This window comes from Hemicordylus capensis, chromosome 6 (genome assembly GCF_027244095.1).
Source record: "Hemicordylus capensis ecotype Gifberg chromosome 6, rHemCap1.1.pri, whole genome shotgun sequence".
Lineage (NCBI taxonomy): Eukaryota > Metazoa > Chordata > Lepidosauria > Squamata > Cordylidae > Hemicordylus > Hemicordylus capensis.
The window spans coordinates 121,649,497-122,802,929 of record NC_069662.1 but is presented as its reverse complement, the minus strand read 5'-3'; the positions used below and the strand labels follow the sequence as shown (position 1 = coordinate 122,802,929).

The window sequence follows — 1,153,433 nt, the reverse complement described above, 5'->3', positions numbered from 1 at the left end:
TTTACCAATGATGAAGATTAAACATAAGAGACTTCTTATCAAAAGTCTGGAGTTCTGAGTATATTTGAGATGGATCAGAAAGCTTCTATTTCCTGCTTCATTTGACAATATATTTTTATTGGGTAGACCAGAAAAGAGCAGATTCCAGATTTTCCACTTTAAAAGTCTTTTGGAATGCATAGCTAATTTCCTGCAGACATGTGTTTTAGACTTTTATATAGTGCTGCAATAACTTGTCCAAAATATCAGTTCAAATAACATTGAATGCAAGTCCAGCCAAAGCTTTTTTAAAAAATCAAATCCCACTGATATCAATTGGAGATGTGTGCTGAAATCTCTCCCACCTGAAATCACTGAGACTAAAGTGTTTAACTTTAGCTAGGTTGTGCTGCAAGGTTTAAAAACCTAATCTTTTTATGTGCTGGTATTATAAATGTACATATTTTGAAGTGGCATAAATCTAGCTTCTTTATTAATGTTTCATAAATTAGTTTCTAATCTTAGTTTATAGTAGCTACAAACTATATCAATATCTCTAAACTATATCAAAATCTATAAACTATAAGCTATAAACTGTGTCAATATCTAAGCAAGAATTAAGTTATTCTGTCAGCCATATTATTAGTTATATAGTTGTGAATGGTTATTATATTATTCAATGAACTAATAGGAACGTTATTCCATTGAGGTGCAAACTGAGAATACTCCAGCAATTCAGAAACACAAAAAGGAAACAGCAACTGATTTGGGACAATCTTGTTGAAACTATAGTATCAGATATAATCAAATCATAGATTTCCAAAACCAGACAACTTCAAAAATCACATTTGAATAAATCTAAACTATGCAGCTGTTCAACCCTAAGAAAGCAAAACTAGTTTTGTTTTGAGTTGTGTCCACATTCCTGAACATTTCCTCGTATCCAGCATGCTTTCTGTTTTCAAAGGATTTCTCCATTCTGAATAATACACACTGCTCTTGTATAACAGTTCCTCTATCAGAAGGTTTACCATCTGTTCTCTGTTGTTGAACATAGACATGTGTTCCTCTTTATCCACTATGTGTCACCAGTTTGCTACAACAAATTTATTGAAGTGGAAATCAGGTCAAGGTGAAGTTTATTCCATGTGCTTACGTTCCAACTCATTTTTATGGCTTGTCACATGCCAATCAGATTAATTTACAACTGTTGGCTTTAAAATATGAAACTAAAGTCTGGCTTCCCAGTGATGTAATTTCAATGGATTTCTTTATTCAATGAATTTCATTCATACATCTAAAACTGCCTCTAAGTTGGGAACCAAGGATCCTTAGGCACACACAAATGTTTTTTTTAAAATAGATATGCTGAGACTTCCACATTTTTTCAAAGTGTATTTTCAAAGTGGACCAGAGTTCCCAATCAGGCTTCCCGTCATTTTCTTTTATTCAATACATCTTAAACACTGACAAATATTTAAGTATGCAAATGTACAATTGTTCACAATATGCAAACAGTAATAATTTGCATTTACCTTTCATACGTTTTCATACTCAGTAATGTAGTGAAAGGAAATATATTTTCAAATAATTCTGAACTTCCTTCTCTTTTCTTATTCTTATAAATTTTATGCTTCCTGTGTAGGATTATTTATAACACAACACTTTACAAATTCTTTCAATGAAGAACAAAAGGGGAAGCAAACTGTTCTTTCATCACATCTTCAACTTCTTCAGTTGACCTGAAGGGGGGCATTTTTGTCCTTCATATGGAAGGAGTAAATGTTTTTGTTCTGAAATGCTTCTACATGGTTGGGGAAACAAATAACCCAACTATACGGGAGGAGTACCAATTGCAGGTGTCTTTCCCAAGGAATGGACTCCTTCCTTTCCCAGCAGGGTGCAAAGTCCCTTGGGGAAAAGGCCCAGTTCATGTGGTTGGGTCATCTAAACATTATCCCAGTTCATTGAAAAGTAGCCAACATTTAACATAGCTTAGGTTATCATGGAGCTAAGATAACATGTAAAGGGCCCTTGATGGAAATATGTAACAACCCAACACCGTTACAACCCAACACCGTTAGGTTAGAAGTTTCTGAGGGACTGCAGATGGGTCCTGAAAGAGCCAGTGCTATATAGAAGCAATGATACAGTAAATTATTTCAGTCTTTTACACACATAACAGAATGCCAGGTTGAAACCACAGGAACAAGGTCATGTGGCAGATATAACTTTTAAAAAAAAAAAACCAAACCTGGGAAAAGGTAGGATGGAGGAGTACAGATAAGTTTATAGTTGCTGAGTACTTATTTTCTGTTTAAGAAAGAGGGCAGGCCACAGTGAGATATGTGGCAATGTTTGCACTTCCACAGGTTACAAAATGGCCCAAAACAGACACAGGCAGTCTGAGCTATAAATGTTTACTCTGAAATAAATCTCACTGAGTTTTGGGACTTTCTCCGAGAAAATGCACATAGGATTGCAGTCTACATGGCTAATCAAGGCTTTACAAAGGTGTAATAGCAAAATATTCAGCAAACTGGTGCACATTAGAGACAGGGGCGTAACTATAATAGGGCAAGGGGAGACAGTTTTCTGGGGGCCCACTGCCTTGGGGGGCCCCCAGAGGCAAGTCACATGACTGACTCCCCCAGCTGCGCATCTGCCCGGGCTTCCTTCAGTTGTATTCATCCTCCAAAACTGATGTGAGTGTTAAGACCTGGAGCTACCAGAACAGCATATCTTTCTCTAGAACCATTAAATGACTTGCATCGTCCACAATTTACAAAACCTTTAAAAAAATAATTTAAGATGATGTTCTTTTGTGGCACATAGGATATATATATCCTATGTATATATACATGTATGTATGTATGTATGTATGTACGTACATGTATGTGTGTGTGTGTGTGTATACACACACATACATACATATACACATATACATATATAATTTTACTATGCTTGTTGTTACCACTATTCAGCCTCATTTAAGATTTCTTTGCTTCATGAGCTGAGCTTCAGTGACGGGGGGGGGCGCATTTTAAAATCTTGTCTCTGGGCCCACTCCAGCCTTGCTACACCCCTGATTAGAGATGTGCAAATCGATTCAAGTCAAATCGATTCAAGCTTGAATTGGGCCATTTTCAGTTATTCGTACCCGAATTGAATTGCCCTTAGAATAAAGGGCCTGATTCGAGTTTGAGTTGAATCAACCCTGATTTGAGCTCCAATTGATTTGAATGATTCAAGTCCCATTTTGTCTCTGTGTTTTTCTGTTGCTGATTGGTGACACTGGCTTCTGATCGGCTTGCAATCTCTTTGCTTCTTGGCTGGCTTATTATCATACAAACCAAGTGTTGCCATGGGCAAATGTGCCTACACTGGATGGGGGAAGGCAGGAGGGGAAGAGCCAAAAGAGGGATTTTCAAAATGTTTTAAAGGGGTCTGCTTGGAAGCAGAGAGACAGAGCAATTTTGTGCCTCAGGAGAGGAAAAGGATCAGTGAGAGACTGAAGCAGCTCAGCACTGGTGTTGGGCTGTGGCTTATCTGTTTTTTCTTTCTTTGCAAACCCTACTGAACTGCTTATTTTATTTATTTTTCTTTTTAAAAAATTGCACCCACAGCCCAAGTGGCTTTTAACTGGGGTGCTGTGCTGATTCATCTTCCCTTTTTAAATTGCACCAACAGCCCCAGTGGCTTTAACTGGGTGCTGCTGCTTTGAATTTTCTCTTCTTCTATGGATTTTCTTCTTCTTCCTTGTAGTCAGTCCCCAGTGGCTTTAATAGTCAGGGTGCTGTGCTGATTTTCCCCCCCTTTTGTAGCCCCATGCTGTACCTATGCTGCTGTTTTGTGCCATTGCACTACTTTTTTGGTGGGGGGGGGGGGTAGGCTGGTGTGTTGACTTCTGTCTGGTGCTCAGCCTGCCAGGCTCTCTTTGTGTCCTTTTTTCCCTAGGGTTTTTGTTTGTTTATTTTGTTTTGTTTTGATTTGATTTTTGGGGTGAGTGGGTGCATGACTGGTGCCCACCTGCCCTCCCCCCAGCTGTTGAGTCCCTGTATCTGTTCAGCCCAAGAGTGCCTCTGAGAGCAACATCTGGCAGACTATAGCCAAAGACGCTGGAAGCCCCCAGCAGAAGATGCCAGAAGGTGAGCCCTTCCCACTCTGGTCCGGTTATAGAACTTAGAGTTCTTTAAATAGGGTCTAGTTTGGGGAAGGGAGGGGTTAGGTACTAGTAGGACTGTAGGACAGGAGGGGTGGGTTTGGGTTAGAGAGGCCACAGTAATCCCCTGCCCTTTCCCTTCCCTTACAAAGGGAAGGGTGCATTGTTGCTCATTTGACTTTAAAAAGCACTCCCCATAAAGCCTGCTTCTTTATTTTGTGTGTGTGTGTGTGTTAATTTTTCTAGCTTCTGTGTGTGCAGTACAGTGCTATAGATAGCACTATGTGTGGCACACACGGCATAAGTAGACCCCCCCTGATCCCCCCCTTTAAATACCTTTTAAAATACCCGCCTTAAAGGTGCTTCTCTCCCCACCCCACCATCAGAGTTAGGGATTGCATTTTTTAAAAACCAAGATGTCGGGGTGGGGGTGGGGGGTGAAGGGTTGCGAGGCAGAGCCAGGAGCAGATTGCCATGTAGAGAAAGGGTTGATACTGCTGGTCATGGTGGGCAACAGTGAGAGGGGCTTACTCCCAAAGTTGTCCCCACTGATGGACTGTGTGCAGGCTCTCCCTTCTAAATTAACACACACACCCTGCTAACTGGGCAAAGAGGCACCTTTTACCATGGTGATTCTCTTTATTTAGCAGGGGGAGAGTAACTGGCCCTATCCACCCCCAGCACAGTGCCTCCAGTGACTGTTGCTGGTGTCTATCTTATATTTCTTTTTAGAATGTGAGCCCTTTGGGGACAGGGAGCCATCTTATTTGTTTTATTTCTCTTTGTAAACCGCCCTGAGCCATTTTTGGAAGGGCGGTATAGAAATCGAATTATTATTATTATTATTATTATTATTAATAATAATAATAATAAAGGAGCCTGGTCCTGCAGCATAGCCACCAGTGCGATTCCCCTGTCTGAGACTGAGGAGGAGCAAGAGCATCCTCAGACTTCCACTTCCTGGAGCTTCTCCACCCCGGACCAAGGGTGGCAGTGGTGGTGGCCCCCAGAATGAACCAGCAACTCCAGTAGTACCACCACCACTGAAACAGTCCAAGACTAAAGGCAGCACAGTATGGGACCACTTTGAGCTCTGCCTCACTGAGGGGATATCTGCTGCTGGTGGCGTGGCCAGCCTCTCCCATGCAGCAAAGCACAAATGGGCTGTGCTGGATTTGGAGGTGCTGGACACTACCCACATGGCAGATGAGTTGTCAATGGCCATGGATTGCCAGGTGGAGGGATAGCTGTCCAGGCATCCAAACCCTCGCTTGAGGGTTCATGGTCACTGATAATGCCACGAACACAACTTGGGCAGCTGAGCAGGTTCATTTTGTGTCCATCCATTGTGTGGTGCACACTCTGAACCAGGTGGTGCGGGATGCACTTGGCTGTTCTGGGGCTACAGTCAGGTGAGAGATCCCTACTAAAGATGCTGGGCGCAAGTCTGCTGCTGCCATGGCTGCTCATGTGGAGAAGTGCCACAAGATAAGCAGTGTACTTCCATTGGAGTGAAAAGGGTAGGCAGATGCTGAAGGAGAGGTAGCATGAGCTAGACCTACCTAAGCGCCTGATCTGTCAGGATGTTCAGACCCAGGGGGACTCCACCTTTCTCTTGCTCCAGTGCCTCTAAGAGCAAGAGCCAGCCAGCCAGCCAGCCATGCCCTGGCTAGGAGACATTGCTTGGAAGCATGTGACCTATCCACTCAGTACAGGGTGCTCATTTCTGAGGTTGTCTCAGCACTCGAGCCATTCTTTATTGCCTTGAACAGTTGTGTGCCAGGCTTTGCCCACTGCTTTTCTCACTGAGAAGATGATGGGTGAGATCCAGACCATGCTCAACACTGAGGAAGCAATCTCCTTGGCAGGTCAGCTGAGGACTGGAGTGGTGGATTGGCTCATGACACCCTTGGGTGCATTGGCAGCATATGCTTTGTCCTGCCTATGTGACCAAAAGGATGAAGGACAAAGCTGTCACTCCTGCCCAGCTGCCCAGGTGGAGGGATCTCCTGGTTGAAGAGGTCAGGCAAGCTGAGGCGAGGAGGCTGGGGAGCAACCAGGAGGAGAGTGCTGAAGCACCTACTGGTAATGTGCAGTCCATCCATAGCAGCAGCATCACCACCACTTTCCAGTACAGCAGCGTGGGCCAAGGGAGGGCCAAGGGCCAAGGGAGCCGATAGTTCTGCCTCAGCGTTCCATCTAGTGGCTCACTGAGGGCTTCCTTGGTGCTTTGCCAGGGGTACAGGAGGAGCCCATGGAGCCCTGCAGCAGTGCTGAGCCGGACAGTTTGAGTGAGACGGATAGTGGTTGCTGGACAGTTTGTGCTCCCTGCCCATCCAGTGAAAGCCTCTAAGCATGAATTCCCTGACCTCTTCTAGGGATGTGCAAACCAGCTTGACCTTGAGCTGGTTCGACATCAAACTGGCCTGGCTCAAGGGTTCAAGATCGAATTGTCCTCGAGCTAGATCAGCCCTGGTTTGGCTCATGGCCGAGCTGAACTGCCCTGGCTGTCTCAGGGTTTATATATATATATATATATATATATATATATATATATATATATATGTGTGTGTGTGTGTGTGTGTGTGTGTGTGTGTGTGTGTGTATATGTGTATGTATATGTGTGTGTGTGTGTGTGTATAATATATATATGTATATGTGTATATATATATATATATAGAGAGAGAGAGAGAGAGAGAGAGAGAGAGAGACTCACCACCTCCGGGGGGTGCTGCCGCAGCCATTGGGAGGTCTCCAGAGGTTCCCTCTCCCTCTGCTGGCCAGCCCCAGTCTTGTCCAGTTGTCCAGTTTGGGCAATTTTCAGCTGGTTCTGGGCCTCTATGTAGTTGTTGTGGCAATTTTGGAAACCATTGCACATGCGCAATGGACACCTGCATGACTGGGGTTTTAACATTGAAACCCCTGAAATGGCTGAGATTTGAGCCAAGCTGGGAGGTGATTGGGGGTATGCAAAACCGAACATGCCCAGTTCTGTTTGAGCAAACCAGTTTTGTGCACACCCCTAACCTCTTCCACATTACCCACCCATCCAGGAATACCTCCGAAATACAGTCCCCAACCCCATCACCTCTTTCTCATTCCAATCTTTGTTCTGAATGTACATAATGGTTAAACAAAAAGCAGCAGAGCTGAAGACAGAAAAGTCATTTACTGTATCTATTTCCAGGCTGGACTTCAAAAACAAAGATAAGAATCTTAGTACATATCTTTCCTGCCCTCCCTGCAAACCCCATAGTTTACTCGGAGCCATTTTCCCCAGACAGGAGGTTGTGCATTTATCTAAATTATGTTAATTACAAACATTCTTTAAAGCAAATATTAGAAGAGGGTAATAAAGGCTGTTGTTTAAAAGCTTTTGGTTTCACATCAGTAATTAATAGCATAGGTTCATGATCCGGAAAGCACTCTCATATAAGACAGATAGATGCAGAAAGCATTCACAATGGCACATGCTAGGAAAAAATAGATATGTGATCCAGCAGATTCATATTCTCTTGCTTGCAAATGTTTTTAGTGTTTAATTTGTTTAGGAGCTTACATTAGATCCTCAACACTGGGAAACTGATTCAATCAGCACTTAATGAAACCCTGCAAGCCTAACTACCAAAGATGCCGCTTGTCCGGATGAAATTTCCCTTTGGTACCATTATGTGTATGCTAATCCATACCTTAAAAGTTTGAAGGAAAAGATTTCCACAACTTTAACAGCTATACAGTCCAGCTGAGCACTACAGCATGGGGAAAAGACTGCAGTCCTCTTCACGTCTCATGCTGCCATGTACACAACTCACATGGTAGGTTCACACAACTAGCAGAAAATCTGGCTGATGGGAACCTCTGGCTCCCACGAGCACAGACTTCCAGTATGAGGTGTAAGTTCTGTCCATTTCGAGTTCTCCAAAGCTGCCAATATTGAATTCTCGAACAGCACTTCCCTCCAGTAATGCGACACCTATAAACAAGATATAAAGTTGGCTACAGATGCTGGGTTTTTTGGAAGGAAGTGCTGCTTGGAACATAGGCAGCTTTGGATGACACAAAATGGTTCGCTCCAGGAATGTAAACTTGCGGGAACTGGAGGTTCCCACCAGCTAGATTTGCTGCAGGTCGTGTGAACCTGCCCACGGTTACAAAGCCAGTGGGAGTGTGCCTGAAAGTCCCACTTTCTGTCTACAGGCTCCTTAACCGCACTCCCAGTCTTAATGAATACAGTGTCTGAAGAGATCATCTGCATGATAAAGAGTGTTTGGTATCCATTATTCCAGGCCATGGGGAAGCAGGGGCACCATTAATCATGAACCTGGGGACCCAGGTATGTGTGCTCACTCTCCTAGAGGTCCCCATGATTTTCCCCAAGGGAAAAGAGGACCCCTTATATATTTCCGGAATGGCTTGTTCTAGAGTTCTGAAGCGAAGAGCACTCCTGAGTACAGCATTTGTCCCTGCAGACAAATGCTGTATCCATGGAGACAGGGAGCATGGTTAAAGTGTGTCTGATGCTGGGAGTAGCTTGCCAGTGCACTTCTGTTGGCATTGTAACCACGTACAGCCATCTAACACCTGAAGAAGACTTCTGCAGTGTCCATAAATGTGATGGTCTCACCAGGATACTTATCTTCACACTATGTTCTTGAAAACGACAGCTTAGAATAGTAGGCTTGTGTGGTTCCTTCTCTATTGCAAATGGTCATGCAAAACTTCAGCCCAACACTCCTCAGTGGGGTGAATGGGTTTAGGTATGCATTCATGGACAGCATGATTCTCTGGATATACAGAGTTAGATGGGTTATTATTAATAATAGGCAGGTAGATTGATTGATTCTGACTTTAAAATTCACCTCCGGCCTAAGAGGCAAGATACCTCTAAATGCCAGTTTCAGGAGAATAACAACAGGAGAGGGGGCATGCCCTCACCTCTTGCCTGTGGGCTTCTCAAATACATCTGGTGGGCCACTGAGTGAAATAGGATGTTGGACTGGATAGGCCTTGGATAGGCCTCCACCAGGGCTGTTCTTATGTTCTTAAAATTGTTGTTTTTCCCCCTTAGAACAAAAATTGCATAATACAATAGCATAAAACATGTAAATAATAGGAGGTTTCCTTCAAACCTCTCACACCCAATACATTACTGTTATTTACTCATTGTTTTGTTTTGTTGGCATTTTCAGCTGCTATCTATTCAGCTAATTGGAGTCTCCTCCAGAATCAGAATTACAAGCTTATCAAGTAGGCCTTAGGTCCAGTTGCTTCTGATGCTTCCCTGAAGTAAAGTCATGCTGAATCATCAGTCATTAGAGAGTGGGGCGACTTGCTCCACAAAATACCGAGAATGCAAGGGATATAGGTTTGTCCACTAGGAGATTGGTGGCTCATAAACATGGACCAACATCATACCATGCCAATTTGGACATTCAACCAATCAGCCCACCCAGCATATAATGAGAAGCTATGTGTGTATTTGATTATATACAGCCCTTCCAAAAATGGCTCAGGACGGTTTACATCAAAATAAAAACAATTACAATCAATTAACCATTACAATCAAAACTACAAAAACATTTTTAAAAATTACACATCTACCACCACCAGCAGCACTGGTGGTCATTGTGTTGTCCCACATGCTTGTATTGGGGGATGGAGCATCTGAATTGCCCCTAAGTTGTGGTCCCAGTTCTTTTTTAAAGTAGTATTGAGACTGCATGATGGGAGCAGTTCATTGCTTCTGCTGCCTATGTGAATATATGTGGCAGAATGGTATGCTGGTTGCGGGGGTGGGGATATATATGCACAAGACATTCTATATCCATAGCAGGTTGCTCACCCCCTCATGAAGAAAGCTGATGCTCTTGCATTGACAAAGAATGTATCAACAGTTCTATAAATATTGGCTTTATATCTTCATGAGTCATTCTGGTCGATGGTCAGAAAGAGAACCACTATACTCATTTGTGTGTGTGTGTGTATTATTTTGAAAAATAGCAATAGCACTTACATTTATATACCGCTCTATAGCTGGAAGCTCTCTAAGCGGTTTACAATGATTTAGCATATTGCCCCCAACATTCTGGGTACTCATTTTACCGACCTCGGAAGGATGGAAGGCTGAGTCAACCTTGAGCCCCTGGTCAGGATCGAACTTGTAACCTTCTGGTTACAGGGCGGCAGTTTTACCACTGCGCCACCAGGGGCTCTTCTAAAAAAAAAAAAATAACACTTTAGGAACCATTGCCATGACTCTTTATTTGGGATGTTCCAGTTAGGGTTCAATCTTTGCTTGGATGGTTATATGGGTCTATTCTAACGAAGCAAAAAAAAAAAAAAAAGTTCATTCTGACGGTCTGTTCAGGTTCAGCTTTGGTTTCATATCCTGATTACTAGACCTGTGGAATATCAGATTTCCAATATCAGAAATGTCCCAATATTGGCAATATAGAAAATTGATTGATTGATTAAGTACCATCAAGTTGGTATCGACTCTTAGCGACCACATAGATAGATTCTCTCCAGGGTAAGCTGTCTTCAACTTGGCCTCTAAGATCTCTCAGTGGTGTATTCATTGCTGTCGTAATCGAGTCCATCCACCTTGCTGCTGGCCATCCTCTTCTCTTTCCTTCAACTTTCCCCAGCATTATGGACTTCTCAAGGAAGCTGGGTCTGCATAATGTGTCCAAGGTATGATAGTTTGAGCCTAGTCATGTGTGCCTCAAGTGAAAATGCTGGATTGATTTGTTCTATAAGCCATTTGTTTGTTTTCCTGGCTGTCCATGGTATCCACAAAAGTCTTCTCCAGCACCAAAGTTCCAGAAATAATTCCAATTTGATATTTAGAAGGCTATATCAGACTGGAATAATCTAACATGCTATCAGTGATATATCAGGAATAATATCAGAACTAGCTTATCCCGCAAAGAGCATCTGTGCGGTAGTACACTCCCCTTCCCCCCCAAGCCCTCCCTCCAGCTTCTACTCCAGTCTCCGTTCCCTGATGCCCACCCATTTCTTCCCCCCCACTCCCCGCCAGGCCGCTCCCCCCCCGCCAGGCTGCTTTCCCACCCACACCCTGGCCATGGTTCACAGTTTCTGCAACTGCTTCCTCACTGCGGCTGCCCCCTGCCATCTCACCATTGCCAGGCCTGCTGCCACCGCCTCGCCACAGCCAGGCCCACCGCTCCCTCCGCAGCATCCTCACTGTAGCCAGGCTAGGCCTGCCACCACCGCTGCCCCTGCCCCCTCCTCACAGCGGACAAGAGCCCACTGCTGCCTTGCCTTGGCTGGGCCCACTGCCCCTTCTGCAGCCTCCTCACTGCGGCCAGGCTAGGCCCACCACTGCTGCTGCCACCCCCACCTCACAGTGGCCATGGGCCCGCCGCGGCCAAGCCCACCTGCCCCTCAGCCTCCTTGCCGCAGCTGAGCTAGGCCTGCCACCGCCGCTGCCACCTCCTCCTCACAGTGGCCATTGCCAGTGGCCAAATGGCGCCCAGCCAATTAGGCGCCTCCTCCACTGGCACGCATAGCCCTTGCCACATCCCCACGCATGGCTGTGGCTGCTGAACCCACACAGACGATCTGTGCGGCAGTACACTCCCTCCATTTTCTGCCCACCGCCTCCACCCCCTTCTGCCCCAGTCTCCTCTCCCCCCGCCCCCTTCCGCCCCAGTGTCCTCTCCCCACCCCCTTCTGCCCCAGTCTCCTCTTCCCCCCTTTCTGCCCCAGTCTCCTCTCCTCTGCTTTCTCGCCACTGCCATTATATATCTCCCGCCCGCCTGCCCACTCGGCCACCATTATTTCTCACCCGCCCACTCCTCAGCCCCCCACCTTCTGGCCCATTCTCCTCTGCTTTCTCGCCACCGCTGCCATTATTTATCTCCTGCCTGCACTGCTCCCAAAGCAGCCATAATTCCCATTGGGTGGCTTGAGGGCGGATGCCTGGTGTCTCACTGCGTTCCCCTCCCAAGGCAATGGGTCTGGTTTCCTCCTTCCTTCCTCCTTTCCCCTGACTCTGCCGATTCCCTTTCAATTCTGCTTCTTCCTCCTCTCTCCCATGCCTGCCTCCCTGTCTGCCGTTCCCTCCCAAGGCAATGGTTGGAACTCTTGCAGGACCTTGCAAGAGTTCCAGCAGGCATCCAGACGCATCCCCACATCCCCACACAGTTCCCTACTCAGTCGGCTGTAAGAGAATTAAATATATAGATACTGGAACACAAAATTGTGATGGAAACACAAAATATCAGCATTTTCTTTCCTAGTCACAGCTCTGATTAAAAACAAGAACCTTCTGCCATTTATCTATCTGCCTGTCTGCCCATGCATTTCTTCATTTATTTAGTGGGTTTATAATTTAATGTAATTTAATTTAATTTAATTTAATCTACCACTTTTAAAAAAGTGGTAGATTTTCAGATGTTGCAACACTTCCCAATGTTAAAAAAAAGAATGAAGTTGCTAACTTTAATTCAATGAGTTTCAAGGGGACTGAACAATTTACCTTTCTTTGGATTGAAACCAAAATCTCTCTCTCTCTCTCTCTCTCTCTCTCTCTCTCTCTCTCTCTCTCTCTCTCTCTCCTGGCAGACACATTTACTTGGATATAAGTCCAAAAGAATTTTGAGAACGTTTCTTCCAAGTAAGTGTCCTAAGGATCATGTCTCTAAACAATCGTACAGCTCAGCTCAAAACCAAGTTACATTATCTGGAATACAGTAAGTGTCTGGAATTCAAAGAGCTGCTTAGGCTTACATATGGGCTTGCGCTAACCCGGTGCAATTTTTTTTACTTTTACTTTTTTGCTGGTTGAACAGTTGATTTTCCCACAATGACACTTCATAACTACATCTGAAACTTCCCTCTCTTCCACCACTTGGCTTGGAGTGGAGGCTGATATTTAAAGGAAACAAGACTAACCCCTCATAGAACTAATCTCATAGTTCTTTGGATTCTGACCATATATATTTTCATGCATTCAGCAACACTGGACCTGCTTAAAGCCAAGGTTATTGGCCTGACTAGAGTGTAGGCTGAACTTTTATTTCTTTCAGTAAAGTTACCAAATGAATGAGAACTTGCTTCTTGAAAAATAAAGAATATAAGAACAGGCTTGTTGGATCAGATCTACCTGGACAAGCACCCTTTTTCACACTGTGGTCCTTTTTCACCAGATGCCTCTGGGAAGCCACATAACCAGGAGATGAAGGCGTGCTCCCTTTCCTGCTGCTGCTCCCCTGCAGCTGGTGTTTTGAGACATTCTGCATCTGAACATGGACATAGCCTATAAACAACCAGACCAGTATCCACTGATAGACTTGTTCTCCATGAATTTAAGAACATAAGAACAGCCCGGCTGGATCAGGCCCAAGGCCTATCTAGTCCAGCATCCTGTTTCACACAGTGGCCCACCAGATACTTCTGGGAAGCCCACAAGCAGGAGGTGAGGGCATTCCTATTTTCCCACTGTTGTTTCCCTGTAACTGGTACAGTATATAGAGGCGTCCTGCCTCTGAGGCTGGAGGTGGCTTATAGCCACCAGACTAGTAGCCATTGGTAGAACTGTCCTCCATGAGTTTGTCTAAGCTCCTTTTAAAGCCATCCAAGCTAGTGGTCATCACCACATCCCATGGCAGAGAATTCCATAGATTAATTATGTGCTGTGTGGAAAAGTACTTCCTTTTGTTGGTCCTAAATTTCCCAATGTTCAATTTCATGGGATGGCCCCTGGTTCTAACGTTGTGAGAGAGGGAGAAAAATTTATCTCTGTACACTCTCTCTACTTCATGCATAATTTTATAAAACTTTATCATGTCTCCCCGTAGTTGCCTCTGTTCCAAAGTAAAGAGCCCCAGATGCTGTAGCCTTGCCTCATAAAAAAGGTGTTCCAGGTCCTGACTCCTGAACACCTTGGTTTCTCTCTTCTGTACCTTTTCAAGTTTTACAATATCCTTCTTAAGATACTGTGACCAGAACTATACGCAATACTCCAAGTGTTGTCGCACCATAGATTTGTATAAGGGCATTATAACACTAGCATTCTTATTTTCAATTCCCTTCCTAATGATCCCTAGCCTGGAATTTGCCTTGCTCACCACTGCCATGCATTGAGTCAACACTTTCAATGAACTGTCCACCACGACCTCAAGATCTCTCTCCTGGTCAGTCACCAACAGCTCAGTTCCCATCAGTGTATATGTGAAGTTTTTTTGCCCCAATATGGATCACTTTACATTTGCTTACACTCAACCACATTTGCCATTTTGTTGCCTACTCCCCCAGTTTGAAGAAATCCTTTTGTTGCTCCTCACAATCTGTTTTGGATTTTACAATCCTAAATAGTTTGTTGTCTTCTGCAAATTTGGCCACTTCACTGCTTACCCCAACTTCTAGATTGTTTATAAACAAGATAAAGAGCACTGCTCCCAATACAGATCCCTGGGGGACCCCACTTCCTACCTACCTCCATTGTGAAAACTATCCATTTATTCCTACCCTCTCTTTCCTGTCCTTCAACCAGTTACCAACCCACACATGAACCTGGCCCCTTATTCCACGTCTGCTAACTCAGTATCTTTTGTGGGGAACTTTGTCAAAAGCTTTTTGGAAATCCAAGCATACTATATCAACCAGATCACCTTCATACACATGCCTGTTGACACTCTCAAAAAACTCCAAAATGTTAGTGAGGCAAGACTTGCTTTTGAAAAAGGCATGCTGGTTCTCCTTCAGCAAGGCCCTTTCTTCTAAGTGTTTAACAATTTTGTCCTTATGTATGCTTTCCCTCAATTTATCCAGCACAGAAGTTAAACTAACCAGCCTGTAATTTCCCGGATCCCCCCAGATCCCTTTATGAAAATTGGAGTTACATTAGCTGCTTTCTAGGCATCTAGTACAGAGCCTGACTGCAGAGAGAAGTTACATATTGTTGCTAGGAGATCAGCAATATCACATTTGTGTTCCTTTAGAACTCTTGTGTGGATGCCATCTGGCCCTAGAGATTTGTTAATTTTTAGATTTTCAAGACAATTTAGAACATATTCTCTCATCACCTCCACTTGGCTTTGTTCTTCAGCCTCCAAGGCTGAGAAGCTCAGAATGTCCTCCTCCATGAAGACAGACACAAAGAACTCATTCAGCTTCTCTGCAATCTCCTTAATAATCCCTTTTGATGCCCTCATTATCTAAGGGTCTGACCGCCTCCCTGGCAGGTTTTCTGCTGTATTTAAAGAAGTTTTTGTTATTCCCCTTGCCACTTCTAGCTACATGCTCCTCAAACAACTTCTTCTTCTTCTTCTTCTTCTTCTTCTTCTTTTTTTTTTTTGCATCCCTTATTGACTCCTTGCATTTCTTTTGCCAGAGTCTGTGTTCCTTCCTGTTCTCTTCATTTGGGCAGGACTTCCATTTTCTGAATGAAATCTTCTTCCCTTTTATAGCTTCCCTGACTACTTGTTAGCCATGCTGACATCCTCCTGAACTTGTTGGTACCTTGTCCTCCTTCTTGGTATACATTCCAACTGAGCTTCTATTATTGTGATTTTAAATAAGTTCCATGCTTTCTGGAGAGATTTTCTTCCTGACTTTCCCTTTCCGCTTCCTTTTTATCAGTTCCCTCATTTTTTGAGAAGTTTCTAAAATCCGCATCAGTGTTGGACTTCCTTAGCATTGCTCCACTCTCATATAAGATGAATTGGATGATATTATGATCACTGTTCCCCAATGGTTCTGCAACTCTGACATCTCGTATGAGATCCTGGCCATCTCGTACCAAATCATTCACTACCTGAATGTGAATTTACCCAGTCTGTGTGTTGGTAACTGAAGTCTCCCACTATTACCACTTTGTCTCTTTTTGATGCTTCTCTTATTTGCTTCTCCAGCTTCAGGTCACTCTCAGTGTTTTGATCCAGGATGATAACATGTCTCCAATAACACATTTCCTTTCAGTCCTTGGATTATCACCCATAACAATTCTGTATAGGATTCTGGTCCTCCTAGGTTTTTTCGTTTGTTGGATTATATCCCTTCTTTAATATACAGTGCTGCTCCATTCCCGATCCTCCCTGCCCTGTCCCTTCTGTAGAGTTTATATCCTGGAATAATAGTGTCCCACTGGTTCTCACCATTCCACCAGGTTTCCATTATGCCCACTATATCTATGTTTTCATTAGTGACCAAACACTCCAGCTCTCCCATCTTCACTCAGAGGCTTCTGGAATTTGTAAATAGACACCTATATGCCAAATCTCTTACCTGGCATTGACGTGTGCTATCTCCCTTGACATCATTTGACCTTTTTGACCAGCTGTCATGTGTTTCCTACTGATCTGCTCCTGATTTCACCCTGTCACCTTCTGGTTTATCCAAAATGTTTGCACCGTCACGCCTTAGCGGATTTTGTTTGCCGAACCAGACACCACCCAGTTCCTGTTGTCAATCCCCAAGTGTCATTTTAAAAGCTGCTCTGCAGCCTTTTTGATTTTAAGTGCCAGCTGTCTGGTTCCATCTTGGTTCAAGTGGAGCCCATCCCTCTTGTACAGGCTTCGCTTCCCCCAAAATGTATCCCAGTGCCTAACAATCTAAACCCCTCCTCCCAGCACCACCATCTCATCCACACATTGAGACCCCTCAGCTCTGCCTGTCTCTCTGGACCTATGCATGGAACAGGTAGCACTTCAGAGAATGCTACTCTGCAGGTCCTGGACTTCATTATGCTACCTAACAGCCTAGCTTCTAGGACCTCCTTTCTGCATTTCCCAACATCGTTGGTGCCGACATGCACCATGACTGCTGACTCCTCCCCACCACTAACTAACAGTCTATCTAGACACTGTGTGACTTCCACAACCTTCACACCAGGCAGACAAGTCACTGTGCGCTCTACACATGGGTCACAGACCCATCTCTCGATGCCCCTAATTATGGAATCAACTATTACTAGAAGGCCCCCCTCCCACTGCAGGAGAAGGATATGGGTGCATCACCCAAAGAAGGGGTCCCTGCTAAGGGAGTCTTTCCCTCTTCTGCAGACTGATGTCCTCCTTCCCTGAGACCTTCATTCTGACAGCAGAGCAGCTGTAAGCCTGGGAGTGGCATGCCTCTATAGCATCCCTGAGGGTCTCATTCACACACCTTTCTGCCTCCCTGACCTTCTCCAGATCATCCACCTTGGCTCTGAGGGAACAAACTTGTTCCCTGAGAGCCAGGAGCTCCTTCCAGTGAGCGCACACCCTGACTCATGCCCCTCAGGCAGACAGACATATATGCAACACTCAGTGCAATACACTGGGAAGCAACCCCTCCTTTGCTGGCATTCTACCTTCATAACTGGTTTGATTAGTTATCTAGAACAGTGTTCTTAACATTTTCTGGGTCAAGGACCGGTACATTCTTTGTGCACAGTTTCCTGGACCAGCAGTTAGTAAAGGGGTTTCAAGTTGAAGTTTCTTTGTTTATTTAACAAATTTCTATACTGCCCAAAACTGGGTGGTTTACAATTAAAACCATATTATAAGCATTAAAATCATTAAAATGAAAATCATTTAAAAGCAAACATTAAGTATTAAAACTGTGAATCTAACTAAATAAATCTAATTGCTTCCTAGCTAGAGCAACTAGACAGGATTGCGAGAGAGACTCCTGCTAGGGATGATGGGAGTTGTAGTTCAACAACTGCTGGAGGGCCAAGTTTGCTCACCCCTGCCCTAAGGGGAATACCGTACAGTGATCACATGTAGATTCAAATGCAAAACAGGGTAGACCTTGCTTAGCAAATGGGACAGTGCGTGTTTGCTACCACAAAACCAGCTTATCAACTTAATTGATAGGAAGCCTAAACCACAAAATCTCATATCAAACTGGAAGTCTGAATGTTCCAACCAAACATCATCCAAAAAACCCTCCAAGCAGTACACTCGCAACTAAAACATGTAGCCCTTGAAAAGGTAATGTTATGGCAATGGACTGTACACATAAATATGGCATCCACATTAGAAAAGTAAACCACAGGGAATGGGCTGGGAGATTAACCCTTCATACCACACATTCTTATATATATCCAGGTTTTTGCAACTGTAATGATTTTTAAGCAGATGTTTAAGGAGAAAAAGTGCTATGTACTCACACATGAGTGGGAAAACCTTTAGTGGGTCTCTTCTTCATCCTTCTTTCTCTCCTTCCCATTCACCATTTCATACCTTGCTTGACCTAGCCCAAACACCATCTCCTTTCTCATGATCTTTCCCCCCCACTGGTTTTCTGAATTCACACACATTGCACTAGTTCTCTTTCCTGCTTGCATGCTTGCTTTTAAACGTCTCAGTTTGTTACCTTCATCCCCTTTTGGGTAAGTCAGTAGCCCACCCCAGCCACCCCTTCCTTCATCTCCCTCATTTCCTCCCCATTTGATTTCTCAGTTCACACACATTGCACTTGTTCTCTCCTGCATGCTTGCTTTTAAAAATCCCCTTTTATTTGATCTTCATCTCCTTTGGGTGAGTCAGTCAACGATCAGCCTGCACCTCACCCCCACTCCTTTTATTCTTCTATCTCTCCCTCGCCTGCCTCTTCCTTTTTCATTTGATCAGCACTGTTGCTTCCTTTTGTTTCTTTTCTTATCTTTTGCCTGCCTGCCTCATTCCTCCTCTGTAGTTGTAGTCAGACTCAGGACAGAGTCAAGGCATGCAGCGCTCCAGCCAAGCCAAGCACTCCCTCTCACCCACCCCGCTACCTGCCTCATGTGTGCTTTTCATGGGATGGCTGCATGCTAGTGACGTCTCTCATTCTCAGTCTCTCCTGGACTGGAGACGCAAGGGACTGGAGAGATTGGCTGGGAGCAAGAAATGGCTGCCTGGGACTCGGGAGGAAGGCAGGCAGAGCCCTGCAGCGAGGGCTGCCTGCTTAAGAGAGAGAGCGCCCGGTGGCAAAAGTGATGGCGGCCCCCACAGGCTCGAAATTGGTTTGTGTGTGTGTGTTAAATTCTTCAAGAACTGGTGCGGACCAGCACTCAGCTCCTCACGGACTGGCACCGGTCCGCAGAAGGGCAGTTGAGAAACACCAGTCTAGAATATACAGGGCTTCTTTGCTTGAAGCTAAGTCTTGGGTGCAGTTGTCAGCTAATTAAAAGTTTTAAGCTCTGTCCTTCAAGAAAGGTATAAAAGTATTCCACACTTCTCCTTGTGCTGTGTGTCTCCTTGTGATAGAGGGGGACCACTTGTGTGCAGCTCCCAGAGTTTCCAGCCGAACTCCTGCAAAGCTTCTATGAAATCTGTTTGCAAACTCCTGTTAGCAAAGCTCTCCTGGTGGGCCTCTTCACATTGCCAGGAGCTCCTTGCAAACTGAGGAACTCTGGAATGTGGCTCCATCTACTGCTGTGTGACTCAGCTACAGCTAATTCCCACACCCTGTCTTTCAGGTAGTGATGTGCACGGTCCGGAGAAGTCCGGACCGGCACCGAAGGGGGGCCTTGTTTTTAGGGCGGGGAGGGCTTGCTTAGCCCTCCCGCCTCCTTGCCCCCGCCAGCGCCCGTATTTCCTAGTATAGGGGCGCTGGAAACCAGCCGCCCCCGCCCCCGCCGCCGCCGCGGCGAAAGAACTCCCCATGCCAGCCCTCCCTCCCTCCCAGCTAGCTGGCCGCCCGCCCGCTCGCTCGCTCACCGTTCACCGGATAGAAAACGAGAGGAGCTCCGGCACAGAGCTCCTCTCGTTTAGAAGGCCTCCCGCAGAATGGTGTTTTGCGCACGCGCACATGCGCGCGCCGCAAAGCACGCCGTTCGCCGGAGGCCCGGTCTACCCGCTGGGAAAGGGCCGGGTAGACCGGGCCTCCGATCGCTGGGTAGACCGGGCCTCCGATCGCCGGAGGCCCGGTCTACCCAGCGATCAGAGGCCCGGTCTACCCGGCCCTTTCCCGGCGGGTAGACCGGGCCTCCGATCGCCGGAGGCCCGGTCTACCCAGCGATCAGAGGCCCGGTCTACCCGCTGGGAAAGGGCCGGGTAGACCGGGCCTCCGATCGCTGGGTAGACCGGGCCTCCGGCGATCGGAGGCCCGGTCTACCCAGCGATCGGAGGCCCGGTCTACCCGGCCCTTTCCTGGCGGGTAGACCGGGCCTCCGGCGAATGGCGTGCTTTGCGGTGCGCGCATGTGCGCGCGCGCAAAACACCATTCTGCGGGAGGCCTTCTAAACGAGAGGAGCTCTGTGCCGGAGCTCCTCTCGTTTTCTATCCGGTGAACGGTGAGCAAGCGAGCGGGCGGGAGGGCGGGCGGGCGGCCAGCTAGCTGGGAGGGAGGGAGGGCTGGCATGGGGAGTTCTTTCGCCGCGGCGGCGGCGGCGGGGGGGGGGGGCTGGTTTCCAGCGCCCCTATACTAGGAAATACGGGCGCTGGCGGGGGCAAGGAGGCGGGAGGGCTAAGCAAGCCCTCCCGCCCTTAAGGGCATACCCCCCACCCGGACCCAAACCAGGCAGGGCCGGACCGGTCCGGCAGTTCGGCCATTCTTTGGAATAGCCGCCGGACCGGTTCGGGCACACCACTACTTTCAGGCACAATTGAAACTGAAACTACCTTGTCAAAAACACAACCCTAGCAAGGCAGAATTCAAACCCTAGGAAAGCCTAAACCTAAACTGCTCACCCGGTCCTTTTCCTTGTTTCTTGCTGATTTATTTATTTATTTGATTTTCTCGGTTGTTTGCTGTTGTCTTTAGAAAGAAATCAATTTTTGCTGCCTACCTTTTGCTGCCTCTTCACTTCACCAGGGGTTCCTTAGACAGAAGGTCTAAGCCCGCCTTAAAGCCATCCAAGCTGATGGCCATCACTGCATCCCATAGCGGAGAATTCCATAGATTAATTATGCACTGTGTGAAGAAGTACTCCTTTTGTTGGTACTAAATTTCCTGGCAATCAGTTTCATAGGAAGACCCTTGGTTCTAATGTTGTGAGAGTGGAAGGACCTCTCCCCCACCCCATCCATGTTCTCCAAACCATGAATAATTTTATAAATCTCTATCATGTCTCCCCTTAGACACCTTTTTTCTAAACTAAAAAAAACCCCAAATATTGCAAACCTACCTCTTAAGAAGCTCTTTCCCACTGAGGGCAACTGCAATTGGAGCAGAACCTGGTGTGTGTGTGTGGGGGGGGATTATCGTCTCCATCTTTATTGCAACCATCAGCTGCTTAGACTGTTTCAGTTTCTCTAACATTTCTCTAAAATCAAATAACTGGCAGCAGAAAACTTCTCTTCCATAGCCAATGCCTACTCTAAATGTTTAACCACAGATTACATACAGGCCCTAAATGCATGGAAGACATTAAACAGGAACACTCCATTTTGTGCTCAACCGAATATCTTCAAGGGGCAAGTGAAAGAAACAAAACCATGTTTCCAAGCTAAATGCCTGTTCGCTTGCCCAAGGCTTGGGATGACTTTCAAAGGAAAGTCAAATAGATAAGCATACGTTGGCAACGTTCAGGCAGTTTTCTGCCAGACGGGTTACAGAACTCAGGCAAGTCACATAGGAATAATCATCTTGTAATGACAAGCCTTTTGATTCTAGTGAAAAACTCTCATTGGTGGTACCTTTCCTTGCAGTTAAGCCCTTCCACATTTCTGAGTAGTTATGGAATGAGATGTTACTGTTGTTATTATTATTGCGTCCACTTATTTCAACAATAGATGTGATCTGTTAAGTTTCATTTTGACAGAAACCATGCCTTTTAATTGCCTTTTCAGAAACAATGGTCACTAAAAGAGTGACTCCATCCACCAAGAATTTGTGAAGATCAACTTTATTTAGGCTCCCAGTGCTTTCATGTCTTAACACTGTGTTTTTCATTGGAGGGCCCAGGAGCCATCCCATTAGCTGGCTCAGGACACTCTCATCGACCCTAGATGTGACTCCCTGACTAATTATTCCTAGACTGTGTGACGCTCCAGCCTAAGAAATAAGCCCCGCTGGCACTGTGCAGAGGTGAACATCCCCACCACTATTGTCCGGTTTCTTTTAAGCCAAACCTTTAAGTTTATTGAGTGCCATCCTCTAAGATGGCACTCGAGCCCCAGTGCCATCTTGCAAGATGTGCACAGTGCTGGGAAATGTAGTCATTCCCATGGCTTTCTCAATAGAACTGCATGGGGAATGACCTCGGAAGGACTACACTTCCCAGTGCTCTGTGCATTCTTCCAAGAAGGCACTGGGGCATCTTGAAAGTGCTGTTAAAAGGCTCCCCCTAGTGCTGGGGAAAGCACAGCAGTCAGCGTGGTAGGAGATAGCTCTTGCATTGAAGAGTTTGGTGGGGGGGTTGCCAAAGTGGCCCCTGCTTTTAAAATAATGAAGATTTTAAACACAAGCGCTCTCTCTGCAGTCAGCAAGACTCTGCAAGACTGCAGAGAGGAGGAGAAACTGACTGTGTGGGCTTCCTTTTGACATGAATGACAACCCGCATAGCCAATCATGGCTGGAGAGAGGGAGCAGCTTCCTCACTCAACTCTAGTTAAAGGGAACACTCTGGTTCCAAATTTGGATGCAATGCACGTTGTGTTTAAACTCGGGTTGGGGTTGACAAAACTCACTACAACCCGAGGATTCAGATTGGAGTTTCAAAAATATAACCTTGGGTTGGTCACTTCATGGAACCAGATTTTCCTGCATTCAGAAGAAATTGTAAGAAAACCTCTGCCCTCTTAAACTCCTGTTCTGTGTTATGTGTGAATGCAACCATTGTGATCAATCTCAACATATACTAACCATAAACAGTAAACACCTATGAAGGTGTAGGTGGAGAGAATACATGCTCTCAGGGTTGAGGGAGGTCTCACAGAGCTTGGCTTCAACCAAGTTTCTGTGCTATGTCTGAAGCTGCATACAACTGCTAAAAGAGCAAAGAGGCACCTTTTCAAAGTGGTGCTTCTCTTCATTGAGCTGGGGGAGAGCAACTGGCCCTATCTATTCCCAGCACAGCATCCCTCCAGTTGCTGTTGCTGGTGTCTACCTTATATTTCTTTTTTAGATTGTGAACCCTTTGGGGACAGGGAGCCATGCAATTTAATTTAATTTAATTCCTCAATTAATTAATATGTAAACCACTTTGGGGACTTGGGTTGAAAAGTGATATATAAATATTTGTCATATTCATATTCATATAGGTGAAATTTCATTTCCAACCCTCTAGTTTCTATTGTCTATTTGGCCCCTGTGGCCCAAATGGAACCAACCAGTCATAAAGGCCTTGATCCAACTATCTTATCAGAAACTTGTTGTTAGTACATCTCAGCTGTTTCAGAGGATAAGACAGAGTTTAGATTTCTCTCTCCTTTCTTTGAATGATTGCGTTCAGGTTAATTGCTGATTGTCTGAGAAAATGTTGCATTGGCAGCCTTGCTTTTACAACATTTGGATAGGGATCACAATTGTTAATATCTCAATACTAGGAGGATTTTAAGTGCTGGTAGAATGTTTTTAAAATTAATTATCTTAAATTATTTAAAATATGGTAGAATATTTTAGTTCATTATGTTCATTTGATCTCTGATCACATGGTTTGAGCAGAAACCAAAACGCTTCAATTCCTAGTTCCAGTTAAACAATGAATGGTCTGACATTAGCCTCCAATTCATTTATGACACTGTAAGTTTGTTACCACATGCTTGCTGGATGAAGGTTTCTGAAAGAATATCTTTGATATTGGATTCTTGTTTTGAATTTACAGCTTCTATAGTGATACTTGGTCTTATGCTAAGTGACTGGAAGTTATCTAGAGCACAACAATATGTTTATTGTGGGCATTAGTTCTGGTTAAACAGAAGTGGAAAGTTAAAGATACTCCTGAGATAGAACAAAAGATTTCTGATATATTGCTTTTGGCAGTTTCTGAGAGAATAGCGGTATTTTAAGAGGGGAACTCTTGACAAGTTCCAGGTAATTTGGAAACCATTATTGGAATCGTATGCATTGCAACAGATATTTTTGTAGAAAGTGCTTTGGGGTAATTCTGTGACTAGGAACTTTTGTTTTGTTCATTTTATTGTGTTGTGTTTGCTGATTTGTTTGTTCAAAGGCAGAGTTGGATAGGAAAGTGGTAGGTATTTATATGCTACATAAAGTAAAGGGGGGAATGTTTCATTATACAGAAAGATGAAAGAATTGCATCATTAATTGCTTCTTTGTCATAATGTTTTATAGAAAGTTTTATCCTGTTTGAAAATTATTAATTAAAAAACCTTCCATATGATACAATAATGTACTATGTATATTAAAAGGCTTTGAGATTCTTTTCTGCATTTCAACTCTTGAAAGTCTGTCCTTGCTAAAATGGGCCCAGATTCCTTTTAAATCTCCGGAGATGGTCTGATTATGTGTGACCACAAATTCATTTATCCTCTTACTTCATTGCAGTGAGTGCCAAGTAAATCCTGTTTGCAGAGCTTCTGGCATTCATGCTGCATTAATATTGGCATGTGGAGCTTTCTGGCCGTTAAGTATCTTTTGCAAAGCTTGTAAGATCTGGACTAGCAGTGATGCCATTTCAGGTGTCAGTGGGTTGGGGAGGCGAGACATAAAGGCCCCATATGAATAGATTCAATAAGTCGCAACAGCATTCTTTGGGTACAATTATGTTTACACAGCAAACATACAAGCAAAACCAGCATACTTTCAGCACATTTGTTGTGATTGTCTATTTATGCTCATAATGATGATGCTATGCTATTCACGCTGGTCAAATTGTCAATTCCCTCTTTTGAATTAAAGGGGCTTGTCAGGGGTATAGCTACGGGAAAGGGGGCCCATGTTTGCCCCTCTCCCCAGCAACTCCTTGGAGTGAGGGAGATAATGAAGAAAATAGAGAGGGGTGGAGCTGAGGGGCCCTCAGGAGTTGGGGGTCACAGGTTCTTTGAACCCATCAACTCAATTATAGCTACACCCCTGGGACTTGTGTCTTTGACAGGAATACCTAATAAGTAAGCTAATTTAGTTGGTTATAATAATAGTTCACTCTGATTGTCTTAGAGGGGCATATCCATATGCTGGCAGATTTTCACATGTGTTTTTTGAGCTAGAGTAGGAACCATGTGATCAACCAGGTTACCGTCCTGATAAAGCTGTCAGAAGCTGCGCAGACTTAGTCCCTCCCATTCAGAACACTGGTGATATCACCATTTGGTGATTGGAGAGGGCTGGACTCCGTCTTTCTCATTCTCCCTTAAGCAGCTGATTGGCACCATCACTAATAATCTGACCTGAGTTTCACACACAACCAGGGCTGGTGTCAGGGGCTGTTATTACTTGGCAGCTGTTGAGGGTCTGCAGAAAGACCCATTGCTAATCCCTGAGACCACCTCTTTGTCCATAGCCTTTATTCACTGGCTTGCTGAGGATCCCGTTAAACCTGGAGCTGGCCCTGCATACACACAAAGCTGAATAAGGCAAGTGTGTGTAACCAGTAAACTGGTCAGAGAATTAGGTGCTCCTGAAGCCTGAAATATGGAGGTGGGTGGGAGAGCACTGACTCCCCCCACTCATTCTTTGGAATTCTTGGCAGCCTGTGACTGCCAAGAATGACCACAAAAGGCCAAAAAGTGATATTTATAACTGGAAAGGCACAAAGAATAACATGAAATGTCCAGGAAAGATCAGTAAGTCCCTGAACCTTTTGTGGGTGTGCTGGAACATACTCAATGCCCTATTATAAGTAACAGGATATTTATGGACATTTGTAGGTTTTTTTTCCTCCCTGACAAGAACTTTGTCATTTTCTAAAACAATCAACCTGTTTAGAGACCAACATACATTTTCCAGAGAATAGGTAGGAAGTGACAAATAAGTGAATCACCTCCCAAAGTCAGCGTTTTTGTGTCCCCATGTGGGGGAGGGTAGAAAGCGATTGTTTCACACTTCAATAAAGCTGCAATGGGTTCAAAAGCCTTAGTTTAAAAATATGCAGATGTTTATCCTCCATAGAAAGTTCAGCTCCTGGGAGTGTGATTCAGGATATAAAAGAGCATAATGTTCTGGCAGCAGACACCAGTGGCTGGTAAATGTGGAGAGAAAAGAGTCTGCCAGTTACAGAAATTTCAGATTTGTCCTTTGACTCATGAGGGAAAAGTTCATGTTTGCACTTCCAGAGAACTCTTCTGAACACATTGACAACAGCATGTCAACAGCCCTGGGATGATTAATTTAGAAGATGTAAGTAGGTCAACTTCAGAGACTGCCACTAGTGTATAATTAGGTCCTTAACAACCTGGAGAACCCTCTTACCTCTTTAAGAGCCCTGCATTTGTAAATGAGGATACAGCTGTGGTTTCTCTCATCCCACTCATCCTTTGATCCCCCTTCCTCCTCTCCTGCTATGAGACACAATAAACTATTTGCTCCTGCAGGTGGAAAGGGAGGGGTGATGGAATCAGAGGAGAAACAAGGTGGGAGAGATCACAGCACCATCTTCCTTTTCAACTGTAGGACTGTGGAAAAGACGGGAGAGTTCTTGGAGTTGTGACCTGACAGTGGACAACTGACATCAGGTTTGGGTGAAATTAATCCTGAGTATCTCAAACAAGGGCCAAAACCAATTGATAAATCAACACCAGGTTTGAGAACTGCTGCTTTAAAGTAATAATAATTATTGAACAATGCTCATTGGTTGGAGGAAGCAATGCACCATACTGAACTAAAAGCATTCATTTGCAGAACAGGAGTTGGTGATAACAGATAGATCTTTCCTTAGTACTATGCGTGGAAACACTTTGATTCACTACCTAAAGATATTCCCCCAAATTTCTTGAATTATTTACATATTGCTCCATATGATGTAGGGGGAAATTATGTACACTTTAGGGTGATGTGTGAATGAGCCCTAAGATTGAGTGGTATATTTGAACAAGTCTTCAGCCTGGCCCTATGGTAGTTAATAATGTGATTTTTATAGAAAGCAACATTTATAGGATTTAACAGCTCAGTCATGTGTTCATGTGTTAATTGTCCTGAAAGCACAGAGTTACATATGTACGCTGACAGAAACTTTACCAAACTCCCAGCGTCAGATTCAAAGCATTTCCATGTCAGCTTGTCAATGAGCATTAAGTGTTTGGGTTGATGTTGATCCTTTTTGATAAGATACATACCACTTTCTCTGTTCCAAAGAATATTGAATGTACCCACACATTTGGAAAAAATCTTCAGCTGTCATTTTGAAGAAAAATGGAAAAGTGTACAGACATCCAGAGATCTTTTTGTTGGTCATATTTGTTTATTGTGGGTTGCTCACTCCAGGGGTTGTTTTGGAATGTGCTTGCATTTGGTTTGTGGTTTCTCAGAACAAAAGCTCTGACTTATTTAACATATTATTGTGAGGAAGGCAAGGGAAACAACCAAGCTGGGCCAAATATTCTCCAAATATATGGGCCAAATGTTTTGCGTGCAAAAAAGGGGCCTTTGTGGAGCTGAAAATATTTTCTCAGAAGATCCCCAAAAGTATACCTTCTCCATGCTAGCTCACTGTTTTTTCTGTCATAGGCTTAGTGCCATTTTTTTGTTGTTTCAAAAATAGCTGTCCTCCTTTCTAATTGTAGTGATATCAACACCCAGCCAATCAGATTTGGCTATGTGATGATGTCATTGAGGGAAAGCAAAGCTAATTCAGAATGAGGGCAAAACTAGGTTACTCTGAACTAGCTTCACTTGCCTGCATTGACTGACATGACAGGCAGTGATCTGTCAGTTGAGTAAGAGCTGTGTCAAGGCAGGAAGCCTTCAGAATAAATTGTGTTGCAGGCTTGATGGGCAGAGTAGTGCATGGAGAGGGCGATCGAGAAATGATGTTTGCTTCTCTCCTCGTTCCACAGAAAATGCTGATTGCTTCTGGAAATGTGCCCATGATCAGAGGTGCGCCTAGGTAATTTTGGAGTCTAGACCTAAAGGCTTTTGGAGCCCCACCCCACCCCGGCTGCAAGGTAAGCCTCATTTTTTAACACCTAGGTTCTTGAGGTCATAGATCATGCCACCGAGGACAGACTAAAGATGATTTGGGGGGCCCCCAGTGGTGTGGAGGCCCTGGACTTTGGCCCCAAAATCAAGAAGTAAGAAGAGCGCCTCTGGTCATGAGGGTTTCACAGCCCTCCTCTTCCTTCCCACATGCTGACCTGCCCAGCAAGCTTCCAGAGCAACTATACTGAAGGATCCCTGCCTTGAAACAGCTCTGATCTCATCAATGGATCACTGCTGGTCATGTCAGCCAGTGACATCATGTAACAAAACCTGACTAAGTATTCTCAATTATTCTAGCAGTGCTTAAGCATAATCTGCTCTCTTTCAGTCTAGGAAAATTAATAAACCTAAACACAATATGCTGTCTGGTTTTAAAGACATACTTTTTTGTAAGAAAATTGAGCAGCAGAACAAATATGACAGATTTCAATCTTCTCCATATTCTACAAATCATGTAAAACTAATCTTTAAATTAGCAGCAACACTGGTCCTATGAGCTTTCCTTCCTAGTGACAAAGTCCTACTTCTCATTTGTATTTATTTAACTTCAGCGCAAAGCCTCCTCTGAAGCTTTTAGAGCACAATGAGTTTCATATAGGAAAAAATGCTCCATAAGATAACCTGGGCACAGTAGGAGTTGAAAGTTCAATACCAGTACTAGCAATGTGACTTGTTCCCCCAAACTGAACACCAATCAAGTTCTTTAAGCACTGGTGTTAACAAGCTCTCACCAAATCACTCCTGCTCATGTGGGCTGCTAGGTATGAACTGATCAAAGTTTTTTTTTTCAGTCTACAAAGATAACCCTACACAGAGTATGTTATGATAGCCCAGCCAGGAGATCACCATGCATCACAATGACTCTTCTCTAGGAACTCACTGCTGGAGAACCAGAGTTTACACAGCTGAAGAACCAAATCAAGTTATAATTAGCAGAAGACATGAAGGTAAAGGTAAAGTGTGCCCTCGAGTCGGTGTTGACTCCTGGCGACCACAGAGCCCTGTGGTTGTCTTTGGTAGAATACAGGAGGGGTTTACCTTTGCCTCCTCCAACACAGTATAAGATGATGCCTTTCAGCATCTTCCTATATTGCTGCTGCCCGATATAGGTGTTTCCCATAGTCTGGGAAACATACCAGCGGGGATTTGAACCGGCAACCTCTGGCTTGCTATTCAAGTCATTTCCTCGCTGCGCCATTAGGTGGCTGCCACATCTTTTGGCTGAGACTCATTCAGATTTATTTTATTGATATACACATTGCGGGGTTTATTCTTGAGAATGGAATGCAATTGTATTCAATTCATTATTAACAAACAAACCCCATACAGTTCTTACTGAGGTCTGATCATGCTTTTGTTGATTTGGAAAGGTGTGTCAAAATGGCATATAAAGAATAACCAGGGACCAGAAGAAATAAAATGGCTGGATTTCAACTCATTTTGATGCCACTGGGGATCAGTAAGTAAAGAGTAAGAGTGTGTGTATTTAAGGGTGGGAGCTTGCAGAGAGGATTTTGGGGAAGTGGAATTTCTGAGCCTTCAATTGGCTTTGAAAACTATCCGCGTTGCAGGGGGCAGGGGCAGGAAGAACTTGAATAAGTTGCGAACGAATTCAAGGCAAGTCTCAAAAGTTCACACATCTCTATGACACTGAACTTTCCTATGAAATTTTTTTGAGATGAAAAGTCAGCTTTCAAGGTGCAAAATGCCCCTGGAAAGTCCCTTCCTCTATGCCTTTCAGTCTTTTTCATGCCTATTTGCTGCCCTTCTGCTGCTGTGTTGGCTTGGCACCATTGGTTATTTTTCACTAAATGATTCAGCCAGTCAAGGATCACATGGTGATCACAAGCGTATCATGGCACTATGTAGCCAAACAAATCTGGCCACATGATGATGTCACAGAGGACAAATTTGTCTTCAGTTTAAACTGGCCCTGTTAAAGGAACATCTCCATTGTCAAGGCAACTGTGCTGTCCTGGTAACTGGAATGTCATTGTGCAATTTCTTATGGAATAGTGGGGCAAGAGAGAAAGCCTGGGCCTTTTCAACAGGTATGCATTTACCCATAAATATGTTTGCGCCACTTTATGACATACCCCAAGCTCTTTACATGACATGAGTTTTTAAATTTTGTTTACCACAGTGTCAAAAATTCTAACCGCCATGTGCATGGCTGGGGTGTGGGGTGTGTGGGGGTAAGCCAAGTAGGTCTCCCCCACCCCTGTGGTGGTGGCAATGGATGAAACGGGAGTGGCTGCTGGGCCTGACTGTTTGGCCCAGGGGCCCTTGAGAACTGTGAGGCGCTCCAGTGTGCCTTCACAGTTGGAATAGAGTGTCACAAGCCCCAACGTCACAGGCTTGCAACACTCTATTCCAACTGCGCAGGTGCTCTGGAGTGCCTCACAGTTCTCAAGGGCCACTGGGCCGAACAGTCTCTGTCTGCCGCTAACACTACGGGGGTAGGGGAGGCCTGCTCGGCCCACCCCCACACCTCAGCTGCACACATAGTGGCTAGAATTATTGAAGTTTTCTGTGCCATGGGGTGGCAGTGGGGTGGGTGTGGGGGCGGGTGGCAGAAGGAGGTCCCGTGGACCTTGGAGGCCATGGACTGGGGCCCCAAGGTTCAGGGGTAAGAATGCTTCTGCCCACTCATTCCCCCATTGAACCCAACTTGGTGCAGTTATAGAATCAAGCAAGATGACAGACAAACACCGTTGTTTTGACAGAAGGCAATGAACACAAGCTGTAAATCTTTCTTACTATTGCACCCCTTCCCTACTTAGTTCCAGATGTAACCACGCTGCCAGCTTTAAGGCAGGTCTTCTGGCATTTTACTAGACCAGAAAAAGAACAACAAGCATTCTCATGAGCAAACGACTCTTCCTGCCAGGAATTGGTTTTCTAGCTCAGTGTAAGCTATTCAGGAGTCTAGGATAATTCAGTTACACTTCTTAACGTATGAGTACAAGCATACCTCTGCCCAGCTAAATTACCAATAAGGTTTTCCAGCATGAATAAAAAGAAACTCATTGCATGAACAATCCGTTATGGGTCCCCACCCGCTGTCAAAGTCTACCCCTGTTGGTCTTTCTAAGCAGTGGGTTTCCAGTATCTTTCCCAGGTTCCAAATGCTGATGTTCATTTCTGTTATGCAGTGCATAACTGCAATGATTCAGTCCAGTCCTCTACAAAATTAGGTGCACCTAACCCAATACGTTTATTGGACTGAGCTACCATCTTCCATGGCTTTGACTCAGTGGGGAGCATCCAGAGAAAATCTTGCATGAACAGAATGCTTCTGCTCACACAAGAGGGGAAAGGGCAAAATAATTCCGCAATCCCCTCTGCAACCCCTATTGGGGGTGGGATGGGTTACAGGCAGTTGCAGAGGGGAGAAGGCCTTGCCAAGAATCGCACCTTCCCTATTGTGCAAGCATAAATGTTCCACTTGCCCAGCTTTTACTTTGGATGCTGTTTTCCCTGAATTCTTAGAAGTGTTGATCTAACATTCAGGAAGTGACACTTCTTTAATTCTCTCCTAAATATTAATATGTGGACATAATGTAATCAAACTGTGCCTGAGGGGGGGGAAACTGAGATCATATTGGATAAGGTCTGATCCCAATTACATGCACTAGGTGGACAATGCAACATGGGTTGGTTGCTTGCTTGGATGCATTGAATTGACCCAATGAAACAAATGGGCTCAATGCATTGGTGGAGGATGTGACCTGTCTTCCTTCATTTACTCCCCCCCACCCCGGCAACCAGGGAATGATCTGGGGAGTGAAGCAATGCCGTAAAGTTATGTCATTTCCACAAATAGCCTCCGGACCAATCCAGACCGGGGCGGTCCAGTTCAGGTGGGGGGTACCTTTAAGGGCGGCAGGAGGGTTTACTTACCCCTCCCGCCGCTTTTCCGCTTGCCGCCGTAATCCTAAGTGTAATTGGGGCGGCAGGATACCTCCCTGCCGCCCCTTCCTCGATGTTACTGGGAAAACTCCCAGCAGTCCTTTGCGCATGCGCACGTCACAGAGGCGCACCCCCCGTATATAGGGATCTGCTTGCCATAGGGCTTTGTTATGGGGGGTAGGGGGAGACTGAGAAGTCTCTGAATATTTAATTTAAAACAGACTGAAAAATGTGCTGGCTTTAAAAACAAAAACTATTTAAGGCCTATAAGTGGCTTGTTTCATGTCAGAAAATTACAAAAACTTCTGGAACAAATATTTATTTATTTATTTATTCATTCATTCTTTCATTCATTTATAAATGCACTTATGTTCAAGTTGTTTTGCAACCCAGAAGGTCTGAGTGAGAACTGTGAAGCATGTGTTGTGCTTTTATTTTATTTTATTTTTCTTGTGTGTGAACTGCTCTCCAATAACTTGCAGGGACTTCAGGGTAAATCTGCCCAACATGTGAATGCAGCACCTCCATTCCAGAGGAGATGTGTGTTAAAGCAATTTTAAAAGCCTCGTGTGAAAAACCTCCTGGAATCAAACTTTACTGAATTTGTTCAGAATTCTGAGAAAACAAACATAGGCTCACCCTGCATGGTTGAAAGTCTCCTTTGCTAATCTGCAGCGAGGGGGCCATTTTAATAATTAGCATTGCTAGTGTGTTCTAGGCATTAAAAGTAGCACAAATATATAGTACTATATACTGTGAAGTGTGCATGTGTGTATTCAGTAAAATGTATTTCCAGGCAGCATACTTATTTTGAAATGTCAGACTTAAATCTTTGGGGGCCTGGGATGTGTGGAGGCCCTGGACTTTGAGGGGCTGGGGGCCCATTTTAAAATCTCATCTTGGCCCATTCCAACCTTGCTATGCCCCTGGCAGTCACTACACATGGGTTTCTGCACAACACCTGCACAGAAGAAACTTCCATGTAGAAAATGTGTCTCTTGTAAATTAACCCTGAATTTTCCATCCATGACTGGGATATTTGAGAGTTAGAGTCAATAATAAAAGAACAGCACACTGCTTGTGACAGGAAGGGGCAAATTACAATGATTTCTTAGTCTGGCAGGGGCTGGTTTTGGCCATGGAAGAACTTGGCTGTCTGCTCCTGTTGCAAATTCCTCTGTCTAGTGTGGCAAACTAATGTATCCTCCTACCTCTTGATGCCAAAGTAAGCACTGGTGTGGTGAATGCACATATACCCCATCATGAGCCAACAGTCATCATAAGACAAAGGCTGGCAGGAATCATTCACTGGTTTATAGGACCCCCCCCCCCCGCCGCCACCACCTTCTTCTTCCCCTATTTTGCTAGTGGCTATTTGGGCAGGTGATCCTCTAGGACAAAGTCATGTTTTTTTTAAAAGAATGAGATGAGACAGAGAAAATGACACTTGGAATCCTCGCATAACTCCTGACTGTTGTTCTAAGTCTTTTACAGAGATGGCTCATGTTTTCAGGTTTTGATCAACAACCATGTCTAGATGGTACAGTGTTCCTTTTAACAAGGATTTCCAGATATTGTTGACTACAAGTCCCATCATTCCTGTTTGGACAAGGGCACAATTTCAGTGCTTGCCCTAGGCGTTATTTTCCCTAGTTACACCTCTGTTGGGAACCCATGCTGTAAAAGGAGTGCGACCTGTCACATGTGCTAGACAGATGATATCTTAGAACAGCCTCATAACTGGCACAGAAGCATGAAGTCTGGAGACATACCATACGAATACAATGAATATTTATAAACCGTTTCCCAGCAAAAAGTTCCCAAAGCGGTTTCCATAAATATAAATAAATAAATGGCTGCCTGTTCCCAAAGGGCTCACAATCTAAAAAAGAAACATAAGGTAGACACTAGCAACAGTCATTGGAGGGATGCTGTGCTGGGGATGGATAGGGCCAGTTGCTTCCCCTCCCCCACTGCTAAATAAAGATTATCACCACTTTGAAAAGGTGCTTCTGTGCTCCGTTAGAAAGGATAAGCTTTGTGTATGTGGAAGTTTCCCAGTACCCTAAGCCTGGGAGGCACCAGCACCACATCCAAAACTACGCTAGTCAGTTCAGCCAGGGAGATGGATAGCTCTACTTCTTATTAAAGTACAGTGGGCAACATGAAGTGCAGCCTTACAGAGCTGTAAGGCTGCCCTCTACACACTCTTCTTCCAAGGAGCCCAGAGTGGTGTATCTAGTTAAGTTTCTCTTCACAACAACCCTGTAAAGTAGGTTAGGCTGAGAGAGAAGTGACTGGCCCAGAGTCACCCAGCAAGTATTGCTGAATGGGGATTTGACCTCAGGTCTCCCCGGTCCTAGTCCAGCACTCTAACCACTACACCACACTGGCTAGGGCCACTGCTGACTTCAAAGACCGCCCCAATGCTGTAGAAGCAGCATTGATGCAGGTGTCCCCATTGTCAGTGGATGGGGAAACCTGGGGGAACACAGCATTGGAATGGCCTTTGAAGTCCACGGCCGCCCAGGGCACAGCGTTACAGCTCTGCAATGCTGCACATCATTTTATGCATGCATGTATTCATTTATTTATCATATTTTTATACCACCTGATATGTACATCTCTAGATGGTGTACAACATTTAAAACAATATAAAGAGTCACAGATCAGAAGCCACGAAACACAATAAAAACAATAGCATGAAACAGTTACTAAAACAAATCATTCAAATTAATTCTAATTAAAAGCTTTCAAAATCATGGGAGTCCAGAGGTTCTTCCTGAAAACAAACAGAGACGGAGATGCTCTTATTTCAGCTGCGAGAATATTCCAAAGCTCCAAAGCAGCTGCAGAGAAATCCCGGTCCCGGGTCGCCATCAGAGGAGCTGGCGGCAACAGTACCGGACCTCTCCCAAAGATTGTAACAGGTGGCCCATTCATGACAAAGGAGGTGCTCTCTCTGTCTACTATTCCGTTTTGCATTGTAGTAGTATTGAGCTTGATTTGTAAAGGAGTTTTCTTCCAGCAGAATATAGGATTCATTTTCATTCAGCACAAGGATAAAGCATACCTTATGCAAAGAGCAGATCTTTCCAGCTTCCCAGCGATTGGCAAAACAGTGTGGTGCCAGGGATAAATTAACTGCTGTTCTTTGGCTGTGGGTTAGTCGTGATCTCCCAAGCAAACATGTCCAAAATGTGTAAACAGACTGCTGAATGTGGGGGCGGGGCGGGGGGGAGCAAACGTCACAATGCCCTCCAATAATCAGGTTAAACACGAAGAACATTTCACAGACGATGGGGAGGCAGGGGAGTGGTTGAGGAATTGCTGGATTCATTACATGGAAATGCATCTTGGCAGCACAAAATGACCCCACATCCTGTTGACATGTAATATAAGATATAGGAAAATAGAAGCGCCTGGTTTGTAGACAACAAACCTGGTTTGTAGACAACAAACCCTTGGTTTGTAGAATACAGTGTATAGCTGAACAATTTGTAATGAAAATAATGTTAGGGGGTCTGGTTAGGTTTCTGCAACACACAAGGAAAGGAAATCCAGAATTAACACTGAAATGCCATCCTTTACCTACAGTGTTGTGCTTCTGGGTTGATCTTAAACACTTGGAACCATGCATATAACCTGAAAATGCATGGACCTGCTTAGGAATAGTCATTCCTTCATAGCACACATCTTTCATTGTGTTATTCTTTCCCCTAGACTCCTGGAATTATATAATCCTTTATGCATGCCAGGTTTCTCCACATCAAACACTTGCAAATGGGCTACTATTTGCATGCTTCCTTAGAGGTTAGCAGCTTCTATTAATATTGCATTCGTATTTGATTTTTGGTTTGGTTATTCAATCTGTTTACAAGGTACAGCTATGAAGCATAGGAAAGAAACCTTCTGCAATGACTTTACAGCAATTTCTTACGCTGAGCTAATGGATACTTTAGACCAGGGATTCTCAAACTTGGGTCCTCAGGTGTTATTGGACTTCAACTCCCATAATCCCCAACCTCAGTGGCCTTTGGTTGGGGATTATGGGAGTTGAAGTCCAATAACACCTGAGGACCCAAGTTTGAGAATCACTGCTTTAGACGTAAAAAGACTGATGGGCATGGCCACAAGCTTAGGTTTGAGAGATTGTCAAATCCCCAGAGGACATGCATATGGGATCCTTTAGTGATTCCATCTCAGGGGTGTAACTATAATTGAGTGAAGGGGTTCAAAGAACCCGGGCCCCCAGCTCCTGAGGGGCCACCAGCTCCACCCCTCCTTATTTTCTTCATTAGCTCCCTTACCACCGGAGAGAGGGGTGAACATGGGCCCCCTCTCCTCTAGCTACACCCCTGTTCCACCTATCACCATAGTTGATGAATTTAGAATCAGAATATCTTATGCAGCATACAAGGCTGCCTCTCCATTTTCAACATTGGAATATTAATCTGAGATAATGTGCCTGTCTTACCCAGAGACACTGATCGAACTTTCACTGGTGATAGTAGTAAAGATTGAGATAACTTGGGTAAGGTTTTCAGTGTAAGAACTGCCAGAGGCACCAAGGGTCCCCACATCCCCATCCCTGAAAGGTAGCCCATGAGGATATTATGGTTTATGATATCAGAAGACTTTAAGAAAACGAAAATCCACAGGTTTGCCCTCCTACTATCTGTCTCCTGACTTAACTCGTCCACTTGGGTTTGAATGTTGAGGTGAATCCAATACTACTTTCAATCATGAATGATACAGCCCAGCAAAGGAGGGGAGCTGGTCTTGTGATAGCAAGCATGAATTGTCCCCTTTGCTAAGCAGGGTCCACCCTGGTTTGCATTTGAATGGGAGACTACATGTGAGCACTGTAAGACTTTCCCCTTAAGAGATGCGGCCTCTCTGGGGAGAGTACCTGCATGCTTGCATACAGAAGGTTTCAAGTTCCCTCTCTGGCATCTCTAGATAGGGCTGAGAGAGTCCCTTGCATGTAACCTTGGAGATATCACTGCTGTCTATGTTGACAATGCTGAGCTAGATGGACCAACGGTCTGATATCATAGAAGGCAGCTTTCTATGTTCCCATGTCCCAAAGGTGTATACATGCAGATTCTGCTCATCTGTTACAGTTCTGACCACAATCCTGCTGAATGTTGCTTGAGAATTCGGATTGTGCAATGCATCAGAGCAGTCGTTGGATATGAGTTGATGCAGGGTACGTTGGACCCAGAGGTGCACCTAGGTAATTTTGGAGCTTGTACCTAAAGGCCTTTTGGAGCTGCCCCCCACTCCCGTGTAGGCAGGTGGAGCAGGCCCAGTTGCACCCAGTCCCCAACCCCACAACAGAAGATCAAGTGGGAGGGCAGATGGGGCAGACCCAGTTGCACCTGGCCCTCAGCGGGGGGCCCAATAGGAGATTGGGTGGGTGGGCAGGCAGAGCAGGGCTAGCCCCACCGAGACCAGCTGCCTCTGGCCCTCAGCACCACCACCCCCAGCACACACAACACGAAATTGGGCTGGGCAGAGTGAGAGGTGCCGCAGAGCAGACAGCTTTGCATATATCAAAACTGACTGATATACCCCACATTGGTATATCAAAATGGTCTGATATACCCCACATTGAATCAGATCTTATGGGTACATCAGTCATCACACTTTTCTATTTTCTCTCTCTCTCTCTCTCTCTTTTTTTTTTTTTTTTTTTTTTGCAGCTCTGTATCTTTTTCCAGCTGTCTGGAAATGGGGGTGATCTTCCATATGTGGAAAACATGGGGGTGAGAGGAAGGATGTTCGTTGATTGACATCACTACCTGGCCAATGAAAGAATGAATTTTCAGCCTTGCAGCCACTGAAAGCATGCTGCAATTGGTTGGTCTGCAACTCCTTTCCCTTCCTATTACAGTGCCTATCACAAACTTAAAAATAATATATGAGGTTAAAATGGTGGAATACCTCAATCCTGGCACCTGTCTACCTGAACTTGGGGGGCAGGTCTTCTCAGAAGGGGCTGCCATACCATGCTTGCAAACATGCAAGCAAATTTAAAAAAAGTGGGAAGGGGGTTGTACAGCAAACTTTAAAAATTAGAAACCCCTGGACCTATTTGCCTGAAACTGAGGTGGCATCAAGCTCTAACAAGAATCTGTGAGGGGTGGGAGGACAAACACTGAAATCTTTACACAGCAGAGGTTGCATTGGTGGTAAAGAAGTTCAGCCCAAAAGAGTATCTGGAGTCATTAGGTTAAATTCAAAAAATAAATAAGGATTTATTAAGATACTAAAACATCACATACTGAGAGAGACATAGAACAACATCCCGAAACAGTCACTAGCCTTCAACAACTGAACAATTCCTGACGTTAAGTGACCAAAAGATTGTGCCGTCGAGTCAGTGTCGACTCCTGGCAACCACAGAGCCATGTAGTTTTCTTGGTAGAATACAGGAGGGGTTTAACATTGCCTTCTCCCATGCAGTATGAGATGATGCCTTTGTCATTGTCACTGAAGTGAGCATCCGCCTCCAGCAACTTCCTATATCGCTGCTGCCCAATATAGGTGACTACAGATATATATTTAACAGGCACAGTCTGGGAAGATCACCAGCGGGGATTTGAACTAAGACAAACCTATTAACATCTCATCATGCCTCCAGTGGCCAGAAGAGTTTACTGCAGTGATAAGAGCAATGCTTTAGAATTCTCACTTCTAACAGAATCTAGGCTTGTTCATTCCATTATGACTTTTTAAAAAATTAACGGAATTTCTAAGATTTCCCATTATTTTCTATGGGCAACACATGGGATCCAGTCCAGTTTGACCATCTGTATTGATTTAATTTGCTACAGATGCTGAATCTGTATCAGTGAAAACAAATGGACCCAATACATGTGGACTCAATCTGATTCTCTGTTCTATTCACAGACCTACTGACAATGTATTGTTTCCAATACACTGGAAAAACAATCCTAAACCTAGATTTTGATTTGTAAAAATGCATAATTGCAGTAAATATTTGAGGTTTCTCTTTGTAAACAGCATTACTACTGGCCTCTACTAAATGAGCAGAAACTTTAAGCTGTGCCTCTCATATTTAGCAGGGAAAGAGCAATTTGTTTCTATTCATCAAGACTTCTCCAATATCTGTTTGCTGGTGTCTTCCTTGCATCTTTTTTAATGAGCCCCTTTGCGACAGGGAATTGTCCTTTTCATGTCCTTTCATTTATTTTGCTATGTACAACACTTTAAGAATGTTTTTGTTGAAAGGGAATAAATAAATTATAATTATAAGATTGTAAATTGCTCTTCCAAGAGGTGGGGATGGGGAGGGGGAAATTATACAGGGAATTATCACTCTCTCCAGCATGCATGGTGTGTGTGTGTGTGTGTGCGCGCACACACACACACACACACACACAGACAGAGATTTTATTGCCAAGTCATCCTGCAAATCTCTAATTTGGTCACTGAAAGTTTTTTTTTTCTTCCCTGAGTGATCAAAGCTTTAATCAAAATTAAATAGCTTATGTCAAATTGGATTGAAAAGCAATCCAAATTCCAAAAGAAAACAAACTCCAGAAACTAAGTATACACTGCAGTAGCTCTAGAAGTTTTCAGGTTGAATGAATTCATAGCAGTCCAGTGGATGTATTGAATCTGACACTGCTGTGTTGAACATGTAAACTTACTAATGGGAAATAATGGAATTTAACATAATGGTTCTGATCGTCTTCTCATCTCTCACTGTATAAATCAGCAGTCACAATTCCATCTCACCAGTTTCGTGGCAGAGTAGCCCCAAAGGAAGACCAACTATTTTACCCTCCAGCTTGTCAGTCTGTATGATCCACTTGTAAAGGAAAGGAAAACATTACATTATTTATTTGTCAAATTTGACAAATAAATAAATACACATGCGCAGAGGGCCGAAATGGGCCCGACCTGCCATTTGGGTGGTAGGCAGGCCTATGGAAGAAACTCTCGCCACCACCACCTCCTCCCCGCTCACTGTTGCGAGCACTGGAGCACCACACCCAGCACCCTGTCTATGCTACCGCTGCACAGTGGTGGTCTAAAAAAAATTTTTTTTAAGCAGGAGAAGATGGGGACTAGGAGAGACTGGCCTTGGGGGCCCTTTGGAGGCCCCTCAGACCCTGTGGGCCAGGGGACATTTGTCCCCCCCACCCTTGTCCAATGGACCCTACACCTATGATTACACCTCTGTGGTTATATTCAGTAATTTCAAATATGTCTTCATGAGAGCGATCTGAAAAATTATGAGTAAACATTGCCAGGAAATATTTGAATATTAGGTGACATATATAATGTCACACAACTAACTAACTAACTAACTATATATAGCACTTACATTTATATACCACTCTATAGCTGGAAGCTCTCTAAGCGGTTTACAATGATTTAGCATATTGCCCCCCAACATTCTGGGTACTCATTTTACCGACCTCGGAAGGATGGAAGGCTGAGTCAACCTTGAGCCCCTTGGTCAGGATCGAACTTGCAACCTTCTGGTTACAGGGCGGCAGTTTTTTTTACCACTGCGCCACCAGGGGCGCATATATCCCCACTGATCTAGTGCAAGGGCTAATATCCTTACTAACAAAACACTGGTGCTTCTGAAAAGTTCAACTAACTCAGATCCAATGCTGGCTCAGCAGTGGGGCAAATTTTGACACTCTCCTCTTCCCCTGGAAGTATTCTGTGCCACTTGAAAATATGTCCCTGAGGGTTGTGCTGCCTTCAGGAACATATTTTTGCATGACACAGAGGACTTCTGAGGGAAAGGAAGGTAACTGAAATTCACACACAAACACACTAGCACTGGTATTGCATTAATAGAACCCTTCAGGTGCTACTAGTGCTTCTTCTGTTGCACCAGTGCTTCATTAGTTAGGATGTCAGCCAGATGTGACAAACAGGAAGAAAACCATCAGCTGTATTGTAGTTAACAGCTACAAACTGCTAACTGGGCGAAGAGGCACCTTTTACCGTGGTGATTCTCTTTATTTAGCAGGGGGAGAGTAACTGGCCCTATCCACCCCCAGCACAGTACTTCCAGTGACTGTTGATGGTGTGTGTCTTATGTTTCTTTTTAGAATGTGAGCCCTTTGGGGACAGGGAGCCATCTTATTTGTTTGTTATCTTTCTTTGTAAACCGCCCTGAGCCATTTTTGGAAGGGCGGTATAGAAATCGAAATAATAATAATAATAATAATAATAATAATACAAAGGTCACAGGCAGTGGTCCCTGTAATTTTTTTCATCTCTGTACTGAATGAGGCTGTATCAAGGCAGTGTGTGCACATGTGCATTCAGAATGGGGCCTTCCTGATTCAACCTGAGCAGATCTAAAATTAACTGAGTGGACAAAAAAAAACTTGTGAGTGCACGCATGTGCGCATGCCTTAGAGGGAACAGTGGTCACAGGCTGAAGTAAAGAAAGAGTTCAGCATAATATTTGGGGTTATACTAACACAACTAAGGAGATCCAGTGTTGTGTGAGTCCTCTGACTGCATGGCCATAACTAGAGAATCACAGTACTAGAAAACTGCATTCTGCTGGTCTTATCAATACTCTTTTGGTTTGTCTAAAAATCCTTACAGTGATTCAGCTCTTTAGGCACCTCAAAATTTCTCTCAAATTTCATTTTGGACAAAATCCGTAACAACCCAAAGATGTAATGTGTGGGCCTGCCCTTGAACAGCATCCAAAAACTTCAATGGGTACAAAATGCTCCAGCAAGGTTGTTGACAAGGATTTGGCCTTTTGATCATATTACACCAACAGTATATGAGCTGCACTAGCTTTCAAGTTTTCTGGGCCCAATTCAAGGAGCTGGTTCTTCCCTTGAAGCCCCAAATTGTTTTACGATCTGAATATTAGACTCTGAATCACCTGCCATGGTTCATGGACCTGCCCACACACAGTGATCAATGGAGAGGTCCTCCATCTAGTGAGATGTGAAAGATGGGGATGTATTAATGGGCTTTATTGATAGCAGGTCCCAGATGGTGAAGCTTTTTAACTAATGAGATGCAGCTTGCCACTTCTTTAAGTATATTCAGACAGCTGGTGGAAGCATAACAGACATGACATGATGTTACATAAATTGCACCTCCATTAATTGTGAATGGAGCAGACCTGTGAACATCAAAATGTGGCACACAAGTCAAGCTAAACGTTCCCATATCTTATTTCTGCATAACCCATTGTCCAAACCCTATATGCACAGAGAAACATTTTGTTCACACAACAGAGGAAGGGTGATTTTCACGGATCCCTCCTTCCCTCAGCAAGTACTTGTCCCTCCCAAAAGTAAGTCCCTATGGATCCCACAACTGTCAGGGACATTTTTTCAAAAGGCACAAGCAGATGCAGAGGGAGGGAGGTATTGGTGAACATCATCACTCCTCTGTTGCATGAACAAAATATTATTCCATGCATGTGATGTTGGTAGGCCAATATATACCTTATAAATATGGTCACTATATAAAGATGCATGTATAGAGTTCCCAGCATATCAGTGCACCTAAATAAAAATGAAATGCTTAGTACTCCTTCCCTTGCGCTATCAGTGAGTCATTAAGGCTACAATCCTATATGCCCAAGGAGCAAGTCCCATTAAAAACACTGGGCAACATCCAGCTTAAACTAAACACGACTAAGTTTACCGTTGCTAACCAAGCAAAGAGGTACCTTTTAAAAGTGGTGATTCCCTTATATTTAGCAGGGGGAGAGCAACTGGCCCTACCCAACCCCAGCACAGCATCCCTCCAGTGTCTGTTGCTGGTGTCTACCTTAAGTTTCTTTGTAAATTGTGAGCCCTTTGGGGTCAGGGGACCATCTTATTTATGTATTTTTTTCCTATGTAAACTGCTTTGAGAACTTTGGTTGGAAAATGGTATATAAATATTTGTTGTAGTAGTAGTAAGCCCCATTGAAATGAATGAAACTTAAGTTGCTTACAACTAGGAACATAGAAAGCTGCCTCATACCAAGTCAGACTATCGATCCACCTAGCCCTACATGGGTCCATCTGACTGACAGTGGCTGTCCAGAATTTCTGGCAAGAGTCTTTTCCAGCCAGTGTTCCCGCTAACAGGGATTCCCAGATGTTGTTGACTACAACTCCCATAATCTCCAGCTGAAGCCCATTACATCTAGGATGCTGGTAGCTATAGTGAGCAACATCTGGGAATCCCTGTTAGAGGGAACAACACTGACTGGAAGAGACTCTTGCCAGAAATTCTGGATAGCCACTGTCAGTCAGATTGACTGACATTCAGAGGGAACTACCTGGAGATGCCAAGGAATGAATCTGGGACCTTCTGCATGCAGATGCTCTTCTACTGATCTATGGCCCCATCCCCTAAGGGGCATATCTTACAATGCACACATGTAGTCTCCCATCCAAATAAAAATAAAGAACCCTTCTTAGCAAAGGGGACAATTCATGCTTGCTACTACTTGACACCAACATGACGGCACACTTTCCTTTACTCCAAGACTAGTTCTTCTCCCAACTTACTTGTCTCATAGATTTCAATGGATTTCAATTAGTCATGGATGTTGATTACTAAGGAGAATGTATTTCTTAGAAAGTTACATGGGATCAGGTTGCAGCTGCACTTTTCATAGAGGAAAACATGGCGAATGTGGATTAATGCTCAAGGATGGCATCCCATGAAATATAGAAGAGGTTTGGCAGCAGTGGCAGGATACGAAGTCAATAACAGTTAGGGATGTGCTCGAAACGCAGTTCAAATGCCAAATTGCAGCACATCCCCTGTCCCTTTAACACTGAGGAGAGCAGGTCCATGCCTGCTCCTTTGCTGCTTGCCACCACTTCCTTAATCATGGTGCTCCCCCCCCCCCGGCTATCTCGGCACACCAGTGTCACTCTCCCCGGGGTGCACCCCTGCGATGCCGGCATGCACATCTCAGAGGCTGTGTGTGTGCTGGCGTTGCATGGGGGGCAGCACGGGGAGAGTGACACTGGGTGGGGGAGCACCATGATTAAGGAAGTGGCGGTGAGCAGCAGAGAAGCAAGTATGGACCTGCTTTCCTCCATGTTAAAGGGGCGGGGGATGTGCTGTGATTCGGCTTCGAATCGCATTTCGAGCAAATCCCGAATTCCAGTACTTTCAATGAACCACAATCAATTCACTGAACAGAGTTTATTCTGCTTTAGCCTATCATGATCATAGTGATTTAAGTGGGAACAAACACCGTTTGAAGCAACAGTTCTGATGTTTGTAGCCTAATATAGCAGCTATGAAACTAACACAAAATTGCTGAACTCTTAGACCTGGCAAACAAGCATTCATTCCAAGTATTGCATAATTCAATTATGAGCTTTGTTTAATGATTCAGTGCAAGCTTTAGATCATTTTTCCAACCAGCTCTTTAACAAAATAATCGCCATTCTCTTTTTAACAGGATTAAGAGATATGGAGTCATTTACTTAAATTACAGGAGAATTAGTTGAACTAATCATTTGAAGAGATTCAGTATAGAATAGGTGGAAGTAATTTGAATGCCAAGACTAATTTCCTTACTGTTGCAAAACAATGTGTTCTTCTGATATTAATTACCATGCACTAGAAGAGGGTCAAGATTAGAGTTGCCAAGCCATTCTTTTAGATTAAGTTTCTAGAGACTGTAAAATTAAATGTTTAAAAGCAACTTTCAGATTTACAAGAATCTCAACAATACCCTTAATCTCAATCAATATGTAAAATAATTGCTTGTTTTTCTTCTTACCAGATCATTACTACTTATTTGTCATTGTCTTGGTACCATTTTGTGGCTATTTGCAGACTATTTCATCTGCCATCACTATTGCTATTATATGCCATTTTTAATAACAAAGTTATTAAAGTTGGAATGAAACTTCATTCCAAATGAGTTTAGAATCTGCATGGCAGCTTTGTTGCATGAATACCAGTCAGGCCTTATGTTTATTAATTATATTTATTTAACACATTTCTATACCACCCCACACGCAGGTTCCTGGGTGGTTCACCTAGAGAGCCGTGTTTGGGATATTTTATGTTCTATTACTCATGGACATGACAGTAGGTGTAGCACACTGATTAGAATCTTGAAGTCCCCTTTACACTGATGTGACAGATGTATTTTTAACAGGTCCACTATATATTACACAATGTACACGATGAGATTTGTGTGCCACATACGAATACAATGCAGTTCTCAACAGCACACTGATCAAGACTTTTCTCAGCTGTGAATGTACTGGATGATTCTAAGTATGTCTACTACATTAATTTAAACTAGAATAAAACAGCGTAATTGTTTGATTCTTATCACAGTGATGTGGAGAAATCATTAAGACAATGATCAACACACTGTTGTAAGAATCAAACAATAAAGCTGGACCTAAGCATTTGGAGAACAAAAGGCCACATCACAATTCAAAACAATAAACTAAAAAGGACAGAAAGAAATCCGGTTGACCAGAGGATTCCAGGGGGTAGGTCAGTTCTCATTTTATTCAAGCCACTTCTGTTTTGAGCCTTGTAATCCAATTGTGTACATTAATAAATAGCTATCGAGAGAAAGTGGATTGTAAGTGCTCTTTTTATTTAATTTCCAGTTAGTGGATATTGTTAAGTGAGCCAGATGGTCGTAAGGAAGCTAAACACTCAGAAGGATTTTAAAAGCAGGGACCATTATAACAGCAATTTAAAAATAAAATAAAATAAATGTTTCAAAATGTGTTTTTTTTAAATGTCGCTGGCTTTAAGGAAGAAAATATATCTCCACGTAATAGTAGAGATAGCCAGATCTTCTTATCAGTGGTTTATTAACAAAGTTTCCCCTCTAAACAAACATGACATGCAGAAGCTTTCTGTGTGTTGTCCTTAAGAGCAGGGAGAACACAGTCAATGTTCAGTTTCTCTCATGGGAAAGATGACTGTAAAATTAACCCCAGTAGGACAAGTTCCCAACATGGGGTGGTTCTCACCCTGTTAGTGCTGTAAAGCGCATCATGTTCCCAGATAAAAATTACTAGCATCAACATGCTTCCAGTTAAACTGACTCGTAAGCATGTTGGGTTTTTGGGCTGCCAGCCAATCATTTGTTTGACAGACAGATTGCTGGTAAGGGCTCAGGAAGCTTGACTGATGTTTCCTCAGTGGGAATGGTTGGGAGATTCCTGGTGATCTCTCTAGGAGGCTATTCACATGATTGCAGAAAATGGGGCTAGCCTCTGCTAGCCTGATTTTCTGCAACCGTGAGAACCACCGGGCTCAGCTGCGAGCCCGGTGGTTCTTGAGCAGGTAACCTGCTCAAGTAGCCCGCCCCTAAAACTGGCTTTGCAGAGCGAGCACTCTGCAAACCTGGTTTTTTTATTGTGAGTAGCCACGGTGTGGCTCCACACCACAGCTACTCATGAGGAGACCCCTAGAGGGGAGGCTCCAGCTCCAGGGGTATTGCCAGCATGCCCTGTGCACTCACGCAGGGCATGCTGGAGCTTCCAGGGGCCAATCGGCCCTAACTCCCCTCAGCCCCCACTGGCTCCGTCATCGAGCCAGCAATCATGTAGGCATCTGATCTGGCCGCCCAGGGCTCCCACCCTACTCATATGCGGGGAGAACAGGCTTAGCCCGCTCTCCCCGCTCAGCTCCCCAAACCGGGTCTCACTGATCATGAGACCCGCCTCTAAGTGTTTTGAACAGGAAAGCTATCAGAGTTTGGAAAGTGACACACACCCCACTGTATCCCAGCTAGGTGGGAACTAATGTGGAACACAAGAAACTGCCTTATACTAAGACAGAATATTGGTCCATCTAATTCAGTATTGTCTACACTAACTGGCACTTGGCGGGTCAGGGGCAAACACAGAGAAACGTTGCTCCAGAAGTGGAATATTCGGCAGCAACTGCACCTAAGAAGGGCCGCTCTCTCTTCTTGTGACATTTCTATACTGCCTTTCGGTAAGACAATCTCAATCTCAAAGACCATCTCAATAAATGTAAAATAATTTATTGCATTATAAATTACAATATAATTACAAATCAATCAGACCGTCAAAACAATACAAATATTAAATTTAAATATTAGAAAATACAAATCAATTTAAAACTTAAATATGTACACCATAAAAACAAATAAAACACCACACATGGAGCAGCACAACCAGAAAATAGTGCTCCTACCTAAAAGTCTGGGGGGGAAGCCAAGTTTTTACTCGCCTTCTAAAAACTGCTTACTGGAAGAGCATTCCAAAGCCTAAGGGCAATGACCAAACCATGAAATAAATTCTGAGGCAAAAGGTTCTGCAGTTCACTTGGACTTTGGACCAGAGCTTCCTTGGATTTGTGGGGTACCCCTGGTTTACCAAGCAGCAAGTTTTCCATTTTGAACATATGAAGCTGCCTTCTACTGAGCTAGACCATTAGCTGATCTTGCTCAGCACTGTCTACACTCACTGGCAGAGGCTTTGAGACAGAGATCTTTCCCAGCCCCACCCTGATGCCGGGAATTGGACCTGGGAACTGCTACATGCCGAGCAGGTGCCCTGCCACTGAGCAGTGGACCTAAAAAGTGGTTCCTTATATTTTCTTTTTCAATAAAGATAATTCAGGGGTGACTGGGGTAGAGCAGGGGGGATGGGAAACAAGCTGCAAGTGTGTCTTATTTGCACTCCTCTCACCTGCCTCCTGACTTGCCCTTTCACCCCAGTCATGCGGGCTGCACATTTGCCTAGCCCGGGAACCAAGCGAATTGGTGCCTAGCATCTGTGTGGACTAGACAGGACAAATACAAACTGAGGCACAGGTACATCGGAGCAGTGAAGACTGATTACTAAGACAAACTATCATGGACAAAAAGAGGCTGTCAGAGGGACATTACTGTGGCAACGACTAGAAAATTGGAGAACTGATGAAACGTCCATCAACCAGCCAGGGACCAGCAGGTGTGTGCATAACTTCAAAATGATGTTTCTGAACTACAACTCCCATCCCCCCCCCCCAGCTACAATTTATGGTTTCAGGGGATGATGGGAGTTGCAGCTCAGCAACATCTGGAGTACTACAGGTGGGAAAGCCTGGCACAGACAATACTGTGCTAGGTGGCGCTATAGTCTGATTCTGGATTAAGGTGGCTTTATATGGTCACAAATGTGCATCTATTAAATTACTGCTAGAAAGGCTCTAAACTGACATGTGGGAGGAAGGAGAAACCCTTCATATGTTGGTTTTTAAAAGCAGGGGACCACACACACACACACACACACACACACACCCCGGCTTTGTTTCCTTGGAATAAACAGTGAAATACCAACTTTTATTGGAGCCAACTAGAGCTCAAGATGTAGAATGAAAACTTAAAATATTGCATGGCACTCTTTTTCAAGTTGGATGTTCAAGAACACGCTGTTGAGGGCCAGAATACTCATACGGGCTGCCCATTGATTTTCTTCACATGACCCCACCAATTTATAGAATGATGTGCCCAAACCCTGGTCAATATGGTAGCATGCAGAGACAGCCTGCAGTGTGGCAAATAGCGGTTAATCCTAGTGTGGCAAAACATCTTCCTGTATAAAATGTGCTTTCTCTTCCTGAGCACTGTTCTCCTGCTAATGGATAAAAGCTCTATTTTGTTTCCACTGAGAGGATTCTTTCTGATTTCAGTCTTACTTGTAAACATGATCTCGTCAGTGTATTCCCATGTTAAGAACCATTACATTTTTCTTTCTGTAAAAGAGTGCCGTTGGCTAAAGGAAGTTTTAAAATCTTTACTAGTGGCAAAAATAGTTTTTGCTTATACAGCTGCTGTATATCTAGATTAAGGATAAGTATTTTCCAACTTATCTCAGTGAAGTACTGTTGTACTTAGAAGAAAGTATCAGGAGTAGCGCTTGGCAGGACGTATGCTAGCCAGACATGAAGATAATGAGAAAACTAATCAAATCTTATTGGCTTGTCCTCAGCAACATTGTATATGCAAGCTGATTTCTGGCCAACATTTTTTCATCTGTGTGTCATTTATGCTACGGGCTCATATGCACAAGAAAACACAGATGGGAACTGACAGGCTGTATGCCTTAGAAAAATACATTGTAAAACTGTTCAGTCATTTTAAGGTTTTATGTACTCGCCCATTAAATGGATGGAAAATTAGAAGCTGGATTCTCATAGGTTCTTTCAACATGATGTTCTCAGGCAGCTCATAAATGCAAGCTATGAGAAACTTTGATGTCCCAGAGTGGTTGGGTTTTCTCTCTCTCCTTTTCCAGCACAGTGCTTTTAAATTCTCTTTTAGGTAGAAAAAGGTTATAGCCACTGCAAGCAAATAAGGGGCCATGGTGTCAAGTGAATGCTCCAGTACTTTATCCTTATGACTTCCACTGCCTTAGAGTGACACTCACTGGTAGGAGATGGGACTAGAAACAAAACTACAGTGTCCCTTCTGAATACACTCCACATTAGAAACCTAAAGTGGCTTTTATCATCAGGTGATGACTGAGTTTGATTTATAGCTGACACTCCTCTGCCAGTTGTTTTAGTTGTGTTTAATTTGATTTTTTTTAAATTTTGATTTTTCCCCCCTGACTTACATCATGATTAGGAGACGTGGGGGTGGGGGTGTCTTAAATAATAGAGTTTGTTTATCTGATGATTTTATTAGATTTCTGGTGATTTTAACTGTAGTTTGGTGAAGTGGGACATAAGTTTTTAATCTAGTGACTTGTCATGTCATTAATTATCCCAAAGACTTCTGAAAGTTGTAACTTCACACGGATGTAGATCCTACCTGGAAACGTTAAACGCACTAGCTATATATATTCTCTTTTTTTGAGGAAGATTATTTATCATTATTATTATTATTAAATTTATATCCTGCTCTTCTCCAAGGAGCCCAGAGCAGTGTACTACATACTTAAGTTTCTCTTTCACAACAACCCTGTGAAGTAGGCTAGGCTGAGAAAGAAGTGACTGGCCCAGAGTCACCCAGCTAGTATCCTGGCTGAATGGGGATTTGAACTCGGGTCTCCCCAGTCCTAGTCCAGCACTCTAACCACTACGCCATGCTGGTTTCTACATTTACAGACCTCCAAGCTAACTTTAGTTTAGATCCAGAAAATGTGTCAAAAACAGAAGAATGGATAGAAATTTGCAAGAAGCTCAGTAATGTCTAAGAAACTGTAAAAGGGAAGCCAGAAAGATATGATATGCACAGTCTCCAAAGTCTGTACAATCCAAAGTGCAAGTGAAACAAACAGGAAGAAGTTGAAATCCTAACATGGGAAGGCAAATGTTTGCCTTTGAAAGCTGATGGCTTATGTTGCGGATTGAAACTTGATGACTCATGTTTGGAATACAAAACTTGAAGGGTATATCTCAGCCAGTGGCAGCCAGTGAGAGTGGCACCGGGCATGGGGGCAGCAAGAGGTACTTTTAAAAGTAATTACTGGCAATACCACCGGCACCTGGAAGCCACAGGGAGCAGTAGAACCCCACACGGCATCCCGCATGGTGGCTGCCCTGCCGATGGCACTCACCTGGCCTCTGCGCATGCACAGCAGCCATTTGCGTGCTCAGCAACACCATGCTGACCATGAAAATGGCTGCTGTGCATGCGCAGAGGCCAGGTGAAGGCTGATCCATTTTCTGGATCTAAACCAAAGTTAGCCTGGAGGTCTTTAAATGTATTTTTCTCAAAAAAGCGTACATATAGCTAGTGCATTTAAGATTTCCAGTTAGGATCTACATCCATGTGAAATTATAACTTTCAGAAGTCGTTGGGATAAGCTATGACAGGTAACTGCCATGCCCCACTTCACCAAACTCAAGTTAACCCTCCCCCCCCAATATTATAAAATTATCAGATACACAAACTTTATTATTTAAAGCATCCAGCTGTAGTTGGACTACAACTCCCATCATCCCAGTCACAATGGCCTACGATGACAGCAGGAGTGAAAGCGCTCACTCTGGCAGTCTGGTCGTCCCTCGGCACATATGCAGGTTGATATTTGCCCAGTACATCAGCTTGCTAAAGATCACTGAAAGTGGGGGCTCCCCACACCGACGATTCCCCACACTGGCCAATATACGTATACCACAAAGCCGGACCCAGCCTGGGGATTTTGAATGTATTCTAGGAGCCATCTCCAGTCCTGCCAAACTGAGCGCATGGGGAAATCGGCAGGCACATGGAATAGCCTGGACTCTGAGAGTAGGATTTGAGTGTAGAGGGTAAGGCGAGAAGTAGGAGTTCTGTTCTTATACTGGGGGGGGGCCAGATCAGCAGGGGGCCCCCCAGAGATGGATGGCCTAACTCATGAGGATGCAGTCCGATGGAGACCTGAAGCTCATGGAGCCTCTGGTCCTCCCCAGTGGACCTGCCCTCTCATGAAATGGCTAATCTATGGCCAGAAAGCCGACACGGAGGCAGGAGTGTCTTGAGGGTTTCTGAACTGCTTTGACCAGGTCTGCCATTACAAGAGCATCCTTTGTCACAGTGGACCAGACAACAGGATCCTTTGCCCGCCCTCATGTACATATTCCTCCTAGGATGTCATCATGACCGCTTCCCAGAGTAACAGAAAAATAGTGCCCCTCTCCACCCACCCACCTCGTTACCAGTAATTGTGCTTAGGGGTGTGCACAAAACTGGCTTGGCCTGAACTAGATTTTAACCAGGGTGGGTAGGTTTGGTTTTGCTCAAATCCGCCCCCCCCCCCACCCGTTCATGTTGAATTCAAACCCAGTTAGAACCGGTTCTAAAAGGTTCTACATAGGGTATAATGGGGTCTCGAACTGGCCCATTACTCCCTATGTAGAGCACCTAGGGGCACAAAACCAGGGTGGGTGGTAGGCACCCAAGGGTGCCAACCCATCACTGAACCCCAAAGTATTTGGACACCTGCGATTTTTAATGAATTTTTGAAGATTTTTTCCAATTTTTGCATTTCTCCCATAGAGACTAATGGGGATTTGAGGCAGCCCCATTCCCCCCTTTGGGGGGGGGTGCCAGGGCACCCCAAAGTAGGTCTGGGGGCATGGTGGGTTGTACCACAACTCCCCCCAGAAAGCCCGAAGATTCACAAATACATATATACAAATCCATCTATACAGCAGCTATACAGTAATATTTACACCAACAACAACTATCTATCAACACAAACCAGACCAAAAACACTATCTACAGAAAGGAAAGGAAAAACCTCTACTACTGACAACATCCACCGCCCACCCACACACACGCACACATATTCACACACAACACTTCTATCTACAAAAGCACATATTTACACACACTGAAATATTTACAGATATACGTTCTGGCAGTCCTGCTGCCCTCTCCCCGCAAGTCAACTATGTACAACAACAAGCAACACAACACACATCAAAATATTTACACGTCATCTACACAGTGCCACACTGGCACAAACCACCTAGTGCGCATGTGTTTGTGCCCATGGCCCCCTGAGTGCTGTGGTCAGGTGGAACCAGGGGCTAGTTCAGCATCGGGTTACACCAGTGGGGGTGTGTATCCAGTTGCCAAGTCACAGCAGTAGCGGTCACGCTGTGACTTGGCACGGCTGAAGGAGGAAGAGGGGAGGGATGAGAGGAAGCTGCTGTTGGGCAGGTGAATGGCACCATGGGTCAAATGTGTTCGACATCAAACCTGTTCGGTTCAACCATTCAGGATTGAACAAAAACATCCCCAGTTCGGTCCGACCCCGAACCGAGCACCACCCCACAAATTCAGATGGTTTGTGGGTTATTTTTTAATTACAATTTTTTTTAACTTACCACCCTTTGGGGGAGTTGTTGGAGGCAGTGGGGATAGTGTCTGCAGAGGTTCCCCCTCCCCCGTCAGCTCTTCAGCCAGTTCAGGCCTTCCCCCTCCGGTGCGGCAGCCATTTTGGAGGCCACCACACTTGTGCAATTGGCCTCTGTGTGGCAGAGGCCAATTGCAGGCGTGGTGGCCTCAAAAATGGCCACCGTGCCAGAAGGGAAAGGCCCGAACTGGCCAAACAGCTGGTGGTGGAAATAAGGGAGGCCGGTGGGGGGAGGGGGAACCTCTGCGGATTCCGCCCCCCGCCGCCACTTCCAACAACTCCCCCAAAGGGGGTAAGTTTAAAAAAATTATATATTTAAACAATAATTGTTTGCGAACCCCCCCGGACCAAACTGAATTGGGGAGGGGTTTGAGGGGGTGCTGGACTGAACTGGCCCAGTCTGGTCTGGGTCCAGTCCAGACTCCAACTGGACCAGGAGGTTCCTTGCACACCCCTAACGCTCACCACACCAGCAGCACCAGCAACAGCAGGCCAGAAGGAAGCCAAGTGGCAACTGCAGTCAGAGTGATTTTCCTAGGCCAGAGGCTTGGATTTAAATAGGATTTGAAACTCCCCCCTTTGGGAGACCCCACCTTTGCCCCCCCCCCCGGTCAATAGGGTGCCAGTTCTCAAGGACTGACACAGTGCAGAGCCTACCAGAGAGCCAGATTCATCTGGCCAATTAGAGAAGCAAGAGCTCAGTCAATGAAATCAAGTAACACAAGTCACACAAAATGGAGAACAACTGTCAAGCCCTCACCCATGGAGAGTGAAGAGGAGGGGGAAGTTGACAACCCTCCAGCAGAGGAAGAGGCACCCGAAAGGGAGAGCTCGATGGTTGGGCTGCAGGAGCCAGCTGAGACAGACTAAGATGAATCTTCAGCTCCAGGGGGGCTGTCGGAAGCAGAAGAGATAGGGGGTGAAAAATCAGACCCTGAGCTGGAAGAGGAACAACCAGTTACCCCTCAAGAGCGAAGGCTTGCCAAATGCCGGCAGCAGCTGCAGCCACTGAACCAAAGTTAGCATCTTTTTAACAGAAGAGATAAATGCTGAATCTCCGACAGCTGACTGGGGGAGGAGAGCAATTAGCCAAGCACCATAAATTAGCCAGCAAACAACGTCCAAGCTGCTGAAAAGCAGTGTGTTGCTTGGGCTTGTTGCAGACCAGGCTTTGGCTGCTTGGATTTCACAACTCCTTGGGACCCTGACTCTGACTACTTGAGACCTGGTTCCTGAACCAGACATCAGGCTGCTTCACCCTGCCTTGAGACATCCCTGGTGATGTCGTGCACTTTGGGCTCAGGACTCTTCGAATCTGGTAAGCTACCTAGGTGCGCGGAAGACAGGGTGAACTCGATACTCAAAGTGCTCACGATGCAGGAGGATCTCTGAGCTACCAGCTTCTCTAACGGTGACCTTGGACCAAACTTCGGACAGATGAGCTCATGATAACATCTAAAATGGCCTCTAGAACCTTCGAACTACCTCAAACAGGCTCGAACCGAATCTGGCTCGATTGGTTCAGACTCGAACTGGCATTGCCAATGCAATACCCTGTTTGGTCCGGGTTTAAACCTTCAAACCGAACCGGTTCAAATTTGAACCAGTTTGGACATCTCTAATTGTGCTTGTGTGGGACTGCTTGGCTGCAGGACTCTTGAGAGGGAGGCAGGGCAAGTGGTGTGAGGTAAAGTGTATAAATGCCCCTTACCTGCTGAGGACAGTCAGTCTTTGCCAAAAAGACACGATCACAATGGGCATGCCCCCTTGAAGATGTGGCCAATGGCTGCTGCCCTACTAACACCTTGCCACATTCTGGTGATGCGAGCACTATGAACCTTGCTGGGATGTGGTGTCCTCAATGGATCAAGAAGAGGGAGGGGCTCCTATGCCCTGAAAGTGGAGGCAGAGGCACTCTTACCCCTGGACTTTGGGGCCGAAGTCCAGGGCCTTCACAGCCCCTGGGGGCCCCCAAATCCTCTTTAGTCTGTCCTGGGTGGTATGGTTGCCTGGTGGAGCATGATGATGTTTAATTTGCATGAGGGGTGGGCTCCAAAGGCCTTTAGGTCCAGGTTCCAAAATTACCTCAGTGCACCTCTGAGCACAGGTTGCTGAACCCAGGTTGGAAGATGGTCTGCAGGACAATTCCCAAGTTCAGGAATTAAGCTCAGGTTCATCAACCCATGGTTTCAAGCTATGTCCAAAAGGGCCCACTATGTTCTTGGCTAGTGTTCTTGATTTTAAAAAAGAGTGGGATGGGGTGTGTGTGTGTGGTTGTTGTTGTTGAGTAGTGTGCCTCCCATTATTGCCATACTGCTCTACAATAACAGAAATCAGCTTAGTTACTATTTGGCTTTGAGACTAAAACCTGAAATAGGAACTGTGGCCTTTATGGAAACAGTAAAATTCCAGTAAATTGTATTAGTCATCCCTTTGTATGCCCCAGCATTGAGTTTCAAATTGCGAGCGATAACTTCCTGAGCTGCCAAAGGGATTCAAAGTCTCTTCAGAAAAATTGCCCCAGCCACGATGAGTAACACTTGACATTTTCAAGCTTGGAATTTTGTAAATGTCTCTCTCCCACAGGATAACAAGATTTCCAAATATTTGGTTCATTGTGGTGTGTCTCTTTGATACCAGAGCCATAAAATCCATCAGAGGAGCACACTTTGTATAAAAACAATTTATTTAACTCTTTGCAGAATTGGCATGTTGAAAGCATTTATTTAAAATCCCAAACACAGGGGAATTTAACTGAGAGGAAGAGTATGGGATTTAATGCAAAGAAAACCACTTGGCTCTGTGGTCGCCAGGAGGTTATTCGCACTTGGCTTCAGGGTAAATGTTGAGCAAAGCCACTTTGAAGTACAATTGTGGCATTGAGAGAAGCAGCCCCTCCCCTCGGCATTGAAAGAAGCACCCCCTCCCCTCAGCTTTCATTTTTTGCAAGTACACGTGGCAGACATCAGTGTTTTCCTTCCTAGCCAATGGGAGTGGGCACAGAGAGAGAGAGAGAGAGAGAGAGAGAGAGAGAGTTCCCTGCAGAGATAGATCTGCATTTCTGAAGAGACCATGACTCTTATGTTAATGATTCTGCGTTAATGATTCTGCGCCTCTCCCTGTTTGCTCCCGGCGTTTTCAGAAAAAGTAGCTTAAAACCAGCATTTTGAAAATCCAGAAATACCTCGAGATAAGCTAGAATTTGCATCACAAAGCCCAACTTATGTGTGAAGTGGGTCCAAGGATCTGGAATGGACTTCGGGGTAAGTTTCGCTGGTGTGCACACACTCTGTGAATTTTGCTGGAATGCACACACTCTCTTCTGAAGGAGATTTGGGGCAGAAGCCCTGTCCATTAGGAGTGTGCACGGAACTGGCTGGCCCGGTTTGGTTCGAGTCTGGATTGGACTCAAATTGGACTTGGGCCAATTCGGTTGGGCACCCCCTTGAGCCCCTCCCCCCCGTTTGGTTCAGTCCAGGGGGATTCACAGACCTTTTTAAAAAAACAATAAAAATAATAACATTACCCCCTTCAGGGGAGTTGTTGGAGGTGTCGGGGGTGTGTGTGTAGGTTCTCCCTCCCCTCGTTGGCCTCCCTTACAGCCCAAACTGACCCAGGCCATGCAGAGGCCAATTGTGCAGGTGTAGCAGCCTCCAAAATGGCCACCATGCTGGAGGGGGAAGGCCCGAACGGGCCAAAGATCTGGCCGTATGGGCCAGTTTGGGCTGCTATAATAATAATAATAATAATTCGATTTCTATACTGCCCTTCAAAAAATGGCTCAGGGCAGTTTACACAGAGAAATAATAAATAAATAAGATGGATCCCTGTCCCCAAAGGGCTCACCATCTAAAAGAAACATAGGATACACACCAGCAACAGTCACTGGAAGTACTGTAAGAGAGGCAGACACAGACACAGACACACACACACTGCCTCCAACAACTCCCCCAGAGGGGGTAAGGTAAACTAATTTATTATTATTATTATTATTATTTTATTAGTTGAAAAAGGTCTGCGAACCCTCAAACAGTTGGGGGTGTGTGTGTTTAATCTGGGGTCAGACCAAACGGGGTCAGACCCCAAACCGTCGAACCGAACAGGTTCTTCGTTGAACCTATTCAACATTGAACCTGTTTGCACATCCCTACTGTCCGTAAAGCATCCTGGAGTCGACACCAACTTTACAGTGCAACTCTACTTTACTTTAATGGTTTGTTGAGATTGGTCTAGGCCTGCATTAATTCTTGCCCCATGAGATCCATGCACTACCAACCAAGTGGTTCATACTAGGTGTAAACATGTTCACTGGAGGGATCATGTTCCTGGGGTCTTCACTTTTCCTGAAGTAGAGAAAATGTGGGAGGCAGGGTGGGTTTAATGTATTATTACAGTTTTATTCCACTCTTCTTCCAGTGGTACGTAGTCTGCCCACTGTTTCCTTACAACAAGCCTGTAAGGTATGCTAGGCTGAGAGAGACTAAGGCAGTTCACACAACAACATTAGGGAAGGAGAAGCCTCTGACCCTAATTCAGGAGCTGGGTGCACTTGCGATTTTCAATCATACGAATACGATTCATATTTATATACCACTTTTCAACAAAAGGTTCCCCAAGCGGTTTACACACACAGCTCCCTGTCCCCAACAGGCTCACAATCTAAAAAAGAAACATAAGATAGGCACCAGCAACAGCCTCTGGAGGGATGCTGTGCTGGGGCTGGATAGGGCCAGTTGCTCTCCCCCTGCTCAATAAAGAGAATCACCACTTTGAAAAGGTGCTTCTGTGCTCTGTTAGAAGGGATATGTTTTGTGTATGTGGAAGTTCCCCAGTACCACAAGCCTAGGAGGTGCCAGCACCACATCCAAGACTACGCTGGTCAGTTGAGCCAGGGAGGAGGATAGCTCTACTTCTTATAAGTACATGGGGCAAGCTGAAGTGCAGCTGGGGATGGATAAGGCCATCTCCCTGCTCTCCCCCTGCTCAACAAAGAGAATCACCACTTTGAAAAGGTGCCTCTGTGCTCAGTTTGTTAGCAGGAGACTAACTGAGCAGACATAATGTTAGATCAGAACAAGATCAGAGAAAGGGAGCTTGATTATCAGTCAAACAACAACTGGAAAGGAGAAGCGTGCCCTAACCAGCGTGGCTGATGATCAAGCTCCTTGTGTTCAACCTTTAAAAAAGTTGATCAGAATGATCAAAAACCAGGAGCACGTGCCCAGTTCCTGGAAGAGGATAGGAGCCTTCTCCTGCCCTAATGTTGACCATGCAGACTGCCCTAATGACTAGCCCAAAGTTACCATGTGAGTTTTATGCCTGAGTGGGGATTTGAACCTGGATCTCTCAAGTCCTGGTCTGAGACTCTGACCACAACACCATGCTAACTCTCTACATTGGGTCGATGCACATCACACCTTTCTCTTCATGGGGGAACAAACCCCTCTTATATCACCTTTGCTGTTACAGGTTCCCTATTTACTGTTCCCTTTTGACTTTTAATTTTCACAGTAAGGATGCTTCATCGTGTCAACAGCTATCGTACTTCCCAAGTCTGCCTTGCTGCTTTGCCAGGAGATGCTTATATATCTTCATTGAAGTAATCGGAACAAAAATCCTAGCAGTTCTGAATGTAATACACTTTAAAACCTGTAAACATAAAACTTAAGTTGCAATGTAACTGAAATTGCCACTGAGCAGAACGCACATGCAGCTTGGAAATCTAATCCAGAAAGTTTGAAATGCCCACCTCCTGTAAGAGACAAACTTTGTATCCCAAATGTTCTTCTCCAGTTCAGATCTGAACCTTCTGTTTCTCCCTCCCAGAATTTGAAGCCTTCCTGCATTCAATGCTGCCCTTTCAAGACAAATGCTGAATGTCCAGATGCAGATAGGAGCATGGCTAATGGGCATGATCCTGCTGTTCCATTCTGAATCTCCATGAGGAAGGGAATTAAGCCTCCATGTCTGTGTCCTCGCCCTCCGCTATCCCTTCCTCCCTTCACTTTCTACCGACCCTACTATGGGCAGCTTCAAACATCATGGCAGCAGGTAAGTTTCTGCCAACCACAGGTACTCAGGAAGCACGTATTCATGATGCGAGACATGGGTTCCACTCCCAGCATGTCAACGAAACCCACCAATATTGGGTTTCGCATCTGGACTTCCCTGTGGAACCAGACATCTGTAACAAACTTCAAATCTAGCTGACAAGTGTCAGGTTTCCAGAGGGACGTGTGGCTGGGGAAACCTGACATTGGCGAGTTCGGATGACATACCAGGAGCAGAACTTGCAGCTCATACCAAGAGTGGACACTCACCAAGAACCAGTGGTTGGTGTAGGGGCGGATCTATGTGTGCAATGAACACAGGCTCTTCCTCCTTCCTGAAACAGTGCAACCATGTGTTATCATCAGACTTTTTATTTTGAGATTGTTGCTTTCTTAAACTGATTGGAAGCCATGCATTTCAGCTAATTAAGCACATTGTGATGGTGTTGTCTCTCAATCTCTAGGAAAGAATCCAAATGACTGATATTTCTTTTGCAATAAAGCTCTGTGCTGGCAATGTTAATATCCAAAGTAATTTTCACTTCCCTTTTTCTGAAACAATGCAACAAGTTATGTTACATACCTTGCACCTTTCCTTATCTTGCATCATTTTTTAAACCTTTTCCAGATGATTCCCAAAACCAAGGTTGTCTGATAGTTGTCTGTAGTTTCTTGTTCAAGTTGCTCTATTTCCAGGGTGAAGATTCTCCTCCAGGAAACTTAGTATCTTTCCCCCTAGTGTCTCTAGAATTAAACCTTGGCAAAGGTCATTTACAGAGCCAAAAAGGAAAAAGGAAGCAAAAGATTTGGCATTTAGAGATGCTGAAATAGTTGCCTCATCTACTGGATTGCTTGGTTTCAAACTGCCTCCAGCCATTACAAATTCCTGTTCTACAACAGAAAGATACTTCTTACCTGGCAGCCTTACCTGTTTAAAAGGAGCACAAATGCTTTGCCATGATTCTCCCATCTATTCTTGGGATAGGAGGAGGATAATCAAGCTGCCCCTGTGAGATGCTTCTTGTTCTCCTGCATCCTACACACCTTGATGGCTAAAGCCTTAGCCATCACCAAGGAGACAGTGAGCACATCATAATAGAAACCACAGGTGATGTCATAATTGCCACCTACAGAGGTGGGGGCAAAGTGTCCTCCTTCAGCACTGGGGAAAGACCTAGCTTATGGGCAGCTGCCTGTCTACACTACAAACATATATGTGTTCTATACTAGCCCTCCTATCCTGGGAATTGTAGTTTGGGGAGAGTGCTGATAATTGTCAGAGTTATTACACTTTTTGAGCTTCACATTGATTCCTGTGGGGAAATTATCTGATGGGGCCCATGTTCAGTTATTGCACACAGGCCTCTTCAGAATTTGTTACACCACTGGGTTGGTAAAAACGTACTTGTCGCTGTGACGCATGAAGCCATCCAATGTGTAATTGGGCCAGTGTGGCATAGCTACATGCTATAAACATCTTTACAGTGTTACAGTATATCCAGCTGCCAGTTGCCTGCCCAAGGGCAATGCAATAAGATACGTTTTGCAGTCGGGCAAGAAGCTGATCATGCATCACTCAGCAACATATAGATCACTCCTTTAGTCTACTGTGTTGGTGATTATTATTATTATTATTATTATTATTATTATTTTACATTTATATCCCGCTCTTCCTCCAAGGAGCCCAGAGCGGTGTACTACATTCTTGAGTTTCTCTTTCACAACAACCCTGTGAAGTAGGCTAGGCTGAGAGAGAAGTGACTGGCCCAGAGTCACCCAGCTAGTATTATGGCTGAATGGGGATTTGAACTCAGGTCTCCCCGGTCCTAGTCCAGCACTCTAACCACTACACCACGCTGGCTCTATTATGCTGTTTTCTCCACCGAATACAAATTAAGACACTTTAAAAGGTACCATCTGGATTCCTTTTTAGAACCATCTGTATTTTTATATATAGGTAGAGTGTGCCCTCGAGTCAGTGTCAGCTCATGGTGACCACAGAGTCCTATGGTTGTCTTTGGTAGAATACAGGAGGAGGTTTACCATTGCCATCTCCCACACAGTTTGAGATGATGCCTTTCAGCATCTTCCTATACTGCTTATGCTGATATAGGTGCTTCCCATAGTCTGGGGAACATACCAGCGGGGATTTGAACCAGCAACCTCAGGCTTGATAGGCAAGCCATTTCCCACTGCACCATTAAGTGGCTATATACCTAGTATTAAACTGCATCCCACTGTACAAAAAAAGTTTCCATTTTCTGATGCTTGAACATTTTCAGAATTCCCTGTCCTAAGATTATGCCTATTACCTAGAAAATAAGCTACCAACTTCTATGTATAAAAGGTTACTTCTGGAAGAGGGGCTAAAAGCTAAAAGTCGCTGGTGAACACATGCATTTTTATATAACAGCATCATCTAGTCTAAATAAGAGCAACATGATGAAAGCTTTTGTGATTCCATTTCGAAACAATTTCCTTTTACCATTTGAAGCAGGTTCCCACACCCAAGTATTCTGAGAATTCTGTTGCATCATAGGAAAAACAGCATACAACCTTGGGCTGAAAACTTCAATACACTATTTGTGGTGGTGTTTGAGGTGATTTTAAGTGGTGATCTGGCGTGATAGGGAGAAGAACTGATAATCTTGCTGTTAATCACTTCTTGATTTAGGCAATGAATTAAAGATGATCGTTGTAATAGTATGGGCCAGTTTGTATGTGTTCATTGGATCATTTCAGTCCAAATTTACTACATTTGTCAATGCATTTGTAATCACAGCACATCCAGACTCTAGAGCACCTGGGAGTAGTGAGGAAAAATTGTGTGTGTGTGTGTGTGCGCGCGCATGCACGTGAGTGCATGCATATATTAGGTGTTCTAATACTTGGATCTAAAGGTAAAGTGTGCCGTTGAGTCGGTGTCAACTCCTGGCAACCACAGAGCCCTGTGGTTGTCTTTGGTAGAATACAGGAGGGGTTTATCATTCCCATTTCCCACACAATATGAGATGATACCTTTCAGCATCTTCCTATATCGCTGCTGCCCAATATAGGTGTTTCCTATAGTCTGGGAAACATACCAGCGGGGATTCGAACTGGCAACCTCTGGCTTGGTAGTCAAGCCATTTCCCCACTGCACCTTGCATCTAGGATGTCCATATTTACATGGCTGATTGAATTAGACTGTGCCAAACTGGAACCAAAAGAAATTGCTTTCCTTTGAAAGAAACTTTCTATGAACTGACCCCCAGTCTCCCACGAGGAACTGTTATATTAACAAAACTGCATCAATAGTTAGAAGTGCAGCTATTCCTTCCCACCCCCAGTAACATACCAGGAAAAGACCCAGCATCATGCATGCAAGAATGATGTGCTCTAGGGTAGTACAGTGGAGAGAAAGGCAGCAATTTGAAGTGCCACCCCTGCCAGAAGGCAGCCACTTGCTTCACAGAAGCCAGTTCTTCTGTGAACTGTGATGAGCAAGCCTTGCACCTTCTTTCACAAGAACATTTTCTAGAATCAATAGAAGAGGCAGCACAATAGGAACATAGGAAGCTGCCATATATTGAGTGAGACTGTTGGTCTATCTAGCTCAGTATTCTTCACAGACTGTGTTACCAGCTGAGCTGATTCTGCCAGCTCCCAGAAGTCTCCCTGGTTGCATGTGCATCTTCAGGCTTGAAGATTGCACTTTTGCTATGCTCAGAAGTTGCACCACAATGTGAGTCCCCAGTCTATGTTATACATGGGGATAAGTCACTTAGTTGGCAGTGGACTGGTCATCCCTAGATTTGGCTGCACACCCCACAAATTGGAAAGGGGATTAGCTTCACACTCTCTATGAGGGGTGCCCAGCTAAGCAGACTCCCAGGACTAGCTACTGCAAGTGTCTGGCATCTAAGATCATTTCAGCCTTGGAATAAAATCTGAACTCCCCTCTTCCTCTCACAAAGAGAGACAATATGTAGCCATCAGGCCAGGGAGAAAAGACAGATAAGACAAGTTTCTTATCTGCAGCCTCCATTACAATAGGGATGAGTAAGTGATGTAACTTTGAAAGTGTGCCCACTGAAACTGTTGATGGAATTATTGGGAGAGTCAGTCCCAGCACAGGATATTCTTTAAACGCACCTGCACACTCCAATTGTTCTCTCAATCAGCCTTGAATACCATAAGCGATTCACACACATCCCTACCCAGGAAGGACAAAAACACAGTGCATTCCAAAAAAAAAAAAAAAAAGTTGTCTGGGCTCCCCTATTCAGCAGAACAGGACAAAAGAAATGTGCCTTCAAGGCACATTTGCCCTCAAGGCACAGTTTGGGATATAAATATTCCTAACTCCATGACCCAGTGTGCTTCCTTGTGTAATTACACCTGGGACTCCCACTGAGAAACATCTCAGTGTTCCCTTGTGCCTCTCACTCTGGACCCCAGCAGACTGCAACAAGAGACCCCAGCAGACCACCTTGGTGTTCCCCTCTCTAGGACAGCCTCTTGCCCGGCTCCTTCAGGGCTGAAGCTATCCCTTTCTCTTATTTCTGAAATCTTGCCCCTCTATCTTAAAGTACCTCTCTAGCCCACCTGGGTCTGCTCGAGAGGGCATGCAGCAGCATGCTTATTCGCATCCCTTTCTCTAACTGAGTTACATAACCAAGCATCTGACTGCACTGGGTTTCTAAAAGTTGGGTGTAAGTTTTAGACTCCGCAAACTTTTCTTTAAAGGCACTATTTTCATTCGTTAAAAGGTGTCTAACAGTTTCCAGTTCCTGAACACGATTGCTCGAATATATGATCTTTTCAGTAAGTTCCTTGCCAATATTAACAGATTCCTTAAGATCAGTGCTAAGGGCATCTCTTTCTTTGATACAGGCATTTAAAAGTTCTGCTAGCAGTGAGCATGCAAGTAAAATAGCAGCACTCTCTAGCCAGCTAGAGGCCATACGTAGGTCTCTCCTGGCATTCGAGCCTCCAGCTCTCCCTCCACCCCCATCCAGTCCAAACTCTCCTCCTTCACTCAGGATTAACCCAGGGAAGGAGGCCCCTAGCAAAAGCTCCCTTCAACATGTCCCAGTCCAACCTTTGCCCCCCTTCCCCTTGTATTGGTCATGTGACAGGGTGCTGTACCAATAGGGGCTCTGCAACAGGGGACATACTTTTGCATCCTGTGGTGACACTAGATCCGGCCTTGCCAGCAGGAGTGGAGGAAGTACCTAGCTACCAAATAGAAGAAGTAAGCGGTCCCAAAGTGGCTACCCTTAATGCACTCACACAAATTAAGACTGATTGGAACTCTCTCCCCTTTTGAGCTAAATTCCTCACATTCAACCGAACTGGGGCTGTTGACCAAACACACTTGAGGCAGTTTCATTAACAACTGGCAGCGGTTTCTCCAAAGTTGTAGGCAGGAATCTCTCTCAGCCCTATCTTGGAGAAGCCAGGGAGGGAACTTGAAACCTTCTGCTCTTCCCAGAGCGGCTTCATCCCCTGAGTGGACTATCTTACAGTGCTCAGACATCAAGTCTCCCATTCATATGCAACCAGGGCAGACCCTGCTTAGCTATGGGGACAAGTCATGCTTGCTACCACAAGACCAGCTCTCCTCTCTGATACTGAGTCTTTCTTCAGCTCAAATCTCTTTGAGACAAGAATGTTTCTACTACATTTGGCAATACAACCAATCTATTAAGATCAAGAAATATGAGTATACTGATTAATGTCAACTCACAAGATCCATGCCCACCAGCACTTGATAAAAAACTGTTTTGAAATGGAGGTCACCGTAGTGTGTGGACATCTTCATCAATAATCTCATTTTAGGGACTCCATTGTTCTGTTTTGATAGATAGTCTGTGGACTCTATCATTTATATAGTCATTTCCACTGTTGATTCTAGTGTTTCTTGTTGTATATACCATTGTTCTATTTACATCCAATTGATCCATACTGAATACACTTTCCAATATAGTTATTTTCTATCATTTTTTGGTTGCCCCCCCCCCACATTGGCTAGGTTTTGGGGGGATCTTTTTGGTTCTTTTTGTACTGCTAGGGCAGTACAGTAGAGGGAAAGGCAGCAATTTGAAGTGTCACCACTGCCAGAAGGCAGCCATTTGCTTCACAGCATTCCACCTGGCCTGCATGAGTGAGCTACTAGTGAAAGTTACTAGTGACAGTTACACCCACTGCTGCCTGGAGCAAACATTCTTGGTAGTGGAGTCTTTTTTCTCGGCTTTGATACAACTCCCACAAAGTAGCAGCAGCAGGAACATATCACCCCAGCTGCAATCTTGGCTGCCCCATCGCCAAGAGACAATTTCAGTCCTTTCTATCATATTATTATAGTGTTATGAACTGCATTTGATACTTGAAGGTCGAGTACAAGTTGTTAAAAAAACTTTTGTGAGTATGCTCCAAAAACCCTATGAATGAAAAAGAGCTCAAGTGGGTTACCAGATTTGTTAATTTGTACTCTGTTTCCTGCAAACGTAGATGAGTCCATGAGACACAGGAATTAATATCCAACAAGGGTGGACACAGTGACAAATGAGTAGTAGTACCCTATTGTATGCATACTCAGTAAGTCATCTGCAATGTCCCACCAAGGCACTTTCCAGATTAGCTGCTCAACACCGGCAAAATGCTTCTGTTCAGGCAAATCGCATTCAAAACGTGGATAGCAAAGTGCCCAGCAGGGGGAGCAGTCTCATGAAAACTAACAACCCGAAAAAAACCAGCAACCTTTTTACACCGAACATACAACATGTTATCAACAAATCACAGCAGTTAAATCTGAAACAAGGCATCAGAAATGTAAATAACCCCCTGCTGTCAGTGTAGGGACTGTGGTGTCACAACACAGGAAGTGTGGAAGCACAATTCAGAGATACACTGTGACCCCGTTGCAGGGTCTAATCTGGAAAGCACCTAAATGGTGAAAAAACGTTATATCCTTTAGCAGTGATCAGAAATCCAGAAGATCAGGGCACAGGAATGATTTTGCTCACCACTCAGGAAGACAATACATGTCAACAGCTTCCTGAGTGGCTACTTCCAGACTGATCTGTGATAAGTTACCACTTCCTAAATGGTTGTTTAGTAACCATTTAGATATGGTTTAGAAAATAAAGTAAAACAGATGGACCTTGCATTTCTTTCTACCAATATGAATATAATGGATATTTATACAGTCATCCCTTGCCAACTGCTAGGGTTCCGTTCTGCCAAAACCTCGCCGTTGGCAAATTCGTGGTTGGTGATGCATTAAAGTCTATGGGAAACAGGGGGTTAGGGGAACCACGTCTGTAAGAAGACCTAAAAATCAAGGGGGAAAATACCCCCCCAAGGCTGAAAATCACCAAGAAGAATGAGCAGATCGAACCTCTGGACATTTGAACCCCGCCAAATTACTCAAAGGCAACGGTTAGAAAGGGTCATGAAGAAGAATGAGCAGACCAAACCTCTGAATCCACCCCACCAAATAACTGAAACCCTTTCAAAATCACTAAAAAACACACACAAAAAGCCCCTCCCAGATACTCAGGTCACTGTTGGCAAGACATGTCACAGAATCCCATTCACATATACTCAAAACTGCCGGCAAGGTATGGCTGTATACCGCTTTTCAACAAAAATTCCCAAAGCAGTTTACATACAGGTGAAACTCGGAAAATTAGAATATCGTGCAAAAGTCCATTAATTTCAGTAATGCAAATTAAAAGGTGAAACTGATATATGAGACAGACGCATTACATGCAAAGTGAGATAAGTCAAGCCTTAATTTGTTATAATTGTGATGATCATGGCGTACAGCTCATGAAAACCCCAAATCCACAATCTCAGAAAATTAGAATATTACATGGAACCAAGAAGACAAGGATTGAAGAATAGAACAATATCGGACCTCTGAAAAGTATAAGCATGCATATGTATTCAGTACTTGGTTTGGGCCCCTTTTGCAGCAATTACTGCCTCAATGCGGCGTGGCATGGATGCTATCAGCCTGTGGCACTGATGAGGTGTTATGGAAGACCAGGATGCTTCATTAGCGGCCTTCAGCAATTCTGCATTGTTTGGTCTCATGTCTCTCATCCTTCTCATGTCTCTCATCCTTCTCATAGATTCTCTATGGGGTCAGGTCAGGCGAGTTTGCTGGCCAATCAAGCACAGTACACTGTATACTTTTCAGAGGTCCGATATTGTTCTATTCTTCAATCCTTGTCTTCTTGGTCCCATGTAATATTCTAATTTTCTGAGATTGTGGATTTGGGGTTTTCATGAGCTGTACGCCATGATCATCACAATTATAACAAATTAAGGCTTGCCTTATCTTGCTTCACATGTAATGCGTCTGTCTCATATATCAGTTTCACCTTTTAATTTGCATTACTGAAATTAATGGACTTTTGCACGATATTCTAATTTTCCGAGTTTCACCTGTAGACAGAAATCAGAAAATACATAAAATGGTTCCCTGTCCCCAAAAGGCTCACAATCTAAAAAAAAAGAAGCATAAGGTAGACACCAGAAACAGCCATTGGGAGGGATGCTGTGCTGGGACAGGATAAGGCCAGTTGGTCTCCCCCTGCTCAATAAAGAGAATCGCCACTTTAGAAGGTGCCTCTTTGCTTAGTTAGCAGGGAATCTGAGTTGTAATTTTTAGTTATAATTCAAATAACCAAGACAACCGCTCACAATCTTCTTTGTGGCCCACACAGGATTATATATCTTCGCAAACACTGCTCTGCGCAAGTGGACTAGAGACAATATTATTAAGCTCCTGAAAATTACAGAGCCAGAGGTTGATGGTTCGAATCCCTGCTGGTATGTTCCCCAGACTATGGGAAACACCTGTATCAGGCAGCAGTGATATAGGAAGATGCTGAAAGGCATCATCTCATATTGCACAGGAAATGGCAATAGTAAACCCCTCCTGTATTCTACCAAAGACAGCCACAGGGCTCTGTGTGGTTGACATCGATTCCACGGCACACTTTACCTTTACCTGAATCATGTGAACTGCTTTTTAGGTGCTCATGCAATTTTTTCAAAGTCCGTCACCCATTGGCCAATTTGTTTGGTGTTCACTAGGTGGCAGCATAAGCCTAAAGGCAGAGAGATTTGCAGTGTAATTTAACAAAAGTCTCCTTGGATATATAAAACAATTCTGCAGTTGTGCTGCTTGAAGATATTTGAAAGAGCTCCAATGCAATCCTGTCTCACCAAATGTTGCCGATCCTCCATCGCCATCTATTAATTAGAAAAGGAGGAAGAAAATTCAGCTTGGAAGAGAATACAGCCCTATTACTACTGATTAGCAGATGGCTCAAATCGCAAATGGCTGGCTGCCTGCCAGCATCACTGCTCTGCACAATTCACACAAATGGTGGCAGTCAGGGGAGCAGCCACAGTTTGCCATTTATCTACTTGCTCAGGGAGAATTGCCAGTCACCCAGGTGAGCATCAGATTGTGCCCTCTGCTTAGAGGGTAGACTGAGATGCATCATGCCAGAATTGTCTGTACAATCAGGAAAAAAATTGCATGCATTCGTATGCAGTTTTAACAAAGTATGTTTATATAGCATATCCTCCAGTTTATCACACAGATCAAAATCTTTAAAATGAAAATTTACATTCCGATAATGAGAATTCTTGTACACTGATAATTCCTAGTCTTACACCAACAATCACTATCTGATGCTTGTCCTGCAATATGTTAAACTGACCACACTTGGGAACTTTGGTTGAAAAACGGTATATAAATATTCGTAATAGTGCGTAGTACTGATAGAATGGATCTGGTTGTACCTCTGAAAATTCAGCAATATATAGAATCTGGAAAGGCAATAATGGAGACAGGTAAGGCAGAACATTAGCATTATGTTCTATCTGTACACATTGTGCAGGTTCACACAACTGCCGGCAAGTCTAGAATGTGGAAAATGCGTATCTGTCAGGACACAAGAGCATGTACTCCCAGTGAGCGTGATGACTGAACCTGCCCAAATCCAGTTACTACACTGTTCACCAAATGTTCTCCTGACATTCTCCACCCACAAGATCTCAGACTTCCAGCTCTAGTGTACCAACACTGGGAGAATGTCGGGTGGAGAATCTAAAACACTGGACTTGGGTAGGTTCAGATGTTACGCCCGCCAGAAGCTCCTGCTCTCATGTTATGACATATTCCCCACTTCCAGAATGGCTGGCAGTCATGTGAACCCACCCACTGACAGGCAAAGATACAACTTTAGAGTTCTTTGGGGACATTATAGAGATTCTACCAACGCCCATGGGGAATGGGGTAAACAGTGTCCCAGCAACAGGAGTAATGGCAACCAATTTTTAATATCAATTAAATCTGAAGTACCACCTTTTTGCCCCCATGATCCTATCCACCCACTGACATAGTCAACAGAGACTCCACATCACATTGCATTGCCATCAGCAGTATGGTAGGTGGGAATGCAAGATAGGACCTTTTCAGTTGCAGTACCCAGCTTGTGGAACTCCTTAAGCACAGCAAGCTACTTTATACTGAGTCAGATCACTGACCCAGACCACTGAGTTAAGTATTGTCTACACTGATTGGCCGCAATTATCCAGGGTTTCAGGGGGACATAAGAGGGAGTGAAAACATGCCAAGCATGTGATCTACCATTGAGCTATGGATCCTTCTCCTCACCACAGGAAGCCCTATTGGTTCCTTGATTAGTGTTTCAGTGGAACACAAAGACAGTTTGGTTTCACTGCACTTGGGGTTAGATTAATGCTGTCATGCTGTTTTCTGTTGATTTCTTTTAGTGGAATTTTTTTCTTCTCTGATTATGTTATTCTGATTGCAGTAAGTCACCCAGGGAGGTGACATTTTGGAAACTGAATAGAATAGAATAAAATGAAATGAAATATATTTACAGTATAAATCAGGGTTTCTTAACCTTGGGCCTCCAGATGCTGTTGGACTACAACTCCCAGAATACCCAGCCACAAAAATCATGTCTGGGGATTCTGGGAGTTGTAGTCCAACAACATCTGGGGGCCAAAGTTAAGAAACCCTGGTATAAATGATCAAGATCAGTTTTAAACTTTAGAACCTTTTAAAAATGTTATCTGGCAATATATATTGTTTGGTTCTGTTAGCAATAATAATTAAAAATTTCTCCAGTTTTTGACAAGAGAGTTTTCCAGGCACATTCAATTATGCTATAACTTTCAACATGCTCTAGCAGTACATGTTGTTCCCAAAAAAGAAAAGAAAAGAAAAGAAAAATCATGCAAGCCCTATAACAGAGAACAGTAGGATGTAAATCATCTTAGACAGTGTGGAACACAGAGTTGTATTTATTCACAGACAGTCCAACATATTGAACTAGGAAAATTCCCAGAATAGAAACACATCATGTATATTAAAGATTTACAAAGGAAAAAAATATTTATGTTGCAGGGAGAGAACAATATTAAAAGCTATCATTAAAAAAAACCAAAAAAACGCAAGGGTATAGAAGTGTAAGCATAAAGGAGTGAGGTTCCCGTGACAAACTAATGAATCATTTCCCAGGGAAATCCTTTTCACAAATGTTGCATTGATTGCTTGCATGATAAGTGGTGAAATCCTTTGGGTAAAGGAATTCATGAATTCATCTTCTATGAACTATGATTCGTTATTTGTTATTCAGCTGTTGTCCACATTGATCCAATACAGGGCCCATAGACCAGTTTGGGCAGCTATCCTCTTATGTGTTTCTAAAAGCAGCTCTAAAACAACCTCCCACTGAGACATTTAAATAAATCACATCTGCCCATTAAACAACAAGTTTTGTGCCCACAATACATTGTTCTTCACATTTTAAGGCTAGACTTTCTTTTTAAATGCATATTTCTGAGACCAGATGCTCTTAAAATGGCTTCAAATGGCTTCAGAGTATTTATTTGAATGTGCTTTTGGTAGGTCATTTCATGCATCTCAGACATGGTGAAAGACACAGGACACTACTGTTTTGAGAGCCAACTTTGAATATTCCCAGTAGTGTCATAACTCAACAGAAATACCAGGCTGCTTCCCTGTGTTAATTAGTTGGCAGCTTTCCCAAAGGCTCCTAAATTCAAAGATACAGTCCTGCTTTGCAGTGTAAAGCTGGATGCTCCATGTGTGCTCTCAAATCCTAAAAAGCGGGGAACAATGCAACATATGACAGATGTAATAAATAAATTGTAAAGTTCTCCAAAAGACAAGGGGAACTCATCTTTTATAAGTGTATTGGGATACTATCTAGACCAAGGCCCATACCACCATGGGAGAAAAGAGTTGGTGATTTGGTCTAGATTTTAGAGGACAAGAAAACACTTGTCGTTTCAGTGAGTTAAAATACTGAATCCATATGAACATAGCAAACAGCCTTATGCTGAGTCAGACCTATTGTCCATCAAGCTCAGTATTGTCTATTCTGTCTCAGGGGCGTAGCAAGGTTGGAGTGGGCCCAAAGACAAGATTTTAAAATGCCCCCCCCCCCGAAGCTCAGCTCATGAAGTAAAGGCTGAATAGTGGTAACAAAAAGTATATTAAAAATTATAGATAAATAGATAGATTTTGTAAATTGTGGACAATGCAAGTCAAGGTTGACTCAGCCTTCCATCCTTCCGAGGTCGGTAAAATGAGTACCCAGAACGTTGGGGGCAATATGCTAAATCATTGTAAACCACTTAGAGAGCTTCGGCTATAGAGCGGTATATAAATGTAAGTGCTATTGCTGTTGCTATTGCTATTTAATGATACTAAAGAAAGACATGCTGTTCTGGTAGCTCCAGGTCTCAACACTCACATCAGTTTCGAAGGATGAATACAACTGAAGGACGCCTGGGCAGGTGCGTGGCTGGGGGAGTCAGTCATGTGACTTGCCTCGGGGGGGGGGAGACAACTGTCTCCCCTTGCCCTATTATAGTTACGCCCCTGCTCTGTCTCTTCTTGTTGGGAGTCATAAAGGTAGTGATGTGAGGACTCGGTTCTTTATTGTCTTAGCTCTGCTTGAGCTTCAGAAGGACTCCAGCACGAGAGAGAAAAAAGCAAAAAATGTACACTGCTTACTTAACAGTCCCACTCCTTATAAGGCCTTTGGCCCCTCCCCGGTCAGATCGCATCTCACTACACTGACGGGCATCAGCTCTCCAAGGTTACAGGTAGAAGTCTTCCCCAGCCCTACCTGGAACTTCTTCACACAGGGCTTTTAGTTGATATCTCCTCCAGAATGGAGGGTGTGCAGTGCATTCACATATCGGCCAGATTTACCCTGAAGTCCCTGTGAGTTATTGTGGAGCACTTCACACACGATGTGGGTCTTCCATTGTGCATTAGAGTACAGCCTGATTTATATCTGAGGTTAAAAAAAAATCCACTTTTTGCGTCGGTTTCTTCTGGCCACTTCAAACTTTCAGTAAAGCATCGTAGTGTCATGGTAAGGCCTGCTGTCTGGGAAAGCTCTTGGAAATGCCAGGGATTGAATCTGGGACTTTCTGGATGCAAAGCAGGTGCTCTACCATTGAGAAAGCAGAGTGGTCCATCCACTCTGCTTTCTAATTCAGTTCAGTTCAGTTCAGTTCAGTTCAGACTGCTGGCTGGAGAGCAACTCATTCTTTGCTTTCCTACTCACTGGCCTACTGCTGGGTTTTTATTGGCGGACTTGTCTTGGTGTCAGGCTGAAGTACTGTATATGTGTTTAAAAATGTTTCTAAGCCAGGGAAATGCATATGTGCAAGTGTGTTTGTGTATGAAGGTATCTGCGTATGTTGGGAGTGTGTGATATAATTTCCACAGGAGCGAAAGGGTGTTCTGAACTTGTTTTGTTTTTCATCATGCCCTTAAAGGTAAAGTGTGCCATTGAGTCGGTGTCCTGGCGACCACAAAGCCATGTGGTTTTCTTTGGTAGAATACAGAAGGGGCTTACCATTGCCCTCTCCCATGCAGTATGAGATGATGCCTTTCAGCATCTTTCTATATCACTGCTGCCTGATATAGGTGTTTCCCATAGTCTGGGAAACATGCCAGCAAGGATTCGAACTGGCAACCTCTGGCTTGCTAGGCAAGTCATTTCCCTGCTGCGCCATTAGGTGGCTCACCATGTCCTTACATGCAACAAAAATATATTGGTGGCGGGGGGGGGGGAGTTGTAGCTTTGAGAAGGCACCTGAGGACCCATCTCTGCTTTATGTTCCAGAACCCAAACCAACCTTGCTACATCCCTGGTGGGAGCAACACTCTGAAGGTTATCAGGGAGCAGGAAAGGGCACTTGTGAGGGTCCTGTGCCCTCAACAGCAGCCCAGTTATGCTAATCTGTGATGTCTACACCTTACCCAACTCGATTCCTTTGAGAGCATTGGATGATGATGAAGAAATCATCACCTTCAAGATGGCACATTGTAGACGAGTGGTTGCTCTAAAAAAGGCCAACCTCTCCATCTGTCTCCCTCTATTATCATCACTGGAGAAGGCTAACGAGCTGTATGGGGAAGAAAGGGAGTGGAAGTAACAGCCACCTGGACATGTTGTTAATGTTTTTGCTGTAGGAAGACTTGTGCCTCACACCTGGAACAGATAAAATAGAAATACTGAACATATACAATTAAAATTATGAAGTCCAAAAGCAAGATAACTGTTCCATTTATTCCCACTCAGCTCATTTTCTCTGTCTCCCAGTACTAGCTAAATTCTCCTCTTTTTCCTGTCTCCAAACGTTTCAGATCTCCTCAACTTACTCACATTTGTCTTCATCTCCCTTAAAATCTTTCATAATTGAAGTTCTGTCTCAAATTAACATTCAAGCCTTTCAGCACTAGTCTGGTCCCTGAACCCTGCAGCACAGACAACAGCATAAAACTTCCTTCCTGTCTGGACAACAAGGTGGTGCTAAAACATTTCTTTCTCTGTAATTCTATATTGTTCTAGTCATTTGCCCATTGTTTTCAGAAGGAGAATCCAGGAGTGAATTGTGGCTACAAAGGAACAACTGCTTGCAAAAAGAAACAGAATCTAGCAATCAAAGTGTGCCCGGAAGAGAAACAAAGCGGTACTTCAAGATCCCCTCCCCCGTCCCCAAATTTTAATTTGGTTGTAGGTATTTTTATACTCCAAAGCAGGTCTGAACAACATAAGGCCTGGAGGAAAGATCTGGCCTGCAGGGACTCCCCCCCCACCTCGCCCCCAGCAATATCCTGCAGTGACAGCAGGAGCCATTAAGAGCTCTTGGCCTTTCCCACTGATGAGTAGGAATGCAGTGGGCCACTTGAGAGCAGATGTCCCCTGTTCCTGGACTGGAGCCTACTGAACCTTCCCTCTTTGCCCTCACCTTTCCCCTGGACTCCAACCCTCTGACCCTTCATTTTTATTAATATTTTAAATAATTAAATTTCATGTAATGATTAATGATTAATGGTTGATTAAAAATCAACCTTGGCCCCACAAGCAAGTCATGGCTGGTTCCATCAGGGCATTTGAGTTGTGCGTCTTTGCTCTGAAGTATTGAAATGTGCTCTGCCAATGTTCCCTTCTGTGAATCTTCATGTATAATCTCCAGAGAGTCATTTCTACCAGAAATAATTCTCCGAACTAGATTTCTCTTTTACTGCTTATCTACACAGCACTTCTTGCTGTTACTTTGGTTTATGCTCTCTATTCAAGGCACTTCCCAGAAGGTGGCACTGCCACTCCACATCTGCAACTGTCAGGATGCAGAAGATATCTACACTAAGCATAAGTGGCTCTAATAATCACTGCTTCTCCACAAGGAATTCTGGGCACTGCAGTTCTGTGAGCAGAGCTAGGGGTTCCTAAATGAGATTAACTGGGACATTCACTCCCCACACCCTTTTTTTTTTTTTTGTATTTTAATTCGTTTTCATTTATTTCTGAACAATAATACTCAGGTTTGAGTTGGAGAAACTAACATCATTTGTATCACGTATTAGCAGCATTTATCAGCAGCTGTAAAAGCTCCAAGATGCTGAGCAATAGGCATGCAAGAATTAAAAAAGCAAACACACACACACACACACACACACACACACACATTTTCATTCATCCCCCCCCATTGTTTTAATAGATTTTATTTTGGTGTACTTTTAAAAAATCTAATGACATCTTTAAAAAATCTAAGGACAGCAAATAATCTCCTCTTCCCTCAAAAGCATGGTGTGCCACCCAGAAATATGTCTCTGATGGTCATGCAACTCTCAGGGACATATTTTCAGGTGACACAGGGCTTCCAAGGGAAGGGAAGATAATCAAAAATCAATCTCAGCCTCACTGCTTAGTGTGGAATGCAGCACAGCACATGCACACTTCCTTTGCTGCATGCATGCTTTATTAATTAGGAGGTTGGTGGTCATTTTTGATGGCCATGCTGCTGCATGGTGGGGCATATAGGATTTAAAAAAATGTATATGCCTATCAATTCTGCAGCCACAGTTTGCCATACACCACTTTCCTTGCTCAGCTTTTCTCCCAGGGGCAGTTCAGTGATACCACACACACACACCCCAATCTGCAGGCAGGTGGCCAGCATTCTCAGGCTATGCTGCCAAGACAGTAGTGGTGGCACCTGAGCACTCTCAGACTATGCCACCAAACCAGACAGTGGAAACAGGTGTTCCTAGCTCACGTTGGAGGGGAAGAAAGGAAAGAAGAGATATGCCCCAGTGGGGGAAGGAGGGAAAAATAAAAAATATGCCCCAATAGAGTGAGGGGAAATGATAACAGCAGGCAGCAGATAGGCCTGTAAGCAGAGGTGCTCTTACCCCCAGACCTTGGGGCCTGGTCCGTGGCCTCCATGGTCCAGAGGGGCCTCCAAATGGCCTGGGGGCCCACCTGCAGCCACCCTGCGCCCTCCCCACCGCTGCACCACCACGTTGGACCTCCATTTTTTTCATAATTCAAGCTGCCATGTGCGTAGCCGAGGGGTGGTGGCCAGAGGGTGGGCCGGGGGGGTTCGCTGAGCAGGCCTCACCTTCCCCCCACACACACAGCGGTGGCAGTGGCCGGAGCGACTGCTGGACCTGTCCGTTCGGCCCAGCGGCTCTTGATAACTGCGAGGCGCTCCAGCGCGCCTGCGCAGTTGAAATAGATTGTCACTAGTCTGTGACATCACCAAAATAAAGCCTCCCCTTCTCTGACAGTTTAAAAAAAAAAAAAAAGACTCCCAAGATGCATTTATTCACCCAAGCTTTTAATTAGACTTATGGAATTTGTTATGGTTTTAAATTGCTTGGATGTTTACATTTTTGTTTAAATCATGTTATTCTACACAGCCCAGAGCTGCGCATTTTGGGTGGTATATAAAGAGAGGTTGCTCCTCTCTCTCTCTCACGCCCTGCCCGTGAGCCATGCTACCTGTCGCACAGCTCTACCTGACAAATGGCCGGCCTGCCATTAATAAAATTAAGAAATCTAGCCAGCCACCATTCTACTAGGAAATGTTCTTTTTCAGATTACCATCATTACCCCTCCTGCACAGGTCTGTCACGTGTAAAGCCCTAAAGGACAAAAGGACTGTTCCCGTCCCCATGCATGATGAAATAGCCTGTCACAATTGACCTAAGCATTGTTTCAATCAATCTTGGCGCTGCCTTTCACTGACTTTCTCATGTACTGCAGCCAGCTCGCCTTTGAAAACATAAAACTCCACTTCAAAAGCATTGCTCGACCCTTAGCAGGTGCTCTCCAGAATAAGGTGGAACTGGCATAGTCGGCTGCTGGAATTCACATTTGGAGCTGTTCTTCTTATTAGGTGGTGTATTGGATGATCAAAGCAAAAATGCTAGGTCACACCTCAATCTGTTCTGTCTCATAATAGGATTATTTGGATCACACTCATGAAATGGAAGCTTACATATCTAAAGAGGGAGATACTGTACACAGTGCACAGGAATCACCACGTATGGAACTTTGAGCAGGTTTTATAGACTGTGCAAAAAGATCAGATTTAATTAGAAAGACTAGGATATAGATGAATATTTGGCATTCCTTTCTTCAAGGAGCTTGACAAGTAAATAATCTGCATAATCTCTTATGCCTATTCAAGAAACAGATGAAATGCGAGTAAAACACTACGAAGAAAGCATTGTTCAACATTTACAGAAGACATTTATTGTGTAAATTGGTTTACTATTTTTAGCTTTTTCATCTGCAAAGCAGACCCTTAGTTTGCCCTTAAGTAATGGAGGAGAGAATACTCCTGTAAAAGTAAATGACTACACCAAAGGATAGCAAATTGCATTGTAGGGGGGATTATTTCGTTAGGGTTTTCTTCCCACATGGATTCCATCTTACAGTGCTCGGCTTATGGAATTTCATGACTGAATGACCTATATTTCTGCCTGGCATTGGTGGTGAGGGGGATGGGACTGCACACCTTTAACTGGCATTCAAAAAGTAAGCACATGGAGCAACTGCAATACTGAAGAAACTCACTAGCTGAACTTCTGATTTCCACACAGCTATTAATAGCACAAAGCACTACCACACACAACCCACCCACCCCCACAAAAAACAAGGATAAGTCAGGCATATCTTTGGAAGGAGGCTGAGGATCATCTATTTTCCATATACTGAGTCAAGAGCTTTCATATCCAAATAACTATCTATTTGCATTACATGTCCCTTACGTTGGAAGTGAAGGACTCTGCGCTGGCTCACGCCTCAGTGACAGAGGGGGAGAGACTAGTGAGTCAGAGGGCTAGAGAGGTCAAGACACTGGTCATTCCTTCTCTACTGCTCTATCCCTTGACATGTAGATTGCTACTCTCAGGGACTTCCTTCCTTCCTGCCACTTCCTCTTCCTCTTTACCTTTCTTCTCCCTTGCAACACCCACGCTCCTCTCTCCCTGCACCATGTGTGCAGAGATGCAGAATCCCTCTGCATCCAGCAAGACAGATAGATTAGAGATCCTATCTCTCCACTTTACTATCTAGAATGGAATTCACTAATAAAGACTCCTTATATTGATTTGAAACTATGAACTGGCTCCAAGTTATTACACTCTCAGCATACACACATGCCTGGGCAGACTACACTGTGTTTTGCCTCTGTGCACTCTGCTATATTAGAAAGGTATCTCTTACCAGAGAGAATTCCCAACACCTTAGACTGTAACAACTGTAACAGGCTAAAGGGCATATAAGTTCAATGGATGAATTTCCGACACCTCATCTCTAATTAGCTCAGAAATTATCTGAGTCCTTCTGTGTTGTATTCTGTTCAGTAATATTCTGCAGTTTGTTTGTTTTTTGTACATTTGTCCCAAGGGGGATCCTGTAGAGAGTGGCAGGGGGTGGGAGGAGTCAAGAGGAAAAGGGAGAGAAAGGAGAAAGAGAAAAGGGAGTTGCTGCTGAATAAACCTTTAGTTAAATCTGCTTAAGCTTTCCTTGTGTGTCTGAGGGAAGCCGCTATAAAACATTCCCTTCTGGGGGAAGAGAGAAAATCAGGAAGACCTTGCTAAGCCGATCTGAGGCAACACAGACAAGTTGGACACTCCCTCTCCGGAAACATCCATGCTCACCTGACATGAATCAGCAGTGCTGAGTTGGCAGGAAAACCATCAGCAGAGTTACTCAACTGTGGAGGAAACCGTTTCCTTCTCTCTTTCCCACCTTCCCTTCACTGTTGCTGTAGAGCACTCCAGCATACCAGGAGAGCAGTGGCACTACCAAGCAGGGCCTTTCCCTTTCCCTCTCTTTACTCCATTGTTGTTCTGACAAGCGTGTCAAAGTGAAGGCCCAGTAGCCCTTGGAATATGGGCTACATCTTCCCAAAGGCTATCACAATGCTCTGCAGTTCATAAGAGAGACAGTAGAGGGGGTAGATAGGAAAAACATCTCCTTTATTTCCCAGTGAGCTGTGCTGCTGCTTTTGTCCTGATGCGCTAAGCATGCCAGACCAAGGAGACTGGAGCAGGGGGGAGTGTCTCTCCTTCACACATGGATTCTGCGACTGCCATTTCTCCCATTATGACATATTTCCCATTATGTCATTGCCACTGAGAAGAGAGTGGAAGACTTCTTTGAAGACATCTTGGAGCTTGGTGAATAAGTTCACCCTCAACTGGAGGTGAGGGTGAGTGTATGTGTGAGCGTGTGTGGGGGGGGGGGAGGGGGGGAGGGAGTGGGGGGGAGACAGAGAGACTTATGAAGTGTTAATAGATCTGCTCCAGAGTGCTGGCTAGACAATCTAACTATACTTTTGGGTTAATATGGGTGGAATCAGCTTGACTATGGGGGAGCAGTCTATTACTGTGTTAATTTGAGCAGAGTTTTGGTCTTGAAAATAACAAGGAAACATAAATGCAATTCAACTGATTTATTGAGGGATAAAACTGGGGTACAGGAAAGTAAAAGTTAGTTAGGCAAGGCAATACAATCTTAATTAATAGTCTTAACAAGAATCTCACTAAGAGGAATTTAGCTTAAGGTCCAAATTGTAAATAAACCAGCTTAAGGCTTGCCATAGAAAGAGCTTAAACGTAGAAATGGAGATGAAAGAGAAGGGGACAGGGAGATTTAGAGGGGCAGAAGGTTAGTGTTACCTATCCTTATCCGGTAGTGCATCCGGTGAACTTGTAGATAGGCACACGAGCAGATCTCCTCACGGGGGAAGGTGTCAGAAAAGCAGGAAAAAGAAAGGGCAAGTGGCATAGAGCTACCACTCTCAAGCTTGAGAGCCAGTATGGTAAAGGTCCGGTTGGACTCCTATGCAGATCCCGAGTCCATGTGCTTGGGCCAGGAACACTTGAACAATGAAATTTATGGGCCAAAAGGCTGGAATGTCTTGGAGAAGAGTGTGTGGAAGGTTTAAATGGTTGAACTTAAGGCTTATTTGAATAGATGTCTCTCCAGGTTCAAAGATAAGTTTTCTAAGTTTTAAGTTTTCCTCCTCCTAGTCATTGCCAGCTCATTAAGCTGTTGACAGTGGGGTGGAGAGTTGCTGTGCTTATCTGAGTTACTGTGGAGAACATTAGCTCATGCTTCCTCTCTTGCAAAAGCCTTGTTCACCCAGGCTTTAAATTAGATACTGTTTTAATTGTTTGATTTTTTATAGTTTGAATGTTTTAAATTTTAAATTGTTGTAATATTTTAACCTTTTATTTGTTGTTTTTATTATTTTGTTGTAAACCACCCAGAGATTTGCATTTTGAGCAGTATACAAATGTGTTAGACAGACAGACATTTGTTACTTTCCCTAGAGAATGTTTTTGATTTGTGGGTCTATTTTGCCAGCTTCCTTCTCTTTGACAGAGAAACAAAGAGAGGTTTTTGGGATGACTCCTTTCAGTCTTTGTTGTTATGACCTCGGTCATCATTGCCCCATGCTTTGCTTGTGCTAAGCAACCATCTGAAAGTACTGCCAAATATGGGCATGTGCAGAGTTCATGATCCCCCAAACTCAAGCATCCAAAATGGAAGCTTCCAAGCATATGGTGAGGTGCTGTCTGCTACCCTGAAATAAAGCTGTTTTAGCAACATTTTACTCCTTGAGCTTGACAACCTTTGCTGACCTCCTCGGTGGTTATAGGATATGAAGCCAGTCTGAGAGAGAGACACATACCCTTTCAAGTTGAACAGAGTTGGGTCTGGTATTATGGCTTATGTCATTTTTACTTACCATATTTATATACCACCTGATTTGTGTATCCCTAGGCGGTGTACATAATTTAAAATGCAAGTATAAAACAGGATAGAATGTTTAAAATCACTCACAATAATTTATTCCAATAATTTATTCCAGGGTATTGATAGGAAATTAGAAGATATTTTAAAACTACATCAAATTGGAGTAACAAGGTAATGCTAGGAACATGTGATGTACTGAAAAAATAAAATCTCTTCCTAGGCAGATCATGTACACATTGTGTACCGCACTGGCAGAAACACTCTTCATCCCCTCCCGTGCTTTAAAAAACTCTTTCCAGGTGTTGCTTTAGATGTACTAACAGTAGATTGGATTTCTCTACACTGTGACCTCAAGTTGCTTCAAGCCAAGACTAATTGGAAACTGCCTGAAAGCCATTTTGTACCAGGGTCAGAGCACATTAAAGCCTCCCACTTAAACATCTATTATAAGACAGTATAGGGATGTACATTTTAGGGATGTGCATGAATTGTTTTGGAGGAGTGGGGAGTGGTAGCTTTAAGGATGAGTAAAGCAGGTCCTTACCTGCTCCTCTGTTGCCCTGCCACTTTTCCTACAGTGGTGCTGCACTGCTCAGAAGTCTTCATACAGCTGCTGCATTGACCAGCAGTCTGCGTGCAGTGCCTGACCACACACATGGCCACTGCACATGCATGGTGGCCATGTACATGTGCAGGCTGCTAGATCAGCGCAGCAGCTACATGTGGACGTCTGAGTGATGCAGGAAAAGCAGGGGCGGGGCTGCAATGGTGTAGGTAAGGAAATCTCTTGTATTCGGGCCAACTTAGACTCAGTCTCCACAATTACTTCAGTGTCTGATGTGGAGGTGTCCAGTGACTCCTCTTGTGTGGTTAGGTTGGATTAGTTCTAGTTTGTGACTCCTGAGGATGTGGACAAGCTGCTTGGAGTGGTGCAGCCTACTACCTGCTCTCTTGACCATTGCCTGACATGGCTTATAAGATCTAGCTGGTGGGGGGGGGAGGGGTTGTAGGAGGCCTGGTAGAGTTAATAAATGCTTCCCTGAGGGAGGAAAGGATGCCTCCTTGTCTTAAGGAGGCACTTATTAGACCACTTCTAAAGAAGCCTTCCTTGGATCCTTCAGAGTTGGATGACTACAGGCCTGTCTCCAACCTTCCATGGTTGGGCAAAGTAATTGAGAGGGTCGTGGCCTCCCAGCTCCAGTCTTGGAGAAAACGGATTATCTAGACCCATTTCAAACTGGCTTTTGGGCAAGCTATGGGGCGGAGACTGCCTTGGTCGGCCGGATGGATGATCTCCAATTGGGAATTGACAGAGGAAGTGTAACTCTGTCGGTCCTTTTGGACCTCTCAGTGGCTTTCGATACTATCAACCATAGTATTTTTCTGGAGCGTCTGAGAGGGTTGGGAGTGTGGGGCACTGCTTTGGGGGGAAATCTGCTCTCGGGCAGATTCCAGATAGTATCCCTTGGAGACTGTTCTTCAAAATCCGAACTTTCATATGTTGCCCATCAGGGCTCCGTATTGTCTCCGACGTTGTTTAACATCTACATGAAACTGCTGAGAGAGATCATCAGAAGATTTGGTGGAGGGTGCTATCAATATGCTGATGACACCCAAATCTATTTCTCCATGTCAACCTCATTGGGAAAAGGCATAGCCTCCCTAAATGCCTGGCTGGAGACGGTGATGGGCTGGATGAGGGATAACAAACTGAGACTGAATCCAGATGAGACGGAGGTACTCATTGTGCAGGGTCAAAACTCGAGAGACAATTTTGATCTACCTGTTGTGGATGGGGTCACACTTCCCCAAAAGAAACAGGTACTCAGTCTAGGGGTGCTTCTGGATTCAAGCCTCTCCCTGGTGTCCCAGGTTGAGGCAGTGGCCAGAGGTGCCTTTTATCAGCTTTGGCTGATACATCAGCAGCTTCCATTTCTTGTGATAAATGACCTCAGGACAGTAGTACATCTGCTGGTAACCTCCAGACTGGATTACTGTAATGCGCTCTATGTGGGGTTGCCTTTGTATGTAGTCCAAAAACTACAGCTGGTTCAGAATGCAGCAGCCAGGTTGGTCTCCAGGTCATCTTGGCGAGACCATATTACTCCTGTATTGAAAGAGCTACAATGGCTGCCGATAAGTTTCAGGGCAAAATATAACCTATAAAGCCCTAAACAGCTTGGGCCCTGGGTATTTACGAGAACGTCTTCATCATGAACCCCACCGCCCATTGAGATCATCAGGAGAGGTCCGTCTGCTGGCTACTCGGGGATAGGGCTACTCAGTTGCTGCCCCGATGCTTTGGAATGTGCTTGCTGCTGAAATAAGAGCTTCCCCATCTCTGACCATTTAAAAAACATCTTTAAAGACACATTTGATCACCCAGGCTTTTCATTAAATACCATTTTAACAGTTTTAACTTCATTTTAAAATATTAATTTAAAGTTTTAAATTATTGTAATGTTTTAACTTTTTGTCATTTATTTTAACCAATGTTTTAATTTCTTTGTTGTCATTTCTCTGTTTCAACTAATGTTTTAACTTTTCTGTTTTTGTTGTAAACCACCCAGAGACATAAGTTTTGGGCAGTATAAAAATCTCTCTCTCTCTCTCTCTCTCTCACACACACACACACACACACCCCTCAGTGCTGAGAACAGAGGTGTGCACATAACTGATTCTGTGGTTCAGTTTGAGCCAAGCCCAACCAATTTGAATCGAACCAGTCCCCAGTTCGGTCCGAGTGTCAAACTGAGCCAAACTGGTTCAGTGGTTCAAGGGGACATGCTCATAAAGGGGAATACAGTGAGGATTCCTCTTTACAAGCAAAGAGAGAAACCCTGCCTACCTTAAATTAAAAAAAAAAAACACCTAATGGGGCAGCGAGAAAGCTGTCAGTGTTGCTGAGCATTCAAGATGGCAGCATCTGCACATGCTCAGACAGCATTTCCTGCTAGGAACAGGGAACTTCCTGTTCCTAAGCAAATGCAGCAGGCAAACAGAGCCTAGCTGCTTCATACAAACAGTGCCGCTCTGAGGCAGTGTGTGTGGGGGGGGGGAGCAGAGCTGCAATGGAGTTGCTGGCAAGACCTGCCTTCCTCCTTTTAAACTGCCTGTTCGCCCCCAGCCAAAATGATTTGGCTAGGGCAATTCGAGCTGGAGCAGCTCGAAGCATTTCAGCACTTGGAAACAGAGGTGCTGAAACGCTTCAAGCACATCCCTAAACTAATCACACATTCCCTGCTGAACAGACTTGCTCTTCCCAGAGCGGCTCCGTCCCCTAAGGGGAATCTCTGACAGTGCTTGCACTTCTAGTCTCCCATTCATATGCAACCAGGGCAGACCCTGCTTAGCTAAGTGGACAAGTCATGCTTGCTACCACAAGACCAGCTCACCTCTCCTTCATTCTGTCTCTGCTGCTACCTACCAGCTTCAATGAAATACAAGTCACAGCACCATTTTGGTCGTCCCTCGGCCACCTCATGATGTCACAGAAGAGGTTTTCTATGCAAGCCACTTTGAGCAGTAGCAGCTCATCCTAATGAGCCAGGCAGGTGACAACAAAGGAGGCAGCTTTGCTACACAGCTGAAGCTACACAGAGGTTCGGTTCAGATTTAACATGAAACTGCGGGTCCATTCCGTGCCCACCCTCCCCCCACACTCCCACCCATGTTCAGATGTTGGGGAGGGAGGTCTCTCCACAGTCAGCGAGACTGCCAAGAGATGGAGGAGCTGGCTGTGTGGCCTTCCTTCTTTCCTGAAGGACAGCCCACACAGCCAATGAGGCCAGAATGAGTGAGGAGCTTCCTTCAACGTTCAAATGTAGAGCTTGTGGTGACAAAACTCCACTCAGACCCAAGGTTCAGAGTGGAGTTTGGTGAGGGAAACCATGGTCATGTCCTCCCACAAACTCAATTTCCCTAAGTTCAGATGTTTGGGTTAGGAAACTGGGAGGTGAAGGGACCTCTGGTTTCTTGATTCATCTGAACTCAGCCAGAGTGTGTGTCTGAGATACAGTCTGGAAGAAGGATGAGTAGCAGAACCAGGGAAGATTCGTTCAATCAATCCATACACTAACAAACAGTTATACCTCTAATATGAGCTTTGGTAAGTGTGTGTAATACCAGTCTCACAGAAGTGTTTAAGCCAGAAGTGGAAGTGTACTGTTCTGTAAAACAAACTATTTTGTAACTAAGAAAGAGAACCCTACTTTCCAAGAAGAGAAACAAGCAAACCTCAGCACCTGTAAATTAATAAACCTTAGTTTCATGAAATAACCAAGGAGAGTGTCTCTGTCTGTACCCTCATGCCTACTTTCTTGCATTAAAGCTAAAGTCCCCAATAAAGAGTTTTTGATCAAGAGAGTATATATGGTGGCAGCAAAACAAGACCCTGTTGGGAAGATTAGGAAGTTAAAACACACAAAAAATCTCCTCCCTCTCATCACAATATGCCACCAGAAATGTCTACATTTAGGCTGTGGACCTATGCACACTTATTTGAGATTCACTCATTGTAGCCAATGAGTCTCACTTCCAAGTAAATGTGCCCAGAATCAAGGTGTTTGAGAAGCAAGTTTTCATTCAGGTAACCTTGAAAAACAGTGAATTCTCTAATTTGGGGTGCAAAGACTGTTTAAAAATAATTTGTATGGTTAGGATGGGAAAACATTCCAAGAGGCATTTAAAATATGCCTACTCCGTTTCAGAGGCAGGAATCGAGTTACCATCACATAGTGAGATAAGATACCGGGAAAGCAATGGGACCACTGGTTCTATGCAACACTGGTAATTTGCTTGTCTCAGCAGCTGGGCTGTGTTAAGCCCTTGATAACACCAGCTGGAATGTGTGCTGTATAACCCTAGACAGCTGTAAGGAGAAAAGGCCAGTCACAAATTAAATTAAGAGGTGTAAAATGCCGTGAGAAGAAAAACAAATTGAGATGGTGAAAACAGGTGCCAACTGACATTGACTCCATATTCAGTCACACTTTCTTTTCTCACTGTGTGATTAGCAGCTAAGCTGAATTAGGGCAGATTTCATGCTTCTGTGACCTCCATGGGCACCCGTAAAGAAAATGGAAAAACACCTGCAGGTAGATGTTTTCCAAGGACTTAAAACTGTAAAATCCCCAACTACTGTTGAACTAGCTTGGTAATAGTGATACGCTGGCCAGAGTTAAAGGGTAACCCTGGGTTTATATTGATGGATTCACTTGCAGGCTTAAACTACCACTTACCGTAGTATCGCCTCTTAAAAGCATTATGGTGCATTACAGTGCAAAGAAAAGACTTTCTATTGTTGCTTCTTTGACTTGCTCTTCAGTTACCGCAACAGATTCATTAGCTCTTGGAAATGGTTTGCATAGGCTTATTTCACATGCTTGTAAAGATGCTGCAATAATTTTCAGGCAAGTTAATACTAAATGTTATGGATGGTATAGAAAGAAAATTAGTTCCTATATGGAGGGCATTTCTTTATTGTGTGCATATCACACATTCCTTATATTTATTTATTTTAAAGTATTTCTATAGTACCCAAAACTTGGGTAGGTTTTTATGTGCTACCATCAATATTAGTTTGATGATGCGACAGCAGTAATCTAAATATATAGAATTTGTTCCTAGGCACTCACTCCTTTGTAGAAGAATAGGGTAGAAAATAGCCACAATATATATTTTCCCATAGGTACAAACAAGTGGCATCTCAGTAACTCCACAATATAAAGATACCCAAGATGAATGTGAAACAGCTGGAATTTATATATATATAGATACAGATATAACGCATACACAGTGCATGCATGAAAACCCAGCTGCTGTAAAAATAAAGCCTCAGGGGGAAAAACCCAAAAGGACATTTTTCGACACTGTAGGTTTAAAGATATACATTATACTTTACAGAAGGTCTGCTATTATTTATAGCTAATGTGGTTTTAGTGCAGGTGCACAGAACTAGAATTCATTAAATTTGCTTGAAATGCATTTATTTTTCATCATTTGCTATTACACTAGTACTCTTACTCCTATAAATGTTATCTAGGGAACTTCAATTTTGTTTTTAGTGATTAAAACAAGAGCAAAAAGCCTAAACATACAGGTGAAACTCGGAAAATTAGAATATCGTGCAAAAGTCCATTAATTTCAGTAATGCAAATTAAAAGGTGAAACTGATATATGAGGCAGATGCATTACATGCAAAGCGAGATAGGTCAAGCCTTAATTTGTTATAATTGTGATGATCATGGCGTACAGCTCATGAAAACCCCAAATCCACAATCTCAGAAAATTAGAATATTACATGGAACCAATAAGACAAGGATTGTAGAATAGAACAATATTGGACCTCTGAAAAGTATACAGTGTACTGTGCTTGATTGGCCAGCAAACTCGCCTGACCTGACCCCATAGAGAATCTATGGGGCACTGCCAAGAGAAGGATGAGAGACATGAGACCAAACAATGCAGAATTGCTGAAGGCCGCTAATGAAGCACCCTGGTCTTCCATAATACCTCATCAGTGCCACAGGCTGATAGCATCCATGCCACGCCGCATTGAGGCAGTAATTGCTGCAAAAGGGGCCCAAACCAAGTACTGAATACATATGCATGCTTATACTTTTCAGAGGTCCGATATTGTTCTATTCTTCAATCCTTGTCTTCTTGGTTCCATGTAATATTCTAATTTTCTGAGATTGTGGATTTGGGGTTTTCATGAGCTGTACGCCATGGTCATCACAATTATAACAAATTAAGGCTTGACTTATCTCGCTTTGCATGTAATGCGTCTGTCTCATATATCAGTTTCACCTTTTAATTTGCATTACTGAAATTAATGGAATTTTGCATGATATTCTAATTTTCCGAGTTTCACCTGTATTACCACTTCGATTTCATGGCAGAACGCCTTCTGCTATTATTTCACATCTGATAAATTTACTATATATTATGCAGAATCTGTTAATAAGACAAACAACACTTTCTTGTTAATACTTTATTAGTGTACTTTTTGAAGCTTTTCTATTGGACAAACATAATGCAAACTCCAAATAAAAACTCAGAGTTCTTAGCTGTTCAGAAAGGAAAGATCATGGCATTCCAAATTTGTTTTCATTCTTTGTTAAAGAAAAAGGGGAAATATCAATAGAACCATTAGGCACACAGTTGACACATACTGTACAATGATATGCACAAGTCATTTATTTAACAGCTATATTAGATGTGCTCTTTAGATTTTGCTCCTTGTAATTTAAGAACCATGCTCATTTGAGCACAGATAAGTAGGGATTCAACAAGGAGAGACAAACTAGACTTTTAAAACAAGTCCTCAGATAAGCCAACACAGCAGCAATAACAGAATATATGTTGTTGGTTAAGACAGTTGACCCTTGATTTCAAAACCTTAGAAAACCTTTTTTTAACAGTTGTTCAAATACACATGCATTACATGAAAATATTGCACTAAATTTGAGATTGTGGAATTCATATTTTGCTTTAAAAAAATTGGTACACATTCTGGTAGCAATTAAAATTAGTATTTCAATTATCGCAAACACCAGAGGCAGAAGCTTGAGGATGAACTATATGAAGTATTCCACCTTACTGTTAATTTTCTCTTAAATTAAGGCTCAAGTAAGTGCATTTGCTGGACAATGGCACATTTATTTTCAGAGGCTGGTCACAGCATTCACAGGCCAGGATGTGACTGGTTAAAGTGTGTGCTGCATTTACACAATCAATTGGAAGATGCTCTGAAGGGTATAAATGTAATGACACAGGGCCACAAGTTGAGACAATGTGAATAGACAACATATGAACTCTATATAAAAACTCATCAGGAAGAAACATATTACTGGTGATTTTGGATTACAGGCACACTCAGAAATTAAATACAGAAGACAAACTTATGTCTAATACTATGTCAAAACAAATCATACATTACTCAGAGTAATGTTCCATTCACACAATCAAAGTTTTTATGGATATGTAACTGATTTAAAAATTCAACAGCTGAGCATGTTCTTACAACCTAATGTAGAGGAGATGCCCATAAATAAGAGGTATTACATATTTGATTGACCACTGATACCCAGTTTGATGTACTGTAAATTGAACAAAATAACTGAAATGTATTAATTCAAAATTAACATTTTGTGAAATCATATATTACGATTCTATTGTATTTAGACCTGCCATGTTTGCTGTATCCTGTGTAGTTTATAGTGTTCTTATCAATTCAGAAATCAATCAACAGAGCTGGAATATTAAGAGCTGATACAGACCTATTTCTCAAGGTGGTAAACCTATGTGGGTCATACAACTTCAGATAACAGGTGGGCACTATGAAGGGCATTTCATATACACACAAATTCCTTGCGTATGTAAAAACTAGCATATCAGGGAGAAACTAGGCTGGAATCCTTCTCCCTGATATGCTAGTTTTCTGTGCATGCGGGCAGGGAGAAGAATACACCTACAATTAAGGAAGTCCCTACATGAAAGTGAAGTTGTATGGCCCACACAGGTCTACCATCTACTAGGATGGAAGGGAATGCAATCAATGCTGATTTTTAAGGACCATGGTCAACATCCTGATTAATGGTGCTTCTATAAAGAGCAAGTGCACAGTGCTAGCCTCCTCACTTCCAAAGTACGGGTGCTCTTATGCAGTAGCATGACTATTTTTGCTGCTCTCCTCTTGCTCTGGAAGTGCTCCTTAACCCACAGAAACACATCCCTGGGAGCTGTGTGACCTGCAGGGATATGCTTCTGGAGCAAGAGAGAGCAGTCAAAATCACTGTGCTCTTGCACAAGAGTGCCTGTGCTTTGGCAGTGGGAGGTAGTGCATGCGTGCTTTTATTAGGAGCACATACCATTCAGTCAGGATGTCAGCCCATGTGTACGAGAATGTCGTGTCACCTGCCACCTTCAGTTAAAAGTTAAAGAAACCTGGGGGTTGACACTTGATACGTTATCTAGTGATAAGCCCGGACTGTTCCGGAGGCCATTCTAAAGGCCTCCGGACCGGTCCAGACATGGGCGGTTCGGGTGATTCGGGGGGTTCCATTAAGAGCAGGGGGAGGGCTTACTTACCCCTCCCGCCGCTCTCCCCCTTCGGCACCCATAGTTCTTTTAATAATTGGGGCAGCAGGATACCTCCCTGCCGCCCCTTCTTACATTTTGCTGCTGCTGCTGGCTATACTCCAAAAGGCTTTAATAAGCCTGTAGCGTGCGGGCTTCACGTTTCCGCGACGTGTGCACATCACGCACATGCATGTTGTGGAGACGTGAAGCGCACGTGCGACGTGCACATGCACTACAGGCTTATTGAAGCCTTTTGGAGTATAGCCAGCAGCAGCAGCAAAATGTAAGAAGGGGCGGCAGGGAGGTATCCTGCCGCCCCAATTATTAAAAGAACTACGGGCACCGGAGGGGGAAAGCGGTGGGAGGGGTAAGTAAGCCCTCCCCCCGCTCTTAAAGGAAACCCCCCCCAGTGCCGGACCGCAGTTCCGTGCACACCCCTAATGTTATCTTGAGCTCTCCTGGTACTGGTAAAAGAAACTGCATGTATGTAGATCTAAAGAGAAGGGTGGAAACCCCAACACATGCATATTGCAACAATGGACAAACCTCTGTTACTGCATGGCCACTATGAAGTAGACTTCATAGCCAAAAATTGAATCCAAGTAAGGGGAGTGGGGGGCAGATGAGAGATCTCTTTATTCAGGCTCCACAGCCACCCTTCTTGACTACTCCCCTGTACAACCCCCTTTTCTCCTCCAGGCTTGAGTTACTTTATCCTGAATTGAAGTTACTATATGAGACCTTTGTTCAAGGATCTTTAAGTATTGCCTTTATACCCCAACTGGAATCAAATTTCTTGGAAATAAGTTCCAATAATGAACATCAGACTTTCCAAGAAATTTGACTGGTATCCAGGTATTAAATCTTTATTATCTTGGATATTTTCTGGGTCTGTATTTTTTAAAAAACAGACAGTGTAGCAGAATATTCAGAAGATTATAACCAATCTCTTGCAATTCCCTGATGGTGGAAGGTCTCATCACAGAGAGTCAGAAAAAGAGACGATGAGCCCAAGATAAATTAAGGCTAAGCAAGTGTGGTCAATTATTACTTCATTCTTAATTAGACATTATTTTTGGAAGGAAGGAAAGAGGATAGACAGGGGGCTTTTGTGTAGAAGAGGTTTTATTTATTAAAATTTTACATTATGCAAAAAATAAAAGAGATTGTTATTTAAAAATATATTGTAATTGTGTCTCTTATTTTCATATATACACTATGGTGCATTCAGGAATTTGCAATTGTTTGCATATGTCTGTTCAATGAAGTCTAGAAGACTTCCATGTCAGTAAGAAAAGTCATTTTAGCAATTTTACACTTGAAGTGAACATACTTATAAGGTGACTTCTAATGGCATATAGCACAATCCTTTGGAAAAAGGTTCTTAAGGTCAAGAGAACTGCATTTTAATTTTGCTTCTGTTCTTTGCTTCTTCCCCCAAACTCCTAAAAAACAAACGTGGCAACATCTGTTCCCTTCACTGTGACTATTATAAATTATTCCTTTAAAATTATACATGGACCACAAGATCTGTAAATTTAAGAGCAAAACAAGATCTCTAAAGAGGCTAATTCAAACCCATGTCTATCTTCCCTGTATTTCTGCCTTACTCCATAGAATAATAAACCGAACAAAGATAATTTGCTTAGTTTATTTCTTGAATTCACAAAGGTAAAGTTAACACGGTTTTTGCACCATATTATCTCAACCTTTAGTTAGCAAATTAGTTCTTGGGAAAATATAGCACTATTTTTCAGAATGATCTATTCCAAAAGACTTCTCTTCCTGCTAGCTTACAGCTGCTCATCAAGACCCACAAGGTCTCAACAGTCATAATGCAAATCAAATCGCACCTGATTCTCACATTGCACAATCTCCAAGCAAAGCAGCAAAGTCCTCCATTGCTGTCACCAAAGTTGTGCTTTTCTCTTCTCTCAGTGGACACCGTCTAGCACTTTTCGTTGCTGGCAATCATAGATTCGGTCAGGAGTGGAACGAACATTCTTACAGAGCAGGCCAGTATTCTTCTCAGTGTTGCATGAAGATGCACCAAATCATTTAAGACACATGAACTCAGTTCATGGTAGTGGTTGCCATTATAGATGAAGAATGAGTAGAACCACATCTCTTATGGATGCAATAATAATCTAATATGTGACACTAAAAGACTGGTGCAGAAATAACAGCATGAGAAATAACAGCCCCAGAGAATCTGCCCAAGTCCTGGACAAATGGACACCAATGGAATAGTTTGGAGTGTCACCTTTTCTGTGAAGAAGGCGCTTGCGTAGGTTGTAGTCTATGCTTGTATCGCTGCATCTGCTTTGAGCATGAATGCAGTTTGTTGAACAGCTCATGGAATTTATATTGTTGAAATACGTTTTCCAAGAAGCCCTCTAGAAAGACATACACCATTCTTTTATTTAGTTGGGTATGCTGAAACATCTCGAAGACCCGGAGAATGCCTTTCCTTGTTGTCTCAGCACCAAGGATATGCTTCAACTCATCTAGGAAAAGCAAAAAATGTTATGGCAGTTGAGCAACACGTTTATCTTCAGGTGCACATCTATCTATCTAATTCTCTTAGACGTACCCATCGCTAATCCCATGCGTGGCAGATCTCACAACAGTTTGCGAGCGAGGGGAGAGGGAGAGGAAATCGACATCAGCAGGGAACATAAGGCCAATGGACAGGCCAGCGAACAGGCAGGGAGAGAAAGCAGCAGTGGCCGGGGGAGAGAGAAAGAGAATGCAGCGGCGGGGGGAGAGGGAAAGCAGCAGCAGCTGGGGCCAGGGGAGAAAGCAGCGGGCAGCCAGCAAAAGCGGCTGGCCAGGCAACCGACAAGAGAGAGAAAACATTGGAGGGAATAGGGTTGAGAACTAGGGGCAGAGAACGAGGGAGAAAAACAGGTTGCTCACCTGTAACTGATGATCTGGTAGTGATCCGTTGACATCCATTAGAATGGGTTTTGCGCCTGCGCAGAAGCCTCTTGGTGTCGAGTTCCACAGCTCCTTTATGGCGCCTGCGCCCCGCCCCATGTGACCACGTGGCTATTTAAGGTGGGAGGAAGCACAGGCACCTCAGTTCCTTGGAGACCGCCGAGGCAGTCGCAACATTTGATGTAGCAGGTAAGTTCTACTGTAAAAAATAATTCTACTGCGGAGGGGAGGTTCAGGAGGGTCTAATGGATGTCAACGGATCACTACCAGATCATCAGTTACAGGTGAGCAACCTATTTATCTGGGGCATGATCCGTTGACTCCATTAGAATGGGTGTTTAGTTAGCTCCATAAAGGAGGAGGAAGCAGTAGAGTTATTGCAACACCCTTTTAAGAACACCTCTTCCAAAATTCGCCTCCACTGCACCGTAGGTCAATAGCATAATGCCTCTCAAAAGGCTGTTCAGAAGACCAAGTAGCAGCCTTACAAATGTCATGAAAAGATATGCCAGATAGATGTTCCGCCGAAGTCCCATAGGCCCTTGTAGAGTGTGCTCTAATGGACCTAGGGGGATCAACTTTTTGCAGCGTGTAGGCCATTAAGATGGTTTCCACTAGCCAATGAGAGAGCCTTTGACAGGACAAGGCCCGTCCCATTGACTTACCCTTGTAAGAAATAAAGTTTCTTTGTTTTCCTCATTGGTTTAGTAATATAACAGAGGTAATATAACAGAGTCCTGCGGACGTCCAAAGAGTGTAAGGCCTTTTCCAAAGCAGAAGTCGGGGACTTAAAGAAAGTTGGCAGCACAATGTCTTGGTTGATATGGAAATCCGACACAATCTTTGGCAAGAAGGAGATGTCAGGACGTAAGAGCACTTTGTTTTGGTAAAAACGGGCATATGGCACATCCATGAGGAGAGCTGTAAGCTAGCTCATTCTACGGGCCGTAGTAATAGCCACCAAGAACACAGTCTTTAGGGACGTTAACTTTATACTAGCCATCTTAAGACGCTCAAAAGCAGGCTCTGTCAAAGCTGACAGGACTAAGGATATGCTCCATAGTTCTACAGGTCGTTGAATGGGAGGATATAGATTAGAGAGACCCTTCAGGAAGCTTTTGCAGGAAGGGTGAGAAAAAAACGTTTTGCCATCCCATCCTGGATGTTTAGCAGACAGTGCAGCTAGGTATACTTTTATAGAGACGTTAGAGAGGTTTGTGGTTTTAAGTGTAGTAAGGTAGAGAAGGATCTGACGTATTGATGCTTGTAAAGGATGAAAGCCATGTTTTGCAGCATAGGTGGTGAATCGCTTCCACTTGCCTGCATAATTCTTTCTAGTGGAGGATTTTCGTTCATTTAGCAGTATCTTTCTCAAAAGCCAATCCTCCACGCCGTGAGTTGTAGAGTTAGGACCCCTGGGTGAAGCACCAGGCCATCTTGTTGCACCAACAGATCTGGACAGGTAGGAAGTCTCTTGTAGGTGTGAGAAGAGAGTTTGAGTAAATGTGGAAACCACACTTGGCGGGGCCACCACGGTGTGACCAGAATGCACTTCACAGGTCCTTCCAGAATCCACGCGACTACCCTGCTTACCAAGGGCAACGGTGGGAACATGTAACTCAGGTACAGTGACCAGTCTATCGTGGCCCGCTCTTGAACAGTAGTGTTCGCACTTTGCATTCTGTGCTGTAGCAAATAAGTCTATTTCCGGAGACCACCCAGAGGTCGAATATCGGTCACAAGTAGAGGTTGTTCAGTTCCCACTCATGATGGGTGTCTGTCAAGAAAGTACGGCTCAGGTTGTCCACCAGGACGTTGTCCGTCCCCTTGATATGCAGGGCCATGGGGGTGATGCTTTTCTTGATGCACCAATGCCAAATCTGAATGCTGAGTCTGCAAAGAGATCTGGATACCATTCCCCCCTGTCGGTTGATATAGGCAATTGCAGTGGTGTTGTCCAACTCCAATTGCACTACCCGACCTCTGAGCATTGGGAGGAAAACCATCATGGCTTGAAAAACTGCTAGAAATTCCAGAAAATTTATGTGAAGCAGCCACTGGGTTCTTGTCCACAGACCTTGTTCCATTCTGGAATTTCAATGGCCTCCCCAACCTCTAAGTGAAGCATTGGTCGTTAACCACACCAATGGGGGCTGTAATCAAAATGGGATCCCTCTTAGTACATTGGTGCTCCATGTCCACCAAGATAGGGACCTTAGAATTGACAGAGTTATCAACAATTTTTTCCTGGGGTTGCCCCTGTGCGAATGGGACAGGAACCAAAGTTGGAGTTTCCTCATCTTCAGTCATGTGTAACGAACCGTGGAATTGCATGAGGCCATCAGACCCAGTAAGCGCTGGATCTGTAGTGGGTGCTGGCTGTAGTGGGGAGGTTTGAAATTGACAAACCAGACTTGTGATAGTCAGATAGTGATCCTCTGGTAAGAAGGCCCGTCCCGCATCTGTGTCCAACACTGCCCCTATGTAAGATATGGTGGACATTGGGGTCAGATGAGATTTTTTCCAGTTTATCTGGATCCCCAAGTCCTTGAGAAGGTACAACATATACTTTATCTGCGAAAGCAACTCTCCTTTGTCTCGCAATGTCAGGAGCCAGTCGTCGAGATACAGGTATATCTTCAGGCCTTTTGCTCTGAGATGAGCCACTACCACCACCATGCATTTGGTGAATATGCGAGGGACTGTGCAAAGTCCGAATGGTAGGACTTGGTATTGGTAGACTGAGGTGCCTACAGTGAATCTCGGGTACGTCTGGTAGGAAGGGCGGATTCCTATGTGAAAATAGGCATCTTTTAGATCTCACAAGCCAGCGCTCCCGAAACAGAAGTGGTAGGATGTCTTGTAGTGTTGTCATCCAATACTTTTTCACTTGGATGAATTTGTTGAGACGTCTCAGGTCCATTATTGGCCGGAGTCTGCCATCCTTCTTCGCGATTTGTAAATAGTGGGAGTAAAACCCCTCCTGCCATTGGGCCCATCGCACCCGGACTATTGCTTTCTTTTGTAGGAGTTCTTGTGCTTCTTGCAGTAAGGCAGGAGTCACCTTCGTGAAACGTAGGCCCCGAAATTGTGGTCGGGTCTTCAACTCTATCGCATAGCCTGACATGATAATTTTCAAGACCCACCGATCTGATGTTATGTGGCGCCATGCTTGTGCATGACTTGCCAATCTGATGGTGGTGTTGGCTATTGGAGTCAGCACATGGATGTTGTAGGCTGACAATGTCTCCTCCCAGTTGATGTGTGGGGTTGGAAGAAGCAGTTGAATAGATATTTGGGTGTGCAATGGGCTGTCCTGAATCTCAAAGACGCTGTTTGTTGCCCTCTCCGTTTGTTGCGTTGGACAGAAGGGTATTTGTTCTTTTGTTGCGTGGACCACTTGGAAAAAGGTCTATAGCCTGCACGGGGACGATAGAAATTTCTTTGTTTCGTCGTATATGATGTAGAGGCAGAGGAAGTTGAAGTGAAAGTTTTCGCAGTGAACTTGGATTTTTTTCATCTTCTCCATCATTGTATTGGTCTCCACGGAGAATAAGCCCTTGCCGTTGAAAGGCAGACCTTCAATCTTATCCTTCATATCTTGCTGCAAAGAGGCTGAGCGTAACCAAGCGTGACGTCTTAAAGTAATTGCTGCTGTAATTGATCGAGATTCTGACTCAGCCAAGTGTTTAGCTGTGCTTAGCTGTTGACAGGTCAGATCCCCTGCCCTTTGCAGAGTCTTCATGAACTGAGCTTTCAGTTGGTCGAGTGAGAGCGTGTCCAAGTCCTTTTCTAGGCTTTCCCACAGGCAGTAACTATATTTAGCCATACAGGCCGAATAATTGGCCAGTTTGATGGAGAGGCAAGAAGTTGAGTACAGTTTTTTGCCTAATACATCCAACTTCCTCCCTTCTTTGTCCGCGGGTGTAGTATGTTGTCTCCCAGAACGTGAACTGGCAGCACAATCAATAACTAAGGAATTGGGTATTGGGTGCTTAAAAAGGTATGTTTTATCCTGCTCTTGCATCCGGCAAAGACCTTCCAGTCTTTTAGCTGTTGGAGTGGAAGTATGAGGAACTGCCCATGCACATTGAGCAGCATTTGAAATTACTGGCTGGAGAGGTAGGGCGACAGGTTGGGCTTATTGAGACCGGGCCATGAAATTATACACTGGGTTATCAATTGTTTTAACCTGTGAGGCTAAGTCCAGGCCCAGGGCTGCAGCCATGTTCTTGACATGGAAATGATAAGCTTTCAGCTCTTCTGTTGGGGAGACATGTGAAGGTGCAGCCACATCTGGCGAGGGATCTGCCTCCACGGTTTTGACATCTGATTTAGAATCAGAAGACCCATGGTGACTGTCCTCTGTCTCATGTAGTGATGGAGAGTGTGGCGCTGGTGGTATGGGTGTTACCGGTTGATGCAACGGGCTAGATGGGATTAACTTTTCCTTTTGTACCGCCTTGGAAGACAGCTGTAGCACTAAAGTTTGTTTGTGTGTTGTAGACAATGTCACTCGAGTCTGTGTTGCAATGGAAGAATGTTGTGATGCCACTCGAGTCTGCATAGCAATGGAAGAATGCTGCTTCCGGTTTGGGGCAGAAGGTGCATCACCTGCCTAGAGGTTACGAATTGGCAACACATTTAAACGCCAAACCCTTTCACCAAAGTCATACTCTAAGCCGGGTGATGATGTGCCAGGCAAAGCCCTTTCATTCGACGGAGAAACCTCATGGCTAAATACACAGGTGTGCCATGGTGTAGGTGTAGAAAGTTGGTCTGCAGTTAGTACTTGTGATGTGGGATCCACGGGTGCGGGAGGAGCTTCCTCTTCCGAATGTGGAAAACCTTTAAAGAGAGATGGTGAGGTAGTATTGGATTCCAGCATGTTCAGAAGAGACTGAGCTGTGCCTGGATCCAAAGAAGCTCCCTCATTATCAGATATCAATAAATCAAAGTTTATTACGGTATATGACCAGCACAACAAGGGGGGAAATACAATTAAAATATAAATAATTTAATAATAATAATAATAATAATAATAATAATAATTCAACAGTCTAACCCATCAACAATGTTATAACTGAAAGGTTATAGAGCAGCACTAGAACTGTTAATTAAAAACTGACGCAATCTTCGAGCTGCTGCACCAAAACCCGCCACTTTTCAAGTAATGGCAGGTATGTTGTCCTCAAGCAGGAAAGCCACTTGTTGGCTAGGCGAATTTCCTGGGAAACGAGCCAGCAGTGGAGATATTAGTTCTAAACGTAAGTCCCTATAAAAGGAGCAATAAAGCAAAACATGTTCGATTGTTTCAACTTCCCCATCGCCACAGGAGCATAGACAGTCCACATAAGGAGTCCCACTGTAGCGACCTTCAAGGACAGCAGAGGGAAGGCATCTACATCTGGCCTGTGTGAAAGCCAACCTATATCTGGGGATGTCTAATTGTTGCAGATAAGATAAAGGAGGAACAAGGTAGCTTGTGGTATCGTTACAATAGAAACCCGGAGACTTAGATAAATCTTCCTGCCGCTCCGTGTCTAATATTTTCTGTTACACCAAGGCACGGGCTTGTGATACTTCCATTTTGAGCAGGGTAAGCGGAAGCAACCCCAATGTTGCCAGTTTAGTAAGTATTCTGCGTTCCCAGGAGGCATGAAATGAATCTTGTAATGTGAGAAATACTAAACTACCATGGGAGTGATGGATTTTAATCCAGTAAAAAATTGTAAGTATCCAATATCTAGCCTCCACCTTCACTAGACCAGTCTCCAGTCTCAATCTGGCATTAGAGACACAATGGGGTCATTATCAGATAGATCCGCATGTTCAAGGGCGAATGTCATAGGAGCCCTAAAACGAGGGATTACTGTAGATATAAGAGCCAGTGTGTTCAGGGTCGATGTCTGCTCAATATCTCCCGATGTCGAAGGGGACCTGATCAGCATCGGTGCTGGCATCAAATTCCTTCCTGCCAGTACCGAGAATGTTGACATCGATGGTAACGTGTCGGGTATCGCTGGTTCGGCCGACTGCGTTGAAGTGGAAGGTTCTCTCGACGTCGACCCGCTCAATATCGAAGTCAACGCCTGTGGCCTCGATTCTGTGTGGGTCGGTGTCAAAGACTTTGACATGGAGGGTGTTTGTATCTATGCCGGCTGTGTCGATGTCGAAGGCTTTGACACATAAGATTTCCTCTTCTTTGATGCCGGGCGCATCAGTGTTGATGGCTTTGATACAGAGGCTGTTTGTTTCGATGCCGGACGTGTCGGCGTCAAAGGTTTCGACTCAGAGACAAACAGTACACCCTGGGCCGAGCCGGGTGAGGGGTAGAACCCGATGTCAAAAGCTTTCTGGCTGTTTTGGCGGGATCACTCGTGGCAGCCATTTTATTCCCCTGCCTTTTCAAGGTGTGTGGGTTTTTTTCAGTGGGCTTCGAGGTTTTAGACTGGGTAGCACCCAGGTCACTTGTGCCATGAAAGTGATGGGGCAACTTTGAGGTTGAAGGAGCAGTCAAAACATCGTCATACAGTGAAGCCCTCAAGTACAGTTTCCGATTTCTCCGTGTTTGCTTGGTGAAAGACTGACAAATTTTACAAGACCAAATGTGAGCCTCACCCAAACAGAACAAACAGAGACTGTGGGCATCTTGAGAGGGCAATTTCGCCTTACACTGCTCGCAGCATTTAAAGGTCTTTTTAGATTTGGGGATATCCATTTCTTTCTTCTTTTTTTAGAGTCATGAAAAACAAGCAGTCCAGTACTTACAAGCGTGGTCAGAGACAGTCCAAGGTCAAAAAAGCCGAATATCAGTCCAATCCGTCGACAGTTAAAAAGGTAAATCCAAAAACATTATCCAAGGGCAGTCTGTAATCAAGTATTCATTGAAAAACAGTAGAATCTAAAGAGCATAACTAAGGAACCAGAACGAGGAGCCGTAGAAATTGGTGTACCGATCTCCACGGCGGTCTCCAAGGAACTGAGGTGCCTGCGCTTTTTCCTGCCTTAAATGGTCACGTGGGGCGGGGCGCAGGTGCCGTAAAGGAGCTGTGGAACTCGACACCGAGAGGCTTCCGCGTAGGCGCAGAACCCATTCTAATGGATTCAACTGATCATGCCCCAGATCTAAAGGCTCAGACGTTCTGTGCCTGGGCCAGCTAATATATTTATATTTACTGTAAAATTATATTACTGATGGTTAAAATAGGATGTTCAAAAATATAACTTGAAGGCAATGAGAACACACACACACACACACACACACACACACACACACACACACACACACACGGATGCTGAGAAATAAAAACAATTCTTATTTCTTTGAACTGTTTCATAACTTGACTGACCAATACGGTTCAGATGCAGGCAAGTAAGGCTATGATTCTATAATCAGGATTGTCCAGCGTCAGCTCTAGGAACAATTAGTTTTAAGACATTCACACACCTGGCATTATCCCCAGTAATTTTGTTTTCCCAGCAATTCTTGTTCGCATTCTGATGGCATTGTCTCTGCGTGGAACAGCCTCTGCTAAAATGCCATTCGGCCAAAGGGCATCTCTGCAATGAGACAAGTTAAAATGACAATTATATTTTGGTGGTTATCGGAAAACCTTGCTATATATTAAAAAAAATTCAAACCCAAAAAAGTTTCGACCTCAATTTTCAAGTGACTTTTCTAGATCAGTTGGTTTGCATTTTCAGACCCTGAATATACAGTACAAGAGTGGTTGATGCCAGTAGTAGGCAGCCTATACAAAAGTGACCAAGGCCATAGATTGTGAAGGGGCTAACAGTGCTAGAGCACAATGAAGCTGAAGGAACAGCATCATTCTGGGGAACCAGCAAAAGCATGTGGCATCCCAACGAAGTTCAAACAACTTCAAGTATACACTGATGGGATCTGAGCTGTCAGTGAGTGACCAGGAGAGGGATCTTGGAATTGTAGTAGGCAACTCGTTAAAAATGTCGGCTCAATGTGCGGCAGCTGTGAAAAAGGCCAATTCCATGCTAGGGATCATTAGAAAGGGGACTGAAAATAAAACTGCTAATATTTATACAAAACTATGGAGAGGCCACACCTGGAGGACTGCATACAATTCTGGTCACCACATCTAAAGAAGGACATTGTAGATCTGGAAAAGGTGAAGAAGAGGGCAACCATGATGATCAGTGGCCTAGAGCACCTTTCTTATGAGGCAAGGCTACAACACAAGGGGATTTTTAGTCTGCGAAAAAGTCAACTGGGGGGGAGACAGAGGTCTATAAAATCATGCATGGTGTGGAGAAAGTGGAGAGAGAGAAATTTTTCTCCCTCTCACATAACACTAGAACCAGGGGTCATCTCATGAAATTGATTGCCAGGAAATCTAGGACCAACAAATGGAAGTACTTTTTCACACAGCGAATAATCAACTTGTGGAATTCTCTGCCACAAGATGTCGTGACAGCCAACAACCTGAATGGCTTTAAGAGGGGTTTCGATAACTTCATGGAGGAGAGATCTATCAACGGCTACTAGCCGGAGGGCTATGGGCCACCTCCAGCCTCAAAGGAAGAATACCTCCGAGTACCAGTTGTAGGGGAGTAACAGCAGGAGAGAGGACATCCCCTCAACTTCTGCCTGTAGGCTCTCAGTGGCAACTGGTGGGCCACTGTGTGAAACAGTATGCTGAACTAGATGGGCCTGATCCAGCAGGGCTGTTCTTATGTTCAGGAACAAATGAGGGGACCAGGGAGGTCGAGTCATTTATACAAAGGAGAGGAAAGTGTCCATGTCTATTTCGGAACCAGGTTGTTGGGAGGAGCTCAGGGAGTTCATAGCAGCCATGACAACTATCCCAATTGGGTTCTCGACCGACGCATGATGCTGATCACATGCTCGATTTGGTCTTTTGCTCTGATCAAGGCAGTGTTCCATCGGTGAGGACTCCTGTCATCTTCCCATTGTCATGGTTAAGGTAGGACTTGCAACCACAACCCACCTCTGTGGGGGTGAAAGACCCATTAAGCTGATGTGCCCAAGAAGGTTATTGGATCCAGTAGGATTCCAAGAAGGCTTGGAAGGGTTTCAAATTGGGTCTGCTAGTGAATCTGTCGATGCACTGGTACAAATGTGGAATGATGAACTTACTAGAGTGATAGACACAATTGCTCCTAAGCGTCCTCTCTGACCTGCTTTAAATTCAGCCCCGTGGTACTCAGAAGAACTATGGGAGCTGAAGTGGCAAGGTAGACGACTAGCGCGCAAGTGGAGGAAGACTTGGCGTGAATCCGACAGACTGCAACACAGAGCACATTGAAGATCTGTGCTCTGGTAGTGCGGGTGGCAAAGAAGCGGTTCTTTTCTGCCTGCATTGCTTCTCCACCAGCCAATGTGACAGTCTCTGTCTAGATAACGTCTGTCCCTTATTCCTCCCTTTCTAGGAGATGAACAGTCTCTTAGATGACCGAAATTGTTTGGTTCTAGAAAGGTAATAAAGAAGTGCCCTGCGAACATCTAAAGAATGCAGAGCCTTCTCTAGTGGTGTAGTTGGAGAGTTAAAGAAAGTGGGCAACACCACATCCCGGTTGATGTGGAAGTCTGAAACAATTTTTAGTAAGAAGGAGATATCAGGTCACAGGAGTACTTTGTCGGGGTAGAAACGTGCGTAAAGTACATCCATTCGGAGAGCCGTAAGCTCACTCACCCTGCGCGCAGTTGTGATAGCCACTAAGAACGCAGTTTTAAACTATATTAGTTTCAGAAATGCAGAATGCATGGGTTCAAAAGGAGGCTCAGTGAAGGTGGATAGGACTAGCGAGATACTCCACTGTTCCAGCGGCTTGCTGATAGGTGGGTATAGGTTAGCAAGGCCCTTCAGGAAACTTCTGCAGGAGGGGTGGGAGAACACTGTCTTGCCATCCCAGCCCGGATGCCTGGACGACAGGGCCGCCAAGTGGACTTTAATTGATACATTTGAGAGTTTTGCCTTTTTAGGGAGTTCATATACAGCAGGATCTCATGGATTGAGGCCTCTTTGGGGCGAAAGGCGTGTTGAGAAGCATAGATAGCAAATCTTTTCCATTTGCTGGCATAATTCCATCTTGTAGAGGCTTTGCATTGATTCAGCATAATCCGTTTTAGGAGTCTATCTTCCATGCTGTCAGTTGCAGAGTTTGAACCCCTGGATGTAATAGGCATCAATTTTCCTGTATTAGGAGGTCTGGATGGTTGGGAAGCCTCCGAAAAGTGTTCAAGGTCAGTCTGAGTAAATGTGGAAAACATGCTTGGCGGGGCCGCCACGGTGTTATCAGGATGCACTTCACATGGCCCGACAGTAGGCGTGCTACAACTCTGCCTACCAGTGGTAAAGGAGGGAACATGTAGCTCCAAATCTCCGACCAGTCCAGTTGGAAGGTGTCCCCTCAGGACTGAGGGTCGTGACCCGCTCTCGAGCAGAACAGCCTGCAGTTTGCATTCCGCCTTGTAGCAAATAAGTCGATCTCTGGATGACCCCAGAGGTGGAATATTTCCCGCAGGTAAGCATCGTTCAGTTCCCATTCGTGCTGGGTCCCTGACGACAACGAACGGCTGAGGCTATCTGCTAGTATGTTGTCTGTGCCCTTGATGTGGATGGCTATTGGCGTTATACTGTTTCTGATACACCAATGCCAAATCTGGAGGCTTAGGGCACAAAGAGACCTCGAGACTATTCCCCCATCTGTTCAGGTAGACGATAGCTGTAGTGTTGTCTAGCTGCAACTGTACAACACGGCCCCGTAGTATCGGGAAAAAAGCCTTCATTGACAGGAAAACTGCTAAGAGTTCTAGAAGGTTTATATGTAGCTGGCACTGTGCATGCATCCAGAGACCTTGAGTCATGGTGGCATTGCAATGACCACTCTACTCCCGTAGGGAAGCATCCGTCATGACCCAAACTGATGGAGGCTGCATCTGAAAGGGTACTCCCCTGAGTAGGTTGGATCTCCAAGTCCACCAGGACAACGTGCGGAAGACCGGTACTGGAACCAGTAGGCACTTTTCTGGGTTGTCTTTTAGTAGGTTGAAGGAAGAGAGGAACCACATCTGTAACTTTCTCATCTTTAGACAGGTGTATCATACTGTAGACTTGGAACAGGCTATTTGGGCCAACAGGCGCTGTATTTGATGAGCTGGTTGTGAAGAGTTGCCCTGAAATTGGTGTATCAGAGATGCAATGGTCTGGTAACGGTCCTCCGGAAGAAAAGCCCTGCCTAGGCTGGCATCCAGTACAGCCCCAATATACGTTATGACGGGTACTGGTGTGAGGCTGGACTTCTTCCAGTTGACCCGTATTCCGAGGTCCTGGAGAAGGCTCAACATATATTGTATCTGCGAAAGTAACTAGCTTTTGTCCCATGACAGGAGCCAGTCGTCGAGGAAAGGGTACAGTTTCAGCCCTTTTGTTCTTAGGTGGGCTACTACTACCGCCATGCACTTTGTAAAGACACGTGGGGCAGTGCAAAGTCCAAATGGTAGTACTTGGTACTGGTAAACCGCACTTCCTACAGTGAACTGAAGATATTTCCGGAAGGATGGACGGATCCCTATATGAAAGTAAGCATCCTTCAAGTCTAACGTCATTAGCCAGCGCTCCTGTTGCAGAAGTGTGAGGATAACCTGTAACATTGTCATGCGATACTTGTTTACTTGGACATACTTGTTTAGATTTCTCAGGTCCATTATTGGCTGCATCCCTCCATCCTTCTTCGGAATTTGAAAATAGCGGGAGTAAAACCCCTCCCATCTCTGTGCCCATAACACTGGCACCACAGCTTTTTTGCGCAAGAGTTTCTGCACCTCCTAGTATAGGGCTGGTGTCTCCTTTGTAAAGCGAACACCCTGAAAGCGAGGGTGAGCTTTGAACTCTATTGCGTAACTGTACTCAATTTTCAGCACCCAGCGATCGGATGTTATGTGGCACCATGCTTGCGCATGACTTGCCAACCTGATGGAGTTGGTGGCTAGTGGGGACATCTGAATGTTGTAAATCGGCCCCCCGCTGTCCCCGATGTTTTGGGGAGGCGAGTAAGGCTGCGGTACCAGGTGACGCGGTGGGCTGTCCTGAATCTCAAAGCCACTGTTTGTTTTCTTCCGTCGGTTTTCGTTGATTCGACCAAAATTTGCCTTTTTGTTGGTTACTGTGCTTATTGTAAGGCTGGTATGATATGCGGTAGTCACACCGGTCCTGTTGTCTATATGTAGGACACGGGTCATAAAAGTCTTGGCTGTAAATTTTGATTTTTTTTCATTTTCTCCATGGTCGCATCAGTCTCCTCGGAGAAAAGGCCTTTGCCATCGAAAGGTAACCCCTCTATCTTGTCCTTCATGTCTTGCTGGAGGGAGGCAGACCAGAGCCACACGTGGCGTCTCAGAGTTATCGCTGTGGTAATTGATCTGGACTCCAACTGCCAGATGTTTAGCTGTACTCAGTTGCTGGCAGGTGAGGTCCGCTGCCTTTTGTAAAGTCTTGCGGAACTTTTGTTTGGGTTCTTCTGGAGATAATGCATCCCAATTTTTTTCCAAGTCTTCCCAAATGCAATAGCTGTATTTCACCATGCAGGCCGAATAATTCGCTACCTTCACTGAAAGACAGGATGTAGAATACAACTTTCTACCCATAACATTCAATTTTCTCCCTTCTTTATCAGCTGGGGTGGTATGTCTTCTACCTGACCTGGAACTGGTTGCACAATCAATTACTAAAGAGTTCGGCACCAGATGTTTGAATAGGTACATATTATCTTGTTCCTGTATGCGGTAGAGTCCTTCTAAGCTCTTTGACGTAGGAGTAGATGTGTAGGGTACTTGCCAAGCACATTGAGCAGTGTTAGATATTATGGATAGTAGTGGTAAAGCGATGGGCTGGGAAGACAGATTGCTGCATGAAATTGTAAACTGGATCGTCTATTGTTTTTAGTTGAGAAGACAGATCCAGACCCAGTGCAGATGCCATCTGCTTCACATGTGAGTGGTATGCTTTCAGTTCTTCTGTTGGTGAAACGTTGGTCGGGGTAGCCACATCTGGAGAAGGATCAGCCTCTACAATTTCAGTATCAGACTCGAAATCGGAGGAGCCATGGTGACTACCACCTGAGCCACTGTCGGAAGGAGTTGGATTTGAAGGCGGCACCCCTGGAGAAGCCGGGGGTGGAGAAGGCAGTGTTGCCAAGGGCTCAGTTTGCACCGAGTTGATAAACAGCCGTACCTTCATTTGTGAGCCTCTATTAGTAACGATAGGCCGAGGAGTTTGAGTAGAAGCCGCCTTAAGTATTTTAATAGGTAAGGTCGGGGTATCCCCTGCTGCCAGTGGACGTATACAGTATGAACTGGTGTAGTATCCAACTCAGGTCGTCGAAGTGCGGGGTCATCGGGATGCCCAGTTGCAGAGTTTTCGAGTCTCCATGCCCTGTCCTCCTGGAGGTCATACGCCGCTCCTGGCGAAGCTGTACCTGGTAGAGCCGTTTCTTTCAATGGTGACACGGCATGGCTAAACTCGCAAGTGTGCCATGGAGCAGGAGTGGCGAGCTGAGTGGAAGTTAGAAGCCCAGGAATTGGGGTTGACATGGGTGCCCCGCTGTCATCTGAGTATGGAAACCCATGGAAAGTCGAGGGGGTAGCTGTTGTCGAATCAAGCTACTTGAGAAGAGGATCTAAAGGAGTAAGCTCCCCATCTGAGAGATCATCCTCTTCCAGAGAGAAGGTCATCGAGCCCAGAATCGAGGAGTCACTGTGGTGATGTTAGAGAGTGTGTTCAATGTTGATAATCGGTCCCCATCAATCGACGTCGATGGAGATCGGATTGGAGTCATCACAGGTCCTAGATCACGGGCTGACGGGATTTTAAGCATCGACGCTGACGCAATCTTTTCTGCTGCCTCTATCGATGTTGATGAGTCTTTCGGCATCGAAGTTGATACATCCGTCAGCATCAACGCCGATGCTGGCTGTAATGCCAGTGCTGCAGGGTTCGATCTTCTTGGTGTCGACGCGCCGCCCAGCTTCGATGCCAACGTTGATGTAGAGTGGTCCGGCATTTTCGATAGAGCGGTCTCTTTCGGCACGGACGTCGATGCCAAGGAATGCAGCGCCGCAGGCTGCGTCGGAGCTGATTTCTTCGATGCCTGGTGCGCTGTTGATGCCGAATCAACCTCGACCTCCTGAGCTGACCTTGGTGATGGCGTCGAACTGAAGGCTGAAAATTTTCTCGCTTGTTTGGCGGGTTTTTCGGCGGCCGCCATTTTGTCACCTGGTCTTTTCAAGGACTTAGGGGTCTTATCGGTGGGCATAGAGGTTTTAGACTGGGCCGAACCCAGGGCCCTCAAGCCTTGCGGAGACTTAGACAAAGTAGAGGGAGCGGACAATGCGTCGTCGTACAGAGCCGCCCTTAAACGAAGCTCCCTATTCTTCCTCGTCTGCTTAGAAAAAGACTGGTAAATTTTGCAGGTCGAGGTTAAATGGGCCTCCCCCAAGCATAACAGGCACAAACTGTGGCCATCCTGAGAGGGCAATTTAGCTCTACACTTAGTGCACTGCTTGAATGTCTTTTTTCCTTTAGGGGTATCCATTGTACTCACTCCTTTAAACAGTCCGTGGTCAAATAGCCAAAATCCGTCCACTCTTTCGACGATTGAAAACGGTACGCAAAAGCAGTTCCAGAAAACAGTCCGGGGTCAACCCAACAATCAAGCAGTCCAAATCACAAGTCCAAATAGAGAAGTCAGAAACGGTCCAGGTCAAAACCAGTAGTAGAACTTTACTTTAAAAATAGCAAGGAACCAAATCACGAGAGATCACTATGGCGGTCGAAAAGGAACTGAGGTGCCTGCGCTTCCTCCCACCTTAAATAGCCACGTGGTCACGTGGGGCACGGCGCAGGCGCTAAAAAGGAGCTGTAGAATTCGATACCGAGAGGCTTCCGTGCAGGCGCAGAACCCACTCTAATGGTATCAATAGATCACAGCCCAGATATTGTGGATTTCCTGAAAAGCCAATTGTCGACCCTAAGTGTGTCATTACATGCCAGAGAAATTGAAAAAACCCATGTCCAAAGGGTTTTAGTTAGAGGTGTGCAGAGCAAGTTGTTGTATGCAAGTGTGGTACCATGTCAGTGACTTGCTGTATTAGTAACAATTTTCAAGGTTCCATTTGTGCAAAATTATACTACAGGTAGTGGAAATGTTCACTGTGTGTCTCATACAATGGAAATAAAAAAAGGACTGGTTCAGGCATCACGTGGAATCTGGTCCATGCAATGATCCCAAGCCTCAACAGTGCAGGCTGCCCCTCTCCCCTGCCTGCATGACTGCCTACATCCAACTGAGGTTAAAATAAACCAAGACCCGTCATTACTTTCTACAAAGGCAGACTTGTAAAAATTTAATATCCTCTTAAAGCCCAGGTGAGCAATCTCATTAAAAGCATCATAAAATCATCAGTTAATGTGATATTGACATTAGAAAATATCACAATAGTGTGATATTGACATAACAGAAAATATAACTCGCTTTGAGCAAAGCTTGAGGGGAAAAAATGATATACCTGAACCGCTTTACTGCATCTGCTACTTGTTCAGGAGATGTCATCCAATCAACATGATCAACTATTTTTCTGGAATGATGATGGACACAAAATCTTAGTTTAAAGGTTTTAAAAGCAAGCATATTACTCTGAAGTACTGTATTATTCAAAACCCTATGCAACATTCAAAAGGGATAATCCTTTGTAATCAGTGTGCCCCAATACAGCAGTAACCAAAAGAGAAGAGAAGTGCGACCTATACCTCTGTTAAATGCAAGTGCTGGTGGGATATACAGAGTGTCCATCTAATGGCACAGCAGGGAAATGCTTGACTAACAAGCAGAAGGTTGCCAGATTGAATCCCCACTGGTACGTTTCACAGACTAGGGGAAACACCTATATCGGGCAGCAATGATATAGGAAGATGCTGAAAGACATCATCTCATACTGCATGGGAGGAGACAATGGTAAACCCCTACTGTATTCTACCAAAGACAACCACAGGACTCTGTGGGCGCCAGAAGTCGAAATCGACTTGATGACACACTTTCCCTTTACTGCCTCTCTAGGTAATACTACTACTAAAAACATATGTTTTTGTACCTTCACGTAAAGGTGCCTACAGCAATCTCAGCTTTGAGAGAGAGTGTTATCCTTGTGTTATTTCACAAAAATAATAATTCAGTCTCCAAATAAAGCTCCTGCCAGGTGCTAAGGGCCAATTTCCCCATCTTATATTTCTGTGAGGCAGGCTAGATTGTAAGATACCGGGGCTATTCACACGACTGGGCAGGCAGGGCAGCAGATAGGTTGGGGGAAGGCTGATTAAATTCACCTTCCCCCGCAGATGACTGATGCCATGATGCTGGGAACGTGGACTACGCTCCCAGATGAGCAGCCCTCCGGAAGGCGGGAAGATGTGTCCCAGCCCCCGGAGATCCCACAATGCACCGCGCGACATGTGCAGTGCATTGGGGATTTGCGGAGACTAGCACTCTAGGTGTCCATCTCTGTATACGGCTGGGCTGGAAGCAGCCCAAGCTCACACATGAGCAGGTAGCCCGGGCTAAGGGAGTGCTCACTCCCTTCATCTTAGCTAACAGCCAGGCTAAAAAGATGGGTTAGGCAGCGCTGCCCTGCAAGGATCAGGCCCAATCCCAGTCATCAGGCTGGGCTGCTCTAGCCTGGGTTAGGCTGCATATGACAACAGCCTCACTGATGGACCACAGAGCTTGACAAACACTAAGCTTCACAACTGAGCAGGAGTTTGACCCCAGGTTTCCCATATCCAAATCCAACACACTATCCACTGCACCACACTGCCTCTCAGAGATGCCAGAGAGTGGTATATGCTACTTTTAACCAAATGGACACTAGCTGGGTAGGGAAGAGTTCAGATTTGGGGGGAGAATATATATTGCTTGCAGCCCAGCAGAAAAAGCAGGGCTGGAGGATACACAGAGGGTGAAATAAAGAGCTATACCAGGCCCAACTACAGGAGAAAAACATAGTGAGAGTAACCTAGAAACTAGTCAGGCAGGAAAGCAGGTCTCTATTGCATCTTTATATAATATTTCTGTTGTTTAAGGGGAGTAGGAAATCTGTTTCTTGGGCACAGGGGTCTATGTTGTTCTGTGCCCAAGAGACAGATTCTCCCCTGCTCCCACTGATACAAGTGTGACAAGACCAACTATACTATACTCATATGATAGCTGTATAGTGAAGGTTTTTTTAAAAAACAAAGCAAAAACCACTGTAAGTGCTTTAAAAAAGGGTAACTTTCCACATGCAGTTCACATAATATAGGTGGTAAAAATTAGGAAGACCATACTTATTTATTGTATATCCACGCATTGCTCTAATAAGCTGCTGAAGTAAGTTTTTTATATTTCGTCGTAACCACTGATTTCTCTCCTTCAGATCAAAGACTTCATCCATGAGCAGCAGCATTATCCTAAGAGGAATATTGTCATCCACCTAATAAAATAAATTGAAGTTTGTTTTTAAAAGACAAGCAGATAATCATTAGACAACTTCAATATGCTCACTACACTCACTGAAGGCAATGCTCTTAAATGGTCACACTATTGTCTTGAATGTTTTTACTTTAATGGTTTACTTCATATGCAACACTAGGATGCATTGCATTGAATTTTTGAAGTGTATGCCCCGTTCAAAATATTGGAATGATTCTGCTCACATTATAACTTACTCATTCATACATTCATGTTTAGTGTATCACAACTTAAACTTAATATTTACATCACCCCTCTGATCTACATTCTAGTATCTATACTCTGATTGCATTTTGGAGAAGCTAGCCACTGAATATTTGAAAATGTATTAGGACTTCACTTCAGGTTTTTGCTTTTTAAAGTTCTTACATAAAGCAAAAGCATAAACAAAAAAAACCTCTAGATGGGAGGAGCTTAAAGAGATGCTTTAAATATCACATAGGCTTGCTCTCACCCATTAGAATGTTTTCCTTTGAATCGGATATATCACTGAATTTGCAGTTCATATCAATTTCAAAAAATTTCTATGCATCTCCGCACATTTCAATTTTTGAACTTCTATACATCCTGGCAAATGTTAATTTGAATTTTGTCTGAATACAGATAGATCAAGCAGTCTGAAACTTGTCCTCCTACTTGTCCCCCCCCCCCGCTTAAAGGAATTAAAATGCACACATTGAACTAAAAAAATGTTGCAGTGCAAACCTTTGTATAACTGAGCATCTAACAATTATGCATTTTGGGAAATGTATTTTTGCTAAGTATCTTTTACAAACCTTACGCATATAACACAAGAAATAAAATATCTCTTTCAATGACAACAGTAAAAACATATAGACAAGATGATAAGAAAACTGCAAACTGAAAAATGTCATGATCTTTAGGGGGGAAAGAGGGTCTTTGCCAAAGTCACAGTAATAGTCAGTATACAGAAATACAAACTGGAATGCTTTGATCTGGCATGTAAAAAAATGTGAAGTGTAGAACAGGTGCAGATTTACGACCATGACAAACATGCATATAATCACTAGTAATCTTATGGACCTTTTGTCCTCATTAAAGATAAAAGATTTTTTTCAACTGATTTTCATGTATTTGATCAGTGTTTCAACCAATACACTTTGAAATTATCCAGCTTACAAAAACATCAAGGCTTAGCTTTTCAAACTGCACCAACATATTCTTCCCCTCGCTTCTCTTTTTTAATGTTTTAGATCTAATGTTAGATCCATGGTCTAGAATAGGGGGAAGTAAAAAAGAGCAAACTTTTTTTGATCATTGACCTAGATAAACCTTGCAATAGATGCTCTTATGAAAAACGTCAGATTTTAAGTGAACATAGGCACAGGATTAGTCAAATTACTTGAATGTTATGCATAAAAATTATATCTCAAGCTTTTAGGACATATATAGGCCAGGATCCAAAGAACTGATAAACTAGTTCTGCGTGCCCAAAGAAATCTGGGTCTTGACTTTCTCAAACCTTCAGTGCTGTGTGGCAAAGAGCTCTGGAAACTGAAGGCGAGTTTCAAAGACAGGTTGCACTTAAGCATGAGGGTTTGCTATTCAAAGATGTACCAAAAATCTTATTTTGCATATCCAAGCCCTTGAGTGTGTATAGAGTGGTCACTGGATCCCAGCTATAGGCTTTTAAAGACAAATTTATTCATTTATTTATTAGAAGATATAATATATCGCCCAATCCACAGACTCAGGGCAATGTACAAGGCAAAAACAGAATCTGAGATGTAAAAGAGGGTGGGGGGGGATATTTAAAGGGCAAACGCCTGGCGAAAATGACAGTAACTGCAAGAGAAAACTCTGGTTCATGTGTGCGTGCGTGCGTGCGTGCGTGCGTGCATGCGTGCGTGCAAGAGCAAGTCTTCTACATGTATTTAGAAAAGAAATTCCACATAGTTACTAGGACAATACACTAACTTACAATCAGTACTGACTTCAGCTTAACCATACTCACGTTGTCATCAAGGTGTGCTGCAACCCGGCAGTGTTTAGGATCAACGAATGTCTTCTCCATTAAAGGAGGCTCCTAAACCCCAAAGAAATATCATTGGGAAAAGTAATGGTGGGCGGGGTGGGGGGAATCCTTTACATATAATTATCCTTTACAGTCAAAAGAATTGAATTCTTTACAGTCAAAAGAATTTCATAACTTCACAGTAGCAATTATAGGATGCACTTACAACATTATTATAACACAGACTTACAGGAACATTCAAAAATAGAAACAAATCATGTAAGATTGAGATGCATTACAAGTGTCTAATGCAGTCATTTCAGAAGAAAGGCTAACTAGTCCTGTATTCTAATTTCGTAATCAACATTTTGGAATTGGTGGAAAATCCCAAGAGAATTCTGATTATCAAATAAGAATGAAAAGAAAACCTACTTAATCTCATATAATCAGACAAAGTACTTTATACTGTGGAGATCTCCCTAGATGCATAAAAATATTATTTACTTGGCATTTTCAGATCTCATTGTATGCAGTTTTAAGTTCCTTTAAAACTGCATAGTTTTCCCCCAAGGAGGTTCCTACCTATGTCATTGTTGTCTATTGCTTGCTACCAAAACTGCCCCGGACCGATTGGCTATCTATGCTATACAGATAAACTTTGTTAAAATAAAGGCTCTGTGTCAGTGGGACTATAACCTTATCTTTATGTAATAAAAACAAGATGAGAAAGGGGGGAAAGGAGGAAGAAAAACAACACACTTATTACATTGGGTTTACGATAAGCATGCAGCCCCGCCAAACTTTACACACTTCAAATACTCTGTTTTAAAGGAAGATGCATTCAAGTGTGACAGAGCAATAGTTGGGTTAGCAATGACAAGGCTAAATGGAATAAGTGTATTTTATTGGGAGGAGGGGGGAAACTGATGAAAAGCAAGGTCACTGGCAAACATGGAGAAGAAAAAATGCTTCAGACATTTGCCCCCATCCAATGTCTCTAGTGCACACATGGATCCTGATGCAAGCAAAGGCCATCCTACTTCAATCAATGTCCTGCCTCAGGCACTGAACATTCTTGAACACTGATGTGAACAGGGCAGCCCCAGCTCAGAGTGTCATGCGTGCATTGGAGCCCTGCAGAGCTCTGGGATGTAGCCAATAAGTGGAGATATGAAAGAAAACGGTGTGGAAAGAAGCCAGATCTTTGGTAACGTCTGAAGTACTGTAAACTTGGCAGTATTTAAGCAAGGGTGGAAGCATGGACAATTTGTTGTACTGAGAAGTTCTGAAAGAGGGAATGAGAAGCCTGAAACTGCAGAGAATGCATTTTCAGAAATGGTCGGAATGTAAGCCCTAAAATACCTCTTCCAATCAGCATTGGGGAGTTTTATGTGGCTTTGAAAAATCTATCCCACAACAGCATGTGCAGCAGTGTTTTGGTAAGGCAAGAAAGGAAAGAACATGACAGAGTAACTGCTATCCATGGAGAAAATGATGGGCCAAGGTTGTCAACCCACAGGTTCAGAAAACAAGTGACAGCGTGTAGCACGAAAGCTGCTCAACTGATAGCAGCAACTATATTAATGCAACATACCAAAACAAAAGCTAACTTATGGGTTTCCCAAAGTTACATTATATATAGTATTGCTCATGATACATGGGAATTCCTCTATACCATAACAGTACTCCCTGTTTAAATATTGAGATGAGTTTACTGAACATCCTAAATCCTATTTGGATTGGGGGGGAAAGTTAAACCAAGTTCTGATAGCTGAAAGACCAAACCATCATGAGAAAACAGAATCTAACTTGGGTATATTCCAATTGCCCAGTTGATGAGTGGGTACTGGAACTCAAACTGGCATGCCAGGAGCAAAGGTGGGTTCAGATACCAGACGGAACCACAGTTTATTTAATCTAACTCAATCATGGCAGGTAAAGAGAAGGGACGGGATATGAATAAACCACAGTATAGTGAAACAAACCAAGACTTGGGGATGGTCTGTGGTCTCAATCCAGGGTTGCTAAAAAAACTTCGATTAAAATAATCTGTGGTTTTGTGTGATGTCTGAACCCCACACTGGAATACTTTAACTGCAAATGGGGTGACCTTCTGGAGTGTTTTGACGGCCAGTATATTGCCCCCAAATAACTCACTACTTGTTCAGGTGACACGCAACCACTTCCACTCTCCTTCTCCCTCTTTTTTTTTTTTTAACTCATCTTGCTCCTTCTTACTTACCTACATGAAGACAGAAGACAGGTCTATGAATTCAGAGAGATGGAATAGCTAACAAGGACACCATTCAGCTAGCAGAAGCTGTTTTCCTTCTAGCTAATTTTGTATCACCCAAAAGTTAGTGTATTTGCTTTTCTGGATTTCAAGGGTTTTAAAATATATGTTTCAAAACTTACTGTATTATTAATGGAAAATTTCAATAAAATAGTAAAAACAAAACTTGCACAGGAAACAGCAAGTAATGCCTCTGCTTCCCCATCAGACTACAGCACCAGCTTCATCAGTTGACATATGAAGTCAGGTACCAACCATATGAAATATCAGACTTCCCAAAAGTTAATGAAGCAGCACAGAAAGCAAAGTGCCTGTGACAGAGCTCCATGCAAAGGGGAAAAAGATACAGTCAGCAAGCTATTCCTCCACTTTATAACAGATTTCCCACAATTGCTTCTAGTACCTTAAAAGAAAGCTGCATCTTCCCTTTTATAATAAATTCAGTTTAAAAAAAAATTCTGATCCTCAGTACACCTCATTCTTTTAATAATTTGCTTTACTTTTCAGTGTTGCTAATAAAACAAACACTATTATTGTCATCTGACATATTCTGTCCTTTCTTGCTTAAATGACGTGGCCCAAAATGAACAGAATCTGCTATGTATTACTTCAGTGCATTCTTACCTTGAAAAATGATTGCTTTAAGTCTTGTCCCAATCTTTCTGACATTTTGCCCATGTTGTCTGACATTTTTGTCATCCCCTCTGCCAAGCTGTCAGGGAAGGACTTGACAGCATTTGAAACATTTCTCATAGAGTTACGCAGTGGGTTTACAAATGTGTCCATCTGAAGAGGAAAACATTTACCACGAATGCATAAATCTATGAGGATACGACTATAGTCATCCAATAGTGTGTGTTGAAAATGTCGCACAATTTTGGAGAGCAGTAACACAAAAGCATTATTATAAAAGTTTACTTTGCAAATTTCAAGCATCCATAAGGCTCAATTTGGCTTTTTTATTCTTTTAAATCACACACATGCTGAAGACAGTTGAACTGGGAGAAATATCATCTGCTACATCAGACTGCTTTCTCTTCTCTTACCCACAGCTTGATGCTCCCCACCTGCCTACATTTAGATAGCAAATTTCTCAGGGCAGGAACTTGTTTTTTTTTGCTTATGTTACTGTGTAAAGTGCCATGTGTGCCGAAAACAATAATGGGTGGAACCCCTTGCATGATCAAGGGATTCTTCCACTTGCAGAAGGGGTAAGCCTCCAATTTCTCCTGTAACACTATATTCCATGTCATTCTGGAGGATCCTGACCCTCAACAGAAGCTTTTCAGGAGGGGCTGCAAGGAAGAGGTGAGAAAGTGTGTTTGTTTTTTAAAAGTGAATGCTAAATATTTACTGAACTAATTAAAGCTGTGCACCAACTATTGAGGAGAATGAAGAGGTTCATAAAAGCAGGCAAATGCTATTCTGTGTGCATATCATGTTATTTTGAAAGGCCAAGGTGTGGCAGTACAAATAAATACATAGTTTTCTACTTAGGGAAAATTACATGTTCTGATAATCAGTGGCATGCTGCTGAAAATGACAGCTCTGTGTCAATACCACCACCTTCCCTTGTAACATGGAGTACAACTAACTTATGTCCTGACATTATGCCAGCCAATAATGCTGTTATATCAGAACAGAGAAGTTCACATTATGTATTGCAAAGAGAGAGATAAAGAATATGACACGTGCCTGCTTCATTATGATAAACATGGCACTTTCATCGTAACAGGTAGTTCTCTCCAAACTTTCCTTAAAACAAGTAAGTTCACCTATGCAGCTGATCCAGAATCTATATTCTCACAAAATCTAATTTATATTTTCACAAAGACTAATAACCCCTGATAACTGGGCAAAGAGACACCTTTTTAACATGGTTATTCTCCTTATTTAGCAGGGGGAGAGTAACTGGCCATACCCACCCCCAGCACAGTACCTCTGGTGACCGTTGCTGGCGTCTATCTTATGTTTCTTTTTAGATTGTGAGCCATCTTATTTATTTGTTTGTTGTTTCTCTATGTTAACTGCTTTGGAAACATTTGTTGAAAAGCAGTATATAAATAGTTGTAGTTGTAGTTGTAACTGGTTCTCTCAACTCCATGCTGTTAAACTGTGTTTTGTTTATTTATAAAACAACAAGGAAAGTGGCAGGGTAGAGCCCTGTCCAGGTGCTCAGCCGGAACATAGGAGAACTGGTCATGTGGCAGCAAGCATTAATTGTCCCCTTTGCTAAGCAGGGTCTACCCTGTTTTGCATTTCAATGGGAGACTACATGTGTGAGCACTATAAGATATTCCCCTCACGGGGTGGGGCTGCTCTGGGAAGAGCATCTGCATGCTTGCATGCAGAAGGTTCCAAGTTCCCTCTCTGGCATCTCTAAGATAAGGCTGAGAGAAACTCCTGCCTGCAACCTTGGAGAAGCCACTGCCAGTCTGTGTAGACAATACTGAGCTAGATAGACCAATGGTCTGACTCAGTAGAAGGTAGCTTCCTATGTTCCTATATTTGGCTGGGGGGTGGGGTAAGAATGAGACCACATCAGCTAGCTATACCCACACTGCACTGATGTTCCCTGCCTACACACTCTCAACACCCATAAGTCTGGCCGAAGAGCCAAGCATCTCAAAATTGTGGCTTTTTATCCAGGCTTTATATGGTTATCTCCACTGCCACTTGTATTTTGTACAGTTTTTATGCTTTTCAATTTTTTAAAAAATCAGATTTGTGTTTTTAAATTTAGATAATCGTGTTTTTAAATTTTATTGTGAGCCGCCTTGGGATTTTCTTAATGAAAGAATAACAATAAATAAATAAAATAAATTTGGGGGGATGGCCAGGCAGTGCAGCTTGTCGCATGCTCTGGCTCTCCTTCTTCCTGCCATCAGGCTGAACACTGGGATAATGCCCACAGAGGGCTTAAATCTCTTGCCAAATTGGTTTGATATGGTCACCAGGTAGTTCCTTAATGTGGACTATATGTCTACTTCTGTTGCTTGCAGTTCATTGCTTTAAAATTCAATGGAACTCAGAATTAGTCTCCCCTGCCTCAGTCATTAAAAGAAGTGGTCACATTCCCAACTGCAAGACATTTAGAACAGCAGTAGCCTAAAACAATCGGACAAGCAGTTGGCAATGAACCAATCTGAGGGGAGGAATAAAAAAGGATGGGATGGATAAGAGCAAGGGAAGGATGCCTCTGTATGCCAAATGCTTGCAAGTTAAAAAAGAAAGGGATCATACACGGGAACCTACCAAACAGAGTACAAGCCAGTTTACTCTAAAGCTGGTGAATTACAGCCTCCAAGTGCTATTGGACTCAACTTTACGGATGCACAGTACCCTCTAAAGCTGACAACACCTTTTATCAAATTTAGCTCACTCACAACCTATGTTTTTTTTTTTTAAAGGCCTGACAATGCCCTATTAACACCTAGGTTACTACAATGTGCTCTATGTGGAGCTGCCAATAGATTCTAATAAAAGAAAACACAGTGCCAGTACAGACAGAAAAACAGGTTGCTTACCTGCAACTTTTGATCTTTTACATAGTGAATGGTATCATTCAGTATGTGGGCTTTGCACCTGCACAATCGTTCCCGTGGTAGGATTCACAAGTTCCTCAAAGTGCTCTGAAGCTCTGCCCTTCACGTTCAGAGTATGCTCTGTATCTTTGGCACCAGAGCATTCTGTCTCTCAGTTCATGGACAGCCACTCTGTCAACTGGAGTTCTGCCATCACAAAGCAGGTGAGTAGGTAAGTATATCCGTCAGGCAGGGAGGCTGGGTGAGTATTGTGAATGATATGGACCACCAAAAGATCAAAAGTTACACGTAAGCAACCTGTTTATCTTTGGAATGATCTAGTTTTCTTCACAAAGTGGGTGATTAGTGAGCTCCCATAAAACAACATCGGTCCAGGGATGTTAAGTTAAAGGACCTTCTTCAGTACTGCACACCCAAAACCAGCCTCAGCCGTGGAACGGATGTGCAAGGCATGTTTCACAAGGGGCAGGTCTGCTGAAAAGTGGTATATAAATAGTAGTAATAGTAATAAAAACAGCAAGTTAATTCCAGACAGGTGAGCTGCTGAGGTGGCCATAGATCTAGTAGAATGGACCTTGATAGTGAAAGGTGGTGTCACCCCTTGCTTCTCATAGCAAATTAGGATAAGTTGGACTAGCCATTCTGATAGCCTTTGTCTAGATATAGGCTGACCTTTGTGAGCACTTTCAAAAAGGTAAAGAAAAGACTCTGACTTTCTGAAGTCTTTAGTCTTATCCATGTAGAACAGTAGCACCCTGTGAACATCTAGAGAATGTAGGGAGCGTTCCGGGGTGAAACTAGGTTCATAAAAAAAGGTCGGCAAAACAATGTGAATGTGGAAGTCAGATACTATCTTGGGTAGGAAAGCGGGGTCAGTTTGCATGGCCAATTTGTTGGGATACAAGACAGTGAAAGGCATATTGACCCTTAAAGCAGCCAGTTAGCTAGCTTTTTTAGTGGTGGTAATAGCGATTAAAAATCCTTTTTTCAGAGTAAGCAGGTGTTGAAGACAAGGGGCTTCAGTGAGAGTCAAGAGCACTAGGGAGGGATTTCAAGGTTCAACTAGTTTCTTCACCAGCAGAAAAAGGTTATTCAGACCCTTAGGAAATCTCTTAAAATCAGGGTGGGAGAAAAAGAGTCTTAGAATCCCATCCTGTATGTATTGTAGATAGAGCTGACATATGGACCTTAATGGACAAGCTAGAAAGCCAGAATTTTTTAAGAAGGTAAGGTAGAGGAGGAAACTGATTGATTGATTGATTGATTGATTGATTGATTGATTATGTGACATCAAGTCAGTGTCGACTCTTAGTAACCACATAGATAGATTCTTTCTAGGATGATCTGTCTTCAACTTGACCTTTTAGGTCTCTCAGTGGTGCATTCATTGCTGTCATAATCGAGTCTATCCACCTTGCTGCTGTTCGTCCTCTTTTCTTCTTGGCCTTCAACTTTCCCCAGCATTACGGACTTCTCAAGGGAGCTGGGTTTTCACATAATGTGTCTGTAGTATGATAGTTTTGAGCCTTGTCATTTGTGCCTAGAGTGAAAATTCTGGATTGATTTGTTCTATGATTCATTTGTTTGTTTTTCTGGCTGTCCATGGTATCCTCAAAAGTCTTATCAAGCACCAAAGTTCAAAAGCCTCAATACTTTTTCTATCTGGCTTCCTCAAAGTCCAACTTTTGCATCCACAGAGTGTTACAGCAAAAACCATTGTCCGAACAATTCTAATCTTTGTAGGTATAGACATGTCATGGCATCGAAATATCCTTTCCAAGGCCTTCATTGCAACCCTACCAAGTGCTAGTCTGCAGTCTGTATCTTGACTGCTGGATCCTTTACTGTTGATCCTAAAAAGGCAGAAGCTATCCACCACTTCAATGTCTTCATTATCAATTCTGAGGCTGTTGCCCTACCTGTTGTCATTAGTTTAGTCTTCTTTACATTTAGTCATAGCCTCATTTTTTCACTGTGCTCCTTTCACTTTCATTAATAAAGCTTGCAGATCATCCGCATCCTCAGCTATCAGAGTAGTGTAATCAGCGTAGCGCATGTTATTGATGTTTCTTCCTCCAACTTTAAAACCACACTCTTCTTCCAGTCCAGCTTCCCTCAGTATATGTTCAGCATATAAATTGAATACATATGGACAAAGTATACAGCCTTGTCTCACTCCTTTGCCAATCTGGAATCAGTCTGTTTCACCATGTTCCATCTGGACTGTGGCTTCCTATCCTGTGTATAGGGTTCTCATGAGAAAACAATGGGATGTTCTGGGATGCCCATTTTCCTAAGGATATTCCACAACTTGACATGGTTGGTGCAATTTAAGGCTTTTCGGGGGGGGGGGGACTGTAGACAGGTCAAATCCTTTAACTTTGCATAAATTGCAGATCTTTTCCATTTGCAGCTATAGTTGCATCTGGTGGAGGCCTTCCTTTCATTAAGGAGAATATTATCTAGAAGTTCAGTCATATTCAGAGTCTTGAGGCTGTGGTGAAGGACACTGCCACTATTCTGATGCAAGAGGTTGGGACACTGATGGAGACAACAGTGAGACCCTTGAGAAAGCCACAGGAGGAAAGGAAACCAAGGCTGTCTTGGCCACCACAGTGCAAGATGCACTTTGTTTTGTAAGGTAGAATTTTGCTTAAGACCCTGGACAGGAAAGGAAAGGGTGGAAAGAGGTTAAAAAGTTGGGTCTCCAAAGATATCTGGAAAACATCTCCTAAGAACCCTTTCTCCACCCCCACCCTTGAGCAGAAGAGAGGGATTTTTTGTTGTGCTGTGTTGCAAGGAGGGCCACTTGGGGACTCCTCCAGCAATGGAAAAGATAGGTGAGAACATCTTCATTGAATTCCCATTCATGTTGACAGGCTATATCTGTCTCCCTACTAAGACTGTCCACCAGAGCATTGTCGGTGACCTTTATGTCGAGATCTAGGGGGTAGATCTGATGGTGAATGCACCAGTCCAGAAGTAAATGGAAATGCTGCAGAGGGATTTTGAATGTGCGCCACCCTGGTGGTTGATTTACGCAATAGCTGTGGTGTTTTCCAGGAGCACTTGTGTTGTTTTTCCAGACAGGAGTGGGAGGAAAGCCTTCAGGGCGAAAAAGACTGCAAGGAGTTCTAAACATGTATAAGTAGGGATGTTGGTGGCTCCACAAGCCCTGTATATAAAGACCCGCACAGTGAGCACCCCAGCTCTTTAGGGAAGCATCTGTCATCACGATATAGGAGGGTGGAATGACATACCCTTGTTGAGATTATCTGGTAGAGTCCACCAGAAGCGAGAATACAGTACAGTTTGAGGAACTACAAGCTGCAGTTGTTAATTGTCTATGCTTGGCTTGAATTTGGATAGGAACCACAGTAGGAGGTGTTGCACACGTAGCCTGGAGTAAATAGTTGACGTGCGGGATGTCATCAGTCCATAGAGACGTTGGATAGTCTACATGTTTTGGGTTGGGTCGAATCTGAGACAGTAAATAAGATTCATGATTGAGATTTGTCACTCTTTTGGGAGAAATGAATGTTTGACCTCCGTGTTATGGCATCTAGGTAAGGCAGAGGCTTCTGGGTCAACAGACTGGACTTTTCTCAGTTTACTTGAATGCCCAGGTCATCCAAAAGCGAGGAAACCAGGTTGATTTGGTTGGTTAATGCATCCTTGTTGGTTGTGGTGATTAACCAATCGTCCAAGATGTTAATACTGAAATTCCCTGTGTTCTCATAACAGCGCTTCCACATTTTGTGAAAATGTGTAGAGCCTTGGAGAGACTGAAGGGGGAGGACTGTATATTAATAAATCTGGTGCCCTACAGTGAATCGGAGATATTTTCTGAGGTTGCATTGTCACATGAAGGAAGGCATCTTTCAGGTCCAGAGTGGCAAGTCAATCTTCTTCCACCAAGAGGGGAAGCTGTTGCTGTTGTGGTGGTGTTGTAGGGTCAACATTCAAAATTTTCTCGTGTGGATCTATTTGTTCAGGGAGCACAGATCTAGGATAGGATGTAGCATATATTGCTGGAGGAAGGAGGAACATAGCTGGGCATACCTACAGAGGGAGATTGCACTGGCTAGTGTGTGGGACTCTGTTTCTATAAGATATTTTGCAGTACTTAGACTCTGACGAGTAATGTCAGCTTTAGAAAGTAGTTCTCTAAATCTTGTCTGGATTGCTTCAGTAGCATTTTTATGTTGTCTTTGAAGCTCTCCTACACTGAGTAATGGTACTTGGCCATACAGGCCATGTAGTTCACTAACTTCAAGGAAAGGGAAGAAGAGGAGTAAACTTTGCAACCAACCGAGTCCAGGTTCCTGCCCTCCTTATCATTTGGGGCAGAGTGTCTTCATCAAGATCTATTGCCCATAGCGCAGTCCACCACCAATTAATTAGGTGGAGGGTGTTTCAATAACAATTTGTAGTTGTCTTCCTGTATTCTGTAAAAAAACCTCTCCAAATGCTTAGAAGTAGATGTGGAAGTGAAAGAATTGACTTACACAAAAAGCATTGGAAGAGCTGCAGAGTGAGAAGCAGAAGTAGAGGCCATGAAATCGAAGAAAGGGTCCTGGACTACTTGGGGTGGTAACTTCAGTTCCAGGCCAAGTACCTTGGTTATCTCTGTTACCTGTGTATGGTAAGGTTTTGTTTACTCAGTTGGAGAACTGGATGGAGACATTATCGTCAGGAGAAGGGTCTGACGGGTTCTCTGTGAGTGGGGAGTCAGCTGATTGAGAAGAGGAAGTGTGGTCATCATCCAAATTTTGTCTGTCAGAAACAGAGGGTACTTCCAGAGGAGTTGAGGGAATAGTAGCCTGGTCGAGTAAGTGGCTGGACTGGACTAGTAGGCTGCCAGAGGTTGAGGAACAGGGAGAGGGTCCAGAGGAGACCTGGTAAAAGGGGTAGTTTGGTTTTGAGAATTAGAGGTGGACTTGCGCCTCCTGAGTTTCCAAAGCCTAAACTCCTCATAATCCTAAGGGAGAGAAGGTGAAGGCACATAAAGGGGATTTTTGAACCTTTCCAACCTCCTTATGTAGCCAGGATCAAGAGTTCCTGGGAGCTCCAATAATCCACTCTTCTCCTGTAAGGAGAATAAGATGCAAGAGAAAAGCTCTACCACTCTTTCCAGAAGTGAGCTGGGTAGTGTGAAGGAAAGCATGCAGGTTTTGCCTTCCCTGGAGAAGTGGAAGGGGTTTTAGGAACTCGTGGGATACTGGACTCCGCCTCCTCATCGATGTCGAAACCATGCACAGAGAAGCCCTTAAAGGTTGAGCCAGAGGGTGTAGTCATACATGATCCTGGGATGGACTCAGTCATGCAGAAGAGGGAAGTCCTTAGATATTGACGATGCTGATGGGAAATGGCCGGACCCAAAGGCCGGCAACATCAGGATGGCAGGCGGGAGTTGTGGGCCCCTAGGCAACGTAGATAGAGACATAGTCAATATTGGGAGTAGCTGCAGAGAGGCATGAACTGTGGATGAGAAAGCTGGTATGGTGATTGACATCGAGAATGATGCCGGTGTCGAGATTTGGGCAAACAACATTGACAGAGTAGTCAAAGCCAGATCAGTGATCTCTGGAGAAGAGGAAAAAGAGTAAGAACAGATGACCTGTACTGTGGACAGAGATGGAGTCTGACCTAAGACTAGCGTTGACGATATCAACAACAAATATGGACAAGGTGTTGATGTAATGGACGGTGGGTGAGTTGACTTTGAACCTGGAGCTGGTGTCGAGGGTGGTCGATGGGCCAGTGTTGAAGATAGTGTCATGGCTGTTGTCAAGGTCAACATGTGAAGTTGTCAATTGACAATGTGAAGTTGTCAATGTCAATGATGGACGTGTCGATGTTAAAGAAGTTTTGCGGTGTTTTGGTTGCAGCGAGGAATTGGCTTCTTGTGGTGCTTATGATGGGTTTTCCTTTGGGAGATCCTGAGATTTTTTGAAAGCACCAGGCTCATACTTAGAGACCGAGCTCAGCTTCAACAATGCCGATGTTGACTGCACTGGGGTCACAGGACATAAAGCAGCCCTCAAGCATAACTTCCTGCTCTTTCTAGTTTGTTTAGAGAAGGATTAGCAAACCTTGCAGGTGCAAATGTTACGGTCCGCTCTGAGGCAAAAGAGACAAAGGGCATGCCTACTGAAGGCGGGCAAGGTCCTGCAGCAGGATGAAGACTGCTTGAAAGATTTTCTAGAGTCCATTAGACCAAGAAAGGCAGATAAAACCGAGATGTGAAGCAAAGAGTCGTTAAAAAACTATGTGACATTTAACAAAACTGAGTAAGCAAACTGTTAAACATTTGTTTTCCAGAAATCATGGATGACTGAAGAGCGAATCCTGAGGGAAGCACACACAATGGCAGTCAGAAAGGAACAAAGAGACAGAGCACTCTGGCACTCTGAGCATACTCCATGCGTGAAGGGCAGGGCTTCAGAGTGCTTCAAGGAGCTTGTGAATCCTTCCATGAGAATTATTCCACAAGTTCAAAGCACACGTAATGAAGGATATTGTACCACCACAAAAACCTAGGTGGCTATTAATTTGTTTCCAAGTTCATTTCAACTGTGGGTTTTGCCCTATACAGGAGAACCTTGTTAATCACAGACTCAGTATCTGCGGTTTCACATATCCACAGTCCGGTAATTGACAGCTGACCTCGTTATATATGGAGAGAAATGGCTTTAAAAGGGTTAAACTCGCGTATCTGCGGGCGATTGGAAATGACTTCGGAGGTGATTTCCCATGCCATTTTGAGATCGGGAGCCTCAAAATGTCTCTTTTAAAAACAAAAAACAATTGACGGAAAACCCCTTGTGATATTTGGCTATTTTGTTTATTGTTTGGGGGGCTCTGCTGGACTTCTGGCGACCTGTGAAGCATGGTAGGCCACTTCCCCCTGCATTTAAAGGGCCATTTAAACTTTTTTTGGCCATTTTCCTGACCTCTGGGAACCTAACCCCTGCATTTGCATTGGCCCAATGCTTCCGTAGTCACGGTTTCCATATCCGCGGTAGCAGTGGAGAACGGAACCTCCGCAAATACCGAGGTTCTCCTGTACAGTCCAGGGCCTGGATACTACTCCTAGGAGAACTTGCCTGACTGTTAAGATTTTTAGAGCTTTTACTCAGATTGTTCCACTGAGGTGATGTTCAGGGTAACAAGAGGCAGGACCCCTTTTGTTGTGTGGAACTCTTCTTTTTGCTGATTTTTAGACAACCGCTCTTTTTACAAGTGAGATCAGATGCTTTCTGTTGCTACTGCTATAATAATACTGCTATTACTGTTACTTGTTTGATTTTGTTGTGATTTTATACTTGGCGTTATATTTTTATATAAAATATATAAAAATATTTTTATAAAATAAAAAAAATGTGGAAATCCTCCTGACAAAGATGGGCTGTGAATATTTCTCTCCCTCTGTTTTTCACTCACTCAACACATCCCTCTTGAAAAATTGTATAATTGTGAAATATTGATTTAAAGTTAATTGACATGCATAACACGCAAGTTTCCGTAGGATGCAATTCTACATTTGGATAACCAAATCACTGAAGTCAGACTTTTTCCACTGGAAGCCTTTTCATGACAGAGTGTTCACTAAATGTGGGGGAATGGGGCTATAGCCTTTGAAGGCACCAGTCCTGCCTGCTGTGCAGCACCTTGCTCCCACCTGGGTGCTGCCTCTTTGATTTTTATGAGAAAGCGGCAATACCTGTGTGGACCATGGGAATGGGAACAATAAGACTATAGCTATTCTGATTTGCTTATTCAAAGAAAAAGAAAAGTTTAGGATGGACACAATGACTCAGTTTCAGTTCAGTTCACAGAAGCTTGAATAGCTCTAAACTAAAAATACACATGTTTAATTTCTATTTTTAAAATGTTAAAGTATCAGCAATTTATATAAAGGAACTGGCAAGGTAAAATGGATAACTGAACATGTAAATACTGCAGAGGTATCAACTTCAAGCACAACTGTCAAAAGATCAGCTCTGACAAAGCGCTGCATTTGAAGGTGTGATTTTTAGCTGCATTGCTTCTTTGATGTGAAACAGCATAAAAAGCAGTCTTAGAGGGAGGCATGCATTCTCTCTTTTGAGCAGGTGGATGCACGTCATGAAGCATGTGGTGCTTGAAATGGGCAGAGGATTTTAGGGTAGATAAAGGGAAGGAATATTAATATTTTTCAAATTACTGGATGCATTTTAGGATTGATGTCAGTGCATAAACAATTTAAACACATTTCATATCATAAGGAGCCCACTCTGAAAGTTTGGCTTTTTAAACAATAACCACATGCTTCAATTTCAAAAGGTTTCTTATAAGGATGTTTTCTTACTACCGCTGTTGTCCATTCATATATTATACAAATTTTTAAAACTGCAGGCATACACACATAGCAATAAGAACAGAATGTGGCAATTTATTGTGCACAAAGTTGTAACATCATATCCATCATTACGGTCTGCTAGAAAATAAGATATTCTTACCTTCCTAGCAAAATCTCCCTTCCCTTTACTGTAGGCCTTATTTTCCAAGAAGTCATACACACAATGTACTAAAGCCGGGTAAGCTTTCATCATTTCAGAATTTAGCAAAAGCTAAGAAATAAAAGATGCAAGTAATTTCACACAACATTTAGGAAGATAAATATTTAGGTATGACTAATTACATAAGAGGTTTTAAATCAATTTCATCTATTACTATTCCAGATGTTTAATTTCTCATCCTACTAACTAATTGTTTCTGTTACTGCTTAAGGTCTTAGCATTCACAAAGTGCAAACAGTTTCAGACTTTGTTTGTTTTAAATTTTGAAGAATATGGGCTCTGCATGGTAAATTAGAGATGCGCTTTGCAGCAAATGTAAAACAAGATTCTTGAACTCAGAGGCCAACATCCAGACTAACTCTTAAACAACATGGTAAGATTTTCTGTTACATGATGGGGGCAGCCACTTCCTTTGCAGACACTTGTGTCTCCTTAAACGATGTACCTGCCTGACCCTCAGTTTTGGAAGGTACAGGCAGCTGCAGAGGGAAAGGCACTCCCCTCATGTGATGGAAACACCTGGCATATTGGTACAAGGTTAGTAGGGATGTTGGCCAGTGATGACAGTATTATGTGATTAGAAGCCTTCACAAATTATACAGAGAGCATATTAGCCAGCCTAAACATCACGCTTGAGAATTACATGGATTTTGTGCAACAAATTCTTACCTAAATAAAGTGAAGTTTCCAAAATAGTTAGCACACTAATTTCAGAAATATAACTACTGTACTCACATCACAGCTATTATTAGTAATTTAAGGAGAAACTGTCATGCCCACCTCAGTTATGATTTTCTAATATGTATATCAACACATCTACACTATTAGGTCCAATGAAACTTCACTAATATCATGAACAATTAACTTCATTTTGGAGGTCAAATGGGCAGGGGAGAGAATGGGTAATACATGCATCTTTGATGGATGAATAATAGAATGTACCTGCAAGTATGCATTTAAATCTTTCTTCCTTTTTTCTAAAAAATCTCTATCCATGTTATTGAATGTTTTTTTACCAGGAAGCTTCAATATACTTGCTAGGTTTTCGAACTAGAAAAGAAGTTATGAGAGTTACTTTAAACACATATCTAAACCGAACATTGACTAATTTGAGTGACCCCGTTCACTGAACAAGCATGTTACAGGCCCCATGCAGATGTATGCCGATCTCTTAACTATGACTAAGAGATATGGAGGGAAAATTCCCCCCCGCCACCCTTGTCAGCGTTAATGGAGAAGTAGCATTAGGTCTACACTGACTGACATCCTAATGAAGCATTCTCACTTCTAGGGGCTGCAGGAACACAACATGAGCTCTCTCACAACTCCTCTACTCCCCTAAGCCAAGCGCAGTTACAGAGCATTTCTCATGCTCTAAAAAGGCTCTGCAAGATCGCAAACACATCACTGAGGATCAGCAGTGTGTTTCTGATCTTGCAGAGCCCTTATGGCGTGCTCCAGAGTCTTGAGGCTCTTGTAAAATTGCCCTTGCACAACATGCCTCCACAGCCCCTAAACAAGCGAGTGCTTTCTGAGTCAGGATATCAGCCACTGGTGCTAAGCAGGTTTAGCTTTAACCAGAGTTTGAAATCAGGATCTACAGCAATCCGTTTCTGGACTGCACTAGGTGTGAGTTCACATGGCTGAATACTCCTCCATTCAAAACCAGAACAAATTTCTGCATACAGAAAACCAGATTTCAGGGAGAAAGCCTCTAAACCCGGATTTACCCCCAACTTGCTAGGAACATTTTGTATGCAGGGGATTTCTCTGTATGAAGGGGTATTCAATTACATTAGCCTGCATTTTCATCCTGTAGTGAGACTGCTGAGAAACATGTTTATATGCTCTGCTGTTTGTCTGAACAAGTCCTTAGATATTTGGCTGAAGTCAATACTGATCAACAGCTCATTCAAATTAGCCAAGTTCAAACCACTTCAGAGTTTGGAACAGGCTTGTAAATAGCTCAGCCACAGCTCCAGCACATCATTAGAAGTGCAATAAAGCCTGAATTGACCCAAGCTTAAACTGAACCCAAATTAGCCTGTTTCAAGTGAGACCAATCTGAACCGAGCCAAGGGGAGCTCCCACGTCATTAACTTAAATGAATGGAAAGAACTACCCAGCCACACACACTTTTAATGCTGTCCATTACCTGTTCAGTGATCCTCATGTGGAAATCATGGAAATCACTGTAGCGACGATATGTCTTCCATGCTTCTTCACCACTTGGAGTTCGGCGGCGAACAGTGATAGCGTATAGCGCGTACGTCTTGCCATGGTCATTACAAACTCCTGCCACGGCATATGGATCATAGTCAGCATAGACTAGCAATTTAACATAAAAATGGAGGGCAGGAAAAACGAGGCACAGAAAAAAGGAGAAAAAAAACCAAAGGGCAGAAAAGACATGAAATGAAAAGATGTTGGAAATGACTGAAGTGGAGACAAAATGGACATGCAAACTGAGGAACAAAATTGCCATTTTGTGTGTGTGAAATCATGCATAGGTAGCAGCCTACACACATCAGCAGATTTTTATTTCTAGGCCCTGAAGCTTAGCATACTTCTCTCATGGAGCAGAGAGACAGGTAACAACTTTAAAACAAGCTTCACTGCCACTGCAATTTTAAAAAATAGATCATCTTGGGAACAATTTTAAAAAGGAGTAGTAGGGAGAGAAAATGGTTTCCAACTCAAGAGTGCAACAATTCAATATTTGAATAAGAACAATTTCTGCATGTTTTCCACAGATCTACATACAGGGGCCCCCACAATGTAGGCTTTAAAAGGGGGGGGGGAGCTCAAGGCAGGCAGTACCAGCAGCTTGCTTGTGTTTTTATATTCTTTTTCCTCCACGCTGCCTTGTAGCTGGCCTACAAGACCAAGCAGTGGTGTACTGTGTGTTCAACTCCAATTATGTTCAGTTTTCTACTCTTCTTTAATAAGTCATCTCACCATTATCCATTAACTATCCAACCAATAACTTTCCTTATTCTTAAATGTCATATTATCAATACACCAAAGCCTATGGAAACTGAAGGCTGTTTTTATAATTCTCTTGTTAATTACACCGATACTGTAATATACCAAAGTATAACTATAACTATATAACTATATAACTATATATATATATATATGCGTGTGTTATGCCTGATCACATGTTCTCGATAACTGGGAGCTTACTGTTACATGGTATCAACTTCATTATGGAGTCTGACCATTGCGAATGCATCAATGTGTGTGAAATATATTTCTGGGCCACAGGCAACTGAATGAAAAACACATGGCCCCTCAAGAACACAGAAGTTGGCCAGCTCTGTCATAGTGAAATAAAATGTCTGTGGCTGTTATTGATAATACAATGTGAAGAATATCCAACTGCTGAAAATCAGTTCCTACATAAACAAAAAATTTACCAATATGCATAGGCATTAGCTCCAGTTTGATGTCTTCTGTCATGGACCTCTTTAAAAATCAATCCAAATCACAAATACAGAAAATGGCTCCGATTGTATGTGTTTGGAATTAAAGCATCCTTTCCTATACCACAGATGTAAAGACCTAAATTTTTATACTTTACTGAAAAATATACCAACATGGTGGAATAAAACATTTGCTTGACAGAAATGCAAGATGAATGTTAGATATGAATGAAATGAAATGTTGAGGTAATACATGTAATCTCTTGCAATTTAAATTAATTTTTTAAACAAACTATTGTATGTTAGTGTTAAAGTGAGCAGAATGCAATCTAATCTTAAATAGTGTAAGGAATTTTGGGGACTTCGGCAGAACAAGAAGACATTTTAGTGACACTGAAAGATCCAAAGTTACAATAGCTAGAATCTCAAGAAGATAAAGCTGTTTCATGAGCCCAAGGGGGCTTCAGACTTTTTTTATTCAAGGGAAACTCCCCCTATTTTGCCTAGTTTTAAATTTCTTTTAAAACTAAGCGAGTTTCATAAGCCATTTGTGATACAGTATAGGAGTCAGCTGTTTTTTAAAAAACCCACTGGGCTAGGGAAAGCCCTTTTATGAGCTTAAGCAACTCTTTTTTCCTGAGTTTGTTAATTCCAATAGCACCAAGCAAGCAGAGGTTATGCAGGAAAAAAGGTTACAGGATAGAAGAAATGATCTAAAAGATGCCCATGACTAGTTAACATTGTAAATGCTTCTGAAAGAGAGTCAGAAATTAAATAGCATGATAATAATATGCCCAAATAGTAGAAAAGGAAGTGTCGCTACTGAACTCACCAGTATCTGAAATATACGCATGTAGTTGGATGGATTCATCAGAAGACACACTTGAAAGGTCATCCAGTGACTGGAGTTAGAATAGTCACAGTTAAAACTTTTAATATAGAAACATGCACCCTCAGTGTTATTAGCAAAATATAAAGACTGCTTTATCAAATCATAGAGTCATCTTATCCACCATTTGATTCTGAGAAGTCTTAAGCTAGATACTCCAAAAGCTCACAAGCAGGGCATAAAGGTGATGGACCTGTTTGTCCCAGGCATTAAGTATTCAAAAGTACTTAAGCCCTATGAATTAAGCATTCAGAGGTAATATTTAATAATTAAGTATACCACCACTTATCATGGAGGTTCCATTTAGCTATTATAGCTATAAGTGGTCAATCAATCTATCCATTAATTTGCCTAATCCTTTAAATTATGAAGTAGTTTAGAGCCTATTTGTACAGTATGCAGGATTCATTGGCAGAATTCTGTACAACTTGAGATTAGGGGGTCATAATTTTGAATGCCCCCACCAAATATCCCTATACATAGTAAACCACCACAGAGAAAGTCTTAGTGTACTCTCTTCTTGATCCATTAGCTACTCCATTCTCTATTACAGTGATGAAACTAGGTTCAAATAGATCAACAGAGCTAAAATAGGTTCAAGAAACCTGTGTCCTTAAACATCAGGTCTACCAATTAATGAATTAAAGCTTCAGTTAAGCTCCCAATTAGACTAAAATTCTAAACGGATCTAATAAACAACAAACCCACCAAAGTACAATCTACCTAGGATTGCTATCTTTTTACCAGTCCTGTTTTTGTGCCTTTAACAGGAGTCCAACACTGAAATGTAGGTGATAGATCTCCTGTCAAGGAGAACTGTTGTGAGAAAACTACTTGTTTAATTTCTGGTAAAGCTCAGGAGCAGAATCATTTAAAAAAAGAAAGAGCAGAGCATATAAAATAGTTTAAGTCATTGACCATAGCAATGACCTTTCACCTTTGCTTTATGTAACAGAACAACACTACCATTCAGGTACCTATAAGTTTCCCTCCATGGCTCAAATAGCAACTGACATCACTTTAATCTGGAAAACAGCACGGGGATGGGCGAGGATTAAACACTGCCTCCTTCAGCACTACAGTCCTGATCTGAACTCATCTCAGTTGCTGTTCAATAATAACCATAAAGAACATACATGGAAGATTCTGTTTACAGATCATCTGCATCATGTCTAGCCTTAAGTCAAACATCCAGATCACTACAGCTCTCTACTTCAGAGAAGCAGATTATTTCTTTAAAAGCCATATTACCTAACAGTAAAACAGTATCATGTTCTAAAACCACAAGGATGTGAAGCCATCCATGCCTTTGGAGTGAATCTTCAGCCTCTCAATATCAATCCTACTGAAGCTGTGGAGTGTATGTAAAAAGCTTCATTACCATTGACATGATTACTCATTTAAATTACATTAGAGGTTGCTCTGATCAAAACAGACCCAGTCTCATGTAATACAAGATACCAATTTAAGGAAATTTGAGAATGTCAACCTATTTGTTTAGCTTTAATTTTGTTTTTATTCAGTGATAGAAAAGAGCTCCATAGATGCATTAGCACACACATACAGTTTTCCCAGGTTAACATAAAACTCTTAAGGCTTCTAAAATGTTGAGGGATGGAGGAGATGCACTTACTAAATTAATGCTGCCTGTAGGGGACCCATTAAAGGATTCTGTGAGAGAGAGAGAGAGAGACAGACAGAGAGAGACAGAGAGAGAGAGAGACAGACTCATAAAAATGTCAAGATAAACATGTCTAAATACATAAAGCATCAGATCTGTAAACGGATGAAGTGTATTTCTAATACACTGAAAGTTTAACCTAAGAATGAAATTTAGTTTCAGTCTTCCAAATTCAGAATGTTTGTAGGCAAAGCATCACAAAACCCATCCATGTCATAACTATCATAGCCCTCTTCAAAAATTATTCAGAGATGCTGTACTCATGTACAGTGTCTCAACAGGGGCAGAAGTCCCATCCCATTCCTATCGCTCACTCCTGCAGCCTGCTGTTCATGATCTCAGTGGTGTTTGAAAAGGCGAATGCTGCTTCTTTGATGGTGGGTGCTTCCATGATCAGGAGGCAAGGGCACCTCAGCCTATTGATCACAGAAGTGAGGTTTGCCTCTTCGGATCAACACCGCTGTAATTATGAGTGGCAGGCTGTGGGGGCAAGTGAAAGGGCCAGTGCAGGCTGTTCCTTCAGGGCAACTGACAGCACAACTTCACCCAGCCAAGGAAACACACTAGGCATAAGATTGCTAGAGAAGGAAATTGACCAATAAATCCATGGCAAGGAAGAAGGCAGGAACATTGTGCCCATACCATCTTGAAATTTCACAAAGCAGCCTGTGATTTTTTCAGGGTTTGAAGGGCATTAAACTGGTATGTACAGGATAGGGATGCTGGAAGTTCTATGGATCTAGAAGAGCAAGAATGGCAAGAGAGGTGCTCCCTCCCTCAGTGTTTTTTAAAAAAATAACTAAAAACGCATCTTTTTAAGGAGGCTTTTTAATGCTCCATTATTGTTTTATCTGGTAGGTTCTTTAGCTTTTTATAATTTTCAGTTTTAATTTGAACCTAATTGTGGTTTTTAATCTGACTTTTAAAATTTTTTAGTTAATTTTATTATTTTTAATGTATTTGTGTCTATCTTATTGTTGTGAGCCGCCCTGAGCAATAGTGCACTGGAGGGGCGGGGTATAAATATTTTAAATAAAAAAATAAATATTAAGTGGGTTTATTTACAAGATAGGAACAGTGAACAAGAACAAAATAACCGTTGTCCAGTTATTTATTTATTTATTTATCAAGCAATCAATCAAATTTGTATACCGACCCAAACTTTTGTCTCTGGGCGGTTTACAATAACATAAAACCAGTTAAAAACATATACAAAAACTTAAAAACAATTTAACAATTTTAAAATAAACCAGAGATTAAAACCTTAAAAAATTAGTAAGCTGAGAAAGCTTGGGCAAAAAGATGGGTTTTCAGGTGTTTTCTGAAAATTGCCAGAGATGGGGAGGATCGTATCTCAGCAGGGAGCGCATTCCACAATCTCGGGGCAGCGACCAAGAAGGCCGCTGTGATGTATTTTGTGACTGACACATATACTGACTGACTCACACATGTACTTTGTGACTGACACACACACCCGATATATCTGTGTTGTCAGTACTGAGCTGGTGGACCAATGCGCTGACTCAGTATAAGGCATCTTCCTGTGTTCCTATGTCATCCTTACTATTTTACATGAGGCTGTTTTAGTATACAGTTGAACAAAGACATACACATTCTCCCCGCTTCCCATGTTGGCTAGATTTATTCACAATGAAACCATTTCAGTTTTTATCATTTTATGAATACAAAACAAATGCACACAGTTGGGGGAAACTAATAACCTGATTGCTGAACAAATGCTTTGGGAAAGAAAAAGAAAAATGATTTGGGAAATCTTTGAGGCTAAAATAATATCAGAGAGGAAACTACTTGAAGTTTTATCCCATACACTGTTTCAGACTAGCTCACAACAACCAACAAGGTACAGGATAAATCCATCATCAGCTGCTATGGTAGTTTTGCCCCTATTTAAAAGACAGCAGAAACTCAGACACATTGCTAATATGCACCACTAGGAGGCAGCAAAGCACTCCTGCTGTATTTTCCTATTTATATGCACAGAATGCACTTGCATTGTCTATATTGTAGTTTCCGTATAATGATTAAATTAATAAGTTTGCAGAAAATAAAATGCTTTATAAACATGACAATACCAAGTTAAACACACTAAATAAGGGAAGACAAATGTCCTAAGTTCTCAAAGGATTTGTCATGTTCACTGAAAGAATTGTAACTTCTTAAAGATGAGATTTTTTCCCCGCATGAGCTTGCTAATCTTCTGAGAGTTGGGAACATTTCCCCCCTTTATTTTCTATGGCATTTTTGTCTGCATCACCACAGTCAATGCCAATGCATAGAGGTATCTTAGTTACAAAAGAAAATTTATTAGGCCCATTTCAAACATGACAAATTCCTATACCGAGAGCAGCTCTGTCATGTAAAATCATAGCTTATGATGGCATAAAATAATACTTTGCTGGATTAGTTGTGGCAGATGTGGTTGCAATTGTTACACACAATTATCAACACATTTAGATCACACGATCACACTTGGAAGTGATTTTCACTATACCTGAAATTTACATTGAGCCTCTGATTCTGAAGCAATACATACCCTTTACCCAAGCATGTAGACATACATTTTCATATAATGGAAAAATGGCTTAAGATGATATTTGAAAAAGCATAAAGAAGGGGGAATATCATCATATCACATTCGAGAGCAATAAAATTTTGTGAGAACTAAAATTCTCACCTCTTGCTACAGATCATGAACTGTGAAAAGCATCTATTATGTAAATATCATTATTCATACATCAGACATTAATTTTCGTTTTGAGTTCAAACCCAAATGCAAATTCACTGCAGAATACCAAAAAAGCACATTAAAAGCCCTTTGTACATTGGGGAGATTCCCTTCCCATAAGACTTATCAGTACCTGCCATCTCTTTCTTTAGCCCCATTCCAATGTCTACCAAGAAACCCACCCTAAAAACCCTCTCACCATTACAGCACTGAACGTGGATCCAGGTTGCCAGTCATGGAAGCCTCTGCCCTCATGGTTGCAGATTTCCCTTTGCACATAGACGCCACTATAACTGTGAGTGGCTAAAGAAAGGGAGGGAGTGACAGTGCCGGGGGTGGGTCTTCCTACCCACTTTCAAGTGCTGTAACTGTCAATGGGGTTTATGGGGGGGGAGGCATCTGAATGGGGGCTTTTATTTGCCTAAATGGCTCTTTTGATTTGCCCTTGAGTGTTCAAAAATTTTTGGTATCATTTTTCTAGATTATATCATCTATACATTTTTCTAGAGGATGAGCCAGGGCAACCTTTTACATAGACTGAAATTCACAGAGTAAATCTGGCAGTATGATGGCATCCCATCTATGTGGGTGCCATCATATTATATAAATGCATGTAACTATGAACCCTGAAGTCAACTTACCTCCTTCACCATCATCAGATCCTCTGAAACTAGGATCTTTTAGCATATCTAACTCAGCAAGCATTCGCACATAGAGGGCATGCTGTTTGAAGGAAGGATAGAACCTTTCGTCTCGCAGCATCAAGTCATACACCTTATGGAATAAAGGTTCAGTATTACTCTAACTATATTATGAGATTAGATGACAAAAACAGTCTCCTGAATTGTATATCGCTCCTGCATAAATGGCAGGGAGCCTGTGCCATTTAAGGATGTACCTTGCTGTGTTGATCAACTACTACATGTTTGCTCAGCTATGCTTTCATAAGCCCTATTCAGACATTATGTTGAACATTCAGATGAGAGTGCAGTGTACACTTACTAGCTGTACCATGCATTTGAGGGGTCTGTACCCAGGTTCACTTTTAAAATGAACAGTGGTACAGGGCTATCATCTCAATATATGAACTCATCAGATAATTTCTTGCAACAGTATTCTTATTAACAGACCAATGCTTTCTATACACAATTATTTCTAGATTAATATCAAAATTTATAAGTTTTGGAGCTTAGAAGCTGGTTTGAAAACCCCAATGAAAGCTAGCTAGTATTAATGCGAACTGAAGTTTTACACTAGACATAAAAGTGAAGGTTGCACATGCATAAAGGTGTGGGAGAGCACCATTGTTAGGAGATTTGCAACTGTACATTTGCACCAAACGTTAGAAATCAAACTATGATTGCTGCAATTGACAGAAGCGATAGCATATTACCACCGAGACGCAAGTTTTGGGTGGCACAGAAATATTATTAAACAATATAAAATAAAATAAAATAAAATAAAATATTTCCAGGACAATCATCAATTTACATCAGCAAAAGCAACTCTGAGCAAATAACTTCTACCAATCCATATGAAATTAAAAGCTGAATATTCTATACCTTTCTCTGAATCTCATCAAAGATTTCAGGGGTTGGATTCTCATTATTCAGTTTTTCTGCCAGTTTTGCTACCAAGATGTCATCAATATTAACTCTTGGAGATGCCTACGATAGAGAGCTAAATGTTTGATCTTATTTTAATGCCTTCTACTTGGAAAAAGTAAAACTCAGCCACTACAACCACAGAGAAAATAAAGCTAAAGGTAGAAACACAAGGAATAACTATAACAGCTGAACAACAGTTAATTTAATCAAACCAATGAGAAGTGGTATACTACTGCCTTGAATAGCATATGAGCACAGTCAAATACTGTAGTTCAAGACTTCCTTACTGATGCCAATATTTTTATTTTCAGAAATTGAAAGCAAATTAATATCTATGGCACATTAAGTTAAAGGAGCATAATCCAACTAATGAAGCATTTTAAAGTCCATTCAGTTTTGATCACAGAAACTTAAGTATGAAGTGTTCCCACTGAAACAATAGGACTAAAAAGAACTGTAATGATGGATGGTCTTATTGACGTATTAAAGGGGCCACTTTGGATGATACTTCATCCACTATAATTTGCACATGCAATAAGGACATGTGCATGTTGTGAGTGCATATGTCCTTTCTTCCTCCTGATGTGCTGAGCTGCCCTTCCCTAATTGTGGAGGGGGGCTGTCCAAACTGCTCTTCTACACTTGCTATTTGTAGATGTTTGGATGAACTGATCCTCCATGATTTAGGAAAGCCCCACCCTCCCAGTGTACCAGAGGAGAGGAAGGACTGGGTGTTCATGGCATACACATCTCCTTATTGCATGTGCTAGGACCAGTGGACAAAATATAGGCTGAACCAGAAGAAATTTATGTGTGCTTGTATGAAGTACACCAGAGTCTTTTCATATTCAAATAGTAGCCTGATCCCATGATCTGATGTACTAGTAATAAAATGTTTAAAGCAGGACTGTCAGGTACTTTTCCAGAACATCACTACTAAACAACCGCTTTGTACAGTTCTCCAGTATGCGAACACAAATGCTCATGATGAGGATAAGAGAGATACAAAAAATAGGTACAACATTTTACTGAGCCATATTATTTATTTATTTAAGTTGTATACTGCCTGACTCCAAAGACCCTAGGCGGTTCACTAAAATAAGCACAACAAACTGTTACAATTTAAAAAACAACATTCAAACATTCTTGAACTGTTGCGGATCAAAGATGGTCTAATAGAAAGGTACCATCTTGATTTGTCAGTTCTTGTTCAGTAGGTTAAATACAATAACTTTATATAACCTAATCACTGATTTTACTTCAGATTACTAAGTTTTTCTTTCATAATCCATTTCCACTAATGCATTCCACTGCCGCTCATTTAGTGTTTATTTCATTAGTGTTTCATTCTTACCTTCTCCGATAAGTACTGCTCATAGATTCCAACTGCCGCTGTTTGTAACAAGATTTTGGTTTGAATCGTCTGATGCCTTCCGTCTTTCTCATGGCTCAGTAGCACTTCCAGCTGTTGCTGTGCTGTAACCCTGTATCCTTCTACTGTCATCCAGAAAAAGAGGTGCGCTTGGCCTCCCATCTGCTGCATGTAATCTACCGTACATTAAAAGAAGTTATTGCAATCATACCTGTTAAGATAAAAATATCCTAAGAAAACAATTTGAATTGATGAACTCATTTTAAATTTTAAAAAACCATTAAATTAGCAAAGATTATGCTAATCCTGATTTTGGATCATAATCATTATAAGCACAATTATATAAATTACGAGCAAGGTATTTTAACTTTGACATTACAAGATTTAAGATCCAAGCAGGTGGAATGCAGGTGCATAGTTATGGGCTCCTTAGAGAGACCACCTTGAATAGTAACAACGAGAACAGAAGTCCATGGACCTGTTCATAAATGACAAACTAATGAGGTAAGGATTCAGCAAGCTCTAGATCTCTCTGATGAGAGATCTTTCAAGGCAAGGAAGCAGAATAAAAACAGGTTGCTTACCTGTAACAGGTAATCTGGTAGTGATCTGATAACGTTCCTAAAGATGGGTTCTGTGCCCGCATGGAACGGGCAGAATTTGTTAGCTCCTCGCGGCACCGACCACCCACCCACTGTGCGTGCCTCGTGATTGCTCATATTGGCAGTTTGGCACGTCATAGTCCAGTTTCTTGATGGCCGCTCCAATGCAGCCTTCTCTTTAAATGCATAGACATGGATCAATACTGCAACCCATTCTTACCCGAGCAGAAGAGGCAGGATAGCTTGCAATGTAATCATCCGGAATTTTCTCACATCGACATACAGATTCAGCCACCGCAGGTCCATTACCGGGCAAATGCCCCCATCCCATTTGGGAGTTTAAAAGTACCAGAGTAGAAACCCCTGTGTTTGCTTGCCCACTGTACTGGACAGATCGCACCCTTCACCAGCAGTGTCCCCACTTACTCCATCAACGCTGTTGTGTATTTCTCACCAGAACAGACTGGCAATGTTTTGAACTCGATGGCATAACCAGTCTGGACTATCCAAAGTACCCACTGGTCCGATGTTATATGGTGCCATGCTCGAGCATGACTTGCCAGTCTGATGTTGTGACCAACATTCATGTTTGATAATATTGGAGACATCCCTGGTGTTATTGACATCACTAATGCAAGGAAAGGGGATGTTGTTCCTTCCATCGGTTGTTGTACATGTGGGCTCACTAAGCAATCAAAGATGTTGTTTAGACTGCTGGGGAGCTTTACCACGTGTCTCCTGGTGGTTCTTATTCTTTTGGTACTATGGGTTTTAAAAATTATACTTCTGGAAGGGTTTCCAGAATTCCATCCTGTCAGTCTGGTGGTAGCTACCTTATTTATGACCATATGGTTGATATCTGGATGTGGCAAAAGATGACACGGTGGACGCAAAAGTCTTCGCTGTGTATTTAGATTTTTTCCCCATGGCAGTACTGGTGTCGTCGCAGAACAGACCCTTGCCATCAAAAAGCAGGGCATCTATCTTGTCTTTCATGTCCTACTGTAGGTTGGCAGAGCATGCATGTCTCTGTAACAGGACTGCTATAGCTAGTGAGCGAGACTGTTTCAGCTAAGTGCTTAGCATTACTAAGCTGCTGTCTCGTTCCCAAAGTAGTTTTGGCTAATATGTCAGTAAACTTCTTTTGGAACTCTTCTGGCATCACACTATCTTTCGCTTGGAGAGAGTCTCATAAGGAATGTGTGGTCTTGGATAAGCACTCCATATAGTTGGTGCCCTTGATACATAGACAGGCATTTTCATACACCTTACGGCCAAACACATCCAGCTTTCTACCTGCTGGAGTGGTTGGACGTTGTGACCCTTTATGCACAGTCAATAACTAAGGAGCTTGGATTAGGATGTTTAAGCAAGTAATCATTCTCTTCTTCCTGGATTCTGTATAGGGTCTCCAATCTCTTGGCAGTTGGTGTTGATGTATGCATAACTTGCCAAGCCGTTTTTGCAGCCTTCATTATGACTGGAAGCATAAGTAAGTATGCTGGTTGAGCCACATTTGTTTTTTTCATAAAATTATTTACAAGATTGTCCAGATCACTAACTTTCAATTTCTAGTCCAAACCTAGCTCTTCCACCATCTCTGCAGTTTGGAGATAAGACTTCATTTCCTCTGTTGGAGAAATCGACGTTTCTGTTGGGACATCTTCCTTTGGGTCCGAATTGTGGCCAATCTATTCCAATTCTGAAGAGTCAGGTGCATAGTCATCCTCTGAAGATACTGGTTCAGCAGAATGCGCACCTGACTTATTAGTGGAAGATGAATGGGAGCCAGAACCTACACCCTTATCAGTCCCTGAGCTTGTAGTGACTCACAACGTTGTTTGAATTGACGTTTGAGTGCTCCCAGTACACACTTTCTTCCTTACGTCTCATTCCAAACACATCTGTGTAGACACAGACGACTGTTGTGCTGGTTTGGGTACCAACTGAGGCAAGGATGCTTGCACACCAGCATCTTGGCCCTCAGAATGGCCTTATATTTTGTGCAGCAACAGGAGCAGTAACTCAAACAGCAGCATCCTGGTTCAATTATCTTGGTGGAGTTATTTGAGTAGCAATTTGTTTCGAATGAATCTCCATAATCCTAGGAGGAGTCATCTGTGTTGCAGTCTGGACCAGTTCCATATGCATCTTATTTGCCTTTCATTTTTTAAACTCTGCGTAGTCAGCTGGGCACACTGGGATGGAGTTTGTTGATGCATCACCCCATCCACCTGCAGGCAATAAGCCCGTCATAGAAATCTTGGACTGAAAGGGCGTCATATAAGGTGTCTTCGGCATCTCCACTAAAGCCTCCTCGACCACGTCGAGACCCTGGCTCAAGAAGCCCTGAAACACTGATGCCGAGGGAGTGCTTTCATTCAATTCCAGCATAGTGAGGATGTTTTGTGCTGTCTCGGAGTCATCAGCAGCATTGACATCGACATTGAAGACCACCAGTGATTGTACTCTCCACTCCAACATTGATGAAGGCACCGGTGTTCTCGATAACAATGGGGATTGGCGTGGGATAGGCGCTGGTGACAAAGAAGCCGCTCAACACCGAGGTGCCAATGCCGATACCGTAGCAACCCTTCCTCTCTCTGGCATTGATTTCGATGGTGACGGATGTGCTAGGCATTGCAAGCCAGACAGGGAAGGTGTTGTAGCACTGAGCACAGATAGTTGACTCTCTCCCCGCTCACTCTTCTCCCTGTGCTTCTTAGGAGGAGGGGAGTCCAACCTATCCCCTCGCCTCCATTTCCCCTCTGGGGTTTGCGTCTCTTTAAAGGGAAAGTTCTTTAAAGTCAAAGATCCTGGCACCGGGGATTTAGACTACATTTTCACTGCAGTTCCCGATGTCGATTTCATTGCCTCAGGAGATCTGGAAGCGCCTTTCGGCGTCAGTGCCTCCTCCAACAAAGCCACCCAACGTGTAGCCCTATTATTCAAAGTTTGTTTGGAGAACGAACTGCAAACAGAGCACGGATGGCATTATGTCCTTCACCCAAACATAGAAGACAGCGGTTGTGGCCATCCATAGAGGGGATCTTCCCTCTTCAACGTGTGAACCTCTTAAAGGTGGTTTTGTCCCTAGGCACTGGGCTCGCAAAGAACATTTCAAAAATCAATAACTTTACCAGTAGTCATACGCTTTCTAACACACCACTGAGGTACCATTGTCCGTCAAACAAAGAATAAGCTTATCCAGTCCAAGTCATACACAAGAAGTATACTATGGCTTTCAAAGGGTAGTCCGCCAACAATGCCACTCCCCGCCACAGTATGTGGCTTGATGGGGAGTGGGGTTATATACCTGGCCCCTGAGACTGTCACGGGGGTCACCATCTTGTTTAAGTGTAATGTGACACAGGCCAGCCTATCAATCGACAGGAGTGGCTGCATAAGCGGCCGACTACTTGCTGCTCATCCTCATTTGCTTCCGACTGAGCAGCTCTCTCCCCCTTCCACTTCAGTGAGAGTTGTTCCGTCACCTTATGGGGCCAAGTTGGAATTTTTTGGGTCACACCTGATTGGCCTTGGTGTGGCCTTTTCCCGCCTACTTCTCACTGAAGCTGTCTACAGGGTTGTCACTTGCATGATTGGTCACTTTGCTGATGAGTGCAACTTAGTTTATGTTGTTTTCGATCAGTGTCTGACTGGAGGACCGTTTACGTCGAGTAGGCAAGCCAAGGAACAGCCCTTACAGGTTTTGCAACCCTTGGGCTGGAATCCGCCCGTATTTGGAGGCGAGCTGGCACCCAGCATTCAGAGTTTTGCGGCCTGGGTGGGTGAGGCCGGTTGGCCTCACCTCAGCGGGGTTATACCCCATGGCTGTTATGATGTCCAGATTCAGTCTGGGTGGAAACAACACCCAGTCTTTCACCCTGGGGTTTGGCGGTCCCCCTTATGAGGCTGACCCTTAGTCGGGGTACCCGCACTCTGAACTTAGGCCTCGCTGCAGGTAATGTAATAATTATCAATAAATTGGCCCTATTTCATCCAACTATGTGTGTCTTGTCGTCTTTGGGGCCTGGGGGTGCAATTCCAGTGACAATCCAGGTCAAAACCAACAGATTTAGCAAAAAAACCCAACTTTCTGAGGAGCCAAGAACTAACGAAGAACCAAATGCAATGGCGGTCAGAAAGAAACTCGACTATGAAGCACCAAACCACCAATAGGAGCAAGCAAGAGGTACACACAGGGGGCATTTGGTTGGTAGTGTAAGGAGCTAACGTATTCTGCCCAAAGTGTTCCATGCAGGCATAGAACCCATTTTTATGGATGTTACCAGATCATGACCCAGATTAATAGGTTTAGCAGTGACTATTTCACATGCTTCATTTCCAGGAGTATGTACTGCAATTCTCCACACCTCACAATTCAGAAATATGGCAAATGAACATTTGCCAGGACTCAGGGCAGCAGTGGATTCTAAATATAGAGCCTGATGGGTGATAGGTGGCATTTCACTTTGTGCCACCATCAAGTTCTGGCCAAAGGAAAGGAGCCATACACCAGCCAGAAAGAAGCGTCTTGACCAGCAATGATCCAGAATGGACAATGTGGTGAGATCTACCCTCTATACAAAGGTTTCCTGGTAAGTCTTGTTCTGTGGCCTGAGCAGCCAGGGGACTCTGCTGCTACTTGTTCTGGCCACGCATCTTGTTTACTGCTAGCTTGTCTTTCCATCAACATACCTGCCTTGCCCCTCTTCCAGGCCCTTCCTCTCCTGACTTGGCAGGAGCTGGACATGACACCAAAAATCAGCTCTGAAGAGCCTGCATATCTGCAAAAGGGTTATGGTTTCAATATAAATATGACTTGAAAACAAATCTGTGATGTAGAGCTTTTCTTGCCTCTGCCTCAAAGAGACGATCTGAAATATTGTAGTCAGATATTGAAATAATTCCTCTTTTGCAGACCATGTGGGCTCTTAGCAAAGGAGCTTGTGCTGGCTTGACCCCGATTCCCAATCATCGTCATATTAAATTTGCTGTGGCAGTAACAAGGACTCACTCAGCATAATTATCAGTGTGTGTGTCATGGCCCGCCCTACCACACCTTTCCCTTTTGTTTCCGGGCTATTCTTGGTGCAAATGAAGAAATTCTGCTACTTGCAAAGTATGATAAAAATTACCCAGTGGGCCCAGTTAATTGCACCATTCCATGGCAGCAGTGATCTGTGTAGTTCTTTAGCCTGAGAATTAAGTGTGCTGTTTCTTTAAGCTCTATTCATGCTACACCATGACCAGTGTGTTACAGTATAAGTGGGGGACGTGCTGAAAGTGGATGAGGCTAAAATAGTTTCTCCTTTCTCTCTTTATGAATTATGTTTGTTGAATCCTATAAAGCTCTTTCAGAGTTCTGAACAGATAAAACAAAACCCCACTATTCTCTTACCTATAAAAAATTGTAGTGCAACATTGTTTACTAGAATGTCGTCCAAAGGGACTGTGCAAAGTTTTCCAAAGTTTGCAGCCAGTTTCACAGTATCTATTTCCTGCATAAAAACAACAGTGTGTTAATATGAAATAACATCGTAAGGGTTTTTTGTAGCAAGATGCATGTAATCTTTCCAAAAAAGAACTTCCTGTTTCCACACAGCAATGTTATTAGTAGTAACAGCAGGTGGTTTTCTATATAACTAAGCCAAGCCATCAGGACTGTCCACAAGGTCTTTAGCTAAGTGAAACAGGGAAGGCCAGAACTGTGTGACTTTTTATTCTACATGTTAACATTTTGCTCTCTGGTAAGTAAGTCAAACACAATGATAGCTTAACAATGCTAAATTAAAAAAAAGACAAGAAATGGTTCAGTCTACTGATACCAAATCAACAATACAATTGGTATTACTAAAGAAAACTGGAAAATTCATCCAGCTACTAATGCTTAATGGTATTTATATATTTATATAATGATCTCTCAGGTTTGTGTGAAAAGTCCATGAGAATGTAACGCTCTAAAGTGTTGCTCCTATTATTTTCTATTGTAAAAACTCTTGTACACTATTAATGCAAGTACATATAACAAAAAGAACAAAACATACAAAAGAAAGAGAAAATACTTACTTTTCCTGACCGTAGCCGCAGTATTCTTGAATCACATACTTTCTTCACAAACAATAAACTATTTATTTGATTTTTTATAGCGTTGATATCTGAAAATATATAGAAAGACAGACTCAAAAGGAAATAATATATTCATTAGATTATCAGAATACAATATTAAGTATTGATTAAAACGATCATTACTGGAGCAGAAGCCTAAGAGGCAAGTGTGTTTCAACTGGGGGGAAAATGTCAGCGGCCATGGGATCACTTGTCCCAAAGGCTGAGTATAAATATTTAAAGTAAACAATCCTGACAATGCAAATGTCATACCACACCCAGCCACTTCAGTCCTGGACTTGGATAAGTATTGGAAGAAAACTTAACCTACACAACCTGATAACATGGACAACATACCAAACATTACAAGAAATGAAGAACATTACATAGAAAAATGCAGTTCTTCACTTAAGATTTATTTATTTAGTTGGTTATTTAATTTATATACTGCCCGACTCCAAAAGCTCTAGGCAGATCACTAAAATAAACACAATGAAAACAAAATAAGAAAAACTGCTAAAAACAATTGAAAACATTCAATGATTACTAAAAGCCTGGCTAAAATGTGTGTCTTAAGCGATTTTTTAAAGGCTAGTAAAGATATTAAACCACGAACATCTACAGAGAGTGCATTTCATAGCCCAGGAGCGACTACAGAGAAGGCCCATCCCCGAGTTGGAGAGCTCATCTGGTGGCATCCAGAGACAGACCTCTCCCGATGACCTTAATGTGTGGTGGAGATCATACAGAAGAAGGTGCTCTCCCAGTCCCAAGCCATTTAGGGCTTTAAAGGCATTGCTAGCACTTTGTAATTTGCCTAGAAACCTATTGGCAGCCAATGCAATTGTTTTAAAAACAGACATAATATGGTCTCTCTGAGAAGCCCCGGAGATCAATCTAGCTACTGCATTTTGAAGCAACTGAAGTTTCCAAACTATATACAAAGGCAGCCCCATGTAGACAGCATTTCAGTAGGCAAGCCTAGAGGTTACTAGAGAGCGCACCACAGTTCTGAGATCATTATCTTCAAGGAACTTCAAAGAATGTAGCTGTTGTATCAACTGGAGTTGATAGAAGGCACTCCCGACCATAGCCTCAACCTGATAAACCAGAGTGAGGCCTCAGTCCAGAAACACTCCCAAGCTACTTACCTGTTCCTTTGGAGGGAGTGCAACCCCATCCAGAACAGGAGGATCTATCACGTCTCTCTAAGTATGACCCCTTACCATGAGTACCTCCATCTTGCTTGGATCCAGCTTCAATTTATATTCCCTCATCCAGTCCATTACTGCCTATAGGCAGGCATTTAGCAAGGTTATGCAATTTCCTGATGATGATGGGATGGAGAAATAGATTTGGGTGTCATCAGTTGATAACACCCTGCTCCAAACCTCACAATGATCTCACCCAGCAGGTTCATGTAGATGTTAAAAAGCATCAGAGATAGGACGGAGTCCTGAGGGACACCAAAGAGCAGCTATCTCTGAGGAACACCATCTGGAATCTACCAGAGAGATGGGAATGGAGCCACTGCAAAGCAGTACCACCTATTCCCAAACCCCGCAATGATCCAGAAGATACCATGGGTGATGGTACCAAAAGCTGCAGAGAGATCCAAAAGAACCAACCACATCATACTCCCACCCAGTCTTTGATAGAGATCATCCATCAGGCCGACTAAGGCTGACTCCACCCTACAGCCCACTCTAAAGTCAGTTTGAAATGGATCTAGATAATCAGTATCTTCCAAAACTGCCTGGAGTTGATCAGCCACTATCCTCTCAGTTACCTTGCTCACCCAAGGGACGTTGGAGACTGGTCTATAATTATCCATCACTTAGGGCTCCAGGGCAGGCTACGTAAGTAAAGGTCTCACAATTGCCTCCTTCAAACATGGAGGCATCATGCCCTCCCTCAACGAGGCATGTATGATGTCAACTATGCCATCTCTAACAGCCTCCCAGATAGATATTATAAGCCATGTTGGGCATGGGTCCAAAGGACAAATGATAGGCCGAACACTGCCAAGGAGCTTGTCTACATCCTCAGGAGTCACAAATTGAAACTGTTCCATTCTAATTGAAAGAGGAATTGCTGGACAATTATACAATAGACCCTGCCATAACTGTGGAGTCCAAGTTGGTTTGAATGCGATTTTATCTGCAAAAAAGTTGTCAAAAGCATCACAGCGGGATGATGAAAAATCCAGATCTAAGCTCAGAGAGGAGGAAACCTGAGTCAATCCTCTCACAACTCTGAACAATTCTGCTGGACACCAACTTGCAGACACAATACATGAAGAATAGAATTGCTTTTTCACTGCACATATTGCCACAGAATAACCCTTCAAATGGGCTTTATGTTGTGTCTTGTTGGATTCAAGTCAAGACTTGCTCCACTTATGCTCTAATATTCTCCTTTGCCACTTCAGCTTTCATAGAAGGGGCGATAGTATCAACTGCCCTGGTAAACTCCCTATTCCAGGTCTCCATCAGGGCATCAACAGAATCATAGGAAGAACCAACTCTAAAACCCTCCAAGGCCTCTTGGAATCCTTTAGGATCATATTAGGGTGGACCATCCTAATAGGTCCTGCACCCCTGAAGAGGCGGGTTGTGGCCGCAAACCCAGGTGGTGGTCTGTCAATGATAAGGGAGTCTCCACTCATGGAATACCACCCTGATCTGAGCAAAAGACCAAATCAAGGGTGTTACCAGCAGTGTGTGTTGGTCCTGTGACCAATTGGGATAGGCCCATAGTTGTCATGGACTCCTGAGCCAAACCAGAAGGGCCAGCCCCGAAGTGAAGTTACCCAACACCAAAAGCCTGGGTGACTCCAACACCAACTCCACAACCAGCTCTGTTAGGGACTCAAATGGGCAACAGGATGCTCAGTCCACCAATAGAATCCCTAATCTGTCCCAAGTTCCCAGGCCAAGATGCACACACTCAATATGGTCCAGTTCTCTCAGTGATTCTTGTAAGAGAAGACGTTATTCTGAGGGATCACAGCCACTCCACACACACACACACCCCTTCCCTGCTCTACCTCAGAGTACCCAGTAGGGAGGAGCTGAGCACATACCGAGCCACTAACTTCCCCCAACCAGGTCTCAGTTATACAAGCCCAGTTGGCTTGGAGTTATTCAAATGACGGCTTATTAACAATCAAGCTTAATAAACACATAATATGCCTCTGAATGACAAAAAGTTCTAGACTTGTTACAACACTACTCTAACATCCTATCCCTGCTTTTTACTCCTGAGTCATGAAAACTATTACACTTTGTGGTCTATAGCTTTTGCATTGGCCTTGGACCTATGTAAATGAAGTTATTCAACTGATGGCTTTGTGCATGTCACCAGACTTTCTTCCCAATGAAAGACTAGTGGCCTACTTCATAAGGTAGTGTGCAGACAAGCAAAGTTAAGATTATAGGTGCATAAATTCTATTAAAAGACAGAAACATCATGATTATAATTAGTATTGTAAGCTTATTAGATAAGAAGCACGCTTTTGGATTCTTGTCCATGCCTTCTAATCAAGTGCAGCTCTTACGAGAACAGATTTGTACAAGAAATCTCTTATTAGTTCGGTGTCTATCCAACAGTGTAAAAAGAAAAAAGAAAAATCAATATTTTATCAAACCTAACCACTGCAACAACAACTCTCCCTTATACACCAGGCTCCAAATTAATTAAGACTGCTTAGTAAGTATACTGACAATGTTTTAAATTGTAAATGAAAAGCACTGAAATACCAACCATCTCCAGCTGTATCTAAGGATCGAAGATATTGCAGTTCTTCTGCTGCTTTATCCCTCACTGCTTCCAACTCCCCTACTTTGTCACTTACTTTAATAATGTTCATAAAGGCCTCATAGTTGCAAATTGAATCACGAATCTAGAATATGGGCAAAGTAAACATTTTTAATTCTTTTCCCAATTTTATTTTTTAAAAGCTTCTATACAACCACGTTTTCACAGGATCAAAAATCATTTACAAGGAGTACATAAGCATTAATGTTAACTAATTTATGGCTTTCTAAACAATTCTAATATATAGATACATTATTGCATTCAAATCTTTTTTAAAAGCTGCTGTTCTTCAGGTTGTACCTTCTAAGAACCAAATCTCAGAATCCAGCCCTCATCAACTTCTTACCACCAGTTTTTGCTTCCCATGATAGGAAGACCAACAAAAAAGATCATGTTCATCCCAAGGTAAAGAATACATATAATCCTATTCATTCCCAAGGGAAATTAACAGAATAAGTCTAAAATGCTTACCATCCATATGACATACTGATTAATATAATCAGGATCACTGAGCTGATTTATTAATGGAAGAAGAATTCCTCGAGCGAGGATTTCCTGAAAAATAATCAACACATATTTGTACAACTGCTCTTCAGGTCAATACATTGTTTTTTCAAAGTTTCAATGCTACCAAGATTTTGAGCTAAAACTAAGTTATGTGAACAAATAGCCAGATAGATAAAGTAAATGAGAAAATCATACATAAAGCATGAATGGAGAAAGTCGTAAGAAAATTAAGGCATTTCTCACTTATCCCCTTGAAAAATATCTCAAAACACTTCTTGTATCCTTCTCAGCCTTGTGGGTTGCATAATGCCATTTGTAGATACAGTGTACTCAAAGCAGCCCAAAGCTGAATGTACCAAATTCTATCAAGCTAAGCTCCCTAAGTTTTCAAATAATTTAAATAGATCTGGAGAAAACATGTTTAAGACTAAAACATTTAAACATTTGTATTCATGAATATGGAAAGCAGAAAAGATGCAATTTAATACTGCAGTTAAAGCAGTCATTTCATCTTAATTCTGATTTGTTCTATTGGTGGTATTCTAAAGCCACAATCCTATGAAATAGTAGAATTCATGGAAATGAGTCTCACTGAACATAGCGAAACACTTCTGAATAAACGTGCATTTGCATTTATAGAAAGTAGCATTATAATAGGACAGCGATAGCTAAACCATAGCTCAAAAGCCTTATATGGGTCATCCAGACACTTATAAAAAAAGAACTTCAGTTAAGCAGCTTTTATGTGGACATAGGGACATAGGAAGCTGCCATATACTGAGTCAGACCATTGGTCCATCTAGGTCAGTATTATCTACCCAGACTGGCAGTGGCTTCTACAAGGTTGCAGGAAGGAGTCTCTCTCAATAGTATCTTGGAGATGCCAGGGATGAACTTGGGACATAGTCTCCCCAGAGTGGCCCCATCCCCTAAGTGGCATTTCTTACAGTGCTAACATGTAGTCTCCCATTCAAATGCAACCAGGGCAGACCCTGTTTAGCAAAGGGGACAATTAATGCTTGCTACCACAAGACTAGCTTATAGTCAGAGTAGGAGTGGCTGATAGATGGCAAAGACAACAGATGGGGAAGAAGAACTGAGTTGGGATCTGGTGGAGAATTGAAGATAGGAAGGCAACGTTGTATCAGGATACAGGCAGCTTTAACTGGGAATTTATGGCAACGTGGAGATAATATTTATGCAAAGTGCTCTATGCATGGGCACTCCAGGGAAGACTGCCATATTTTTTTTAAGATTTTATAATATGTATCTACATTTAATTGATTAAATCCTAAAAACAAATATCATTGCATAAAACTGGAACAAAAATATATTTAATCATCTGACAGACCTAGATGTGCTTGTATAACAAGCATGTCCTGGTTAAACAAACGTTATGCAGCTCTTAAGCTAAGGAACACTGGGATAGGGTATGCAACAAAGTTTACCCTGACAAAATATCTCATGATCTTGTTCTGGAAGTCTCCAGGAGGTAGCAATACGTACAGTAAAGCTTCACATAGATCCCTTAGGAATCCTACAGGTAAGACATAAGAAAACATGGTATAATAAAATCTAAAATCTAGCTTCTGAACTGAATCCTGTTTCTATGCACAGCCTTAATACATGCAAGCTTTATTTTTTACTAACTTACTATATTATTAATAAATATGCTACAATCCCAAGGTTCATTTCTAAACAAACAGAAAATTATTTTACTGTTAGCAGATATATTCTTCTTCTCACTGATTAACAAACAGAATTCAATGCCAATCCAATGAAGTACTAATGCTTATTGAACACTGAGGACTAACAATGCCCCATTTTGAAATTTCAACTGATTTTCAAGTGAATAGGTATTGGTGTAGTTTATTCATAACCTAGTTAAAGAAAATGAGAAGAAAAAACCTTCTTCATCTTTGGGAGATGTGCAGACTAGATCACGACACATTTCCTTTTCCATTTCAACTTCAACTTCAAAAAATGTATTTACAAGATCTTCTGCTGTATCTAAACAAAAATGGGAAGACTTGGGTGGATCCAGAAGCATATAATGAAATTGGTTAGTCAGCAGCTACTCTCATTAAATAACAGTCTCTGTCAATATTGTGCTTCTACATTAACAACTATTATATTTCTGTAGGAATGAAAGCCTAGGAATGACTAGGAATGAAAGAATGAAAGTGCATACTTCCACTACAGCCAAACAGAACTTACAGGAGCTTTCCCAAATCAGAGTCAAGATATGGCAATAGCAAAGAACCTGGTCAAAGGCATATAGCACACGGAAAAAGAAATGATCACTCCAGCGGCTTTCCTTGGAATGGGAAGTCTCCTGTAGGAGGCAATTGCCCTCAACTTCTATTTAGGGATGTGCACAAACAGCCCATGCAGGTGTGGCAGGCTGCAGTTCTCTTAAGAAGCAGGTCCTTACCTTCTCTGCTGCTGCTCCGCCGCTTTTCCAGGTGTGGCGCTCACTCTAACAGAAGCTGTGTAGGGCTGCAGCACTGTTCCCTGAAGCCTGTGAGTGGCATCAGCATGAACACCGCACGCAGGCTACGGAGAACAGAGCTGCAACCACATGTGGCCTTTGCTAGAGTGAGCACTGTGCCTGCTTCTTAGAGGAATCGCTCCCTGCCCCAGCAAACCAGTTCGGCACTTCCCAAAGGAAGCACCAAACCGGCCTGTGCACATCCCTACTTCTATGCATGGTTGTGTTCAGATATGTATATATAAACAGGTTTTCCAGATTTTTCATATTTTTTTTTTAACAGTACAACTCTTCAGAAGGAAGAGAGGAACTACTCTGTCCAGAAGCAATTATTCTTGCGGCCTACTCCCAACTGTCCTTTCACCCAAAATGCATTTTAACAAGAATTCAGGTAACAAGACAGAAGAAGAAATCTTCTCCAATAAAAAGCAGGAATATCTCTCTCAAGGCAGACAGTACTTATCACTTCCCAACACCCACACAGGCATTCTGCACATATTTAAGATATGCAGTAAAGAACTAATATTTGTTGCAGACGACACTGATCTAAGGATTCATTCCTGTGTTGTTATGCAGCCCATACTGTTTTTAAAGCATTTTTACAACCAGTAGGTACAGATCTTATACAAAAATAAAGTACTTTCTGTGGTAAACAAAGCATCAGAACCACTGTACAAAGCTAATGCCAGAACAGCTCTCGCGTGAGAAGATGGCAACTGAATCTATCTAGCAAGGAACCATGTAGGATTGATAACTTTATTGAGCTTATTACAAAATCAACAGGGCACCACTTAAATGAGCGCATTACCTTTCATCTGATCATCTTTTTCCATTATCCTTTGCTGAGCTTTTCTGAATACTCTAAGGTGAGTTGCAAAATCATCTACAAGTCGAGTGGTGAAATAAGGCTGCCAATCTATTTCTTTTGACCTTTCAAAAGAAACAATATCAGCATTGACAAAATGTTACAAAGCATGCTTACTGAACACAATGGGACTTACTAAGTAAACATGCAGAGTATCGACAATAAGTCTTTGTTACAGTGAACTGGAACAAAAGGAGGATTTGGGTTAATATTGTTTGGCTGCTTTGGACACAATGTGGATCCAGGATTAAATTCTGGTTTCAGGAAATGTCCCCAAGTTTCAAGCACATGTTCTGTCTATCCTGCCCGGCAGTGAGGCTTGGAAGTATTCTATCCTACAGCTGACCTGAAGTTTTAAAATAAGCCAAGATCTGAACCAGAGATTGAATCTCATGTTCAGATTCTGGCTTATTTTGGAACTCTGGCAAGAAACAGCTAGGATCACACAATTTTACTGACTTTCATGTAGGTAGGGAAGGCAGGGAGACAGAAAGTGCTCCTTAGGGAACACTCTCTTCCTCAGGAGCAGAAGCATGCTTGGGGGTGTTGCACAAAGCCAGGTTTTAATTCTGGCTCTGAATTACATTCAAACCAGCCTAGTGTATATAATGGATTTGGTGGCAGAAGCATTCACTTCTGCTATTTAAGCAGCACACACAACATCAGAACACTAGATGGCAATGTTACATAACTACTAGTTCAACATCTTTCAAGACAAACAAACAAAACACAACACCTCTAAAGCAATATGATTTATGAAGGGTCTATTGGCACTTGCTGAACTTTCAGAGCATACTGAACAATCTTACTATAGTCTGATATCTAGTTTGGTTTAACTAACTAGAGTTAGGGAACATGCCACAGATCTGCATTTGTACACAATATAAAGATGTGATTCAGTCAAGAGTGAAAACAAAGGATTTTATTCTCATGCACAGAGAAGGAAAGCTTGCAAGCTTGAGGCTTGCCACAGCTCTTTCTTGTGGTTTAGCATTACATCTAAGCCCCGAGTACAACTGGATGAAATAAAGCATCTAAAAATAAGGTGGATGTAAAATTGTCACACTTACAAAGGAAATGTATTTTCCTGCTCAAAGGAGGCCTGAAGCAAAACAGTGCTTTATAAAAAGAGATACAACATTTCTTTCAGCCTGGGTAAACCAGCACTGAAACCACTTCAGAGATGCAAAGTATAACAGAACAGCTAAACAACTTCCTGGAAATGAAGGACATAATTCCATAATGTTTTAATGGGGTTTTGGAGCACATGTAGGGGAGCAATTCAGATGACTAAGCCCCTCAAATGATTAAGGGACACTCCAACAATATATCGGGATGTCCTGAGACATTAGGGTGGGCACGCTTTCAGTACCCAGTCCTGATCATGTGTTGTGGCTGGCGTTTGTTTGAATTGGTTCAAAATGTTACAGAGCATAACAGGGAGTGAGCCTGTTCAACACATTAAGACTTACCACAATTGTTAATTGTTGTTAACTGCGTAAACAATTAGTGAGAGTGAACTGGAATAAAAGAAACTTAATGCTAATCTATTTTTGAAGGTACTGAAATAGTTTTAAGCAAAGTTTTCTGAATGTGTGTGAAATTATTCATAAAGATAAAGCTTACCTAGCAGAAAATTGAATTAGTGCATTTTGTAGAGCCTGCCTGATTTCAAGAAGAAAAGACTCATCATCACTTAGTGTGTAATACCAATATTGAACATAGTCTCTCAGGGAGAACTGGATAATCTAAATTATAAAAGATACACATATATAAATATTAAACATTCATAAAAACAAATAATTCTTTCTACAAACAATATACAGCAAACACTTCCAAAAATCAAATTACTACCAATGCTTATATAGGTTAAATTATTAATATAATATAGATATTAAAAGTCATACAAAAGACAATCCTTCAGAATCTGAAAGAAGTTTTTAAAAGAAGTAAGATTGCTTGTGATTCCGAGTATAACATTTGTGTGCAGATTTCAGAATTCTTCCATTGTGGGCTGCAGAACAGTTTATGCTCACCGTTCTTTACCTTCCGTAGGTGACGAGTTATTGCATGCAAAAACCTTTGCATCACAGTATAAACGCTGATTTATAATATACTATAGGCTCAGTGCAAACTAAGGGCGGGTTCAGACAACACAGGAAACAGTGAACCACTGGTTCCTGGAGCTCAGCAGTGAGCTCAACCTCTGGTTAGAGGACAATATGTCAGCACTGGTGGGTTCAGATGGCACCAATCCTGCTCTACTTGCAGTTCCGAACCCAACATCAATAACCAAATCTTGACTACAGATGGGTTTGAAACGACAAGAAACCTGCCGACATTGGCAGGTTTGGATGGCACAACCATTGTTGGCATATCTTGCCCATTACTGAGCCCATTATTGAGCCATTAACAACCCTAACCAGGAACCAGCAGTTCACAGTTTTTTGAGTGCTGGGTGAAACAACCCATAGCTTGATCAGGGTTCTTCAAAGCGAATTTTGAAGCATCCCGGTTCATTTTAGAGCCAGGTTGGTGAAAGTAGCACCACACCACTGAACTTGGGCCTTGGGAAAGCATATTCACATGCATGGGAGGGGAGAAGCACATGAAAGCAATATCAGGGCCCTCTTTCTAAACTTTAGTTTAATGAATGTCTGCATCACACCATAAACTGTGTGTGTGCTAAGGAACTCCATTTGGCAAAGCTCTAAAGACTGAGCAGGCGTGGATGGGCTGATTCTGTTTCCAAAACTATCTACGGTTAGCTGTGACCGACATATAATTTCAACAAAGTTATCAAGTCTTTCTTTTTAAATCATGAGGCTACTTTGCTTAATTCCACAGAACTTAGAATTATGTGATTATATAAGGGGTTAAGCTTTCATTAGCAACAAGAAGCTTTAATATTTCACAACAGTAAATAACAGCATTAACAAAAAAGCAAATCCTAGAAGTTTAAGACAAAACTGTAAACAAATTTAAGCCTCTGGATAGCTAATAATCAGTATTTGATATAACTCTCCAACAAAGACTCGAAGGGACTGGGCTATGAAATCAAACACCTGCCCCTCAATTCATCTACATAACATCCCTAAACAACATAGGCCAGTCCGCCCCGCCCAATTCCCTTCCCACCCCCACCCCCCAGTAGAACTAACAAGTTTTAGAAAGTGGCTGTGGATGGAACCAAAGTATTTCTCCTACAAGATCTGTGCTCTTTTATGGTCTACAATTAAATTCTACAGATTAAAATACAACTAGAGCATACATAAGGGCCAATCCTTGAAGTACAGAAGATATACCAGCAGAAAAACAAAGCCACAGGTACCTCACAGTGAGTCCTGACAAACAAAAAAGTATAATGCTCAAAAAGCATAATGTGCTTGCTTCTGGGGAGTACATTTATAGAACCATTTATAGGTTTTTTGTTCTGCTACTACAATCACATTTTCTCAGCACAGTTGTCCTTTTAAAAGTTTGACTTTACACTGAACTTACTACATATGGAGATCACAAATAGTCAGCAAAACTTCTTAAATTCTAAATGCTAGCAAGAGCAATGGGCAAAGGAGAAAATATGACACATGCACTTAAATTCAGGAAATAGTCACTCTGTTTGACGCTCTGCTTGCTAGCCCTGCTGATTTGTGCAATGCCATCTGTTTCCGGTTATTTGCATTCACCATGTGTATAACCAAGGTCATAAGACAAAGTGGAAGCCACATTCTACCCCTTCCCCTTAAATTCAGAAGCATCAAAACCTAGCCAAGAGCTGCTTAATATAATTCAGAGCACAGCTTTCTCAAGAAGAATGGCTGAACCCTGTGACAGGAAATGTGAACTACAAACTGGGGAATCATCTGGAAAAGACAGGAGAGCCTACAGTCCAAAAGAGAGAAATGTGGGCAACATCAGTACTGGTACAAGTATCGGTACCTTGGGTCGAAGATGTTTGGAAACCATCCCACAGACAGTTAGTCAGTAATACATAGTGAAGGTACATGTGGGGGAATGGCTCTGCTAGTTACCAACACCACATCTACAAATGATAATCTAAAACAGAAGTGATCCACTAAACACACTACGTATACCCTATTGGGCTTCCATAGATACTTTGGAATAAAGGCCGAAGGTGTCAAGAACTGTAATTCTGAACAAGCAATGAGCGAACTGGGTTCTACACTAAGTGCTTTGCTCCCCGAGAACAGAGCAACAATGATGTATGTTCACAAGTGTTTCATTTTAACATGGGCTCTACTGGCCACCTCTTTTTTGAACAATGTCAACTGAGTGGCCAGGAAGATACTACATTCAAATAATAATGGTACAGTTTAGTTCAAGAGTGTCAAACTGCGGATTATTCCCATCATCTCCAATCATAGTGGCCAGCTGCTAGGTTTAAAAGGAGTCGTAGGCCAACAACAACTAGGGCTACAGTTTGACACCTCTGCCATTCATTACTCAATTCCCATAGAGAGGGGGAGCGGGGGACAGTGTACGCGTGCCTGAGATATACCCGCTTGAGTATTCTCCCATAATTTAACAATTGAACAGCCAAGTTAAAAATATTTTATAAATCTTCTCTAAAGCACATGGGAGAAAAAGCATTGTTAAGAATGTACTCATATAGTACAAAGACATGTATGTATGCATCATCTCTTTTGCCTAACAATACAGTCTTCCATTCACAGGTATCTCATACACAGTAGCAAAATTTTGTTATATAGCTACTAGAGTGCACAGCTTCAAGATTGATGCAAAAGATGGTTGAGTTGTTTACAAGATAAAGCTGTGTCATTTTTATTGTTATATATTGGATATGTTGTTCTGTTGTGCCTTGGTCTATGACCGTAAATAAATTTGACTTTGACTTCCATTGACTTAGTCTTCCATTTAAGCATCTAGATTGTTCTTCCACAAAATCAAGTTGACAATAGTTTTCATCATTATGGTCACAAAATACCTACAATCTACCTAAAAGTCAAATCTGTTTAGAACTCACTTGCTGTAAAGGTTCATCAATTATATAGGCACCGGTCAGTCTCCTATCAATTTTAAGAGGCTCGCTTTCCTTTTTCATTTCTTCTATGCACTGTGGAGGAGATTGGACATCTTTAGTATACAGGCTCCAGAAAGGGGAGGGGGGACCCTAACACATATTGGTGTTCTATAGTGGGAAAATGATGCAGTGTCTGCATTAGCAGTTAAGCTGCAATCCTAAACACACTTACTTAAAATTAGAATATACACAAGTTATTACTGCTGAGCATCTTAGCCAAAGCACTGCACACTTCTGTAAAGTATCTAAAGCACAACATTATGTAGCTTTTGCTTTAATTATGAAGGCCCAACTAAATCAACCTGAAGAAGGAGATATGAAAAGATCTACAGACATGAACCTGCCAGAATATTTAACAACATCATCCGCAGAGCTCATTTACAGAATATATAAAATAGTGATTTAGAAAAAGAGAAAAATGAAAGAGGGAAAGCACACTCATACACAAATCATTTGGGCCTTATTTAATACACTACAATTATTATTTTTATAAATCACCATATTTATTTATTTATTTACTTTTACATTTTAAGCCCAGCTTTCATCCATTGAATCCAAGGCAGCACAAAGTGTTAACACATCAAATACAACATTACAGAGTAAAACATTAAAATTATAGCTAACACAGAGACAGGAACAAATAAAACCATATCTACAACAGTGGCTAAAAAGTTATATTAAGAAATCCTCCTACCCTTCAAAGCCCGGGAGAAAAGTGCACAGTACTCTATCCCCCACCCCACCCCAGCCTCCATACAAAATGGCTGAATTCAGACATAACACAAAACCGGAGTTAAATGGGCAGAGGTTGGAACTCCATTTACATCCAAATTTGTGAAACTGTGATTTCGAGCCAAAAGCAACTTACAATTTGCCACACCAAACTCCAATTTAAACCTTCAGTTTGCACAAATGTTTGCTGCCGATACCTCTAGTTTGGTTGCCGAAGCATTACATCCAATACTGGACCAGTGATCCCTCTAAGGTGTGCACATGTGCTTGTGCTAACACAATTTTTTAATGTCCACTCAGTTAAATTTAGATCCCACTCAAGTTGAATCAGGAAGGCCCTGCTCTGAAGGCACATGCGCACACACTGCCTTGATACTGCTGCCCAGAACAAAACTCATTCCACACACACATGAAAAAAATTAGAGAACACACTGTACCGGATGCCACTGTAACTCTGGTTTCATGCAGATTTTCAAACTGCAATCATAGAGACGGTGGCGCAGATCCATCTGGGAATGCAGCCACTCCATAGATGCAGTGCTTCTCGCTGGCTGCCTCACTTAGCCCCACCCCTTCTGTCACCTATGTAGCTATGAAGTTGCCTGGCAACAGTGACACTGCCATGTCCCATACCAAGCTTGTCTGCCTGTGGAGCAGCATAGTCACACAGGGGCATTCCCTCTTCCCGCTCTTGTCCCTTGCTGCCCCCACCTGGCAAGCAGAAGGGAAAGGGGACAGCTTAACAGAACAGACACTACGTGCTTTGCTCCCCAAGAACAAAGCGACAGTGATGTATATTCACAAGCACAAACACTCCAGGTGGCAACTTAAGCAGAACGCACCATTACAGTGTCAGGAAGTGGACAAATGGCTGTGGGGGTGGAAGGTTTCAAAAGGCAGCCCCAACCAGGGATTCTTGAGCAGCCATTCTATTTTTCTCACAGAAAGGCTGGGGAAGGAGGTTTGCTGTCCCTAGGCTAACTCATGAGCAGGGCTGGGCAGCAGGATCAGCATTGCTCCAGTGAAAGGAGAGATTCCACATGTGCAATGAGGATGGATGCTGGCCCGGGGCGGATCATGCTGACACCAGGCCATGGAGACACCACCTCACAACTCATGAGAAGGTCAGACAAATATTTATATACCAGTTTTCAACAGAAGTTCCCAAAGCTGTTTGCATAGATATCAACACACAAACAAAATGGCTCCCTGTCCCCAAAGGGCTCGCAATCTAAAAAAGAAACAAAGGTAGATACCAGAAACAATCACTGGAAGGATGTTGTGCTAGGGATGGATAGGGCCAGTTGGTCTCCCCCTGCTCAATAAAAAGTATCACCACTTTAAAAGGTACCGCTCTGCTCAGTTAGCAGGGGATACCTATTTAGTGTTGATACCTATTTTGCAGAGCTTCACATGGAACAAAAGAACATTAACAACAAAAAATATCCAAATGGCTCTGAAAATGCAGGGTCGCGCTTGGCACATCCCCTTGAAGATCATAGCCAATTGTCACCATTTGGCTGATGTGCTGACTCTTTGCCCACAGTCTGGCTGTGGAGCTTTCTGGAATCGGGATCAGAGATCAGGATAAAGGAGGGGCTCCCTTCTTCTGGAACCAGAGGTTGGTAGACTATTTAAGGTGTGATTAGAAGACAGTCTGTGGTGCAATTTACAATTTAAAACTGAAACTGTGGGTTCGCCAACCTCCAGTTTCATGTTACGTCTGAATTCAGTTATTTGCAATGTTTCAAGTATTTACAATTGTTATTCTATTTTCTATTTATCATTATAAAAGAAAAAATTTTGGCTAACAGCAGAAGACATTAAGTAGCGAAAGTTTTTGAAACTGCATCGTTTGCCTAATTAACTTTTTGGGTTTTTCATAGATTGGAAAAGAAAATGCGTCAGATGATGAAGATTAATCAAGAAAAATGACACATTTCCAGTATATCTTGCTCATGTTCGTACCTTAGAAATCCCAAATGATGTTGGAGGAAGAAAGGAGTGTTCACACTGTTCGAGGTACTTCTCTGAACTGGTTTTTCCAAACAAGAGTGTTACCACAAAGCCTCTGGCAAAATTAGACCAAATTTTAAGTTGTATATATTGAGACAATTCATTGAGAAATACTCTAATTAAAAAAAAACTAACAATAGTCAAAGTAGACAACTTCTATCATCTCCCAGTCAACACTAATGTTAGAAAATATTTTTATTAGACCAGCACATATCTGTGAAACCAAATTCTGCTAAAAGTCTTTAAATTAGCTTCACTGCTCTATCAGGAATGAAATAATTATCTACTGAAATTCATCAAATCACCCATAACAATGTTTAATACAATATGGATGTAAGGAAGCAATTAAATGGAGCAATAGCATTCATAAAATGAAATGGTTTTATAGAAATAGATAAAAATACAAGAAAAAAATTTAGCTATGTACTCAAAGTGATTTAGTTGTTAAAATCTCAGGCCACGTCTCAGAGGAATGGACATTTTAAGTTTCCTTGATATTTATAAACTATTTGTCCTTGAAATTAACTCTAAATTCAGGCCTCAATATACAGAAGGATGAACTGAATACCTATTATATTAATTCTCGTAGATGTGCCTCTGTGGGGATGCGTCCCAGCAACCCAGCGGATTGGCTGGGCAGCGGTTGGCCGCGTAGGGAAGTGGCCGCTTAGGGAGGAAAGGAAAGGAAGGAAAGTGGGCAAGTGGAGAGGAGAACTGAACGGACTGGGGCAGAAGGGAGGGGGGAAGCTCAGGGGAGAGAAAGCAGCGGAGCCTGGCTGGGCAGAGACAAATAGCTGGCTGCTTCAGAAGATGCTCTCTAGAGGGAGGGCCGTGCAGGAAGGAGCCGGCTGAATGCCTGGCCGTCTGACACCAGGGACTGGAGGAAGCAGGAGGCGGCAACAGCCAGCAGGGAAAAGCAGGCTAAAAAGCGGGGGGGGGGGGAAGCACGAATGAGAGAGAGAAAAAGAGAGGGGGGAATGGAGGAGGGAGCACGCTGGGGCAGAAGGCTTGGGGAGTGTACTGGCGCACAGATGCTCTGTGCGGGATCAGCTAGTTTTATATATAATGCATAACAGTACTCTATCGACATGGCCCAGATACACTGAAGTCATTTACTGAAATATGTCTAACACTTTACAGAGTAGGGATGTGCACGAAACATGATTTGGATGCCTAATTGCAGCACATCCCTTTGACATGGAAGAATTACACATCCCCTTTAACACAGAGGAGAGCTGGTCCATACCTGCTCTTCAGCCACTCACTGCCACTTCCTTAATCTCCCCCCCTCCCCAGCTATCATTGCACGCCGGTGACACTCTCACCTGGCTGCCCCTGTGCAACACCAGCACGTACATGGCTGCTGCGCATGATGCGCAGGGGCAGCTGGCAGAGAACGTCACCAGCGTGTGATGATAGATGGGGGAAGTGCGATTAAGTAAGTGGCGGTGAGCGGCGGAGGAGCAGGTATGGACCAGCTCTCTTCCGTGTTAAAGAGGATGTGTAATCCCTCTGTGTTAAAGGGATGTGCTGCAATTCGGTGTCCGAATCGCGTTTTGTGCACATCCGTATTATAGAGAAGAAGAAGGATCAATAATACTGACAAGCAACTGCAGAGATTGGGTAACATTATTTAGCCATGTTATACTGTTGCATATACAAGACACAGGCAACTATTTAAATAATCTGTCATGTTGAATGAAAACTATCTTTGAATGTATCTATGTATATTCATTTTAATGAGGGCAAATTTACCAAGACGTTATTTCTACATGCAGTGTATTCTTAACTCTAGTATCTTTTTCAAAAAGATTAAAATAGCAACATCAAAAACACAAAAAGGATATACTTACCCACCCACAAAGCAGAGGATATAAAATGCAAAGTAAAATATAGCAAATGGTCCAAATGTTATTAGAAAAAGTACAACGCCAAGGCTTCCCCATCCCCATATGGAAAGACTGGTCTGGAATAAAACAAAACACAGAAGTAATTTTACTTTTGATATCTCATAATTGTCATGTCTTTTCATAGGTTTTTGTAATTTAACAAACAAAATGCAACTCCTTTTAATGACTCCTGCATTTAGAACACTATCGTTCTAATTTTAACTAACACTAGGGTAGCAGTTACTAATGGTGCAGTAGTGTACATTAGTGTACCAAGTACTGTGTGTAACTAATACACAGTACCAGACAGATATGGGGGCAGAACAACTCTTGATGAATAAAAGAGAGGGATGGATATTTCCAAACCTATGCCTTTCCCAGTCCCCAAATCCTAGTGGTTGGTATGGCTGAATTGAGTCAAGAGGAGATACGACAAGGGCATATTGGCTCTGGGCTTCTTCAAATGTGCAATTTAACGCCCCAAATATACAGGTGAAACTCGGAAAATTAGAATATCGTGCAAAAGTCCATTAATTTCAGTAATGCAAATTAAAAGGTGAAACTGATATATGAGACAGACGCATTACATGCAAAGCGAGATAAGTCAAGCCTTAATTTGTTATAATTGTGATGATCATGGCGTACAGCTCATGAAAACCCCAAATCCACAATCCCAGAAAATTAGACTATTACATGGAACCAAGAAGACAAGGATTGTAGAATAGAACAATATCGGACCTCTGAAAAGTATAAGCATGCATATGTATTCAGTACTTGGTTTGGGCCCCTTTTGCAGCAATTACTGCCTCAATGCGGCATGGCATGGATGCTATCAGCCTGTGGCACTGATGAGGTGTTATGGAAGACCAGGATGCTTCATTAGCGGCCTTCAGCTCTTCTGCATTGTTTGGTCTCATGTCTCTCATCCTTCTCTTGGCAATGCCCCATAGATTCTCTATGGGATCAGGTCAGGCGAGTTTGCTGGCCAATCAAGCACAGTACACTGTATACTTTTCAGAGGTCCGATATTGTTCTATTCTACAATCCTTGTCTTCTTGGTTCCATGTAATATTCTAATTTTCTGGGATTGTGGATTTGGGGTTTTCATGAGCTGTACGCCATGATCATCACAATTATAACAAATTAAGGCTTGACTTCTCTCGCTTTGCATGTAATGCGTCTGTCTCATATATCAGTTTCACCTTTTAATTTGCATTACTGAAATTAATGGACTTTTGCACGATATTCTAATTTTCCGAGTTTCACCTGTATGAATTGGTAGTTAAATTTATTCATTTGCTGGAACTTACTTTCATGTATTGTTCTAGGAAGTAAGTGTAGAATAGTCTTTTACAGGAATGCCTTTTTATTTTATCTACTGAAATGCTTAAACGTGTTTTGCTTTTATGAAGTTTCTAAGAAACTCTAGAAGCTCTTGAAAGAAATATAAGGACAAAACACAAACAAACTTGGTAATATTCTTACAAAAGCATATTTGGTAAATTTTAAAGTTGTGTTGCTAGTAAGGTTTCATGTTTTCTTAACCAGTTAAGGAACTTAAGCAATATACTTCATAGGAACATAGGCAGCTGCCATATACTGAATCAGACCCTTGGTCCATCTAGCTCAGTATTGTCTACACAGACCAGCAGTGGCTTCTCCAAGGCTGCAGGCAGGAATCTCTCTCAGCCCTATCTTGGAGAAGCCAGGGAGGGAACTTGGGGCCTCTTCAAACAAACACTGGTACATGTTAAATATATATAAAATATATTTAAACAAGGGTACCAGTGGACTTCATCTACATAGATTATATTCATATAACAAATAATGTCTTGTAATGGCAATATACAAATATTTCTGCAGCACAGAACCCTGCACCCATGCCACTGGAGGTATTTTATACAAAACTGGCTGACCTAGTAACTATACGCTAATCACCAACACAGGTGTGACAAAACGAAATAAATGAAATAGCTTCTAGTTAGGGTGGAGTGAACCTCCAACTCCTTAATAGCCAACAACATATATTTTTGGCATAAGCTTTCATATGCTAAAACCAATTTTATTACATGTGCTCTAAAGAAATATAGACGGTTTACCATATGGTAAAGCATCTATACAGTATGCTGTTTTCGTTGCTGGTGTGTGTGCGTGTATCAACAGAAAACCGTATATGGCCAACCTAAACAAACATTATTCTTATTTATTTCAATGAGTGTGAACAACTTTGTGCTTTAATAACTGTCATTTATACATTATTCGCTTATAAATATAGCTAATAAAATTCCAATCATTCAAAGCTGACTCAACACCACTCAATCTCTTTACTGTTGTTAAGAAATGAAGTGTCTGTGGGCTCATCTTCCTCCCTCAGTACAAAAACTCCCTCTGTCTTTTGGTTCCAAAGCCAATACTTGATTTTATTTCTACATCAGAATTCTTGCTACCTCTCCTTTATCACCAAAAATTTACAGCCATAGTGCAGCATGGCTTGAAAATTGTGGTTTGTGCTAGTTTACAGTAATCAAAAGTGTAGAAAAAATGCTGGTGCAAAGTAGCACAATAGATTATATCTATATCAACCCTGAGACTAAAGGTCAGCTTAAACAGGTAGATCTTACAAGGATCAACTTCTAATGCATGACTAATATTAACATGTAGACTATTGATCACATGAGGTGATTATGTTGTAATCAACCATGAGAAGTAGGATGAAGATATCAAGTTGTTGCTCCTCCCCACTCAATCTGCTTATTAGAGTTCAGAATTTTGCCTTTTTGTCACAATTTAAACATCCATTCACCCAGTCAATGCAAGGAGTAGTTAATGTTACTTGTTACTGCCTATCTGATTTTCTTCATCATCATCATCTCACAATTGCTCTGTGCGAGAGCACTGTACTACATTTGCAGATTGGCATTTCCACTCATAGTGATTCTGTGAAGGAGCTTGTTTCTCTTAAGCTTCCTGATTTGTCAGCAACCTGAATTCAACTTCCAGAACCTCACGATTATATTTCCCCAATGTCATTTGTGCCAATGTGTAACACAACTACACTGATACACACCCATGCTGTCAACATAGGCTAATCTTTACATCAGGCAGACAAGTCACAACGTAGTCAAACATTTGTCACAAACTCATCTCTCTATCCAATTATCAAATCTCTCACTACCTGTTCTCCTACTCCCACACACGCTTGGCAGAATAGGATAATCAGTTCATCACCCAAGGAAAGAGTCCCCTCTAAGTCATTTTCCCGTTCCCCAATCTGATGTCTCCCGGCCCTAGACCAGACCTGCATGATGCAGGGATCTGGCCCACGGGGACTTTTTTGCTAGTCCCCAAGTAGGAATATTCTGCAGCAGCAGCAGCAACCATGAAAGTTCTTGATGAATGTTCAGCTGATGAGCAGCAGCAGCTCAATGAAGCTGGCTTCTTGAAACCAGATGCCCCCTGCCGCTGGGCCAGAGCCTATGGGCACCATCCTCCTTTTCCTTACTTTCCCCTTATTCCAACCCCCTGCCCCCTCACTTCTATTAATGTTTTTAAATAATTACATTAAAATTAATGTGCTGAAAATTGACTTTGGCCCCCACACACTGAGTCATGGTTGCTTCTGGCCCGCTGAAGCACTCCTGCCTTAGACCTTCATCCTCTATAACAGCAAGAAACAGTCAGCACGGGAGTGGGACTTCTCTCAAGGCTCTGATAGTCTAGAGGCAAACCTCAGAAAAGGCCTTATACATTATGTCTGTGCATGCTTTTTGTTACAATGTGGGAACCTTTATTTATTTTTGAAAGGAATATTTCCCTGAACAGAAAGTCCTTCTTTTCATTGCAGGAAATAATATGGCACTGAATTACAGCAGCCTGCATTCTGACAATAATGGTAACCCTATGGGTTACCCCCTAAATGCAACACATCCTCCATTAGACATACAGCTGAAAAGGACAGACAATTACAATCTTTACTATGTCACTGCTATTATTATTAAGAAGGTTTATATACTACATTTCCAAAAAAATGTACACGTTCCTGTGGACCACCACAGGACAGTTGTCATTGGACCAAAGGAACAGTGAGCTGTCCTATGAGGTTCTGGCTGATCATAACATCATCAGACCAAGCATCTTCCCTTTCTCTCCATGGCTACCTGCTGTGTCAGTCTTAGCTATTCTATTTCTCCCTCACAGCTATTTTAAAACAACATGAGGCGGTTAAGTCAGGTGAGCAAGAGAACAGCAGGAGACAGAAAAGAAGGATGATGATTTCTCTTTCTCCCAGTCAGTGCGGTAGTCTGGTATGGCCCTTTTATTCTTATCCGAGGATACGTAAACTGCACGATGGATCACTGATCCTGTCCCGCATCTCATGGGGGGAGGAATCACAGGACAACCAATTCTGCCCTGAGTGAGCCAGAACCTATCAGCCCTTCATTTATGAAGGGCACTTCAGCTAGTTAACTAATATCTGTTGGCTGGCTTCTTAAATATATTTTTCCTTGCAAGAAAAGGCATGTTCTTGATTTCTGAGGGGGGGGTCCTAATTATGTATCTATAGAATATCAGACCTGTGCAAATATGGATTCAAAAATTTGGATCTGAAGCCCTCCCTAGAACCATCATTCCACCCCCCATGTGGAGGAAAAAAGACATTCCTTTGATTTTATATTATTTTTTGTCATCCCTACTGCAGAAGCACACAGCCAGTGAAAGTACTTTGAATGTTTCTGTGGTTAGAATGAATTTCTCACTTTCCCTTCTAACTGTCAAAAGGTGTGAAGTCCTTTTAATCTCTTTTAAAAGGTCAGCCTGATCTTGCAATGGGGAAGACAAAAATCATAATATAAAATCAAAGAAATGTCCTTTTCCCTCCACATGGGGGGTGAAATGATGGTCCAAGGAAGGGCTTTAGATCCAGAACCTTTTGTAAAGTTCTGCCTTGTTTCAAGCCAGATTTCACCATTTTAAAAAAAGTTCACCAAAACTACAGGTGGATCTGACCTCTTCCCCACATGTATAACAGGTTTCAAGGCCCTAGAACCAACTGGTGATTTTTGGTTATTTCATTTCTGATTTCCCCATTATGGGAAAAGTTGGAATTCGATTCTAATTCTGAATTCAATCCAATATCTGGCATTGCCAGAGCCCAGAATCTGAAACTGTCGAAGTTGGATTGGGTAAAATCCAAATCCGAATTTTCGGAATGTGCACAGGACTATACCTTTATTCTGTATTTTCAGGTTAAACGCTGAAGATGGAGCCAATAGCTGTCTTACACAATCAAAGAGGAAGAGGAAGAGCCACCTTTCTGCACAAATGCTTTATATGCCAAGAGAAGTATGGTAAATGTTGGGGAGAAAAATGAGAAAGCACTTCAGAACAAGGTGTGCACTGAATCTCCTGGAATTCCCCCACCCCACCCAGAACAGAAGAAATAATGATCATGCAGTATCAAAACATTGAACTGGATACTGTCTGTAAACATGGCAACAGATCGGGGTGGATTTGATTTAAATCAAACTGATTTAAATCACGATTTAAATCACGATTTAAATCACAAGCAGGGTGGATAAAAATCAAAAAAATCCAATTTAAATTAAAAAAAATCCATTTTTTTAAATTTAAATCGGATTTTTTTATTTTTATCCACCCTGCTAGTGATTTAAATCGTGATTTAAATCAGTTTGATTTAAATCAAATCTACCCTGCAACAGATGGATGCCGTATTTGCTATCGTACATCATGCTATGTCCTGTTCACAAATGCAGACTACATTAAGAAAAAGGAGAAGCAGTATGAGAAAGAGACCACCATTGCAGTCTCATCAGCATATCCTGCATAAAGTTCCAAAGAACAGTTACTCATCTAGAAGTGTCATTGCTACCATTTCTTGGGGGAAATGCATCTTGTGTCAGAAGGAAGCCTGTAAACAAGTTCAGGAAAGTTTGTACATTCAATACTTTGAATAAAGTTATGAACCTTGAAAAGTAGGATACTACTTTCCAATGCTGTTTAACTACTACAGATAATCACATTGCTTTTGAAATAAAATATGGTCTTTAATGCTACTCTTGAGAATTTATCAAAAGAATTTTCATATTGGTGAGGCTGAAACCAAACCATTTGACATTTGCTTCAACAATGTTTTGGAAGAGGCTCAAAGAGGGCTGGCAAATGGTGAAATCTATATAATGCCATCTCTGAGATTTGCACTCTCCTGCTCTCTAGTGAATTAAATATCTTCAGAGAAATGTGGGACCATGAGAATAAGCAAAACTTTAGAAATAAAATGAGAAAGTGATAAATTGCTCATTTAGAAAAAATACAGTCAAGAAAACAGCACCAATGCAAAAGCCTCAAGGGTTCCCTAAAGATCAGGAACTCATTTGGACACAACTTCTGCCCAGCAGGCAATAATACAAGCAATACCAAGTGCAAACACTGGATAGCCTCTAATAAAGAGAAAGGAGATGTACTTGCTCTATAACAGTGGTGCCTAGACTAATATATTCAGAGATTTATTAGTTTATTAAAAATTTATTGTATACCACCTCCTCCAAAGACTCTAGGCAGTGAACAATAACTTTAAAAAAAAATTTAGAGGGCAAAATCCTGGCGGAAAAGGTAGGTCTTGAGAAGGGCCTTGAAAGCCACTAATGACAGCTTAATGAATCTGGGGGAGGGTGTTCCAAAGAAGAGGGGCAGCCACAAAGAAGGCCCTCCTACAGGCCCAGACAGCATGCACTACACCAGGGCCTGGGACACTAAGGAGGGCCAACCAAGAAGACCTCACAGGATGGGATACAACTGGCTGGGAGAGGCGATCCCGGATATACAGGTGCTAAGCCCATAAGGGTATTGTAGGCAAGAACCAGCACTTTAAATTAGACCCGGAAGTAAACAAGCAACCAGTTCAGCAACCGTACAAGAGGTGTAACACTATCAAATCTACGGCCACCCATGAGGAGCCGGGGCGCTACATTCTGGACTAGCTGAAGCTTCAGAATGTTTTTCAAAGGCAACCCTAAATAGAGCATGTTACAGTAATCCAAATGAGAGGTAACAAAGGCATCAGTTACTGTTGCCAGGGCCTCCTGGTTGAGAAAAGGTCGTAACTGGCGGACCAGCCAAAGCTGGGCAAAGGCACCCCTGGCCATGGCTTCCGCCTGCTGTTCAAGCAGGAGCCGCAAGTCCAGTAGAATCCCCAGATCACAAACTGTCCCTCTCAAGGGAAGCGCAACCCCATCAAGAGATAAACACACAAACACAGCAATTGGCCAGATCACAAACTGAACAAGAGCAACTTGGTCTTGGAGGAATTAAGCCTGAGCTTGTTTGGGCCCATCCAGGTCCTGTCACCCTCTAGGCACTGAGCCAGCACATGGATGGCATCACCTGTTTGGCCAGGGGTAGAAATATAAAGCTGAATATCATCAGCATATTGATGAAAATGTACCCCAAACTGACAGATGACCAGGCCCAGCAGCTTCATGCAGATATTAAAGAGAATGGGAGCAAGGATCAAGCCCTGTGGAACTCAACAAGAAACGGTTCAGGGCACAGAACACTCACACCAACTGGAATTGCCCAGTGAAATAGGACCGAAAAAACTGAAGAACAGTGATCCCAAGGCCCAGTCCACTGAGGCAATGCAAAAGGATAGCATGGTCAATGGTACTGAAAGCCGCTGAGAGATCAAGGAGAACCAAGAGAGGTGCGCTTCCCATATCAAGGTTACAATAAAGGTTTTCCAACAGGGTAACCAATGCCGTTTCAGTGCTGTGCTGCAGCCTGAAATCTGACTGGCAAGGGTCCAGAAAATCAGTTTCCTCCAGGACTCTCATCAACTGAGCACAAACCACCTTATCCAAAATCTTACCAAGAAAAGGAAGATTGGTGATAGGACGACAGTAATCCAGATTTTCAAGACTGAGAGAAGGCTTCTTCAGTAGCAGGTAGACCACCGCCTCCCAAAGCCAGGACAGAACATTCCCCCTTGGAGCCCTAACGAGCCAGGAGGGGCAAAGGTCCAGGCTAGAGGTAGCTGTGTCCATGTTGGCGAGAATCCTGTCCATGTCATCAGCCTCAACAAGTTCAAAGGTATCCCAGATAGTATCACGAGACCCAGCCTCTATTACCTCAACCGATACTGAGCAATTGGAGTCCAACTCTGACTGAAGGCGAGCAACTTTATCAGCAAAAAAACCTGGCAAACATGTCACAGCAGCTAGATGGAAGATCACCAGAATCATCACTTCCCAGCAAAGAGCAGGTGATTCAGAAGAAGGGCCACCGGCCAGGAATCCACTGACGCTATAAGCACAGAGAAATGAGCAGATCTTGCCACCCTTATCACCACTGTATACTCCTGAACATGGGCAAGCAACCGTTATCAGTCAGCTTCTGTCTTGGTATTCATCCAGCGGTGCTCTAGACGTCTTTTGACTCGTTTCATCTCTCAAAGTTCCTCAGAGTCGAGGTCCACAAGCCCTAAGAGGCTGCTTTGGAGCACTCTTGTCAAGCGCCCTCATTGGCCCGATGTTCCAGGCCTCAATGAGTAGTATTGACGAGTTGCCTACCAGATTGCTGGGAAACTCCTCAAAAGCCCTCTGCAACCCATCAGGATCCACAAGGCACCTGGGCGGACCATCCAAATAGGTTCATTGCCCCTGCGAAGGGAAGGAGCGGCAGCAATCCACAAACCAATTAGGGAGTGATCAGACCATGGCAAGGGACAGATGAATAAGTCCCCCATTTTAAGATCACATTGTCACTACTTCGAGACAAAAACTAGGTCTAAAATGTGACTGCCAACATGAGTTGGGCCAGAAGTAAGTTGCAACAATCCCATGGCTGCCATGGAGACCATGAAATCCTGGGCCATCATCGAACCCTTGCCCAAGTTCGACAGGCTGAAATCCCCCAGAATAAAAAAGCTGGGGTTCACAACCAGCAGACCCACAGCAAGGTCGAGCAGCTCAGGAAGGGCTGAGGCCAGGAAGTGGAGCGACTGGTACACAAGCAACAGCCCAGGCTTATCGCAAAGGCCCAGCATCACAAAAAGGCAACCAGCATCACGAAAAGGAGACTGAGTATTTAATAACATCTTTAATTGTCCTGGCATCCTGTTTCTGTACTAAATATGTTACTTACAAAGCGGACAGAGAGGCACATTTACCATCCTCCCCAACATCATCTGTCACTAATTCTGGGAATTTTCTGTCCAATGTCTTGCTTCTAAGTTTTTGACTCCTAGATCCAAACAAAATTTGCAAAGGCCTGTTCTAGGTATCGTCCATGCAAAAAACAAAAGTGGTTAAAGCTGCACTCCCCCCTCTCACCTGCTTCTTCATATTTTCCCCCACTTCAAGCACACATTATTACTCCCTTCAGGTTTTTAAATCCTTGTTCTTCAAGGTCACTTATAGAATCACTTTCAAAATATGCCTAGGAAACAAAGGACAATTTCAATACATATAACAGGTCATAACAGTCTGCAATTCTCTGCTAATCATATCTCTGAAATAATGCGCATATCAATAAGCTAAAATGACTTCCCTGTTTTTTCCAACGAAATCTGAAAACTTTTATTCTTATAGGGGAAGATACAAATATAATAAAAAGCACTACCTTAAATAACTAATTTTGAGAAAAATGCATCAATCTAATAAAACTCTTCAAAATTTCTTCCAGAAATTATTTAGGTTGCTAAATGATTATTCACCAGCTGGATTATATACTGCTGATAAGAGACAGAACTTTATAGACTCAACTAGCTTATATTTTGAGAGATATTTTATCAACTATGCCTTTGCAGCAATTACACCAATTCTATTTTATTTTTTGCAAATGGTTAATGCCTTAAACTTAAGGCTTAAAGAAAAAGAGTTTAATTTGAGTTTTTAATTTAATAATTTAAAATAAAAAAGAGAGGAGTTTTCTTCTAATATAGGCTTACACACATTTGTTAGATATGAAAAAAAATCTCAGTTCCAATTAAAAGAAGTTATAATATGCTAAGAGCACAATCTAACTGTCCCGATGGTCAAATTGCATCATAATATGCTGTTTTTACACAGGTCCACATTCTACCACATTTTTGAAAATAGCAGCTAATCCTGTGGAATTCTGTTGCAAAGGCACTTTTTTCATTAAAGTAATCCTATTTAGTGCTCTGTTAATAGATTTCCTTAGATGAGCTTAACAAGCCTGAAATACCATAGATCAGATGCAGAATATTGTGAGAGTGAGTCATTAAAAGTAAGTTTATCACACTGTGCTGAAGATATGAGCTGAGTAAGTGCAAGCGCAGAATAAGAACTTCAGCTGAAGTTAGTTAACTGTCAACATTGGCTGTAAGAGCCCTGGAAGGATCAGAGCCAGCATCTCCAAGGATGAAAGTACTTTCAGGAGGCCTAGACTGCCTGGTCACATAACTGGGAAGGTATAAGGAAGGGGAGTCAAGAGACAAAATAAGTGTCAGGCAACCCTCAGAGTGGGAACCTATCCAGGATTAGAGAAGAATAGAGAAACACTGGCCAGCAGGGCAATTAACCTACTTTCCAGGGGGCTTATGAGATCACCCAGCATTCTGTGTGTGTGTCCATGTTTCCCCCTCCCCATCAACTTCCCCATCAACTATGAACCAAATCAGGTACAGCTGTAGGGACACATAGGGACACCTCAATGCCATAGTTTATGATGATGTCATCCACCCTGATCCAAGATGGCGGACACGTAAACTTTTGAGGCACAAGTGGGCTAACCTGTGAACCACATAACCAATTTGAACCAAATTTGCTACAGCTGTAGGGACACATAGGGATGCCCTAGTGGCATGGTGTGTGATTATGTCATTCACTCCAATTCAAGATGGCGAGTGCACAAACATCTGAGGCGCAAGAAAGCTAATCTGTGGACTCCCTAACCTATTTGAACCAAATTAAGTACAGTTGCAGTGAGTGACACACACAGACACCTCAATGGCATAGCTTGTGATGATGTCATCCACACCGATTCAAGATAAACTTCTGAGGCTCAAGTGGGCTAACTTGTGAACCGCTTAACCGATTTGAACCAAATTTGTTGCAGCTGTAGGGACACACAGAGACACCTCAATGACGTAGTTTGTGATGTCATCTACCCCAATCCAAGATGGTGGATACATAAAGGTTTGAGGTGCAAGTGCACTAACTTGAGGACTGTCTAACCGATTTGAACCAAATTTGGAATAGATGTAGTGAGTACCACACAGCAACACCTCAATGGTGCAGTTTTTAATGATGACATCCACCCCAATCCAAGATGGCGGACACATGAACATTTGAGGCACTTGCAGACCTCGATTTGTACCAAATTTAGTCCAGATGTAGAGACAGTGAAAGGAAAGTAGGCTGATTAGTTCTTACTAGAACAACTTGTTATTTATGTTCTATGTAAACCGCTTTTATAATTCCTGTTGGAATGTGGTATATAAATATTCATAGTAGTCATAGGGTCCATCCTAATACTGATTAGTGGGAGGCAGAGTTCTCCCAAGGATGATCAGGCAAAAATAAAACTCTGATTGTAGTCAAGAACAATTTATAAAGAGGAAAAAGGTGCATTGCATGTTCTGTCAGCCAACTGCACAGCCTAGTTGTGGAGGAAGGAGCTGAACTAAGGAGAGTACATTTGTGCAAGAGGAGAGGGGGAGGGAGGGAGAGGAGAACAGAAAGTCCGTCCTGAACATTTAGCTCCTAGTTCATTATCATTTTATTATATTCATGAACTGTGTCTTTTCAGTTAAGTTGGGATCAGTGTTCCCTCTAACAGGTATTCCCAGATGTTGTTGATTACAACTTGCAAAATTCCCAGCTGCAGTGGCTTTGGCGTGGGGATTATGGGTGTTTTAGTGAACAACATCTGGGAACCCCTGTTAGAGAGAACACTGGTTGGGATCCCCTCTGAACCTAATATTTAATTTAATATTGGAACCATACGCAGTTTGTCCTCACTCTCTTGAAATTCAACTGTCCAATCCAAGTTCAGAAGGACTTACTTCCAGTTAAATATGTGCAGGCTATTCCCTAATTAAATAATAGCATAATGCAAATTGGTTAAATCCATGTTATAAATAGGTCAATTTAAATATAACTTAACTTTGTACTGTTTATTAGAAAAAAGCTACGAAAAATGTAAAATCTCTCCATTTGTTGATTACATCAGATGTTCCAATAGTAAAACTTTGTCGCATTCATTCTTCCTCTGAAGCAAGTAAGGACTATCTTTAGCATGCAGAGTGATTAATAGTTGAATTCCATAATAATTATAATTTATATTTTGATCAGTTACTAGTTCTTTGATTTTTAATTCGACTATTTGAACAATTGTGACACATTCTAAAAATACTGAATGTGAGAATATAATTTTATAGTTTCCCTATTAAATAAGCATTTGCAACTGAAAAGTAGGCAACATGATGCAACTATAACCACACTTCTGAATCCATATTATATATTGTGAACAGTCTATTGTCAATTCCTTAATTTTATGTGGAATCTATGGAGATTCTATATTAGTATCTATTGAGGGGGGAAAGTTGCCTACTCTGGAAGAAACCAGGAACTATCCAGTTAGCATGAACACTGTTCTTTCTCAGAAAGAATATTACCAGGAAAAGAAAGTTTATACCACTTTCTGCAGGCCGACAGGCTTACACTGTGTCCAAAAACCATAGAATCTACAATGTTCAAGGGGTACGAGGGGTGGTACCAGTGTTCCCTCTAATGTGTTCACAAGTGCACACGCAAGCAAGTTTGGTTTTTTTAATGTCCGCTCAGTTAATTTTAGATCCTGCTCAGGATGAATCAGGAAGGAACCATTCTGAATGTGCGTGCACACACAATGCCTTGATACTGCCTCCTAGAACAAAACTCATTCTGTGCACAGATGAAAAAAAATGAGAGGGAATACTGTGTGGTACTTGCCAAATGGTTCACTGTGTCAGGCCAGCTTTATAGCTGCCTTTGGATAAGTTATTGCCAGTACACTAATGTTCTCAACAGCTACTGACAACCTTGTCCAAGAAGTTCACACATGTCAAAATCAAGGCAAAGTTCTGCCTAAAGTAACATTCAAACAAAACAAATAATCTCCCAAACTAAAAAAGCTTGACTCCCCACTCCACCATTGGACATTCTGAATCTGTTGGATAACCTTAAGGAAACAAAGCCCACAAAAACACTGAGGAAGCTCAGACAAGCAAAAGGCTTTAGACAGGGCTCTACAAGGCACCCACAAATAATGGCAAGGAATGAGGATACATACATACACACACACACGGAACAGATTTAGGATCGGAGTACATATCTCTCTAACCATAGCGCACCAACATGCAACTTACCATGGCTACTTAGAGCAGGAAAAAACCCATATTGTACAATTCAGCTGAAGACAGGAAACTTCATATGCCATTAATTTCAAGTGAAGATGTTTAAGCACATTCTTAATGCTTCCAGTAAAATAAATGGGTTCAAAAATAGCTAAATTTGATCGCATCATGATCTAAATGTTTAATAATGGATAACCAGAAAATACTACAATTTCAAATACTGTTATATTGCTGCCCTTTCCTCTTCACAATCCCTAGGAGAGGGAGAAACAAATGTTAAACCAGCCTTTGATACATTATAGATGTTTCTATAGGTTGATTATGTTGCTTAGAGTTGGAATGCTGATAGCTGCATAACAAATCTTTATTTCAAGAGATTTTATGTTGCCAGTACGCTTACTTCACTTTATACAAATAATTTTAAAATAGGTTGCAATGACAATATACTACGAAGGCAACATCAAGTTGCTCCCTGTGCCTGGAAAGTTGCATGGTACTGTACAGACAAAGGCAGAGCGAGCAGGATTTTTTGCAAGACAAATATCTCACAGTCAAGGGAGGGAGATTAATGTAGAAGAAACAGCTTACTAAAAATAGAGCAGGTGCTCATGTGAATCTATAAAAAGTATCTTGCCAAGCACAAGCAGCAACCAAACTGCTTAATTATGCTAGTGTAGAATCTATGCTGCTAATCTACGCACAGAAAATGCAAGGGCAAAACAGTCTCTTCCCAATAATATCAGTAAAAAAGTGGGGTGCGGGGATTACCTCTGTCAGAATAGTCATCATCATGGCAATCATCCAAAGATTAGACTCCTTTCACTGACACCAAGGCTCCAAGCAGAATAAAAGGGATCAGAGAGGGATCCCACTACTCTACAAGGAGCCTGGGAAATTAAAAAGAAGCTGTGGCCAGAGCAGCTGCACCGTGGCTTTGTTATGCAAGGAAGAAGGCAGCAGTGCTTGCCAAGGACTGATGATCCTGTTCTAAGCTAGCCAATCCCTTTTCCTCCCAATGGTCCCTTAGTTATACAAAGAATTCTAGCTGGACTTTATCACTTCAGACTGTAGCTGTGAAACTGATTTTCCCTGCACATGGCATATCAGCAAGAAAGCGTCTTTTTCCCATGCTACTCTTCCATGCTCAAGAGAGAGAGTTTTTAAGTGGAAGCAATAGTCAAGTAGGCAATCTTGCATCTCATTCTCAGCTGGTACAACACAACAGCAACACCACAGCCTACGTTTTCATGACCTGTAGCTCAGCTCTCAATATGAACATTAACATCAGGTGCTGAGACAGTCCCAATGGTCAGAGGACAAGAAAGGATTGTTGGGGTAAGTGCCTAGCACAAACAAAGCAACATCCATTGGCTCTGCTACACCAGTTATTGTCATCCAGTTATAAATCAGATAGAGACAAGACAAAGAACAGAAGTAAAATATTTCTGCATGGGAGAGTGCATGTACACACATAATACACTTAGCCAGACTGCTAGCAAACTTTACCACACAGAAGTGGGAACGTATACTACCATTTCCAGGCTGAATTAAAGTCAAGAGATAATCATTTATGTGTAGATGTTTTATCTTTTGGATAAGCAGATTACTTCTATTTTTGAGTTCTACCATGTTATTGTATGATGAGTCTTTGAGTAATAACCAGGGGCTATGGTCTTGTTCCACTGACAAAAGGATTGCAAAACCCCTAAAGGACCTATAATTTTAACAAGAAATTTCCACAGAGAATTAATAACGCTTTAAACATTACATATTGGTGTGACATTCCTTATATATATTTTACTTATTTATTTATGTTGCTTTAAAATCTGTTATAGTTATTGTAAGCTGAAGTGAGCTTGTGACACAATTAAAATTAAAAAACTGTTTTGTAAGGCCATATGCAGGGCTGCAGAAATCCACTAGTCTACAAGTGGAAAATGATGTCCGACAAGTGAAAAAAGTCCAGATGAACAATGCACCAACATAGCTTGACGAGTAAAATATTTTGTCTGGCTGATAAACTGAGCCAACATTTCTTCACCCATGGCCATATGCATGTTAAGAGGAGATAAAGCACAAGACAGTTTGGTGGGCCACACTGTATGAAGCAGATAATGGAAGGAAATCATGTTTTGGATATTTGAATGTAATAAACAAGTGACCCTTGCAGAAAAACATGCAGCAGACTGAAGGACTGGATTAAGTTAGGAGACACGTCTTGGCACATCCAGAACTTGCATAGGGAAGAAAAAGAGAAGTAATTTGGGGCCAGATATGCATCCAACAGATAAGATTGGGTTGGGTATCATGTAAACATAGTCTTTTCTTGTGACTTGCAAACCTGCTTTAGATGCAATATTGAAGCAATCAGAAGAATACACCTAAAAAGGGGGACTTATCAAAGTCAAAAGTTAGGTTAGAAAAATACATTTCCCCTCCTCAAGATGTCCATGATGCCTGAGTGAAGAAAGAAATCCAATTTTCTGACAAATAAAGGACCCCGACTTTCACTTGGTACATGGCCAGCACTGTTGTAGGAGGCAGTGACACAGTGGGTAGGTTTAGCTTAATAAAAATAAATTGGCTATGTTAATTGGTAGTGTAAATAATCCATGGCGGGCGGGTGATAAGTAGATGTTGTTGAAACTCTGTTGCTCATGGGCTGACTTGTGTAAGTCAAGGGGGGAAAGGAAGACCCTGTGATATGATACATTGTACTTGATTGAGTTCTGTTTGCTATAAGCAAACAGAGCCTTATTCAGCATATTCCCTGTGGTGTTGTGCTCCATCTTATGTTAAAGAGCCCAGGTACCATCAAAATGTCCCTGGGTGTAGGATTAGTGGGCATCTTGAAGCCTCCCTTTCCCCTTATCCTTAAAAGGTAACAACCAGTGACACAGTACTAAAAGAGTTCACAAACATAGGAATGACACAGTCAAAGTTGAGCACTAGTAAGTTGCACTGATTTCAATAGAAGAGTAGAACTTGTTCTCAGATTGTATTCAAAAGCAATGTGAAAGTGTTTCTGCACAGCTGGACTGTGCGTGTATTTTCCAAGAAAGCATAGTCTGATATCAAAAGCTTCACACTATGTACTCTTTCAATAGCAACTAAATCCTTAAATCTACTCATTATGTTTGTTTTAATGACTGCATGATTTGTTAATATTTATTTATGTCACAATTTCCTCTCTCTCATTCCTACATATACCTTATGCAAGAGGATGAACTAAGAGCCCCATTTTTCACTAATGGGGAAAAGTTCTGATTTACAGTAAAGTCTTAGTTACAAAAATCTATTGTATTGTACTCACCCCTGCTGAGCTGCCTGAGTGGGCTTCCCTTTTCAACTTTTTACTTTAGACCTTCAGTAGATTAAAAATGCTGCCACCAGACACTCTTTTATCAGAGACTGGACAGTGTGGGCTGGAGTGCCACAGACTAAACTTTTCTCTATCTTGCTATTGGGCAACTATAAAAACCTCTGATGTGTATGCCTACACGTGGTGAGAAAACAAGGTAGTGGCTTTAGCAGTCCTGTTGGGGCTGTTAACACTAGGGGCTCCCCCTAGCCTTCTGGAGTAAATCAAACACTCCATGAGGCTTTTTAGAAAAGAAAAGAAACTGATTTATTAAATAGCTATAAAAATAGTTTGGCTTATGTTTCAGCTATTTGGTTACAGAGTATTTCAAAATGTCCAGTTCTCTTTTAGGCAGTACACAATGAAATCTTAGTTACTCCGTTGCAAAGAAGCAGATATTTGGAAATGCAAAGCACACACAGAAAGCAAACTAATTCCTGACGCAAAGTCTGACTAAACAAACTTTCCCCTGTGCTAGATTCCAGAGCCTCAACAGCCTGGGCTTCCTTTCCCTTGAAAACTCAACAAAATTCCTGATGAGATCAAGTCTCTGACCCTCAGAGATTCTCCTGCAGAATTTCCCATGCGAGAGCAGCCACCATGCTGTCACGGTTTCTCCACACTCCCCTCCAACTTCCTCCTCCTTCCCAGAAGCCCCAGCAGCAATCATGTACCACCCAGCTGGCGGACTAATTAGTCCACCCTGGGGTCACCAGCCTGTCAGTCAGGTGTTCACTTCCTGTTAACCCTATTAGAGCTGGAAGAATGATCACTACACAAGGTAAGATAAAAACCTGAATTGGTGTACCAAAGGACATGTACCTAGGTATACGTGCATTTAAGGGACACAAGTCCAAAGGAAGCAGAGAAACAGTCTTGTCCTGTCCTAGAAAACATACAGGCAGCATAATGAACCACTGGAGAATTGCAGCTCTGTGTGTGATTCTAATTGTTGAGTATGTAGTTGATACAGCAATCAAGGGTGGGTAGCAGTGCTCTATTTTCCATCCCCGCTCAGTGGTGCCCTCCAATAAAAATTACTTGCTGACCAGTTTCTGTAGTTTGGATCTTCCTATCCAAATGGCAAGATCCTCCAAAACCACTTAGAGAACCAGAATCCATCCGAGTCATTCTCAGCAAAATTATTACTTGAACACAGCTTAAAACTAAGCTCCAGGTTCACAATAAGTCAACAGTTGTACAAGGGTAATAATAATTTAAACACCCTTCTAGATTGCAGAAGAGAAAAGGTTTAAAAGAAGAGGGAAGTTACAAGTGAAGGGTTGTGGCTACCGCAAAATCAAGCACAACTTATATTTTAGAGTGAACATTCTTACTTGGGGAAGGGGAGCTTGTAGAGGACTGCCAACACATCAAAATTATAATGTAAACTGTTCAGGAATATAAGAGGGGGAAAAGCACCGTTTTGTTCAAGGGTTGGGATGACAGATGGACCTTGAACAAAGATAGACCCCTCTTGATGATAATGACCAGTAACTTGAGGTTTAGCAACCGGTAACTTTACAGTACATGTCTAGAATCCGAGGGTTATGCCCCATGATCAACATGCAACTCTGTTGCAGCTAGGGGGAAAATCATTTTGTTCTCCGATAGATTCTTTTTGCCTCCTATGAGGCATTTCACTTACAAGGAGGTGAATTTCACCTACAGGTGCTGCGTATGACCTTCCACTAGTCAGCAGAAGCAAAATTCAGAGTTCTTAAGCTTACCAGCACAGCATGCAAATTACTTATATCAGATACTATAGCAACAATGTTGACATTTTTCTTTCACATACAGTTTGCAATTCAATTAAACATTTTATCAGAAAAAGTGTTATTCTTACCACCCTTCACCTCAAGAATTATACTGAATAGGGGTGTCTTCTAAAAACGGTTTATTCAGTTCTCACCAAAAAGTGATTACAAGTCACCTGTTTTTGTTTGTTTGTTGCTGAAATCAGCTCACATGCAGCTAAAATCAGGCTTTAAAATCCTATGTGGCCATGTCCCCCAAAACAGGCAGCAGCCATGTTGGCTCTTATGTGATTTCCAAGTATGGAAATCCAAGTATGGAGAGTGAAGTTTCCTGCAGTAATCTGACCCAAAACAACCATGATTTTGAAAAATCCCAAAAATTCAAGTGGTATATAGTACCTCTGTGAAAGAGCACAACAAAAAGCACAGCAAGAAAAAGAAATTGTGCATGTAACCACATAAAAGAAGCAATGGAAAGCTTGGGTAGATGCAGCAAGAGAAAAGGTGTTCAATAAGAAATCCGTGGTGTTTGTGTGTCAGGACCATTTCAATCAGGGTTGGGTTAGGGTTAGGGTTATTAATAATAACTTCTAATTGCATTCTATAAACATATTAACAGCAGTATATGGGGATGAGAAATAACAGACCTGATCAGTCCTACTCTGCAGGTTGTGTACATGACAGTACATGACAGACACACACGCACACAGAGTCAATCCCTTGATCCCCCACCCCCAAGTGCAAAGATAAAAAAAGGTCAATGAATGACTAGAGGATTTGGCAGGGATGGAGTGGATCTGAGCAAAGAGGAGGAGTGTAGATATAAATGCACAGGATAGGGAGGGGAGGGGAATAGAAAGTGAAACCAAAAATGAACATATTCATGCAGTCCTGAGGAAAGGTTTTCTGAGTGTATCCACCATTGTTGAAGGGAAACACCTATCATGGCAGCAGGCCATAAAAGAGAGAAAATATTTTAATAAAGTCTTTGTTCCACTGGGTAAGAAAGCTGCGTGCAAAATGCAAACCGTGCAACAACGAAATGCAGGGCCTGGTTGCCTAAATGAAGCATCATTATGAAAAGTGTGTACCTATTATATAGTGTGTACCTACCTTCAGAAAATAAAACCTACATCTCTAAAAATGCATTAAAGTTATATTAGATAAGAATGTACTTTTATTGAAAATGCTAATTAAATAAAATCTTCCTGACTAGTAATTTAAATCATTAAAATTGAGTCCTTCTCCAAAGCGATCTAAATCATGATTTAAATCAAATTGATTTAATCAGATCTGATTTCAATGTTAATACAAATAGCACCTTAAGTGGCGCAGCAGGGAAATGCTTAACTAACAAGCAGAAGTTTGCCAGTTCGAATCCCTGCTAGTATGTTTCGCAGACTATGGGAAGGACAGTTTTTGGCCCATAGTATCCCAGACTATGGGAAACACCAATATCAGGCAGCAGCAATACAGGAAGATGCTGAAAGGCATCAGATCATTCTGTGCCGGAAGAGGCAATGGTAAACCCCTCCTGTATTCTACCAAAAGAAAACCACAGGGCTCTGTGGGCGCCAGGTGTCAAAATCGACTTGACGGCACACTTATCTTTACAAATAAATTATAAAATGTATATTATCCTCCAATATTGTATTATTAATATTTTTATTTGGTTTTTTCCTCCCCCCCCCCCGCCTTTTAAAGGGAGCAATTGCATGGAGAAGGGGGTGAACAGTTTCATAGGAGTGGACATGAGGGGAATGAAGACCACAAGGAGTTAGTTTTTTAACTCGAGAATCTCCCCTCCCCCCAAAACTGCCCTCTTATATGGCATGGCAGCATTAGGAGACATCTGATTTTTCTCTACCTTAAATTAAAAAAAAAAAAAAAGAGGCAGGAAGCAACTGAATGGAAAGGGGGACTTTTTGTCCTATTAACAACTGAGAATAATTACTCTGGTATGGTGAAATTTCCCCCTCTGCCCCACCTCAGGAAAGAAAAATATCTTGAAAATAAAGGGCAACCATTATTACATTTAAATTATTTAACTCTTGTCTCTGAGGTAGACTGGGCCTGTTCTATCACAAAGGCTTCAAACGCTTAGCAGTGTTAGCATTACTACTTCTATACAACAGTTGCCTCTTCATTTTGTTTCATTTTACCATCCTTATATGGGAGGTAAAGTTACACCAGTTGGATGTCTGCCTGTGATGCCTATGAGTCCCGTTGGAGATCCAGTTCCAGGTGGCACTGATCTTTTGCACCAATAACCCTAATGACCACTAAGGGCATTGGTGATAGTGTTGGGAGGACCCCCGACACATTAAACCCAGAATACCAACCCAGAATTGTGTAGGATTCAGGCCTGTGTCTGACTCCATTTTTATTAAGAGATCAATTAATGCCTGAACTCAAGGTGAACTGACCAGTACATGACTTGCCTCTCAGACTGATGCTAATTGTTCTGTGAAGGAAGAGGCAATCCAGCATTGTATTGTGAAATGGGTACTCAAAGAAACACAAGGGCTAGGCCTGAGCTATCAATATGCTAAAATGTAACTCACTATCAGATAGTGTCTGCGGAAGAGGCCAGATGCTGAGCTCCCCTTTCCTGTTGCAAGAAGTCTCTGTTAATCCTTGTCAATGATGGCTCTGCATTGCCCAAAGGGAATACTCAATTGCTATCTATAGAAATTCCACTCTAGGTGGAAAGAAACACAAAGAAAACACCTATAGATTTTAATTCTTATTTTTAACACCTTCTGGGACCAGACCCCAAATCTGGGGACAAGAGAAGATGCCCATTTGCAGCTCAGAAATGCAGATTTGCTTTGGGTGAAATAGAACGTCCCCTCCCCAAGATAGCAGCTAACAGAAGATGGGATTGAGATCTCCCTGGACTGAGGTGATATCCTGACTAAATAAAAGACAATATCCATCAGGTAACAGCAAACTGTCACCTTTTGGGGACCCAGGAAAGATGAGGATATTTTCAATAGACTCTATGGACATCAAAGGAAGATACAACTATAAAGAATGAGGCTTACTGGACAGAGTCAGAAAGCTTTGCCTAACAAGCAGATCTTAGCTCAAAAGCCATCCGAGAGTTTGCTGCTATAGCTGCGGGGCAACAAGCAGGAACTCTGTCCATGGACAGGAACTGTCTGTGACTTCTGCTGTGCAGTGAGAAGTCCAGACTACCCAGCCATGGTGCTTCACTTTGCTCTGAGCAGCTGACCCCAGCCTGCTTGACTACTTGAAGCTTGCACCCCAGGCTCCTGTTCTCCAGCACCCGCATTTCTCTTTCATCTGAAGCCTGCATCGCTCTCAAGTTCCAGCAATGAACAATTCCTTTGAAGCCTTCTTCGTGAACCTGGTGAGATGCCTATTCAACGCACAGCCTAGCCTGCTCCCCACTTTCCTCCTCCTTACTAATCACTGCCACCCCCTTCCTAAGCCCTCCCTCCTTCCTTCCTTCCTTCTTTCTCTGCTTCTCTCTAAATGTTTTATTAGGATTTGTTAGATTATTAGATAGCTATAATTACTGATTGCACACACATATGTTAGTTAGGCACATTACACTACACTTTGAATCGGAAACATGTTTTTATTTTATCCTGATGAGCAACTTTCTATAATAAAGCCCACTGAACTTTCTGAGGGTGTCTCTCTCTATCTCTGTTTGCGCGCCCAGATCCTACATGGTCACCATCTCCAAGAACCAATTCAGTTTGTATATGATGTGACTTTGCCTCTTTCCCTCTAAGCATGTACAGAGTGTGAAACCAGGTGTAGTTCACAACAATAGAGAGAGTCAGTCAGGTGCTCATTCTCTTTCTGTGTTATCTCTGCTTCTATGATCCCTCCTTGATAGAATGTACTCAGGAACTTCATGGGATTGACTTTCTCCTTCTTCTTCCCAAGACATGTAGCCAGCAGCCAGGGTATAGGTCTTTCCTATCATCATGTTCTATCTACTTAGTAGATTAGTTTAAACTTAAATCAATCTCTATGCTTATCATTTACAAGCTGTTGCCCCCAAGACCCTGTTAGCTTCTGCTGTAATGGGAGTGAGCTACCTCTTGAAATACTCGAGAGATTTTTATTTTATTTTATTTTTTGAAGTAGCCTGCTGATAAACCCTAACAGGTTTGAGTGGCCCAAACCTTTATTTATTTATTTATATACATATATGAATATATTTATTCCTAACAAGTCTTAGGCCCTCTGGCCCTTACAAGGAACTTGGCAGTCCCTTCTGCTTATGAGGTATGAGATTGGGTGGTTGTAAAAGCCAAATAGGAGCACTGAGGCCTACCATTTGAGATAATATTCTTTATATATATTTCTCTAAGGCAAACCTGTGGCTAATCCCATGCATGGCAGCTCTTGCGAGACTTTGGAGAGCTGCCGGATAGCCACGGGACGGGTAGGGGGAAGAAAATGCTGGTGGCAGCCGGCCAGTGGGCAAAACAGGTGGCAAACAGCACTGGCTGGAGAAAGCCAGCAGGTGGCAGCAGCAGGCAGGCAGGGAAACAGACAGGCAGTGGGCAGGCAAGGAAGGACGAAGATGGTGGGCGGAGGGGGAGGGCAGGCAAAAAAGTGGCGGCAGTGGGGTGGAAGAAGAAAACAGCAGCAGCGAACAAGGGGCACAGATGCTCTGCGCCGAATCAGCTAGTATGAGGGTAAAGGCCACTGTCAGATAGAAGAAATGAAGGAAGAGGCTGCCACTGTTACCGCTAGGGATCCAAGACCTACGTGATTGAGCCTGTTTCCCTGATTACCCCAGAGAGAAGAGTTAAATCATGCAAATGTAATAATAGTTGCCCTTTATTTTCAAGAGATTTATCATTCCCTGGGGGCAGATTTTTCCACTCCTGACAGAAACAGAAGACCTTGTGCTCTTCAGTCCCCTCTTTTCCACTCCAATGTAATCTTCATTGCTGGCAAAGAAATTTGTGATCATGCAGGAATCTACAAGTGGCAGATATTCTGAACTCCCTTTTACAAATCCTTTCCCCACTCCTTTTAGGTAATCAACAAGTCTACACAATGCAGCCAGTACTCCCACACATATCAGAAGGCTATAAGGATGTTGAGCAGCACTGATGTTATAATCATATCAATCAATGGGAGAGTGTTTTTGCTCTGCCAGGGAAATGTGAATCTTTAAACAGTGTTTTTAAACAAACCACTTCACATAGGATGAAAAGAATCACAACACTACCTAATGGTGAGCGGCTTAAGGGATTAATACTACTAAAAATGATATCTGAGATTTAAGAGACATCACCATTATATTTAAGTTGCTATGAGTCAGGCACATCCAGTTGAGCTGTTGTATGATAACGTCTTACACTGTAGGATTCTCCTATACAGGAATACTTCTAGAGAATTTCCATGAAAGCAGAGTAAGAGTGTGTGTGGTGGTGGGGTCGGGGTGGTGTATGTACACATACATATGTACACATTTTGTTAGCATTGGTCATCATCGTTTGGGGGGGGAGGGTTGTTAAACAAATGAAAGTTCTAGAACAGGGATCTAGCATTCTATTTAGTGATCTTTCTTTAATAAAAATGCACATAGACAAACAATTCTAACGAGTGGCTTTCAAACTTTCTGCCTTCAGGGAATATTACATCAATTTATCTTTCAAGAAATCCATGAGTGTGTCACAGACACACAGCAGGCTGCAAAGGATCCTGGGCCAAATTCTGAAGACCACACTGGAAGGCTTGTTGGACCTCATTGCCATTGCATATGAAGTGCAAGTATGTCTTAGAACACATCCAGGACTTCCCTGCAGCTGCACACAGCAGGCTAAGATTGGTAGTATTGGGCAAGCTGCCTTTCAAAGAAGGTTCTCCTCAGGCCAGCTTGCATAAGATATTGCTGCACAGGACAACATACAGAGAAGCATAATGTGACATTAATATACAATTTTAAAGCATGCACATATCAAGGTATGCACTGAAAGAAACACAGGCACCTATTTCCTGTCACTATTAATATTTAGACAATATTATATCTTGCAACTCACTGTAGGAGACTCTAGTAAAAAGTAAGATTCTTAATCGCACCATTGTGGAATTTACTTTCCATTGTATTGCATAAGGACCAGGGAAACAATTTCCAGAGGGGTAGTGATGTTTGCTGTAAGAATCAGAAGAGTCTTGCAAGCACCTTAAGGACTGACCAATTTATTTCAACATGCATTTTTGTGGACTACGATCCACTTCATCCGATAAAATGGACTGCAGGCCACAAAAGCTTTTGCTGAAATAAGTTTGTCTCTACTACAAGAAAAAACAGTGAATGGGGAAAATCAGAACAGTATCGTTCAGACTACTGGACTTGGACCAGGGAGACATACAAGTTGTTCAGATGCTTAATAAAGGAGTAGGAAATACTTCATGGTGAATATGCAGAAAAACATGCCATACACCAAGCTCCAGCCTGTGAGACCTCATGATTTATTCATTACTACTTATCTATTTTTACAACCAAGCCTCGGTTTTAATTACTGGTTAACTTCATATGCTCTAATTATATAAAGTCTTGTTTTATTTCTTTAACATCTAACCTCCTTAAAATAGCAATTACTTAATTTTTAAAAATCTACATTATTCAGATCAAATAATTTTCTAATAAAAACTGGATGGCTCAGTTATTTATTTATTTTTCTTTTGTGGCCAAACAGCTATACTGCATTTTGAATTAGCAGGTAAATAATTCAAAGAAAAATGTTTACAACAGAACTATGTGATGATTATTAGAAGTTGTATATCAGTTCTGCTCATTTGTGAAAAAGAATACAATTTATTTTATTTCAGTTATATACCACCTATTACAGATGTCTGAAGGCAGTTTACAAAAATTTAAACACATTAAAACATATATAAAATTCAAATTAAAAATAAATCAGTAAAATTCAACCAAAAGCCCAGCTCAAGAGATTCAGCTGTTTCCTAAAAGGGATGGAGTAGCTCTAATTTAAAGAGGGAGCACCTTCTACAGCCGTGGGGCAACTACAGATAAAGCTCGTATTTGAGTCGCCACCAGGTGAACTTGTGCCAACCTCAAACCAATCTCCATGACAATCTTAATAGGCAACGGGGTTCTAATGAAAAGGGTGTTCTCTTAGATACCTTGGACCCAAGCCATTAAGGGCTTTATATTTTGCCCAGAAACCTACTGGCGATTAGCGTGGTTCTTTCAAAACACAAGTAATATGGTCTCTTTGGGACATCTCAGAGACAGTGTTCCCTCTAACAGGGATTCCCAGCTGTTGTTGACTACAACTCCCATGATTTCCAAGCAAAAACCACTGCAACTGGGGATTCTGAGAGTTGTAGTCAACAACATCCAGGAATCCCTCTTAGAAGGAACACCTCTCAGAGACCAACCTGGCAGCAGCATTCTGTACCAACTGCAGTTTCCAGACGACATACAAATGCAGCCCAATGCAGAGCACATTGCAGTAGTCAAGCATGGATGATACCAGCATGTGTACCACTGCTTTAGGTTAACTTTCTTCCAGGAAAAGGTACAGTTGGAGTATCAGCCAGTGCTGATAATAAGCACTGCTGGCCACTACCTCCACCTGAGGTATCAGAAAGGATACGTTAAGGTCTAGCTTTAAGATTTACAACAAAGCCCTATATAAAAATATTAATTATTATTTCTTGTTTACACAGTCAGACAGGTGTTATTGACTGGTTTGTTTTATCCAGACATCGAGTCCTTCCCAAGGACCTGGGATGCCAGAATTTTATTGTCAATTGTTATAGATATCGTCGCAGAATATAGGCTGTTCCCAGTAAAGCTGCTTTTTGTAATTGGCTGGTGGTGATTTCTGTGGCCCCTATGGTGTTGAGGTGCTCTTCATTATTATTATTATTACTGTATGCTTGCAATTCAAGTTTATTAAAGTATGAGGAACACAGATAACCTTCCACCCCTGCCCATTTCTAGCATCTTCTGGTCATGCATTTTATTCTTTGAGGTAGTATTTGAAGTGCCGCCTCGGCCTGCTTTAAAAAACAAAAGCATGTTTCTGTAGCTTAGATTTACTCTATATGTTGTACCATCTAGACATGTTTAATTTTCTACACACTAATGCCATCATTCTAAATGCTTTCCCACATATTTTTCTTAGCACGGCTGAGTTAGCCACAAATCTTCACAACATGTCCATCTAGGTGGCATTCTCCTATTCAGTCCATCATAGCATCTCTCCAGTGGCTGTTGCTAGTACGTCTCCTGCATCTCTTTTTAGATTATGAGACCTTTTGGGAAAGGGTACCATTTTCTCATTCTAAGGGTTCTTAGAATGTTCTTCAGTTGTACAAATAAACTGAAATAGGTGATGTCACATTTTTTAAATACCTGTTGTCAGTAAAGCAGGTTTGCTCTAGGCAACCCTTGCAGTACATACCACAAAACTATTGAGAGTCTTTTCCTGCCACTGCATACAAAAACCAAGTGCAACTGACACATATTTTCTGCAACAAAATCTGTAATATTCAACTTCTGGTTTCCTTCACCTTCTTAACTATCCACAAGTTCTATCTATCATGCAGCATAAAGCACGATCAGCAATTATACTCCCTATTGATTGAGTAAGTGCCGTCAAGTCAGTGTCGACTCTTAGCGACCACACAGATAGATTATCTCCAGGATGATCTGTCTTCAACTTGGCCTTTAAGACCAAGTTTATACTCCCCATAACAGACAGCAAAACCTCAGATGGTGTTTTCATATACAAAATGCAAACTCCAGCCATGGATCCAAGTCACAATACTAAACCTGGTTTGGAACTACAATGAATGAATGAATGAATGAATGAATGAATGAATAATAAATGAGAGCCACAGGCATGTGGACTCTCTCTTCACTCACATATATGACAGTGAAATTCTTTTCTTCTTACAATACTTAAACTTTCACTTTAAGTATTGCAATTCCACATATCTCCTAGGGTCTTACAATACAAACAGACACTGCAGTGTCTCGATCGGCTTAGTCATCATTTTGGCACTACCTGAAGACTCAACTTTTTCAGCTGGTATTCACTGAGCCTTGCACTCATCTTCACTTTGTTTGCTGGCTGCTGAAATAATCTGGTTCTTTGATTTACTGTACTTTTGTTTTAAGGAGCTGTTGTAAGTCACTGTGGATGCTCTAAGAGAAAGAAATTGGTAGACTTACCGTGAAGGGTTCTTTTTCAAGGTGTAGGGAGATCATCCTCAACATGACGGGTTTATCAGCCTCTGCATGCTCCGAGACAGGAACAATCAAATTTCAAGCCAGCTAGTAGCTAGGTTAGGTAGCTGTCACTCAATCCCTAGTTCTAGGACTGTATAAAGCTTAGAAGAGAGAACTCAACATGAACATAAACAAAAACAGATAAAAATGAGCCAGAACAGTAGCAGTAAAGGGACAGGTAAACTGTAAACCTGGGAGTCAACCCATCTCCCCAAAACATGGTCCAAGAGGACAGAAACATATGCATAAGCCCCCCCCCCCCAGATCTGCAGGTGGGCCAGATAACCTCCATATACCTTGAAAAAGAACCCTTCACGGTAAGTGTACCAATGCGTCTTTTTCCATGGTATAGGGAGGTCATCCTCAACGTGATGGGAAATGCCCAAGCAAAAATGAGTAGGGAGGGAACCACCTGCTGTAAAACGGTCTGTCCTACAGCAGCATGAAAAGACAGAATCTTATAATGTTTCATGAATGGCGACACTGAAGCCCAAGTGGCCACCTTGCAAATTTCATCTAATGGTGCTGAAAAAGCAGCTGAAGCGCTAGCACTCCTAGTGGAATGGGCTGTGATCCCCTGAGGAACAGACAAGTGCAGGGATTCGTAAGCAAGGGCAATTGTCTCTCTAATCCACCAAATCAGCGAAACCTTGGTGACCTTAGACCTTAGGAAGAAGGCCGGAAAGACACAAACATGGAATCTTTTCTACGAAAAAGTTTGGTACGTTTTATATATACTCTGAGTGCCCTTCGCACATCTAGAGTGTGCCAGACCTTCTCCTTTGGATGAAAAGACTTTCAACAGAATGATGGCAAAACTAATCCCTGACCCCTAAGAAAAACTGAATTAATTTTTGGCATAAAAATTGGATCCAGTTTTAGAACCGTCCTTTTGCAAGATACACTGTTCCTTGCACACAGACAAAGCAGCCAGCTCAGACGCTCTCCTAGCAGATGTAATTGCCATAAGGAAGAGGAGTTTGAAGGATAACAGCTTCAGCAAAACCAAGTGGAAAGGCTCAAAGGGAGCCCTAGTGAGGGCATTTAACACTTTGTTCAGGTCCCAAGTTGGGAACCTATGCACAGGTGGAGGAGTGATGTTGGTAGCTTCCTGCAAAAAATGGTGAATGTGTAGATGCAAGGCTGAGGAGCCTGGAACTTAAATGTCCAGAACTGAGGACAAGGCCAAAGTCTGTCACTTCATGGCGTTTGGACTGAGACCCATCTGGAGGAACCTCACAACTTCCGAAACTCCCATTAAGGAAGACTAGATTTGATGTTTCTGCCCCTAGCTACAGAAGGCCAAGCAGGTAGCTTGGTAAATATGAAAGGTAGAAGACCTTCTCGGGGCAAGAATTGTGTCCTGGACTTGCCATGAATATCCTCTGTCTGCTGTGGAAGGAACACCCATCACCTCCACAATCTGAGCAAAGACCTCTGTATTCAGAGGCCATTTTGTGGGATCTATCCATTGCTGACTCAGCCAATCTGCCTGCAAATTTGCTGAACCACTTAGGTGCTCTGCTGACACTGAACGAAGATGAACCTCCACCCAAGCAAAGAGTAGGTTGGTCTCTCTCATAGGGGCCCATGATCTTGTGCACCCTTGATGGTTGACATGGGAATTGGCAGTCACATTATTGGTCCTTATCAGGACCTGCTTTCCCAGACGTAGGTCTTGACACTGAAGCAAAGCCAGACGAATTGCCTTCAGCTCCAAGCAATGGGCTCCCCAGCCAGAGAGGCTTGTGTTGGGGGTGACCACCACCTTGAATGGATTTTCAATGGGAAGACCCTCTTCCATGGCTGGAGATAACCACCAGCAGAGGGATTCCTTGACCTTGTGAGAGAGTTGCACCATCAGGCGTCTCTTTTACATGATGGCTGACTGAAAAGGTAGGATGGTCCATTGAAGCGTTCTGGAGTACCACCTCACCCAAGAGGTGCACTCCAAACAAGCCATCATCGACCCCATGAGCTGAACTGGAGTCATTAGATCTACCCTGCATCTGGACAACATGGCTATGGTTGAGGCAGCAATCTTCTACTGGTATTCCAACAGAAGGGAGACAGTAGCTGCCTGAGTATCGAATAGCGCACTCAGATGCTAGAGGCGCTGTGATGGACGTAAATGGCTCTTCATAGGGTTGATGATGAAGCCATGTTCCTTGAGTATCCGGATTGTCTGCTGCACATCACTGGAGGCTTGTTGTTGGAAAGACAAGCAATTCAACAGATTGTCCAGGGTGGCATGAATGCCCTGGAAACAGACATGGGCAATCACTGCCATCATCAACTTCATAAAAAAAACTCAAGGTGCTGATGAAAACCCAAAGGGCAGAGACCTGTACTAGTAATGCTGATGGTTGTAAGAAAAGCTCAGGAAGCGATGAAAGGAGGGATGAATGGGCACATGTAGGTAAGCTTCCAACAGGTTGACTGATGCCAGGACATCCCTAGGCTGGACTGCATCCTTGATCGATGGAATGACGTATTCCTCATGTACCTGTTGAGCCATTTTAGGTCTATAACCACTCAACAGGACCCATCTTTCTTTGACAAAAGAAAGAGCAAAGAATAGACATTTGAACAGGATGTAGTCAGTAGAACTGGCTCTATGGCCTGAATGTCCAACAAATATTGAACGGCCAGTTCCTTCAAACATTTTTGGATTGGACCCTAGATATAGAAATTATTACATGAAAATCGGGGGGAGGAGAAACAAAAATCTATCCAATACCCCTCCCATACAGTCTGCAGCACCCAGCGATAGGTGGTGCTGTTCGACAAGCCTTATGAGGAAAGGAGAAGCCTGCCCCCAACAGGGATTCGGTCATTGCTTACAATTTTCCTGGGCTGAAGAGTAAGAAAAAGGACTGCACTGCTGGTTTCAGGAAGCACCTCTACCTCAATTGCTCCAGGGCTGTCACCAGGCTGGCTTGAAGGTCGGTGCTTGATTGTCCCTAAAGTTGTCCCTGAATTGGTTGGCTGGAGCCTAGTTGAAAGCTCTGTAGGGACGAAAGGAAGATGGTAGGAAGTGTTCCCCCAAAGGGCCTATGAAACTCTCTGTGTCCAGCTAGCATGGCCTTCTTTTTATCTTTTGTTTCGACCAACAGTGGCCCTAAAGATTCTCCAAATAGTTTGCCCCCACACCCCGGAAGTGAGTAGCAGCCAAGGTAACCTTTGGTTTAGTATTGACATGCCAATTATTTAACCCCCTGTGCACTACCACTCTAGACGCCATCGCCCGCAAGGCATGCTGGATACAATCCAGACTCGAATCAGCCATGAGAGTGGCTGCCTTGGCTAACTTGTTGACACTCTGGCACAATTTGACATTCTCTGGAGGAATGTATTGTATGAACTCCTTAGCCCAAAGAATAGATGCCCTTGCAAAAATAGTTTGTGGCGGCTGCCCTGATGACAGTAGCAGACGCATCATGACCTTTTCCGAGCAGATGGTCTGCTTCCTTGTCCTCTGGTGACTCCATTGTTCATCCCCCTTTTTATTCATCAGCACTCCTGACACAAGCTGAGTCATGGGAGCATCAACCAGAGGTACTGCTAATAGAGACATAATATTGTTAGGAAGCCATATTCAAAATGGCTGACAGAGCTTTGGCAGGAGTCAGGAAGGCAGCTGCTGCCAACTGCCCAAACTTTCAGCCTCTCACTGAGGGGAGCCCCCTCCCACAAGAGGTGCATATAGCCTTCTTTTTCTTTTTAGCCCCCTCCGCCTCCTTCAGATGTTTGGTTGTTCTTGCTGCCTTGGGGGGGGGCGCAGCTTTTCAGAAAAACAGCAGTAACCAATCGCGTGGTTAGAGGCCCCAGCCCCTTTGGTCAATGTGCTAGGTGTGCAATTGCGTTGAGGAGGAACCAAATGGGGTCTCTTGGGGACTGAGGTCTCTGCTCTTTGATTTTGAAAAAGGGTCCTCAGAAAGAACACCTTTCAGCATGTTGCCTAAGTGGGAGGCCTGCATGATTGTGATCAATCAAGAAAGTTTCCAAGAAAATAAAAGATGAAACACAAAATTTTACCTCACCAATTAGTAAATTAAAAATCATTCAGTAAATTCCAATTAGAACAATAAAGGAATTGTTCCTGAATTAGCCTGAAAAATAGCAAGTAGAACAAGAGCTCAAACCAAGAGCTGTTTAACGGAGCAAGACAGGACCAGAACTGGGGATTGAGTGACAGCTACCTAACTTAGCTACTAGCCTGCCTGAAATTTGATTGTTCCTGTCTCGGAGCATGCAGAGGCTGATAAAGCCGTCACGTTGAGGATGACCTCCCTATACCATGGGGGAAAGCAGGATACCTTTTATAAATAAATAAAACTGGCTAACTATGAAACCAGGATTAAAATGTGGGTTTTATTTACAATAATTTGTTAAAGCACAGTAGGAGTTCATACATCATGCAGAACGGCAGCTTTGGCTTAAAATGAAAGGTTTCACTCTCCTCCTCTTGCACACATGCAGTTTGTTTAACTAAAGGACTGAAGCTTGTTCACATTACACTAAACCATAGTTTAGGGTTTATGTCTGAACCAAGCCTTAAAATGCTAGTGTATCATCAGTCAAGAAGAAAGAAAAACTCCCCAATTCTCTCTGAGATTAGTACATAACACCACAGTTTATAATCACAAGTATTTGAATGGCTACTCAGCCTGCAAACCCACAGATTTTGGATCTTCTATACATTTACAATCTAGCAGCACTGCAAGATTTCCAGTATCCAGACTGAGTCCAATATAAGTTGCTATAAGGACTCAGGTTAACACGACAAAACAATGTTCCTGGTAGAGAGCAGAACAGATAACTCTGAAACCTGACTGTTCAGAGTTATCTGTTCTGCTCTCTACCAGGAACATTGTTTTGTCGTGTTAACCTGAGTCCTTATAGCAACTTATATTGGACTCAGTCTGGATACTGGAAATCTTGCAGTGCTGCTAGATTGTAAATGTTCTTTACTGAGAACTTCTAAAAGGGAATTTTAAAAGATGCTCTTCCTGAAAATTACACTTTTCCATCTGTTGCATACCATCACACTTTTCAACCACAAGGGTACAGTCCTGCTACAACGCTTTGCACAAATACCAAGTACCTTTAATACATAGTTTGCATATGACAACTGTAGAACAAAGATTATTTGCTTGCAGTTATCTACCACCAATCTGTTTTGCTGTTAACTCCACTGACAGGACATCAAGCTTATATTCTACTACTTAGTTACATTCTACTTCTTGGACTGCAACAACGCTACAACAGGCCTGTGTTTCAGTGGCACAAAACCCAAATAATCTGCACCATTGTGTCATTACCGTGCAGAGATGGCTGCTCACAGAGCTTCGGGGGGGGGGTGTCCTTTACAAAAAGCAGACTCCCATATGACCTTTACATGCTGCTTTTTCAGGAAGCAGAGTGGGACATGACAGGGAGCACTGGGAGGAGTAATCCTTCCCAGGACTCTCCCCACAGGAAAGGCCTAACCCTTCTAGCAGTAGACACACACACCTCCTGTCACACCCTGCATAGTGATGATAGCGATGACTATCCCAGCCATCACTGGAGCGGTTTGGGGCTCCGCTCCCCATAAAGCAACTGCCTCTCATTGGAAGTGCACAGTACTATGTGGAGGCGGTCGTGCTACGAGCGGCCACCTCTGCACAGTGGTGTAGATTATTCAGCTTTAGCACCAAAGCAGGCCTACTCTACAATTTATCTATCTATCAAGTTTATAGACCACCCCAAACTTCTGTCTCTGGGAGGTACACACTATAAAACAAGCAAACAAAATCTCAATCTCTCTCAAGAACAAAGCAATTCAAAATAAATATGTTCATCATAAAGAGGAACAGGAACAAATAAACAACCTTGGATACTTTGTAAGAGCTCATTGTAATAAGTTCATCTGTTACTGGCATCAGCTCAATTCAGATACAACAGAACTTCCAGAAGCTTGCACACTCCCTCCTTCCCTCTTCAAAGCTCCCATCTCTACTTACTAGTTTTCACTGTCCAAAATAAAAAGGAAGCAAGGAGAACAGGATAGACCCCACCTCCCACCCACACCTGGAGACACAGAACACACACCTGAATAATTATATTATAAGAGAGCAAAGATGATAACTGTGGTAACAAATATGTAATACTGTACTAACGATATAATTTGAGAACGAACTGCAGAAACCACTAACTGTGTAACACTGTTAACAAGTTATTTTAAAAGATACAAAACACTAGAATGACCAACATAGAATATACATGCAGCATGCTGTTTGAAATATCAAAATCTGCAACAACTCATCATGGGTGAAAAAGTGTGCCAAGAGTCCATTAATACAGATCATCTTAATATTATGAACAACACACAATGGAAAACTTGCCCTTTTGTCTGTTTCAGATTATCCTTTTGCATAGGAAACATAATAGCAGCAGGATACCACACATTCACTTGCTCCATCTGTAAATCAAAGGTAACGTTTCACATGTGTAGGAGTGGCATATTATCAGTTATTGAAACCTGGCTAGCAATAATTACTATCCTTACAACCAAAAATGGTAAATAGTACCATCATAAAAGTGTATAATTACTGCAAAGTTCTGCCAGTAACAGACATGATTTACAGTAATTACGCAGCGGGTAAGTAACTTACCTAGGGAGAAAGTGGTTGCCAGTTTGAACCCCGCACTGCTATGTTCCCCAGACTATGGGAAACACCAATATCGGGCAGCAGCAATATAGAAAGATGCTGAAAGGCATCATCTCATACTGTGTGGGAGATGGCAATGGTAAACCCCTCCTGTATTCTACCAAAGAAAACCACAAGGCTCTGTGGTCACCAGGAGTCAACTCTGACACCATGGCACAACTTCACTTTTAACAGACATGTGATGCTGTTTCCGAGATCACTGGGAATGGTCTACTGAAAATCAATGGGATGTCTTTCTACTCACTATCTATATCACAGCCAAGAACTGGACATTTTTTAAAAAAATCTATATTTGCCAATGTTCATATTTACTTATCTTAATATAAATGAATTGTTCTATCTTCATGAATGCCTGTGATGCCCCTTGCCTTCAATCGACAGTCTGAAGTAGATTTGCACATCATAGTTTGGAGTCCAGGCATTTACCACAGTTTGCTATTTCAGACATGATGAAAGCCAGGAAGTAGGAGGAGAGAGCCAGGAAGAGAGTTTATGCGGATACTTGATCTCCACACTGTGGTTTGACATTACATCCTAAGTGAGCCATATCGACCATTTAGAAGAGGGCTGAATTGTTGAACCATTTAAACCAGGGCTGTTGTTGAACTACAACTGTCATCATCCCCAGCCACAATGGCCAATAGTCAGGGATGATGGGAGTTGTAGTCCAGCAACAGCTGGGGGAACAAAGTTGTGCAGCCCTGACCTAAACTGCAAGAATACAAGTTTCAAGATCTACTTTGTAAAACAGCGAACTGTTTGTGTTTTAATCATTAAGAATCATATTAATTAAGCTTCCAATTGTGAGAGTGGGATTCAATGACAGAGAAAAGGAGCAAACATAAGCAAGTCAGAATGAATGCCAACTGTGCAACACACTTTCCAAAAATGAAGTACAGTAATTGGTGGGGTGGGGAGTGGGGGGGTGCAACATCATGTTAACCCTTTATCTTAAACCATTTAAGTTTAAACCTGTTTTGTTTTGTTTTAAGTTGGATTACTAGTGTAGAGGGAGGTTTAGAACAACAGCTGGTTTCCTGCTGTTTTGTAGCTCCATGCTGGTATATCTTTATCTTAAAAGATAAAATTAGAGCACGGTATTAGTTATCTGTTTAAACTGGGAGATGAGACAGTGCTACAGAATTGCAAATTTATTTAGAAGCCCTTAGAATTACAAGAGTTAACAAGTAAAATACATTTAATCACTGACAGTTTTTTTTAAGACCATGGGAGAATACAAACATAATGGAACTTGCTCAGTATCCAACACAGCCTATATAAAATTGTAGCCTACATAAAATCAGCAGCAGACAATACAAAAATGGATTTGAAGCTAACAGCCTAACACTTCCACCTCTCAATCAGATTTCAGAATACACAACCTCCCACAGCATAGTAATGTTGTAAAGAACAATTTTGTGTAGGTGAAATTAACATTTTGCCTCTCTTCCTCAAAAATATATGGCTTAAAATTGCTGTTCGTATCCAGAATTGCTCCACAGTAGCAATGTACAGAACATTCCGAGCTCAAAACATGCGAATTTGGGGTAAAGGTTAAAAATTTGTTCAAAATCACCTACTTGCCCATTTCTTTTGTGGGTTAGGTGGTAGATAACACCCATCATGCCCTACCACCCAACCCACTTTGGTGTCCCTAGGAGTTACCAAGAGAAACAATGGGGTGTTTTGAGTTCCCTAAGGCCTAAACACTCAAAACATTTCAAGTTTGTTACATCAAAACAGCCAATAAAACCACTGTTTTGACAGAATGTTTCAGATGTTTTGAGTTTCAAAATACATTTTGTGCACACCCCTACTTCACAGGATAACATTTTAGGCCATGTTCCAGCTATTATCTTGCTCAAGGTACTGCATGAAGTTACTAAACAATCTAACGTTTTGAAAATATTTATTAAACATAAGCCTCCTATATTTTCAAAAGCATTCAGAAGAATGCTACTGTTAACTATGGAGCACAAAATTTACCTAAATAAGCTGATAATTTCAATCTTATAAAAGAACACAGTGTGTACTAATAGAAATATATACTCTTGAATTTTTTAAAAAGTAACATTCTGAACCAAGCAGACCAGCCAGAGTGCTTTCACGCCATCATCATTTTCCCTCTCTAACAAAATGGAAGATAAGGAAGATTCTCAGAGGCACTAACTCAGTATTTTACTTATTATAGACTGCTAAGTAGTTTCTACATCCCTTTAATTTAAATCCTACACACATGTAATAAGGCACAATTCATATGTTCCACTTCCTTGGGCACCATACTTTTCAACATGAAGTTAGGGAGGAAAAAAATAACCAATGTCACCATATCAGACATACTTCAAATTTAAAAGTGGAGCTATACAGCCAGCAGGATCCCATGTTTTCTTCCATATCACACATCATGGAAAATGTGCACTCCAATCCAAAAAAGTAGATAGACCGAAGTTTCAAAAGCAAGTGTGTGCTTGGATCTGCAGCCTTAGGCTGCAATCTTAAGCACACACGGAATTCAACAGAGTTTACTTCCAAGTAAACATGCTTAGCACTTTTAGTCCATCAACTCAGCCTTGCAAGAAAAACTGATAAGAAGCCTAGATAAAGGTGAGCTCAAGATTACAAAGCCTTATATGGTTTCCATATGGCTGGTTTCCAGCCATGATCTAATTCCACATATGCTCACAGTGTTGAATTAATGCATTTGAAACTTCAAATCTATTTTCTTCAAAATAAAGCCAGCTGGTGCCAAACTAAGAAGTTAAAATAAGAATGTTATTTAGAGCATACAGCAACAAGTACTACAAAGCATCATATTGCCGCAACTTCACCTAAACAGTATAGCCACAGTTTACAAAGCCTTATGTTTACAAGATGACATCAACCTTCTTTTACTTTAATAGCATACTACTGTAGAACACAGTGATGTGCTCTCAAGGGCAGGTAAAACTGAAGCATAAAGCTAATGGTGAAATAATTCCTGCTAAGCAGTAAGAAAGCAGGAGTTCGGATTGCTCATCCGATGTCATGCCCACAGTTCAGACTCGGTGACATCAAGATGCTCAATTGTTTAACAGCAACTTTATTACTTAAAACCTAGATTTTTGCTCAAGGCATCAATGCCAAGTTTATCTGAGGAAAAGAGTATAACAGGGGGGAGAGTCAATGGGATGCAATTTTTCTCCTAGTAGACAAAATATGAGCTATCTGGAAGGGAGCTTTTTTCATTTAGTCTTTTGGCAAAGGGAATTTAATAATGGCCACAACCAATGATAGGGCAAGTGCTGGAGCTAGCAAGTTTTACAGCACATAAAATATGGTTTTATTCCACTATCCTGAGAATACTTTGAGTAGAGAGGCACACACAAACATGTTAATTTCTCAGATGCAAACTGAACAGCAGAACTCTTGAGGTTTGAAAATAACTGCTATCAAACAGCTTTCTAGTAAATAGTTGGGGGCTTTTTTTAGCAAGACCATGAGACCACATAAGCATAAAGTCTCTCAGAATTTTTTTTTTTTAGCAAAATCTATTTCACAAGCCAATTGTGTTGGCCAACAGATGCCTTCTAGAATCCAAACATCTCATTTTATATTTTAAAGATAGGTTCCTAACTCCTATGATATACCTGCATTCAGTGCAAGTACATAGAGGTTCAAGATTTTCCTCAATAACAAAGAATTGAAAGGCTCATTAAACAAAAACAGAAACTTACCAAAACTGTGCCTAAGTATTTAAAATTGTCAAAACATTTTAGTTGACAGAATTAGGAAGGCTATAAAGTGTTCTAGAATTATATGCGACGGAAGGAGATCAACAACTTAATCCAATTTATTATTATTAGCAACAACAATGACTTTAGTCTGAAGACGGCAGGCTGGGATGACGACCTATTGAAGCTATATGAAAAAAGCAGGCACTTGGAGTCATATTTTATGGAAGGAATGGAAGAGATGTATGGATAATCTCCTCCGTTTATTTATAGATAATCTCCTCCTATGCCTTTGTCCAGCTCATCTCAATGTTCTGCTGCCACAGGTGCCCCACTTAACACCACCCTGAAACAAAACCACACACTTCAGGCACCACATTTTAAATCCCTCTGTATTGCTATTTATTACTATTTCATAAAGGTACAAACCTTGCCTGAAGTGCTTCATTACAACCCAAGCATAAACATTATACTGTATTCTAAAGGTTACTAACAAATACCTATGCCAACCAGTGTTCTCTCTAATTTTTTCTCATCTGTGCGCGGAATGAGTTTTGTTCTGGGCAGCATCATCAAGGCAGTGTGTGCACATAAGCATTCAGTGTGGGGCCTTCCTGATTCATCCTGAGTGGGATCAAAAACTAACTAAATGGACATCAAAAACCTTGTGAGCATGTGCACCCCTTTGAGGGAACACTGATGTCAATACATACTTTAAGCCCAAATGACAACCTACAAAACAGAAAAATTAGTAGGTGACTAAGACTGGCAACTAAGATTGCTATCAAGAACAGTGTTCCCTCTAATAGAGATTCCCAGATGATGTTGACTAAAAATCCCAGAAACCCCAGCTGCAATGGCTTTTTCCTGGGGATTAAGGGAGTTGTAGTCAACAACACCTGGAAATCACTGTTAGAGGGGACACTGATCAAGAGACATTCTAATTATCGACATCTTTGCAATGTTGAAAGAGCAAGATGTTTTGAGATGTTCTTACTTAGTTGTTGCTACAACCAATTCTAGTCACAAATTTCTTGCCACAGCAGGAATCTCTGGATCACACCAATACATAGATATTTTACAGAGAAGAGACATAGGACCCATCATTAATAGCTCAATGATTAACACATTAATTCTAAAATTAGATTTGCCAAAATAAGTGTTTGAAGCAGCAGAGGTGTGAAAGCAGAGACTTGTTCATTATTCTCCTCGGCATAGGAGCCACAGCTTATGCTGCTGAAGAGCTACCACTACCTTGGATGGAGGTGGTCATGGCATGCAAGTAATTCTGTGCACTCTGATCATTAGCATCAAAGTGCACAGTACAGTACTGGGCATTTGTGGGGGATGTGGTAAAAACCAAGAGGTGCTGATTTCTGTATGCACTGCTATCTTTCATAGATTACCCACCCACTTTAATGAAATAGTTAGCTTTTAAGATTATCTTTTAGTTGAAAAATATTCATGTTGCTAAATTTCCCAGCAGTGTTGATCTACACAGCTACAAATGAAGATAAAGACACAATATAAGTCTACTTTCCCTTTTTATCTTCTAAGTGCTGAATTTTCTGTGTTTGTAATGGTTTTGATTTAAAACCAGTGTCAATGCAGCTGTCTCTCTCTGTTCACTGTAGCAATCAAGCCCCTACATTTAACCCTAAACAGAGCACCATAACACTAGCAGGCCTTCAGGGCAGGGGAGATTCTGCCTTGCATTACCCCTGCTAACTGGGCAAAGAGGCACCTTTTACCGTGGTGATTCTCTTTATTTAGCAGGGGGAGAGTAACTGGCCCTATCCACCCCCAGCACAGTACTTCCAGTGACTGTTGCTGGTGTGTGTCTTATGTTTCTTTTTAGAATGTGAGCCCTTTGGGGACAGGGAGCCATCTTATTTGTTTTATTTCTCTTTGTAAACCGCCCTGAGCCATTTTTGGAAGGGTGGTATAGAAATTGGATTAATAATAATAATAATAATAATAATAATAATAATAATAAGAATAAGAAGAAGAAGAAGAAGAAGAAGAAGAAGAAGAAGAAGAAGAAGAAGTTTCAAGAGGAAATCCACCCTAAAAGGTCCTTACAGAGTCAAGATTTTTAAAATAAAAATATTCCCAAAATTCAGCCCAAGTGTATGATATAAGGTGATTTGTTACAAATGTAGCAGGATTCCAAATACAGGCAAGCCTTAACTGCAAGGCTACTGCCTGTGAACACAACTGTCCCCATTATCCACTCTAATAGGCATGTACTGAAAAAGCTGAGAAACAGCCCTCAGTTAAGTCACCCTTATGACACAATGATTTTGTGCACATGCACAGGGCCTTTCCATGTATTTTCCCCCATGTCTGTAGTGGCAATATCACATCTTCTATATAATTAATTCTCTAAGACAGGATGTGTGAGGACGTGGCAGAAAGGAGGTAATTGGCTGACAGAGGGGGAGGAGGTGACTGGCTGACAGAAAGCACATGAGAGTTCCAGCACTGAAGCAAAGAGAAATAATGGCCGCAGTGAAGAGGCAGAGGCGGGCGGGCGGAGTCCCGCTGGCCTGAAGAAATAATGAAATAATGGTGGCGGCGAGGAGGTGGGTGGATGACAGGTGGCTGGAGGGCAAAGCCCCGCCAGCCAGAAAGTGGCAGGAGGCAGTGGGGAGAAATAATGGCAGCGGCAAGGAGGCAGCAGTGGGACGGCCTGGCCCTGGCCCACTCACCAGGGTGAGATGGCAGCGGCAGGCCCTGGCCCGGCCGCACGGAGGAAGCGGCAGCGGGCCAGCCTAGCCTGGCTGGCGGGACGGCCTGGCCCAAGAGGATGGCGGTGGGGTGGGGGGCGGCTGGCTGGCCAGCCAGAAAGCTGGGCATGCCAGCATGGTGGGGGGGGGAGGGGACAACTGGGCCCAACTAGAGGCGCAGATGGTCTGTGCCTGGGCCACTGGTGAGATATAGAATTGTAGAATTGAAAAGACCTTGAAGATCTTCTAGTCCAACTCCTTGCCCAGTGCCAGAAACTGCTATAGAATCCCTAACAGATGGCTGTTCAGTCTCTGAAAGGTTCTCTCCTCTAGAGGAGGAGAATCCACCACTGCATGAGGCAAGACTATTCCAATGCTGAACAGCTCTTACCAATTGGAAATTGCTCCTGATGTCTGGAATAAATCTGTTTCTGTAAAATTTCAAACTACTCGTTCTAGTCTGAGTTTCAGGAACAAAGAACAAGTCTGTTCCTTCTGTTTGACAGCTATCCTATCTTGCCTTCAGTGTTCCCTCCAACAAGGATTCCCAGATGTTGTTGACTACAACTCCCATAATCCCCAAGCAAAAGCCACTGCAGCTGGGGGTTCTGAGAGTTGTAGTCAAAAACATCTGGGAATCCCTGTCAGAGGAAACACTGCTTGCCTTAGTCTTCCCTTCTCCAGCTCATAGCTCAGTTTCTTAGCCACTACACTAGCTCTTTCTCAGCAGTGAACATTTTATAGGTAGCCCTGTATATCCCAAACCATGCACCTCACAAGCACTAAACTAATTAAAGGGTTCAAGCCCAAAGTATCCACCCCGAAGAGGCTGCCTCTTTGTGTGATTCACTATTTTTCATTCCAATCAGCTTCCAGAAATGAGGTTGCCTGTGGGCAATTCTGATGTAAGCACAGCAGGATTGTCCTGCATCATAACAGGCTGCCCAGATTAATGACTAGGCGGGGTGTGTGTGTGTGTGTTGTTGTTTGTTTTTTTAGCTGCTGGATCAGATTAAGGTGAGCCTTCCTAGTCTATTTATTTCACTTATTTTAATTTTCAAATATCTGTGCCACTTATTGACAAGTTATCAAGGCAGCTTACAACTTAAGATCTCAGAAAACAAGATAAAGAACATTTAACACACAATATACCCCAAACCATAGATTAGATTTTTAAAAAACAGTAATTTTACAAAGATCAGCCCTCTCAAAAGATGCAAAAAAAAACCCCAGCCGATTTTTAGCTCATGGCCTGAAAGCCAGAATAGAGATGAACCTCCTGAGGAAGGGTGTTCAGAGCCTGGGTGCCACCACCAAATAAGTTCAGTCCCATGTGCCAAGCAAACAAGTCTCTACAGGTGGCACACACAGAGCAAGATCTCCCCTGAGAATATGAGCAGGCCAACAGAAAAAACAGGTTGCTTACCTGTAACAGATGATCTGGTAGTGGTTCCATACATTCATAACAAGTGGGGTAATACGCCTGCGCAGATCAGCTTTGGGAAGAATTCGTTAGCTCCTCGCGACGCCAACCGCCCACTGCACGTGACTGCAGTACCCTCTAGTGGCGGTTAGGCATCTCCATTTTCAGTTTCTTGAAGGCCGGCAGAGCAGCCTAGGCTTGAGGACAAATGCCAAAAGGTCATTAAAAATAAAGCAGTAGCTTGCAAACGTCTTAGTGGGGATGGACGGGCGGGATTTATGAATGTATGGAACCACTACCAGATCATCTGTTACAGGTAAGCAACCTGTTTATCTGGATAGTGGTTCCAACATTCATAACAAGTGGGTGAATCACAAGCTACCCAGTTGGAGGCGGGTAAGCATTGCAAGTTACTGCAACACCCTTTTGAGGACCGCCCGTCCGAATTCAGCAGCCCTGGCCGTACGCAGATCTATGGCGTAGTGCTTCACAAACGTCTGATGTGACGACCAGGTTGCAGCTGTACAGATATCTGAGAAGCGAATGCCCGACAGATGAGCTGCAGAAGTGGCGTAAGCCCTAGTGGAATGAACCCTAATCAACGTTGGAGGGACGACACCCTGCTGGTCATATGCTAATTTGATTAACTCCACCAGCCAGAAGGACAATTTCTGTCTTGTAGGTGAGTGTTCTTTGCACTTGCCCCGCAAGCCAACAAACAGCTGGGGCGTCTTCCAAATGTCCTTAGTAGCCCTCAAATAGAAAAGAAGGGCCCAACGAACATCTAAAGAATGCATCGCCCGCTCAAGTGCGGACGCAGGATCTCTGAAAAAAGTAGGTAGTACAATTTCGGCATTGATGTGAAAATCAGACACAATCTTTGGCCAGAAATCGGGATCCAAACGCATAACGACACGCTTTGGATATATCTTCGTATAAGGCTCATCAACGCGGAGAGCCCGCAGTTCACTCGCCCGTCTGGCCGTAGTGAAAGCCACCAAGAAAAGCATCTTTAAGGTTAAGTTCTTTAACGACGCAGACGCCAAAGGCTCAAAAGGCGGCTCCGTCAGTGACGAAAGCACCAAGGAAAGACTCCACTTCTCCGCTGGTGGGCGAATCGGAGGATACAGATTATTGATGCCTCTCATGAAGTCTTTACATCTCGGATGGGTGAAGAAAGACCGTCTTTCCATCCCACCCATCATGCTGTGCCGAAATAGCTGCCATACGCACCTTAATCGAGACATTCGCTAGGCCGCTCTGTTTCAGAGTAGTCAAGTACAGAAGGACAGCCTTCAGGCTTGCCTCCTTGGGGTCATAACCTCTGGAGGCAGCATGTGTTGCAAACCTGCGCCATTTAGCCCGATAGCTCCATCACAAAAACTTTCCACGAGGAGCAACAGTCTCCAAGTACTGATCGCTATGGCGGTCAGAAAGAAACTGAAAATGAAAACGCCTAACCACCACTAGAGGGGACTGCAGTCATGTGCAGCGGGCGGTTGGCGTCGCAAGGAGCTAACGAATTCTTCCCAAAGCTGATCTGCGCAGGCGCAGAACCCCACTTGTTATGAATGTTGGAACCACTATCCAGATCAAGCAGGAGCAAGCAGTCTTTAAGGTACTTGAGGTCCAAGCTGTTTAGGGCTTTCATAGGTCAAAAGCAACAGCTTGTAGGGGTGTGCACCGGACCGCGGACCTGCGGCTCGGCACTGGGGTGGGGGGGTCCATTAAGGGCGGGGGGGGCTTTACTCACCCCTCCCGCGCTTTGCTGCTTCGGCGCCATAATTACTTTAAAAAATGCGCCGCAGTATCATTTGCCGCTCCGGGGCTCCTTCTTGACTGCAAAATCGGGCGGCAGGATACTTCCCTGCCGCCCCCAAAGCCCCCTCAAGCCATTTGAGCGCTTTAAATCTCGCCCCGGACCGAGTGCTAAAGCGCTCGGGCGGGCGGCGGGGAGATGTCCGTCCGTCCGCCCGCCCCCTTCCCTGCCTTCTGCGAAGTGCAGGGAGCCTTCTGCGCGCGCGTGCGCAGAAGCAGGGAGCCTTCTGCGCGCGCGCAGAAGGCTCCCTGCACTTCGCAGAAGGCAGGGAAGGGGGCGGGCGGACGGACGGACATCTCCCCGCCGCCCGCCCGAGCGCTTTAGCACTCGGTCCGGGGCGAGATTTAAAGCGCTCAAATGGCTTGAGGGGGCTTTGGGGGCGGCAGGGAAGTATCCTGCCGCCCGATTTTGCAGTCAAGAAGGAGCCCCGGAGCGGCAAATGATACTGCGGCGCATTTTTTAAAGTAATTATGGCGCCAAAGCAGCAAAGCGCGGGAGGGGTGAGTAAAGCCCCCCCCGCCCTTAATGGACCCCCCCACCCTAACCCTCCCGAACTAAAACCACCCCTTGTCCGGACCGGTTCGGAGGCCAGTAGAATGGCCTCCGAACCGATCCGTGCACACTACTAGCAGCTTGAATTGTACCCAGAAATAAACATGGAACCAAAAGAGATCGAACCGCATTGAGTAACATGATCCCCCCAACATCCCAGAGAGATCACCAGAAACAATCTAGATGCAGCATTTGCAGTTTCTCAAATGCTCTTCAGAGGCAGCCCCATGTACAGCACATTGCAATGGTCCAATAGGATGCAACTATGTGTAATAATCATGACTAGATCTGCCTTCTTTAGAAAGGGTCACATCTGGTTTATCAGATTAAGCTATTTAAAGGCAACACTGGCCATGACTGCTACCTGACCCTCCAGGAGCAAAGCATGTCGAGAACTGACATAAGTGAGCTGCCCAATGTTACAAAAAGTGGCACTATGCAAGAATAACTGTACTATATAGGAGCCAAATGACAATAATGTACTGGTCCCTAAATACTGAGAAAATCCTATATTATACAATAGAAAAGCAAAGTTATGCTACTGGAATCAGTCATGTCAGTTGTTTAAATTACACTGCTTTTCTTAAACAACACTGATTATGAAAATTATATTTTTAGAATGATCCAGAAAGAAAACTAGGATTCCTAATGAGCAATAAGCACAGAGGTAAGGTGAAGGAGGAAGCAAAGAGAGAGTGTTTTCTGACTACTGGATGTCCAAGCTATTCTAATAGCCAGATACGTAGCAGCAACTGCCTACAGTTTAGTTCACAACCACGTAGGTTAGAAACTTCAGGAATGTTCTGTTTCCAAGATAGCAACTTGCAGATTCTGCAGATACAGGCATAGTCCAGAGCTTGACAAATCCCAGGTGCCAGGCAGTCATGGCACCCAGAAATTAAATCATGGCACCTAGACTAGGATATTAAGAGGTAGAGTAATCTTTTATTTGTCCCTAGCTGTCCTGTTCTAAGTATGTTACTTGTAAAAGAGAACAGCAAAAGCCCACTTGCCTTCCCCCCACCATAACGTCCGTCTCCAAACCGGGTAATTTTGTCAAGTGTCCATTGTTTGGCTCCTAAATCCGAAGAAAATTTGTCAAGGCCTGCAATGGTGCATGCTCTGTACACAAATGCAGCTAGTACTTGGTCGCCAAGGACTTTCTTGTTCACCAAGCATGTAATACCACAAAATGAATCCTCCCATTACCTAAGAGCAAAAGGGCTGCGAAGCCAAACACACCAAGAACAATTTCACGAGCATCCATCTTTTTGCAATCTCAAAGCTAAAAGGAGGATGCCTACACTAAAAGCAAACTTGAACGTAAGCATGTTCATGTGACATGTTTCAGGATAATAGCACAGTGCTGAGCAAGTATTCAGTTGTTTCCTAGTGAAAATGTAAAGCTGTTTAAAATCCAAAAAGTATTATATTTTTTGTTCATGTACAACTGTGTATGGAACAAGTCTCAAAGTAACTGAAGGAAAGGTACACGTGACTAATCTATAGGAAGAGAAGATTAGTCACTTAAAATATGGTGATTTCCTGACATTAGCACTTTTCTTTGTGGTTTAATTTTGTTATGACATAACATCGTTAGGGCTGTGTGATGGTAATAGCTTTGATTTATTCTGTCAGTGTAGTCTGTCTATCTCTGAGAGATGTCTAGACTGCAAAGATGCATTTTGCCCACAGAAATTTTATCAAAGTTAAAATAGTATATTGTAATTGAATCCTAAACCATCAATATGATGAAAACACGGAGGATAATAGCCCTACCCAACTTACTACAATGGAAGTATCCAAACTAATTATAGTTTGTTTGCAAACTTTGAGGCAGACCTCCATAAAGAGACATGGGCATTTTCTCTGGGATACGAGAATTTCCCTGACCTCCTAATCCCATGAACAAGCAATCTTATACTGATGAAGATTCTGAAGATGAAGGTGGTGGTATAGGATGTGTGTCTACTTGTTAAACAGACTGATGATCCTGAAAGATAATAAGTTTGTGCTTCTCTTTTCTACCCACAGGAGAGGTTGTTACAGTTCTGTACCATAGAAAATCACTATCAGTGACAGTTCACACAAGCAAAAAGCCAACACTGCCATGTGTCACAAAAACACACAAACCAGTGACTCCTTCATTTGGAAACCTTTGTCATTAGCAAAACACAAGATGGGGGAGGCGATGGTGAACTGAAGTTGAATCTAAGTTTGGCCCATATAATTATTTTGAAACACACGCCACTTTTCAACAAAAATTCACAAAGCAGTGTACACTGCAAACATGCACATACACGAGAATGCTTCCCGAAAGAAACAACCAGTCCCAGCAACAGTCACTGAAGGAATGCTACACTGGGCTGAATTGGTACAGTTGCTAAGCTCCTACTAAATATAAGAGAGTTGTCACTTAAAAAGATGCATCTTTGCATAATGCCTTTCAGAACATTCTGGATCCCTATGAATCTAGACATTTGGAATTGTGCTAATGAAGAACATAACATTGCATATGTATCTTTTAGGAATTTTCATATGTGATACAGTATTAAGAAATGAAGAGGGGGAAAGGAAAGGTTGTGCCGTTGAGTCAGTGTCGACTCCTGGTGACCATGGAGCCATGTGATTTTCTGGGTAGAATACAGGAGTGGTTTACCATTGCCTTCTCCCACGCAGTATGAGATAACTTTCAGCACCTTCCTATATCGCTGCTGCCCAATATAGGAGTTTCCCATATTCTGGGAAACACACCAGCAGGCCTCCTGTTCTCCAGGTAGGTTGCCTCCCCACTGAAAAAGAAAGATTGTGCCGTTGAGTCTGAACTACATAATAGTATAGTTATAGTATAATACTACTCATATTACTGTATATGTTGGAATGATGTGGAGCACACCTTTTCGCATCTGACATGATACAATATGCCACCTCTGGTGATGGCTTTTTTTTTTTTTTTTACTGAGAAACTACTGAATCAGTGACACCTTAGTGGATCTGGAACACAAAAGGGCATGAGGTTGAAGAAGCATCATAGCTACTGCTACTTGTGTTACATGTTTCTCTGCCAGCTCATAGAACTGAGCAGGCCACAAAACTGAATAAATACCTGTATGTTTTATAATGGTCATTATATGCCAGTATCTTTGACAAATAACCTCCCAAATTAAGGTGTGATGGCAATTATGCAAACTGCAACATGGGAGGAGTCCATTTCTATTTCTAGTCTCTATTCTTTCTTTTTTGCAATGAAATAGCAACTGAACACATTCTGTTCATCAGGTGCATTTAGAAACACATACACACCCCAACCTCCCTTTATTTTAGTTCCTCTCCTCTCTCTCTTTAAAATTTTATTTTATTTAAAATATTTCTATGCCACATAAAACTTGCATCTCTGGGCAGTTTACAATTAAAATCATTTAAATATTAAATCAATTAACAATTAAAATCATCAATCACACTAAAAACATTTTAAACCCAATATTAAAACTATAAATCTATTAAATGTTTGGGTGAATAAACGTGTCTTCAGAGCCTTTTTAAAAGTTGCCAGAGATGGGGAGGCTCTTATTTCAACAGGGAGCGCATTCCAAAGTCCAGGGGCAGCAATGGAGAAGGCCCGTTCCCACAGACGAGTTGGAGGCAACCACAGATGAACCTCTCCAATTAATTTTGTAATTAATGGGTTTAAACCACATTTTTATTATAAAGTAAAAACCTAACCAATATTCATTTTGAAAGTATGCTATAAGAAAAAGCATATGGCTCCTGAACATATACACAAATCATTTTCAGAAAACTGAATCTAAAAGTTATTTTTATAACACATCTCTTTTTCTTAAGCAGAGTATGACTTCTGATTAGCAAGCAAACAATTAAAGCACAAAGCATATTTTCAAAGTAGCCCCTATAAAAATCAACCGAAACAAAGCAGCATAATATTTCAAAAACATTGTTCCTCCTTTGTGTGGTACCAATACAATATTTTTAAAGTGGATTGCTTCCCAGTGAGGAAGGCAAAGGAAAGTGATGGTATTCGTTATTCAGTACACTCCAAAACAAAAGTTGACATTTCCATGCACCACAGATGGCAAAGAAATTATTTGTTTGCCATTAATAAATCAGAGACATTTGCCTATTTCCATTTCTGAAACAGGAAGGCACACTTTAAATATCACCAGTTTACTGAAGCAACTTACCACATGGTAACCCAGATAGTACTATATTTAGCCCCAACGCGACTTCTGCATTTTATTCATGCATTATCACTTAAATGCACAAACTAAAGTTATTGAGTGTTGGTATAAGCAAAACTCAACAATAATGAGTCCTACAAGAAATATGGATTCTCTTGGTATTCACACTAAGTTTTTTTTTATTTGAGAATTCTGTACAGATTTTAAATTAGTAATTAGTAACACTGTCAATAAGAATAACTTAATAGCTGGAAATTACAGAGGAAGAGCTTCCCAATGATTAAGAGCATTTGGAAATGGAATGAGTTACACAGGGGGCAGGGCTGGGAAGTTCATCTTCCTGAAAGTTGCATGGGCTTCTGTTGAATAACACTTACATTTATATACCGCTTTATAGCCGGAGCTCTCTAAGCGGTTTACAATGATTTAGCATATTGCCCCCAACATTCTGGGTACTCATTTTACCGACCTCGGAAGGATGGAAGGCTGAGTCAACCTTGAGCCCCTGGTCAGGATCGAACTTGTAACCTTCTGGTTACAGGTCGGCAGTTTTTACCACTGCGCCACCAGGGGCTGCGCCACCAGGGGTTCATGTTGAAGGTTTTCCAGTCAAGGTAGGACTAAAGGTAAGTGTGCCATCAAATCAACTGCAACTCCTGGCACCCACAGAGCCCTGTGGTTTTCTTTAGTAGAATACAGGACGGGTTTACCATTGGGTCCTCCTGCACAGTATGATGCCTTTCAACATCTTCCTATATTGCTGCTGCGCCGGGATTCGAACTGACAACCTTCTGCTAGTTAGTCAAGCATTTCCCCACTGTGCCACTTAAAGTGGCTAAGGTAGGACTAGGTAATTAAATTTGATTCCTTTCAGCTATGCAGCCACATTAAAACAAATATGTCAGCAAGGAAACCTAAAGATGATGGGAAAGGTTCACTGTCAACATTGTAATATACAACTGTCATACAAAGCCAAAAATAAAGACAGTGCTTAGACTTGTTAGAGGCTCAGAAGATATTCCAGGATGCAAACAAGAGTGAGGGTTGGATCCTACTTACCACTCTTTCAATGGAAACTTGCTTATGCAAGCAGAGTAGTGTTCATGGAAGGGTTCCTTATGTAAACAACTCTCCTTTATGAATGGAAAGGGCTCTATGCTTGCATGTGTAATACAATATGGAACTACAATGAAAAAGCAATCTATACACTCACATTTTTGATTCTCTTCAAATTAGAACACATCTTTCAATCAAACAACAAGCTTAATAAGTTATAAGACTAATGCAAAACTTGTGCTCTACTGCTGTTTTCTCTCCTTTTAAACTGAACACACTACACAAATATGGGCCAGGTGCTTGTTGTGCAAGGTATCTCTATCCCCTTCTACCAGTGCTGCTCTGCACCTTTCATTCTGGAATGTACATATCTGAACAAAACAAAGAAAAAGGCAAAAGAGAGAGAGGAAGAGAAAATTTCTATTTGACTTTGTCATTTTTTGACAAAAGCAGATTCATGTCTCAAAAAAATGCTTCTTGAAAACTTTCTACGTGTTACAACAATTGAATTAAACACAATTCTGAGAAAATATTGTGTCAGCTTCCCTTCATAGCAGCTGGACACCATATGAGTAGGAAGCATGGGTGAAATTCATATTTTACCATTTAGATTACAAACATGTTTATACTAAACACAAGGTGTGGGCTAGGCAAGCTCATATTTCCAACATGGAGATCATAAAACTGACTTCCTTTACAGAGTCATCATAAGGGCATTTGTGTAGGTGAAGCACTTTGAACATTCTAAAGTACTATATAAATTTTATTTATTACTATTATGCTCTCATAGCTCTTTCTACAGTACTACAGAGAATATCAGCATTGCTGGTGAAAACGTACAGATCTTTCAAATTACACAGAACTCTTCCTTGCTACTAGGAAGCAATTACACCATTTATCACACATAGTACCTGAATACATACAATACTGGTGAACCACCATGAGTAACATAGATGGATGGATGGATGGATGAATAGATAGATAAGATATATAGATAGGATATACTTTATTACGGTCACTGACCCAACATCACAAAAGAAAAACAGTACAAATCACATTAAAGATAATACAAACTATGAAAATCTTCACAATACCAATAACTCAAACTAGCTCAGACCTACTCTTACATGCAGCCACACAGAATTTGGCCACACCCAGCATTATGGGTACACAATGATCAGGTAGTAAAAAGGATGCATATCCATCATCCGTTCTAACAGGGATATTTAATGAGATAAGGGAGATACTGAACAATAAAAGAGGATGTGCATCACAGTCTCAGTGCCTTGGCCACATGGACAGATCCGGTTAGTGATAGGGATTTTGTGATACTTACCCTCCAACAGAGCAGATGGAAGTGCACTAAAGCATGCAAGGGAGAAGGCCCTTGTTTGAGACAGAGTAGTTAAACTCATTAAGTAATGGGCTGGTTTAAGTAATGGGCTGGTTTAGGGCAGCAAGAAACTACCAAGAAGTTTCTTGCAAAGATTTGTGCCAAGTCGCTCTGCTTTTCATTGTGTCTGCTATACTTTGTTTTGTAAGCCCTTTGGCAGCATCAGGACGCAGAGGCATTAAAAATTGAGGAGAAAATCCATGCTTGCCCAGCATATCACAGAGTCATTTACACCAACTAGATTGGAAGCAGTCTTCCAAAATGAAGGGGGCTAGTCCTTTGAGGGAGAAAGTGATTTTGATGCAGAAGTTAAATACAGACATCCAAACCCTGGCCTTCACTTGTTAGCCGGAGGCCGTAGCCATGAGTAACTTCAGCATCAGCTTTTTCTTATTTAGGGGAGGAGCCATAAGCTCAATGACAGAGCACATGTTTTCCACACAGAAAATCCCAGATTCACTCACCAGCATCTCCAGTTAAAGAATTTCAGATAGCAGGCTGGGAAAGACCACTGTCAGAGACTCCACAAAGCCGCTGCCAGTCAGAGCAGTCAGTACTGCGACAGATGGACTACTAATGATCTGAAAGCATAAGGCAGCTTCTTACGTTCAGTACGTTGCAGGTAAATACCTTTAGGCTGAAGATTCTAGTGACTTCAGATAAATATCATCATAACCATAATATACTCAGCATCTTATAAAATACCTACAATCCATTAGACTTCAACAATGCCCAAACTGAATCAGTGCCTCACAAACAATTATGTGTAACTTAAAAGCTTACAGATTGCTTAGCTTCCAAACAAAACAAAACAAAAGCATAATACCAGATACTGCTGCAACTAGCATTGCCCCATGACAGCTCTCACTCCTCAGCCATACACATACTATAGGAAATCAAAGCCATTTATTAGACTGGCTGAGAAAGCACCAGACTTCTGACCGATTGCCAGGGCTGCACTGACGTTTTCTGCCGCCTCACCCACCTCCCAAACTGCCTCCGACATCATTTTGCACCAACACAGCTGTAAACACACAACACAAGCAACTCACTGGGCCTCTCCTGTCCCCAAGAAGCCGCACAGTCACATGAGGAAAACTGAGGCAGATAAGGAAAGTGCTGAATGGCACACAATGGAGCACTGGAAAGGCTGGAACCAGGAGTGCCCGTCTCTCAGTTCCCGACACACAAAGCTGCTTCGGCGGTGCTCAGCGGGGGAGAAGGGGAAAGGGAGCCCCCGTCAAGCCGAGGAAGCAGGCGGATCGGGCGCCGTCGATTCGAAGCCAGGGGGATTTGCATTTGGCAGCAACGAAAGCGGCCTACGGGGGAGCAGTCGCCGCGGGCAGGCGTTCCTTCCCCTAATCAGACTGACGTGCTTATTAAACACAAAGTCACACACCCTCGGCTGGCTGGCCGGCCTCCCTCCCAGTCTCTGCCGAGGAACCGGGAAGCCCCTCTCCTGCGAAGTGCGAGTACCAATACCAGCCACACACACACACACACACACAAGCCACAGCAGCGCACCTTAGCCGGCCGGCCAACCCGCCCCCAGCTGGGACGGCTCTTTATGACCCACCACCACCACCACGAGCCCCGCCAGAGCAGCAGAGCTGTCCGCGGACCTTGCCACAGAAGAACGCCCCCCCCCCAAGGGAGGCAGCGGGACGCGGAGGGGCGAGCGGCAGCCTTCCCCACACAACGCCCCCTCCCCAGTCGCCGCCGCCGCCCGCCGGCCTCTTACCTCCGCTAACATCATTGATCGCGGTGGAAGCCCCCGGCTCTAGCCCCGCCGCATGGTGTGTCCGCGCCCTGCCGCAGCCCGCGGGGTCTGCTCTCGCCTCCTCCGCCTCCCCTCCACGGCGGGGAGAGCGGCGCCGGCCGGCTGCCTCCCTCCTCAGCGGTCCCTCCGTGGCCCCAGCCCGACAACAGCCGCCGCCGCCTCCGCAGGTCGCTGAGGAGAGGCGGCCATCTTGACAAGGCTACGTGAGACGCCGCCGACGCCGCGGCTCGCCCCGGCGCGTCTGCCCATTGGGGCGGCGGGACGCCCGGGAGGCCTTGCTGACCCGGCCGCTCGCTGCTGCTGCTGCTGCTGCCGCCGCCACCTGCCGCGTTTTCCTCTCACAAGCACAAGAACCGGCTGGCCTCCCCACCCGCGGCACTCTTGCTCTGGGAGGGAAGAAGCGGGCGAGAAAGGGGGAGAAGCGGCAGCTGCGGGCCGGCGTAGCGGGCTAGAGGGGCGGGACCAGCGGGTCCACCACCTCGCCAGAAGAGTCCATAGAGATAGAAAGGCGGGCAGGGTCCAGACTAAGCAAAGGCGGCTCCGGGCGAGGGCATGGGATGGGTGGGCAAGCAAGCGTGTCCCCACCCCCCAATATGGGGACAGAGCTCGCCCATCCAGAAATGCACTATGCCACTTCTGTGCCCCACCCATCAATATTTGTGTGTGTGTGTGTGTGTGTGTATATATATATATTCCCCTCTGGTGAGACGAAGTCGTCACTAAGCACCGTAGGAATCAAAGAGACAAGTTGCTCATGACTGACTTGATTCCCATTCATTCCAATGACAACCTTGTCTCGCCGATTTCACTGGGTCTTGGTGATGAGTTCGTAGTCTGCCTGGCGGCTGCTGCCAGAGTAAAAGGTAAAGTGTGTCGGCCCCTAGCGACCGCAGAGCCCTGTGGCTGTCTTTGGTAGAATACACCAGTAACTATATATATCGGCCCCGGGCGCAGGGTTGTGCAGGATCAACGAAAAGTCTGGCCTAAGCCTAATGATGGTGGAGAGAGTTCGGAAGTTTCTCTGAGCCCTAAAAAGTGGACGGGGTGGTACAAGTGGTCTGCTTGCTGGGGAAATCGGAGGCTGGCTGCCAAAGGGAGCAAGCAAAAGGGGGCACTGGTTGGAGGCACATCAACAAGCAGGATCGCTTAGTGACAGTTACATTTGACACCTTTCTTAACCACATTGTTATACGGACCCATGCAGAAGGGCCATGAAATGATGGCTGCTTCTTTACACCCTTTGGATGCCCATTTATGTGTATGATGAGCATTCTAATCCATTTCATTGCCTTGCTGGTACATGGAGCTGGTAGGTCTACAACATTAATTCACACAGAGTATCATCATGTATATGTGAGGATGACATCGTAGGGATGTGCACGGAACCAGGCGCAAGTGGCTCAATGGTGTGTGTGTGTGGGGGGGGGTGTCTCACTTTAAGGGCGGGGGAGGGTGCACCGACCCCTCCCTCTGCTTTCCCCCCGCCGGGCCCGGTATTTACACGTCCTACAGGGCAGCAGTGTACTTCCCTGCCGCCCCATTTGCTCTTCAGCTGGAAGTGGCCGGAAGTAGCTGGCATGTGTGCATCCACTGGGCATGCGAGTGTGCACATCACAAGCGCATGAGCGCCTGCCCAAGGTGCATGAGCAATCGGGACGGGAGGGAAGCATGCTGTCACCCGATAGGATGTGTAAAATACCGGTCACCAGCGGGGGGGGGGGAGTGGAGGGAGGAGTAAGTGTACTCACCCCTGCCCTTAAAGTGAGACACCCCCCACCTTCAAACTTCAAACCCCCCAGTGTTAAAAAGGGCCTCCAAACAGGTTTGTGCACATCCATAAAAGGGCCTCCAAACAGGCTTGTGCATATCCCTATGGCATAGCAGGCTTTTGAACCAGGATGTCAAGCAACTCGGGCTGCCATATTCTGGGTCTCCAAATCCGGGTGCCTAATTTGCATATTATGTAAATTGGCTTGAAAATAATTTGCATGTGAGTTTCATGTGGTTAATTTAGTCCATGTCCTGTGACACCTGTCTTACAGTGATACACTCCTGAAGGACATTGAACTAAAATGTCAGGAAAACAATCCTTCAGGTGTGTATCACTGTAAGACAGGTGTCACAGGACATGGACTAAATTAACCACATGAAACTCATATGACATTTCAGCAATAAATAATATATCCTAATACTACCATCTCAAGTTTCTTAGAGGAACAATTTCTGAAAGATCAATAATTTCTGATTTTTAACTTCTTCTTTTTTAACTTAATGGATTTCAAAGGACCAAGGACTTGCATAGATTAAAAACAAACTTTTCTGTTCTTTCACATATTTTCTTGTTTCTTGGTTTGGTGTGTATATTTGGAAACATAGATCAGGTTCTTTCACATGCTGCTGAAGATGGAGAAGAGTGAAGCAGGTGAGAGGATTTTGACAGTTGTACAGGATTCAACAGCCACCTAATGGCACAACGGGGAAATGACTTGACTAGCATGCCAGAGGTTGCCAGTTCGAATCCTTGCTGGTATGAAACACCTATATCCGGCGGCAGCAATATAGGAGGATGCTGAAAGGCATCATCTCATACTGTGCGGGAGATGGCAATGGCAAACCCCTCCTGTAAACTCCCAAAGAAAATCACAGGCTCTGTGGGTGCCAAGAGTTGATACTGTCTCGACAGAACACTTTACCTACCTTTACAGTACTCAACATACAGGAATTGTAATTGCCTGATATTGTAAATTGTTTTTTCATGGTTATTAAAAGCATTTTAAGGGAATAAAGGACAGATTTAAAATCTTCTAATACCTTGTCTTTAAAAGGACTTCACTCTATTCTAAAAAGAAAATACAAGCGTTTTATTGTTCCCAACATCTCCCATTGGAAAGATGGGATGGAATAAACTACAAGCTTTTTAATTTTAAAATGGGGAATTCCTCAACAAGATTGTTGGAAGGACATCTAGCATCTATTACAGCTTCAACATTTTGTAATTCATATTAGTATGTGCTTGCATATGACATGAGCCTACTATTGTAGAATGGATATGAGCAGATGATTTGACATTTATGTATACAGTACATATCCACAGCTGAAGTAAAGCTCATATATATATATATATATATATATATATATATATATATATATATATCGTAGGCGTACCCATCGCTAATCCCATGTTTGGCAGTTCTCGCAAGAGTTTGTGAGCAACTGCCGATTAACGAGAGGGATGGGGGAGACAATAAGGATGCCAGCCACCGGCAGCGACAGCGGTGGGCTGTCCGGCCAGCAGGAGCAGGCAGCGACAGTCCAGGCCGGCTGCTGGGAGCAAGCGGTAGCAGGCTGGCCCAGCGGCCGGAAACTGGTGGGTGGGCAGGCGGGAGGAGGTGGCCGTCCAGCTTTCCAGCCAGCCCGCCAGCCAGAAAATGACCAGGGGGTGGGGAGAAGAAGCAGGCCAGCCAGAAACTGCAGGCGGGGGCAGGGCTGGGCAGTGGGGTGGAGAAGCGGGCTAGCTGGGCAGTGGAGGTGCAGATGCTCTGCACCCGGCCCAGCTACTAAATGAAATAATACTTAAAATAGTTTGTAATGCTTAAGAAACAAACTAGTGAAGCACAGAGTTCAGTAAGCCTTGCTCCAGATATCACATCACAATCACAATCTTACAATCACAAACAGAGCCAGTGTGGTGTAGTGGTTAGAGTGCTGGACTAGGACCGGGGAGACACGAGTTCAAATCCCCATTCAGCCATGAAACTAGCTGGGTGACTCTGGGCCAGTCACTTCTCTCTCCACCTAATCTACATCACAGGGTTGTTGTGAAAGAGAAACTCAAGGATGTAGTACACCGCTCTGGGCTTTTTGGAGGAAGAGTGGGATATAAATGTAATAATAATAATAATAATCTATTTAAAATGATGTGGGGATTGAACAGATGATCCATTGTCAAATAAACCTTTTCCCCAAAAAATTTAAACACCAATTTTAAATCCACGAACTCAGTCTTCAAGGGAGATATATTGCACTGTGTTTTACATTGTTTTCCCTAATCCCTTTGAGAACAGGTATGGGGAAACCACCTGGATTTCAGATTCAAAGCATAAAATGTTGTCCAAAATGTGCATATCTGATCAACTTCCATCCTAATAGTTCAATCTTCAGGACAGATACTACACTGAAGTGTCTGCATTTCCCTCTCTCATTTGGAAGTTAGTGGAGCAGAAGATCTGTTATGAGCTTGACTGTAGAATGGTGTTCTGAGTATGTGTGAAGGTAAAGTGTGCTGTTGAGTCTGTGTCGACTCCTGGCGCCATAGAGCCCTGTGGTTGTCTTTGGTAGAATACAGCGGGAGGGGGGAGGCAGATTACCATTGCCATCCCCAACGCAGTATGAGATGATGCATCTTCCTATATCGTTGCTGCCCAATATAGGTGTTTCCTACTAAATGTCATTCTGGTATCTCAGTGTTAATGGATTACAAACAAGCTGAGTGCTGAATGGACCAGTTAAATCTCAGGTTTCTTTTTGTTTGGGTAACAAAATTTCTGAGCTAAAACCCATGTAGACATCTGAAAGTCAGTGGTGCTCATGTTTAATAAAACATTGGAGCAAGCGGAGAAACTATTGGCAATTTCATTGTGTGTGCAACACATTTAGTGAAAGAGGCATGAAGATCCATTGCTGCCTCAGAATCCTGTAACAGTCAGACTTGTTGACAGTTGACATTTCAAACATTGTGCTGCAATGCTAAGATGACACCATTGCTGAGTAGTCCATTAATCTATCTGGGGCACCAGCTGAGAAAACTGTATTTCTAGAAAACTCTGAAGGCTAGCAAAGTGTCCACATGGATAAATAGTGTTGTGCATTGTTTCTGAAATAGCATCTGCTGTTTCTGAGAAATCAGCATTTGCCTGCCCTATACATCCTGGTAGTGTTATCAGCCTCTTCCTTTATTTCCTTTCCTTCTTGCCTGTTTTTGAAGGAAATCATTATTCCTCCATTACCTCTATGCAGTTTAAAATGAATTTCTCCTTCAGCAGTCTCTTCCTGTGATCTAGAGATTTTTAAGCTTATCACTTCTGTGTCTAGTTATAGCCACTGCATTCTCTGCATCATTAATACAGATACTGTAAAGGTAAAGTGTGCCGTCAAGTCGATTTCGATTCCTGGCACCCACAGAGCCCTGTGGTTTTCTTTTTTGGTAGAATACAGGAGGGGTTCAGCATTGCCTCCTCCTGCACAGTATGAGATGATGCCTTTCAGCATCTTCCTATATCGCTGCTGCCCAATATAGGTGTTTCCCCTAGTCTGGGAGACATACCCGCGGGGATTCAAAGTGGCAACCTTCTGCTTGTTAGTTAAGCATTTCCCTGCTGTGCCACTAAGGTGACTACAGATACTGTACTTGGATCAAAAATAATAGTTGTCAAACCAACACAACCAATCAAGGCAGAAGCAGCACTTCCAAGACATTTGGCATTCAAAAGTATGTTGGGAGTATGTAAAGCTATGTGCAAGTGCTGAGAATGTGCACAAGTGCTGTATTCTGGGTACCATCCCTAGCCAACTGAGCATGAATGCATACATTCAAACTGACATGTACATAGGGAACATAGGAGGCTGCCATATACTGAGTCAGACCATTGGTCCATCTAGCTCAGGACTGTCTGCACAGACTGGCAGCAGCTTCTCCAAGGTTGCAGAGAGGAATCACTCTCAGCCCTATCTTGGAGATGCTATGAAAGGAACTTGGAACCTAGATGCTCTTCCCAGACTGGCTCCATCCCTTAAGGGGAATATCTTACAGTGCTCACATTTCTAGTCTCCCTTTCATATGCAACCAGGGCAGTAGTTGCTCTAGACTAGAGCTACAGCCCTTATAACCTAGCTTAGCTGCCACTTAAAGGTATTTTCTTGAGGTGGTAACTCACAAGTTCTGGTAGCATTTTCACATATTGATATACTATTTCCAAAAGAACTGGAAGCATTATGATCCTTATGGGCAGAAAACTAAAAGGCCTGCAAGTAAGTGGGAGGTACCAGCAGACTCAGGTTGACCCACACATATGTTAGTGTTGAAAACATCTTAAGGGGGGGACCCTCAAACTACATCCAGTCAAGTGGGCAGAATGTTTGTGAACTCAGTGAGACAGTTCTCAGACAAACAGATGGGTATGGCTAATGGAACTCTGTGTCAAGAAGAATACGACAAATATTTATATAAAAAATATTTGTATATAAAAGTTCCCGAAGCGGTTTACATAGATATAAATAAATAAATAAAATGGCTCCCTGTCCCCAAAGGGCCCACAATCTAAAAAAGAAATATAAGATAGACACCAGCAACAGTCACTGGAGGGATGTTGTGCTCGGGATGGATAGGGCCAGTTGCTCTCCCCTTGCTAAATAAAGGGAATCACCACTTTTTAAAAGTGCCTCTTTGCTCTGTTAGCAGGAGAAGCAGAAGGAGGGCCAGAACGAAAACAGCACAAAATTTCTCAGCTTGAAGAAAGGTCTCTCAAGAAATGGACGCCAGTAGCACCCAGTATGGGTGGGGCTGGGGGTGGAAAGCAAGCCACGGAGATGCAGATTGTTCTCACTTTTCTCACTTCACCATGTCTGCTTTCCTCTCTCCTGCTTTGCCTGCCATGGCATTAGCTCAAGGTGCATGAGCTGGTATGTATGTATGTATGAATGTATTTTATTGTAAACATAAAATTTTTACAATAAAATGTTGTAAACCACCCAGAAATGAAAGTTGGGGCAGTATTAAAATATGTTAAATAAATAAATAAAATAAAATAATAAGTTTTTCTATGCTGCCCTTCCAAAAATAGCTCAGGGCAGTTTACACATAGAAATAATAAATAAATAAGACGGCTTCCTGTCCCCAAAGGGCTCACAATCTAAAAAGAAACATGAGATAAACACCAGCAACGGTCACTGGAGGGACTGTGCTGGGGGTGGATAGGGCCAGTTACTCTCCCCCTGCTAAATAAAGGGAATCACCACTTTAAAAGCTGCCTCTTTGCCAAGTTAGCAAGGGTGAAAAGTATTCTCAGTGGCTGTAGTCACAGTCAGAGGAGAGGAGAGTTGGTCTTGTGGTAGCAAGCATGACGTGTCCTTTTAGCTAAGCAGGGTCAGCCCTCCCCTCCCTGGTTGCATCTGACTTGATGTGTGAGCACTGTAAGATTAGGGGATGGAGCTGCTCTGAGAAGTGCATCTAGGTTCCACGTTCCTTCCCTGGTATCTCCAGGATAGGGCTAAGAGAGATTCCTACCTCCAACCTTGGAAAAGCCGCTGCCAGTCTCTGTAGACAATACTGAGCTAGATGGACCAATGGTCTGACGCAGTGCATGGCAGCTTCCTATGTTCCTAATCCCAGAAGTGAAACAGAAAGTATTACCGGTGTAATTTGTTATTTATCAGCAGTGGCATATAGAAGTGTGGCTCTGTTTGTGAGAAGCTTCCGCCAGCCCTGAGTTCCCAGTCTGGCTGGGAAGTGTCTCTCTGCTTTTCCCGGTAGGGAAAGGAGCTCCCTGCCAGGCTCTAAACCCTGTGTTGGCCAACCAAGTGGCTTACGAATGGGACTGTGCGGCCCTGTATCTGATGTCAAACGCAGGGCATCTGATGTCAGATGCAGGGGCATGGCTAGGGTGCCAGGGGCGGCCCCTGGGGACATGGTGGCCCTGGTTCTTTGGACCCATACAGACAATAGTCACTACACCCCTGCTTACCAGCATTCGCTATTAGATACAACCTATTCCATGATCCCTTTACTGCAAAGTTTTGTTTCAGGTTTGTATTTTTAACACATCTATTCAATTTTTAGTCAGCTGTATCATTCATATCCAATTCCAACAACGCAAAATCACCTGCAAAGGATTAAAGGGGAAAATAAATATACTGTGTTCTCTCTCTTTTTATGTTCAGTTTTTAGGAAAGGGGCTCAGGTTTGCTTGTTTCAATGAAACCTTACTGTTTCCTCATACTTAGAACATTAGGCCAGCAGAGTTAAGTTAAAACTAGCCAACCAGCACAGAACATCTGTGTGCTATTTGGGGCCGGCTGTTCCCCCCTCCCTTCCCCACTCTCCCTCCCCCTGCCCCACTCTCTTGCCCCCTCCCCTCCCTCTCCTCTTTCCCCCATTCCCTCTCCTACCCCTCTCCCACCCCTCTCTCTCATCTCACCCGCCTTCTCCCCTCCTTCCCCTCTCCCTCCCCCCTGCCACACTCTCTTGCCCCCTCCCCTCCCTCCCCTCTTTCCCCCATTCCCTCTCCCACCCCTCTCCCACCCCTCTCTCTCATCTCACCCTCCTTCCCCCCTCCTTCCCCTCTCCCTCCCCCCTGCCACACTCTCTCTTTCCCACGCACCTCCTTTTCAGTCTCTCCGCTGCTTCCCCGCCACTTTCTTGTCTCACCAGCCGGCCGGCCCGCCGCCTCCTGCCCCCACCTGCCAGTCCGGGCTTTGCTGCCTCCCCTTTACCCGGGATGGCCTGGCCTGCTGTTCCGCCGCTGTTGCCTTCCGCCCCCGGTGTCCAGACCAGGCTTTGCCGCCACCGCTGCCTCCTCCCTCTTACCTGGGACAGCCTGGCCAGGCCAGGACACCCCACTGCCACCTCCTGTTTTGCGGCCTGCCGCCACCACCATCCTCTGCCTTTTTTTTTTTTTGCCCCGAACTCTCTCGCCCCAATGCCAGGAACTCAAGAGAGAGTTCCACCACCAAATCCTGGGCACACATGCCGGCTAAGAGAATTAAATATATAGATATTGGATTTGGAACATTCCATCACATATTACCAAATTCATTTGTTCTTCACAATTATTCTCAGCTATTTAGTATGTCCACGCCTGTGTTCGGGAACTCAACACTACCACAGAGTGCTTAATAAGTCATGTTGACATGTCATTCAGAACAAACAGAAATTTTTTTAATAACCCAATACTTAGCTTGGGCTAAACAAGACTGAACACACCTCACGCCCACATTGTCACATAATAACACAGTGCATTCTCTAAGCACAGAGTCTAGATCCAACTGATACCAAAGGAAAGCACAGCAAGAAGAACAAGTAGAAGTAGATTAAGTGGACAAGAAATGATACAGTATTCTCAGTGGCTGTAGTCACAATCCCAGAAGTGAAACAGGAAGTAAAGGTAAAGTGTGCCGTCGAGTCGGTGTCGACTACTCCTGGCGACCACAGAGCCCTGTGGTCTTTGGGAAGTAGTACCAGCTTAATATGGTACCAGCAGAGCCAGCTAGTCCACAAGGCAACTATCACCTGTCTCTAGTACCCACCTTCACCCACCTTTGCCACCCACCACCCAACTGCTCCTTTCTGCTCCTCTCCCTCCCTGGCTTTGAAAAGGAAGAGGGGAGCAGAACAGAACAGATTTAGGTGTGAGGGAGAGGAGAGCGGTGGCTCAGAGTGTCTCCAAGCTGCCACTCCACTCTGCTCTGCACTTACTCTTCTGCTTTGTTTTCCTCGTCAAACCCAGGGAGCCAGACAGAGGAGAAGGTCCGGCAGCCGAGGCTCTTTGTGTCTCCCGGCAAAGTGCCCGCTAAGGGAAGATGGCACCTGGCATGGTAAGGTGCTGCACATTGCTTGGTAAAGGGTTGAGCAGGGGAGGTATCTGGTGCCCCTGCTCAGATGCCAGAAGAAGACATTAGCAGTTGTTAGGAGCCGTCTCAGAGAGAAGGTTGGAGCCCAGCCTAGTAGCTCTTTCACTGGGTGGGGGGGTGGGGGGGTTGCTCTTTTAAGTCAGGCAGGTCTCTCATCTTAAATTTTCAAAAAGAAATATGTAGTTTTTAGGCCAATGTTCAGTTGGTACAGCTCCCACCTGATGCTCCTGGGCTCTCACAGTGGGGCAGAGGTCCTAGGGTGATGGGATGGATGGCTGCTTCCCCCAGCTCCCAGAGAGTCCAAGCTCCGGGGGGGGGGAGTCTTGCTCAACCCCTTAGGAAATGAAAAATCCTCTTGTACCTAGATGTACCATGCTGTACATAGGAAGCTGCTTTATACCCAGACTCAGACTGGCCCACAGGGAACAGGGCATATTCCCGGTGTGCCCCACCTGTGAGGCACCCCTGCACCCCACTGCACTCGGCAGCAGTGAATACTCCCACCCTTAAGTACCCATTCTGCTTAAAACTCAGCACCCTCCCCACATACATTCCACCAGCCTCTCAGGGCCCCCAGTCCAGCCCTGCTTATACCGAGTCAGACCCTCGGTCCATCTAGCTCAGTATTGTCTACCCAGACTGGCAGCGTCTTCTCCAAGGTTGCGGGCAGGAATCTCTCTCAGCCCTATCTTGGAGATGTTGCCAGGGACAGGGAACTTGGAACCTTCTGCATGCAGATGCTCTTCCCACAGCGGCCCCATCCGCTGAGGGGAATATCTTACACAGTGTTCATACATCTCCCATTTGAATGCAAACCAGGGCAGGCCCTGCTTAGCAGAGGGACAATTCATGCTTGCTACCACAAATACCAACTCTCCTCCCTCCTTGGTTGCTGCTGCTGTGGCTGTGGCAGGGGCAGAAGGCATGGACTGGTCTTGCTTCCCCTCTCCATCTCTTCCCTTGTCACCCTCCTCCACTCCATTCCCTCCCACAAATCTCCTCCACTGGCTAAGCAAAGGTGGGGGATGCCTGCGTATTCTTGACTCAACGGGTGGGCCAATCCTTCAAACAGCTCTATTAATGACCCAGGGTGGGTGGGTGGGGAGAGTGTGAGTGAGTGTGTGCCCCTCCTAGCTGGCATACTACCACACCTAGGGCTGCCATATAGAAAAGAAAACAGGTCTCCTGTACCTTTAAGAGATGCACAGAAGAGGAAATTTGCACAGGTCCAGTGCAGCTCTTCTATCCTCTGCATAACCAGCTGCTGAAATTCCCTCTTAAGGGTAAAGGAGACCTGTCCCTTTTCCCGTATGGCAGCACTAGCCACGACTGCCACCTAATTGTGTGGGGTCTGGTTCATCCAAACTCCCCCTCATGCTACTTGGAGTAGTTTTAAATCATATATTAGGTAGCATATAGCAATAGCAATAGCACTTACATTTATATACCGCTCTATAGCTGGAAGCTCTCTAAGCGGTTTACAATGATTTAGCATATTGCCCCCAACATTCTGGGTACTCATTTTACCGACCTCGGAAGGATGGAAGGCTGAGTCAACCTTGAGCCCCTGGTCAGGATTGAACTTGTAACCTTCTGGTTACAGGGCGGCAGTTTTATGATTAGGAAAAGGTGGGGTGGCCCTCTGGATGAGGGGGAGAAGTACACTCCCATTCCCCCCCCCCCATCTGCCATGATTAGGATGGTCTGGTTCAGAGCTGACCTCTTAATAAGACCTGGTGAGACTGTCATCCCAGGGAATAGATCGTTGGAACTGTAAAACCATTGTGGTGTTTTTGGTTAACCCATTCCCTGATCCAGGCCAGCTTTTGAATGGGGCTTTAGTTACATCCATTCCAGAGCAGAGGCGGGGCTAACAAAGCAACCAGCAGCAAGAGCACGGACAAGCAGTCTGCACTTGCCTCTCTGTACATAATATTGATTTCATTAAACTATGAATATCTTTGATTCCACTCCACTGCCTTGTCCTTGCATACCACACCTCTTTCCCTTGGGTGATGACACCCACCCTTATTGTCATCACCTCTGCTGCCTCCCTTGCCTCCCTCTCACAGCTGCTGCTGATGCCTGCCAGCCACCATAAGAGCAGCTCTTCACTGAGTGGTGGCACCACAAGTGATTGGCAAAGAACCTTGTCAAGTCCTTTTCCAAGCTGTTGGCTATGAAGAGGAGGAGGGAGAGAGGATGCATGGAAGAGGAAATGTGGGGAGATGTTCTGGTCTCCACTCCTTTCCACACCTCTGTCCCCTTCTGCTTATTATAGCCAGCTATGCACCAAGTCAGGTGGCACGAGGAGGAAGAGGAAGGGGTGAGAAGCTGGCAACAGGAGGTGGCACAGGGTGCCGGGATTCAGGCCACCATTGGGTTGGCAGATGTATCATCCAAACTGACTCCAAATCTTCAGAGAATGGTATGGACAAAGGTCTGTGGCAGAGGTTCCCAACCTGTGGTACCCTAGATGTTGCTGAACTACAACTGCCATCTCCCCCAGCTGCAACGTATTGTGGCAGGGGATGATGGGAGTTGTAGTTCAGCAACATTTGGAGTATCCCAGCTTAGGAACCCCTGTTCTATGCTCTAACGATCTACATCTAAACCTTTTCATTGGCAAAGAGCATGAATCTTCAGCCATTCCTTCTCCCACAGCAACAGCAGTCAACCAATTGCATTTGGAAGATAGCCTTCATTACCTCTTTAGTTAGGCTTGCATGTAAGAAACCCCTGGAAATAGCTGGAACAAACTTCCCATTGTCGTCTTGACCTTGATTTTTATCAACTAGTTGGAGTCAGTTTGCTGTAACTTCCTAGGCAGCATTTTGTTCTTTTCTGGAAATTAGTTGCAACACATAGTGAAACTGCCTCATTATTCAACAAAATAAGTGGTGTGTTTTTTTAAATGAACTTTTAATATGAAGGCTGAGCTTTGGTTTAGCCTTTTCTGGCAAGCAGGATGATGACCGAACTATCTCGTCTGAGGGGGATGTAAAATTGCTGTTCCCCCTGTGCTGAACTTGTTAGTACATTTATAGTCCAGTTCTATGTGCATTTACTTGGAATTAAGTTCCACTTGAAATTAATTCCAATTAACTTGGAATTAAGTAGAGGTTAGCCTCTACTTAATGAGTACCCAGAATGTTGGGGGCAATATGCTAAATCATTGTAAACCGCTTAGAGAGCTTCGGCTATAAAGCGGTATATAAATGTAAGTGCTATTGCTATTGCTATTGCTATTGCTAGCCACCTAATGGTGCAGCAGGGAAATGACTTGACTAGCAAGCCAGAGGTTGCCAGTTCAAATCCCTGTTGGTATGGTTCCCAGACTATGGGAAACACCTATATTGAGCAGCAGCAATATAGGAAGATGCTGAAAGGCATCATCTCATACTGTGCGGGAGATGGCAATGATAAACCCCTCCTGTATTCTACCAAAAGAAAACCACAGGGCTCTGCAGTCGCCAGGAGTCGACACCAACTCGATGGCACACTTTACCTTTACTCCTACATAAGTGTAGACAGGATTACAACCTTGGACCCATCATGGTCATCAAATCATGATCTGCAGGTATCCAGCATACTGTTATGGCAAAGTGCTAATCAGCAAAAGCACCACTAGTGAAAGCTAGATTCACCCTGTCCTTAGGAGCTCATATGGCTTGTCTGGCAATTATAAGGTTTGGAGAGGACTGAAAGATATGCATGTTAGAGAGCTCAGGAGGGGAGGTTTCTTAATCTGCCCCCACTACAGCAGGAGTGCACAGGTAAGGAGCACTGCTAATTAATATTATCCGGAAACATGGAGTTAAAGTTCCAAATAAAGTAGTTTATTTAGGAAACCCATCAAGGAAATAGATTAAGACCTATCATGCCTCATTGCTAGTGGTCAGAGGTGGGGGGGAATGCTTCTACTGGCTGTCTCTACCCTTAATGCCCCTAGTGGTCAATAAGGTTGCTGGTGCTAAGAGTTGATGCCATGCAGAAGCTGCATCTCCAACAAAGCAGCAGTAGGAGCAGATGTGGTGCTAGATGTTATCAATATGCTGATGACACTCAAATCTATTTCTCCATGTCATCAACATCAGGAAATAGCATTGGCCCCTTTAATGCCTGCCTACAGGCAGTAATGGGCTGGATGAACGATAATAAACTGAGGCTGAATCCAAGCAAGTCAGAGGCGTTCATTGTTGGGGGTCGTAATCTGCAAGACAGGATAGAATTTCCTGTTCTGTATGAGGTTACACTCCCCCAGAAAGAATTGGTGGTTTGTAGCTTGGACCTGGGTTTCCTAGTGCCTCAGGTTGAGGCTGTGGCCAGGAGTGCTTTTTAGCAGCTGCAACTGATTTGACAATTCCACCCATTTTTTGAGGAGAATGACCTGAAAACAGTGGTGCACCAACTGGTAACCTCCAGGTTGGACTACTGCAATGCACTCTATGTAGGATTGCCTGTGTATGTAGTTTGGAAACTTCAGTTAGTTCAAAATGCTGCAGCCAGATTGATCTCTGGTATATCCCAGAGATACCACATTATGCCTGTTCTCAAACAGTTGCACTGGCTGCTGATATGTTTCCGGGCAAAGTACAAAATGCTGGTTATTACCTTTAAAAACCTGAATGGCTTAGGCTCGGGTTACCTGAGGGAATGTCTTACTCTACAAGATCCCCACTGCTCCTTGAGATCATCAGGAGAGGTCCGTCTTCGGGTGTCACTGGTTCATCTGGTAGCAACCTGGGATCGGGCCTTCTCTGTTGTTGCCCCTAGGTTGTGAAACACACTCCCTGTGGATATAAGAGGACTGTCTTTATTGGAGGCCTCCAGGAAAGCCATAAAGAGCCACCATTTTAGCCTGGCTTTTAATGATATTTAGTTTTAATGTTATCTAGTTTTTCTTGTAATTTTAATTTGTTGTTAACTTGTTTTTGGTTTTAACTTTTTTATTTTAATGTGAACTGCCATGAGCCACCTTTGGAAGGGTGGCATATAAATCGGATGAACGAATGAATGAATGAATGAATGAACGTGCAGCAAAAGGTTTGTACCTTTGCAGATTATTTGTTCAGTGTATGACGGTGCCTTCTACTGAGTCTCCAAGTTCATTATTGTCTGAGCTACTGGCATAGTGACTCTTCTAAGTGGCTTTAGTCATATTTCCCAGCCCTACCTGTAGATACCAGAGATTAAACCTGGGCCCTTTCGCAAGCTAATAATAATAATAATAATAATAATAATAATAATTCAATTTCTATACCGCCCTTCCAAAAATGGCTCAGGGCGGTTTACAAAGAGAAATAACAAACAAACAAATAAGATGGCTCCCTGTCCCCAAAGGGCTCACATTCTAAAAAGAAACATAAGACACACACCAGCAACAGTCACTGGAAGTACTGTGCTGGGGGTGGATAGGGCCAGTTACTCTCCCCCTGCTAAATAAAGAGAATAACCATTGTAAAAGGTGCCTCTTTGCCCAGTTAGCATGTGCATTGCCACTGAGTTGCAGTTCACTCTTCTGTTTGGGTGGTAGCAAAGGTGTCTTTTCACACATCTAGATCAGTGTTTCTCAACCACTGGTCCATGGACCGGTGCTGGTCTGCAAGGTGTTGGGTACTGGTCTGTGAGGCATTACTAATAAAAATCACCCCCCCCCAAAAAAAAAAAACAATTTTGGGCTGGCAGGGACTCTCCAGGGCACATTTCCAGGCAGCCCTTGCTGCTGGATAACGTTCATTTCGAAATGAACATTATCCAGCAGCGAGGGCTTCCCGGAAATTAGCTCTTGTTTTTTTGCGGGGGTGCCTGGAGGTGGGGTTGGGGGCGAGGGGGGAGAAACACTGATCTAGATGATCTAGTTTGTAGATCATCTAAAAACTAGAATGTACATCAGATATAAGATTTATTTATTTATTTATTTATTTATTTATTTATTTATTTATTTATTTATTTAAAATAATCAGATATAAGCATAAACAGAGCATCAATGGCCCGCTAGGTGCCCTTGTCCACCTGCATTCAGCTTGAGCTTGTCTCCAGTCTGCAAAGGAAGAGGGTCTGCGTCTTCAGCAGCAGCAGGGTGTAGGTGGTGTATTGAGCCTAAATTGTAAGCACGTACGACATGGGCATCATTGATTGATTTATCATTTATTTAACATATTTGTATACCGCCCAGAATGCAAGTCTCTGGGCAGTTTACAACAAAACAATAAAAGCAACAAATAAAAAAAGTTAAAGCATTACAACACTTTGAAATCTTAAAGGTCAGAATTATCACGGCCCAGACTGTCACAGTCCCTGCTCACAATAGTGACTCCAAGTCAGATACAGAGAAGGCAGGACCAGTGCCAGCCCCACCCTGGATCTTGACACAAAACCAGAACCTGAGAGACTGCTGGAACTGGAATTCCCCAAGGTCGATCCCTCAGGGCCTGAGCTCCTGAGACAGCACCTCTGAAACACAAGCCCATGCAGAACCAGCCGCTCCCACATCACCACTATCTGCACCAGCACCCACAACAGGTTCAGCAGGAATGCCAGACTCCAGATGACTGCTCCTTTATGGTTTCCAATGTCTAGATAGGGAGGCAGAGACCAGGAGGGGCCATGAGGCTCAGAGGTTCTTAAGAGCCCAGTCAGTCTCTGCATGGGATGGGATCATGTCTGCTTTCTTTGGGAAATCTGGGGGTGGGTGAGATGAGAACCACATAAGTGCCCTGAGCAGTAACTGTACATGCATAACATAATGTAGCATCTCTGTCTCTCTTGACTAAATAACATGGGAGCTGAGAAACATCATATTAAAGTGGATTTGCAGTATGAAAGTTTGATATGCTAACTGGGCAAAGAGGCCTCTTTCAAAGTGGTGATTATATTTAGCAGGGATAAACAACTGGCTCTATTTATCCCCAGCACAGCATCCCTCCAGTGGCTGTTGCTGGTGTCTGTCATGTTTGTGTGCGTGAGTGGGAGAGAGACAGATAGACACACATACACACAAATGCAGACAGAGTCTGTGAGCCATCTGGGGACAGGGAACCATTTTCTTCTTATTTTTTCTATGTAAACCAGGTCGGGCACTTTTTGGGTTGAAAAACAGTGTAGAGATAATAGCAATAGTGAAAGGCAAACGTTGGCAGCAAATTTGTTTTTCCCCTAAAACATCAGTGCCTCCAGATAGATAACCTGAAACTACGTTGTGCCCATCAATAAAACCCAGTTGTCAATACCCAGAAAAATCAAACAAGCAAACCTTCCTTCTGCCTCTGGTTTTTAAACTCCTATAACTGAGCCAGTTTTAATCCGCTAACTCTGAAATTTGGGGAGCTGGTATGCCTCTGTGCAGCGACCTCTATGCCAGATTTCATAGGAAGAGGACAAATTATCTCAGTTTAAATGCAACGAGCCTTAACAACAGAGCCCTTCCCATGGCTCAGAAGCAGTATATGTTTCTCTCCACACGCAGCTCCAGTTGCATTAATATAGATGTCCCTTTTTTTTGCTTTTCAAGGTTTCTAGCCCTTTTTGTTTTTTCTTTTTTGCAGCTTGAACAATCGTCTGTCTGAATATCCTTTATTAGTCACATTTTCCCTTCTGTCTTTTCGTAGAAGACCTTGGGGACTTAATCTGGCATATTATTTCCTCCAGATCTATGAACCTGCTTTTATTGTTTCATTTCTGAAGTAACTGCACATTAAAAAGGGAAACTGTTTGTACAATCAAACGAGGAAACTGGTGGCAGCCAAACAAATTTCTAAAATTATTTCAAGACAGCAAACCCAAACCTAACAGAATTACCATCTGTCAAGCAGACAACAATTACTAAATAATACCATTATATACAATTTCAGACTAAATTTGTTCAGCTGTTGTTTTCCTATTTGAATCTAAATTTGTTTGGCACAAACCTAAACTTCATCCTTGGCTTGTAACTAGGGGTATGCAGACCAGGCCAGTTTGGTTTTGTCCCCCTTGAACCCGCCCCCCCCAGTTCAGTTCAGCTTGGGGAGGTTTGTGAATATATATATATATATATATATATAGAGAGAGAGAGAGAGAGAGAGAGAGAGAGAGAGAGAGAGAGAGTGTTAGTTGTACTTACCCCCTTTGGGGGGCTCCTCTGAGGCTGCAGTGGGGAGGTCCCTGGAGGTTCAGGTGGTCTTCAGCCCTTTCAGGGTCTTTCCCCTGTTGTGGTGGCCATTTTAGAGGCTGCCGTGTATGTGCAGTGGGCCCCTGCATGGCCAGGTCATGACCAAGGCCATGCAAGGGCCCATAGCACATACGTAGCAGTCTCCAAAATGGCCACTGCACTGGTGGAAAGCCCAGAAAGGACCAAAGACTGCCTGAACTAGGAGATTTAAGCCAGCAGGGAGCACCCACCGGGAAGCCAGCGGGGGCACCATATATATATATATATAGAGAGAGAGAGAGAGAGAGAGAGAGAGAGAGAGAGAGAGAGAGAGAGAACCTCCCCAAATGACCAGGAGGGCCCAGTCCGATATCGAGCTGAACCGGGGAGGGTGATTCGGCTCAACATTGAGCCATTGAACTGGTTCGGATTTGAACCTGTTTGCACATCCCTACTTGCAACTCACTTCAAGCTACAGTTTCAGTTTGTGTGGAGGGATGGTAGCAACTGCAGTTGTTCATTTCAGACATCACAGTAAACTATAGCTAGCAAAAAAAAACCAACACAAAAACCACCAGGAAGTGCAGTAGGGAACCCATGCATGAGGAAAGGGGAACAACAGAGTCTGTAAGGGTGCAGCCAACTACCAATTCACATCTTAACGAAGAAGAAAAAGAAGGAGAGAAAAATATAGGACTTGAGAAAATGTAAATTATGATCTGCATGCTTTAGCTCTCTTCTCACAAATTTCTCCCCCAATTTAATGGATGTGCCCACTGGCCATGCCCACTGACACCAGTATGCCATCTGCATCACCGCTGGCAGCCACACATTTGGCTTTTATGAAGAAGGGACCTTAAGTATATATTCCATTGCAGCAGGTACTCTGATTATTCAGGGTTAAGTATAGCTTGGCTTCCAGACTCCCCCACTACTACTAGTTTAAAGATCATTTAAACTAGGTGAAACCCTACTGCAGGCCTGGGGAGGAGAGCTGGTCTTGTGGTACAAGCATGAATTGTCATATTTGTTAAGCAGGGTCCACCGTGGTTTGCATTTGAATGGGAGACTACATGTGTGAGCACTGTAAGACATTCCCCTTGTGGGAGGGAGCCACTCTGGGAAGAGCATCTGCATGCTTGCATGCATAAGGTTCATTATTTATTTATTTATTCGATTTTTTTATACTGCCCTTCCAAAATGGCTCAGGGCGGTTTACAATTAAAACAGAAACCATTAAAACCAACAGCAATTAGAACAGAAATACATATATAAACACCAATTAACAATTAAAACATCTTAAAAAACAATTAAACTATCAGAACAATTAAAACCCTGAAAATCAAGTTAGCATTAAAACAATTAAAACGAATTAAAAACCCTGAAAGGTTTTGAATGATGTTCATCCCCCGGCAGAAGGTTCCAGGTTCCCTCTCTGGCATCGCCAAGATGAGGCTGAGGGAGACTCCTGCCTGCAACCTTGGAAGAGCTGCTGCCAATCTGTGTAAACGATACTGAGCTAGATGGACCAATAGTCTGACTCTGTATAAGGCAGCTTCCTGTCTTCCTATAGTCCTGGCAGACAGCTGTATTAGTTAAGATATACTAATATACAGCCAGAATTCAGTAGCCAAGAAGACTGGCTGAGCTGTGTAATGTCACAGGGGGCTGGAAGGAGAGTAAGTCATTGACGGGACTTCTCAGATCCTAGAGAAGGACAAAATAGATAGACCGTCTTAGAGAGGATTGGACAAAAGAGCCTGGGGTGGCGGGGAGGAAAGCAGGGGTTAGACTCAGAAGTAACAAGTCCATCGAAGTACTGGAATCATAGGGCTGAAATAAATGTGACATCTACCCCTGCTAAAAGAACAAAGCGGCACCTATTAAAAGTGGCTATTTTCTTTTTTTTAGTAGGGGGAGAGCAACTGGCCCTATCCATCCCCAGCACAGCAAACCTCCAGTGGCTGTTGCTGGTGTCGATCTTATGTTTCTTTTTTAGATGATGAGCCTAATAAAGGTTGGCTTTTCAAGGGGCTGCCCTGCACCAGAGGTATGGGGCAAGGAAGCCTTTGGCACCTCCTCTCAAAGGCCACAATACCTGGGGCCATCCATGACCCTACCCTCTGTGGTCCCAATCCAAGGGGCCCAATTCAGCTGCTATGAATTATAGAAAAAGGAAGCCCATCAGGCTCAGTAAGGGTTTAAACATCACACATAGTTTAGGCCTCAAAATGGAAGACTGGAACAAGGAGAAATTCAGAAGCTGGAACCTGACTGAGAAGGCAAACTGGAAAAGAGACTGGGCAGAGATGGGAAGCTGATAGGACCGGAGGAGGTGGTGAGGCAGGCTGAAATCCACACGCTGAGGTGAAATGATCAGCCAGGTCTTTGGCTCTAGGATTCTAGTTCTATAGGCCCTTACTAAGTAGGTCAAAAAGCACCACTGAAAGTGGTGGCTCTCTTATATTTAGGAGGAGGAGAGTAGGAGTCTGTTTGGAACTGGTTTGAATTCAGATCAAATTTGGACTGGACCGCAGTCTGCAAACCAGTTCTCCAGTTCAAGTGCCTGTAAAGGGGAATCTGGTAATAATTTCTCTTTGCTTCCAAAGCTAATAAAAGGCAGTGGGGGAGCACAGAGAGAGAGAGAGAAAGAGAGAGAGGCCTTTAAAAATGAAAGAGAAGGTGCTTACCTGCAGGTCTGCACAGCACTTTCCTCACCCTCTCAGAGGCAGAGGCAGCATGCAAACAGCCTCACTGGATTCCCCTTTACAGGCGCTCAAACTGGTCCATGGATGAACCAGATTTCGTCTGGTTTGACTGTGGATTGTACCCTTTTTGCAGGTCAGTCCAGTCCACGATCGAACCAGTGGAATCAATCAACTGGCCCAGTTTGCTGCGGACCGGTTCAATCATGGACCAGTTCGGCACGCCCCTAGAGGAGAGCAACTCTACCTCTTCAGCCCAGCAACAAATCCCTTCAGTGGCTGTTGCTGGCATCTCCCTTGTGTTTCTTTTTAGGTTGTGAGCCCCTCTGAGGATTCCTTTTGCTCTATGAACTACTTTGTGACCTTTTAAAAAAAAAGTCAAGTGGTATGTAATGTTCTTTAATTTATTTATTTTCTATACTGCCTGGCTAGGCAGTTCACAAAAATAATCACAAGAAAAGCAAAACAAATCAAAACTGTTTTAATGAACTGATAATAGTGTTCTATCCATTTGAATAGCTATTTTCTACTTGCTTTGTTTATGCCTATGATATTTGGAACTGGACAAACAAAAAATCCTAATAAATATTGGGTAGAAGTACCTTTAAAATACAGACACCTAATGGCACAGTGGGGAAATGACTTGATTATCAAGCCAGAGGTTGCCGGTTTGAATCCCCACTGGCATGTTTCCCAGACTATGGGAAACACCATTACTGGGCAGCAATGATATAGGAAGGTGCTGAAAGGCATCATCTCATACTGCATAGGAGGAGGCAATGGTAAACCCCTTCTGTATTCTACCAAAGACAACCACAGGGCTCTGTGGTCTCCAGAGTCGAAACCAATTTGACGGCACACTTTAAGATAGATAGATAGATAGATAGATAAACTTTATTACAGTCTTTGACCAGTACAAAAATAGCTTCATTTACTGAGCAGATGGTGGAGGCAAAGTGATTTTTTAATTATTTCCTCCACTGAAGCTTTCAGTAAATGGCATAGCTCTTGATTTCTGCTCCTTCTTTCAACCAGTAGCTTCTTTGTGTTAAGGATTCTGTGCTGTCTGAAGGATTTCCTAGAACTCTCAACAGGCAATCCAGGATGAAAACATATTGTAGATCTCACACAGAACTTTTGCTTTAAAAAAAAAAGATATTTTGGGATTAGTGGGGCGAAATTCGTAATGTGATCTGAAGCAGGTGGTGAGAGTCTTGTTTTGGATCCCTTTGTGCAGGAGGAAGGAAATAAATGAACTGCCATCCTTCATCTACAAATTTATGGTAGCTAGCTCAGAGGTTCCCAACCTGTAGTCCTCCAGATATTGCTGAACTACAACTCCCATCATCCTCAGCCACAATAAATTATGGCTGGGGATGATGGAAGTTGTTGTTCAGCAACATCTGGATGACCACAGGTCGGGAACCTTGAGCAAAATCACTTACAGGTGCTGAAAAAACAATAACAGTATTTATTTATTTACTTACTTACTTACTTATTTATTTATTTATTTATCATTCATTCGAATTTTATACCACCCTTCTGAAATGGCTCACAGCGGTTTACAATTAAAAACAGAAATCATTAAAACCAATAACAATTAAAACAGAAATACAAATATGAACACCAATTTAAAAACATCTGAAAAAACCATTAAACTATCAGAACAATTAAAACCCTGAAAACCAGGTTAGCTTTAAACAATTAAAACTAATTAAAAACCCCGAAAAGGCCAGGCCAAACAGATGGGTTTTAAGAATAAAACTTCTTTAATCCACATCTTAGTTGATGATGAATTCTCATTTCACTCAACATTATCTGTTCGTTTGTTTGTTCGTTCAGTGTTTATACCCGCTTTCTACTAAAGGCATTGAAAGTGCTATCACAAAGCAGTGCCACAAAAAGCAATAGATCCTGTTTCTGAGTCACCTACTGATGCTGTATAGCTGCAACCCTTTGCATGCTTACTTGAGACTAAGCCTCACCGAATGAAGGTGACATGAAAGATTCATGCCTAGAATATCTCATGTTTAAAATAAGTGTTAAAATAATCATGGGGGAGGTAGGATTTAGACTAGAACAGTATTCATGGTGGCTGTATCATGAGTAATGGAACTAAGCGAGGGGGGGTCATTCTCAGGATCCAGAGGCAGGGAAAGCTGGGCAAGTGGATAGGAAATTTTAGGGAGGAGAATTCACTTGACTCTGTTTGCTGACTCCAGACTTGTAAGAGGACAACAAGGATTCGATAAAAGCTTTTATCTCTGACCCAGCGCGGGCTTGTTGTTGCTGGCCCCACACTCCTTTGCCAACGCAGGGACCACTCAACCCTCTTCCCCACCGTTGCTGACCTCAGCTGCTGGAACACACCACTGACACTGCTGCTGGCTGTTTGCACAGTGCAGTATGGAGCGTTCCTCTGGCGGTGCTGGCTAGCCTCTCCTCTACCACCCCAGCACCATCTCTCTCTCTCTCTCTCTCACCCCCCCCCCGCTGTCTCTTCCCTCCAGCATCAAGCATTAAGCTTGTCTGGAAGCAAAGCTGATAGGTGTGGTGCTGGAGAGAGCAAGAGAGCCAGCTTTTGCTAGCTTAGCAATGCCAGCATCTCTCTCACTCTCTCCACGGCCGACTTTTTCCTCCAGCACCCAACCTGTCTGGAGTCAAAGAGGAAAGGTTTGCTGCTGGAAGGAAAAGAGGAAGAGAGAGCTGGTGTTGGCACAGCCATGCATGGGAGTGGGCAGCCATCACTGCTGGTGGTATGCTCCATGCTGTCTTCCACTGTGCATACAGTCAGCAATGGTGGCGCGTCCCAGCAGCTGAAGCTGGTGGTATGGCCGAAGGGGGCAGGCAGCACTGTGGCCAGCAAAGGAAGCAGGGGTTGGACAAAGGGGTGGGATATTTAGGGAGAAAGACTGGAAACTGGGCAGTGGCAAGGTGGTGGCAGCAGGTAGGTGAGGTGATGCCTGTGGCAGGGCTAGGTGCCTGCACTCACTGTGCCATGGCATACTCACCGCCTGAGGCTGTCGCCTCACCTGGCTTCGTAGGGGAGCCATACCTTCTCCAACAGGGGCATAACTATAATAGGGCAAGGGGAGACAGTTGTCTGGGGGCCCACTGCCTTGCGGGGGGCATCAGAGGCAAGTCACATGACTGACTCCCCCAGCTGCGCACCAGCCCGGGCTTCCTTCAGTTGTATTCATCCTCCGAAATTGATGTGAGTGTTAAGACCTGCAGCTACCAGAACGGCATGTCTTTCTCTAGTACCATCAAATGGCCTGCATCGTCCACAACTTACAAAACCTTTAAAAAAATAATTTAGGATGATATTCTATTGTAGCACATAGGCTATCTATCTATCTATCTATCTATCTATCTATCTATCTATCTATCTCGCTATCTATATAAATTTTACTATGCTTTTTGTTACCACTATTCAGCCTCATTTAAGATTTCTTTACTTCATGAGCTGAGCTTCAGTGAGGGGGAGCCATTTTAAAATCTTGTCTCTGGGCCCACTCCAACCTTGCTACACCCCTGTTCTCCAAGCTAAAGTCTGCAATTGCTGCTGAAAAGACAAAATAAATCTTCTCCATCTATATTGTTTCCTCAGTTAAAATCTTCCTGAGGCTATTATTTGCCCTTTGGGATCTACACAAAAGTAGTTGTATATTTTGCTCTTTAGAGCAAATGACAAGGCCTTTAACTGCCAAAGAAGTGTAGGAGAAAGGGTTAAAGCCACTTTTCCCTCAGCACTGCAGTCCTGCTCTCAACCCCTTCCCCGGCTGCTGCTATTAACACTTTTTTAAAAAAAAGCATGACCCCCCCCCATTCACAGATCTCTTTTATTACAACTTGCTTGACCCAGTTCTCAGTGAACACTCATGGGATTTGAGCACTTTGTTGCTGTGACATCAAACACACTTCATTAACACTTAGAAGTAAGTTCCACTGTAGTCAGTGAATCTTTCAAAGAAATAGGTTACGGTGTTTAAATATTTGTACCAAATGCAGATCACATTCCTAAATCCACAAGCTTGTTTTGCTGGACTGTGACTTCTTTTACAGAGCTTGTATCAACTAGCACAGAAACTGATCCCTTGTAAGGACTCCGGGGTTGCTCTAGTTGTCCAGCTCTTGTACCATTTACATTAAGGATCACTAACAATTGTTAAGAATCCTTGAAGGATGAATTGACATATTTGTAGCACTTTGTGTTAAACTCCCCAGGAGAAAAAATTTAAGCATCACGGAGGTTGATCAATAAAGGTATCAATAATCTGTTACCTAAAAATATATCAAACTGATAAAATGATATAAACCATAGAACACAAAAGTTGTCGTTCTCTCTTTCTCTTTCTCCCCTTCTTCTCTTTCGCTTTCTTTCTTTCTCTCATGTATTACACCTTTCTTCACCAAGGTGATTTAAAAAGGTGCTTTCAAACCAAGGTGCATCCATTGACACTGCCTAGAGATATCTATATCAGGAGGTATAGAAATATGATAAACAAATAAATAAATGAAAATTGACAGTGTGTGTGTGTGTGTGTGTGTGTGTGTGTGTGTGTGTGTGTATATATATATATATATAAATTCTATTTCCACAGGTTTCTCTACTATCTTTGCTGTTAAAGGTGGTGAGTTGCCTACAAAACCTTGTAGTATCCAAAGTCACTGGCTGACCTGATAAGGAAAAGTTCTCAGAGTAGCCCCACTGAAATTATTAGCAACGCCTAACGTCCTTTTAATTTCAGTGGGGATATTCTGACTAATTTCCCACATCCTATCATCCGTTGAGCCTTCCTTAGCAATGAATCCTACAGGACCGGGGCCATGAGAAAGAGGGTTCTCCATCAGCCTCTTGCTAATCTAATCTTACATAGTGATGCTGACACTGAGACTCCTCAGATGACCTCAATGGGCAGGATTAGTGCAAGGCAGCCCAAGTACGTGTTCTGAAGCAGCACGGATCTAGTTCAGCCATTTTGTGCTGAAAAATACAAGATACCAAGTAGGAAGGAAATGTGAGTTAACTTGGATAAACCAAGAGTGTGCGATTCCTTTAAAAAACCTTGAATGGATGGATTCCCTGGACTCCTAACTGATTAGGGAGCAAGAGGTTGCTGATTCGAATCCCTGCTGGTATGTTTCCCAGACTATGGGAAACACCTATATCGGGCAGGAGCAATATAGGAAGATGCTGAAAGGCATCTTCTCATACTGCATAGGAGGAGGCAATGGTAAACCCCTCCTGTATTCTACCAAAGAAAACCACAGGGCTCTGTGGTCGCCAGGGGTCGACACTGACTTGACGACGGCACTACTGTACTGTACTGTAGTCAACTGGGAGGCAGCTCACTGGCAGAAACTGACAGTCTGACAGAAACATTAGGAAGTGCTACATTTCCAACACAATCTACCTAAACAATTGGGAGCGGGGTGTTGGTTCTCCCAACAATTTCTCTGTCAGGTCGGATCTGCCAATTTCTATCAATTATGATAGTAGGCTGTAATTATGCAGGGGTGAAGGACCTATTAGGTTGGTCTACCCCAAAAGGTCATTGGATCCAATAGGAATCCAATAAGCCTTGGAAGGTTTTAGAGTTGGCTCTGCTTGTACTTCTGTTGATGCTCCGGTGCAAATATGGAACAATAAATTCACTAGAGCAGTAGACACAATCGCTCCTAACCGTCCTCTCTGACCTGCTTCAAAGTCAGCCCCATGGTATTTGGAACAGAAGAACTATGGGAGCTGAAGTGGCGAGGCCGATGACGATAGTGGAAGAGGAGGAAGACTCAGCGTGAATCCGACAGGTTGCAATGCAGAGCACATTTGAAGACCTATGCTCCGGCAGTGTGGGCGGCAAAGAGGCAGTTCTTTTTCCCCACATTGCTTCCACAAATTCACATCCAGCAGAGTAGTCTAGGTTTGTGAGTGGGGTAGTATATGCCCCTCCCCCTTGAATTTGAACTTGGAACCATCAGTCACTCAATGTGATGTCTTCAATGACTTTCCCCCCAGATATAATCTTTCGGATTTGGGTGGAGCTGGTTTCCACATTTACTGCAGAGTTTATTGTAGAGGTGTCCACAACTCCTCTTATAGAATTAGATTGGATAACTTTCAGTTTGTGACACCTGAAGATGTGGACAAACTGCTTTGGACTGTGCATCCTACCACCTGTTCTCTTGACCCTTGCCCAACTTGGCTTATCTCATCTGGTGGTAATCATATTATAGAGAGGGGCTGGTAAATATTATAAATACTTCTCTGAGGGAGGGCAGGATGACTCCTTGTCTTAAGGAGTTCTATTATTCGACCTTATTTGAAGAAACCTGCTTTAGATCCCTTGGAGTTAGCTACTTGCAGACCAGTTTCTAATTTTCCATGGTTGGGCAAGGTGATTGAGTGAGTGGTGACCTCTGAGCTCCATGCAGTTTTGAATGATATAGATTATATAGACCCATTTCAAACCTGCTTTTGAGTGGGCTGTGAGGTTGAGACTGCCTTGGTTGGCCTGATGGATGATCTCCAGTTGGCTATTGACAGAGGGAGGGTGACTCTGCTGATCCTTTTGCATCTCTCGGTGGCTTTGATACCATCAACCATGGTATCCTTCTGGGTCACCTGGGGGGTGGGATTGGATGGCAGTGTTTTACAGTGGTTCCGTTCCTACCTCTCTGGTATATTACAGATGATATTGCTTGGAGACTGCCTCTCTGCAAATCGAGAACTAGAGTTCCACAAGGCTCCATACTGTCTCCAATGCTTTTTAACATCTACATGAAACTGCTGGAAATGATCATCAGTAGGTTTGGTGCAGGGTGTTACCAATATGCTGGTGACACCCAGATCTATTTCTCCATATTGACTTCATCAGTAAATGGCATAAGTTCCCTAAATGCCTGCCTGGAGGTGGTAATGGGCTGGATGAGGGATAACAAACTGAAGTTGAATCCAAATAAGATGGCGGTACTGACTAATGGGGAGGGGACCTGAGAGGTGGTTTAGATCTGCCTATTCTGGATGAGGTTACACTCCCCCTGAAAGATCAAGTCTGTAGCTCGGGAGTGCTCCTAGATCGAAAACTCTCTCTGGTTTCTCAGGTTGAGGCAATGGCCAGCAACACTTTTTATCAGCTTTGGCTGATACCTCACCTACTGTATGTCCATTTCTGGAGATAAATGGTGGTAATCGCTAGGCTTGACTACTGTAGTGCACTGTATGTGGGGCTGCCTTTATACATAGTCTGGAAACTACAATTGGTACAGAATGCAGCAGCCAGACTAGTCTCTGGAACAACCTGAAGTGACCATATAATATTGATTTAAAAAGAACTGCACTGGCTGCTGCTGTGTTTCAGAGTGAAATACAAAAGGAGGAGAGCTGGTCTTGTGGTAGTAAGCATGACTTGTCCCCTTATCTATGCAGGGTATGCCCTGGTTGCCTATATATGGGAGACTTGATGTGTGAGCACTGTAAGATATCCCCCTTAGGGGATGGAGCCACTCTGGGAAGAGCAGAAGGTTCCAAGTTCCCTCCCTGGCATCTCCAAGATAGGGCTGAGAGAGATTCCGGCCTGCACCCTTGGAGAAACCGCAGCCAGTCTGTGTAGACAATACTGAGCGAGATGGTCTGACTCAGTATATGGAAGCTTCCTATGTGCCTAAAGTGCTAGTTATTACCTATAAAGCCCTTAATGACTTGGGTCCAGGGTACTTAAGAGAGCACTTTCTTTTTCATGAACCCTGTTGCCTATTAAAATCATCTAGAGAGGTCCAGTTACAGTTGTTGCTGGCTCATTTGGTGTCAACTCAGGACCAGGCTTTCTCTGTGGCTGTTCTGGGGCTTTGAAATAAGCTCCCTGTTAAAATAAGAGCATCTCCTTTTCTGTTTGCTTTTAGGAAGACCCTCAAGAGGCACCTGTTTTCTCAGGCTTTTAACTGAAATTAATTTTAAATTAATTTGTCTTTATCTTATGAGATAGTATTTGTTTTTATTTTGTGACACTTTTAACTGTTTTTATTCTGTTTTATATTTGTTGTGTTTTAATTCTGTACACCACCTAAAGATGCACATATCAGGCAATATTAAAAAAAACATTAAAAATAAATGAATAGATAAATAAATATCTACCCATCTACTAAGTAATAAGTTTATGGTTGTGACCATGGTTCATAACATAGCATAACATGAAGAAAAAATACAACATACCAAGGAGTTACATTAGTTAGGTTAGGCTAAAACCAATGCTACATTTTAGAACATATAGATCTCTTTCTAAGTTTAAAAGAAAGCATGGTGATGGTGGCAACTTGACAGCTAGCATGTGGAATTGCATCCGCAAAAAGATGAGCCAGACATTCTTCATCCGAACCCTTAAGTTCCCCTGATCACATCATCAATAGGGCAGTATAGGATGTAGTGGATGATGTCCTCCACTTGCCCAGCATCACAAAGACAAAGGCGGTGTTCCATTGGGAGTTTCCTTATATTGAGTCAGCCCATTGGTCCATCTAGCTCAGTATTGTCTTCACAGACTGGCAGTGGCTTCTCCAAGGTTGCAGGCAGGAATCTCTCTCAGCCCTATCTTGGAGAAGCCAGGCAGGGAACTTGGAACCTTCTGCATGCAAGCATGCAGATCCACCCCCTCCCCTGAGGGGAATATCCTACAGCCAGGGGTGTAGCTATAATTGAGCGAAGGGGTTCAAAGAACTTGGGGGGCCCAGCTCCTGAGGAGGCCCCAGCTCCATCCCTCCCTATTTTCCTATTTTCTTCATTATTTCCCTCACTCTGAAGGGCTGCTGGAGAGCGGGGCGAACACGGACCCCCTCTCTCCTAGCTACATCCCTGCTTACAGTGCTCACATATATAGTCTCCTATTCAAATGAAAATCAGGGTAGACGCTGCTTAGCAAAGGGGACCATGCTTCCTCCCACATGCTTCATGCTTGCTTCCACAAGACCAGCTCTCCTCCGGAATCTCCCTTCATGAGATGCTGCGGGCATAGTCTGGGAACAGAAAGTTGTGAAAGCCTTCCTCAGTGGTGCACTGGTAATATTAACCAGATACTGTGAGAGACGTCTATATTTCTTATAATGGCGGTCCCAAGATGAGAACTTTGAAGACTGTAGCACAACAGCGATTCTACTGGCATCCCATTCAAGGAGCCGATCTCTAATATTTTCTCTGCTCCAAGAACTAAATTCCCTCACCAGAGGCAAGGAGTACCACCGTAGGATGTGAGACAAAAGTCTAGTCCATTGAGTCCCCCACCCCCCGGCCCCATATAGTGCCAATAACAAGATATGGCTAGGTGATCTTCCGGGAGACTATCTAATTTCTTAAAGTACCTTAACAATGCTAGCTGGACTATCTACCCTTTTAATTGCTTCTAATGTAATTGGTTTTTACTACCAGTTTTCTTACTGTTTTCCTTGTATTTTCCCATCTATCTTGTGATTGTTTTTCCCCCTTCTATTATGTTAATCCTTTAAAAATTGTATGCTAAGCCAGTTTGAGGCTTTATATGTGATAAAGTGGGATAAAGATCTTATAAAGAAAGTCTCTGAAGGAAGCTGCTTTTAAACAAGAAGTATGAATGAAAGAAAATACTAGTGTTTCAGTCTAGGAAAGTTCTTGAAATGTTATTACAATAGTCTGTAAGCCCCCTGCTGGCCATTGTGTTGTATTACATGTGTTAATACAATATAGGCAGGCAGCAGGTTGGAGAAGTCAAACAAACTTTCCACACACCACCTTAACCTTTGAATTCACTGCCCATGATATTATAATGGGCATAAAACATCCATGGCTTAAAAAAAGAACAGCCATAGAAACCTTCGTGGTTCTTAGAAACAGATAGAAATGTAACATTTATAAATGGAGACAGTATTCCTTAGATACCAGATGTTGAGGAGATAAATTGCCTGGCTTTGAGGACTTTTCTGAGCCAATGTCAAAAACAAGATCAGCTTGATGGACCATTGCTCTTACCCATCATAGTAACCATAATGTGTTTAAACTGAGACAAGTTTAAACGCTGCATCCCTTACAGATTCTTGAGCTAGATAATGTCTGAGCAACAAGCTTTAAGTACATCAAAGAGTGCTTGATGGTAATTTAACTATATTATGGGCTAGCAGAATGAACCCTGACTTGGAATGCATGTATAACTGAAGCACACTCACCCTTTGTGTAGCATCAACTCTCTTTCTAGGGAGGGGAGAGTAAATGGTGCCTCCCACCCAAATCTATTTCTCCATGTCAACATCAGGAGAAGGCATAACCTCCCTAAATGCCTGGCTGGAAGCAGTGATGGGCTGGATGAGAGATAACAAATAGATTGAATCCAGATAAGATGGAGGTACTTATTGTGTAGGACTGGAACTTGGGAGACAATTCTGATCTGCCGGTTCTTGATAGGGTCACACTTCCCCAGTAGGAACAGGTACACAGTCTGGGGGTGCTTCTGGATCCAAACCTCTCCCTGGTGTCTCAGGCTGAGGCGATGGCCAGAGGTACTTTGGCTGATACTCGTGATAGTAAATAAGGGAGATGTTGCTATTTGAAAGTGTGTATACCTGAAAACTCACTGAATCTAACACATAGTGCGGATACATTCAAACTGATACCTTGTTTTAAAGAGAAGCAGTGGCTTTCTCTTTTGAAACTGTCCTCTAGAGAGCATCCCAAAAAGATTACATTTGAGAAGACACATCAGTGCTTGCATAAAGCTGAGACCACACTCCCAAGAAAATAAGCCCTGTTGAAGTCAAGTGTATTTTAGGGATGTGCAAAAAATTTCGGGCACAGATCAATCTGTGCCCGAAACGAGCAATTTTGGGTGATTCGGGTCTGAACCGAATCACACCCGATGTCCCCCGGTATTTTTCGGGCCCGAGCCAAATCACCCCTGATTCGGGCCCGAAAAATTCGGGTGATTCGGGCTGTCTCTTTGAATTTCCTGCCTTTTTGCCTCCATTGATTTCAATGCAAAAAGGTGAGATTTGACATCTGCTTGAATTTTGAGTCCCAGGGGCAAAATAGTGGGGTGGGGTGGTAGTGACTAATGGGTGGGGGCTAGTGTAGTGCACATAGGGTGCCAACCACCCCCATGGGTTTCTAACCCATGGGGTACAGGGATCTGTTGTTTCAGAGGTCTTCTGAGTGTGGATTCTATGATAGCTAATGAGATTTTCAATGAAACACCATGAATCCACTCTAATTTGCTATCATAGAATCCACACTCAGAAGACCTCTGAAACAACAGAACCCTGTACCCCATGGGTTAGAAACCCATGGGGGTGGTTGGCACCCTATGTGCACTACACTACCACTTGCTCTGGGCCACCTCAGCACCCCCCAAGTGCACTTATGGGGCTGCTGAAAGCTCTATGCATACCCTATGAGGAAAAACCTTAAAGACGCGTAAACTTTAACAATTCCCCAAAAATCAGCCCTCTGCCCAAATCCTTTGAAAAAATTCAGGTAGCTTCCTTGACCCTACCTGGCACTACCACCAACCCCACACTGCTCTAGGCCACCCCTTTGCCCCCCACGTGAAGCTATACATTTGATGACACCTCAATGCTTCTCTATGGGGAAAAACCTGAAAGATGCGTAAACTTTAACAATTCCCCAAAAATCAGCCCTCTACCCAAATCCTTTGAAAAAATTCAGGTAGCTTCCTTGACCCTACCTGGCACTACCACCAACCCCACACTGCTCTAGGCCACCCCTTTGCCCCCCACGTGAAGCTATACATTTGATGACACCTCAATGCTTCTCTATGGGGAAAAACCTTAAAGATGCATAAACTTCAACAATTCCCCCAAAATCAGCCGTCTGCCCAATCACTCTGAAATTGGGGTGGTAGCCTCCAACCATTAGGCACTACCACCCCACCCCACTCTTTTTGCCCAGATCCCACGCTATGCCCCCAATCTGCCCAAAAGCCACTAAAACTTCAAAAATTCCCCAAAAATCAGCCCTTTGCCCAATCCCCCTGAAATTTGGGTGGTAGCCTCCAACCATTGGGCACTACCACTCCATCCCACTATTTTGCCCCTGGGACCCGTTTTTCATACCCAAATCAATTCAGATTCAGATTCGGATTTAATCCGAATCGAATCAGGGGTGATTCGGGTAGCCCAGATTCGGGCACAGAACAGAACGGGGGTGATTCAGTTCGGGTCCTGAACCGAATCACCCAAAACCCGAATTGCACACCCCTAGTGTATTTAGGAACAGATTGTTAAACCCACACAAAACAGTTAGAACAGAAATAAGGAACCAACACCACACACTAATAATGAATAATCAATCTCTATGTGCCAGTTAAAACATAAAACAGAATCAAGTATTAAAGTTTTTCCCATACTATTTCAGGGTGTGTGCGCGCGCGTGTGTGAGTGCATGCACACATACATATTTGATCGCTCCTCTTGAAAACGATACAGAGAAATATTATTCAGAGAAATAATATGTCAGCAAGTCTAACCAAACTCCTTCTCCCTAATAGAAGCTTTGTATATCTAAGGAGATTTATTTTATTTTTTTAAGATAAGAAATATATGATCTTCTGTCTATATCCTGAAGTGGTATAGTCCACCAAAGATGTCACCAGTAGTCAGGTGGGGGTTTCTGCCTTTTGCTCTCTCTTTCTCCCCATCGAGGCCTCAGTAATAGAGGGAGACGATTCTTATCAACCAGTTCCTCCTCTTCTTAGTGGGTGCTTTTCCTATAGCTGCCCCTCTAGGTCAGGAGGCAGCTGTTGCCTGTCTCCATCTCCCACTGACTTAAATATCCCTGCCTGCCACCCTACATCCTTTTAAGAGTCTCTCTCTCTCTCTCTCTCTCTCACACACACACACACACACACACACACACACACACACACACACACACACACACACCCTTTCATGAGGATCCTCCTGCTTCAGCACACCTGTAGTGTGTCACATTCCCTGACAACCCCCCACAGTCTTTGGAGCGCATTACTTCCAGATCTTCCTGCCAGATGCCACCAGCAAATTGGTTCCCTTAATTGGAGCACCACTCTGGCAGCCAATGGGACAAGCCCCATCTCCAGCTGGGAAAAGAGAAGTAGTTGGGAGCAGTGTTCCCTGTAACAGGGATTTCCAGATATTGTTGACTACAGCTCCCAGAATCCCCAGCTGCAATGGCCTTTGACTGAGGGTTCTGGGAATTGTAGTCAACAACATCTGGTAATCCCAGTTGCAGGGAATACTGGTTGGGAGGAGGGAGAGACTCTTGCTTGATTCTGGTAAATATAGAAATTTGTCGATTGTGGCAGAACTATTGAAAGTAACCAAGGCTGAGTCAGGATTTAGGGACAACAAACTGTTTTATGGGCTCCAGTGTCCTCTCTAATTTTTTTCATCTGTGTGTGGAATGAGTTTTGTTCTGGGTGGCAGTATCAAGGCAGTGTGTGTGCACATGCATTCAGAGTGGGGCCTTCCTGATTCAACCTGAGCAGGATCTAAAATTAACTGAGCAGACACTTTTAAAAAAACTTGTGAGTGCACGCACATGCACACACCTTAGAAGAAACACTGCTGGGCTCCCTCTTACCTGACATTCATGGAGGAGTCATTCGTGGAGGAGTTCTCCATGATGGATGGAGCAGGATAAAAGAAGTGACAATGGAACTGACTCTCTTGGCCCAGAGAGAGTCACTCTACCAGCACCACCACCACCACCACCACTCCAAAGGCTATGGGCACAGAACTGATCTTGAGGGATGGCAATGTACCTAAATGCTCTGTAGCCTCAGAAGCTGCTCAGTAATGCTGACCCCCAAGGCTGGCCCTGAAAGCAACCATAGCATAGTATACAAAATGTCTAGGTTATTTTCTAGTTTATACAAAACTAGAAAATGTCACTACATAGTTAGTATGATTAGTCTTCAGTTTAATCTTCTCTATAATCCCTGTTCAAGTTTGTACTTCTCTAAGCAACACTTCAAGATGATACTGTATAAAAAGCAATGCTGTCAAAGAAATCCTACTGTAAGAGCAATATATAAAGCATAGCTATAATACCAACCTGATTTTCAACTCTAGATGGCAGCTTATTCCATCATTTTTCTAAAATGAGAGCAGTAGCAGCATTAGTATTAGCTTGTACTTCTTATTGTTTCCTAAAAAATATATGGATCTATGGATTACTATGGATGCAGAGTAATCTGAGATCTAACTGAACATTAATTTCATCTGCATGTGGGTGAAATGAATTACAGCAAGCACTGTGTCACCTAAGAAAATGAGTACTATTTTCTGTGAATCTCAGGTTACTTAAGATAAGCTAGGGAAAGGGGCCAAGAGTAATATCTTATGCTCTCTTCATATGGTCACTCACTGAGCTGTTGAGGAACCTCTTTGCTACAGCACTATTATGTGCATCATGAATATAATCATACCACAACCACATGGGCAGAGCAGTTCACATGATCAGGTCTTTCAAACCTGAGCAACATCCCCCTACCCACACCACAGGGAAGCAACTTAGCTTGGAAGGTGTGTGACATGCAAAATCATATGGCTAGGGCTCTGTGTGGCTGCTGCACAGGGCATGCATCATATCAGCCCATTTCCACCCCAGAGATGCTTTTGGTGGCAAGAGAGATAACGCCTTCACTGAAAAGATCCTAGGGAAGGTGGAGGGATCAGAGAGTTGAATCCTGGGCGTACTGTCCATGAAGCAAGGGGAGACAGTTGTCTCCTGGCCCACTGCCTCAAAGGGCCCCCCAGAGGCAAGTCACATGACCCCGACTCCCCAGCACCCACCCGATTGGAGCCCACTGCCCGGGCGGGCCATGGCAAGACCAGAGGAGCTGCGCCTCCATGCCCTTTCTCTCCTGGTCTAGGCTCCTTCCTCATCCTGGCCCCATCCAGCTGGACTTTTCTGGCGTCAGGGCTCACAGAGGCTCTCATTGGCTGGTGGGTGGACATGTCGGCACCCTCTTCATGAGCCTTGATGACTCGATTTGATCTCTGTTGCTGAACTTCCTTGGGCTGGACCCCTCTCCCATCCTTCGCTGTGGCTGGCAGCTCATCGGCAACTTCCGCTTGACTGACCCCACCACTTGAGTTGACTTCCTCTGGCCTTCGGGGATGCAGCTTTGCCTTGGAGCCCTCCATCGAAACCCCTCTCTGACTTCTTATGGTGTCTGCACGAAAGAAGAAGAGCCGGTGAAGGAGAAGAGTGAGGTTGCCTCCTGCCCGCCCACACCTGGAAGCAAAGGGCAGCGATCGTGGGGCATGCAAGAAAGAGGATGGCTTGCCGTGAAGAAGGTAAGCGCAGCGATGGACCGGGAGGGGGGCCGACAGCTGCTTCCCACTGGGGTGTGATACTGCAATCTTTCGCATGGAGTCCCAACCATCCAGGCAGGGCAACAGGGCTGCTGCTGGTGGTGCTCTCTGAGAGAGTTGGAGTTCTTCAGAAAGTCCAAAGAGGGCGAAAAGGCATGCGAGGGAGAAGTCTGATGCAGAATCGCTGTGTGGCCAGTTCCATGGGAAAGGACAAGAGGCTGCAGCCCACTGGATTCGATTCTTGGCAGAGCCACAAGAAACAAAGTGGGGTGGGAGGAAGAAACACTGCCTTTGGACCTCCCTCCACACACACTAGTGTGCATGCATGTACCTTAAAAAAAAATTTTTGGGGAAAGAGAGATATCAGAAAAGGCAAGCAGGGGAGAGGATTGGCTCTTATGTGCACTTACGGCAGATTTCAAAACTGTAATGGGTGTGGAAGGGAGGGGGGAAGAAGAAAAGAGCGACATGTGAGGATTCCTGTGAAATGCCCCATTGAGGCGGGCTGCAGGAGTTGGGGAAGAGTTCGTTAAATCGGGGTTTGTTAAAGGGAGAAAATGTGGAGCGAGGAAGGAAGAAGCATGGAGACTAGTAGGTTGGGTGGAATCATTCTACACACTGGAAAACTCTCTCATAAGAACATAGGAAGCTGGTTGCCATATACCAAGTCAGACCCTTAGCCGTGCAGCGGCTTAAATTTACAAAAAATTACAAAAACAACACAGAGGTTTGCGGCAGGGGGAGGCAAGCGGCAAGTAGCAGGAGGTTCAGCATGGCGGGGTGGCTCTTTCCATCTTTCTTTCTTTTAAAACTCTCTCCCTCCCTCCCTCACCTCAAGCTTGCCCCATCCCCCTTTCCTTTTCCTTTTCCTTTTCCTATTTCTATTCCTCTCTCTCTCTCTCTCTCTCTCTCTCTCTCTCTCTCTCTCTCTCTCTCGCCAAACCTACCCATCCTCTTTCCATCTCTTTTTAAACTTTCTCTCGCTCTTTCTTTCTCTCCCTCTCTCTCCCCTCAAGCCTGCACCATCCCCTATTCCTTTTTCTATCCCTCTTTCTTTCTCTGGTCAAGCCTCCCCCATCCCCTTTCTCTCTTATCTTCCACATAGGTGGAGTTTGTGTTGAAGGATCAAAACAGTGTGTGGTGAAGGATCAAGGTGTAATTTTAATCAAAATTTCTCCTTACAAGTGCTCCATGATAAGTGGGGTGATTTGTATGAATAATAAACTGTGAAACCATGGGGGCTTGTATTATTTTTCCTTACAAATGCACTATTTTCAAGTTTGTTTGTGAATTATCAAGAAGGCTGTGAATCCATGGCAGAGCCTCTGCTGTTTTTCTTTTTAACGAGCATATTTATGTATTTTAGATCTGTGGCCCAGTAGAGGTGAAGCCTTACACTCCCTGGAATGTTTCTACTAATGTATTTCTGCACAGAGAGTCTTGTACATCTTTACAAATTAAGTTGCTTAAATATTGGATCCTTTAGAGCCAGAAGGGGGGGGGGAGGGGGAAATATGTGGGATGGGAGTATGTTGTGTGTTGAAATGTTGCTGCTAATGCATATTTGCATGAATATATTTGTTTTTATATTCTTACTTTATTGTGAGTTCAGTTGCTGTTTGTGCCCTCAAGAACCCACATGTTAAAAATGCTGTATGTGTCAGAAAGAGGGAGGGAGGGAGGGAGGGAGGGATGATGCTTAACTTGTCAGTGGAGGGGGGGGGGCTCCAAAGGCCTTTAGGCCAGGAGGAGAGGAAGGCAGTGAGGGGCCCATTTTAAAATCTCTTCTCTGGGCCCACTCCAACTTTGGTATGCTCCTGGGCTGAATGCTGCAAACCAAATTTCTTCCCCACTCTCCACAAATTATTTAACGGCGTGGGGTAGAAGGAAATTGGCTTATCATGCCCTGTGGACAAATTGAGTTAGGAAGGGACTCAGAAAGCTGCTTTAAACTGAGTCAGGCCATTGGTTCATCTAGCTCAGTGTTGTCTATATTGATTGGCACTGGCTGAGGCGATTCACACGAGCGTGCAAAACTGAGCTAAGAGAGCCCAGCCCGGTTTTGCATGTTCACGTGAACCACCAGGATTGGGCCCGATCCCAACGGCTACACAGCAGCAAACTCACTTGTGAAGCCTCCCTCTTAAATGAGGTTAAGGGAGTGAGTGCACCCTTGACCTCATTTTTTCAATTGTGTGGCTGCTTGCAGCTGTGGCTGGGACACTGACTCGAGTGGAGGGAGGATCCCAATAATACACCATGCACTCACGCGGTACATTACTGGAGCTCCAGGGGGTTGGCACCCCAACCCCGAGAGCTGCAGCGGGAGCCGCTGCTCATCTGGGCTGGTGCTTATCTGGCCCCAGGGGGTCCTTGCAAACTGTGGGTGGAGCAACAGCAAGCGGGAAGAAGAACCAGTGGAAGAGGAAGGCAGGTGGCTGGGTAAGTGTGAGCAGGGAGAGGATGGATGGTAAACAAGGAAGGAAGTAAACCATGGGGAGATATTGTGAAGGATAGCAGGGATTGCATCTGACCCACTAGGGATGTGCAAAATGTTTCAACTCGCAGCGGGCCATTTTGAGTGTTTCAAGCTGAAAACAAATTGCCCTTCAAATAAAGGACCTGTTTCAAGCTTAAAACAAAACAACCCTGTTTTGACTGAAACATTTTGACATTTCAAGCACCATTTTGGAGGCCTGTTTTTCCCTTGCAGATTGATTTTCTGGAACTGGCTTCCAATTGGCTTGTGATTTCCTTGCTCCTTGATTGGCTCATTATCATACAAAGCAAAGTGTTGTTATGGTCAACTGTTCCCCCATTGGATGGGGGAGGGAGGAGGAAGGGGAAAAAACAAAAGGCGGGAATTGCAAATTTAAAATGTATTCAAAGGGACAGAGGTAGAGAGAGCCTTTATACTGTGCCAGAAGAGGATACATCAGGAGAAGAGGAAAGAAGGTCTAATTTTGTGATTTTATTTTCTCAGCATTGAGTACAATATGCTGTGCTATTGCTGCTATAATTATCTGGTTTTTCTGGATTTCAAATTGACAAAGGCAGAATTTGGATGCCTACCTTCCTTGAGTTGTGGTTTGTTTTGTTTGTGAGATAGTGTTGTGGTGAGAAATGGACAGTGGCAGCTCTGTGTGTATGTTTGTTAGGGGACACCCCTGTTGCAACCTTTCCCCCAAAGCCCCATAGCTGGGATTGGAGAAAGGTTAAAAATGTGTTTAAAATCATCCACTTGCCCATTTATTGTGTGGGTTAGCTGGTAGGTAGCACCCATCATACACTATCACACAAACTACTTTGGTGACACTAGGAGCTAACCATGGGGAACAATGGAGTATTTCAAGTTCCCCCCTGTTCCCTATGGCCGGAACACTCAAAACGTTTCAGGTTGTTTCATCGAAATAGCCAGCTCGGCTGCAAATACTTACATTACAAGTATTTGCAGATTGCCACTTGCTCCGCCTATTTGTGCATAGACTGGAAAGATCTTATGGCTATACAAACAGGGGAGTTTTGTCAGAGTTTGACTATATTTGTTCCGTTTCAGACTGTCTAATATGTATAACTGTAGTGCTGGTATCTCACAGATTTCTTTCAGTAACAAATGTTTCTTCTTCTTTTGGTTCTCTGTTGCTCCATGAATGAGAATCTTGGCATTAGTTGCTTGCTATTGCTTATTCCCTATTTGAGGTCATAAGCCTTACTTTTCAAATATCTTAATCTTTTTCCATTGCTACCAGCTGGAATGTCAAAAACAGGATTATGACTCCACCAATGGAAGGCTTGCTCTTGTTCCCACTGTGCTCAGCAGGAGCTGTGAGAATTCAGCAATAATAAAACTTATTTAAAGTATTTGCACCGCACTGTTTGAGCATGCAAAGCACTTCACATATATTCTCTTGATCTCATCCTTACAACAGTGCTTGGTAAAGTAAGTATTATCACCCACATAATGCAGTTGGGCAACTGAGGCTGAGGGGGAGTGGCTTGCCCAAGGGCAGCTACTGAATTCATAGCAGGGAGAAGGTTCAGCCCTGGGGAGTCCTGGTGGGCACAGCCACTGTGCTGCACCAGCTCTGTAGCACTGATAGGACAGTGTAAGTAGTCCAGTGATCTTCAGTGGGACTAAGTAGCTGGAACTGGAATATTCCAGTCTTCTCATTCTGGGTTGTGCTAGTTGTTTACTGCTGCAGTTTCCCACACAACTGCTTCAAAAGTTGGCCAGCTGGGACTCTCAGTGACTTAATCCTAAGTAAATACACACCAGATCAGGCTGCATGGTGGTACTTGAACACATTAGGAATTCTGACCAGAAATGGTCCAGGTCAGAGGCTCAACATTTCATCTGGCACTAATACTACTACAGAAATGTGTGTACTGCTTTTTGACAAAAGTTCCCAAAGCGGTTTACACATACATACATACATACATACATAAAATGGCTCCCTGTCCCCAAAGGGCTCACAATCTATAAAGAAACATAAAATAGACACCAGCAACAGCCACTGGAGGGATGCTGTGCCTGGGGCTGGATAGGGCCAGTTGCTCTCCCCCTGCTAAGTAAAGAGAATCACCACTTTTAAAGGTGCCGCTGCTCAGTTAGCAAAGTGCTACAAGCTAATATATATGGCCATGTGCTTTTAAAAAAAACACAGCAGAGGAAAACCACCATCACCCATGCATTGCCCCCATTAAGGGAGGTTCAAGACCTCTGTGCACCTGAAGCAAGACGCATCCTTCTATGCATCCCCTAACCCTCTTTCCCCCTTTTTAAAGCAGGGGCAGGGAGAATCTTGCCACTATGGTGGCACCCCAATACCCTGAGTCAACTGCCTCACCATGCCTCATGGAGGCACTGCCCCTGACCCCCATAACCTATATTTCTAGCATTATATATAGTAGAATCACCCCTGAGATTCCCTGTTTGGGATCATTCTAAGCAGATTCTGCCAGCATGTGGAAATATATCTGTAGAATCCAGAGGACAGGGTTGTGGTTTGCAAAGAAAAAACAGTGGAGTTTATTTTATTTATTTATTTGATTTGATTTGATTTGTATACCGCCCTTCCCAAATGGCTCAGGAATCAGGAATATTAATAGTTTAATGAGACAGATATTATTTAGAGAGGCCAGTGCAGTCTGCCGTCAGTGCTCTTGCTGCTGGCTGTTTGTTAGCCCCGCCTCTACTCCACGACTGGAATAAAAGTAACTAAAGCAAAAGCTGGCCTGGATCAAGGAATGGATTAATCAAGAACACCATCATATCCAAGAGCTAAGCTCTGGCTTCAAAGTGTCCAGATCACTGTTGGAAAGTGCAGGAATAGTCTCTACTTTGGCTCAAAGTCCCTTAGATATTCTCCTACCCACATGAGTTTCACTTTTTTTGTGAACAGCTCCTAATAAGTTAAGTTAAGATTCAAATGACTCTTCTATGCTGGTGGGGCCAGTCGCCCCATGGAATCAGCAGTCTGCCAAGCTGCTTGTGGAGGAAAAGCAGCTCCTATGCATCAAGGGTGATGTTCAAAGGGCTCCTGCATCTTATTTGATAGTATATCAGACCCCTTGATCTACCAATTAATTCTTCTCATTGACACAAATCTGAGTAGTGTGGGTAATGCCTTTTATTCCACCCTACCTAGTTTCCATGCAAGGCAGGCTGGTATGTGGACAGTAGCTGGGAAGCCTGAAGGCTTGGAATCCTTCCCACTTCTTTGTCTTGGCCTTTCGGTTTCTGAAGAAATCCACACAGTTCCTTTTGGCTGAGGAACTGTTCATTTGCCACCCTCACTACCACACATTCCCCAAATATTTTGTATCTTTTACAGTACAGTAAGGCAAACTACAAGCCTTTCTAGATGTTAAATTGTACCAGCTTCAGCGCCGATTTCCATGGGAAATGTTGCTGTAAACAGCATTCATGCCACTCCACACTCCTCTGCCACGAATAGCCTTCAAATCTGTGGAAAAGGTAGAACAAAAAACATTGAGATCATTTGCACAATCAAGAACTGTGTTCTATCTGGGTTTGGGAGCTGTGTATGCTGTACGTGTTCCCAATTTTCGGTTGTGTGAAAGCAAGGTAGGAGGAAAACTTGGGTAGCTTTTCTCCTACCTTGCTTCCACACAATCACTTCTACCCAGGTTGCCCTCCTACCTAGCTTCCACACAACCCAAAATTGGGAGCACACACAGCTCCCAAACCCACTTTTGATTGTGTGGATGACCTAGGTGTGCCTCTGTAGTCACATGGGGATGGGAGGGGGCAGTGTACAGTCCTGGGGCTGAGGGAAGTTATGTGATTACAGAGAGAGGGAGGGAGGGAGGTTAAAGTTCAGAAGAGTCAGGGACACAAAGAGAGAGAGACTCTGAGGAGGGAGCTGAATCCTGAAGAATGACCACTCTAGCAACACATTAAAAAAAAAAAATGGACCAAGGCATCCCAAACAGGAAAACAAAAACAAAAACCAGGGACCACAGATTCCAGAAAATAGAGGCTGTTCCTGGTAAATTGGCACAGTGGGAACCTATGAGATCAGCTGCCACTTATGCTGCATTTATTTGCAAATAAAGCACACATTAGAAAATCACCATCAATCTCCCCATCCCAGTGCTCGCTCACCCAAAGAAAGCTAAGTCCAAGTTGCATGGTCCCTGGAACTCTTCACCACTAGGCAGGGATGTGCAATATTATTGTCACCAGAGTATCGTCATTATCAGCATCAGCATCATTGGCTCCAAACAAGTCTTCTATGGATTAATAAGCTTAATTATTATAGAATTGGACAAATATAGAAGAGTGGACAAACAGGATAAGGATCTCAAGGAAGGAGCGAGGCAAAGCTAGTATGCATAACAGGAAGTGGACATGACACACTGGTACTTAACGCTCAGGCTGCCTATAAAAAGCTGCATTTATTTCACAATTCCTGTATCATTCAGCCAGTGTTTCCTCTTTACTTTGAGTGTTATGCAACTTTCCATGGATGAAGAAGTTGGCTCACAGAGCCTTTCCCCTAAAACCAAATGCAGGCCACAATTAATTTCAAGTCAAGGGACTGGTAATCTACGGTCAAATTATTCACAACCATTTTATATGCACATTTATATTATATGCCCTGCCTTTCATCCAAAGAACCCAAACCAACCACAAAGTGAACAAGTTTATCTAGGCATCCACTGGATCTGCAGCCATACTGTAGCTGTTGTTGCACAGTTTTCTACTTCACACACTGATATAGACCGAGGATAATGTTTTAACTGATTAACCTTAAGTGCAGCAGCTGACAGCAAGCAACAATAACTCTGGGCCTTGGAACTCCTCAGGGAGTTTGCTCAGCCCCTGATCCTATGCATATTTACTCAGAGATAAGTCCCACTGTCATCAGTGAAAGCTACACCCAAGAAAGTGTGCCTAGGATTGCAGCCTTGAAGAAGTGTTTTCACCCTAGCTGGAGAATACATCTGGCTCAGGCCTGAACGTCATAAGGCCTAGGGGCCAGATCCGGCCTGCAGGGACTTTTTTTTTTTTTTACTGCCCCCCAGGTATCCTGCAGCATCATAGGAGCTGGAAACTGCCTTACAGCACCATCCTGCGCGAGCTTACTTCCCAGTAAGCATGCCTATGATGGCAGCCTGAAAGTGACAGCAATTTAGGGAGGGGAGAGGAGAGAGCATTTATTTGGGACTGACTCAACAGGAATAAGGTCTATTTTCTGGCCATTATCCTTGGTCAAAAATTATGGGTCCCTTCATGGGGGAAGGGACCAGCAAAATGACACTGGTCCATATGCTTCAGTGTCCAAATCTTTCTCTTTTACAACCACTTCTAGAATGTTCTCTCAAACAAGCAAGTTCTCACCAGCTTTGTACCTGATGAGAACTTGCTTGTTCGAGAGAACAAACATTTTTGAAGTGGTTGTAAAAGAGAAAGATTTGGACACTGAGGCATGTGGACCAATGTCATCTTGCCAAGAAAATCTTCCACTTGAGAAAGATATTTTTTGAAACGGAGATCACCAAGTCACCATTGTGTGAACTTATTCATTGTGTGGACTTATTCATTGTGTGAACTTATTTGTTTATGTATCATACTAATCTCCACATCATGGACTTCATTATTCTTCCCATACCATGCAATTGTTTCATTGATATTATTTCCCACTGTTTTGTCTTGTCTTTAATATACTGAATATATTTTCCACCACAGATTTATTGGACCAAGTTGTGCTTGTTCTTTCATCATTTGGTCAGTGGATAGTTTGGTGGGGGATCTTTTTGTTTCTTAGCTGGTGCCTATCATCTGTGATACTCAGCGGCAGTGTCCCACAGCTATGAAGGAGACTCATCCCAGAAGATTGGACATGTTTGTTGAGATGTGTCAATTGTGCTCAAGTAGAGTTGCCAACCCTCTTGGCTTGGCCTGGAGCCTGCAGGAATTCGTATCAATCTCCAGGAAATATTGAAAAGCAACCCTCAGGATTTTAAGGGTTTCATATTGTGCAACATACTGGAGAAAAATCTCCAGGACTAGGTTCAGTCAGAGCTGGCAACCCTATGCTCAGGTCAATAGAGAAGCTCACCTGTAAGATGTGTCTCCCTGTGGTACTCCACACCAGTGTGGAGCTTGGATCATGCCACCACTGCACAGTTATCACTTCATTCCCTCTAGCCCAGCTGTATTTGTATCCAGCCAGTCAGGTGGGGTTGTAGAGCCAATGGGGGGCCACTCATGATGTAATTTCCTGCATGCTTCACATTATTGTCTCTGTAGCTTCAATGGTAAGAGCATATAACGATGCAGATGAAGTTATTGTTACAGAACTTGGAGGGGAGATTTCTTTACCTACCCCAGCTGCAGCAGAAGTGTGCAGGTAAGGAGAGCACTACTAATTAATATTGTCTGGAGACATGGAGTTAAAAGTTCTAAATAAAGTAGTTTACTTAGAAAATTCATCAGGATGATAGATAAGCCTACATGTCTGGCTGCTAGCTACATACAGGAAGCAGGGAAAGGAGAAGGAAGTTTCTCTCTCCAGGTGAGAAAATGAAACCTCAGACTTATCAGTCTAACAAAGGGGAAGTAGAGTAGTGAAAGAATGATCACAGAGAGGATTCCCTTATTCACTATCTCTGTCCATAGTGCCCCTAGTGGTCAATAGGGTTGCTGGTGCTAAGAGCTGATGCCATTAGAAGCTGCATCTCCAACAGTTATGCATATTTCACAGCAATCTTTCCAGATGACCACTCTATATCCCACATTCAATATGTACCTGTTTTAGTAAAACATCTCTGTCCTATAACAATTCTATAGCTCCTGCTTTTAAAGGAATTCCAGTTTAGAATAATTTCAGTCAGATCAGTAAAACGTTTCTGAAGGAGATGTTGTGTTTGCTTATATTTTAGACAAGAAACTTGACACTAACAAAACCAGGCTCTTCTTTCAAGAATTCTAATCTTACCTTAAGCCTATTCATTGCTTTTAAACTTGTTTACCATCAAAACACAGCTTGTTCAACTTGTTCTCTTTGCTGTCAAAAACACAGCAAACAAAGAATCATGGAATGTCTTTTAAAAGAAAGTACTATACATCCACTTGAATCTCTTCAGTGATTTTTCTTTGTGTTATACTGTGCTACAATATGTTTTAGGTGGTTGGATTTTGTTGTTTTCTTTATAATCATGTATCTTTCCCTTGGTTTTTCTTAGGGGATTTGACTCATTGCTACCTGGAACATAGATGCTTCAACAGGGGTTCTAATAGGCAGGGATTTAATATGAAAGTATCCTCAAAATCAGGGATTTGAATTCTTCAAGCATTGAGACACCCAGAATATTGCTTGTCAGAGGTATTAAGGTGATATTATGAAGGTGTTATTTTGGCTGATCAACAAATGTTTTGGGGGTGCAGGAGCTACTTTGCTACCAGTTCCTCTGCCTTGAAGGGCTTCCCCATTCATTTCAACAAAAGAACTAAATGTACATATGGCTCAATTAGTTACAATCATTCTCAGCTGAACAGCCTGAAGAGTTAAATACTATCTCATCTCCTGTTTTACCACCTGGCCATCATTAATAGAGGTGAAATATAATCAGCACAGAGATCACATAACTTGTAGAAACACAGCTTTAAATTATGAGGAAATGTTACTTGGCTTCTGTTATGCTCCTTTAAAGCTAAGCAAAAGCGGGGAGTTTCATGAATCTTTTCATTAGATGTGAAACCATTCCCTTCATTTGGTGTTGTTGTTGTTGTTGTTGTTTTTTAAATGGTTGCTCAATTGTTTATCTAGAGCAGAGGTTCTGGGTCCTCAGATGTTATTGAACATCATATCATCCCCAGCCATTTGGCCGTTGTGGCTGAGGATTATGGGAGTTGCAGTTCAACATCTGGGGATCCAAGGTTGGCAACTTCTGATCAAAAGGCAAAGCATGCAGGAAAATTGTCATCATTTGCAACCCTATTGAATGACAGATATTTATTGCAGGGCACCATAATATACAGAGGCACTTGAAACTAGAAAGAACCAGGGAATGAGGAAGGAAAGTTCAAACAGCATGATCTGCAGCAAAGTATGCAAGAAGAAGACTGTTCCTTTCATGTCAATTGCAAGTGTATCTTCATTTGCTTAGGGGAGAGTCAAACACCTAATCACTCAGATTACCAGTGTAGGAAGGATTGCCCTCACTCTAACTTGGCTATGTTTTCCCTTAGTGACATCATATTCACACTCACTACATGATCCTGATTGTCTGAAATCCTCATCTGTGTTGGAAGTGAAGGACTTTGCGCTGTCTCTTGTCTCAAAGACAGTTGAGGACAGACTAGTGAGTCAGAGGGCTAGAGGGTCAAAACACTGGTCATCCCTTCTCTACTGCTCTGACACTATCCCTTTGGAATGTAGATTGCTAATCTTAGGGATTTCCTTCATTCCAGCCACTTCCTTCCTCTTCTCCCTTCTTCCTGTTCCTTCTACCTTGCAACATGCAAGCTCCTCTCCCTGCACCATGTGTGCAGAGATGCAGAATCCATCTGCATCCAGCTAGATAGATAGATTAGAGATCCTGACTCCTCACTTTCCTATCTAGAATGGAGTTCTCTAATAAATACCATTTATATTGATTTGAAACTATGAACTGGCTCCAAGTTACTTTACTCTCAGCATACATGCATGCCTAACTAAATTCTGCTGTGTTGTGACTCTGTGCACTCTGCTATAATGAAAAAGGGTTTCTCTTACCAGAGAGAATTCCCAACAATCTGAAGGGGGGGAAATCCCAGCTATTTTCATGTAGTGAGTATATTGGTGTCACCAAGAACAAGCATAGCCAAGTGAAGGCAATGATTCCTCACTTGAGGAAGAAGAGATCACTAGGAAAATATGGCACTGAAACAGCAGCTTATGTTAAGAAAGACTGCAAACAGTTTCAACAGTACACCAAAACAAGTAATTGCTGGGAATGTTGGGGGACCATTTTGGTCCCCTGAACAGCACAGTATTAGTATTAGAAATGTTTATGTGTGAACAGTTGGTATAACCAATCATTTTTTGTTACTCTAACTCAGGGATTCTCAAATTTGGGTCCTCAGGTGTTATTGGACTTCAACTCCCATAATCCCCAGCCTCAGTGGCCTTTGGTTGGGGATTATGGGAGTTGAAGTCCAATAACACCTGAGGACCCAAGTTTGAGAATCACTGCTCTAGCTGAACTTGCATATTCTCAGTTCTTGACCAAATAAAAACCTGCAGAGCTCTTCCTTTATCTTAGCTTTGTTTTTGTACTTCCTTGCCTTCCCTGATAGGGCAAAACAAAGGCCTCTAATCATATTAATGACACTGCCACAGATCACCATGATGAGAAGTAGTAAAAGTGAACGAGGCTTGCAAGAAGATGTGCTCCATGACCATGGCACATTCTCCCACCACTCAAGTAGCTCTTCGGATGATTGTCTCGTGTACTAGCTCATTATTTCGTATCATTTGTTTTAACCTTGGCTTGTCCCGAAGACATCTGCTCTGCTGTGATTAATAATGCTGATGAAAATAAATTGTTGAAGGGCAGTGCTGCATTGCATGACTAATTAGCTTCCTAAATTACATGTTCATACGTTTTAAAAAGCATTATCAACACACATAAATGAAAAGCTTGCTAAACTCCCCAAGTGTGGTGGAGGAGCAGACTTGCCTCGGTGACTTTTCTGTCAGTCCTTAACTTTTTTCCTAAGATGGATTTAGATATCAGATACCACCTCAGTTGCCCTCTGTTGGGCATGTGCATTATTCACTATCTTTTGCGGAGAGATGAAGTAAATTCATTGTCAAGAATGAGAAAGGATGGTGTTTTTTGCCGTTTGCATTCTGGCCAGAACGAGGATGAGCAAAATCAGGTTAGAAGGAGTGTCCAGCCAGGATCCCAGAGCGGTGTGTGCTCCCGAAAACCAGTTGTGGGTCGGCAAAAATCAAGATAAGAGGACAGGACAGTGATTGTGTGCTAGTTGCAATCTGAGTAGGATGGCAACCTACATCATTTATCCAACCAACTTCATTTATCCAGCATTTTATCTTCGGTGGAACGAAAGCACTTTCCTGTCCTCCTCCCTTGATTTTGGCTGATACATGACCAGTTCTTGGGAGTGCACAGCTTCAGAATTCTGGCTGAATGTTCCTCCTGTGCTGATTTTGCTCATGAGAACCAGCCTAATGTTTTGCTAAGCAAAGCCAAGTTACCAGTTTTAATACACGTAAGTTGAAAGTCTGAGAGGAATAAGATCAGAGAGGAATTAAACTGCTGAATACTGAGGCTAAATGAATAGATTCCTTGTCCCCTGATCCTGTTCCATTGCACTATGCTGTGGATGTTGACATCTGGGGCTAGGTCTGCAAGAAGCTTTTCATTTAACTATAAACCTGAGTAGTCAAATACAGAGTGAGGGCTATAGGTATATGTGGGGTTTCCTCTACACAAGCCTCACAACCCCTGGGCATACAGGCCACAGAAGGATGGAGAGGGGGTTCTAAGCACCCTGCTCCTCCTCCATCTGCCAGGGAGAGGGAATGCCTTGCTCCTTCCCGGGAGTCCATACAAGCATCCCTCCATCTCCATTGGCCTCAAATCCCAATTTCACTACTTCATCTAGGATGCACAGAAATCCTTCGGAGATCTGCCCATCTTTGCAGCTGAAAAAGCTGGTAATTGACCTGGAGAGGGATTTTGGGGTTGTGGTCAGCTTGTTGAAAGTGTCAACTCAGTGTGCAGTACTGCCAAAAAGACAAAATCCATGTGCTGGTTAGGAAGGGGATTTAAAATAAAATTGCTAATATTAAAATGCCCCTATGCAAATCTAGGTGCAGCCACATTTTGAGTACTGTGTACAGTTTTGGTCACTGTATCTTAAGAAGGACATTGTAGATAGGGCTGTGCACGAACAAAAAAATATGGTTTGGTTTAAATTTGAACCAATTCAAGCTGAACCGCATTGCTTCGAACCAGTTCGGTCAAACCAACCGGTCAGTCGGGTCCCTTGGACTGAATTGGTTCTTGTGGTTCGTGCAGCCAATATACTTGTAAAGGGGAACTGGTGTGGATTCCCCTTTACAAGGGACTCTGCTAATGGTAAGCTGAAGCCAGGTGGAGGCAGCGAGAGAGGTAAAAAGTTGCTTACCCGGCTGACGTAGCTGCCAGCAGCACCATTCACCCTCCTAGTGCAGCTCCATGCCAGGGAGGGTGAGAGGTGGTGATTGGTGGTGCCGGCAGACATGCCAGCTGGGTAAGCTCTCTTGCCGCCCCCACCTGGCCACCCCTTACCATGCCAAACCAGTTCGTCTGAGGCAGGCCTGGTTCAGTTTGATCACTGACCAAACCACCCCAAGTTGGGTCTGCAATTGAACCTCCAAACCTGCCCTGGTTTGGAAACCAGCCCCGGTTTCAACACTGTAGAACTGGAAAAGGTGCAGAAGACGGTAACCAAGTAGATAGGGGCATAGAGCACCTTCCTTATGAGGCTACAACATCTGGGGCTTTTTACCTTGGAAAAAAGTTGACTAAGGGGAGACATGATAGAAGTTTATAATGACACTATATGCATGGTGTGCAGAGAGTGTATACAAATAATTTTTTCTCCCTCCCTCACAACACTAGAACTCGGGGGCCATCCCATGAAACTGATTGCCAGCAAATTTAGGACTGACAAAAGGAAATACTTTTTCACACAGCACATAATTAATCTATGGAATTATTTTGCTATGGGAAGTGATGATGGCCACCAACTTGGATGGCTTTAAAAGGGAATTAGATAAATGCATAGAGGACATGTCTATAACTGGCTACTAGTTTTAATGGATATAGGCTGACTCCAAGCTCAGAGGCAGGATGCCTCCAAATATCAGTTGCAGGGGAGCAAGAGCAGAAGAGAGGGCATGCATGCCCTCATCATCTCCTGCTTGTGGACTTCCTGGAGCCATCTTGTGGGCCACTGTGCGAAACAGGATGGTGGACAAGATAGACCTTGGACTTGATACAGCAAGGCTTTCCTTATGTTAAAAAAATTGGTGGTGGGGGGAATATTAGAATGTTATTAGAATAGAATGTTATTAGGATAGAAGGAAGTGCCTTTCTTCCAATCCTAATTCCTCTCCCATCTGGTCTCTTTTAGCTGGTCAGAACCCTTATATACTGGATTTGGGGCAAGGGATTAAGGTTCCCTTGCCCCACTACTAACATCTACTAACTTTAATTCCCATCTCCAACATTCCATAAATTGTTAGGTATTTGGTCAAGCCAATTCTCTCCTCTCCCAGCCTGTTCTCCTCCTCTTCCCTCAATTTAAGAGATGCCCTCAGCATGCCCTGTCTCCTGGAAAGCAGTGGGTATGCTCAGGGTTCATCAGGCTTTTTGCGATATTTCTTCTTTCCTTTCCTTTCTTCCAGATGTACAAACAACTATTTATCTGCATAGATGGAGAGTCTGAGTACACAGAAACTATTACCTTGTTTGTGGGTGGCCCCATTTCACTGCTTAGCTGGTTGCTACAGGACCACCATATTAGAAGCAGTTGGCGGGAAACCAATGGGAATATCTCCCTCCCTGTGCAGTACTGAAAGATTGCTGAGCTCTGCATCAGATTTGCAGTTTACTGCTCACTAAGTCCTAAACGTCAGCAGCCTGTTACTAGAGTGCAATTGCCCTCCAGCACCGCCTGCTGAAGTTTGGGACAAGGAAAGCAGGATGCTATTTATTTCGTCCTAAACCAAAATGGTCCAGAGCAGAGCATGGAGAAGATACTGCTGCCTCTGTGCAGCAACCATTCTTTGTTGCAATCTGCAATTAGTACATCACAATGATTATAAATCTTGGTGATGTACTAATTGCAGATTGGTGAAAATAGACTTCAGTGTGTAGTGTATCACTCTGGCTCAGTAGCTCTTTGTCCCTCCATGAAGTACAAATGCAATAGATCAACCACATGTTATTTACAGTGCTGCTATAACAGTTTCTATGTACTGTAGATAAGTTCTTCTACAATGGCAGTGTAATCCTGCCTTGTGGGATCCCCACCCCACCCCCACTAATTTTCTAAAGAAAAAATGATCACAATTGTAACAACAATTAAATAATGAATTTGTACTTCAAGGTTTAGCTCCTCTTACCACAATCAAACAACAGAGTTTGCCCCCCCCTCCCCGGCCGCAAAAAATAAAATAAAATTACGGAGACTTGATCAGACTCATGTGTCCAAAACTGAGAGATTTTTTGTTAGTTAGTTTGAGTTTCCTTTTTTCCGACTAATGTCTAACCAGAAATTGGAATCTCATAGTTCTGTATCTTGGTGTTGAGATACAAGGTCGATTCAGACTAGCATGAAACCGTGCAGTTAATCTGTGAAGCCAGGAATCATTCCGCAGATGACTGTTCAACAGCAGTTTTGCAACTTCTGGCTTCTAGGCAGAGGGACCCTTCCCTCCTCCTGGTCTGCCAAGGCTGCATCCCAGCAAGCTCCATACCACTCGTGTTGCCAGACTGTGGGCAAGGCATCAGGGCATCAGTAAAGGGGCAACCATTGGCCATGATCTTTGAGGAGGCATGCTCAGTGTGATTGTGCCTTTTTGGCATTGATCACCCACCCATGGAAGGGAAAAGACATTTTAACCCTTTCTTCATGCCGCTTGCACCACTGCCTTTACAAGAGCTCTGCAGCTATACAGTCTTGCACAGGCACAATTATTGATACTGGGGGATGGTAGGAGGCACTTGTAATGCCTGGCTAGCCAGATGACCATGCAGGGCAAAAAAGAAAAGAAAAAAGTGCAAGGATATGTGTTTTGGGGATACCAGATTTCCAGCGGGAATGCTTACACTCTTGGTTTGTGGCTCTTGCCAGGACTGGGAAAGGTGTCGCTGAGCAACCCTTCCCTGCAGCTTGCATGGAACTAGCAAGCCAGCTGGGCAGCAACAGCTCTCTGGCTCACATGCATGTCTATGGCCAGGCACTCTCATGAAAGAGTGGTCCTTGGGAGAAGGGCCTAAGCATCTATTGCATTTTTTATTGTCACACAGGGCTTTTGAGCACATGCCCTTTGTCCTGTTGGACAGCTCCACACATGGGGTATGACTGATTATCCTGTAGGTGGTTCAATTCCCTTTGCAAGAACGAATAATACTGCACCAGTCTGGGGTACCTCCAAACTGGGAGGTGGGAGGCAAAGCCGACCGTCTGGATACATATCTGTATCTACAGATGTATAGACATGCCTCTATACAGTTGGAGGGACTTGTACTTTCCACAAGAATGTTAAAAACACAATGTCCAGGCATGCAAGGCAACCAATGTCCAATGACAACACTTGAAACACCTTGATGCCTTGCTGAGCAACCACACGAGATCGTGTGTTTTGTGAATGAAAGGGTTCCTGGAGCGTGTGCTTTCCCCCCTTCCCCAGATGGAAGATGTCAAAATGTTTTCTGTGGTGATTCTACGTAAAGATCCTGCACGCTGGGCACCACGCAAAGATGTGCATTGCAGGTTGCTCAAGAAATCCAATCCTCTATCCCTCTTGGTGCCTAGTGATGTGCGGTTTGGTCCGGATCCGGCGGTTCGATCCCGGACCGAATCGGGCCCTTCTGGGACCGATCCGGACCGAATCCGAGTCGGTTCGGCTCCGAACCGGCTCGGGTTTCCCGAACCGGTTCGGGAGTTCAATTGAGTCTCTGGAGTCAGTGGAGTGTCCCTTTAAAGTTTGAAGTGTGTCCTCCATTTTGTGGCTCATTCCTGAAACTTTTGCTCCTAGCATCCATTTTGTGATGCTATTTTCAGGCATTGTATTGGCTGCGCTATTGATCCTTTGATTGGCCAGAATGAGTCCTTTGGTCTGGTAGGCTGCTTGGCTGTTGCACTGTTGAGAGCTGGCACCCTGTTGGCCGTGGGGGGAGTGCAAAGGTGGGGGCTCCCAAAGGAGGGAATTTCAAACCTATATAAACCCAAGCCTCTTCTCTGGGAACTTCTCTTGGCTGCAGTTGTGGGATCATCTCTGAGACCTTGCTTGCTCTTTTGCTGCTGGTGTCTGCTGTGAGTCCCTGCTGACTGTGTGTCACATTAGTGTGTGTCTGTCTCTCTGCTCTCTCTGTGTGTTGTTGTGTGCCACCTTGTCCATCTGCCCTCTGTCTGTCTCTGTCCAAACCTCTTTAATACTTTCCCCTCAACTTTTTCCAACTTTTCCTGTTGTGTTTTCTGTTCTCTTCACCCTTTCTCTCTCAACCCTTCTCCCAAAGTTTTGGCTTTCCCTCCTCCCCCCCCCCCCATCTTCTGCATTGCTTTCCTGTTTTTGTGCCTTGCCTGCCTTTTGTTCCACTTTTTGAGTTTCATTCAATTATTGCTTCTGTGTAAATTTATATATTTGCTGATTTTGGTTTTTAATTAATAACTTCTGCTATTGTTATTGCTGGCTGCCTGTCTGAGTTGTGTTTCTGAGGATTTAGTTTATATTATTGCTGCAATTTGATTCCTTGTGTTCTGATTTTGATTGTTAATTTGTTCCCCTCTGGCCCTCTGCTCCTAGCTTCCCCCCTCCCTCCCTCCCACCCAGATAAGATTGTTTCCCTCCTGTGCTGCTGCCTGTTGAGCCTTGCATTCTTTGGATTTCTTTGTGGAATTAGGTTCTGGTTTTGGTTTTGCTCCCTGTGTGTGTCCCACCCACTCCCCCAGTCCCTCCCCCTGGTAGTTGTTACCCCCCCCCCCGCCCTGAGACTTTCTGGCTGCCCTTTGGTTTCCTTTTTTTTACTTTGTGTATAGATTGTTTTGATTCAAATTTGATTGTTCCCCTGTGTGGTCCTGCTCCTAGCTTACCCCCTCCCTCCCCTCCAGAAACCCACTCCCCCCACTGCCACCTCCTCCTCCACTCCTGCCCTGCCTGCCCCCTCCCACCCAGACTGAGTGTTGTTCCCCATCCTCCCTGGTGCTGCTGCTGCTGCCTGTTGAGTCCTGTCTTAGTTACTTTGGTTTTGTGTGTGAAATCAATTAGCTTCTTTTGGTTCTGGTTTTGCTGTGTGTGTGTCCCATTCCTCCCTGCTGGTTGTTGTTGGTTCCTCTCCCCCCCCCCCCAGACTTTCTGCCCATTGTTCCCAGGTGTTTTTTTTTTTTTTTTGGACTTTTTTTCATATTGTTTGGTTTGCTTTGATTGATTCATTGATTGTTCCCCTCTCTGTGTGGCCCTCTGCTCCCAGCTTCCCCCCTCCCTCCCCTCCAGAAACCCACTCCCCCCACTGCCACCTCCTCCTCCTCCACTCCTGCCCTGCCTGCCCCCTCCCACCCAGATTCATCCCCCTTGACGCATACTAATCCCCCCAAAACACACCCTGCCCTCTGGTCTCTCCCCCTCTTGCCCCCCGACTCCCTGCTACATACCCCAGACCCCCTGAAACACACTCCACCCCCCAAACACCCTCTGTTGGTCTCTCCCCCTCTTGCCCCCCGACTCCCTGCTACATACCCCAGACCCCCTGAAACACACTCCACCTCTCAAACACCCTCTGGTCTCTCCCCCTCTTGCCCCCCGACTCCCCGCTACATACCTCAGACCCCCTGAAACACACTCCACCCCCCAAACACCCTCTGTTGGTCTCTCCCCCTCTTGCCCCCCTGACTCCCCGCTACATACCCCAGACCCCCTGAAACACACTCCACCCCCCAAACACCCTCTGTTGGTCTCTCCCCCTCTTGCCCCCCTGACTCCCCGCTACATACCCCAGACCCCCTGAAACACACTCCACCTCCCAAACACCCTCTGTTCTCTCCCCCTCTTGCCCCCCGACTCCCCGCTACATACCCCAGACCCCCTGAAACACACTCCACCCCCCAAACACCCTCTGTTGGTCTCTCCCCCTCTTGCCCCCCTGACTCCCCGCTACATACCCCAGACCCCCTGAAACACACTCCACCTCTCAAACACCCTCTGGTCTCTCCCCCTCTTGCCCCCCGACTCCCCGCTACATACCCCAGACCCCCTGAAACACACTCCACCTCCCAAACACCCTCTGGTCTCTCCCCCTCTTGCTCCCCGACTCCCCGCTACATACCCCAGACCCCCTGAAACACACTCCACCCCCCAAACACCCTCTGTTGGTCTCTCCCCCTCTTGCCCCCCTGACTCCCCGCTACATACCCCAGACCCCCTGAAACACACTCCACCTCTCAAACACCCTCTGGTCTCTCCCCCTCTTGCCCCCCGACTCCCCGCTACATACCCCAGACCCCCTGAAACACACTCCACCCCCCAAACACCCTCTGTTGGTCTCTCCCCCTCTTGGGACCGTCACCGCTGCTGCTGCTGTCCTCCTCCCACACCCGAATCCCCCTCCCTGCTGCTACATTACAGCTCCTCCTCTCTTCTTCCTCTCTCTCTCTCTTTCTCTCTCCTCATCCCTTCACTTCTTCTTCCTCCCACAGCTGCAGCCACACAGTATCCTACCTCCGACCTCACCTGGAGGTCCCCGCCATCGGTTATTTTTCTTTTGAAAGTTGTTTTATTTCATTTGTCTCTGCTTGGGGGTGAGTTGAGCAACAACACATAAATAGTGTGGTCTCCTCACTTCTGCCCCTCCATCGTTGAACTACCCCGGTTGCCTGTGCCTCGTGCGGCCGCCCTGTTGTGTCCCAGCCCAGGGGGTTGGCTGTTGGCGGCGCATCCGTGACCAGCAGTGAGCGGCAGGAGAAGGACCGGAAGAAGAGGGGTTAGTGCGTGTGCAATTGTGCACCTTTTGTTGCCCCCTTTCTCTCCCTAGCTGGCGGTTTTAAATAGGGACACCCCTATCTTGAAATGCATTTGGGTGTGGGGAGGAGGGAGAGGAGATGTACCGTTGTAACTTGTGTCTTCATGCCCAATAAAGAAATTGCTGCTGCTGTGTGTTGCGTTGCATTGCATGCGTCTTGCAGGTGGTTTTTGAACAGGTGCCTTCTTCCAGAGTGTTTCCTTGCCTCTGGGGCAGTCTGAGTGGGGTCAGGGGATCGGATGCTGCCACTACATGCTGGGCCAATGCCATGCCAGAGTGTTTCCTTGCCTCTGGGGCAGTCTGAGTGGGGTCAGGGGATCGGATGCTGCCACTACATGCTGGGCCAATGCCATGCCAGAGTGCTTCCTTGCCTCTGGGGCAGTCTGAGTGGGGTCAGGGGATCGGATGCTGCCACTACATGCTGGGCCAATGCCATGCCAGAGTGCTTCCTTGCCTCTGGGGCAGTCTGAGTGGGGTCAGGGGATCGGAAGCTGCCACTACATGCTGGGCCAATGCCATGCCAGAGTGCTTCCTTGCCTCTGGGGCAGTCTGAGTGGGGTCAGGGGATCGGATGCTGCCACTACATGCTGGGCCAATACACACATATGATGATGATGTTCAATCCATGATGCTGCCATCAAGTGTTTGCTGCTGCTTGCTTGCCATGGCATTGGGCGGGCAGAGTCACAGAGTGGGTGGGTTCAACCTCTGTTTAGGTGTGACTGGGTTCTGGTTTTGGTTGTGTGCAATTTAGAGTCACTAAATAGGCTGCATTGAGTTTGATGCTCCCCCCACAGGAGCATTACTTGAGAACCACCCCCCAGAACCCACACTTTGTGTTCCAGTTCACTAAATAAGGCTTTCCTCCTTTGATCTGCAGGTTCCCAAGCGTTGACTGCGTCCCTCCCCCACCCCCGGTAGGTGCTGTGCCCTCCCCCCATCCACTCTCCCCCCCAAAAAAGTTAAAAACTTGCCACCCACACCACAACTACTCCACCCAACTGCCCGTGCCACCCACACCAGGGGTCCACCCTTTAACCCCCTATTTTTTTAAAAAACCATCCCGGACCCATCTCCCCAATTGGCTTGGTTGACTCCCGAGTCCCAAATTCTAAAAGGACACCCTCCCCCTCACTTCAATTGGCTTCCCCCCCCCATCAAAAAGTCTTCCTTTCCCCCCAATTGGCTTCCTTTTTTAAAAACAAACTCCCCCCCCCGCCGTCTCCAAATCAGCTGCCTTTTTTTTGGCCCCTAAGCCCCTCCAAATTATTTTTTTGACCCTGTCTCTGGCCTTCCTCCTAAAGTCTCCCTCCTTCTGACCTAGCAGCATGTCTGAGCGCCGTGTGGCGGGCAGGGCTCGCTCAAGGCTGTCAGGCAGAGGTGGGAGAGGCCAGGTGCGGGGTGCGCCTGCAGCACGGGGAGGGAGAGGACGCGGGGAGCCTGAGGACACCCCAGTTCTCCCCATTGGAGAATTCTTTGCTCCGGCCCCATCTTTGGTGCGCAGGATTCAGTTCCCCACGCCTGCTGCCGCCAATCGCGGCAGAGGCAGAGGCACCGTTAGGGCTGTGGCGGGTCCCTCCTCGCTGGTGGCACCAGGTGCTGCTGAGCTACCGCCAGTTGTTGAGGTGGAGGAGACTGTGGAGTTGGAAGAGCAGGTAGAGGGCGGTGAGGACCGTGCGGCTGGCAGCGATGCAGCCAGGTTCTCCCTCCCTCTGGGGCCCCTTCCCCCTATCCTTTCGCCGCTCAGTGGGGCCCCCCCTCGTGAAGCCCGACACTCTGGTGGGGAGCGGTCTGGCGAGGTGGTGGAGGAGAGGCCTGCCTCTCCGATGCCAGTTCAGCCGGGCCCTTCCTCCGCTGTGGAGGGCGGAAGGGGCGGGTTGGGTGGCAGCAGTGGGCAGGCAGCGGCGGCCGCCCCCCCCCTAGGACTGCAGCCACCCTGCGAGAAACGGCCTAGGACGGCGCCCAGGGCGCAGGAGGCCAAGGGCAGTGGTGCATGGGTGCATTTTGAGGTCCCTCAAGATGACCCATTCCACGCCCGCTGTGTCCACTGCAGGATGCTTGTCAGCCGTGGAAGGGACCCTGCGCACCTGGGTACGACGCCTATGTGGAGACACCTAGAGCGTCACCACCCAGGTCTCAGGGGACAGGCTGGCAGCGCTAGTGCGCCTTGTGCATCAGCCACTAGGGCGGGCAGCGGCAGTGTGCCAGCCAGCAGGCAGACTACACTGCCCGTCCAGCGGTGGACGCAGTCCTCGGGCAGCCAGCGTATTGTTCGCGTGGACCATCATCACCTCACCCGCCTCATAGGGGAGATGATTTCCACCGATGACCAGCCGTTTCAGGTGGTCGAGAACAACGGCTTCCGCCGGATTCTCCAATACCTGGCTCCCGAATACGTCATCCCCTCAAGGACGACGTTCAGCCAGAAAGTGGTCCCCTCCCTGTACCGCCGGTGCAGGGAGCTCGTGTCGGCCGAGCTGCGTGCAGCTCCGGCCGGGACAAGCGTGCATTTCACGACTGACCTCTGGACCAGTGTCAGTGGGATGCACGCTTCTTTCCTGGCCCTCACTGCCCACTGGTGGGGACCGGAGAGTGAGGGGACCTCCGCGGGCGATGCTTCCGGGTCCGGCGCGGCTCCCGCTGCACTACGGCACAGGTGGGCCGTCCTGCACGTGGAGACGATGGACACGAGGCACACCGCGGAGGAGGTGGCGGCCGTACTCGACCGCCAGATAGAGGAGTGGATTGGCGGGTGTCCACACCTCTCCCGCGGCTTCATTGTCACCGACAATGGAGCCAACGTTACCGCCGCTGTCGAGACAGTCATGGACTGTGTGAACATACGGTGTATGGCACACACGCTCCATCTGACCGTCAGGGATGCCCTTGGCCTTAAGGAGCTGAAGGCGTCCCAGGAGAAGGGGGCCCGCCCCATCCAAGCTGCTGTTGCTGCCACGGCCACGCTTGTGGATAAGTCCCGCAAGCTGGCCGCCCACTTCCACCGCAGCGAGAAGTCCAGGAGACTGCTTCGCCAGAAGCAGGATGACCTTGGCCTTCCTCGCCATCTCATCCCTACGGATGTGGAGACGCGGTGGAACTCCACCTTCCTCCTGTTCCAGCGCCTGTTGGAGCAGGAGAGAGCCCTTGTCGCCCTGGCGAGGGACGAGTCCTTGGATGTCTGCGACTTCTCGAACGCAGAGTGGAAGCAGATGTCCGAGGCGGTGTCGGCACTCGAGCCCTTCCAGCTTGCCATGAAGGGCTTGTGTGGCGACACCACTCCCTTGAGGCAGGCGCTGCCCACAGCTGTTGGTCTCGAGAAGCTGATGGGTGGACTCCATATCTCTCTGACCACGCCAGAGGGTCGTGCTCTGGCTGGGAGGCTGAGGTCTGGGGTTGACAAGCGGCTCGTTGATGTGCTGGGAGACAGGGAGGAGTATGTCCTCGCTTGTCTCTGTCACCCAGCCCTCAAGGGCAATGCCGTGAGTGCCGACGACTTGCCCAGGTGGAAGGGCATCCTGGTCGAGAAGGTTAGGGAGGAGGAGGCCGCTAGGGCCCGGAGAGACCAGGGTGTTGGTAGTGGTGCGGGGGCAGCCCTCGCGGCCCAACCCGCACCCAGCAGCAGCATGGGCGGCCAGCCGGCGTCAGCTTCCCCTTCCCCTCCCTCTTCCCAGTCCAGCAGCGTGGCATCCCAGGCGGCACCATCGCAGCAGCCATTTGCTACCGACTCGAGATCCGCCCAGTGGTTTCAGCGGTTCTGCTATGGCGCCATGCCTGGTATGCGGGAGGCTCGACCTGCCAGGCCCCCCTCCAGTGCTGAGCAATGCGTTGCGCAGTACTTGGAGGAGCCTGTGGAGGGAGACGGCGTGGACTGCGCACAGTTCTGGGCGAGCCGCCGCGAAGTCTGGCCGGACCTGGCGGTGGTGGCTGTGCGCCTCCTCTCCTGCCCCCCAACCAGTGTCCAGAGCGAGCGGGTGTTTTCACGTGCCGGGGACGTGGTGACACCCTCTCGCTCCCGCTTGGACCCTGGTCTGGTGGAGCAGCTGGTCTTCCTTAAGGTGAACCTCCCCCTGTTGGGCTACCCCAAGCTGCAGTTTGAGACGGGCGAGTGATTACCGTGGGTTGCCCCATGGTTGGTCACCTGCCTGGCTCGACCTCTGTGCTTATCCCTACCCTCCCCCCTTCCACCTCTAGCTGAGCTGACGTGACAGATGCTGAGCCGTGCCAGCCAGTCGCAGCGTGTAGTGTGCCCACACAGAGATGCAGTTGTAGTAGTAGTTGTAGTGCTGCGACTGGCCAGATGTTTACAATGCCCACGCCCACCTAAAAAGAAACCCAATGCTGACCAGCACAGGCCCTTTATCTATCCACCTGTCAGCATTTGGGGACCTGGCGTGGGCACGGCACCCCCCCCCAAAGTAGCACAGCCCACGGAGTACTAGACTTAGCGGCAGCGGCGGGTATACGTTCTAAAATGCAGTGTAGATATGTAAATACTGTATGTAAATAAACATGTAAATAATTTTTTCTTTAAAAACCCCATGTCAAAATCAAGCCTCAAAATTATGCAAAAGAAAGAAAAAAAGGTGACAGAGGGAGAACAAAATGATGAATGCCAAATGAATTGATTTTATTGAAAATGTTGCCAGAAATCATGTGTGGGGGGCTTGGTTTACATGGAGAAAATGACTGGGTGATTTTTTCAAATGAAACGAATGAATTATTATCATCTTATGTTCATCTTGATTGTGGTCACTGTTGATGTTGGCTGATGGCAAAAAACCCAAAACCATCAGAATAGCAATGAACTGGCTGCCAACACAACATATTGATTGATAACTGTGTGCAGGGGGGGAATTGGGTCTGTGTGTGTGTGTGTGTGGTGCAGGCTCAGTCTGTCTCTTCCTGTTGTGTGTCTGTCTGTCTGTCTGTCTGTGTGAATGGATGCCTAGCACTGTCTCTGTGTGTGGATGCTTTCTGTGTGTAGTGTGGTGTGTGTCTGTCTACATGTTTTTTTTCCTCCCCCCCATGCCTTCCTCCATCCTTCCCCTCTCATCCTCTCCCCTTCCTCTTCACCACCTTCCATCCTCCCTCCCTTCCAGCCCACCACCGCCTCACCTGCCCCCAACCCCGGTCTGGCAGATGATGAGAGTCTGGTCTCTCCCACCGAAGCACACATGTGAGCACGTGTGTGCACAAATATGTGGCTGACCAACTCTGAGCCGGACCCTCCCCCCTTCAATCCCCTCTACATCCCTCTCCCCCTCCCCTTTCCTCCCCCCTGCCTCCCTGCCTCCCTCCCTGCCTCCCTCCCCCCTCCTAGCTAGCAGCGCACACATACACACACAGAACACCTGTGGTGGAAAACACCACCAGCACACATGCACTCACACTGGTGCCACCACCTCTGCCTTGGGCCTCTGTGTCCTTGAGCAGATATGTGGTGGTGGACCAGAGAAGCATTTCTTTCCAGCAAGGCAAAAGGCATGCACTCACTGCACACACACACACACACACACACACACACACACACACGAAGAGGTGAAAAGACGAGAAGAGGCAACTTCTAGAACCAGCAGCAGCAGGTGAGTGTCGTCGTGTAATTGTGTTGCTTCCCAAGGCCACTGCCCATGCTCAATGCTCAGTCTGCTGAAACTAAAGAACTAGCTACAATCATCCTTCCTCACACGCAGCTCAGCTGCACAGCACACTGACTAACTAGACACTACAGCTGGTGGTAGAAAAAACAGAAGTCTAGATTCTAGAAGATGTCCTGGTGGATTTTAAACTTTCAAATCTGTGCTAGGATTGCCTTGCCGCCTCCTCCTCCTCCTGCCTGTAATTGTGCCCTCTCCCCTTGCAGTTGCGCCGTCGTGATGGGTTGGTGATGTGCGTGCGCCGTCTACTTAGCTCTCTCCTCCTCATGTTGGCTGGGCTTGCCAGGCACTGGCTGGCAGCAGCTGTTGGCTGTGTGCTAGGCTCAGGCTGTGGCGCGCGTGACTGGACTGGGAATGTTATTGTAGCGGCAACACTGGTTGTGGTGGTAGCAGTAGTAGCTGTTGTTGTTGCTGGGCTGGTGGCTGCTGGCCTGTGCTGACTCTGCGCACTTGGTCTGGTCTGGTCTGGTCATTGGGATGCAGATGTAGGGTGTGTGTGCATCATCCATGGGGAGCATCAGAGCAGAGCAGAGCAGGTTGGCTGGCTTCTGTCTGTCGGGCCTAGTCAGTGGCAGGCACTGAGTGAGGCGGTGGTTTCTTTGGGCATCACGTCACCCATCATGCAGAGCGGCAGGTCTGCTGCTCTGCTGCTCCGCCTCCTGCTTCTTCTCTGTGTGTGCTGCTCTTGTGCTTAGTGTGCTGCTCCGCTGCTGCTGCTGTGCTGGCAGGCAGCACAGCAGTGGCCTTTTTGTTAGATCAGAGAGTGGGTGTTGTCTCTCTGAGTGTCCTCCTCTTACTTGCTTGGATAGGAGTGGTGGTAGTAGGTAGGCATTAAGATGGACTGACTAGGTGTTACGTGTTAGGCCGCCCAGAGAGAGGGGCCAAAAAGATGGGGTGGCAATTGTTGGGTTGCTCCTAGTATTATTGGTGAATTTCTGAAGAAAAATTTTTTTTCCATTGGCTAGAATGGGGGTTCAGGGCTGCCCCAGACCCGCCTCTGTGGGGTGGCAGCACCCCCAAAGTGGGTCCGGGGCCATGGCAAAAATGCCCTCAGTCCCTCCCAGCAATCCCCGTAGAGATAGGAGTGATGGTTCTGTTGTTTTTCTGAGGTATTCTGAGTGTAGATTCTATGATAGCTTATGAGATTTCCAATGAGACACCATGAATCCACTCATTTGCTATCACAGAATCCACACTCACTCAGAACACCTCAGAAAAACAACAGAACCATCACTCCTATCTCTACGGGGATTGCTGGGAGGGACTGAGGGCATTTTTGCCATGGCCCCGGACCCACTTTGGGGGTGCTGCCACCCCACAGAGGTGGGTCTGGGGCAGCCCCAAACCCCCATTCTAGCCAATGGAAAAAAAATTTTCTTCAGAAATTCACCAATAATACTAGGAGCCACCAATTGCCTTGGGATTTTTGGGGTGGAGGACACCCATGGGTGGCTACCACCCACCCCAGCTTTTTTGCCCCTAAGGGCTCCACATTGTGAGTTATGGGCAAAAATTTATTTTTTGAAAAAAAATTGTAAAAAATCAGAGGAAGGTCCAATCGACTTGAAATTTGGGTGGCTGGTAGAACACAATGTCCCCTTCAAAACCAGCCACTTTTTGTGATCCGAACTGGTTCGGTTCGGATCCGAACCGGTTTGAAACCGAACCGGACCGGGGGTGGTCTGGCAAAACCAAAACCGAACCACCCCGGTCCGGTCCGGACCCGGTTCGGACCCGAACCGAACCGGGAGAACCGGTTTTATGCACATCCCTATTGGTGCCAAGTGCCCATGAAACTAACTACCCTCTTCCTCAGAGCAAGTCAGGCTTTGTCCTTCCAGACCCGTGGAGCCCTTGTCTTTGAAATCGCAGCACATGAGAAGTGCCACAGAAAACCTGGCTTGCTAGCCTCTCACCACCTCCCAGCACACAATTCCCATTGTTGATGAGTAGGTGTGATGGTCAGAGACAGACACCCGATTTGTGGGGCGACGTATTGTCTCTTTGACTGACTGGACTGCAGGAAGGTTGTCAAGGTCGGGGTTTCCACAAGTGTGTCCCTGATGTAGCTTTGATGGGAGCCCAACTGTGTATGGGGTTGGCACATTGACATTTCTGATCAGCACACTGGCATCATTTTCCCAACAGCCTGGCATATGTGCCCTTTGCAGGAAAACAACTTAGTCGTTCAATTTCTTGTGTTACTGGGGCTTCATGTGTTTGTGCAAAAATCACTGCAGCCCTGAATTGCTCTCTCGCTGTCCCCATCTTGTCATCCCATACTTTTATTATGGGATGGACAAGAGGTGCCCATAAGATGCAGGGGAAAGCTTTAAATGTAAGACCTGAAGGGATGGGGTGTTCCTGTTGCCAAGAAGCGGCAGGAGGAGAAAGGAGACGGCAGAGGCTGAGGCATCAGCTCTGAGAGACGGCCAGCAAGAAACATGGCCAGTATAGATCTGGCCAGTTTCTGGGCTGCTCTGAGCTGCCCTCTCTATGTTTTTGGGATCCGCTAGAGCACAAATCCCAGGTTAGGGCAGCACCAGCATTCAGATAAAACAATGGCCCTTTGGAACCTGAGGTTTCAGAGGCGCAACTCACTACAAACCCAAGGTTCAAATTCAGATTTGGGTGATGAAATCACAGTTTCACAGATTCGGATGACCACAAACTCGAACCACTGGCACATTTACCTAGGGTTTGGCATGAAGTGTGAATCCGGCCATAATCTGCTGTTGTGACCTCTCTTCTTGTAATCTGAAATAATGAAGTATAGACTTATCAAACAAACAGCTAGTCTTACAGGAGCTCTCTGGGCAGAGATGTTCTCCTTCATGTCCTCTGAATCCAGTGAGGATTGCGCCCCCATATATGGTACCCTACTCAGCTTAGCAGCCCACTACTTGTCAAGCCTATAGCATTTAATTTTTTAACCCTTAAAAAGCATGGGTTACACTGGCATCAGCACAGGGCACTCCTGAGCAAATCCTAGGGGCCCAGCAGGGCTGGCTAGAGTGCTGGAACCACCCAAGGTGATGCCACGCCCACTGGTGCTGACGCACTGGTGTCAGGGGTATGGCTGGCATCTGGGCATCTGTTGCCCGTTGGTATCTCTGAGCCAGAAAGTGCTTCACAAACAGAAGCAAGTGCTTCACAGATCTCCCAGCCAGCAAGTGCTCCATCCCCTGATCCCCTTGCTGTCACCCCCTAACCTGAATGCCTGTAAATCAGTGTTCCTTATCAAATGAAATTATGTGTGTTCAACCTGGTATATTCTAAACTATCTATCATCTGAGAAAATACTAAGGATCACTGCCTAAGATTGTTCCTGTTGCACATTGCCAGTTTCAGGGATGGCCAACCTGAGGCTCTTCAGTTGTTGTTGGGCTATAGCCTCCATCACCCTCAGCTTCAGTTTCTGAATGCTGAATTAGTTTATTTTGCAATAATCTGCCCTGAACTGCTTTAAAAGCCAAGAAGGTGTTTGTTTTACAAGAAAGTGTTTGTTTTACATAAACCACCTTGGCATGGGTTCACACAATCACTTCACCTTAAACCTAGATTGAAATGATTGTGTGAACAAGCCTATTCTGTTATCAACTGTTATTAGCCATGCTTCACTATGCCATTTTGGGGTGCTTCAGTGTACCTCTCAAACGTAGCCATTTAGCCATTTTGTTTTCTTAGCCTGATTGGAAAAGAAATGCTCACTGAAGTCCAGACAAAAGGTCATTCTGGCAAAGCATATCCCTAAGCGTCTTTCAGGTCATTTGCAAAGGACTGCAATGAGTTGAAGGAAATGCCATCTCAGATTGCATCTGAGCATAGGAAGAGAGAGATGAAGGGAAGACCGAGTTGAAAAGGGACAAAAGGGAAAGGAGTGCAAGTTCTCTTCTTCTTGTGTAAGTTCAAGACTAAACAAAACTTCTCATCTCATTTCCTTCTGGCCTTTATCAGAAGAGTGAGTAACCCCAGACCGCGTGATGTGCCCCCTCTTCCTCAATCACCTTCAGGTGATTACCCAAGACGATATCTTCTGTGAATCTTTCTTTGTCTAAAGGAGAATACAGGGGAGCCACCCTGACACAACTTAATCAATACCCAGAATAGACACCTTATTTGAAGCAAAACTTCTACAATCCTAAAAATTTGTCAAGGAGGACCTACAACTCTTTAATTATGCCCCAAGGTATGTTTTCTCCTATTTAAAATCCCCTCAAAAATGGCACTGCTTGCTCTCACCACCTTCTTGCCAGCCTTGCTGGCTGTGAACAGCAAAGCACCCTACCATTGAACTACCAACAGCGTGCACCCTACCATCGGACTCAGTGCTCCATGATGCCTGGGCATGCCTCATTGCTCACCTTGTGCTTGAGCCACTGGAGAGATGGATTCCCCTAGCAAGACTCAGATAAAGTAAGTGTGCCGTCGAGTTGGTGTCAACTCCTGGCGACCACAGAGCCCTGTGGTTTTCTTTGGTAGAATACAGGAGGGGTTTACCATTGCCATCGCCCGTGCAATATGAGCTGTTGCCTTTCAGCATCTTCCTATATCAATGCTGCCTGATATAGGTGTTTCCCATAGTCTGGGGAACATACCAGCGGGGATTCGTACCGGCAACCTCGGGCTTGCTAGTCAAGTCATTTCCCACTGTGCCAGGGTAGCTAATGACAAACAGATCTTATCTCTCATTTCCTTGCACGCAAGCCTCTTTCCTTTCCCAGTACTGTAGCCTGGTAAAGTCCCTCAAGATCAATCAACTTCTCTTTATTTTGTGTACCACCATTATCCCTCATAGCCACCTAATGGTGCAGCGGGGAAGCAACCTGCCTAGAAAGCAGGAGGCTGTTGGTCTGAATCCCCACTGGAGTGTTTTCCAGAATATGGGAAACTCCTATATCGGACAGCAGCAATAAAGGAAGGTGCTGAAAGGCATCATCTCATAGTGTGTGGGAGAAGGCAATGGTAAACCATCAAGAAAACCACATGGCTCTGTGGACGCCAGGAGTCGACACTGACTCGATGGCATAGTCTTTCCTTTCCTTTCCTGATTCCTCAATGAAGAAACGTTTTGTTTTCAAAAACACGTGTCTATCCTCCTTCATTTCTTCCAGTGCGCCCATGCTGTAGTCACAGTCCCACATGACTTTAGGTATTTTATTGCTGTTGATTGGTCTGCACCCATTTGACACTAATTCCCCCCACATGAGCAAAGCATAGCCACAGACTGTGATAGCTGACGCATGTCCATGCACAGACCTCTTAAACAACTGTTCAAAATAGGCCCTATCATGTGACACGGCAGGTTGTATACTTCATAGCATCTTAGTGCTTATAAATGTTCCTGTATGGAATGTGCATTAGAGACAACATACCACGATCAGTGGCCAGAGCTTTAACTTCCAGAACATCTGGGGAGATGCTGAACCCCAAGAAATGACATCTAGCAATTCACACTAAAACATTTTAACAAGGCAACCAATGGGGCAATGGTTGACCAAGGAGAGCTATCAGAAAATTGGGAAAATAGTCTCTGAATATCAACAGTTGGAATGCATGATATTCAGCTGACATTTGAACTGCTTATCTGCTGATTACAAGAAGCCATATATGTGAATTGCAGGCTTGAATTGTTTAAAAAGGAGCTGGTTTGCCAAGTGGGATTTCCAGTGTGCTCTGCCTTGCTCTTATCCTCAAAGTAAACATTCTTGCTTAATCAAATTTAAAGAGAAGAGCTGGATTTTTCAGCCGCTGATCTTTTAAAAACAACTTGTATTTATCTTCCTAGTGAACTGAGGTACACAATCAATTGCTTTCGGCCTTTTCTGTCATGAGACCTACACCTAATTCCAAGCTACAACATGGCAACCCCTTCTAATATTTTATTCCTCTGTTTGCATTCCCTCTTTTCCTTATTTTCTTCTTATACTGAAATCAGGAGGAGATGATGTGGCCTCCACCAAGTCCAACTGCCTCAACTTTCCTCACAGAGGCTAGCATATTTGGTTCCTTTTTACAGGTAGATTAACTAGAGAACAATCTGATTTAAGACATTCAGAAAGCACATTGTACTAGGATTGTACCACTTGCCAGCAGCCCTACCTGGAGATACCAGGGGTTGAACCTGGGACTTCTGCACGCTAAGTAGATGGCCTACCACTGAGCTACAGTCCCACTCCCAACTGGAAGATGGAATGTCCCATTGTGACAGGGTAGCAGAAACAGGGAAGAGTTTATAACTTCATTATAGGGAGGGGGGGCGGAAGCACCACAGGGCTCTGCTTGATTGATCAACTCAACCTAGCTTCTATTTACTGCTCTTTTACTTTGCAAGTGGGAGGATGACTGCACAAATGAAAGGGAAAGGAAGGGAGGGCATAGGAACATAGGAAGCTGCCATATACTGAATCAGACCATTGGTCTATCTAGCTCACTATTGTCTACACAGATTAGCAGTGGCTTTTCCAAGGTTGCAGGCAGAAATCTCTCTCAGCCCTATCTTGGAGATGCCAAGGAAGGAACTTGGAACCTAGATGCTCTTCCCAGAGTGGCTTCATCCCCTGAGGGGAATATCTTACAGTGCTTACACTTCTAGTCTCCCATCCATATATAACCAGGGCAGAACCTGCTTAGCTAAGGGGACAAGACATGCTTGCTACCACAAGACCGGCTCTCTTCCATAAAGGTACCCCAGAATTTTTTCATTTGGCGCTCCCCATTGGTTGTTCAGTCCTTCAGCTGCTACCCTTCCCTTGCTGGTGGCTTCCAAACCTAGAGCTGCTTCACACTTTGGTTCCTTCCTACTTGCTCCAACTGCTGGTTTCCAGGAAGGAGTTGCTAAAGTGCCTTAGCTATACCTGCCTAGTCATGATGGTGCCTTCTGCTGCTGTGGTTGCATCTGCCACTGGGCCCTCCCAAGTTGCTTTGTGTCTACAGGTTGAGTCCTGCTTCCCTAGGGAAAGACAAATCTCAACTGCTAATGAGAAATGGAAGCTCCATCTCTTCCTTCCTTAGAATCTGCCTCTGCCACTGTTTCTGGTCCTCATGACCACTGCAGCCTATATTATTGGGACAGTGAGTGAGAGCAGTCTAAGTTGGCCTATTTCTTCAGGGCATTGGCAGAGGATGAATCCTGCCAGGGTGTGGTAGTGATGCACTGGTTAAGTAGTGTGGCACAGGCTGGAATAGGCTGCAGAAGGAGTTATGGATCATGGTGTGGGGTAGACCCCCACCGCCCCTATGTTGTGTTTCCAAACTGGATAGGGGCCCCAGGTGCTCCTATCTTTCAGTGTTAATATTCAAGCCCCATTTGCATGATAGACCTTTTATACAATTCAGAACTGATCCTCTTCTAGATTGAAACTGATCTTCCACACATGTGGAGTCTACAGTTATTTCTTTTTACTTATCTCTAAAGTAAAGGGTGTTGTGACTATAGTTTCTTCATAACTGGCCTCTTCTGCATACTTTATCAAGAGCAGTTATGCACCAAATTAGGATGGGCCCCTAATTTTGTGAATACCTCATTTTGCTTCTTTGCATACCTTGCATATCTTTTTAAATTATACTTCTATCCCACCTTTCTTCCATGCTGGAATTCAAGGTGCATAAATAGGATTCTCAGGTTTCCCATCCAAGCACTTCCCAGGCCCAGAAATGCTTAGCTTGGGAAACTGTGCCCTCAAATCAGCCTCTTCCATCCAGCCCCAGAAAATGCAATGCAATATCCATAAAAACAAGCACATAAGGTTTATGCAAGCCAAGCTTTAGAATTTCTAGCATACTTGACATATCTGAATTAAGGATCACATCCGCAGAGTAATCAGATCTCATTGATCTAAATATAGGAGACTGAATTCGTTGGAGTCATGCATTCTAGTTTTAATGGGGTAGGAGTTTCCTTTCTTGGAGATGGTGCCAGAAAAAAAGTATCATTCAATAGTGCTCAGAATTTCTAATTATAGTAGCATCATCCATCAGTGTTAGCATCATGAACTATAAGAAACAAATTACCTGCAGAAAACAGGTAAGGGCCAGATGGTTTTCCAAGAGCTTCCTGCTACAGCACAGGCACAGCAGAGGAAATAAGAGAACACCCACAGCTCTCAGCTAAAACCCCACCAGCACATCCTCAAGGATTCTGCAGATAAAATTGTGCTTGCTTAAGTTCCAACAAACCTTGGGTGCTAGTCTGAAGGTGGTATTCCATGTATCTGTTCTGCTTATCCAGTTTTGATAGCTAGGTTTCAGCTGCAGTTGATCTTCTAATGGCCTTTTATCTGCTGCGTTATGTGATCTTTTTATCTGCTGGTCATTTTGTTTTATCTGGGGCCAGTAGCATCCTGGCTACTGCACAGTTGGGGTTGTAGAATCCAGAGGAAAGAGTTGTGGCATGCAGGGGCAAGGCAATGGAGTGGACTCAGGAATACTAATAGTTTAGTGAAATAGATATTATGTACAGAGAGGCAAGTACAGACTGCCTTTCAGTGCTCTTGCTGCTGGCTGTTTTGTTAGCCCCTCCTCCACTCCAGTACTAGAATACAAGTAATTAAAGCCTCATTCAAAAGCTGGCCTGGATCGAGGAATGGATTAACCAACAACAACACCAGGGTCATGAAGGAGCATGGCCTTCTCCCCCTGGTATGCGCTCCCCTTCTCCTAATTAGATGGTAAGAGGGTCTGAACTGGTCCCTCACATGCAATCTATATACCATATTAATGTAGTATTAGATTGTGCATGAAGGGCAGTTCAGAAGAATCTTACCACACAATCAGAAGAAGGAGAATGTCCACCAGAAGAGAGAGCAACACATGCTTACTCATGTCCATAACTGTGGAATAGAGGTGGTGGTGGGAGCTCAGCTGGTCGAATTTATTGTATTTTATTGTGTTATGTTCTTTGCAACTGATTTATGGTAAAAAGCAGAATAGAAATTTTATAAATAAATGAGTATTAATTAAAAAACAGAATATAAATTTTAAAACTATTAAGGTTTTTTGTGTGTGTAATGTGATGTATGCCAGAATACATTTGTTAAAGTTGAACTGAATCCAAATTGCAGAAGCTGTTCAGAGAGATTTTTTCACTGAAGGAGAATGGAACATAAACCTAAAACCTCTCGGTGGCTGCCTTGAACCTGAAATTTCACCAAGCTCCTAAACACAAGCCATTGGATCAGAATAAGTGGCTCACGATTCCAGCACTCAGGTTTCACTTGGATAATTCATGTTTTATTTCCCTCTTGTTTTTTAAATCACAATTTATGAATGTTGTTGGCTGGGAAAATTCAAAAGTTAATAGATAACAATAAATATTTTTCTCTAAGTAGCCATTGTATTTATTTTATGGAGTTACATTGCAAGCAAAGGAGTTTCAAATTATTCTGCATGAAATTGATGAAAACCAGTTGAGAACCAGTTCAAAATGTCTGAAATGGTTACTGAAATTCCCCCTGCCCCAGTAATTTTTTTAAAAGAACATTAAAATTTTTAAATTAGAGACTGATAGAGAACTGAACCATCGAGTTAAAAAAAATACTGACAAACCCGAACTGGAACAGAATATAATTTTAAATGGGTCAATTCCCTGCTTAAAAATGCAGATTTCAGCAAGTTTTGTTTGATCTGAATTTTCTGGGACTGCCAGGAAGCTAAACCATGGGCAGCAGTCACTAGGGGGCACCAGTCCACAGCCAGGACTGGAAGAACCAGAAACACACCAGGTCCAGGCAGACAATTGGGAGCCAGAGTGTCTAGAGATGAGCCAAGAGTGAGGAACAAACCAAGGGTCAAACCGAGTAAGGAGCCAAAGGATCAAATAGTAATCAGGAATCACAGGCAAGCTGAGAATCAAACCAAGCAGACAGGCAAGATACTCACACATGAACAAGGAAACCTTGATACTGAGACAAGGGTAGCTTCAGTCAGGAAGCCGCTTATACTCTTCTTGTCTGCAGGAAAACCAATAACAAGCCTCACAGGGTAAGGTCAGCACAGGGCCAGTAGCGCAGCAAGCCACCAGGGGGACCAGTGTGGAGCAGACTCCTTGTCGCAGGGAACTCTGAGAGGGACCAAGACCTGTACCCTGGCAATTGGAAGGGCATTGTTTTAGCTGAGAAGGGGTAACATTAATCTACTCAGTGTATGGAACTAATATGTTGTCCAGAGGTATGAGCATTAGCAACCTGATCACGTGATTAATAATAATAATAATAATAATAATAATAATAATAATAATAATAATTCAATTTCTATACCGCCCTTCCAAAAATGGCTCAGGGCAGTTTACAAAGAGAAATAATAAATAAATAAGATGGATCCCCTGTCAGAATTATAAATATATGAGGGTGGGTTTTTTTAGCCATGAATTCTCCATGTTCAATATCAGTATAGCGCTGAATAGTAGGGATGTGCAAATAGGTTCGATGTAGAACAGGGTTGGTTGATGTCCTATGTCCCACAGGTTGGTTCAAGATCAAACCTTTTCGGTTCAATGATCTTGTGTTGAACCTGTTTGGTTCGACGAACTGGTGCTGAATCTGTTCGGTTCGACGATCTAGTGTCAAACCCTACCCGGTTTGGTTCAGCACCAGACCAACTACCCCCCTCCCCGGCAGGGATTGTGTGTGTATGCATTCTATCCAATAGTCCTTCCTGAGTAGGAAGGTGTGTGAATCATCTATTGTATTCAAGGTTGATTGTAAGGACAACTGGAGTGTGCAGGTGAGTCCAACAGTATCCTGTGCTGGGAAGTTCTATCTCAATAGTTCTATCAAAAGTTTCGATGGGCATCTCTTCAAAGTTACGTCTCCAGCTCATTCCTATTGTAATGGAGTCTGCTGTTGCACTTATCTTATCTGCCTTCCCTTCTTGGCCTAATTGCTTCATTAGCATCAGGTATTATCTCTCTTGAGAGAGGATAAGGAGAGTTTTAGAGTTCATCCTAAGTCCAAAATTACCTCGGGTGTCAGATAACACGCAGTAGCTAGTTCTGGAGTCTGCTTAGCTGGGCCCCCACACAGAGGGAAGGGGTGTGAAGCTAACCCCCCCTTTGCAATTTGTGTTACTTGCAGCCCAAATCCAGGGGCAACCAGTCTACTGCCAACTAAGTGACTTGTCCTCATGTATAATATAAACTGGGAGCTCACATTGCAGTGCAGCTCCTGAGCATAGAAAAAGTGCAATCTCCAAGCCTGGAGATGCAGCTGCAACCAGGGAGGCTTCTGGGAGTGGGCAGAATAAGCTCAGCTGTTAACACCCCTACTGAATACCAAATAAAGCAAGCAACAAGGGATGCCTAGCATTATTGTAGTCTTCTTATAAACCTCCCAGAGGCATCTTGCTAACCACAGCTGGAGGCAGAATGCTGGACTTGTTGGACCCAAATTTGGTCTAACCCTGCATAATCCTGCAGGACAGTTTTGCTTTACATTTTTAGATCAATAAATAATAATGGTATTCAGAGGTGCACTTAGGTAATTTTGGAACCTGGACCTAAAGCCTTTTCAGGTCCCCCTCCCACTGCAAGTTAAGCATAATCCCCCCACCCCACACAAACACAGTATTTTTAACATGTGGGGTATATTTATGCAAATATGCCGTAGCAGAAACATTTCAACACAGTACCATATTCCCATCCCACATTCTTCTTTCCCCACTCCCCCCTCTGTCTCTAAAGCACCTGGCATAGGTAATAATCACACTCATCTGCCCAGCACAGTGCAGGCCAGCAGTGACCACACCACTCGGAACAGTCTAAAGAGGATTTGGAGGCCCCCAGTGGAGGCCCTGGACTTCAGTCCCAAAGTCCAGGGGTAAGAGTGCCACTGATTATATTAGGGCATTACACTATACTCTTAGTGTATTAAAAGAGCAATTTCTCTGATATTATCTGCATTCTCACACTATCTCCTTTGCTATATTGGGGGGAAATATCCAGAGGTCATTTCTTATGGCCTGGATAATCACAACTGTCTGTAATAATCAATGTATTTATAAACATGTGGGTGCTATTTGCACTGAATTAATATTGGCTACATTACACGTTTATTTTTTACCCTCAAAGGATCTTATGTCCTGCTAGAAAAAGGCTATCAGAGAGAGAGAGAGAGAGAGAGAGAGAGAGAGATGCTAATGAGCAAAGGAAAGTTCTGTCAACTCTTTCAGGAAGGGGAGAAATTAATGCTTTCCTTGAACACGATTGCAGTTGACAAAATGCGCGATGTTTAGGTGGCAATTATAGCTCTTTCAGAAACTGTCAAATCTTGTCATAACACATGCCATAAATAAGGACAGATTTAGAGGTTCTTCATGACAGTTATGTGTAGGATGAAGACAGTTGGCTGTTAAATTTCAAGCATAGGGGCGGGGGGAACTCTTCCGATAGATCCTACTTGTTTATTATGAGGGTGTTTTCTTTGTGACTTGGATTTTTCATTTACTGCACCACGTTTTCAGTGTTTGACATTTTCATTTAACTTTATTCGTGACAATCAAGGAGGTGTAGATAGAGGTAAACACAACCTATAGTACGCTTCCAAGAGGTAGTTTTAAAACTTTGGGGTGTTTCCTTTCCTTTTAAATGTTTAGCTTCCCCCCCCCCCATGTGCCCAATTATATGTGGATGAAATCAGAAAGAAAGCAAATAAATCCTTTGGAAATAATAATGAAAGAAGGAATGGAGTTATGTGATTAATCTAAAAGATGAGATAATACACTAAACCTGTAGATGTTTTAAGACCCATAACTATACTTAATAATAATAATTAAAGTAATGATAAAAACTAGTGAAGCGTTAGCATTTTTTAATAGCTAATGGTTTGTTTGGAACAGAAGAATCTGAGGCAGAAGTTCTAAACGTTGTCATCATTAAGTGTTTACCATATGATTGAGTTTGGAGCAGGGGCGTAGCCTGGGGAGAGGGGGCCCGTGTTTGCCTCTCTCTCTGGTGGCCCCTTGGAGTGAGGGAGATAATGAAAAAAATTGGGAGGGGTGGAGCCTAGGGGCCCTAAGGAGCTTGGTAGCCTGGGTTCTTTGAATCCATTCACTCAACTATAGCTACATCCCCAGTTTGAAGTTAGGACTTAACTTGACTCAGGGCTAAGCAGGCTTTAGCTTAAAAAAATATTTTCAGGGCTCTGTCCTGGAACATGTGGATGGGAGAGGCTTTGAGCACATGCAGAGTGTGTTGTATTTTGTTGTATATTGGGTATGAGACATTGTTTACTGCATATGTGAGAAAAGCACACTCAGAAGACTACTTCGAATAACTCAACTATTTGCTAACAACTCACTGGAAAAGCTCAGTGCAAAAAAAATTAAATTGGTGGTAATGGTGGTAGGGGCACAATTTATCTGTGGGCTGTCTTTAGTCCATCTAGACCTAGGACACAGGCCCAACTACTGACATAGCACAACTGAAACTATCTCCTCTTCTCATGAGGCCTGCTTGTCCAGAGACCTTCTGGGCTTGCTTTAAAGAATCAGTGCACTACATTGTTGTTGTTGTTGTTTGTTGTTTAACAAAAAGTCAGATTGTATAGTTGTCAAACAGTCATTAAATCAGTCTTCTTCTTGAAAAAGGATAAGAGAAAGGTATAAAGAATAGGGTTTGTGCATATTCCTAGCTTTATATTGTTCTGTTCTGCTGCTGTCCTTATTTCTGCCCTTCCTCTTCCATGTCTCCTATTTCAATACTCCCTTCAAATTTGACATTTTCCCCCTGAACCTTTCTGTATATCACATTCCTTCAGTAATACACCCAGCATTACTCTGATAATGATAGAATATGCCAAAAATACACCCAATGGTGTGAGATAGTCTGGAGGAACAAACATAATATATATCAGAAGAAAACAGTAAAGGTGGGGAATATGCCATAGACTTTCTAATCAGGAGAAAAAAGGTAGACAATTCTTCAGATTAATGGGTAAACAAAATGGTGGTGTTCTTCATGGAGATATCAAGAACACCCAAAGCTAATTAGCATAAGATTCCAGACACAACCCTAATGAAATTAGAGTTTCCCCTTCTCTGAATACTTTTAAGAAGGACCTGAAAACATACCTGTTTAGCCAGGCTTTTAGTTTATAGTTTTAAAGCTTTGGGTTTTAAGTTTTTATTTGTATTTTTAAATTGTTTTAATTGTGTCAGTGTTTTAATGGTTTTTAGATTGTAAATTGCCCAGGACTATTTTGTATGGGACATGTAGCGAATAGTGGATTTAAGCCCAGCCTTTGTCTCAGAGCAAGCCCACATGGCGGAAAGAAAAATGCTGAATCATTCCCTCCATGTTTGCTCAACAAAGGCTGTTCCTTTAAAACTTAATTTGGTAGAAAATATGCTGCCACCACACCTAATTATTACAAAGTCCGTCCTGTCCCCCCAGATTTGGGTGAATGTCCAGGGAACTCTCTCCTTCTCATTACCAAATGGAAAAGTACAGAAAACCCCTCCACGTGCAGCTTCCATGTGGTGGGAAAACTTGATAGGTTGCTGAACAATGAACACTGAGGCATGTTTGCACCAGAGCAAAAACCCCTTTTCCTGAGTTAAAAATCCACTCAGAGGCAGGTAAAACCCAAAGAATAAAGGGGGGGGGGCGGCTTTATTCAAAATACTACAGACTGCTTCAGTCTGAGGCTTTCTCAGCTTTTAGTTACAGGTAACAGAAACACTCAGTACTTGCAGTAATACTTGCAAAGAGCACTCCAGCTGGTATTTGGAGTGGCACACTTTAAAAATCATGGTTACCCAGTTGTGAAGATAATTCAAAAAGCACCCCTAGTTGCAAGGAAGCTTTAAAAGCACCTGGTACAGAGACTTCTACAGAGCCTTGGTTGGATAAGAGGCTCAGGTTCAGTTCCTCTTAGTTATGTTACAGATAAAAACAGTATAAACCAATTGTAAGGATTTGCAAAAGCACAAAATCAAAAGAAACCTAATGCAGGCTACCTAACATATGGTTCCCTGGCTAAACCTTTTCCCAAAGCCAAAGCCCTTGGTTTCCTTGGCTTCCCTTGAACTCACCCCAAACTCCAGGAGATAATTCAAGTTTCCTGCAATCCTGTCTCTCAAGGTTCTGCAGATGTCCTTCCATGAGAGAAGTCTCCAGGCTGGCTGTTGGCCATGAGGCAGCAAGACTTCATGGCTGGTGCTCACGAAGCTTGCTCCCCATCTTCTCTCATCACCCTCCTGGCTCCTTCTAAGGACAAAGACACCCTTCACTTCCTGACGCCAGGGCCTCTAGGTCCCAGCCACCGTGTGCTGAGTGGCTGATCCCCAAAGGTCACTGCCTGACAGACAGGGCAGGGTTCATTTCTGGTTCACTCTTTAGGGGAGGGGTGATCACCACAGGGTGGTATAGAAATTAAATGAATGACTACTTTTTTTTTTTAGAGTTAGGAACATAGCTAAATATAAAACATACCTAAAGATACTGAAGTGTATAAAATATATTTTGCATTCAAAAATTTGGGGGTAGGGGGTGGAGAGCTAAAGATTAGTTATCTTAATAATTAAAGTTAGAGCCTGGATAAGAGAAGACAGGAGCCTTATTCGGATATATGAAAAAAGCTGTAATTGTGTAAAGCTGTTGAAAGGGGGAGTAGAAGTCCCGATGGCAGGCTCTTCTGTGATTGGCAGCCTGAGGCTGCCCCAGACTGCCTATCATGGGAGCACCCCACCATAATGCTTATGGTGGTCAGATGAATGCAGTAACCATGAGCACTGTGGGTGGGAAACTGATTGACACTTTGGGGGTGGGACTTACTCCTCTCTTTTCAACAACAGTACATGAGTACTGCTTTTTTCATTTAATGTATGTAGAGGGTTAGGGTCAGAGCTTACCTGAATCAGGGAAATCTCAGGAATGTTACCAGTGTAGGAATGTGGATTAGATGGCCTATGAGATTCTTCCAGCCATCTGATGCTATGATCCAAAGCCTTGGCAAACATTGGGATTCCTTTTTAAATCAGGAATGAAAAAATGCTCATCACTTTGGAAAATCAAATGCATAAATGACAGTGAATGGCACAGTGCACACATTTTTGTTGCTTTCTAATTGCTTAGCAATGACTATATTATATAACAAGCAAGGAGTGCACTCATCCTGAGCTCACAAGGTACTAAAATATTCAGAAATATGTATGGCTCAGTTCTTTTTGCATTTTGAATGCAGAGGTTATGGTTTTTGTTAAAAGAATCAAATATTTCTTTTAGGTGTTAAGACATGCATATTTATTATGTTATACAGGTATGGGGAAGCAATAAACCTTTATTATCTCATTTATGCTCTCCTTAGATATTTCTATACCAGAAAATAAATTCCAAAAATACTGAATACAGAATTATATATGCCTCACCCTCTTCCCTTCCTACTCTTCATTTGTACAGATAAATATTTCAGGGTCAAAAGACCACATGGCTTCTCATGGGATGTACTAGCCAATTTATCAAAGAATTCCTGTATTGCACATTTCTTGATAACTACTTCTATAAAGTACAGACATGGAGGTGGGGGATAACTGCTGGTAGACAGTACAGAATAGTAGAAAGGAACGCAAAAGGCATGGAGAACAACAACAAAAAAGATGATAGATTAACTTGTATGGAAGATGCAACACAAGAAGGAGAATGTGAAGATAAAAGTATAGACTTGTGTTATTAATTTGTACTGAAGATGTACATGTATGCAGACTCTTTCATTTTCTCTTTGGCCTTACTCTTACCAGCTGTTTTCATCCCCAAACTTTTCTTCTTCAAGATATCTCCATGGACAAAACGAAACTCAGAGCCCCCAGTTGTTACTGCTTACACAGTCCCCAACAGTTTAGAATGGATGCTTCTCAGTTGAGTACTATTTGTAGTAGCAACCGGACCATCTGCAAGTCAGCTCTTGTAATAACAGCACACAAAAGGACCATTGACTGACTCACAAACAGACCCTTCAGGTGTTACTAAGCCTAGGAATTTGCTTAGCGTTGTGGAGAACATGTAGCAACGGTAACCTAACTTACTTACTTACTTATTTATTCATTTATTTATTTTCACACTTATATCCCACTCTTCCTCCGAGGAGCTCAGAGTGGTGTACATGGTTATTTTTATCCTCACAACAACCCTGTGAAATAGGTTAGGCTGAGATCTACATGACTGACCCCGAGTCACCCAGTGAGTTTCATGGTTGAATGGGGATTCAAACCCGGGTCTTGACGGCCCTAGTCCAACACTCTAACCACTATGCTGTGCTGGCTCTAAGACCCTCCCAAGGATGGAGGGGGGTGGGTGAGTGGACAATTTATCCAAATATAGGTAGTGCAGGGGGAGGGGGCGGTACCCACCAGACAAATAGCTCACATCCCTGCAGACCCCCATTGCTCGAGCACTGTGACAACTTGATGGAAAGGCTCTTCTTATTGTGGTGTTTCTGATGAATCTATGCCTTAATCCAGGCCAGCTCTTAAATAATGCTTTAGATTAGTTACAGCTTCATCCAGTCCTAGACTAGGGGAGGGGCAGATAGAGAACAAGTAGAAGAACAGGACTGCAGTCTGTATTGCCTTGCTGTGCTAAAGAACCAGAAGACCTTCATTAAATTCTTTGTTGTATACCACAGCCTGATCTGTGTGTGTTACAACCCTTCACTCTCTGGATTCTGCACTTACACACAGAGAGTGCTTTCCATCATCATCATCATGGGCTGTCCTTGTACGTAGTCCAGAAACTACAGTTGGTCTAGAATGTGGCAGCCAGATTGTTCTCTGGGTCATCCAAGAGAGGCCATATTACTCCTATAATGAAGGAGTTACACTGGCTGCCGATATGTTTCCGGGCAAAGTACAAGGTATTGGTCATAACCTATAAAGCCCTAAACAGCTTGGGCCCTGGGTAGTTAAGAGAACGTCTTCTTCGTCATGAACCCCACCGCCCATTGAGATCATCAGGAGAGGTCCGTCTGCATTTGCCACCGGCTCGTCTGGTGGCTACTCAGGGATTGGCCTTCTCCGTTGCTGCCCCGAGGCTTTGGAATGTGCTCCCTAGTGAAATAAGAGCCTCCCCATCTCTGACAACTTTTTAAAAGTTTTTAAAGATGCACCTGTTCACCCAGGCTTTTAAATAATATAGTTTTGATTGTTTTAATGTAGCTTTTAGAATATTGTTATAAAAATTTTAAATGGTTATGCTTTAAATTTGCAAACCAAATTCACAGCACATGGAACAGACAGGAGGAGCCAATAGGGAGGGAGAAGCAGGGAGCTGGAACATTGAGATTCCAGATTCAGTTGGAGCCAGAGCTCTTGATAGGATTAACAAGCCCCAGAACATATGGAGCAAGGTGCTCACACAGAACTCCCTGGGGTTCTGCACCTCCCGCCAATTAATGACCTTTGTAAATATGCGTATGTGTATGCATGCATACAGTTTGCCCCCAACTGGAAAAAAATTGTACAAATATAACCATATTCCTTTACATTTCTTTTTACAGTGTAAACCTCTTTGGGTTTTCTCATACTTTTTGCTAGCTAAACAATTATAAGAACTTTTTCTGTTGTTGAAAAACAATATATAAAATAGTAATAATCACAACTATAATCATCATCATACATGAATTAATTAGTTTAGTCCCCACAAAGTGCACAGAACAGCAGACACTGGATCTCAGGGACACTTCAGCGTCTAAAGGACAATTGTCACCCATGTATAATTAATGTCATATGGTCCTGCGTGGCTATAAATACAAAACAGGCAGCTAGAACTGCAAGGAGCTGAAACAAAGGGACCTAAAGGATACCAAACAAGCCTCCGTTTTTCAAAGGAGATCAGGCCTTTCTTGAGGAGGGAGGGGGAATGGAGACTGTGCTACAAATGTATACCAGCCCCAGGCAAATGATGGCTGGACAGTGCTCCCTCCCTGTCCCATTAGTATACACACACTCAGGACTGGCTCCACAGCTCAGGGAACTTCTAAAAAATCCCTTTTGAGAGCCCTCTCCTAATGTGGGCAGAACCTGGCTTATCTTAGTAGGGACAGTAGTGGTAAACTTTCTCCTTTTCTAGAAAGTAGCAGCAGTAAAGTTCCCCCACACCATGCCCCATAATGTCTTCTCCCCAAATCCCCCAGTGCCTGAACATGAAAGGGCTCAAGACACCCTCCTCATTCAAGACACCCTCCCCATTCATTTTCACTCTTTTTCCTGGAGGCCCTTGCAGTGCTGCAAGAGTCTCTGGAGGAAGCCCATTTGTGGAAAGGCTGAGCAGAGAGAGATGATAGAACAACCCTCTCAGCTGAAAGAGGCCCACTGCTACTGCCACTGCACAAAGGTGGTCTGTGGCTGGACACTTCAGGGATCGGTAGTGTTGACCTTTCTTTGTATTTTCCAGGGCCCTCAGAGACTGTCCAAGGTGCTGATCCCTGGCCCCAGCCCTGGCCCTTGGAGGCTGGGTGAATTCTAGACAGAATTCTTAGGCTGGCAGAAATCCAAATAGGTGCCTGATATATCTGCACAGATGGCTGAAGTACAGTTCAGGGGGAAATAGCTGAAATATTAGCTCCATCTGTGTAATGGCTACTAGGATCATGATATGAAGCTTCACTGATTTAAAAGGAAAATATTATCATAGCAATAGAAATGTCAGCTTTTAGCACAGGGATTCTGAACTGGCTGAAAAAAAGAGCTACCTTTTCTCCGAGAACTCTGTTCTGTAAACCTTAAGATTTAAATTGCATTTCACATCCCATTTACTCCAGAATAGCAACAGGCTTACATAAAGGGAGAAATAATGAAAATAGTACCAAAGTAATAGCCTAATGTTCTCTTATATTTTTACTATTGCAGTTGAGTGGAATAGAAACAGTTTCACATCCAGTAGATTTCCAAGATTCAGCAGCTACTCAAAAACAGTATTTTTTCCTCAACACAAAACACTCTTTTTCTAGTTCTCTTAATTGAAGTTGCATGACTTCAGTCAAGCGACGCAATCCTAGTTAAGCCAAATAACTGTATGGTATTTTCTTAACCTTCAAGGTATAGCATAACTTTTACTCCATGGGTAACACAAGGAATGAAAGAATTTTACTGTCTATAAAAAAAAGGCACTCGCAGTGAGGATTTTTGAGACAAATAAAGCATATGTTTTACTCAGAGCACGCAATACATTTCATTAAAATGTTGTTGAAACTGTAGATACTCCACCCCATTCAATGAGTTTGTGCAACATCTACATTAGTATTCATTTTATTGCAGAAGCAGAAAAAGAAGACTAATAAATTCAGTGGCATGGAACATCTAATTTAATACTTGGTGCCTTTAAAAGGACCTCATATGGAATATATGAGCCATTTAAAAGATCCTACCTTTTTATTCTCTAGGAGAACCAAAAGCACCAGTTCACCCAGCACAATAGAGACCATGCTTTCTAACTAAATATCCACCAGGATAATTGACAGGAGCTATTAGGGCTGGAACCAGGCACCCACAATCCTGTGCACAGTTGCTCAGTGTGGTGAGGCCATCTCCCTGGCCAATGAGGAGTTCTCTTCACCCACTCAGGATGGTCACTGGTTCACTTCAACAAGAAAATCTGGAAAGTGGTCCTGCTCAGGCAGGTCTAGGACAACTCTCTGCGGTCAACTCTTTGCAGCCAACTCACTGTGGGACACCTCAACATGGCCGACTCACTGCAGGGACAACTGAATGCGAATCTTCAAAGTAGCTCCCTGCTCTCTCCATTCTCCAACAAACCCGATAGTGCCCCACACTTCAAAACAGTTCCTTGCTTTCTCTATATGGGGCTTGGAAGTGGGCGAAGGAGGCACAGAACAGCCCGCCCCGCACTTCAAAACAGTTCCCTGCTCTCTCTATTTGGGGGCTATTGCAAATGTGCTGTCTACGTACCAGGTGTCAGATGTTTGCAGAATTTGAAGCCAGCTTTTTCTGCCAAATATAAGAATCCTTCTAGACCCCTCTCCAATATCACCAAGCAAGAATGACTCCTGCACGTCTGGTGTTGATGAATAGGTCTTGTATTCCTCGTGCAATACAAGTTCATCCAGGCTGGCTGGGTCCGAAGGTGCTGCCTCCAATTGATTTAGCCTTTGCCGGATTGTTTTCAGCAAAGCTACAGTCCTCGGAATTACAGCATGAACTGCTGAGCTCACGTTGGACATGCAGGAATGAATAATCTTGGATATCCATTGAGTTGTCCCTGTATTGTTGTCCCCAATCCTGTACAGGATTGAGTTGTCCCTGTAGTGAGTCAGCCATGTTGAGGTGTCCCACAGTGAGTTGGCCGCAGAGAGTTGGCCACAGAGAGTTGTCCCATTCCCTGCTCAGGCTAGGACTTTGGCCAATGATGGTCTTTCCTGGTTGTGACTCTTGGTGTGTTCTGCAGCTTGATGCTCTCAGCTTTAACCCCTTGGGGTGACTCCTATCTTCTGGCTCCTGGCTCCAAGCTCTGTTCTGTCTACACACACACACGCGCGCTCAAACAACCTGGAAATCGAAGCCCTCACAGAAAATGGATGTGTAAAAATATGGATCTTTGTATTTTATACTGTGTTTATGAAGTGATTTTATTTATGTATTATATAAAAATATATACTTTGCCTTTCCTCACTGAAAATGGATGCCCAAGATAGATAACAATTCACACACCCACCATTGATTTTATGTGTCATGCTTATCTGTAGTGCTATGGGCCTGTAGTTGTCACAATTACATACACATTGATCAGCAATATAATACAGACATCAGTGTCCCCCCAACTTGTAAAAATTAATCCTCCCTTCTAAATTTTTTATTTAGTATATTTGTAAACCACCCCATACAAAAAGTCCCTGGGTGGTTAACAATATGAAATCATTCAAACATTAACATAGTTAAAATAATTTAAATAAAATAAAACAAAAACCAAAGCTTTAAAACCAAAGCTTTAAAATTTGAAGCTTCCAAACCCAGCACCAATCACCCACAAATAAGTGAGCTGTTGCATGTGAGGATGAGCTGTAGATTGATGTAGTCACTGGGGTACCAACACCAGCATTAGAAAAGAAATAAAATCCAAAACCCAGCCCCACAAAAAACAATGCAAAGGGACACATCATCATGACAAAATAGGCAAGTCCCTGGCTGATGGCTCAGTCTCTTGCAGTGCAATCCTATGTATATTTTCTTGGAAGAAGTCCCACTGTGTTCAGTGGGGCAGAGAGCTGGTCTTGTGGCAATGAGCATTAATTATCCCCTTTGCTAAGCAGGGTTCACCTTGGTTTGCATTGGGATGGTGACTACATGTGAGCACTGTCTGCTATAAGAAATTCCCCTTAGGGGATGGGATCATAGTTCAGTGGAAGAGCATCTGCATGTTTGCATGCAGAAGGTCCCAGGTTCAATCCCTGATATCTCTCATTAGGGCTAGTTAAGACCCCTGCCGGATATCTTGGAGAGTTGCTGCCAGTCAATGTAGACAATCCTGAACTAGCTGGAACAATGATCTGAGTTGATATAAAGCAGTTTCCTAATGAGACTTTAGAAGATTGCAACCTTAGACACATAGCTTTGTTCGAATTTTTTTTAAAAATGAGAATTTGAATATTGCACAATGTGGTTTTAAAAAATAAAATAAAAATGCTGATACACAACATGAGGAAGGAAGGATTGTATTTTGTTATTTATTTTCATGAGCTCCAGTGGGATTACTTGTTTCTCTGATAAACAAAACATGGATGTCTTCAAGCCGCAAGGTCATGTTACATGTCATGTTCATTCTGTGTAACCTTTTACAAGCTTTTCCATATCAATGTGTTCCTCATAAAAGGTCATGCCAATTAACTGTTTTAACCCCTTTCTCCTGTTGCTATTATTTACATAACCTTCTTGAAATGTCAACACTAGTGTTGATTTATTTATTTCCAAAGTTTTCTTCCTGCCATAAACAAATCTAAATTTTATAAAACAAAATAATATTCATTGTTGCATTCTTCGTTAATCACAGGAAGAATCAGGAACAACGGGTCTTCTAATATGAGGTGGGATACAGAGACCACACCCATCAGTTTTGTCCATTGCTCAAGTGTGATTTAAGAGTACATTGTGGATGTAATCCATCCTTCTTGTGATGGCCAACCTGAGGCTGTGTAGCTGTAGTTGGATGGTGTAACTGAAGCTGGACTGCTATACACATCACCCTAGCCACAATGGCTAGTAGTCAGAGGAGTTGCAGTCCAACAGCAACAGAAGGATCTCAGTGCAGGTTCCCCAGCAGTGTTCCATTTGTTCACCATTAATGTCACAGACGATTGCATAGGAACAGAATGTATTGGTCTGGACCCATGCTCAGGCTTGCCAGGGCTCTGAACAATGAGTTCAGAGCCCATCACAAGTAGCAGCAGGAGCAACACCACATTGTGTACAGACAGCCAGGAGGGAGGATGAGGGACACTTCTGGGAATATAGTATTCTGTTCCAGGGTCTCTGCACGTGACAGGATTCCAGAAGCTCATCAGATGTTGGACAGCTCCAAGGTTCAGAATCAGGACCTTGGCCAGCACAGAACAGGAGAGCTGGACCTGGGTACTACAACACAGGTGAGAATGTTGCTCCAGCAACTTCTCACAGGAGGCTGCTGGTTCTTATAGCTACTGCCTAAGCAGGATGATATATCCCCATCTTCTCTAGAAAAGGCTGTGTTCCTAGAAAAGGGCCTTGCCTGATTTGTCAAGCTTTGATATAATCAATTTGTGTAGAAGGAGAGATATAAGCATAAACCAAAGTTATTCTGTACTGATAATAAATAGAAAACCAAGAGAGCAACAAGAAAGAAGAAATCTAATTGCTCAGGAGTTATAGAAGAAGACCAAGTGCAATAGTTTGTTCATAAAGATATTTAATATTCCAGCAATGGCTGAAGTGATGGTTATTGTTATGATTTAGAATATCCATAAATGGCTTTTCAACAAAAAAACCCCACATAGCTATTTACATAGCAAAAGCAATGTAACAGTAGTTGTAGTAGTAATTCTGCAATCAATACTATGTGTGCACATATCACACACATCCTGTCCACCTCCTGGAGTGAGATGGGGTGGGGGTGGGAGACCAGGCAAGGGTGGCTGCAGAGGGGGGCAAGTGCCCCATCAGAAATGGAGTTGCCCCAGAAGTGCACATTGCCCCTTCTGTACCCCCTTCCATCCCCCCCCCGGTGCTGCCACTGGCTGCACGACTGCGCATTCTTGTCCTTCATTGTTTGGTGAGCAGAACTAGTCAGTTGTATCATCTAAATCAGCCCGAATATAGAAGCTGTGACCTTCAGTATGTAGAGATTTCTAGTGTGTTTCTACACTACAAACGCATATTGGTTTTATAGCATTTTAGTGGTCATGGTTTCCCTCTAAACATCCTGGAGATCGTGGCTTGATGACAGTGCTGAGGGATGGACCAGATGAGATGGGGCTGTCATTTATTCATGCATCCCACGACCTCCTTTTATTACTAAGGATATTATTAAGAACCCCAGTCACTGCTGGTCTTGTAGTAGCAAGCATGACTTGTCCCATTAGCTAAGCAGGGTCCACCCTGGTTGCATATGAATGGGAGACTAGAAGTGTGAGAACTGTAAGATATTCCCCTTAGGGGATGGAGCCACTCTGGGAAGAGCGGAAGGTTCCAAGTTCCCTCCCTGGCATCTCCAAGATAGGGCTGAGAGAGATTCCTGCCTGCAACCTTGGAGAAGCCGCTGCCAGTCTGTGCAGACAATACGGAACCAGATGGAACAGGAGCATAGCAAAGCTGGTGGCGGCCCAAGTGTGGCGGCCACCGCAGCCCCCTGACCCCTTCCTCCACGTCTGACATCATACACGGGGGACATGGTCTCCATACCAAACTGGGCTGTGCAGCCCTGTTTGGAAGGGAGATTGGCCCACGCTGCATTGGCAAGGAGAGCCATTCTGGCCGCACTGCCAATGCAGTGCAGGCCGATCTCTCTCTTAAATAGGGCTGCATGGCCCTATTTGGGAGGGAGATCGATTGCCCCCTGCGTTGGCAGCGAGACCAGGAGCAGCGAGACCAGGAGCAGCTCTCCCTGTCTTTAAGGCAGGGAGAGTCACTCCGGCTGTGCCGCCAATGCAGCATGGGCCAATTTCGCCCCCACACGGGGCCCCGTTTGGGACCAAAACAATGCCCCCGTGTCTGATGCCACACTCGCAGCCCCTGGTTGGTAGTGGCCCAGGTTCTTTGAACCCGTTCGCCCAATGGTGGCTCCGCCCCGGATATGGACCAATGGTCTGACTCAGCATATGGCAGCTTCCTATGTTCCTATGGCATTATAAGTGATTGGGGAAGATAGGAACACACAATATGTGTGAAAAGAAGCTGTTGAACCACTATTAGAGCTAGTTTGCCAGTGAGAGTTTACTGGTTAGATAAAACTCACCCCATCTCTCCACAAGAATACAATTCTGAAGTTCCCTGAGGAAAGGGGATGACTATTAAACCAGAGTGTTAGGTGTGTGTTGTTAATACACTCTTTGGGTTGCCACCTCGGGGGAGGAAGGGTCTTTGGCTCGATTTTTGCAGCTGGCCAAAGCATGGAGTGAAACTTGTTTGCTAAATCTCACACAAGTATTATTATTATTATTCTAAATGAACACATCCAACCATGCATCTCAAAAGTGCGGTGTGTGAGTAGTAGTTAGACGGTTTAACCCAGAAGCTCAAATTCCCACTCTGCCGTCAAGTTTTTGCCTCTGTCACAAATATCAGCCTGAGGTAGCTCCCAAGGTGGTTGGGAGACTGGGAGGATAAAAAGCGCAGGCAGGGCCCTGTATGCCACTCTGAGTTCCTTGGGAGGAATTAAGGCAGGATAAAAATGTAAATATAGCTTTTTAGAGCGTCTTTTAAAAACACTCCTTAGTTTCCATTTAAAATTTGCACGGCGCTAGAGATGCAGAGAAGAAAAGGTCTGGGAGCGTTTCCTCCCAGTCCCCTCCACACCTGCCCCTGCGTAGCCTTCTCCCATCTGTTCTGCCTTCCCCATCCCCACCGCCAGCCTTTCCCCTCGCCCTCTCTTCCTCTCTCCTCCGGGCGGCGGCGGGGCGTGTTGGCTGATCCGGCGGCCTGCCTCCTCCCCCCCCCCCCCATTGATTGCTATTTTTAGTAAATCCTCCTCGAGTCTCCGCCACGGTGGGCTGCGAGCATAACGCTCAGCCCCTCGTTGTCGCCGCTGCTCTTGCTGCTGCTTCCGTGCTCCGTCCGTCCCACCCTCCCCATCGCCGCCTCCTTCTCGCCACGAGCTCGCTTTTCCGCCCTGCACAACGCTCGCTCTGCCGCCTGCTGCCTGTCTGGGCAATGCTCATGTAAAGCCCCAACCGCAGCAGCAGCAGCCGCCGCCGCTGAGGTAACTTTTCTCTCCTGCCTCCAGGTCCTTCGCTGTGCTCCTTCAGAAGATGGCAGTTTGGGGCAGCTCTGCAAGTCACAGACCCAGAGCGAAGAGATAAAGCGGGATCTGCAAAGGTCAGTGTCTCTCTGTGTGAGTGTGTGTTGTGTATCCGCGAGAGGAGACAGGCGCTTCCCCCTCCGCCACGACTTCCTGCTGCTGCTCGCACTTTGCACGCTGTGGCAGCAAAGCCACGTCCCCGAGAAGAAGCAGGGCTGCTGGAGAGAAAATGCCCATTGATTGGCTCGGGATTGCCCACTTCTCCGGTTTCTCTCACTTGAGGACCCAGGCTGCGTTGTTGTGCTTCGTTGTTAGCATGCATTTCTTTCCAAGGGGCTTGCATTACTCTTTGGCTCTTTGGCTGGGGGTATCGGAACTGCAACGCCTCCTCTCCTGGCACGCGGCCGCTCGTGTGTGTGTATGTGTGTTGGGGGTGTGTGTGTGTGTATTTGCATAGGATAATACTGGTGGAAAGGAGTTCACTTTTTTTTTTTTTAAAGTGGACAATTCTGCTCGGGGCAAGAAGGGGAAACACGCGCAGTTCTCCCTTCCCCCCACTCACCTACTTGGGGGTATCATCTAGCCACTATTTTAACAAGGCATCTAGGTTTATTCTTGGAAAGCTTCAGAGCTGACAAAAATCATTTCTGGGCCACTCTGGTAGGAGCGTACTAAATTATACACTTCTTAAGCTGAAACTGGTAATTAAAAGCTTCTCGGAGGTGTAACAGGAGGGAATGTAGAGTGGCTATCAAACAGGTGGAAGAGCTCTTGTCTCTGTGCCTAAGCTTGGGTAGCTTTTACAATCCCTGCATCTTGGAAGGACTGCATGCATGTAATGGCAAACGTCTCCTGTATTCTACCAAAGAAAACCACATGGTTCTCTGGTCGCCAGGACTCGACCCACAACTTTACCTTTACTTTTACAAGGATTCGAAGGGAGAATTGTTTGACCCATTCCTGCTTTTTCTCTTTTAAGGAGCAGGCTGTCCCAGTGCACACTCATTGAGTAGAACTTACTTCCAGTTAGGATACAGGTGCATTCAAATAACAAAGCTGAGGAAGTATTCCCTGTTGATGCTGATGGATTCCTTGGATTGGTCTCTTTCAGGACTTAGTTACCGGAAGCTGCATATTTCCAGTGTTGTGCTTAAAAAGTGTATGTATTTTCACAAACCAAACTTCTGGGATGAATAACTGAATCACGTTGCTACAGAAACATCTGCAGTTTTGTTTTTTTAAGGAAAAAGAAGACCGTAGAATGGCTAGAAACGACTCTTTAGAATAGAAGCAGTTTTTTTGATATTCAACAAATTGGATAAATATACTTAAAATCCATATGTATGGTTCTATAAATAAATGAAGCTACAGGATGTGTATTGCAATTTACAGTTAGGGTTGCAGTCCTGTTCTGTGACTTGCGAATAAGCCCATATTGAACGTACTCAGATTTATTTCTGAGTAAAAATGCATAGGATTGCAGGGCTGTGCGTATGACTTCTTTGTGGGGGGAGGGGGGAGTACTTGCCCCTGAAATGCATTCTGGTGGAGCAAGCCTGAAGTCTTACATGAATTCAGACCTTGACGAGTTCTCACACTTTAATGTAGTATTATGAACGACAAGATATGAAAAAGGGTGGGAAATTTATAGCGAAAATTTTAAAACTGATTAAAAGTAAGAAAAGAACTTAACAGGAATATGACAATCTTTGACATTTGAAAAGGTTGCTGTGCTCTTATTTCAGTGATCTGTCATCAACACCATGAAATCTTGGAAGGAAAGAAGCCCAATATATTATGTATTTTTGGATACATAAATACATAATACATTATGTATTAGGTGCATGAATGTTTCATTGCCAGTTACATGACTGGAGGGAGTTTTACTAAATGCCCTGTACTTTAAATATTTTTGATGAATACTATGAGAAATTAGAAAGGGCTAATGTACATCACAGCATTTTCCTAACGACTGCTGAGGGTCTTGCTTCTTTTTGAAGATCATCCTTGATCCGTTTGAAATACATTCCTTAGATTTATTTTTCTGTTTTTGTTTGGAACATGTGTGCTAAGTCCCCAGCGTGGTCTAGTTTACAGAAAATTAGATTTGGAATTGGAGACTTAGTGTCCTAGGTCTGTCCTTTGCCATAGTATTATTGTGTGGGCAAGTCAACACTCCTTTTTATAAGAAGTGAATAATATAATCTGCTCCTAAATGTGTGTTCTTGGAAAGAAGATCCATTAAGTTCAGAGGAAGAGTTCAAGAAAACATGTTTAGGATTACAGCAGCTATCATTGCTTACCTCACATGTGAAAGTAAGCACAAAAAAGATGGTAGAGTAAAAATCAAAAGAAAAATGAAATCTAGCACTAGTAATCCACAGTTTTTCTTCAGAGAAGTCTCCATATTCATTATTCCAAGATGGACACAAACCAGAACCAATAATACAATGGCTAGAGTATTGGGTTTGAATGTGGGAAACTGATTCAAATCCCCAAGGAAATGCAGGATGCAAGCTCAGAGGGATACAGATAATCTATAAGCTTCTGTTTTTCTGTTGTCTCTTCTATACTCTCCCACAAATAAGCTTCTGGTTTTGATGAACTTTCTTGAAAAAAGAAGTCTCAAAATTTATTAGTGTTTCTGCATATCCAATATTTTTATTCCCACCAGTTTTCTGGACTTTTCTGAGGCTAATTTTATAACAGTGAGCTTAACTTCTAAGACCTGGTACCAAAGTTTCATTTTAGGATTAGGTTTTTAAATACTCGTAACATTTGAGCGCTAGAGACAACAGACCAGTTTCAAATTTCTGAAAGGTTTAAGATTGCTAGTGTGAATAGTTTCCATATATGAAAAAGTGGGAGAGTCATATGTTAAAGTAATGGTATAAATTAACTCAATGCTTTAAGTTGACATAGCATAAGACATAATGTCCCTTTGCTCTCAATGGGTTGGTAAAAAATTTCCATACTGAAACATTTTGACAGAAAAATGAAATCTAAATCTATACTTGACTAGTGGAAAAACTTAGACCTAGCAGAAGAACACTGTGAGAAAAGAGAAGTTCTATTTGTGCAATATTTTGTTTAAGCTCTATTCAAGGCCTTTTCATGAGCCACTATGTGCTGCAACTTCTATGTTCCTTGTGCACTACGTTTCTTGTACATAAGCACAACCCACAACACATTGTGGCACTGCATTGTGAGAAGTCTTCCTCTAGCACTTGCAGAAATGTCCGAACAATACTGATACATTTTCCCATCAGCTCATGGGTCTTTAGTTCCAAGCCATTGTCTCCCTCCCAAAATCTTGAAGACTTGATGTTACAGTGTGAGATGGAGTGGACTCTGGCAAGTCTTAATCATCCTTTATAGTTGGGATTAGGTTGGCTTTGTGTATTGGGCTTCAAAGTAGATACATGTCTCTGCATTTAACTCCTCATATATCTATTCAGCAAAGAGTACGCTGATGATAGGCTGCACCATCATATACAGGTAGCCCTCATTATTCACATGGGTTCTGTTCCTGCAGATAATGAAACCATGGATAACAAGACTTTAGCTCTATGGGAAGTTGGGTTCCGAACAGAAAAATGCCTAAAAAGTGGGGAGGAAGGAGAAATAAGGGTAGGAATGCCCAGTACCTTGTTCTCCAAGGCTGCAGGGCTCCAGAAATGCCAGTCAAATTAGCTGCATTTTTGCCCCCCCAATGTTTTTTTTAAAAAAGAGACTTAAAATGGCTCCGTGCTCTAAATTGGTGGCCAGAAGTGACACCGGAAGATTTCTTGCCACCCCACAACTGTGAATAGGTGAATTTTAGCTTATTTTCGCACTGCAGCTAAAGAAACCAGGGCTCTTATTCCTGTCTGCGGATACGTGAAACTACAGTTGCTGGAACTGCGGATGGAGAGGACCACCTGTGCTCTAGTTAGTGTCTCAGCTACGCTGGCTTCATGTTGGCTTGATGTAGTTGTAATCTGATCTGTGGCATTCCAGCAAAAGGAAGAGTAAAGTAGAGCTGAAAGAAGCCCTCAGCGGGGAAGCAGCTTGCCTAGGGAGCAAGAGGCTGTTAGTTCGAATCCTCGCCAGTGTGTTACCCAGACTGTGCCTAAAAAATATAAATTTGTAGTCACCTATATCGGGCAGCAGCGATATAGGAAGGTTCTGGAAGCGGATGCTCACTTCAGTGACAGTGGCAAAGGCATCATCTCATATTGCGTGGGAGAAAGGCAATGGTAAACCACTCCTGTATTCTGCCAATACAAAGGGAAGGAAGATGGCTTCCCTGGGAAAGACATGGCACCTCCAACAAACACACAGGCCTCTCTAGAGCAAGGATTGATGTTCTTTTTGGAAGCAAAACACCCTTTTGCAGGAAAGCACCTTTTTGCCAGGGTAAGAATAATCTACCAGGGATTCTCAACGTTGGGTCCCCAGATGTTATTGGACTTCAGCTCCCAGAATCCCCAAGCAAAGGCCACTGGGGCTGGGGATTATGGGAATTGAAGTCCAATAGCATCTGGGGACCCAACATTGAGAATCCCTGATCTAGACAAGTCACCATGGAAGCTCCAGCTATGACCAGATAGGGAAGAGTTGATAGCTGATCACAGAACAGGCAAGCTAGTTTGAGCTGAGCCAAGAGAAATAAGCCAAACTCACTTTTGCATGATTGGACAGCAATAACCAAGACAGAAACAAAAGAAAAACTTGGAAATCAAATTCATACTCCCCAGTCTACAGAATAGCTCACCCGGCCCAACAGTTGAATGTCACATCCAGTGTTCCCTCTAACAGGAATTCCCAGATGTTGACTACAACTCCCAGAATCCCAAGCTGCAAGGGCTTTTGACTGGGGATTATGGGAATTGTAGTCAACAACATCTGGGAATCCCTGTTAGAGGGAACACTGGTCACATCCTCCTTAAAGCACCTTTTCCTTGTTCAAGGACAGATTGTCACACAAGTGAACTGTGGATGTGCTCTTCCACTAGAAAGGGCTTACCTGTACAGGGGTTTATATTCCTTGTAGTTGGGTGGTGGAGTGGTAGTTATAGTTGGGTATCTATCCGTGGAGTCCTCCTGAGGGTTTGGGGGAGACATGTGTTAGCAAAATGCTCTTCTGTAAGGTCAGCAGACTGTGCAAAGTTCCTTTTCTCCATATTTCCCCTAACCAAAGTTCACCTTTATACTCGTTAAGTGTGTACAACATGAGGCTAGGGAGATTGCTCTCTCTCCTCATGCTGTGTTCCCTAGTACCTGAATGTCTCCCTGTCAGGTTTACATATGGGACTAGAATCATATTCAGTTTTTAATTTTTAATTTTTAAAAAATGTACCTGGTTACACTGTCGAAAGTGGGTCCGGAAGTACTGCTCTGGGATGTCACCCACCCTCTCTACTGCGTCGTTCATTGTTACTGTGCCATTCATCTGAAGAGGCAAATGCCATATGACGTTTGCCTTTTCAGATGAATGCTGTGGTAACCATGAGCAGTACAAGGTGAGTGATGCGCTGAGGTGGGATTTCCAGACCTGCTTTCAGGTATGGCTTTTTAAAAAGTCTGAATAGGACTTAGGTGTGCTGTGACTGGCTGAAGTACTGAATTCTGTACTCTGTCATGGCCAAGTGGGTGCTATGGATGAAGCAGGAGGTGGTGGAGGAGTTTTTAACCTTCCTCTCACTTTTTTCTTTTTTACTTGTGCCACTTCTGGAGTAACATCATAACATTATGCCATTGTTGGTGGAATGTCAATAGAGAGAGTATAGGGTTTTTCCTCACCTCCTTCCCCTGCCACGCACATAAGTCCACCCCATTTTGTTGCTTCCATCAAGTGAACTTACACTGGAGAAGCAGACAGCATTGTGTTTCACCAGTGCAGCAGAGAGGCAGGGGCATATCTTTATTCCGGTTAGTGTTTGTTTAAAAACCAAATAGGATTGTATGCTAAATGCCTTAGACCATGACCATGGTTTTCTGCTATGTAAGTAAGCCCAGGAGAGCTGTGGGCTTGTGCATTCCTCTGGGCTCTCCTCCTCCTATTCTTTCATATGTGAGAGGAAGAAAGTGAAACCTTTACCATTTTCAACTTCCACAAATTGAGGTATTGTGATTTACTTCTAGCCATAGTTAGGGAAAAACAAAACAGGATCAAGCCATCATTTCAGATCCTGGTTTGTTCCCTAACTATGGTTAGGATTTATTATGCACTGTTTGGGGCTTGTACCAAGATTTTCTGTTATGTCTGCCTAAATGTGACAGATCATATTGTTAATTTCCATGGAATACAGGGACTCCACAACATATGGACACCCATATGAACCAAGGTCTATAGTACATAAATCCTGGCATACAGACAGGGTAACAGCATGGCATAGCTCAGACTCAGCACAGCATAGCCTCGGGATAACAGCACCGGTGGCCAATAGAAGTTCATTTTAACTTCCCTCCTGCCCCAACTCTTTTTCTCTAGGGCCCCTGGTCCCCTCCTATCAGATTCCCCTTTACCAGTGATTTTTGAGCCGGTTCAGCTCTTCCCAACCCCCCTCGAGACGACGGCTCAAAGTCGAGCCAGCTCGCACTCCCCTACCCATTTCAAAGACAATGCACTTGACTAAGTTGCTTTTCAGTACAGTACGTCCCTTCCCTAGTGGCCAGCAGCTTGCTCTCCAAAAACAACAGTCAGGTGGTGCACACAGTCATGCCCCACCTCATGGCTGCCCAGACCCCCCAGTGGTTGCAGGGAGAGCTCCAAGCCTTCTCTCCAGCAGTGGGTTGCATTTTGGCTGCCCACTTTGCATGCCCTTTTCCTTTTCTGGCAGCTGCGTATGCTCCAGAGCGTTGAAATCGCTCTGTGAGTGCATCAGCAGCAGCACCCCCAGGCTAAATTCTTTCTGAAAGTTGCCTCTCTCCAGAGCAGCGGCCTGCGTTTGGGTTAGTGGCGCCTCCTCTGCCTTGTGTGTCCTTTTCCTATTCCTCCAGCTGCCACCTGCACGCGCGGGGTCCTCTGGCAGTAGCACGTGGAAAGGAAGTTCTCTCAACACACAAGGCAGAGGCGGTGGCCGTGGCAGCAACTGGAAAGCAGCCCACTGCACTGGTGGGAAAGGGTTTGGCTTAGGGCTCCCCACAAAATGCCCAGGTCCCCTTCGGAATCTCCAGAAGAGTCTCCATTTACCTACTGTGCTCTTTCCCCTCAAATTAAGCTGTCTTTCCTCCAACATCAGCATTCAAAGTAAGTTTTTTTTAAAAAAGTATTTCTTATTCAATTTCATAATTCTCCAGTTTTATTTATGTGCAACAGTATTGGGTTTTTAAAAAACTATTTTTAATTGCAAATGTATAGTATTTCAACTGCATTATGGTTTAAATCAGCTTCTGTGAGCTCACCTGGGAACCTAACCAGCATTTCTAACATTGTTTCTATGGGAAAATGCATTCCAAGTTAAAATGCTAACTCTTGACTTACAAACGAACTTCTGGAACAGAACCTGTTTGTAAGTTGGGGACTTCCTGTATTTTCTGTAATCCTGTGAAGGGCTGCCTGGTTGCACTGTAGTCTCAAGCTTAACTTTAGCTAAAGACTAGTCAGCTAAGATTATTGTGTGTAAATAATTCTAGCCAGATAGGTGAATAGCTGCAACAGTACCATAGAATTGTGATGAATTGCATGAATCATCTAGTTCCTTCCTTAAAATTCCTACAGCAGCTTATCTACAGAATCCCTATGGCATCTTTGACAGATGCCTTGTTTGGGATGTATCCATAGTACTGATTTGTCAGTGATGATTGCAAACTTTAATGAGATCTGATTCAGTTGTTAGGAGGAAAAAAATGGAGAATTTGCTGACTTCTGAGTGGGCACAGCCTCTAAATTTGTAAAAGTAGTATTGATTTGAAATGTTCAATATTTATTTCTACTTTTGTATGAACTTAAAAACTTAACAAAAGCACAATCCATATATCTTAACATTTTAAGATTTGTAGCTTGTTATAAATAAATGAAGTACAGTACATGCTGTTTTGTAGAAAGAGAATAATGGGTTTTGTTTGCTTTTGTATCTGCTACATATATTTTCCTGGTGACTTTTTTTTTAAACTTTAGGTGGATTGGAGTGATTAGCATGTTCTTTAATGATAGGTAACCGTCATTATAAATCTTCTTATAAAGTAGACATAGTTCTAATGCAAACATAAGCCATTAGACTCTTGAAATGAATATAGCTTTGATGTGTCCTATCTCAGTGAGTGAAATTAATTTGGAGGGCAAAAAATCATTTTTAAATGTATGTGGGATTTTCTTTTAAAATCATATTGTCAATTCATTCAGTATTCAGAATATGTGAAACAGCTGAGTTCCTAATCTGAACTTGAATTTAAGGTTAAGATTGTAATCTTTTGCATATTTATTTTGATATAAACGTCACTGAAATCAGTTGGCTTATTCTTGAGTAAATATGAAAATGATTGCACTGCAAGTGACGCTTTCTGAAGTGCTTTTGGAGATCATTGGTTGTTAGATTTTGGTGACAAGAATGAGTTTTTGCCCCCCTCCCCCCCAAAAAGATGTAAAAGATTAGTTTATATTGATCTGTGATATGTGGATGTTAACATATGAGAAACTGTGTTTGTACAAATCTATAGATCTTGAATGCCAATAGAATGAAAAGTACCACATTTTCATATCTACAAATCTGAAAAAATGTGTTATATAAATCCAAACAGAAATATTTCTACATGTTTTTTCCTGACCTGGAAAGGGGTATTTGTGGAATAAATTACACCTATGAAAAAGGGTACTGTATGAAAAGAAATTCAACATCCAGACTTGATGGCTATATGGAGAGATCTATTTTGAAAGGAGTTTAGTTCTGCATTTGCACCCTTGGTTGGTCCTATTGATACGGTACTGGCAGTTTGGAGGGTTAGGAAACTACTCCTAGGCCCTCTTCCCGTGAGTGATCAGTAGTGACCATTGCTTTCATGGGCAAATCTTCATGTACTTTCTGCCACTGTACACAAATACTTCCTGATCAGGGCTATTACCTTCATGAAACTTGAGTGTGTGATATGTTTTTACGATGGGAAGGACCATATTATCTTTCCCTAAAAACATATGAGGCATTGCATAACAGGAGTTTTATTTCATTGTTCCCAATTCTCAAAGCATTCTAAGTTTCCTCCATAAAGGTCTAATATGGGAAAGTTGCATAATGTATACATTCTGTTAAGTCTTGTTTCTTTCTTTTTTTTTAATTGGACGAAATCCTAATTATATGTTTTTTGACATCTATCATTAGGTCTCTAGGAGGCAAAGCTGTTAAATTCAAGCTTTGCTTTCAAAAGAGGTGGATTAGCCTGAGGCAAGAGTGTAAGATATTCAAGAAAGAGAGAAGGCATAAATCCCAGATGAAAAGTGAAGTTTGAAGCTAAGTGAATGTGGTTTGTGCAACATGCATTAATTGAGGAGGAAGCATATTAGGAATGGCATGCTATTTATTTGATTGAACTTTGAAAACAGTTGGTGGCACATTCATTCCAGAATATAAATCCTCTTAATATCCAGTTCTTCTTGGTAATATTTACCTGGTTCTGAGAGACTATTTAGTTATACTGTATTTATGTAAGTAAAATATTGTTTAACGATTCTTAGGTTACATAAACTATGATAACACATTATAATACAGGTAGACCTCATTAGGGATGTGCACAAACTGTCTGACGGATGGTTTGGTGGCGGGGGGCATACCTTTTAAGGGACCGGGAGGGTGCTCTTAACCCCCCGCTGCGCTTCCCTTGCTGGCTCTGTGCTCCAAATCACTTCTCAGGGTGGCAGCGTACCTTCTTGTCGCCTCAGTCAGAGTCCTACCGGAAGTGGCCGGTGCTCATGCGCATATGTGATGTGTGCATGCACACTGGCCACTTCTGGTCTGAAGCTGACCGGGGTGGCAAGAAGGTATGCTGCTGCCCTGCTCAGAGATTTTGGAAACAGCGCTGGCAGGGGAAACACAGTGTGTGTGGGTGGGGGTGGGGGTGGGGGTAAGAGTGCCCTCCTGGTCCCTTAAAGGTAACCTTCCCGTTGATTAACCATCCGAACCACTGGACCTCGAACTGGTTCAGACACATCCCTAGACCTCGTTACTCATGATGCATGAGAAGGACCATCAGAGGGGAAGGGAGAGAATTGCCAAGCAAATTCAGACATGATACCAGAGTGCAAAACATCCCCTTCTCCCACGGATACCTCCCTCATGAGAGTGTCAGGCCATGGGGGCTCTATATCGGGCCAGATTGCTCTGTGGAGGGAAGCTGTGGGGAAGGATACCCTGGAGACTGTTTTCCTTGTCTTGGGGACTGCCACCAATTAGCTGTCAGAGCATGCCCCCTACCAGCCCAGCTGCCCATGTTGACACGTGCACCCTTGCCAGCACCCTGGAATGGTCACCTCGCTGTGCAGTGGTGATCTGAGAATGAAGATTCCCCTCTTCCGTGATTCCCCATGCCTGCAGATCTGCATACAATGCAACGCCGGGCCTGGCCCTTGGATTCTGAATGGGTGTTAAGGTCTGTCCCAGTGTCTTCCCCCTTCCCCTCTGCACACGCATCCAGGCCATGGCACATGGGGCATCTAGATGTCCTCTGGGTGAGAGCAAGGCTTCAGATGGATAAGTGGGAGTTCGTAGAGAATATTTTCTACTTTTTACCATTGAGAGTTGGGGGGCTCTTTTGGTATGTTGGTGGGTGGGTTGGCCATCTCAACTCGTGAACTTGCAGTCGGTGGGTTGACTAGTGCCCCTACAGCTGCATTGGTCTCCCCAGTAGACTGGCTCTCGCCTGAGAAGGCTAGCCTGCTCGGCACCAAGCTGCAGGAGAGTGGATTTCAGTTGGGTTTTCATGGACTGCTTTGCTGAGGGTCACTCCTCACAACATTATCCAAGGTTATGGTGGGACATAGTCTGCAGCATCTCTCAGCACCCTTTGCCCTTCCTCATCTCAGCACCCTTTGCCCTCCCTCATCTCTATGCTACCCCCCCCTTAATTAAAGTGGAATAACAGTTCCACCTGGATCCCTGAGAATTCGTGTTTGTGTGGGATTATTGGGGTGCGGGGCTACTTGGCAGTGGGGTGGCGGCTGTGCCATCGCTGGCAGAAGAAACACTGCCATGGCATGGCAAGGCAGGGAATTTAAATGGGTTTAAATGTCCTTTCCATGCTGAGAGTGGGCAGAGTGCCCCCCAAATGCACGATTGTGTTCAGCATGCTCCCTTTGAGATTGCGGCCCATCGTGGCTGCCCTGCTGATGTGGTGACGCTTTGCTCACAGTCTGGCCATGTAACTTGCTGGGATCTGCTTCGGAGCCAAGCAGAAGAGAGGGGCTCCCCTCTCCTGCAACTGGAGTTTGTCAGGCTGCAGTTTGGCAAACATCTGTGGCACGATTTGGAGTTATGATTTGAAACCTTGAGCACGTTTGCCTCCAGTTTGGCATTACGTGTGAATGCGGCCACTATGTGTGGTTTGAACCAACTTGGCAGGTGGGGAGGTGGTGAGACAGGATGATGCTCCCCTCCCCTCCAAGGATTCCTTCTCCTACCTCCATTCCCACTAAGGGTGTGTGCCTGCCTGTCCTTGCTACCTGCCTCACAGACGCATTCGGGTAGCATCTGTTTTATAGGCATTATGTTTGTCGTTTCTCATACAAACCTTTCCAAGCAATCAGTTAAGGAATTTTTAATAAAGTTTATTTGTATATGAGCAGACATTTGGAGTATACTGAATATCTCCTGTGGAGGTGTTATCATAGATTTGAAAGAGATTTTGCTTTGTAATGTCCAATACCTGTGTTTCAGTGATGTGAACCCAGTCTGTGTGACCCCAGTTCATAGCTATATTCATAGCTAAATACAAAGTTTGTTATAGGATAAGTTCACTGCTCAGATTAACTAAAAGCCTCATCCGCTTTTAGGTTGACCAGAGAGATCATTAACGTAATCTTGCTATGTAAATTGCTGCCTCTCCAATTCACCAACCATGCCTTCATTTCTGTGCTACTGCTTCTTGATCTTACAAATTATCAGTGATCCCTAATTCTCCGTATAGACCACTTGGACTTACAAAACAAGATCAAAGGATGTAAAAGAAATGTAAGATATCTGCTAGCTGTGATTTCAAGATAATGGTGTATTTTTAAAATTGTGATTTCCTTTGAAAATATGCTGTAGTGGAAAAAGTATAAATTCCTCTGAAACAAATATTTTGCAATATTTGGGAGATAGGGAGGCAACATTGATTGCCTTTAATTTAGTCCTGCATATTTGAATTCTCTTATGGTATTAGTGAGCATCATGGAAACTCATAAGTGAAAGTGCATAATCTAGAAGAATCTATATATTTAATTTTCTTAGACATACTTGTTGCTAATCCCATGTGTGGCAGCTCTTGTGAGAGTTCACAAGTAGCTGTGGATAGGATAGAGATGGGGGAGAAAATAGGGATGCCGGCCGGCGGCTGCAGGAGGTGACGGCGGGCTGGCCCGGCCGGTGGGAGGAGGCAGGCAGGCGGGAGGAGATAGTGGGCCAGCTTGCCTGCCAGCTGGCCTGCCAACCAAAAACCATGGGATGGGGGGAAGCAGGCGGGGGAGAGTAGCAGGCCAGCCAGCCAGAAATAGGGAGGCCGGCCGGCTATTCAGTGTGTACCATGGCCATAACTACAGTAGTGCCTGGTGGTGCACATGCTACCAAGCTTTTGGTTATGTGCACCACCAATGCTGGTAGCTGTACTGCACTCCCTCCTCCTCTTTGCTTACACAGTGTCAACTGCAAAACCTACACAGAGACATTTTGTTTTTCTTTCTTTCATTCTGTCACTTTTCGCTTGCTAGAAAGAGGTTTTGACTTTTCTTTCAGCCTTTTTGTTTGGGGATGTATGCAGCAGCCCAATGGACTCCAGGGCCTAAGCCATCGATTAAGCCACTAATTGGGTTGATTCCCTCTTAGGTACTGTGTTCCCAGCTTTCTGAATCTGGGGGATGCCATTACCTATTATTTGTAAGGGTAACTTGGCCCCCATCTATTCCAGCCTGGTCTTCTCTCTCCCACATTGTTCCCGCTCCTTCTGGTGTACTGCAGGCAGCTGTTGGTTCCTCCCTGCTTAAGATTTTTATTTTTTTAAATTTATTTTTACATTTCTATACCGCCTTTCATTAAAAGAAAACCCCAAGGTGGTTTACAAAAATTAAAACATACAATAAAAGCAATAAAAACATCAAGCAATAAAAACATCAAGCTAAAAACATATAAAACAGGCATAAAAACAAGACAACAGATAACAGGTAACAGATAATGGTCTGGTGGTCTGGAAAGCCTATAACCTGTGCAAATAGGCCTGTAGGGCTAGGGGTGTGCATGAATTGAAAATGGTGGTTCAGTTAGAATTTGAACCGAACCACCTCTTCCCGAACCAGTTCGGTCCAACCAACTGACTGGTGGTGTGGTCTTTTTGGCTGAACAGGTTTGATGGTTTGAGGGGCTATACTTGTAAAGGAATCCAGTGAGGATTCCCCTGTACAAGCAAATGGATGGGGGAATCCTTTAAAGGGCAGCTGGGGGTGGGGCAGTGAGAAAGGTAGTTTAATGTTCTTACTGCCCAGTGGCAGCCGCCAGTGCTCTTGCTAGTCTTTAAAATTGGCTAACAGCGATGGTGTAGTGTAGGTTGGCAAATTCTGTGAACTTTCTCTTTTCCATTCCACTTGGTATCTGCTGCTACTTTCATTAATTTAGTTCCACATGGCTTTTAGTCTGTCCCCACACCAGGCAGCATGGACTGATAAACTAGACATAGAGGCTTGTCCTTGAGGGTTTCCTGTGGGTGCTGAAAGCAGGCGTAACAAAGTGGAATATTTCCTATACTTCTGTAATAACAGCTTCTTCGGAGTTGTCCATGTCCCAGGTACTGCTAGAGCAAAAGAAATATGTATGCATAAAAGAGAATGTGTAGATGAGCTTCTGTGTTTCTGATCCAGAGGTTCACGGGTGCACTGAAGAAGCTTTACCAGCCAAAGGACGCACACAGACCTGTTCTTCACTGAATCAAAAGAGGAATCCTCAGAACTCCTGCATTTGCCAGGGGTTTGCTGGAGTGAGTGTGTGGGCAAGGCTGAAAGGATTCATTTGTAGAATTGTAGATTATTTTGGTCTATTGTGCAAACAGAGTATTTTTGCCTTCTATGTTGCAGTTAAGTAAAATATTAATCAGCTATAGAAATAGCATTTGAGATACCACTAATTAAACTTCAAGCATGAGGCTTAGCAACCAAGTTGGTTTGAAGTCTAAATGCCCCAAACACTGTCATGTTTAAGTAATGCATCCTTTGCTTTCTGCCCGTACTGGGTTTGCTACACATTTTTTCCAAAGCCATCTAACAGTCAATTATATATGTACGTAGTAGAGTCCTTACTTTAGAGATTTATGTACAATGTATAGCACTCCGAGTGTGAAAGGAAAAAGAAAAGTGAGGCATTGTGCCTTGAAATGTTAATCCAAACTATTGAAATATGTTTGCTTTTAGCAAGGGCTTTAGATTAAATAACTCATGGCAAGGAAAAAAATCTGCCTAAACCTGCAACTCAACTATATAAAGTCAGATGAGGGACCAAATAGTATGTGTCAACGCAGAGTATCCAGCAAACATCTCTTTTGTTGTTGTAATAAAAGTAGGGCCAGAGGCACACTGGCTATTTGGATGTAGATTTGCTTTATTTATAATGGCTGAAAATGATCGTGCCATGCTAAATTTATTGGAGAAGATTTTATTACCAGTGTTTTGTCCGTGAGGGGTGTGTATATCTTTAAAAACCATTCTACTCATAAATGTAATTATAGGACAACTTGATTCATCTTGGCATTGCTTCTGCTTCCCATTAATATTTACACCGCAGATTTCAATGAAAGCACGGCAGCAAAACAACGAGACTGCCTCAGATCTGTAGCAGTGTCTGGACTGCTCAGCTGTAATATGTGAAATGTGCATTTGACTATTTGCAATTCTTTGCACTCTGACTTGTATAGAAATAGATGCTTTCATAGATGCTCTGTAATTGACTGCTAAAGGGGAAGGCTCCTGAAGTCCAGAGAGGATAAATGATTTATAATGCACAAACAAATGCAGTTGTGACGTTTGAAATAATATACAACAAAATGAATATCTGGAAGGCTAAGAAAGGCTGGCAAGTACAGTTCTTGCTAAACACCTGCTAAAGGGAGGGGTCTTCTAACCCCTAAGGTTAGAAGATGACAGTCCTACCTGATCCTTGTGCTGTGCTCAGTAAGATAGTTTTTGGTGTTCATCCTTGGCCACTCCACATTTGCGATCTGCAAACTTGCTTCAAGTAAAAAAATACTTTTTCTGCTCAAGGAAGAAAAACAGTGCCTCCAAAAAAGGTGCCAGATTTTATTTTCCCATGGTATTAGGGCCAAATATTAACATGCATTTTCTGACACAGAGAAGCCTTTTCACAGGGGGAAAAAAGGCCTGGTTCAAGTGTTGCTGTCAAAAGATGGTTTGGCCATCGGAGCTACCCCTCAAACCTGTGTGTTCTACTCTTTTCAATCGCATGCATTCAAATTCCTTCTCTTGCGTTCTGTGATAACTGTAGATAGCCCTGATGTCTGATTTGGACAAACTACTGCATGCCAGTTTGCCTCCAGACCAGACTAGGAAACCCATTTCAAACCATGGTTTCTTATTCTGGTTTGCTCATTTCAGTCAGTGTGGGCCCTGAGGCATGTGATGGTCACATCTGGATTTTGCCACAGTGGGTCTTAGTATCCTCCCAATACACACATGAGGGTGTGGTGTACTGGGTATTTGACCCCCTGCCCGAATTTATGTTAATTTCTGCCAGGACTTCCTGCCAGATGTGAGAGGCCTCAATTACGCACCCACTTGTGGGGCTGAGAAGACAGAGGCCTCACCGCTCCTGGGTACAGTCAAAGTTGGCTGCCTGGGACTTTGCCTGGCTGACAGGAAGAGCCAGGAAGCCCGGGAACCGGTGGACTGTGGCCGGGCTGGCCTCTTGGGGGTGACAAGGAGAAGGCAGGGCCTCAACAGCTGGTAAGACGGGTGACAGCTGAAGGAGGGAGGCAGCTAGATTAGAGAGGGCAGAGTCTGAAGAGGGTGATCAGGATTGCCCTAATTACAGGGCTTTATTTAGAGCTCAGATGGCCAGGGATGGGGAGGTCAGGAGAGATGGGACTGACTCTGCCCTAGAGCCTCCTGGCGCGGAGTGGACTGACCCCTCTTCCTTAACCACTGGGGGAGGACAGGGTGACAACCCCCTCCCCAGCACTTCTGAGGCCACTTCCTTAGGCTTTGGACAGGAGCAGAGGAAGGGAGGCAGTTGAAGACTGTGGCCACAAGCAAGTGCCTGACAATTTATATGCATAAAAATTCATTAAGCCGCTTGTGAACTAGGCCCAGTTTGTGAAGGAATCAGCCAGGCTCTTGGGAGCCCAGCAGGAGCACCAAATGACCTGAATGGGAGAATGCCTTAGGACCTGGAGGAAGTCCCCGCTGGACTAACTGGAGTGCAGCACACCTGGCTTGGGAAGAATGCGGGTGGGACCAGTGTTCCCTCTAACGGGGAATCTCAGATGTTGTTGGCTACAACTCCCAGAATCCCCAGCTGCAATGGCTTTTGCTTGGGGAATAGTTGTAGTCGACAACATCTGAGAATCCCTGTTAGAGGGAACACTGGGTGGGACACAAGGGGCATGCACTTTTCGGCTCCTAGTGGACAAGTTCTCGGTGCAACTGACCCAGGAGATGGAGTTTAGAGAAAGAAAGGAAAGAGGCTCTGGGCCACTACCTGTTGGCAGGCCAGAGGACTTAAGTAGAAACTCCTCAAGAGGTACATGATATGGCAGGATGGCATGGTGGTGATGGGAAATAGCCATTATACTAACGGGCCATGAACGTTCCCCTATTGCTGAGCAAGGATAGTGGGGCAGTACTGCATAGAACAGTGATTGTATTGTAATGAAGAGAAGTTGAGAGAAGAAACTGGCTATGCCTCATCCACACTGGTACCAACCCATTTGATGCTGAGCTCTTCACCTGGGGAGGCGATAACCCCGACGCAGCCCTTGATTGGAAATTGCACTTATATAGCATATACATATTGAGGCTGTTCTCACAAGCAGCCAAGCCTGGGCTTGGCTGCCTATGAGGACCACTAGGATCCACATGGATCCCAGCGCTGCTGTGGTGGCAAATACGGCTTTCAAGCCTGGCTTTTAGCTAGAGTTAATGGAGCGAGCACTCTTTTAATCCAGGCTCCAGGATCGTATGCCAGCATGGGTTGCTTGCAATCACATGACACAGAGATGGGCACCTAGAGCGCCCATCCCCTGGGGGAATCCCACAATGCATCGTGCACTTCAAGTGGTGCTTTGTGGGATTCTCCCAGCCTCTGGGATGCTGCACTGGTTGCCGTTGTGAACGTGTGTGCAGCGGTGCGGTGCCGCTGGAGCCAGTCTGGGATCGTTTGTGGGGAAGATAGGCTTAACCCTGCCTTTTGCCCACCAGCGCACCCACCCGATTGTGTGAAAGGCCCCATTATTTGAAATGTTTAAAGCAGCCTTTTTGACAAAAGGGTGAACTATGTGCTCTGTATAGCAGGGTTTACATACTTAATAATGCAGTGTTGAGAAATCAGCTGTCAAATGAAATATGAAAAGTTGGAAGGGGAAAGCAAAATGTTTTAAATGAAAACATTGGCAATGAAATTCTCCTTTTTGCTATTTCCTTTGTTTTGCAAATATTCTGTAATGAAAGTTTAAAATTTCATTATTAAATTATCAGTTGTGCAACTGTGTGAATTTGATAATATATATTGTAGTTCAAAATTACTTAGACCCCCCCCCAAATATATAAAAAACAAAATACTACTCTGATCAAAATGTAATCCTCAACTATATTCACACTGGTATATGTTTTTCCTGCTCTGATCAAACAGTTAGGATTGTAACTGTAGAAAAATGTAAATATTATTCATGTCCAGCACCAACAGTTTGAACTATTCAGTGCAGGCAGTGTAGGATTAGTTGAATAATATTTTATGTACGGAATTATTGGAAATATTTTTATGGCACTTCTCAGTTTAACAAAGTGGGAATGGAGTAGGAGGATGTGTGGAGTCTGTGTTTCCTGTCACTATGTCCCTTGCCTTTTCAAAAGTCAAAGAGACAGATGAGCAATCTCAGAAGGTGCTCAAACAGTGGCAAAGATTGTGGGGAGAGGGATTGGTGGGCCTTTGTGGGGAGGAGGAAAGATTTTCCAGCTCACCAAGGGGATAGGCCAGAGAAAAAGAAGTCCGTTCTTTGGGGGAGAAGACAAATTGCATGTCACAAAATTGGGAATGGTGGTGGATGTCACCAGGACATCCGTTTGTGCTCTGGTAAGTGCTTGTTTGATGATGTTCCTTCACCATCCTTATTGTCCCTTTGTGCTGTCTTCTGTGCTGCTCCTTTTGCCTGGGCAGCCTTGGCCATTTCTTCTGTCAAGCAAATTCTCCCTTCTCAAAATCCCTTTCTAACACAACATCTCATAGAACTGACATACATTTCAGCTGTTTCATGGTTTGGGGAGCTGGCTATGGTTAATCTTTTCCTATATTGCATCTTCCTATTGCTTTATCAAACCCTGTCCTCTCTAATAAGTATCCTCCTAACACTGGCAAAGGTTCTTGTCTCTTGCCTTTTCTGTAAAGTGCTCAGTATGTTGCCAGTGCTAAAAAAGCTTTAAATAGTTTCTAACACTTGGGTTCTAATCCACAAAAAGCTTATACTTTCATTAACCCTGAAGGTGCCACACAATTTTTTGTTGGTTTTCTGCAATGGACTAATGTGGCTACCCCTTAAGTAATAATATCATCCCAGATCCACTTCATAGAATTTCATCAAAGAGAATTACCCGGATTAATCAAAGTTACACACTCAAACATCAGAGGGTTATTCTTTTTGTCCCTACAAATTGGACTGTTTATATAGCAATAGCAATAGCACTTACATTTATATACCGCTCTATAGCTGAAGCTCTCTAAGCAGTTTACAATGATTAGCATATTGCCCCCAACATTCTGGGTACTCATTTTACCGACCTCGGAAGGATGGAAGGCTGAGTCAACCTTGAGCCCCTGGTCAGGATCGAACTTGTAACCTTCTGGTTACAGGGCGGCAGTTTTACCACTGCGCCACCAGTTCTACAATATTCTTCTTAAGATATGGTGACCAGAACTATACACAGTACTCCAGATTTAGCACATCATAGTTTTGTATAAGGGCATTATAATAGTGGCAGTTTTATTTTCAGTCACCTTCCTAATGATGCCAAGCATGGAATTGGCCTTTTTCACAGCTGCTGCACATTGAGACGGTCGATACTTTCAACGAGTTGTCCACCATGACGCCAGGATCCCTTTCCTGCTCAGTCACCGACAGCTCAGACCCCATCAGTGTATATGTGAAGCTGGGTTTTTTTGCCGCAATATGCATCACTTTACACTTATTATCATTGTACCACATTTGCCATTTGTTGCCCACTCCTCTAGTTTGGAGAGATCCTTTTGGAGCTCCTTGCAATCTGTTTTGGATTTTACTACCCTAAATGGTCTAGTGTCATCTGTGCATTTGGCCACCTCACTTCTTACCTCACCGTCTAGAACATTTATGAATAAATTAAAAAGCACTGGTACAAGTACTGATCCCTGAGGGACCCAGTATCAGGGTTGTGCTTCTCTCTAAGAAAACGTGTAGTGAAAATACTAGCTTCCTTCTGTATTAGGTTTGATTGGTATTGAAAGTCATAAGAAGTTTTGGCTCCTAATGTACAAACAGTAAAAACTATTGGCATTTTTCGTGGGACAGAAATTTATTCTTGAGCCATTCAGTTACTAACAGATCCTGTAGATGTTTGCTCAGGAGTAAGTTCCAGTGTTTTCAGTGGTGCTTCCTTATATGTAAGAGTACACAATGTTACAGCCTTAGTAAGAAAATTCAAAACATAGAAAAGTCGTCCACACGACCTATGCCTATCTGTCTGGGGGAGAGCTGGGGGGGGGAGGTAGGAGCTATCTTGCCTTCCCCCACACTTCAAGCCACTCTCTGGCTTGCCAGTGCCGCACGCCCACATGATTGGTATGCAGTGGCTCCGAGAGTGGCAAGAGCACGAGAGGAAAGCAGGCTGCGGCCTCCTGCACCCCACAATGCTGTGCATGATGAGCACAGTGCATTGGGGGATTCCCTTGCAAGCTGGATGCTCTAGGTGCCCACCTCTGTGTCCCACCTCTGTCTGCAGCCCGAGCAGACACACAACTGCGTACTTAGGTAGAAGGGTGTGCTTGCTTCCTTCCATATAGGTAATAGCCCAATGAAAAATCTCAGATTCTCCAGTGAGGCAGCTTCGAGATCGGCCCCGGTCCCAGCGGTCTACTTGAGCAGCTCTACCTGGGTTGGACTGTGCAAGCCAAGGTGGGGCTGCTCATTTGAACAGCCACAGAGGGTAGGATAAAGTTTCTCTTTGGGAACACTTGATGCTGCAGCATTACTAAAGCTAAGCAGATGAGGTGTGATCAATCCCTTGGATGTGATTGATCACCCTTAATGGAACCTACATTTAAGAGGGGAATATAAATATGATAATTAAAACAAACAGGAGGCGGAGTTCCAATATGTGTTGTTTTATGATGATATTTTGAGTAAGGATTGTTTTTTGAAGTAATCTCTCTCTCTCTCTCTCTCTCTCTCTCTCTCTCTCTCTCTCTCTCTCTCTCTCTGACATCTAATTACCCTCAAAGGAATAGAAGTACTCACCTGGTCTGCTCATGTGCTATTTCAGTTGGCAGTACCACGCAGATTGCAGTTGATGTCCCATTGCCTCAAATTAAATTTTTGAATTTTATATAGAAAAGTCACAGTTCATCTTCTTCCTAATTTTCCAGTCTAGTACTTCTATCAAGGTGAATGGTGATAAGAAACATCAAAATTGCCAGATGAGAAATTCTACCATGGGCTTAATGTTGTGAGGTGTCTCCCTGGTCTTCAGTGTGGCAGTCGTACTGTCTGCAGCTGGGGAAGCACTTCTTTAATTGTTTTTAAGTCCAGAGTAGCAGCCGTGGTTGTTGCCTTCTCCAGGGGATAACTGAGCTTTAGACGGTCCAGGTCCTAGTTTTGTACACCTTGTTTTGCAGACCTGCTCCAACAACTCCCACCTCTGGTCATGGCCTGTTTTTCAACAGATGATTAACCTTTGACATTTGAATGAATTTGAGGTGTTGAATTGACTTGGGTTATTCCTTATATTATATGCTTAACAAAGAAAGTGCCTGGAAGTACATGAATATCTCCCAGCTGCATAGGTGCTACATTTCTCTTACCTATTTTTCTGTTACGTGTATTACATTTTTATCCCATTGTTCTTCCAAAGAGCTTGGAGCATACTTGATTCTCAGTTGTACGCCATTTTATTTTCAGCTCTGTAAGGTAGGCTAGGCTGAGAGAAGTGAACTGCATGGCTGAGAAGTGAACTGCATGACTATTTGAACCCAGATCTCCCCAGTCCGAGTAGAGCACTCTTAACAGCTACAAAATAGAGCCTCTAGATCTGCAAATCCAGAGCCAAAAGATCACCCAAAATGGCTGAGTAGCCTCTGCTTGGATCCCCAGCAAGGGGAAAAAAACCCCTCCTCAGGCAATTGTTTCCATCGTTGAACTGCTGTTGCAGTTAAGAAGTTTCTTATAGTGTTCAACTGAAATCTGTTACTTAAGTCCATTAGATCTACTTCTATTCTCTGAGCCAGCAGAGAACAAATGCTTTCCCTCTATGTATACTGTTTTTGAAGAGTGCTATCATGTTCCTCCTCTTTCTTCTCTAGGTTAAACATACTTGTTTTCTTCAGCCTTGCCTCATAGTGCTTGTCTTCCACAACTTTAGCCACTTTTGTTGCCCTTCTTTGAACTTTTTCTAATTTATCTACATCTTGCTGCTTTTGTCAAGTTTACACAGTTTTGGGAGAAGTTGGAGGAAAATAGGAGTCGAACAGTTATTTATTTATTTATTTTGCCGCCTGGTAATGTTTCACTATTGTTACAGAGAAATGGTTTTGTTTCCTTCCTCTTCCCCTTTGAAATTTCTGAAAAAGACTTTTTTTGTTGCTCTTAAGAACCTTTGTCAGCTTCAGTTCATTATGAGCTTTAGTTTTCCTAAAAGTGAGCCGGTTCATACTGAACGGTGGCACCTGAGGTTTGCGTAAGTACCCACAGCCCTGGAAGTGCACTCTCCACCCACCCTGCACAAGCTTCTACTTCCTTTCCAGGTTCCAGTATGCTGAGATTGGTCATGACATCTGAACCCACCAATATCAGCATATCTTGCCATCCTCCTGACAAGGAATCCGACATCTGTAACTTGCATCAAATCTTTGATGTCGGCTTCCCTGACGGTGGTGATGTCCAGACCCACCAATCTTGCCATATCAGGACCTGCAAAGGAGAGGCTTGTGTGGAGATGCGGGAAGCACGTCCTCTCGGGGCTGCAGGTTCTTGTGTGAATTTCAGGTGCCCCTGTTATGTATGAATCCACCTACTGACTGACATCCTAAATAAATTTCCTGGAGGTGGTCTTTCAGAATACCTTCTGAGTAGTACAATTGGGTCATTTAGTTATGAAATCAACCACTGTCCGTACAAGTCTAGGCTACTTGTCTGTATTTGTCCTTGGTGACCTGTCCCTGTTCTATTGCTCAGAAAGAATTGTGCTCCCCCTACTGTTCAACTCATCATTAATCTTTTGTGGAGTGGCTTTTTTTTTTTTAAACTATCTCGCAATTTCCTTTCTCATTGAACTTGTTTGTGAATCTTTAGTTTGTGACTCTTTAGTAACTCTTCCTTCAGGAACTCCTGTTTACATTGGGCTTCTCCTCCCATTCACCGCCCCTCCAAGCCATTCTGTAGCATGGTTAATTGTGTACAGAGATGGGCTCCCTGGTAGAAGGGCTCCTGGTAGACAGGTTTTTGTGTGAGGACATGGATTGTGGTGGTGTTCTTATAGCAAAGTTCTTGTTCATCTGAGAGCCTCCTAGGATCACCCCATTTGTCTCAAACTTATAACCTGTGTTTACCAGCTGGAATACTGCAGAGCAAATGGTTTTCCTTATAGTTCCATGAGTGTAACAACCTAATATAGAATGTCAACTTTGCCAGGGAAAAACTAGTATTCAACAGGCTCCATTTAGTACCAGCCAAAACCTTGCCATTTTCAAAATTGGCTCCACATGTTATAGCTGGAAAAGTGACTAAGAGTATATACTATTTTAACTGGCTACAGTGTTAAAGGAAAACATCAGGGCACAGTGTCGACTCTGAGCCTTTTCTCGGAACAGTGAGAATATACACAGAGGCATGGACCATTTTGTCCCACTCTCGGATCCTGTCAATCACACTGTGTTCCATGTGGGCAAAATGATTACTTCCAATAACTGCTTTTCTTGTTCAAGTGGGGATGATAGAAAATTTAGAGTGACAATGCTGTCTTTGTATGGTATGTTATCACGTTCATAAACATCTGCATCTGAATGATAGGTACAGTCTTAGGAATTAATGTTCAAGATCCAGTTTTGTGTGTTGTGGCTACTTACTCCATATAAGATATTACTTATATCTTATAAGTAATAAGAGAGCTGGTCTTGTGGTAGCAAGCATGACTTGTCCCCTTAAGCTAAGCAGGATCTGCCCTGGTTGCATACGAAATGGAGACTAGAAGTGTGAGCGCTGTAAGATATTCCCTTTAGGAGATGGAGCCGCTCTGGGAAGAGCATCTAGGCGCCAAGTTCCTTCCCTGGCATCTCCAAGATAGGGCTGAGAGAGATTCCTGCCTGCAACCTTGGAGAAGCCGCTGCCAGTCTGTGTAGACAATACTGAGCAAGATGGACCTATGGTCTGACTCAGTATATGGCAGCTTCCTATGTTCCTATGTACTTGCTTTTTGCTAGATATAGGTGGCTGGAAGCCTGGAGGTTCCATATGACTTTAGGAGCTATCTGTACCCCTTGCCTTATTATGAAGATCAGCCATCCACTCCAGCAAAAGCATGGTAGAAGATTCTTTGACTCCCTCTTCCCCACTAGAATGAGGAGTTTCTACCATAGCATCTTTTGCTATTCACACAGAATGGGGTTAAGGAGCCCTTTGCTTCTGACTTCCTTAGTGTGGGAAGGAGTCTGTGGTTGGAGCCAATGTTGCTGCAGGGAGATGTTGATGAGAGGTTGCTTGTTTGAAAGCGTACTTATATGTGCATTCTGAATTGTTAATATTTACATTGAGAACTGCAGCTTGTGTGCTCCTGCACATTTAAATAGGCTTTCATGCTGGAATCCTGAGAACATTTTTTACATCTAAGAACAGTTCTTATTTGATTGACTGCTGTTTTATTGATTAACTCTGGCTTACTGCTTTGTTTTCAGTTTTATTTGTTGTTGCTTTTATTATTTTTGATTTTTATCATATGGTGTTAGCTATATTGAGGCTAACGTAAAAGACTGGGTAGAGATTCCTAAAATTAGTATATGAAAAGCTCTACTAACTTACATAGTCATGTCTTTGCAGGGGAATCTCATGGTGAGGTGAGGATTCTTTTTGAGTAATCTTATAAGTCTGCCCAAACATAGTAAAATCATAATGCAATCTCTTTAGAATGTTTTCCATAAAAATTAAGTGTCTGATCAATGGTTATAGCTCTGTATCACCGTGTGTAAGCACACAAATAAAAATAATTAACCAAGATTATTTATCACCTTGTGGTGAGATTTCCCTGTACGATTTGTGTCATTTTCCCCTTTCTTCAGGATTGGGCCATAAAACAAGTTTAATAAGCAGAGGTGCACCTAGCTAATTTTGGAGCATGGACCTGAGGGCCTTTGGAGCCCCCTGCCACTGCAAGTTGAGCATCATCCCCCTATACAAACACTGTGACACACAGTGTTTTTAACATGTGGGTTTTTGATGGCACAAACAGCAACTAAACTCACAAGAATATAAGAATATAGAACAGATGTAGTTATGCAAATATGCATTAGCAGAAACATTTCAACATGCAGCTTAACATATTCCCATCCCACATTTATTTGCCCACTCTGTCTCTAAAGCACCCAGCACAGGTCACAATTGCACTCAGCTGCCCGGTACTGTGCAGGTCGGCAGTGCAGCGTGGTGACCACACAACCCAGGACAGACTAAAGAGGACTTGGGGTTCCCCAGGGGGTGTGGAGGCCCTGGACTTTGGCCCTGAAGTCCAGGGATAAGAGCACCTCTGATGATAAGCATTTGTTGTTGCCTTTACAGGCAGTTGGGTTGGCTCTCTGCTCCCAGCTTTTTCAAGATTGGGAAGAGCTACACCTCCCTGATGAGGGAATTCCCATGTCTTGAGGGAAGTCCATTTCACACATGGAAAATATTGACTTCCACAGAACATAATTGAATTGAAGCTAAGTACTCCGGCTTAATTGGCTTTTAATCCCATACTTGATGACTTGATGTTATGATACTTGTTGCTTCTCTGATAGGAGAGAATGAGGAAAAAATGTAGCATATTGTTGATGATGCTTGTGCTTCCCAGAATGCTTCCATATGACTCGGTGGTTCTGAGAATAAGAACTTTGAACGATTTTCCGATATTGTTCAAGGTTTTGTTCTGAGAATAAGCACAAAAACTAAACAAACTATAAATAACAGCAAGATAAACTAGTTGGGAATCTAAAAACAGTCAACATCAGTTTAAAGACTCTCTAGGTGTAATTCCACGTGTAGAAGCAGCAGTCATAAAACAGGACTGACTTAGAATACTTAGACAAATAAAATGTTTTTCACTTGGGGCTGAAAATTCATAAGCATAGATGCCAGCTGAGAGTGTTCCTATGTAATTAGGGAGAGTATTCTAAAGGAAGGGTACCAGCACATAAAAGACCTTACTCGGTGATGGGTGATCCTGGGATGTGGTGATGGTCACCAGCTTGGAGGGCTTTAAAAGGTAATTAGACAAATTCATGAAGGACAGGTCCATCAGTGGCTACTAGTCTTGATGGCTACAGATTATCTCCAGGCTCAGAGGCAGGATGCTTCTGAATACCAGATGCAGGGGAGCAACAGCAGGAGAGAGAGCATGCACATACCTCTTGCCTGTGGGCTTCCCAGAGGCATCTGATAGGCCACTGTGCGAAGCAGGATGCCAGACTGGATAAGCCTTGGGCCTGGGTTCTTTTGTTTTTCTCTTAAGGCATAGATAGGTATCTGTGGTAGGAGTCAGTGCTTGATGCCTGTATAGGACTTTATAACTGAGCACCAGCACTGTGAATTGCACACACAATTTGTGGAGAACCAGCAGAGCTGTTTCAGAACTGGTGAGATAGTCCATGTCAGTCAGCAACCTAGTTGCAGTTCCACTGGCGGGGAGGGGATGGGATTTTTTAGAGGGTATGTGTGTGGCAGGAGAGGCAGCAGGAATAGCCCATCTGAATAAGAATTATTTTCTGTTGTGATTCTAATTCAGTCCTGAGTATGAATGTTGTTTCATCACCTAGCAAGTTTCTCAGTTCTTTACAGCCAGGTCAATAGTACCATCAGTGCAGAACCGTACTAGGGAAACTAGAATTATTTCCCCTTCTTGCCCCTTCTGGCCCACATTGCCTATATTTATATTTATATTTATATTTATTTGATTTCTATACCGTCCTTCCAATTAAACATTTGTTTTACATTATACAATCTTTTTACATTAAACATTACATTACTTTAAAACAAAACAATTAAAATCAATTAGCAGTTAAAAGCAGAGGTTATAGAACATCATAAAACAATAACAGTTAAAATATTAAAAACCGATTAAAAACCCTGAAAAACCAGGTTACAACGTTAAAACTATTTACAATAATTAAAAAACCCTGGAAGGCCAGGCCAAATGGATAGGTTTTGAGGGCTCTCCTGAAAGCCAACAAAAAATTCAGATTACAGATTTCTGCAGGAAGTGCATTCCACAGCCCAGGAGCAGCTACAGAGAGGGCCTGCCTCTGAGTCGCCACCAGATGCACTGGTGGTAGCTGGAGACGGACCTCCTCAGATGACCTTAACATGCGGCGAGGATCATGCAGAAGAAGGCGCTTTCTAAGGTAACCTGGACCTAAGGTATTTAGGGCTTTAAAGGTAATATCCAGCACTTCGTATTTTGCCCAGAAACATGTTGGCAGCCAGTGTAACGGTTTCAGGACAGGCATAATATGGTCTTTCCAGGTTGCCCCAGAGACCAGTCTGGCTGCTGCGTTTTGAACTAACTGAAGTTTCCAAACTACATACAAAGGCAGCCCAACATAAAGCACATTGTAATAGTCAAGCCGGGAGGTTACCAGCTGATGCACCACTCTTTTGAGGTCGTCCTCTTCAAGGAATGGACACAGCTGTCGAATCAGCTGAAGCTGATAGAAAGCATTCCTGGCCATAGGCTCCACCTCAGATATAACTCTCTAAACTCAAGAGGCGTAGGCTCTCTAATAATGTTACTTGCCTGAAGAGGAGTGGCTCTTGGGTGAGGTTAGAAAGACTACCTCATAGAAAACTGAGGGAATAGATCTTGCACTCTTGAGCATTCTTCCCTTGGTGATCTTCCCAGTTGAGAAAGAAAGGAGCATGGGTGGAGGGAGACCAGTGACGGCTTGGGTTCAGCCCCTGCCGCGTCCCCTAGCCCCACCCCCTGCGTAAGACATAAGCATCTGACGTCAGATGCAGGGTGCGTAGTTAAGCTACGCACCCTGCATCTCAGACACAGGGGCCATAGCTTAGCTTGCAAACGGAGGCCCCGTGGCCCCGTTTGCGAGCTAAGTCTGGCCAGCGCCGCATTTGCAGTGCAGCTGAAGTGGCTCTCCCTGCCTTTTAAAAGCAGGAAGAGTTGCTTCCGGCCATGCTGCGAACCCGTCGCTGGTTTTGCTTGCAAACGGGGCTGCACGGCCCCATTGCAAGTAAAATAGTACCCCTGCATCTGACATCAGGTGCAGGGGCATGGCTGGGGGGCAAGGCATGACTTCTGAAGCACAGCAGCCCGGGTTATTTGAACCTGTTCATGCAATGGTGGCTCCGCCCATGGAAAGTAGTCAATGTAACACTAGTTTTCAAAAAGGGGGATCAGGGAACTTACAGACTGGTTAGCTTAACATCTGTTCCAGGCAAATTGATGGAAAGTATTCTCAACAATAAAATTGCCAAACATATAGAAGAAGAGGCTCTGCTGAAGGAAAATCAGCATGGCTTCTGCAAAGGTAAATTTTAACTCGCAAACCTTTTGGAGTTTTTTGAGAGTGCTAAGTGGCATTTGGATAAAGGTGATCCAGTTGACACAGTATACTTGGATTTTCAAAAAGCTTGTTCATCAAAGACGCTTGAGAAAACTTAGCAGTCATGAGATAAGGGGACAGGTTCATGTGTGTGGATCTGTAACTGGTTGAAGGACAGGAAACAGAGGGTAGGAATAAATGGACAGTTCTCTAAATGGAAGTAAGTAAGAAGTGGGCTCCCCCAGGGATCTGTATTGGGACCAGTGCTTTTTAATTTTTTCATACATGATCCAGAAGTTGGGGTAAGCAGCAAGTTGGGGTAATTTGCAGATGACACTAAACTATTTAGGGTGGTGAAATCCAGGACAGACTGTGAGAAACTCCAAAAGGATCTCTCCAAACTGGAGGAATGGGCAACAAAATGGCAAGTGAAAAGTGATGCATATTGGGGCAAAAAACCACAACTTAAATTTACATATTCACTGATGGGTTCTGAGCTGTTGGTGACTGACCAGGAGAGAGATCTTGGGGCCCGTGGTTGACAGCTTGTTGAAAGTGTCGACTAAGACTAAGGGTGTGGCAGCTGTGAAAAAGACTGTTATTATGTTCTTATGAAAGACCCTTGTCTTGGGGGCAAAAGAGCAATTTAAGGGTTTAGTGTCAGCTCCCTACCTCTCTGGAATATTCCAGAGAATAATATTATAGGCAGAGCCATCAAGACTTCTTTATAAAAGGATGCTCGTACCTTTCGGGTCAGCAGCTTTGTAACAGCTGGGATTCTAGAATTGCTTTGATAGGAGCTGATAGAGATGCATTTCTGTCCTGCTCTGTGTGTGGTGTAAATCATGCACAGGGCAGCAGCACTTCTTCACACTTGACTTTTATTTAGCACCTCTTCAAAAGCAATTATCTCCTTGCAGGTTCTCAAGTCTGGTGATGACAATTGGGCTCTCACCCCAGGAGCTAAGGCCACTCTTACATAAGTCTTTTCATTTTGTGACTTTAATAAAAATGACAGAGTTTGTGGCCAGTCTTTACAACTTATGACCCACCAAGTCAAATGCAGCCCACCAGGTATAGATTGACCTGCCAAGTGCTTTTGTGGTTCCCTTGTTTTTACATGCTCAGCAGCCAACCAAAGCAAGTGTATTGAGCCCTTGGTAGACTGTTTATCTTGGTAAGTCACAATATGTACTCTTTTGCTTTTAGGATGACAAATGGCCAAACATAATATCACAGGATGTTGACAGTATCACATCTGACCATTGGAAACTTTGCTATCACAGGCTGTATCAACAGTACTGAAGTTGCCAGTTATCAAATGTGATGCTGCTAACAGAGCCACGATAGCAGAAGTACCATAAAAAATTGTGTGGTTAAATGGAATGGTTACATTTTCTTCAAGGACAAGATTTCTTTTATAAAGGAGGACCTGCTGCCCCCCCCCCCCAACGTTTGGTAAATCTTTCCCTGGCATATCCAAGATAGGGCTGAGAGAAACTCCTGCCTGCAACCTTGGAGAAGCTGCTGCTAGTCTGTGTAGACAATACTGAGCTAGATGGACCTATTGCCTGACTCCGTATATGGCAGCTTCCTATGTTCTTTCCTGTGTTCATAAGATGAAACTGAAGGAGGATTTTCTGGGTGAGTATCCATGAAATCTGGATGCAGTCCAATGTTTTACCCCACAAAGTGTAGCTAAGGACTTGGACTTTGTTTGTAACCCAGCGTGCAAAGCCTAGTCCTAGTGACTTGCATTGCGTATGGCAATACATTAAGTGAAACCTAATCAAGATGTGCAGTGTCAGCAGCATCTTCTGTTGATTTGTACTCTTTCGTTCATCTGCAAATAACAGGCTGAATGGACAAAACCAGGACACGGCAAGATAAATGCTCGACAAACATATGGGGAAGGCAGCATGCTGCTAACGCAGCAAGAAGGAATCAAAGTACACTGCAGCACAAGCAAAAGTGGCTTATAACATGGAGGAGAGAAAAAAGAAATGAAAGAAATGGAAAGCCTTGTGGAGAATAGTCAGGCTAAGACTGGAGACAGAATAGTTTAAAGAGAGGGGAGAATGGCAGGAGAGAAGCTTTGCTTTACAAGGTGTGTGCATAGATTTGTTTTGTTTCACTGTCACCTCTGGCCAAACAGGTTTTTCAGGATCCTTCAAAAATTATCCTTCAAAATCCGTTTAGGGAAAGCAAAAACTGGGCAAATTTATCTGCTGTTAACAGCAAGTCTTGCTTCCTTCTCTTTCTCCCTGCTCTCTTTGGTATGCTAGAATAGAGTTTCTCAGCATGTGGAACAGGTACCCCAGGGGAATACATGAGACACAGGTTGAGGGTACAGGATGAGGGGAAGAAGAGAAAGAAGTCTAGCAAGGCGGATGGAGAGAATACTGAGCCTTGGCTGCTCAGTCTTTCCTGCGGGTTGCTGCCCAGAATTAGTCTTGCTCTTTTTCTCTTGCCTTCTTTCCCTGTCTCCCTATCTTGCTCCTTTGTCCTCTCAAAACGATGGTAAAAAATTTGGTGTGCTGCATGATACTTTATATTTCCCAGCAATAATTTAGCATGCCACACTTTGTGCAGCACTGGATTAGCTTTCTTAGCTCTAGCCGGGTACATACTACATACTTGAGTTGTACACCTCAGTGTAAAATGTGGCAACCCTATCCTTACTAGATTGGACATCTCTCATGATCCAACCCTACACGCACACACACACAGCCCTTCTTCCAACATATGGCACACAGTACTATAAATATAACATCCACTGGAGTTTGGTTCCCCCCTGCCGCCCACCCGCCAGAACTTTCTACTTAAAAGGTTGAGAAACACTGTGCTAGGGTTTATTTTAGCTATCCCTTTCCCTTCCAAGCTGCTCCATCATCATCTTGCAGGATTTCTGGTGTTTGCTGGCTTATGTCCAGTTGCCAGTCTTGGAGTTCTCTTGTGTCTTAGATTCAAGTTACCTAGGTGAAGACCTTTACTCTGTAGAGAATTAGTCAAAGTACAGTTGTTCCAAATTGCTGCCTAAGGAGTAAAATCTAGCTAAATTCAGGAGAACAGTTTTTATGACAGTGTTTCAAGTGTCTGAACAGCCCGCCAGGATATTTTAAAAGGTGCTGAATAGTCTTTTAAAATGTTGCTGATTATGTGTTAAAACCAAAGGGGTTGTGGGGAAGAAGGAGAACATATATATAAAAGTGTGTCAGAATTTGGGTTAGCATACTATTTTTTTTCCTTTGGACTAAGCACTTTTATTACATTTAAGTCAATACATTGGCATTCCACAAGGCAGGTAGGAAATCTACGTGGAAATCTACATCCGCAGGATATTCTCATAAGAGGCACCAAAAGAGATGACATAGCCACTAGCATCATGATAAGCTTCTAGTTTCTTCTCTCCCTCCCCTATGCTTTCATTAAGGAGAGGCCAGACTCCCAGGAGGAGAGACTGATCATTGGGTTTTCATCAGTTGCATTAATGTGCCAACAGAAAAGTTGTGCCTAGAGAAGGGTGCAGCCAAATCCCCATCACAGGAATGTGCGCCCAAAGGCTCATTCCAGTTAAATAGCTAGATAGTTAGGGACTTGGATTCAAATTGAAAAAGGATGTTTCACAAGAAGCTATGTTAGGCTGGAGATAGACCAATAGTTCTTGAGTGGATTGAGAGAAGCATTGTATCCCCTGCATGGGCATAGCTAGGGGAGAGGGGGTCCGTGTTCATTCCTCTCCCCAGCGGCCCCTCAGTGTTAGGGAGATAATGAAGAAAATAGGGAGGGGTGGAGCTGGAGGGCCCTTAGGAACTGGGAGGCCACGGGTTCTTTGAACCCATCCTCTCAATTATAGCTACGCCCGTGATCCCCTGTATTAACACTTTTCTCTCTGATCCAACAGAGTTTTGGGAGTTGGTTTTTTTTAAAAACAATAATAATACAACAGCCTACACAATCAGTTTAGCAAAGACACATATGGAATGTGTTTCTACTATAAGAAGCCATCCTTCTTTCAAACCACCTTCAACTCTGAAAAACTATAGTCTGTCCTCTCGCCTCTGGAAGAAAAATGTGCTATCTGTTGCTTATGGAAACCCTTTTGCCAGCTGTTCACAATACTACTGTCTGGTTTAAAGACCCTGTTGGATGTAACTTCAGTTAATATGGACTGTAGCAACCTATCTGGTGACGGAGGAGAAAAAGGTTTTACCAGTTCCATGTGGCTTATCAGAAGCTAAGCTAGGGGTAATCTCCCCCCCCCCACTTCTTTTAATATTTAGAACACTGCTTGGAATTGAAGGCAACATGAATCTTTGATGTCTGCCAACGCAATATTGGCTTTTCAAAGGCTTGGATACAAGTTTGAGGGATTTTGTTTTTTAAAGCAGTTTGCTTTTTTGCCCTCTTCATCCGTAATTCTTGACGAGCTGAATTATCTATAAATAGCACATGCAGAAAAGATTATTTAAAAGCACATACCTCCAAAATTTGTCAGCTAAAGTATTATTAGTTAAAGGTTACACTACCTTGTCATAACAGTACATGATAAAAATAGTTGCTTCTGTTTCTTACGTGTCTCCAAAATATTCTTCAAAAGCACACTTTCCATTCTCTGAAACCTGTGTACAAACATTTTGTCTCTATACAATGGTTAACTCAGAATGCAAACTAAACATTCCTCAACACTGGTTCAAACAATAGACCTAATCCCATTTCTGGTCCACATGACATAAAAACTACCTTTTCTTTTAAAGGACTACATTATGCTTCTTAATCGTATCTGTAGAATTATACAGTGAAATCTGGAATGAGTGTGTGATGCAAGACACAATGGAGAACTTTAGTTTTTGAATGAATATGTCAGCTTTCTTTCTTTAAAAGGAAGATGCCCAGTGAGGGAGAAGAGCCTGGATTCAAACACTTCATTTGGGCTTCCCACAGGTTTCTGCTTTCTGACCATGTCAGTCGACAGCTAGCTGTTGAGGACACTTTCTTAGGCATGCACAGCGGCCATGTGAGTGCTGACACTATGCGCAGGCTGCTGGGAGCAGTGCTGTAGCCACACACGGCCTTTGGAAATGCAAGTGCCGCACCTGGAAGAGTGGTTGGGTGTCCTTGCAGCTGATAAGGATCTGCTTACCTCATTTTTAAAGGACCCAATCCCCACCCTGCCAAACTGGTTTGGCTGTGAGATCCTGAACTGGTTTGGCAATTTCCTAAGGAGGTGCCAAACCGGTTCAGGCACATCCCTGTTTCCCACCTGAGGCTTTTCTCCTCAGCCGAGCTCTGACACCAGAAGTGAAGCTATATCTAAAGCGCTTCAGGATACTGCTTTTGGGGAGGTACATGATGGGAATAGAGAGGTTTCAGCACCTAATATCCATGACATTTCTTGAAATGTTGATTCATTTGAGGCTCCTCCTCTTCACTTTGCCCCCCCCCAAAAAAACCCTTATTATTTTGAGAGAGGTGCATCTTTGTGTAATCCTTAAAAGGTAAGTATAGAATTGCAGAATTTATTTATCCATTGTGTGCTATTAATGTAAGAGTCAGTGTCAAAAAGAAAGCTGCGGTTGAAAGGTTTAACAGATGTTAAAACAGCCATTTATCAGGAGCTATGACTCCTGATTCTGTACACCACTTTTGTCACCTCCCCCTCCTTCCCATCTTCTCAAAATGTTTCATTTTTGGCACGTCAACTTGAATTCAAGTTGTAAAATAGTATACTACCCCCTAATTATGAAATATTATGAATGGTCAACATATTATGTGTTAATTAGTATTAAAAACAGAGGTAATGGAAAAAATCCAAGTGAAGGTGTCAAAATAAGAAATGAAATCAATATGATGTTTACATGAAGGATGAAGAGTTCTTGGTGGACTCTGTGCATGGTCTCAGTGGTGTCACTATCCCTTATCTGATACTGCATCAGGCTCATTCACTCCTGACATGGTGGGGATACTAAACTACTCTTCCTATGGAGGATTTGAGGTTTATGTAGAATTACTACTCCACATTGCAGTGTCATTGGGTTTAGCGATGCAACAACCACCTCCCTAGTGATCTACTGTGCCAACTGGCATAGTTGATTAATGACCTACTGTTCCAATTGGTATAGTTGAACATGTGCACACTGGCCACCCTTCCAATGCTTCCTGCTCTTCTACAGGTAGACACAACCTCATGGAAGAGTTTCCATGTCCCCTATGTCTTGAAAAGAAATATGTATAGTGTACAATGGAAAGAATTGCTCCTTTCTGCTTCGTCACCTTGCCTTACACTTCCTGGTAATAGAAGCATCATGGTCCAAGGACCTCCTTTGGCATTCTTCTGTAGCATTCTAGAGGGAACTGTTGGGAGGGCGAGGCCACAACCTTTTTGGCATGTGCATTTGCAGGGGACCAAAATCCTTGTGCTAGGCTCTAGAAGGTCCTGAATGAGGCCAAGCGTAGGTTACTGGACAGATGATTCCTTAAAGAACACCTGTTCCAGGTAAACAACCTGTTGTTCTTGTTTTAGATAACTGCTCTTGACTGTATTGTGTCAATGTTTAGCTAAACCTTCTTTTAAATATTCCCTTTCTGTAGTTAAAAAATATGAGAAAAGTAAAATAATTTATAAACAAAGCTTCATTTGTCTGGTATAGTTTTTATTGTTAAATGCTTCCATTGTTGAATATCAGAATTTCTTCACATTGTGATGTGTATTTATAGTTGACAAACTCTTTCTGATTTACCAAAGGCAAAATGAAATGGGAAATAATTCTTCTGGTTTATTTCTGAGCCTTTAATTAGTTTGGTAGTCTAATTAAGTCCTACCTAGGCAACATAAACAAGCATTGAATAGTTTTATTACTTCTAAAAACATTATTCCTTTATCTTCATAATTCTCATATACTGTGTCACTTTCCCAGTGTCTCCCTTCTTCTCTGTTCTGTTCAACACTGGTTGGCGTCTCTGGTGTTCTTAAGATATTCCACAACCTTCTCGTATTTATTTCTTCATTAACCGTCACTTCATCGTTTGTGCTATCTGTTGTATTTTTTCTCAATGATATCCTGAGTTTTGTGCTTTTTTCTTAAAACAAAAGAAAAACACTTTAACATCCAGAACTCTGGCATGTGTAGCACTAGTTGTCTGACAGCTTCCTATGTTTTTGAAAATGTTTTAGCTGTATGGCCCCGGGCATGTGATGCTAGTGCTGCTATTGACTTCATTGTTGTGATTCTGTAACTGATGATTTAATTAATTTTTATTGTATTAAAATGTGAGATCTTTGTGTAGAGGTTACAGAAATGTTCTAAGAAATAAATATATAATTTAAGAATGTAAGAACAGCCCTGCTGGATCAGGTCCAGGGCTTATCTAGTCCAGCATCTTGTTTCACATAGTGGCCCACCAGATTCCTCTGGGAAGGCAACAGGTGAGGGCATCTCTTCTGCTGCTGTTCCCCTCCAACTTAGATGCATCTTGCCTCTTAGTCTGGAGGTGGCCTATAGCTCTCAGACTAGTAGCCATTGATAGACTTGTCATCCATGAATTTATTGTTGTTTTTATTTGCACTTATATCCCGCTTTTCCTCTGAGAGCTCAGAGCAGTGTACATGGTTATTTTTATCCTCACAACAACCCTGTGAGGTAGGTTAGGCTGAAAGATACATGACTGGCCCAAAGTCACCCAGTGAGTTTCATGGCTGAATGGGGATTCGAACTCAGGTCTTCCCAGTCCTAGTCCAACACTCTAACTACGATGCTATGCTGGCTCTATCTGTCTAAGCCAGGGGTCCCCAAACTGTGGCCCTCCAGATGTTGCTAGACTACAATTCCCATCATCCCAGCCACAATAAGTTGTAGTTGGGGGTGATAGGAATTGTAGTTCAGCAACATCTGGAAGGCCGCAGTTTGGGGACCCCTGGTCTAAGCCCTGCTTAAAGTCATCCAAGCTGTTGGCTGTCATCACATCTTGTGGCAGAGAATTCCATAAGTTAATTATGCAATATGTGAAAAATAAACTCCTTTTGTCGGTCCTAAATTTCTTGCAATCAGTTTCATGGGATGACTGCTGTTTCTAGTATTATGTTACAGGAAGAAAAATTTCTCTCTTTCCACACTATGCATAATTTTATAGACCTCTATCATGTCGCCCCTCAATTGTCTTTTTTAAAAACTAAAAAGCCGTGGGTGTTGTAGCCTTACCCCGTATGGAAGGTGCTCTGTGTCCCTGATCATCTTGGTTGCCCTCTTCTGTATCTTCTCCAGTTCTGTAATGTTCTTTTTGGGGTATGGTGACCGGAATTGTACACAGTATTCCAAATGTGGCCGCACCATAGTTTTGTATAAGGGCATTATGATATTAGCAGTTTTATTTTCAGTCCCTTTCCTGATGATTCCAAGCATGGAATTGGCATTTTTCACAGCTGCCGCACATTGTGTCGACACTTTCCATGAGCTGTCCACTACAACTCCAGGTCACCGTCTGCGCAGACACCATTAGCGTATGTGTGAAGCTGGAATTTCTTTTGCCCCAATATGCATCCTTGTATACTTGCTAACATTGAACTGCATCTGCCATTTTGTTTCCCCCTCCCCCGGTTTGGAGAGATCCTTTTGGAGCTCCTTGCAATCTGTTTTGGATTTTACTACCCTAAATAGTTTGGTGTCATTTGAAAATTTGGCCACCTCACTGCTTACACCAACTTCTAGATATTTTATGAATAAATTTAAAAGCACTGGTCCCAGTACAGATCCCTGGGGGACCCCACTTCTTTCTTCTTTAGAGGACTGTCCATTTCTACCTGCCCTCTGTTTCCTGTTCTTCAACCAGTTAGCAATCTACACATGAACTTGTCCCCTTAACCCACGACTGCTAAGTTTTCTCAAGAGTCTTTGATGAGAAACTGTAATTTCTGCTTATTGTTACTGCAGTTTTATTTCTCTGAACTCTGCATCCTTTCAAATGCATTTGATGCCAATCCTATTTTAATGTGATTTTCCCAGTGCTGTCCTGCCTTTATATAGAGGCTCATATACCTGTTTGCAATATTTCCAGCCATTGTTATTTCTTCATATCCTCTTTCCTACTGATTATTGATTTGGTTTCATCAGCATCTATTTTGAAGCTAATTTACCAGCTCTTTCAGCCTCCACCGTGTGCCACACTCTGGAGATTGTCATTATATCTGGTTGCAGAACTAACATTGTTGATCTGACTGATGTGCAGTTTTATTTCCTTTCCTCCTTTTCCAAAATCAGCATAATGACTGCCTCTAGAAGTGAGCTAATCAGCAGCAGAGATGTGATGCATTTGTGGCCTAGTTCTCACTCAGGTGCGTGTGCCCAGTATCTGTCACTTCTGACTGCAACTGCATGCTCACACAGCTGAATGCTCCTCCTCACCAAACAATTTGTTCCACCTAGATAACTCATGGAGAAGGAAAAGATAAATATAAGAGAATCGCTAGTTAAAAGGCCTACTTCAGAAAGATTTATCCCTTGACATTTCTGTAGTGAAAACCCTCTACACTTGAATTGTAAGTTGCAGGAGAAAACCAGTTTCATTTTGGACCAGAAGTGTGATGGTATGTGACTCTAGTATTTTTTTATGTCTCTGTGAGAAAACGGGCATAATAGGCTTCTCGCTGACATGTCTGCTTTCTGTGCAGAAGGAATTTAACATGGAGGAGCATTCAGTCATGTGAGTTGCCACCTGCAGTCTGAGAATATAAGAGCCTTGCTGGATCACTCCTAAGGTCTATCTCATCCAGCATCCTGTTCCCCACAGTGACCTACCAGATGCCCCTGGGAAGCCCACAAGGCATGCCCCCTCTCCTGCTGTTCCTCCCTTGAAATTACACATCTTGCCTCTGCAACTTCCTAAAACTAGTAGCCACTGACAGACTTTTCCTCCAGGAATTTGACTAAACCCCCTTTAAAGCCATCCAAGCTGGTAGTGATCACCACATCCTGTAGCAAAGGATTCCATAGATTAATTATGCACTCTGTGAAAAAATACTTCCTTTTGTTGTCCTATATTTCCTGGCAATCATTTTCAGGAGTTGACCCCTGGTTCTTGTGTTGTGAGAGAGGGAGAAGAACACTCTCTCCACACCATGCAGAATTTTATAAACGTCCAGCATGTCTCCTCTTACTTGCTTTTTTCCTCTCAACTAAAAAGCCCAAAATGTTGTAGACTTACTTTGTAGTGAAGATAGGGATGACGTCAGACTCAGGGGGCATGACTGGGGTGACGGAAGCCACCGCTGGCAGCCTGAACAAGAGCCATTGGCATCCTCACTGTGCCACTGGCCACCACACAGTCACAAAGGTTTGAAATGGCCCGTAGGAGACTGGTGGGAGGCCAGTGGGGGAAAGGGGAACAACCGGAGACCCCCACCCCATGGCTGCAGCAGCACCCCCCCCCCCAAGGGCCCCGAAGCCCTCAGCTGCTGTAAGTCTGCTTTAAAATAAAACTAATTTTAACGTGTCTGGCACCCCCAAACTGGGCCTGAACCAGTTTGAATTTGAACCAGATTGGACCCCAAATTTGGGGGTGCCAAAAACCAAACATGCCTGGTCCAGTTCGGACTTGAATTGAACAGTGCAAACCAGTTTTGTCCCCATCCCTAAAGGTAGGTGCTCTAGCCCCTTGAAATGTGGCCACACCATAAATTTGTACAAAGGCATAATATTAGCACTTTCATTTTCATTCCCCTTCATAATCATTTGTAGCGTGGAATTTGCCTTTTCACATCTGCTGCACATTGAATTGGAAGTAATACAGCCCAGGCACTGGCTTACCATCTTCCTGAGAACTCTGGCAGAGTCTTATTCTGCCACTGCTTTAAAACTGTCCTGATCTGTGATCTTATTGCCTCCGTTTATTTGCAATAAATTACTATTGAAGTACAGTAATACCACCAATGTTCTTGGCAGCACGTCGTAAGGGAAAACAAGAAGCACGCATTTCCACAGAACACAAAATATGAATTCTGGCAGGGCAAAAATTACACAGAAGAGAAGAAACTGAGTTTTCTGGTAATTGTGCATTCAAGTATTGTTCTAAGCCCTCATCAGACATCCATTCAGCTACAAGCAATGCATGAACTAAGTTGAGGGTAGAAGCATTGTACCTGCTGGCTCTGACCAAACTCTTCCTTGTTCATCCCAATATGTTTACAGTCTAGAAGTACAGAGGCTGCATGCATACAAATTGTAGGTGCATACCGTAGTTATTGTGAACAGATAGGGAAGAATGGGAGCAGGAGGTTGGGATCAGGGCCAGCAGGCAGAATCCTGCTCCCCACAGCCTAGATCAAGGATAGACAACCTTGGTTCTCCAGCTGTTACTGAACTACAGCTCCCATAATCTCTAGCCACAGTTCATTGGCCTAGAACAGGGATGGGGAACCTTGGCACTCCTGCAGATGTTGGCCTACAATTCCCATAATCCCTAGCTATTGGCCTCTGTGGCTGGGGATTATGGGAGTTGTAGTCCAAAAACAGCTGGAGTGCCAGGGTTCCCCACCCCTGGCCTAGAATATGCATTGATTATACATGAATTATTGTCTGAATAAGGCTTAGGACAATACTTAGCCCTATTTTGCAGGGTACCTAATCACATAGAGATCTTATGTGCAAAGGCTCTGATTAGAATGACAGTGAGACAGTTGGAGGTCAGGTCCAGTAGGCGTGGTCCTTGTACTTGAACTGAATAGGGTTCCTGTACCCTATTCCTACCCTTGGTGTCCCAAGGAACACAACCTTCTCTGTGTTGCAGAAGATTATGGGGCACATTCTAGAGTGAGCATTCTGTTCACACAGGGTGGCTGCTTTACCTTTTGAGTCCAAGTCTGTGTAAAATGGGAGTGCCACCTTCTGTGTACCCCATATAGCTTGCTAGGCCCACGTAACACAAGGAGGCTCTTCTCACGATTGTGAAGAGCCATAAGGTGGTTTGCTAAGCCCGCTCTTCCCCGCAGACGATCATTCCTGCAGCCCTGCCGGCTGCCGGCTCTGTGACAAAGCTGGTGGGGGGTGCGGGGATCGGGGGCCGTATGGCCTCCGAAGTTCCAGGATCCCCCCGCCACTGCACCGGGCATTGTGGAGAGACCCCTGAGCCCGGGAGGTTGCTTGCCTCCCAGTCGGGGGTCTCCTCGTGTGTTGCTGTTCAGCTAACACCTCGTGTGTTGCTGTTCTTGCTTAACAGGAGGGGTATTTAGCGGGTTACCTGCTTTGGAACCACTGGGCTTACCTGCGAGCCTGGTGGTTCCCACGATGACTGGAAAGTGGGCTAAGCTCCCTTAGCCCGCTTTCCAGTGATCGTGAGAATACCCTCAAGGTGTTAGTGTCCAAGAAGGGTAAGGGCTTTTCCTCATGGAAAAAAAAATCAGTGCTTCTGTCTGTTGTAAGTCTCAGGAGAGTAGGTTGTTGGAGGAAAACAGTGGTGTGCAAACATGTAGTTAAGCTTGGGGAGATAAATATGAACATATAGCTCTTTTATAGCTTCTTTATAGCTCCTCAACATATAGCTCCTCAAGGTATCTTGTAAATTTTTCGACTTGGTTCCATATTTAAATTTTTTATGTAAACTTCTTTAGGATGGGATTACATACATGGTGGCACATTGCCCAGCACTGACATGAATGACATTTGTTGTTGTTATTTGTACACTGGAATTGGTAGATCAGGGCTGTTATATCTCCTGGTACAGAAGAGTTTTCTCACATGTAAAGCATTTGGATGGACAATATATTTTAAATCACCATTTTCTTTCTTTCTTCTTATGAATAACAGATTTGCATCAACTTTGGGAGCACCCTGAAATCCAGACTACAGTTGCTGAGGTTTGATCTGTGATTGCCAGTTGTTCATCTGTCTACAATAATGAGCTCCACAACACAGCCAGGTCAGTCTTTGTTTAAGCTCCTTCTGATATATGACACCAGTATTTTGGGAATTCTTAACATAAAGGAGGCAGCATAAATTGAATGCAAGTAAGATTTGGCTCCCATTCAGGAGGAGGAGTGTTACAATGAATGAGAAACCATTGGGGTGGGGGGGACAGTATTTGGATACTACAAATGTAGCACCAGACCTTGATCTCCATTTTCTCATCTGTAGCTTCTTTTTTTTGGGTGGTGGTGGTCTGAGAGCTGACAATAATAAACCTCCGTTTTGTCATCGTAGTGATATTTTACTTATATTTGTTCTTTAAGCTGATCTTTGTACTGTAAGCTGTTGAATATTATTCTAGTTGTCGAGTGTTAAAATGGCTGAGTGTTAAAATGGCCACCAAGAACAGGTTGAGCCCAGAAATAGACTTCTAATGGAATGAACCTCCTTTGAATCAGGCCCTGTATACAAAGTAGTGCTGTATGTGCACACCTGCAGTTACATGCCTGCTGCCCCTTGCTGGACTGGAACCAACCAATAGGTACCAATGTACAAAATTATGCATGGAGTGGAGAGAATGGACAGAGATTATTTCTTCTCCCTGTCTCTCAACACTAGAACCAGGGGTCATTCCATGAAACTGATGGCCAGGAAATTTAGGACTGACAAAAGGAAGTACTTTTTAGTGTCCAAAGGGATGGTCACTAGTTTGGGTGGCTTTAAAAAGGGCTTGGACAAATTCATGGAGGACAGGCCTATCAATAGCTACTAGTCTGGTGGCTATGGCCATCTCTAGCCTCAGAGGCAAGATGCCTCTAAATACCAGCTGCAGGGGAGCAACAGCAGGATAGTGGGCATGCCCTCACCTCTTGGCTGTGGGCTTCTCAGAGGCACCTGGTGGGCTACTGTGTGAAACAGGATGCTGGACTAGATAGGCCTTGAGCCTGTTCCAGCAGGGCTGTTCTTAAATGGATGATTCTTAAATGGATGGTTGATGCTCTCTGCTTCAGTAAAGCTGATCACTTGTTTTAAGGGGAAATTGATTCCAGCGATGTCTTTTTCCTCTTCCCTTTCCCCAGTAGATGATTAGCATCATTAGAGCTGGCAGTGTTGCCGACCATCTGCACAGTGAGAAGGCTTGGCCTCTGTTTCCAGCCATGGCAGGGATTTATGGGTTGAGGTATATGTGAGATAAACATATAACTGTGAAATAAACATTGTTATCAGCCACGCTTATTCCACCTGACTCCCAGGAGCCTCCCTGTCTGCAGCTGCATCTCCAGGCTTGGAGATTGCACTTTGTATATGTTCGGGAGATGCACCGCAATGTGAGCTCTCAGTTTATGGTACATATGGGGACAAGTCGTGATGATGGGTTGGTCGCCCCTAGATTTGGCTGCAAACAACGGAAATTGGAACGGGGATAAGATGCACCCCCTCTCCCCAGATGGGAGGCCCAGCTAAGTACGCTAGAGTTAACTATATTGAGTTAACCTTCAACTACACCCTGTAATCACAGGGTGAACCACCTCACTCTCCTCCTTTCACAGGAGATAACACAACTTGCTAATGAACCGATTGTGCCAAGCAGGGAGAAAGTAGATAAGACTGTGAAGTTATTTTCTTCCCATCACAAAGGAGACGAGTCAGTGGTGTGGCTTAGAGGTGTACTCATTGAAATTATTGGAGAGCCCGTCCTGACACAGATATTCTTTCACACACCTGCATACTCTGATCTTCATCACAAACAGCCTTACTTGCAAAAGGCTCACCCACATTGTTACACCCAGGAAAGAATGATCGGAAACTATGCATTCCAAATAGGTCCGTCCAGGCCCTTCTATTCCGCTAAGCACGACAATAGGAATGTGCCCCCAAGTCACATTTTAGAATATAAGTATCCCCAGTTCCATGACCCCTTGTGGTCCCTTGTGCTTTACACTGGGGTCTCCACTGCAACAAGTACTCCCTTGTGCTCCATTTGGGATTCCATCCAGCCACCTTTGTCCTCCTTCGTATCCTATACTTGGGGACCCCACTGACCATTCCATATGCTCTCTTGCAACCTACAAAGAGCTTGAAACCACTATCTGGATTGGTCTTTGCCACCCAGCTTGCCTTGCACCTATAGGAAGCTGGATCCACAGAGAAGCCATTTTCGTGGGCATCACTCCTTATACTAATCCTTGCACTCCTCCTGCTCTACACCTCGCTGTCCCCGAAGGATGTGAGTCTCCCACTGCTCAAAGCCCCGCTGTCTAGAGACAGGTGCATTATAGCAGTTGTCTGGCTCTCTGGACCCCAATCTAGAACTTCTTTTCAAACTTCCCTCTTGCCCCTCTCTTAGCATCTTTCTCTTGCCTGCCTAGGAAACTTACACAATTAGGCTTTAAGCTAAAATGCCTCAATGAAGTTGATTTATTTAGAAACATATTTTATTGCTCTTTAAGTTAGAAACGCTTCATTGTAGTTAAATTGCTTAGTACATTTGTATTGCTCTAATCACACCATTCTTTTCCTGTACCCCCTTTTAATTTTAATAAATTATTCTTTTAATTTTGAATGTATAGCCTTGTCTCTAATCCAGTCATTTCTTGAGTGCAAATGATTGCGCAAATTAAAACGGGTGAAGCTGACCCCTTTAACAGCTAATTCCCCACACAAGCCCAAACACTGGGGGTGCCAATCAAACACCCCTGGATCAGTTTCATTAACAACATATAAGCACAAGTTTATAACTTATAGACTAATGAAGAAATATGAGTTTAGATTATTGTATGAACACTGATACAATACAGAGTTGTATCAGTAACTTTCCACTGTTTATCAAGTGCAGAGAATGATGGTGGGTGGGTTGAACTATGAATACATCTGTAATGAGAAAAGTATGTTACAATGGGATTGCTATGAAAGTGCGAAACCTCATCGTTACAATCCATTCATTCTTTGTCCAAATTATATTAGATCAAGATGTTTAGACCTCACTAATTTGCCAGCTGATTGGGTTCTACAATCCAAAAATGGACGGAAAGCTGAAGTTCAGTGCACATATTATCCAGCATGCCCAGATTACTAAAGAAGGGCTAAATATAGGACTTCTTTTATGCCTCTTTGAAACTCAGGATATGGAAGTCTCCTAATAGCATTCAACACGACAACACTAAGAAAGCCAAGACAGAAGAAGAAAAAGGGGACTGTGGGGAGTTGCTTTTTCCCAGCTTAAAACAGCCTCAGAAAGGCTGGGAGGAAGCGGTGTGGGGAGAGTGGCAACAAGAACATGTTTGAAAATGGGACAGCAACACATAAGCATGGAAGTTTAGTCATTCCCAGTTAGAGGAAGGGGAGGTTTTCAGTAGTAGCCAGAATGCATGTTTGTTTGTTTGTTAAACTATTATGGGATATGTCTGCTTGTCCGCAACATCAAACAGTGTAATCCTTTAATGAATGCACATCTTAGTAATTTTTGTATTATTCTTTGTATTTTTAGCCTACTTTCCAGTAGGCTTATAAGATCACCCGGCATTTCATGTGTCTGTGTGTCTCCGCCTGTCTCCGCCTATCAACTTTGCAATGCCTGAACCAATATGAACCAAATTGGGTACAGTTGTAGGGACACACAGGTACATCTGAATGATGTAGTGCAGGTTTTTTTTAACCTTGGGCCCCCAGATGTTGTTGGACTACAACTCCCATAATCCCCAGACATGGACTTTGTGGCTGGGGATTCTGGGAGTTGTAGTGCAACAACATCTGGGGCCCAAGATTAAGAAACCCTGATGTAGTGTGTAATGATGTGATCCACCCCTATCCAAGATGGTGGATGCATGAACATTGAGGTGCAAGAGATCTAACTTGTGAACCTCTATTCCAGTGATTCTCAAACTTGGGTCCCCAGATGTTATTGGACTTCAACTCCCATAATCCCCAACCAAAGGCCACTGAGGCTGGGGATTATGGGAGTTGAAGTCCAATAACACCTGAGGACCCAAGTTTGAGAATCCCTGCTCTATTTGAACCAAATTTAGTCCAGTCGTAGTGATAGTGAAAGGAAAGTAGGCAGATTAGTTCTTACTAGAACAACTTGTTTGTATTATTTGATCAAAAATGTTTTTAAGGCTTGTCTGTTAAACTTGGTGTGAACAATTAGAACCTAGATATCTGTGAAGAAAATGTAATATTTTAATAAAGGTTCAAGAATAGACAAATTTAATTCAAGTTTTTGCTTCACCTCCATTTGTTTAATTTAGGAATGTTCCTCAGCTGATGCTTGCCAAGATAATCTTCTTCCCAAACTCATTGTGCTGCAATTGCTTACATAATTACATTTAGCAAAAATGTAAATTTTGCATATTTACAGTCATATTATTCTCCTGTAGAGTGAGTGTGTGTGTGTGTGTGTGTGTGTGTGTATGCAAAACGGTGTGTGGAATTCATGTAGTTACAGCATTAACTGGCAGTATGAAAAACATACTTTTTTGGTTCATATATTATTGGGATCAAAAGAAATGAAAAACTGGAATGATTTGGAATCTAGCTGCCTTTTTTATTTGTGTTCCTGAGTAGCAAGGATTTTGTACTTGTTTGCAGATTTGTTTATAAATGTATATAGGTGTTATTTAGGTATTGCATAATTAAAGGTAAAGTTGAGCTGTCGAGTCGGTGTCGACTCCTGGCAACCACAGAGCCATGTGGTTTTCTTTTGGTAGAATACAGGAGAGGTTTACCATTGCCATCTCTTGTGCAGTATGAGATGATGCCTCTCAGCATCTTCCTGTATCACTGCTGCCCGATATAAGTGTTTCCCATAGTCTGGGAAACATACCAGTGGGGATTCAAACCAGCAACCTTTTGCTTCCTAGGCAAGTTATTTCCTGCTGCGCCATTAGGTGGCTCATTGCATAATTAGCCACAGTTTTGTTACATTTCACATTTTCAAACTTGAAAATTTGTCTGTTCTTTCAAAAGCAATAGGCCTACTTTTTAAAAAGAGGAATTGAAAAGGAATATGGCAGGGCCCTGCAGCCACAGCCCTGACTAGTATTCTCTCTCCAGCAACAGTACAATTCTGTTGTACAACCAAGACCATCCCTTGGTTTTAGCCTACATTCCAGTAGGTTTATGAGATTGCCGGGCATTTCGTGTGTCCGTGTCTGTGCCCTCCTCCACCCGATCAACTTCACAATGGCTGAACCACTATGAACCAAATTGGCTACAGTTGTAGGGATACCTCAGTGGCATAGTTTGTGATGATGTCATCCACCCTGATTCAAGATGGTGGGTGTGTAAACCTTTGACGTACAAGGGGGCTAACTTGTGAACTGCCTAACTGATTTGAACCAAATTTGCTTATAGCTGTAGGGGCACATAGAGAAACCTTAATGGCATAGCTTGTGATGAAGTAATCTACCCCAGTCCAAGATGGTAGACATGCTAACATTTGATGCACAAGTGTGCTAACTTGTGAACTGCCTAACTGATTTGAACCAAATTTGCTAGAGCTATAGGGATACATAGCGATGCCCCAGTGGTTTAGTTTGTGGTGATGTCACCCACCCGATCCAATATGGTGGGCGCGTGAATATTTGAGGTGCAAAAGGTCTAACTTGTGGACCTCAGTTTGAACCAAATTTAGTCCAGTTGTAGGGATAGTGAAAGGAAAGTAGGCAGATTAGTTTTACTAGAACAACTTGTTCTACTTTTTATAAAACCAGGCATAATATGGACAGATCCCCCCCCCCCCACCACCACATTTTTCCAGCTCCTGTGTACTGGGAGTAGGGGATATCATTTGTGGAGCAGACTTGATCTTCTCTTCAATCACACAAGTCACATCAATACATTGAAATTAATTCTGGGGTACATAACTCTGACTGTGGATGACTATCTGTTGTTGCTTATATCCCAATAGTTGAGAGTGGAGAGGTTGAGGGAGAGAAAGCACCTTTAGGATTCAAATGTAAAGAGCTAGCAGTGCCCCTTTTAGAAACCTTTTACTGTGACATCAGCTTATCCACTCATTTGAGCAAGGAAATCTGCTCATGACCGTTTTCAGTTGAGCTGTTTAAGAAAACATACTGAATGTCTGTCTATCTATCTATCTATCTATCTGGCTAACACATTTTGATGCTGCCCCATACGCAAGTCCCTGGATGGTCCACGATCTAAATATTATCATCTGACATTCTCTGCAGCCCTCTGGCCACAGAAGAAAACTGCAAGTCTTCAAGGAGTCTTCAGCATCCCTGTGCTGAAGGCTTTTTGCTCAGGCAGACTGGGCACAAACCCTCAGCACAGGCATGCTGAAGGCTCCTTATTCTAGGTGGCTTAATCATGCAAACTATGGTGCAAACTTTGAAGAGGCACCTTTTTATTGTGGTGATTCTCTTTATCGACAGCCCTTTGGGGACAGGGAGCCTTAATTAATTAATTAATTAATTAATTGTAAACCGTTTTGGGGACTTTTATTGGAAAGCAATATATAACTATTTGTTCTATCTGTATACTAGGAGTACTGACAAGCACATCTTTATATAATTGAATATTATTTTATTAAGACTTAATATAATTACATAATGTATTGGACTACCTATATTTAGATGTGGCTGTTAAACTCTGGCTCTATGACCTCTTCTAGTATACCCTTAGGTCCTCTTATTACAATATTTCTGGCTATGATCCTGATACTAGTTTGGAAAAACTATTGATTAGCTGTATCTGATCTCACGCTTCTTCATCTTCTTGCCCTGGTTCTTCTCTTGGCCTCTGCTTCATTCACTGCTTTCCTATCTGCCCTACCATAGCCTATCTGGTGCTTCCCCTTTGTCTTTATTATCCTATCATTCCTCTGCTGCTGTGATGCAAAGAAATAGCAGAAAATGGCTGAATTTTAAAAAGCAACATTTTAAAAAGTTATTTCATCTGAGGGGTTTGCAGCGATTCGGGTGAGAGAAGTACAACCACTTGTATTCATTTGGATTGCAACTGAACGTAGCAAGCTGGTGGTTCTAAAGAATAGCTACAAATTAAGCCAAAGGTATGTCTGTTACCCAGACAATCTCAAAGGAACCTGTTTGCACCACTAGAACACACAATAAATGTTTCCTTCGATTGCATGATGCAACAAACAGGCCTCCTGTGTAGTAACATTTACTTACAACAACATCAGAACCGATTTAATTGAACACAGCTCCATGAGCCTTTAGGGACCAGGTCTTGTCTAAATGAATGGCTAATTCTTGCAGCTATAAAGCAAATGCTAAATCCCACCGGGAGGAGACAAATGCTTGTGTTTTGTTGTTTGCTTTGCTTTTTCTAAACTATGCAATCATTAAGGAAATGTTTACATCCTGTTGCTGTTACATGTTCTTCACCAATCCATGCACATGAGATGCTGGGATCAAAATAAGTGTTGGTGTTTTGTTTAATTTTTCCTTTTAACAAAGCTTTATTTGCTTTCAGAGGGGGTGGATTACCTGGTATTGTTTGTAATGGTTTTGGAAAACATTTCACATTTGCCTTTCAAAAAATGCATAAAGAAGTAAAAGTCTACAGGTAAATTAGCTTACATGGAAGTGTTTAGGGACAAAGGCTGCTTGGAGGTGTGTGTTTATTATGCCTATGCATCAACTGGGGTCTTGCATTTCACTTGTTAATTCATGGTTTGTGGCTTAGGCTTTGTTACCAGCTGCTGCATTATGACCTCAGTTTGTGGTGATGCCACAACTTGCCAGGCCTAATAATTTCTTTCTGAATCTTCAGGGAGGTTCTGAGGAACAATGAATGTCAGTGACAATACTTCTTCAGACCTTGGTGAGAAACTGATCTTCCATTAAGTGAAACAATTCAATATTTCCCCACAAGAAACAAAGTGAGGTGCCCACCATAATGAATACCGTATACTCACCAAGTATTTGAAATAAGCGTGTTTGTGTGGGATAAGCATTTCCTAATCCTTCTCTAATAACACTTGAAAGTGGCTTTTGTTTGTTTTTGTTATGTAGCAGTTTCTGAACTTGTGTCCAGCTTTTTTTTTTCTTCCAGTGACGTAAATACTGAACACTTTGGAAAATGTTAAGACTTTAATTTTAGCTTCTGTGTTACTGACCAGAATATTCCTGGGGCGGGAAAGCTGACGATAAGGAGGAGGAGAACAGAAAATTACTGACCTCCTCCGATGTTCTTCTAATGCTATTATTCCCTAATTGCATATAGATATGTATGGGGGAAATGAGGAAAAATGTTCAGAAGTCTATGGGAAGTTAAGGTGGTCAGACAAAAGTGGCAAATCATAACAACAAAATTGTTGTGCTAGTTAGGTGTTATCAGAATGAAGAACATAAAAGAGAGTCCTGTCTGATCAGACCAAAGATCCACCTAGTCCTTTACCTAGTAGGGGTGTGAATGGACCATTTGGCATGGTTCAGTTTGAATTTGAACTGAATTCAAATCAAACCATGGGTATGTGGACCAGTTTGATCAAACTGATTGGCTAGGCCAGTCGGTTCGATGAACAAGCTCAAAGCGGTTCTCAGTTGAACTGCATAGGAACATAGGGAATCTGCCTTATACCGAGGCAGACCATTGGTCCATCTAATTCAGTATTGTCTACATAGACTGGCAGTGGCTTCTCCAAGGTTACAGGCAGAAGTCTCTCTCAGCCCTGTTTTGGAGATGCCAGGGAGGGAACTTGGAACCTTCTGCATGCAAACATGCAGATGCTCTTTCCAGAACAGCCACATCCCCCAAGGGGAATATCTTACAGTGCTCACACATGTCTCCCATTCAAATGCAAACCAGGATGGACCCTGCAAACCAGGGTGGGCCCTTTTCACAGTGGTACAATTTGCAATTTAACTGGTTCTGCACATCCCTATTTCCTAGTCTATTTCCTTTGTGAATGCCTGTGTGCCATTTACATTCTCCATTCACCATTTGTATGTAAAGTGAGCCTAGGGGCAGGGCAAGGGTGAGCCTGCTGCATGTTGTTTCTACACACTTGTCCAACTTGTCCAGCGAATGAAAGCAAATCTAAAAATGGAATAATTGTAACCAGAAGCATAATGACTGACTCATCTCTCTGCCATTTAAGGGCTGTGAAAATAATAAGAGGGCACAGAGGCAGTGTTCTCTCATTTTTTTCATCTGTGTATGGAATAAGTTTTGTTCTGGGCAGCAGTCTCAGTGAAGTGGGTTTGCACGTGCATTCAGAGTGGGGCCTTCCTGATTCAACCTGAGCGGGATTTAAAATTAACTGAGCGGACATCAAAAAATGTATGCGCACACCTTAGAGGGATCACTGCACAGAGGTTTGCACTGCACAGAATTCAGTGCAAGCACACAATCATGCTAGTAAGCTTGAGTAAAGAAGAATTTTGATTCAAAATACCGACCTTAAATCAACAGTTGCTAAAAGTAATTTGAGTGAAGCTGATTGCTGGCAAAGATTGATCTAGTGTGCTGGATTGTTTAAGATAGCTTTTGTCACGTGCACACAGCAGTATGGTAGTATTTTCATAACCATACTTAAATGTAATGTCTACAGTATCAGTGTAGATGAGCTATAATGGAAGTCAGTGTCACAACAGAAGCCTTCTGGATGGTGTGATGAGCAGACACCTTTGTTGGCAGTTGTGATGCTACTGATTTCCACTCCCCCCCCCTCCCCTTTCCCCGGTCACCATGTGGTTCTGTTGCTTTCCAACTGTGCTTAGTTGGGATGTGAGACTTTGAGCTATTCCAGTGCTTTATGTAAGCAAAACAATGAACTGCAGTTGTATTTTGAGACTTTGATTATTGCACAGTGTTAAGGAGTCTCTCAGGGAATTAACACTGAGCGATGACAAAACAGTTGACGTATGAAGTAAAAACTTCATATATTTCTGTTCTGTTTGAGCAGAGATAGGTATAATTTGTGGTATTCTTTTACCACATCAAACTAGATGTGATGTAAGATCTGTGATCAGGAACTCCTGTGGGATTTATTTTTTTAAGCTTCAAAGCAGCCACATGGTGCTGCTAAGAGAGAGACTGTGGTAGAGCACAGCTTTGCATGCAGAAGGTCCCAGGATGAATTCCTGGCATCTCCAGGTAGGGTTGGCTGGGACCACTATCTGAAACTATGCAGAGCTGCTGCCAATCAGTGCCTGATGGTCCAATAGTCTCTTGGCATAAGGCTGCTTTATATGGACTGCATTTGATTGGGGAAATGGTCCTAGGAGGAGGAATATCCAGCCCATTCCTCCTATGCCATTTCCTGTTCTATATTTCTTTGCCTCTTGGATGTTCTTTTCACTTGGCCAGGGGAAACAAGTCAGGTATGGATACTGTACCTATCCCCCCACCTTGTCCCGCCCCCTGCAGCTCTATTAGCAACTTCAGATGGGACAGATTCAGTTAGGGAACCAGTGTGGAAGGAAAGGTAATTTCTTTCTTGCCCTAGCTCTACTTTCCTAATCAAATTGACAGTTCTTTGGGAAAGACATTTTGATCACATCTTTTCCATGCCAGGCCTAACCGAGTCTGCAGATACATGTAACTGGGCAAAGGAACTTAACTAGATAGCTCAGTCTGGATTTTGTGGTTGTCTGGTTAACAGTCTAGTTAGTATCAAACTTTACTTATAAGTTTCTGTTGGAGATGGAGTCCTAGTGCATCGACCTTTTGCACTGACTATCTTAAGGACCACTAGGGGCATTGGGAGTAGCGGTAGTTAGTGAGGGTCTCCTTACCTGTCCCTGCTTGCTTCTACTCCTTGATCCCTACCTTGACTCTTCAGGTACTTTCTGTAGTGAGTCAGTCATCTTCCTTTCCTTCTAGAGAGAAAATGGAAACATCTCTCTCCCTCTCCCTACCTATTCATTATGTAGCTAATAGATAGGGTAAGTCTATCCTATCCCAAATGTATTTCACTAATAAACCTATTTAGCTTAGACTCTACAGTGAATCTCCATGTGTGATACTTAAATAGCTGCAACAACTAAACTCTGCACTCTGTAGCTGGAGTGGTAGCTTCCTTGGCGCTTTGCTAAATAATCACAAACCCCAACAGGGTTATGGGCCCAGCAGCCCAAAAGTCTGCAGCACAGGTTTTCTTTTAAAGTGCAGTTGAGTGAGTTAGTAAGACAGTGTGGATCCAGAGGTAAGCAGGGCTGCCCTTTCCAAGCTGAATGGAAGGAATTACAATCAATTTGTCATGAAAATGAGATCCCTCCTGAAGGCAAAAGAGCTTAATGGAGCCCTCACAGAACCAAGACCAACAGATGGTGCGAATGCCCAGAAGGAATAGGATTCACAGAATGATAGAGCATATGGCTTGATTCTCCTAAATGTAAATGATGATTTACTAATGCATTTCAAAGAGACTAAAATTGCCTCAGAGGTGTTGAAAAAGCTCAAAAAGCTGTATGGCAGAATTTCCCCCAATATTGCTGTCCTTTTAATTCAAAGGATTTGCAAAATGCAGCTGGAAGAAGGAGGGGATATTTCAACCCATATAAATGCAATGCAGGAGATTCACAGATTACTTAAAACAACATGATTGGATAATCAAGTGTTGATTGCCATAAAAGACTAGCGCATAGGCAAATAAATGAGCTTGAGAAAAATGGATTAATTAAGGACTTTAAAGTGGAGTCATGCAAAGAAGCTGCCACAAGGTGTCAGTGTTGCTTGCTTAATAAAGGGGTGAGACCCAGTTTTTCTGGACAGACACAGATGGAGTCACAGCATCCTTTGGAGCTAATACAGTCTGATGTCTCTGGTCCACTTGAAAATAGTATGGGTGGCAATCGCTACATACTCACATCTATTGATGATTTTTCAAGATTTACTTCTGTATATCCTCTGAAAGAGAATAATCAAGTATTTGAAAAAATTAAAGAGTATATTGCACTGGTCAATAACAAATTTGGAAGAAAGCCTCAGAGACTAAGGTCAGACAGTGGAGGTGAATACATGTCAAATGACATGAAAATATTCCTAAAGGAAAATGGGATTTCACATGAACCTACTCCCGCATACACACCTGAACTCAATGGTGTGGCAGAGAGAAAAAATTGCTTTATACAGATGCATGTTACATGATGCTGGCTTGGCAAATAAATTCTGGGGAGAAGCAGTGAAGGCTGCAAATTACTTGTAAAACAGGTTGCCTGCCAATGCAACAGACACAACACCATTTGAACTATGGCATGGACGCAAACCCTCTCTAAACCATGTCAGAGTGTTTGGATCAAAGGCTTATGCATATGTCCCAAAGGCCAAGAGAACCAAACTCAATTGCAGATGCAAACTGGGAGTGTTGGTTGGATATGCACCTGCCCAAAAGGGTTACAGAATCCTTGATCCTGCAAGTGAAGAAGTCAGAATTCACAATGTGGTGTATTTTGATGAGAGACAAGGGGCAATTAGAGGTGATGTACCAGAACTTGTGCCAGAGATCCAGGTAAAAGAGGAACCATGGACTCTCAGGAGGCAAGAGCCACAAAGTGAACCCAAAGAATCTGTGCCAGAACCAGAAGCAGATTCAGAAAGGGCTGCACAACCTGAACCAGAACTGAGTAGTTCACAGAGGCCCTACAAAGGGGTCCCACCCAAAAAGCACTAGTAGCATGGCAAGGTGGGAAAGGAGACACGCCTGCCTTCCCCCGTCTCTCCCCATCCCCATACACAACATTCACTTGCATGACCTTTGTGGCTGACAGCCAGACTAATGTTGCATGCACTGAAACAAATTCTAAACATGCAATGGGGAAAGGACAAGTTTGCTGATCTCTCCTTTCCTCTGTAGCCCATGGTTTCTTTCAAAAATATGCCTCTAAGGGTTGAGGGAGCCTCAGGGACATAGTTTCAGGAGGCACAATGGGTTGCAGAGGGAAGGAGAGAGTGGTAAAAACCTCCCCTTTCCCACAGTGTGTGTGGAAGTTATTTGGTGTCTGAAATTTTAGTCTGGATGTCAGCTGTTTTTTTTTACAAAGAGACTTTTAGGAAAGCTAGAAATACAAAGAAAGGACTATTATATCACCTTGGATTTTTCATTAGTATGAATTAATTACACTTACCACTAATGATTAGAATAACACCCAAAGAAATCATGTTAGACAACTGTGACTGTTCCCCCACCTGCTTACCGTATTTTCTTTTGTCAGCCAGATACATGTTTGCAGCAGGACTGATCCAATAATAAGACTGAGAATATATATATTTTTAAAAAGTAATTTGCAGAGCAAGTACTTCACACACATTTGGAACATTACATTTCAGAGCAGGTGAGGGTGCATGGGTGAACAGCTAGCAGGGCATTCCACGCAAAACTTTGTTGAGAAGTGGAGAGCATAGTTGGAAATGGTCTTGCACCTGGAGTGTAGCTATAATTGAGTGGATGGATTCAAAGAACCTGCCCCCCACCCAGCTCCACCTCTTCCTATTTTCTTCATTATCTCCCTCACTCTGAAGGGCCACTGGGGAGAGGGGTGAACATGGGCCCCCTCTCCTCTAGCTACGCCCCTGTCTTGCATAATCTACGGCTGATGTCAGCCGCTTTTTCTCCCTCACCGCCTCCTGCTGAAAAGTGAGGCATGCCAAAAGAACTGAGAGAAACAATGGAGAAATCAAAATAGAAAAAAGTAGGAAACTGATTGTAACAAGGGCATTTGAGTGAGAGCATAGGCCTGGAAGCTGGTGTCAGTGCCAGGAAGATGTGAGTGACATAATAATTATTTTTAAAAGTTTAGTCATGATTTGCTCAACTGTGGAGAATTCCAAGTCGGTGATCTATGCCCATATGTAAGGGCCACAAAAGATGTGACTGAGCTTACTCAAGAACGTGGGAAGCTGCCATATACTAAGTCAGACCATTGATCTGTCTAGCTCTGTATTGTCTTCACAGACTGGCAGAGGCTTCTCCAAGGTTGCAGGCAGGAATCTCTCTGTCTTATCTTGGAGAAGCCAGGGAGGGAACTTGGAACCTTCTGCTCTTCCCAGAACGGCTCCAACCCCTAAGGGGAATATCTTACTGTGCTCATACTTCTAGTCTCCCATTCAGATGCAACCAGGGCAGACCCTGCTTAGCTAAGGGGACAAGTCATGCTTTCTACCACAAGACCAGCTCTCCTCTCCTAGACCAGCTCTCTTCTCAGGAGAGGCAGGCTAGAGGACCCAGCATTACTAAACACTGAGGACTAAACTAGATGTGACTGAGCAGCCATGTGTATTTTATTCATATATCTTTCCATTTGCTTGTGAAGTGGGAATGAGTCTAGTTGTTGTTTTTAGACAAAATAGACTCGTGGGTGAGGGGAGTGAAAGTTTGCGTTCCCCTGCCTTACCTCATTGGTCCCTCTCTTTAAGCAAGATTTTCCCTACTCTGACTCATTTCTGGTAATGGAACTGGACTGACAGAAAATTATTTAAAGTAGTAGAGCACATTGATATAGGACAGGGAAGGTTTACCTCCCCAAGTACTTCATTTAGTGTACAAAATAAATCTCCCATATCCACTTTAGATGTGAATGGGGCAGACACATGAATTAAAGGTCTGCCCTATTGCATCGTTTGTACTTAAGACAGTGACTTATTATTACTTAGTTGTGTAGATAATAATATTTTGTAGATAACAAGTAAGTCACTTACTTAGTGACTTCTTATTACAACTGACCAGAGAGCCAACTTATTCTGGATGTGCAGTATTACTATGGTAGTCTTGCCAGTTCTGGATGTGCAGAATGTCTATTTACCTGTGGCCATTTTCACACATTGTTTATGTGAGCACATATAAAATATTCATAAGAAGGCAAGACCAGCAGAGAAAGATGCAAAGGTAATAAAGAGACACAGGTTTGGTGGACTTGAACTGCCTGTTGAGAAGTGGGGCTTTACATTGTCATGGCTGTTACAGCTTAGGATGTTATGGAACCAACAAGTGGGGGCGGGGGGGAGGGAAGGAGGAAATGGCAGAAGCAAGAATAACAAGGGATGAAGGTCAGAAAATGTAGTTACATGAACTTATGCTTTATGAAGCTAAGAGTATCAAAAGGGTATCTTACTCAAGACTTAGGCATCAGAAGAGTAATACCCATGTAGTCCAAGATTTCTGAGTTATTAGGAAAGACTCCAAAAGGTTTTTTAAACTGCCTTCCTTGGAAATATGCTGCCAGTTTCCATTTTTGCTTGTTTGTTTTTCAAGATTGTGAGCTGTAGTTAGGATAGTCTGGGGCTTTTAAAAGCATCCATTGGACATTTGTATTAAACTGAAAACAGATTGGAATTTACACACCGTTGCAGCCTGAAGTACTACATGATTAAATTCAGTTTTACTGCTTATCACAAACTGGAAATAAATAAATCATAATTACACATGCCCATTTGCTTTGCTTACTCTTCCATCACATATTTCATCCTCCGGTGCTACAAACTAATTTCCTCCTGTGAAAATGCCCATTTGCGTGGATCAAATTGCATAATATATTAGTCTGTGTGTCAAGTTGTTTGTTCGCTTGGTCTTTTGATTTATTTCCATATTGTTTATTAATTGTATTATGCACTCTCTTGTTTTTCAAAACAGAATGCGACAGTCAGCTTCTATAACATCGTCTAATACAACCTTAAGGATGCAGGCCCCTTTTGCAGGAATTGAAGGACATCAATTTCCATGATATTTGGGATAGGTATATTTGATGGTGCTCATAAAATGGAACACTTCATCATAAACTAGTGCAAGATCAAAGTCTGGGTTATCATGTGTGTGAATTAGTGTTTCTGGAAGTTAATTACAACCCCCCCCCCTTGCTGGAGCTCATCAATAGTGGGTTGTCTACTGAATCACTGATTCCAGGGGATTCTGACAAAGAGGGTTATCAGAGGAGGAGGTAGTTCAATAAGCGCCTATATCCTCTTGCCTCCCCCCCCCCTGATTTAGAGGTTCTACTTGTCAAACCTAAAGGGAAATAAATGTCTCTCCTACATAGACTCCTCAAACCTCACCAGGTCTAGATCAGAATGCTTTTCCATTTTCCTCCTTCCCCCCTGCCACAGTTCCTTTCCCGTAAGGTCATGCTAGCTGAATGGCAACATCTGGTCTCCTGTAAACCTGTAGGGAGCTACCCCAGGAAGCACTATACCTGCCTGGTACCAGAGGTCACGTCTCTCCTTTCCACTCCCCACATTGATGCCCCAGAGGTAGAAATGGTCTCGGGGTCTCTACTAAACACTGAAGGTCACGGACAGCAATCTGCTTCTCAAAAAAGCTCATGAGGCCTCCGCCAAGGTAATCAAGGCAGCCACTGCTAATCCTATTTTTTACCCAGAGCATCTATTTGTGGGCCAAGGAACTGGTCACCCTTGTTCTACCTGAAAATACTAAACTCAGGCAGGGCATAAATAAAACGGCAAAAGTGGCAGCTCTCATGGCAGACTCCAGCCTTGACTATATTCAGCAGGGCACTGGCATATGGATGTAGTAGCACATAGGTCACTGTGGATCAAGAGCTGGCACGTTGACACAAAATCAAAGGTTGCACTCACATCTTCTCCTTATTTAGGAACCATCCTGTTTGGCCCCTCCCTAGAACCTGTCCCAGTGGAGACGAAGGACAAAAAGAAGGCTATACCTTGTGCACTAAATAATTTAGGAGAACATTTCGCACTCTCTTATCTTTCGTCTCCAGAGGCAGTTCCAGGGAAACTCTAATAACCAGTCCAGAGATTTTAGAAGCTCTAATTTCAGAGGCACAGTATGCTCCCAGTGGAGAGACCACTACAGAGGTCCCACCAGATCTCAAGTTTCCTAAGCCTCTGCAACGTCTGGGGGCCAACACGGTCCCGCTGTTAATATCACTGCCACAAGAAAGAAGAAGTTCTCTGTGCTCCTCCTACCACTCCTACACCTCTGTTCCGTGGAACTGATGCTTCTGTTGCAAGTGCTCAGGTCAATGGTAGCCTGCATGGAATGTACTCCCTGGTTCAGGTGGCACTACTGTCCTCTTCAATGATTCCTCCTGCCCTTCCAGGACTTGATCATGTCTGGGACACACCAACAGATCAGACTCCCATCCAGGGTCCGCCGTTAGTTCCAGTGGTGGCTCTCACCAGCAATCAACAAAGGGCTTCCACTGACAGTTCCCCAAAGGGATCCCATCCCCTAAGGGGAATAACACATGTACAATGCCCATTCAAATGCAACCAGGGTGAATCCTGCTTTGCAAAGGGGACAATTCATGCTTGCTACCAGGAGACCAACTCTTCTCCACAACCTTGCTTACCAACTGCCGGTTGCCTAAAGGCAAAACCAGCAATTGCTTCTTGGCATAGCAGTTAAGGCCTAGTGAGCACAGGCAGCAGAATGAGGTGGGATTGAGGCTACAGAGCCATGATGTGTAGAATGGACCTCATGGTAAGTCACATTTGTGGTAAACTCACTGCATATAGAATACTAGCTCAGCTCTTTCAGTTTGTGATCAGTGTTCTAGTTGGGTTTAAAAAAAGAAAAAAAAAGAAAAACAGAGTTTTTAATGAGAAGCATTAAAAAAAATGGCATCCTTTACCTGCAGCCTGAAGTGGTATAGTCCATTCTACCACCTTTAGGTTTCTTCTTGTCTAGGCCAACCACAGCCAAGATTCAAAGAAATGCATAGACTGTGTCCATGTATTTAGAATATATACCCCTCTCCTTTTCAGAACAGCAAAAAGATAACTAGTGATCCCTGTGATTAAGAGCACTAAAGTAAAGGTAAAGTTGTGCTGTCAAGTCAGTGCCGACTTCTGGCAACCACAGAGCCATGTGGTTTGGTTTTGTAGAATACAGGAGGGGTTTACCCTTGCCATCTCCCGCGCAGCATGAGATTATGCCTTTCAGCATCTTCCTATATCACTGCTGCCCGATATAGGTGTTTCCCATAGTCTGGGGAACATACCAGCAGGGATTCGAACCAGCAACCTCTTGCTCCCTAGGGAAGTTACTTCCCCACTGCACCATTTGTTGGCTATAGATAAGGTTAAAGATGATTGCAGAAATTTCTGCTGGTCTTTGCAAGGTACAAAGAAAGAGGCTAACATCCTGACTAATGAAGCACTGGTGCCATGGGAGAAGCACTAGTGCTTCTGAAGAGTTCCAGACGAACACTGTACATGTGTGTGCGTGCACATGGGCAGAAATTTCAGCAATATCCCCTTTCCTTGTAAGCCCCTCTCTGTCACCCAAAATATGTCCCTGAGCATTGCATGGGGATGGGAATGTTGTCAAATTCTTGGCCCACTGCTGAGCCAACAATGGAGCTGAGTGAGTTGAACTTTTCAGAAATACTGGTACTTCTCCCATCGCACCATTGCTTCATTAGTAAGGATGTCAGCCACAGTTTCCTGTGGATGTTCCTTCATGTGGTCCCACACCCAAGAATTCTGTGAGCATTGAATGGAGAAGGGACAAGCTTTGGTGTGTAGAGATATGTGTGTGGAGTAGTAGTAGTAATACCGTATTTTACGGACTATAAGACGCTACGGACTATAGGACGCACCTTAATTTTAATCCAGTTTTTCAGAGTTTTAACATATTAAACTGTTAAAACATATAAGACGCTCCTGAATTTTGGCGGATATCTTTCGAGGAAAAAAGTGAGTCTTATAGTCCATAAAATACGGTAATAGTAGTAACCCTTAGTAACAATGAGCAGAAACTGCCAATCATTCTGAATTATACCCCTGCTAACTTGGCAAAGAGGCACCTTTTAACATGGTGATTCTTTTTATTTAGCAGGGTGAGAGAAAATGGCCCTATCAACCCCCAGCACAGTACCTCCAGTGGCTGTTGCTGGTGTGTATCTTACGTTTCTTTTTAGATTGTGAGCCTTTTGGGGACAGGGATTCATTCATTCATTCATTCTCTCTGTAAACCACCCTGAGCCATTTTTGGAAAGGAGGTATAGAAATCGAATAAATAATAAATATACAATGCCTGTTAGCTTGGACCCACATTCTGGGGAGATTTGGAAGGGACCACCAAAACCTATTTTGCCGACTGTATGAACAGAGATTTCCTGAAGGGGAAAAAAGAGCTTTCACATAGCATGTAATCTAGCTCCATTTTTCATAAGGGTTTTTCTTTTTACTTCCTGCAGTGTCCAGATCTCCAAGGAGACTCCTTTTCAGGCAGTTATTTTAGGGTAGTGGTGGTGGTGGACAGGGTGTGTGTGCTTGTGTGTGTCTGTCACAGAAATCTTTAAAAAATAGGACAGGGGCTATTTTATTCAGCCTCCCCATCCATCTTTCCTGATGGCAAGTCTACCATAAGAATTGCACAAACCTTTTCTTAACTGTAGGTGGTTGTTCATTTATTAATATAAACACCATGTGCCTTGGATGTGCGAGCTCTAAAAATAAACCTTGCAAAGATAAAAATAGATTTCTGGGAGTTTTGAGATGCTGCTTAATCAGAACCAGCTGCAAGCTGTCTAGAAAATGTAAGTTATATGAGCCAGATGGCTTTTGCCCTTTTTTTTTTTTTTTTTTTGCTTTAGACAGCATGTAATTTGGGTGACTGCAGCTTCAATAATGCATTTTGCCAGTCAAACTGTTTTGATAAACATATTTGTTTAGAGCAGACACTTTTAATTAGGAAGCTAGTAAAAATGTTAATTTATTTTAATCCTTCCCTTCAGGGGTAAGGTTTTTAGCATGGTATAGAATTAATAAAGAGATGTTGTATGGACCTTAAGTCCAAAACCAAGATGTAGTTTAGTTGCTTTTAATAGGGCTGCACAATCTCGCTCACGCTCACACTCACACTCACGCTCACACACTCTCTGACAAAACTTGGACCTGTAGCTGTTCATAGGCAAGCTGTATTTGCAACGAAGAAGTTTGTGACATGCTCATTGTGACACCTGAGCATAGTGGTTTGTTGAAAACATTGTCAGTACTTATTTCCTAGGCTGATAGGGTACAGAAACCAGACATTTCTAAATCTTGCTTATCCCATTGCACTGAGCGTTCTATACATGCCTGTGTTGAAGTCTGTTTACAGTGGCTGACATCCGGAGTACTGAAGCAGGTGTGGAATGTGAGCTGTACAGCCCCTGCAGAGAACCCAATGTAGCTGCACAATGTCTGTGCGCAGTGTAGTGGGCATATTTTGGGTATCTTACCTTCAAAGTGCCCTCTTCCTGGTAGAAACAAGTCCCTGAAGATTAGCCCTCAAAGACATTTTTTCCTGTGATGCAGAGTGCTTCTGGGGGTAGGGTGGGAGTCAAATGTTGCCCATCGCTCCTTACCCCAGATGTGCTCTGCACCACATGAAAGTATGTCCCTAGGACTGTATGTCCTTCAAGGACATATTTCTACCAGGCACAGGTAATGTGCCTAATGGTTCAAATTGTCTAGCTTTCTTGACATTTACTTAACCACAGCTAAGGACAACAAACACGGTGAAGCATTATGTCTGCACAGGACCCCTGCAAAAGAGCCAAACTACATATCACAGAGGAGATCCATAATCTGTAAAGATAATGTATTTAAAAGCAGCTGAGGAGGGCTCCAAATTTGATTAGAGCAGCAACACTGTCCTGTTATGCATTATCCACTATGAGGGATGTTTTAATGCTTCCTCCTATGCGGTTTTCCCAGTCTAGATCACCTCCTCCAAAGGTGCTGTTAACCTCACAGTATAATGAAGACAAGTAGGTTTAGATTGGGAAAGGACTGCAGAGAAAGGATTACATCCTCTCCTCCAGCACCCATTACTCCAGTCAAATAAGAATCCTCCGCAATTGCTTTTTAGGTAAAATGAAATGTTGAGATTCCTATCAGGATCTTGATTTGGCCCTAAGGCAGCTTCACTTGCTCATGTATTCATTTTCACTGTAGACTATGGATTATTGCATCTGCTTGTGATGAACACATGCACAACACATTGGATCTTGAGAACTGTCCTGTCTTGTTCTATATGAGCACTAGAGCTATGAGCGTATGGTGTGCACATCAGTCAACTTGAGATCAGTTTCTCTCTGGGTGGCTTCACATGATGGTTGGCAAATCTGGAAGTGGGGAACATGCTGGGGATACATTGGGAACCAAATTGGCTTCCATTGGGCATGATATTCATATATGCCCAAGTTTGGTTCCTGCATTCTCTGCCTGACTTTTCCTGCCCAACATCAAATCTTGGTTATGGATGTCAGGCTGATGTTGGGAGAATGTTGGAGAGTGCATCTCAGGAACTGGACTTGGGTGGGTTTAGACGTCACACCGTCTGGGAGTATGTGCTCTCAGTTCCCAGCACCTCTTCTGCATTTTCTCCACTTCCAGATTGCAGGTGGACATGTGAAGCCACCCTCTCTTTCTGTTGCTTTTCCTTCTTATCATTGAGGTTAGATGTGAGGGATATGGATTAAAGCTACAGCTAAATGTTGCTCTTGAGTGTACTGATAACTTGTAAGTTGTACTGCTATCAAAGCATATAATAAGAGAAAAAAAGTAGTGTTTTATCTGGTTCACGATCTTCTCAGCATCAAGTAACAATAAGAACATTCTACAGAAGCCATTGCTCTTCCATTTTTAAAAAACATATCTCCTATTAAGCTTTCTTATTAAAAGCTTCTATTTATTACTCAATATTTTTTATAATCATTAAAACTGTTGCTGGTAATCTTTGATTCAGAGGCAGCATGACCCTGTGTAAGTACTTATCTGATGAACTGCAGGCTTTGAATGTTTCTCTTAAGCCTTCATGCTAATACTTTTCTCAATTTTTCCTTGTGTCATAATAATTATATTTTAAGTCTCATGGCAGTCTTCTGTGCTCAGAATGCGTTCAAAAGATCTTATTTGCATCTCCATCCTGAATAAATTAAAATAATGCTGTCAGAAATGGCTTCATAGGAATTGAGTTTCCATATCTTTTCATTCCTGTTCAAGTTTTCTAATCTGGTGGAAATGTTAACAATTCAGAGGCAAAAGAAATGCAAATACCTTTGATAGATGCATTCAGCAGGTCGCCTGAGTGTTCAGAGAGATAAGATTAATAATTAAATTTCTAAGAATTTACTAATGTTCCTAATCACAGTTGCAAGTTCTGCTTTTTGTTAGTCTTTTATCTTTAATCGGGAGTAGGGAACATTTTAAAGTGACAGTACATCTTACTGTCATAGTAAGGAACAGTAATCATGATTATATATTATGTAATATGTACCCAAAATAAAGTGCTTTGATTCATTTGAAGTTAGGATAGCACATGTGGAACCTGTGACAAAAATGCCACATTGGATCTGAAATCTCATTGGTTAGATTGATGAGGAATGGACAGAATAGAGCATGGTTGGGAAGATCTTAACATTCTTCTTTGTTTTTAGGTTTGGAATGGTATATTTTGTTGCTTTCACAATTACTTTTCTTTCCCCCCTGGAAGTATCCTCTTTCGCTCATCTTCCTCTCCCCCCCCCCCCGCCCGGCAGGTTCAGTGTTGTTGGCTGTGCTGTGTTGATTAACTGGAGGAGAAGAACCTCCTATGGAACCTTCCTTTGAACATTCTGTGGTTGCAAAACACATATCCTTTCTGCGTCTTCAGGGGAGGTTTTTGGTTTTCCGGGGGAGGTCTGGGCTCCCCCTCCCCCACCAAATCTAAGATTTTTGGGCATGCCTTGTGGTCCTTCCCAACAGTTTGAAATGCCTGCCTCACCCTTGATGAGAACTTGTGGAGGCTCTGTGCCTGTTCACATGCTCTGTTAGCAATCACACCAGAAAAGGAGAGGCACCAAGCTAAGTGAAATTCTAATGCATTAGTTTGCTACAAGGAACAGTAGATATTTTTCCTTAGTCTATTCTGACTACTGAGAGACATTAGAACAAGAGTCCTTGATAAACGCCTCTCAGAAATGCATCAGGCTATAGATAAAATCTATCCAAGAATCATTTGAGGATTCTTCTCCTTTTTCATTTTTCTGTTTGCAATCAGCAATATATTCATAGATATCTGCTACATTAGCTGAAAACCCCTAATGAGATCAGGAGTCTTTCATTTTACTTGTAAAGATGCTGCAGATAACTCCTGCACCTAATGTTCACTTTTGTTCAACTATCAAAGTATTCCAAGGTGCCAAATTTTAAATGAGTCTATGGTGTGTGCTTGTGTATTAAATAGTTCCAATGCATAATTGATGTCACAATCCTAAACACATTTACATGTGAGCAAGTCCCATTGAATTCTTTAGATCTGATGTCCATATAAGTGTGAATCGAATCACAGAATACTTTATAGTCTGTGATCCTAATCACACCTGTGTGGCATTATATATAAACCGACCTATCGCCTAGTGGGGAGTTGTGTCTGTGAGCTGGTCTTGTGATTACAAGCATGAATTGTCCCCTTTGTTAATCAGGGTCCACCCTGGTTTGCATATGAATGGGAGACTACATGTACGAGCAATGTAAGATATTCCCCTTAGGGGATGGAGATGGTCTGCGAAGAGCATCTGCATGCTTGCATGCAGAAGATTCCAAGTCCCCTGCCCTCACCCCACAGGATCTTCAAATTGGGCTGAGAGAGACTCCTGCCTGAACCTTGGAGAAGCTGCTGCCAGTCTGTAGACAGACTAAGCTAGATGGACCAGTGGTCTAACTCGGTATAAGGCAGCATCCTGTGTTCCTATATTGTACTGGAGCATCTCACATGTTTATGCTCAGCATTTTCAAGTACTTATGATTTTCAGCAAGCTCCTGGCTAACTCCTTCCAAAGGCAAAATTTAAGAAGTGTTTAGGAATTTTGAGATGATATGGGGTGCCTTTTTAAAATGTCCATTCCAAAGATGCAGAACAAAAGGACAAAATCTGGATGTGACTAATTCTTCACTTTCCATTAATTTGCTTTTAATTGTGTGGTTAAAGCACAAAGAAGGATAGATGATACATCTAATTAAAAAACACCACCAGGAATCCTGGATTAAGTATAGATTTGGATGAATAGACTCAAAAATCTAATCTAAACTCAATGGGGATGTTCTTGCACTGAAATGGTGCCCATTATAACTGGAAGCAATCAGAATGAAATAATCTGTTAACTAATTGTTTTATCCTCCAGAACTGTTAGAGAAATACTTGAAAATCTCCTGGGATAGTTTATTGGTTTCTTTGTAGCTCAGAAACATCCCAGTATGTAGTCAGGACTTCTTTGCTACAGATATTTCATCTTTCTCTTCTTCTCTCCAAGTTCTCCTTAAGTAGATGAGCTGGATTAGCTGTTTGATATTGGGTACGTTTTGGTTAGAAAAATTGCACAGTTTGAAATACTGCGTAGTTGCACTTCAGATTTTGGTGGTAAGAGGCTATATATGTCAGAAGGAAAATTTCAAAATGTGGCAGTACATAAGAGCAGCCCTGTTGGACCAGACATAAGGTCTATCTAGTCCAGCATCCTGTTTCCCACAGTGGCCCACCAGATGCCTCTGAGAAGCCCACAGGCAAGAGGTGAGGGCATACCTTCCCTCCTGCTGTTGCTCCCCTGCACCTGGTATTGAGAGAGTAGCACAGAGTTCTACTTTCCCCATATTACCGTTAATGTGACTGCAATGCCTCTTAGAAACCCTGTAGCTGAGAACCTCAAGATCAGATGCTGGGACCCACTCAGGGAGTAGTGAGCTGTTGTAGACTGTAAAGGCTCAGCCCTCAGAGCCATCTTCAGGTACATAATTGGAACAAGGGTGTGAAACATCAGGTGCTGCAATTGGCAAATAATATGAAACTTTTGGATTGGCCAGGCCTGGAAGAAATACTTGTTAGAGAGATTTTGGAGGACTAGCTTTCTTTCTTTTTTGTTCAATATTGCAGTGCACTCTTTCAAAGACTAGATTTGAATGCAGTATCGCTGCCCACAGCCCTAGCATGCCTATGTTTCTAGGAAATGCTAGGACTTCCAAGTGCTCTTAAGGGCGTTTATTTTTTTTAAGAACCGACCACGTATTCATGTTGAAAGTGTTCCATTAGAAATGCTACCTGCTCTTTTTTGTTTTAGTATACAAACAGTCAAGATGTCTCCCAAACAGGTGTAGTATAGATATCATGGCCCAGCTGTGAATTGGACATTGGGGCAGTCATGGCCTGTACATGACTGTGCAGTGGTGGTGGTGGCGGCGGTAAATGAGCCATTGGGGCAACTCATTCATACTCTCCTCTCCCAGCTCCAGCTATCTCATTCTGCCTCCCCCCTGCCGCCATGTTAACCCCAGGCACATGGGCTGCTCATTCGCCCAGTTCCCCAACCCAGGCAAATGAGCAGCTGGTGTGCCTGGGGTTAACACGATGGTGGGGGAGGTGAAGCAGAATGAAGCAGCCAGAGAGGAAGAGGAGAGTGGAACTGAGCTGCGCCTGGGGCTTGTTTAGTGCTTTCCCTGCTCTGCCTGTATGGACCACTACTGCATTGAGGACCTACTGTATTTGCCTGAATCCAAGACTAAGTTTTTTCAAGTTATTTGATGTTAGAAATGTGCGGGGTGGGGTGGGGTTTCCATCTTAAAGTCAGGATCCTCTTCATTTTGGGTAAATTGTATGACCTATATTTAACCATATGTTTAAAGGGGGCCATCCTAAATTCAGGGTCCTCTTGTACTCGGGGAAATATGATAATATAGGCTCATCATTTCCTCCCTTCATGCACACCGGTTTCTTCCTTCATTTCCTGATTGGGAACTATAGTTTCCTGGGCAAGCTGAACTAAGCAAACTGTTGTTATTGCAAACAAGAGTTTGCCTTGAAACTAGAATCAGAGTCCCACTTCAAAATGTGTTAACTCACAGCACCTTTCCCACAGCCAAAGAATCATTTGGCTTCAGCATCCATCATTTGGCTTCAGCATCCAAACCAGGCCAAGGTCTAATGCTCCATAGACTGCCCTGTACCTTTCAACATAACATTTCTTTTCCCTCATTGTAGGCCAAAAATAAATGTCAAGCAATACCTTGTTTGCTACTTGCCTTTATTTACACCTTTTGACTTTTATTGTGTTTGCTTTCAAGTTCTACTTTAAACTAGAGAGACTTGCATGGGTAACTATAGAAATGAACAATTCTCTGAGGTTTGTACTTTTAACTTGTGATTACATTAGCACTGGTGAAAATGGAAGATGCTAATTTCACAGCATGAGATGGGAGATTCAGCGAGATACAAGAGCAAAGACTATTTAGGATTAGAAGTATTTGTATGGCTCCAAGTGAAGTAATGATAATGATTATGTGATAATGGCACTGTTGCAATGCTTCATGAGGCAGTAATCTGGCCCCCCACTAGACAGACTTGGCTTACATTCTCATACTTTATCTCAATAAGGGGAATAGATTGTTTCTGAGTGGCACAGCAGGACAACAGTATTGCTTCTATTTTACAAGTCAGTGCTTATGTAAAATGTGCAACATACCAGGATTGGTTAAAGTGAGAATGGAAGAAACAGGCAGAGAAACAATACACAGTGACCCTTGGGAATATGCAAACGTTGGTAGGCAGCCAGCTAGTTAACAATGGACTGTCTCACTTTTACATAATCAACCAAAATGATTGGCTAATATTACCACAGTAATAGGCAGCCAGCTTGAATGGCTTTAAAAGGGGCTTAGACAGATTCATAGTGGACAGATCTATCAATGACTACTAGTCTGGTGGCTGTGGGCCATCTCCAGCCTCAGAGGCACGATGCCTCTCAATACCAGTTGCAGGGGAGCAACAGCAGGAGAGAAGGCATGCAGATACCTCTTGCCTGTGGGCTTCTCAGAGGCATCTGGTGGGCCACTGAGTGAAACAGGATGCTGGACTAGATAGGCCTTGTGCCGTATCCAGCAGGGCTGTTCTTACGTTCTTATGTAACTGATAGACTTGGGCCAAGCTTGGCCTTCAGATAACTTGCCTAACACTTGGCTGTTCCCTTCTAGTGATGAAAAGAAGACTTCTAACCTCAGCCCACTGCTTCTTACCTGGTTTAACTAGGGAGTGGCAACTGCAAAAAAAACACCCAAGCTTAAACTTTGATGAATCTCGGTGAAGGAAGATTCCACAGTTATGGGTGGTCACTGAGAGCATCCTTGCGAGTGGGGCTTATAGTAAAGCAAATAAGAATTTGTTGGCTGGATGTGGCCAACAATGTGGCCAATGTAATCCAACATTGTTTCCAACAGTGATCAGCTTCTGGAAAGCTCACAAGCTTGGTTCAATAGTGATTATCTTGTTGTTTACCACCATTATCTAGTAATCATCTCTGCTTGTACAAGAGATGTGTGCATACCTAGAAAATCACCACATTTGCATGTAACAGGAAGCTGGAGTTAAACAGGGCAGAGGTTGGATTTCTTGTACATCTGAATGCATTGAACCTCTGTCCTGTTCAAAAAGCGACCCGAGGTGTCCTTCCCCAAACTCAAATCAGGTTGTTGTGAGTTTTGCTGCTCCTACATCCAAATGCTGAACTGGAGGTAGTCTTCTCTGAGACTGGAGTTGAGGGAAGGAAGCTCCCCACTCTCTCTATTCTGATTGGCTGCCATAGTTGTTCTTAATGTGAAGGAGGAAGCCCGCGCAGCCAGTTCTCCTGCCCGCGCAGCCAGTTCTCCTGCCCGCGCAGCCAGTTCTCCTGCCCGCGCAGCCAGTTCTCCTGCCCGCGCAGCCAGTTCTCCTGCCCGCGCAGCCAGTTCTCCTGCCCGCGCAGCCAGTTCTCCTGCCCGCGCAGCCAGTTCTCCTGCCCGCGCAGCCAGTTCTCCTGCCCGCGCAGCCAGTTCTCCTGCCCGCGCAGCCAGTTCTCCTGCCCGCGCAGCCAGTTCTCCTGCCCGCGCAGCCAGTTCTCCTGCCCGCGCAGCCAGTTCTCCTGCCCGCGCAGCCAGTTCTCCTGCCCGCAGTTTGGGTCCTGGTAGTTGCATCCGATTACAGACGGGTTGGCACGCCGGGGACAGGGGGTGTCCATTGGACCCTCATTTCTGCATTTCATGTGGCCTATGTAAAATGTATCCATTTGGGACTGGAATGACTTTTAATCTAACCTATGTTCCCAAATCACAGGTTGGCATCCTTTTCTGGACATCCTACCTAAGCATCAGTGAATGTATTAATTATATATATTATATTCATTGCATGATAGATATTGGCTGAGAAGAACATGTGAAATTGTTAGTATTAGTGACTGCATAGCTAAGTGCACAATTGCCTTACACTTGACATGCCTGCTATGCCCTGCCCTGGGGCACAGCCAACCTGTTACAGATAAGTAGCGTCAAAAGTTCACCAAATGACAGTTTCACTAAAATAATGTGTGTGAGAGAGCATCCAAAAACCTTTGAGGCCGTTTGTAAAATATATTGTGGCTTAATGGACACACACTTTCTATTATTTAATTCCTTGTCTTAGATAGAAGTGTTGGAAATAAACCATGCTTGGTAGACATCTCCTTACTGTGAAAGAGGGAAGTCTAAAATTATATGGAAACTAGGCAAATACAGATTTAAATTTATCTCAAGTGAGTCTTCCTGCTAGGTGGATGAATAATGGTTTAAAAATAGCAAAGTATTCTGAGGAAAAGTATATGTTCTGTAGCAAATGAAATGTGGTATGTAATCAAAAGACATTATCCAAGTAAATATACATTTCAGATGAGATGATCTTCTAGTGTTAATAGAAGATAGAAACATAATTGATAATAAACTAAGGTGGTCATAGCATTCCCCCTTTGAGAGGGAAAGGGTGATCCCTAAACCTTTGGCTACACAAAATTGGCAGCATTTCACAAGGATGGTGTTGTTAGCTGTGCCCTGGTTCACACAGTTATTCAAATCTAGATTGAATGTGGGTTGCCAACATTAGTATCATTGTGTAAGCCCACACCAGGGTGACCTCTGGCCTGAGATGAATCTGAAATTCCTGCCTCATTGTGGGTTCACACAGTCACACTAATGGTAACCTATATTAAACTTAGATTCAAACAGTTATGTGAACAAGACCGGAGTCTACCCATGTAATAATTGTATTAAAGTGCCATCAAATCGATTTCAACTCCTGGCGCCCACAGAGCCCTGTGGTTTTCTTTCATAGAATACAGGAGGGGCTTACCATTGCCTCATCTCATGCAATATGAGATAATGCCTTTCAGCATCTTCCTATATTGCTGCTGCCCAATATAGTACCAGTGGGGATTCGAACCGGCAACATTAATCAAGCATTTCCGCACTGTGCCACTTAAGGTGACAATAATTACTGGAGGATAAATAATGCTGTGATAACCCTGTATATAAACAGGAACAATTAGATGTTGGCCAGTTTCCACTCTGAATTTCTTTGCAGTTTAGCCCCATGATAATGAAACTAAATAGAAGTTTAATGTATGACATGTATTTCATGCCTTCCTTTCAAGAAGATCAAGGTAATGTACATGATTCTCTCCCCATTTTATCCTCACATCAATCCAGTGAGGTACGTTGGGCTGAGAGATAAGTGACCCAAGATCATCCAGCGAGCTTGGTGGACTGCAGATTTAAACCTGGATCTTCTCAGTGCTGGTCCAGTATCCAAAAACCACTAATAGCATGGCTGGCTCTCACAGAAGGAACTCATTTATTTAGATGTTGAATAATCCAAATTTTCATACTCTAGGCCATATAAATAAACAAGTGATCAGATTCTGAATGATTAATAAATGTTTTAATGTTTTATCTTCATGATTATGTACCGTGTCCAAAGCACAACTAAGAAGAGTCAGTATTAAATAAGGGGTTTGAAAGTACATGATGAGCACTGCAAATGTATAAAATAAATAAATGAACAAACAAATAGTCATTGTATATTGTAGGAATCCACCCTGATTGTGGAGACCTGTTTTCAGGAACAGGAGAAATTAGGAAAGGAGAACACAAAGTGACATATTTCTGAAAAGGAATTTCTCACCTTTTATCAGAACCTTGGGTCTCACCTCATTTATCACACTGCTTACATGTGGTTGGCAATCTGGTTTTTAAATACAGTTCAAACCAGGCATACTACTCAATAACATTTTCAAGGAAATGGAGAAAATATATAATTCAGATTATGATAATCAAGGAACTTCAGGGTAAAACTCAGAACTGCTTTGTGTGGTGCATCACTACTGCTACTACTATGAATATGTATATATTCATATATACACATTGTAGCTATGTACACTGCTCTGGGAACTTTTGTTGAAAAGTAATATATAAATATCCAATGTGTTAAAGTTTGTATATACTGCTTTCCAATGAAAGTTCTCAAAGCTGTTGACATAGAAAAATACCCTAGCATAACATCACAAAAGAAGCCCTGCCTGAATCTGCTCCCCTTTCCAGATTCAGGCAGGGCTTCTTTTGTGATGTTATGCTAGGGTATGCAGTAGCAGCATCTACTAGCACCCAGCCCGTGATGCAAATGGCTTGAGGAACATAAATCCCTCCCCACTGCTGTGATCCCCAGCGGGGGAGTAAATTTCTGAGTGCCACACTGGGTGCCTTTTGGGCTTGGCCATGCCCCCTTGTGTGGCTATGTGAGGGGCGCAGCCACACAATCATGCTAGGAGTGCAGCCACACAAGGGGGGCATGGCCGTACCAGCTCCTCCAGTACTACAAAAGAGGCACTGGATTTAGGTGACTCTAGATAACTTATCTTGAGTCAGAGACCAAATTCAGTCATAACAGACAAGAGAACCTGAGGTTCAGTGTACCTGAGGTTAAGTGCTGAAGCTGACAACTGTGTCTCACAAGAGCCACTAAGTGAGATTTCATTACCCCTATCCGTTGCCTATGGTCATCCCTCCCTCTTCTAGTCCTCCCAGGCTCAATCCCAGCATTCATGGTACTGCTTCCATTGCCAGATCTTACTAGCAATACTTTTCTTCCGGCTCCCAGGAGCCCCTTCATTTGTGTTTGAGTCCCTTTCCAATTTGTTTTGTTAGGAGCCAAATCTAGGGGCTACTGGCCCACGGTCAACTAAGTGACCTGTCCCCATGTGCCATAAATGGAGAGTTCATGATGCTCCTGAGCATGTCAAGAGGGAGATCTCAAAGTCTGGAGATCTCCCACCCTGCCTGCCTGCAGCGCTGCTCCAGCTCCTTCTCCCTGCTCTTGCTCTTACCGTATCATAGTGAGGTCTGGCTGGGGCTCCTTCGCACTGCCTCATGGCCAGCTGCCCTTGCCCAGGCAGGGAGGGAGGTTGGCGAGTGGGTGGGTGATGCCAGGCTGAGGCTTGACAGTGAGGAGGAAGGGGGGAAAGTGGCGGGGATTAGAAACAATGAGAAGGGTGCCATCCCCTGCAAAAGATCTGGCTGTCAGGACCCGGCAGCAGGATTAAGCCTTCTCTCCCACTGAGCCTAGGTGCCTGGACTACGTCAGGCCCTGGCTTCACGGCCTGCATGCTTGTCAGCCGGGCTGCCAGAGACCTCCTCACCCAAGTCCCATTCCTGCTCCTCAAGTGGGAGCTGCGGCGGGGTCGCGGTGGCCTCCTCCCCCACTTCCTTCTCTGACACAGCCACTGCCACTAAAGCCTCCCCAGAGGCCCTTGCCGCCCAGCTTGTAGCGCGCCTCTGAATCCGAGTGCCCACACTACACCTGGCCCCGGCTGTGAGGCCTGCATGCTGTCAGGCGGGCTGCTCCAGGAACCTCCAGCTGCTTCTGGCCTGCATTTTCATTGGTTGAAGTTGCATCAGGGGCAGGGCTTGCCATGTACTGCCTAATGTCTTGCCACTAAGGGCTTACCTAAGTCTTTCACAGACAGATAGATAGACAGACAGACACAGAAGGAATGTTGTATTATTTGGAAATACATTTTATGAACATCATTATTGCTTTCTTCCACGTAAATATGATAGAAATGGTTCTAACTAACCTCTGAAATCTGAAAACAGAGCTCTCTTATTAGCACCAGTCATGAAATGAAATAGAACCCAACATTTGGCCCAGTTTAAAAAGTATCTGTTGGGAAATGTTCTCCTTATATTGTTTGCATGACTTTGATTCTTCTCTCCCCCTGCCATTGGCCATTTTTTATTCTCAGGTTACTTAATAGTCAAGGCATTCATCCTCTTCTTTTCAATCATCTCTCATGGCAGGAAATCTGCAATAGTCATTTTTAGTAACAAAACTATATACAGAATTCAGTGATTGGCCTATCTCCTTCCATGCTGCGATTAAGAGAAACACTGGGGATCCAGTCTAAAAGACATGTGAACAAGAAAGAGCTTCTGCAAAAGGTCACATCATTTCATTCTCTGATGCTTGTGGAAAGCTTTAAGCACTCTTTTGTGTGTGTATAAGCACTTTGGTAAATGAGACATCACACACAGGAGACAGAATCTCATTAAGCATTTGCAATTAATGTTCCAACCCCATACATGTGAAGCTGATACCAGATAGATTTGGCTATGTTAAGAGTTTTAATTTGTTGGTGGAAAGAAAAAGAACATTAATGTTGTCTTCACTGTATATCGCATTTCAAATGTTTTACTGAAATGCTCAGCTCTTCTGTAGCAGTTTTAATATACAGTATAGCTTTCCACTCCTCGCTTTCTTATCAAGCCAAGTGTAAGAGTATGAGGTCAGAACGTGCTGTGAAAAGAAGATAAACGCTAATGAGAAACAATGTTATCAAAGAACAAGAAGTCACTTTTTAAAAAGTGTGTGTGTCTGTGTGTGTGTGTGTGTGTGTGTGTGTGTGTCCCTGTGAAAAGTATAGCAAATTCTAGGAATTCACAACACTCTTTGGATGGATCCACCCAATGAGGTTGCTCACATAACCTTCAAGTTGGGCGGTGGGTGGGCAAGATAGCATCTACCTTCTCTCCAGACGATCTCTGGTCCTTGGTGCCTTGCTCATGCACCCACATGAGTGGCTCTCCTGGGATCCAGAAAAACGCAGCCTGGTCTCCAGAAATCCCTAAATGTATTACATGAGGAGCACAGTGCATTGAGGAATTCTCCCTTGGGCTGCAGGCAGCCCAAGTAGACACACAACCAGGTGGTAGCAAGCAGGAATTGTCCCCTTAGCTAAGCAGGGTCCACCCTGGTTGCAGGTGAATGGGAGACTAGAAGTGTGAGCACTGTAAGATATTCCTTAGGGGATGGAGCCACTCTGGGAAGAGCATCTAGGATCCAAGTTTGCTCCCTAGCATCTCCAAGGTAGGGCTGAGAGAGATTCTTGCCTGCAACCTTGGAGAAGCCACTACCAGTCTATGAAGACAATACTGGGCTAGATAGACCAGTGGTCCTACTCAGTATGTGGCAGCTTCCTATGTTCTGGGGGAAAGGGTGTGCTTGTGCCCTTCTACCTGGGTAAAAGCCGGGGTAAAACCCTTGGGCTACCCGGAGAGGCAGTGCTGGGACCAGCCACAATCCTGGCACTTGTGACCAGCCCTACCCAGGTAGGGCTGCCCAATCCTGGGTAGGGCTGCTCATGTGAACAGTCTCAACATATTTTTCAAGGAGCCTTATAAAGAGTAACAATGACATTGTCATATTAAAGGATACTTTTGGATGATGATTGAAATTGATTCCCATGATAATCCTAAATTTACTTTGGATATTTGAAACCCTTGCAATTGACAATCAATTCTTCTTTGTCAAATCTTAGATTGTAAGCTCTCCTTTTGGCAAAACGTCTCTCCCTCTCCTTTTTCAGTAAAGCACCATGTACGTTAGCAGTGCTGGATAAATACAGGTGACCCTTTACTTTTGCTGGTTCATCTCTTACAGTTTCGCCCATTTGCAGACAACTTCCTTGTAGACTAATTTAGTTATTGTGGGACTAGTTTAGGTTATTTGTGGGGTTTTCTACTTGGTAACCCTTTCAACTCCCTCCTAACTAAATTGGTCTTCCTGGAGCATGCCAGCTGAGATGCAATGATTAGGCTACTAAAGGTAAAGTGTGCTGTCAAGTCGATTTTGATTCCTGGCGCCCACAGAGCCCTGTTTTTAGTTTAGTAGAATACAGGAGGGGTTTACCATTGCCTCTTCCCACGTAGTATGAGATGTTGCCTTTCAGCATCTTCCTATGTCGCTGCTGCCCAACATTGGTGTTTCCCATAGTCTGGGAGACGTATCAGCAGGGATTCGAACCAGCAACTTTCTGCTTGTTAGTCAAGCATTTCCCTGCTGCGTCACTTAAGGTGATTAATTAGGCTAGTACAGGAGGTTTAAAGTTTAAAAATCCCACCCTATATGCCAGTGGAGAAGTAGCACAACTTTGGGTATTTAAACTTTAAACCCCCAGGAACATTCTGCACATTCTTGGCTGGTATGTCTGCTCCTCTGGAAGGTCTAATACCCAATTAATATCCAGTCTCACACCATTTCTCATTTGGTGCACAGGGTTGGATATTTAAACTTCAAATGTCCTGGAGCAGCCTGTGTGCCACTTCTCAGAAGCTTAACACCATTTTCCAGCTTAGGTTTAGTATTTGAATATTGCAGATTTAACAGTCGCTGAACTTTCCTGGAACATTACCCCCTTTAAAAATACCCCGCAATATTCAAGGGTCTCCTGTAAAGTGCTGTGTAATAAAATAACAATGTACAACCATAGAACAGCCTTTTCTACATTATTCTATAATGGTTTGTTGAAGAGTACATAGATATCTAGCAACTATTAGAAGGGTGTTAAGCAGCCAGCTACAATTCATAGGTTTCCTTTATAATCCCTCTGAGTAGAATGGTTGCTCCCTTGCCAGTTGGGGTCTCTCTAAAGGATTTCACCCATGTGATTTTTTTTTAAAGAGCACAAATTGTGCACTTCTCAAGGGTCCTTTTCCATGACTTCACAGTTATGAACCTACCTTCCCTTGCCAAAGTTGGGTAGCAACACTGAGCAGAGAAGCAGGTTCAGAGAACTATTACGTTAAACTGCCCGCCTTCCGCAGAACACTTTTCAGTTTAAAACCCATTTGGAATTTTTCCTAGAATCAATTTTTATTTACTGATAGAAGTCTTTTCCTAATTTGCTTGTTTGTGTGTTGCCCTTATTTCTGGAATAAACTGGAGCCTGAACATCTTTTGGAGGCAATAGCAGGCCTTTCGTTGTTGTTCTCATCTGGTGTCCAGAGCTAAGAAAATGTGAGAATGATTGCTTGGGGCTGGGTGGGAGTATTTCTCTGTATTTCTGTGTTTGAATTATATTGTTACAGATGCTGGCCAACATTCCTTTGTTAGGCAGATTTCTGGTTAATAATACAGGGAGGTCATTCACACAATCAAAATCTGTGTTCTACCCAGGTTTGGGTGCTGTGTGTGCTCCTAATTTTTGATGTGTAGCCCAAAACCTGGGTAGCTTTTCCTTCTACCTTGCTTCCACACAATCACTTCTAACCAGGATTTCCTGTTACCTTGCTTCCACACAACCAAAAATAGGGAGTGTACACAGCTCCCAAACCTGGATAGAACACAGGTTTTTTCATTGTAAAAATAACCTCAGGATGTCAGTGGAAGCTAATGATACTTGGGAACATCTCTATGTTTTGAATGATACCAGTCAAGATCTGGAGAAGGAGATCTTTCCTAGGTGTGTGTGTGTGGGGGGGGGATGGCGCAGTTGGCAGTGAGAGAGTGCAAGGGACTGATTTTACATCCAGACAAAATGATTCCTGAGTAATCCTATTGAAACTAAGTAGTCCTTTAGAGTAACTCATAAGCGGTTTTGAGTAACCTAGTCTGGCTGTCAACCAGTAAGGCAGTTCATATGATCATTTATAGGGTAGGACAAGTGTCCTACCCAGTTTTGGGAGCTGGGCACACTCCTGATTTTTCATTGTCTGTGAGGGAAAAACAAGGCAGGAGGTACTGGCAGAGATCTTTTCATACTGCTTCATTTAGTTGCTGGGTAGGATGGAGCCCTCTACTTGTCCTACCCTGTTAATGATCATGTGAACTGCCTTCGTGGGCACGGGTTTTCTCTTTTGGGATATGATGCAGGTAGCAGATCCTTTAGGTTTAGCTCTGTGCCTCCACACATGATTTGCTTGAATATTTGTTAAATATTCAACTATTACGAAGACATCGCAAGTCTCCTGTGCTGTCTCATCCAAAGGAAACGAAACCCAACAGCATTTCCACTGGATCTTCTTGCTGCTGGAGCAAATGGAGAATGCACAGCAATATGTTATCTGCCCTGGATCTGAAGGATATGGGGGTGGGGTGGGATGTTCATGCAGTCAGAGCAAAACTGGTTGTCTAAAAAAAGACACATGTAGCATATGTTTCGTAAGAATCTGCCTTCCAAATACATGAGACAAGAGCATATGGATGAAATTTCTTGTCACTTTGTTTTTGTCACCAAATACTGACAGCAGTCTGCAATGTATTATTTACTGTGATTTCTAAATGAGGCTGGGGAACAAACATGTATGAAGGGACAATTGTGTTCTGTGTAGATGAGCCTCCTAAAAAGTGGATATACTCTATGCCACTAGTACCCATGTGCTGTGTCATAAGAACGTAGGAAGCTGCCATATACTGAGTCAGACCATAGGTCCATCTGTGTAGTGTTGTCTACACAGACTGGCAGCAGCTTCTCCGAGGTTGCAGGCAGGAGTCTCTCTCAGCCCTATCTTGGAGATGCCAGGGAGGGAACTTGGAACCTAGATGCTCTTCCCAGAGTAGCCCATTCCCTAAGGTGAATATCGTACAGTGCTCGCACATCAAGTCTCCGATTGAAATGCAACCAGGGCAGCCCCTGCTTAGCAAAGGAGACAATTCATGCTTGCTACCACAAGACCAGCCAGATTCTAAGCTTTGAATGAGTTGTGCTGTACTTTTGCACAACACTCGGTTACACAGACTTCAGTGTTTACATTTTGCAGAATATAGATTCCTCTTGGATATTAATATCTCAATGGATAGTGCCAGCATGCTTTTAAACATTTCTTTGCAACCATGAGGGGGAGACACTTGCATTAAAGAAAACAACTAAAGCAGAGGCAAACTCTATTTTTTACACTTAGTGCTGTGTTAGTGAGCTTTCAGATTCATGGCCTATCTATCCCCTTTAATTATTATTTCCAGTTGTAGTTTTGAGAATCCATTCCCTATCCTTGGCTCTCCCTCTGTTTATTTTCCCCTCTCCTAAGATAGATAGGCCCCTGCCTCCAAGGATCTGTAAAGCTCTGGGGGGGTCTCAAACCATGGACTCTCTCAGTAGGGTCAGGCGCCTCACTCTCTGTGCCACCAAGACTGCACACAGGATGGAGGACTGCTGCGCCCTTTTATCTTATTGCTCCACAGTGTGCCCAGACCGTGGCAGGAAGGCAGAGCCTGCAGTAGCCAAGTCTTGAAAAGCCAAGCTGGGTAGGATATATAAGAACTGCCCAGGACTTGGCTTTTGGTTTACAGAAGAAGGTGCGAACAGGCTTGCCTTGAAACCTGACCACCTATCAGACAGGTCACACTACAGTGCCTCAGGCCCTTGGATTCTGATGTGCCAGTACCAGAAACTGACCACCTGCTGGTCTTAGGCTACCTCTGGCCCTTGGATTTTTTATCTGCCTCCAACACTTGGATTTCTTAATTTTCCTGCATCAATTGCTGATGTTTGGCTTCTAAATGCTCCAGATAGTAGGTGCATTCCACTTTAACATTAGTTGTATAGTGATCTTTATTTTTTTTTAAAAAAAAACCACCTACCATACTTTGGTTCTAACTGCATGGAGAGCTTAATTATTTTTAATTTTTATTGTTAAACTTCTGTACTGCCTTTCATTAAAACAATCTCAAAGCTTATTGGCTAGAATTCCATGCTGAAGCAGTCCATACTATGGGCTGGCATCTGGGGGTGCCTAAGTGGTCGCTGGGATGTGATAAACATAATATCCTGTTTGGGTTGAACCTACAAGGATGTATTGCCATAGTAGGGCCATGTCACTGTTCTTTCCAATACCATAGTAGGACCATGTCACTGTCCTTCCCAATACAGAACACACATTTCAAACACCATCCAAAAATGGCCCAAAAAGAATCACTGACCCAGAATCCACTGCCAGTCATAGTGCCTGTGCTGCAGTACCATCATCGGCACACAATTATGATTCCTCATATTACTTCCTCACATTGCAACAGCTGCCCCAGCAGCACCCTTACTTAGCAGCAAGCATAGCCATAAGCTCAACTAGAGCAGCCAAATTTTCACTGAGTACACCTTGCAAAGCAGATTAGTCTCAAGACCAGACATGGATATCATCAGAGCCATCACCAAGAAATATTGTGTGCGCACACACATGCACATAGAGCTGCCCCTGTCATTTTTTTGCCACAACACTGTCTTACAAACAAAACAAACTACAACTAAAGGAAGGTTCAAGGCAGGCACCCCAATTCTGCCTTTGTCAATCTGAGATCCAGAAAAATCAAATAGCTGTAGCAGCAATAGCACAACAGTGCTGAGAAAAGAAAATCACAAAATCAAACCTTCCTCCCTCTCCTGATGTATCCAGGCACCGTTTAAGGGCTCTCTGTGCCTCCCAGTCACTTTGGATACATTTTGAATTTGAAATTCCCTCCTTTTGTGTTCTTCCCTTCCCCCCTTCCAGCCTATGGGGGCACAGTTCCCCATGACAACACTTGATTTGTATGATAACAAGCCAATCAAGAAGCAAGGAGATTGCAAGCCAGTTGGAAGCCAGTGCCAGAAAACCAATCAGCAAGGGAAAAACAGGCCTCCAAAATGGCACTTGGAATATTGAAATATTTCGATCAAAATGGGAGTTCTTCTGGTACAAGCTCGAAACAGGTCCTTTATTTAAAGGGTGTTCTATTTCAAGCTCAAACACTTGCAACGGCTCATTTCAAGTCTACTTTTAATACTACTACTATTTATGTACCACTTTTCAACAAAAGTTTCCAAAGCGGTTTAAATAGATAGATAAATAAATAAATAAGATTGATCCGTGTCTGCAAAAGGCTTATTATAAAAAGAAAGAAAAGATAGATATCAGCAACAATCACTGGAGGGATACTGTGCTGGGAATGAATAGGGCCAGTTGCTCTCCCCCTGCTAAATAAAGAGATCCACCACTTTAAAAAGGTGCCTCTTTGCCCAGTTTGCTGGTGAAGTGTTCTGGACATCCTTATTTTCTTGACTGCTGCAAGTGTGACTGTTGGTGGGTTAGGGCTGGTGCTTGGAAGGTAGAGTAAATTTAGAATGAGTCTTGAGATCAAGAAGTCTGAGGAACACTGAGTGAAAGAACATTTTTAAATGTCAATTTGTATCCTGTCACCCTGGACATTGTTCTTTATAAGGAAAAGAAAATGTGGGCACACAGGTTTAGAAGAAATCACTAGGGGAAATGAAACAGCATGTCCAAACTTCTAAAAGTTACACTTCCTCAAGGAATTACAGAAACACATACCAATTCAAACTAAAACGAGTACTGGAACAATTGTGGTATTTTTGTCATCGTTAATCTCTTAAAAGGCAAGGAAGTAGTAGTGCTTTCATAAGAGAGCTAAATACAAGGTCCTAGCTATTTGACTTGGAAGCATGGCTATCTGTGACCTGGTTCTCGTTATTTGAGCACAGCAAGTTGTGCTTAAAATAACAGTGCTCTGTTTCTGGGTTTTTGTTTTTTTTAAACATACATCTTTTGTGCCATGTTACCTTCTAGAATAAAAAGTGTTCAGCTAATAAGGACAGAGGTTTGAGATATTACACATAGAGCCCTTTCTCATGATTGGAGAAAGGGCTCACAAGGGGCGAGCAGAGGAAGCCCCAAAATGCTTACCTTCCCCACAGATGATCATCTCTCCCTTGCTGTGTGAACAGATTGCTCACCCAGATGACGGCCGCCTTCTGCTGGCAGCAGGGAGTTTCTGGGGCTGGGAGGCCACCAGAACTTCCATAATGCACCACAGGAGTGCTCAGTGCATTATGGGGAACCTCCTGATGCTGGTTGGGAGGCTACTCATGTGTAGGTGCCGCGCGGAGTCACGTGAAACTGACACACAATCAATTAGTACATTTTCTGGGCGCTCATGTGCCCCAAACCCAGGCTAAGTGGCCAGCTCCTTAAGTGCGTTTGCCGCCATTGGGAGTCGTGTGGCTCCCATCCGTTCACACATGCCAACAAAACTGGACTGGGCTTTCTTTGCCAGGTTTTGCCTGTGTGTGTGAATAGCTCAATAGATTACTGATTGTGGCAATACTGCATGACCTGTGTCCTTAACCTGTTTACTCTACTCTTTTCATGATATGTTTGTGGCTCTGTTGTGTCCTTGAAATGCATAGGTCTACTACAGGAATGAAATGAGCATGCATTTGAAACACTGAACGGTGGCTTCACACAGCTACAGTTTATGTCATTTGGGAAGGCAGAAATCCCTTCCTCTGGTTTTCTCCCAAAGCATTATGTATCAAGAGAAGCTGAATTTTAGACCAGACCTGGGAAAGGAGCTTGGCTGGTTGCCAGCCCTTTGTGAGTTTGATTTTCAAAGCTCCATAGAACTTTCACTTCCACCTCCCTCACATCTCTACTGCCTTTTGGAGGAGAGGAGAGGAGAGGAGAGGAGAGGAACGGAACACAACATCAGATCTTTTCCTGCTGCCTTCTCCTTTGGGAGTGTGAGGCATTCAGGGAGCCAGTCTTCTGCAGAATCACCTCTTACACTCTTTACGTTCTACTTTAACTTTACAAGGTCTCAATAAAGTTACTGCAGCAATTCTAGTTTGAGTTGCTGCGGTAGCAGAACATGAGACTGCTTTTTATTTTTCAGGTGGTTGAAATAGTGACTTAGTCTATCTGTGCCCAGGACTGTGTATGGATTTTGTCCTAAACCAATCAGTCATTTTTGATCATTTTACATATGCCATGTAAATCTGAATTCAATAAGATGTTTCTGGTGCTTTATAAAACAACCCTTAAAAGTAGTTTAGATGGAACAACCTTCTAAATTATTGGCAGCCATTTGAAAACTTGTGTGTCAGCCACCTCTCCTAGTGACAGTATTGGGTAGTTCACACAGTAGACTTCAGGGTAAGATAAGCCTCCTTCTCTTTTTCAGGAGCTGGGCATGCTCCCAATTTTCAGTCATGTGTTAGATAAAAACAAGGTTGGAGGTGAGAAGCTTGATCACCAGTCAAGCCCCAGCTGGGTAGGATGAGCATGCCCTACACAAATTCCATCCCCAGCTTATGAATGAAGTAGGTGGGGAAATCATCCTACCCAAATGGGAGGGGGACTGTCTGATAGTCAAGCTCCCCACTTCTGACCTTGTTTTTATCTAACACACGATGCAAAATTGGGAGCACTTCTGGCTTCTGAGAGAGTAGGAGGCTTCTCCTATGCTAATGTCAATCGTGAACTGCCTAGGACTGCAGCCTTGATATACATTTGAAAAGAATGCACAGAGTTGTTCAGATTTGAATATTTCTGAGGCAGGAGCCAATCACAAGTCTTGCCTTCATTTTCAAAAGGTGGGCAGAGCGTAAATACCCTGAACACCAATCAGAAGGTGCCATGTTGATTGATTCCTCAGACAGCCAATCAGAGTGCCTAGAGGGTGGGGAAGTCTTTTTCTTGTAGCTACTTGTATTCTATTCAGTTAAGTAATGTTTTGCAGTGTGTTTGTTGGGACATTTGTGTCCCAAAGGGGATCCTGTGGAGAGTGTGGAAGAGGAGTCAAGAGGAAAACTGAGGGAATGAGAAAGAGAACATGGAGTTGTTGCTAAATAAACCATTAGTTAAATCTACTTAAGATTTCCTTGTGTGTATGAGGGAAGCAGCTATAAAACACTATTCAGAAGAACCTGTGATGTTTCTATTATTTATGTATGCATTTTTGAAATAGGCAGTCAGAGCTGCCATTGTAATTTCAGAATGCATCTGTTCTCCACTTTTGTAGCTGATCTCTGCTTTACCTGTGGCTTATATAGGTTTATTTACTTTTACATGTATAGCCTGTGCTTCCTCCAAGAAGCCCAGAGAGGTGCACATCGTTACATTTATCTTCCCAACAGCCGTATAAGGAAAGTTATGGTGAGAGATAAGTGACTGTCCCAGAATCACCCAGTGAATTTCATGGCTGAATGGGGGTTTGAACTTGGATTTCCCCAGTTTAGTCCAACACACTAAAGACTGTAACACTCTAGCTCAGAGTTCTTTCTTTTTGTAATGTATTTGTTTGTTTATTTATCTATCATATTTTTATACCACCTGATATGTACATCTCTAGATGGTGTATAAAATTTAAAATATTTAAATTTATTTATTATTAGTAGTATTACTAATTTATTATTAGAAGTATTCATTCTTGAAATAATCAGGTAGACAGAGCTGTGCTGGTGACTTCAGAATGCATTTACTGTCCACAGAAGCAGCCTTTTGTAGCTGGTCTGTGCTTTACTTGTGGCTTGTACTGTTCTGTGTGTGTGTGTGTGTGTGTGTTTATCCTGCTGTGTTAGATACAGATATATGCACTACTGTAGACCTGTTTAACACGATAAAGCAACTGATATTTTCTACATTTCTCTGTATCTCTGCTGATGAACAATTGAGATTTGAGTGCTTGTGTGTATGTGTGTTTGTATTTTGATCCCAACATTAGCTACAAAGGCACTCGCTTATCCTGGCTTTACCTCCTCAGCTGCCCACAATTGGCTCCGCCTCTCAGTACCTGTAGATCCACTCCTCACTTTGCCCTGGCTAGAAACAGCCCCCCCCCCCCCCCCCGTTCCAGGAACCACTGCTTTTTAAACATCTGAATAGCCTGTGGTCTGAATTCATGGCAGAGGGATCAGCGGGTACTTTAACTCATCTCCATTATAGTCCTGATCCAAATCCTATATCCTATGCATTCTGTTTGCTCTTGGAAAACACTTCAAATGGAGCCAATGGAACCTTTTTCCAGGGAAAAAAATAATATGCATAGGAGTTCTGATCCAGACTGAGTTTAAAGCCTCCATGATCCTGATCTAGAGCTGGGCCCATGCATACTATTTACAGAAAAAGCAAGCATGCCAGGGTGATTGAAGTCATGTCCAGTTTGCCCCCAATATGTGCATAAAGAGTATGTTTTCTATAGCCTCTGCAACTTACATTAGAGATTCAGGCTGCTCTTGATCCACTTGAAGAGAGGCAGGTTAAGGATCTAATAGATTAGTTTGGACTAATGAGTCAGGGCCTTTGGTCTTGCGTAAACAGTAACTGTAAATGAATAAAGAAATCTAGTTAATTAAAATTCAGTTGGTTATTAAAAACTGAATTAAAATGACAGTGAAAGAACAGCCTCAGGTGTGTGACTGTGCATTTTAAAGTGCTACATTTAACTTTTTTTGTATCTAAAAAGTGATTAACACCTTAGCTGTACATCTCCCAGGATTCCCCCCCTCCTGTAACACTGCATAAGATTTCAAGATTCTGCTTCAAAATCTGACCTACTTAGGAAATAAAGTTCCGATTAACCCAAGATAATATCATCCTTCTGTTTTTTTTTCCAAGTGTCTGAGCAGTGTGTTAAATCTCATCAAGAAATGTAAATGCACTCTATCACATTTAAGGAAGATTGAGTCCCACCCTCACTTCATATGAGACTCCAAACTTAGTCCCATGTTCAGTTATGCTATCAATTGGGATCCTTTTGTCTTGATCAAGTAGGCGAGCTGTTTCAAAAGGAAGGCATGGATTTTACTGGCTGACTAATGAAGTGCACTTTGATGGACAGCTGACCCTCAGTGACATGTTTCAAATCTTGCAGAGCCCTTCTAGAGTGCAAAGTACTCCCAACTGTAAGGGCTCTGGTATAACAGCTTGCACATGGGAGGACTGCGTGAGTTGTGGGTGGGCTCCCTGTGCATCCCCTCCGTTCCTTGAAGTGCAACCACTTTATTAGTTGGGATGAGACAGCCACTGTCTCTACTTTGTGAGAAAAATGTCCATCATACATTGGAGCCACCCCAGCCCTATAGATTTGCATAAGTGTGAGAGTGACTTGTCCTGTAGTAATTGCTCTCAAGTTGCAATCCCATTGTGAAAATGTATAATATTGGTTGGTGTGTAGGTCTCTGCCAGTGTAGCCCAGAGAATGATGCAACAATACGTTGCATCTTTTACCTCTTTCGTCCCTAACCACTACTCAGTTGCTTGATGGCTTTGTAAGGCACCAGCCACAGTGCTGTATATGGTAACAGTAGTGGGCTTTGGGCTAGTATTGAGTCTTCATGATCTAAGCCAACTTAAAATGCACAGCATTGGTGCAGGAGTTGGTGTTCTTTATCCTGGGTGATATTTTCCTGGCATTGTGGGCCAAAGCATCAAATTATTTAGTAGGACTGTGCACAGATGAAATTATTGGATCTGAACTGATCCAATGCAAGCAATTATTGAATCATGCAACCAATTATTGTACTGACACAGATCAAATCTTTCAGTGTATCAGTATTGGGTTGATTCATTATCCCATAAAGATGTAATGGCCTGTAGGAAATAATGGGAAGTCATCAAAATGTCTATGAAGATATTATTGTAATTCAGAACGGGATGGAACTTTCGGCACATTGGACCTTTCTTAGAGTTGATGGTGGACTCTTTGTAGGACTTGATACCATTCCATTTCATGCAGAAGTTGCCAGAATTTTGGAGAAGGAACCAAACCTTTTCCCCCTTCTGCTTTCCTTATGTCCTTGCTTTACTTGGATGTTTGGAGGCAGCCCTCCTACTCTTTGTCCCCCCAAGTGCAGGCTGATATGTGTCAGGATGCCTGAGAAGAAGGCCAGCTGGCAGGGATGGCGCTAGAGGTGTGTGGTTTGGGAGAAGCAGCACTTGTGCACACCACAGAAGCACCCAAGTCCCAAGGGGTCGGGAGGTGTTTAGTTTTTGAGTAGCAGCAATTGTGTATATACAGGTATATACAAGCACACAAGTATATACAATTTTATGTCCCCACCCCCAAGCACTGTGATTGGAAAGGAGATGAATCAGTTGCAGGGCCAGCCTCACCACTAGGTGAATGAGGCAGTCACCTAGGGTGCAAGCAGGGAGGGGCGCCGACGACAGCATGGGTCATGTGCCACCCATGCAGGTCCCCCTCGCCTCCCATGTGTGGGTGGGTGCACCTTCTGTTGGAGTGAGCAGGCAACTGAGTGGGCACTCCCCATCCCTGTTGTCCATCCGGCCAACCACTTGCTCTCCTCAAAACTTCCGTCTGCTGCTCCTGCCACTGCCAGCTACTTCTGGGCAGCCAGCATGGTGTGGCGAGGAGAGCAAGTGGGCAGGTAGGTGACGGGAAATACCCACCCATGCAGGCAAAAGTGGGGTGGGGGGGCAAAGCCAGGCTTTGCCTGGTGCACCACCAATCCTTGAGCTGGCCCTAATCTGCTGCAGCATGCTTTGAGCATCTGCATACCTGAAGATATTTTTGAATCAGGGATGTCAGTCACAAAACTGCTCTGTTTTGCCCCCTCCCCCAGCGTTTTCCATCTATGGCAGATAGCAGCATTCAATGACAAGCAAGTTCTGTGACATCAGCAACAGAGAAAAGCAGCATGAAAACAGTTATCTGATCATTTGGATAGTCTTTGATATAGCCTGATGCGATATGGGAAATATTGTTTTAGAGGTGCAACTTGTTCCCCTTCTCTGGTACCCCCCAGAATTGCCTGACAGCCGCCCCCTGCCCCTGCAACCTGGCACTAGGAGAAGTGCAGCACTGTGTGCAGGTCAGTGTGTTGGGAAATGCTTTTAGACTGGAGGGTTTGGGGCCCTTTTTGGGGGTCAAAGTTTTAAAAATATGTTAAATAAATAAATAAATAAAGTGGCCACTGCTTCAAAAATAGTGAAGATCATTGGCTTAGGATGTCCCTTAATCCCTCTGTGTCATTATGAAGAAGATACTAAGGTTGTACACATGACCAAAGCTTACAGGCCTGGGGAGAGCTGCGGGGAAGGCAGGAGCCACCCTGACTTCCCCCACATGACGAAGGCCGCTCCTGGGCTTCCCAGCACCACACACCCACATGATCAGTGCATGATGGTTCCGGGAGTGATGAGAAAGCAGGCTGTGGCCCTTCCACATCCCACAGTGCATAGGGTGAGGAGCATGGGGCATTGGGGGATTTCCCCACTGCCAAGTGCTCTTGCCACCTGGCTCTATGAACGCTCTGGCTGCAGGCAGCCTGAGCATTCATGCAGCAAGGGGGTGGGGTAGAATAGCATGCTGCACCCTTCTACCTCAGTATTGATTGATTAAGTACCGTCAAGTCGGTGTCGACTCTTCACAACCACATAGATTCTCTCCAGGATGATTCTGTCTTCAACTTGGCCTTTATGGTCTCTCAGTGGTGCATTCATTGCTGTTGTAATCAAGTCCATCCCTCTTGTTGCTGGCCGTCCTCTTCGTCTCTCTCCTTCAACTTTCCCCAGCATTATGGACTTCTCAAGGGAGCTGGGTTTTCGCATAATGTGTCCGAAGTATGATAGTTTGAGCCTGGTCATTTGTGCCATGAGCGAAAATTCTGGATTGATTTGTTCTATGATCCATTTGTTTGTTTTCCTGGCTGTCCATGGTATCCTCAAAAATCTTCTCCAGCACCAAAATTCAAAAGCATCAAAACTTTTTCTATCTTGCTTCTTCAAAGTCCAACTTTTGCATCTATAGAGTGTCATGGGGAAAACCATTGTCCGAACGATTCTATTCTTTGTAGGTATGAACACGTCATGGCTTCTAAATATCCTTTCCAAGGCCTTCATGTCAAGTTTTGGAATATCCTTAGGAAAATGGGCTTCCCAGAACATCTCATTATTCTCATAAGAAACCTATACACAGGACAGGAAGCCACAGCCCAGACAGAACATGGTGAAACAGACTGGTTCCAGATCGACAAAGGAGTAAGACAAGGCTGTATACAGTACTTTCTCCTTATTTATTCAACTTCACTATACACTCGCTTAAAATACCCGGGCTACCCCAGTGTAGAGCACCGGTATCAGGCCTGATCCTGGCGCTCCATACGAGCACAACTAACCAAGTTGGGCTGTGCTGGCCCAGATAGGGCTGCTCGTGTGAACAACCCAAACTGTTCCTTAGATCATCACTGCTTTCAGCTGTGACCCAATGGAGGTGTTTTTCTTCAAGCTCAAAGGACTGTCGCTTTCTTGTGTGAGAGTGGATATCCTTGGCAACTTATAACCCCTGAGATTTGCAGGGACAGTTAAAAACTGTCTGTGGTCCATGTGAGTATCAGCTCCTATTCTTCAAGCATTCATTACTGAAGATTCACTTGTTTTCCTTCTCTTTGGCCCCCAGAGTTGTCTTGACAGCCACCCTTGACAACATTCCATATTGCATAGTTGAGCTATGTTGAAAAACTATTAGAGATTGTGTGTGTGTGTTGTGTTTGTTCAAGCCTGCTTTTTCAGGTTTTTAAATGTTTGATCTTGATATATTTGTTCTTATGTTTTCTGTTTTTCTGTGTCTGTTCTTTTTTGTGTTTTTGTACTCTGGTCTATGTCCATAATAAAGATTGGATTGGATTGGAAAACCATATTAATAAAATAATAAAGTGCTCTTTAAGAGTGTCCTCTTAAGCTAAAAATGCAAAGCTAATCATATGTTGAAAATCAGTTTTGTTAAAGTCAAGGCAACTTACTTATGAATAAATATACTTCCTACGATCATGGAATTGGTCTCTTTTTAAAATACAAATTTATTTTACTTTGTTTACATCAAGTGGCAGACAGATGTGATGTGCCTACCCTGGAATTAGAATGTTTCCAATTTCCTTCGGGTGCTTTCTCCCTTTAAAATATGACTGTGAATGTTATGACAGATGCATCACTTCAAATTTGTGGAATTCCAAAATAGAATAAGAACAAGTGTTTCAGAATATTATTTTTCTGTTGCTGTATAGTGCATAGCCAAAATGACAATGTTCCTTCTTCAGCTACATTCTCTAATCTATTTTTAAAAGTAGCTCCGTGTGAATGTTTATCATGGGTTTAGGAGAGGCCGTGTGTGTGTGTGTGTGTGTGTGTGTGTGTGTGTGTGTGTGTGCAACTCTTTGAAGGGAAGTTAACTGTTCTCTGAATTCAGGTAGGGAAATCCAGCTGTATAGAAAATTTAGTTCCATGCAAGTGTTTATCGTGGGTTTAGGGGAGGCCATGTGTGTGTGTGTTTGTGTGTGTGCTTGAATTCTTTGAAGGGAATTTAACTGTGATCTGAATTCAGGTAGGGAAATCCAGCTATATAGGAAATTGTTTCCTGTTTTTGCATAGTTTAGATGCACCTAGCTGGACCTGGAGGCCTGCATTTAAAGGTTCAGCTGATCAACATCCTGACCCATGAAACACATATGCAGCAAAGGAAGCACACTTGCATCTGTTGTGTTCCAGCCTAAAGCAACGTGGGTGATCTGTTTTTCCCCCATGGTCACAGGGCAATTTTTGCCATTCTCCTCTTCCTCTGAAGTGCTCTATGACTTCAGAAGGAAAGGAGATTAAAGGTCTGCTACATTGTTGCCATCTACACAATTTCTACACGCTTGGATTTGGGAGGGAAAATAGATGTAAATAAGCTTGTGTTAAGCTGTGAGCTGGTTTTTCATGCAATTTTTCCTCAATATTGAGATACAGGAGTAGGCCCTCATTATTCACAGTTTCAACAACTGCGGTTTCACGTATCCGTGGATGGGTCTTAGAGACCCAATTTCTTTATCTGTAGTACAAAAATCAGGCGAAATATGCCTATTTGTGATTTTGTGGCCAGAAATAACTTCCAGTGTCATTTTTGGCTGCCACTTTACAGTGCAGAGCCATTTTGGAGCTCTCCCTCATTTGTGTGTTTGTGAATCTTCATTCAAAAATTGGTCCATTTGGGGGTTTAGGGGTCATTGCTCGACAACAGGAGACCTGGACAATAAGCTACTGTGCTTTCCCCCCTCTTATTTCTGCTTCCCCCTGCTTTTTTGACACTTATTTGGGTGTGAGGAACCTAACCCCTCAATTCCCATAGGGGTAAGGTTTCTTTTTTTGCAGTTTCCCTATTCATGCTTATAGGTGAGAACAAACCCCCTGCAAATAAAGAGGGCCTCCATCATGTAGTTTCTTGTACACCTCTGTTATTTAAAACTGAGGATGTTTCTACTTTTTCATTTTGCCGTACCGTTTCTGAACACAAAACTGAAAACTGGATATGGGAGGAGAACTGATCTTGTAGTAGCAAGCATGTGTGTGCAAAACCGGACGAAGGAAGCCCAGCCCAGTTTTGAAAACTCATGTGTACCACTGGGATCAGACACGATCCTGGCAGTAGCAAACCCGCCTACAGAGCCACTCTCCAAAATGAGGTTAGGAGGGTGAGCGCTCTCCTAAACTTGTTTCTATGATCATCTGCCAACCGTGGCTGCTTGCAGTCAGGGCTGGGCAACTCGAGGCTCCTGGTCAGCTTTGGGGAGGGGGGATCCCCATAATGCACTGCACACTTGTGTGGTGCATTATGTGAACTTGGGGGGGGCATGAAGCCATGGGGTGATGTGTCGGGCACCCCAACCCTCTGAGCCACTGGCAGCAGGCGGTAATCATCTGGGCGGGCAATCCGTCTGCCCAGAGGGAAACACCAAATCATCTGCGGAGAGCTAAGCTTTTTAAGGCTTCCTCCCCGATAGCCCTCTTGCCCTTTCTCGCTGCTCGTGAGAAAGGGCTCTGTGTGTGAGCACTGTAAAATATTCCCCTTACAGGATGGGGGCCAGGGCCACTCTGGAAAGAGCACCTGCATGCTTGCATGCAGAACATTCCCAGTTCCACTGATCTCCAGTTAGGGCTGAGAGAGACTCCTGCCTGCAACCTTGGAGAAGCTGTTGCCAGTTCTTGGTAGACCAGTGGTTCCCAATCTGGGGACCTCCAGATGTTGCTGAGCCACAACTCCCACCATTCCCAACCACAGGAAATTGTAGCTGTGGGTGATGGGGTTTGTATGTCAGCATCATCCGGAGGTTGCCAGGTTGGGAACCACTGGTGTAGACAATACTGAGCTAGAATAGTCTGACTTGGTTTAAGGTAGCTTCCTATGTGTTTGGGGACATGCTCATTGTCTGCAAACAGAAAGGAACCTTATAACTAGGAAGCAGAAATGCTGCAGGAGGTATAAGGTCATAAAGTCATACTTTATACCCAGCACTGAAATGCCTAAAAATTCACCAGAAGTTGAAAGATAAAGGGGTGATGCTGATTCCAACCTTATGAAAAAGTCAATTAAAAAGGACTGTGCCTTTAGCTGGGTGCTGTAACTACCAAGAACAAGTAGAATTGAATTGGGCTGGCTTTTATTTACTTTTGCATTGCCACAACTTCCTTGTCTTAAGGAAATCCTCTCTTATTTTTTTAAATAAAGGTTATTGATGAATATCTAGCTAGCAAATGCCTGGAGCCATGAGGAGGCATAATAACTGTCTATTTACTTCTACCCCACTTCTCTCATCATCCTTTCATTGGTTTTAAAATCCCCTCATTATGGATGTCATGAATTTCAACAGACTTGTCTGCAATTGTTTTGTTTCTTTTGACAGTGTATTCACTTTAAAGAGGTTGACGGAACTGCTTGGTTAATGCTATATGCTCTCTGCAATTAAATATTTTGACACAGCACCAGATTTTCAGAATTTGAAATATTTTGACAGATGAAAATGTTTCAGTTCAGTTGGAAAGTAACTTGCTGTTCTGCTGCTTCTATAACTGAAGCAAAGTGGTACATTGAAGCTGAAACCCTGTGGACACTTTCCTACAGTAAGTAGTAAGCCCATTGTACATAGTGGACTTATTTTCTTCTATGAACACAGGCTGTCTTCCAGAGCAGCCTAGTGTGGGTGCTCTGGATATCATCATAAGAACATAACATAACATAAGAACAGCCCTGCTGGATCAGGCCCAAGGCCCATCTAGTCCAGCATGTTGTTTTTGCACAGTGGCCCACCAGATGCCGCTGGAAGCCACAGGCAGGAGTTGAGGGCATGCGCTCTCTCCTGCTGTTACTCCTTCGCAACTGGTACCCAGAGGCACCCCGCCCCCGAGGGTGGAGCTGGCCTACAGCCCTCTGACTAGTAGCCGTCAATAGACTTCTCCTCCATGAAGTTATCCAAACCCCTCTTAAAGCCATCCAGGTTGTTGTCTGTCACCACATCTCGTGGCAGAGAATTCCACAAGTTGATGTGTGAAAAAGTACTTCCATTTGCTGGTCCTAGATTTCCTGGCAATGAATTTCATGGGATGACCCCTGGTTCTAGTGTTGTGTGAGAGGGAGAAGAATTTCTCTCTATCCACTTTCTCTACACCATGCATGCTTTTATAGACATGTCTCCCTGCAGTCATCTTTTTTCCAAACTAAATAGCCCCAGGTGTTGTAGCCTAGCCTCATAAGAAAGGTGCTCTAGGCCCCTGATCATCTTGGTTGCCCTCTTCTGCACCCTTCCGGTTCTACAATGTCCTTTCTTAGATGTGGTGACCAGAATTGTATGCAGTACTCCAGGTGTGGCCGCACCATAGTTTTGTATAAGGGCATTATAATATTAGCAGTTTTATTTTCAATCCCCTTCCTAATGATCCCTAGCATGGAATTGGCCTTTTTTTACAGCTGCCGCATATCTGGATATCATCGCACTGCTACGGGTTTGCTGTGAAGGGTGGTTGGTCTTACACTTGTGCGCAAGAGTGCACATACTTTTAGGAGCTCAACCACACTCCCGAAGTGCTCGTTTAGACCAGAAACATGTCACTGGCATGTTTCCAGTCTAAACTGGTGCTTCTAGAACACAGACAAGCTCCTAAAAGTATTTGCACTCTTGCACACAAGCACAAGACTGCCTGTCCTTCACAGTGAGCCTGTAAGTGTGTGGGGATATCTGCAGCATCCATGTTAGGTTGCTCTGGATTTCAGCTAGTGTTGTTTAAGTAACCCTCCTTATTTATATATAAAGGTAAAGTGTGCTGTCGAGTCGTCGTCGACTCCTGGCGACCACAGAGCCCTGTGGTTGTCTTTTGAAGAATACAGGAGGAGTTTACCATTGCCATCTCCTGCGCAGTATGAAAAGATGCCTTTCAGTATCTTTCTATATAGCTGCTGCCCGATGTAGGTGTATACCAGCAGGGATTTGAACCAGCAACCTCTGGCTTGCTAGTCAAGTCATTTCTCTGCTGCACCAGTAGTTATTCTTTGGTGATAAAGATTCTCAAATTATTAGGAGAATGGTTGAGTCTTCTTAGAACTGTTAAATCAAGTTTTAGGATTTGGTTTTATTGTGCACTGTTCTATTCTTCCCCCATTTTAACAGATTTTATTCCAAATAAAAGAATACAGAAAAGGAGTATTCTCCTTTCTTCTTGGCTGTTCCTAGTGAAGAATCTAAGGGATTGCACAAACATTTCCTGAGGGTGAACAAGAAGAATGGGACACAATCCAATCAAATTTAAGCACTTTAAGGTGTAATTAATAATTAAATATTTATTTTTTAAAAAAACAAGTTGCAATGGATAAATAGTATTTATAAAACGAATGCATTACAGAGCAGTGGGTGGTGGGGGGATTAGAGCAAGGATATTTTGGTCTCAAATCAACATTTATTTATGGAGGGAACTCATTTACCCCATCATCACTGATGTGTTGAAGAAGAACTAGGAAGATATGTAAACAGTTGGTTGCCCTTATATAACCTTTCCCCAGTTATTTGCTTGCATGCCATAATTTGTGAGTCAAACTTCCTCTGTAAGTAAAACAGAGTCCTAGCCTGAGTATGAAAGAGGATAAGTCAGGCAGTTTTGGAATATATATATACTTAAAAGTAAGAAGCCATTCAAATATCAGTCATATTTTGACATATTTGAGATTTAAGCTGATGATTTTAAAATGTTTTAAGTATTTTCTAATAGGAAAGCAATATTACTATTATTATTGGCCACAGACTACAATTATCAGAAGCTTTTGATATTTCTCATGCAGCTGTGTATTATATAGGGTGTGTGTGTGTGTGTGAGAGAGAGAGAGAGAGAGAGAGAGAAGCAAGGAAGACATCAAATTAAGGCTTCCAGAGGCAAACTGTGCATGTGCAGTGGTCCAAAATAAGTCTGGAAATAAAAAATTGTAAGAATCATACCTTTGTACCACTCCAAACAAGATCAAGTACACTGGAATCCCCAAAGTCCATGGAGAAATTTGGACGAGGAGAATTTCATAGGGGTATTTAGCTAGATGTGCTATCTTTTCAGTCATAAATAGATGCTATGAAGTATCTTTTGTAGATACTTCTATGAAAATCAGTGCAACTTTGATAGCGCTGGTTCCTATTATGAACCAGGTGAATGGTCAAGTGAAAATATTGTGAGGCGATCAGTGAGACTTGCCGGAAGGGGGTTTGTGGGGAGAGCGGGCTTAGTCCTTAGCCCGATTTTGGCCGGTCGTGAGAATAGCCTCGGTGTCAGTTATCTGTTCATGGCACACTTCATTTTTTCAGTGTTTCCAGTAGTGTTATTAAACACAAAGGTAGTCATTGTTGGTTGGAGGGACGGATGTGTAGATCTTGATCTTCTCTGCAAGTGTTAAGAGTAGTGATATATTCCGGTACAATTTGGTTCATTGGGGCAGGGTGGGGGAGCCTGGGCCACCGAGGTCCAGGGGCCGCCTAGGGCACCCTCAGGGAATGCCTTCACACACACACACACACACACCCCGCCACAGAGCACATAGCTGGCAAACGAACCGCTTTCTGGGTGGAAAGGGGCCAGTGGCACTTACATGTTCTGATGCTGGCTGTGCCCCCACATTGATGTCGGAAGCATGCTGACACGGTGAGCATGAATGGCATTGGGGTATGCATATGCTGCCATCGCCTGCCCCTCTCCCAGTCAGTGAGTGGTTCCTTCCTGGTTGTATGCTTCCTTTCTCTCCATAACTTGGAGAGAGAGAGAAACCTTGAGGCTATTGACGTGCACATGCAAAACTGGGCTAAGGGAGCCCAATCCCAGCTGCACCACAGCAGCAAACCAGCCTATGAAGCCAACCTTCAAAATGGGTTCTCCTAACCCCACCCCCGTTTTAAAATTGTGTGTCAGACACAGCTGGCAGACTCGGCAAGGGGAGAGGGATCCCCAGAATGCACATGTGTGTAGTGCATTATTGGAGCTCTGGGGGCAGGTGGGGTAATGTGGGGAGGCATGTCCTGCCACCTGACCATTGGAGCTTCTGGCAGCAGCTGGTGCCCGTCTGGGTGGTTGATCTGCCTGTCCAGGGATGGTGGAACAATCGTCTGTGGGGAGGTAAGCGCTGTCAGGCTTCCTCCTTGCAAACCAGGTAGCCCTTTCTCACTGCTCATTGTGTCTGATGTTGACATAGAGTCAACCACCCCTCCCTAGAGGTAGATGGCAGTGGTGTGTGTGTGTGTGTGTGTGTGTGTGTGTGTGTGTGTGTGCCCAGTGCGTGCCTCTTTGCCTAGTTAGCAGGGGTTCTACAAATTAATGAAAACCATCAGTAGAACAGTACAATAAAAACCCAATGAGAATCTAATCATGGGAAGCAACTTAAAAACCTCACCTTTTATAGGAGAGTAGGTTAAACATTAGAAGAAACAAAGAGCAATTTGACAATGGAGCTGTTGTAATGAGCTCTTCCTTGCTGGGGGTCTTCTAGGACAGACTCAACAGCTATCTGTTATTTTGTGTATTTATTTGCTTATTATATTTGTATACTGCCCCAAACTTAGTCTCTGGGTTAGGGATGCGGTAGCTCTGGATTTCTTGCATCATAACCAGGGATTCGATTAGATGGCCTGCAAGTCCCACTCTATCATTCCAACTCTATCATTCTGATTTTACTGCTCAATAAAATCCTGGTCCAGTAGGAATGTCTTAACTGGTGCCTCAAAAACTTGATAAGGGGGCCAGTGAGTATCCTTAGGAAGGCAATTTTAAAGCTGAGGCACCACTGCTCAAAATATACTATCTCTGGTGGCCACCTGCTTAATATCTGATTCCAGGAGCACCTGGCGCAGTACCTCCAAAGTGGAAAGAATAGACAAATTCATATGAGAACCAGTGTGGTGTAGTGGTTAGAGTGTTAATTAGAACCGTGGATACCTGAGTTTAAATCCCCATTGAGCCACAAAACTCACTGGGTGACCCTGGGCCAGTCACATAACTCTTAGCCTGACCTCACAGGGTTGTTGTGAGGATAAACATAAACCTGACTTGGGCTCCCTAGAGGAAGAGTGGGTTATATATGTAACCAATACTATGAGAGCAAACTACTACTACTTCTGTACACCACCTAGGGATTGAAATTGAAATTTTAATGTTTTTCTTCACTGAGATTTTTATCTGTTTTATGAATTTTAACTGTTTTATATTGTTTTTATATTATGTTTTAACTTGTGCACCACCTCGAGATTTCTGTATCAAGCAGTATAGTACAATACAATAAATAAATAATAAATAATAGGGATGCAAATTAGGGATGTGCCCGGAACCGTTCCGGCGGCAGCGGGGGTGTTCCTTTAAGGGTGGGGGAGGGTGCACATACTCCTCCTGCCACATTTCCCCCACTGGCGCTCCATTGTAGCAAAGCCCCTCGGGGTGGCATACCTCCCTGCCGCCCTGTTGCCCTCATCGGCCGGAAGCGGCTGGAAGCACCGGCACGTGTGTGCCTGTCGTGTGCGTGCCCGTCTGCCATGCATGCGGGCGCACTCAACAGGTGCCCGTGCGCCCAGTACTTCTGGCCGATGAGGGCAATGGGGTGGCAGGGAGGTATGCCGCTGCCCCAAGGGGCTTTGCTACAACGGAGCGCCGGCAGGGGAAATGTGGCAGGAGGGGTAAGTGCACCCTCCCCCACCCCCGCTGCCGCCAGAACACCGAAATTGCCCAGTGGCCGAAACGTTTCAGAGGCCTCTATAATGGCCTCCAAAATGTTTCGGGCTCAAGCCTAATACAGATGTCAGGTGGTATATATGGTAGATAGATAGATATTACAACTCTCAGCACCACTACAAGTATTTATATACCACTTTTCAACAGAAGTTCTCAAAGTGTTTTACATCAAAATATAAATAAATAATAAACAAGAAAAACAAACAAACAAATAAATAAGAGAGCTGGTCTTGTGGTAGCAAGCATGACTTGTCCCCTTAGCTCAGCAGGGTCTGCCCTGGTTGCATATGAATGGGAGACTTGACGTGTGAGCACTGCAAGATATTCCCCTCAGGGGATGAAGCCACTCTGGGAAGAACAGAAGGTTCCAAGTTCCCTCCCTGGCTTCTCCAAGATAGAGCTGAGAGAGATTCCTGCCTGCAACCTTGGAGAAGCCGCTGCCATCTTGCATACTGAGCGAGATGGACCTACGGTCTGACTCAGTATATGGCAGCTTCCTATGTTCTTATGTTCCTAAGATTTCTCCCTGTTGCAAAAGGGCTCACAATCTAAAAAGAAACTTAAGGTAGACACCAGCACCACTGGAAGGATGCTGTGCTGGATTTGGATAGTCATATCTGCTAAATATAAGAGAATTGTCACTTTAAAACATGCCTCTTTGCTTATTTAGCAGGGACCAATTAGCAAGTGTGCCTTCAGAATCCCAGTTTGGACGTAACATATTGATAAATCTTTAGGATAATTTATACTTCACATGCAAATATGTATTGATTTAGAAGTGTATTGCTTGAATATTTTCTGTGCAAGTTCTTTCTGCTCACCTGTGCATTATATAGCACTGTGTTCTTTCTTATATAATTCTCTCATTGTAATCAACTTAGATGGGCTTATGGGACTGGATTGTGCCCCACGTATGTATTGCTGAAAGTTCTTTAAAACCATCATTAAATTTAAATTGGGTAAATGAAAAATATTGGTTTGTCAAGTGTGTTAACATCTACTGAAACTTCTGACATCAGTTTTCACAAGGTGATTCACCCTGGATCTTGGGGTTCCATTTTGTGTGATTTGCCTGAAGTGGTGCAGGGGAGTCATCTGTGGTGACTCACCATATAGTGCTTAATGCTGGTAGTTTCACACATTTGAGGCAGTTGACTCATGATTAATGTAATGTGTGTCCTTATCCTTAGTGTTATCGATATCTTTTGCTACCAGTTGTGACAAATGAATATTTTCCAGCATTCCTCAAATCATCTTTCAGGGTTTTTCAGAATGTCTCCCTTCAGACTCAAATGAGCAAAGAGTCTAAAGGGAAAGAGAAAAAGCTCTATGTTCCTTTTGGCTTGCTTTGGATCTGCGATTCTATTTGATAACTTCTGATATAAGTCACCTTCACGAATTTGTGTCTTGACTGATGGGGACGTACTTCTCTCTAGAGATGTCAGTCACTGTGAAGTACAATTATTCAGGCATTGACATGATTCTGGCCTCATATACACGCTTGTGTTTGGATTTTGACTCCTGGTTGTGGTAACTGCTGTTGAAGTATTTGTTACCAACCACTGTGGTAAACAGAAGTAGTAGTAACAATTGCACTTCATTAAACATCATCATCATCATCATCATTATTATTATTATTACTACTACAACAACAACTACTACTACTACTACTCTGATTTCTATACCGCCCTTCCAAAAATGGCTCAGGGCGGTTTACACAGAGAAACAACAAATAAATAAGATGGAACCCTGTCCCCAAAGGGCTCACAATCTAAAGAGAAACACGAGATAGACACCAGCAACAGTCACTGGAAGTACTGTGCTGGGGGTGGATAGGGCCAGTTACTCTCCCCCTGCTAAATAAAGAGAATCACCACATTAAAAGGTGCCTCTTTGCCAAGTTAGCAGGGGTTATTATTAACATAAGGGGTTATTATTAACAGTTAGCTGAAGGTTATTATACCTTTAGGAAGGTAGTTCTACTATACGAATACGACAAATGTTTATATACTGTTTTTCAACAAAAGTTCCCGCAGTGTTTTACATAGATAGGTAGGTAGATATAAATAAATAAATAAAACAGCTCCCTATCCCCAAAGGGCTTATAATCTAAAAAAGAAACATAAGATAGACACCAGCAACAGCCACTGGAGGGATGCTGTGCTGGGGTTGGATAGGGCTAGTTGCTCTCCCCCTGCTAAATAAAGAGAATTACCACTTTGAAAAGGTCCAAAATAAAACATCTAGAGCTAACTCTCATTAAATTTGGCATAAACTGCAACATTTAATTGGCTAATTGGATTAATTGATAAAAAATAATTGTTTGAAAAAGTGCCCTCATATTTTGGGCATCCAAGGAAAGCTACTTGTAAAAACTGTAGATGGCAAGCACTATCTGAAAAGGGGAATTCCTTCTCTCATAAGAGATGCCTCTTCTGCCATGACGTTTGTTGTGACACATAGATGCACGATCGAAAAACAAAGCCTCACATACCGTGTAAGGCAATGGAAGCAGTTGGAGCAGCACCCACATTGCTGCGTCTGTGTAATCCCCACTGGTGGTGTTGCACAACAGGGCTTTTGCCCTCCAGGGTAAAGTTTCACAAACACAGTTGTGCAGCACAAGGTCCATTGGAAATAGTGGGTGTTGCGTTGCTATACTGCAGTTGCACAACTTTACGCTGGAATAAACCAGCGCTGTTGCAGAACACAACATTGGCAGTGGTTACACAGACTCAGCACTGCAGGCAGTGCTTCAGCCACCTTGCGCAGCATGTGAGGTGATGAAAGTATGCTTCAGAATTATTGTTTTTGCTCACATGACAATTTAGTTGGTTGATTGAACACCTAGCACTCATGGTTAATTGATTGATGATTGAGTAATTGAACACAGCACTCATGTGGTTAATTGATTATGATTTCTTTATTTGGGTGATACTCTACTCAGAAAGTGTGAACACCCAGAGCCATGAAGTACAATGAGTGGTATACTGTTGTTGGTAATGTTACTACTGTGTGTAATGTGGAGCCTTTTCTTCATAAGTGTATATGACTGCTGGGGAAAAAACAACCATCATAATCTACTCTATATTTCTGTTAGTATTTAGGTGCATATGTTGGGTCTAGGGCACACCTATCTCTAAATAACAGTGAAGAACATTGGCTATAAATCTTTCCTTTCCTTTCTCAAGGTTTGGCTTTGACTACTCTTATATTTTTAAAGATAAAACACTTCTTTATTTTAGAGAAGGAAAGCTCGGTTTTACAACCAACTTTCAGTGGAATTCCCTGGCCTTCTAATGAGGGCTTTGGAACTACAATTTTATAACTACGGGACTGCCAATTTACTGAAAGCCGTGTTGCCTTGATTGTGCAAAGAGATACGGACTTAGACATGAAATTCTTCCAGATGGTAGGCTTCCTTCCTAAAATAATTTGATTTATTGATTTGTTTGTTTGGTTGACTTGTTTGTTAAAAATGTAATGGAATTGCACACGTCATGTGACAGATATAAAGTATGTAAACTAATATCATTGGTTGGTAAGGGAATATGAAGTGACGCATTAGGCACTATGTCAGTTATAAGATGGAATGTTGCAGAATCAAAATTAAGAAGTGGGTGCATTGTTTCTGCTTGTCACTTAAATCTGCAAGAAGCTTCTGAAGAGTGGTGCTGAACCAAGGCCATGAAGTACTTTCAGTCCAAGTCACCCAGATGCTATGATGCCCTGCCCTGCCTGGGCATGCTTATCCTTACTCTCTGTTGCTTTCATCCTTCTCCAAGCTGAGCTGTGTCTTCTCTTCCTCCTCCCTTGAGTGTGCCTTACTTTATTTACCTTCCGTCTCTTCCATTGGACATACTAAGTTCATTCATGTTCTATGCAGGTTTGGGAGCTATCTGTGATCCCAATTTTCAGTTATGTGAAAGCAAGGTAGGAGGAAAACCTGGGTAGCCTTTCCTCCTACTTTACTTCCACACAATAATTTCTGCCCAGGTTTTCCTCCTACCTTTCTTCCACACAACCGAAAACTGGGAGCACACACAGCTCCCAAACCTGGGTAGAACACAGTTTTTGAATGTGTAAATGACCTCATTTGCTCTTTTCTGCTTGCTGTCAGTCAGAGTGAGTTCCAGATGAGTGCTGCTCATTTGCTGCTGCTGCTGCAGCCTGTTCCTTCAACATCTCCACTCTCCTCCTCCTTCTAGAAGTGGAAGAGACAATAGTGGTGTGGAACTATTTTAGCTAGAGTCTCTGCCCATTGCTTTCTTTTCCTCCTCTGTCTTTTCTGGGAGGAGGAGGAGAAGAGTTGGGATAACTGAGGAGTGAAGGAAAAAGAAAGTGGGTGCATGACGCTGCAAGGTGAGGAGTTGCCAGTGGCTAGTAAATGGGTAGGCAGATGATGAGGTGAGGCTCATCTGTCTGCTGTGGCAATGGAGTGATGGGGGTGCAGAGCAGCCCTTTATCATACCTCATGGAAGGACCAGCCCCAATAGCTGCGGATGAATTGTAAAGCTTAGCAGATAGCCAAGGGAGTAGAGAACCAATATCAGGTTGGGACCTAGGGACAAAAGCAACAATTTGGCCTTTGGCCAGAGAATAGATAACCTGGAGTATTGCTCAAGCACACTGAAGCCTACTGAAGATTTGAAGCCTACTGAGGGTTGAGAGAGTCCTGCAAGGAGTGTGAGTGTGTGTGTGGGGCCGGTCTCCTGCCACTCTGGGGATCAACTCACAGTTCCTGAAGTGTGCTCGCCAGCAAGGTTGTATGCCTTGTGCTGCCTCTGGGACTGGTTGTGAAAGCAGGATCTTAGAGGGAGTTTTGGGGGAAAGTTGGCAAGGAGCAGAGAAAAACAGTCCCCTAAGTTCTTTCTCTTCTTGAGGAGGATGGAATCATTTGCAGGAAGAGTTGGCTCACTGACTGCTTCCTAAGGCCCAGGGAGAAGGTCTCCCCTACTCTCAGGATCCTTGATGACCCTGAGTTTCTCTTATGGTAGGAATGTGTTCAATCATGCTAGTGTCCAGTTTGACCCAGTAAGAGCATCTAGTATAGTTTATTTCAGTTTTCAGATTTTCATAGGTTAGTAGGATAGAGGAAGTGGGTAAGATTTTTAAATGATGAAAACAATGCTTCATTGATTATGTTTGTTATGGCAAGGAGCAAGAGATGGTGGATTGAGAAAGATTGATTCATCTAACAGCCATTTTTCACATTGCTATTTTTGGCAATGAGTTATGACTGCCATCATATCCACATTTTCTTGGGATTAAGCCCCAATAAACACAGTGGGCCTTCTGAGTGAACATGCATATGACTGGGGACAGTTGGAAACTAACAGTCCATTTCTAGGATTAAATAGTAGAGTAGTTACATAAGGCCACTAGGAGCCATTCTGAGAGTTTTTGTTGGCTTGCTTCCAAGCCTGAAAGTAATGGTGCTACACTAGAAAAGTGCACTAATTACAGAAGAAATTATAAATAAGGCAACACTGCTAAGAGGTTGAAATTTAGGGCAGTTTCCTACACAAATATCACGTCGTTGAAGGAAAACATATCTCACATCATGTTTTCATTATCAGCACAGATTTGTTAGTGTGTGTGTGTGTGTGTGTGTGTGTGCACACATGTGCTTGTACAATTAGTGCAGGTTCACACAATTACCACAAAGTAAGCCAGGAACCTTCTGATCCCAAGTGTGAGTTTCTGGTAGGCATGCCATATGACACCACCAACCACCAGTTCCTGCATCAGACTTCTGAGATTCTACTGAGATATGGCCGACTTCTGTAACCAAGTTGGGTGGAGAATCTTGGTAGAGTCTTGTTAACACAGTTGGGGAACTGGTAATTGGCAGATTTATATAACATGCTCGCCACCTTGGAGCAATCATGTGTACCTGGTCCTAGTGTGAAGGTATGTTGGGTGTGACTCCTCAATAGGTGTGTGTGTGTGCGCACACACACACTTGGTTTTCCCAGTCTGAAGTATTTTCTGTATAGAAAACTGCCACATATGAAGTGATGCTTAATCTCAAGGATCAAGCTTGATACTGAGGTCAGTTCTTATCTTCAGGATTTATTTCACTTAAAAAAAAGGTGTATGTTACTGGTTCCATGACTGCGCTTAAATAATCTTTGATTTATGTGATGAATTGAGTCACAGCCTAATGTAACGGTGGGCATCATTAACCACTTGTGGAGGCAGCTGGCGCTCCAATGTGCTTGCATTCTTGTTGAGCATTAGCCGAAGAGGTAGGATGGAAATCCCCTATGCTATTTTCCTTCCAGGAAAGGGAAGACTATTGCTGGCAAGCCTATACACAGTTTTCAGTGCTGTTCTGTATTGTTTCGAACATTTTGTATGTACTTGAAAGCAAACATTTTGGAGTATACTGGTGAAATTTGGAAAGAGAAAGATGAGGAGCTGTTGCATTTTTGACCACTATGGAAAACATTTCTGTAAGCCTGGATGCTGTTTTTTTATTTCAGTTCCCCACTAAAAAATCTTTCACTCTTACCATAGCTGTAAATGAACAATATAATTGTAGTGTTGTACTAGCTGCTATAAGCACTGGATCTGTTTTCTCAGATAGCAGCTGTGACAAACCACACACTAAAAAAGCTGCTGAGAAAAGGCAAGAAGCCTGTGTCTATTTGAGGAACTGTTGTTAAAGAGAGAGTGCACTTCTCTTTGGTGGATGGTGCAAGAACCTGTTGTGTGTCACATACATTTTTCCTTAGAGCCATATTACCCAGCTGTTTCTTCACTGCTCTGTTTTCCGCAACTTCCAGACTTTGTTAAATATAAGATGGGTTTAGAACAGCCCCTGTCTACCAAGGCACTGATGTGGGTGAGCTGCAGTTCCTGGAAGTATTATTAGCCTTCAATGGTTGTTCCCTGTTCCCTGGTGTATGTTTTTCTAGGCAGTGATGACATTCAACCTGCTTGTTTTCCTGGTTTAAAAATGATAAATTCTTCATGCATCATACTTCTTGTGGTCTTTGAGAGGAGAGCTGGTCTTTTGGTAGTAAGCATGAATTATCCCCTTTGCTAAGCAGGGTCCACCCTGGTTGCATTTGAATCGGAGACTGCATGTGAGCACTGTAAGATATTCCCCATGGGGGATGGGCCACTCTGGGAAGAGTACCTGCATGCTTGCATGCAGAAGGCTCCATGTTCCCTCCATGGCATCTCCAAGAAAGGGCTGAGAGAGAGACTCTTTTCTGTAACCTTGGAGAAGCTGCTGCCAGTCTGTGTAGACAATACTGTGCTAGATGGACCAATGGTCTGACTCGGTATATGGCAGCTCCCTATGTACCTAAAGCAAAGCTCGGTAGTGCAAGTATAGTCCTTTCCTTTGATAGATAATGTTTTGAATCAGGTCATCTGACTGCTTCAGAATGAGACTGGCACATCAGGTTCACCTGAATACTAACGAGAAGGCATATCCCTCTGATCTTAGTATGTATTCTTGAGCATCTTGACTAAGCAATTACATTTTCCTCCAAGCACAGACATATTGGTACCCAAAGTGGGAGATTTGCTGTAATCTACTGTGAGCTTTTGCTGTAGGAGGATATAGTCACTCCCCCACACCATTATAAACAAATTATCTTAGACAAAATTAGGAAAAAAATAGTGTAAATTTTATGCTGACACAATAGTGCTTGTATAGTTAAGGTGAGGGGTAATAACTCCATCCCATCATTATGGGATGAAACTGAACATTCAATCATAAAATCGAAACTACTGGTCCAATTCCCCTGAGAGTTTGCATGGAGCAATTAGCTGACTAATGCTACCGTCTTGCCAAAGTTTATGCAGTTCTGTTGAGAAAGGACTGAGATACACTGGTTTGAAAATCATCATCTTCAATTTTCACACAAATTTCAATAAGCTTTCCTCCCCACATATGTATTTAGTCAAGAGTAACCTAATGTTCTCTCCTGTTTTTTGCTTCTTTTAAATGTAACAAATTTAGGACCATGCAGAAATGTGTATTTCTATTATTTATTTATATATTTAATTTATATCCCAGTGTTCATCCAAGGAGCTCAGCATGGTTTTTGTTGTGTTGAAAAAAACAACCTGATGAATATTTTTCAAGCTATTAGCCAGTCCCCATTATAACAGCATAACAAACCAAGGGTGCACATCACAGCACATGTCAAATGGGCTGATTGATCCTTCCCAGAAGGGGCCTTTGCGCTCAATGAAGATGGTTGCCACTTGCCTTTTTCCTTAGCTGTGCGGATCAACTGAACCACCATAGCATGTTGTGTTGTGTGTCCAATTTGACCCTCATTCTGAGCAGAGGTTGCTGGCTTGCAGAACCTCTTCTATTTCAGCTTGCTGGTTCATGACCGAAATACAGTTTGAACTGAACTTCTGTTTCAGCAGCAGTTGCCTAACACCAGGTTGGTGCAGTGGTTAGAGTTCTCTTTCACTTGGGTGTGGGAAGTTCTTTGGGGGGGGGGGAAGTGGGCTAAAAAGTCAGAATTAGCACAAGCTAAAGTAAAGTTGTGCTGTTGAGTCGGTGTCGACTCCTGGTGACCACAAAGCCATGTGGTTTTCTTTGGTAGAATGCAGGAGGGGTTTTCCATTGCCATCTCCCACGCCGTATGAGATGACACCTTTCAGCATCTTCCTGTCACTGCTGCCTGATATAGGTGTTTCCCATAGTCTGGGAAACATTCAAGCTAAACATGTGCTTAACTTGATCAATTGAACATAATTATATTTAAAAGGACTTCACTTTCGCTGGATTCCACCCAATGTGTTCAGAATTCAATAGAAAAGATGTTAATCAGCAGGGTATTACACAGAGTTATAATGATGTTTTTCTGAGATGTGTATGACTTTTAATTACCATCTTTTTCTGATTCTACTACACCCACATTTGTAACACACACTTAGATGGACATGAATCAGCTTCCTATGTTTTTATGACTTCTGTGATAGGGAGCAAGTATGCAGTGGTAGAAAACAAAGGGTAGGTAACATCAACAACTTTATTGACAAACCTGCTTGTCCTCAGAGGAGTGGGGGCAGGCATACTCTGTGCTCAAAGCTGACAGAGAGGTGTGATGTAGATTTAATTGTTGGATGACTCTCTGAGGTTCCCATCACAATTTTCTGGCAAAATCTTCAAATTCTGTCTCTGGATCAGGGGATTCAAATATTGCCTGAAGGCTATCATGTTCAGAGTCTCCCATCCCATTTTTTAGGCAACATTTCTTGAACCCTCATCATATAATGGCAGGACCTATTGCCTCCCATGCCTCTTGATCCACTAGATGATAACAGAAAGGTCTTGCTTCTTCCAATGGCCTGATAGGATGAGTATACCCAGAGTATCCAGAGTACATCTACTTCACCCGCTTCTGACCATTTTGTAAGTGCTTTTATGTATACCCGCCCTATGAAAACTCTGTACACAACATCACTCTTAGAGGTCGTAATAAGCATACACAAAAAACCCCAACAGCATTTCTTGTGAACAAAATGAGGGGATCAGACTTTGAAGGAGAAAGTTGTGCTTTGGCTTTCCCCTCCCAGGAAAGGAGCTTGGCTGATGGGCAGGGAACCTGGGGGCCATGTCTACATCCCCTTGTTTTCTCAAACATTAAGCCCAGGAAAGGGGCGTGGCCCTGTGGTGCAGGCTGGCTTGGTGCAGGGGGAGGCTGGCTTGGCATGGGGCTTCTAGCCAGGAAAGGGACTTGGTGGAGGGGCAGGAAACCTGGAGACTAGGTTGTTCTGGAGCTTCCAATGGGGACGGATTTGGTAGCTCTACACAGGAAGGAATTCCACAGCCTGGCCATTGTTTTGGATTCAACCTGGTCTCTGTGGGGCTCTCAGGGAAGCCTTACTTGGGCGTTTTCCCAGCAGTCTTAGGAGGATGCATTTTTGGAACGGGTGGCAGCTCAGTGACCCCATCCACCTGGAGGAAATGATGGAAGCCTGGTTTACCACACCACTTCTGCCCAGAAAGGGGTTAGGAAGTAGGACAATCTCCTACCTCTGTCCATTTGGGGGGGCCAGGGACAAACCTTGAACCTTAAGCCAGGGAAGGTGCTTGAAGCTGGTGCTTAGACTGGCTTGGCACAGAGGGAAAAGCACAGGGCTTCTACCCAGGAATGAGGCTTGGCCGAGGGGCAGGGAACCTGGGGGCCAGGTCTACCTCTTCTTGTTTCTCCAGAATTCATCCCCGGTTTCCTGACTGGGCATTTAGGAACCTATTCCCCCCCGCCATTTTTCCCTATGGGTGGAAAAGGCATCTAATAAACAGAAAAAGGCAGTAATTACACTTACTATGTACATACACATCACAATTCCTAATAGAGCTCCTCCCTATCATGTTGTTTCCAAAAGGAAACCTCAGTTAGAGGTGGAAAATACTATCCCATTTATCTCAAAAACTATTTGAGTTTTTTCCTTGCAAATATTTTTTTTTAAACTTGAAGTTAGGTGATTCAGGAAGAAAGCCTGTTTTTCCTCCCTTACATTTGTGAAAGGGGGAAGAGACTGGCTCAATACATCAGGCATTCCAAGCACTACAAAGTCCTGCCAGGAAGTGCCCCTTTTGTGCATGCGCAGAATTTTTATTTCAGCACTTGCTGTCAGCCAGGAGATAAGACAGCCAGCCCTTTTGAGGTCATGAGCCACGATTCCTGTCCAGCCTTCACGTAAGCATTTTCTTTCCTGTGAAGGAGCTACCAATTGGGCATGGAGAAGGGTGGATTTACATTTGTGAGCACTGTTTCTGGAATGGATCCAGACCTGCACAAGCCTGAACAGGCTGAAAATGGATTGACACCCACTGAATAGGTGGGTTGCATTTTGATGCTCTTCTCTGTAGATTTCCCCATCCCTGCTGTCAACTGTGCACAGGATCAGGCCATACTGATCAACTGTGCTGAAGTGGTGTGTCCCATAGGTATAAAGGCGGGCGCAGCCCTTCCACAAGGCAGGTGAGGCAGTCACCTCAGGTATGGGTGTCGGGAGTGGTAAGTGCTAAGCCCCTGTTGCCATAGGCTGCACCCCATTGTCCACTGCCACTGCCCTTCCTTGCCCTGTTGGGGCAAGCTGTCCAACATCCTGACTCCACTTCTTTTGACCCTCTCCCCAACTTGAGCTAGGATCATCACTGGCTTAGTGGCATGATGTGAAAATGCTTATGGGCGGCCACCACCACAGCATGGCCTGAGAATGCTGAGCTGTGGGCAGGATGGGATATCCCAGGGTTTCTTAACCTTGGCCCCCCAGATGTTGTTGGACTACAACTCCCATCATCTCCAGACATGGCCTTTGTGGCTGAGGATGATGGGAGTTGTAGTCCAAAAACATCTGGGGGCCCATGGTTAAGAAAGCCTGGGATATCATGTTGTTTGCCTCCAATTGCAAAATGTCTTGGCGTGTCCCTGCATAAAGATTCCAGGAATATATATGTGTGTGTGTGTGTGTGTGTGTGTGTGTGTGTGTTAAGGTCCTGCTACTGCTGCAGGCCTTAGTAGTGTTGTTCCGGCACACTCCCTCTTCCTGCAAAGTTGTGCCACACAAAACACAGTTTTGTCGGGACAGAACTGGGGCAGGATATGGGCAGGGATGGAGAAAGAACATGATGATAAGTCATATCCTACTGACCATTCAATCCTGGTGTTGGGATCGGTATGAACACAATGTATTTGATTGAAAACAAAGACATCTCTGTCAGGGTGAGGATACATATAAAGACTATTTCTAGGATGGGGTTATTAGGAATGTTAATGAACAAACCCTGAAAAACAGAGCCCAAACTGTCCAGCTTTTTATAATTCAAAACCAGTCCTATGAAATATCTTTAGGAAAAAAAAATTGTGCTTATTTTGTATGACTTTTGCTAACAAAAAGTGTCCAGTTTCCTCTTCAACTTAGTATCAGGGCACTAATGCAAAGTAATTTGGTGAACATAAGACAAGTCCTGCTGGATCAGGCCCAAGGCCCATCTAGTCCAGCATGTTGTTTTGCACAGTGGCCCACTAGATGCCGCTGGAAGCCGCAGGCAGGAGTTGAGGGCATGCCCTCTCTCCTGCTGTTACTCCCCTGCAACTGGCACTCAGAGGTGCCGGGACACTAAGCTGTATGAGGAAGTTGGCTACTTATTCTACAGGGCAAAATAGAAGATACTGGTCTTGATCCACAAATCAGTGCACATGGGTTTGTGCATATCTGCAGGGCACACTGATTTAATTGTGTCTACCAGCCATACAGTTAGCTGATTTGCTTAACTTTGACAAAGATCGAGCTAGATTCAACAGTCTCACCAAACAAGTGATTGGCGCTTACAGACTTGACCAAACAATCAGTCAGTATCTTTGTTTTGGTCTCTGACCAGCATAAGGTAAAAGGAGACAAACAAGCTGTGAAATTAGCAATATTAAATTACTAATAACATTAAATTAATGTTAATTTAACTATTAACATTAAAAGCAGTAGAATCTGTGCCTAGGAACTGTGAGCCATGGAGCTAAAAGGTAGTGACATAAAAGCTGTTAAACTAGAATCTATAAGTCTATATCTACAAAAAGCTATAAAATCTATAAAACGCTACAAAAGCTAGAAGAGTAAAACAATGACTGTAAACCATAATAAAAGCAATAGGATATACTCTGTGCTGTTTAAAAAGCTGAGGCAGTAAAAGCAGTAGGACTGAGTAACTGGACAACAGGTATGAGCTATGTTGGGCCTGGGGCTTCTTGGCCATTTGGCTAGATCGAGAGTGAACATTATCTGTGTTAGTCAATGCGCTCGTCCTCACGATCAGTGAGAAAGGGCTCTGATCTGCAGGGAAGGGAGCCTTAAAATGCTTACCTCCTTGGCAGATGATCGGTTTGCCCACCCAGACGATTACCGCTACTGCTGGCAGCGTGGAGAGTCGGAAGCTGGGATGGGTCTTCCCAGCCCTCAGAACTCCTATAATGCACTGTGCAAGAGCGCAGTGCATTATAGGGATTCTCGCAGCACCGACACACAAGCAGACTAAGCAGTAAGCTCCCTAAGATGGGTTTGCTACTGGGAGCCACATGACTCCCAGCAGTTCACACGTGCTGCAAAACCAGGCTGGGCTTCCTTAGCCCAGTTTTGCCTCTGTGTGTGAATAGCCCCAATCTGTTCTTATCCGTTCACTTAACCAGGATTACCGTCTGTCGGGGGCTGCACTGTGCAGACAGTCCAACACTTGTGCAGATCTCTCTTGTGTACAGCACCCTGCGGAAGCTTTCCTCTGCTGCAGATTGTCAGGCTGTCAGCTTGCAAAAAGAACTTCTGGTGTTAAGACCAAGGATCATGAGAATAGGAATTCACAGTGGCAACAAACCGTAAGGGGAAAAACGTTTGAAGCACTGTGTTAAAATCTATTCTGAGCATTCCCCAGAACAAAAGCAATAGTGAATGAAGTGCCTCACTTCAGTTCAGTTTGGAACAAGTCATTTCAGATTGGGATCTTTGCTTTCAGCATCACATGAAGTTTAATTTCGGCTTCAGCTTGACTATTCCTGTGCTTGTGGGCTTAAAGAAGTCCCTTGGTTCTAAACTAATGTCATTTGTAAATGAAAATAAACACCAAGAAGTCAGAATTAGATTATTTTTGTAATTATCTCAGGCTTGTGATGATGATTTATGAAGCAGAATAAACACAGCTGGGTTTTGTTCATCTACATTAAGCCTGAGTTGCTGAGAATCGCAAAAACATTTTTCAGTACATAAATTGGATGAATGTGCTAGAAGAATTCATAGCAGAAGCTGAACGTCTTCAAGGTGACACATTTCAGTACATATGGATGACTGTCATGCTGTATTGAGGGAGTGGTGACCAGTTTGCATCATCTTCAGTATCTTTGTTCCTCTAAATTATTATATATGCAATGCACTGTATGCTCTTTACCATCCATATGTAATTTTCTTTCATATATTACAATTGTGTAGATAGGAATGGACAGGGCCATATGTAAGAGATGTGCACACATAAACAAGAGCCACTACACTCTCAGGAGCTGCCACTGGTCTGTGGGGGCTGGCATTAGCCCTTTTGCATGGCTCCCTTCCTTGCCATACTACACTGCCTCCTTCGTCCTCTTGCTGCACCATCCTCATTACACTCCCCATGTGGGCCATCCCCTCACTTTTGGCTCCTGCCAGAAGTTCCTGCAAGAGCCACAAGTGAAGGGATGGAACGTCTCCTCTCTTGCACTGCTCACCCCGCCAAGCAACTGGACGCATAATGGAGGTGGAGGTGGTGGCTGCCACCACCACCTCTGTCACCACCTTTTCCCTCTTCCTCCTCTTCATTCTTACCATCCTCATTACTATCCCCACTGTTTGGGCATGAGCCGTGTGAGAAAGGATGCATCCCATCCCCTCACTTGCGGTTCTTGCCAGGAACTTGTGGCAGGCTCTTGGAGACACAAGTGAAGGGTTGGGATGCATGGCACCTCCCACTTGCCCTGAAACAGTGAAGAGTGGAATGGGGAGGCCACAGCAGTGAAAGGGGGAAGGAGGCAGCACAGCAAGGCAGGGGGCCACATGGAAGAGCTAGCACTTCCCCCCACAAAAAGCAGCAGAGGCCAGTGGTGGTGGTGGGATACAGGCCACCATGGGCTTGTTATGCCCCTGGGTTTGAAAAAAATGCATAATTCCTGTTCACAACTCACCCATCTGCACCTATTTTATGTGTTGTACTGTGACTTGAGTGTTGGGTTGGGCAACTGGGAATTCAAATAAGTGAGTTAAGTAGCTGTTGAAGAGCTGACCTAGCGTTTCTCCTAGTTAAGCAACATGTAGTAGGCTTTGATGTATTTTGTACGGCTGCAAGAGTTAATGCTTCAACTTTGACTGAATATAGAACAAGCTTCCGTAGCAGTTCATGCTCCTGTTTGAGTTCCGTAGCTGTTCTTATTCATGTTGGTGCTAGCTAGAGATGTGCATGAAATGAATTTTTCATTTCAAATCCAAATCAAATTCTGAAAATTCATTTCAAATTTGAATCAAAATCTAATCTCGTCCAAACATTCAATTTGAATACAAATCTAATTTGGGCACCTTTTTTAACCATTCAGGGGGCCTGAATGGTTTAAAAAAGGGACCAAAAAGCTCTTGAATTGAATCTGAATCGCATTGCCCTTTCAAGTTGAGTTGGTTTGAATTCAGATCAATTTGCACATCCCAAGTGCTAGCGAAAACTTAGGTAGGAGGAGTGGGGAGTGATAATCCTTGAGACAGGAGCTGGGTAGGACAGCTTTTTCTTCTACCTCATTCCTGTGCTGGATGCCAGGTTGTGCACTATATGAGACTTGTTATTGTGTGAACATCATTATTTCCATGGTGGAAGAACCTATCAAAATATGCATGTTTTCATTTACCTAACACTGGTTATTGCTTTTCTGGGTACAACTGAAATATTAAGTTGACAGTTTTATTAATAAATCAAAGGCTACGATTTATTATCCTATGATACAAAGGCTAGTATATCAACATCATCACACCCAAGCAATGAGTAACAGACAGGAATATTTGCCTTGCAATTTGTTCTGGAAACAGCAACTGACCCCACTCAGGCTTTATCCCAAGAATGAGATTTTTCAGTGAGCAGGCATACAGATGAACAGGGCAACTCTTTGCATTAAAGAGAAGGTTCTCTCCCTTATGTTTTAAGAAGTGGCAACCTAGGCAAGGTATGAATGGCTAGACTATAAGGGTATTCACACATGCAGCCTAATCCAGGCTAGGGCAGCCCAGCCTGGGTTACGTTGTGCATTTGAAGCATCGGGAGCAAGGTTGCTCCTGTTGCTGCACCCACACCAAGCTCCACTTTCAAACCTGGCATTTAGCTGAGGTTAAGTGAACCTGTGGTTAAGTGAATCCTGCCATTTCCAGCAGTGAGCCGGGAGGAAGGAGCGACCATGCCAAGTGCAGTGGCAGCTCTAACGAGAGCAGCCACCACACCTGTGGCCTGGAGCACCCTAGGATGTGGGAGGGGGAAGACCACCTGCTCCTAGCATCACCTTCCACCACACCACTGCTCATAGGTTATGTGGTGCGTTGGAGGGGAGGATGGTGGCTGCTTGTCTGCCAAGGAAGGCTGGTAAAACTCCTGACCCGCAGCCCTCCCACCCCGGTGAGGTCGTGTACACAACCTCATTTTCTAGCTATCCTCACCAAGATGCTAATCAAGTGTTCATTCACTTAGATTATTATTATTATTCACTTAGATTATTATTAAGACATTATTAGAATGTCAGGAAAAGAGCCACTAGTTGCTTGGAAATCCTTGAATCATCTACAATTTGGTTATAAATACATTTACTTGGAAGCAGGTTCATCAATTACAGTGGAGCTAATTTCTAAGAGAATGTTTAGAATTGTGTTTTAAGACCCAGATCTATGACGTGTTCCTACCAAAATAACGATTCCTACCAAAATAACTATTTTGGTAGGAATGCAATATAAACGTAGAATCCCTGCTTCTTGTAGCTAGGGGGAAATGTGTTGTGCAATATGAATTAGCTGGGCCAAAACTCTGGACTCTATTTTAAAAAATAAAAATAAAAAAATTGAAAGCAACATTTGCAGAGTGAGATTGTTTTCTATGCATATTATGTACATTTTGCATGGTCTACTTTGTGTTTTCATCATGATTTTTCTACTTCTATTTCAGCACATTGTGGTTCACTTTCAAACATTTTGAACCACCTTTAGACAAAGTATAAGATATATTGTCCCAACTTTTTAAAATGGAAAAGTGTAACGATCTGTTTTAGGTCTGAGCCTTTAAATCAGGGATTCTCAACGTTGGGTCCCCAGGTGTTATTGGACTTCAACTCCCATAATTCCCAGCTACAGTGGTTTTTGGCTAGGAAGTATGGGAGTTGAAGTCCAATAACATCTGGGGACCCAATGTTGAGAATCCCTGCTTTAAATTGATCCTGTCTCCCAATATCTATCTATCTATCTATCTATCTATCTATCTATCTATCTATCTATCTATCTATCTATCTATCTATCTAAAAACCACTCCAAAAGTTGAAGGTCAGTAGAGTTCTTGGTTACCTGAATTCGCTGAGATACAAGCCCTATTCAGACATTTTAAGAAGAGGCGTTACCCATGTACAGTATCTGAAAGTGCACCCAAAATACCACCTGGTGCGTCCCTCACTTAAGGGAGCGAGGAATCCCTTAACCCGGGCTTCCTGCTTGTGTGCGAGCTCAGGCTGCTTCCAGCATGGCCACACACAGAGACGCTCACCTAGAGTACCCATCTCCTGGGGTAATCCCTCAATTCATCATGCATGTCACGCAACATGCAAAACATGTGATCAATCGTCTATGGTGGTGGGGGGGGGTGAATTTAACCAGCCTGCCCCCCTGCCCGTCCACTGCCCCACCTTCCTGGTCATGTGAATGACTTCATAGAGATATGTGGCATAGTGAATAGGGATATTTCTCTATGCCATATATTTGGCATAGGGAATAGACCGTGGTTACTAACTGGTGTCTTTATTGATACTTACATACTCCAAACCTGAGCCCTGGTTAGGCCTTGGGAATCTTCCTTATGCTGAAGTAAGATCCATTGAAATAGTAACTTACTTCACAGATTGAATGAAGTAGTTTACCATATATGTGGAGAGAAATGTGAATTGTTGATTAATGAGTGGGAAAGTAGCAAAATGTTATCATTCTTGGCCATTTTTGAAATAATTTATTTTACTGATTGCTATCCGCTGAAGTAATTTTTGAATTGGAATAAATGAGCCAATGATTCTTTCTAATGAGTACTGAGCTATAAATTGATATATCATTTAAATGCATTCTAGGAAGAACTTTGTGTGATGCACACAACTAAAATGAATAATTTAGTGTAGGTAACAGTTTTTAGTGACCCCAGAGCCCCCTTAGAGAGGCGTTCTGCTTCCAGTCCATGAATTGCTAAGCTTCCCTTCTGTTGGAGCTGCTTGAAATTGCTTAGAGGAATTGGAGAACGGAAGAGACAAAAACAGAAAGGCATACAAGGAAGACAATTCTCTTCTTGCTGTACCCCTCTGTCTATCATCTCCCTTGGCTTTCTGAGCCATTTCCCATGGAGCAAAGCTGGGCCAGGTTAGCAAAGGAGACAATTTACTTCTTTACACAATCTTGTGCTTTTATCTCCTCCAGCTGGGAATAGTTTGAGAGAGGAAGTGAACTGGTTAAGTGTGCTAGTGACAAATCTCCTCCCTTCTTTTCTCAGTTTGTTTTATTTAGTGTAGAGGGATAAAGAAAGGTAGTGAAAAATGGGTAGCCTTGTCTGTACTATGGCAGGCAAATGGCCTTCACCCCACAAACTAGTTGCCAACTATTTATTTAGATCAGGACTGCTCAGCAGCCTCCAGCTGTTTTTTGGACTACAGCTCCCAGTATCCACAGCCAGATTGGCCAGTAGTCAGGGATGATGGGAGTTGTTGGCCATCATCTGCAGAAGGGCCGAAGTTGTGCAGCCCTGGGATCCAGAGTCTGGCATAGGCAGAACTAAGGCACACACTTCTTCCTGTCTGAATGCTTGATGGGTATTTGCATAACTACACTTCTGTTTAGTGCAGTTTGCAACATGTACATTATGTGTGATGATAGTATGGATAGTGTGAACCTTTGCTTCACAGGGATCATGCTTCCTTTGTCTCTTTCTCTTGAGAAATCTAAATAATATAGAGGCGTCTCTGGACCTACATCACCACTTTTCCCGAGGCTTCTTTTAATAAGAATAGAGTTGATCAATGATCCATTTATTTCAGCCTCGTAGTTTCCATAGTGGCTAACTGTACTAGCAGGAAGCCCACTGCAGGGGCTTAGCCTTCTCCTGTTATTGACACCATCAACTGGTACTCACTATCATACGTTTTCTAAAACTGGTCCTCTCCTTCACGATTTTGTCTAATCTCCTTTGGAAATGATCTAACCCAGTGATATAGTTTGCTCAAGGTCAAGCTAGAATGCAAGACTGGGCTAGTGGCTAAAGCTGGACTTGAAGACCAGTGTTCCCTCTAAGGTGTGCACATGAGCGTGCACTCACATGTTTTTTGATGTCCACTCAGTTAATTTTTGATCTCTCTCAGGTTGAATTGGGAAGACTTCACTCTGAATGTACATGCGCACACACTGCCTTGATACCGCTGCCCAGAACAAAACTCATTCCGCACACAGATGAAAAAAATTAGAGAGAACACTGTTGAAGACTGAGATTTGTATGATTTAGCTTTTCCAGTCTGGTGTGATGGTGAGAGTGCTGGACTAGGAGCTGGGAGACCCAGGTTCAAATCCCCACTCAGTCATGAGGCTCGCTGACCCTGAGCCAGTCACTATCTTTTAATCTAAACCACCACAGTTTTTGTAAGAATAAAATGTATGCCGACAGTCTGAGCCCCTTAGAGGGTAGTAGAGATGTGCCTGGATCAATTTGGCGCTCCCTTCCTGGAGCGCCGAACCAGTTTGATCAGCCAGCGTTCGAACCAGATCGAAGGGCGGGGGATGCTTTAAGCGACAGAGAAGGTTCTGCCTACCTGTCAGCCCCCGCCCCACTGCTCTCCCCCCACTGGCGCTCTTCAAAACAGTGGGCACGCTGAGCTTCAGCGTTCCTGCTTGTGCCCTGGTCAGTCTCACCACACTCATGGCCGACGCACATGTGCATATGTGCCGACGCTCATGTTGGCGATGAGCGTGGTGACGCTGATTGGGACACAAGCAGGAACGCTGCAGCCCAGCGCACCCACTGTTTTGGAGAGCACTGGCGGGGGGAAGCATTTGGGCAGGGGCTGACAGGTAGGCAGCCCCTTCCCTGTCCCTTAAAGCAACCCCCCCCACCCTCCCAGGAGTGCACACACTGGGCACATCTATAGAGGGTAGAGAAGTAATTCATAATAAAACTGCAATCACTTTCCAGAGTCTGAGCAAACACAGTACATTTCTTAGTCTTTAAAAAGTTAGCAGTTTGCAATACAGAAATTTCGGTACAGCCAAGTGGTTGTGTAGAACTTTATGTGATTGTATGTAATCTCTACAAAGAGGATGAGTTCTTTCTCATTGCAGGCAGGGCAATGGATTTTCCTCCTTCCATAGAATCTCAGTACCTGAGCTGAGAGGCAGGAAGTTAAGTGTCTTTTAACATGTTCCCCTAACAGCAGGTACATATTGAAAATTTAGGTTTAACAGCTTCTCTCCTGGAATCCATAAAGTGGCTACACAGCTCCCCGCTCCTCCCTGACATAGGCTGGGAAACAGCTGCTTTGCTGTGTGTCTCCATGATATGTATGGGTCTGCATATATTATATATGTATTTATTTATTATTTAGCAAATTTGTATACTGCCCACTACCGAAGTCTCTAGGTGGCTTACAGCATAAAACAAATCAAGAATTTAACCATTAAAACATAAAAAAGATCAAATTAAAATACCTATAAAAACACATATGAAAGTGTATTGGTCTGCATGTCTGTCTGTCTATCTACACACACACACACACACACACACACACACACACACACACACACACACACACACTGGTATGCATATATGTGTTATGATGTATTGGTCTGCATATATGAGAAATACAAAAGTCGTTCTCCATCTTTGTCACGCTACATCAAAAATATAATTCTGCTCAAACTAAAGAAGATGGGTCATTCCCCCCCCCCAACCAAACCACTGAGATTCATTTTCTTAATATCTCAGACTGCCAATGTATACAAGTTACACCTCTTCTATTAAGTAGCCTCAATAGGGTGGACGAACAAACGAGTTTTTAAATGAACTCCTTGGCTTTTACTTGTTTAAGCTAAACCTTCAGAATTATTTTAACCTATTCTAACTGTAACGTTCCCCCTTTTTGCATACAAAATGATTTGAAACAATGCAATGAAAACATTCTGGTGTAGCTATGTGAGTGCTGAGACAACATTTTGGATGGATGATAGCCAGTAGCAGCTCGTCCTAATGATCCAGGGGCTACTAAAGGAGGCAGCTTGGGTTGCTCTGCTCTCTTCCGCCCTGCCTTGGAGCTGTGCTGCCTGCAGGCTGGCCATTTGTCACACAGAGCTGTGTGGTTAACTGCAGACCTCCCTGATGAATAGCCAGCCTGCAGGCAGCATGGGAGAAAGAAGAGCAACCTGAACTGCCACCTTTGGTGCCCCCCGGCTCATTAGATCCAGCCGCTACTGATTATAGCCACGTATACATCGTGTATGTGCATAACAATGGACTGATACATTTAAAAAGTACTTTCACTCTGTGTTTGGTTTCTAGCCCCCAACACTGCCTGTGAATCTTGCTTTGCCTGATTAGTTGCATTAATTTTCCATTACTCTCACTTTCACTTCCCAGTTCTAATAAAGAGAATGTTCTGTTTGCAATATTGTATAAATACTGCATTGCAGAAATGTATGTAAGCATGTTTACCATTAACTTTCCCAATTTTGGCGCTACACATTTCAGTGTGCAGATTTTTCTCTTCATTAAGTTTTCAGTCACAATTCTTTTGTTTGCAAAAGTCTGCTAACTCTTAGCATAAGGCTCGTTCCTCAAATGTTATTTAACATTAAAAGGTACCTACTGTGATCATATGCCATTCACTAACAAGAGGAAGAAATCTGTTGTTAATATTTATAAAATGATGCTATAGGACACTGAAGTATAGAACAAATGTTGCTTAATAATTTGTGACTTATATGACAACTGATCTCAAAATAGTTCCTGCTCTTAATTTCAGTGGTGTGCTGGTGTTCCCCAGAAGAATTGCTTACTCCATTCACAGAAGACTTGTTGGTTTCAGACCAGCAAAGTTTCAAATGCTTCAGCTTTTTTGAAAGAAAGGTCTATTCTGTTCTGATCTGAAAGAAGGAGCTCATAGTTAGGCCTCTACAACTTGTGGCCCATTGGGCCAAATGCATCTCATCAGCTGCTTTCTGGCCTGCCAGAAAGATGGTTGAGAATTTCACTACTTTTTCACTAACCCTCCCCCTGATTTGAGCCTTAGTGGCTCACAATTCATAGATTGTAAAGGCTTTTCTTAGTTAATGCCAGATAGCTAAATAATATGAATTCTTTACAACAGCCTTTCTAAATGTCCAAATATTTGAATACCATTTGGAATATTACTGTGCCCTTATACTATTTCATCCTCATGTACATTTCAAACCTGCGATGCTATCAGATCAACAGGATTTAAACTCATCTCCTAAGAGACCACAGCGGAGTGGTATAAACAATTTGATATTTCATGGACCTCTAAGGTTTTTCCAGCTTTAAAACTCTGTGGGATGAAGCTATGGGCGGGGTACTACTGCTCCCTGCATCTTCCTGGTGCCGGTGGTATTGCCGGTAAAGTCTTTTAAAGGTATCTCTCGCCGCCCTCACCAGCCACCACTGGTAACCACCCAGATGAGCAGCTACCAAAAGACCCATCCTCCATGCAACCCTTCTTCACATGTGTTTCACTCAGTCACATAACCTCTGCCTGTGGAGTGCTGACTTTCTCTAAATGTTAGAGCTCATTCATTTTCCATTTTCAGTCTCCTGTAGAACTCCAAGGCAAACGGCTTCCAGGCTATATGTGAGTGGCAACGATAAAAACACACAAAAAATACCACCACCCCCCAAAAACCCTCATCTGCTTATACTATAGAAAATGTTCCAGAAGCCATCAAATCTTATTTTCATTTTGCATTCCTAGAGCTTTTTTTTAAAAAAGTGGTAGAGACAACTTCCTCCCGCACATTTTCTAAAATAAAATGTCTGCTGAGTGTGAGACATTTTTGGTACCAAAATGTGGCCTAGAGCACATTCTTACAGAAGACCCTGAAACTCCAAAATTGTTGCCACTAAAACTAAAAGACAGTTTCATTGGCAGCTGCCTCATTAAGAAATCCATCCTGTGTAAGCAACTGTAGGAGAGAGCAAGAAGAAGACTAGTCAAGAGGAAGGGGTTGGTGAGGAGCTTATCATCTCTGCTGTGGCTCATGTATTGTGCAAAAGTATGACAAACAATCTTGACAGGGATCGCAAGAGAAATTAAGATCAAAGCCTACACATAAACAAAAACAAATGATCCTACTTGTGTCGACTAATTAACACTGTGCTCCATTTATGCCCTGCAATCATGTACCAAATAGGAAGCCAGATGAGGAGGCTTTTGTAAACAAGAGCAGAAATGGCTCTTTGGGCTAAATAGAAACAAGCCGAGCACTTATCTTTGTCCTATTTTTTTTAAAAAAATGTTCCTTCATTACTATTATTTCTCATCAGTCATATTCAGATTAGTTACCTAATTTTAGTCAGGCAACCAAGTGTGTAATAAATGCATGAATTCTCTTCAGCTTAAATCTCCACATTTAATTATCCTTTGCATTTGTTATTAATCTTGGATGTTAGAAGCATCATGGCATTCCCCCCCCCCCCCCGCCCAGCAATTAAGGCGGTAGTGGAATTAAGGAGTTAGTGGAGTCGTACAGAGCTTTGATATATCATCGTTTCAGTAATATGTGGAGGACCTATATACTATTGAATAGAGAGCGTTCTAAACATCATATGATCCCAGGACTTGTATAAGCTTCCATTTCATTTCCTGAAGAGCCAAATTCTCAACATTTATATAGAAAAAGAAATAAGGTGCTTCTCTGTAACAAAAGGGCTCACAACTTAAAAAGCAATACACGGTCAGCACCGCAGCAGCTGCTGGACAGATGCTTTGCTGGGCAGCTGCTCTGAGTCTCCACCTGCTCATCACCACTTCAAAAGGTGTCTCCTTTCCCAGTTAGCATAGTTTGAAAGCTTTCTTTTTTTCCATTTTACTAGGCATAAAGCTCCCATTCTTGTCTGTGTACAGGCACACCTTGGCGTTCCGTTGGCCCTGGTTGTGACATCAGTGTGCTCCATGCCAGAGCACATTTACAAATTCTTCCTCTATCAGAGAAGGTACTGAGGAAGTATTTCCCAATGACTTCCTCCCTCCTACAAAGATGGAGGAATGAGGTTAGTAGGCTTTAGCAGGAATCGTGGCCCAAACTAACCAGTAACAGAGGCAGCAAGCCAAGATGTTGCATCCTCACGGCAGCATCCCCTTTATGTAGCCATGCCAGCTTTTCCTTTCTCTTTGTCACTTTGAGTAGGAGGAGCAAGTTCACTTCCTGCCCCAAACCAAGCCTAGACCTTTCCCCTTTTCCTCTCCCCTCTACCTTCTCCTTCTTGCACAGTCAGGACAAGGGATGTAAAAAATGTTTCAACGGCAAAACATTTTGGCCCAAAATGGGACGTTTGGAGCTCCAAACAAAATGCCCTCTAGAAAAAGAGGCCTGTTTTGAGCTCGGAACAAAACAGCTCCGTTTCTATTGAAAGATGTTGACACTTTGAACACCATTTTGGAGTCCTTTTGCCCCTTGCTGATTGGTTTTCTGACACTGGCTTCTGATTGGCTCTCCTTCCTTCTTGGGTGGTTTATTATTATTCAGATCAAGTGTTGTCATGGGCAACTCTGTCCACATTGACTGGGAGAAGGGGGACACACAAAAGGAGAAGATTTCAAGAAGTATTCAAGGGACTGGGAGGTGGTCCATGACTTGGAGGTCTTCTTGGACTCGCGGGTCCTCTTGGACTCGAGCAGCAGGTGGAGGCCGTGGCCAGAGGTGTCTTTGCCCAGGTTCGACTGGTCCGCCAGTTGTGGCCGTATCTCGACCAGCAGGCCCTGGCAATGGTAACTCATGCCCTCGTCATTTCTCATTTGGATTACTGTAATGCGCTCTACCTGGGGTTGCCTTAGAATACAACCGGGAAGCTTCAGTTGGTCCAGAATGCTATGGCAAGCCTGCTTATGGGTGCTAGAAGATATGATAGTGTTATACCTCTCCTGCGGTCAGTGCACTGGTTACCTATATGCTTTCGGGTCCAATTCAAAGTGCTGGTTCTTACCTTTAAAACCCTTCAGGGCTTAGCACCTGTTTACCTTCAGGACTCTCGCTCCCACACAGTCCTGTCTCGTCCTGTGAAATCTCAGGTTGCCCTTCTTTTGGTCCCTGGTCTTAGAGAAGTCCATAGTACTAAGGCCCGTGGAAGGGCTTTTTCTGTTGCTGCCCTTTCACTCTAGAACTCTCTTCCACCCCAGATACAGTCTGCCTCTTCCCTTTCAGCCTTTAAAACGTTATTGACAACATTTCTTTTCTGCCAGGCGTTTGCTTTTTTATGTATGTATGTAAAATCTCGCATGCTATTATTGTTTTGTACTCAATCCTGAGTCTGGGGATTGGGTGGTATATCAAATCTTTTAATAGATAGATAGAGAGGCCTTACAGGGTGTAGGGATATGCGAACTGGCTCACCTTCAGGCTGGACCGGGCCTGGTTCAGCTCAAGGTCAAGCTGAACCCACCCACCTCTGGCTGTCTCGGGGCTGGTTCGGGAGTTCTAACGTGTGTGTGTATCTCCTCCCAGTCTCAAAATGGCCCAGTTTGGTCCATTTTCAGCCCATTCTGGACCTCTCTGCGCTGGGCGGTGGCCATTTTGGAGGCTGCTGCACATTGCGCACTGGCCATCTGCATGATAGCCTATACCAGGCCATTTTTCTTCATGAAGTTATCCAAACCCCTCTTAGAGCCATCCAGGTTGTTGGCTGTCATCACATCTTGTGGCGGAGAATTCCACAACTTGATTGTTCCCTTTGGCCGAAACACTCAAAACATTTTGAGTTGTTTCATCGAAACAGCCTTTTCATCCGTTGTTTTGCCTGTTTTGCATTTTCTTTCAAGCTTGAAACGAAACACAAAATCCATTTCATGAACACCCCTAATCAGGACTGATCCTTCCATTAGTTTTGGTGAGGTGTCTCCTCAGGCAGCAGATTAGAGACAGCCCTGTTGCTCAGGCTCTATCATCATCTCCTTCACCATGTTTTCATTTGCCCACTCTCTCTGCCTGCAGAGGTCAGGGACAATAGATCATACTATTGTAGGGGACATTAGATCATACTCATGCAGGGTGTGTTGCCAGCACTAGGAAGAGAGTTGTGCACCCCTTTACCCACACTCAGTTGGTGCTTCATTCTCTGTTTGGGTACTTTCTTTCTCTCCCTCACTCTGAGCAAGGGAGAGAAAGAAAGCATCCAGCTGGCGAACGAAGCACCAGCTGGGTAAAAGGCTGCATCTCGTTCTCCCAGTCGGTGAGCTCTTAATTTACCAGCTGAGGACAGGAGGGAGACGAGGTGGTGTCCTGGAGGATAGACAAGAGGGAGCTGTGGTGGCCTCCAGACCCCAGCGGCCCAGGGACACTTGTCACCCCTTGTGCAATAGTGGCTATGCCACTGGGCAGGAAAGGGAGCAACAGGAAATGTGAGCCCCCCGGGATGCTCCTGCCACCACTTCCAATCCACCAGCTGGGATGAGTGCCTCACCAGGGCATGGAAGGGCTGGTCCTGATTATGTACTTTCCATTTCCTTCTCTTCCTGTAGAAAGGTTCATAATCAAAATATATGCCCCAGTTTGGTTGAATATGTAGCTTGCAAACCTGAGCCAAATATTTCATGAATGTAGCATTTGGAAAGATTTGTGCCACATCTCATGGAACATACAAACTATAACTGAAAGAACTCCACATACATTATCATTATGACAACACTCTCCAGTCAGTATTGTTGTTGTTGTTGTTATGCTATTTACATACAGTCTACCAGATGTTATTGACTGGATTTGGTACTTTAATTATCAGGCCCTTTCCAGGGGTCTGGGATAACTAAAGATAAATTAAAGATAGCGTCATAGTATTCGCGCTGTCCCGTGTAGTGTGGCCTTCTCTAGCTGATGAGTTGTAATTTTATTGATGCCCAGGGTATCAAGATGGTGTTCAAGTTCTATTATTGTTGTTGCTGCTGTTGTTGTTGTTGTTGTTGTCGTCGTCATCATCATCATTATCATCTTGAAGATTTGGGGCTGAGGCTGAGAGCTTGTGGCTTCCCTGAGGCTACCTGTAAGTTCACATTCAGGCAAGATCTCAGTCCTAGACCCTAGATGACATCAGCTCTTAAATATAGAAGGCTGGCAATCCAGCAACTGCAAGTGGAATTTTGCTTATAGAACAGGCTTTCCTGCCTCCTCCTCACTGTTGCTGTTCCCCTCACCCATCCACACGACACACCTGAGGGTCAGGGGACTCTAGAACAGTGTGGGATATGATGTGAGGGGCTTGTCACTGGAGTGGGCAGTTGGCCAGATTTGCAGATTCTACCCCAGTGCTGGTAGAAGTGTCTTCCAGATGTGCTTTGGGGCCACCCTCTTTGGCTGCAAACCACAATACATTATGAAAAAAGAAATAATTAAAAAAAATATCCTGTGAAACTAGCTAGGTCTCAAACATCCCTTTTCTATACTTCTGTATTTTTATTAATAGCAAAATATGAACCTTCTGTGGCCACCAAGAATGTTTGCTTTTGGAAACGAGCAACAATCAGTTTAAAAAAAAATTACAATCACAGTAAAAATATCACCACGTTTAAACGGATTGTATAGTGCCATATGACACAATACTACATAATCCTAAGTAAAGCAACATATCTGGTATTTTATAATTCACAGTTTAAAACAGAATGAATATCTGTAGCTGAGGTACCTGGTTTGTTTATTTTTATCCCACCTTTTTGCTTATTTGACATACAAAATTATTCTTTTATTTTGGTGGCATTTCCAGACTGAAGGGTTATCTGATGACAGTCAATCTAACTCCAAAGGCATGTATGTCTTTTTGTAGTCTGATCTACATCTTACTTGACAAACTTCAATTTGAACCAGTTTTAGTTCTGTTGAATACAGTAACAGTGTAATCATACTTGCAATCTAAGACTTGCCTCATAAGGAAAGAAGTGCTGAAGGTGAGGACATATTAAAAACAACATTATCTTTGCAGAATCTTCTATCTATCTTCTGTATACTTAATTCTCTTAGCTGGCATGCGTAGTCGGCATACATGGGGATATGGGGATGCATGGCAAGCCCCGCCTCCACTGCAGCCACAACCAATGAAAATGTGGAGGTGGAGCTGCTGCTCAGTGATGGGGCAGGCGACAGACAAAGAAGAAAATGGTGGCAGGCGGGGGTGAGCCGGGTCGCAAAACAGCAGCCAGCTGGGACCAAAAGCTGTGGCTAGAAGGAGGGGGAGTAGTTTGGGTGAGGCAGGGGAAAAGCGAATGGTCGAGCGAAAGAGGCACAGGGGTAAAGTGCTGCGGAGACACTGGGAGAGGTGCTGGCAGGCCAGCTGGAGGCAGGGGAAAAGCGAGGGTGAGAGAAAGAGGCCCTGGGGGAGAGCGCCGAGTAGATGCTGGAGGAGGTGCTGGCAGGCCAGCGAGGAGAGAAAGCGGTGACGGGTGGGGGGAGACAGAGAGCGGTGGTCGGGCTGAGGATGGGGGAAAGTCCAAACTAGAGGTGCAGAGGGAGGTTGGAAAGAACTGGGGCAGCGGGAAGAACAAAATGGGGCTGAAGGTGGGGAAGAGTCAGGGGAATAGTCAAGAGAGAGCGAGTGAGAGAGTTGTGGGGAGAGCACGAGTGAGGGAGTTGGGGGGAGTGAGTGAAAGAGTTGTGGGGGGGAGAGACAGAGTGAGAGAGTTGGGGGGCAAGTTGGGGGGAGAGCAAATGAAAGAGTTGTGGGGGGGGAGAGACAAACTAGTGGCGCAGATGCTATGTGCTGGGTCTGCTAGTAAACATTTATTGAATGCTATCCCCAAAGTTTGTGATGGATAAAAATATTTTTTAAAAAAATTCAGCTTAGTGTACCTGAAATTATCTAAACCATCACCAATGCTGAGCCCCAAACTCACTACCATCTTAATCCTAAAACAGCTTGCACACAAGTTTGGGGGTGGGGGCAGTAATTTTGGATTACTGGATTCCATAATCCATGATTCCTGAATTCATGGATTCAGCATGAAGCTGCACTAACTTGCAGGAATATTAATATGGATTTTTAGAAATACTGCAAATATTTGGGCTCCACATATAGGTTGGCTCTATGCAGAAGACTTCATTTTAAAGTTATAGGCTTGGCTGATGGTTGTTATTTCTGGTAATGTATCTTGCTAGCCTCCTTTTACACCTTCCTAAATTTCTGTTTCCACTTATGCTTGAAGGGCACTTCCTGATGTAGTGTTTTGCCAATAGTTCTGAATCAGATCACCCTCATACAGAATGCAAAGGTTCAGAGACTTGTTTCCATGCCAATTACTGCCAGTCTTGCAGATCAGCCTGAGTAGCACACCTTTTGTTACGTCAGAATGTCAGCCGTTCTAAATCCTTTTTGCACATACAACAGTTTTGTGCTGCCATAGTGCCAGGGCCCTTTACACAGCAGTTGTGTTTGCTGCACCAACAGTGGTGTTCGATCATTGTTTCCAATCATTTAACGAAGTGTTATCACCTGCTGGGGAGCCACAAATAGCTGCAGCTGCGTGGCACTTGCTCACTACATATTTGGAGATATTTTTCTCCACTTCACTGTTCATAGTGCTAAATATGCAAAGCCCGAAGATGACATAAATGTCTTCGTTTGTCCAGTGGATTCATACTAAGGAATTGGGGCCAATCGTGGCTCTCCCACATACATTTACCATGTGTGCTTTAATGCTGGGATACTTTGATCAAACGCCAGTGTGCCACAAATGCAACTGTCATGTGAAATGTGGATTGTGATGTTTGGATGTGGTGGTGTCAAGGAGATTCTGCTTTTCGTTTTCCTTCGCAGAAAGTGTCATTTTGTCTGAGAGTCAACTGGAAGGGTCTTCCAGCAACAAAGCAAGAGATGAGCCAGGAAGTAAAGTGCCTGCTGGTGACTAAGCAGCTTGGCAGAGATCCAGCTGGGCAGCCCTGGCCTAGGAGGACTGTTGTACCCGCAGTGAGTGAGTGAGACTGAGAGGGCTAAGTAGTAACCAGAAAGTCCCTGCCCATCTCATGGCTGCCACCATGAGAATCCTCCAGCTTTGGGGATGGCAGATGGGTCTCATGTTCTGGATGAGGCAGGGTGTTGGTCATGGGTACTGGATGAGGCAGCTGGCTGATTAAGTCTCTCCCTTAGAGGATTCAACCCTAGAGGACTCCCCTCTGTGGGGCTATCCAGAGTCCCAGTCAGTTGCGGGTTCTGAATCTGGCAGCTGGTCAAGTACAGGCCCCAGCTAGTGGGGGATTCACATCTAGAAAGCTCCTCTCCAGAAGGCTCTCCAGGGTCCCAGTTGGGATGACCTCTGACACATTTTCAGTTTGATAAGGTAGTGGCTTTAAGACATGACACCCAAACTTTATGTTATGGAGACAGTTAAAGGCACCAGCGGGCCATTTTGTAGCTGAAAAACACATGGTGTTATTCCATCACACGAGCCTTTTTATTTAATTAATTATTTCATGTTTATACCACCTCAAACACCAGTGACTGGGCTGGTGTTACCTTGACCCCTCCACTTGGCTGCTGTATGTAGAGAGGGCAGGGAAATCATAGTACAATTATTTTGTGTCAACCCCCCCCCCCCCCATTATATGTTTTCCCAGCCTCCAGCCCCACTCACCCCATCCCTACAATTACAGGCTTTTTGCCTTTGGCAAGAGTGTGTTATTTAATTACAAATTGTTTATTTGAAATTTTTTTTAAAATTATTATTTGTGATTGCTGTTGAAACCTTTTTATGACCTGTGGTCTAAACAAGTACATGTACCTATGTGCAGCTGATGACCCTGGAGAAATGCAGGGCAAGTCAGTCCTCAACAGGACCCAGACATTTCACCAAAATGTGAAGCTGAGGCCAAAGTCCTCTCCTCATCTTCTCAGGGCTAAGTGTATGATGTCAGAAGTGATTGGGGAAATTGTTTGCAACAAACAAGGGCATGTTGAAGAGGAAAGACAGCTGCCATGCTTGTTTATTACATTGACATCCCACTTTCAGAGAGGCTGAGCTGTGGGCAGCAGTCACTAGGGGGCGCAAGCCTAATGCCAGGACTGGGAGAGCCAGGAGAAATGCCAAGAGGTGCAGGTAGATGGTCAGAAGCCAGAGAGTCTAAATAGGAGCTGAAGGTCATACAGAGACCAAGAATTAAACTAGAAGATGATCAGAAGCCAGGGGCTCTAGACAGGAGCCAAGAAACAGGAATGTGCAGGGGATCCACCAGATCAGAGGGTTGAGATGGGAGACAGGTATCAAAGCCACACTAAAGGCCAAGCCAGATCAGCAGTCAGGGGCCAAGAGGGTCCAGCAGGTAAGCAGAGTTCACAAACAGGCCAAAGATGACACAGTGGAGTGAGGAGAAACAGCAAGGAGATGTCCACCAAATCAGAGGACTAAGGCATGCTCTAGACAGGAAGCCTCTTATATCCTTCCTGTGCTCAGGGAGGCTAAGCTTCATACGGCCTGGAGGCTGGATGGGTGCAATGGCACATCACCGGAGGCAGAATCCTTGCCACAAGGAGGTCTGACACCTCCAGAAGCTGTATGTGAAGGTCCTGAGACAGCCATCCATGTACTGACCAGACCTAGTCCTGCTTAACTTCAGCAAAATGGCTGAATAATGTGTCATATACTTTGGAGCCCTTCCTATTTAAATTGAATAGTTGCATATATTCTGAGGCCCTCAAGCACTGGAAAAGATTATTTAAATCGGTTGCTCTCACAGAATATACATAAAATCATAACAAGGAAAGTATCTCCCTGTTCCATGACAATACTGATACAGTTCAGGGACACATCTTGGAGGATCTGAGTGGCAAATCCTTTGAGAGGCTGTTCATATTTTGTTTCCCTGATGCAAGCTTATTTCCCCCCCTGATTTCTTTCTTATGCACTTAACTTGTATCCAATCTATTGGTTATTGCAGGAGTATGCATTAAAAAATTTCAACAGTAGCATTTCCTAAGCCTCTTAAGAACAAGCTAGATGGTGTTTACTAACCAGACTCCTGCTGCCTTATACTTTAAACCGTGGGTGCAGTGTAATCAAGGATTTCCTCTTCTCCCCCCCCCCCCCGCTTTTTTTTGATATGGTAAACCAAACAGCTGTCTTTTCTTCTTATTTTACCTCCCGAGAAATTCCACATTAATTTCTCCCTTGAAAAGTAGCTTCTCGCATCCTATTTAAATTCTGATTCCATCCGAAAGGACTACTGTGGAGATAAGCATTTTCTATATCCCACGTTGCTTTGTTTAAAAGAGTTTTAAAAGCCCCAGCTTTTCTGGAAGGCCCTTTTTTTAACGCTTTTAAATCCCTTTGCGAAATAAAGTCATAATGTGCTAGTAATAAATAAGGAAATGTCTGTCCTTTGTGGCACTGAATCTGTTCAAGCATATTTACATTTTGAAACTGTTTGCTGCATTAATGTGGTGTTGAAAGTCAAATTAATGTGCAAGGCTCTTTCCAATCAGCTCTCAGAAACCTACAGCTGCTTATAGCAGCTTTCCTTCACCTCTTGCTTTCTTTTAAAGCAAGTTCATCTTTTTGGCTTTCAGAACAATAGGTTCCCTCAAAGCAGTATATTCCCAGGCTATTGCCAAGGTAATCATGTTATCCAAATTTTATCCCTCATATTTTCTGAAGAGACACCTTTTTGTCTCTAATTTTTAAAAAACACAACACGCATGCAAACACACGCATACTGTGGTTAATATGGTGCACCATGTGGGAAATCTCTTTTTAAACATTTGAATGGTAGTCCCTAAAAATGTGGTTGTGAAGGATTGGATGGTTATCACCCTATTTTTGTGAACATGTATTTGTTTTTTAATTTTTGTTTATATCCTGCTCTACCTCCAAGGAGCCCAGAACAGTATTATGCTTATCCTCACAACAACAACCTTGTGAGGTAGGTTAGGCTGAGAGATAAGTGACTGGCCCAGAGTCACCCTGAAAATGTCATGACTGAGACAGGATTTGAACTCAGGCCTCCCTCATCATAGTCCAGCACTCTGGCCATTACACTGCACTTGCTATGGTCCTGAAGAGATGTCATTTCTCCCCTATTTCTTCCTGGGAGCACAGCTCTCCTGCACTGCAAAATTGTATGGTATGGGAGTGATTGTGATTTTTCTAAGGGTGCAAAGATATATGAAGCAAATAATCTCAAGGGTGACCTTAGCAGTGGATAAATTTCGGGATCTGCATGAAGCAGTTCAGCACCTCCTTAGGGAAGCACCGAACCAGCTCAGGCAACTTCAGACGAACCAGTTTGACGGGGCAGGGAGCAGTTCCTTAAAAGCAGGTAAGCAGGTCCTTACCTTCTCCTGCACTGCCCTACTGCTTTTCCAGGCACGTGCTGGGAAAATGGTGGGGCGCCGCAGGAGCAGGCAAGGACCTGCTTACCTGCTTTTTAAGGGAACTGCTTCCCACCCTGCCCGTGCGTGGCTGCCTGAGCCCGTTTGGGCTCATCCCTAGCTAAATTCCTGTCAGTTGCTGTTAGAACAAGGAAACAACTTGTAAATTGAGGTTGACAGAAGGATGGTTTTGTGGCCACAAGGTGGGGGTTACCTTGGGTCTTTTGATGTCTGATCTTTGGGTATTACGTTTTAAAAGAACTGTACTGTGCTTGGTTTAGATCATGGATTTGCTTGTTCATTGTATCTTGCTTTGAGGACCTCTTTTTTTTTTTTTTTAGGGAAAGAGGCATATAAATTGCTTATCAATATAAACAAAACAATTGATTTGATTTATTAAGTGCCGTCAAGTCGGTGTCGACTCTTAGCGACCACATAGATTCTCTCCAGGATGATCTGTCTTCAACTTGGCCTTTAAGGCTGTACCCGTTTTCATTAGTTTAGTCCTCTTTACATTTAGTCATAGTCCCATTTTTTTCCACTTTGCTCCTTGACTTTCATTACTAGAGCTTGCAGATCATCCCCATTCTCAGCTATCAGAGTGGTGTCATCAGCGTAGCGCAGGTTATTGATGTTTCTTCCTCCAACTTTAAGATCACGCTCATCTTCTTCCAATCCAGCTTCTCTCAGTATATGTTCAGCATATAAATTAAATAAAGAAGGAGAAAGTATACAGCCTTGTCTTTCTGCAAGTGTATCACATGCAGAACAAGTACTCCTGTGCCTGGGTAAGAGGATGCTGTAGTTGCACTAAAATGGAATGTGAGCAAGACTACTATTGCACTCTGGTGCTCTTGTGCAAGAGTTCCCATTGACACAAGTGCAAGCAGTTGCACAACGCTCGTCTGGAATATAGGCTTCCGACATAGCGCAACAAGCTGGAGCAACATGTCAGCCATTGTCTTTCTGGAAAGACGAGCTCATTCTGTAATGGAAATGTTTCAAAAGGTCAAATAAATTTCAGTCTCCAGATATTCTAAAAGTGTAACAGAAATATGTTTATGGAAATGAGCAGAGCAAGATTCTGGGACTTGCTCCATAGCCAGATTCTGGGACTTGCACAGTTCTGGAAGTTGCAAGCAATTTATGGTCATTCAAAACAATACACAGAACAGGCCTGTTTCCAGAGATGTGGAGAGAATAGCTCTGAATATCAGAAACCCAGTCTCATTGCACATGAAGCTAGTTAGCTATAAGCTGCAGTGTATTGGAATGATTGCACTTACGTAATGTCAAGAAAACCTGTCACTGTTATATTATTTTCCTGAGAACAAGCCCAGGAACACTTTATTTGTCCAGCAGATTTGTACCTTCTAATCTGTTCCTAAAGGAGATGGTAATTGCATTAAGTAAATGATAGGGAACTAGTTTACCAGCTTCAAGGGTTATGATTTTAGGATTTAAGACACCTGTCGCATAAAAACCAACATCATGGGGATTAGCAGTCCTGAAATGCAATTCTTTACAATGTTGTCAAAAGGTGCTATAATAAGCAGAACACCTCTCACAAGTTCCATTCTAGAACCTTCTGCTACATTTCCCGCCTCAACAAAGTTTGGCATACAGCTGTCTTTGATTTGCTCATAGGGCGCATGCAAACTACCAGAGTTTGACTAATGAGGCAACAAGTCCAAGGTAGCAAGGGCAATGAACACTTAATCCTTCACTATGTAGTGTGGATGGCTTTGGTGACAAGAAGCAGGGTGTACTGATTTATTGCTCAGGGGCAGCCCCCGTGTAAACAGCACTTTCAAATTCTGTATGGAGAAGGTGGAATTGCATCTAACAGCTCATTGCTGGTGACTGTTGAGCTAACGCAGATGTCACACTTACCTCATGGTGTTTTGTCTGGTCATATGACAGTTGTGTTCATGTATAAGTCATATCACATGTAGGAGGAGTATTGTGTACCTTATTTTACATCACTCCATGCATTCTGTTATGGTCTGGAGCTCCAGGGTACTCTGGTGGCACTGCAATCCTTGGTGCGATGATCTCAATGATAAGTGTGTGATCACTATGTTAAGCTACTAGAGTGACTAATCTTACAGAGACACTCTAAGAATTCAAAGTATCTCAAAGTATTGCCATTCTGTGTCTGCCTGAGAAGTATGTGCAACACCACCGTTTTGGAAAGACCAGAGGTTAAGGAAGTTAAGGAATTAGAGAATTTTCACCTACGACAAGCTATATATCATGGGAGATCTTAAAGAGGAAGAAGGGGAACCTCTTAGAAAGCCTCCCTCTGCAATAATGTATCATTAAGGATTAAAAACACACTAGTGGGCCCAGGTGGAGAGCATCTGCGCCCCTAGTTGGGCCCAGCCATTTTCTTCTGCTTGCCCGCCTGTTAGCCACCCTTGACCGGCCACCACCTCCTCCAGTCGGCCAGCACAGCTCTGCTGGCCAGCCGCCTCCTCCCGCCTGCTCGGCTCTGCCGGCTGCCCGCCTCCTTCCGCCAGCCCGTTTTCTCCCTCTCACCCACCTCCTCCTCCAGTTGGCCGATACGGCTCCGCTGGCCGGCCACCTCCTCCTGCTGGTGTGGCTCCACCGCTGACCAGCCACCTTTGCTCGCCGGCGTGGTTTCTTATTCCAGGTGCAATATATGTATCAAGTTCTGTATATGTATCACCACACATGTACTATTATAATGCACATGTCCATCCACTATCTGAGGCCACTATGCATGCTTATGACCTAAACTGTATATTACCAATTGTGATGACCTGTTCTCATCCCTGTAGCAAGCAAAGGATGTTAAACACAGCTTGGAAAGACAAATAGTCTCCTTTTAGTTGTTTGAAAGTTAGACTCCTCCATTCATCTATCTGTTCTTTCCTTAGAATGTCTAGGAAGATTTCAATCCAATTCTTCCTCTTTATTGCAAGCAACAATTCTATAAACTGTTCTCTGTCACAAATAAGCAGTGCTTACACCTTCATGCTTTGTCTGTGCACTTCTTTCATCCAAGTCACTGCTTTCTTCAAAAACACACCTAATAACTTCCAGAGAAGTATGTGGTGCCCTCCCCCTCTATACCTCAAAGGGGAAAGTCTCTAGCAAAGCCAGTTCCTCTCCTCCCTCAGGAACACCCCAGCTAAGTTCTCTGCTGCTGCCGCTGCTGCTGCTCCTCCTCCTTTTGCACTTCTCACAGACTTACACTTCTCTCCTTGTCAAACACTATGATCAACACAGAAGAGATTGACTCAGTCAGGCAGAAACAAACAATGCCAAAAGCCCACAGCAGCGTCTCTCAGCATAATTGCCAGAGTGTCAGACATTATGCCTGCTTTGCCAGTCTACCTGATTCCTGGCCACCATTTCTAGGAATGGACATTGCGGGTAAGTAGCTAGCATTTATTCTCCTCTCCCTTTGATTGTCTAGGCCACCGGGAAAATAACTTGCAGTGGGGAAATAACTTGCCCAGGGAGCAGGAGGTTGCCGGTTTGAATCCCTGTTGGTTTGCTTCCCAGACTATCGGAAACACCTATATCGGGCAGCAGTGATATAGGAAGATGCTGAAAGGCATAATCTCATACTGCACGGGAGATAGCAATGGTAAACCCCTCCTGTATTATACCAAGGAAAACCACAGGGCTCTGTGGGCGCCAGGAGTCAACCCTGCTCGATGGCACAACTTTACCTTTTGCCTTTACCTTTGATTGCAACCAGAGATGGGAATTTGGTATGTGTGAGCAGACTCAATGGTACCTGGCTCTCTGTATTGATGGAGGCACAGTGCAATTGCGAAACATGTGTCCAAGGAAGGATGCAGAGGGATAAGGGGGAAATTTGTCAAACAGTTCAACCATTCCTAGTTCCTGGGAACTATGGCACCATGATGTTCCTCATTTTATTATGGTCTGTAGCTGATACCACATATCGGAGAATCTCCTGAGTTAATTCTGAAAGGGGAACAAACAGGTTCATTCTCTTTCATGTTTTTCCAAAGGAAGGGGTGGCAGGGAGGTACGTTGCCGCCTCAACAGTTTTTACTGGGAAATAGTGCTGACGGGGGGGGGAGCAGTGGGAGGGGTGAGTGCAGCCTCCTCCGCCCTTAAAGTGGCACCCCCGCTAGCTTCAAACTTCGAACCAGCCCCAGGGTTCGAACCTGTTCAGAGGCCTGTAAAAGGTCCTCCGAACAGGTTTGTGCACATCCTTAATGCCCCCCAAAAGTCCAAAATGCCCCCTCAAATCACAGATCCCCCCTTTTTTTGCTGAAATGAACCACAAAATGGCTCCTATGGACAAAATGGCAGCCAAAACTGACCTCCAGAGAAGACCCACTAGGAACCGCAGATATATGGGTTTTGATCCTTTCATATCCTCAGATATTGGAATAGGGTGTCAATTAGACACCCGTGAATATTTGAAACCGTGGATATAGAATCCACACATAACAGGATCCTCCTGTATGTTGTTTTCCCAGGGATACTGATGTCCATAGCCCTTTCTCCCTTTCACCTGTCAGCCATCTCTTATATAGTAGCGGCAGCTAGGTGAGTTGGTGGGAAGGAAGGAGGACCAGGTTTATTTATTTATTTATTGTTGGATTTATATACTGCCTTTCATTAAAAACAATCTCAAGGCAGTTTTTAAAAACAATCTCAAGGCACTTCATGCACTCACATGATAATTAAAAAGGATTTTGTTTCTAGCTTGGATTTGAATCCAAGTCCAAGAATGACCAAGAGGTTGTAAGCCTCAACTTGATATTTAAAGTTGAAATTCTGAGTCCAACTTTCTGTTAATATTACAAGCTAAGTAATATGAACTTTTGAGACCTCCTTTGGATGAACTTACTTACATCCATGGTGCTATATTAATACTAATACAAATATGACAAAATTTACGACAAATATTTATATACCGCTTTTTAACAAAAGTTCCCAAGCAGTTTACATAGACATGAATAAATAAATAAAATAATGGTTGGGATCCAAGGAGATATGCATTCATTCAAACCGCTTCCATGTACAGTACATATGAGTTATAGATTTTCCCTTCCTGGACAGCTCCTTGTGCCTTTTAGGGTGCTGCAGAGGACCCCCCAAGTCTTCCAGAGGGACTTTGCAGGAGGAGAAGGGGAGAATTGAAGATTTCTGCTGTGCAGGGCATGACAGCTTGGCTCCCCATCCAACACTGTGCTCTCCTTCATAGTATGTTCAGACAGCCAGTTATAAATATAAATTATAAGGAATGTTTTTCTTGTCTTAAAGAAAGACACATTAATTAGTTGCAATTCAAATCTTCATGTTGTTTTATTTTCATTGCAAAAAGTGGGCTTTTGATGCTCCAGAGGATCCCCCCTCTTTCTCTTTTTGGTGAGCGCGTGCACGCACACACAAACACAGACACACATAAGTTGTCTCTAAAAAAAAGGTCACTCATTTTCTCATAGCTGCCTTTATGTCCATAGTTAGTAATGTCAAAAAATGGCTTTGTGTCCTTTAGGTCCATAGTTAGTAATGTCAAACTGCATGGCCAATCAAATACCACATAGGAAAGGGATTAACTTTATAATGACACGTGATGTGACATGTTGTCATGTGACTGAATATTAAGTTGTCACTCAGGGAGCATCCAATACTCTCCCCAAATATTGGCACCAAAATGGGCACCAAACATAAGCTGATATTGAGAGTCAATTTTAAGGTGAACCCAACAACTTAAAGTTGTTTTGACTTAGGTGATTGACCCCGAAACATATGCTTGAAAAAGGTATGCTGAGACCCCTGCTAACTGAGCAAAAAAGGACCTTTCAAAGTGGCAATCCGCTTAAATTTAACAGTGGGGAGAGCAACTGGCCCTATCCAGCCCCAGCACAGCATCCATCCAGTGGCTGTTGTTGGTGTCTATCTTATGTTTCTTTTTTTTTATTGTGAGCCCTTTGGGGACAGAGCTTGCTATTTATTTATTTATTTATTTATTTATTTATATCTATGTAAACCACTTTGCAAACCTTTGTTGAAAAGCAGTATGTAAGTAGTAGTAGTAGTAGTAGTAGTAGTAATACTTTATTTCCATGCAAAAAGTATAAACATCTTTGAATGATACAGTTCCACAATAGATCTCATGGGGTGTAGGGTGCAGTGTCATCACAGTCGGGATGTAGTGATGGCATGGAAAAGACAAATGCATCAACCCTAAGCTTTACAATATAAAAGAACCTCTGCCTCTTTTTGCCAAAGACAAAAGTTAAATAGGGCAGTAAATAGAGTTGAAAGTAAGTAATAGGGGTGTGCACAAAACCTGGTAGCCCAGTTCAGTTCAAGTCCAGATTGGACTCAAACAGGACCAGGCATGTTTGGTTTTGCCACACACACACCCCCGAATTCACCTACCCCAGTTTGGTTTGTGAGGTTTGGGTTTTTGTTTTTAAGTTAAAAAAACAATTTTCACTCACCGCCATCTGGTCCGGGGGCTTAGATTCGGCCACCGGGAGGGGGTGTCTCCAGAAGTCCCCCCCACCAGCCTCCACTATGTGCCAAATCACCCGGTTTAGGAGGTCTTTGGCCCATTCTGGGCCTCACCCCTATGGCGGCGTACATTTTGGAGGCTGTCGCACATGCCCAGTGGGCTTCTGCATGGTTGCCCATTGGCACATGGCCAGCAGGGGAGGCAGAACTTCTGGAGACCTCCCGCGGCCAAATCTAAGCCCCTGGACCGGGTGGTGGTGAGTTAATTTTTTTTTTAAACTAGGGAAAAAACCACTTTTCCCCCCAATTCATGAACCCTCCTCCTCCCGAATGGCCAGGGGGTTTCAGTCCGATACCGAACCGAAGCGGAGGTTCCATTTGATATCAGACAACTGAACCCATTTGCACATCCCTATCAAGTAAGTAGAACAGAGTTGGAAGGAAGAGAGGAGCATAAACTGAAGCACCTGAGGTCCATGGTTTAGCTCTAGGTGGCCCATGGAAAATCTTTGCTGCCCTAAATTTAATTTGCTTCCTGCTGAGCCAGAATAAAGTTCTTGAAAATAACTATCCAGAGTAGTTGCCTCCCCACCCACCCGCCATGTTCTTATCAGAGCTTTATGAAAATATATAAATAGGGTGGGCAGTGTATGACTAATACTAGAGGATCTGGGGATTCTGTACATACAAAAAGGTTAAGAACCCCTGTTGTACTTCACAAGCAAAACTCAGAAGATATTACACTAAGTAGATGGGATGGGAGCATATATTATATTGGGGTAAACCTGACTAGATCATTTAGAAACCTATTCCACCATTAAAGTTTACATATGCCTTTTATTTGTGGGCATTATGGCTTAGAAAGATTACTTCTTTGAAAAATATAAGGTATATGTTTCCTAATTCAGAACTTCCCCCCTTTAACTGTAATTAGTAGAACAAACACCACCTTATTTTCAAATAGTTAAGACAATACTTACCTGCTTTTGTGTGTCTAAAAATGTGCTCAGCCTCTGATACTTACTGCAAATATTTTTATTTGAAGTACTTTACTGTACTTTTATTTTTGTATTACAGTCCCCCCTGCTGGCCAAGAGGTGTTAGGATCGATGTTTCCTGTGCTCAGTATCACCGCATGAAATACACAGAGTAGCCCCCTGAGACAAATCATTTGCATTAGAGATGTAATAAGAGTAAATTCAAAAATTTAATTGCACTTTACAATGTGGTTATACATTCAAATGATTTCAGCATTTGGTCTAGCGCTGGGAACTCTTTTTTAATTTAAAAAAGAAATAGCAGATGATAGTTGTGAAGTGCTGAAATTAGAAGTAACTGTTTGCATTAGAAAAGCTTTAAAGCCTTAATTTAAATACTTTGTGTGCAAGGTTCCCAGGGGAGATTTTTCCCTTCTTAAAAGTTGTGAAGTTTGTTCAGCACACCACTTAACCCCTTCCACCCCCAGAATCAACAGTTATTATTTAATACGGATTTACCTATGGTGTAATGCACCATCTAGTTCAGTTGATATATTTTATAGAAATAGAACAATATTATTTATGTCATATGTTTTTAAAATTAATTTTGTATTTTTAAAAATTATTGTCAAAATTATTGCTGTAATTATTTTTCATTAGCTTGTGAGGACTTTGAAACTGTTGTGGCACAGCTCCAATGAACACAGTTGGGTTTACTTCTGAGTAAATATGCACAGGATTGTGGTGCTTTTTATTTGTTTAATTAAACACATAAATGTTTCCAAGGGGGTTCAGAAAGTAAAAACAAAACAAAATCAAAGGTTTCAGAGTATGGGGACTTCCACACTATGTGTTTCATGTGAAATTTCTACTCTTCATTTATTTCTTTTGTATGGTTCTCTGAATGACATCGTGGCAAACCAGAATGTCCCTCTCCTGTTTCCCCCATTGCTTTTATAGCTGATTAAAAATCATAACTGCTTTTATGCTGCTTCTAAATTGTGATATGTAATCTGCCTCGAGTCTTATGTGGAAGGCAGGGCAGACAATATTAAAATAAATAAAATCCAACAATGGAATAGCTCTGCAATCTCTCCCAGGTCCTAGAGAAGCTTCGCTCTTGCTTAATGGAGCTGTGTCTGGAAACGGTGGCTGACATCCAAAGCAATGGACTTCATGCTGGTGAACATTGCACCAGTACAAACCTGTTGCGTTAACCTAGTCGCACTAAGTCTGCAGCTTGTGTGACCATGGCGTGCGTCATTTGTTTTAATGGGAACTTTTATGTAAGAGCACTACAGTGCCACCCTGCAGCTAAGCAATCCTCTTGCTCTAGTGCAACAGTGTTCATTCCACATGTGGTTGGATTGAGTTTGGAAGCGGCTCAAGAAGACGAGACTCAGACCAGGGGAGCAGCGCTGTACTTAGGGCATGGCAAGCAGGGCGACCGCCCCGGGCCCCGCTCTTTTAATTTCCATTAGAATTAATTGGAAGGGGTCCCTGCACTGGCTGATTTGCCCCAGGCCCCCTACCCCTCCAGGGCTTTCCAAGGACAGCCCTGCAGGTGAGGCAGTAAACTTTTGTTTTCTTTCCTAAAGAAGAAAGCAAGCAAATAAATAAATCAACAAGGGAGAAAGGACAAGGTAAGTTTGACAGGGCTAGTCTTTTCTAGGGTTTGATTTCTGGCTGGCTGGGGGGCTGTTTTTGACAGAGCAGTTTCAGTTGTGCCTAGAGAGACAGTGGGTGGGGATTAGCTGCAGGTGAGTCACACAGCTTACAGGGCTTAACATCTTTAATTGGTTGATAACTGCAGCTAAGAGCTAGCATTCAAATAAACAAGCTATAATAATTCTAAATAGCTAATAAAACCAGTAATGGAGATAGAATGCCAGCAAGGGAGGGGGTGCCTTTTCAGTGTATTGCATGGAATGTTGCATGTATGACTATCTGCCTGAGCAGCAGAAGTCATAGGTGTGCGCTCGGTGCAAAGAGCTCCTGGCTCTCCGGGAATAGGTTCGTTCCTTCAAAGCCAAGGTGGCTGACCTGGAGAAGTTCAGGGAGGTAGAGAGGTATGTGGATGAGAAGAGGAATGTGACAGAGGCAGCCCACTCCCAGGCTGACAGCTTCTCTGCTGTCATAGAGAATGAAGGTCTCAGGGAAGGAGGACATCAATCTGAGGAAGAGGGGAATGCTCCCTTAGAAGGGACCCCTTCCTTAGGTGATGCACCCATATCCTCTTGCACAAAGGATACTCGGGGGGGGGGGCTCCAAGTAGTGGGCAATTTTATTGTTAAGGGCATAGAGAGAGGGGTTTGCGACCCACGTGTAACCCACATGGTGCCTTGCCTGCCTGCTACTAAGGTTGTGGACATCATTCAGCAGCATCTAGACAGGGTGTTAGGCAGTGGTGGGGAGGAGTCAGCTGTCATAGTGCACATCAGCACCTTCAATGTTGGGAAAAGCAGTCAGGCGGTCCTAGAATTTAGGCTGCTAGGTAGGATTTTGCAGTCCAGGACCCTCAGGGTAGCGTTCTATGAAGTACTACTAGTACTTGTTGCATGCACAGGACCAGCAAGACAACTGGAACTGAGGGTTCTCAATGCATGGATGAGACTATGGTGTCAGCAGGAGGGGTTTAGATTTATTAGGCACTGGGATACATTTTGGGGCAAGAAAAGCCTGTACAAAAGGGACAGGCTCCACTTTAACCAAGATGCTGATCCATTTTAACCAATCCACTTTAATCAAGAGTGCTGGCACTTAAAATCAAAAGGGTAGCAGAGCAGCTTTTAAAATGACATTTGGGGGATTGCCAACAGGAACCGGGTGGTTCGGCAAGCAAAATCCCCTAATGTGCAAGGGTGAAAACCTTTCAGATAAATTGGAAGGGGACAGAGTAGAACCTAGTAGAGCAGATGGAAACAGAAGCACTTGACAGCTGGTCAAAAAGATCAAGTGACCATAAGGGAGATAGCACACACTAATGCCAGGTAAGTGTCATACCTGGGCAGGTGAGATATGGCAGGAAGCACACTGTGGGACCAAGCAAGGCAAAGTCAAACAAGCAGAAGGTTTAGAGCCAGAGATCAGTCTAGTAGGGGCAGGCAAGTTAGAGTCAAATCAGGCAAAGGGTCAGAAGCCAAAGATCAGTCCATTATGAGCAGGAAGGATTGAAGCCCCTACAAAAGCAAAGGGTCAGAAGCCAGGGAAACCAAGAACAAGAAGTGGGATCAGACTCAAGGTAGCAAGCATCCACAATGAAGTTGCTTCAGCAAATGGTTGAGGCAATCTGAGGCCTTAAATACAGAGCCAGCACTGCAGCCCCACCTGAGCCTGGAATATCTTAAAGGGGCTATGGCCTATTTCTTAAGTGCTGGATGTGGTGTAGCTGGATGGCTGTTGGTGGCGAGTGGGACACAGGCAAGGGTGTGTGGAGGGGTTCAACAGGTGTCGACATTCCCATTAGTGTGGGTGAGGGCCCCTCAAAGCTTGCCTTGTACTGTGAGTCCTCTTGGTCAGTCGGGCTCAGTTGTCCTGAACCACTTCACATAGAGAGACCCTGGTATCCAGCACATGGGTTATGACCACTTCATCCTGGAACTCCTCTGTGTCAGACTCAGGGTTCATAAGCATATGGGTGTTTATATACCAATGCCAGAAGCTTCCAAGCCAAGATGGGTGAGCTGGAGTGCTTGTTTGCTAATGAAAACATTGATATATTGGGCATAATGGAAACCTGATGGAACGGTGAGAACCAGTGGGACACTGTTATTCCTGAATACAAACTCTACAGAAAGGACAGGGAAGGGCAGATTGGGAGTGGAGTAGCATTGTATATTAAAGAAAGGATAGAATCCAACAAGCTAGAAAACCTAGGAGGACTGGCATCCTTCAGAATCATTATGGATGAGAATACAAGGACTGAAAGAAAATTTGTTACTAGGGATGAGCTATCACTCTCTGGATCAAAATGCTGAGAGTGACATGGAGCTGGAGAAGCAAATCAGAGAGGTGTCAAAGAGAGTCAGAGTTGTAATACTGGGTGACTTCAATTACCCTCACCAGGTATTGACAGAGAGGCCAGATTTCTAGACATGCTAAATGACTGTGCCTTAGAACAGTTGATCACAGAACCAACCAGAGAGAAGGCAACCTTGGACTTAATCCTGAGTGGTGCCCAGGATCAGAGTAATAGAATCATTGGGGAACAGTGACCATAGTGTGATCCAATTCAGCTTATATGCGAGTGGAGCATTGCCAATGTAGTCCAACACAGATGAGGAAACTTCTAAAAAATGAGGGGATTGGTAAAATATGAGCTGAAAGGGAAATTCAGGAGGGTCAAATCACTCCAGAAAGCATATAACTTATTTAATACCACAATAATAGAAGCTCTGTTGGAATGTATACCAAGGAGGAGCAATACAACCAAGTTCAGGAGGATGCCAGAACAGCAACAAGTAGAGTCAGGGAAGCTATAAAAGAGAAGAAGACTTCCTTAAGAAAATGGAAGTCCTGCCCAAATGAAGAGAACATGAAGGAACATAAACTCTGGCAAAAGAAATACAAGGTGGCAAAAAGAAATGCAAGGAGACAAAAGGGGATGCAAAAAGAGAGTTTGAGGAGCATATAGCTAGAAGTGTCAAGGGAAATAACAAAAACTTCTTGTATGTTTAAAGTAAGAAGTTAAGTAGTTAAGTTAAGTTAAGTAGTAGAAAACCTGCCAGGGAGGCAGTTGGCCCCTTAGATGATGAGGGTGTGAAAGGTATTATTAAGAAAGATAAGGAGATTGCAGAGAAGCTGAATGAGTTATTTATGTCTGTCTTCATGGTGGAGGATACTGACCATATACCCACTCTGGAACTGAGCTTCTCAGACTTTGAGGCTGAAGAACTGGGCCAATTTGAGGTGATGAAAGAAGATGTTCTAAACATCCTTGAAAAACTAAAAATTAACAAATCGCCAGTGCCAGATGGCATCCACCCAAGAGTTCTGAAGGAATTCAAATGTGAAATTGCTGATCTCCTAGCAAAAACATGTAACTTTTCTCTACAATCAGGCTCTGTACCAGAGGACTGGAAAGTAGCTAATGAAACTCCAATTTTCAAAAAAAGATCAAGGCGGGATTTGGGAAATTACAGGCTGGTTAGCTTAAGTTCTGTTCCAGGTAAATTGATGGAAAGCATACTTTGATAAACGTGTAAAACAAGCCTTGCTGAAGGCAATTCAGTATAGATGTGTGGTACCTTTCAAACTATTGTTAAGTTAAAGGAGAATGGGTGGTAATTCAAGATGTTGGAGAATTTCCATCAGTGGCAGATAAAATAAAAGCATTAAGGGGGTGGGGGGTGAGGGGGATATCAGTACACCTAAAACATTTAGAGCCTCCACACCTAAAACATGGCCTCCATGCATGTGCAACCATGTTTGCCATGCAAATAGGCTCCACGCATGCACGGAGGCTATGTGTGGCTGCTGCCTGGTCAGGGGTGCTGGGGGGGAAGGGGAGTGCTGCCAGAGCAGGGGGCTGTGGTGAGTGGCAGAGGATCAGGTCTGGACCTGCTCTCCTCACTTAAAGATGCCCAAACTTTTAAAGATGCCCTTCGAATCAGTGCATGAATCTCGATTCATGAATCTCGATTCATGCACATCACTACTTGCCTCACTAACCTTTTGGAGTTCTGTGAGAGTGTCAGTGGGCATGTGGATAAGATGATCCCATTTACATAGTATATTTAGACTTCCTTTGTTCCTTAACGTTCAGGCAGGTTTGTTCTATATTTCACCTGCTTGTGTCATAATGCAATCAGCTAGGGCATCTCCTTGGGCTTGCTACAGGTTGTTTGCAAGTGGACTTGAGTATTGCCTTTTTAAGGAAAACTCTTTGTCAGAACGGCCTTTACCTGGAATGCAGGCAGAGTTTCTCTTCCAAGCAAATATAGAGAAAGAAAATGAGGCTTGAGTTCAGGAGGTACACTGAAGTATGGTGAAGCGAACAGGTCTGATAACAGATAAGTTAGATTAACTGGTGAAATAAAAATAATTATATCTATATTGATTAGAATATTTCAGATAAAACTAAAATTAATTTCACAGAATGTTAATGAACAGGTCTATCAATGGCTACTAGTCTGGTGGCTATGGGCCACCTCCCGCCTCAGACGCATGATGACTCTCAATGCCAGTTGCAGGGGAGCAACAGCAGGAGAGAAGGCATGCACATACCTCTTGCCTGTAGGCTCCCCAGAGGCATCTGGTGGGCCACTGAGTGAAACAGGATGCTGGACTAGATAGGCCTTGGGCCTGATCCAGCACAGCTTTTCTTACGTTCTTATGACTTAATTAAATGGAAAAAGATGACTCAGTGGTAAACCCCCCACCTTATGAATTCTGAGAAGATAAATATATTTTGTCTTGATAGGAGATCTTAACTCTGTGTGATCCTCTCTTGTATAAATCAGGAACTAGCCATCTATCTATGAACAATTTTCTCGATCTGTTACAATAATGGTTTGGAACTATTGCTTGATGATAGCAGATTCCTAGTGGTATCTGAACTGAGAATAAGATATACCTTTTAGTTGATCCTAAATAATCTTCCCCAAGATTGAGTTTTATAATTGCATCTACACAGGGTCTTACTTAAGTCATTAAATTTGGTATTTTAAATTTAATTTAGATTATGCTTCTTTATTGTTAGAATGGAAGCTGAATTTTCTGAAAGGAGGTCCTAGAATTTAGAGATTTGATATTTTCATTCCAGGATCTATTAATGCAGGAAATAATCTGCAGTGATGTACAAAATTTTAGAAACAAGTATATCTCAGTAGAAAATATTTTGATTTATTGAAAGCATATTGCAGGGCTTTTATATTTTTCAGTTGCTACCATACCTGTAAAGAAGAGAGTGCAGAGATAGGTTGCTTGTGGATCTTCATGCAAATAGTTGTGGTGGTGGAAGATCAACTATCAAAATTTGACAGAACTGCTAATTGCTTGCCCTCCCCTCTTACAAAGGTCTTTCCATTACTTCCTTCCCCCCTTATTATAAGAAGGAATTATTCTGGAGTAAACATGCAAGGTACTGCACTGTTAGGTAGCAGCTAATGCCTCAAAACAGACTCAGCAATCCAAGCTATCTGGTCAAGTTAAACACACATGTTGACTCAATTGGCCCACACAGCTAAGGAGAAACACAGGCAGCATTTGCCTTTGTTGAGGGAAACACTCACTCCTGGGAAGAAGAAGAATATATTATGTGATGAGTACCCTCAGTTTGTTTGTTGGTTGGTTTATTGCATTTCTATACCACATTATATAGAAATCTTTAGGCGTTGTACAAATTAAAACATAATATAAAACAAAACATTTAAAATTCATCAAAACAGATAAAATCACAGTGGATAAAAACATACATTACAATTTAAAATTTAAATTCCAGTTAAAAGCCTGATAAAACAGGTATGTCTTCAAGGTCCTCCTAAAAGCAAATCGAGAAGGAGATGCTTATTTCAGCAGGGAGCGCCACAGGGAGCAGCCACAGAGAAGGCTTGGCCCCGAAACAAGTTGGCGGCAATCATAACCGGACCCCTCCAGATGATAGGTTATTTACCCTGTTATACTGAGGACTCCAAAGGCAAACAACTTGAGAAACAATTAACCTTTCCCCAGAAGAAACAGAGAATGCATTCCATGTGGATCTGAGTTTTTATGAAACATTTTAAATAACAATTTTAAAATGTGTGTTACCCTTGGCTGAAGTTAGAGAGTGAAACTAGCTTCTTGGCATTTTAAAAGTTCCATATCTAGGTTGTTTCTCAACAGATCTGCATGGAATTCAGAGACGTGGTGGTACTTGTTGCCTAGTTCTCCATGACAAATTTCAGGCATTGGGTAGATGGTTTGGATTTTCTGAATGATTGATTGTTCATGGCTAATAATGGTTGCAAGCTATTTTTACACCTCACCTTAACCATTCAGGCAATTCTGTGCCTGTATAATTTGAGTAGTTTTCTTTTCCACTGCTTGAGCTCTATCACAATGTTGATTTCCTTATTCTATTTTATTCTGTATTTGTGGAGTGGGATGATTGGGAATCTGGGGATGTCAAAAACAATTGGAATAACTATATTTCTGTTCATGTGAACCACAAAACATGTTTCTTTAGGCATGAATGGATAGGTAATGCTGTAGATTCTGTATTAAAATAGTGAACAAAACTTTGTAGCAAATATGAATTAAAACACGTTTTTCATGAAATGTGCTACCTCTAGAGGGAGCTAAAGCATTACTGTTTTGTGATCTTGCTTTTATAGCTAACGAGAATTTCAGCAAGTATTTTTTAAAACCATTTTGGGTGTTGTTTGCCACCATGCTCTAACTAATTTTTTGGGTTAGCTGAGAAATGTATTTTAATAGTTCCAGTAAGTGTATATTTTGAAAAAATATTGAAATTACTTTAAGTATCATTTTGAAAACAAATATGAGTATAGCCTATTTACTCTAAACTGGTCTATTACAGCACAGGCAGTGAGATTCCTTTAAAGCAAGTGGGTTGTACACGGGGTCATTTAATTGTTTAAATGTGCACTAAAATGTGCAATAATAGTCAGGAAGGGAGGCTAATATTAGGATATAAAGAGTTATTTTTCTTTAATTATTGGCCTCTGTGATTTTAATCCTATACCTTTTGCTTTTTCAAAGGGCAGATTTCTTTATCTGATGAGCAAATTCATTAAGAATATTATTATGTACTATATTTATAATAATAATAATAATAATAATAATAATAATAATTTCATAATAAATAAAATTTATTTGTTTGCCACCCCATACCAAATTGTTCTCTGGGTGAATCACAACAGAACATTATTTTATTTTATTCATTCATTCATTCATTCATTCATCTATCTATCATATTTCTATACCACCTGATATGTATATCTCTTGGCGGTGTACAAAATTTAAAATATTTAAAAGTCACAAATTAAAATACAATAGTCACAATACAAAAGTCACAATAAAAACAATAGAATAAAATAGTTATTAAAACAAGGGTGTGTTTATGTATGTATATGTGTTTGTGTATGTATGTGTGTGTGTGTGTGTGTGTGTGTGTGTGTGTGTGTATATATATATATATATATATATATATTCTAGTTAAAAGCCTGAGAAAACAGGTGGGTCTTGAGGTTCTTCCTGAAAACAAACAGAGATGCTCTTATTTCAGCAGGGAGCTTATTTTAAAGTCCTGAATTGAACAAAAAGGTCTTTAGTTGGCATCTAAAAGAACAAAATGATTAACCCAGATGAACCTCACTGGGGAGGCTATTGTATAAGCGGGGTGCAACCACTGACAAGCTATTGTATAAGTGGGGTGCAACCTCTCCTTAGCAGCCACCTGCCTCACCTCATTTGGCAGGGGCACTCAGTGGAGGGCCTCCAGAGATCTTAAGGTCTGAGTTGGGACATAAGGTACAAGGTACTCTCTCAGCTAGCCAGTCCCAAGCCATTTAAGGCTTTAAAGGCTAAAACCAGCACTTTGAATTGGGCCTAGAGGTGGACTGGGAGCCAGTGCAGCTGACAAAGCACTGGCGTAATATACTCAAAACATCCAGTCCCAGTTAATAAACTTGCAGGCCTATTTTGTTCGAACTGCAGTTTCTGGGCCAATTTCAAAGGCAGCCCCATATACAATGTATTGCAGTAAACTAAGTGAGAGGTTACCAGAGCATGAGTAACTGTAGCCAAGCTATCTCTGTCCAGGTAAGGTCTCAGTTGGTGTATCAGCTGAAGCTGATAAAAGGTGCTCCAAGCCACAGAGGCCACTTGAGCCTCTGAGTGACAATGCTGGATTGACGAGCACCCTCAAACTGCAAACCTGGTCCTCCAGGAGGAGTGCAACCCCATCATTCACCAGGCCAAAGGAACCACGGGCCAACAATATTTCTGTCTTTTATGGATTGAGTCTCAGCTTGTTCACCCTCATTCAGTCCCGTACTGCATCCAGGCACTGATTCAGGACAGTGATGACACCTCATTGCCTCACCTGTGTCTGATGAAAAAGGGAGATACAACTGGGGGTCATCTGCATACTGATGATAGGGGTGTGCACGGAACTAGTGGTACAGAACTGTGTACAGAACCACAGCGGGGCGGTTCAAAAGTGGCGGAGGTGCCACTTTAAGAGCAGGGGAGGGTGCACTTACCTCTCCCATTGCTTCTCCCCGCTGGCATCCCGATGCATCTGCGCATGCCAGTGCACACAGGCACATTGGGGACTTCCAGCCATATCCAGCCTTCAGGGGCAACGGGGTGGCAAGGAGGTATGCTGTCGCCCCAATCATCTTTCTTAACAAAGGACACTGGTGGGGGGGAAGCAGTGGGAGGGATAAGTGCACCCTCCCCCACCCTTAAAGCGACACCTCTGCCAGCTTCGAACCGCCGCACCACATTTCTGTACCCATCCCTGAGGTGACACCTCAGGCCAAATATCCAGATGACCTCTCCCAGCGGTTTCATGTAGAAGTTAAACACGGGGAAAGAATGGAACCCTGCAGAACCCCAGAGCATATCTGCCGAGGAGTTGAGCAGTAATCCCCTACCATCATCTTTTGAGAATGGGCCTCGAGGTAGGAGCGGAACCTCCTTGACGCAGTGCCTGCCACACCCAACTAGGCCAGCCCATCCAAAAGGATACCATGGTCATTTTGGATAGTTCTTTTGCTCCTACTACATGTAGTAAGGAGCAAAGAACAAGGTTAAAAAATGCTTTCCAAGCAGACCATAAAAAAATTAGAAATGGTTGACTTCTTTGAATTAACTATCTCAAGCTGATATGACTAGTTGTTCAGTTTATGCCCAGAGTTGACTGATTGGTTATATTTTATGCTATATTCTGTATTGTTTTGTTATCTGTTTTAAGTCTCCTTAAGTAGGCATTTTGTCTAGAAAAGCAAAGTATACATTTTAATATAAATAAATACAAAATAATATAAATAATTACAAAATAAATAAAACTCACCATTATTGCAAAGGAATCTTCTTCCATTGCTTAGGATTTCTGGCACTATTCAATTCACAAGTGTACAAATAATTACCCGTCCCCAGTCCTTTAACAGGTTTTCTGCATTGGGGTGATATTATGCCAATTTACATTTCACTAATTCAAACATTGATCCTATTGTTTCCTTTGGAATAGTAGCATATCAATCACTTTATTCTTCTTATTCTTAAAGTGAAGTCTCTAGGAGAAGAGCCCAGGGCTTTACAAATGCTGATTGGCAGACATGAAACCCATTCACAAGACCAGTGGGCTCATGGAAGATTCTAGAAACTCCTGTTTCTTCAGCCTTTGGTGCCTTCATTGAAATGGTTTACCAGTAGTAAGTCAAAATTGCAGCTCCAACTGATCGTTGAGTCACATAACCAATTTGCTTTAAAGGAGCCACCACATGTAAGCCATTAGATATCTGTCTGTCATGAGAATTTGCTCTTAGCTGAAAACTAGTTTGTTTACTGGTGTAATATAATGGTTCCTCTAACCCTTTCTATTGTTTCGCATTTCTGAGTGCTGACTTTCAAATTCTATCTTTTGTGTGGTACCATTTACTTCTAACATATTTTTTTAGAAGCCAAAATACATATTTAGTCTTTCTTTAGGAAAGGACCTTGTTTTCTTCCTCTGAAAACAAGTGCCTCAGGATGGGGATTAGCCAACACAATATAACAAAGCGAAAAGTTATATTGATGTTATATTAACGAATATACCAGGTCAAAATGTGGAGGCTTTGGGTACCAGTGTCCAGTAACTGGAGCTTTTAATACAAAAGAGACTTGAAAATCTTGGTATAAAGAGAAGTTTCTGAAGGGGGCAGGCCAACTGGGAACATTTTGGCGTGACAGTACATATATGAGGGCTCTCTGATCTCATAACTCTAGAAGTGCCTCAGAAATGAGCAGATTATGAAAGGTTTCTCTCGTGAGCAAAATAAATGTGCTATGCGGTCATAAATCATGACATACTCTTGTTATACCACATAGAGCTCAAGAATGCTAAGAAAATAACTCCCCTTCCCACCATATGCTTCAGAGTCCTGCTATAAATGCTGGATTCCATTGCTGAGTGATACAAAAGCTACTGTTGCAACCGTCTATTCCCTGGGTGCTCATGAACGCTTTGTGAAGTAATTGAAGGAAATTGATGACATAATTGGGTATAACTTGGGTATCAAGAGCATGCAAGGGAAAATCGGAGGATAAAAGTAGCCAGCTTTCCAAACCAGTTTTCTTTGCAAGTTTCTATTAGAGCAAAGATTGTTCTTGAACTAGTTCATTGTGGGAAGCAACATTATTCAGAATTCCTCTGTACAGTTCATAAGATCTGTGGAACAAACAGTAATTTTGAATTCTTCAGAACAACTGAGTTTGACTAAGGGCATAATTTTGGGGAAACTTTCCTTGCACGGGAGGCATTTCTTCTGACTTCTACCCTTTGGTCACAATTAGAATTGAACTCAATTTTGCCCGAAGCGGTACATTTTGAGAGAAATTTGAAAGTTCCTGCTTTAGAGTAATGTCTACAAATTTTGACTATAGTGGAGGGTTTCAATAAAACACGCGTGAAATAGTTCCCCAATCTGAGACCCACATGAAGTCTTAATGCAGAATACTAGACATAGAGGTTATTCACACAATCAAAAGCAGTGTTCTACTGGGTTTGAGAGCTGTGTGTGCTCCCAGTTTTCAGTTGTGTGGAAGCAATGTAGGAGGAAAGGCTGGCCAGCAAAAGCATCACCTGTTGCTTTCCTAACCAGTAGCTATGCCTTCTCCATGACAATTAACTTCTTGCAGGATGCTTGTGCCTTGAATATGGCAGGGCTCTGGATTGGACTAAGTGATGTTGTCATTTAGTTGCTGCTATTGTTGCATATTGATTGGTGCTTTCCCTGTGTGGTTTTTGTGGGCAGGAGGGAATATGAAGCATGTTTCCTCTCTGGGTTTCCTCTTAAGAAGCTTCTTATGCCATACTTTCTTTTTTACTCTCTCAGATGTAAAGGTTCAGCTGGAGGTTCAGCTGTGGGAAACCCCTGAGACAATTAAAGCTGTGTTTAGATAAGAGTGGGGTGGAATTCTGGTGACCAGCAGGCTCAAGAATGGAAAGGCAGGGCAAAAGAGGAGGTGATGAAAGGCAGTTGTTGAGGTGAGAATGGTGATGGGATGAAGAAATGGGGAAGCAGAAGCTCTCAGGAGCAATATGTTAAGATGATACTCTGGTTTATTTGGCAAAAAGATGTGCATTTTTAACACTAGCATAAGCATATAGATTGAACACCTTTCAGTTTCAGTTTGCACCATAATTTAGAGCCCTGTTAAGGTGTTTAAAGACTGTTCCCAGGGTACATGCTTTGTTTGTTTGTTGAATTTATATACTGCCTAATATAGAAATCTCTAGGCAGTGTACAGAATTAAAACATAATATAAAATGCAAAGCATTTTAAATTCATAAAAAGATAAAAATCATGATAAAAACACATTAAAATTTAAAAAGTTGGTCTCAGTTGAAGGCCTGGGAAAATAGGTACATCTTCAGGGTCCTCCAAAAAACAAACAGAGAAGGAGATGCTCTTATCTTAGCAGGTAGCACGTTCCAAAGCCCTAGAGCAGCCACCAAGAAGGCCGAGTCCCGAGTTGCCACCAAACGAGTTGGTTGCAACCATACCCTGACCTCTCCAGATGATCTTAATAGGCGTCAGGGTTCACGACTGAGAAGGCGCTCTCTTAAAAACCTGTACACATCTATGATGCTGACTGAAAGCTCCATGCCAGGTGCTACTAAGCCTTGCCCCTTGCATGCTGCCTGTGAGTAAAGAGACACCTGAATAGGGCTCAGTTGTGACCTTAAATGTGCCATTATCTAGTTTGAACCTTACTTCACTTTTGGATTGGAGACATCAATCCAATCTGGATTAGAACTGCCATGCATATGTGTTTAACCATTTAATTTCACTGTGCATTTCTGCCAAAAAAAATACTATCCCCTGAAGCTTCTCTGAGCTCCTGAATTGCAACAAATGGGGAAAGAGTGCAGAATTAAACAACCTCTGTCTCCATGCTGCTGTCCCAGACTTGACTGGACCTTAGGGTGGCAGCTATTTGAAAGTGAATAGATGCATCAAATTCAGTATGTTGACTATAAAATCAACACATTTTGTTTGGTGCTCAGAAAATACGCTATGCATGCAGAAGCAGGTTCTTCTTTTATGGAGATCAGCCAGATAGATTCCCACCTGCCAGCTGCAGCTGGAAATGCCCCACATGTATCTAATGTGAATCTGCATAATACCCATCCCCATTTAAAACCCTAAATTCATATATCTGTGAGTACAGCAGTAGCTTGCTGCTTCTTCCCATATTTCCTAGGATCAGAACATTTGGGTACAAAATTAATGGGAGGATGAAAAACATACAAATCCAAAGATCATCTGGTTTCTTAGAGTTTTATATTAACACAATGCAGGAATAATTCTGATAATCTTTTATTTTTGCTGTACAGGAAGTATGAAATATCAAGCCTTTAAGTGAATCTGCTCCCTCTGTAGTTGCTTCTGCATGTGCTGACCACCTCATTTTGACCTTGACATTTATGGGATATAAAGGTAACAATTATGCAACAGTCGAGCAATGCAGACTGGACTTTGATTTCTAGAAAGAACTGATGCCCTATGTTGTCTGAATTAACACAGTTCACTGTTTATGAAGCTTCAGTTCACAGCATTACAAAGTGGGAGGAAAGGCTTGATGGTAGCTGAATGTGAAACCTATGAACATGAGGATGCCAGATGTCATTTCCATCTATTTTGCTGGAACCGTCACTGGTTTTCTGTTGAACTCTGCAGCATGTTATGCAGTGAAATTTCTTGCCACGTTGTAAAATTATGTTTAAAAAGAAATTCTAGGAAATAGTTTCCGTAGGTTATGTGTGTCAGCTGTTTAAATCCAGATATTCTCCTGTTGTTTTTGCTGAAGATGGTTGTCATTGCTATAGGACTGCCGGTCCTGTAGAACTGGACACCCAAAGCATCAGGTGCTAACGTCCAGACGAATGCTGAACCACTTTCACGAGTTCATCTCTTGTGCTTTTGCCCATTCACGGGCAACTTCTTGTATGCCAATTCAGTTATCATGGAGTGGTTTCAGTCATTCATGGGGTTTTCCAATTAGGAAACCCCTTTAACTAAATCGGTATACCTATAGGGTCTCCCATACCAGCTGAGATGTGGCATCTAGACTGCTCCAGGGTGTGTGTGTTAAAGTTTAAATATCCAACCCTCCACATCAGCTGGGAAGTGGTGAGAGATTGAACATTTAATTTTTAAATCCCCTGGAGCACCCTGGGCACTGCTTCTCAGAAACCTAACCCCAGTTTTTGGGTTATGTTTAGTATTTGAATATCACAGTTTTAACATTCATGGAACTTTCCTGGAATATTACCCTTGTGATAATCAGAAGTCTCCTGTACTTTTATAGATCTCATAACATTACATTATTTTGTACAGGGAAGGGGACATTTCTGGTGGTCAATACCTGACAGTTTTCAGAAGAGAGCCAGTACATTCAAAATATTTGCAATCCTCCTCATTTCAACACAACATTGCCACCATATCTTGACTAAGAGTAGAGGATAGACTTTCAAAGTTATCTGGAAAATACACCTTCAGTATTTTGATTGTTCTTTCTTCCAGATGACTGATGTGTCATCTTCTTTGCTTTCTTTCATGGGAGAGTGGTGTTTTGTTTTCTTATTCCAGACTTTTACTGGCTTGTAGATCTTCTAGCCAGCTTTTTCTTTGGTGTGTGTTGAGATGGAGATTCTTTTTCCTCCTCTGGCACTTTTGCTGTTTCTTTGGTAGGAGTTCAAATGCTAACTCAGCACCATGTAACCCTTTGGCTAGCTGGGGTGCATTCCTGCCTTTACAGGATTTAGTATTGGGGCAGCATCAAGAGCTGCAGGAAACAACAAAAGGGATCTAGAGCCTCTTGGTTGTGGAAAACAGACTGAGTTGGAAAATTTGAATGATCTAACCTCTAAGGCTTGATTGCTTGGTAGCAAAAGAGATGGCGGACAGTTCAGAGGCACAAATGAAAGAAAGTGCAGCCATATAAGGCAGCTATTCTTTTCTGACTATGCAATGCTAAGCCACAGTGATCCTGGTTAAATGTTGAGGATATTAGTTAAGGCAGTCACGGACAATTGCAAAAGAGAAGGTTTTATAGGTAACAGTCTGGATTATCTCTTAGATCCAAAGAACTCCTGCATAACAATTACTCAAAATGTGACTGTGGCTAAAAAGTGCTGGTAAAGCAGTTGGTCCTAACTGCTTGCCAGAGAGCCAGCAGCTTGTTCTCCTGCACTTCCAGGTAGAACTCCATAGTATCTGTCAGTTACCCTGACAGCAATTAACAGATTATGTGGCATACATTTTTATGGACCAGAGCCCAAGTCATCAGATGCATCTGACAATGCAGATTCTGGCCCATGAACCTTTATGACACAATCTCATCTGTAAGCCATTAAGCCAGGCCTGCTCAACTTAGGCTCCCCACCAGCTGTTTTTTGGACTACAACTCCCATAATCCCCAGCCACAGTGGCAAATAGCCAGGGATTATGGGAGTTGTAGGCCAACATCTGCAGGAGGGCCGAAGTTGAGGAGGCCTGCATTAGGCTGTCACAAAACATTATGTTGCTGGGAAAAATAAGCATGTTGCTAAACAAGGCCAGGTAATAAAGCAGGAAGGTACATAGCCCTACTCTGTAGAAACTACTAGCTTAAATATCCAGATGACAGAACACTTGCTTTCCTCTCTGCAGGTATCAATACTTTGGAAATGGATTAGAGTTCTTTCCTTGTTGGGTTCAAGAGATACTGGCAGAACTTATGCTATCTGGACAAAGAGACACCTTTAAAAGTGGTGATTCACTTATACTGTATATAGCAGGGGGAGACCAACTGGCCCTATCCAACCCCAGCATAGCATCCCTCTAGTGGTTGTTGCTGGTATCTGCCTTACGCTTCTTTTTAGATTAAGAGCCCTTTGGGGACGGGACCATCTTATTTATGTATAGGAGGACCTCGATATTTGTGGGGGTTCCATTCCTGGCCGTAACCAGGGATATGAAAACTATGAATATTGAGTCATTGGGGGCTATGGGATTGCAGGGATTAGGTTCCAGATCAGGAACCACATGCGGAAAATCACAGAAAACTGCCAAAAATCAGCCAAACACCTTTTTTGGGGGGGTGGGGAAATGTGGGGGGCAGCTCTCTACCATGCTTTACTGCTCCCCCTGAGTCATGCTGTAGCCTGGAATGCCGCCCCAAATGGCTGAAAATGGTTTTTCCTCCCTTTTTTTAAAAAAAGGAGCCATTTTGAGGCATCAGAACCCAAAATGGCCACCAGAAATGACCTCCGTGGTCATTTCTGGCCACCCTCGAGATCAACATTTTTCTTCTTCTCCTCCCCCGCCCCTCCACATATGTGGAGTTTGGGTTTCATTTACCTAGCTGCTGATACACGAATCCGCGGATATCAACGACCTCCTGTATTTATTTGTCTATGTCAACTGCTTTGGAAACTTTGTTGAAGAGTGGTATATCAATATTCATAGTAGTAGTAGCTGCATAAACCAATTCGTGTTTTTTCAGTCTCTATTCTGCAAGACTTCTGTGCTTTCAGTCTCCATAACTGTGATTACTTTGCAGCGATCCAAACGCTACTCAGCAGTGTCATTCTATAGGAAAGCTGGTCAGTTTTGCTCAATTCCTCCAGCTCTAGGGACACCCCACTAAGTAAAAGAAATGCATCCTCACAGTTTTAGTAGAAAAACCTTCTTTTAGTTTATGAAATCTTACCAGTTTTAGTTTTCTAGACCTTGTAAAATGAAAACCCTATTTCCTGCCTGTCTCCTTTTTCTCAGTTAAAACTGACCTGAAACTGTTAGGCTGTATTCCATATTACAATATAAAATCATAGTTCTTAGTATGACTAATAAAAGAACTTTAAGCTGTGTATTGATATCTTATATTGTATTCATTTATAGCCTCAAGGTGTTCTGTATGAATATTTCTCCTGCTAATTTGAAGGTTTATTGCAAAGGATTAAGCATGTTGGATTCATTGATTGTGTTGGTAAACTGGTAACTAGTTTTATGGAACAAAGGTGAAAATTATTGTTTTCCTTAAGGTAGAGCTTAGCCCCTAAAGGCGCAAGGGTCAAAGGCAGTCCTCAGAGCATTAGTTGACCTTCTAGTTGCAAGCAGAGATGGAAGGAGGAAGCAGTGTTTGTGGCAATGAGACTTGTTAGCATTCCGGGAGGATTGAGTGGAACTACCATCTATTCTCCTCCTCTAAAATTAGTTGTTGCACAGGGTCTTAATGCCCTTCCCAGTAAGGTGTTGCTGTGAGGTCTGTTCAGCCGATCTAAAAAAAAAGAAAAAAGAAAGAAATAGGTAATTATGTCTTTAGAAACTGGGAGTATGTTCAGAACATTCCATTCAGCAGAGAAGTCTACCTGCACTAAAAATTGGCACCTGTTATGCTTACGTTTCTATAACAAACATTTTGCTTGGATCACATTATCTAGGATTTCTAATTAGGAAGTAATACAATTATAACTCAGATAAATCAGACAGGATTACATTGCTTTCGCCAAGGATTTTTTGTTAATGGTTTAAGAGGTTTTAGATAGAACCTTTATAAGGTCACTTGGGTTGGCCTTTGAAGTCTTCTGTCACAAACATTAGTCTAGTCTTTTCTGAGAGAAAAGGTTGATGTTTATTCATTTATTACAAGTTCCAAAATTTCACCATAGTACTCACCCTCGAATCATAGAACTTTGTAGTGAAGGCATTTTTTAGTGGAGATTCTACTGCGGAAATATGTAGCTATTTCCTAGAGGGCAAATGAAGGCAAAGCACCTGCAGACAAGTTAATGAAATCCGCTTCCTCCCCCTGCTCCCTGCATCCCTATATCCCAACACTGCAGGTCTTGCCAGACCCATGCAGAGAGTTTCCCCTTTCTATAAATACCAGCAGGTCCATGAGAGGCGATCTAGTTAAAATTAGGGCTGAGCTGAAATATGTATGTGTGTTTTTCAAGAAAGATTTCCTAAGCTGTGAGAAGCGCCTCCCCCATTTTCAGCAACTTTTTCGGTGGAGGCTAGTTTTAAGTTCTTCTTTTAACTTTTGCAATTAATGATGGGTATGCGATGGGTATGATGGGTATGCGAAACAGACTTGATGGCACTCAATCAATCAATCAATCAATCAATCAATGCTTCCTTGGCTCAGTTTGGAATCAGCTCACCTAAAATAATCTAATTTGGAGTCAATCCAAACTTAAGCCTAAATTAGCTGAGTTTAAGCTCAGGCCCTTTTTGAGCTTCAGCTTGCTGGAAAAATGATAAGGCTTCCCCTCTCAAAACTCCCTTACAAGCCCCCCCCCCTTTTCCCCATCACATACCTGCTGGTAGGATCCTGGTGCCCAGATTCTTCTAGAACAGTATGCACCAGGATCCCTGGAAGTGATCATTTCCCAGGACTCCTGATTCCTTACTAAAAACCCACAAACCCTTAGAAATGACATCCTAGGAGCTTTGGCATTCACTGTCCGGCTGCTGCTGCTTAATGAATGCATCTGCAGCCATTTTTATTGCTTCCAGTGGTGCCACCAGGTATGCTTCAATGTGAAAGGGAAGGCAGCAACTGCACTGCAAGAAAGATCCAGTTCTGGGCTTGGACCAAGCTAATCACAAGCTGAGTCCACATTTTGGACAGCTTGAGCTCTGCTCGTAAGTAGCCTGAACGTTCTGAACTGGGAGAAATGCATTCTCTGAACTCCCCAGTTACAAACATCAGTTGCATTGCCAGCTGGCAACAACTCACACATGAACCTGGCCCTAAGAATATGTCCCATAAAAGCATTTCTGAACACTGCTACTGTTTTGCATCCACTTGGATGACATAAGTATTTTTAGGGCTGAAGGTAACATAAGCCAATTCAGTCAGAATACTCTGATTTAAACTGAGCTGGAGATAGGTTTGTAAAAATCATGCAGTGACTATTTGGCAAGGGAGAAGGAAGAGTGCATAGAGCAAGAATTATGATATATGGCAGTTTGCTTTTCTTCTTTGACTTTCATCAGGCCCTACTGGCAATATTTGCATATATTAATTGGAATTCTCCACATAAACCTTGTGGTTTGGTTCATAACGGTTTGTCCAATGAGCTCTTTGTAATGGTTAGATTACATTTAGCTGCTTCGAGGTTGTAATGAGATGTCAGGTGGATTGCACTGATTGACACTGATGGACGGGGTTGATGAAATGCTGAGGAAGCTCTTCTGTGGAGGCACGGCTGCAAATCTGTTCTTTGGAGCTTCCCCTCACTTAAGCGCCCAAGCTGTAATTACATAAACAGAAGTGCCTGAGCCATCCCAACATGTCATCATGAATTTTCCAGCTAATCTGTCCATTCATCTTAATGGACCAGAAGTTGTGTTTTATGTCACCCTCAGTCTTTGTGCCCCTCTTTGATCTCTCGAAATGTCTGTCACAAGGGAAGTGTTTATCTTGAATGATGTGGGGAGGAAGGTTAGGGTGCACACTTCTGAAGCTTGGCATGAAATTCCTAAAGAAACCTTGGCAGTTGCTTTGTAAAATTGACTGAGGTATGAGTTTCAGTTTAATGTTAGGCATTAATATTTTTGGGAGTGCTTGAAGAAATGCACAAAATCGACACCATGCAAAAGGATACTACTGATGAGTATGTTGTGTCCTCCTGAGTACTAAATGGCAGCATCCATACCAATTAATTGTATCCCAATATAAAGAACAATAGCTAGTCATTGAAACATTGTTTTCCAGTTCAGTCTGAACTCTTTCCTTAGGTTACGTCACAGCTTCATGCCAATCAAGACTGAAACAATCAGGTTGTGTGTGTGTGTGTGTGTGTGTGTGTGTGTGCGCGCACACACACACACTGGTCGAATGCTGGTATCAAGTTGCTGTACAAACATATATAAAAATAGATGCCTAATAAGATGAGACTAGCATGCTAAAGCATCCCTGAGAGGCAACAGTCAGTTGATGGGCAGTGGAAAGGTTCCAGACTCCATACCATTTAAAGCTGTGGAGGTTAGAACTGTATTTTCAATTTTATATCCCAATCCGTATCACCCATCCCACATGGATGCCTCTTCCCACCATGACTGCATCACCAATAGGAGCTTTTTTCTTGGGGCAGCCAGACCAAGTCCAGCTGCTAAAAAAAAAAAAAAAAATACACTGGGCCCAAACATGTGCTTAAAGAAATGTCTTGTTTGACCCTGAGTTCATGGCTGAGATGAAACTTCAACCAGAGACACCACTGGTCACAGTTTTTTATATCAGACTTTAAAAAATATTCAGTGTATTGTGATTCTTAATGTTAAACCCCTTCTTTTTGCTTAAGTGTTCTTAAATTTTCAGCATTTTGCTTTTGCCCTTCAAATTGTCAAGCACTCAGGTTGCTGTTTGTATATTTTGCAAATATATTCTGAGTTTTTCAAATTATAGCTGGGGAAAGAAATACAGATCACACAGATAAATTGTTGAATATAGCTGTTCTTTTGAGATATATTAATTTCCCAGAGCCTTGGATTAAGCATGGCTCTTTAGTGCTGTACCACATGAAGAAGAAACTGAATATAAATAAAGGAGAAAACACTTCAGCAGTGCAGAACAGACATAAATATTCCTCAGTGTAAGCACAGAATAGCAAACTCAACGAGAACATTATGCACATATTCATTTTTCTATCAACTGGAGTACAATAAAAAGTAATTTAAAATAATTGAATTACATTATTTGTCTTTTAATGAAGCGATTTAGCTAATATATTATTATTATATTAGCACTGTAATGCTTCTTACACAACTCCTATTAATTTCAACATGTTCAGGAGAAGTTCCCAGAGAATTGGGTCCTTGGGAACAGGCTTATTTAACATTGGAATTTATCATGCTTATGATCGGCAGCCTAAAGTATTGATGTTTGTCATTTATTTTTGAATATAGAGACAGTTATTTCTTGTAATATTCAAATATCAGGACTGGTTTGGATGACATTTCATCCTCAGCCCAAGTCCATGGGATAAAGATGTGTGCACGCCATGAGCATGCACTTCCTCTCCCCCTTCCATCATGCAGTGGTGCTTGTTAATCATGTGTGCAGGTGGTTCTTCTGAACCATTTCTGTTCACATGGCCCAAATATCTGTATAGGCCACATGAAGATAAATGGTTCAGACCAACCCCCCTCCCTGATTAATGAATGGTGTTCCTGAATGCAGACAGGTGTTCCTGCATGCTGGGAGTGGGGAAAGGACTTGTGTTCTCACAGTGCACATGCATCCTTATCCCACAGAGCTGGGTTGGAAGGCAAAGTATTTTCTGAACCAGCCCTCAATATTATGAATGCATAAGCTGTTTTATTTGAGAACTTGTTACTTTTGCAGGGTGTATGTCTGGGTCATTAGCCATGGATGGACTTTAGCCTTGTGATTTCAAAGGTTCTTGAACCACTGCGCCTCTATGGAGAGCCATAGGTCTCTTTGGGCCCAAGTAGCTTTCCCTTTTCCCACCCCTTCTTGCTATGACTGGTCACTGTCTATCCTTGTTTCTTTCCTGTTAGCATAAGCCCGTACTTAAAATAGGACCACACAAGAACTCACCCCAGCAATGTTTTCCCAAACAGACTGAGTACTGGTGACTCATAAAAGTCTCAAATGAGAGGTGAGCTTTCAAAGCACCAATTGCTTCTCTAACATAGATCAAAATCTGAGCTGGAGAAAAAATCTTGGTTTCCCATCCCTGCTCAACTTCTCCTCCTTTCGTTTACTCACCTGTCAAGTGAGGATGGGTGATTGGAAGAGCTGTGGCAGCACATGAGGTTTGTTGCCTCCCTCCTTCTCTCTTTATCACCTGGAAGCACTGGCCCACCATTTGATAGATAAATGAAGGGAAGTAAGGAGGGTGTTTTGGGGAGTGGGATGCTGATAGGAAAGGCTTTTAGGGCCAGTGAGGGCTGGCAAAGAGAGAGGGAGAGTTTATGGATGGGGCCAGTTTGGCCAGTAATCACTAGCTGAATAATAATGTTTACCTCTGGACAGGAAATATCACTGGAAGTGACACCAGAAGTCACTTCCAGTGGTCCAGGAACCGTGGATAGGCTAAAATAGCATTTTTTAAATATAACAGATAATGAAACCGGGTCTCTAAGACCCATCCGTGGATACACGATGCCACGGTTGCCAAAACCATGGATAGCGAGGGCCACCTGTATATATTTATGTAGCCATCTTTGTTTGAGTATTAATTTTCTATGTAAACTGCTTTGAGAACTTTTGTTAAAAAGCAGTATATAAATATTTATATTTGTTGTAGTCATCATAGTTCTCTGGTTCCTCAGCCTCACCTTCCATCATCTTTCCGCCTTTCCTGCTTGATCAGCTTGCCTTTCCAGTCTATTATTTTTGTCTTGTTCTTTGGTTACATGCCTCAGTTTGGTCATCTTACTTAGAGATGTCCTACCTTCAGAGATTCAGATCCTTATTCTCTCCTTTGGAGAGGCCCCAACCTTCTGGATCTTCTCCAATGCATGACATTATATGGCAGCTACTGTAGCAAGGCCATTTTCACCATATCAGGCTTGTTGGAATCGAAATGTAAGTAAGTGAAACAAAATCATCTCTGCACGAGACATATGCTTAATGCTACTCCCTTGCTTTGAACCTGTGAGGCAAGCCTTCTTTATTGATCATTAACATTCCTCAGCTGTTCCTTGAAATTCCAGTTTTCTACGGATAAGTTGTGATGATATATATGTGTGTTCTGCTTTTAGGATCATGACAGTTCTTGTAAGGAACTATAAAAATTGTTAACAGATTTACTCTCTTGCTGTAGCTGCTCTCTGAGCAAATATGTCATTTTCTGCTTTTGTTGCCACTTTCATTGGGTCTCTGTGAAATTTAACTCTTTGGAGATTTCAGTTCTCTCCTATTTTACTGTATTAGAACTGAAACTACTTCTGGGATATGAAACTCTACTATAGAATACAAACTTCTCCCAGTAACATTGGATTGAGTGGAGACTGCTCAATAGCAGAGTGTGGGGGATTTTACCTAATGTTAACAGATACCGATTTAAAAGAGGCTACATGATCGTTTAATCATCTGAGGAATGCCATAGACTATCCTTGGAGCCCCGGTCTCTGAGTAAAGAGGAAGTCATGTTTGCTTTCATAATAATACACCAGTCAGGCTCAGGGACATTCCTTCTTACAAGTCACCTGCTAGTTACTTTAATATATTAGCTGTATCAAAAATAAACCTCTCTGACTATACAGTTTCATTTATAAATTCCCCTGCTTCCTGTTGCTACATGTAAGAACCAGCCACCAAATAAACAACACCAAAGCCTACAGACATTTTCATACTGAATACCTTCCTTCGGGTTCCGTTGTGTCCTAGGGCTGCCATTGACTTACAGGTTGTGGCCACCTCTGCGCAGTCTCAATTCATTCCAATGATACTGTACTGGGAGAACTCTGTACCTATAGCTGAGTTTCATATCCCGGAAATAGTTTTAGTTCTAATCCAGTAAAATAAGAGAGAACTAGAATCTCCAAAGAGTTAAATTTCACAGAGACCCAATGAAACAATTTGACAGTATGAGGGGAGGGGAGGTTATTGTGGGGAGCTGGGTAAGGAATAGCACTCCTGGTATGGACCTAGAACCTTGGAACAAGGGCCACCAGTGGCCCCTTTCCTCAATGCTGCATGCACATCCACCATGCCCCCTGCATAGACTGAAGGAGCTGCCCAGCCCCTCTCCTGCTCTTTCCCAGCTGGTACTTCATCTGGAGCAAGAGAGAGAAAGAAATAAAGCACCCAGCAGGCAAATGAGGCGCTGGCTGAGAAGGACCAAGAGAAGGCTGAGAAGGACCTCATGGCTTCCCTTCTGGGTGTGCTGATGCAAGGGTCATGGCCAGCAACCGGGAGGGTGGCCATGTGGATCCTTTCCCACTCTTTCTGAGCCAGCATGCAAAGCAATAGGAAACGCATTGCATTACCTAAATATTCATTGTTGTTAAACTTCATTGTGTATTCTCTCTTGCATAGCACTATTTGAATATATTTCTGCATAAATAGTGTTAACTTAATGCCTAGTTTAAATTTGGGAGTTATTCTTGTGGCCAATTTTAATAAATGAAATAAATAGTGGCACTCTTTTCTTTGCCATGTAGATAACGATGACGACGACAACAGCAACAATGACAACAAGAGTTCTCCTCTGAAAGTTCTGGGCTTTTGCCAAAATGTCACAGAGCAATTTCAAAGCCTATCAAGTAGTTCATTCATTACTAAGTTATCAATATGTTTATATATCCCACTCTTATTGCCTAGCCTTCCAAATAGATTAACATGTCATAACATTATGTCCATACATATCACACACACACACCGCAGGGGTAATTGTGTGGGGGAGAATGTCCTTGGGCCCATGGGGGTGGGGATACACTGGCTGGGAAACAGCCCACTCTCCGCTCTCCCTTCATACTCCCTGACTCATTGGCAAGCTATTGGCTCTTGATCAAAGTGTGGGGGAGCATTTGATATTATTTGTAGAAATACTCATCCATGCTCACACACCATGTCTATATAGTTCTTCTGCAGCAAAAATACATGGGGTGGGGAACAAGAAGGCAGGGAGTCCAAGGGCCCATCCTCCTTTCTTGTCCCAGGGCCAACTTCAACCTTGTTACAGCCCTGCCACACACATCTTATATGCGTTGGCCTTGAAGTTTGGCAGTTTGATTGCTCTTTACAATTGTAATAATAGAGCAGCAACAATCCTTTAGCCCAAATTCTTTTCTCAGTTTTGTTCACTGAGATCCCACAGAAGTTAATGCCAGCTTTATATACTGATCCAAGGGCAGACTTTGTCTTTCACTTCCATATGATACTGGATAATCAACTTGGGAAATGAGTTTCTAAATGGTACTTCTTTTTATTGCTAGTTTGGTATCAATTCCATACTACCTACTGATTCGTTATATATTCCAAGGGGCTGTCTTGCCATATTTTAGCCCCTGTTAAGGTTTTGAGGTAAGGAGTTTTGTATGTCTTCAGAGACACTGTTGTTGCTGGAGAAAAATATCATTTTGTTATCCTAAGCCATTTCACTATTAGAATTTTTTTTTCCAGTGTCTGCCTTTTAACCTTCTTTTGAATTGGCTGAGGTAGGTGTGGTTTGGAATTTTGTCCATATGGAGAAACAATTTATCCAGATGTGCAAACCTTTCACTATACGGTTGGATGGGATTGACTATATAAATGATTGGGGATTCCTGGGAAGTAGACTAGTTTACTAGTAGTATCTGTTCTTATCAGTTTAATATCAGTAAGCTACCTAATGGCGCAATGGGGAAATGACTTGATTAGCAAGCCAGAGGTTGCTGGTTCGAATCCCTGCTGGTATGCTTCCCAGACTAGGGGAAACACCTATATCGGGCAGCAGCGATATAGGAAGATGCTGAAAGCCATCTCATACTGCGCGGGAGGAGGCAATGGTAAACCCCTCCTATATTCTACTAAAGACAACCACAGGGCTCTGTGGTCACCAGGAGTCGACACTGACTCAACAGCATACTTTACCTTTACTTACTATATCAGTCTTTTTAAAAAATAGGCATTTGGTCACAGAATATGGAGAAGTGAACAAATAGGAAACTATGAAAAACACCATTCAGTGTTTTATTACTCTTTGCCCCCACACCCCAAGGCACGGTGCAAGAAAACACATGACATATTCTTTGGAAGAAAGGGCCACAAGTTTATTAACAAATCAAATATTTAGATGGTGGCAAGAAGAAAATTCCATCCCCAGCAATGTGGGCCTAACTAAGGCTGGAGTTGGGCTCTCATCCTTCTCAAGCCTTTAGGTGACACATCCTGGCTCAGAGCCTGGAAACAGGGCACGCTGATTCTTGCTCATCTTCACCAACCCAATGGGTTTGGGCCTTTTGTGGACTTCACCCAAAGAAGCTTCATAGCCTTTGAAGCCCACAAAGCAGGTATGGGTGCAAACCACATCCTCAAGCTGTGAAGTCTTTAAGGACAGGTTAACCACCCACCTGATTTAAGTAGCCCATGGATGCTCACCATTGATACCAATCCTAATGCTGTGCTACACCTGCACTGCTCCATTTACCCACACAGACAAATATTTTATTGTAATTTTATCTTGCAAGAAGCCGGGTCTTGAATTGGAGATGCGATCAGTGGGACTTTTAGCAGTGCCACCACACTGAAGAAAGGAGCTGCTGACCTTGCTCTGTTGTGCTGCAGCACCACCACTACTGATGGTCAACCCACCAGGGATCAGATGACCCAAGGGGCTAATAGAATTCCACTTGGTCCTATAAAATAGCTCAATGTTATGGCTCCTTTTTTTAATCAGTTGGTTCTTCAGAAACAGACTGAGCTACTCTAAAACCTTCCTTCCTTCCTTGACACCAGTCCTATAACAGACTGTTGTGTGTGTAGGGATTCATTGTTAGTTTTGGGTTGTTTTTTTAAATTTTGACGTCTTTGTTTAGATATGGCATGCATTATTTATCTCATGGTAAAATTTGGCAGCTTTGCACATTTATCATTCAGTTCAATTTATATTTGAGACGTGCACTGTTTAATTACAGTGTTTGAAGATAGTAATTCCTTTATATGAGACTCCACAATTTTATGCAACCCCCCCCCCCCCAATCACAAAAGGGTGTTACTAGGATTGCCTTTGAGGAGCATGGAATATTGTGAGCTACTTTTTAGATCACCTACCAAAGTCAAGCAAATATTTTTCTATTAGGGTTGTACTGAATGTTAGCCCACAAACAGTTTTGGGTTGTGTTTTTCAGGGGACTGAAATTGTCTCCCCAAACCCCTTGTACTATATCTTTTTCTTTGGTATAGTTCATAGCGATTTCCCCCCAAATGATTCTACAGCTCCATTTTTACCCCTTGTTCTCGCCATCCTTGAATAATCCCAGGTTATGATAACCAGAATGACATCACTAAGGGTAAACAAGGAGTAGGAGAATGCTTCCTTGACTTGTCACCTGAGTAATCTTAGCCAATCCAGAGTCCTCTAAGTAAACAAGGGGACATGCCTATACAAGAAGGCAAGGTTGATATCTCTGAACATGGGTGCGACTTATCACTCATTTAGCCCTTTCTCACAACCAGTGAGATGGGACTACCTGGTTTGCGGGGCGGAAGCCCAAAAGCACTTACCTCCCTGCAGACAATTGTTCCACCGTCCCTGGATGGGCGGATCACCCACCCAGATGACCACCATCTGCTGCCAACAGCTCTGAGGGTTGGGGTGCTGGAACATACTGCTGTGCATTGCCCCACCCCAGAGCTCTAATAATGCATGACAGAAGTGCACAGTGCATTGTGGAGATTCCCCCTCCCAGAATCTGCCAGCTGCTTGCAATTGCAGCTGACACACGATCAAGGAAATGGGTTTAGGAGAGCACTCATCCTGTATTCCTAATCCCATATTCAAGGGAAGCTTTATAGGTGGGTTTGCCACCTTGGTCCTGCCGGAATTGGCCTGATCCTGGCAGCTCAAACATGCGTACAAAACTGGGCTGGGCTCCCTTAACCTGGTTTTGCATGTGCGTGTGAATAGTCTCATGGACTTGCTGTGAGTGGATGTATCCCCTTTTCTTGTAGGTTTATTGTGAAGGTGACACCTTCTCACTTGCTTTTTCAACAGAAAGCTAATCTGGGGGCAGCTTCTCATGTACTTGCCCTTCAGAGGTACACACGCGCACACACGCAGCAAGAAAGCCTGCTGAAAAATTGCCAAAAGAAAAGCAGAAACGTGAAGGATTGGTGAAAAAGAATTTCCTTCCATTTGGTTAACATGGGGTTTGATTAAACAACTAGGTTACACATGTCAATGTAGGGTATAAAAATAATTTTTAAATGCTTCCAGTATTCTCTGTTTACTTTAACAAACAAACAACCTGCTCACAGCAACTTAATAACAACAACAACAACAATAATAATATTAACTATTATTAACTTATTATTATTACACTTATTAACTAACAAACAGCTTCCAGTTGAACAGAAAGGAAATTGCCCGAACACCAGAGGCACAAAAGACCAGCTGCTGATTGACAAAATGATTTTAGAAAATTGCAAGAGAAGAAAAACAAATCTAAGTGTTGCATGGATTGACTACAAGAAAGCCTTTGACTCATTGCCTCACACATGGATACTAAAATGTTTAGAAACAACTGGTGTCAGCAAAAACATCCAGATATTTATTAAAAAAAAAAAAAGCAATGAGCATGTGGAACACACAGTTAATCAATGGTGAGACACTTGGACAGGTTAGCATTAGAAGAGGCATTTTCCAAGGGAATTCACTATCCCCTCTGTTTGTAATCACCATGACCCCACTTTCACAAATACTAAACAAAACAGGCCTAGGATACCAAACATCTATAACGTCAAGTAAAATCAACCTGCTGTACATGGATGATCTGAAGTTGTATGGAAAGTCCCAGTCAGAAATCAAATCACTGCTAAACACTGTCCGTATATTCAGTAGCAATATAGCAATGGAGTTTGGACTAGACAAGTGTGCTGCATTAATAATGAACAGAGAAAAAATAAGAAAAACAGAAGGAATAGAACTGCCCAATGGAAGCAAGGTCAAGAACCTGGAAGAGAAAGAACATTACAAATACCTGGGCATTCTCCAAGCTGATAACATTGCACACACTGAAGTTAAAAGAAAAATTGGAAGTGAATACATCAGGAGAGTTAGAAAAATCCTCACGTCCAAACTCAATGGCGGGAACACCATACAAGCCATAAACATCTGGGCTATACCTGTTATCAGATACACTGCAGGAATAATAGACTGGACCCAGGCAGAGCTAGAGACGCTAGATCGTAAGACCAGGAAAATAATGACCATCAATCATGCTCGGCACCCCCGCAGTGATGTAGATAGGCTATACCTCCCTCGCAGCTTGGGTGGAAGAGGAATGCTGCAAGTCCATCAAACAGTAGAGGAGGAGAAAAGAGGCCTTGAAGAATATATCAAGGACAGTGAAGAAGATGCACTTCAAATGGTCAATAACGTGAAACTATTCAACACCAATAAAAGAAAGCAGGCCTACAAGAAAGAACAAGTCAAGAACCGAGCAGAAAAATGGAAAAATAAGCCACTGCATGGTCAATATTTGCACAATATAAGTGGAAAATCAGACATCACCAAGACCTGGCAATGGCTTAAGAATGGCAACTTGAAGAAAGAAACAGAGGGTTTAATACTGGCTGCACAAGAACGGGCACTAAGAACAAATGCAATAAGAGCCAAAGTCGAAAAATCCACAACAAACAGCAAGTGCCGCCTTTGTAAAGAAGCAGATGAAACCGTGGACCACCTAATCAGCTGTTGTAAAATATCGCACAGACTGACTACAAACAAAGGCATGACAAGGTAGCAGAGATGATACACTGGAAAATCTGCAAAAAATACAAGCTACCTGTAGCTAAACATTGGTGGGACCATAAAATTGAAAAAGTGGTAGAAAATGAAGATGTAAAAACATTATGGGACTTCCGACTACAAACAGACAAACATCTGCCACACAATACACCAGATATAACTGTAGTCGAGAAGAAAGAAAAACAAGTTAAAATAATCGACATAGCAATACCAGGGGATAGCAGAATAGAAGAAAAAGAAATAGAAAAAATCACCAAATACAAAGATCTACAAATGGTAATTGAAAGTCTGTGGCAGAAGAAGACCAAAATAATCCCAGTCGTAATTGGCGCCCTAGGTGCAGTTCCAAAAGACCTTGAAGAGCACCTCAACACCATAGGGGCCACAGAAATCACCATCAGCCAATTACAAAAAGCAGCTTTACTGGGAACAGCCTATATTCTGCAACGATATCTTTAACAACATTGACAATAAAATTCAGCCATCCTCGGTCCTTGGGAAGGATTCGATGTCTGGATAAAACAAACCAGTCAATAACACCTGTCTGACAGTGTCAATAAATAATAATAATATAAATAAAATTATAAATAATAGATTCCAGAGCTGGTGTTTTCCCTTGGTACTTCTGTTGTACTTCCCTTAGAGGGAGCTATGGTAGAAGATTCACTTTTCTGTAGTACTATCTACTGTTTTACTTTCCTCAACTGGTGAAAAGGTTTGAGTACTTCTGAAGCCTTTTCTATTACTGTTTCTTGCAGATAATCTTTTGATCTTCCGTTGCCTGGCCCAGAAACTTGTAAATCATGTCAGCCATATCCTTATAGTTGCCAACTGCATTAGTGTTTAAAAATAAAGGAAATGGCTATATTTTCTTATGGCAGACATCCTGGAGCCCTCTGTTTTGGATATTATAGGCATCGTACTACTAGAGGACTAACATAAAGCATTTCCCAGTGTAAAATGGTAGGAACAAATGTACATTTAAGACATATATTTTTAAAAAAACCCTTGTAAACAAATTTAGGGCAGAAAACACTTACCAAAAAAGGATTAGATTTATTACATCTCTATTACTGTTGCTTTCTGCACCCAACTCTGTAATGTGAGAGTATGACAATTCATTTTATTTCTGAAGGATCTGTACAAAGATATACATTCTGCAGGATCTGTATAATGACAGATTCTGCAAGATCTAACATGGGACAATTATAACATTCTTAAAAGATGTTCTCAATTTCAGGTTTATTTCTCTCATTTATTAGACAGAGCACATGGCAATGGTTGATGCTGAAGGTGTGAAGCAGTCAAAGGAAGGAGCACAAATTGATGTAAGGTCTAAGAGAAGCACTGGCAAACTTGCAAAGATCTAAAATAGTTGTAATGAACAGAAGTAAAAGTCTGGTTCATGCAATCGTAAATGCAGCTTAAAGTTAGTTATAAGTTTATTTGTTCATTGACCAGCAAAAGCAGCATAAACTAGATTCAACTTGCCTAAGTGTTCTTTCCTCTCCTCTCTGTTCTCTTCACCTCCTCTACCAGTGGCACACCTAGGTCCAAAACCAGTCCAGACCTAGAGGGCTTTGGAGGCCCCATCCCACTGTGAAGCCCCCCTTAATTTTTTTTAAAAGATACCTGGCCCCACCACTTCTCCTGCCTCCTGGGGGCCCACAAACAATCTGGGGGCCCCCACCAGAGCCCTGCTACTGTCCTGCTGCTACTCCATGCGGCCACTGCACTGTGCCTGCTGCCGCCCCGTCACACGATATTTCTCTCATCTTCACCACCGGGGGGTGGGGGTGAGCCGGTGGACCTGGTCCCCAAGGTCCATGGCTAAATGCACCTCTTGAGTTAAACCACAACTCTACATTTCATCTGAACTGGGGAGCATAGTGGAGAAGCTGAGGGTATGAGAGATGAAACTGGGGCCAGGTTCGTATGTAACAGGAAACTGGAGGTCCCTTCACCTCCAATTTCCAAACCTGAATGTACAAACTGGGCAATTATGGTTAAACAAAAAAAATGGACCCACGGTTTCCCTCCGCTAACTCCATTTGTCATCTTCAATTTGTAGTAAATTTCACTGCTGTAAACTGTATTTCAGTGGTGCTGGAGGTAGGTCTGAACCCAGGAGCATAGTTTGCCTTCATCACAAACTGGAGTTGAGGGAGAAAGCTCCTCCCTCACTCTGGCTGCTAATGGCTGTGTGGGTTGTCCTTTAGGAAAGGGTAAGCCCGCACAGCTAGTTCCCCCACCTCTCTGCAGTCTTGCTGACTGCAGAGAGCGGGGGGAGGGGGAGGAATCGTGGGTTCATTGGACCCACGGTTCCGCGTTACATATGACCTGGCCCAGGTATTAGATCCCGATTTCATATCTTAGTTTGTAAACCACAGTTAAACTATAGCTGTTGGATTGGATCACACACGGAACTGTGGTTTGACTGACCAGGATTCTCTCATAACTCTGCTAGAACTGAGGAGGGAAGGGAGGAGAGGAGAGGAGGAAGCAGGAGGGGAACATGTGGGCTCAGAGCTCATTTCACGATCAGCAAATCATGGATTGTTGGGTTGTTCAATTCAGTCCAATCTGTTTTCTTCACTAAGCTAGTGAATGATGAACATAAGAAGAGGGATGATCATAAGAAGAGGCTTGATGTTTTCTGCCATGATAGTGCTGATCATGCGATTATGCAAAAAGAAGACCTCTTCACAGGTGACTGGTACTGGGTGGCTTCATATGACTGGCAGAAAGTAAAGTTGTGGAAACCAGAAGTTCCAGGGGAGTGTGTGCTTCTGGCGTGAGCCATAAGTTTTGCACATCCTGTGTCATCTGGAACTGGAAATGCCAGGTTGCTTGGTATCACCCCCTCCCCTCACCTGACATCTACTGCCCAACTTCAAATGCTAGTTAAAGATGGGAAATGTTGCTCAGCAACGTGACATTTCCAGCTTCAAACGACATGAAACATATACAATTTGCTCATGCCAGGAGTGGAGGAAACTTCCGCTTCCTTCCACCTTACTTTCTGCCAGTCATATGGACCCACTGTCATATCTGATCGTGCTGATCATACGTTAGGGCAGAGGTTGTGAAACCTAGGTCCACAGATGTTGGACTGCAACTCCTATCATCTGCAGCTGCAGTGGCCATTATGGCTAGGGATGTTGGGAGTTGTAGTCCAGTGACATCAGGGGACTCAAGTTTGATGATCCTTGTTAGGCGTGCATATGAGTACTCCTGTCCAAGAAAGGAGATCTGTGAGTGGAAAAAGTTACTAGATCTGGCTAGTTATTTGTGTTGATTTTTATTTGTTCCTGTTTTTATTTATCCTGTTCCAAAGGTTCAGGGATATACATTGTTGTACCCTTGATCGTATATCCAAATTCTCAGTTTTATAGAGCTGCTTCTAGGGATCCACCAAGCCTTGTTGCTGCATAATTTCATTAATTTTTCTAGGGCTCACACCAAAGAATTCTTGGCAAACTGGGTTCAGAGTATGAGGAAAGTGAAATTTGAGCCAGGGTATTTGAAATTATAATGTATTTGTAGAACAAATAAATGTGTTGAAAATATATTTCTGCAATGTGACAATTAAGCACTTGGGATTACATATGCCTGTTTTTAGAATATTTTCTCAGTTTTAGTAATTAGGTAGAACAAGGTCAGTAATTTGTAAAGAGGAAACTAGAGCTTTAACAAATTTGACACTAACGCTATAGAGAAATATCACTTTCACTTAAAATAATATTTCCTTTTGCCACTTTTCACTGACATATTCCTTATGGAGATTTTTCCACATTGTATCAATCTCATCACACAGCTCTCATTTCTTTAGTGACATGTTAGTAAACTAGAGGGGAAGAGGATATGATGACTGCTTTAAACATGTATTTGGATTAATCCTTTTCATTCATAACTTTAAAGAAAGAATCAGTGGGGATTTCTGTCATTCTCAGAAAATTAAAACACAGATACCTCATTTAAAGCAGCATACATGTGCTGATATTTTTACTTTTTATAGTATGTTTCTCTCAAACCCAAATTATCCTACAGACAGTGGGAGACAATCTGTTAATTGAAACCTAGACTTCTTTCCTCCCTTTCTGAAGGCCTAATTTAGACTAGTTCTCAAAAACTAAATAAACAGCAGTCTGCCTGCCTATTAAAAAATGAGTGTGTCAGGTTTCTGTGTATTTAAGACCTTGAGTAAATCTCCATTTAGCTTTTCACAAGGGGCCTTGAAATATTAGAAAGAACCCTGAAACTCACATTTTGCCTACAAGTAAAGGATGGGCATAAGAACATCTCCTTGTCACGAGAGAACTGGAAGAATCTGGTTAAAGCACAAATTTCTGTTTGCACAATTAAAATTTAATATTGACTATTATGGCCCTGAGTCACTAATGACTGATTCATGTGGTGGGCTCCAACGTTCCCATGTGAGTGGCAAGATAAACCAGCTTGAATTTCTTAGTATGCTGGCTACATAACTGATTATATGCTTGGCTTTTCACAATCCCCAATTGCAAGTAGATTTCGAGGCTGTTCTTATGTGCAGGCAAAACAGGGCTAACGCAGCCCGATCCTGGCAGTGCCTCAGTGGCAAACCTGCCAAGTCAGCCACCCTTTTAAATGGGGTTCAGAGTGCTAGCGCTCCTAGCCCCATTTTTTTAAATCATCTGCCATCCAGCCAGTGTTGGAGGAATCCCCAGAATGCACCACACATTAGCATGGTGCAATCTGGGAGTTCCAGGAGCCGGGGTGGCACATCCCGTCCCACGACCCTCTGCCCTGCCCAAGGAGGCAGCTGCACGTCTGGGTGCATGATCTCCTTGCCCAGACAAACAGCAATTGTCTGTGTGGGAGGTGAGCTCTTCGAGGCTTCCTCCCCTGTCCCTTCAAGCCCTTTCTCATAGATCCTGAGAAAGGGCTCTTCACCATGCTGTAAAAACAGCATGCAGTGACTGAATGCAGAAGTGTGAACAGGTTTAGGGTTGTGAGGTCTTGACCCAAAGCACTTTTATAGCTCATGGTGGAAAAGAGAAAAGAGAATGCTTTTATAGTCATGGTGGAAACGAGAAGTCCCTTTAAATGTCCAGCCTCCCTCCAATGTGTTGTTTTGGTGTTTTAATAGGGTCCACCTTGTCTTCTCTGCAGGACTGTTGAGACAAGCAAGGCTAGTTTTATGTGTATGTAAAAAGGGTTCATGGGCAGCAATATGGCAGGAAGATGAACAGTGGAGATCTTCCCCTTAGCCAAAACCCCCAGATTCCTGTATAAAGACTTAAAGCTATCAAAACCGTGTCATTGCCAGGATCTCTCTGATTCTTGTAGCCAGATCCTATGCAACTTCACTCAGGAGCAAATTCCATTGTGTTCCATGAGGCTTTCACCCAGGTTAAATGTCCATAGGATTCCTGACTTTGTTATGAATAAGGATTTGGACAATATATATAGCAGCTTTTTCTAAAAGATAAGAGAGAGTCACATCATAGCTCATACTGAAAAACAAGCATAGCTACCTAAAATATGTGCGTGGGTTGTGGTCTTGCTGTTTGAAACCTGAATGTTTGTAGATATTTTTTGGTGTTTAAAAACACACAGCAAACCTGGAAGCATCTCCAACAGTAGAATCTGAGGCTCACTTAACACATAGCTTCTAACTGATCAGAGTGGGGGTGGCTTCTCTGTTAAAAATGATATGGGTTATATTGCATAGGAATCCCTCCCTCCCTCCCTCCCATTACATACTGCTTATGATATCTTGATTGCCCTTATATATTATCCAGTTCCATGAATGCTGGACTGGGCTTTGGTGCCAAGCTACATGTGCTTAATGGAGCAGAAGGCATTGTTTTATGGAAGCAACATTGATAAGGTATTCATCAATGAACATTGATTGAGATTGATGCCCGTACTCATTGACCAACATTCTAACTAGTGTTGTGCTTGTGCAAGGCTGTTGCGCTAAGAAGTTGCATTCAGTCTGGATGCGATCATTGCTGCAGCCTCAGAAAAGACTATAGGTCCCAAGAGCACCTGCACCATTTCCGGCGTCATCATGAGTGGGGTGGGGGAGTCAAGCTGTGGAACTCAGCTCCTTGCTCTTTACGGTGGGGAGTGAAGTGAATAAACAGGGTATTTTCTTCCTGGCCTATCAGGTCCTAGTAAGTAATTTGAGAAGTGGAGGCAGGCAGGCAGGAGGCAAAGCTTCACTTCAAACCACAAAGGACTGGGCTTGATACCAAGCAGGCCCCCTCAAAATGGGGCCACAGGGAGCTGAAGGAAATTGAGGGTCTTTGGAGGCTCTGAAGTGGTTCCTGAAATGAAGCCACCACACAGGTCTATAATTCTTTAATAAATATGAGTCTAAGACTGAAGATCAAACTCAGGGTTGATTCAGAATATAATGACTAATAAGATACAGAAAATGGAAAGGTTTGTATGGAGGAGGTGTGTGCAAAGAGTACTTTGTATTTACAGTCAGTAATGGAAATAAGTAGGTGAGGAACAGAAGGTTTTCCAGTGTAAAATGGAATCATAATGATAGTTTCCGAGAACTAACTCTATTTCTCACATAATGCATCTCTCTGCTTGTTTACTTGAAAGTTAATATGATGGTACTCAGTCAGGGGCGTAGCTGGGGGAGAGTGGACTGTGTTCACCTCTGTCCCCAGTGGACCCTCAGAGTGAGAGCGATAATGACTAAAATAGGGGGGTGGAGCCCTCCTGGGGGGCCCTCAGGAGCTGGGGGGCCTGGGTTCTTTAAACCACCTGCTCAATTATAGCTAAACCTCTTTGCTCAGTGACCCAGCATGGTTAAAAATGGGGAGGTCCAGGCTCAAATCTGCATCCAACCACAAATCTGCATCCAACCACAAAGCTCACTTTTTCAGACTTACTGATCTCACAGGCTTGTTGTGGGGAATCAGCATCTACACTGCCCTGAGCGGCTTGGAAGAGGAGTGGGATATAAATGCAATAAACAAATGGAGTTTACTCCTAAGTAAATTTGCACAAGATTTTAGCCTTAGAACAGAAGAATTATCCTGTGGATAGTTCTTTTTAAAATCAATTGCATTTCTAAAACACTGCAAGTTATAATATAGGAATTCCATACAGAGAGCCATATAGCTGTGTGTTTCCACACCAGTCTTTTTTAACAGAATCCTTTGTACTTTTTTATTTTAATGCAGCATACCCCAAATGCTGCTGCGCTGAGGATTCATGTGCAGCATTTGAGCCTGGCCTCGTTTAATGGCTGAATAATGAACCTCTGGAAATCGGGGTTTATAAGGGGGCTGCAACTTAAGCTGAACCGGAGCAGCAACTTACAATAACATATTTTTTTGGAAACAGCACAATCCCTTGGTCCCAAGAGTGCTGTCATAGTGAGAAAGTTGTATAATGTAGTTTAATTTACCATAAATACATAACATATTTCATAATGATTTGGGTATGCTGAAAAATTCACCATATCGGTTTTAATAAAGCAGCCTACTAGTAAACTTATTGAAGTTGGCTTTTTCCCTCTTGCCAGTGGTCTCAGTGGAGTGAAGCATAAAGTTTTTCTTTTTTTAAAAAAAATATGTTGGTTAATAAAAAATATATTTCCTGTCCTTTGGACTTGTTCATGAAGCTGATAAATGACTGTCTGGCAGCTCCTTAGTGTGAGGCAAAGTTAATCTCACAGTCCTTGAGGTGGCATTGAGTAAAATAATATGGCAAGACATCCATCTCTGCCCAACAAGCATAAAATAAAGTTTTCAAGCTTTCCTAAAACAAATGTCAGATTCTCTATTCATTCTCAAACAAATCTGGTAGGTTGATTGGTTTCTGGTGCGATGACCATGTTGCTGGACTCATTGGCTCCCTGATTAGCTGCACGGGCATAATGTATATATATTTTTTACTGCTACTATACCTGCTGTTATACATGTAAAAAGAGGCATAAACAAATAGGAATGCAATGACTTCGGTATCATGTTTGATAAAATGTAGCTAGAAATGGATGAACCTCAAAACTACTATTGTGAACATATCTGTATGCATAGTAATAAATATCATCAGACTACAATATTGGGGATCAGCTCAGTAGCTCAGGGGTAGAGCAGCTGCTTTGGCATCTCCAGGTAGGACTGGAAAGACTGCTGCTTGAAACCTTGGAGAGCCTCTGCCAGTTGGTGCAGACTATACTGAATTATATGGACCAATGGTTTGTCTCAGTCTTGAATTGTATATATTTACAGTCTCTGACCAGCACAATTAAGCATTACAGTGTCATAAAAATGTACTCAATAGAATCTTATCCATCATACTTCTAAATTCAGCCAACTAAACTATGATTTACCATTTGTTTCCTAAAGGAACAGACCATTCCACCAAATTTACTGTAGCTACAGCAGCAGAGATCTCATTTGACTCAGGGATGTGTTCAAGCACATTTTGGGAGCGGGGCCTGGGAGCTTTAAGAAAGAGAAGAGCAGGTCCTTACCTGCTGTCTGCCGCCCCATGGAGCTTCTTGCTGGGGCAGCGCGTGTCCCTAGAAGCCCCGTGCGGCATCAGCGCACACATGACATGTGCACTGATGCCGTGTGGGGCTTCTAGGGATGCCCACCGCCCCAGCAGGAAGCTGCATAGGATGACAGAAAGCAGGTAAAGACCTGGTTTTCTTTTTCCTAAAGCTCCTGGGACCCACTCCTGAAATGTGCTCGAACCATGGTTCGTGCACATCCCTAGATTCAGTATAGGGCAGCTTTCCATATATATTTTGGGAGATGGGGCCATTACCTAGTGGAAGAGCATCTAATTTGTTTGCAGACAGTCCCAGGTTCAATCCCTGGCATCTCCAGATAGAGCTGGGAAAGATTTCTGCCAGAAACCTTGGAAAGCCACTGCCAATCAGTGGAGACAACACTGAGCCAAAGGTCTGACTCAGTATAAGGCAGCTTCTTTGACCCTGTGCTCCTGAGTCCTAATTGCACGATTTTGATTTTTATGAGATTCCACTTGGTTATTTATTGGACTGGCTTACTGACAAAGTTTTTGATACATTCTTAGTAGTCTCTCCTTTTTTATTAACTTTAATTTAAATTAATCAGAGAGAAATTGTATTTTATCATAGATTATTCCATTGTCTTTTTTAGTTTAACAGAAGTAATTTTCTAATACTTATTAGTTGATAACCTGAATGCTTTTGGAACTTCCTTGTTTATTCATTCTTTTACTTTTTTTACCTTGGACCTCAATGAGGGTTGTTTTTTTAAAAAATTGGATTAAAACTAATTTGATTGGTTTATAAACAAAGTTTTTGATACATTTTTGGTAGTCCCTCTTTTTATTATTTTCAATTTAATTTAATTTAATTAGTGAAAAACTGTTATAATTAATTATAATTTAATTACAGATTACTTTACTCCACTGCTTTTTTTGTTCTTTCTTTTTCAGTTTGTCCTGAAGTAATCATTCAATACTTTTTAGTAGATGGGTATTGGTCTTTTGGCATTAACCCTTCCATGGACTTAGAAGAGTGTAGATATATGTTCCTAGACTCAAAATAAGTCCTAATTGCACAATTTTTCTCTTGATGAGTTTCCACTTGGTTACTAATTGGACTGGCTTACTGATAAAGTTTTTGATACATTCTTAGTACTCCCTCTTTTTTTATTAACTTCAATTTAAATTAAGATATATTTTTGGTAGTCTCTCTTTTAAAAAATTATTTTCATCTTAATTTAATTCAATTAGAGAAAATCTGTATTTAGTTACAGATTACTTTACTCCACTGCCTTTCCCCCTTTCTTTCTCTCCCCCCCCCCCCCCAGTTTACCTTGAAGTAATCATTCAATACTTTTTAGTAGATAATATGTTGGACACCCAAAGGATACCTGGGCCAGTGAGATTCAGGCTAAATTTGATTGTCACAATTAATAGTTCTTTTGCTACCTTCCCGTTTCTATACCTTTTTATTTTTGCTCTAGACTTTACTTAGAAAGGATGTTTGGTTGGATCAGATAACTCTGATTTATTTGTGGATAATAAGATTGTAAAACTGTTTTTATCTGTAGATATTATAAGTTTGGAGATGTATTCTGTCCTTTTGGTTTTATATTATTCCTATTTTCTTTTTCCTTACTTTTGTATTTCTGTATTTAGAAAACCAATAAAAATTTATTCTAAAAAAAAGAAAAGAAATGTAAAATAGATCATGACTGATAATAAATCATTTGGTGACATAAAGAACAAAGTGAAATGTTAAGATAAGTAGTTTAAGTACTGGAGAAGTCCTGAATGATGATTCCAGGAGTCATCACATTACACCCACCAGATGCTTCACATCTAATGACTGTTTTCAAGTTGCACTGTGCTTGCTCTACGGTTCAATAGAGTATTTCCTTTTAAGCTAGTGCTGCTCAGAAAGTTCTGTGTTCTGTGTTCATGTGCATTCTCATTCCAAAATTCTAAGCCATCCCCAATACAAAGCTTTATCAGAGGTTGGTCCATTCAGTCCTTTTTGAAAGATACTTAAGTTGTGTTATAACAGTAGAACAATTCAGCTCAATGAAGAAATTCTAAAGTGCTTCCCTCTGATCCAGCTTGAGCCAGTTTCCAAACATAAGAAATCTTCCATGAGCATATCCACAGTTAGATGTCAAACTGTATGCATCAACTGGTATTTTCTGTGCATTAGCCCAACAGCTGGGGTTAAGCAAATGGAGCCCTTTCAGAAAAAGTTAAAATTCCACCTTGTTCAGGATTTTGTTTGACCCTGCTCCCCTTTACCTGCAAAACAGCTTTAGTGGCACTTAAACATTTTTGAAAGGACTGCTTCACATGTCCTTCTTTTGATCAAGGTGACCATGCCAGCCATTCTAATGTATTTATGTGCACTTACACATCCAACATCGACTCAACAACACACTTTACCTTTACACATCACTATCACTATCACGCATAGGATAATTTTAATTGTAAACCACCCAGAGACACAAGTTTTGGGTGCCATAGAAATATGATGAATGAATGATCTATAGAATTCCCTGCCATACGATGTGGTGATAACCACCAGTCTTTGGATTGCTTTAAATGGGGTTATGCAAGTTCATGGAGGACAGATCTATCAATGGCTACTAGTCTTTATGGCTATAGGCTGCTTCTAGGCTCAGAGGCAGGAGGTCTCTGAATGCCAGTTGCAGGAGAACAATGTGAGGTGGATATGCCTTCATTTCTTGCCTATGGGTTTCTCCGAGGCATCTACAGTGTGAAACAGGATGCTGGACTAGATAGTCTTGGGCCTGATCCAGCAGGGCTGTTCTTATGGTCTTAAGCTATAGTAACAGAGATCCATCTAGTATGAGTAGATGTGTGTCTGAGGTGATACAATGAGCCCCTTCTCACGATTTGTCTGAAGGGCTGGGCGGGCAGTCAGGCGGGGAGGAAGGTTTCATCACTTTACCTTCCCCGCAAACAATCCGCGGAGGGAGCTGGGTACACGGATCACTAACTCAGACGATTGTCCACTACCTCCGGCAGTGTGGATGGTCAGGGACTGAAACATGTTGTTCTGCCCTCCGCCAGAACTCCCATAATGCACCACACAAGTGTGTAGGTATCCCCCGATGCTGGCTGGAAGCCTCACAGTCTGCCATTCCTGGCTGCAAGCAGCTGGGGCTGGCAGATGATAGAAAATGGGACTAAGAGAGTTCTGGGTGGGGGAGCTGGAGAGTCTTTCCAAGCTGTGTCCACCTGGATATTTAGTGCAGCATCAGCATAGGCTGGAGGGCCGGGGAGGGGGAGTAGCTGTTTTTTTTAATAAAAGCTCTATTCTCCTCTCTAGGCCCCCTGTCCAAGTGAGTACCAGTTCAGAGGGCTTGTACTTGGTGTTGGGCTCTTGGGACAGAGTGGGGATTCTGTTAGTGTATCGCCCACCCCACTGCCCAGCTGTCTCCCTGCCTAGCTGTCTCCCTGCCTGAGCTCACGGAGGTGGTATTGGATTTTGTGTTGAGGACTCCCAGAATGATTGTTCTGGGTGGCTTCCACATCCATGCTGAGGCTGCCTTGTCTGGGGCGGCTCAGGATTTCATGGCTGCCATGACAACCATGGGGCTGTCCCAACATGTTGTTGGCCCAACACATGAATTGGGGCACACTCTGGATTTGTTTTTTCCCCCACTGGACAGGAGGATGGTGATTTGGAAGTGAGAGAAATGTCATCTATGCCCTTGTCATGGTCAGTCCACTTCCACCTGAGGTTTAGAGTCTTAGCAGCTACATCTCTATGCAAGGGTGGGGGACTTATAAAAATGGCCCACTCCTCCGAGACTGATGGACTCTAATCGATTCCTGAGGGCTCTGGGGGATTTTCCAGCTGGTATGGCAGACACTCCTGTCAAAGCTCTCATTGCTCTCTGGAATGGAGAGATGGCTCAGGCAGTCGAAACGATTGCTCCCAAGTGCCCTCTCCCACAAAACAGAGCCCATGCATCACCTTGATGTACACCTGAGCTGAGGGTGATGAAGCAAGCTGAGAGATAGTTGGAATGCAAGTGGAGGAAAACTCGAGGTGAGTCTGAGTGAAAACAGATTCGGGCTCATTGTCAAGCCTACTCTGTGGCAGTGATGGAACAGAAGAAACACTTTTTTCATCCATCATTGCATCCTCTCAGTGTCGTCCAGTGGGGCTCTAGGGCCTTTTGAAATCTGGCCATGGGCACGATACACTAGAACCCTTGGTAGCATGTTGTGATGCATTTGCACAGCACTTTGAGGATAAAGTCACTCGCATTTGCCGTGAGTTGGATGCTATGGCTGATGCAGGATCATTGGGCCAGAGTAAAACCTGGCCTAGTTTTGCTGGAAGAGTTTCAGTTATTGGTCCTTGAGGATGTGGACAAGGTGTTTAGTTGGGTTCGGCTGACCATGTGCATGTTTGACCCTTGCCCTTCATGGCTTATTAAATCTAGTAAGGAGGGGAGTTTTAGCTGGGTCCAGCAGGTTCTAAACACCTCATTGAGAGAGGGAGTCATTCCAGCTTCATTGAAGCAAGTTATTATTTGACCACTCCTAAAGAAACCTAGTCTGATTCCAGAGAATGTAAATAACTATAGACCTGTGGCCAATATTCCCTTCCTGGGCGAGGTGCTTGAGCATGTCATGGCTGACCAGCTCCAGACACTCTTGGAGGAAGTGAACTATCTCGATCCATTTCAGTCAGGCTTCAGTCCTGGCTTTGGAACAGAAACTGCTTTGGTAGCCCTGTGGCATGACCTGGAGAGAGAGAGAGAGAGAGAGAGAGAGAGAGAGAGAGAGAGAGAGAGAGAGAGTGTCAGGGAGTGCAACCCTGCTAATTCTTTTGGATCTCTCAGTGTCTTTTGATACCATTGACCATGGTATTCTTTTGGATAGGTGAGAGGCACTGCTTGGAGGTTGTTCCACTCCTACCTCGAGGCCCGTTTCCAAAAGGTGGTGCTGGGAGACTACTGCTCAACCCCTTGACAGTTATGCTGTGGGGTTCCACAAGGTTCTATTCTTTCCCCTATTCTGTTTAATATCTACATGAAGCTGCTGAGAAAGGTCACCAGGAGATTTGGCTTGAGGTGCTGTCAATATGCATATGACACTCAGTTGTATCTCTCCTTTTCATCAGATGCAGGTGGAGTGGTGACTGTCCTGAATTGATGCTTGGATACAGTAATGGACTGAGTGAGAGTGAATAAGCTGAGACTCAATCCAGACAAGACTGGAGTACTGTTGGTTGATGGTTTCTCTGCCCGGGCGAATGATGTTCAGCCTGTTCTAGATGGGGTTGCACTCCCCCGGAAGGACCAAGTTTGCAATCTGGGGGTACTCAGCGAATCAGCATTGTCACTAGAGGTTCAAGTGGCCTCTGTGGCTCGGAGTGCCTTTTATCAGCTTGGGCTGATACTGTGTCTGCGACCTTACCTGGGCAGAGATAGCTTGGCCACAGTTACTGATGCTCGGTAACCTCTCGATTAGATTACTTGCAATGCATTGTACATGGGGCTTCTTTTGAAAATGGTCTGGAAACTGCAGCTGGTACAAAATAGGGATGCAAGATTATTAACTGGGATTGGACGTTTTGAGCATATTATGCCAGTGCTTCGCCAACTGCACTGACTCCAAGTCCATTTCCAGGCCCCATTCAGAGTTCTGGTTTTAACCTTTCAAGCCCTAAATGACTTGGGACCGGGTTACCTGAGAAAGCGCCTTACCCAATATGTCCCTAACCATACCTTAAGATCTTCTTCAGAGACCCTCCTCTGGGTACCCCTGTCAAACGAGGTGATCCAGGTAGCTACCAGGGAGAGGGCCTTTTTGGTAGTTGCACCCCGTTTATGGAATAGCCTCCCCAGTGAGATTTGCCTGGCTTCATCACATTCTTCTTTGGGATGCCAGGAAAAGAACTTTTTGTTCATAAAGGCCTTTTAAATTCAGGTTTTCAAATTTGTTCTCATTTTAAAATAATATTTAAATGAGTTTTTAAACTGTTTTTAAAATTGTATTTTGTATTTTATTTTTACCTTTTTTGTCTCTTATGGTTTAATGTGTTTTATTGTATGTTTTAATCCTCGGTTGTGAGCTGCCCAGAGAACAGGTTTTTTTATGGAGAGGTTAACAAATAAACGTTTTTATTATTATTTCTTGTTTACACAGTCAGACAGGTGTTATTGACTGGTTTGTTTTATCCAGACATCGAGTCCTTCCCAAGGACCTGGGATGGCTGAATTTTGTTGTCAATGTTGTTGCTGTTATTATAGATATTGTCCCAGAATATAGGCTGTTCCCAGTAAAGTTGCTTTTTGTAACTGGCTGATGGTGATTTCTGTGGCCCCTATGGTGTTGAGGTGCTCTTCAAGGTATTTTGGAATTGCACCTAGGGCGCCAATTACCACTGGGATTATTTTGGTCTTTTTCTGCCACAGACTTTCAATTTCCATTTGTAGATCTTTGTATTTTGTGATTTTATTCTATTTTTCTTCTTCTATTCTGCTATCACCTGGTTACTGCTATGTCGATTATTTTAACTTGTTTTTTCTTTCTTCTCGAGTACAGTTATATCTGGTGTATTGTGTGGCAGATGTTTGTCTGTTTGTAGTTGGAAGTCCCATAATATTTTTACATCTTCGTTTTCTACCACGTTTTCAATTTTATGGTCCCACCAATTTTTGGCTACAGGTAGTTTGTATTTTTGGCAGATGTTCCAGTGTATCATCCCTGCTACCTTGTCATGCTTTTGTTTGTAGTCAGTCTATGCAATCTTTTTACAACAGCTGGTCCACGGTTTCATCTGCTTCTTTACAAAGGCCGCACTTGCTTTTTGTTGTGGATTTTTCGACTTTTGCTCTTATTGCATTTGTTCTTAGTGCCCGTTCTTGTGCAGCCAGTATTAAACCCTCTGTTTCTTTCTACAAGTTGCCTGTCTTGATCCACAGCCAGGTCTTGGTTATGTTTGATTTTCTGGTTATATTGTGCAAATATTGTGCAGTGGCTTATTTTTCCATTTTTCTGATCGGTTCTTGACTTGTTCTTTCTTGTAGGCCTGCTTTGTTTCATTGGTGTTGAATAGTTTCTTGTTAGTGCATCTTCTTCACTGTCCATCTTTTCTCTTCCCTTACTGTTTGAAGAACTTTCAGCATTCCTCTTCTGCCTGAGCTGCGAGGGAGGTATAGCCTATCTACATCACTGCGGGGGTGCCGAGCATGATTGATGGTCATTATTTTCCTAGTCTTATGATCTAGCGTCTCTAGCTCTGCCTGGGTCCAGTCTATTATTCCTGCAGTGTATCTGATAACAGGTATAGCCCAGATGTTTATGGCTTGTATGGTGTTCCCGCCATTGAGTTTGGACTTGAGGATTTTTCTAACTCTCCTGATGTATTCACTTCCAATTTTTCTTTTAACTTCAGTGTGTGCGATGTTATCAGCCTGGAGAATGCCCAAGTATTTGTAATGTTTTTTCTTTTCCAGGTTCTTGATGTTGCTTCCATTGGACAGTTCTATTCCTCCTCCTCCTCCTCCTCCTCCTCCTCCTCCTCCTCCTCCTCCTCATTATTATAATGCTGTGAGCTCTGCAGTGGCTTTGCTGCTGCCACCATGCCTGCAGCCTCTGTCTCCTGCTGCTTCTCACAAGCAGCCAAGAGCAAACTTGGCTGCCTTATTCCACTCTTGGCTGCTTGTGAGAACAGCCTCACTTTCTAAGGCTAATTGTAGACTCACCGGATTCCAGCTAAGTTCTAAAACCATTATGTATACCAGATACCTTTTAGGAGGAAGGTTGAAAAGGAATTTGGATATATTGCATCATAGGTGAAGATTTTAAGTTCCTTATGAAGAGGATTTTTTTAATGTCTTCAAAAGTGTTTTACCAACATGGTTCTGGAGTCACAATGAAGATATGGTTGGTGTTCATGGGAAACATTACAAACGTATACATGGGCATTTGAGACAGTGGTTCGAAACAGCTTATCACTGGGTTACTGTGATTTTGGCATATATAATGGACTATATAGTTCTCTTTTGATTGGGAGTAGTTTAGTATATCTCATGTTTTATTAGTACTTTTACTTCATATGAACTATTACTATTTCTATACAATTCTGTGATTTACAATACAGTCAAAGTTAATATATTTCATTTCTTATGTGTTATTTGCATTTTTTGTATCATTGGATCTGCTGGGTTGTGATTTTAATTCTTAGTTTCAGATTCTTTTACGCTAATTGTGTGACTCTCTCATATATACCAGCAGGGGAAGAGCAACTTTCCCTCTTCAGCTCAGCGTGTCTCCAATGGGTGTTGCTGGTGTCTCCTTTGTGGTATTTCCTTTTTTCTTTCATCTAGATTCTGCACCCTTTTAGGAGAGGGGACAATTTGCTTATTCTTTTTGTTATGCCAGCCACTTTGAGTACTGTTGTTAAAAAGTGGTATATAAATAGTCTTGATACTAATAATAGTAATCAACATTGGCATCACCATCGCTTATAGAAATTAGGAGTTCAGTTCAGCCTTGGTTACTTACAGAGATGTGGATAAATAGTGAGGTTATTCACATGATCGTTCAGGAGGACAGGCAGTGGGGGAGAAGGCTATGAAGCCTTACCTTCCCCCGCAGACAATCCCTCAAACAGTACTGGGAGCGCAGACTGCACTCCCAGACAAACAGCCATGCGCCAGGCAGCGTGAAGCTCTGGAAGCTGGGACAACATGTGTCCCAGCCTCCTGGTATCCTACAATGCACTGCATACAGAGTGTGGTGCACTGGGGTATTCCTACAGGCAGAGGTGCACCTATGTAATTTTGGAGCCTTGTCCTAAAGGCTTTTGGAGTCCCACCCCCCTGCAAATTAAGCATCAACATGCTCGGCCAGACAACCACACACCACCCAGGACAGACTAAAGAGGATTTGGTGGGCCGCAGGTGCTGTGGAGGCCCTGGACTTCAGGACTAGGGGTAAGAGCACCTCTGCTTGCAGGGGACGGGCACTCTAGCAACTGTCTCGGTGTCTCCTCGGGCTGCGAAGAGATACATGACTGCAGAGCCTGGGTTAAGGGAGCACCCACTCCCTAACCCCGACTAGAAGTTGGGCTAAAAAGTTGGGCTCGGCAGTGCTGCCCCGCTGGGATCGGGCCTGATCCAGGTGGTTCTCATGCACAACCTAGCCCAGTCTGGTCTTCCCTAGCCTGGGTTTGGCTGCATGTGAGAACTGCCTCATTAAGTGTGGAAAGTTGTTATTTGTCTTAATATCTGTTCCTATCAGATTCTGCTAGGAAGGGTATGTGCATGTTCGTTGATTGTGTTATTGTAACATTTAACTCTGCTTTGTTGGACTATTTCTGCAAGGAAGCATAGGATCTTCCTTGCAGAAATAATCTAAAAACAGCTCAATATATGTGTTATTGCATTATTTACAAACCAATGGCATTACGCAGAAAAGGGGGATATGAAGGTGTGGAAGATGGGAAGACTTTTGTTCCTGACCTATAGAAATTCTAGCTACCTACAATGGCTGTCTAAATAGGTGCAAACCTGCACAACTGTAGAAGGTCATTCAGAAACAAAATGTTATTAACACAAAGCTTGTTGAAATGGGTTGGGACATCTTCCTCTTGCCTTTGGCAGAGTTTTTCTATGGGTATGCTAAATTATGTTACTCAGTGTGCTGCCGCTATTATGCCTGTCGTTAGGATTGTGATAACAATTACTTGAGTGGCAGGAACAGAGGTGAGAGGCAAGGTTTCCCAAGCAGATCTGCGACTGGCAGCTGGGCTGGATCAGCTGGGTCTACTCTAGGAAGCTCTTCTCATGATCCGTGATCTGTCGGGTCTGACCCCCCCCCCCCCCGAGGATCAGAGTGCAGACCTGGGCGGCCAGATCGGCCGCCCACACAGCTGCCAGCTCCGTCACAGAGGTGGCAAGGTCTGCAGGGATCGGGGACCGCGCAGCCCCCAGAAGTTCCAGGATGCCCCATGCAAGCGCACAGGGCATCCTGGAGAGATCCCTGAGCCCAGGAGGCTGTTTGCAGCCTCCTGGTCAGGGGTCTACTCGTGTGTTGCCGCACACCACGCCAACAGAGTGCTTGCTCCATTAACCTAGAGCTAGCCGCCTTGGGAACATCGTTGCCACGCTCCATGGAAAGCAGGCTAAGCTCCCTTATTCTGCTTTCCGTTGATCGACTATATCCTAGAGACCTAGCCTCTAGGTCTGTTTAAAGGTAAACGTAAAGTGTGCCATCAAGTCAAATTCCATGGATCAGGTGGTCCCAACCTGTAGTACTCCGTCCAGACATTGTTGATCTACAACTCCCATTATCTCCAGTCATAATAAACCAGCTGGGGATGATGGGATTTGTAGTTCAGCAACATCTGGAGTTGGGAACCCCTGCCATAGAGCAATTGAATGGAATCTACTGTTGAATTAGCTTGGTTTCTGTTTTGATTTATTTATTTATTTATTTATTTATTTAATACATTTCTATACCTCCTCAAACCATAGTCCTGGGAGGTTCACAATTAGAATATTACATGGAACCAATAAGACAAGGATTGAAGAATAGAACAATATCGGACCTCTGAAAAGTATAAGCATGCATATGTATTCAGTACTTGGTTTGGGCCCTTTTGCAGCAATTACTGCCTCAGTGCGGCGTGGCATGGATGCTATCAGCCTGTGGCACTGATGAGGTATTATGGAAGACCAGGATGCTTCATTAGCGGCCTTCAGCAATTCTGCATTATTTGGTCTCATGTCTCTCATCCTTCTCTTGGCAATGCCCCATAGATTCTCTATGGGGTCAGGTCAGGCGAGTTTGCTGGCCAATCAAGCACAGTAAACTGTATACTTTTCAGAGGTCCGATATTGTTCTATTCTTCAATCCTTGTCTTATTGGTTCCATGTAATATTCTAATTTTCTGAGATTGTGGATTTGGGGTTTTCATAAGCTGTACGCCATGATCATCACAATTATAACAAATTAAGGCTCGACTTATCTCGCTTTGCATGTAATGCGTCTGTCTCATATATCAGTTTCACCTTTTAATTTGCATTACTGAAATTAATGGACTTTTGCACGATATTCTAATTTTCCAAGTTTCACCTGTATGTATGTATGTATTTATTTATTATTAATTCAATTCTTTTGGATAAGCTGCTAGGCATGATGGATCTGAAATGCTTTTGGTATCTACAAGGAGAGAGAATTCTAATAAGTGTTTTTATATTTTACCATTGATAATTTATAGATGAGACTGCTTGTTGTAGACTGCTTTTTATTTTCTCAGTTCTCTCCCTTCCTTTGCCTCCCACTTTTCCTGAATATAAATCAGATCAAAACTATCACTAGTGGCTTGAATGAAATATTTTCTACAGTTTGTGGACAGGCCTTATGAGCCATCTAAATATTGTGCAGCTCTGGAACTTTACCTAGTTGTTAATTGGCAGGTTAAACTTTTATGGGTTTCTGGTACCCTGGTGATACATGGCTGTTAAAAATTGCAGGTGGTTCATGGAGGAGGGAGGAGTGAGTTCCTGTTCTAGTAATATATCATAAAACTGTATATTTCATGTGCCTGTTGTGAAAGTGGAGACATTAATACTCTTGTACAATGTAAGTCAATTAAGGGATCTTTATTGATCTCATTAAAGTACCCCCCCCCCCGAAATATTGAAAAGTACCCTGTTCATGGACAAAAACACAGGAAAAAATAATTAGCCATAGTTATCCCTCCTTTGAAATTAGAAGCACAGCAGGCATAAATACACCATTCAGTTTGCAGCTCAAATGTTTGTTATTCAAAATATTCTCCCCATGGTATGAAAGTTCCTGTTTGATTTTGATTTTTCTGGCAGATCAGGCCCAGATGCATATGAGGCTGTTGCATCTTCTGTCTCACGCAAGGAAGCCTCTCTGCAACTACTTCCTGTATTTTAGGATTTACAAGTGTGGGATGCTGTGTTCTGCAAGTGGGCTGCTTTCTGAATTTATGGGTATGCAGCTTTAGTTACTCCATTAGGTCTCTTTTTGGCAGACTTGTGAGATCTTATTGCAGGTTCTGCCACATCTTTTTAAAAAATCTCTCAAAAACTATTTTTCCCTTAGGAGGGAGAGAATTACACAATGGCTGTATCGGTTTAAATTCAAATCCTACATTAAACTGGGAACTATTTTTTTAAAAAATCTGAGCTTTGCTTTGGCTCCTTTTTCTTTGTAGAGACATATCATTCTATGTTGAAGTGTTGATATTAATAATTGTATAGGTTGGTTTGTACTTCACATTCTGCTGGATTTGTGTACTTTTTGCTAAGGCTTTTATTTGCAGTTAATGTTGCCAAGCCATAATCAACAGTGTTTTCTTACCACCTTAAGAGCACTGTGAATGTGCAGCAGTGCTGAGTTCCAGACTACTGTTGCACTGTCACACAAGCAAGAGAAGGGGCCATTCTTGCCTTTTCTCTGAAGGCCACAGTGCATCACAAAAATATATTCCCAAATGGCCAATGATTATATTCAGAATAGTTTGTGCCAACTGTAGTTAAGGGCACACATGGTGGCCGCATTCACACGTAATGCAGAAACGAGGATCCAGGGGACCCACAGATCCTGCCGCCGCTGACACCCCCCCTGCCGCCACCAACACACTAACCTTTTCCCATTTGGACATATCTGGCCAGGACCCGAACTGCAGTCAGGGAGACTGTAGAGAGGAGCAGGAACTGGCTGTGCAAAAAGGACAGCCAAAACAGCCAATCGGAACACATAGAGGAAGGAGCTTCCTTCCCTCAACTCTGGTCTCAGAGAAGGCTGCCTCCACTTCAGTGTCCAGATGTAAGGCTGCTGAATGCAAACCTCAGGCAGGAGCAGGGAAACTCACAAGGATCAGAGGGTTCAAATTGGAGTGTGCGGAAACCTCACAGTTGGAGTGTGCGGAAACCTCACAGTTGGAGTGAGGTCACTTCAGGTCACTTTTTGAATGGGATCGAGGTTCCATCGATTCAGACATAAAAGGAACCCATGCTTTGCCCCATTTAACTCCGCTTTCCTGTTACATGCAAATACAGCAAATGGCTTGAGCTTCCAAATGCACAATGGCAAACAATGGTTCTGTGGTGTAGTAGCATCTTGAGGTGGACCAATGACCCTGAGTGTGATTTGTCAGTGGTCTGTGAATTCAGATATAATGGGAAATCATAGGTTAGTGTTAACTTCAGACTCTGGTTTAAGCCAAACAGGGCCCAGTTTGATTCAGTTCAGCTTGACTTCGAGCCGATCCCCCCGGGCAGGCTCGGGGGTTCTAAATGTAATAATAATAATATATTTATTTTAAAAACTCATTGCCGAGTCCGGGTTGTCTGGCTGCGTCCACACATGTGCATTTATGTACCCGACCAACCTGGGCACGCAAATGGCCAGTGTGCATGTGTGGCAGCCTTCAAAATGGCCACTGCAAGCTGGGAGAGGGCTGGATAGGCCCAAAGAAGACCGGGAGGAGCCCAGCAGTGGGAGGGGAAACCTTCTGAGATACTCCTCCGTAGCCATGGCAGCACCCCCAGAGGCTGCCGGACGACCTGGACTCTGCAGTGAGTTTAATTTTTTTTAATTGACATTTAGAACCCCCGAGCTGTTTCTAACTCAAGCTGAGCCAGGCAGTGTTTGGGTGTGTATAAAACCGGACATGCTTGGTCTGGTTCGAGTCTGGTCTGGACTCGAACTGAACCGGACAAACCAGTTTTGTGCACACCCCTAGTCCTTAGTATTACAATTAAATTGATGAAAGGCAGTATCAGCCCCTATCTCTGTCTACTCTATCACCCTATTATTAGTAAATCCAGTTTACACTCAGTCCTAGAAGCTTGGCAGGTGAAGCTACAGGGCAGCAGGAGCCAGGAGTCAATTAAAAGGCCAAAGAGAGCGGTCAGGAACTCTTATACACTGATTAAGTTGATTACGGTTGCAGAGACTTTGCATTGTGCTGTTGCAAAATGCACATGCAGGTACAGACAAAGTAAGGATGGAGCAGGAGATAATTGAGACAGTTAGTGTCAACAGCTGGGATACTAGGCCATGTCGACTTCTAGTAGGTAAGCTGTTATAACAATCCCTGCTCTAAAGGACCAGTTATGCAGTCGTCCAATATTGCCCTGCTTCCCCTGCGATCCATTGGTATCAAACTTGCAGGGATGCGGATAAACATCTTGGTGAAGAGTTGGCTATAGATATGAAGACACACTTGCCTCAAAAGGTAGGCATGGCAGGCTGTCCATGAAGGCTGAAGTGTTGGGTCATCTATGGGAGCTCCTCAGTCTGACTGATGAGAAGTCAGCAGTTCACTGTTAGTTCTCTTAGCTGAGCAATAATGACAGGGCCCCAGACTTTATCAATAGAAGAAGGTTTGGAGGATCAGGTTCTGAAGATGCCTGACTGCCACTTGAAGATGCCTGACTGAAGATGCCTGACTGCCAAGTTTGAAGGAAAACTCTTGCCCTCATTCCTGCCATTATTAAAGTTCTTTAACCATTCCATCTATATATGTAGATCAGATGTCCATAAATTTAGAATTAGCTCACTAGCCAGCCAGTTCACACTTCTAGTCTCCCATTCAAATGCAACCAGGGCAGACGGTGCTTAGCTAAGGGGACAAGTCATACAGGAATGCATTTGTGGTTGCTACTTTAAATCCCTGCTTCCCCAAACCAAGGACAGGTCAAGTGTATGAAGGAAGAACTCCCACTCCCTTGCTTTGACTTGGCTTGTTGCCTGTTTGGACAACTATTCTATTGTGCTAGACTGTGTCACACAATTTATTAAACATTAGCCATCAAACTGTCCCATTTGAGACTTGCAATAATAACCCATCCATCCACTTTATTACGGCCAACGGCCAAATAAAATAAAACAACTACAGAATAATACAATCAGGTTACAGAGTAAAAGCAGATAATAATACAATACAACAAAAAGAAACAAATACTAATACAGTAAACCTTCACCAAATTTCTGCTACTCAAACCCTGCATCACTCCTTTCGACCCTCCTCTGCCGTAGTTTGCCTGCTATAAAGCACAACTTTGCAACTCTCAAGGAAATAGAATCGATCAAATCCGCCAATAAAAAATCTACTTTCACTTGCTCTGAAGCTGACCCAAACTGACTTAATACAGGGGTGATCAACTCTTCTCTGAGATCCCTATAGAAACTACATTTCAACAATATGTGCTTGGTAGATTCCACTTCTCCTGCCAAACATGGACATAATCTCTGGTTATAGGGAACCTTATGAAATCGCCCTTCCATCACCGCCGACTGCAACACATTCAGCCTAGCCGCTGTTAAGGCCCTACGGTGCTCCACATAAGTTATCTTTCGTAAGTATCGTGCCAAACATTGTCTATTTATTTGGGTTCCCATCCGTACTCCATACCCCACTTTACTGATATTGCTCTGTCTGGCTATGTCACTTATACGCTGGTTTATAATATCTCTGGCCTTGGTAAACCCTAACTCCCTTATTGCCGGAAGTGAAAACCCCAACCAGCTTAATTTCCTGTCAATTGCACTTTTCCATCTGGTCTTATAATCATCCAGCAGAACCAGTGGGGCGAGGCCAGCTGGGGGAAAAAACCAATGTAAGCCAATAGCCAAAAATGGCTTTCCAGATTCTGGCTTCGACAGGAAGCCATCCCACTTCTAATCTAAGACAAGCATTGGGAGCCGAACGAGCTACCCTCAACATACCCCTAAGGAATTTCGATTGAACCGCTTCTACTTCCCGTATATCCGCATAAGGGCCCAACTGTGCCCCAACCAGCAACAGGGCAAGGGCCTTAGCCCTGAACAGTTCAAAAACCACCTGTACTGATTGTGCTCGTTTCCTAAGATGTAAAGAATAGAGTGCCGAAGCTACTTTTTGGGTGTTTTGCGTTGCAATAATAACCGTTTGTTTTTAATGAGTGTAACAAATTTAAGCAGTTTTTTTCTTGTGGAAACACTGCCCATTTTGACATTCTAATGAGCCAGTCAGCCAGTGAGTGAAGCTCAGTGCCTCTTATATGTGAAAGCATTGCACATTTTAAACTTTCATTGAAATCACATTACCTTTTTCTGGATTACAGAAAGAATGTATATCAGTACAAAATATAAAGCAATAAATATCAAGTTTGGTTAAAGGGATGAGTATCTATTCTAGATATTTCACTTAATTTGCTTATTCTTGATTTACAATATTATTTTGGGGTCAATTCCAAAAATTATTTAGTATGTTAAATAAAATGTATTGCTCAAATAAACAATGTACTGTAGAAGCCGACACCCCCAATTCATCATTTTTATGTCAAAGTAACTACAAAAGGACATTACTGAATGAAGGGGGAAAGAATGTTTTTAAATTACAGAAAATTTAAACTTGTGTAACATTTTTATTAATATTCATATTTGTTTTTACAATCCAATTACCTCAGAACACAGAAGTTTATTCAAAACAGGTATCTTGGATTTCATTTCTAAAAATATTTTGGTAACATTTTATGAACTTTTAAAACCCTAAAGCTGTGTGTGTTAAAAACAGAGCTTAGAAATTTTATGACTTTTTGTCCTACATTAAGAGTGAACTCGCTGTGCCAGACTCCAGGATGAAGGTAGTTCTGCTAAAGAACATAATAATTAAATAAGTCTATATTAGTAAGTCTCTGGTATGCCAGGGATAGCTTATCATATTTATTAGTACCCTACTTTGACTGTGACGGGTTAGTGTATGTTTTCCTGTACTGAATAAAATATTGTAAAATTTGAGAGAAAGCAGGGACTATTTTTAAAGCTTTTTTGTTCTCAATATATATTCGGTTTCAAATGTGTTCAAAAATATTGAACCAATCCTTTTGTTTTAAAGGGTACCTGACGAAGTCTCAGGAGTTTAAGCAACAATTTGTAGCTTATATATGTGTGGGCCCAGAGCAGCACCAAGTGGAAAGTGTTGATGGAGCTCATCTGCATACTTTTCAGTGTAATTATTGTAGCTGAATTTGGTGTTGATCTACCTTATTTGCATAGTTTTCAATGTCATTATTGTAGATGACAACAATTGCAGATGAGTCTACTTCATCACCTGAGTGAACTGCACAGGAGCCATATAGCAACTCTCTTGGATGGACTAGTTTGGTTGGTCGCCAGCGCAACAGCTCTCCATTAGATGTCCTTTCTTCAGATTCTTAAGCCATGTCAAGCTCACATGGGCTTCTCTCATCTTTAATTTTGTGCTCTTTGCCATTTCTTCAGGAGAAGAGGAAGTGTTTCCAGCTGAGCTGGCTTGATTGTGGCTTGATACCATTTGGGAGGGCTCAAATATTTTCTTCTTCTTGACTTGATGAGGCCCACTGTGTGTGTGTGTGTGTGTGTGTAGAGAGGGAGAGGGAGAGCGAGAGCGCATTATGGGAGTCTCCATGCATTCAAGATGAGCAAGTCAAGACAGGCAAGTCAACTCATGCTCTGCTCCTGTTGGATTTCACACTCCCCAATCCCCTAAGCCTGTCACACACAGGAAAAATAACAATTTTGCACCAGGAATAGAACTCTTCACTTGAACTTATAATATCCTGCCCCATGGGCAAGGGCCATCTTAAATGCCCCTGAACCCAGCATGTGAGACACCGGGGGGGGGGGGGTTCGTGCTGCCTCAGATAGTCTGAGCTTTCTATTGGACAAGCAAGTGACAGGTAAGCCCACGTTGCTTAGCTCTGATTGGAGAGTAAGAGTCTCTGCCCGTTACAGCTTCTTCCCTAGCTGAGCTGCTTAAAAGCTTTATCTGTTTTACCTGATTTGTCAGCTGATTCCCATAGTGGCTGAACCATAGTAGGTACGGTTGTAAGTACAACTCTTAGAACTGTGTTAGGAGTTAACCAAAATGTTTTATTTATTTTCTAATGTGTGTACTCTTTCCTCCTCCTGCCCTGTCCCTTGTTCCTTCTAGTTTAATAAACAACTTTTTAGAAAGGAAATGCAGTGCTGAGTATGTGTGTGTTTGGAAGCTTTGCTCTCTCACAAGCCTGCTTACCGCTCAAGCTACCTACTAGCATGTAGATCCAGCATGGTGGTGAGCCTAGCCAGATCCCACTCTGAAGAGAAGGAGGGGATCACGAGGCCCCAGGAAATCCCAGATCACCATCCTGTTGGGTACAATTCCTCCTGGGAGGAGTGGCTGGCAGCATACCAATAAGTGCTAAAGAGATTGGGGAGGGGGAAGATGTCAGCTGTCCTCCCCACCCCCCACTCCAGCTTCCATTACACCCACTATGATAGATTTTGAAATCATGTCTGCACTGCAGGACAAACTAATTATGTTTAAACAAATGCAAAATTGTTACAAATTTGCAATCATTTTGCAGAATCTGGAAATGAGGTTACAGTGCAACAGTCTGATGATTCTAGGTTCTTGCTATTAAAGTGATTGGGGCTATGCTGGCATAAGCTGTTTATGGACTGTGGACAAAATGGTTAAGTATATAAGTGATGAGGGAAAGTTGGGGGTAAAAATGATTCCTGTTGCATTTATTTATTTATTTATTTATTTATTTATTTATTTATATAACATTTATTTATTTATTTATTTATTTATTTATATTTTATTTATTTACCACCATTCCTTTTATCCAGGTATGCTTTATGAACCCACAAATTATTGCCTTTTGTTGAATAGGCTATGTGTTACTCAAGATTACTTGTAAACTCCACTCAGTCTTCATTCGTAAGGGAAACAGGAAATACCAGAGAACATTAGACTCAGCAAACCTATAAAGTTTGAGAATGCAACCCATTATTTCTAGCAACTTTTCACATAACACTTTGGGAAGCAATGACTAATTAGTTTTTGGCTTTAACAATAACAGTTTCGGGGGCTTTTGTTTTTACGGCTTTCATATTAGGTAGAAGAGGGGAAAGTGGCTCTGAGTGATGAAATATTGGCAGGCTATACACTTGTTTCTCAGTAGGAGCTCAACTCTTTGATCCCCAATACAATTATATGTGTTGCCCAGGCTTTATTGCCTTACCAGAGAGCTAATAAGCAGCTGCCATAGTCACTGGCCCATTCTAATAGACTTGGGCTTATGAGCCAGTTGAATACTTCAAATTAACATGAGCAATTCCCTAAATTTTTGGCAACAGCTGAAGGTTCATACCAAATGGACCTCACAACAGTGTGATGTGCCACAGCAAGCTTCCTATGCTATCTCACAGTGTTGCCTTTTCTTAATCTTTTCCGTGTAAATATAGCCTCTGGAATGCTCCTAATATGCATTCATAAAATGTCAGGCTGGTTAGTTAGTGTAAAATGCCTTAAGTGAACTCCAGTCTCTGGATGAATGTACAAGATAGAGATGCCCATGGCAGCTTGTATTTCTGTTTCTAGTGTTTCTGTATTTTTGATTTTTGATTTTTAAGGGAGGTTCTGACAGAGTAATGTGGTTTTACTATATCGACAAGTAAATAGGAACTATAGACCATTGCTCTCAGGTGATATGCTACGGTATAGACTGCTATCAAAGGTGCACCTAGATAATTCTAGAGCCTGGACCTAAAGGCCTTTTGCCCCTCTAGCCCCTCCCCCAGCCACAAAATAAGCATCACTCCCCTACACACTCACACAATGTGGCACATGCAGTATTTTTAACACGGACCATACCATTCCCATCTCTCTCTCTCTCTCTCTCTCTCTCTCTCTCTCTCTCTCTCTCTCACACACACACACACTCAAGACCCCAACCCCCAGCAAACTGTTGACTCGGTTTCCCTGTTGTTCAGTTCTCACTCACATGACACGTTGGTGGTCGGGAGTGTGTACAACCGGGCAGGCAGGCATGTGCACTGGCTGGCTCTCTGTGCCTGCTGGGCCGGCCATCTCGCTGCTGCCTCTCTCCCCTCTGCCCTCACTGCTTGTTGTGTCACTGGCGCTGAGTCTGTGCTGTGGCCCGTGGCCATTCTGCTTGCCTGCCTGCCTTTTTGCCTCTGGCTAATGCTCCCAGTTCAGTTTATTTGCAGTCACTGAACGAGAAATATATACATGCAGTCCAAATAGTCACAATAAACAAATCCAGGTATTCATAAACCTCATGAAATCTAACTATACAGGTACTCTCTTACTATGAATTTGAATGGCAACAAGGCAAAACTTAGCGACTGCATGAGTTATTTTATTTTATTTTAATTAATTTATTTATTCCTTCATTCCTTCATTCGATTTCTATATCACCCTTCCAAAAATGGCTCAGGGCGGTTTACACAGAGAAATAACAAAAAAGATAAACAAAATGGATCCCTGTCCCCAAAGGGCTCACTATCTAAAAATGTTGTCAGGCTAGTGCTCTCTGAGTCCCCACAGGCTACACCAGCATGGTAACCTTGCTCCCTCTCCCTCTGGCGTCACCGGCCACCTGCCTCGTGTGCCACGTGGGTGTGTCATGTCACGTGCTCCCACGCGCACTGCACAGCCGTGGGGGAAACGACTTAAGCAGCGCAACTCACCTGCTCCAGCCTCCAGGCTGTAGCTCACCCTGGCCAGGCCCAGCCATGGAGGTAGGTGGCCATGGGCTGGCTACAGGTAGGGGCACTCGGTCCTCCCCCCCCGCCCCGCCACACAAGAGAGATGAACTGGGGCAGGTGAACTGTGAGTGAGCTCAGTGGCACAGCCACCCCGGCCCTGCCCCGGTTGGACATTTTGGGACCCCTCACCGGTGTGGAGGACGAGACTCCCACCCAGAAGTGCAATCCAAAGGACACCTCTGACTGCTATCAATTTTGAAATGGTTAGTTATAACTAAGTATAACTAACTTCAGCAAAGCTTCAGCAATGCTGCTGAATCAGAGCAGGCCTGAGTGTAATTCCATGCAGTGTCCTCAATTGAAACTGCCTGGAAATTCTTTATATGCTGCCTCGAAGAACCAAGGAACCAAGGGGAGATGTGGATGCTATGAGGGGGAAGGCCTAAAGAAGTGTGCCAACAGGCAGCTGTAGATATAGCCCCAATGTGCCCTGCCTTAGGGAGCTTTCTGGATCGACAAGTGGGAAAGAAATAAAATAAGAAGATACATATTTCAGTCAGGTGTCAAGGAGCTGTTCCTTGGCTTCATCGTGTTCAACACTTATACAGTCTGGGTACAGTGTATATAGGTACAGATCTGTATACAGGTACAGTTATTCACATCTTATGCTGAGCAGAGGTACAGCATTACAATTCCTATCTGTATCCTGCATTTCAGGGCACCTACACAGGTTCACTTCCAACATTATTGCACATATAGTCATTCACACAAAAACCTGTATGAGTTTACTGACAACTGACTGCAGGTACAGTACAGGGTTTAGGCCTCTACTTAAACAGTGGTTCTCTTGATCATTACCAGTTTTGTAGTTGGCTGTTCCTAATGTATAATTGCTTGACGTATATCTTAATGTTTTGCACATTTAGTGTATTGCTCTACCACACTGACAAAATAATTTTTAAAAATGATTCTCTAATGTCGCACTGCTTATGCAAACTCTAGTAAAGCTGCTTTTATAAAAGCCAATGGAAACTGTCAGCATGACAAAGTTGAGTGATATATTAAAATCAACTGATTATTTTAATCTTTTTTTTTTACTGTGATGGGGAAGAGATCCCATAACCTTTGTTCTGTTGTAATAGCAAAACACTCATCACTCAATCTAATTCTGATGCCTTATTCCATCTAACACAGGTTTAAGTTGCAAGTTATTAAAAAGTAAGCCCTACTGAACACAGGGGAACTTACTTCCACACCGATTTGTATAAAAAAGAATTACAACTGTGAATTTATTCTCTTATTCTACTAAGTATGAATGTTTTCCACTATTGCTTAGTGAAAAACAATGGCTGACATGCACTGTGAGTGGGCATCGTCGGTGAGTGACATCAGTGTCCATGCAGCGCTAACTCCATGCTTTTCGAAGAACGAGCACTCATGTGCAAGAGTGCAATCTGTTTTGTAGCCCACCTGTGTTCTGGAAGAGCTCTGCAGTAGAAATATGTCACTAAAGATGTTCAGCCTAATAAAGCAGTGCAATAAATCAAGTAGTGGAAATTCTCTCTAATAAAGCAGTTCTGGAGTGTGGGTTGACCCAAGCACCCAAATTTTGGGAAGCCTGGGCACTGGTGTCAGGCATGGCCACACACAATTGATCTCGATGTTGGCCAGTGTTCTTTGGTACATGCATAGCTAACTCATCCATTTAGCTCAGATAGTAGCCTTATTCAGACATTTTGTTGTACATGCATATAGGTATCTGTACACATGTACATGTTTTTGTGTGAAGGACTGTATGTGTGTTCAAGTGAATGCTGGTTTGGGCCCCTCAGCTGCCAGGTAAGATAGGAAGTATATTCTGCTATGCATGCATTGAGCATAACATGAATAACTGTGTGTAAAGATAACTACATGATAATGATGAATACTATACACAAATTGTATGAATGTTACACAAAATGTGTGAATAGAGTGTCAAACTTCATACAGGTTCAGTCAGCAGCAGTGTGGTACAGGTAAATTTTTAGAACTGGTAGACAGATGTCAGGGAAGCGAGCAGAGACAGATATAATCATGCAGGCTAAGCAGAAATTAGGAAGCAGTGCAACAGAGATCCAATGGGAAGGAAGAGGCAGTTCAGAGTCAAGGTCAGGTTGATGGTTGAGTTCCCATCCATGGCAGTCTGTTGTGGGGAAGAGGAGAAGGCAAAGTGGGAGAATCTGTGTAGCTCCTCATCAAGATGAGTTGATCCAATTGAAAAACCAAACCCAGAGCAACAATTATAAAGTCATGATCCCAGATCTCCTGGGGTCTTATGGAGAGTGCAAACCTTTGTTCAGCAGCAGGCTTCAGTACCAAATTTCCAGACTGAATAGTAAAAATATGCTGTTAGTTTTTTCTGCTTGAAACTTTGCAGGTTAGCTTAGGAGCCCTTAGCCAATAGTACCTTCCAGATGAACAATAGACATTTATGGTCCACAACAGATCACCACCAATGTAGATCACCATCAATATTGGCTGGTGCTATGCAGCTAAAGCAGATGCAGCCTATGTGTCTGTTGTTCTATTTGCAGTTCCTGTGGTTGGTTGATTTGTTATTTTGGTCCTGCTGAAAATAATAGCAGGGCAGATAGCTTTTAGTACATTCCATCTCTCTTGATAATGAGCCACAGCTCTGAATTAGCTAAAACGATTGAGTCAAGGCTATTAGAAAGTTTCAAATATTGACCTTGGGTACGTTATTTTCTAAAATAAACATATTGATTGCAGAAATGTTTTCTGCCAATCTAATATTTTATTGCAATATCTGCTATATATAACAAGTGGCAAGGGTTAGCCCTTGATATTTATTGGGGAATGGAGAGAGGTGTGAGAAGTAAGGTTATTGCACTAGAAATGACTGACTCTGACCTGAAATTCTAAACCAAATAGAGCTAAATCACTAGTGTATGTGCCCAAACACATTAATGAGGCTAAAATAGTCAGAGGGGCCTAATGACGCAAGCTGGGCTGGGGATAATGGAATAGTAGAGGGGTTTTCTGAGGATCTGCTCCACTGGGAAGAGAGACTGTATATCCTAATTAAAGCCCTGTAAACCCCCATTTAGCTCTGGAAATCCAGTATCAAGTGTACTGAGCTGATTTTAATTAAAGCTGATGTTAGCCCCAATTTCATTTGGATTCCTGACTAAAATAATCTTTTGGTAAGTAAGCTGTTCTATAAAAAAAGGATGTATATATCTGATTGCTTCTCCAGTGAGGAATATGTATTGGGATGTCTGTTGCTTGTAGCTATTCACTTCTGCATTCATTAAAAATGGATTATCTTATTCATTATTATTGTACTTAATAAACACTCAGGAAATTTTCTTGGGTAATTTGAGGGCAAAAGTGGCATTTTATACATGCTTCCCTTAAAAACAAACAAACGTATATGCTAATAAGAGTGAAAAATGAGCATATATCAGTTCCTAGTATTTTCTTTTAAGCTATGGCATTGCATTTATTTATTACATTTTAATCCCACCTTTCTTCCATGGTGGAACTTAAGGGGTTTCCAGGCAGTCATCTATCCAGGAGCTAACCAGATCAGGATCTGCTTAGCTACATCAAGTGCTCTCAGAACATGCCGTGACACCCTCCCCAAAGTGTCTCCATGTACCAAAATGTAGTGACTTACATTTCTGAAACTGTATGAGATGAGGGTTTGGAAATGAGGGAGAAATCCCTTGATTTGTTCTTCTTGCCTGAAGTAATATGTTGAGGCTGTTCTCACGAGCAGCCAAGACAGGGCTAAGGCAGCCAAGTCACCGGGGGGATACCCTCAATGCACCGTACACTTGCATAGTGCATTGTGGGATTTCCAGGGGCTAGGACAATGCATCCTGGCCCCCCTCAACTCCATGCTGTCTGAGATTCTGAATAATTCTATTTGGAATCCTTAATTTTGACATTTTATTGATTGATTGATTTTATTTTATTTTATTTATCATATTTTTATACCGCCCAAAACTTACATCTCTGGGCGGTTTAGACCAATTCAGACATTTGATTCCGGTCGTCTGCAAGGCAGGTAAACTTCTATAGCCTTCATCCCCACACACCGTCTCGTCCAGGTCCCAGATTGTAAGAAAGGGCCCATTATGTTGTACTACGTGAAAGTTCAGATGCTACTTCATCTGCCGGCCTAATTATACAAAATAAGGATGTATGAGTGCACTCTGTGAGCATGCATGTCCTTTCTCCCTTCTGATGTGCTTTCACTCATTGCATGGAAGGTGGTTTAATCCAAACTACCCTCTACAAACACAACTACTCGTTTCAACTAGTATTTGTGGTGACGGTAGAGGAGTGTTCAGACCAACCATCATCTCATGCAGTGGAGGAAAGGTGCCCTAGCCTGCCAAGAGGGAGAAAGGACATACCTACTCACAAAGTGCACATTTCCTCATTGTGTGTGGTTGGACCAGTGGATGACCAGTCCTATTTGTTTTGTCTGGAATATCATTGCACTACCCTCTGTGGAAACCGTGGGTTAAAATGGCTTCTGTGTTAGAATGCAGAAGGGCACTCTGTCCCCACTTATGTCCCCACTTACCCACTAGAGCCGCACCGTCTCCTAACATACACACAAGTCCTGGTGAAGCACCACTGATAGGGAGCCAGCATTCAACTCCTTTTTACAATTGCTTGTGTAAGTGATATGCTATATTCCATCTTATTTGTTTGTTATTTCTCTGTGTAAACTGCCCTGAGCCATTTTTGGAAAGGTGGTATAGAAATCGCATAAATAAATTAAAAAATAAAATAAAAATTGAGGTTATGATTCCTGGTCCAGTCAAGTTACATAGTGTTGGGCAGCAGGTCAGAGAAGCCATGACTCCTCTGAAATAGCCTGCACATCCCTAAGAGGGACCACTTTCAGCATTAGGGATGTGCACGAACTGAGGTTCATGCACTGGTTTGGTGCAGGACCAGTTCGGGCGAAGAGGGGTTTTTTAAAAAGAGGAGAGCAAGTCTTTACCTGCTCTCTGCTGCCACATGCAGCTTCCTGCTGCAATGGCATGGCCCCTAGGAACCCACTAACAGCACCGGCACGCACCTGTTTGTGCCGGTGCCATGCATGAACCTTGGTCGATTTGGTCATTTCAGACCAATTTGGACATTTAATCCACCACAAGAATAGGACTTTTCCTATGGCTGCTTGGAATTGTGATGTCTTCTGGATGAATACAGACAACCACTATACTATTATGAAACATGTGGGGAAGTTTGCTTGCTTATTAAATGTGTACTACAGTGATGTGTGGTAGGTCTGGTACTATGCTGTGAGTGGTGTTGCTTCACCTCTAATTAGTTAGATGTTCTGTTGCAATGGAGTAAAGGCATTCATTCTACCTATTCTTTCATATACTTCTGCAGCATCCCCCACCCCCACTAATTTCCAGTTCTTTGTTCATAGAAGTAGACAGCTTATTCTGTTCTCCTTGTGTTAAAAGTTCATTCATACTGAATATGATGATGACAGTAATGACTATCAATAAAACATTGTCCTGTCTGATGAATGGGTCATTCTTTTAGGAACATAGGAAACTGCCATATACTGAGTCAGACCATTGGTCTATCTAGCTCAGTATTGTCTTCACAGACTGGCAGCGGCTTCGCCAAGGCTGCAGGCAGGAATCTCTCTCAGCCCTGTCTTGGAGAAGCCAGGGAGGGAACTGGAAACCTTCTGCTCTTCCCAGAGCGGCTTCATCCCCTGAGGGGAATATCTTGCAGTGCTCACACATCAAGTCTCCCATTCAGATGCAACCAGGGCAGACCCTGCTTAGCTATGGGGACAAGTCATGTTTGCTACCACAAGACCAGCTCTCCTCTCCTATAAAATATAATCTCCTAAAATATAATTTTCTGGCTTTTTGAAAAAGATGAGTGCAATAAAAAGCATTGTTTGCATATGAGTGAAGGGAGTTGGGATGGAGCTCTTGTGCACGGCTGGAATTATCTAAATGCATTCTCTATGCACAGAAGTGGATTTTGTCATAATTTTTTTGTTTGTGTTTATGTTAGAAAAAGGGTTTTGTTAGTGCACACAGGAACATGAAAACCATGATGTGTATGGTTTTATGAGGAGGAGTTGGGTGGGGTACAAGTGTCTATGCCACAGATGTTTGTGTTCAATGTGCATAATTAATATTCAGTAGCTATTTTTACATATGTTGTTCACACCATGGACATGCTTGGACATGCACTGATAAAATGTTTATCAATGTTCTCCTTGAGTTTTCATCTAGGAGCATAGGAAGATGCTTTGCACCAAGTCAAACCATTGGTCCACTTAGCTCAGTGTGTCTACGCTGACTGGCAGCAGTTCTCCAAAGTTTCAGGAAAGAGTCTTTTCCAGTCCTATCTGGAGATGCAAGGGCTTAGTTGGAAGGTCACGAGCTGATTTGGGTGATATCCCTTACACCATTAGGGATGTGACTGCACATGTTCCACTTCCCCTCCCAACATGCCGCTCCATATTTCATAAGTGCATAGAGAGGTGGTTCATCTGAACTGTTACCTTCCATTTAGAGAAGGACTCGTTTCCACATTGTGGGTTCAGAATCTGAACTGGGCCTCGACAAGAGTGACTGACAATAGGGATGTGCACGGACCCGGATCGGCGCTCCTTTTCTGGAGTGCCGAACCGGTTCTGTAGACCAAACTAGTTCGGAGGGTGGGAGATTGCTTTAAATGACAGGGAAGGTGCTGCCTACCTGTCAGCCCCCACCCTGCTGCTTCCCCCCCCCCACTGGCACTCTCCAGAAAAGCATGGGCAAGGGGCTGCAGCATTCCTCTTTGCAGCCCTGTTCAGCATCGCCACGCAAATGGCCAATGCATGAGTCAGGGGCGTAGCTAAGGCAAGGGGAGGTGGCTGCCTGGGGGCCCCCATGCCTCGAGGGGCCCCCCATGCCTCGAGGGCCCCCCCAGAGGCAAGTCACATGAGGCAAGTCACATGACTATATATTGTGAAGTGAGTGTGTATCAGCGAGTGGCCCATTTAAAAATTTTGTCTCTGGGCCCACTCCAGCTTTGTTACGCCCCTAGCATGAGTACATGTGCCCACGCTTTTTGGGAGAGCTCCAGTGGAGGGAAAGTGGTGGGGCAGGGATGGGCAGGTACATAAGGACATAGGAAGCTGACATAAACTGAGTCAGGCCATTGGTCTATCTAGCTCAGTATTGTCTTCACAGACTGGCAGCAGCTTCTCCAAGGAGGCAACCTCCCCGCCCCTTAAAAGTGTCAGTATCTGGCCACCTGGCAGGGAAGTTCACGGTCTCCAACGAAGTTGCAAAAACAGGATATGGCTCGGACACAGTTCTTCTTATCGGGCTTGGCTGCAAGCTGTCGACACGGAAGTTGACAAACGTTGTTTTCCAGTATGAATAAAAAGCTGGTGATGCAATTTATAGCACAAGCTGAGAGCTCCCAGCTGGCAGGAATTCAAGGCATATCAGCCCTCTGCAAGAGGTGTTTACTCCTCCTAATAGTCTCTAGCTGTGTCCTTCGTCTTGTAATTCTCCTCTGTTGTGGAGTCAGTGGAGGTTGCTCTGTTGTGGAGTCAGTGGGGGTTATCTCCTCTTCTGATTGGTCCGTCACGGTTTCTGCTGTCTCAGGTTGTTGTGCCTGCTCTAAATCATCTGTCTCAGCCATTTCTTGGAAACTGACAGCCAGGCTCTGCCCCTCAGGCACCCCGGCATCGGCTGGAATGTTGACAGCTTCCCCTTCCTCCTCGCTGTCTGAGATCGAGGGCGTGACAAAAAGTAACCCATTCCACCTTCCCGGGAGTGCACAGAACCTGTTCCGTGCACATCCCTGACAATAAATATGTGTCGATCATTGTTGATTCTCTATTGAGACGAAATAGAATTGGTGATTATGCGTTGTATGCATATTGTAAAGCTCCAGCAGGTGGCAGAAAACAGTTGTGACCAGAGGAGATGCTTGGAGGAAATGGTTTACCAATATCCTCCTTGAGGGGGAGAAAGAAAATAAGGCATTTGTACTTAAATGCTTTGGAGCATATTGTTATTTGAAGAAGTTTGAAAGAGAATAAATGGTTGTAAATTTGGAGTATTCCTTCCTGAAAGTGGGATGCACTGCATCAGAAAATACCATGTCATGGCATGTGCTGCACACACACATCTTCAGAAAGATTCAAGCACTTTCCAGAGAGAGTCTCCCAATGAACAAAGCTCAGCTGCACCCGGCACTTTAGTTCTTGTTTAAGCACTTTTGCTTAAAAAAGTGTTTGAAGCACAGGTTTATTTTATTTATTTGTCAAATTTTTACACCTCCCTAAACTTTCGTCTCTGGGCATTTAACAATAACATTATTTTAGGGGCCATTTGGACAAACAGCCTCCACATGTGATCAAGGGATGTGCCAGAAGGGTGTTGTTTTGAGTGCACTCTCAGCACACACACCCCTTGTTCACATGGGCTGAGGCTTGTATAGTTTAAACTGGCCCAATGCCAGTGATACAGAAATTATTCACCTATTGTATGCATAGGGGCAAATAGTGTGAAGACAATGATGAGATTCTCATTGTATCAGAAAGCCTAATCAATGAGAAAACAGGTCTCTGATATGCCAAGAATTAGATGCTTGACAGGTGGGTTGGTGGACGGCAGGCAAGCTTGTAAACTGCAACTGCAGCAAAAGCTAAAGTGAATTTTTCATAAGAGAACAATCATGTCTCAGCCAACAGATTACCTGCTTAATCAAGTATAATCAGCTTTCACTAATCACGGAAGGTAAAATTAGTTATTAGTGCCAGGACACAACTTTCTTTAAGTAGCACACCCAATCTAATTACAGTAAGTTACTCTAAACCTGCCGCTTAATTCTGCATTGTTGTTCACAGAAGGCTTTGTTGAACTAGAGGCTATTTATAGAAGACTTGATACATTATTTGTTTCTGTCTTAGTAGTTTCTGTTGGTGGAAAGAACAGAAAGGTCAGTATTTCTGTGTAAATGACTGCCTGGTAATTAGGTAAATATTATTTCAGAACGTATTCTACAGTGGTGTACTTTCTCCATGGAAAATCAGTTTGTACGTATGTTTGCACAAAAACATAATCTTTTGTGGCCTCTGTGAAGGCACACATATAGGTTATGCATACTGAGACATGCTTCCAGAACATTCCAGAATTTGGACCACGTGTTGTTCTTTTCTCTCCCTCTAGACTAAAGTTTTTTGCTCTAAACCCTTCAGTCAAGGTGCAGAGGCCACAGTCACCTGCTCAATCATCTCTTCTGCCACTCTTCTCTCTCTTTAAAGCTTGAATATTCTTGTTTTTGTCAATGTTATTCTGGGATCAGATTTCTTCTTATTAGTACAATTGTGACCCCTTTAGGGGTGTGTGATGATTTTGACCTTTGAACAGCTTCTGTGGCACAAAGAGGACTCTTCAAAAGGTGTGAAGAGTGCAGGGCTAAGGATCCTCCTTCTGTTTAATATGTCTGAGGGAGGACAGCAGTGTGGGATATTGTGCACTCAGTCAGCCAGTAAGAAGTTTTCTAAAAAGCCATAAACTATTAGGCAGCTGAGGCTCAAGATCAACCTGTAGCAGAAAGCACTGGTGACCACAGAGATGCCAACCAAATTTCCTAGCACAAGTGCCATGACTCTTGAGTACATTATCAAAATGGGATGTGCCCGGATGGGATTTCTTCAACTTCCTGGATTCTCCCCTTCAAAAATCTGGAAAAAAGACCTGGTCTAGACATGTAGCAGGATATAGTGATTGAAAGGTGAGGTGGCAGAAGGATCTGAAGTATTTAAGACCAGAGGCAGAATATACTACTTTTGATGTTCTGCTATACAAACAAAAAACATCCTCCTTGTCTTTAGCAAATTAGCACATATTATTTATGCTTTGTTTCTCTTCTTTAAAAACACCCAAAATAACCTTAAACGTTCTAGTCGAGCCTTTTGCATGTGGTCCTTGTTTCCTTTTTGTAAGGAGGAACATTTTTTAAGAAGTGCTTTCCTACTAGCAGCCTGTAAGTGGTACAGCCCCAACATTCTACTGTCTCATTCAGCTGAATGTGTAGTCTAAATTTCAGTCTTCCCTAAAGGGCTCAGATCCAAATATTCTAATGAAGATTTCTGAGATGAAGGTGTATCTGAGGACAGTCATTGTCATGGATCTGAATGTTTCAGTGCCTAAAAAGGCTTGTGTTGTTTCTGTGAGGGCCTTAGGACAGGCCTTGACAAATTTTCTTTAGATCCAGGAGCTGTCCCAAACATTGAGGAGCCTGACAATGGCCACTTGGCAAAACCACTGAACTTAGTGGTGAACATTGTAGAGAGGGAGAGCAAACTGGAGACTCTTTATTCCCTTTAGAAACAGCATAATAAGAACAGAAGCTGCCTGGGACAAATGAAGATTTTATTAAATAACTCTAGTGCTGAATATCCTAGTCTAGGCACCACAGTTGGATTTCTAGGTGCCATGGCTTCCTGGTGCCTGGGATTTGTCAAGGCCAGACTTAGGTTGCCCTGCTTTCCAAGAAGAAGACCAAGTACAGTAGACCCAACTAAGCAAATTCCCATATTTCAGAAGTGGCATAAGAATGATGCTCAACATGCCCACATTGTGTACTGCACCTTTAGGGAGTTAGACATGGGTCCAAATTTCTGATATGGAGATCATTGCTTTGTTGTCACAAGGTGAGTCTGAGAAAGGGATATTCAGTGATGAAGAGCACATACTGCTGATCTAGCAATCTCCTTGGATCCAGAAAGCCACTTCCAGGACTTCTGTCTTCACCTCCCACATTGCAAACCAGAGCTCTACCATTACAGCTGGAAATCCCAGAGTAGGCATTTGGAAAGTTTGTTTGTGTGTTTGTGTGTTTGTGTGTTTGTTTGTTTGTTTGTTTGTTTGTTAGCTCTAGGGTCATTTTTAATCAATCTTATAATTCGATTATTGGGATTGGGTTAGGATAGACATTTCAATTATAGTGCAGCCTCAACTTGATCACAGTAGTCTTCTCATCAGTGTCATATCAGTGATGGGATTGTATGGATGCTTTTTCTGTGGCTCATTTCCAGGGCCTGAGATGATGTAATGTGGTGTAGCCAGTGTGGTATAGTGGTTAGAGTGCTGGACTAGGACCGGGAAGACCCGAGTTCAAATCCCCATTCAGCCATAATACTTGCTGGGTGATTCAGCCATAACACTTGCTGGGTGACTCTGGGCCAGTCACTTTTCTCTCAGCCTAACCTACTTCACAGGATTGTTGTGAGGAGAAACTTAAGTATGTAGTACACTGCTCTGGGCTCCTTGGAGGAAGAGCGGGATATAAAATAATAATAATAATAATAATAATAATAATTAATCCATCGTTGGCATACAGATCTGGGGAAGGAATAGAAGATCTTGAAAACAGGCCAACTGACTCCAGACTGCTGCACAGGAAGATCACTCTGGATCTGAATATAAAATACAGATCAGTGTGTATTCCAAATATAGGGGATTTTTGCTCCATTAGGAACCTAAAGATAAGGAATCAGCTCCATTAGCAACCTAATTGACATAACTGACAAAAGGATTCTTACCTTTTTTTTCCTGACAGCAGGGGTGTAGCTATACCTGAGCAGATGGGTTCAAAGAACCCGGGGCCCCCAGCTCCTGAAGACCCCCAAACTCCACTCCTCCCTATTTTCTTCATTATTTCCCTCACTCTGAGGGGCCTCCGAGGAACTATGTCCCTTTCTGACAGGTCATGGCATGGGCTGCCCCAAGAAGAGGATGAGGAGATGCTGCTGCTGCTGCAAGCTTGGACTTGGAGACAAGGCGGAGAAAGATGGATGGCCATTATTTCCAATTGCCATTCATTGCATTTGTACAATTCTAGTGTGTGTGTAAAAGCGCTCTTCTGCAACTGCATGCACACCTCTCTAAAACACACATGTGTCAGCCAATGTTTATAAAGCAAATAGATTTTGAGTAGGGCCAATTCTTCTTGCATCCAGGAACATATTACTCCAGCAGAAAAAGTGTATCTGATTCTATGGTCCACAGAATTAACTTCATCGGTTGCATTCCCTGAGGTAAAGAAAATCAGGAAAATTTATGAAAGGTCCATGGTCAAGACCTGCCTCAACCACAAGTACAACTAAAAGAAAGAAAGAAAGAAAGAAAGAAAGAAAGAAAACTACGTGCAGGTTACAGCAGGAAGGATGTTTGTGTTGTAAATCCAGTACCAAACTCATTAATAGTTGAATATTCCTTGGGCAAAAGATGCCCAAACTCTTATGCCTTCTTAGTAGATAGGAAGGGACTAGAGTCAGAAATACTTGGCAGGGAAGTTTATTCTTCCTCGACACTAGCAATTAAAATATCCACTTCTGAGACACTATGTAGGACATTCTAAGTATTCCTTGTGGGAAAGGATGTCACATTTCCTTGTCATCAACATAAAAGATAGTTAAAAGAATGCAAGGGAGATCATTAAGTTAGCCAGACAACAAATCAATACTTCACATCGTCACATAGCAGACTGTGAAGCTAAGAAACTGGCTTCTATTGTTAGCTTGTAGTCATGTTTGGCTTAAGTCTATGTCTACCTAATGAAACAAGGGTAAAAATAGAAGGCTTATCTTTGAGGAGAGGATCTTTCGTCAGCCAAAAGATTGATGATATGAATAAATAAAATAGACAAATGATGAGTCATTTAGGTTAACGTAAAGTGTGCCGTTGAGTCAGTGTCAATTCCAGGTGACCACAGAGCCTTGTGGTTGACTTTGGTAGAATACAGGATGGGTTTACCATTGTCATCTCCCTTGCAGTACGAGATTATGCCTTTGAACATATTCCTACATCACTGCTACCCAGTATAGGTGTTCCCCATAGTCTGAGAAACATGCCAGTGGAGATTCACACTGGCAACCTCTGGCTTGCTGCACCATTAGGTGGTTCATTTAACTTTGGCAGGCAATTGTGAGAATCATCACCCCAGGTTAAAAGGCTTCACCCCACCATTATTGGCAGCAAGCTGGAGGGAAGGAGTGGCTGACCCAAGCACGACAACTGCTCTAATGAGAGCAGCAGCTGCACTCACGGCGTGGAGCACTCTAGAATGCAAGAGGTGGAAGTCCTTCCACTCCCAGATCTGGCCTTTGCTACACCAATAGGCTCTTCTCACGATCAGTGAGAAGAGCCTGGATGGGGTTTGCGGGGAGAGCGGGCTAAGCCCGTTCTCCCCGCAGACGAGCAGTCAGTCTGCTCCAGGCGGCCAAAGCGGCTGCCCACACAAGTGCCGGCTTTGTTATGGAGCCGGCAGGGGCTGGGAGGATCGGGGGCCACGAGGTGCCTGGAAGCTCCAGCATGCCCTGCGCAAGTGCACAGGGCATGCTGGAGAGACCCCCGAGCTGGGAGGCTGCTTTTAAGCTTCCCGGTCGGGGGTCTGCTCGTGAGTTGCCACAGCACAGAGCCACACCGTGACAACACACAATTTAAAAACACCGTGACAACACACAATTTAAAAAACACAATTTAAAAAACAATTTAAAACACACACAATTTAAAAAACCAAGCACTTGCTCCACAAACCTGGTTTTAGGGCAGGGGTCATTTAGCGGGTTAACCGCTAAACTACCCTAGCCTGATTTTGCCTGATCATGGGAATAGCCTCCATCACTCATGTGGGCATGCAGTACGCTACAAGGACAGATAGCCACTGCTCATGTGCTGGGGAGGGCAAGCAAGCTCCTGCCTTCCCTGCAGCCCTTCCAAGCTGCAGCCGGAGGCCATGTGCACATCCTCATTGTTTCAGATCAGTTGTCCCTGATGATAATACATAGGGGTTTAGTTGGAGAGCTTCAGTCAGTGCCACTTTTCAGACTGGGTTTTCAGCGCCATGCTCACAAGTTCTGCATGTGGGCTCTTATTTTGTGTTTGAATGCCCTCAGCAGTCAAGCTGAAAATCTATTTTTTACACTTGGAGAGGGTGGGTTACAAAGCTCTTTGACAGCCAGTGAACCAAGCCATGTTGGAAAGCCTCTGCCAAGAATATTAAGGAGAAAGCTCAAAAGGTATTTGTAGATCTCTGGATGTGGAATTGGGAGTCTCTGGGTTAGAGCCTTGGAGGGCTATGTTTCTTTATCATCCATAGCCAACTAAATCTGTATTTCTTACTTTTAGCTGACCTTATTATAAACAAAATAAATGATTATACTGTACCAGTACTATTAAAAACAATATGAACTTTCTCTCTGATTCCTGTTGAGATTCTTCTAAATTATTGTTAAAGAAAGAAATGTTTGTGGCCTTGTTTTATGTTCTGCTGTGTACATTTTGTAGGAACAATTTGCCAAATGGTTGCTAGTTCTTAGGTTTACTGGATTAAACTTTGTTGTTATTGATAATGCACCTTGCCTATATTTGTTCTCACTAGAGTGTTTCCCTCCTAGCATTTAAGGAGTTATGAAAAGAAAAAATAACCCCTAGTGCTTTTCTCTAAATGATATAATGTGTTACCATTCTGTGTATACAGTATGTGTGTTTGTGGGGGTATTGGCTTATATTTACTTGCTGCATATGTTCTCAAATTACTCTAAATTACAGCATACCTGCCAACATGTCCCAATTTCCCCATTCACCTGAATGGGATAACAGGGACATGTTGGCAGATATGTTACTGTAGGATGTACTGCAAGGGAATCCGGTGAGGGGGAATCCAGTGAAGATTCCCCTTTACAAGCAAAGGGGAATGCTGCCTTTAAAATACTTCTAATGGAATCCAGAGAGCAGTGGCAAGAGGGCACCTTACCCCTGCCACTAGTAGAGATGTGCACGGAACCGGTGGGGGGCAGCTTGAGGGTGGAGGGGGATACCTTTAAAGGCGGAGAGAGGATGCTCTTGTCCCTCCCACCACATTACCCCCACCAGCGCTACAGTTTAAAACGGTCTGGCAGGGCAGTAGCGTATCTCCCTGCTGCCCCGTTGCCTTGGACCAGAAGTCCATTACACCTGGCACTTCTGGTCACTTCCGGTCTGACGAGGCAGCAGGGCAGCAGGGAGATATGCTGGCAATCCACCAGGCCCTTGTAAACTGCAGTGCCAGCAGGGAAAACGCAGAGGTAGGGGTAAGAGCACCCTCCCCTGCCCTTAAAGGTATCCCCCCCTCCACCTTAGAAGTGGCTCAAACTTCGGTCCATGGAACCGGTTCAGCACTCCTAGAATGGAGCGCCAAACGGTTCCATGCACATCCCTAGCCACCAGCAGCTACAGTAGCTCCTCTAAACTCTGGACCGGGTCTGGTGTTCCCAGCAGTATGGCCTGGTTCTGGCCTCCATGCATGTGCAGAGACCAGAACCGGGCTACCCTGCTGGGAGCTCCAGACTTGGTTTGGAGTTTAGAGGAACCACTGCTGCCACTGCCACTGCTGGCAGTGGTAAGGTGCCTCCTTGCCACCGCCCCCTGGCCACCCTTAGAAGCATTTTAAAGGCAAGATTCCCCTTTTGCTTGTATAGGGACTCCTCACTAGATTCCCCTCTACAATCATACCCTTTGAACTGCTGAAATGGTTTCAGACCGTTTCCATCCGAACCGGGGTGGTTCGGTTCAAAACTTGGACCAGCAGCCCTTTTGTGGGTAGTGGTACAGTTCGAGGTCAAACTGGCCTTGTTCGAATCAAACCAGATTTGAATCGAATCTGTTCCACACATCCATACAGCAGAACAGCAATTGACTTTGGGGGGGAAGTAGCAGTAGCATGATTTTCTGTGACCTGATTTATTACAAAGCTGTGATGGTTGGATCAGGGCCAAAGTGAGGCAGGCTGATTTGGCCTGGTTCATGCCACTTCAATTTGGCCTGAATTCCTTCCCCGGTACTTACCAGGCATTCAGGACACAGGGCTGACTTTCTTTTTCTATCTTTATTTTGTTCTTGAATGCAAGGCAGCAGTGGCTGTGTCAGCTCCATTTTTACAAAAGACTCTCAGAAGATGCCCTGCACCCGACCTCAGTCTGGACAGATATACAATCTCTTGGGAATTGTAGTCATTTCAGCGGTTGTTTCAATGGCAAGAATACTGTGAAAAGCATAATGCTATAATCTGAATAATATAGCTTGAACAGCAATACAAATTCACTTCACAGAAATTAGAGTTGTTTTTCATTCTTATGTTTAATTTCTGTTTTCATAATTAAAAATGAGTCTAATAATAACCCCATAACTTGACACAGGCAACCAAGCATGTCATTATCAATTCCTGTGTGCTTAAAATCCATCCTTTGAAAATACAGCCCTTGGTATATACAGCAAGGTTTTTCTCTGTGATGAACGTTGTAAATATTTACTTCATAATCCCTTTGGGTATTTTGTTGAGTACTTCATACGCAATGGAACTGTCCCTACATTTAGTAACAGTAAACAATTGTATTTACACTTGAAAGATTATCCTTTGACCTTTAATGCAGATGTTCACTTGCTTTGTAAGCAATTGTTAATTAAAACTCAAAACTCTACATCACTATTTGGTAGGGGGGGAAAGAATGTCTTCTTGTTTCCAGGGAAGTGCTAATAGCAAAGGTCTGTCCTAACAAAGTGAGTTAGGGTTGTTGAGAATAGCCTGTGCAGCATTTCTCTGTGGTCATTTGTTGGAGGCTTATAGGCCACCTCCAGCCTCAGAGGCAGGATGTAACTGAATACCAGTTGCAGGGGAGCAACAGCAGGAGAGAGGGCATGCACATACCTCTTGCCTGTAGGCTCCCCAGAGGCATCTGGTGGGCCACTGTGTGAAACAGGATGCTGGACTAGATGGGCCATGGGCCTGATCCAGCAGGGCTGTTCTTATGACTATATCAGAAAATATGCTGGTTTCTGTAGAAAGATGCTGTTTATCACAACATATGAAAGATGATCTAAACATCTCTGCATATTTTTTCCTTCTGGATAATCAAAATGTTTCTTATGTTTCTTAAGTTAGGGATAGGCAATCAATGCCCTCACATCTGCTTTCCTCACTTTTACATCTTAAAAGGAAACTTGCATATCTCCCCTGCCCTAAGATGTGTGTTTACAGGGCTGAATGAAAAAAATTCTCAAAAAAACATTTAGCTTAAAATTTGGGAAGGAGGATTTGGGGACCCAGCTGGGCCCAGCTTGGGTGTGATGGAGCTAAAGCCAATGAGAATGTTTTGTGGAAGGTAATTTTATATGGCAGCCGTGGTCTTTTACAAACTTGCTTAAAAAACAACAACCCTTCTTTTGGCAGCTGCCACCCACCCCCACCCCCCACCACCGAATGCACCATAGTGTTGTTCCAGAGTATTCGGGGGGTAGGGATGGCAGTCACCCGCCACTGGCTGCCAGGAGAAAATCTGCTGGGAGAAGTAATTTTCACCAACCAATCCCCCAAATGTGCTCTCCCCATGCCCCCACCCTACCCCCACATTCATTGCCTTTGAATTTGGTTTGGTTGTCTGTGTAGAGAACCAGGGTAAAAAAAATCCAGCTCCTTAAAGCCACCATACCCTTTTTTTCTGTTTGGTCCTTTCAAATTGGCCTGTTGTTTTCCCCATTCAGTCCTTTCAAACCACCTCTCCCCTTTTCACAGACTCGGTGGATTTGTGTCACTATGGGATCAGCCTCCTCTAGTCATCCCCACCCTCGAGTACTCAGAAAATAATGTGCCCAAGTGATACACCTATGGGAGAGAGTTAACTCTTCAGAGTGCTCAGTCATCATCAGCTCTGTACTGCTACTTAAAAGCTGGAACACTTTTATTTAAACAGCAAGAATATGGGTTTCGTTTTTGAGAGGGAAAGTACAAGCATGGAAAAATAAAACAACTGTTTCCTCTAACTCTTGGGACTGTAATTCTAGTTTAGAGGCTTAGTCACATAACTTAGTCTTCAGAAAGTGTCTGCATCAAGGACAGACCCAAAAGAACTAGTGTCCAGGATTTAACTTGTCTCCCAGAATATGGGCTAGGACCTAAACTTAACCAATAGAGCAAAGCTTTCTTAGTAGTCCAGCCTACGAAGTGCATGTTGGTTGTCAATCAATCAATCAACCATCTATCAGTCAATCAAAACTTACTCGGGAAAGAGGGACTTTTGCAACAGTTTTTTTGGGTGGGAAAAAGACTAACCTTTTAATGACCTATTCTGACAGGAAGCCTCTCCTCCACAGTCTGGAAACTGGCAGAGCTACTCTTTACTATTTTTAATACATTAATACAGTATCTAAAAACCCAGGTCTTATACCACATATATGGTTGTATATATCTATACCACATATATGGTTGTAAAAAAATAGGGTGTGCATGGACCGTTTTGTGCAGTTCGGTCTGAATTCAGACCGAACCATGGGTATGCAAACCAGTTCTGTCAAACCGATTTGCTGGGCCAGTTCGCAATCGGACTGCTCAGACCAGCCCGGTTCGCAGCGATGCGCTTCACCATCAAACCAGTTCTGCACATCCTTAGTAAAAAGCTTTGAGTGCAAAAGAAAAGAAGGTGGTGAGGCATATCAACATTGAGCCTTAATGTGCTGTCCTGGTTTCTCATGAGGCATGGTGTGGCAGAGCAAGTCCAGTCCACAGAGAGTCCAAGGGGGCAAGCTGACTTAGAATTTATTTGAATATTTGAATAATTAAATAATTTATTTGAATAATTGAATAAGTGTATCTCTCCAGGCTTGGCCACAAACACAGTAGAGACACTTTCGTTCAGAAGATAGGAACCTCTCAGGCCATTTACTCTGATGACTCCCAAGAAAATGGGAACTATGCAAACAATTTATTAAGGAAATCAAGGATAGGATGTAGCAGAAAGAGTTAAATTGCTTAGTCAGCCAGCTGAAGGTGCCCAGACTTCCAGTGAAGATCTGAGGACCCTTTCTGTATGTCATGCAATAGTTTTTATACTGTTGCCCTCCAGTCAATACGCCATCAGTTGTTCACTTCTCATTTCAAAAGTCTATACTGGTTATATTCTAAGTTTGCATTTTTCATGCATCCCTTATTGGTCATCTATACATAATCATGAGCTTGGTATGTGATCGGCTCCTGTGGGTTTCCCCGAGATTTGTCTTGTTTTCCACTACATATATGTGTCACCTACGGTTTCTTGTTTTTCTATGCCCATGTATCAGTTCTCTTTGGTTCCAACTATACTGTGGCAACATATGTAGTAAGACCTGAATGACAACTACCTGCCAAACAGTATTGAGATATCAGTGTCTTTGAGCAATGGCTGATTGTTAAGTTTAACGAAAGAGCAGAGTGAAAGGGTAAAAGAGTACTCATTCACTCAATTATAGCTACACCCCTGATTGTGCCGTTATGTCTGAACACAAACTACCATGCCTGGAGAGTGGAAGTCTTAAAGAGGATGCCTTCTGGAGTCTGGAAGTTCCTCCTCTGCTATTTCTGCTTCTGCTGAACTTCTCGCTGTTGTGCAGATTGTTGTGCTGTTGTGCAGATACTGGGGGTGGTGCATGTGTGTGTTGCTGTGTGAGGAGGTGACTCTACAGTGGGCTTGGTTCTGGCCCTAGGGGACTGCCTTAAGGGACTCCCGCTCTGAAGTCCCCCATGGCAGGTTCTGGTCTGGTGACAAAATCCTGGGCAGGTGCTGATCCTGCCTCCTCTGTGTTTGACTCAGTTATTGTGAGTGGGGGTTGTGATGATCTATGCCATGACATCCATATAACAACCTCCTGTATTACATTTACATCCATGCAACAACCTTTTGTTTTACATTGACATCCATGTGAAAACCTCCTGTATTACATTTTTAAAGCATCATTGCCCATTTCTACCTTTCACCTGCCAATATTTACAGTTTCAAATATCAACAACAGAAAAACCCCAAACCCTTGACCCACATAGTTCTATCAATTGATGCTGCCCATTTAATGGCTAATAACAACAGCAACAACATTGACAATAAAATTATGGCATCCCAGGTCCTTAGGAAGGACTCGATGTCTAGATAAAACAAACCAGTCAATAACACCTGTCTGACTGTGTAAAATAATGAAAATAATAATTCAATTTCTATACTGCCCTTCCAAAAATGGCTCAGAAACAAATAAGATGGAACCCTGTCCCCAAAGGGCTCACATTCTAAAAAGAAACATAAGACACACCAGCAACAGTCACTGGAAGTACTGTGCTGGGGGTGGATAGGGCCAGTTACTCTCCCCCTGCTAAATAAAGAGAATCACCATGGTAAAAGGTGCCTCTTTGCCCAGTTAGCAGGGGTGGAAAGCCACACATCACAGTACTCTGTTTTAAAACTGTACGGTAGACAAGACCTTTCTGAATCCTTAACTAATCAGTAATTTCCCCAGAATTTACAATTAGAGGGGAAGTTTTAATTTCCATGGGATGCCACTGCCGGGTGAGATCTGAGGAGTATATGAAGCACTACATTTGTTTGTTTGTTTGTTTAGAGGACTTCTTCCCTGCTTTTCTGCAAACACTCAAAAAGGCTTACAGCAACACACCCAAACAATAGCACATAAAACAGTCAAAACAGCATAAAAATACAATAAATAGTATGGTATTATTATTTAGTAGTATTAGTAGTGTTTAATGGCACAGCGGGGAAATGACTTGACTAGCAAGCCAGAGGTTGCCAGTTCGAATCCCTGCTGGTATGGTTCCCAGGCTGTGGGAAACACCTATAGCAGCCATAGAAACACCAGCAGCGATGTAGGAAGATGTTGAAAGGCATCATTTCATAGTGTGCGGGAAATGGCAATGGTAATCCCCTCCCGTATTCTCCCAAAGACAACCACAGGGCTCTGAGGTCACCAGAAGACGACACAGACTCGATGGCACACTTTACCTTTAGTATTTGTATTGGGGTTGTGGGGGAAGGAAGGAATATTAAAAATGGTGACATCCAGGCAAAGCCTGGAGGAGACGTCTATCAACGGCTACTAGTTGGATGGCTGTGGGCTATCTCCAGCCTCAAAGGCAGGATACCTCTGAGTACCAGTTGCAGGGGAGTAACATCAGGAGAGAGGGCATGCCCTCAACTCCTGCCTGTGGCTTCCAGCGGCATCTGGTGGGCGACTGTGCGAAACAGGATTCTGGACTAGGTGGGCCTTGGGCCTGATCCAGCAGGGCTGTTCTTATGTTCTTAAAGCTTTACTGGCCCCAACCCTACTATGTTTTCGGGTTAGCCTTTTGTTATTACTAGAACATAGGAAGCTGCCATATACTGAGTCAGACCATTGGTCTATCTAGCTCAGTATTGTCTTCACAGACTGGCAGCAGCTTCTCCAAGGTTGCAGGCAGGAGTCTCTCTCAGCCCTATCTTGGAGAAGCCAGGGAGGGAACTTGAAACCTTCTGCTCTTCCCAGAGCAGCTTCATCCCCTGAGGGGAATATCTTGCAGTGCTCACACATCAAGTCTCCCATTCATATGCAACCAGGGCAGACCCTGCTTAGCTATGGGGACAAGTCATGCTTGCTACCACAAGACCAGCTCACCTGGAAGATGGAAGTCACCCATGTACACAAACATCTGTAGTTTTAAGAACGTATAATATATCCCCTGCTAATAAGGTTACCCCCCACCCGCAAACACCAGGTTCAGTCCCTGACATCTCCCAGCAGGACTAGGAAGGACTCCTGCCTGAAACCTTGGAGAGCCACTGCCAATCAGTGAAGACAATACTGAGCTAGATGGACCAATGGTTTAACTCTGTATAAGGCAGCTTCCTATGTTCCTAGGAATCTTGTTCATATTATGATAAAGATATGACTAGCCATGGGGAAAAGTAATATCTATGGCATGATATAGCGATGGAAAATAATACTTATGGCAAAGGAAGCCTTGCAGTCCAAGCCTGTGCAACTTAACTCAGAAGGAAGCCCCACTCAGTTCAGTAGTACTTTCCCCCTAGTAAGTGTGATTAGCATTACAGCCTTGGTTTTATGCAATAGAAAAGTTTCCCTGGTTGACCTGCAAAGTAAGTTTTAAACTTCCTGTGGATGGGAGAGAATGACAGCCAATACCTTTTCTTAAAATCTTGATCTAGACCAGGACTGCACAACTTCAACCCGCCTGCAGACATTGGACTCTTAACTCCTGAATCCCTGACTATTGGCCACTGTGGCTGGGGATGATGAGAGTTGTCGTCCAAAACCAGCTGGCGGGCCAAAGTTTTGGAGCCCTGGTCTAGATGCTCTTTAAGGCAGCATAACAAGCTAGAGGAACAAATATCCTGACCCCATAGACCTGTTCCTATGTAATGCACTTCCTTCCGTTTGATTTTGTGATGCCTTCTTAAGATACCACTGTTTCCCTTGATTACCCAGTTCTGCCTGCCTTTTATTTATTAAGTTTGCCAAACAACATAATAAAAGAAAGATTTCCACATTGATCGCTTTGGCAGCAGACTTCCTAGACGGGTGTTCAGGTCAGGGAATTGCGGTCTGCACTTCCAGTTTGGAGCGGTTCAGCACTTCAGAACTCATGCAGAGCCTTTAAAGGTTTAGCTGTTAGACAAGCCGTACTGGACGGTATTCTTCTACAATGTGTGTCACTAGAGTGAAACAAGTTCAGAGATGTGTATATTTTCAGAGGGATAGTTTTATGAGATGTACTTCATTGTATGTGTCTTATGCAACTGCATTAATTGCCTTCAGCAATCCAGGGCAACACTTCTAATGCCTAGTTGAGTAAAATAAGAGATGCCCCGAAATATCTAAAACTCAAACAGTAGAATAGGAGTGTCTTTATGGCAACACAGGGTGGTTGTTTTTCTGTTTGAATGATTCAAGAGAGTGTGCAATATAAGAACAACAAAGAAAGTACAATGTGTACTGATATGTGTACTGGAGAATTCAGTAAAAGTTAGTCATGATTCTAGCACTCGTCAGGCCTTCTATAGTCTGTACATAGTTATAGTGGCCACAGAAGCAGCATGAACAGAGGCATATCTAGGGAAAATAGCACCTAGGGCAAGCACTGAAATTGCACCCCCTGTCCAAACATCTGACACCCATCTTTCAGATAACTTTACCATAATATCACCTGAAAAATACAAGTCAAGCTTGTTAATCTTTTAATATTTCAAAAACTATTTAGCAGTGGATGTAGCCAGACTGAAAAATGCTGGAAAACGACTAATTTCAGCATGTTGGGGCTCATGAAATACCCAAATACTATGTGGAGGTGTACTTGGAAAACTAAACAGAAGTGCCTGTCTAATTCTCTACTATGCATAGTAGCATCACTATTACATAAATTTTAAAAATAAATTGAGAATTTGACTTTTCCCAGATACTCTGAAAATAATTAAAGGATATGCAGAGTAAACTGTGTCACTGCTTGGAATATATTCTAGTAGTTCAGAAAGACAGTTAAAATGAGAGAAAGAGAGCAAGAAACTCCCAGTGGGCCTTAATACTAAGGATTTCACACTGATTCAAAGACAAATTCACCATTAATAGCCATATTATTAAGACATCACATTTAACTCACTTATCACAAGAAGCAAAGTAAGAGCAAATGAATACAATCCTAGCTCATAAGCTTCAGGTCAGTATTCACAATCCCTGATTCTCTGTACATAGTGCCAAACTAAATATGTGTACAGTGACATATTATATTAAATTTTATTTATTTATTTATTTATTTATTTATTTATTTATTTATTTATTTATTTATACCTGTAGCCCCTTCAGAGGGCTTCCTAAAGGCCATGGGGGTTCTTCAAAGGTTCCCCCACCCCCGCTGGCCTCTAGTGCCTCACAGGGACCATTTTTAAAAAAAATTTAAATGGCTGCTGGTGGCGGGGAGGCCACCGTGCATGCTCTAATGGCTTCTGCAAGGCCTGGCATGGACTAGGACCTCACAGAGGCCCTTTGAGCATGCACAGTGGCCATTTTGTTTTCGGTGGCCATTTTTTTAAGGTTTAAAAAATTGTGCCCCCCCATCAAGTGGCGCCAGGGGCGGCATGTGCCCTGCCTGCCCCACCCTAGATACGCCCCTGAGCAGGAAGCTCTACCACAGGCTCTTAATCATGGAGAGGATCTGTCCCAGGGATACAAATGGTGTATCCCTGGAAAATGGGAATTTACATATATGGTTACAGAACACCTGAAGTACGACTGAAAGCACTGAAACTGATGTTTCATAGGATAGTAATTCAAATTGTAAACATACAAAATGTTAGTGATAGTGATACTTCATCATATATTGTATTAAGTATCATATTAATGGTCTCTCTTTTTTTTAGTGGAATATTGTGAACAAATCAGATTTTTTATCTTATTGAGGAAAAAGGTACTGCAAGTGTTTTTGAGTAATAAAATAAAATCCCTTCTAAAATTCTTGCTGTAAAATCTTGTTGGCCTTTATACTTCAAATTCATCTTTTTTTTCTAAAACGTTATATGAGCAATGAATTCCTGCTGTAACACTGTTACAATAAATTTTGCCTTTAGAGGCTTCATTAGCACTTGAGGTAGCAATAGGCAATGCACCAGCTCTGTATAATAGACGTCTTTATTGTGGTAGATTTAGAAGGAAACTAACAATTACCTTGTCAGCTCTTGTCTCCAGGTGGCACAATAAAACACTTGGATCTTGTAGCTTTACTATTCAGGGATATTTATTTATAACTTTTCACAAAAGAATTAATATTTATTTCTGTTCTCCTGTATAACTATATTTTCAGCCAGTCTAACCTGCCCTGTGGAATGCAATTTGGAAATCATGTGGGGTGTGTGTGTGTGTGTGTGTGTGTGTGTAGAGAGAGAGAGAGAAAAAAAAAAGAGAGGGAGAGAGAGACCTATGAATTACTGAGAAGCAAAATGCATTTTTATGATACAAGTCCTCCTAGAGGGAATAGAGAAATAAAAATGTTGGCAGGATGGGGGAGCAGTGGTTCAGCTTAATAATTCCATACTACAGTGATCTTCACTATTTTGCAAGCAAGGGCCACCTTGGCAAAACAACAACAACAACACTTCAATGTGAGTGCCATTTTCCACTGTGCTGCTGACCTCTGCACACTACTGGGCTTTTCTCAATGCTGGGAGGGCCCTTTAAGAGAGGAAAAAAACCCTCTCATAGGATTGCTGGGGGAAGCGCTGCAAAGAGCTACACTTCCCAGCATGCTATGTACAATTTCCAAAATGGTGCAAGGGCTCACGAGGGCTCTGTTTCCTTTAAAGAAGGCCCCCAGCATTCGGGAAAGTGCAGCACTGGATGGTGAGAATGCTCATCTCCGCTTGGTGCCAGGGAACTGTGCAGAGTATTTCGCTTTGGCCGAAGCTTCACACAGACAGGTACAATAAAATGTGAATCAGAGAGCTTCACTTTGGATTGATGGGGGCTGCCACTGGCCCCTGGTCCTTCCAATGAAGAACACGGCCATACTACATACTTCCTCACACTGACACAGCAACACATTTCTTTGACCTCACTATTCCCATTGTCAGGCAGTTATCCATAAGGTGTGTCATATGTCAGCTGGAGGAGGGCAGGTAAGAGCAGGGATTAGAGGAAGAAGAGTAGTGTCAGAGTAGGAATTAAGTATAGGTCAAACAGGACAAAGCATGGCAAAAGTGAAGTGACACTGAAAAACCGCTTGCAAATGTATTATATGCTTTATACATTATACCTGAAGGCATAATCAGAAAGGACAGGGCAATCGCCAGTTCCGTAGGATTGGATTCTGTACGATTACTGCTGTTTCAGTGAAGTGCAAATCCTTAACTGGGAGTTTTTAAGAGCAGGCTGGTTTTTACAAATAGAATATGAAACTGGCAGAAAACGAAGAAGCTGCATCATTGTGATGGAACTTTTGAGAAGACCTGCAGAATAGGCTTTAAGTCACCTGAATTTGGCTTTATGACAAGGTGGTTCCTTGGACAGAAGAAAAAGAGTTAATGTTCATAACTCATCTAGTCTTGCCAGGAGTTGAATGTAGGCACTTACACTGGAGATTTCATTTTAGTCCAATACCCTCTCACTAAGTGAAGCTCTAGGAAGGCCCAAACCATAGAAAGTCATTGTGATGTAGTGGGCAGAGTGTTAGACCAGGAAGAACCATGTACCTCAACCAACCAACCATCAAACTCACTGAATGATCTCTTAATCACAAGGTTAGTATGAGAATAAAGTGAGAAGAACCATGCAGCTTCTTAGAGGAAGAAAACGATAAAACATGAAATAAATCCACAGATATGGTAAGGGGCTACTGACAGCACATTTTCCTAATTACCACCCAAGCCACAATTTCTTGCACTCATGGTGGGAGGATGTTGGCTTATAGCTGATGCCTGTAAATGGATCGTTGTCTGGGGATTTCCAACGTTTTCTCTTGGTTTCAAAGATACAAGCAGCACCCACGCTTGAACTTATTGCTGTGCCTCTTTATCCATTCTGTTATGACTTGGTTTTTTTTTTAAATAGTGATTCACTCTCTAATAGTATATGTAATGTAAGATCAGTAATGGCAAGACCCTTTGAGTGAACTCCATTCCCAGGTAGCTAAGCTGAAGGGATCAGGTTTTAGTACGCAGCAGGATTTCTATAACCTTGGAACCTTGGAATTTTCCTTAAACCAGGCAGGGAGGAGGAGGAAATGATAGTATTATTTATCACATATGGAAAGGAAAACATTCTGAGAGATTCCTGAGATATGATGTAATGCTGAGCCAGTGTTCCTCTCTCCATCCTTAGCAGCACGCCTGTAGAGCTCAGCAAGAAACCTGTTAGAACTGAAAACAATAATATGCTCTAGGTGTGACTTGGCCAAGCACAGAACATCACGTCACAATGCTTATTTTCAGCTCATCTTTTAATATAACCTAGCAATTTCTTGACTTCTTAAAAAATAAGCTGGCCCGGCCGCAGCACACCTATAAACGTCAACACTGCGTATCCAGGTAGCATTGTGGACCTTGCACATGCACGTTAATTCTTGTTTAGTTTGCCGTAACTGCAGGGTGAGTCATAGAGTTCAGGTTTTTGAAATGTTTTGTTAAGAAAAAAATTCTGGTCAGTTGGTCAAAAATGATTCAGCAGAGAAGATGCTATCTTTGTTGTTGTGTGAATGTGTGGGAAATGACAAGTTCTTTCACTGGTGTGTAAAAGAAAATTACTTCATGCAAGTGGGATCAAGCCCAAAATGATGAATAGCATTTAAACACTTGCCAGAATCCTGAACACCAGCCTCAAATACAGAGAGCTGAGCTGAGCTGTTAATAGTATTGAACCATCCTATATGGCCAAAGGATGAAGAAGCCAGAATATCCTTTTATTTTATTTTATTTAGACCCCACCTTATATTACCATATTTACCCAAATAGAAGATGAACCTGAATTTGTCAACTCCCTTAAAAACAAAGGTTAAATACAGGATATACCTCTATTTATCCAAAAGGAACCAGACTCGGGTAAATATGGCAAATCTCAAGGTGGTTTTTTGAACTTTTCATTCCCCATTGGGAGTGACATATTATTTTCTACAGACACTTGTATGGCCTCTTTGGAGCCTAGGCATGGTGGTTCACCAGGGATGATCTTCCAGAAAAGGACCAATCCTCTGCTCAAGAACAAATTGCCATTACTACAGCTTCCCAGGAATAAGTGGCTGACATGATGTGCAGTGTTCAGTTGCTGAAACACTTTGTCCCAGGGCTGCTTACGACTCATAAGCAGCCCCAATACTGATGGGAAACAGTAGTGGCTGGTCTTGTGGTAGCAAGCATGAGTTGACCCCTTTGTTAATCAGGGACTGCCTTGGTTTGCACTTGGATTGGAAACTAGGTTTTGTAAATTGTGGACGATGCAAGTCATTTAATGGTACCAGAGAAAGACATGCTGTTTTGGTAGCTCCAGGTCTTAACACTCACATCAGTTTCAGAGGATGAATACAACTGAAGGAAGCCTGGGCAGGTGTGCAGCTGGAGGAGTCAGTCATGTGACTTGCTGGGGGGGGCAAGGCAGTGGGCCGCCAGACAACTGTCTCCCCTTGCCCTATTATAGTTACACCCCTGCTCTGCTTGTATAGAAGGTCCCAGGTTCACTCCCTGGCATCTCCAGGTAGGAATGGAAGAGAATCCTGCCTGGAAGCTTTAAGAGTCTCTGCCAGTCAGTGTAGGCAATACTGAGCTAAGATGCACCAATGGTCTGACTTGGTATAAGGCAACTTCCTATTAGGGATGTGTGGATCAATCCGGGTACAAATTGATTTGTACCTGAATCTAGCTGATTTGGACAATTTGGAGACAGAAAAAAAATCACCCCTGTTGTCTAGATTTGGGTCCAAATCGAATCACGCCAGATTTGAATTGCATCAAGATTCGAATTCCTCCTATTATTTTCCCCAGATTCCCAGCTTTCATTTAAAAAAAAAAAAAAAGCTAAGCTCTAGCCCTTGTAGAAGTGGAGTTATGGAGCAAAATGTGTGGTCACTATTTTCCATGTGTTTGGATTCACTGGTGTCTAATAACCTTTCATCATAATGAATCCCTATGAAAGGGAAGTTTTCCCCATTGTGACAAATGTGGGAAACTGCAGAAGTGCTGCTTGCACAGCAACTGATTCTCAACAGTGTCGGGGCTGCTCTCGAGTCTGCAGCAGCCTCAGGGCAGAGTGTTCTGGCGATGGAATGCTGTGCATCATGTTGCCCATAGAATCCTCCAACCATAGGGAGGATATAGTAGTATCAGCTCTGCTCCTGCTCTTGTGGAGGTGGGGATATGGGTCCCTGGGACCTCTACCCACTGCTGTCTAGCTTCCTGCATGTGCTGTTGGTTCTCTGTGATAGAAATGCTAGGTGATTTTGCTCATCATTGTAAGCATGTCCAGTTCTGTTCTTTCTGTACCATGTTATTTTCCTTAACAGAGCAAATGAATCATGCAAACTAGCCACAAACTCCTCAAAGATAAAAATACTTTGAAGTATTTCAGTGTGAAAGGGGGAGGTAATAACAGCAGGTTAGTAATTATCCTAGCAGGTCAAATGATGCAGAAAATTTCACATGCTCAAATATCCTTAGGAGACGCAACTGGTCTCAGAGCTGTTTAATATATTGCCGTCTCTTCCCCTACCCTTCACCCAATCCTCTACAGGTCTGAATACACCAACTGGCCATGCCTAAGTAATTGAATGCTTTGTAATTTCATTTGCTTATGTTTCTTCCTTGTTCTGTTCCAGGACTCTGGATAGCTTACCATACAGCCCTATCTTATTTTATCCCCACAATAAGCATGTGATAAGATGGAAGGTGATACATTGCCCAAAGCCACCCAATAAGCTTGTGTAGATGTCTGAAAGTCACTTGAAAGTCAAAGTGTTCCTTGCTGTGAAAAACAAGCCCATGGCAAGCAGCTTAGAGGCCCGGTATTGTGTTCATAGGTAATCATACACAGCATGTTGCAGAAACTTGACAATGTATGAGTCTGTAGTATTTCTAAGCCTCTCAAATATATATTGGGCATGATTGTTAGCTTATCAGACTATGTTAGTTGAAGGATAAATTTACTTCATGGGGATTCAAAAAACAGTCCAACTTTTAAAATTTAATCTGGAAAAATTTGGTTAATCTCTCCCCTATTTTCTGAGTTTTTGGTTCACTCTTGTCTATAATACATGCGTATTTCTGAAAATCTTGGAAACATACGAATTGTAGCCATTGCCAAGGCAACCATGCAGAGTTTTTTCCTCCTCTCCAATGCCTCACAACAACGCCTTTTGTTATGATGCATCGGCCTCTAATTGACCACAATCACATGTTTATTGTATACAACCTCTGATGTGAGTGTGGAGCTGCCGTGGAGTTGCCTATGAGGGAACAGACAGCAGAAGCAGTTGCCATTTGAGAGGAGAAACATCCCTGAGGGTAGAAAAATCCTCACAAGTGAGAGCTGAAGTCTCAAGCAGAGTATTGTATTAATTTCATTGTATTTATCTGAATACACCCCTCTAGCCCAATCCTAATCACCAATGGCATCCCTTCCAGGTCCCCACAACATAATTAGTTAAGTAGCAACATTAATGGTATTACCTACTCAATAGATCCTATGCATGTTTGCTCAAGTGAGTTCTGCTGTGTTAGAGCTTACTTCTAGGTAAGTGTGCATAGGACTGCATCCTTAGTCTGTTCCTATCCCCTCTCCCCGATGCAACTATGATAATTGATAGGCATTGCCCTTCTATTTATTTATGAATAATCATTATATTTACGTTCAGTCCATCCCTAAGTAGCTCAGGGTGCTGAGTATGGGTTTGCTCTGCCCCTCCCCCAACCGGCTGTATTTTAGACTTGGCAATCCAGAGGGACATTTCTATCTCACTGTGTAACTAAAGTAAACAAGTTGTAGTCAACAACATCCAGGAATCCCTGTTATAGGGAACACTGGTCCCTTGATGTGAGGGGGGATCTATAAGCAGCTAATTGCTTTCATTAATGTTTATTTTAATGTAATTAATGTGCTGGAAGTTCACCGTGGCCTTGCACACCAAGTTATGGTTAGTTCCAGCCCACGGGGACATTTGAGTTGTGCACCCCTGATCGATTATCATCTAAAGGCTTGTTCCTCAATAAGGCCAGGCCTCTTCCATTTTCCTGGGGAAAGGCTACTTGCTTACAGCTGAGAGATTACTAAAGGGAAGAATTTTAGGGCATTAACCAGTCAGACCTTAGGACAGGACATGGCAAAATGGAGATGGGGTATGACACCTTTTATTACTGTGCTGCCTCTGTTTCGTATGTGTGGCTTGATAGTCGCTCAAGCCTTTTCTTTAAACTGGACATATATGTCCAATAACTTTTAGATTGATTTTGATAACCAGCAGGTTGGTCAGTCATTATCATGTCTATCCCAGGATCAGGAATGTGCACTCCCCGCAAGTGTGACATTTGAACCTGCTCTGGTCCAGTTCTCCATCCAATATTTGGAGGAGAGCTATCGTAGCAAGCATGACTTGTCCCGTTAGCTAAGCAGGGTCTACCCTGGTTGCATATGAATGGGATCACTATAAGATATTCCCCACAGTGGATGGAGCCACTCTGGGAAGAGCATCTAGGTTCCAAGTTCCCTCCCTGGCAGAATCTCCAAGATAGGGCTGAGAGAGGTTCCTGCCTGCAACCTTGGAGAAGCCACTGCCAGTCTGTGTAGACAATACTGATCTAGATGGACCAAGGGTCTCACTCCGTATATGGCAGCTTCCTATGTTCCTATTTTACTGAGCTTCTCCACCCAACTTCCAAATCTTGTGTATGGAAGTAGGTAAAATGCCAGGCGGAGAATCCCAGTAATCAGCCATGTCATGCTTCAGATGTTTCAGATGACATGTTTCAGATGTCATGCCTGCTGTGCTCCCAGTTCCCAACATTTAACCGACTAACCAACGTGCTGGCAGTCATCTGAACTTGCCCAAAGCTAAAGAGTGGGCACTGTGAACTCAAATGCTTTTTGTTTTTGTTTGAGGGTTTCCATTTGGTTTGTTTTGGGAACAACACTGTTTTGGGACACATTTGGAGGATTCCAATGTGCTTTTCCGCCATTCATAAGGCTACATAGGAAACAGCCTTATACTGAGTCAGACCATTCATCCATTTAGCTCAGTACTGTCTGTGCTGACTGATAGTGGCTCTCCACGGATTCAGATGGATATTTCCCTGTGCAACATGAAGATGCCAGAAATTTAATTTGGGACCTTCTGCATGGAAAGCAGATATGCTTCCACTGAGCTACTGTCCTTCCCCAGTTCATTTTCATTCCTTTTTAAATAGAAGAAAATCTTACTTTAAAACAAAGTTTTCACTCTATTGATGTTGGCAGGAACTGTAATGTGCAATTGTTTCCTGCTGGGGACCATCTTGAATACCCATACCTGCTCCAGGACACAGAGTAATTTCCCACTTTTTCATGGTAAAGGCAATTGTGGAACAGAGCTGGTCTTGTGGTAGCAAGCATGAGTGGTCTCCTTTGCTAAGCAGAGTCCACCTTGGTTTGCATTTGGATGGGATACTACATCTGAATGCTGGAAGATATTCCCCTTAGAGAATGGGACCATAGCTTAGTGAAAGAGTATCTGCATGCAGAAGGTCCCAGATTCACTCCCCGACATCTCCAGAGCTGAGTTAGACTTGGAGACCTGCTGCCAGTCAGTGCAGACAATATTTAGCTAGATGGACCGATGGTCTGGCTCAGTATAAGGCAGAGCTTTCTATGTTCCAGTCTTTTACCCCAAAATAATGCTACACTGCATCCTGGGGAAGTTATGCGTATTTAAGAATGAACCCACATGGAAGAATGCACTGCAACTCCTGCCAACAATTACATCGCTGGCAGCAAAAACATGGGTTCAACTTGAAAATATCCCATTTTAATAAGAATGTATTGAGGTCATTCACACAATCATAAAATGTGTTCTACCCAGGTTTGGGAGCAAGGTTGGAACCGAAAATTGGGAGCACACACATCTCCCAAACCAGGGTAGAACACAAGTTTTTTATTGTGTGGATGGCCTCAAGATGTATGAAGGTAATGCAGACCCTTTCAGTTTGGGATCTGTTTATTTCAGAATGAATGTGTACCTCTTAATCAAACTAGATTTCTTTATGGTAGACCATCTGCACTTCATACAGCCATCCTACTGAGAAGTGCTTCTGCTCAAGTCCCACTGAAATGAATGGGAGCAGCACAAGAGCACTACCACGCTCTGGTTCCTTTCCATGGGGCATGTGCAGGGAGTCCTCCTTGGTGAACTGTGCTCATTGTAGATAACAGAAGTCTGTAATTTTCCTGTACACCACACAGGAATACAGTTATTATGTACTGCTCACATCAAGTGAGAGGACACAGTGACATTTTAAATTGGCTTGACGTCATTAGAGAGAATGATCCATGGAGTACTTTGGTCATTTTGCTCAGCTTCATATTGATTTGAAAGCAACCATGCAGGGGGGAACGAAGTGTAAAAAAAAAAAGACAGCTGTACTTATGCCAGTCTGCTCCCCATTAATTAATGTTAAATGTGGATGATATTCATACACTATTGAAATTGAATTGTATGAGCTGACTTAGTGCTGAGTGAGCACATATCTCTTCCTTTTTCATTAGGTCCCCTTTCCTGTACCATTTTCTAGGATTATATAAACGTGTAATGCAAGCATTGCAGAACCAGCCACACCACTGCAGGGCAGTACCAGAACTGCTGACTGCTTAAGTTATCACACGTTGTGCATGCCATCTTTGGCATCATCACTGCATGTGTCAGAGTCCCACAGCAGTGTGAGTGGTTGTGCAATGCCCACGTTACACTGCAGGACATATAAGCCATTGGTTGTAAACTGGAATTTTAGCTCTATTTAAATCCAGTCAGAAGCATGATCTTGTAAGTTAGGGTGCCTACCTTCACTTCTGTGCCATGTAAACAGTAAGCATGCTGAACAGACTCACAGACTGTAATGTGCTCATATGCAACTTAGCCCCATTCACCCTGGTGTCCTAGGAACATAGGAAACTGCCTTATTCCGAGTCAGACCATTGGTCCACCTAGCCCAGTATTGTCTACCCAGACTGGCAGTGGCTTCTCCAAGGTTGCAGGCAGGAGAGACTCTCAGCCCTATCTTGGAGATAGCAATAGCAATAGCACTTACATTTATATACCGCTCTATAGCCGGAGCTCTCTAAGCGGTTTACAATGATTTAGCATATTGCCCCCAACATTCTGGGTACTCATTTTACCGACCTCGGAAGGATGGAAGGCTGAGTCAACCTTGAGCCCCTGGTCAGGATCGAACTTGTAACCTTCTGGTTACAGGGCGGCAGTTTTACCACTGCGCCACCAGGGGCTCTTTGGCAGGGAAGGAATTTGGAACCTTCTACATGCAGTCATGTAGGTGCTCTTCCCAGAGCAACTCCATCCCCTTTTAGTCTCCCATTCAAATGCAAACAGGGTGGACCCTGCTTAGCAAAGTGCATGCTTGCTATCATAAAACCAGATTCCTCTCCTCACCTTGGTTTTTAGTCCTCTCCCTCCACAGTTGAACAAAACCCAGCACAATTGCTGATCAGACAATTTGGGTCTACAGTGACATTTGACCATTATTTTCCCTCTCTAGTGCAGCAGTCCCTGATCCTTTCTCAGGGACCCGCCAAGAATGGCTATTTGTTTCCCTTTTGTTTTCCCGACTTCTTGATTAGAACTCATTTCTTATAATGTTGCACAGTTTTCCAAGTGGATGTGCCCAAATTCCACTCTCTGTGTGTGATGCATCTGGAAGCTTGGAAAGAAGGTAGGGCCACATGCTGGTTTTGGTCTCTTATAGAAAGGGAACTTTCCTCATAGATCTCATCCCTCAGCACATGTCAGTAGGCCAAGCTGCAGAATTTGAATGTCCAACAGATGTTTATTGAGACAGTGCTGGGATGGAATTCTATTATCCAGAGATTGCTTGGAAATGGAATTATATTAATATAAAGGCCAAATGAGACATGATTTGGAGGATCTGTGAATGCATCTCTCAACATCATTTCTTTTGCTAAAAGAAGTTGCATGGGACAATTTGGATTGTGACTACGGTGCTGGAGATCCCCTCCCCACCTCCATGCCTTTTTCTTGACTTAAATCAGTCATCTGTAGCTATTAGCCATGGAGGGTTCATCGTACAGTTACTTGTACTGTGCTGTGGAGGGTACATCATATAGACACAGCTGGAGGGGGGGATATTTAAGTCAGGGGAATGATGTAGGGAGAAAGGATTACCCCACCTCTTGACATAGCAGGATCTAAATTGGGCCCCTCAGTTACTCTTGGCAAACAAAAGAGGTGAGAATATCGCTTCATGGATCTCCTGCATCACATGCACTTTGGCTCTAAGAAGAAGGATAAGACTGATGTACTGGCTGGTTATGCCACCTAATGGCACAGCAGGGAAGTAACTTGCCTAGGGAGCAAGGGGTTGCCTGTTCGAATCCCCGCTGGTATGTTTCCCATAGTATGGGAAACACCTATATTGGGCAGCAGCGATATAGTAAGATGCTGAAAGGCATCATCTCATACTGTGTGGGAGACGGCAATGGTAAGCCCCTCCTGTGTTCTACCAAAGACAACCACATGGCTCTGTGGTCGCCAGGAGTCGACACCGACTTGAGAGCACAAATTTACTGGCTGGTTATATCACAAAGGCAATGGATCTCATTTATCCATCCAGTCTTCCTATGTCTTTATTTTCTTTAGTTGTTCATGAAGATAAGCATTACTGTGCAGCATATCTATAGGTAGACTCTAGGTTCCATTGGTGCAGATTTTCTGCAGAACTTCCAGCTGCATTTTGAGTAGCATCTAGAATGGCCTTAAGTTACCAGCATTTTATCAGTCATTATCTTGTCCATATACCACCATTCAATGTTTGAGGGCTTCAAAGAGAACTTAGTGAACAGTTGTGGCTTGAAGATTAGCCCAGAGAGCTTCTCAACTCCATCTTCTTGGCGGGGGAGGGGGAATGCCTGTAGGTCTCTGGATAGTAAACTGGGATATCATTTGTCGTCTTGGAAGTTGTATGTAAGGGCTATGTAGACCAGGAGATACAAAACTCTCACTTTCAGCTGGATCCTCAATTGGATCCTCAGCTGGACCCTCAAATCATTTTATAAATGATGGATTGTATCCTGCTTTATCCAAGCCTGAGTCTGTGCCTTTACTAAATGATGTGTGTAACCATAAGCCTGTGCTTGTATACTTACTGCTGCATTCATGTTTAGATTGACTTATCCCTGCTTAATTTTATGTACTGTATCTACAAGAGAAACAACAGATTGCTTTCCAAAATAAGATCGTACAAGACACGCAAGTGTGTATACCTTTAAACATTGCTATGCAAGTTTGAAAGGAGCTATTTTAAGTCAACACTTCCTTTTATATTTAGAGCCCTCTGCAGCATAAATTGTTTAGCGCTTCTCCCTGCTTGGATGGGGGGTATTGTATCTTGCAGGGCTTAACACGCTGTGCTGCAATAGAAAGCTGACATTAAGGGAAACAATCCACTTCAAAATCAAAGTGTAATTCCCTGTTGGATGTGTTTTCTCTTCCCAGGGGTGTGATGGCTTTCAGCTGCTTTTTTTCAGTTGCCTGTAGATCCTGCAACTGAAAAGCAGCAGCAAGATAGTAATGATCCAGCCAACCACTGCAGGGTCGCCAGAGAAACAGGCAACAAAAATAGAACATCCAGGTTTGCTGTGCGTGGGTGAAGCAGAAACCACATTGTGAGTAGAAGCTTCCAAGGTATTATTTTAGAACTCATCACAGCTCTGTTCTTCCCCTTTTGCTCTCGTGTATGAGATGACCCACAGTCCATTAAAAAGAGAGACAAGACATCCAATGTAATGAAAATCTCTCTCTCTCTCTGTCTCTCTCTCTCTCTCACACACACACACACACACACACACACACACACAGTCTGTCTTGATCTCTAAAACGAATAGACACACATTTGGCAGGGGGACAAGGTAATCGCCTCTGAGAGATCGCACTGGAGCCCTGCAGCTTGAAAGACAGAGACTGGCCAGCTGGGTTAGCTGAGGTATTTTTAAATACATTCATGCAGGCTCCAATCATCCGGCCATGCTTGACCTATTTTTGGCTCAGGCCAGCCATTGTTCTATTTCTGTTGCCTGTGGGCCACGCTGTTGTTGATCCGTATGCAAATGAGCTCTCACTCGCTTCAGCCAACTTTGCTGTGAGAGAGAGAGAGAGAGAGAGTGGAGGGAGGCAAAGAGAGGAGAAGGAGGAGGAGGAGGAGGAAGACTCAAAGCCAGAAACACTTGCTAGAGCTGGGAGTAATTGAAACTTAAACCCCTAGGGAGTCAAGTCCCTAGAAACTGTGCTTGCTTGTTTTTGTTTTCAAGTGGTTTTATTTCTCTCACTCGACTCCCAAGAATAACCTGAGGGGAAAATATCTCTCTCTCCCACCTGCTCTTGGCTTCCAGAACACAGCTAACTCAGCCCGAGAGGTGCATAATAATCAACCATCTTCTTTTGTAAATACATAATTTTTCTGCAGCAGGGTGGAATTGTTCTTAAATTGGATTGCCATAATAGCTGGTGCTTTAGAATACATGTATAGAAGTATTTCATGCATATATTCATTTGGGTAATTAGTGTCATTAGTATTATTTTTAAAAATCCACTCCTGAGGAGGAGGAAGCAGGACCAGAAGGGGTCGTTTCCAACGCCTCTGAACGGTTGGTGATGAATCTTTCATGTAGCTGAAGTGCAGACTGATTGGAATATGCTGCAGACAATTTACGAGAGTGAATCGTCTTTTTCCTCAGATGGAGTTTCGGGACGTGACCAGCTCTTGGCTCAGCAAAGAATGCACAGCATGATCAGCTCAGGTAAGAGAGGCTTCACTGACTCAGCTTCCAGATCTGATAGACAACTTGTTTAGGATAACTATAGATAGATGATCACAATGAAGAACTTGTTTAGAGATATGCCTCTATCATCTTTTAAAATATATTCAGCTTCTTGCCCAACAAAGAGCTCTGCCGTTGTATAATTTTGGATATATCCTTCTGCTGCTATGTTGCAGCTTGTGTTTTCCAGTCCTCCAGGGAAGGTTTGGTTTCCAAGCAGAAAAAGCAACTTGAACTTTCCTTCCTTGTTCTTTGTGATGGATTTGGGGGATGGTTACAGTGTTATAAGCACTGATACACACTTGGAAGTTTATTTGGAAGTAAGCCCCAGAGGCTGCAGTCCTAATCACAAAAAAGGGACATCCAGATCAGTGAGGTTTGCTTCCATGAGTACGAAGTTGCAGTCCTTAGACCACTCCTGCATTTGTAGAACTACTCAGGTTTTTCTAAGTCCTTACTTGAATGGAATATGCTAATAGGTAGTGTCTCAGAATCGAAATATCATTATTTTAGTGGTGCCAATATATTTCCATTATTATCTGTGTTTATGTATTTGAAAATCTCACATAATGAAAGATGTCTGCTAATTGATTCCCTAATGGTATCTTGTACGTTTATTCTGAAGTGCATCTGTTGCCATCAGATTTGTAATACATTTCCATGCCTTCAAACATATTTGGAAACACTGAAGTGAAAGTTAGACATGATGACTCACTGAAAGCCTTTAGAGAGCAGGTGTTTTAAAGATGCACTTACAGAATTGTTGGAAATGCCCCCAAGTTTTGAAGCCCTGCTGATCTCTGTGCTGCCTGTTCATATGATCTGTGAAAACTACAGAAGATGATATGTGTGTGGAAAAATTACAAATGCTTATTTTTCTTCATACAACTAATACACTGATAAATGCATAATTGCTCCATATTATAAACCACATTCACTATATTGGTTTGGTCCTGTGCACTGTTGTAGGGGTTCAGTGTTGTTTCTTAAGTAATCCATTTCATATCTTAATTCCAGTTCTCTTGTTCATTCATGTTAATTGCATAAGACTTGCTCATCTGACATGTCTGATCGGTTGCATAATGTTATTTAAGCCTTCAAGTGGTTTTGAGCCTACCGGTACTTTTCAGAGAGAGAAAACGTTTGGTTGACAATCTGCTGATGACAAAGCCCATATTCCAAGGCCACCTGTTGACATGTATATGATTTTATAGTATAACGTATTTGACAAATTGTTGCTCTTCCTGGTTTATAGGTAAAGCTAAGCATAGAGCAGTGTAACTAGAAGTGTAACAAGCAGGATGTACTGTTCTGTTTTTCTTTTTTCAGGCTCTTTCATGCCATGCACATAGTGCTTCTTTTTCTTAAAAATGCTAAATGCACAGAAGCTTTTTTATGCACAGAATGCATAACAGACAGAAATTGGTAGCTGATGCTTTCCCTCTCATTGTGTTTTCCTGCTAAGGAACAAGTTTCACCTGTTGATTTCCTCCAGCTATGCCTCTGGAAAGGCACACATAGCATAGGAAAGGTAACCACAGCTTGTGCTGATTCCACGATGGTTGCTGCTTGTAATGTAGATTGAGAAAGGCATATGGATTGTGGAGGTTGCATGAGTACTGGACGATGCACATTTGTCCACCCTCTCCTTCAAAAGCCCTGTCAAAGCTGCATCCTTATGCATGTAGTAATTCTCTGGGGAAAGGTTGGTTTGTTTTTCAAAACTAAAGAGGAGATAATCTGGAATGGAAATACTTCCTAGTGTGTTCTGGATTACAATAGACTGAAAAAAGCGAGGAATGGCTGAGAAAATGACCAATTTTTCAGAATTCCTGTACCTAAATTATATGTAGAAGAGGGGATTTTGGAAGCAGTACTCTGCATATCCCCATCAGTGAAATGACAGTCTGCTGTCTCCAATGAAATTTGTTTTCCTATCCAACTGTTAAGCACACAGGAGCCCTAATATTGAAAGATTAGCTATCCCTGCTCTACATGCATTGTTAGCATGTAGCAAGTGCTACACAGGGAGTTGGTGGATTTACAGCCTCAGGCTGGTACTTCTGTGTCTTTCATAGCCACTGTATCCCTCCCTCTGTAAGAAATGTCTTACGAATGTATCCAGTTGTGGAGTCTCTGATATCCACTTGCAAGAAACCTTTTTAAAGTGCCTTATAGCTCGGAAGCAGAGGGCAAATTGGGAAGTTGGCAAAAAAGGGGGAAGCAAATGGCTAGATAGGAGGGACCAAGAAAGAGATGCCCTGAGGACCAAGTGAGGAGGGCATGAATTGAGTGCAAGAGATGCCCTAGGCCGTGTGCTGGTATCCAGCTTCTTAATACTCTCTTCTTTTGTTTTACTTTTTAAATTATTGTGCTGTAAGCTGCCTTGGATGACCCTGTCTTGGGCCAGAAGGGTGTGGCATACGTCATTTTATGTATGTATGTATTATTATTAATAACATATAACAGAAAAGGCAGGCCAGGTGTAGCAGGAAAAAGTAGAGGAGTAAAGGTGCATTTAGAATGCAATTGGGCCATGCCAATGATCACAGAGCAGGTAATCGGGGTATCTTTTGCCATTGCTGCAAGCTCTGCTCACACAGCTGATCTCAAAACTTCAGCCTTAAGGAAGGAGGTCCGGGCAGGAGAGAGCATGTGGAGGTTGCCTGGCAACTGCCAAAAGGCTTGGCTGCTGTTTCTGGGTAACTGCATGCTTTCTGCTTTCCCTGTCTGCCTTGGAAGAGGCCCAGGCAGACATTGGACTGTAGTCTCCAGACTGCTCTATATAGAGTTTTATAGATATGTGCATTTCATTTTGAGATCTCGGAGTTAGTCATCAGGGATTTCCAGGGGCCTTGGCAAGTTGCCTGTGTTTTTTTTGACCACAAGTGCCAGCCACTTAGGTCCCAATTTTATTTCAACATTGTAGTGAGCCATCTAATGGGTTTTTTATGAGCACAGTTGACCTTCAAGTTTAAGTTACTTTGCAATCCTCATATTCTTTCTATACATTCTCTAGATACCTGAGCTAGAAAACATAGTCAATAGGATTGCCAGGTGTTGTTTTGCTGCCTTTGTTCCGGTGTCTTGAAGACTTCTGTGTCCTGAAGACTGTCTTGGCCCACAGCAGCTTAGTTGATTAAAAGGGCCCATCTCTCCCTCCCCAACCCCGCTAATACTTTTATCAAAATGTCTGTGTCTCATATTGCTGCTAAACTGAAGGTACAGAAGGTAGGCAAATAAAAGGTTGGTAGCCCTGTAGTGAATGCATCAGATCATAGGATTTGTTTGTTTCATCTGGTTGCTTGTTTTATTGTATGCTATGATTAAATCACATTTCCTTTGGAATGAATACTGGAGCGCTTATCGCGATCAGTGAGAAGGGCTCCGGGGTGGTCTGTGGGGAGTGTGGCTTACACTCGTCTTCCCCACAGACAAGCAGCTGTCCCTCCTTGGATGGGCGGATTGCCCGCCCAGACGAGCAGGGGTCAGGATGCAGGGAAGCACAGCTGTGTGTTGTTCCGCCCCCTAGAGCTCCAATAATGCACTGCACGGGTGTGCACACCTCCCGTGGGTGTGCCAGCCGCCGTGACACACGATTGCCAAAAGAGCGCTCGCTCTCCTAACCCTGTTTTGAGGGGTGGTTTCACAGGTAGGTTTGCTGCCATGTTGCAGCCAGGATCGGGCCTGATCCCAGCGATTCACATGCATGTGCAAAACTGGGCTGGGCTTCCTTAGCCCAGTTTTGCACATATGTGTGAATAGCCTCACTGTTGAAGCAGTAAGCCTTTTTTCCATACAAGTGTGTTTAACATTGCAACTCAAAAAAGTTAGCTTGTTCCTTTTCACTTTGCATAAGTAACCTCATGTCTTCTATGGAACTATGCACATTACGTTTCTTGTGGCAAAAATCTATTTTTATTTTCTTTCTTGCATAAATATACATATTGATTATATGCCAAATATGTTGATTGTGCTAAACAAGTAATTTGGCCAGTGAGGACAGCCTTCACTATCTACCATCAACTGTAAAAAAAAAAAAAAAAAAAAAGGAAATTAACACAAATGTAGTATGCAATAAATAGATTCTATTTAAGTCACAAAGCCATAAACAAATTGCCTGTGCATTCCTCAACTCAGACCGCTCCATCTAAAAAAATTTTTTAATGGATCTAGCAGGCATTTGATATGTGTTCACAAACTAAACTGTCACAAGAGTTTCTGAGGCTATGAAGCTCATGAAATATTGCTGTCATTTGAAGCAGCACTTCTAGAATTTCCTTAATTATTGCTTCCTCCATTTGTCTCCCTCTCCACCCACAGATCCTATTATGAATGAGATGAACTGGATGGGTACCAGTCAAAAGTCAGATTATGAATAGGACATTCTAGACAGGCGCCAAATAAATACATGCATATTTTATGCCTTGATAAGAAAAATCTAAGGTATATTAAAGTTGTCACTATGATCTGTTCAAAAAAAGACATCATGCAAAGTTTTCTGGTAAGAAAAAAACTAATGAGCTGGGATAAGAAAATTAGTTACCAACAGACTCTAAAAGATGGAGACATTCTAAATCCCCCCCCCCATGTTTCCCCAAATAAGTCTTTTTTCAAAGCTATCATATCTCAAATTTCCCCTTATCTCATACTCAGATGAATCATTGGGACATAAATGTAGATAACCAGACTCAGGACTGTAGAATAAATGTACAGCATTGTATGCCCCACAAATAATTTGTAAGCATTAATTCAAGGAGGACAAAGTAGCAGAGAGGAGGGTATGGTTGTGACTGGCACTTTGTGACTGGCACTTTGAAGAGGTCAACATACATTGTTAATTAAGGGTAAAGCTGTCTGGATTCAGTCAGATCATAAAAGCATTGAAGAAAAGCCAACACACTAGTGCAAATGACAGCATTGGACCCAATCTATATAATTCAAACTGCAGTGTGGTGCAAATATAGCATTGCTGCATCACAGAAAAGGAAGGAAAGAAAATAGAGTCCAGGTGACTCAAGTGGGTGAGCCAATCTACAAAAATCACCTCCCGACATCTCTAGTCAGTTTGACCAGGTGGCTGACTTCTTTCCAGTTTGCTTAAGATTAGTAAACCTTCAGAATCATCATCATCATCATCATAGTGTTTTTGTTTTTGAGGACTGGCATCTCACTACCCCAAAATGGCATATCATAAATGCTCTGAATCCTCTCTAATATGATGGATTAAAAATAAATAAATTCATTTCTTCAAGTTTATAAGCATTCTGCTCAAGTGTGTCCCAAGTTAATTGCAATCTTTTGGGTCTACTGTCCAGTTTGAACTTGCCAGAGATTGTCTTGAGGCACCTTTCTTGATACGGCTCTCTGTAGAAATAGCCTCTGTTGAAGTACCCACACATTCGTCTCAGTCCCTGTATCTGTCACTGTTCTGCCATGTTTGTTATAGCCTGGTGTTGACATTTGGGCACCCAGGAGCACTGATTTGCTTTTGCTGTTGAAGCACTTTCTGTCTGTTTTCTTCCTTGCATTTAATTTTGCCAAGCCATTCCTGACCCTCTTTCAGCATGTTGGCAGACCAATGAGAGGCTATCCTTTGGGCAAACACCAACAGATTATGCATATTGTGAGCAAAATGTTCAGAGATCTCATGCGTTCAAATAGAAAAGATAGTGGCAGACATCCAGACTAAAGCTGAGTTTGTGCAACGAACAATGATGCATATATACAAGAAGATCAGGGAGCTGAGTTCATACTCAGAGTTGCTCAATCTGTTATGATCTTGGTCTGCTTGTGCAGCAAGGATGGCAGATAACTTTGCATGCTCCCCAGCAACGTACATGGACTGAGGAAGAGGTTTCGCCTCAGGAGGCGTGCCATGGTTAGTGCAAGTGCACCTTGTTACACTTGTGGAATGCAAGCTAAACCAGGGTTTAGCAGAATAGCTCGCACAACATCTTTGCACTAGTGCAGCATGAGTCTGGATGCCTGCATATATACTTGGGGCTCATCATGGCATATTGTGCAAGCCAGTAGGTAAACTGCTTAAAGTATCTGCAGGTGTTTGAGTTCACTGGATATAACAATGCAGGGAAAGTTCTGAGTGAGCATGCAGAACTATTTATGTGCAAACTTTGGGACTGCAGCCAGGATGCACATAATGTGTTTTTCTCACACATCTCTGTTTCTCACCTTTACACGTGAACAGATTTTCACAGATGGGTATGGTAGGCACAACATGTCCTGCTGTCATTTTGTAAATAAACATGTGAGGATTTGGTTTTCGGAAAACATCTGTGGTATCATCACTTTTAATGAACATTTCCCCCAATTTTTGTTGTTTCCAGGCTCATGATTATAGAACGTTGCCTTCAAGCACAGTACATTGGTTCTGCCCTATGCTTCACATGAAACAACTTCTTGTGCTGATGTTAGCACCACACAGGAACCCTGTTGTAGACCATGTGTGCACCATCAGGTCATGACACCATTTCTCTGGTTTCATGAGATGTATGTATCTTGGGAAGGCTGCCCCTTGTGGCTTTTGACATGTGCATATTATTTATTTATTACACTTGTATACCATCCATCCAAAGGCTCTGGGCAGTGTACAGCAACTCCAAAAAACCCCCGCCAAGAGATCATTTAAAAACAATCAGTACAAAATCAAATTTAAAAACAGTTTAAAACTAGTAAACCAGGGTTTCTTAACCTTGGGCCCCCAGATGTTGTTAGACTACAACTCCCATCATCCCTAGACATGGCCTTTGTGACTGAGGATGATGGGGAGTTGTAGTCAAACAACATCTGAGGGCCCAAGGTTAAGAAACCCTGCAGTAAACAATTTAAAAAATATTTTAAAATAGTGTAAAAACCATGGAAGGCCAGACCAAACAAATAGGTTTTCAGGACTCTCTTGAAGGGCCACAATGAACCCAAGGTACAAATTTCTACCTTGAGTGCATTCCACAGTCCAGGAGCAACTACAGAGAAGGCCTGCCTCTGAGTCGCCACCAGATGAACTGCTGGTAACTGGAGACGGATCTCCTCGGATGACCTTAACGTGTGGTGGGGATCGTATATGTGGTAAATAAAGAACACACCTGTGCACTTGCAACATATGATATAGAACTAGCCTATACGACAGGGGTGGGCAAACTTGTCTAGCTGTTTTTGGACTGCAACTCCCAGCATCCCCAACCACAATTTATTGTGGCTGGGGAAGATGGGACTTATAGTTCAACAACAGCTGGAGGGCCAAGTTTGCCCACCCCTGCTATAGACAGTGGTAGATATCCAGACTATTGTTGCACATGTGAAAAAAATATTTCTAACACACACAAGGGGAGGGGGTTGTAATCTTCCTTTCCTCTTCAGTCTTCCGTGCCTCAAAATAGATGTTCCTGATACTTCTACAATCCCAGGGACATATTTTATCATGCATAGAGGACTGGAAAGGAAGGGGGGTTATTAGCCAAAATCACCCCTCCCCCTTATTACCTGTGTAACAGTATTCTGCATATGCTGAGTTAGTCTGGATGTCGGCAACATTTCCTACCCTGAAGTGATATTTTAGAAAGTTGTCATGTGAGAATCATCTCAGAGAGAGAGATGAGGAGAGGCCTGTTGTTCGTTCACTGAGTGCATGCTTTCATGAAGGGCCTAGTCTACCAATGGCTACTAGCAATATGTACCATATTTATACAAATGGAAGACAATTCTAAATTTAAGACAACCCCCTTAAAAATAGAGTTTAAATACAGTTATGCCTGTATTTACCTGAAAAGAAGAGAACCCTGAATTTACGACTGATTTCTACCATCAAATAACTTGGCGGGGGGTGGGGGTGGAATCTTGTTTTGGATTCAGATATATATGGTATATATGTAAAATGGTTATCACCTTGCATTAACAATTTTGCTGACATCAAAGCACCAAAAGGGACAATACCTGGCTGAACTTAGATAACTCTTAAAACCAAGGGAAACGCAACAAAAGCTTGTTGTTAGCATTTTACATATTTGTTGTCCCTAACGGGCAAACACTCAGTATAAATTTGCAATAAAATATAAATAAACAGAGTGTGGTAACCGTTATTACCTTTTAAAGCCCTGAACGGCTTAGGTCCAGGTTACCTTAGAGAGCGCCGCCTTCGGTCTGATCCCCACCGCATACTAAGATCGTATGAGGAGGTCCGGCTCCAGTTGCCACTGATTCGTCTGATGGCGACCCAGAGGCGGGCCTTCTCTGTAGCCGCTCCTAGACTGTGGAATGCGCTCCCTACAGAAATCCATAATTTGAATTCTTTATTGGCATTTAGGAAAGCCCTAAAGACCTACCTGTTCGGCCTGGCCTTCCAGGGTTTTTAAATTGTTTTAAAGGGTTCTTAATGTATCGGGTTTTTATAAGGTTTTGAATTGTTGTTGGTGGTGGTGGTTTTGAGTTGTTATTATTATTATTATTATTTTAGCTGCTTTATTGTATTTTAAAATCTTTCTTCCTGATCATTGATTGATTTTTAGCTGTTTTGTAATGTTTGTGAACCGTCCTGAGCTATTCTGTAAGGGCGGTCTAGAAATAGAACGAATAAATAAAAAAATAATATAGTGTGCTAGACATACATCTAAAGGTCACTAATGATTAATGTTTCTGTAGCATAGTTTATAAACAGATATTCTTAAGTCCATATATCTGAGGGTGGGGGGTACATGAGACACGGGATAAGGGGAGAGAAGAAAGAAGGCCGAGGAGGAGGAGAATGCCTGCTTGTGTTTTCTGCTTGGTCTTTGCCGCTGCTTATTGTCCAGTATTAATCAATCTCTCTCTCCCCATCTCTCTATCTTGCCCCTTCTTCCTCTCAAAAGTGGCACAAAAGAAAGAACATTATGCAGCATTTTGTTTACCAGCAATAAATCGGCATGTCACACTTTGCACAGCACTATGTTCAGCCTTCCAAGCTTTGGTCAGCACCACCTGTAGCCCAAGTACATGTTTATCTTGTGCACACCTGGTGTAAAAGGGGGCAACCCTACCAACACTAGATCAGACATCTGTCACATCATGGCCCTATGTATACAGCCTTTCTTGCCACACATGGCACACATGATTGTAGATATGACATCCACAGGAAAATTGAGATGATTAATATAAATTAAATTTTGAAAAATATATAGAAGGTAGTGGGTATTTCCTACTTAAGAGGCTGAGAAACACTGGCTGAAATCCAGACTAAATTACTCCTGTGTAGTCCTATTGAAATTTAGTCCTTTAGATTAGCTCCTGTTGAATAGTTTAGACTGGATGTCGGCCACTGTTCTATAGATATAACTGTAATTCAGCAAACCTAGGCATAAGGCTGATTCAGAGAACTGCGTTTTCACATTGTAGCTGCTTGGGGATACACCATTTGTTCTGTGTATTATCTTCTGGATTTTCTGCTAAGAAGGTGACGTATTTTGATGTTTGCTTTATGTTAAAATACATCCTATGCTTTCTGATATCAGGGCTTCAACCTAGGATAAACAGACCTGATGCTAGCCTGATGTGGCAAATGTTTGAAGGGAGTTCACAAAGAGCTCTTCCCCCAAGATCATACTATGCTCTCTAGCAACTGATTCAGTTCAGCCTAAGTGGGGCTGTGGTTACTGGCTTGATAGTCTCCCAGACTCCTTTCTGAGTCATTTTCTTCAAAATCATGCAAAATGAGTCTTGTATGTTTTAGCCATCACACAATATGCCACCTCCATGTAGAAAGATTCCCTGCTAACTTGGCAAAGTGGCACCTTTTAATGTGGTGATTCTCTTTATTTAGCAGGGGGAGAGTAACTGGCCGTATCCAGCCCCAGCACAGTACCTCCAGTGACTGTTGCTGGTGTCTACCTTATGTTTCTTTTAGACTGTGAGCCCTTTGGGGACAGGGATCCATCTTATTTATTTATTTATTATTTCTCTGTGTAAACCGGCCTGAGCCATTTTTGGAAGGGCAGTATAGAAATTGAATGAATGAATGAATGAATGAATGAATGAATGAATAATAATAAAGATGAGGGGATATCTTTCTAGGGGTGTGGGGGGGAGGTGTTTGCATGCGTGTGTACATACATACAGGATAGACATGGTACTGATCTTCTCTTTGGGCAGTGGGGGGGATGTGGCTAAATGCATGCTCTCGTATCAGAGTTATACGGAAGTGGAACACACAATTTCCAAAGGAAAAATCGCTAGTAAAACAAATTTTTTTTTAATTACTTGAGTATAATGCATGGATATTTGATTGTGAGTGGAAATTTTGTTCTTTCCAGCCAGGCCAGTAGACTACTAGGTAAGTACACTGCTGCTCTATGAAGCGAGATATTTTGTATGGTGTCCCTCAGGGCTCTATCTTGTGTCCAATGCTCTACATGAAAACACTGGGAGAGATCATCAGGGGATTTGGTGCAGGGTGTTATCATACACTGATGACACCCAAATCTATTTCTCCATGTAAGCTTCATCAGGCAATGGCATAACTTCCCTAAATACCTGCCTCGAGGTAGTAATGGGCTGGATGAGGGATGATGATAGCAAACTGGATTATGATAACAAACTGAGACTGAATCCAACCAAGATGGAGGTGCTCATTGTAGGAAGCCGAAGTTTGGGAAATTGGATAGATTTGCTGGTTCTAGATGGGGTTACACTCACCTGGAAGGAACAGGTTCTCAGTCTGGGAGTACCTCTGGACCCAACCCTCTCTCTGATACCTCAAGTGGAGGTGGTGGCCAGGACTGCTTTCTATCAGCTTCAGCTGATTCACCAACTAAACACTTTCCTGGAAGTGAGTGACCTTAAGACAGTGGTGCACATGCTGGTGACTTCCAGGCTTGACCACTGCAATGCACTCTACATGGAGCTGCCTTTGTATGTAGTCCGGAAACTGCAATTGGTGCAGAATGTTGTTGCCAGATTGGTCTTTGGGATGTCCTGAAGAGATCGAATCACTCAGGTTTTAAAAGAACTACTGTGGTTACCAATAGTTTCTTGGCAAAATAGAAAGTGCTGATTATTACCTATAAAGCCATTAATGGCTTCGGCCCAGGGCATTTAAAAGAATGTCGTCTTTGTTATGAACCCCACCGCCTATTAAAATATTCAGGGGAGATTTGTCTGGGGGTGCTGCTGGCTTGTCTGGTGATGACTCAAAGGAGAGCCTTCTCTCTAGTTGCCCCAGAGCTTTGGAATGCACTTCCTGCTGACATTATAGCTACTCCATCCCTGTTGGCTTTTAGGAAGCAACTGAAGACACATCTCTTCAGCCAAGCTTTTTAGCTATTTGGTAGTTGTTATGATTATTTTAATTTGATATTTTTATGTTTTAATTGTTAAAATTTCTTGGTTTGTTTTTATTGCTGTAAACCACCTAGGGACAAATATGTTAAATAATAAATAAGTACTAGGTAAGACTACTAGATAACTAAGAATCCAGAGTGCAAATTCTGGCCCAGCCACATAAATACAGAGCCTCTTCAGGCAAATTACTATCTCTCATCCATATTAGGCAGCAGCCCTATGCTAATTGTTGCTAATAGCTAATATGGTAAGAGCCAGCGCGGTGTAGTGGTTAGAGTGCTGAACTAGGACCGGGAGACCCTAGTTCAAATCCCCTTCTCAGCCATGATACTTGCTGGGTGACTCTGGGCCAGTCACTTCTCTCTCAGCCTAACCTACTTCACAGGTTGTTGTGAGGAGAAACTCAAGTATGTAGTACACCACTCTGGGCTCCTTGGAGGAAGAGCGGGATATAAAAGTAATAATAGTGTACTTAAATCCACTGGTATTTGTGGGGTTAAAGTTCTATAAGTGACGACAGAGACACAGCCTTATCTCACAAGTTTGTTTTGTGGACAAGTGAGATGAGGAAATGCTATTATCTGAACAGTAGCCTTATCTTTTGGAAATATCCCCACCCCTGTTTTCTGTTAACTAGGGGTGTGTGTGTGTGTGTGTGTGTGTGTGCACGCCCCACGCCTTATACAATATTAGAATGCAAATTTTGTAATGAGGAAATCACACGTGTATTGTAAAAGCATGAATATTCGTTCTTGGGGTTTTAGCACAATCTAAAGTGTCTGCACTATATGCTTTCAATTTTTAGTAATATAAAATGTATTGCATCAGTTATAGATCTACAGTTCAGTTGCATTGATGTGGGCTACTTCAGTGAGCTCTCACAATTGTAGGTATTCTACCATTATCTACCATCATTAACTACCATTATTCTACAGAAACTACCATTAATCATGGTAGTTGCTTTCGCTATATGAATTGTTTTGCTGCCTCTACATGCTTGTATTATTTTCTTTTTTAAAAGCTCTGTGTGATAAAATAATTCCACATAAATTATTCTGTATTGGATGCTGATCTGAAGCAGAGACTTCTATGCAGCAGGCTGACTCCTCTGGGTCAGTTATTCTTAGCCGAGTTTATTTATATCTTATGGCATTACAGGTCTAAGATTAGTTGGTTAGGCGTTATCATGCCATCTGAGTTACCTCCTAATATAACTCTACACCGGAATGATTATTTATAGACGGAGCATTCTGTCATTTTTGAGTTATTTCTAGTAGTTTAAATAAAGAAGAGTAACAGTCAAGAAAAACCACAGATTCCTTCCTGCTGCCAGAACAACACGATAACTGCTTGTTGAAGGGGCAATGATATTGTTTCAAATGTGTGTTGGAAGCAGATGAGACAACCCTTTTATCTCCACCACTTTAGACTAAAATGAGAGGTCCTGGGGTCTAGTGCTCTCCTGCTTGGGCAGGCGAAGAAACCCAAATTGAAACACCCTGTCAGAAAGAACACAATATCCTGGCTGATGATGACAACAAGGGACATCCAGGGTCTATTTTTAGGAGTTGTCTCGGTCAACTGCTGCATTCGGCATGAGCATGTCACATATGCACAGCTCCTCCAGCGCTAGCCTTTCTGGTGACAACTTACTAACTACAATTATTTACCACATTATACAGGTCAGTGTAATTAGGAGGGCAGTGTAATTAGACGCACCAAATAGTTGAAGCACTTTTCTGTCATCCCTTCCCTTGTGTAGGCTTCTCAAGAATGTGACAGGCACCACACACCTCAGATCCTTGCAGTCGCTTCCACATCCAGCACAGTTTTCTTGTCCTCCCCACCTTTAGGCTTAACCCCTCCTTAGTACTCATCCTTGACAAAGTGCAAGTACTCATAATTACTTTTGCTTTCATTTACCCTATTATACCTTCTTTTATCTTGCTTCTCCCTGACCTTCTCTTTGTTTTTTCCCTTTCCAGTGTCAAAACCTAGACCATAAGAGTTTATAATCTGTTGATGTCGTTGTCATCATCATCATCATCCACCCAGAACTCTTCTTTGCCACCAAATCAGGGTTTATTTTCTTAGCTGAACCTTAGAGCTGGTAAGAATGGCATCCCAGGGAAGTTATTCATCTCTCTTCTAAGACATACAAACATACCGTGTTGAGACAGACTTCATGCCATGAATAAGTCCGTTCCTGCCAATGGCCCGAACTTTAAGAGTCAGCTAGTATAATATATACTTTATATGAACTGACCCTCTACATTAAACTTTTATTGGTTCAGTTTTGGGAAGCATGTGTTTGACAGCTTTTTTATTTTTATTTTTCAGTAATCTATCAAATTTGTACTATATGATTAAAAAGCTGATGTAGCATATTGCCACTTCTTACTGGCAGTTCCTTGACCAACTAGTTGTAAAACTGAGCTAAGAAAAAGAACCCTGACCAAATGGTAAAGAGGAGTTCTGGTTAGAAAAGGATCTATCAGTAGATTGTAGGTACTACAAATTATGTATTGACAATGGAGGGAGGGCATCAATGGAGAAGGAAAAGTTCTCACCTCTTTCATGAGTGCCTTGAAATACTTCAAGTACTTCTGCTTTTTTTGCCTTATGCCAATAACGTCTTCCCAGACTCCCCTGTAGTGCCACCTTGCTTCTCCCTCGCTTCAGTTTTATTCTAAAAACCATTTCATGTAAACTCTTACTCTATATCCCTACAAAAAAAGTTTAGACATTTTCTTCTGCTATTGCCAAATTTATTATTTATTTATTTGATTTCTATACTATCCTTCCAAAAATGGCTCAGAGCGGTCTTCCCAGACTCCCCTGTAGTGCCACCTTGCTTCTCCCTCGCTTCAGTTTTATTCTAAAAACCATTTCATGTAAACTCTTACTCTATATCCCTACAAAAAAAGTTTAGACATTTTCATCTGCTATTGCCAAATTTATTATTTATTTATTTGATTTCTATACTATCGTTCCAAAAATGGCTCAGAGCGGTTTACACAGAGAAATAAACAGTAAATAATGCCTTGCTTCTCTCTCTTTCCTTCCCTCACGCCATTTATTTTATTTTTTATTCTAGACTGTCTTTCATAAAACTTATACCAAGGTGGCCTACAAAACAATAAAATTCCATAAAATCACATTAAGATATTGCATTAACATTAAGGTGTAAACTGTAAGTTCATGTAACTCATGGACCTATTTTTCTTTGTTTGTTTATGCTACTCTACAAAGCAGAATGAACATTGATGGTACTACAGTATGTAAATACTGGCTCACATCCTGACTAAGACTGCATATGAGATGTTCCCATGCAGCAGAAGACTTCCACTAAAACAGCTACAGAGATCACGTGTGCGGGAGGGAGGGATTTTCACCAGTCTTCCCTTCCTGCCCGGAAAGTGTCCTGTGCCACCCAAAAATATGTCCTTGAGGATTGTGCAGCCTTCAGGGACATATTTTCAGGTGGTGCAGGGCACGTCTGGTGAAGGGGAGATTAATGGAAATTGCCCCACCTGCATGTAAATACTGGTGCTACAGTAGTAGCAAGCCTTCCATAGCATGGGTACTTTTTCCTGCAGCATGCATGCAGCCTTAGGATGTCAGCCAATGTTACTAAGAAAAATAGCTGCTTATGTGTTGTATTTCAGGCAAACCAGTGTCTCTGAGTCTCAGCCCCACATATAGACATGGTAATTTTAGCCTAACTTACAAGACTGTTGCAGTATCACAGTTTCTGAGATAATACTGCAGAATCACTTTGATAACTCAGGAAAAGCAGTACAAGTGGCCCTCATTATTTGCGGGGGTTCCGTTCCTGCCAATTTCCACAGATCATTATTATTATTATTATTAATTCGATTTCTATACCGCCCTTCCAAAAATGGCTCAGGGCAGTTTACAAAGAGAAATAAAACAAATAAGATGGCTCCCTGTCCCCAAAGGGCTCACATTCTAAAAAGAAACATAAGACACACACCAGCAACAGTCACTGAAGTACTGTGCTTGGGGTGGATAGGGCCAGTTACTCTCCCCCTGCTAAATAAAGAGAATCACCACGGTAAAAGGTGCCTCTTTGCCCAGTTAGCATATGGGGTAATCATGATCATGAAACAGATCATGAAACGGGGCGTAAGTACTATTAGGCAAGGGGAGGCGGCTGCCTGGGGCCCCCCACGCCTCGAGGGGCCCCCCTGAGGCAAGTCACATGACTATATATTGTGAAGTGTGTATGTGTGTGTATCAGCGAGGGGCCCATTTTAAAATTTTGTCTCTGGGCCCACTCCAGCCTTGTTACGCCCCTGTCATGAAACCACTAATAAAGAGGCCTTAAGCCTATAGGGATTGGGGGGTTAGGTTCCTTTTGCTTTAAAAATATTGCTAAAAATGCAGGGAGGGGCAGAAATAAAGCTAGAAAAGCATAGTACCTTGTTCTCCAGGAATAAACCCTCCCAATCCTCTTATTTTTTTCATTTTAAACAAAAAAAGAGCCACAAAATTGCTGTGCTTCAAAATGGCAGACTGGTGTCGGAAATGACATCAAAAGTTATTCCAGCCACTCAGGAACTGCAAATAGGCGAAAATTGCCTGTATTTCATGTCATGGATAAAGAAACTGGGTCTCTGTGACCCATCTGCTGATACATGAAGGTCTGATCCATGAAACTGCAGTTAACAAGGGTCTCCTCTATATAAACTGTTGGTTCTTATGAAAATTTGGGCAAATGTTTGGTCCCCGTAGCAGTTCACTCTGAAAAGAGCATGCTTGCCTCACAATGTCAACGACACAAGCTCTTTATTGATTATATTGGGGATAACTGGTTGATCCTTCCATTTCTTCTAGTATTACACTAACACATTCTTAGTAAAGCGATAACAAGATTGGGTACAAATTTACTTCTGTCAAAATGCCCATTTTCTAATAATATTTTACAATTGGGAACTATTGTTCATTCCTATGATGCATGTGATTGGAGGTACGCTTGTCCTGGGGGAAATGATAGCTATTCAGTTTATATGCTTTTTGCAAATGATTAAGGAATAATGTCAATTTAATAATTTTTCCCTTTGGAGGTGTTTTAAATCCAAGTTTCCTTGCTCCAAAGGCCAACACCAGTTTTGATGTTGAGTAAAAATGATAATGATAATAATACAGTAAATGTGGAATATACAGCCCCCAATATCTCCAAATGTGAAATTATGTCAATGATGCTGAATTTTTTCCTCTCATTCCGTACGGCAATAAGTTAGCAACTGTTATGTTAGTAACAAACGGATCATAATGGTCTGATTTACAGAGTTTGTGCCACTGCCACTAAAGTAGCATTTCAGTTAGGGAAATCAGGGCAGAGCCATAGTATGGAATCAGGAGCCACATCACCTGCCTCTTACTGCCCCTAACTTACAGGGCACCAGTGCTCCAGCAGTACTAGTATGGGGCTATTCTGATAGCCCTTTGAATTTGTCCTATGTACTTAAGTGAGGCAGTCGGCATCTAGAGACCTCTGGACCAAATCTGTCCATTCCCCCCTGATATGCCACCGTCTCCTGTTGCCTAGAGCAGTGATCTTCACTATTTTTCATGCAAGGGCCACTTTGGGAGGGCGGACAACAACTCATCAATGTGAGAATCATTTTCCACTGTGCTGACCTCCGAACAGGATGGTACTTTCCTCAATGCTGGGAGGGCCTTTTAACAGAGACAGAGCCCTCTCTTAAGAGCTCTGTAGGGATAGTGTTGGCAAGGGCTACACTTCCCAGCAATTCATGCAAAGATGGTACAGGAGGACTCAAGAGGGCTCCGTTTCCCTTAAAGGAGCCTCCGCAGCACTGGGCAAGACTGCATGGTGAGAGTGGCAGTCTCTGCTAGGGGACTGTGCAGAGTATTCAGCTTTTGCTGAAGCTTTTTGCAGGCCCAATAAACAATTAGTCAGGGAGTGGCACTTGGGGTTGATGTGGGCCACCACTTACCCCTGTGCCTTGAAAACACTGGCCTAGAGGCAGAAGAGGAGACAGCATGCCTTTTGTAACAGAAATGGCTAGCAGCAGGACATACATATGAGTTTACCTCTTCTCTCCCACTCACTGCGCCCTGGTGGCGCAGTGGTAAAACTGCCGCCCTGTAACCAGAAGGTTACAAGTTCGATACTGACCAGGGGCTCAAGGTTGACTCAGCCTTCCATCCTTCCAAGGTCGGTAAAATGAGTACCCAGAATGTTGGGGGCAATATGCTAAATCATTGTAAACCGCTTAGAGAGCTTCGGCTATAGAGCGGAATATAAATGTAAGTGCTATTGCTATTGCTAAGTGCTATTAAAGTGGAAAGCTCGTCAGGATTCAGGAAAACAAGTTGCTGGTCAGGGTCTTAAGTAAATGGCCTGATATGACCCCCACTTGCCATGTCCAAGTCATAACTTCAGCTTTTTGCAAGCCCACCTCATAATGGTCTACTTGCATTTCTAGCTTGCTTCATGCATTCCTGTCTTTTATCTATAGCCAAAAGAAGGAAAGAAAAAAGAAGCACCCCAAACATCTAAATAATCCAGTCATGAAAATGGTTCTTTTGACAGTTCTATTTGAATCTGTTAGAAATTACTTTAGAATTGCATTAAACTGTGTTTAAATTACAAGAGTATGAAACACGAAATTCCTCTGAATGCAAGCTTTAAAAAAATGCTGAGATGAATAATTTAATGACAGCATTCATGTCTGGGAAAACAAGCGATGACAAAGAACAAAAATTATCATAGTGAGACTTCATGAATATAAACAGCAAAAATTAATGCTGTTCCAGATATAATGTATATTTTACCAAAGGGACAGATCCATTACTTCCTGTCATTGTTTCTTCTAGATATTTTATCACTGTTGCATTTTCATATTAGCAGCAATAGTTTCAGGTTTTGTTGTTGTAGTAGTAGTAAAAAAACTACTTATGGAAAACAATTGCATATAGTCATTTTGCTCTGAAGATTATATCTAATGATGCCATGCAGCCCTTGACGGAAAGAAATTCAAAGAACTGATGGGAAACAACAAAACTGTGTTCTAAAATGCAAAACTCTAATGTGTCAAAAGCAACAACAACAAAAAAGGATGTTGCTGTCAGGAGGCTAGGAATTGAAAATGAAGATGAGAAACTAGTCAAGAAACAAATATAGATTAAGAACATGTTTGGACCCTAGAGCTATGAACCCAATTTTAAGATAACATTTGCAGTGCACTGCCCACTGTTGGTAAGGAGTCACCAATAAGTTGGCAGGAACAGAACAATTTACAGTCCTTGATTCCTGCTCTTGAAATTAAGAAAAAATAGCAACAACCACAAATTCAAACTAGGGTAATGTGATAGGAAAATAAGAGAGCATTCTAGGAGTGGTACAGATAATGGAACCAAAATATACAGGAGAAGATGGCTGGTCTTCAAATATTTCTGATTACTTTGTAACCTTGTAGGTTCTTTGTGTGAATCCATCATAATGGACCTCAATCCCCTGTGGTCTTCTGTAAGGTATCCATCGTGAGTTAAAGATGATGCTAGACTGTTTATGATACTGTAAGGGGCAGCATTCCTATCAGACCATGTGATGTGTTGGCCTCTGGTAGCAAGTGCTGCAAGTTCAGGCCCTCTCCCCCGATCTCTCTTTATCTCCACCAAGCATTTTGTTTTCTCCATTTCAGAAGTGGGGGCAGCATCAGCTCCCACCCTGGAGGCATGTGCGGTGATGGGGGAGGAGTGGGGTGCCATCAGCACAGGGACGGTGAGAGGGAGCAAAGTGGTATATTGCCTTCTCCTCAGCTAGTGAAAGGCAACATGTTTGTCCTGCATACCCTTAATGCCTCCCTCTCCTGTCCATGTTGTTGCTTTATATACTGTGACAAAGACAGTTTAAATCCATGAATCTTGCAGATTATATGGGACGTTCAATATGATCATTGTATAACTTTCTTGTGTAGGGAGATGGGTCCTCTCTAGCATGGAGAAGACTCTAGTCAGAGCCCAGCTTTCAAATATCATGAATCTGCCTGGGTCCAGTTCCTCAAACACCCTTATTGATCCTCTCTGCTAGTTTCTTCTTTCAGACCTTTCAATTCTCTCCATGCCTTCATCAACCTGGTTCTGCTGCCACTTCCAACAGGGTGACACTGCTGGGGCCCATAGGCAAGGTGGGAACATATAGGATAAGTAATGATAGTAGAGAGTGATATGACCCATGAGTGGGTACATGGAGGGAAGTTGTTCTGGAAAAGACTAGCAGGTAATTGAAACCTAAGACAGCAGCTACTGTGAGCTCTGTTGGAGTTGGAGAGTTTGTGCAATTCCATGGCATAATTTTTCAATGTTTGCTGTAGCAAACATTACATGGTCTCAGAAGAGACACTGATAGCAAAAAAACCTCCAGAAAATATGTTGTTGGAAGAAAATTCTGCAGAGAACTTGAAATGGTAATAAGAGTTTGAGTTGTATTGAATTAGAAGTGGTGCAGATAAGAAAGTCGAGAAACTTTCAGCACTTTCTTCATGTGCAGATGAAGGCAAGAGAGTTATATAATACTTCTATGTTACATGACAATGAAGAGAAGGAGAAAAACCCAATTTTTGTCTAGTCATTCCATAGACCATTGTGGTGGTGTGATAATTTTATCAGGATGCTTGACTACACAACCAGAATACTTGACTACATTTGAATTTTAAAGAGAGATCAAGAAGGGCTCTCTCCCTTCCTCCCGCCTCAAACAAATCCTACTCAGTTCAGCCCAAATCTCACCTCTTATCTACCTGTTGACCTTCCCTTTGGGGAATGGGGAAAGACATCCAGTAACACATGCACACCAGGGATATACTGTAACATTTTTTTACAGGTCCATTCTTGTAAACCGTATTTAATGTCTTCTACAAAGGGGGAGATATTAATGATAGCAGGAAAAAAGTAATCTATAAGTTGTTGAAGGAGAGAGTTCTGGGGCACATAAGTAGATAACTGAAACCCAGATCCGCAGCCATTTTGAGATCCGTGGTGGTAAGTTGCTCATTATTAAATACAGTTTGTTTCACAGTTCAGTTTCTTCCCTGGACCACCATTTCTACAAAGGCTGCAGCATTAAACCTTATAGGACGTCCCTGTCTTGTAGCAGTGTTTCGGCCAGTGGGTGGGGGGCTGGGGTGCAGTACTACCATCCCATTTTCCGTGCCATTTCAGTCTGTTTTTGATTGTGTGAATTACCTCTTTGAATCATGCTTTCTTTGAGGTGGGAGCAATAGGCTTGGACAGGAGTCGATTTCAGATGAACCACAGATTTCTAAAACTACGATTGATCTATTTAAAATGCTTTCTGTGGTTACAACATTAGAAGAACTGCAGGACCCGTTTCATTCAGTATTTCTTAAATGTCAATATGTTGAAAATAAGCCAAGTGTAAATGAGGTTGTTTCAGCTGGTGCTGACTTGTGTAGAAGAATGTGTGGGCGATGTGCATCTCTTTATTCGTAACACATGCAGAAATGGTCACATCGATTTTCCTGGAAAAGTGTTTGTTTCTTTTTTATTTCAATAGAGCTTAGTTTGGCAAGAGAGGCTGAAGAAAAGAACTGCCATCTTTCAATGTTTAAACGTATATATGTGCATTATATTTGCTTACAAGTATGTCTTATTGCACTTGCCTTACCTTTTATTCCCCTTGTTTGTCTCATTTCAAAATTTAGACTGCAAGCACCTCAGGGCAGAGGCCTCTCTCTTCTTCTGCTGATATTACTTTGCAAAGCACCATGTATGTGGAGGTGCTATGTAAATTAAAAAATAACATAATGATAAATAGTATATATTGTTTTAAAAATGTTAAAGGGTGAGGGGTTTTTTTCCTCTCTGTGGAAGAGGAGCAGCTGTTAATCTCTACACTAGAAGATAATATGAGGCACTGCATATCCAAGGAAACTAAAAAAGCATTTCTGATCGAAGCGAGTCTTCTTTTCCCCTTACTGTAGCAAGATTTCATTTAGAACTAAAGCAATAATTATGCCACTGTGCACTGATATTTCTGGACTAGGCAGTTTAATAAGGGATAAAGCAAAACCACTGAAAAGACAGAAAAATCAGAACAGAATCTAATAGGAAGACTGGAGGAAAAAGCATGCTCATAGGTATTAAGGGATCTCTATTTATAGTCTATAAAAGAAAAAGCCAGTGGTTGGGGGAGAAGGCATTATCATATGCTATAAATAACTTCAAGGTGGTAACTCTGTAAATTAAGGGTAGGAATTTTGGTTCTCAAACGATGGTGTGGGGTGGAAGGTTGGCCTCGAGCTGTCAAGCCAGTTTTCATACTGACAGTGAGTAGAAACTGTAGCACAACCCACTGAAAGGCCACAGTCCAGCCCAGAGCAAGGTGCACCGAAGCCCTGTTGATTTCAATAGATTGTGCACAGCCATAATTCCCAAATCTTTAAGCCATTCTTGTTTGCAGTGAACACAATAAAAGTGGATGTATAGGCACAGCCTGGTCTATTTGCTATTTGTAAAGCATTTATTTTTACACTTATGTCCTGTTATTCCTACAAGGAGCCCAGAATGCTGTTGTACATGGTTGTGTTTATCCCCACAACAATCCTGTGAGGTAGGTTAGGCTGAGAGATAAGTGGCTAGCACAGAGACACCCAGTGAGTCTCCTGGCCCAATGAGGATTGAACTCGGGTCTCCCTGGTCCTAGTCCAACATTCTAACTACTACACCACACTGGCTTTCATGCAGCCATGGTAGTTGGCAGTCTTCTGTGTCCCAACATGGTGGTATTAAAATGGTAACTGAGCCAAGAGGCTCCTTTAAAAAGTGGTGATTCTCTTTATTTAGCAGGGGGAGAACTGGTCCTGTCCATCCGCACCATAGCATCCCTCCAGTGGCTGTTGCTGGTGTCTGTCTTATATTTCTTTTTTTTAGATTGTGAGCCTTTTGGGGACATAGGAAGCTGCCATATACTGAGTCAGACTACTGGTCTATCTAGCTCAATGTCATCTTCACGGACTGGTCTTCTCCAAAGTTGCAGGCAGGAATCTCTCTCATCCCTATCTTGGAGATACTTCCAGGGAGGGAACTTGGAACCTTCTGCCCTTCCCGGAACAGCTCTATCCCCTTAGGGCAGGGGTGGGGAACCTTGGCCCTCCAGCTGTTTTTGAACTACAACTCCCACCATCTCCAGGGGATGATGGGAGTTGTAGTTCACCAACAGCTGGAGGGCCAAGGTTCCCCGCCCCTACCTTAGGGGAATATCTTACAGTGCTCAGACGTCTAGTCTCCCTTCCGTATGCAATCAGGGTGGACCCAGCTTAGCTAAGGGGACAAGTCATGCTTGCTACCACAAGACCAGCTCTCCTGGTCTTGTAATGGTGTAAACTATTTTGGGAACTTTTGTTGATAAGCAGTATATAAATATTTGTAATATTTGACACGTTGTATTCATCTACTAGGAAGTTATAGCAGGAAGTGGCAACCCTGCTTGTTCAGGGTTGTCATAGTAACTAACATGGGCACATCCTAGTCTATGCATTGTTGGAATCATATGTATCTTCAGGTTCAAGATATTAGAGCCAACATTTACATAATTCTGGCCATTGGGACGCTACTGAAATGACATCCTTATGGCAACTTCTCCACCTGGGTGACCACATGTGGGGACATGCCAATTTTCTGTGTACTGCAGTAAGGATTTCTATATGTTTGTGAGCTGTGAGCTCAACAGATACTCTCATGCCCTGCTGAGGCAGGGAGTGTACCTGCCTTCTGGAAGGCCCTGAAATTATATCACTGCCACTACAGGGACTCAGTATAATTCCTGTCTCAGAAGAAGCTGTCCTTGGGCATGACAACTTTCTCATGAGTCTAGGTCTGCTCACAACTAGGGATCTGCTCATAAACAAAACCAGGGAAGTGAGAAAATTGGCATGGCTAGAGAGCAGCATATAAAGGTATCTTGGAACATACGAAGTTGCCGTATGTTGAGACAGACCATAGGTCCATCTTGCTCAGTATTGTCCGTCCTGGCCTTGGCTTTCTAGGTTTTCCGGCAGGAATTTCCCCCAGAACTGACTTGATTAGCAAGGTAGAGGTTGCCAGTTCAAATCCCTGATGGTATGTTTCCCAGACTATGCGAAACACCTATATCGAGCAGCAACGATATAGGAAGATGTTGAAAGGCATCATCTCATACTGCGTGGGAGAAGGCAATGGTAAACTCCTCTTGTATTCTACCAAAGACAACGACAGGGCTCTGTGGGTGCCAGGAGTTGACACCGTCTCGACGGCACACTTTACCTTTACTCAACATAGTATACTTTTGAGATAGCACACTTTACGTTCCTTTATGTGGAATAATAGGGACCTTCTGCATTCTAAGTAGATGCTCCACCACTGAGCTATGGCCAAGGGATGAGAGAGGAGATACTAGAGATACTACTAACAGAGAAAGTCTTGTGCTGTTAGTTGCCATTGGAGTCTAGTACCAGGAGGATCGCCAGCCAGGGCACTTTCCAGATTACACCCTGCAACGGGGTCACGGTGGATCTTGGAAGTGTGCTTCCACACTTCCTGTGTTATGACACCTCAGTCCCTACGCTGACAGCAGGGTGCCATTCCTATTTCCCATGCCTTCTTTTGAATTTAATCGCTGCGATATAGTGCTGCTATGACGTTGTGTATCCGGAGTAAAAAAGGTTGCTGTTTTTTCGGGTTGTTAGTTTCTGCAAGACTGCTCCCCTGGCTGTTTACATTTCAAATGCAATTTGCCTGAATGGAAGCATTTTGGAGAGCCAGTGTGGTGTAGTGGTTAGAGTGCTGGACTAGGACTGGGGAGACCTGAGTTCAAATCCCTGTTCAGCCATGATACTAGCTGGATGACTCTGGGCCAGTCACTTCTCTCTCAGCCTAACCTACTTCACAGGGTTGTTGTGAGGAGAAACTTAAGTATGTAGTAGACCACTCTGGGCTCTTTGGAGGAAGAGCGGGATATAAATGTAAAATAAATAAAAAATAAATAATACATAAATAAATTTTGCTGCTATTGAGCAGCTGACCTGGAAAGCGCCCAATATGCCTTGCTTAAAGGAAAGGAAAATGGTTTGAAGAGCCAAGTGACATTTGGAAAAAGCTTGTTTCCCAGTGAAGTAACCAGAGATATCAAATATGTGTGTTTACTCTACAGTCCAACCTTCTCCCAAGAATTAGGCAACAATTTCTATTTATGCTATAATGATTTTTCTCCCATATTTCTGTTTTTCTAAAGGGATGAGTGGTAAATATGCACCTTGGTTCTGACAGATTTCACAAGAGTGAAGATAGCATAGGTATGAAAATCCAGTTATCAGGCACGCTGCATGGTGCATATCAATGTTTAATGTTTATTACATTTTGAATGAGCCATCCAGAAATGTTTTCATTTAGTTTTGCCACCAAGAGGCAGCTGTCTCTTTCTGTAAAATCTTTATCATTTGTTTACTCATTTCATGTTTGTGATTGACAGTAACCTTGTTTTATATATGCTCAGATTTTTGTGCTAATTTCCCCCCCCGCCGTTCTGACATTCTTTTCCTTTGCTGCAAAATCATAAAATAATTCAGTTTGAATGCTGCTGTGTGTAGAAAGCATGTTGCTCAGGGGATGTCAATCATTGTAATGAATTATGTGTGGATATGAACAAGTGGATGGTGGGAACAGGATCATGCCTGCCAGCCCTGCTGCACCTAACTTTGTTGTGTGTGGCTGAAGGTCTAAATAGAGCCGATGCGAGTACAAAGAATGTGTACACATTATGGGGAGTGCCTTTTGTCTTTATCATGTGGAGAGCACCTACACATGTAATGCTTGTATGTAAGCTCTATTTCAGTACTTCTCAACCTTGGATGCCAGATGTTTTTGGACTACACTTGCATTATCCTCAGCCCCAATGGCAGAAGTAACTCCCTAAGTTCCTTGATAAATGCTCCTACTTCGCCTAGACTTCAGTTCCTCTCAGACATTTTTTTTTAAAAAAAATGGAATTCGTAGACATTATTAACTCACTCAGCAGGTTCAGACATCATGAGGAACTACAGTTCATTTCATCTGACTGTAGCTTGTCTGAACTTGCATCAGTCAATAAACTGGTTTATTTGGGTAGTGAAACCATGATCTCAATCCAAGATTTGAAGTTGTTTTCTTTGTCCTAACTATTATCTTGTATTGGGGGCGGAGTCACGATTGAGCGAATGGGTTCAAAGAACCTGGGCCATGCCTCGCGCCCCTACATCTGATGTCAGATGTGGGGGGGCGTGGTTTAGCTCCCAAATGGACCCCATTTGGGAGCTAGATCAGCCAGGGTTATGTTCTCAGCACGGCTGGAGAGGCTCTCCCGCTCCAGCCACACAACGAACACAGCACTGGCCTATTTAGCTCCCAAACAGGGTCGTGCGACCCCATTTGAGAGCTAGACCATGCCCCCGTGTCTGACATCAGATGCTGACGCAGTGTCGGTGCTAGGGTGGCCACGGCGGCAGGCTGAGCCCGGGCTGTCGCTGGCCTCCCTCTGCACCTGTCTTGCACAATGTTTGAACCAACAATTCTGGTTCCGTCTTTGTTTGCTCCAGTGGCACAGGGCTCTGTCTATCATATCTCTATACTGCCTGATAGAAGTATCTCTAGGCTCTTTCACAGAGAGAGGCAAGCCTAGAGCATGTGAGGTAAGGAGAATGGAAGGTCCAAACCATGCCATAATTTTGTGATCATCTATGGTACCAATCCAAATTTGGTACCATAAAATAAAGTGTGTGCTTCTGTGTGATGTCTGAACTGGGCACTAGATTTATATCTCACGAGTTACTGAATGCTTGAAAGTAGTGTCATGGAAACATCTTTCCAAAGAAACCTTAATTCCAATCTAATGACGTGTGTGCGTGTGTGCGCGTGCATACACACAGTTAAGTCTAATTGCTGCCTATGAAATACAAAGCTACACAAGTCCAAGGTAGTCCATAGCCAACAGTGTGAAAGCTGCCCATGAGTTTATGGTTATGGTGGAACTGAGGACCACAACATATCAGTTATTAATACATAATGCATTGTATCTAATATATATCAGTTCAGAACTGAAGCCTTGCATCATTTAACAAACTGGAATAATAATTAGTTGTCTTAATTAAAATACTTTATTAACTTGTTGCATTATCATTTGCTTTAGAGACATTTGAAGATCGAAGGGTGTGTGCATGTGGCCAGATTTCTTCACTGTTCTTTACATTTTGTATCTGGAGTGTTCACGTACTTATTTGTATACCTGTAACTCCTGCCTCTGTATCAGGAGTGCTATTTGTGACATGCGTTATGCAGTACATGAATAAAATATTCCCTGACACTTATGAGAACGGGTAGTCCTGCTCATGGTAAACGCCAGGTGCACAAAGCTTAGGAGTTTGGGGTCATAGAATTTATGACTGGAAAAAAGATCATTTAAATTGTTATATAGTGGCCCTATTTATTTATTTATTTATTTAGTTAGTTAGTTAGTTAGTTAGTTAGTTAGTTATTCATTCAAAATATGTATACCCCACTCCTCCAGTACACTGCTGCTGGGGGTGGCTCACAACAATAAAATAAATACAATGTAAAATAAAACTAATAAAATTAACCAAATTAAGTAAACAAGTAAATTAAGTTAAAAGTCCAGGCTAAAACCACAATCAGAATTAAGTTTCAAATAAAAAGTTATTTAAAAAACCAAAATTTGAGAATTATAAAAACTAAGAACTAAAGAACCTAGCAATTATAACCAAAGATGGGACATTAAAAAGCCTCTTTAAAAAGATGTTTGTTTGGTTGTTTTCTAAGAACACTGAGGGAGGGAGCATGGTGACGCTCTTCAGGGAGGGTGTTCCAAAGCCAAGGGGCCACAACCAAAAAGGCCCTGTCTCTGCTTCCCTCCAACCAGATCAATGTTAGTGGAGAGACCACGAGCAGGGCCTGATATGGTGAGTGGAGGGTCCTGTCAGGTTCATATGGGTGAATGCAGTCCGACAGGTATCCCGACCCAAAGCTCTGTAGAGCTTTAAAGGTCAAGACCAGCACCTTGTGGACCGGTAACCAATGAAGCTGCCACAGGATGGGTGTGTCACTCATGAAGCGACTCGCTATGATGAGCATCCTTACAGCAGCATTCTGGACCAGCTGAAACGTCTGAACTGTCTTCAAGGGCAGTTCACCTAGTATGCATTGCAGTAGTCCAATCTGGATATTAGCAAAGCATGAGTGACTGAGCTCAGGTCTGACTTCTCCAAGTAGGGTCACAGTTGGCATACCAGCCATAGCTGCTAAAAGGCACTTCTTCACACTGCTGCCACCTGTGCCTCCAAGGACAGCGTTGGGTCCAGAAGCACCCCCAAGTGGCGGATGTTGTCTTTCAGAGGCCATTTGCCTCTCCAAGACCAGATTTACCTATTAACTCAGATGATCAGTTCTACCAACCCAGAGCACTTCCGTCTTATCTGGATTGAGTTTCAGGTTGTTTGCCCCCATCCAGTCCACAACAGCCTCCAAGCCCTAAACTCATAGCTTATATGAGTTGTAACATCACTGTGGCTTTATACTGCATATTGTATATACATACTGGTGGATATCCAGACTCACAAAGTGCTGGTGCAATGAACAAAATTGTGTTTAATGCAAGAAGTTCACATAGCTGATTGAAGTTGCACGGATTCTTGGAACTGACCTCTTGTGCAGAAGTTCCCAGCACAACATATGAGGCGTGGCACACAACCTTATTGAGCTAGTTCAAACGCATCTGGATTGTCCATGATGGAGCATTCTGGAATCTGTTTCATAATATGAAACAGTACCTATAAATGTATTTCCTAGCTGCTGCAAATATCTACAAATGTGGCTTGTACAATGTATTAATAAGACAGATAACTCCTAGGTTTGCATAACAGATCTATTTTGCTCCATCATGTAGAAAATCAGGCTCCAAGTGTCTTTCTCTGTAAACTGAATATAAAATATTCATTTTAACTTGAATGAAGATCATTTAATTAAAAATGTCGCCTCTTGGAAAGCCAACAGCAGTTTGCTGAAATGTTATTGATCCACAGAAAACAATGTCACATTTATGTATTCGCCCCCCCCCCCCCGCCGAAATGTTATGAAGTGGTTTTAAAAATCCATTTAAAGTTTTATTATTTTCTGTTAAGGGTGGTGATACATCTTAAGGACCAAGTGATGTAAGATTATTCCTTAGTAATGCTGGACGGCTTTAAGTCTACTTCTGTTACATAAAAACTATATTTATTCTGGCTGGTAGACCAGCATATGTGAAAGGAAGAAGAGAGATTATTTCAGAAGTGCTTTTAATCTGTTGGTTTCTCTTTGCAGTGCATGGCATATGAGAATGTGTTTTGCACCCCTGGTTATCAAATATGAAGTGCAAAAGTGAACTGTGTATTTCAAAATACTGAAAATTTGTAATCTACTTCAATATTTCACATGGTTTTAATTGAAGGTGTGAAGGGCTGAAGGTGTGAAGGGCTGAAACATATAGGCAAAGTGCACCAGCATTGATAATTGCAGGTCTTTGCCAGCAGGGGGCATTATTCTCCCTATTTATGGGTCTGCATGGTTGACCCTTCTCAGGACACTGCTGACCTTCCTAGGGAGGCGGGGACTAACAGCCTAGGCTTCCTTGGTGGAATTGCAGTTTGGGTGTGTGTGTGTGTGATATTTCCAGCTTATAAAAGCTGTATGATTCCTTCTTCTTTGGCTTCAACCCCTGCTTTCCCTGGATAGTCTATCCAGTTGAGGCCTTGGCTACTCTGTTTGGCTCCAGTTCACTGTTGTGGCAGAGACCAGAGTGCTTCTCTGTGTCCTGACCCTGGTTTCTATAAACATGATGGGCATAGTGTGATGTCGCATCACCAAGAAAAGAAATGTTTCTGTAAAAGGGCAGCCTGTGAAGTAATGGGGAACAAGGGAAATTACATTTCTGGTACATAGTCATAGGAAGATGAAGCAGATATTGAGTCAAGAGGCACAGGAAAGCAAGAAGGTGGCATATAGTCTCATGACACATTAAAAACATAGCAGTTCCTTTGACTCAGTATTGTTTCCGTTGCTTTTAGCATTTATTAGTTGCCAATTCTAGAAGCCTCCATTTCCTCACCCTGAAATATGGCAAAGTTTTGCTATTAATCACAACTCCCTATTTAGAGAGGCCCTTGCCAGGTTTTCCCTCCCTCTGTTCTCATTTCTTCTCCACCTCTTCTTCCTTCTGTTCTGCTTTACTTCATTATTCTGTTCCCTCCAGTCCACTCACATTCAGCTACAGTGCTCTTCTGGGACAGCACATAACTGCATTCACCATGTGGGTTGGTGGACACTGACCCAATCAGAGCTCATATCAGAGATAGGATTTTTTAGGCAGTGTCAGGAATGTAATCTTGTGGCCAGGAACACGCATATCACGTTATTTGTTATCTCATTGCCAAATGCTCATGCCCTCTTGGCAGTAGCGGCTGGTGCAGGTGCTACCAGCAGCGACGGCGAGAGGCTCCTTTTAGGCATACATTAGAATGTGCTTATTTCTGCTCCGGCAGCACTTGCAAGCTGCTCCGAGCTGGAACGTGTTGCCCAGCGCTCTCTGCAGTGGAGGATCCGCTCCGATTTGAAACCACTTAAAACCAATTAAAATACCCCCAAACAATTTTAAAAACCTTGAAAGGCCAGGCCAAACCAGTTTTCAGTGCATTCCATAGGACTGGAGCAGCTACAGAGAAGATCTGGTTCTGAGTTGCCAGCAGACATACTGGACGGTACTGGAGACAGACCTCTCCAAACGACCTCACCGTGTGATGGTGATCATACAGAAGAAGGCGCTCTCTAAGGTAGCCCAGACCCAAGTCATTCAAGCTTTAAAGGTAATAACCAGCACTTTGTATTCTGCCCGAAAACATATTGGCAGCCAGTGCAACTGGTTACCCCAGAGACGAGTCTGTCTGCCACATTTTGAACTAATTGAAGCTCCCAAACTATGTACATATGACAGCTCTAACACTGAATATTACATGTAATTGTGCCAGTTGCATGAAAAGGCTCCATGCCAGCTCCAGCAGCCACTAAGGCATCCAACTTGAAGGCCATAATCTGGACTAAAAAGTGAGGGACAGGATTCCTAGTGGAACGGTGAGAACCAGTGGTACATTGTTATTCCTGGATTCAAACTACAGAAAGGATGGGGTTGGGGCAGATTGGCGGTGGAGAAGCACTGTATATTAAAGAAGGGATAGAATCCAAGAAGCTGGAAGGACTGGAGTCCTCCACATAATCATTATGGATGACAATATGAGGACTGAAAGGAAATGTGTTACTAGGGACGTTCTGTCGCCCTCTGGATCAGAAGACTGAGAGTGACCTGGAGTTGAAGAAGCAAATCAGAGAGGCATCAAAGAGAGTCAGAGCTGTAATAATGGGTGACTTCAATTACTCTCATGTAGACAGGGCAAATCCATGTGCAGGTATTGACAGAGAGGCTGGATTTCTAGATATGCTAAATGACTATGGCTTAGAACAGTTGGTTGTGGAACCAACTAGAGAGAAGGGGACCTTGGAATTAATTCTGACTGTTGAACAGCACCTGGTAGAAAATATCAATTGTAGAATCATTGGGGAACAGTAACCATAGTGTGATTCAATTCAGCTTATAATGTGAGTGGAGCACTGCCAAGAAAGTCCCAACACAGATGCGTTGAACTTCAGAAGAGTAAACTTCTCAGAATTGAAGGGATTGGTAAAAAGGAAACTGAAAGGAGGGTCCAATCACCCCAGAAGGCATGGAACTTATTCAAATGGACAATAATAGAAGCTCAGTTGGAATGTGTACCAAGAGGGAGGAAAGGTAGCACAAAGTTCAGGAGGATGCCAGCATGGCTAACAAGTAGAGTCAGGGAAACTATAAAAGGGAAGAAGACTTGATTCAGAAAATGGAAGTCCTGCCCAAGAGAAGAGAACAGACAGAAACATAAACTCTGGCAAAAGAAATGCAAGGAGACAGTAAGGGATGCAAAAACAGATTTTGAGGAGCATATAGCTAGGAGTGTCAAGGGCAATAACAAAAACTTACTTAAATATATCAGAAGCAGAAAATCTGCCAGGGAGGCAGTTGGGCCCTTAAATGATGATAGCGTGAAAAGGATTATTAATTAGGATAAGGAGATTGCATAGAAGCTGAATGGGTTTTTTGCACAGGGGCGTAGCCACCCTTGGGTGACCGGGTTCAAAGAACCCAGGCCGCCCCCACAGGGGCCACACCTCACAGACCGGATACGCCCCTGTGTCTGATGTCAGACATGTGGGGTGCTGGTTTTGCTCCTGAGTGGGGCCACGCAACCCCATTTGGGAGTTAAATGGCTGGCACTGCATTCATAGCGTGGCCAGGAGCAACTCTTCCCTGCCTTAAAGGCAGGGAGAGCTGCTTCTGGCCGAACTGTGGATGTAGCGCTGGCCCTGATCTAGCTCCCTAATGGGGCCACGCAGCCCCATTTGGGAGCCAGACCATGCCCCACACGTCTGACGTCAGATGCGGGGGTGTAGCTAACCCCCACGCCTCATGTCAGATGTAGGGGGTGGGGCGAGCCGGGCTGCCACCACCGCCAGACACGAGCTGCCCCAGTCTAGCTCTGCTAGTCTTTGCATTTGTCTTCACGGCGGAGAATACTGACCATTAGGGATGTGCAATCTGGCTCAAGGTTGAGCCAGTTTGCCATCTGACTGGGCCTGGTTCAGCTCGAGGTCGAGCTCAACTTCACAGGCCAGCTCGGGGCTGGTTCAGGGGTTCTAGAGTGGTGGGTTTTTTAAATTAAGTTAAACACTCACTGCTAGTCCAGCAGCTTTGGAGGGTGCTGCCATGACCCTAGGAGGTGGGGTCTACATTGTCCCCCCTCCCCCGCTGGCCTCACCCGGTCTTTTAAGGGCAATTTTGGTCCATGTTTGGGACATTTCGGTGGCAGTGGCCATTTTCGAGGCTGCAGCGCATGCACCATGTCCATTTGTGAGACGTATACACTGACGGGGGTTGAGCTGTCAGTGACTGAGCAGGAGATAAATCTTGGAGTCGTGATGGGCAGCTCATTGAAAGTGTTAGCTCAGTGCATGGCAGCAGTGAAAATGGCAAATTCCATGCTAGGAATCATTAGGAAGGGGATTGAAAATAAAATGTTAATATTATAATACCCTTATACAAATCAATGATGCAGCCACATTTGAAGTACTGTGTGGTCACTGTTATCTCTGCATACCTCACCCATTTGACCACCTTAAATCAGAGGAGAGCCTTTTTGCTGGCACGGTTTAATGCCTTGCCTTCTGCCGTTTTGGATGGCAGATTTAAGGGGATACCACGAAGGAGCCAGTTATGTCCATGTGATTTGGGTGACATTGAGTCTGTCTTACTTGTTCTTTTACACTGTGCCTGTTATAGGGGCATTCATACTATCTGGATCAAACCATTAAAAAAAAAAAAGGCCTGGTCAATCAGAAGAGTATTTCATCTCCTGTCTCTTAGTGGATCAATATGCAGTTGTTACAGCGGGGACAGCAAGATTCTTTGCGGCAGCCTGTAAACTGAGATAGGAACAACTGAGTAGTTGTAACTGAGATTTTTGCATAACTTGATGTGTTGTTATCTAGTTTTACTTCTTTGATTTTGCTTTGTTTTGTGCTGCTTTATATTTTGGTGTGTATGTTGACTGGTCATTGACCGTAATAAATTATTACTTACTACTGGTCACCGTATCTGAAGGAGGACATAGTAGAACTGGAAAAGGTGCAGAAGAGGGCAACCAAAATGATCAGGGGCCTGGGGTTAGTTTCTTTCTGTCCTTCTTTCAGTCTTGTTTAATATACCGCCTGACTCGGATGGCTCTAGTCTGGAGGTGGTAGACTACCTGTATCCTCAGAGGCAAAATGCTTCTAAATACCAGTTGCAGGGGAGCAACAGCAAGAGAGAGGGCATGCCCCCACCTCTTGCTATGGGCTTCTCAGAGGCATCTGGTGAGCCATTTTGTGAAACAGGATTCTGGTTTAGATAAGCCTTGGGCCTGATCCAGCAGGGCTGTTCTTATGTTCTTATGTGATATGACCTAGTAGTAGAATCAATATAGGCCACTGTTTTTCTCCAGAAAAGTGCCCATGAGGAAATGATGCAATATCACAAGATAACATCATTCTCTGGTGCATTCTGGGAGGAAAAATGGCAGCCCACAGTCTAGTGATGCTACATTGTGACATTACATCATTCTCTGGTGCAATTCAAAGGGGGCGGGGATGATGGTTGGCCACAGCCAACCACTGAGAAGGCTTCCATCACTGCCTGTGAGAACAAAGAAAGGGGCACCTGTACTGCCAACACTGCCCCCAGTAAGTCCTCCCGAAACATACCAAATATTGAAGCAAAAAGCCCTGTTATGTCCAAACCCATTTTGTCCCTCTCTGCATATGTCACTTTAAGCAAAATTCTTCAAGCTAGCACTGACTGTAATGCATGAAGGCCTATTCTCACTCACTTCTTCGAAGTATCAATGGGCCTTCTTTAGAGCCCATCTTAATTCTCTCCCCTCCGCATAAATGGCAGTTACTGCAAAACCCCAGCATCCCGGCAGTTATGCCCATGTGTCTCCAGTGACACTGAGACAATTGTTCATGTCCTTTTACGATGCATATCCCATTCTGACTCTGTTAAGGTTGATTCAACCCTTAATAAAATTCCAGGCCATGCAGATGAATTTCATGTCATGTATCTTTTAGCTGATAAATATCCCAGTGTTACATATCAAGTAGCAAAATTATGTTTCTTAGCCACAAGGGTTCACTGCATTCTGTTAGCTTATCCACGATTATGACCGTATTGGTCTTGGAATTTCAAAAGTAGTATGTAAGCATTTGTTATTTTAGTATTTAGTATTTTTATTCTTATTATTGATTACCTTGCTTGTATTGTAGATTGTATTTACTGCTTGTATTCTGGTCTATGACTGTAATAAAGTAAAGATCTATAGGTGGCAATTTAATATCAGAATGTTGCCTGGGAATTGTTTATTCAAGGAACATTAACTTACTTTCCCCTTTTGTTCCTAGCCAAACAGGAGCGAAGCTATATTGAGATAAAAGGGAGACTTAGGCCAGTTTCTTATACTCATGGAAAAAAAGGTCTTCATCTTCACTCTGGGACAATCATCCACCAATCTGTTATAAGGCCTTCCAGTTCCATGTCTTGAGTCTATTTCCATCTGTTTCCCAGGGGGACACTCTACAGCTCATCAGAACACAGGAAACTGCCATATACTGAGTCAGACCTTTGGTCTATCTAGCTTAGTATTGTCTTCACAGACTGGCAGCGGCTTCTCCAAGGTTGCAGGCAGGAATCTCTCTCAGCCCTATCTTGGAGAAGCCAGGGAGGGAACTTGAAACCTTCTGCTCTTCCCAGAGCGGCTCCATCCCCTGAGGGGAATATCTTGCAGTGCTCACACATCAAGTCTCCCATTCAGATGCAACCAGGGCAGACCAGGGCAACCAGGGCAGACCAGGGCAGTGCTTAGCTATGGGGACAAGTCATGCTTGCTACCACAAGACCAGCTCTCCTCTGGTCATTGTCGTTGACATTTGTAGAACTCAGGGGCCCAATGATTCTTCCGAGTTCTCGAGCAACAAAATAACTAAAAAGAAAGGGTTAATTAAATTATATACGTCCTTTAAGAAAACAAATGAGAAATGACATTTTTGCTTCAAGCAATCCTGTAAGCTGATAAAAAGTAGTGAAGTGCTATCCACATTCTATTTTTTCCACAGCCTTGAGAAGACCTGAAAGCTGCATAGTCACAGTGAATTTGTTTTTTTACATTTCATGGTACTTACATTTGCCCCCCTTCTTTCTTTCCCCCCACCAGCCACACCCCATTCAGTGTATTGAACTTCTTTTAAAATGTCCATTTTGTTGCATTGTGTGCTCAGTCCATGAAAACAATGGTACATGTTTTGAAGTGATGGTGAATGGTGTTTTTTTTACAGTTGGAAATGTATAAAAACATAATTAGTTGGTGAAACCTGCCTCGGTAGAGCAAGTTCTATTACTTATAATTAGCTGAAGAACAGTGACAACACAAAATGGATCATTATAAGCACACACTCTGGCCTGCCATTACAAAGAGCAACCGAGCCAATCTATACATCATGCAGAATGAGATGATGAACTTCTGGGCTGTACCACTTACGGGCTGCAGGTGGGGTGCTTGTGAATGCACCCAGCTGTAAAAAAGGGTTTGCAGATAATGCTACAATAATACAACGAATAAGGGGTGGGCAGAGGGAGAGTGAACTGTTGTAGTCCTCTACTTCATATGCTGATTTTCTACATGCAGAGAGCTTTTTACATGGGTAGGATACATAAACACACATCCTCTATCTGGAGTGGTACAGTTCAGAATTCTACTACCTCATTCTGAGTAATGTAGAGACCAGCTCTGTAGTTTTACTGGGAGATTCCAATGCAGAAGAACAATTTGATCATTACAGTGTATGGTATTGAATGAAGTCAATTAATTGGCTTTAATAAGTGATGATAAACTTCAGGACATGAAAGCTGAGCAGGGTGTGTGGGGAACAGAGGTATAGCTAGGTTGGAGAGGACCCTGGGACTCAAAGGGAAGATGGGCTCTGACTCACCTATCTCCTTCTTCAGAGAGGTGTGAGGGGAAGAGCAAAGAGCAAGGAGTTGCCCAGCCAGTGGAGGCTTTTAGGGGCCCAGGGCCATTTGTACCAACCACCCCCCATTCACTTGTAGCTCTGCCCCTGGTGGGGGTATAAGGGCACATGGAATAGATGGGGTTTGGTTTGCAATAGTCACTCAGGTTCATAATTTTGGCATACTTCTGGTTGCAAACACTGCAGTCCATAGTTAGGAACTCAGATACTATTCAGGCAATGTATACAGAGACGCTCTAACTGCTGGATCTTGGGGACCCAGTCCAGTCCTCCAAGGTCTGGGGGCCTCCAAATGGCCGGGGCTGGGGGCTTCCGGCAGCCACCCCATGCCCCACCAAACCTCCATTGTTGGTTTTTTAAATTCTTACTATGGACGAGGGGTGGCCGCGGGGGGTGGCAGTCCTTCTCCCCTCTCTCTCGGCGGTGGTGGGGACCGGAGCGATGCTGGGCCTGTCCGTTCAGGCCAGCATCTTTTACCAACTGCGAGGCGCACCTGCACAGTTGAAATCATTGCAAGCCCGTGATGTCATGGGCTTGCAGTGATCTCTAAACTGTGCAAACCCACCTCGCAGTTGGTAAGAGACCCTGGCCTCAGCGGATGGGCCGAGCGTCGCTCCTTTGCGGGGGAGCTAGGAGAGGAGTGGGACTGCTCCATTCACACACACACACACACACACACACACACACACACACACAGCCACAGTAAGATTTTTTTTTTTTAAAGTGGAGGTTTGGAGAGGTGGGCCCCGCAAAGGAGTTTTTTTGGGGTTGTGCAGAAGTGCCTCATGGCTAGGCAGTCCAGGCACCCAAATTACCTAGGTGCGCCACTGAATGTATACACAGCGTTCTGGAGCAAATGCAATATCACATCTCAGTACACTAAGAAGTGAGGCAAAGCAATGGAGCCAAAATGAAACAACATTCCCAAATTAGGACCTTAAAGCTGATAGGATCTCAGACATCCAGACTAACATTGAATGCTGACAATAGGTCTGCATTTTCATTCATCTTCCCTTCTCTTCCCTCAGTTGTCTTCAGGGACGTATGTTTGAGAGGCCGAGTGGGCTGCGGTGGAAAGGGGAGACTTGCCAAAATTGCCCCTCCTCCATTGCCTGCATGAAATATTTTTCAGCACATGCATGACAGTCTGGGTGTCAGCCAGTGATTTCTGTATCACAAGTAGATGTCTAACCCTCTTGATGACCACATCACTAACCCCTCTGGAACATGGGCCAAAAAGATATTCTAGTTCAGTCTGCTTTCAGCATATCCCAGTCCTCCTTTTAGTTCCAAAACATAAAGGTTTGACTCATCAAGACCATTCAGGGTTTCTCTGCTATGAGGTAAATGTCAGCCACCTGCAGCAGATTTTCTGCCAGGCATTAGAAATGCTGGACATGGAGTTAGTAGAGCCTTTGAGTCACCCAGTAGCCCTCCAGATTTTATGGTTGCTCATTAAGCACAAGCAGCAATTTATCATTTTAAAATTATTCAGAAAACCGTCAAACGTTACCTAACTTCCATAGTAGTGACTTGGGAACTGGTATTCATATGATTCTCAATCTGCTCCAAAAATAGATAACAGCCAGTATGGGATCTCTGGTGGGGAGCTAAGTCTAACAGTAGTGTTATGCTTTATGTAAGGAGATAGCTTATAAAACTAGATTGCTGCTTTGCTGCATTGACATATCTGGAGCTCAGAATAAAGCAGAGTTTCCTGCTTTAGCTGTAGCCCAGTCCTAAAATAACCTGAAGAAATTATAGCTCTGATTACATAGAAAGTAAAGGACTTAGAGCATTTTCCTAATAAAGACATAGGAAGACACAACTTAGTTATTTGTAGCCTTTTTTTTAGCAAGCATTTCAGGGAAGAAAGCAGAACTTTAAAACAAGTTATTAAATTTGCAATCGAGCCTAATCATGTAAAGAAGACTACAAACCTGCTTTTGTTTAAAAAAATAATTATCCATAATCCAATTAGGAAGGAACAGACCATGAGCCTCATGCTTTTCTCAAATATGCTGTGAATTCTTTTAAAGCTTCTGTTTTGTACTTGTGTCTGATATAAGCAAATTACACAAGTTCAGCTGCCTTAATTAAACCAGCTCTTGTCCATTCTTTCCTGATGTCCTCTCCAAAATACCTAGTTTCCTCCATTATCTGAAACAACCACATGGCTTATTATTCTAAAAATTTAAGCACTACACTGAACAGCTTCACAATGAGAAAATAGAGTGAATCTCTATTCATATTTATAAAAGAGAAACGAATGTTTTGGCATATCTCATTTGCCTGACAATACGGAGGCGTCTTTTCACACATTCTCTTGGAAAATTGCAAGAAGTTCAGCTACACTGGGGGGGAAAATAGCTTGCATAAAACCTCCTTAGTTTTTAGTGTTTTAGTAGGCCATGGTATCTCTTTCCATAGATAATGTTTCTTTCCTCATTCTTGTACAGATTTTGTTCTTTAGATTCTGGAGGTGTATTATTTGGAGGAATTTTGTGGGAAGTAACTGATGTTCATGCAAAGGAAAGTGTATTTGAAAATGAGCTTAATGATTTAAATTTGCCCGCTCTCCCCTTTTAAGTTACAAAAACTGTATTGCACTGCATTTTGTGGTTCAGTGGCTTTGAAAAATGCATTTCAGCACAAAAACAAACCAGTCTGAACCACATGAACATGTGTGGTTCATAAGAATATAATTAGAAAAGCAGGTCTATATTTGCATTCTTAACTCTAGAACGCCTCTATATGATTTCATTCTTCCAGGTAATATTTTGAAGGTAGCCAATGTCATTCCATCTCTGAAACTCAGATGTGGTATGGCCAGCAGCTCCTGTGGTGATCTGAGCTTGGTGGAAGGCAGAGTGTAAATGTAGTGACAAAATAAATATATCCTATTGAGCTAATGAGCCACCTAATGGCACAGCAGGGAAATGACTTCACTAGCAAGCCAGAGGTAGCTGGTTTGAATCCCCACTGGTCTGTTTCCCAGACTATGAGAAACACCAATATCGGGCAACAGCAATATAGGAAGATGCTGAAAGGCATCATCTCATACTGTGTGGGAGATGGCAATGGTAAATCCTTCCTGTATTCTACCAAATACAACTACAGGGCTCTGTGGTCGCCAGAAGTCGACACCGACTCGACGACACACTTTAGTTTATCGATCTAATAAGTTAAAGTAATTACATAATTGGGGAGTTTTTAAAAATGTCAAAACAGTTAGCAAACCTAAACTTTAGACAAAAAATGTCAAGTGATCATATGCTATATGCGATAGGATGCTGAGATAGGATCCACGTGGCTGAAACGGCATGTCTTGCAAGCAAGACAGACTAGTCCTGCTTCCTCAGCTCACAAAAAACAAAGCTCTGCTAGTTCACCATGGGCTATGGTCTGTAGGTGGCCATTCAATGCAGTTGGATGTTGGACTAGTAGCCTGGGATGGGGGGAGTCCATTTAGCATATATGATTTTATAATGTGCTAGATCTTGTGAAATTATTTTCCTATCAAATATACATGGTCAAAACATTTAAGACTAATATAACCGTAGCAAATGTAGGTGCCTCAAAAGGGGGGATAGGAGTCATGCCTTTCAGAGGTTTATCTTGTTTAAGCTTGTCTTTCTCATCCAAGGCAACAGGAAGAAAAATTAAGCCCTGTGGCTTTAAGAGCCTTCCAGTCTGTTTGTCCTATTGTACACATGGGGGCTCCAGAGTGCTATTTTGATCAGTTGAGGAAAGGATCCAAATGCTTGTCTCTGTGTCGGGAAGATTCAAGACGCTGTGGGATGCTGCATGTTTGGAGTCGCATTCTCCATCTGGTTCCTGGAGAAGAAGAGTAAAGAGCCTTCTGTACTGTGAAGGGCCGGGGCGGGGGGGTGGAGGTGTCATGTCCCAGAAGCTGTTCCTGTCCTCCATGAATTCCCACCCCCACTTGCCTGACTGTTTTTTTACCATCTGTGTACAGGGGTGGAGACTGGTTGGCTCACAACTAAGTGTCCTTCATATCATACCTGACAATACCATTTTCAAATGACTGACTTGGTGCTTATTTTCTTGATTCTTTTGGAAGTAATTTTCTTGATTCTTTTGGAAGTAATGACATACCCAGTCCTAGTCTTCTTGAATCAGCTTGGAATAAGTTGATTTATTTCCCAAAATATCAGGAAATCGCTTAGACTGTTTAGATTGGAGTCCTTGGTGACCATGTCCAATTTGTCCTCAGCCAAGCCCTTGTCTTCACCACCCACAAATACTTCTTCCAGTAGTTGAGCTATAACAGAGCTTCAAAAACACAGTGGCAAGCTTCCAGATAAGTTGGTCATGACTAAGTATTATTGAAGTCAGTTAGACAAGTTAGTCATGACTAACTTAAGTCCCATTAATCGGACTTTGGTCATAACTACCTTTCTGGATGCTGCCTAGTGTTTTCTGTTGCCCTTCCTATTATGCATAACGTTACCCCACCAAAATAAATCAAACAAACAAAAACCCTGTGTAGTGAAAATGAGTCAATCAGTGGCATTGTATGAGTTTATGAATATTATCCTTAGATTTTGCCCTTAGATATTTTCAACAGAAGGTGAATCTTCCATTGCTGTTGATTAAAACAGGTTATGAGAAAGGGGGATTGTCATTAATTGCAAGGCATCATGAACCAAAGTCAACAGAAACAACCTCAATTAATTCAGTGGGTTTTGGATATAGCCCAGTAGGGATTGTTTCCTGGATTTGCTTATTGGAACATATATGTCAGTGAAGTTACATGCACACGAGCAACTGACATTGTGGTTCTGTAAGTCTTGGACAGAAGGCAGGGTACACTCATCAGAAGCAATTAGAAATGCTTTTGATGAAGGTAGTTCTGTGGAATACAACAAAGTCTTTGGTTTACTTGTGCAACTTGGCACTGAGAAAAAGAGACTACGGAACAAATAAACTGCTTTATGGACAAAATGGAAATAAGAATAAGTCATGAAAGATGATGAAAACAGTTGGTCTGCACATGTTAATGACAAAAAGTCTGAGAAGGTCAAGCAATACCTTCTGTTGGACAAATGTCTTTTGATCAGAGTGTACCATTGTTCTTGTATTATAACTCTTACAGCTCTTTTAACAAGTTAATTCCATGGCATGACCCACCTCTGCTGTTAAGACAGTTCTCAGTGTGGTCATGTATATGTTGCTCATGTTCCCAACTCCCTTAAAATATACATCCTATGATATATAGTATCTGGATGCCTATCTTGAACAGTTATTTTTATGTGTTTAATAATTGCTGGAAATTTTGGAAGAAGCATTTAACAAAAAAATATTGGAACGCAGAGTATCCCATTGGTTATGTGGGATATGGCTGAAAGGGAAGAAATGAAATACGAATATTTATATACGAATACGATGAAAATTTATATACAAATATGATCAGTATTTATATACTGCTTTTCAACAGAAGTTCCCAAAGTGGTTTACATAGATATAAATAAATAGACTTCCTCCCTGTCCCCAAGGGCAAACAATCTAAAATAGATTGCTCCAGAAACAGGTTGATACTACTTAGTTGCCTTGATTGTGGTAACATTTTAAGAAAACATTATCTAATAGTTTCCTTAAATTTTGGAAGGTTTAAATCTGTGTTCTTTTAGGCCACTCTGAGTTTCTAAAGTAAGGTTGCATGTGTTATATATCGCTTGAACAGATTCTGCCTACAGAGCCTAAAGGTGCACTATCTACAGTGTCTGGTTTGACAGCAAAAATAAACAGATCACTTACCCTGAAATTTATTATGCAGAAATAAGCTCTAAACAATTGTAGATCTAAAAACCCATTTAACAGAAAGTGAATGTGAAAAATAGGAGGTAATACAGACAGTTTATGCCACTGGATATTAACAGAGTAGTACTGAAGAACAGCTGGCTTACACTAGTACAATGTTCTATATTCGCAACACTGCCCACAACTTTATAGATATTGTTATGATGCATGGAATGGATCTTCTGTCAATCTTATCCACTTAGTAGATAATGAAGTTATTCATAGGATTGGATTATTGTAGCTCTACAACACAAATATGTCATTCCCATCATCCCCCCCAAAAAAACCACACAAACAATTAAATTTAAATCTTTGGGGGAAAGAAAAAACATCACAAAGCATTCTAATACTTCTATAATTCTTTTTTTGTGCAGAATTCTCTTTAGCATCTAGACAAATAGAGTCAATAGAACCAAAATAGTAAAAAAAAATTGAATCACAAAATTTGTGTGAAAGCATCAATATTTTTTTTTCCTGGTTAGGTATGCTTCTCTATAGTTACCACAAGAGGAACTGAAAATGAAAAAGGAGGTGACATAAGGTATCGCCTCTACCTTTTGATTGGAAGTAGTGACACACAGTTTGCTGGCTTCACATCTGTTTAACTCCTGGAGATAAATTACAAATATTGTATTTATTTATTACTATGACTATTTAGTTACAATTGGCAGAAAGTGTGTCTGGCTATGGGTTACTTCCTGTAGTATCAAATCATGATTTGACATTGCATGTGAATCTCTTCAATAAGGTGATACTCGTCAGGTTTATCAGAAAATATTTTTTGCATATATTTGAGAGCCCCTGTCGAAGTACCTGGATTGTTCAGTACCTGGAGGCCACTGGGAGCCTAATATGAAATTCTGGAGCTTTCTAAAATGTTCTTTCTGTTTCTTGGGTCACCACCACCTATACAAGTGAATATAGCATTCTCAGAAGACCAATTCTTACTTTAAGCACAAATTCATTTCCTGTTGATGGTGAAGGCTTTGTGTGTAAATCTAAGAATTTGACACTTTGTTCTTTAATCATGCATTGCTTTTACACAATCCTTATTATTTGCTATGGTGCACGTAGTGGTTCATGTTCTAAGGCTCATTCTCTATAGGTTTAACTTGCCACCCTTGAATATAAATGCAACATGTACTGGGACTAGGTGCGAGAATAAAAATTGCTGCTGTGAATGTTTGCGAAATTGGGATAGGTTTAGATTAAATTGGCTGACCTGAGCAGCTATCCTCTTCAGCATCTCACTTCACAGCCTGATTGTTTTATGGGAGCACTAAAATCCAATGCTTCTGCTGCTTTAAATCAGAATTGTGTTTATTTGCTGGTGGCAGGTTTTATAGTAAAATTAAAAAAATTAAAGAATCCTGCTTTCAGGATGTTTCTTTTTTCTCCCCAAAGAAGATTATATTCACTCTGAAAAGTAAATGAGTGCATTTTAATGACACAGAAAGATGCTGTGGGATATAAATCAATATAATTATACATTTCAAGATGAAATGTTTAGTGGGTGCATGTTTATGGCAACACAAACTGCACTCTCCATAATGTCCAATAAAACCACTAGGAACATACCATGCTAGAAAATATAGATATTCCAATCCATTCCACATCTTATCAACCAGTTGTGGTAATGTGCGGACCCTGTGGCTGCTTAGAACCATCATAATTCATCTGGTAGTCTGTGGCTGCTTAGAACCATCATAATTCATCAGGAAGTCCATGTTGGTATTGAATGTACCTTGGAATATTAGTCCACTGCATTAGTCCACTGCAGAAGGAAAACCACAGAGGAAAAGAATAAAGCAGCTCTATGTTCCTGGGGTAGCTTATCATAATGGTCTGCTCAAAATGGGAACTGTCAGCTGATTCCATCATTGTGTATCTAGAGACGCTAAGGTATTAATGTAGTATAAAAACAATTCATTCTTTTTGAAAATCCTTGCAGTAATCTAAAATAGCAGGGTAGCACATCGTTTCTTGCCACATGTTTAGCTTTGCCTGTCTTATTTTCTGGTGATTGAGTCCTGAGTGACATCATATTTCATTTTCTTGCCAGCATTTCTGCTTCAGGTTGCACTAGGAAGATAAAACACAGAGGTTGCCACTTAAATTCATTAAAATCAATGTGAGTTTTACTGCGGGCTTTAAAAATTATATCTTTCTCCCATCGTGGTATGTGTGGAACAAGTGAATACATACTGCATAGAAAAGGTATGGATGTATCTATTTCCTTCCACCTTTTATATCATACCTATCTAAACTCATTCCAGTCGCCAAGCTAAAGTTGGGTCTTCAAAGTTCTATTATAGTTAGTATTTTGCTAAGGATGTAACAAGGGTGACTCCAGAGTGGGGTCAAGGTGGGGCGGGGGGGAAGCCCCCCTCTCCAGACAAATAGTTTGCTCCCCCACCTGTCTCTCAAATTCTGTTTCAGAAATGTAATACTGTATGTGGGACACAGCTCACCTACCCATAAATGCACTTTCCTCCTTCTGTGCCCCACTCATTTCTTTTCTGACGCCGCCTCTGGGACCTAAGAACTTTAGTTAAAACCTGGTTAAAAGAAATTCTGTTCTACAATTATGCTAGTTAGTGGATGCTCTTTCTCCAAACTTCTCTATGCCTAGCTAGATGAGCAACCCTGCATGCATATGGTTGCTGCGTGTGTCTCCTTCTCTCCAATCCAGTTGCCAGGACTGCATGTGTGAAAACTATTTCAGAAAGCAATAATCTCGCCAATCAGCTTTTGGGTGAACAAAGTGGAAGAGCACTAACTAGCATGTGTACAACAGAAAGCTATTAACTCTATTGGTGGTTTCAATCTAATTTTTGTTTTTATGTTGGATGCAATCTTTCCAAAATTAAGCACTTTCAAGTCCAACTGTACTCAATGGTTATTAGTTCCAGTTATGCTTAAATTGAAGAAATGGAAGAGAATTAAATACATGCATAAACTTTCCAGTTGAAAAATCAATGGGAGGCTGAACAGCATAATTATTGTTTTCTGAAGTAATGTTTCTGTGTGTACAAAATTGGATGGAGGCCATTGCAAATAAACTTATGATGATCTGGTTACAAAAACAACCTTTTTTCACTTGCAGACAGGAGCTAGCCTATAGCTGAAAAACCATCCAAAACCTCCCTCCCCCCCACCACATCTTTGGTTAATCAAACTATCAAGATTTGAGGTTATATTTTTCCTAGATAGTTCTTATTTTGCCTATTAATGTGCCATCTTGTACAAAATGTAGACTACAAGAGTACCTCATTACTCATGGGGGTTCTGGTCCTCAACTACTGCCACCAGTAATAAGGCATTAGGGCTATGGAAGAAAGGTGGGTGAGGTACTAGGGTGGAGTGGAAAAATTTTAAATGGCAAAATGGTCCCAAAATGACCCAAAACTCACTGTGGTGTGTTCTGCGGGTCCCCAATGTGCCCAGGAATGCCCTCAAAAGAGTGAAATGCCCCTGAAAACCACAGGAAATCATGGGAAATGTCCATTTTTTAAAATGAGCTACAAAATGGCTTCTCCTGCTTACTCCTGGGCTCTGTGAAACAAAATGGGAGCCAGAAGTGACCTCCACAGTCACTTCTAGTCCTCTAGGAAACGTGGATACGTTGGTTTTAACCCCTTCGTATCTGTGGATATTGAAAAAGGGTGTCAATGAGACACCCCCTGGATATGTGGAACTGTGAATAGTGGTTCTGTGAATAACGAGGTTCTCCTATATTAGAAGCAAAATATTCATGGGTGTAAGGAAATAGACTTAGGAATTTTAATGAATAGTACAGAAATCTGTAGGACCTTCCCTGATAGTATTCCATTATAAGTAATGGAACTTGTTGATGACTGTTTACAAGGAAAATAAAACAGTCATGCTGTCTCCTTCAGATCCAAGAGCTGCACCAAGCAGACCACACATACAAATACTTATCAACTTGTCTTTAGCTAGTCATTTAGAAAGTTCAGAATCACATCTACCATCTGTACCTTGTCACACTATCACTGCCTTCATCAAATAAGGACAATTGATAGAAAAGTAAAGGACTTTACTGGATGATGAACCCAAATAAACCTGAGAGAATAAGAAAGAAGACTTTCACTTACCATTCTACACAGAAATTCCTAAGTAATGGAAACCAAAGTAGGGAGGGGGACAGTCCCTGAAAGTTTTCCTGACTTCACTTTCTATATACGCACAATCTTGTAGTTTTTCAAGACTAATTATCAGAAGGATGTTCTTCACAGGTCAAGGAACATCTTCTCAGGTAGGTGCTAAACTTTATTCAAAATAGGAAAATAAAACCACCACCAGTTTCTTTAACCACTGGTGTAAATACAATGAAACTTTATACAACATCAGTAGGGATTCATGTCATAGCTAAATGTGTACTCAGTTATAACTGAAGCTATCCTAAAAATAAAATAACATTTAAGTTCTAATTCTTGGTATTGTTTCATTCTACTCTGTTATAATTAGTGTTCCGAAAACAAGAGAGATTAAGCATTTTACAGCATTTTTTAAAAGGATATTGTTTTTGAAACCCACAAGAATTTATTGAGCAATATGAACAATAACCAAGTATTTTGTAGGTCACAGTGACATTTTCTTCAGAATGAATTATTTTGAATTTAATTCATCCTAGCAGTTGTCTTACAGAGCAACTGGTGTTTTTTGCCCCCTTCCAGGGGGACAGTTTGGCCAAAATGCCGGGGGGGGGGAATTCAAAAGCCATCTGAGGAGACAGATTTAACTAATTAACAACCTTAATTGTCACAATGGCAAACATCAGACAGTGTTTGTTGGACAAGAAGCAGACACATGCTTGATTCGTGCTCAATCACAAATTGTGCTCAATTTTTTACTTTAATTTTATTTCTGTCTTTATTTTGTCTTTTTATAAAACCTGTGAAACTTGATACCTTTACAGAAGAAGATACAAAATTGTCTGTCTTATAAGATATCAATCTGTTTAGAAGACTGAGGCCTCATTATCATGTAACATGGAACCGGAGTTCAAGGGGCCAGAGGTTACCAGACCGTTATGGGTCTGGCTCCCAGAACTCCAGTTTTGTTCGGAGAGCTACCCGAGGTTCCACTCTCCAAACTGCAGTTTGTACTCTGAGGTTGTAGTGAATTTTACCACTCCAACTTGAGGTTTAACACAGCCTGTGTTACATGCAAATGCAGAAATGCAGGTTGCATTAACTCCAGCCGGAGCTGAGAGAGGAAGCTCCTCCCTCAACCTGGCTGTCATTGTCTGTACAACTGACCTTCAAGAGAGAAGGAAGCTTGTGCAGCCAGTTCCCCCTTCTCCCTGCAGTCTTGCTGACTTGCAGAGAGGGACTCTCTATTTCATCAGAATTCAGACGGGAGGGCCCCTGCCCGGTTCATTGGACACACGGTTCCGCATTATATGTGAATGTGGTCATCAAGTTACTCATTTTCAACTGTCTCCAACAAGAGTACAAAAATGCATAAAAGTATACATAAGGAGTCATGGAATATTCCCAGACACTGAAGCAAATGAAGCAGCCTCCAGTCACTTCGAGTTATGTATATATACTAAAATCTTGTAAAACCCAGCTGAAGTCACGGAGTTTAGAGTTCAAATTAAAGACGTCAGAATTATTTTTATATTAGATTTTATGATTAAAGTAACTTATTAAGTGCAGAGTTAAGGAAGAAGGTCAGGAAACTCCTAATGCCTTGCTTGGAGGGAGGGCGGGCAAATGAGCTATCACTGCCTTCCATGCCTGCCAATGCTGAAATATCTAGATTTGTGCAGCTGGTCTTTCAGAGGAAGTATTCATCAGCTGGCCTTTTTGGGATAGGAGGTTGAGTCTATTCCTGCCCCCTCTTCTGCCAGCTGGGACAAGACGGTCGCTCCGTAGGCTACACGACTATTCTGTTGACTTGATTGGAAGGATCCAAAGTCAATGAGAGATGGTTTAAAAAAACACATTCTGTGCTTTTAAAACCCTTCACAAAACTTAAAGTATGCTGGTACAAGTGCATTGACCCATGTCTTCCTTTTTTCCATGTACTGAAAGGATACATGTGAAATCTTTGAAATTTGTAAGAATGTATATACTGAAGGAAGATCGGGGGGGGGGGTGTCCCTGCCCATGTCCATGTCCACGTCAACAAATGACCATGCATGTACTTGTTGAACAGATGTTTGTGACTTGTGCTGTAAGAGCGGAAAAACACCTGTGAGAGGGTGGAAAGGGATATTGCATTAGGTCCTTCCAGAATGTCAAGCAAGTTAGCACTGCTGTCAAAATTTACCATACTCTGTCGGGGACGTGAACATGGATGTGGATGTGTTAGTTGTATTTTAATAGCTCCATGTTGTGAACAATATTATGGGGGAAAATATTTCCAGGAATAGCTTTAGTCAGAGTTGGCTGCTCAGGTTCGAAGAAAGGTTGCTGTCTGTATGTGCAGCCTCTGGGGCTGAATGGCTGAAGCTTTTATTCTCCGACAGTCCATTAACGTGTGCAAGTTGCATCAAGCACACCTGTACATAAGATGTCTGCTTTGGTGAATGGGTTTTCTTTGCAGGATGACAGTGCTAGAACTTAAATTTGCAATCAAACAAACAAAGGCTTACCTTTTATATTAAACTCAATGCCAAGGGCAAGGACATTTTCATATTAGGCTTTTACAATTATACCTGACATGTTTTTGCTATAAAGTATCTACTTCCCAAGTCGCCTGGTTGTGAAATTTGTAGAGATAAAAATGCCTGAGGAAAAGCCAGCTCTTATTAAAACAACAGAAGTGCCACTTTAGGCCATGTTTGTAAAACAAATCTGCATGGTCCTTAGAGATTATCGCTACACTTTTCAGGGAAGGCTTTGCTCTACAAAAGGTATTAATTATTTCTCTTTAAAATGTTCAGAAATAATGGATCAAAATGAGGGAAATAGAGTTTCAGCTCTTCATCCCCAAAGTGAAATATTTTCCAGTAAGCTTTATTCTGTCGAATGTTGTACTACTAGTGCTAACCAAGAAACAATGATTTAGATTATAATTTTAAAAGGTGTGTGAAGATCTACAAGGGATTCTCCCACAAATAACTGCCTACTACTACACAAATAATTATTTCAGAATAATTGTAATCTCTTTGTGGATATCAGTTTAACTTCCCAAACTGGAAAGAGGAAACATTACTGAACTTTCCTCATTCTAAAGAGGGTGTGTGTGTGTGTGTGTGTGTGTGTGTGTTACTTTGTGGCCATCAAGTGCAGAAGTGTTTGCTTATTTTTGATAATAAAATTATTCTCCCAAATTGTCAGCTTCTTGGATACTAGGGCATCAGGCACTTCCGGTTTGACGCTGACCGGGGCAGCAAGGACGTATGCTGCCGCCCCACGCCAGCAGTTTTGGAGATATTGCCAGTGGGGAGAACGTGGCCGGTGGGGGCGGGGAGCACCCTCCCGGTCCCAAATGTAACCCCCATGCTGAACTGGCCCAGCACCAGTTCATGCACATCTCTATTGAATACAGGGTTTGACTGAACCACACAAAATTCTTGAAGGTTATTATATTCTCTGTTAAATTCTTGAAGATAAAGGGTTTCTCAAACTCCCTCTCTTTTTCTTTTTCTTTTTCTTTTAGCCTTTTCGTTACTTTCCTTAAGGAAAGTAAGCCTATGATATTACCCGGCATAGTGTGTGTGTGTCCATCCAATTGGGTACAGTTGTAGGGACACATAGGGACACCATACCAGCATAGTTTGTGATGATGTAATCCACTCTGATTCAAGATGTCGGACGTGTAAACATTTGAGGCACAAGTGGGCTAACCTGTAAACCTCCTAACCGATCTGAACCAAATTTGCTACAGTTGTACAGACACATAGGGACACCTGAATGGTGTGGTTTGTGATGATGTCATCCACCCCAATTCAACATGGTGGACTCATAAATGTTTGAGGGACAAGTGGGCTAACTTGCAGACCATCTAACCAATTTGAACCAAATTTGGTACAGGTGTAGGGACACATAGGGACGGCTCAAGGGTGTAGTTTGTAATGTTGTCATCCACCCTGATGCAAGATGGTGGGCTCATGAATGTTTGAGGCATAACTGGGCTAGCTTGTGGACTGCCTAACTGATTTGAACCAAATTTGGTACTGTTGTAATGAGTGACCCATAGGGACACCTCAACGGCGTAGTTTGTGATGATATCATCCACCTCAATTCAGGATGGCGGACACATGAAAATTTAAGGCTGAAGTGGGATAACTTGTGAGAATGGTAATTATCAATTAAGATTATAGTGAAAGGAAAGTAGGCATATTAGTTCTTACCAGAACAACTTGTTTTTTTGAGAACTGCTTTTAGTTCATAGTTTTAAAGCTTTGGTTTTTAGAGTTTTATTGTATTTAAATTGTTTTAATAGTGTTAATTTTTTAATGGTTTTGTATTGTGAACCACCCAGGGACTTTTTGTATGGGGCGGTACCTAAATGTGCTTAATAAATAATAAATTGCCAATCCAAGTCAGTTCCACAGTTAGTTAAAAGAGAACAGAATAGTTTCAACCATGATGACCTCTGTCCATCCCAGGGCTGAATGGAAAAATTGGCTCAGAATGGTATACTAATGTGTTCATTAGGCTGTTGGGGATTTCTCTGGGAAATTTTGAACAAGGTCCAGCCTGGGTCAGTGTGATCCATGCTGAATTCAACTCAACTTAATCTATGGAATTCCTTGTCATGCAATGTGGTGATGGCCACCAGCTTGGATGGCTTTAAAAGGGGCTTAGACAGATTCATGGTGGACAGATCTATCAATGGCTACTAGTCTGGTGGCTTTGGGCCGCATGATGCCTCTCAATACCAGTTGCAGGGGAGCAACAGCAGGAGAGAGGGCCTGCACATACCTCTTGCCTGTGGGCTCCCCAGAGGCATCTGGTGGGCCAATGTGTGAAACAGGATGCTGGAGTAGATGGGCCTTGTGCCTGATCCAGTAGGGCTGTTCTTATGTTCTTTTGAAAGTACCCAGAATAGGTTTAAAAAGCTCTGAATAAATGTGTTGCTTTTAACAGTGCAATCTTATGTATGTTTCCTCAGAAGAAAATCTCCCTGTGTTTAGTGCTTATTACTAGGAAAATTTGTATAAAATGACAGCCTTGGGAATTAATTTTAGGTGGTAAAATGTATCTGAAATACTGTGAGAGAACTACATCCACACAGGCTTAAGGGTTGCAGGCTGAAGGAGCATTCCTGGTCAGTGGCACAGGTTTTGAGTTTAGGTTAGGGACAGCTGGGTCACAAAAAGACACTCAGAATTTAGAGTGTTTTGGCAGCAGGATAAAATTTGATGAGTTCAGTCTGTGTAGAGGCACGATAGTTCATTTGCCATTTCTGCTTTTTACTCAGATCTAGAGGCATAACACTGTTTAAGAACACATCAAGATGACATCCAACAATTTGTTTAACAGAGGCTGTATAAGTTAGGCAGATTATTAGAAGATGATGGGAGTGGGGGCATTAAACGTAGAGGTGTCATAGGGAGATAGTATCGTAGATCTGTCATTCATTTTGAAGGAGGAAGGTACAGTAGAACTGGCTGCATTTGAACAAGTGGGATACTGTCGCCCTACACACACACACACACACACACACACACACACACACACACCACAATACTTTCTATGATATTTTTAATCAAAATATCAGTGCCAGAATGAGAGTGGTAGTGGCGAGAAGGAAATCATGTTAGTATCAAGAAGGAAGGAAGGAACTCTCCTTGCTCGAAAGGTATGTTAAATTTTGAATCTTATAATACATGTATTCAATATTCCCAGCATAGATATATGGCGAGAAAGCATAATTAAAAATTAGGTTTGCATACTGAGAAGCACAAAACAATGAGTAATCATTTATCTTCCTCGGAAACCAGGCACTATACTTTGCTTATCAAATTTCTTTTAAAAATTGCTATGCCTAATAAATGATCAGTTCATGTTTCCGATTAGCAGTGACTAATTTCTTTAGTCAGTCACTTGACTTTTCAGAAGTTTGTAGGCTGATGCATATTTAAAATTATGTCTATGAACAGTTCTTTATCCAGTGAGAAATACCTCAGGTTTTTCTGTTGATTAAAATTTAGAAAGATTAATGTATGTTAAACTCCAGAGAAATGTTATCCTATTATCAGCATCAAAAAAATCATAATTCTACTTGTTAAGTAGATGAGTTAATAAAATACAAATTAGAGACAGATTTCAGTGTTTACAGTTTCTGGAAAGACCAAAGTATGACTGGAACAGTTGGATAGAGCATAGCAATAATAACTGAAAGCCAAGCCAAAATTAATTATTATAAGCTTAATGAAAAAAATGGATAGTGCTTTATTGACAATGCCAGCAATTACTGATATGGTCCACCAGCTGCTGCTATGCATCTTCTATTAATGGGGACTTCCACTGAGTTTCATTGAGCACCACTGAAACTACTGGAAACTGCATCAGCAATACTGTACTTCATGGATTACTTAATGGATTACACCTCAGAACTCCATTAATGTTAAGTTTCTACAATCTACAGGGCTAGTCCATTTCATCACTTTGTTACAGTAGATTTTTAAATTTCTGTCTCCTAGTTATAAAGGGAGTAAGTACTCTTCATTTTGCCCATGGAATAAGTCACACTTACAATAAAGGCTATTACTTTATTGTCCTTGTTACTGTATTGATATTGCTATCCATCATATTTTAAAAGCAAAGCACTCTTTTAAAGGGTGCTGATTTTTAAACTACAAAAAGGGTTGATTTTAAGTTGGGCACTTACAGCCACCTAATGGCGCAGTGGGGAAGTAACCTGCCTAGAGGGCAGGAGGCTGTTGGTTTGAATCCCCGTTGGTGTGTTTCCCAGAAGATGGGAAACTCCTATATTGGACAGCAGCGATATAGGAAAGTGCTGAAAGGCATCATCTCATACCGAGAAGGAGAAGGCAATGGTAAATCTCTCCTGTATTCTACCAAAGAAAACCACATGGCTCTTTGGTCACCAGGAGCCAACACTGGCTTGATGACACAACTTTACTTTACTTATGGAAAATACTCAGGCCATGACCTAGGGGCTATGACAGAATATAGTGTATGCACAAGTTTTATGCACATCTAGCAAAATGCTGCATGTACATTTTGCTTTTAAAATTTATATTCTGGTTTTCCAAAGACAATTGTGCTCAGAGCAACTCAGAGTACAGTGGTGGGTGCATGTGGTGGAGGGGAGCAGCAGCTACATCATACCAGTTAGGGCTGTGGATTGAATCAGAACAAAAATGGTTTCCAATTCAATGGATATGGATTGAGCATATATCAATAGCATGTGAGTTTTGCATTGTATCGTTCCTGATGAAAAATTCTTAATCTAATACAATATTGGCTGATATTTACCATATTGTATTGGTCAGGGGTTTAGGGATCATGGAGTAAGGATGGAGGGTCTGCCAGGGTCTAAGAGGCTGCGAAGGCACCCCCTCTCCCTCGGCCAGGGCACCCCCTTGCCCCATCCATACCCAGCTGGTGATCTAAATGCATACCCCTCCCTCCTCCCCAGCCAGTGTTTCATTGAAATGCTGGCTGTGCTAGGGGAACAGACAGCCAGTGTTTCAATGAAACACTGACTGGGGATGGATGGGAGAAGGTCTGAATGGACCCTCTCCCAGGCATTTGCCCAGCCCCTCTGCTCCTGACATCAGATGCAAGGGGTGGGGCCAGTGCCGAGGATGGGGTCCATCAGCCCCAGCAGAGCTTCCCTTCCCCAGTCATTGGTTCCTGGAATCGCTGTTTGGGAGCTCCTTTTCCTGCCTCCTTGAAAGGCAGGGAAAGGAGCTCCTAGTCTGTGATTCCAGGAACGGCTGACTGAGGTAGAGAAGGGAAGCTCTGCTGAGGCTGATAGGCCCCATCCTCGGCATTGGCCCCACCCCCTTGCATCTGACAACAGGCACAGGGACATGTCTTGGGGGTATGTGTGCTTTGTTCATGCAATTGTAAAGCCTAGGGGACGAATTTTGTTTCTGTTTTATTCCATGAGATACAAAACTTGTATGTTTTTAAACCTGGTGCTTGGACTATAATTTCCATCATCCCCAGCCACAATGGCTGATCTAGGGATGATAGGTGTTAATGATACTGCTCCTAACCTTTGGGCTTGTGTAGGGAACCAGCGAGTTTAGACGGAGCAGCTCATTTCAGAATAAATTCGAGCGAAGCCTCGGTCTTGGAGATGACTGGCAGAGAACTGAAATCTAATGCAACCAGGTTTATTTGGGGTTTAGGGGTACAAAAAGAGAAGATTGATTAAAAGGCAATATCAACTAATAAAGGTAATCAGGTTAATAATATTAATATTACTAAACTGAAGTTCACAAAGAGATGTTTTAGATTGAGATCTGAATTAAATCCACTCAAGGCTGGATAGAGAAACAGTCTAAGGGAACAGCTTTGGATTTTAGAGTTAGAGAGTAGGAAAGAGGGGAGCAAGAAACTTAAGAGCAGATATTTAGATACCTCATGTCCCTTTCCTGGTGGTGTGTTTGGACTATCGATGTCAAGGGACCTCTTTCCTCTAGGATAGGCAGGAAGGCAGAATGCAAGAGTGAGACCCAAGTGCCACTCAAGCATCAGAGAGCCAGGAAATGTCCTAAGGAGGTCTGATCTCAGTGGACCAGTTTCTTGCTGCAGCCAAGCGTGCTGTAGAGATCACTCCTGGAAGCAGGGCTGGTCTAGAGATGAAAAGCAGGGTGGGTACCAGAGCCAAGGCACAGCAAGATGGTATAGCTGGTGCCCAGACACATGAACACACAACGGGTAACTCCAGAGAAGAGACACACTGCTTAGTGGTCTCAGGGAAAGAAATAGGCCACATCTTGCCTGGGTAGCAAATGTTGACCACAGTGCGATAGACCAAAGAATACATTTTGTCCTGTTCAAACCTCTCTGGGTGTGATCTAACAGCCCAATGAGGTGAATAAATTGAGAAACCTGTGCAGGATGAAGTGAAATGGGTGCATTAGAGCTTATCTTGTATGGTCAGGAAGGATCTTGGGAGTGCCTTGGAATGTCCATCGAGCCAACCATTGGCACTTCTTGTTAGAGAGATGAGCCTGTTACCGCTTATCTTATTCCTTCCTGCGAAGGTGATAAACTTGAAGTTAACCCAATGTGCGAACGTGGAGAGGAGTGTTTGGCTCTCCCTGTTAGAAGGATTGATTGATTGGTTGCCATCAAGTCAGTGTCGACTCTGAGCAAACACATAGATAGATTCTCTCCAGGATGATCTGTCTTCAGCTTGGCCTTTTAGGTCACTCAGTGGTGCATTCATTGCTGTCATGGCTTGCTGCTGGCCGTCCGCTTCTTTTTCCTTCCAACTTTTCCCAGCATTATGGACTTCTCAAGGGAGCTGGGTCTTTGCATGATGTGTCCAAAGTATGATAGTTTGAGCCTGGTCATTTGTGCCTTGAGTGAAAATTCTGGATTGATTTGTTCTATGATCCATTTGTTTGTTTTCCTGGCTGTCCATGTCCATTTGTTTTCCTGGCTGTCCTCAAAAGTCTTCTCTAGCACCAAAGTTCAAAAGCCTCAATACTTTTTCTATCTGGCTTCTTCAAAGTCCAGCTTTCACATCCATAGAGTGTCATGGGGAAAACCATTGTCCGAATGATTCTAATCTTTGTAGGTATAGACATGTCATGGTATCTAAATATCCTTTCCAAGGCCTTCATTGCAACCCTACCAAGTGCTAGTCTGCGGTGTATTTCTTGACTGCTGGATCCTCTACTGTTGATGGCCGATCCTAAAAGGCAGAAGCTATCCACCACTTCAGTGTCTTCATTATCAATTCTGAGGCTGGTTGCTGTACCCATTGTCATTAGTTTAGTCTTCTTTATGTTTAGTCAAAGTCCCATTTTTTCACTGTACTCTTTGACTAAGGAAAATAATTATCACTTAATTAGAGCTTAATTAGCACTTAATTAGTTAGAAGAATAGCACTTAATTAACTCGTGTCTACTTCAGCTTCCTCAGCTGTGCTGAAACTGGAAGGAAGAGCAGAGGAATAGTCCTCTTACAATCATGAGTTAGACTTGACCTGGAGTTACTTTGCCCCATGCTACTAGCCAAATGACATACCCTCATGAGTTAACTTCATGCAATTAAATGTGAGCCCATGATCCCATGAGTTCAGAGAGACAAAATGGAAACTACAAGCTTGTTGCTCCAAATCAGGTGTAGGGCTGCTGTTGGGAGCCCCCAGACAAGCTATCTTGGTAACATAGGAGTTGTAATCCAACATCATCTGGGGACACAAGTTTTAGAACCCTGGCTCTGGAATAACTGCTATTCAGTAAAATGTGAGTTTACCTCAAGTTAAACAATGTTTCTTTCTTGGCTCTCCTCAGTAGATCACAATGAAAATAACTTTCAGTTTTAGAAAGTGGATGTTATAATAGTTAATTTTTCATAGTTATCTGGACAATTTATGTAACTCTCAGTTGTCTTCCATGTTTTTGTAATTATAGATAGTTTCCATTCCTGAGACAATTTAATTAAACAGTTTTATTAATAAATTGCTCTCCTGCTGTTGATGGTTGGAGCATTTTAATTCCCAGAACAGCATAAAATAAATTTTGGATTTTCAACCATGGCCCTCAGATCACTTACTCTGGACTGGTGTTTTATAGCTGCTTCCCTCATACACACAAGAAAATCTTAAGTAGATTTAACTAAAGGCTTATTCAGCAACAACTTATTTTCTCCTTCTCCTTCGCCTCCCTTTTTCTCTTGTCTCCTCCCTCATACTCTCTACAGGATCCCCTTGGGTCAAATGTCCAAACAAACAAACTTCAAAAGGTAACTGAATAGAATACAAGTGGCCTTTGTAAATCAAACAGGACCAATTTGATTATTTTTTATTTGAAATAAGACCAACTACTAGGAACAACTAGGCTGACAAAGGCAGAGTCCATGAAAGAGCTTACTGAATTTTCATGACTTCAGTTCTTAATATGAATGTTGCTACTACATAGACCTTTCTTTTTCTGAAAGACCAGCCATGTCTCATGATATTTTGGTTTTTTGTATCAAACAATGATGGCTTATAGTTGTTTTGGGAATGGTGGCTTTGGGAATGATGATGGTGGTTTTTATGATTAACTCAGTGTTTTTAGTGTCAGCTTGAGTTACTGTGATAGTATTGGCTAAAAAACCATAAACATATTAAGCTGCTTTATGCTGAGTCATAGGAACATAAGAAGCTGCCATATACTGGCTGCCATATACTGGAACATAGGAAGCTGCCTATATACCATAGGTCCATCTAGCTTAGTATTGTCTACCCAGACTGGCAGCAGCCTCTCCAAGGTTGCAGGCAAGAGTCTCTCTCAGCCCTATCTTGGTGAAGCCAGGGAGGGAACTTGAAACTTTCTGCTCTTCCCAGAACAACTCCATCCCCTGAGGGGAATATCTTACAGTGCTCACACATCAAATCTCCCATTCATATGCAACCAGGGTGAACCCTGCTTAGCTAAGGGGACCAGTCATGCTTGCTACCACAAGACCTCTCCATTGGTCCATTTAGCTCAGCCTTGTCTACATTATCTGGCTGCAGCTCTCCAGAATTTCAGGCTGCATTCAGACGTAATGGCTAACCACAGTTAAACCTAGCTGACGTCGTAACTCGGTTACACCTGAATGTGCAAAACCACAATTATAGCCCAAAAGCTACCTCTGGTTTGCCTCGCCAAACTCCTGTTGGAACCCTTGGTTATCTCTAAGGTTTCCAACTGACAACTGAGGTTTTGCCATGGAGGTATTATGTCCCACTGCCAACGCATCTATAACTGCGGTTTTGTGCCAGTTTCTAAATCCCAATGATAGAGGTGGTGGTGCAGACCTGCCCAGGAACTTAGCTGCTCCCTACTTTGCCGCTTCTCTTTGGAAGCCTCTCAGAAAATCAGCCACTCCCCTCCTGGCTGCTATGCAGCTATGGAGATGCCAGGCTACAGGGACGTTGCCATGCCCCATCCTAGACTGGCCAGCTTGTCAAGCCGTGCAGTCGCTCAGGGGCAGCCCCAATTCCCACTCTGTAGTTTGCTCCCTCCCCCATCTGGCAAGTGGCAGGGGAAAGGGGATGGGATGACAGGACGCTTTGCTCCCAGAGAAGGGAGCAGCAGTCATGTATGCTCACAAGCACAAACACTCCAAGTGGCAACATGAGCAGGGCACCCCATCACAGTGCCAGGAGGGGAGCAAATGCCAAGGTTGGGGAGGGATCCCTGGGGTTGGATGTCAAAGCTAGAGCAGCACAGTTCTACTTTTTGTACATCTAGGTTGGAGGAAAGGCAGCCAGCCCCTTCCCTGTGTGGGAAGATTCCCTAAGTCTTGCTCATGAGAAGAGCCTCCTGTGATGTCCCATCTCAGACATCATCACATTGGAGATCTTCCCCATCACGCCACAGAACACTCTCTCACTGGAGTGGCAGACCAAAGGGAGTAAGAGAGGATGCTCTGTGCAGGAAAGTGGTGGGGAGTGCTGTCCCAGTCCCGGCATCTGCCGCCAAGTCATTGTCAAACCCTATGTCCTGTCAGCCCACATGCCCATGCATACCACTGCCTGTGGCCCCAAAGGGCAAGCCCACTGTCCATGGTCAGCTGGAAACCGGGTCTTTCCACTCTCAGGAATCCACATGCCAGGAGATTTGCATATAGTGCCACGTCAGACCCAGCCCAGGAGCTTTGAACGGGTTTAAAGGTCCACGCCTAAGCCCTGTGCACAGTCTGTCCATGCAAGCAGGCAAATGGCCCCTTCATGGAAGGGATGGCCAGCATGCAAAGGGCATCCCCTCTCCAGCCAGGGAACAAATATTTCAGGGGGCGGGGGGCTCCTGTCCGGCTTTGAGGGGATGCCGGAAGCAGGGATTCAGGGGCAGCAATGTTCTACTGTTTCACATATTGTTTGGGGAAGGGGGGGCCAGCACCTCTCCCTTTTGGGGGGGGGGTTCATGCCCCTCCCCAGCTTACTCACGGGCAGGGCCAGGTGGCTGGATTGGTAATGCTCTACCATTGGAATCTGTGCCAAAAACCACGGCTCAAGAGAGTGCCAGGCTGCGGGGACATAGAAACATAGGAACATAGGAAACTGCCATATACTGAGTCAGACCATTGGTCTATCTAGCTCAGTATTGTCTTCACAGACTGGCAGCGGCTTCTCCAAGGTTGCAGGCAGGAATCTCTCTCAGCCCTATCTTGGAGAAGCCAGGGAGGGAACGTGAAACCTTCTGCTCTTCCCAGAGCGGCTTCATCCCCTGAGGGGAATATCTTGCAGTGCTCACACATCAGGTCTCCCATTCATATGCAACCAGGGCAGACCCTGCTTAGCTATGGGGACAAGTCATGCTTGCTACCACAAGACCAGCTCTCAACCCCAGGCAACTCATGAGAAGGACCATCAGAGGGGAGGGGAGAGATTTGCCAAACAAATTCAGTCATGATGCTTGACAGCAAAATACCCCCTTTTCCAATGGCCAGCCCTCTCACAAAAGTGTCAGGCCATTTGGGCTCTAAATAGAGCAAGATTGCTTTTTGAATAGCAGCCGTCAGGAGTGCTGCCCCCGGGGACAGCGTTCCATGTCTTGGGTACTGCCACCAAGCTGCTACAAAAACATGCCACCTGCCAACCAGCCCATGTGGAGATGTGCACCCCCCCCCATGGATGACGCAGCCATCCCAGGGAAGCTGGGAACCGGGGCACTCTACTCCCAGGAATCACGGCACCTGAAGAGATGCATAAAGTGCCATGCTGGGCTGGACCCAGGAATTTTGAATGGGTTTAAGGGTCTGTGCCACAGCCCCTTGTCTGCACCACCCATGCAAAGGTTTTGGGTGGGGGTGCTATTGGCAGGCTTTGATAGGCAGCCCCCTGGCAGGAATAACCTAGCAGCCAAGTTCTATCTTTTTCACAGAGAGATTGGGAAGGAGCAGATAGCCCCTTCCCCTTTTGGAGAGTGCTTACTCTCCAGGCTTACTCATGACCAAGGCTTACTCATGACCAAGGTCAGTCACCAGGGCCAGTCTTGGGTAAATTGAAATCCTTCTTCAAGTATCCAGCCTCCTGACCTGGAGCTCACTGGCCAGGCATGAGAGGGAAAGGCCATGGTGACACCCCCAGAAAACTCATGGGATGGACCATTGCAGGGTGTGGGGAGTGAAATGCCTGGACAAAGCATAACTGATTCAAGAGGGCAATACGCCCCCCTTTCCCAGCAACACCTCCCTCGCAAGAGTGTCGGGCCATGGGGGCTCTGAATAGAGCCAGCTTGCTGTGTGCGGGCGAGCTGTGGGGAGAGCTACCCCAGAGACTGCCTACTTTGCCTTGAGGACTGCAGGCGAGCTGCTGAAAAGACATGCCCGCTGTGTACATGTGCACTCCTGACAGCGCCCTGGAACGGCCACATCGCTGTCCCGTGGTGGCCAGGAGATGGGGACTCTCCGCTCCCGGGAATCCCCATGGCAGGATATCTGCACAGTGCATGACAACAGAGCAGGACCAGGGAATGCTGAATAGGTTTGAAGGTCTGTCCTTCAATCCTTCCTTCCTCTCCACGCATGTGCCTGTGCAAGGATATGTCCTTTGTGTGCATGAAAGTCTGCACAGGGGAAGAAGGTGGGGAAGCTTAAGCTGGATCTGCTTTGGGACAGTAACCTGCAGTTACGAATTTGGATGTGCCTCAGACTACCTGAAACCTCGGGTTCTGGCAACTAAACTCATTACAACCCGAGGGTTCAGGCTGGAGTTCCAATTTTGAACCCCTGCTTTTGTCACCATGCCCGACTCCAGTTCCCCACATTCAGATGTAACGTTTGCGGAACCACAGGCCTATTCAACTCCAGTTCCACTAGTGTTTCAAGGGAACCCACTTCAGGTATAACATGCTAAGTTTTATAACTTCTATAATAATCTTTTTTTGGCAATGTCTCCTGCCCTTTACCCGGCTTTGTTGTTCCTGTATAGTTCAAGACTGGGTCAGGCACCTTCTGCCTCCTGCAACTTTGCTCACTATTTGCCCTCTATGTTCCACAAAAGATGTGGTGGTGTTTCCCCTGTGATCATTGCCTGGACAGGAGCCTTTTGCTTTCTGGGGTCGGGTGGGGGAATGTTTGCAACTTCTGCTTCTTGCAACTTCATTTGCCATTTTCCCAGCTATGCTCTTCCCTCATCTCTGCTTACCATGACAGAGTTTTCTTGAGGGGCATTTCCTTTCCCCATTTTCCACTCCCAATTCTTTCTTTCACTTTCATCTTTCAGTGGCTACTGGTTGCATCACTATCACAGGGTGGGTATTAGGGAAATGCAATAAAGGTTTTATAGGCTGAGGAGCTACATGCAGCGGACTGCGCCTTCTCTTCTAAGATGTTAGTTGGCCAGATTGATGCTCTCGGCAGTCAAGACCAGTTTGAGTAGCAGCCAGCTGAGTCCTCCCAAGTCTATCAACAAGAGAGAACAGTAATGCAAAACAAACTTGACTGCCAGGTTAATACACTGAACACACTCAATACATTCAGGCCTCTAATCGCTTACAGCCTTCACAACATTTTTGTCCCTTTCTGCTGCCACACACTGCACTTAGCCACTAAGTCCCACTCATACTTTTCTAATGATGCATTCCAGGTATGAGTTTCTAGGAAAGCAGGGAGCAGGTCCCTTCCATTCTCTAAGTACTGGTCTCTGGTGTGCAATTCAAGGTACACTTTGTATAACTCAGTCTTTGGGAGTCTATCCAGATATGAACTCTGTTCAGACATTGAGGCTGTTCACACGAGCAGCCAAGGCTAGGGCAGTCCAATCTGGGCTAGGCTGCTTGTGCAGAGCGCTGGGATCGAGGTCAATTCTGGCACTGCCTGCCCCAGAAGCCCAGGTTTTTAACCCAGCCTTTAACCTAGATTAGAGGGTGCAAGTACCCAGGTCCAAGATTGTGTAGATGCTCAGGCAGTATACACACACCTGCATGCCTAGAGTGCCTGCCTTGAGAGGGAATCCCTCAATGCGCCATGCTGCCCGTGAGTGCATCTTGGGATTTCTGGCATTTGGGACTCATTTTCCTGGCCTCCAGAGATCCACACTGCTCAGAGTAGCATGGGTCATGTGGGCACACGAGCTGTGCACCACACAGGAGAGGACCAATCGTCTGGTGGGGAAGGTAAACTTGCTCTTGCCTTTCCCCTGCGCCCTCCCCACATGCCGAAAATAGCTGTGCTCATGTTATATGTACATGAAGAAGTCTATTCACATGTAAATTTATTGTTTTTGTGTAAATGACTATACATGTGTTCAGCTGAAAGACTGAACTTGAGCACGGGCTTCCTTAAATACAGGGTACAGATAGGACATATACTACTGAAAGTCAGTTGAACATAATATGAACGCTGTAAGTATATTCGGATCTGTAGTGCGTGCACTGAACAGAGTGTACGTGTTTTGATCATAATGGTTGAATAAGGCTGGTTAACTATTATTGTTTATGTTTCATATATTATGTAATGATTTCAGCTTTAATTTACAGTTTTTGTGAGTTAAGTCACCTTATAGCATTTCTAGTCCTGTTAAAAGTTAATTGTTGACACTTGTGTTTCAGGCAATTGAGTTGATGTTGCATGTATGTAAATATACTTAAGGCTTAGTTACTTAAATTTTTCATCATCGTGCTCGTAAGCAATTGAAGATTGCATTCATGTGTTTACAATCATGTTTACTTCTTTCTAATATTTAAATCATTCTATGGAATATTGTAGATCCTGCTTCATAGAATGGTATGTCTTTTTGTATGGGACAGGGGAAGCTATGTGTGATGCTTGAATCTCTGGCGCAGTAGTGGAGAGGGGAAGTATAGTTATGGTGTTGTGGTATCAGGAGTTAAAACTTGTGCAAGTTGCATTTGTCCTGACACATGGGTGGCAGGAGCCCATTATTTCTTTAAATAATGAAATCATTAAGTAACACAATGGCTACACGGTGTGATTACATAAAGCAGTAGAAACATATGTTACATGGTTTCAGTTGTGTCAAGTCTCTACTCACAAAGGACACTGAAAGCATCTTTCCTGTGATCTTGGTGACCTACTTCTAGTTGGGAGCAAGTCCTAATCTGAGCTCAGAATTGCTTCCATGTAACACCATGAATGCAATCTGCACTTGATGATGCAATTGGTAATTGCCAGCACACAAGTTCTCCAGGAATCCAGAGGAGGTTCCCCCATTCTGTCCGGGCTACAGTGGAGTATTTCCATTTCAGTGTGCAGGTGCATAACTTGGGCTGCCCAAACCTCTCTCGGAAGGAAGACAAACATAACTGCCCCTCCCTCAAAGCCGGGGGCGGGGGGGGGGGACCAGCAGTGCAGAAGTTACTGATATCACATGAACTGCCACAGTAATAGCCAGAAGTGAAGCATGCCCTCAAAGCTAGCTGAGCTCCGGAGTGGATGTTGAGTGGGGGTGCTTTGGGCAACCCACGGGAGTCTCTCTCACACATATCATAGTAAACATGCCCACCCACATGTGCCATGAACCATCCACATGTTTTCTCCTCTCCCTGCAGTACTTTTCCTTTTGGGTTCATGTCAGCACAGAAATAGTGTTGGAAAAACACTACTTTCTTCATGGTCTGAGGAACAATCATGCTCAAAAATAGCAGGAGGAGCCATGCGTCATAATGGACTCTCCTCTTGTCTGCTGCTTTCTTTTTTTTATGATTCGGTTTCTTGTTTTTTTGTTTTCTGTTTCCTATTTTATTGTTGATTGCTTCGTATAAATGTGTATTAAAAGCAGTATAAAATATTTTAAATAAATAATGGCATTGGAGCTTTTCTAAAGCAAGTACTTTGGGTGCTGCAGCCACTAATTTTTATAACAGATTATCATTGTGATGTTTAAAGGATTTGAAAGTTATTTTAAGCTGTTTGTACTGTTAATGCTTCATCTCTAAATGGCTGTACTTAGAATTGATTTTTAGTGTAACAATTTTCAATACTAGTTGCTAATGAAAATTGTTTTGAGAATCAACTAAGGAGCTATTTGGAGATGAAGCAAGAGACAATTCATATTAACAATACAAATGGCTTAAAATGGGTTTCAGATCCTTTAAACATTACAATAATGATCTCTTATTGTAAAAAAAAAATCGTTAATCAAGTTAAAGCAAGTACAAAACCACCTATCTTATGCTAGCAAACCTGCACAACTATATATACCACATTATCAATTTTTGGATCCTTCCATGTGACAAAATGTAAGTCATTACTTTGTGAACAATGGCAACTTAAAAACAAAACAAAACCCATTTCTGAGTGGAAAACAGGAGCCAGTGGCTGATTTTTCCCCTTCCAGCTACTTCCCGTTGCATCAATTCCTGCTCCAGAACGTGCACCAAATATTACAAACAGGTTTGGGGGGAGCACAGGTCTCTAATGAGACAGGGGGCTTAAAAAGCCCTACTGTTCCTTATTTAATATGCTTGTATACCATATTATGTTTGTATACCAAACTCATGTCTCTGGGCTACACATCTTGGATACCAGCCAATGTTTGTTTTATAGTTTTTCACAACATCTAAGTTTCTGCATAGATTATCTGTTCACATGGCCATTTTATTGTGTCTATATGGAGAAGGCAAGTGACCCCATGATCTATACATATGAGATATCTATATGAATTAGCTTTTGGTGTCTCGTTCTCCCAAAAAATTTCCTGGTGTTCTTTTTAATTTTGGCTCACAATAAATGGATTTTCATTTGTATTTTACAAGTCAACAATGCTTCGATGTAAGAAGACCACATTTTCCTTTAGATTTCAGAGAACTGGTTATCCGTGTAAGATGGAGGGGCCGCCAGATAGGATTTGGGAGCTATGCATTCTCCCCAAAACGGATTGTGTGGGCAGCAACAATGTTGGGTGGAGGACCAGGAAGCAGTTGTGTGTGAGAATCAATCGTGACTAGTCGGCTTCAGCAGCTAACCTCCTCCACCCTACATCAAATGTCAGATTATCTATGTTGGGTGCCCACACCGACGAACTGGGATGCTCTTGGCACATGAACACTTGCTGGTCCTCTGCCTGACATTACTGCCACTGACGCCATACATTTTTGAGAGTGCACACAGCTCCTGAATCCCAGCTGGATGCTCCTCCACCTTACATCTTAGAGAGCGCCTTACCACCGCATGTTAAGGTTATCTGAGGAGGTGCATCTCCAGTTACCACCGGTTCGTTTGGTGGCGACTCAGAGGCAGGCCTTCTCTGCAGCTGCTCCCGGGCTGTGGAATGCACTCCTAGCAGAAATCCGCAATCTTAATTCCTTACTGACCTTCAAGAGAGCCCTTAAAACCCATCTGTTTGGCCTGGCCTTTCAGGGTTTTTCATTATGTTTAATTGTTTTAATGCTAACCTGGTTTTCAGGGTTTTAATTGTTCTGATAGTTTAATTGTTTTTTAAGATGTTTTTTAATTGGTGTTCATATTTATATTTCTGTTTTTAATTGTAAACTGCCCTGAGCTATTTCGGAAGGGCGGTATAAAAAATCAAATCCAAATCAAATCAAATGAATGAATGAATGAATAATACATTGGATTATGAGAACCAGGCCATAGAATGCATTCTGTCACACTTGCTACGATTACTTCATCCAGCATCTGATTTGATCTCGCCATATACAGACGTGATTCTGAAAGATGAAAATAGGTATTCCAGAAGGATGCCTATATAGACGGGGGCAGGGTGGGGGGGCGGTGTTACATACATAGTGGGAAGAAAGGGACCACAGCCACTCCTATGCTATGCAAGAGAGAGTGCTGCCTGGCAAGTATATGAACTGGACTATAGGGAGGCTGAATTATTGGATCCTCCGATCTGTTGTGCTAGCAAATAATTGCGTAGGCTTGGGAACAAGGACTGCATGTGATATTGCATTGGCATTATGAAGCAACTCACGACATGCCAGTGATGTGGCTCAATTCAACAATGCCACTAACAGCGACTGTCACCAGGAGGCATCTTAGCATACTTGTTTACAAATTCCAGCTAGCTGGAACAACAGTGGAAGAACAGCTAGTTGTAAGAACAATTTTGTCTTTAAACCACTCGAGTGAATTTGAAACTTAAATCCACACTTATCTCTGTCCTATTTTTATCTTGCCCTCAGCAGAAGTTGGCTGTATGAAAGAAGCTTGGATTCCTTGTAAGGAAAAAAGAATAGTTTTGGGGAAATGAGGACTGCTTAATTAATTGCCAAGGAGTAGGGAAAGTGGGTTTCAAGACTCTGCTGAAATATAAAAAAACCAAACAGGAGAGGCCAAGACATATTTCAGGTGTTCTACTGTTGACATATTTTTGTGGTTGATCATAAAGTGTTTAATTCCTTTCATCAGACCCTCATGTTCCCTGCTGTTTAATAGCAAGAGGCTGAATTGCAACTTGACACAGCAGTTGATAAATCCTCACTTCCTAAGTGCTTTCTATGTGAGGGGAGACTGAACATTACAATTAAGAATTCCTTGAGTGCTGATAATTAGGAGATGTTCATGGTTATGGTCTGGTTTGTTTGCATATTTCCAAGTATGATGACCGGTTTTAGGGAATCAATATAATAAAGCTATTCATTTTCAGGCAGTTCTCCTTAGCTTAATAGCTAGCATTTCAGTGATTCTCACTGATGGTTTAGAAGTGTGTGGCTGACTGCATTTTGCCTTTCAGGCTCTTGGGAAATAAAAGCTTTGCATATCAAAGCCCTGATCACTGTTTACATTTATTTTAGTTTTCATTTTTGACATGTACACAAACATTTAAAGGAAAGCATAATAAACATCATGGCTGGGATCCAAATGCCACACGTGTGGCAGTGTGTTTCTTTTCCCCTCCTGGCAGCAGACCCTTGCAGCTCCCAAAAAAGCAGCCCATGAATGTTGGGGGCACTCTAGCACATCACCTGATAAGGCAAAAGTGGATGCTGCCAGATGCAAGAATCAGCCATCATTCCCATGTGTACACACATATGGGTCACTCTGGATTCCAGCTTATAATAATGGTATTTCAAAGGAGAAATTGAAAAGCATCACCGTTCATGATACATATTTCCTTGATGTACTGTAGTAGTAGGATTATACCATTTATATGATTGGACATGTGAAACTCCCTTGTACTAGCACAGACCACTGGTCCATCTAGCTCAGTTTGATTTACACTGGCAGAGGCTTTCCAGGATTTCAGGCAGGGGTCTTCCCCAACCTGGCCTGGCATCTACTTAATTGGAGCTGCCCAGGTTGAACTGGGATGCAGAGCATGTGCTGATGCTTCTGATGCAAAACATGTGCTGTGCCACTGGAGCTATAGGCCTTCCCCTAATTGAAAATAGTTCAACTTGCATCCAAATGTAGCCCCAAGATACATCCATGGAATATGGCATCCAGAGCTACCTTATTGCGAGTCAGATCATTGGTCCTTCTAACCCAGTATTGTCTGTTATGACTGGCTGTGGTGCTGCATTCATAACATAGGATCTCAAGCAGTGGTCTGGCCTGTCATCTGATACCTTTAACTGGAAAAGCTGTGGGCTGAACTGTTATAAGACTCACTCGCTATGCCATTTTGCATCTGGGTTTCCACTGAGCTATGGCGCCTTCATTTTTGGTTTATTAATATTTCTGTTTCATCGTACTAAGATTGTGAATATTGTTTTAAGAATAAGTGAAGTGTAGTTCAACAACTGGAAGGAAAACTTGGCTTTTTTCAGAGCATTAGGATACAATCCAGCCAAAACTGAGTACCTCTGATACTCTCCTCAAATCCATGGAACTTTTTCAACTTTGGCTGAATAATATTCGTACGTGTTTACTCAGTGGGGTGATTCACATGCGCAGGCAAAACCAGGCTAAGGAAGCCCCGCCCGGTTTTGCTGGCGTGTGTGAACCACCAGGAACCGTACAATGGCCGCCAGCAGTGTGGCGGCAAACCTGCTTAGGGAGCCTGCCACTTAGCCCGGTCTGGGGTTTGAGGGCTTGGTAGCCGGCCTTAGTGCTTGTGTGTTGGTGCCACACGAATAGCCTCCCAGCCAGTGCCGAGAGGATCTCTTTAATGCACTGTGGCTTCACACGGTGAATTACAGGAGTTCCAGGGGCTGGGAAGATGAATCCCAGCTCCCAACCCTTCATGCTGCCAACAGTAGCCACCAATCATCTGGTCGGGTGATCCGCCCAGGAAGGAGTCCTCGATCATCTGCCGAGGAGGTAAGCATTTTAAAGCTGCCTCTCATGCAGACTGGAGCCCTTTCTCACTGATTGTGAGAAAGGGCTCAGTACCTTCTATTCGGAGACAAAGTTATTTTATATGTGACTATAGGCTCTTGTGGGTGTATACATAGTGGGGTTAATCTGTTCATTGTTAAGAATTTTGCAAGTTGTTTATTTATTTATTTATTCGATTTATATACCGCCCTTCCTAAAATGGCTCAGGGCGGTTTACATCAAAATAAAAACAAATTACCTATTAAAATCAAAACTATAAAACAGCATAACACTAATTAACAGTTAAAACATTTAAACCATTAAAAACCCTGGAGAACTAAGCCAAACAGATAGGTTTTAAGGGCTTTCCTGAAGGCCAACAGTGAATCCAGATTACGGATTTCTGCCGGGAGTTCATTCCACAGCTCCGGGGCAGCTGCTCCGGGGCAGCTACTGAGAAGACCCGCCTCTGAGTTGCCACCAGACAAATGGGTGGTAACTGGAGACGCACCTTTTAAGATGACCTTAATGTGCAGTGGGGATCATGTAGAAGAATGTGCTCTCTAAGATAGCTCCGACCTAAGCCGCTTAAGGCTTTAAAGATAATAACCAGCACTTTTTATTAATTGTTGTTAATTATTTTTGTATTATACATTTGAAATTTGGCTTGGATGATTTATAATTTGTTGATATGACAATGAAGGTAGAATATGTTTAAGTAAAGTGTGCCATCAAGTCAATCTTGACTCCTGGTAACTACAGAGCCCTGTGGGTTTTTTTGGTAGGATACAGGAGGGTTTTACCATTGCCATCTCTCTCATAGTGTGAGATGATGCCTTTCAGCATCTTCCTATATTGCTGCTGCCCGATATAGGTATCTCCCATAGTCTGGAAAACATATCAGCGGAGATTCAAACCAGCAAACTTCTGCTTACTTAAATTAAATACATCAGCTGCCATCTGGGGACACTGTGGGAAGGTTAAAAACAAACAAACCCAATTCAACTGTTGCTTAATACTTTTTTGTTCTTTATGTTCTGCTAAATATCTCCTTCAAATATTCTCATGTTTCAGAATTCAAACTTACAGGCTACCATTTGTAGATGAAAAACACATGCACAGACTCCAACTTGATGCCACAACCTCTTCTTATTTCCTAGAAGATGATTGGACTAGAAGTTTTCTAGTATCCCTAAGCTAATTGTGTTGTATCCTGACACAGTGTTCTATGCAGAAGCCCATGCAGGACATGGAATTTCCACCAGTTTCTCCATCCTGATGGTAGCCTCCATGCTGCCTTGCTCTGGAAGGTCCCCAACCTTCAAGAATCAATTTTTGAGGGTTTCAGGGAATTGCAGAGGGAAGGGGAATTCACAAAAATCGCCTTTTGTGTGAATGGAAGTTCCAGATGTAGAGTTTTTTGTGAAACATAATTTTGTGTAATGCCGCCTCAGGATGCAACCCTGTGGCTTTATTGTCTATCTGATTTATTTTCCCGTTGCCAACCCTTTGGGTTTCCAATGTTGTATTACGTAGTATTTCAGTCATTGTCCTTTGAACTAAAAGATCGGATAGACCTCCTTATTTATTCCATGCATCTCTTTCATTTTATTGTCCATACAGCACATTGCCACTATTACCCACCTTTAACTTTCTCCCCATTGGCATATGGGAAACTTCAGATATCAACATATGCATTACATCAAAATATAGCCACTCTATTCTCTTTCATCTTAAAAAGCAACTTCTCATAGCACACGGCTATCCCCCAATTAAACCATACATAAAAGATCACATTTCCACCCAATCCAACAATTCTGGACAAAGTGGGAAAGATATGAATGTCAGAGGGGAGATTCTTACAGGGCCCATGGAAGTCACATCTACCTAAAATTCTTCAGGGATCTCAGGACTCTTCATTTAAGCAGAAATTAATATTTAGAATGTATTATCTCAAGAGGCTTATAAAAGAGGGAAACCCATCACTGACTGTTGAAGATACTGGTCTTGTGATAGCAAGCATAAATTGTCCCATTTGTTAAGCAGTATCCATCCTGGTTTCCATTTGAATGGGAAATTACATGTGTGAGCACTGTAAGATATTCCCCCTTAGAAGATGGGGCCACTCTGAGAAGAGCATCTGCATGCTTGCATGCAGAAAGTTCCAAGTTCCCTCCCTGGCATCTCCAAGATAGGGCTGAGAGAAACTCCTGCCTTTAACCTTGGAGAAGCCACTGCCACTTTGTGTAGACAATTTTTAGCTTCATGGACCAATGATCTGACTCAGTATAAGGCAACTTCCTATGTTCCTACATTCCTAAGTGCCAATGTGACCCATATGGTATGAATATCTACAGATCTCACCCCTCTTGAAGGATGTGATTATGTGTAGTAATCTCATGGTGTTCTTTATCCACCTTGAACTGGATTACCTGTCCAAAACATTTATCTCCCACCAAGTGGCTTGGGTTCTTAGGACCTTGATGGTGACAAAAATGCAAAATGATGGTCTTAGAAGATGATTATCTACAGATGGTCTTGTAGACAATACTGAGTTAGATGGACCTATGGTCTGACTCAATATATGGCAGCTTCCTATGTAAGATAAATGTTTCCCTTAACTTTCTTTGTGCATGTGTGCACACATTTCATTTTGAATTTTATTTTTAGTTTCCAGTGTTTGGAAGGACAGGGAATCTTGAATAGTGGGACAGGTGCAAGTGGGGCAGGAAATCTTGGGAAGCAGGGCAGGAATTAACGAGGGGTTTTCCACCAGCCATAGGTCTCAGTGCATCTATTTGTTTGCAATCCCAAATGCTGTAGGATTTTGCTTGGCTCTAGGTAACTTTTATTGTTCCTGGCACAGCTTATTATGTGGCACAACGGATGCAAGATAATCAATTTCTCTGCTTTAAACATGATAAGCTTTTGTCACCTACAATGCAATTAATACTAAAAATAAAAGAGCGCCTGTGATAAGGCTGTGATTTGAAGGGGGATGAGCCATCCTCCAAATAACAAAGACTTATCTGCAGGGCCGGAGGAGTCCGTCTCCACTGAGCTGTCAGTTTGTTGATTGCCGTTTCTCTGTGAGTTTGATGAAATATTCATGTCTTTGCTCTGCTCTCTCCAAGCACTATTGATTTCTTGTATAAACGCTGCTATATTTAGTCTAGACAAATGGAATGTGGGTTGCTGTGGAATAAATTGGATGAAAGGGCTGGGATCTTGCTGTCCGCTTTTCTCTCTGTCTGGGACAATTATTTATAATCAAGGGTAGTTTTTGTAACTTAAGAGTGATTTTGCAATTTTGTGATTAGCCTCAGAACAAAAGCCAGGAGTTGGGCAATCTAATTCTGGCATGGTAAAAAGCAAATTATGTACTCAGAATCACAATAGCTGTTACAGGATGCTTTTTAAAAAAAGTTTGACAGAAAAATGTTTATTGACAGAAAAACGTAAGATACCTGGCATCTTCCATTATTTATAGTAATAGTATTTATATTTTCCCCTATGACAGAACGTTCCCTAGAGATTTGCTCATGATCTTAAAAATAGATATGCAGGTACCATATTTCTTTTTAAAAAATCCTTCTATTTACACTCAAAATTCTCTTTGGACAGCCAGAACATTAATACCAAATATATGTTGCGCTCCATCTTCCTTGTCTTGAGCTGGGGGGAAATAAAAGTGATTTAAAAAACAAAAACGAAAGGCAATGTTATTTTGAAAACAAAGTTATGGAATAGTCTCTTAATGTCCAGATGTACACAATTCCGAAATGTACATCTGGACACTAAGACTAAGGTATACTATTGTTATTAAAACAATGAGCTAGTATACTTGTGTACTACTGCCCTCTACTGGATAAAATGCAAACTGGTCTGTCTTGCACCATGGATCCTGTTCTGCTCAGAGGGAGAAGCAAACAATAAATGAACCCCAAGGGCAGGTCCTCATTGTTTTTAACTGCAGGTTTCCTACCAGTCTCTACTCACAGAGATGCTAACAGATTGCAGTTCCAAAATAAGGGGGATCCTTGAACTACAGACTGTCAAAGAAGAGGCATTTGTTACCTTTGGTGATACTGATGCCATTGAACCAGTTGTAACGGGGCTGCTACAATTGGCTGCAAGGAAACAAGCTTTCTAAGGGCCATTTTGCTGGCTTAGCTTTAGCTGTTGGTGTCTCCAAACTAATGGCATTGCAAGAGGATCCTGTTATCTACCAACACAACCACCACTATTTATATACTGCTTTTCAACAAAAGTTTCCAAAGTGGTTTACATAGCAAAATAATAAATAAATAAGATGGATCCCTGTCCCCAAAGGGCTCACAATCTAAAAAGAAGCATAAGAAAGACACCAGCAACAGCCACTGGAGGGATGCTGTGCTGGGGGTGGATAGGGCTAGTTGCTCTCCCCGTGCTAAACATAAGAATCACCACATTAATAAGGTGCCTCTTTGCCCAGTTAGCACCTAAAGACACTACTCCCTCTGGAAATATCTATACTCTCAGACAACACACTCTCATATGCACAGGCTCAAGTGTCTGCATGATTCTTTGTGCCTCCTAGAAGTAGAGGGTGATACCAACAAAGGCTGTGTTCTCATGACCTGTGCAATCATCGTTTTATAAACTATGATAATAAACTATGATCAATCATAGTTCAATCATAAACTGTGATCTTCAAGCTGGGCGTGCACCCATGGAACATGATGTGAGAATGTGTGCTTTAATGATGATCTTGTTCCCGCCACTGCGGTTAACTAGGATTAAACTACGATTGGTAACTACGATCAGATTGTAGTTATTGATGGTAGTTTAATCCTAGTTAACTGTGGTGGTGGGAGTACAATTGGGGCTAAAGTGCATGCTCTCAAGTTACACTCTGTGGGAACGTCCCTGGCTAGCTAGTTGTAGTTAACCATTTAATTTTGATTGCATGGATTTTGAGAGTGTGGCAGAAGATACTTGGATCTCTTGCCTTCTCCTTCTTCCAGCATTGCCAGCACACTCTGGGCTGTGGAAATGCCTCCCCACTGCCTCAATAAAGAACCATAATGGTTTGGCATGAATGTCAAAGCACAGAGAAAAATGTGAGGAGAACACTTTACATTTTTTCTTATTTATTTTGTTCCAAACTCCTTTCTGGGTCTTGGAAGCCATGCTGAAATTCTGCTTCTGGCAATAAACCCCCTTTTTGCCACTGGGAATGAATGCCAAACATCTGAGAGGCTGCAATTAATTCCTCCTTTTAAAGTGTGTTGTTTCTTTGCCTTGGAAGTGCTGCCATTTTCACATCCCATTCTTAGCTCTTACAGTGTTGGGAAGTATTGCAGCAATAACTGTCAGGGCCCAGTGTGGTCTGAGACAACCGTCATGGGAAAACAAGTCAGCGATTAGGTTCCAAAGGAGGCAGTGATCCAAGGGGACAAGCGAAATGGCATGGTCAAGGAAAGGATGGAGGTCATGTTCCAGAATGGTCAAACAGAGAACCAAGAGACAGATATACATGATGTGGACAAAGAGTTGGGAGGTCAGGTTCTGGGTTGGGCAAGCAGAAATCCAAGGACCAGAGGCATATGATGAGATGGGCCAGAGTCAGACAAGATGGAGAACATTTGGCACCTTCTTTAGACAAGAAACTCAGACTGGGGAGTCAAGCCAGGAGAAGTTCTTTTATAAGGGCAGAGCGCTTTCCAGATTAACCCTTACCACAGTGTCACTATGGATCTGCAAAGTGTGCTTCCGTACTTCCTGTGTTGTGGCAGTGCAGCCCCTGTGCTGACAGCAAGGTGCCGTTTACATTTCTGATGCCTTACTTCAGATTTTATCTTTGCGACTTAGTGCTGCAACGTTGCAAGTCTGTTGCAGAAAAATAGCTATATTTTCCCATTGTAGGAGTCTGAGATTCTGGGAATTGTTTTCAATATGATCCTGCCAAGCCAAAGCATTATGCTGCTATTCTAGGGTGTAATCTGGAAAGCACCCAGGAGAGAACCTATTGGCTCCCCAAGCCACCTGATTCCTGTTGGGAGGATTAGCTGCATATTTCCTTCTGGCCACTATCAGTGGGTTCAGTATAGCAGGAAAGCCCAGTTCAGCCAATTATCATCCTTGTAAGCTGTCCAGGGCACTTTCCAGATTAGCCGCTCAACAGCAGCAAAAAGCTTCCATTCAGGCAAATCACATTCAAAATGTAAACAGAGAGGGGGCAGTCTCACGAAAACTAACAACCCAAAAAACCAGCAACTTCTTTACGCTGGATATATGACATCATAGCACTATAGAGCCCCTGGTGGCGCAGTGGTAAAACTGCCACCCTGTAACCAGAAGGTTACAAGTTCGATCCTGACCAGGGGCTCAAGGTTGACTTCCGAGGTTGGTAAAATGAGTACCCAGAATGTTGGGGGCAATATGCTAAATCATTGTAAACCGCTTAGAGAGCTCTGGCTATAGAGCGGTATATAAATGTAAGTGCTATTGCTATAATGTAAGTGCTTTATAGCAGTGATTAAATTCGAAACAAAGCATTGTGGAAATAGGAACAGCACCCTGCTGTCAGTGTAGGGACTGCGGTGTCACAACACAGAAAGTGTGGAAGCACACTTCAGAGATACGCCGTGACCCCGTTGCAGGGTGTAATCTGGAAAGCGCCCTGGTGATGCAGAGACTGACGAGTTTGAGTCGGAGTTCTGGTTTGGAGATTCTTGGTGACTTAACAGTAATTACCAAATTAGGTCTAAACTGCAGGTGTGCTGCAAAATGAATTAAGTAATTAAAGGCATCCATGAACCCAAAGTCCCCCCCACAAAAAAAAACCCAGCTTGTCTGTTGTATCTCTGGCCTTGATACCCTTACAATAATATGAATACGATGGATATTTATATACCGCTTTTTCAACAAAAGCTCCCAAAGCAGTTTACATAGACATAAATAAATAAAATTGTTCCCTGTCCCTAAAGGGCTCACATTCTAAAAAAGAAATATAAAACAGATACCAGCAACAGCCACTGGAGGGAGGCTGTGCTGGGAATGGATAGGGCCAGTTGCTCTCCCCTTGCTAAATAAAGAGAATCACCACTTGGAAAAGGTGCCTCTTTTGTTCAGTTAGCAGGGGATAACTGAATCATCTCACTTCAAACAAGTAATTTTGTAATTTTCCTCTACAGTGTATATGGTCAAGTCGTTCATCCGCTCCAGAAGCAGAAGTTCTAGCAGAATTCCCACAGAAAAGGCTGTTGATTTCATTTCTGTATGAATTACTGCTCTGGGCTTGCTTCCTTGAACAGATGCCTTAAGCTGTTTGCTGCACTGGTCCATCGAGCTCAGTGTGTTGACATTGATTGGTGGCAGCAGGGCTCTTTCCTCATGTCGAAACACAGGGCATAGGCTTCTCAGAGGGTGGGTAGACACATCTAACTGGGACTGTTACCTCTTTTTGTTTTGTTTTTTAAGACTGTGAGTCCTTTCTCACAATCAGTGAGAAAGGGCTTGGGGCATGTTGGGGAGGAAGGCTGTAAAAACTTACCTCCCCTGCAGATGATTGCCCCGTCCATGCTGGGAGCACGGATTGCCAGGGGAGTGCAGAGAGTTGGGGGGGGGGGTGTCAACCCAACAATCCCATAATGCACTGTGTAAGTGTGGGGTACATTGTGGATATCCCCACCAGTACCAGCCAGGATCCCCGCAGTCTCCCAGCCTCGGCTGCAAACAGACAATTTAAAAATGGGGCTAAGGGAGTGCTCACTCCCTTAACCCCGTTAAAGAGGCTAGCCTTTTGCTGCCACACCACCACTGGGATCCTTGCGGCTCCTGGCGGTTCTTACAATCAGCCAAGACTGGGCTTCTTTGCCCGGTATTGACTGATCGTAAGAACAGCCTCTGTAAATTTCAGTCAGTTAATCAATCAATTATCTCTGCTTATTAATTGCCCAAATGGATTTGTCAGTAAAATTTTAATTAAAAAGGTGGTCAAAATTTAGTCAATCTATTAATTCTGCATACAGTTGCATATGAGAAAAACAATCATTCTAAAGTGGGGGGGGGGCATACTGCTTTCTGTTTAGATGATTCAGACATGCATCACAGCAGGTATCCTTTCAGAACAGGCATTATCTCTCAGACAGGAGAGAATTTTCTTTCAAAATAGTGCTTGCCTTCTGCGTTTTTTTATAAATACTTGCAATTTAAAATGTTTTCCCAAAATCCTTTTTGATGCATTTGCATACCGATACAAGCAGATAAACATTAGTCTGTAAAAATGTTCTCAGCGGAGGGGTCTGATTCATTGGCTAAACACTGCTGTTCTTGTGTGCTGAAAAGAAATCCTTTGGGGTTCAAGAATGAAGTGTGACTCCAATGTCAATTTAGGGGCAAAATGTGCATCCCAGCTTTCAGGCTTTGGGAAACATAACAATTACAAGACATTTAATTTTCAGCACACATGTAACTCAGCTCACAGACCTGAGGACAACAACCTGGAGGACAAGATAGTTATTTCTTTAGTTTAATCTAACTATTCTAACTATTTATAACTGGTGTAAATTTTCACACTATCGCCATTGTCAAGTGATAATACAATGACTTTTGGAAACACACCTGTTTTTTATCATGCTTAGTTCATGATTTTATAAACTTTTATTTATGGCAAGTTTAATATTACCATATTAATACACCACCTGGGGATGCACATATCAGGCGGTATATAAATATGATAAATAAATAACATGTTCATATGATTTTTAGGTTTTGGTTTGATTAGATTGTAAACTGCCCTGGGATTTTATATAGGGCACTATATAAATGTGGTAGACAGACAGACAAAATCTGAAATCAGATTATTTTAGCTTGTCGTGTAAATTCAAAATTATCTTCAGCACGCCTCATCAGACCAGAGCCCCATCTAGACCAGCATCCTATACAGCAGTGGGTTGCCAATGGATCATCTTTATTACGGTCATAGACCAGCATAAAATACAGGGGGTGATTACACAGTGCAAAGTATAATGCATAACAATGTGTTAAAGGGCCTACAGAAACATTAAAAAAAATTTAAATGCAAAAAGGGCAAAAAGAGCATAAAAGGCATACAAGGTGTAAAAGGCATAAAAAAGGACAAAAAGGGATAAAAGGCATAATTGCATAAAAGCCTAAGTGATAAATACAGTGAGACGATATATAAAAAGTGCAAGACTATAGCATAAAAAAGTGGGAGGAGCATGAATTTTTCGGAGAGTGCGCTGTGTTGGATGAACACATTGTAGCACGCAGAAGCCAGCAGAAAGTGGCTGGCTAGATGCTTCTTGGCAGTCTACAAGTAGGAAATGAAGGCAACAGGACTCTTGTACCGATTCCCCCTAGCACTGGCATTCAGAAACATATTGCTTGTAATATAAAGGTTCTGTTTAACTATTGTGGCCAACTGCCATGATCAGACAGAAAGTTCTCTATCCTTCTTTTAACCCATCTAAGCCAGTGACCATTATCAGATCATGTAGCTGCAGTGGCGTAGCCAGTGCTGAGAGTGGTGTGCACTGCAGTTGACCTGGGCCGCTGGTGCTCAGGGGCTGCGCTTGCTGTCCTCTGGCCCACTAGGCTGTTTGTTCCCACCTTTGTGACCACCCCCACCCACCACCCACTGCCACTAGGCTGCACTTGCTCCAACTGCACGCTGAACCCAGTCCCAGTCTCGGCGAGAACAGGCCTCTCCTTTAAGTAGGCCTGTTCTCATTGGCAGTTCAAGTGAGCATAGCCTGGCAGGCAGGCAGTGGATGGTGAGCAAAGGTGGTGAGCAATGATGAGGTGCCCTTCCGATTTTGCCCCCAGGCTGCCTCCCAACTTGCTATGCCACTGTGTGACTGCAAATTCTATAAGACAAGGTTTCCCAACCTGTGGTACCCCAGGCATCGCTGAACTATAACTTCCATCATCCCCAGGTACAATTTATTGTGGCTGGGAATGATGGGAGTTGTAGTTCAGCAACATCTGGAGTACGTTTATCTGCCAGTTTCATCAGGTGAGCCAAGTTCTCGTATTCATGAGAAAGAATGCCTTACTCTCCCCCTTTCTCCCCACAATTCGTGACTTGTATAAACCTCCTACCTTATTCCTCTTTTTGTTTATGTTCTTTCCTATTAGTGGATGTGAAGTCAGAAGTTCCTGTGGGATTAGAAACTATCACCCCATTAGACTTGCGAACAGATCTCAGGATGATGGTTCCCATGGTGGATCCCATGATCCGTGAAAAACAGCTACAGCAGGAGTTACTCCTGATCCAGCAGCAGCAGCAAATTCAGAAGCAGCTTCTGATAGCCGAATTTCAGAAACAGCATGAGAACCTGACCCGGCAGCACCAAGCTCAGATCCAGGAGCACATAAAGGTAGCAAAATGTTTCTTTTTTCTCTATCATACGTTTATGTTTAATGACCAATACAAAGGAAGGAGTTTAATTCCAGTCTTACAGTAACTGAGTAATAGAGCTTGAGTTATTTATTTTGCATATGTATATAAAGTTCAGGTTCGTTTGCATGTTGGCAATGCTTTTGTTGTCTTTTTTTTAAAAAAAAAAATGTTTTCACAGTAGAAGAGGCTGCTTCAAAAGAATGATCTTACAGTAAGCTTATGGCTACAAAAGAAGATATTCCAAATCAGAATTTGCTAAAATCTTCCCGTCCAATGAGAGAGCACATTTAGAGCCACGTTGATGTGCTTAAGAAGTGTGTTTGGCCAACATCCACTTTAATCCTCAGCATGTGCTTCACAGTAGTGATGATTTTCACTGATCTCCTCTTCCTTTTGCAGCCTGCTGTGCCTTTCTAAAATTTTGGCTCTCACAGATATATTTCGAGGACGCACAGTGGGCTGCAGAGGGAAGGGAGTCATTGACAAAAATCACCCATCTCCTGATGCACATAAACACAACATCAGTTGGCATTCCAGCCATTGTTTCCTTGTCTTTGCTTATGCCTGGGTTCACAAATTGCATTAGCGGTGTGCACAAGCCGTAGTTAGAACACTGGTTCATCACTAAACTGGTTTGGACAAGGTCTGAACTAATATGGCACCACGGGGAATGAGAGCTTTCAGAAAGAGGTGCTCTCCGACTTCCCATGCAGCTTCCTGTGCATGTGCGGGCACTATTTTCATGGTCAGCAACACTATGCTGACCGTGCCAATATTGCCTGCATATGCATGGATGTCATGTGCATGCTGGCACCGTGTGGGGGTACTTGGGCTGAGTACCACCCCAGCAGAAAGTTCCATGGGGTGGCAGAGAGCAGGTAAGGACCTGCTCTCCTCTTTCTTAAAGCTCCTGCTCCCCTCCCTGCGGCTCCAAAACAGTGCTTGAACCGCAGTCTGTGTAGGTCCCTAAATTGAATCAGACAGGTGTGCACAAAATACCCACTTTCTGCACCTTCTGTGTACTGTCTGTCAGATTTGTAAAGTACTTCACTTCCAAAATAAAGGTGAGATTCTCAGAAGTTGCAGGCACTTCTTGTTTCATGTAGACCTCTAGTCACCAAAGATTTTCTGCTTAGCTCCCAAATTGCCTTCCATTTTTTCATCTATTAGCTTTGGCAAGTATCTTTGGAACCACATGATACTTCTGGATTGTCTGCATCCATTAAAATGGAAACAGTAAATGTGATTTTTCTTTTCTTTTCATATACTAACTTCTCTAATGTGAATGAATATTAAGTATGGACTTTCACTTAAGTAGTGCAAGAAAACTCAGATGGATTTTTGATTTCTCTTTTTTCTCATGCCTTCCATGTGTTGCCTGCAGTTCTTCAGAATTATAGTTAATTGTGTGTGCAGAACCAGCCTTTGCTTCAAAAAAGCAACTAGATCATTTTGATTACTGTGGTGAAAGTGCAGAAACAGCACAAAATTTTTCCTGTCTTATAGAACTGGAAAAATGCAATTGCCTGATGGTTTGAAACAATGGGGGAAGCCATCTTAATTGTGCTATGTTTCATTTTATGACTTTTTTTTTTAAAAGCAGAGAAATTGATTGGAAGAATAAAAATGTGAAAGCAAAGAATAAAAGTCAGTTTGGGGGCCTGTTCCAGCTAAAGTTATTCATCACTAAGCCTTATAACCTTTAATTGAAATTAAGTCCTATTAAAATTGGTGAGATCACTCTGAGTAAGCATGGATACAAATACATTCAGCTTATATTTTTCATTGGAACAAATGAAACAAGTTAGCATAACTAACTCAATTCTTATTGTGAGACTTAGTTATGACTGCCTTTATTGGCATAAGACCATTAGCTGTAAGTGAAGAGGAAGCTTCAAGTGACTACAGTGTTGGACTAGGACACTGGGTTCACAAATTTGACTAGGACACTGGGTTCACCCTGGGGTGATCCAGTCAAATCCCTACTCAGCCATATAACTTACTGGCTGACTCTAGGCCAGTCACCTATCTCTCAACCTAACCTACCTCACAGGGTTGTTGTGAGGATAATCATAACTTTGTACACTGTTCTTTGATCCTTGGAGGAAGAGTGGGATATGCATATAAAAATAAATAACTAAATACATTTCTGATCTGATCTGATCTAATCTAAAAACTTCACTTTCTCATGACTTTGTCTTCTTTGCAAGTTACAACAGGAACTCTTAGCCATTAAGCAGCAACAAGAACTCCTTGAAAAAGAGCAAAAACTGGAACAACAGAGGCAAGAACAGGAACTGGAGAGGCATCGCAGGGAGCAGCTTCCTCCAATTAGAAGCAAAGAAAGAAGCCGAGAAAGTAAGACCTGCTCAGCCAAGGCCCAGGCTGAAAAAGGCCATTTAACTTCTGCATTAGTGATCCATAATGTCAAAAGATGGCTTGACAATGAAGTTCTCTTCAGTTTCAGTGTTCCATTCAAATTCAGACCCCTCCATAGCTCTATTCACATTAGGCCCAACACTCATACAATCTCTGTTCACTTATGTACAGGTACAGATCTATGTTATGTGGAGGTACAGCAGTATTCTTCCCATCTGTACCATGCATTTGAAGCATCGGTGCCCAGGTTCACTCTTAAAATGAACTTGGGTGCAGTCATTTGCACAAAAAAATGTATGTGTGTCCTGATGCCTGAACATAACTTAATTGCAGGGCTGATATTTATTGCAGACATACACACAAAATGTATGTACAGATATCTGAACATTATGACATAATGGCTGCATTTCTAGTATCTGCAAACCTGTATAAGGTTTTATTGTATATGCTCATGGTTATATGGCTATACATTCGAGACACACAACTCTGGAGCTTGATGTGTGAATTTTAACTGACACAGACCTCTGTTGCTGTGGCTTTAAGGCAAATGCGTTCAAAAAGGAAGGACGTTATTGGAATGTGACACTCACTAGGGGGAGGTAGATACATATAATTCCCCTCACAGATGGGAGTGAAAGCCAAATAATTCTCCTGCTTCAAAATGTTGTTTACTGAAGGTAACAAATTGGAACCACTGAATGCATTTATTATCAATGCGGAAATTCAGGGGATACTGAAACGTGTGGTAATATCCAGCAAAGTAAAGAACTTTATGGCATACTTTAAACATGCTTTTAGCTTATAGGGGGAATGAGAATAATTTAGCGGTAGCATAATCCACTGTTTTAGCTGATGAAACTAGATTCTCTGGGACCTGGACTACTTCACTGATCACAGTGACACACATGTTCCAGGACATTTGCCCTTAGTTTGTACTGTGCTGTTGAAAACTATCCACAAGACATATATATTTTGCAGTCCAGGCTCTTATTCTTCTGTAATCACTACAGTCATCCACATGTGGCTCTAGCTACTTCTTCCTCTCCAAATGAAAATGGGATGTTTAATATATGCCTGTTGCTAATTAATTATGAAGAACCGGGTATTTTGAGATGAAAGGGAAAGTGGTGATACTTGAGAGAGCTCTTTAATTTACTTAGAGTCTGTTCCACAACTGGGACTGTTTTCTACAAAATATCCACAACTATATTGTAAACTTCACAACCCAACAGGGATGAATAAGCATTGGCAGGACGTTCCTATTAATCTCAATTAGACTGTACAGGAAAATCTTTCAGATTTATCACGGGTGAACTTGGTCCCTACCATTTTCTGTTCCACTGCAGTTAAACTCCTTGCTTCAGCATATCCATTATCTATTCGATGCCTCCTTTCCAGCCAGCATTCACAAAAGGTTTGGGCACACGGTGGCACTTTGATATACTCCTCATGACAGTGGTCTCCAATTTGCTATTTGTGTCTGGCACAGTTTGGGAGTTTTTTTTCTCTATGATTTCTCAGACTTTTGAAGAAGATCTGCTGTGTTTCAATTCCCTGAACCTCATGGAGAACTGATGCATATGAATGTCTCACTATGAGGAGTCAACCACTATAAGGAACAACCTAACATAATCTCCACATGTCATTTATGTGAAATACTTTGACCATTACCTGTAGATCATTCGGTATTTGCAAAACAAAGGAATTGGGGGCAACTACCTGGAAGAATTTATTTGGGAAGCAATGAGGCAGCAATTGAAAAATGTTATTAATATTGATATCAGTGAAGTTGGCCCTTAGAGGTAAATCCAACTCATGCATAACAATACATTTTTTGTAAGTTCACTTCCATGATATTTTTAGGACTTGTTTCAGAAAAGGAGAAGAGCGTTTTCCTACACATACCGCTGCATCCTCCTAAATCACATCCCACACCATTACAGAAGGGTAGGGAGCAAGATGGCGTCGGGCATCTAACAGCCCAACTTCCAATCTCCTCCAGGCTCCCCCCTCCCCAGGCATGCCATCCAAGGGACTGACCTGCCCCCCAAGGGGGGGGGGGGCGGGAATGACAGTGGAAAGGTCCCACCAGCAAGAGCCCACCCAAGGATAGGAGAGGAAGAACAAGGAAGAAGAAACAGCTGAGGATCAAAAAACTGCCACAGAAGCAGTAACAGGAGACACATTTACTGTGAATACCAAGAATAGATTCACAGCCCTGGTCACAGAATCCCCCTCCCCCAAATCCAAGCTGGCACCCCAGAAGGCAGGAATGAAACAAATCACCCTGAAGCAGCCTCACCGGAGGACAGAGCAGGAACATTTATTGAAACAGGGGGATAGAAGTTTTATAGCACCCAACCAAACACCTCTAACCCCCCACCCCCAACTGACCTGGACTTAGCAATTAAACGATGTCTGCCTTGTCGCCGCTGAGAATCTGCTATATATTATCACAAGACTGAATGACGTAGAGGGGGAGATAGAAAAAACACAAGCCTTTGCCCACTTCACGGCTAGGACTCAACAAGGGGTTAAAAGCTCAACTGACGTCAGCGGCTCCCGACCAGCCCCCCACCCCATGCCTGAGTCATCGTACAGGGCAAGACCAGAAGCAGCCGGAAATAACAGGAATATGAAACTGCAAAGAATTTTTCAGACCTACCGAATTCTGATCCACTTCCCTAGGAAGGATTCTCATTTGGGGGCTACCAAAAGGAAAATTCTCGCTTCCCTTTTAGAACTCCTAAAGCAGCAAATCAACCCTACAGAACTGGTGCACTTTCACTTTTTGCCAACGTAGGAAGACTATAAAAGGCTATTTTTAAACTTTAAATCAGGTTACGTGCGGTCACAATTATTCCACTCAGCCCAGAACCTAAGACCATTACCGAGAACACTCAGGAATGGCTTCTCAGGAGAACACAGCAGCAGGAAGGACATTCAGGAAAGCCCCATTGTGCAAGTAGTACTCCAATTGCAGTTCTCTGGATCCAAGCCATTGGCTTCAGTTTGGTTTAAAACTGTCATTTTCCTTTTCCTCCATTTCTGCATCTAAGGCATGAACAAAAATCAGAAAGCTGAAGATGCTTACAAAAAAAATTTTTTTTTGGTTTCTTACTTTGACTTTAACTTGAGAACGGACTTCAGTGAAATCAAACAGTGAGGTCATTCACAGTCAAAAACTGTGTTCTGCCTGGGTTTGGGAGCTCTGTGTGCTGCCAATTTTCGGTTGTATGCAAACAAGGTAAGCTGAAAACCTGGATAGAAGTGATTCTGTGGAAGCAAGGTAGGAGGAGAACTAGGGTAGCTTTTTCTCCTTACCTTGCTTCCACACAATCACTTCTTCCCAGGTTTTCCTTTTACCATGCTTGCACGCAACTGAAAATTGGGAGCTCACACAGCTCCCAAACCTGGATAGAACAAAGTTTTTGATTGTGTGAATGACTTCAATGTTAACAACATTTCCAAACAACTACTACTTTTATTGTAAGACTGCCATAAAGACAGCCTTGGTTCATGAATCTTTAGATCCAATCAGTAATAATAACTATTGATTTTGGTTCAGGCTCATAAGAGTGAAGTCGTTATTTGATTGACTGAAGAGGCATTATTTCATTAGGGCTTTTTCATGACTCTCTTTTTCATATTTTATTGGGCAACACTGTTGAGTGTGTATTGTGTGTGTGTGTTTTCAAAGAATCCCCAGCACTCCGTAGTATTGGAAATACTGAAAATGTCCTGTATGTTTCAGGAGCAGTGGCCAGTACAGAAGTGAAGCAGAAACTTCAGGAGTTCTTATTGAGCAAATCAGCAACAAAAGACTCTCCAGCCAATGGGAAGAATCATTCCATTAGCCGGCACCCCAAGCTCTGGTACACGTACGTTTGTCCTTCTGACATCTTTAGCCCTTCCCACAGCATCTACCAAATGGATTGCCTCCATCTGTGATATTTTAAGTAGGATCGGAGAGACCCAAGTTCAAATCCCAACCTGCCCCTCATCTGCCCCTCTTTTTCAGAAGGTTACTGTGAGGGGAAATAGGGAGGGGAAAACCATGTGCATTGCCCTGAACTCCTTGAAGGAAAGGCAGCATTAAAATGTCATAAGATATTAGCCATAATTTATATTACTGGAAATATCTAACAGAACTACATACACTACAAACACAAATAGACTATTAGAAAAGTAACTAACACCTTAACAATAGACCACTAGAATACATTTAATATATCACAGCAAAGCAAAATGAAAATTTTACATACAGTAAAATCGTATCAAATTGGGAAGTATGTTATGTATTACTAAGCTAGATTTCAGTTTTTGTTTGCATTCTGTATTTTGGTAGGTGTGCCTCTGCTGGATATTTTCTGTCAGCCTTACCTTCTCTTCTATAACTTATTTGTGAAATCCTAACATAAGCTTGTTAGAAGTACTTAATCTGTAGAAATAGGCTAGAGTTGTGGGCCTATATGAAATCCATATGCAGTACATTGCATGGGCATCAACACCCTTTCATTTCATAACAATTGCACAGTGCAAGGTTTAGTCAAACCTGCCACATACGTGGTCAAAAAACCTATCCAAAAGACCAGGATAGATTCTTCAGGTCAATATTTTTTTCTCTTATCTTTAAGCAATCCAGATATTTTTGAAATTTAAAATATATCATTTGCCTGAATAGTTAGTTACAAATATCTGATGCAATTTTTGAACAACACTGAGGGGCTGGCCTCTGACACTGAAACGCCTGTTTTATTATGCTTTTAACAACATTTTAACAAAGTTTTTATGCAATAAATTTGTAGGTCTTAAAGAAATACTTGGGAGTCCTTTTAAATATGCGTGTTGCATCCATCGCCAGCTTACCTATTGATGCAATTTTGCACTCATTTAGTGCAGAAGACAAAATGACATCTAAATTTTGAAAAGAGCCATCTATTCATTCCAGAAGATTTATATGTATATGTTCCTAAACAAAAATGAAAGAAGATGGTTGTTTACCTGTACAAAATATCAGTTTATTTTCCAATGTAATACCTTCTTTTGACAATAGAGTCATAAATGATTTCATTTTAAGTATAAATTATTCTAGTGAGTCTTAAAGACTAAGATAAGTTACTCTTAAGTTGTTCTTTCTCCCTAAAAAGCAACTTGAAATTCTCCATTATGTTTTTTCTTTTGGAGAGAAAAGTTTCAATTAAGTTAGATAGGATAGCTGGCATTCTTAAGGGGGAAAATGATTTCAGCTGTTCTTATTTTCCCCAAGAGGAAAACAATACTATTCATGAAAGTAAGGGAGAGTTAAATAGATTACACATTCATACTGAACACTCTTCTAATACATATAATTGCTCTTGATAGGAGGTGAGCTGGGCAATCACTCAGAGTGGTGGATGAAGAAAAACAAGAAACACCAAATATAGATGAAAACAAAGAGACAAAGTCCCACGGTGCTGTAAACAGGTTTACTTGAGCCCAACGCGTGTTGGCCGAAGCCGCCTTCAGGGGCAAAATATTATCCAATGTAATCCTGTTACAACTATCTATCTATCTATCTATCTATCTATCTATCTATCTATCTATCTATTTATTTATTTTTACATTTATATCCTGCTCTTCCTCCAAGGAACCCAGAGCACTGTACTACATACTTGAGTTTCTCCTCACAACAACCCTGTGAAGTAGGTTAAGCTGAGAAAGAAGTGACTGGCCCAGAGTCACCCAGCAAGTATCATGGCTGAATGGGGATTTGAACTCAGGTCTCCGAGTTCTTGAAGAACTACACTTCTTCAAAAACAGGTAACAATATCTTAGAGTAGCCAAATCTAATGAAACTAATGGGAGAAGATATCAGCAAATGTGCTTCATTAGCTTTGGCTACTCAAGATATTGTTACCTGTTTTTGAAGAAGTGTTTTTGTAACAAGATTACATTGGGTAATATTTTGCCCCTGAAGAAGGCTTCGGCTGACACACGTTGGGCTCAAATAAGCCTGTTTTCAGCACTATGGGACTTTTATCTCTTCGTTTTCATCAGTCACCCAGAGCACCTACCAGTCCTTGGTAGCTCATCCACTGTTTGTTGAATGTACAGCCTGTGAGAGTTCAGCTAATTCCAGAATTGGAGAAGGAGAGTGCTAGAAGCAAACCAACACATCAAGAGAGCGCTTTAGGACCTTTTCATTGGCATTGCGGTGAAAAGTGGGAAACAGAAGGGCCTATTACACTATTAGGTTTTGCAGTCCTGCACAAACAACACTTGGCAACACTGATAAATTAATCATGGGGGGAGGGGAGAGGGTGAAAGGCCCTCCTTGCCCAGAGTGTTATTTCTCTAAAGCCTGTAGTAAATAGGAATCATTTTCTATGCATTTGGTACAATTTTGAAAGCAATGACACTGTTAATACAGCATCCATACAAACAGTATTGTCATAGCATTTATATTTTATGAGTTACATGGAAAAGACGTTCTTAAAATCCTGAGTTGCTCTAGAACTATAACAGAGGTGTTGCATAACCTTAGGTTTTTGCATGCTTGGAAGAGACAAAATATTTGTGTAACACAGATGGTGTGGTGAAGTGGCAAATTAGCAGTTACTGAAGTGACCTTCTGTGTCTTCTATAGGGCTGCCCACCATACCTCACTGGATCAAAGTTCTCCACCTCTTAGTAGTACATCTCCTTCCTATAAATACACATTACCAGGAGCACAAGATGCAAAGGATGATTTCCCACTTCGCAAAACTGGTAAGGATGACTAACTAACTTTAAACTCCAATTCTGTTCTTGGTCAGTTCTTCTCCCCACCCCAGCAAACAGAACCGTAATTTATGTTTTTATGTCTGTCTGTCTATCTGTCTATCTATCTATACATACATACATACATACACACATACATACTTTACACACATACATACACACACACATTGTATAATTTCACAATTTGACACATGACTTAAATTGATATGTGCTTAAATTGGTCTTAAGTAATGTGAATATAAACCTACATTCCCTAAAATATACCTCCGATTGCACTTTTATGTTCTATCACATATGAACAAATACTGTCATATATACTTTTAAATGTGAAAATAGTCTCATTGTTACTCAGAAGGCAATGGCCTGTCTCGAAAGAGCTACTTTAGGCTTTGACATGCACAATGGTATTTGGATTTTTTTTGTGGTCCCCTTTGATTTATTTTTTTTTCTTTTCAAAGTGGTTTGCCATGTTATGGGGGTAACTGCTCTTTGAAGAATATAAGCCCAACTCCTTCCCCCCGAAGCATATGGAACCAGTTCTGCTGTCCTTTGAACCCCCACCAATAGCTCTTTCATTTATTAGTGCACATTAATATTCAGTTACTGCACATGCAGCCTTTGCTTGAGTAGGAATCGTAATACCATTGTAGCTATTCCTAAGAGGTAGTTGTCACTGTCAGCTTGTACCCCAGCCACCAGGGTCTGGGGGGTCACCAAGTATGCCCTCAGCCAGGGTGCCCTATGGCCATCTCCCACACCCAGGCAGCGAATGAAGTGTCCCTCTTCCCCCACAGCTAGTGTTCACTGAAATGCTGGCTGTGCTTGGGGGGGGGGGGGAGCCCAGCCAGCCATTTCAATGAAACACTGGGGAAGATGGGAAAGGGTCCAAATGGACCATCAACCAAGCTGTGGCCCCTCCCTCTGCATTTGATGTCAGATGCAAGGGGGTGGGGCCAATGCCGAGGACTGGGCCCATCTGCCCTAGCAGAGCTTCCCCATCAGTGGTTCGTGGAATCAGGGTTCGTGGAATCACTGACTGGGAGTGATGGGCCCTGTCCTGAGAATTGGCCCCGTCCTCTTGCATCTGATGTCAGACACAGGGGGTGTGGCTTGGGGGGCACGTAATTGTGAAGCCTAGGGGGTGGCCAAGCTCCCTACACCCCTGCCTCTCTTGCCTTCCTTTAATGAGGGGGAAAGGGGGGAACATATGACCTGGATTCAGATTTCCTTACCTCTCCAAAACAGATGACTAGTATTGACAGTATCACCATCTGTTAAGCAGCTAGGCACTAGACACAGTATGTACAGCTCTGTGGATGAGGGCACTTGTGTATCGCAGAGTACTGCAATAGATGGCAAGATATGAACCTGTTTAATTGCTAGATGGGTGATAAGCATCCAAGATGCAGAGCCCAAGCAAGTGAAGGAAAGGAAGGCTAGCTTCTTTATTACTTGATTGTTAAAAGTCCTGAACAGTTTTAGTCCTAGCTACCTGGAGAACTCCTTTCGTCAAAGAGATTCTACCTGCCTTACAGGATCTTTTGTGGGGCTCTGCTGCAACTTTGATGATGCTGGACAGAGCTTTCTCAGTTAGACTCCTGCACTTGAGGTAGAGCTTTCTTGGTTACCCTCTCACCTCCAATTATAGAATGCCTTCCCTGTTTAAATTACCCCTGCCCCCTTTTTTCTGCCTTTCCATCAGCAGTGGAAGGCAGGTTTGTTTTCCAAGGATATTGGAGTGCGATTCAGGGAATAGATTGGAATTCTTGGTTCTCTTCTCTCCTTGACTCTCTAAGCCGATAAATATCGGCTGTAAATATCCTATGCAGGATAAATATCATAGGAACATAGGAAGCTGCTTTATACCATGTCAGATCATTGGTTCATCTAGCTCAATATTGTCTCCAAGGTTTCAGGCAGGAGTCTTTCTCAGCTATACCTGGAAATGCCTGAGAGTAAACCTGGGACCTTCTGCATACTAGCAGATGCTCTACCACTGAGCTATGGCTCCATCTCCTAAGGGGAATATTTATAGAAGACAATGTGACACCCAACCACATGCTCATTCATGGGGACCATTCATGCTGACTACTACAAGAACAGTTCTGCTCCCCTGTAGTCTGTTTTAATTCTTCCTATAGATCTTTTTGAAAGCCTCATGATGTAATTTTATTGTGGTTTATTTATAATTTATGATAATCGTACTGTGTTTTTATTGTAGCTGTAAAGCAACTTGGGGTTTCCAAACAAATGGTGGTGTATACTATAAATGCAATCAATCAATTAAAAAATCACATGATTGTACAGTTACTATCAGTGCCGTTTACCATCCTCCAGTCTGGAAGGTTGCTTGAAATCTGCCTTGCAGTCTAACAGTAGGCTGAAGATTCCTTGAAGTCTACCTGTAGACTGAAAACTATGGTGCAGCTGAAATCCACTTGTCCCTTTCTCCAAGAATTTTGGCATGTGCATGGCTGCGTTGAGACCCACATGATAGCCAGGCCTGTCTGAACTGTACTTAAGCTATGTTCCAGTAGATGTGGAAAAAATTCAGTTAATACTAATAAGCATGCAGGCATATTATATAAAGCTGCCTTATGCATTTCCTTGAAATTAAAGGATAGGATATACATAAATAAATAATAAAGAGAACTTTGTATTGGTTAATGTTTCTTTTGCAAACTGAATTATGAATGATGGGACTAAACAATCTGCTTATATGGGAAGTAGTTACAAAATACTTGCTCCAGCTGCCTTTTATAACCATTTTGTAATTTTTATATTTGGGAGTTAAGCTCTGATGATTTTTTTTTTCATAGTACTATTTTTTTTGTCAAAATATGTTACACACTCATAATTTAAAACTATACGTATATGCTCTAATAGAATATCTAGATTATACCATGTTTTATAAAAGTAGGGTTCCCTGAACATTCCCCTTCCTGCTCTTTAAAATGTAGCAGCATTATCGATATTTATGAAGTGTAAAATTGTTGATTGGTAAAGCCAAACATTTTCAAACATTTTAGCAGTATCATTCTGGTGCAGCTGTTAATACTTTTACATCTCTGTGGGGGTTTCAAAATATTCCTTAATTCAATTCTCATTGTCTGTATAAGAGGACTACAATATAATTAAAGCCAGATGTTTTCTATACATTATTCCAAATATTTGGGCATGCCATAGTCGGCCACAGGGAGAACGCACAACTATGGGGCGCTTTTGAAAACACAACATATGACATACATGGATGAATAATGAACTGATCTCATTTTGGTCGCTTCTGTTGTTGTTTATGTGACAGGCTTTCAGTGAAAAGTGTAAACAGAGCTTCGCTACAGTAGGCCACATGTTAGGGAAGGAACGTTTTGATGACAGCTTGGCACATCTTACATGTATCCTGTTTAAGTAACATACTCAAGGTTAATAATTGGAGAAGACCTAACTTTTTCAACCCTCAACAACCTATTCACAAAGCTTTCAATGATTGCCTGGCAGTTTTACAGGAAAAAGCAACAGGAACCAGGATGACACAAGTCAAGTGACCCTAAACTGATCAGGGAGGCCACAGGGCCATCCCTGAGGCAAAAGGGACATTGTGGAGCCTATGACATCCTCATGGGGCCATTCCAGACAAAGCTGGGCCATGAGACATCTATATGTATAGACAGGTTCCTTGCCAGCTAATGGTTGACCTTTGTCACAAGGAGCAGACATGCCCCCACCTCCTTTTTTCTTGGGCTACAAATGCCACTAGGTCTTTGCTAGCAGTTTTGTAATACCCAAATCACAAACAAATAGAGCTTCAGACAATATAAAGTGTTTATCTAATTTTGAGGATATTTCTTCGTGAAGCTTCATTTTTTGTTTCATCTACAAATTAACAAGGCAAAGGGGAAATCTCTCTTTCTCTACCCCTCAACTATGAAATTAAACATTAATGATACAACTGTCAAATTATATAATCAGCGCAGTACATTTTGGTTGAACTATCAGTTATTTAGAGTCCAAGTTTAACCTACATGTGGTCATTGCAAACAGGCTAGATTCATATTTCAGAATCTGCTCATTATGAGTTTCAGCTCCAGCCCTAGTCTAGTTAAGGATCTCCTTCAGTACTCAGCTGATGAATTCATATATATATAACCATTTATATTGTGATCAAGGATGTAGGGTGGACTTGAATTGCTGCAGGGCTTACATGGTGTAGTGGTTAGAGTGCTGGACTAGGACCGGGGAGACCCGAGTTCAAATCCCCATTCAGCCATGATACTAGCTGGGTGACCCTGGGCCAGTCACTTCTCACTCAGCCTAGCCTACTTCACAGGGTTGGTGTGAAAGAAACTTAAGTATGTAGTACACTGCTCTGGGCTCCTTGGAGGAAGAGTGGGATATAAATGTAGTTATAATAAATAAATAAATAAATAAATAAACAAACAAACAAACAGTATGTAATAACCACACATAGAAATCATTTTACTGCGTGAAAGGGGCAGGGCACTGAGGGTCCATTTGGGAGGTAAATGATATGATCCACTGCAGAGATTATTTTGAGCACAAAATAATAATGGTTTCCAGGTTTGGCTCGAATCCGGACCAGTTTCGAGCTACCCCGGGCAGCTCGGGCTCAGTTGGTTCCAGTCCAAGCATCGAGCTGGGCCAAGCTGGCTCACAAGCCGGCTGGAGGGGTATCTGGCGAGGATTCCCCTTCATAAGTAAAGGGCTTTTCTTAAATTAAATGTGGTGTGTGGGAGAACAAAAATGAGGCAGCAGCAGCGGCTCCTCCAACCTTCCTGCAGGCCTCCCAAATGAAAGGCTGGGCAGGCTGTGGCCAGGTTCGGGAGATGATTAGAGTGACTTCTGCAAGTGCACAGAGGCTCTTTGCATCGCCACCCTGCTGCCGCCGCCTTATTTTTAAGGTAAAGGCTACCTTTTGTCACAATCCCCCTCCCCACACATTTAATTTAAGGAAAGCCCTTTACTTGAAAATGGATCCTCATCAGATTCCCCTCTACAAGTATATTCCTCAAGCCAGCCTTGGGCCCAGCTAGACTCGAGCTTGGTCCAGCTTCACTCCTTATGGGGCCAGGCCAGCTCAAGCGCAAGCCTTCAAGCCAAGCCGGCTCAGATTGGCTCGCAAACCCCTTGCTTTTGGCTGTACTGGACTAACTCTATGCATCCTCTGAAAAACTGCTTGTGGTCAGGATACCCATTTGAATATGGCTTTGAGCCAACAAGGCAAGCAGGCATGCTGGGGTCAGATTGCATAAGGTTGAAGGGAAGAGAGGAATCACATGGGCAAAATTATTGGGATCTGAACCTGCAGGAAATGTGTTATCTGCTCAGATGTGATATCTTCTTTTTGCAGAGATGAGATCTACTAAACATGCTGTTGGAAGTTACTCGCAGTACAAATGACAAATGATGCTTTCTTTGTGCTCTGATGTCTTAATAATTCAGAGATAAGTAGATGCTAGTTGCATAACAAATGTTAACTTTCTTTGAGCTAGGCCATAGTCTCATTGTATAATATTTTTATAATATTATAATTTTTATAATATAAAGGTTATTTACAATGATTGCATATCTTTGTTGGATTAGATAGGAGATGGTGATCAATCTCCTGATGCATAACCTGAGAGCTTGATGACCCAATGTGATGGTTCTACAAGTAGAAAGAAAGATGAATAAGGAGAATATCATTCAACCAAACAGATCTGTAGAGCTCCATGTGCACAGGAATATCCATTCCTTCTGTAAGAAGGGAAGCTTTTGTTGTTTAAGAGGGCTATAGTTCAGTGGGAGAGCATCTGCTTTGCATGCAGTAGGTCTCAGGTTCAATCCCTGGCATTGCCAGGTAGGGCTGAGAAAGACTCTTGGCTGAAACCTTGGAGACAATATTGAGCTAGATAGACCAATGATCTGACATGATATAAGGCAGCTTCCTATATTCCTATGATATTCATAACTCTGCACTACAAAGGCTCTTTTTCCCTGAGAGCAGGAAGGCCCAGCTCTTGAAGATGCCTTGGTTGCAGGCTCAGACTGGCCCACTGAGCAGCAGGGCATTTTCCCGGTGTACCCTCGCCTGGTGTGCCCTGCTGCGCTTGCTGGGCTCTCCCCGCGCCAACTGCCCGTCTCCCCTTTCCCCCTCTCCCTATCCGGAGACCCCCACCTCCTTTCCTTCCGATTGGTTGTGAGAAGTATGCTCAGACCCTTAGGGCAGCAGGACATATTCCCAGTGTGCCCAGCCGCGCCCCAACTCCCACCCTTAATTACCCATTCTGCTCAAAACCTGACCCCTCCCCACATACATTCCGCCACCCTCTCTGTGCCCCCAGTCCAGCCCTGCTTGGTTGTAGCCATGGTGTCAGGACCTCTAAAACATAATGCGTTGGTTATTAACAAAAGATCTTTCTCACATTATTAAGAAGCACAATTGTGCTTCAATATGCTCAGGCCCACAACTATGATTAAAGTTTCAGGTTCCAAATAACATTTTTCAAACTAAATCCAAGTATGTATTTTGAAGCTATTTATGAAGAAAGGCACTAGCTTTATAGTTCATTCTTGATTTTCTCATGGGAAAGTAATATAAATGAGAGTGATTCCTCCCAGTTGGGTCTCACTGTTAGCAATGCAAATCATGCTGAAATTGTACATAATTCTTTTCCAAAGAAAAGGAAATAGCATTTCGATCGTTTTCCTTAGTGTCTCATTGACTTATGGTGGTATACAATTAATTCTGTTAAATTACTTTACCAGATGGAAGGTTGCATTGTGTATGAAGCTAATTAAGTTGCACTGGTATTATGTTCCAGACATAAAAGACCAAACCTTAAAATAAACTTGTTTTAATCAAATTTCCTCTGGAGGTTGAATCCTTTTAATGCTCTAAACAGGTAGCATTTTCCCTTTGCTTCTAACATGACAAATAAGAGACAGTAGCATGATAGATAACACACAGTAGAAAGGTTTTGGACAGACGTGGGGGACCACGGTGTTGCTCTTCCAGAATTGTTCACTTAGAGCTTTCCCAGATGGGCAGCTTTACTATGCCAGGAAGTGCCTAAAGTTAAGCAGTTTTGATCACTGCACCAAAGTGCTACTTCTTTAGGACACATGCAATGCGCAGTAACTGCAAATCATCACGTAGTCCTGTAATGCACTCTATGCGGGGCTGCCCTTGTACGTAGTCCGGAAACTACAGTTGGTCCAGAATGTGGCAGCCAGGCTCGTCTCTGGGTCATCTAGGAGAGACCATATTACTCCCGTATTGAAGGAGTTACACTGGCTGCCAATATGTTTCCAGGCAAAATACAAGGTGTTGGTCCTAACCTATAAAGCCCTAAACAGCTTGGGCCCTGGGTTTTTAAGAGAACAGCTTCTTCGTAATGAACCCCGCCAACCATTGAGATCATCAGGAGAGGTCCGTCTGCATTTGCCACCGGCTCATCTGGTGGCTACTCAGGGACGGGCCTTCTCCGTTGCTGCCCCAAGGCTTTGGAATGCGCTCCCTAGTAAAATAAGAGCCTCCCCATCTCTGACATCCTTTAAAAAGTCCTTAAAGACGCATTTCTTCACCCAGGCTTTTAACTGATATTGTTTTGATTGTTTTAAATGTTGTTTATAGAATATTGTTTTAAAATTTTAGATTTTCTTTTAAATTTCTTGCTTTTAATTTTGTTTTGTTTTGTTTTGTTTTTGTTTTTAATTAATGTTTTACTTTTTAATCTTGTTGTAAACTGCCTAGAGACGTACGTTTTGGGCGGTGTAAAAATATGATAGATAAATAAATAAATCACGGGGGAAAGCTGGATAATGCCATTGGCTGTATGAATGACAGTTTCTGGTCACCATCCTGATGTCACTGTAAATGATTCCCTTGTATGAGGCCCCCCCCCCCCCAACACACACACTTAGGCTCATATAAGTCCAAGTGCAGCGATGCTGCATTAAATAGCCATTTGGCAAAGCTTTTGCCCACTCATGTGGATTAAGACACTTTGCCATTATCTTATTTGTAGCCCCATTCATAGCACCTCACAAATGATCATTGGTTCCCGTATAGCAAGTACCAGCTTGAGAGGTTTTTTGATCACATGGTGAGGGATAGTCTGGTTGGGGGTTGACAGAGTTAATGGGTAAGGGTGAAACAGAGTTGGTGGCAAAGACAATTCGAGGCTGGCAAAGTCAACCAATTCCAATATTTGTGGGTCCCTGCGCTGAATTTCTCCAAGTTGCAGTTGCCTTTCTTACAGGTTCAAGGCTTTGGTGTTCATGCAAAATGGCCATACTGAGTCGCTTTTATCTCGTTCTGCTTTACTAGAATGTTAGCTCTCAAGGGATATTCTAGATTAGGGCTGCACAACTTCGGCCCTCCTTCAAATTTTGGTCTACTATTCCTATCATCCCTGACTATTGGCCACGGTGGCTGGGAATGCTGAGAGTTGTAGTCCAGCAAGAGCTGGAAGGCCGAAATTGTGCAGCCCTCTTCTAGATGTTCTGTTTTTGAGACACATTCGGTAAAGCCTTTAATTTCTTTCTCCTTCCAGCGTTCACAAAAAGTCTGATTTCTTCTCTTCTCTTTCATTGTAAAATTGTTTTCATTTAAATAATGACACTTCATCTTTTATGCAAGGGTTTATCTTTTCCACTGGAGCATAAATTCAGACAGCCACATAAAGACTGTCTTCTCTGTTTATGTGATTGATTGAAATGCAGAGTGTGATGGGTAGGTGGTTAAAAATAGAAAGGCAATCAGAGCAGCTGGGCATGAAAACACATTTGGAGACAAGTGGGCCTTCTCCCTGGTGAATGCTGAAGAGCTCTTTCTGGGCCCAGAGGATTACATCACATTATTCAGGCACTGATATGGAAATCTTCTACAGTTGAGGAACAACATGGAGACCTATAAATATAACATAACCCTAAATGCAAATTGAGTCTCTGCCAGGGATGACTTCACTCCCAATTGTAATTATTGTCAGGAGGGATTAAGGGTTCAAAGTAAAAACAGTGATAATGCAGGCTTCTCACATGTTCATAGGGCCATTCAATGCTGTGCAGATTTTAAAAAATCATCTTCAAAATGTTGAAAAAAAGAGGTTGACATACTAACTAACAAAGTGCTTGCAGGAGCAAGTATTAGGGGGCTGCAGAGGAAAGCACACACGACTCTGGGTGCCTGCGTTCCGCACACATTGCTGCATCCTGGAGCAAGTGGGGACTTCCTGTGGAGCACTCCCTTTGCCTCTGACAGCCCTCTGTGGCTGCAGAAACAAGAAGTCTCAGCTTGCTCTTGTGCATTTGAGCAGCTGGGGTAGCGATGTTCCCACCACATCTCCCTGATGTTTGTCTGTATGTCAGCCATAATTTCTATACCCCAATGGGCCATAACCATATTAGGGTTATGAAGAATTGTGAAGAATCTGTGAGCCTCTTCTACCATCTTTTGCAGCTGGAAGTATTTGGTTTAGCCCTATGTCACTGGATAATGAAGGTTGTTAAGTTTTCCCCTAATGCTGTTTCCTATATGGAAATCTCCCCCCACCCCACCCCAACCAAGTTGCTATTAGCTGTGCAGCAGGGGAAGTCGGGCATCCAGATTGCTCACCACATCTATAATAGCTTTGTTGGAGTGGGCTTTCCATTGGGGGAAACAGTGCAGATCCAAAGAGTAACTTCTCCTTCTGCAATGGCATGGCCTCATTCTGAATATCCCCCTCTGCCGCCCTTGGATGTATCACATCTAGATTGTCCTTTGACTGCACTGGAAGCTGGAATTACAAAAATAGGACAACATGAGCAATAGACAAAACAAGGGCATTGCTAGCCAGGATCTGAGAATGCCAAGTATACTGTTTGCCGTTTGTAAGGATGGCCATCATTACAAGAACTCATTGCAAAGACAGAATAATAAAATCAAAATGGAGAAGACATCCAGGGAACATTGCTTGGGCTTGGGTCTGGGAGCCTGGGATTTTCAAGGCTTACCTCTGCCATAGATTCATTAAGTGGACGTTGGTTGCTCCTTCCCTGCCTGAGACCCCAAATAGGAATAAGGTTGATCCTTACAGGGTTATTGCAAGGATGAATATAATAAAAAATTTAAAGCAGTTTGCAAATTATATTTTTTCTATAAATAAGAAGTGTTTGTAAATGAAAATCCGCTGAGTAGTTGGCTTGCGATTGGATCTTTATTGTCTAACCCTATATACAGCTTTCTGTTGTCTAATTATACCTTGTGTGGTCTTCATTCCCAGCCTCAGAGCCCAACTTGAAAGTGCGCTCCAGGTTAAAACAAAAAGTCACAGAAAGGAGAAGTAGCCCTTTACTCAGAAGGAAAGATGGAACAGTTGTCTGCTCATTCAAGAAGAGAATATTTGAGGTGACAGGTAATGAAGGACAGGACTTGAGAGATCCTGTCCAAATTTTTGGTGCTATCAGACAGTGTTAGAAACATCATAATCCTCATTATCATTATTATTCATTGAAGGTAGAATTTTGATGGCTATTGCTCTGTAGGGTTTAAACCGGATTGCTCAGATAATTGAGAATCCACCTTTAAAGGTTTTGGGTTTTTCACGTTAAGAGTCTGATGTTTTTACAGTTGATTGTTAGGAGTCATCTATTTATTCAGTTTCTCTGAAACTAGTCAAAATGTATATGTTTGCACTTTTGGCACCAAATTGCATTGTGAAAGGAAGCATCCTTTTTATTAGGAAAAATGATCATTAATCTTTCAGTAGCTTTCACAAGCTTAATATTTTTTTTAGCCGTGTGTTCTTTTCTAAATGTTTCTTTGAAAGAAGAGATCATATAGTGTTAACTGAAATGTGTGAAATCCCAGACAGATGGACAAAATAAACAGTGGTCATCTTTGTTCCTTACCCATCTGGAAGACTTAACACTAGACTCCTTAAGATAAGTTGCCCTTGCTGTTGATTCTGATGAGGGAGATCAATTATGTTTAAATGAAATAATTTAATTTATTTAAAACACTTTCAGATCATTTATATCACTCTGTTATATCCTTTGTGTAAAAACATTGGAGTTAACTATTTTTATTTGAAAAATGCTAAAAATCCAGTTTTAGCAGGAAGGTCTACGGATAATGTGCTCTAAAGTTTTAAGATTTTTAGGGAGACAAGAACTGTGCTTTGGAAATTCAGAAAAAGTTAATGCAATAAGGCATATTTTAGATCTATTAAAATTGGGTGGGTTTGTCTTACTGTTTTTAAAGTTCAACACAACTTGGATGGTTAAAATTACTTTTTCATATCAAGCATTTTGACATAGAGATAGCTGGAGATATGTGTGTCTAGTGTATATAAATGACATACTATCCTATTTAGCATTTATTGCTAACCACTGGAAAAAATAGCATGATAAGTAAATTAATTAAATTATGCAAAGACTGCCTACAAGTTTTCTCTTCCTTATGGTCTACTGCAATCTCTAAGATCAACCAAAGACAGCTGCTTAACAATATCAACCTTATGCCAGAATCAGAGAGCAAGGGTTTTTAAAGAGGGATTCTTGGTGGAGTTCCCAATTACATTTGATAGATCAGTTGATTTGCTTGTTCAGTGACAACAAATACATTCTCAGTGAACTGTGCATGTCCAGTAATTGAATGTAATAATACTTGGTACCCATCATTTGGCTTACATTGTACCTAATGTAGCAGGAACCGTACAAGAAGAAAATGGTCTATAGCTACAAAAAAATAGGCAGAAAATGAAGTTATAAACTTCCTTCAACAGAGTTTGCATCAAAAGATGCTTTGTTTAATACATTTTTTTTTCTGATTGACCGCATAACTTTAAGTTTGAATCTTGCTTATCTGTTTGAAGAGCTTTCACTGGTATCCAACTTTCAACAATTGTGTGATGTTTCAGCTAACTAAAGTGAAAGCTGTCCTTTATCCTTAACAAAACATGCACCATGTTCTGAAGGAAAACGAAGTAAGATATAACCATTAAAATTCTGTGTTAAGATGTTTTGAGACTCATGCCTTCCCTCAGAGTTCATTGACAGAGATGCACTGCAAATGAGGTATTGTTTTTTATTAGTTACTCATATAAAGGCTGGTTCACAACTAAGTCCTCCAGGGGTTTATCCAAACAGCCTAGGAATGGCAGAAGGCCTCATGAATTGATGACATGTTATCATGACCTTTGAGAGTCCAGTATCTCTGTCATGCTGATCTCTCACAGAGGCAGCAGAGAATGCAGCCAAAGGTACTTCCTTTTCCTTTTTCCTCATTAAAAATTCTCTTTCAGTAACTTGGCTGTCACTGAGTAACTTGCCGGCTAGGAGGGGAACATTTTTCAAAGAGTAAATTGTATCTTTTGTATATGGAAGCTTCCTCAGTGGGGGGGGGGGGAGTTAAAGTGAATAAAGAAGGCTTTGTAAATGTACATTATTTGTCTTATACTATATGCAAAATTGCTGATATTTCTTAATGGCTATGAATGTTTATTTTTATTTTTATTTCCCCCCAGAATCATCGGTCAGTAGCAGTTCCCCGGTATCAGGTCCAAGTTCACCAAGTAATGGTCCTACAGGAAATACAGAAAATGAAACCTCAGTGTTGCCAACTAATTCCCAAACTGAGGTAAGAACAGAACCGCTTCATGGGCCTGTAAACTGTTTCACTCTTTCATGCTGTCTTGAAGGCCCTCACATGGGACAGAAAGGTGGCTATAAATGTATATAACATTACCAAAGTTGTTGATAACCAAATTGTTTGTAGATAGCAACCATCCTTAAAAAAAAAAAAAATCTTAAAACAAATGCATCATTTTCTAGCTCATGGCCCAAGCTATCAAGCTCATGGCCCAGGTGGCTTGTGTGGTGTAGTGTTTAGAGTGCTGGACTAGGACCAGGGAGACCCGAGTTCAAATCCCCATTCGGCCATGAAACTAGCTGGGTGACTCTGGGCCAGTCACTTCTCTCTCAGCCTAACCTACTTCACAGGGTTGTTGTGAGGAGAAAACGCAATTATGTAGTACTCTGGGCTCCTTGGAGGTAAAGCAAGATATAAATGTAATAATAATAATAATAACAACCATACTGAAAGAGCAAAGTGGTCATGTGAATCGCTAGCTCTCCATTTATTGCACTTCATAGTGGCATAGCAAATATAGGCTGAATTGAAAGCTGTATGCAAAGTGAAATAATTACACAGTCACTACATGGCAGATTTTTGCTGTGTTTCTGTGTCTGTGTCTGTGTCTGTGTCTGTGTAGAAAACCTGGCCTTAAAAATGAGAAATTTAACTATACTGCTGATGGTAACCTCATACAACACTATAAGGCCGTTCTCATAACCGTACCAGGTAGGACTGGGCAAGAAGGACACAACCTACTTTCCCCACACAATCCTCACCGCTTTGCAATTGCTCGCACTACACACCCACACAACCACCGTGCAAACAATCAAAGAGCGACTAGCAGGCAGAGTAAAGCAGGCTACGGCGTCCCGCATCCCACAATGCACCACGTGAGGAGCACAGTGCATTGGGGGATTTCCCCACTGCCAGGCACTCTTGCCACTCAGCTCTATGAATGCTGGGGCCGCAGGCAGAGGGGTGGGGTAGAAAGCCCTTCTACCTCATTATAGGCCCGGGCACAAAACCCAGGCTATCCTAGTGAAGAGGACTGGGATTGGGACCAATCAAGGCACTCCACACGGGTTGCCCTACCCAGGGAGGGCTGTGCAAGCCTGGGTAGGGTTGCTTGTGTGCACAGCCTTTATGCTGTATAGCAATAAAAAGTCGCCAATATAAATAAACTATATATGATATACTTTATTTATACACACACACACACACACACACACACACACACACACACACAACTGCTAATATTATAATGCCCTTATACAAAAATATGGTGCGGCCGCACCTGGAGTACTGCGTACAATTCTGGTCACCACATCTAAAAAAGGACATTGTAGAACTGGAAAAGGTGCAGAAGAGGGCTACCAAGAGCACCTTTCTTACGAGTCAAGGCTACAACACCTGGGGCTATTTAGTTTAGAAAGATGATGACTTTGGGGAGACATGATAGAGGTGTATAAAATCATGCATGAAGTAGAGAAAGTGAATAGAGAGAAATTCTTCTCCCTCTCACATAACACTAGAACCAGGGGCCATCCCATGAAATTGATTGCCGGGAAATTTAGGACCAGCAAATGGAAGCCTACTTTGGATCCCACAGAGCTGAGTAACTACAGGCCTGTCTCCAACCTTCCATGGCTGGGCAAGGTAATTGAGAAGGGTGGTGGCCTCCCAGCTCCAGACAGTCTTGGAGGAAACGGATTATCTAGACCCATTTTAAACTGGCTTCCAAACTGGCTATGGGGTGGAGATTGCCTTCGTCGGCCTGATGGATGATCTCCAACTGGGAATTGGCAGAGGAAGTGTGACTCTGTTGGTCCTTTTGGACCTCTCAGCGGCTTTCAATACTATCAACCATAGTATCCTTCTGGAGCGTCTGAGGGGGTGGGGGGTGGGAGGCACTACTCTGCAGTGGTTCTGCTCCTGCCTCTCTGGCAGGTTCCAGATGGTGTCCCTTGGAGACTGTTGTTCTTTAAAATCTGAACGTTTGTATGGTGTCCCTCAGGGCTCCGTATTGTCTCCGATGTTGTTTAACATCTACATGAAACCGCTGGGAGAGATCATCAGGAGATTTGGTGCTGGGTGCTATCAGTATGCTGATGACACCCAAATCTATTTTTTCATGTCGGCATCATCAGGAGAGGGCATAACCTCCCTAAATGCCTGTCTGGAGGCGGTAATGGGCTGGATGAGAGATAACAAACTGAGACTGAATCCAGATAAGACGGAGGTACTCATTGTGCAGGGTCGAAACTCAAGAGATGATTTTGATCTGCCTCTTCTCGATGGGGTCACACTTCCTCAGAAGGAACAGGTTCACAGTCTGGGGGTGCTTCTGGATCCAAGTCTCTTTCTGGCAATCCAGGTTAAGGCAGTGGCCAGAAGTGCCTTCTATCAGCTTCGGCTGATACTGTGCCCATTTCTTGAGACAAACGACCTCAAAACAGTGGTACATCTGCTGGTAACCTCCAGACTGGATTACTGCAATGTGCTCTATGTGGGGCTTCCCTTGTACGTAGTCCGGAAACTATAGTTCGTCCAGAATGCAGCAGCCAGGCTCGTCTCTGGGTCATCTAGGAGAAACCATATTACTCTCTTATTGAAGGAGTTACACTGGCTGCTGATATGTTTCCGGGCAAAATACAAGGTGCTGGTCATAACTTGTAAAGCCCTAAACAGCTTGGGCCCTGGGTATTTAAGAGAACGTCTTCTTCGTCATGAACCCCACCGCCCATTGAGATCATCAGGAGAGGTCCGTTTGCTTTTGCCACCGGCTCGTCTGGTGGCCACTCAGGGATGGGCCTTCTCCGTTGCTGCCCCAAGGCTTTAGAATGCGCTCCCCAGTGAAATAAGAGCCTCCCCATCTCTGACAAAAATAAATAAATTAGAAAAAATATATAAGGGGAGAGTGGTACTACTCAAAGTAACAAAGAAAAAAATACCACCCAATACAAGAAATATATGCACACATGCAAAAGACACCAATGCCAATACTCATATAAATATAACTACATAAATCACTTAATTTACATTTACAATTTATGAATCTCTGTATATACATAAATCACTTAATTTGGCAAAGTTTTGCGATAAGTCCTTGTTTCACAATGAGCTTCCTCAGAAGTACATGAACAATTATTATGTCACAAACGTGATAAACTTCCCATCTACTAAATATAAGTCACTCCTCCCTGGTGTGTGGAGTTCTTCATAATATCCTCCAAACGTGTTTCTTCAGTTTCTCCAAAAGGAGTGTAAGTAGTTTCCAAACGTTCTTAGATTTCTCCAAGGCTTTGAAATGCGCTCTCCAGTGAAATAAGAGCCTCCCCATCTCTGACAGCTTTTTAAATGTCTTTAAAGACACATCTGTTCAACCAGGCTTTTAACTGATATTGTTTTAATTGTTTTAATGTTGGTTTTAGAATATCATTTTTTAAAATTGTTTTTACATTGCTGTGTTTTAAATTTTGGGGTTTTTTGTTTGTTTGTTTTCTTAACTAACGTTTTATCTTTGTTTTTATCTGGTTGTAAACCGCCCAGAGATGTAAGTTTTGGGCAGTATAAAAATATGTTAAATAAATAAATAAATAAATAAATAAATAAGTATTTTTTCACACAACGCATAATCAACTTGTGGGATTCTCTGCCACAAGATGTGGTGACAGCCAACAACCTGGATGGCTTTAAGAGGGGCTTGGATAACTTCATGGAGGAGAGATCTATCAACGGCTACCAGTCAGAGGACTATAGGCCACCTCTAGCCTCAAAGGCAGGATGCCTCTGAGTACCAGTTGCAGGGGAGTAACAGCAGGAGAGAGGGCATGCCCTCAACTCCTTTTGTGGGCTTCCAGTGGCATCTGGTGGGCCACTGTGTAAAACAAGATGCTGGGCTATATGGGCCTTGGGCCTGATCCAGCAGGGCTTATGTTCTTATGTTCTTAAATGTGAACCACAGTTAAGCAAAACACCCAAGCCCTCGACAGATATTATTGTATGTGCTTAATGGGCATCTGTCTACATGGGCATGTTTTTTATGGGAATGACTGTACATGTGTTTACTTTATAAATGAACCTGGATATTAGACTCCTCAAATGCAAGTACCATTAGGAAGTATACCTGCCCTACGAGCATTGAACATAACATGTGAATAGGACTTCAATAAAGTGTGTGTGTGTGTATGTGTATGTGTGTGTGTGTGTGTGTGTGTGTGTGTATATATATATATATATATATATATATATATATATATATATACGTGCCTTGTAGTATGTAGAGCACAACACATATATACATAATATGTGTCCCCAACATACCCAATAACTAACATTCAGCTGCATGAGCTGCATACAATCTATTTAGTCCAAATTACCTGGATTTAAGCCACTTTTGCACTTTGGCTTTACTAGGTTTGTGGTTCAAGCTGGTAATTTCCTGTCTGGTTAAATGCATCACATGTTATCCTGCGATACTTACTCTGAAGCCGTAAAATAATTTTTCTGTTTACTCTCTGGCAGTTTATTGTTCCAAGTGATTTATTTTTAAATATAAATGTACTATCCCCTTGTAATCTCATTATAGCACAGCTGTGAGGGAAAAACCCCTTTATATCACAGTTGTCACCAGCGAGTAGTGAGAAATTTGTTCTGTTAATTACTTAGAGGAAGATAAGTTGCATGCCATTGCAGTGCAGTCAAATATGCTTTCCTTTGGGATGCGATCAGTTTGCCTGCATTCAGATTTGACATGTATGTTCATACAGTCTTCAAATTAATTCATAGTAGGAGTATAATATCCCAAACATTGAGAAAAGTGGTATCAAAGAGAACACATAGCTACCTAGATAATTAATTCAAGTGAATACTGATAAAATAAAGTGGCCTTGTGGACCAGTAGCTGAGGTAAAAGAGAAAAGATTTGCATAAATTTGATGGAGCACCATCCGTTAAAAATATTTAAATTTATCTGAGACATTAACTGGTTAAGAGTGAGTGCTCTTCAGGTCAATTCAGAATCAGTTTGGTATTTATGAGCTTTTGTGGCAGGCATTCAGAAAAGTTCATTTGTTTTCCAAGCATTCTCTCTCAACTCATGGTGATTAATGTGTATGTGCACATTGTTGCATTGCCTTCTGGGGACTGTAGTTTGATTTGGTACCACAGCTTGGAAATTCCTCTTATTTGTTCATGCAATGTGTTTTCCCCCTCTTCCTGAATTGCAAAAACTTCACAGTAATCAACAAGAATTTCAACGAGATGGATGGTTAACAAGAACCTCTTGTTAACAAGTCTCTTTACCCTGTCCATAAATGATCTAGAATTTGGGATAACCAGTGAAATAGCCAAATTTGCAGATGACACTAAACTATTTAGGGTAGTGAAATCCAAAGCAGATTGTGAGGAGCTCCAAAAGGATCTCTCCAAACTGGGTGAGTGGGCGACAAAATGGCAAACGCAGTTTAATGTAAGCAAGTGTAAAGTGATGCATATGTGGGGGCAGGGGAGTGTCGGGTGGCAGCAACTTCACATATACACTGATGGGGTCTGAGCTGTCAGTGACTGACCAGGAGAGAGATCTTGAGGTCATGGTGGACAGCTCGTTGAAAGTGTTGACTCAGCTGCAGCAGCTGTGAAAAAGGCAAATTCTATACTAGGAATCATTACTAAGGGGACTGAAAATAAAAAATGCTAATATTATAATAGCAATAGCAATAGCACTTACATTTATATACCGCTCTATAGCTGGAGCTCTCTAAGCGGTTTACAATGATTTAGCATATTGCCCCCAACATTCTGGGTACTCATTTTACCGACCTCGGAAGGATGGAAGGCTGAGTCAACCTTGAGCCCCTGGTCAGGATTGAACTTGTAACCTTCTGGTTACAGGGCGGCAGTTTTACCACTGCGCCACCAGGGGCTCTTCTGCGCCACCAGGGGCTCTTGTATAATGCCCTTATACAAATCTATGGTGCGACCACATTTGGAGTAATGTGTGCTGTTCTGGTCACTGTATCTTAAGAAGGGCAATGTAGAATTTGAAAAGGTGCAGAAGAAGGCGACCAAGATGGTCAGGGGCCTGGAGTACCTTCCTTATGAGGCAAGGCTACAGCATCTGGGACTCTTTTAGTTTGGAAAAGAGATGACTACAGGGAGACATGATAAAGGTGTACAAAATTATTCGTGGAGTAGAGAGAGTGGGCAGAAATGTTTCTTCCTCTCTCACAACACTAGAACCAGGGGTCATTCCATGAAACTGAAGGCCAGGAAATTTAGGACCAACAAAAGGAAGTACTTTTTCACCCAGTGCATAATTAATCTATGGAATTCTCTGCCACAGGATGTGATGATGGCCACTAGCTTGGATGGCTTTAAAAGGGGCTTAGACAAATTCATGGAGGACAGGTGTATAAATGGCTACTAATCTGGTGGCTACAGGCTACTTCCAGCCTCAGAGGCAAGATGCCTCTAAATACCAATTACAGGGGAGCAACAGCAGGAGAGAGTGCATGCCCTCACCTCCCTTGTGGGCTTCCCAGAGGCATCTGGTGGGCCACTGTGTGAATCAGGATGCTGGATAGGCCTTCATTATGATCCAGCAGGGCTGTTCTTATGTAAGTCCAAAGCTGGTTCTGAGTCAGGAGCTCACTAAGAAAGCAATCAGGAGCCAAAAGAATCAAAACAGAAGTTGGGAACACATCAAGGGCTAAACAAAGTAGTAGTCAGGAATAAGACTTAAGCATACCTTGATAGGTAAGGCCTGCTTCAGTCAGGAAGTCTCTTATACTTCCTGCTACAGGGAGAAAGCCAATGAGGAATTACCTAGGGTAGGACTTCCTCGGGAATTCAGAAGCCTAGGAGCTTCTGAATACAACAGGCTGCCACAAGGAGGCAGCAAGGGGTAGGGCATTGAGTAGATGGCATGACACTGAGCCAGAGAACAACTCGTTTAGAGAAGGGGAAATGGCACTTGATCATAATACAGCCAAGCACTTCAGTAAATTGAACCAGGCAATCACTAACTTTGCTAGCATTGGCGACAGCATCCTCTGTGAGCCGTGAACTCACCAAGTGGCCATAAACAAGCCATTATTCTCTCAGATACACACACATTGTACTTCTCATTGAAATCCCTGCTAGTGAGGACCTGGCCTCTCTGTGTCAAGGTTGTACCTTGAGAGCTGGTCTTGTGGTAGCAAGCATGACTTGTCCCCATAGCTAAGCAGGGTCTGCCCTGGTTGCATATGAATGGGAGACTTGATGTGTGAGCACTGGAAGATATTCCCCTCAGGGGATGAAGCCGCTCTGGGAAGAGCAGAAGGTTTCATGTTCCCTCCCTGGCTTCTCCAAGATAGAGCTGAGAGAGATTCCTGCCTGCAACCTTGGAGAAGCCGTTGCCAGTCTGTGAAGACAATACTGAGCTAGATAGTCCAATGGTGTGACTCAATATATGGCAGTTTCCTATGTTCCTATGACTGCAATCAAGCCTGTACCTACCGGCATAGTCCCACCCTCTTAAAATGCATAGCTCTACTCTTATATCTTTGTCTTGATAATGCTAGACTATTACGGAACTAGTAATGGCATTTAGATTGAGAAAGAGATAGAGAGTAACAAGAGTTGGCTGCAATCCTTAGGGACATAATTTCGGGAGGCACAGTGGGCTGCAGAGGGAAAGGAAGTTTGGCAAAAATCATCCCTCCCATTGCACACAAGAAATGTTTTTCAGCCAGTGCAGCATTTGTCTGGATGTCAACCAGCATTAGCAACATTTGTGAAGGCTTCTCAAGAATAGACACCTTTCTCGCAGCCTGGAGAAATACAGAAATGCCTACCTTGTATGTCTGAGCAGATGTAGGTTTTTAGAGGTACTAGCCTGATGGTCTCATAGTCTTGGCCCTTGCATATGATAGTTGCAATTTTCTTCCAGAACTACTGAAATGATTCGAGTTTGTGGTGACTCTGACTACTCATTGTTTAAAATTACTGCACGGGAAAGTGATAGAAATTAAGTAATCATATATGACTTTTTCATGCTAAATTCATATATATTTCATCAGTATTTAAATTCAGCTTCATGTATATACGCAACTGACTTGTCTTAATTAGAAGTCAAAAGTGTGTCACAACTGACAATTTGAGCTAGAAGACAAATGTTTAATAAATTGCTTTACTCATTATGTTCCACAGCATCAGCCTCATGCTGCTTACTAAACCCACTTCCCTCAAGACTCCAAAATCTCTTTAGAAACATACAGTTCCATTCATTTTAACAATACACTTTCTGAATAAGTGTTTCCTTTGCTAACATCTTCAAACTAGAGATGTGCAGAGCGTTCCATCAGTGGTCCTGACTCAAAATGGGCCGCTGCAAGTATTTTAAGCTCGGAACTGAACTCCCTTCAAATGAAGGGCCTGTTCTGAGCTCAGAACTTTCAGAGTGCCATTTCGGACTCCAAAATGGCACTCTTCTGACCTCTGCACATTCACGACAGGCATTTATGTGGTCAGCACCACCACGCAAATGGCTGCCAAACATGTTCAGAGGCTAGAAGAGCATCATTTTAGAGTTCAAAATGGCACTTGGAATGTTCTGACTTGGAATGGGGTTGTTCTGTCAAAACAACCGGCTGGACCGGTTCTGACATAGCTTTCCAGGTATTTGCATTCCTTTCCACCTCTGGCCAGACTGGAACACCAGAGAGAGAGAGAGGGGTGTGTGTGTGTGTGTGTGTGTGTGTGTGTGTGTGTGTGTGTGTGTGAGAGAGAGAGAGAGAGAGAGAGAGAATCATATATTTTTTCCAGTATCAATGTCCATAGGATTATGTGAGGTTTTAAAATGGCATAATGTCTCTAAGCAGTAAGTCTGAGATTGTCGATAATTGTTGTCCTATGTCAGGGCTTGACAGATTGTAGGATCCAGGGAGCCATGACACCTAGAAATTTAACCATGGCACATAGGCTAGGATATTCAGAGGGTGAGTTATTTAATAAATACTTGATTGTCAATAAAATCTTTATTTGCCCCAAACAGCCCTGTTTCTGTTCTAAGTATGTTACTTGTAAAGCGGATAAATAGAAGCTGCTTCCCCTCTACAATGCCCATCACCAAGTCCAATAATTTTGTCAAGTGTCCATTTCTGGCTCCCAGGTTTGGGGCCTGGCTCCTATATTCAAAGAAAATTTCTCAAAAGCTGTCCAGTGTAGCTGCAATCCTGCTCATAGATACCTGCATGCAATTCTCATTTATTTTTGGATATTTATATTTCACAAATACCTGCATGCAATTCCCATTTATATTTGGATATGTGGGTAGCCATGTGCAGGATTAAGGCCTATATAAGCTTCTTTAAAAAAAAAAAAACATAAGGGAAAGTAATTTGTTAGATATCAAGCTAATGGGATAATTTCTTCAGGTCATTGGCAGGACAGCAACCTCTGAAGACTGGGAAGCCCAGTTAGTTTCCAGCAGTGACTTTTCCTAATAATGAATTAATTGTGTGTGTGAACTCTGAACCGAAGGGCAGGCGTGTGACCTCTTCACACTGATAAGTAGCTTCTCTTTGGCCCAGAACAACCCCCACCCCCTAAAAGGCTACATTGATAGCTAACATGTGGAGATTTTAACTCATAATCTTCCTCATGGCACATCAGGAAGTTCAGACTGTATAGAATTTCAAAACGGAGGCCAGTCCATGCAGTGGTGTTCTCTGTTCAAAACGTTTAATTCAGATAAGAAAATAATGCCATGTGTACATGTCCCATATGAATCTTCTCAGACACTGAGATCTTCATAGAAGACTCTGCTGCATTGTCCATCATTTGGGGAAGTGAAATCCTATAATCTGGAATAAAGCATCTTCATATTAGAGCAAGAATTATGCTCCTCAGGCAGTCTCATTGTCCAGTATTAGGCAGGTTTTTAAAAATGGTGTTATGGGTTGACTTAAAAAAAAAAGCACACGACCTCCTCTATGCTGTTGTTCTCTGTTACATGGAATAATTGTGTTAAAACCATTCCATTTGTGTTCAAAATATTAAATTATTTTTCATACAAATATATATATATATTTAAAAATTACTGATGGCAAGAACCATCTTTAAGAAGCATTCCATAGTCTGTGTGAAAGAGAGCATCATCTAAGATGGTGTCTGCTGCAGAACTCTTCTGTGCATCATGTAAAAACAAGGATGGTTATTTCTTTAGAGCTCACTTACTCATGTGGAAATATATGCAGACTTGATTGATTGATTGACACATATACAACTATACAATTGCAGTTGTACAAATGCCACTTCTGCCCAGGCACATTAGTTCTCTTGTCTGCAGCTCCCCAAGGCAAGGGGGAAGAGAAGAAGGAAGGGGTCCTACAGAGTTGGAGAGGTTATGGGGGCTACTTGTCAGGAGCCCCCCAACCTGGAGTGAGCCCTGATTTAAGAAGAGGATGAACTCCTCAAAGCAGAGAAGTTTGCTCTGAAGCTAGCAAGATCCTCCATATTTATGCAACACTTTACTGCACATATTGTTTTCTCTCCTGCCAGCCGTAAGTATTAGTGTTCTCCATGAACACTGAAATGCACCCAAAGAGGTATTTTAAAACTGAAGCTCAAAATGCTGGAACCACACATACAGCTCATTGGCAGAGATCTTAGAAGCTGAAACCACTGGTTTCCATTTGTGGCTCCGTTCAGAAATTTCATTATGTCTCTAGTTACTTGATAGTTAATGTTGTGGTCCTGTGGGTTTAAACATTTTTCCAAGGACAGTACATTTGATTTGAGTAGACTCTCTTTTGATGGTTTAAGAGTAGCCAAACAGTTACTTTTAAACCAATTGTACCCTGGCTGCTGGTTCTCAAAGGTTAGCTATCAAATCAGTTCTTCATCAGACAATGCACAAGTACAATTTTTTCTAATAATAGGTTAGACTGTTCAAAATTAATTCATTATGTCACTGTTTTTGCCTTAATCCTGTTTGACACACTTTCTTGTTGTTTCATAATGATTATTGTGACATTCTGCACAGATTCTTACTTGCACATCTGATTGGATATGTGCAGCTGTGGTTTTCATGACAGCAAGTAGTACTAGGGAAATGTCATGTTGCTATGAGAGGGTAACCCTTTACCAGTAGAAGCATGCTTCAGTAGTGTTGATTCTTTGCTGCAGGAGTTTCTAGGATACAACACTGTCTTCTTTAAAACCATTCTGCTGTAATATTTTGAAATATTAACTGTCTCTTAAGTATGGTCATTTAGATTATACTGCCTAGTAGTCATTTAAAAAAATTATTTTCTAAAATCACATTTATGGATAATTTTTTGCTATCGTATTCTTACCTATAAGGCAGAGAGGATTGGAAGGTTTTATTCCATCAAATGAGATGTTGGTGTTTCCCCCTGTTCAGTGGGGTTCCAGATTGGCACAACTAGAGAAAGTATCTCATACCTAGCTTCACTACTGGAATATTTTGTTTCACAGAGAGTAATAAAAACTGTGTAGGGCTGCAACATTTAGGAGATCAAGTTAATTACCATGTTTTTGATCGACTACAAAGGAACCCTGATTAATCAGGTAGCAGATTTTTTAAAGCCATTGTTAATTATGTGTAATAAAGTGCTTATAAATCCACAGGGAGTAGCCTCCTTATTAGACGAAGCATCTCTCCTTCTCTCTCACATGGGAGGGAATGCATTTTCTTCTATGGTGTCTGGTTTGGTCTATCTGTCTGATTCTACCAGACAGACCCCCTTTGGGACAGAGGACATTTTAAAAATGTAACGTCTGTTTTAAACTATTTTGTGAACTTTTGTTGGAGACCAGCATTCTAACTAAATATTCTAAATATGTAAATATATCAGCTAACATTCCCCTCAGAAGAATGCCAGGGCCACTGCTTAATGCAAAAGAGAGCCCCGGTGATCTTACAGAGGCAGAAGCAGGGGCTCACCTAGGTAATTTTGGTTCCCGGACCAGAAGGGCTTCAGAGTCCCCCCCCCCCATGAGTTTTTTTTTTAAAGGCTCCCCAGAAGCATGTTGCTGCTACCCATGGCGCCAGACCACAGTGCCATAAACTTCAATTATTCTAGCCGACATGTGTGTGGCCGGGGTGGGGTGTGAACCGAGTAGGCCTACCCCCCCCCCCCGGTGGCAGCGGCAGGTGAAGTGGGAGCTCCCGCTGGGCCTACCCGTTCGGCCCAGCGGCCCTTGAGAACTGCGAGGAGCTCCAGTGCACCTGCGCAGTTGGAATAGCGTGTCACAAGCCACATCATGGGCTTGCGACACTCTATTCTAACTGTGCAGGTGCTGTGGAGTGCCTCACAGTTCTCAAGGGCCGCTGGGCCGAACGGTCAGGCCCAGCGGGTGCTCCCGCTCTGCCTGCCGCTGCTGCCACCAACACCATGGGGGTGGGGTAGGCCTACTTGGCTCACCCCCCACCCTCCGGCCGCACACATGGCAGCTAGAATTATTGATGTTTTCGTCAGTGATGTGGGGTGCCGGATGGAGGCCCCCCTGGGCCTTTGGAGCCCCCCTGGACCTTGGAGGCCACAGATCGGAGCCCCAAGGTCTAGGGTTAAGAGCGCCTCTGGGCAGAAGTACCCATGTGCTGTTTTAGGTCTCTGTGCAACTTCTTGCCTCTGCAACACACCTGAGGCTGCCTTTCAAATCGCACAGCAGCCCTGGGGAATCCCTAACACCAGTGTGCCACTGTGTGGAATGTTGGCTGTCAGCTGTAAACAGATAATGCCTTTTTTTCTCTCCCCCAGAACTATTGTGTTGAAATGCAGAATGAAACTTTTAATCCAACCAATAGCTTTATTTTTGTTTAGGAAAACACTTGCCTACTATGTTAGATTAGCCAGTGATAGGGACAAGAGACGTCCTTTTCCTATACTAGGTAGGTTGGCACATCTGCTTGAGACATCTTTTGCTATATATATTACTATCTCTATCTCTATCTATAAATAGTTCAACACCACTGGCACGGGTTAACTAATCCTGCTGTCTGCTTGGGGCACTCCACCATCTGGAAATGTTCGTTAATCTTGAGTGGAGGTTGCTTTGGGGCAGCAGGTTTGACTTCCACCATATGATTCTATTATTATGATACTTTTAAATTTGGTGTCTGTTTTATGTGAGGCTATCATGTTGGCATCCATACTGAAATAATTCCACCACACAGATGTATCTGCAGAAGCATCAGGATCCACTGAAGCATTCTGTTTGTTTGTTTTAGTTTATTGTGCACACTTTAAATGAACTGCTGCACATGTAATGCAGCCAGGTTCCCTTACTTATCCAGAGAGGGGCCTGTAAGTAGATCCGTGTGTGATAGCAAGGAAGAATTTCTCTTTCGTGTTCCATAGCCCAGGCTGCAATTTGGAGAGGAACATTACATAGATAACCTATTAATCAGTCCCTGAGCAAAACAGAGTAGAGAATTTCTGATATCAGTCTTAATCATACAGACACCACCTCTTCCACTGTAAGTTCTTCTTTGCCCTGCTGCTCCTTACAATTCCTTTTATTTTGCTCAAAAATTCAGGCTCTTGGGGGACTAATGTTCCTTCTTCAGAACCACAGTGCCCAGGAAAACAACTCCTTGGCTCCCAATGCTTCATGGATTATAGGATACTCACTGAGGGAGTTGACTGCTGAGGAGCCCAGAGCTTGCCCTCCCATTCCTGCTAGAGAGAGCCATGCCGTTAGTCACTCCATGGCAGAACGACTGCTTTGGAACATTATTGGCAGGGACAACTATAATTCACATGGAAAATAACTGGGTTTAAATTAAACAAATACCCATTGAATATTAGCAAGTAAACTGGAATGTGCAATTACAGTCTATGCAGGTTTTAAAATGGAGTTCCAAGTGGCTTTAATGCTCAATTGCACATTCTTAATGTTAAAAGGCTGCTTACTGTGTATGTTTAATGTTGAAGTTTGAACAGGTATGAACAACATTCTAAAGCAAAAGGAAGACGCGTTCTCTCTCTTAAAGCTTTGTTTGCTTCTTGTTTCTCTGTGTAAATTACACAGTTTTAACAATGGGTTATCAAGCAAGCACAAGGCGAAACTTTTCTTAAATTGAAGCCAGCATACCTGTGATGATGATGCTTAATGGGTATCTTACACTAGGGTATTTTAATTGAATATTAACTAGATAAAAAAAATTAGACATTGTGGTTTTCAAGACAAATCTGGTTTATCCGTAAACTGTAGCAGCAAAGCCATTTTCCCTGCAACCTAAATGTTAATCTTTATTTTGTGCTCTCCCCTTTTAGTTTACTACAATTCTAGGGGGTGGGGGCAGGAGCTGGGAAGGGATGACATACATCGGCTATTCTGTTATTATGTCAGCGATAAGTTTAGTCTCCAAACAAACTGTATGGGAAGGTTATGTTTTGGAATAACATCCTGTGTTTTTATGCTGCTCCCCTCTTTAGTGACAGTCTGAGGTTGCATTGTATTAGCCCAAGGTATTTCCCAAAGTTAATTGATATCCCAGGTTTGTCCAGAGGAAAATCTACAGCTCCCCACAACATGCTTGACAAGTTATTATATTTATTTTAGCCAAGGCCTGAGTGCACAGGATCCCTCGTGGAGGTGGTCTATTATTGGAGTCCCATATGCTTTTTGTTTGGGAAGAAAGCAGTCACTGTGTCATACTGTTACACCGGGTATTCTTTTTCAAGGATGTTATTCCCCTGAGGACCATATCATGCCAGAGTTCCGAAGTCTAATAAGACCTTTTGTAACTCTTATTGTGTATAGGGTCTGGGAGGGAGGCAAGAGTTAAACAGAGAAAGGTAATTTAAGAAACGGTACTAGGCCATATGTTGAAGGCTGGAGAAAAAGACCAACAGACTACAACAATGGTAATCGGAGAAGTCATTAACAGCATATGGACTCATGCTTTTTAAAAATAATGTTACAATAAAGAGTTCAGTTATCTGACTTTCAATGACTGACATGTTCCACAGCATAATGTGGGTGTTGCCCAAACTGCTGTGGGGCTCTAACACGCACAGTGTCTTCCTTTGCAAGAGGCCTGTTCCAGTACAGCTCACCCTAGGGCTATCACAGATTTTGAGGTACTTGCATTATTCCCAATACAACTACCACGTGACTTGTGGTCGCACATGGCTGAGCTGCCCGGAACAGTCCTCTTGTGCAGCCGCGTCGCCCTGTGTATCTGCAACATCTCCATCACACTGTGTAGCATGTCAGCCAGTGTCCTTGGAGATGTCCACAATGTTCAGAGAGTCAGAAGTTTGATAAATTGGTGAGCTATTGGCATATTATTTATTTTATTTATTGTTATTTATTCGATTTTTATACCGCCCTTCCAAAATGGCTCAGCCACACAGGGCTACGCCTAGAGCACTGTGGACAGAAGGGTGGTAAAGTGAGGGATCATGAGGCCAAGGTGGAGTTCCCGCGCAAATGGAGGCTGTGAAATGACAGGAGACTGTGAGGAAGAGGCAAACTCCAGCTGTGTCAGACTTGCACAACTTGTAGCTCACCAGCCATGTATTGCAGTCTTCTAATACTCTATGTGCCTAGTTTTTGAAGGTCTGGGCAGGCAGAATTAACAGGAGCTTTACTAAGCATAGCACAGACGCTTTACATAGCATAGCATAGCATCTAGCATAGATGATTGGTGAGCTGCATTCAGTTCAGTTGTTGCAGAGCCGAGTTCCATATAGAGTGTACTTTCCTGGCCTATCTATAGGGCCCAGAATGGTATGAAACCATTCTGAAACCATTTCACGAGAAGTGAAAGCATATTATTCTGTTCATAGTACCTCGTGGTACCTCTGGGCTGAAGGGTTAGCACTGGTGGTTTCACCACTGAGAAACAGAGATAAGTCTTTGAGACTTTACATCATACAACAACTTCTGTCTTCTACCCATGCTTAGCTGTCCTAATCCAGCACTAGCGGGGTGCTGCGTTTCCAGCCTGTGCACCCAGCTCCCACCTTCTCTTTCCAAATAACGCTTTGGACAGTATCCACCTTCTATATCAGTCCAGAAGGAAGTACAAATGGCACCATCACAAACACTGTCATTACAGGAGGTGGGAAAGCACACATAGGCTTGTTGATCACCTAGGGGGAGAGGGAGAAAGAGACAGAGGCAAAAAGGCAAAACAGGATATACTTGAAGCCAGGGACGGTGGACAGAAGGTTGGCAAAAAGGAAACATAAGTGGGTGGAGGCAACACAGATATAAGGAGCTGTCATATAAAGTCAGACAACCATTTGTCCACCCAGCTGAGTACTGTTAAGGAGTAGGTCTCTAGATACCAAGTAGTCTACACCTTCACATAGGGACCATGCAGAGGCAGGCACTTGCAGTGCAGCCCTCCCCCTCCAGCAATGCATGCTTGCAGTGCAGAGAGATGAACAGTAACAGGAAGTCAAGCCCCATACCACCCTGGCAACAGCTGGGACAGCCCATGGGCTACAGCAGGGATTCTCAATGTGTGGGTCCCCAGATATAATTGGACTTCAGCTCTCATAAGTCCCAACCAAAGGCCACTGGGGCTGGGGATTATGGGAGTTGAAGTTCAATAACATCTGGGGACCCACACGTTGAGAAACCCTGGGCTACAGCATGAGGCAAATGTTGGGAGCATTTGGAGGGATATTCCTTGCTTTCCTCATAGAGATCCACATCGAAAGAGCTTGGAGGGACTACTCCTCCCAGTACTATAGACACACACACGCTGCACACCATCCCAGCTGTTGCTGGGGGTGATACAGGCTCAGCTTCCCGTAGAGGAGCCCCCACCCACACACACACACACACTGGAGGTGAGCAGGACTGCACAAAGATAGCTGGGCTGTAAGCAGCCACGTCCATGAGGTACCCGCGTGAAGGTGCAGGATATTTGGCTTTGGCACTGTGAAAACACAGGCCTATTAAGGAGTGCATATAACCTCCAAAAGTGCCCCTGTGTACACAAACCCTGAGTTTAAGAACTATATTCAGCAAGTGACTTTAAAATTCTGAAGCGATTTTCCTGGCCATTGTTGTTTTCCTCACTATTATTATTATAGACTTGTAGAAGAACACATTAAGTCTACAACCAGTGAAAAAGATAAACCATTTCCTTTTATTTCCACAGCACAATAGTGGAAATAACCTACTTCTGGCCAGTCAGGATGTGATCTTCTTTCTTTTAAATTTCTGCCCTTTCCCATTTTTCACAGCATTTGGTTCCGCAACAACGCATTCTCATTAATGAAGAATCAATGAACCTTTTGAGTCTCTATACATCTCCCTCTTTGCCCAACATCACATTGGGACTTCCAGCAGTGCAACCACCACTCAATGTAAGTGATCAATTTGAAGAGTGTCATCACTGGGTGTGAATTATTTATTTATATCTATGTAAACCACTTTGGGAGCTTTTGTTGAAAAGCGGTATATAAATTTTTGTCATATTCATATTTTAGTTTTTCTAATTAAGAAATACCCAGTATTTTATATTCAATTTTAATTCTGTCAGGATTGAACTTTGAGACCAAGTTGAATTATTAGGTGATTCTATTGTGAATTTCTTTACCGTAAGATAATAAGGTTTTTGTATTGTTGGTTTGCATTCTAAACCCTACCCACTGATGACTGTTGCTTAAAAGATTTTATTTCAGCTTAGGTGCAACAAATCATACCATTGTATACTAAGTTGGCGAACCTTTGCTCTATAGACATACTTAACAGACTGACAATTATTTTAATACAATTAATAATTAATAATTAGTTAATAATTGATAATACAATTTTCTCCTTTGCGGGGAAGAGAGCTGGTCTTGTGGTAGCAAGCATGAATCATCACCTTTGCTAAGCAGGATCCACCCTGGTTTGCATTTGAATGGGAGACTTACATGTGTGAGCAGATGCTCTTCCCAGAGGGACTTCCCCTAAAGGATGGGACTGCTCTGGAGAGAGCATATGCATGCTTGCATCAGAAGATTCCAAGTTCCCTCCCTGGCGTCTCCAAAACAGGTCTGAAAGGGTCTGCAGCTTTGGAGAAGCCACTGCCAGTCTGTGTAGGCAATAATGAGCTAGATGGACCAATGTTCTGACTTGCTGTAAGGCAGCTTCCTGTGTTCCGAAGTACTACTTAAACAATGAAGAGTCTTTCAGCATCTTAAGGACTAACAGATTTTCAATAAAGTGTTTCAAGGCTCTCTTCAGTTTTTGGTGCTACAGAGTAATACAGCTACCATTCTGGAAATTGCCTCTTAGTTTTCACTTAGATTACATCTTTTTTGTTGTCTGTACCCAGAGGCCAAGCATTTTGGTATTTCAGCACACATTCTTTTGATCTGGAGAGCTGATAGAACCCAACATGGAAACAGCATTAACTGTTCTCCAATGATGAGTAGAGAAGTTTATAGCAAATAAAGCCCCTTCGATACCCCGGGACTCTTTCCACACATTTAGTTGGGTGTTACAACCAGGAAAGCTGTTTCTATGGTCTCCAAGTACAGGTGAAACTCGAAAAATTAGAATATCGTGCAAAAGTTCATTAATTTCAGTAATGCAAATTAAAAGGTGAAACTGATATATGAGATAGACGCATTACATGCAAAGCGAGATAAGTCAAGCCTTAATTTGTTATAATTGTGATGATCATGGCGTACAGTTCATGAGAACCCCAAATCCACAATCCCAGAAAATTAGAATATTGTGAAAAGGTTCAACAGTCTAGGCTCCAGGTGTCCCACTCCAATCAGCTAATCAATCCATAACACCTGCAAAGGGTTCCTGAGCCTTTAAATGGTCTCTCAGTCTGGTTCATTAGGAATCACAATCATGGGAAAGACTGCTGACTTGACAGTTGTGCAGAAAACCATCATTGACACCCTCCAAAAGGAGGAAAAGCCTCAAAAGGTAATTGCAAAAGAAGTTGGATGTTCCCAAAGTGCTGTATCAAAGCACATTAATAGAAAGTTATGTGGAAGGGAAAAGTGTGGAAGAAAAAGGTGCACAAGCAGCAGGGATGACCGCAGCCTGGAGAGGATTGTCAGGAAAAGGCCATTCAGAAGTGTTGGGGACTTTCACAAGGAGTGGACTGAGGCTGGAGTTAGTGCATCAAGAGCCACCACACACAGACGGATCCTGGACATGGGCTTCAAATGTCGTATTCCTCTTGTCAAGCCGCTCCTGAACAACAAACAACGTCAGAAGCGTCTTACCTGGGCTCAAGAAAAAAAGAACTGGTCTGTTGCTCAGTGGTCCAAAGTCCTCTTTTCTGATGAGAGCAACTTTTGCATCTCATTTGGAAACCAAGGACCCAGAGTCTGGAGGAAGAATGGAGAGGCACACAATGCAAGATGCTTGAAGTCCAGTGTGAAGTTTCCACAGTCTGTTTTGATTTGGGGAGCCATGTCATCTACTGGTGTTGGTCCACTGTGCTGCATTAAGTCCAGTGTCAACGCAGCCGTCTATCAGGAGATTTTGGAGCACTTCATGCTTCCTTCCGCAGATGAGCTGTATGGGGATGCTGACTTCATTTTCCAGCAGGACTTGGCACCTGCCCACACTGCCAAAAGTACCCTAACCTGGTTCAATGACCATGGGATTACTGTGCTTGATTGGCCAGCAAACTCGCCTGACCTGAACCCCATAGAGAATCTATGGGACATTGCCAAGAGAAGGATGAGAGACATGAGACCAAACAATGCAGAAGAGCTGAAGGCCGCTATTGAAGCATCCTGGTCTTCCATAACACCTCATCAGTGCCACAGGCTGATAGCATCCATGCCACGCCGCATTGAGGCAGTAATTGCTGCAAAAGGGGCCCAAACCAAGTACTGAATACTTATACTTTTCAGAGGTCCGATATTGTTCTATTTACAATCCTTGTTTTATTGGTTTCATGTAATATTCTAATTTTCTGGGATTGTGGATTTGGGGTTCTCATGAGCTGTACGCCATGATCATCACAATTATAACAAATTAAGGCTTGACTTATCTCGCTTTGCATTTAATGCGTCTATCTCATATATCAGTTTCACCTTTTAATTTGCATTACTGAAATTAATGAACTTTTGCACGATATTCTAATTTTTCGAGTTTCACCTGTATGTACAGAATATTGTAAGTTGAGCCCAGGTCACATCTGAAATTTGGGTCTATCCAAAGTCATTTTGGTTTGTTCACCACTCCTCCTTTTGGAATTGTCGTCAATCTTTCCCTTAAACTTATCTGGTGGCAGCAGCAACCATCAAGGACGGTTAGTCCCAGGACCTCCATTATGTCTGTGAATGCTCATCAAGCAGCATCCAGGTCACCAAGACCTTAGGAAATGTAGTTGACATTGAGACAAATGTAGCTGACAAATCTAGACACTGAGATAGGTCCTGAGTGCCACTCATTAGATTCATTCAAGCATTTTCTTTGCTTACTCTTTTCAGCAACAAGGGGAAAATAGAAAGCCTTACGAGCTGAACTAGATGTTTGGTGGCAGATTTGGGAGATTGCTGGCCAGATGTCTTGCAAGGTGTGGCATGTGTGAGGAGGGTTGTTTAACCCATCCCATGCCACTTCTGGTCTTTACCGACACCCTGGCCATTTCCTCCAACCAGGTTCCTTAGACACATTTGCCGAGCTAGAAGGAAAGTTGCCATGTTGTTTTCCACACAGGGCTTTTAGCTTGCATCTCCTCCGGAATGGAGGGCATGTGTTCAAATATCAGCCAGATTTACCCCAAAGTCCCTGTGAGCTATTGAGGAGCACTTCACACACTATTCGGGTTTTTCATTGTGTGTTAGAGTGTAGCCCGATTTATATCCAGGCTAAAAAAATCAACTTTTTGTGTCAGTTTTTGGGGGCAACTTAGAACTCACAGTAAAGCCTGCTGTGTGAAAAAAGGCCAGGAGAGAAAAATGCAGAGGAGAAGTGGAAGGTGTGGCCAGGCTTAAGAACATATCTTTTTCAAGCTGTGCCTCTCAGCTACTGTTTTGTAAGTTTTTGCTGACATCTAGGTTCTCAGGTCTAGGCTTCCACTGAATTCATTCTTGCTATGGAAATGGTGGCATCATAGCAGTATTTCTTGATCTTTCTTTAACTTATAGGCTACATTTCTATCTTTTTATCTAAAGCACTATATAAATATATAAATATGTTTAAAGATATAAAATGCAATATGAAAATAATTACATAAATACAAGCAAATTCATTGGCAACGTATCCGCCTTTGTTCTTTGGGGAGATTTTTTTTTTACAAATCACTATGATTTCTTGATGCAGGCTTCGTCGTCATTCAAAGAAAAACAGAAGTGTGATGCTCAGTCCATCAGGCAGGGAGCAGTTTTATCTGGACAGTACAGGGGAAGCATTTCTTCACCTTCTGCCCCTCAGCCTGTTGTCCTAGAGGGAAAGCCAAACAGCAGCCATCAGGCTCTCCTCCAGCATTTGTTACTGAAGGAACAAATGAGGCAGCAAAAGCTCCTTGCTACAGGTAATCCGCAATAACAGTAAACAGGAATATTGTTCATTTTTTAAGGGAAGGACAGTACCTGAACTGTACAGCTTTCTCAGACCTCCTGAATACAGGGGGGCAGTGGGGGACCCACCATGATGATTGTGGTTGTGCTGGCATTGGCAAGTAAAAGCAGTTCTGCTTTCTTATTTCTAAGCCCAATGATTTGCCAGAAAAAAACACCACTTGATTTGTTGGAGGTGGGAAACGTATATACATGGCTATCACTGCTAATTTCCATTTTATCAGTTTTTATTCTAAAAATAAAAATCCTAAATTTTAGAAGGGCATTCTGTATCCAGTGGATACTCAGGGGCGACAAACTGCTGCTCCTCTATTCACCATGTGACTCCATTTTAAAAAATATATTTCTAAAACATCATAAGAAAACCTCTTAGTTTTATTGACTCTCATGTGTAAAGAGTGGCATGTCCCTGGCTTGCAGGTGGGGTGCCTCTTCATCCACAGTCACCACTGGCAGCAAAAGAAAGAGTCTCGCCCAGCCTAAGAGTTGCACATAAGTTACCTCGACACAGGCCACTGAATCGAACCCAGTCCGCTCCACTTCCTCAGAGCACCTTGGCTCAATTGGTAATTCAGCAACAGCATCAGCAGTTTCTGGAGAAACAGAAGCAGTACCAGCAGCAAATCCACATGAACAAAGTAAGTTTGCAATTTAGAACCTAATTCACAAGGATATGGTGATGTGTATGTGTATAATTTGTATTTGAGAAAACTGCTTAAAATCTTAGTACATCAATTTACAGTGTGATGTGCTGCTGAAAATGTTTACCAAACTACAGTCAAGATCAGCTCCAAAGCTATATACTATATTTCATTATATATTGCTGAAATCCAAATCAAATTTACTTTGCTGAAATCCAAATCAAATCTGAAATCCAAATCAAATCTGAAATCCAAATCAAATCCAAATCAAATCTTTGCTGAAATCCAAATCAAATTACTGAAATCCAAATCAAATCTGCTAACCATATAACAATACTTAAACATCAAACCAAAAATAAATAAAAAGAAAACAAAAGATCATTAATCCAATCAAATTGTACAACACATTCCAGAAAATACATACAATATAAAATTGAACTGAACTTAATACAACGTGGCCTCATTCAGTATCTCTGACCTTGTTCTAATAGCTGCCACAAGAAACTTCGCTATATTTTCAGTTAACGTTGTATTAGAATAAAAAGTGTGGGGTGTGTGTGTGTGTGTAGAGAGAGAGAGGGAGAGAGACGGGTGGGGTGGGGTGATTGTCACAATTCCCATGATATAAGCACAGGAGAAATAAAACTGGTTCTGATATCTTTGTAAAAGTTACAATATAGAAAGATATGAGCTAATGTTTCAATGGTAGGTGAAATCCTATTGTATAACTAGATTATTTACTAACAGCTTCTTTGTTAATATAGGCCTTTTTAGAACTTTATAGGTTTATAGATTATAGGTTCCTAGAATCTGTCACTATAAAGTTTCCACTATTACTTAGTCAAATAGACTTTGTTTAATTCTTATCAGCATTGAACAGAATTTAATTCTTACTAGCCGAAACAACACAGAGCATCTGTGCTCTAGTGCTTACTTGCTTCCTTTGCCCTCCACTACAGTTCCCTCACCCCAGATACCTTCCCACCCACCCCCTCTCTCTTCCCCTCTTCCTTCCTTCCTCTCCCTTCATTATTTCTTGCCCCGCCCATTTTCTGCTGGTCTGGTGTGCTCCATTGCCAGCAGCCCCACATGCAAAGGATCTGCCTTTGCTTTTCTGTCTAGCTCCCACCCACCCTTTGCCGCACGCTAGCTGCTCTCCTCACACACTCCGCCACAGCCCCCTCGTCCCACCACAGCCCGCTCAACCTAGAGACCTCCCCACCCCACTCTCTCTCCCCTTGCCCCCCACAGCCCCCTCACCTCTGAGATCTCCCCACCCTCCAGCACGGCGGCAGCAGTCGCTGCTCACTCCCTCAGCTCCAACCGCCAGCACCCAATGCCCCGCCAAGTCTTCTCACAAGGAGGACGGGTGAGCTGGGGCTTCCAGTCCGTCCTGCACGGATGGCCCTCAGTGCGCCCTGGCCGTCGTCCTCACAAGGAGACTCAGCAGGGCAACAGAGGCCAGAGGTTGGAGCCAACCTGGGCCATCGCCACCACTATGCCTGCTCTTTCTTTGGCTCTCCATCCACTGCTGAGCCCTCCTTTGTGCCTTCTCTCTCTCTTGCAGGAACTCTTGTGAGACGTGCCACATACCTCCTGAGATTAGCTACAGACCACCTTAGGCATTCTGTATAACGCTGAGAACATTATAAGCTCTCTGGGCATATCTGTTCCATACCACTTAGGGATGTGCAGAATGATCGCTATATTTGGTGCAGACATTTGGGTTAAAGAAATTATAAATGTAATAAATGGTAACTTTAATCCTGGACATACATTGTCCAAACAGTGCTAAACCCTGACAATTTGGCATTTATCCCATGAAATCTTATTTATTTATTTGTTTATTTATTTGTTTGTTTGTTTGTTTATTTATTTATTTTTAAATGTAATATCACACCTTTCCTCTTCAACTAAGTACTTAAGTTGGAATTGGCACAATAGTATTAAAAATAAACATCAGAAGAAAATAAATCACCCAAAACAAAAAAATTCACAGATTCGGAACAAAATGGCACTATTGTTTTATGTAAATACAGACTATAGAAGTTAAATCTAATTTGAGAGTTGGAAAGTATTTAACTTGAATAAAGACAACTGCCAGGGTGGAATTTGTATGCTTCCAAAGTATTATTATTATTATTATTATTATTATTACATTTATATCCTGCTCTTCCTCCAAGGAGCCTGGAGCGGTGTACTACATACTTGAGTTTCTCTTTCACAACAACCCTGTGAAGTAGGTTAGGCTGAGAGAGAAGTGACTGGCCCAGAGTCACCCAGCTAGTTTCATGGCTGAATGGGGATTTGAACTCGGGTCTCCCCGGTCCTAGTCCAGCACTCTAACCACTACACCACACTGGCTTATTGAAATATGTGAATAATTCAGTGATTTGCCCACTGTTCTTCTGGGTATTTTATACACTGTTTTGTCTTTTGCATATACCACATTCACAGGTAAGCATATTTCTGCATATACCACATTCACAGGTAAGCAAGTTACCTAGACAGTTTACAGATCTCCTACATACAATCATGACACATAGAAGCCAGCAGTTTTTTTCTCTCTTTATGGCAATAGTTGTGATCAGCAATCATATAAATGGATGCAGAGTGGAAATTTTAAAAAATAAACAAACATGTACATAGGTGAACCCAACTCACTATGGAACTTCTCTCATAGGATCCTGATGTCTTGGAATCTCTTAAGGATTCCCAGCCAAATTAGAAACACAACCTCGAGTTTAAATACATAGCTTGTACAGTGGCTTGGTTATTAAATCTCATCTTAATTAGGAAAAATTGAGACTAGAGCACTTCAAAGTTCAGAGCTGATCCTTGCATGTTAACCTCTCTCAGCTTGGGTGTTTTGATTACTCAACTCGGACTCCACTTGGCTTTTCATTGACTATGCATTCCATATGTCTAATCAAGATGGCATAGGTACATCCTGAAGCTTCCAGGTTTTCAAAATATTTCACCTTCCCAGATTTGTCTGAACAAAAGCAAGCTTTTTATTACTTGTCAAAGGACAGAACCTCTGCTTTTTTTTTTTTCAAGGATCACCAGAATAAACAGTGATCAGGTTCCTTCCAGATTTGCCTCAAAACAAAAAGAAAGGAAGAGCCAGAATTTCATATTGCATTTTTGCTTGAGCTTTCATGTACATTATTGTTTGTTGTATATCAGATCCACTAAGCTGAACCTAATCTATCCACCATGTATTATAGCCAGCCCATAAATAGATTTATTTTGCCCCAGTCACCTGCTATGAATAGTTGGAGTGGGCCACATTTTGGTTGGTAGCCTGTTGGTATGTTTGGATCTTCAGAACTCATTTTGAGGATTCTATTTTGAATGGAAACGTGAGACATACATGTTACTAAATAAGATGGATTCTAATTCATTTGCAATGAAATGTTAAGAGAGAGTTTTTCATAGCCTTTTCATAAAACTACATCAAGCAATACTGGTGCCAGGTCCATGTAAGCCTTGGTCAAATCAATGCTGTTGTGCCCTCCACCCAGCAGTACGATAGGGCACTGGTGTCTACCAGTGATCGCTCTAACAGGGATTCCCAGATGTTGTTGACTACAACTCCCAGAATCCCCAGCTGCAGTGGCTTTTTCTTGGGGACTTGGGGACTAGTCAACAACATCTGGGAATCCCTGTTAAAGGAAACACTGGTTTCTACCATCTTTGTATACCAATAATGCAATGCACTTTCCCCCATCAGTGCATCTTATGATGAAGTGCTGGAGATAAGCACATTACATTAAAGGTTAACAAAGCTGATGGGTATCTTCAGCACAGCTGCTAAAGAGCATTCCAGGAATCCAGGCTTCCACGAACACTAAGGTGAAACTCCACAATGGTCTGGGGGAGGCTTACTCTGGTAGCACCAGTAACTCAGAGTGCTGTCAGTGGCACACCATTTTATTTTTATTTTTATCAGGACCTTGGGGGTTGGTCATTGGCCCTTTGTTGAACCTGGGCTTCTGGCCAGTGTTGCCATTGTGGAAATATTTTTCTTATCTGTATTTCATATTCTTAAAAAATTCCATCAATACCTATTTTGAGAGAGAATTTATATTGTAGTGCACAAATCATTTGCTCTTGAGTAATCCTATTCAGTATTAACAATGGGACCTCCATCTAGCACAATCAAGGGGCTATACAGTTCTCCACTTGACAACTTCAGAATGTGTTCTGAATATTTGTCCAGTTTTTCCACATCCCTCTTAGTCAGGCTCTACTATCTTTACCCCCTTGTATTGATTTTCATTTTGGAAGTCCCTGGAGTAATCCTTCTAATTTTTGCAAGTTTCTGACTTTTGTAAGCTTCTCACTGTCCTGTGTGTAGTAAGATTGAAAGTGGGTCTCAGGCTTGAATATTTCCACTCACTGTGAGAAAAATCCTTGAGATGCTTTCATGGCTTGGTCAATTTTAATTGCACCAAAAAAATCTTTAAATGAAGGATATGGTGTCCAAATCACTACCGTACTACGACCAGTCATGTGAATTGGGCCTCAGTCTCCATCTATGTCAAGGGTGAGCAATCTTGGCCCTCCACCTGTTGTTGATCTACAAATCCTATCATCCCCAGTCACAATTTATTGTTGCTGGGGATGATGGGAGTTGTTGTTCAACAACAGCTGGAGCGCCAAGATTGCCCACCCTTGATCTATGAAGTGCAAATAGTAATGACTGCTAAAAACTAGCTCCCATAGCCAGCTCTGAAAGAAAGGTACTCTCTAGACAAGAATGGGCAGTCTTGGCTGCTCTCATGATCATGACGATCCATTTGTGTAAAATTAAACTGTATTGAAAAAACTATGACTAATTAGTGAAGTCATGTAAAGACTTTGGAAAAAAATGTCATCTTGTAGATCAGCTCTGGAGTTTTCAGCCCTACAAAACTACATGAATCAACCACATTCTTTTATTTGATAAGGTCAATATATTCTAGCTATAAGCCAAAATAGTGATTGGAGTGATAACTAGCAAAAGCTAACACAGGGCAAAGGTAAAGATTTTTCTGAATTGTTTCTACTATTAAAATAAAGGGAAAAAACCAGTTGGACCAAGGAGTGTGCCTATTTCCTTTTATCAAGAGAAGATCCCCCATGGTTTCTTCTGTCATTTGTCAGAGATCATGTTTTTGATGTGGGAAACAGTATACCTTCTCATTGGAGTTTGACATTTATACCTATGGGATGCAATACATTGACCTTCTCAAAACATTCTAGCTGAAATGCAAATTTTGACATCTCATCCAGAAGTCAGTGGAGAGTCTTGCCCTTGCTTTTGAAAAATGAATGTGTGGAAACCTGAACTGGGCTTTCCTTTTAAAGATAGTCTTTGCTGTTGCCAGATTTAATATACTTCTGTCTAGATGACAGCTTGTTTCCTTGTAGAGTCCTTTGATCACAATTTTTAGAACTCCATTCCACCCAATAAAAAGGATAGGATGTCTGGCAACTCCAGTTAAACTAATTGTCATAGGTACCAAAAGACGGACTCTACAACAAAACGCTTACTGTTTTGACTCCTGTTAACTGTCTCTGCAAATAACATAAAAGATGCTATTTCTACACACTCCTTGCACATCAGGCTATTGGTGCTTATCTAAAACCATTCAGTTTAGAGGAAGAGAAGCAAGATAGCTGATCTTTTGGTGAGCCTTGAAAAACAATTAGTGTCTTCAGGATTGTAGTTAATAATACCATATATTTTCTGAATTGTATCACGATGGAACAAACCATCGTTTATCTCATATTGTGAGATAAACTGTAATATACATTAAAATGTGAAAATCTGCTTTTAATAACCATTCTTAATGTTTAAAAGATGCTTTGGGGCTCAGAGTGTTTTGCATAAGGTATTTTGGTAATCCATATGAGAACAGCCCTGAAAGGTAGAACAGTTTTATTATTTGCAGATTGCACACACTGGCTGAAGCTAAAATGAATTGCTTTTCCTAAGCACCATTACATCAAGCATTTCATTACAGCTGATGCACTTATATTTCTATAGCAGTAGTTGCTGCCTTCCTCCCCCGCTCTGCTGGAGATCACAGCATGGCGGGTGGGGGAGGGGGGGCCTCTAACCTATTGCCCCACCACAGTTCTGATCCAGATTGTTTCCCATCCCTGAGAAGAAAACTCCTGTTGGTGCCAATCAGAGAGATTTATATTAATATCTTTGTTCTAGGTTGCTAATTTGCCTGGTTCTAGGTTGTTAATTAGATATATTGGCTCATACCAACAACAACAATAATAATATTTCTTGTTTTAAAAAGCAAGAAACCAGTGGTGTGATGGTTAGGAATGATCACAGGCACCTAACTCATTGGCTTACACGTCCCATAGCGTAACACAGGTAGTGCCAGGCCTGACTGAAGACAGTGGCATGCCAATCGTGCAAGATGGCAGTGTACATGTTGAATTCAACTTCCATGGAAATAATGGAAATTGGGTGTGATGTGCAAGAATAAATAGGATCGGTACTACCATCTTGTGCAGTGGCATCACTACATGTGTTAGAGCCCTGCAGTGCAGGGTCGATCTGGCACTGCCTGAGTTACACTGTGAGACAGATAAGCCATCAGCTCCAGAAGAGCTGTCAGTCAAAGTGCTCTGTGTGTCCATTACTTAATAGCCACTATTGGTTATATTTGATCAGAGAATGAGTCACCCAAGAAAGTGTATGTCTATGATAAGGTGTCCCTATTGGGTTACTTCTAAAAGTTTACTCTTACTATTTTTAGTCTTCCTTTTTTTAAACACTGTGTTACAGTTTCCAGATTATCCGTTTCAGTCTTCTTTATATTGCGTAACACTGTGGAACAGCGACTGTTCTTCCATGCTCTCTCAATACTGAGGAATATTATAAATATTCATTTTAGATCTGGCTTGTTCCTAATCCTCCAAACTGTATTTGAGAGGATTGGGAATGTGATATCCAAATGCAGCTTCATCAAGCACTGTAGGGCCAGTTCCTGAAAGGATATATCATTCCAAGCCCCAGTGAAGCACACAATTGGTTCAGCAGTGTCCCTTGATAATACTATAATAATTTGTTGTTAAAGCTTTTGAGAGCAAAAATCCAGGATGGACAAGCACAGCAAGAGGCTGTGACCTCCCATGGCCTTCAAAAGTTCTATCCTCTGCAGCACTGACAAAAGAGTAACCTGGCAGAACTGCGATCAGAAACTGCTCTCAATCCTGAGTCACTCACAGGCCATTCCAGTGAATCTTGATTTAAATGTGTCACGACACAAATAGTTTGCCATACAAATTGTGGTCCATGCTGCAGCAGCTAAAGCAGTTTGCCTGGCAAAGAGCAGGGAATGTTTGCTTTTAGGAAATCTGGAACTCGGTGTCATAAGAACAGCACTGCTGGATCAGGCCCAAGGTCTATCTAGTCCAGCATCCTATTTCACTCAGTGGGCCACCAAATGTCTCTGGGGAGCCCACAGGCAAGAGGTGAGGGCATGCCGACACGGTTGCTCCGCTGCAGCTGGTATTGAGAAGCATTACAGCATTAAGGACTCCAAGGCTGGCAAAAGGAGGGGAAGGACTATAGCTTAGTGGTAGAGCATGGTGTGCAGAAGGTTCCAGGTAGGGCAATCAATGAATCATCTTTATTATGGTCCTAGACCAGCATAACCAGGTAGGGTTTTAAAGTAACACATACATGTAATATTTGGAGAATGTATAGGGGAATTATTCAAATGAACTGCATCCGCACATAATTAAAGAATGGTGTGCTTGGGGTGTGGTGACACACATACTCATGGTGCATTCACATCTTAATCTTGTTTGGGCCAACGTCCATCCAAATCAGTCTATTGGAGACAATGCTCACCTAGATAAATCTATGGTCAACTCATTACAAGATGTCTTTGCATGTCCAGGAGAGGCCTAAAGATAGCAGCAGAGGCAGTCTGGCTACATTGCCTGTTGCAAGGGCTGCACAGCTACCCTCATAATCTAGAAATGCCCCGATGTGGACAAAATGAAGTACAATTAAATAAATTATAAATTATATTGCCAGTGACTGACATCCAAGCTAAACTACTTAGTGGTCCTACTCAGGAATTACTCTAAAGCAGGGCTGGGCAATGTGTGGCTCTCCATGTGTTGCTGAAGTACAACTCCCATCAGCTCCAGCCACTATTTATTACAGCTGAGGATAATGGAAGTTGTAGTTCAGCAACATCTGGAGAGCCATACGACCTGTGCTCTTAAGGACTACTAAATGTCAATAGGACTATCTCTAAATTCATGGAGGACAGGTCTATGAATGGCAATTAGTCTGATGGCTATTGGCCACCTCCAGCCTCAGACACAAGATGTCTCTAAATACTAGTTGCAAGGAAGCAACAGCAGGAGAGAGTGTGAGCCCTCATCTCTTGTCTGTGGTACTGTACCTCAGAGGTACTGTATGTGTTGGAAACAGGATGCTCTAGGAAACAGGACTAGATAGGCCTTGGGCCTGATCCAGCAGGCCTGTTCTTATGTTCTCTAGTAGCTTTAGTCAGGATGTCAGCCAGTAAATGGCTGTTTCTGCTCCACTGGTTTGGGATCCATAAAAGACAGAGCTTGGGATCTGGTCATTAGGTAACCAAGTATTTTATCCACCTTTGTTTTACTATGGCTGTCTACATGATTATCTTGAGAAACCATTAGTAGTTCTTGGTTAATGGGGTAGTTTCTTTGAAAGGTTTTTATTGAGGTTGAAACAGAAAACAGTGTTTTTGTTGGATAGGCAAATGGCTGCTTACTGCTACAAGTGGTGAACTACGTGGAGAGATTTGTGCATAATATTGGTTTTAGTGAAACTGACTAGTATAAATTTTGTCCCTTTGGAATTTCTGTCATGCTTTTTGGATTAGTTTGCAGACTCATCTCTGCAATGTCCTTTATGCTGCTCCTGCTTGTAGTACCCTCCAAGTGCTTTGTTCTTTCGAAAGCCTGTGCAGCCTTGCATTTAAATGGTCTCAGGAAATTATGGATTTTATGAAGGCTTACACTTGGGAAAGAAAACATAAAAAGAGTAGCTGTAAATGAAATATGTGTTTGTGTACACACACACACACAGCTTGTGCTCTGTAGTAAGTTTATTTACTTACCATAGTTTCATGTAGAGTAAAGCAGGTATGGCTGCCTTTGAAGCCCTTTTTTGACTGGATTTAATTTCTCAAAATGCTTCCTCTGCTGCCGCCACTGTTTACTTTGGCTTATAAATATTCCTTGCAATTTAATTTCCTGCAAACAAAAGAAATGAAGTAATTCAGGTTCCATGTATTGGAAGCTGCTCGTTAACTAGCTTTCTCCATTTGAATAACAGTGCAAATATACAGAATTTGAGAAGAGCAATTTGTACAACTTTAATCTAGTCATTAGCTGAAACATGGCTACAGGGTCCCTGTTAAAGTATTGCCTTTTTGATTAAGAGTCCATAGGCAGCCCCCATCCCTTTTAAAGTTGAGTACCATTTTAAAAATAATAAATTGTTTTTGTCCCTGCTAACTTGGCAAAGAGGCACCTTTTAATGTGGTGATTCTCTTTATTTAGCAGGGGGAGAGTAACTGGCCCTATCCACCGCCAGCACACTACCTCCAGTGACTGTTGCTGGTGTCTATCTTATGTTTTTTTAGATTGTGAGCCCTTCAGGGACAGGGATCCATCTTATTTATTTATTATTTCTCTGTGTAAACTACCCTGAGCCATTTTTGGAAGGGTGGTATAGAAATAAAATAAAATAATAGTAATTAATAATTAATAATAAAAAACAAAGATCCACACATTGAAATTGAAAGGCTGTGGCAGAAGAAGACCAAAATAATCCCAGTAGTAATTAGCGCCCTAGGTGCAATTCCAAAACACCTTGAAAAGCACTTCAACACCATAGGGGCCACAGAAATCACCATCAGCCAATTACAAAAAGCAACTTTACTGGGAACAGCCTATATTCTATGACAATATCTATAATAATAAATAAAAACAATGATATTGATAATAAAATTCAGCCATCCCATGTCCTTGGGAAGGACTCAATGTCTGGATAAAACAAACCAGTCAATAACACCTGTCTGACTGTGTAAACAAGAAATAATACTTGCTTACACAGACAGATGTTATTGACTGCGATGTCTGGATGAAACAAACCAGTCAATAACATCTGTCTGTCTGTGTAAACAAGTAATAATAATAATAATTAGAGTGTCAATCAAGGACTCCATTTCATTCATTGTTTTAACTAGCTAGGGTACCAGAAGGAATGCTTGCTCCCACATCAACACTTAGATAATCATTGGAGGCTTCCTCTAGAAGCCTCCAATAATTTATATTTAGAAGCCTCTATAATCTTCAATAATTTATATTAATTTATATATAATTTATATTAATATTATATTATATTAAGCCTCTATAATCTCCAATAATTTATATTTAGAAGCCTCTATAATCCTCTATATTTAGAAGCCTCTATAATCTTCTTCCTCTAGAAGCCTCTATAATCATTGGAGGCTTCCCCCTCCCATCTGAGGTAAAGCGGATAGTGTCTGGGGTCTGTTAACTGATTTTAGTATGTCCTTGCCTCTGTGATATTATTTCATAATATCTGTTGTACATTTCTGCTGTTTTACATTTTTGAACCACTGCAGATCATTATATAGAAGGGCATAATATAAATGTGTCTGTCCAGGTAGGTAGGAAGGTAGATAAAATAAAATCCTCCCCAAATAAAGAAGTCAATAGAAGGTGTTATTTTGAGTGTCAAAATTATACGGGTGTGATCCAGCCAAGCTCAGGATTTTTAAGCATATTGATTTCAAATGGATTGTTCAAATAATTATGCATTATTATTTTTTATTTTAATTTTATATTTCTATCCTGTTCTTCTCCCAAGGAGCCCAGGGTGGTGTACATATTAGTACATATAGTGTACATATAGTGTTTCTTGGGATACTATTAGATTCCTGCTGGCTGGGTAATAGATGGTGGATTAATTCAGAATAAGTAGCATTGTGACATCACTCTCACAGGATCATAGTCCTGAACCGTTGCCTGGCTATGTTCTCACAGTAGTCAAAATGGCTGGAATCCCTACTTCATCCTGTAAGAAACATGAATGAAAATGATCAGGCAAGCCTACTGATAAGACCAAGTGAAGCAGCCACCTTAGGTGGCAGATTGGTGGGGGTCTATCCCATACAACTCTTCTACTACCTCCCCCTTTCTCAGCAGCAATGTGTCAGCTGTCACCACTGCTCTTTTCCTCCTGCTCCTGCCTCTGGGACTTTCAAAAGGCAAAGGGGAATGGAACGGAACAGACAGAGTGTGGAGCAGAGTAGCCCAGCACTCTCTTCTCTTCCTTCACGCTCTCTTCTGCTCCTTTCCCCTTGGCTTTTGAAAATGCCAGATATGGAGGAGATACCACCGAGATACCACCGAGCCACCGAGTCAGGTGAGAGAGGGGCTGAAGGGGTGGTGAAGAGGAAGACCTGCAGTGGAAAGAGCCCCACTGGGCAGTGGGGAAGAAAATCGGGGGGGGTGGTGGCAAGTGACTTGCTCTGCATATCAGCTGAAGGCACAGGAGCAGTGGTTTGATTTGGCCCTGGCACAGTTAGAAACAAGTTTATTCTAGACCCTGACTGAGAGTGCAGTAGTTGAAGGGCCAAGCTACATGTGATGCTCATACCTTATCAATTCTATTTTTTCTTTTCTTTTACAAGACCCATCTGTGCAGAAGATCTGCACAGAAGGGAGGGTTTTGTTAATTCCCCCCCCGCCCCCGCTGATAGGGTTTCTGCTGAAAACAATTGCTCCTTGGATACTGCCTGAATGTTTTCTGCTCTGTGGCTAATAGCAGCCCTGAGGGAGCAGTGTTCCCTGTAAGGTGTGTGCACGTGTGTACATGCACAAGTTTTTAATGTCCACTCAGTTTATTGTAGATCCCGCTCAGGTTGAATCAGGAAGGCCCCATTCTGAATACACATGTGCACACACTGCCTTGATACTGCTGCCCAGAACAAAACTCATTCTGCACACAGATGAACAAAATTAGAGAGAATACTGTGACGGAAGTGCTTTTGCATCATGGAATCGCTGCAACTGGAGGTTCTGGCTGTCTTCCGCTACTCACCAACTCCAGTTTTGTCCGTCCAAATTTCCATACCATGTTCTGTGTTTCCTCCTGAAGCCTCCAAGGCTGTGTGCATCCCTGCAGGCAGGGCCAGCTGCTTCCTCTCTTTCTTACCCACAGCCACTCCAGCCTGAGCAATAGAGGTGCTAGTAAGAAGAACCAGTCTGGTCCATACTGGGTGGCTGCCTCCCCCTGCTAACTAACTTCTCAAGGGAGTCAGGCAGCAGTGCCACTCCAGTACAGATCCCAAATGTCGGTGCTCCTGTTTCAATACCTATAGCCCCTTCAAAGGATAGGTAGCATGTTGGTGCAGCAACTCAATACACATCTACTGCAAGGAAAGCAGCTGGGATTCTGGTTTTTTCCCCTCGTGCAAAAAGCCAGCCTTGCTGCCTTGATTGACTACTTCACTGAATGTAGAAATGAGCCATTTTGCCCTTTGAAGCTCTGGGCAGGGCACTTTCCAGATTAGCCGCTCAACCAGATGTCGCTATTTTGTTTTTGTCAGCCTTTTTTTTTTTAAATTAATTTTTAAAAAAGGCGCCCCCCTTCAAGCGGCGCCTGGGGCACATGCCCTGCCTGCCCTACCCTAGATACGCCCCTGCGCTCAACAGCGGCAAAATGCTTCCGTTCAGGCATGCATTCAAAACGTAAACAGCCAGAAGAGCAGTCTTGTGGAAACTAACAACCCGAAAAAACCAGCAACTTCTTTACGCCGAATATACGACATCATAGCACTATATCACATTGATTAAATTTGAAACAAGGCATGGGAAATAGGAATGGCACCCTGCTGTCAGTGTAGGGACTGTGGTGTCATGACACAGGAAGTGTGGAAGCACACTCCAGAGATACATCCTGACCTCGTTGCAGGTTGCACTAGAAAGTGCCCTGTTTCTGCTGCGCTGCAACCTAGTTTTAGCCCCTCTCCGCTTCTGTTCCCAATTCAAGCTGACTTCCCACTTGCCTAAACATTATCCATTTGCTTCACCCCTATAGTTCAGGTTGCTTATTTGGTAAAATACAACCCTGTTTCTGATAGGTCTCCTCCCGCCCCTTGTGCTGTCTTTGATTCTGGAAGGACTGCCACTCTCACAGTTTTTTGCAGCTGCTAAGAGAAGAATAAATGCATTCCTACTTCCAGCTCTCCCTCCCACAAAAACAGGGTTGAACTCCAGTTGTTTTTCCCCACCAACAGCCATATGTTTTCTCCCCCAAATTCTGATCTGGAGCTGGAAGCATCCTGTAGCAGCATCATGGGAAGGAAGTACTCAGTTACACTTGGGGAAGCTCAAATGTTGCTTTTTAATTTAACTTGGGATGCAGATTGGACCATCTTCTGAACTTCACCACTAATCCACAAACAAGATCTTGGAAACCCCACAGGGTTGTGGCTGTCACATTTCTGAAACTGCGACAGTAATGCTGATGTATTTATATATGCACCTGTAAATGTGTATTTAGTGTTATAGAAGTTAACTTCATGATTCCTTTAGTACCTTTTTAGTTCTTGATGCTGAAGCTGCCATTAGTGTGCTCTTTATGTGAACTACTGCAGATGTCACATGAGGGTTGCAACATCTGCCTTATCAGGTCTGCAGGAATAGTGCTATAATGCATCACAAAAAGGGAACGAAATCCCCACTTTGAACTTGAAAGCAGGCAGAAGGAGTGCAGTGAGGAAATAAATATGTTTCCTAACTGGGCTGCAGTCTGGATCTCATTCTCTCTTGGATTCCCTTTTAAGGGTAACCCACCTGATGCCGAGCAACTGGCATATGGAATGTTTTACAGATGGCCCTACATCAGTGACTCATGTAGCTGTAGATGATTATCTGTCACACAGATGTTTCAGCTTGTATTTTTCAGCTAGCCAGTCAGCGGCCAGACGTTACTGGTGGCTCAGCAACAGATGTTTCAAATGTCAGGAATATCTTGTCCATTCTAAACATAAGTTGGTGGTTTCTTTGCGTACTTGGTCATCATGATCAACTTTGAAAACAACGTACGTGTGTGTGTGTGTGTGTGTGTGTGTGTGTTTTCTAGACACCTGTTTTTGTTTGGGTCCTAGAGCATGGTCTAAGTGCACATGATACAGCCACCTTGCTGAAGCTGGGCAGATCTTGGTGTGGTCAGTGCCTAGATAGGAGGAGACCCATGTATGCCACCTTTGAGGATGGGGCTGTAGCTCAGAGCATCTGCTTGGCATGCAGAAGGTCCCCGGTTCAATCCCTGGCATCTCCAGGCAGGGTTGGGAAAGGCTCCCATCTGAAACCTTGGAAAAGCCACTGCCAGTCAATACTGACTTAGGTAAACCAATGGTCTGACTCGGTAGAAGACTGCTTCCTATGTTTTGAGCCATGTCATATTACCTCTCAACAGAGATCACTTAAATCAATAAGAAAAGGAAGATAATGTGTTTTTAATTATTGTTGTATTTAGAAAAATAATGAAGAATTGTTGATCTGACCCCTACAGTACTCCATGGCCACAGCCCAACAGAGAGTTAAACATGCTGAAACCCACTGAATTCAACTGTCGCCAATGAGCCCATTCACACACTCATAAAAAGAGGGTGGAAGGCAGTATACCTAGGTGTTCATGTTAATCTCTCACTCAAATCTGGGTAACTCAGATCCTCTACCCTGCTCTTTACCCAAATAGGATGAAAAGTGAGTGCTCCTACCATGATGCTTTGGCTGTCTGGGTGCATTAGCCTTTGGTAGCAGGTCTCGGGAAGTAATAGCCATGATTGTAATAAAGTGCTTTGGCAACAGGGGCGGGCATCTGTGAATGTGCCACTCTGCAAAGCACACTCTATGATCCTTTGCTTGCAAAGCCTTCAGTAGGGCTGGTCCTGCCTCCTGCCCCTTCATGGCCAATCAAGGGACAGCTGATGATATAATGAGGTGCAATGCATGCTGGGATAGCTCCTTTGATCCTCAGACAGTGCAGATGTCAATGTCAGTAACGGAGACCACTGCTGTCTGAATTGTCTGAAAAAATATTTTTGCATGAACATGATTTTTGTTTTTGTATGTCCTAAGAAATGTAACAGTGTTAGAAGAGAACTTTTGTTGAAAAGCAGTATAAAAATAATCACAGTAGGAGCAGAAGAAGAAAATTATGAGCGTAATTTGATGCAAATACAATGCAATATCTGCCCATGGAGAAGATTTGAATGTGATTAATGGACTCTAGTACTCTGCTAAGAAATTCCGGGTCTGCATAGAGTGAATATTTGTTGACAGTTTTGTCCTTAACATATTAGTCCATTTGCTTCCATTATGCACTCTTCAAAAAGGAACCATTCTAGGTTCAGAACTCATTTAGAAGCTACATTTGATAACTGTTATTGTTGCTATTATTTGATAGCTGCTGCTGTTGTTGCTACCAGCCATTAGTATTGTTGCTGTTGTTGCTATCATCAGATTAAATAAATACTAGTAGTTTCATCATATGAGTTTTAGATTTGCATTGACTAATAATCATACTGAAGCCAGCATCCTTAAATGCACACGTGTTGGAGCAGGCATCGTCTTAGAATAGACATTTTCTCCAGTGTGAGAGAAAAGGGCTAATTCAAATGAGTGCTTGAAAACTGCAGTATTTAAAAGTTGGACCTGGTAATCCATATGAATCCAGAACTGCTAATCTTCCTAATTAGTGTCAATAAAAACTTAGTTTTAACAATGACAATGCTGACCATTCGATGATGGAATTTCACCAAAAACAATTTAATTCTCTGGGATACAGAATTAGTAGGCTGGCCTGGTCTTCCAGAGGCTGGATCTCAGGCCGCATAATGATAATGCAGCAAACATAGCACTCCTATGATGAGAGCAGTTATAACAATCTGATCCGAAAATTGTGGTCTGGTTTTGGATTCTCCAGCAGCTGATAGCTTCCTGTAGCAGCAGCAACAAATAGCAGCACACTATGGTAACAAATAGGGCGGTTTTGGTTGTAAGCCAGGACAATGTTATGCATGAATATGGGTCAGAAGTTAGAATACCTCTTAAGCTTGTGCAGTCTTCCAAATATTTTAGTGACCACTCTCCCATTCAGGTTGGCATAGGGAGCAGCACCGTGTACGGGCATGGATTTGCCAAGAACTGCAGAAGCAATATGCTGACATCCCATTTGCATTATGTTCACAAACACTAGGGCTGTTCTCACGATTTTTATTAGGGTAGGAGAAGACTCCTACCCTAATTTGGGATCTGGGCATGCTCCTGATACTTTGTGTGTTAGATAAAAGCAAGGTTGAAGGCAGAGAACTTGCTCATCTGTCAAGTCCCAGCTGGGTGGGAAGGGTTTTCCTCCTACCTCGTTCCATAGTTTGGGACGGAATCTGGGTAGGATATGTTCATCCTACCCAGCCCAAGTTTGACAGGCGAGCAAGCTCCCTGCCTCCAGCCTTGCATTTATCTAACGCATGATCAAATATTAGGAGCACACTCCACCCCCGAATTAGGTTAGGAGTCTTCTCCTACCCTAATAATAATCATGAGAACAGCCCTACTATGTTCTTTGGGAAATGTGCTTTTTGAGCCTTCTCCCTCCCTCATGCCTTGTTACCATAAAGGAACATCGTTGTGCCAGCACTAGAGAGTCAGCGATGCTTTAGTCGTCCTTAAGGGCTGTTCATGAGTGCACCAAACCCCTCCCTACTCCTTGTTTGCACAGTACAGGCCTTTGGTCTAGTGCTGGTACAGTTTGATGATGTATTAGCACAGAAGGTTCAGCTGGGCTGAGCAACAGAACCAGGAGTCCTTGTGTGCTGGCCTTTGGATTCTAACATTGCCCCATGTGCAGCTCTGCTGCTAGAGTGCAGGACACCAGCTGTTTAAAACAGCAGCTTTTCAGTAGCAGCAACCATCTGTCCTCATCTTACACAACCAGGAACAGAAGTAGACAGTACACACAATATGGGGTAATGGTACTTTGGCCATTTTTTAAACAGAAATGCGAGGAAACACTTCTGAAAGGAAGAGTAGGAGTGCAGCAGGAGTGGCTTGTTGGGGTGTGTGCTTAACGCTTCCCCCACCTGCTATTTCTCTGCTCTAAAATGAACATCTAGTAGCAACTCGCAACTCCCAGCATGGTTTCAAATTTTATTTTATTTATTTATTTTTACACTTGTACCCCACTCTTCCTCAGAGGAACTCAGAGCGGTGTTCGTGGTTATTTTTATCCTCACAACAACTCTGTGAGGTAGGTTAGGCTGAGAGATACATGACTGGCCCAGAGTCATCCAATGAGTTTCATGGTTGAATGGGGATTCGGACCCGGGTCTTCTCGGTCCTAGTCCAACACTCTAGCCACTACGCTATGCTGTGCTCTAGCCCTCACAAGCACTGCTGTACTGGAACTCTGTGGGCAGGGGGAGAGCTGTTCTTCTGAATTTGCTTGGATGTGATGTGTTAGAGCAGGAGAATTACACTTGCCTGCATTCAAGATCAATACATGTAGTACTGTATTCCAGAGCGAAGTATACCTCTAGAACGGGTTATTCTGTTGAGTTCTCTCATCACAATCTTAAGGATATTTTCTCAAAGAGGCATTTTCTCAAACTATGAAATTTGACACTGTTCAAGGAGGTTTTAAATTTTTTGATTTCATAAATAAAATGATGATCAGTTGTTTTAAGAAAGTAATCATGTGCTCTCTACTTGTTTTATTCCGTATGGTAAAAGTCCAGTTCACAATTCATAAGCCAAGTCATATGCCAAAAGCCCCTGATGTTCAGCTTAGTACTGTTCATTGTCTTTCTCTCTAGTTCAGGTTAAAAGGCAAATGTAATAGAGAGAGACTAACCTTAGCCATGATAATTCAATTGGAGATATTACAGTTAAGGCCAATAGTTTAAAAAAAGAAAAGAAAAGGAATGTCCCAATAATGTTCACAGCAGCGTTATATGTTGGGGCACATAGCCTCATGTACAGAATAGACTGGAAGGCAATGGGGGTCAGAAAAAGAAATTAGATCAAATGGTCACGTAAATGTTAATTTTTGCCACCTCTGGGTTTTATAGATCAGTTTCTGAAGCTATCACACTCTTTTATTAAAAATGTCACATTATTCCACACAGTGGCAAGACTGTAGAAAGATAAGAATATATGACCATGGTGCCTTTTCAGTTAATTATAATAAATCAAATGGATGTAACAATTAACATTCAGAATTTAGAAATATAGCTGCTTAAACCCATTTGTACTTGCTGTACACATTCTGTACACACAGTGCATATCAACACAATAGGGATGTGCACTAATGTTTCTGTGGGGCGGGAAGCGGTACCTTTAAGCAGGAGTAAAGCAAGTCCTTACCTGCTCCTCCCCTGCCCTGCTCTTTTCTGGGAGTGGCACTGCACTGCTCAGAAGTCCATGCACATGCGCAGCAGCAGTGTGCATCTGACCAGGGTGTTGGGTGAAGCCCCGCTGCCTCACGCACACTTCTGAATGGTGTAGCGTTGTGCCTGGAAAAGCGATGGGGCAGCAGAGGAGCAGGTAAGGACCTGCTTTACTGTAGCTTAAAGGTGCCACTCCCCGCCCCTGCCAAAATGATTCAGCAGGCCATGCCGAAGCAATTTGGCACATCCATACTGAATGTGCTGAATCGATTCGTGCACATCCCTACTACACAACCCATGCCCACCCAGCTCCTCAGTCCATATTCCTCAGCTTTGCACTTCCTTTGGTAACATATAAATGCCCAGGTTTGAGGAGGTAAGGATCATGTATTATTGGCCATGTATGTGATCCAGTGTATACGCTATATATAGCACCTGACAAATACATGTAGGGGGCTGGGCTAGTCATGGCACGACCCCCAGTGCCCATCGGGGTGGCCCAATGTGTTGTGGCACCTTAGGCGAAGTGCAAAATTCTGCCTTGCCCCATGCTTTTGCTGGGGGCTAGCCCCCTTTCAAAACTAACCCTTAGAACAGGGATGGGGAACCTTGGCACTCCAGCTGTTTTTGGACTACAACTCCCATAATCCCCAGCCACAGAGGCCAATAGCTAGGGATTATGGGAACTGTAGGCCAACATCTGCAGGAGTGCCAAGGTTCCCCATCCCTGCCTTAGAAGCTTGAAAAGTGCGTGGAGAGCAGGGAGAAAGGTTGCTTGACTCCTCCAAGCTTTTTAAGGAGTGTGAGGAAGAGGTGCTCCTTTAGAGTTTGGAAGAATCAGATTCAATCCAAAAAGCTACCCTGTTGGCATCCTAATAATCTGCCACCTGAGGTGACTGCCCCGCCTTCCTTCATGAAAGGGCCACCCCTGGCCTTCTGCCTTTCGCTTATTTGATGTACATTTTGCTGAAGATGTGCCTGGTCCTATTAATATTTCCTGTAAGTGTCTTACAATGCACTCTGACTGCACTGGTAGGGAATATTCTCCTACATTTTTTTACTTTTGTAGAACTATTCAAAGTAGCTATTTCATTTCATTTATTTTATTTTCTGTGTCTGCTCCCTCCACCCGCCCCTATGTCTATGTTTTCAGATACTTTCCAAATCAATTGAACAGTTAAAGCAGCCTGGCAGCTTAGAAGAAGCAGAAGAAGAACTTCACGGAGAACACCCTATGCAGGAAGAGAGAGCGCCCTCTGTTGGTAGCAGCATTAGGGAGGACAGCAGTAGCGTTTCCTTGGATGACAGACTGGTACAGCCTTTGGGGGCTGTGAAGGTGAAAGAAGAACCACGGGACAGTGATGATGATGTTCAAAATCAGCAAATGGCATCTGGGGAGAAAGCTGCTTTTATGCAACAGGTAATAGGCAAAGATTTAGCCCCAGGCTTTGTAATTAAAGTGATTATCTGAGTACTACCATAATAAGCATGTTTGAATCCTTGATGAACATCATGTTTTTCCATCCGCAGAATTCAATTGAATTGTGTGGTTTTAGCATTCAGCGAATCTAACAAAGGCAGATGTGTTCACACCTTAAGTTAAGCATAGTGCGAAAGTGCTTGTTAAATCAAGGAACACTTGTTGCTGTGTATGCCTTTGGGTTATTAATAGAATTCATATTAGCTCTAATGGATTCTACCACATTAGTTAGTTCTAGTGAAATGGAACTCATTATTGTATGAACTTATTGTGGAGATCATCTATTGCTGATCAGACCTGAGCATTGCTCACTCTCTCTTTCTCTCACAATTTCTAAACTTCTTTGATATGTCTCAATGTATGCTTTCATTGATTTGTAAATAATGTACCATACTGTAGTCCTAAACACTGTTTTAAAAAGGGGGATTTGCCCCCTGTTAGGTACTGGCCCAGAAATCAGTGGTCCGAGCTTTGTATATACAATAAGACCTGGAGGAGACTGAGGAAGGCAGATGAAGACTGACATGGAATGCACTTTTAAAAATGAAATTGGTTTTTCCTTTCTGCATTAATTAATTAATTACCCTATCTTACATAGGAATGCAGGAAGCTGCCTTATACCAGGTCAGACCATTGGTCCATTGAGCTTAGAATGGTCTACAGTACACTGGCTGGCAGCACAGCTCTCTAAGGTATCAGGCAGCTGGTCTTGCCCAGCCCTACCTGGAGATTTCAGGAATTGAACTTGGGGCCTTCTGCATGCTAAGCAGATGCTCTGCTACTGAGATACAGCCCCATTTCATTTACTATCTGCATTAATCAACTGCAACACTGTGTTCCGGCCAAGCACATGAGATACTTATATTTGTACTGAGGTGGTGGCAGCAAGAATCTTTACTCTTTAGTTTATTCCCCCCCCCCCATTAAAACTGAATTACACATGAGCACGGAACCTAACTCATAGGTTTACATGCTCATGCTAATGACAGTGAGAGAGACACTTGTAGATGTTTCCAGCACGTATCCTAGGGCCAACATTTTCCAGTATACTCCTCTCCTAGTTAGAAAGGCAACAACTCATTCATTCCAGAATGTCCCATTAAAGCCATTGAGACTGTTCTGGCATAATTGTAGCCTTATTGTACTTGGCTCATCCAAAGTCCTGGCCATATGTGATAAGAGTGGCAACTTCAACCACTGTGAGTGCCAAGTGCAGGAGAATGTCTAGGCCTGATTTATCTTGGAAAACTTGTCTAAGGGTGTGTAAAAACAAAGGTCAGGTTGGCAAATGGAATTAAAAGTTTTTCAATAGTATTTAAGTAATTACTAAGATATGCATGCAGTTGTACGTAGTTGTGCCTCCAGAAGGATCATAGTCCTTTTGAATGCTATAAAATCGGAACAACTTGGTATGCAGTAGGAACTGCCTGTTTACTTAAGTCAGTGCTGTGTCAGGTCCCTACTATTCTCCTGCAAAAAAGTAATTGTGTGAGGTGGACAGGAAATGCCTTATGGAAACAGGAAGTCCAAGTGATTAATGCACTGTGGAATGTACAAGGGGGGTAAAGAGAAGCAGAGGATAGTGTTTTATTCTCTGTTTTCTAAAGGGCACTCTCTGAATTGATTTATTGTCAAAGAAAATAACAAAGCAAGTAAGGAAATTGTTAAGGAAGCTTTCCAGTGAAACATTTCCTATAGATTCCCTTTTGATATGTTTACTTTGTTGTATAGGTTTACTTTTGTTAAGCTGAAGAGTCATTGTATTAAGACCCCTTTAATATGGATAATCCCAAACTGACCTGGAATTCTTGTCAGGTTTTTCTATTAAAATATTTATATTTCTAAGGTATTTTAAGGTGCAGTATCCTTTTCAAAAGAGAGCTGTTTTGCCAAATGGAAAAGTTGTTCTGATATAAGCATGTGGTGTTTACATTTTTCTCTTATTTTCTTAAATACCATTTAAAATGTTGCCATTTCTAAAGATACATTATCCCCCCACTCGGAAAACTGTCAGAAATTATGTCCCTGTTAAATCCTCAGATTTGCTGCACCAGCAAATAGTCTGCTCCACACATGATCATATTCCTCTTATGCGTACATCACTCCAATGCAGGAAAATTCATCAACATCACATGTATACTGTCAGATGTGACAAATGTACAAATTTGTACAAATTTGTACATTTGTACACATGATGACAGTTACAGCCCACTGCACCTTCCCATCATGTATACATGCAGCAAAATGTGTGTTTGTAATATGGGAAAGGTATACATTATTTTTCTTGACCACACATGTTGATGCATGAAACAGTTTCAGATGTTTTGGACATTTACAAACTTGTCATCCTTTGGGAACTGGGGATGTTGTTTAAGCACTTCTATGCCCTGGAGTCCACTGATGGAATCTGCTTAGCTGGTTCTTCTCCCCACTGGTTCTCACAGTCTGCACAGCTGGCTTTCCACAGTCCCTGCAGTGTTGGCCTAGAAAGAATGGGCCTGCATGTCATGCACCTGATAGTATGCTATGTGTTGAACCAGAAGCACAAAAAGCCACTGTCAAGACATGGGATGGGTTCAGACATAATGCAAGGCTGATTTGTGCTAGTTATAGCTAAGAATCCAAACCATGGTTTGAGCTTCCAGATGTACAAAAGTCATGGTTTAGAGCAGCTTGTCTGTTTTGGTTTCGCATTTGTTCAGGACTCAGCTTCATACATTCATTCTCATCTCCACGATGCAGCAACCTTTGGAGGCGGAGCAATGGCCCTAAAAGTGGTTTATTGATCTATGAATTCAGATATAATGTGCTTGTTTCGATGTAATGTGGAACCTCGGAAGTGCACGCTTCTCCATCCTATACTCACACAAGTATCTGCTTCCTATCTAAGTTAAAATGAGCCAATAATGATTGTGTTATCCAAACCTACCAATAACAACTTATTCTAACCTACTTGCTTTAAATAACCTGGACTCTGTACCCAAAGTTTGAAGTAAGATCTCAGGTTATTTGAAGCAAGTATATTAGCATAAACTAAGATTATGCTAACACTAATGAAAATAATCTCATTTTATTTTAACCTAGATAAGAGGTAGCTGCTCGTATAGAAATGGGAGGATTGTGTGCATGTTCCTGAAGCTCAGACCATTGCATAGAGCTTGATTTTAACCAAGGTTCCACATGACATCTGAACTACCCCGAAGAGAACTGTGGTTTGCAAGCAAACTTCAAACCATGGCTTGTTTGTTGGTCCCAAATAAGCCCATAGTTTGTTGGCAGACTTGGGGTCAGACATAAAATATAGTTTATTTAAACAAACCATGGTTATATGTTATGTCTGAAGCCACCTATTCTCTTTAAAACATTCATCACGTTTTTCTTGGTTGTTACAAGTAGCATATGCTAATTCTAATGTTTAATAGGAACAGATGCTCTTAAAGTTCACCTAAAATATTTCCATCAGCTTTATTTGTGAATATTGCTTGTGAGATTTGAGGGCTTAAATGCTACCTCAGAGTTTATTCTTTTTTTCTTCTGGAAAATAATATAGGAAAATTGATATTCGGAACCATAACAAATGTAGCAGGAGGGGGGGAGATGTTCACATCCTGTGCTTTTTCTTCTTCTTCACAGAGTTTAATATGCGCCAACGCAAAAAGGGATAGTGCATCTTTTAAAATACATTTTATTTGGGTAGGAATCTGAATGCAAACAAACTTTTGTACATTAATGTTTCAAAACATGTAACTACAAAGATATTTTTATAATGCAATTAGAGTTACCCCAGTTTAGCCAGTGGATTTCCATGCCACTCAAATTTTCTAAAAGAGAAACTACCTGGAACCAGTGAAAAGGAAAACTGGGTTTAAGTCACCATATTTCTAATTGCTAAATGTCACATTTTAAATCTACTGTATTTATTATAATTTACACCATTGGTGATTTCTTGTTTTGTGTTGTAAATATATTCTGTTTGTATGTTCCCTATTTTGCCTTCTGATACAAGTCTATATATTCCTTTCTCAAATAAAGTTTTTTTTTCTCAAAAGATTCCCTTTCACATACTTGGCTTTGTGTAAAGTCGATAAAGTCAGCACTTTCTCTTTCATATAGGCAAATATGTTCACTTATTGTTGAAACAATAGATTTAGGAGCATGTTTTTATGGCCCCATTTTAAATTACTCAAAGTCTATTTTTGGTCTGTTATTTGATTCTCACTCCAACCATTACACATTTTACAGAAATGGAAATATTGTATGTGCATATTCATTTTCTCACTACATTTGTCTTGAACATGTGGCTCAATCATTGTGTCATTTGAAACTGTATTACAAATAAATACCAGTTTTCAGAATTCTAGTAATCCAGAATTTTGATAACTAAAAATCACCAGACAAAAGTGTTAAAATCTTAGCAGGAACACAATTTGTTTGCACATTAAACATTATAGAAGTTTTAAGTGAAGCTGTCAACTATAGAACATATGGTAATAATGGGTGATTATCCAGATAAAGCATTTTTATTTTATTTATTTATCAAATTTGTACACCGCCCCAAACTTTCATCCCTGGGCGGTTAACAATAGCATAAAACAAGTTTAAAACATATACAGTACAAAAAACTGAAAACAATTTAACAATTTTAAAATAAACCAGAGATTAAAACCTAAAAAAATTAGGAAACTGAGAAAGCTTGGGTGAAAAGATGGGTTTTCAGGGTTTTTTTTAAAATTGCCAGAGATGGGGAGGATCGTATCTCAGCAGGGAGCGCATTCCACAATCTCGGGGCAGCGACCGAGAAGGCCCGTCTCTGTGTAGCCACCAAACGAGTTGGCAGTAACTGGAGATGGACCTCCTCAGATGACCTCAATGGGCGGTGGGGCTCGTCGACGCTCTCTTAAATACCCAGGGCCTAAGCCGTCTAGAGCTAACTAGCACTTTGTATTTTGCCTGGGAACCTATTGGCAGCCAGTTCTATCAAGCTCATATTTAAAAACCCATCATCTCAAGCCAGATAAAGTTAATCGTGCTTCATTGGAATCAAGTTAAGTCATTAATGGTTAAGTCCCATTCATTTCAACAGAACATAAATGCTTCTCTGGAGTGGAACCAAATGACATTCCTTAGTCAAAAGAAGCATTCAAACCCTTGCTGAGGCAGGATGAGTTTTTAAAGAGAGCTGAAGATGATATGATTGAACCACTCTTTCTTACAGTCATTTCTTTCATTCCCCTTGCCACCTCTGGCCAAAGAAGTTCTTGAGGCACTTAAAAAAAAATAACCCTAGCAAACTCACTGAGGAAACCATAGTGGTATGGGTGTATACGCCACAGGTCTTGGTGGCACCTTAAAGTTTCTGGAAAACCATAATTGCTTAATTTTAGAAACTGATAGCATTTCTTTAAAAGATAATAGCAGTGAAAACAATAATAAACAAATGCCACCTCCTCTCCTTTCTCTCATCACATGTTAATAAATAAATATTGATGATGATGATACTATTTACACACAGTCTACCAGATATTATTGACTGGATTTGGTACTCTCTCTCTCTCTCTCTCTCTCTCTCTCTCTCTCTCTCTCTCTATCTCTATCTCTATCTATCTATCTATCTATTATATTTTATTTGTTAGCTGCCCCATAACAAATTGTTCTTTGGGCAGCTCACAACACAGCAATCAGACACTGAATAAAAACAATGAAATCACACACAGACACCCCCACACTATATACAGTAGGAAACAATTTTTTTAAAAAATTAAGTCAGTTTTAAAAATCAAATTTTAAAAGCCTGAGTAAATAGAAAGGTCTTCACATGGCATCTAAAAGAACAAAGTGATGATGCCAGGTGACCCTCACTGGGGAGGCTGCTCCATAAACAGGGTGCAGCCACCGAAAAGGCCCTCTCCCTAGTAGCCACTCCCTCACCTCATGTGACAGGAGCTCTCGGATCAGGGCCTCTGAAGAAGATCTTAAGGTCTGAGTTGGGACATATGGGACAAGGTAACCAAGCCATTTAGGGACCGGGTTCCACTCCTGACCATTCTTAGCAAGTTGTAGAATATCTTCAGAGAGCAAAGATGGGTGTATACAGAGTGGGCTCCTACAGCTGAGAGCCTTCAGAATTCCTCTAAATTCATTACATTTAGACTGGCCTTGAGGATGCTCTTTTACCTGTAGCAAAATGGATGCTCTTTTACCTGCGTACACTCTAATCCAGGACTGCTCAACTCTGGCCCTTATGCAGATGTTGGCCTACAACTCCCATAATCCCTGGCTATTGGCCACTGTGTCTGGAGATTATGGGAGTTGTAGACCAAAACCAGCTGTGGGGCCAAAGTTGAGCAGGCCTGCTCTAATTCCACTCTCGGGCATTCAACAGGTTGCTTCAGGAAGGCAACCAAGTCGGAGATAATACAATTGCTACCATGATTTTTGGACTTTCAAGAAATTGCCCACCTTACAACATAATAGGCAGAAAAGTGCATATGATTAATTAGTAATACATTCAGGAACTCTGACTTCCACTGAAATACTCATTGCACTGAATTAAATTTCAAAATGTCTGTTTGTAATGCAACTGAAAACTGCTCTTATCATCCTCATTTTCATCATTGACTGAAACTGTATTTGCATTGAATAAAACAGAAAAGTATCTATTGATTTCTGTTTAACTCAACATTTTCATCTCATCATTGTTTGAAATCCTAGTTGCACTGAATAAACTGGCAGTTTTGACTGATTTCTGTGAAACTAGATTTCGGATACCATTTTCAACATTTCTGACACCTATTGAGTGAGGTTTTCCTTGTTTTATTCACTGGCATTCTGTGGTACTTTTGGATTTTTAACTTGCCCCACCCCCCAGGAATAATATAAAAAGGGTTTTCTTTTGTGTGTGTAATAGTGTCCAAAAAGCAATTATTTAAATTTAACACTTATTAAAAATTAACTGTCACTAGTCTTTCAGCTCCCAAGATTCCCAACCAGTATATCCTTTTTTGCCTGTTTGTTTAGCATCTGGTCAGTTTTCCTGTCACCCAGCAGAGTGACAGAAACAAGTGAAGTGCATGCAAGATGGAAGCAGAACTACATGTGCTTCTAGAGCTCCATCTATCATTCCCATTGCTGAAGAAACAAGTGTACATCTAGATAAAAGGTGACTTGCCTCTTCAACAATTGGAATTGCTACACTTCAAGCAACAAATGAAACTTCAACTGTACGTGAACTTCTCCTTCGCAAGTGCATATCAATTCTTTGGATCCCTGCCTGCATTTAAAAGATAGGCACTTTTGTATAGAAGTGGATGTTATCATAAACAATGCAAACTTCAAAGTATCAAGAATACTCAGTTGACTTTAACAGAATAGACTGAAATTTGTCCATTCATTGTCTTTAAAAAGATTTTATGTTGCCTAAAGTAAAGTTCAGCCATTTTGAGGCATCTAAGATGCTTCCATACATTTCTTCTGATTCTCGGTTCATTCACTATTTTAATTTCCAGGCCTTTTGTGGTAGATCTTATACATCAAATCTGAAGAATTAGATCTTTTTGCAGTAGCAGCTGATTTTTTTTTTTAGCTGGAACTCAGCAGGTTATTTTTATCCATTTTTCAACAGTCTCAAAACCTTAGCCAGTTATATTTGGTGTCATGGAATATGATTAGACTAACAAGATAATGAAATAAAACTGAACTTCAGAAAGAGTGCATTGTCCCCAGCACTGGAGATCAGATGTTAATCAAGTTAACAAAATTATATATGCATTTTTTTAGCACCTATACAATTATTAGTATTTTTTAAAAGACCAAATCCAAGGGAGGACCATGAACTCATAGAAGCAGGCTTCTATGCACATACTATAGCTGGATGGCGAATCTGAGGAGCGAATGAGTTTGCATATATGATTCTCCAGTCTGATTCTGCGAATAAATATAGCATGCAGAAATAGTTTCATCAGATTATCAGTGATAGTGCCAATCAGCAGTACAGGGGGAAGAAGACTGGATTTATTTCTCACATTAATTTGGCAAGGAATTTGCTTATGGCAAGAGAACTTGGCTACAACTTTAAATAAAGACAGACAGACAGATATGTTTTAATTTTATTTTTACATTTATATCCCGCTCTTCTGCCAAGGAGCCCAGACATGGTTATGTTTATCCTCACAACAACCCTGTGAGGTAGGTTAGGTGGAGAGATACGTGACTGGCCCGGAGTCACCTAGTGAGCTTCATGTCCAAATGGGGATTTGAACCCGGGTCTTCCCAGTCCTATTCCAACACTCTAAGCACTACCATATATACGTATATGCCATATATACGTACATACAGTTAAAAGGCCAAATCACATGGATGGAAACTTTATATATTTCCAAATCAGGGTGAAACCAATTACTGGGGCAATGGCAACCATAAAGAGCTACCCAAAGTTTAGATTATTATAGTGTTTAATAACAAGAAATTTTGGTCTGAAGGTCACTGTGTTTTTAGGGATCCACCTAAGATGTTCCCACGAAGTTAAATTGATAGGTTTAAGCATCCCTAATTCTGAACTAGACTGCGGCTGGTTTGTTTTCTCCTGCCATAGCTTAACCATGGGAAAGTCCTGCTTGCCTACAAGGGGGCGCATCGCAGAACTGCAGTCCGCTTAATCTGGTCTTTAGTGTACTCACTACTGCAAGAGTTTTCAATATCTTCTTAGACATGGAAAAAAAACCTTGACAAAAATATTGCATATGTGCTCATGCGTCTGCCTGTGCATTTATTATTAGAATATGTGGAAATAAATATGAAATACTTTGCCAAAAATGTTACTGTACAAACAAATGTTCTGGTGAGCTAAGCAGGGCTTTCCCTCCAATATATATTCCTCTTTATGTTAAACATATTTTATAATGATAGTTGAGGTTTATCATATATGGGAAATTTTCTTGCCACTAGACAGCTCTTTAAAACATGTTAGTGATTGGTTTGATCTACCACAGTGACAATAATTGATGAGGAACTCCTTCCAAATAGGTTAGTGATCTTGGCAGATGGATCCTCAAAACTTCACCAATGACCTAATCTGGCACTCTCATGTACTGTGCAGCTCCACTAGATATTATTTACCATACATTCAAGCTAGTTTTTATCATCCACTGCCAAACAAACCCAACAGTGACAAATGATTTCAGCCTGCCACTGGCAGTTTCATTGGAAAGATCAGAAAATACTGATAAATGCCTGTATGACTAAGAGAATATACACATTCAGAAAAAGCATGTGGTAGAGGCTAGAACCCTTCTGGGACTGTACAACTTAAGAATACAAGTGTGTAATTATATATCTGAATGATCCCCGGAGGAAAAGTTCAATGCAGGTAGAAAACTACTATGCCACAGCTTGAACATTTCTTCTTGACATTCCAGCTTCCTATCTGTGTGGAGTTTCTGACAAGAGCAACATGCAACCAGGTGGTCTCATCTGCGTTTGAACTAGTGCAGGTCCTGAAAGGTGCATATCCCCTAAAAGATGTAGGTCCCTACACAGGATTCCCCTGCCACAACCTTTTGGCTTCACTCCAGCTCTATCACACCAAACCAGAACTTCAAAGGAAGCTTCTAAAAAGGAGATATGACATTGCATAAGAAAACACTGCACCAATATATTGATTTGGATTTTGGAGACAGATTAACCCTGGCTGACCCCACTACTTTTCCCGATGAAGACAACAGAGCCAACAGTACAGGCTAATAAGCTGCTGACTGTGTATTACAAGGATCAAGCGGGTATCAGAAAAGGCTTTTTGCAGCCGTGCCTTGAGTCACGGGTAGGCAGCATGCGGTTCACCAGATGTTGCTGAACTACAGCTTCCATCATCCCCAGCCACAATTTATTACGGCTGAGAAAGATGAGAGTCGTAGTTCAGCAACATCTGGAGAGCTATCCCTGCCCAGCATTTAGGAAATGGCAAGCCACTGAGAAATCACTGTGGTCCAATGTGAATGTATCCATCAGTAAAATGGGTATTCTGACAAGAAGACAAAGATCAAAGTACACTACACATTAATATGCAGCATACATCATAATTATACTAAAATTAGTCTTAAAATGTAAGATACTTTTAAAAATGTCTTAAGTAAAAGATCTGGTGGATCTATCAGACTTTCTCCCTATGCCATCTACACAGTGAAAGTCAACTTCGAAGCAGAATTCTTAACTGGTTTAATTGATGGTCATCTAACACATGCCAAGCAATCCTAATTTGTAGGCTTGTGAACCAGGTGCATTGTAATACAGGAGAAAATGGCTGAATCCCCCTTAATGAAGTGTGCCTATGTCGAATTTTGACAGCTATTCTTCAAAATGCTAATTCAAGAGGCCAAGTGAAGATACGAAATTCAAGCACCTGGTGGTCCACTGTGTGTGACAGGATGCTGACCTAGATAGGCCTTGGGCCTGATCCAGCAGGGCTGTTCTTACGTTCTTAAGCCTTGGCCAACATTACTGATTTCTCATATCATTGAATATTGCCAGTTTGACCCCTTGCAGCCTTAAACAAAAATCCATGCATGACACTTGGGCACAATGGCAAGGAGTTATTGAAGGAACTTTATTATTCTTACTTTAACTTTATTTTTGTGGGCATCTTACATTTCTAAAATGATTATCCTTTTCCCAGCACTAGTCTAGTATAAAAGATTTACTGTTACAGTTTGTGTGTGGCCAGGCGATGCCATATGGAAAACATGTTTCCTGCTATTTAATTTAATTAGTCCAATCACGTGCCAGCCCCGGGCATGTCATTCTGGACCTGTGAGGCTCTTTGTCTGTCAAAGAGATGGACAATATCTTGGCTTTGTTTAGTTGCTCTGCAGGCTACAGATAAAAAACACTGGCATACCGACTGTTTGTTTAACCAAACTTTGCATTTTTTGCCATTTGGCTTTGATTTCTTTTTGTTTTACAAAGACAGAGCGACATTTTGGCCTTGTTGAGCTGAAAGGGAAACATTAGGGATAAGAAGATGAACTGTCGCATTCTGAGGTTTCCTATATGAAATGTTTTCTGGTTAGAAATGAGCTTTGTTAGCAGAAATTAAAGACATGAATCACGGTTTATTTTAGACATGAATGCAAACGTGGCACAACTGCAAAAGGTCCCTGTTATAATTGTTTCATTATAATGAACTTAGCTCTGAATTTGGTTTTGGAGGTCGAGGAAAACAATTTATATTTGTTTTTATTTTTCCTTTTTTTAAAATGGGTAAAACAATAGAGGGGCAACTTATTACAAGCCGTAGAGAACTGTGTTGTAGCTGCCTCCTTTTGTACTAATTTCCAGAACAATAGAAAACAAAATTTAAAAACCCTACATAATTCAAGCATAATGTATGAATTTCTGCATGTGTAGATCACTTTGAAAACCGGGTATGCATTGGACATATCTTTACAGGAATATGTAACGTAAAAATAAAGGGCAACATCCACAGCAGTACTTCCCTCAAATAGAAGACATTCCACTTGTAGGAGGGAGAGGGCTGACAGTCGTCAGTCTTCTTCTCTCTGCAGCCTTATGTGCCCTTCAAAAAGAGGCCACTGAGGAGTCAAAGTGTTTTTTGTGGGGGATACAGAGGACTGAGCCCTCCGAGGGTTGGCCACTCCCTGACACCATGAGATCATTCACGCAATCAAAAACTGTGTTATACCCCGGTTTGAGAGCTGTGTGTGCTCCCCAATTTTCGGTTGCGTGGAAGCAGAGTGGGAGGAAAACCTGGGTAGACGTGATTGTGTGGAAGCAAGGGAGGAGGAAATGCTACCCAGGCACACACAGCTCCCAAACCCACGTAGAACAGGGTGGTAGTTTTTGATTGTGTGAATGATCTCCATATGTCTGTCCTTCCCTGTCTGCTCTTGAGTAAAGCTAAAGCTTTGCTTACCACCACCATTCTCTCTAAGTCATTCATGCAGAGCTCAGAAGCAAAACTCTCCAGGGTCGCTTAAGAACCCAAATTGAAAGTTACAACATCCTAGTTCAGAAACAATTATGTTTCATTTTCATACGGAAAGAATTGCAGTTTTTCTTCTTCTTCACTTCTTTAGTGCTTGTTTAGGCTACACTCCTTTCCTCCCCACCCAAAAATGTCAGGCAGCCTATATCAAGAACTCAACTTTAGCTAAAAGCCATTTAGGTTCTGCCCTGCTTGGCAGAATTATACCCACTCCTCACAGCTGCTATAATATTCAGTCACTTCAGGTTTGTGCCACCCTCTGTCATAGCCCTTCATTGCAGCTTGTGGAGGGGTACAAAACTATTAAAGGTCCTATTTGGTCCTCTGTACAACAAGCAGTTTATTCTTATTGGCCCTTTGATTCAATTCAATTCAATTTTATTTATTTACTTACATTCATATTTCACTCTTCCTCCAAGGAGCCCAGAGTGGTGTACATAGTTTCTCCTCACAACAAGTTTCTCCTCACAACAACCCTGTGAAGTAGTTTAGGCTGAGAGAAAAGTGACTGGCCCAGAGTCACCCAGCAAGTATCATGGCATGGCTGAATGGGGATTTGAACTCGAGTCTCCCCAGCCCTAGTCTAGCATGTATCTCTGTGCTCCAGGCCAGTATCCCTTGCGGCAGCCTTATAATAAACCTCAGAAGTTTAGTTATTTATTATGTTTGTATCCGACCCTTCCTCCATGGTGATATGTTCTGCGCACCTTTTATCCAGATAACAGCCCTGTGATTTAGATTAGGCTGTAAGTCACTATAAGTGGGGATTTGAACCTAGATCTTTCTGAACACAGATCACCCCTCTTCACATATAATGTAAAATGCACATACAATCTAGCCCTATTTACATGTTATGTTCGTGTACTGTGTACACATGCACAGATCTGTATGCATGTACAGTTCTTCACGCCATGTTCAAGACTTGTACAGCAGTACATTTTCAAGCTATACCCTGCATTTGAGGGGCCTATACCCATGTTCACTTTTAAAATAAATGTATGGGTTGTCATTCACTTTAAAAGTGAACCTTTGTACAGGCTCTCTATCGACATGTGTACTTGACACCTGTATGCATGTGCAATATAATGTCTGAAAAGGTCTTATGTGTACAGTGTATGCATACACAAAGCTATACACACATACAGTTATTCACACGAATTGAACACATGTATACAGTTGAACCTTGATATCTGTGGATTCATTATCCAAATATTTGCTTATTTGTGGTAGGTAATAGACACCTGACCTTGACATACATGGAAAAAAGGGGGGATGTGTTGACCTCATTTATCTGCAGGTCGGGGGTGGCCGGAAATGACCACGTAGGTTATTTCTTGCTGCCATTTTGTGTTCCGAAGTTTCAAAATGGCTCCTCGTTAAAGAGAGAGAGAGAGAGAGAGAGAGAGAGAAATGGCAATTTGGGGTCAGATTGGGGGCATTCTGGGGCACAGAATGAGGACTCATGGGGAGCAGCTAGGTGTGGTAGGCAGCTCCCCCCTGAAATTCCATGTTTTAGAAATGTTTTCCCCGAGCTGGGAGCCTAACCCCCAATTCCCCATTGCCGCAATGACTCGATATTCACAGATTCCATATCCGCAGTTGTACTGTGGAACGGAACCTCCCACAAATATCGAGGCCCTCCTGTACTTCCTATCTGTGCATTGCTTTTTAAAGGCCTACTCCCAGGGTCCCTTTTAAAATGACTCTATGTACATTCATGCAAAAACTTGTGCATATGTAAAGACACCAGTATACACATACAAGTAATGTCTTAGTAGGGCTTGTATCATGATGGTTTGCTATTATTAGCTGAGAACACATTGGCTACCCCACCAGCCTGCACATCATGGCACACACAGAATTTTGTAAAACAACAACAACAAAACAAAAAAACCAACCAAATTCCTCTCATACAGTTCACCAAAAATGTATTTGCCTTATTGCCTGGGGTAGTTTCTGGATTGTCATTACTAAGCATGTGACAATATACAAGATGGTCCTCAGGTCCTTGATCCTTGAGCACATTGGGACAAGCCAATTGGAAGAAGTATAGAAAGCTGCATAGAATCTACTGCGGTGCTGTAGTTGTTTCTACAAGCTGATCAGCTCTCCAAAGTACAGGTGAAGTTTGGCTGTGCTTAAGGAAACTTCTGTGTAACTGAAGACCTAGCTTTCTGGGGGATCTCCATCTTAATATTTACCCAGCTGGTTGCTGTAGTGCCTCAAAGACAAATTGACCACTGATTTTTCTTCGGTTGGGAAGTCAGCTTGTAATACCACAGATAACTGCTACCACTCTGAAGAGGGAAACAGCATTTATCTCAATAAACATAGTAGTGAAGCCAGTAATGATTTAAACACAGTTTGCGAACAAACTACTGTGTACATAGAATTGAGCCAAAACCAAAAAATTTAGAGAGAGCATTCTGCTCCAATTTATTAAAAACACTCTATATGTTTGTGTAGATGAGCAAATACGGTCTACATGGGGAAGAAGGAGCTGAGCAGAAACAGAACCAAACTATAAACCAATTATTCCAGAGTCACCTATCTTGAGTGGAGTATCTAACAATAATCCTGGAAGTTTTTCACACCCGGCTTTTAGTTCACATCTCCTCTGGAATGGAGGTTGAATTCACATATCGGCCAAATTTAACCTGAAGTCCCTGCAAGCTATCAGGGAGCACTTCACACACAATTTGGATTTTTCATCAAGCATTAGAGTGTAGCCTGATTTATATCCAAGATTTTAAAAATCCACCTTTTGTGTTGTGGTTTTTGGGAAACTTCGGACTCGCAACTTCGGATTCGCTCTTTGAAGTTGGGCAACCTCAAACTCACAGGTAAAGCAGGTAAAGCCTGCTGTCTGGGAAAGCTACAGGGTGGTTTCCCAGTGCAAGGCTGTAGTAAAGGTAAAAGGTAAAGTTGCAAGTGCTAAAATTAATACTTAGCTGTGGAGTGAACCTCTTTGTCCCAATCCAGCATATGCATGTAGGTTCTTCCATATGTTTTGAGAGTCAGGCCCACTCAGGGCTCTAGACCTATGCACAGAGATCACATCTTCCTCTGTGCATAGTCAGTTCATCTTCCACAGAATGCATGGCTAGGGCCAGGGGCCATGATCCTCCCCTCCCACCACCTATTCAGTGAACATAATTCTTGATAATAATGAGGACAAGGCTTTAGTGACAACAATTCACTTTCGGTGTATTTAGCTTCTTGGTTTCAATACAAAAGAGAAGGTTTCATTTAGAAAAATTAAGGCAAAATCAAGTCACATTGCAAATGGACACTTGTTACTTTGATTTTGACTTGCATGTGTCTACTTTTCTTCCCATTTCACCCACATTTTGTTCCATCTGTTCAGATAGATCTGAATATCAACAAACCAGGATCCTGAGTCAATAAACAATGGGTGCAGTAGAGGGTCACCCTGCCTAGGATGCAGTCAGAGCTGCTGGACAGAGCACTGACCATTGGTCAGGTAGGTGGGGGAAGAGAGCAGAGTTGGCCAATGATGGTGGCGCTGGTGGGGATGGTGAAAATTACCCTTAAAATACATTACCATCAATACTGGCAGAGCCTGGAAGCTTCTGAGAGCTGCAACGCCCTGCCCAGCATCCCGCGCTGTAGCTGCCCCTCCCACTGCACTCTTCTGGCCTCTGCATATGCGTAGCAGCCATTTTCCATGGTCAGCATAGTGTTGCTGATCACGCGAATGGCTGCTGAGCATGCGCAGAGGCTGGGTGAGTGCAGGAGCCAGGGCAGCCACCATGTGGAATGCCATGTGGGGTGCTGCTGCTCCTGACAGCTTCCGGGTGCCACTGGTATCAATGGTAGTGTCTTTTAAAGGTAACTTGCATTGCCCGCCCCCCAGCACCACTCTCACTGGCCGCCTCTGGAAGAGAGCACAGAGTGTCAGCACAGCCCAAAGAGAAGAATGGCATGCCAACCTCAGGAAACCATTGCTGATGTAAATGGAATCATGGTCTCCCCTCCACAGTTAAGAACATAAGAAAAGCCTTGCTGGATTAGGCCCAAGGTTTATATAGTCCAGCATATTTCTTTCCCACAGTGGCCCACTAGATGTTTCTGGGAAGCCCACCACCGTGAGATGAAGACAAGCTCCTTCCCCTGCTGTTGCTCCCCTGCAACAGCTCTGTGTTCCTGCGACAGAAAGAACCCATTTCTAGATGCTTGAGCTGAACTCAGCACCGCAAATCTTAATTATTCTGTGATTCACTTTGTCTATACATTGTTTCTCATTTATTTTGCAGCCAGCATGGAAGGTCTTTGCATGCTTCCTTGTAGTTCCTAACCTTTAAAATGATCTGCGATTGAACCTTTCTTTGAAGATAATTTATGGAGGGAGCAGGTCTCCACCTTCTTTGTGGTTCACCACAGCTTCTAGGAAGGTTAGTGGGAGAACATGAAAATAATAGGACAGGCTTTGGATCTGCTGGCATTGACTTCTGTGAAACGGCCGCACGCATGTTTCTGTGGTCTGTCTGTATCATAAGTATAAATGCGAGCCCATTTGTAGAAAAAGACAGGGATCTGCATCTTACCTTGCAAATGCAGCATAAATTGAAGCAGAATGAAACTGATATTAAACTGGAGATGCCTACTGAATGAACCCTATTGTATGTAAGCAGAATGGTAGCACTGTTATTCTAGTTGCCACCTCAAATCATTGTTAGAGTTCAATGGCTATGCTGTCAAAATATTTTGGAAATAGCAAATGGCTTTTTCATCAGACCAAGTTTCTGGGGGAAATACTCATTTGTCACTGAAAGGTCAAAGGCCATGTTAAATGCCATGTGCAATGCAGGGTTGGTGGGGGGAGGAATCCCTGCCACCATCGCCCAGGAACTGCTCTTGCACAGCCACCATGAATGTGACTAAGACTTGTCCAGGACAGGAGAACATAGAAAAGTGGCCTTGCTGTCAATGCTGTATGAACATATCCTTTTTGGGAAAATGAGGGTAGCATTGATCAGCTGCTGTGGAAAGAGAATGGATTTTGACTTGCCCTCTCTGGCTTACAGCAACATCCAATTTTCTGAGAGCCCTTTCTCACAGTCAGAGAAAGGGCTCAAAAGGGGTGAGGGGAGGAAGCCTCAAAATGCTTACCTCCCCCACAGATGATCCTTTTCTTCTGGTTGGGTGAGCAGATTGCTCGCCCAGATGTTCACTGGCTAATGGCAGCTGGGAGATTTGGGGGCCACGAGTAGGGGTGTGCATGGAACCGGCTGGGCAGGTTTGGTTTGAGTCCAGTTCGGTCCGGTCCCCATCGAATCCTCCCCCCACCCCACGCTGTCTGGTCCAGCCGGCGGAGGGGGAACGGTTTCCACAGTTTTTTTTTTTTAAAGTTTTAATTAACTTTAAATACCTCTAGCTCCATCAGGGGACTGGCCCAGGGCCTCACTGAGGTCATTTGCGCATGCGCAGTGGCCAATTTTTTTTACAACAGCATATACAACAGTGTCAGTGCTGATGTCTTCAAGCCCTGTGAGCATTGCACATTATGTCAGCCAGCGCTTTTTTGAGGATAAAGTGAATCTCAGGTATTATTATTATTATTACTATTATTATTTTACATTTATATCCCGCTCTTCCTCCAAGGAGCCCAGAGCGGTGTACTACATACTTGAGTTTCTCTTTCACAACAACCCTGTGAAGTAGGTTAGGCTGAGAGAGAAGTGACTGGCCCAGAGTCACCCAGCTAGTTTTTTGGCTGAATGGGGATTTGAACTCGGGTCTCCCTGGTCCTAGTCCAGCACTCTAACCACTACACCACGCTGGCTCTCCTGGTATGATGCTCTGAGTTTCTTGGGATTGTAGGGAGGACAGGATGTAACAAGTAAAGGTGGAAAATGCTTTTTGCATGCCTGGTTATAACGTTGCCAGCTTAGATAATAAGAAGAGACTTTTTTTTCACACAAACTACCAATGACTGATTTAGTTCCCAATCAAAATAATTTAAAAAGAGAAAAAGCAGATGAGAGCAGGAGGTATGGGAAGCAAGTCTCACCTAGAATCTCCATGGAGCTTCAACATGCCAGACTGTGAGAAGGGCTTCAGTCTGTAAGCAAAGCAGTCTGTTTTCACAGGTCTAACCATGAAGTGTGGCATGTGGGGCAACAGTATGAAATGCCACTTGAACGGCACCTACAGCACGTTTGTCTAGCAACCTACCACTTTGCGGAAATCATTTGTACTCCCTGGGTTTATGCACTGAAGGTAGCAGGCAGTGTCCAGGGGAAAAGATTTATTGTTTATCCTGAGCATGGCCCTATGAGAGTGTTTAGCTGCCAAGTGGAGCCTTGATTTAAAGAGGGCGCCTTTGGTTTGAAAGGTGGTGTGTTTGTTTTGCGGCTAGAATTCGCTATAGGAAGGGTTTTTGATGCCCTGGCCAATGATAACTGTCTGGGAAAATTGAGAAATCCAAATCCTCCAAATTTTGGTGAGAGGACAGAATGAAATGCTTGGGTATGGGGAGGGAACAAAAAGTCAGATCCATGGAGCTATGGGGTGGTTCTATTCAAAGAGCACTTATGTGGTTTATCACCTTTCAAAAGAATCCAGAGAGTCCAAAGCCTGGCAATTTTGAAGTAGTAAGTGGCGTTCTTTTGAGGGAAGGCTGCCTAAAGCAGAGGAGACAGTGATTTTGGCACACACAGCCGAGCTTTTACAAAATGAGAGTCTTACTACTGGCTTGGCTCGGCTTTTGAGATTGTTGCCTACTTTCAAATGCTTTCACCAGGACCTCACTCCGTTTGGATGACCAACATGAATCACTGCGGAGGAAATTAGCGCAGGATTTCCCCAAGTGCCTAATCTGGTTTGGAGTGGATTCTTAGCATCAGAAATATAAACAGAAGCAAAACATTTCATAAGATCACAGGCTACGGCTGCAATTCAGCTTAATGCAGCTGTGAGGCTACCAAATGGAAGCGCTTGTAGTTCTTCGAAAGAAAAGATGTGACTGCTCTGACCCAGAACTGCATCTTTGAACTTTGACTGGGACTCTCGGTTTGCCCAGGAGAACAAAGTTATGCATTTAACATCTTATCCTAGTAAATCATTGGCTTAATGGGTTCCCCTTTCTGGACTCTTCTTTATAGCTAATGCTAATCGTTAGTGATAATGTCTGTATTCCTTCTCTCGCACGTATTCTCCTGAGCTCTTTGGAACATATCTTTAGAACTGGCAGATATCTTAGCAACTTGTACTGAGCTTGAATTATTGCAACGCACAAACTTGCCAAGGCCTTTGGTGGGAAGTTTAGGCAAAATGGATTCCTTGTATCGTTTGGCCTAAAAGAAAGATGAGTCTACACTTTAGTTTTCTTTATGGATTCAAAGACTTCCGTACCTTTTGGTTCCGTTCCCTAAAAAATGAAACAAAAGCCCAACAGCTGTCTCATGTCAAAAAATTAAAGAAAACACTGATTTGTGCATTTTGCTAAACAGTCTGTCTGATTGGGGAGGCTTTCTTCACATAATGCCCATTACTGCTCATTACAGTGAGAGCTTTTCAACAATTGCTGCTAGATTGCCTGCCACATCACAGCAGATTGAAAATGTAGAGGGGTAAACCCAAGTTCAAGATGTTCACAATGTCTCTGTGTAGTCATTTCATGCTTAAAAGAAACCCATAAATGGGCTTTAGTCAACTAGTGCTCAGATGCTTACCTGCCTCTACGTATCTGGGTCACTTCTTAGATGATCTAGCATAAATTCCAAATGCCCTCTACCATGAAATGAAAACACACATGTATTTACTTAATACTTACAGATGCACAAGCAGTGTTTTATGTGTGAATAGGGCCCATATAAGTAGGGCTGGTGAGGTACAACATCATTGCCGCTTCCCTTAAGAGAATGAGGATTGATTTGGCAAAACCCCAAATAATGTTTAGATGGGTTGATTCTCAAAATAGAACCTGCCCTTCCTTTCATTCTGAAGTAGATTTATTGAAGTAAAATTTCCGAAATAACCTGAAAGCCTCTTTAAAAGTGAATGAGTGACTAGTGTACTTGGCACTGCACTGCTAAATGTATTTACTTGCAAGTAAGGCCATTAGTTTCACTAGAGCTTACTTCCACATAATGGCTATGCTCAGTTGCTTCTTCCTTGCATTTCAGTCAGTTCAGGCATTAAAACCTACTGGGTAGGTGTAGTAAGCAGCATATTATAAGGTTATGTTATTTTTTCCACGGGCTATTAATATCTTGTTACTATGAGACTGTGCTGGTTGGTGGTTTCTGGTTTGTGGCATTTGGCTTCAAGGTAAAGGGAAAAAACCCAAGACCACCTCCAATGTGAATATTTACCTCCAACTGCTACTTAACATAAATTACCATTGGTTATTTCCATACTTACATTTCAACAGAAACTGAACTTTTTTGATGTCTTCTCAGCCAAACTGCATGCAGCTCTGCAGCAAAATGTTCACTGATATCAGCATTAAATCTCAGCAAGCTTGGGTTAGTGTTCAGCTTCTGGCTGTGGGTTGTAGAATATTAATTAAGACAATATCAGGTTGCCAGCAGTACTGTCTCCAAAGATCTCTTGCGTGAGACAAAAGGAATAATGGAACAGGCCCTGTTTCAAATGGGTCCCATTTGGACACTCATTCTAAACATTAGGTTTCATTTCCAAACTGGGTAAGATGCATAGTGACCTAATGCAATGTGAACTTGGCTGTATATCTAGGTGATGTGGAGGGTGCCAACCAGCTAATTGTAGTGAATGGAGTTTATCTGGGCCAGTTCTGAATTAGCCAAGCCAGCTTCTTCTGCACCGCTTTACAGCTGATATGGAACATCGAACCGGTGTCGACTCCTGGTGACCACAGAGCCCTGTGGTTTTCTTTGGTAGAATACAGGAGGGGTTTACCATTGCCTCTTCTCACGCAGTATGAGATGATGCCTTTCAGCATCTTCTTATATCGCTGCTGCCCGATATAGGTGTTTCCATAGTCTGGGAAACATACCAGCCGGGATTTGAACCAGCAACCTCTGGCTTGCTAATCAAGTCATTTTCCCGTTGCACCATTAGGTGGCTTACTGATGTGGAACATAGCCTAATGGTTAATTCAGCCCTGGCTAGAATGGCTAAATATGCTGCAGGGACAGCCCCCAATAAAACAGAACCACTGCTGAATAGCAGCTGCGTGGAGAGGTTCCCTTGTGACCTGACAAAGGAGAAGCAATTATGTTGCCAGTTGTCAGGAGACGGAAAACACAAGTAGCCTTGGCCATCAGGTTTTAGATGTGTCATTAGCACAGGGATGAGCAACCCCCAAGCAGCACTTTGAATCCAACCCTCCCTATATTTTATAGATTGACAACCATGTTCTGATGAAAAGCAAAGTGCTTCAAGATGCATAGTAATGATCTTGCCATTACTGCTGATGCAACTTTTGAGACCACATGAACTTAATCACATTGCACATTACTCGTGCAACAAACCTGCATTACTCAGCTTTTTGTGGGATGAGAATCCACATGCCAAGGAACTGGGATTGGCATGGGCTGCTATTTTTGCTCCTGTGTAATGTGACGAAGACTTTACACACAGTGCATAGGAAGATGCTTTGTACTGAGCCACTGATCTATCAAGATTTATTTATTTATTCATTCATTCATTCATTCATTCATTTATATATTTATTTATTTATTTATTTAACATATTTGTATACCACCCAAAATGCAAGTTTCTGGGCGGTTTACAACAAAACAATAAAAACAACAAATGCAAAGATTAAAACATGACAACAATTTAACATTTAAAAGGTTAGAACTCTTACGAATCAAACCATTAAAACAGTATCTAATTAGAAGCCTGGGTGAACCAATGTCTCTTGAATGCCTTTTAAAAAGTTTTAAGAGATGGGGAGACTCTGATTTCAGCAGGAAGCATGTTCCAAAGCATCGGGGCAGCAATGGAGAAGGCCTGTCCCTGAGTAGCCACCAGACGAGCCGGTAGCAACTGCAGACAAAGTTTTATCTATACGGTCTGGCAGTGGCTCTCCACAGCTTCAGATCGCTCTTTCCCAGCCCTACCTGGAGATGACGGAGATTGAACCAGGAACCTTCTTCATGCAAAGCAAATGCTTTGTCACTGACGTACATCTCCATCCCCTTGCCCACCATTTGGATTTGTATGTCAGGGGAAGGATGGCTCTCTCTGTCTCGTTCTTTCTGGATCAGACCAAGGCTAATCTAATCTAGCACTCTGTTTCCAATAGTGGCCAGCCAGATGCTTCTGGGCCCTTGCAAACTGGGACGGTGGAGAGGCACCTATCCCCTGTTTAAGCCTAAATCTAATCATCAGAAGCATACTACCTCTGAACACGGGCATCCATTGATAACACCGGCTACACAGCTGTCTCCCCATCATGGGCGTACCGTTAATAAGACAAAGGGAGATGAATGTCTCCTGGCCCATAGCCTCTGGGGCCCTCTGAGGGGGCCCCAAGGCCCGTCCTTGTCCTCTCTCCAGTCCCGTAGCCAGGAGTGTGAGCTGAAGTTTCCCCACCCCAAGCAGGTTCTCTGTGACTCCCAATTTCCCTTTTGTCAGTTGGAGCAGAGGAGAGTGGCAGCAGCAGCAGCAGAGAGGCTTAAAGGCACAGCTCTGTCTTTCCCTAGCAGCAGCCGTCATTGGTCCTCCTCGTCTATGGAGCTGGGACTGGGAGCTAGCAAGCTGTTCAAGTGGAAAGCAGGAAAGTCAAACAAACAACTCTTACCTGTATGAAGGGAACAGAAGCTTCCTTTGGAACCCACAGAAGGAGAGGAGAGCTGGTCCTTTGGTAGCAAGCATGAATGGCCCTCTTGTATTTCACAAAGTTGATACCGTTGTATTATTTGGTTCTGCTGTTGTTTACACCTTGTAGCTGTAGTCTCCTATTCTCTGCTAATCCACTACACTATATTACACATGTCCTTAATGTTCTTCTGCAGCCAGGAGACATGGGACCAGGAGAAGGAGAAGGAGAGGAAGGCCGAGAGGAGCCCATTTTAAAATCTCATCTCCCGGCTCACTCCAGCCTTGGTATGCCCCTGCTCCCCTTGACTATGCTCGTGTTAATAGTAGTAACTTGAACACAGAGAAGGGAGTACCATGTTTCCTAAAGTACAAAATATCAGCAGTATCTGCATGTGCCACTAATTCTATCGATCTTTCCAGCCGGATGCATCAACCCATTAGATCTGAATAGCTTGGATCTCAATCAGTTTGGTTCCTTGGAAGGGGCTAAAAGGTAAATTGAAGGTCTCCAATTTAACTGCTTTGTGGACCATAATCTCTGTAGTAAAAATAAGCCATAGACTCCATGCCTGAGAAGATTGGAAATGTGATATACAGTGTTTCACTTTGGGGTCATTGGTTCAAATAGGCCTCTTGTAGTAGTGACCACAATCTGTTTTCCCATTGGCTGGAAAATAATTTTTTTCAAAGGAAGCGATAAATAAGAAAAAAAGAATCCACTCCCTTTCTCTGCTTGTCCTAAAAAACAACACCCTTTGTGCTTTATTTTCTAGTTAGTTATAAAATTCCAGTGAAAAACTGCTCAGAGTTGTATAATTCAACTAGCATAAAAATGTGGTTAAGCTTCAAGTGTCCTCCTAGATATAGGCCAGTAAGAATTAACCATGAGCTGTCAAAATATCTCAGCATACCAAAGAGACAGACTCCTGGCTGCTTGTATTTATGGTCGACAGTTACGCTAATCCTTCCACATGGTACAGCTATTATGCCCCTTCTGTTCTCCACCTACAAAAGATGAAGTATACAGAGTCCAGTCTGCAATGCACTCTTCTGCTGCACATCAATGGCTACAAAGAGAAGAATGCCTCAAGCCAGATTTGCCAGAGACGAGTTGACACAGTAATTTAGATTAGTGGTCTAGGACAGGGGCCATGTGCTTAAGTAACTGGTGCTGCAGTACATGTCATGATATTCTTCACGCATCAGTCTGGTCATATGACCCCACTGTTGTCACTTGTACCTAAAAAAAGAAAGATATTAATTCCTTCCACAAGGGGCATTGCTAAATTACTAAGATTTGGACCCACAGCCCCCCTTTAGTTGTTTTAATTCTTATTTTTGTTTACAAAGTCAGACAGGTGTTATTGACTGGTTTGTTTTATCCAGACATCGAGTCCTTCTCAAGCACCTGGGATGGCTGAATTTTATTATCAATGTTGTTGCTGTTATTATTATAGATATTGTCTCAGAATATAGGCCTTTCCCAGGAGAGTTGCTTTTTGTAATTGGCTGGTGGTGATTTCTGTGGCCCCTATGGTGTTGAGGTGCTCTTCAAGGTGTTTTGGAATTATTTATTTATTTATTTATTCAATTATTTATTTATTCGATTATTTATTTATTCGATTTCTATACCACCCTTCCAAAAATTGCCCAGGGCAGTTTACACAGAAAAATAAGAAATAAATAATATGGATCGCTGTCCCCAAAGGGCTCACAATCTAAAAATAAACTTAAGACAGACACCAACAACAGTCACTGGAGGTACTGTGCTGGTGGTGGATAGGGCCAGTTAATTTTGTGTGTGTGTGTGTGTGTGTGTGTGTGTGTGTGTGTGTGCACGCGCACACACACGCATACGCATACACATACACATTTATGAATGCACTATGCTCAAGTTGGTTTGCAATCCAGAAGGTCTGAGTGAGAATTGTGAAGCAAGGAGCATGTGTTGTGCTTTTATTTTTATTTCCCCCCTTACAAATGTGCTATATGTCCAAGCTGGTAGGTCATGTCCAAAAATCTCACTCAGTTACTCACACTATTTACACTGTATGCCATCAATCAATCATCAATCAGTATGATTCTGTAATCATATGAAATATTACAGAGGTCCCACACATGCTGGTTTACCCTGAACCCCTCTAGGGACAACCCTGCCCATGGGGCACTCCTTAATGAAGCTCCTGCCTTCTACCTACTTTCTTTACCTGTTATTTGAACATAGGAACAGTTCTGCTGAATTAGACCAAAGGTCCACCAAATCCAGCATCCCACTGTGGTCAATCAGATACCTCCAGAAAGCCCATAAGTAGGATATGAAGGTAACAGGTACTCAGCTTGGGAGTGCTCTTAGATCCAGGCAAGAGCCTGGTACCCCAGGTGGAGGCTTTGGCCAGGAGTGCTTTCCATCAGCTTCAGCTGGTTTGATTGCTGCATCCATTCCTTGAAGAGAACAGCCTCAAAACAGTGGTGCAGCAGCTGGTAACCAGGCTTGACTATTGCAATGTGCTCTACATGGGGCTGCCTTTGTACGCAGGTCAGAAACTTCAGTTTGTTCAAAGTGCGGCAGTCAGATCGGTCTCTGGGGTAACTCAGAGAGACCATATTAGGCCTGTTTTAAAACAGCTGCACTGGCTGCCAATATTTTTCAGGGCAAAATACAAAGTGCTGGTTATTACCTTTAAAGCCCTGAAGCGTTTAGGTCCGGGTTACCTAAGAGAGCACCTTCTTCTGCATGATCCCCACCACATGTTAAGGTCACCTGAGTTACCACCATCTCCAGTTACCACCGGTATGACTGGTGGCGACTCAGAGGTGGGCCTTCTCTGTAGCTCCTCCTGGACTGTGGAATGCGCTCCTGGCAGAAATCCATAGTCTGAGTTCATTGCTGGCCTTCAAGACCGCCCTTAAACCTATCTGTGTACCCTGGACTTTCAGGTTTTTAAAACTGTTTAAAATGTTTTAATTGTTAATGGTTTTAAACTGTTTTAAAGATCCATTTGTACTGATTGTTTTTTAAATGACCAATTTGTGGGTTTTGTTTTTGTTGTTGTGCACTGCCCGGAGCCCTTTGGATGGGTTGATATATAAATGTAATCAATAAACAATAAATAAAATAAATAGCCCTGCCCTTCTGTGGCCCCCCCAGATGTATACTACTACTAAAGTGAAGTTGTGCCATCGAGTCAACTCCTGGTGACCACAGAACCATGTGGTTTTCTTTGGTAGAGTACAGGAGGGGTTTACCATTGCCACCTCCCATGCAGTATGAGATGATGCCTTTCTGATCCTTCCTAAATTGCTGCTGCAATATATTTCTATCTTTATATATATTTCTCTTAGGCATAGCTGTCGCTAATCCCATGTGTGGCAACTCTCATGAGAGTTCGAGCAGCTGCTGGATAGTGACTGGGACAGGCACGAGGGGGGGGGGAATGGGGGTGGCAGCTGGCTGGCTGGTGGAGAAACAAAATGGCGTTGAATGGCAGCAGCGGCCAGCCAGGGGAAGAGGGTGGGAAGCTAGCCGGCGGGCAAGAAAACAGCGGCGGCAGGGGAGGGCAAGCAGGGGAAGTAGCGGCTGGCAGGCGGGAAGGCAGGGGAAGCATGGAGGGGGGAACAGTGGCAGAGGCTGGCTGGCGGGCAGGTGGGGGAAGCAGAGGCAGAAGAAGATGGTGATGGCGGCAGGAGGTGGTGGCGGTGGCGAACTAGAGGCGCAGATGCTCTGCGCCCAGTTCAGCTAGTGTTGCTATATTCCTGCTGCAATGTCTGAAACATACCAGTGGGGATGCAAACCAGCAACCTCTTGCTCCCTAGGCAAATCACTTCCCTGCTGCACCATTAGGTGGCTTATACTACTACTATTTATATCCCGCTTTTCAACAAAAGTTCCCAAAGCGATTTACAAAGAGAAATAAAAATACATAAATAAAGATGGAGCCCTGTCTCCAAAGGGCTCACAATCTTTAAAAAAATCCATACGCTAGACACCAGCAACAGCCACTGGAGGGATGCTGTGCTGGGGAAAGGGCCAGTTGCTCTCCCCATGCTCAATAAAGAGAATCACTACTTTTAAAAGGTGCCTCTTTGAATACTTTGACTACTGAGGTTCTACAGTCATCTTAACCAGTGATCCCCTCCTTTGGCTGCTATGTCCACTGAAAGGCAATTCATGCTGATTTTCCAACACGGATCATAGTCATGGCAGATTCCTATGTCCTATTCACCCAGAAGCAAATTCAGTCCTGACAAAGAAAAAGCATTTCTGTGAGTTGCTCATCGAGTCTCTTTCTTTCAACAAACATCCTTTAAGCAAACCAAAGTTATGTGTCAGCCTCAGTTATTAAATCTGACATTTGTCTTGTTAAATGTAGAACTACTAGATATTTATGCCAAACAACCAGATACAATATTCCAAAGAATCTGCAAATAGGAGATTTCTCCTTGAAAGCATTAACACATGAAACCTGTACGTGGGCCAGTCTTAAATAGGATTTTTTCATTATAAAGACACACCACAACAATCTGGATTTTAACACCACCTACTCATGGGGGGGGGGTGTGTGAGGGGGTGGGGATTCATCAAAAACCATGCAAATTGAACAAAGAGCCAAAATTCCTCTTACTTTGCATCATATGTGTGGCAATGTTTACTAATGTGCATAATTTATTGTTGTTGGGTTATATTGCACTTATTTTCTATTTTATTTTATTTTATTTTAACATTTATATCCCGCACTTCCTCCAAGGAGCCCAGAGCGGTGTACATGGTTATGTTTATCCTCACAACAACCCTGTGAGGTAGGTTAGGCGCAGAGAGACACAGGCATTATCTTGTTATAACCTTTACTACCACCCTGTAAGATAAGCATTATTATCCCCATCCTGCAGCTGGGAACCAAGCTTTGCCTAAGCTAACTAGTGGGTTCATAACAGAGATGAGTTTCAAACCAAGCAAGTCCCGATTTGTAAGTCAGTAAGGCTACACTCATGACCACGAGGCGGATGGGCAGGTGGGTAGGTGGAACCTACCTTCCCTTCAGACGATCAATGTTTCCCCTCTTCGGTGTGCTGCCACGCGCCCAAAGGATCTTCACTGCATGGAGCAGCGCAGATCTCTGGAGGCTGGGACTCATTGTCCTGGGCTCTGGGAATCCCACAACGCACCACATCATGAGTGCAGTGCATTGGGGAATTGGGTGTCAGCTCTAGGCGCCTGACTCAGAGTATACTGAGCATACACATAATCCGGTGCCGGGGTTAAGGGTGCACGCACTCCCTTAACCCTGGCTAAAGGCCGGGTCTAAAGTAGGGTTGGGCTAGGTGGAATTGCAGGGATTAGTCCTGATCCTGGCGCTGCACACAAACAGCCTAACCCAGGCTGGGCTGTCCTAGCCTGGGTTAGGCTGCTCGTGATCATAGCCTTAATCTCCATGCCACTAAACTACACCGGCTCTCAGGATTATTCATTCTAGGGTTTCAGTAGGTGTTGGCCATTTCAGACAAATCTTTCAAGCATATCTTTACTGGCCCAGTGTTACATGGGTATTTCTAATCAGCCCACACCACTCTGGGTGTGTAAGGAAGTACCCACATCCTTGCAGAGATACTTAAAGTTTGTTGTCCACACTTTGGGAATAGAACTTAAATTGGACATACCATTTCCAATACCAGTTTCACTCCCAAAGTGCGGGCATGCAACGTTAAGTATTTGTGCATTTGTACTCTCGCACAAGTCCACTGGCACTTCCTTAGATACCTGCAGCAGTGTGGGCCCATCAGAAATGTCCATGTGATGCTGAGCAACATGTGGGCCACACAGCTATCATGCCTACAAACTTGGCTTTAAAACAATGAGAGCTGAGGTGCTCAGGCAGCTGAATTCTGGACCTAATAATATTCTTTGTTCTCTGCCCCCACCCCCACCAATATACAGTACTCCTCATTGTGAATGCTCTAGATTACAAATTTGTCACAAGCAAGCACCAGAAATTGACCCCATTGGGGGGAGAAGACAACCCGGAGGCTGCCATGGACAGGGTGCTTCTGTCCATCAGCCCTAAATATGGTTCATTGACCATAACTATCCTAAAGGCCAGATAAGATTAATTGTTGGAGATCAATGGCCAGATATCCAGTCTCTTTACATTTCAGTTAAAACACACACACACACACACACACTTAGGGCAGCCTCCCTCAGTAGAGAAGTTGTGGTTAACTGATGAAAAGCTTGTCTACTCCTTCCACCCAGAGCTGCTATTTTCACCATTAGGGAAAATAAAGACTCCCATACAAATCTTCCATAATGGGCTTGAAGCTTCAGACAATTTTCATTAAGAAAATCATGCCAGGAAAGCTCTCTCTCTCTCTCTCTCTCTCTCTCTCTCTCTCTCTCTCTCACACACACACACACACACACACACACACACACACTCTAATTGCATTTTAGATGCAGTCCAAATTAGGGTTCTCATAGCTGCTTTAAATTTTCAATATCCTTTCTCATTTGACCCTAAGTGCTGGGTATAAGGGAGTGTAAATATACAGTGTGTGTGTGTGATGTAGTATGCTTCTACAAACATACTGTAGCTAATGTTCCCACTAAATTTACGCTTCTAAAGCCTTCAGGTGAGTTGGAAACAAAAACGCAAAGGGAATGAATCTCTGATCTCTTTCTTTTATGTTCTCCCAACGGGCAAGTTTAGGCACAGCATCCTGTATGTCCAGCAGGTGTTGCTGTAAGAGCAGCAGAGTCTGCTGTCTTTCCTGAGAGTATCAAATTCAGTCAGGGCCTGGGACTCCCAGGTCCACTATAAAATGCAGGCATCTCACTTGGCAGTGCAAGAGGCTACTGCTGTGCTACTGGAGTGACCCCACTTCTCAGGCTCGCTGTGCCAAAAACTTGCCGCAGACACGACGTTAACCTGATCGCAAGGCAAGAGCCTTGGGGGCTCAGACTCCTGGGCATCCTACTAGCCTTTCTGCAAACATGGCCCCATCCAAAAATTGCAGGCGAGTTAAGGCGAGGGGATGCACCCATGTGCTTTTTCCACACACAATCAAAGTGTCATTAAATTTGTTTTAGCATGCAAATGTACAGAATGAAATTCAGGGCAATACTTGAGGCCGCAGCCAACAAAAGCAAGAGCAGCTGGAATGATAGTGACTGATGATGCGTTCTGAATCCAAGCAAAACATCTTGGATTGCTGGTACAGTAATAAATTACAGTTTTCACTTTCCTATTTTGCAAGTGAAAACAGCACTACATCAAACTGGAGAACCGGAGACTAAATGATGACCTTTTCCATCTGCCCTCCCTCCTTTCTAGCCGAGTGGCCGAACTGTTGCTGCATGGTGTGTTAAGCAGAAGAGTTAAAATAAATACATACGCATGGAGTGCACCATCTCTTGCCATCTCCCTTGGAATGAGGTCCCTCTGCTGATTAAGAGATAATTGACAGGTAGCAACAGATGAAAGCCAACGTGTCTGTAAGATAGCCCGCTCCAGTGGCTGTTCCTTCGTTTCTTCCTGGGATTAATTTGCCCTCTTTAACTTTAATGAGATAAATGTTGGAGGGTAGGAGGTGGCCCTGGAGTGTTCAAAGGGCAACAAATGGTCAAGAGCTGGTTTATCTCAGTCTTTGATTAGCCCATTTCAGAACTGATATAAGAAAACTGGCTTGGGTTAATGAATGAGGAGTTCCTCCAGTGGTGAATGGATGGGAAATACAGCTTCCCCCAGCTTTAGGAGCAAATCAGGACATCTCTCTTAAAAAAGAAAAGAAAAAAAAGAGTATCTACGTTCTTGATGCTGACAGTGATTTATTTTCTGATTATGTCCTGGACTTTATCTGTTTTGATTGACTCCCTTGATCTTGACACAAGTTAGTTAGTTTTCAGACAGAGGGAGACAATGCTAGATAATAGGAGAGACATTAGAGAGGTCCGTAGACTTTATTGTAAATAAACATCACTTATCTTCAAAGGCAAAGTTGCTTGAAGTGACAAATGACAATTATATACTGCTCCACTTTCCATAGTATCATGATGTCTGGGCACACCTATTTCCTTAGGTTAGGACTATGTATCTATAACTGTCTTCAAAATGGACTATGGCTCAGAAGGAATTTTCTGTTCTGGTGGCTACTAGTGGCAACAATTGAAAGCTCATCCCCCATTGTCAGAAACAGTATATTTCTAACCATCCCATATTAAGAAATATCAGGAAAGAATTGATACAGGTGAACCTCGCCATTTGCAGATCCAACACCCACAGTTTCACAATTGACACCCGACCTCGACATATGTGTGTATGTGGGAAAGGTTCACAAAGGGTTAATTTCACGATCCATGGGTTCAGGGTAGCTGGAAATGACCTCTGAGGTCAGCCACTATTTTGAGAAGAGGAGCTCTTTCGTGGCTCATTTGTTGTTTCAAAAAGCTAACCACGGGTTTTCACACCAAAACACCAGATTTGGATGGGGGTGGGAAGCATTGCTGGAAACCTAGAGACCTGTGGAGCATGGTAGGACACTACATTTGCAGTTTTTAGGAAACTTTTCCACCCTTTTCCTCTGTTTTCGGAGCCTCCAAGAACCTAACCCCATGAGTCACATTGACTCAATGGATGCAGTCACATGTAACGGGGAACCACAGGTCCAGGGGACCCATGGTTCTGTGCCTCCCTCCCCTGGCTCTCCCGTACGCCTTGTTATGTTTGGGAGAGGGGTCTCTCTGCAGTCAGGCAGAGAGGCGGGTGAGCTGGCTGTATGGGCTTCCTTTCAGCCAGTGTTCATATGTAATGCTGGCACAAACAAACTGGAGGCCCAGCAGAGGAAACTGAGAGAGAACTGAAAGTGACAAGTTTGGGACAAGTTTGGGGAGGAAGACAGTGGGACCATTTTTTTGGTCTGTGGGTGGTAACTAATACCCAGTTCGGATGTTCAGATTTCGGAACCCGAGGAGAAGGGTCTGCTGCTTTGCCAGTAACTTTGAATGTGGCCAGTGCCTTAGGATTAGGGGTGTGCACGGAACCGCAGAGCTGCGGTCGGGCACTGTGTGTGGGGTTCCTTTAAGGGTGGGGTAGGGTTTACTTACCCCTTCCACTGCTTTTCCCCCTCCAGCGCATGTATTCTATGTAGTAATTGGGGCGGCAGGATACCTCCCTGCCGCCCCTTCTCCCGCTTGAGTGCAAAAGGCTGCATGGAGCCTTTTGTGCATGCGCATGTCGTGCACGCACTTCACGTCTCCATGACGTGCGCATGCACATGGCCGCACGCACGCACGCACATCGCAGAGACGTGAAGCGCGCACACAATGTGCGCATGCGCAAAAGGCTCCGTGCAGCCTTTTGCACTCAAGCGGGAGAAGGGGCAGCAGGGAGGTATCCTGCCGCCCCAATTACTACATAGAATACGGGTGCGGGAGGGGGGAAAGCGGCGGGAGGGGTAAGTAAACCCTCCCCCACCCTTAAAGGAACCCTCCCACCTGAACCAAACCGGCCAGGTCCGGACCGGTCTGAACCAGTCTGGAGGCCTTTAGAATGGCCTCCGGACCAGTCCGGGCACATCCCTACTTAGGATCTGTGGTTCTTTTATCTACGGTTGTAGTGGAGAATGGAATTCCTGTATACTGTCACTTATACTGGCAACATGTTCAGCTTGTGAACCTCCTGGAGACATCTGGCATCTGTTGGTAGACAGACCTAGGCTTGAAGCTGGTTTGAGAGCCATCACTGCCCATGGCATATTTGATCATTTTGTGTCTCCTGCCGTCATCTTGGGTCAAAGAGATTTTTCAAGATTTTGAAGGACTACAAAAGTGAAAGAAACTATGAGCTGGTTATCACAATCAATATAAGGTCAGATAAACAAAAACTGGAGATCCTGATGGGGTGATGTGAAGCATGTAATGAGAACCCAGAGTTTTTACCTAATTTCATATTTAAATTGACATTTGCCCAAGATCAACAAACTGTGTTCAAATCTCAAATCACCAATCTATTGGATAGCCTGCTCCAGTAGCTGCTGATTTATTTTCTTCCTGGGATTGATTTGCCAACTTGACACAGTGCCAACCAGAGACTGAGGAACATTTCTGGATTCTCATGGCATCTCTGTCAGAGTGCACACCCCATTGGGATCTCTGGTTTTCATTTATCCATTTTCATTTATCTCTGTATTTCATTTATCATTTAACATTAGATGGATCATGAGAACAGGCCCTATGAATGTGTGTACCATGGCCAACGATAGTTTGGGTCTATGCCTTCAAGGCTTTGAAAAGCTATTTAGAGAGATCCATGTGTAGCTATGAGTTTACTCCAGTCTACAATATTCAACTGGTCCCCATTCGATATGACAGCTGCACATTTCCATTCCCATGATCCTCACTAATGGCATGCAACCAAGCATGACTGGACTTGAATTGGGCCAGTCTGCATATGTCTGCCTAACCCCACTTTCTCCTTCTTATGACAAATATGTAGTATTTTTCTCAAGGAACATCTTTAAGATTGAGTAACAACTCCAAGGGAACACATCATAAGGAGCTATGGAGCTTTATTTTTACCAGTACTTGGGAGAGAAAGTGACCCTAATCACAGTCATATCAGTCTTGAGTGAACTGCATCCAGCATAGAAAAAGGAAGTGGTAGACGTTGATTTGATGATCAGGAAGGTGGTAGCAAATAATGAGAATGATTAGAGGGCTTCATATAAAGAACAGAAGCTTTCAGAGATGACAGGAAGACAAATGAACAGAGCTCCATTTAAACCAGACACACAGGGAGTTACGGAAGAGAGACAAAATATGTCAAAAGAGAGGGGACGGCTAAGGACGATCTGGGAAAATAAGAACAGTGGTGTTGAAAGTTTGATTGCAGAAAGAAAAAATGCAAACAGTTGCGAGTAAGAGTCTACTCCAAAAGTTAAAACTTTGGAACGACTTTCCAGTGGACATTAGCAGATGCTAGCTCAAACCTTGAAGTATGCTTCTATATGTAACTGAATGGCAAGGAAAAGCTTGAACATATTAATTAGACTAACATTTATCCTAGAAATGACCTCCAAGGAATAGGTTCTGTGCAATTAGGCTCTCCACAATGGTTCCTGCCAGATTTCTCCAGAAGGAAATGAGAGGGGCATGGCCTGAACAGACTCGATTCCATTCTTAGCACAATGGCCCTGAGGAGGCCTGGCCTTGCCATTCTGCCAATTACCACAGTCATGCAAACAACGTAGAAGGCAGAAAGTGTTGCAGGGCACTGATTTGAAATGTCATCAGCAAATCCACAGGCCCTTTCAAGACGGCTGTTTCCAGAGCAACAGAATTCCAACTCTATACATTCCACTTGGCTCCTGTCCAGCACAGTTTGGTTCTAGTCAAAAATAGCAGGGATATATGAAACAATTAAAATATGTTTCTATTGGTTAATCATCTTGAATTGCCTAAACTGGATAAATTTCAACACATTTGCATTTAACCAAAACCTCAATATTAAGTTTAATTCAAAACCTTTTTGAGACACTATTGGAAATATGAGAATGCTTGCTTGCCACTGAATAAAGAAAAGATACTACAGATTGGTAGAAGTTAAGGAAGAAACAGGAAACAGCACAAGTATGCCACTAGCCAACAGTCCCAAAGATTAAAATTTGCCCTCTCCAGTTAATAATCTAAGGCTTTGTATGATTAATTTATCAATTAAATTGATTAAAACATGTGATCCAACTTAAAAGGTTGATGAAAATCTATTTACTACAACTGTAGCGAGTAAAATTTGCTCTGTGCTGCAGCTGCAGATCTGTGTACCTTTATGTAATGACAGTGTGACCATAGTCCCATTCAGACATTACGTTATATGTGTGTAGAGGTTACATGCACATGTTTTTGTGTGAATGACTGTGCATGTGTTCATTTTCAAATGGAATCCAGCTACAAGCCACGTCATACAATAGCAGTGAACTACAGTAAGAATGACTGTACATGCTTACAGATCTGTACATGCTTACACTGTACACAGATTGTACAGAACACATGAATAGGGATCACAAGTCAACCCATCTGGGACATCCTATGTTAGTGGATCAAGCTACAAGAAAGAGATGTGGAATACTAACCATCAGCAGTGGATGTTGGGTTTTCTGGCATATAGAGTAGCCAGCCATTTAGAAAATTCATTATTATGACCTATTTACACACAGTCTACCAAATGTTATTGACTGGATTTGGTACTTTAATTATCAGGCCCTTTCCAAGGGTCTAGGATAACTAAAGAAAAATTAAAGATAGTGTTGTAGTATTCATTCTGTCCCAAGTAGTGGGCTTTCTGTAGCTGATGTGTTGTAATTTTATCAGTGCCCAAGGTGTCAAGATGGTGTTCAAATGCTTTTGATACTGCACCAAGGGCACCAGCAACTATTGGCACCACTACTGTTTGCTTTTTCCAGAGCCATTCAATCTGAAGGTTGTTGTTGCTGCTGCTGCTGCTGCTAATTCAATTTCTATACCCCTCTTCCAAACATGGCTCCCTGTCCCCAAAGGGCTCACAATCTAAAATAAACACAAGATAGACTCCAGCAACCGTCACTGGAGGTACTGTGCTGGGGGTAGATAGGGCCAGTTATTCTCCCCCTGCTTAATACAGAGAATCACCACGTTAAAAGGTGCCTCTTTGCCAAGTTAGCAGGGGTTAATAGCAGGAGCCATTAATCATATGAATTACAGTTTGTGATTTTTAAAATTATTTATCAAGTCTGCCTGCATCTGCATATGAGAAAAAGGAATAGTTCTAAAAGCAAAAACCTCCTAGTCTCTGCTTTAGCTGCAGTAGATATCCTATTAGAAGAGTCTTCGAGACATAGGAGAGAATGACTCTCCTAATATATATTCCACTGTGAAATGCTCAAAAAGCAGTGTTGTCCCATACCGGAAGCCAAAGTTCCCTACCAGGGGCCCAGAAATTCCTTATTTGCCTTTGAAATTCCCTGCAAGAATTTTTTTTAAAAATGCAATAGACAGGAAATTAATCAGTGTGTGTGTGTGTGTGTGTGTGTGTGTGTGTGTGTGTGTGTGTATACACACACACATGAGATTCTTACTCAGCAAAAGTCCACACTCTTCCCATCATCCCATAGCAAAACACACTAGCAGAATTATATATACTCTCATATATTTTTATTTATTTATTTATTTATTTATTTGAGTTCTATACCGCCCTTCCAAAAATGGCTCAGGGTGGTTTACAAAGAGAAACAACAAACAAATAAGATGGAAACCTGTCCCCAAAGGGCTCACAATCTAAAAAAGAAACATAAGACACACACCAGCAACAGTCACTGGAGGTACTGTGCTGGTGGTGGATAGGGCCAGTTACTCTCCCCCTGCTAAATAAAGAGAATCACCACATTAAAAGGTGGCTCTTTGCCAAGTTAGCAGGGGCTAATATATAATATATAATATATACTCGATTTCAAAAAATAAGATGTGTATATTTAAGGAGTAGTGCATGTGTGCTTTTGGAATACACAACAATACTTAACGTTCCCGGACATAATCGTAGTAAAGGCTATTGATTCCCTTCCTTATACATATGTAGTCTACACTCCCAAATGTGACACAAACTGGATACATACATGGACATACAATCATATGATACTTACTCACACCTCCCGAGTTTGGAAATGAAGGTGAAAGTAGTCTGCAACAGTATTACATCTAGTTGTGTGGCTCAAAAGGAGAAAGATTATCTCCTCTAGTAAGATAAAGGAACAACAGGAAAAGAACCTTTATCTAAAATTCCCTGCATCACCATGAATTTCCCCCTGTATTTTCTCTGCATTTCACCATTTTTTAGGTAGGATTCCTTTCCCCTTCCCCTTGATTTTTGAAGCTAGAATTCCCTGCATTTGGGGAAAATTCCTGCAGGGAACATCTCTATCAAAAAGTGGGAGGAAAGGGGGGGGGGAGGATCATGAAGCACAAGCCCCTCCTCTAGTTTTGCTCTTCCCTGCAGCCTTCTAAAAATAGTAGCTAAGGCAGCCATGATTAAATCTAAAGGGGAGTGGGACCTCTCTGCACACCCTGCAATTCAAACACTGCCCAAAGGTAAAGTAAAGGTAAAGTTGCGCTGTCAAGTCTCGGCGATCACAGAGCCTTGTGGCTGTCTTTGGTAGAATACAGGAGGAGATTACCATTGCCATCTCCCATGTAGTATGAGATGATGCCTTTCAGCATCTTCCTATATCGCTGTTGCCTGGTATACAGTAGGTGTTTCCCTGGGAAACATACCAGCGGGGATTTGAACCAGCAACCTCTTGCTTGTTAGGCAAGTTACTTCCCTACTGCACCATTAGGTGGCTTGCACAATGGTACCATAACACAGAACTAATGGAGACTGGGGTCTTAACTACCTCAGCTAGTGACACACACTTTTGGAGATTTTTTTTTTTTTTTAAGCTCCTGTATTGTGTTCTCACTAGTATGCTAAATGGGAATGTTCATAAATAATTTGTTGCCCTTAAAATTCAGGTCATGTCCTAACCCCAGTACTAAAAATTATTCTTGAGAGGCCAAACATATAAAATACTAAACTAACAAAATCTTGAAGTTAAATTATTAGGCTTAGACTGTGATCCTAAGAACTTTTACTTGAGACTGGAAGTATGTTCCTTCTTCTCTCTGAGCCTTCCCAGACACCATGGCTTTCCCAGGGGGACTGTGTAGCCGACACAAATCCCTCAACTCATCGGTTCCAATGGCATCGTCCCAGAATGCTCTGTTGCTGTCCTCAAGTCATGCTTCCAAAATATTATAAAAGCCACAAACCATTAAAATACCTCCCTGCTCAGTTCCACAGTCAACACTTGCCCAAATGCATCCTCTAATACTAAGGAATATAGATATACAATTCTTGTCAGTTTAAGTCATTGAGACATACAAAATGTCATTGCTAGCATTCTTTTTTCCTTTTTTCCCTTTCTGATCAGTCAAAGTAACTAGATAGGGTTTTCTTTTTCTTTTCCTACCCCCAAGTTTAAAGTATCTTATGAAAATTCCTTCGTCTCAATACTCTTAAAAATGCACGGCTTCAGAAAATTAAATTACAAACATTTTTATCTGTTTGGGATCAGTCTTGTTTCCTCCTTCTCTTTGTGTTTACTTTCCTGCAGTAGCTCACATCAAAATGTTTTCTGGAATGCCAGGGCTAAATAAGTTATGCTTAACTCAATATCTAATACAAATAGCTTCTGGGAAGCTTTAGCCACACAATCATAAAAGCTACATTTTCTTTTAATAGCTCGCCACACTTTGCTGATATAGTATTTCTCTAATCACCAATCTTTATGTGCCTTCCTGACCTTGCCGCTCTCTGCCCAAATCACTATGTGGGTATCAAAGGTCTATGTCATTGGAAGAGTGAATGGCTTTCATTTTCTTCCCTCCTTGAAACTTCCGGTTCCTGGCATCTGCAAAGAATTATTCCAAAGAGGGGTTTTGCTGCCTCGCGGCTAGTGCCCTGGAGTGGCCTGTTTGATGGAAGCAGCTTTTGCCAAAAAGGTTCTTGTGGTCAGCAATAGATGGACGCTGAGGATTTAGTGTGCAGGGAATCCTGCTTACTCAAGCAATTCTCCTTTGGTTTTTAGCTGTCCCGATGGCATCACAACATTGAGGATGATGCTGGGATAGATGTTCCTTTGTTTTCTCCAGAGAAGAAATTGTTGGGTGTTTTTTTTTTAAATCACCATCTTGTAGGTAGGCTACATTACAGCAAAGCAGATGAAACAGTTCCAGTGAATTTTAGTAGCAATTAGATATTGACACGAAGCCTAAGCAAGCTTTGTTATAAAACAAGTAGAAACCCCAAAGCCAGGCAGTGATGAACAATTTGTGCACTGCATTTTAAAAATAAAAATGCACAGTAACTTTTCAAACGCATGGAAGTACAAGCCAAAGCAAATGGGATGGGGGACAGTTTTGCATTTCAGGAAGCCAAACTTTTCACAATAAGTGACTTTAAAAAGGGGTGGGGGCCCTCTGGATACTGAAACCTTCCATTCATACACAGCTAAAGGAGGATTTCCAAATTTGAGAAAAACAGGCAGTAATCACATTACAGGCTTGATGGGTTTTGCCAAGTTTGCATTCAAATATGTTTTTATACAAGAGCTCTCAATCTTACACATTATATATACATCCTCAAACTTCATGCTAATTAAACAGAGAATAAATATCATTCTTGGTTCTTTTAATAATGCTAACACAAAGTAGGATCCCCCTTCAGACTACAAGCGTTATTTGAAAATGCTGGAATAAACTGTCTTCTTTGGGAAGCCAAACATTTCACAATTTTTAATTGGGTTTTTTAAAAACTCTAGATATTGAAAAATCTTCCATTCATACCTCCCTGTTTCCAACAGGGAAGATAAATTGGTCTTGGGGACAACTAATCCACACTGTGATCTTGGATAGAGTTAGTGAACGTCTTGCTTGTCATGCACCAATTCTGAGCTTATTTCAAAGCACATGGTATAGTGGCAGGTTAGTCCAACTCAGGTTGTATAATGGGTTAGGAAAAAAGGGGGGGGGCATTCTGGGAAGCAGAAGTAGGCAATGGGTTGATGGCTGTATGGGATGTTAAACTCTCTTGGAAAGAACTGAGCTTTTGTCCCTGGTTTCTCAATTTCCAAGAACTGAATGACATCACTGTGACCATCTCGAGATCAAGAAGGAACTGTTAGAACCTTCTCTACCTCCTTTGTTACTGGCCAACATCCTTACTTACAAAATGTGCTTGCTTGCTATGTGAGCAGAGGCTGAGAACCCAGAGTAACACAGCACCAGCACTCATGTGGGGGTGGGGGTGGGAATTTCAATAACCTCCCCTTCTCCTGGAAGTGTTCTGTGTCACCCAAAAATATGTTCCTGAGTGCTGTGCAAGCCTCAGGGATATATCTCCACATGGCACAGAGCTTCCCAGGAGGAAGGAGAAGACAACAGCATTCACCCACTCTGCCCATGTGACCACCAGTCACGGATTAGTCAAACTCTATTGTGCTGTTTGCGAATAAAGACCAGCAGCCATTTTAGAAGAACACAAACTAAAGAGGAGGCCTCCCAGGGGAGTAAGTTCTTTCTTTATTTAATTCCACCTCTTAACATGTTAAACCTTGAATGCTTTATGTGCTATATATGATTAGGCCACATCCCACCTTCTTTATAAATCTCAAACTGTTTTCAACTTAACCCCCCAAACTACCCTTTTAATTTAAAATAATCATTTTATGAAAGTAAATGTTCTCCAGCCATTTATTTGGCATTTGTGTCTATTACAAATTAGCTCTCTGGGGAGGTCTGACATATCTGTCTGACCAGGTCTGTACTCCCATTCTGTTTTCCTCATCAGCCCCTCTCTTGGACTACTGGCGGAACTGGAGATGGCTGTTGTGGCAATCTATCTCCATATGAAGGTGAAAGGTTCTGAAGATGAACACAGTTCTGACAGACACTGCCTCAGGGAGTATTTATGATATAAGATCTAGGTGTTGTAGCTTCCCCTGCACAGGGGAATTCCAAATGCCTGGGAACTTTGCATCCAAACTCTGTCCCCAGGAAGCAACTTTGACAATGGTTGAATCCTGTGATGAACATTGAAATTATGCTGCTGTTGTTGCTTCTGCTCCATGTCTCAGCATTGGAAGTCTTTCAGATCTGGCCATTGGGGTTGAAGCTTGGAAGGTGCCATTGGTAAGGGGGTCCTCAGGGGATGCCCATGAGAAGTTCTGCAGGTGAAGATCCCAAAGCAAGGGGAGTGGATCTATATGCCAAAATAGCTAAATATGCATCATCCCCCCTTTTCAAAAACCCTTTCAAAGTTTGTACTGCAAGTTCAACTTCCCCATTGCTCTGAGGGTAATGCGGGGCTACAGCTATGACATTCAAAGTTGTATGTCTCTGACAGCAGAGACATACTGAGGAATGTATGAAGCTGACAGAGACATACTGAGGTCCATTGTCCAAAAAGAGAAGCTTAGGAACTCCAGATCTAGCAAATAAAATAAAATAGGTTTTTGTCTGACCTGAGGGGATAAAAGGTGAGTAAGCAAGGCAAGGTCAATATGCCTGGAAAAATAACCAAGAACAATAACATATGTATTCACTTGCCAGACAAACAAGTCTGTAACTATTTGCTGCCAGGGTCTCTCAGGTAGCGTTGTCGAAATTAAAGTTTCGGGGCTCTGTTTTCTTGTTTTAATATAGATCTCACAATTGTCCACTAATATTTTTATTTGCATAATCAGTCCAAGCCACCAAACATGCTCTTGTTCTGCACTTCATAATGCCTTGATGGCCTTCATGAATTTTATTTAGTATATCCCTCTGAAGTTCTTTGGGGATGGTAATACTCTGCCCTTTCATGAGCAAGCAAACCATCTATGAGGTGTAAGTAATTTTGGTCTGGCCAATAAGGTCTCACTGCTTGGGGAAGTCATTTATAGACACCCCATCATTGTTGGCAGAGGCAAATTACTGTCTGACATGTAGCATCCTGACATTGTGCCATGTGAATTTGCTGGCGTCACCACCCTTTTGTTGCTTGAATGAAGTCAACATAAGCTTTCACTTCTGTTACCAAAGCTTGTTTTTCCTTTGATTGCAGTAGAGGAACAGGGGCCCTGGAAAGTGCATCTACTTGTACAAGTGACTTTCCTGGCACATGCTCAATGTCGAACAAAAATCTCAGAAGGCAAAGGTGAAATCTTAGAATCCTTGGAGGAAGGTCATCCAGGGGTTTTGAGCCAAGTAAGGTCATTAAAGGTTTGTGATCATTGTGTATAGTGAATTTTAATCCAACCAAATAAGAGCTAAAATGTTCACAGGCCCAAGGAACAGCTAACTTTCCTTTCCAACCTGAGCATCGCACCAATCCATGTCAGTAAGACATCAAGAAAGGAATGCAACTGGACTTTTCTCACCCCCTGGTTGAATCTGACTAAGCACAGCTCTCAAGCCATATGAGGAAGCATCTATGGCCACAATTGTCAGGTAGTTTTCAGAATACTATTCCAAAACCAGAGAAGAAAGCAACAGCTGTTCTACAGCTGCAAACGCACCTCTTTGTGCATCATCCGAGATCCATTGTGCATCTCTGTTGATAAGTTCCCATGAGGGCTTCATGACTTGTGCAATAGTTGGTTAAAATTTTCCAAAATATTGCCTAAAAACAGAGGCACTGTAGATCCAGAAGCTCTGGTAGATTTACAATTGCAGTAACTTATCTGGATTGGGCTGGATTCCCTTGTCATTAATAATATGTCCTAAAAACTTGAGGCTTGCTTTCCCAAATTCACATTTTTCATTCAGTATGAGGCTCAATTGTTCAAAATGCTCCAGTATTGCATGCAGCCTTTCATCATGTTCCTGTTTGTTAGTGCCATAAAGCAGGACATCATCTGCATGGCAAAGAACTCCGGGAAATCCAGATACCAGTTGTGATACTCTCCTTTGGAAGAGTTCTGGGGCAGATGAAAGACCAAATGGAAGTTGGTTTAAACAATACCTGTCAAAGGGAATAATGAAGGTAGTCAGTAGTCAGGTTATTCTGCCAGGGGAATTTGCCAAAACCTTGCTGTAGCATCAAGCTTTGGGTTCTTCTGCCAGGGGAATTTGCCAACACCCTGCTGTAGCATCAAGCTTTGGGAAAAACCTTGCACCAGATAACTGAGCCAATATCTGGTCAACTGCTGGAAGCATGTGCCTTTCCCTGCAAACATATGAGAGTTCCACACAAATGCAGATCTTTCCATTGGGCTCTGGCACTTCTACTAGTCCTGCACACCAGTCCATAGGTTCATTTACTGGGGAAATGACACACATATTTTCCATCCTGGCTAATTCATCTTTGACCTTAGTTTGTAAAGGCATGGAGACCCAGTGGGATACTGTCACAGCAAAGGGCATGGCTGATAGCTTCAACTTAATTTTATATTGCCCTGAAAGTAAAAACATGGGCATATGCATTAGGAATCTGTGTTATGTCTTATATAAAGTTGTTGTCATGTCTCTGTACAAGTGGTGTTATGCAGGTAATCCAACAGGGGTGTATTGAGGTGCTGTATCACATATACAGGATGATGTGGAACCCTCCCCTCCTTTTCCAGCATGGCTTGAAACTGTCTCAAGATGTGCAAAGGGTTTTTATTGGCACCCTGCAACACTTTGGTTGAGTGAATTAAACATCCATCTCGGGGTGGGTCACAGTCCTTTTTTAACAATAGCAGTAACTGCAGCTCCTGTATCAATTTTTAATTGATTTTTTCTTTTTGGTCATTCAGGTTAATACGTGATGACATTTGATCAACAGAATATATCAACCCTAAAAGGGCTCTTCTTGAACCATTTGCAGATTGAGAGGCATTCTGCAGACAGCTGTAAAATGTCCTATTTTATGGCAGCACCCATATTGCACATTTTTTGCCCAGCATTGTTGTATGGTAGATTTTCTACCACAGCACCCACACATGTTGTCTCAGAGGTTTCTGACTGTCTCCGATACTTCCCCAGATTCCATTAATGGTGATGGTTTAAGTTGACTCTTAGATCTAACGATTTGATTCCCCTTTTTATTCTTAGCCTTTGCAATGTCCACATTATCTGGCACCATGTTGTTTGGGGTAGTTGCCTGCAGAGCCAGCTGTTGTTTCATTAGGGTTTCATGAAGGTGCACCCGTTCAATGGCAATGGCCAAAGTGAGCTCAGGACGCAACTGAAGTTGAGCTGACAATTTTGCATCTTTTATGCCCACAACAATCCTGTCTCTTAAAAGTCCCTCCTTGAGAGCTCCATAGTTACATTGCTCAGCTAAGGCAAGCACAGTAGTAATAAAGGCTTCTGCAGTTTCTTCTCATTCCTGGCATCTCCTATTAAACTTTGCCCTTCCATTTATGACATTTTAAGAGTATTCACATGCAGCCCAGCCTGCATTAGGCTGCGCATATAAAGCGCTAGGATCTGCATGGATCCCAGTGCTGCCCACCCACCTGACCCAGCTTTTTACCCCAGCCTTTTACCAAGGTTAAGGGTGTGAGTGTGCCCTTAACCTTGACACCGGGGTCGTGTTACCACTTGGACTGCTTGCAGCCTGAGTGGACACAAAGACAGGTGCCTAGAGTGTCAGTTGCATGGGTTATCTCCCAATGCACCTTGCTCATCATGTGGTGCATTGTGGGATACATGGAGGCTAGGATGCATCATCCCAGCCTCTGGAGATCCACACTGCATGTATGCAGCAATGCAGATCGTGAGGGAGTGTGGTCTGCCTTCCCACCAACAATGAAGAATTGTTTAGGGGGGAAGATAAGTTTAGCGCAGCCTTCCCACCTCCCCGCCCACCCTTCCCACCTCCCGGTCATGCGAATACCCCTTTTGTCTCCCAGTGAAATGATTTATCAAAAGCTTCTTGTAATCTTTTTGTCTTCTTTAGTGAGGGGTAAACCACACAGAATATCCTCTGCAGTGTCTCCCATAGCAAAAATGCAAACATTCACTTGGTGTTCCTGTGATTTCTGCATTAAGCCAGAAACCATTCCATACGGCTCAAACCATCCTCTACCACTCAAATCTTCTAATCCAGATGGGCCAAATGCCTGAATTTTGAAAATCAAATTTCTGAAGATGGGCCAAATTAATATAAAGGATCCATAACTTTCCAAACTTGTGTCCTTGAATTTTCTCTTGGCTGTATCCTTCAGCAAACTATCTTAATCTCTCCTCTCCCCCTGCCCACCCTGCACATCCACCTTTTGTTGTGGGTTGTTCTAATCATTATTTCTTTGCTGACTCAAAGAAAGGATCCCATTCTGACACGATACAATGTGCAAAGAAAGACCAGCAGCCATTTTAGGAAAACACAAAATGAAGAAGAAGCCACCTGGAGAGGCAGTCCTTCCTTTATTTAACTCCACCTCTTAGTATTTTGAACTTTAACCCTTTAAGTGCTGTAAACTATCATGCCACACCTATGAGCAGGACCGGTGATTCTCATGTAGTAGCTGCCCTTCGTAAATCAGGATGACAGCCCCTATATTTGGTTTTTATTATGTTTGTAAGCTGCCTTGAGCATTATTTTAATAATGGAAAGGCAAATTATACAGTTATTATGTAATGCTCCTAGAAAAAGAAAGAAGTAGAAGACTTTCTTGCAGCTTTGTCAGAGCTGAATCAACAGTGGAGCAAACCAGAGCATACCTGACAACATGTCTCTATTTTCCCATTCACCTGAATGCAAGAGTACTTTAAGGTTTCCGGTTCCAGGTTTAAATCTGGAAAGTTTCCAAGTCCTCATGTTCCAAGGAAGAAGCCCAAAAATATTTGGGCTGCATCTTAGACTGTTGAGGTCTCAAATTCTAAAAGGGTCCCACTTGATTTTAAGTGTGCAAATCTCCTGGCTATTATTTTTCTGTTATTTGGTCTCTACTGCCCTTCCGTCCATGTTAAAGAAAGTGGAGTTGCAAGTCCTATTCTCTGGCAAATCACTGTCCATCACATCACATCCATGAGCAGGCCAGTAACACTAGCAGTTGATTCCCACAGGTAAGTTGCCTATAGTAATATTGGTGATGGCACTGTCACTTTGAGTAATGCTGTTAAAAGGATGTCACTTTAATCAAGAGACTCTGCACAAGAAAGAGATCAATAACTACTAGCATTCCTTTATATAATTAACTGTGTCCAAATGCATACAGATGGCTCCTATAAGATTCCAGGATTATAATGACCAACGTTGAATTCTACCCTGCTTTTGACATCTCCAATTTTATTTGGTCCTTTGTTGACTGCAATGTCTACAGGTTCTTCAAGGCTCAGCTCGGTTTGCTGCTCTCATGATGTTTTACAGGAAGCATCTGAAGACAGTTGGCAGTGTAGTCAAAGAAAGCGAAGGTTAGGACGGAGGGCATAAAGAGAGGGCAAGGAGGAAAGTAAGCTATTCTTGTCATGCAACTGAACTATTGACTCCTGCATCTCCCTATCCAGCCCACAACCTGCAGTCTCAAATTTAGAAATGAAACAAAATAAAATAATACATTCAGAAAACTGTTTCCTAAAAATAAGCATTAAAACAAGCAGACACCCCACCAGCTTTAGGCTGCCTCACCCCCTTCATCTCTTTAGCCTTCTTCTTCAGCACAGCAAAGTCCCTTTTATTAGGGCAACAGAGACCACCTGGTTCCCCCTTTGCCTGGGTCAGAGGCCGCTGCTGTGACTTTCTTCCTTGCGATACTCAGAGTAGAAGGAGAGGAACAACTGTGCCCAGTTAACCCCCTGCTGGTTGTTTTATCTTTCCCCTTGCGTTCTCTAGAGAAGTAATGTAGAGAAAGCATTTTGCTTTTAAGTCTCCACACACATTTCACACAGATGCCTCCAGGTCCTAAACTCACAGGAAACTAGGGGTTTGCACAAACAGTTCAAAACCAAACCGGTCCACCGCAAAGCTGGCTGGTTCATAGGTTCGATCATGAAATGGATTGGCTTTCAGGAAAGGGGGGCCGGTCCATGATCGAACCAAATTGAGCCCAGTTCGAGGTTAACAGGTTCGGTAGTTTGTGCTGCTATGGAAAGGGGAAACCAGCAAGGATTCCCCTTTGCTTGTAAATGGGAATTCTTTAAAAATTATTTTTAAAGGGTGGTGCTGTTAAAGGTGGTTCTGGGGGGTGGGTGGGGTGGCGGCAGTGAGAGGCACCTGTAAAAGTAGGTGCTAAGGTACCAAGCAGTGGTGCTCCCTTTAGCCAGCAGCCCACGTGATGCAGCTCTGCACTCACCTGGCCTCCGTGCTTACTCAGAAGCCATTTGCATGCTCATATATGCATGGAGGTGAGGTGAGGCCAGGTGATAAGATGAGGCCAGGTAAGTGTGGAGCCATGCCACTGTGTGGGCTGCTGGCTGCGGGGAGCACTGCTGTTTGGTACTGCCACTGGTAAAAATCTTAACATTTATTTGTACAGGTGCCTCTCGCTGCAACCTTCCTGGCGCTGCCCTCACCAGCAAGAATCTCTCTCTCTATTTCTCTAAGGTGTACCCATTGCTAATTCCATGTGTGGCAGCTCTTGCAAGAGTTCGTGAGCAAGTTACTGGAAGGGGGAGAGGAAAGCGGTGGCACTGCACAGGCTTGTGGGTGAGGGGGCACAGAAGGTGACAGGCGGGAGAAGAAAATGGCACAGCGGATGGGCAATGAAAGTGGTGGCGAGGAGAGAACTAGAGGCACAGATGCTCTGTGCCTGGCCCAGCTAGTTTTTAAATAATTCCTCTTTGCATATCTGCACAACCACTGAACTGGTTCGAGCTGGTTTGGTCTAACAGACTGCACCAGTTCAACTGCACCAGTTCGCAGACCTGTGATTCGGTCCGAATTTGGTTTGCATTCGGACTGAACTGTGCAAAATGGTCCATGCACACCCCCTACAGGAAACCCATCCACTCCTAACAGGTCTCCATGTCAATCCATGATCTCATTACTCAGTCAAGGGAGACACATAGGAATAGGCATGCAGTTTTCCAAGGGAGCTGCACACATAGAATGTGATTTTATTTCCAAATTAGGGTTGCACATTTTGTATTTTTTCTGTTTCAATTTGTACCAAATCCGAATCAACCCCATTTTGTATTTTGTCCAAAATTAAGCCTTCTGAAGCACCCCAGTTTTGTTTTGTATCCTAATTAATCTGAATCTGAATCTGAATTAATTTAGATTTTAAAATGGTTCACATGGTCAAAAGAGTGGGTGGAGGTTATAGTGCCCAATGAGTGGAAGCTACCACAAAAATTCCAAAGGAATTGGGCAAACTGCTGATTTTTGGTGAATTTTTGAGGTTTGTGCGTCTTTCAGATTTTCCCAATAGGGTATGATGGAGGTTTCAGGAAAAGTATAACTTCACTCAGGAGGGGGGGAGTGGCCCAGAGTGGAGTGTGGTTGGTAGTAGTGCCCAGTTGGTACAAGGAAGCTACCACAATTTTTTCAGAGGAATTTGGCAAAGGGCTGATTTTTAAAGAATTAATGAAGTTATACATCTTTCAGATTTTCCTTGTAGGGTATAATAATGGAGGTTTCTGCAGTCCCATAACTCCACTTGAGGGGCACTGGGGTGGCCCAGAGCAAGTGGTGGTGTAGTGCGCATAGGGTGCCAACCACCCACGTGGGTTGCCAACCATGAAGTACAGGGTTTTGTTGTTCTAGAGGTGTTCTGAGAGTAGATTCTCTAGTAACATATGAGAGTGAATTCATGGTTTTTCATTAAAATTCTCATTTGCTACCAGAGAATCTAAACTCAACACCTCAGAAACAACAAAACCCAGTACCCCAATAGGTTAGCAATCCAGAGGGGTGGTTGGCACCCTCTGTGCACTACACCACCACTCGCTTCGGGCCATCTCAGTGCCTCCCAGGTGGAGTTATAGGGCTGCTGAAACCTCCATTATTCCCTATGGGGAACAATCTTAAAGACGCGTAAACCTCAAAAATTCCTAAGAAATCAGTCTTTTGCCGTATTTGGAATCTGGGTGCACCACCCTTGGGGCACTGCCACCCAACCCACTGTTTCCCCCTGAAGCCCCACATAAATGAGTTGAAAGAGTGAAAAGAATGATGAACAACAACGACACTTAATTTTTTGGCACAGTTATTTGAGAATTTTGCAGGGGTGTCAGCCTGTCCCTGTGGCACTAGCACAGCAGCACAACCCATTTGTGGATTCAAGCAATCTTTCAATAAAAACACTCCCTCCCCATGGAACAGTGACCACAAGTCATTTGAGATAGCAAGACAGACCAATGAGCCAGCGTGGTGTAGTGGTTAGAGTGCTGGACTAGGACCGGGGAGACCCAAGTTCAAATCCCCATTCATCCATGATACTAGCTGGGTGACTCTGGGCCAGTCACTTCTCTCAGCCTAGCCTACTTCACAGGGTTGTTGTGAAGAGAAACTCAAGTATGTAGTACATCGCTCTGGGCTCCTTGGAGGAAGAGTGGGATATAAAATGTAAAATAAAATAAAATAAAATAAAATAAAATAAAATAAAATAAAATAAAATAAAACTGCCTTGATACTATGGAACAGCTTCAAATGTTCATTTAACTGAAGTGGAGTGAGCCTAGCCCAAACAAATCAGCCTACTGTTCAGAATTGTTGAGATTTATCATCATTGCATTTAAGAAAGTGCAAAACCATGGATCATGGTTACAAGAAAGAGAGAAGCAACTAAGATTCCTGGGGATGTCAATAAATTGACAGGGATATTCCCCACCCCGCTCCTTTTGTCTCCTGTAGTCCCATGTGGATGACTTGTTCCTGCAATGGCAAAAGATGTGAACCACTGGCTTAGACATCATGTCCCACCAAATTACATTGTGGCCTAAATTACATTAGACTGCTCAACTTGGGCAACAAAACTTAGACACCACTATAACTCATTAAAATCAGAAGAAAAACAAAATAGCTCTTCAAAAGACCCCAAAGAAGTCAAGAGATTCTTTCTAAACTTTTAGAAAGAAAAACCTGTGTAATTTCTGAACTTTCCTAACCAGCTTCTCGAAAAGCTTCTCCACACAATTTATACCATGGCTTTTAGCCAGAGCTTTGGAATTGCATTGAGCTCCCAAAGATATTTGGGTATTTCTGTCTCAAAATGCTGTCTTCCAAATCCCTTTGCAAGGTCAGTTTGCATTTCAATCACACGGAATACAACACATACTTAACTAAACCATTCAAGCGCAAATGCTTTTTGCATATCTTATCTTCTGCTAATCACTCAATGCCTCAGCTGGAGTGGAGAGAGTCAGAGAAGGCAATTTCAATTGCAATGCTTTTCTGAAGAACAAAGCATTCTGTCCGAAACACAGTCATTTTGATTTGGAAACAAAAATCTCTGTTTTTTAATTCTTGATTTTGTTTTGGTTACAAAACCTCCGAAATTGCCATATTGCCATTTTCAGGCACAAAACGTTTTGTACCCGAATCGAAATGCACAAGCCTATTCCAAATGCTTTTGTGCACTTGGAATTCTAATGGATTACCAGAAATTTCACACATGTGCTGCAGTGGCTGGTAAACTGCATTGCTCATTAAACTTGATGAGGGTGCTGTGAGGCAATCTAGGGTGAAGAGGCTTTACCATCTTCACCTATGTCAGCTATTTTCACTATTCTTCACTTTAGCAAAAACACACCACCAAACTAACCTTCAACCTAAGAGCTATTTCCCACTGTGCTAACCTCCACACTGTTCTGCACTTTTCTCAGGACTGGGAGTTTTCTTGGGACCGTTTATGAGAAATGGAGACCTAAGAGCTCAGTGGGGAAAGCAGTGGGGAGGGCTATTCTTTCCAGCAGTCTGTGCACGCCTTCAAATATGGCATTTGGGGCTCAAGAGGGCTCTGTTTCTCTTAAAGGAGACCCCTGGAGCTGGCAAAGCACAGCACTGCATGGTGGGAATGGTCACTTCTGCGGGGGCGGGGGGGGGAGGGTTGCCGTGCAGAGTACTCAGCTTTGGCCAAAGATTCACACAGGCCCAATAAACAATTTGGCCAGAAACCAAATTTAAGGTTAAGAACACAAGAACCACCTGCTGGATCAGGCCCAAGGCTTATCTCATCCATTCATCTGTTTCCCACAGTGCTCATCAGATGCCTCTGGGAAGCCCACAGACAAGAGATAGCAATAGCAATAGCACTTACATTTATATACCGCTTTATAGCCAGAGCTCTCTAAGCAGTTTACAATGATTTTAGCATATTGCCCCCAACATTCTGGGTACTCACTGATGAAAGAGGATGAGGGCCACCACTGGCCCCAAGGTCTTATAAGGAAGAACACTGCTTTAAGTGTTTGGTGGCCTCTGTCAGCACCATGGAAGTGCATAGTTCTTGACTATATAAGAGCAGCCCTGCTGGATCAGGCCCAAGGCCTATCTAGTCCAGCATCCTGTTTCACACAGTGGCACACCAGATGCCTCTGGGGATCCCACAGGCAAGAGGTGAGGGCATGCACTCTCTCCTACTGATGTTTCCCTGAAACTGGTATTGAAGTGGTATAGATAGCAATGTGGGCATGGACTGCTGAAGTGTGGCTATCAGGACAAAAACAACCACCAAAGTAAGAACAATCAACATGTACAATTAATTGCTAATGCTAAAAAACCCCACTGATGTAGTAATATATCTCATGCAACATGTTTCCCAGTGTAAAACCTTAAACAAAACTGCATATACTGTATTGACAATGATAAAACAAAAAGGGTGTACAATGATAAAACCGTCAAAACAAGAAGAGTTGAAAATAAAGGAGTAGAAGGCTAGCCAAGCATGTTTGAATCTTCACTAGGTCTTCATCAGTGGCACTATCTCCACAAATTTCCCAACCCAAAATTTCAAAAGCAAGCTTGAAGTCTTCTGTTGGTAAAAATTCAAACATTCCATAAGAAAGCATAACCACACATTCAAACCTAATATATTTATATTACCATAATTACCATAACTAAGTTAGGTTTGAAAATTATGGTGAAAATTAGATCACCATAATTTTCAAACCCAACTTAAGAGACTCACCCCCAAAGGGCTACAGTGAATGTGCTGTTAAAATAACCCTCTGGTGTTTCTGCTGATATTCATCAGCCTCGTCATGTGCCTAAAGTAAAAAATATTAGAGCAATTTTGCCATCATTTATGCCAATCATGTTTTTGGTTTTTTTCGTGGGAGGGGGGCATTAATGTCTACCCAACCTGATGCACAATCAGTTTCCTGTATGGCAAGTGTCTCCAGCAAAATACAATGCAAAGAATAGCAAGTTTCCCCCCCCTGCACTGTGATTATTTGATGTGTTTGGTTATAGTCTATTATTTTAATGTTATGCTCTTAACTGCCTTAAGTGTTTTACATAATATGGAAAAGGGAGATATGAATAGCTTTAATAAACAAATCAAATAAATATGCTATAAAAACACTGTTTGAGGGTCATTCCATGGTTCAAGCATAAGAGAGAAGAACATGGATAATCACCCTCAGTGAACTTGCACTGTTCACTCATGGAAAGTGTTTTGAAACATTGTATGCCTTGATCAACTATGCTGGACTTGGGCCCCTGAGCAATCTACCTGATCTCCCTTATTTCCCTTAATTTGAGCAGGCAAAGGCCCGGGGACTGCAATCAGGAATGCTGGCGATTCTCAAAGACACAGGGCTGCATAATTAGCTGCAAGGTCAACCAGGTTTGACTCTCAAAGGAATAAGGGGAGATTTCAAAGTAGCTAATCAGTTGTTCCAAAAAAAGTTCTCCAAAAATCAGGGTCGCTCATGATAGAGAAACCACTTAAAATCCTTACTTGTGACCCTTGAGGGAACCAAGGAGTTTGTAACTGAAGAAGCTAAGAGAAGAGCTAAGGACTCTTATAACTGCACAGCTAAGAAGTCCATGACTTGCTGGACCTCTTTCAAACAATCTCCACCTCTTGATCTGCATTATTTGGTGATGGGTTAAGTGGGAAGGTTATCAACATTGGTGTCCAGGGAGGTAGTATGCTAACTGGATTGCAGGGGGAAGGCAAGTGTCTGCCCTTACCTGTAAACGCTAGTAGGTGGCAACAGACATGCAAATGAATTATTGATATCTGGGTAGCTACTTTGATATCAGCTGGCTGCACCCACACTTATAACTCAGCATTGACTGAGGTGTCTCCAGTTTTTGTCGCCACCTACTGGCATTGCAAGTAAGGGTAAGAATCCCCATTTCTGCTTGATCACTGTGCACACAGCAGTGACCAGCAGTTCCAACTGGCAAACTTCCTCATCAGCGCATACTGAGCCCTTTCTCATGATCTGTGAGAAGGGCTTGAAGGGGTGAGGGGAGGAAGCCTCGGAACTCTTATCTCCCCCACAGATTATTCTCTTCTTGTTGCTGGGCAGCCAGATCAGCCACCTGGACGATTGCCAGCTTCTGCCGGTAGCCCTGAGGGTCGGGGTACCAGGACACATCACCCTGTGTTGCCCTGTTCCCCGGAACTCCCATAATGCATTGCGCAAGTGCCTGGTGCATTATGGGAATCCCCCCTCTCTGAAGCCAGTCGGGGCTGGCAGATGATCAGTAAAACAGGGTTAGGAGAACACTCCAGGGTGGCTCGGGAGGTGGGTTTGCCACAGAGGCGCCGCCAGGATTGGGCACAATCCTAGCAGTACACAAGCACAGGCAAAACCAGGCTGGGCTTCCTTAACCTGGTTTTGCCTGCGCATGTGAATAGCTTCACTGTTTCAGAGTTTCTCTGTTTTGCTTGATTTAAACGAAATCCACAAATATCAACACATAAAAAATCAAACACATAGAATTTGAATTTATTATTATTATTATTATTATTATTATTATTATTATTATTATTAGACAATCCAATAGATTATAATAAAAAAGCAGTCTGGATGAAAGAGGTCAAAAAATGTAACCAACAAATGCAAGATCTAATAATAACACCAGAATTAATAAGTGAAAGAGCAAAGAAAATTAAAAATTGGACTGCGCCAGGCGATGATGAACTGCATGGCTTTTGGCTTAAACACCTAACAAGCCTTCATAAACAACTGTCAAAACAGTTCAATCACATTTTGCAAGGAGGTGATATTGAACAATGGCTAACAACTGGGAAAACTCAACTCATCATGCAAAAGGTGCAGTTCCAAGTAATTATAGACCGATAACCTGCCTGCCAAACATGTTCAAATTATTAACTGGAATAATAGCAGATGAAGTGATGCAACACCCATTGACTAACAAACAGCTCCCATTTGAACAGAAAGGAAATTGCCCGAAAACCAGAGGCACAAAAGACCAGCTGCTGATTGACAAAATGATTTTAGAAAATTGCAAGAGAAGAACCAATCTAAGTGTTGCATGGATTGACTACAAGAAAACCTTCGATTCATTGCCTCACACATGGATACTAAAATGTTTAGAAACAACTGGTGTCAGCAAAAACATTCAGATATTTATTAAAAAAGCAATGAGCATGTGGAGTACACAGTTAACAATCAGTGGTGAGACACTTGGACAGCTTAGCATTAGAAGAGGTATTTTCCAAGGGGACTCACTATCCCCTCTGTCGTTTGTAATCACCATGACCCCACTTTCACAAATACTAAACAAAACAGGCCTCAGATACCAAACATCAAAAACATCAAGTAAAATCAACCATCTGCTGTACATGGACGATCTGAAGTTGTATGGAAAGTCCCAGTCAGAAATCGAATCACTGCTAAACACTGTCCGTATATTCAGTAGTGATATAGCAATGGAGTTTGGACTAGACAAGTGTGCTGCATTAATAATGAACAGAGGAAAAATAAGAAAAACAGAAGGAATAGAACTGCCCAATGGAAACAAGATCAAGAACCTGGAAGAGAAAGAACCTTACAAATACTTGGGCATTCTCCAGGCTGATAACATCGCACACACTGAAGTTAAAAGAAAAATTGGAAGTGAATACATCAGGAGAGTTAGAAAAATCCTCAAGTCCAAACTCAATGGTGGGAACACCATACAAGCCACAAACACCTGGGCTATACCTGTTATCAGATACACTGCAGGAATAATAGACTGGACCCAGGCAGAGCTAGAGATGCCAGATCGTAAGACCAGGAAAATCATGACCATCAATCATGCTCTGCACCCCCGCAGTGATGTCGATAGACTATACCTCCCTCGCAGCTCAGGTGGAAGAGGACTGCTGCAAGTCCATCAAACAGTAGAGGAGGAGAAAAGAGGCCTTGAAGAATATATCAAGGACAGTGAAGAAGATGCACTTCAAATGGTCAATAACAAGAAACTATTCAACACCAATGAAAGAAAGCAGGCCTACAAGAAAAAAACAAGTCAAGAACCGAGCAGAAAAATGGAAAAATAAGCCCCTGCATGGTGAATATTTTCACAATATAAGTGGAAAATCAGACATCACCAAGACCTGGCAATGGCTTAAGAATGGCAACTTGAAGAAAGAAACAGAGGGTTTAATACTGGCTGCGCAAGAACAGGCACTAAGAACAAATGCAATAAGAGCAAAAGTCGAAAAATCCACCACAAACAGCAAGTGCCGCCTTTGTAAAGAAGCAGATGAAACCGTGGACCACCTAATCAGCTGTTGTAAAAAGATCACACAGACTGACTACAAACAAAGGCATGACAAGGTAGCAGGGATGATACACTGGAACATCTGCAAAAAATACAAGCTACCTGTAGCCAAGAATTGGTGGGACCATCAAATTGAAAAAGTGGTAGAAAATGAAGATGTAAAAATATTATGGGACTTCCAACTACAAACAGACAAACATCTGCCACACAATACACCAGATATAACTGCAGTCGAGAAGAAAGAAAAACAAGTCAAAATAATTGATATAGCAATACCAGGGGATAGCAGAATAGAAGAAAAAGAAATAGAAAAAATAACCAAATACAAAGATCTACAAATTGAAATTGAAAGTCTGTGGCAGAAAAAGACCCAAATAATCCCAGTGGTAATTGGCGCCCTGGGTACAGTTCCAAAAGACCTTGAAGAGCACCTCAACACCATAGGGGCCCCAGAAATCACCATCAGCCAATTACAAAAAGCAGCTTTACTGGGAACAGCCTATATTCTGTGACGATATCTATAACAATTGACAATAAAATTCAGCCATCCCAGGTCCTTGGGAAGGACTCGATGTCTGGATAAAACAAACCAGTCAATAACACCTGTCTGACTGTGTAAACAAGAAATAATAATAATAAATACTGGGAACAGCCTACAACAGCCTAGCAGTACACATGCGCAGGCAAAACCAGGCTGGGCCTCCTTAACCTGGTTTTGTCTGCGCATGTAGCTTCACTGTCTCCGAGTTTCTCTGTTTGTTTTGCTTGATTTAAACCAAATCCACAAATATCAACACATAAGAAATCAAACACATATAATTTGAAGAAGAAGAAGAAGAAGAAGAAGAAGAAGAAGAAGAAGGAGAAGAAGAAGAAGAAGAAGAAGAAGAAGAAGAAGAAGAAGAAGAAGAAGAAGAAGAAGAAGAAGAAGAAGAAGAAGAAGAATACTTGGAACAGCCTACATTTTGCGGCGATACCTATAAAAACAACAATATTGATAACAAAATTCTGGCATCTCAGGTCCTTGGGAAGGACTCGATGTCTGGATCAAACAAACCAGTCAATAACACCTGTTTGACTGTGCAAACAAGAAATAACAACAACAATAAATAATAAGGGCCAGTGGAGGCTATAGGAATAGGAGTGGAGATACTAAGAGTTCAATACAAAACTACTGTGGGTTTTCTGTAGCCCCAAGCTTCCTAGTAAATACTACTGAGCTACAACATTTCATAGAATCCCCCCGAGAACGTTTTTACTGTGCTTTGAAGAGCAAATTAATTTATCTGGAGAGATTAATATTGATCATGCTATAAGTACTGTTCATCACAAATCCATAGCACTCTATTTTCCCTAGGCAGAATAACCAAACTTTTGTTTTCCCCCCTACACAGGGGACTCTTAACATAAATCTTGAAAAGTCTGTAATTTTTCCATTTTAATACTCATATAAATGTGACCCCTGCGGTGAAATAGAGAGAAAGCCACAAATAGGAGGCTTTCAAACTGGAGAAAATCTAGAAGGGTTACAGGGATTGAAGACGTTGCATGATCAGCCATATTTTGGATTCCCACATCTCTCCTTTATGTCATGCTCATTTTCTTGCATGTACTGTGACATTTGGAGAAATTAATATAATCAGACAAGATGATTAAAGCCAAAACTCTGGTTTCCGGAGTGCAGCAATGATCCTGACTGCCAGTGGGGAGAGGGAGGGGGAGAGAAAGCTGACATTGGCTGTGTCATCTGAACCTGCCAATGTCAGCTCTATCAGCCCTACTTACGATTCTGGACCCAACATCTGCAACCAAGAATTGAAGCTGGTTACAGATGTCACTTCCAAAACCATAAGTAGAGCTGATGGAGTCAATATTGGTAAGTTCGGATGACATGGCCAATGTTGGCTTTGCACCCCTTCTACTGGATGTCAGGCTCACCACCAAACTCTGGGAATTGGAGTCGTGGCTTTTGTCATATTGTTTGAGCCTGCCCTTAGTATAGCATGTGTAGCATGTATGGTTATTGCATTCCTGTGCCTGTAGAAGCTCAATATTTCCCATATTCATGGTCTACAAGTCATTAGGAATGTTATCCCTAATGATAACAAAGCACACCTGGGCATCAGATTTGGCCACTTTGTCTTCATCTACAGTTATTTCAGATTTCGGTATCTGTGTGGCCCCACAGTATTTCAGAATATTCATGGCTGACTTCCTTCCTTCAATGCTTCCTTCAGTCCTGCTCTCAAATGCCTCTCTTCTGGCTGAGATACACGGAGGACATCCTTATATGTGACTATGGAAAAAGATTGTCCAGAAATTCCATCCAACAACTTCTGCACCACTATGATCCTATGTAGACAGAACTAGCCTATATAGCAGGTTTGTTTTCTGGACACCACAGCACAAGTATGTAATGGGAAATATCATTTTTTAAACTGAAAGTCCACTGCCCTGTATGCATATCTACACTTTCCAGCTACCATGCAGAACACATTACACCATTTATTGAGCTCAGACCTCAGTCAAGCTTTACAGTGTGCTCCAGTTTCCCAGACAGGGCAGGGATTGCATAATTTACGTTAGGTAGGTAATTTTAATAGCCACCCAGTGAAGGGAAGAAATAGACCGACAAGCCTCTTCTCTTATCCAGGAGTTGCTTACTACAAGACAAACCCAGAAGAGAAATTGACAGAACACCAGTTCTCACTTCCAGCTCCAATCTGGATCATCAGTTATCTACAGCCCGTCCTAGAAAATGATAGATTTTTCTCAAAAGCATTGTATGGTAGGTTTGCTGTCTAATAAACAGGACACTTATCTAAAATTACTTTCCAGCAACACTGGATCACTTACAAGGGACACAAACCAAAAGAAAAGGCTTTGCAATAACCCAAATAGCAACTCTATGCCCATATCCACTCAGGCAACATTAATCATGTCATCTGGGGGCTCATTTACCTCTCAGTACCCTGGTTGCTCAAGCCAAGCCTACACCTGGATGTTGCCATCAGACACAGATTGGGCCTACATGTATAACACTGCCAAGTTCTATGTGGCAGCATGTAAGATCCACTGGGCCCTGACAGCTGGTCCATAACCATGTATCAGCCTTGTATTCCTTTTAACTACTGACTATTTTACTTGCCCACTCAGTACTCCAAGTTGGCTAACCTATTTTACATATCTTGTTTTAGCCACTTTATTTTACATTTCTTTCCATGTTTTTATTTTAGCTTACACATATTATATATATATTCAATGTTTTTTTCTCTTTTAAATATAGAATGCTTACAATTATGTCTATAATCTTACTGATTTTACAGTTTTGCTTTTTTCTCTTCTCTCTATTTGAAGGTGTAGTAGCTTTATAGTACTATATCAAATTGCTCAGAAATATCTTTCCCCCTTCCTCTCTTTTCTAAGGGTAGCAGCTTTATAGCATTATAATATAGCTTCATAATATTAATTTTAAAGTAATATGATTTTACTGTTCCATAATTTGTTTTTTAATCATGCTCTACTGTTCTATCTTATGCTGGTCTTGGGCCGTAATAAAGATGATTGGTTGATTGATTATTTACCTTCAATGTAATATGCCATTACATGTCTTCAGTAGCTGACATGCAACGCAAGGTTGCAAAGGTGCAGTAAAAGAGCAGCCTATCAGAACTTCCCAACTAATTGTACCAATGCAGAGGAGAGGCCCTCCCCTTCCCAGGATGCCTTCTGTGCCACCCAAAAATATGTCCTCAAGGACTGTGCAACCCTCAGGGACAAATTTTCCCTGAGCACAGAGGGCTTCCTGGAGAAGGGGACATGGCCAACAATTGCTGATATCCTGGTGCACCAGGGCAGTTAGTTGGCAAATCCTTTCAGGCTGCCCACTCGCTGCCCGCTCCTTGTATCCTTGCTCTCTGTGTCAGCCAGTATCAGTCTCTGTGCAAGCAAACAGATGGATAATAGTCTGACATGAGGAAAGTGCTAGGGGATTTTAGAATTGCTCCCTAGCATTTATGCTATGGGCTGTATTCCCCTTGTTATTTATAATCTACATGAAATCACTGGCTGAGGTCATCCAGGGAGTTGGGTAAGGTGTCATAAACTTTGGGTAGGAGGTGTTTGGAGTAATGTGTCATAAGCTGCTTCTTTTCAGCAGCAAATCAAGGCTCTGGGGGGCTCAGGCTACTTAAGACGGGGAGAGCTTGTGGTCACAAGCATTCTCTTTCTGTTCTTCCAAGCGAGTGTTGGAGTAAAGATGTGCAAATAAATTTGAGCTGAATTGATTTGAGCGCAATATTGTCTCCATGTTTCCCCCTTGCTGATTGGTTTTCTGGAACTGTCTTCCAATTGGCTTGAGATCCCCTTGCTTCTTGGTTGGCTTCTTATCATACAAATCAAGTGTTGTCATGGGCAACTGTGTCCCATTGCCTGGGGTCAGCCAGAATAGAGGGGGAGCCAAAGGAAAGATTTTCAAAATGTATTTAAGGGACTTCTTGGAGGCAGAAAGACAGAGAGCCATCTTGTGCATCAGAGGAGAAGGATCAGAGAGACACTGCAGCTGCTCAGCAGTGGTGGTGGCCTATAGCTGGCTTATCTGATTTTGTTTTTGTTTTTTGCCTGTGGCTTCTCTGTTTTTCCTTTCCTTAACTCAACTGCTTATTTTCTTTCTTTCTTTCTTTCTTTCTTTCTTTCTTTCTTTCTTTCTTTCTTTCTTTCTTTCTTTCTTTCTTTCTTTCTTTTTAACTGTACCAGCAGCAGCCCCAGTGACTTTAACTGGATACTGCTGCTTTTAGTTTTTTAAAAATATATATTTGGATTTCTTCTCCTTGCTTGTAGCCTTGCTTGTGGCTTTAATAACTGGGGTGCTGTGCCGATATTTTTTTCCCCTTTTGCAGCGCACCTTTGCTGCTGCTGTATGTCATTGCACTTTTTCTTTTTCTTTTTTTCTTTTTTGGTAGGTTGGTATATTGACTTCTGTCTGGTGCCCAGCCTGCCAGGCTTTCTCTGTTTCCCCCTTTCCCCATTTTTAAAAATCTTTTTGGGGGGGGGGGTGGGGGTGCCTGACTGGTGCCCACTTGCCCTTCCCACAGTTGTTGAGTGTCTGCTCGGCCCATGAGTGCCCCTGAGAGCAGGGGCGTAGCAAAGTTAGAGTGGGCCCAGAGACAAGACATCTATGTGCCACAATAGAACATCATCCTAAATTATTTTTTAAAGGTTAAAAATGACCTTTTAAAGGTTATTTTTAATAACCTTAAAACACAGCATAAATAACCACCCCTGACCACTTTTAAAAACACCTGCCTTAAAGGTGATTCTTCTCTGCTCCTCTCCCCACCCCCGAGTTAGGGCTTTGATTCTTAAAAAACCCAAGAAGTCCGGAAGGGTACAAGGCAGAGCCAGGAACAGATTGCTAGGCAGAGGGAGGGTTGATGCTGCTGGTTGTCATGGCTGAAGGCAAGAGAGGCCTACTCCCCAAATCATCCCCACTGCTGTGGTGCCATGCAGGCTCACCTATCTGGAAGAGCCTGGTCCCACAGAGCAGCTGAGGTGAATTAGGGGGGAGGTCCTCCCCTGTCATGGAAGAAGCACTTCCTGTGGCAGCGAAGGTGACTGTGTTCATGGCTAGCCCAGCGAGATAATTTTCTCCATCCTCCCTAATCCCCACTGATTGTGTGACTTCTCCATCTGAGACTGAGGAGCAGGAGAATGTACTTCCGCTTCCTGGACCTTTTCAGCCCTGTACCTAGGGTGGTGGCAGTGTTGATGGTGGTCCTCAAAATGAACCAGAAACCCAAGTACCGCTACTACCAAAATGGTCTCAGACTGGTATCCGCCTGGTGTGAAACTACTTGACTGACATTCTGGCCCAGACTAACTTGTACTTCACGTATTGCTCTGGTGTGTTCTAGGGGTGTGCAAACAGGTTCGTAACTGAACCAGTTCAACTTTGAGCTGGTTCGGTTTGAAAGTTCTGGGTTGAGTCAAACCACCCCCAGTTCAACTCGACCCCAGATCAACCCCCCGGCCATTTGAGGAGTTCATGGACCAAAATGTTTAATTTAAAAAACAAAAAACAAAAACCTTTTCAACTTATCCCTTCCAGGCTTCCCTGAGGTGGTGGGGTTCCACTGAGATTCCCCCCTCCCCTCCCAGCCTCGGTTATTCACTCATCGTCTAGTTCGGGCGGTCTTCATTTCTTTCTGGGCCTTTCCTCGGTGCTGTGGCCATTTTAGTGGCAGCCATGCATGTACTAATGGCCCTTGCATGGCCAGGTCATGACCCAGGCCACATAAGGGCCAAATGAGCATGCATGGCAACCTCCAAAATGGCCACCATCCCAGGGGAAAGGCCCGGAAAGGGCCAAAGACCACCTGAACCAGGTAATGGGTGCATAGCAGAGGCTGGTGGGGGTTAGGGGGAATCTCTACAGAACCCCCCGCCACCTCAGAGAAGCCCCCTGGAGAGGGTGAGTCATAATTGTATGTGAGAGTGTAACTTGTACCAATGATGTTATTGCAGCGGAGGCACTGTTGCTGACAGTGGATTCTGGGTAAATTTTTTTTAGCCATTTTTTGACTGTTTTAAAAAATGTGTGTTCTCTGTTGGGAAGGACAGATTCCCTTTTACTGTGTCTTTCTAATCTGCAGTGTTAAATTTGCAAGGCAGGGACATAAAATGCATTCCGAATTACAATGCAAAACTTGTGTGCATTCCATGAGTACAGTTTGTTTTAGCCACAAGGAACAATGGGGAACTCAAAACACCCATTGTGCCCATTGTTTCCCTAGGGACACCAAAGTCCTAGGCAGATAGGAAGTGATGGGTGCTACCTACCACCCAATCCACAAAAGAAATGGGCATTTTTTTAAAAAATCGCCCTCTTGCCCATTTCTTTTGTGGGTTGGTGGTAGGTAGCACTCATCAAGCCCTACCACCCAACTCACTTTGGTGTCCCTAGGACCTACCCATGGGGGACAATGTGGTGTTTCGAGTCCCCCCATTTCCCACAAGCCCGAATCACTCGAATCAATTCAAGTTGATTCGTCAAAACAGTTGTTTCAATAAATCTATTTGAGTATTTTGAAATTTGATTCAAGCTTGAATTGAATCACAAAATACAATACATGCACATCTCTAGGTTGGAGAATGCTGCTGCTGGCTACTGAGGCACTTTAACATATCTGTGAAATGGAGTGTATGATGGCTAAAAAACTGAAATAGAGGTGCTATGGGTGTGGGTGTGAGATGCGTAAGAGGCCAGTGACTGCTCTACTGCTGGTTTTTCATATGTCTGTGTGTATAGATAGATAGATAGATAAAATTAATTCTGATGTTGTTTTATTGCATTGGGGTTGCACTGCACTTTTGCACTTCATTATAAACCACTTTGGAAAAGTGGGATATAAATATTTTAATAAAATAAAAATAAATGATTAAATAAATGATTAAAAACATTTCGGCCTCTCAGGACACGCTGCTGCTGACCTCAGAGTCACTATACTTTGTATAGTATTCTTCAAAAGGTATGTATATGTGTGTGTGCGTGTGCACACATGTATAGATAGATAGATAGATAGATAGATAGATAGATAGATAGATAATTTATTTATTTAACATATTTCTATTCTGCCTAAAACGCAAGTCTCTGGGAGGTTTACAACAAAATAATATAAACAGCAAATAAAAAGGTTAAAACATTACAAGAATTAAACATTTAGAACAACGTTAAAACTATTAAAAACCACCAGACTATCAAAACAGTATCTAATTAAAAGCCTGGGTGAACAAATGTGTCTTCACTGCCTTTTTAAAATTTGTAAGAGATGGGGAGGCTCGTATTTCAGCAGGAATTGCGTTCCAAAGCCTAAGGGCACCAAGGGAGAAGGCCCATTCCTGAGTAACCACCAGATGAGCTGGTGGCAACTGCAGATAAACTTCTCCTGATTATCTCAGTGGGTGGTGGGGCTCATAGTGAAGAATATGTTCTCTTAAATACCAAGGGTCTAAAGTGTTTAGGGCTTTATACGTTAAAACCAAGACCTTGTATTTTGCCTGGAAACTTATCGGCAGCCCATGTAGATCTTTTAAGATAGGGGTGATATAGTCTTTCCGAGATGACCCAGAGACCAACTTGGCTGCCGCATTCTGTTAGTTGATTAACAACCAGAAATATGATGTGTAAGATATTTCAGCTTCCTCTTTCTTCAGTTGCTCTGATGTTATAACATCAGAACAACTGAAGAAGGCAGAAGCTGAAAACTTCTTGCACATTATATTTCTGGTTGTTAATCAACAACAGATTATACAGTACTTTTTTTATTAATAGCATCCTTATAGGATCAAGAAAATTATTCTGTGGTGTTGTGTGTTTGCAGCTTTAAAATTTCTCCCTCCCTCCCTCTCTCTCTCTCTCCCCACCTCCCCTGCTTCAAAAGGGAGGTTTCAGGGTGAAACTGCTGAATATATCATCCATGTTAGTTCTGTTCGTTTCAGACTTGATTGGGACTGTTCTTTCCAAACTATGGGTTAAATTAGGATAGCATAGCTGGAAAGTCAGCATTATCATCTTGTGAATGAACCACTCTATTCTAACCTTGTTCTTGTATACATTTGAGATCTGCATAGAAATGTCACAGATCCACTGCTACCCTTCACATTTCATGGCCTTTTGGCCTCATTGTTTATATTTTACTTTTCATCTATGCCCATGTATATATCTGCCAGCTGAGGTTAATGCTTCATGCAGCTGACAAAGTGGGCTTTTGTCCACAAAAGCTTATGGCACAATAAATTTATCAGTGCCACAAGATTCTTTGTTGAACATGTTAATAGTTCTTTATGTACACTTCTGTTAAGGCAGTGGTGAATGTATTATGCAGATGGATTCTAGAGACAAAATAGGAAAATTAAAAAAAAATGAGTTAAGGGGCTTGTGGATCAAAGCCAATAATGGAGTAAGAACCTGTTAGTACCAAAGTACAAGACTTCCTTTCAGCATATCAGGATTTGCAGTTGGTGAGTTTTCTTTTTAAAGTCCAGACACTGGGTAATTTAGTTTGTCACTCGTCCCAAATGAGAACTTTCGGGGACAACTGTAATATTTCACTGAGTGAACACAGGGCTAAGATAATTAGGAATAAAGAGGTGAGCTTCAAGAAGAGTTGTCTGTATAATTTCACTTGGTAAAAGTGAGGGTGGCAGGTAGGAAATCTGTATAATACCAGGCCTGTCACAAACCAAGGCCAGCTAAATAGAACAATTAGAATTAACATTTCACATGAGCCAAGATTGAAAGTCTTGAAAGTCTAGGCATTATATATATATATATATATATATATATATATATATATATAGTAGTTAAAGTTGATTTTAGAAACCTTATTATAATATTAGCATGATCCACCCAGAAGTTGTCTTACAGAAGTACCATTGAAATAAACGAGACAGATCGAAGAATACAGCTGTTATGAGGCTTTTCTTTTAAAGCAATGAATTAGCTACTTCCAATAACTCTAGTTTGGGTTTTGGAAGCCAACTGTATTTCTTTTTCTTTTTCTTTTAGTAAATGTGAAATATTATTGGCTTGTGGCAGTACATATGTATAACTTAAAAACAGACTACAAAGATGTATTTATATGCTCAGTGTAGACTCTACCTTTAAGTTCCACACCATCACAGGACTAAGGCCAATTAAGAAAACTGCCAACATGAATGTCGTATCCATGCAGGAAAAACCATGCACTTATCATATCTGCATATGTGACAAAAACATACATATCTATTTCACTGTATGCAACCTAATGGTGCAGCGGGGAAATGACTTGATTAGCAAGCCAGAGGTTGCCAGTTTGAATCCCTGCTGGTATATTTCCCATACTGGGCAGCAGCGATATAGGAAAGATGCTGAAAGGCATCATCTCATACTGTGCGGGAGATGGCAATGGTAAACCCCTCCTGTATTCTACCAAAGACAACTACAGGGCTCTGTGGTCACCAGGAGTCAACACCGATTTGCTGGCACACTTTACTTTACTTACCTCAGTATTGTCTACACAGACAGGCAGCGGCTCAGGAAACCCTCAGTCAAACATAGCTTCCCACCACATTTACACTCAGCCAAAGAGATCAAATGTATGTTGGTCACACATTTGAGGAGTGTAATTTGTTTTCCTGCACAATGCAATATCCATACAGGGGGGAAACATGTTTTATAAAGAGCTTTTGTTTTGTGATTGTTCCCGATTGAATGGTGAACAATTTGGGAATGGATTATTACCTTGAAATTACTTTGCTTTCTGTTCGCCTCACAGCTTAAAAGAGTTGGTTTTTTAGGATAGCATGGTACGGACTCCATACTTTTCAGACAAACCAGTTTCACAGCAGGGTCCACCCTGGTTTGCATTTGAATTGGATACTACATGTGAGCACTGTAAGATATCCCCCGGATGGAGCTGCTCTGGGAAGAGCACCTGCATGCTTCCATGCACAAGGTTCCAAGTTACTTCCCTGGCACCCCCAGAGAGGCTGATCCACTACCAGTCTATGTAGACAATATTGAGTTAGAGGTACCAGTGGTCTGACTCGGTATATGGCAACTTCCTATGTTCCTATGTAACTGTTTGTGGGCAATCCATGCCCAAACCATAATATCCATTGACTTGTACTGGGACTTCCCTGTAAATTCGTATAATTCTGCTGGCCTCGGTTGCTATGATTACTTCAAAATGTATTCTGCTTTCTTTGGTCCAGAATCAGTTGGAGACACCAGAAGCTGGAAACTACACTTTACTGTGCAGCCTGTAATACAGTATGTGCTAACACAGCCCTAATTTTATTTTCCACATTTTGATCCTCTAGTTATACCTAGGTCAGCAAGTATAGCTACCCCCACTTCTCTCTACCCAACCCAAACTTAACTCACCCTGGCAAGCAGTAATCTCCGATTAAATACAGTGAAACCTGCCCCAAAGATTCCATTCTTTGAAATGGTTAACACATTAAAGTATCATCGTCGCTTCCAACATAACTTTAGAGGAGTTCAAACATGACTTAATAGCTCGCTCTGTTCATCCAGGTATCTTTTTTGTTTCCTTCTGGGATAGCTAATATTTGAACCCACTTTTAATAAAATATCTTATTGCAGTTAGGCTTGGCTAGTGCTTGAGGCAGCGCCAGCCGGAGGCCTCTGGGAACGTGGCGTCCAGAGATAGCTATAGGTTTTAGAGGGCCTGCTGTATCTGCTGGGAAGGGAAAGGCACTGCAAGAAACAGCTAGCAAATGTGGCTTGTCTTGTGCTTTATGGATGGTCCAAGCCTATATAGAAGCTGCTGAGGCCGGAAGTAATACAGCTGGGGCCCAGCACCAGTTTGGCAGTGGAAGACCAGGAAAACCTTTGATGTAGATGGAGCTGGTTTTGATACAGAACAGCCAGCAGGGAGGAGAGTTGCGAGGCATACTGAGGAACTGTAAGTCTGCCTTTTGGTACTCTGTTATTATTCCGCACCGACTGATGGAAGCATTAAGGCCTAGGACAAGCAAAGACCCCAGTGCAGATTTTTCAGATGTTCCACGTTCAAGCTGGACATGTATCTCCAGTTGGCTTTATGTCAAAAGAAATATTCTAGAGCAGGCCTACTCAACTTTGCCCCCTCCAGCTTTTTTTGGACTACAACACCCATTATCCCCAGCCACAGTGGCCAATAGTCAGGGATTATGGGAGTTGTAGGCCATCCTCTGCTGAAGTTGAGCAGCCCTGCTCTAGAGAGATCTCTCTCTTAATTATTTTTCTTCCTTGCACATCTGCTGCAATGTTCTGCATACACTGCTGCATTATGATCAGGGCAAACCAAAAAAAAAAGCATGTGTGCCTATTGCTGCAGTGTCTTTACAAAGGCCATTAAAAGGGATGCCCGTGTTATGAACTGGTGCCTTGATGCACCAGTTCAGGATTTCCATCACTTGGTCATGCTCCCCTCCCAGTATGACTACAACTATGACTATGAATATTGATATACCGGTTTCCAGCAAAAATTATTAATACTGCTTACATTTAAAAGATAGATAGATGGATGGATGGATAGGTAGGTAGGTAGGTAGGTAAGTCATAATCTAAAAACAACAACAGCGTAAGGTTGACATCAACAACAACCGCTAGAAGGATGCTGTTCTGGGACTGGATAGGGAGAGTTTCTCTATGCTCAGTTAGCAGGGGTAAGCACATTATTTTGCCCTCAATGTGTCAGTGTGATTAAGAAATGGTAGAGCCAATGTTTTGCGCATTGCTTCCCCTCCTGCAGAGTCCATGTCAGCTTAATAACTCCGCCTTTACTGGCTGCAGGGTCTATGCCAGCTTGGTAGCTGGCAGATATCCTGATGGAGGGGTTGCTGCCAGCTGTGCTGTTATAAAATAAGCAAGGCTCCTAACTTACTGCCTATATAGAATTTACTGCATTTACCTGAATCCAAGACTAGGTTTGTTCCTAGTTTTTTGATATTAGAAATCAGGAGATTGTTTTAATTTCAGAATCCCATTCCTGTCGAGTAAATGCAGGTATACCCTGTGTTGAACCTCTCCATCAGATGTAGTCTTCTAATTTGGATAAATACAGTAATACCTCTAGCAGTGGCTTACCGGGCAAAGATTTGTTCCCGCTTGCACTGGTGAATCAGGCTGCAAATGAAAGATAGAGCTGGAAGATCCTCTCTAGATCAGGGCTGCACCATTCAAATGCCCTGGAGCATTTCCAGATGGGGCTTTTAGCTCGCTTCTCTGAAATGGAGGGTGTGCATTCACATATCGGCCAGATTTACCCCAAAGTTCCTGTGAACTATTGGGGAACACTTTACACACAATTCGGGTTTTTCATTGTGCGTTAGAGCATAGCCCAATTTATGTCTGGGGTTAAAAAATCCACTTTTTCTGTCTTTTGGGGGTGTGGATTCGAACTCACAGTGAATCCTCGCGGTAAACCTGCTGTCTGGAAATGCTCCTGGTGGGCCGGAACTAACCACAACGTGGTGTTTAGGGACCAAAGTCAATTCTCAGCCCATTATTACATTAAAATTAATTATAAATATATATGAATGAAAGCAATTATTAGTTACTAGTGGCTCTTTTCCTCTTGTCAAGGGACCCACAATTTTAATTAAGGATCGTATCCAGAAAGTAGGCCCTGTCCCTGCCCAGTCACTGGGCCACCTGGAGTACATGTGAGCTCCAAACAAATTCCAAGTCCTCTCCTCTCCCTAAATTGCTGTTGCTTTCATGTTGCAATCCTAGGCCAGCTTACTTAGGAGTAAACCTCACTGGGAGCCCTGTGGGAATATTTCCAAGTAAAAATGCCTAGGATGGTGTTGTAAGGGAGTTTCAGAGAGGACAGAGGATGGGAAGATGGAGAAGAGGGGACTGACCAAAACAGTGGCCTTCTGCCTTTCTGGGTGCTGTTGCTACAGGTTATGCATACCGGGGCGGGGGGCAGTCCCTGAGGTTGGATCTGGTCCCTGGGCCTTATGTTGTGTAGGTCTGCTCTAGATCAATGAGAGCTGCTTGGATGGGTAATGACCTTTCCTCACCCTGATGCAATGTACGTCTGATGTGCCCAACAAAATGATAGCTAATAGAGAAAAGCAAAATTCTTGCCACAAATTTGGTATTTAGTTTATGTCTCTTGAGGAACTCATAGTGTGTAGGGTCTGCTCCTTGATCTTTGGAAGTGGTTTTCCTTATTACTAGTGCAATCAGTCTGAGAAGAATGCTTTCTGCCGTATACCATATAATACAGAATACAGCCTTTAGTTTGAAAACCAGAGGCGTATCTAGGGAAAATAGTGCCTAGGGCAAGCACTGAAATTGCGCTCCCTGTCCAAACATCTGACACCCATCTTTCAGATAACTTTACCATAATAATATTAGCTGAAAAATACAAGTCAAGCTCGTTAATCTTTTAATATTTCAGAAACTATTTAGCAGTAGACGTAACCAGACCCAAAAATGCTGGAAAACTACAAATTTAGTATGCTGGGGCTCATGAAATAACCAAACACTATGTGGAAGTGTACTTGGAAAACTAAACAGAGGTGCCTGTCTAATTCTCTACTATGCATTGTAGCATCACATAAGTTTTAAAAATAAATGAGAATTTGACTTTTCCCAGATACTCTGAAAATAATTAAAGGATATGCAGAGTAAACTGTGTCACTGCTTGGAATATATTTTAGTATTTCAGAAAGACAGTTAAAATGAGAGAAAGAGAGCAAGAAACTCCCAGTGGGCCTTAATACTAAGGATTTCACACTGATTCGAAGACAAACTCACCATTTATAACCATATTATTAAGACATCACATTTAACTAACTTATCACAAGAACAGAGGCGTATCTAGGGAAAATAGCGCCTAGGGCAAGCATTGAAATTGCACCCCCTGTCCAAACATCTGACACCCATCTTTCAGATAACTTTACCATAATATCAGTGGAAAAATACAAGTCTGAAGGTCACATACAAGTCACATATCTGAATATGTGTGCAGTGGCTTATATTATATTAATTTAAAAAAAAAATTACCTGTGGCCCCTACGGGGGGCTTCCTAAAGGCCATGGGGGGTCTTCAAAGGTTCCCTCTTCCCCCTGCTGGCCTCTAGGGCCTCACAGGGACCATTTGAGCATGTGCGGTGGCCTTTTTTTTTTTTTCCAAAAAAAAAATTTTTTTAATGGCAGCTGAAAACAAAATGGCCACCATGCATGCTCAAATGGCCTCTGTGAGGCCAGGTATGGCCTAGGGCCTCATAGAGGCCATTTGAGCATGTGCAGTGGCCATTTTGTTTTCGGCAGGCTTTTTTTTTAAAAAAAATTAATTTTAAGAAATGGCGCCCCCCTTCAAGTGGCGCCTGGGGCACGTGTGTTCGGTGGCCATTAATTTTTTTTTTAATGGCCACTGAAAAGTTATAAGTTTATTCGGTCATTGACCAGCAAAAGGGCACTGAAAATAAAATGGCTACCACGCATGCCCAAATGGCCTCTGCGAGGCCTGACATGGTCTCACAGAGGCCATTTGAGCATGCGTGGTGGCCATTTTGTTTTTGGTGGCCATTTATTTTATTTTTTATTTTTTAAAAATGGGTGCCCCCTTCAAGTGGTGCCTGGGACGTGCCCTGCCTGCCCCATCTGAGATATGCCCCTGTTGAAAACATGGATACATTCCTGGTTGTCACCAGGAAGGCTCTTTCCCTGTATCTGAAGAGTACAGGGAGAGTTTCTCCAGCCTGCCACACGTGGCTTAACTTGGTTTTTGTGTTCTTTGGTTTCAACTGCAAGGTATCTCTCTCTGCATTGCCTACTGCCAAGTATGGATCACAAGCAGGGGTGTTGGAATGGGCAGGCAGTGGGGGCTAAAACCTTTCTTAAGGTTTTCCCAGAGATAATAGGGGTTGGGGACTGCTCTATTGGTTAAGGCTGATTGATAAAGGAGAGGGTGAGGGTGAGGGTGAAGGTTAGGGTAGGGTAGGGTAGGGTAGTGCCGTGCCGTGCCTGTGCTCTAGGACCCATCAGCTGACTGAAGAGCCTTGTTTGCTGTGCCTTGGCAGCTGAGCTGAGCAATGCAGGGAGGAGCTGACCTGAGCTGAGGAATGTGTGTGAAGAGAGAGGCTGAAGGTGAATGTTGAGAGACTGCGCCCTGAATGTGGAGGTTCTAGGTTTTCTACCATTCTATAATTTTCATAAATTATATCTTTTCATATGGTTGGGATTCCTTTGCATTTATTTATTTTATTATTGAAAGCAATTGAAGGTTTGTAATTTAACTGCCCAGCCTCATGCATGTTTACTCAGAAGTAAATTCAGTGGTGCTTTCTCCCAAAGTGTGCATAGGCTATCCGCTAATTAAATAAATAATCATGCTGGTTTGAACCAGTGCTGTGCAGTCTGCAGATTGGAGGGAAATAAAGTGGGTGCCAACAAACACACTTTGGAAGGAGAAAAACAAAACAAGCATCAAAGTAACCTCGGGGTATAACCTCACAAAGCCTCAGACAATGGCTCCATCAGATGTCATGCATTACAAGAGATGTACCTGTAATTGAAAGGAAAAGAGTGAAAGCTCAAAACAACATACAGCTTGCTCCTCCCACGTGCTTTCCTAAAGATTTGTGTTTTTTCCTACCACCCAATCAAGGTGATTGTCAAAGAGAAATCATGTAAAAATATATCTGTTGCTTTTTTGAAAAATTGGGATCTATGCTACAAAATATAGTTGCTGTTTTGCTTTCTCTGAGAACTGTCAGTGATGTGTGGTCCTTTTTTTTTGGTTCCTCCATTTCATTGGGTTAAACTTAGGGAGGCCTGCTTCTGAGTCAACATGTAGAAGACCATGATGAAAACTAGTGAGTGAAGGGAGCCACAGATTCAAGTTTGGAATCTGGAACTTCCTGAAAATAACTTGGAATTGGGTCAAGTGGTTGATGAAGTGGAAATATTCCCTCTTCATGTGGAAGGAAGGAGAAGGTCTGTGGGTGCACTGCTCCCACCCTCCCTGGAAACTGATAAGGCAGTTTCCATTCATACAAACTCCACATGCACCACATGTGAAGTTCTGGATTGAAGCATCAGGGATATCTGAGATAATGAGGCATGCTTAAGGGCAGAACATTTATTTATTTATTGAAAAAATTATTGAAAAAGTGAAAAATAATTTAAAAAATTTAATTATTGAAAATTATTGAAAAAATTCCACCTCCTCTGAAGACTCTAGGCAGTGAACAATAACAATAACAATGATTTTTTAAATAAAAAATTAAAGGGCAAAAAAGCCTGGTGAAAAAGGTAGACCTTAAGGGGGGCCTTAAAAGCCACCAAGGAGGGGGCTGAACAAATCTGCGGGGGAAGGGTGTTCCAAAGAAGAGGGGCGGCCACAGAGAAGGGGCGATCACAGAGATCATTTTCATCTAATCACTTGAATAAATTTTATTCCTCAGTACCCACCTTATCGCATCTAATTTCCTTGAAGCTGTGATCATACTGGGACATTTCTTTGGTTTAGAACATTTTGTTTCATTTTGAGTTCTTGTTTTTGAATCTCTCTTCTAATACCTGCTTTCTCCTAAGGATATGTACTCTCACATTTACCCCCATTACACTGCAGCTAGCAAGATAGGCAGCCAATCAGGGCCGGTCCGAACACATCTGTTGGAGACATTTATTTTTAAGTTCATCTTAGCTGCAGACTTCGCCGATACTGTTTATTAGGGTGCTGACCTAATGAACCTAATTTGTTGACATGTTTCTCTCAGTGTTTTGCTTGATCCCTTCTCACGTTTCCTTCTACTGTGCTCCGTTTCTGTCAACAGCAGATCCTGGAGCATCGGCGTATCCAGCAGTTGCAAATGTACCGGGCCCAGATGGCTACGGTTGGCATGGCGCGATTAGATAGACGCCAGCCTATTGCCAGGACACAGTCTTCACCAGCAACTCCTCTATTATCTCACCCAGCAGTGGAGCCACCCACACAACAGAGCTTCACGACTGGTAGGACTCCTTCAAGACTGTACTTAATAAGCAGAATAAATGCATGCTTCATGTAGGATGAGTTGATTTGGATGCTGTGAATATTTCTTGTAGCTGTAGCCATGCATTCATGTTTAACCTCTACTATGATGTTATACTGGCTGTTAGTCAACCAGTGATAAGCCACAGGGATAATATTCACACACTCATAAATTAATGCTCTTGACTGTCTCCACCAGTTGAGTAACAGGTGCGTACTGCGTATCTTTCAGCCTTTTACTGTTTTACTTTCATGTTCTCTCTCTCATCCACATTGCTTTCTGCCTATTTTTCTTTCTTTCCGTTCTTGCTTCTGTTGGACACAGACCAACACCAAGTTACATGTGACCATCACTAAGGTGCATAACTGGAATATATAATTCTGTGCTCAGCCATCTGCTTCCGGTTGGAATGTTAGTCACTGAGGCAAAAGGTGTTGTTCTTTGCTAGGAAACACAAAGTCATTGCTGCAACACCAAGTGCCTGATCAAGTATTGAGAAGTGATGTCTGCTATCATGATGTCTGCTATATCATTACAGAATGATTGGCATGTGCTTACTTGTAGATGAAGAGCTTCTGTTGGGCACACATGAAAGCTGTTCTCATAACCATCTTAACCCAGACTTGGGCAGCCCAGCCTGGGGTAGGTTGCTCGTCTGCATCCCTGGGATCCGCACGAATCCTGGAGCCTCCTGCCCACCTAACCCCACTTTGAGGCCTGGCCTTTAGCTGAGGTTAAGGGTGTGAACGTGCCCTTGACCTCCTCACAGAGACAGGTGCCTAGAGCAGGGATTCTCAACGTTGGGTCCCCAGATGTTATTAGACTTCAACTCTCATAATCCCCAGCACTAGTGGCCTTTGGTTGGGTATTATGGGAGTTGAAGTCCAATAACATCTGGAGACCCAATGTTGAGAATCCCTGGCCTAGAGTACCCATTTCACTGGGGTATCCCTCGCGCCATGCTTGTTGTAAGATTCATTGCAAGATATCCAGAGGCTGGGATGATATGTCTCGGCCTCCAGAGATCCGCATTGATTACAGCAGTGCAGATCATGTGGCCATACGGCTGAGCACCGAAGACAAGCTGAGCCATAGTCTGGGGGGAAGGTACGTTGAATCCTGCCTTCCGCCCCGCTCACCCCGTCCTGGTATTGGTCGTGTGAATGACCTTCTTATGTTTGAATTACAGAAAGTTTTGATGGGGTTTCAGTTTCTTGCAGAATCCCTGCACTTTTTCTTTTATCCTAAATATATTGGGGATAAAAGTCCACTAAATCTTAGCCATAAAAGGTACTTATTTGTGACTATAATGATGAAGAAACTGTTTTATGGAAAGTCAATAAGCCACACAGTATCCGTGATGAGGATGGTATCTGGAATGCATTTGGATCTGTTTTAATCCTTATTTGAACTGGGCCATAATGCTAAAAATCCCAGCATATGCTGATTCCGATCTCTTGAAATCCCATTTTACTATTTGCATGGCTGTTGCATTCCAAAGTGTGCCAATTGAAGTGGTAGGGTTTTGTTTTTTTAAAAATGCACAAGATACTGAACCTTCCAAAGCCCCTTAATCCTCCAATTTCTAGCACTGTCAAGCAGGGATTTTGAATTACAGGCAACAACGTTACTTGAACACAATATTATTGCTGAATTGAGGAACTGGCATGTTAAACCAAACTTTTTTCCTGATTATTTAAAGTTCATCTATGCCATAGTAATTTGTTTTAGTTGGAACAGACTAAAGTAAATTACCTCACTTCACTGAAGGGGGATTATTTTTAATTTAAGATGCTTTGAAAACTGCTATAAGTGGAAACGTGGACTAATATATATTTGGAATAAACCACAGTTTCTTCTTATGTCAAAATTCAGGAAACCATGGTTTATTCTAATGTGGTTATTCTGATACATAGTTAGCGGTTTATTATACACAATGAGGCCATTCACACAATCAAAAACTGTGTTCTACCTGGGTTTGGGAGCTGTGTGTGCTCCCAAATTTTGATTGTGTGGAAGCATGGTAAGAGAAAAACCTGGGTAAAAGTGATTGTGTGGAAGCACAGTAGGCAGAAAAGCTATCCAGGTTTGACTCCTACCTTGCTTCCACACAGTTATTTCTACCCAAGTTTCTTTCTTACCTTGCTTCCACACAACTAATAATTGGGAGCACACACAGCTCCCAAACCCGGGTAGAACATAGTTTTTGATTGTGTGAATGACCTCATAGTTTATTATACACACAGCCCAAATACATGTAGAGGAGTGTTTTGGATGAACACTCACCCCCACCCCCATGCAATTAATTAGTAGCACCCCTGTATGCCAGGGGTGCTACTTCCAGAGGGAAGGGTGTGTGTGTTCACTGATGTCATCATCCCATAGATTCAGGCCAGTGGATGAAATAACATCCAAATCAGCCTTAACTGGTTATTTAACAAAAACATGGTTTGACCCTGACTTCTTGTAAGTAACATGGTTAAAATAAACCATAACAGGAAACTCTGGTTTATTAAAAAGCAAAATCTTTTGAATTTTCTCATCTCACATGCAGAAGAGGAAGAGCGGGGAGGCTTGCCATGGCCCAAGGTTTGCTATGGCTCATTCATGATAATCCAAACCATGGGTTCGATTATCATTTGAATTGAGGCTCAGGAGAATGGGGCAGGAAATCATTTTTTTATAAAGCAGTATATAGAGATGGTTCACACAACCAAAATGGGGATGGCTGGGGGAAGGCAGGAGCCTGCCTGCCTGCCTTCCCCCACATGACCAGAGCCTGACCAGGGCTCTGCTGCCTGTGCACCCAGATGAGTGGCTCACTGGTGAGTGGCGTGGCTATTGAGAGGCAGACTAAAGAAGCTGGGCTGCCAGATATCCCACAATGTACCGCACAAGCGACGTGGTGCATTAGAAAATCTCCCTGCTGCTCGGCCACTCCGTCCAGCAGCCTCTGTGGCCAGCTGCTGGGAGAACGAGCACCCACCCAACCAGATATTGAGGTAGGAGGCATGTGCTCATCCTCCTACCTAATGTTTGGCTTGGTTTTAAAAGCAGGGCTACCCAGGGGAGGAGAGGTGGGGTTGGGAGTGAGCCTGGCGCTTCACATAATGAGCCCGACCTGTGTTAGCCTTGTCCTACCCCCGTAGGGCTGGTTGTGTGAACAACCTTATATTTGTTCAAACATTTGCCCAAATGATCTCCTTAGTTATTTAGAGAATTCAGGCATAACATAATCACTGGGCATGTGTATTTTCTGAATGAACAAAGACAAATAGGCTCTATTCAAATAGGCCATTTCCCAGAAATTGGCATTTTAAAAAATCACTGTTCCCCATGATGTCAGTATTTTGTGGTCTATGTGGGTACCAAAAATGGCTACCCGAAGGAGACAGCATGGTGGAGATCTGGCCAGGAGCTCCTTGCAATGGGTAAGAAATTCAAGATGATAACATGAAAACAAATGAAAAGAATAATGAAACAGAAACAAACAAATGAAAATTGATATGAATGGAAATGAAATATTAAAAATGAAACAGTTTTGCACAGCCAGTAATTATCGTAATCCAGAATACTCTATGTGGTTCCATGTTCATGACCAGCAGAGGCTACCAATTTATTCAATGAAGTGAGCCAGATCCACTACAAAGATAGGAACAGACACTTAGATCCACTTTTCCCATCTATTTGCATAGGGAAGTGAACAGGTGGGAAATCTCTATTAGAGCACTAAACTTCCTAGAAGACTTGAATCTTTTTAAAAATACAAATAAATTGGACAAGCAAAGGATCTTGAATACAAAATAAAAAGGCAAATAAATGAATAGATCTTCCAAAGCAGAATCAGTGTCGTGTGCACTAATGTAATCATCAAGTGTCTTGAGTGTAACATATCTTAGAGATCACTTTCTCCTATATAGTACATGTTGATCTCTATGTCAACTAAGGACAGCCTTTTGAAAGTAGCCCCCATATCTCGAATATCATTATTGAGTCACAAAAGTCCAAAAGGGGTAATTCCTGTGCAGAGTCTGGCATGTGATGAGTGGAACTGTGCAGATGTTGGCAGATGATGAAACAGTCATTTGATTGCATCACCATACACCCACCTCTCAATTCAACTAACGGGATATGATAATGCAATCACTCAGCTGTTTCTACACAGTCCTACTCAATCCTGACATTCTCAGTGTGGCAGTTTGGTAGGGTTGTGTATGGGGTGATGGTTTTTATTACTGTCTTGAGGGTGGTAGCAGCCCGCCTTTCAGCTTGGGTCACCTTTTGACTGATTCAGTTGAAATTATTGAGGTCATTCACACAAGAGAAAACTGTGTTTTAGCCAGGTTTGGGAGCTGTGTCTGCTTGTTGCAATTTTTAGTTGTGTGGGTGCAAACAGCTAGGAAGGAGGGGTGGTGTTTGTGGGGAAGCAAGGTAGGAAGAAAAGCTACCCAGGTTTTCCTCCTACCTTGCTTCCACACAATCACTTCTCCCTCCCCCTACCTAGTTGTTTGCACCCACACAGCCAAAAATTGGGAGCACACACAGCTCCCAAACTTGGGTAGCACACAGTTTTCGCTTGTGTGGATGACCTCATCGTGTGAAGCTTATGCCATGGCTTCTGGTTGCAGTTAATATGCTGCCAGAAAACTCCCAATGTTTTGTTTGAGGGATACTGTGCCCAGCTGTGATCTGAACCTATTATGGAAGTTTAGCATAAACTCTTCATCAAGAACAAAACGTGAGCAAGAGGTAATCTGGGCTGAAGAAACAGGTGGGCAAAGAGGTTATGAGAATCATCTCTAACATAGCGCATAATCTGACATTTTCTGAAAGTCATGTAATATGTTTTCCTTGGGCAGACATTTGTTGACTAGGGAGAAGTTTGGGATATTTAAACTCTATATTTTATTTATATTTTCAATCCATGTTCATAAAAGTTATCACACTCTACGAGCCTTAAGGAAAGTATAATGTGATAGATTAACATCTATATATTTAATTCTCCTAGACGTCCCGGTCGCTAATCCCATGCGTGGCAGCTCTTGTGAGAGTTCGCAAGCAAGCTGATGATTAGTGAGGGGGACAAGGAGAAGTAGCAGCCCGGTGAACGGACAGCTGCGGGTGGGGGGAGGGGGAGAAGCAGCAGCCTGGCAAACAACCGGCTGCCGGGTGAATGGTCAGCCACTGGGGGAGGACTAGCGGTGCAGATGCTGTGCACCAGGTCAGCTAGTTAATGTATATTTCTTTCTGAAGGTCAGTTTCAACCCCATGAATGGAAATTTGAGATTTACACTATAGCAATTTAGATGAGAAATTAACTTTTTTAAAAAAAAAAGTGTTCGTAGAAAGAGAAACAGCAAGTTAAAATCTTGGCCTTTCTGATTTCAGTGGGGAATTTTGCCATTGGCTTGAATGAAGACAACATTCCAAGCAGAATAATTATCTTCCACTAACATTCCTCAGCAGTCAGCAATTGAAAACAGTTGTCTCTTTTCTCTTTACTTTGGGGATGGGTGGGGGGTGGGGGAGTATTGGCTGGATTGTGTTAGGGAATCCTACCGTCTATTTTTAGTAGGCAGCTCTGTTGCTGTGTTGTGGTACTGTAGCACACGTGCTGTGTGACCCACAGCTGCAGAAGTGAATTATTTGCACATCCTAAATCAATTTAGATGTTTGAAGTGAATGAAAAAGCACATTCAGATTTCATTTTAAACCAAGGTATCGTCTTCATCAGTTCATTATGCAGTTAGGAGTGATAATATTTTACCATTGGGAAGTTTGAGCTGAATGTTTCTGACAAAGCCCAAAATTCACTTAATCTGAGCTTAAAAAATTCTTAGTTTAAGCAGACTAATCTGAAACTGCAATCTTATGCCCATTTATTTTTAAATTAAGTCCCCAGTTCCACAGATTTATATATATATATATATATATATATATATATATATATATATATATATATGACATACAAATCACATGCTGTATTTTGTTAATATCATTAGATTCTTTAAATTGTCAAGAGACTTAAAAGAGGTCTGAAGTTTTAACACAATCACCTGTATTATTCCAGGTGCATCAGTATTTGTTTTTATATCTAAAATGCTAATGAGGAGCATGTAATGAGGGGTATGTATTTAAAGGCCAGTATTTGCCAGGTTATCAAAAGGAAGTAAAAGGCTTAACTAACTGCCAGTGGTGGCACCTTTATCCCATGCCTTAGATTTCTGAAAGAGAAATTGTTGTTAATTGTTTAATTAAGTCCACAGGGAATTTCTCTTTATCTGTACTGATGCTCGCTCTCTCTCTCTCTTTTTACTTCAGTGCTGAACTTCTTTTGCACTATGTATTTTACTCTTGAGGTCATGCTTTGAAGAGATGCTTTACTACACTTCTATTATTTAGAGCAACAAAAGTGTAAAAACTTAGTTATGAGAATCCTGTCTCAGTATGAGTAAATCCTATTACTTATAACTAGGGGAAGAATAACATTGGTGACACTAAACAGCTAATTGTAAGCAAACAATATGACTTACTAGGCAGATCTGAGCGCGCGCGCACACACACACTGGAATGAGTATTCTGAAAATGTGTATCCATCAAGTAATCACAGGAAACCAGCAATGAGGGTGTGTGGAGAAGTGAACTGCTTGTTTGTGGGACTGATTCCCACTCCCTAGGGCTGCCCATGACTAGTGCAGAGCTTCGAAAAATATTAAATCCACAATAGCAGCATTTGATTATGCAGAACTGCTGGATGTGCAGCAGATACATTGTGAGTGAAAATTATTATATGCCTTGCATTAATTATATTATATGCCTTATATTATATTATATGCATTAATTATATTATATGCCTTGCATTAATAGTTTGAATTTGGTAAATTAATTCCCATTTTAAAAACTCACACATTTAGAAGTAGTCCTGAGTTTGGGATGACTCTGTCCAGACCAACTAACCACCTCTGAGGTGTAGCTTCCTTGTTTGAGACATCTTAATTCCTGGATGGCTTTAAGAGGGGTGTAGATGAATTCATGGAGGACAGGTCTATCAATAGCTAATAGTCTATAGGCCACCTCCAGCCCCAGAGGCAAGATACCTCTAAATACCAGTCACAGGGGAGTAGCAGTAGGAGAGAGGGCATGCCCTCTGTAATTGCCTGTGGGCTTCCCAGGGTCATGTGGTGGGCCACTGCGCGAAGCAGGATGCTGAGTCCAGCATCCTGGACTAGATGGGCCTTGGGCTTGATCCAGCAGGGCTTTCCTTATGTTCTTATACATTTCCCCCATCCTTTCAGAATATTAGCCAAAACATTTTGTACCACAGATCTCAATTTAATTTTTGCAGTTGATCTATAATAACAACCATTGACATCTTCCTACATCATTCTTCCAGAGATAATTTTTAATTATTTCCAGTTCTTTTGCTAATGTGCCTAGCATCTGCTAAAAGACCATGACCCAAGTTTCTATTCGCGTTGACCCAATGAGTCTGTTTTCACGTGCAGCCTAACCCAGGCTAGGGATGCCAAGCCTGTGTTAGACCGCACATGAGAACTGCTGGAATCTGGCCGATCCCAGCAGGCCAGCGCTGTCTATCCTAAACCCTGGTAGCTGAGGTTTAGGGACTGAGTGCTCCCTAAACCCGGGCTACTTGCTCATTTGTGAGCTGGGCTGCTTCAAGCCTGGCAGCACACAGAGACGGGCCATCTCTTGGGAGAGCCCGTCTCTTGGGAGAATCCCCCGATGTATCTCACAGTGCATTGTGGGATTCACAGAGGTGGGACAATGAGTCCCGGCTTCAGATCGACCTGTCCTGCTCCGTGCTGCATGGAGCAGGGCTGATCGTGTGGGAGCACGCTCAGGGCTGATCGTGTGGGAGCACTGCGCTCCCATCGAGCAATGATCAATCATCTGGGGGGAAAGGCAAGGTTTGGGAAGCCTTCCCCCTTCCCAATAGGTCGTGTGAATGGCCTCAATTTCTCAGTTTGTTTAGGAGTATTGTGTATGTTATAAAGCAAAGAAGACTTCTCTTGTGTCCTGTATGACCTATATCTTGTTGAGAAAAATTGACAATAGCCAATCTAAAAAAAGGCACATATATTTAAATCAGTAACAGCCATGTGCATGGGACCCTTGTATGCTTCCGACAAACTAGACATCTTCTGCCATTTCTGTGGCAACCATAGTTGTTCATATTTAATGTTTCACATTTTGATCTTATTTACTTGTTCTAAAAGTTAGGGTGGGTTTATGAAGCCAAGTAAGTCACTAACAAAATGAGTAAATCATTATGTAGGATGCACTTGGTTTTTACTTACCACTTCTTGTTGTCTTGTCTTTGTACTGAAGGTGTTGCATATGACACACTAATGCTGAAACACCAGTGTATATGTGGCAGTTACACCAACCACCCCGAGCATGCTGGAAGAATACAAAGCATCTGGTCAAGGCTACAAGAAAGTGGGTTGCTAAACAAGTGTGAGGTAATAAAAACTGTGACCACATAAGTGTGCTTATGTTAAGAATCACAGCGTTAATCAGATTTCCTTCTGTAAGCATGAAGCAGATAGTCCTGAAAATGCCCCATGTACTTCATGACATCATACAGCATGGGATGTTTGTGCTCATCATACTAAAAAAAAAAAGGCAGATGAAGGTTTCCTTTTGGGACTCCCACCGCCAATAAAAAGCTTCCATGTGAAGTTTGATACATAAGTGGAGTGCCTTAACCAGCACGTTCAAGGTACATTTAAAAGTTTCAATGGTGGGGACAGTTCCAAGCATGCTACTGTGAGTGAATGGAACTCTGCTGGAGTAAATGAGGAAGGTTTGGACCTAAAAAGACCTCAAAGGTCTCACTGGATCAGTGTAGCTGTCTATATATAAGGACAGGCCTTCTCCGTTGCTTCCCCGAGGCTTTGGAACACACTTCCCGCTGAAATAAGAGCCTCCCCATCTCTTACAACATTTAAAAAGACAGTCAAGATGCATTTTTTTTTACACAGGCTTTTAATTAGATATAGTTTTAATTATGTTCTTAATAGTTTTAACATTTTAAATTTTAATTGTTGTAATGTTTTCATCTTTTTATCTGTTTTTGTTGTAAACCGCCCAGAGACCTGTGTTTTGAGTGCTATATAAATGTTTTAAATAAACAAAATAAATAATAATATATTACCCTCAAAGTAAATTCAGGCACTTCGACACAGTGATTATGATACAGTTGAAATTAGTTGTTGGTACATTCAGTGGATCAGGGCCACTGACATTAGGGCCTCCCTGCAGTACTGGCTCTGCCGCCAGCAGGAGCATGTATCTCTTCTTTCCTTACTCTCCACACTGCCACCACTGTTGGGACAAGGCAGCTTCCCCATCATCTCCCCCCACTTCCAAAACAGAAAGTTTATGATGGGAGAGGTCAAGTACTGGGGATACTCTAGCTAGAGCATTCCCAGTATTTGTCTTGACTGACTGACTTCCTCTCTGGAAGTGGGAGGAAACAATGAGGAAGCTAGCTGGCTGCTGCTTGTCTCTCTCCTCTGAGAGGAGAGCTGGTCTTGTGGTAGCAAGCACGACTTGTCCCCTTAGCTAAGCAGGGTCTACCCTGGTTGCATATGAATGGGAGACTTGATGTGTGAGCACTGCAAGATATTCCCCTCAGGGGATGAAGCCGCTCTGGGAAGAGCAGAAGGTTTCAAATTTCCTTCCTGGCTTATCCAAGATAGGGCTGAGAGAGATTCCTGCCTGCAGCTTTGGAGAAGCCGCTGTCAGTCAAAGACAATACTGAGCTAGATAGACCAATGGTCTGCCTCAGTATATGGCAGCTTCCTATGTTCTTATGTGAAGAAGAACCCTAATGGGGGGAAGAGGAGGGAAGAAACCTCTCACTTGGTCGATATGTGTAGCAGTGGCACAGAGCAAAGAGGACAAAGAAGCAAGAACCCACTGGCGGGGTGCTGGGGAGCACTTCTTGCCAGTAGATTTCAAGGGGCGGGGGGAGCTCCAATCCATGTACTTTCTTCTGGATGCAGAAAATCCTGTTGGCACCCCTGCAGTAAATTGGGTTACCCCTGTAGAATAAATGACTATTTCATTTACTTGTACTTTGGCTTAGTTGCAGTAGGAAATGGGAACTAGGGTGTTTTAGGAACATAGGATGCTGCCTTTTACCAAGTCAGACCATTGGTCCATCTAAGCTCAGTATTGTCTACACAGACTGGCAGCGGTGGCTTCTCAAAGGTTGCAGGCAGGAGGCCTCTCAGCCCTAACTTGTTGATGCCAGAGAGGGAACTTGGGAACTTCTGTTCTCTCCAACGCAGCTCCATCCCCTAAGGGGAAAACTTTACAGTGCTCACACATGTAGTCTTCTATTCAAATGCAACCAGGGCAGCCCCTGCTTAGCAAAGGGGACAATACATGCTTGCTACCACAAGAACAGCTCTCCTTTCCTGTGATGTTGTGCCAAAGACGTCACAGAAAAGGTGAGTGTGTGGGCAGGGCTGAAGTAAGACAGAAGCCACCATGCAGGTGATCTGGGAGAGAGTTCTAGTCATCAGAGGCAGTAAAAATCCTAGTCATGGTTTACATTTTGTTTAGAGTTTAAATAGGCTAGACTGTACACAGTTTGACGTTGCCTGTACTGAAATACAAGAACTGAAAACCACGACACTGTTGTGTAATATAAAAAAAGAAATTAGATTTGGGTTGCAATTGCTAAACATACCTCCCAGCAAGTAAGTACCACTGAACTCAGTGGGGCTTACTTCTGGGTAAACACATTCAAGACTAAGCTGCAAATCATTCGACATCTTTTTCTTAAAACAGACTAACTGTTGTTTTTCTCTTCTTAAGTCATATGAAGTTTATAGTACTTCAGAGTTCTGAGTTAATAGACAAAAATGCAACAATGACTAATAATTATCCCAGCCTCTTAAATAGTTTAATTAGCTTTTCTATAACATACGCAACCCTAGGTGGAAGTGAAGGGGTCTTCCATAGTATCAGCCACCTGGGGTTTCTTCGTTGATTTGCTATGCAGTCATCTGAAGTGCATTCCAGGAAAAACATTTATATTGCACCACATCCCTTTCCCCTTCCTTCATGAAAATACACATAACTTTGGGGAGAACGAAAGAACATTATCAATCACCTGACTGGTACAGACTGGTGTTTTTATCAGTCCCAGAAGAACAATTATGAAGTTTATTGTCTCCACAAAGTAACGTTGCATCCTAGATTTTATGCAAGTGTCTCAGACAGATATTGTTTCTCTGCCACAAATTCTCATGCTCGACTGGGGAAAACTCAGAGATTGCAATTTTAAATCATGTTGCCCTTCAGCCTGTGGTGCTAAGCATGCTTGTGTGGAAGTACATTTCACTGAAACATCACTAAAATTCGACCTAAAACAGAATTCAAAGGGAATTTGGGGGTCCTCTTCAGGAGAAGCATCCAAGGAAATTCAAGGGAAGCTGAAAGAGTTGCAGTAAGCCTAGCAATTTCTCACGCAGGGTGGGGGGAAATCACACATCCCTAAAAAAAATCAGTTCAAATCCTCCTTTCTAAATAAAGGTGGCTAGAACTGAGGTGCATGTCTCTGAATGCTGGTATAAAAAGTGCAGTTTCCATTCTTGGGTATGTTCCACTTTTAAATTGCCAAATGAAAACAGAGGCTTCCATTACTTCCTTTGGAGACCATTTTGTGACTTAGTCCAAGTGTTAGGAAATATATTCCGATTATTCAGTGGTGAGGGGAGCCCAAATTCAGTTCATTATGTCCTGTTGACAGTCACAGAAAACAGTCTCTTGCCTTAAGTGTGAGTGGCCTTTGAAAACAAGTAATGTTAGTGCTGGAATACTAGTGAGGAGTATAAATCTTTGTAATGGAAGTTTATTTCTGGCTCATGCAGCAGAAGGACATTAAAGGTTTTGTAATAAGCAATTTGTTTAAAATTCTTGTGATTTCGGGCTGGCCAAAGCCCTCTTGGTTCTCTATAGAAACATAAAGGCCCTATCCATCCCCAGCACAGCATCCCTCCAGTGGTTGCTGCTGGTGTCTACCTTGTGTTTCTCTTTAGATTCTGAGCTCTTTGGGAACAGAGAACCATTTTTTAAAATTTTATTTTATTTTATTTTATTTATTTGTAAACCGCTTTGAGAACTTCTGTTGAAAAGCGGTATATAAATATTCATTGTTGTATAGAAAGCAACTGTAGAAAGCAACTCTCTTGTGAGGGAGAGCTAAACACACCTTATTGGTTGGTTGTTGCATGTATATACCACCTTTTGTATTAGACCCCAAGGTAGTTGAAACATCAATAAAACATTTTGTTTTAATAAAATAAGCTCTTCCTCTTCCTCCACCATCTCACAGGCAGATGGTGAGTCTGTGAGAGGAGACAGGAGGTCATTCTAGCATAACTTGAAGGGCAGCAGCAAGTGACGGTGGTGATGGTGACTCTTTTGCCTAGCTACTTCTTCCTCCTTCCTTCTGATTGCCTTTTCTTTCTGCCTATAGTGACACAAGCTGAGGACAAGGCCATTGATGTCACTGTAGTTAGAAATTCTGTGACTAAAACTAAGAGGGTAGAAGATTTATGCAGTGAGATCAAAGGAACTAAAGGCCACCAGAATAAGCAGTCGACTGTTGAGTATTAACAGTGCTAGATGCAGAAAGGAAAACATTATTTATTTCATAAATAATTGCTGTGCCCCCAAACAGCTCTGCAGAGTTGTTCCTTCCCACTCCCACTTTTATCCTCTCAACCATCCTGTGGAACAGGTTAGACTCAGAAATGGCACCTAGCCCTGGACCACCCACTGAGCTTCATGGTTAAGTGGGGATTTGAACCTGAATCTATCTGTTCCAAGTCCAACACCACACTGGCTAACATCAAGGGCAAAGTATTTACAGATACTGGCTGATATCCAGCACAGCGTTAGGGAGGGTGGAGCAGGAGGTGTACCCTCACAGCTCACAGAGAGGTGACTTCAGAGCTCAGTCAGCATTAGGGTAGGAGAACACTTTGACCCTAATTCGGGAGCCATGCTCACTCCCGATTGGCTATCATGAGAATTCTACAAGCAAGGCAGGAGGAGGGGGAAATGCTAGTCTGCAAGCGGGTACTGCTGCAAGCTGCAAGCAGGTGGCAGCAGCTCCAGAGTGAGAGTGGAGGGAAAGCACACCTCATGCCTCCCAACTCTGCCGCCAGCTCACAGACGAGCACTCCCCCCCTACTCCTGCCTTGCTTGTAGAATTCTCATGATGGGTGCTCACATGGTTCCCACATTAAGGTCAGCAGCATCTCCTACCTGGCTATTCATTGTGAGAACAGTTATTGTATGTTGCTGAGCAGCAGATGTACATGTGGGGGGAGCGATTTTCCACTGCTTTGAAAAATACTTTTAGCCTTTAAGGAATATGTCCTGAGGGTTGCAGAGCCCAAAGAATCTTAAAGGTTTAAGTCCTGAAAGCCAGTAGAGAGAATTCTACCTCCTGGGTGGCAAACACTACTGACTACATGAGGTGGTCACATTAAGGTGAAATAGGCCCCCCGCTTTCACCTCCCTTTCTATATCCCTTTGGATGTCCACAGCTGCAGTAATTATCATGGCTGAGTCCAATTATTGGTCATTCAAGTCCAATATTGTCCACTCTGACTGGCAATAATAGGGTCTCAGACAGAGATCTTTCTTCAGCCCTGCTAGCTAAAGTAATGTTTTGCCAGGAATTGAACCTGCAACCTCCTATATACAAAGCATGTGCTCTAGTAAATTGAGCTTGCCTTCTCCACTTAAAGGCTGGCTATGTCTTGTGGGAAGCCATGTTTACATCTTCTAAGAGTGAATCTCAGCCCCACCTCTCCTGTTTCCATTTACACTGCTCTGTTCCCACTGAGCTACCAGCCAGCACATAAAAAGTGTCACCACTATTTTTGCTATTGCTGGGAAACTGAACCTTGGACCTCTCACACCCAAAGCAAGAATTGTGTCTCTAGACAACATGCCTGACCAACATGTTCACATTGTCCTAGCATAGCACCTTACTGCCTGCCGTGATGTGTCCATTCTTTGCTCTCAGCCATGCATTCTAAGCCCCTTCTGGGCACTCACCATCATTGAGTCACTGAAATCTTGGCCTGCGAAGCTTCTACATTCTCCATCACCCAGCTAGGGTCTGGATTCTGTGGCCCTTTCTTCTGCATGGAATTTGACTATGGTACATGGGCACTCAAGTAACCAGGGTGCATTGGGAGAACTCTTCCCTCGTGCACCAGCTCCTACCGTGTTGTTTTCACTTGACAGATGGATTTAGCCTGGCTTGAGATTATATGTTGCCCTAGGTGGGTCATGTTTGACCTCACAAGAACTGACAGTGCATCCCAGAATCCCCTACAAACTCACAGAGGATTATGAGAGTGCACTCAGTTTGTGAAAAGAGTCAGCCATGTTAGGCCAGATTCATGTCGTAACATGGTGAGCAGCATTTGTGCGGTCTAGTTTGCCCTTGGCCTGCAGATGGTTATCCATCCACTTTTAAAATATCACTAGTAGTAAAGCTTATTTTTATCTTACCATTAGGGTTCTTACCATTGTGCCATTGGGGTTCTTGTGGTATTATTTTAAAACTACTTTCCTGGCACTTGAATCTTACTGTTCATCCCTGAAGGACAGTGGAAGATTGTTCTCCATAGAAAAGATGTTCTATCAAGGAGACCAGTAAATCTGTGTAATGGAACCTCTGCCAGCAGTCAGTTGCCCCATATAAAATTGGGTGGCAATGGTTGAGGCTCTCCTATCAAAGTAAATATTGACCGAACTAGTCTACTGAGCTAGGGAGCTCTCGGCAGTCGATCTCTGGAGATGTAGGCCTCACTCTGTGCCATGGCAGACAGGATCACAGGACGTTCTGCTCCTGCCCTGACCAATCACAATAAATAACCTACTACATATGCTATTTGTAGCATCCATGGTACAAGTTGGCCCGTCGTGATCTATATTTAGATATCAAGGTACGTCAGCATGGCTGTCAGCATGAGTAAATGATATTTCAGTGCAAATATTCTGAAGGCTTAATTGTTAATTAGAAAATATGGCTCTTTTTATATGATCTTATTGGCTTAATGAAAACAAAGCAAGGGTGTTTAGTTTTGGCTGCTGTATTATTCTGATTTACCATGAAATCACTGCATTTGTTAGAAACCATCCCTGCTTTTTTCTTTTAAAAATAAACAAATCAGTGTCACATTCCAGTATGATGTAATTACTGCCCATTATTAATCCTATTAAATGTTATTTTGGATTTGTCTTTCCTCCCCATCTATATTGTCAGTGGAATATTGTAGACCTCTGCTGCTTTCTTTCAGCGAATCCGAGGTCGAAAAGCCAGTTTGGAAGAAATACAGCTGGTTCACTCTGAACATCATTCACTGCTGTATGGCACCAGCCCCCTGAACAGACAGAAGCTGGACCCCAGGAAAATCCTAGGTCTGTAAAGGGCTCTATTCTTCTGAGAACAGCACATTCCAGGACTATCATTAGTCATAGCTGGTGTCAGTTTAAAATACTTGGCAAGCAGTATTAAAAAAACAACAACACACACACACACACCACTTTCCCAAATGCATTGCATTGTGGAAAGCCAGCATGGCAGCCAACATAGATTAGGAAAAGGCCCTGACTGGAAAGCAGCAATAGAGGGCTCTCTCTGCTTGCTGTATGACCAACTTGATATTAACCCTTTATAGTAAATTATTAAATACTAATATTTACATTGCAAAGAATAGTTAGAAGAGGGATAGGTGTAAGGCTCAATGATCACATTTGACCTGTAGGATGAATGGGAGGTTCTTCAGCTTATTTTCACACTTTGAACACACAAAATTAACACTGTGCATGGATATATATTAGGGATGTGCATGAAACACAATTCGAGTTCTGAATCGTGGCACATTCCCTGCACCTTTAACAGGGAGGAGAGCAGGTCCATACTTGCTTCTCCTCTGTTTGCTGCCACTGGAAGTTCGGTGGTGCTCCCCCTCCCAGCTAAGATTGAGCAGCGGCAGTGTGTCTCCCAGCTGCCCTCGTGTGATGCTGACATGCACATGGCCTCTGCGCATGCGCGGTGGCCATTTGCATGGTCAGCAACCATGCTGACCATGAAAATGGCTGCCATGCATGTGCAGAGGCTATGTGCATGCCTGTGTCACATGAGGGCAGCTGAGAGACACTTGGCCGGTGCACAATCATAGCTGAGAGGAGTGCCACTGAACTTCCAGTGGCATCAAGCAGAGGAGAAGCAAGTATGGACCTTCTCTCCTCCCTGTTAAAGGTGCAGGGAATATGCCATGATTTGGAGCTCAAATCATGTTTCATGCACATCCCTAATATATTTGGATACCATCCAGGGAGGCGAACAGACTACCAAGTTGCCATGTATGGACAGGTGACAAGGGTCTCCTTGGGCTTTGAAATCATGAAAAAAGGAAACACAATTAGGTGAACTGCAACGTGTTTTGACTTGCTTTCTAATAGTCCCCAAACTTTCACTGGGAAATATTAATAATAATAATAACAACAACAACAACAACAACAACAACCTAATCAGCTGTTGTAAAAAGATTGCACAGACTGACTACATACAGTGAAACTCGGAAAATTAGAATATCGTGCAAAAGTCCATTAATTTCAGTAATGCAAATTAAAAGGTGAAACTGATATATGAGACAGATGCATTACATGCAAAGCGAGATAAGTCAAGCCTTAATTTGTTATAATTGTGATGATCATGGCATTCAGCTCATGAAAACCCCAAATCCACAATCCCAGAAAATTAGAATATTACATGGAACCAAGAAGACAAGGATTGTAGAATCGAACAATATCGGACCTCCGAAAAGTATACAGTGTACTGTGCTTGACTGGCCAGCAAACTCGCCTGACCTGACCCCATAGAGAATCTATGGGGCATTGCCAAGAGAAGGATGAGAGACATGAGACCAAATAATGCAGAAGAGCTGAAGGCCGCTAATGAAGCATCCTGGTCTTCCATAACACCTCATCAGTGCCACAGGCTGATAGCATCCATGCCACGCCGCATTGAGGCAGTAATTGCTGCAAAAGGGGCCCAAACCAAGTACTGAATACATATGCATGCTTATACTTTTCAGAGGACTGATATTGTTCTATTCTACAATTCTGAAACATCCATGTTTCAGGCATTATGGGACCCTTTTGATGGCATACACTCAAACACCTAAAAGCATCCACCATTACACCACTGGGAGCTTCCTACAGATATCATGTGATCTGCCTGTTTTTCCATGCCTTTTAACAAACCAGGTTTGTAAAATGCAGACAACTAGGTTTTTTTTAACCTTCCATTGGTAATTTTTGTGACCAACCAGACCTCAACAAACTTCATCTGTAAAGCTTAACAAAATATCTGGATCACCGGCATCTTTGGCCTTATATTGTAATGCATTTGAGGCCATGAAGCCTTTCAAGGAACAGCATGCAGTGCTTGTGTCAAGGATGAAGATGGACAGAACTGAGCTATAACTATGGTGGCCAGACCACTAGTAAACAAGTACTGAAATGAAATACCTGTGTGCAGGAAATAAAGAGGAAGCAATTAAAGATACACGCGAAAGTGAAACCCTGTGATTTCACCCAATAAATCAATGTAAATGGTACCCTTGTTGCTGGTCAACAGTATGTGTACAGAAGTGCATGCAGGTCATCTCTCTAATAGAAAAATGCTTCTACTAGAAAATCTTAGGCAGGATCTGTCCCTTCACATGCTGACAGCTGAGTTCAGTAGCCTACACAAACAAATGCCAGGAGGCAATTGGATTTGGGTAAAGGAGACACATTATGGGAAGAGTCAGCTCCCTCGAGAAGTCCATAATGCTGGGAAAAGTTGAAGGAAAGAGGACACCCAGCAGCAAGGTGGATGGATTCAATTACGACAACAATGAATGCACCACTGAGAGATCTTAAAGGCCAAGATGAAGACAGATCATCCTGGAGAGAATCTATCTATGTGGTCACTAAGAGTTGACACTGACTTGATGGCACTTAATCAATCAATCAATCAATCAATCAATCAAAGGAGGCATGGTCTTCCTGTTGACAGTATCAGCCATGCACATTGCCTCAGATTGACTTATGTCCAGTGAGGAGAAGAGGAAGCTCAAGGGCCCCATGAAGAGTCTCTACTGCATATGAAACTCTATGAGCTGCACATGTGGGAGGGCATGGATAGTGCTCTGTATTTTATAATATAAGCATCTTTCTAAAGGATGTCAGTAATCTGAAAAAAATATCTTCTCTCAAGGGAAACATGATTTCTGGTTTATATTAGTAAATGGATGGAGGATTGCAGTCTAACTCTCATCAACATTCATTATTGGGAACTAACACTGCAGTGAAATTCCCCACTACTGAAGTCCTGCAATAGACATCGACAACACTCCTAGTTCTTTTATAGTTTTAATAAACATAAGCCATAATATGTCAAAGGTCAGAAAGTATTTACAATTTAACAGTATGTCTTAATTAAGAGGAGACTGTTGGACTAAATCACAGTCCCTTGCTTCGTCCCACAGCCCCTACTTTTATACATACAGCAGATGCTTCCTAGATACTCCACTGGGGACCTAACAGAACTCTACAGACAGTAAAATAACATTTACAGTATATTTTGCAAGGCTCTGCTATTTTTTTTTATTTATTTTTAACTCAGATTTTATATTGCATCAAAAAGGAATGGGGAGGGGCTGTCAAGGAGAAATTAAAATGTGACTTTTAGGGTGATTCAGAAATTTAACACAGACCTGACTACCTACTGTATGCATTAACGTCTAAATTCATCAATTGAACAGTTGAAGGAAGAACATGGTTAATATGTGTCCATATCCTACTGAAGCTGGTGGGATGTAACATGATGGTTGTAGCTAAGCATTGACTTAGCTCTCCTAAACTAGAAAAAAGTAAAGTAAAATGTGCCATCAAGTTGATTTTGACTCCCAGCGCCCACAGAGCGCTGTGATTTTCTTTGGTGGAATACAGGAAGGGTTTACCATTGTCCCTTCCCGTGCAGTAAGAGATGATGGCCTTTCAGCATCTTCCTATATTGCTGCTGCCCAATATAGTACCAGCAGGGATTTGAACTGGCAACCTTCTGCTTGTTAGTCAAGTATTTGCCTTTTGACTCTTAAGTCCCCTCTGAAAATCTTGCCTTTTAATCGCTTACATTTTATTACAATGTACTATGGACTGTGCCACAGAACATTACATCTTGATGTGACGTAAGCTATCATGATGTTCAAATCGCACCACCCCACATTTCATTAAGAGGTACAATTTCAAACAATTGCCATTTTTCGGTCCCTCCCCCTTGTAAGCATAATATTACTTTTTTTAAAAGCCAACCATTCTTAATGATGGCAAATGAATAAATGCCAGAAATACATGTCAGGCCATCTCAATGGCTTATGCTTCAGTTTAAGCAAAACTGACACATGAAGGATCCATACAGTATGTGTGAATATATTACAGTTTGGAGGCAGGTTTTTTTCATGCTCTTACCAAAGTCACCACTGGCCTTAAGTGATGATAATGAAAACCACTAAAGACCTCCAGACCTCTTCTGCTTTCTATTAACTTGCAACCAATGGCAAATATTCCCATCCACAAACACAGGCACAGAAGAACCAATTTAAGCCTGCAACAGAACTGAGGCTCCCAAAATCTATTGTACATTACAAATTTGACCACAGAAATAACTAGATATTGAGGTTTTTACTGGGCATCCCTTCTTGGTATTCCTGAACCAAGGTGGAATCATGGGGATTTCAGTCACTGCTTTTTTAACTGCTTTGCCAGTTCTTTCTCTATCAGAATATGTTTATAAATCCATCCTTGCCTAAAGCACATTGTACATAATTTCCTTCCAAGTCAAAATAGGTACTGATGCTAAAGGGCCCCTTTTTAAACTTGTAGTCATTGGGAATTATTTACTAAGGAAGCCACCTAATCGCACAGCAGGGAAGTAACTTGCCTAGGGAGCAACAGCTTGCTGGTTCAGATTCCTGCTGGTATCAAACACCTATATTGGGCAGCAGGGATATAGGACGATGCAGAAAGGCATCATCTCATACTGCGCAGGAGATGGCAATGGTAAACCCCTCCTGTATTCTACCAAAGAAAACCACAGGGCTCTGTAGTTGCCAGAAGTTGACACTGACTCAACGGCACAACTTTACCTTCATCTTACTAAGGTGTGCTTGTTAGGAACATAGGAACATAGGTGAGGAGAGCTGGTGAGGAGAGCTGGTCTTGTGGTAGCAAGCATGACTTGTCCCCATAAGCTAAGCAGGGTCTGCCCTGGTTGCATCTGAATGGGAGACTTGATGTGTGAGCACTGCAAGATATTCCCCTCAGGGGATGAAGCTGCTCTGGGAAGAGGAGAAGGTTTCAAGTTCCCTCCCTGGCTTCTCCAAGATAGGGCTGAGAGAGATTCCTGCCTGCAACCTTGGAGAAGCTGCTGCCAGTCTGTGAAGACAATACTGAGCTAGATAGACCAATGGTCTGACTCAGTATATGGCAGTTTCCTATGTTCCTAAGTAGACCACTGGAAGGCTGCAAGCAGCCTCTTGGGCTCGGGGGTCTCTCCAGGATGCCCCCGATCCCAGCAGTCCCCGTTGGCTCCATGATGGAGCCGGCAGTTGTGTGGGCAGCCGATCCGGCTACCCAGGGCTGCCGTTTGATTGTCTGCAGGGAAAGCGGGCTAAGCCCGCTCTCCCCGCAAACCCCCTTATGGCTCTTCACACCCTTGATGCCTTTCAGCACCTTCCTATATTGCTGCTGCTGCCCAATATAGGTGTTTCCCATACTCTGACACATAGATGCCTGGATTTATTATATTCCATCTTTTAACCCAGCCAGGAAGGTTCTAAAGACTTTATGTAAAGTTGAATGATTCCAAAATTTATCCTTTGTTTCATTCTTGGAGAAGATCTAAGAGCTAAACTATTATTAATTGCCAGTTATTAAAAATGATTGAATAAAGGAACTGAATGAAGGAACTCTCATGTTTTCTTGATGTTTCTCTTCTTTTGTGTATGCAGGCAGCGTGCCTCAAAAGCTCTTTTCATTGTTACCCTGTGGAGGCCTTGGGGTAAGTAGATTTTGCTTCAATGTAATAGGGTGGCATGAACAGCTTGTAACATGTTTTTCATTGAGATATTCTTTGGTTATTCATTTTGGGAGTGCTGAATAACAATAGATGTTACAAGAAAAAGTCAATGTTTTCGCCACATTGTGAAAATGCACCAAGGTAAATGCTAGTCAAGGTGAAATATTGCACCTGGACAACAAAGACATGGGACAGAATGTATGGATTCAAATAGGGCCACAACTTTATTGATTGAATAACAAAAGGAGAGGATTGGTACAGCATGGTTCCGAAGAACTCGCTGCTTATTGTGCTTTACAGGTGTCTTTGGCTTATGCATGCTGCTGTACATTGCAGAGTTAGCATAACAGCCGATCCTTATGTGGCACTGAAGCACCTATACATACTTTGAGAATGTGGAGTGGAGGGTTCTGGGAGGAGAGGATGCTGCTGAGAAAGTTGTTGAGAAGGCTGTAGGAAAGTGGAACTTTAAGGCTCTGCAGCTAGCCAGTTTCACACACTCACACAGACAAATCCCTCATATAGGGGACAAGTAGTTTTAATGGTCATCTCCAGTGAATAACTATTAGTTATTCTGTCCACATTTGCTTTCCTTGTCTCCATGTGATCTTCCAGTGCTTGGAAGATCACATGGAGACAAGAAGATCACATGGAGACACTCTTGTCTCCATGTGATCTTCCAGTGCTTGGCAAATGCTCTCCTCAGTATTCAGCAAGTCACTTGTCCTTTATCTTCAAGACTGTTCTGTTTCAAAGCCTGAACCATGATCGCCTCACTTTCCCAGCTCCTCCAAAACTGCCTGTCTCTTACCGAACATGTCGTGACCACTGCACAGTGCCATCCCCTGACCTTTATCTCGCACTTCATCTTATCTCCTGTAAATGGTGTTTATGTACCAAGTTCCCCCGTCTCTGCAGAAACTTCTAGGAACAAGTTATTTCACCCTTCCCACTAGCAAAAGCCAGTGATGTGGAGAATTAAACAGCCCAGCTACATCTTGTGGTGAGTGCTTCAAGATGTTATGGCAAGGAAGGCGGAGACATTGCCATGGGGATGTTGTTTTCAGCAGCAACCCTGCAATGTGTGACCTTCTGAAATGTAGACCATGAGCCATGTAGACTATGAGGGGTTTTCAAACTTGGGTCCCCGGATGTTGTTGGGCTTCAACTCCCATAATCCCCAGCCACAAATGCTGAAGATTTCCTGCCATAAGCAACTGTAGCCCTAGTCAGACATTGTATAGGCATTGTAATAGACATTGAGACTGTTCTCACAATTGATTAGAAGAGCCATGAGGGGGGTTTGCGAGGAGAGTGGGCTAAGCCCTTTCTCCCTGCAGATGAGCAGTCAGTCTGCTCCGGGCGGCCGCAGCGGCCACCCACATGACTGCCGGCTCCGTCACACGCGGCCCCCAGAAGCTCCAGCATGCCCTACGTGAGCGCGCAGGGCATGCTGGAGAGACCCCCGAGCCAGGAGGCTGCTTTTCAGCCTCCCGTTCGGGGGTCTTCTCATGAGTTGCTGTGGCGCAGAGCCGCACCGCGGCAACTCACGATAAAAAAAAGTTAAGAGGAGGGGTAGTTTGGCGGGTTAACCACCTGGAGGACACCGGGCTCACCTGCGAGCCTTGTGGTTCTCATGGTCCACCGAAATCGGGCTAAGCTCCCCTAGCCCGATTTCAGTGGACCGTGGGAATAGCCTCCTTGTATATTCAGACATTATAGCCTTATTCAGACAACTGGAGCCCTATTCAGACATTGAGCCCTTTCTCATGAGCCGTGAGAAAGGGCAAGAGGGTTAGCGGGGAGAAAGCCCTAAAGAGCTCACCTGGCCCACAGACAATTGGTGGTGTCCTCTTCAGCGGGCAGATTGCCCACCCAGACAACTACCAGCTACTGCAGGAGTGCCGGAGTGCTGGGACACATTGCCTTGTGTTGCCCCACCCCCCACCCCGAGCTCCAATAATGCACTGCGTGAATGTGTGGTGCATTATGGGGCTCCCCCTTTCCCTCCCTGAAGCTGCCCAGGATCTCCTCCATCTTTCAGTGACAGCTGCAAGCAGCCACTCCTGGCAGACTGTCACAAAAACGGGGTTAGGGCGGAGTGCTCTCTCTCTCCTAACCTCATTTTGGAGGGTGGCTGCCTAGGTGGCTTTGCTGCTGAGGCACCACCAGGACCGGTCCTGATCCGGGCGGTACACATGTGCATCAAGAACCGGGCTGGGCTTCCTTAGCCAGGTTTTTGGAGCACGTATGAATAACTTCATTATATTGTATGTGCATGTAGGTGTTTGTAGCACATGTATATACTTTTGTACAAATTACCGTACCATCAATTCATTTTAAAAGTGAGCTATGTACAGGCACCTCAAATGCAGAGTATAGACAGGAGGAAATATACTGCGGTACGTGCATTGAACATAATTTGTGAATAACTATACCTGTGTACAGATCTGTACGTGTGTACACTCTTCGTAGATTGGTTGTGTATTGAACATAATGTATGAGCAGAACTTGCGTTTTGTGACGATGGTGGCGATTAGCTACATCATGTGATTACTTAGAAGTGTACATGGCATCTTACATAGTGGCATAAGTAAAAAATAAACAGGTCTCTGACTACAAGGAGCTTACAGTCTAAATTAGGCAATGAGGAGAACAACAGAGTAACAGCATGAGAAAGAGGCAGGAAAGAAAGAGTGATGTAGGCAAATGCAGGGGATAATGTAGCCTTGATATAGCAGGGAATGAGAATTAAGGAAATAGGTCATTGGCCATGCAAAGTCAGTTTTAAGAAGGGCTTTGAAGGAACAGTGGCACTGCGCAGAGCAACCACATTTAGCTCACTATTGATGATATCTGAATTTCAACTAATATAGAAGCTGTAGTAAAGGTGGGATATTAAAAAAATAGTGAAGAAGCGGAATATCAGCTGAACCATATCTACATTCCATTTCATCTGAGGAGATCTTGAAACAATTCCTTCACTTATTAGTGTGTGTATGCGTGTGCACAGGTATGTGTGTGTATATGTTTAACAGCTAGGCAAAAATAAATAAGTAAATAAAATGAAGAAGAAGATCAGCGTTTAAGATAATATCATCAGCGTTTAGCTTCAAAGCTTTTCCAGCTTTTTGAGTTGTCCTTTATAACTTGGAACGGAACTTAACCAGAATTCCCTGGACACACTTAAAGAAATTGATTACAGACTGCTGCTTTTATAGCTCAAAGGAGGCAACACCAATCACATTGCTATTGGCAGTCAATATGATTTTTGACATGCTGTAAAAGAGCATAAAAGGTCTTATGGCATTTGTTTAGATGAGGAATGGGCTCTCAAGCTGTGCTGGGGCGAAGTTTGGGTTTCAGACTTGGTACCCCAGGGATTGCCCCTGTAGACAAAAGAGAATTCCTTATTTATCTTCTAAAACGAAGCAGCTGCCCAGTGCAAAGATGCTTTTAAAAAGGAAGAAAAACAAGTGGAAAAAGAAAGGTCAGTGTACAGCATCAGACCTCTAAAGTGAATTGAAGCCACACTGAGCCAGTATAACACCTTGCAGGAGCCTGTACTACAGATTAACGCAGACGGCACTGTGCTAAGATTCACTTTAACTCCTTTTTAACTACTTCTGGTGGATCAGAATGATTTTATGTATACTGTGAATTAGGGATTAGGAAAATCTTAGTCACTATATTTGTAAGACAACTAAGGTGAGATCGATGTTATGGATGAAATAACTGCACAATTTGTCAAAATAAGGGGCACAAATATTTAAACTAATCTTTTTTCAGAAAAAAGTGGTATTTGTGTATTAACGTTTGGAAATTACCTGGATGGAATTATGGTCCTTAGACTGCAAAAAAAGATTGAGAAAGATTGTTACAAATGTATTCCTGTACAATACATATGTGTATTTTTATTTCTCTGGATTTAATAATTAAAAATCAGCATATATTGGCATATGACTGAAACAAATAGTTTTAGATAGGGAAAACATTCTTTCTTAGATTTTTAGATACATCTATATTGCATTCTCTCCAATGTTAAGGATAATGCCTCATCTAAAATGATACTTGAATTTGCCAGTTTTAATAAACACTTATATTAAGTGCAAATATGTATATTTTAAAATTTACTGTTGTATTAATCAGTTATGACTTATTGTCAGTTAAAAGGCTAGTTAAGGTTAAAAAGGAAGTAATCTAACCAATTAATCAATGTAAAACAAATGTACATCTCTGAAATTTGTGTTAATGGAAGATACACCAGCCCTGCTGATTTAAGATAAAATTCTATTCATCAAGTAAAATGCTAGGCAACAAACTTAGCATTGAGGGACACAGTGATAGTATATCAAAGCCAGAAAATTGTGTCTAATTGCATGCGATTAACTCCATGAACATGGTGAATGCCAGCATGAACATGGCATATATTTTGAATATATCTGAAAATGTTCTTTTTCTGAAATTATTATCCTTAAAAACACATAAACGAACCCAAGCTCTTGTTTTGAGAAAAGGCCTTTGAAAGGTTGATTTTTGTGTGGGGGTGGGGGTGGTGGTTAAAACTCGGCATCTGGCTTTTGTGTGTTTGTTTATAATGATGGAGAGCATGGTCTAAGGCCACATGATACAGCTACCTTGCTGAAGCTAAGTAGGTGTTGGTGTGGACAGTGCCTGGATGGGAGACCCATGCATGCCACTTTTGTGGATGGGGTCATAGCTCAGTGGTAGAGCAAATGCTTTGCCTGTAGAAAGTTCCAAATTCAATCCCTGGCAACTCCAGGTGGGACTGGGACAGACTCCTGTCTGAAACCTTGGAGATGCCCCTGCCAGCCACTGTAAATAATACTGAGCTAGATGGACCAATGGTCTGACTTGGTATAAGGCAGTTTCCTATGTTCACATGCTTTTCTTTACTTATTTTTTCGTAAAATGAGATTTCTAGCTGCTTTTAATGTGGGGGGGGGGAACAACCTGAAAGATTTGGGCAAGAGTGGGGAAAGGAGAACGTGTGTATGTGTTCCCTCTCATCTCACCCCAACATAGCTTTAACCCCAGGTGTGTGGTCTATTAAAGCTGTTAAAGCTGTGGTGGGCTAAGTGAGAGGGAAGGATGCAGCCAGGTGGGGCCAGAAGCAGACGAGAGCCGCATTCATTCCCTGCCCCAAACTCCACCCCAACCAGCCACTACTGAGCCAATACAATACAATACAATACAATACAATACAATACAGAGCCACTACTACACTACACAACTAGCCACTACACATCTGCTGCACATTTTGGCTACATGTGCATGCACACAAAGTTAGGATGTTGACCAATGAGACCTACTTTAGACTGAAATGTCTGGGAAAGGCCATTACTACTTCCACACTTTGCTGCCAATCTAGCATGTTAATAATATTTTCAGTTGCCCACATAGAGTACAACTAGAAGGAAGAGGATTTCAAGAATGAGAATTTCATGGTAGCCATAATAGTTGAGCCCACATTGATGAAGTGGACTCTAGTCCACAAAAGCTTGTGCTACAATAATTTATTAGTCTTTAAAGTGCCATGAGATATTTTTTTGCTTTACTGCAAAAGACTAATAAGGACACTCTGCTTTGGAAATGATACTACTCGAATGGCAGCAGTTTTATTTAGCTAATTCTCCTAGTCTCATGGACTTCCACCAACATGCTTTGGCACTAATGTCTTCTAGGAATGACAGGCTGTTTGTTGGCAGTCATAGCTAAATGCCACACACAATTCTTAAAGGCAGGAACCCTTTGGAAATGGATCCAGTTTCTAGTTGCTTGCCAGCAAGAGGAGTGGGGTGAACGAAATATATTTGGTCTGGAAACAAATGGCAAAGTGTGAGCCTCTAAAAGCTTTTGTACCTCCTAAGACACATGGATTCAGTAAAGAGTGCATAAATCACTAGATGACATGACAAATCCGTGATTTCCAGAATTACTTCTCATTTTTTATGATCTGCGATAGTCCACAAAGGCTGACAACTTTTCTAACGCTGCTAATGCTACTTTCTGCTACTTCATAAGTATTGCCTCTCACCATAGCATGGACAATAATTTATACAGACCGCCTATGTCCAGAACCTTCCATATCCAGGCCATACTATTTGTACCATCTTGTATCCAGCAGAGGCTGTTATAGACTAGTAATGTTAACCCATGATAATTAATGTAAGATTAATATGTGCGTTTACTGTTTTTGTGAGTTGTTTTGAGAGCTTATTTAGCTGAATATCCCATTCTTTTCTGTTTCTCACCTATTAGGATTTTGCTCATTTCTGTAACTCTCATTTGTTTTCTTGGAGGGTGCGTGTGTTCTTTGCTTGTACAATAATGATGGCAGCAGCAGCTTTTCTGGGCAGGTACTGACCAGTGACTGCCATTTTGATTTTCCCACGATAGACTCAAGGGGGGAAAATGGCAGCTGTTCTCCTGCAGTTGCACAGAGAAGCGATCTGGCTGCCACTTAAGGTAAAGCCTCCTACAGAAATGGAAATGAATGGGATGCCGAAAATGAATCCCATTCAGACCCATTCATACTTAATTCATTTCAAAGTGCATTCATTTTGGTGTGAGGAAAAAATGAAGCAAATGAGCTCCATTGGGGTGTTTCCAGACAGAAGCAAATAGTGCTTGAATAGCACTTTTGCAAGCACCATTTTACACCTCTGATGTAACACCTTGTATTATGCCATCCTGTTATGGCCTCCCAGTTCTTCTGTATACAGTGGAGCTGGAGGTTACTGCAGGATTGTGGGAGATGTCTGCTTATAATGCATAGGTCCCTCCATGGTTCCAGATATGTTTTTGAGAGCTATGGAGTAAATAGTCACTCTGGCTTTCAATAACAATTTACACATGCCTGCTATTTCTGGCGGAAAAACTTTCTGCATGCTATAGGTACAAATCCAGCAGATTTAACACAAGACTGTCTGCAAATTAATTTTTATTTTAAGCATTTCAATCTTTTTCAAAAATAACTTCACATCCACCAAAGGACAGGTAGTTTAATTAGTATCATCTGCAGCTTTATTATGCTCTAGCTTTGCTGCTTTTGCCAGTGATTGAGTTAGATTGCATGTATTTGGAAAAGCTTGCAACTACTCTACCCACTTAGGAAATACTGGATGAAGTAAAGCCATATGTGTCTTTAAAATATTAGCTTACAGAGTGTGTAACATTGTAAGGAGTGATTCTGTCTCTTGGAAGTGTTGCTGAAGAATGAACAATACTGATAGTGATGCTTCAACTTTTAGGTGTAGTTGTATTTCAGAACTAAAGTGTTATTGCTTTCAAGTCCACGCCCATTTTTCATTACTTACATGTTTCTCATATCAGTCAATCATCTCTAGATAATGCATATGGTGTAATGTTTCCAAACTAAATGGTAGAAGTAAAAGCTGTAGAGATGGGCAAAATCTAGAGAAGGAATTATATGGATAAATCCAAGCCCCTGAACTTGCTGAATATCTGGAATCCTATCCAGATTTTATCCAAATTGGAAGTATAGAACCTTCATGTTTTCCCAATGTAGCGAGCCTTGTTCTAGGTACAGGCATGGTTTATTCAGTTAGTCATGACCAACGTAAGTTACATTACTTTCAATGGGATTGAATCAAAGCTAACTTAGTCTGGATGTTGCCTACTGATGCATCTCCTCATGTTCCTGAATGGTGAAAAATCATATTCATTCATTCATTCATTCATTCAATTTCTATACCGCCCTTCCAAAAATGGCTCACGGCAGTTTACACAAAGAAATAACAAATAAATAAGATGGAACCCTGTCCCTGAAGGGCTCACAATCTAAAAAGAAACATGATAGACACCAGCAACGGTCACAGGAGGTACTGTGCTGGAAGTGGACAGGGCCAGTTACTCTCCCCCTGCTAAATAAAGGGAATCACCAGATTAAAAGGTGCCTCTTTGCCAAGTTAGCAGGGGTATGCATGTCATATGTCATATGCATGTCAAGGACCACTACCTGGTTAAGGTTGGACTGACAACCACAACCCACCTCTGCAGGGGTGAAGGATGGTCTGCTGGAGCACACTCCCAAATGAAATTAGAATCTCCCCATCTCTGGTTGTTTTTAAACAACCTTTGAAAACACACCTGTTTCTCCTGGCTTTTAGTTTATGATGTTTTAAAGTTTTATTTGTGGTAATTTTAATCTGTTCTATATTATTTTTAGGTTTTGGCTGCTGTTTATTTAAATTGTAAACCGCCCTGAGATTTTATATAGGGCGGTATAAAAATGAATAAAATAAAAAGGGTGAGCATATAAAATTATCATATTCCATTACGTCAGATAATGAAGGAATAAGTGGGGGCAATGATTTAAATATAAATATATTGCCACTTGATTGGTCTGTGGCATTTCACAATATTAGCAAATCAGCATTAGATTTTTAGTTGAAACTAGTTCAACAAAACATTCTGTTTAGATATTATTGAACTGCAAAAGGTCTCCATCCATTTGGGTTTTCAAGGACTGATAATTGTTGGTGGTATATCATAGGAGAGGCAGTATTAGTACATCTTTGATGGGGCTGTAAATTTGTTACTACATTCCAGATGAAAGGTTTTTTTAAGGATATCTGTGGTATTGAGTTCTAATTTTGAATTTATGACTTCTATGGTAATCCTTGGACTTAGACCAAATGATTAGAATTTATCTAGAGACACAAAAGTATGGTTATTGCAAGCATTAGTTCTAACTAAGTGCCTTATACTCCAAATGGAAAATTAAAGATAATCCTGAAGCAGAAAACTGGATTTATGATTCATTGCTTTTGGCAGCTCATGAAAAAAATGCTTATTTGAAGAGGAGGTGCTCATGACAAACTTGAAGTAATTTGGAACCATTCTTAGAATTATACACATTGTGATAGATATTTTTGGTAAGAAGTGATACTGAATGTTTCTGTGACTGTGACCTTTGTGTGTGTGTGTGGGTTGGGGTTTGTTTCTTGCTTTTTTCTTCCTTTTTTAAAAGGGAGCGTTAAGGTAGAAAAATCTTGTGTATTTGTATTCTACATAAACTAGGGAGAGGGGAAAATGTTATTGTATCATACAATGAAAGAATTTTGTCATTCATTGTTTATTTGTGGTGATGCATTTGGTGTAAACCTCGTTATCCTGTCTGAAAAAATGTTAATTTAAAAATTGTGAGCAGATTAGCTTGATATTGTTTCAAAGTCTATGTTACTCCTCACTCCCTCTATAAAGTAGACAATACTGAGCACAGTAATGGAGCCAGCTGAACAGCAGCCTGTGTTCCACCCTGCCCAGTGGCCCCACCAGTGATGCCCTGTGTGCGTGATGTCACACACACAGAGGGGTGTGGCTCAGGCTCTAGAGAGCCCCAACAAGCTTTTCCTCTCTCATTTCAGGCAGTGCTTGCTGCCTGACAGCTTCCCCCCCTTCCTCTCCCTCCAGCAAACCCAAGCCACGCCCCTGTGGTGTCACAAAGGGTGTGTGGCCTGGGTTTGGGATAGCCTGAACGAGCTTTCCCCCTCTCGTTTCAGGCAGCAAGTGCTGCCTGGAAATGAGAGGGAGAGGACTGGGACGGGCCTTCTGGCAATCGGGCCACACCCCCTTTCCGCATGACATCACGTGCAACGGGGGCTCCAGTGGCCCTTTTCTTTGGTGGCCCAGGTTCTTTGAACCTGCTTATTCAGTGATGGCTCTGCCCCTGACTGAGCATAAATTTAACTCAAGCACAATGGCCTGAAGGCATAGCAATGGCTGACCCCCAGGAACATATTTTTAGGTGCCACAGTCAGCGTCAGGGGAGAGACTAAAGTTGGCCCTTCCCTGCAGCATGAGCAGTACCAGCCAGTGTTCATTAAGCAATTTCAATCACTGAATTATAGGGCAGACAACAGTTAAGAGAATGGATGTGGTTTGGGGGCTACAGCTTTTTCTTTCATTATCCAGTATTGCTTATGTCTTGACATAAAACCTGTCTTATTCATTAAACTCAGTTTCAATCAGAGGTGTACCTAGGTAATTTTGGAACCTGGACCTAAAGGCCTGAGGCCACCCAGCCTGCTGGAGCCTCCCCTCCACCACTGCAAGTTAAGCATAATCCCCCTACACACACATACACCATGACACATGTGTGTGTCCTCACTCCCCCTTCTGTCTTGAAAGCACCCGGCACAGGTCATAATCACACTCAGTCGCCCGGTACAGTGCAGGCCAGCAGCGACCACACCACCCGGGACAGACTAAAGAGAATTTGGGAGGCCTCAGGGGGTGTGGAGGCTCTGGACCAGCCACAAGGTCCATGGGTAAGAACGCCACCGGTTTCAATTTAGAATCTGTTTTGGGAGAAAGTCAGTTAGCAGCTTTTTTCTTAAAAGTTCTAATTTCCAAGCTGCTTAAGAACATAAGAACAGCTCTGCTGGATCAGGCATGAGGCCCATCTAGTCCAGCATCCTGTTTCACACAGTGGCCCACCAGATGTCTCTGGGGAGTCCACAGGCAAGAGGCATGTGCATGCCCTCTCTTTTGCTGTTGCTCCCCTGTATCTTATATTGAGATGCATTGTTCCTCAAAGGCTGTAGAGTGCCCACAGCCACCAGACTAGTAGCCATTGACAGAGCTGTCCACCATGATTTGGTGGTTTGTAGTCCACTGATAGACCTCTTCACCATGGTTTGTAGTTTTATGCTACAAACAGCATAAGGACATATGAACAACCCTTCTGGATCAGGCTCAAGGACTATCTTGTCCAGCATCTTGTTTCTCACAGTGGCCCACCAAATGCCTTAGGAGAGCCCACAGGGAAGAGGTATGGGCATGCCTTCTCTCTTGCTGTTGCTCCCTTTCAACTGATATTTAGAAATGTCTTGCCTCAGAGGCTGGAGTGGCCTATAGTCACCAGACTAGCAGCCATTGATAAACTTGCTCTCCATGAATTTGTCTAAGCCCTTCTAAAAGCACCTCAGTGTTACTTCCCGATGTTACTTCACCCTAGATGTAGCAGCTTTTGGGGTTTTAAAGCATATATTGAGGCTGTTCTCATGTGAAGCCTAAAACCAGACTAGGGAAGCCCAGCCTGGGTTAAGCTGCATTTGAGAACTGCTGGGATTGGGCCAATCCCAGTGGACAAATGCTGCCTAGCCCAGCTTTTTAGCCTGTCTGTGCCAGTTTCCTGGGGGAATCCCCCAATGCACTGCACTTTAGCATGCAGTGCATTGTGGGATACCTGCAGGCCGGGATGCATCAACCTGGCTCCTGGAGCAGTGGAGAAGAGAGCTGGTCTTGTGGTAGCAAGCATGACTTGTCCCCTTAGCTAAGCAGGGTTCACCCTGGTTGTATACGAATGGGAGACTAGAAGTGTGAGCACTGTAAGATATTCCCCTTAGGAGATGGAGACACTCTGGGAAGAGTAGAAAGTTCCAAGTTCCCTCCCTGGCATCTCCAAGATAGGGCTGAGAGAGATTCCTGCCTGCAACCTTGGAGAAGCTATGTTCCTATGATTGTCTGGAAGCAGGGTCCACACTCCCAGCAACATTTGATGGATTGTCTGGGGGGAAAATCGGATTTGCACAGCCTTCCCCCATCTGCCCGGTCATGTGAATGTCCCCATTGTCTATAATGTGTAGCTTTGTTCCTTAATAAGTATTCAGAACATCACACAGTTACAACTGAAGCTCCTAGGGCTTTTCAAATTCATAAATAATTTCAAGTGTTTCTTTCATATAGTGAATATTCCAGATTATATTGGCACTCATATGAATATTCTATCAAATATTCTAAAGAGCAAACAACAGATCTAAATGCAGATGCACTCAAACACACAGACGCACACAGAAAGAAACCCCCCCTGCCAAACGGAAGAAAGAAACAGCAAACGAGAGCAGTGAAATACATTTATTAAGAACATCAGGAATTGCCAGAAAGGTGAACACAACTCAGAGGAAGGGTGATTTTCTTGCCTCTGGCTCTGCTTTGGTGGATGTTGGTTTCTTGTGTTTTGAGTTCTATGCTGGTTTAATCATCAGGTTTTATGGTCCTGTTTTATAATGTTAATGTATTATGTTGCTTTTTGTACACTGCCTTGAGCTATTAAGATAAAGTGATTTAAAAAACAAAAAGAAAACCCAAAGTGCTGGGAAACTGTTCTTCAGCAGTTGCAATGACTTTTTGCAGGTACACACAGTGCAAAGGCAATCTGGAAAATTCAAATCCTCAACCACAATAGCTCAACAGAAAGAAAGAACATATGGATCCTGCAAAACACAACAAAGATGCAAATAAAGTATGGTGTGGATTGTGCATGTAGCACTAGGCCTTATTTGTGTAATTACAGCTCTTATTTCATTCCCTGGAGCTACTTTTCCACAGAGTGATATTTTAAGAATACCAGCATAATTTACGATGAGTGGCCACAGCACACACCTGATGGCATTTTGAGAAGGCTTCCACAGAAGGTTTTGCACTTCACGGCACAACTCCCAACTCTTTTAAAAAAAAAAAGTTTGAAAGAAATGTATGAAAGCCAAGGGAAAGAACCATTAGAAGGAAATCAAACAGGCTGCATTGGACAAGAAAACATGAATGAGCAATGGGATTCGCAGAGGAAGACAGGGCTAGTCCTGTGTTGTTGTAATAGTCCTGCTTTCAAACCAGGACCACTGCCGAAGTACCCTGCATCAGTATCAATCAATTTATTACAGCCATAGGCCATACAGAGAACATACAAAGATTAAAACAAGATTAAAAGCAAAATATGCCAGCAGTAATATAAGACATAATTATCAGGACAAAACAATAGCTCCTAAGAATTAGATCTTAAACAGGATCTTAGTCTAATAGCGACATAAAAGAATTTCGCCACCACCTTAGTAACCTCATTATCTTGATCCTCTAGACAAAAATTCATATAAAAGGAGTCAGCTCTTCCTGGGAATTGCTCTAACAGAGGGAATATGAGTTCTTTCCTAGTATCAGAATACAGGGAGCAATATAACAGCACATGAGAAACTGTTTCAGGGAGGCCTGCACCACTAGGGCATAGGCCAAAATCTGACGATCCCTTATTAAATCTTTTTTTCCAAAAGGGCTGAAGGCAGCACATTCATATGGGCCCTAGTGAAAGCTATCCTAAACTTTAAAAAGTGTAGGGAAGCTAAATATTTAGCACCTCTATTCCCCGAAGGGGGCATGCTAACAAAAAATAGAGGAGAGCAGGTCCTATTTCCTACTCTGCATCAGTAGCCAGGAAGTACAAAACACAATGCAGCTTCCTCTGGTTCACAGCAGCCCCAGTTCCTGAACAGGGTGGTTGATCACTGACCAATTCACACAGCTCTACCTGATGAATGACCATGGCAGTGTGCCTCTCATTCATGCCAGGGTGTGGCAGGCTGGGGGAGAGAGAGGCAGAACCGGGGCTGCTGGGAAACAGAGACAAGTGCGCCTCATTTGGCGCCCCCCCGCATCTCGTTAGGACGAACGAACTGCTATTGGGTGGTAGTAGACACTCTTACAATGATGTCAGAACTGTAGTATACAACTTGCAGACATATTTCCTTCCATATTAAACATTCATTTTATAAAAAAGTAAACTGGGATGGTTGATTTAACATACAGAAAGCTAGGAAGTGCTGTCAACGATGTATAATTCAAGGCAATAGCAGCTTGTCCCATTGAGCGATGGGCAGGTCGCCAAATGAGGCACAGTTGTCTCTGGTTCCCGGCAGCTCAGGTTATGCCTCCCTGTCCCATCCTGCTCTGCCCTGGCATTCATGAGAGCCATGCTGCCTGCATGGAGCCCCTGGTGGCGCAGTGCCCCTGGTGGCGCAGTGGTAAAACTGCCGCCCTGTAACCAGAAGGTTACAAGTTCGATCCTGACCAGGGGCTCAAGGTTGACTCAGCCTTCCATCCTTCCGAGGTCGGTAAAATGAGTACCCAGAATGTTGGGGGCAATATGCTAAATCATTGTAAACCGCTTAGAGAGCTCCGGCTATAGAGCGGTATATAAATGTAAGTGCTATTGCTATTGCTATTGCTATTGCAGGCTGGCAATTTGGTAGGTAAAACTGATAGGGTTGGTCAATGATTAACCATCCTCTGCAGGAACCATGGCTGCTGGGAGCCAGAGGGGGCTGTACCTCATTTTGTGACTCCCTGGCTCATAAAGATATGCTACTAGTACTACCACCAACTTTACTCCTAGTAGTTACTAGTAATGCTAACATTGACTAGGGATGTGCATGGAACCAGTGGGAGCTGGTTCAAAGGCAGGGGTGGAACAACTTTAAGGGTGGGGGAGGGTGCACTTACCCCTCCCTCCGCTTTCCCCTCCTCCTGCTTTCCCCCCACTGGTGCCCACTTGAAAACTGGTCCAGTGGGGTGGCAGCGTACTTTCCTCCCACCCATCTACTCTTTGGACCAGAAGAGAGCAGAAGTTGCTCGCATACATCAGTGCGCCCACACACGTTGCATGCACATCCCTAACACTGACTAACCCTTTTCTAATTATTGTTCTAATACTGTCTTGGTATCACTTCAGCATTCACCTAATTTTATCCAAACATTGTCATAAGATGCTTCTCATCGTATTTTCCTATTTTTAATCCACTTTCTGTGCTGTGTTATAGCGGCATATTTTGTGGCCGAATCTGTGGCAATTGATTGTCAAAAAATTACCATGCAACAATGAATTTGATTGTATTTTAATTCTGGCAAATTATTATTATTTAAATAGGTTGCCTATCTTACAGTTGTACTTGGCTTACAGTAGATAGGGCTGGGCTGTAATTCAGTATCGACAAGATTGACTATCTAGAAGAGTAGTTAGGCATGGGATGAGGAAATGGTAGTACAAAGTCACATTTTTTTGTATTCATAGATGTGCTTTTACATGCATAACACAACTGAAGTCAAGATGTATTGACTTCCCACATGGAGATTTAATAATAGACCTGGGAAGAGAGCTGAAACCCAAAGGGCCATAATGTGCACACTAACAGAATTTTAAAGGGCACCGCCAAAGTTTTTCTCAGGGGACAAAGGTTTACCAGGGACAGCAACCAGAAAAATGAGGACTCTCTCTGGCAAACAAGGACAGCTGGAACATATGCAACTACTTTATAATTCAAGTAGTGGGAGGAAGATGACAGGCACTGCATCCACTAATAGGCGTTGTATTGTGGTCTCTTTAATTTTGGGGCAAGTCACCTCTTCTACTTCTGTAGTTTACATTAACAGAGGTCAACGTGCAATGATTACAAATATGTCACTTTAATATGACCTAAGAAGACAATCATGTTGTTTTCTTGAGTATGAGTAACAGACTCAGTATAAGTGGCTCATAAAGGTTCTCTGTGTGTTTAAGAAAACATTGTTGGCTATTTTATGTACCAAGTTCATCTACATTTTAAATGCCATTTACTTAAAAGTTATAGGTATGAATATAATAATATTGATTCGCATCCAGGCTAATTTATTCATTAGTCTTACTCAGGAGTTACTCTAGTGGACTACTTAGTTTCAATGGGACTACTAAGACTCTTTGAGGAGATTCTGCCCAGACAGGCTATCACACAAAATAAAATGATTTGTGACTAGAAGAGGAGAGCTGGCCTTGTGGTAGCAAGCATGAATTGTCCCTTAGCTAAGCAGGGTCTGCCCTGGTTGCATATGAATGGGAGACTTGATGTGTGAGCACTATAAGATATTCCCCTCAGGCGATAGAGCCGCTCTGGGAAGAGCAGAAGGTTCCAAGTTCACTCCCTGGCACCTCCAAGATAGGGCTGAGAGAGATTCCTACCTGCAACCTTGGAGAAGCTGCTGCCAGTCTGTACAGATAATTCTGAGCTAGATGGACCTATGGTCTGACTCAGTATATGGCAGCTTCCTATGTTCCTATGTTGACTCCGGTATAAAGCAGGGGTTCCCAACCTGTGGTACTCCAAATATTGCTGAACTACAACTCTCATTATCCCCAGTCACAATAAACTGTAGCTGAGGATGATGGGAGTTGGCATTCCCTGGACTAAAGAGTAATTGAAGGTTCGTGAGAGAAATTAAAAGGCCTGGGGGGATATAATGCTAATAGCATCCTTCCTTCCTATTTGCACAACTGTATGCATCCAAACAACAACTAGTTAGCTGGATCCCAATAATCTCCCAGGCCTTTCTCACCAGCTCTAAATTCCGTACCTTTCTGATTTATACAGGCAGTGGCTGACATCCTAACTAGCAAAGTGCATGTGTAAGAAGGCCCTGAGGAGATGTGCCATGTGTGGTTGCATACGTGGGCAAAACTTCCTAGCTCTGCCTAGTCTCTGGAAGCTCTCTGTAAAAAGAGAACACATCACTGTTCTAAAATAAAACTGCCTCTAAATACCAGTTGCAGGGGAGTAACCGCAGCAGGAGAGAGGGCATGCCCTCAGCTCTTGCCTGTGGGCTTCCCAGAGGGATCTGGTGGGCCATGGTGTGAAACAGGATGTTGGATTAGGGGATGTGGGTCGCACTGGAAAGAGCACCTACATGCTTGTATGCAGAAGGTTCCAAGTTCCCTCTCTGGTATCTCCAAGATAGGGCTGAGAGAGGCTCCTGCCTGTATCCATGGAGAAGCCACTGCCAGCCTGTGTAGACAATACTGAGCTAGGTAGACCAGTGGTCTGACTTGGTATAAGAATCCCAAGAACCTGACTTGGGTATATGGCAGTTTCCTCGGTATAAGGCAGCTTCCTAGGTTCCCATGACTAGATGGGCCTTGGGCCTGATCCAGCAAGGCTGTTCTTATGTTTACTGGCCCTCTCTTAAAGAGTGCTTCCTGAGCGTGGATAGAGCTTGGGTGTGGATAAGAGGTTTCACCAGCTTGTGCAACCGCAGGCACAGAAGAGGACTGGGATATTCCATGTCAGCCTCTGTTGCATCCCCACAGAGCCTCCTAACGTGTGCTTTGTTAGGAGCTACAAGTCAGCCACTGACTTTAAATTGCCTTTGGTTTTATTCATGTGAGCATAGTAACTGTAGGCTATTTTGAGTTAATCACTGATAGAGAACATAAGAACACAAGAACAAAGGAAGCTTATATCAAGTCAGACTGTGGCTCCATCTACCTCAGTGATGTCTACAATGACTGGCAGTGGGTCTCCAAGGTTTCAGGAAGGAGTCTTTCACAGCCCTACCTGGAGATGCCAGGGACTGAACCATGGGCCTTCTGCATGCAAAGCAGATGCCCCATCCCTAAGGGGAATATCTCACAGCAGACAATGCTCCTGTGTTGTCACCCATCCAAATGCAAACCAAGGAGAACCATGCTCAGCAAGGGGCCAATTCATGCTCATCACCACAAGACTGGCTCTCCCCCCACCCCCATAAGAAAAGTAGGGTATAAATTATAAAAATAAAAATAAATTGTTGCTTTAAAAATATTTCAAAATAGTTTCTTGAAAAGATGTTTGCTACTGTTGAGTTCATTATAAAAAAAATTTCTCTGCATGCTTCTGAATTTCATTGAAGTTTTTGTTTTGGCGTTTGCAAAACCAATTCTAGTAAGGGCATGCAGAATGTCTGTGTGTGTGTGAGTGATATGCTTTTTACATCTATAACTGTGTGTCTAACAGGTCCATAACTAGGCCAGAGATCTGGCCTATGTAATGCTGTTTGTAATGAGAAATCTAAACAGGGAATGGCAGTGAGGCATGACAGGAATGTGTTTCCATTGGATAAGTCAGTGTAGAGAAAAAGTATAAGCAAAGCCATGTCCAGAAGGCCTGTTCAGCTGGCCAAGACGGAAGACTAATGTTATTGTACATTGGCTGTCACCCTGCCAGCCCTCCCTCGCTGATTTGTTCTCTCTCTCTCTCTCTCTCTCTCTCTCTCTCTCTCTCTCTCTCTCTCTCTCTCTTTCTTTCTCTCTCCACCACCCCCCCGCCCCACTCGCTGCCGACTGTTTGCTCAGGTGGACAGTGACACCATTTGGAATGAGCTGCATTCGTCCGGTGCGGCACGCATGGCTGTTGGCTGTGTCATCGAATTGGCTTGCAAAGTGGCCTCAGGAGAGCTGAAGGTGAGGTCTGGGTTGCATTGTGTGTGGGAAAACCAGGGAGAAAGCTGAAAGCGATGTTGTTGTTCTGGGGTTGAAGGAAGGGGAGTGGAGAAAGGGGAACGGGGAAGATGGTGGGTCACTAAGGTGTGGTAATCTAAATAGGCCCACTTGATGGTCAGGAAATTGTTTTATTACTCTAAGCCTTCAAATTCACCAGATATAGTTTTGTCCTCCGCAGACTGCAATGTTATTGCAATTATTTTAACAAAGAGTCAATTAGGCAGCCATTGTCCAAGTTCAAATTATTCAGAGGGTGTACAGATTTGGCATCTGTAATTCTCTTTTGAAGTGATTTTTTTTTTAAAGAGATCACTGAGTTGTAAATATAGCCTCCAAATGCCACCCAAAGCGAAGAAAAGTAAATAATGGACCCATGGGCTTTGAAGAAAGAATGAAATTGTTGATTAGAAGGGTAATGATGCAGAGTCTGTCTTTCCGTCAAACAATCTCAAATTTGGAGCACTTTCCTCTCTCGCCTTCCATTTTTGAGCCTCTTTTCTACATGATCTGAAAAGAATGAGGGACAAAACCTAAATCATCCCCAGTCTAAACAATTTATAAAACCTGCATATTTGACAGACTTTGACATTTTATTTGATATTTTAACAACCCTATTTAAAGGTATACCATGTACAGCCTGAATGCTCAGATACCCAATAAACATTCTTGGAACTAGCACACTGTCAATAAAATTATTTATTAACTTTTTAGACCAGGTAGTGATAGATTTCACTCAGCAACCAAAGTCTAAACACACAGTTCAGATTTGATGACCAATGATATATACTGCCTTAATCTAAACTCAGATTAAATAATGGGTATATAACTTTAATTACTTTCGCACAGTATAATGTTTGTTAGGGATTTTTAAAGTAAAAAAATGCCAGCCTGCTTTTTTAAAATGTCCATCTTATCAGCAGTGTGTTAATGTGTGATGCGAATATTTGTTAACATGGGCGATTTGCCATATGGTGAAGAATGATCTAAAACGGCTTCTAGGTCTTCTAAGACCAAAAACAGATGTTGCAGAACAGGTGTGGCTGCAACCAATACCAGGAACCTGGATCTCCTCATCTCTTCCCACAAGTAAAATCTAATAATGCAGTGTCTATACATGGCACTGCTGTGATTTTCCTGCTGTGATTTTCCTTGTCCCCACAGTCAGTAGCCAGTTAAATGGAAAATGGGTGGAGAAACTTCCAGTACAATGATGTGGCATCACACATTTTATATTAGTAGACATTATCAAAGTGCAGAGGAGACAAAGACGTAGCACTCTTCTTTTCAGACTAGAACTACCATCTAGAAATACAATCTAGTTCCAGTCTACGGTTCAGACCTTTAGTTTCTTAATGTTCCTTCACAAATATCCTTAAACCAAACACACTGTTATCTATTCATATCTAATGCAGAGCTAAAACATAGGAAGTTGCCATATACTGAGTCAGATCATTGGTCCATCTAGCTCAGTATTGTCTACACAGACTGGAAGCAGCTTCTCCAAGGTTACAGGTAGCAGTCTCTCTCAGCCCTATCTTGGAGATGCCAGGAAGGGAACTTGGAATCATTAGTGTAGCTGAGAGATTAGAGAGTTGGAGCTAGGAAACTGGTACTTTATCTGCCATTGATTTGGGGACTTGAATTGTATTACATGATGTTTGCTAAATCTCACATCATAGACTCTGATGTGATAGCTAAATGTCTCTCAATTGTGCCTGTCTTGGCCTTGAGCAAATCTTTGCACTTCAACTTTTGTTTTACCATCCACAACTTATGAAGAACTGTGATCTATCTCATACGAAGAACAGTGATCTATCTCATACGAAGAACAGTGATCTATCTCATAGGACCATTAGGCAGATAATAAAGAATAAAGCACTAAACAAATTCATTGTCAAAGGTGTATAGTGGTAGTTTGTTCATTGCTTAGAAATTTTAACCCTTTACTAAAATCAAGTAGTCTGGGAATACTTCTGGACTCAAACCTTGCCCTGATTTCTCAGGTTGAGGCAGTGGCCAGGAGTGCTTTCTGTCAGCTTTGGCTGCTTCACCAGCTATTTCCATTTCTAGAGATACAACCTCAAAACAGTGGTGCATATGCTGGTAACATCCAGACTTGACTACTGTAATGCGCTCAAGTCAAGTCTGGATGTTACCAGCTGCCTTTGTATGTAGTTCGGAAACTGCAGTTAGTACAGAATGCCACTGCCAGTTGGTCTCTGGGGTTGCCCGAAGAGATCATATTACACCCATTGGCACTGGTTGTCAATAAGTTTCCAGGCAAAATACAAATTGCTGGCCATTACCTATAAAGCCTTGAACATCTTGGCTCCAAGGTATTTAAAAGAATGCCATTTTCTTCACCACCCCCACCGCCTATTAAGATCATCTGAGGTTGTGGTTGCCACTGGATCAGTTGGTGGTGACTTGAAACCAGGCCTTTTCCAGAGTTGCCCCAGGACTCTGGGACATGCTACCTAATGAAATTAGAGTCTTCATTTCTCTTAATGTTTGTAAGAGGCACCTGAAAACATACCTGTTTAGCCAGGCTTTGAGGTTATAGTTCTAAAGCTTTGGGGTTTTAGCATTTTTACCTGTATTTTTAAAATTGTTTTAATTGTGTCAATGTTTTAATAGTTTTTAGATTGTGAACTGCCCAGTCTTTGTATGGGGCGGTATAGAAATGTAATAAATAAATAAAGTAACTACAGGTAGTTTCATGTGCAAAATGGTGGCCATTTGAGGACATACGGCATGGTGATAACTGTGACGAACTGGTAATCTGTAGCCACTATATACTAGCTACCATTACCACAGCCTCTGTTTTCCAGGTTCTTATATAGTTGTAAATATTTGGCTGCAATCATTTCACTGGAAGCTACACAGCTCCTTGGAGATTTTAGGTATGGATATGTGGAAAAATACATTTCTGTTTTTCAGAAGCTGTATACAGTATGACCTACTTTCAACACGGTTAGAGCCACCATGCTGTAAGTTTTTTAAGTGGCCACCATGCCGCACATGATTGTAAGAAACTGTATGAAGTTGATCTACATGCTTTAAGTGAAGGAATTCTAAATTTTGCACTTCTGTATTTTCTGTATAAAAAGAGTTATGGGGAATATGAACCACTTGCCCATTCTTATATTAATCACTGTAGATTTTCCTGATTTAACAGAATATAAAAGCAAGACTAGATAAGGATCACCAGACATGCTTTATGGGTAGCTGACACAAACAGGATTTGCTGCACAACCTTTATTGCTTATCTCCTTGGATTTATGGCATCTTTCACATTGCGGATTTACTCTTTGCTGTTTATCTCTGTGTAATGAAGACCTTAAAAATGAGGTTGTCAGTCAAAAGACTTTTTCTCAATGGCCACTGAAGTAGCTACAAGAAAGCAACAGATATAATATGGCTGGCAATTTTCACCCATGTTTATTTGCAGTTTGGTTAAAAAAGATTTAAAAGATTCTAAGTGGAATGTTTGGACTGAGTCCTGTAGATCAAGGTCAAGCACACAGTGTTAAAGTGCAATACCAAATACACCACAGCTTAGAGCACACAGAACAGTTAAAATACTGTGGGACTCTGGGAGTATAAATCACTATTTTTTCTTCAGAGGCACTTAGCAAGAGAAAGGATATCCACAGGAAGACACACTTATATTGCAAATTATTTTTTTCAGTTGGAATAACTATCAGACTCTATGTCTGTACCCTATAATAACTAATGCGGGTTCATTGCCCCACACCAAATTATGCTTTCAAGAAACGGAAGGATTCTATATCACTCCTTTATAACTGGAATGTATGGGAAAATGCTGTAGGAATCAAACAGCAACTAGTTAAATGGGCTGGTGGTGAACGTGGGCAGTCTAAGATGTTCATGAAGCCAACTCAACAATTGAATCAGTTCTTGCCTCTCATTTGCTTTATTGTTTGCTTCTACCCCATCCAGTTTCATCAGACATCAGTCCCCCTAGTGAATCCTTGAATGTTTACAGAGGTGCACTAACCCCCGGACCTTGGAGACCTGGTCCAGTCCTCCAAGGCCTGTGGAGCCTCCAAATAGCTGAGGCCAGGGGCCTCTGGCAGCCACCCTGCTCCCACCCTGCCCAAACTCCGCTTTTTCTTTCTTTTTTTAAAAAAACCCTCTTACTGTGGCCAAGGGGTGGCTATGGGGCGGGGGGAGTGGAGCAATTCTTCCCCCTTCTCCCCCTCCTCGGCAGTGGTGGGGTGGGAGCAGGAATGACACTGCGCCCATCCACTTGGGCCAGTGTCTTTAATCAAATGTGAGGTGCGCCCGCGCAGAGGGGATCGTCACAAACCTGTGATGTCCTGGGCTTGTGATGATCTCTCAACTGAGCAGGTGCACCTCACAGTTGCTTAAAGACACTGGCCCGAATGGATGGGTGCAGCATTGCTCCTGCTCCCACCCCACCGCCACCGGGGGATGGGGGGAGAAGAACTGCTCCGCTCCCCTCCCGCCGCAGCCACCCCTCAGCCGTGGTAAGAGTTTTTAAAAAATGGTGCTTTTGCAGGGTGAGCCCCCCAAAGGTGGTTTGGGGGGCCTCACATGAGAGGCCCTCGCGTGGGGTGGGAACCTCACAACTGGGCAGCCTGGGTGCCCAAATTACCTTGGTGCACCTCTGAATGTATACATTTCTGTTTTATGCTCTGCTGCTGCCTGTGACTGAAACAGTTTTCAATTATGGGGCAAAAAGTAGAGAAGCCTCTTTGTAGAATCTCCTGGTCCTTGCATCTGGTGAGGTAGAGAGGGTTCCAGGATCCTCCTTCCAGAGGGAGGGGGCAGAACATCCTGCAGATGGACTCAGTGGCTGGCTAGTGTTGAAAATGTCAAACCACAGAAGTACCTCCTCCGTTCTATGCTATTTTCACCACCAGATTCCATGTCCAAATAAGTTAAATTTCATACAGTCCCCCCAAAATGGTTTTTTTAAAAAAGTCTATCAAATCTCTCAGTTCCTCCCTCCCACTACTTACATAAAGTCCTAGTAGGGCAACATGACTTGATAGCTGACCAAAACCAGCCAAATTTGAATCACCAGATCTGTAGCTATAACACACATCTCTTCATTCCATTTGAAATCCCTTGTGACCTATTTGGTCCTTTTATTGTTCCTGGCTAATGGACAAAGTACCAGCTGTGAAATTGTAAAACAATACAGCCAACTAGGAATATCACTACAAGAAGAGATAGTAATTCCATTTGCAAGGAAAAAGTCACCTCTACTTGTGGAATCTAAGCCTTAATATCATTCCATTAAACATATAAAAGCAGTCAATACCATCCATCAAAATGGACCCTTTTCTATTATTAGGTAGGGGCAGTAAGTGGATATTTGGCACACCATTCTATATTTTAAGCAGAGTCTAGGTAATGGCATGATAAAAATATAATAAATGATTAAATCAGTCATGGTGTTGCCTTCTTTCTATTCCATCCTCACCTTGTGTGATGTGACATGTGTTATCTTCCCTTGACAGCACTGTAAGAGACACATTCAGACCTCATCTCCTGGTGAGTTTCAGTGCTGTTTTAACATACCTTCCTGATGTGGAACCAAAATCCATTCGTGGATTTTCCTCAGGGTTTGTGACTATGCACTGGAATTTGCCAGGGCCAATTACACAAAGCAGGCTTTACCGTGAGTTTACTAGGAGGCTTTACTGCGAACTCAAAGTTATCCCCCCAAACCGACACAAATGGTGCTTTTTCTTAAAACCCCAGATATAAATTGGACTACACTTTAATGCGCTATGAAAAACCTGAATTCTGTGTGAACTTCTCTCTGATAATTTGCAGGGACTTTGGGGTAAATCTGGCCGATATGTGAATGCACCCCCTCCATTCCGTAGGAGATGTGAGTTAAAGGACTTTAAAAGCCACGTGTGAAAAACTTACGGGTCTATGGTTCTGTTTGGTTCGTGGGAGTACTGTTAATAAGACAAAAGGAGATGAATGTCTCCTGACCCACAGCCTCTGAGGAACCCTCTGAGGGGCCCCCAAGGCCAGGCCTTGCCCTCTCTCCGGTCCCATAACCAGAAGTCTGAGCTGCAGCCCCCCCCCCCCCACAGCAGGTTCTCTGTGACTCCCAATTTCCCTTTTGTCAGTCGGAGTGGAGGAGAGCAGCTTCTTCAGCTCCTCCCCCACTCAGAAACCAAGTGCGGTTAAGATGGAGCTGGGACTGGGAGCTAGCAAGCTGTTCAAGTGGAAAGGAAAGTCAAACAACTCTTATCTGTGTGGTTTTTGTGTGTGATTCCCCCCCCCCCCCCGCTTCCCACATTTATGGAGTGTGAATGTGAGTGTTTGTGCCTGAGCTATTTTTAATTTACAAAAAAATGATTTTAAATTAAAGTCTTGATGACCCATATGAAGTGATCTTCTACCAACTTGCAATGAGTTGTTTTCCTCTCTGTGAAAAGGAAAGAGGGGGTGGCGGCATGGGGCTGATTAATTGGTTCTTTGATGTTTCTGTGGTTGTTGAAAATATATCCATTTGTTTTTCAACCAAACAAGTTCTCAAAAAAAGGTTCCTTGCTCCCAGAATGGCTCACAATACTTGAGGGTTGGGGAAGAGTGGAGCTAGTCTAGCATCCTCCCTGATTGTTTGCTAATTTTAAACTGGTTTGCCTGGATATCCCTTCACCTGCCTTTTCCAAACGAAAAATATGGGGTGTGTGTGTGTGTGTGTGTGTGTGTGTGTGTGTGTGTGTGTGTGTGTTTTAAAAATCCTGCCATGCTACAGCCCTGACAAGAATTGTTAAGCTTGGAACAGAAGCTTCCTTTGGAACCCACAGAGGGGAGGAGATCTGGGCTTGTGGTAGCAAGCACGAATTGCCCCCTTGTTTTTCACAAAGCTGTTGTTTACACTTTGTAGCTGTAGTCTCTTGTCCTCTGTTAACCTGCTACACTATATTACACATGTCCTTAATGTTCTTCTGCAGCAGAGACATGGGGCCAGGACAAAGAGAGGAAGGCAGTTGGAGCCCATTTAAAAATCTCATCTCCAACCTTGGTATGCCCCTCCAACCTTGGTAAGCCCCTGGTTTGGTGTGCAAACAGATCTTGCATATAAGAACATGGTGGCCGTGAGGCTTTAATATTTAATAGTGTGGAGAGACTGGCTGACATACAGAACAAGGATGCACTGGTGCAATGAGAGAGCAGCCAACAGAACTTCCCATCTAATTAGACTGGTGCAACAGGGTAGGGTATGCACAAACCGTGGTTCAAACCATGATTCAAGCACCTTTTGAGAGTGGGGAGTGGGAACTTTAAGAAAGAGTAGAGCAGGCCCTTACTTGCTCTCTGCTGCCCCATGAAGCTCCATGTTGGGCCAGCACACATCCCAAGTAACTCCAGGCAGCGCCAGCACACACATGGCACACATGCATGCACGGATGCCACATGTAAAGTTCCTGCTCCTAAAAGGTACCTCAAACTGCAGTTCAAACTGTTTTTCTTGCACACTGCTACAACAGGGATGTAGCAATTTTTGATACCCTTCCCTTCCTAGGAAGCCCTCTGTTCCCCCAAAGGGCTACACAGTCCTCAGGGACATGTTTTTGAGTAGCATAGAATACTTTTTGAGGAAGGGGAATGGGGAAGGCATCAAAAACTGCCACTTCCTTGCTGCACCTGTTGGGAAGTTCTGATAGGCTGCTCTCTCACTTTACCAGTGCATCTTTGCTGTGTATGCAGTGGCGGATTAGCAGAGCGGCAGAGTAGGCATTTGCCTATGGTGCCAAAATTTGAGGAGCGGTAAATTTTGCACTTTCAAATTTTGCTGCCCCTCTCTGGGGGCAGGGGTGGCTGTTGCAGTGAGGGTGGAGAGCGAGTTCCCCATTCACCTTTAAAAATGCTGCTGTGCCGTGAGATGGGGGCGTGGCAGCAGCAGCTGCAGTGGCTGCAAGGAGGGGGTGAGTGGAAAGTTCCCCCTTTTATCTTCTTAAAAATGTCACTACCGGAGGCAGATGGGACACCGCAAGCTCCTTCCAGCTCCCCTCCTCCCCAGTGACTGCATGGGCCTCTCTGCAGCCTGTTTTGGGCCTTCCTCCAGATGTGCAGAGGAAAGCCTCAAACGGGCTGCAGAGAGGCTCATACAATCACCACCCTTGCTACCCCCATCCCACTGCACAGCGGCATTTTAAAAGGTGAAAGGGGGAACTCTCCCCTCCTCCCTGCAGCAACTCTCGCCATGTCCCATCCCACCACCGGCAGCAGTGTTCTATATAGGGCAAAAGGGGGAACTTTCCCCTCACCCCTGCCCTGCAGCTGCTGCTGCGCCCCATCCCGCTGCATCATGGCATTTTTTTCAGAAGGTGAAAGGGCGGCAAAAGCCTTTTTGCCTATGGGCATCAAGAAACTTAATCTGCCCCTGTCTGTATGCCAGCCTGCTAGGAAAGAGAAGAAAGAGAGGGATGTTCCTGGTCTCCCAGTAATGTCCGAAAAATGTTTGCAAATTTGAACATGTTTGAACATACATCACTTGTTGTGTTTACGAGGTGGGCAAGATTAGAGAAGTCTTGGCATGAAAGTTTAAATGTAGTGAGACAGCAGATATTGTGAGAATGCACAATGCTCAAAGCATGAAAATAATGAAAACCTCATGGTTTCTTTATGGATGAATGCATGGTGGATTCACCAAAAGCATAACAGATCTCAGCAAGACTGCCAGAATTTTGGAGCAGTGTTCTGAATTAATATAATTGCAACAGCTGAATAAAATACAACTTCTGTGGCATCATTTAGTAGGATGTGCACGAATAGTTCGAAGTAAACCACTTCACCTTAAACTGGGTTGATTTGATCTGCCCGATCGCGAACCAGACTGACCTTCAGGAAAGGGAGCTGGTATGTATTAGAACTGAATCGAGTCCGGTTCAAGGTGAACCGATTCCATGCTTCATGCTGCTGTGTAAAGGGAATCCAGTGAGGATTCCCCTTTGCTTCTACTGTAAGCTTGTACTTTGTTTGTACTGTAAGGATTCCCCTTTGCCTGTACTTGAGCCAGGGTGGTGATGGTGTGAGTTGTGATAGGCAAAAGTAAATGCTAAGGTGCTTACCGGCGGCGGTATCAAACAGCAGCGCTCTCCCCAGGCAGCAGCCCATGCAGTGGTGTGGCTCCCCACTCGCACGCATGCACAGAGGCCATGCTGCGTGCAGTCTGAGCATACACAGAGTCAGGCACCTTGAACACACAACTCCCGGGAGAATTTCCCAAGGCTCATTGTACAGTGCCTTGTGGGATTCCTGGAGGCTGGGAAAATTAGTCCCAGCCTCCGCTGATCCACACTGCACAGAACAGCACAGATTGTGTGGATGTGTGGTGGCATGCCGAAGATGGAGGGACAGATCATCTGCGGAGGGGAGTAGGTGAAACCCTGCCACAATGTGAGAACAGCCTTTCATATGACTACCTGCTAGAATCTATGAAGATATATTTCCCTGTTACCAACATGTATTTAGGCTGTGACAAGAGAAGCAGAATTTATTTATTTATTATTTTATTCATTCATTCATTCATTCATTCATTCATTTACATTTATATCCCGCTCTTCCTCCAAGGAGCCCAGAGCGGTGTTTTACATGGTTATGTTTTTCCTCACAACAACCTTGTGAAGTAGGTTAGGCTGAGAGAGAAGTGGCTAGCCCAGAGTCACCCAGTGAGCTTCATGGCTGAATGGGGATTTGAACTCGGGTCTTCCCAGTCCTAGTCCACCACTCTAACCACTATGTCATGAGGAGGGTAAAAATATCCCTGCTCACATGCAAGCTGGTGCCCCCCCCCAAAAAAATTCATATTGCCTTTGCAAAGGGCAACCAATGGGATGCCCAGGCAACTTCCCTGTACATATTGGGAGGGTTGATGAGATGCATTTCTGCCCAGCCTTCTCACTAACTGTAACTCGAAAGATGGCTACCCATTGAATAGGCCAACTCTTGCAACCAGTTCTTTGAAGAAGCTGGCCAACATTAGCCAGTTTGAGGCTTAATCCCTTCCCCATGTGTCTGCCCTTCACAGTGGACTCTGCAACACTCCCCCTCCAAGCAAGTTACACTGAGGAGAAGGCCCCATTTTGTCTTTTGAGAAGGGGCACTCCTGTGCAGGAGAACATCCTCTTACAATGGGAGTTTTGCTCCTGTGAAAATGGCCACATTCTTCCCTCCCATGCTCACATGTTCCTTCATATAGTGCTGCTTCATCCCTCTTGAGAGATTTCACCATGCGCCAACAAATTCAGATGATCTTAGGGGCATGATTGAATGGAAAAGATGTCTAATAGAAAGGAATCCTCCAGTAAACTCTCAAATGCTGTTATAAAATCCCACTAGCTCAGAGCAGAAGCACATGGTTGTGTGAGTGGAGAGAAATCAATTCCAGGATGATAAGTTCTGACATTATCTTGAACATCCTGTTGAACTGAACCAAAACAAGCACAAGTCCCTTCAAGCCTAACTTCATATGGTGTATATGGAATTGCCCTCTTGGTAGTCAGGGATCATTTAACTGAATTAAAATAGTTTGAAATGAATATCCTTGGAAACTAAAACTGTAGGCTTTCCTAGGATGGTTCTTTTTGATATGTCAGGACTGATCAGTATCAAAACCATTTTTGCTGTATCCAGTCATTGTTATCCTTCTGTCTGTTTGCTATTTCAGGGTAACATGAATGAAACATAAAATTACTATTTCAAATAAGTTGATATATTTGATGTTACCCAAGGCCTTCGCCATAAAAGTCAAATGCCTAGAGCAGAAGTTTCAAAATAACCTTCAAAATATCCTTCCTTGCTTTTCTTCCAGAATAAGGAAAGAAAGGTGTTTTCCAATTAATCGGAACCATTCATTTCATGGGCCTTTCCCCCGCTTTATATGGCAGGGTAAATCTGATTTAAATCTGGGATAACAGCAGCTCATTCTGCTTTAGCCTTTGTGGAAAAGCAATAACAGCTGCTACAAAAGAAGAAAAGTGACAGAGCGTGTGTGCCGTAGTTCCCTTGCCTTGCCACTGGGTACACGACACTTCTTCAAGATAATTGTGCCCAGATAAGGAATGAAGAGGCAAGACACCAGGGCTTGGAATTTCACTGAGCCACAACTTTATTGAACATATACAAATCTGTAGCAAAGTTGCTGGTTCAACAATAATCCTTCAAAAGGTGGGTATTGAAGCTGTGAGGTGGTAAGACGACACTCTCCAGAATCCCAAATTGGCTGGACCCCACTCTAGCTCAGAACCCATGGAACAGCCATCTCTTCTGCTCCTGATCCCCTACAGCAGACACACCTAATATGCTGAGAGGTCTGCCAGCATCATTATCACTCTCCTAGGCTGAGCAACTCCAGGTGCATGGGGCAGGCAGGTAGATTCCTGTCCTGATTCCCTTAGGCTATGCAGCCACAAGAACAGACCTGGGACACACACACCCAGTGCTGCCCCAGTATGCTCACTGATGCCTCGACATTTACCCATTTGTCCACAGGTATTATGTCTGTGCAAATTATTATTTAATGCTAGTTGACCGGGTGCATAGCATCTGCGCCCCTAGTTCTCCCTGGCTACCCCCACCTTCAGCCCCTTCTCCCTAACTCTTCCCCCAGGTGTCTCTAACCACCGCCCACCCTCTCACTTCTCTCCCCCCCCCCGCTTGTGGTTTCTGACCGGCTTGCTGGCCCGTTTGCTCCTGCTGCCGCTTCCTCACACTGGCGGCGCGCAGTGCCCGCCACGGCTGGTCCCGCCGCCGTCCGCCCACCTGTCCGCCATTTCCCTGGGCAGCAGCTCAACAGTCTCATGAATCCTGCCACGCGTGAGCTCCACCGCCCAGCCAATCCGGTGCCTCGGCTTCCCAGCCAATCCGCTGGGTTGCCAGGACGCATCCCCACAGAGGCACGTCTACGGGGATTAATAATATAGATTCTGTGAATCGGTTTTCTGTTTCAGTCTGTAGGGCTTGCACTCCATGAGTTGGAATGATTTTCTGGTTTCTTTGATGTTTCAGACAGCACTGCACTTGGGCACTGATTTATCCCACCTCTCTATAACTATTTATCCACATCTCTATAACTATTTGGCCTACAGCACCAGCGCTGCAATTAGGCTAGTCCTATTATAGTCTCAAACTCACTACCATAAACAGTTTACTGTCATTTGCAAATTTGGCCATTTGCTGCTTACCTCAACTTCTAGATCATTTATGAACAAGTTAAAGAGTACTGATCCCAGTACAGATCCCTGGGGTCCCCACTTCTTACTTCCCTCTATTGTGAAAACTGTCCATTTATTCCTACCCTCTGTTTCCTGTCCTTCAACCAGTTACCTGTCCACACAAGAACCTGTCCCCTTATCCCATGACTGCTAAGCTTACTCAAGAGCTTTTGGTGGGAACTTTGTCAAAAGCTTTTTGGAAGTCTAAGTATACCTGGCTTAGGCCCTGGGTATTTAAGATAATGTCTTCTTCATTATGAGCTCCACCGCCCATTGAGGTTGTCTGGAGAGGTCCGTCTCCAGTTGCCGCCAGCTCAGCTGGAGGCCACATGGGGACGGGCCTTCTTGGTTGCTGCCCCAAGACTGTGGAATGCACTCCCTACTGTAATACGATCCTCCCCATCTCTGGCCATTTTTAAAAAGCATTTGAAAATCCACCTCTTCACCCAAGCTTTTTCAGTTTTTTAAATTTTTAAGTCTTAATCTGTTTTTGATTTTTAGATTGCCTAAATTGTTTTAAGAACTTTGTGTGTGTTTTAACTTGTTTTATGTTATTGTTAACCTCCCAGAGACGAACGTTTGGGGCAGTGCACAAATTTGACAAATAAATATATATACCGTGTCAACTGGATCACCTTTATACACATGCCTGTTGACACTCTCAAAGAACTCCAAAAGTTTCGTGAGGCAAGACATGCCCTTGCAGAAGCCACATTGGTTCTCCTTCAGCAAGGCCCATTCTTCTTGTTGTTAATTTTGTCCTTAAGTATGTTTTCCATCAATTTACCTGGAACAAAAGTTAAGCTAATCAGTCTGTAATTTCTCGGATCCCCCCTGGATCCCTTTTTTAAAATCGGAGTTACATTAGCTGCTTTCCAGTCCTCTGGTACAGAGCCTGACTGGAAGGACAAGTTACATATTTTTGCTAGAAGATCAGCAATTTCACATTTCCTTCAGAACTCTTGGGTGGATGTCATCTGGCCCTGATGATTTGTTAATTTTTAGTTTCTCAAGGCAGTTTACAATATCTTCTCTCGTCACCTCAAATTGGCCCAGTTCTTTCACCTCCAAGCCTGAGAAGCTCAGGTCCAGAGAGAGTATATGGTCAGTGTCCACTGCTGTGAAGACAGACACAAAGAACTCATTCAACTTCTCTGCAATCTCTGTATGGCCTATGGCTGTAATAAATTGATTGATTGATTGAGCGTCTCTGCAATCTCATTATCCTCCTTAATAATTCCTTTCATGCCCTCAACATCTAAGGGTGCGACTGCCTCCCTGGCAGGGCTTCTGCTACTGATATATTTAAAGAAATTTTTGATAGTCCCCTTGACACTTTTCGCTATATGCTCCTCAAACTCTCTTTTTGCATACCTTATTGACTCCTTGCATTTCTTTTGCCAGAGGTTGAGGCTATTCACATGATAGGGCGAAATTGGGCTAGCGGAGGCTAGCTTGATTTCGCCCCATTGTGTGAACCACCGGGCTCGGCTGTGAGCCCAGTGGTTCCTAGGCAGGTAACCTGCCTAAGTACCCCTCCCCTAAAATCAGGTTTGCGGATCAAGTGCTCCGGAAACCTGGTTTTAAAGATCGTGAGTAGCCGCAGCATGGCTCCACGCCACTGTTCCTCACGAGTAGATCCCTGGAAGGGAGGCAAAAAGCTGCCTCCCGGCTCCGGGGGTCTCCCCAGTATGCCCTGCGTGCTCGCACAAGGCATACTGGAGCTTCCAGGGGCCGCTTCCAGCCCCCGAGCTTCCCAGCCCCCACTGGCTCTGTCACAGAGCCGGCAATCATGTGGGCGGCCAATCTGGCTGCCCAAGGCTTCCTCCCTGCGGCTTAGCCCATTCTCCCGACTCACCCTTCAAAATCGGGTCTCACTGGTCGTGAGACCCAGCTGATTATGTTCCTTTCTGTTCTCTTCTCTTGGGCAGGACTTCCATTTTCTGAATGAAGTCTAGCCATCCTGGCATCCTGCTGAACCTGGTGGTACCTTTCCTCCTTCTAACTGAGCTTCTGTTATTGTGGTTTTAAATATATTATTCTATTATACATTCTAACTGAGCTTCTATAATTGTGGTTTTAAATAAGTTCCATACTTTCTGGAGTGATTTGACCCTCCTGACTTACTTTTTCAGCTTCCTTTTTACCAGTCCCCTCATTTTTGAGAAGTTTGCTCTTCTGAAGTCCAACACATCAGTGTTGGACTTCCTTGGCAATGCTCCACTTGCATATAAGCTGAATTGGATCATACTATAGTCACTGTTCCCCAGTGTTTCCTCAACTCTGACATCTCACACCTGATCCTGGGCACCACTCAAGATTAAGTCCAAGGTCTTCATCTCTCTGGTTGGTTCCACAACTAACTGTCCTAAGGCACAGTCAGTTAGCATGTCTAAAAATTTGGCCTCTTTTTCACTACCTAATGTGCATTTTCCCAGTCTATGTGTGGGTAATTGAAGTCACCCATCATTACCGCTCTGTCTCTCTTTGATGCCTCTCTTATTTGCTTCTTCATCTCCAGGTTACTCTCATTGTTTTGATCTGGAGGGCTATAGCACGTCCCTAACAACACATTTCCTTTCAGTCCTCATATTGTCATCCATAATGTTTCTGTGGAGGACTCTGGTCTTCCTAAGTTTTCTAGTTTGTTGGATTCTATCCCTTCTTTAATATACAGTGCTACTCCACCCATGATCCTCCCCTCCCTGTCCCTTCTGTAGAGTTTATATCCACGAATGACAGTGTCTCACTGTTCTCACCATTCTACCAGGTTTCCATTATGCCCACTATATCTATTTTTTTGTTAGTGACCAAGTTCTCCCATCTTTCCTTGGAGGCTTCTGGCATGGGTATAGAGACACCTATACACTGATTCTCTCACCTGGCATTGGCGTGTGCTATATCCCTTGACATCATTTGACATTTTTGACAAGCTGTCATATGTTTCATTCTGATCTACTCCAGATTCCACTCTGTCTGCTGGTTTATCTGAAATGTCTACTGGTTTTTCTGAAATCTGTCTACTGGTTTATCTGAAATGTTTGCACACTCATGCCTTGGGGGATTTTGCTTGCCAGACCAGGTACTACCCAGTTCCTGTTGGCAATCCACAATTTAATGTTGTTACAAGATAGTCTTCCTCCCATCTTGGAAACATTGTCCTCTGGTCGAAGCATGGCTCAGATGAACCCCATGTATAAATAAGCACTTGATGCCCTGGGAGAAGTGAGCCTCCAGATGGGTCAAACTGCTGTGTCATGCAAATCTTAGCCAATGCAAGTTGCATCCAGAAAAATAACGCTCCTTCCATTGACCTTGGAATTTGGTACAAAGCCAGCATTTGTCTCATGCTCTGGATAGGACCCTTGAATTCCCCACAGTGAGATTCACCTCCTTTGGCATTGCTTGCAAAACAGGCGATTAAAGACAAGTATTAAACATTTTCTTTCTGCTTCCCCTTTACTCCTCCCCACTCTCTGTCCACATTCCAGTGCTTACAAACCACCAGAGCCACCATTCTCCCCCTACTTCCCTATCTTTCCCTGGGAATTGCCTTTACTCCCTGTACAACTTAGGTTGCCAAATACCATATTTTTACATTGTGCCTCTGTTTCATGTAAAATAAATATATGAAATAAATATTTATTTCTTCATTTTCAAAAGCCTTGCCTCTGAGTCTGTCTGCTGCTCTTGGGTACCATAATGCCGCCTTGCTTTTTTCTAGATTGTGACTGTCTAGACTGTTTTTTATTCAAACTTGCAGATCTGCTTTTGAGTGAATCCCTCAGTTTGGTCTAAAGGCATAGATATACATGTTTCTAGTATACATGGATATGAGCAAGAGTGGTATCTTGTGGGGATGCTAAGATTTAAATCCAGAATCCGTTAACCGGCTATGACAGAACTTTCAGAGACAGCAGCTGTTCATTGACCCTTTTCTCCACAGAACAATTACAAATTTAAAGGGCATGTCTTATTTTTCTAAGCTCCACTGGCTATCTCTGGGAGATAAAATTGTGTTCCCGTGTGCCCATTATTATTTTCTTGGCAATCCAAAATGCCGCTTGTGTAACTCTGTTATGCTCGTAGACTTTTGTATGCAGCATTTTAAAGCCCAAATACTGGCAGTGAAATGTCAGAGCTGGGCTGCAGGATGGTTCAGAGTCTGAAAGTGGGACTGGGAGGGACTGAGCAAGAAACCAGAAATGAGAGGGCAAACCAGAGTTCAGGGTTAGAGAGCGAGCTGAGAGTCAGAGGCAGAGCCAAGGGCTGGAGTGAAGCAGACAACTAGGAACAAGGAGCAGGAAGCAAAGCTGGAGTCAGTGATGTAGCCAGGAGTCAAAGCCAGGCAAACAACCAGGAACCAGGCTCAGAAGGTAAGTGAGAATCAGAGCTGAAACCAAGGGCCAGTACCAAGGAACAACATGCCAGGAAACAAGGAGACCTTGATGCTGTGGCAAAGTCTTGATGAACCCAATAGGAAGCCTCCTGTTCTGGGAGGATTCTTGGTCAGCCTGGCTAAGCTCTGAAAACTACAACTTGAAGATGTTGGCCTACAGTGCCCATTATCCCTGGCCACTGGCCAATGTGACTCTGGATGATGGAGTTGTAGTTCAACAACAGCTGGAGGGCTGCAATTTGAGATACCAGTTTAGAGCCTGAGAGCTCTGTGGTAGGCTGTGCAAGTTCAGTGGTCTGACATATAGGATAGTGGTAAAAAAGTCTAAGCATCTTCTGAGAAGAAAGGAACTGTAGAGCTACTCCAAATGAGCAACTGGCACCCAGTCATAAGTAGTATATATATTATGTCACCCAATGTCATCATACAACAGCAGGACGGGGGGGGGGGCATGCCTTCATCTCTTGCTTGTGGGCTTCCCAGAGGCATTTGGAGGGCCACTGTGATGCTCATCTAGATGGTCTTTGCCCCCAATCCAACAGGGCTGTTCTTATGTTATCTCTAATACCTCTGATGAAGAAGGCACATTATTCATAATTATGGGTGGCTGGGCGAACAACCAAGAAAGAGACTAAAATAACGACAGATCCTTTGGAGGTATATCCAGGAGTTTGATAATCAGGAAGTGTGTTGGCTTTTAAAGTATGCTTCCCCCTCAGACTTTGTATAATATAGCAAGTAATGATTATGCAATTATTATTTTTATAATAATAGCAAATAATAGTATATAAATAGCATTATACCCAATATAATATCCCTGTCCTCCCAGGGACAGAGAGTTGATAACATCTCTGACCACATACTATCAATCTTATACCTAAAATAATAGAAACATGGAAGTTAGGATTATCTGGATTATCTATAGTAGTAGAATTTCCTACTTAAATCATCCTCAGCAGAAGTTCACTGCCCCACAGATTGAACTGCCTGACATGGGTGGTGCTGATCTGCTCATGCTACTGAAGGCTCATCTTGAATCTATCCACACTACTGCAAACTCCTAGCAAAGCATCGGGCGTCTTGTGTTATTGGGAATAGAGTGCAAATTCTTCAGGTTGCTCCCCTGCACTCCTGAAGCACTAATTCAATCAGAAATGCATTTCTTGATCATCAGAAACTCTGTTTCCAGTCTACCTGGCACTTCCAGCTCATGAGGGTACTATTTGAAGTATTTACATTGTTGTGCATAGATACAAGAGTTGCTTCACTAGGAGCCCACAGAAGCATGGGTAGATCCAAGGTGAGCCCACCTCAGCAGTGCTGGCGGATCAGCACCACCCATGCTAGGCTGCACCTCTGGGCCACTGGATTTTTCTTTAAAACTCTCAGGGGAAGAGATTTTATATCATCCCTGGCCAATTTGTTTTATTGACTAACCACTATGAGGAGGTAATTCTCCAACCTAAATTTGCCTTGCAGTGCCTTGAACCTGTAGCTTATTTCTGTACACGATGACACACAAGTTCAAGGTGACTTCCCGCAAATCTGAAAACTCTAGTCTAACAGCAGGCTTCTAAAGTTTGTTTTGTAGGCTTCTGCCTTCATTATTTGAAAATTCATTAACTGCTACATGCCAGTCAGTGAAGAAAAGGAAGATGGTGTATAGGAGTGATACTTTTTAGAAAACTGTCATATGTTTAACACATAAATGAGTGATGCTGTCTAGCAGGAGGAGCTTGAGCCCTCATTATCTTTTTTATATGGGTGTGCTTTCCAATAGTGATATGAGCTGAAAGAATGATCCCCCCCCCCACCCGGCCCCCGTCTCTGGAGTGAAGACTTTGATATATTGCTGATTTGTCATTTCTGTTGGAAGCATTTCTAGACTTCAGACCATGTTTGGTGCATTTCTGCTCAATTATATCCTGCAGTTTAAAATACACAAAATCAAGCTTAAAATGACAAAGACATGAATCTTTTCTCGAATGTGCATTTCTGTCAGTCAGTTTAACCTCCTGTCTACGTATAATGGTGTCTATATCCTAGTATAAACAAGTGTCTGTGCAAAAATGCTTTGAATTTATGTGTGTTGGCTACACTTTCAACATATTGCTTGGTGTTAGACTGTCTATCTCTGGAGTATATTTTTGCTTTTCTGTCTGACCTTCACCCACCGTTCTGAGATCACTGTCTGGTATTTAGTATTGCCCAAATAAATGAATTCACATCCCCTCCTGCTAATATGGGACAATTTTGTGCAAAGCTAGTAGCCCTAGGAAGTGTCAGGTTTTTTTCCTGACATGAACAACCACTGATTAGTAAAGTCTAAACTTTCAAAGCTGACTAGTCATTCACTATGTGGGGGCAGGATATTATATCCAAAAAAAGTAATTGAGCACTGGATAAATACTGTGACCAGCACCCTGACCAAAAACCGAATGATGATCTTCAAATGAGGAATAAATCCAATATTTTCTCCATCGGAGAAAATATTGTAATAATAGGCGACTTCAACTTCAAAATGGAATAATGAGTCACTTCACATCTGACTAGGTAAAATTATGTTTGGGTCATGACAAGAGCCCTATTCAGATGTATCTGTGGTGGTAAAAAAAAATAAAGTATACAAACTGGCACCTGTTCTGTAAGAATTTTGTCAATCAAATGGTTACTGCTTATAGCAAGTTCTGTACTGGGTACATATTTGATGCAGAACAGTAGCCCTTACACATAAGCCTCATTTGCATGTAACACAGCACTGTGGGTCCATGACCTGCTACCCACCTCTACTCTCCCATCCGAATTTGGATGTAACGCAGAGCTCCCTCTCAGTAGTCAGCAAGACTGCAGAGAGGAGTGGAACCTCACCGCCTGGGCTTCCTTTTTGACTGAAGGACAGCCCCAGCAGCCAATAGCACCTGGAGCGAAGGAGCAGCTTCCTCCCTCTACCTCCAGTTGCCAAACAGCAAGACTACGGTGCCACGTTCAGACATAACGCTGGCACTGCTAAACTGGAGGTACAGGCATTGAAACTCACTACAAACCGAAGGCAGAAATTGCAGTCTGGGAAGGGAAACCACGGGTCCATTTTCCGTCAGAACTGCAACTGTACTGATTTGACGTACACAAATTATAAATGGATGTTTCATGCTACATCCAAATGCTTCCATTTTGTGAAAACAGTTGCCATACTTTATTCAACAGGTATAACTGGGGAAGTTATATGGATTAGGCTGAGGTTTTGTACAGGCTTGGCAACTACAGCCAGTAGGCAATGGATAACAAATACAGCCTTTAGATCGTACCTTCATTTAGAGTTTAAGCAGCAATTATAGAAAACCAATGAAATATCATTGCTGGCAGAATCATGATTCAAATGGAATTTGATGATTTCCTTTCCTCATCTGGAGGGGGTGATGGTGCAGCTAATCAGAAATGAAGATAAAGATAGTAGGCAATAGAAAAACACAAGAGCTTTTCTTTCAGGCAGCTCAAAACTCTCTTCTGCTTCAGAAGCCAAGGAAAAGGTGAAGGACAATAACTCAAGAGCCCTAGTCGGACATTAAGGCTATGCATATGATTGCCCCCGGGGCAGGGAGGGTGGTAGAGGAGGGGAAGCAGGGACAAACCTACCTTCTCCCCAGACAATTGATGTCCATTAGTTAGAAGTGCAGGTTGTACACCCACACAATCTACGCTGCTCCAGCTCTGCAGGCCGGAACAATGCCTCCTGGCCTCTGGATATCCCACAATGTACCGTGTGACAAGCGCGGTGCATTGGGGGGAATTCCCCAATTTGGGAGCTCTAGGTCTGGGAGCTCTAGGTTCCCTAGAGTTGGGAGCTCTAGGTTCCCAACTGTGTATGCTTTGGCTGCAAGCATACACATGACCTCTATGCCAGAGTTAAGGCTGCGCTCATGCATTTAACCCTGGCTAAAGGCCGGGGTTAAAAGTTGTGTTAGGCAGGGCAGGAGTGCTGGGATTGCTCCCGGTCCCAGCACTCCACACAAGCAGCCTAACCCAGGCTGGGCTGCCCTAGCCTGGGTTAGGCTGCTCATCAGAATAGCCTCACCGTGTTGTGCAAGTGGGCACAGATGTACCCAAGTGTACACTCAGGCATGTTTTTGTGTGAATCATTGTACCTGCATTCATTTTAAAAGTGGACATAGCAATAGCAATAGCAATAGCAATAGCACTTACATTCATTTTAAAAGTGGACATAGCAATAGCAATAGCAATAGCACTTACATTTATATACCGCTTTATAGCCAGAGCTCTCTAAGCGGTTTACAATGATTTAGCATATTGCCCCCAACATTCTGGGTACTCATTTTACCGACCTCGGAAGGATGGAAGGCTGAGTCAACCTTGAGCCCCTGGAGAGAATCGAACTTGTAACCTTCTGGTTACAGGGCGGCAAACTTCTGGTTACAGGCCGGCAATTTTACCACTGTGCCACCAGTGGCTCTTTTACCACTGCGCCACCAGTGGCTATTCACATAACATGTGAATAACGTATACCTACGTACAGATCTGTTCCTGTGTATACTTGGATGCATGTTCAGCATAATGTCTGAAAAGGGTTTAGATTATGCTATTATCTGTGGTGGCATATCTATGTGTCATGCAGGAAATCCATTTGTTGTGTCACTCGAATCTATGCAGATTTATATCAAGCAGTAGTGGTCCTACTAGAAGCACCCAAGAACATCAGAAGGCACCAAGAGGCCATTTAGAACAAACTCTGCTGTAAGTAGCCATTCAGCTACCAGCATTCCATACATCAGTCTATACAATCCAAAGTACAGAGAGTCATAAGCCAAGAGCAGGCACACTGCAGTAAACTAAGCAAAGTAATCCAAGCTATTTGCTGCAGCCACAAAGGTGTACACACACACACACACACACACACACACACACAGAGCAAATACTCCCCCCACCCTCAAAAAACCCAAACCAAAGCCACAATGAGGGCCATCAGCCAGTCTGGCCTGAAAGAACATTCCTTCGCAACCCAAGTACAGCAATGAGTCAGACCCTGAGTAAGACCCATCCACTCCCAAAGATATCATGCATGTCTCAGTGCCTTTCTAAATGGATGAAAGCCAATGACCTTTTCAGCTGGATCCTGAAAGAATGCCATGAAGTCCAACAGGTCATTTCTATTTTTGGGCTGGTACACAAAACTGGTTTTTTTCTTCTTTTTAAAATGTGAGATTTTATAACAGTGTCCTAAGGACTTATTTATAAATGATCTATAAGTAGGGATAAACAGCAAGGTGGCCAAATTTGCAGATGATACCAAACTATTTCAGATAGTGAAATCCAAAACACATTGTGAGGACCTCCAAAAGAATCTCTCCAAACTGGGGGAGTAGGCAACAAAATGGCAAATGTGCTTCAATGTTGGCAAGTGTATAGTGATGCACATTGGGACAAAAAACTCCAACTTCAAGTATACGTTGACGGGATCTGAGCTATCGGTGACTGAGCAGGAGAGGGATCTTGGGGTCGTGGTGGACAGCTCATTGAAAGTGTCGACTCAATGTGCGGCAGCTGTGAAAAAGGCCAATTCTATGCTAGGGATCATTCGGAAGGGGATTGAAAATAAAACTGTTATTATTATAATGCCCTTATACAAAACTCTGGTGCGGCCACACCTGGAGTACTGTGTACAATTCTGGTCACCACATCTAAAAAAGATTGTAGAACTGGAAAAGGTGTGGAAGAGGGCAACCAAGATGATCAGGGGCCTAGAGCACCTTTCTTATGAGGTACAACACCTGGGGCTATTTAGTTTAGAAAAAAGACGATTGCGGGCAGACATGATAGAGGTCTATAAAATCATGCATGGTGTGGATAAAGTGGATAGAGAGAAATTCTTCTCCCTCTCAGATAACACTAGAACCAGGTGTCATCCCATGAAATTGATTGCCAGGAAATTTAGGGCCAGCAGACGGAGGTACTTTTTCACACAATGCATAATCAACTTGTGGAATTCTCTGCCACAAGATGTAGTGACAGCCAACAACCTGGATGGCTTTAAGAGGGTTTTGGATAACTTCATGGAGGAGATGTGTATCAATAGCTACTAGTTGGAGGGCTATAGGCCACCTCCAGCCTCAAAGGCAGTATGCCTCTGAGTACCAGTTGCAGGGGAGTAACAGCAGGAGGGAGGGCATGCCCTCAACCTTTGCCTGTAGGTTTCTGGCAACATCTGTTGGGCCACTGTGTGAAACAGGATGCTGGACTAGATGGGCCTTGGGCCTGATCCAGCTGGGCTGTTCTTATGTTCTTACGACTCTGAGTCATGAAACCAAATATCCAACTTCCCCTCCCCACTTCCTCTTCCTCCTTAACTCTCATGATAGGCATGCAGAGAGAATGAATTTTTCCTTTAGTTACTGTCCCTGTTTGAGCTCCGACCCTGCAGCCTCAGCTCTCCGCTGCAATTAGTTATAGTGACTGCAAGTTGTGTGTGTGTGTGTGTGTGTGTGTGTGTTTGTGTTTGTGTTTGTGTGTGTGTGTGTGTGTGTGATGGATGGATAAAAGTACTGGATTCCTCCCCTTTTTGTTCTTCCAGTGTTAGTCTCCATTTTGTCTCTCCAGATGGCTGTTTGTTTTGGTATCTCTCTTCAGCCATGAGCTACAGCTGAAATAAGCTTCAGGCTCTTGCACATTTAGCAATAGCAATAGCAATAGCACTTACATTTATATACCGCTTTATAGCCGGAGCTCTCTAAGCGGTTTACAATGATTTAGCATATTGCCCCCCAACATTCTGGGTACTCATTTTACCGACCTCGGAAGGATGGAAGGCTGAGTCAACCTTGAGCCCCTGGTCAGGATCGAACTTGTAACCTTCTGGTTACAGGGCGGCAGTTTTACCACTGCGCCACCAGGGGCTCGTCAAAAACATTTGTTTGTAACCTTTTCTTTAAATAAATCCTTGTAGTTCTTCAAACCTAATGAACTGTCTCAAGACCTCTTGCTTTGCTGCTTTCTCACCAGACTGGTTTTGCTCGGCTATTTGGGTACTCAACTGTCATTCTTCCCCTACAGTCCCATGGATGTATAAAATAAGTCATCCTGGTTCATTCCAAGAGATGCACTCAGAGGTTGGTCAGTAGAACGTTCCTTATCAGAAACAAGTGTTTACATGTCTGCTACCTACCCTGTCTTTTGGGGCAGCAGTTATTTAGCAGAGATTTATATGTCTTTCCTTTGCTTCATGGTGTGCTGGGAAGAGATGGAGACTTGTTTTAAGTTGTGCATTGCCATGAATCAGTAGCTTCAGGTATTTCTTGAACATCACACTTTTTGATGGTTGCTCTGTATGAAAACTTTCTATAAAACGTCCAGAATGTGTGTTATAAACTGGCTTAGGAAATCCAATAAAGTTGCAAGCTTTGGCAGGTTTCTAAGCCAGATTTATAGTCTAGTGAAATATGGAATTTCCATCATCCTTCGTTTTCTAATCCTCCCAATGACCTTTTTGTATGTGAAAGTTTATCATCTCCTTCACACAAAAAGGAAAAAAGCAATGTTTTCAATACAACTGTTTGAAAATAAAAGGACTTGCATCCTGTTAAATATGTTTATACTTTGAACAGGTTTTATTTAATCTTGTGTGAAAGATGGTTTTATTATACATCCTCTCAATCAAATGTCCATTCTGCATCTTCTAACAGATTATTTCTGCTACAATAAGTCTATGCATTGTTTATCTCAATTTAATGTGGGTTTTCCATGCATTTTACCTGTAGCTTTTGCATGGGCACAGCTTGGAATCAATACAACCCCAGAATTTCTATATTTACAGCTCTGCTGGATTAAAGAATGGTCATATCATACACTTTTCTTTATAGCACAACAAATTGCATGGAGACAGAAATCCCACATTAAGTCTAAGACTCTGCCATCAAGACTTTCACCCCACTTTTCCTGTTGTGTTTGCCCAGTCAAGAACATTTTCTGTGTGGGTTGCTATTTTTCTGTCCGCTTCTTTGTTCCATCATAACCATGATGCTTTAGCGGGAGGTGGGGAGAGAAAAAGAAATGGTCTAAGGAGTTGACAGATAAGTGAACATTTTCAGCTATGCCAACAAACAGCGCCTTTAAAAAAAAACAACAACTCTGGCACAACCAAACACAGACACCAGGGGAAGAAAGAAAGAAAGAAAATATTTATTCTGTATGGGATCATGGGACGAAGCAGACCATACAAAGTGCTGCAAGCAACGAATAAGCTAAAATGCACAAAATATCACAGGGATACCTTGCAATGTATTTCATTTCAGTGTAGTAACCCTGCTATCTGAGCAAAAAGGCACTTTATAAAGTGGAAATTCTCTTATCTCCACTTTATTTATTGGAGATATTTAGTGGAAGGAGGAGACTGTACAACAACATCCCTTCAGTGGCTGATGCTGGTGCCTAATTAAAAAAAATATATTGTGAGCCCTTTTAGGACAGGGAACCATTGTATTTATTATTCTATGCAAACCACTTTAAGAATGGTCATCGAAAAGCAGTATATAAATATGCATGGTAGTAGTAGTGGTACTAGTAGTAGTAGTAGTAGTAGTAGTAGTGTTGAGTGGTGGGAGAAGGCAGAGATGGCACTTCACATGCTGCCTCCATCTCCTCCCTTCTCTAGCTGCTCACCACTTCTGGGAATGCAGGGATGGGATTAAGCTGGCACTGACTAGAAGCTTGGCCCGTGGTGATACTAGTGAACCTTCCCTGTAGTGTTCCATGCCTTTTGGAACTTCCTACCCCTGATCTCTGGTTAATTCTCTTTCTACTATATTTTAAGCCAAAACTGAAGACCTTGTTCCAGTAGGTCTACCCTGAGGTCTTATAATCAGTCTTCTTCTGCCTTAGTGTGTTTTAATAACAACTATTTTTCATGGCTGTGCCTACTGTGATTGCTTTTATTGCTGCAATGTTGCTGTTTTATTGTTGTTTTATTATTATTTTAATTTGTTGTTGGAAGATGCCATGAGTTCATGTTGTGAAAACTGGTGGGATGGAGATATAGATATAGATATAGATATAGATATAGATATAGATATAGATATAGATATAGATATAGATATAGATATAGATATAGATAACAAACAAATCAATAATTAAAATAAAGATCCAGAAGCTCAACTTTGCACAGACAAGATCTGCTCTATTCCCCCCCCCCATGTCACCCAGTGCCATAGATGCAGGAAATATGTGTGGAGCATTTCCTGACATTCCTAGTGTCTTGCATGTACATTCAAGTCATGTGGATGCTATTTATTGGAGCTCATGAAAAAGAGGCCTATCAACAGTTCTAAGCCGTGATACCCTAATGGAAGCTCCATTTCCAGAGTTAGTCTGCCTCTGAAGGGCTGGGAACCAAAAAGAGGGGGTGGGTCTCCCATTCACGTGCTTCTTGAGGCATCTCTGTGTCCACTGTTGGAAACAGAAAGCTGGGTTAGATTGATCTTGGTCTGACCCAGCAAAGCAGTCATTATGCTTGCTAGGGCTAATGCATTTCCAAACTGAACTGAGGTACCAAGAGGCACCTTTCAAAATGGTGATTCTATCATAGTTAGCAGGGCAAAAGGAACTGGCCCTATCCAACTCTATCCCTCCAGTGGCTGTTGTTGGTGTTTATTTTTAGATTGTGAGCCTGGAGACAGGGAACTATATCTATCTATCTATCTATCTATCTAGACTGCTTTGGAAACTTTTGTTGAAAAGCAGTATATAAGTGGTGGTCGTAGTAGTAGTAGTAGTAGTAGTAGTAGTAGTAGTAGTAGTCTCTTTCTGTTCTTCTAGAAAATATGACACATGCATTGCTCTAGCTGGTGCTATGAAAGGCTAATGAGGACATTAAAAAGGTGCTGCCTAATAGATTTCAGATCTGTTTTCTTGCTGCTCTGTGCTCAGCAGAAAGACAAGAGAGTCTTTTCCCCCTTCTTCTTTTAAAAATCTGATAATTGAAAACCTATCTTGTTCTTACAGAACGGTTTTGCTGTTGTAAGGCCCCCAGGCCATCATGCTGAAGAATCAGCAGCCATGTAAGTACCGGGGAATATTGCCCATCTTGGAGCGCTAGGGTTACTGGCAATCACCTGCATTGTACGTGTCTCTCAGGAGCTCTAATTGTTAGCAGATGACTGAAAAGGCTTTCGAGGTACTCCCAGAAGCAGATTTATCGTCTCAAAGATCATACGGCTTTTTAAACACAAACACACACACACACACACACACACACACCCTGAACGTTATTTATAACTGTTTTCCTGACTGATGTGCTTTGTAAAATTTCTGTTCTTCTCTATTCCACAGGGGGTTCTGCTTTTTTAATTCGGTTGCAATTACTGCCAAATACTTGAGAGACAAGCTAAATATAGGCAAGATATTGATTGTAGATCTGGTAGGTATTCTTGGCTAGCATCGTCGTTTCAATGCATCTAGATAAAAGGGGGGAGAAAAGGGGATTTGTATTTTTTTTAATATGTCAGGCTTTCCTGCCTTTAATACTTACAAGTAATAAAGGTGTGTGTTTTTCCTCTTAATTTGGGAACTCATTAAATCCAGGATGGCAGGACTGAAACCATAAACATGTATGTTTCACTTTAATGGTGTTAACTGCAATTTTAATGAGAAGAAGGCGCAGATCAGGGTGACTTTTATGGTCCTTAAATGAATTGATACTTCCACTGTTAAAATGACCCAACAAGTACCCAAGTTTACTTTTCCCTGCAGAATAAAAATTTGAAATAGTTAAATGATGTGGCTTTGGTAACCAGTCTGGCTTTTCTTCTTAAGCTGATAATAACTTGGCTAGTTGTGCAGCACAGACATGATTGAAACAAATCTACAAGACTGGGGTTTTCTAAGAAGTTTACAAATCACGTGTGCCAGCACGGGATGGTTTTTTCTTGCAGGACAACTAATTTAATAACCCACAAACAAGTCGACCTCAATGGATTAGATTTATCTTTGACTGCATACTAGAGTTTCAAACAAATGGTTTGCTCGAATGCAGTTGTCATTTGGCCGGTTGTCTCTGCATTCTGCTCATGAATAATGAATGGAGCTTTGCCTCCTATTTAAGGACCAACTTCATACACAGCCTTAAGGAAAAGCAGGAGGTTGATTTATGAGCTCCATTTTTGTTTTGCCTACACGTTGGGAGGAGGTGTAATAAGTTGTCTGAAAAAGCATAGACAGGAAATGAACCCTGGCATCCAAACCTAACCTGTTACATATGCATTTAATTAATTTCTGCAGGTGATAAACGATTTAAAGATAAAATATGTTTAAGGGCTTTTTTTTAAAAAAAAAGCTGCGGCTTAATGTTTAAATCTTATTCATATCAGCACTCATAATTAAATCTTATTATAAAGTCATGGCTTGAACATCTATCACTCTTTTGCAGTGAAACCTGTAGTATAAGGTGCTAATGGTTTATATCTGATTGTAATCATTTAGAACTGGTTTCAAATATATGTCATCTACTTAACCCTATACTATGAAAATACACACTTAGGCAGGAAAAGCAACTCAAGTAATTTTCTGCAGTGTTAGGCAGTTGAGAGGGTGATCTGACGGTGGCCAGTGTGCTGGGTAGCTGTTACACTAGGGTGACTGGCAACGCCTGACATCCTGACTAATGAAGGATATGCTGGGAGACCTCATGCAACTCCTCCAGCCTCCCTGTACGTACTGTTGCACAAGAGCCCTTAGAATTTGGCACATTGCCCATGCTCCGGAAGCACTCTGTAAGTTCAGAAATACATCACTGAGGGTCAGCAGTGTGCTTCTGATCTTCCAGAGTGGAGGCAGTGTGTTCCATACTCTAAGGGCTTTTGCACACATGCAGACATGCAGGAAGACGGGGGGAGTTGCATGGGGGCTCCTGGTATGCCCCCACATTCTCTCTAAGCATGCACACTTCATTGGTCATGATGTTCTCCAATAGCCACTGCCATTCACTATAGTCCAGGCCTGTACAACATAAGGCCCTGCGACCAGATCCAGCCCATAGGGACTGTTCGGCTTGCCTGCAGGTAGGCAACCATCCTGCAGGACCATCCTGCAGCAACCCTTTTAAATCCAGAAGGCAGCAAGAGAGTGGCCGCCAGTAGCCAAGCAGCTGGGGCTTGTTTTCTGCCTCTCTAGCACAGGGCCGTTCCCGGCTACAAGGCAAATCTTCCTTTTGGGTGTTTTACGGGCCACAGTGATTTAGAGTTGGCAAAGAGCTGGCATCAGGACTAGAACTCAAGCCTCCCACTCCACATCTTCTTTACCACATAGACACAGGAGAAGATTTCACAATGGGGTCTTTGCAACCCCCAGAGGCCCAGCCTGTCACATGCCACCTTTCCTCCCCCGCCCCCCCATACAAAGCACTCAATAAGAATATAGATCAGAAGTAAGGGATCTAACATGAAACTATAATCTAGGGGGTAGGCAATCTTGGCACTCCAGCTATTGTTGAACTGCAACTCCCACCATTCCCAACCATAACCAATTCTGGCTGGAGATGCTGGAAGTGGTAGTTCGACCATTGCTGGAGTGCCAAGGTTGCCTACCCCTGCCGTAGACCAATGGAATAGCACAAGATCTCTACTCAAGAGACCCCAAATTCAGTCCCTAGCCGTGGTCCCACAGAGGAAAGTGCTGACAACAGACATGCCACACACATACCTGGGGCCTCTGTTTGGTCATAGGAAGGCACACACTTGCTGTGATCAAACATAGAGATTTGTACAAGGATCAATGCTCTCATCTAGGTAACTGTCTGACCCAATCATTTTTCAAGATGCAGCATGCTTTGCACCATCTCTTCCATCCCTTCCAACCACATAGCTCCCATGTTATTTTGGTTGATTGCCAATATCTGCTAGGTTCTCCCCCCCTTATCTCCTGCAGACTCTGATATCAGATATCCCCTACCTCCTTTTCTTCCCTCTTCTTGGCAGAAACACAGCTTGGTTTATTATCACATCAGCAGTGACCACAGAGTCAGCAGTACACTCACCATTGGGACCATCCCCCTGTCTCTTGCTCATGTTTTAAGAGGCAAAGTCCTGTCTGAGATTCAAGTCCCCAGACCTGCTAGTATTGTCGTGGTGAACTACCCTCCCTTCTGGTGTGTATGTCCAACCAGGAAGGCAGCAGAGTAGCAACTCTGGCGATTTTCATGATTATGAGCACAATTTTGATTTGCTGTGCTACGTTCATCTCATTGTTTAGTTGTATAGGCTCATGGCACGCAACAGTGGATTTAAATAGATAAACAAAATCTATAAAAACCTATTAAACCAAGCAAAGAGGCACCTTTTAGAAGTGGCAGCTCTCTTATGCTTATTATTATTTTTTATTATTATTTACATTGTATATCCCGCTCTTCCTCCAAGGAGCCCAAAGTGGTGTATTACATTCTTAAGTTTCTCCTCACAACAACCCTGTGAAGTAGGTTAGGCTGAGAGAGATGTGAATGGCCCAGAGTCACCCAGCAAGTATCATGGCTGAATGGGGATTTAAACTCAGGTCTCCCCGGTCCTAGTCCAGCACTTTAACCACTACACCACACCATGCTTAGCAGAGCGAGAGCGATTGTGCCTGTTTAATGGTGCACAGTGTGCCAACCAGTGGCTGTTGCTGGTGTCTCTTTTTAGACTGTGACAGGGAATCATCTCCTACTTCCTTTTGCCGTATAAGTCATGTTGTGACCCCCTTTTTTGGTTCAAAAGCAGTGTACAAATCTTCTAAATTAAAAGGAGTAATAAACAGATATTGAGCCAGACCCTGTATGATGAGGAAAATTACTTAAAGTAGTACCATTGAAATTAAAAGGACATGTTGGGCACCCAGCCAATGAAGGAACCACTCATCAACTGAGAAGGGGTGGGCGTCGGGCAGTGTGGCCATGCTCCAATGCCATCCATGGCCCCTGCACCAACGGAGACACCACTTGTCGCCCTCGCAGCTGTTAAATGGTTTGTTCACTGTTTGGCTGCCTGGCTGGCTGACCGCGGTGGGTAGGCTGGGATGGCCCCTGGACCCTGATGGCCCAGGGACATTTGCCCCCTGCTGCCTCCCACCAGTCCATAGTGACTACAGCACTGCCTTAAAACAACCTTGATCATGTGAGCTAGCCTATTGTTGCCTACTTTTTCTGAAGGGCACGGGAGGTTGGCTGGGGTGGTGGCAGGCAGACCAGGTCCCAGCAAGGAAAAGCATCACTTCCCCACAGGGGATGCTGGGACTTCTAGTTCTCATCCAGTACTGATGAGAAAAGGATGCTCCATTAGGGACCGGAGCGCCCACTGACACAACTGACACCTTCACAAGAGACGTTTCATTGTGCCTTGGAGCAGGGGGAAAGAGGAGGCAGCCCACACAAACTTCTGGGTGGAAGAGAAGGTGGAAGTGGAGGCCGTGGAGGCGGCAGATTTTCAGTGCTCTGTGAGTGCATCAGTCACTCTCAAAGCCTCTGAGGTTTGCTCATGACTGCTTGGAATAGATAGAAATCAGTGAGCCCTTTTCTGACTGGTCAGAAAGATGCTTGTGCATCCCTCCTAACTTTTCTTGTTTATTTAAAGTCATCTATAGCATTGAACCACATACTGAGGAGATTCTCATGATTAGCAAAAAACAGGCTAAGGGAGCTGAGCCCGCTTTTTGCTGATCGTCTGCTGCCACGGGAGCCTTGCGGCTCCTGGCAGCAAACTCCAAATTCCCCCTCCCCTTAGCCGAGGTTAGTGGAGCAAGTGCTCTGCTGACCCTGTCTTTTGGATCGTGTATTGCCGTGGCGCAGCTCCGTGCCGTGGCAACACATGAGGAGACCCCTGCCGGGAGGCTGAAACAAGCCTCCTGACCCTGGGGGTCTTTCCAGGATGCCCTGAGAGCTTGCGCAGGGCATCCTGGAACTTCTGGGGGCTGCACGGTTCCCAATCCCCGCAGACCCCACCGGCTGCATGACGGAGCCGGCAGTCATGGGGGCAGCCAATCCGGCTGCCCAGAGCTGCTTTCCTGCTCATTGGCGGGGAGAGCGGGCTAAGCCCACTCTCCCCACAAACCCTTTCCCAGCGAGTCTCACTGATCGTGAGACTCGCCTCACTGTTTTAATTTGTCACTGTATAAATGGATATGAATGCCTACTAGCACTTTGCATTCAAGGTGATGTGGACAAGAGTGCTTGCCTTGTACACAACACAGTTGCTTTATACTTCAAGGGCAGGTGATGCAGAAAGGCAAAGATATACCTCCATATTACAGCACTGCATCCAAGTCTAGTTGCATTATGGACTAACATATTGGGAAGGCAGGTGGGGTGAATGCCATCTCCCACACTAGCTGGATGGGTATGGTGACATTTTAACTGGGAAATGCACAACATGAATGATGGAAATGCACATTAACTGAAGAAGTGAAGATGTAAATGGTAATCAAAGGAAACCTTTTTACATTAATGGTCGGATTCACATGATCACAAGGATCCTGATTAAAAAGTTAATCAGGATCATTGGGCCCTGTGAAAGTGATGGCGAGAACCCAGAATTTCAGGGCAATCTTGGTCAAACCACTCCACTTCACCAGCATAGATAGATAACCAGGATCTATCCTAGTTAAATGCTGGTTAACTGGAGCAGTTTGACCAGGATTGCTCTGACATATAGAGGCGATTCTCATGACCGCCAAAAAGCAGGCTAAGGGAGACTAGCCCGCTTTTTGGGCCATTGTGTGCTGCAACAGGAGCCCCCTGGCAGCAAACCCCGCTAATTCCCCCTCCCCTTAGCCCAGGTGAGTGGAGCGAGTGCTCGGCTAACCCGGGTTTTTTGGTAATGTGTTGCCACGCTGTGGCAACACATGAGGAGACCCATGGCTGAGAGGCTACAAGCAGTCTCCCGGGCTTGGGGGTCTCTCCAGGATGCCCTGTGCAAGTGCATGGGGCATCCTGGAACTTCTGGGGGGCCGCACAGCCCCCGATCCCCACAGCCCCGATCATCTCCATGATGGAGCAGGCAGTCGTGTGAGTGGTCGATCTGGCTGCCATGGGCTGCTCTGGTGATCGTCTGTGGGCTGCAACCTCCCTAGAGGCGAGTCTCACTGATCGTGAGACTCGCCTCTCTGTGTTCTCACAACCAGCTCAACAGGGCTCACTAATCCTGATTAACTTTTTAACCAGGATCTTTGTGACCGTGTGAACTCAGCTTATATATGTTTGGGGCCTTGGTGGCTCCTAAGTCATTTCTGTTGCACCTCTGACCTACAATTATCTTTAACTAGCATCTAGGGAGCAAGCAGCAGCAGCAACAACAACAACAACAAAACTGCATTCTGATTCCTTTTGCCTTAAGCCCACTTTTTAATTTATATTGGCTGACCTTTTGCCATTGCCTACATTGTTTAGAAATTGTTCCAAAGTTGTAAGAATTGACTTTTTAAAGATTTGGTGACGAGCTTACAATAATGACCTGACCACAGCCAGCCTACATTTGGCTTCATTATTCTAGGAAATCTTTGAATGACATACTGTGATATATTACAATGATTACCTGGATGATCAGCCATTACAGCTCCTTAGGAACAGCTTGTGCTGAACATACTAATGAGCTCACTGTGAATTTTAAAATTCCTTAAGATATGGTTTGTGGTTTCACTTTCCCAGGAGCTGATTTCTTTAATGAAATAACATGATCTCATTTCAGCATTAATTTCAACATATCAATAATAGCCTAATAATATTACAGATTCATAAAATATCCCCCAGGATCACTGAGGAACTACAGTTCTGTATTACACCAAAACATAGCTGAAATTGAACCTCAACTTGGATAGAGAGTAGATGGTTTGTATACTCAAATTTCATTATTTTGGAAGACCCATATCCCCACTGGAGTAGAATGCATGTAATGACATCAAGAGGGCAATCCAAGAACTCTATGTCATTCACTCACTTCTTTGCTTGGTGTGTGGCCTTGTAGAATCTATAGCAGGCCTATAGACATGCGCAAAAAACAAATAAAAGTATCCTTTTCAGGAAGCTATTTATAGTTTATGGGTGCTATTTTGTGAAAATGTGTAGTACACCAAATATTATTTTAATTGCCCTGTACATATAGGGAAATAGGTGCCTTGATCTAGTGCAGGCCTGCTCAACTTAGGCCCCCCAGCTGTTTTTGAACTACAACTTCCATAATCCCCAGCCACAGTGGCCAATAGCCTGGGATTATGGGAATTGTAGGCCAACATCTGCAGGAGGGCCAAAGTTGAGCAGCCCTGCTCTAGTGCAATGGCCGGGCATTATCTTCCTTATTTCCACATAATAATGTAGACACATGAATCAGTATTTCTCTTTGAACCAGGACCTTGTTTCAAAAATTTAATCAATCATCTCTTGCACAGGTGAACAAGCAAAGATGCTTAAATACGTATATACTACATGCTGCAATGTGCATGGACTGGTGGATTGTGGGGTACTAACCCCAGTGTTAGTATTAGAAGTGTTAGTTTTACTATGACCACCGCCCCGCCCCCACACACACCTAAAACTATTTACAGGGAATCATAAAAACAGGGCAGTAGCTCTTACTGAGTCGAAATTATATTGGGATGAAGGGGGATGTAGGAGCAAAGTCACCCTCCACAGATCCACTAATTCACTAATGTGAATTAGTGAGGGTCCTTTGCCAGGGGATTCAGTTCCCTTAAAACTTTTCTTTGGGAAAGATACCACGTGCTTCAGGATCCTGTCTCTCAATAGAACTCATGCCTGACTCCAGGGGGACCCAAGAAGGACCAGCTCTAAGGAACCACTGATTTTATAAGTGCCTGTTTTATTAATGTGTGTTTGCATTAATCCTGGAATAGTTATTCTCAGCATCATACTCCACCTGAATACCTGAACTTCCCACAAAGGTGAAAGTATAAAATAATACATTGGAACTGGTCCATTAAGAACATAGGAAACTGACATATACTGAGTCAGACGATTGTTCTTTCTAGCTCAGTATTGTCTCCACAGACTGGCAGCGGCTTCTCCAGGGTTGCAGGCAGGAATCTCTCTCAGCCCTATCTTGGAGAAGCCAGGGAGGGAACTTGGAACCTTCTGCTCTTCCCAGAGCGGCTCCATCGCCTGAGGGGAATATTTTATAGTGCTCACACTTCTAGTCTCCCTTTCAAATGGGTACAGAGCAGACCCTGCTTAGCTAAGGGGAACAGTCATGATTACTACCACAAGACCAGCTCTCCTCTCTAAGGCTTTCAGCCTAAGATTGCATCATGTGAAAGACCTTCTAATACCTTTGGCAGATTTCAAAAATCTGGAAGGACAAATAGACTTTGCCCACCAGTAGGGATGTGCGAACCAGCTTGACATCAAAAGGGTTCAATGTTGAGCTGGTTCGGATTGATGGTCCAGGGTTGAACCCAACCACACCCTGTTTGGTCCGGCCCCAGACCGAATCCCCCCCACAACTGTTCGGCGGGGAGGAGATTCTCAAATTTATTTATCTTTTAAGGGTTTTTTATTTAAAAGATTTTTTTTACCTTATCCCCTTTGGGGATGGTCCTTGAGGTGGCAGGGGAGGGTCTGCAGAGGTTCCCCCCTCCCCCTGTCAGCCTCCGTTATCATCCCCTCCAGCCAGTTCAGCCAGTTCTTTGGTCCATTCAGGCCTCTGTAGCTTGGCACGGTGGCCATTTTGGACACCACTGCACATGCGCAAATGGCCACCATGTGGAGCCACGGAGGCCCGGATGGGCCAAAGAACTGGCCAAACCGGATGGAGGGGCTGATAATAGAAGCTGGTGGGGGGAGCGGGAACCTCCACGGACCCTCCTCCACCGCTGAAGACCATCCTTGAAGGGGATAAGGTTTAAAAAAATATTTTTTTAAAACCATTTTTTAAAAATCGTGAACACCCCCCCCAGACCGAACCGAAACAGGGGGGAGGGGTTCGAGGGGGTGCTGGACTGAACTGTTGCCAGCCAGTTCCGTGCACATCCCTACCCACCAGTCTTACACCCACTTCATTGCCACAGTCACCTCAGCAACATACTTTCTACAAGCTGCTGATTTTTACACATGTGCTTGGCTCCACATGTGCGTCCACATAGACAGATTTTATCCTCTAGTAACATATAAGATACACATACTCCAGTGTAAAGAATCAGGTTGGGTGGGAGGGCAGTGCTGGACTCAACCCTGGCTCTGCACACGAGCAGCCCATACCAGGCTAGGCTGCCCTAGCCTGTGTTAGGCTGCATGTGTGAATAGGCTTTCTGTGTCATTTCCTCTTTTGACTCAGTTTTTCACCGCCCCTACATACATAGTGAAATATGTGACTACTTGGCCGTTGTTATTTATTTCAACAGACAGAGAGAAGCTTGCTTTATAAAGCCCCTCACATGATATTGTGCCTATTGTCACATTTGGCTTTGAAAAACTAACATTTAATCCTAAACACATTTACTAGGAAATAACATTCTAATCCTAAACACATTTACTGGAACGTGCATCCCGTTTCTTTTCGATACGAATGACTTGCAAGCAAGCACTATTAGGGTTGCACCTTAAAATAGCTAGAAAAATAATTGCTGCTGATAATTAATATATATGTATTTGTATAATAATTTTTAAGCTCTTCAGCTGCCCTTTGCCAGAGGATTTGCAGCTCCTTTCTTGACCAGCACATATCAGAGGGAATGAGTGGCACTTACGGCCTTCTGAGGATCAGACTTCTCAAAGCTAATGAGATCATATTCTTACATCTTCAGCTGCAGCCGTCATGATTTTATGAACATGAAGTATGAAGTCCTTTCTGCATCTGGGCTCCCTTTTGATGTGGATCTTGCTGCTGAGGGACTGCTAACTGAACTGAAAGTTTCAAGGAAGCCAATTTACTCAGCTGGTTGCAAACCCTTTGACCTCAATAGTAGAACTTGGCAAATCAGTGAATACGCGAAGGTTTAGTGTTCTTTCAAGAATTGCGAAAATGCTCTGTAGCCTGTAGATCCTTCTGCAAAATACTAGTTTGTACTTTAAACATTAGTCCCCTTTTTAGGCCAATGAGACTAGTTAATTAAGCCTGAGGGGTTATGAACTGTTGGCAGTTAATAAGTCATAAAATTCCTCCATAAAACAGGATGCTAGATTCCATCATTGAGACAAGGAGTACAAAGAGCCGGTGTATAATATCTAATTGTACAAAAGGACTGGGATTTCTCAATGACTGCTCATCTGGAGTCTCAAGGGCATGCTCACTGTGGTTTCCTGATTTTTAGAAGCCAGTTTAAAAAATGAGTGTATTAAAGAGTAATTTGCCTGAAAGTTCAGGAAGTTTCGGGTAGTGATGGGCGGGTGGAAAGGGGAGACAGAAAAGGAAGGAAGGAAAGAAGGAGGGAGAAACACAAGGAGAGGGAGAAGAGAAGAAGAGAACGCAGAAGGGCTCTCAGTACGCTGGCTGGGACATGATTGCATTTGTCATCTGTTTTCTTTCCCCTTTAGGATGTTCACCATGGCAACGGTACACAGCAGGCTTTTTATGCTGACCCCAGCATCCTGTATGTCTCCCTCCATCGCTATGATGAAGGCAACTTCTTCCCTGGCAGCGGAGCCCCAAATGAGGTTAGGTTTATTTCTTTAGAGCCCCGTTTTTTATTTGTATCTCTTCGGGTAATTGCGTTGCATGATTACCCCTAATTTTCTCATCCTCCACTGGTGCTTTAAATTGCACTAGATTACCAAATAGTCCACAGGGATTGGGGGACAAGGGTAGAACAAGTGCATAACCCAGAACAGTCCTTGTCAAGCAGGGCTGGGTTGATTTGACATAGTGTTTGATGTTTTCTTTCAAAAGGACCTTTTGATATGTTTTCTTATTTTGATTCCCTCCCTGCCTTTCTTCTTCCACCTACCCCTTGGCACTTCCCCCTCCTTTCCCCTCTCCTTGTAGGTTGGAAGTGGCCCTGGTGAAGGTTATAATATAAATATTGCTTGGACAGGTGGCCTGAATCCCCCCATGGGAGACGTGGAGTACCTCACAGCATACAGGTTGGTTCTTGTTTCCTTCTGAAAGTGCCAAACAGAGGCAACAGGCTGAAGCCTACAAGAGTTAGAACTACAGCAATCTTGCAAGCCATAAAAATGACCCGTGGTGGAACTAGTTTCAAGTAAAAGATCTCTTGTTATATGGTGTTTGGAGACTTCATTGCATTTAATAAAGAGTCATTGTTAATACTGCTGACCACCCACAAATACAAATAGATTCATTCAAATGCCTGAAGCAGTCACAAAGAAACTTAAGTTGTTGGGGTTTTATCTCCTGTAAACTGATTAAAAGCCCCCCGCCCATTCCCTGAGAAAAATATTGGCACTATGGGCTAAACAGGATTTCTTGCCCCTAATTGATTACCATGGAACTTACTTCTATATAATTGTTTTGCAACCTCATCCTTACATCTTGACCCTAAACAAACTTATGTGGATGTCTCACTGTCTGATTTCAATAGAACCAGCTTCCATGTAAGATATTCGAGATTTTGGTGTCAGCCTTAATTAAGGCTGTATGTAGAGGTTGAGAATGAAGGGAAGGTGTGTCTAATATACTTCTTACTCAGACAAAACTCTTATTGTAGTTCATACATCTGACAGAAGACCTGGGTGTTTCAGTCTCCCAATCAAGGAAAGATGCGCAATCACGCTTCCAGCATTCATCTGTTCAGATGAATGCTGCAGTAAACATGAAGAGTGGGGCTGAGAGGGTGAGTGACGGGACCTCTGACCCATTTCAAACCCTGTAAGTGTGTTCAGCAGGCATTCTACTGAATTCCTGACTCGGGCTAATGTAGGTTCTGGCCCATGAACCCCCATATATAGTACATTTTTTAATCTTTAAAGAGCATAGACTTTGATGTTTTTGTTACAGCAGACAAACACAACTACCCCTCTGGAATTATTTACTAATTCCAGTATAATAATTCCTCAGCACAGCATCCCTCCAGTGGCTGTTGCTGGCGTCTGTCTTATGTTTCTTGTTAAGACTGTGTGCCCTTTGCGGTCAGGGAGAATCTCATTTATTTATTTATATCTATGTAAAACGCTTTGGGGACTTTGGTTGAAAAGCGGTCTATAAATATTCATCATATGTGTAGTTACTAAAGTGCAGGTAGCTGGCCAGGAATCAGGCCTTTTCCTTTCTACACACAGTCATTAGAAGTGTGCCACAAGTGTAAGGCTGCAATCAAGGGTCAGCATCCTTGGGCAGCTGTCTGCCCCAGGGTCCTTTGAAGGACCCACTGCTGATTCTCGAAATCAGCAGCTCAAAGGTTCACTACTGTGTCTGCAGCCCTCATGTTGTGAGGATGGAACAGTTCTCTTGGGCCCATCCAGGTAGGAGGGGACCACAGCAGAAGGCAGTTTGCCAAGGGCCCTGGAGCTGACCTTGCACAAGTGACTTGATTGTATCCATTATGTGATAATCTAGCATGTGATTCTGCGGACAGTGACAACATGGGAGAGTTCCCCTCCATGTGTAATAGATAGGGCAACCACTTCCCAGTACTAAACCTTGCTGGAATGCTCAGATGATGTGATATTCCCATAACAAGAGGTCAGCATTAATGGAGGACATGCAGGTTGTGGTAAACAAATGAACATTTATCAAGCAAAGGATGAAATGTGTGGAATGTGGGGCTTTTGGCCAATTTAAAAATCTTGGTTAAGTTTGATTTTTAGACAATTATTCAATTAAATCTACCTAGATTTGCATAAGAATAAACAGTATTACTGCAGAAATAGCATCCTTCCTCTGTTTATAGATTATGCACAAACATGCTATAACAGATGCGATCAAAAATATCATTTTTGAGGGGTAAATGTCTTTTCTAAGACAGTGCTTGCTATTTATTGTTTTTGTAAGCATTTTTGTAAAAAATAAATAAATTGTTTTTGTAAAGAAAGTTTAAAAATCTGCTGTCTGATTAACTGGCAGCACCCCACCCCATCCATGGTGAAGAGTCTCTTCCAGTTTTCTTTGCTGCCTGTTTCATGGTTCTTCTTCTTGTGGGAGCAGCAGCAGAAGTACTTCTGCTGGCTCACAGCTGTCATCTTTCCCCCGCAATCGTGAGTCCCCTCTGGAATGACACTACGCAATAAAAAATATGGTGGGTACCAGACACTGGGAGGAATACTGCCACAATCAGTAAGGGCAGCCTTTACCTCTTTTTTGCTCCTCTAGTGCTGAAATGCTCCCTCATTTTACTGTCTAGGAATGGGCCATCAAAACTGGAGGGGGCCATTGTGACAGCCTAATTTTAGTCAATTAAAATATCTTTTCATCAATTAATTGAATCGGTTAATTAACTGAGCATTATAGTCCTACTGAAAGGGTTCACTGATGTGCCATTTTACACTCTGGAAGTAAAAGAGCCCCAAAGAAGCATGTTAGAGTGTACCAGACTTTTTATATGGCCTTGTCTTTCATATACGTTTTTCTCCTGTTGCGGCACCACAGCCAACATTTTGTCCTACCTGCTACAGTGAAAATGCTTGATGAAGTCATGTGTGTTAAAACTGGGCAAGCTGCTGGGTTTGGTCAGGCATGTCAGGTTAGGTTTGTAAAGGCTACAGTTCAACATTTTACCAACTGACAATGAAACCACTAATTTCTACTCTGACCACTGTCAAAACGTATAATTTCGAATGTTATATCTAGCGCATACCTTCACTACATAGCAAATATACCACAAAATCTATAAAAGTTGCTTTCCCCCTCTCCTCTCATGCTCTTGGGTGGTCCATGAATACACAGTGTTGCAATGGTTTTGTATTCAGACATAACACACCTGAAATCGAAGCCTAACACCAAGCACAGAAATAACATTAAATCACAGTCTTGCACTGTTTCTGTGAAATGGGTTTTGATTTTATATACATCATTTGCCTATCATGAAAAACACCTAGTCAAAGATTCAATTATTTCAGGCTATGCTATCAAGGCTGGTAAGCTTCAAATGTTACCTACTCTTATACTTCCATTAATCTTTTGCCAAGGTCAACCGTGCTTTCACGAAAATAGGGTGTTTAGATGGCTCTGGGGGTTGGTGCTGGAATTCAGTTTCTCTCACCTCTAAATGCTCGGGTTAGATTCAACACTGATTAGTGGTGCATGGGCTATAATAGTAAAAGTCCTGGATTGAGCCAATTGTGTTTATTATATTTAATTTAACCACAATGCCAATAGAAGAATGATAAAAGTATGACTGATGGTGTCAGATCTGAGGAGGCAAGAACACATTCCAGAGTGTCTTAGGACAGGTACCAGAAGAGAAGTTACCCTCCAAACCTCATCCTTTTAGGTCAGAATCAAGGAATGTTTGGAACTGTTGTCCTATTTAGACATATGTTGTATGTGCTTGCAAGTGTACTTTTTTTTTTTTTTTGTATGCATGACTGATGTCATCATTTTAAAAGTGAACCTGGGTACAGGCCTCCTCCAATGCAGGGTACAACTAGGAAGCCTACTACTGTACATGACTGAGCAGCATGTGTGAATAATTGACCATACGTATAGAACTGTAGGTGCTTACACTGTACACAGATTGTACATGTGTTGAACATAATGGGTGAATATTCATACAGGGCTTGAATGTCGCACACTGTTTTGTATACTGTTTCTGATGCTGAGGAGGTCCGCTTTGGTAAAGGAAATTTGATTATCTCTCCTTTCAGTGCATGAAATAGCAATTTAATCTATTGAGAAGTTTGCTGAGTCCCTCTTTGACAAGACAAGGGACCATACTCAACCCTTTATGGAACATAAACCATAACATATGGCCCATGAATTCTATAGACCTATTCACACTTTATGTTCAGTGCAGGTACAATTTGTGTACAGTGTTCATACGTACAGAACTTTATGCATGTACAACTGATTGTTCACACATCATGTTCAATGCATGTATAGTTAATACCCTTCCTATCTGTACCCTGGATTTGAAGGAGCCTGTTCATACATGAAAACATGTATGGGGCCATTCACACAAAAAACATATACATGTATACAGACATCTGCTTGCCCATGCACTACAATATCTGAATAGAGCTTATGCCTCCTTGACCACAGTGGCCATGACATTTCTTTCCATTTTCTTTCAGGGGCCATGCATATTTTGTTAAATATATTCTCCACAGTTCCACAGCTTTAATTCATTTAAGTTATTTATATTATTATATTGATTGATTGATTGATTGATTGATTGATCGATTGATTGATTTGATTTGATTTGATTTGTATACCGCCCTTCCAAAATGGCTCAGGGAGGTTTACAATTAAAACAAACCACTAAAACAATAAAGAGCTAAAACAAATTAAAAACAATATAACAATTAACAATTTAAAAACAACAATTAAATAATTACAGTGATTAAAATCCCAAAATCGGGTTTTTAATTTTAAAATAAACCAGATATTAAAACCCACGAAATTTAGGAAGCTGAGAAAGTGTGGGTGAAAAGATGGGTTTTCAGGTATTTTTTGAAAATTACCAGAGATGGGGAGGATCGAAACTCAGCAGGGAGCGCATTCCACAATCTCGGGGCAGTGACCGAGAAGGCCCGTCTCTGTGTAGCCACCAAACAAGTTGGCGGTAATTGGAGATGGACCTCCTCAGATGACCTCAATGGGCGGCGGGGCTCATAATGAAGAAGACGCTCTCTTAGATACCCAGGGCCTAAGCCATTTAGGACTTTGTAAGTTATAACTAGCACTTTGTGTTTTGTCTGGGAACCTATTGGCAGCCAGTGTAACTCCATCAGTAAAAGAATATTATTAATATTGTTAATATTAAATATTTATATACAAAATTACCTGAAATATTACTGATATTCTACTTTTTGTTAAAAACCACAAGGTGGTTATGTCCATGCCTTTTAAGTGTAGCTAAGGGACACCACAGGAAAGACTCACTGAATAGTGTGAAAGCAAAGAAATACAAATTATTGATTGTAGATGTTTGTTTATCAATCAATCTTTTATACCACTCCAAACCTATGTCTCTGGGTGGTTTACAAGAAGTTAAGTTAAAACAGAGAAATAAAAACCTTAAACAATTTAAAACAGTTAAATTAAAAAGGTTAGGTGAAAAGGTAAGTCTTTAGGGACTTCTAAAAAGTTGTCAGAGATGGGGAGGCTCTTATCTCAACAGGGAGTGCATTCCGGAGTCTCGGGGCAGCAACAGAGAAGGCCCGTCTCTGCATGGCCACAAGACGAACTGTTCAAAAATAATTACTAGTTTGAGGAAAGTTTTCATTTAAACAAATGGAGAAGTGGTTAGACCCTAGTTTGTGATCAGATAAGCCTGAGGAGGATACTGCAACATTAGGGTATTACACTGGTACCTAAGCAAGATACACATGAATGACAATGATTAACACAGCAACCCTAAGCCTATTTATTTAAAAGTAAATCCCACCAATTCAATGGGATTGACTCTCAGGTATGTACGCAGAGGGTTGCATGCTGAGTATTTAAACTGCTCTGAGTCTACAAAACTTATGACACAATGTGATTATGAGGAGAAATGTACATGTCTTGTCTGTGGAGCTGCATGAAACAGAACAATTGAAAAAAGCAATTAAGGTGGAGACCCAAATGGAGTTTTTAATTTAGATAGTGAGTTTTCTACCTAACTCTATCTGGGAGAGTCATGAAAACAGAATTAACAAAAGGATTCATTTAGTGGGCTTCCTACATACCCCTAACTGAAACCCCTTAAACAAAATGAATGCAAGAAATTTCTCTTGTCTCCAGCACATTCAATAAAAAAACAAATCAGCAATCTGTCCACATTCAAAAGACTAAAGGGACAAAAATGTTCTTCGTGTGTAATAATAATGGCAGTTGCTAAATTTTGATTTAATAAATACTGCCACTCTGAACGTGGTATGGTAATGAAGCCAGAGTAGGCCAGAAGCTGGAACATCAAAGCTGATGGAGCTGGTATGGAATTCAGCAGGGCTGGCAGAAGCTTTGTGGGAACTGGCCAGTTATAGACAGAGCTTAGCAGAACCTAGCCATGAAGCATTGGGGGCAAGAGCAGAGAAAGGATCCAATCCGGCACATCCAAAGTGAAATCTGGTGGGTCATGAGCAAAGTCTGGGAGCATAGGGGAGGGAGGACATTTCTTGAGCCTTGTTAAATTTCATGGTAGTCAACAGCAAATACATCGAAATATTCTTTGAACTAGTTCTGACAATTCAGGTTTATCCTCTTTACCAGAATGCAGTTTTACTGTTTGGACTATTGCAATAGTGGCTGTTTGTCAACCCAAAGCAATCATCCCAAAGTTTCCCTTTTACTAACTGGAGTATTTTAAAATGCTTGCTAGCATTAGTAATGTACATGTAATGTAAGAATTAGTTCTGAAGAGCAGTTTTGGGATGGATGAAAACTGATGCTTTTAAAATGCCTCTTAGCATCATCTTTTAATCAAGATCAACCTTTTTGCCTTTATTACACTGATGAATGCACAGGGCTCCACATTAGGAGTGCCTACTCATTCGTTTCACTGTTGGGGTATACTTTACATATTCTTCTCCACTGCCTGAGGGGAAAATCTCCCAACATTGAAATGAATAGGTTAGCTCCTCTTCATTGCTGGAGCTGTGTGTGTGTGTTGGAGTGCCACAGAACTTTAGATTAGTGTCTTTGTTTTGCCATGTAAAGAGTGCCATGTTTCTTTTGGGAGGCAGGGAGATTCTCCAATAATTGTTTCACCCTTGTATGGGCCTCCAAAAGAGTCCATTTTCTTGAACATGTAACAGAATACCCTTGAGTAGGTTGCCAGTGGAGGGAACTGAAGCTGAGTGCTAGTTTTACAGCCATGGCCTTCTGGTGTGTGAGATAAAAGATCCAGGTCTGCTTGTTCACAGTCAGCGGGGAGCTCCTACGTTATGGCTCCAGCAGCAGTATCCAAAGGGCTATTTAAAAGCTCAGGAGCCAAGATCATTCCCTTCATTTTATTTTAGCAATCACCCTCATGGCAAATGGGGAAATGTAGATGACTCTGCTTTACTTTCCAATGCATGCATTTGTTTTAAGGTGTTAATGGCCTAATAGTTAATGTGATGTTTTAAGAGCAGACTGTTCCTTCCTTCCTTCCTTCCTTTCAAATTTCATATTTATTTCAGTTCATCAATTTGCAATCTTAGCACATACATGCATAGTACTTTTTATATCACCAATGTGTTTTCCAGTCTTTCTAGCCCATCTTTCCCCATACAACAGGGCTGCACAACTTTGGCCCTCCAGCCACTTTTGGACTTCAACTCCCATCATTCCCAGCTACAGTGGCCAATAGTTAGGGAAGATGGGAACTGTAGTCCAGTATCTGCAAGAGAACTGATGTGCAGCTCTGCCATACAACAGCCCTTCAAGACAGATTACTGTTAGGCCTATACTACAAGTAGGAAAGTGAGGCTAAACCACTGTGATGTGCCCAACAGGTCATACAAGTACAGGGCTTCAGGAGCCAACAGGATTACAACTGAGAACTTTTCAACATGTGCGCTGCTGCTCCTTGTGACCCAGGATGACTGCAGCCACCTGGACAGGCCCGTTAGTTCTTCCAGATCTGATAGAGCTATAAACGCTTCTGGGACATGCTTGACCTTTACTCAGGCAACAGAACATTGACAATGGCTGACTAGCCTGGTTCTTGTGGATATGAGCACTTGCTCTGTTAATCTGGGTAGCCTTAACATTGTTCCATCCAGCCCACTTTTGTCTATATTGACAAGCATGTCTCCAAGAACTGAGGTTTAGTTTACACAGTGTGGGATTCATTCTCAGTTTTCCCAATCTGCCACATTCATTTTTAATGGGGATGGTTTGGACCTGCATACAAAACATTGAGCTACAGTGCCTCCTGCTTGCCTGCCAATGGGCTGAATTCCCCTAAGAACCTCTTCCTGGGAAGTCAAGCTCCTGCTTTCCACCCTTCTGGGTCTTTAGGCAGCTCAGCTTAGCACCATGATGATGTCAGAGGTGAACCTTGGACCCTGTTCTCTCAAGTTTATACTGCACATTGCATGCATTTGTCCCCATTTAAAATCCACAGGAAAAAAACACAGTGGGGCAGTGGGAGATTTAGAGTCAAAGAGCTGCAGGCAGAGAAAGGCATGTGTCTCTATGCTCCTGTTCACCCTCATGGGAGGCAGCTTTTATTTATTTTTTGCCCATTGAAAAGGCACATTTGAGGCCCAGAATCTGGGCCGCACTCAAGTGCAGTGCATGGGCCATATTGGCTCTATCCAGAGGCGTATCTAGGGAAAATAGTGCCTAGGGCAAGCACTGAAATTGCGCCCCCTGTCCAGACATCTGACACCCATCTTTCAGATAACTTTATCATAATATCAGCTCAAAAATACAAGTCAAGCTCATTAATGTTTTCATATTTCAAAAACTATTTAGCAATGGACGTAGCCAGACCAAAAAATGCTGGAAAACTACAAATTTCAGTATGCTGGGGCTCATGAAATACCCAAATACTATGTGGAGGTGTACTTGGAAAACTAAACAGAAGTGCCTGTCTCATTCTCTACTATGCATTGTAGCATCACTATTCCGTAAGTTTTAAAAATAAATGGAGCATTTGGCGTTTCCCAGCTACTCTGAAAATAATTAAAGGATACGCAGAGTAAATTGTGTCACTGCTTGGAATATATTCTAGTCTTTCAGAAAGACAGTTAAAATGAGAGAAAGAGAGCAAGAAACTCCCAGTGGGCCTTAATACTAAGGATTTCACATTGATTCAAAGACAACCTCACCATTAATAGCCATATTATTAAGACATCACATTTAACTCACTTATCGCAAGAAGCAAAGTAAGAACAAATGAATACAATCCTAGCTCATAAGCTTCAGCTCAGTATTCACAAGCCCTGATTCTCTTTACATAGTTCCAAACTAAATATGTGTACAGTGACTTACATTATATTATTATTTTTTACCTGTAGCCCCTTCGGGGTGCTTCCTAAAGGCTGTGGAGGGGGTGCGCTGGCCTCTAGGGCCTCGCAGGGACCATTTGAGCATGTGTTGTGGCCATGGTTTAAAATATTTTTTTTTAAAAATGGCCTCTAAAAACAGAGGCCATTTGATCATGTGCGGTGGCCATTTTGTTTTCGGTGACCATTTTTAATTGTTTTTTTAATTTTAGAGAATGGCGCCCCCCTTCAAGTGGCGCCCAGGGCACATGCTCTGCCAGCCCTACCCTAGATACGCCCCTGGCTCTATTCATAATCTGTGGGGGAGGCAGACATTTAAAAGCATTTTTTTAAAAAAAAAAAATTTAAGTTTAAAACTTGTAGGGATAATCCGTGCAGCGTGCAAAATGAGAATGGTTGATAGGACAAGGAAAATTACTCAAAGTAGTCCCATTGAAATAAAGGGCACGTTTCTATGTAAACCATTTTGCTCACTTTTGTTGAAAAGCAGTACATAAATATTTGTAATAGTAGTAGTAAGGCAATGCCTAAATTCTACTTTCAATTTCAACTGGGCTTTTCCTCATCATGACGGACAGTATTTTCAAGATAGTGCTTGAAAAACAGAGTGCCTTGGCAAAAGTGACACTAGCAAGCAAGAAAGTATCAACTAAAAAGATGAACTGTATGAGAGTTGCATGCTGTGCTTGAGAATGAACAGAGCTCATAGATTGCCAGAATACATTTCCAGAGCTCCATGACCATCACATTCTCTCCAAGTTTATCCTTCTTTCCAAGTTTGCTCTCATATGTTGTAATCAGGGTGGGAAAGTGACAAGGAGATAAACTTATTATCCATGGGCAGGTTTGCCTTGCACATCATCTCAGTCCTTTGGGTGACTTCCTTGTAAGAGGGTCTATAATGTCACCATTGCTTAGTGTTAAACACGATTCACCCAAAGGTCTGGTGTTAGGTTGTGTGCCATAAAGCCATAAATATTAAGCATATCACTGAATATTATCTCTTGTATTGTCACTTCAGAGGACAGTCTACTCTGGAAGTTTGTCTGCAGTCATGAAACACGCTAGCTGCTTTATAAGAAATTGTGAGAAACCCTGAAAGGAGGGGCTTTCTGAAATAAATTGCCCCAGAAAAGTACAAGGATTGAAGTGGCACTTCTGGGATAACTATTGGTTTAATTAATTCTGCTGGGCAAAAACTGATGAATATTTTGGCAGTATGGACAATTATGCACTATGCATACATGTCTTAATTGTTTAGTTTCTATTATGTCAGTGTCCAAGAATTAAAGATCTTTTTCTTTGGAGGAATAAATGGAAGAGGGAGAGAGAAGCTACATTTGGAATGCAACACCTTGAGGTCTTCGGAAGGGCTTGTTATACTTCAAAGTTTACAATAAAATAAAACCAGCAGCCCTGCTTTTATATTGTGTCACACACACACACACACACACACACCACTTTTTTCATTCTCTATTTCATTTTTATTTGGGAACTCCAGCTTCTTCTCACCAAAACACCTCCAGCTCCCTTTGTTACCCCCACTGAAACTAACTTTTTAAAACAGCAGATGAAGCTCATTTAATCCACTGGAGTTCCAGAATGAAACATGTTCACTGCAGAAATTAATTAGTGTGACTTTACTTTCCTACAGATATATCATTTCTTTTATTGACACGGCAGTGTAGGGGGCAGGAAAGAGAGAGGATAACTCACAGGGCCTGGGTCTAGTTTATGTGATCAAGTTCAAAACCATGTGATTCAACTCTTAGCCTCTGAGTACTTTACAAAAATCAAGAATGTATCTGACTATCATAAATCATATCATAATCCTTGTGAAGATAGTAACATGAAATATTACAGATGCATGATCAATAAATCACCCCCTTTTCAAGGGTTCTGTCACTGACCGTGTGATAAGGGGAAAAAATCACCTGCCACAGCTGTGGAAAAAAGGAAAATAAAAAGCATGTAAGAGTTCTGAAAGAATCTCTCCAGGTCTTGTGGACACATTCATCTATTCTTTACAGAAACTTCCATACACATCTGATTTTCTAAGCCCCCACAAACTCTGGCTGGCCAGATTTGCTTCCAGGTCAGCCAGGAACAATCTAATACCCTGGCTGACTCAGCAACAAACTAACATAATCATAACTGGTGGGGTCTTATGGAATTCAGGGTAAAACCCAACTCTTCTTGGTTTGTGGCAACGTAAGGAATCAGTTTTGTACCCTCTTGTATCAATGCTAAGAGACTGTTTCATTCATTGCCCAAGCCTACTTTAACATTTTTGTCACTTTATAATCCCTTTTCAAAACTATATTCTAGGCTGTAAAATAACCCACATGTTCTTTGCTGCAACTGGCAACAGCACTACAACATTGCACCCTGGTGCTTTATATGCATTATTTAACCACTTTCCTTTGGTGGATATTTTTAATTTAGATCCCATTATCGAGAACAAGAGGAAAGGGTCATTTTCAAAACCATTGAAACCAGGGCCTTTTAGCTACTATTATCATAATATCTGATTTTAGTAGTTAGCTAATGAGACTGGCTTTCTTTATTCCTTTTTTCTGATTTGAAATATAATAAAGCAAAATGTGGATGTATCTATGAAACTGTGTGTCTATCTGTGCAAGTGTATTTTGAGTTACGTCTGTTTGTGTGTGTGTGTGTGTGTGTGTGTATACAGCACTTAAGTATGGATTTGGGTGGTACGTCCATGTCTAGGGTGTGCAAATATGCACAGTACAGATGGCAATACTTCAAAATATATAGTCCCGTGGTGTATGTTCACAAAAATATAACCAGTACGAGTGTCCTGAAAGTTTAAAAACCTAAATCGATTTCAACTGGGGTGCATTTAAGTGTACAAACTAAATTAACCTTTCTTCTGATTTGCATTATACTTCATTTAGATGTTAGGGTATGTGTATTCATTCTTGGTGCAAATGAAATCAGGATGATTTCATACTGGTTTCATGTGTTCTTGGAATGAACTCAATCACATTGATGGAACTACGAACTGGCATCCATTTTTGGAGCTCTGATTTGTGCCCATTTACGTCCACCTTTTTTAGGAATTTAAAAAGCTATCCTTCCTTTAAGTGCTGCTTTGCTGCTGCTTGTGTCATTTGCAAACGGAGCTACAAAGTGCAGCTGCCACTTTTACTAATAGGCCAGAATCCAGCACAACCCCCAGGTTGTGAATGAATCAAGAAAACAAGTACCCACCAGGAACCGGCGGCTGTGCTTTGGAACTCCTGCCTCTGCCAACGCATGTGACAGCAAGGAACAGAGAAAGTAATTTTGAAGTGGGGAAATCTCTACGAAGAGCAAGAATTGGCAAGACCTGCTGGGGTTCCAGACTGTTATTTTCAACAAGGTGTGATAGATATTCAGGTAGAAGACAGTGAAGAAGAAGCATTCTCTTGCAGGCCAAAATAACATAGAGCTGCTTTATAATGGAGAAGAGCTGGTCTTGTGGTAGCAAGCATGACTTGTCCCCTTAGCTAAGCAGGGTCTGCCCTGGTTGCATATGAATGGGAGACTAGAAGTGAGCACTGTAAGATATTCCCCTTAGGGGATGGAGCCACTCTGGGAAGAGCAGAAGGTTCCAAGTTCCCCCCTGGCTTCTCCAAGATAGAGCTGAGAGAGATTCCTGCCTGCAACCCTGGAGAAGCTGCTGCCAGTCTGTGAAGACAATACTGAGCTAGATAGACCAATGGCCGGACTCAGTATATGGCAGCTTCCTATGTTCCTATATTCCTATGTCTCCTCCAGAGGTTCCAACCTTGAGTTCCCAAATGTTGTTGGACTCCCGTTTCCCTCATCCCCAGCCACAATGGCCTTTTGTGGCTGGAGATGATGGGAGTCATAGTCCAAGAATATCTAGAAGTGCAAAGTTGGGAACTCCTGGTCAATTCTGATGGGCAGGGGTTCTCTAGGGTCTCAGGCAGGATCCCACCCCCCATGGTCTGCTGGCCTGGAGATAGAACCTGGGACTTTCTCTGCGCAAAATATGTTTTCTATCATTGAGTGGTGGCCCCTTCCCTAGTGTGATTTTCCACATGTCATTCTTTTAGGAGTCCTTGAAGTTTGTGAAATTTGCATTTTATGTTTAAGCTTGACATTAAAAGAACTGGAAACCAACTGCACTGTTGCTAGGAGACTTTGGCTGTACATGCTCACTTGTAATCGAGAAGAACTTTCCATAGCCATCAGAATTATTCCAATGAAACTATTTGCCATTATGAACTGGATTACTTTGTTAATAATTTAATAAATAAATGCAATATTTGTTGATTTAGCATTTTTTAAAATTATGTACATTGGTAATATGGCTATATAAATAGTGGAAATGTTATTTGTGCAGCATTTGTTACATACTATTCAATTTGGATTATATTGCCCCTGCCTGTGTTGGACGCCCGGAGGGCATGTCTGACCTAAAACTGTGAATGTCCTGATTTCCTTCCAGCATGTCCTTTTATCAGGTGTGGAGGTTTGTTCATATGGTCCCTACACATTCCTCAATACTTGTTTAAACAAGTACAGGGGACATTAGGATAACCTGTCCTCCCACCATGCACGATAAAGAGACATGCCCATCTGGTGGGCCACTGTGTGAAACATAATGCTGGACTTAGATGGGCCTTGGGCCTGATATAGCAGGGCTGTTCTTGCAGGGAGGGTGTTGGGACATCCTTCGTGAATGTCCCAGTGGGCGTTTTCGTAGTGTGTCCCCCTCCTAATCACGTGGGCAGGGATGGCATTGTTCATACTGGCCCATAATTACCTTGTTTGTGCATGCTTCTATCTTCTGTGTTAAAAGCATGATCATCATCTCATTGTGCAATGCACTTAATCAATTTTCAGAATAGGTGGCACAGGTTTACCCTACAGCACAAAATGGGTTTGAAGCATTGCAGTTTATTTATGTATTTAAAATATTTATACCCTGTCCCTCCAGTACATTTCTGCATAACTTTAAAGCATGTACAGTTTAGAACAACTTCCAAACCTTAAATATGTAGACGTTTCAAGCAATATGATGATCGCATAAGACCTGTTATACCTTCGATCATTTGAAGCAGAAATAGTCCATTACAACACAATTACATCAGGAACAGTATACAGATTTTGCTAGTTTATAGAACGTTACTTTCAGAAGTGAGGACAAATCTAAGGGTTTTTCTCAATTTCTGTTACAGACCTATTTCTAGCAGTATTCTCTGACAAGCCAAGTAAATTATTGCATCTATTGGACCTTTGAGGCTTGGGGCAAAGAATGGAAAAATTATTTACAAAAGCTTGAAAATATTTAATCACAAGAGGCAGGGGGCAACAATGTTTTAATTATCAGTACCTTAGGCCATTGGCTGGCTGGAGGCTTTCTCAAACAACCAAATGCACTGAATAGCTGTTTGCCAGCCTTAGGGTCAGGCCTGAGATGAAACAGATAAGATAATTGGCTCTAATGAAATCCAGAAGGCCTTGGCTTTCTTGTTTGAGCTTGGATTTGAAAAGTGCGTGTGGAAGTGAGGCTTAATTCAAACCAGTCCTGAACTAGGCCCATTTCTCAATGACTTTGATATTGTTTGAAGTTCTAAAAGTGTTCGCCACACCACTGGCCTGCTGGGCCGGGCCTCCCCGGTCACCTTAATTACTAAGCTTTATTGCTGACTTTACTACACAGGAAAGGAGCCATTATATGTTCCATCAACATCAGCTCTCCTCAGATTGGAGGAAAGGGCAGGGTGAAAGGCCACTGTAGGAAGGCAAAAACTTCACTTTGAGGTAGTCAGATCATTTACCAGTGTTGAATTTCACTGTGCTATGTGTAGACATTCCTAACAACACAGAAGCAAAATTTCTACTTTTTTTTAAAAAAAACAAGTGATTACTTTTCAAAACATTTTGTTTGCCTGTGATTTGTGAAGCAGGCCTTTGTTTTTAGAGGTGGGACTCCTAACAAAGGGCTAATTAATCACTTTTGAGCAGAAAGATACCAAAGTTGTTATAAATAGAATGGATTATTAATGCTTCTTTGAAATGGAAATCAGAGAGGAAATCTTATGGAGAGTGTGCAGCACTCACTTCCTAGCCCACAAAGGACTGGTTCTCTTATTATATCTGGCATGATATCTTTGGGGTAATATGAGAGAATGCAAGGTGTTCTGCAAAACAGGAGATCCTGTCAGAGTCCCTGTAGTGGTTGGCAGATTACATCTACCTACTTTTTAAAAAGTGGATTATTGTACAACAGCTACCAAGTTATAGTATTTTACCTCAAAATTTGTTACTTTCAGACTCTAGGAAACATCTTTAGTGGCTGCTTTAACCTCCACTATTGCATTTCTTGAACTACGGAGTGGTGAATCTTTAAAAGGTGGATAGGAAATAGTGGAATGTATTGAGGACCTCATTGTTTTTATTCTTTTTTTTTCTTTTTCCTGGCAGTGGGTAGGGTCCTGGAGAAACAGCTTGAGGCAGCTTGCTTACAGCAAGCAGCAGAGTGTAAGGCTGTCTGAAGCAGTTCCTTTAGAAAGTCATTTCAGTTCTACCTGAGGAAGAGTCTTGACTTGAAACACATTTGAGCCTCAGTTGCACTGTTTCCTGTGTAGCTTTTTATCCTTGGATTAGTGTGTCTCTCTTCCTTTCTTGTTAATGAAAATCGACACCTACTCAGTGCCATTTTTTCATGCATTGGAACACACACACACACACACACACACACACACACACACACACTTTTACTGCAGATTGTAGAAGAAAGGCAAAGCACATGTTCTGCATGCAGAAGGTCCCGGGTTCAGTCACTGCCACCTCCGACTAAAAAGGTCAGGTTGTATGTGATGGAAAATACCACAGAGAGCCATCACTAGTCAGAATTGACAATACCAGGTTAGATGGACCAGTCGTCTTGGTATATTATTATTATTTATTTACACAGTCAGACAGGTGTTATTGACTGGTTTGTTTTATCCAGATATCGAGTCCTTCACAAGGACCTGGGATGGCTGAATTTTATTGTCAATGTTGTAGCTGTTTTTATAGATATCGTTGCGGAATATAGGCTGTTGCCAGTAAAGTTGCTTTTTGTAATTTGCTGATGGTGATTTCTGTGGCCTGGTGTTGAGGTGCTCTTCAAGGTCTTTTGGAACTGCACCCAGGGTGCCAATTACCACTGGGATTATTTGGGTCTTTTTCTACCACAGCCTTTCGATTTCAATTTGTAGATCTTTGTATTTTGCGATTTTTTTCTATTTCTTTTTCTTCTATTCTGCTATCCCCTGGTATTGCTATGTCGATTATTTTAACTTGTTTTTCTTTCTTCTCGACTACAGTTATATCTGGTGTATTGTGTAGCAGATGTTTATCTGTTTGTAGTCGAAAGTCCCATAATATTTTTACATCTTCATTTTCTTCAACTTTTTCAATTTTATGGTCCCACCAATTTTTGGCTACAGGTAGCTTGTATTTTTTTGCAGATGTTCCAGTGTATCATCCCTGCTATCTTGTCATGCCTTTGTTTGTAGTCAGTCTGTGCGATCTTTTTACAACAGAGGGTGGTCCACAGTTTCATCTGCTTCTTTACAAAGGCGGCACTTGCTGTTTGTGGTGGATTTTTCAACTTTTGCTCTTATTGCATTTGTTCTTAGTGCCGGTTCTTGTGCAGCCAGTATTAAACCCTCTGTTTCTTTCTTCAAGTTGCCATTCTTAAGCCATTGCCAGGTCTTGGTGATGTCTGATTTTCCACTTATATTGTGCAAATATTCACCATGCAGTCGCTTATTTTTCCATTTTTCTGCTCGGTTCTTGACTTGTTCTTTCTCGTAGGCCTGCTTTCTTTCATTGGTGTTGAATAGTTTCTACTTATTGACCATTTGAAGTGCATCTTCTTCACTGTCCTTGATATATTCTTCAAGGCCTCTTTTCTCCTCCTCTACTGTTTGATGGACTTACAGCATTCCTCTTCCACCTGAGCCGCGAGGGAGGTATAGCCTATCTACATCACTGCGGGGGTGCAGAGAATGATTGATGGTCATGATTTTCCTGGTCTTATGATCTGGCATCTCTAGCTCTGCCTGGGTCCAGTCTATTATTCCTGCAGTGTATCTGATAACAGGTATAGCCCAGGTATTTATGGCGTGTATGGTGTTCCCGCCATTGAGTTTGGACTTGAGGATTTTTCTAACTCTCCTGATGTATTCACTTCCAATTTTTCTTTTAACTTCAGCGTGTGCGATGTTATCAGCCTGGAGAATGCCCAGGTATTTGTAATGTTCTTTCTCTTCCAGGTTCCTGATGTTGCTTCCATTGGGCAGTTCTATTCCTTCTGTTTTTCTTATTTTTCCTCTGTTCATTATTAATGCAGCACACTTCTCTAGTCCCAACTCCATTGCTATATCGCTACTGAATATACGGACAGTGTTTAGCAGTGATTCGATTTCTGACTGGGACTTTCCATACAACTTCAGATCATCCATGTACAGCAGATGGTTGATTTTATTTGATGTTTTAGATGTTTGGTATCCGAGGCCTGTTTTGTTTAGTATGTGTGAAAGTGGGGTCATGGCAATTACAAACAACAGAGGGGATAGTGAGTCCCCTTGTAAAATGTGTCTTCTAATTCTAACCTGTCCAAGTGTCTCACCATTGATTGTTAACTGTGTACTCCACATGCTCATTGCTTTTTTGATAAATATCTGAATGTTTTTGCTGACACCAGTTGTTTCTAAACATTTTAGTATCCATGTGTGAGGCAATGAATCGAAGGCTTTCTTGTAGTCAATCCATGCAACACTTAGATTGGTTTTTCTTCTCTTGCAATTTTCTAAAATCATTTTGTCAATCAGCCTCTGGTCTTTTGTGCCTCTGGTGTTTGGGCAATTTCCTTTCTGTTCAACTGGAAGCTGCTTATTTGTTAAAAAGTGTTGCATTACTTCATCTGCTATTATTCCAGTTAATAATTTGAACATGGTTGGCAGGCAGGTTATGGGTCTATAATTACTTGGAACTGCACCTTTTGCTCGGTTTTTCATCATGAGATTAGTTTTCCCAGTTGTTGTTGTTGTGGTTGTTGTTGTTGTTATTATTTATTGAAATATAAGACAATCTTCACAGCAACCCTATACACAGAGGTGCTCTTACACTTGGAATTTGGAGCAGGTGTACTCTTTGGGGTAGGTGTGACTCTTTAGTCTGTCCTATGTGGTGTGGTTGCCTGGCAGAGCATGATGATGCTTAATTTGCAGGGAAGTGGGGGGGACCTTCAAAGGCCTTTAGGTCCAGGGTCCTAGGTGCACCTCTGCCAATACACACTGGCAGAAAATGGTTCCATTACTGAAATTCTTATGGTAGTGTGGTCTCTCTATGTGAATTAGATCTATGTTGTGTTCAGAGCAGTCAGTGCACTGCAATGTTTGGGCATTAAGAACTGCTAATGAAGTTCTCCTTTGGAACCATAAGGGAGTCCTCATCACCACAGGGAGCAAGCCATATTTCACGATGGCCCCTGTTCTCTGCATTGTACATGGGGCTGCCTTTGAAAACAGTCCAGAAACTGCAGCTGGTACAAAATAGGGCTGCAAGATTATTAACTGGGACAGGATGTTTTGAGTATATTATGCCAGTGCTTCATCAGCTGCACTGGCTCCCAGCCCAATTCAAGGTGCTGGTTTTAACCTTTAAAGCCCTAAATGGTTTGGGACCAGTTTACCTGAGAGAATGCCTTGCCCCATATGTTCCAACCCAGACCTTAAGATCTTCTATGGAGGCTGCCTTCCAGGTGTCCCTGTCAAATGAGATGAGGTAGGTGGTTACTAGGGAGAGGGCCTTTTTGATGCTTGCACCCTATTTATGGAATAGTCTCCCCAGTGAGGTTCGCCTGGCTTCATCACTTGGTTCTTTTAGACCTTTTTGTTCACTCAGGCCTTTGAAATTTTAATCTGATTTTAACTTATTTTTTTAAAATGTCTTTTAAATTGTTTTGTATTGTATTTTCTATCCCTTCCCCAATTTTTGGTTTGTTATGATTTAATGTTATGTGTTTTTAATCTCACGTTTTAATGTTGTGTTGTAAGCCACTCAGAGAACAATTTGTTATGGGGCATCTAACAAATAAAAGTGATGATGATGATGATTTATTCTCTGAAATGGTCTCTCTCACAGATTCGATAGGCAGGGGGGCTATTCCCACGATCAGGCGAAATCGGGCTAGGGGAGCCTAGCCCGATTTCGCCTGACCGTGAAAACCACCGAGCTCGTAGGCGAGCCAGGTGGCCTCCAAGCGGTTAACCCGCTAAAGTAACCCTCCCCTAAGCCCAGGTTAGTAGAGCGAGTGCTCCACTAACACGGACTCTACAACCGTGAGTTGCCATTGCGCCGCGCCGCAGCAACTCATAAGTCGACCCCTGACCGGGAGGCTGAAAAGCAGCCTCCCAGCTTGGGGGTCTCTCCAGCATGCCCTGCACGCTCATGCAGGGCATGCTGGAGCTTCGGGGGACTGCATGGCCCCTGATCCTCCCAGCCCCCGCTGGCTCCGTAACAGAGCTGGTAGTTGTGTGGGCGGCCGATTCAGCCGCCCACTCCAGGCTCCTCTCATTGATTGTGAGATGAGCCTCATAGTCTCTCTTGTCTCTGTTGGAGAGAAGTGAAAACATAACTTATTTGTTGTGTCTTGACTTAACTCCAGGTCTGAATGGGCTCACCTCTGTGTGTGCAGCAGGATATAGTTACCTTAGTACTGGGGGGAATTGGCAATTATGGCATCACCTCTTCTCATTCCCCCCACCCACCCACTCTTCCTATTGGTGAATGGGCTTCATCCCAAGGTTCCTGTGGTGATATAAATGGAGGAAGCATATTTATGTATAGGGAAGGTGGAAGGAGGTGATGACAGAGTGATTTTCTCAGGCAACAGGGTTCCTCCCTTCAGGGTGCTTTCCAGATTACCCACTACAACAACAGTGGCAAAATGCTTCAGCTTGGGCCCGTGTCTCCTTTTGGCACTCTCCATCTGCAAATGGTAATGTCCTCCCAAAGCCAATTAGACCAACTCTTGTTGCTGGGCCTGACTAGAACCTTCTTCGGACATTATGAGGGCTGGAGGCACTTGTGCTTGTGGGAGGAGGGCCCCCGGGAGGAAGTGGGGAGGAAGTCCCACCACTGCTGTCAATCACCCCCTCATGCCTGACAAACGTGCTTACAGCACTGTTTATCTGAAGGAGGAGGTGCTGTAAGCATGTTCAACAGCGATTCCATGAGCTGCAATATCTGAACAGGACATGTCTTTAACAATTAGATTATGCAAGTTATTTTTTGTTGTTGTGCATATTCTGCCACTCTACTTTGATTGCCTTATCATTACTAGTGTTTGGTTAGATTTTTTACCTCTTACATTTTGGATTTGTTTTTAATTGTGGATTGTTCTAATTTGTTTTTACTGGCTGACCTTCTGATTAACAAAGCACTCATATAACTAACAAAGTTGCACTAGTGTGAGAAGATAATGTAGCTGTGCTCAAAAGTTCAATTTAAAATAAATAAGATGTGTCACAGTTATATACTGTTGTGCAAACACAAACATTTTTGCAGGAGTATGATACTAGTCTGGAAAGCAAGCACCAGCGTGCAAATAGCTAGCGTGACATCCTTCTCCAAGCACTTTGGTAGTCAGGATATTAGTCATTGTAATCCACCTTGAGTGTTCTTATGGTGGGAAAGTGGTCTGTAACTATGGAAGATACATAAATAAATCATCTAGCATGGCAGAAGAGTCACCTATGCAGCTGGGAACTTCATCATAGGTTACGATCAAAAGAAATCAGTTTAGGCAAGGACTAGTACCAGGGGAGTAGGTATAATCAAACAAGGTGGGACAAATGTCCCTACACCCCTGAGTGACACCCCCCCCAACCAGGTGAGTGACAACATGGTCTTTGCCAAGGGTGCAGCAAGGTTAGAGTGGGCCCAGAGAAAATATTTTAAAATGCGCCCCCCACCCCGAAGCTCAGCTCATGAAGTAAAGAAATCTTAAATGAGGCTGAATAGTGGTAACAAAAAGCATAGTGATATGTATATAACCTTTGTGCCACAATAGAACACCATCTTAAATTATTTTTAAAACAGTTTTGTAAATTGTGGGTGATGCAAATCATTTAATGGTACTAGAGAAAGACATGCTGTTTTGGTAGCTCCAGGTCTTTATACTCACATCAATTTCGGAGGATGAATACAACTGAAGGAAGCCCGGGCGGGTGTGCGGCTGGGGGAGTCAGTCATGTGACTTGCCTCTGGAGTCCCCCCAAGGCAGTGGGCCCCCAGACAACTGTCTCCCCTTTTCTTATTATAGTTATGCCCCTCTTTGCTCTCCTTCTCCTGCCTTTCCAAAGAAGGACCTATCTTCATTTTTTGTCCCAGGGCAACCGTGCGACACCCCTTACTAGTACATACAAATCATTTTTTGTATAATGTTTTTTGTAGCAGCACCATAAGCTATGTTGAAGACCACTGTGGATGTTTCGTTGGGTTTGGATTCACCTTGTTGGACAAAGGTCAGAATCCCTCTATATTCACAGAGCCCATCATGGACCCAGAGTCAGGGCTAGCTACCGTAACATTTTTATTTGGGCAGAAAACCTTATGGTCTTAAATGGGAAAGACATAAACAATTACTACACAAATGGTAGGTTTCTGGAAGATACTGCATTCACCTCTGGAATTTCTTCAATCCTTTCAGTATTAGCCAAGAGAATAATTCACTGCTGAAAACTGGGGCTTTAGTAAGGTAATCATTTCAAAGCAACTGGGACACATTTTTTTCATAGACTGAAATCCTGAAGATTACATTTGTTTGTGTGTGTGAAATGAGATCAAAGACAAGTATTTTTGCTTTCCTGACTACAATGAACATGAAAGAGCAAAACGAACTAGTAGGGAAACCTCTCACAAAACAAATGGTAGCTAATGTGGCTTAAAGGGAAAAGAACTAATAAAAGCAGAAATGGGCCTAGCACACGTCTTTATTTATTTGACTTTCCGTGTGAAGACTCACACGTACTTGTTAACAAGGTCAAAGCTAGCATTGAGAAGAGCACATCTCTATAGCACATCTTGTTTCTAGTTGCAGCTTTGTTGCAATGAAACAGAACTGTTTTAATTTAAATCATATGTACGCTATTCCATATTAACAGCAAGGATGAAAGGAGAAAACCATGAAATCAAGGCGAGAGGTTGGGGGAAAGAACTTTCAAAGAGGCTGTTGCTTGCATGTTTAGCAACTGGGAAGAATGATTCGGTTTTATTTTTCTAAATTTTATTTCTCCTTTATATACACTTAAGAAAGCAAGTTCCTCCACCCCCCATAAAACAATAATGAAGATTAACACAGATACTATGGATTCATTGTAAATTAAACACTCATCTGTATTGAAAAATAAAACAAACAAAACCAGAAGTTATATATGTATTGTAGAGCATTATTTGTTACAGCAATTGATGCTTAATCAATCTCTTTATTTCGGTCAACGACCAGCATGAGGTTAAAACAAATGTAAAAGAGAAGACAATCAAACTTCTATTGCAAACAATAACACCAAATAAATTTTTAAAAGTCCTCCTCAGCATAGATCAAGGTACTGAAAATACTACTAAAATAATTGGAGATAAAGGAGGCAGCAGTATTTCCTACTTATGAGGCTATTACACACAAATCAAAACTCAACCAGTTGCCTTCTCGACTCCAAAATCTGGGAGGGGTTAAACAATTCAGGAGCTCTGGAAAATATTGTCATTATTTTTACAGCTGATATACAGGTGATACCAGTACCTGCGTGCCCATCTGCAGCTAGCCACATTATGGCTACAAGTTGCTCTGGCCTTAAATCCATCGCCTATTTTCCCATTATTAAGTTCTTCTGCAAACGGAAGGCTGCACTGCAAAATTTAGCTACCTGTCTGGTGGCGCAGGAATTACTTCCTTCCAACAGCCTGTCAGTCATCTGAGGAGAATCAAGACCTGGGCATTTAGCTATCAAAGGGTAAATGAGATCCCGGCGCAGGTCTCTATAGAACAAACATTCCAATAGCACATGGGTGACTGTTTCCACTTGACCCTCACCACATGGGCAGAGCCTCTCCCCATAGGGAATCCCTCTATATCGGCCCTCTAAGAGGGCTGAAGGCAGGGCATTGCAGCTCTCCAGGGTAAAAACTCCTCTAAGAGGGGGCACCTCCAAGACAGTGAGGTAGGATGCTGGGCCCAAACTATATCTGACTGAATCCTGGCTCTGAAAGTCAGGTACCCTTGCTATATCTGTTTGTCTCTCGATATCCTCAGTTCTCTGTTTGATGAGCTTCCTAGCTGTCTCCAAATTTTGCGTAAGCAGGGCAGACTGATCGAGGCCCAAAGTGGTCATCTTTTGGTTCAGAGCGCACTTCCAGGTCGACTGATAAGAATCCTCTAATACTAAGCGGCTCAGCCCTGTGTCCGAGGAAAAAAACTCTCAGCCAATAAAACAGAGCCCTTTGCCAACATCTGGCCTCAACTCTAATGAGACCCACCTGCAATCTGAGCCTCGCATTAGAGGTACACTTGGGTGTCTGAAATACTGCTCTCAAGAAATTAGACTGCACCACTTCTAAGGGGGTCAGATCTGGGTAAGGACCCAATTGGGCACCATACAGTAACTGTGCCAATGATTTTGCTTGAAAAGGTTTTAAGGCTGCGGGGATAAAATACCCTCCCCTGGTTCTATAGAACCGCAAAATAGCTCGGGTGCTGTTTTGGGCAGCCTGGGCCACATGAGAGGCATGGGCCCGTCTTGATCGCGATGAGTGAACAGCTACCCCCAAGTATACAAAATTTTGGACCTGCTCTATCCTTTGTCCATCGATTTTCCATACCCGTCTCTTGGGTCTCCTAGCAAAGGAGAGCACCTTTGTTTTCTGGTAATTAATACTCAGCCGTTCTCTCTTACAATAAACAGCCAATGCCCCCAAGGCCCTCCTTAGACTGAATGGGGTTCTGGCCAGAATGGCCGCGTCATCTGCATATAGCAACACCGAGATACTTCTTCCAGCTAGCTTGGGAGGATGGAAATCACAGCTATCTAGATGGGTCACCATATCATTAACAAAACAAGTTAAACAGCAAGGGCGCCAGCACACATCCTTGACAGACCCCCTTTCCAACTGGAATAGCTCTGGTTAATCCTCCCTGTGGATTGCACCTAATCCTCATGGTTGGCGATACGTGTAGGGCTCTAATCAGAGCTAAGAGTCGCTGATCAATGGAGGAAGCTCTCAATTTATCCCAGAGCCTATCCCGTGGGATTGAGTCAAAGGCAAACCTAAGATCTACAAAGGCAACATGCAAGGACTGAGCATACTTCTGTGCTAAATGGTGTAGAACAAAACAATGGTCAACAGTAGACCTCCCTTCTCTGAACCCCGCTTGCTCTTCTGCAAGAATGTTATCCTGGTCCATCCAATCCCTCAGCTTCCCATAAAGGTGTTTAGCGTAAAGTTTGCTAACTGTACTCAGAAGGCTGATCGGCCTATAATTGCCTGGCTCACTTCTGCACCCCTTCTTATAGATAGGTACAATGATGGACAGGCCCCAATCTTTCGGTGTGCACCCTGAGCTATCAATGGCAGTAAACAACGATGCGAGCACCGGCGCCCACCAGTCCACATTGGACAAAACCAACTCAGGTGGAACCAGGTCAGTGCCGGGGGCCTTGCCATGCTTCAGTTGGCGTATTAGGTCAGAAACTTTTGCTGTGGTAACGGGCGGCCAGTCAGGTAATGGCTCCTCATTGAATGTAAAGGGGCCTGGCAAAGACCCTTCCTCCCAGCACAACTTTCGAAAGTGCCTCTCCCAAAGCTCCGGATAGATGTGGGCATCGGGCGTCAGATGTCTTCCGAGTGGAATCCCTGCCACTGTTCTCCAGAAAAGGGACTGTTGTCTTGATCGGATTGAATACAATAACAGATCCCAAGAGGATTTCATATAGACTCTCTTTTTCTGTCTGATCAGCTGTTTATATTGCTTTTTCTGTAACGTTAGTTCTTGGGCTGATGTTGAAGTGGGATCTACCTTATAAGCTTGGAATCTGTCCAAAAGAAGATGTCTACACTCCACACAATCTTGGTCAAACCATGGTTTGGAGGGTCTCCACTGTCCTTTAGAGGATTCACGCTGTTTAGAAATAAGATGTTTTTGCAATTCCAAGGTAATGGAGTTATAGGCTTGTAAGAGTTGAACCGGGTCCAAGAAATCAAGGATATCTTGGCTCAACTTCTGTAGATGATGTGACTGGAGAAGAGTGGAGATTTTATCAGCCAAACTCTGGGACCATCTGACACGACAGCAGTTATCCTCTGTCTTCATAGAAGGCACTGACTCATACTGTTTAGGGCCCAGCGGGTTTTGCAGCAGCAGAGTAACTGGGTGGTGGTCACTTTCCACTTGTGGGACTACCTCCAGACTTGGGGAGTACTGGGCCAGGCTCCTCGAAATAATAAAATAGTCAATGGCACTCGCTCTCCTCCCCACCCAAAATGTCAACTCTGCCGGGTGGTCATTGTCCATTGAGCCATTTAAAACAAATAAATCTAAGCCATATGTCATTTGGGCCAAACAATATCCACCCAAATTTGAGATGTTGTCCTTAGAGAGGCGCATGTATGGAAGCACATACTCTTCCCAAATAGAGGGACTTCTCTTATATCGGGCATAAAGTAATTCATCACTGGGGCCCATTCTTGCGTTAAAGTCGCCTCCCAGAATTATACTTGCATTGGGAAATTCCTCTAAGTGCAAGGTAGATCCATGTGCAGAAGAAATGATCATTTTGCTGGATCTTGACCAGTGCACATAATAGGAGAGGAGGGGATAAGCTTCTGAATTCAAGCTGACATACTGCACAACAGAACGTGAACATTGCAATGTTCACTCGGTTGCGCAAGTGCTGTTGTGCTCAGTGTAAGAATTGTCCAAATGCAGTTGTGTGCAATTGACATCCATTATTTTCAATGGCCATCAATTGTGCAACTGTGTTTGTGCAATCCTTGCAACTGCTATATTGCAACGGCCACATAACATTGTGCAGTATGTCATGCAGTCTCACCAGGGAGTTCCATGCATAAGTCCAGGACACCCTTTTTGTGTAATAAAAGCCTATTAAACCTTTTTGTGTAGTTAATACCTATTTCTTTTGGGATGGTTGAGGCTTGACTGTTCGTTGAAACTATATTAAAACATCTCAGCTTATGGATTTATTTGTGGAGGGGACAGTATTGCATATTAAGTCTCCATTGTGAGTGCTACTTGTTTTAGAACTGTTTCCTTTGTAAACATGAAGAAATCTCATTCTGGTTTAACTAAGACTTTATTCAGAAGCAACTCTATTTTTTCCTTCTTCTTCCCCTCCCTTTTCTTTCTGATTCAACTCCCCACACTCACTGCAGGATCCCCACTGGGACAAATGTTCAAAGAACAAAACACAAAAGATAACTAGATAGAATATAACACATCCCTCCCCTTTATAGCAACCAAAATTGAATTGATTTAAAATTTAGTGACAGTCTTCAAGTCTTTTAGATCGTCTCCTGTCATGCACACTTCTCCTAAGTCTTGGGTTCTCTGGCACAGGAGCTGTTTGTGATTTTTCCTCTGACACTGAGGATTGTCCATCACTTTCATCAGCCTCATCTGTGAGCTCAAAACTGGAGGCAAGATCAAATTCCTCTTCAGTTCCTCTCATGAGATCAGACTCCCTTCCCTCTTGTCTCATAGTATACATGCTGGAAAGTCTCAAACTGTTCCATTTCTTTCCATCATCCAGTATGACAGCATCTCCTCATATTTTGATTATTGGTTTTGGTCCAGAATATTTGGAACATTCCTTTCTCACTTTATAAGGCAACCGTACTCGAACAAAGCCCCCCACCCCAAATGTCCGCTTCTTCACACCCCATTTCCAATCCACTAACAGTTTATATTTTTGTTGCTTCTCCTTTACCTGATCACGAATCTCTGCATCTTCAGTGTTAGATGGAATGGAAAGCCCTATCAGTTGTTGCCACTGGATAAGTTTGGTGGTAGCTTTGCGTCCTCTCAGCAGTTCACATGGTGATTTCCCAGTAGTAGAATGAGAAGTAGTTTGATAAGCAAATAGTGTTTCATGGATTGCCTCTTTCCGGGATTGTTGCTGTGTAGTAGCCACTTGTAAACTTTCCTTCACTAACCTGTTCATTATTTCACTAAGCCACTCTCTCGAGGATGGTATAAGAAGAGTCTTGTGTTTTATCCTATGGTTATGAAAGTAATGCTCCATTTCAATGGGGTAAGCTGTGTCCTATTGTCAATTACTCTTTCTTTAGGAAGACCTTAACTTGCAAAAACTGCAGCCATGAACTGGATCACATTGTTTGTAGCAATGTTGTCAGCAAATGAAACAAATCTGTGTTTTGTGGGTTGGTTGTCAAAAGGCCCCATTCTATCCACAGCAAGTTTTTCCCAGGAAGCATTACTCTATTGGAGTCAAGTGGGTGGTAAATGTCTTCTGCAATTTGCCACATACAGCACAAGCTATGCAGTGCCTGATTACATTTTTAATGAGTCCATACCTGACCACCAGAAACTTTCTCTGATTTGCCTTTTAGTCACGCTTACGCTCAGGTGACCTCCATGGGCAATTTTGATCACTGTTATTTGTAAGGAGGTTGGCACCACCAAACAATCATTCCTCAGCACCAGTTCATTGAGAAGGGGCAACTCACTCGCTATGTGCATGTATGGTCAAAGATGTTCAGGTACCTCATTTTTGCATGGCCATCCATTAGTTATGCAAGGTTTAAGTTCAGTAAGCACTTGATCAACACTGAGATCGGCTTTCCATTCACAAGACATGATCACTCCATGAGTGGATGAAGTTATTTGCACAATTACTATTCCTTCTTACTTGTCTTCCATCCTCTTGGCCTGGAAGTCAGGATGAACAATTTGCATTTGTATTCTGAAGACCTTGCAGATATTCCATCTGGAAATCAAAGTTCATGACCCCCATGGGGTTGCTTGACTTGATCCCCAAGTAGTAAATAAAGCAGATAGGGGTTTATAGTCTGACCATAAAGTGAATTTTCTGTCCCACAAGTAAGTCCTGAAGTGCCTCACCACTCAGAAACATGCTGGAGCTTATTTTCTAGTCACAGAATACATCTTCTCTGAAGCAGTAAACACTCTGGAAGCAAAGATAAATGTAACTTCCCAGTCCCCTTTTTGCTGGGTCGACAGCACCCAAACCATATTCAGAAGAATTAGTGGTTACAATTATGTGCCTGTTAGTGTCAAAAGAAGTGAAAGCAGGGCTTTCAGCAATGGCTGATTTGACAGTCTGAAAACTCGCCTTGCAGGATGCATCCCAATTAAATGCTACATTGTAGCTTTTTTTAAGAAGACTCAGTGGAGCAACTTTGGAGGTAAATTGTCTAACAAATTTAGAGTAATATTCACAGAGTCCTAAAAATGATTGAAGGGCATCCTTGTTGTGGCTCTTGTGCTTCCTGAATAGCTTCACCAAGTCTTATGGGATGTAAGCCACATAGTCTGAGATATTGTGTGTCACAAGTATGGCACTGAGTGTGCAAAAATGACGTTTCTCTGCAGAGATAATAAGCCCGTGTTGTCAGAGTTTTCTTAAGACTTGTCAGTCCTAAGAAAAGACGGTTCAACGGTTTTGCCAGGCGCGGCCCGTGAATGCGCCTGCTGGTGGGGGGTGGCGGGCAGCTTCTTTAAGGTAAGTGGAGCCGGTGCTCCGTGCCGCCCAGCAGCCCCCACAGCGGGGAATCGCCTCCGCCACTCACCTGGCTCCCGCGGAGGTGAGCCCCCGCCAGCGGCCAGGTGAGTGGCAGAGGCAACTCCTCGCAGCGGGGGCTGCTGGGAAGCACGGAGCACCGGCTCCGTTTACCTTAAAGAAGCCAACACACACAGCCCCCGCAGGTGCGTTCACGAGCCACGCCTGGGTTTTGCCATACACGAAAATGTCATCCTGAAAGTAAGTGACGACATCCATAGTCCCAAAAACTTCGTGCATCATTCTTTGAAATACCAAAGCTGCAGAGGCTAATCCAAAGGGAAGCCTTTTGAATTGAAAAAGGCCCTCTGGGGTAATGAAGGCTGTGTATTTGCGAGAACTCTTGAGCAGAGGAATTTGATGATAGGCCGAAGACACGTCCAAAGTTGTGAACATGGAGGCCTCTTTCAGAGTAAGCAGCATTTCATTGATATTGGATAATGGATGACAATCCACTACCATGTTGGAGTTCCATCTCTTAAATCACTTTTGAAGTGTACCATTTGATTTTTATACAAGAGCAATGGGAGAAACCCATTCTGATGTATCAACAGGTTCTATATCAGGATGCTGTCGTCTTGAAAGCTCCTCTTTAAATGGTTGACACAGTGCTACGGATATATTCCTCACTTTGTGTTGTACAGGTATTGTATTTGCCTTCATCTGAATTTTATGTTTGTAATGTATGGCAGTGCCAGAATTATCAACAAAAATGTCCGAAAAATCAGCAATCATGTCAACATATGCATGCTCCACCATCTGTAATATGGGCTCTGTGCTATTTGGGTCTAACACTACGTGTAGATATTTCTGATGTTTCTAGCCCAAAATTGAGACTCCTTTTTGTGACATGTACACTTTCTCTTCTGCAGTACGGCTAAGTATCAATTTTTGGCAGTAGGGGGGCCTCCATATCTCTATGGGTGGGCATCTGAAGGCTGCAGCTTCAACTCTCCCTCCCTCCCTCCTTCCCTCCCCCCCCACACACACTTCTTTAAAACAAAGTCTAAGGAGGTCCTGGGATGCATTTATACCATATATCAGAAATTGATGCAAATTGAGTCTTGGTTCTGCCTTTCTGTATTTAAGAGAAAGCTTTGTTCTAGTTTTGTTTCAAAAATATCCGAAGCATGGATACCGAGAGTTAAGAATTGCCTATTGAAGATTTTGGAAAGTATAATTGGATTGCAGATGATCAATCTTTTTAAAAAGAAAGGAAGGAAGCAACATAATAATTTTATCTTCAGTTCATTAGGATCAGCATGCATGAACGTAGCACGCATGAGGAGACAGGATTGTGATGTGGCCATTTTAAGGTTATTGGTGTGAAGGAAGTGAACATATGATACTGCCTTGCCCTGAATTAGACCATTGATCTGTCTAACTCAGTAGTTTCTGTGCTGACTGGCAGCCACAGCTCTCTCTCTCTCTCTCTCTCTCTCTCTCTCTCTCTCTCTCTTTCACACGGGGTCTTTACCCACCCTGCTTGGCAGTTCCAGTTTCAGGGGGCTAATGGCCAACTGCTCTTCATGGATTACCTCCCACCTGGGTGGGACCCCTAAGCTTTGTGGTGGAGCTTATCTTGGCAGACAAGATGGGCTTGAGGAGGCAAGTCTAGCAGCCTTAGTAACTAAGAAGCACAAATTAGACTGCACTCTATTTTTACCATGATTCGGGGAGCCATTTTGGATTTTCTGCCTTAAGCAGCAAAATGTCTTTATTGACCTCTGAGTCTGTGTAAACCTTTTAAATTAAATAACATGCACTTGTGATCCCCCCCCCCCGTTTCTCAGAAGTAGTTCCATGAACACAACGTTGATTAGATATTAGCAGTATTTCTATGGTGGCTAAATAATGGTCTATGCTTTATGTTATGATCCTTATGACAAATGACTTGTGAACATCTTGCAAAGTTTGTGCGTGAAAAAACTTTTAAGAGTTTATTGAGGACTCTCAGGCTGTCAAATGCAAGACAACCCAACTTAATCTAAAGCTAACACTATTCTAAGCCAGACTAATTTCCTCCAATGGGTACCTTTGGACCTTGTTCAGCCCTTTGATACAGCATCTCTTGAGAGTTATTCGCACTTGGCTTCATGCTTTGGGGTAAACATTGAGCGAAGCCACTTCAAAGTACACTCGCGGCATTGAGGGAAGCAGCCCCTCCCCTCTGCTCTCGGTTTTGTTTTGAAACAAGTCCACATGGCATGCTCCGTGTTTTCCTTCTAGCCAATGGGAGTGGGTGGTAGGGGGGGGAGGGAGCTCCTGCAGAGATAGATCTGCATTTCTGAAGAGAGCATGCCTCTTATCATACTAATGATTGTATGTCAGTGCCTCTCCCATTTGATCCAACGTTTTCAGAAAAAGTTGCTTAAAATCAGCATTTTAAAAACCTGGACATATATCGAGATAAGCTAGAATTCACATCACAAAGCCCGGTTTCTGTATGGAATGGGTCCAAAAATCTCGAAGGGACTCCAAGGTAAGATTGGCTGGTGTATGAATGCACACACTCTCTTCTGAAGGAGATTCGGGGCAGAAGCCCTGTGTGTAAAGCCTCTTATAAATGTGGTTACTTTTCTGAACTCACATAAGGATCCACCAGGCAGGTGATCAGAGTTGCACATCCATTTTACAGGTATTTTACCTGGGAAATTTCATAGAAGCAGAGGCTTTTCTTTTTATTATCTAAGCCTTTCCATTTGTTTTGCCAAGAAAAGGGACAATAAATGGATGTTTGCCATTTGGAAAAACACTGCTTTGACCATACCTGTGTCAGTCAGAACTGACAGAAGGCACATGTGATTCCAGAAGCATTGGTGGCCACAGTGGGGAAAAGGATGTTGTGCTACATGGACTTTGGGTCTGATCCAGAAGGGTTCTTCTTATGTTCTTTTGTATAACAATCTGTTTTATGGCAAGTTTTACAATGCAGTCTTCTCCATGTTTACTCAGCAGCAAGTCCCATTGTGGACAATGGAGCTTAGTTCCAGCTAACGCTTTTGAGCTCATGCCTGAAAGTTCTTCACTTCACTTCCAAAATGTTGGAACCACCGTAGTATCTCTCTCTGATTACCCTGAAGAATTCAGCACAGAGTTCTGCTGGCACTTGGTGTGTTGTATTTTTGTTGTTTGTAGTCTTTTCATGGCCAGTGTCTGAAGTCCTGCTGGCTCTTTCAAACTGATGTTTTTGAAGATAAATGTACCAATTTAATGTTTTTGTCTTGGGACAAAAATGTGTCACAGTTTCCGTGAGAAGTTGATAAGTCTACTAAGACTCAGGAGGGCCAACAATACTGGATGTTGCTGCCATCTATAATGTCAACAACTTCCTGCCTTAGATCAGAGAGATTTTCTCTGTAAACACTAGGACAATTCCATGCCATTATTTTCAGCTTCTTCATTTTTGGTGTTTTCAGTAAGAACTGCAGCCACAAAACACTGATTCTTAGAAGCAGTGATTTCTAAGGAATCCATCTATATTCTACATCCAGATTCTTTCCAGTCATAAGCTTGTTGAACAATGGAAAAACTATCCATAAAAGTTAAGAAATAGCAAGGATGATTAAAAGCTAGGCAGAAAAAAATGGCTCCGGGAAATGTTTACCTCCAAAACTGTTGCAACAATGATGTGAGATTGTTAAAATATGATAAGGTTTACTGACAACTCATATATTCTAATGGCAACATTTTACCATCTGTGATTGGGGTGGGGGTGGGGGGGACATGTTCTTAAGCTTGAGCAATATTTTCCATCCACCAAATTTGTCTTAACTGATGCTGACAATGTTTACAACATAGAGTTTCTAATATAGTAAGTTGGTAAACTTGCTGGAGTTTGCTACTGGATTAAAAGCACACAGACTTGTGTTTTCAATATTTTTTTTTTCTTTTCAGTTTCTGAATGAATTTCTGTGGCACTTGGTCATGATCCAGAATTATAACTGTAATGGTTGTGTTTCCTGTGAAATGTGTTTCAGGGTGAAACTATGTACAATGTGGATCTCCCAACTTTCTTTTTCTTTTTCTTTAAAGAAGTGCTGGGGAAGGGGGATGTTTACCTCCTCCACATGCGCGTGGCTCAATCTAAATCAATCTCCCAAGGCTACTGTTTGCTGCAGAGTTGAACTAGTATTTGTTTTTCACTATGGAGCACAAAAGGGTATTAGAGGAGACAGGGGCGTAGCAAGGTTGGAGTGGGCCCAGAGACAAGATTTTAAATGCCCCCTCCTCCTCACTGAAGCTCAGCTCATGAAGTAAAGAAATCTTAAATGAGGCTGAATAGTGGTAACAAAAAGCATAATAAATTATATATATATATGTCTATATCTCCTATGTGCCACAATAGAACATCATCCTAATCTATTTTTTAAAAGGTTTTGTAAATTGTGGATGATGCAAGTCATTTCATGGTACTAGAGAAAGACATGCTGTTCTGATAGCTCCAGATTTTAACACTCACATCAGTTTGGGAGGATGAATACAACTGAAGGAAGCCCGGGCGGGTACGCAGTTGGAGGAGTCAATCTTGTGACTTGCCCCTGGGGGGCCCCCCAAGGCAGTGGGCCCCCAGACAACTGTCTCCCCTTGCCCTATTATAGTTATGCCCCTGAGAGGAGACAATTTAGATCAGGCAAATTGTAAAGGGTGAAAGCAGCAAACACCATTGTGCCATTGTTTCAATTAAAATTAGAAGAAATTAAAGCCTGATTTAGATGTTATGTGCCAGTTCAGACAGATTCAGATGTTATGGGCTGGCACATATGATAATGTTGGAAATCATTGAGAGTATGCCTGCTCTGATGTCTCTGGCAGACTTCCTGATGTGCTCTTGGGCATCCTTTAAATTCTTGATGGGGGTGTACATCTGAATTGCCTCTCTACACAAACACCAAAACCCTGTTTAAACAGGGTTTAATTGCTGATTCAGATTACATCCCCTCATGCAATCAAACAATGCCCCAAAAGCACGACAAGTTGTTCACCATTGATGTCAGAATGGGCACACTCTTGGCACAGCCTCAGCATTATTGCATGTGCTGATGAATGATTGTCTGAACTGACCCTTAGTTGTATCACTGAGCAGATGCCTGTACACTGGCACTTGTGTGTGTGTTTGTTTGAATGTGGTCATCTAATTTAAACGAACAAAAACAAAAAGCTCTGAATAGCAGAAAACTGAAACATCCTTCTGCATGGAAATGCCATTTTTAGCCAGATTAAAACCAAATAAAAAGAGGTGAAAAAGAGCTCTGCAGCAAGAACGACCCCACCATCTATTATGTACAAACAGGATATAGTGCTACTTAACTGAAGAGGAACTTGCAAATTTATTGTAAAATATGGTTAGACTACAAAGGTCACATTTTGATTGACTGAGGAAAAAACCCAAGTATTATTCCTGTTTATTCATAAGAATATAAGAACAGCCCTGCTGGATCAGGCCCAAGGCCCATCTAGTCCAGCATCCTGTTTCGCACAGTGGCCCACCAGATGCTGCTGGAAGCCACAGGCAGGAGTTGAGGGCATGCCCTCTCTCCTGCTGTTACTCCCCTGCAACTAGTTGCTTACGTTTATGTCGGCAGATTTATAGGATAGATAGTTGAAAGCTTAATTTTTGTGGGTTCACTTATTCCACTGCAAGAGTCCTGTTTTTCAGTCACCTTATATATGTAATATCTATAGCGTCTCACTGTTGTATTAATAATAATAATATCACAAATACAGTCAAAAAGTTGTGCAGATGTTGTCGGGTGATGGGATGCCCATTGGAAATAACGGACATCCCATCAATCAGTGCACTGCACAATCTTTTGACTGAGTGGAACTTCCCTGCTGTGCAACACCATTGATTCTTCCCCCACCAACTAAATATAAGAGAACTGCCACTTTAAAAGGTGCCTCTTTGCCCAGTTGGTTAATTTATGCTTACTCCAATAGTCACCCACTGGCTTAGTAGTAGTTTGTTATGGTACCATCTACTTGAAAAAAAAGATCCACTAAGACAAATTGTTAGCTTATGATAACTATAATCTGGTGATTTCTTATCTTCAGGGTGACTGATGTGCCTGATGTGGTTTATTTATTTATTTTTTTAAAATAATGTCTCTACTAGAATTTACTTAATTATTCAGTGTCAAATTTATTAATCTTGGTCTTCACTTGGGAAGTGGCTTAGATGGGGCTCCCAGATTGCTCCCATTTCGGCAGCCACCCAGGCTGAGATGGGCTAGCTTTGATGCTACATCATGTGCACCCGGGGAGGGCAGTGACCGGTGAGGGCAGCGCTGGGTGGCCGTGAGAGGCACCTTTAAGGATTAATAAGCAGGTGCTTACCAGAGTTTAGACAGCACCTGCAATCTACTTATCTCTGCCCGCAATCCCGCAGTGCTCTGCTTGGCATCGGCATGGTGGCGGCTTGGCTCTGGTCTCTGCTTGTGCATGGAGGCTCCATGAACATGCAAAGGCTAGGGCTGCATCTCTGTCACACCAGATGCCGGGCGGGTTCCTGCCACCTTGTGCGGGATTGTGGTAGCTTGCAGGTGCTGCCTAGTCGCTGGTAAACACCTGCGTAATAATCCTTAAAGGTGCCTCTCAGTGCCACCCTGGAGCTGCCCTCACTGGCCACTACTGGGTCACCGTATCTTAAGAAGGACATTGTAGAACTGGAAAAGGTGCAGAAGGGGGCAACCAAGATAATCAGGGGCCTGGAGCACCTTCCTTATGAGGCAAGGCTAAAGCATCTGGGGCTTTTGAGTTTGAAAAAGAGGCGACCATGGGAAGACATGATAGAGGTATATAAAATTATGCATGGAATAGAGAGAGTGGACAGAGAGGGAGAAATATTTCTCGCTCTCTCACAACACTAGAACCAGGGGTCATCCCATGAAACTGAAGGCTGGGAAATTTAGGAGCAACAGAAAGAAGAACTTTTTCCACACAGCACATAATCTATGGAATTCTCTGCCATAGGATGTGTTGATGGCCACCAGTTTGTATGACTTTAAAAGGGGCGTAGACACATTCACAGACGTCTTCTAGTCTGGTGGCTATAGGCCAGCTCCAGCCTCAAAGGCAAGATGCCTCTAAATACCAGTTGCAGGGGAGCTACAGCAAGAGAGAGGGCGACTCTTGCCTGTAGGCTTCTGAGAGGCATCTGGCGGGCCACTGTGCAAAACAGGATGCAGGACTAGATATGCCTTGGGCCTGATCCAGCAAGGCAGTTCTTATGTGTTCTTATGTTATTTCGCCCCCGTATCTCTCTTTTTAAAGACATCTTTATTTTCAGCATAGGATGCCAGTCAACACATGATGCCATTGCTTGAAATGTGTCATTTGTTATGTGGCCTTCAGGACTATGCAGACCTGGGACCAAGGGCGTACTGAGGGGAGAGGAGACCCGTGTTTACAATATCCCTCCCCTCTCCCTGCGGTCCACTCATCCCTCCCATGTGCCTGCTCAGCCCACTCCACCCATCCTCCTTCTATTGGCTGGGCTCTCAACTGATGGAAGGAGGATGGGCAGAGCTAGGCCTGCCACTGAAGGAGGCAGCAGTGGCTGTAGGTGACTGGCAGCAGCGGCAGCAGGTGCCCTGGATGAGGGGATCTTGGTGGTTCCTCTTGATACTCTATGGCTCTCTGATGCAGGGCATGATGGGTTATTTTAACCCGTCCACCCTATTACAGCTTTGTTCCTGCCTGTGGCATGTGTGGACCACATCTCTCACACATGAATATGACATACAGGCAAGTATTTGAATACGATGAATATTTATACGAATATTTATACAATGAATACGACATACAACCACAGGATCAGTCACTGAATTAGTGCTTCTAAAGGCCGATTCCCATAACCATCCCAGTTTATGACAGCTATGATGTTGAGACTGACTTTTTATCTGCATTGCCATCTCAGCACAGGGTAACATGGCACAGATTGGCTCCAAACCACAGTTGCCACACACTGAGATGTTTAAAAGTTTTGAAGTCGGGCTTCTGGGGCCAACTATGCATGTTTTGGAGCTTTCCCTTCACCACTAAAATCACTGTCAAAATTACATTTGGCTTCCTGTAAAATATTTGACTCCTCTTTCACCTTTGTGGATTATAGACCCATCTTTGATTTGAGTGCCAGTCCTATGTCATCTCAATCTATGTCTGCAGATTTTTCACCAGTGCTTTTCTTTCTCTGTTGTTTTCTTTGGTGGCACAGCCAGGGGAATGTTCTCTCTTATAAGAGAACAAACGCACAAGAGCATCTGTCCCATGTGCTCTAGACAGAAGCAAAATATTAAAAGTGGTGAGGGTGGATATTAAGTGAATCGAGTTCCATGGGCTGTGTTGTTTTTTTTAATCCCTCTAATACATCGCATATGACATTTAGACTGTTAGCATGGGGAGGACCACATGCTTGATATTTCTTCACAAAGACTTCTTCCAACTGGAAACCATCCTATGACTTATTTGCAGCAGACAACACTATACAGCAGATGGAATACATATACACTATACACCAGATGCATTAATTAAGAGTGGGGATGGTCTGGGGACGGTGATTTCATGGATAGTAGGCAGAGGGAGATATGGCGGTGGGAGTTGGGCAGGTCATTACAGGGGGAAGCGGTTCAGGCAATTGAGGCCTGTTCCTTTTTTCTGGCTCTTCTCCCAACGCTGCAGCCCCAAGGAGCTCTGGAAACACTCCCTCTAGAATTAGGGTGCTGCTGTTGAATGCCAGGTTGGTAAATAATAAAACATCTCTCATCCACGGTTTGATTGTGAATGAGCATGGTGACCTGGTATGTGTGATGGAGACCTGATTGGATGAGTTGGTTGAGGATGGTCTCTCTCAGCTTGGTCCAGATTTTCTGATCTTGCAGCAGCACCACCTTGAGGGTTGAGGAGGAGGAGTTACAGCCATCTATTGTGAGATCTTTCCCCTTTCCAGGTGCCCTGTTAGGCAATCTCAGTGTATGTCCTTGAGGGTGGGCCTCCGAGATAGGCTGGGGATTGTGTTGGTGTACTGACCACCCTACTGTACTTCAGTCTCCTTACCTGAGCTGGCAGGAGTGGTCTTGGAGGTGGCTTTGGGTTCCCCCAAGCTTATTGTATTGTGGGACTTCAATGTCCACACTTGAGCCCACCTGTAGGAGCAGCTCAGGATTTCATTACCTCCATGGCAACCATGGGCCTGTCTCAATTGGCATTGGGCCCTGTCTACATGGCAGGACATACTCTGGATCTGGTTGTTGCTGACCAGGGAATAAATTTCTGGAGGTGGAGGAATCTGAGATAACCCCCTTGTCATGGGCATATCATCATCTGACTGGGTTTAGTTTGACTGCTCTCTCTACCCTCTGCAGGGGTGTTGGACCAATTAGAATGGTCTGCCCCCAGAGGCTTATAGATATGCTCAGTTTGCAGACAAACCTTGGGGATTTTCCAGTGTTCAGAACTGGCAACTCTGTTGAGGCCCTGATGAATCTCTAGAATGTGGAAACAGCTTGGACTATAGACAAGGTCGTTCCTAAATACCCTCTCCTGGCTTGTTGGAGCCCATTCTGCTACTTGATTTTCCTCAGAGCTTAGGGCAATGAGACAGCTCTGATGATGGATGGAACAACACTGGAAGAAGAGTTGGGATGAATCCATCCAAACACGGGCTAGAGCTTATTTTAGGGACTATTCTATGGCAGTGGGAGCAGTCAATAAATACTCTTTCTCTGCCTCCATTTCATCTACTCAGTGCAGAGCAAAGCTGTTCCATGTAGCAAAGACTTCACACATCACTCCAGGTAATGGGGGAGGAACCATCTACAGCCTGTTGTTATCAGTTTGCATGTCACTTTGAAGATTAAGTTATTCGCATCCATGCTGATTTAGACTCCAGGCTTTTGGCAGTTCCAGCAGACATGTGCTGTGTACCATCTGGGTCCTATTGTGTTGGATTCTTTTCCGTTAGTGCAGCCTGAGGATGTAGACAAGATTCCGGGCAGTGTGCGGGCAACATTGTGCACTATTGACCCTTGCCTTTCACGGCTAATAAAATATGCCAGGGAGGGTACAGGCAGATGGTTGGAGGCTATGATCAATGCTTTGTTAAGGGAGGGCAAGATACCACCATGCCTCAAGGAGGAGATGGTAAGACCACTATTTAAAAAGCCCTCCCTTGATCCCTCCTACCTGAATAGCTATACACCTGTTTCTAACCTTCCCTTTTTTTGGCAGAGTAATAGATAGTGTGGTGGTGTACCAGCTGCAGAGGGTCTTGGATGACATGGATTATGTAGGCCCCTTTCAATCTGGATTCCATTCTGAATATAGGGCTGAAACTGCCTTGGTCACTCTAATGGATTACCAACATCAGGAGCTTGACACTGGGAATTTGTCCCTGTTAGTTCTGCTGGACCTCTCCATGGCATTTGATACTGTCGAACATGGTATCTTCTGGACTGCCTCATGGGTATAGGGATTGGAGGTACTACTTTGGAGTGGTTTAGATCCTTTCTCAGGAGGGGTCCAGAAGGTGGTGCTGGGGTCCATCTACTACTGCTTAGCTCTTTGGCCATTGGCTTGTGAGGTCCCTCAGGGTTTGGTTTTGTCCCCCATAGTGTTAAACATCTACATGAAACCACTGGGAGAGATCATCCGGGGACTTGGATCGAGTTGTCAACTATATGCAGATGACGCTCAGTTATATCTCTCCTTATTATTCTGTCCTAGCAAGGCAGTGAATGTCCTTCCGAATATTCGGAAGCTAGTGCAAAATGCAGCAGTTGGATTTTATCCAGAGCCCACTGGGATCATATTACACCCATTTGGAAAGAGCTACATTGGTTGCTAATTTGTTTCCAGGTCCAATTCAAGGTGCTGGTTTTGACCTTTAAAGCCCTCAATGGTTTGAGCACTGGATATTTGAGGGACTGCCTGCTCCCAAGGGACTTGACAAGAACATTGAAGGGGTCTCTGCACTGTGTGAGAACAATGAGAGAGGCTCAGGTGTTGTGCACATGGGACAGGGCCTTCTCAGTTCTTGCCCCTAAACGTTGGAATTCTCTCCTGGTGGGCATCCACTCCTCAGTCTCCATCAGAGTTTTTAGAAAGCATGTGAACTCTTAGCTTTTTACTCAGGCTTTTGTATGAGTGTTGTTTTTGTTGCTGCTGCTCTGTATTTTATGGTTCTACTCATTTAGCTTCTCTGCAATCTCCTTATCCTCCTTAATATTCCCTTTCACTCCCTCATTGTCTAATGGTCCAACTGCCTCCCTGGCTGGTTTCCTGCATCTGATATATTTAAAGAAGTCATTGTTATTCCCCTTGATGCTTTTAGCTAAATGTTCCTCAAACTCTCTTTTTGCCTCCCTTATTGTCACCTTGCATTTCTTTTCCCAGAGTTTGTGTTCCTTTTTGTTCTCTTCATTTGGACAGGCCTTCCAATTTTGGAAGGAAGTCTTCTTCCTTTTTATGGCTTCCTTGCTGTTACCTGTTAGCCATGCTGGCATCCTCCTGGACTTAGTGGTACCTTTCCTCCTTTTGGGTATACAGTCCAACTGGGCTTCTAGTATTGTGGTTTTGAGTAAACTCCATGCATTCTGGAGCGAAGTGACTCTCCTGATTTTCCCTTTCAGCTTTCTTTTCACCATACTCCTCATTTTGGAGAAGTTTCCAAATGTGATTCTCTCCCCACATGTATGCTGAATTTGATCGCACTATGGTCACTGTTCCCTAAAGTGTCAATGACACCGACATCACGCACCAGGTCCTGGGTGCCACTCAGGATTAAGTCCAAGGTTGCCTTCTCTCTGGTTGGTTCCAAGACCAACTGTTCTAGGGCACAGTCATTCAGTGTATCTAGAAATCTGACCTCTTTGTCATTACCTGACTGTGAATTTACCCAGTCTATGTGTGGGTAATTGAAGTCACCCATTATTACTGCCCTGCCTCTTCTTGATGCCTCCCTGATTTCCTCCTACAACTCCCAGCAACTCCCAGCTTTTCTAACTTTTCTTTTGTATGTTTCTTCCGCTTCCTTAAAATATGTTGCAGTTCTGGAACAATGGGTGGATGATGCAGTTCAACAAGAGCAGGAGGGCCAGGTTTGACCTCCCCTCCCCTGATCTAAAATGAGCCTTTGCCTAATAAAATTTTGAAATTACTTAGTTATTTCTGCACAAATTCATAAAGTCAATGAGATAAACAATTGTGTAGTCATATAAGTTTGTTTTTGTCTCATCGGAATGATAATGTCTGTTTCAGTCTCTCCCCATTTCTCCTTTATTTGTCAACCAATTATGTAAAATTAGGAACTTAGCCATTTTTAGGTATTCAGAGGACCCTCCTAACGTGAGGGTCTAAGCTGTAGCTTCTTACTTAGATTGTGCCTAAATCCCGCACCCGCCTGGCATGATGTGGCACAGCTGCACATCGTGGCAGGACTGTGGCAGGCTAGTAAGGTAACTGTGGCACTGCAAAGGACTGGCAGTTGCACAGTCAGCACTTCCACAGTTACTGCCATTTCTGCAAACGAGAGTAGCTGTGGTAGTAGTGCCAATAGTGAAATTGCTCTGCTGCGTTGGAGCTGCTTTCTAAGTCTGCATTCTCCCTGACACATGGTGTGCAGAAGTACCATTCTGCTGAACATCATGTCAGCCAAATAACGGGCGAGAGACAGAAACCCCCAACGCACACTTATTTTCATGGAAATATTCTCTCTGTGGAGAGCAGGATGGAAGGGAAATGTGCATGTCAGAACCATAGTCAAACACATAGCCTCCATATCTATATATTTATTCCTCTTTGACGTATCCATGGCTAATCCCATGTGTGGCAGCTCTCGCGAGAGTTCGCAAGCACCTGCCAATTAGCCATGGGAATGGGGGAGAAAATTGTGATGATGGCAGTGGCTGGCATCTCTCCACCTCTCTGGCCCACCGGCCGGCCAAAAGGCAAAAGCTCCGGCGGTGGTGGGGAGAAGACGATGGTGATGGGCAGCAGAGAGGGTGACTCAGCCTCTGTCTCCGGCCGGCCTGCTGGCCCCAAGGCAGGAGCGCCGGGGATTAGGGGTGTGCACAGAACCGCCAACTGCGGTCCGGCACTGGGGTGGGGGGGTACCTTTAAGAGCAGCAGGAGGGTTTACTTACCCCCCCCCCGCGCGCTTTCCCGCTCTATCGCCGTAATCCTAAGAGTAATTGGGGCGGCAGGATACCTCCCTGCCGCCCCTTCCCCGATGTTGCTGGGAAAACTCCCAGCAGTCCTTTGCGTGCGTGTGTGCGCGCACGTCACAGAGATGTCACCTCTGTGACGTGCGCATGCGCGCATGCAAAGGACTGCTGGAAGTTTTCCCAGCAACGTCGGGGAAGGGGCAGCAGGGAGGTATCCTGCCACCCCAATTACTCTTAGGATTATGGCGACAGAGCGGGAAAGCGCCGGGAGGGGTAAGTAAACCCTCCCGCCGCTCTTAAAGGTACCCCCCCACCCAAACCGGACCGCCCAGGTCCGGACCGGTCCGGAGGCTTTTTCAATGGCCTCCGGACCAGTCCGGGCCCATCCCTACCGGGGGTAGGAGCACCAGTGTGGGGGGGGCAACGGGAGCGGGGAAATGGAGAACTAGAAGTGCAGATGCTCTGCGCCTGGCCCAGCTAGTATATGTATATTTCACCTGAAGCCCTTTAACTCATTTAAATTGTGGTGTGGGCTCCGATGTGCTTCTCTGATGTGCTTCTCTGAGAATGATCACCCGTGCCCTTTACTTGTTAGCCACAGGAGCCACCAGTGCCCAGTCCTGTCCACTTCATTTTCTTATGCCTCTTTGGAAAAGCCCTTGATGTGGCTCCTAGCTGCCTGTTGATGAGCAGGCTTTCGTTACTTTTAAAAACTAATATTTAACAGAAGGGTGATTTGAAGGAATGGTATGGACTTCTAACTGAGCAGAGAGGCCCCTTCTAAACTGGTGATTGTCTTACGTTTAGCAGGGGGAGACCAGCCTCCGCATAGCATCCCTCCAGTAGCTGGTACACACCTTACTTTCCTTTTTTTAGATCGTGAGCCCTTTTGGGACAGGGAACCAACATATTAATTTTTCTATGTTTTTTTCCTATGTAAACTACTTAGGAACTTTTGTTGAAAAGCAGAATATAAGTATTCATAGCTACTGTATTTGTCTGCACCCTTGATACCATCAAAAGGTCTGTGCTTCAGCTAGACCTGTCACCTGTCCCTTCTGGCTATTCTTGGGCTTATAAAAGTGTCGGCTGGCCTGTAGGTGGCACTCTACAGTCAGTTTTATGCAGGTAGTGTCTCTGGATTCTGACTCTCCCTGACTCCCCTCCCCCCACTTGATACTGATATGGCATAGGGAGCCAGCTCCTTTCTTGGTCCCAGAGAGTAAGGAATGCCCTTGCATTAAATGTGCAAGGTGGCACCTTTTATTGTATCTGTCATCAGTAAAACATTCTGTAATAAGCTTCCTCAGTTGCCTAATAATATAATCAGAAGGCAAGCAAAGAGTTCTGTGTATTTGAAAAACAGGTGCATTCTCTAAAATATATATATATATAATGCAATCTAACGCAATACAAGATATCTTATCTAGTTCAGACTCTAATGTTATTAATATGCCCATTTTAGCCAAAGCCTGCCATTAAATATACGGCACAACGTTTAAAGAGGAACACTGAGTGTGTGTGTGTGTGTGTGTGTGTGTGTGTGTGTGTGTGTGTATACACACGAGAGAGAATATATTATTATACACACACACACACACACACACTATATATATATATATATATATATATATATATATATATCTTTAAGAATGTTCAAAAGGAAAGGCAATCTGAACTGCGAAATTTCAAGTGTATTATCACTGAATAAAACCTTGTGCAATAAGTCCTTAAAATACTACTTCAGAAAATACTGCTTTAGAGTGGCCATTAACACTGCATTGACAAAATGATTCCCAATTTGTGCCCTGTGCATAAAAACACAAAATACCAAGGAGGAGGGAAATAAAGAGTACCGGTTTAAAAAGGGTTAATATGTTAGCTGCTCTGAGAATGCAGAGCTCTGAAATGTCTTCCTGAAACCAGCAGGGGGTGCTATTACTGGTTTGTGGTTGTCAAATTCCTGCTATGCATGACCTCGGAAAAAGCCTGACAAGGGGGCCTGGCTTTGATTACAGGAATTTGCCTTTTTCCTCTATGAGAGCCACCCCCCAGCTTGACAAACATTTTAAAACGTTGAGGGGAGGGGATAACTTTGAACGCAAACATTTTGCCCCAAAGAAATTTATAGTTCAAATTTACACCAAGTTCGCACTAACTGGAGCAATCCAGGTTTCCACTGAGACTTCAGAGTTCTCTTTGTAATCCATTAGTCACTTCCCTAGAAGAGGCAGCCTTTATAGGCAGCTGAGTAAAACAGGCCCAGATGTGCGTGTAATGTTAGACGCTCTCATATGTTGTACCTGCAAATTATTGGTTGTTTTAAAAAAAACCCTAGGAAGTAAAGGTGAAAAAAACTTGAACATGGGAGTCATCTCAAAGGGAGATTGGTTTAGCCTAGGCAAAATCTAGTTATGTTATTATACCAATCAAATACTTTTCATGTAGCCTCTAAATCATAACTACTTGCCTATTCTTTGTCTTCAGGACTGTGATCAAGCCGATCGCCTCTGAGTTCGAACCAGACATTGTCTTAATATCGGCTGGCTTTGATGCCGTGGAAGGCCATGACCCTCCTCTAGGCGGGTATAAAGTGACAGCTAAATGTACGTACCCATTTTTGAAAAGTATTTGTTTTCTGCGACTGTTCTAGGCAGGGCAACATTTGGCCTGATTTGTGCAGCTGTTTTCAGCGAGGTATTAAGTCGCGGAACAAGTGGACAGACTGAAGGAATTGTTAGAAATGGTAGCAAACTGTAGAATGTAAGGAATGATGAATACATAAGAACATATTGTCATGGCTTTATAGAGTTTTTGACGACTTTAAAAAAAATGTGACTTACATTTTTCTTTTATGCCGGCATTCAAGGAGCATTGCAGAAATTTCTTTGGAGCAAGGGAGCCGCAGATTCTGCTCTGTCTTCCACACAGAGGCATTCTTACTCCTGGACAGAAGTCCAGGGACTCCACACCCCATGGGGGCCCCCAAGTCTTCTTTAGTCTGTCCCTGGTGATGTGGTCGCCATGCTGCACCGCTCGCCCACACTGTGCTGGGTGGCAGAGTATGACTGTGGCTGTGCTGGGCAGATGTGTGTGACTTCTGCTATAACAACAACAACAGAACAGCTCTGCTAGATCAGGCACAAGGCCCATCTAGTCCAGCATCCTGTTTCACACAATGGCCCACCAGATGCCTCTGGGGAGCCCACAGGCTAGAGGTATATGCATGCCCTCTCTCCTGCTGTTGCTCCCTTGCAACTGGTATTGAGAGGCATCATGCCTCTGAGGCTGGAGATGACCCACAACCATCAGCCATTGATAGACCTGTCCACCATGAATCTGTCCACATGAATGATGATGATGATGATGATGATGATGATGATGATGATGATGAACAACTTTATTTGTTAGCTGCCCCATAACAAATTGTTCTCTGGGTGGCGTACAACACAATGTTAAACCATAAGATAAAAACACACAACACATTAAATCATAACAGACCAAGAGGGATCTTTAGAGACAGAGGGGGAGTGGAGAAAGAAATATGTGGGATGGGAATATGTTAAGTTGTGTGTTGAAATGTTTCTGTTAATGAATATTTGCATAAATATACCTGTTTTATATTCTTACATTCTTGTGAGTTCAGTTGCTGTTTGTGCCCTCAAGAACCCACGTGTTAAAAATACTGCATATGCATGGTGTGTGTGTGTGTGTGTGTGTGTGTGTGTATGGAGATGATGCTTAACTTGTGGGGGGAGGGGCTCTAAAGGCCTTTAGGTCTAGGATCCAAAATTACCTAGGTGCACTTCTGCTTCCACATGTTCTGTACACTTTCTGCAAATAGAAATTGCACATGCATAGGCTCAGCCATGTGATTTTGCTTTTTTGCAGGGGTTCTGTTTGCATGTAAGAGCTTGTGCACATAGATACACAGTTTGAAGATCTGGATGACATTGCATGCAGGGGAAATTTAATATAGTAGCCACCTAATGGCACAGCAGGAAAATGACTTGACTATAAAGCCAGAGGTTGCCGGTCCGAATCCCTGCTGGTATGTTTCCTAGACTATGGGAAAACACCTATATCGGGCAGCAGCAATATAGGAAGATGCTGAAAGGCATCATCTCATACTGTGTGGGAGATGGCAAAGGTAAACCCCTCCTGTATTCTACCAAAGACGACCACAGGGCTCTGTGGTCACCAGGAGTCGACACCAACTCGACTTTACCAAGTGCGAAATAACCATTCCTAACCCATTCCTCTTCAAACTCCTGCTAGGGGGAAATCACATGTTTCAGTGTTCCTTTGTGTCAAAAACTCCTTACATATACAAATGAACCTATCATGTGCAGGGCAGAGGACGGTGGAGTTAGCTTCTCCAAATCCTTCTTTATTTCCGCAGCTTTCCAAAGGCATCATTCAAATATTGATTCATTTCTGTCCGTCTGAGTTCTACCCCCATACCGCTGTGATACAACAGTCTGCACTGACTCTAACACATGATATATCCAAACATGTAAACTGAGCAAACTACCAACAGATGCAAGACATGTAACAATGTGCCGCCTTCTTTCTTGCCTGCATCATTTCCAGATATGCCAACATTCTCATGGTGTTGATTACTCTTATTTTCTTGCTGTTGATGTTGGGTATTTTCTCTTTATCAGTGCTGCCTCTGAAGGATCAAATTAGCGAATTTCCATGTTACTGGATCCGTGCCAGTTTGAACTGTCTGAAGATCTGAACCAAAAACGTGGAAGCTTAGAGTAGAACCATTCAACATCAAGGGGCTGTAGTTTTGTTTTAAAACATACGTGTTCCCATGCATCTATTTTTTATGTCAACGATACATGTAACAACCTTGTTAAAAATACATAAACATAGGAAGATAGTAAGCTGCCTTCTACAGAGTCAGACCATTGGTCAGTCTAGCTCAGTATTGTTTCCACAGTCTGATAGCGGCTTCTCCAAGGTTACAGACAGGAGTCTCTCTCAGCCCTATTTGGAGATACCAGGGAACATGGAGATGATCTTCCCAGAGTGACCCCATTCCCCATTCAGGCTACATGCGGCCTGAGAACACACGATCCCAGTGCCAGAGTTAAGTGTGCACTTGTGCCCTTATCCCTGGCGCAAGGCCGGGGTTAAGTAGGATTAGGCTGGACGAGAGCACCAGGATTGGAACTGATACCAGTGCTCCACACGAGCAGTCTGACCCAGGCCGGGCTGTCCTAGCCTGGGTTAGGCTGCTCATGAGAACAGTCTTGTCGTTTCCCATTCAAATGCAAACCAGGGTGGACCCTGCTTAGCAAAGGGGACAATTCATGCTTGCTACCCCAAGACCAACCCCTGCTAATTGGGCAAAGAGGCATACTCTAAAGTAATGGCTCTCTTATATTTATGAAGCAACTGCTTCAGTTCACCCCAGCATCACATCTCTCCAATGGTGGTGGTGGTTGTTGTTGCTGCTGCTGCTGTTGTTGTTGGTGGTGGTGATGCTGGTGGTGGTGGTGGTGTGTGTGTGTGTGTGTGTGTAGACTGTGAGCCTTTTAGAGACAAGCAAAACATGCCTTTTGTTTTGTAAACCACTTTGGAAACTTGGGGGGGCCCCCTGAAAATCAGCATAGTTGTTATTGTTATTATTGTTATTGCTGTTGTTATTATGTTTGTCTGACAAAAATCGAGGAAGCCCTAGGATTAAGCATTATTATCCTGAATTTGAATATGTGAGCCTTATCGGGAGCCAAAGTTATGCAGCCATTAGTGTGTTGTACTAAGACCAGGGGAGGAAAGCAGGGTTCCATTGCCTATTCAGCCATAATGCTCACAGGGAGATTTTGGACTTACCTCACAGAGTTGTTGTGAAGATAAAAGGCAAAGGGTGCAGTGTGGACTGCTGAGCTTATTAGAGGAAATGCAGGCTAGAAGTGGACAAAATAAATATGTCATCACCTAACAGATTGTTTCCCCCTTAACCCTCTCCCATTCCTCCTATGCTTCCTACATTCATTTTCTTCCTTCCCAGGCTCATTGCCTACCACAATACACCTTTTATACTCCACAGCAAACTCCTTCAGAACATCTTTCCCTGTCTCTCTTGCTAAACCTAGTGCACAGTGACCAACGTTATGGGTTGGCTGTGGACTAATAAACAGAGATTGAATTTGGACAAGATGGAGATAAGGTTGGTCAGTAGGAGAGCCAATCAGGTTGAGGAGATTCTACCGGTTCTGGATGGGGTTGCACTCCCCTTGAAAGAGCAAGTATGCAGGTTGGGGTATTGTTGGACCATCTCTGCTTTTGGAAGCTCAGGTGGAGGCCGCAGCCGGGAATGCCTTTGCACAGCTTCGGCTAGTGCGCCAGCTGCATCCCTTTCTCAAGAAGGCAGATTTGACCACAATTGCCCACGCCTTAGTCATGTCACAGTTGGATTACTGTAACGCGCTCTATGTGGGGCTGCCCTTGAAGAATATTCGGAAACTGCAGCTAGAGCAAAATGCGTCAGCTAGGATTTTATCTGGAGCTGCCTGCTGGGATCACATCACATCCATTTTGAAAGATCTGCACAGGCTGCCGATTTGTTTCTGGGTCCAATTCAAGGTGTTGGTTTTGACCTTTAAAGCCCTTAACTCTTTGGGCCCTGGATACCTGAGGGACTGCCTGCTCCCAAAGGTTGCTGCCCACTTGACGAGGTCATCTGGGGGCGAAGGGCTCTGCTCTGGGAGCCGACAATGAGGGAGGCTCGGCTGTTGTGCATGCATGACAGGGCCTTCTCAGTTGTTGCCCCCAGACTCTGGAATGCTCTCTCAGAAGCCATCCGCTCTTCATTCTCCATCACAGTTTTTAGAAACCGTGTGAAATCTTGGCTTTTTACCCAGGCTTTTATATGATTGTTCCTATTTCTGCTGCTTTGCATCTTTTATGGTTATATTGTGCTTGTTTTTTAATCTTTTAATCAGATCTATATTTTTTAAATTCTATCTGATATGTTAATTGTTTAATTTTTGTAGTGTTGTTTTAACTTTTGCTTGAACCACCTTGAGATTGTACAGATTGTAAGATGGTATAGAAATTTAAGAATAAGAACAAATAAAATAAAATAAAATCTGGAACAGAACAAATGTTTTCATAATTAAAAATAAACAAATAGTTTTAACTTAAAAATTATACAGTGCATTACAAATAAATCCTATCAAACAATTTCTAGCTTTCCACCATCTTGTTTTTCTTCAGCTACAGGATGGTCTCAGAAGTGTTAGAACCTCAGCATTTTCAGAATCCAACTCAAATATGCTGTACTTCTAGCTTTAAAACACTCAATTTCTGTGGGATATTTTCAAAGCAAATATGCCTTAGAGAAACAGAGTCAAACAAATATATACGTATATATGAATGGATTTTCATTTCATGATAGTACATAAACTGCATCGTATGTGCTGCTTTAGATATTATGTTGATGTTTAGTATAACACCCCATAAAAATTCCCCCGGATTAGAGCCATATATATTGTCTTTGATCTTCATACACAGCAATTGTTGCTATCAATAGGATATTTTTTCCGTACAACTCAAAATCCATATATTCCCCTTTGCCATTTTATAGTCTCACTCAATATTTTCGAAGTTTCCTTTTTATTACTAAAATGTTATTAAAGTTTTCATAAGGCAACCTATAATATCAGTATGGCTTACAATGCATTTTAAAAAATAGCGATATGATAATAATGGCAATGGACAATTTTTGTTAGCAGGCTCTGATATACACAGAGATCCCCACCCACTGACTTCAGATGATGGGGGCAGTTAAGCCTATGCATTCCATTGCACATGTGACATTTTCTCTTTTGTAGAAATTAATGAAAACATCTCCTACTGCAGGAACTCAAAAGATACCACTAGGCACTAGAGCGCACAGAGCTGGTGTATTCTATACAGTTGCATTTCCCGAAATTCTGATCAACTATATCCCTCTGTCATATTCTTATTTATTTTTAGGGAGAATGTTAAATAGGTTTATTTATTTTATATTTATGTCTACATGTTTATCCTGCTCTTCTTTCAAGGAGCTCAGAGCAGTGCTCATGGTTATGTTTATCTTCACAACATATCCTAATCTGTGAGGCGAATTAGGCTGAGAGAGAAGTGACTGGCCCAAAGTCACTCAGTGAGTTTCATGGCTGAGTGGGGATTAGAACTCAGGACCGCCAGAGTCTTAGTCCAACAATCTAACCCTCTCTCTCTCTCTCCAGTTTAGTTGGCGGTGTAATGCTATTCTAATTGATCTGCTGAATTATATGCTACTTCCTGGTGATTTTTTTCATTGTGTTATTGTTTTTTTTATTGTTCTGTTTTATTGCTCTCTGGTCTGTGAATCTTTTTATTGAAAAGTAGATTATAATTTTTTTCCCAAAATAAGTCATCATAATAAGCATTTATTATTATTTTTTCCTCTTATATACTGCTCCCCCTCCAAAAAATTTAGAACACTTAAACTACATGGTGCTTCACTTTTATCCTTTTACCTTACCCTTGTAAGGTAGACCAAGCAAGTCTTTGAACCCTGATCTCCTAAGTCTCAGTCCACATACTATAGCTAGCTATCAAATCACTACACATATATTCAATAAAAGACAAATCTCATCATAAATTTCATGAATCATAAATTAATTTCATTAAATTGGAGTCCACTGCTAATTGAGCAAATAGGCACCTTTTAAAAGTAGTGATTCTCTTTTTTTTTTTAGCAGGGGGAGAGCAATTTGTCCTATCCATCCCCAGCACAGCATCTCTCCAGTGCTGCTGCTATGCTTTGTTTTTTAGATTATAAACCCTTTGGTAGGAATGTGTGAGCTGGCTCGATTCGAACTGTGGTTTGAATCAAACCTGCCTAGTTTGGCTGGTCCAAGTTCAAACTGGACAGGCCCCGATTCTAAGAACCGGTTTGCAGGCCAGTTTGGGTATACTTGTAAAGTATAGGGGGCATTCCTAATCCTCCCTAAAAGACCACCGGGGTGGCTAGAGAAAGGGGACTCCATACCTTTAGCGGAGGCAGTGATATAGGCCGTGAGGTGCAGTTCCAGGTTCGGCCGAACAGGGTCCAGTTTAGTGATACCTGTCCTCCAAAACAGCTGATGGAAGTGCATTAAAGCATGCAAAGGAGAACACCCTTCTCTGGGACAGAGTAATTAAGCTCATTAAATAGTGGGCTGGTTTAGGGTAGTTTGTAAAACGACCAAAGTTTCTTGCAGAGATTTGTGCCAAATCGCTTTGCTTTCCAATATCTACTATATGTTGTTTTATAAGCCTTTTGGCAGCATCAGGACCCAGAGGCAATAAAAAGCTGAGGAGAGAATCCGTGCTTGCCCAGCATATTACAGAGTCTACAAGTATACTCAAACTGGCCTGCAAACTGGTTCAGCACAATTCAATGGTTGAACGAAACTGGACCCTGTTTGGCCGAACCCGGAACTGGACCGGGCCAGGTTGGTTTGAATCCGTTCTGGATTCGAACCAAACCAAACAAAACAGTTCTGTACACATCCCTACCCTTTGGGGACAGGGCGCCATTTTATTTATTTATTTATATCTGTGTAAACTGCTTTTGGAGCTTTGTTGAAAAGTGGTATACATAAACATAATTTTATTATACTTTGCTATAATTGTATTACTTAGCTAATAAATAGTTTTTAAATTAACACTTACTCTTGTGCAAAATATTTTGGCCATGATCTAGCCATCAGTCCCATTGATTTAAATGGGAAATATAAGCATGTGCTTAAACATCTTCCATTGAAATCCATGGGGCTTTAAAAAGTGCTTAACCTTGGCTGGATTGTGCCCTTTGTATTTGCTTTATCATAAAACTCTCAAGAAGAAAAATGTTATCCTTAAAGTTCTAGATACCACTTTATCACCCAAGGCAGTAATTGGGTCATTAAATGGTCATTATCTCAAAGTTGGTAAACAGTGAAGTCTCAAGCAAAACAGAGGATGTTTGGGGATCTGCTGCCTTCCATGAAAAGGCTGAACTTTGTGACTTACTGGAGCTCCTGCTTTTGCTTTGTTATCTCAAGGAAAATATTTGGCACCGTGGGGCAAAGTGGAATGATAATTAGTAGTAAGAAAAGATGCCCCTGCAAGCTTTGATTTAGAAGGCCCATCACTCACTCTGACATTGGAGATCTACTTGTTGCTGGGTCTAATTAGTGAAGTCACTGGTGTACAGTACTGTGTGATAAAGCAATTTTCAACTCTACACATGCTCCAACTGTCCTGATTTACCAGGGTCAGTCCTTATTTTCTTGTACTTGTCATGGCTCAGTCATTGTCTACTTTTTAGTTCTCTTTTTGCTGCTTAGGGATATTTTTGGGGATGAGTTTTAAAAGTTGTATTAGTATTCATGCATACTCCCTAGATTTTCCCCCCCAAGTCACATGACTATAGACCTGAGATATGGCTGAGCTGATTTGTCCTTTCTTGCACAAATAACCAGTGTGCTGGTCGCTTTCCTAACCACCTATAATATTTGTTGCTGAATGTATATGAGGATATTGCAGACCTGGGGATAGCCAGTTGTCATTTTTCCACTTGAAGCCAGATGGGGAATAGCACTGTTCCCTCCACACTGAATATAGTGTGGATATAGATATACTGTATTTGCCTGAATAGAAGACGACTCTTAATTTAAGATTACCCCCTCTAAAAATACAAGTTAAATACAGGTTATACTATATCTGCAAGGAAGAGAACTCTGAATTTGAGATGACCTGATTTCTAATATCAAAGAACTTGGAAAAATTTAGTCTTGGATTCAAGTAAATACAGTTCTGTTTTGGGGTGTTTGCATGGCACTGGGTCTTCTCCGCACTAGTAGTGGGACAATCCCAGACAAAACAACCCATTTGAAAATGCTCTAAGTTGCATCTCTTCAGCAATAAAGTACAACCAGATGTACTTGGATTTACCTGAATCCAAGACTTTCTAGTAAACATTCTTGTGGTGTAATGGTTAGTAGGGATGTGCAGAACGCTTCGTGGTTGGAACCTTCTGTCCACAACCTGGGCTGTTTTGAGTGTTCCGAACTGAGAACAGAATGCCCTTCAAATGAAGGGCCTCTGACAAGCTTGGAATGGAATAACCCTGTTCCAACTCAGAATACTCAAAATGTTACAAGCGCGATTTGGGACTTCAGAATGGCACGCTTCTGGCCTCTGCGAACGCACGGCAGCCATTTTCATGCACCACCATGGAAATGGCTGCCATGCGTGTGCAGAAGCCAGAAGAGTGCAATTTTGGAGTTGTTGTTCCAACGGACCAATCTGGGACATTTGCATTCCATTCCAAGCTCAGAACGGAATGCGAATGTTATCCCATGCACATCCCTGATGGTTAGAGCATTGGACTAGGACTGGAGAGACCCAAGTTCAAATCCCCTTTCAGCCACAAAACTCACTGGGTGATTCTGGGCCTATCAATATTCTCTCAGTCTAACCTACCTCAGAGGGTTGTTGTGAGGACAGACATAACCATGTATACTAATCTGTACTCCTTGAAGGAATTGCAGGATATAACTGTAGTTAGTAAGTAAGTAAGTAAATAAATTTTAAAGATGAAACTATTACAGTCAGTGTATCACCTGTGTCAGAACAGAAGCCAATGCAGAACAGTTCAATGCAGATTATATGTATGTCCCCATCAAAAATTGGGAGTACACATAGTTCCCAAACCCAGGTAGAACACAGTTTTCGATTGTGTGAATGACCTCTATGTATGGTGTGGAGAATGTAGAAAGAGAATCGGTTTTCTTGTTTCTCTTTAGAACCAGGTTATCCATTGAAACTGAATGGTAGATTATTCAGGACAGACAAAAGGAAGTATTTCTTCACATAGTGCATAATTAATTACTGGAATTCATGGCCACCAGATGTAATGATGGCCCCTAGTTTAGACTTTAAAAGGGAATTAGGCAAATGCATAGAGAATAAGTTTATCAATGGCTACTAGTCATTATGGCTATAAACTACTTCCAAATACAGGTTGCAACAACAGGAAACGCGGGTATGCTTTTGTCTCCTGCTTATGAGCTAAATCCCAGAGGCATCTAATTGACCATTGTGGGAAACAGGATAGTGGACTAGATAGGCCTTTGGTCTTCTCCAGCAGGGTTCTTCTTATATCCTTGTTCAAGGCAGGGTGTGATTTTTAAGGGGGATTCTCCCCTTTCCCACTACCCTGTTTTGCAGAAGGGGAGAAAGACAGTTATCTCACAAAGCACATGGTTTTTGAGATATGAAACCTAAACATGAACTCAAGGTTTGAAGTGGGCTACGTAGCTAAGTTTATTTTAGGGTAATAAAGAAAACACCTCTTTATTAAGAAAAATGTTGGTAAGCCTAACTGATTGTATTTCATTAGGTTCAGAGATCTACATCCAAATTTGATTAGGACTTTATTTCTAAGAACTCCACATCCTTGCTACTTAAGGCAGACTTTAAGATCTTTATCTGTGGGCTCTGCAAATAAATACCCAGTTATGGTATTTATTTATGGTGGGTTGTCATGAAACCAGCAGGGAATTAACAGATATTAGCTAGAGCCCCTGGTTCCCTTCCCCCCGGGGTTCCATGGATTGTTCCCTCAAGTATTTCACAATATAAACATCTCTTGTGGCAATATTCTCACACTGGCCCCTTGGCCATGGACTTCAAAAGCTGAGCACAGGGAAGGCCAAAGAAGCAATAACCCTTAACGTTACAGAGACTGTTCTTGTAAGGACAGTCAAGCTAATGTTAAGGTATCTCTGAGGGCTGCTGTGGTGTGTTTAACCGCGGGAAGTTGTTAGAGATCATATGTAACGGTCGGCAAGCTCATCTTTTCCATCCTCTCCTAGTGCCATGTATGTTTCTTAACTAATATCAGCATTTTGGATTATTCATTAGTATACTGATATGTTCTTTTCTTGAAAATGATTGCCCAAGTTTAATTTCTTGAAAGCAAAAGGCTTCTGTGTACTGAATTATTTTTGAAACTATGCTGAAGTAAAGTATGGGGGAAATCAAAAGAAAATAGGGGTGATTTCAGTGGTGTGGGCAGTATGACCTCTTTTGCAAAAAATATTGTATGTGTGAGGCAATAAGCTCGCTCTGTTGAGGAAAACAATCTGATGTCAGTAATGTGATAATTCCTCTGGCTGCCTTCACACATAACACCAAACCGGAGGCAAGCGAGTCAGAGGTTCCATTCTGTGGTCGTCCAAATGTGTGAAACCATGGTTTTGTGACAAAAGCGACCCGAGGTTTTCAAGCCAAAACCGTAATCATAATCATTGGTTTGTAGTGAGTGTCACTGCTCCAAACTGAGGTTTGAAGATGGCACCATGTCATCCAAATTCTGCCACCGCCGTAACCTGAGATTTGTGCTGTGGCTGCTGACAAAACCATAGAGGGTGGCTCAGACCAGCCCAGAAATGTGCCCACTCTATGCCTGCCGCACTTTTCACTGGTTGCCTCTCTGAGCACTTGCCATGCCCCCCACTGTCTCCGCACTCCTCCAGCTATTGCTCGGCAACAGGAACACCACGTTTCTGCGTTCCAAACTTCAAAGCATGTTAAAGGGGAAAGCCGCATTGGGGGATGCCTGCTTTCCATTGTGTCCCATGTTCCGCTCATTGGAAATCAGCAGGAAATAGGGATAGAATGACAGGACTGGCAATTTGTGGAGAGGTCCAAATCAAGTGTTGAAGAATTATTTGCACAAGCAACCTGGTGGCACCATTAACCAGGCAACTGTTTTCCTCCAACGATGAAATCACATGCCAGGGGAGTGATTCCTGGGTTCTGGATTGAAAGGCAGCCCCTGGAATTCTTGAATGGCTCTGCTCTTTTTTTTGTACAAATTAGTAGGGGAAGTGAGGCCCAGCCCCTTCCCCTTGGGTGCAAGCACACACTCTGTGGAATGAGAAGAACCATCTTGGGATACACCGAGGTGGTGATTCAAGGGCTGAATCGTTAATAATGTGTGATGATGCCCCTTCTCCCAAAGACCACTCTCTCAAGAGAGTGGCAGGCCATAAAGATACACATGCAGGCTGGAGGGCTTTTGCCACCCAGCCCCATTGCTAGATCCACGCAAGCCCTGGGGAAGGGTTCCACACCAACACCTTTCCAGGTCATGGCACCTGGCAGATAGCAATAGTGAAAGCACTCACTCTGGCAGTCTGGTTGTCCACTGGAACACATGCATGTAGATTTTTGCCCGGAAGGACTACCCAGCTGCCAGGGATCACTGGGCTCCCATCACCCGCAGCTCCTTGTGGCAGCCAATCTGCATCGCCACAATGCCAATCCCAGCCTGGACATTTTGAATGTGTACTAGGAGCCATCCCCATCTTGCCAGTCTGAGCCCACAGGGAAATGGTCAGACACATGGAGTGGCCTGGAATCCTTGGGAATCTGTAGGGGTTGAGTGTAGAGGGGAAGGCGAGGAGTATTTTTAAATAGTTATAAAGGGGAGGGGGCACATCTTTGGGGCCCCCTATAGTTGGATGGCCTAACTCATGAGGACACTGTCCTATGAAGACCCAAAACTCATGGAGCCTCTGGTCCTCCCCAGAGGACTGGCCATCTCATGAGAGGGCTATGCTAATCCCTGGCTGGCAAGCTGACACAGGGGCAGGAGTGTGTTGGTGGTTCCTGGACTGGTTTGACCGGGACTGCCATCACAAGAGCATCCTTTGTCACAGTGGACCAGACTCCAGAATCCTTTGTCCACCCTCAGATACATATTCCCTCCTAGGAAGTGATCATGATTCCTTCCTGGAGTAACAGGAAATAGTGCCCCACTCCACCCCCCTGTTACCAATACTTGTATTTGTGCAAGACTGGCTGTGGGGCTCTTGCGAGGGTGGCAGTGCAAGTGGTGTGAGAGAAAGGTTTTAAATATCATTTTAAGGGGTTTAAATGCCCCTTTCCTGCTGGGGGCAGATGGTCTATGCCGAAAAGGCACGATTGCACCGGGCATGCCGCTTTGAAGACTGTGGCCAATGACTGCCACCCTGCTGATGTGCTAATGCCTTGCTCGCAGTCTGACAACGCAGGCACTACAGAACTAGCTAGGATGTGGCCTCGGAGGGCCAGGAACAGGGAGGTTCTCCTCTGCCCTGAAACTGTAGGTTAGGAACATAGGGACATAGGAAGCTGCCATATACTGAGTCAGACTATTGGACTATCTAGCTCAATATTGTCTTCACAGACTGGCAGCGGCATCTCCAAGGTTGCAGGCAGGAATCTCTCTCTGCCCTATCTTGGAGAAGCCAGGGATGGAACTTGGAACCTAAATGCTCTTCCCAGAGCTTATCTGTCCCCTAAGGGGGAATATCTTACAGTGCTCACACATCAAGTCTCCCCTTCATATGCAACCAGGGTGGACCCTGCTGAGTTAAGGGGACAAGTCATGCTTGCTACCACAAGACCAGCTCATGCTTGCTACCACAAGACCTTACTATGTGGCCACAGTAGTAGTGATCTTATAACCAAAAGCCATACTCTATTAAGTCAAGACTAGGAATTGCAACCTAGGAAGACTAGGTTGTCCAGCACAGGTTGGAAGATCAACTGTGGGATTAACCTATGATTCATCAACCCGTGGTTTGGCATTATGTGCGAAGGGACACAATGTGTCATTTTGTCTTCAGTAATGAATGGCATGTAGTACAATAACAATGCATTACTATTCTACCTGTTTTAAATACACTGCTCCCCTGAGGAGAAAGCTCTTCATACGTATATCCACAGACATTTTAACATGTAGGCACCAGCCCTACCAAACCGGCAGAACTTACAATGGCTTAAGTAGAACTTTTGGCATTCCTAGTCTTGACTTAAGAGAGTATGGCTTTTGGTTATAAGATCACTACTACTGTGACCACATAGGAAGGTGATCTACAGTAAAGTGCATACAGTAAAGTGACAGTATGTACTTTAGACCATCCTTCAGATGGTAGCAGACTCTAAAAATTACTGTGGTTTTTGTTTTTGTTTTTAAAAAAACCCTCCAGATAACAAGACAGAACAAGTATTACATATTCAGATCCATATCCTGATTTGCATAGGATATGTATGAGTAATATGATTTGAAACTATTTTAATTACAGAGAAACAAAGTTACTGACATAGTTCAGAGCCTCTCAAAAACGAAATAGCATAATTTGCTCACTAAAGAAATCAACCATTAAGTTAATCACACACAAATATTCTTCAGATACAGAAAAGAGTTCTTTGCGTTACGTACCCTGATGATCCCCACGGATACAATTACTGGAACAGGGAGTAGAGTTTCTGCCATTCAGAGATAAAGTGACAGCTTCCAAGAGGAGATGTTCATGATCTCAGCAGCTCATTTTCTACTGGGAATTGTTTCTAGCTAGAGATGGTCATCTCGATAGACATCCAGCATCAACCCTTACTTTCTTCACAAAAATTCAGCTCTAGATGAAGCACATTGCATGAAAAGTTCATCACCTGTCTGAACCGGTTCATAGATATTTCCACAACAAACAATGTAAAGGTGACCACTAAAGTTAGGCCACAATCGATCCAGTGCTGATTTCAGTGCTCTTAAATCCGTCTAGCTTAGATTATAAATAGGGTTAGTTATTTGTTCTTGATGTGTCATATTTATAGTCTCTAGTCCTTTCACAACAACCCTGTGGAGTAGGTTAGACAGGGAAATCTGACCAACTGTTCTTATTTACCAGGGATCACTTATTTCTAAATTTAAAAATAGTGTTTGAATCCTCACTAACTATGCAGAGATGGTGTATGCAAGCACCTCCACAGCATTTATTAACCTAGAGTCCCACTGAAAGCATTTGTCTGTGTGTTTGTGTATGTATAAGAGTATTTTCACCTATCTCTCCTTCCCCCAGATGCACTCTTTAACACCAAAAATATTCTTGGACTTATTCTTGAGGGCTGTGCAGCCATTTAGTTCAGCAGGACTTTTTCCTGCATAAACATGCACAGGATTGGGCTCACCTAAGTTTAGTGTTGGACATCTTGTATTATTGATGAAGAATAAAGTACTTTAAAATGACTCAGGATATATTAATGGCTTGTGAGAAACATAACTCCAAACAGGATACCGCATTTACCTTTGAACAGGAGAATGTGAATTGATTAATTAATGTGGTACCAGACTCCAAGGACAATTCATAAAGAGGAGTTTTAAAAAATAACCTTGCTCTTTTAGTGGTAAAAAAAAGAATTAATCATCATCAACATCATTGTCGTCATCATCATCACAATACACCAGATATCACAATACACCAGATATCACAACAGACAAACATCTGCTACACAATACACCAGATATAACTGTGGTCGAGAAGAAAGAAAAACAAGTTAAAATAATCAACATAGCAATACCAGGTGATAGCAGAATAGAAGAAAAAGAAATAGAAAAAATAACAAAATACAAAGATCTACAAATTGAAATTGAAAGGCTGTGGCAGAAGAAGAACAAAATAATCCCAGTGGTAATTGGCGCCCTGGGTGCAATTCCAAAACAACTTGAAGAGCACCTCAGCACCATAGGGGCCACAGAAATCACCATCAGCCAATTACAAAAAGCAACTTTACTGGGAACAGCCTATATTCTGCAATGATGTCCATAATAATAACAGCAACAATATTGATAATAAAATTCAGCCATCCCAGGTCCTTGGGAAGGACGATGTCTGGATAAAACAAACCAGTCAATAAAATCTGTCTGACTGTGTAAACAATAATTATAATAATAGTAAATACACAATTTTATTTGTTAGCTGCCCCATAACAAATTGTTCTCTGGTTTGCTCACAACACAACATTAAAACATAAAATAAAAATGCACAACACATTAAATCATAACAGTCCAAAAGGAAAAAAAGAAAATACAATACAAAGCAATTTTAAAACTCCTTTAAAATCAGTTTACAAAATCAGATTAAAATATATATATAAGATTAGTCTGCAGAAGTTCGTTTCCATGTGAAGTTGACCTGTACTGGATCAGGAGTTCCTTTAGCCTTATTGGATCGCAGTGTTTCACTGTTGGCTTTTCATTTATAATATGTTTTGCAAACCATGTACATTGGCATAAATACATTTGATTTATAGAATCCTGAACTAAATTATTTCTCAGACTTAGAAACCACTTTTCAGTCATTCAGAGCACCTAATCTAATGTGTATATTGCAGCCTTAGAGATCTCATGCTTGCACATGATACAAGTCTAGAAAACATACCCCAGCTCCAGTAGTTTCCAGGGTTCCTCCGCAAACTGCTCTCCATGGTGCCTCAGCAGCAGATTAGCAGAGGTGGCAGGCAGTAGGCCAGCAGAAGTGGCCAATCTGCCACCTGCACCAATCTGCCACTGAGATATCAGCCATACCTATTCTTGTATGCAAGTCAACTGTGATTTCATGGTGTTACACTGTTAGAGACTGGAAGTTAAAGAGATGCATACTTTACCTTCTGGCCCATGCATAGGAAGCTGCCTTGTACCAAGTTAGACCATTGAGCCATATAGCTCAGTATTGTTTATGCCAGGGATTCTTAACGTTGGGTGCTTCAGCAAATTGGTTGTCTCATGTGCCCTTAGACCAGGGGTACGTGCCATGAGGCTCTCCAGATGTTGCTGAATGACAACTCCCAGCATCCCCACAGCCACAATTGAATACAGCTGAGGAAGATGGGAGATGTTGTTCAGCAACATCTGGAGAGCCACACATTACCTACTCCTAGGAACATAGGAAGCTGCCTTGTACCATGTCAGACCATTTGTCCATCTAGTGAGGTATTGTCCACACAGACTGGCAGCTGAGTGTGGATTCTATGATAGCAAATGAGATTTTCAACGAGACACCATGAATCCACTCACTCTCATTTGCTATCATAGAATCCACACTCAGAACACCTCAGAAACAACAGAACCCTGTATGCCATGGGTTAGCAACCCATGGGGGTGGTTGGCACCCTATGTGCCATACACCACCACTCACTCTGGGCCACCCCAGCACCCCCCAAGTGCACTTATGGGACTGCTGAAAGCTCCATTATAGCTTATGAGGAAAAACCTTAAAGATGCGTAAACTTCAACAATTCACCAAAAATCAGCCCTCTTCCCAAATCCTTTGAAAAAATTCAGGTAGCTTCCTTGCCCCTACCTGGCACTACCACCAACCCCACACTGCTCTAGACCACCCCTTTGCCCCCGACGTGAAGCTATACATTTGCTGACACCTCCATGCTTCTTTATGGAGAAAAACCTTAAAGACGTGTAAACTTCAAAAATCACTTAAAAATCAGCCCTTTGCCCAATTCCTTTCAAATAATTCTGATAGCTTCCTTGCCCACCCTAGGAACTACCACCCACCACACTCCACTCTACGACACCTCTTTCCCCCTGACGTGAAGCTATACATTTGCTGCAATCCTAATTATTCTCTATGAGGAATTCAAAAATACTTTAACAATTCACCAATAATCAGAGGAGTGTCCAATTGCCTTGGGGTTTTTTGGGTGGTAGGCACCCCTGTCTGTCTACCACCCACCCCGCTTTTGTGCCCCTAGGTGCTCCACAATAGGGGATATGGACTGGTTCAGGTCCCATTATACTCTATGAGAAAAATAATTAAAAATATTTCAAATATTCATTAAAAATCGTAGGACTGTCCTATTGCTTCAGGGTTTGGGTGGTTGTTGGCATCCATGGGTGCTTCACAATAATGTATAATGGCCTGGTTCGAGTCCCATTATATCCTATGAGAAAAAAATAAAAATAATTTTCAAAAATTCATAAAAAATCGTACGAGTGTCCGATTGCTTTGGGGTTTGGGTGACAGGTACCCCTGGGTGCTAGCTACCATCCTACCAATTTTTGGGTGTCCAAACCTGTCTTAACTGGTTCGGATCCCAACCAGGGGGTGGTTCAAACAAAACCAATCGTACGAGTGTCCGATTGCTTTGGGGTTTGGGTGACAGGTACCCCTGGGTGCCAGCTACCATCCTACCAATTTTTGGGTGTCCAAACCTGTCTTAACTGGTTCGGATCCGAACCAGGGGGTGGTTCAAACAAAACCAAAACCGAACCACCCCCTCCTGGTTCGAACTCAGTTCGAATCCGAACCGAACCGGGCAAACCGGTTTTGTGCACATCTCTATTCCAGAGCAGCCCCATCTCCTAAGGGGAATATCTTACAGTGCTCACATGTAGTCTCCCCTGCCTTAGACCATGCTCTGGGACCCAGTCAAAATCACCTGTCCAAGATGGGGTGGAGGCTGGAGTCAAAGAGAAGTTTATATCTACACCAGTGACTCACTTTTTCTACCACTACAACTAGGAATATTTATATACTGCTTTTCAACAAAAGTTCTCAAAACAGTTCACACATAAAAATAAACAAATTAAATGGTATTACTGAACTATCACAAAACACACATTTTGAGAATGATGATATGAATAGCTCATGGCTATTATTTACCAGTCCTCATCATTTCTCTGTAAGTAAGATCCAAATGTAATATATCTCATAGGGATACTGCTGAAAATAGCCTCCCGGAAACGACAGGTGCCCACCACCACCGCTACCACACTCTTTTGAACTGCCTCCCATGTAAATTGTCATCATGTTAGGTGATCACATACCACTGCTGGCTGCTTATTCTAGCATAGTGAGCACACTTTCAGGAACCCTAAATGTACTGGATGGGACATTCATCGTTCAGGAGGGGAATGTTGTCTGTACTGACATCCCCATGGCAAATACAATGGACAGATCTGCTCTCATTCCCATTTATTAGAATGGTAAACTTTGAGTCCCAGTCTAAAATTAAATTCTGTCACCTAGGGCGACAGGTCTCCTACACATTCCAGTCCCAAACAGGTATTGCCAGTGGCCTGAATGGCATACCAGTGAATTTCTCAAGATCAGAGAAACAAAATGAAGAAGTGTGGCTGTAAAAAGCCAAGCAGGAAGGTTTTTATTGTTCTTTCTGGGCTGAGAGGGGCAGGGAAGAAATATCCCCCTTATTGCAAATTATTTTGGCTCTTTTTCCCCCCTTTTCTTTTCTTTTTTTATTTTATTTTCTGACAATATTTTAGACTATAAATCAGGAAATGAAGTGCTATAAATAGGGCCTTTCAAACATGGCTTTGGAAGAAACTAATGTGTAATTTAAGCACAAAAGGCAAGCATGCCAGCCTTTCTTCCTAATTCAAGATCTATGTAGGGCATAGAGTGAAAGACCAAAAAAGTAGTAGCTTTATATAGTCAGCTCCTGATGTGACTTCCAGTAAAAAAAGAAGAAGAAGAAGAAGTCTGTATTTAATGTATTACAATATATTTTTGTTTCCTCTTCATCTTTTGGAAATTACAACTCATCTGTGTTTATGATCTGTCCTGCTTTTACCTGCACTGCAGTCAGACAGACACCATGTCAGTACTACAGGATGAGGATTGGCAATGCCAAACTTGTCCTTTTAATTTCAATGGAGCTACTTTGAGTAATTTTCCACAACACATCAGACACCATTTTATCCCATTAGAGCAAATACACCCAAGTTGATGAAAAACGACCAGATAAAACAACAACACAGATAAGACCATGGGTATTACAAATATGTAGGCTTAGTGGTGTAGCAGCAGGCTCTGGGACGGAAGACGGGAGGTGACTTATGGAGCCGTCTTGTGGGGAGTCAGGCCATCTTGCCCATTACTGTCTACTCTGACTGGCAGCAGCTCTCTAGCTGTTGTTTTTTTGTTTGTTTATATCTATGTAAACTGCTTTGGAAACTTTTGTTGAAAAGTGGTATATAAATTTTTGTCGTTGTACTCGTAAACAGTAAAACATTCACCAATCAAACATACCACTGATTAAAGCCAAATATAAAATAACCAATTACAAGCTTATTGGAGCAGAAGAGGGGTTCCCCCCCCCATTCGCTCAACAGTGATTTTATGTTTTATTCTATTTTTCAGGTGTCAGGCAAGCTCGTAGATTAAACAAATGTGAGGAAAATAATTCTGAAACAAATCTTCCTAGTTTGAATGCATTGTCCACAAATGATATATTTCCAGGTAGCCCAGAGGACTTCCTGGGGAAAGGGAGGTCATCAGAAATGACCCATTTCCCGTGCTCTGGTGCAATCAGTTGGAAAGTGCTGTAAGCCTGATCCCCTTGCTACACCAGCACTTCCTTACTCTGTTTGATGTGGTGTTTTTGGTTAATCCATTCCTTGATCCAGACCAGCTTTTGAATGGTGCTTTAGTTACTTGTATTCCAGTCCTGGAGTAGAAGTGGGGCTAACAAAACAGCCCTCAGCAAGAGCATGGAAAAGCAGTCTGCACTTGCCTTTCTGTACATAGTGAGGCACTTCACATGACCTGTGTGAAGCGCCTGATGGGGTTCTGCAGGGAGAGCGGGCTTAGCCTGCTCTCCCCGCAGATGAGCAGCTGCTCATTGTTGGGCGTCCAGATCGACCACCCACACGGCTGCTGGCTCCATTACAGAGCCAGTGGGGGCTGCGGGGATCAGGGGCTGCGGTGCCCTCAGAAGTTCCAGGATGCCCCGCATGAGTGCGCAGGGCATCCTGGAGAGACCCCTGAGCCCAGCCAGTCAGGGGTCTACTCATGTGTCTTTGCGTGCCATGGCAACCCATGAGCATAACAACAAGGTTCATGGAGCCATCGCTCCATTAACCTAATTCAAAGGGAAGAGGGTTTATTGTGGCTAGCTGCTGGGAGCCATGCACACAATCGCCCCAAAGCGGGCTGGGCTATCTTAGCCCGCTTTTGGGTGATAATGGGAATAGCCTCAATATCTGTCTCATTAAATCATGAATACTCCTGATTCAACTCCACTCTCTTGTCCTTGTGTGCCACAACTCCTTTCTCTGGATTCTCCTCTGGATTCCTATGTCAGTCTCTATTTCTGAACTTGGTCAGTGAATGTGTGAATAGTGAGAGAAATAGGAGAGTCATGCAGAACCAAAGGGAATCCCCTGTTCTTGCAGAAAAAATAGAGATTTTCCACTTATCAATTTAGTCTCAATGGACTGGCTAAATATCTAATTAAAGTTATACTTTTGAAGGATCTGTACTGTTTATACTTCCCTCTGGATAAACATTATGGGAGGATCTTGGCTCAGGAGGTAAGGCACTGCCAGAAAATATAGCACTATGTTAAGTTTTATGTGGAACCATAATTTTAAGTCCACTTAAAGCTGGTTTTGGGACAGAAATCCAATAGCATGGAAGTGGAAGCAACTAAAGAAGATTTGGGAGATAATTCGTGGAGACATGCATGACCTGAAGAAATGTATTTGGTTGCCATCATAAAAAAGGAATTATGGAGATGAGGCTACAGCTCAGTGGTAGAGCATTTGCTTTGCATGTGGAAGGTTTCAGATTAAATCCCTGGTAAAGCTGGGAAATAGGGTCACCTTAAGTGGCGCAGTGGGGAAATGCTTGACTAACAAGCAGAAGGTTGCCGGTTCGAATCCCTGCTGCTACTATATCGGGCAGCAGCAATAAAGGAAAATGCTGAAAGGCATCATCTCATCCTACGAGAGAGGAGACAATGGTAAACCCCTCCTGTATTCTACCAAAAGAAAACCATAGGCCTCTGTAGGCACCAGGAGTCGAAATTGACTCAACAGCACACTTTACCTTTAAAGCTGGGAAATTACTAATCTGAAACTCTGTCTGGAGAGCAACTGCCAATCAGTGCAGACAATACTGGGTTAGATGGACCAATGGTCTGAGCCATTATAAGGCAGCTGCCAATGTAACAGAAAAGATCATTAAGGGGTCCTTGGAAACTCTGATTATCGCTTGATTCTGAGTAAGGATAGGCAATTCAAGGAACACATTTGATGTGTGGTAATTTGTAGGGTTTTGCATTAGGCCATGTAAGGATTGAAGTGTAGAAAGACATTCTGAAGGAAGTAGAAATGGCAAAGCAGAAGACAGTGCCATCATCAGCCTTCCAATCCTCACTGCAAAAGGATCCAGAAACTGTATAGAATGATCACAAGAACAACATGGCAAGCCTGGTAACATCAAATGAGAAAATCTGACCTTACATAAAAGCCCCATTGCACCCTTTGAAATGAGCAATTTGATGGAAAGGGTTGATCTTTCGTTTCCGAGGCTCTAGGGACTACAATGTTTTTTCCAAAACTAAAATAGCCATATGTAAATTAAGAGCACAAAAGCCCAGTTTTATGATTGGGGTTGCAGTTTAATTCCTTTCTATCTTTTTTGCCATTGTTTAAAAAAAGCAGTCAAAACATCAAAGGGAAATGGCATGTGTTCTAAATCAGGGCTCCAGCGCTGAAGTATGACAGCACAAAAATTAAAACGAAATAAATGTGCTGTTTTAGCTCTCATAGTTTCCCTAAAATTGCTTCTTATGAAATCAGTTCCTTTAAATACATGACCACTGGGTTGTTTCTTTCTTTTTCTAAATGCCTTTATTTGTTTGATCTTTATTTTGCAAACTCTGGTGTTTGTGCCATTGTGAAAAACCATTTCCTCCCCTGCAAGAAGTACAATAATAAAATGGGTAGTTGTCACAATATGTTTGAACACCTGATGCTGGCTGTTTCTCAGGCATGCAAGGAATAAAATGAAACATTTGTATTCATAACTATGCCTTAGTGCGGCGTGATGAACAAGGATAAAAAGAGAGGGAAAATGAATTCAAAAAACATTGGTCTTGGGGTGGAGAGCCAGGCTTGTGCTAGCAAGCAAGTTTTGTCTCCTTTGCTAAGCAGGGTCCACCTTGGTTTGCATTTGGATGGGTGACTACATGTGAGATACGTCTGCTGTAAGATATTCCCCTTAGGGAATGGGGCCATAGCTCAGTGGTAGAACAAATGCTTTGCATGCAGAAGGTTCCAGGTTCAATCCCTGTCATCTCCAGGTAGGCCCGGGAAAGGACCTTTGCCTGAAACCTTGGAAAGTTGCTGCCAGCAAGTGTAGACAATGCTGAGCTAGATGTACCAATGGTCTGCTCGGTATAAGGCCGTTTCTTATGCACCTATATTAAAAGCAATACCTGAAGTGTTTTCTTTTTGAGGATTCTGGTTCCATGGTGTATTCTCTATAACTTTGAGTCCCAGGCCTTCAGCAACTGTAGAATGCAAGAGCTCCTTAGGCTGTCTCCTAAGACAGCTCTCCCTCAATAAACACTCACAAAAGCCAGCTGTGGGAATTGCTAGCCCCATGTAAAAATCTTTCGTTTGTGGTACACCGATCACCATGCAGAAGTAGGCAGTGTTTCCTTTCTTCATTCTTTCCTCTTAGCAAGTGGTTAGTGATATCACTGGCATCATATCCTTGGCTGGCTGAAGAAGGAGAAGAGGTGCTCAGTCTCAATACAGGCACCATCTTCTCCCCTTTTTCTTAATTCCTCTCTAGCAGTCTGAAGATACCGCTATTTATTAACTAGATTTTATATCCCATCTGCCTGGAAGGAGATCAGGGCAACATTGGCATATATGCTTCCCACCTCCACACTCATTGGAATTCTCTGCCATGGAATGTGGCAATGGCCATCAGCTTGGATGACTTTAAGAGTTGCTTAGACAAATTCATAGAGGACAAGTTTATCAATGGCTATTAATCCTGATGGATTTAGGCTACCTCCATGTTCAAAGACAGGATGCTTCCACATACCAGTTTGCAGAGAAACAGAGAATGCTTTCATCTCCTGGTTGTGTGACTTCTCAAGGCATCTGGTGGGCCACTGTATGAAACAGGGTGTTGGACTAGATAGGCCTTAGGTCTGATCCAGCAGGGCTTTTCTTGTTTTTAAATACACCAATTCAGGGATGGAAAATCTTTATTATTAAAATATGATGATGATGATGATGATGATGATGATGATGAATAATGGCATTACCTTAGTACAAGCAGGAGTTATATTCTGAGACTTCTGGCATTCCTTTTCTTCAGCTAGTTTGCTTAGGTTTGCCTTTCCCACCATCTCAGGAAAAGCTCTTGTTTTTTCACTGAGCAGTTTCTCTCAAAAATACAAATTTGCTTTCCCACTGCATGCCCTGAGGAAAAGCTGCCATTGCTTCTTTATTTTTACAGAGCAGTTTCCTCAAAAGCGCCATTTTTGCTTTCCCTCCACCTCAGCAAAAATTGCCACTGCTTCTTATTTTGAGCAGGTTCCTTGAAAGTACAATTATTGCCTCTCTGTGCACTCCCCTTTTAGGAAGAGATACTTTTGATGCCTTGTTTTGCTTTTGAGCAGATGTCTCAAAACAAGCAGTCCTGTGGAGTGGACACAACTTGCTTCTAACACCTCCCCTCACCCTTCTATCACCTGACCTGTGTCAGGTGATAGAAGGCTTGCTTCTATCCCTTGCTTCTAACACCTCCCCTCACCCTTCTATCACCTGACCTGCGTGCAGTCAGAAGATATCCATTTTCTTTTTTTAAAGTTCATTCAGTACACTCATCTTGTGTTAACAAGACATTTGAGCTCCTGCCACTCAATGTGGTGAGAAGAAGACAATGCAGATCTCAAAAGTACAAGATTTACACTGCCTTTGTGCAAACCTTGTGCAAACTTAGAGAAAAGAAGGAAGAGCCATTAAATACAGAAAACACGGCTCAGGGTACGAAACATTCACATCTCCTATGATGAGTGCAGATAGCTGCAGAAATGAATTTTGCTACTTTTTTGGTAACTAACCAATCTTGGTCTGACAAGAGCAAAGAAATTAAAAGCTCATCAGATCTACTAGGATATTTTACAATAGGGGAAATAAAAGTATTGTGAATATTATTATAAAAGGAGAGTAGCATAAAAGTACATGGGAGACTGATTCTACAGCATGAGATGAACAAGAACAAATTTTCTCACAGTAAGGGATATTATATCTTCCTACTAGTAAAGCCAGGGATCACACATGTCATGCCAATGTAGGGAGGGAAGATTGCCAGCAGCCTCCTCTTCTTTTCTGGTGCTCCTTGAAAGCTTTGCAAAGTGTGCAAGGCAGGTGTGGAGGGAGGCCAGCAGTGGCCCAGGTACAGTTCGCCACCACATCGCCCCCTAGCCATGCCCCATATGTCATGTCAGCATCAGATGTCAGATGCAGGGGGCATGGTTTGCTTGCAAATGGGGCCGTGCGCCCCACTTGTGAGTAAAATCCGGCCGTGTTTGTAGTGTGGCTGGAGCAACTCTCCCTGGCCACTCTGTAAGGCCTTAGGTCTGATCCAGCAGGGCTTTTCTTATGTTTTTAAATACACGAATTCAGGGATGGAAAATCTTTATTATTAAAATACGATGATGATGATGATGATAATAATAATAATTAATAATGGCATTACCTTAGTACAAGCAGGATTTATATTCTGAGACTTCTGACATTCCTTCCCTTCAGCTAGTATGCTTAAGTTTGCCTTTCCCACCATCTCAGGAAAAGCTCTTGTTTTTTCACTGAGCAGTTTCTCTCAAAAATAAAAATTTGCTTTCCCACCCCATGCACTGAGGAAAAGCTGCCATTGCTTCTTTCTTTTTACAGAGCAGTTTCCTCAAAAGCGCCATTTTTGCTTTCCCTCCACCTCAGCAAAAATTTCCCTCCACCTCAGCAAACCCGGCACTGACTGGATTTTACTTGCAAACGGGGTGCACGGCCTCATTTGTGAGCAAACCATGCCCGACATCTGACATTGGGGGTGTGGCTGGGGCACTAGGTGTGGCCCCTGAAGTGCGGTGGCCCATGTTATTCGGACCCATTTGCACTGTGGAGGCTCCTCCAGTGGTGCAAGGGTCAGAGTGGCCCCAAAGAGGGACATCTGGCTGCCTCGCTGGTGCCCCAAGAATCTGCTGCCTCACCCTGGTGCATGAAAGGGCTGCCTTGACCAACCATTATCCTGCATGGGATCACATTGGTTACTTTCATGCAGTATCATCATCCTAAGATCCTCTCTGGCTGCTGTGGCAACCACAGCTTTTAGGCAGCCTATATTGACTAGCCACCAACCCCCTCTTGTTGGGTCACTGCAATAGTGTCTGTCTATGTGTCTGTGTACCAGGATATGTATGCCATTGCCATATTTGCTGAATCACTGGTTCCATGGGTTGAGGCATATGTGGAAGTATCCTTGCTGCACAGATCAAGCAGTGTTCCCTTGATGGGGACTGATCTGTAAAATGAGGTGATTCACCTTCCTCGTGGTGATAAGAATTTTCTTATTTAGCAGGTGATAACTTCATAAATATATCACATTATTTTCTGGAACTAAGCTGTGGAATTAAGAACAGAATCAAAGATTTTATTATTTATTTATTTATTTATTTATTTATTTATTTATTTGATTTTTTTTTTAATACCACCTTTCATTAAAACAATCTCAAGGCAAATGTGAAACAATATAAAACTATAAAACAGTTAACAGTTACACCATTAAAAATATATTAAATAGGAATATAAAAATACAAACAGTTACACAATACAAATATTAAATTGGAATATAAAAATAAAGTGTAATTAAAAGTTGTTGTTTTTAACATCCAAATAGGACCATAAAATGCACAGCAGCAGCATTATGTGCTGGCTGAACTTAAGCCATTTTATGTGTGGCAGGTCAAGATATACAGCTAGAATTAATATTTTTAGAATGGTGCCATGTTAATTTAGTTTTTCCTTCAATCAGAGGACCAGCAATGGGACCAATACAACCTATTGATCACAGTTCCCCGTGTTTCCAGTGTAATGATTGCAGTGCTAGGTTGGATCAGTTTCAATCTGTGACTCCTGAGGATGTGGACAAGCTGCTCAGGGCGGTGCAGCCTACCACTTGTTTTCTGGATCCTTGCCCGACTTGGCTGCTTCTATCAAGCAAGGAGATTGTTGGAAGTGGCCTAGTTAATATCATAAATGCATCGCTGAGGGAGGGTATGTTGCCTCCATGTTTGAAGGAGGCAGTGGTTAGACCTCTTCTTAAGAAGCCTTCCCTGGACCCTTTAGCAATGGGTAGTTATAGGCCAATCTCCAATCTCCCTTGGTTGCGCAAGGTAATCGAGTGGGTGGTGGCCAACCAGCTCCAGGCAGTTTTGGTGGAAACTGATTATCTACTTCTGCTTTTCATCTGCATCATCAGGAAATGGTGTTCGTTCCCTAAATGCCTGCCTACAGGCAGTAATGGGCTAGATGAGGGATAACAAATTGAAATTGAATCCAAGCAAGACAGAGGTGCTCATTGTAGGGCTTCAGAATCTGAGGGATGAGATAGATCTTCCTGTGCTGGATGGGGTTACACTCCCCCAGAAGGAGCAGGTACAGAGCTTGGGACCCAGGCCTCACCCTGGTATCTCAAGTGGAGGCTATGGCCAGGAATGCTTTCTTTCAGCTTAGGCTGATTCGACAGTTACATCCATTTCTTGAAGAGGACAACCTCAAAACAGTGGTAAACCAGCTGATAACCTCCAGGATTGACTATTGCAATGCACTCTACGTGGGGCTGCCTTTGTACATAATTCGGAAACTTCAGTTCTTTCAAAATGTGGCAGCTAGTTTGGTGGCCTGGGCAACCTGGAGAGACCATATTATGCCTGTATTGAAACAGCTGCACTGGCAGCCAATGTGTTTCTGGGCAAAATACAAAGTGCTGGTTATTACCTTTAAAGCCCTGAATGGCTTAGGTCCAGGTTACCTTAGAGAGCGCCTTCTTTTACATGATCCCCACTGCATATTAAGGTCATCTGAAGAGGTCCCTCTCCAGTTACCACCAGTACATCTGGTGACAACAGAAAGGCGAGCCTTGTCTGTAGCCGCTCCTGGGCTGTGGAATGCACTCCCTGCAGAAATCCATAATTTGAATTTTTTATTGGCTTTCAGGAGAGCCCTCAAAACCTATCTGTTTGGCCTGGCCTTCCAGGGTTTTTTAATTGTTGTAAATGGTTTAAATGTTGTAACCTGGTTTTTCAGGGTTTTTAAACTGTTCTGACTGTTTAATTGTTTTATAATATCTGTTTTAACTGTTAATTGGTTTTAATTGTTTTGTTTTAATTGTGAACTGCCCTGAGCCATTTTGGAAGGGTGATATAGAAACTGAATGAATGAATGAATGAATGAATGAATGAATGAAGGTTCACATTATACTGAAGCACTGGGCTCAGAGGTACACCTAGGTAATTTTGGAGCCTGGACCTAAAGGCCTTTGGAGCAGCATCACCACCCCACTTCAAGTTAAGCATCATCCCTCTACACACACACACACACACACACACACGGTGACACATGTAATATTTTCAACACATGGGTTCTTGAGGGCACAAACAGCAACTGAACTCACAAGGATATTCAAACAAACAAACAAACAAACAAACAAACAAACAAACAAACAAACAAATAAATAAATAAATAGATTCCTGTACCGCCTAGTATAAAACTCTCTAGGCGGTGTACAGATATAAAAATATAAAACAGGTATATTTATGCAAATATGCATTAGCAGAAACATTTCAACATACAACACATTCCCATTCCATATATTTCTTTCCCCACGCCCCCCTCTGTCTCTAAAGATCCTTCTTGGTCTGTTATGATTTAATGTGTTGTATATTTTTATCTTATGTTTTAATTTTGTGTTGTAAGCCACCCAAAGAACAATTTGTTATGGGGCAGCTAACAAATAAACAAATAAACTATTATTATTATTATTATTATTATTATTATTATTATTATTATTATTGCAGTGGTCACACTCAGTCACCCAACACAGGTCACAGTCATGCTCTGCCACCTGGCATAGTGTAGGCCGGTGGTGCAGCACAGCGACCACATAACCCGGGACAGATTAAAGATTATTTGGGGGGGCCCATGGGTTGTGGAGGCCCTGGACTTCAGCCCAGAAGTCCAGGGGTAAGAGTACCTCTGACTCCTTGGTCATCAAGTCTCTTAGTTCTATGTTTCATCCTAGTGTCTCAAATATAATCACAGCTTCTTCAAGATCACTTAGAATATGTATCTTGACGTGCTGAGGGAGCTAATGGGTCCTGGGTTGCAGCCCAGACTACAGATGCAAAATGCTGGAGAACAGGAATCAAAGTAATCGTAGTTGATGGAGTGCAGTGGAGTTGCCTGGACAGAGCATGGACTTATTTTGTTCTTTTCCATTCTGGCTGGGATTTGGGAGTGTGTCTTCCAACATTCCCAATATCCTTCAGCAGCATGAAAGGGTTTCCAGACTTCATAGGGTTCCCAACTGGCCGTTTCCCTGAGCTTTCAATCAAAAGTCTGTTTGCTTTTCCTAGGCAGTAGACTACAGAGCTAAATGATTGTCCACGTTAGCAGTCAATTGCATAGCATTCCCAGAAGGCTTTGAAGCATTGTTGGCATTCCCCTGCTAAAGATTCCATGAGCATTAAAGACCTCTATAAAGTGCAAAACTCCATAAAATGATTCCACAATCTCTTTTCATGTATTTATTGTGTGGAAGACAGCCTAGGGCTTCTTGTTTCCTTGTTTGAAAAATAGGAGTGTGTGATTTATCTTTCAGCTATTTCTGTTCCCACCTTCTACGGTTGTCCACCTTTCATGATAGCTACACAACCGTTCCTTACCCTTCTTCTATTCTGCACCTGGTTTTGACATGTATACTCATTGCTTTGCTTACTTTGCACTTACACCCTAATCCTTCATACATTTGCCCTGAGCTAATGGCTCCTGTGTGGACATAAGGACTCTGATACACACCAGCAACTCTGGTGACTTGGTGGTCATTCACACAATCAAAAACTACGTTCTACCTAGATTTGGGAGCTGTATGTGCTCCCTATTTTCAGTTGTGTGGAAGCAAGTTTAGAGGGAAAACCTGGGTAGAGGTGATTGTATGGAAGCAAGGTAGAAGGAGAAGCTACCCAGGTTTTTCTCCTACCTTGCTTCCATACAATCAGTTAATTATGTTGATGCCATGGTAATTCTGTTGATACTGTGATGGATATCTGGAACAGGGAACTTACCAGGGCAGTAGACACAATCACTCCTAAGCATCCTCTCCAACCTACTCCAAAATCAGCTCCATGGTATTTGGAAGAGCTACGGGAGCTGAAGCGGCAAAGTAGACAACTGGAGCACAAATGGAGTAGGACTCATCTTGAATTTTATAAGACACAGCATAGAGCCCAGTTCAAGGCTTATGCTGTGGCAATATGTGCAGCAAGGAAGTGATGTTATTCTGTGTGTATTGTCTCTGCATGTTCTCATCCAGCAATGCTGTTCCAGATGGTTAGGGGTTTAATTCAAGCCCCTTCTGTTTTAAATCTGTTTCCGCCACTTATTGAATGTGACATGTTCAATAAGTTATTTACAGATAAAATTTCTTGCGTTTGGGCTGATCTGGACTCCGGTATTTCTGCAGGGCTAGTTGGGAAGATGTCCAGTACTTCCTCTTGCAAGATTAGATTGGATCAGTTTCAGTTTGTGACTCCCGAGGACGTGGACAAGCTGCTTAGAGCAGTAGGGCCTACCATCTGTTCTTTGGATCCTTGCCCAACATGGCTGATTTCATCTTGCAGGGAGATTGTTGGAGCTGGCCTAGTTCATATCATTAATATCTCACTGAGGGAGGGCAGGTTGCCACCTTGTTTGAAGGAGGTGGTGGTTAGACTCTTTCTTAAGAAGCCCACTTTGGATCCCCTGGTGATGAATAATTCATAGGCCAGTCTCCAGCCTCCCATGGTTAAGTAAGATGATTGAGAGGGTGGTGGCTGACAAGCTCCAAGCAGTCTTGTAGGAAACTGATTATTTAGACCCATTTCAAACCGGCTTTAGGGCAGGCTATGGGGTTGAGATGGCCTTGGTCAGCCTGATAGATGACCTTTGCCAGGGAATTGATAGTGGGGGTGCTGGTTCTTTTGGATCTTTCAGCAGCTTTCAATACCATTGACCATGGTATTCTTCTGGATCACCTGTAGGATTTGGAGACAGGAGGCAATGTTTTACAGTGGTCCCACTCCTATGTCTCAGGTAGATTTCAGATGGTGGTACTTGGTGACAGTTTGTTTGTTTGTTTGTTTGTTTGTTTGTTTGTTTGTTTACCATATTTTTATACCACCCAAAACTCACATCTCTGAGCTGCTAACAAGCCAACAAACAGAAAAAGTTCAACATTAGTTAAAATAAATGACAACAGAAAACTTAAAACATTAGTTAAAACAAAACAAATGATACAGTTAAAGTTAAAACATTACAACAATTTAAATTTTAAAACAATATTAAAACTGTTAAAACAATATTTAATTAAAAGCCTGGGTGAATAGATGCGTCTTTAAAGACTTTTTAAAAGTTGTCAGAGATGGGGAGGCTCTTATTTCAGCAGGGAGCATGTTCCAAAGCTTTGGGGCAGCAATGAAAAAGGCCCATCCCCAAGTGGCCACCAGACGAGCTGGTGGCAACTGCAGATGGACCTCTCTGGACAGTTGCTCTTCAAAACGGGAACTACTATATGGAGTCCATTCATATTATTGGCTCCATTCTGTCACCAGTGCTTTTTAACATCTACATGAAACTGCTGGTGCATTCATCAGGGGATTTGGTGCCAGGTGTTATCAATATGGTGATGACACCCAGATGTATTTCTCCTTATTAATATCAGGAAATGGCGTTAGTCCCTTAAATGTGTGCCTAGAGGCACTAATGGGATAAATCAACTGAATCCAAGCAAGATGGAGGTGTTCACTGTTCGGGGGCATAATCTGCAAGATGGGATAGAATTTCCTGTTTTGGGTGAGGTTACCCTCCCCACCCCTTGAAAGAACAAGTTCATAGCTTGGGAGTGCTCTTGGATCTGGGCCTCACCCTAGTGCCTCAGGTTGAGGCTGTGGCCAGGAGCGCTTTTTACCAACTGCAATTGATTCAATAACTCTGCCCGTTCCTTGAGGAGAATGACCTGAAAACAGTGGTACACCAGCTTGTCAACCTCCAGGTTGAACTACTGCAATGCACTCAATGTAGGGCTTCCTTTGTACATAGTTTGGAAACTTCAGTTAGTTCAAAATGCAGCAGCCAGTTTGGTCTCTGGGGTTTCCTGAAGAGACCACATTATGCCTGTTCTTAAACAGTTGCACTGGCTGCCCATATGTTTATGGGCAAAGTACAAAATGCTAGTTATTACCTTTAAAGCCCTGAATAGCTTAGGTCCAGGTTACCGGAGAGAGTGCCTTTCTCTACAAGATCCCCACCACCCATTTAGATCATCAGGAGAGGTCCGTCTTCGGTGCCACCAGGCCTTCTCAGTCGTCACCCCTAAGTTGTGGAATGTACTCCCCCTGGACATGGGAGGATGATCTTCCTTGGAGGTCTTCAAGAGAGCCTTAAAGACTAAACTTTTTAGCATGCTTTCTAATGATATCTGGTTTTAATTTTAATTTTAATCTGGTTTAAAGGTTTTTTGTTTTAATTGTGTGTGTGTGTTTATTTATTTATTCGATTTCTATACTGCCCTTCTAAAAATGGCTCTGGGTGGTTTACGCAGAGAAATAATAAATAAATAAGATGGCTCCCTGTCCCCAAAGGGCTCACAGTCTAAAAAGAAACTTAAGATAGACACCAGCAACAGTCACTGGAGGTACTGTGCTGGGGGTGGATAGGGGCAGTTACTCTCCCCCTGCTAAATAAAGGGAACCACCACGTTAAAAGGTGCCTCTTTGCCAAGTTAGCAGGGGTTTAATGTAAACTGCCCTGAGCCACTTTAGATAAGACATTATATAAAGTGATAGATAGATAGATAGATAGATAGATAGATAGATAGATAGATAGATAGATAGATAGATAATCTGCATCTTCCACTATTCTGTAATTCATTCGTGTGTGTGTGTGTGTGTGTGTGTGTGTGTGTGTGTGTGTGTGTTGCTGAAATGCAATCTGCAATAAATCCAGAGTACGTGCACTCTTCCATTCTCTGGGTGATATCCAATGTGTGTGTAGGATCAGGATATTGGATATGGAGAATTTTCTCTCACACCCTCACAATATCTCTTTGGCTCAAACATTTATAATCTGTTACATTCATTGTCTTACTCATTCACTGACACACCACAGATATTTATTCTTTTGCTGACACACCCTGAGCAATTGATGTAAGCACTCCTCTTTCAATCGCCAGGTTCCTCCCACACATATTCACTTAGGAACTATATCAGGATAAGGGGAGGCTTCATTTGAGCCGTTTGGATCTCAACACATACTGAAGCTTGGATCCGGAATGTAGGATCATTTGTGCTGTTCATACAGTGAAACTATATTTAGATTTCCAGCATTAAGATGGGGAGTTTTGTTTCACCAAATACAATAAAGGTTTTTATATGAAATTATGTTTCAGGCTAAGCACTTTAGACAGTTTTGTTTGCACCTAATAGAAGTTGAAACCTAGCTGCCAGTAATTCTTTGCAGAATACGATTATTTAGGACTGTTTCTTGTTTACATTTTAAGTTTCAGTCATATGACTCTCAGGACTTACACTGCGAGGCTGTTCTCACGTGCAGCCAAGATGGGGCTAAGGCAGCCAAGCCTGGGCTTGGCTGTGTGTGAGAACCGCCGGCAGCCACGCGGCAGCAAAACCAGCCCCAAGGCTCACCTGTTAGCCAAAGTGAAGGGCACAAGTGTGCCCTTAATCTGGGCTAAATGCTCGTGTGTTAGCGCCATGTGGCACTGACACAGGAGCAGCCTCCTGGCCAGCACCAGGGTGATCCCCAAAATGAACTGCGTAACTCACATGGTGCATTATGGGATTTCCAAGATGACATGTCCTGGCCCCCGACCCTCTGCACTGCTGGGCACAGCCGGTGTCCATCTGGGTGCATGATATGCATGCCCAGCACAGATCCAACGATAGTCTATGGGGGAGGTAAGTTTCAGCAGCAGGAGAGCTGGTCTTGTGGTAGCAAGCATGATTTGTCCCCTTAGCTAAGCAGGGTCCACCCTGGTGGCATATGAATGGGAGACTAGAAGTGTAAGAACTGTAAGATATTCCCCTCCGAGCTGGCGCCACCGCTCTGGGAAGAGCAGAAGGTTTCAAATTCCCTCCCTGGCAGCATCTCCAAGCTAGGGCTGAGAGAGACTCCTACCTTCAACCTTGGAGAAGCCGCTGCCAGTCTGTGAAGACAATACCGAGCTAGATAGACCAATGGTCTGACTCAGTATATAGCAGCTTCCTATGTTCCTCCCCACGTGCCCAGTAGCCCTACTCACTGATCGTGAGACAGGGCTCATTCTCATTTATTTACTAAAATATTTTATACTTCACCTTTCAGCTCATCAAGGCACCCAACATGGCTTACAAAAATTGACGGAAGTTGATTAAAGCACAATAATAAGTCACCAAAAAATCTAAACGTTCAACACGAGAACTTATTGCCATATTTCCTAGAAAGCGAAAGATGAACCACTCTCAGATTCCTGGCATACACAAGGCTTTCTAAATAGCAGCAAGTCTCAGGGTATGGTCTGAAGGCACATGATGCAAGAATGGAAGCTAAGCATGTTTGGGGCGGTCTGGTCAGTCCCTGGATGGGAGACTACCTGGGAACCCTGGCTGGCATCCAGATTAATGTTGTGTGCATCAGCAGTGTTTTCACAAGCACAATGGGCGGGGGGGAAGTAGGTTTTGCTCTGCAGGCCCCTGTTCCTCCTGAAAATATGGAAAATAGCATTACAGGACCATCACAGAGTGGCTGCAGAGGAACAGAGAGAGTGGCAAAGTTGTCCCTCACTGAGTAACTTTTTGGGTAAGTGCCATATTAGTCGGGGTGCCAGCTCCTCTGTTTGCTGCCTTGAGTTCCATGATTATTCCCAATGGAGAAACCATTTCACTGTACAATCATGCTATGCTCAGGGGGAGCAAAACACCCTGCCTCTGTACGCAGTGTGGACATGTGTTTCAAAGCCATGCAGCAGCAAGGCTCATATTTCTCAAAGTCACCGTCTCACTGCACAGTATGTAAGCCACTGAAATCATTAAACTGAAATCACTGGAAAAGAGAAAAAGCAATATTTGGGGCCACATTGTATAGATTTCTCCATAGTGGGATGTCGAGGGTATATTTAACCCTCCCCCCATGCCATTTTTCTGATCAAAATCATCCCTCCCCTGGGTATTTTTACAGGTAGCTTTTAGGGCTGTTTCTCGTTTGCGTTTTAAAGTTGCAGTCGTGTGTCTCTAAGTAACCTACACATTTTCATGTCTTCATTAAGATATTTTATACTTCACCTTTCAGCCCATCAAGCCACCCAATGTGGCTTACAAAAATGTGGTGCAAAGAAGAGCTCAGGTGATGATTTTGATGAGGAAAATGGCACTGGCAGAAGGTTTAAGCACCCCAGACATCCACCTACACTGTTCCAACCAAATTGGTACCTTTCTAGGATTCTATTTCAGTGGTGCCCTTCAGATGGAACATGGAAAAGTAGGTCCAATGGACCTGCAGTTCTGCACTCCCCGTCTCCCCACTCTCCCATCCACTTTTGGATGTGCAGGGGAGTTGCCTCCCCTAAGTCAGTGAGATTGCAGAGAGGCAGGGGAGCTGGCTGTGCAGGCTTTCGTCTTGACAGAAGGACAGCCCGCACAGCTAATCAGGCTGGAGTGAGGGAGGAGCTTCCTCCCTCAAATCCGACTCCATGGGGATGGAACTGCAGTGGCAGCATTAGGATGTAACGCTGGCACCGCAGAACCAGAGTTGGAGGCACCCAAAGGTGCAGAGTGGAGTTTGGGGAGGGGAACTGCTGGTCCCATCTCACCCAATTTCAGTTTCCAGAATTCAGATGTGCATCCAAGGAATCCGGAGGTGAAGGGACCTACAGTTTCCTGTTATATCTGAGTTCATTAAGTAACAAAAATAGAAGTCAGAAGATCCAGAAGATCCATCACAGATAATATCCCACATAATGTTAATTTGTCATTAAGAATCAGAGCAGGGATTAGTGCCCAGCGGAAACTCATCTTGGCAATGAACTCACTAGGTTGTTCGAAGCACGCCACTCTTTTTCACCATCACCACCACCACCTTCAGTTTGCAAGTTGGGTATAATAATACTGCCAAATCTTGCCATACAGTTATAAGTACTGCTGAGATAATGCATGTGAAATGTTGTGAGTAGCATTCCAAAAGTGCTATATAAATGTTAAAAAATAATTTGCCTTCTGCATTTCTCTGCAGAGTAGAGGTATGCCTTAAGGAATTCTGGAAATCCAATTTATTTTTTATTTTTTATTTTGGAAATATGCTTTCTCCTCATCCTGTGCCCAGGTATGCACTCCTAGAAACACTTTGAATAAGCAGAGATCAGTAGCCATAAGAGAAGCTTTAAGGCTGGACAAGAAATATAGTTTTATTTGCCCTTTTAACTGCTAACAAGAAAGGCTGGGAGCTGCTTGGAGCATGACTTCCTAGAAGAACCATATTGCTTTTCTCTGTTACAAAACTACATTTCTATGTTCATTCCAATAATTCATCTGTTAACACGAACATGTTGTGCTTGAAGGATTAGACTGAAAGTTTTGACAATAAAATGTCAGCAACATCTAGATTTTTTTTCATGTTTCCCAAACATCCAGCCACTTGGGGGATTGTTCTCTAGTATCCTGAAACCTATGCTGATTGATTACAGAATTCTACCACACTTCCCAATACTAGGGAAACTGGGAAATTGTAAAGCTGGAAGTGGTATAATGTTTAATTATACAAACACTGTAGGTGGCTGTATAGCTAAGGTAAATGGGAAAACTGCATTATAAACCTTGAACACTCTTTTGATCATTAAAATTTCTAAAAGCCTTCAGATTAAACTGAGAATGAATGGCTTTTTGATAATGGAAAAATGAGAATTTTTGTTCATGTGCCATTTATTACTATATTAATTTCTATAATAGGTATTGATTTTGGGGAGCAGTACGCCTTGCAGAGATGCACTAGGCAGAAAATAATCAGGTGTATCTCTAAGAAGTGATTTGGAAAGCTAAACCTGCTGAATTTTTGCCTGGATGCATCTGTTCCCCACCAAGTTGTGTTGAAAGACCAGGCAAAAAGTGTAGGTGAATGGAGTCTAATTTATAAAGCCAGCTTCATATACCAGATTGTGCAAAGTCTTTATTGTTTGCATGGGGCAGAAGCTAAGGTTATCACTTAAATTTGGGATTTCCATGCTTTTTTGAGCTTGCATGAAAATGGCAAGCACCTTAACTCCCATTGTACACGGAGGCCTTTTTTTTGTCCTTGTATCTGTATATCAGCCATAGTTTTAGCTACCTCTAGAGAATTTGCAAGGAATAATTCAAGCATCAAAACAGCTTCTCAGTACCTCTGGCCAGTCTCCAATGGGCTATAAAATGTTGGCAAGAACCTTCTCTTTCATATGACACATCTTTGTAATAGAAGACAACAGAGCATTGCTCAAGATATTTTATTTGGAAATTACAATTAATCAGGAGGCTTTGAGGGGCCAAAACCCAATTTCAACACAGTTTCCTCTGTTTTGCTGAATTTCATCCATTACCTCTACAATAAAAAATGACAGGCAGGGCATTTCTAGCTGATTAGGACATGCGTCAGGTGGATCTGGGAGGCATGAAGCCAAAAAGAAAGTGACTAACTACCCAAGATGTGCAGTAATCCCTTAGAAATGTACTGTGCTTCAGAGTCCCTCTGCTACTATGAAATGGAATTGATTAAACACAATGGCCCACATCCAGAAGGTGCTGAGCACTTTTGACACTCAGTGGAAAGGGTAGGTGCTAATCAGTGCCAGGAGAGTTAGTATTATCCCCAAAGCCACTTGCTAACAGAAAACTCATTCCTGTTGTACTTACGTGGGCTTCAGAATAGTGGATTATTTACACATAGGATCCAGATGAAGTCTCCTGATTAGAACCTTTGCCTGAGGTTCCATAAAATTGAGTTCAGTGTTTTGTCCAACCACAAAGTAGAAAGCTACTAGGGAAGTCATGGTGAGTCAGACTGAATACAGGAGATATTTTGTCCCAGTTGTTTCATGCTTCTGAAGTGCAATGTTATATAGGAGCTGCTGGACACTCTATGCTCTGGAAAGCTCAGCTGATCAGAACTTTTTTGGGGGGAACCTGGTTCTTGATCTCTGATTTATTCACCTGTAACAATGAATAATTCCTTCCAAATATAGTTGGATGTTATAGGCAAACCCTCGGAAACACACTATTGTGGGATGCTAACATTTTTTGGTGGCTTTAAAAAAAAATCATAAGATCAACTTATTTTGAAAGCCCCTGAGATGTCAATGGATCTCTTTCGAACCTTCAGTATAGATTGTAGCATTAAGAACTATGAACAAGATGTAACGTTTATTTAACAGCATGTCAAGTCTGATGTGGCTCTTGTCCACTTGTCAGAATTCTCCTTTCATTCATTTCATTCTACCCCTAGATTTCATATCTAATGGTTAATGTTATGTCATGCCTCCCTTCTACTTTGGGTTCTTGTCCCCCCCAACCCATGTGGCAGTCCTAGAAGGAGTGAGGTGGGTTTAACAAGATAAAAAATATCTATCTATCTATCTATCTATCTATCTATCTATCTATCTATCTATACTGCCTGAAACAAGCATCTCTAGGGGATGTACAAATCTCAAAACACAACAAATATTAAAACAGTATAGAACAGTTAAAATTCATAAAACTAATAGAACAAGATCACAGATAAAAACACATTAGATATTTAAAATTTCAGTCAAAAGCCTGAGAAAACAGGTACGTCTTGAAGGTCTTCCTGAAAACAAACAGAGAAAGGAATGCTCTTATTTTAACAGGGAGCATATTGCGAAGCCCTGAGGCAGCCACAGAGAAGGCCCTGGTCCTGAGTCGGAAAATGAGCTGGTGGCAAATGTAACCAGACCTCTCCGGATGATCTTAATAGGAAACAGGGTCCATGACAAAGAAGGTGCTCTCGTATATACCCTGGACCCAGACAGCACAGGGTATTATCTCTAGGGGAAGAATGGCAGTGCAGTCCCCAAACAGTGGAGCAAAGCCAGTTTGGTGAGAAAGCAGCAAAGCAAGAGGTCTTGAGACAGTTCTTTAGTACTGAAGAACTACAAGGATTTATTTAAAGAAAAGGTTACAAACAAATGTGAAAAAACTTGCAGCTTAATTTCAGCTGCAGCTCATGGCTGAAGAAGAGAGTAACCAAAACAAACAGCCATTTTCTGGAGAGACAAAATGGAGACTAACGCTGGAAGAACACACTGGGGAGGAGTCCAGCACTTTTATCCATGATCCTAAATCCCCTCCCGTGGTCACTATGAGACATTGCAACTGAAAGCTGATGCTGCCAGGGTCCTAGCTCCAACATTATCTTTTCATGAACATGGATAGATAGATAGATAGATAGATAGATAGATAGATAGATAGATAGATAGATAGATAGATACTTTATTTACAGCCAATGGCCAAAACAAAACAACAACACAAAGAATAAATTCCAGCATTCATCATTAACTTTAGCATCAATCAATGAACTACGAATTCTAATTGCGATGTAACAAAATTTTGCTACAGCATGAGAGATGCAAAGTACATTATCTTCAAGTAAAAATTTCACCAGAAAATCATCTGATTGACGTTGAAACCTAGAAAGAGGTGGCAGAATCAAATGACATCTAATGTTACTGTAGAATCTAAAGCGTAATAAAATGTGAGCGATTGATGCAGGTTCACCCGAACCACAAAGGCACATGCGAGCCTCCAGGGGTAGATGTTGAAATCTCCCCAGCAACTGAGAGCTGATGCTGCCAGGGTCCTAGCTCCAACATTATCTTTTCATGAAAATGGAAAAATAATAGTTCTTTGACAGACCATATGCTTTGAATGCACAAGGTCCACACTTTAATATGTGATGTATCACAACAATCTCAGATAGCTGGGAAATACCTTGGCATTAAATCCTGGAGAGCTCTTACCTTGGCATTAAATCCTGGAGAGTATTGGGTTATATTGATAATTGTTCTGATTCAGTATAAAGTCATAGCTTGTATATATACTTTCAAAATCTATATTTCATAGATTATATGAAATAGCAAGGTGTTTTCACATGGACCAGCTCTTGGTAACCACATTTAAATGGGATGGGATGCAATATATCTTGATTAACAAAAATTTCTGGATTAACAATAATATTAGAATACCAAATGTCCACAAAGTGGGCAATCTTTTCCCACTTACTTGGGAGTCAACGAGGTTTACTTCTGAGGAAACACAAAATAGGACTGAAGTGTACATGTTTTTGAATGTTTTCCTTTATCTAAATGGCAACCAAAACACATAAATCATTTGCTATTTGTACAATTGGAAGTACTATCCGCAGAATCTATACTGACATATGGCTATGTGGAAGACAAACAGTATATTTGGATAATATAACTTAGTTGCTTGAGATAACCAAAGTTTGGATAATGTGGGTACTACACTACTTACTAGAGATTTGTTAGTTTGAGTTATTATTTAGCAATTAAAGATTAATTATTGAAAACAAATTGCTGCAGGACCAACAACCACAGAATGAAATGATCTGTTATATAAATGGTGACTTCCTCCAAAATATGTTTTAAAACCACTGTTATTTATTTAACATGTAATTACTGTATAACACAATCAAAATTAAAAGCCTGAATAGAACATATAATTTAAATGGTTACTGCATTTCTCCCCCTTCCCTAATGAATGAGAAAACACTGGTTACTGCCCAGAGGCCAAAGATCTATTTTTTATAATGAGGTATTTGGAGATCAGGATTAATTGTTTAAGATGCATGGAAAATGTCTTTCTTCACATGCAAAACTGATTCTCCACCACTAGTCTATAGTCCTCCCCATTGATAAGCCCTGATAAGCTTCATTCTGCAGGAACCTTCTTGAAGCTAAGGAGCCCTGGCTCCACTGAGTGCCTGCAGGGAAGACTTCCTGGTTAACCCCATGGAGGCCACTTTGAGCTTCATGGTGGCAGAAAGGCAGGGTATAAATGTGACTGTACATAAATCATCATCATAAACAAGGGGGTAGAGATATGCATGGGCCCTCTAAACCCGGGCAAACTGTTCAGTACTCACTGGCTGTTGCCCAGTGCTGGAAGGATGAACTATCATTTCTTTCCTGTGTAAATGTATTTACTTAGGACACAGAGCCTGATGACTCAGGAAGTTATATAAAAAACCTGACCCAGTTAATTTTAGTTGCTATTGTTGGACGCATATCAATGAAAATTAATCAAACGGTCTTGAAAGAACCACAAGGATAAAGTGCAGAACACTGGTGGGTGGGAAGGGTTTGGCAGTGGCCACTACAAACGTTCTAATGAGAGGAAAACACATTCTCAAGCAAATTAGAGAGTAATGGGATGATTAAATGGTAAATAATGGTTAAACATGACTAAAAGTCAGGGACAGTGGGGCTCGTGTGTTTGAGGAGCAATGCATCACCAATCTGCTCCAAACAGCCAGCTCATTTCCCCGTAATTTAGCATGAATGTTAAGACTTTGCCAGTGCAAGGAGGAATCTGGAGAGAACAGTGGCCCTATGGTAGTGGGAGCTCTCTGGAGGAATTGCATGAGAAGCAGAAAATGAGATATTCCCCTGGGGCGGGGTGGGGGAAGAGCAAACCTCACACACAGCACCATGTGTACAGATGGGAAAGGCTGATAGAGGCAATAGATCAGTCCCTGTGATTGCAAGCAGATCGATAAGCTTGCTGACGAAGTGAGGAACTTGGCTGAAATGATGATTAGTGCTCAGTAGCCCAAGAGTGTAGAGTATCTGTTCCACCCAACACAATAGGGCTTTGGGCTTATATTTTCTTCCCCACACCACATGGGTAACCACTTTTTTAAAAAAAGATATGGGAGGAAGGGTCTTTTAGACATTTATTTATTTGACTGCATTTCTATTCCACCTTTCCTCCACGCTGCAACTTGTAAAAACAGTTATGACACTGAGGTCGGTTGTTCAAAGAACAAGCCCTTTCTTCATTCTGTTCATCCTCAGCTAAATTACAATGACGACAAGTACTTATATACTGCTTTTCAACAAAGCGGTTTACCTAGAAATGAATGAATGAATGAATGAATGAATGGTTCCCTGTCCCCAAAGGGCTCACAATCTAAAAAAAGAAATATGAGAGACACCAGCAACAGACACTGGAGGGGATGCTGTGCTGGGGATAGATAGGGCCAGTTGTTCTCCTCCTGCTAAATAGATAAATCACTTTTAAAAGGTGCATCTTTGCTCTGTTAGCAACTAAATTGCCTCCCCAGCCTATCCTGTGCCTATTATGTGACCCAGAAGGAAAGCTCCTATTGCCAGCAAGTACTCTGGATTCATCCTTAGTTTCATCAATCTACTTCAGAAGAAATAGAATTACAACTGAGCAAGTAAACCAGACATACAAATAATCTTTGCTAAATACACATCTATTATTTACCTGAATAGAAGACGATTCTGAATTTAAGACCACCCCTTAGAAAACAGAGGCTAAATACAGTTTATACCTGTATTTACCCCAAAGGAAAAGGATTCTGAACTTAAGACAAGTCTCCAGTTTCTAACATCAAATAACTTAGGGGAAAAACTAGTCTTAGATTCAGTACTGTGTTTTAGTCTTAAATTGGTACTGTGTGTCTGTTCCACAGTAAGATATGGCAGGCCACTGAAGCAATGACTTAGCTGATTTAGAAGTGGAAGGGAGTGAGGCTACATCTGCCAAACTATCTATGATGTCTGAGTTCCTTGTGGCCCTGCCCCCAATATCCATGCAGGGTTGCTGAGAGTGTGAACATAGGAACATAGGAAGCTGCCATATACTGAGTCAGACCATTGGTCTATCTAGTCTATCACAGACTGGCAGCGGCTTCTCCAAGGTTGCAAGCAGGAATCTCTCTCAGCCCTATCTTGGAGATGCCAGGGAAATAACTTGGAACCTAGATGCTCTTCCCAGAGCAGCTCCATCCCCTAAGGGGAATATCTTACAGTGCTCACACTTCTAGTCTCCCATTCACATGCAACCAGGGTGGACCCTGCTTAGCTAAGGGGACAAATCATGCTTGCTACCACAAAACCAGCTCTCCTCTCTACGCATAGCCAGCTGCTTGTGCATAGGGAATTCCGACATTTCATTAAATGTGCAGATGCCAGGGTGAGACTGGGGGGGATTCGGATGTTGGGGGTATTGCTGACATGCTCTTAACATGTGTGGAGGGTTTCACAATGACATTCCTCTTAGGAATGCCTAAATTGGATCTGTCTCAGGATTGCCTTTAGATCCAAGCCAATAATACTATCAGTGTTAATACTGTTAAGTATCTACCATTTCCATAACTGTGTCCTATGCAGATCTTTAAAATCACAGTCTTACCTGAAAGCTTACAGTCAATATAACTGTAAATGCCCAAGCTGTTCTTCCATAGACTTCCTCTTTCAAGTCAGAAACCATAATTCTGCTGATGCAGTATAAACACTGGCTGACATACAGATGAATGCGAAGCTAGTGCGACAAACAAAAGATGCATCCACGCAAGAGGGTTATGTAGCTGAACGGATGCTCAGTGTTGCTCATTCTCTTGGGTTTTTTTGTTTTTTACATTTTCTATCCCGCTCTTCCTCCAAGGAGCCCAGAGCGGTGTACTACAAAGTTTCTCGTCACAACAACCCTGTGAAGTAGGTTATGCTGAGAGAGAAGTGACTGGCCCAGAGTCACCCAGCAAGTCTCATGGCTGAATGGGGATTTGAACTTGGCTCTCCTGGTCCTAGTCCAGCACTCTAACCACTACACCATGCTGGCTCTCTTGTGTTCTTGGTCTGCTTCTGCAACAAAGATAGTGAATTGCTTCCCATCATTCCCTGCAACATACATGGGCTGAGGAAGAGATTTAACAGCAGGAGGCACACCACGGGTTGTGCAAGCACCAGTGAAAACACTAGTCTAAAATGCAGCTTCCCAACTCAGTGGAACTAGCTACTGCAGCACCCTTGAATTCAGACGTCACACAGAACCTGAGGTAAAACCACCTCAGGTTGGCCCAGCGTAGCGTGCAAATAATTGGCACCATGGTTGCAGGATGCTACCGCGTTTCCGATTCCTTCCCCCAATCTCCAAATGAACCCACGTTTTGCAATAAGGTACACTTACCCAATGAGGGTCTGGAGAGTGTCGTCCAGTTTGGGCAAGCTGCCCAAACCGGCGTTAAGGGTAGGAAGCTCCTCCTGTTCTTCAACTCAATTGGCTGCCACGGCTTACCTTCCTGGGTTGGAGGAAGCCTGCGCAGCCAGTTCCGCCCCTTTGCATTCTCCCAGACTGCAGATCATGATCATGTGGGAGCGTGCCAGGGGACTCAGAGGGAAACTGCAGGTCTGTTGAACCTGCAGTTAAAATAGAAGGTACATCTGAATGGGCCCTGAGTCTGGATGTCAATATAAAGAGGACATTTATATTTTGTCCTTTTTCATCCACTTGGTAACTTGACTTGAACTTCTGAATCAGATAAATTTATTGCTTCAGTGATCTGTTAGGTCTTACTGTGGCAGAAATAGTAGGGCACTTAGAAGAGAGTCTTTGTGTGTCTTTGTGTTACCTGCTTAGGTTCAAATGTAATTCTTTTTATTCTGGAGTAGATTGATGAAACTAATGTAATCCAGAGTAACTGCTTACAATGGAAGCTTTCTTTCTGAGCCATCTAGCATCCATGGAGAGGCAATCCAGGTGGTGAGCCCTACAGGTCAAAGGCTCCCTCTCCTGCTGTGGTTCTGGTCTTGAGATGTGCCCCTACAGGTGCAATTTAACACAGGAAACAAAGCACATCATGTTCCATTATTTGAAAGAACTTTATTGATGTAACATGCAAACTCTGTTCACATGACCATTTGGTAGTGGGTTGGAGGGCAGGAGAACTTCTACCCCATTAGCAGCATATAAGCAGCACCTCCATTTGGGTCTGAAAACCCAGGAAACAGGTGAGCATGGGCAGCTGCTGGGTCAGTTGTTGAAATCAGCTGCTGCAAGCCCCCCCTCCTCCATAGAACGTCTTCCAAAAACCCTACATACCTTCCCAGCATGCTTTGCACTGCCAGCAGACTGGTAAAACCTCATGATAGCAGCAGCTGCTGTCCAATTAGCTACGAAGGAGCAGGAGGCAGACTCAGCCCTGCCAAAGCTGCTTCTGCCTCAGGATCAAAGAGTATGCTTTGAAGGGGCTTCCAGGCAAAGAGTATGCCTTGAAGGCAGCCCCTGTAGCCACAGTTCTCTATGGTTTCCATGGAGGAGAGGGTGTGCTACGTCCCAGTGGCTGGTTAGAAGAAATGCATAAATTCTCACAAGCAGAGAATCAAGTTAGGAGAGCTCTCCACTTTCAGTTAAAAGCAGGGTAGAAAAACTGGGTAGCCCTGCTTTGAGTAACATGAGCTGGAGGGATTTGTGTGAGTTCTCATGATAATACAAAACTGGGTAATCCACCTCCTACCCTGATTTTTATGGCCATGTGAACCGGCCTGGCACTTTGACCTAAAATGCAGAAATGCTCTTAACTGAATTGATCAATATTGGCACTCAGCAAAACTGCTGGTTCTGGAAAGTGTGCCTATTCAAGGCTAGAATAAAAACTTGATTTTCCATTTTAAAATTTCCATTCTCAACTCTCCCCTGAATCACCTCACTTCATAGAAAAATGCCATCTAATTATAAATGTTACATACTGCAGAAAAACCACTCCTTTCTAATATGGTATGGCCAAATGGAAATTGGTTTTGTGAACTGGAAGCACTGCCTCTTGAACTCCTGAAGCAAGTTTTGTGAAGCTTTTGTGAAGCAATTGCAAGTCACAATTGGCACAAATGTCCAAGGTCTCAGCTGGACAGCCAGTCCTTGGATCTGCTCCTGATTTCTGAGAGTCTCAGAAGGTGAGGGAATAAAGAAAACTTCTTCTTACCCATTTCAAGCCCAAGCTGAGGGGAGTTCAAAATGATGATCATTCTGATTAAGTAGCTGCTGCTGCTTCTCACACTGCTTGCTCTTGTTTTATTCTTAATTATTTGGCACTAACTAAAGTCCATCTAAGCCACCTAATAGCACAGCGGTGAAGTAACTTGCCTGGGGAGGAAGAGGTTGTTGCTTCAAATCCCCACTGGTATGTTTCCCAGATTATGTCTAAAAGGCATCATCTCATACTGCATGGGAGATGGCAAAGGTAAACTCCTCCTATATTCTACCAAAGACAACCACAGGGCTCTGTGGTCGCCAGGAGTCGACACCGACTTGATGGCACAACTTTACTTTACTTAAAGCCCATCTAAAACAATAGACAAGCCTGGGTTTTCTATCCCACCATTTTGTTGCTTCTGCACTGGGGATTTCCTTTGGGAAGACAATCTCTTTTGAAAGTCCTTGTAACATGCAGGATCCAAATCTTTCTTAAGATTTTCCATCACTTAGTCACAAATGGCTGTGGTGCTGTTAGTTAAAGTCATTTCCACCACCTACCGCAGAGCCTCCCGAGCCTCCCAGCTTACTGCGCACAATTAAGCTAAGGGAAAGCTCCCATTGTCATGCTGACAACTTTTGAATATTGGACCCAGCAGCCTCTTTCTGGTGGAGAATAGTCCTGCTCAAGTGTGATGCTGTGAATGTCATCCAGAGCGTAATCTGAGTTTGGGCTCACTGCACTTATTCCTGAATCTAATTTCAATGCCTGTGTAAATGTGAAAAAGAGTATCTCTGACTATGTTGAGGGAGCCTTTCCTTTGAGGAACCACAGAGCATCTCTGTATACCCAAGTTTAAGAGGCAATGCTTCCAGTTCAGTGGCTGTGGCTTGCAGAATGACTTGAGTGTTGGCAGCTGTCCATTTAAAATTAACATCTGGCATCATCTCCAATGCTAGCAGAAAATATTCCACACTCTGATCTATTCTGGAAGCATCAGCAAAGATATGCCTTCTATTAAAAGGGGGGAAAGGGAGAAGGAGAGGGAGGGGGGAGAAGGAGAAGGAGAGGGAGAGCGAGAGGGAGGGAGGGAGAGAAATCTATCATCTACTTGCATTCTATGGTTCTTCCCAGGGAATTCATAATTCACGGTATCTTTCACAGGGAATATTTCCTAGTGCTCTTGCTGGGAATAGGTTTAACATTTTTTTAACCACAGCTGCCAGAAACATAATTCCCTGAGCTCTTCTTCCATTGATCTCATCAGTAAAGCTTGTGGCAAAGAGTAGGCAGAGCTAACCCCTGAAGAATGTCACAAGCCTCTCTGCTGCAGTAGACCAGTTCCAGAGGGGTAGCCCTGTCTGTCTGTCTGACAGACACATAAGACATCTTGTGTCACCTTAAAGACTAATAGATTTATTGAGACTGAAGCTTGCATGGATTAGAAACCAACATCAGGGAAATCTCTGGGAATGCCCACATTTTTGTTAGATAAGAGTCTGTGTGATGTCCCCCTTTCTCATTTCTCTTCTCAGAGATAGTAACCATACCTCATCAATTCATGCAGGATGGATTCATCTACTTCAGTGTCATGCCCCTTTACATGAGGGGCGGGGAGACAGTTGATTACTGAAGCACCAGCAGAGCTGCAAGACACTCCCCAATGCCTCATCTGTTTCCCCACCCCGAGCTATTATTTGCTGAACAGCAGCACAGCCACCACTCAGCAAAGAGTTGCTCCTCTCCTTTTCCTCCTCCTCCTCTTCCTCCTCCTCCTCCTCATCATCATCATCACCACTGCTGCATGCCTTGATACATGATAGGCACACCCTCCTTCGCCACTTCCTTCCACATGTTCCACTGAGCTGGTTATGAAAAGGGGGAGGAAGCAGAAGAGGAAATTAGGAAAGAGCAGTAAAGTACTGGAGACGCTCTATAGAATGTCTTCAGGATTCTGTGATAAGGGCAGTAGGGTACTAGGTGCTCTGTATACTGCCTTCTCTCCATTTCTTCTTCCACACCCTCCCCCTTTCATAAACAGCCCAGCAGTGAACAAGGAAGGAGGCACAGAGGAGGGAGCATGTGTTATGTGAAGATGCTCATGTGTGTGCGTGCAAACATGAAATCAAGCAACAGCAGCTATTGCTGCTTGAAAAATAAAGAGAAAGAGGGGAGTAGGATGTTCAGAAGCAAGCTGGTAGGATCTGACACCCTGTTTCAGATGCACAGTGGTCATGAGCCTCCACTGATTCATTTAGTCGGTGACTACTGTGGCAAAACAAGAGAACAGCAGCAGTGTTCCCTGTAGCAGGGATTCCCAGATGTTGTTGACTCCAACTCCTATAATTCCCAGCTATGGGCCATTGTAGCTGGGGGTGCTGGGAGTTGGAGTCAACAACATCTGGAAATCCCTGTTACAGGGAACACTGAACAGGAGTTGTCTCCCAATGTACCTACAGCCTTATGTTTTGGGGAGCTCAAAAGTAGAGCAGATAGTTTTTACACAAAAGACCCCAGGCTCAAACTCCAGTGGAGCCTGGACCCCAGGCTCAAACTCTCAGGGAGCAAGGCTGGGAAGACCTCCACCCAAGACCCTGAGGAACGGCTGTCAGTCAGAGTAGGCAACACTTGGGTAGATGGACCAGTGTCTCTCCCATGTTCCACGCATCTGTGATGCAGGGGCGGGTGTTTTCAGAATTGCTCTATTTTTGGAAATCCTGATTGTCTGAAAATAAACATATTGGAGAAAATAACCTTGGTTATCCAAGGTCCCTTTTATAAGCTTGAACTCTGTTTAATCAGTAAATCTGTTAACCAATTTAATCAGTTTTTTAGACTTCTGTGAGCCCTTTGGGAGGGGGAAGTCTTATAATTCTTTTTCTAGGTGAAATGCTTTGAAAGCTTTTTTGTTAATTAAAAAGAGTAGAATGAATAGTAGTACAGTCGTAACCCCTGTTAACTGAGTAGACACCACTTGAAGTGGTGATTCTCTTATATTTAGCAGGTGGAGAGCAACTGGCCCTATCCAGCCCCAGCACAACATTTCTCCAGTGGCTGTTGCTGGTATCTGTCTTATGATTCTTTTAGATTGTGAGCCTTTGGGGACAGGGGACCATTTTATTTATTTATGTATTATTTATTTTTCTATGTAAACCGCTTTGTTGTGAACTTTGGTTGAAGAGTGGTATATAAATATTTATTATTATTATTATTATTATTATTATTAGTAGTAGTAGTAGTAGTAGTAGTAGCAGCAGCAGCAGCAGCAGCAGCAGCAAAGAATAAATAATAGCTGTAGTGGTGGTAGTAGTGGTAAAATGTCAGTGGTGGAATTTCTCTTTAGAGTATTCCAGAGTGGTAGCAGTGTTAGTCTGTGTAGACCCTGTGCAAAATAGGGTCTTGTGGCACTTTAAAAACTAACAGAGTTACTACAACAGCAGCTTTCATGAACTAGTTGTGGGGCTCTCAACTTTGGGTGTCATTGGACTGCAACTCCCATCATCCTCTGCCACAGTTGCAGTTCAACAACATCTGAGGACCCATGGCTGAGAGACTGCTTCATCTTATGCATCACTGCAGTAGGCACTCATATGGTGGGTTGAGGAGGACAATCTAGAAACATTATCTACTTTCCTGCATGTTACAAAACATGCAGGAAAGTAGTTATTCTTTAAAAAAAAAATCCCAGTGAAATAACTGGAATTTTATTTCAGTGCTTCTTTAACTTTTATATACCAAATATTTCTATAAATCTGCGATGTAGACCATGGGGGAAATCCGGCAAAAAATATAACATGGAGACAAACCCTTGGAAGAGCACATTATTCAGAAAATGCTTTTGGTGCCACGCGTATGATCTAATAATGGTCAGAATGCAAACAAGATATTGGATTATGGTGGATTTTCCATTGCTAACAGAAGCAGCATGAAAGAAAAGAATAAAAACATTTACAAGATATTGTTAGATTTCTTGCACAGTTACACTGTCTATGGAAGTAAGCAGCCTATTAGCTATTCATTTCCTGTAATACCACAAGGACGATTCACAATGCTCCGGCACTGTCTTGATATTTTGCATCTGAAGATCATATGTGTAACATACGGATGGAAATATATCCTCAAGGTTAAACAAAAGAAGTGGAAATTGGCTGAAGATCAAAGTTTACTCACATTCCATTCTTTCCTTGCTTTTTATTATCCTGTCTAAATTTAGTCTTTTGTAGAAGTTTTTTTTTTTTATTTCCACAAGGGAAAGTTGAGATTAGATGACAGACTTAAGGTTGTTTTTTAACCTGTATGTAATTTGAAAGTTGCATTAAAGGGCTGAAGTATAGTTAAACCAGCAAACATTGAAAGCTACAGTTAATTCTGAAATGCTTTAAAAATGGAATGAACACTCAAAGTCTAGAGGTCTCTGATCAAGGTTGACAGAGGTGGCAATGCAAAGGATGAAAACGGGGAATGATTAAGACTTTGATCCTGCATGCTCACACATACTCAGGAACTACTGCAGGAGAGGGGGGGATTCTCAAGACAGGCAAAGAGACATTGACTGCCTTCAGATGTCATGGGGAACCAGAGGCAAACTCACCTTAGGTTCACCCCCTCCTGACGTCCGAATTATCAGAACCGTGGTTCCTGGACCCAAACACGGTTCCGATGCATCCCCCAAACCTGGGAATAAACCTCAGTTGGAATGAAGTTTCATTCAACAAACTGAGAATCTGTTGCCCTCAATATGTCACCCGCTGGACAACATCAGTGCAGCTTGCACAAACCAGAGTGAAAGAGAGGAAGCTCCTCTCTCTCTCTCAAGTGCAATTGGCTGCTGCAGCTGTCCTTCTTGCATTGAAGGAAGCTTGCACAGCCAGTTACTCCCCCTTTGGTCTCCCGGACTGCAAAGGACAATAGTCTGGGAGTGGATTAAAAGACGAGAATCATGTAATGAGAGTGCGTTCATGGTTTGTCATTGAAAATCATATGCTACCAGAGAATCTACATTCAGAACCCCTCAGAAACAACAAAATCCTGTACACCATGGGTTAGCAACCTATAGGTTGGCACCCTATGTGCACTACACCACCACTCACTCTGGGCCACCGCAGTGCCCTCCAAGTGCAGTTATGGGGCTGCTGAAACCCCCATTATTCCCTATGGGGGAATATCTTAAAGACGCATAAACTTTAGCAATTCACAAAAAAATCAGCCCTTTGCCCAATTCCTTTGGAATCTGGGTGGCAGCAGGCACCCATTCGGGCACTACCACCTGACCCACTCTTCTGCCCCCCCAAACCCCCTTTCTGCCCTGAATCTGCCCCAAATAACATCAACATCACACATCAACAACAACAGCAGAGCTTTGCAAAGAACCAGGCAGGTTTCCAAAGGTCACACACATCCACATCCCCCCCTCCAGAAATGCAATTGATCTACACACAACAGTGTGAAACAACAACAATGAAATGCACACTGCCCCACACACACCCTCCCAATGCAGGGTAATGGCAGCAGCCAGCAAAAAGCAAGCAAGCAAGTGTGAGATCACAGATGCAGCAGACACAGATGCAATGCCAACAACAGCATCAATGTGCCCTGCCCTCCCTCCCCCAAGCCTTTTTCATCCACAAGCAAGAGACACGGCTACATCTGGCACCTGGCCATAAAAGTGGGTTAACAAGAAAAGGTGCAAAACAACATTTTGCCAGTGGAACAGTGAGGTCTGGCACCACCTCCCACCTACACAAGTAAAAGAGTGATGATGATGACGACAATGGCACAGTTTTTTGGTGCATTTCTTTTACATTTCTGCAACAAGATGCCTGTGGCATCAGCAGCACAACCTATTGAGTAGATGCACACAATCTAGTTTGAATTTTGATGCTGCTGCTAGAGGTCACACACAATATGACCCAATCTTCATTGCAAAGAAGTCCACACACACAGAGAGAAAGAGAGATTCTGCCTGAGCACATCCATGAGGTCCCCCAAATACAGACACAACAAAGCAAACCATCCAAGGCATTTGAATAAATTTTAGGTTGTAACGGAGCTCCCATGGGTATGTATGTATGTATGTATGTATGTATTCATTCATTCATTCATTCAATTTCTATGCTGCCCTTCCAAAAATGGCTCAGGGCGGTTTACACAGAGAAATAATAAACAAATAAGATGGATCCTTATCCCCATAGGGCTTACAATCTAAAAAGGAAGCATAAGATAGACACCAACAACAGTTACTGGAGGTACGGTGCTGGGGGTGAATAGGGCCAGTTACTCTCCCCCTGCTAAATAAAGAGAATCACCACGTTAAAGGGTGTCTCTTTGCCAAGTTAGCAGGGGGTAATTACTATTACCTATGGAAGGTAATACATGCACACTTCCCTGTCTCACCTTTTCCACAGCAGCCTCCTGAAATTGAAAACCCCTCCTTGAACTCCCCCCACCCTTGCCCCTTCTTCGGCCCTTGCTCTGGCCAATGTGGAGTCAGTCAAGTGTGGCAAGAGGCAAAAGAGCCAATGGGAACAAGGAGGGAATCGCTGGAAGGGTGGGAAATTCAAATAGACGTCACAGACAAATGGAGACTGACTCTCAGAGTTCGCCACAAAACAACAAAAACGTTTTGTACCCAAAACAGGGGCGTTTCGATTTGTATACAGAACATTCAGATTTTGAAAATGGGTGTTTCATTTCGGCTACAAAACACCCAAAATGGCCATTCTGGGGTACAAAACGTTTTGTATCTGAAACATTTTGCACATCCCTATACAGATGTGTGTTGTAGCAGTGCATGCTACATGTGCATTACACATGCATACCATTGTGTAGTTCTTAATTTTGCTTTTTTTAAAAACCATGCAATTATGTCTCTCAGATGTTCTAAGAGATAATGATGAAAACAGAATGTACTTGTCTGTGCTCATTCTCATGTAATGATTTGCATGTTTTATTGGCATGCTAGGTTTTGGTCACCTCATCAAACAGTTGCTGACACTAGCGAGCGGTCGCATGGTATTGGCCCTGGAAGGAGGACATGACCTTACTGCCATCTGCGATGCATCAGAAGCCTGTCTAAATGCTCTGCTAGGAAATGAGGTAACAGATAAAAGTCAAATAAGTGGGAAGAGAATTCAAGTTTCCTGGACATTTTATGCCATGATGGATTATTGCATAATGACATCTAGAACAGGGGTTCTCAAGCTTCGGTTCCCGAATGTTGTTGGACTTCAACTCCCATTATCCCCAGTCACAACGGCCTTTGGCTAGAGATGATGGGATTTGAACAACATACGGGTACCCAAGGTTGAGTACCCCTGATCTAGAAGGAGAAGTGCCATTGGGAAGTGTTTAAAAGTGGATTTCATGTGATGGAAGAGGACGCAGTGGCTGAGAGGCTGCACAGCAAGCCACCCGTCCCAAGAGATGCAGGCCTGCTGCTTCCACATCAGCCAAGAGTGCATCCACACAGCTTCCAAAGACAGGTTCTGGTCCATGCCTCCAAAGCTGTGGTGTCATCGCTGCTATGTTGTTACTGCTGTTGGCCCTTACAAGGAACTTGTTAGCCCTTCCCCCTTATTTATTTATTTATTTTATTTATTTATTACACTTCTATACCACCCCAAACTTGTGTCTCTGTGCAGTTGTATCTTATGAGGTACAAGGTTGGAGGTTGGTTAAAAACTAAACAGGAGCACTGAGGCTAGCAGTTCTGAGGTTAAATGAAGCAAAATGAAAGAGGAGGCCACTGTCAGATAGGGATGTGCACGGAACCAGGTGGGAATGGTTCAATGGTGGTGGGGGGTCCCACTTTAAGGGCAAGGAGTGTACACTTATCCCTCCCTCTGCTTTTCCCCTGCCAGAACTTGGTATTTACAAAGTCCTATGGGGCAGCAGCATACCTCCCTGCTGCCCTGTCCTCTCCCTGACCAGAAGTGGCTGGAAGGAGCTTGCGCGCATGCGCATACCGCATTCACGCACGCACGCCAGCTCCTTCCAGACACCTCCAGCTAGGGAGCGTACAGGGCAGCAGGGAGATCCGCTGCTGCCCCATAGGACATTGCAAATACCGAGTGCAGGCTAGGGGAAAGCAGAGGGAGGGGTAAGTGCATCCTCCCCTCGCCCTTAAATTGCGACCCGCCTGCCTTCAAATGTCAAAACTCCCAGTGTTCAAACCTGTTTGGAGACCCGTAAAAGGGCCTCTGAACAGGTTCGTGCACATCCCTACTGTCAGATACAAGGAGCCACACTACCAAAGTTAAGTAGCTAAGGCCTGTGATAGGTAAGCTGGCATAATCTATCTCAGAGGTATGAGCTAAACCATTCAAATGATGGTTGTCCTTTATTTTCAAGACATTTTTCCTACGTGGGGTGAGGGTGGCTGTTGAGACATATTAACCAGCCTTGACAGAAGCCCTTCTCAGCTGTTTCTAGGGCCAAAAACAGCAAGAGCACTGTTTGCTCCCCTTCCCTTTTCTGCTGAGTCATAGGAACATAGGAACATAGGAAGCTGCCATATACTGAGTCAGACCATTGGTCTATCTAGCTCAGTATTGTCTTCACAGACTGGCAGCAGCTTCTCCAAGGTTGCAGGCAGGAATCTCTCTCAGCCCTATCTTGGAGAAGCCAGGGAGGGAACTTGAAACCTTCTGCTCTTCCCAGAGCGGCTTCATCCCCTGAGGGGAAGATCTTGCAGTGCTCACACGTCTAGTCTCCCATTCATATGCAACCAGGGCAGACCCTGCTTAGCTATGGGGACAAGTCATGCTTGCTACCACAAGATCAGCTCTCCTCACTCCTCCTCCCCCTTTCTCTGCCAAAATTCTATACTCAAATACAACACAAAAAAGAATATTCAGGGTAGAAACAAATCTTCAAAATAAATGTGCAGTATAAGGCAGAAACCCCCTCAAGAGTGAGGGGCGGCAGAAGACTGGCATGGTAAGAGGAGATTGAAACCTGAGGAAAACAGGGGAAGAGATGGAATAATTGATTCCTTGATTGATTGATTGACTGACTGATTAAGGGCGGCTTCACCGGAAAGTTAGTAAGCTGGGAACAGGTCAGGAAATGTCTGGAACCAGCCATGTGTGTTCCTTGAAGGAATAACATCTGAACGTACTCCAGTCCATTTCTAGGTTTGTGCACTGGTTTGGTGCTGCAGGGAAGGGAGCAGGAAGTGGGGAGTGGGATTTTTTTTTTTAAGAAAGCAGGCTTTTACCTGCTCTCCACTGCTGTATGCAGCTTCCTGCTGTGGCGGTGCTTGTCCCAAGAACCTGCGCATGGTGCCAGCACGCACATGGCATCTGTGCATGTGCAGGCGCCATTTGTGTGGTCATCATGGTGTTGCTGACACCATTTGCGTGGCCAGCTTGGTGTTGTATGGGCACCATTTGCATGGTCAGCATGGTGTTGGTCACCGCACAAATGGCACCTGTACATGCGTGGATACCATGTGTGTGCTGGTGCAGCATGCGGGATCTTGGGAAGCTGCATGTGGTGGCGGAGAGCTCGCTTAAAAAAAAAATTCCACTCCCCACTCCTCTTCCCGCAGCACTGAACCAGTGCATGTGCACATCCCTATATGGTTCCCACACCAAATTCCCAAAATTCACCTGAGATTTTGCACCAAACTTTAAATGTAGGCTACAAGTGAATGGCGAATCTATGGAGAATGCTAAGTGAATCTCAGGAATCCAGCACAGGAACCAGACATCAGTAGGTTCAGTCATCACGCCTGCTGCGAGCAGGCACTGTCAGTTTTGGCTATTTCCCTGATATATTCCAGCGGTCATGTGAAGGTGCCCTAAAAATAATACTATTAATCAAGTAGTATTTACTTAATCATGTGACCATGCTAGTTTTGACATTTTTTACCTGTGCAGGAGGTTGCACGGCCAGAAGAAGCTCTTCGGATTAGTTTCATGTTTCTTGTGTAAATGTAGCTCAAGGTGTGGAAGAGCCCTTCTGCAAGGAGAAGGCATCTTTGAATCCCCCTCTGAGGCCTGGTTTTCGAAACATGCTATTTGTTTAAATGGAGTGATGCTGAACTATCTGATTCATTCGTGGTGTAAATTGCCTTAATCCAGCCACTAACTTCCACAGTCAGCTAAAAGAAAAACCCCGTTTCAACCTCTAGTACCAAAAAAAAAAAAAAAAAAAGCTTAAGTGGAGTCCCCAATTATGATAATTTGAAGATACAATTCACTACAGGTGATTAATAGCCTAATTAGAACTTATTTTCTGGCAATTCCCTTTTACAAATAGTGCTAACATAGCACTGGCCTTCATTTAAAAACATTGGCAAGGCCAGTGTTGGCTTCTCATCACGGCACATGCAATTGAACTTAAATTAGGGAGGTCAGGAAGGGCCTTTGTAAGGCACTCTGCAGTTTGTCAGATGTATTTATTCATGTGCTGAGGATTAGAATTCATAAACATGAATGCAGGGGGCTTTGGAATACTTCTGCTTTGCCTTTGTTGTTCTTGGCTGGAACCTGTCAATGCAGCAGTATGCTGCTCTTTCCATGCTACTATCCGTTGTTGTTGGGTTTTTTGGTTTTTTTAAAGTCTACAAAACAAGCAACTGTAAAACAAGTAGGGACTTCCAGCATCCATGGGGAGACAGTCAGACATGAAGATGTAAAGTCACAGGCCTAGCAGTGAGAAGAGCTTGTTCAAATTAATTTGTCTTAATCCTTGGACGGAAGTATTCTGACTCCCAACAGGGAAGAAACAAACATGAAGAGATAATTAGTTTCCGCATTGGTATTTGCCCAAAACTGATCCATTTTGTAAGCTACGTTAGGCCCATTCACACATTATGTGCCACACTCTTACAACGAGTACAGGTACGGTCATTCACATGCTATGCCTAACGTAGGTACAGACGTACACTTCCTGTCTGTACCATGCATCTGAAGGGCCTATTTAAAGGGCAGCTTGGGAGTGCTTCTGGACCCAGGCCTCAAATCTGGTTTCTCAGGTTGAGGTTATGGCCAGGAGAGCTTTCTATCAACTTCAGTTCATACAACACCTGCAACCATTCCTTGAAGATAATGATCTCAGAAGAACTGTGGTGCACTCTCTAGTAACTTCTAGGCTTGACTACTGCAAGGTGCTCTGCGTGGGGCTGCCTTTGTGTGTAGCTCAGAAACTTCAGTTGGGTGTCTTGGAAAGACCATTTTATGCCTGTTTCAAAGCAACTGCATTGGCTGCCAATAGGTTTCCGGGCAAAATACAAAGAGCTGGTAATTATCTTTAAAGCCCTAAATGGCTTAGGACCTGGTGACCTGGGAGCAGGTGCGGGCCGTGAACGTGCCTTCAGGGGGGCAGCGGGCGGCTTCTTTAAGTGTAAATGGAGCCAGTGCTCCGTGCTGCCCAGCAACCCCCGCGGTGGGGAATCACCTCCACCACTCACCTGGCTCCCACGGAGGTGAGCCCCCGCCAGCGGCCAGATGTGTGGCGGACGCGATTCCCCGCCGTGGGGGCTGCTGGGTGGCACGGAGCACCGGTTCCGTTTACCCTTAAAGAAGCCGCCCACCACCACCCCGGAGGCACGTTCAAGGCCCGCGCCTGCCTGGCAGAGTGTCTTCCTCTGCGTGATCCCCACCTCACATTAAGATAATCAAGAGAGGTCTGTTTCCGTATATGGCCAGCGTGTCTGGCAGTGACTCAGGGGACAGACCTTCTCTATAATCGCTCCTGGGCTGTGGAATGTGCTCCCTATAGACATTCGGGGTTTAACATCTTTACCAGCTTTTAAAAGAGCTCTTAAGACACACTTTTTTAGCCAGGCATTTAGTAATCCTTGAATGTGTTAACCTTTTAATTGATGTTTACATTTTTTTAATTGCTGTAATCTCTGAATGTTTTAAGTCTTTTAACTGTTGTTTTAATAGTTGGTTTTATTGTTTCTGTTGTGTTTATTTTTGTGAACAGCCTACAGCCTTTGGAGTCAGGAGGTATATGAATTAAATATAAACAAACAAACAAACAAATATATCCAGGTTCACTTTTAACATGAACACAAGTGCAGTCATTCACACAAACACATGTATAAGTATACAGACATCTGGGCACTCCTATAGCACAATGTCCGAATCGGGTTATCGTCTTTCACTTAATAAATATGGCAGCAAATCAAGTACAGGAGAATGTCTATATTCGTGGGGGTTCCGTTCAGACTGCAGCTGTGAGTATGGGAACCGTGAATTTCGACTTATGGGATCCTATGGGGTTGTGAGGGTTAGGTACCTGGCCAGCCAGAAATGGCTGAAAATTGGCCAAATTTTCATGGGTGGGAGCTTCATAACCATGCTCTGCTGCTCCATTGAGTCGTGCTGTGCCCCCAAATTGGTTGAAAATTGGCGTGTTGCTTTTTTACAAAGGTGGGAGCCATTTTGTGACTCTGTCAAAGAAAATGGCAGTGGAAAATGACCTTTGCAGTCATTTCCGGCCACCTCCAACCCATAGATACACAATGTAGGCATGTTTTCCCCCTTTTTTGCATGTATGCTAAGCTTGGGTGTCTTTTTTGTGACTGAGGATATGCAAATCTGCAATGGGACCAAACCCATTGCCAGCAGAAAATACTGGGCTGAAATTGGGAATCATTGTTTAAGATGAAAATTTATTTCCCTGCGTATGTATAATGTATCTAGATCTCATGGGAACATAGGAAGCTGCCATATACTGAGTCAGACCATTGGTCTATCTAGCTCAGTATTGTCTTCACAGACTGGCAGCAGCTTCTAAAGGTTTCAGGCAGGAATCTCTCTCAGCCCTATCTTGGAGAAGCCAGGGAGGGAACTTGAAACCTTCTGCTCTTCCCAGAATGGCTCCAGCTCCTGTGGGAAATAGCTTACAGTGCTCACACTTCTAGTCCCCATTCATATGCAACCAGGGTGGACCCTGCTTAGCTAAGGGGACAAGTTATGCTTGCTACCACAAGACCAGCTCTCCTCTCATAGGACCTTGTTTATGCTCACAGGCAGCCTAACCATATTTGCATGTAATGTGGAACTGCAGGTCCAATAGACCTGCGGTTCCGCTCCCCACCCCACTCTCCTGTCTGAATTTGGACATAACAGAGACAAGGGAGGCTGTAGTCAGTGAGAGAGGAAGTGCAGAGAGGAAGGAGAACTGGCTGTGTAGGCTTTCTTCTTGCATGAAAGACAGCCTACACAGTCAATCATGGCTGGAGAAAGGGAGGAGCATCTTCCCTCAACTCCATTAACAGTGAATGCAGCCTCCAGTTATGCATTCACTTTTAACACTCCACAATGGAAATTTCAGGTATTAGCAGCTCACTACAAGCCAAGGGTTCAAATTGGAGTTTGCTGATCATAACCTCAGGTCAATTTCTGAATGGGACCAGAATTGCATGCATTTGGACGTACAAGTTTGGCAACCTCTGCCCACTTTAACTCCGGTTTCCTGTTAAGTGTGAATGTGGCCATAGTTTGCTTCTGGAACCAGCCATTGTGCAAGCGGCACAAGGGCCCAGTTTCATCTCCTTTTCTGGCATGATGGCTGCCGCTTCAATTGTGCTGCCACAGGCAACTGCCTGTATCATCAAAACCAACCATATTTCCTTTGAATATGATGCCTCAGTTCTAAGCACATTTGACTTGGAAGTGAGTCCCATTAATTTCAGTGTATTTGATTTCCAAGTATGTGTGCTTTGGATTGCAGCCCAAATTTGGAAATTACACAGAGACCTAACTTGAATCCAAATCACACTTACTTGCATTCCAGTGAAACCAATGGGACCTACTTCTGAGTGTAAATGTTTTTTAGGTTTCAGGATAAAGTTGAGGATCAGGGGCATTCCTGCAAAGGGACCCATATCAATTTACGACCACTGTTTATCAAGACAAAAATGTGGAAATGGATCGAGGCTGTATGAATATCCAAAGACCAGGTTTCATTAATATGAGCACAGCAGTGTAAATGAACCAGTGGATTTGTTAAAAAATAAAAGGCTAATCAGAAGTCTCTTTCCAGCTCTCCCACCTGGGGTTGCCTCTTAGAAGGAAATCCTCTTGAGAGGTGTGAAAAGATTAAGCCGTTGGAACCCCCTGAAATCTGAAACAAAAATACAGAAATCCCTAATTCAGGTATACAAATAATAATATAAAAAAGGTGAGGTTAAACTGCTGTAAAATGTCCCTGAAGCTTTCTGTTAGTGATTTTAGAACACATCCATTACACAGGCACCTGTCAAAACAAAAGGAATGATGGTTTTGGCTAATTTAAAAAAAAAAGAATTGCTTACAAGCCAGCAAATTGTTCAGATCATCATACAGTTTTATGGTACCCCTAATCTAATGGAAGAGTTATTTTCCTCAGTAGCCGCAAAACTAAAGAATTTATCACCATCAGAATTTATCACCATCTGCTAATTTAGTTTTTGTTTTGTTTTTTTAAGAAAGAAACACTTGTAACAAGAGTACACCAAATAATCCTGAGTGATTTTCCTAAAATTGAAGACTAATAATGGATAAAACCTTTTGCCTAAATCTAATGTCCTGAGCCACCTAATGGTGCAGCAGGGAAGTAACTTGCCTAGGGAACAAGAGGTTGCTGATTTGAATCCCTGCTGGTATGTTTCCCAGTCTATGGGAAACACCTATATTAGGCAGCAGTGATATAGGAAGATGCCTAAAGGCCTCATTTCATACTGCACGGGAGTTGGCAATGGTAACCCCCTCCTATATTCTACCAAAGAAAACCACATGGCTCTGTGGTCGCCAGGAGTTGACAGTGACTCAAGGCACAATTTTACTATGTGCAGTTACTCAGAATTAAGTTGAATTACAACAATTGAGCTTACTTCCATGTAAATTTGATTTAGAATGGGTGCAAGCAATGAAATAACCAATCCCTGTAAGATTTTTCTGCTACTTGAGTTCACAGAGTTCACAGCAATTAAGGTCACACACTGTTCTTTTTCTGAATGGGGAAAGGATTCCTATTCATTGCATTACCATTCTGTCGAACAGGCTAAAATCTATTTATTTTTTAAAAACCATGAACCCCACTAGATTGGGGCTTGGGGCTTTAGGGGGGAGTTGCTGCACAATGTGCCTTGCCCCAAAACCCACTTTGGGTTTGGGGGCAAACCCAGGCACCCCCCAAGGGGTAAAAATCTTCCCCAAAAAATCATTTAAAATCACAGGAATGTCTGATTGCTTTGGGGTTTTGGTGGTTTCTGGCAACCATGGGTGCCTACCACCCACCCAGATTTTTTGCCCCCAGGTGCTTTGCAGAGGGAATAATGGGCCAGTTTGAATCCGCATTATACTCTATGTAGAAGCTTTTAGAATTGGTTTGAGTTGGATTTGAATTCGAACCGAACCAAGTGGGGTTCGAGCAAAACCATACCTACACACCCTGGTTTGAACTGGGTTCAGATTTAAACCAAACAGGCCAAGCCGGTTTTGTACACAACCTACCAGGAAAGGCACATGTGTCTGAGATGCTGAGATCCAGTACCAAAAAGGTGATTATGGGCATTTTGCGGACCACAGACACTGCTTCATCTTCCAAATGCATACTGTACTAGATCACATGACCATTATTTCCACTAATTTGGAAGAAACAGCTGCATATTCAGTGCACAAAACACTCAGTGAATGCTACATGATATGTAGAGCAAGCACTGGTCAATTCACAGTTAAACAGCGAGTGATTTTTAAAAAATGTATATCCCACCCATCCTCATAACAATGAGCCTAGGGTACTTAGCAAATCAGTCAATTCAGCAATAAGACAATAACATAGAATGAAGCAAAACAATAGCCTCAATCAGCTGTTACCATTGTACATGAGTACAACCTCAGAAAATGAGGCAGAAGTGCCACCTGGATATTTTTCACACAGGGCTTTTAAAGCCCTTTAGCTCACGTCTCCTCCAGAATGGAGGATGTACCTCCACATATCAGGCAGATTTACCCCAAAGTCTTTGCGAGCTATCAGGGAGCACTTACATCCAATTCAGGTTTTTCACTGAGTGTTAGAGTGTAGCCTGATTTATATCCAGGATTTTTAAAAAATCCACTTTTTGTGCAACTTCGAGTTGGCAGTAAAACCTCATAGTTAACTCGCGGTAAAGCCACGGTGTGAAGAACACCTAGAGCATCAATCACTCTCCTCTGCCAGGAGGGGTCAGTCACACTTGTGTAGAATCCACGGAAAGCATTATGGTATGCAAGGACAAGGCAGAGGAGTGGAATCAGGAATGTTAATAGGTTAATGAAATAGATATTATATACAGAGAGGCAAGTGCAGACTGCTTTCCAGTGCTGGCTGTTTGTTAGCCCCACCTCTACTCCAGAACGGGAATACAATTAACTAAAGCCCCATTCAAAAGCGGGAATGTATGAACCAAAAGCACCACAGATTGCAGCCTTCATGATTAGGGGGCACCCCAGTTTTCCAATCACAGGAAGGTATGCAATCACGCTTAAAATCCTTTGCCTCTTCAGACATTTCTGCCTCTGTTGATAACATCTGAATACATACAATTTTTTTTAAAACCCCATAGATTAACTAATTTGGAACAGTAGAATTAAACGGCTTTGAAAATGTCTGCAACAGCAACCTCAACATAGGAAGCCTTTGGGATCTTCCTGGGGAGACAGTTCTACCGTGTTTCCCCGAAAATAAGACAGTGTCTTATATTAATTTTAGGCCCAAAAAATGCACTAGGGCTTATTTTCGGGTAGGTCTTATTTTGCACACACCTCCCCCGCCACGGCAGGCAAGCACAGAACAACTTACTCCGAGGTAGTGCCCCAAGTTTCAACCCCGTCTCCTGCCGTTCTCAATCCCTGCGGCCAGCGCGCGGCCGCGAACCCCCGCCTCCCGCCTAGGTCTTATTTTCGGGTAGGTCTTATTTTCGGGTAGGTCTTATTTGGGGGGGAGGGCTTATATTAGCGGCACATCAGAAATTACTGCTAGGTCTTACTTTCGGGGTAGGTCTTACTTTCGGGGAAACACGGTAAGCAGTGGCACCTCCACTGAGAAGCCTCTGTCCAGAGATGGGTTTTAGTTAAAAATAGGCCAGAGTGCAGGGCCTCAGATGCCAGTCAAAGTGCTTGGGAAGGCTCATATGTGAGGCAGGCAGAGTAGTCTGGCTATAAGCCTTTGAGAGCTTGAAAGGGGGAAATGCTTGACTAACAAGCAGAAGGTTGCCGGTTCAAATCCCTGCTGGTACTCTATCGGGCAGCAGCGATATAGGAAGATGCTGAAAGGCATAAAACTCATACTGTGTGGGAGGAGGCAATGGTAAACCGCTCCTGTATTCTACTAAAAGAAAACCACAGGGTGCCAGGAGTCAAAATCGCACTTTACCTTTACTATAAATCAAGGTTAAGAAACCCTGCTATAAATCGAACCCAGAAGTGACTTGGCAACCAATGCAGCTGATAGAGAATAATTGTTATTAGGGCAGGAAATCTCATTCCTACCAACAATCTAGCAGGCACATTTTGCACCCACTGGAGCTTCTGAACTGCCTTTTAAGGTGGCTCTATGAAAAGTACGTTGCAGTAATTAATTTGGATATAATCTATATATATAATTCTCCTGGGTGTGCGAGGGAAAAATGCGTCCTGGCAGCCCAGCTGATTGGCTGGGCTGCGGAGGCGCCTGATTGGCTGGTGCACCCAGGAGAATTGGCTGGCTGGGCAGATGCGAGGCGGCGGGCCTGGCCTGGCCCGGCCACAGATGCAAGGCGGTGGCGGCGGTGGCCATGTAAGGCGGCGGCTGGCAGGCCCAGCCTGGCCACAGATATGATGCGGCAGCGGCGGGGCAGGGGCGGCGGGCAGCGCAGTAGTGGTGGCGGCGGCGGCGGGCCCGGCCGCAGGCCCAGCCCGGCCACAGGGTGAAGAGGTTGCGGCGGGCCCGGCCGCGGGGGTGGCGACGCAGCGACAGGTCCGGCCACTGCGGCGGTACTCGGCCCGACCACGGCACTCAGCCCGGTAGCCTGGGCTTGGCACTTGGCCTGGCCGGAGACTGGGGCAGGTGGGAGTTGGGGAGAGGTGGCCGGCCCCAAAGAGCGAACTCGGGCGGGTGGGGTGGTGGGAGAGAGGTAGCGGATCCGGCCCAGCGCGGAGGCAAGGCGAGGAGGCGGCGGCGGCCCAGCCGGAGACTGGGGCACAGGGGGGAAGAGGTTGCCGGCCCCAAAAAACACACAGATGCTCTGTGTGGGGGTCGGCTTGTTAGAAAATTATTACCTGGGCTTGGCCCACCTTGCCCAGGTAGGACCACAGTTGGCAGAGCAGTTGATGCTGAATAAAAGGCACTCTGGGCCACAGCCTTCACCTGAGTATTTAGTGATGGCCCCAGATCCACTCCCAAACTAGATGGAGCATGGTCCCATGTAAAGCAGGGTAAAGTCTTCTACCCAGACTGGCAGAATCCCCTGATCAACACAGCACTTCCATCCTGTCTAGATTAGGTTTCTGAGTTTGTTTTTACCTCATGCAGACCAAAGTTAACCATAAGATTGCTCTGTCTATCTATGTTACCAGCCCTCAGATTTCCCACAAAAAATTGAAATTCCATAATATAGTTAGCTCACATCTGCTTGCATAGGAGCACTGGAACTTTGGCAACCTTTACCTGGCCGGCACAGTGGTGCCATGTCTTTGAAAACCCTCTGCTTGTGCACACAGATTTCTCTGGAAGAAAACTCAAGAGAACATGAGGCCAACTGAGCAAGCTTCAGCCCTTTGAAAATTATTGCTTGGTGTATCTTTTCAAGTGTATCCATCAAATGACTTTGCTGCTCCTGCATTGACCTTAGTCAGTTGTTTATGCAAAAATTATTTTATAAAGATGTATTTCCAGCTCTTTTGCAGCTTTTGTGCTCTTTGGCTCCAGAGCTAATCGAATGCCAAGAAGTATAGGAGTGAAGGTGATTGTGCGATGTCTGTCAGTTGCAAAGTGATTCCTTTTGTTCCTTGCGGGGTCTCATGATATTTTCCAGGGACACCCTCTTGTCTATTTAGTTTAATATATATTTTTTTAAAAAAAAAATGGATCACTGCCATCAGAAATTATTCTCCTTGATGCAGACAGCCTTTCTTTTTTCTAAAAGGACATTGCATATTACAATCCACTGGCTTTTTAAAAAAATGCTATTTTCATAACAATGGTGCCTCTGGGTCAAATATGGTGTAAGTGCAATGATCCTACCTCTGCAGCCTGATGAGGTTTTACTGACATGGAACAGAAACTGACAGACAAACACAGGCCATCCCGGAGGTTCCCAAAGGAATAGTTGGTTACTTTACTGGAGAAACCTTAAATAGAATCTTAGAGCTCTTCCTCAGGATCATATTGTTGTCCATGTTGAGAATTCTCTCTGGTAAGAGAATCCCTTTTTCATTATAGCAGAGTGCACAGAGGAACAACGCAGCGGAATTTGGTTAGGCATGCGTGTATGCTGAGAGTAAAGTAACTTGGAGCCAGATCATAGTTTCAAATCGATATAAATGGTATTTATTAGAGAACTCCATTCTAGATAGGAAAGTGAGGAGTTAGGATCTCTAATCTAGCTAGCTAGCTGGATGCAGATGGATTCTGCATCTCTGCACACGTGGTGCAGGGGAGAGGAGCTTGCATGTTGCAAGGTAGAAGAAACAGGAAGAGGAAGGGGAAGAGGAAGTACAAAGCAGGGAGGAAGGAAGTTAGTCCCTGAGAGTAGCAATCTACATTCCAAAGGGATAGTGTCAGAGCAGTAGAGAAGGGATGACCAATGTCTTGACCCTCTAGCCCTCTGACTCACTAGTCTGTCCTCCACTTTCTTTGAGACAAGAGACAGCGCAAAGTCCTTCCCTTCCAACAGTCCAGGCCCCTCCAGTCTACACAGGGGCAGTGCTGGGGATCAGCCATGTCAAGCCCTGGCTGAGGGCTCACAGCCGAACCCCCTGAGGCCCCAGGGCTTATGGCGGGGAGGTCCTGGCTCCATGAGCCTTATGTGCCACCACTGCTGGCTGCTGCCTTACCCCCTTCCACAAATGGAATGTCCCCAGGAATGTTCCCATTTGTTTATGGGGAGCAGGCAGGAGATGGTAGAGGCTGTGTCACTTGCTGCAGGGAAGAAGCTGCTATCAAATCACTTGGAAGAAAAGTTTCCTCCTCCACCACCCTCCCCTCCCCTTGGGTGAATGGGCCTTCCTTCCAGAGGACTCTGCATCATCACAGGGAGCTCTGGGAGGATGCCCCTTCTCTGAGGAGGAGAAGCTGCCACTGCCAGGAGATTCTGCAGTGGCATTTCCCCTTCAGCAAATGGAGGAATGTGGAGAGAAGGAGGAGGTGCTGCCACCGCCAACACCAGCCTGCCACCATCATGCCTGACGCCCCCTTGTTTGTAAGGGACAGGGTGGGAAGAGTTGTCTGCCACCACCACCTGCCCCCTATTGCCAAACAGATGTTCCCTCCAACAGGGATTCCAAGAGGTTGTTGACTACAACTCCCAGAATCCCCAGCTGCAATCGCTTTTGCTTGGGGATTATGGGAGTTGTAGTCAACAACAACTGGTAACCCCTGTTGTTGCTAAGTTCCTTTACAGCAGCTCAGTGCCACCTTTGCATTTGCCCTAAGCATTACCCTCTTTGCAGACTAACACAGAATGAGGTTGTCCACACGACCTCCAGCCACTGCCGGAAGGGCTGCAGGGAAGATGAGTAGCAGCCGTCTGTCTACACTCACACCCTTTGATCTAGGTAAAAGACTGGATTAAAAACTCAGGTCCGGGACTGAGACAGTGCCAGAATTGGGCTCGATCCTGGCGGTGCACACGAGCAGCCAAACCCAGGCTGGTCTGTCCAAGCCTGGGTTTGGCTGCTCATGTGCACAGCCTCAGTGTCTATGCACATCTACGACAGTATCTGTGAAACCCAATGGCTGGAATCCTAAACCAGCATCCTATGCTAGGAATAGTGCTGATGCTGTGGTACTCTAAAAGCCTTCTGTGGTGAAGGTGAATCTTTGCAGCATGCTGATGCTGGCTTTGTCAGGCTGTCAGCCAATATTTCTTCTTTTATTCGCTTCTTTCTCTATGTAAACTGCTTAGTGAACTCTTGTTGAAAACTGGTATTTAAATTCATCATCATCATCATCATCATCATCTATTTACACAAAGTCTATCAGATGTTATTGACTGGATTTTGAACTTCAGTTATCGGGTCCTTTCCAAGGGTGGTCTTCTTCTTCTTCTTCTTCTTCTTCTTCTTCTTCTTCTTCTTCTTCTTCTTCTTCTTCTTCTTCTTCTTCTTCTTCTTCTTCTGAGTGATAAAGCTGAATATTTAAGTTTTCCCTTCTATAAGTTATGGTTGCATTGAATAATGGTGGTGGGGCGTGGGGGAGTAAGAGCAGTGGTATTCCCACTTCATTTCCAGGGCAACTTCACCAAAGTCATTTTGGCATACAGCTGCACATATATACACAATGGAATTTGATTTGTGAGTAGCCTACAAACATTACCCAAATAACTAGCATTTTTAAATGACTAATACACAGACATGCACCTGCTTGAGAGACTCCATAGATTAGTCTTGCAGTCACTGGAAAGGCCCCTTGGAATTCAATTACATGGCTAAAAATCAGAAAGCAAAACGGTGCCCTAGCCATTGAGGGAGGGAAATCCCAGCAACATTTTAGCTACTTCTCTGGCTGAGATTTTCATGAGGATTAAGCATTTTCAGTGTGCTTTACTTCCATGTGGCTTACTGCAGATTCATACTGTTTTGCTCATGATTTGTTCTATTGTTGCAGATGGAGCCCCTCTCTGAGGATATCCTGCATCAAACCCCTAACGTGAATGCGATGCTTTCTTTGCAGAAGATCACTGAAATCCAGAGTACGTTGCAGTTTTTGTTTCTCAAATGTTAATATTAGGTCTTCTTAACGAAGGAGCTTTGAAACAAAAACATGTACATACAGTCCCATTTATGTGAATAGCCTGGGGAATATTCACAGACTAACGGCACAACCCAGTCACCTGTTGCACCTTTCCCATTTGCTCTCATCCGCTGCTCCATGCACAAGGGTTTGCTGTCGATCCCCTTTCCCTCTTGGCAGCCCTCCGTCAAGTAGGACATCTACAGTCATGGGGAAACTGCCCATGTCTAAAAGACTGACACAATGGGCACTAAGAATATGTGGGAGCATGATCTCCAAGTGTTGCTAGATTAGGCCTGTGCACTAGCACAAAAGTCGGATTAGGTCCCACCCAATCTCATCCAATCCCTGCCATTTAGAGCTTTGGAAAGCTCTGGAATTTTGCAAAAGGGGATGGAGAAATCCAGTCTGAACTGGATTAGCCAAGTTCAGGTTTGGACTCTCTCCAAACTCTTCCAATTTTACTGATCCAGTTTTACTGATCCTGTTTTTCATAGGCCTGATATGAATATCATATGCTGATATGATGTTACATATGGGTATAATGAATGTGCATAATAAAAGTACCCCACAGTGTTGATAATAGAACTCTGATATGTTTCTTTGTATGTGCCTGTGAGATGCATGTATTCACTCTATGGTCTTCTTCAGCACTGCCAATCACGGATCTTTAGTTCTCATAACATTTTAAGGAGTCAGAACGATACTCTTTTAAAAAGTCAACTTTCAAAACTGCTGAGTAAATAATTGGATTATTTACATTTTTAAAAAACATGGACATATTTCTGTAGGTGCAACTCCTCAGAGTTGCTAGTCAGTCTTTACTAATCTATCCTCATGTAAAAATGATCAAAGACTATTAGAATGAGTGGTGTTGTGTAAGGAAAATACCATATACTGCCATATACTGAAGTTCTTCTCACGATCAGTGAGAAGAGCTTCCGGCGGGTCTGTGGGGAGAACAGGCTTAGCCCACTTTCCCCACAGACAAGCAGCCTCCAAGCCCTGGGCAGCTGGATTGGCTGCCCATGCAACTGCCAGCTCCGTGAAGGAGCCGGTGGAGGCTGCAGGGATCGGGGGCCATGTGGCCCCCGGAACTTCCAGGATGCCAAGTGCGAGTGCTCAGGGCATCCTGGGGAGACCCCCGGGACTGGGAGGCTGTTTCAGCCTCCCAGTGGGGGTCTCCTTGTGTGTCGCCACAGTGCGGCATGCTGGCATACAACCAGGAAACCTGGGTTAGCGGAGTGCTTGATCCACTAACCTCAGTTAAGGGGAGAGCTTCTTTGGCAGGCTAGCCACCAGAGAACCACCAGGCGAGCCTGGTGGTTCTCATGATGGGGGGAAACTGGGCTGGGGTCCTTTAGGCTGGTTTCCCCCCATCGTGAGAATAGCCTCACTGAGTCAGACCATTGGTCCATCTAGCTCAGTAGATGAGCTAGTACACAGACTGGCAGCAGCTTCTCCAAGGTTGCAGGAGGGAGTCTCTCTCAGCCCTATCTTGGAGATGCAAGAGAGGGAACTTGGAACCTTCTGTTCTTCCCAGAGCGGCTCCATCCCCTCAGGGAAATATCTTCCAGTGCTCACATGTAGTCTCCCATTCATATCCAGTCAGGGCAGACCCTGCTTAGCTAAGGGGACAGGTCATTCTTGCTACCACAAGAACAGCTCCCCTCTCATTTCTAGATGTGCATCAGCCAATTTCTTTGGTCCGCAGCCCTATTGATTTCACTGAGATTTGAGCCTGAGATTTCACTGAGATTTGGCATTTACTGGCACACTCATGAGCTTAAGGGCTTTGTAGATTTTTTTATTTGGGTATAAATGGGGTAGGCAACCTTGGCTCTCCAGTTGTTGAACTACAACTTCCAGCATCTCAAACCACAACTTATTGTAGCTGGGGATTATGGGAGTTGTATTTCAACAACAGCAGGAGAGCCAAGGTTGCCTACTCCTGGTCTAAGCAAATTCACACAAGTATTTCCAGATGGAATAAAACCTCTAAAAGTCCTGGTTGCAACTATTAGCACATCATGCCACTCTAGAACCAGGGCCAGCCCTCCCAGTGGCGAGGATGAAGTGGGGCACTTCAGTCAACAGGAGTGGAGATGCCCTTTGGGGTTTTTTTTACTCATGCACCAAAATGGCTGGGTTCACACAATCTCAAGCATCCTGGTTAAAAGGTTAATCAGGATTAGTGAGCCCAGCAGAGTTGATTGTGTGAACCCAAAATTTCAGGGCAATCCTGGTCATATCGCTCCAGTTAGCCAGCATCTATCCCGGATAATTGCTTGTTAACTTGAACATTTTGACCAGGATTGCCTTGAAATTCTGAGTTCACACAATCAACTCTGCTGGGCTCACTAATCCTGATTAACCTTTTAATCAAGTTCCTTGCGATTGTGTGAACCAAACCAATGGCCATCTTCACATGTAATGCAGAACTGCACTTTAATGGGCCAACGGTTCTGCAGATGTTACATCTGAATACGGGGAAATACAGTTTGGCACAACGACAAAACCGAAGGTTTAGATTTGGAACTTCAATCTAAACCCTCGGGTTGGAGTGAGTTTCATTGTCACAACCTGAGGTTGGACGGAGCCTGCAGTTCATCCAAATGTGGAACCGTAGGGCTGCATCCCCTGGAACTGGAGTTGAAGGAGGGAGCTCCTCCCTCAGCTCCGGCGTGATGGGCTGTGCAGGCTGTCATTCAGTCAAGAAGGGAGCCCACACAGCCAGCTCCCCCTCTTCTCTGTAGTCTCACTGACTGCAAAGAGGATGCTCTCCATTACGTCTGAATTTGGACGGGAGAGCGGGTCGGGGAGCATGGAACCACAGGTTGATTGGACCTGCAGTTCCATGTTACATGCAAATGTGGCCAATGTTTCAACCTGTCTCTGTCTTGGGTAATAGACAAATCCTATGAATGGTGCACCCAGTAGGGATGTGCACGGAACTGGCATAGGCCGGTTCAAAGGTGGGGGGACACCTTTAAGCGGGGGTGCTTTTACCCCTCCTGTCATGTTCCCCCCACCGGCACTGCACTTTAAAAGGGTCCGACAGGGCGACAGCGTAGATCCCTACTGCCCCGGTCCCTTGTTGGACTGGAAGTGACAGAAAGTACCCTGCACGCATGTGCACATCGGTGCAAGCACGCACACGGCTCTCTTGTGACCGATGTGCGCATGAATGACCGCAACGTGAGCATATGCGGGGTACTTCTGGTCACTTCCGGTCCAACAAGGGAACAGGGGGGCAGGGAGGTACGCTGCTGCCCCGCTAGACCCTTTTAAAGTGCAGCGCCAGCAGGGGAAACATGGCGGAAGGAGTAAGAGCACCCTTCCCCACCCTTAAAGGTGTCCCCACTGCCTTCGAACTGACCAAACCTCCTGTTGTTTGAACCTGTTTGGAGGTCCGTAAAGGGGCCTCTGAACAGGTTTGTGCATATCCCTAGCACCCAGTACAGTTTGTAGGTAATCAGCTGCTGGAATTTACTGCGTGTGAAGAGGACACAATCCAAAAGTTGTACACTCAGGACAGCACACCCCTGGTTACAAATTACTATGATTTTAGTTTATGAATGCCCTTTCAAAATTCCAACAGTAAACAAGGATTCATTTCTTTATGTCAGAGTGGGGTAATCCCTATGCCAGCAGATCTGGTTTTCTTGCACATCTGTTTTTCTAGCAACTCCCCCCCACACACACACACACTTTGTGAATGCTGAAACACATAAATAATGGGTTTTGAATTGCTTGTTCATTGCAAAGTTTGCTGCACGAATGTTCTGTGGGAACATTGTGGAATGTCTATATAACTTTTTTATTAATTCTTTTTTGTTGTTTTAATGAATGGAGATTATAGTCTCTAAATGCACCATAATAGAGAATATTTTTGTCTTGTTTTTGTAGAATTTTCCAGACCCAGCAATTGTTTAGTACTTTATGCCCGCAGTTCTTTAGTCATGGATTTTGGAGAAAAGCCAAGTTTCTATCACTTATTCTTAAATTTTTAGATACTTAATATACTTCAGGTTTTATCCTCAAATCAAGTAAGGATCCGGCTAACAACTCAAATGGTCATGGAGCTACGTTTCCAAGGCAGCACCTCCCACTCCTGATACCAATGGACTGGACAGGTTTTGTCCTTTTTCGAATGACAAAAATTAGCCTTTTTGCTACTTCTGTGGACCACACCTATTCCAGTGTGAATTGAGGAAATTCCATCTCCTGAAAGAATTCAAGCTGTGCTCTCTCTCCCAAATGACAAATATGGGGATTTATATTCAGCATAGCTCTGAGTCATCCTACTTGCTGCTGAACCCTTTCAACAATGCTACAACTAAGCAGTTGAAACTAACCCACCTCTTTGCTGTCAAGATTCTAGCACAGATGTCTCGTTTCTTCTCTGTGACAAGTTTGTATCCCAGCCCTTGGGTGGGATTCAAGTCCATGCCTAATGCCTAGGCTCGGAGAATGGCTGGGCAGAGCCTCATAGCCTGCCTTCCCAAAGCTCACATCAAGACCTGATTCCCATATTTTGATGTGCCAGAATACTGTGAGGTGATTTTACCACCTCAGTTTTATGTGGCATGCTTTGGATATAAAAGCTTTCTCACATGGGGAAGGTGGGGAGGTCAAATACTTTTATGTCACGGGGACAAAAATCACAACTAGAGCTTATCCTGACATGGCATAAAACAACAACAACCAAGTTCCACCACATGATGTGGTTCCACCACATGGGGTGCTTGTCACAAATTTCAAATGCAAAATAAATAAGAGTTCTTTAATTTGACCATTAAGTTTTGAAATTCTGAAATGATGACATGTTTTAAATTGTATTTATATAATTTGTATTCAGGAGGAGAGCTGGTCTTGTGGTAGCAAGCATAAATTTGCTAAGCAGGGTCCGTCCTTGTTGCATTTGAATCAGAGACTACATGTGAGCACTATAAGATGTTCCCCATAGGGGACGGCTCTGGGAAGAGCAGAAGGTTCCAAGTTCCCTCCCTGGCATCTCCAAGATAGGGCTAAGAGAAATTCCTGCCAGTCTATGCAGACAATACTGAGCTAGATGGAGCAATGGTCAGACTCAGTATACAGCAGTTTTCTATGTCCCTGTGTTCCACCCTTTAATCTGCAGTAAAACTTCCAGGACAACTTACAGCAACAACAAACACACAGCAAATCATCATTAAAATATACTAATGAAAACAGCCTAAAAAGATGAATCACAGCAAAAGCAAATTAAGAGTCCTAGACAGACAGACAGTCCTTGCTCAGTGCCAAAAGGATAAAAGAGTTGGCACAAGGTGAACCAGCACTGAAAAGACTCTTCCCTGGTTGCCTGCCACATCACCTCAGAAAGCAGGGGCACCCAGAGTGCTCAGGCAAGTCTATGTGGTAGTAGATGGTTCTTTAGAAACCCATGTCCGAAGCTGCATAGAGTTATAAAGATCAAAAGTAGCACTTTCAACTGTGCTTTAAAATGGACCAGGAGCCTGTGAAGACATTTAAGCACTGGTGAAACAGATTCCATCTTCTTGGTCAACTGCCTAGTAACTGTATTGTGAACTAACTGAAATTTCTGTGTGGTCTTCAAAGGCAGGCCCACACACAACACATTGCCCTGCAAACCTGGAGATTACCTGGATGTGAATAATTTACGTAAACTATCATTTTCGCTTTAGCTCCAACAACTTGATGATCCTCTCAGCCACGGAGCGAGGCTGACGGCGGCCCGTGTTCAGCTGCTGCGGTCCCTGGCCCCACCCCCGCATCTGACATCAGATGCGGGGGGGCATGATCTCCCTCCCCAACAGGGCCATGTGGCAGATCGGTCCATGCTACGTTGGGAAGCACGGGCTGGAGAGACCTTTAAAGGCAGGCACAGGCCGATCTCCCTCGGGCATCAGACGTCAGATGCGGGGGCATGGTCTCCCTCCCAAACGGGGCCGCACAGCTCCGTTTGGGAGGGAGATCGGCCCCGCTGCATAGGCAGCTTTAAAGGTAGGGAAAGTCACTCCAGCCCACCCTGCCAATACAGCATGGACTGATCTGTCACATTTCATTCCCAAATGGGGCCACGTGGCCCCGTTTGTAGTGAAATAACACCCCCCCACATCTGACAGATGCGGGGCGTGTCGGGACGGCGAGGCACAGCCCCTGATTGGCAGTGGCCCGGGTTCTTTGAACTCATTCACCCAATGGTGGCTCCAACCCCGGATCCTCTCCACTGAGGAGTGACCTAAAGTGCCTGAAATACAGAACAAGAATGCATTGATTCAGCAAGAGAGCAGCCTGCCAGAACTTCTTAAGTGCATCCAGTGCCTCAGGGAAGTGGCAATTTTTTATGCCCTTCCCTTCTCCAGGAAGCCCTCTGTGCCACCTGTAAATATGTCCCTGAGGGTTGCTCAGCCCTTGGGTTGCACTTTTGGGTAGCACCACAGAGGGCTTCCTGGGGAAGGTGAGGGAAAGTGCCACTTCCCCGCTACACCAGTGAAGTTAGTTGAGATGTTCGGTTAGGCTGCTCTCTTGCTGCACCATTTTATCCTTGCTCTGTAAGTCAGCCACTGTCTGGGGAGTCTACATTCTTGCTGCCAGAGACTGGTCCTTAAACATATAGCATCACCATCCAGCTCTACTTGCTCATAGTAATTTTTCCCAGATGGTGAGAATTGGTTGGCATGCCTCTCAGGAAGTTGTCCTCCTGCCATAACTATAACCTGGAGCCATCTGTTAGTTCCTGGGAATACACTCAACCTGAACCTGTGCCCCAGCTACTGGCCTATCTTTGCTCAACCTGGAATAACAGTTATTCCAGCACTTTCACATATTCCTAGCTTCCAGGTGCCATTCATCTGGAAATCAGTAAGCACTTGAAAGGTTATGGTACCAGGAAGAATACATATGTGCTTTCTAGGTTGTTTTGTTGACCTTAGTTCTTTAATAATGCTCCATTTGTGAGTGATTATTTTTCATTCAGCTGGATATCTGCTTACTTTTCAAAGACATTTCTTTTTGTTGTGTCAAGCAGGAGGCTGAACATTCTAAAGTTTTGTTGTGTTTTTTAAAAACCTACACATTATGTAAAAAAAACAATATTCTTCTGCCTACTTTTTTCTAAGATGCCATATAATATATAGCAAGGCTCCAACAGCAGCCACTATATATGTTAAGATTTTAAATAAATTATTGTTCTAGTACACACCCTGAGGTTAGAGGTGAAAGAACATTCAGGACTAGCAAACCTGATTGATCTGGCAACAGAACTGTGCAGTCTATTTTGGCGTTCCTAACTTCTGTTCCTGTTACAGGAACAAAACAAAAAGAGAGAGGGGTGTCCCCCCCCCCCCAGTCTCCTATCGATGATTGTATTAAATGACATTCTTACAGTGTCAGACCTGGCAAATGCCAATATTGTGATAAACTCTCACTCTATAGAATAAATCAACAGCCAGCTGCTTCTCAGATACTAGGAGTTCATTAAACTGTGTGCTGTTCTTCCAGTTTATTACTTTCTCAGGAAGGCTATGACATAGACCATGGAAAGAGAATCCTTTCCAACTTGGCACTGGGAGATCCAGAAATATACTTCGTCCCAGCCGTTAGAAATCCCAATTACAACCACTCACACACTTATAACCACTCTGTTGGACCTAAGCAATTACCAGGTTTATACCACCGTGCTTGCTAAAATTCCCATAAATTATGATGTATTTTCTTTAGGCAAGTACTGGAAGTCTGTAGAGCCTTATGTTGTGCCAGCTAGCTGTAGGCTGGCCGAGACTCAGAAACAAGAGCGCGAGGAGACAGAGGCAGTCTCAGCAATGGCCTTACTCTCAGTAGACGTCGAACAGTCTTTCCCACAAGAACATGGCAGGTATGTACAAATCCCTAGAATTGCAAGAGAAAATGTTCATGGACTTGATTGTGCAACTGAGGAAAAACATGTTTACATGTTGTTTTTTGTAAGTCCAGGATATTTTTGTGTGCCTGAATTTTTATGTTCTTTCTTGACCACATCAGAACACTCAGAAAGACAAGCACTCTACAGTGCCTTTAGATTGTTAGGCTAATAACTTCGTAAATGAAACTGGCTTGTGATCACAGTGTATTGGGTTTGTTTTGAGAATGTGAAATTATTTCAATGACCTTACGTCTTACAAATGATCAGTGATCTCATATCTTACAAAACTGTGAAGTGGGCATATTAATCAGTTTTTTAAACTCCAAACACATCACCAGGGCATTTTTTACACAGCAGGCTTTAGCACGAGTTTACTGTGAGGCTTTACTATGAGTTCAAAGTTGCCCCCACAAAACGACACAAAAAGTGGATTTTTTTACCCTGGGTATAAATTGGGCTACACTCTTAATGCACAATTAAAAAAACCCAAATTGTGTGTGAAGTGCTCCCCAATAGCTGGCAGGGACTTTGTGGTAAATCTGGCCAATACGTGAATGCACACCCTCCATTCCAGAGGAGATGCGAGCTAAAAGCCCTGTGTGAAAATGCAATATAATATAAAAGCAATATTTATATTAAGAAGCACAATGCAGTGTAAGATTCTCATGAGACAAGGTGACAAATTTATTTCCAGGGCTGGCTTTAGCCATTAATCTATAAAGGAGACTCCCAGACCAACTGGGCCCCCTGCTGGAGTATTATTCTCTGGAAACTCCCTACTGTGTTCTTTGATGCTTATCCACACAGTCTTGAAAAATGTGCTCCAACCACATTCTCCCCACCACCACTGTCTCTGTCTCTGTACTCTCTCCCCATAGTTTCTTCATAAACTATACATCTAGTCCCCATAAGTCATAATGGCTTCCTTCAGAGTTTTGTCATTTTATCCACTAGAAAGGTGAAATTGACATATCCTTTCTTTACAAATATTCGGAAGAAATGTGTACTGCCACACTGGAGTGGGGGAGTTCACAGCCTTCAAAAACTGAATGGAAAGGATTCGGTCTAAGTAATAGCAAGGGATTTAATGTGGCTACATTAAACAGGGAAAGGGCAATTTTAGTGAATCTCAGGGACATATTTTCAAGAGATACAGGGCTTCAGAGGCAAAGGTGGATCAACAAAAGTCGTCCCTTTCTGTAGCACCAAATGCAGTTTGGATGTGAACCAACAAGTCCCGGTATGGTTAGTACCTGGATAAGAGACCACTTTAGGATAGGGCTATAGATCAGTGGTAGAACAGCTGCTTTCGGGGCAGATCAGGGGGTGGTGCAAGGGTGCAGTGGCACCCCCCGTGAAATTGGACCGAGATGGGCACTAACATCAGGTGTAGCAGAATCAAATAAGGGTAAACTTTCCTTCGTGCTGCTAGTCCTGCCATCTCCTCGCAGGAGCCTGATTCGTTTGCCTGTGGTCTTGCACTGCTCCCCTGCTCAGCATTTGAATGCAATTTGAATGCAAAGCAAGGAAGCCCCAAGAAAGAGGAGGGCCATGAGGAGGAACTAAATGGGAGGTGGAAGCTGGCTGTTGGGCTTGTCTCCCTCCAGGAAAGTAAAACATAAAAAACCCAACCCTTATCTGTTTGTGTGTGATTTGTTCCCCTTTCTTAAGCTACTGTGTTTCTTTACCCCCACCCTAAGAACTGTATGTGTGTGTGTGCGCGCACACACATGTGAGAGAAGTCTCACCCCCACTTGAAAATCTCAATTTGTGTGCATGTGTTGTGTGTGTGAGTGAGAGAGAGAAAGAGAGAGAGAGATTTTAAACATTTTTTTAAAAAAAGAAGCCATTTTCAAAGTATAAGCCAAAACTGTTCTAGTACAAAATTCTAAGAAAATTTTGAACCCCAACGATATACCTTATTGTGAGAAAATTAGTCAGTACAAAAGTATTATAAGCTTTGAGAAGAATAAGAGGGAAGAAAATGGATCTGTTTTTGTTCCTGCCTTTGGTTTACCATGTGCTGGCTTTTGGATTTGAAGATACTATGCTTATAGCGCTGATCTGGTCTGTTTTCTTTCTTTCTTTGTTTCCTTGTGTCTTTGTGTTACATTATTATTAAGAAATATTTATATGCTGCTCTTTTAGCAACAACATTCTCAAAATGGCTTAAACAGCAAAATATATATGAGAAAATGATTCTTTCTCAGCATGTTTCTCCTTATGCTTTCTATTTTACTTTGCTTTGTGCTTATAATGGACTAAAATTCCCCAACTTCTTGAATATATCTTCACAAATTGCTAAAATGAACATTAGGCATTTCCCATCCCACACCAAAAGTAAATTTTTATACACTTGCTTCAAAATAAGGCTTTGCAAATCAGATCACAGAAAACTCATTTTAAAAGCTCCCTGGCCCTTGAAATGCTTGCTTGTTTTTAAATCCTAGGAAATTGGGGTAACTCCATATATGACATTCTGCTGTCCTGTTTGAAATCAAAGTGGTGGCTTTTTATGCTGTAGTGTATACACTCACACTAAACAATGCATATACACTGTAGTATATTGATTGACTGATTGATAGACTGATTGAGTGATTAAGTGCTGTCAGTGTCGGTGTCGACTCTTGGTGACCACATAAATTCTCTTCAGGATGATCTGTCTTCAGCTTGGCCTTTAAGGTCTCTCAGTGGTGCATTCATTGCTGTCATAATTGAGTCCATCCACCTTGCTGCTGGTCATCCTCTATCTCTTTCCTTCAACTTTCCCCAGAATTATGGACTTCTAAAGGGAGCTGGGTCTTCGCATAATGAGTCCAAAGTATGATAGTTTGAGTCTTGAGTGAAAATTCTGGATTGATCTGTGCTATGATCCATTTGTTTGTTTTCCTGACTGTCCATGGTATCCTCAAAAGTTTTCTCCAGCACCAAAGTTCAAAAGCGTCAATATTTTTTCTATCTTGCTTCTTCGAAGTCCAGCTTTTGCATCCACAGAGTGTCATGGGAACAACGATTGTCCAAAGGATTCTATTCTTTGTAGGTATAGACACGTCATGGCATCTATATCCTTCCCAAGGCCTTCATTGCAGCCCTACCAAGTGCTAGTCTGTTGTGTATTTATTGACTGCTGGATCCTTTAGTGTTGATGGTCAATCCTAAAAGGCAGAAGCTATCCACCACTTCATTGTCATCATTATCAGTTCTAAGGCTGGTTGCTGTACCAGCCTCAGAATTGTCATTAGTTTAGTACCATTGTCATTAGTTTAGTCTTCTTTACATTTAGTCATACTCCCATTTTTCCCCTGTGCGCCTTGACTTTCACTACTAGAACTTGCAGATCATCCTTATTCTCAGCTATCAGAGTAGTGTCATCAGCGTAGTGCAGGTTATGGATGTTCTTTCCTCCAAATTTAAAAGTGTGCTCATCTTCCAATCCAGCTTCCCTCAATATATTGTATGTTCAGCATATAAATTGAACAAATAATGAGAAAGTATACAGCCTTGTCTTACTCCTTTGCTGATAGGAATGTGCGGACCGATCAGGTGGTCCGGAGGTTCGGTCCGGAGGTTTGGGGGTTCAGGATCGAACTTCCCCCTCCCCCCGGTCCCGTCTGGACCGGAACTGAACCTCCGGCCAGTTCGCGGATGGTGAACTGCATGGTGTAGTGGTTAGAGTGCTGGACTAGGACCAGGGAGACCCGAGTTCAAATCCCCATTCAGCCATGATACTTGCTGGGTGACTCTGGGCCAGTCACTTCTCTCTCAGCCTAACCTACTTCACAGGGTAGTAGTGGGAAGAAACCTAAGTATGTAGTACACCACTCTGGGTTCCTTGAAGCAAGAGCGGGATATAAAACATAAAAAATAAATAAAAAATAAATACTGGTATTTATATATTGGTATATATATTCATATTGGTATGTATACTGACCTCTTGCGGTCTGTTGGCCACTGTGTTGTTCTCCAGATTTCCTGGCATAGTTTGGTTAAAGCCTTGACTGATTCTTCATAGGAACATAGGAAACTGCCATATACTGAGTCAGACCATTGGTCTATCTAGCTCAGTATTGTCTTCACAGACTGGCAGCGGCTTCTCCAAGGTTGCAGGCAGGAATCTCTCTCAGCCCTATCTTGAAGAAGCCAGAGAGGGAACTTGGAACCTAGATGCTCTTCCCAGAGCGGCTTCATCCCCTGAGGAGAATATCTTGCAGTGCTCACACATCAAGTCTCCCATTCACATGCAACCAGGGCAGACCCTGCTTAGCTATGGGGACAAGTCATGCTTGCTACCACAAGACCAGCTCTCCTCTCCTCAGACCAGCTCTCCTCTCTATTGCTATTCCATCAATTCCTATAGCCTCCTCACTTGGCAATGATCGGAGTGCTGATTTAATTTGATCTTCCAGTATACAATATAGTTGCATATGCTTTTTGCTTAAATGTCGTTCATAGAAGAGATCAGACTGGGCTGCTTGCTGCTGTTATAGCTGTAAAAAATGCTCTTTGAATTTGTTTCTGAGTTTACATGCTTAGGATTGGAGTGCATGTGGCTAAAAGTCAACATAAATATGTATATGCTATAGACACATATACATATATTTTATTATGACACATATCCTGTTCTTCCTCCAAAGAGTTCAGGGTATTGTACATGTTCTTCCTCTCCACTTTTATCCTCACAACAATCCTGTGAGGCAGATTTGGAATTAAGAGAGAATGTCTCATCTAAAGTCCTGAAGCGGGTTTCATGACTGAATGAGGAACACAAGTCCCCCAGTCCTAGTCTTGACACTCTAATCACTACACAACACTGGTTCTCAACTGTGTGGGTATTGACTGCAGGATAAATCTTATGCATGAGAAAAAGGAGATTCATTTTTAGTTTTGGTTACCTTTAGAGAGCATGAAAGGGTTTAATTATCAAAATGTGGGAGGCTATGGGCTTCAGGCAGGCCTGATTTTTTTCACCACCTAGCAACACCTCTGCAATGGAGAGAATAAGAGGAGAGAATGGCAGGATTGTCCATGCAAAATCTGGTTTTGACAGGTATGTTGACCAGAATTCCTTCTAAAAATGCAAAAAAAATAATAATTTTTTTAAAAAATCAAACTTTCCCTGAGTCTATTTCGGTGTAAAGGGGGATTGTCCCAAGACCCCAAGGAGACGCGGAGACATTGTAATGGTGGAACGGTCAATGTTTATTTTGATTTTGTTACAACCGTAAGGGCTGGGATTGGCTAGGGCCCCCCACGCAGTGCGGTGCCTAGCGGGCCGGCCACACTGTGGCCGCCACCTCCTAAAGACCGTGGCGATAGCACCTTGGCTCCAGGCGAGTCCTCCGCCAGTAGCGGAGGTGCCCTTCTTCACCGACCTAAGGTCAGGCATTTAACTAACAGCACGTCATCCCACCGACGCTGCACAGCCATACAGTGAGAATGCCGCCTGCAGGGAGGCATGGGCCGCATCCCTGATCTGTCAAGCCTCAAGGGATCGGCTCGCCCTCCTAGATTTACTTTACCTCAGGTGCCACACCCACTCTAATTAGCATTTCGACCGCACTGTACCTGCCGACCCTGCGAAGTTGACCCAGCACTAGCCAGATGGCTACCCTCTAAGAAACCCTGATATAGCCTGAGGCAGGCGAAAAAAGGAACACACCACTAGCCAAACAGGTGTGCGCCCAAAAAACTCCTGCCCGGCCCCAATTGGCGACCAGCAAGTGCCCAGTCTATATCTGAGGGATGGGAGGGAGGGTCTGGCTGCTGGAGGAGGAATGAGCTGGCGCAGGTGCGCCAGCAGCCTCGGGACTTCTGGCCCCGCCCCCCAGAAGTGGACGGGGCCAATCCCGATCTTCCCCCAGCCCCTCGTGCTCCTTGCAGAGGGGGCTGGGACAAGCGAGCCGCGCCGTGGAGGAGCAGCGGTGAGCGGCTTCATTATTTAAGTGCCAGGGCAAGTGTGGGGGGTGGGGGGGAGGGAATGAGAGAAAATGGGGGGAAGAGGAGGAGGAAGGTAGAAGGTGGCACGAGGTGGGCACGAGGTGACAGAAGGTGGCTCAAGACCATGTGCAGCTCCCCAAAGTGCATCAGAATCCAATCTGGCCCACCACCAGATTGAGTTTGACACTCCTAGCATAGTGAATTTGCAAGAGAAAGAAAATCCAAGCCCAACTATTTTTATATATGGAAACAAAATATTTTAGGGGGGGGATTTCTGTTGCACCCCCTGTAATTTCCTGCTGGATCCATCCCGTCTGCTTTGCATGCAGAAGGTCCTAGATAAGGCTGGAAAAGATTCCTGTCTGAACCTCACTGCCAGTCAGAGTAGATAATACTGAGCTAAATGGACCATTTGTCTAACTCAGTGTAAGACAATTTCTGGTGTACTCATGCACCTAGAAACCTTCCATGAGTTCCTTTATGATCCCATATATAACATTGCTGATGTCTGCCACTTTTTCTTTTGCCCAAAGCTGTATGTTATATGGCCTGTTTTATGCATGCTATGCGGCCTCTATGTGTGTTTTAATTTTTTTCCCCCTAAGGTGTGTGTGGAAATGAAATAGCAGAGGAGGGCCTGAGATATGGAACAAATGGGTCAGGGTAATATGGAACCAGAGAACAGGATTCTGTTTAGAATCCATGTGTGCTGTATTCCTATGCCTGTTCTCCTCACAACATTTAAATTAAAGGGAACATTAAGTGAAGATCTGATTGAATAGAAAATGGTCAATACTGCCTTAATATATATGTGGTGGAAGAGGTGTGTTTTAAATTTAATGTACCCTCACAGAGACATAGAAAGAATAAGCAAGGCTCACCTTTTTAAAGATCAACTCTTATACTTAAAAAAACATATTGATTTTCATGGATCTGCTTGGCCAAAACTGGGAGTTGCCCTCTGATGAATGAGGCTAACCATACTTTGTTTCCCACAATGAACTCTGATCAATGGATAAAGAAGGGAGTGTTCATTTTCCCTGCCTGTCAGCTGTTGTTTCACACTGACCTAACACGATTGAGTTGGACATGAATTTAACAGTTCTATAAAATGAAAGAACAACTGCCAATGCACTTCACCGATCAAGTATTTCAACATGATGTGTGAACAGTTCCATGCTCAGAACAGAGATATATTGCAAGAAGGAGAAAGGGAGAGTTGAAGGAGTCAGAAAAGTGATTCAGTATAAAAGGACATTATAGAGTTCTTACATTTATTTATGCCAAATAATTTTGGCACTTCTACACTGCAAAGGAGAGTCCAAATGTAGTGGAATTATTCTGAATCTATTGTGAGAAGGAAAGGGAATAGGAAAACCTTCTACAGATGAACTCAGAATGCTGTGAAGCTGGACGTGCAACCAGAAAGATTTGTGGATCAAATATATGCTTTGTGTAGCCAAGTAATAAACTACTAAAGCACCTCAGTCCTAACAATTTGCACTAGGGGTGTGCACCAACCAAAATTCATGATTTGGTTTGAATTCAGTTCGAATTCAAACCAAAACACCTTTTAAAGTGGTGATTCTCTTATATTTAGCAATGTACATGGACTGCAATGCACTCTATGTGGGGCTGCCTTTGTGCGTAGTCTGGAAACTGTAGCTGGTGCAGAATTCTGCCGCCAGGTTGGTTTCCGGGCTTTCCTGAAGAAACCAGACCACTCCTGTTTTGAAAGAACTACACTGGCTGCCAATAGGTTTCCAGGGAAAATACAAAGTGCTGGTTATCACCTATAAAGACCTTAACAGCTTGGGCTCATAGTATTTAAGAAAACACCTTCTTCGTTATGAACCCTGCCGCCTATTATGAGTTTTGTCAGAGGGTAAGCCTTCTCTGTAACTACAGAAAAGGCTTGCCTTTGAATTGCCACCAGATGAGCCACTGGCATTCTCCGATGAACCTCCCCTGATTATCTTAATGGGTGGCAGGGTTAATAACGAAGAAGGTGTCTCTCTTAAAGTGGTATGGTTTCTTCCACAGCCCCAGGGGCTGTGGAACACACTTGCTGCTGAGCTTAGAGCTGCTCCACCCATGATGGCTTTTACGAAACAACTAAGACACATCTCTTCAGCCAAGCTTTTTAGTTGATGTTTTAAGTTGAATTTTGATTGTATGGATGGTTAAGGTTTATATATGTTTTAGATTTGTTATTTTTTGTTTGTTTTTGTAAACCACCTAGAGACTTTGGTAGTGGGTGGTATAAAAATAAAATAAAATAAAATAAAATAAAATAAAATAAATATGTCATCATGTGGAAGGGAGCATGGCCATGAAAGCCCTCTGTAGCTGGTGCATTCCCCCCGCCCCACCGCCTTTCTCTCTCTCCAGTGAGGGAGAGAAAGGAACATAGATGCACTCAGTCAGCAAATGCCAGTTGGCTGGGAAATGAGTTCTAGGCATGGGGGAGCTGGCAGGTGGCTCCCAGGAGCTGGGAAACCCTTGCTCTAGGAACCCATTGACTCTATTATAGCTCTGCCCATGATGCCCACTCTCCTATATTTCTTCCCAACATCCTGGTAAAAATGAAGAAAAATACATATTCAACAAAAATGCAACATAGCATTCAGAAGAAGACACAATATGTTTTCCTACAATACAAGCCTACTGGCTTGTGCAATTTAACTGGGAATTTCATTTTCTGGAGTCACAATCTAGATTGTTTTTAGTACAGTTGCTGAAGAGTCCTAGGTACAGGAGCCAAATGTATAAGAATGGCAGAGGCCTTTTTGTCAGCTCAAGATGTAAACATGCAGCATCTTTTCCTAATACATGGAGGTTGGAAATGAAATGGAAGCCATAATTCACGTCTGAGTGACCTAATTTTTATGATCAAATAAAATCAACTTTTGGACTAACTAAAATAAGGTGTAATTAGTTTGGCATATCAAATTACAGAGTTTAAACTAATTAGCAGTTAATTGTCATGTTTTGAGAGTGTGCTAATTCAAAACCACTGCCACTTAGCAGTAATTTATTTGCTAAGAGCTTAGATAAAGCCACGTCCGTCCCCCCCAACAATGCATTTACTTGTGTAAATATATTAGCTAAGCCATTATAACATCAGATGTGGCAAGTTTACTCCCCCACACATACACTCACACCAATTTCTTTTCTTCTTTTTTTCTTTTCTTTTCTTTTCAAGAGTATTGCTTAAGGGAACAGGAAGAGGGGAATGACATGTGATAATATAGATAGAGTGGAATTCAGGCAGTTGCCAGATTCTGTACACTTCATCAGTCTGGACTGAAAGCAGGGAACATTCAGCATGATTAATCATTCTATGAAAATGATTCTCTGGAAGGATCACTGTGCTTGAGAATCCTCACTGTTGTCTGCCTCTGCCTGCATCAGACCAGTATTGTCTTTAGCAAAGTTTCCTCCCAGGTAAGTGTGCACAGGATTGCAACCCAAGCTTCTGATACAGACAGAAAGAGACAACAGTGAAGACTCTCAAGCACAGATAAATATGTAATAAATATCTCATCCTTTCTCCAAAGAGCTCAGAGAAGCTATTTTTATCCTCACAACAACTGTATGAGGTAGGTGATGCTGAAAACAAGCGGCCAGCCCCAGGTCACCCAGTGAACACCATAGCCAAGTGGGGATTCAAACCTGGTCTCCCTAGTTCTACAGAACTATACTGCTCTTGCTCACAGTAGGACTTGCTGCCAAGGAAACATGAATTTGATTCTGCTGTCACTGTGACCATCATGGCTATAATAGGATAACATGTATTTTCTGGATTCTCCAAACTTCTGTGGAATTTATTTATTTAATAAATTCTGTGGAATTTATTTATTTAAAATATGTATACCTCACTCCTACAATGCACGACTGCTCAGGGCAGCTCACAAAATCAGTAAAGCTCATATCCTATAAAAACAATATAAAATTAATAGAAATTGATTTTAAAAAAATAAACCTCAGTTAAAGTCAAATTTAAAATGACAAATTAAAAAGTTAAAATTTGACTGCCTTGAGTGTATGATATACATAAAGGTGAGATGTATGTTCTAATAATAAATAACATATTCTGTTTTAAAAGATGCTTTAAAAAAAAAAACACCCTCATCTTGCTGATTAATTTTAAGGCAATAATATTAAATATCAGCTTGTCAAACTCAGCACTCCCCTCAGTTTGAGTTTTGTGGCCCAGCCGATGGGAGATGTGCTCCTGAGGGCTAAAGAAAGATGAAAGCCCACCTCCGTACCTTACCTCAGCACAGCTTGGCAGTCATCATCCACATAAGCCATGAGGAGGAGTATTTTTTTCACCTCTTCTTCTGCACTAGAGAACTGGTGAAGTGGTATAGGGAAGATTTTCATTAGGTCAAGCAGGTCACAACTGGCAGGAACAGTGTGTTCTAAAGGAGGAACAGGAACTAGGGGTTCTGGTGAGCACCCTGTGGTATAAATGGGAACATAAGGGGTTTTTCCTAGACTAGCCTTTCGGGGCTACAGGGAGGCAGGGAAAGAAACAGGCTCCACACTGCTTGCCCACCACACAGATGTGGAGAAACCATCTGAGTAAATTCTCAAAAAAAATTGTTCCTGGGAGGAAACCTGAGATTCAGAGGTATTTTCAGATTTTTAGTGTTTCCTGAGGAAGCCCTGAAAATTCTGAAACTCGTGGAGCATTTCCACTTTGGAGAAATTTCTCCACATTCTGGCCAAGTGTCTCTCCTCATATATGAGGCTCTGAGGAGCTGGGAATAGTTATTGTAACATAGTACCTACTTCAGGACTCCCTGCTAGAGTGGGATTTTCCCATGCATGGGACACCAAGCAAGCAAAAATCTACTGTTGGCTCTCTCCAGTAAGCTGTTTCAGTTAACACTGGCAATAGAAATAGAAAGTACAGTAACTAGCAGAGGATTATCTCGCTGCAGAGTCTTTTAATTTAGTCAGTAACTTTGTGGCCCTTGTGTGATCCAAAGACTCTTGCCTTCTAAATTCCTGCTCCATGCATGAGCATAAACTTCAACAGCATCTCTCACACAAAACACAGACATCATACAAGCTGAGAAAAATCCAACCCTGCTTTTTAACGTACCAACTGAAAATCTGCTGTACAGAATCAGCTGTGTGTGTGTGTGGTGAAAGACAGAAACATTCTTTTTGCAAAAGACTTGCCAGTTGTGTTGGAAGTTATATTGGTTGTTCAGAGTAAGATGACTCATTTCCAACTCAGAGTTTGAATAAAGTGGCTCTTTTCCTGGCCAATGTATATCTGACTCATTTACCACTGAAAGAGGGAGGGGAGAGCGAATGGTTCTAGCTCAGCATAATTCTTGGGGTATTCCCACCTCCCCCCATCCTCTCTCTCTCTCTCTCTCTTTGAAGTGACATCATCGAGTAAACAGTTATCTCAATTTGATTTATTCTGACATGCGACGTGGTGCAGGCTGCAGGGGCAAGCTGTGATTTTCTGGGTGTTTTAATGTTTTGTTTTATTAAAGGAGAGCTCTTGGTTCATGTGCAGCTGAAACATAATTGAAATTGCCAAGAGAGAGAGAAATAGGTAAGAGAGATGCATTTGATAGAAGATGAAAGAAAAAGGGATGAAAATGATGCAACTATTGATTTAAATGCAAAGATTGTTCAGTAAACCACCACTGTCCTTGAAAGGCTTGCACATCATATGTGCTGATAATCACTCATTTGGTATATTGAGCTGATTAGAGCCTTGCGCTGGACAGACAGCTGCATCAGTAATCATTTACTTTGAAAATGTTCCATGGTTTGGATGCTTTTAGGCAGCACTTCGGAGAAATTGGGTGATGTAATACAAAAGTCCTACAAGAATTATTATATGCCATTCTCTGTAGTAGTGCTTTTGAACTGTTGAAAGGGGATTTACAGCCCCATTCCAATCCAGCTCACAATTGCATGGAAACAATGGGTGCTGTCTGTCAACAGTGATGATCCGTCGTGGCTAAATGAAACTTCCATGTACAGAGGCAGTATATCCCTGACTACCAGATGCTGGGAATAAGCAAGAAGGGGTGGCTATCAGTTGTATGCCCTGCTTGCAGGCTGCAGGAGGCACCTGGCTGACAGCCACTGGAAACAGAATAGATCCAGCAGAGCCATTATTATATTTGTTAACCCACATGGTAGGTAGCTCTTATTTTCATTTTATTCATTTATTAAATTTTTAGCCTACCCTGTGGTCTGGTTCATATGTTATGCAGAACCAGGATTATATCCTGGTTTTGCACCCCATCCCCTTGCCTTGGGTACTTCCCCATCCTCTTTGTGTGCAAGAGATTATGATTCTATTTGAGGATTCTACTTCTGATCTGACTTAGAACAAGCCCAGATCTGTCGTGATGTCTGGACCAAGCAATCCTGGCTTATTCTAGCCAAAATTTCAAAATAAACCAAGTTCAGAAACTGGGTTCCCATCCCTTCACATGGGGAAGGGAGCACCGAAAGCTGGGGCATGTCATGCAAAACCAGAGATCGGTTCTGGCCGTACGTGATGCCTCCTGGCTCTGCGTGACAGGCCACTGTCTAAGTAGCTAAAGGTAGCACACATTTCCCCCTCATTTTATCATTCTAACAAGCCTGTGAGGTAGGTTATTTGTTTATTTTCATTTCTGTATCCTTGTCCTGAGACCTCAGGGTGGTGCATAACAAATTAAAAACCACAATAATAAAGTTTTAATTAAAAACATACTCAAAATAAATGGATAAAGCTACAGTCAACTAAAAGGAAATCGGAGGACTGCTCATTGGCCAAAGTTCTAGATAAAAAGGGCAGTCTTCTTCAGTCTCCTCTGGAAGACTAGGAGTGAGGGAACCATGCAGATCTCTTCTGAGAGTGAGTTCCACAAACTGGGGGCAATAACCAAGAATGCCTTGTCCCATATGCTTTACAAATGGACTTTGTTAAATGTGGCAGGATTTGCCACATGAAGCAGAACCCTCCCAGCTGATCTAATGAGGTGGGTAGGTTAGCATGAGGAGAGTGACTGGCCCAAGATCACCCAATAAATTTTGTGCCTGAGTGAGGTTTTGAACCTGTATCTCCACAGTCCTAGTTCGGTGCTCTGACCACATTGACTTTTATCTTGCCAAGATCTGAGATGTAGCCATGTGTCAAAGTCCTGCCCTGAGAGTCCATGGCTTAGCTAGAATTTGAACTGGCATCTCCCATTCTAGCTGTAGAGCCACACTAGATTCCAAGAAACATAAGAAGATGTATAGCTTTATAATGCAAGAGTGTGATGCCATGAGTAAGCTATGTATTCTTTCCAAAACAAATGCCAAAAATGAACAACACTCTGTGCTATGTTATGTTTTACAGCTGTCGTAGAGATTTCACCACTATATTTATATTTTCTATGCTTGCAAAGTCAGGTACCATAGGTCTTTACCAGTTATTATTTATTGTACCTAGGGAATTCTTACCATGTGATTCAGCACCATATGTTTTCTTCCTTCTGATTGCATTGAGAAATTGTTGCTGTTGGGTGTGAGTGTTGTTGGGGGCCCTACAATCTTCTCCTGCTGGTCTTTTCCTTATGTTCCTCAGTATCACCCCTGGCTGGGAGAGCTATATATCATTAGTTAAATTTGTATGTGAGGTATAATGTGAAACACAAAGGACCAATGCAATAGACACAACGGATTCAGTGACCAAAGGGGATTGTATGTTTTGTCATGGAAGAAGTCTAGTTTCCTCATTGCAGCAGCCCATGTAACTTCAGCCATGCTCCCAGTGATAAAAAATAAAATAAAATTAGGTCATTAATGAATCCTTCCATCATAGCCGAGATTTCACTGGTAATATTATCCTGGAAATATGCATTCATCAAAACTGAAGTGTGTATAAGGTAGGGGTGTGTGTGTGTGTGTGCGCGCGCGCGCGTGTTCTCAAACAAACTAGGATTAAATTCACATGTCTGACTTCTCATCCTGTCGGCAATGCAATTTTTAAAATAATCTCTGATCCTCTGCTCTCCAGAGCTATTGGGGGCAGGGGGGGGCGGGATACTTTTTCTCTTTTTACATTTCCAACAGCCAATTTTGTTCTGACTGTTGGCTGCCTCCCAGGTGATTTCTAATAAAGACGATGTGCATAATCAGATTATTTATTATTATTAGATACCTGCTTTATGGCAGCAGTCTGCTAATCAAATTCAGAATTGGAGCTCGGAAGTTTTAAGCAGGCAAGCAGCCAACACACTCTTAAAAGCAAAGAAGCACCGCCGAGATGACTTGGGAACTTTGCTGAATTCCTTGCACATTACCCGATTTTGAAGAGGGTATCTTATGGTTAAACTGAATAAATTAGATCCATAAATATTTTAAAAAGAGAGGGAAATAAGGAGGGAGGGAGAGAGGGTTGCACCTTTTACCCCATTAAACTATTTGATTTTGCTGACACAAAGCATGTGCATTTCTGAACCGAACGTTCTAAAATATTCTGACAATTTTAATATAAACAGGAACCTTTTGCAATGATTGCTTGGATCGAAAATGTTTTTCCACTTGACATTTGTTTATACTTCCTAGGAAAGAAACTTTATTTATGGATAACTGAATAACACAAATAAACATGGGGGAGAGCTTAAAAATCAGCTTTGATTATGCATGAAAATCTACAATGTCATTGTGTACTCTGGTTCCGTATTCTGATTGCCTGTTTATTTTTCTAGAGCTGCTGGCGAGCCCATGGAAGAAGAGCCAGCCTTGTGAAGTGCCAAGTCCTCCCTGATATTTCCTGTGTGTGACATCATTGTGCACCCCCCCCCTCGCAAAAGCACCCTTAGACATGTCTTGTCTGCTGCCTGGGTGGCACAGATCAGATGGAATATAAACACTGGGCACAAAATTCTGAACAGCAGCCTCACTTGTTCGTTGGATGGACTTAAAAGGGCCTTCCAAGACTCCTTCGATGTAACCGCTACAATTCTAAAGTTACAGTAAAACAGACCTTGCAGAGAGAGAAAGCCTGGAGCCTGTAGTCATATGCCGTGTGGGCCACTCACTGACTTCAATAGTAGAATAGAAATATTAAAAGTAATTCTACATTCTTGACTACGGTTGCCTGTGAAAATTGAAACAGTCTGAACAACTGTTGGGGGGAAAATAGCTTCACAAATCCCACCACTTCTGACATTTTTGAACACTTTTGACTGGGTATTATTTTTTTCACACTGTTAAAAATAGTTTATAGGATTGATTTACTGTTCTTTAATGTAATAAAATGATGGCGTGTTCCTCAATGGTGCCATTTTCAAGATGCCGTAGCAATTTCGTGTTTGGCAAATGCATTTGAAAAGTGGTCAGGAAGACACTGTGGAAAGAAAGCTGTGCTCCAAAGCTTTCCAGCCTTCCCACACATCACTGTGTGACGTGCTCTTCCACGCTAGCCTCTCTTTTTCTTTTCTTTTGTTTCCAGTTTCCTCTTTAATGTGACATTTCATAAACACGAGCAACAAAATGCTCTCTGCGGGGACAGAGGGACGGTTTGTCTTTTGTCTCGTGCTGCACAATTGGGGCCCAACCTTAGCTGTCAGCATATAAGATTCTAATCCTCTCTCCAAGTTCAGGGGCTTTCCCCTACCTGGTCTCACCTTGCTTCAGATTTGTTCCTGTGCTGCAGCCTTTAAGGGAGGTAAGCAGAGAGGGATCTTCCTGAGGTTCATTCTAAGCTCAGGTGCTTCTGCTGGTTTTGAAAGTACAACTGGAACACCAGTTGTTCTCCTCCACTGAAGCCCATCGAACCCCAGGGCCAGAACTCAATATCGAACGTTTCTAAAAGGTGATGCCTTTAGTTATTTTCCTCTTTTGAACATAGCGAGACTGTGATGCAAGTAACTGTGGATTTGAGAGTGTTACTGAAGAGTTGTGCCTTTCGCTGATAATGTATGCTTAAACTCTTACACATGTTGCCTTATCACAGAAAGGGACTATGGCACTTGTTCAGTCTCAGAGTATTTTTAAGGGACACAAATAGTGATAGAGAAGTTAGGCTAGCTACCTGCTAACTCCCCACTCCCCCCCCCCCGCCAACGCACACCCCTAAAGACCATTATCTACCTTCTTCAGTCATTCTCCTTTTCAGTATCCGATAGCCAGCTTTTCTTTGAACAACGAGTGATGTTCTTGTTTTATATATTTTCCAAGCTCAAAGGATACATTAAAGCCATCAGTGAACACTGTCATGCTTTTTATTCAAACATCTGAAAGGAACCTTAATTAAAACAAGGTTTTTAGGGAAAGCTGCGGTATGAAAGATATGAAACAATGTGGTTTCAGTTATAGGAGACTCAAACCTGTAAATCAAAAGATGAAAGATTTCACTCAAATAGAATTATATACGTCTCTTTTGTTATATAGTCGGGCTGCATTTTTCCCCCAATGTGTTTGAGTTTGTTTACAATTAGCATTTTAATTCAGAAGACTTTTTTTTTTAACTACTTATAGGAAAACTGCCTGAAATAACTTGGAAATCTGAGACTGTCTTTGAAATAGGAAGTCAGAAGAGAATTTGACCCAGTTGAACATGGAGTTGTCTTTTGTTATGGAAGTGTTATGATGAAACAGATACTTACAATTAATTTTTGGAAAAAATCAAATCCTACTTAGTGTATCACCCAGTGTCTGTTTTCCAGATAAATAGAAGCAATCTGAAGAACTTAAATCTGCCTCAGTGTAGATACCAAGTTTAGTCCTTGGTGTCTATAGGGTTGCATTTGTAAGGCAATGCTGAAAGCTTGCCTTAGCAATTCTACCTAACAGGTTATTCCAACTGTCTAATAAGCATCCTATAAACTGTGTCTTATGAAGAAGAAGAAAAGAACTGTCATCTGATGTTGCTTATTTATGTTTTGTGGTTTTAAGATAATATGGCATCATATTTTAAGTGGCAATGCTGAAAACCTCCACTCTATAGTAATAACATGCATTTTTCCTTTTGATGTCAAAATTTAAAATATGATCAATAATTAATAATTTAGCTTTGAGTTTATACTACTACTACTACTACTACTACTACTACTACTACTACTTTATACCACTAATCAGCAAAAAATTCTCAAAGTAGTTTACATAGAAAAAAGAATAATAATAAGATGGTTCCCTGTCCCCCAAAGGACTTACAATCTAAAAAAGAAACATAGGAGACACCAGCAACAGCCACTGAAGGGGTGCTGTGCTAGGGTTGAATAGGGCCAGTTGCTCTCCCCGTACTAAATATTACAACTTTCAAAAGGTACGCTTTTACATAGGTAGCAAAGGATAATAAAGAAAAGATGTGTATATTTCAGTTGCATAGAACAGAGGTTTGCAGTCACTTTACAAAACGGGACCCAAACAATTGACTGCATTCCTGCCCACACTTACTTGGGAATAAACCTCCTTAAGCTCAGAGGCCTTATGCCCAAGTCAATATACATATAGTTGCACTGTAAGGCTGCAGTCTTCTACATACACCTATTTGGGAGGATGCCCAATTGAAATCAGAAGCACTTCTAAAGAAACATGTGTGACTTCTCTTATGATTTCACAGATGGTTGCATGTGATACACATATGTATTTTGCTAAGTAGAGCAAACAGCAATGTCAAAGTGAGAGCACTGATCCTCTGTTAAGTGGATAGATGCCTGTAGGTCTGCACACACAAGTAATTAAAAAGTGATAAGAGTTTCAGTGAAGCTCTTTTATTTTATTCATTTCATTGCATTGCATTGCACCCATCTGTGGTAGAGGGTTAAAGCAGATAGGGTGTTAAAAATACTGTTTAAATACTATCATATTACCATATACAGTTTTAAATATTATCCTTAACAGTGAATAGTATAAGTGCACCAGATATTACAGCATTATTGAAACTAAGCAGGGATTGTCAATAATCAGAAGACTTCTGGATTTCTCCCATGAAAACAATTTTATACACACACACACATGCCAATAAATACACACTGATCATCACATCATTCCTTCAGGTAATGAATTCAGGTGGTAGAATGCAGTTTAGAAGAAAAATAGGGAAATTCAAAAATAAAATAAATGTGTACTTATAGGGCTGCAGAGATACGTATATATTTACGTACTTACATTTGTAAATTCAAAAGGTTTTTTTTAAAATAACTGGCTTTGTGAGCTTCTAGGATGCTAAGCTCACAAGATCTATGGAATGTTTGCTGTTGATGCTGAGTTTTCATTATTATTATTTTTGAAGGGAGATATACAGTAGTTCAGCTAACTATCTCGAAAGACCATGTGATGTTCACATAGGCATCAAGCCCTTAATGCACTTGGAGCAATCACAGAACAGAATCAAATGTCTTAATTTAAATGCACCATATAAGGAGAGTGCATGGATTAAATTAATTTAATTTAATTATGTTTCTTTGTGTAAACCGCCTTGAGCCATTTTTGGAAGGACGGTATAGAAATCCAATGAATGAATGAATGACTCTAGTCCTCTTTTATGGAATTGAATATGTTTCATGACTATTCTCTGTTTTATACATGCTTGACACTTAATCAAATTATAATGCAGTATAGACAAGTTAATCCAATCAACATCAAATCCAGTTAAAGCTAGTTGTGATAAAGATTGCAATCTTGTGCAAATTTACTCATGAGCAAGTCCATAGAATTCAGTGAGACTTACTTCCATGCAAAGTATTGGGCTCCATGTTCATTTAAATTAATGGGAGTTTAGTCACGATTCACTTTCTCCACTGATTCCAAAGATATTTAGACATGACTAGCCTTTGTGTTTTACTATTAGGCAGAATTGGGGAAGAACTTTGTTTGAAATCCTCCATTTTCTCTTTAATAAATTTCATCACATCAGTTTGCCACTATATGAGAGAAGCAATATCAGACAATTTTTAAAAATGCAACATGTAAAGATGCAAAATATTTCACAGCTTACTTCAAAAAGAAATATGCCACAATAGTAGGGTTTTTACCACCTACAACATACATACATGTGTTTAGAGGAGATAAAAAATCTTTCAAAATATTGCTGCTACATTTGATTGGTTGATTAAGTGCTGTCAAGTTGGAGTCGACGCTAAGCAACCACATAGATAGATTCTCTCCAGGAGGATCTGTCCTCAACTTGGCCTTTAAGGTCTCTCAGTGGTGCATTCATTGTTGTTGTAATCAAGTCCATCCACCTTGCAGTTGGTCGTCCTCTTCTTCTCTTCCCTTCAACTTTTCCCAGCATTAGGTGCTGCTACATTAGGTGGCAGAAAATTCTACTACCCCACTTATATAATGCCTTTCAACAAAAGTTCCCAAAGCGGGGTGTGTGTGTGTGTGTGTGGGCTCACAGTCTAAAAAGAAACATAAGGTAGACACCAACAGGAGGAATGCTGTGCCGGGGTTTGATAGAGCCTGTTGCTCTCCCGCTACTAAATATAAGATAATCACACACTTTAAGTAGTGTCTCTTTGCTCAGTTTAGCAAGGGTTATTCCGCTCTGTTGAGATGTATGCATTCACTCCTTTAATGTTAAAATCTTTCCAGTGGTATTTATTTATTACATTCCAGGCTGTCATGAACATCTGCAATAGGAGAATCATGTCGAGCCCAGCCCAAATTTAGCGAAACCAACTAAAGCTGGAAATAGACAACAGCTTCTTTCTGACAGCTGGAAGTGGCTTGAGAGAGGCATCAATTCGCTGTATGTGCACACACATTTCTTCCATTCCACTATTGCTTCTGGTCAAACAGGGGTTTCAGGTTTTTGAGACAAGATCAAAGTGGGATGAATGCATGGTATCATGGGCAGAAATATCTGTTTCAAGCCATTACTGACAGTGACTAAGAGAAAAAGGATAACTTCTCTTCAGCCTCATAAGTCAGGGCCAAAACATGGGACATGCAAGATCAATATTAAGGTTTCTTGATTTTTTTAAAAAAGTGTTTTGTTTTAAAGCAACCACAGGGGTTCCTAAAATGAAACAGGACAGTGGCACTGGTGAAGTTTTGATTTGTTTTTTTAAAGCCTTTTACTCTGCACCATTCCTCTAAGTTGACCTTCCCAGCTGCTGCTATTAGCTCCTCTGGGGGAAAGGGATCCAATACAGGTCCAAGTTGGTGCCAAGTAGTACTAGTTGTAGCTTAGTGAGATACTTAAATTAAAGTCCGGGGGAAAGAGTTAAGCCTGTTCTCAGTCTATTTGAGTGTCCATCTCAGCTCCCCTAGTTAAAAAAGCAATCCGGGAATCCAATCACAATTCTTCTGCTTGCCATGACATATGTTTTGGCTAGGGATGTGCACGGAGCCGGCTGGCCCGGTTTGGTTCGAGTCTGGACCCGACGCAAACCTGACCGGGCAAGTTTGGTCCCACACCCCCTCAACCCCCCCCCCCCGTTTGGTTCGGTCGGGGGGGGGGGTTCATGAACCTTTTTATTTTATTTTATTCACTGGAAAAAAATTAATGTTACTTATCCCCTCCAGGGGAGTTGTTGGAGGTGGGGAGCGGTCCGCAGAGGTCCCCCCTCCCCCTGCTGGCCTCAACGCAGCCCGCGGGCCTCAATGCTGCCGCCCCTGTGCAATTGGTCGCTGAGAGGCATGGCATGACCCAGCCCTCTCAGAGGCCAATTGCGCAGGTGCGGCTGCCTCCAAAATGGCCACCAGGCCAAAGAGCCAGCGGAATGGGCTGGTTCCAGATCCATTGAGGCTGGTGGGGGGAGGGGGAACTTCCGTGGAGCCCCCTACCACCACCTCCAACAACTCCCCCAGAGGAGATAAGTGACATTAAAGATTTGCCCCCAGTAAAATACATAAATAATTAAATATGTAAAGTCCACAAACCCCTGTACAGTTGGGGGATGTTCAGTCCAGGGTTGGACTGAACAAGGGGTGGTTTGGTTCGACTCTGGACTGTCAAACCAAACCGTATATATTTACGTATATACATTTGTAAATTCAAAAGTTTTTGGGGTTTTTTTAATAACTGGCTTTGTGAGCTTCTAGGATGCTAAGCTCACAAGATCTATGGAATGTTTGCTGTTGATGCTGAGTTTTCATTATTTTATTTTTTTGAAGGGAGATATACAGTAGTTCAGCTACCTGTCTCGAAAGACCATGTGATGTTCACATAGGCATCAAGCCCTTAATGCACTTGGAGCAATCACAGAACAGAATCAAATGTCTTTTTAAATGCACCATATAAGGAGAGTGCATGGACTCTAGTCCTCTTTTACGGAATTGAATGTTTCATTACTATTCTCTGTCTTATACATGCTTGACACTTAATCAAATTATAATGCAGTATAGACAAGTTAATCCAATTAAAATCAAATCCAATTAAAGCTAGTTGTGATAAAAATTGCAATCTTGTGCAAATTTACTCATGAGCAAGTCCCATAGAACTCAGTGAGACTTACTTCCATGCAAAGTATTGGGCTCCATGTTGAACCTGTTTGACGTTGAGCCGGTTTGCACATCTCTAGTTTGGGTCTTCAAAGTATTCACTGTTCTTGACAGGGCTGAGGAGAGGGCAACATTCATGAAACAGTGAGTTAAAAGTGATAAGATTTTGCAAGAATCTGGATTAAGATTGAAAAGTTTACAACTTTGCGTAGATTTGAATAAACTTTTTAAAAATTTAAAAATTATCATTGTTGATACCTTATCTTTTGCAATTTTAACTATTTTAAAAATATGATGCCATAGAGGAAAAGAATCTACTTAACATAAATTAGTACAGGACTATTGCTGTTTATTTCAAACAACTGGTCTAGATTATCATTACCTGATACATTAGACAATTTACATACCTTATTTCTGATAACATTCCCTTCTTATTTCTGTCCCAGACTACTCTTCTGTGGTCTGGTTTCACAAATTGTAATCCCCACTTAATCCAAAATGGTAAACTTTTGTTCATTTTTCTTACTCATCTTAAGGGAGGCTGAAGTGGGGAAAATATACTTTGTCTATTGTTACAATCTGCCAATGGGGGTATTACTATGGGGCAAAGTTCTTCTAAATGTAAAGGAAAAGTGTTTATATGAGAAGGAAGCATATTATTCCCGATACATTTTTGTATCTGAATGCATCTGTTTGAAGTCAGTGTGCACACCAAATCTTTGTCTGTTGTAAATGCATCAGCTTTGGAATTGCTTGAAGTAGTCTTCAATCAGGTTGGGAGCGGGGAAGAGTTCCTTTAGTCTTGTGTTTTGTATAATTATTTGGCTATATTCTCATTCTTGTGTGTATTAAAGAACTCTGTTTGAAAGAAGAGCATTTGTTCTGCTCGTGTGTGTGTTTATTTTTTTAAATCTTGATGAAATAGATGTTTTAGAAATAGCATCTGAACTTGCCAGCGTAAATTTAGCTATTATAGCATAAAAAGGTTGAGTAGTACCAAGCTATAGTGCATTAAAAAAAATGAACCACAAACATTGATGTGACAGAGATGTTTTCTCAGCCTAACATCTATAAAATGCACACCTTGGGCTTGTCCTTGTGCTGTGGACAAGGGACATCTATTTTTATCCAGCATTCTGTAGGCTTCTGGGATTGAGTGGCCTCCTGAATCTTGTAGGACAGTTTTTATAATTAGTATAATTCTCTCTGCAATTTGTTATTGTTTTAATTAAACAATGTATGACTCAGATGCCTGATTATTATTTGGAAATATATGACCAATATTTGACCAGTTAATTGATCAAGGTGGTTCCCCCCCCCAAATACCAACTTTGAGAGATATAAAATATTTTGAGTATTCTGATACTAACAGTCCATTCTCTGGTCTGATGCAGTTACTGGATGCATAATAGATCCAGTGAATCTCTCGTTAGTTTCATTGCATGTTCATGGACTTGGTAAGTGATCATGTGTTCTTCATTATACTTGGTGCGCCATGCTTGCTAAGTGTGCATTTCCTAAAATAAGCCTCTTTGATAAGTCCATAATGAAAATGATTTGATTTCATGTGCTTCATTGATTTGTTCATGCATTTTGTGCACAGTCAAAACAATCCTCTCTGTTTTTTCCTGGAGGTTGTACTCAAAAGGAGAAAGGTCTACTAAACAAGGAAACTTCAGGATATGATTCATTAAAAAGAAACCCACATTTTGTTTTCGACAAGCATTCTTCTTTGAGAAACAATTTTAAGTAATTCACTAGTTAACTACAGTAAATAGAGAACTGCTGCATCAGCCATTGCATCTCAGAGTTTAAGTCTCAAGTGGAATAGGACGTCAAACTAGATGAGTAAACATTCAGCATTTCTTTAAAAAGTCTATTTTCTCTTAACATTTGAGATGAGCTGACTGAAACAGCTCATAGTCTGGTTGTAAAGAACAAGTGGCACAACAAGAGACTGTAGGAATGTAACCTGAAGATCACTTATAGGGTGATTGTTAAGGAATTGTCCATAATTTCAAATGTAATTTGGCAGTAAGCCAAACACGCTTACAGACTTTGACTTTCCCAGATTTCCTAGTTCCATATTTCTAGATTTGGTTTTTAGATTGGAACTCATCTAGGTAGGATCTGGTTTGTGTCTAGAATTTATGGGACCTCCCAACTCAGGAGGGCTGCAGGAAGGTCTTGTAGGGCTTCCCCTAGACCTTAGGGCTGAAGCTGTGATTTGCAGCTGGAGATCATGGGATGTGAGCAAATGTTAGGCAGTTCCAATGCAGCTGCTCTCGAACTATACATTTCATTTCCTTGTAGACATTATTTCTCTATTGAATAATGGGAGAGGAGGAGGCTGCAGCCCTCAAAACCTGGTCAAGGGCAAACAGCACCCACCCACCCCATTCTGAGGAGCCCTGGAACAAGATCGTTTTCACACGGGGTTGCTGGTTGCGACTGACCGTTTTGGGTCCAAGCAAGTTCAATGTAAAGGCAACACAACAGTCTGAATGAGGAAATAATGTTCATAGCTCTCCCCGGAAATATTGTCCAAAGAAGGTGCTTTTCGTGGAGCTGAAAGTGTTCACAAAATGTCCCACAACTGAACCCGACATTTGTATTTCTTCCAAATTTCTTCCAAAATTCCAAAGGAAATTGAGGCAGCAAACATAAGGTTTTATCCCATAGGATTTATAACTTTGCATCAACCCTAGATCAGGGCCAGATTAACCCATAATAATGCTCCAGCCTTGGGCCCTCAGATTTTTTGTGGCTCTGCTTTCTCCATTCCAGCCCTTCTCTGCCATTTACCTTAGGTCTCTCATCAACCATAATAGGAGAGGTTGGTTTGAGAGATAAGTGGTTCAAGGCCATCCATTGAGCTGCATGGGTCTAATACTAGATACCAAATACACTGTCAAAAATATGGGCTAACAGCATTGATATCACAAGGTTCCCCAAAAGTTAGTTTATTCAATAAACACCATTTATGCTATTAATGTTATTATTATTTGTATTATTATTTTACATTTTATATCCTGCTCTTTCTCCAAGGAGCCCAGAGCGGTGTACTACATACTTAAGTTTCTCCTCACAACAACCCTGTGAAGTAGGTTAGGCTGAGAGAGAAGTAACTGGCCCAGAGTCACCCAGCAGGTATCATGGCTGAATGGGGATTTGAACTCGGGTCTCCCCAGTCCTAGTCCAGCACTCTAACCACTACACCACGCTGGCTCCTTCAAAAGAAGTTATGACTTCTTTTGGATCGGTTATCATTGCAATAGTAACAAGAGGCAGAGAGAATCAATTCTTCCAATTTTGTATGATAGACTCATATTGCTGTACATCTGCATGTCACCACCCACAGTTTCAGTATCTGTAATATTTTAGTGGCTTTTTAAAAATGAAATGTATGCCAAAAATAGAGTTACATGAGAAATGAAGTTCCATATGCCCTAAGAGGTCATATGGAAGTCTTATGAAGTCCACAGCAGACATCATTTTACAATCAAATTGTCTTTAACTTCAAACAGAGGTTAAAAGCAAATCCAAGCTATGCTGATTGAAATTTGTGTGTCGCCCCCACCCCCCACAACTTCATAATAGTTTTTTCTCATTTGATTTTATTTATTTTTCCATTAGGAAATTTTGCTCCCTTGAACCATTGTTTCCCACAATCTCAAATAGTTTTTTTCATCCTCCCATGTTTAGGGAAAGCTATACATAAACTTCTGCCTGCATATGTGCAAAATGCATGCACAAAACATGATACATTCCTATTATTGTTTGTAGCTAAAGCTCTGCAATTATTTAAGTGATCATAATTCAGTATTATGGCTTGCCTCAAACTGCAGCACTTAAAATTACTTTTATCTATATTTTGGCTAAAGTGAGCAAGAACTCTTCAATGGGAAGCTAAAGTTCACCAGGAAAGTGGTGGGGTGGAAGGAGCAGAGGGTGGGGGTTCTCTCTGTTAAGAAATCCAAGTGATGCATTTTTAGAAAGCAGTTGCATAAAGAGAATTACAACCAGAGTTTGGGCAAAACTGGGGGCAGAGTTAGGGCAAAACTGGGGATCTCTGCTTATCGTTACAAAACGGTTGTCCACCCTTTTTGCTATGGAATGGTGATGATGCGAGGGAAACATTATGCATTCCAAACTTTCTTTGTCTGAAACCAAAACATATGGGATTTGGCATTGGTGTGATATTATCGTCTTGAAAACCAGCAGGTGAATAGAAAACCTTCCGGATAGCAGCTTACAGGACAACCAAATCCTGTGGGATTATCAATGAAGCATTGCAATTATCCCTCAGAAGGAAGACTATTGTGCCCCCTATTTATTTAAATTTATTTATTTATTTATTTATTTATTTATTACATTACATTACATTACATTTATAAACCACCAGTGTACAAGTGGGCAGTGTACAAGAAGTTTTAAAAGCCACAAAAACACACACCACTTAAAACACAGTGCTCAAAACAATATAAAAACAGTTCTAAAAGCATTCAAAACCATCTAAAACCAATTAAAATACTCCAAAAAACAATTTAAAAACCTTGGAAGGCCAGGCCCAACAAGTACTTTTTTAGGGCTCTCTTAAAGGTTGACAGCGAGCCTAAACGGCGGATATCAGTTATTGCGTCTTATTGCATCTTGAATTTCTTTAACTCCCCTCTCCCCCAGGTTGATAAACAAAACACTAAGGAGCTAGGAGGAAATGGGTTCTTAGTACAACCACACACGCACACACACCAGATTCGAGAAATAGCATCTATATATCATTTATATACATTTCTAATTTCAAAAGCACTTCACCATCTTGTAGGGAGGGGTTCATATATAGTGCCAAACCTGAAGTTTGGCAGAGCAGCTGGAGCCTTGGGAATGTATACATTCCCTATTTCCAGTCTTGGGAAGGATAAGCCAGGACTGAGCATGCCGTATGAACCCATCTATCTTTTCATATTCTACCTTACTTGCAGTATGGAACCTGACGTTTGTAACTTGGATTTGAATTGAAGGACAGATGTCAGGTGCCATACCACAAGCAGAGTAGAATACACCAAGATCAATGGACTGGGGCGACTTTCCCAATCTCAGCACATCCTTCTTGAGACTGAAGTAGGGGGTGTGCACATTCCTGGAGATCCAGCTGCTACATCACTACCCTGAGGAATGGTCCTGTGTGAACCCACCCATACTGTTAGCCACTCACAACAATTCTGTGAGAAAGACTACTGTTTCTTGCAGACTGGGCTCTGAAGACAAGATTTAGTCATTTGCCCAAGTCCATACAATAGAGTCCTAGGAGAACTTGCACAGGAAGCCCCCCAGTATCTCAGATCCAATGCTCCAGCGCTCTAGGCACGGCGCCCAGCAAGTTTTGTGAGGATGGCTCAGATGTTGAAAAGCCCAATGGTGGCTTATAAATGGTGGGGTATAGGCCAAGGTCTCAAAACTCTGCACAGAACCCATCATGCATAGGATGGAAATAATGAGCCCTTTCTCATGAGCAGTGAGAAAGGGCAAGAAGACTAGTGGGGAGGAAACCTTTAAAAGCTTACCTCCCCGCAGCCAATCAGTTTCCTTCCTTTGAGCCGGCGGATCACCCGCACAGACGATTACCAGCTGCTGCCGATAGTTCTGAGGGACTCATCGCCCCACGTCGCCCTGCCTCGTGGAGCTCCCATAATACACCATGCAAGTGCACAGTGCATTATGAGGATCCACCCTTCCCTCCCCGAAGCTGCCCAGGATCTCCGAGCAAGCAGCCACGGCTGGCAGACAATCGCAGAAACGGGGTAAGGAGCGTGCTCGCTCTCCTAACCTTGTTTTGGAGGGTGGCTCCATAGGTGGGTTTGCCACAACGGCGCCACTGGGATCAGGCCCAATGCCAGCAGTACACATGATAGATAGATAGATAGATAGATAGATAGATAGATAGATAGATAGATAGATAGATAGATAGATAGATAGCAGCACGTGTGCAAAACCAGGCTGGGCTTCCTTAACCTGGTTTTGCACGTATGTGTGAATCCCTTCAGTATGTGATCCAGGTGTTCTGGCCCATTTGATCGTTCCAGTTGGTGTCACTCAAACAACCCAAATCTCCACTGATTTAAAAAGGTTTTCTTTTTCTTCTAAGCATGCAAGATAATTCACATTCCAGAGGCTCAGCAGTTTGCAGGGGTTTGCAGTTCAAATGGAGATTCAAGTCCAGGAGATGAATTCTTGAAGGATATGAATTGTTGAAAGGTGATTGCTAGCTGAAAAGGCATGTTGTGGGCTTCTTCTGACCATAAGCCTATCTTACTTTTATCTGACAACAAGGACCCAACTTAGAGAGCTGCTGACCTGTGGCAGGAGCTCTGGGAATCCTAGGAACAGAGGGCAGAGCTGCTTACTCTTGATTGGCTGAGAGAGAGGAAGTCCCCTGCTTCTGGGTGATCTTACAGTACAGAGGAGGAGGAGGAGGAGAGAGAGGAGGAGGAGGAGCTACCCTGTTCTCAAATGGCTCACAGTCTAAAAACAGGTAGACGCCAGCAACAGGGATGCTGCTGGGGCTGATTAGGAACTGTTGCTCTCCCTCCACTAAAAATGAGAGTCACCACTTTAAAAAGGTGCCTCTCCTACCTCTTTCTACCATTTTATTATTGATTTATATATATTGTGTTATTATTTGCACATAATTATTTGCACATAATTAACTTTTTAACTTTTTAATTTTTTAAATTTTTGATTGTTATTATTTGTTTTAAATTGTTTTTAGTATTTGTTTGTTGTGAACCGCCCTGAGACCTTGGGTTAGGGCGGTATAAAAATGTGCTAAATAAATAAATAAATAAATAATATACAATACCATATTATATTATTTATTTATCTACCATCGACATGCATGGTGCTTTAGTGCATAAACAAAAAGATAGGTCCTGGCCCCAAGGAGCTTACAATCTAAAGCCTGCTGGTGGAGAGAACCTAAAGAAAGGCAGCGATGGGAGAGGCAAGGGATATGAGGAGCAGTGGTAAATACAGCTACAAAAGTGTTGTTGGGGCTGGAGATGAAGCCTGACAAGGGCTTCAGAGAGGGGGGAAAGGAACACGAAGAGGAATTTGGAAGAATGTTGGGGGTTTGCGGGGGTGGGGGAGATTATAGATACTGGGGGATGGGTGGGAATGGATTGCATCCCAACAGTTCCTTTTCTCCTATGGAGATAGCTTTCACTGCTGGAAAACATCTTAAGCTCTTTTAGTGGGAAAGAGAAAGTCTTTGGATACAACCCAATCCGTACAAGCAGATATCTGGATCTCAGTACATACTGCATACAGTATGTAAGAGATCAGGACATCTGACCCACTCTTCGTAATGGGGAAGGATATATCAAATGCAAAAATGGCCTTAAAAAGAATAAATGAAAACCCAGAATAATGTTCTGAATCCTGGCAGCAGCCCACTAGCTGCCGAGTAACCCAGTGCCGTTAGACAGATCATGATATGTGGCCAGCCGTACAATTTTTTTAAAGTATTGAAATTTTTGACAATTTTTTAAAGCACTCAAAAACCCACCCAAAACTTCACCCAAGCTTTCTCAGCTTTTTAAATTTTTAGGTTTTAATGTCTGGTTTATTTTTAAATTGTTAAATTGTTTTAAGTTTTTCTATATGTTTTTAACTTGTTTTATGCTATTGTTAACTGCCCAGAGATGAAAGTTTGGGGCGGTGTACAAATTTGACTCAAACAAACAAACAAATGTGTGTTCTGGGTTCCTTTTAAACTCCCCATTGCTGAAAACACAATGCCTATTCCTTTAGCAGAAAATGTGAGCACAGTAGCAATGGCCTAAGTTGTCAAAAAATTAAAATATAAATTAAATTAAAATATACATCTCTGTGCTATAAATACAAACCACCTAATTGTCATTGCTTCCCTGCAAGGAACTGTGGGAACCGGAGTTCTAGGAGAGGATGGCAATTTTATATAGCATTCACAGTCATCGCTGCATAAAAACTACAGTTCCTGGACTCACTGAGGAAAGTGATAAGACAAGACTTTTCAAAGGTTTTAAAATGTCAGACAGAGGTTTCCGCTGATTGACAGAACCTCAGGATAGTGTCTTGATACAGTTTAGTTGCTAAGAGGTGGAACTTTGAATCAGGAACTTCCTGCTTCAAATCTCATCTCTGCTGGGAGATTTGAATGCTTACTAAGAGGCCTTAGGCAAGTCACTCCCTCTCAGCCTCAGCTGCAGTGTGAGTATAATGGTAGTTTCTTGACAAACGATTGTGGTAAGCATTACAGCAAGCATGATCATCTGTGTGGAGTGCTTTGAGCACCTGAAAGCGTGTCACAAAAATGTTAAGTCTTCTCCATTGAGCTCTTTCTCACAATCCATGAGAAGGACTTGAAGGGGTGAGGGGATAGAGTTGCCATGCCCCCCGGAATTCCATGTCTCACCTGGATTTTAAGCATCTTGTCCAGACTGCTTAGCCCACCCAGATACACCGAGATTTCAGCTTTTCTTTAAAAAAAAAAAAAAAAAGCTAATCTCTAGCCCTTGTAAAAGCAGAGTTATGGAGCAAAACGTGAAGCTGCTATTCTGCTCAAAAATTATTTGCAAGCCAATTTACATAATATGCAAATTAGATAATTTGCCAATTTACATAATATGGCAACCCTACAAGGGGAGGAAGGCTCAAAAAGCTTACTTCCTCCACAGAAAACCCTTTCCTAGTTGTTGAGTAGGCGGATCACCCGCCCAGACTATGAGGCTATTCACACAATTGCAGAAAATTGGGCTAGCCTCTGCTAGCCCGATTTTCTGCAATCGTGAGAACCAGCGGGCTCGGCTGCGAGCCCAATAGTTCTTGAGCAGGTAACCTGGTCAATTAGCCCGCCCCTAAAACTGGGTTTGCGGAGCGAGCGCTCCGCAAACCCGGTTTTTTTATCGTGAGTAGCCGCGACACGGCTCCATGCCGCAGCTATTCATGAGCAGACCCCCGGAGGGGAGGCGAAAAGCCACCTCCTGGCTCTGGGGGTCTTGCCAGCATGCCCTGCGCACTCGCGCAGGGCATGCTGGATCTTCCGGGGGCCAATCGGCCCCTGCTCCCCCCAGCCCCTGCCGGCTCCGTCATGGAGCCGGCAATCGTGTGGGTGGCTGATCCGGGTACCCAGGGCTCCTGCCCTGCTTGTGCTCGGGTGCTCGGGCACCAGGGCTCCACCCCTACTGGGTGCCCTGGGCACCCTGGGCTCCCGCCCTTCTCACTCACTCGTGCAAAGCGGGTCTCACTGATCATGAGTCCCGGCTCACTTGCTAGCTTCTGCTGGAAGCAGGAAGGTTTAGGGGCCGGGAGACCCCTGGAACTCCCATAATGCACCTCACAAGTGTGAGGTGCATTGTGGGGAGTTTTTTTTATGCCAGCCGGGAGGCTGCTGGTGTGTAGGAGCTGCATAGAGCCACGTGGCACCGACACATGATCAGTTAGTCAGGTGAATGGCGCGTTTGAGCCCTAAACTGGGGCTAAAATCTGGGGCTCGATTGCAGGTTTGCCTCTGTGCTGTGCAGCTCCCGGAGGTTCTCACACACAGACACACAGCTCCTGGAGGTTCTCACACACACCCTTGGAAATCTCCGTAGAGAAAGAGAGCCATCAGTGCATGAGGCAGACGGTTCCACTGTCAAACAGCACATACAGTTAGGAAATTCTTCCAAATGTCTAGCCTAAATCTGCAGCCTTGTAATTTCAACCCACTGATTCTAGTCATGCCCTCTGGAGCCACAGAAGACAAGTCTGTACCTTCTTCTGTGTGACATTCCTTCAGTTATCTGCTAATCATAGCATGCTATTAAATGTCAATAAATAAATAAATAAATAAATAAATAAATAAATAGGAAAAAAATAAAGTGGATCTAGATTGGTTTAAATAGTTCAATTTTTAAAATTTTAATTGCTTTGGTTTTGTGTTGTTTCACTTTGTTTTGAGCCAAATTGAGCCAGCAGGCATCTCCTCTTCATCTTCTCTTCTCCAGGCTAATTCGTTGGTGCCCATTTTGTGCCCCTGTCCATGTGGTGTCCCGTGCAGGTGTCACTCTTGGTTCCCCCAGTTACACTACCCTCTCAGATTCTATAATCCAGCTCTGCTTACAAGGTTCATACATTCAAGCGCTTTCATGTCATTCTGAATAACTCTTTAGCAGACCAATGGTAGTTTCATTCACCACTGACTACATGTTTATAAAACACTAAAAGTGGACTCTCTTGGGCTACACCATACACGGTGCTTTCTGTTTGCTTGGGCAAACTGATTGGACTGGATTTGACTGCTGCCTTTCCACGTATGGGGCCCACCATTTCAGTGAAAGAGCCATGCAGGATTACATATGGAGCCTGTTTGCTGTTGCAACCTTTACTAATTGATTTTGGCAAGTGGGGACTTAGCGTTATTGCCTTAAGATTTATCAGCAGGATTTTGGACACACATCTCATGGGGGAAAGGTGAACTTCAAAACAAAAATGAGAAGTTGTCAAAACTTTTAAAACATCACTATACCAGAAGAGTTTGAAGCTATGGGTTTTTCCATTTGTGGAAGAATTTCTGTTCACACAAGAGGGGGTACCATTTTCACCAATCTCCCCCCTTCCCTCTGCAACCTCTTGCAACCCCTCTGAAAATCTGATTGGGGCAGGGGGCCCTCAGGAGTCATAAGAACAGCCCTGCTGGATTAGGCCCAAAGCCTATCTAGTCCAGCACTCTGTCTCACACAGTGGCCCACCAGATGCTTCTGGGAAGCCCACAAGCAAGAGGTGAGGGAATGCCCTCTCTCTTGTGGTTGCTCTCCTGCAACAGATATTCAGAGACATCTTGCATCTGAGGCTGGAAGTGGCTTATAACCAGCAGACTAGCAGCCATTGATAGACTTTTCCTCCATGAACTTGTCTAAGCCCCTTTTAAAGCCATCCAAGCTAGTGGCCATCACCACATCCCATGGCAGAGAATTCCATAGATTAATTATACACTGTGTAAAAAAGTACTTCCTTTTGTCGGTCCTAAATTTCCTGACCTTCCCGAACTTCCAGGGGGGATGGCCCCTGTTTCTAGTGTTGTGTGAGAGAGGAGAAAAAAAATATCTCTGTCCACTCTCTCTACTTCATGCTAGTGTTCCCTCTAACAGAGTTTCCCAGATGTTGTTGACTACAACTCCCAGAATCCCCAGCTGCAATGGCTTTTGCTTGGGGATTCTGGGAATTGTAGTCAACAACATCTGGGAATCCCTGTTAGTGGGAACACTGCTCCATGCACAATTTTATATACCTCAATCAGATCTCCCTGTAGTCACCTCTTTTCCAAACTAAAGAGTCAATTGTCAGGAGGTGCAGGCTGGGCTGAAGAGGGAAGAGGAATCAAACAGTGAGTGGGGTTTAAAAAAACCACAATAATATGCAAGAGATATGGCCTGACATTTCTATGCAAAGATTGACCATATCAAAGTTAAGCCTGGTGCCCACTCATAACAGTAGTAAGTGGCTTGGATCAGTGTGGCATCTTACCTTTCAAAGCTTTTCCAAATGGTTCTCACTTCAGCTATCAGAGCTGTTAAAGGTCTCTCTGTCAGTTCTTCTAACTACTACAGTACAGGCTGGAGAAGGTTTTACACTGCAGAAGCCCACACCACTGCTAATAGAGCAGACAAGGAACCCTTAAGGGCTTTGAAATTCACATGCCTGTCCTCCTACACTCATAATTAAGGAAAAGGTCATGTGGTAAAAGATGTCTGTTTCTCCCCTAGGACACTTCCGGTGTGTTGAGTTGTATGCTACAGCACCACAAATAGTCACTTCGTGGGTGAGCCTTTAGCTACAATGCTATTGACTGGATTTCATTCTACTTACGAGTTGTCCATTTGGATTTGGATGTGAACATTTATGTTGGAAACACTTCAGAAGAGGATTTTCTGTTTTGTTCCTTTCCAGTAAACTGAAATGGAAACATTGTTTCATATAAAATGGAGACTTCCATTTGAATGACACATTTAAAACGGGCTTCAGTCTTCCATTGAAAAGCACCTAAGATTTATATCCTTTACTTGGCTAACTTTGGACTCTACTTCTGAATACAAAATATGAGGAATAAAGTTTGGTGGAACTCTTTTCTTCCTTTCTCAGGTTTTAACCTATGCATATATATTTTGGGAATGTGTTCAGAAGAGAAAGTATTTGCAATAAGTTCATTTGGACAATTTCCACCATCAGTGACCTCTCTGTCCTATACCTTCCTTCCATGCAGCTTTCCAACTTTGAGGAATTCAGGCTGTGCTAATAAAAGGCAGGATGCGGAGAAAGCAGTCTAATTAACTAATTAATATCCTGAGTCTCTTTCTAAATACAACCTATATTAAGACTGCAGCACTGTATTTAAAAAAAATAGTTTTCTAGCTGAGCTCCAGACTCACTTGCTTGGAATATTTATGGATGCATGTACAGTATGACGTGTATAAATCTGTCTTTATCTCTCTCCCAAAATATCTGAGAAGTTGAACCCTTCCAGACGATCAATTTATAGGACAATGAATGAATAAGTTGTTGTTCATTTGGAGCATAGGATAATGCCACTCACCTGGGTGCATCCTGGGTGTGGTTTATTTGCCTCAGCCTGGCTTCAAGTGAAGCACAAGTTGAAGTTTATTGGAGTATTTGGAGTTTATTGAATGGCTGAGGTCCCAGGAGGGGATGTGTGTCATTAAGGCCATTTGGCAAGCACACTTCTCTTGAGACCTCATTCGGCATTAGAGAGGCACCCTCCCACCTGGCTCTTGTCAAGATTGGCCAGTGATAGAGTCTTCTTTGCCTACCTCACAGTATTCTCTTAGTTAGTTAGGTTTCCCTCCTGGTCACAGCAGCAGGTATAAAGGTTAAATAGTCAGTTGGGGAGCACCTCAAGGCATGAAGCTGGCATAAGAGCCATCAGTCAGCCCCTAGGAGTGCTGTGACTCGGGGAGTGCTGGTTGAAGTTCTCTCTAGCTGGCAGGAGCATCGCCAACCCAAAAGGGCTGTGAGGCTTCCGGCAGGTGATGCTGTTGTGAGCCACCCCAAGCAGGTAAAGTATCAATATTTTAAATAATAATAAAATTATTGATTGATTGGTCATATTTATATACAACCTGATAGATGTATCTCTAGGCAGTATACACACAGTCCAAGATACAACAAATATAAAACAGAATAAAAACAATTAGAAGAATTTCACAGAATTAAACAGTTTAAATTTAATTTTAATTAAACGCCTGAACAAGTCTGTCTTAAGGGTCTTCTTAAAAGCAGTAAGAAATGGAGAAGCTCCTATTCTGACAGGAAGCATATCCCAAAGTATAATTAGAGGTGTGCATGAAATGAATTTCTCGATTCGTTTCAAATGTGAATCGAATTCCAAAGTTTATTTCAAATTCTAATAAAATTCAAATCTGGTCCAAAAATTCAATTCAAATTCAAATCAAATTGCCCTTTTCAGAGGTGATTCCATTAGAATCATGTGAATTACCCAGATTCAAGTTGAATTAATTCAAATTTGAATAGATTTGCACATCCTTAATAATAATACTTTGACTCCTATGGTTGGCTAAGAAGGTCAGCAATCAGCAGTAGACTGACTGGCAGCTCTGAGCATGGAAAAAATCACCTGAAGTTTTTAGGCTGAGAACCTGCACCTTGGGCAGACAGTACCTAGGACCTGCACTGTAGGGGAGAGGACCTGCACTGCTGGAGAATCAGTCCTCATGTGGCTTGATTAAATAAAGTTGCTTCCCATTAATCTCCAACTAAGCCTGATGTCTTCATTGGTGTGGCTGCAAACTAGACATCTCCATCAAGAATGCACTTCTGTTTGGATACTTAACACATCTTCTTAGCCCTCAGATTACGATATATGTTCATTGCTGGGGAAATGTAGTGAGTCTCTGTCACTTGCAGGGCTATCTGCAATGTGGTTGTGCAAGTATCACAGGCACCTACCGGATGGTTCTTGTGACATCACTGAAGATAATCCTGCCTGCTTGAAACAAACTCAGATGAGAGATAATGACTAAGTAGGGAGTGATTTTATCATTCTTGCCTCACTGATTATTCATGTAATGTATTAATAATGATATTTATATTGTATTATATTGTTTTTATTGTTTTATTGTTTTATTTTTATATTAACCTTTTAAAATTGTAAACCAGGGATTTTACAAAAACTGGCGATTTTTTTACAAAAAATTGCAGCTGGGGATTATGGGAGTTGTAGTTTGACAACAGCTGGAAAGCCTCAGACTGGCCAGCCCTTGTCTAACCTATTCTACCATCTCTGGACTCTGCCAGCTTATTCTGCTGCAGACCAAGCTTAGGCAGTCTCAGCTCAAGTGTCATTCTTAACCTTCTTTCAGGCTTCTATATAAGTACACCTATCACCACAGGCAGCCGTCCTACGGATGAAAAGCTTCACTTCACATATCTAATGTCACATACCTAACAGCATGCAGGAAGAACCAACTGGATCAGGCTCTATTTCATACATATTTCCTTTTTAAGACTCCTGGATCTTCAGCTTTGGCCCTGAAGAGGTATCCGTAAGCATGGAGGATAGGATATGCCATAGTATAGAATCTATAGGATATAGAAAAAGAAAGTTCCATGCTTTGGATCATTAGGAAAGGGAAAACTGCTAATATTGTGATACCTTTATACAGACTGATGGTACGGCCACGTTTGGAGTACTGTGTACAGTTCTGCTCACTGTATCTCAAAGAGGAAATTATAGAACTGAAAAAGGTGCAGAGGAGGGCAATCAAGATTACCAGGGCCTACAGCACCTTCCTTATGAGGCAAGGCTACAATATCTGGGGCTTTTTAGTTTAGAAAAAAGGTGACTCTGGGGAGATATAAAGGTATCTAAAAATATGCATGGTGTGGAGAGAGAGAGATTTTTCTCCCTCTCTCACAACACTAACATAAGAGTCATCCCATTAAACTGAAGGCCAGGAATTTTAGGACCAACAAAAGGAGATATTTTTTCACAGAGCAGCACATAATTAAACTGTGGAACTCTCTGTCATGGATGTGGTGAGAGCCACCAGCTTGGATGGCTTTAAAAGCAGCTCAGACAAATTCATAGAAGATAGGTCTATCAATGTCTACTAGTTTTGATGACTATAGACCACCTCCAGGCTCAGAGGCAGGATGCTTCTGAATACCAGCTGCAGGGGAGCAACAGCACAGAGAATGCCTCCATCTCTTGCCTGTGGGTTACCCAGTGGCATCTGGTTGACTACCATGTGAAAAAGGGTGCTTAACTAGAAGGGACTTGGATCTGATGCAGCAGGGTTGTTCTTATGATATGATCCTAAGCATGCTTGCTTAAAAGTATTGAAATCAATGTTATATACTTTCAAGTGAAAGTACTGGAATTGGGTATAAGTCTCTTACCACCATTCAGATAGCCTTCAATTGGCATCAGGCATAGGATCTAAAATGTCTTAATTTATAATTTATGTATTACATTTATAGACCGCCCCATCACTTGCAGATGTAAAAAATCTCAATCCATCCAATCCAACAATTACTGGTTATGGGTAAGTTCTCTCAATGTGGATTGTGACTAACCATTACAAGAGAAAGTGAAGATTGCTGGCGGAAGTTTTCTTCTTTAAATTCTCAGTTGACTTGTAATTGATGGCTCCCAATCCCTCCCACATGAGTCCACCAACTCTCTTCCCTCATGGCATCTGTGACTGCTCTGAAAACCGCACTGGCTCGCTCTCTCCCTGATAGAGGCAGTGGCAGGAAAGAAGCACTCTTTCTCCCCACACACACACATTACAGGTGCTGGGGGAGGAAGGAAAGAGGCCACCCTGTCTCCCTTTAGCAGCTACAGCAGTAGTAGCAAGGAAAGGAATGGTATGGAGTTCTCCAGCTGGAATTAATATATGAGCCAAAGAAGAACTCTGGAGCCTGAATGCATGTGTTCATTGCCAAGGTTTGCATTCTGAACCCCAGAATTATAAACACGTTGGGTAATATCATTATGGCTTCCTCAATTCATACAAAAATATCAGTGAATAACTGGAGAAGACATCTGAGACAGCAGCCTACACATTCATATAGAATTATGTTATTCTTTTCCCTGCAGCCGATGCAGGGAGGTAAGTTGCCAAGGAAACAACATGATTCATATTTAACACCTGTTTCACCCAAGAGAGTCCTCCTATTAAAGAGAATTTCCAGAACATTTTAGTATCTCTACTAATATGAAGGAGAAACAGGGCATGATGGCCCTAACATCTCAACACATGGCAGATGCCTCTTTAGCAAAGTCCAGAAGCTGAAGTTCCTGTTCAGCAAGGAATACCTCTCATTATCTGTGGGAAACACAGCCCAGAAATGTAAGCCTTCATTATTTAATAGTCTGACTTGTCTTTCATTCTGTGTATTGTTTTCATGGATGGTTGGAAATAATCTACTTGCGACTTTGTATTATGATCGAATGTAGTGCTTACGGCAGGTTGTGTGAATGAGATATTTTCCTTTCTGGAGAAAGATTTTGCTTATGAAGATGTAGACTTCTAATCAAGAAACAGAGATCCTATTTGCTAATGGATGAGGCCACATCCCTGGACATTTACCCACAAACATATCATTTTACTTAAAGGAGAAAATAGTCATTGCACACCAAGGAAGGCACCTCATGTGCCAGGGCCTGAATGGAAGGGAATACAAATAAATACATTTGTGCGAGAGCAGACCAACAGCAGAGGTCAATGCTGTCAGTGTGGAGGGTGGGTGTGTAAAATAATATTCTACCACTAAAGCACACTCATCAAATGACATGTCTTTGTCAAGTGTGTAATATTTCCAGACAGCATCAGTTATCACTTTCTCACTGTATTTGTTTTCTCATTTGTAACTGAAATGAGAGCAGAGATTTTGCTCAAGCTGGACTGCACATTCCTCACAAGGTTCCACCTCCACATCTGTTGCCTTGGTTTAAATCCATCATCTAAATTATTAGCTGAAGTTCAACAGCATCCATAAGTTTCCCCAATTAATCCATCAGTTAGCAATTCCCAAAGGGCAATCCTAATGTGCTTCAAGGATGAAAAATCCAAGTCCTTACAACCAAATCTGAGAAGTGGGGGTTATTTGGTGTGTTTTTTAAACTGTCTTTGGCTGTGAATGTTGATCAGTTTGCATTACATCCCAGTGAAGGAACTTTTTGCAATCATACAAAAAGTTGGATTTAAGGTAGGGATGGGCTTTAATGTTTCTGTCAACTACTCTTGAGTTCACAATTAATATTCTATCCTATCCTTGCCTTCCCCATTACCTATTTAGCATGGAATAATGTTTGTTACGTACTTGAATTCTCATGTGGTTCTTGATTGCCTTGTAGAGCATGATCAAAAGGCTCCACTTGAATGCTCATGATTGTGCTGGTTGCTCTCTTCAGTGGCAATTTATTTAAATATGATACTCTGCAGGGGAAACCCTTTCAAAGCAAAGGCACACCGAGCAGTTTATCATTTCCATGCGAGGTATTTAAGATTGTGCCATCTTGAAAGCTTTATAAAGAAAAGAATTAAAAGCAAAGAAGGGAGCGGGGGTGGGGCGGGGGTAGGTTAAAGCAGTGATGTAATCTTCAAGGCTGTTATCTATAAGATGCAGCAGTTAAAAACCCAGAGATTTGGCAGCATCTGTAACACAGCTCTAACTTCCAACTTGGGGAGAGATGTCAGTGTAGTTTTTAGAGCGAATATTGGAGCATGCTGTTGCAATGGACCAATGTTGCTTGGTGGAAAAGAAGTTTCAAGCCTGGTTTGGTGCAAACAGGGTTTAAGTCATGTGCCCCTATTTTGAGTTGAAGGTCATCAGCATTTGCCTTTCAGAATATTGGGTGCAAGACACAGAGAAAGTGGGGTGTGTTGGAATTCAGCTGGAACCAGGAAAATAAGCACATATGGGACGGCCTTTCCATGAGGCAAGGTAAGTCATCTCAGGAAGCAGATCATTGGTTGCCAGAGAGGCAGCAAGATGCCCTTCTGCCTCCCACTTTAATTTTTTAAAAAAACAAAAAAACCAAGAGGAGAAGGGTGCATGTAAGGAGTTGGCATTTGCATTCTACCTTAGGTGCACAGAGGTCTTGAGCCACAGCTCAGTACACTTCCCATTCATTTCAAAAGGGTCCTTTCACCATTTTGACTGCCAAGTGGGTACCACAAAAAAATGGCCTCCTTGTGGCAAGTTGACCCCCTTGACCCATCCCACCACATGATGCAGCACTATCACATTGTATGTTTCTTGGCCTTTGCCAAGACTTCCACTCTAGACAACCATAAGGCAGCAGATTATTATATAGCTAGAGCAATTCCTTAGATTACCACAGTCCTGAGCTCTGCAACATCCATCCCTGCAGGAAACTGCTCAAGGAGAGGTCACATCTTTTTCCTGTGCTGCTCTATCCTCTGTCTTTCCCAGTCATAGGTATCAGACACCATGGTTTGCTCACCTTGAAATCTACCTGTTCTTCCCTTCCTCTATTCCTAGAATCAAATCATGCAGATCCTTAAATAATTCCTGGATCTAAACATCTGATTGGGAGCTAAACAATGGTGGGCGGGGGGGAGGCGGACTTGGGAAACTCCTGATGAAGATGGAAATCTTCCTTCTCCAAGCCATGATATCAGCAAGAAACAGGAAAGCAGAAGAAATACTCAGAGGAACGGATGTCTCCTTGGACGCAAAGATGTAAAACTCTGAGGCTGTATAGATTTAACCATAGATGGCTCATAGGGACAGGGCATGGTAGGAACATAAAAAGAGCCAAGGGCCAGGCCAAGACAGCCTGTTTCCCAACATGGCCAACCAAATAAGATCATAAACAGGAGGTGAAAATGGCACACTCACCATTGCCACCCCTGTAACTGGTACACAGAGGCAGATGGTTCAGTTTAGCCATCATTGCTAGCAGATTTGCCCTCCATGAATATCTTTCCCCCTCTTTTAAAGCCATTTAAGCTAATGGCCATCACCACATTTTGTGGCAGTGGATTCCATAGATTAATCACCTTGGGAAGGAAAGTGCATATAAATATTTTGCTTCCCTTAAATGATTGTAGTGGAATTAACAGGAAAATGGCTTGACTACCAAGCCAGGGGTTGCCGGTTCGAATCCCCACTGGTATGTTTCCCAGACTATGGGAAACACCTATATCAGGGCAGCAGCGATAGAGAGAGATGCTGAAAGGCATCATCTCATACTGCGTGGGAGAAGGCAATGGTAAACCCCTCCTGTATTCTAACAGAGACAACCACAGGGCTCTGTGGATGCCAAGAGTCGACACCGACTCAGCACCACACTTTACTTTACTATTTAAAAGGTGGCTGCAATAAAGAGCAAGGATGCAGTGAGGCAGTGAAAAAACAGCCAAATGCAATGGTGCAGCGGGGAAATAGCAATTTTTGACACTCTCTCCTTTCCCAGGAAGACCTCTGTGCCACCCTAAACTATGTCCCCAAGGGCTATGCAACCCTCAAGGACTTATTTTTGGATGGTACAGAGGACTTCTGGGGAGGGGGCATCAAAAATTGCCACTTCCTTGCAACACCAATGCAGTTAATAAGGAAGTTCTGTTAGTCTGCACTCTTGTGGCACCAGTGCATCCTCGCTTGCTCTATATCTCAGCCGGTGTCTATAAATTCTTTGCAGTTTTCTCCAGCTCATACCTAGACAATGAAAAAGAGATTAAGCATTAGATTTTAAGCAATATGCAGTTCACTCATCCTGGAGAAGATGCTTGGAAGATACATTCCACATGATCTTTCATCTTTTGTCCTGAGAAGCAACCAGAGCAAAAATCTTCCAAGGTGAATTAAGGATGGAGTGTCAGCGCTGTATTTCAGCTTTAACTCTCAATTTCCTGACTCTTTGTGGGTTTAAGGCAGACCCTTCACATTACTTTAATGTCTTTTTTTGTGGTTTAATATTTCTAAGGGCAGTAAATTATTTCCAGCATTTTTTAAAAGACAAATTTCTCCTGTGGTTAGTGACCACAAAACAAAACAAGAAACAGAAATACTCAAGAGAACAGTTCTCAAGAAAAGGTTACAGGACTTTCAACCTTGACTTTGATGTCTCCACGAAGGAAAAGAAAGTTCAGCTCAGACTTGATGACTAATTCTTTTCTGAAGCAAAGTAGCAAATAAACATTACCATATCCATCGTCTCCACAAAAGCTTGCTGTCTCTGGCTATGGGCAAGTGCAAACAATCAGAGACCCTGTCCCTGCAAATTCCTCCCTCCCACCACTATAAAAATGAACTGCTGAAGAACAAATCTATCCAGATTAATGAGCCTAAGAACTATTACTGTCAAAATATGAAGAACAAGATGAGAGTGAACAATTACCCCAATGTTGCATTTCGGCACAGAGATTCAGTCCCCATGATACATATTCCTGTGGTATTCTTCACCTGTTGATAATGGATAGCTGGCATGTTTGTGTTATAACTCATCATTTCCTTCTCCACTTTGACCCACTGATGTCATCAGCATAGCCTGTGGTGGGGAGGCACCAGAGCTATCCTATAAACAATCATCCAACCACCCAAACTCCTCAAACTAGCATCATTCAGGGTACAAAAAGATTCGAAAGCTTCAGAGAGATGCTATAGAACTCAACATTGCCCTTCCCTTAAGGACATACAAGTGCTGAATTGAGCAGCACTTCTTCTGAAACGTTTTGTTTTTATGGATACAGCCTCAAAAAGCATTTGTCTCGTTTGCTACAGCACCACACTGGTGGCTCAGTGGAGTGTTTATTTGTTTAGATTATTTCTATTTGACCTTCAGCACAAACATTCTCGGAACAGTAAACAATATCAAGAGGGGGGAAAGCACAATGGAAACAAAAGGACACCACAAATAAAGCCATGATAGGCAAGTTAAAAAGCTACCAAAATTTAGAAGAGCCAAAAAAATGAAAAGACCTGTGTCTGTCACTGAAAACACATAAGCATCAGAGCCATTGAGCCTCCTTGAGTAAGCATTCCATAAGTATGGAATTACAGCCCAAAATGTACTCTTTCCCATTAGGGCACCTGGAGAAGGGCCTCAAAGATGATTTTTGTGGATGAAGAGGGCCCTGTGAGAAAAGGGGACTCAGTTCTCCCAAGCCATATGGGCTTATTATAATTCCTATAAGTTTCTGTGCCATCACTTACTCAGTTATGCCATATCTTCCCCACTCAGATTTTTGCTAAACAACTCTGGTATTTGTAATGGAAAACATTACTGAGAAATGTCAGAGGCTGAGAAATATGAAGGCCAGGAACTAAGAGATAAACAGGGGCATAGCTACAATCAAACAAGGTGGAGAAAAATGTCCATTGGCCCCTGAGAAAGGTAGGGGGGAAATGTACTGGCTGAGTGGCAGCTTGCCCTTTGCTCCTCTCTGAAGAAGATGATGGGAGGCAGAACCCATCTTCACTTTTTGTCCCAAGGCCCACTCCAACCTTGCTGTGCCCCTGCAGATAACCAATGTTAATGCTGCAAAGTACCAGATTCTCCAAGCTCAGCTTCCTTTATCAATTGAAAATAACTTTACATGCACATAATGGTTGACATCCAGGCTAAATTATGCACCTGTACTTGTTGCATAATTACATGTAATTGCATAATTTCTGGAGTTATTTTAAAGGACTACTTAATTTCGATAGGTCTTCCATTACTTTGTTGAGTCATTTAGTCAGGATGTTAGCCATTCTGTCTGAATTCAAATTAAAGGGTAAAACTTTGGCTCCATTTAGTGAATGGAACCAAGCCTGGTTTTGAATTGACCTTTGTATATTCCTTTGGGCTTCATTAATGCCCAGCCTGGGACTTGATTTCAATGCTCAGAGTTAGTCAGGGAACATGCAGAGCAACCGTAGAGGACTAAGTGCCTCAAAAGAGAACAGACTGCTATCAAACACTATTGAGAAATGACAATCAGCTCCTTGTACATCTGGGATTGAATAACTTAGAAGCATTCACACTAGACAGAAATGAGCTAATAGCCTGAGGTGGTACAATTCTGGATGGTACCATTTCGGAGTGCACGTGGAGAGACTTTGAAGTTGAATGTTCTCCCATCTACAAAAACTTCCTGAACATAGTTAACTATCCGATCAGGTGAGGCTGGTAGCCAGAAATGTTGCAGTAAGGGGGCCTAAATAGGTGGGGAATCCTCCAAAACAACTTAAATACAGGAAGTCTAAAATTAAATACATATTAGTCTAAAATTATTTAATGGTATTACTTCTTAGTGGGTAATTGAATTGAATAGTGCTTGTCATGTTTCTCCAAAAGTAAAAGGGCTACAGACTTACATGAAAGATGAATATCAATATGCCAATTTCCTATGTGCAGAGAATGTTTTAATACAGGGAAGGATTACAGAAATATTACTCCTATCTACACTTTAAAGTGAGAATTCTAGAATTCTGTCACCTCTGCCATCCATACCTAGTTCCTTGTACCTTTCCTTCTAGAATTGACCAGTACATAGGCTTGAATCTGATCCTCCAAATTTCATTAATTTTCTGTAAGTGTCTGAGTAGTTCTGGAACAATGTTCCTTCTGGTGCTTTGCTTTGGAAAACCAAATAAGCTGGTTCTATTTTAAACATTAATATTTGAGATTTTCCTTCTACCATCTTGGGCAATTGTTTGGACTGAAAATTAATGCATACATTTTAGAGCGATAATAAATAAAATACAGTGGCTGACATCCAGACTAATGAAGATCTAGTGCTATGGGGAAGCAGTCCTTTTCATCAGATCTCCCCTTCCCTAGGAAGCCCTCTGTGCCACCCAAACGTAAGTCCTTGAGGGTCACACAGACTTCAGGGACATATTTTTGGGACTCACTGTGGGAAGGGAAAAGCAATGAAAATTGCTGCTCTCCCTTTGCACTAGTACAGTGTCTCTGCAGGAGCACTTCATTAGTATGTCAGCCACTAAGTTGCCTGCTAAGTTGTTCTTCCACAAATGGAAAGCATTTCTGTTTGCAGAAGCGGAAATTTTTTTTGCCAATTCTCTGTTCTCTCTGCAGCCCACTGTGCCCCCCAAAGATAAGCTCCTGAGGCTTGACGGGGTCCTCCAGTGAGCCCCTGGTGGCGCAGTGGTAAAACTGCCGCCCTGTAACCAGAAGGTTGCAAGTTCAATCCTGACCAGGGGCTCAAGGTTGACTCAGCCTTCCATCCTTCCGAGGTCGGTAAAATGAGTACCCAGAATGTTGGGGGGCAATATGCTAAATCATTGTAAACCGCTTAGAGAGCTTCCAGCTATAGAGCGGTATATAAATGTAAGTGCTATTGCTATTGCTATTGCTAAGATGTAATGCACCATGGGGAATCTAGAAGGAAGGAAAATCAGTAAAAATCTTCTTTGAGCACATAGAAGTGCCTTCCATTTCTGGAAGTACATTTTTTTTGTATGTACCCCATAGCACCTACAAGTAAAGATTTAGGGTAAGTTACATACATTTGTTTTGAGACACTTTCACTGTGAAGAAATACTTACTGCAAGGAACTGGGGTAAACTGTGGCAATTCCATGATTAGAAATTTCATGATAAGCCTGTGTGTGTGCGTGTGTGTGTGTGTGCACACCCACGCACACACATATGTGCGTGTGCATAGAGCCATTGCATAACAGCCAGAACAGAAATATTGGTATCTGAACATATTTGAAGTTGTTGAATTATATTATATATCAATAAAATAGAATTTTCTTAATATGCATCTAATTGTTCTGCAAACATGTAAACAAATGCCACTGAAAATAATGAACTAGTTGTGGTTGGACTAGTTAAAATGATTGAACTAGTTAAAAGCATGATAATAGAAGAGAAAATAAAATGAAAGTTCTGCCTATGAGGTTAGATTTTTAATAGCCAATTTCCATATGCAAGTTATCACTTGATGGGTTTGTCATCAAGTGATGAATATGTGATCCAGCACTTAGTGATGATCACACATTCATGAATTACTCCACACTACAGAACTATTACTGAAAGGGCAACATGTGAAGAGCATCTAAGGACATTGTCAACAAGTTATGCTCTCTTTCCATGTCCATCCACACAAGATAACTTATTTCAGACTACAGCAATTTTCCTCTGCAAATATTTGTTTTCCTGTGGGCTTCACCATTAGCAAATATCTGTTGTCCATAGATTTCGCCCATAAACGACAATCATGTGTTGCTCCCAGCATATGAAAGTTCAGCATCCATCTGTCACTGCAATAGATGCAGGTAACACCTGGTGTCCCCATGAACCTGAACACTGACCTAATTTTAGTACTGGCCTTTGAGGTCCTGTCAGGATTAATTACAGTTTCAGTGGCTGCCATTGCCTTTGCAAAGGAGAAAGGATGGACAAGGTCTTGACCAGCAAATATGAAAGTATATTGTTCACTTTCCTTTCAATATCAATACTTAAAGAATCACTTTTTTTTTCTTTATAAGTGCTCCCATATGTTTCAGAAATAATTAAATTTTTAACTGACATTTTGGCCTCACTCCTAAAAGCGAATATCCTTCTCAGCTGCTAAACATTTGATAGGCTTGAAGATTGGGAAGCATCGCTTTTAAACTTCTCTCCAAAATGTAGCCGAAACAGGACAAAAGTGCCCTAAACCTTTTGATCTGGTTGGTGATTATCTGGGAAAGGGGAGTGGGAGAAGAACTGTCTTTTTAAAAAAGGCCAGGGTTGCCATTTTCAAAGAAAGAAAGTTGGAGAGAAGCCTACGATTGGGCGTTATATCATTTCAACACCATCCGGTAAAAATCTGATTCAACACATTAGTCAGCTTTCTGGCAGTCCCAGCCCCTCTGGTCTATTGAAATAAGGTTTATTTAGGCAAGGGCAAGTGACGTAAGTTATCTGATGGGCCGCTAATGAGTTTTACCTCCCAACTCTGGGATAGTCACAGCTGGTGAAACATGCAATCAAAATTCACGCACACACTATATAGATAAAGAGATATAGATACACACAGAGATATATGGGGGAGGGGGGGAGGAGAGAGAGAGAGAGAGAGATTGTGCAGAATATGCCGTCACATAAATTGTGTCTCTGTTTTACAATAATGGTCTGTGTTTGGATTTTATGGGATTGATAAGCTGCCTTTCAAATTTCCTTTGCATTAAAATGTGTGGTAGAGATTTATTTATTTATTTATTTATTACATTTATATCCCGCTCTTCCTCCAAGGAGCCCGGAGCAGTGGACTACATACTTAAGTTTCTCCTCACAACAACCCAGTGAAGTAGGTTAGGCTGAGAGAGAAGTGACTAGCCCAGAGTCACCTAGCAAGTATCATGGCTGAATGGGGATTTGAACTCAGGTCTCCCAGGTCCTAGTCCAGCACTCTAACGACTATACCATGCTGTCTCAAGACAGTGCTGTCAGATGTTGTTGCCTTTGAACAAGAGTGCATGGGAGTCTTAAAAGGTTTTAATACTTGCTTTGCACACAATAAGAGCATAAGTGGCGTTATAATGTTTGCCAGCACACAGCACACAAAACTGCAGGGTTAATTCATGTATCTATTTAACATATTTGTATACTGGCCAAAACATACATCTCTAGGCAGTTTACAACAATACAAACAAAACAAAATTAAAAGTCTAAAAAAAATTACAATAATTTAAAATCTAAAACAATGTTAAAAACTAGTAAAACAGCATCTAATTAAAAGCCTGAGTGAACAGATGTGTCTTAAACTGCCTTTAGGTTGTCAGAGATGGGAAGCTCTTATTTCAGCAGTGAGTGCATTTGGGGCAGCAATGAAGAAGGCTTGTTCCCGAGTAGCCACCAGAAGAGCCGGTGGCAACTGCAGACGAACCTCTCCGGACGATCTCAATGGGCAGTGGGGCTCACAGCAAAGAAGACGTTCTCTTAACATTCATGGCAAAGAAGACATTTTCTTAAAACTAATGAAGGAGCATTTATTCACAACAATATATTTCCTTTGAAATGTTATGTAGGTTAATATTGTGTGGGTTAAACTATCAGCCTGCATCCGGCAGCAGAATAACTCGCTGCCTGGTGACACCCCTTAAACCCTCCTAGCCCTGTAACTAAGGCTAAGCAGGCTGAGGCCCTGTCTTAAAGCAACATTTGTCTTTAACACTTTCAACAATACACAAAAGGAGTAAAGAGGAATTACTAGGAGGCAGCAGATAAACTTCCTCAATGTGGTGTTTTTGATTAACCCATTCCTTGATCCAGGCCAGCTTTTGAATGGGGCTTTAGTTACTTGTATTCCAGTCCTGGAGTAGAGGCGGGGCTAACAAAACAGCCAGCAGCAAGAGCACTCAGCAGTCTGCACTTGCATCTCTGTACAGAATATCTATTTCATTAAACTATTAATATCCCCGATTCCTCTCCATGGCTTTGTCCTTGCATACCGCAACTCTTTCCCTTGGATTTGACACTCAAATCAGCCAATTCTTTTTCTGCCTCTCACTCACTCTCCCAGCATTGTAAAACTTCTGCTCCTTCCCACACATGCTGTACATCTGCCCTTACCTCAGCTTGAGGTAGGGTTGCCAAATCTCACTGAAGCTATTCCTGGAGATTTTCCCCTCCAACTTTTTTCACAATTTCAAGCCATTAAGATCTCCAGGACTGCTTTCAACACAGTTACTTGGAGAGGGAAGCCAGTTCCCGGAGACTCCGGGCTGATACTGGAGGCCTGGCAAACCTACATCCCATGAGATATTGTCAGTTGCATTTGGAAGTCCACTGAATTCCAAAACTCCTGCAAGGTTGGTAGCCGATCACTGGAGGGATGCCATAGTCCCCAAGTTGTGATGAGTGTCTCATTAAAACACTAAGTAAGAGCCAGTGTGGTACAGTAGTTAGCCTATTAGACTAGACCAGGGAGGCCTGAGTTCAAATCCCTATTCAGCCATGAAACTCACGGGGTGACTCTGGGCCATTCTAACCTACCTCACAGGGGTGTTGTGAGGATAACTATAATTATGTACACCTCTCTGGGCTCCTTGGAGGAATGTAAAAATAAATAATCCCTAACTATTAGCTCCCATCATCGACAACCCATTCTGGGCTATGAATCAACGGACTCTTTTGATAAGCACCACTTACACATGGTCACCAAATGTCACCATTTTCAGTCCATTAGTCTATGGTGCCCACATTGTATTTCAGAGAAAGTCAGGCTCTATTTTTCTGACCAAGCCAGCTAGTTCTGGGGAGCATTCCTTCCCTGGAGGTTTTCAGACAGAGGCTGGATATCCATCTGTCAGAGATGGGTTCCCAGATGTAGTTAGACTACGATTCCTAGCATCCCCAGCCACATTGGCAGAAGGCCATTGTGGCTATGGATGATGTAGTCCAACAACATCTCAGAACCCAAGCTTGAGTACACCTGCTGTAGCAGTTGATAGCTAACCTCCAATAGGAGGAGGAGAAGCAGGAGGAGAAGTAGTAATAGTAGTTTTCTGCAGTAAGCAGGGAGCTGGAATGAAAGACATCCAAGGTCTCTTATAATGCTAACATTCTATTATTCTAGCTATGCCATTTCTTTTAACGTGCTCATTTTCTTACAGTTATATGGACTTCTACAGAATTAATTCAAATACTACGTATATGCCAAATTATTTTTGATATCATTCTGGAAAGAGTCCAGTTCCAGACTGTGATGACACTCAGATTAAAAGAGTTGCCCTTGGGATCCTGCATCCCAGCCAAACACAAATGCCCATCAATAAAAGTATTTGAAACTCCACTGAGAAACTGCCATCCAGTTGGTCACAGACTCCCCATCCCACGGATAAGACCAGGACCGGGGCCAACGGAATGGCAGCTTCTCAGTGGAGTTTCAAAATACTTTTAATGGTGGACCTATCCCAGGCCCTTTGACTGCATATATCTTGTCACTCTGCTAATGTGGCAAAGAGGCACCTTTTAACATGGTGATTCTCTTTATTTAGCAAGGGGAGAGTAACTGCCCTATCCACTCCCAGCACAGTACCTCCAGTGACTGTTGCTGGTGTCTATCTTGTGTTTCTTTTTAGATTGTGAGCCCTTTAAGGACAGGGTTCCATCTCATTTATTTATTTCTATCTCTGTGTAAAGTGCCCTGAGCCATTTTTAGAAGGGCGGCATAGAAATTGAATTAATAATAATAATAATAATGGTTATTTCTGTGGTGTTGAGGTGCTCTTCAAGTTGTTTTGGAATTGCACCTAGGGCGCCAATTACCACTGGAATTATTTTGGTCTTCTTCTTCCACAGCCTTTCAATTACAATTTGTAGATGTTTGTATTTTGTGATTTTTTTCTATTTCTTTTTCTTCTATTTTGCTCTCCCCTGGTATTGCTATGTTGATTCAGCCAATTTTACAAAAAGCAACTTTCCTGGGAATAGCCTATATTCTGTGACGATATCTATAATAATAATAACAGCAACAACATTGATAATAAAATTCAGCCATCCCAGGTCCTTGGGAAGGACTCGATGTCTGGATAAAACAAACCAGTCAATAACACCTTTCTGACTGTGTAAATAAATAAATAAATAAATAACAATAATAATAATCTTTTACCCATATCTCTACTACAAGTATACTGATGATGCTTTACATTACCCACCATTGCCGCTACAGCTATTGCCAGGGTCGCCAGCTTTGCACGCAGCTGGCCCCATGTTGACTGAATGTGGGGATGGAAAGCGGGATGCTGCCCACTGATCTCACCTCCTGATGCCAATGCACCTGTGAAGTTCTGGTACCTGCATATACTATGGGAGCTGGAACTCCAATGATCCATACCTGCTTCCATAGTGTATACAGGTAACAGGTACCTGGTGCTGAATCATAATATTGCATAGGGCCATAGCTCAGTGGTAGAGCATCTGCTTTACATGCAACAAGTCCCAGGTTCAATCCCTGGCAACTCCAGGTAGGGCTGAGAAGGACTCCTGTTGGAAACGCTGAAGAGTCGATACCAGAGTAGGCAATACTGAGCCAGACAGGCCAACAGTCTGACATCAAAGAAGGCCGCTTCCTATCTACCTATTTGCTGGCTGAAGCAGCCCACCAAATAGCACCCCCTCCCTTTTTTCTTTCCATGGAAGTCACACCCCAGTTCCTTTCTTCATTCAAATCTCTTGCACTCCTGGCCTTTTTTATGAGGAAAGAAAGTGGAAAAGCAGGCACATGTCCCGCCACCACCTTCCCAAGAGTACTGGAAAACCTGTTTACCCCGAGGAGCAGGGCCGGATTAAGCTAGTGCGGGGCCTGTAGCATATGTTATAAAGGGGCCCTGCATTTTTAAAAATGCACATAAATATCAAAACATAAATTATTTACTTGCATAGTAAAGTGATTCAATTTTTTCGTTTGCTATATTTTGGAGTATGGGAGACCAAGCCACAAACTCACACTTACTACTACTACAGTGAACATTTTAATACCATTTTTCAATCAAAATTCTCAAAGTGGTTTACATCGAAAAATAAAGAGTGGATAGATGATTGTCTGTCTCCAAAGGGCTCACACTCTAAAAAGAAAAAAATGTGGTAGGCACCAGCAACAGCCACTGGACAGATGCTGTGCTGGGCCTTATCTTAAAAGGCACATTTAGCAGGAAAGGGATATCTTATCTAACATGGGCCAAATAAAACAGGTAAAGTTCTAACTTTAATTCCCAGTTGGAAGCCGGGCGTGCAGGGCCCTCGGAAATGCGGGGCCCGTAGCAAATGCTACATTTGCTACTACGTTAATCCGCCTCTGCCGAGGAGAAAGCAAGCAAGGAAGCACCCAGGCCAAGAGGCTCTTGTCCTTCGCTCCTGAAAAGATTATCATTGGCTTAATACAACCCTGCTTTTTACATCTTCTGTGTTTATTGTTTAATAATTTAAACTGCCCTGGGTGCCTTGGTCAAGGCAGAAAGGCAGTATACAAATACAACAAGATAAACCAATATGTTTCACCTTCCTTTCTCTGCAGGCCACCCATGGGGAGGCGGTGCTGGTGAAAGGTGGTGCGTGACTGCCATGTTGCCCCTACGAACTGGCCCATGACCTGCCAGCTGAAGAGGTCTGCTTCATGGCAAGGCTGGGCCAACAAGTACCATCCCTTTCTCAGGGGACAGAATCAGCAGGCAAGTTTTACTTCTACCTGTCCTCGTTCAATGAACATGGGGATATTTTGTCAGGCAAGGGAAAGGATAGTCCTAGACCAAATGGTGCCCCAGGTAAGGAGCATCTTTGGTGCTCCCTTAGTTTGTTTAACATTTTGTCTTGCATTGTGTTTGAATGTCCTTACATTACTTTGACACGTGAGCCTCATGCCTCATTTTTCCCCGTCACAGAAGCCGACACATTTGCATACCTGTATCAGTAAATGTGTGTTTATTCATGCCAAAAGGGAAAGGAAAGCTTGTGCCATTGAGTCAGTGTCAACTTGTGGCGACCACAGAGCCATGTGGCCTGTGCAATATAAGATGATGCCTTTCAGCACCTTCTTGTTTCGCTGCTGCCCAATATCAGGGTTTCCCATATTCTGGGAAACACAGCAACGGGGATTTGAACCAACAGCCTCCTGGTTTCTAGGCAGGTTGCTTCCCTGCTGTGCTATTAGGTGGCTGTAATTCATGCCATACATAAATAAATAATAATAAATTTGCTTTATCTAATCCCATACGTTTCTAAAACCCAATTAAACCTGAAGCCATCAATGAAAGACGAAATAAGCCATATCTTGAGCGCATCTACCCCTGTAGTCTAGTAGAATACATATTACGCAGTGCCTGCTATATAAGAGAGAGAGGGAATTACATCTAAGAAATATCTTGAAGTATAGGAGAATGTCAGTCAATAATGCAGTGATCTATTTGCTGTGTGAACCAGTTAAATATGTAACTGCAAAGACTGCTTGTTTTCTGTCTGCAGCAATCAACATTAGAGAAAACCTCCAGAAGGAAAATGCTGTAGCTTTTTGGTGGGATTTTGAAATGCAAGTTGTAGTTTTTAAATTTTCTATCAAAGCCTATGTGTCATTATTCTACTTGTACGGTGTAATCCAGTTTTTGTTGGATTTTCTTGCATTTGTATTTGTTTTGCAATGGCCTGATGACCAGTGCAAATAAAGTCTATCTAACAATCTAATTTTAGCAAAGCTTTTTAATGTTCAGAATAGCTGAAATGCCTCTGTGATTGCCTGCCCCTAAATCCAGCCCTGCTTTCCCCAGCAAACACCTTCTACAGGATCTTCAGGGTCCGATACAATCGATCATATCATTAATAACTAGAATCTCAAACTGTGAAGCGGAAAACACCTGCAGCAGGGCTTTGAATACTGGGCTCTGGCACTGATCCACTGCTGCTGCTGGGGAACCTCTCTCAGATTCTCTGAACAGCAGCTGAAGGAAGGAAAGACTCCATTCCTGTTGGCCAGATCCCCAGGTGGGCCTTGTTGCCAGGCAAGAGAAAGGAGGGTGACAGAGGTGCATCAAGCGGGGAGTGCATCTGCTATACTCTTTCATCTTCATTGGCTTCAGTCTTCACATTCTCAAGTGTAGCAGCAGGATGCCTGCTGCTGTGCTTAAAAGAAAAAAAACCAAACTTCTCTGCACTCAAACAGATGGTTGAAGCCAAGTTGGGAAGGTCGCAAAAGAATGAGCTTAGAAGGGGAGGGGTTCCAAAGATGGAGAAACACTACATTTGCACCTTGTGTCATCATCCTGTATTCCATTTCTTCATGTATTACACCATACCTTCTTGGTCTAATGCTGCATGCATTCTAGGATTGGTGTCTCAAGAGTGCTTAACTTGCCTCTGAGAGCTGTATGTCTACTGTGGATATTTGGGATGGCAACAAGGTGTAAACCAGACCTTTAAAGCCCATGCAACTTGGGATGTAGGTACTGGAAAGACTATCTGCTTCCACATTCACCTGCCCATGAGCTCAGATCATCATCAGAGGCTCTTCTCCAGATACCACATGGGTGTGACCAGCGAGATCACCTTTTGGGTTAGCGACCTCAAGGCTGGCTCCAGGTGTCTGTCTCCACAGGAAAGCTTACTTGACACCAACATTTCGGCACCAATAGCCTTATTTTATCTGGCCTTTTAAAAAGATCACCTTTAAAAAAAAGTTTAATATTTAAAAATATATCTGGCCTTTTAAGAAGCTCATGAAAGTGGTTTTATGTACTGGTTATGCTTGCTATATTTCGCTGTTTTATTTATTTATTTACATTTATATCCTGCTTTTCCTCCGAAGAGCTCAGAGCAGTGTACATGGTTATGTTTATCCTCACAACAACCCTGTGAGGTAGGTTAGTTTGAGAGATACATGACTGGCCCAGAGTCACCCAGTGAGTTTCAACTTGGTTGATTTGACTATGCTGTTGCTAGCTCTGTGTTATCAATACATTAGGATTGTTTTTATTTATTTGACTGTAAGTCACTCTGAGAGCTAAGCTGATAGGAAAATGTACTCCAATCCCACCCTAATAAATAATTTAATTTAATTTAATTTAAGGCCTATGACCTTTTCTGCCAAGAGTGACTTCTTTTAGCACCAAGAATTGAATGTGGAGATATCTGAGGGCTTCACCACAGGCACTGCTATCAACTCTTTTTGAACCACTGCAATGCTTCATTAAAGCTGTCTGCAATCCTAAACACACTGACTTGAGAGAAAGCCCCATTGAGCACAGTGGGACTTACGTCTGAGTCAATATGCATGGAGTCAATATGCGGGGATCACACTGTAAATCAATTAGTGGTTGGACCCCTGGTGAGAGACAGATGACAATTTCACAGAGTGCTTCACTTACAATCCACAATGACAAGAAGTTCTACGAGAAGCTGGGAATCTGTTCCACAATTAAAGATTCATGCTTCCAGTGCTTGTTTTGATCTGCCTTTATAATATACATCAGTGATTACTTTAGCTTGAGAAAGCTCAGCAAAGCAAAAGATAGATGAATGGAAGTCCATTCGTGGTCATTCCAGGGACCCCAAAGAAGGAACATGACAGTCTGTTAAGCACATAAAACTGAGCTAAAACTATTGCCCTCTTCACAACGTGTTATGTTCAAAATACACACTCGTCTACAAACATACAGTTGTTTCTAAACCATGAGGAAACAAGACAACCAGTCGTTTGATAAATGAAAGTCCACAACTGTATTGATCGCATGAAATAGCTGGAAGGATCTGCAGTGATTGTCTAAACTAGTTAATCTACCTGGTGCTGGCGGCCACTAATCTGTCTCCACAGCCGTGGGGCCACCCTGACTCCATGCCAGTGATCAGGACATCTCTCAATTCAGTCACTTCTTTGCCACTCCTACTAAAGCATTAACAGAGATTCGGGACCTCTTCACTGACCCCCACAGCCCTGAGCATATGAATTGATTCTTCCATAAGGGGCTATTCCGCTGGCTTGCCCTTAGCCCTAGGACTCCGAGGATCAGAGAAACCCCTTCACCCAACAGTGCCTTCCAGTTCCCTTACCCACATCTGCACCAATGCTCCAAAGAATGGGAAGCATTGAATACATATCCATGTAGAATTATTCACATGTTATGCTCAACAAACACACAACAATGCACTTTATTCTGTTATTTACATATGTACCTTTGTCCTGGGACCTCAGGGCACAATTAAAAGCAACTGATAAAACAATTCACTCCTATCTGTACCCTGTATTCGAGGAGACTTGTACCAGATTCACATTTAAAATACATGCATATATAGTCTCACACACACACACACACACACATACACACACACACACACACACACCTGTATGAATGCACAGTATAATGTCTGAATATTAGGGTTATCGCTCTTAACAGTAAGTTCATAAAGACCTGCTAGAATAAGTTAAGAGAACCATATCTGGCCCAGCTCCCTGCTATCTAATTCCATATAAAACAATGGGCATAATAATTCCCCCTCCCAGTAGAACTCCCTCACCTAGCCAAAGGATGCAACAGAGAAAGAGAGAGAGAGGGAGGGAGAGAGGGAAACAGCCTCTCAACTGTTTCTAAAGATGCCAAAGAGACCATTGCCAGCAACTCCCCTTACAAGATATGTTCAGAGAACACAAGATACCCCAAACACAGCACCACAGAGCATACAACCCAGCTCCCGGTTTCAATTCTTGGAGCCTCCATACACAGTGAAGGTATATACACGGGGCAGAGACAAAAGGGGCACAGACAAAAGGGCACAGACAAAAGGGTACTACAAACTCTGTAGTTTGTAGTATCAAACTACAGAGATCTTGGCAGGTGTAACACGGTGGCTTAGAGTGAAAATGGGGAAAACCCCTCTTTAACCAAAATAAAATATCCCCTCTCATGTCTGAAACATCTGTTGTGTTCCATATTCTGCTACAAACAGCTGTAGCAAAAACTGTACCAATTCCACCTACGTGAATTCAGATTTTGTCTTGCTCATTTTTCAATGTGTTTAGCCCTTGCTTTATGGAGAAACTGTGCTTTGAGGTACAGTTACATTAGTGATGAAACAATATCCGAGGAATATCCTACCACCACTATTAAGCAGATTTAAACTTGATTTTGTACTCTGATATATCTAACTATACATCACTGTCCAAACTAGAGATCCATATAAAAGATAAACATAGATATCGCACATGGGAAAATGTAGGAGTAATTTATAATCAAGGTGGGGGGGAAACAGAAAAAGCCTGAGCCCCAGACCCTATTAATCAGTGCTGCATTTCTAAAACAATAGACTGGCTAGAAGATATTCTTGCTGATCTGCAAGCCTGGCTCATCAGCTCAGGTGTATAGTGGTCAACTGCAGTTATTCCATGAGGAAGCTCGTGCACTCCACACATGCTCAGAGACATCTGAGTCATTGTTATTTCTTATGTTCTAGGGCCAACACCAGAGGGGTTCTGAGGCCAAGCCTTTCAAAAACATTTTGTATACTCTTGTTTTTCAGTTGTAATAAATGCAGCATATAAAATAGTGATAAAAGAATTAAACACATGTGATTACATGAAATACAAACATTAAGCATAGAAAACATAACTTTGCCAACATTGTAGCAACAAGATCTATTGATATGCTGACTCGGTCTTAACTCTTCATCTTCAGGGGATTCCAGAAATATGAACAAAGCAAACTAGACATCACAAAAGCTTCTAGATTCGGCTTGATTTAAGTTCTTTTGTATTTCAGAGGTAAGTTTTGACATCACTACTAATGCTCACATTTTATTGATCCAGTCCTTATATGCTGGAGAAACTGTCTGTTTGGATTTGCCAGTGCACACTGTCTTGGTCACTAGTTGGAAATTAAAAGCAGGGTTTTATGAGAACTTATGCTGTTCTCATCTTGAATAATTTGCTGCAAAATTAGAATAAGACCTTTTCTACTTACACAGGTCATTAATTCCCCACATTTCAAAACCATCATATCCCAGAACTCCAGGGCAACTTTGATGGTGCCAGGCACTCCATCCTCCCCACCTTGATTTGGATGTCAAAGACCAAAGGAAAGTGTGGGTGCATGGAGGGCAAGTTGTAAGTGAGTACAATTTGTGACATTGCACAACATCATTATCAGTTATGAGGCATGAGCCTTAGGTTCCAATTCCCTGGCTTTGTAGAACGTGAGCCAAAATGTGATACCCTTAACTCTGGTCTTAAACTGGCAGTTTGTTTTTTAAACTGTCTAATATATAGGAATAGGAACCAAGTAGTCTTATTTTCTCCCCCTTCTTCCAAGACCAGCTAACATAGGACTATCTCATTTTATCCTCACAACAACCCTGTGAGGTATGCAAGGCTGAGCAGGAACCAGGATTGAGGAGGGATTTGAATAATTATTAAGCCCTGCTATGCAGGCCATGTGATAGTTTTAGTGCTAGCAGGGTGCTCATCAGTACTGCCCAGAACTCAAAAACATCCACCTTTCAGAGGATAAGCAAAGATGCAAGAGTAGCAGAGGTCTTTGGAATCACAGACTCAAGATTTCATCTAATAATAAGCATATATTGTGGTGCTATTAACACCTCTCAGACTCAGAACCTAAAGACACTTACTAAGGAGTAAATCCTACTGAACACAATGTAGACATACAAAAGGTTGTGCTGCACAATATAGACGGGTGTGGAAGAAAATTTGCAACCCTCCCTCCTCCTAACTTTCTGCAGAGTAAGAAGTTCTACATCTGGCAATGTCAAAGGGGGGGGGAGGAAAGAAAGAAAGCCTTTGCTCATAAATCAAGCCAAAATGTGCTCCCATCACCTCAGCACCTTGGGACCCCTCACAAGTTTCACCCTCCCAGGTATCAAGATCAAAAGGATGCTCTTCGAGCCTTAAACACCTATGAGAACCAGAGGCCAATTTATCAAGAGAATGTACCTTAATCAGAAGGGAGAGGGGCTACAAGGCATGTGCTTTTCCTATAACCCCCATTCCACCCCATAAGGCTCAGTTCAATCTAGCAAAACCCGTCATGTTAACTTAAAAGAAAGCAACCATCCCTTAAAATAGCATATCGTCTTCCTTTTCCACTGGTAGATTTTCAGTATGTCCACATCTGAGTGTGACTGGAGATTTTATTTGGCATTGAGAGTACAGAGCCAGGGCAGGGGCGGGGATATATTCATCTGCGAGCATTTTTATTTTTAGATTACCGGAAATGAGATTTATGTATGTCTAAGAAATTCTTCCATGGCTTTCTATAGATAAATTCACAGAGGACAGGTCTATCAAAGGCTACTAGTAGTCTGAGGACTATAGGCCACCTCCAGCCTCAGAGGCAAAATGCCTCTAATAACCAGTGGCAGGGGAGCATCAGCAGGAGAGGGGATATGACCTCACCTCTTGCCTGTGAGCTTCTCAGAGGCATCTGGTGGGCCACTGTGCGAAACAGGGTGCTGGACTAGATAGGCCTTGAGCCTGGTCCAGCAGGGCTGTTCTTAGGTTATTATGTTCTCAGTCACATGAAGGGTCAATGAGAAAGAAACTGCACATTGTCTTTAGGAAGAAACAAAAAGTCTTGTCTTGAAATCTCCTGATCCAGATCTCTTAGAAAGGCTAATACATCATCATCATCATCATCATCATCATCATCATCCCTGTTATCAGATACAGTGCAGGAATAATAGACTGGATCCAGGCAGAGCTAGAGACGCTAGATCGTAAGACCAGGAAAATCATGACCATCAATCATGCTCTGCACCCCCGCAGTGATGTCAATAGGCTATACCTCCCTCGCAGCTCAGGTGGAAGAGGAATGCTGCAAGTCCATCAAATAGCAGAGGAGGAGAAAAGAGGCCTTGAAAAATATATAAAGGACAGTGAAGAAGATGCACTTCAAATGGTCAATAACGCGAAACTATTCAACACCAATGAAAGAAAGCAGGCCTACAAGAAAGAACAGGGCAAGAACCGAACAGAAAAATGGAAAAATAAGCCACTGCATGGTGAATATTTGCACAATATAAGTGGAAAATCAGACATCACCAAGACCTGGCAATGGCTTAAGAATGGCAACCTGAAGAAAGGAACTGAGGGTTTAATACTGACCATAGGGGCCACAGAAATCACCATCAGCCAATTACAAAAAGCAACTTTCCTGGGAAAAGCCTATATTCTGTGACGATATCTATAATAACAGCAACAACATTGATAATAAAATTCAGCCATCCCAGGTCCTTGGGAAGGACTCGATGTCTGGATAAAACAAACCAGTCAATAACACCTGTCTGACTGTGTAAATAAATTAATAACAACAACAACAACATAGGGGCCACAGAAATCACCATCAGCCAATTACAAAAAGCAGCTTTACTGGGAACAGCCTATATTCTGCGACGATATCTATAACAACTGACAATATAATTCAGCCATCCCAGGTCCTTGGGAAGGACTCGATGTCTGGGTAAAACAAACCAGTCAATAACACCTGTCTGACTGTGTAAACAAGCAAATAATAATAATAATAATAATAATAATAATAATAATAATAATAAGAAGAAGAAGAAGAAGAAGAAGAAGAAGAAGAAGAAGAAGAAGAAGAAGAAGAAGAAGAAGAAGAAGAAATAAGCCTATAAAAATAATAATAATAAGCCTAATAAGCCTATAAAAATAGGCAAAAGAAGACCAAAATAGGCAGAGGAAGACCAAAATAATCCCAGTAGTAATTGGCACACTAGGCGCAATTCCAAAACACCTTGAATAATAAAATTCAGCCATCCCAGGTCCTTGGGAAGGACTCAATGTCTGGATAAAACAAACCAGACAATAACACCTGTCTGACTGTGTAAACAATAATAATAATAATTCCAAACCATATAGTGTGAAGGCAGGTTAGTTATCTTTTGTGTCCTGTGCCCTCTTCTCCTCCAGCGAATAGGGACAGCCCCTCTGACACCCACCCCATGAAGTTGGCGATTCACATTCATCAGAAAGGGTGCATTTTTACCTGCCGTTCCTCTTCTTTCTTCAGCAACAGTCCCTCAGTGATTGGGAGCTGCTGCACAAGGATGAATGGGGCAGAGGATACCCCTGGCCTTCAGCTAGCTGGAAAGGCAGGAGTTCAAAGGACATAAAAGTCCCATCCAAGGCTTATAGCAGCTGTGCAACATGGCAAATAGAGTGCTTTCTGATCATCATTGCTGAAGCCCTTTCTAGGGTTCCCACCTTTTCTTCTTACAAGGCTCCTGTGCCTTTAGCAGTCTCACCACTGGGTAGTTCTCCCACCAAGGGTAGTTCTCCCCTGCCCCCCAGTTCTTTACACAGGAGAGATAAATGGAAAAATCACCACAGTCAAAATACACATGGTAGTATAGCAGATTATGGTGCCTGTAGATACCGCTCAAGAGAAGTGCAGGCGATGGTTGATCAATAACACTCTTGCTGTTTCTATCATCACATGTATTTATTTAGTTAGATAATTAGTTATATTAAATTTATACCCCGCCCAAACTTATGTGCATTCCATCCTTCTTCCAGCCCTGTGGGGTTATTGGGAGGACTGAGATATAGCAGCTAGCTCACAGGAGCTGGAGTGGGCATTTGCATGCATGGGGCGCATGATGCATTTGCTTTGCATGCAGAAGGTTCCAGGTTCAATTGGAAACCGGCTGGAAAATATTCTGTTCTAAAACTTTGGAGAGCCACTGCCAGTCACTGTCGGCAATACTGAGCTAGATGGACCAAAGGTCTGACTCAGAATTGGGCCACTTCCTATGTTCCTAGTCGCCAACTGAGTTTCATGATTGAGCAGGAATTTGAACCTGAGTCTTCATAGGCTTCTTCTCAGAAGACGTTGCTTTCAGGTCAACATGCTTAGGATCCTGCTCTGCCAGGTGTGGATTGTATATATGGGCAACATGGGTGGTGCTCACCTTAATTTTCCCAGTCAGTCATCTTGTCACTGCCTCCATTTTGTACACAAATGAAAGTGGATTCATTGTTTGTCATTGAAAATGAACCCACTCTCATTTGCTACCAGAGAATATACACTCAGAATACCTCAGAAACAACAATGCCCAGTACCCCATGGGCTTGTGGGCATGGGGGTAGTTGGCACCCTATGTGCACTACACCACCACTCGCTCTGGGCCACCCTGGTGTCCCTCAAGTGCAGTTATGGGGCTGCTGAAACCCCCATTATTCCCTATGGGTAAAAAGCTTAAAGATGCACAAACTTCACAAATTCTTTAAAGATCAACCCTTTGACCAATTCCTTTCAGATCTGAGTGGTAGCAGGCACACATTGGGGCACTACCACCCAACCCACTCTTCTGCCCCTGAAGCCCATTTTTTGCCCTGAATCTGCCCCAAAGATGTGCAAACTTCACAAATTCTTTAAAAATCAACCCTTTGCCCAATCACTCTGAAACCTGGGTGGTAGTAGGCACCCATTGGGGCACTACCACCTGACCCACTGTGGCACTCCTAGGAGGCACCCACAGGAAGAAATGGGCACTGTCTGTCCCCATTGTCCCATAGGGTGGATGCAGCACACATCAACAACAGTAGAACTTTGCAAAGAACAAGGTTTCCAAAGGTCACACACATCCACTGTGTCACACACTCACCACGTCCATTGTGTCCCCCCACAAGGCAATTGATCTACACACAACACACAACTGATCTACACACAACAACAATGAAATGCACTGCCACGTGTGCCCCCTCCCAATGCAGGGTAACAGCACAGCAGTAGCCAGCAACAAGCAAGCAAGCAAGCAAGATATCACAGATGCAGCAGAACAGGGCAGAAGACTAGGACAGGCTTCTGTTTAAAAAAAAAAATGCAAAAAACCAAACAACTTTGGAATGGGAAAAAAGACAGAATTGTTTTTTAAAACCATGAGGCTCTGCTAGCCTTCTAACCACCAACTAGTACTAGCTAACAGGGATCCCTCCTGCACAAAACCCCTGTTTAAATGTCTTCTAAACTAAACAACACAAAACTTTTAAAATTCAATTGCAACCCAAAACCTCCCTCCAAAGAGGAAAAAACCCCAAGAATACAGAATTCTAGTGTGAGTATGAGTGTGTGTGTGTGTGTGTGTGTGTGTGTGTGTGTGTGTGTGTGTGAGAGAGAGAGAGAGAGAGAGAGAGAGAGAGAGAGAGAGAGAATGGGGTACACTCACTCAGTCTAGGGCAGGGCTACTCAACTTCGGCCCTCCTGCAGATGTTGGCCTACAATTCCCATAATCCCAGGCTATTGGCCACTGTGGCTGGGGATTATGGGAGTTGTAGTTCAAAAACAGCTGGGGGGCCTAAGTTGAGCAGGCCTGGTCTAGGGCTTGACCCACCTTGTGTCCAGTTGTCCACTTTTGTGGTCTGGTCTCTGATAAGTCTACTCTTTCTTCTTCAATCTTCTTCTTGACTTCTTCTCCTTTGTCTTCAGATTTGGTGGGGCTGGGGTGGAGGGGGCTAGGGCAAAAGCCTGGAAAATGTGGCTGGCCAGGTGGTCAGTGGCCACAGGGTCTAGGGCTGGTGGCTGGCACAGATAGACACAGCAGCCACTTATTCTCTTAAGGGGGTAAAAAAAAAAAGGAATTCTTCTCAGGAACAAAACAAAACAAAAAAAAGCAATGCAGCAGAGATAATCCATTCCCAGGCTGGCATGCAGTAGCTACTAGCCAGCAGCGGCAGGCAGGCTGAGTAGCAAGGCACGTTGGGCTCAGACTGGCAAGGCAGAAGGCAAGGCAGAAGGCAATAGGCAATGGCATGGCAATTTGCAAGGCAAGGCAAAGCTCTCTCTTTTCTCCCATGATGCAGAAAGGCAGAATAGTGGCTGCTGCGTCTTTAAATCTGATTGAATGAAAAAAATCCTCCTTGAACTCCCTCCCACCCTTGCCCCTTCTTCGACCCTTCCCTTGGCCAATGTGGGGTCAGTCAGGAGTGGCAAGAACCAAAACAGCCAATCGGGAACAAGGAGACAATTGTCAGCAGATCAGCCCATGCTTTCATTCACTGATCTGAAGGCAGAAAATTCAAATAGACATCAAACACAACATGGAGACTACATGGAGATTGCCACAAAATAGAGGTCTGAAACAACAAAATTTTCGGATCTGAAATTCAGGCGATTTGTTTTGTCAACAAAACTTTCGGAACTTGCATTCAGGCAATTTGTTTTGTGCACAAATCACCCGAAACGGCCTGATTCAGGTACAGATCATTCTGTATCCGAAATGTTACGCACATCCCTAGATGCTGAAAGGCATCATCTCACACTGTGCAGGAGGAAGCAATGGTAAACCCCTCCTGTATTCTACCAAAGACAACCACAGTTCACCAACTGGAAGGCACACTTTACTTACCATTGATTGTAATGGAACTTACTTCCAAGTAATGTGTAGAAACAGCTGGTTTGCAAAATGGGCAAGATTCATTTCTAGAAGATTTTTCCATCTTATAATTGGTGACCCAAGCAGGGGCGTAGCTAGGGAAGAGGGGCCCATGTTCGCCCCTCTCCCTGGTGGCCCCTTGGAGTGAGGGAGATAAGGAAGGAAATAGGGAGGAATGGAGCTGGGGGCCCTCAGGAGCTGGAATGCCAGGTTCTTTGAACCCATCTGCTCAATTATAGCTACACCCCTGGACCCAAGACTAGATGGACAAAATTCAACCACACTAGTGGCATCATCATCATCATCATCATCATCAATTGATTGCATTTAAAAACCACCCCATCCAGAGGCTCTGGGCGGTATACAACAATTTTAAAAAGACATAAAAACACACACAATTCAAAACGCAGTGCTAAAAACAATATAAAAACAATTCTAAAACAATTAAAACAATTTAAAACCAATTAAAATACTTTAAAAAACCAACAACACTTTACAAGCCTTGGAAAGCCAGGCCAAACAAATAAGTTTTTAGGGCTCTCTTAAAGGCCGACAGCGAGCCTAAACTGCAGATATCTGCCGGGAGTGCATTCCATAGACCAGGAGCAGCTACAGAAAAGGCCCAGTTCTGAGTCGCCACCAGACATACCGGTGGTAACTGGAGATGGACCTCTCCATATGACCTCAGTGTGTGATGGGGAACATACCGAAGAAGGTAACCCAGACTCAAGCCATTCAGAGCTTTAAAGGTAATAACCAGCACTTTGTATTTCAATCGGAAACATATCAGCAGCCAGTGCAGCTGTTTTAAGACAGGCATAATATGGTCTTTCTGGGTTACGCCAGAAACCAGTCTGGCTGCTGCATTTTTAACTAACCGACGTTTCTGAACTTTGCACAAAGGCAGCCCCACGTAGAGCGCATTGCAGTAGTCGAGCCTGGAGGTTACCACGACGGAGTTGGACTCACAGCTGTGATTTTATTAAAAGAAGGGAAACCGGTGTATTCTTTTTGAGGTGAATTTAAATCCTTTTGTGGCCAGATATAATGCACAAAACCAGGGAGGGTCCGCAGCAGAAAGGAAACTTAACTAATAATCAGTCGTGTGGGTGCCATGAGCAGAGCAGAACGACATCAAAATGAAGCAACTAGTTGGAGGATGTGAAAGGACTTCTACAACAACAAAAAACTTGGAAAAGAAAGAGTCCAGTGTGAAATTGTTGGGGACCTGGGATCTATTTGTTTAGGACTCGATCTTGACTGAAGATTATCTCGCCAATTAAAGGGGTTGAGTAGAATAGCAAAAGGAAGATGGCTGTTTTGCCCATTGTTGCTGCTGGGGTCATTGATTGTGCTTATCTGGTATATGCTGGACTTTGCTTAGAAATCTCACAAACTGAGCCTCTCTTTCCTTTCTTGGACTTTTCACTGTTAAAAATGTAGAAAATTCAGGGGCGTAACTAGGGGAGAGGGGGCCTGTGTTCACCCCTCTCCCCAGCAGCCCCTCTGAGTGAAGGAGATAAGAAAATAGAGAGGGGTTGAGCTGGGGGACCCTCAGGAGCTGAGGGCCAGGTTCTTTGAACCCATCCACTCAATTATAGCTACACCCCTGGTAGAAATGTTTCTGTGTGTATAGCACATAAAATACTACACATTGTGTATGTTAATCTGCCATCTGAGGATGATCCCTCATGGGGATGTAGTCAATAAATCAGGGGGTCTGAAAAGTTGTGTGTGTTTGCTGTAAGAGAGCAAACATGTTCTCTTATACATGAAAGTAAATCTTGCAAAATTCAATGGGCTTACTCCCAAGAAAGTATGCATAGGATTGCAGCCTTGGAATGGAATTCTATAGCTACTTACTAGGTAGGTAGGAAGCTGCATTCAATACAATGGGAGTCACTTCTGAGTAAGTATGCACCAGATTCCTTTTTCAGGCTGCAGTCTTTACCATCCTCGTCCATCCTCGTCAACATCCAGAATAAGTTAGTCATCATTACGCTCCACTGAAATTAATAGGGTTTAAGTTAGACCTGACTATTTTCTCTCATTGATTTCAAAGGTGCTTAACATGACTAAAGTGGTCTGGATCTTGCCCACTGTTTAGAGAACGGGTCCCATTGAACTCAAAAGGATTTAGGATTGTACATTAGCACAGTTATTCCTCGGAAACTGTATCCACACTTACTTGTGAGTAAGGCACACTGAACAAAGGAGAACTTATTGCGGGGTAAGCGTGTTTAGGATTGGGCTGCAAGAGGTTTTTGTGATGAACTGAGCAGGAGAGGGCGAGCAGGCAAGTTAAAACGGACACCGTTATTAAACTTTTTGAAACAAACACAAGAACTCCCTGGTTCTTAGGAGCTGTGCCAGGATCGTTTATTGGTTTGCCTTTGATTTTGTTCTCCTTTGTTTTCTTCTGCGAGAAGGGGGAAAGGGGGGTTTCAAAACCAAAGGTCCAGTCCTTCTCTCTTCGCTCCTCCTTTCCTAAACCCACCTTCTTTGAAAGAAGAAGAGGGAGAAGAAGGGGGGAAACTGTCATTACCCCCATTTCACGATTCCTGGTTGAAATGTTCGATTCAAGCCGGAGGACATTTAAGAGCTGACTGGATTAAATAGAGCAGACTCCAGCCGCTCTCCACTCGCTTTGAAAAGGCCGGCCGCGGGACTGTGCCGAACTTCGCAAGCTGAAAACCGATCTATGATATATGTTTTAAGTTTAGAGGAGAGAGTGAGGTGGGGCGGCGGCGGCGGCGGGCGCGGAGAGGAAAAGCTGCTCTGGTCTGGATCTGGTTTATATTGGTGTAAAGCCCTTGAAGTTGAAAGGTGCTCCGGGATGCTTGCAAACAGAAGAAAGGAAAAAGCAAGAGGGAAAGGGGCGGGGCGGGGGGGGGAGAGAGACGCGCACCAGCAGCGGCATAACTGGAATAGTTGATTCTGTGACATTTCCACGTGGCTCCCCCCCCCCACCAGCCCGCTCGCCTCCCCCACCCCCGCGCGGCAGAAGCAAATTAGAAAACAATTAAAAGGCAATGAAAAACAATCGCTTGTAACCCAACGTGCGCGGGAGTTCTAGGGGAGAATTAGCCTCCTGTTTAGAATGAGCGCGGCTGGAGCGGCGACACCAGCGATGGACGAGCTGTCATTCCCGGGGAGAAAAAGGCACAGACGTATACCGTATATACCTGAATCCAAGACTAGTCCCCCCGCAAAGTTCTTTTCTGTTAAAAATTAGTGGGGTCGTCCTAAATTCAGAGTCCTCTTCCTTTGGGGTCAATGCAGGTAGAACTTGTATTTAACTTTTTTTTAAGGTCATCTTTAATTCAGAGTCATATATTCGAGTTAATGCGGTATTTAGGTAAATACGGTATTCAAGGCCCCTTCTTGGGTTCTTGGCTTTAAAATCGACCGCTGCCCTTCATCAATCATTGTAGATTAATTTGTTTCCTCCTGTCCTTCCTGCTCAGAGAGGAGTGCCGCTTCCCTCTTCCCCACTTATTTTGTCCTAGCCACAACCGCTGGTGATGAGCCCGCCCCACGGTGAGCTTCATGGCTGAGCGGAAACTTGAACTCAGGTCACGTCGGTCGTGCTCCGAAACTCTAACCAGAACACCGCATTGTCAAAAAGCAAAAGGGGTTGAACAGTCCATTAAAGTCCAACTAATAGCAGCATTTGCTACTGACATCTGTCTGGATTAGAAAATTGACTGGCGTTGGCTAAAGGTGTGAGCACATAATTTGAATAGGTTAGTTGTCCAAATGCAAACCAAGGTAGACCCTGCTTAGCAAAGGGGCAAGTCAAGGCTTGCTACCGCACGATGAGCTTATTTTGGTCTACCGCTATAGCCCAGGGCTGCCAAATTGGGCCCTCCAGCTGTGCCCTCAAGAACCCACAGGTTGAAATCACTGCGTGTATCACTGTGTGTGCGTGTAGTGAGATGATGTTTAACTTCTGTGGCGGTGGGCTCCAAAAGTCCTTTAGGTCCAGGCTCCAAAATTACCTAGTTGCGTAGAGTCGGTGTCAACTCCTGGTGAGCACAGAGCCCTGTGGTTGTCTTTGGCCGAACACAGGAGGGGTTTACCATTGCCATCCCCCAGTGCAGTGTGAGATGATGCCTTTCAGTATCTTCTGATATAGCTGCTGCCTGATATAGGTGTTTCAGGATTCATTCAACCAAAGAATGACTCTGGTCGCCAGGAGTCACACCGACTCCACTGCACAACTTTACTTTTACTTTGCAGAAGAGCAAGAAGCAACAATACAACAGCCGAGCCCCGTCTGTTGAAAAGTTCTTCTGCGCATGCTCCGTTGACATTACCGAAAGCTGCCAGGGTGCTAATGGAAGGTCATCTCATTAGCTTATGAGAGCCTCCACACGAAAACTTTTTCGATTGTTTGGGCTCCAGTTATCATGTCACACAATATCAAACTGGCTTGACAAGACAGAAACTACAGACAGACATGCTCAGAAGCTCAGAAAGAATATGGGATGAACTAATATAATGTAATTAGTTATTTGGTATAGCGAGACTTGAGTTCAAATCTCTACTCAACCATGAAACTCGATTGGATCACCATGAACCAGTCAATATCCTTCCACCTAACCTACATCACAAGATGATTGCGAGGCTGCAGAAGGAAACGTTGTACCTAACCTGAGCTCCTCAAAGAGAGGATGGAATATTAATAACCAATAATGAGAATGTGAGAAACTCGAGTCATCCAAGGGAGGAGCAAGCACTAATTTACATATATAATCAACGTTTGCTGGGCCCTCGGAACTTTTCTTTACTCCTCTCCTCTAGGTTTATTTTAATTTGTAAGCAGCTTGGGGCAGGTACCTTTTATTTTATTTTATTTAAAAAATAACAACTCGCCCTACTCTTTTAGGCACTGGACAGCTAAGAGCTACAATTGCAGTGGCCACACTAACCACGCAATTTTCTGTGGATTTACTCGGCAGTAAGTCTCACGGGGCGTTGGATGGGACTGACTCCCTCCTCATTGTGTTCAGCTTCATTTCTTGGAAAGAGATCAGTCCTTGAAGCCTTGCTTGATGCAGAGGAAGAGAACCTGCTGCACTTCCTAGGCTATGTCCCGGTGATTTCAGGTGATTCCCGATGATTTCAAGACAAAGCTGAGTCCTGCCTGTGTCCAATCCTAAATTGCTAAGGAAGGAAATATTAGCCCTTGGGAAGCTTCATCCCATGAAACTGATTGCCAGGAAATTTAGGACCAACAACAGGAAACACTTTTTCACACAGTGCATAATTAATCTGTGGAATTCCCTGCCACAGCATGTGGCGATAGCCACTAGCTTGGACAAATTCACAGGTCTATCTGGGGGCTACAGGCCACTTCTAGCTTTGAAGTGGTCTATATGCTTCTGAATACCAGTTGCAGGGGAGCAACAGCAGGAGAGAGGGCATGCTCTCAGCTCTTGCCTGTGGGCTTCTCGGGGGCATCTGATGTGTCACTGTGGGAAACAGGATGCTGGACTAAGGAGGAGAGCTGGCCTTGTGGTAGCAAGCATGACCTGTCCCCTTAGCTAAGCAGGGTCCACCCTGGTTGCATATGAATGGGAGACTAGAAGTGTGAGCACTGTAAGGTATTCCCCTCAGGGGATGGAGCCGCTCTGGGAAGAGCATCAAGGTTCCAAGTTCCTTCCCTGGCATCTCCAAGATAGGGCTGAGAGAGATTCCTGCCCTGCCTGCAGCCTTGGAGAAGCCTCTGCCAGTCTGTGTAGACAATATTGAGTGAGATGTACATAGGAAGCTGCCATATACTAGGCCAGCCACTTCTCTCTCGGCCTAACCTACTTCACAGGGTTGTTGTGAGGAGGAACTTAAGTATGTGGTACACCGCTCTTGGCTCCTTGGAGGAAGAGCGGGATATAAAATGTAATAAATACATAGATAAATATACTGAGTCAGACCATTGGTCTATCAAGCTCAGTATTGCCAGCTTCCGATGTTCCTATGACTAGATAGACCTGGGCCTGATCCAGCAGGCTGTTCTCATGTCCAAAGCCCCTTCCTAGCAGGTGCACAGCTAGAGGCTTTAAGAATAGATTTGTAGGTTTGGAGTTTCTCCTCAGCCTCACAACCGCCTCCATGGGGCCCACTCTTCACTTTAAGAGGCCGTGGTTTGCCACAAGGCCACTTAGTTTCATTAGTGAGGAGGGATTTGAATCTGGGTTTCCCATGGCCACCCCTCTCCCCAGTGGCCCCTTGGAGTGAGGGAGATAATGCAGAAAATAGGGAGGGGGTGGAGATGAGGGGGCCTTCAGGAGCTGGGGGGCCCCTGGTTCTTTGAACCCATCTGTTCAATTATAGCTACAACACATGTCTGGGCCAGCAAGGTGTAACCACAGCAGCAGCACCTTGGCTCTGCCCTGACAGCCCCTGCTGACTTTCCAAAAGATATGCAGATATTGAAGGTGCTTATTCTGCTAATAATGGGATAGACCATCAATCACTGTGCAATCCTTTTCTGTTTCCGGAGTGCCATATTCCTCCTAAAACGATTGTTGCGTTTCTTTGTTGCTGTGTTTAACTTTCATGTTTAGGGAGCCATACATACTCCATAGGCTTTGCATGCAGTAGGTCCCAGGTTCATCTCCCTGGCATCTCCAGGTAGGAATGAGAGAGAGAGTCCTGCCTGAAACTTGGAGAAGCTGCTGCCAGTCGGTGTGGACAATGATCTTACTCAGTATAACCCAGCTTCCTATGTTCCTTTAAAAACAACAACAACTTGTAGTTATCGTTTTAATTATACTGCCTTAAGGACAGGAAAGGATATAGACTGCTCTCATCTGTAAATAGGGAGGAAAGGTTGTCCTTGCCCCCATTTCACAGATGGAGGGCTTAGAAAGACTGACAAATCCATAGCCAGTGAAGGTGGAGCCATTAAAGGCTGTGAATCCAGCTCCTCCATTCAGATCCAAATTCAATCCAACGTTCTCCCAGTAGATACACCAGTCCTTGTAATCCAGATAATTTGCTGTGTGTTTAAGCATTTGCTACAGAAAATGGGGATTTTCTGCAGCAGAATCAAAGTGTACAACTGGCACCATCCATCCAAAGCTACACACTGTTCATCCCACTGATTCCAATGGGAAAGGGAACCACAACTTTCAGTCTGTCCCAATGAATGCAATGGGATGGGCACTGAAATTCTGAACTCAAAAATAAGTGTCACTCTGTATCCCTATAAAATAGATGTAATCATGATGAGTGCATTTAAGGTCATATTCAGGAACTATAACAATGAGAGGTGTTTTGTTTTGTTCTTTTTAAAAGCCCCAGACCTAATTGCAGTTCCTTGGAGATCAGCCCCATTGATTGCAACTCAATTTTCCTCCTTTTGAGCCTGCTCAACCAGCAGACTGACACCCCGATCCACAAACTCTGGAGTCAATAAAGTTTATTTCCAAGTACGTTGTAGTTAGGATGTAGTATTACTCCAGCCCTGGGTTCTCAGCCTTCGGTTCCAAGATGATGTTGGACTACATTTCTCAACATCCTTTGCTACAACACCTAAAGGCTGAGGCTTATGGGAATTGCAGTTCAACATAATCTGGGGACCCAAAATTAAGAACCCCCTGATTACATACAAGGCTGTTGGCTTCCACGTATTTGGTTCCGGAAAAACTGTACTGTCTCACCCCACACGCCACCCCGGCATGGATGTACCTTCAATTCCAGCACAGGAGTAGCTTTTAGTGTTTTGCCAGATTTGACTGCCTCTTCCTTTTTGTCCTGCAGTGCCTCTTGTTGACTCTCTCTTTTCTTAAAACAAACCAGAATAGTACTTCTGGAGCAACCCACCTTAGATCAGGAAGCAACCCATTTATGTGCTGAAATCAACCCGCTGAACACCAATCTGGGAGGGAGGGAGAGCTGGTCTTGTGGTAGCAAGAATGAATTGCTCCCTTTGCTAAGCAGGATCTGCCCTGGCTGGCATTTGAATGGGAGACTACATGTGTAAGCACTGTAAGATATTCCCCTCAGGGGATGGGGCAGCTCTGGGAAGAACACCTGCATGCTTGCATGCAGAAGGTTCCAAGTTCCCTCCGGGACATCTCCGAGATAGGATGAGAGAGATTCCTGCCTGCAGCCTTGGAGAAGCTGCTGCCAGTCTGTGTAAACAATACTGAGTTAGATGGACCAATGGTCTGACTCAGTATATGGCAGCTTCCTATGTGGGCACAGAGAAGTGGAAGAATGCAGTCAGATCCAGTCTTATGCGTTGCCTGAACTTTGGCAAGTCCTCCAACCTAGCCCACCCCGCAGGGTTGGTGTAAGATGAGAATACCACACTATACCGTTCGTTCTAGCACTGAGTCAGTTTAATACCCTGACTCAAGATATTCATCTGGAGCTCAGCACTGACCTCCCCATTTTATCGTCACAACCACCCTGTAAGCAAGGTTAGGATAAGAGAGAGGGTGACTGGCAAATAAGTCAGCAATCATGGTGGAGTTGTTAGAGTATTGGACTAGGAGGCGAGTTCAAATCCCCATTCAGCCATGAAACTTTGGACCAGTCACTTATCTCTCAGCCTAGCCTACCTCTCCAGGTTGTTGTGAGGATAAACATAACCATGTACAGCACCACTCTGGGCTCCCTGGATGAAGAGCAGGATGTATATGTAAAAATAAAGAAACAAAAATGCCCGTCGACACTACATCAAAGTTCCCAAAGCGGTTTACATCACAAGAGTGAAAGTTAGACTGCACCCTTATTTAGGACGATGCTGCACTGAATCAAGTGGGGCCTTCTCTCATACGCTGGGGCGGCGCCTGTTTCTGTGACACGAGGGTCTCAAAGCTGGTGACACTCGACAGGTAAGAATTCCAGGCCAGACTCCTTGGCATTGTTGATGTATAGGAAGCTGCTCGGATCGCCCGAAGCTTTCTCGAGTCGGATTCCACCACCACCTGCGTCTGTCTCTTTTCCTGAGGTTCAGCCTCCTCCTCTTCCACCAGTGCTACATTTCTAAAATGAGAGGCGCCTCCAAAGCCGCTGGATCTCAGTCCTCCCACTTCGACTTTCTGCCCGGGATCATCCGCTTCCCGCTCCTGTCAGCGGTATGGGGTGGGAATCCCGCAGTGGCGATTGGCGACCCTCCGCCCTAACAGTCAAGACCCTGGGCAGAGATCGCTTTGGCTCAGAAGCGGTAAAAGGAGGGCAATCCAAATGAGAAGCGCTGGGGAAAGCAAGCCGCTGCAGCCGTCCCTAGTGGAGGAGATCGGTGTCAGCGCTTCTGCCAGAATGAAGGAGCTTTATGCTGCGCGCAAAAGAACGAGGGGGCGATTCTTTCCAAGGGGAAGCCCGAGCGAGCAATCTATATTGGGAAGTCCAGTGGGATGGGGCTGGGGAAGAGTCCCGGTTCCTGCTTGGGCTTCCTTTCAAGCCTGCTTCTCGCTCTCACTAGCAAAAAGGAAGGCGACTCCCGGCTGGCAATTTCGCCATCTCTTCGCTCCATGTGTCAATTACAATTCCCTCGCAGTTCTGCCACCTGGTCAAAATCAGGCTCCTTTGGGTAGCTGCTCAGCTGTTCACAGGTCCTAATCCCTTCCCCTAAGAAGCTCCCTTTTACTACATCTACCCTCCCCATCATATTAAGGCTGCATTCCTAGGTTGGAGTGAAGTAATCTTGAAATCAGCTGACTTATGCCCCAGTAAACGTGCACAAGATCAGGTGCACAAGTCTACGAAAGGGCAAATATCCTGGAAACCTGCGATACTTAAAAAGATAAAGTGAGCCGCCCATTTCCACTCCTGGCGCCCACAGAGCCCTGTGGTTTTCTTTGGTAGAATACAGGAGGGGTTTACCATTGCCTTCTCCCGCCAGTATGAGATAATGTCTTTCCGCATCTTCCTATATCGCCGCTGCCAGATATAAGTGGGAAACACACCAGCAGCGATTCGAACCGGCAGCCTTCTGCTTGTTAGTCAAGCATTTCCCGCAGTGCTACTTAAGGTGTGGGACTTCTCTTCTGAACAGAACAAATGGTTCGGATCCGTCTGTTCTTTGATGTTTCCAGTGCTTATCAAACAAGAGAAAGGCGGGGGGGGGGGACCCATCACACTCTCCTGCTTAATGCCTTTCTCATTAGCAGCGCTAACACATAAGGAATTCTTCTGGAGAAACACGCACCACGCGAGCTCTCCTATCTTCCGATCACAAAGGTGACAACCGGATTCATTTCATAGCGCAGTCAGAACTCTTAGATTGAAAGCAAGGACACTCCGATGTCAAACCTACTCACTGCTAGTACATCTCACGGATTTCACGAAGATCTGTTCCCAAGTAAAGGCGCTTCGGAGAGCAGGGCCAATAAGGTCCCATCCATCCAAGGTCCAGCGTGCCAGGGTGTGAGGCCGAAAAGCCACTTCTTAAGGCCTGGGGTAAGAGATTATGTTCCCGAAAGGGCGTTTACAGGATAGTCCTGTAAATCTGTTTTGTTTCAGTCTGACCTCATGAGTATTTATTTGAGCGGGAGTCAAGAATTTATTTGAGCCGTTTTTAATGTCAGCTTTTAAAGACCGTGGCTGACATCCTGACTAAATTACTCTGCGGAAGTCCTGGTGAAATGAAGTAGAGTAACTCCCGAGTAGTAATTCTGTGACTGAGCAGCTTAGTCTGGATGTAAGCCACTGTTTCATTCTAGGTGACAACAAAGTTTGGGCATGAAAATTAAACCGCCCTTCCTTTTCCCTGTTTAAAAATAATCCTCCTTTCTATTCCAATTCCTTCAGAATTTGTCCAGAATTCTTGACGCCTTACTACCCGAACGTCCCCAAGGCGGTCATCAACAGTATAAGATCATAACAAAACAAACATCTATTTGAAGATTTAAATTAAAATACCATAATAAACCAACAACTCACAATACATAAAGCAAAAGAGTATTTTTATTCCAGGAGTCTAGCCGTGTGGATCTGTTGCAGTAAAAATAATAAACTTTTAAAACTAACAGGTGTATTGTGGGCAAAACCTTTCTGCAGACTAGAACTCTGTTCAGATCCATTTCATTCTAGTCCACAGAACGTTTCTGCCCCAATACATGCGTTAGTTTTTAAGGTGCCACAAAACTCCTTTTTGTTCTTTTACCTTGCCTTTTTACTCATATTTTCAAGAGGATATTATCTATTAGGGGGGAAAAGAGAGAGAGATTTCATACATTTCTGTGACAAACTGTGTCTGGAAACAATCAAGACCAGGTAGACTTATAGGTCATTAGAAGAAAAATTATGCAGCAATCTTTATTAGGAACAACCAAAGTTCATAACATGGTAGCCAGCTTTAGAATAACACAGATTCATTTCTTCCTACTGATGGATGAATTAAAAATGGGCAAAGAAACTTCTCTGCATTTTAATCTTTTAAACAGCAAGCCCAAGAAAGAGGTCTGGGTAATTCAAAAGTTGGCACACCACATGACAAACTTTAGTTAATTCTAATGAAGGTATTTCAAGGGTCCCTGTTTGAATTTTGTTAGATATCGGTTAGAAATTGCATTTTCTGATAAAAGGCCAACTGGTTTGTCGCCCACACACCCCGAATATCAAATAGGACTTGAATGTTAAAATCAAGAGAATAAATTTCAGGGGATTCGATAGTCGTTAACAAGCTAATTAACCCGTTAAATAAAAGTGGCTATATGTTGATTCTTAATGAAGATACTTTTTTAAAAATCCTTTGAATATATGTTCTATTCCCAGCCCTAATTAGGAAGCTGCTTTAAACGTGGTCAAATCACTGGTCTTCCCTACTGTTGTCAGCCCTGGCTGGCAGCAGCACCTCAAGATTTTTTGGAACCCTACTATTCCGATATCCTTTTAAACTGGAAATACCGGGCTTGAACTCGGGATTACATACGGAGTTCCGTCTCCTCGCTAACCCATGCTTCCCTGGAAAGAAGCAGATTCAACTGTGATGTTTCCAGCCAAATATATGGTGTGGCAGCTCTCAAGTTCATTCCTGGCAAGAAAACCCCAAAGTTAGGCTATATGAGCGCTGAGCACCTCTGGCATACCCTGCCCTCTTGCTCACTGAACCGTTACCTTTGTTCAAGTAACTTTGTACAGGTAACAAATTATCCTTTGTTTCTACCGCCTCTTTTATTCGGCATGCGGAGGTGGAATTAAAAGAGGTATCTCTTCACCCCGATCCTATTTTAATAAGAGTATAATAATACAATTAGCATTTGTATAGCACTTCTTCTGAGTGTTCAAAGCGCTTCACCTGACTTATCCTGCTATAACCTATACATATTTACGCGAAGGTAAGCCCCACTGAGTTCAACAGAGCTTACTCCTGAGTAAAGCGTGCCTAGGATTGCAGGCTATGGACACTTGCTTGGGAATACAAGTCCCTTGAAATGTAATGGGACCTCCTGCCGCATGGGGCACCTCCGTGTTTAGGTAAAGGTAAAGTGTGCCTTTGAGTCGGTACCGACTCCTGGCGACCACAGAGCCCTGTGCTTGTCTTTGGTAGAATACAGGAAGGGTTTACCATTGCCTCCTCCCACGCAGTGTGAGAGGATGCCTTTCAACATCTTCCGATACTGCTGCTGCCCGATATAGGTGTTTCCCATATAGTCTGGGAAACATACTAGTGGGGATTCGAACCGGCAACCTCTGGCTTGGTAGTCAAGACATTTCCTTGCCGCAGGTGATCTTAAAGCAACACTACCATCACCCCTTTAAAAAATTATTGTGGGTTGTTTTTTTAAGCCAATCTTTAGCCTTTTCTTGGGTCAGAGGAAGTCATGAGGCCAAGTGCCTGGTAGAGCTGGAGAATTAAAAAGTCTTCGATTCCCAAACCGGACGGATTCATTGGCTACATAGCCTAATCCTCTCCTCGCCCCACCCCGTTCTCCCGGCAGTAAACATTGCACAGGATCTATTTTAATGCAACATTACATCTCTCCCCCCTCTCGCCGCACTTTCTTTCAGACCTCGGTCGACTTAAATGTTCTTGGCAAATCAAAGCACGTGTCCTTTGAAGAAGGTGTGTAATTGGCGTTTAAGGCATGTATGGAATTCCCAGATGTCTATAAAATAAGAAAGAGCATTTGGCAGGTCACTTGAAGGTGGAGCAGGTTAAAATCACTCGCACAAAGTCCCCCTCCCTAAGCAACAAAACCCTGTTTCTGCTTTACCAGGGCCAACACGTGATAGGAATCCGGAAAGCGTTGCTACCCCGTGGGAATAATCAACATCTCGAAACGCCGCCTACAAGGCGATAATTCCAGTCAAAGCCGAAAAATATTCCCCAGAAATCATTGGGGCTCTCCGATTAATATATTATTTTAATACATTCGTGTTTTAATCGGCGCTTCTCCTATAAACGCCTGTTTTAAGAAGATGATTAGAGAGCGCAACACCCGGAGTGTTGCAACGGGAGCTTGGTGACCCCAACTCTTGAATCCATTTACTTGGAAATAAATCTGACTGAAATTACTGCGATTTGCCGCCCAGGAAGGTTGCAAAGCAGAAGTCAAACCTCAGGCATCCGTCCTAAGCATATTTACTTGGAGAGCAGGTCCTACCGGTTTCGGCGGAACCTCCCAAATAACATGACTATATTACTCCTTGATTACCCAGGGATTTCCTTCCAGATCTTTTGGATCAGGCTAAGGCCAGGCGGTGGAAGAAAGTCCTGCAAAGTACTTACTCCAGAATCCCTTTCAACGGGATAGCTCTGAATATGATGCCTGCACCATTTATTTGCATTGGATGGACAAACCGCAGTGATCTCGGTTTGGAATCGAATTTCTCCAGCCTTACCGTTGATCGTGTTTTAATCTAAATAATCTGCCACTTGCTGTCTATATCCGAGATCCGGGAAAAGAATCAATACACCGGATCATGTCGATTCAGGCATGTACCCCATCAATTTCACGAACTGTTTACAGGGGTGCAGATTCCTTCCTAACAGTTCTAGCAGTACACACACACTTTACTGAACTCTTCGGACAAACCTATAAACCCATATCTGCCCCACCAAAAGTCTCTTTCCTCCCCCCCCCCCCAAAAACTGAGTACTTGTTCCTCAAGCTTTCCCTCTATGTACTCCTGAACTGTTAAATTCACCCACTAACTCGGAATATGTACATCGATTTCAGCTGGACTTATCTGAAGGAACTCTGAGCCGGTACTCCCTTACTTCAGTGTAAGCTCACTGAAATGAACGGAGCACACACTTCAGGAAAGGCGTGTTTGGCGTTTGAATGGCAGCATGCTTAAGGCTGCACTCCTGTGACTGGGGAGTAAGTCCCCTTGAAATCGGTAGGTCAACTTGGGAGGAAGGATGCACGGATCGCTCTGACCCCGCTGCTCAGCCCAAATGGCTGCATTGTGTCCTGGCTACGGCTACCCAAGGCGCAGGTGAGCCCTCTCTCCGACTCCTCGCCCTTTCCGTTTTCATTGACTTCTCTTTGCATTTCCGTCACATTTGTTGTTCCCGCACCTTTGTTTTTCAACTGAAGGGCGGGGGGGGGGGAATTACAGATGCAGGGAAAACCGCCTGACATCATGAGAGCGGGACGGACGCTCACTTTGAAGGATGCCTGGGCAGGACTTCAAGTGAAATCGTAGGCCTGAGAAGAATTTGATACTAGACTAGAGAAAATAACTAGGTCGGCGTTTGCCAAACCGTGGAATGTGCAAGAAAGCTCCGCGGGCTCGCGCGAGGCCAAGCTCCAAGGGTGGCTTCTGCTGCCGCTACTCTTCCTCCTCCTGCTGCAGTAGTGCGCCGCCGCATACTCGGGGAAAAAGAGAGTCGCCCTTCCTGCAGGCCCAGGGCCCTCTCGCCTTTGAAGCCGCTCAACCCACAAGCCCAGGAGCCTTTGCGAGAACAAAGCCAAAACAAAGTAAAACTCCCAGGATGCATTGCTCGCTCCTTCAAGGTCGCTGGGTTTCTAGCGGGTCCCCAAACTATTTCCTGGAGGACTCAGGAGGCCTGCCCTTAGGGCCCGTTTCGCAAGGCTAGAACCATAGGTAGCAACCAAACTTGCCTATGGAGAACGAGGTCAGTGGGGAGGAAGAACAAAGCCCTTTCCTTAAGTGGTGTGTGCGTGCATGCAAAGGCATATGCATACCTATAAACATACATATCGAAAGCCAGAAACGCTCCTTTCCCCAAAGTCAGCACTGATTTTTCGACCTCCAGCCAGTTTCTCAATCCCTCAACACTTTTACATCTTACATTACGTTTCAGCACGGTTGATGTCATAGTAATTTAGGGCAGGATCTTTCTCCGAACCGTATTCGTCAACTCCGCTTGAACATGTAAAGTTACTCCACTGGGCAGCAAATCCCTTTTTCTGTTATCCCAATAGATTCGCTATTTATTGTTTTTAAAAGGATATGGCCTAGCCAATGTGGCTACGGTTGAGAGGCCGGTAGAACCCCGCATGCCCTAGTTAGAAGCTTTGCAGAACGTGACTTGTTTTCTCCCCCGTTAATAAGATCGGATTGCCTAGTTTGCATTTTCAGCTCACCCAATGAAATCAAAGCTCTTGGTCTGATGCTGATTTAGTTCCCTTGGAGGCACCCAGTCCATTTTACCTGGCAGCAAACCCCATTGACGATTGCACTCACTTCCAACGTATGGGTTATGGTCTGGTCTCCTCCTGGCAGCCGTCGAGCCTGGCTGCGTTTCTAAACAAGAAAGTCAATTCCGTGGCAAGCAGTGCATCTTCCTGCCGAGGAAACAGTAGTTAGGTCCAGGCTGGAAGGCTGAGATTCTGTACACATTTTCTTAACATTCCCACTGAAATCAAGAGGGCTTACTATTTTCTAGGATCGGGGTCCAAATATTTAGACTTACAGAGCAATCCTAAACATACTTGGGAGGAACATTCACTTAGTAAGACACACGCGGATTTAAAACTAGAGCTCTTTTCTCGCAAGTACCTCCCAGTGTAACCAAGGGGGATTACTTGGAGGAAGGAAACAGTTTTCCAGCGTGTTTGGGTGGGCGACGCTGCTCTTATGCAGCCTGCGTTTATACATATTTTCTAGGAAGTAAGTCCCATTGTGTAGACTGCTGTTTTACGGAATTGCTACTCTACAATCCGAACCCATGCATTTTTACACGGGAGTCAACCCCACTGCGACGAAAGGGACTTCCTGCTTCCCAGCCCTTGCAGTCCCAGGAATTGGACTGAAACAGATGAGTTTAATGAATTCGAATTAAAAAGGGGTTGCCGGATAGGACTGAGAGAGATACTAAGGCTGCGATCCATACTTGAAAACCAGCTCCCTGAACAACAGCGCTATTACTCCCATGGGGGTGCGGAATAAATATCCAGATGCGATGCCACCGCTAGTCTAGGCGGAGGATCAGTCTTCCTTTTCCCAGGGGCAAGTCACGACAAGGGAGAAAGTGAAAGAGAGAGGAGGAGGAATGGATGGATTGGGTTTTACAGCCTACCTGGTCGGCAGCAGAAAGCACGCTCTCTTCTTGGCTCTGCCTTCTCCGCCCAGGGCTCTGGTTGGATTCTGGCTGGAAGCTTCCAAGACATCTGCAACCTCGTGCCAGTTGATCTCGGGAAATCCACTCGGTTCCGGGGGGACTTGCGCTGCCTTCGCACCTTCCTTTCTGACGCGGGGACCACCACAAGCCTCAATCCAATACTCAAAGACTTGACTAATCCCCTTGAATACAAACAAACTAAGCTGGCCTCAATCTCTCTCTCTCGCACCAGGCTTTCTCTCTGTGTGTCAACAGCATGCACCAGCCTCACAGATACCCTCTCTGGAAAGCCATAGGGCTCTTATGTCAGCAAGAGATGGTAATAGGTGGCTATGGAGCACAAACAGGGCTGGCGAGGAAAATCAACTCAACCTGGGCTAAGCAAACAAGCTTTGCTGGGAAGAAAGGCACCGTCTTATTTCTCCTCGACATTGCCGCTAGCTGGGCAGCAGAAGCAGCTCTGCAGTTGGCTGATCCCAAATGCTTTGAGTGATTGGAATACAACTCCGTTGCGAATCAAGACTTTTCAGGGCCATTTTTCTACGGAACAGGGGGAAACGCAGGACTTTGCCCTGGAGATACGCGGCCGAAAATCTACCTTTGCTTCCGGAGCTCGATCCTCAACGGAAGTGAGCCGAAGTACTTTTCGCTTACTTACTCGAAAGTAAGTCCCAGTGTTTCCAAATAAGGCTGCACAAACCTGCAGCCTTTGGCTTGCGGCATTTATGCATACTTGCAGTTTGGGGTGCATACTTCCACTTAGTGGGTGCAATTAGGCTTCATTAGAAGCATCGTAATTTTGCCTTGACGCCAACCGAAGGAGGATCGCACTCCCTGTGTTTAGGGTAAATCCGACTGCTCGGGCTTCATTAAGTTGCAACCGAGAACTCTGTAAAGCTGCAAGCAGTACAAGTCGTGTGTTTGTCCGCCTCACACGGAACTACACAAAACCCGATTTTGAAATATGAGAGCTGGATTCCCCATACTTCTGAAACAAACCGCGGAAACTTTAAAAAGGAACATAGATATACACACGACCCTAGCCTTAATTTTGATCATACAGTGGTATTGCTAAGAAGCTGGACACACGTCTTGAAAAGTATTTTCCACTGAAATGAATGGGGATTTACTTGCAAGTCAATTTGTGAAGACTGTGTGTCGTATGATTTCCATTCCACTTTCATTCATCAGCAAGTTACCGTTATAATCAGGCCGTCATTTGGTCTGGAAGGATAGCAGCAAAGCAAGTCCCCAGTCTTTGGGGGCACTTGAAGATCTCAACGCTAAATGTACACTGCTGCGTTGATTTGCGGGGCAAAGATGTTGAAACCACGAGGCGATCTTATGGCCAGATCCCAGGCCAGATCCCTTATTAGCGAGTAAGCCCTCTTACAGCCATTGGGATTGGGTTCCCAGTAAATATGTGTTGAGGACAACGTAAAAATCTCCATCTCCCTCTTCATTCTCGAGGGAAATAATGCCAAGACATAAATCGGTATGCATCTGGTTTATAGAAGGGCCCTTAGCCATTCGTCTCCCCCCTTTCCAATCGCACACATACACTTGCCCCCCGCCTACATTCTGCTAATACAGTTTTCTGCTGAGATACCAAGAGAGGATGCAGAAAACAAGTACAGACTGAAAAATGGCCACTAATTTAGGTCGGAGGATTCACACACACGCACACACCCAAATCCCCAACAACGTTACATTGCAATTTACAATTTTTAAAAATACAAAGTCTTTGGGTATTTTGATGGAAAGACGGACAGAATCTTAAGCCTAGCAAACCCCCGAACAGAATCATAAAGCTGTCTGGATAATTAACACTCCTGTGTCTGTCAGTAGCTAGTTTATTTGCGTTTTTCTCCCGTTTGTTTATATTACCCCGCCCCCATCCACCCTCTCCCCTTACTCTCCTGGGTAACTTCAGATCTACCCAGTGGAGCATTATTTACCTTGAGTTTCCAGCCCGCTTTTTTCTCCACAGACCAAACTTTTAAAGTTCTCGTTAACATTTCAATCATATTTATTTATTGCAGAAAAAAAAATATACAATGATATTTACAAAACAATCATAAAAATAGGAATGCATATAGACACCGGATCTATGTGCATTTTAACATGGGTCATCAATAAATAAATAGAATGTTTCATTTTGGGTTTTGTGGGGTTGGTTGTTGTTTTTCCCCCTCAGGAAGAATCAAAAAATAAAAGAGGCACCGGTTAGGTTTGCGCGCAAGCCAACCATGTTTTGCCCGCCTAAACATATTTTTAAGAGAGCCCCCCTCCCCTTTCTCACTCGCTCTAAAGAGGGATATTTCGGTTTTGGTGGTCATTAGATCTGTTCAAAAGCTGGGTTGGAGGAGTCCACAGTCACGTATTTCCTTCCACGAGTGGCTCATAAGGTCTCTTGGGAATGCATGCATGCAAGAACAAAGGGGGGGAAAGGAAATAAGGAAAAGTTAAATTCCAACATTCTTCGTCAAAATAAAAAAATAAAAATCAACCGGGTCAGATTTCTATCAGAATGCAGAGATGTCTGGTGAGCTGTTCAGCCGCCTCACTGTCCGAGGGGCCTCTGGGTCTCTCGCCTGAAATGCTCCCCACGCCCTGCTCTTTGCAACCTTGGCCAAGAACGCGTCTACATTTCCAAGAAAATCCTTGGCATTATTTGTCTTAGGGAAAAAAGAGGGGGGAATTCCAAGTGCAGAGTCTCTCTAGACAGTCCATTTTCTCTCCTTCTTTGGGAACAATGTCATCTGCAAAAACCCAGAGAGAGTAGGAGGAAACTTGATTACTGCAAAGGGAAAATGCTCTTTTTTTGAAAATGAAAGAGAAATAAATAAATAAATAATGAAATATGTGTAAAACAAGATCGATCCTTTTTGCATGCATCAAAACGGGGATTCAAGCCAAGGCTGAACAATGTGCGTGTGTGTATTGTGGGGCGGGTGGGCGGGGGAGGATTAAAGCACAAAGGAAGGAGGGGGGAGGGGATTGCTGGCAAGGCATGAAATTAGGAAACGCGCAGAGGGAAGTGTCACGGGTATCTAGGCGAATCTAGGATGTGGAGGGACACATGATCCCCTCTGGAACTAAGCCTAGCTACTTGGAAGCAAGTCCCATTGGATTCCAGGATAATTTACTTCCGAGTAAGCCTAGGCAGTAGCCCGAGATCCTAAGCACGCAAATCGCTATTTGGCACTCAGGTCCACGCAGATCCGGTGTGTCTAAGGGCATGCCTCCAATGGGCACCTTTTGCCAGAGTTCTCTAGAGCAGCCTCTCTAAGCTCACTCACTGCGGTCTCGAAGGCAGTTCAGCTGCTCACTTCCGCAAGCTCCGGGTTTTGTGTTTTGTTTGTTCGTGGCGGCAAAAAGGCCTGACCTATCTGATCCTGGCCTTCAAGGAATCGCTTTCGTTCATACTCTTGTCAAATTCCAGAGGGCTACGAAGGGCTAGGGGGGAATGCTGTAAAGAGCCTCGATCCTAAGCATGCTTGCTTGAAAGTAAGCCCCAAATGCATAGAAATTTCAAGCCAACTCACTAACTCACTAACTAGGAGATAACTGCCTTTCAGCCCCATCCTATGCATGTTTTATGCTTCCTGACAAATGCGTGCTACTTGCTCCAGAGTATATGTGCATAGGATCGCAGCTATGCAGCCTGATCTAACGCATATTTACTCGGAAGTAAGCCCCACTGTGTTCTATAGAGCTTATTCCTGAAGTGTACATGGAATCTCAGCATTCCACTCCAATCCCAAGCCTATCATGGGAAGTAAGCTCCGTTGAACTCAGTGGGGCTTCGGAGGAAAACGTGCTTTGGATCGGGGCTGCAGCCCTGTCTTCTCCTTGCGCTCCTTACAGTTTTCTTAGAAGCTCCTGTAGATTTCAATGAAATTCACTTCCACATGATGATCCTCATTAAAAACCGCGGCCTGTTTCAACGCCCCTGAGTTAGGCTGCAATCCTTGTCCAGAATAAGAAGAGCCAGATTTTCCCTACCAGTCCCATGTTATGCGTGCTACTCCTCGAGTAAGCCATGGGAGTTTTACTCGAAAAAATACCAAAATAAAATGCACTCGCAGTCTATTTCAGTGATCCCGGAGCTTTACACTGCTGACTCTCTATATGTTCATGAAATAAATTTAGGCTCCACGTGCCACTGAAATCAGTGAGATTCCATTTCCTATAAAGTAAGTAGATTTGTTGCCATATCCTATCCATCTTTACTCGGAAGAAAATGTCGCTTTCAGTTCAGTAGGGCTCAGTCTCAGGTTAAGGTTGGGATCCTAACGATTTGCTTGGGAGGAAGTGTAATTGAAGACAGTGGGACTTAACTTCTGAGTAAACATAGGATTATAGAGTGTGCAGTACTGAGTATTGCAGCAGTACGACTGCATACTTACTATGCATATTGCAAATGTACTTAGGACCCTGGCATATTGGTGCAATCAGCAGGCAGCTAAATATTACACACTCATTTAAGAGTAAGTGCCTCGAAATGTTTACCTCCAAGTCAACATGCTAAAAATTGGGCTGGATATTTACTTGGCAGTGAAGACTCTCTGCAATCAGTGGAACTTACTAATGCATGCAAGTACGCGCCAGTTCTAAACAATTACTGGAACATAGTCCTTAATTCTGAATTTGTTTTAATTATATTTGTTAGAAAGGGGGATTGGAGGTAAATTTACAAATGCACTTTCTGTCGCATCGGGATATCAGGACTGGGGTTTGCTTTGGCAGTTCTAAATAGATTACTATGCTGGGACCATAGTAGTCTAATCGGTTAGATTAGAGAAAACACGTTTAGGATGTCCAACAGCGTAAGAGACCCAGCAAACAAATCATTCCGAGGTGGCGGTAGGAAGCGGGCCTGAAGTCGCGAAAGCCCCACCAAGCCACTGTTAGGCCTCTCCCACGGGAATACATGAGATTTTCTCGCGAGAAAAACTTAGACTCCCAGCCTGTCACAACCGTTCTCTGCTTCAACCACGGTGGCTTCTTTAGGAAGAAGTTGCATCGAAATCAACCGGAGCTTCTGCATAGAGGAATTTGGAAAGACCGGGTTTGACTAGACCACATGAGTGGGACCTCATAACCAATTCGGCTCTTAAGATCACACGCCCAGTCTCTCTAAAACGTGGGTCATGCTTTTTCAATGATGCCGTATTGGTTGATTATCCTAAAGCCGTAGCTAAACCTATATGAAGTCAAGAAGGATCTCCTCTACAAGTAAGCTTGCTTAGGATATGGGCGTGCATATTCCCGAATCCTATTTATTTCTTTTTAATAAACATCTAAACTGATTTCCACCCCCACCCCGAATTTATTTCATGTGGGAGTTGCTTTCAACTTGGGAAAGCAGTCCCGATCTGCTTTAGGTGGGCTCTTTTCAAACAAATGAGGTGATTGTAATGTTTTGGATGGCAAATCGGAAAGGGCTGCTCGACTTAGACGAGGGGTCTAACCCGCATCTCTGGTTTTCATCAGAATGTCATTCTAAGGCTACCAGGCGAATCGTCTCCTTCAAATCAAGAAAACTTCCTTTGGAATGTGGATTAATCCGGGTAACGGGTGGACTGCAGGATACAGCGTGCAAAGGGAAATCAATTCGACTTCATCCCAAGCCTGCCCTTTTAGAAAGGGGGAAGCCTTTGAACCGAAGGAGCACTCAGATACATTTGTAGACCCCTATGAAAGCCGGGAGCTGTTGGTGGAGGCTTCCTCCCGAGCAAGCTAACTCCTATAGGTCTTTCTTGATGACCACCAACACCACCAACATTCATTCATTTGCGATGGGGCCTTCTTCTGAGTAACTACGTCTAAGATGAGATGCTCCGGTCCTAAGCATGCTGCTTGCTTGGAAGCCAGCCTAGTCGAAGGGAAGGGAAGGGAGCGGAGGAGAGGGGAGGGGCAGGGGGTGTTACTCGCCCTGCTTTTTCAATGGAAGCAGCAGCTAGCCTACGCTGGAGTTCAGAGGCCTTTACCGAGGAGGAGGAGGGACATTAGGGGTTAGAGTGGCTGGCGACCATAGACCCCTCCAGAATTCGAGGGATTCCCTCGACAGTCAGTGGGAACGAAAAGGCCTACCCGTCCCTGGATCCCATAGATCCAAGGAGCCGGGTTGTATGAATGCTAAACATCCTGTTCGAATCCACAAGGGCTCCAAGAGTAGGTGTGTGTCAAGGGCTCCGGAGACCTCAGAGTCCCAAAAGAGAAGTCCTAACCATGCCATTCTGGAGAGGTCGGGTCAAGAGAGCTTGCTCTCGAGTTAGCATCTTCCTGGAGGTCTGGCCTGGCTTCTCCTCTGGGCTGAGTCTCCTGGGTTTCCCGTGGAGCTTGGCTTTCCCAGTCAGATCCGGGAGTTGGGCAGCTCCTCCTGCGCCCCCTCCCTGTCCCTTCCAAGCAACTGCCCAGGGAGATGCGAGGAAGAGGCTGGAGATGGGAGGTACCAGCCAGGTGAAAGTTCGAGGGGGTTTCCTCGCGAGTCAGGGGCCTCCCTCAGCAGGCCGCCGTCGCGGCAAAGAAGGCCAAGCCGCAGCGCCTGCCTCCCCAGGACAGCTGGTCTCCCCGGCCCCCTTCCCCCTTACCTAGGTCTCCGGCCGGGGCAGGCGGCGCGGGCCGCTAGTGGGAGGCGGACATGGACCAGGCGCCCTCCATGCGCCAGACGGAGAAGGCGTAGCTGAGGCGCTCGTGGGCCACATAGCTGCAGCTGGCCATCTTGGAGTCGAGCTCGTCGCTCTGCAGGACCTGGTAGAGGAAGTCGATGTAGCGGGCGGCCAGCTTGAGCGTCTGGATCTTGCTCAGCTTGTCCGACGGCAGCGTCGGGATGATCTTGCGCAGCGCCGCGAAGGCTTCGTTCAGCGACTGGGTGCGCTGCCGCTCGCGGACGTTGGCCATCACCCGCTGCGTCTGGAGCTCCTCGTAGGACTGTGGGCTGCCCCCGCCGCTGCTGCTGCCCCCGCCGCCGCCGCCTCCGCCTCCGGCGGACTTCTTTCCCCGCTTGCCTTGCGCTGGGCTGCAGGGCTCCTCGGCCACGCTGATCGCTGCTCCGGCTCCTCCGCTCCCGGCTCCGGCTGCGCTCCTGCGGCTCGATCGCCTCTTGCGCCCGCCTCGCTTCCCGCCGCCCTGAAGCTGCTGCTGTCGGTCGGGCTCCTCCTCGCTGTTGCTCAGGCTGTCGTCGGCGGGCGAGACTGGAGAGTTCGACTCGTCCTGCTGCATCATCTCGGGGGCCAACCCGCAGCGCACCGAGCGGCCCTTTTAGGGGGCGAGGAGGGAGGCGGGGGAGAGGGGGGGCGCCTAACCAGCCAGCTCCCCCTGGCTGGATCCTGGGCCTGGCGAAAGAGGAGGAGGAGGAGGAGGAGGAGGAAGAGGACCAGGGGGGAGGGAGGGAGGGAGGAGAGGAGGACCTCACTTGGGAGGGTGGGGAGAGGCCATCGGGAGCCCAAAAAGAGACGGCGACCCAGAAGGAGGCGAGCTCTCTGGCGCGGGCAGCCTCCCTCCCGATGGCTCCTTGGAGCTGCCTGGGAGTTGGGCGAAAGTTGCAGCCTGGGACGCTCTTATAGCTCCTGCTGGCGGAAACTTTGGGGGTAGCCGTGCCATTGGCTTGACGTGGAGAGGAGGGACTTTGCCGAGGTTTAGACGAAAGTTTCCGCTTCCCCCTCCCCTCCCAATCAGTTCCCAGACCGTTAGCCCAGTGATCTAATTGAGCCCCCTGCCCAAATCCCCCATTCCTCTCATTTGATGTAGGTGTTATAAGATATCCGCCCCCCCTTTTAAGGGGAGGAGGGAGCGTTGCAAGAGAACCCCGATCCCCTCCCGCAGTCCCCTGAGATCCACAACCCATTTCCTTCCGAGGCTGCGATCATAGATCTACTTCCTTAGAAGCAACCAGTTTCACTCAGATCAATGAGAATCGCATCCTCCTCGATTTATTTACTGGGATGCAGGGCCTATTGATTTCAGTCAGGATAATAGGCACGTAAGCCCGTTCAAGGTCTTAAAAAGCCGAAGCCCATCGGGGGCCCGCGCAGTCATTGGCTTGCAATCGCAAGCAAGATCCTTCCCAACCAATGCGTTTGGGAACAAGCTGTAACGGAGGCATGATCTAACAATTCAGTGAAACCAAAGTCCCATTCACTTCCACCCGATCCAAACACATTTTCTTAGGAAAGGCAGGCTCAGGCTGCGATCCTACTTGGAACTGAACCTCGGTGAAACTCAAGGTACCTACTTCCGAGTAAAGAAACTTACTGATTCCAGGCATTCAAATGTGACCTGTGTCTCAGCAAGGGGTACTCAGTGTCCGGGTGACAACAGAAGCCAGTTTAACACTTCAGTACACCGGGTGTTGGGACTGAAGAGTTCTGCTACCGACCCAAACCGTTTTGGTTGGGAGCGGACTGAATTCATAGCAAGGAGACTTATGCCCACCGTTGTATGTGGAAAGATCCAGGTGTGCGCTCGCATCCCACCAAGCCAACTTAAGTTGTGGATCGAGGGCGGGAGGGCCCTTCTTGCCCTAGAAAGCTGCCAAATAGGGACTGTGGCTGTCCTCAACCGCAGCAGCAGTAGTCCCAGGAACTGGGGAGCTTTGCCTCGCTCGCCAATTTCCTGAGCGCAGCCTAGAGGTGAGGACAGCCTAACGGATGTCCGCTCAGTCCTGCTCAGCACCCGCTGGGTATAGCTCGCCCAGGCAAATCCACTCATTGGGGGGGGGGGGGGGCTGGGTCAATAGTGGGCGGTGATGTCATTCGCGGGGGAAAGACTTCTTCGTGGCAATTGGGTCAGATTGGATGGAAGAATGCCTCTTCCATGGATGGAAGAATGCCTCTTCAGAAGAACGCCGTGGATGGAAGAACGCCTCTTCCATGGGTGGAAGAAAGCCTCTTCCATTCATTTGCTGCCAGCCTATATTTTTGCGGACCAGTAAATTCCATTGGGACATATTCCTTCCAGGAATGCCTGGTTAGAACTGGGATGTTAATACATTTGCGGCAGATGCATTCCATACATCTCTGGGAGATGTGTGTTAAAAACAAAAAAGAATTACACACACACACACACACACACACCACTTTCAATACACGCACACTCCAGTGCTTTCTTTACACTGGAGTACATGTGCATTGGGAGTTGGGCGGGCGGGTCCTGTGTAAAGAAAACAACGGAGGAGGTTATAACCCGATTTTAAAAGAGTTTGAAATCCAGTGCGTTGGGGCAATCTTGAGGCACACGACACGTGCACATCCAGGGTTGAAGTCCGCGGGACTACTGCAGAGGAAAAAAGAGTTGACGAGATTGTCCCCATGAAAGTCATTTGCTTAGAAATAAATCCCATGGGTTTCAACAGTTTGAATATTCCAGTCAAGAGAGTTGGGGTTTAAACACTGCAGATAGTAGTAGAAGTAACCCCTTTAAGCCTAAACAGGGTTGAGAAGTCCTTTAGTATTATTTAAAATATTTATATACCGTTTTTCATCATCATCATCAACAATAACAGTTGTCAAAGCGGTTTCAATAGCAAAAGGAAAAAGAAGATGGTTTCCTGTCCCCAAGGAACTTGTAATCCAGACCCCAGAGAGCCACCAGGGAGACCGTGGGAGTGAAGCTGTGTTGGGTTAAATAATCAGAGACAGTTAGTGTCCCCTGCTGAATTGAATGGAAGGGATGCCTTTGCTTTGCCTAGTAAATAGTGGTCCAGAGGTTTAAGAAGCGTTTCGCACTCCAAATATACACGCGCCTTTTACTCGAGAGTAGGTGGGGTCCCATTGTGGCATTTGATTCCCCAGTAAGTGAACCCTCACTTGGAAACGAGTCCTGCTGAAATCCACGGCCTCCCTTCTATCGAACTTGCCTTTTGCACTGAGGGTGGGCGGAGATTGGTGCTGTTGGGTCCGGCTTTTCTCTGGCCGATACTTTTGCTTTCAAATTCGCATTGGGATGCCTTCATGCCTGATTCTTGCAGCCCACCGCCTTTTCTTCCAGCCTTTTGTGGCTTACTTGCTTACTTGTTTTGTTTTTCGCCACACCCGCCTCTTTTTCAAAATGAATAAATTCCTCTGCAGTGTCGTGGAAAGCCTCTGTCGGAATTATGAGAGTGGTAATAAATGACTGTGGTTTTTAGATATTTGGGTCCCTGCGGTAGGAGAATATTTCCATGCCTCTCTACTTTCTCTCCTCCAGCTCCCCAAAACATACTCAAGATCTGCCATCTAATTATTTCCCTTCACATAGGGAGAAAAAAAAAAACCTCTGCCGATCTTCTCAAGAGGGCACTCTCCAGAAAACAGAGAGCATGCTGCGTTCCCTTTGGGTCCCTTTCATTTCTTATGGGGAAAAAAAATCAACCCCCAAACTATCGCATAATATAGTTCGTCCTCCAAAAAAACCCAAACCAAGAAGGTACAAAGAGCAAAGCGATTGGGGTGGCCCACAACAAGTGACTGAATGTGGTGAAAGACTATTGCCACCAAAGGCGACTCTAAAATCTCGTTCCCTGAAAAGCTGCTGCCTGTTTTTGCAAAGGAGCGACTTGCTTTTTGAATCCCGAGCATGTGCTGGTTGTACCATTAGGCGTCCGGAACTGAATGAGAAGAGCTAGGTGTGCGCAGACCCGAATGCAAAGACGCTTCTCCTGCGAAAAATGCAAAAAAACGGGCCTTTCCAGAGAAGGCAGAAGAGAAGCCACGTGGCCCGACGTGCTCTCCTCGCAAGAGGACAGCAACTCTCCTGTGAGTGACCCGAGTCAGTCTCAAACGAGTCATTGGTAAAAGGGATCGTGGCCTTGGGCTTTCGACGGAAGACACCCCAGGACTGGAGATGTCTTTCATCTGCTGGATCTCAAAGCTCCGCCTAGCCACCTCTAAACTATGGAAACGGACCAGTCGCCTTGATGTCAAACAAGGCTTCAACTGGTGCCCATTGGGGACAGTCAGGGCTATGTGAGTGGGCGGTGTCGACTTTATGGCTCTAGGACCCACACCGATGAGCGAATCGTTGTCTATAGAAAGCAGCACCACTTAGAAGAAGGGAACCCTCTGGCAACAAACACCCCAACGACTTTCCTCCCCACTAGAAAAACGATGTTACTGTCACAGTAACATCTGGGCATACGAAATGCACTAGGGTACACATTCATTTCCGTTCTACATTAAAAAAAAAATAGTTTGACGCCCATGCCTCAGCCCATGAAAGGAGAGGCCAAGGGACGGGAATTTTTGAGAGTCACTTCCATCCAGAGGGGACTTCTTGGAAACCTAAGGATAACCATCAAGCACTTCGTGTAAACACATTTATGGAGATGATTCTGAAAAGAGGAAGTTTCACTGGAAGCCATTCATCGCTTGGACTTGTGATACTGAAGAGGAGTGTACAGTATTAATGCGACCTTTCGCGGTAGTTTTTTACTCTGAGGCTTGCTGTCTAAATGATGCAGTAACGTTGTTGTTGTAGCTGTCAGTGGCTGACGGCGTGGCAATTTATCCAGAGTCGTCCCATTGAAATTAAAAGGACAAGTTAGGCAGGAATAAATTTCCTCATCATGTCAGCCATTCATCATCATCATCATCATCATCATCATCATCATCATCAACAACAACAACAACATCTTAACATCTTCCTCCAAAGAGCTGAAGGCAGGCAGAATACATGGTTGTAGGCTGTCTCACAATCACAGCAGCCTTGGTAGGTAGCCTGCGATTGGCTTAAAGTCACCTAGAGAACTGTAGGGGTGAGCGAGGATTTGAACCGGTTTCCCCCCCACCCTCCCCTGGTCTGAATCCAACACTCTGAAACCACTAATAATGGAAAAGGAAAAACCAAAGAACAGAGAAAACGGTGAAAGAGGACCTGCAGTAGCCAGTTAGGTTGCTGGCCACCTAACAATATACACTCGAGTTTGCTGGGGAAGGGAGGGTATATTCTGGTGCCCGTCCAATTCTAACCCGTATTTCCTGACAGCCTGGCTGCAGGTTAGAGGCAAACAAGCTGGAAGGTTACTTTCCCACAGAGCTTCTGGGGTGCAGTTTGGAGCAGAGAGGATGAGGAAAGGAACGCTCGTTTTCCTCTCCAGTCGCCTCTGGGTTTCAGGGAAACGTTAACTTTCCCTTCAAGGACTTCGGTGAGGAAGTACGTTCCATTGCAAGGAACTAACTTAAGATGCAAGCTACTTGGCAACACACTCCACGACATCCAGTTGGACTTCTTCAAAGTGAAAGGGCGAGCGACCCGACCGAGGGCCAGGCCGCGATCCACACAGCTTGAATGCCGGTTGCCTTTACAGCAGTTGTTCTACTACTCCGGCTGACTCCAGGATAAATACACCTGAGTAAAGAGCTTGACAAGAAAGGCTTGGAATCCAGATTCCAAGCATCCTTCAGCCTCACCCATTATAAACCGGAAGGCGCTCATGATTTAAGGCAGCGACCTGAAATGCCGTTTGCCGGTCCCGTTCACACGTGTCGGTAGAACATTTCGTTTGCCCCCCTTCCTCACTTACACGTGATGACTCGGGCTGAATGTGTGAAATGATTTGCGTTAAAACAAAGTCAGCATGTGGCGGGGTGGGGTGGAGACCTAGCGTTGAAAAGAAGTATAGCCTTGAGGCAACAGGGAATCTCTGTGATTTCCTAAATCGCAACTCTGCAGTGAATGTAAAGTGTTTGACAAATGGGTAAAGTGTTCGGCACATTCACACGTGTGAACCAGCAAATCTTGGCAGAGAATCCTTATGTTGAGTTCTTTATTTTTACATTTATATCCCACTCTTCGCCAAGGAATCCAGAGAGCCCTGCACATGGCTATGTAAACTACCTAACAATCCTGTTGAGGTAAGTTAGGCTGAGAGATAAGTGACTGACTCCAAGTCACCCAGTGAGTTTTATGGTTGGATGGGGGATTTGCACTCTGGTCTTCCCGGTCCTAGGCCAACTGCAGCAGCTGGCCTCACTTTCTAACAACTTTAATGTCACGTTTTATTTCTGCCTTCCGTTTGAAACCGATTGAAGTGGAGCTGAGCACTTAAGCCTCAAAGCCTGTCGCTCCCCAAGGTGTGTGCGGAGCGACCTTTCTCTCTACCGGGCAGGAAAGCAAAACCCCACCGTCCTTCTTTTCGGAATGACCCACTAAGTTCAAACAACAAAACTGCCGAAAATGGGCTCTTTAAAAGCAACCCCCTCCCCTTTACACCTCATAGCAGGATCTCTGGTCGGAGGGATTGACATGGTTGAGCGGGGATCTAAACCGGGATGGTGGTCCTACAGAAATGCTGCCTGGTGTTATTTGGCAGAAAGAGGAGAATCCCTGCGAGCTATTTTAAGCCACCTTTCCTTTTCCTTCCTGTCCAAACGCGCGACCCTTCAAGACGGGCAAACTCAAGCTGTATCATCCTCTCCAGCGCAAGCAGCTCATCACCTTCGGCCGAGTCAGTTCTGGCAGCGAAACACACAAGCAAACCCAAGGAGGATCTCTCCATCCCGCCAAAGTAAGAGGTTGCCGCGTTTTGCCAAATTCATTTCGTTCCCTCTCGCATCTCCCGTCGAAATGCCCTGTTTGCTTAACTGCACCAGAGACTTTTGCAGCCAAGGCGATTGCATGATCTGGAACTTACCCGCTCGGATCTAATATAACCACCCAACAAAACACATCAGATGGAGTTTTTAATAAGCCACAAGTCAGTTGCTGGAAAAAGGAATAAACGGAACTCCTTCAAGTGCTGCCAACGAGGGGAAAGAGAAAAAAAAAAATCTCCTGGAAACTTCACAGAGCCCCCTCCTCTCTTTCCTGCCGGTGAATACAATTGCCAGCACTCTGGAAGCGAGGCTCTAGGTTTTTTGTTTTTTTGTTGTTGTTTTTTAAAGGCCTGCCCTTGCTTTTTGCTTTTAAAGATCCCATTTTCAGCAGTTTTGTTACTTGAACTTAGTGAGTAATTCCAAAAAGAAGGAATGTGGGGTTTAGCCTCCCTGGCCGGCAGAGAGAGAGAGGTTGCTCGCACGCACACCTTGGGGAGTGTCACGGTTTGAGGCTTAAGTGTTCAGCTCCACTTCAATTGGTTTAAAACGCCTTAAATCGGTTTGTAATAAGGTTTTACATGAGACTAGATTTTTAAAGGGGTCCAATCTCTTCTGCTTTCTAGCCTGCATTAAAAATACCAGGCAGCTTCCAGACTAGTTAGTCATGACTGAGCAGTGCTGAATTCAGTGAGACAAGGAAGTCGTTCACACAACCAAAAACTGTGTTCTACCCAGGTTTGGGAGCTGTGTCTGTGTGTTCCCAGTTTTTGGTTGTGTGGAAGCAAGGTAGGAAGAAAAGCTACCCAGATTTCCCTCCTATTTTGCTTCCACACAACCGAAAACTGGGAGTACACAGAGCTCCCAAACCGGGGTAGAACACAGTTTTTGATGGTGTGAATGACCTCAAGGTAGTCATTACTCACTTAACCTGAATGAAAAGCAACAGGGTCTTTTCATGAAACAAGTCTAATGAAAAGCCTAATGAAATGCAATAGGGAATCTTTAGAGGAGAGCTGGTCTTGTGGTAGCAAGCATGACTTGTCCCATTAGCTAAGTAGGGCCCACCCTGATTGCATATGAATGGGAGCACTGTAAGATATTCCCTTGGGGATAGAGCCACTCTGGGAAGAGCAGAAGGTTTCAAGTTCCCTCCCTGGCTTCTCCAAGATAGGGCTGAGAGAGATTCCAGCCTACAGCCTTGGAGAAGCCGCTGCCAGTCTGTGAAGACAATACTGAGCTGGATAGACCAATGGTCTGACTCAGTATATGACAGTTTCCTATATTCCTATGTTCCTATGTTCCCATGTTCCTAAAGCCCTGATGGATCAGACCAGTCACCAGGGGTGACTAACCTGAGTCTCTCCAACTCCCGTCATCCCTAGCTTCAAAGTAAACCTGGACACAGGATCCCTGAGATGCAGGATACAGATAGGAAGTCTACTACTGTATGTGAATTCAATGTAACATGTTAAAAATGTGTTTGTGTATACAGTTTTGACATACAGATGCACTGGTGTAGCAAGAAAACAGTCTAACAGAAGTGTTCAACTAACTGTAGTGTTGGGAAAGCAGGGATTTTTCACATCCTCCTCTTTCCCAGGAAGCCCCCTGTACTACCTGCACATATGTCCCCAAGGGCTGTGTGGCCCTCAGAGGCATATTTTCAGTGGCACAGAGGGCTTCCTGGGGAAGGAAAGGGCACCAAAAATCCTTGCTACACTGGTGCAGTTGGTGGGGAAGTTCTGCTAGGCTGCTCTCTCTCTCCATCCTTGCTCTGTATGTCAGCCACCATACCCAGATTGTACATGCGCTGAGCATAATGTGTTAACAGGGCTCTGATGGGTCATTTTAAAATTCTAACTCATGAAGGCTTTATATCTAAATCTGGGAAATGGGAGCAACTGAAGAAAATTCCAGAAACAGTTGCTTTTTTGTTTGTCTTCCCTCTCAACACTCAAAAAAACCTACCGTTGAATCAGCAGAGCGCAGTGGCTCAAGAAAGAGATTCAAAGGCGTGAAGGTGCAAATCCATTGGAAGCTCATTGGGTAGCCTTGAGGATGTCACAGTATTATTAGGGATATTTATAGTACCACAGGGTTTTAGTACTGGGAGGAGAGCTGGTCTTGTGGTAGCAAGTATGAATTGTTCCCTTTGTTAAGCTGGGTCTGCCCTGGTTGGATTTGAATGGGAGCACTGTAAGACTCCCCATAGGGGATGGGGCCACTCTGGGAAGAGCGCCTGCACCATGCATGCTTGCATGCAGAAGGTTCCAAGTTCCCTCCCTGGCATCTCCAAGATAGGGCTGAGAGACACGCCTGCCTGCAACCTTGGAAAAGTGGCTGCCAGTCTGTGTAGACTAGGCCTGCTCAATTTAGCTCTCCTCCAGCTGTTTTTGGACTACAACTCCCATAATCCCCAGCCACAATGGCCAATAGCCAGGGATTATGGGAGCTGTAGGCCAACAACTGCAGGAGGGCCGAAGTTGAGCAGGCCTGGTGTAGACAATACTGAGCTAGATGGACCAAGGTTCTGACTCGGTATAAGTCAGTTTCCTATGTTCCTAACTGGAAGGCACCCTGGAGATCTTCTATGGACTCCACTCCACTCAGGGCAGGAATCTACTACAGCAGTTTTGACAGATGGCCATCCATCCAATCTGTCTCCGAAAGTCTAGCGAATGAGATCCCACCACTGCATGTGGGAGTCCATCAGCTCTGAACAGCTCTTTCCGTTAGGAAATTCCTTCTGATCACTTAGCCTTATATACTGCTTTTCAACAGTAAAAGTTCTCAATGTGATTTACATAGCAGAAGAATTGTGGTTTTCTGTCCCGAGGGGACTCACAATTTAAAAGCAATACAAGGGGGACACCAGGAATGACCACTGGAGGAATGCTGTGCAGGGATTATATAGGAGTGGTTGCTCTCCCCCTGCTAAACAGGAGAAAAGTAATGCTTTCAAAGATGCCTCTTTATGCAATCAGCACGGATGATCTCACTTTCTCTTAGCCCAGCCTGTACCAGCAGATTATTGTGAGGATAAAATGAGATGGTAACATGTACATCACCTTGGACTTCTTTGAGCAAAGTAGGGAGATGCAAATGTTATACATATCTTTGATTCTCTCTTGTGGTTTGTGTGCACATGTAAATGCTCCAAAACCATCCATTTAAAAATGCCATCACTGCTGGCATTCGCTATTCCATTAAAAAAAGAAAGAAAATGCCAGGAAGTCAGAGTCGGCACATGCCCAGTAGATACCCAGTGGGGATGTTGTCTGTTTGGCTTTGAAAAGCCAACTTCCTCCTGCCATACCAACATTACTTTTCAGTCCCTCCTGTGCTTCTAATGGGTTTGCTGTGTGGCATCTTGGAGAGTGTTGCTTGAGAAACTGACGTTTAAAAAAAGCCTCATTGGGGACATGGAGTACTTGTGCAATTTTGGGGTTCTGGCCATTACTTGGAAGTACATGCCAGTCAATTCACCGGCTGTCACCCTGACCAATGCTGCACTACGGCAAACATGTTGCACAAGTGCAAGGATATTGCACTAGCTAGTTCCGCTTAGTCAGGAGCTTGCCTTCTGGAGTACTGGTTCACCAGTGTGCTTGCACCTCTTCTTCAGACCACATGGATTGCAGGGAATGATAGGAACATAGGAATATAGGAAGCTGCCTTATACCAACTCAGATCATTGGTCCATTTAGCTCAGTATTGTCTGCACAGACTGTCAGCAGCTTCTCCAAGGTTGGAGATAGGAATCTCTCTCAGCCCTATCTTGGAGATGTTGCCAGGCAGGGAACTTGGAACCTTCTGCTCTTCCCAGAGAGGCCCCATCCCCTAAGGGGAATATCTTACAATGCCCACATGTCATCTCCCATTCAAATGCCAGCCAAGGCAGACCCTGCTCAGCACTGGGGACAATTCATGCTTGCTACCACAAGACTAGCTCTCCTCCCCTAGACCAGCTTTTCTCCTCTGATGCGAAGCTACCCACTATCCATGTTGCCCATGCACAACACTTAGTGGACTGAAACCTCAAGGGAGGGCACAATGTTGAGCATCTTCTCAGCAGTGCAGCCTTCTTGTGTGCGTGTGTGCGTCTTTGTCTGTTGTACTGCTGCAGTGTTAGTCTGGATGTCAGCCAAGGAATTTTACTTCTGCTAAATGTGTTTAGTGCTTGTCTAAAGGGATTGTTTAGTGATTGTCTAAAGCAGGGATTCTCAACATTGGGTCCCCAGATGTTATTGGACTTCAACTCATATAATCCCCAGCCAAAGGCCACTGGGCCTGGAGATTATGGGAGTTGAAGTCCAATAACATCTGGGGACCCACCATTGAGAATCCCTGGGTCTAAAGGGATTGTCTAAAGGGCAGAAATACACCTGAAGTTAACAGGGCTGACTATCAATCAGCTAAAGTTGAAGGACCTCCATGTGTAGATCAGGTTGTCAGTCAATTAATTGTCTTAACAAATTCATTGCTAATTCATCTGTTTGCATCAAAACTAGAGTGCAGGGTTTAAAACAACCATTTGTTGCAGACTAGCTTATCTTCTCAAATCCCGTGTATGGCAGGGGTTCCCAACCTGTGGTACTCCTGAAGTTGCTGAACAACTGTGCCTGGGATTGATGGGAGTTGTAGTTTAGCAACTTCAGGAGTACTACAGGTTGGGAACCCCTGCCATATATAAATGATTCATTATTTGGGGGAAAATGTGATCATGGCTTCAGTCATGAAATGCCAAAGCCAGTAATCGTGGGAATAGCCTCATATGTTAAGGTCCTAGTCCTCAAGATAAATGGGACATACTAGAGTAAACAGGAGTAGGGCTGGGCTACTCCTGAATGGCTGCAAGTCATTTAAAGTTTAAAAGTTTAATGTTTTAATGTTTTAAAGTTTTTGCTTTAATTTTTATATGTTTTAATTGTATATGTTTATGGTTTCGTTTTGTGCACTGCTCAGATAACTTTTGTTATGGGACAGTTATATAAATAAATTTATTATGATTATGAACATTATTATCTCAGGTACATAAGTAAGATAACATAGAGTAGGTATCTTTAATGACTTTTTGTGCTAACAATGATAAGAGCAGTACAAAGGTGGATTTTTTGCATGCAACCACACACATCCATATATATGCACGTTTGGAATTAATTTGCACTGAGTATATGGCTATGATCTTATTCATGTGGCAACAGTTTTGATTCTGGCAGCTGGGCGGGGGGGGGGGGGCGGGGAACCCCAGAGGTTCTTATATTAGAAGTCCCCACAAACATGTGGCCATATAAATAAGAAATTATATTTCTTTAACAACTGCAAAGGTGGGTTGGGATTTGCATAGCCTGAATTCAGCAGGAGGATAAACAGTCTGGAATTCGTCAGGGCCCCTTCCCTACATTAAAAAAAAAAAAGTTGCTAGGCATGATGAAGCACACTGAAATCTATCAAATGCTCATGGAATATAAGAAACCTAAATCAATCAAAGCCATGGAAGCACTGTTTACTGATTATTGATATATATACCCTCAACATATCTATTATTTGATTATATTATCATTATTATTATTATATTATATCATTATAACAATAACTTAACAATAACTTAATAATAATAATAATAATAATAACTTAATAATTATATTATTATTTCTCATATTATAACATTACAATATTATATTACAATATTATAATATATATCATATATAATCTAATAATAATAATAATAATAATAATAATAATAATAATAATAATAATGTGATTATATATAGCCTCAACTTATAGCTTCAGTGTGCCCCCCCCCATTTATTGTATAGATGGAAACTGTGAGATGGAAACTTAGGAACACAAGAGCATATGGAGCTGCCTTGTATCAAGTCAGACCATTGGCTCATCTATGTTAGTATTGTTCACACTGACTGGCACTGGCAGTGGCTCTTTTAATGTTTCAGGCAGGAGTCTTTCCCAGCCCTACCTGAAGATGCCACAGATGGAAACTGGGACCTTCTGCATGCAAAGCAGATGCTCTGCCATTGAGCTATAGCCCTATCGCCATACTTGAGCTGAGGCAACCAAGAGTTCCATGCCTGATCAGAACTTCAAACAAGGGTTTCTCAAGTGCAGTGGACCAGACTGTTTCTTTAACCGGGATGTGGATTGCTCTGATATACACAAGGGATCATGTATGATGTTCCAATTTCTTTAGTGATACAGGGTAGCATCCACAGTGGCAATCACACTCAGAGGTACACCTAGGTAATTTTGGAGCCTGGACCTAAAGACCTTTGGAAGTCCCCCTCCTCTGCAAATTAAACATCATCATTCTCTGCCAGGCGACCACACCACCCAAGACAAACTAAAGAGGATTTGGGGGGACCCAGGGACAGTGGAGGCCCTGGACTTTGGCCCCAAAGTTCAGTGGTAAGCGCGCCTCTGAATTCACACTGATTGCCAGGAAATTTAGGACCGACAAAAGGAAGTACTTTTTCACACAATGTATAATCAGCCTATGGAATTATCTGCCCCAAGATGTGGTGACAGCCAACAGCCTGGATGGCTTTAAGAGGGGTTTAGATAAATTCATGGAGGAGAGGTCTAAAAATGGCTACTAGTCTGAGGGTTATAGGCCAACTCCAGCCAACAGCCATCAATGGCTACTAGTCTGAGAGCTCTAGGCCACCTCCAGCTTCAGAGGCATGATGCCTCTAAATTCCAGTTACAGAGGAGTAGCAGTAGGAGAGATGGCATGCCCACAGCTTGCCTGTGGGCTTCCCAGAGGCATCTGGTGGGCCATGTGTGAAACAGGATGCTGGACTAGATAGGCCTTGGGCCTGATCCAGCAGGGATGTTCTTAGGTTCTTAGGTGGTGTTCATGGAATGATGTTTTTGTGGTTGTGGTGCAACATTGTGCTACTACTAATGGAAAAGGAACAACTTGAATGTATATGGTGTAAGGAGCTCACTATTTGTAACTATACAGGCTTGTGCAAGATGGTGAGCAGCAAGTGGTGCTAATACAAGGAAGTCTGGAAGAGTCATTCATTTCTTTGCACAATGACTGTGCACTATCTTTATATCTTTATAAATTTATATATTTTATGAGGTAGAGGAGAGCTACCTCTATGAGGTAGAGGAGAGCTGGTCTTGTGGTAGCAAGCATGACTTGTCCCCTTAGCTAAGCAGGTCCGCCCTGGTTGCATATGAAAGGGAGACTAGAAGTGTGAGCACTGTAAGTTATTCCCCTCAGGGGATGGAGCTGCTCTGGGAAGAGCAGAACGTTTCAAGTTCTCTCCCTGGCTTCTCCAAGATAGGACAAGATTTATTTTTTTTTAAAAAAACAGGACAAGATTTTTTTAATTGAACCAACAAACTACCAAAGCATACAGTATATTGCCAAAGCACAATTATATACAAAGTGGTTGTTTGTACATCATATATCTACAAAGATTTACACACAAGGATTTGGAAACCAACAGGGTTATAAAGTATATGCAGGCAGTACTGTAACTCGGGGATGGGGGATTACAAGGCACATCAGGGCTGAGAGAGATTCCTGCCTGCAACCTTGGAAAAGCCGCTGCCAGTCTGGGTAGACAATACTGAGCTAGATAGACCAATGGTCTGGCTCAGTATATGGCAGCTTCCTATGTTCCTATCTTTTGCTAATGCAAGACTAGTCTGCATGCTACTCACAGACATCTGGCCTTTCTGCAGCCATGCGAGGATCAAGTCCTTACGATTGCAAAGGCCTCATTCTCAAGTCTGTTTCTGTGCCTGGGCTTTGTCCAGGGAGAGTCTTGTACAGCATCAAATCTGTTCATCACTTACCCTGAGATAGTTATCTGGGTCTTTGTCAACAAAGCCATAAAACAAAGATCATAGCAATCTTTTTTAAAAAAACAAAAAACACCACACACCCATGACTTCAAATGCTTTAAAAAAAAATTAAAACGAGTTTGGGGACACAAGGGGCTTGGTAGGCTATTACAATAAAAAGAGGCAATAACCAGCTGTCTCCCTGAAGCGAGGCAAGTGTGACCTTGGTCAGCCTGACCTTGACTGAATTTCTCTTTATGAACTCCCAGCTAGGCCCAGCAAGACTTGGATGAAAGCCCTCAAAAAGGAGAGGGGCTGCGGAGACAGAACACATGTATGGCAACTTAGCTGGGACATCACCAGAGGCCAAAATGGTTTTTCCATTTGTATCCTCTTTGTTGGGGTGAGTTAGAATGGATTTAAGCCCCTGGGATTTGAAAGTACCGTCACTGAAAACTTATGTGATATCAAGGAGATCAGTTCAGAAGCTTAAGAAGTGAAATCTAGATGCTCATTTTAAAAGTGCCATTTTCAAACAGTGGATGCAAGGACTACCTCAGCACCTAACGCATTGTCAGATGCATGTGATTCTATGCATGTTTACTTATGTAGAATCCAAGGGATAGAGTTGTGGTATGGCAGTGGAATGGCATCAGGAATATTAATTACTTAATGAATAGATACTATGTTCAGAGAGACCGTAGCCACCTCATTGCGCAGTGGGGAAATGGCTTGACTATCAAGCCAGAGGTTGCCGGTTTGAATCCCCACTGGTATGTTCCCCAGACTATGGGAAACACCTATATCGGGCAGCAGCAATATCGGAAGATGCTGAAAGACATCATTTCATACTGCGTGGGAGGAGGCAATGTTAAACCCTTCCTGCATTCTACCAAAGACAACCACAGGGCTCTGTGGTTGCCAGGAGTTGACACTGACTCCACGGCACACTTTACCTTTACCATTACAGAGAGGCAAGTGCAGAAGCTTTTCCATGTTCTTGCTGCTGCCCCGGCCTCTACTCCAGGACTGGAATACAAGTAACTAAAGCCCCATTCAAAAGCTGGCCTGGATCAAGGAATGGATTAACCAAAAATACCACAATTTAGGATTCAGTTTAATTAAGATAAATGGGGCTTATCCCAAGTGCATGTGCACAGCATAATCCTATGCATGTTTACCCGAAAGAAAGTCCTATTGTGTTCCATGAAGCATACTCCTTGGTAAACACATAGGAGTGCAGCCCAATGGTGCCATCCTAAGCAAGTTTACTTAGAAGTACCACTGAGCCCATTGGGACATTTTTTGTTAAGTGTGCCTAGGATTGGGGACAGACTCTGAAAGGAGTATGTGTAGCAGAAGGAAATTCACTAGCTCAGGGTTTCTTAACCTTGGGCCTCCAGATGTTGTTGGACTACAACCCCCATCATCCCCAGACATGGCCTTTGTGGCTGAGGATGATGGGAGTTGTAGTCCAACAACATCTGGGGGCCTAAGGTTAAGAAACCCTGCGCTCTATGGATGAAACAGTCATCATTTTATTGCCTGATTTTTATGTTCTTGGAGCCTGTTCTAAGGCTCTAAGGTTGTTAGGTTAGTGGATGTCTTTTACTTTTTAAAAAAAATTAGACAGATATTCTACCAATAAGCATCCCTAATGACATCTGCTTTCTGGCATTAATTATTTGATCTATAGTGCAATCATATTAATGCAGAAGGATCAGGGAGCCATTATGGAAAATCCTGATGGGAATTTCATGATGGATCAGGGAGCCACTTGGAAAATCAGAAGCTGGGATTGTACTGACAATGCTTATGAGGGCAGCAACTATGAATACAGACAATGCAGATGTTCCTGTAAGGGTTCTACTGCATAGAAAATCTTTATCTAAACACTCAATATAAAAATCTCCTGGAAGTTTTTCACACCCGGCTTTTAGTTTGCACCTCTTCCAGAATGGAGATGTGCATTCGCAGATCAGCCAAATGTACCTCAAAGACCCTGTGAGCTATCAGGGAGCACGTCACACACAATTTGGGGTTTTCATCACGCGTTAGAGTATAGCAGGATTTATATCTGGGGTAAAAAAAAATTTGCGTCGTTCTTTTGGGCAACTTTGAACTCGCAGTAAAGCCTTGCAGAAAACCTGCAGTAAAGACTGCTGTCTGGGAAAACTCCTGTTCATTGGCATTCATTTTTCTGGTTCTTTTCATGACCCTTGCTAGGTAAACAAAACTTAGGTAGCAGCACTACGAGTTTAATGTGCAATGCACATTACTGCCTACTTCACAATTCTACTGTCACACAGACTTCCCTGCTCACCTCAGTGAAAGAGTCAAAACTACCCACAAAAAGGATGCACATCTGGAAAGAGATAGCCCATTTCCAAAAGTTTCCATGACCCACAGCGGGCTTCAGAGAGGAGATTGGAGAAAATCACCCCTCTTCCTTAGGATACAGATGTCAGCCATTATCACTATTATTTTAGCTATTGCATTTATAGCCAACCCTTCCTCCAGGGAGTTCAGAGTTCTCCTCCCCTTTTATTCTTACAGCTTCCCTGTGAGGTAGGATAGGCTGAGGGATTGGTTGCGTGGGAAACTGAACCCAGGTTTCCTAGGTCCTAGTCCAACGCTCTAACCAGTACATGATACTGGCTGCTGCTGCTGATAATTTATAATATTTATATTTTCAACATAAAATTTTGAAGCTCACAAAGAAATCTACATAGCAAGAGGAATAAGAAGGAATGACACTTAGAGTCAGTGAGCTGGGAACTGGGAACTGGATGTACCTGGGGAACACATGCTCCTATCAGGTATGATGTGTGAACCCACCAACTTGTGGCGGGAGTTGCCGACTTTGCCAAGGCAACTTCAGCCTTTGAATCTTAGGCTAAAGTCAGTAAGAGCTGCTCAGCCTCCCGGCGTCCCCGCACCCCACCCCAGCTCAGTAAACCATGCTGGGAGGGAGAGCAGCAGTGCTGGCAGCTGTGCCAGGTGGGGGTTAGCAGTTTCCCCCTCTTGCCACCCCTGTTTGTCCCAAAATGGTACATCCAAACCGGGCCCAGTTTGGTTTGACCACATATTGAACCACCTCCAGTTTGGTCCATGATCAAACCTCTGACCCGGCCACGGTTTGAGGAGAACCGGTTTGGGACGAACCATTTGTGCACACCCCTATGAATTTCCAAAGGCCATGTTCCCTATACCAAAAGGAGTCACAATCTAAAAAGAAACACAAGGAAGACACCAGCAGCTGGAGGGATGATATACCCCACTGAATAGGAGCAACACTCCATGTACTCTACCATTTTGGAGGGCCATCATCAACAAATTCCAACAGACCAACATATTTGTTTTTGTGGTACATGGGAAATAGAATATATTATTCATTATGGCTGGCATACTGACTAAACTTACCCAAGGAAGTCCCATTAAAATTAAAAGGACAAGAGAGACATGCCTAACTTGTCCTTTTAATTTCAATTGGACTACCCTGAGTAGATTTAGTCAGGAAGTCCGCCTGTGTTCTTTATCATCCTGCAGATGCAGATCCAAGGGGAATTTTTTTTTGGTTATTTTTTGAAGTTATGGGACAAATTCTCCACTATTGACCAACTTTGTGTTTTTGTGGAGAGATTCATGTGCTCATGTTACAATGTGCATGGCAATTTTGCTCCAGCTACTAGGAAAACGAGAGAAAAACTTCAGAAGAATGTAAATATGAACAAATAAATTCAAGTGATTATAGATGTAGGTAAATTCTCCCTTTGGTATTCACTCTTCCTCATATAGCTGGGAGATGTGGAGATTACTGATAGAAATTGTATCTTGAATTAGTCTGGGTGACTAGCACAGTACAAACTGTATACTGCTGTCCATTTGTGAAGTTTTCTGATTCTAATTCAAAGTAGGGACAGTTGGTATGCCCCTGTTAAATATAAGAGAGCCATTACTTTAAAAGGTGCCATTTTTCCCGTTAGCAGAGGCATATACATATACACTGAATGTATACATTGTGTATATATTTATACTGAATTAAAACTTGTTAGCGATAAATTGAAACTTATACATTTAATGGCAAATGGTCATCTGAAGAGCCCAACACAGAGGTACATGGAAAGAGGTGTGTGTGTGGTTTATGTGCGTTTTCTCCATTGTGATACTGATTAGCAAGTAGAAGAGAAACTATTATATAATAAATCAAGAATAAAAATTTAGCAGATATTTTTATTTTACTAATAATGGGGGGGAAAACCCCACCCTTCTGGACACTTATGATACTGTTTGTCAGACAGTCTATTTATTATTCATATAGGAGTTCAGGTGACATGAAAGGAGATAGTATGTTGTATTATTAATGGCCACAAGAGGACACAATTTCCCAGAGAACCCCATTTTAATTAAAGAAAAGTGGTTCAGGAAGAGCATCTCAAGACTATCAGCTAAGTAAGCTTTAACAATTTACCTCTCTTTCCTGCATAATGCTTTGGTATAAACAACTATAGAATACCCCTTTTTCTTGGGGAGAAAGCCTAAGATGACTCTTGAAACCCCTGCGGAATTATTTAGGATTTAGATTGATGTTTCTGGCACTTCAGTTTGTTGTTCTCTGCACTCTTAACATTAATATTTTCATTTGTGTTCTGGGCAGAAGCATATCCAAATAATAAAAGGACATACTTGAGGTATTATAACATTCACTGCAGCCATGTGATACTAGCTCTATCATAACACTGTATCTCTGTCATACATGAAGATGCTGCTCACTTGGATGATGATGATAAACTTTTAAAATACAAACTAGGTACCATATTTGGATGAAATTCTGTGCCAATTCAAGCTATAACTCTTACAACACAATTCTATTCTGGTTTGTTCAGAAGTAAACACTGCTGAGTTAAAAAAGAACAGTTATTGAGTCAGAATCCAAACATTTCGGACTTTCAGTTTTTTGTGTCACACAATCGTGTTTTGAATTGAATTCAATGGTATAAATCACAGAGTGCAGCAGTCTTTATTTTATACATCCTCATAAACAGTCCAATGAGACAGGTCATTATTCTTCCCATTTTGTGGATGAAAGCTGAGGATCAATGAGTCTACAATCCCATCAGTCAGATGACCAGGAATTAAATCCAGATCTCTGAAGTTAAGGTTTGCACTTTGTCTAGCTATTCAGACATCCTCTCTTTTGCTCTGATGAACACAATCCCACATTATCAACCACTCCAAAGGCATGTTATTATGATGGCATGCTCATGGTGATTGTCTGTAATAAACAGGTTGTGAAGTTTTCTGATTTCTGATCTAATGTTATATTTTGCTGTTACATGCTGCATATGGGTTAACATGGACCATAGTGATAGCAGGGGTTTTTTTTAATTAGAAGGTAGGAATCTATGCTGAAATGCAATATAGGCCAGTGTGAAACAGTGCAACTTATAGGATCTCTTGGAATAACCCTTTCAGGAATGGCAAATATAAAAACAACTCCAGAGAAGCATCCCTTGTAACATTTGAAAATAGTTCAGAAATGTTAATTGTATCTATGGAAGGATGGCAATGCAACCATTTTATACACTTTAGAAATTCCAAGTCAGACATGGAGTCTTTAAAATCAGAATAAATTTGAAGGGAGAACAAGAAATTAGTGCCCTGAAGATGAATGAGAAAGGGGGAAATGAGGTATCTTTCTGTAATCTAACTGGTTTCAGACTTCAAACACTTGAAATTAGTTTTTTAAAATTGAAAATCAACTTTTGTCAAGTCTCATTCTTTGTCACCAATGTCTGAACATCTGCAGTCACATGTACGATAGAAATATACACCAATAAAAAGCTGAAAACAATTTTCCAATGGCAAATTCACTCCGCATTCAAATTCAAAATCCCCAAACGGGAATTATTTCCCATGCAAACTGAAGATCTGAATCTCAAATTTTATTTCATCTTCATCAAGTGTCCTATCCTAGTTCGGGACCTGTGCGCATTCCCGCTTTGTGATTGTGTGTGAGGGAAAGAGCAAAGTTGGAGGAGGAGAAAGTAATTACCTAGGAGAGAGGAAATGCGTCCGATGGCATGGTCTTACTCAGCTCCCATACCCCGAAATCTACTGAGACAGGAGAAATTGCCATCCAACTCAGCTCCTTCCTCCCAATCACTTCCTCTCCCTCTGACCTTGCTGTTTCCCTTGTACACAATCACAAAATGGGAGTACACACAGTTCCAAAACTAGGGTAGGACACTTGATCTGCCCTAATGTGGCATTTTCCTAACTCCCAGATTTCTTTATCATAACTGTATTCAGATTTCTTTATCAGTCCCTTAATTGTATTCAGTCACCTAACCAATAGGTAGAGAAACAAGAATCTTTGTTATAACTTTTATAGTTTTCAAGAAAACATACTTTAAAGTTAGCCTAGCAACAGTGGAGACTGAAAATGCACCTCATTGGTGTATGCTATTAGGAGTCAGGACATCATTTTCCTGGTCTTCTCTGGGGCACAGATACTGCTGCTAATTTTGCGGGCTTCACTCTGCTTTTTTCTTCTAAATTTGCTGTCAACTAACAGGCCCCAAAATTATTAAGGTGAGCAAACTATACGGGGGCAAGGAAGCAGGGATTCTTCCAATGTTGCTATTAACAACTAATGAGGAGGTTGCAGCTCTGATTTGGGCAGGATACTGCTCGGTTGGGGGCAGGGGCATATCTAGGGTGGGGCAGGCAGGGCACATGCCCCGGGCGCCACTTGAAGGGGGGGCGCCATTCTGTAAAATTAATTTTTTTTAAAAAAAAAAAGGCTGCCGAAAACAAAATGGCCACCGCGCATGCTCAAATGGCCTCTGTGAGGCCCTGGGCCATGCTAGACCTTGCAGAGGCAATTTGAGCATGCATGGTGGCCATTTTGTTTTCAGAGGCCATTTTTTTTAAAAAAAAGATTATTTTTAAAAATGGCCACCGCAGTGCTCAAATTGTCCCTGTGAGGCCCTAGAGGCTAGCAGGGGGAAGTGAAACCTTTGCAGACCCCCCATGCCCCCATGGCCTTTAGAAAGCCCCCTGAAGGGGCTACAGGTAAAAAGTTTTTTTTTTTTAATGATGACATAAGACACTGTACACATATTCAGATTGCCACTATGTACAGAGAATCAGGGCTTATGAATACTGAGCTGAAGCTTATGAGCTAAGATGGTATTCATTTGCTCTTATGATAAGTGAGTTAAATGTGATGTCTTATAATAATATGGCTATTAATGGTGAGTTTTTCTTTGAATCAGTGTTAAATCCTTAATATTAAGGCCCACTGGGAGTTTCTTGCTCTCTTTCTCTCATTTTAACTGCCTTTCTGAAATACTAGAATCTATTCCAAGCAGTGACACAGTTTACTCTGCATATCCTTTCATTATTTTCAGAGTATCTGGGAAAAGTCAAATTCTCCACTTAATGTTAAAACTTATGTAATAGTGATGCTACACTGCATAGTAGAGAATTATACAGGCACTGCTGTTTAGTTTTCCAAGTACACCTCCACATAGTATTTGGGTATTTCATGATACCCAATTAGTATTTCAACTAATCTCAATTAGTTCCTGTTAGTATTTATAGTAAGATACCTCTTCAAGGATTGCCATATATTATGCCTATTTGTATACTGGGTGATGGCTTGAGATTCTAACAGTGCCTAACAGTGGATACTTCTCAATGCCCCACATTTCCTATAATGTTTGCATTTTAGGGAGACATTGGCGGACATCCTAATGGTGTACTTGCACAATGAACATAGTTGCACTTGTGCAAGATTGCAGAGCCTCACAAAGTTGTGATGCTCCATGATGTTACACAATCGCTAATGGAAGGTTTTTGCCAGGACATATACAAGGTTGTGCTACAAGGCTGTGCAATGAGTGTTGTACAACAATGATGAGCAACAGTCTTGAGCAGGGCTAGGCAAACTTGGCCTTCCAGCTGTTGCTGAACTACAGTGTCCATAATCCCTGATTATTGGCCACTGTGGCTGGGATTATGGGAGTTGTAGTCCAAAAGCAGCTAGAGGGCCATTTGCCCACACCGGGTCTTGAGCAACAATGTTGTGCAATGAACATCGGGCAATTTGTCAACGTCTTCTACTAGCACAAGGACTAGTCTTGGACAGGTAGTCCTTTTTGTGTGCGATGTCCTAGTGCTACATCTTTAATCTAGCACAACAGCATTGTGCTAATGCAATTCTAATCTGGAACTTGAGCTCCCAGCATAGTGGAACTCACCTGCTCACATTGTTGTGTAAGTGCAATGGCCTTCCACAAGTGCACCATTTGTCAGGATGTCAGCCATTGGCACCATGCTGCCTTCCACACATAATACCTCCAGTGAATGACAACTAATGTGTTAATGGTGTTTATGAAAGACAGTTTCATTACACTCTTGCCTAACTTAGTATCGTTTTAACATTCTGTAAGGCTCTGGGCGGGGTGGGGAGGTATGTTCCTGGCCTTTCTTAAACCCAGAATTCCAGGTTGGGAACAGACAAGGTCAGGAGCCAGGGTTATTTCATCACCTCAGCTCTCCTCCTGGCTTGCTGCATCCAGCCAGTTTTCTCTCCAGGAGAACATCTGATTCCCATGCCCAAGAGCAGCCCTCACCATCAGCTGCCTTGGCTTTAAATACCCCAGTACAGAGCTGACAGGGCTTAAAGCCTACTCCAAGCCCCACTCTCTCCCTGGTTTCACTTCCTGTGATGCCCAACATGGCTGCCTCACTGGAGCTGTTTCCTGCAACTCTCCCTGCCTCACCTGCTCAACAGGCAAGGCACCAGACCCAACCTGACCAGCCTAGACCACCGGATCTGACCAGCCTAGAACCATTTGACCCCCACTCCCTTTGGGGGAAAACAGAAGCCCCAAAGGCGGGATGCCATGTTCTCTGCTGGACTCCATAGGGCCATGCAGGCAACCAGGGAAGGTGGCAACCTGACACGTTCTATAAAGAGAGTTTTGAATAGACAAACTTACTGCCATTTCTCATTTTCCGGACCATGGTTTTATCCCATATCATGATGTTCTCTTACTATTTTCCAGTCCATCCAGCCAAACACAGTGGATTCAAATTTATGGGGCTTTCAAATACTGAGGTATTGACTTGGGTTATTTATGCAGCAGATTGTGGAAACCAGCTTTCCCTTCATGTTAAATTAAAGTGATAAATGGATGAGGGCTGAATGAATACTCACATTGTGCTGATGGGGTGTCAAATGTACCATTGTGTACAACAGAGCAGTCATGCAAAACTGTCGTATTTGTTGTGATGCTATAAACCAGAAAAACAAAGAACATACTTTCTTTTAATAGCTTAGTACTGTTATGAGGTGTTATATGTTGAAATGTCTGTTGGAAGTACCCCATAAGTTTCTTGCTATAGGATTGCAAGAGACAAAGGACATATTACTTGGCTAATAGCTAGTTCCACATCCGCCCATGATTAACAGTTGTGTTCCGTGTATATAGGAGATATAATCTTAAGAGGAGCTAAAATATCAAGTTAATGATCATTTGGCAAAGTTTCAGGAGATCTGATAAGATTTTGTGGAAATTCAATACCAACTCTAATGCAGAATAAAATTAATTCCATACAAAAAAGATTTTATTTTAATTTTTTTTTAAAAAAATCCTCCCTCATTTTCCCTGCACAAAGTCTTTCATCTTCAGTTTCTTAAAGATAAGATTATTTCATTATAAGACCAAAGCAATTGTGGTGGTGGTGGGGGGGGGATCAAACAATTCATGCAATTTTGGTGCATTCTAGAGCAAAAATTGCAGAAATGGGGGTAGAAAAAGCCTGATTTTCTGTTTAACTCCATGAAGAGAGAGTCTGTTTTTGAAGAAGTACAATACAGAACTTTTTACAGAACTGTAAAACTGATTATGTTATCCATTGTACTGATCACAAGCATACATATTGTCAGGGCTGGGCTATGGATGGCAAAGTCAGATCCAGATCTGAGATTTCTATTCTCAAATCCAGGGTTCCTGAAATCATTATCCAAAGCCTGAAGTACAACAGACAGAAGGGATTTTATACTTTGGTTAATGAAGCCAGATTGTAGATCCAGCTATGACCAGTCTAGAGGCTTCCTATTGCTAGCCAGTCCCAGGGAACAATATTAGACTGCATATTCTCTTCTCCACTTGGAGAACATTCTGAGGCCTAAGTAATGTATTTATCTGAATTCAATACTAGTTTTTCCTCAAGTTCTTTGATGTTAGAAATCAGGGGGTCGTTTCAAATTCAGAGTCCTCTTCCTCTTGGGTAATTTTAGGTGTAGCCTGCACATAACCTCTGTTTTTTAAGGGGCTCCTCTTAAATTCAGAGTCATCTTGTATTCAGTACCCACTGAGTAATATCCTTATTATACTGGTGAGAATGCAGTGGGAGCTGTGTCTCTGCAGCAGGAGGCTGCTCTGAAGGCAGCTGGAGATCTTCCCCACTGCCTCAGTGCCTGTACCTGTGTGTTAGTGGGGAAAACTATTTTTGGCAATTTCATCTGCCTCTAAAAGTGCTTTGTGCCTTCCAAAAAACATGTCCTTGAGGGCTGTGCAACCCTCATGGATATATTTTCAGAAGGCACAGAGCACTTGCAGAAGCAAAGAAGGTTGCCCCTCATGCATACAGGCACAGTAGCAATAGGAAAGCACTCCACAGTGTTGATGCATTTCCCTGGCACATCCATTCTGTCTTAGTCAGGGGCGATTTGGATGATCATCCCTCTCACATGAATAAAATACATGCTGCAATAGTGTTGGGACATCCTTGAGTGACATCATGGTGGACGTATTTGTGTCAGCAACCTCAACGTTATTGTGTATAGGGCTGCTGTGCAGCTGCTGTTCATCTGTAACAGCCCAGTAACTGGCAGAGACTTGCTTATATTGTGAAGATCTTCACTAAAAAATGGATAACATTCTAATGTTGTTTAGTGCTAGAGGCACTGAAAAGTTCATTTGGTAGAAAGCAGACTTATGTAGCAAGCACAGGAATTGTTTTGTGAAACCAGCATGACTGTACTTCCCAGTACCCTTAAAGAATACAGACAATAACCTTAAAGAAGACAATGTCCCGTCTCTTGCTATATTAATGCTTTCCACAGTGTCAGAAAGAAATACCATCTAATCATTGGGTGGAAAAGGATTGATGGTTGGATTTATTCTGTGCTGTTAGAACTTTTCCCTCTTTTGTAGCAAATGCTCTGGTATGTGACATTCTCCAGTTTTATCGTGAGGTTGACGTTGCAGGTCGGTCTCTGTGGGAAAAGACATCCAAATAACCCTGAGAGCAGATGTACTAAAAGACAGATGATGGAGATTTATAAAGGGGACACCAATGAATACTACACTGTAATGCATAGGGAGGAGAAACAATAAAAAATTATCTTGCTGGATTTGACTAAAGCTATAATATCAATTTAAAAAAAAGAATATTAGGACCAGATTCTGATCTCATATAGAACTATTATCAGAAATACAAGGATGACTTTACTGGCATAGTCCCAGACTTACACTAAGATAACAACTGAGAGGTATCAAGTCCACTCAATAATGTTCTTAAATTACGTATCTGACAGAACCTCTTCACATAATATATTTTCTGGGGTTAATTTTTATTTGGAAAAAGTGTGTGTACATGTGGATGGTGATATGAGTGGCTGACATCCTGACTAATGAAGCATGTGCGTAAGCAGGAACTGTGGGACACACCAGCAGCTCAACCTTGCAGGGTCCTTATGGAGCACAGGAAGTACTCGGAACTCTAATGGCTCTGGTGCAGCAGTCCATGCACAGGGGGGTCTGGGTGCAAGGGCTCCTGGGGCATCCCTGCATTTCTCCTTATGCCCACACTTGGTTAGTCAGGCTGTCAGCCCCTATCTTTTTTGCTTTGGGCTGAGCACATGAGCAGTAAGGTGATGTACAGTGTGCATCCTCCTGCATGGACCCAAGGCAGAAAGACATCCACACAGCTTTTCACATTACAAGGCAAGGTATTATCTGCCTAATTATCTTAAAGCCACACGTTTAACACTGATGGACACTTAACTACCATAACATTTATTTAACTGCAATTACTACTTCCTAAGAACCACCGAATGGCGCAGCGGGGAAGTAACTTGCCCAGGCAGCAAGAGGTTGCTGATTCGAATCCCCGCTGGTATGTTTCCCCAGACTATGGAAACACCGATATTGGGCAGCAGTGATATAGGAAGATGCTGAAAGGCATCATCTCATACTGTATGGAAAATAGCAATCATAAACCCCTCCTGTATTCTACCAAAAGCAAACCCTCTGTGGGCGCCAGGAGTCAACACCGACTTGACGGCACAACTTTACCTTTACCTTTGATTGATTGATTAAGTGCTGTCAAGTCGGTGTCAGCTCTTAAAAAGTAGCTTAATTACTGGTTGAAAAGTGGTCTATAAATAATGGTGGTGGTGGTGGTTTTGGTGGTGGTAATAGTAGTAGTAGTAAAATGCATTTTACTAAACAGAACGGGAACTATTTTTCAAACTGCTTTGAAGTAGCTATGTAGTTATCTACTTCCTTCTCTTGCTGCTGTGAAAAAGTAAAGGAATTCAAAAGCACACATCACTATCATTTTTATCATGGACCACATACGTTCCCCGCACATAGGAGAAAGGGTTGCATATATTAATGGAACCAACCTGCTCTTCCTATCCCCAGTCTTGTTCCATTTTATTTTATTTATTTATTGAGTGTTATACTGCCAACATTCATATCTCTAGGCTTTCACATGGTAAAAACAGCACACAAGAAGGTAAAACAGATAAATTAAAACTATTTTTAAACCATTTTAAATATTTAACTAAAAGCTTGATTTTAAAAGTGTGTTTTAAACATCCTTTAAAAGTTTTCAGAGATGGTGAAGCCCTTATTACAGCAGGGAGCATGTTCCATAGCTTCAGGGTGGATTCTGAGAAGGCCTGGCCCTGAATCCCTATCAAATGAGCTGCTGGCAATCTCAGACAATCTCACTAAGTGGCTGCGCTCTTGATGAAGAAGGCATTCTCTTAAATGGCATTACATCCTCTCCTATTTGAAACAAGAACTAGTTAGCACTTTGATTAAAACCTCTTTAATAAGTGGTGCAATTGCCTGATTCCATCTGCCTTCATTTTCCCTCTTTTTCTTTGATTTTCCTCCTTTGCCTTGTTTTGATTCAGGGTCTCTCCAACCTTTGGTGGCCCCTTTCCCCTAACTTCTGGCAAAGAGGCACCTTTTAAACGTGGTGATTCTCTTTATTTAGCAGAGGGAGAGTAACTGGCTCTATTCAAGCCCAGCACTGTACCTCCAGTGACTGTTGCTGGTGTCTATCTTATGTTTCTTTTTAGATTGTGAGCCCTTTGGGGGCAGGAAGCCATCTTACCTATTTATTATTTCTCTATGTAAACTGCTTTGGAAACCTTTGTTGAAAAGTGGTATATAAATATTTGTTGGTTGGTTGGTTGGTACCTCATTCCTCATGGATAGCTTGGTAGAAACAAGGGTGAGAAGACCAGAGGGGTTAGATGATAGAGGTGAATCCACAGGCATGCCTTCTATGTAGAACCAGCTTCCTGTGTTGGTGAGGAAGACTGGGCAGATCAGGTTCAGCCAGAGCACCAATCTGGAAGTTGGCACGAAGAGCTGGACACAGCCTGATATGATGGTGTGTGAACAGTAGATCGCCCAAGCTGCTGGTAACTCCAAGGTGTGCATGGGTCGCAAAGGAGCACACTGGATCATGGAATTGAGGCTTGATATACCCAAGAACATGTCCTGGGGCAACATTCCTGTTGCTTCCTTGCTGAATAGGTGTGTTGGGTGGAACCTGCAAGGATTCCATTGTTTCTGATCGCTCTTCCTGCGTGTAACAATGTATGAATGGCTGAGGCAAGCCAAGGCTGATTTTTGTGAAAATAGAGTGCATAGTCACGGGAAGGGGAAATCTGCATGGACAGAAAGTCCAATAATCCAATCATGGATTATTACTTTTAATAGGTGAACCTCAAGGTCCTTATCACTGAATCAACCTCTTTTGTGAGCGGGGAGAGTTGCTTCCATGAGCCTTATCTGCTTTCTTCCTGCTGAGTTATTAGCTTGCTGCTATCCTTTACAAAAGGAGGGGAGGCTGAGGCAGTCACTCTGAGTGCAGATTGGCGTTGACAGGAGGTTAACCTGCCTTAGTTAACTTCTGGGGGGTCTACTTAGGGTATCGGGACATAGGGAGGGTGTGCATCTGATCCCCTTTACAATTTGCTTGCTAGTAGCAAAATCTAGGGGCGACTGGCCCACTGTCAACTAAGTGACCTATCCCCATGTGCCACAAGCTGAGGGTTCATGATCCTGTGAGACTCCTGGGCATGGCAAGAGTGAATTCCCCAAGCCTGGGGACTCAAACACAAGTTGGCCGGCAGTGGGTGGGGGGGCTTCTGGGAGCCTGCAGAAAAGCAGGGCTAACATTTTGCAAAACTTCAGCAAAAGCAAAGGCCAAGATTTTACGAAGGCCAAGAAGATTTTGTCTTGTAGACAAAAGTGGGTCAAAGAAGACTTCATTGATGCTGAATATCTCCCCGCTCTCCCTTGTGTTGGTTGCTTGCCATTGTGCATAGGTGATTACTCACTTTCTCTTTGGTTTACCTAGGAAAGAAGAAAAATATCCATTTGATCATCTTCCTCATTATTTTCCTTGGGATCTCTGTCATCCAGACTAGGCAGTCTTCCCACTGTAGAAAAATATCTCTGGTTGAAGGGAGCTCTGGATGGGAAAGTGTAGAGATCCTCCTTGGTGAGACCGGTCACCAAATTGGGACTGGAGAGGGCTTCTAGTTGCACTTTGTGATGGTTAATTTGTTGGCCTCTGCAGGGCCATTCATTTATTAGCTCAGGCTGGCTTGGTCCTCCCAAGTGAACAGCATCTTAGCCTGAGAGCATGGTGGGGAGTTAGTGTTTATAACCTGAGATATAACATCAGCAGGGGCTTTGCAGAGGATGGTACAGAGCAGGGGCGTAGCTAGGGGAGTGGGGGCCCGTGTTCATCCCTCTCTCTGGCGGCCCCCCAGAGTGAGGGAGATAATGAAGAAAATATAGAGGGGTGGAGCTGGAGGGCCCTCAGGAGCTGGGGGCCCGTGTTCTTTGAACCCTTTCGCTCAATTATAGCTACGCCCCTGGTACAGAGGTTGGATGAAAAGTAACCATTGAGCTGTTAGGAAGAAAGCCTGTACCAAAGACAGATACCACAATAAGAGAGCCTTGCCTAAGAGATCAGGACTATTTTCTTTTTCTTGATAAAATATTTTGCTATCAGAAACCAAGTGTCTCTTTTCTTTTCTTCCTCAGCCACAACCAAATGATTTTTAGCCTGTATAGAGATGATGAATGCTATCGATGAGGTCTCTATAGCTTATGGAGCACTTTGTTCAATTGTTGTTAGACAAATGCAGAAAAGGGTTGAGGTTTGCAGTAGTAGGTCATTCACACAATCAAAAACTGTGCTCTACCCATGTTTGGGAGCTGTGTGTGCTTCCAATTTTCAGTTGTGTTGAAGCAAGATAAGAGGAAAACCTGGGTAGAAGTGAATATGTGGAAGCAAACCTGGGTAGCTTTTCCTCCTACCTTGCTTCCACACAATCACTTCTGCATAGGTTTTCCTCTTACCTTGCTTCCACACAATTGAAAATTGGGAGCACAAACAGCTCAGTTTTTGATTCTGCGAATGGCATCTAAATTTGAAGCAAGAAAAACTTGTCCGTGTGTGTGTGTGTGTGTGTCGAGAGAGAGACTTAGTTCTTCAGATGTACATTCATAAGCCTAGACATACTTTCCGAATGAAAACCATCCCTGTGCCCTGATGATTTTTAGCCAAGAGATAATGATTTATAAGACAAGATGCTTATAAATACTCATGTAATATTAAAGCAATTTTAAAAGAGTGAATTAAAGCAATTTAATACAATTTTGACTTCAAATTATTTCCTATTTTGATTCAATTTTTATAATTTTTATTGCAAGCATGATGCAACAATGTCATCCTATTAATTAATTAGTTTCAGTTCCTTGAAAATGAAAAAAAAAATGGTTTCCTGCACATGCAGGCAATCTGAGGGTGTGGAGAATGTTACAACTAGGTGATTTCCTTTATAGCAGGAATGGCCAACCAGAGGTTCTCTAGCAAGTTTTGGACTACAAATCCCATCATCCACAGCCACAACAGCTGTCCAACAAAGACACCCCTGCTGTACAGATTGTAAAGGTTCTGTGAAGTACATTGGACAGCTCCCAGAACTCAGCATCATCCAAGACAGATGAAAGAGGTAACATTTGAACCCCTGTGTGGTTATCTTGATCTTATTCAAGAAGAAGATCTTCTTGATCTTCTGTGTGGTTATCTTGATCTTCTTTCCACTCCGTCCCAGATATTTCTTAATCAAACAGTTATTTTGCATTTTTGCAACATTTTGTTAGTAAAGGTATGAAAATGACTTGTTCTATCAGACCAGTAGAATTATGTATTAAGATGGTATTCAGCTTGGCTCCACTTGTGAAGGTACAATTCTTTCACTGAAAAACAGAAACTCTATTGCCATTCATTTTGTATCACTAATGTCTGGTCAACATATGGGCAGTTAAGTTGACCTTAGGGGGATTATAAGAATCTGGATTGCTTTGTTTCAGAAGTCAGACCAATGGGCAACATAGTTCATTTCATTAAAAATTAATTTAATTTTTCAAATTTTACTTATTTTATAGGTATATCAGTTTAAACTGGCCTAACAGAATTGACCAATATCACAGTTATTTAGCAACATATGTTTACTGTGTGAAACTAAGACATGTGATCTTGATATAAACAGACATATTTGTGTGTGTGTTGGAAAATGCTTTAGATCAGAACCAGTGGCATGTGAGTACAATATACTCCCTGCTCACTGATTTATTTTTTTTTTTAAAAAATCTTTTAAAATATCATGTATAACAAAGAAACATGAATTAAAAAAATACAGAAGTCAAACAAATTGGTCAAGATAGCCAAAGGAACCAGAATGGAAGAGACAAAATAATTTTTTTTTAAGCAAGTCTGCATCCAGTCTAGTCTTTTGCTCATGGATGTTCTGCTCTGAGCAGATTCCCCTTTTCTTCTGTAGCACTCTGTTCCCCCTGAAAAGCTGTACCTGAGGGTTCAGCCTCAGGGACTTGGTTTGGGAATCATAGGAGGCAGCAGAGGGAAGGAAAATTGGTGAAAATGGCCCCTCCTGCCCTGCCCTGGTGGAACATAGTTCTGCGAAGAAACAACTCTCTAGATGTTGCCCAATATATGCCATGAAATGAACTAAAACAGACTAAAGAAGTCTAGTAAGCAATTAAATTGACTAAGCAACTCTAATTAAAATCAGATAAATCAAAGTCAGAAAATATACACATATCGAATGATTCATTTTACTGTTTACAGTTAAAAGGAGACCACCCCGCTATCACCAAGCAAACAAACACTCCAGACAATACTAGAATGAAACCTAATAGTCACCTACAAACAACTTGGAAAACTGTCATCTTTATAACTGCCCATATTACATCCCCTATAATATTGCTAAATGTTACTGATTTTTAAATACAATAAAATAAAACAAAATATGAAATTGGTTTATGGGATTTTTATGGAACAGATGTGTTAATGTGAAGGAAAAGCTGAAAAAAACTGATTAGAGAATATACTTGTCTATAATTTTAATTATGTTGCAATCCACCTTGGGGTCTTATGTTTGATAGAAGTATAGAATATGGATACTTAAACATAGAGTGGGGGGGGGATTGCCTTTACTGATTACTTTTGGTGATGGTCTCAAGGATAAACAACTTTAAAAAAAATTCAGTGTACTTCTGTGTTTGGTTGTTGTGCACGCTGGGCAGGGCCTTCTCTGTTGCTTCCCACAGACTTTGGAATGCTCTCCCAGTGGCTACTCGCAACTCAGTCTCCTTCATGGCTTTTAGAAAACATGTGAAGACTTTGCTTTTTACTCAGGCTTTTATGTGATTGTCTCCATTGCTGCTTTTTTATATATTGCATGTTGTTTTAATGTATGTTTTTTAATTTTATTTAATTAGAGCTGTTTTTATATTTTAGCATATTTTAACTGTGTAATTTGTATAGTTTTGTTTTAACTTTTTCTATGTGAACCGCCTTGTGATCATTTTAATGAAAGGCGGTATATAAATTTAACAATAAACAAATAAACAAACAAACAAATCCATAAATTGGAGACTTTAAAGCAGTTTGTGGGCCTACAGGAATCCATATGAGAGCTGCCAACTAAACTTCTCTAAATCAAGAATTGAAAAGGTTTTTTTTTAAAGTAAATTCAAGAGCAATGACTTTAATGAGTCAACAGTATGGCAAGAAAGGTTGGACACATTTCCTGTCTTGTTACTCTGTCCAGGGAGAAATGACTTTATTCCAGTTTATCATACCATCTTGTGAGCCAGATAAATCCCCTGAGGGCTGACCACTCACAGATACTACCTGTGAAGGAGCCATGAAATAGACTGCTGTCTGTCTGCTCTCAGATGGAGGGTGCTAGGACTCAAGTGTCAGGGATTTTGGCTGAGGAGAGCTTAGTGTGCACCTGTGTGGGAAGAAAGTGGTGAAGTAGTGGGAGAAGGCCCCAGGGAGTCACATACAGGACCTGGGAAGAAGAGTAAGAGTGTCAGGTCAGATGGGCCATGGGCAGCAGTACTTGGGGATGTTGGTCCAGAAGCCAGGACTGAGAGCATCCAGAAGTTAACAGGGTGCTGGTTGGGCAGGTGAACCAGGACTGAAGAATCAAGACCCAAGTACACATCAGGAGTCAAGTCAGGTAACACACCAGTGGGGATGTAGCTAGGGAGAGGAGGCCCGTGTTGACCCCTCTCCCCAGCGGCCCCTCGGAGTGAAGGAAATAATGAAGAAAATAGGGAAGGGTGGAGCTGGGGAGCCCTCAGGAGCTGGGAGGCCCATGTTCTTTGAACCCATCTGCTCAATAATAGCGACCCCCCCTGCCCATCAGGAATTAGAGCCAGGGACTGAGACAGGAGTTGGGGGCCAGGAGCATGCAGAAGGTAAAGCGAATGAATCATCCAGTCAGGGGGTCAAGACAGTAGACAAAGTCAGAGCCAAACCAAGGGTCAAACCAGATCAGGAGTCAGAGAGATTAAGAAGGTAGCAGGAGTCACAATGGACCAGGAGTCTCACTAAGTGGTCAGGAGAAGCAACTAGGAGAAAGACAGACACACAGACACACAGACAGACCCCCCCCACACACACACACCAGATCAGGCAAACCTTGATAGTAAGGCAAGCAGTGGTTCCTCTAATTTTTTTTCATCTCTGTGCTGAATGAGTTTTGTTCTGGGTGGCAGTATCAAGGCACTGTGTGCACACCTGCATTCAGAATGGGGCCTTCCTGATTCAGCCTGAGCGGGATCTAAAATGAACTGAGCAGACATCCAAAAATCTATGAGGGCGCGCACGTGCACATGCCTTAGAGGGAACAGTGGAGGCGAGGTCTGCCTCAGCCAAGAAGTCTTTTCATACCTCCTGTTCCAGTGAGAAGGCCAATGCATAGATGCCTGGGGTGGGGCTTGTTCAGAGTTTCAGAAGTCCAGAAGCCTGCTTGCAGGGGCACAGGGGGCAGCAATGAGCAGAGCATCAGAGGGGAGGGGTTAGACTGGAGCTACCTTGCAGGGCACGGTGGCTATGGGCAATGCACTTATGCCTGTGCTGCTGGAAAATGGGTCACTAGGTAAAAGGACTTGACTGAGGGATCACGGCTGGCAGTTGTGAAGCAATTATTTCCTCAACTGATGGGGAGAAGACTAGAATCACTGGGGAGAAGGAAGCCTCCCCTGCAGCACCTTTTTAATGTGGTGATTCTCTTTATTTAGCAGAAGGAGAGTAACTGGCCCTATCCACCCCCAGCACAGTACCTCCAGTGACTGTTGCTGGTGTCTGTCTTATGGTTCTGTTTAGATTGTGAACCCTTTGGGGACAGGGAGCCATCTTATTTATATATTATTTCTCTATGCTTTGGAAACTTTTGTTGAAAAGCAGTATATAAATATTTGCTGTTGTTTTATCTAACTCAGAAACCTTAAAAAGTGTGACTGTCATACCTTTCTTGTCAGACTGGTCTTTCATGGGAGGGCTAAAGATGGCATACTAAGGTCTGTGTGATGTGGAACTACCACCCCAGGGTGAAATGGACACATCTTTAGTGCAAGCAGGGTCTGTTATAGCCAGCCAGTTATGAATCCCAGGGAAGCGGAGACAACCTTCCATGTGGTTACAGTGAGTTTGTAGTTTCTAAATATTTATTGAAGAGTTGCAGATGCCAGTTGTTGGATAGGGTTTCAAAAATGTGCAAGTTGCAAGCTTAATGGCTAACTTGCAACCTGCATAGGAAGGAAGGAAGGAAGGAAGGAAGGAAGGAAGGGTTCTTGAAATATTCAATATCCCCACCCCCACCCCATTGTAGTAAAATTTACTGGTAAACATCCAATGCTGAATTCTAAAAGTGAAGTGTTGGACAAATCACAGAGAAATGAAATGCAGAGCCAATGTTGGTAGTCTGATGTGAGTCATTGTATATGCACAGTTTTATGAATGACACTTTATTCTTCAGTCACATATTCCAGGGGGATGTATTAAGGAAGGAATGTCACCCCCAGCTTTGAATTTCCTGGCTTTTTATCAGCTTGTATGAAAAATATAACGTTGTTTAAACACAGGTTCTTTCATTTGGGGTTATTTAATTTAAATATTGTTTGTATAACTTGACATGTAATAAAAATGCATTAATTGCTTAGGAGATGGATCTCCTAAGCAAGAATTTAAACTATTTTTATTTAAAATTGACTTTGGATATTTTAGCAAGTTCTCCCATTCATCACTGTTTAAGGAATTGTATATGGTAGTATACAGCTTGATAGAAGATTTGAACCATGTTTTAGATCCTCAATGTCTCTTCATAACTATGACACAATACCATAAAGAAAGACCTGGAGGCTATTCTCACAAGCAGCCAAGACCGGGTTAGGGCAGCTCATCCCAGGCTTAGCTGCCTGTGGGAACCCATGGGAGCTGACCAGTGGCAGTGCCTCAGTGGTGAGCCCACCTCTTAAATGGAGTAAAGGGAGTGAGTGCTCCTTTGACCACATTTCCCTGACCATGTGCAGCACCAGCTGCTTTTCGCTGGTGCTGTAACACTGACGGGCACCCGCCCATCGCTGTGGGGATTCCCACAATGCACCGCACACTCACATGGTGCATTGTGGGAGTTTCCAGGGGCCAGGACAACACATCCCAGCCCCCAAACCTCAGCACTCCCTGGGACAGCCAGAGACCGTCTGGATGTGTGATCAGTGCACCCAGCAAGGACTCAGAAATTGTCTGCGGGGAAGATAAATTTAAGTAGCCTTCCCCACCACCTGCCTGCCATCCCACCTGTCCATTCGTGAGAACGACCTCCAGGTCTACTCATTTTTGGTAACAAACAATGAGCAATTTTAGACCACGGGTTTAACACAAGGAATTTGGAAGGAACGTACCAGAAAAGTGTACAACTCATACCTACCTCAGAAGACCCCAGCAAACATCACAAAGACTCTGATACTCCAATACTAGACATACGACTTGAAAGTCAGTTGTATTGATTCCAATGCAATTCAAATATTGTTTACACAGGTGCAGTACCACTGACAGGAATGTGACAGTGTGTGACTGACCCATTCCCCGGGATGAGTGAAGGAGGAGGGGGAAAACCAAGAACATGATCAAAATAGCAGGATCTTATTTTGATTTATTTTATAAATGTGTTAGTCATTTTTCAGCTTTAAAAGTTCTCATGGTGACTTGCAAGAACAAAATATGCAATTCTTACTCTTGTTATAATAAAGTGATGTTAATATTACTATTCTTCTTCAGCTTCAGGTAGAATTATAGCAAGCTGTTAAATCAGTAAGGGAGGACATACCCTTCTGACTTCTTTGAAAGATGGTAGAACTGCGGCCCCACCTGCATTCCAGCAGTCTCAGGTGGGATGACTGGCCATTAAACAGTCAGGAAAGCCATGTTCTCTCCAGGCTCCTTTGAAAGATGGTAGAATTTTTACCTGCCCCTCAGACTGAACAAGATGAAAAGCTGAATCATAGAATCAGTTAGAAGGGACCAAAGGTTAATCCAGTCTAAAGCATGGCCTGAAGAACTTGATTATTTACCCAGTAGGCCTGTGCAAATCGGCAAGTATTCGGTTTGGATTCCACTATTCAAATACTATTCAGTTACATGCTTTGGATGGCCTCTGCTATTTAGATATGATATTTGGTTTGTCCAAATATTCATTCATATAATATCATGGAGATTTTCAAACAGGTCTATAGTTTCTCTTTTTATTTGCTGAAGGAAGGAGGTCCCTTATGTGGGCATGAAACCAGCAACATTTCAAGTAACCAGATTCAGGGTTTTCCCTAAAACTTTACAGTTTTGGAGGAGAAAAAGCCTTATAATTAGTTTTTGTTATTTACCAGTGGAATGAGAATGAGGCGGTTCCCACGATCAGTGGGAACCGCCAGATGGGGTTGAGCAGGGAGAGTGGGCTTAGTCCGCTCTCCTCACAGACGAGCGCCCACAGAGCCCTGGGCATGCAGGGCATGCAGGAACTTCTGGGGGCTACGGGGATCAGGGGCCATGCAGCCCCCGGAAGTTCCAGTATACCCTGCATGAGCATACAGGGCATGCTGGAGAGACCCCCGAGCTGGGAGGCTGATTTTTAGCCTCCCAGTCAGGGGTCTACTCATAAGTTGCCGTGGCATGGAGCCGCACCACAGCAACACACGATCCGAAAGCCCAGGTAAGTGGAGCATTCACTCTGCTAACCTAGGCTTAGGGGAGGGTAACTTTAGCGGGTTACCCGCTTTGGTGAGTCTGGGCTTGGCTGTGAGGCCGGTGGTTCTCACGTGTGGGCGAAATCAGGCTAGGCTCCCTTAGCCCGATTTTGCCCGATTGTGAGAATTGCCTCATTATCAGGGACTGAGGGCATTATGAAATAGTCCCTTCTGAAGATATTATGCCTTAACAATTCAAGCAAATGGGTGCCAGGATTTCTGTGCAGGACAACTTTTAAAACTTTAAAACATTTCATGTGTTTGCTTTCAGGTGGAGTGGAATGAAAATAGCAGGGACCTCTCCTAGGGCATCATGCCTGTAACATTTCAAGCAAATAGGTGCAGGGGTTTTTGTCTTCTGCAAAAGCAACCCTTGGATGTTAAATGTTTTCATTTTTTAATGGGGGAAACTCGAATAGTAAAGTTAATGGCCAGCTTGAGATTTCAGATTTCAAAGGACTCTTTCAACCCCTTCAGAGTTTCCCACAATCAGTGTTTCCCTTCCCTCCTTGTCATTTTCAACGAGTTTCAATGTTTGCCGTTTTAAAAATAGTAGGAAAAAAAGCTTCCAGAGACATCTCTGAATATATTTGGACATGGCTTATTCTGTTTGGAGATATTTTATATGTTTGATTCTCATTTAGATATTTGGTGGAATATTAAAACTGAATATCATCTGAATCAAATATACATCTGAAGCTTCAAACAGACCTACTAAGCAGGCCTGGACTTGGCCACTGACTGGATTGGAAAGTGCTTTCAGCTGTCTACTTCCAATAGCTGAATTATTATTGCTATAATAATACTAGGCATTTATACGGGATTTTGAGTGTTAGGTTCTTCACATATATTGAGGCTGTTCTCACGTGCATTCTAACCTGGGCTAGGGATGTCCAGCCTGGGTTAGGCTGTGTGTGAGAACCACTGAGATCTGGCCCGATCCTGGCAGAGGCAACGCCACCTAGCCCTGCTATTCACTCTGGCTGTTAGCTGAGGTTAAGGGAGTGAGCATTTTCTTACCGCCAGCTACTTGATCATGTGCAAGCATGGGCTGCTTCCAGCCTGGCTGCACACAGAGATGGATGCCCAGAGCGTCCATCTCTTGGGTGAATCTCCCAATGCACAGCGCTTGTCACGCAATGCATTGTGAGATTCACAGAGGCTGGAACAATACTCTCCGGCCACAGATCCCTCTCCCTGCTCCATGCAAAAATGGAGCAGGGCTGCTCATGTGGGAGTGTGGAGAACACTCCCACCACCAGTCCCTTGATACTCTGTGGGGAAGGTAAGCTTTTTGGAACCTCCCCCCCCGCCACTCTCTGCAGTCATGAGAATTGCCCTATTATATTGCTGAAATCCTTACAACAACTTGTGAGCAGAGTAGGTATCATCATCATCTCCATATTGCAGAAAGACAGAGGAAATGACTTGCCTAAGCCCACTGTGATGTGGGCCACCATCTGTGGAGTAAACAGGGACTTTTGTTTTGTAAAAGGATTAGAACTATTGCCATCCCTCCTTGTTTCACACCAGGGAACTTGGGTCTGGAAAATGACAACCCATTTAAATAATTATGTGGGCATGACTGGGTGGAAAGTGTTGTGAGGGAGATCGTCTGAGAGGAATTCTTCACAAAACAAAAACAGGCTGGTAGGTTTATTTGGGTTCTAAAGGAGTACAGGATTAAACAGAAGGAAAACGTACAAGTTTACCATTAAAATAGAATCTCTTTAGGGATTACATTTAAGGACAACAGACCACTGGTAACATTGAAACAGACCCTCACAGAAACAGCTGGCATTTCCCTCAAGGTTTTTCTCCTCAGAGATTTCTACCAGAACGCCCTCAGAAGATCACCTGCCAAATCCCAATCATTTTAATCCTCTCTGTTCCCCAAAGTTCTGTCAGTAGGAGGGACTCATCTGCTGACTGGAAGCTCTTCAAGCCATTCTGCATTAGGGATGTGCATGGAATCGTGGCAGGGAGGCTTGAAGGTGGAGGGGGTCTCCCTTTAAGATTGGTGGAGGGTGCACTTACCCCTCCGACCACTTTACCCCCACTGGTGTCCGTGTTTCTCAATGCCCATCGGGGTGGCAGTGTACCTCCTTGCCACCCCATTGCCCTCGTCTTCCGGATATGACCAGATGTTGCTGCATTGAGACACGGATGCCGGCGGGAGTGGGTAAGTGGTGGGAGGGGTAAGTGGTGGGAGGGGTAAGTGCACCCTCCCCCTGATTTCAGCAGTCACCTATGGATAAAGTGTCATAAACTTTTCTGGCTGCATTAATGTCTCATCTGGGAAATCTGTTCGCAAAACTGGTCACACTATTGACCATTAGTTTTAATACAAACAAAGTGCAAGATAGACTTGTGTTGGGTCCCCCAGTGATGCCCCCTGAATGCCAGTTGGGAGAAAGTCTGCTGGCACGCTATGGAAAGTGGTGGCCAAAGTGGCTGGACAACATTCCAGCCGTAGAGCCAAAGCTGAGGCTAGTCAAGAGGGAAAGCAAGTTGTGAGCAAGTGTGACTCCACTGCTTAAGGAGCAGAGGTTGTTCATAAGCTAACTAGGCACTGACGAGGGGCAATCAACACCAGACCTCTGTATCAGGCCAGAGAGAACTGGAAGGAAAAGAGGTGAGGCATGGGGAGAGATGAGGACTCAGACCCCGGGTGATGTAATCTCTTTCTCTCTAGCAAATGAGGCTAGATTTGGGAATGAGTCACAGGAAAGCTACTTCCCACAACCACCACAATCTCTTATAATCATGCCATGGTCATTGTATTAGCTCTTCATAAACATTATGGCAGACTACTGCTTCTCTTGCCTGCCTGTGTTTCCTAACTTCAGCTAGCAGGTGCAGCAGGCATGGAGAAGGCCATTTCTCTCGGTGGACTCCGCCTGGCATGCTTGGGTCTCATTTCACTGCTTCAGAGGCTGCAGATGCAACCTTGTCATTGCCATTTGTCACACATTTTTGGTGCTCTTTTATCTAACTGCAGCCTCATCGCCCAGCCTGTTGGACTAGAGTGATAGTCAGGAACAAAGCTTGGCCTCACCTCGTAAGAAGCAGAGGTGAAATTCCACAGGGAAAATTCACACATGCATTAATTACTCTGACAACTCTAACCCCAGTCAGCTCTGCAAGGGTTTTCTGGGTTGGGAAAGCTGACAGTGCACTATTGCTATTACACCAAACTAGGACTCACCTTTAGGATGCTGGGCTTATTTGTCTGCCCTTCAAAGAGTCTACATGTGAAGCACATCTGTGTTGTTCAATACCAATGTACTGAACTGCTGCTTCTCAGCAGCAACTAGATGGGTGGCCAACCTGATGTTCTCCAGCTTGGACTACAATACCCATCACCCCCAGATGCCAGGGATGATGGGAGATTGGTCACCCTGTACAAGCACCTAGGGATGTTTTAGCGAATGAATACCACTTTTTTCTTCAAAATACCATCATGCATTTTTCCAGAATATTAATTTAACTTGGTTTGTTCCCTCAAGATATACCCTGGAAGTTCAATGTAACAAGACATCCAGTGCTAAATGTAATTAAGCCTCATGGCTGGCAGAGTGAGGACAATTACTCAAAGTATTTATTTTATTTTTATTTATTTATTCGATTTTTATACTGCCCTTCTGAAATGTCTCAGGGCGGTTTACAATTTAAAACAGAAACCATTAAAAACCAATAACAATTAAAACAAAAATATAAATATGAACACCAATTTAAAAACATCTTTAAAAACAATTAAACTATCAGAACAATTAAAACCCTGAAAATCAGGTTAGAGCATTAAAACAATTAAAACTAATTAAAAACCCTGAAGGCCAGGCCAAACAGATGGGTTTTAAGGGCTCTCTTGAAGGTCAGTAAGGAATTAAGATTGCAAATTTCTTTTGGGAGTGCATTCCACAGCCTGGGAGCAGCTACAGAGAAGGCCCACCTCTGAGTCACCACCAAACGAACCAGTGGTAACTGGAGACAGACCTCCTCAGATGACCTTAACATGTAAAGGGGATCATGTAAAAGAAGGCGCTCTCTAAGATATCTCGGACCCAAGTAGTCGCATTGAAATTAAAAGGAGAAGTTTGGCAACACCCCATTTCAGTGGGGCTACCTTGAGTAAATTGCCTCATCATGTCAGCCCATCTGATAAATTAAACTGAGAGACTGTCTGTGACCAAAGTCAAACCCAAACAAAACAACTTCCACACAACCAAAATTTGGAGCACACACAGCTTCCAAACCAGGATAGAACACAGTTTTTGATTGTGTGAATGACCTCATTGTGTCGGTCCAGGGCCTTAAGAGGGAAATGGTCACCACCGGGAATAGATGATGAACCGTTTCTCACAAGCAATGAGAACAGCAAAAGGATTTGCGGGATGAAGCCCTGAAGAGCTTACCTCCCTGCAGATGATCTTGTCACCTTCCCAGGGCATGGGGCGACACGTCCCAGCACTCTGACCCTCGGAGCTACTGGCAGCAGCCATTGCTCGTGTGGGCAGGTGGTCCACCCACCCACACGAGCTCCAGCTGCTCCCAGTAGCTCCAAGGGTCGGAGTGCCAGGATGTGTCACCCTGCATCACCCCCAAGCTCCAATAATGCACCGTGTGAATGTGCAGTGCATTATGAGGATCCCCCCTCCCGGAGTCTTTGCTCCCCACTCACGAGTAAAGAAACTGGGTTAGGAGAGCGCTTGCTCTTATAACCCCGTTTCGAAGGGTGGCTCCGTAGGCAAGTTTGCCGCCGTTGTACCCTTAGCCAAGTTTTGCATGCATGTCTGGATAACCTCAATGACTCTCACTGGCAGCAGGACCCCTGCCCAATGCCCCAGAACAATGCAAGTGTTCACACTACACTAGTCCTCACAGTGGCCTTGGGAAGACTACAAGTACATCAGTTTTCCTTCTGATGTGATGCTCCACATTACATGCCATTGTGGATGCTTGCAGTTGTAGCACAACAAGTAGAAAAATACTTTAAGAAGAGGATATTAACACTTATTAACAGAAGACCAAGAGACATTTATTTTATTTTACCAAATTGTACAAATGTTTTTATGGCTCTGCTTTTGTAATACAGAATATTTTTGGGAATATGTTTAATGCACTTTCGGTAATCATAAGGTATGATCTTGGACCAACAATCAGAACTGTGCAGTCTGGAGGGTTGCACATGGGGGGTTGTGGTGGTAGAATTGATCCATGAGATCAATGTGTGCAGCAGCACCTGTTATCTGTGATTTCTGATTCAGCCAGGGCTACACATGTGGAAGCTCTTTCCATGCGCAGATCCCCCCCACCCATGTGCATGGATGACTTACTTGGAAGTAGTACGTGTAATTCATTTCAATGGAACATGCTTCCAAGAAAGTGTTCTCGAGATAATTGCCTGAGGTGGAGACACCTCCAGAAACATTTATGGTGCTATCATTTCTTCATTTCAAATGTTTTATGCAACCTTGCCAAGAGTATTTATGTCTCTGTGATCCTTCTTAATACATAATCCTAGTCTCATTTTACATTATGTAATATAAATAAACGTGAGACCCAATTTCAATCCATTTAGCTTGCCAGCATGATGTAAAGTGGCTAGAAGTTAGATGAGAATCAGCCACATGTGTTCGTGTGTGTGTGTGTGTGTGTGTGTGTGCATATGTATGTACAAGCACAAAGATGTGTTAGGCAACCTATGGTTGGCATTTTTCTTTTTTCATAAGAGACCCATCTCATTCCATAAAGAGGCCATTGTCTTAAAAGGTATGATAATGACATAATGGTAAGTTAGTAAAAGTGAATCAGATGTATACAGACTTGATAACTGCTGTCTCTTCATCTTGCTATCTTTTGCAATCTATCAATACACAAATTTTCTATCTAGCCATCCATCCAGATGGTTGACGTTATATGTGATTGCATGAAAGCTCTGATATAAAATGCCTATGGCTTACTGGATTACCCTTTGGCCACATGTTTTAAATTATATTTTTAGAAGAACCATTGCAATCTTGCAACAAAAGAACAAGACTTTATTGTATAACAGGATTGCAGATGTGGAAAGGTGCTCATAATAAAGTCAAAATATTTTTTTTCATTGTGCATCTGGAATGCCAAAGGATCTCTGAAATCACCAGAAACTAATGCTAGACAGTCTTGGGTTTGTGATTAATTTAATATTCAGATAAATGATTCTTTTTTAAAAAAAAGCCTCTGTGCCATTCATCATCATATTGTCATTTATGTAATCCCAAAATGATTTACAAAGTCAAGATTTTTTTCCTAATTTCTGAAACAATATTAGAACTTCAAAGAGTTTCAAATGCAAACATCAAAGGGGTAGTCCAAATCAGAGATTGCTGGCTAAGACAGTTTAGTTCATTTAATATCCTCTGGTTTTCTCAGGGTTAAGTTACAGCATATAAAATTCTTGGAATCTGGTTGAGGAAACAGTACTGTATATTTATTATTTATTACATTATGGGCTCTTTTGTGGGGCAGAAGATTTTGTGGTAGAGAGGATGCCATCTTTTTATATTATCAGATCTGGAATTCTGAATATGCAAGAGACAGTGATGTAAGATAATAGGAAACACAGCTATGTGATTGAATAAATATTTACCTATATGCTAAAAGTAAGCTCCAGTGGGCAACATTTACATCTGAAGGGAAAGCACTGGGGTTTATGTCTGTTTAGTCCAAATGGCTTATGTGCTATTTGACCACCTTCAATTCATGTGTTTTGGCTTAACTAGTTTGTGGATAAGCCTATAGACTACTGTTTAGAATTGCCAGAAAATGAGGGTGGGTTTTTCCAGGTGCCTGGTTCAAACCCCCAGAAGCCTGAAATAAGTAGCGGGGGGGGGGGACCCTGAAAGAATCCAGGAATTTCCAGAGCCTTTAGGCCCTAGCATATATCCAATAATATAACTAGTAAAAGCATGTCTCTTCCAGTGTGGATTGGGCCCTCTGTACCTGCTTTGGAAGCAGCAGTACAGGTCCAATTGATTCCAGGAGATGATGTTGTGGATTGCCTCTGATCGGATGACATTTCTACCTCAGTGTTGAGATTAGCCATAAACTGTATTAGCAAACCGAAGAGTGTCAAAGCTCCAGAAAATATGCTGCTGGGTTTGTGGGTTCAGGTACATAAGATATTGTAATGACAACAATATATGACAAGAACTTGAAAGAAAACTTTCTATTCAAATAATAGTTTACTTTTATAACTTCTAGTACACCATATATAGGCCTTAAAACACAGGCCAAAACATAAGACATATGCATAGAATTGATTACAAAGAGCTTTATGCCAGGAGTACTTTTAAAGAGAATTAGTACTGGTAACCTGCAGCAGAAAGAAAGTCAGATGAGGTGCCCAGAGGTAGCCTGGATCTTCATCAACATTTTGTCCTTTCTGATCCTAAAATTTCTCATGACTACACAGAATCATAACTTGGATTATTCCAGTCCACTCTTAATAGGAAACTAGTGGTCATGTAAAACTTTGCTGCTTTTTCTTTCAGCCTTACTTGTTTGCAAAGTTGTTGTAAGGATAAAATGGGGATGTGGGGAAGATAACCATGTAAGACACCCTGAACTCCTTGGAATAGTGGAGTATAGATAAACTTTCCATCCAGCTGCTACCTTTTAGCCAAAATGCTGGGCATTACCAGAATGATAGGATGTAGCCAGGTTTCGCCTCATTGCAAGTAGAATTTGCAATGAGGTGAATTCTGTGTGATGGTTGGTTTGAAGCTAACTTTAGTGGGGTAGCAGGAAAAGATATGATTGTTATTAATTTAATTAGTAAGTATAAATAAATGGGTTAGAGATGTGTACTTAGATGTGGGTAATTTGAAATATATTTTCAATTTGTAATATATGTGGAGCTGCCTCCTAGTAGCATATTATTCCATATGCATGGAATTTCATGTGGTGCCATAATTTGTTAATTAAAAGATTAATGAGATTGACTTGTATTTTTGAGCTGATATAATGGTAAAGTTATCTGAAAGATGGGTGTCAGCTGTTTGGACAGGGGCACCATTTCTGTGCTTGCCATAGGCACTATTTTCCATAGATACGCCTCTGTTTGCACCTCTCCTCAGGCACCTCAGTACTTTGGGCTACCCCTGTTAGTCAGGATGTCAGCCACTGGTTTTTTTAATACCCTTCTCATTTAATCCTGCCGGGATGTTTTTATGCCCCAAGGTAAGTGTTTCAGAGTTTTTCTGGAGTAAAATAAGTTGGGATAATTAATCAGGCTCAAGTCTGAATCATAAGAAGAGCCATGCTGGATCAGGCCCAAGAGCATCAGCTTGTTTCCCACAGTGGCCCACCAGATACTTTGAGAAGCCGCACAATTAATACATCAAGGCATGTTCCCTCTCCTACTGTTGCTCCCCTACAAGTGGTATTCAGAGGCATCCTGCCTCTGAACATGGTAAGCCTATTGCCGTTAAGGACTAATAGCCATTCACAGATTTTTCTCCATGAATTTGTCTAAAACCCACTTAAAGCCATCCAAGCTGGTGGTCATCACCACCTCCTGTAGCAGGGAATTTCATAGATTGTCTGCTGTGTGGAAAAGTGTACTTCCATTTGTTGGTCCTAAATTTCCTGGCAATCAGTTTCCTGGGAAGACCGCTAAGAAAGGAAGAAGAACTTCTCCCTATCTACTCCCTATCAAGCCAGGCACAATTTATAAACCTAGTTATTTATTTATTACATTTATATCCCACTCTTTCTCCAAGTAGCCCAGAGTTAAGGTAGGTAGTCCAGAGCTAAGGTAGGTTAGGCTGAGAGATATGTGACTGTCCGAGAATCACCCAGAGAGTTTCATGGATGAATAGTAATTTGAACTTGGATCTTCCCAGTCCCAGTCCAACACTCTAACCACTAAACCACATTGGCTCCCCTTAGATACCTTTTGTCTAAACTAAAAAGCCCCAAGTGTTTTAGCCTTACCTCATAAGGAAGGTGTTCTAGCCACCTGATCATCTTTGTTGCCTTCTTCTGCAGCCTTTTAAAGCCTCATCTGAACCTTCAGTCTGACAGAAGTTTCCCTAGCCTTTCACAAACCTCCTTGCCAAGGCTTTTACAGCTTTTTAGCCTTTCTGATGAAACAAAGACAGTCTGAAACCAAGGCTTCGTTGGTGCACAGAGTCACATATTTTTTTAAAATAGAATTTGAAGTTAATTCTCATAAGTGTAAACATGATTTAAACCAACGTATCTAGCAGAGTAGTCCTTTTAAGATTATTGTTTTGTAGAGATTTGGCAGCTCTGGCATATGCCAAATACTGGCCACTGCTCTTGCTCCTGATTTCTGTCATTTCAGAAAAGATTAGCACTCCCAATATGATGGATATGCCTGATGATAAGTTTCACATTCCAGTTGGGAGGGTGTTCACTCTTCATCTTCCAAAAGTCCTGGGAATTTAAACCTGACCACTGCAAGACACACACACTTAACTTTTCGACTTCCTTTTAGATCATGTATCATGTAAGTACAGACTTCATTGTATCACTTGTTGAGCCTGTGCCAAATTGCAGAACTTTTAACTTCCAAAGAAGCTTTACCAATACTTTCCACTTCTATTATCTGCTTGTCTCAACGACTCTGTGGGGATTGCTGTGGTCTCATTATTCGCGAGACGTGATACAGTTTGGGACATGATTTTTTTTTAAAAGTCCCTAAGGGGCCCCCTGACAATTTTCCAAGGCAGTACCATCAGACAGCTCATCTGGTAAATGTGTTTATGTGAGCTACGTCTGGCCCTATAAATCTCATCCCTTGTACTGCAGGGGTCTTAAAGGTGTTTTAGGCTAGCTTGTTTGCTACGACAATTATGTCATTATATACATGGAGATAAAAATGGTTTTTAAGACACTGGCAGAAATGATGCTAGCAAATGAATGGAGAAAGACCACAGCAAAGACAGAGTCTTCCAGCCAGAACATAAAACTCTGCCTGCCCATAATCCTCAGCCAAAGAGGTAATTTTAAATTGTACAGCACATAAAGTGGATTTATAGCAGTAGCAGCATCTAAGCAGCTTCAGACCATCATAAGACAAGGATGGTATTTCTTACATGCTTTTGCCTTGCACAAACTGGGACAAACGATATGGAAAGACGCATACTCATAAAAATGACTGGTTAAGAGCCTATAAATCTCTCTTAATGCAGATCAATCGGTGAGAAACAGCTCATAGCTAGAATAAAAGAGTTTGGAAATCTAAATAGGGCTTATATTCCCCTCCCCCCTTGATTGTATAAATAGTAGGAGGAAATATTCACTGCAGCTTTAGCCTACCTGGATTTCTTAATGCTCAGAGATGAGGGAGATATGAAATGGGTATGGAAGGTGCCTGCACTTGGCTGTTTTGCAACAAGGAGCATCACTATCATAGAGATGGGGGGGGGATGTTGGGGCAGGGGTGTAGCTATAATTGAGCAGATGGGTTCAAAGAACCCAGCCCCCCCCAGCTCCACCCCCCCTATTTTCTTCATTATCTCCTTCACTCTGAGGGCCTGCCAGGGAAAGGGGTGAACACAGGCCCCCTCTCCCCTAGCTATGCGTCTGGTGGGGAGCCCCACAAGTGTCCAGAAGCCACCTGCTGCTTACTTCCCCCCCCCCACTGGTCACTCAGCCTCAACTTGTGCTGGCCAAAAGTGGAGAGAAAGTTAGCTATCATTCTTATCCAAACTAGTCTTGATGTTGGTCATGTTTGATGTGATGTTGGTGATGTTGGTCAATGATATCATGGCATCATCGTTTTCATATGTAAATAGCACTTATGTGAGGTCTTTGCTGGGACCATGGTGGAGGGTACATTGAAGCCCCCTATCCCCAGCATGGTCCTAACTCATGCATTGGGAAATACTCGAGCACACTCGAACCAATGATGTGACCAAAGTCGTATAGTTTGTCCTGTACCAATTCAAAACTGGTTCAATATGAGCCAACTAACAAAGCACATTTGCAAGTTAGTGAAGCTATTCCCACGATCAGTAGAAAGCAGGCTAAGGGAGCCTAGCCCGCTTTCTCCTGATCATGGGAGCCACTGGGCTCGCAGGCGAACCCGGTGATTCCAAGGCGGCTAGCCCGCCTAATTCCCCCTCCCGTTAAATGAGGAGGCTCTCCGTCAACCTCATTTTTGTGCTCGTGTGCCGCTGTGGTGCATGACAACACACACGTAGACCCCTGGCAGCCTCAAGGGTCTCTCCAGAATGCCCCCCCCATGCTCACCCGGGGCATCCTGGAACTTCTGGGGGCCGCATGGCCCCCGATCCCTGCAGCCCCCACTGGCTCCGTGACGGAGCCAGTAGTCGTATGGGCGGCCAATCCAGATGCCCAGGGCTGCAGGCAGGACCATCTGCAAGGAGAGTAGGCTTAGCCTGCTCTCCCTGCAGACCCACCAGAAGCTCTTCTCACTGGTTGTGAGAAGAGCTTCAGTGTCTGAACTGGAACCAAACCTAAATTGTTTATAGCCCAACTTCCTATTTAATTCCTAAAAAGTCATTTGAGGCATTAAAAAAATCCTGGGCATATTTAGCTAATCTCCTGGAATTGTTGAAAATCTTCTACACTCTGAATTCAAATAGGCTATCATCAGTTAAATGCAGCTGAATTCTTGTAACAGGTGTACTTGCTTGTATCTTTGGATTCAAAAGTGTTCAAATCCTGACAGTAGTGTCAATGGTATTGGGAAAATTTCTCCACTGAATGTATGAAATTGCTTTATTCTGTCTTTGATCATTGTTCATCTAGCCCCGTATGGACTTGGCAGGTTTCTCTGCAGGTGTGTTTTCATCTCCAGGTTTCAGGGGCCCTGGACAACCTGCCTTCCAAGGCTCCTTCCTATCTGGATGAGACCCAAGCAGGGGTGTAGTGGAGGGCAGACGGAGTGCCGGTGATTCTCGGCTTCTCTGGCTGCTGGGGTGGACATGGCCATGGGGGCTGTCATGGAGAACATCTGCACACAATCAAAAACTATTTCTATCTAGGTTTGGGAGCTGTGTCTGCTCACAATTTTTGGTTCTGTGGAAGCAAGGTAGAAGGAAAACCTGAGTAGAAGCAATTGTATGGAAGCAAGGTAGGAAGAAAACCTGGGTAGCTTTTCCTCCTACCTTGCTTCCATACAATCACTTCTGCTCACGTTTCCCTCTTACCTTGCTTCCACACAACTGAAAACTGGGAGCACAAACAGCTCCCAAACCTAGGTAGAATACAGTTTTTGATTGTGCGAGTGACCTATGTCTGTCCCCAACACCAGCCCTGTTTCTCTTGCAGTAGCAGGGGCATAACTATAATAGGGCAAGGGGAGACAGTTGTCTGGGGGCCCACTGCCTTGGGGAGCCCCCCAGAGGCAAGTCACATGACTGACTTCCCCAGCCACGCACCCGCCAGGCTTCCTTCAGTTGTATTCATCCCCCGAAACTGATATGAGTGTTAAGACCTGGAGCTACCAGAACAACATGCCTTTCTCTAATACCATTAAATGACTTGCATCGTTCACAGTTTACAAAACCTTTTAAAAAATAATTTAGGATGATGTTCTGTTGTGGCACATTGTGTGTGTGTGTGTGTGTGTAGATAGATAGATAGATAGATAGATAGATAGATAGATAGATAGATAGATAGATAGATAGTTACCTACCACTATTCAGCCTCATTTAAGATTTCTTTACTTCACGAGCTGAGCTTCAGTGAGGGGGTGCAATTTTTAAGTCTTGTTTCTGGGCCCACTCCAACCTTGCTATGCCCCTGTGCAGTAGCTTTGGCACAGGTCTTTTATAACCTGATTCTTGGAGACATTTGGGACTTTATGCATGTAAAGCATGGGCTTTAGCACTGGGCACTGGACCCTCCTCAAGGATTTTCAAATGGACTGATTTTCAGGGAAATCATGCCTATTGATTTTGGCTATACTGACCTTGTAAGCAGAGACCAGGGTCCAGAACACCTCTTGTGAGAAGCCAGTATGACTTCTCTGGCTTCTGCAGGGGACCATTCTGGGTTTGTTGCACCACTGTTAACCAATCAGGCTGCCTCTCGGCAGCTCCATCCCTCTAGGATGCTTTGCTGTGCCTCACCTTGCTTAGAATGCACACACACACAAAGAAGGAACCTCAGCCCTAAAGAAGGATGCAATGTTAACAGGACGTACAATGGAGGAAGAGCAAGAAATTCAGAGATGTTTCCTCTCCTTTTGATCTGTTCCCTTTGACTTCATCTTATTCCTTCTTTCTTTTGCTAAGTGGGGTTTGCTTTCCTATCTTTCTTGCCAGATTCTTATCTAGGATCCTTTGTAAACATATGTTATGACCAGACTATCTGAGAAATTGGAGTTTCTCAAATTACAATTTGTAATCCAGTAACATACTGAAATTATTGTAGGAAATGGGTTCTATACTTCAGCCTAGCATATGACCGCCTCAAAAAGTGAAATTATCCTTGCCCAATATGCTTCCAGCAATGTAATGTAAATGGAGCAGAGCTGAAGGCAGTAAAAATGGTCTTGATGGAGTAAAGGCTTTCCATGGGAAGAGTAAATTCTATAGATTGGGTTTGCTGTATCATATTTTTAAAATAGTTGCTAATATTTGATGCTTTGGTTTGGTTTTAAAGTATAATTGTCATTCCTGATCCATTGGGAACTGGATTATGAATAAAAGTCGATTAAAAGTAAACAATAACAAAAGAGTGTTATGAATGAAGAGTTCAGAGGTAATCTAAATTCTATTAACCTGCTTGCAAAATGAAAGTGATGTGTTGGTAGTAGGAAAAACTGAGGGAACACACAAGCCTAAAACACACATCTGCTCTTTATTGATACACATAGGATCTGCAGAAGCTCCACCAACAACTACAGCTCCCAAAAAATTACGAGGAGCTACAGAAGAACAAAAAGCACAACTAAACAACACAGCACCCTCTGGCATACACACCACACCTCTCCCCTTAACTAACATAGTCCTTCATCCAGTGAGAGGGGAACCCTTTCATGGGATGATGTCTGAAGTCTACTGGTGGATGTAGAAGGTCCAGGGAACTGCACCTTGGTAAATGCCGCAGACAAAGAACAACTATCACTCTCATCCCTTGCTGGCTCTGGTAATCCCACAACAGTGGTGAAGCCAGCTGAAAGGTGGCCCGTGTCCTGCCCTGCCAACGGCTCCGCCAGTGACACCCCGTGTATGTGACAGCACGTGCACATGGGTGTGCCTGGGCTGTGGAGAGCCCTGAGCAAGCTCTCCCGATCTCATTTCCAGCCAGTGCTTGCTGGCTGGCAGTGTTTATTTCCCTTCCTTTCCCTCCAGAGAGGGACTTAGTCCTAGAATAGTAAGCAACTGGTACCTCAGTGCCATCTGCCAACCTGTGGCTAAGCACAGCTTCAACACCATGAGTATCAGTGGTAAGGAACAGTGATTTATTTCCATCATAATGTACAAGCACATAATCAGAAGTCAATAATTTCTTGGGATTCCAGAAAGCGTGCTCATGCAAGGAACCTCTTCATAAATGATGAAGAGGCTCAGCAATAGTAGCCTTTTGTGGAAGGAAGAGATGGTATAAATTGAGTAGCCCTAGGAAAGATAGGTCGTAGATTCCACATACCTTATCTTGGGTGGAATGAACACCAGAACTATCAATATGGCAGCCCAAGAATGTGACACTGGAAGTTGTGATTTCACACTTCTTTTTTAAAAGGATGCCTGATTAATCAAAGCAATGCAAAACTACCTGAAGTCAAGTAGCAAGTTCCTCCTCTGTTGATCCTATAATCAGGACATCATTGAAATATAGCACAACACCTGCAGTTCCAGAAAGCTCCTTGAAATGTTGGAACATTCCTGGGGCCACATAAATTCCAAACTGGAGACACTTAACTTGAAATGCTCCATGATGATTATTTGGGCATCTGTTGATCAAGTTTTACAAACATTTTCTCTCCGGCAAGAACAGCAAGCAGTTGGTTGACTGCAGGTACTGGATATGGATGGGGCCTAAGTGCCTTATTTACAGTTCATTTATAATCTCCACATAATCTCACTTTTCCATTAGGTTTCAGTACTGGCACAATTGGTGTAGTCCACTGAGTCTCTGTGACTGGTTCAAGAACTCCTTGTTTGATAAACTTGTCTCTGTGACTGGTTCAAGAACCCCTTGTTTGATAAACTGTTCAAGCTCCTCCTTAACTTTTTTTTTTTAAAATGTAGGGCAAAAGGCAAATTTCTGACGCACACAAATTTGTGCAACAGACGGATCCAAGTGGAATGACAATGGCTTTCCTTTATAAGCTTCCAGTTCCTCACAAATCTGTTAATCCAACACAAAACACCTTGGGGAATCTGTTTACTTCTGCTAGCTGACCAGTAGTAATGGTGTGAATTCCTTGGACACTGTTCCCTAGTGGTGAGAGCCAGTTCCTCCCTAAGAGGTTTTTGCATTCCTCTTTTGAGTGGAAGCTTCTCTTGGTAAGGAGCCATTCTGCACATCCACATTGCAGCTTCCAGCAAGACCAACCTTGTGTTCATTGTAATAACAGAGAATACATGATGGGCTCAACAATTTGGGAGGAAGCTCCTGTGAAAAGATGCAGTGGAAGGTATCCTTGTTGCTTATAGATACTCCAGACCCAGAGTCAGCTTCCATCTTGCACTTGTGACCATTAATGAATACTGTTGCAAACACTGAAGCATCTTTAGGATGTCACAGATATTTTGAACGTGATACAACTCTTCACTACCCTGTGGACAGAGGCACACCTAAGTAATTTTGGAGCCTGGACCTAAAGGCTTTTGGAAGGCCCACCCCCACCCAGTATTTTAACACATTTTTAACACAACCACACCACCTGGGACAGACTAAAAAGGATTTGGGTTCCCCCAGAGGGAATGGAGCACCTGGACTTCGGCCCCGAAGTCCAGGGGTAAGAGCGCCTCTGCCTGTGGACAGTCAAGTTCATGTGAAATCAGGTGGTGTGACTCCTTGTTACAATTCTTGGTTTCTTACTGATGGACTTTGAACATCATACTCACTCAAAACCTGCATTCCACATCCTTGAGTCTGTACACAGAGCACTGATGCAACCCTTCACAGCCTGAGCAGGGATTGCTAAGCCTGGGTCTATCTGCAGAAACTGCGGAAAGTGCATTTTCTGTGTTCTGCGTACCCTGCTGTCCAGAATGTTCAGCCTGCTTGGTATGGATATCATGTACATTAGTTGCTACCACCTTGGTTGCTGTGACTTGTAGTGATACAGTTTCACTGGCTAATGCCTTTTCTTGAGCAATTGCAAATGTCAAATTTGGCTCAGACAGGAGCCTTCGTTGCAGTGACTCATCACAAACCCCACACACTAAGCGATCCCTCAGCATATCTTCTAAGAAGTCTCCAAATTTGCAATGTTGTGAGAGATTACACAGCTTCGTGATATAAGCAGCGATGCTTTCTCCAGGTTGTTGAACTCGTTCGTACAGAAATCTCTGTACAACTGATGGTGTTGGTGAAAAATGAGTCTTCAGTAATTCCACAAGTTCATCAAAGGTTTTAGACTCTCTTGAAGCAGGGGCAATGAGTGCTCTTATTATGGCAAATGTCTGAGTCTCACAGACAGTCGAAAGAACAGCTCACTTTTGTTCAGGGCTAACTATTTTGTTTGCTTCAAGATAAAAGGAAAGCCTTTCTGCTCATGAATTCCAAGTACCATGCTAATATCAAACTCTGCAATATTTCCAAGAGCAGCCATTTTAGCACAGGATCTGCTCTTAAGAGAGCCACACTTCCAGCTGGTCTTCTGCTCTCAGCAGCTCCCATCTTTGTTGCCAAAAGTGCTGTGTTGATAGCAGGAAAAATGGAGGGGCCACACAAGCCTAAAAAATACAACTTTATTGATACACTTCTTTATTGATACATTGAGGACCTGCAGAAGCTCCACCACTAGCTACAGCTCCCCCCAAAATACAGGAGCTGCAGAGGAACAAAAAGCACAAATAAATAACTCAGCGTCCCCTGGCATACATAACAGAAAGCAATGCTCTTAATGCATTATAATTTATTATAAAACATGTATTTATGTATTTATTTTATTAATTATTGTATTAATTATTAAATTATGTTATGCCAATTTATATCCAGCTTTCCCTCTCCAAAATGGAGGCACCCAAAGCTGCTAACATCCAATTAAAAACACAATGAAAAGTTGTGCCCAAACATGAAAAACCTTGCCCCAGTATTCTGTTAAGCCCAGCAAATCAGAAGCAACAAAATAATGAATAATAAAGCAGCTTGTAAAATTAGACAATCACTGGTGCCAATGGCAGATTTTTTCATTGGGTGCCAACTGATTCTTTTCTTTTTCTTTTCTTTTTTGTTATTTCCTTTTAGGAAATAACAGGGAGGCACCTGGCTCTGGTCTGCAGTGGGAAGGGGTCAGTTGCTTTTTACCATAGCTCACCTTAGGTGGCGCAGCGGGGAAATGCTTGACTAACAAGCAGAATGTTGCCAGTTCAAATCCCTGCTGGTACTATATTGGGCAGCAGCGATATAGGAAGATGCTGAAAGGCATCATCTCACACTGTGTGGAAGGAGGCAATGGTAAACCCCTCCTGTATTATACCAAAGAAAACCACAGGGCTCTGTAGATTCCAGGAGTCAGAATCGACTTGATGCCGTGCTTTACCTTTATCTTAGTGCTGCCCTTAACATCACATATCATTTAGGTTGGGAGGGATGCAAACTGGGGATACAAGAGAAGCTTTGCTTTTTGTTCTGACTGTAGCAGTTCCTGTTGCTAAAGAGAGATGCCTCACTCAGTTGTTCATCTCTTTGGCTGTGGAAAAGGTTGCAGGTGTGGCTGTATACATAGTTCTATTGCTGTGTGTGCATGCTCCATCTTGGATTCCTGGCCTGCATCTGCAAATATCTCTAAAATGGAGTTAAATGCCAATCTAGTTGGCAGAGGCATCACTGATCATTAAATCCCAGATGAGATGTTTATTATAGAATTCACACAAAGATATCTGATCCAGCTGACTTAATACTTGATCCTTAGAGTTGCTTAGTTTCCATAATTTACTTGCTGGCATGAGTAAGAATCCAGTTGGACAGGGTGGGATGGAAGTTAAAATTCTTTGCCACATTATTTCTTTGCAATCTCAGTGTGTAAACATTGAAAAGTAACTCCCCCAAAGCCCCACAATATCAGATTCCTATTTCAGTTACAGCTATTGCAGTTTGTCCTCCACACTGTTTAGTACAACTGCATAGGCATTGAGCATGCATGTGTTGATATGCAGCTAACCTAAACAGTTGGCATTGTGCTGGGGATCAGTTGCACACCAGATATACAACTAACAACCATGATCTAAACTACAAACACAGCAGCTCAGTGAAACTCCAGGGCTCTGACCCATGCTCCACTTTTTATGAAGCAAAATACAACACCCATCTGAAACAGGCAGTTACAATGATGTTTCTCTAGCATTTGTTTAAATGGCCAATAGCCATGTCTTCAAATCTGAAAGATCTTTCATTGTTTCATTCCACATGATGACTGCCTTGGGATTGTTTTTAATGAAAGCCAAACCAGCACAATTGGAGACCGCACAGTGTATGATATCTAAGTATTTCACTAACGTTGGCCCCCTAGTGGGCTGAACCCGCAGAATCACACCCATATAAATAGTGAAACCGGAGAGCCAGTTATTCCAAGTTTTCTCCACTGGCTTCCTTTTGGTGGCCTCATGATCCTTGCAGGATTTGCCCTCCTTGTGTTTCATTTCGGGTTCATGGAACAATAAGCTAAATATGTCGGCATACTCCCCTTTTAGGATCTTATCCTTGGTTCTGGCAGCAGGTGGTCCCCAAGGGGCAGACCACCCGCCCCATAGGGGACATGCTGAGGGGATGGCATCACTCCCATGGGGTAAATGCCTACACTTTCTGTTGTACTTACCTTAGGTGTAACTGCCTCAAACAAGACCCCTCCCCACACCTGCTCCACGGCCCCCTGTGTACTAGCCATGACCCCTGGGATGTTAGGAAGAAGCCTGCTGCCCAAGCCTGGGCTGATGGGGCCCAGAATGGGTTCATGCCCCATCCACCAAAGCAGGTATCGGCCAGGAATAGGTGGGCCACTGGTTGGTACCCTTGGGTGGTGCTTGTGTGATGCTGTCACCTGCTGGATAAGGCACTGAACCATCCACTGAACTAGGGTCCCCGGACCCAGGAACTGCATGCACAGCAGGGATGTGAGTCGGTGTCACCAACGATGCAGGAGCAGGAGGCCCGCTGGGCATGGGTGGTGTCTGTGAAGAATCTTCCTCTTTCATTGGAACAACTGGCGCTGCACCACCTTCCATGGAAGCCAATCTGTCAGACAATGATTTTAGTAACTGTGCCTTTAACGCCCCATGTGTGCACTTCCTAGGCCTGGCAGGCACCCTTGAAGGGCCAGCCCCTTTATCAGAGGGAGCTTTCTTAGCATGTTCCAGGGCTTCCATGAATTGAATAAGGCCCCCGATCTGCACCATTTCAGCATCCTCCTCATCCGAGGATGAAGACTGTGGCGCAGGCTGGTGAGGGGGCCGGACAGGCCGGCTACCAGTTTTGCCCTTTGCCTTCTTGGGAGGCATGACAACCAAACCCAAGCTTGGCTTCCAAAGAAAAGAAACAAGGGGTGGTGGTGTATTGGACAAGCAGGCGAGGCCTAAAGGTCTCCAATACTATGTGGGCGCTTACCCAAGGACACCTAAAGCTAGCGTTACCAACAAAAAAATGGGGAGGACACCCCCCTGCCAAGCCCAGGGACTCCCCTTGCAAACCCGGCAGGAGCTGGGCCAGGCACTCTCTGCACCAAATATTGCCCGCCTTGGGCCTCTGCCTGCCCGCACGAGGCTGAAGCCTAAACAGCCCTCAGCTGAGAGCTGTAGATCCCAAGGGGCTTCCTGGCCCACGTGCTGCTGAGTGGTGGCTCACCGCCTCGGAAGGCCTCTTAGCCCCCCAGGGCCCTCACGACCTGACAACCATTGCGCCAAACCTGAATCGGCCAAAATTCTCTCCCCTCACCGGAGACCGTTCATCCCCTCAGGCCCTAGCGGCCCGCAAGCACTTGGGCCGAAGCCCCCAGACCAGGAAGCCACTGCTCCTTCCCGACTGCCGAGCCACCTCCACTGCATTGCCACCGCCGCTGCCAAGCCTGAAGGCAACCCCCAGCCATGCTATCGACCGCTTGGTAAATTGGAGGACCTGCACTGGCGAGCTCCTCACAGGACGAAAATCTCTAGCCAACTGAATGTTGGGGGCGGGGAGCCGCTGGAACGGCCATGCAATCACTGCACCCTACAGGCCCCTGGCCAATCAGAAGACCTCTAGGGCTTGTGCTAGGGAGTGGGCTGGGACAAACTACTCTCCCTTCAGCATGAGGCCTTGGTAGGGGCATTCTGTCACAAATCCAGTTTACTTTAGCAACAAAGTTTGATGAAACAGTTCATTACCAAATGCACCAGCTATCTATTGGCCTACACGTTGTTCTTGCTCTTGGCATGAGTGAAAGACATAAATTTGGACTCAGCTACAAAGAGGCTTTTTTCCTCCCATTTTTCAGGTTTTTCCATTGGAAAAATGGCAAATATTTCAACAGATTTTTGGCAGTCAGTTTTGACCACCCACCTTCAGAAACTCAGGTTCCTGAATTGATTATTGAATAGTATCAAGCCATTTTTCAAAGCTTTGTTTCCTCTGGTTCCCCATACAGTGTTTGCAAACATTGCCTAATTAGTATAATTTAGTTAAATGAAGCTGAATAGATAGTATCATGACATTTCAGATAATAGCCTACACTAGCATAGGTAACTTAATTTCTGCCTTGAATATCAAAAGTGCCTCCTAAATAATTTTTGAATTTCAACATAACCATGCACATTTAAAAGTAGATTCTTAATTGTAATAGCTTAGAAAGGGATTCTCCCCCCTGCCCACCCCCCCACTCCCTGCCCCCATCTGCTGCTGGTGGGGCTGGCTACTTTAGCTTGACTTATTTTCTTAACAGAAAGGGAAACACAATGCTTACATTCCAGGCATTGCTATGGTGACAGCAAGAAACTGCAGCTGTAGACCTGAAGCAAAAAACTGAGGTAATCTTGAGCCCTGGAGACCCAGTAAATATTAACTGTGTTGAAGAAAGCTAAGAAGAGTAGCCAAAAATATACTGCCCTAATATTGATGAGTCAATTTTTCAGAGACTAAAAAAAGTGCTATCTTGAGATTAGCTGTGACTTTAAAGTAATTTTTATGGGTGTTTCAACATTTTATATCATGGCAGTCCTTTTTGTGTGTATTTAAATATTTGGCTTCAGGTTCAGTTTTGCTGAAAGATTACTTTCAGATTTCTTCACTGAGCCAAAAAGAGTTATGGCTGGGTTACCCTATTCAGGCACGTTTCTACTCCTGTTGTACCACATACAGCTCCTGCTACCAAATGAACAGCTAGTTAACTGTTTCAAAAAAGGATAGCCATTCTTTACTTTGACTCCTATCATGAAGTTGTGAAGACTTCCTTCACCTATCTATCTATTTAATGTAAACAATCAACACATGACGAAAGAGAAAATTAGGGGGGTGCATGATCCAAAAATTGTGATTTGGTCGACCAAATCATTTGACTGAACCAGTTTGGCGGTTTGGTGGCTAAAACTTGTAAAGAGGAATCCAGTGAGGATTTCCCTTTACAAGTGATGTGGTGGAGTCCTGGCTCCTGTGAAGGGGGTGGGCACACCACTGGGCACCACACCGGGAGTGTGCTGACACTGTGGCGGGAGGGGCTGCCCATCAGAACATGGGCTGCCTATGCCCTGGCTATGCTACTGATACCACTCGCATGTGTTTTGCTGCTCTGGTAGCTTCAGAAGTAATCACTCCTTTACCAAGCTGTCTGCATGGCTGCTTGGTAAGAAGGGAGGATCGCATGCGCTTTTGCTATGGGCTACACCAGGGAGCAAGTGGTGGTGCCAGCAGTGCATTTGGCAGGTAAGAAGACTCTTTCACTACCTATCTCGCCGCCGCCACCCCCCAACTGCCTGTTCTGTGCCGAATCAGTCTGCTCGAACTGGGCTTGGTTCAGCTCGATCAGGGACCAAACCACCTCTGGTTCAGTCCACAATCATGCTGCCGAACCAGCCCAGTTTGAGGCGAACCAGTTTGGTGCCGAACCATTTGTGCACACCCCTAGAACAAATAAAACAGCTAGTCAATAAAAAGTGGGCAACAGACAAAGTACATTTTTGCTTTTAAAAAAGAAGAAGTAAAAAGCCAGTGGCAGAACATTGGTAAAGAAGGGACCAAATGAAGACTCCTAGGAGCACTGGGGCATTCTCTTTTCTGGACCCCACCTCTTGCAAGCAGAGGTAAAGCCTATAGGTTTTGGGGTATGTGCACACACCTAATTCATAGGATCAGGCTGTATGTGGGTCTTTTCTTATATTGCAGGACTGGGTGAATGCTTCTCAGGGGTGGAGCTGTAATTGAGCCCACAGGTTTAAAGGATCCATGCCCCACTGCCTCAAGAGATGAAAGTTGAAACCGCCCAGAGATGAAAGTTTGGGGCGATATACAAATTTGATAAATAAGTAAGTAAGTAAGAGCTGCCTGGGCTTGCTTTTAGGGCCGCCTGGTCCCTTCCCCTCCCTCCCCTCCCTTGCCAGGTGTTGAGGGCAGGAAAAGACCACTTAGCCAGCAGCAAACGTAGCTGCCACTGGTATCTGGAAGGCTGCACGGGATGAAGGCATCTGACCCAGAATCCTGTGGGGAGGCTGCCCTATCCCCCTTGCCCCTGCAGGACGTTGGATTGGGTGCTTCCTTCCCATGAAGCCTTCCAGCTAAGTTTGCTGCCGGCTAAGTGATCTTTTCTCGCCCTCACCTCTCTCCACGAAGCAGTACTTTTGCAGAGAGGGAGCACACCAACACCACCGCCAGGGTAGGGTGTGTGTTGACACTGTGGTTTTGGCAGTGGGGGTGGGGGGGGCTGCCCATCAAAACATGGGCCACCTATGCCCTGGCTATGTTAGTGATGCCACATCCATGTATTTTGCTGCTCTGGTAGCTTCTGAATGCAAGAGATAAGACCTGATATAGCTATTACTTCAGTCTTGGTCTTCTGAGATTCCTGAGTCAAGTAAGTGAATTTCTGTGGAGATATATCGTCTGTTCCATCATCAGCCTGCCTGTACACCAAGGCCATTGTTGGAGACTCTTCTTTGGGTGCCTTGCCAATTGAAGTGTGATGACTTCTGGAGAGGGCTTGGATAGAGAGCCGCTCAGTGATGGTGACTCGCTTCTGGAATGTTCTCCCCAGAGAGGCTCACTTGGCACCTATACTGAGCTCTTTTCAGCACCAGCTGGAGATCTTGTTATTGCCCCAGGGTTTGAAGATATCTCTTGAATTTGAATTTGTTTTATGTTGCATTATTTGCTTTTTTATTATCTGTTTTATTTTTAGTGTTTTTACAGTTTTTATGGGTTAACATGTTGCGCAGCAGAACGCAAGGGGTATCAATCCATCCACGCTGCCGTGGGCTCGTAGTGGATAGGCACTGCCTGCACTGTGCTGTGTAATAGGTTGGCAGTTATGTTTAAATTTTTTCTTTCTCTTTTTATTTTCTCACTAATATAAACAAAGAGAAACATCTATAATGAATCAAAATCATAAATATTTTTAATTTTAATATTTAATGTTTGTTATGCAAGTCACCCTGAAAAATGTTATATGAAGGAGTGGATACAAATCAATTTTTTTTAAACCCACACACATGCACACATGTACACATTCGCACACATGTGCACGTGTGTGCACATGCACTCACGTACACACACACACACACACTCTGTATTTAACATTAATTTTATATTTTAAATGATTTGATTTGTAAACATCCAGACCCATGCACTGGTTGCCCTACAATTAACAACTGCCATATAGATTTCACTTTCTTTATTATATACGTGGGGGCACTTTTAGATGTATGTGTAACAGCCATCTGAAAATAAGTAATAGGCCATAATAGCAACTGGTTGCTAATGTCCAGAGCACAGAGGGGGAACAGGTGGTAGAACAGTCCTCTTGCCAGCATTAAGAATACTAGGTGTAAGAGTCTGTAAATCTTGGATCCTGTGGCTGCCAAGGAGAACAGGGACTTTTAAAACACGGTGCTGTTCAGGCCTATGAAAGAACCAGCTGGTAGAGTTTTGTGATGGCGAGACCCAAAGGAACTGTATTTACACAGTGTTGATTGTGTTTTCATCTGTCTGTATCGTGGGGAGGGGCATGATTTAAATACAATGAACAAAAAGCTAAGCAGAAACATATAGTAAGGAACTCTGTGAATAAGCCGTATGTGGAAATACAGACCTTTTATTGGCCCAAGTGTGCTGTCACTGGAATCAGTGAGAGCTTTGCTACTGCATTCGAAGGATGCATGAATGAGCCATACAAGTCTAGCAATGAACTGAGTTCAATAATCCCTGAATTCATGAAACTCACTGGGTGACTCTGGGCCAGTCACCTATATCTTAGCCTAACCTACCTCATAGGGCTGTTGTGGGAATAACAACATCTTTTATTTTACATTGTATCTGTTTTATTAATGTTGTGAGCTGCCCCAAGCAGTAGTGTTCTGGAGTTGTGGGGTATACATATTTTAAATAAATAATACATAAATAAAATGCCTTTACCAATATTTGTAATGACCACAAAATCATCATTCTACAGAGAACATTGAAAACTCCAGTGTCCACATGGAATTGTCCCACTCACAAGAACTGTCTCATTCAATTCATTACAGGAGACACCTTGCCATGCACACTCCTTCAAAGTCACTCCCTCCTTCAAAGTTAAGTGAATGGCCAATCAAGAGCCATTTTCACGTTTGAACCCCTGCTATAAGTCAAATCACTGAGTATGGCTGAGTATTTGTGAAATTGCTCTTTTTACCATTATGGGTCATAATGGAAGCATCATGGTGCTTTCATTACTGAATCATCACTGATATTCTGAGTGACAATTTAATCTCTCTCTCTCTCTCTCTCTCTCTCTCTCTCTCTCTGCAATCATTTTTGTTTGCCCCCCAAAGAGACTCCATAATAAAATAAAATTCTATAAGAAATGCCTGAATTCCCTGCAGAATTGGCATGCCTCATTATAAATGATTTTTATAATTCTGTTGTTATTGCACAGTAACCCCTCATTCACCTCCTTGCCTGTGTACGCACACACACACACACACACACACCCTAAACACAGTATGCAGTTATATTTTCCACTCAGGCCTGATCTACCCTCTTCATAATGAGGCTGGGAAATACTGTATTACACAGAAATTTTTTACTCCTCATAAAAGTAACTCCTTCTGAGCCGGCCTCCTGTGCACATTCTGGACCACCAAGTCTTTTTCTTAATGAATTTCCACACTGTCGTAATGAAACACCGCCATTCAGGGAGTTATAGCAATATGTTTGCATAAGTACAGAAAAACGCCTTCACAGGCTACACCGTACATCATTGTGATACATTTTGCATTTGGAGGAACTATTATTGAAATCCAAAGCTCTTGTGTGATACTCTCCAAATTCCTTTCTGCTGTTAAGCCTCAATAAAGTGCTCTCACAACCTAACTTCAAAACTTATTTTGATTCTAAACTAGAATTCATTTTGATTCTAGTTTACCCCTTCCATTTTTTATATAGTCCTTATGTCTGCATCCCATTTTTCAGTTTACTCGAAGCCTCCATGCCTACAACACAAAGTGATACAGCAACACAATAATACGTACAATATTTAAAACATATTATTTTTTTAAAGCTGCTTTTATATAGCAATTTTGAATGTTCTAAATGCTTCAGGTACTTAGTTATTCGGACAATAATTTTGTAAGGTAAGTCAGTTTTAGGGCCAAATATAACCCTGTCTATGTGTTATGAAAATGGGTTCACTGGACTCAGGTACAGGGCAAAAAGAAGTATGCCAACACATACTTGCCAACACACCCCATAACCACGTACTGAAGTCTCCTCAGGTTTGCAAAGGCAAACTTTCTCTCCGTGATATGGAATGTGGAATACCTTCACAATACAGTTAGGGTTTTTGTTGTTGTTGTCATTTATTTTAACTAATATTTTAGCTTTTTGTTTGTTTCTTGTAAACTGCCTGGATATGTGAGTTTTCGGTGGTATAGAAGTGTGTTAAATAAATAAATAAATAAATAAATAAATAAATAACCCCCCCATTCACATGTTATGTTAAACACTTGTATAAGTGTACAGTGTACACAGGTACAGATCTGAACACAGGTGCACATGTTATGTTGAACACAGGTACAGCAGTACACTTCCTATCTGTATCATGCACCCGAGGGACCAGTACCCAGGTTCCATTTTTAAATGAACGCAGGTACAGTCATTCACACAAAAACATATAAGAACAGCCCTGCTGGATCAGGCCCAAGGTCCATTTAGTCGAGCATCCTGTTGCTCAAAATGGCTTACCAGATGCCTCTGGGAAGCCCACAGACAAGGGCTGAAGGCATGCCCTCTCTCCTGCTGTTACTCCCCTGCAACTGATATTTAGAGGCATCTTGCCTCTGAGGCTGGAGGTGGCCTATAGCCACCAGACTAGTTGCCATTGATAGACTTGCCCTCCATGAATTTATCTAAATCCCTCTTAAAGCCATCCAGGCTGTTGGCTGTCACCACATCTTATGGCAGAGAATACCATAGATTAATTATGTGTTGTGTTAAAAAGTACTTCTTTTTGTCAGCCCTAAGTTTCTTGGCAATCAGTTTCATAGGATGACCCCTGGTTGATGTGTTATGTGAGAGGGAGAAGAATTTCTCTCTTTCAACTTTCTCCACATTATGCATGATTTTATAGACCTCTATCATCTCTCCCCTCTGTCATCTTTTTTCTAAATTAAAAAGCCCCAGGTGTTGTAGCCTTGCCTCACAAGGTACGTGCTCCAAGCCCCTGATCACCGTGGTTGCCCTCTTCTGCACCTTTTCCAGTTTTACAATGACCTTCTTCAGATATGGTGACCTGAACCGTATGCAGCACTCCAAATGTGGCCGCACCATAGATTTGTATAAGGGCATTATAGTAGTCGCAGTTCTATTGTCTAACCCCTTCCTAATGTTTCCCAGCATGGAGCTGGCCTTTTTCACAGCTACCACACATTGAGTCAACACTTTCAACGAACTGTCCAAGTGTAAAGCTTGTACACCTAGGGTAGGGATATCTGTATACATGTACAACATACTGTCTGAATGGGGCTACAGAGGAAGAGGAAGAGGTTTTTTGTGGGGAGTAACAAGCAAGACTCAGCATAAGCATACATATTCGCTGGATCTATGGGAGATGCATGGCCAGTGGATGTCAGTGTGTGAGCAGTACTCGAGTGACTGTGCAGTGCCTTGCTTGCTCAGGCCCTATCACTCTGTTCCTTGGTGTAAGAGAGAGTGCAGTAACTGAAGCAAAGACTGCCATTCTCTACCCTGTGGCGAGTTGTAGCGGAGTTGTGTATTGACCGTTTGCTCAGCTCCACATGGCTACATCTCTCAAACAAAAGAACTCACGAGGGTTTGGCTAGCAGTATAATGGTTGGACTGGACATTCAGCCACAGAAAGAATGCTTCCTCTGTGTCTCTGTCTTGAGATACTGCTATTAGGAGAGTTGATGCTGCTATTAGGGGAATGGTTAGCCAACACAGTTTTATTATTTATTTATTTATTTATTTATTACATTTATATTCCGCTCTTCCTCCAAGGAGCCCAGAGTGGTGTACTACATACTTGAGTTTCTCTTTCACAACAACCCTGTGAAGTAGGTTAGGCTGAGAGAGAAGTGACTGGCCCAGAGTCACCCAGCAAGTCTCATGGCTGAATGGGGATTTGAACTCAGGTCTCCCCGGTCCTAATCCAGCACTCTAACCACTACACCACGCTGGCTCGAAGTTTTACCTCTGTTGACAGTACTGAAACAGGGGGGAAGAGACATGAGAACATTTATATGAGGCATGGTGTTCCTCTGTCTTTGCTTGGCAGTCAGGGATCCTTACATCCCCTGTGGTGGTGGTGGTGGTGGTGGGATTGTAGTTCCAGTTGGGTATTTGTGTAGGGAGTACTTCTGAAGCAGGGTTCCTGTAAGGGTCCTGAGTAGACAAACTTTAGCAGAGTGCTCTTCCTTATGAGCAGGCAATTTGTGCTAAGTGCTCTTTTGTGTGTGCAAACTGCCCTTCCACCAAGGTAGCTGTCCTTCATCTGTCCCGGTGCCCCTTTAATCTCTGTTTCTCTCCTCCCCTTCACCTCAGTTTGGGTGGGGAGTGAGTTAGTCTCTTCTCTTGGTCCTCCTTCTTCAGGATATTTCCTTCACCACCAGCCTTGCTCTTCCCTGGGAGCTAGGGGTTTGCATGAAACCGGCTCTCCTGGGTCAGTTCGAGTCCAAACCAGACCCAAACAGGACCAGGCCAGTTCAGTTTTGCCCCCCATCAGGAAACCCCCCACCATTTGGTCCGGGGTGTGTGTTCACGAACATTTCCCTCTGCCTCGCCGGCCTCCATTACGCAGTAAATCACCCTGTTTGGGCATTCTTTGGCCCTTTCTGGGCCTTCCCTCCATTGTGGTGGCCATTTTGGAGGCTGCCACGCATGCCCAGTGGGCCTTTCCGTGGCCTGGGCCATGAATGCCCAAATGGGGTGATGTGCTGCATAATGGAGGCCGGTGGGGGGGCAGGGGAACCTCCACATACCCCTGTGGCTTCTCCTGTCTTCATGTGCCTTCGTCCTCCTCGTTGGCACTTTCTCTAACTGCTCTAATCACCTCTCTACGCCTGTGTAGCCCATGCTGTCCCATGGTGGGCTGGCTTCTGGCTTTCCTTGGGATCTGCTTCCACTCTTATAAAAGCCCAATTTATCTCCTTTCTCCTTCCCTTCCCTGACAATCCATTTGCCACCCACCGGCCTTCTGCCCGCCTCCACCCCTGCTGCTGTATTCTGCCGGCTTGGAGGTTTGCCAAATGACAATTTATCCCTGCTTACTATGCATAGGGTATGGTGGGGAATTCATACGAGGGAGGGATTAGCAGCAACTTCAGTACAGTAACAGCAAGGTGTCATTCATATAGCCAAAAGCTTTCTTCATGGAGATTCATGCAGATAGGCCCTTGATATGTAATATAAGCATGTTTAAAAAGTTGCACTTCGGTAGCATGTTAGAAACAGCAATGCTGGATCCTCCAGTATTTTTGCTGCATGATATGGAGAAACCCATGAGATAAAGCATGAGATGGAGGCGTGGCTACCTGTGTGGGAGTGGCTTGGCTTGGCAGGCCACCCCGCCCCCCTCAATTCCACTTTGAATGGCTTCCTGTGTCTTGCAGTCAATTTCTGGTGGGGACTTCCATCTAAATAATTACATTTCCCCCCCTTCCCCACATCCACACTGCAAAATGAAGAAAACAAGAGAGAAATCCTTTTGAACCAGAATGGGTGTACTAAGGACACCTTTTTAAACCAAAGACGCTTTGGGAAAGAAAGAGAGAGAGGGATAAATCAGTACATGGTATGTTAATGAAACTGCTCTGTTGTGTTGACAAACCACACCTAACCAACTTCTGGGCTTGTGTGGGGAATCAGCAAATCTAGAGTGAGCAGTTCATTGCAGAATAAATTTGTGCAAAGCTTTGGTCTTGGAAAGTACTGACAGAGCTGAAGTCAAATTTAGTCAGGTTTATTTAGGGTTTTAGGGGTTTAATAAAAAGCAGGTAATGGCTGGGCAGAGAGCTCTGAAATTTGCCACACAGGTTGTGAAGGATGGCAGGATTCTGTATATTTAATTTGAAGTAAATTTTAAATGATTTTTTTAAAAATTCAGTTTTTCTCAGATGTGACATCTTTTGCCACAATTCTCAGGTATTAGTGCGATTTTGGCTTATTGTTATTTTTTTTAAATAATTAAAAATCATCGGCTGGACTAATTTATTTGAAATTAAATACACAGAATCCTGCCATCATTACTTGTGTGTCAAATGTTGGAGCTCTCTGCCTAGCCCTTACTGCATTCTGGATTTTTTCTTTTTCGCATATACTTTTTTATTTTAAAAGATGTCCTTTTAGAAAACGATAGCAGTGGGGGGGGGATCAGAATTGAGTCATTATTCAAGCGCTGGATACATCTTATTGCATTTGCTTCCTCTGAAGTGTCTATATTTTCAGCCCTACATGGGGTTCAAAAGGAGTTCTCTCTTGTTTTCTTCATTTTCAAATAGCATGGGTGATTGAGAGCACTGGGAAAAATATTTTAAAATATTTTTAAAAATCAGAAACCATGCATGTTCACACACTTACTCCTTGCCTACTTGGGCACAGGTGAATGCAACCATGGGAAGCAAGAGGTGGGGTACCCCAGCCTCTTCTGCAACCATGTTGGCCAGAAATGGGTGGGATGAATGGAGAGAAGCCTGCCATAGGAACATGCCACGGTTTGAAAAACCTTAGCAAACCATAATCAGCTGTAATAAAAAGCAGCAATAAGAACGGCCCAGATTTACACTGATTTATGCTTATTTACACTTATACATGCTTATACATGCACTATATACTTTTGTGCTAACTTGTCCTTACACCACTTCCTTCCACAGTAAAGCCCCCCATCTGAGAAACCTCTTGGTTTCAGGGCAAGGTGTGCTGTGACTAGAGATGTGAAGGCATGGGGAAAAACCTGGAATAAACAATCCCCACCCCAGGGTTTTCCTTTTTCCCCCCTGGGTCCCCCCCCCCCAGGCTTTCACATCTTTAGCTGTGACTGATTGAGGAAGTAGCCTGAATCCTCTATTCTGTCATAGTGGAACAGTCAGGGTGAATTAAGCAAGACGTAGAGGAGGACAATGTTGGTTTTGATATTCATTTGTTTAAAAGACTGCTTTTTGCCTATACCAGCTCTGGAATTGGTATATTATTATGCTGTTACCTGGGGCATGTCTGGCATTTGGAGGGGTATAGGGTTTGGTGTTAAGTCAGTTCCTCTCCATACCAGCACATTTGCCTATTCACACATTATATGAAACTGAAGTTGAAGGGGCCTCCAGTTGAAATTTTTGTATTCTGAATAAGTGCAACAACAGTTTGGACCCCAAAGCAACCAGAGATTTCCCTTCCAAGATTCTAATTAGAACTTTCAGTTTGTAATGGGTTTCACTGCCCTTGCCTGCAGTTTGGCAGTGCCAGGGTTATGTCCAAACGCTGCACCACAGTTCCATTCTGATGCAACCAGAGTTGAGGGAAGAAGCTCCTCCCTTTCTCTGGCTGCAATTGGATGCTGGGTCTGTTGTTTTTGATATTCAAGAAGGAGGCTCAGGCAGCCAGTTTGATATTGTTTTTGATATTCAAGAATGAGGCCCAGGCAGCCAGTTTCCCCTCCTCTCTACAGTCTCCCTGACTGCAGAGAACCTCCTGTCCATTACGTGCAAATGAAGACAGGGGAGCAGGGGGTGGGGAGTGGAACCACAGGTCTGTTGGACCCGCAGTTTTATGTTATGTATGAATGTGACCCATGATGGATGCATCCTTGTCCCGTTCTGGCACCTTCTCTGGCTGGAGCTACAGATGTGCTGGCATAGTGTTCCACTGGTGCAGTTGCACTGCCATTGTGGAGGCAGTGGAGACATAGCTTGAGTTTCACCAGCAGAAGGGGGCTTGTGCCTGATCTTATGCTTCAGTTAAAAAAAAATAGGATTGTGCTTTTAGCCACTATTGTATAGTAAAGGTAAAGTTGTGCCTTCGAGTAGGTGTCGACTCCTGGCGACCACAGAGCCATGTGGTTTTCTTTTGGTAGAATACAGGAGGAGTTTACCATTGCCTCCTCCCACGTAGTGTGAGATGATGCCTTTCAGCACCTTCCTATATCGCTGTTGCCCGATATAGGTGTGGGAAACACACCAGCGGGGATTCAAACCAGCAACCTCTTGCTTGCTAGACAAGTCATTTTCCACCGTGCTATTAGGTGGCTATTTCACCTAAAATACTAAGACTGCTGAAAGAACTAACAACATCTTTTCTTTAATCAATAATCTACATGGGGCCAAATCATGACATGCTGAGATCCTAGCTATGTCAAGTCTAAAAGGCCCCTAGCATTAAAAAATATTATTCTTACAAAAAGGACAAAGAAAATAGAAATAAAGTTTTATTTTACACAGATGCTTGGAAACAAAAAACTAATAATCTAACAAAAACAGCTATCCTACAATAAGCCTATTTGCACTAGGAATGTGCAAACCGGTTCAGGGGTTTGTGGTTATGGTTCGGGTGTTCGACGGTTCAGGGGTCGAACTGAACCTCCCTGGTTCGGTCCAGACCCAGACTGAACCCCCTCCCCTGAAGTTCAGGGGGTTCGCAGACCAAAAATGCTTATTTTTTTAAAAAAGTTTTTTTTACCTTGTACTCCCCTTAGGGGAGTTCCTGGAGGCAGCAGGTGGGTCCGTGGAGGTTTCGACAGGCCGGTGGCCATGTTGGGGGCTGGGCGCCTGCACACGTGGCCTCTGTGTCCATGCAGAGTAAAGGCTGAAAACCGGCCAAAGAGCACCCAGACGGGGTCATGGGGTGATTTAGAAGGCTGGTGGGGGAGAGGGAACCTCCACGGACACACACTTACACCCCGCCACCGAACCGAACCGGGGGGAGGGTTCAAGGGGGTGCTGGAACAAACTGGCCCGGTTAGGTTCGAGGCTGGTCTGGCCTCGAACTGAACTGGGCCAGCCGGTTCCATGCACATTCCTTATTTGCACTGGAAATACCTTTTTTATGAGAATACATTATGATTTCTTATTTAGTATTTATGAAAACTTTTAATGTACAGAAACACAAGAGCAGTTGCATAGTTTAGCATTACTAAACTATGAAACAATACAACCAGCACTATGTCTGTACATATCACATACAATTTAAAAGATTTTCTTTTGTGATTTTTGGAAAGCAAAGTCGATATCAAATAATAGGTTGCACACTTCTTTGTCTGAACAAAATGACAGTCAATAATGTCTGCTTTTTACTATCCCCCCGCACTCTCCTTTATTCTTCAACCAATTATGTAAGCTTTGAAATTTCTTCTCCTCCTCTCTTTTTTAATTTTTATTCAGAGACCCCTCATCATAATGTGAGGCCCTAAGCAGTATCTTACTCTGCTTGTGCCTAAATCTGGCACTGAATTCACATGAGCTATTTTAAAATCTTGAGTAATTTAAATCAGTTCCCAGACTCCAAGGAGAGACTCCTTGGAAAAATATAGAATAAAGAAAGGCTTGCAGCTTTTCTTTTCTTTTTTTCATTCTGGTTAAAAATGATGCTGGATAAATCAAATGGTTGTTTTTCTGTTATTGGAAGGGCAGCCTCAAGAAGCCTCTTTAATTAGAGAAAAGCAGTTAGTTAACAAAGGCTGGAATTTGCTTTGGAAGAGGACATGAGGTGAAATGATAGTTTGGTTGGCACACAGTACAAAACCACACTACTAGTTTATGAACTGTGATCTGATCTGGAAGTCAGTCAGTTTTGTTTGCAATAGAAAGCTGTCCTCTTTATGAAAAATACTACTTACAACTGGCACTCTGCAATTGCTTGAGCTACGTCGGGGCCATAGAAAAACGAAGCTGCCTATTGATGGGACTGTAACTTCAGTAAATGAAGATGCTTCAGTAGGGGCTGGAGGTTCCATTTTGTATTTCCCAGGCTGTCATTTTACAGCTTTGTGAAACACCAGTGCAGAGCAAGCAAGCCATAAGATATACTTATAGACGGGAAAATGGGCTGGAAGTGAGAGTTAGAAGCAGGCCACTTACTAGATGAAGATAATGAGGCTATTCCCACGATCAAAGGAAAGCGGGCTAAGGGAGCTTAGCCCGCTTTCTGTTGATCGTGGGAACCATTGGGCTCGCGGGTGAGCCTGGTGCTCCCAAGGCGGCTAGTCAGCCTAAAACACCCTTCCATTAAATGAGTTTAACGGAGCGAGCGCTCCGTTAACCTCATTTTGTTGCTGTGGTTCGCGGCGACGCATGAGTAGACCACCAACCGGGAGGCTGCAAGAGACCAGGGTCTCTCCAGGATGCCCCATGCACTTGCATCCTGGAACTTCCGAGGGCCAGTCTTCCAAGGGACCAGTCTTCTGAGGGACCACCCTTGCTGGCTCTGTGATGGAGCCGGCAATCATGTGGGTGGCCAATCCGGAATCCCAGGTTTCTGGGCACGATCGTCTGTGGGGAGAGCGGGCTAAGCCCGCTGTTCCCGCAGATGCGACAGAAGCTCTTCCCACCGATCATGAGAAGAGCTTCAAAGTCTCACCTTCTAGGAGAACTAGATGGAAAGGAGGAGGACAGGGCCCCCATAGCTTTAACATTTGCATAAATGAAGCGATTGAAATAAGTGCCATCTTCATCCACTACATGACAAGTGGCTGAATTTTCCATTTCTACACAGATATCAAATTGCAGGAGCATTGACTTTCTTTATATATAGTTATTCTAGAGCAGGGGTAGTTGAACTACATTTCCCATTATCCCCAGTGAGAATAAATTGTTATTGGGGATGATGGGAGTTGTTGGCAACAACATCTGGAGAGCCAAAGGTCTCTATCTTCAAGCTATTTATAGAACTGGCTAGGAAACCGCCATTGAACCTTTCCTTACACAGCGTTGTATACCACTAAGACAGTTTTTAAAAAAAATTTCAAATGGTTTTACTGCTTCCTGAAGATTTCCTTGTTCTATATTTTGTGCTAAACAATTGTCTTTTTAAATTGCCGTTTTAAAAGTTGGCTGTGTTTAGGTTTTTTAAAATTTAAAATGTGTGTGTGTCTGTGTGTGCGCGCCAAGCACTTGCATGTTCAAAAAGTGATTGAGGAATTTTATTCATGAACTAAAATAAATTTTTTTAAAAGAGAGTAATTAACGTCTCTTAAACAAATGAGACTCCTTCATAGTGCATGGTCTGACAGCTGTGGAATTAGTTACTGTGGGTGAACATCTCTAGCTCTATTGAAATCTTTGTCAAAACAACAATGGACATGCAACCTAATCCTGTGTATATGTATTCAAAAGTAAATCCCATAGGCTTTTAAGAGACTTACTTCAAAATAGGTGGGCACAGAATTGCAACATTAAACATTGGGTCATTATGTCATCCACTTAGACCAGTTGTACAGGGCTCAGAATGAATATTAAAAGCTACCTTGTGGTAGTATTCTACAGACAAAATAATCTCATGCTAAACTCCAACAATAAAAAAATTAGGAGTGGCTTTGCATCTGGAAATCACCCTTTGGCATAATTTCTGGTTGATAACAGCATTAGAAATGATGGAAACCGGATGTGGCAACATATTTACAGGAGAGAATTCAATTTTCTTTGTTGAGGAGTGCAATTCTAGGCATGTCTACTCAGAAGTAAGTCCCACTGAGCTCAATGGTGCTTCCAGGTAAATCTGCATAGGACTGCAGCCTTGGAAACAACTTGGCCCAAGTGAAGAAGGATGGTCAGAAATGTCTCCTTGATCACAGCCTGCCTTGGAATGGATGAAAGCTCTCCTAAAACCCATTGAACTGTCCTGCTTTACTTTCTTTGGCTCCAGATACCCAGCAGCTTCTATAAAAGGGAGCAGGAAGAAATACCTGGAAGGCTGATCAAGAGCTTGTGTCTGGAGTATCTCAGCTGTATCTCTGAACTGTTTCTCCTTCTCTGCCCTGATGAATCTCTTGGGTTAGATGTTGTCATAATCCTTTGATTTGATTTGAATATGCTCTGCCTTGCCTGCTTGTTTGGAATAACTTTTCCTGGTCATAAGTATAGTCAGTTTACTTCCCGATCCAAACATCCCAACATGCCTATCAATATCAACAGAAGATGTTGTTCAATATCTCTATCCTGATGATGGTCACTTCAAGATGCTTTAGTGGAAAATCCAGACTTATTTGTAAGTTTCTCCAGCCACTGTCCACGGCAGCTTTAGTGGAAATACATGACAGCCCAGGGCACTAAAGGAATCCTTATCACATGAATAACTTCCAGCTCATGTGAGTCTTATGTTTCCAAATATACACAATATTTTCTTTTCATTCTGAATATAATTTAAACTTTTTGATAGCTTTTGAAAGGTTGGACTCTGAGATCATGACTGTGTTTGCATTTAGAGTAGAGCTCCCCCCGTTCATCCAAGCAAGGGAACTCAAATAACGTTTTTTAATGCACTCCTTACATTCCCTTGAACTAAATCCAGTAACCTTACTACAACCTATAAGGAATTCAGTTTCTGTTCAGTCTCACTGTGTAGAAAGGATGTCAGGCAGTGGATGCTTGAGACTATCAGAAGTAAAGTGTACAGAGATCTGGGAGAAGGCTTAGCCATGCCAGTGCAGGCTGTGTTGTCAAAACAAATTTGTTGCCCATAATTATACGTGTACTATATAATAATGGACTGGCCATCTTATTTGGGAAGCCGCTGTTGGCTGGATAGTCATTCAGGTGGTCAGCTTCTGAAACTGCAGACGTACAAATGAGAGGTACTTTGTTTTATTTATGAGGCTGAAAATGCATTTTAAGATTCTATGCTGTAAACCAGCTGCCACAAATGTTACATCTCTAAGGCCCTGCAATAAAGATCTGGCTCTAAAGCACTTTTCACTGCCAAAATGGATTCCACAAAACCTATATGCTTAAATAAGGACTCAGAATGCCTAACTTGTCTTCACTGCACTCATAAACTCCCTGAGCTAAGTTCAAGTGGCTAGAATATCCTACTACAACAAAACTGGGTGCTAGCAACAGCCATTTTAAATCAGGAAGTCATGAGATTGTTGATTAAGCGGGGAGGACATCTTGATAAAAGGAGCACATAGTATGTGGACTAACTTGTGAAATGCCCAACCAATTTGAACCAATTTTGCTACAGCTGTAGGGGGACATATATGGATGCCCCAATGGCGCAGTTTGTGATGATGTTATACATCCCAATTCAAGATGGCGAATGCATGAACATTTGAGGCACACGTGGGCTAACTCGTGGACCATTTAACTGCTTTGAACCAAATTTGGTACACTTGTAGTGAGTGACACACAGGGACACATCAATTTTTTAGTTTGCAATAATGTCATCCACCCTGATCCAAGATGGCAGACATGTGAATGTTTGAGGCGCAAGACATGTGAATGTTTGAGGTGGACTGCCTAACCATTTTGAACCAAATTTGCTACAGTTGTAGTGAGTGACACACAGGGAACCTCAACATGGTTTGGATGATGTCATCCACCCCAATTCAAGTTAGTGGACATGTGAACATTTGAGGCACATTTGGACTAACATGAACCACCTAACCAATTTGAACCAAATTTCCTACAGGTGTAGGGATACATAGAGAAAGCTCAAGGCTTATAATGATGTCATCCACCCTGATTCAAGATGGCAGACATGAACATTTGAGGTGCAACTGGGAACTGATTTGGACCAAATTTGGTACAATTATAGGGACACATAGGGACACCTCAAACACATAGTTTGTGATGATGTCATCCACCCCAATTCAAGATGGCAGATGTATGAACATTTGAGGTGCAAGTCGGCTAACTTGTGAACTGCCTAACCAATTTGGACCAAGTTTAGTCCAGTTATAGGGGATCGTGAAAGGAAAGTAGGCAGAGTTGTTCTCACTAGAACATGTTTTGTATTTGTTGTGGTATCTGACGTTCTGAGGAACATCTGGAACATTTTGTTTGCTAAGAACAATTTGCTCTCATGAGCAGTTTCTTTTCCTTTGTCTCCTTGCCCTGCTGGCATCCTACTAACCATCCATCCAGTGGGGAAGCTAGAGGGGAGTTTCTGCTTCAGTGGCAGGTTGCAGAGGAATTTCATTTTGCCTTTGCATAAGGATCTTGTACACATTTTCCCTGCTACATGTGGAGAGAAGAATAATTTTTCTTCAAGTATACAATTGAAACCTCATGTTTAAATGTTTTAAAGTGTTTTTTATATATTATTAGCCACTTGAGAAGCTTTTGCTGAGAGACAGGATAAAAATCCCACATTGAATGCTTTGATTTAATTGGCACTTCAAGGCAATTCTGTGAAAGAAGAGGTGAATCTAATATTTATTACTCTACACATTATTTTATTTTATTGTTCTTAGCATATGGGCTAGTTCAGATATAAGGGGAAACCATGATCTCCAGCTACATCAGTGAGCCCTGAAAAGCCACAAACTCATGCATTCCCTTCTCCCCAGTTTCCTTATATCCTTGCTTGCATGGTTGGGAATCCTGGCTTGTTTAAATCAAGGTTCTGCAGCTCATGTGAAGCCAGGAACTGTGGTTTAATGCAATATAATAAGTTAGGCTGCCTTCGGACATAACAGCAAATCACAGATCCAATGGTCCCACAATTTGCCTCCATTCTTCCTGCCATGTGCCTAGTTGATCTCAATCTGCAGTCTGGGAGACGGCGGGGGGCGGGGGGGGGAGGAACTGGCTGCACAGGCTTCCTCCACATGAAGGACAGTCACAGCAGCCAATCACAAAGGAGAAAGGCCAGAACTTCCTACCTTAACTCTGGTTTGTGAAGCTTGCACAAACCAGAGGTGTCAGTGACCACATCTAGATGGCACAATGCAACTGACCAAAAGCGGGTGATACAATGCAACCTTCAATCCTGAGGTTTCGGCAGTGAAACACAAAGAAAACCAAAGGTTCCAATTTAGGTTAGGGGTCAAAAACTGACCTGCTGTTCAATGACAAAACCACGGGTTCACGCATTTGGATGATCACAATCTTGAATCAGTATGGTTGCTTCCAGTTTGGTGTTATGTCCAAAGGTGGCCCTAGGCTATGAAACCAGAGTCTGAAGGTAGTTTCACATCCTGACGTTAACCAGAGCTAAATCACAGTTCCTGACTTTACATGAGCTGCAGAGCCATAGTTTAAACAAGCCAGAATAGCAAAGTTGTGGTTCTTCAATGAAGCCAAAGGTGTAAAGGGAGTAGGGGAGGGAGTGTACAAGTCTGCAGCTCTTTGAGACATGTTCATGTAGCAAGAAGCTATAGTAGCAAAAAAAAAACAAAAAACAAAAAAAGGTGGGGGGGGCAAAGGGGAACTGGCCCTTTATGACTGATGGTTGAGTGGTCAGAAAGTACTTCAGATTTCATAGGGTTCATAACTCACATTGCTGACTGTGAACTGTCTTACAAAGCTAGTGCAAGGAACATTATGAAATTCTGGATATTTACCTCCTCCCTCTTCCAGCCCTAACTTCCTCTGCACAAAAAGGAATTTAACAGAATGGAATGGATCCATTTCCAACACACTGATTCCTTCCTCCAAATCATCTTCCAAGCCTACCAATCATATCCTGATAATTCATCTGTAAGCAACAACTACTATTACTACTTATATACCACTTTTCAACAAAAAGTTCTCAAAGTGATTTATACAGAAAAAGAACAATAAGGCGAAGATGGCTCCCTGTCCCCCAAAGGGCTCACAGCCTAAAAAAGCAATACAAGGTAGACACCACAGCAACAACCATCGGAGAAATGCCGGGCAGTAATTGAATGAAGCCAGTATGGGGCTATGGCTCAAGTGCTTGGACTGGGAAGGTCTGGGTTCAAATTCCCGTTCAGACATGAAGCTGACAGTTTGACCTAGCCTTGGGCCAGGCAGTTTCTCTCAGAGTGAACTTTTCACAAGTTTGTGGGATAACTCCAGGAACATGACACTGAAGTGCTTAGAGGAAGGATTGAATAGACAAATGTATCAGGCATTATTTTCAACTAACATTTTTATAATGTGGATTTTTGTCTCACTTCAGTGATAGTGGGATCCACATTTGTACAAGTGGTGCAGTCTGCTTTCTGAGAATTTGTTTCCTTTTCTACTTTCGTCCATGTGAACTTTAAGAGTATTCTTTGTCATTCTCTGACAAATCACCATGCTGCAATTAAATATGGAAGGGTATTAAAGAAACCAAAATTGTTAGGTTTAGGGCAACGCATGTTTTGAGTCTGAGGCTTCCTAGACAAAGTTGGCATTCCTTTTTTGCTTTATAAGGCAGTGTGTTTTGCTGAGCGACATTATTCAGCCGAAGGCTGTCCCGTCACATGGTCCGACACAATGCTGACACGTGTGAAATCTGGCATTTTGGAATGCAACAGAAAAGACTTTCAAACAAAATCCTTTCTGTCAGTGGTTGTCCATAAACATCCTTTACTGGGAGTCACAGCTGGAAAACTGGAACACCGTCAAGAACACATTGAATAAGCTCATTCCATGGACTGAAAATGAGCCTCCAAACAGAGCCACAGAAACTCCAGTTTTAGTGAATATGTGGTGTCTTTTAACCATCAGCCATAAAATATTATTTCTTTGCTAAACAAAACAAAACACTTCGGATTTTCAAGACTGTGTTATGTATTTGTCTTTTTATAGAAGGCTGCAATGAGGCATAGTTGAGGCCATGTTTTTACTAAAAACATGCATTTTGCACCAGTAGTTAGCAAAAGTAATTTCATGGCTAAGTGAGAATGAAATGGTAATAAAGGAGAGGGAAAATGGAGCAACAGCTTGCAGGAAGAGTAGCTCGTGATTATTAATTGTGAATCATGTGATCCAGCCGCACTTTGATTTACCAGCTCAGTCCACTCCCTTGTAAATCCGACTTGGCTTTCCCATACATTATTATGTGGATTTAGTACAACCACTTCCCTTTCTGATTTTTCCAGAGACAGCGTATAAAGTTTCCCCAAATGCCAATAAAATGCAAAATGCAATCCCACTCTTTAGGCTTGCTTTGTGTAGTCATCTTCTAAAATAAGAACCAGCAAAAAATTTTAAACATGGCCCATTTCTATTTTTACATTCATTCAATTGTTCCTATTCTTCAGAAATATCACCATTATTGTTTCAAATTTGTAAAGGTTTTTTTAAAACAACAACAACACCCTGTTGATTTGAATATTAAGTTTTTTTAAAAAATGAGGTATTCCCCTCATTTCTATTTCAAACAATACCTAATGTTTTCTAGACTCAATGAATATATTTGCTTCTTCATAATAGGATGGTGGATGCACATAGGTTAATTGGTGGAAGGATTTTGCAAAAAATATATTAAATGAAATCTCTCCAGCCTGTTAGTATTTGCTATAGTTATTTAGTTTTTAGTATTTCCTAGTAAAATATATTTAAACCCTACTGGTTGGGCAAAGAGGCACTTTTTAAGATGGTGTTCTAATCTTTTGAAATTCTGCTATATTATCAGAAGCGCTACTATATACCATCCCAGCACAGTGTCTCCTCAGGTGGATTTTCTGGCATCTCCCTTGTGTCGTTTTTAGACTGTGAACCCCTTTGACCAGGAGTCACTCTAGGACAACTTGCTTGGGGGAGCAAATAACATTATTAGGGGAGTGAGGATTTTGCTATACATTAAATTCTTACAGAGGCAAGCTAATTAACGCGTCTCCTACCAATCCTGGCTGCACTGGCTTCTGCAGCTTGTTCTGGGTAGAGCAGTGAGTGAATGAGGCTTCTTTTTTAAGCAATAGAGGCCTTTAAAAATAATCAATTCAAGCGATGGAACCTTAATATACTATTACTGTATTGTCTGACACTTTGCTGTCTGGTGGTGGCCAGAGGCGCTTTCTATCAGCTTCTACTGATCTGCCAGCTGTGTCCATTTCTTGACATGAACAACCTCACAACGGTGGTACATCTGCTGGTAACCTCCAGACTTGACTACTGCAATGTGCTCTATAGGGGGCTGCCTTTGTATGTAGTTCAGAAACTGCAGTTGGTGCAGAATGCGGAAGCCAGGTTGGTCTCTGGGTCATCTCAAACAGACCATATTACTCTTGTATTGAAAGAGCTACACTGGCTGCCAATAAATTTCTGGGGGAAATACGAGGTGCTGGTTATAACCTATAAAGCCCTAAACAGGATTTAAATACTTAATACTTAAATCCTGGGTATTTAAATACTTAAATCCTGGGTATTTAAGATAATATCTTCTTATCTTCACTATGAGCCCCACCACCCATTGAGATCATCAGGGGAGGTTCGTCTGCAGTTGCCACCAGCTTGTCTGGTGGCTACTCAGGGATGGGCCTTCTCCATTGCTGCCCTGGGGCTCTGGAATGCTGAAATAAGAACCTCCCCATCTCTGACAACATTTTGAAATTTTTAATTATTTTTCTAAATTTTAAATTTTAAAATTTAAAACTTTTAAACAAATTTTAAACATTTGTTCACCCAGGCTTTTAATTAGATACTGTTTTGATAGTTTTTAACATTGTTTTAAATTTTAAATTATTGTGGTTTTAGTCTTTTTATTGTGGTAATTTCTATTTTATTGTGAGCCGCCCAGAGACCTAAGTTTTTGATGGGATATAAACATGACAAATAATAAAATAAATTATTATTTATAATTTATTTATAATAAATAACTAAGTTCATAACTAAGTGAACTTATGAACTTAGTTCATAACTAAGAAGGCATACTCTTAAATATTATAGCCCTAAGCCATTAAGGGTTTTATAGGTAACTAGCCGAACCAGCACAGAGCATCTGTGTACTCTTTGCGGCTGGTAGTTACCTCCCCCTCCACCCTTCTGACTCAGTCTCTGCTTCCGGGCCCAGCCACCTCTCCTCCCCACTGCCACTTCTGCCCCCTCCCTTTCTTTCCCCCCTCCTGGGCCTTGCCTCTGGGGCTGGGCCCGCCACCTCTGGCCTCCATGGCCAGGCCACCACTGCGGCAACCAATCCTCCTGGGTGCGCCTCAGCCATCAGCTGCATCCTCTGCCCAGCCAATCAGCTGGGCTCTGGGACGCACATTCCAAGGCACACCCAGGAGAATTAATATAACAGATAACCAGCACTTTGTATTTTGCCCAGAAACCTACTGGTAGCCAGTGTAGATCTTTTAGAACCCGATTAATATGGGATGTTATAATACGGGATGTCCCAGAGGCCAATCTGGCAGCTTCTGGACTATGTACAAAGGCAGCACCATGTAGAATGCATTGCAGTAGTCAAGCCTGGAGGTTACCAGCATGTGCACCACTGTCTTAAGGTCTCTTACTTCCAGGAAAGGGTGCAGTTAACGATCCAGTCAAAGCTGATAAAAAGCACTCCTGGCCGCCATCTCCACCTGAGTTATTGGGGAGAGGGTTGGGTCCAGAAGAACTCCCAAACGGAAAACCTGTTCCTCCTGGGGGAGTGTAACCCCCATGTAGAACAGGCAGATCTATCCCATTTCCCAAACAGCGGCTTCCTACCATGAGCACTTCCATCTTGTTTGAATTCAGTCTCAATTTATTATCTCTCATCCAGCCCATTACTGCCTCAAGGCAGGCATTTAGGGAAGTTATACCATTGCCTGATGAAGCTGACATGGAGAAATAGATTTGGGTGTCATCAGCCTACTGATAACACCTTGCACCCTTCAGGTGCAGATCATGAGAAATCCCCTCATGATCTCTCCAGCGGTTTCATGTAGATGTTAAAAAGCATTTGACAAAATGGAGCCCTGAGGGACACCATACAGAAGCTTTCACTTTGTAGAGCAGCAGTCCCCAAGTAACACCTTCTGAAATCTGTCTAAGAGGTATGACTGGAACCACTGCAATGCAGTGCCCCCTACACCCAGTCCCCACAGGTGCTCCAGAAGGATACCATGGTCAGGGGCGTAACAATGGGGGGGGGGCAGGCGGGGCACGTGCCCTGGGCGCCACCCCAGCGGGTCACGTGGGGGCGTGCCAAAAAGTGGCTTCCCCCCGCCCCCCTGGATCACCCACCAAGTGTGGCGGCGGGCGTGCGGCAGCGATTTGGCGGTGGCGGGCAGCGGCGGCGGGTTGCCCGCCGAGTGCGGCGGTGGCTGGTGGCTGGCTGGCAGCGAGCTGTAGCGCGGCCCGAGCAGCGGCGGCGGATCGCCCGCGAGTGCAGGCAGAGCGACGCCAAGCCTGCCTTCTGGCCTGGCGTTGCTTCCCAACTGTGCAGGCGCGCAGAGAGTACTGCAGTAGTCAAGCTGGAGGTTACCTGCTGATGCACCACTGTTTTGAGATTGTTTTCTTCAAGGAATGGACACAGCTGTTGAATCAACCGAAGCTGATAAAAAGTGCTCCTGGCCATAGCCTCCACCTGAGATACCAGGGTGAGGCCTGGATCCAAGAGCACTCCCAAGCTGTGTACCTGTTCCTTCTGGGGGAATGTAATGCCATCCAGTGCAGGAAGATCTAACTCATCCCTTAAATTCTGATCCTCCACAATGAGAACCTCTGTCTTGCTTGGAATCAGCTTTAATTTGTTATCCCTCATCCAGCCCATTACTGCCTGTAGGCAGGCATTTAGGGAGTGAATGCAATTTGATGATGATGATGATGAGGAGGAGGAGGAGGAGGAGGAGGAGGAGGAGAAATAGATTTTGGTGTCATCAGCATACTGATAACACCCTGCACCAAATCTCCTGATGACTTCACCCTGCGGTTTCATGTAGATGTTAAAAAACATTGGTGACAGAATGGACCCCTGAGGGATTCCATATAATAGCTCTCATTTTAGAGGAACTGTCACAAAACTCCACCATCTGGAATCTGCCTGAGAGAAAGGAGCGGAACCACTGCGAAGCAGTGCCTCCTATCCCCAGTTCCCCCAAGCGATCCAGAAGGATACCATGGTCGACGGTATCAAATGCTGCCGAGAGATCCAAAAGCACTCCTTCCATCGATTCCCTGGTAAAGGTCATCCACCAGGCCTACAAAGGCAGACTCAACCCCATAGCCCACTCTAAAGCCAGTTTGAAATGGATCTAGATAATCGGTTTCCTCCAAAACTGCCTGGAGCTGGTTAGCCACCACTCTCTCAATCACCTTTCCCAACCATGGGACACTGGAGACCGGCCTATAACTATCCATCACTGAGAGATCTAGGGAAGGCTTCTTAAGAAGTGGTCTAATCACTTTTGATATACCTTAAAGAGATTCCTGCCTAAATCACTACGGAAAATATAATTAAGTTAGGAATATTCTCTTTAACTTTGTAAATGTCTTGATTATTTTTACTGCCACATTTGCAGCTTGATTTTCATCTCTGCAACTCTTCCATATTTATAATTACATTTTGTTTTGCACAGAGATATACAGGGGGAAATGATACACTGAGTGAGCCTGTTACCAGCATTGACCTGAATGTAAGTCTTTCCAGGAAGCCCTGTCCAAAAAGGCTGTTCTGAGCAGGGAAAGGAGTTAATGAGTAGTTTGCAGAGAGTCAAAAGAATAGGGAAAGTTCAATTCACAAAGGCATTCCCTAAAAATTGAAGATGCTTATGTAAATATTAGTAAACTTATGAAAGAACAAAGCATGCCATGAAATGAGCTTTAAATGAGGGCCACACAGCTTTCTACAGCTGGCTTACTGCTAATTGAAAATTAGGCAGAATTGTGGTTACTTTAATGACAAGGCGAGTAAGTACATCTTGGGCCGATGGCAAAGAGACCTAAATCCCAAGATAGACAAGCTTTGCTTGATTATAGTGATTACATCATGCTCATTAGAATTTAAACTAACTAACCCAAACACAGACATCATATCTTTATTTGATAGCTGCAGTCTAGTAAATAGTGGGAAAGGATGTTATGTATGGATTAGGCCTGATGAAATGAACCCAGACATTCTTTTTGAACCTGTCTGGCATTGAAAATGAAAACTTCAAAATCAGGCAGTAAAGTTAACTTGTAAAGACAGAGGCCTTTAATTGGAAAGCATCTGCACAGTGTTTTTTAACCATGCTTTCTTTTACAGGAAAACCACCTCAGCAACTGGGTATGAGACATCCGTGCACATTTCTGCCGTTGCATAAGATGTCTGTGGGAACATAGGGATACTAACAATGTTCTCCTTTCTGACTGCTCCTTGGCAAGAATGGATTCCTCGCTCTTTGATGACTCATTGCAACACTGATTATTCAATGTGTCCTTAGCACTGCCTGGACCAACATGATAAAACTGCAGCTAAGACATTCAGTGAACTTGGAATTTGTCTTAATGTTTTTAACATTGCACTATTTCATGTATGTGATTCAGCCATGCTATTTAATTAGTGATGGCTATTCTAAATTATATTTTTCTCTTCATAACAACTATTATTCTAAATTTCAGTGTGAAGCACATCAAACACTGAAGGTATTCCCATGATCACTGGATCGCAGGTGAGCCCAGTGGTTCCCTGGTGGCTAGCCCACCAAAGCAGCCCTCCCCTTAGACCAGGTTAGCGGAGTGGGCAGTCCGCTAACCCGGGCTTCCGGATCATGTATTGCTGCGGCATGGCTCCACACCACGGCAACACATGAGGAGACCCCCGGCCGGGAGCATCCTGGAACTTCTGGGGGCCACGCAGCCCCCATTCCCGCAGCCCCTGCTGGCTCCATGATGGAGCTGGCAGTCATGTGGGTGGCTGATTTTGCCACTCAGGGCTTCAGTAGTGATCGTCTGCGGGGAGAGTGGGCTAAGCCCGGTCTCCCCACAGAATCCCCTCCAGCAGGTTTCATTGAGTGTGATTTGTGACTTGCCTCATTGTTTAAACCTGGCCTGCATAGATCATGCAACCATCATGATACAGGCAGCCCATCAGCCATAGACTGTGGGATGAAAGCTCCTTTGTGGGATGAAAGTCATAGACTGTGGGATGAAAGTCTCCTTTGCTAAGCAGGTCTGCCCTGATTTGCACTTGAATGGAAGACTACATGTGAGCGCTGTAAGATATTCCCCTTAGGGGATGTGGCCATAGCTCAGTGGTAGAGCATCAGCTTACATGCAGAAAGTCCCAGTTTCAGTCCCTGGCATCTCCAGGTAGGGCTGGGAGAGATTCCTACCTGAAACCTTGGACAGTCACTGGCAGTCATTGTAGACAAGGCTGAGCGAGATGAGCCAATGGTCTGACATGGTACAAGGCAGCTTCCTATGTACAGGTGCTAGACAAATCCTCCCTTTCTACCGGCCAAAGCAGGCAGCATGATGAGAAGGTTTTTTGAGCTCTTCATGGGCTGCCATATTTGTATTCAGGACTTGCCCTGAACCAAAGAGCTCCCCATGTGAGCAGCAGCTTTGGTGTACCTCTGTTTAAATTTTGATTATCATATAATACATTCATAACCCCTCCAATGATTTTGAGACATGATATGCATGGATGATCTATCCCTGCCATATAAGATGATACATTTGCACACATGAATCTGTGTTGATCCAAGCCTACATACGTAAATTCTCATTTGTTTTATTTTTCCCCCAAAATTTGAAAGCAGTTTAATTTTAAAAATCACTAAAATGCCCAGCATCCCCCAAATGGCAATAGTTTATGTCACTGTATCATGATCTTGTGCCATTATTGTGATATGTCTCCCAATATCAGTTGTATGTATGTATGTATGTATGTATGTATGTATGTATGTATGGTACTTCTTTTGGTCCCCTAAGGGCTGCCTATGTATATTAAAAAACGTGGCCAACATAGAGAGCAGTGCACCGCAGGTGCTCTTAACAGCCACTGCCACACAGCATTAGCCCCACCCTACGGTTCATTGGCCATGAAAATGGGCATTTTTGTGCAAGAGCGCAAATACTTTTTGGAACTCAGCAGTGCTCTGGAAGTGCTCTGCTACAGTGGAAACATGCCTTTTCACCTCAGTGGTGGGTTTCTGCTCTACTAGAGCACTTTCAGAGTGCAGGCAAGCTCCAAAAATTATTTCTCCTCTTGCACAGAACTGCCCTCACTTCAGGGAGAGGAGTGGATTTAGGAGCACACACAGTATGCTGCTCCAGATGTCAGCCACTGTTTTTAATGTATGTAGGGGTCACTGATGGGACCAAAAGGAGATATATAAGTAAACACATGCATAAATAAAATTGGTAAAAGGAGAAACTTCACAATAATGGCACAAGATCACAAGACAGTGGCATAATTTCATAGTATTATGATGCTACGATTTCAACTCATATGCCATTCCCTCTATCTATCTATCTATCTAGTTAGTTTCATATTTTTATATTGCCTGATATGTACATCTCTAGGTGGTGTACAAAATTTAAAACAAAAAAAAGTGACAGATTAATAAAAGCAATCACATAAAACAGTTATTAAAACAAATTATTAAAATTAATTCTAATTAAAAGTCTGTGAGAACAGGTGAGTCTTGAGGGTCTTCCTGACAACAAACAGAGAAGGAGATGCTCTAATTTCAGCAGGGAGCATATTCCAAAGCCCCAGGGCAGCCACAGAGAAAGCGTCAACACCAGACGAGACCTCTCCAGAAGATTGTAACAGACGGCAGGGTTCATGACAAAGAAGGCACTCTCTTAAAAACCCTGGGCCCAAGCCATTAAGGGCTTTCTAGGTAATAACCAATCCTTTGTATTTCGTCTGGAAACATATTGGCAACCAGTTCTTTTTAAATCGGTGTTATGTGTTCCCTTTATGTTGTCCTGGAAACCAATCTGGTTGCCACATTTTGTACCAATTGTAATTTCCAGAGTATGTACAAAAGCAGAAGTGCATGTAGAGTGCATTACAGTAGTCAAACCTGCAGGTTACCAGCATATGTATCACTCTTTTAAAGTGATTTACCTCCAGAAATGGACGTAGCTGATGTATCAGCCAAACCTCATAAAAAGTGCTCGTGGCCACTGCCTCAACCTGAGAAACCAGGAAGAGCTTTGTGTCCAGGAGCACTCTCAACATACCTGATCATATCTGATCTTTCGGGGGAGTGCAACCTTATCAAGAACAGGCAGATCTAAACCATCTCTCAGGCCGTGACCCCCCACAGTCAGTACCTTCATTTTATTTGGATTCAGCTTCAGTTTGTTATACCTCATCCAGCTCATTACTGCCTCCGGGCAGGCATTTAGGGAAGATATGCCATTTTCTGATAAGGTCTACATGGAGAAGTAGATCTGTGTGTCATCAGCATATTGATAACACCCTGCACCAAACCTCTCCCAGCGGATAATCTCTCCCAGCAGTTTCTTGTAGATGTTAAAAAGCATTGGAGACAGTATGGAGCCTTGTGGAACTCCACACTTTAGTTCTTGCTTTGCAGAACAACAGTCTCCAAGTGACATCATCTGGAACCTAACAGAGAGGTAGGAATGGAACCACTGTAAAACAGTGCCACCCAATCCCACCTCCCTCAGGCAGTCCAGAACGATACCATGGTCAATGGTATCGAAAGTGACTCATGCCAGACTTCCTCCACTTGCACTCTAGTCATCTAGCTCGCTGCTTCAGCTTCCATAGTTTATCTGAATACCATAGGGCTGTTTTGAAAGCAGGTCGGAGAGGACACTTAGGAGTGATTGTGTCTACTGCTCTAGTGAGTTCATGATTCCATGTTTGCATCAGAGCATTGACAGAATCACTAGTACAGCTAACCCTAAACTCTTTCAGGGTTTCTTGGAATCCTATTGGATCCAGTAACCTCTTTGGGGGGGATCAAGCTAATAGGTCCTTCAGCCTTGCATAGGTGGGTTGTGGCTGTAAGTTCTACCTTATCCAGATGGTGATCTGTCCATGACAATGGGGAGATGAAAGGAGTCCCCACCCATGGAAAACAACCCTGATCAGAGCAAAAGACCAAACTGAGTGTGTGACCAGCATCATGTGTCAGTCCAAAGACGAGTTGGGGATAGGCCCATAGTCGTCATGGCCACTATGAACTCTTGACCCACTCATGACAACCCAGATACTCACATTCAATATAGGCCAGTCCCTGACAGGGATCCTGGTAAGGGAGATGGCATTCTTATAGACCACAGCCACCCTGCCTCCCCGTCAGCCTCCTCTCACCTGCTCCACCATGGAGTAACCCTCCAGGAAAAGCTGGGACAAAACCGGACCACTTGTCTCCCGTCCAGGTCTACGTGATCTTCATCCATAATCAACTCATGGATGACCTCAGATTTATTTTGAACCAACCTGGCATTACGGCGTAATAAGGCGAGCTTCTGTGGGTTATTGGCACTGCTCTCCACAGTCAAAGAGGTGGTAGGCCATGCAGAGGCCCACTGCACAGGTGTGGCAACCTCCAAAATGGCCAGGGGGAAAGGCCCAAATGGGCCAAAGAATGGCCGAACGGGCCAGTTTTAAAATGAAGGGAGGCCGGTGGGGGTGAGGGAACCTCTGTGGACCACCCCACCTCAGAGAAACACCCCCCCCGAACAAAACCAGACTAGCCAGTTCCATGCACACCCCTACCGCTGGAATAGCTGCCCCAGGGTCATCCCCCACCTTCCCATCTCTGTTCAACCCAAGACACATACCTGGACCAGGCCTAAATTACTAGGCAACAGTGTAGTGAGCAGGAGTCTTCCTTCCAGCAGTCCAAAACAATAAGTTGGCCAGTCCTCAGTCCCACTTCTGAAGGCTGCCACCAAAGGCAGCCCCCTTTGGTGGTTGGCTTTGGTGGCTGGCTTTGGCAGCTGCGCCCCTCAGTGTTACTTGCCTTAATAAGGGCCAGGAGTCCTGAAGCACAACTGGTGTAGCTCTCACCCACCACCAATCAGGCCAGCCCACGCAAATGCAAGATATTTCAGCAAAATTAAAGTGAGCTAACACACCAGATAGCAGCCTGCAAATGGGAGAAGTCCTCAGGAGCTGTTGCCAAAATCCCTCTCGCCCGTCCAACAAGGGGGATAGGGCGAAAGAGGCCAGATGAAAACAAACTCCTTGCCCCACAGCTTGTCTTCAGCTACCTTCTCACCTTCACAATTATCATATCTATTTAGGCATTCAAAGTTTTGGTTACTGTAGGCATAGTGAGTGCACTATTTGAGAGATTTAGGTAAGCAAATTATCTAACATTTATATACCACCCAAACGTATGTCTCTGCATGGTTTACAATAAAACAGTACAATTAAAACAAAATGAAAACCATTAAAATAATTTGAAATTTAACACAATGTTAAAATCTTTGGAAATGTTGGCAAATCCAGCCATTCTTTATATCATTTTGATGACTAGGGGTCTTTAGCAAGAATCAGAGGGCCTGGCTGACTGAAGAAATTACCAGGCCAAGACCTATTCGAATAAAAAAGCAGAGGGAGCTTTTGGGCAGACTGTGTCCTGAAGCTGCTTCTGCAGCAGTTATGGTGTGTGATAACATTTTTAACAAAAACAAAAAGCAAAAAAAGAGCTATATGTGTGGATTTTTAATGCTTTGTGGACTTCAGTTTATGTAACACCACCACAAAGTTGTCATAAATCAGCTTATTCATTAGCTTTTACTACACAGACATAACGTTAGGCAATGACTAAAAATAGAGATTAAAATATGTGCTTATACATGGGAAGTAGTCTGTAAGGATATGATTCACAATGCAGCGGTGAAGCTCAATAAAGGAATTAATTGTCCCCTATCCGCAGAAGTTCAGCCTATGCCATAATAAAACCGAAAAATAAACATACATGCTGGCAAAATGAGCAAACCTCTCATTCAAAGGATATGTTAAGGACCAGCTTCCACATCGTTTCTCCCTTTATGGTTGCTCATTTTATGGCAATGGTCAGCCTGAACACCAACAGACAACTGTATGCACCTTTGGTTAGCAACTTCAAATCATGTTAGTAAGCATTTGTCAATGTGTTTAAAACAAGTCAACACTTTTGCTGCTGGCGTAGCACAGCAGGTTATGTGAACATGTTCCTGCACGCACAGCATAGATCTACCCAATTTAAAGAATATAAACCTTTTACACTTGTGGAGAATGAAGAATGTGACTCTGGATCTTACTTTTTAAAAGGAAAGTATTAGAATATTGTCTAGGACTTGACAACAGTGAGAAAATATCTGCAGTAATCGATTGCATCTTTCTGCCAGAAAAACAAGGGAGATCTGCCCTGAAGAATAGTAACAAACCAATCTAAACAAGATGTGAAAAGAAGATCCATCTTAATACTGTGGTTTATGTAGTCAATGAACATCTCTGGTGGGCGGCATTGCTGAACTTGGGAGGTGGTCTAATGCTGAGCCAGCTATAGAAATCACAGTATAAGAGTGGAATAGTTACAATGATTTTCTGTTATTCATTATTATAGAATAGTCCAGTTATTCCCAGCCAGTGAGTGCTTCAGATAATGGGTGTGAATTTCTGTTTTCTTTCCAAAACCTATTAAATTGGCCTAATTCAAGATGGCAGGTTGGGAGTATTACTTTTCTCTTCATTGCAATGATAGCATTCTGGATTATACTGATCTTATTTCATTTTCCGCAATGACATTGAATTCCTTTGAAATAAAGCACTTCGGGGGTTTATTTACTAATTTAGTTAAATTATTAATTTACACAGTTCCAAAATATTTTGTAAAATTAAAATAACCTAAGCACTGCCAGCCCAACCCTCCCCCCTGCTTAGAAATAAAACTTAACCCAAGAATGGGACAAGTAGTTCCTATAGCACCATCCAGCTAATAGCTACCTTTGGAGTGGCCTGCATGGAAATAGGAGCTTCCATTTCCCATCCTGCCCATCCTGCCTACCCATCAGAGATAGTCTGTCACTCCACGTAAATACTGTATGTAGGCTATAGGACGGGCCTGCTCAACTTCGGCTCCCCAAATGTTTTTGGACTACAACTCCCATAATTCCCAGCCACAGTGGTCAATAGCCAGGGATTGTTAGAATATAAACCCCTGCTAACCTGGCAAAGAGGCACCTTTTAACGTGGTGATTCTCTTTATTTAGCAGGGGTAGAGCAACTGGCCTGATCCAACCCCAGCGCAGTACCTCCATGTTTATTTTTAGATTGTGATCTCTTTGGGGACAGGGATCCATCTTATTTGTTTGTTGTTTCTCTCTGTAAACCGCCCTGGGCCATTTTTGGAAGGGCGGTATAGAAATGGAATAAATAGAGTTGTAGGCCAACATCTGCAGGAGGGCCGAAGTTGAGCAGTCTTGCTATTGGACAATCACTCTACACATACAGACAATGCTCCATAGTAACATTGGACAAGAGCTGGTCCTGTGGTGTAAGCACAAATTGTCTTCTTTGCTAAGCAGGGTCTGCCCTGGTTCACATTGAATGGGAGACTACATGTGAGCCTTGTAAGATACTCCCCTTAGGGGATGGGGCCACTCTGGGAAGAGCACCTGCATGCTTGCATGCAGAAGGTTCCAAGTTCCCTCCTGACATCTTAAAGATAGAGCTGAGAGAGACTCCTGCCTGGAGAATCTGCTGCCAGTCTGTGAAGACAATACTGAGCTAGATAAACCAATGGTCTGACTGCACAAGGCAGATTCTTATGTTTCTATTATGCATCCCTGCAGAGAGGACAACCAGAGAGAGAGGCGGGGGGAGATGTGTTTACAGTTAAGCCACCTTTCCTCCCACCTGCACCCATTTCGCCAATGCTCTAAGCTCACACCAAGGGACGCCTTTCCCCTGCCAGTCATGTTCGCCATGGCTGGCCCAATTTCTATGCCTGGGAAGCCAGCAGCAATTTCTCTCTCACACACACCAATCAGAAAAATAACCATATATGTGCAGCAATTCATTCTACAATTATTTAACACACACACACCATGTCATTTTTGTGGAATGGAGGATTACTGAATTGTGCATTCCACATAAAAAGTGTGAAGGAATGAACCATGAAGAACATCTCACTTCCCACACACAGAGTTTTTCCTATATAATAACTTTAAGCCCTTCAATGCGTCCAACTAGTCTTGTGGTAGCAAGCAAATTTCAACTCCTGGTGCCCACAGAACCCTGTGGTTGTCTTTGGTAGAATACGGGAGGGGTTTACCATTGCTTCCTCCCACGCAGTATGAGATGATGCCTTTCAGCATCTTCCTATATTGCTGCTGCCCAATATAGTACCAGCAAGTATTCAAACTGGGAACCTTCTGCTTGTTAGTCAAGCATTTCCTTGCTACTCTACCAATAAATAATTAGTATTTAGTTCTGCAATAATCTCTATGTATTTTCTCTAAATAGCTGCAACAACCAAACTCTCCATTCTACTCGGTAACTGGAGTGGGTAGCTTCTTTAGTGCTCTGCTAATTAACTGGGGGATAAACATTCCAACCCCCAACAGAAGCAAGCATGAGGAGAGTAAGCCTCTACCCATCCTCTGGAATTTCTGAGGTCCCCATTTCCACTGTAGCCTCTCTGTCGCCCCACTTCAGAACTGAATGTACATTCTTTGTAAGCATTAATCCCACTTTACAGATACTTAAGTGCCAGACTCAAGGGGGTTCTGTTGGCTGATATCCAGGCTAAATTACTCATGAGTAGTTGAACTGAAATTAATGGAACAAGTTAGTCATACTACTTATCCCATACATTTCAATGGGGCTACTCATGAGTAATTTAGACTAGCTGTCAGCCAACAAAAACATCTTGAGCACATATTAGGTAACAGGGCTTCTTGCATTTTAAAAATTGGCTTATATCTAATAATTCAGAGGGTGTTTGGTTTTTTAAAAAAAACAAAAAAAACCACACTTTTAAATATTCTACTATAATCCCTGTGAAGACAGGAAAAGATTTGTTTTATTCATTTTAAACCTGTATGGGAGGCATTCATTTGATTGTATATGCATTTGATGTTCTGTCTGTTTTTTTGCTTTGAAATTACAGGATCTTTGGCTGTATGCAGTGAAGTTTGTAATTCTCCTGTATGACTTTAGAATCATGGATGAAAGGGTTTGTACTCTCTCGGTGAGATTATTTATGTATTTTTTTTTTTGCAGAATACAAAACATATATGTATTTTAGACACTCTTGATTTTTGTTCTGATAGTCTTATTCCATTGACTACGTTGGTCAGGTACCTGTCAAAAACCCACAAGTTGCTTAAAAGAAGACTTTCACCTTAAAAAAAAAAAAGCTCCTAACCATTCAGGGGAGTGTTGATTGAAAAAAGAAAACAGATTAGATTTTTTGATAATATAGGGAGGAAATATTATCATCACAGCTCAAAACCTTTTAACAGGGACTCCCAAACAAGGCAAACATTAAAGTCAAATAGAAATTCAATTACAGGAAGATTTTCAACTTGTCAAAAATAATTGCATTACTGTCAGCAATACTAAATGTCTTCAACAAAGTAACCATTGTAAAATGTTTCTAGGAAAAAAAAGATGAAAACAGTTGTATGCTGTAGCTGTAGAACAGGGTCAAAGAGGCTCACTATTATTTGTTTTAAATTTTGAGGCCAAAGTCCACAATACTGCAAGAAAAAGTTAGTGTTGCCACAACAGAGTTGTTACATCATGTATTGACTCGGAAATACTAGTTAAGATAAATCATTTAGTTATCCCAATAGTGAAGCAAGAATTAGAAACTGCGTAGGACAGATTAAAAAAGATAAAGCTGAGTTTGAGAAGCAATGATTTCCCTTCTGACTGAAAGCTTTCTGTTTTTCAAGTATTAGTTTCTTTGGCCCTGGTTAACGGAACACTGACTATAGAAGGATAGGAGTAACTGATGATTATCATTGATTAATATGGTCTATTGACTTCTTGTGTCTCATCAAATGTAACTTTTATTTAATCAAAGCCACTGGCTGCATTCACACGTAGTGTGGAACTGCAGGTCCAATGGACCTGTGGTTCTGCTCCCCACATTCTCTTGTCCGAAATTCGAACATCACGGAGAGCAATCTCTCTGCAGTCTTAGAGTCTGCAGAGAGGAACTGGCTGTGTGGGCTTCCTTCTGGCATGCAGGAGAGCCCACCCAGCTAATCACAGTCAGAGGGTGGGAGGAGCTTCCTGCTTCAACTCTGGCTACAGCTAATGCAGCCTGTGGTTCCAAATTCAGATGATACACAGGCAGCGAGGAACCTCAGGTTGGGGAAACTAAACTCACTACAACCCAAGGGCTCAAATTTAAATGTGTGCTTTGTGGCTCATAGCTTTTTAATGTAAACCATCCAGAGATATAGCTTTCAGGTGGTATATGAATATGTCAAATAAAATACATTATCAACATTAATTTAAAATCAAAATCAAAATTAAATTAAATAACTGGGCTTTTTTTTAGCTATAGGGGAGGTCCTTCATATACCCACTATCTGTTGTATTTAAGTGGTGATGGGAATGGTCATGCATGCTTTCCCTTTGTAGTACAAAGTAATGTGAGATGCAGGTAATTGTTTAAGTTGCTGTATTATGCAATCTCTTTCAAAGAGGAGAAAGGTCACATAAAATGGACATAAACACAGAGATATGCACAAACCTTCTGAATTGCTTTGTGTCTGTAGCGTGAGTAGAGGTGGCTCCAGACTGGGGGGGTGGGGTGGGCAAGTGCCCTGTTACAAGTAGCTTGTTCCCCCACCTGTCCCCATTTCTGTTTCAGAAATCTAATATGGGGGGAAAAGGAACTTTGCTCCTTCTGTGCCCCACCCCACAATTTTTTTGTGGTGCCACACTGAGTGAGACGTGTTTGTCCATCTTTAATCTCACACTGTACATGCAGAATTTCTGTCTAGAAAGTGTGTAGACAGCCTTCAGTGACCAACACCAGGATATATCAATGACTAACTGGAGGCAGGATGGGGAGGCAGGATGCTGAGCAGCAGCTGCTGATGTGCAATTTGATGTATGTGACGTGACCAAGGAGACCAGCTGTTCATGACCAGAATGATCATGGTCCATGATTGGCAAGCCCCGCACACTCCCACAGACTATGTTGTGAAAACCTGGGGTGTGTGGCCAAGATGGAGATAAGCTAACAGCACAATCCATGAGCTCCTGCATTAAGATTGGACTTCTCCCTATTGGAGCTGAAATAAAAAATAATTCAGCATGGTGGGCTCCTATTCTGGCCTTGCTGTTTACATTTATTGATAAGCACGGTCACATCCCTAGGGACTAGCAGTTATTGTTTCCATCTCCAAAAAAGTAGGAGGGACGACCCAGCAAATTATAGACCCATCAGCCTGCTCAGTACAATCAGCAAGCTCTATGCCAGACACCTGTATTGGAAACTAAGATACAGACTGGAACAAGAAAACCTACTGCCAGGGAAGCAGGCTGGATTCAGAAAGGGACCCTCCACCATTGACCAGTGCCCAGTACTCCAGCACTTAATTGGGAAATACTCCACCCACAACACAGTCTCCCTGTATGCTGCCTTCATAGATCTCAAGTATGCATTTGACTTCATCTTGCAAATCAAATTGTGGAGAAAACTGGAAGCCTCTCTGATCGACTGGTGCCTGCTATTTCTCATCCATACCCTTTACGATGGCACATCCCTAAAACTCAGAAGCAACCCCTAAGGCCATTTGTCAAGTGCCATCCCTACCTGTAAGGGCATAAAACAAGGTTTCATACTTGCCCCTCTTCTGTTCAACAACTGCACAAATGCCATGGTGGGCCACTTAAATGACCTGGACTTTCATCCCTCCAAGCTGGCAGAGAAACACATCTCCATTCTGCTTTATGCAGATGATGTGGCAATTCTTTCTAGAACCCGCCCCCACCAAAAGGACTAAGAAGAGCACTGGGGACCATGGGCGTACTGTAGATTAGACAAGGAGCCTGGCTGCCTCAAAGGCCCCCGCCCCCCAGGCCAGTCTCCCATGGCAGGCACATGAGCACACGCACTCATCCCATCCAAGGCGCCCGCTGGCACCCACCCTGAGTGCAGGCTTGGGCTGCTTTGCCTCCTCCTCCAGAGCAGGGAGGGCACCGCCACCTACACCAGTCTCTTGCAGTTGGGAGGCATGTGGTGTATGGACCTTCCTCCTCCATGTGCAGAGAAAAGATCCAGGAAAAGTTTTTCTTTCCGCGATCGGCTCTAGGGATGTGCGAACAGGTTTGACATTTGAGAAGTTCAACGCTGAACCTGTTCGATTTGAAGGTTTAGGATCAAACCGAACCATCCCCTGTTCGGTCCAACCCTGGACCAAACACCCCCTGACAGTTCGGGGGGGGGTGTTCGTGAACGTTCAGGAAGGTGGGTTTTTTTTTTAAAAAAAAAACATTTTTTAACCTTACTCCCCCTTGGGGGAGTTCCTGGAGGTGGCGTGGGGGGGGGTTGTCTGTGGAGGTTCCCCCGCCAGCTCTCTTTATGGCCCCTGGTTTTTGGCTGCCTCCCCTCAGTGCAGCATCCATTTTGGTGGCTGCACGCCTGCGCAATTGGTCTCTGTGAGGCCCGGGCCACGCAGAGGCCAATTGTGCAGGTGCACGGCCTCCAAAATCGCTGCCACACTGAGAGGAGAAGGCCAAAAACTGGCCCAAAACCAAAATCATGGTTTTTGCCCGGAGACCAAAGACACCCTCCTGGCGTATCAGCGCGGATACAATTGAGCAGGTCTCATGCTTCAAATACCTGTGGGTGGTCTTTCATGCAACTGGTACCAGGAAGGCCCACAGAAGTTATGTTGCCCAAAACACCCAGAGGAGTGTTGCCACCGTCTTAAAATTCTTCCAGTCAAAAGGAGGCTATTACATACCTACAGCCCTTAAACTATTTGAAGCTAAGTCACTGGCCCAACTTTTCTATGGAGCCCAGCTAGTCCCCGTCTCCAACATCACCCCCCTGGAGCTTGTCCAGTCTAAATTCCTAAGAGCAGTATTCCAGGTACCCCACTGTGTCTCCAATGCTGGATTACAACTGGAGGCAGGCCTGGTGGAAGTGGAGGCCTCCATGCTCAATTTCTGGCTAAGACTATCCTTCTTCCCATTTATCCTAGCCCCTTTAATGCTTGAGGATGGATACTAATTCACCTGGAAGTGAAACCTGCTGGTGAAACTAACCTCACTTGGGCTCTTTCCTCTCCAACTACGTTTCCTGGGTTATGGGCAGGCCAGGACACTTCTGAAACAGCACTTAATGGATGCAGAGCACCAAAATGATCTAGGCAGGGCACAAAACCTCCCAATCACTGAATGCCTTAGGTACATACTATAGTGGCACCTGCTGCATATCTAACAGTTAGAGGCCCCTAATCACAGAAGAGCCTTTACCTTGTCTCAGCGCCCTCCCTTCGGCTGCGTTAGATGGAAAATACAAGAAGATCCCCTTCCTGGAACATCTGTGACCCTGCGGTGCTGGGCAAGTCAAGCCCACCGGGCACGTGCCAATTATATAAAGGCATCTGCAGTACCCTCATTCTCCCACTACTTACAAGGCTGCCAGGTCTCACAAGCCAGTTCTGCATCTCCCTACTACTCTCTGTCTGCAACCCCTCTCACATAACACTAGAACCAGGGGCCCTCCCATGAAATTGATTGCCAGGAAATTTAGGACCAGCAAACGGAGGTTCTTTCCCCACACAACGCATAATCAACTTGTGGAATTCTCTGGCACAAGATGTGGTGACAGACAACAATCTGGAAGGCTTTAAGAGGGGCTTGGATAACTTCATGGAGGAGAGGTCTATCAACGGCTACTAGTTGGAGGGCTATAGGCCACCTCCAGCCTCAAAGGCAGGATGTCTCTGAGTACCAGTTGCAGGGGAGTAACAACAGAAGAGAGGGCATGCCCTCAACTCCTGCCTGTAGGCTTCCAGTGGCATCTGGTGGGCCAATGTGTGAAAGAGTATGCTGGACTAGATGGGTCTTGGGCCTGATCCAGCAGGGCTTATGTCCTTAACACATAATGTTGCCATGTGTTAAGGACATAAGGATCTTATGTCCTTAACACATAATGTTGCCATGTTCTGCATGGCAGCATACAAAATTTGCCAAGACCTGACCGCCAGCAAGAATTAATCAGGCCTGACACAGTTCATTCCATCACTACCACCCATGCTACCCAGTTATACAGTTTTCATTTTATCATATTTTAATCAAAATCTAATTCTAATCTTAACTATTTTATAGCTTATCATAAATTTTAGTTTTATGCTCACCATCTCTAACTTCTTAGCCTGGATGCATTTGTTTTATTATATTTTAATTAATTTTATAGCACTCCATAGATTTTAGTTTAACAATAAGATTATAGCTTTAACTTCACAGTTACTGTCTCCACAGACACAGACTGTTTTTAATACTAGTGTTTTTATGTTTTATCTTAAACTGGTCAAAGACCAAAATAAAGATATAGGCCTGGTTCATATGTAACATGAAATCAGAGTTAAAAGTGGCAGAAGTTGGAACTCCGGTACATCTGAATGCGTGAAACAGCGGTTTCGCAGCAAAAGTGACCTTCGGTTTGCCTCACGCAACTCCATTTTGAACATTTGGTTTGCACAAAGCTTTGCCACCATGCTGCTTTGGAGTTGCCTGGCAACAGGGCTGCTGCAATATCCCATTGCAGCCTTGCCATCCTCTTAATGGGCATTCGGTGTTCTAACTCTGTCCCTTGCTCCCCTCACCTGACAAGAAGGAGGGAAAGGGGATGACAGGAAGGGCATCAATTGCTTAGCTCCCGAGAAACAAGTGACAGTGATATATGCTCACAAACACAAGCACTCCAGGTGGCAACATAAGCAGGGCACCCCACCACAGCACTGGGAGGGGAGCAATTAGCAGGGGTTGGTGTCTGGGTTCAGGTCCAAAAGGCAGCCCTAAGCAGGGATCCTGGAGCAGTCAAGTTCTATTTTTTCCACTGAAAGGTTGGGGAAGCAGAGGCAGCCCCTTCCCCTGGGGGGTCAACAGTCCCTAGGCTTGCTCTTGAGAAGAACCAACTGTGAAGAATAGACTTAAATGTACCAGGGGGTATTAGCATTGTACGAAGTGGTACTCTTGTCCTATGCTGCAGAATTAGCCCATTACCCCACAGACCACTCTCTCATGAGAGTGCAAGACCACTGGGTGCTCACAGCTGAGCCAGGATGCTCTATGGAGGAAAGCCATGGGGACAGGTATCTTGGTGAGTGCTGTCATAGTCCTGGTGACTGCCGCCAAGTAGAGCATGCCCCCTGACAGCCCATCCATCCATGTGGAAATGTGCACAAGCCCCTGAAGGGCTACCCCGCTGTTGAGGGGCAGACAGATCAGGGGCAGACAGATCAGAGCTCCCTTCTCCCATGAATCCATGCTCTGGCAGTTCTGCATACGATGTGACACTGGACCAGACCTGAGGATTTTGAATGGGTTTAAAGGACCATCTCAGAACCTGGTGTCTCCCCTATCAGCCCAAAATCATGTGTGTGGAGGTATTCTGGGTGTAAAGTTCAGCCCCAAGCAGGGGTCCTGGGGCAGACAAGTTATAGTTTTCTTACTGAAAGATTGGGGAATAGGGTCCTGGCCCCTTCGCCTTTGTGGGTTTGCCCTTCCTAGGCTTACTAATAAGCAAGGCCGGTTTCCGGGATCAGTAGTGCTCCATTAAGTGGGAAGTGCTCTAATGCAGCACTGCTCAGTAATGAGAGTGAGAGGTGATGGGGACACCCCCTGACAGCTCATGAGAAGAACCATCAGAGGGGAGGGGAGAAAATTGCTAAGCACATTCAGTCATGATGCCTGATGGCAAAAGACATCCTCTTCTTCCACTGATCACTCCCTCATGGGAGTGACAGGCCATTGGGGCTGTATATCGAGCAAAGTTTCTGTGTGGAGTAAAGATGTGGAGAGGGGTGCCCCAGAGATTGCCTTCCTTGCCTTGGCAACTACCACCCCTCCACCCATTTGGACATGTGCAAAGTACCCCAAAACAGCAACCTTGCCATGCCACCTGCCAGCCCCTCTGCCCATGTGGACATGTGCACCCTTGCCAGTGCCCCGATACGGCAACCTCAGTGTCCTGGGATTACTTGAAAATGGGGGCTCCCCTCTCCTACAATCTCCATGCTGGCAGATCTGAATATGATGTGATGCCAGACCTGGCACTTGAATTCTGAGTGGGTTTAAAGGTCTGTCCCAGTGTCTCCCTCCTCTGCACATGCAGCTAGGATATGGCACATGGATTGTCTAGATCTTTTTTGGGTGTGTCCAAGTCTTCACAGGGAATGGGGGTGGGGAGCTTGCAGAGATTCTGCTCTATCTTTTACCATGGAGAGTTGGTGGCCAGACAAGCAGGGCCCCCTTGGGTAGGTGGGCTCAACTCGGGAACTTGCAGTCCATGGCTTGACCAGCACCCTTACAGCTACATAGCCTTCCCTAGAAGACTGGCCCTCTCATGAGAGGGATTTAAATGCCCTTTCCCTGCTGAGGGCATGTGGCCCCCTCTGAAAATGCCTGATCACTCTTTGCATGCCCCCTTCAAGATTGTGGCCAATCACGGCCACTCCGTTGATGTGCCAATGCTTTGCCCACAGTCTGGCCGTGCAGCTTGCTGGGATCGGACTCAGTGGTGGAGCAGCAGGGCAGGCCTGCCCTCTCCCATAACTGGAGTTTGGCTGGTTGTGGTTTGAAGAATGCCTGTGGCATGATTTAGAGTTCCAAATTGAAAACATGAGTTCGGCGACTTCTGGTTTCATGTTATGTATGATCCGGGCCATCGATTGAGTGAAAACCTGGAATTTCTGGGCAATGCTGGTTAAATCACTGTGATTAATCACGTGGGGCTGGCTGATTGTGATTAACTCTTTAACTGTGATTGTTCTGGTCATGAGAACATGGCATAATATAATTTTGTTTCCCATGTAAATAGAATAGAATAATGTGAGATCGCAGCTTTTACAAGTCCACATTACATAACTGCATGTGAAATCACTGCTTTAATATCAAAGTGATGGGATGACTCAGGTAAGGCAAAAATCCATGAATTGTGGGGGTGAGATACTGCCTCTTTTGGAAGCGGTTGGATCTATGCATACTATAGACTGGCAGCAAACAAACACATTCAGTGCTAGATAGCCGAACACAGCCCAGTTTGATCCATCATGGTTTGGTGCTATATTATTACTTGTATGTCAGTTATGACTTGATTAAAGCCGACACACAAGTTTGACTTTTCTCCAACTGTGATGTGTGTATAGACCTTCTCAGCATGCAATTCAGACTGAGTTTAAACCTTTAACTTAAAAAGACAACAACTGGAGGTGATACAGTCACACAGAGAGACTCAAGCCAGTTGTCCAAAGGGGAGCATGTGCACTTTAATCTCCAATCATATTTATATTTTAAGATTGTAGGACCCAATCAATATTGTGAATCCAGGATTTTGTTCTGATGCTTCTTTCATATGTTGTTCTTATGTGGGCAAGAGTTCTTGCAATGTAAGGTAACGTGCTGTTCTCATGTTGATGGGCAAGAGTTCCACAATATAAGAGAGTTCTTCAAGTTCATTACTTGGTTTTCAGAATTATGATAATTGTACAGAGCACAACATTGTAAAAGGGTTGCTTCCTAACGACTTAAAATTTATAACTGTGACTTACATAGTAGCTCAGCAGCTCACATATGGCTTATGTCAATGGCAGAAACCATGTTATTTTCTAAATCATGTTGATTTGTTATGTGGTACTGAAAGATCTTAAGCAGAATCATTGGCTATAAATTACAGGATCTAGTCCTCGGCATTCTTATCTGTGCTTCAGATTCGTCAAAATGAGCCCAAGAGTCAAGTCTTCTTTGTACACAATGCTACCAGTCAAAGAATAAGAACTAAGACCATTCAATTTCCTCCTTTTCTGGAGCAAGGCCAGCCTGAAATTTTCCTTCTGTTAATTTTGGCAAGGAGGAAAGAGAGGGGAAACTTGACTGCTCTGTTACTGATGGTTTTTTATTTTGTTTTTATTAAAAATGTTGAAACATGGGCTCTCTGTCAAAATTATTTTATTATTGAAGGCTGGGTGGGGTGAATGAATGAACTGGCAACCGTTCAGAAAGCCATTAACGATACTGATAATGGTGAAGCTTATTCCGCCACTACAGTGTAGCAATGCTTAATTGCAATAAATTTTGCTGCAGTCTGGTGACTGATGTGCATAGTTAATGAATCGGCACAGACGCAAAGGTTAATCTTCTGGGAGGTAACGTGTTCTGCCCATCTGATATTGGAACCAAAATATGATATTTGTTAGTTACATGATGATATATTTTGGGCACGAAACAAAAAGAATGAGTTTTTATTGGCTGCAGATTTGTTAGGCCTCAAAGACCAAAATATTGAAAAAGCAACAACCCTAATAGTGATACTTGAACCCAGTACAAAAAACTGAAATATATTAAGAGGTGAAATGTGACCCGCTGAATAAAATATATTGTTGAACATCAAAGGAGTTGCATGAGAAACAGAGTGTTCCATGAAGAAAGGCTCAGATGTGTGTCAGAAAATCCTCACGCCACAAACAACTTTCCTCACTGTCATACGCAAGTTATTATTATTATTATTTTTAAGGACAGTGTTTTCCTTAGGGCTAAAGAGTTAAGGCAACCTAAATATGAGCAAATGTAATACTAAACTTTTGAGCTCATTTCTGAATTCTTGGGGTCATTGGTTTTCACAGAATTAATGCTTCCTTCTCTCTTAGTAACTGATTGGATATGATACATTCACAAGCAAAGGTGTATGGCAGGGATGGAGAAAAGGTACCTTTGGCCACTGGAAAAAATCGCTGACCAATTTCTGGTGGACAGCCTGTTGCCTCTAAGTTGCTGGGCTTTTTGGAATAACTTAAGACAGATTACCTTCAGTGTTTAGAAATCCTGATTACCTTCAGTGTTTAGAAATCCTGAGTATGCATGGGGCTGCCATATGGAAAAGAGGACAGGTATCCTGTATCTTTAAGAGATACATTGAAGAGGCAGTTTGTTATACAGGGGAAAGAAAGACTGCACCTGCTGAAATGTCCTCTTTTCTGTGCATCTCTTATAGGTACAGGAAATCTGCACTCTTGCTTTGTCAATCTATATATTTAATTTGCTAAGACATACCCGTGGCTAATCCCATGCGTGGCAGCTCTCTTGAGATTTCATGAGTGAAGGGACGGGGAGAGGAAGGCGAGCGGCCGCTGGCCAGAGAAAAGTAGCAGTGACGCCGGCCACTGGGAGAAAGCGCCGGGTGGGTAGAGGAAGTGGCAGCCAGCTGTCCACCTCTGGGCAGCAAGAGGAAGCGCTGCCTGGTGAGAGGCGGTGGCAGAGACCAGGTCGGCCGCCGGGTTAAGCGCTGCCTGGTGAGAGGCGGCAGCGCAGGGCCAGCTAGCCAGCTGCCGAGAGGAAGTGCCAGTTGAGCTGAAGGGAGGGGGGAATGAACTGGGGCTGAACGGAGTGGGTGAGAATGGCTGAAGGGATGAGGGGAAGACAGGGAGAACTTGGGGCACAGATGTTCTGCACCAGGTCAGCTAGTTATTTATTATTTTATTACAATTTTAGAAATAAGGGAAGAGAAAAATTTCCCTATAGCTCGAAGAATATATATGGTTTCTACTCACCCATTTTTATTCTCACCGCAACCCTGTGAGATAGGTTGGGCTGAGTGAAAGTGACTAGCCCTAGCTCATCCACTAAGTTTCATGGCTGAGTTGAACTTGAACTTGGGACTTGTTGCTCCTACAACAACACTGTAAAGGCTACACCATGCTGGCTTTTACTTAGAACTACTTCAGTGAATCACAAGAATCCTGGTATTAGAAAAATCTGACCATCCAAGACAAGAGAGAGCCAGTGTGGTGTAGTGGTTAGAGTGCTGGACTAGGACCGGGGAGACCTGAGTTCAAATCCCCATTCAGCCATGAAACTAGTTGGGTGACTCTGGGCCAGTCACTTCTCTCTCAGCCTAACCTACTTCACAGGGTTGCTGTGAAAGAGAAACTCAAGTATGTAGTACATCGCTCTGGGCTCCTTGGAGGAAGAGCGGGATATAAATGTAATAATAATAATAATAATAATAATAATAATAATAATAAAAAAGCCGATCCACCCCTGACATACAGAATATTGTGATTGTACTATCAAGAAATAATATTGTAAAGGCCAAATAACATGTCACGTAAATAGCATTTTGAAACAGCAAGTTTAAGACCGGCCATGTCTCTTCCTTTAGGAAAAGCAGTCACGGGGGACCTTGAAACTGGATCAAGACCACAGTGCAGTGGAATGAGGATGTAAGTTTTCTCTCACTGCCATGAAAGCAGATACATGCTTTTATGGTGCTGAATCAATAAATCCTATACTAGACCTGTACACTTGAAAAATCGTTGGATCTGATCCAATCCAACCCAACCCATCCCATCCAACTGTCAGACTCCCAGGGTACGGGGTGGGCTCCTAGCCCTTCTTGAACTCCAGAATGACTGGGTAAGCACACACACAAACAAAAAAAGGTCAGCCTCAGGAACAGCCAGAGGAGGAGGTTAGTTTGTTACCTGAGTCCTCCTCCTGCCTTTCTGTATTCAGCCCATTCCCTCTCTGGGTTCCCATACTCAGATAGAAAGTCACCATCTATTCAGCCAGACCAGTATTTAACTCAGTATTGTCTACACGGACTAGTAGTGGCTCTCTTGAATGTCTGACTGGGGTCTTTCCCAGCCCAATTGGAGATGACAGGGAATAAATCTGCAGCCTCACCACTGAGCCATGGCCCTATTCCTCATAGTATGCTGGGTAGATATTCCAGGCTATCAAGGAAAAATCCCCAGTTATTAAGGAACATTATTGTTCTTTGGCTAAAGAGGCCACCCTTGGCCTGGCCTCTTATCATTGGCCACATGTGCCTGCATTGGTATCAACCAGTGTCTTTATGCCACCTTTATGCATTATATATTTTGTAAACATTCCTATGGCAAAATACATGTGTTGCTACATTGTATTCATGACAGAATCATGCCATATTCTCCATAACTGGCCATTGATAGCCCCTGATATAGTTTGATTGATTGGTCGGTCAATAAAAGATATTACAAAAACAGCATAAAATGCCAGTGCTGTTTCCTTTTAAGGAAATTGAAGTGTGCTCCTTGGACTGCCATGTAAGCATACTTGGAATCAGTGTCCTTGAAAGCATATTATGTGTACAAATAAGCCCTATTCACAAGTTACGTTCAATGCACAAACAGTGGTACACTTCATATCTGTAGCCTGTGTTTGAGGGGCCTGTACCCAGGTCCAGCTTTTAAATGAATCCATGTACAAACATTCACAGAAAAATGTGTACATGTGTAGCATCTGTAACATCTGAACATAATCTAACATCTGAATAGGGCTATAGATATAAAGAAAATCAGAATTTATCTGATGGCATTTTCAGCTCAGTACAGAAAGGAGTGCTTACACATGCATTGTAGAATGTGGAGCTGGTTTTATCACCTTTTTGAGACAGAGGATGTGTCTGGATGTGGATTTTAAAACATCAGCACATGTGGTACAAGAAGTCCATATAGAGTTTTGTGACCCCTTCTTTGCATTTGTGCACCTTTTGGAAGTTTGGCACTCATGAAGCTATAAAACGAAGGGATTATTGAAAGAATAGTTGGGTGCTTTTAGATTTTATGTATTAGCCCATATGAAATATTAACATAATGGGTATTACTGGTTATTTTAATGTGTATGTATATGTGAATTTTAATGATTTTAAGGATTTATGTATTGATTTGAGTATATATGTGGGTAATTCTAAAACAGTATATATTAAATATCCAGCAACTTTCATCCTTTGGTATGTTTTGAGAAAAATCCTTACAATATTAGGTTGCAGTTGAATGTGTCCCCTTAATGTCTTTTTACAGATATATTTAATATTGCATACAGGAAAGGTTTTGTGTGGGTGGGTTCTTGTGGTGCAATATAGAGTTTCTATTGGACTCACCTAGGTCCTTCTTCTTTTTGTTGCCATTCTTTCACCTGAAACATGTCCTTTATTTTTATTTATTTTTTGTGGGGAGGACTCTTTAAAAAGTTGAAAAACGTCTGTGGAGAGGGGTGGGAAAGTTGGCCTCATGACTGTAAACTATGAGAGCAGATCCGCCCTTCCCCGTGCCAGGGATGCACCTAGGCAATTGGGGTGCCTCCAGCGGCCACCCTGCACCCGCCATGCCATGCCTCTGTTTTTTGTTGTTGTTGCATAATTCAAGCCACCATGGCATGTGTGTGGCTGAGGGGTGGGCCGGGGGGTCAGCTGAGCAGGACTTTCCTCCCACCCCCCAGTGGTGGTGGCCAGAGTGACCACTCAGCCTGTCCATTCGGCCCAGAGGCTCTTGTTTACTGTGAGGCGCTACAGCGCACCAGTGCAGTTAAAATAGATTGCCACAAGCCCATGATGCCACACGCTGGAGCGCCTCGCAGTTATCAAGAACCACTGGGCTGAATAGACAAGCCCAGCGGTCACTTCCGACAACACCGGGGGAGCAGGTAGGCAAGTCTTGCTAAGCTCACTCCCCAGCAGCCACTCCTCACTTAAATTATATAAAACAAAAACACTGGAGATACGGTGTGGTGAGGCGGGCACAGGTGGTTGCAGGAGGGGCCCCCCCTGACCATTTGGAGTCTGTCCCTGGAGGCCATGGACCAGGGCCCCAATGTCCGGGGGTAAGAGCGCCTCTGCCCCCCGCCCTACCAACCAGTCAATCCTCAAGGAAAAACATTCTGAGCAAAAAACACTCTGAGCAAAGTGACTTTCAGCAGCAACTGAGTGCTTCTGTATTTCTATGTGACACCTTTTTGCTTCCTGATAAAATAATATACTGGAGAGTAATTGCAGTGCTGTTGGTGGCGCCAGCAGCCAGAGGGGCAGGAAGTGAGGGATACATACCAGCTGACAGAATGTCAAAAAAACATTCAGCAAAGGCACTTCCAGCAACAACATATGGTTTAAATATAGTGGCAGAAATAATAGCTGTAAGGAGGCAATCGCTAAAATGCCTAAAAATGTAAGAGTAGCATCCTTAGCGGGATTCATCCATCCCGTGGGGCCATGCGCTACCATGGTGGGTCTTTTGAGAGGACAGAGAGGAGGTCCCTTTGTCCAATGTTCATTTTAATGTGCAGTGCATCAAACTATGTGCAGCAGAAACTAAGATTTTGTACAGTTGGGCCTATTGAGTTTAATAAGGATGTGGGTTGTTTCCTAAGAAGAAACAGAGGGGGCGGGGATAATTGTTTGCTTTCCATTGTCATAACCTTGTACAAAAAGTACATTACAGCCTTCTGTTACGCCCTCTCATTCTTTGTGGTCCATCTTCATTTTGTTGGAGATGAACTTCCAGTCCATCGACCTTTTGCACCAACTGTCCTAATGACCACTAGGGGCATTGGGAGTAGAGACAGTGAGTCAGGGTCTCCCTATCTGTCCCTACTCTATGACCCCTGAACTGACTCTGCAGCACTTCCTGTGCTGAGTCACAATCCTTCCTTTCCTCCTAGAGAGCAGATGGAAACATCTCTCTCTCTCCTTACCTATCCACTATGTATAGGTGAAACTCGGAAAATTAGAATATTGTGCAAAAGTCCATTAATTTGGAAAGTCTGTCTCATATATCAGTTTCACCTTTTAATTTGCATTACTGAAATTAATGGACTTTTGCACGATATTCTAATTTTCCGAGTTTCACCTGTAGTCCTTTAGATTAGATATAGGTCTTTCCTGTCTAAGTGTATTTAACCAATAAATGTTTAGTGTTTAGTCACACAAGGATCTCCATGTGTTTTCTCTAAATAGCTGCAATATCCAAATCATCCTCTGCTACCTACTCTGTAACTGGAATGTGTGCTCATTTCTTAGTGCTCTGCTGTTTTACCTATTGTGGGTAAAAATCAACAACCTCTAACACATTTTTGTGCTTCCCCTCTTTCTTTGTCCTTCTTATTTCCCCTCCCTCCCTCCCTCCCTCTCGGTCACTTTCGATTCATTCGCCTTTTTCCTTCTGTAAGCAAATTCTGAAGGAAGGGGATGCTTGTGGGTAGGGGTGGGCTGCAGCCGCTGCTTGTGCAGTTGGACACAACGTTTATAATAAACCTGCATGCTTCCTCTGTAACATGTAAGAATGCAAAGGCAACAGCCGCACCCATTGCATGTCCCCAGCATCAGGGATTCAGCCTGTGCACCTGGAGGTTCTCTATAGCCATCATGACTAATAGCCACAGAGGGATCTTTCCTCCCCCGTGAATGTTTCTAACCCCCTTTCAAGCCCATCTAAGCCAGTGGTCATCACCACATCTAGAGGTGGTGAGTTCCACAAGTTAATTGGCTTTCTTTTTGTGTATTCTGAACAGAGACGGGCCTCAGTGCTGAATGTGATTTAGAGGAATTTCCTAGCTAAAGGACTTCAGCAAGTGATTAGGTGGAAATCTAATCTAGGTGATTAGGTGGGAAATTAGCTGGGAACATGCAATGGATGAGGCTGTTGCCTTTGCCCTCTTACATGTTACAGAGGACTCATGCAAGGCTTATTATAAACTTTGTGTCCAACTGTACAAGCAGCAGCTGCAGCCCACCCCTATCCACAAGCACCCCCTTCAGAATTTGTTAACAGAAGGGGAAAGTCAAATGAATAGAAAGTGACATGTGGGGAGCAGGGAGGGCAGGACTGGGATGACTCACCCCTGGTGCTCTGACACTTTGAGCTGCACCCCCAAGACAGTGTTTGGATTCAAACCAGAGCCAGCATGACCAGTAACAGTAACTTGTGACTTCACAGTCAGCCACAGAATTCTGCCATCACGGTTCCCCTTGGAAACCTGTGAAGATTCTGCAGCAGGCTCACTTAGCAGCGTTTTAGATTAGCTGAAGCATCTTCGATAAATTGGCTGTCTTCGGCTGTCAGTTTATTAGCAGCTTATCAGCTTAGTTGTCAAGATGGGTGGCTGTTGGTCATGTGTGGCCTGCAGGTAAGTCTCTGGCATGGTGGGTGAAGCAAAATCTAATGGCGGTGTGGACTTGGTTTTTAAAGATGCCCTTCCGTTGTTTTAGCCTGTCTGGGCAGAGAACTGAAGCCCAGCCTGCTGTGCTCACACGTGTTTGTGCTCCCTGTGGGAACTTCAGTGGTCACAAGTTCACCACCACTATTCACACCACACAGCTTCTCCTTGAAATGCAGGCGTCCCTCGAAGGTCACCTGCTTGGCTGATTTCCACTGTGTTTCTTAAGCTTGGAGGTCCTAGACCGGTGAAGCTGTATTACTCAGGAGCTACTGGCTGGCTCCTGTGGGCCCACTTGGGGGGTTGTGGGGAAATCCTGCCCACCAGTTGAAGCTGACTTCAAAAGCTGCCCCCCAGCACCCCCATGTTATTTCCAAGAACATGCCTAACCTTTTCTTCTTTCATGTTCCCATAGGTCTCACCCAGAGGCAGAACCAAAGTGAGTTGCTCTCTTCTCTACCCTTGACTCCTCTTAATGCTTTTGGCTCTGGTGTGGCCAGCTGAAGGGATGGGCGGGGGGAGTGATGAGGGGGAGGTGTTCAGACATAGCCCAAACCCAGGTGTGGCATATATTGCCTCATCAAGGTGAGCCCATCTCCTTTCCATGTTCAGAATGCCAGTAATTGGCTGCTGAATCAAATGCTAATTTCGTCAACTGTCCCCTTGATACCTTTGGCAGGCTGCCTCCCTCCTATTTTAAACACAAAACAGCATGTATGTGTCCCTTGTGGGGGGGGGGGCTTTTTAAAAAGTGGGGAAACTACACTGGAGAGGGGTGGGAAAGCTGGCCTCATGACCGTGAACTACGAGAGCAGGCCCACACCTCACCCCGCCACAACCAGTCAATCCTCAATGAAAAATACTCTGAGCAAAATGCAATGAGTGACATTCAACAGCAATTACATTCACTGCTCCCAACTATGGAATCATCCAAAATTAGCAGGGCCACCTATAAGGATTAAGGGAGATGACATACTTGGCTGCATGTGAATTAAAATTAGAGGGAGGGCACATACTAGTAATACCCCTAGTAATACTTGTAATACCCCTAGTAATACTAGTAATACCCCTAGTATTACTGGGGGAGGAGACCCTCTCTTTCCTGTGATTTGCTACTAAGAATATTTCTCCTTATCGCTGCAGGGATGAAGATGAAGAGGGGGCACTGACAGGTGAGTGGATCATGAGAGTGCCTGCTTCTCCTCAGAGCTTCCCAGCCCCCCAGGGAAAGCCTCCTTGGAGAACTGTTTCTCTTAGACAATGGAGAGAGATGGGCAGACATCCATCCGATGAATGGATAGCAGGAGGGCAGGTTCAGCCACCTCTATCCTTTGCTGTTGATGCAGCCAAAAGTGTTAGAGGAGACTGGGCGGGGGGGGGGGGCTCTGTGAGTCACATCTAGCTATCCTCCATTCAAAGAGGAGATGGGGAAAGGGCTGTGGCAGCAGGCAGGTAGGTTTGGTCATTCTCCTTTAGAGGTTGTGCACTTTTGAAAAAGTCCTGCAAGAACCCTTTGCCCACACCCAGCCCCAAGACAACCTCTGGGTCTTTTTCTCCCTGACTTCAAGAAGAGGAAGCTAATTGTTTCCAAAGTATCTCATTTTTTGACAATTACATGGGTCAAGATGGAATTGGAGGATCACCTGAAAACAAGGGCAACATTTCCTGTTCAATGTGCTCTGAGCTCGGACCAAAGAGACTCTTTCTTTCTCCGACCACAGTTTTCTACCTCTAGGAGCCAGGCCTGCATTCCTGAGATCACAGCTATGCTTCCTGCTTATGGCATCCAGGCAGATTTTCAAGACCCCCCACCCCACTAGGCCAAGAGGCTGTAACTGGGGGTTGGTTCATGAACCAGAGATAGTCCATGTCAACCATCAGCTCCCATTATGCTCAAAGGAGAAGCTTCTTTCCTCACACAGAAGGGAGAGCCCATAGCCCAGCAGTGGAACAATTGCTTTGCATGCACAAGGTCTCCTGTTGAGACTTCACCATCTTCTGTTAAAGGATCTTAGCTAGCTAGGAAAAGGCCTCTGCCCAAGAGTGGCTGCCAGCCAGAGTAGGGCAAAGAGAGCCAAGAGCATGACTTGGTAGAAGGCAGCTGCACTTGTATGTACAGCAGGCAGAGCCTGGCCATTGCACTCCCTTCTGAAGTGTACTTGGTGAGGGCTGTCTTGCCAGTCACTGCTATGCAATGTACTCCTCTTCATTCCTTGCTTGGTTCCATTCCTTGGGTGGCCTACCTCACCCACAATCCCAGGCTACTTCCCAGCTGGCTAACCTAGGCAGAAAAGGGAGGCCATTTCTATCAGGCCTACAAGCCAGGATCATTTCCTGATTCCTGCGTTATTTCCTCTCTTTCAGGTCATCCCAGAAACCCAACCCATGTTGCACCATTTTCTGGGGGACTCCCTAATGTTTTGGGGGACACTGTGGGGAAAGAGCTCACTGAGGAACCCTGCATGCCAGAACCCTTTCCAGCACCTCGCATCACCAATGACATCCTGGAGGAAATGCTCACTGAGGAACCCTCCATGCCAGAACCACTTCCAGCACCTCACATCACCAAGGACATCCTGGGGTAAGAGCTCACTGAGGAACCCTCCATGCCAGAACCACTTCCAGCACCTCGCATCACCAAGGACATCCTGGAGGAAGAGCTCACTGAGGAACCCTCCATGCCAGAACCTCTTCCATCAACTCACATCACCAATGACATCCTGGGGAAAGAGCTCACTGAGGAACCCTCCGTGACAGAACCCCTTCCAGCACCTCACATCACCAACGACATCCTGGGGGAAGCGCTCATTGAGGAAACCTCCATGCCAGAACCCCTTCCAGCACCTCACATCACCAACAACATCCTGGGAGAAGCGCTCAATGAGGAACCCTCCATGCCAGAACCACTTCCAGCACCTCGTATCACCAATGACATCCTGGGGGAAGAGCTCACTGAGGAACCCTCCGTGACAGAACCCCTTCCAGCACCTCACATCACCAACAAGATCCTGGGGGAAGCGCTCACTGAGGAACCCTTCATGCCAGAACCCCTTCCAGCACCTCACATCACCAACAAGATCCTGGGGGAAGCACTCATTGAGGAACCCTCCATGCCAGAACCCCTTCCAGCACCTCACATCACCAAGGACATTCTGGGGGAAGCACTCATTGAGGAACCCTCCATGCCAGAACCCCTTCCAGCACCTCACATCACCAACAACATCCTGGGCGAAGTGCTCATTGAGGAAACCTCGATGCCAGGGCCCCTTCCAACACCTTGCATCACCAATGACCTACTGGGAAAAGTGCTCATTGAGGCTACCTCAGTGCCAGGTCCTTCCGTCCTCACAGACACTCCAAAGGAAGCAGCTTCTGTGTCAGAGCCCTTACTAGAGCCTTCCATTGCTGATAATTATCTTCAGCAAGAAGTAGAACTCCTCAAAGGGTTACAGCATGACTATGTCCAGCAGCATAAGTATTGCGACACCTCAGAAACCTTTTGCATATACACCCAGCACAAAGATCAGCTGCAGTTTTGATACCCAGCGCAGATGATGGACTAAGCCCTAACACTGCCCTTTTTGCAAGTCACCAGTACTCAGCCTGGTCAGCACATACAACATTTGTTCCTTTTTGCTCTCTTTGTTGCAGAACTGAGGGTTTGCCGCATTTCCCAACAGTTCCCTCATTCTCTCTGGGCCATCAACCTGCAAATTGGACACATGCGGACAAGGCTCATCTGCAGTGAAGTTCAGCTGCAGCGGTGGAAAAGGGAAGGTATGTTCACAGCATGCCCCTGAAATTGCTGCTGGGCTAAGAACGGCTCTTTTGCTCTGTTTCTTTCATGTTGAAATGCTTGATTTGAGTCTATATCTAAGGTTTCAGAGGGGAGGCCTGTGAGTGGGTTGTTAGTGCTTGCTGAAGTGTTCCTTTGTTTTCTGTCTTTCAGGTGTCCAAGCTCCAGTGCCTGTAATCCAAGCAGCTTCTCAGAGTGAGCAGTGAGGGCAAGTGATGGTGGGTGTGGTAGGATGTCAGCCTTTGCAGCTGACCTCCTGCTTCTTCTTCTCTCTTGCAGATGTTCCTGCAGGCTCTGCTGCACTTCTCCAGCCCTCTGGGTCTGATTCATCATTGTCCTCTGCCTCCCTGGAGGTTGCCTTCATCCCACCCTCCACCTCCACCTCTTCCCTCCTCCTGCATCCCTCTCCACCTCCTCCTCCTTCCCCACCTCCTCTGTAGCCGGACCTCAGCTATGTGAAAGAAACTCTGCAGAGTTTGGTAGAGATGCAGGTCCATCAGCTGCGTGACCATAAGTCTCACAGAGGCAGCACTCCATAACCTCTACCTTTTCCATCCTCATTGTGATTTTACAATCTAAAAAACTTATAGTCTAAAAACAGAGACAGGGATACAATAGAAGAAGTAGAGGGAAGCTGAGGTGGGGGCAAGTGGGGGAAAGATGTGTACGTATTTCAGCCACAGCTCCTTAGGACCAGGAAGACCCAGGTTTGAATTCTCATCCAGCCATGAAACTCACTGGGTGACTTTGGGCCAGTCACTTGTCCCACAGCCTAACTTACCTCTTAGGGTTATTGTGAGGAAAAAATAACCATGTATAAACCTCCCTGAGCTGCTTGAGGAAGAGCAGAATATGAATGCTAAAAGGAAAACAAATATCAGCCCTTTTGAGTTTAAGCTGAGATGAAACAGGAAACCAAGGAGGATGATATACAATTGTGCATATTGCAAATCCTCCTTATAGTGTCATCAATGTACATGGGCAAAAGTTCCCTGCCACCAGGAGCATACAGTCTAAAGTTTGGCTTTGGAGAGAGAAGTGAGGAAGAGGAGGAATGGGAGAGGAAAGCATAAGGGGCATTCAGTTCAAGCCGATGGAGCTGCCTCTACTGAGGCATTACGCCAAAGGCTGCACAGTGGAGGTGGGTTTTCAGGTATCATTGGAGGGATAGGAGAGAGACGAGGGGCCACATCTGAGTGGCTGTTCCAGACTCAAGGGTCAGCGAGAGGGAAGAGAAAGAGTTGTTTTAGAGAGCAGGAGACCTTCAGGTGGCTCCTGAAGACAGAGAAGCTGGAAGAGCAAAAATCAACCTGATGAGGTGCAAGTTCACTGGGGGGTACATAGCCATGGAGGGTTTTCAAGACAGAGAGGAGGAGTCTGTGCTGGGCATGGAAGGGGACTAGAAGTCCGTGCAGGGACTGACATGGTGGAGGACAGGCCCCTTCACCCTGTTTGTTTTCTCTCCTTCAAGGCCAAAGAGACATCCGCAGCTGCCAGGAATGCTTACAAAGCTTCAAGGCACTGAGGGGACAATTGAGGCATCTAAGGAGCAGATTGGCCAGGGTGGAAGCCACTATGGGGATTGTGGTTCCTCCAAGGTAGCTGGACGTTGCTGAGGAAGAAGGGGAAGGCAAATTAAAAGAGACAACTGTGCTACTATTTACATAAGTAGCAATAAAATGCTGTGTATATATATTTAAAATATTAAATATTTGTTTTAATAGGATGTAGAGATGGAACAGCAATAAAACTTGCATATTTATTGTTTAAAAAATATGTTTTATTTTAAAGAAAATACATTTGTCTTGCTTTGAATATTCTTTGGGTAGAGTTGGGTAAAAAGGTCTTTGGGTCAAACTCAGCTACAGAAAAGATTCTCTTGGCCAGTCCACTCAGGGCCAAGAGATGTTTGAGAGGTTCAAGATGTAGCTCAAGACAGACAGTTCCTTGCCAGGAGGCTCATACAGATCTTGTCTGCCCCAACATGTATGGCTAGGAGGCTGGATTTTGGCCCTGAAGAGAGATCTGCCCCGTGTGGAAGAGGATAGAATGGTGATGCGGAAGAGGAAGCTTGATTTAGGGCAGGGCTGCAGAACTCCAGCCCTCCAGCTGCTGGTTGGCTACAGTTCCCATCAACCCTGACTATTGGCTACTGCGACTACTGGGGACTATGGGAGCTGTAATCAAACAACAGCTGGAAGGCCCAAGTTCGAGGCCAAATGTTATTCTCCAGCCCTCTTATTTTCCACCAAGAGCCAAAGCAGCAGCTGGAGGCTTAGATCCAGGCGGAGTCAAACTGAGTGACTGATTTGGCCCTGGGGGAACAGCTAGGAGGTGGCACCTCCATTTCCTTTGCAGGAAGAAAAGCCGTGGTGGTGGCTTTCTGTAGAGCATGACAGGAAAGAACCAAAAAAGGCAGCCTCCATATCAGGCCACCTCACAGGACCTTCCAGCCTTGCTTGTACTCTGGCAGAAGAACCCAAGGAGACCACCTTTATATCATGAGAGCTCTGTTTCAGACCTCCACCCAGGGCAATCCATCCCTGCTGATACTTCAGGGAAAGAGAATGAAGAGGCCCCCTACATAGCAGGCCTCCTCCCAAATGCAGGATCAGCAATGAGATTAGACCTTTAGCCTCCAGCTGTTTTTCTGCCGGAGAAGAGAGAAGAAGGAAAGCCTGAAAGAGAGCACTTGTCACTGCAGATGTTAGATTTGATATGACAATGAAATAAGACAGCAATGCAGGGACCACTGCATTAGCTACACAACTCAGTGGTCGAATGCCTGTCCTTGACCATCTCTAAGAGCCCTTAAAGATGGTCAAGTGTAAGGACAAGAATACGTTTGCTCTTGAGGCTCATTGTGCATGCACTGAGAAGAATCATTAGAATCAACAGAAGATGCCTTCTTAATGGGATACATTGGGCTGAGTGTTTGCACCTAGAACAACACATCACCATGGGAGTGCTGTGCCCATGAATGCAGTAATGCAAAGAGGTGATATTTCAGACAAATGGTGCGCCTGATTCAGACAGCTCTAGACAACAAGCTTGATACTCTGGCAATGATTCAGGAATATCATCCAATCTTCAAGGTCAGTTTCCTTTTAAAAGTGAAGAGAGAGTTTCTGTAATCCTGACACCATTATTACATTTTATTAACATTATGCTAACTGGATGGTCATACATTGATTTTCTTAAAAGGATTCAATTTCCTGGCCAGAGTGACCAACATTTAGTCTACTAATTGTTTTAACTTAAGAGAAATAAACAGCTCCAGGAGATATGACTGTTTTGGATGCCCTTTAATAAAAATGGAACTACTTTTATAGAATTTCCTTATTTTGCCAAGACCAGATGGCTGAATTTTGAAAGCACATTTAGCAAATAGTTTCTCTCTCTCTCTCTTTCTTCTGATAGGGAATAGTTCATATCTGTATCAATATATGCTAGCCCAGGGCCAACTCCAAAAGTAAATGGGATATTTGGCCCAGGGGTCGGGGAGCCAACAAATCAGCAGCTGAAAGTCCCTTGCTGTTGCCTAGCAACTAATACACATCCCTTTGCCTTGGCTCAGCAAAATTGCCAAATCAGATCTCAACATGGATATCACAAGCCACTGCACACCTAACCATGACAGTGCCTGCAACGAGGCAAGAAAGGATGCATCTTGTCAAGAGAAAGGCACACCACCTGCATTCAAGGGTGGAACTTGGGGGGGCAGCCAGGGCACGTGCCCTAGGCACCACTGAGGAGGGGGCACCACACCAGTTCCTGCCACCCCCACCCCAGCCCCAGGGCCCCTCAGCCACTTGCCATCCTGCTTGCCTTGCCCTCTGGCTCTGGCCGAGGATCCGAGCGGCCTGCAAACTGCAGAGCAGCTCTTCTCTCCCCGCCTCTCAGCTGATTGGCAGGTGGGCAGGGCTTCCAGAGAGGCCTCCGTGTAGGCCTCCCTGAAGCCTGAACTTGGCATTCCCCAGCAAGCCAGGAAGCAGGCAGGAAGAGTCCTCTGCAGCAGACTCTCTGCCCAGACCATCCAACACAGCTTTTGCAAGGTAGACTGTGAATTCCTTTTTGTGGTTACCCCCCAGCCCCCACCCCAGGTATATAGGGATCTGCTTGCCATAGGGCTTTGATGGGTGGGGGGAGAGACTGAGAAGTCTCTGAATATTTAATTTAAAACAGACTGAAAAATTTCTGGCTTTAAATTTCTGGCTCTTTACTATCTAAAAAGGCCTGTTGCTTGTTTCATGGCAGAAAATTACAAAAACTTCTGGAACAAACAATATTATATTCATTCATCCTCTATAATAAACCCCCTATGTGTGTGGCCGTGCCGCCCGTGTCTTTTTTGGCCGTTCTGGGCATGCGCAGAGCGCATGCGCAGAACGGCCGAAAAAGATACGCCCGCCCAGGCACGGGCGGCCATGTTGGGTCACGGTCCGGACCTCTATACCTGGAAGTGGCGGCGATGCAGCAGC

At 43.2% G+C, this 1,153,433-nt stretch overlaps 4 protein-coding genes and 1 long non-coding RNA gene across 46 annotated transcripts; 3 read left to right on the top strand and 2 right to left on the bottom strand.

Moving 5' to 3' along the window:
* Nucleotides 1-30,068: 30,068 nt before the first annotated feature.
* Nucleotides 30,069-73,554, top strand: LOC128328912 (uncharacterized). The gene is made up of 3 exons (XR_008309444.1): nt 30,069-30,171; nt 58,696-58,920; nt 73,130-73,554. It is a non-coding gene; the product is annotated as an uncharacterized LOC128328912 (long non-coding RNA).
* A 17,206-nt stretch (nt 73,555-90,760) lies between these two features.
* SNX13 (sorting nexin 13) lies at nt 90,761-215,965 on the bottom strand. 4 transcript variants are annotated; one of them, XM_053261053.1, is made up of 27 exons: nt 215,446-215,964; nt 214,169-214,285; nt 162,311-162,423; nt 160,410-160,512; nt 157,653-157,742; nt 154,274-154,395; nt 152,591-152,712; nt 151,200-151,301; nt 150,740-150,828; nt 149,256-149,339; nt 148,731-148,869; nt 144,927-145,015; nt 144,259-144,358; nt 138,235-138,428; nt 136,836-136,940; nt 135,915-136,047; nt 132,480-132,517; nt 130,790-130,859; nt 128,688-128,860; nt 127,475-127,582; nt 126,473-126,583; nt 115,048-115,209; nt 112,131-112,202; nt 109,972-110,117; nt 108,162-108,230; nt 100,047-100,159; nt 90,761-92,163 (listed from the first exon to the last, which is right to left on the bottom strand). In XM_053261053.1, exons 2-27 carry the CDS (start codon nt 214,172-214,174, stop codon nt 91,916-91,918), a joined length of 2,901 nt encoding a protein of 966 aa, XP_053117028.1. In that variant the 5' UTR covers nt 214,175-214,285; nt 215,446-215,964; the 3' UTR covers nt 90,761-91,915. The 4 variants fall into 4 exon arrangements, with proteins under 4 accessions (XP_053117028.1, XP_053117027.1, XP_053117029.1 ...); XM_053261052.1 differs by lacking the exon at nt 214,169-214,285; XM_053261054.1 differs by lacking the exon at nt 214,169-214,285 and having other exon boundaries at nt 128,688-128,827.
* An 86,579-nt stretch (nt 215,966-302,544) lies between these two features.
* Nucleotides 302,545-972,567, top strand: HDAC9 (histone deacetylase 9). 34 transcript variants are annotated; one of them, XM_053261002.1, is made up of 28 exons: nt 302,545-302,697; nt 303,613-303,704; nt 344,786-344,897; nt 538,466-538,528; nt 616,918-617,159; nt 619,393-619,540; nt 623,316-623,442; nt 626,190-626,311; nt 636,589-636,720; nt 638,833-638,945; nt 656,165-656,287; nt 660,213-660,423; nt 660,890-661,107; nt 680,773-681,039; nt 753,364-753,541; nt 761,911-762,044; nt 768,927-769,047; nt 774,693-774,742; nt 792,714-792,821; nt 819,504-819,559; nt 819,831-819,918; nt 830,005-830,124; nt 830,453-830,550; nt 875,018-875,136; nt 927,478-927,611; nt 942,303-942,387; nt 950,157-950,310; nt 965,004-972,567. In XM_053261002.1, the coding sequence occupies exons 3-28, from the start codon at nt 344,876-344,878 to the stop codon at nt 965,041-965,043; spliced, it is 3,273 nt and encodes a 1,090-aa protein (XP_053116977.1). In that variant the 5' UTR covers nt 302,545-302,697; nt 303,613-303,704; nt 344,786-344,875; the 3' UTR covers nt 965,044-972,567. The 34 variants fall into 34 exon arrangements, 29 of the variants coding, with proteins under 29 accessions (XP_053116977.1, XP_053116978.1, XP_053116976.1 ...); XM_053261003.1 differs by lacking the exon at nt 302,545-302,697 and adding an exon at nt 341,246-341,319 and having other exon boundaries at nt 303,397-303,704; XM_053261009.1 differs by lacking the exons at nt 302,545-302,697; nt 303,613-303,704; nt 344,786-344,897 and adding exons at nt 527,249-527,274; nt 537,228-537,397; nt 563,163-563,223.
* A 15,380-nt stretch (nt 972,568-987,947) lies between these two features.
* LOC128328813 (uncharacterized) lies at nt 987,948-1,150,686 on the top strand. 6 transcript variants are annotated; one of them, XM_053258901.1, is made up of 8 exons: nt 987,948-988,100; nt 1,006,872-1,006,957; nt 1,067,622-1,067,788; nt 1,145,572-1,145,595; nt 1,146,300-1,146,328; nt 1,147,521-1,148,933; nt 1,149,106-1,149,147; nt 1,149,232-1,150,686. In XM_053258901.1, exon 6 carries the CDS (start codon nt 1,147,763-1,147,765, stop codon nt 1,148,693-1,148,695), a length of 933 nt encoding a protein of 310 aa, XP_053114876.1. In that variant the 5' UTR covers nt 987,948-988,100; nt 1,006,872-1,006,957; nt 1,067,622-1,067,788; nt 1,145,572-1,145,595; nt 1,146,300-1,146,328; nt 1,147,521-1,147,762; the 3' UTR covers nt 1,148,696-1,148,933; nt 1,149,106-1,149,147; nt 1,149,232-1,150,686. The 6 variants fall into 5 exon arrangements, with proteins under 6 accessions (XP_053114876.1, XP_053114875.1, XP_053114879.1 ...); XM_053258900.1 differs by having other exon boundaries at nt 1,067,619-1,067,788; XM_053258899.1 differs by lacking the exons at nt 987,948-988,100; nt 1,006,872-1,006,957; nt 1,067,622-1,067,788 and adding an exon at nt 1,145,011-1,145,126.
* On the bottom strand, nt 1,032,105-1,037,630 carry TWIST1 (twist family bHLH transcription factor 1). Its single transcript, XM_053258906.1, has 2 exons — nt 1,036,693-1,037,630; nt 1,032,105-1,032,855 (listed from the first exon to the last, which is right to left on the bottom strand). Exon 1 carries the CDS (start codon nt 1,037,324-1,037,326, stop codon nt 1,036,727-1,036,729), a length of 600 nt encoding a protein of 199 aa, XP_053114881.1. The 5' UTR covers nt 1,037,327-1,037,630; the 3' UTR covers nt 1,032,105-1,032,855; nt 1,036,693-1,036,726.
* Nucleotides 1,150,687-1,153,433: the final 2,747 nt, after the last annotated feature.

Bases quoted from the DNA above. Each gene is read 5' to 3' on its own strand.
- HDAC9 (XM_053260995.1), top strand. From the start codon at position 538,267: ATGCATATATTCATTTGGGTAATTAGTGTCATTAGTATTATTTTTAAA. The intron at 661,108-680,772 runs GTAAGTTTGCAA...CTATGTTTTCAG, and splicing joins AGCAAATCCACATGAACAAA to ATACTTTCCAAATCAATTGA. The intron at 819,560-819,830 runs GTAAGTACCGGG...TCTATTCCACAG, and splicing joins GCTGAAGAATCAGCAGCCAT to GGGGTTCTGCTTTTTTAATT.
- LOC128328813 (XM_053258901.1), top strand. From the start codon at position 1,147,763: ATGCCAGAACCACTTCCAGCACCTCGCATCACCAAGGACATCCTGGAG.
- SNX13 (XM_053261052.1), bottom strand. The intron at 157,743-160,409 runs GTACGAACATGA...TCTCCTCCACAG, and splicing joins CATCATTTGGGATTTCTAAG to TGCATAGAAGAAATGAAAAA. The intron at 154,396-157,652 runs GTGAGTTCTAAA...TTTATAATTTAG, and splicing joins TTGATGAACCTTTACAGCAA to ATTATCCAGTTCTCCCTGAG.
- TWIST1 (XM_053258906.1), bottom strand. From the start codon at position 1,037,326: ATGATGCAGCAGGACGAGTCGAACTCTCCAGTCTCGCCCGCCGACGAC.